General features: G+C 34.7%; 2 long non-coding RNA genes across 2 annotated transcripts; both read right to left on the reverse strand.

Moving 5' to 3' along the window:
* Window positions 1–131,416: 131,416 nt before the first annotated feature.
* LOC129044284 (uncharacterized) lies at window positions 131,417–138,641 on the reverse strand. The gene is made up of 3 exons (XR_008504640.1): window positions 138,421–138,641; window positions 135,181–135,233; window positions 131,417–133,978 (listed from the first exon to the last, which is right to left on the reverse strand). It is a non-coding gene; the product is annotated as an uncharacterized LOC129044284 (long non-coding RNA).
* An 803,820-nt stretch (window positions 138,642–942,461) lies between these two features.
* LOC129043941 (uncharacterized) lies at window positions 942,462–946,915 on the reverse strand. The gene is made up of 3 exons (XR_008504570.1): window positions 946,699–946,915; window positions 945,582–945,710; window positions 942,462–942,536 (listed from the first exon to the last, which is right to left on the reverse strand). It is a non-coding gene; the product is annotated as an uncharacterized LOC129043941 (long non-coding RNA).
* Window positions 946,916–1,153,433: the final 206,518 nt, after the last annotated feature.

A 1,153,433-nucleotide genomic window follows, 5' to 3' on the forward strand; every position in this document is an offset into this window, starting at 1 on the left:
GTTCTCAGTCATAGGTGAGAATTGAACAATGAGAACACATGGACACAGGAAGGGGGAACATCATACACCAGGGACTGTTGTTGGGTGGGGGGAGGGGGGAGGGATAGCATCAGGAGATACACCTAATGCTAAATGATGAGTTAATGGGTGCAGCACACCAACATGGCACATGTATACATATGTAACAAACCTGCACGTTGTACACATGTACCCTAAAACTTAAAGTATAATAATAATAAAAAGCTTCCTTTCAAAAAAAAAGTTACCTCTTATATTCTGTAAACTGAGAAATAAAACAATCATGTATATTTGAATTGCATATAATGTAAAAGTGTCTAAGATTTGGCAAAGCTGTCTTCAGAATAAAATACTGCTTTGGTGATTTAGACACAGCTTTTCTCTCATTCCCCCAGTTTTTAGCTATGTTCTCATAACCAATGAATTATAGATAAGTGAGGAGTTGTTGCCTAGCACAATACTAAATGAATACTTCACACATTTCAAATATTTCTTTTAGCTCGTTGACTAATTCAGCCTAGCAACTTTTGAGGGGAAACAATAAATGACTGTAGGAAAATATATTAAGCTCTGTTACGGGAGAACTTGGCCAGCACAGTTAATATTTGTTTATAATTGATCTTTGCATTCCTCATGTAAAATGTTTTCAGAGGACACAATACAAAAAAGCCAATATGTTATGTGAGAGGGTTCACAATATCTAACATGAAAACTCTGTCTCCTGAAAAAGAAATCTTCTAGCTTTCTGTAAATAAATAGTCTGTAAGCATCCTTCTCTCTCTCTCTCTCTCTCTCTCTCTCTCTCTCTCTGGTCTGTAAATTCACTGACACTTTTTATAAGGCTTCATTCTGTCAAGGTGTCCCTTTGCCATTCCACACACTTTTGCCCATCTCTAAATCTTTATTTAATTTTTTCTCTAGTGGTGTCCTTTATCTACTAAGATAACTAACTCCTTTGATCTCCAGGCATCTCAGATGAAGGGCTTAAGGAAAACTGGAGTGGAGCGGGGAGGGCAGGGAGGACAGGAAAGTCCTATTCTTTGGAGGACTTTATTTTATTCTACTCCTTATGCATGTAAGGAAGAAAAAAATAAGATCCTGCAACATCTTGCTGCCTTTCTTTTTCTTCCCTTCCTCCACTAGCTGTGTTTTTATGTACTTCCTAGAGTAAAGGAAAATAATACACAGTAGAACAATTCTTTTGTTTCACAACTAATCTCCAGTTCAAGTGTTTCAGATTACCACTAAATAGATGTCGGACTCATTTCAGAAATTGTTTCTGAGTGCACATTGAGGTCTTAATGACACAATTGAATGGTGGTTTGGTTTTGTCTTTCTTAAGGTCATTCTCCTTAGCTACTCAAGAAAGCTTCTTTATCTTGCCTACACATGAAAGTTAGAGAAATACCAACTTTTACTTCATCAGACTTAGTCCATGTATTGATTATTATCTACTTTATGGCAGAGACTATTTCAGTTGTCTCTATTTAAATTTTATCTACATATTATAGTTCAGTAAAATGATGACTCTGCCAGGAACTTAAAAATCTGAGCTTAAAAATCAAGCTTTTCACTTCCTCCCAGACGGGGTGACGGCCGGGCAGAGGCACTCCTCACCTCCCAGACGGGGCGGCTGGGCAGAGGCGCTCCTCACCTCCCAGACGGAGTGGCCAGGCAGAGGCGCTCCTCACTTCCCATATGGGGTGGCGGCCGGGCAGAGGCGCTCCTCACTTCCCAGATGGGGCAGCCGGGCAGAGGCTCTCCTCACTTCCTCCCAGACGGGGTGGCGGCCAGGCAGAGGCACTCCTCACCTCCCAGACGGGGCGGCCGGGCAGAGGTGCTCCTCATCTCCCAGACGGGGCAGCCGGGCAGAGGTGCTCCTCACTTCCTCCCAGACGGGGTGACGGCCGGGCAGAGGCGCTCCTCACCTCCCAGACGGAGTGGTCAGGCAGAGGCGCTCCTCACTTCCCAGACGGGGTGGCCGGACAGAGGCGTTCCTCACTTCCCAGACGGGGTGGCCAGGCAGAGGCACTCCTCACCTCCCAGACGGGGCGGCCGGGCAGAGGCGCTCCTCACTTCCCATAGGGGGTGGCAGCCGGGCAGAGGTGCTCCTCACTTCCCAGATGGGGCAGCTGGGCAGAGGTGCTCCTCACTTCCTCCCAGACGGGGTGGCGGCCAGGCAGAGGGAGCACCTCTGCCCGGCTGCCCCGTCTGGGAGACGAGGAGCACCTCTGCCCGGCCGCCCCGTCTGGGAGGTGAGGAGTGCCTCTGCCCGGCCGCCACCCCGTCTGGGAGGAAGTGAGGAGCACCTCTGCCCGGCCGCCCCCTCTGGGAAGTGAGGAGCGCCTCTGCCTGGCCGCCACCCCGTCTGGGAGGAAGTGAGGAGCGCCTCTGTCTGGCTGCCCCATCTGGGAAGTGAGGAGCACCTCTGCCCAGCCGCCGCACCGTCTGGGAAGTGAGGAGCGCCTCTGCCCGGCCGCCCCGTCTAGGAGGTGAGGAGCGCCTCTGCCCGGCCGCCCAGTCTGGGAAGTGAGGAGCGCCTCTGCCCTGCCGCCCCGTCTGGGAGGTGAGGAGCGCCTCTGCCCCGCCGCTCCGTCTGGGAGGAAGTGAGGAGCGTCTCTGCCCGGCCGCCCCGTCTGGGAAGTGAGGAGCGCCTCTGCCCGGCCGCCCCCTCTGGGAAGTGAGGAGCGCCTCTGCCCGACTGCCACCCGGTCTGGGAGGAAGTGAGGAGCGCCTCTGCCCGGCTGCCACCCGGTGTGGGAGGAAGTGAGGAGCGCCTCTGCCAGGCCGCCCCGTCTGGGAGGAGAGGAGCGCCTCTGCCCGGCCGCCCCGTCTGGGAGGTGAGGAGCGCCTCTGCCCGGCCACCACCCGGTCTGGGAGGAAGCGAGGAGCGCCTCTGCCCGGGCGGCCCCGTCTGGGAAGCGAGGAGCGCCTCTGCCCGGGCGGCCCCGTCTGGGAAGTGAGGAGCGCCTCTGCCCGGCCGCCCCGTCTGGGAAGCGAGGAGCGCCTCTGCCCGGCCGCCCTGTCTGGGAGGTGTACCCAACAACTCCGAAGAGACAGCGACCATCGGGAGCGGGCCATGAGGACGATGGCGGTTTTGTTGAAAGGAAAGAGGGGGAAGTGTGGGGAAAGGAAGGAGAGATCAGATTGTTGCTGTGTCTGTGTAGAAAGAGGTGGGCATAGGAGACTCCATTTTGTTCTGACTAGGAGAAATTCTTCTGCCTTGGGATGCTGTTGATCTATGGCCTTTCCCCCAGCCCCATGCTCTCTGAAACATATGCTGTGTCAACTCAGGGTTAAATGGATTAAGGGTGGTGCAAGATGTGCTTTGTTAAACAGATGCTTGAAGGCAGCATGCTCTTTAAGAGTCATCACCACTCCCTAATCTCAAGTACCCAGGGGCACAAACACTGCAGAAGGCCGCAGGGACCTCTGCCTAGGGAAACCAGAGACCTTTGTTCATGTGTTTATCTCCTGACCTTCTCTCCACTATTATCCTATGACCCTGCCATATCCCCCTCTCCGAGAAACTCCCAAGAATCATCAATAAATACTTCATAAATTAAAAAAATAATAATAAAAAATAAAAATAAAAATAAATAAAAATTCAAAAAAAAAAATCAAGCTTTTATGACTTGCTGGCGGTGTGACATCCTGATAATTAATCCTTCTGAGTTTCATTTATTGCATCTGTATTTACAAGGAAATATTCTAATTTTCTTTACATCAGTAGTGTTATAGATTAAACAGCTTGGGCTATTTAAAACCCATTCATATCACTCTTGCCTGACATTTGTATATTTCAACATCCATATCTATGATGAAGGAGAATAATTGTACTTCCCTCATAGAGTTGTTATGAGGATAACATAACATTAAAGCACTGCCTGACACACAGTAGGCATTCAATAAATGTTACCTACTGGTATCATTGTCATGTTATTCAATTAGTTCAGAGGTTTCTTGCAGGTTTCCAAAAAAACCACAAAATTTATATTTCTTATTATCTTATGTTTAAAAGCATATCAGCATATCAGTGTAGAACAAACCTTTTAATTAGAAAACACTGACTTATTTCAACAATTGATCTTCTTTCATTTTTATAATTTAATTTCTGAGATATATGCGCAGAACTTGCAGGTTTGTTACATAGGTATACAAGTGCCAGGGTGGTTTGCTGCACCCAGCAACCCGTCATCTACGTTAGGTATTTCTCCTAATGCTATCCCTCCCCTAGCCCCCACCCGCTGACAGGCCCTGGTGTATGATGTTCCCCTTCCTGTGACCATGTGTTCTTATTGTTCAACTCTCACTTATGAGTGGGAACATGCAGTGTTTGGTTTTCTGTTCTTGTGTTAGTTTGCTGAGAATGATGGTTCCCAGCTGCATCCACGTCCCTGCAAAGGACTTGAACTCATTCGTTTTTATGGCTGCATAGTATTCCATGGTGTATATGTGCCACATTTTCTTTATCCAGTCTATCATTGTTGGACATTTGTGTTGGTTGCAAGTCTTTGCTATCGTGAACAGTGCCACAATAAACATAGGTGTGCATGTGTCTTTATAGTAGAATGATTTGTAATCCTTTGGGTATATAAGAGTTGATCTTTAAATAAGAGGCTTAAGGCAATACAATGGACTGTATCCTTGTATAAATTTTCTATGGTTGTTGAAAGAAATAAGCACACCTTTTAGCGATTAAAAAAAGACACATGATTTGATAGCTTAACAGGGTGACTACAGTCAACAATAATTTAAGCAACAGCAGGTCAAGTCCCTCTCATGCCAGTCTTGTCTCTTCTTCTACCACATCTCTCTGAGGTAATCTTCTGCTTCTTTCTTCTACTTTTAAGAATTTACAGGATTAGATTTTGTCCATGTCATAATCCAGGATAATCTCTCATCTCTAGTCCCATAGCTTTAGTCATATCTGCAATTTTCTTTTGCTTTGAAGGTAACATACTTACAGATTCCAGGGATTAGGGTTTGGACTCCTTGCATGGGGCTGGGGCATGATTCTGCCTGTCACAGTCCTTTTTTTCTTGCATAGTTTTATTTGCTTCTTCCAGTGTCCATGCCTGATGCTATCTCTATGTCATTTGTTCTCAATTCCAACTGTGCTCTAGATTCACCTGGAGAGGCATCTAAAAAATACCAGTGCCTAAACTCAACCAATTGCCCTAAACTCAGACCAATTATATCAGAAGTCTTGGGGGTGAAGATATTTGCTCTACTTTGGATCAAATATCATGATATATTAGTTATATTCCTGTTACAGCTTTTCTAATAAAATCTAAAATTATACAGCTCATGTATAAATTTGTCTGATTTGAGTGGTATACATTAGGGACACCAAAGCCTTGTTACCCATCATGTGTTTTGTGAATCAAAAACATCAGCAGCAAATGAGAGCTTGTTCAAAATTTAAATCTTGGGCCCCATATGAGAACTGAATTCTGATTCAAGAGGTCTCAGGTTGAGATACTGCATTTCATTCAACTTCTCAGTTATGACAATTCTGCTCATTTATGGACAACACGTTGAATAGCAAGGCTCCAGAGGGTTATAATTACATATATTACCAATGTCAATTTGCTCTGTCTTGAGTAGGTATCATTTGCTACATTTTATAGAAGAAAAAGCTGAAGCTTCATGTACTAGATTTTGTATTTGTTTGTTTGTTGTTCTGAGGCAGAGTCTCACTCTGTCACCCAGGCTAGAGTGCAGTGGCACAATCTCGGCTCTCTGCAACCTCTGCCTCCCAGGTTCAATTGATTCCCCTGCCTCAGCATCTGTAGAGCAACTGTGATTACAGGCATGAGCTACCATGCCTGGCTGATTTTTTGTATTTATTTAGTAGAGACAGGATGTCACCATGGTGGCCAGGCTGGTCTCGAACTCCTGACATCAGGTGATCCACCCACCTCAGCCTCCCAAAGTGCTGGGATTACAGGCATGAAGCACCACACCTGGCCAAATTTCTTGTTTTATGCTAAGTAGTAGCAAAAGCAGCATTCCAACCCTGACCAGTCCATCTTTCTTTCTCTATCTCATAGAACCTAGCTGAATTGAATGGTGAACATGTTTATCAGCCAGTATTTATCAATCACCAATTGTCTCATTCCGACTTTGAGAGAAAACTCAAGATGTGGTATCTGTAACTTGAGAATTGGCTGTTGCTATTAAACACATCTGTAAGGTTAAATTACCAGTTATGGTATTGAAAAAGCTAACATTATCTAGAAAAACTAAAGAGACTAGTTTATTTTTTTTTTCTCCTCTAAATGTAGTATTTTTTTTTCAGCCACTTTAAGAAAAGTGTCAGGAATAATGAAATGATGAATAAATTCGGTTTTTAATTCTCAGCATTTTATATTCTTTCTCTGTTTGATCTGAAGTGTTACTGAGAGCAATGAGAAATGTGATTTCTTTTTTTTTATAACCCCATCTGGAGACATCCAGCTGAGATTACAATTTTCTAAGGCTAGAGGTAGATATTATCAATTACCAGCTGCTTCTTAGCTAGATAATTTGAGTAGCTTTTAATGTCTTTAAATGCCAAATGATTGAAGATTAGTACTAATTATATGTAACATATTAAGCTACTGTAGCTCTCTAATGTTAATAGTGACTAGCAGCATTTTTTGAATTAGACCAATATTTAGCACCTCATTGAATAAGTGTTTCATGTCTCACCAGTAAGTTAAAAATTTGACTTCCACATTATATAAGTCTCTTCATGAAATTGACAAATGAATGAGGGAGCTAAAATATTCACTTATTATTAAAAGACTGCAGATTTTCTATTGTGAAACCAAACTAAAAATTAAAACAGCTATTATTTGTGAAATGTTGGTGTTTAAAATTTATAAATTTAGGAGTTCAGGAATGACTTTCAAATTTAATTAGAAAGATAAAAGAGAGCCTTTTAGATTTTGGAAACTGCCAGGCCAAAGTCAGAACTAATAACAAGACTTTCTGCAAACTCAGCATGTTTTAGCTAGGGTGGATGGGTCAAATGAGCTGGGCTATGTTGGATGCTATAACCCTGGCTGGGTGCCTAACGTGAACCAGCATTGTCCTGTGCACTTTATATAGATAATCTCATTTAATTTTCACAATATACTTTCATATCAGTTTTGTTTCAAAAGAATGGGAACTGAAGCTCATAAAAGGATTAAAACAGCTCGTTTGGTGACCTTAGGAAAAAACCCCTGGATGTATAAAGGCAAAGTCCATTTATTTTTATTAAACCATAGTACTTTCCTAAAAGATGAGGAGAAGCTATGCTTTAAAAGTTGATTCCAGTAAATTTCAAAGACTATTTAAGATATAATATTTATTTTTCTATTAAAATACTTTTATTTAGTGCCTATGTCAGGCATTGTGCTAAAATTGTTGGAGGAAGAGGGGTTAGCAGTAAATTCTAGAACTAGTTTTTGAACTGAAGCCATTTGTCCCCAGAGTCCTAGCTTTTAACCACTGTACTATACTGCCTGCAAACTGGCACTAGAGATAGTAAAAATGTCCTCACTGACTTAATACCCCTTATGTTTTGCAGACAAAAAAAAAAGAGAGAGAGAGAGAGAATATGTGAGAACTTGGCATTGGAGATTGGAGTCTGGGTCACTATATTCCAATTTAAAGAAGTGTTCTAAACTTTTCTGAAGAGTAGGGGCTGCCATATTTGCCTCAATAAAAATAGGCTCAATAATTTGCACGGGTAGATGGTAATGTGTTCCAGTAATATTTCCCAGTAGAAAAAGCCGGAAGAGAAGAGCGTATTAAGAATAACTCACAAGAAAAAGCAGTTTACAAAAATCTAGGGCATGATTTCTTGATTAGACCCCTGAGATTTTTAGAATGATACATGGCTGTCTAAAATAAGTTGGACTATTAGAGGCCAGTCAGAACAATGAGAGATTTTTTTCTTACAATTTGGTTATCAGTTTTTGTTTTGTTTTGTTTTGTTTTGTTTTTTACTATTACAGCATCAACAGGGAGTCAGGGAGTGCAGTGGCGCGATCTCTACTCACCGCAAGCTCCGCCTCCCAAGTTCACGCCATTCTCCTTCCTCAGCCTCCTGAGTAGCTGAGACTACAGGCGCCCACAGCCATGCCCGGCTAATTTTTTTGTATTTTTAGTAGAGACGGGGTTTCACCATGTTAGCCAGGATGGTCTCGATCTCCTGACCTCATGATCCACCTGCCTCGGCCTCCCAAAGTGCTGGGATTCCTTTACTTTTTAAATTATGAATTTCCTTTTGTTATTATACTTTAAGTATTGGGGTATATGTACAGAATGTACGGGTTTGTTACATAGGTATATACGTGCCATGGTGGTTTGCTGCACTCATCAACCCGTCATCTACATTAGGAATTTCTCCTAATGCTATCCCTCCCCAGCACCCCCACCTGCCGGCAAGCCTCAGTTTGTGATGTTCCCCTCCCTGTCTCAATGTATTCTCATTGTTCAACTCCCACTTATGAGTGAGAACACGCGACGTCTGGTTTTCTGTTCTTGTATTAGTTTTCTGTGAATGATGTTCCCAGCGTCATTCATGACCCTGCAAAGGACATGAACTCATCCTATTTTATGGCTGCATAGTACTCCATGGTGCATATGTGCCATATTTTCTTTATCTAGTCTATCATTGATGGGCATTTGGGTTGGTTCCAAGACTTTGCTATTGTGAACAGTGCTGCAATAAACATATGTGTGCATGTGTGTTTATTGTACAATGATTTATAATCCTTTGGGTATATACCCGGTAATGGAATTGCTGGGTCAAATGGTATTTCTAGTTCTAGATCCTTGAGGAATCGCCACTCTGTCTTCCACAATGGTTGAACTGATTTACACTCCTATCAACATTGTAAAAGCATTCCTACTTCTCCACATCCTCTCCAGCACCTGTTGTTTCCTGACTTTTTAATGATCACCATTCTAACTGCCATGAGGTGGTATCTCCCTGTGGTTTTGATTTGCATTTCTCTAATGACCAGTGATGATGAGCTTTTTTTCAATGTTTGTTGGCTGCATAAATGTCTTCTTTTGAGAAGTGTCTGTTCATATCCTTTGCCGACTTTTTCAAGGAATGTGAAGGACCTCTTCAAGGAGAACTACAAACCACTGCTCAAGGAAATAACACAGGACACAAATAAATGGAAAAACATTCTATGCTCATGGATAGGAAGAATCAATGTCATCAAAATGGCCATACTGCCCAAAGTAATTTATAGATTCAATGCTATCCCGATCAAGCTACCATTGGCTTTCTTCACAGAACTGGAAAAAACGACTTTAAATTTCATATGTAACCAAAAAAGAACCTGCATAGCCAAGATAATAGTAAGCAAAAAGAACAAAGCTAGAGGCATCACGCTACCTGACTTCAGACTATACTACAAGGCTACAGTAACAAAAACAGAATGGTACTCTTACCAAACCAGATATATAGGCCAATGGAACAGAACAGAGGCCTCAGAAATAATGCCACACATCTGCAACTATTTGATCTTTGACAACCCTGACAAAAACAAGCAATAGTGAAAAAATTTCCTATTTAATAAATGGCGTTGGGAAAACTGGATAGCCATACGCAGAAAGCTGAAACTGGATTCCTTCCTTACACCTTACACAAAAATCAACTCAAGATGGATTAAAGACTTAAATGTAAGGCTTAAAACCATAAAAACCCTAGAAGAAAACCTAGGCAATACCATTCAGGACATATTCCATTCAGGACATAGGCATGGGCAAAGACTTAATGACTAAAACAGCAAAGAAATGGCAACAAAAGCCGAAATAGACAAATGGGATCTGATTAAACTAAAGAGCTTCTGCACAGAAAAAAAAACTATCATCAGAGTGAACAGGTAACCTACAGAATGGGAGAAAATGTTTGCACTCTGTCTATCTGACAAAGGGCTAATATCCAGAATCTACAAAGAACTTAAACACATTTACAAGATAAATTATGGATTTCTAATATAAATATAGATATAGATCTTTTTTTTGAGACAGTGTCTCACTCTGTCACCCAGTCTGGAGTGCAGTGGTGCAATCTCAGCTCACTCCATCTCTCAGGTTCAAGCGATTCTCCTGCTTTAGCCTCCCAAGTAGCTGGGACTACAGGTGCATACTGCCACACCTGGCTAATATGTATATTTTAATAAGCAATTAAAATCTATACAGCACATCTTATCTTTGACTTTAATCCTATAAAAATGTTTATATTGTTATAGAAGTGTTTTGGTCCAAGAAATATACGTAGTACTTAAGGTAGCTAATATTCAAATTTCACGTTTGTCTAGATGAAGAGTATAGAAACTGCAGGTCTAAAACTGTATCTCCCTAAGAATTATGTATGCGAAGATTAAATAGTTCTTTAACCTAAAATTCCTTTCTTTTGATCTATGTATGGGTTACAGGTAAACAGCAAATCTAAGCCAATATATTAAAGAAGATAATAATTGAAAGAAATGAAATTCGTTTTTTCATGTATACACTGCTAAATCAAAAAGAAAAGCAATAATAATTTTTGATTGGCTGCTGATGGAACACAAATCCTGTCCTTTTCTGTAAACATTGTACCTGTACACTTTTTACCTTTGGAAACATTGGTTTTATTCCTATCTATTCTGCAGAGTCATTCGGTAGACTGTAGAGAGCAATTGAATTTTCTGGTGAATGACCAAAGTCAATCTCTCTGTTTTGCCTGTTAACAAATTAGTTAACAAATTAACAAACCACCATTCTTCCCCACTGTAGAAACTGTACACAGCTCAACTTTCCACAGGAATGGATTTCCCAGAGTTTCTAGGTTCTAGGATGTTAGTTTTCTCCCAAGGTCTTCCTAAATTATCCAGCATATAACCTCAGACTGCTTAGTGCCAGAATCCAAAATGTTTATTCTCCCACATGAGACCACATTCATTCTTGACCCAAATAAAAGGGAGAACAGGGAGGTGAGGTCCCTCTAAAGAAGCACAGCCCCACAATTTCCAAAAGGCAGGATATTTGTGGCCAGTTGACTCTCCTACCTATAATTTCCAGTCTATATCAAACATTTCTCTTCATGTTTGCTCAAGACTTTTGCTCAACAATGATGGCAGTTAGGACTCAGAGTTCATACTCTTTTAGATCATTTATGCAAAATTTAAATGAAAACTGAGAAGTGTACATTTAGATTCTATCAATTTTTTTTTTTGGTTGTTATTTTGTTTTTGTACACCAGAACCAGGAATGTTCTAATGTGCAAATACTTGGCCTAAGGAAAGATACAAAAGTATAATATGTATAAATATTTAAAATTTTAAAATATGGCCAAAAACTTTTCAATAAAAAATATATTCTTTATTGCTACTTAGATAGATATACCTTTATGATGACATGGAAAGCCAGTCCCAATTGATAATTTTTCTCACTCATTTGAGTCAAGGTAGCTAAATGGCAATGGGATGAGGATGCACTCCTGTCTTTATGCTGACCTTTTCTCCCTAAATCTGACTTAATCTCATGCTGCAGAAGATTGGTTACTCTGGGAAGGATGTTGACTAATTTAAGGAGGCTCTCTTAAACTAAAGCAGACCCCAAAGGCAATGACAGCTAGATACTATTTCTGAACCACATTTTCTATAGCTGGTTAGTAAGTTATTCCTTGAAGGGAAATTTAAGGCTATGCATCTTCATATCTACCATAGTGGCCAAGCCCAAAATATGTTTCTCCTTCTGATAAGACCACACATATTCTGGCTGCATTCTTAAGGAAAACAATGAGCAAGGAACCATTTCTGGAATCCTGACACATGGTGTGGACAGCTGTACTATAGCCAAAGTACATTGCTCTGAAGTCTGCCAAGTAAGAGAAAACTCATATAATCTTTAATTATATGAGTTAAAACCTAAATCAAGTGATGCTACTGGTGTTCCTCTCAAGTTTTTTGCTTAATCGTTACACCCAACATGGGGCACACATTGTTTCAGTGTATGGAAGGAAGTTTCAACTGCAGTATCTGGAGGTGGGGCACTTTCATCCACGGGAACAAGGGTAGTTCACTAGAGAGCCTATGAGAGGTGGATGCTTTGTCTTCCAGCAAGCCAGGAGAAAAAGAAGATGATATGCAAAGAAAAGGTCCATAGTGTCTGGAGTCCTCTGGCATAATATAGCTTCAGGAAATAGTAGGCTGACATGGAGTCTGGACAGAATCTTAAAATTTATTAATTGCTAGTAGGAGGCTGGGTCTGCTGCAGGTGATACTACCTAGTTAGACTAGTAGAAGCTGATGTTTGGTGTGATGCATATTAGAAGTTAGACAACTATTTAAAAATCTGATGGTCAGTAATAAGTAACAAGCTAGGAAACATTATTTTAAAGGGGGAACACTACTAGAAACTGTGTGTGCAGAGAAAGGGGGATACCCAAAGGATTAGCTAAAAGGCAACATGGGAGCATTTAGTACACTGGGTATGAAAGCCCCATTGGTTGCATTCTCCTTCTGAGATGCTCTTCAACTGCTTTCTAGCAAGCCAGCTTCTAGAGCCTCCAGATGTCTTGGAGAGGGAATCAAGGGGGTGGGAAATGGGAAAAATGGGGAAAAAGGGGGGGAAAAATGGCAGTGCATCCATAACATCTTGAAACATCACTGTATAAAAGGTAACATAGAATACTAATTTTCCAATGTGAGACTTTTTGCATGTAAAGAAGACTGAGTGGATGCAACTTGAGGTTATTATGTTAAGTGGAGTAAGTCAGGTCCAGAAGACAAATATCACATGTTTTTACTAATAAATTGAACTCATGGAGATAGAAAGTTGAATGGTGGTTACGAGTCTGAGAAGGGTAATTGGAGGATGAAGAGGTGTTGGCTAATGAGTACAAAAATGCAGTTAGATGAGAGGAATAAATCCAGTGTTCCATAGCACAACAGGGCAACTTTAGTTAACAATAATTGTATATTTCAAAATAACTAAAAGTAAAATTGGAATGTTTCTAACACAAATAAATTATAAGTGCTTGAGGTGATAAATACCCCAATTACCTTGATTTGATCATTACACATTGCATGCTTGTATCAAAATATCACATGTACTCCATAAATATGTACAATTATTTATATTCATAATAATTAAATATTAAACAAAAAAGACTGAGTTTGGAATTATGTATTCTGCCTTTCCCCTCCAGCAGAATTCCCAAAGCCAATATCAGGTTCTTTTTTCCTCAGCTCAGCAGATCTGTTACAGTGACAAAGCCTCTTGGAGGCTTATCAAAAGGAAGAGAAATAAGAATCAGGAGTCTCCCTGGTAGGGCAGAGCTCTAGGTTACAACAACTGCATATGGGCCTCAGCATCATGCTTTGTATGATGCTGAGTGATCTGGGAATGTATGCATCTGCTGACAATTCTGCTCAGGAGTTTCAGCCTCTACCATGTGCTGATGCTATTATTTGCCCCACATTGTTTGTTTAATAAATTTGTTATGGGCTTATGAATATTTTAAAGTATACACATTTCCAAAATTAATGTCTATATAAGGCACACTTTAATGTTAAAATTATCAATGCAACTTGTAATGCATGTCCTAATTCTGCACAATCACTAAAACCTTAAATAATATAAGCCTTCCGATATGGTTTGGCTGTGTCCACAGCCAAATCTCATCTTGAATTGTAGCTCCCATAATCCCCACGTGTCATGGGATGAACTCAGTGAGAGGTAATTAAATCATGGGGGTGGGTTGTTTCCATGATAGTGAATAAGTCTCATGCAAACTGATAGTTTTATAAAGGGTAGTGTCCCCACACACATTCTCTTGCCTGCTGTCATGTAAGACGTGCCTTTGCTCCTCCTTCGCCTCTGCCATAATTATGAGGCCTCCCCAGCCATGTGGAAGTGTGAGTCCATTAAACCTCGTTCTCTTTATAAATTACCCAGTTTCAGGTATTTCTTTTTTTAATTTTGTTTATTTGTTTTTATTTATTATTATTATTTTTGAGACAGAGTCTTGCTCTGTCACCCAGGCTGGAGTGCAGTGGCACTTTCTCGGCTCACTGCAACCTCCATCTCCCAGGATGGTATTTCTTCATGGCAATATGAGAATGGACTAATACACCTTCTCTTATAGCAATGGCTTCCAAGCTACGTATTTTGGAGACCTAGCAGTTTATGGTGCCATTCTTGACCCCAAATATGAAAGAATGACATTACTTTCCATATTTGGCAGAGTAATTCTGTCCAGCTACAAGCCTTATTTTATGTCAAAAAGATACAAGAATGGCATGACAAAGGATATAATTGAAAATCTCACCATTCATCTTCTGTTCCTGGGTAGGAAGTTAAAGTAACATCAGTGGGCAGCACAGAAGCCATATCCTAGGCAATCCAAATAAGACTTTATTGGATTTGATATCTTCCCCTTGCCATGAGGGTCTTACAATACCTGGGAACAATGTTTATTATCATGTAAGACCATAAATTAAGAACTAATGACTGAATTCTTATTGACTCATATTTAAGGAGCTTCTCATATGCTCTCGGGTCACAGGACCCAAGGATTTTCTAATTGTGTATGCTTACAGGTTCCCCATAGATAGGACCAGTTATGACCCAGAACAATGTCCTAGAATCAGCCAGGATATCCTCTTTTGTGAGTGTTTCCCTTTGGGCTTGCATATCATTTAAATGAAAATGTCTATGGTTAATAATTATTCAAAACCATTTTTTATTTTGCATTTTTTCAATTCACAAATCAGTGGCCTAATTGTAGTTATAAATATCCACAAATTATAAAGGACTAAATTGGCCTTTGGATCTTCCCTTCAGTCTTTCACTGTTTGCTAACACCTTGCATATGTATCTCATTTTTATGCTTGTCACTGGATTGGTTCACCAGTTGGAAGACCTTCAAGCTATTTAAATACTATGTCCATCAAGTATTTGAGATCTCAAATGTCCTTCCCTTGAATCATTTCCTGAGAGTCTTACTTTGCAATACCTATCCAAAGTAGACAATAATACACTAATCATTTCTAAATGATGAGCTAATGAGTTTATGATTCTTATAAAATAATGAAACACTAATTCTTAAGGAGTCATGGTGATGCTGAGCCACCAGGTGAGGCCTCTTTGGAGGGCAGTAAGAAGGGAAAGTCAACATTTTTTTCTTTCTTAAAAACGTGTCCCCAAAACAAGTGTCTACCACTAATTGTATACACACTTCTACTCCCATCAACATTGTTTGAGGATGCCTGTGGCTTCATGTTTTTGAAAACACAGCCTATTTCCAAACTTAAGCTATATTCCTTCATCACCCCCCCAACACACCTTTTTGTTTGTTTGTTTGTTTTTTGTTTTTGAGACAGAGTCTCACTCTGTTACCCACGCTGGTGTGCAGTGGCATGATCTCAGCTCACTGCAACCTCTGCCTTCCGAGTTCAAGTGATTCTACTGCCTCAGCCTCTGGAGCAGCTGGGATTACAGGCATGTGCCACCACGCACTGCTAATTTCTGTATTTTTAATAGACACAGGGTTTCACCATGTTGGCCAGGCTGGTCTTGAACTCTTGAGCTGAAGTGATCCACCTGCCCTGGCCTCCCAAAATGCTGGGATTACAGGCTTGAGTCACTGCACTTGGCTGCATATACATTTTTGATTGACCTAAACTGTATTTTTCTTTTTTACAGACAAAGTTCCCCTGAATGTCAATAGGATGATCTTAAAATAAAAGAAACTGGATTATTCTAGCCTATTACAGCCTATTAAAACACTCCAAAAATTATCACAGTCTTTGTTATTTAAGCTTCAAATGCTCAAATAACTATTACCAAAAAGGCAAATTATGTACAAGGATAGTGCTGAAAGAAAGAGAAAAGGTTGCACTAATGACCACATACCAGCCAGAGATACAATCAGGTGCTATCCACAAAGAGTAGCAAATACAGCTAGTGATTTCTGAAGTGAAAAGTAAAGCTTTTGAGGTGAAGATTATTATGCACTGAAAATATCCCTTCTACAGAAGTTTCTTTTCTTTGCCTCTAGGAAGACAGAAAGAATCAGCTAAACATGAAGGCCAGTGCCTGTAGACAGCAGGTTATTTATGAGTGCCAATTATGGCCCCAGAGCAGTTAATTTGGATTCTCTCATGCAAAGATTAGAAAGTGAAGGAAATGTCTTTTATTTCAACTTTTTAAAAAGAGATCATAGCTGATCACAGCCTATAAGTTCCCAAACACTTGCAGAATTAAACCTGGGCATTACCTTGATGTTCCTTAAAGAAAATTGATATTTTATATGTAATTTTATTAGACTGATCCTAATTAAATCATGATGGCAACACTTTATGTCTGCTGATTTCCTAGATTCTTCCTTTAGAAGAAAAACAATCCCAGAGCATCATGGATCAATTAATGCATCTCTACTTACCTCAAGGAAAAAATGAATATTAAAAACTTTAGTATTTAATTGAATAAGCAGGATTCACTGTTTAAAAAATAGCTTCTGTTGTTTGTTGGCAACTTAAAACCTTACTATAGGTGATGTTGGGAGACTTAAAGAAACTTTCATTCAAACTTCTGGCTTTCATGATCATTAATAAGTGGAAAATAATAATTCAAAGAAAATAAAATGTATAAAAAAGGATGAATTTTATGATTAAATGAATTTTTTTACCCACCTTTGTCCTTGAAAGTATATCTGGGCCATTGTATGGTGATAGTAATCAATATCCAGTTAGGCCTAAAACTGGTTAAAACATGCTTTTATGCTTTGTTATGGAAAAAAGCAAAAAAGGTTCCATTTTTTATATATGACCCTACAGCATTACACTTTATAAGAAAGAGTCTTTCCCATTTTCAGCCTAAACAGCAATCTCTGCTTGCAGCTGTTCTATTTGAGTAACCTGATTAAAACTGAATGATAACTTTTTCCCAGTCTTTACTGTACTTATGATTGCTACAATAAATAGCCACAATCTTCTTTCTCCAGATAGGATATTTTTCCTGAAGAGGCTCAACATTCTTTTAACTCTTGGTTCTAAAGATGTTTCTTTTTCAGGCTGTTATGAAGATTGTTTGATCAAAGCATCTTTTTAAACCAATGCTCATCATTAAACTGGCCAAATAAACAGTGTATACCCATATTCTGAAAAGGGAAATTATTTCATTAATAGGCGTGAGAGAAAAATGTGTGAATAAGTGGGACACCAGGATGAAAATTGTCCCAGAAATATTTTTTAAGACTTTTATTCTTGGATATCTATTTAAGAGACAGTGTACCTGCAAAAATGTTGTACCTGGATAGTGTTTTTGTTGCTTATGGTAAATATTGAAGTGAAGTCAAGGCATCTGTTGTATAAGGTAAAAAAAAAAAAAAAAAAAAAAACAAAAAAAACAAAAAAAAACTACTACATCCTTAACTATGGGTCAAGCAGAATGTCAGGTTCTGAAATATGAAGACTACTAAAAGCAAAAGTCACTTTTAAACATATCTCAGAGTTGCAAAGGAATAAAAAGTCATCTAATCTACCCAGATATTATAATGTATTTTATGTGTTTCTGAGAGAAAATCATCAGCCTTTTCTTGAAAATGTTCACAAACAGAATTTCTTCCTACTCATAAAGTAGTGCAACAATTTTTAATCTTGGTCTTCCAACCTAACGTTTAGTCTCCTCAAAGATCCAAATTTTTTCTTTACAAAGCAGCTTCACCTTTATTAACTTATATTTCTAATATTTTCCCCACCTATAACAAGCGTTCTCTTTTAATGACTGCCACTAAACTTTCTAACACCTGTTTCCTGATTTCAATTATCACACCCATAACTGAGACATCTGTAATAGGTCCTCAAGTTCTTTCAGCAAATTGTAAATAGTATTACAACAGAGTAATATGATCGTTCAGGAAAAATGATGGGACTCTCCTGTAGAAAAGGGAGGTAAAGAAGTGGGGAGTACCATATAAGGAAATACGTAGTCTTCACTCAGTTTTTTGAAAGGTACTAACAAGATGCCTTGGTCTACAGGGTACAGATCGCTGAAAAGTGACTTTGAATAAGAACATGAAAGGCAAATAGAAATTGGTTGAATCTTGGTTTGCCACTTCTAAGTAATGTGACTTTGGGCAAAATACAATGTTTTTGAAGCTTATTTTCTTTATCTGTGAAATGGGGAAATTTTTTCTTCAAGCTGGTTGTAAAGAATAAGGAGTATTTTAATTTATTCTTTGCTATTGCATCTCAAGCACTATACTAGGAAATTTGTGTATTAAAAAATTAACATCACAATATCCATGTGGGTTTCAGTAACATATGTAAAGACCTTCACACTATGGCTGTTTGCAACAGGTATTTAATCTATGTTAATGGCTTATCTCATTCTCTTCATAGTAAAATTATAGAAAAATATATCTCACTGCTCAAGTATTCTGTCAATTTCCATTCTATATTTCCTATGAATTTTTTAGGTATAATAACTATAAGTAGATAATTATGATAAAAACACTCATCTATTTTCATTACAATAACAATTAGATACATGATTTAACATTAATTTTAATATGAGGAATTTAAAGAGGTCCCAAAGTTTTTTTTCTCACTTACTAATTTACTTAGCATTTTAGCTAGGTATATAATACCTCTAAATATAGAGACTTGAGGAATTTTATAACCAGAATACTTTCTAAAATATACATGCTCTCCTTTATCAAGGTCAATTTACAAAATCCTGAAAAACTACTTTAAAGTAAAATTTAACAAAAGATTCAAAGAACACTTCAAAATCATTGTTGAAAATGCAACTTTACTCAAGGTAAATTTGTGATATTTATGATCACATGTGCTTATAAGAGTTTACCCTTTTATCTAGAGTGTCTATCTAGCACGTTGTCTAGCAAATTGTCGTACTTAATGTATTTTTTTTAAAATTAGTATTTCCAATGTTGAAATTAAAAATAGTAAAACATGCTGTATTCATAGGCAAAAATAACTTTAGGTACACAATATATAGGTGGGTGAAATGTAAAATTATTTCCTGCTCAGTTCAAGAATGTTTGTAATGCATTAGGAAAAACCTTGGTTTTAAACAAAAGTGATTTTCAGTTTTTTAAAAAAGTATAAACATAAACCAAACTAATAAAGGGCTAATAATAGTCCTTTAGTTTCTGAATTTTTAGCATATTTCTTCTTTCATGTTAACGTTTGCAAGATGGAGTGAAGAATACTGAAAACACTGACTTCTATTATTGCAGAGCTAGAAAAAAAAGGTTGTTCCAAAGCCTTCAATGCCTATGTTCTTTCTGAAAACCACTTTGTATTATCTAGAAGCTTGATAGTCTTAGGACTTCCTATTGGCCTTTAACTTTACCATATTTCCCTCTTTACCACAACCGTTAAGTTTAGATGTAAATCCAGAGCCTGGAAACTTCTCTGACACTGTTGCATTTAATAAGATAATGCCTTCATTATCTCAACAAATACATTTAAGGAGAAGTGTTATGAGGCAAGCACTGTGTTGTGCATTGGAATATAAGTAAAGAAATGTAATGTCCAGTCTCAAGGGGCTCATGATCCACTGGAGTAGGGTGGCAAGTAAAAGCAACTACAATTCAGTGTCGTATTTGTTGTACATGTCATAGCAAGATTTCTGAGAAAGTAAAATCAAACAGTCTAGTGAGTGGTGTAGAGCATGTAAGAAGAAGGAATGTCATGTCATTTCTGAAATGTGTGTACATGTAAGCCAGGTAAACGGTAGTGTAATACGTGTAAGAAATAGGTAAGAGAGAGCTTAGTTTCTTCATGTAATTTGCAATGTCTATATGGCTAGAAACTAAGGAGTAAATTAGGAATGATTAGAAATAATGCAGGATACGTAAGCAATGTCAAAATCACGAAAGACTGCTTAGAGTGACCTGTTTTCTGAGTACAATAGGAAACCACTGCTAATTTTAAGCATCAGGGAGATGTCTCAGTAGACTTGGATTTTAGTATAATCCACCTGGGTGTTTGACAGGAAATGGATTAAAAGAGAGGAAGATTAGAGTCACGGATAATAATTAGGAAGCTTTTGTAATAACCCTGGTAAAAAATAAAGGTGGCCTTAACCTTAAAAAAAATTTGAGAGGATTCGGCAGTTAATTGCCAATGGTAATCAATACTCAATCACTAGGCAAACCAAACAATGGTACACTTTTCTACAAGAAGACAAAGTAAAATAGTTACAGTTTTTAATAAAATATGCATGGCTGCCCTATTACTGGTCAGACACAAACTCAAAAATTATTTTTATTTCTCATAATCATCCTGCAAAGTTATTGTTGGCTCTATCATTTAGAAAACAAAACAAAAACTGGGTCTCAACGATTAAGACTATTGCCTAAAGTTACACATCTCATAAGTGGCAGAGTTGTAACTCCAATCCGAATGTATCTGATTCCAAAGTTCACAATTTCCCCTATATCTTGTTCCATCTCCTCATTCTTAATTTAAATTTAACAATAAAATAGTATTGAAATATTCTTAACTTTAAATTCAACAATCAAGTAATATTGAAACTATTAGAAGAAGCTTTAACTGCTCCCAAATCTGTTCCATTAATAAATAATGGAATAATTATAATTATTTATATTTATTATATATTATAAAATAATAAATCTATTCCATTAATAATGATCAGATTAGTGGTAAATTAACTAGTGGATAGATTAATTATGAAGTCCTAGATTGAAAAATATTTTGAGTTTATCTGATTCATATGTCTGCTTATAAGGCACCTGCCAAGTACTGCCATTGCTACTTTTACTCAAAGTGCGTACCATGTAACACCAATATCCAAGTCATATGGGCTACTTGCCAAAGTGCAGATTTCTGAGTCCCGTGTCACTCTTAGCATATCAGTCATACCTTTGGAAACAGAAATGAAAATCACAATTCTAACAAGACCTCCAAATGATTTTCAACAAATGTTGAGAAACCTCATAATAGATCTAGAAGCATATATGTAGCCAAGTTTATCTGTTTGTACAAAAGAAAGGTGATATGCATAAAAATAATTTTACCATGACATTAGTAAAATTATATAAACAACTTTAGAATCACATATTACAAGTATAGAGGACTTTACTTTTCTGTTTAAAGGAGTTGGTAGGAAAAATGTAAGGCACATTAAAATAAGTTAAATGATGGAATGAAAACTTTGAGGAGCAGAACATTTTTCCAAAGGTCATCTTCCAAGGTTACTTCTATTGTTTTAAGAATGTGTGCCTACATTGAAAATCACTGAAAAACGATTTACTTTGAAGCCTAGCAGTAATTTAACCTCTTCTTTCAGATTAACATATTTCATTTATATTCATTTTTTCATTAAAAACAATTATTCCAAAATTACTAAGAAATTCTGAGTTTGATAGTGCATGCTTACACATGGGCTAATTGGGTTAAAACATTACAAAAATAGAATATGTAATAAAGGGTAAATAGACACTGAGGAAATCCAAAAGTTACCATTTTAGTAAACAATTTACTTCCAATTTCCCATGTAGGTATATAGCTGTGACCATTATGATATATTTGTACTTAATGTTTCAAAGTATTGATATTTATATCAGATCTTGCATAATAGCTTCTAGGTTTACTTTTCTATATGAAATTATGTGAAGAAAAAAATTAACATATAGTGCAGGCCTTTATGATCCTTTTAGTTGTATCTATGTCTGTCCTGCCCAATTCTTGCCTTGACTGAGCCCAAATGGAGGAATTTATTGCAAATAGTGGAGATCTTTTTGGTTTCTGTCATTGATGGTTTCTACTGATAGTTTTCTCTAAGCTTTTTCGCGGAACCTACCTTCACAATTTCCTTCAAAGTTTAATGAATTTGCTAGATGTTCCAGTAAAAAGTATATAGAACGAGCAGTATTCCCTACTCCTTTATAGGTATGGCCACCCAACTGAAAATGGGTAGGGAGCAGTATAGTAAGGAAAATAAACGCATGATGTCAGAGCATCAAGAAGCTCTTGTGATATTTTAAAATGTTAAATATACACCATATATTATATGAAATGAGAATATCTGAATCTTTTTTTTAAGGAAAGCTAGTTTGGAGGAAACTTGGGAATTCATTTGAAGCTGAGTCTTCCACCAAATACCTTAGAACTCTAAGGGCACTGGAGGTTTGCAGTCAGAGCTAGTACTTCTTTAAGAATATATTTGACAGAAATTGCAGAAGGATGAGTTGAGCACACGGAACTCTGTCAGTTATTTATTTTACATTTAGAAATCTACCTTCCAAGCAGACCAGCTTTTGAAAATATTTGTATCATAAATTTTCTCAAGTGTCCTATAGTTCCTTCTAGTAGTGATGCTTTCCAAAGTTATTTGTTGTTCAGAAATTTCACTGGTGCATTCTATTAGCAATAATTTACGTTTGCCAGTGAAACCTGAAGGGACAACTTGACACCTTGACATTTAATGCTGTGGTGAGGAGAAGTAAATTGGTGGTTTCATACTGCCTGTGCACTACAATAATTTATGCAGCTTTTGCACATATTGAACAATAACATTGAATCCATAAACAAAACTAAGAAACAATAGTTTGGAGGAACTCAGTCAATAACATGTATCTTATTGAGTTATTACCTTGCAACTAAAAATATATTATATTGCCAGATCTATTTCTATAGTTTCTTCCAGACTTTGGATAATCTGTGAGTAATTTCAGGGTGGATGTAAAAGAGCTGGTTTGACCATCTTCATGAGTATTTTCAATGTATTTAATTGTAGAGTCCGATTTTGCAAAGGCTTTGCATCTAAATTGCATACAAAGGTTAACCTGAGAGATTTTTGAATGTCTGTTTAAAATATGTCAGTCAATTCCATTATTGAGAAGTAATGAGATAAGACTCATCTCCCCCCGTTCAATGGATAGTTCCTCTATGTGAATATCATGCATAATATAAAAATTCAATAAGAATATATGCACTTTATCTCTAACTTAATTAAAAAGTATAGTCAGTAGTTATTATGACAAATTTATATTAGCAGAACTATGGATCTTCACCCATAGTGAGTTTATTAGTTTATTCCAACACACTTTTTTTCTCCACAACTTACTTTACTTGAAGCTTAAAAGGAAAAAAAGCTCAACATCACTGATCATTAGAGAAATGCAAATCAAAACCACAATGAGATATGATGTCACGACAGTCAGAATGGTGATTATTAAAAAGCCATGAAACAACAGATGCTAGTGAGTTTGTGGAGAAATAGGAACACTTTTACACTGTTGGTGGGAATGTAGATTAGTTCAACCATTGTTGAAGACGGTGTGGCAGTTCCTCAAAAATCTAGAACCAGAACCAGAAATACCATTTGAACCAGCAATCCCATTACTGGGTATATACTCAAAGGAATATAAATCATTCTGCTACAAAGATACATGCTTACATATGTTCATTGCAGCACTATCCACAATAGCAAAGACATGGAATCAAACCAAATGCTCATCAATGGTAGACTGGATAAAGAAATGTGGTACATATACACCATGGAATACTATGTAGCCATAAAAAGGAATGAGATAATGTCCTCTGCAGGGACATGGATGGAGCTGGAAGCCATTATCCTCAGCAAACTAATGCAGAAACAGAAAACCAAAAACGGCATGTTCTCACTTATAAATGGGAGCTGGACAATGAGAACACATGGACACAGGGAGGGGAACAACACACACTGGGGCCTGTCAGGGGTGGGGTGGAGGAGGGAGAGCATTAGGAAAAATAGCTGATGCATGCTGGGCTAATACCTAGGTAATGGGTTAATAGGTGCAGCAAACCACCATGGAACACGTTTACCTATGTAACAAACCTGCACATCCTGCACATGTACCCCAGAACTTAAACTCAAAAAAAAAAAAACCACAAAAACAAACCCTCAACTGACATTAATCTTTAAAGAATGCTAATGGTTTTTTTTGTTTGTTTTGTTTTTGTTCATCTGAAAAAGTTACAATTTCTGGTAAATTAAGAATGAGAAGTAGGTTCAAACCATTTTAAGAGTGCATTTAGCATTGTCAATTTTTCAAATGTTCTCCCATTTAATCCAATGTCCTCACTTGAAAACTGCATTCAAAAAGGTTTCCCAGAAAAAAAATTTTCCCAGTAAGTCTACTTGAATTAGTGAAAGTTCACAGGCGTATTAGTTGCTACCTGCTCATGAGAAACAATTCACTTAGCTTCATGGAAGAGCATGACACTACAGAAAAAAACATTTTAATGCATTAAAAGGCCAGGTGTACTCCTCAGAAGCTCTACAAGCTTGGTTTTGTAGAGACAAAAACAGCAGCATTCTTCATTTTAAACCTGACTCCAGTCACTGCCAGGGCTCTAACTGCAGCAGTATCTTTTTGCTAGCAAACGTCAAGGACAAGCTGAGGTCACTGAATAACACTTACAGTTCGGATGGTTTGAGATGCTGCTGAACAATGTAATACTGCCACATCCTTCCAATATCTTATTTTGTGAATCCTGATGTAACTTTGGAGGCATATTAGTTGGGAGATTTCATCCTTCACATTTTCTTTCAGTTCATGCTACATCTAAATATCTAACACCCATGAGGAAAACTTGCCCCAAAATTCAGAGGCTTGAGAACAGATTTCAAAGCCAACATCAGATAGGAGAGCGGACGGCAGAAAAGGGCTGCCATTATTTAATCATTACAACTGATTTTTTAATCATCATAGTTTTTTGAAATTTAAGCACCAGATTTTTAACTTAACTATTTTGGGAGTTTTGTATAATAGGAAAGAGAACACAATTAACAAAAAACATTGGATCATAAGTAGAATGACAACTCCTTCTTAATGCAAAAATAAAAAGATATGTGGCTCATAAATATTATATGTTGCATTAAGAGGAGATAGAATAGAGAGAGAGAAAAATGAAAGTAGAGTCTTTTATATAGGCAAGAGGACCTTTAGAAATAAATATCTAAACAGACCTTAGGGATACATGAATATATATATATGTGTGTATATATATATATATATATATATACATACATATATATATAGAAAATAACTTATATATGTTATTCTCAGAATTTATCAGGAGTTAACTGAAGATATTCTTCTACATGTTTTACATTAAAAGCCTACACTATTGCTTGTGTAAGGCTACTATATGATATTTGCACACATAAATTTCTTTTTTTTATTATACTTTAAGTTTTAGGGTACATGTGCACAATGTGCATGTTAATGAATAATGAGAACACATAAATTTCTAAGAAGCAAAAAGCACTGATTCCTCAAAGCTTGAAGTCAGAGACATCATTGACACCCTTTCTAGTAAGCACAAAAATCCTTAAAAATATTTTAGAGAGTCTGTAAATGAAAACAGAAGAATAAAAAATAGCTTTGGAATAAATCGTTAGATGTTTCTGTGCATGTGCTTGCATGCCCTTGTGCTGTGTGTGTGTGTGTGTGTGTGTGTGTGTGTGGAGAGAGAGAGAGTAAAAGGGAGAAAGAAGAGTAAAATTGAGAAAAAGAGAGAAAGGTGAAGATGAAGGGTGCGAGAGAGGGTAAAAAAGAAGAAAGTTTTGAATTAAGTTTCTTGGTGAAGGAAGTTCTTGAATAAGGGTGTCTGATCAAGGTGCTTGCCATAGACAGTATTTTATTGTATTGTTTTCTTTCATTTACTCAATTGCTTTCAAGTGGTATAATAAATTTTTCTACCTTAAAATGCAGATGGGGCCAATGAAGGGGCAGGTGGGAGAAAAACGTAAAGACTTTCTAGCCTATTTCCTGGAAAATTTGAGTGGCATGCTTGACAACAGCTATCATAATTATAGTCACCTTTCCTCAAATTGCTAGTAGGTACTGGGAGGGGGTCCCAGCTAGTATACACAGCAGTTGCAGTCTTCCAAACTGCTATACAAGAAAAGTACTCTTATTCCCATATTAGAAATGAGACTAATGCTCAAAAGGAAAAGTAGCTTTTCCAGGACACATGACAAATAAATGAGAATAAGGCTTTCAATTAAGTTCTTACTGCCTCTGCCAGTTGATTCAATCCACACAGCACTGGCAGGTAGAGAATATGAATGTCCTGTGTTATGTTGCCACGGAGTGTTTTCTTCTATTACAACTTACTGATCAATGTCACTGCCATTCGGGCAATATAAAGATGAGGTTAGTGGTCAAGATGTAAATGGAATTATGCTCTCCTCAGGCTCACTATAAAATGCCGTCTCTTTATGGGTAGCATTCTCTAGTACCTTTTCAGAACATGCAAAATTTAGTACTCTGACTCATTATTTTTTTAAAGACTGTAAGATTTAGGCAGAAAGTATGATACCTTAACAACTAATAGGTTGTTGATGAAGAAGGCATTTTAGGAAATAAACCTATGATAGAACACAGAAAAAATCACAGTATCAAATCACAGTATCATGATAATGGTATGAGTAACCTACTTGAGTTAAATTCTCAAATTGTGTTTGTGGTTAAAATAACTTGTTTAAATCTTTGTTTTAAACAATTTTTTTATATTACTGAGTTATAAGAAACTATTTGTCATCTATTCTAGGTAAATAAGGTCATTGTTAATTAAGTTTTGTTGACTTTGAATGCTGAGTAACAGAAATTTTTATTACTACTAATACTTATTAATAAAGAAAATGTATGATGTTAATATTGTTGCCTACTGATTGTCTTATAATACCTCAATGAATGCATAGGTTCATATGAAAAATGATTTCAAATTCAGAGCTGGTATGAAGGTCTGCTCAAGTCAAAAGGTAATATTTAATTTTACATAAGCTTGTCAGTTGTAATGCGTTGTTGGTCCATGTTTTCTCACTGCAAAAGCAAGATTATATATAGCTATATTGATGAAAATTGGAAGAAAAGAATTTGAGGATGGTGGTTCATGGACATAAAAGTTGGAGAATTAATAGCAATAGCTACAGCCAAAAACACAGTAACTTCCCCTAGTGCATCAGGAAAACAAAACAATGCCTTTTCAAGTCAAGGGTTTCTACTATGTGACGATAAATAGTTATAATAATATTCAGCATTTTCAACCAAATATCACAAGGTATTTTACAAACCTCTATGTCATGGTTTCAAAACCATGGAATAAAATATGGGTTAAGGACCAGGTGAAAAACTTAAAAATAGAACAAGATGTTCTATTTCGTAAAATAAAATTATAACCCAGTGTCCAGAAGCCTCTGATCTCTAAAGCAACTTCTTTACATCAGAATTCAGAATAGCTACACCTCTGTTCAGTCACTGTATTACACAGTATATTGTAGCATATTTTATTTGGAAAGTTGTTAAGGACATTAAGAAAATGGATGTATAATTGAATAAGAAATGTACAAAATAGTATTTATAACATGATTATATGTTCCTATTTTTCTAAAAGCATGCCTATATGCATGTATGCATTTGCATAAAAGGATATATATATGCTCTAGAAACTTATTTACAATGTGTTAGCAGGGGTTAGCTCCAGAGATAGCCTAACATGATTTTTGAAAATATGCTTTTGGTCATAGGCGTTTTTTGTAACTACATGTGTTACTTGTACAATAGAAAAATAACAAAAAGCAGAGAATATTTATAACAGGGTTATATTGAAATATAATTTTAAATAATTATTTTACTTAGTGATTCACAACTAATATTTAGAAGGGTATAGGTCATTTAGACTTTGTAATATTATTTGTGTTATGAGTATAGAAATATCATAGAATTTATTAGTTAATGGCTTTTTTTGTTTTAAATGTATCCTTGATATTGTTACATATAAAATTATACTTTCCACATAATTTGTGTTATAATTTTGTGCTAGAATTATATGATTTTCATCTCATTGTTAATTTCTAAATATCATATACCTTTTCTGGAAGTTCATAAAGTTAGTAAAAAAATTCATTTTTTGAGCATTTCTTGAGTGACAAACAGACATTGGGCACATTACATGAATCATTCCACTAATTTCCTTAACAACTTTGACTGAGACATTGGCATTTCAACTTTGAAGATGAGGCAAATTTAAGATTGAAGAGTTTAAAATAACAGCCCAGTGTCAAACACCTAGAAAATGTCAATGCAAGATTTCTATAAAAGATTCTGTACCAAGAATTACTCTAAGAAGTTAGTCAGAGGGACAATCAATCCATATGAACTTTGAAAACATATTTAGAAGCATTCATATATTAAAGTATACACACAGTTAATTTCAAATCTTCTGGGATTTCTTTCTGACTCCATAGAACTTGAATCTTTAACCACCATGCTGGCCACATTATTAACAATGCAACCATTTGGCAGAAGTCCCTGGCTTTAAGGGTCTGATGTTAATGCTTTTAAAGATAGTTTAGAAAATAAAAGAAACTTGTATTTACACACAAAATGAAAGTATTTTGTATATTATTTCATTAATATCAATTCCTTTATCCATCCATCCATCCATCCATCCATCCATCCACCTTACGTGGAGGAAGGATTGACACAGGCTTTATAATAACATTTTTGCAGAAGGCTTACAGTCAGAGCAATGCCTAACCAAGATGTAACTGACTATATGCTGGGCAATTCAAATTATTTCTTCTATCTAGTCTTCTCAGAATCCTTCATAGGCTTCCAGCAATGGCTTCCCAGCTCACTTACTCTTTTTCCTCCTGCCAAATTCTAAGCCTTAGCTCACACTCTTGGGATTGTCTTTGGATTGTTGTCTTTTTTAGATAGCATCTCCTTCCTCCTCCTCTAAATTCCTACGTTGTTACTCTGTATTGTCTTTTTTGTCACCTTTAACTGGTACTCTATAATGAGAAGGGCAGTATGGTCCACTTTTGTACCTACAAAGGGCCCCAGAAACATCATGTGCTTCAGGCTCCAGCCTGCTTAAATTAGGATTTGATCCTGGGTAGGAAAGGCTTTATGGCAGGTCTGAGGGACTATTAGGATGACTCTCAAGAACATCTGGGAAACTAGCTCTGGTGCTAATGCAATAGCTAAAAATTCAAGAAATTACTGTGACCAAACTGCTTTAGCTTGTGGAAACTGAGAGTGTTAAATCAAATCTGTGAGGACTCAGGCCTGACTCTACTGAATCTCACTCTAATTATATTTCATGTTGTATAATGATAAGCATGAGATTTATGAAATGCATTGGTCTTGATGTGGTGGTGCTCAGCAAACACCCATGCAAGCCTATTTGAACTGCGTCTGTCTGGCTAGGCTTGGCGGGGCCAGCTGAGCTTCCTGAACATCTGAGATGACTCTTCTTTCTTCACTTGTTAATATACCCAACTGTGAACACCTAGGATGAGAATTTAAGGGGGTCATAAGTGTGCACTATTTTTGTCTACTTTGAAAATGCTGCTAATCAGTCTGACTGGTCTAACTATTTTTGGGGAGATTTTATTCTACAAATAATTTTGCACTTTCCCCAAGCGATACCTATGTTGGTCTCCCTGCTAAGCTGAATTTGTTCTTAATAGATTTAAAACAATACTATTTGATGAGATTGATATAAATACTCAGACCTATTATGGTAAAATTCTGTGGAGAAAATACTAGGATATTGAAGGGAAAGTTGATAATTATGTAATACCAAAGTTGTTCCACTGAACTCCATGTTTTAAGGCCTTGGAATTTATTACAGGAAGTAGAGTTTTTCAGTGGAGCATGAACACCATACTGTGAACTACTGGGAATCTGACTTGCTGATAGATTCAAAACTTTTGCAATGGCCAGCTGCTAGTGAGATTGTGGCAAAAAAGATTGAATTAAAAAATGGTGCTGACGTTGCATAGATAAGATTAAAGGATAGGCACCTCATTAACAGTAATCTCTGCATACCATGAAAAGGGATTATAAAGGCTTATAGTGTCTTGGAGGGACATGGAGATGCAAGAGCAGCTGGATAAATAAACATGGCCCAGGAAAGGGAGATGATTTGCCCAGAAATCAACAACTTTGTAATGTCAGAGCCTGATTTAAAATCTTTGTCTCCTAACTTTCAGAATCGTGTTCTTTCCACACTCCTAGTTTTTTCTTAAAGTCTAGCTTTTTCTCAGGAAAGGCATATTCTAATGTTTTCTTTCCCATTTCTCTCTCTTAGCTTTTTTTCTTTATATATATTTATATATATATAAAATTATATATATATGCAAAATTATATATATATAATTATATATATATTTATATATATATAAAATTATATATATATACAAAATTATATATATATAATTATATATATATATAAAATTATACTTTAAGTTCTAGGGTACATGTGCACAACGTGCAGGTTTGTTACATATGTATACATGTGCCATGCTGGTGTGCTGCACCCATTAACTCGTCATTTAACATTAGGTATATCTCCTAATGCTATCCCGCCCCTCTCCCCCCACCCCACAACAGGCCCCAGAGTATGATGTTCCCTTTCCTGTGTCCAAGTGTTCTCATTGTTCAATTCCCACCTATAAGTGAGAACATGTGGTGTTTGGTTTTTTGTCCTTGCGATAGTTTGCTGAGAATGATGGTTTCCAGCTTCATCCATGTCCCTACAAAGGGCATGAACTCATCATTTTTTATGGCTGCATAGTATTCCATGGTGTATATGTGCCACATTTTCTTAATCCAGTCTATCATTGTTGGACATTTGGGTTGGTTCCAAGTCTTTGCTATTGTGAGTAGTGCCACAATAAACATACGTGTGCATGTGTCTTTATAGCAGCATGATTTATATTCCTTTGGGTATATACCCAGTAATGGGATGGCTGGGTCAAATAGTATTTCTAGTTCTAGATCCCTGAGGAATCGCCACACCAACTTCCACAATGGTTGAACTAGTTTACAGTCCCTCTAACAGTGTAAAAGTCTTCCTATTTCTCCACATCCTCTCCAGCACCTGTTGTTTCCTGACTTTTTAATGATCGTCATTCTAACTGGTGTGAGATGGTATCTCATTGTGGTTTTGATTTGCATTTCTCTGATGGCCAGTGATGATGACCATTTTTTCATGTGTCTGTTGGCTGCGTAAATGTCTTCTTTTGAGAAGTGTCTGTTCATATCCTTCGCCCACTTGTGGATGGGGTTGTTTGTTTTTTTCTTGTGAATTTGTTTGAGTTCTTTGTAGATTCTGGATATTAGCCCTTTGTCAGATGAGTAGATTGCAAAAATTTTCTCCCATTCTGTAGGTTGCCTGTTCACTCTGATGGTAGCTTCTTTTGCTGTGCAGAAGTTCTTTAGTTTAATTAGATCCCATTTGTCAATTTTGGCTTTTGTTGCCATTGCTTTTGGTGTTTTAGTTATGATGTCCTTGCCCATGCCTATGTCCTGAATGATATTGCCTAGGTTTTCTTCTAGGGTTTTTATGGTTTTAGGTCTAACATCGAAGTCTTTAATCCATCTTGAATTAATTTTTGTATAAGGTATAAGGAAGGGATCCAGTTTCAGCTTTCTACATATGGCTAGCCAGTTTTCCCAGCACCATTTGTTAAATAGAGAATTCTTTCCCCGTTTCTTGTTTGTGTCAGGTTTGTCAAAGATCAGATGGTTGTAGAGGTGTGGTATTATTTCTAAGGGCTCTGTTCTGTTCCATTGGTCTATATCTCTGTTTTGGTACCAGTACCATGCTGTTTTGGTTACTGTTCCTTCTGCTTCCTTTTCATTCCACTATACCCAATTCAGCTTATCTCAGCCCAGAGGTTTAATTATTAAAACTTAATATTTTTATTTTCACTCTCTGATCTATACTCATGAGTTTCCAGGACTTAGTTTCCTTTTCCCTACATTTTGGCCCAAATAGCTTGCAGAGTAATTGTATTATTTATGGCTCACTTGCTGGACTAAAAATTCAAAATATTGGCTATGGCCAGGTTCATTTATAGATGTGTGTGTGTGTGTGTGTATGTGTGCATGTGTGTGTGTGTACATTCATGGTCACAAACACAATAACATTAGAGATTCTTATTAACATAAGAAATTCTTATATTTTAAAATGTACAAGCACATTGTACTTAAGTGGAAATGGAGCTTATACAAAGCTATAGGTCTTTTAATTTTTAGTATTGGTTAATTATAGTCAAACACATAGGATATGTTCTTTTGCACTATGTGATTAGGTTCATTACAGACAACAGAAGTATCAAGGTGCATTTTTCATTATTAGTTTCAGAGGCTGCTACTTTGGTGAACAAAATAAGTGAATATAGCAGATAATGAGCCATTCACGAGTGGGTTCAAAGATGGCACCTTTCTTTAACTCCCTCTGAAGCTGTTTATCTGGCCCACATTAGCAACACTCCACAGGTGCACGTGTGCATGTGTGTGTGTGTGTGTGTGTGTACATACACATAGAAATATACAAATTATACAAATATATGTATATATGTATGTGTGTACATATGGTCCTTTGACATATCCATAGAAGTTATAGGCTATCAACCTATTATAGCTGGCAGGTTGACTATAAGATACCAAAACTCAGAAACAAGAGGTTTCAGGTGAATTCTGATAATTCGTCTGGCATAAATTTTGGTTACTCTGTGACTAGGCCTAGGTAGAGACTACAGTAAAATTACTAAAACTTGGACTGCTCATGAATATAAACTCTAAAATAATATTATCAGCAGAACGGATAATGCATTTTATACTACACAAAATGTAGGAATAAGCCAAAATATGCAATACTGATGCTCTCTTATGTCATAAAATTTCCACAGCAGCATGATTAAAGATTAAATTTGTTGGGTATTACCAATGCAGGAAAGCTCCTGGCTAGGGGTGTCAATGAGTGCTGAAATCCAGTTAGTCACGTCATTTTCTAGGCCTGGTGTTGCATAAGCCAGAGGAAGGGATGCTTTATTATCATACATCCACAAGAAACATATGTGATTTTGTAATTTATTCCTATGGAGAGGGTACGTTCAGTAATTCACACAAAAGGACCATATTTCCTTATAGTGTCCTTCCTGAGTTCAACATTTAAACACATTTAACGTATTTCCTGAACCATCACCTTAGTTCTTCTATCTAACATGCAATTTCCAGAAGAATTTCAAATGCCAGTTTTTATTTCACTCTAGTAACATGATCACAAATTATTAATTATTTCGTACTATTATATCATTTGAACTTAATCCTCAATATATTTTCTTTTTAACATATCCTATTTTTCTAGATAAGCCCAGTCCAATCTTATTTTCAAAAGAGTGATTTTTTAAAACTTGAAACTACAAAGACTAATATAACGAACATTCAAGTAACTACCTCTTCAAATAAACAAATAAAGACTATCATATGAACATATTTTCAACATAATTTTACAGAAATTAGAGTTGAATTCCCTACGTTCATCTCCAAAGCCCCATTCCTCTTCAACCCCAGATACAATTACTATTAATTTGACCTGAAGCTCACCCCATTTATATACTTTTGTCACATATATAAAGGCTGTACATTTATAAAAATCATGTGCTTCCCAAAACTATACCCATGAAATCATCTGTATCTGGCTTCTTTATTCAACCTCTTTTGGGATCCATAAGATTTAGATCATTTATTTTAAGTGATAGTGTAGTATCCCATGTAAAGTATATGAAAATAATATAATATTTTTACAATTTACCCCTTTTTATGCATTCTTTCATGGCCCACATACTACGAATAATACTCAGAGAGCATATTTGTGACTATCTCCTACCTCATTTGTGAAAGAGTTTTCTTAGAAATGAGTTTTTGTTGGTTATATTGTATGTATACAGTCAAACTTTAGACAAAATAGGACATCAAAAAGTTTATGAAAATGCATATTATGAAAAACCTGTGCAAGGGTTTCAAATTATTTTCTGCCCCAAAATAAACACATACTAAATTTTTATAACATGTCTGAATAAGATCTATTTTAAAGCACCAAGAGAATAAGACATCAGTTTGAATAGGGCCCACATTAGAACAACATAAATTTTGCTAAAATTGAAGCAAGAACAAGTATTAAATTGATGGTGAAGCTTGGGTGGAAGAATGGTGAAATCACTAATGCTCTACAAAAAGTTTATGGGGACAATGTTCCAAAGAAATCAGCAGTTTACAAATGAATAGCTCATTTTTTTTTTTTTTTTTTTTTTTTTTTGGAGACGGAGTCTTGCTCTGTCAACCAGGCTGGAGTGCAGTGGCACGATCTCAGCTCACTGCAAGCTCCGCAATGAATAACTCATTTTAAGAAGGGACAAGATGATGTGGAAAATGAAGCACACAGAAGCAGACCACCCACATCAACATGTGAGGAAAAAATTAATCTTGTTCATGCCCTGATCGAAGAGGACTGATGATTAACAGCAAAAATAATCAACACCATAGAAATCTCAATTGGTGCAACTTACACAATTCTGACTGAAAAATTAAAGTTGAGCAGACTTTCTACTCAGTGCATGCTAAAACTATTGTGCCCAGATTAGCTGCAGACAAGAACAGAGCTTTCAATAGGAATTTTAAAGAAGCAGGATCAAGATCCTGAAGCATTTATTTGAAGAATTGTAATAGGATGAATAAAGAGGATATATATATAAGGAGCTCAAATAACTCTGCAGGAAAAAATTCTAATAATGCACTTAAAAATGGGTAAAAGATGTGAACAGACATTTCTCAAAATAAGAAATGTAAGTTAATACAATCATTAAGGAGAACAATTTGGAAGTTCCCCCAAAAAGCTGAAAATTGAGCTGCCATATGATCCAGCAATCCCATTGCTAGCTATATATCCCAAAAAAAGGAAATCAGTATATCAAAGAGATATCTGCATTCCTATGTTTATTGCAGCATATTCACAATAGCCAAGATTTGGAAACAACCTAAGTGTCTATAAAAAGACAAATAAATAAAAAAGAGGTACATATGTGCAATGGAGTACTATTCATCCATACAAAATAATGAGATCCTGTCATTTGCAACAACACGGATGAAACTGGAGGTTATTATGTTAAGTGAAATAAACCAGGCACAGAATGACAAATTTCACATGTTCTCACTTATTTGCAAGAGCTAAAAATTAAAACAACTGAACTCTTGTAGATAGAGACTAGAATGATGGTTGCCAGAGGCTGGGAAGGGTAGTAGGCTGCGGGGAAAAGGGAATGGTTAATGAGTGCAAAAATAAAGTGTATAATTGGGTTGTTTGTAAAACAATGAAAACACATATGTTTGAGGTGATGGATACCCTACTTATCCTTTGTGATTATTATGCATTCTATGCCTATTTCAAAATATCTCATATACCCATAAATATATACACCTACTATGTACCCATGATTTTTTTTTTTTAAAAGGTAACAGTATATAAAACATGGCTTTCCCAGTATGATCTTGAGGACAAAGCACAAAGCACTAGCAAAGCAATGGCTACCAAGAAGAGGAAGTGGGCCAGTCAAAGCAAAGTTGACCAGTCAAGAGCAGAGATTATGGCAACAATCTTTTGGGATGCTTGAGGCATTTTGCTTGTTGCTTTCTGGAAGGCTAAAGAATGAACAAGAATAATAAGAACATCTGCTTATAATGAGAGTGTTTTGAGAAAGTCAAAACTTGAGCAGAACAACACCCAGCAAAGCTTCTTCAGAGAGTCCTTCTCCATCACAACAATGCACCTGTTCATTCCCCTCATCAAACAGAGCAATTTTCTGACAATTTAAATGGTAAATCATTAGGCATTCACCTAACAGTCCCGATTAGACTCCTTCTGACTTTTCTAATCTTAAAATATATATATATATATTTACACATACACACACACAATACAAATGTATTTCTTGTTCATTAGGGTTTACACTTTGGACTTTTTTATGCCCATTCATATTTCTATTTTTTATTTGCTTTTTTTCTATGAAGGATTTATTTATGTATCCTGATAAGTACAATTTTAGTAAGTTATGAATATCTTCTCCCACTCTGATTTTTGTGCCTTTTCTAATAAAATAGTTTATTATGCATTTTTTATTTCTGTTTTATGTGTCTTTTGTAAATTTTTTTCTCTTATAGGTCAGAAAGACATTCACTTATATTCTACCATTTTTATAAAGTTTTGATTTTTTATATCTTTAATATGTCTTTATTTTCCCCACTTCCACGTGGAAAAGTGATTCTTCCAGCACTTTACTCACTCATCTATAAGGTCTCTTCATTGTGTATCAAGCCCCCAAATGTGAGTCAGTTTCTGCTAACTGGTGTGTATTTTGATACCTTAGTGCCATTTCTTCATCACAGTGAGTTCATATTCACTGTTTCTTTCAAGGCTTTTCTTTCAACTTGTCTCACCCAGAACACTTTCCACATTTGAATCATATCTGTGCTTTACCATTATTATTTATGATGATCAATTTTACTCTATTATTTGTTACTTACTAATATATGTTTGTTCAGTTTTATCTTTATATGTATAAAATATAAAAGTCCCATGCATATTGCATTAAAAAAGGCAAAAGTGTATTAGAGGAAAATTTTATGGGGAAAAAAGAACTTATTTAGTGTCCAATTCCAGTTCAGTATACCAGGAGGCAAGACTCTATTTCCAAAGTTTCCAAAGGACTTCTACGTCTGGGATATGTAAAATCTCAAAATGCTTTCGAATACCACGTGAACATTTTCCCTTTCCATACTTAACCTATGTCAAATGCTTTCCTTTATTTTAAAGATAAAATTTAAACCTCTTGGTACATCAACTGAAGGCTCTTGGCAGTGATGTACTAGCAGCCTCTACTACCTTTCCCTGCCTTTGAGCATCTAATAATTCAACGTTTCAAAAAAGAAAATGACTTTTAAAAGTTGGTATTTTGTTGATATTTTTGTTCTGGGTTCCTTCACATTCTGCCTCATCTCTGTAAAAGACCCAAGTCTCTCAGCTTCTTTACTTGGCTGAGTCCTAAGTCATCCTTATAATACAGCGCTCATTTTGCCAGAGAACGCTGCATGATGCTTCTGTCTGTAGATAATTTATTGGCCCATATCATATTAATTGATCCACTAGCTGTTAAATAATTTTGGTTGGTTTTTAAAGGCCACGATTATAAGTTTATATTTGTTAATCTCAGTATTTTCAGCATTAACAGACTACTTTAAAAATGATGGTACCACATTTGATATACTAATACAGCCAATATTTATTAATCATTGAGCAGAATTGTAGGTATATTGAGAAATATAAAGATATGTGAGATATTAGGTCTCTATTTACAGTCTGATTGGAACCACAGGTATCTTTATAGAAAATTATCAATCAAAGAAAATGTACCCTAAAACTTAAAGTATTATAATAATAATAATAATAATAAAGAAAATGTAATTAACAAAGGTATCCTTCACAGAAATACTTAAAATTATTTTCCTATGAACATAAGAGTAACATAATTTGTGAATAACCCATAAACGTAATGAAGAGAAAACAACATCAGAAAATGCAAATAGAAGAAAAAGAAATTTTAAGAGAGTATATTATTACCTCTGACAATTACTGGCTTTATAGTATATGTACTTTCAATTTGTGTATGTTATTTGTGTGTATGTTAAATACCTATATAGATGGGGAGAGAGAGGGAGAGAGAAGGAGGAATGGGAAATTTGGACAACTGTCTATTTAAATAATATATAGTCCTATTTTAATGACCACAGATCAACTGTTTGAAGTTTCCTTAGTTTATTTAGCCAATCCCATATTGATAAATACTGTTAGTGTTTGCAAGATTTTGCTATTGTTATCATATATTAATGAAGACTTTTCTAAATGTTATGGAATATTTGAAAATATATTTCAAACCAAAAAATTTGTAAATCAACTATTATGAATGTTTTTAAAACATTAAACACATATTGACAAATTACTTTCTAGAAATTTTGAAAAAATTCACACTTAATTCACAATATATTGAAGTGTCCTCAGAAACACTAGGTATTTACTAGTAAAATTAATTTCTGAGGATAAAGATTAAATATAATGTCAATAACCATAAGTCCTTAATTCATCAGGGATTTATTTTGGTATAAAATGTGATGTAGGGATGTGTGCTGTTAGCCAATTATTCTACTGTCATTTATTGGTTAATCCCTTTGGTCATTCTACCTACTTAAAATGCCAATTTAATATTCATTTTAACTAAATTATTATGCAAAATTGCCTTTGTTTCTGAACTTTCATCACTCTTGCCTTGACCTATTATCCTTGCGCTTTGTTGCTGTTATTCCAATGTTTTATTTAATACTTATTTAAAAAAAAAATTTATGAGAGACAGGGTCTCACTTTGTTGCCCAGGCTGGAGTACAGTGGCACAATCATGGATAGCTCCCTGCAGCCTTGAACTACCAGCTGAAGCGATCATCCCACCTCAGCCCCTCGAGTAACTGAGACTTAAGCGTACACCACAATGCCTCACTATTTGGTTAAATTTTTTGTAGAGACAGGGTCTCACTGTATTGCTCAGGCCGGTTTCAAACTCCTAGCCTCAAGCAAGCCTCCCACCTCGGACACCCAAAATGGTAGGATTTCGGACATGAGCCACCAGGCCCAGCATACTCTACGGTTTTATTGATAGTATGTTTATAAAGATTTTAATGATTGTGAGGGAAAGCTCCTCTCACATTTACTATTTTAATTCTAAATCAATATATATCCAAATGGTATTTAGAATGATTTAGTCCAGTTTACTATGCCTTCCCAAAGTTTAGTATTTGAGTTAAGATATTCTTAGGTGTCCACAAGTCTATTTATTAAAAAAATTATATTTATTTATTTTTGTATTTCTTTTAAATTCCATAGGAAATGTATGTAGTTTTATTTCATAGAGTTCCAGAAATACCTTTTAGTTAATTGCTTAGAATTTTATGTTTATCCTGCTGTTGTATGTGGCTCCTTATTTTCTATTTTGAGTGTTTATTATTAGAATATAGGAAAATTTTATTTCTCTCTTATATTCAATCCAGCTATCTTAATGGACAGATAAGTTTTAATCAGTTTTTAGTTAGTTTTCTTGGATTTCCAAAGTAGAAAATCATGTGATCAGCGATTAATATTATTTTCCTCTTTTGATTATAAATTTGTATTTTTTTAAATTTGCTTCCCTAAATAATTATACTGGAACTTCTAGCAGGATGTTAAAAAAAATAATGATCATAAAGGCCAACATCGTCTTGCCCCTAAGTTAAGTGGAAATGGCCCTAATGCTAAGGCTACTTCAACCTTCATTAACAGCTCATTATCTTGAGGAACACAAGTTATTTAAACATTCCACTGCTGTTTTCATGATTTCTCTTAAATTATTTTGAATGTTTCTTACTTAATTTGTTTCTATATTTTGATTGTTGAGTATAATCAATTTTACTTTGTGATGGATACTTTTATCCTTTCACTCGTAGTTTGCTAAGAGTTTTAATTAAAGATACATGCTCATTATTGCTTTTTTGGGTCATCTATCATGATCACACAGTTTTTCTCCCTTCACCTACTGATATAATGCATTATATTAGTAGAGTTTCTAATATTAAAGAATTCTTTTTATTTTAATTTATTTATAGATTTTATATGTTTTGATTTTAATTAGTTTTTAATATATATTTATATGTGAGATTAGTTTTTAATGTTTTTTATTGTACTATACATTTCAGGTTCCAGTATCAATTGCTATATATGATATGAGAGAAGTAAAACTGTAAAATAATAACAATCTCTAAAATTGATTGTTTTAATATGTTCCTTGAAATTTACCAGTAAAGAGACCATTGCTTTATGAAAAAAATTTATAATATGAAGTGTTTATGAACTAGTACCACCTGAAGAGTAAGGTACCACAGTTCAATTGAAAATATGTTTTCTGTGTTTACTTTTTTATAAAAATGAAGGAATAAAATCATTCTTTCAACTACCATTTAAGAAACACAAAGAACCAAGTCTCTGAACAAAAGAATGAAATTTACAAGTAAAAATAAAAGAATAAAAATGAGACTTTTTTTTTTGCCTTAGTGTTACTCATAAAATAGAACTGTGTAGGGGTCTCAATTGTACACATAGAGGAACACGTATTTCTGGGTATATGGAGTCATAAAAGTCCATTCGTTTTTGTGTTTTCAAATCAATATATTATCCAGTCTTGTCATGATGAGATATTCAAAATATTTAGTTAATGTTTTAGAACCACATATTCATTTACTTCTTTATTAAAATTAAAATATGCTTTTTATGAAAATGTAGTGAATGAACATATGTTTTAGTATTCAACCATCCAAATTTTATAGAAATAAGTAGAAAGTATGTAGACAGACTAGATCTATAAATTCTTTCTTTTCTATAAGAAATACATTACATTTACTTTATATTGCCCACAAAACATCGTATTGTATGTGAAAACATAGAACAGTAAAAAACACTGAAAAAACTCCAGGTCATGCCAAACATGAACATTTATGCTTACAGTCCATGGAATTATTGAGTCAGATAGAAAAAAACAATGACTATAATCTAGAAAACAAAGGAAAGTTTTGGTAACTGCACAGGCACTATTAATCTAAAGGGATTTGTCAGAAGACTAAGTAAGAGTTACGTTAGGAACAATGAAAGGTGCAGCAGAATATAAATAAATCAAACAGGGAAATCTGGAACTTTTTCCATGACTGCATGATGGCTGCCCTCACATTCATCCCCTGTGAAGCTTACCAGGGCAGGCTTTTCAAGGGATCATCCAAATACCCATAATGGAGAGCTTTTATTGAAAACACATTACATTTGTTTAACTCTTTTCTTCACAATGAAAGTTAAGAAGTTCCGTTTTTCAGCAAGCTGCTGCGAATCACTTGTAGTTGCAGGTCAGATTAGAAGCCCACCTAATGTTTTCTCCCTTTATTTTCGATTCTGAAATGAAAATATCAGCAAAGCAAAGGGAAAACACATTATGTTTAAGTGAAGATGTATTTAATGACAATAATCATAGAATAATAACAACAATAAATTAATAAAAGCTAGACAAATTTGAGGAGGAAGTGGGGGCAGAGGAAGATTTAGAGAGTAGATAAGTAACACACATTTAGCCAAATAAATATGTGGCAAGAGTAAAAAAAGACATAAAGGAAAGATAATTAAAATTTACATAAATCTTTCTGCGTATCAGGAAATGTGCCCAGAACCTTCATGTGTTACATTTTGTAATACTGTAAACAATCAGTGTGATATAGTATCATTTTTATGTTCTATGTAAAAAAAAATTGGAGGCTTCCATAGCAAGAGTAACTAATAATTGATAACTCTTATTAAACTTCAGAGTCAATCCCATTATACTTTGTAGTTTTAAATGACAGGCTGTGCACATATTTTGTGTGGCACAGACATATTAAAATATTTTGGAATTAAAGACCAACATTTTAAATTAAGGAGTTTAAACATTTTTCAAAAATCAGATATCTGTCCAGACTGGGCTGACCTTCCCTTGCTCCTACAAGCTGAAAAATCTAGGTAGCGGTGGCCCCAGTAAAGAGGATGCCCTTCTTGTTGACCAAGTCCTCAGTTGCTGGTACAAGCATATGCACCTCTATATCTCTGAATCAATTAAAATCTTTATATTACTCTCTGACCATTGATGCTCAGACCGCTTATAAAAAGAATAGAGTCTAGAAAATACATAGGACAAAGGTGAAATAATTCAAACATCACACACATACAAACACAAACACACACACACACAAACACACGACTTCAAAATCAAGGGATAGCTAAAGAAAATAAGACTCAAAACAGAAAAAAAGTAAAAATGACCCTAAATTATTTGATAGATACACAAAGTTAAGAATAATTTATTTTTAGATTTTTTGTTTATTTTGTGATTATTGTTCTATCATGTTGGAATGTGTTTCAACAGTTAAACATATGGATGTTTTACATCGTGATGTCAGAAAATCACTCTGGATTAATTAACCTGTAATTGTGTGGTGGGAGAAGTGCATACATAATGCTCTGAAAGCTAAAAATCCCCCTGTGTACAATAGCAAGTTCATTGTTAAGCATCTCTTTTGTTAAGCGTTCCCTATAATTATGTACACACAAAACACACACAGTGATCTCTAAAATTGACTCTGAGATATTTGAGAAGACATCATTTTATTTCTTTTTTTTTTAATTACACTTTAAGTTTTAGGGTACATGTGCACAATGTGCAGGTTTCTTACATATGTATACATGTGCCATGTTGGTGTCCTGCACCCATTAACTCATCATTTAACATTAGGTATGTCTCCTAATGCTATCCCTCCACCCTCCCCCCACCCCACAACAGTCCCCAGTGTGTGATGTTCCCCTTTCTGTGTCCAAGTGTTCTCATTGTTCAATTCCCAACTATGAGTGAGAACATGCGGTGTTTGGTTTTTTGTCCTTGCGATAGTTTGCTGAGAATGATGGTTTCCAGATTCATCCATGTCCCTACAAAGGACATGAACTCATCATTTTTTTATGGCTGCATAGTATTCCATGGTGTATATGTGCCACATTTTCTTAATCCAGTCTATCATTAATGGACATTTGGGTTGGTCCCAAGTCTTTGCTATTGTGAATAGTGCCGCAATAAGCATACGTGTGCATGAGTCTTTATAGCAGCATGATTTATAATCCTTTGGGTATATACCCAGTAATGGGATGGCTGGGTCAAATGGTATTTCTAGTTCTAGATCCCTGAGGAATTGCCACACTGACTTCCACAATGGTTGAACTAGTTTACAGTCCCACCAACGTGTAAAAGTGTTCCTATTTCTCCACATCCTCTCCAGGACCTGTTGTTTCCTGACTTTTTAATGATCGCCATTCTAATTGGTGTGAGATGGTATCTCATTGTGGTTTTGATTTGCATTTCTCTGATGGCCAGTGATGATGACCATTTTTTCATGTGTCTGTTGGCTGCATAAATGTCTTCTTTTGAGAAGTGTCTGTTCATATCCTTTGCCCACTTTTTCATGGGGTTGTTTTCTTCTTGTAAATTTGTTTGAGTTCTTTGTGGATTCTGGATATTAGCCCTTTGTCAGATGAGTAGATTGCGAAACTTTTCTCCCATTCTGTAGGTTGCCTGTTCACTCTGATGGTAGTTTCTTTTGCTGTGCAGAAGCTCTTTAGTTTAATTAGATCCCATTTGTCAATTTTGGCTTTTGTTGCCATTGCTGTTGGTGTTTTAGACATGAAAACCTAGGCGAGACCATTCAGGATATACGCATGGGCATTTTATTTCTTTATGGTACATGCAGCAACTGAGATGGAGAATTGATGAGGGTACACTGAATTCATAAAAGGAATTTATTGAAAAAAATAAAATTATAAAATTAGGAATTTTTCTTACCATGCTCTCTATTTATAAAACCATGTTTGCATCACCAATTCATATTTGTTGTCTTATTACCCCAAAATTGCTTAATATATGTAATACTCTGAGTGTGTTGGTTTTTTACTGGGTTATTTCACTGTTAAGTATTACATGAAAAGATGTGGTGTATTTATAATGATCTAATTTGATTATTAGAAATTGAAAATACATATGAGTCAGATTTCCAAATGTATTTTCAAATTTGTGGGTTTTGTTTGGTTTAATTTGAAAGAGTGGTGGTTAAGTGTAAATTCAAAAATCAAGCTTCCTGGATTCAAATCCTGTTTCTGTCACTTACTAATTGTGTGACCTGAAGCAAATTAATTTTCTTAGCCTCTGTTTATTAATCTTATAAATAAGGATAATCATAACACATCTCTCATAGAGCTCTGAGATAATTAAATTTAAAAAGTACAAACAAGATACTTAGCAAAATGTTTGATATATACTGATTACTAATATTAGCTAGAATTATAATTGTTACATTAATTAAACTACCCTAGCAGTCGGCAAATTTCTACATTACCTCAGAGACTAGAGACAATAGAAGAAGGGAAAACTCCAGGGTATAGATTTATTTAATTAAACCTGAAAAAAAAAATGAGATTACTCAGAGTATTTCAATTATAGGTCACCTGAACCAGGGCTAGAACTGTAGCAAACAGGTTCGTTGTATTTTCCTCTCTATTAAATTGGTGGGTTAGCTTTTTACAATTTTTTAAGCTTTGAAACATGTCCCACTCCCACCAACAACTTAATTCAGGAATTGGTTTGCTGTCAGAGATGCCAGCATAGTGTTAGTTCTTTACTTTTGATACTTGAAATTTTAAGGAGGACTAAATTGTAAAGCCATTTTGGGAAGATTAGACATAACCTTTATAAGATATTGTCACTAAATAATTATGATCCTAATTTTCAATTGATGTACATATAAAACAACAAAACGTCAAGAGCCATCAGTATCCCATACTCCACCAGAGAGTACAAAGCATTTCTAATAAGAAAATCAATGAGAAATAATTCTGAATGTCACTGTTTGCTAACAGTAAGAGCCTTTTTCTCCAGCTTCTTGTACCACTTCCTGCTTCACTTGCTCTGGTTACCTTAGCTTTCCAGGCTTCTGCAACAGCATTTTCTTCGCCTGAAATGCCCCTTCCTATGTTTGCCATATGACTGGCTCCTTGTAGTATGAGGGAGGAGTTAATAGAATGGATATCATTTTGACTTTTTTGACAAGACATTTTCAGACTACTCTGAAAAAGTTGCAGAATCCCATGCATTCTTGCTTATATCCTCCTTCTTTAATGTCATTATCTCCGAGTCTATAAATATAGTTTTAATTTGTTTATTTTAATACATCTCTATTACTAGGTTATAAACTTCATTAAAACAAGGACTCTGACTTATTTACCACATACCCAGAACACATAAAATATTTGCTGAGGTATTTGATAGGAGTCCTGAAAACAGCTGTTCAATGATGGGTTAAACCATCCATCTATTTCTACTTCTCTATAAGGTAAGTAAAATAGAAACAGGGTCCTATTTAATTGTGCTGCCTAGTTTAGAATAACCCCTTGATGAATAAAAGAGCTAATTTTAAAGATGATATTCTCATGCTGAATTCAATAACGTATAGAGAAATTCTAAGAGTGGGATGTAATCAGTTATGTGCAAAAGGGATTTAGAGAAGAGAACAAATGGTATGGACTTCAATTGTCTGGCAAAACTCTATGATAGAAACAAAACCTTGGCTTTTGTGCTTATTTTTTAAAAGCTGGAAAAAGATGTGCATGCACAGACACAAGTTGTTGAAAGCCAACTCGGGCAGGAATAATGAACAAAGATGAAAGGTGAACAAGAGCTTTGTGTATGAGGGTCAAACTAAAATACTGTTCAAATAGGAATGGGACATTTTTGTTGGCTGGTGGCTTGAAAAAAAATGGGATAGTGGAGCGCAACAGGAAGGACAGGTTGAAGAGGCCAAGAGTGATGTAATCATCACAAATCTCCCTTTCCATATGGCCTATGCCACTCCATGCAAATCCATACTTTCCTCTCTGTGTTCTGCCATGTCTACAACTGTGTGACATTCCCAAGAGCAAGGACTAGGCCTTTATGCATCATTGTACCCCAACACCTAACATGCTTGCTGACATCTACTAAACACCAAAAATGTTTGAACATATAAAAATAAGCCATGAGGAATCCCTGATCATTTTCGAATAATAAAATAGCCAGGTGATAATTGCGTTTTATAAATATGCAGAGATAAAAGTTCGAGGAGGAAATGTAGGAGGCTAGTCACAGAAATTTGGGATTGAAGCATTGTGGGGTCTGGGTATCAGTGGTGGCAAATAGGAACCAAAAGAAAAATTGTTAAAGAGTCCTGTGAATAAAGGCTGCTCATATATTATCAACTGATTAGATGTGTAGAATAGAAAAAGTAAACGGGAGTGAACAATGATTCCAGGGTTTTGCTTCTGGGAACCAAAAATGTATTTGTTTAAATATTTGTTCTAAGTCTGAATGGGTACACAGTCCACAGATTTGAGATTTTAATTTTGGCTCTGCTATTTCCAGGCTGTGGGATTTCAATACATGATGACTTCTCCCATTCTCTTCCATATAGGGGCAATAATAGATACTTCATATGGTTATTAGAATTAGGAGATAGGAATGTTTCAGTGTCATCTATGGAAGGGTTTCAAATTATGAATTATCTTATTATCCAGTTGTGGTTCTTTTGCTCTACACTGTATCACTCCGGATCTAGAACAAAAAATATTTCACTTGATTTCAACCAAAATAAAGCGCTGATCTTTATTTTATACAAAACTGTATTAAAAGTTTAAAAAGACTGAAAAGGGTTTGTTATAGCATTTCAAAAAAAATTCAGATATTCTTTGCTTTTTCTCTAGAAGTTTAGGACTCTTCCCTCTCTCTGTGTGTGTCTCTCTCTCCTTCCCTTTCTATCCCCTCTCCCTCCCTCTCCCTTCCCCCCCTACCTCATTCCCTTCTCTTTTCTTTCTTTCCCTCTATCTGCTTATATTCCCAAGAAACTAAGTCAAAATATTTTCCAATTTTATTACACAGAACAGCATGTCTTTTGCCAAACACTTTCACAAAATCAACATCACAACTAGTTTAGAAAGTCTGAAGACTCATGTTTTGATGGTGAGTCAGCACCACAGATTCCTCCTCAAGGAGGGAGTGCCTCCCAGTTATAAGGGTTGGGGTTTGCTAAGAGCTCCTAGTTCTTAGTGCTTTTAGGGTCCCTCAGTATTGAAGCTGGAGTCCCATCCTCTCAAAGCAAGGTAATTACAAGGGGCTCCCCATTTTCAACTAAGGCAGAATATCCAAAGCAGGCATTCTTTGCTCTGGAGCCCATCATTTCATTGGCAGAGATTTGTCAGACCCATGGCTTTATCTAGAAGTTCACCTGCCCAATCCTACTTCTTACCTTGTGGGATTAACTGATGTTAAACCCCCAAAATCTTTTTACACTCTTAACTTCATCTTAACTTCTGCTTCTCCAAAAAATCAACTTTGGCAGTTATTTCAGGGCTCTGAGAAAGCTGATTCTGAGATGAAGTTTTGCCACAGCCTATTCATTCACCATCCAGCTGGAAATGAAGTCCCTGTCATGGAGATAAATGACATGCAAAGAGTTCCTGGGCTATGGTGGCAATTTAATTCTAAAAGTTTTTACCCATGGTGATATGGAATGGAATGTGAGTAGAGGCAAATACAATGTCATAACCCAAGCATCTGAAATGTATAAGGGAGGTGTCAGTATAACAATAAAAGAATTGGATGCTTATTGATAAATTGCTTGAAATAGACTAATGATAAAATACTGAATGGTGCTGGGGGTAACTGGCTAACTATATGTGAAAGAATGAAACTGGACCTGTACCTTTTACCATATACAAAAAATTAATCCAAGATGGATTAAAGATTTAAATGGAATACCTAAAACTATAGAATCCTAGGAGAAAACCTAAGAAAGACAATTCTGGACATCGGCCTTGGAAAATAATTTATGGCTAAGTCCTCAAAAGCAATTGCAACAAAAGTAAATATTGACAAGTGGGACCTAATTAAACTAAGGTGCTTCTGCACAGCAAAAGACACTATAAACAAAGTAAACAGACAACCTATGGAATGAGAAATAAATATTTGCAAACTATGCATCCAGCAAAGGACTAATATCCAGAATCTATAAGGAACTTAATTCAACAAGCAAAAAACAACCCCATTAAGAAGTGAGCAAAAGACATGAACAGACACTTCTCAAAAGAAGAAATACAAGCAGCCAACAAACATATGGAAAAAATGCTCAACATTACTAATCATCAGAGAAATGCAAATCAAAACCATGATATGCCATCTCACACCAGTCAGAATGCTATTATTAGAAACAAAAAACAAAAACAGATGCTGGCAAGGCTGTGGAGAAAAGGGAGTACTTATATACTGTTGGTGGGAATTTAAATTAGTTCAGCCACTGTGAAAATGATTTTGGAGTTTTCTCAAATAACTTAAAACAGAACTACCATTTGACCCTGCGATCCTATTAATGAATATATATCCAAAATAAAATAAATTGTTCTACCAAAAAAATATGCACTTTTATGTTAATTGCAGCACTATTCACAATAGCAAAGATGTGGAATCCACCTGGGTGCCCATCAACCGTGGATTGGATAAAGAAACTGTGGTACATATACACCATGGAATACTAAATAGCCATTAAAAAAGAATGATGTCATGTCTTTCGCAGTAACATACATACAACTAGAGGCCATTATCCTAAGCCAACTAATGAAGAAACAGAAAATCAAATACCACATGTTCTCACTTATAAGTGGGAGCTAAACAATGGGTACTTTTGGACGTAAACACGGCAACAATAGAGACCAGGGCCTACTACAGAAGGGAAAAAGGGAGTGAGGCAAGGGTTCAAAAACGATTGGGTTTAATGCTCACTTCCTGGGGGATGTATTCAATTGTATCCCAAACCTCTGCATCATATAATATAACCATATAATAGATCTGTACATGTAACCCCTACATTTAAAATTAAAGTTGAAATTACAAAACAAACAAACAAAAAACAACTGTGAGAGCCAGACAATCTCTTTGGTATATCACAAAGAAGCCAAAGAAGCTTTTTTCTCTTGTTCTGAGTGATCAGGAAAAACTAAGATCAAGCCAAGAATTTGAAAAACAGATTGCTAAAATTCAAAGGCCATTCAGTGTTCAATGACAGCAGATCTATTTTGCCATAGACCAGGCCCAAGTTGGGAAACCTGGGACCCTGACCCAAGACTGGGACATCTAAGTAGATGCCCTGTAACATGGTTTGGATCTGTGTCCCCACCCAAATCTCATGTCAAATTGTAATCCCCAGTATCAGAGGTTGAGCCTGGTAGGAGGTGATTGGATCACGTGTGTGGGTGGGATTTTCCCCTTCATACTGTGTCACAATAGTGAGTTAATTCTTGTGAGATCTAGTTGTTTAAAAGTGTGTAACACCTCCCCCCCCTCTCTTCCTTTTGCTTCTGTTATGTAAAATGCTGGCTTCCTCTTTGCCTTCTGCCATAATTGTAAGTTTCCTGAGGCCTCCCCAAAAGCCTAGTAGATGGCCAACATCATGTTTCCTGTACAGCCTGCAGAACCATGAGCCAATTAAAACTCTTTCCTTTATAAATTACCCAGTCTCAGGTATTTCTTTATAGCAAAGTGAGAACAGGCTAACAAACTCTGGAAGTTTTTTTTTTTTAACTCTCTAGACTTTTCTTAATGTTCTGAGCTTGCAGAAATGGGCTACCTCACCCCAGTAAAACCCATACCTTCCCTCCAAATCAGAAAACACTACAAAGGTATTTACTCACAGAAGCTGCTGTCCCTCAAAAGCTGTAGCCATTTCCTTTTCTGGCCTCTAAACCTACAAACAGGATTAGGTCACAGCATAATCCATCCAGGGGTTGATAAGCCTGAATTGCCATGACAGGTGGTAGAGGATGGGATTAAAAGGCTTAGGAAAGTAAGTATTATGTATACCTAATTCAGACCCAGAAACTATAAACTGACATGGTTGTTGGGTCCTCCTGGTTAAGTACCCTACAACACCTTGGCAAGGACACACTGTAATATTTTCCCTAGGTTTTTTCCAGGGACCTATGGCCATTTACTTGGGATATTACTTATGGGTCATTTACTGTACACTGCGGAAAGAGAAACACAGAGATATTTTGAGGACAGTTGAAAATAGAGTTTACGTTAGCATTAATGCCTGCAGAACTAAAGTGGCCTTATGGCTCCCCTAATGTGGGGTCATGTGAGTTCAGATAATAGAATCCTGACTAAAATCCAACTTAAAATGGATTCCACAGGTCTGCTTGGTGGAAATTTTCTTGAAATCTGAATATATATTTGGAATTGATATACTTAGCAGTTAAAGTAACACTAGAGTTTGGGTCTTTTGCCTGTGAGGGTGCCTTCATAATGGGGGAAGGCCAGATTACCAGGAGGAATGGCAGAGATATATTACCATGTTTAAGGATGTAAAATATGCAACTTACTTTTCCGTGCAAGATGATAGAATAAAAAGATGCAGCAATAATTGTTCCCATTATATCTTCCTTTAATCTACTAGTCTGGACTCGTGCAGAAGCCTGATGGATCCTGAATCCCAATGAATAACTATACAACACTGTAGACTTAACCAAATAGTAACTGCAATTGCAGCTGCTGTGCCAAATGTGATATGTTTGGTAGAGCAGAGTAATCAAACTTGGGTAAACTATGTGGCCATTGATTTTGTAAGTATGTTTGATATTCATTTAGCAAAAAGGATAAGAAACAACTCTCATTCCCTTGGACCAAACAAGAATATCCATTTACTGTTTGCCAAAGGACTATGTTAACTCTATTACACTCTGTCATAATATAGTAAAAAGAGATCTGGACTGTCTAGACATCCTGAAGAACATCATGTTGATTTATTACATCAATGACATTATGCTCATCAGAAAGGATAAGCAAGAAGTGGCTCCAGTTGGCTTTGGTAAGACATGTGTGTTTCAGAGGCTGGAAGATAAACCATTCAATGATTAAAGGACCAGTCACTACTGTAAAGTTTTAATGGTACAGTAGTAAGGGACATGACAGGATATCCCCTCTAATGTAAAAGATAAATTGCTATATTTTGTTTTCATCTCCTACTATAAAGAAGGAAGTATAACTCCTAGTAGACCTCAAGTTCTGAAGAAAACACATTGTATACCCTCAAATACTGCTCCAGCCCACATACAGGGAGAAAGGGAAGGCTTCCAGCTTTGAAAGGGGCTTCATACTTCAGCACTTCCAGGCTGCAGTGTGAGCAGCTGCACTGTGTGTCGTATGATTCAACACAATCTTTGAAGTTGAAGTATGGATGTGGGGAAAAGATGCAGTGTGGAGTTATGGCAAGCTCTGGTGGGTCCTGGGATTCTGAAGCAAGGGTATGCAATATGCAATAAAAAATTTGAAGTCATTTTTCAAATAGCTCCTGTAATGCTACTGAGCACTGGTAGAAGCAGAAGGTTTGACTCTTGACTGCCTGTAACTTCCCATGATGAGTCTGGTACTGTCAGATGCACTGAGTCAGAAAGTTCAGTGGGCTCAACAGACCCTTTGGGTGAATCATTTAAAAACAGCTACAAGATAAGGAAAAAGCCCAAGCATATTTTACATGTGGTTTTGCTTATTATGTGGAAGCTAGTCAGAAAGGAATGGTGGCTTCACTCAAGGTTAGGCTTCAAAGACTCTCATAAGACAGGAGCACTTGGACATTTACTCTATGTGGAAGGAGAATTGACCTAAGGTTATAACATATGCAGACTAATGGGCAGTGAAAATGGCTGGATTAGTTGATGATGGACTTGGGAAGAAAATGATTAAAAGATTTACTCAAGGAAGTCTAGGGTAAAGGTATATGTATGGACATAGGGTATTGGACACGAAGTAAGAATGCCCACCAGAATACACACACCAGGGAAGAGGCATCAAACTTCCAAGTGAAAGTAATGCTCAACCAGTTCATGTTAGTTGATACAGAAATGCCAGCAGCCACCATAATACTATCATTATGTGTACATTAAAGACTAGGCTATGATAACAAGGACAGAAGTCAGGCATGCACCCAGAAGTATGCATTCTACTTACCTGAGCTAAACTACTGTTACCACCACATGTGAATTTCCCAAATTACAACAATACAGATCAATGTTAACATACAAGAAGTAATAATATGACATTATTAGGTAGACCAAATGGCTACCTAGTTCCAAGTTGACTATATTGGGCCCTTTTATACTACAAGTTTCATGTGGTTCATTTACAAAGGAATAGGCACCTATTCAGAGTGGGAGTTTGCTTTTTCTTCTTTCTGGGCCTCAGCCAGCACCACTATGCAGGTGCTTACAGAATGCCTTATTGACAGCCAGGTAATTCCCAAAAAGCATCTGATCAGGATCCACTGGCTGTAATACAGAATGCATCACCCCACTGCTGCTGATCTGACAGTGTGTAAGGAAGTCCTGCTGAAAGAAAATCTAAAGCATCATCTTGGAGGCAATATCAGGCAAGAATAAGGTACTGTCATCTAGAATGCTTTCTATGCATTGAGCCAAGGATATTTATATGGGTAGAGGCTGGGTAAGCTTTTAAGCATCCTGAAATGAACACGACAACCTCCCCAAAAAAGAATTATTCAGTTCCAAATGTCAGTAGTGCCAAGGTTAAGAACAACTGCCCTAAATATACAAAAGTAATATAAGGTCATTGGCCGCAAAAACTTTGTTGCATAGAGTAACACATATTGATAAAATCAGGTCAGGTAAAAATTTAGGATCATGTTATCCTATTTTCTGTCTCTTCCTTTGAGGTTGAACTGCCTTCGACACTATTCATTTTAACCTAAACTTACAATATAGTATTTAATATTCTAGGTGATAACATCAGATTTTCCTGTACTATTTTAGAATGAATAAAATCTGTCATGCTAACTCACCAGTGCATGTCCAAAATAAAAATAAAAAGATTTTTCTAAATGGAAGACTTGTTAAAATGTGATGTTTCCTGAAGAATAAACTTGAAAACTATTATCTGACTTTCATTTTCAAAAGCCCAAACAATGAAACTCTCCTCCTGCTTTCACATTAAGTTAAATATAGGCTTATAAAGACGAGAATGGAAAGATTATTTTTTCCTCATAAGACATATATTTTATTTTAAATGTTGTATGTGTTATGACTATCATTTTGCACCTGTATTTGCTAAGATAAAGGATTTAAATAGAAAAATACAGGAACAAATAATAAAAACAAATCACAGATATTGAAATTCTACCATTTAATGTATTCTATCTTGTCTTCGTAAAGATTTTTCTCTTTTCCTAATTATTATAAAGCAATTAGTAAATATGTAGTAGAAAATAGAACCGGAAAAATGCTGATTGGCAATTTCACACACATTTAAAATTTATCTAACACTTCCAGTAATAATGCATTGTTTTATACCAATAAACCATGTATATTATACCAAGATGTTCTGTATATTGCAATTTAGAATGTAATCTCTCCTAGTCTTAGTTCCAGTACATAAAATACTAAATTTAATGCCACAAAGGTGGTGTCTAACTGTCCAACCAGTATAGTTCTTTTGCCTGAATTTTCTAGTAACTTTAATTTAGTAGTAAATTTATTCCTACTGCCAAGACTGTTATCAGTTTTTGACTAAAGTGAAAGAAGGAACGGTCACTTCAGGGAAGAGTTCTTAAATCTAGCTCACAGGGAAAGAGGGAATCAAATTTGCATTTTAAAAGATTTACTATAAAATAAACAGGGAAGCACACACAAAAAGGAGGGTCAATCGAAGATATGACAGCACAATATTGATAATGATACTTAATGGGATAAGTTATAAAAGCATTTTTCTAATGCCTAGTTAATGGAGAAAGTGCTAAAAATAAATTCAAGTAATTAGGAGGCATCTTGGTTTTGCTAGTAAACTGTTTGCTGTTAAATATATGGGGCAAGCCTAAAAAAAAAAAAAAACATGAATGAGCAGTTCCCCACACTACACATTGAAGACGGAAAAAGTAATTGCATAGTTATATTGTATAAACTCCAGTGAATGTTATTTCTTAAATGCCATAGAGGACCTGAGAGATATTAACAAAATCCATTAGAGTTGAATATTTTCATAGGAGGAGAAAAGTAGCAATCTTTAAAATGGCCATTTTTAAATTTTTTATTTATGTTTCTTTATCTTGTCAATTTTTATAATTGGGGAAACAAATTTCTTTTGAGTGATGACTTTTTAAAAGTTAAAAGTCCTTTTTTAATGGTAAATTACAGAGTGAAATAAATATCAAGAAATAAAAATAAAACAGTTTAAAGACTAAAGATGCATTCCAACTTAAACATTTAGTAGGGACTAAATAGAAGAATTACTGCTTAAATTTAAAATGAATCTTTCCCATTGTATAGTGAAAGGCTAAATTCAATTTCCAGCTATTAAATTCATTGTAGTAGTCACTTTTTGTTGTGTAGCAAACAACCTTAAAATCTCTCCTACAACCTTATTTTTATTTATGTTCTTTTTTATAGCTCTCAGGTCTGTGAGTTCCTGAGGTTTTAGCAATCTTAGCTGAATTACAATGGTTCAGCTGAGCTGGGCTCCAGTCTTCAGGTGGATTCTTGTTTTCTCACATCTCCTTCTGAAACTAGCAGCTCCCTGGGTGCACTATTTTTATGACCTGAAAGAAGCCCTGAGAGGCAAGCGGAAACTGGAACACTTCTTAACTCTTTAACTGAGAATTAGCATGGTGTAACCTACACACTCATCCTATTGGCTAAAGCAAGTCACCTGGCAAGCCCAATATCAATGGGATAGGCAAATACATTGTGACCCCACAGAGACACCACACTAAAAAAAAAAAAAAAAAAAAAAAAAAAAAGGCAAGTTAAAGGTAGTTCATTTATAACCTTGCTGCTGGGAGGTGAAGAATTGGGAACAATAATTCAATTCATTGCATATGGGTGATCTTTGTTTCCTCATCTGTAAAATATTATCTGTCTGAACTTCTAATCTAACTCACTACCTAAACAAATACCCACTGAATAGAAATTGTTTGTTCTTACTTTATACTATGAACTGTGCTAAGTGCTTGATGCACAAAATTGTATGAAACACTGCTACATCTGTTAGCTGAGTGAGACATAGTTTATTAGATAGGACAGGCTATGCTGTGTTCAAATAACAAATAGACACCCAAATCTTAGTAAATTTAAGCAATAAAACTTACTTATCTTCCTGGATACAGAATCCTTTTCAGGTAGGGAGTTTTTCTTGGTGACCATCCTCCAAGCGGTAATAGAGTGAACCAGGTTACTGGCAATTTACGCCACCACCTTTTATGTGGCCTTTCTGCTTGTCCCAAAAGTGAAAGGCAGTGTGAATGACTGTGCAAGGAGGTTCATGGTTAGGCCTAGAAATAGTACATATCACTTGTTCTCACACTAAAGATAGTGGTCACATTGCCACTATCCAGTTATATGGTCCCAAACTAGCTAGAGCAGTTGGTAATGTAGTGTCTCTGTTATAATTCCCTTTTATGTTCACCAAATATCTGTTTCTCTTTTTTTCCTACACATAGAACACAATTTATTTTTTCCTAAGGAGCACAACACAGAGACTCACCCAGTTATTAAATCCAGTTTAAACTCCATGATCTTTAAGTCATACACAGCCCTGACCACTAGATCCTGAAAACCTGTATGTTCTCCTAGAAGTCTAAATGATCATAACCCCTTGAACAGAAAGTTTAGTCATCTGACCACAGACAGATAAATTCACACACTATGCATAGAGCCTGGATATCCAGAATAAATACTTCAATTTGGAAAGGGAATTAAGAGGAGACCTTATAGTCATTGGTCTCTAGTAATTCTGAAACACCAGTGAGCTGATATTGTGAAATCTCTACACCCTAGAAGTGTCAGGGAGTTATCTGATATTTTTTTTTTATCAAACTCTAAATCCACTGTATGAGATAAGCTGTCTTGTCCATAGTTTTTCTTGGTCCTGGCTCCACATCCTGGAAAGCTCCTCCTAGTTCATTATTCACTTTATCATTTAAAGTAGTTTTGGAAGAGCTTGAACTCCTGGAGAGCTAGAGGCTTTTGAAATGTGCCTATTGCTTATGAAGGATGAACTCTTAAGAGTTCTAAGTATTAACATATCTTAACTTTTTTATGGTCTGTGCCTATTGCTTATGAAGGATGAACTCTTAAGAGTTCTAAGTATTAACATATCTTAACTTTTTTATGGTCCCTATTTTCCTCAAAACTTTGTAGGTGTCAAATATATTTGGTTCTTGTCTGTTCCAAACTTAAGTTCTTTTAATAATAGACATAGTTTTCAAATCTGCTTATATTGTTCTACTTTCTCACTATCACATCTGTCTCACTCAATTTAATAGTGGTTATCTACCTTATGCTGACATTATCCCTGGGTCACTTTAAACAACTGAAAATTTTTACTGGGATAATGGAAAAATGTATATATCTTAAATTAATTTTTTATTGTTTGGGATGTAGCAGCAGTTAGCTTTTCCAACACTGCAATTTGCTCATGATCTTTTAAATTCTACCTTAAACCCATTATTGCTTATAATTTCTTATCTATTTATACTAATAACAAACAAGAAAGTGTGCTAAGATAATGATTTCCAACTTTTTTCCTTGAGAGCCACAAGCTTAATAGGCCCACAGTTTGCTTTCAAATATACCACAGATAATCAAGGTTTTTTGCCACTGTATGACTCGATTCACCTACTTTCTAGCTTCTGATTTCAGTTTCCTCTTATCTACTCCCTAACTTCTTTTTTTAAAACAAACCAACCAACAAACAAAAAAAAACCTTTTAACTTCAGGAGTACACGCACAGGTTTGTTACATAGGTAAACCTGTGTCATGAGGGTTTAGGAAAATACCTCAAAATAATAACAGCCACATATGACAAACCTACAGCCAACATCATGCTGAATAGGGAAAAGTTGGAAGCATTCCCCTTGAAAACAAGTACAAGACAAGGATGCCCTCTGTCACCACTTCTATTCAACATAGTATTGGAAGTCCTGGCCAGAACAATCAGGCAAGGAAAAGAAGTAAAGGGCATCCAAATAGGAAGAGAGGAAGTCAAACTATCCCTGTTTGCAGATGACATAATCCTATATCTAGAAAACCCCATCATCTCAGCTCCAAAGCTTCTTAAGCCAATAAACCACTTCAGCAACATCTCAGGATACAAATCAATGTGCAAAAATCACTCGCATTCCCATATACCAAAAAGAGTCAGGCTGAGAGTCCAATCAGGAGCAAACTCTCATTCATAATTGCCACAAAAAGAATAAAATACCTAGTAATACAGATAACAAGGGAGGTGAATGATCTCTACAAGGACAACTATAAACTACTACTGAAAATAATCAGAGATGATACAAACAAATGGAAAAACATTCCATGCTCTTGGACAGAAAGACTGAATGTGGTTAAAATGGCTATACTGCTCAAAGCGATTTATAGATTCAATGCTATTCTACATAAACTACTATTGACATTCTTCACAGAACAAGAAAAAACCTATTTTAAAATTGATATGGAACCAAAGAAAGAGCCCAAATAGCCAAGGCAATCCTAAGCAAAAAGAGCAAAGCTGGAAGCATCATGCTTACCCAAATTCAAACTATACTAAAGGGCTACAGTAACCAAAACAGCATGATATATCAGATAGGTAGACTGGATGCTGGTGTAGTACTAACTAAACTATAAAACTCAATGACTTCATTCGACAAAAATTAGTTTGTTATCCATTCAAATTCCAATGTGTACCATAGGTTCTCTTGGATTCTTCCAAAAAATGACTCAAAAATCTAGGCTATTTCTGTTTATAATATCACTATTTTCAGCATAACTCCCATGCTCTTTCAAGTAAAAGAGATTATGGAGGTTGACAGAGCAAGCCTTATGTCTAGGCATAGAACACCCTTCTACTCCATTGGGTTAGCTAAAACCCAGTTACATGGCCCAAATTACGAAAATAACTGCAAGTAAGGCTGAGATTTATAGTTTTTAGATGGGTACAGATGGGTACAGTTTTATGTGGCTACATACAATATATACAGTAAAACAATGCACACGTTTAAACTATTAGGCTATTCATGGTTGTTAAAAATAATTGGTAATGCATATTCATTTGAGAATTATTAGCATATACCCAGTAAACCTAGTTTTTATATGAAATTAGATGAAACTTTACATAGCCCATATAGTTCTATGCTATTTGAATTTTATTGCATTCCAGTGAGGCAAGAAATATGTGTATCTAATATAATGTATATGACCCATGGGTCAATCTAATAGGAACTCATAGTCTCCAGATCAGACCTGCAAAAATAATAGATCTAATTCTCCTTTCAACTAAATTTAAGTAAATATAATCTGTTATTGCTATTATTTGTAAGGTAGTCAAAAGAATTAAAGCCAAGAAGAAAAAAGAATTTCCTGGCCATTAGTATGATATATCCATATTATTTTCTTTGGATATTCATTGTACACTATTTAACATAAACATAAATATGCAAGGTCAAATGATAATTTAGCCAATCACTATATAACACTATACATGTAAACAAAACATTGTAATTACAGTGACATGGAAAGCACAAATTAACTAGTTTCAGAGCACTCATGGGAATGATCAAGAATCAGCGATTCTTTGGTACTATATTCAAGAGCATGGAATCCTGTCTTAATTCACTTTTCTATCAATTCTAAATCACTGGATGAGTTCTCTTGAATGTTGAACATTTTTCCAGGCACAAAGTTATAACATTTTCCTACTGAATTACAGAGAACCAAAAGTGAGAAAAGAAGGACAAGTTAAAATTTCTTGGCTTGTATATGTTGTTTTTAACTTATATTTACTCTAGACAGAATTAATCCATAGTGGAGTATAAAATAAAATTACAGGTTCAGGAACATGACATCTTTCATATTTTGATATCACCAGTTATTAGCCCTACAACTTTGAACAAATCACATAATTGTTCATAATTACTGATTGGTAACTGGTTTTGGATAATAGAAAAAATAATAATCTTTCTATATCACAGGGTTGTTCCAAAGATCATATAAGACAATGTACGTAAAAGAACTATGAAACTAAATTTCTGTACAAATTTAAAGTATTATTGTTGCTTCTAAAATTACCTTAATGGATTATGTTTCAAATGAGGCCTTGGTTTGTTTTTTTTTCAATTATTATTATTATTGTTCATAGTTGTACCTTTGGCCATAAGACAGACAGTATTCTTAACCTTTTCTCTTTTCATGATTTCTATTTCTCCTGGTGCATTAAATTTAATGCAATAAAACTGTCTCTTTCCAACATGTAAAATGCATTTATAATCCTGACTATAGGAAGACAGGCAATATAACAAAAATGTATAAAAAATGTATATCTAAAGATCAAGATGAAAGATATGAGTGATCTGTAATACAACCTGTCATCAAAAGCACTGAATGCCAGAGAATATCATATGTGCAAGAATCAATATTAAAACCATACTTAGTAGAGTTTAAGAAGGCAATAGTGACATTTAGCGTTGCATTTTACATTTTGCTGATGGACTAGAAAGTCAACTGTCATTTTGTGCTCTTTAGCAACAAAATCTACTTTATTCTGTAAAGTTGTAAATAAAAAAAATTATGTTATTAACATTCTTCTCAAGTTAGATTGAAATTCATGAAATGTGATGGATGTTTTCCCTTCTGTCTTTCCTATACTCTTATTGGTTTTGATAAGAGAAATCTAAGGTCAACTTAATTTTTTTAATTGTAAAATCAATAATAATGATTATCATGGGTTCTTTTTGAGTTCTGTCATAATTGACCTGGAGTTATTCAATAATCATTGCAAGCAAGTAAGATATTACTCATGTTAGCATGATTAATTTTAAAATTACCCAGAAGCTGAAATTTTACATATAAACATAAACACAGCATGAGTGGTATATGGAAGTGATAAAAATATGTATAACACCTGATAAAAGTGAATATTTCCTATAGTCCCCAAATTGACCTAATTTCTTTTTAAAGCTTTAAAAATTATCTTATTTTTAATGTGTTTAGGTTTAGTGAAAAATAAGTCTTGAAAAATATACTTGGAAATTATATTCATAGCTATATCTAATGGAAGGGTTGTAGCAATTTCTATTTACTATTTTTTTTTTTTTTTTGAGACAGAGTTTCACTCTTGTACCCAGGCTGGTGTGAAATGGCATGATCTTGGCTCACTGCAACCTCCACCTCCCGGGTTTAAACGATTCTCCTGCCTTAGCCTCCCGAGTAGCTGGAGTTACAGGCACACGCCACCATGCCTGACTAATGTGTGTATTTTTAGTAGAGATGGGGTTTTGCCATGTTGACCAGACTGGTCTCGAACTCCTGACCTCAGGTGACCTGCCTGCCTTGGCATCCCAAAGTGCTGGGATTACAGGCATGAACCACCATGCCTGGTCGGTAATTACTATTTTTTGCTCATCATTTAAAACATATTTTCTTGTTACTAGTGCTACGTATAACAAAACCATAGAAGTAAATATGCATCACTGTACTTATTCAATATTGATTGTCCTCTATCTAGCAAAGTAATTAAATTTTCAATATTCCACAGATAAATGAAAATTTTTTCATTACCCTTCATGAATATTTTCATTGTATCTTTTAAATTTTCATTAAATCTTTTAAAACTATGATACTGTTTTCTCATTACTTTTAATAGTTATCCACCTCTCCAATGCATGTAAAAAGCAGCAAGGCCATGAAAATGTGTACAGCTCAATAAAACTACCATAGAAGGTTGACATTTAGAGTGCTTCTCCTGCTCATCTTGGCCACTACTGCCATACTTGAAAGACAGCTTTTGTATAAAGAAAGGTGATAGGGCCCAACAGAGAAGTTGTATGACTGCACTTTTCTTAACAACTAAATGACAGGTACAGTGGTAGCAGCTACATCACATCAATCATGCTAAATCTAACACACATTCTTCTGGGTATGAAAGAAGAGACTACTGAAAATCTGGTATAAAATGAAGCAAAAGTATCACATGCTTTGAATTAAATGCACACACACACACATACACACACACAAACATACAACAGATATGGAGTGAATTATCCACATACTGAGGATGATTTTGCTTTCTTGTCTTATTCTGCCTTCTTCCTTTTAAGTTCCACTGATTGCTAATCCAACTATTGCCTGCTCCTTATCTATGGTATGCACAGAGAAATGTAAATAGTTGTATATTACCAAACATGCTCGGTGTCCTTCAATAGGCAATATCTTTTGTACGAACCTATTAATTGCCACATCTCTACCTCACTAACTTACTTTTTAGTGGTGTTTTTATGAACCTGGAAAGCAATCCAATGAATTAACAGGCAAAAAAACATCAGCATCATTCACTTCTGACTTGCGCTTTGGATTGACAGGATAATTTTCAGGAATCACTTAGCTAGTCAGGTGTAAAGGCACACAGCCCTGGGTAAAAATCTACTCTGTAACCCAAAGTCTGCAATGACCTTGAGCCAATTATTCAACACCCCAAATCTTCAGGTGGAATTAAAAACCTGAATCAAAGTCTCATAGCAATACTAATAATATTACAGATAATATATATAAAATGATTCATTTAGTGCTTGGCATACAGGGGACAGTCAGTAAAAACCGGCTCTAATTATTAAGAGGAAACATTACATATTGGCAACCCAAGTTTGATGATGATACTTAAAAACTTAAATTATTTTCAGCTTAGGAAAAGTAAAGATGTCATTTCATATTTGAGTACCTCTAGAGTGCTGGGAACTTTGCAGAGCAGAATTAGACGCTGTTCTTGACTTACTGTTTACTGAAGTACTTGCTTTTTGCTATTGATTTCTCAACCATGACGTAAGACCTTGGAAAGAACAGTGTAGGTAACAATGATTTAAACATAAAATAGAAAATTGCTTTTGAGATTCTTGCTTGTTGGGGTGCTAGCTTTCAAAATACATCGAGAATCATCTAAAATTTATAATACATTTTCATACTTCTCAAAGAGAAATAGTATATTTAACAGTATGTGGTTTCCTTATCCATCTCTAGATTGATATAGTGAAGATCCATCTCTTTATCAAACTAATAAAGGGAGTGCATACTATATGCCAGGCATTGTTCTGAGGCTTTCACATGAATTCTTTTTTTTTCATTTTGACAATGCCATGAACTTTGTGTTTTTTCCACATTTTTAGTATTGGGTTCTGAGGATTATAGAAGGTAATTATATAGCATAAAGTCTAAATTCTTTCACTGTTTCCTGTATTTTTCATCTTTGTCAAAGAATTCTGCAATTTCACAACCTGGAATTATTTTATTTTATTTTTTTTAATATAATCCAGGCTAGAGTGTAGTGGCACAATCTCGGCTCATTGCAACCTAGGCCTCCCAGGCTCGAGCAATTCTTCTGCCTCAGCCTCCCGAGTAGCTGAGACTACAGGCGTGCACCACCATGCCAGGCTAATTTTTGTATTTTTAGCAGAGAGGGGGTTTCACCAAATTGGCCAGGCTGATCTCAAACTCCTGACCTTGTGATCTGCCCGCCTCAGCCTCCCAAAGTGTTGGGATTACAGGCATGAGCCACCGTGCCCGGCCCTGGAATTCTTGAAGTTATTTTGATTACTCCCCTTCTCTTATCTCCTTTACCTAAGTCAATAAATCCTTTATATTTCACTTCACACGTCCTTACCTTTTTCTTTTTTTTCAGTGTGACCTACCATAAAATCTTTCTAACTGACTCCCGCCATAGCTCTCACTGTCTTCAATCCTTTCCCCCTTTCTCTATATGGTTGTTACAATTTTCTCCCTAGAGGAATTTGTTCATGTCACTTCTCTGTTTGAAAGCCTCCAGTAACTCCTTAGCAAGGCTTCCCTGGTTCTTAACAACAGGCATATTCCTGTACCTTGAGCCTCAATGCTGGCCACTGCCCACACCATCACCCCACCCCAATCTTCCATACATCCATCACGTATAAACACACTCTCTGGGGCTGCAAAGTCAAACCTCTAATTACTCCCTACACAATACCATGTCATGTCTGTGCCGTTTGCTTGGCCTACCCTCAAAATTATGTATAGACTTTCCCCGATTCAACTTTATTGTAGGCTGAATTCTCTGTGACTCTCTGAGATGTATTTATAGGAAGTTTATTGGAGATGTTTTCAGCAACAATGCATATGAGAAATGAAAGAAGCGGTATTGGTCAGAGGAGAAAGTGAACTATGATACAGTTAGAACAGAGCCCTCAGCCAATCCTACGGGGTTAGCTGGAGCCAGCCAGGAAGGATGTTCAAAGATATCTCTACTTGAAGAAAGGGAGGGAAGTCATTGAATAATATTGAATAAGGGCGTTCCCTGGGGAAGAACCATGACGTTGGACAAAGGGGGTCTCTTCAGCTCAGGATAATTACTAAGGAGGAATTTATCCCAGCAGGAAGGAGAAAAAGAGCCTCAATCCAGAAAGAGGCTCTGGGTGGCACCTCACAACACCATCTGCACCCCCATAGTGGAATAAGTCTTCCTTCTCTATGTCCCCTGTGTTTAGAGAAGTCTCTCTCCCAACACATGCAACATTGTACTCCAAGCGTATTAGATGTCCTCATGATGCCCTGAGCTCTCCCGGGGCTGCCTTTACACAGTTAGCAGCCATCCCAGTAGTGCCTGGCACCTTGGAGGCTTTTATGAAAAATAAATGAATCCATCGAACAGCAGTTGGATTAATGACAGCATAAAATAAACTACACCTCAGAAAACAATACCTAATGCTCTGTGCTGTTTTGTAAAATACGTATAACTGTTGTGTGATGGTAAAACAGAAGTGTTAATTAACATTGCTGTTTGGTTATATTGGTTTCCAAGGAGGTAAAGGAACCTGCTGAGAAGAGGTTTAGTATGTAAAGATCTCTACAATGGAAAAAAAAAAAAAGTTTCAGAGGCACGATAAATTACCAACATCAATTAGAACTGAGAAAGAAGAAGACCTGACAAAACTATAAATTTGAAAGAAAGGACGATCAGAGACTCTTAATTTGAAGACTGACTGGGGAGAACTGGAATGAGATATGGACCAGAGGGAGAAATTGTTGAAAAATATTTAGAATCAACTAAGCTCAGGGTTACAAATCAAACACTGTTTTGCAAAACCACTACAGTGATGCAAATAAATTCTCAAGTAGCTACTTGAGTAATTATTTTGGTAAAATATATGATTGTTTCAGTTGTTGTAGAGACTATCTGAACTCTCTGAGAAAAAATGGTAAATGGCACACCCTTCCTAGTCCCTGGAATATTGTAGACTCACAATAAATGTTTGTTTGCACACCTCCCTTTCTTAAAGGAAAAGGTTTCAAGGTGGCCTTACTTTTCATTTTAAAGACTTGTGCTAGAGCCCATAAAATTAGAATTATGTCATTCAGGGATGTCCTATTGGCACATCACGCCTCTCACAAAAGGCTGTAGTAACATACATGACTCAATCTAAGACTTCAGAAAAATGAAAATGGCTGTTTATCTCTTTTTTTCTGTCTGGATAATTCCTTGTTCCTTTCTTTTTTTCTTTGCATCATGCTCCTCACACCCTCACCTAATTTCTATAAGTACGATACAGCTAATATGCTCATTTTAGGTGTATTTAATAGGTAGAAGTTGTGCTTACAATGTATGTGTATATTGAAGACAGAAGTAGAACACGTATCTTCTCTCAAAATTAATAAAATTGTTTGCTACTGAATTCAGCAAGCAATATTCAGTATCTATATCTTGTAAAGCAGTGCCCTATAAAATATTCTAGAGAATGATAAATAAAACATAAGAATGTTGAGAAAGAAGACAAATAAACCCCTTGCAGAAATGGACAAAAGAATGAAATATGTGCTATGGTTGAGTTGCAATTAATGTGCTATGAAAGCAAAGAGGTAAGAACGACCTAAGAGAGATCAGAAGATGCAGCCCTTTTCACAGCTTTTGCGTGTCCCTAATCATTAGCTAATTGACTCCTGCATGTAAATATGTGTTGTCAGCTCTGTATGTGTTTCCTAGTAATTAACCATTTTTCCAGTTAGTTTTATGTATCTTCCATCTGTGCCTTTTTAGATGCAGGAAAGTTATTTTAGGATGATCATATACACACCAGTCTCAGGAATGTCAGTTTTATAATGAGCAGAAGTTGACTGAAAGGAGACCAAACAATATGATACACAACTCAGTATTAAATGTGGCTTGGAGACCAGCAATGAGAAATATGGTTGAAAATAACTGGAGAAGGCAGCAAAGTTTACAAGAATAATTTTGCGGAAGTAAATTGGAAAGAAAAATCTGTAAAAAATAATATATAGCTCAATCATGTTAGAACTACTATGATATAGCAACTAGAGTGACAGGATCTAGGACAATGACTACTCAAGGCTGTTTCAAGATATCTGGAACATAGCAACAAGATAGAAACATTAGATTTGATGCTAAATTCAACCTGAACTTGGAGATTGTATCTAGAAATTGACTGCAAACTGGAGATTGAGAGAATTTAGCTGACTTGATGATAAAATCATCTGAAATTGAGAAGTCACAAACGGGTTTTGCAGGATTGCAGAAAGATTCACAGTATGTTCCTATGTACAAAGGGAATAAAGATCCTGCATTTTTCTATAACTGTTCCATCTTGCTTCCTACCCTCCAATAGCTAGGCAGCAGTAAAATTAAGTAAAGACTACATTTATTTGTGAATCTCAGCATTATCTAATTTATTATCATTTTTTTCTTTAGCAAATGTGTCTTCTTGAATGATTCAAAATGCATCAAGATTCTCTTACATTCTCTAAGATACCTTTTGGGTATATAAGAATAGAGGCATAGCTGATGACATGACCTTCAGTTATGGGGAAAGAGCCTAGTTCAGCTACTATATAATATGCCCTAGCTTTTACACTAAAGTACTGTTTAACTGAGCTGCTGTTTTGCCTGATTCTGTTGGCAACAGCTAGTGGTAGCTGGTGATTTTGTTGGCAACAAGCTGGCAATATCTTTTATTTCATGGTTTCAATACTGTCTAAGGCTCTTTCCTCTTGAATTGACTTTAAATTTCTGCTGCTTCTCCCATCTAACACATGGCCTATTTAGTCTAATGGCATCTCCTATGAGATTACCTTGCCGTCAATCACAGGAGGTCACGTTGCCCTCTGATCCCTACACATGTCAGTGACACACAGGAACACAGAGGTAATTGAAACACAAACTAGACCTTCTTTTTCCTTAACAACACAGCTCTACCTTCCAATCATGCCCAAGATTCCAATGTTACCACAGGGACACTATGCAGGATTCTGTTCCCTGCACCCTAAGGAGGTGGCTAGGCAATATCCCACACGAAGTTGACTTCAAATTCAAACTAATTCATGCTTCTCCAAACATTGCTGGCTTTGCAATTTCAATGCTGGGAAATCAGATCATATGACCATTCTGATCTAGACTTCTTCAATGTCTTTGCTCGTCTACTTTTTTCTTTCAAATTCCTGTAGAATTAGAAGTGAAAGGATTTTCATTTATTTCTCCCACTCCTCTTCCTGGGAATTCTACTACATCAAACTCTATTATCTAAACTCCCAGGACCAGAGAATAATATGTTTTATAGAAAAATGAAAAGAAAATCATTTTTCACAATAATCCCTGTTTTTAAAGTCTATAGGCATCTACATTTTATTTTGAATATTAATTTATAACTATTATATTTATTTTTCTTTGTATCCCTTCTGAGTTTTATGAGCATGAATGCCATGAGACTTGCCCTTGGAGACATGAAGAGCCTCTGGAAGTTTTACTACATCCTCCCTGCCCCTATGTGAAATTAACTAGGTCCTTTTTATTTTAAAAATCCTAGAAGAGAGATCAAAGCAGGCTAACTAAAAGCCATGTTACACAAGGTATAAGACTGGGGCTAGGATTTTTAAATTAAGTGTACTCAGTTTAGTTACTCTTTTTTAGTACTCATTTTTGTTATTCTTTTGAAATTGAAGTTATTGACCATCTTCAGGTTATATATTAAATGCTGATTTCTCCACAGAGTAATCACTGGAGGGCGCATATCTAAATTAACAACAATAAAAAAACAAAACTCACTCTCTGTTAGTTGGGGATGAGGTGGTTTTGTTATTTAAATACACAATATTCTTTAAAAAATACTCTGACAAAAAGTTATATAAGAAACACCAAATAAGAAAATATTACAAACCTTGATTTATTGAGCCTTGATTGATACAAGATTGACAGAGGAAATAAAAATAAGGACCCTGCATCTAGTTATTATACAGTAAATAGAGTAGATGTTAAGATCATAAAAAACAAAGATATAAAGCTGACCATGGTTTGCCAGCCTATAAATCAAAATGATTGTTATAATTTCATTTTATTCATCCTTTTTCATTTACTCCTCTTCATTAAAAACTTTGTGCTGCATACTGACCATATGTAGTTGTGTTTTGAGATTTATCTGTCCATAGGTTCAGGGAGCACAAATTACCTAAGTATGAATATTAGGTAAATGGATGTATTTCACCTTCTTTTCTTTTGTTGAAACAGAATCTCCTTCCGTAGCCCAGACTGGAGTGCAGTGGCGTGATCTTGGCTCACTGCAACCTCTGCCTCCCGGGTCCTGGTTCAAGCAATTCTCCTGCCTCAGCCTTCCAAGTAGCTGGGATTACAGGCATGTGCCACCATGCCCAGCTAATTTTTGTATTTTTAGTAAAGATGGGGTTTCACCATGTTGGCCAGGCTGGTCTTGAACTCCTGACCTAGTGATCTGCCCATCTTGGCCTCCCAAAGTGCTGGGATTACAGATTTGACCCACTGCACCTGGCCTCTTTACCTTCTTGACCTAAGATTAAGGTTTATTAGAAAGAGGATCTTTGGACAGTATAACATAGCAAAGCAGATTCATACTACCCAGGATACTTGTTTTAAATTAACTTTGTATTTTAGAATAGTTTTAAACTTATGAAAAAGTAACAAAGGTAATACAAAGAGTTCCTGTATATTTCCCACTCAGTGCCTGCTATTGTTACCATCTTTTATTACTATAGCACATTTATTATAATTAATGAACCAAAATATACAGCTAATGGATCAATATATATTTGATTAAAAGTAAGAGAAGACTAAATCAAGATAATATTAGTAGTAATTACATTCATAGTATTAGTAGTGGCATCTGAATGGTTTAGGAATAATGGATACTTTATGTGTAGTTGAAACCAGGCCTCAAACAGTTGTCATCAAGATTACTTATTTTTTCCTTTTTTTGCCATAATTTAACTAACTCTACATTCCCTTTCTTGGCATCATTCAGACAGAAATTTCCAACATAGAAAGATATTCACAGCAAGTTCAGTCTCACATCTATATTCATGACAACCATTGCATATACTATTTCTAACAAATCTTAAGATTGATCTTCATTGGACTGATTGACGACATGTGACCCTTCCTGAGTCAATTGCCATGGGGAAGTGAACATGTGGATTGACCACACCAGCATTACATTCCAGTCCTGGATCAAAGTGGGGGATTAGATTTCCCAATTACAGCCCAGTTATGGGAAAGATGATTCTCATTACATTAAGTTGCTGATAGAAGAAGAGAGAATACATACTGCATACCAAGAAGACAAAACTATCTCTACTATAATATGCATATGAGTTGATGTATCAATGTTGAAAGAATCTCCAAGCATGGTAGTTTACAAACATTGCTAGTTTGAATTGTATCTAGAAAATGCATGGTTGGATTTTTCTATTTTTGTGAAAATGGCAAGAGAAAAAAGATGCAGAAAAAAGATGCTCTCTTCTTTCATGTTGACTATCTTGCAAGTTGGTTATCTTTATTTTTCAATAAAAATAAGAAACCTAATTGAGCCAATATTAAATGCATGTTTCCTTCACAGCTCCATGACACAAAATACTCCAAATTCCTCTAGGAATATTTTCTGATACTTTACATATAAAGTATTTTAAAAGAAGATTAAGAAATAACTAGGGATATTTCAAGTGTTACTTTAGACTACAAGACTTATCTTCCTGAAAATAGCAATAATAGTTAATATTTCTTGTAGATTCCAAGCGCTTTGAAAAATATTTACAAACAAGATGCCATAAAATTTGCAGAGCAACTAATTAAGATTTTACAATTATTATTTTTATGATATAGAGGAAGCAACTTAAAGAAACAAAGCAAACTCTAGCAGGTCAGACAGCTAGTAAGTATTTTTATCAGATGCCACTTATATAACTTCCTTCATATCTTCTTTACTTCACTTCTTCCAGCTGGCCAGGGGTGATAGTTGATGTACCCCTAGTCAATGCACAGGCATCCCCTTTGTGTGGATTCTAACCAAAATTATCACTACTCTATTCATGGATCTAATTAATAACTTCTGCCCTTTGCCTGGGCTTCTCTGTTGATGCTGAGGCGTAAGATATCATTTAAGCATTTGCTACCTACGTCTAAGCCACCTGCAAGTGAGAAGGAAGTATAACTCTGAATGTGAATCTTTAACCAATGGGAGACAAATTTTTCTCCTTTCCTCTGTATTCATGACCTGTCTTGAGAAGCAGTTATTAATAAGGCTTCTTGGAAGTTATTCTGGTGTGATCAAGCAACCAATCATACTTCCTACCATGTAGTGGTCAGCCTCAGAGTGCACCCCCATATCAGCTTTTGTTTCTTCCCTGTCTCACTTTCCTTTGCCCTTGTCCCTGCTCCAAGGATCATGCTCTTGAATAAAGCTTTAACACATAGCATTTGCTTCAGGCTCTGTTTCTCAGAAATTCAGTCTAAGACAGTTGATACCAGGAATGACCCAAGAAAGTGAACCTTAGTTTAATTTATTAAAGCTGCATTACTGATGAGCCTCAGCTGTAAAGATCTCTTTGCTGGTGTTAAAAGGGACTAGTGATAAGCTCTGGCATGCCATGACATATTATTAAGGCATTCCGTTGTGGTTAAATGGGATGTGGTGTATATGGAAGATCAGACTTTAGGATATGTAGTGGCTGTATGTTTATATGGTATGGGGACAATGATAATTACAGAGACTGTGGATTGGGTGGGCTTTTGTTAATAATATTGGAAACTTTGAAAGAGAAAATTACAGGCTTACAGCAGCCAATTGCTAATCTGAGGCATTCAATGAAAGCCACAGGGCCTCTATGGCTTCATTTATGCAGCACCTTGACATCTATGAGTATACAGCACACAGCAGAAAATTAGACCCAAGATTTAATTGTACTGTGACAGAACTACACAGTTGATGTTTAGAGGCAAGACTGATGTAATTACTCTAGTGGGTATCGAGAATGGAAATAAGGATGTCTTGATACATAGGTATCTGTGGTAATGGCAAATAGATCCTAGTGTTCTAGAAAAAAAGATACATTATAAGCATAATTGTACATTGATTGGCATATATGAAAAATAAATAAAATGAGAACTTGTGAAATTGATAACTGACACCAGCCATCAAAATGGAAAAAATGTGGTCACACAAAAATTCCAGATTTAAGTCAATTCACAGACCCAGATGCCACTGATTAAAGGAAAATCAAGGTCCCTTTGACAACACATTCTGTCATATCACTTCAATTAAATTCAGTAAATATCCCCTTGATCCTTCCCAAAAGGGAACTGTGGCCAATACTAGGATAGCTGTATTGGGAGAGAGGAATGAAAGACATTTTAAAGACTATTACATAAAGATTCTGAGTAGAAGCTAATAATGGAGGAACTAAAATATCATCATTGTCCCTCAGTTAGACTGGAGACCTTAGACCCCAGGAGATTGATATAGTTTGGCCCCCAAGACTGTCTGACTATGCTATGTATCCAACATGTCTACCCAACCACCCTACAATTATTTCCCTGGTCCCTGATATGATTTGACTGTGTTCCCACCCAAATCTCATCTTGAATTCCCACGTGTTGTGGGAGGGACCAGGTGGGAGGTAATTGAAACATGGGGGCAGGTCTTTCCCATGCTGTTCTCATGATAGTGAATAAGTTTCAAAAGACCTGATGGTTTTAAAAATGGGAGTTTCCCTGCACAAGTTCTCTTCTCTTTGCCTGCTGCCATCCATGTAAGATGTGACTTGCTCCTCCTTGCCTTCCACCTTGATTTTGAGGCCTCCCCAGCCATGTGGAACTGTAAGCTCATTAAACCAATTTTTCTTCCCCGTCTCGGGTATGTCTTTATCGGCAGTGTGAAAATGGACTAATACGGTCCCCAAGGGGATAATTGAGTCTAATATATTTAACAGCTGGCAGAATCTTTACATTGACTTATTATCTGTGTACTAAGAGCCATTATGGTAGAAATGGCCAAGCAAAAATGCTCCTCAGTTCTGGAGAATATATAAGAAGGGATATTATATCTCAGGATGAATTACTAAAATAGACACCACCATCAAATACTTAAGGAATGCAGGGTTAATGATTCCTACGATATCCCCATTCAATTTACCTTGTGGACTGCTGGGAAAAAATTAAAGAAATGGTGGATAGGTGGCTATGGGCTGAGTAACTCATATTTACACTAGGTATAGCCTCAATTGCAACTACATGCTTGTTAGGGCGTATTTATTGGTGCAGTTCCCCATGTTCTCTGGCACTTGGCACACTAAATTGATTTGGCAAATACATTCTTCTTGATTACAGACAATAGGGGGAATCCAAAGTAGTTTGCCATCACATAGTATGAACAGCAGCATAAATTCAAAGATGGCCCCAGTGCTATGTTCATGCCTATGCTCACATTCATGATACACTCTGTAAGAACATTAATCTTCTTGCTAGTCTGCAGAACATCATGCCAGTCTACAATAATGCTCTATCATGCTAATTGGACCCAATGATCAGAAACTAACAAGTGTTCTATAGGCACAAGGACCACATCTAAATGCCACACATGATGGAAAAAAATTCTGTTGAATATGCAGAGACTTGCTATATCAGTGAGATTTTTAGGGGTTCAAATCAGCTGAAGTATATCAGAACATTCTTTGTATGGTGGATAATAATTTAGTGCACCTCACATTTCCTAATTACGGTTCTTGGTGGGCCACCTGGGGTTTTTGAAGCCACATGTATAACATACTTCAGAATACTCTTATGGTTCATTTATTGAGTGACTGAAAAAGCTGCCAGTTTTTAGTGATACTAGCAGCAGGAATGTATTCTAAAGCAGGCCAAGACCATAGATGATGTCACTCAAAGTATGTGATACAGAAGACGTAAAACTGCTACAAGTATCTGTAGTATATTTAGGATGCTATATTGAATATCTGGCAAGCCCCAGTAAGAAAAGTGATATATAGAAACCTAGGCTATAGGTCAAGTTCAAGATTTCTACAGCCAAAAAAAAATCTTCACTAAAAAAAAAACTTCTAATGTATTACTAATTATCATAGAGTGAGATCCTGACCATAAGAAATGAAAGGTCTATGAGAGCAAAACTGTTTATTTTAACTTGTATATTATTAGAACTGCTGAGTCATAAGTGTGGGAATGTGAAGCAAGCATCCATTGTACAATGGAAATAATATGTGTGATCTGGCCTCAGCAGATCCAGAAAGCATGAGAAAATTATGTGAATTTGTGGCCCAGACTCCCATATAATCAACCTATATTGCATTGACATCTCTTCCTCTAGCTTGTACCTTGGGCCTTTTGGGATAATTTCCTGTGAATAATTGATGGAGAAAAAAAATAGTGTTGGGTCTGCTCCACAGATGGATTCCTTAAAATAGTTATTATCCTTAAAGGAGATTCTGTCATGGATTGGACCCCTACCTCACCTCCTGGGGTAGAAGTGAGGACATCTTACAACCACAGAGGTAATATACTATATTAAGTAGCTGGAAATGATGTGAAAGCATCAGCAAACCTGAGGACTGGTTGGTCGGTCTCCTCTCGTGTCTAATGGCAGATCATGTCAAACTTGATGACTCTCAAAACTTCAGCTGTTTTTTTTCAGACTAAGCTTCCTTTATGATAACTCACTCTGTGTAGACTCCGACCAGCTCCATTAGGTACAACCCAAGATTGCCTCATCTCGTGGATGCTCTGAACTCCAATTTTCTCCTACTTTGGAGCTCCCCTATTTCCTGAAGAATGAGACGGTGCAGGTCTGTTCTGGACCCACACATAGGGATCCTAGAAATGCAAATAAAAATCACTATCCAGGAAGTAAAATTTGGTCAGTAACATATAGGAGCCACAAGATAAATTATTCTATTTCACTCCTCAGGAATAACAGTACTGTGAAGCGCTTATTTATTTTACCCTTTTGGAGAAAATCTCATGAGTTTGAGTCATGCTTAGTAAGGTGTTGTTTTATTTGCTCTTCGTCTTTCCTGGATTCATTTCCCTTTTGCCTCACTCCTGTTTTATAAGGAAGTGGTGGTGTTCAAACCTTTTCTTCAGGCTATGCTCTCTGGGCAACCCCACTACTATCCACGGATAGTTGAAATATCAATAACCTTCCCTCCACTTGCCCTTGTAGCCTGTGCTTACATTGTCTACATAAATATACCACTTTATATTTTTACTATGTTTTATATATTTTTTCTCAAGAATTGTTATGTCTTTGAGGACTTAGATATTCTAGTCTTTAAGATCAGGCTGCCTTCTATTAATTAAATGCTACTCATCAATTCTCTGTGGTAATTTTATTATGTGCAATATAACCCATTAAGAATTAAACTGAAACCACCATATACAGTCTGCTTAAGATTAATTGCAACTATGTTGCCTCAGCAAAGCATGCAAACTTAGTTCCTTGTCAGACAATACAATGAGAGTACTAAATGTTCCTTAGCATGATATAGTAAAACATCTCTAATTTTTTTAACAAACATCATATCTAAACATTAAAGGGAGAAGGAGGAAGAAAAACAGTATAAAGAAAAGTTAATATGACCTTGAATTAATCATATCAATCGCTAAGAGATTAAAATGGGGTTGACTTAACACAAGACAATTTTAATAAAATATATTAACACAGTATATTTTAAAAGTGGACATCTGTTATAACACCAAAATATTTTTTTCACATTAATTTTGTATGTTTGTTTGTATAAAACTAAGTGCTAGAAACTATTTGTGGTACATTAGAATAAAATTGCATGCACTCAGATAAACACATTCAAACAAAGATAATAAAAGACAAAAGCCTAGTAGTTAGTTTGAAGCCTCCTAGCAATCAGGACAAAATGGAAAGTACATTTCTTGTCATCTAGGGAAGGAAGGAAGTTACCGGATAAATATATTCCTTTTATTTCTCAGACCATATGCTTATATAAAGAATATATACTGTAAGATTTTATGCAAAGGACTTTAAATAGGAAAAAAAATGAGGATTTTTGTTTTGTTTTTAAACAAAGTCTCACAACGTTTCCCAGGCTAGTGTTGAAATCCTAGGCTCAATTATCCTGCCACCTCAGCCTCCTCCATAGCTGGGACTACCAGCAGGCACCACCACACCTGGCAAAATGAGAATTTTTGATGACCATTTTATTACAATCATATAGCTATTTTAAAAATCAAAGGTATCTTCAAAATGTATCCATTGTTCCATTACAATAGGAAATTGATGTTTGCAGTCAAAAATATCAAAAGATGGTCTTCCTGACATATTTTCTTTAAGCTAACTTAAATCATTATTATTTAAAATGTATCACCTGCAGGAAGCTGAGGAGGGAGGACCTCTTAAGCCCAGGAGTTCAAGCTTACAGTGAGCTATGATCATGCCAGCACACTCCAGCCTCAGCAATGGAGTGAGACCCCATCTCTAAAAATATATATAAATAAATAAAAGTCAAATGTATCTCCTAATGCTGTCAGTAGCCCTTGATGTTGAATTTCAGGGAAAAGATACAGAGATTCTGAGAGGAGCACAAAAGAGGGAGATTATCTGTCATACATTTCTACATTCTTTGCCTCCCAATCTTTCTATTAGTTTTTGTTTGTTTATTTGCTTGCCTTTATTGAAAGGTTGAGAATATTATCTTTTTTAAAAGACTCTACATTGTACAATGTTTGAGGCTAGGTTTAAGTCCATATCTAACCAAAAATGTACTCTACATTATAACATTTTTGGTTAGCTAGATATGGACTTAAACCTAGCCTCACACATTTAATAGTTAGGTGAGCCTTAGGCATACTATTGACTTTCTCTGTATGTCTTAATTTCTCCAAATATAAAAATAAAATACAACTATGTGTTAATGTAAGCATTAAATAGATAGCAAATATACTGCCTTCTTTCTTCTTGTAATTCCGGGAGTTATAGCAGTGAATACAAAGTTGCCTGCTCAGAAATTAGGTTTGCTTCCATGCCCATTAAAATATTAAAAACTGTATTAGAATATATAAGAAAAATTGAGGATGGAGCCAAGATGGCTGATTAGAAGCATCTAATATGTGCTGTTCTCAAGGAGAGAAAAGTGGCTAATAAACAATAGTGGTTCAACTGGAATATCCAGGTACAGACATTGAGATTCATCAAGAAAACAATGTGACCCACAGAGAATGGAGAAGAGCAAGACAGGACACCTGCCCACTCAGGAGTGGCATGGAGCCAGGGGAGGCCCCCGACTGCAGGAAAACAGTGAGTGAGTGAGTGAGTGAGTGAGTGAGTGAGTGAGTATCCTGGGGGACCTATACCTCTGTCGTGGACCTTTGCATCCCTCGACTCAAGAAATCCCCCATGACCACCCTTCAATCAGGGCCTGCATAGTTCTTTCAACACAGAAAGAACTATGAGGCGTCTGGACAGAGCTGCCACTCAGGTACCCCAGCACCAGTGGCTGCAGCTCCAGCAACAGGGGAAGCCATGTTCCCTCACATGCCCCCAGGAAAGGGACCAAAATAATGGGACTGAGCAGCAATGAACTGCAGGCTTTACCACCACTACATCTCTCAGGATAAGGTCCACTAACCTGGGACACTAGTGCGCTGCCCCAGGTCCTCCTGAGTTCTCAGGCTGGGAGAAGCTCTGAACTTTCTTTGGACAGAGCTCCTAGTCTGAGTGTAGCAAGGGAGATACGACTGTAGCAACAATGACAGGGGCTTTTAATCACCTCTGGGAGCTCCACCTCAGAGAAACATAGAGCTGCTGCTATTGGGAATGTTCAGCAATGGGGTGGGGTGGCTATGCTGCTGGCCCAAGCTGGGAGCCCTCAGGAGTCAAGGGCTCACAGATGGAAGAGACTGGGATTCTCTCTGTATGGTGAGTGTGTCTTGCTGGAAGTACGAGTAAAGCCCTCAGGTTCATTGTTTCTTCTCCGGTCTGAGATCAGCAGGGCCAAAACTGCTGCTGCGGCAGTGGCAGAGGGCTTGTTGGTTGCCTCTGAGAGCCCCTTTCCCGGGAAACACAGAGACACTACCAGTGCGAATGTTGAGCTGGGGATGGGGTTGCTGATCTTCAGTCCTGAGCTGGGGGCCCTGCCTTGTGATGAAGGGGGCGTGGGGGCTCACAGGGAAGAGAGCCTGGGCTTCTCTCCTTCTGGTGGCTGCAGTGTGTTGGAGGTTCCAGCATAGTAACCAGGCCCTTTGTTCCTTCTCCAGCCTGAGGGCAGTAAGGGTGGGACCACTGCTGCTGCAATGGCAGAAGGGCTTTGGGTTGTCTCTGGGATTTCCTCCTCAGAGAAATGCAGAACTGCCACTGACTAAAGTGTTCAGATGGTGGCAGAGTGATTGTGCTGGGGGCCTAAGTAGGGAGGCACTGTCCAGGGAAGAGTAGCAGAGGTAGGGACCCATGTGGAAAACAGTCTGGCTGCTTTTCAGTAAGGCTGTTGTGCTGTGCAGGGGGTTCTGCATCAGTCTCCAACAACTACATTCCCTCCTCAGCCTGAGGGCAACTGAAGTGAGAGCTGTGGAGCCACAAAAATGGCTGGCTGTCTCTTCCTCTGGGGAAGGAACAAAAGGCCCTGTTACTATGCTGCAACTTCCAACACACTGCAGCCACCAGAAGGAAAGAAGCCCAGGCTCTCTTCCCTGAGAACCCCAATGCCCGACTCATCACCAGGCAGGACCGCTAGCTCAGGACTGAAGATAAGCCAACCCATCCCCAGCTGGGCATTCCCAATGTTAGTGGCTATGTGTTTCCCTGGGGAGGGGCTCACAGAGGCAAACAACAATCCCTCTGTCACTGCCACAGTAGTAGTTCTGCCACTAGTACCTTCAATCTGGAGAAGACACAGCCACAGTAGAGAAGGGACCCCAGTCTCATCTCTCTGTGAGCCCTCAATCCCTAATTTTTCACCAAGTTGGGCTCCCAGCATTGGCCAGCAGCACAGCTTCCCCACTCTATGCCTGAACATTCCCAAAAGCAGCAGCTCTATATTTCTCTGAGGTGCAGCTCCCAGAGGCAATTGAAACCCCTCTGTCATTGTTGCTGCAGTGGTATCACCTTTACTGCCCTCAGACCTGGGAGGAAGCAAAGATCCTGAATGCTTTAACTACAACTCCAGAAAGCTGCAGCCACCCTAAGGAGGAGAGGCCAATTTGTCTCCCACACGAATCCCCTGCCCACCTTGCTCATCACCAGGCAGGGCCCCTGGCTTAAGTCTACCACGCAGCTGCCACACCCTGGGCCAATCACACTGATTGGGAGGAGCTCTGCCTTGGTAGTGGATCTCCAAGAGACAAGTGAAAAGCTCTCTACCATAGCCACTGCTATGATCACTTCTCTTACTGCCTCCACTCTCGGGAAGGAACATAAAGCCTGAGCTCACCCCAAAGCTGCAGTGTGCATTTTGGGAGTTCCAAGACAAGATCTGCAACCAGCATTCAAAGGGAGATGAGCCCACACTTTCAGAGCATTGAGATGGAGCACAGCTGCAATAATGTGGAAATACAGAGAAGCCATGTGGCTGAGGAAGAGCCTATCACAGAGCCATTACAATTAAGCACCATATGCGGGATTACAGCACAAATTTCAATACCAAAAATACCTGGCTGATATATTCCCCTGTAAAACCAAGGGCAATAATGCAACTATAAATAAAGACCCTGCACTCCCTGCACTCAGCTTCAACCCTCTGAAAATATCTGGAAGTCAATGACTATACTCAAATTACACCACAGTGAAAAGAACATCAGTCTACACAGATGAGAAAGAACCAGTGCAAGAAATCTAGCAACTCAAAAAAAGAGTGTTTTCTTTCTTCCAAATGAGAACACTAATTCCCCAGCAAGGGCTCTTAACCAGGCTGAAATGGTTGAAATGACAGAAATAGAATTCAGAATATAGTTAGGAATGAAGATCGTCAATATTCAGGAGTAAGTAAAAACTCAATCCAAGGTTTCTAAGGATTTCAATAAAATGATACAGAAGCTAGTAGATGAAATAGCCATCATAAGAAAGAACCAAACTGATATGATGAAGCCAAAAACACACTGAAAGGATTTTATAATGCAATTATAAGTATTAACAGCAGGCTAGACTAAGCAGAAGAAAGAATTTCAGAGCTCGAATACTGGCTCTCCAAACTAACTGAGTCAGACAATTTTTTAAAAAAAAGAATGAATAAAACCTCCAAGAAATATGGAATTATGGAAAGAGGCCAAATGTATGACTCATTGGCATCCCTGAAAGAGAGAAGGAGAAAGCAAGCAACTTGGAAAACATATTTCAGGATATCTTCCGTGAACATTTCTCCAGTCTTGCTAGAGAGGCCAAAATTTAAATTCAGGAAAAGCAGAGAAGCCCTGCAAGATACTACACAATAAAACCATCCCTCAGACATATAGTCATCAGATTCTCCAATGTCAAAATGAAAGGAAAGCTGTTAAAGGTGGCTAGAGAGAAGGGGCAGGTTTCAGCAGAAACCCTATCAGCTAGAAGAGATTGTGGGTCTATATTCAGCATTCTGAAAGAAAAGAATTTCCAACCCAGAATTTCATATCCACCAAAGAAAGCTTCATAAGCAAAGGAGAAAGAAAATCCTTCTCAGACAGGAAAATATTAAGGGAATTTGTTACCACCAGACCTCCCTTAAAAGAGATTCTGAAAGGAGTTCTACTATAGAAAGACTGTTACCAGCCACCACAAAAACTTAAGTACACAGACCATTGAAACTATAATGAAGCCACACAAACAAATCTACCTAAGAACCAGCTAACAATATGATGGCAGGATCAAATCTGCACATTTCAATATTAATCTTTAATGAAAATCGGCTAAGTGCCCCAATTAAAAAGCACAGAGTGGCAAACTGAATAAAGAATCAAGACACAATGATATGCTGTCTTCAAGAGATCCATCTCACATGCAGTGACACCCACAGACCTCAAGTAAGGAGATGGAGAAGAATCTACCAAACTAGTGGAAAACAGAAAAAAAAAAAAAAATCAGGAGTTGCTATTCTAATATCAGACAAAACAGACTTTAAACCAACAAAGATTAAAAAAGATAAAGATAGGCTTACATAATGGTAAAGAGTTCAATTCAACAAGAATACTTAACTATCCTAAATATATATGCACCCAATTCAGGAGCACCCAGGTTCATAATGCAAGTTCTTTGAGACCTATGAAGAGACTTAGATTTCTACACAATAATAGTGGGAGACTTCAACACTCCACTGACAGTATTACATAGATAATTGAGGCAGAAAACTAACAAAGATATATATAACCTGAACTTGACACTTAACCAAATGCACCCAATAAACATATACAGAAGTCTACATTCCAAAAAACAGAATATACATTTTTCTCATCTGCATGTGGCACATACTCTAAAATCTATCACACAATCAGACAAAACAATCTTCAGCATATTAAAAAAACTCTGAAATCATACCGACCATACTCTTGGACTACAGCACAATAAAAATAGAAATTAATACTAAGAAAATCACTCAAACCATAAAATTTCATAGAAGTTAAACAAACTGCTCATAAATGACATTTGAGAAAACAAATTAAGCATAAATTAAGAAATTATTTTAAACTAATGAAAACAAAGATACAATATAGCAGAATCTCTGGGACACAGCTAAAATAGTGTTAAGATAAAGGTTTATAGTGCTACATCCACATCAAAAAGTCAGAAAGATCTCAAATTAACAACTAAATATGCTACCTAAAGGAACCAGAGAAACAAGAGCAAACCAACCCAAAAACCTGCAGAAGATGAGAAATAACCAAAATCAGAGCTGAACTGAAAAAAAATTGATATGTGAAAAACCATACAAAAGATCAATTAATCAATAAATTTGTTCTTTGGAAGAATAAGCAAGATTGATACACCATTAGCAAGATGAATAAAGATAAAAAAAGAGAGAATAGCTAAACAAACACAATCAGAAATGACAAGAAGATTTGATCATCGACCTCACAGGGGGAAAAAAAATCCCTTGTAGACTACTACAAATACTCTATGCTCACACGCTAAAAATCCTGGAAGAAATGGATTAATTCCAGGAAACATACAATCTCCAAAGATTGAACCAGAAATAAGTTAAATCCCTGAACAGACCAATAATGAGTTCAAAAACTGAATCCATAATAAAAAGCCTATCAACAAGAGAAAGCCCAGGACCAGATGAATTCATAGCTAAATTCTACCAAATGTATAAAAAAGAACTGATATTATTCCTACTGAAACTAGTCAAAAAAATTGAGGAGGAGGGATTCATTCTTAACTCATTTTATGAGACCACCATCATTGTGATACCAAAACCTGGCAGTGATACAACAAAAAAAAGAAAACTTCAGGCCAATATCCTTGAGCAACATAGATGCAAAAATTATCAACAAAATACTAGCAAACCAAATCCAGAAGCACCTCACAAAGCTAATCCACCATGATAAAGTAAGCTTTATTTCTGTGATGCAAAGTTTGTTCAACATAGGCAAATCAACAAATATAATTCATCCCATGAACAGAACTAAAGACAAAAACACATGATTATCTCAATAAATTCAGAAAAGGCTTTCAATATAATTCAACATCCCTTCATGTTAAAAATCCTCAACAAACTAGGCATTAAAGAAACATACTGCAGGCGGGTGCAGTGGCTCACTCCTGTAATCCCAGCATTTTGGGAGGCTGAGACAGGCAGATTGCCTGAACTCAGGATTTCAAGACTAGCCTGGGCAACATGGTGAAACCCCATCTCTACAAAAAATACATAAAAAAAAAATTAGCTGGGTGTGGTGGCACATGCCTGTAGTCCCAACTACTCGGGAGGCTGAGGCATGAGAATCGCTTGAGACCAGGAGGCAGAGATTGCAGTGAGCTGAGATCACACCACTGCACTCCAGCATGAGTGACAGAGTGAGACTCTGTCTCCAAATAAGAGAAAAGAAACATGGCATGCTGCAAAATAATGAGCCATCTATGACAAACCCACAGCCAACATCATACTGAATGGGAAGGATTCCCCTTGAAAATCAGCCCAAGACAACTATGACGTCTCTCACCATTCCTATTCAACATAGTACTAGAAATCCTGGTCAGAGTAATTAGGCAAGAGAAAGAAATAAATGGCATCCAAATAGTAAGAGAGGAGTCAAACTATTACTGTTTGCAGACAATATGATTCTTTAACTAGAAAACCTCACAGCTTCTGCCCAAAAGCTCTTTGATCTCATAAACAACTTTAGCAGTTTCAGGATACAAAAATCGATGTACAAAAATCACTAGCATACAAATAACACTAGCATATAAATAACACTAGCATATAAATATAAATAGCATATACTATTTATATTACATATAGTGTTATATATTATATATTATATTGTATAATATATAATATATATAAGTAATATATATTATATATTATATATAAATAATATATATAATATATATTATATATAATTATTATATATTATATATAAATAATATATATAATATATATTATATATAATTAATATATATTATATATAAATAGTGTTATAAATAACACTAGCATATAAATATAAATAGCATAAATAACACTAGCATATAAATAACAAAACACAATATAAAAAACACTAGCATATAAATAAAAAAAATCACTAGCATATAAATAACACCCAAACTGAGAACCAAATCAAGAACACAGTCCCATTGACAATAGCCACAAGAAGAATAGAATACCAAGAAATACAGTTAACCAGGGAGGTGAAAGGTCTCTACAACAAGAATTATAAAACACTGCTCAAATAAATTAGAGATGGAAAAACACCCCATGTTCATAGATAGGAAGAATCAATATCATTAAAATGGCCATACTGCCCAAAGCAATTTACAGATTCAATGCTATACCTATGAAACTACCAATGGCATTCTTCATAGAATTTGAAAAAAACTATTTTAAAATTCACATGGAACCAAAAAAGAGCACATATAACCAAGGCAATCCTAAGTGAAAGGAACAAACCTGGAGACATCACATTACCTGACTTCAGACTATACTACAAAGCTACAATAAGAAAAACAGCATGATACTGGTACAAAACAGACACATAAGACCAATGGAATAGAATAGAGAGCACAGAAATAAAGCCACACACCTACAATCAGCTGATCTTCAACAAAGTCAACAATAATAAGCAATAGGGAAAGGACTCTATTAAATAAATGGTGCTTGGATAACTGGCTAGTCATATGCAGAAATGCAGAAGATAGAAACTGGACCCTTTCCTTACACCATATGCAAAAATCAACTCAGGATACATTACAGACTTAAATGTAAAATCTCAAATTATAAAAACACTGGAAGATAAACTAGGAAATACCATTCTGGACATAAGCCCTGGCAAAAATTTCATGATGAAGAGGCCAAAAGCAATTGCAATAAAAACAAAAATTGACAAATGGGATCTATTTAAAGAGTTTCTACACAGCAAAAGAAACTATGAACAGAATAAACAGACAATCTACAGAATAGCAGAAAATATTTGCAAACTATGCATTTGACAAAGGTTTATTGTCCAGAATCTTTAAGAAACTTAAAGTAACAAGCAAAAAATAACCCCATTAGAAAGTGGGCAACAGACACTAACAGACATTTTTCAAAAGAAGGCGTAAATGCAGCCAATAAGCATACAAAAAAATGCTTAACATTATTTATCTTTAAAGAAGTGCAACTCAAAACCACAGTGAGATACCATCTCACACTGGTCAGAATGGCTATCAATAAAAAGTCAAAAAATAGCAGATGCTAGTGAAGGTTGCAAAGAAAAGGAAATGTTTACATACTGCTGTTGTGAATGTAAGTTAGTTCAGACATTATGGAAAGCAATTTGTCAATTTCTCAAAGAGCTCAAGTAGAATTACCATTCAACCCAGCAATCCCATTTTTGGGTAACTACCCGAAGAAATATAAATTGTTCTACCATAAAGATATACGTGCATTATGTTTATCACAGCACTATTCACAATAGCAGACATTGAATCAACCTAGGTGCCCATCAACAACAGACTGCATATAGGAATTGTGATACATATAAGCCATGGAATACTATGCAGCCATAAAAAAGAACTAGATCATGTCCTTTACAGCAACATGGGTGGACCTGGAAGCCATTTATCCTAAGTGAGTTAACACAGGAAGAGAAAAACAAATGCCATATGTTCTCTTTTGTAAATGAGAGGTAACTATTCAGTACGTATAGACACAAAGAAGGGAACTAGAGACAGCAGAGCCTACTTGAGGGTGGAAGAGAGGGAGAGTCAAGATAAAAAAACAAGCAAACAAACAAACAAACAAATAAAAACTACTTATCAAGTGCTAAGCTCATTACCTGGGTGACTAAATAATCTGTACACCAAACCCGGTGTCACACAATTGAACTATATAACAAACCTAACCATGTACCCCTGAACCTAAAATAAAAGCTAATAAATAGATGTTAGTTAGATAGATAGATAAAAATAATCTTTTTAAAAAAGGGAATACAAGAAATTTACTAAAGGCCGGACAGGTGACTCGTGCCTATAATCCCAGCACTTTGGGTGGCCGAGTTGGGCAGATTGCTTGAGCCCAGGAGTCTGAGAACAACCTGGGCAATATAGCGAAACCCTGTCTCCGCAAAAAATACAAAAAATAGCGGGGTATGGTGGTGTGCCTGTAGTCCTAGCTACACAAAAGGCTGAGGTGGGAGAATTACCTGAACATGGGAAGTCAAAGTTGCAGTGAGCCATGATTGCACCACTGCACTCCAACCCAGATCATGACAGAGGGAGACCCTGTATCAAAAAAAAAAAAAAAAACATAAAGAAAGAAAGAAAAAAAGAAGAAAGAAAGAAAGAGAAAGACAGGGAAATTCACTAAACAAGAAATATATTATTTTTCGAGATAGATAGTGAGTACAGATTTTTTTTTTTTTTTTTTTTTTTTTTGAGACAAAGTCACACTCTTGTTGCCCAGGCTGGAGTGCGGTGGCGGGATCTCAGCTCACTGCAACCTCGGCCTCCCAGGTTCAAGCGATTCTCCTGCCTCAGCCTTCCATGTAGCTGGGATTACAGGTGCCACCACCATGCCCAGTCAATTTTTTGTATTTTAAGTAGAGACGGGGTTTCACCATGTTGGCCAGGCTGGTCTTGATCTCCTGACCTCAGGTGATCCACCCACCTCGGACTCCCAAAGTGTTGGGATTACAGGCGTGAGCCACTGCGCCCAGCCGATAGTGAGTACAGTTTTATAAATGCTGCTAGTTTTTCTTTTTAGGATTTTCATTGTTTCAGTAGTGGCAGAAATGACCAGGAATTGTTATTCTAGATTACTCTTGCTTTGTTTTATTGCTAGACTTTCATTAATACAAAGAGTGATCTGTTAATTGTAACCTTTTTAAAATACATATATGTGTAAATCTGAATTGAAATATTTATAGACCATGGCTGGGCGCAGTGGCTCATGCCTGTAATCCCAGCACTTTGGGAGGCTGAGGCGGGCTGATCACGAGGTCAGGTGATGTAGACCATCCTGGCTAACACAGTGAAACCCCGTCTCTACTAAAAGTACAAAAAATTAGCCAGGCGTGGTGGCGGGCGCCTGTAGTCCCAACTACACGGGAGGCTGAGGCAGGAGAATGGTGGGAACCCGGGAGGCGGAGCTTGCAGTGACGGGAGATTGCATCACTGCACTCCAGCCTGGGCGGCAGAGTGAGACTCCATCTCAAAAAAAAAAAAAGAAAAATATTTATAGGCCAAATTTTAAAAGTCTTTGCTTTGTTATTAATACATGCTATACACATATTTTTTCTTTTTGATACCTTTTCTACTTTCCTTCCTATTCAAATTTGTACAAAATTTATCAGTATAAAAGAATGCCTAGTACAGTCGTTGAAAGGAGTACAGATTGAAATAAAACAAACCTGTGCCCAAATGTTCCAGCATGCAACAACTCTAAGAGCTTGGATATGTTTCTTAGCTTCTGTAATCCTGAAGGTCTTTATCACTCAAATAAGACTGGTAGTAGCTGCCATGTTGAGTAGTTTTTTAATACTTGGATATAAAGATTCTGACATAAGTAAGTTCTCAAGAATTAAATCTATTATTATTACGTGTTCCTAAATGGGTGATGAATAAATAAATAAATAAATGAGGTAAGAATCATGCACCTTATTTAGGTCACAATTCTATTTTCCTCCATTGTTCACCATAAGTGACCTAGTTCTAATGAAAAGAAAGTACTGGTACTAATCAGGATATACAATTTTGCACCACTGATTTCTTTCTTGCTTTGTTCTTTTCCTTTTACTGGCAATATAGATTTCACCTGGTGCTAATCGACAGGCCCTGTCTGTCTCCACACCTGCATTATCAACTTCAGCCTTAGAAAGAAAAAAAAGTGAGCTATGCAGTGGAAATAACTGAGAAAAGAACTCATATAACAAAGATAATACCTTAGGAAGTCTAACTAATTTGCATGTACATGTACATATTAAATAGGAAATGTATATATTTTTATATTTCACACTTTAGTATAGTTTGTAATTTCTCGTCAGTAATGTCTACAGGAAAAATATTTGTAATTTCATTGCTATCATAAGGTATGAGAAGCACAAAAGGCAAAGTAGGTCAAACAGATAAGGTAGTTGTCATTTTACCAGATTTGTGTATTTGATCACAATTTGAGTTTCATTAAACTTGTTATACATTTGAAAAAATAAGAAAAATCTCTGATACATAATTCTGGGTTGTTTGATTCAATTGCTTTCAGGTTATGTAAAACATAATGGTCTTGCCTTTTATTACATTATATAATTATATATAGTACATATAGTATTATATATAGTCTATATAGTATAATATATATATAGTGTGTGTGTGCGTGTGTATATATATATATAGTTGTTTTAGGAATGTTAAAGAGTAGAAAGGCATCTTTTATATGACCACTAATATTAAAAGCAGAAGAGTTTAAAATATGTTAATGATGTTTCTTTATATTATTCTTATATTTGTATATTAAAATTTACTAAGTATACCATTAAACAGAAATTCTAGAAGCAATGTTGAGCTGTCACAGTAAGGAGCTAGAATTTATGAGAGCATTGCTAGTTCTCATCGAGAATCTTTTTAGACATCAACTAGTATCAGCATTCAGAATCACCTCCGGGGTAAGGAATGCTGGCTTGGTTGGGAGATAGTTTGCAAAAAGAATCACAATTGATAAGTTTTGCTTTTAACACCTTCCGGGCATTGAATCCTAAGAATTATAGAAAACAATTAAGCAAGGATATAGTATAAATCTTTTTTACCAAAACTAATGCTTACTTTCAATGGTTCCATTGAAGATTCACCTAATTTACAGTGTTAGAAAGCAAAATGTGAAAGGAGAATTCCCCAAATTATTACAGTTATTTTCATTTTCCCATGTTATTTCACATCTATTTATTGGGCCTTGACTAAAGGTACAACAAATGTATGATCTCAAATTAATCATTTAGAGATTGAAATCTCATTACCAGTATCAATTTTAAGTTAAGAAACTATAATATCCGAGTTACTTAAATTTGGTTAATAGTCACTAATTGAAATTTCTTGCCAGAGAATGGGATGACTTTATGAAAATATTAAGCATGTATTTTATGTTGTTGTAGTTTTGCTTTTGACACCTAGCTATGAATTCAATTTTTAATATCCATTCTTTCTATCCTGATAAGTGGAAATTAATCTCACAATTAATTGTACTATACCTACCTGTTTTTAATGTACAAAAATTCATTTAGGATTATCTGACATGAAAATCAACTGTGAGTGAAGAGCAAGGATTATTTAAATGTTATAAATTTTTTGGGGATGTACTATTAACCATTTAAAATGAAATAATTTGATTTTTTAAAACGTAAATTATTGAACATAAAAAAGTAGGAGACAAGGTAGGCACTGGTGCGTAGAACTCGAAATCACACATTTTCAAGATTATAATTGTTTAGTTTAATGTAATAAAAAGTTATGATGTGGATTCTTTTTCTGAATACTACGCAAAGACAGTAAGATAAGACAACCAATGTTAGCCACTTTGTTTTCTGAACATTTCCTTCCATTTGTGAAGCTGAACTTCTTCCATTGCAGGAATACTAATGCAGTGCTCATGGCTTTGAGTTCTAACTAGGTCACAGGAAATATTGGAATATATGTTTCTGAACTCCACAACTATAGTTGTACAAATCCATCATCACACTGGTCAACATTTCAAGCTGTAAGTGATAAATTAGCACCTTCACATCTTCTTCACTCTTCCTTAACCCCTTGAGCCTCTGTCTTCTCATCTATAACAATGAGGGCTTGGATACCCAATTTTCAGGTTATAAGAAGATGGTCACTTACATATGTGTACTAGACAGGACAGTCTAGGTTATACAACAGTAACACTCAATCCCAGAATATCAGCATGATGCCATACCCACTCCCACCAAAACCTCACTGCGCCATACACTTGCATAATCATTGATACAATTCCTTGTTAACTTTTGTCTTTTTCTTTTGAACTCTTCCCACAATTTCTGGGTCCACTTATTCTCATGCTTACTCTACTATCATTTTAGGGTTTCCTTTTCATTTAAATTCTATTATATCCAAAATGTATTCCTGAAACTGTCATTCAGTATTCAATCTGGAGTCAACCTCATGTATCAGTTTTCTACTTGAAAACTGAACAAAAGAGTACTTTTGGAGAAAATCACCAAGAAAAATCCAGATATGGCCTCCTTCAAATATGCTGACCTGCCAATCTGGTTTAGAGCTCATGAGCACATCTAATCTATACAATCTTAGAAAAAATTAATGTTTTATCATGAATTCACTTTTTTCCTTCCATGTAATTATATGTCATATCTCTTCTCCTTTCTCTTTACATTATTCTATAAATCTTTACTAAGGTATTAAAGGCACTAACTTTTCTATGTATAAACGTGACAGCATTGTCTTCCATTGCCTGTCAGTTACTCCACTATTTTTAGTCTTTGAATCTATATGTTCTTAGAGCTATAGCATTTTTTAAAATTTAACTAGAACTTAAAGATTATATTTAAAACTTGATTCAAATTTTCATTCTCATATATCTATCAATACAACCTCCCCCAACTTCTTACTAAAATACTCATAAAGACTCAGAAGGAAATGGAAATTCATATCATCGACAAACACTATGTCTGGCACCTAATCTAGTATCAAACTCTGAAAGACAGATGGAAGGGAAATGGGAAGAAATTGGCAATAGAAAAAACAATAAAAAGAAACCACCACCAAAATAAAAATAAATCCTACCAGATACAAGCTTGCAGTATACTCTGACCTCATTTCATTAAACAGAAACTACCTAAGAAAAGATTCTAACTTATGGCTAAGGTCATGGTAATTTACATCAGTCCAAATACCTATGCCCACCAGAATTTTTGTTGTTATTAAGTATAAAATGAAGAAATCAAAATGTCTATCCCATAGTAGGTACACATGGTTTATTATTACCCTGAGGTAGAATAATAATAATAGTATGCAAAACAACCTTAATAATATTCTAGAATAAATATAAAGTATAACTGTATCCTCCAAACACATATTTTATATAGCCATGGAGCCAAAAATCAAATAAATTTTGCTTTCCTTTCCTAGGGTCACAACTTAGTTGATACGTGTATTCCTTGGTAACTAATAAGAGATCTTTGGAAGTGATTCTTGTTTGCTGTGTTATTATTTCTCTTCTATATTCTAGGTGAAAATTTGTCCCCTTCTAAAAATATGGGAGTTATTTCAAGAGTAATGTATTTTCAAATGATAGAATTGTATCCCACAGTGAACATTTTCCACCATCTCTTTTCCAGATGGGATATTTGCTTTCCCTTTCTTCTGATATATCACAAATCTGAATAGCCAATATTTTCTGGGAGGGAAAACTTTTCTCTTAAACAATAATCCTTCAATAACTATGAAAAAATGGTGCCCAGAGCAACTCTTATTTTGGAGTTGCAAGAAGTTAGTGAACAAAAAGTACATCAACTTTGTTTACACAGCAGATCTTTTAAGTCCTTAGAGTTTAATGTAGACAATAAAACATTTTGTTTCTTCTTGCCTGTGACAGTTCCATGTCTTTTCCAAGTAAAGCCAACAAGCCAGTGTGACATATTTTCGTCTTCAAGTCACAACACTTACCAGAAACAAGCAACAAGCCTCTCAAATTACATTTACACTGAACTCGGAAGACAAGTGTAATCTAACTATCAAAGGGATGTTTCACTCAAGTGCTCCAACTATTGCCAACACAGCCCAGGTATAATTTGTCTTGACTAGATTTAGACAGCCAAAGCAGTGCTAAAAACAGCAATAGTCAGTTACCAGCAGCTTTAAATACACACATCATCAGACAAGTGTCTTTGAGGGGCAAGGTCTGTTTTGCAATGATGTTAAAGCTAAGCTCTGCCAAAGCTTAAAAGTGTGATTTTTAAAACATTCAGTTCAAAAGAAGGCTGTATTAAACACTTTTCTATTAAACACTTTTTGGACATCTTTTGACATGGTTTAATTACAGGAATTTAATACCTTTACATGAATATAAAACTGACAGCACCTCTCTTAAATTTACATTGGGATAAGCCATGTAAGTTTACTGGTATTCGACCTTCATTATCTACATAAAAGGGCTATTTATGTGGTTCAACAAACTTTAGGGCAATCCCCAGGTTTCTCCGAGAGAAAACTTCATTCAGAAATCTTCATGGACACAGGAAGGGGAACATCACACTCTGGGGACTGTTGTGGGGTGGGGGGAGTGGGGAGGGATAGCATTGGGAGATATACCTAATGCTAGATGACGAGTTGGTGGGTGCAGCGCACCAGCATGGCACATGTATACATATGTAACTTACCTGCACATTGCGCACATGTACCATAAAACCTAAAGTATAATAATAATAATAATAATAATAATAATAAAATAAAAAAAAATAAAATACATTAAACAAAAAAAAAAAAAAAGAAATCTTCAATGACTAGCTTATGGTCACATGCCAATAAGTGGTGCAATGATTATTCATCATCTTCTTTCTAGTCATACTAGAACTTTGAAAAAATGTTTTACGTAGCCCATGATCTCTCCTCTCTCTAGACTTCAGCACTTACTGTTAATTCTGCATGGAAGTATCCCCCTCCAACCCTATTTACTGACTCATACCCATCCTTCTCTTCTCAAAGACCCTACAAGAGGGAAGCCTTTCTTGATGCTCCATGGCTTTGTCAGATCTTCATTGTTTCTCTTCCCTCACAACCTCCTTCACATCACTTTCACACTTGTAGCTCTGTAATGAATCCTAATAATTGGTTTGTTGCCTGTCTTTGCTGCTAGACCATACCAGAGCTCCACACCAGAAATCATGGCCTTTGGGTTCCATGGCTCATGACACAGTAAATTACATATACAAGGTGTTCAGGTGTTCAGTATATGTATTTGACACAAAATCTTTCTTAGCATGGGGAAGCATCCTTTCTTAGTAGAGTTTTAATCCTCAAAGCAGTAAATTGAATACCACTAAATCATATTGCATTGTATTTATTAAACTACCCGTGGAATTTTAGAAGTAAAATGAATATTGGAATTGGTCATGAACTGCAATTATCAACAAGAAACTTTATGGTATTAATACACACACTTAGGCATTTAAACAAATATTGTAAATGCACCTTAATTTTGTAAACACTGAAGATTAAAAAACTAATTTGTCTCCATTTAGTATTGTTAATTATTTTTTCTTTTATAACCTAAAACACTCAAGCTACAACATATAAGTCTCGGGAAGATATAGGCTCTACCCTAAAATCCCATGTGAATATGTTGTAACTTTTTGTAGAGAAGGAACTGTAAACATGTTTAATTGACGAAATTACATAATATCAATTGCATTTCTATTGAGCTGACTGCTTTAATGTTATAGCAGCAGTTTTTTCACTGACTTTTAATAAATTCCAGTGGATAGCTTTATTAGTAACATACAGCAAAGCATCCAATAAAGAAGCTAATTACCTGATTGTTAAATAAGATAACAATTTTCCCTACAATGAAAGCTCCATCACTGTAATTAGGTTATGTCATCATTTACCCTGAAGGAATATTTAAAAAAACAAGACGAGCCAATGCCGCCCACTCTGTTTTTTCTATTTATAGCATGATGATAAATTGCTACCTGCATGTTAGAGCTAACACATCAATAACAGAACACCAATGGCCCTTCTGATGGTCAATTACATTTATTTTGTGGATATTAATTTAAATACAGATCTCAAAAGATAATTATTGGCTGACTAATCATTTATAGTAAAACAGATTCATGAAATTAAAAAAACACATTGTGTATAATATTTAGAAAATAAAGCAGCATTTTAACAATTGATTATGCATTTTGCATTTCTACATCACCATTTCTAGTGTTCTGCATATGGGAACCTCAAAGAAAAACTACAAAATATTGACTGACAAATTCTAAATAAAAATGAAATTACAGAAAATAGTATTTACTGGTACATTCAATAATTTTAGCATCTGCTTGTTACAGTCCCAAAATTGTTTATTGTTTAAAAACTTATCAATTCTGTCAAAAATAATAATTTGGTATATCCTCATACATGTGAGTATAATTAGATTAAAAAAATTAAAAGGCAGCCGGGCAAGGTGGCTCATGCCTGTAATCCTAGCACTTTGAGATGCCGAGGTGAGTGGATCACGAGATCAAGAGATCAAGACCATCCTGGCCAAAATGGTGAAACCCCGTCTCTACTAAAAATACAAAAATTAGGTGGACTTGGTGGCACGTGCCTGTAGTGCCAGCTACTCAGGAGGCTGATGCAGAAGAATTGCTTGAACCCTGAAGGCAGAGGTTGCAGTGAGCGCCACTGCACTACCTGGGCGACAGAGCAAGACTCCACCTCAAAAAAAAAAATTAAAAATTAAAGAGCTCTTGTCCTGCAAATCATCTAAGTAATTTTGAGTGAGGATTAAAGGAACAAACATGAGTAAAGTAACTTTCCTTTGATGGCCTTTCTGATTCTAAAATAGGTCACCTGTCAAAAAGAAGATGGATGGTTTCCTCGTCATCATTATACCATGTCCACCACAAGAATCAGATGCTTGATGCAATGAATCTCTTACCCTAATGGCATTTAACTTGTAATAGATTTTTTTAAAGTGTGATTTCAACTTGTGAAGGACAGCTATTCTTTTCCTTCACCTTGCTGGGGAAAATGTGTGTTTCTTTGTTCATGAAGTTTAGTTTGATCATTAAGAATAAACAAGCCAACAAAACCTTAAGCACTTTCTGAATGAAATAAAGAAAAATTGCCACCCATAAAAGCATTATGAAGTCTTTTACAAAGAAAACACATAAAGGTGCATATGCAACTACAAACCCCTGTAAACATATACAAACCTTACACATATAAGGTGTAATTATAAACTGACAGTCTTAATTTTCTTTCACAGAGCTTCTCTATACTGTATAGTTACATACATATTGCATACATACACATATGCTTATGTGTGTGTATATTTGAAAAGATTTTAACGCAGACTTCTAAGTCAACTTTTTGACTGTAGAGATTTGACTGATTTTCTTTTATCTAATTATTTTGATGATCAGGAAATTAACAAGGATAATTGTAAGACATTTGGAAAATTCAGATATTATAATACAGGTAATAACTGTCATTATATTTCCACTGTCTTAGTTTATTTTTGCTGCTAGAGCAAAACACTGTAGAGTGGGTAATTTAGAAAGAACAGAAATGTATTTATCACAGTTCTGGATGCTGGGAAGCCCAAGATCAAGGCACTAACAGATTAGGAAGCAAAAAGGGATGGATACTGTGTCTTCATATGACAGAATAGATGGAATGGCCAGGAAGCATTCCGAAGCCTGTTTTACAAGGATATTAATCTATTTACAAGGGTGAAGCTCTCATGACTTAATCATGTTCCAAAAGGTCCTACCTCTTAATAACATTACCGTGGGGTTTAAGTTCCAACATATGAATGTTGGAGAGGCACATACATTCAAACCATAGCATCTTCCATATCAAAATAACCATGATTATGCTTTGTTATATTTCCCTTATTCTCTGAATAATGGCGATTCCTTAATTTTGCTTTTTCCACTTCACATAAAGATTGTTTACATTTCACCTTAAAACTTTTGTTAACAAAACATACTCTTTATATGGTGATGTTATAATTTACTATTGCTCAATTTAGTATCAGTGCAATGAACAGTAGATATGTTTATACATAAATTAACATCTTTTATAGATTTTTAAAAAGAGATTCTTTGAAGAAAAATGACTGAGACAAAAGTTACCAATTATTTTTGGATGCCTATATACATTTCCATATTAGTTTTTTCATATATACGCTTAAGAGAAGTCTGTGATATTGGTATTATAATTACGAACTGAGCAGCATTCAATGATAGCATTTAAGAATCTGGCAAATTGAAATGATAAAAAATATTGTATAATAATTTTTAAAATGATTTGACAATAATTAATTTCACAGTTGTTTCACATGTATTTGAATTTTTTATTTTTGTATTTTTAAAATTATATATCCATTTAAATATTTTCTTAAAAAATTACAAGTATAAGTCTCAGTGGAAGAAGTTCAAAATTGTTTTATATGCATTTGTATTTCCTGCTTTTTCAATTTTCTCTTTGGGTTCTCCAACTATTTGGATTTTGTAATCTATTGACTATATGAAATAGTGTGAACACATGTTCACCATGAGTTTGAGTAAACAGTGTTGTTGGATACATAAATACTAGAACTGGATATCAAAAACAAGGCTGTGGTCTTGGAAGTTAACGCTATTTTTGTTTGCCATTTTGGATCTACCCTTCACCACCATTTTCATACCTTCTTTGTTACTGGAGGCTGAAGTATGTGGACTCCATCATGGGGTCTTTTACCTTCCAGCTTGGAGTAAGGAAATTGAGGTCAGGGCATTTATTTTCCAGTTTCCTCCTTGCAGAGTTGCCTAGGTCTAGCCGAGTCACACAAACAAGTTTACACTAAAGCTGTTTGTTGAGCTGGAAATGGAATTCAATTTTGTGTTTTCTGGTTTTACGTAATTTCTATTGTTATTTCAATAACATTACTAATAAACTGAATATATGTTTTTCTATCAATGAAAAATAGGGATGCTAAAATTTATTTTGCACTCTTGAAAGAGAGCTTACTAGTTATGCAAATTTTGATTAATAATTATTTATCAAAATGTAGAAGATATTCGATCATTTTCATTCTGATATCTATTAAATCTGATGAGAATTCTATAGTTAAAATCATTGCTATCCAATCATGAATTTTCTTTTCCTTCTCTTTATTTTTCTCCTGCTTTGGTTTTCTTTTGCTTTTTTGATTTTGTTTGTAGATACATAGTAATTATACATATATATGGGGTACCTGTGAAATTTAGATACAGTCATTCAATATATAATAATCAAATCATGATATTGAGGATATCCATCACTTCAGATCTTCATAATTTCTTGTGTTGGGAATATTTCAAATCAGCTAGCTGTTTTGGACTATACAATAAATTATTGTTAACTGTAGTCATCCCACTGTGCTGCAAAACACAAATTTGTTTCTTCTATCTAACTGTGTGTGTACCCATTAACCAAGCTCTCTTTATCCCTCATCCCCACCCTTCCTCTGCCTACATGGGATCAATGTTTTTAGCCCCCACATATGAGAACATATAATATTTGTCTTTCTGTGCCTGGTTTATTTTGCTTAATTTAATGACTTCAGGTTCCATGTATGCAGTTGCAAATGACAGGACTTCACTCTTTTTATGGCTGAAGAGTATTCCACTGTGAATATATACCACATTTTCTTTATCCATTCATCCACTGATGGACACTTAGGTTGATTTCATATATTGGCTATTGTAAATAGTATTTCAGTAAATATTGGAGTGTAGATATCCTTTTGATATACTGATTTCCTTTCATTTGAGTAAGTATCAAGTAGTGGAATTGCTAAATGTTGCTAAATGATATGGCAGTTCTATTTTTACTTTTTTGATAAACCTCCATATAGTTTTCCATAGTTGCTATGCTAATTTGGATTCACACCAACAGTGTACAAGAGGTCCCTTTTCTCTGCATCCTCACCAGCATTTATTTTTTGTAATTTTGATGATAGCCATTCCAACTGGGGTAAGATTATATTTGACTGTGGTTTTTATTTTCATTTCCCTGAAGATTGGGGATGTTGGGCACGTTTTATATACCTTTTGGCCATTTGTATGTCTTTTTTTGAAACATGTTTCTAGTTAGGTCCTTTGCCTACTTTTTAATGATTATTTGTCTTTTTGTTGGTGAGTTGTTTGAGTTTCTCGTATATACTGGGAATTAGTCTTTTGCCAAGAAATAATGTGCAAATCTTTTCTTGCATTCAAAAGGTTGTCTCTTCACTCGGTTGTTTGTTTCCTTTGCTGTGCAGAGGCATTTTCATTTAATATAGATATATTTGACATTTTGTTTTTGTTACCTGGGCTTTTGATGTCTTAGCCATAAAATCTTTGCCTAAACCAATGTCCTGAGTGTTTTCTCTCAGTAATTTTATAGTTTTGGGCCCTCCATTTAAATCTTTAATTCATTGTGAGTTGATTTTTATATTTGGTGAGAGATAATGGCCTAGTTTTATTACTCTGCCTATGGATATCCAGTTTCCCAGCACCAGTAATTAAGGACAGTGTCCTGTCCTCAATACGTTCTTGGCATCTTTTTAGAAAATTGGTTGCCTATAAATATGTGATTTCTGAGTTTTCTATTTTGTTCCGTTAGAAAAGTTTCTATTTTTATACCAATACTATGATGTTTTGATTGCTATAGGTTTGTATTAACATTTAAAGTCAGGTAGTGTGATGCCTCCAGCTTTGTTCTTTTTGCTCAGTATTGTTTTGGCTAATTGGAGACTTTTGTGATTCCATACATGAGAATGTTAATGGTATTGTTACAGGAATTACATTGAATTTGTAGACTAGTTTTGGTGGTGTGGTCATTTTAACAACTATTTTTTCTGACCCATAAGCATGGGATGTCTTTCCATTTGTTTGTGTTCTCTTCAATTTCTTCAACAAGTGTTTTGTAGTTTTCCTCATAGGCATTTTATACCTCTGCGGTTAAATTTGTTCCAAGGTATTTTGTGTAGCTACTGTAAATGAGATTTCTTTTTCAGCTAGTTACTTATTGGGATATGTAAACAGTAATGACTTTTGTATATTGACTTTACTGAATTTATCAGTTCCCTAAATTTTTGAGAAAGCATTAGGTAGTTCTACAGATAAAATTATGTCATCTGCAAAAAGTGACAATTTGACTTCCTCTTTTCCAATTTGGATGCCTTTTCAATCTCTCTTGGCTGATTGCTTTGACTAGAACTTCCAGTATTTTGTTGAATAAGAGTAGTAGCAGTGCCTGGCACAGTGGCTCACGCCCTTAATCCCAGCACTTTGGGAGGACGAGGCAGGAGGATCACGAGGTCAGGAGATCGAGACCATCCTGGCTAACAGGGTGAAACCCCGTCTCTACTAAAAATCCAAAAAAATATTAGCCGGGCGTGGTGGCGGGCACCTGTAGTCCCAGCTACTCGGGAGGCTGAGGCAGGAGAATGGCATGAACCTGGGAGGCGGAGTTTGCAGTGAGCCGAGATCCCGCCACGGCACTCAAGCCTGGGCGACAGAGCGAAACTCCGTCTCAAAAAAAAAAAAAAAAAAAAAAAGAGTAGTAGCAGTTATTGTTTCCATTTTCACTTCTTATTTTATTTATTTGAGTCCTCTTTTCTTTTTTTTTTTCCTGGTTAGCTAGCATTTTATAGGTTTTTATCTTAAAAAAAACTTTTCTTAATCCTTTGTATTATTGTAGCCCCAATTTTGTTAAATTCTTCTCTGACCTTTATTTCTTTCCTTCTACTAGTTTTGGGTTTGGGTTGCTCTTGCATTTCTAGTTCCTTGAGGTTGTTAACTTGAAATATTTCTTCTTTGCAATGTAGGCATTTATTGCTACAAAGTTTCTTCTTACCACTGCTTTTGCTGTATCCCAATAGTTTTGATATGTTGTGCTTTCATTTTCATCTGTTTCAATTTTTTTTATTTTTTATTTTTTTGAGATGGAGTCTTGCTCTGTCACCCAGGCTGGAGTACAGTGGCACAATCTCAGCTCACTGTGAGCTCTGCCTCCCGGGTTCCGCCATTCTCCTGTTTCAGCCTCCCGAGTAGCTGGGACTACAGGCGCCCGCCACCATGCCTGGCTAATTTTTTGTATTTTTAGTAGAGACGGGGTTTCACCTGTTAGCCAGGATGGTCTCGATCTCCTGACTTCGTGATCTACCCGCCTCGGCCTCCCAAAGTGCTGGGATTACAGGTGAGAGCCACCGCACCCAGCCTCATCTGCTTCACTTTTTTGATTTCCTTTTTAATTTCATTATGAACTTAAAAGTTCAGTAGGAAGCATGTTATTTAATTTCAATTTTTATAAGTTTGTTGAGACTTTTTGTGTGTATTAACATATGGTTAATCCTGAGGAATGTTTTATATGCTAATGAAAAGAATGTGTATTCTACAGCTTTTGGTGAAATGTTATATAAATATGTGTTAGGTCCATTTGGTTTATGGTATAGTTTAAATCTGATCTTTTGTCGTTCATTTTCTGTCTGGAAGAGTCATCCAATACTAACTATGGAATGTTGAAGTAAGTCCCCAAGTGTTGTTGTATTGGAGTTTATTCTTTCCTTATATCTAGTAATATTTGCTGTGTGTTCTGGTTTTGGGTGCTTATATATCTAGAGTTGTTATACCCTCTTGCTGAATTAAGTTTTTTATCATTATATAGTCACCTTCTTTGTCTCTTTTTACTGCTCTTAATTTAAAGTCTATTTTTCTGTAAGTATAGCTATTTCTGTTCTCTTTTGGTTTCCAGTTGCGTGGCATACCTTATTCTATCCCTTTACTTTCAGCCTCTGTGTTTCTTTACAGGTGAAGTAAGCTCCTTAAAGACAGCACATAGCTGGGCCATGTTTGATTCATTTTGCTTTTTATAATTCATTCAACTAGTTTTTATATTTTAAGTGCTTAATTTAATGCATTTTCATTCAGGGTTAATATTAACGCATTTTCATTCACATGACTTATTCTTGTTATTCTGTTAATTGTTCTGTATATCCTTTTGTTCCTTTCCTTCTCTCTTATTGTTTACCATTGCAGTTTTTTTTTTTTTTTTTTTTTTTTTTTTTTTGTAATGGTAATGTTTGTGTCCTTTCTCTTTTGGGTGTTTGCATTACTAGTGATTTGTGAATTTTTATGTTTTTACAATGATAAGAGATACGATCTTTTCACTTCTAGATTTAGGACTTCCTTCAGCATTTCTTGTAAGACTGGTATAGTGTTGATGAATTCCTTCAGTTTTTGCTGGTCTGAGAAAGATGTTATTTCTCCATTAGTTTTGAAGGATAGAATTTCCAGTTATAGTATTCTTGGCTAGCAGTTTGTTTTTCTTTCAGTATTTTGGATACATCATTTCTTTTTATCCTGGCATATAAATGTTCTGCTGAGAAAAATGCTGTTACTTTGATGAGGGTTCCCTTATATGTGACATGATGCTTTTCCCCTGCTGTTTTTAAAATTCTCTTTTTGTCTTTTACTTTTAACATTTCAACTATCCTGTGCCTTTGAGAAGTCCTTTTTGGATTGAATATATTTGGAGATCTTTGAGCTTTCTATAACTGGATATCTATATCTCTTGCAAGACATGTGAATTCCTCAGCTATTATTCTATTGAACAGGTTATCTATGCTGGAACACACCAAAATTTGAATATTGGGTCATTTTATTGTGTTTAATATGTAATGTAAGCTTTGTTCATTCTTTTTAATTATTTTTTGTTTCTCAGTTTCCTTTTCTGGTCTGATTGGGATATTTCAGAAGATTTGACTTCTTCTGTCTTCTGCTTGAGCTACTCTATCATTGAAAATCTCTACTGTATTTTTTATTTTACTCATTGAATTATTCATTTCCAGGATTTCAGTTTGGTTCTTTTAATGATGTGTATCTCTTCTACCTCTTTACTGAATTTCTCATTCATATCCTGAATTGTTTTTTTTTTCTAATTTATTTGTGCTGTTTATCTGTGTTCTCTTGTATCTTAATGCACTTATTTAATATCCCATGTTCCAGTTATTTTTAAGGCATTTCATAGATTTTTGTTGGTGTTAGAATCTGTTGATGGAGGATTGCTGTGTTTCATTGTAAGTGTCATGCTTCCTTGCTTTTTCATGTTTCTAGTGTTCTTACATTGATATCTGTGCATTTGGTGTGATAGTCACTTCTAATTTTTTGAATTTGCTTTTGTTAGGGAGAACTTTTTCCTCAAGATGTATGTATGGTATTGGTTGGGTAGGTTACTTTGGGTTTGATTCTGGGTGGGTGCAATAGTGTAGTCTGTGTATGATTTATTTGGCTGTAATCAGTCTCAGTGGTGTCTGTGAGTTCCCCATTGGCTTAAGCTGTGGTTGTCTGTAGATTCTGTGATGAAGTTTTGCTGGGAATGGGGACATCAGTTGCATCAGTCCTTGGGCCCCAGTGGTGGTGGTGGCAGGGTAAGTATGAGGATTCTTGGGCTCCCTTGTGGCATACACAGAAAGTAGTGGTACTGGTCTGAACAGGTTGATCTTGGAACCTCCAGACATCTTTCTTGGGTGCCAGCAGTGGCAGCAGTGAGTCAGGCTGTCAGGTGGGTTTATGTGCCTCTGGGTGGTGTGCACAGCATTGGTGATGGCAGTTGTGGTGTTAGGTCAATCCTCAGGCCCGCAGGCAGCACATACTGGCACCAGCAGTGGCCACAGCAGACTGGATGATTTAGTCCCCAGGCCCTCAGGTGATATGTGCATGTTGGTGCCAGCAGCGGTGATGGCATCAGGCTGAAGGGGCCTGGGGACAGGAGGAGTATGCAAATGCTGTCAGTGAGGTAGGAAAACATTGATCCCCAAGCCCTCAGACAATGTGCACAAGCACTGGCAGGGGTGGCACCAAGTAGAGCAGACCCATCCCCAGGGCCCCTGATGGTGTGTGCAGGTACAGGCTGCAGCGGATGGTGTTGATCAGTCACCAGGCTCTGATCACATCTGTTGCTGCCAGCAGGCTAGGAAAGCCCATGCCCAGGCCCCCAGATGATGCACATGGGCACTTGCAAGGGTGGTTCTGGGTGGGGATATCCTGTCCTTAACATCCCCTTATAGGGTCAGTGACCACCAGCTGGTGGCAGACAGGGTAGATCAATCCCTAGGCTCCCAGGTGGCATAGAGGCAGTGGCAGTGTAGGTGGGAAAGGCTGGTTTTCAGTCTCCTTAAATGCCCATGCAGTTGTGCAGTGGCCCTGTGGCTAGGGGTGTGGGGTGCTATAACTGGCACTGGCCCAAGGCAGGTGGCTCTCAGGCTCTGGGGAACACATTCTTTGGCTCTTTTTGTCCTGGGGGCAACTTTTCCAGTGTGCTGCACCACCCTTTTTCCAGGGTGGGCTAGAATGCTAGGGACTTGGCCACATTACTGAGTCTGCCCAGCATGATGATGCTGCAGCCTTCTGTGTGGACATGGGGTGATGTCAGCAGGGTTTCAGGGACATGGAGATGCAGGGGTTCTTGGGCCCGGGGCAGGATGTAGTCTTGTGGGGTCTGAGATCTCAGAATTACACCATCCCATGATTGCTTGGGTCTCGGGGGAAATGTGGAACCCAGCATGAATTTACTCTCTGGAATGGGGCCACTGCATGGACTCTATGCATGTCCTTACACAAGTCTTAGGGCCCACAAAGGTCAAAGGGCTCTGCCATAGTGGGTATAGCGGAAATCTCCAATGGGAATGTGGACTGATGAAGATCTTTCACCTACCTTTTACCCACAGTGGGAAGTTTCTCCTGGCTCTGAGCCAATGCTGGCTGAGACAACCATTTCACTTCCATCTCTTTCTGTGCCTTAAAGGCTTAATTCCAGTGCTGGCTTTTAGATGCTCTATTCAATATCTAAGTATCTACTCACTATTATGGTCCTTCTTTGTAAAGGAGGCGAGTGCTAGGTAACTCAAGCCAGGCACCTTGATGGCTCCCTCCTTTTTCTTTTTAAAAATATTTTCTTTATATTTGATTATCTGGAATTTTATTAATATATGCAAAGAAATTACTATATTTTTGTGAATCTTGCTTGGCCCCTTTGTAGTTTTTATCTAAAGGCACATTTTTTTTTCTTTAATTCTGGATTAACCATTGGGTGAAATGTACATTTGCATAATTACAAAGTTTCACTGCTTAGATTGCTTGCTGGATACTAGAGGAAAAGTGTAATTTTCCAATGGAAAAGATAAGACAATTAACCTTTAACCCAACAAGCAATGTTACTATCACCAACAGGGAGACAGCCAGACATCACATGTCTTTCTTCGCTTCATGTTGCTTCTCCTCTTTACAGAGTACTAATTTCATACTCATATTGTTAATCAGAAAGATGCTTTCCTGCGACAACTAACTGTAAAAACAGCACAAATTGTGTAACAGTGCAGAAACATAATTAACATTAAAAGAAAGTAGTTTAGTGCCTAACTAGTTATCCTCCAAAGATGTTACATCAACTAATAAGCTTTTAAAATTTTGTTCACAAAATTTGCTCACTACTCTCTTCTCATTTTTCTACTAATTCAGAGCAACAATGCAAAGAGGCGATTTGGGGGAACTTTATCCTCCAGTGATACCCAAAGCATACACTATAGTTAAAAATAATGTGCTTCTTATGCAAATAAAGTATGAAGAATCATCCATAGATGTAAGAGACATGTCACCAAATTGTTATCTCCAAGCATTTACAATACAAAAATTCCTAGAAAAAATAGTGCCACCTACATTGACAATTATTCAGTTCTTATGAAAGGCCTATTATCACCTCAGATCATTTGCATACTCTTTAATTTCACTCTTCTTTATTCTTCTAGTACACTCGCAATCCTAACTGGTTAACTTCCAGGAAATTTTGAAGACTTAAACACTTTTCCTTACTCCTCACACTAAGTCATAACTCATGGTTACACATCTCTTTTAGCAGATTGCACATTTTTACATAAGGCACAATAATTGTTCAATATTTAAAGTTTTAATAATTTGTAACCCCTATAAGAAAAGTAAGTATATATTTTATTCACTACTTCAGCCTAGAGCTTAGCAAAATGCCTGGCACATGTTGGGAACTAAACAAATATTTGATGAATACCTGAATGACTCAATAGAAGGTATTGTGAAAAATGCTGTTTTAAATTTTTTCTCCAAATTTATATGTATTGTCCAAACACTTAATAAAGGAAGGCGACAACTCACTGATTCACCACCTAATTTACAACACATTCTCATTTGTATACAGTCCCAATCATCTCTTGACAATAAGGGTGATAAGAATCATAGCTTAGGAATAGATTACAGTTTGCATAATTTTCTCATTTGATACATATTTGAATAGACTTTAATGTCATATTTTCATGAACTTCAGTAATCTTTGACTTTAAAGCTAGTAAACTATTATTCATTTTTATATACTGAATATTGTTGGTTATTCCAACTGAGAACAATAGTTGCTAGATATTTGCGAAATGGATGTCACAAGGGATGGCTCTAGTAACGGATGTAAAAAATGCTCTTCTTATTTAATATCTCAAGTCCCTGAGGGCAAATGCTGATAATTGCAATTATTGAGAGAGCCTTATCTATAATGAAGAAGTGTGAATTCCCATAACGGTCAACCAAGAAATCTCATGGGAAACATAATGAGAAGGCAGTGTGGTACACATAGTTTGGTCCCAGGTTTATATGTTACTCACTGTGTGCCCTTGGGAAATAGTTATTTCAACATTTTCAATTGAATGCCATCATCTAAGTGAAACATATTCTGACTGTTGGGAGATTTTTTTGGTATCACTTATTTTTAATTGTTAATGTTACTTCAAATTTCAAAATCAGCAAATTCATGTATTATAACCAATGAAACAACATAGCAAAAAGCTTATAATTTTATTTCCACCACTACTTTCAATTCCATCCAACACTGGAAAGTGATTTTTATTCCCTGGTACATATCATTACACATTTTTCTCCTTGCTCATGCAGACATTTATTTTATATACATATATGAATTCATATATATATATATAGACCTATATATAGGTGTGTGTATATATATATAGATATATATATATATAGAGAGAGAGACCTATATATATATAGACCTATATATATATATAGACCTATATATATATATAGACCTATATATATATAGAGAGAGAGACCTATATATATATATATATATATATATATATATATATGAATTTATGCCCTGGTTTGCCCAAGACATTCTCAGTTTAAGCCTGTTCTACTAGTATAATCATTAATGCAGCTCCTTTTATTCTCAAAAACATCAAGATTTGGATGATGAATTACATACTCAATCTTTTTTTTTTCAATGTTTGGTTTTAATTTACTGTAACTATTAGTATAATGCTCATCCTTTGGTAAGTAACAATGGCAGATGTTGTCATTAGGATTCTCATTTCCTAAGCACCTATCAAACATTTCATAATGCAGCTATAGGGGGAGTGGTTTAGTAGTATCAGGACTTACAGTTGAATTGGTGAAATACAAGTTATTAAAATATTTTAATTGAGATTGAGTCTTGTTTTGTTGCCAGACTGAAGTGCAGTGGTGTGATCACAGCATACTGCAATGTCTGACTCCGGGCTCAAGTGATCCACCTCAGCCTCTCAAGTAGCTGGGACCGCAAGTGTGCACCACACCACCTGGCTAATGTTTTATTTTTTTAATTTTTTCAAAATGGGATCTCACTTATGTTACTCAGGCTGGTTGTGAGTTCCTGACCTCAAATGAGCCTCCTGCCTCAGCCTCCCAAAGTGCTGAGATTACAGGCATAAGCTACTGTGCCTGGCCTTTAATACTTTTTAATAGGTAAAATTTTATGCTTTTTATTAAAAGATGAAAAAGTAAATTCTATAATCTTTCATCTACTTTATAATCTTAAATTGAGGGTAGAGAGGAACCTATGTAATACTGAAGTAACAAGGTTCAGAAAAGTTAAGTGATTTATTTAAAATTACACAGACACTTAGTGTCATTGTCTAGCTCAGCTCTCTCACTGGAAATACATAAAATGTTAGCAACATAGGTTGAGACCCCTGAATTTATTATGCTATTTTAAACCAGAATATGACTAATTTAATTGGGCTCATCTTGCGGCATATAAATAACAATGATTTTTTTAAAAAATCTTTTTTTTTTTTTTTTTCTGTAGAAGAAGATAGGCATTTTCAACTGAGCAGGCAAATCTAAAAGCAGGAGGTATAAGGTCTCACCTGCCCAGCCAACCAGACAGTAGCATAAGCCTCTGCAGTTAGCCAGGTTTTTTAATTGATTCAGATATTCAGCAGGCCAGTTTTCAGCCTGTGTTTAAAAGGCTGTTATTTTCTCCATCAACCACTGTTCTCCACCCTCCAAATCAACACTGGATAATTTTAACGAAAGTTGGAGAGACAGAACTTTTGTAAAATAAATTGATACAGTGATGCAATAACATATTTTTTCTCTGCTTGCTTGTATTTTAAATTTTCTTAGTTAATTTCAACTCTGACTACCATATTTTATATGGACTAAATGTAATAAAAAAGGTAAAAAGGTATTCCAAGGGCAAATATGCTACATTGAAGTACATAAGAACACATTTTTAAAATATCGAAAGGAGAGATATAATCAGGGGCTTATGGGTGAAAAGCTCATTTTGTTTTGAAATAAGGCATATTTCCTCAGTAATTTTTCAGGTTTTTTGTCACTGTAGTTAAGAAGATGAGCCATGCTACTGAAGGATAAATAGAAGATATATTTGAAGTTCATATAAAGAGGAAAATGAAGTATGCAACCCTTGATGAAATAAAATGAAAGAGAACTGAGAGAGCAAGTATCAATATTTCAAAGATAGAGAAATAATGAGAGAATGAAAGATCCTCATGAGGAATTTTCAACAGGTTTGAAAGTTCAGGTAAGATAAGCCTTTCTAAATTTAAATGCTCTTTAGAATCATATTCTAATTTTTGAAGGAGCTACTTTTTTGTATTTTTTGCAGACAAAATGAGCTAATTTCTTATGAAAACCCTTGATCTTTTTGCCTTGTTATACTTGAAAATTAACTATACTGTTCAATAAGCTCTCAGAAAGGCCCATCAGCAATATTAAACATATATATTTATTAAACAAACATAACATTTATAAATATGTTTGGATTTTGAGATTTGCATTCTAGAAAATGTGTGAGTTGTAATAATCTTGCTAAAAGTGATAGAAATAGTCAAAAATAATAAGTGCAAGCAAAAGTTTTAAACTTCTTTTTTATTTTTTATGTTTAAGTTTTCCCAAATGTACCTAAGAATGATATTTTTTTGAGTGGTAGTAAAAAAATTTTGAGAACATTTGTTATTATGTATGAACGCAAACTATAGGTTTACATTTGCTGAGCATATAATGTACATTGTCTAATTCAATCTTCTAATCATTCTTTGAAAAATGAATATTAATTACTTTTATTTTAGAAACAAGGAAATTGAAATTGGATATAAAGTCAAGTAGTTTCACTGCTAGATCTAGATCCACATAATCTGATTCTATATTCCATTTGTAATTATGTGATCTAGTGTATATAATGAAATCCTCCTCTATGTACAAAAGAACCAAAGTGCACATACATTAAGCAAACAACTCCATTGTTCTTATATACCATGTTCTTTCCAATACTAAAGAGCCTGATGACATTTTTATTTTTGTTACTTTTTACTACAGAGTGGGATCTGGATATTTACCAAAATCAATAAATAGCCAAAAGACTCCCAATTTTTAAATAATTGGTTATTTATATAACCTATCTTTTCAACATTTGAATGCATGTTTGTCTTTATAAATACACACACCCATACACAGATATAATATATATGTGTGTACACATATGATGTGTGTGTGCATATATACATATACACACAAGGTTTATCAGTCTCTCTGCTCTGAATTATTGGCACAGAAAGAGGAAACTGGTACCCAGTTGCGGCCATCCCTTCCCATCTTTAGTCCCTGGGGTTTCCAGGCTATGTAGTGTCAGTCACCCTTATTCGCATGGGAGTCTGTGGTGGACACCTGGCTTTGTATGTATAACTCGTCCATATGTTACTATCCTAACTTACTTCATGTTGTTACTGGATCATTCCTAGATATGTATTCCACAGTATTCCACATAACTTTTTGGACAAAGGTCTTGATTATTCATTGACTTTAACATTTTAAATAACTTTTTTTGTGAGTTGCCTTTATGTCTTCTATGTTCATAAAGTACAATATTACAGAAAAGAGATAACCGTACATCTCTGTGATGTGTTTACATTTTCTGTAAAACCAATCAATAGAGAATGAAATGGTATAAAATAAGGTCATTTGAGTTTATGACACATACATGAAATGCATTTTGCACATATGAATAAAAATGAATCTTGTAGGCTATATTCTGGTTAGTTGTTGATGAACAGGCAAACAAGTTATAGAATGTCATTTCAAATAATATAGTGGGAGGAATACTCATCTAGGAGTTAAACACCCCTCACTTTGAATTCTGACTTGGGAAAATTAATTGATCCTGAGTTTTAGTTATCTTACCAACAAAATGGAGATAATTATAACAACTGCTTTTCTGGTTTATTGTGTGTAATATAGTAAGATATCATACATGCTAACTAAATTTTACCACATAAAGTTTACAGGTAAATTGTACGTATAATAGGAAATATGCTTGCGTTTGAAGTACTGCAACTCAAATATATTCTCTGCAAATTTGCTTTTGACTGCATTTTTTTTACATATAAGATAATTCAGATTTGAAAATACATAACACTGTTTGTAATTACTTACCATCTTTTCCTAGATGGAAACCTTCCTACCCCTCTTTTTGTCTTTGTAATTTTTTTTCTCAGAATTATAATGTTTTATCTTTTTCAATATCTGGAAATTCCTTTTATACAATATTACTACAATCTGTACTTAGGTAGCCACTCAAATTATGTTACTATAGATGACAGAAAAGTTATATATAAGAATAGCTAAAATAGCTACTATAAATGGGTATCCATAAAGTGAATAGAGGGAGTAGAAAGCATTTGCTTCTTAAAATGACCTTATTTTAAACACAATCAGAGGGAACATTTTCAGAGAGGCAAGATGATCGTCCATACTGTAGAGGTAGTGAGCCACGCTTTTATATCCTAAAATGTCAGAGCCTTCCATTATAGTTAAGAAGATTAATATATAAGAAGGTCATATGCCACCTTTCCAGTTTATGAGAATATATGATCTGTATTAACTAAATAATTGAAATTTTGGAAACTTACAAATTTCTCATGTATAAATGGTCATCATTCAACACATTGAATATTGATAGGATATTTTAAAAAATAAGACTGCTTAAAATGTAAGTAATGGTGTATAAAGAGATTATTTCATATTTCCAGAATTACATAAAGGAAATATATAAATCAAGGAAATATTCTTAGACTTTTATAGAAAGTTAGGAGAGCATAAATATTTAAATTGTCAGAAAGTTTAGGGAAAAATAAAAATCTTTTATTTCAAGAGTTGTAAATGGTTTAAGTTTGGTATGAATGTGTGTTCTTTACCCTATTTTATTTCAAGTTACCAAAATTCTGGCAGACTAATAATACGTTTTGATACAGAACTTTTGGATTTAATATTTTTTACTTGGCTCTAAAGAATCAGATAGATGGTTAGCCTGGCAATGCTGGTGGGTGTTTTACTAGAATTGTCATGACCTTCTTCAGATGTGTGTTGGAAATGGTCTTCGGGTAAATGATTACTAAGGTGGCATAGCTAACATTAAAGTGGAGTGCCAAAAATTGAACGCTTGAGCTTTATAAGCCACTTAATGAATAAATTGCAACACATTATATTAACCTAACAAAGGAATTGTTAATCAGTTTAATTTTAAGAAATGAGTCTTTGTCTATGCGGTCTTCTTTGATATGTGTGTATCTTAAAAAAAAGCTGCAATAAGGATTAAGGATTTACAATGGACAGCATTTCAAGATACTTTTCATGGAACAAAACCATCTGGATAATTTTTATCTTCTAAAATTTCATTTAAAAACAACAACAAAAACCCCTAACATGCCATTACTTCTTTTATGTATTTGCTTTCAATACAATTTGTATTTATTTTCAGAACTGTTAGGAATAAATGTGTTTTTTTCCTACATAAATAAGATATACGCTATAAGCACCATCGAAATGCACAAAGCCAATTAACTCTATTTCGGAGCTACAGTAAAAATGCTGCATTTTGCTTCTTATATATAGCAATAAGAAAATATTTTTTCCTTCATCAACGTTCAAAGTTGTATCAAAGCAGTGTTGCTTTTTTGTGGAATAGAAAAAGCACTGACCTTCATGACTGCATTTCCACATATTAGCAAAATGATCTTGGACTTGTCACTTAAACTTTACGAGTCCTGGTTTTCTTCTGTATAAGAGAAGGATAATAACTGGCCCTTGAACTACTAGATTATTGAGAATGTCAAATGACATAATGGATATTAAATCACTCTTAAAATTAAAGCTATATTGTGATTGTTATTATTACAGTTCTCTTTGTGTTTTTTATAAGCCTTTAATAAAAAGATGTAGTTTAGGTAGCCACTTAAATTATGTTACTATAGATGATAGAAAAGTTATGTATAAGAATAGCTAAAATAATCATTTACAATGTTGACATCAATTCTGAATTGATATTATTGGGCAAGTGAAAAGCTTAAGAGAACATTTAAGGTTACCTGACAAAACAGGCATTATTATATAATATAAGATGTTTTATTCATGTTAGTTGAGCAATGTTGAACAAGTTAAAAGTGACATTTAAACCAGAGTGGAGGAGTTAAGTGTGAATCAAACTTATATTTGCCAAAATAGGTACCTGGTATTCTTACAGATTTTGTGGATAAAAATAATTTCAAAAGTTTATTCACACTAGATGTATTTTTCTTCATGTAAGGCCCATATTTTAAAGGCTATTACTATAACAATATTTTGTACTGAGTTTATTCGACATTAGTATTATGACGCAATTTTAGAAAATCTGGAAACCCTCTATTGATGAGAAACTGTGGTTATTAGGAAAAATAGTGGAAAAATAATGAGGTTCAAAATTGAGTGACGTTTCGAAAAGACCAATATTATGAAGAAAAGGAAGAATTGCAAGATGGAAATTAATGTAACCTTTATTTAAATTTAGATTAAGGCTAAAAAACCTGAGTATCTTAGCTGACTGTAAGTCTAAAGCTATAAACCAGAGCAAATTTTAGATTTGGAAATCATATTGCTGAAAGATTTATTTGAAATATGCTTCTTCTTCAGTTATTTAAAGTCTAACAGTGGGTTTGTTTCGGGTAAATGAATCTAAAAGATTTCCTTTACTAAATTCTAAAAAAAGAAAACAAAAGAAAAGAAGAAATTCCCAGAGGAAATTTAGGTATCCAGTTTAGATAGTCTGAATATGATGGATATTAAAACGCTATCGACCTAGGAGTCAATAACTCTACGGAACAAAATGAATTCTACTTTCACATCCTTACAACTTCAGTCCCTTTGAAGGAAAAAGAAAATCAGTGTAAAGTTTTGTTTGATTAGAAATGTGTACTTTACGTGTCCTTTCAAGATGTGACTTATTTTCAAGTATCTTTGTTCAAAATAGTTTCATTGTAGGGGGAGGGGATTAGCAAACTGATGCTTCCTTTCTCATGCTCAATAAATATTTATTTGTGTTTCATGATTATATTGACAGAGTAAACGCAAACCATAATATCCTAAACAACTGGTCCTTTTGCCTTCCTTTTAATGGGCTTAAAAAATGAGTTTAATGTGCATAATACCAATAATCATCTTTATTTAGGTTTATATCTGTTACTTTTGACTAGAGAAGAAGTAAATGCAACATAAAAAATATACATTTTTTTCTTCTGTTCTACAGACATTTAACAAATCAAAAAGGTATATTTTCAATTAATATAAAATCATTTATTTGGAGTCCTAAAATACAAGTTTAAATATTTTTCTTGACATTTGAAGTTTATAATTTAAGAAAATTACCTACCTCTTATGTTAATTATCTGCAAAATGCGGCTAGTGACCTAGCTCACAAAGATATTGCAAATTTTAAACCAAAAGCAGCTTATGAAATGCTATTGTGCCCATTGTATATAGTGATATAAATGCTAGTTGTTATCATAATATTGCTGTTAGGTGGGTACATAAATAATTGCACATGACAAATGCAAAGAAGAAGAAGAAAAACCAGTCTAACATAGATAGAATCCATCTGTTCTGATACCTTGATTTAACGGGATTATGTCAGCCCAACTCCAGCAAAAGATGAAAATAAAGGCATAAATAGGGAGAACTGTGTGGACATACTTTAGAACAACTGAAACAAGAATCTTAATTTATTGGTATTTGATAAAAAAGTACTAGTGAGCTGAGAACACCATCTGAGAACGATCAGCGTGGGTTGCGGGGAGGGGGGAGGGATAGCATTAGGAGATATACCTAATGTAAATGATGAGTTAATGGGTGCAGCACACCAACATGGCACATGTATACATATGCAACAAATCTGCACGTTGTGCACATGTACCCTAGAACTTAAAGTATAATAATAATAATAATAATAATAAACAGCTCCCACTCGTCTCTCCTGTCAATGAACATCTGCTTACTATGTTAATGGTTAATCTAAACTTCAGCCTCTTCAAGAAAGCACACACAGCCCCCTCCTCGCAGCCCATTAAATCTCAGTATCCAAAGTTCTGTTTGTGGCAGGAAACATGGAAAGCAGTTCGAGTATGTTCTCTTTCTTTTTAGGTGGCAAAAGAAACTTCAGGGATTCCCTTGTTGGCACAGGCATGCTCTGCATTTGGAACTAAGGGTGGCAGAATATGTTCTTCAAAATACACAACTTCGATATAAGGATTACTTTGACCTAAAGACACCTGAAAAAGATCAAATGCAAGAAGGGCATTCTAATCTCTCCTTTCTTCCTGGAAACTGGAGATAAAAACTCTCATGTGAAAGATGCTCTCCCTGTACCAGAAGAAAAGAAACATTCTTTCCTGGGGAGTCATCTATGAGAGAATCTGTAAAGATAGTGTTAGAGTAATCTTTTTCTTCATTTAGTGTCCCCAGATAATACAATTACTTTTAAACAATTGTCTCTCTTTGTCCAAACTAATATAAAACTTTTAGGTTTTGCCAGTTCTTTGAATCTTTATTTCCTTATGAGTCTTTCCATGTGATATGGCTTGGGTCTGTGTCCCTACCTAAATCTCATATCAAATTGTAACCCCCAGTTTTGGAAGAGGGGCCTGGTGAGAGGTGATTGGATCATAGATTTCCCCCTTGCTATTCTTGTAATATTGAGTGAGTTCTCACAAGATCTGGTTGTCTATAAAAGTGTGTAGCACTTCGCCCTTCTCTCTCTCTTCCTCCTGCTCCAGCCATGTAAAATGTGCCTCCTTCCTCTGTACCTTCCACCATGACTGTAAGTTTTCTGAGGCTTCCTCAGGCATGCTTCCTGTACAGCATGCAGAACTGTGAGCCAATTAAACCTCTTTTTTTTCTTCTTTTTATAAATTACGTAGTGTCAGGTGGTTCTTTATAACAATGCAAGAACAGACTAATACATTATATTACATAATGCTTATATTAAATTGTATGCTTTTCTCATGTTACTCTAGCTTATGTCAATTTAATTCTCAGTCCCAGTCAGGATGCTTCAAGAGTAGAAGTAAAGTTTTGCCTCCCCTATAGAACAAGTGGAAGACTGGTTGCTGTACATTGTAATAATGTTACAGACAATAGTACTGACAGAGAGTATGGTTAGTGTGTTGTAGGGCTTACCTGGACTCACATGGGCTGAATTCTGACAAGATGATGTCCTATTTAAGTTAGTGAAATTTAAGCAGTAGGCTCTTGCCTCATCAGTAATATAGTGCATTTTTCCACATAATCTCAATGTCTCATTTAAAGGGGCTTCGGATTTTGTGACGATACCAATACAATTTGATGAAAGCTGCTTATTATGTCCTCAGAAATGGGAACAACAATTTACATTTCAGCCTTGTGCTATATAAACCAAAATAGATGTGCAATGGCTTCTTCTATCACTATCTATTCCTTTCCTATCAGAGAACCCATGTAACATGTAACTTAGGTGGCTAAGCACATGGCCTTGCTTTTTCTGGTTCACTATTGTTCCTCTTGATTCTCTTGCCTCATGTAATCTTTACTGAATTGCTTGGTTCTTGTTTCACTAAAATTACTTTAAAGTCTTAATTTTTGTTTATGCTCTTACTCAGAAAACAATATTAACATTTGAAGTCTTTATTAATGTATTTCTGCAGACATTTTGGCTGCCTTTCAATTGACTGTTGCTGAGCAGTGCTGCAGATTTCAGACTCTAACCTACACCCTGTCAATCTTTGTTTTCTTGAATAAATTACAGTCTCTCCAGGAGTGATATTTTGAGGTGCTATAGCCATATATGTGGCATTTAAAGGCAGACCCTTGTTGGCACAGTATCATCTGTTCAATTAATACCTGTTGAAAATCTGCTATATGCCAAGCATATCAGAGAAGGAAACAGAAAAAAAATGCTTTATTGGAGTTCGTGTTCTAATGAGGAATAGACATAGGCAAATAATTAATAAGAATATATGCAGACAGCAATAAGGCAATGGAGAATAATAAAGCAGAGGAAAAGGATGTGCCAAGGGGCCACAATCTAAATAGTTTGGTCAGAGAAGACTTCACTGCTAAATGGATGCTGTGCAAGGCCTGAAGGAAGTGATACAGAAAGACGGGGGGATATGTGTGAATAAGTAGCCCAGGCAGAGGAAATAGAAAGAACAACATCTCAGAGATGGGAGTATACTCAATATCCAGAGAAATTAAAAGGGGTTCATTACTGCTGAGGTATAGTGTTCAGAAAGAAATCTACAAGAAGATAAAACTAATAAAGTAATATACTAGAGAGTACAGTGAAGATTTGGTAGAACTGTAGGATTTTTACTTTTACAATCAATGAAATAAAATGCCATTGAGTGGTCTTGAGCAGAATGTTGGTATAATTCATTCACTCATCCATTTGGCAAATCTTTATAGGAAATACCTAACACTGTTCTAGGTATTAATCATGGTTCAGTAATTCAAGAAACAAAAATTCAAGCCATATTAGTGATTACATTCTAGATGAGAGGGTATAATATTTTTATGCATTTTTCTGCTGTGACAAGTTACTACAACTTTACTGGCTTAAACAAGACAAATTTATTATCTTATACTTTGTGTAAGATAGAAGTGCATCATTGGACTAAAACCAAGGTGTTTGCAAGCCTATGCTCTTTTCTGGAATCTCTAGGGTAAAATCTGTTTCTTTTCCTCTTCCACTTTCTAGAGGCCACTTTTCCACCCTCTTTCCTGGGTAATGGTCTCCTTACTCCATCAACAAAGCCAGCCATGTCGGGCCTCATTTTTCTTACACAGCATCCCTATCATTCTTTTTCTAATTTCTTCTTCCACACATAAGGACATTTGCAATTCCATTTGGCCCACTGGATCATCAAAAATAATATGAATATTATTAGGTCAGATGATTAACAACCTTAATGCTATCTGAAACCTTAATTTGCCTTTTTATATAACCTCATGTATCTGCAAGTTTTTGTAGATTAGTGTGTGCCATCTTTGGGGTGGCATTATTCTGGCTATCGCAGGGAGGAAATAAGTGTAATTCATAGGGTAAATAAAATATGCTGATTTATCTGTTAAAATAGGTCATAAGAGCAAATCTGTAAGCCAAAAGACTAGTTACTATGAAACTCATATTTTTATGTCTACTAGCCAGACTGTAGTCAACCAGAAGGCAGTGCTACATATTTTTTTCTTTTAAATCTGAGTTAGGATCAGAGTTATCTTGCTTTAAACGGTAGCCTTTCCCCCTGTGTTCTAGGGAAAACTTCATAAACTTAATACTTTAAATACATTATTTTAAAATGGTATATTTTATTTTGTCCTGCAGTTGACTTTGGAAAAAGTATCAGAATACTTGAGGAGAAAAAAATATTTTTCATAGGAAAGCATATTTACATGATGTAATAAATTTTCTTACTATCACACTTAGAGTAAAATCCAAACACCTTATTCTTGTCTCTGGCCCTAGAAGTTCTCTCTCCTGCCTACCCCTTTCTTCTCCTCTTTCCACTTGTTTGCTTAACTTCACTCACAGAAACCTTCCTATTGTTACTGAAACACACTGAGATTGTTCTTTTTGGATCGTTGAGTCTAAAGCTTCCCCACCGCAACCCAGACCAGTCGCTTTTTATCAAATGACCTTGGGTTTCTAAAAATTGTTTTTCTTCCAAGCACTGATATTTCTTATTTATATAAATGCATTATTTAAATAGTCTTTTTCTTTACCCTTAAGGTAAGCACTATCAGCACTGCCATGTCCCCAGTGCTTAGAACAATGCCTAGCACATATTATATGCACAAAATAAACGTTAATGAATGAATGAAGTAATACAAGAGTTCCCAAATATCTGATCCTTATAAGTGGCTCAGAAGTAGTTCACAGTTTTTAAAGGTTTAGAGCACTCCCTGGCAAATATTTGGTACCATTTTCACCTGACTTTTCTCCAAAGAATAAATGCTGTAGTCAGAGCTCTGGCTCCAGGATTTACTATTATATGAATTTGGGTTAAGTTATTTAAACTCACTAAGCCACAGTTTTCTCATTAGAATAATGATGATAATAAAAATAGTCACAAGCATAACATAGCAAGGATTTAATGGAAGGATATATATCTTATGTGTGTATGCACACACACACATACATACATACATATATATGTCACTTGGAAGAGTATATGTAATTAAGTAAATCTTCCAATGTTTTTAATTGCATTATTTTCTTCCATTCCAAGAGGAGGAAGTTCGAAGAAATATGCTCTTTCTTATAACCATGAACAGGAAACAGGAAATCAATGAAAAAATGGAATAAGGTCAATGAAAAACAAGGAAAAGTAGGAAACCTCTCAGGCCCTTGTTAAAGCATTCATTTCTTTATAACTATAAAATCTACCCTAAGATCTACTTGGGTGTAGGCAAGGGCAAACACAATGTTCATTGAACAAATTAGTGCCACAGAGCTTCCAAGGGACCTAGGCTGAGCCACATCCAAATACTGAGCTGCTGAATATGAAACTCAATACATATGCTTCAAAAACTGTAAAGTATTAGACAAATTCTAGTTTTTGTTCTTTAAGCACATACCTGTAACCACTTTATTTCAGCACCTTTATATAGTGTGCCCTCTGATAAGTAAAATGTTTTAAGATGTTCACCAGCTATTCTGCCTTATTTCCCAGAATTCGTTTTTGACATGTACTGAATAAAAATTTTAAATGTAACATGACAATACTCATTAAACTTCTATGAACCATTCATTCATAAATATTCTCCACTTCTGGGTAGCCAGGCAATCTTTTCTTTTCTTTTGCTTTCAACAAAAGATAATGAGTGTCTTTATTAAATGACAGGAATTGCGTGTCAGAGCAATCACGATGCTTCACACTTCTAAGTTCAAATCCCCAAATCAAAGTGTTAAAGATGTTACTGATATATTTCACTTAATAATGAAACAACTAATGCACTAGGATTAGAATTTGGAGAGCTTGCTTAAAATGTTGCAAAACAATATGTTCAGTTGCATGGAACGTAATCTGGGGTCCTATCACATGTGTCCTACTTAAGAGCTGATAAGAAGATGTAAATTATGCATTTTGCCTTGCTCAGGCTTGCCTCCAATAATTACATCTTCAACAAGGTACCAAATAACTATTCCTATGTTTTAGAAATATGCAAATTAAATGAAAGGTAAAGCTAAGATATGAAAAGATGTAAAATTAGTCTTAGTCCTTGAAAAATTTTAGTTTTCATGATTCTTCAAGCATAATCCAAATATGGAGCAAATAAATAGGAACTGTTGATTTTGATGGCTCAGTTATCAATGAGATAGAAAAAATATCCAAGTTGCCAAGCAGCCAAGGTTAACTTCAAATAATTCTAGTTAATTTTCTTTTTCATATCTTGAAAAAATAGTGGTTTTATGGTTATGAATAGAAATATTATGTTCAGAAAATATATAAAACTCCTTACAATTCAATGGCTTGTAACAACAGCATCAATAAAAGACTTTTAAAAGTAAATTAAGCAATAGAGCAAAATCTATAAAACACCTAGGAATCAATTTAACAAGCAACAACAAGCACTATATGCCAAAAACTATGAAACTTTACAGAAGGGAAAGAAGAATACCTGAATATATTGTGAAATCTACCATGTCTCTGAAAGGGAAGAATTAATATTTTAAATATTTAAGTCTTCTGTACCTTCAGTTAATTGATAGGAAGTATAATTTCAAGAATGTGTCCAAATTGTTTGTTAATGTAAATTGATTCTGATATTCAGTTGAAAGAAATAAACATACAAGAATAGAAGAATAGCCAAAAAAAAAAAAAAAGAGCAAAGTAGAATTTGAAAAAGCAAAATGGTGGAAATACACTACACCAAATATCCACACATTATTTCAAAATTACAGTAAATATTTACAAATAAATCAGAACTTATGAAAGCACCAAGAAATAAATACATATTTCTATAGGAATTTAGTGATTAACTGTGGTAGGGAACAGATTGGTTATTTCCACAAATGATATTGGGGAAACTATGTATCTGGAAAATAGTTTAAAATTAGAATTTTATCTTACACCATTAAACAACTTAAACTGGGTATGTGGACTAAAGAAAATTTTAAAACCATAGAAGTACTGGAACAAAAAATAAAGCAATTTTTTTTTCCCAAATATGTGTTAGAAAATCTTTCTTTCTTTTTTTTTTTTGAGACGGAGTCTCGCTCTGTCACCCAGGCTGGAGTGCAGTGACGTCATCTTGGCTCACTGCAAGCTCTTCCTCCTGGGTTCATCATTCTTCTGCCTCAGCCTCCTAAGTAGCTGGGACTACAGGTGCCCGCCACCATGCCTGGCTAATTTTTTTGTATTTTTAGTAGAGACGGGGTTTCACCGTGTTAGCCAGGATGGTCTCGATCTCCTGACCTCGTGATCCACCCACCTCCGCCTCCCAAAGCGCTGGGATTACAGGCGTGAGCCACCGCGCCCGGCCCAGAAAATCTTTCTAAGGCATCAATGAAAGGTAGAAACCATAGTGGCAAAGATAATTTTGACAAAAATCAAAACCGACACAAAAGTAAGAATCTTCTATATAGTAAAAGACTCTCATAAATAAAACTGGATAGTGCATTAGTTTATATTAATCTAAAAGCGCCCACTGAGTCACAGTTGATGGTGGGGTATTTAGACCCCATGCTGGACAATGTGAAGAGAGAATATAAGAGGCTTAGGTAGGAAGAGTCTAATACTTTCAAGTAAATAGTTACACGATAACTTCTGCCAGCCTGCTGGGAAGCCTTCCAGCCAAAGTCATACCTAAAGGACTGGCAATTCTCACTGGAATGAGCCTGCCTTCATATTTCCTGCTGCTCAGCCATTGGCTAGGAGTAGATCTTGAAAAGCATCCTATGGGAGCACATGTGGCAGTAGACCCACAGAAGCAATGCGGGCTGACCAAGAGTAGTCACTATGGCGCCCCACAGAGAATATCTGAGTGGCATGTTTTCATTTTCATGCCCCCTCAAAAAATAAATAAAAAATAAAAAAAGAGAGAGAGAGAACTATAGATCATTAAGAAAAAGATAACCCAGTTGCAATGGGTAAGAATATAAGCAAATCTATACGTAAAACACATGTTTATGTCATTTAAAAATCCATGAAAATGTACTTAACTTTTTTCATCCAAGAACGATAAATTCAAGTGTCAGTTAAGTACAAATGTTTACCTCTCAGACTAACAAAAACATTAAAAGATTTAAATTAGTCAGTGTCATTTGTGGACAGTAAGCAATTTTGAAGGGCAATTCTAAAAATTAATCTTACAATTCTTTTTACTGCAAAGTTTTCCAGTGTAGCATTTATAATAGTAAGAATATTTAAGATTTCCTGAAAATCCAGCACTAAAAGAATGGCTAGGTAAAGTATTGGGAAAATAAACTCAGTTTGCCACATTTTCCCCATCAATAAAAGAGCTGCAATATTAATTCTCACATCATAGATTTTTTGTTAGGATTTATGTATTATATTTAAAGTGTTCAGAATATTAACCAGCATATATTATATGCCCAATATTTGGTAGCATTCATTAACATGATGGAATATTGTACAATTTTAAAAATCTGAGCTAATTAGCATATAGTACTTAAAAAGAGGAAATCCTTGATTTTTATTGCCTGAATAAAGCTAATACCAGAGAAATACTAATATGATATTTTAGTATAATCAAAAATTTAAGAGTGTTTGATTATATGTGCATTTGTAAAGAAAAATATCTAAACAGCTATTCTATAAACTTTTAACAGTGACTCATTCTGGGGGATGAGCAGGTACTAGAGGCTAACACTTTAATTATTTTACTCAGTAAATTTCCGTATTTGGAGTTGTTTGTTTTCATTAAAATAACACATTTTTATAATTTGATGAAACTAAGAAAAAGGATAAAATTAGAAAAATTACAGATAACATAGGACTACATTAAATATAATGCATGTTCACATAAGGAACATGCCAAAACTAAAAATGGGTTCTGAAACTGAAAATTTCATTTAAAAATAGGTTAACAATAGCCCAAATATAATTTATCCAGCATTTTATTCATTCTTTTGAAGGGAATCTATATTTGGTTCTTGTTTTATATTTTATCCTCGGGCTTAAAATTTTTAGGCATTCTATATATCTAAATCAATATAAGTATAAAAACCGCAGTCTAAACAAGAAATTAGTGAGGTAGTTCAAAGTTAAAAGATGAATATAAATTCCGTAATCAAAAGTTTTAGCAATATCACCACACTATCTTTGGCATATGTTTTGTCTGTGTGCTTGTGCTAGGCTGACCAGTTTTACAAAAAAAAATGATTAATGTAGAAACCAAATAGTCCCTCTCTTAATTTGAGAAGTTCTTCTTAAAGTCATTTGTTTTAAATGTATTAAGCTAATCATAGCTCCTTCCATTATGATCAATTTTGTTGTGTATATAATTTGAACTGGGAAAATAATAATATTACATTTATTTGGACACCATAATTAAAACATGAACCATTTATGACCCAAACTTAACCAACAAGCATACTTTCACAGGAATTTTGTAATTTGAAATTGTGACAGAATCTCTTTTCTAGTTGCCAAGCCTTCACTGTATGAATCAAACCTGAATCCAGCCATGTTCCAATGTGTCATAGATACCCTGGTTAGAGTGGGATATAATGAAACCAGTATTTTTTTGTGTGTGTGTGTGAGAAAAGGACAAGGGACAGAGATTTTAATGATACCGAAGTTCCTGATTTGTTTCAGCTGAAATTTCTCTTATGTTCTTTCATCTGCTTTGTTTATGAGTCAACAAATCTACCTCTTTTCTCTAAACAATTTTGAGTTGTATTTCTGTTGTTTGCAATCAAATGGTCATATACTGCATAGATATGTGTAAATAGAGAAACTTACATATAATTACAAGGAGTTCTTCAGATCCTTGGAACTTATTATGGAATTCAGAATATGAGTCACAGTCATAGGGATTACTCTGATTGTCTGTTTTTTTTTCTCTGCTAAATAATATTATTGCCCAATATAAGAAAGAAACTAACATTCTTGACATCTCTCATCTCTCTCCAATATTGCACTGCTATTCTTATGGTTACCCTTGACTATGATGCTTGTCTTGAACTGATTGTTTTTTTCAGCCATATAATCACATTTCTTTAGCTGTGCTTTGTATTAGAAATTAGTCTCTCAGAAGGAAAGGAAAGAAACAGTTAGGCATATACAGAGGGGGAAAGGAGGAGAAAGTGTTGAGAATAGCACAACTCTTAACCCTTCAGAAAATAGATTGGGAGCTGTAGGGTTGCTTGCTCTTTTATCAACGTTCAATCTACAGACCAAAACAAAGAAGCAAACAAAAACCATTCAGGTGAGTTAAAAACCTTTTGCATGCTGTTACCATAAGTTATTAGTTAAATTGTCAACCAAACTGCCTGTTGTTTCTGTTTATCTTTAGTTTTCAATGTTAATGAAAAGAAACTTTGTCCAGGAGTTGCAGTGTCCTTTGAGTTTCAGAAAATCCAAGAAAAAAAAAAAGGTAAATTCTTACTAGTAAGATATATATAAGTTCCATTGATCTCATGGAACCAAAGGATGCCGAGGGAACATGCAATGTAAAATATCTCTTTTATCATAATTTGACAGATGAATATAAAGCATTTAAATAATCTCCTTTAATGTGCAAAAAGAAAGTGTCTTTAATGCTCATTGTTATTTGAAAAATTAGCTTCTGAAAGGAAACAAGAATGAATTTTTATTAACTATGCTTCAGTTCAAGATAATTTGCTCCTTTGTGTGCCCAAGTGAATGAAGGATTCTAGTTACTTATGTGCCTACATGCCTTTATATTCTCAGATTTCAATATTAAAACTCTACTAGTGTTATTCACAGTTACCATTTTTATAGTTTTGTGTTTGTTTGTTTTTTGTTTGGAGACAGAGTCTCACTCTGTCGCCCAGGCTGGAGTGCTGTGGCACCACCTTGGCTCACTGCAACCTCCACCTTCCGGGCTCAAGAGATTCTCCTGCCTCAGCCTCCCAAGTAGCTGGGATTACAGACATATGCCGCCATGCCCAGCTAATTCTTGTATTATTAGTAGAGATGGGGTTTCACCATGTTGGCCAGGCTGTTCTTGAACTCCTGACCTCAGGTGATCCACCCACCTCGGCCTCCCAAAGTGCTGGGATTACAGGCGTGAGCCACTGCGCCAGGCCTATAGTTACTTTTAATTGTAAGTTGGGAGAAGACAATTCAAGTACTATTAGCAACAGGAAATAAAAGTTGACCTGAAGTTGACATTTTTTTCCTGAAATAATTGAATTGAAAGAAGGTCTTTGGGTAATTCCAATACTGTTGCAGTACTCAGTTTTTGCATAATGGAGAAAAAGGAATTGAACTGCATATTCTTAAAGTTCCTTTTTAACTTCAAAATATTATAAAGTGATGATTCAAGATATACAATTTAGCAACTGAATAATAATTGCTTCCATATTATTTAGAATGAACACAAATCAGTTGATCTTCTTTCGAAAGTGTAATTGCTTTAAGTGCCTTTGTCTTCCTATTATTTTCTTAATGTAGATTCATGAAGTTGCTCTGACATAAATCTAACAAGTGACCTTAAATTAATGGAGTAAGCAGATCATTTGTGAAATCAAATTGGTAACCGAAATACTTCTTCCTCACAATCTTATGCAATTTTTATTTTTCCCTTTGCTTTCTTAGATTTTTAATGTAATTCATAGATTTATAAGAAATATATACGTGTATGTGTATATATATGTGTGTGTGTGTATAAAGTAATAAAATGAATAATGAAAATGTGCACATTGCCTTAACAAAGGAAGGGTTTCTACTTTTACTGGTGCCTTCTATTGAGGAGGCTTTAAAGGAGGGTTCAAACTGAAGCCTGATCAACTATATTCATTTTAAATCTGACTCACTGATTCTATACTCTGTTCTCTATTTTCTCTTGTTCCTTTGCATGCATGTTTAATATATCTGCAAGTTAACATTTTAAATTCCATTCATCTTAAAATATTTTGCATTTTCTTCATCTTTTTCATATTCATATTATAAAATAAATGTAATAACAATCACTTATATCTTGATATTAGAATTTTGAAAATGATTTCAGTTTAAGTGATGAAAACTTTTGGCTATAGGCATAAGAAAGAAAGTTCAACCTACTGTGCCCTACAATGATAAAGACTTAGTTTCTACATGGAACAAGAAGTTAGGAGTCTGGCAGTCCAGGCTTGCCTCAGTGATGATAGCATGCACCTGGATGTCATTTATCTTTTACCTATCATCCTTTTCTGTGACTTTCAATCTCATAGGTATAGTGTCAAGGTTCCTGACTAGAAGCTAGAAGTTGAAAAGGCCAAAGAGAGCATAAAAACTGAATATGTTCTTTCATCAAAAATTTCCAGAAAGCCCCACTAGGTGACTCTTGCATTTAATTGGCCAGAGTTGTTTGCCGTGGGCAACAATCGATAAGGGTGTTTGGAAGATGACCAATTTTATCTAGGCTTATTTCCCCACCCCCAATACCCTCAGATTAATATGAAAGAATATGAGAATGAATATTGGGTAGGCAATTAGAAGCATATACTGCAACCCTACTCTCAGTGCCAAGGAAACTGTAGTATCTTACTCTCAAAGAAGGACTCCAAATACAATTGACTGGTCATGAGTCACTGAAAAGGCAAATTCTCTCACATTGGTGGTGGTTAAGTTTTCATTTGTGATTTAACTTTCCTTAATGTGCACAGTGATGCTCTTCTCTACTTCCTCTTTTGGGACGTGGGTTTATGGTGAATAGAGAGGGCTGATTTAGAGAAATGGTGAAAAATATATAAAATATAAAAACAGGATTGATTATATATAGACTTTTTGATAAAACTTACCACTTTGAGCTGTGGTTGTTTATTTTGTGATGGTAGCTGGCCTTGTAGAGTTTGTAAACATTTCCCAGGATTCTACCAGTGAGATATAGTTGTCACAAAAACTTGGTGACATAATAAGGGTTAGTTTTTATTAACCATACCTTACAGGTGAGGAAACTGATATTAGAGAGGTTAAGTGACTCACACAAGATGCTAGTCATTATAGAGCATGAAAGTTATAAAATTCCTTATAAATTAACTTAAGAATTCACTAAGGATTTAAGATTTCATTTGAGAAATTATGAGTCCCTATTATAATTGAAGGAATAAATACCGCAAGTGTTCATATTATGAGCAAAAAAGGAGTTATGTTTTAAGTGCAATGTAGGATTGAGAGATAGGCCATCACAAAAGTGAGCAAATAACCATTACAGAGGTCTGATGTCTCTCGATATCTGATGTGTTATTAAGAAATGCAAGCCACTATGTGGATAAACTATAAACAGTTTAATAATGAATTATTCAAACAATTTAGTAATAAATAAGGAATAATTGCAATAAAACTCTGGGCTAAGATCCCTGTGTTTGTTTTTTGAAGCTTGTTGATTGAAGCTAGATATCCATTTCTCTTTTCATTAAAAACCCCAGTGATTTGGAAGCAATTATAAAAATCATTATAAGAAAAAAATAATGTTGAGTCTTTATTATGAATCAGGATGGGAACCCAGGTCTTCCTGAGGACAAAGTCCTTACTTTGAATCTTCATAACAATCCTACATGATAAACATTGTTATTAGGGTGAAAAGGCTGTAAGTTGGGAGATAAATTCATTTGTCTAAGGCAGAATTAGTATTCTGCCTCAAATCTATTAAAAATAATCCTTTGAGTTTTTTATATTTTGCTTTGCAGTCTTCCTATGATGTTACTGCTTTCACTAAAATACAGGTATCATCGTCATCCTTATCATTTTGTCTTCTTCCTTGGCTCCTTCTCTTCCAAGTCTCTGAGTAAACTGAAATGACCTTGTCAACTACTTAAACATGCTGTTGTAGAAGCCTACCTGTTTTAAATTGTCCCTTCTAAACACTTGTATAGATTTTCTGCAAACTTTTTCTCTTTCTGCTTCACAGTCGCTCTTCTTTATTGGCTTCTTTCCAAATATCTATTGTGAATATGAGAGAAACAAGTTCTTCAAAAGTTCCTTTTCAGCACAGAAATGTGTGGCATGGCCTGGAATCAACTCACTCCTCTCATCCTCCACAGTTTGCTTGTACTTGTCCCATAATGTATTTTTCACAGAATGATATGCTTACGGTTCTGCAATATAAAAACACCTGTTTGAGGCAGAGATCATTTAGTTGGAAGATACAGAAATCACTCATCCAAGTTCAAATTTATTAGGTGAGCACAGCTTTCTTTAAATTCACGTTGAGAAGACAGATTTTTGCCAGCCTTTTTACAAGGTTAAATGAGGTAAAGAAAGAGACTCAGGGGCTGGGACATCACTCTCAATAACTGCATGGACTCTCTTCTCTCCCCGTCTTCCAGGTGCTTTCTTCCTCTTCCCTGTTTCAGTTAATTTTTTTCTGTGAATACATGGTTGAATAGGTTTGCCTGCTCCAAATCCACAAAACTTCCAAGTTCCACAACACATGCCCTTTAGACTATGTTTTTTGGATCTCTTTAATCAAATCCTCAGAACACAAAATGTAGCAAATAAGAAGATGTTCTATCTTCCCGTAGATCAGCTTTCCCCTCCTAATCAGCTGTGATCACGTTGTAGGTGGTGCCAATAGAGTTCATTAGCAGGAAATGCTGGTGAGGAGTATTTTCTTCAATAGAGTCCCTATATTGGGAAATGCTGGTGAGGAGTAGTTTTAAGGCAGAAGTGTGGTTTTGACAGACCCTCCAAATGTTACCTACTTTGAACACTTAAAGAAGGGGAGCAATGAAAGAGGAAATGTCTGGCAAGGGAAACTGAGCAATATAGTTCATCCATATTCTTTACCACAGCAAGAATTAGTTCTCATATGCTGCCTATCAGTCATCATTTCGTTATATGTCGTATTCCTAGCAACAATCCTGTGAATTAGATATTATTATTATTCTCATTTTTATAGAGAAGGAAACAGGAAAATTTATTATGCCCATTATATGGAGAAGAAAAGTTACTTGGAAGGAAAGTTAAGTAAATGTACTCTCATAAAGACCAAATTATTTACCAAGAGTTAAACATCTGGCAAGCGGAACAAGGATTTGAACCTAGGCAGTTTGGCTCCTTAGTTCACACATATAAACATTATATTTCATTGCCTTCCATAATTGTTTTTAAGGAAAGTAATTCTTACTAAGTTGCTACTTACAATTCAATGCAGAAAAGTGAATTACCTTCTGCTGATTCACCTGCAAAATGGGAACAAGAAACTCAGACTTGCCAGATAATAGGCAGGTCGTGGAACAGAGCTCTGTTGATATCATTCAATCTCAAAATATTTGGTTCACTATTTTGACATTTTATTGTAAGATCTTTATATGTAGACCTTAAAATATGGGGACGTAATATCAGGTAGAAAGATAGAAAGACTTACAAGCAAAAATTGTGAAATTGTATTTTTCAGAGACCTGAGGTTGATGGTGACTGAAAGCCACTTGAGTCTGATGGCTCTTTGGTGGTCTATATGATACATGCTGGTGGTTTCTTTCTTGTTAGTCCTGGACAAATGTTCAAACCACTAAAACCACTTAGGAAATTGGTACTTGTAATAGGAAAAGTCAGTTCCGTATCTTGGGAATCCTCTACCAGGGAAAAGAATTATCTCAAAAAGCTACGTCCACTGAAAACTCCAAAAGGGGAAAAAATAACCCACAAATTCCTTTGCTAAAGCATCATCTTCCTTAAGAGATTTCCATTTCAACTGGAAAAATGAAATAAAGTAATACAATGCAGATTAACTACAAGGACAAACAAGCCCCTAACCCATTTTTATCTCTTTTTGTGTTTCAGAAAGTTATAACTATTCAAGTTAACTACTGCATTCTTAAAATACTAATCTATAACATCTTACCTTTTAATGACTTATAATACTTAAAATTAAATGAAATTTGTTATTGTCATTTACCTTGTTTTTGTTTAGAAAATGTGTCATAGGAACATATTTTTATAGTTAGAATTCTACTGACTGTAGTTTATCAAAAACAAGCTAGCAATCAAGCTGTCAACACATTGATATAAGAAAATAATGTATCCATTATGTAATCAGTATTTTGCTATGAGTTGATTGGTTCTCATTCTGTGCTTGAAAATCATTAGCTTTAGTTCAAGAAATATAGAATGATTCATAGAAGTTATATGATGGTTCTTCACATATCCTAATAAAATCTCATAAGACACAATCAATAGGTTGCAACCTCCATAACAAGTTTCAAGAGCACTAAGCAATAACATGATTTTTAAAAAAAAAACACATTTAAATGTGTTCCATCATTTATGTACTCAGTGTTAAGTGATTCCTCTTATACTTTAAATTTCTCTTCTCAATTTGGATTGTTATAACCTGAAATTTTAGTGGGCCACTCAATTTGAAACAAATTACCTTATAAATTTTGAAGGTTATTAAAGTAGCACAATTTTGATTAATTTAGGTAAATTTAGAAAAATAATATGCATGTGAAAAACATTCAAAATCCACATATTTGAACTTTCTTGAACTATTTTTTTTCTGGAACTACTTAGTTATCATTTTGTTCCTTTTAAGACTGAAAACACTTTTTGTGAAAAGAGACATAATGTACAAAGTTAAACTAATCTTTACAATTTTTATTATAGAAGGAAGATCTGAAGATACTTAAAAAATATACAAAGACTTTCTTCCAAATTTAATTTTGTGAAACTTTTCAAACAAGGTGAAACACTCATTTTTCTATCTTTTGCTATGTAATATATACAGTAGGGCTGAAGGCATGGTGAAAAATAGAGAAAGTATTACACAAGTAGGCTTATTGCAAACATTTGCAAATAGTAATTAATTTAACCTCTCAGAAATTCTATATAGATTCTACTGGAAACAATGTGAATATTTTAGAATAAAAACACTTACCAACTCTCAGAATGTATTACAAATAAAATTTAAACTTGCATCTATTTAAAACATAATTCTGATAATTAAATCATTTTCTTTTAGAAAATACAGACACAAAAAGTTTAATATAGCTCTAGATATTGTAGTACATACTGTTTTTTCTTTGCGTATATAACATAATGATGAATGGATACACACACACACACCTGTTGCATTTTAATGAACATTATAAGGGAACATGTTTCAGTCTTTAAATAATTTTGAGAAATGCATTCAACCAACTGCAATTTTCTGCATTATGAATTCAGCTATTCAGAAGCACTTTGATATCTGGACCCACAAATTTTCATTGCTTTTCTTACTTATTAACTAGCACTTTCTACAAAAAGGAGAAACCCTGTTTCCTTTGTTTTAACATGCACCAATGCTGCTTATTTCTGGTACTGCATTGTGCTTCCTCTCTAGGGATTTGTGGAAATTTGAACTTGAGAGTGACAATTTAGAGTATCTGGCAGAATAAATGTGTAAGCAGCAAAGCATTCAAACTGTTACCTGACTGCTTCTAACAACTTATGCTCAAATGTGTGAGCAAATAAATCATCTAAATCTAAATAAAAGGGAAGTAGAGTGTTCAAGTTTGGAAACTTTGTAGCCTGGGCATGTGGTAGGAAAGAAACGCCTATTTTTAGCAAAGGAATTCAAGCTAGCTGCATAAATAAAAAGGAGCCTAGTGCTAATATCTAAGACAATGGGGAAAATGCCTCAAAGGCATTTCAGAGATATTCATGACAGCCCACCCATCACAGACCCAGAAGTCTAGAAGGAAAGAATGGTTTTCCCACCACTCTGCTCAGCCTCCAGACACTGTTCCCTGTGTCCCAGCCACTCCAGCTCTAGCCATTCCTAAAATGTGCCCAGGTGCAGTCAGATCACTGCTTCAGAGGCTGCAAGCCATAAGCCTTGGCAGCTTCCATATGGTGTTAAGCCTGTGGGTGCATAGAGTGCAAGAGTTGTGGCTTGGGAGCCTCTGCCTAGATTTCAGATGTATGGAAAGGTGTGGATGCCCAGGCAGAAGCCTGCTGTAGGGGTGAAGCCCTCTCAGAAAACCTCTACTAAGGCAGTGCAGAAGGAAAATCTAGGGTTGGAGGCCCCACGCAGGGTCCCCACTGGGGTATTGCCTAGTGGAGTCCTGAGAACAGGGCCACCATTCTCCAGACCCCAGAATGGTAGAGCTACCAGCAGCTTGCACCCTGAACCTGCAAAAGCTGCAAGCACTCAACACAAGTCCACAAGAGCAGTTACAGGGGTTGAACTTTGCAAAGCCACAGGGGCGGAGCTGCTGGAGCCAATCGCTTGCACCCATGTGCCCTGGATGTGAGACATGGATTCAAGTGAGATTATTTTGGAGCTTTGAGATTTAATGACTGCCCTGCTGGGTTTCAGACTTGTGAGGGGTCTGTAGTCTCTTTCTTTTGGCCAATTTTCCCTTTTGAAACAGGAGTATTTACCCAATGCCTTATTGTAACCCCATTTTATCTTGGAAGTAACTAACTTGTTTTTGATTTTACAGGCTCATAGGTGGAAGGGACTTGCCTTTTCTCAGATGATACTTTCAACTTTGGAGTTTTGACTTAATGCTGCAATGAATTAAGACTTTGGGGAATTGTTGAGAAGGCATGATTGTATTTTCCAATGTGAAAAGACATGAATTTGGAGGGGCCAGAGGCAGAATGATATTGTCTGGATCTGTATTCCCACTAAATCTCTTGTAGAATTGTAATCCCCAGTGTTGGAAGTTGGGTCTAGTGGGAGGTCATTGAATCATGGGGACAGAGTTCTCATAAATGGGTTGGCATCATTTCTTCTATGTGGTTCTCATGATAGTATGTGAGTGAGTTATCATGAGATCTGGTTGTTTAAAAGTATGTAGCACCTCCCTCACTCATTCTTGCTCCCGCTCCAGCCATGTAAGATGTGCCTGTTTCCCCTTTACTTTCCACCGTGATTGTAATTTTTCTGAGGCCTCCCTAGAAGCTGAGCAGATGCCAGCATCACACTTCCTATACAGCATTCATAACTGTGAGCCAATTAAATCTCCTTTTTTATAAATTACCCAGTCTCAGGTATTTCTTTATAGCATTGTGAGAACTGACTAATACACTCTCACAACATATGTTTGGTTAAATCCACTAAAATTTGTACCTCCTCCCACTACATTAAAAGACACATAGGTTGTATTTTAAACAAACATATGACAGGCCTGTATTGCTTTTGATCTTATCTATCTGACACCTGTTATTAGTAACATGGAAATACAAGAAAGAATGGAAAATGCAACTGGTATCTCTTTTGTCTGGATGAGTATAATCTAAATTTTTTGTATCATGAGTGTGCATAGGACTTACTAAGCAGAGATTGAGGGTGGAGCCTTTGGAAATAAAAATATCTAAGAAGCACTGATTTAACTCCTCTAAAAGAATTTTGCTTTCAATAATAATTTTTGCATTTCTACTAGAGTAAAAATGAAAAAAGTGTTTATATTTATATGAAAGAAATTAAATTTAAAATATTTTATTTGGTTACATTTATTAATATTAATATATAGACATTTTATTTTCAGAAGCAGTATCATAATTGTCACTAAGGATTTTTAAAAATATCATTTAACTAAAACTTCAATTTAAGTAATGTATTTGTGTTATCATTAAGAAAAAAGACATTTAAGTAAAATATTATTTAGAAAATATGATAATTAGAAAATAATGGCATTTAATATAAATGAAACATACATCCAATCTGTGTTAAAATTATGCTGATATCTTTTCAGGATAATCATATTTTCAAATTAATTTATAAGCTATGTAACTTTGTAACCTATATTTGCTTGCTTGAAAACTATGTATGTCCCAGTGTGTAATGGTGTATATGTGTGTGTGTAAAATCCCCCCACATTCCAGGCTCTTTAAGGTGTGGTGTAAAAGCTTTTGATTACCCAAATAGACAAAAGATTTAAAAACAAAAAAGTAATAGAAATGTAATCCAGTCTTCAGTAATGAACCCTTCAAAAAAAATATTGGGTTCCTGGTTCAGTGACACTTCTATAACACACCGTGTTTTTCTTTTCTTTCCAAATTTTCCACATCTTGTAGTTGCTCAAGAGACTATAACTGCCTCAAGTCTTATATTTCCAATCTGTATTTCCAGAAATATCTGGTCTGAGTCTCTTCATACCCATTCAGATTTCTTCCCACTTCTCAAGTGTGGTGTATGTTTGTCTATTTCTGTATAAGGAACAGAAGTCTGAGAAACAGAAGCAAAAGCCTTGGAGCTCAGGATAGGAGCATAAAGGCTAAGCAAGGAAAAGTGCAACCTCATTTGCTCTGAGTATGGATGCCTGGGTGTGCATGCATGTGTGTGTCTGAGAAAGTGAGGCCTGATGCAGTAGGAGATTTTTTGGGGAGAATACACTAGCATTAATATATCCTTTCCCCATTATCACATTCATATTCATATTGTATATCCACATTATATTAATGTTTTAATAGCTTAGATGAAACTCTGGTAAGTAGTGTGATTAATCCTAGGGATAGTGAAAAGTACTCGTAAAGATGTCTCCTCGGCTGGGCGCGGTGGTTCACGCCTGTAATCCCAGTACTTTGGGAGGCCGAGGAGGGTGGATCATGAGGTCAGGAGTTCAAGACCAGCCTGACCAAGATGGTGAAACCTCATCTCTACTAAAAATACAAAAATTAGCTGGGCGCGGTGGCAGGCATGTGTAATCCCAGCTACTCGGGAGGCTGAGGCAGGAGAATCGCTTGGACCCGGGCGGCAGAGGTTGCAGTGAGCCAAGATCGTGCCACTGCACTCCTACCTGGGTGACAGAGTGAGACTCTGTAAAACAAAAATCAAAAAAAGATGACTCCTCACTAGGCACACCATTTTTCTACCCTCTCTAGAAGACTTCCTGTGAGAAGTCTTGATGCTTTCCTTTTCTGAACATAGCAGTATTTTTTTAAATTTCTTATTTTAAATTGTTTAAAACATTAATGTGGTAATTTTTTTTTCTTAAAATATGAGAGAGGGGGCTTAGGAAAACACACACATTGTAATTTAAAGAACAAAAATTTCCTAAATTTAAATAAGACACATATATTCATACAGATATCTTTAAAAATACATTACATGTAATATGTTTTAAAATTAGTACTATTCTTTAAGTTATGATAAGATAAAAGGATTCCAGGAAATAGAAGGACCTCAATCACTCATTAGCCATATAAAAATGAACACTTCACACACACTGCATTTAGTTGCTTCATCTGTAAAAATGAGGTTAAAACTTGCGGTGCTGGGTCAAATCATCTTTTGTGCTATAATATTGATACATGAAAAACAAGACGTGTATAGACTTGTTATTCTTATTTACTTTACATATCGTTCCATAAAAAGAAATAGTATAATTGGCTTATCATCTGTAAGTATAGAATGATAAAAGTAATTGTCCCATAATGATATGGTTGTCATCTTTTTTTCCTTTTACTTACATTTTTAACACTTTGCAATTTTAAATATTTAAAATGTACATAAAGCCTGTGGTATATATAAATGCTACTATATTTTTTTCCTGCCACAATATCATTACATATAAACAAAAGGTCAGGAGTAAGTACCTGGAAAACATATTGTCCTTCACTAAAAAAGGGGGAAATCTTATGGAGGTTCCAGAAAAGTTGACCCCTTATTATAAAAGAGAGGCATTGGCTTTACATAATTTTTGTTCTCCTGTTTATAGACGAAGGTAGGAAATAAGAAAGTGTGAATAGATAAAAATAATTTTACAAAAGGGAAAATTAGCAAATATAGTAAATTATGGTAATAGAACAGACTTGTAAATAATTTAGTTAGAAAGAAATAAATTTATTTAGCTCTTTTCTATATAATTTTTGATTATATCATTAGATATGTGGAACACAAGACGATTGGTCATATGAAAATAAATAAAATACAAAATGACTCAAATAGAAATATAAATTAAAAGACCCACTTTAAAAATTGAAACTTAGTTCTCCGAGACGGTCCCACAATTATCCTTTGGCACCAGCCCTACCCTATAGTTTGCATTCACTGAATAGGAATTTCTCACTTTCAGCTAAATTTTTCGGAAGCCTCTGAACTTAGGAAAGAAAAGGCATACAGAGTTAAGAAAACGATTTGTATAACATTGAATATTGGTTAAGCACAGAGACTCAGGAGCCAGACTGCCTGGATACAAATCACAGTTCTAATATTTAACCATTCCATGACCTCCAATCAACCTGTTTTCTGAAAATGAGTTTTGTTAGATGGAAAATTTAGATGGCATAGTGTTAACACGCCTGAAAAAGTTAGACTGGGCATGCAGCTCACACCTGTAATCCTAACACTTTGGGATGCAGAGGCTGGCAGATCGCTCGAGCTCAGGAGTTCGAGACCAGCCTGGGCAACATGGCGAAACCTTATCTCTACTAAACATGCAAAAAACAATAAGCCAGGTGTGGTGGCTCTCGCCTGTGGTCCCAGCTTCTTAGGAGGCTGAGGTGGGAGAATTGCTTGACTTCGAGAGGCAGTTGCAGTGAGCTGAGATTGTGATACAGACTGGGTAACACAGCAAGACCCTGTTTCAAAAAAAGGGGTGGAGGGAAGTTAGAACAATCTCTGGAGTGTGTACATGTGGTTGCTATCATTCTTATGTCTCATTTATAAAAGAAAATGCAACATTACTCAGTATCAGAAGAAGCAAAATTTACAGTGTCTTAAGTAGGTATGTATAGGTAAGATCTTGCATGTGAGAACTGTTTATTAATTTTTAAGGTCAAAATAGGCAAAAAACTCATAGGAACTATTAAATTTTCTCTTTAAAATTATATTTAATATTTTACTTTGATTAAGGAACTTGCCCTGATCTTTGTTAATTTATATGATGTTATTTTAAAAACTATTTGCATAAAATAACTTGGTAGATTGAATTTTTTAAATCTATCCCTCATTGCTCTCTTTCTTTCCAAAGGATATGCATAATGCGGTTATTTTAGGGTTATTATCGATAACTTAGCTTTACCTTTAACATCCTTATTATAGGCTTTTAAAAATAATTAAAAGAATGGATATATATAGTTTCGATTGCTAATTCAGTTTCTAAAGTTGACGGGAATTACTATACCTTACAAATTATGGTTGTGTTTCATCAACTAATAAATACTAGCCATCATTATTGTAATTTTGCAATCAGATACCATAAAATAGTGACATACATGTTTTTTAAAAACTTGAGATAGTTTTATAATTTTGATGAATCTGTATCATTTATTTTTATTTTTATTGAGACGTGTCATGCTCTGTCACCCAGGCTGGAGTGCAGTGGCGTAATCTTGACTCACTGCAACTTCCATCTCCCAGGTTCTAGCAATTCTCCCTCCTCAGCCTCCCAAGTAGCTGTGATTACAGGTGTGTGCCACCATGCCCAGCTAACATTTTTTTAGTACAGAAGATGTTTCACTATATTGGCCAGGCTGGTCTCAAACTCCTGACCTCCTCTGCCCACCTTGGCCTCCCAAAGTGCTGGGATTACAGGCGTGAGCCACCGCCCCTGGCCTTGGATCATTTAATATACAGAGACACGACACCTCTGTGGAAAATATTAATAGATTGTTATTTAGCTATATATGTAGGTCATGTATAAGTCAGGGTTCTCCAGAGAAACAGAACCAAGAGAATATGTATAGATATGTAAGTGGTGATTTAATATGAGAATTGCTTCATGCAACTATGGAAGCCAAGAAGTTCCACAATCTGCCATCTGCAAGGTGGAGAACCAGGGAAGTTGGTGGTATAATTCAGTCTGAGACCAAAGGGGTGAAAACTTGAGGAGCCCAATAGTGTACCTCCTGGAGTCTGAAGGCTTAAGAACCAGGAGCTCCAATGTCTGAGCACAAGAGAAAATGGGTGTCAGCTTCCCAGATTAAGGAAAGATGGGGAGAGGTAGAGAGTAACAGAGGGAGGGAGAGAGAAAGACAGAAATAGATAGAGTGAGATAGATAGAGAGAGCAAGAGAGAGAATTCACCTTTCCTCTGCCTTTCTGTTCTATTCTGGCCCCCACTAGATTAGATGATGCCTGTCCACACTGGGGAGTATGATCTTCTTAACTCAGTCTACTGATTCAAATACTACTGTCTTCCAAATACACCTTTGCAGACTTACCCAGAAATAATGCTTCACTATTTATCTGGGCATCTCTTAGTCCACTGAAGTTGACACATGAACTTTACCATCACAGCTGTACCATCAAACATTTTCTTGTGGTATGTTAACAGTTATTTTCATTTTGAGTAATAATAATGTTTTGGCACTTCTCTATACATTAGACAATATGTTTGTTAAACCTAGGACAATTGAATAAAAATTATATCTTTGAATACTTTGAATTTAAAAAACAGAAATGGATGATTCAGAGTATCAGGAGGAAATGGAAGGCACAATCAGGAATCATTTTAAAGAGAATTTCGATAAGGGATACTTTCTAGAAGGGTAGCTGTGTTATGGGATCCCATGAGGGATACTGGCTATTTTAATTGCTAGCCATAGTGGAAAGCTGAAGGAGCAACAGATACAATGGGGATATTGGGGGAAAATATGAGGTAGAGCTATGGAAAGGTGGTGACAAGAAAAGACTATGTAGCCACTGCCAGAAAGAACCACAGTGCCAAGTTATACTGCAAATGGGGGAAACATGGCCCTGCTTTTTCTCTCCTCCTGCCCCTTTCTGGTGCCTCTCATTGACAAAACCCAAACAGAAACCAGGGGACAAGGGAAACCAGGTTAGTACAATACCTAAAGATTAACCCATAGAGCACAGAAAAGAGCACATGAGGGATCTGAGGTTGGGATTAAATAGACGGGCAGCGAAAGAAAACAACCAGTACAATAAGTGAGAAAATAAATGTATACATTATGTCAAAACCTGAAGCCTTTAGATTTTGTGCAATTTAGCGTTAGCTACATCATGATTTCAATGGAATAACATCTATACCTTGTACCTACAACCATCACAAATATGACTTCATTAAGACTCCTTAAATTGGATAATTATATAGACAACTCATTGAATAATTATATAGTCAACTCACTTTTTCCATTGTGTTGTAAGCTTTCTTGAGCAGCTTCCTTGGTATCCAACCATCTATAAGAAATTGGGTAAATTATACCCATTTAGTCAATTAAAATTGTACTTCCATTGACTAAATAAAAGTTAAAGAGTAGGAGATTATCTTTTCCCACATGAAATAAGTATGAGCAGTTTGATTCATTAAGTACATGGTTTTCTGCATGATTTTATGTTATCAACATAAAATTGTTTCTACTTGTAGTTTCTGCCAAGTGGCATAACTTTAGAAGGAAAAGTGCAGAAAAGGGAGAATAAATTAAGTGAATACCATTACTGCAGACTGAGGCAAAGCAAACAAACAAACAAACAATAGTCAAAGTGTGAGAGTCTACTACTGACAAATCCAACCTACCTACAGATTGGGCTTGGAACACCTCCTGGATCCTTGTCTCCTTTCCAACAGGTTACTTGCTCTCCCTGGCTTCCTTATTACCCTGTTATCTCTTTATTCCATTCCACACTATGGAATTATCTCTTTCTTCAATTCCACAATATGGACTGCTGTATAACTAGGAAATTTCCTCATGATGCTCTCAAAATATTTAAATAACATACTAGAACAGGAAATTATTGCTATGTAGTTGCTATTTATGTATTGTAAATTCTAATTTAAAAACTGAGTCAAGAAGGAAATTACTTATTTCCCTCGAAAATCCGAAATACAAATGTAAATTTTGAGATTTCTTCTACTTACAGCAGGATGTTAAAATTAATTATAAGCCTATATATAACAAAGCTAAATGTAGATTTGATAAAGAAAGAAATGCGTTGAAATAAAGGGAACCTCAAAAACAACTGATATTCAGGACCATGCTTTGTTGGCCCAATTTCACTGTCCCTTTTTGGTTATTTTTATCTTACATTTGTAAGATAAATGTGTTGTAAGATTAAAACAACCATGTGTTTTACTGACAACAACCAATTCAGATACGTTATTGATTTTTAAGAGTAAATATACGGCAATAACTTAAAGTGGACATTTGCATCTGCATTTTTATTGAAGAAGGAGAAATAAATTATAATGTTACAGGAAGTGTAGATAGGTAGTTAGATAATAAAATTTTCTTAACTCCTTAAGCTTGGTGCAATCACCTTCAAGTAAGATATCTCAATTCAATTCTCAGATGGTAATTAATAATAAGATCTCTACAATAAGCTAATCCATTGAACATTTGTGATATTATTATGTGGGGAGGGGGTAGGAGGAAGGGGATTGAGTATAACCCTGATTCTTCCACTGTTTAAAATATCCTATGTTCTTCCAGAGGGCACCAAAGGATAGTTGTACAGGAGCAAGAGTACATCAGCCCCAGGGAGCACTGTCTCTGTGAGATGCCAGCCTTGAGCTGAAGTAGAGATGAGTTTCAAGTTGCTGAACACCTCCATGCAGCAGTAAAAAGATATAAGATACGACACGCTCAGCTGCATCTTGTTAAAAGCTTCCTGCGGGTTGGCAGAATGAAATCTTTATTTAAAACACACAAACTATTGTCAAGGGAAAGATGGAAAAGAGAATACAGTAAAAGGGCTAAATGCTTTGCTTAACCCACCAGAAACAGTAGAAAGGGAGAGGTGGTCACGTTGTCTTTGCAACAACAACAACAGAAAAGGTGACTAACACAACCACTTCAGCCTCCATCTGCTTTTCCCATGGTTTCAAGATGCATTATTTCTTTTATTATTAATTACATGTGTTTCCGAGGGAGGACAAATATATTATTATGACTAGCAAGAGCGGAAATCATTTCTGCTGCCACTTGGCATTAAGTACAGTAGTGTATGTAATGACTGAGGGATGGCAGGAAACAGAGCGGCATCATCGAGACCAGCCTCCCTCCTACCAATCCGCTCCAACTCGCCCTTGGTAGTCAGAGGCTGCCTAACAGAAAGTTCATGTAAAACCATTATTGAACACTGACAGGAAGGAACTGAGACAGGAGTGAGTGGTGTGTATTTGTGCAGAAAGGGAGAAGGAGGGAGGGAGAGAGAGAATATGAGTCAGTCATCATCATCTTGGGCAGACAGCACCATAAGAGGGGCAAGTGCTTTGTATAATTACAAAAAGATGTACACATGCGCACACACACTTGCACATATGGTGTAAATTTTTTTCGTTCTTATCTTGTCATTTCCAAGAACCCTTTTAAGTGATGATGACTGTTTGTGCATGGGAACCTTCTTGGATGCGTAAGCTCCGTCCATGGCTTTAGGGAGGCTGAGCAGGGAACCTGGCAGGGCATGGGTTCAGGAGAAGGGTCCCTTTTAAAGAGCAAAGGGACATAGCAAGCAATGGAGAAGGCATGAAAAGAAAAAGGTGAAGGGACCCTGGGGAAAATGTCACCTATATTGACTAAGCTTTATTTCTGTTCGGGAGAAAGTGACATTTCTGCGATTAGATCATTGACATATAAGGAAAGTAGATGGATAACTGTTTTTTCGTTGTTCTTTTTTTGTTTGTTTTCTTCTACAGTGCTTACAGCACCTTTGACCAGATGGTACCTGGAATGCTCTGTGTTGCATATTACAAACAGGATAATTACTTTGGCTTTTTAAAAAACACACCGACATGGCGACATTGCTCTCTGTCTATCAAGAGACAGAGCGTTTGTTGCCTATAGCTGCATGCTCTGATGAGACATGAAAGATGGTAAAGTTACAAAAAGCTTCCTGCTGTTTTTCTCTAATCCTGCCCCTTCTCCTTCTCCCCCCAGCTCCAAACACTGTTTCTAGTTTCGCTGGGGGTCTAAGTTCCTCTTCCCCTGTCTCCCGAGTCTGTGGTACACCACATCTGATGCACTCTGATACCCCACTCTACCTTGGGGTAAGGAGGAGGTGGGGAAGAATCCGCTCCCTGCGTCCATGTCCGCGTCCTCTCCTCTGCAGCGAGGCGGATTCTCAGCAACTCTTGTACAGGTTTTCCCTTCTCCCCTACCACCTTGGCAGAGCTCTATCACTCCCTCAAGCCCAGCCAGACTGCGAAGCGCCCCGACTGAAAACTCCATCCAGCTCAGTTGAAGTACACCCCCTCCGCCAAGCAACCCCTGTGCCCCTGCCCTTTACCTCCCTAAGTCTGCTCTTCATAAACATCGATTCCATTGCAAATCAAATCTACGTCCCCCACCTATTAACACCCACCACCCGTTAGGTGTTACCGACGGTCTCCCTCGGAAAATAATAATAACAATCGAAAGCACGCGAACACCTGAAGAAGCACAGATCGGGATCCGCATCTGGACCAGTCCTCTGTGGCTATAGTGATGGGGAATAGCCTGTGTCTGACATGTCCTCCTGTTCCCGCGCGAACCGCTTTACCCCGGAGCCCTGGAATCGTGCCAAGGCACCCGGGCGGCGGGGTCCGCCCAAGCCGCGTCGGGCAGCTCCGGGCCGGTGGGTGCCGGGTCTCCCCTCCTCCCGCCCCAGCTGGCGCTCCCGCAGCGCCGCCGCCGCCGCCGCTTGTCTCCCCGGCGGGCGCACGGAGCATCCCGCGCCGCGTCCTCCCCGCCCCGGCTCCCGCCCGCCGGAGCGGGGCCCACGCCGCTGGCAGCCATCAAGTGGCTCGTCAAGGAAATGCAGGTGAGTGCGTGAGGCCGAGCGGCAGCTGCTGGAGACGTGGGGTGTGTGCCTGTGAGCGCGAACGAGACGAGGAGGGAGCGCCAGCGAGCGAGCGAGCGAGTGCGGGAGCGGCCGCCTCGGCTCCCCGCCCAGCCGCGCCCGCAGCCGGCGGCCGGAGCGCGTGGGGCAGCGCCTCGCCCTGACAGAGCCTCGTCTCCTCCTCGCCGTCTCTGCTGCTTCTCCGGGGAGCTGGGAGCCGCTCACCGGCCTCCCCCACCCTGCGCTCCCCTCCCAGCCCGAGCCCTCCCGCTCCTCTTTCTCCTCCTCCTCCCGAGCCTCCTCCCCTCGCGCGCGGCGCTGACAGCCAGCCTCGGCGGGGAGAGCGCAGGTACTTTGCCTTCAGAATAATTTGCAGGACCTAAGCCGGCTTTCGGAGCGTCCTTTCTTTTTCTTCCTTTGCCCCCTCCCTCCGGAAAAGAAGATCCCACTTTTGAAACAATCAGAAACCGAAGCACCCCACCAAAGCCAAACCCTGATGGGCTGCTGTGCATGTGCCATCCCTTTTTGCAGTTTATTCTGGGCCTGTGTGGAATAGAAAGACAATTCTTTATTTGACTGGTAGGAAAGAAAAGAGAAGACTCCTCAGGGTTTCCAAGGAGGACTGGAGCGGCTGCTTTAGTAAGTAAACTGTGCTTCTGTCTTTCTTTTCTCCAAAGTGAAGCATATGCTGATGCTTTTCAATGTCCAATGTCCAATGCTGTGGACAGTTTATTCATTTTACCTGGGAATAACTTGACTTATATAACTTCAGTAGCTCCTATTTGAGAAGTGGTTCGCTAAGCATTTATTTTTCTTTTCTTTTCTTTTTTTTTTTTGGAAGAGCCCTTAGAAGACTTCGATATGGGTTCAGTATGGGCAGCCTTACTGGAAATCTGATTTTTAAACGTTTATTGTTCAAGGGCTATTGGAAGCCTGCTTTGTTAAACGTCGGTTGGTTCTAAGATTTAAGGATGGTTATCTAGAAAAAGCTTGAAAAATCTAACCCTACTGGCTCACTTCTCCTGCCACCTTCAACCTCAACCTTAATCCATGCTAACTCCCACCCTACTCTGACTTCAGTTGGTTGGTTGTTTTATCTTTAGTTCTGAAAAGCGCTAGAAAAAAAAAGGGGGGGGGGAAGGGAAAGTTAATAAGGATGGTTTGAAAGACTAGATGAAAATTCTGTTGCGATTTCTTCATGCCTGTAAAGAGATAATACGTGGAGGAAAATCCTGGAACTAGAATAGTTGGAGAATTTGAATGAACTTAATTTGGAGAGAGAATGTGAAAAATGCTTTGGAGAGGGCAGGGCTGAGACTGTGACTTTGACACAGCAGGTTACAAACTCTGACAGGGCTCAGCAGCCAGTGACAGGTTTAAGGTGTCTCCTAAGGCTGAATATCTCTGCATCAAAAACTTTTGCAGGCAGTATTCCTCTTGGGGCTAACATCACCATGTCAGTAGCTGTAGCAGTTCTGTAAAAGCAAGTAGGACACTCTTCTTTCTACAAAAGGGTTAATAAGTTCATTATACATATATATAAAAAATATATTCTAACATTTGCCAATATTTTGTAATATCTAAATAAAACCTTTGTGTTACGTGAGGAAAAATATAGTTGACTCAGTTTCTTTTGCACAAGAGGGAGAGAATCAATAACATTTCAGCATTTTTTTCTTTATCACTGCCAAATGGATTCTGAATCTAATTCTTCTTGCATTGTTACATATACAGTAGATACAGTAGATGTTGCAACTTAGACAAAACAGACCTGATTTTTAACAAATCCTAAGTTTTTTGACATGGTAGCACTTATACTGACTAGAGTCTAATAGTGATTAGAAAGTTTATCCCTTTTATCTTTAACTGTTAATTTCTTTCTCAGTATAAGACATACTTTTTAATAAAAACCCCTTATAAGTTAAAAAACTAGATTGAAAAGTAGAAGTACTTATCTCAGAGAATTTCTTGCAATAAAACAGCTTATTATTAATGATACCTAAGGGCTTCCTTGTATTTAATTGTTGATAATAGAATGAGTATATTTTTACCTCCCTATTTACTTAAGTGAGTATATAAAAGCGTCTGTATTCATGGGGGATTGGTTTTAGAAATTATAAGAGTAAGCTAAGGTACAATTATTACAAAAAGAGATCTTTTAGAGTTGTTATGATTACTCAATGTTGAAAGCTCTAAATATCTTAGGCCATAAGTTTTTAGGGTAATGAGACAGGACAATAGGACAGTTAATGAATTGGTTGACATGAAGTTATCATATATGGAATCATTTGAGAAAGATGTGTCATTGTTTCTTGATTATTATTTAATTTCTTGTCCAAATGAGTTTTCTTAGAGATATTACTGCTCTTAGCTGACATTTCTATTATTGGTTTAAAAATGAATTTAAATGATTTAAAATGAAGCCCTTGGCTGATCAGATTTGGATTATAGCACATAACCTCTACTCATTTCTGACCTCACATGTCTGAGAGGGTATCTGATATTTGAAAAAAAAATAATTATTGAAAAATAAAGGGGAAGACTGTACCTAAGTAGGACAAATTTAACAGTGGTTCAAACATGTTATTACATATATTAGTATAGGACATATTTTACACAGTAGAGAAGACATGACAGATTTGTGCATTCTTTCTGAATTTCTGAAAGCAAATATTTGTAAGTAACATTAAAACTAACCTGACATACATTCTGCCTCTGTTGTAATTATGTCATAGTGCTAAGGAAAATAGCCTGAATGAAAGCTGTTTCTAGTAAAGCTTGCACATGCATTTGATCCCTGTCTCTATATAATAACGGATAAAAATGTCAAAGCAGGATGTGTGATTAAATTGTCACCTTTTTGGCCACCAGCTCTCTGTCCTGTACAGAGGTAGTTGCAACTTTAAAGTTGAGAAGAAAGTTGCTAGTGTCAGCAGTAATGTGTTTTATTATGCAATTGTTCTTGTTATTCAGATCAGATAATGGCCCGATGAAATACATAAGCAGTCTGCAGGGAATGAATGATTAATTCCTCTAACATGTGCTTACTAAAGGGGTTCTTTCTAATAAAGTGCTGTATACCTGCATTTGCTTACAGTTGCAGTTGGTGAAGGCAAACATATTTTTCTTTTCTTTTAATATTAACATAAAATTTACAAGCCTACTCTTGTAACTATAGCAACATAAAGATGATTTTGTTGACCACATGGTCTTATATTTTATGGAACTCAATGCATGATTACTATTTACTAAATACACTGAATTTAGAAAGAAAACAATGCTAATTAGATGTGATATTGGAAGGTTGAGCTATTCATAACTTTTTTTGTTTTATTCTTTATGGAATGCCATGATATCTTTCCTGTGTATTACTAGTAGGATGCGGGCATCCAAATATATGCAGGTGCAGAGTTCTGCAAATGCACATTTTTCTTTAATAATGCTGGAGAGTAAGTGAAAAGCTAAAATATTGCTAGTTATATCCAAGAATTAGCAGAATACTATGTTAAAATTTTAGGAATGACTAATAGTGCACATGACAATTATTGTGGTTACCACTGGTGTAAACTGTTTTGCAGTTAGAGAAGTATCATTAATGTAACTTTACAATTCTAAAACTGGATTATGGTAGAGGGTGGTGAATGAACAGATTTTATATGATAATTTGAGAATAGGTAACCTGAAATGCATGGTACATGTTTGAAACTTACCTACTTAATGTCTTTTTAGAAATTTCTGAAAAAAATGTGATTTTCAAAATTACATAATTAGATATATCAATATGTCTGTATTGATCTAGCTACTATCTATGTATGTCTCACATTTAATGCAGCAAATAACATTATTTCAAGTTCTCTCTGTTGTTTGGAGGAAACACTTTAATTTCAGTTACATATTTTTGGGCTTACACCTATCCTGAATTTAATAAACTTTAACAATGCAAATGATATGACAAATATTCAAGAATGCTAATTTAAAAGTTATAATGAAAATTAAATGAGTAGAATTTTGTACCCAGTTCAAAATTATTTGTTATTAATAACAAATAATTTGAACTTATCTTCTTATGTATTAAGAAGATACATTTGAACTTATCTTCTTATGTATTAAAGTGCAATTTCTTTACCACTACTGCCGGTTCACTGTTTTATTTTTTTAGGATTTTCAAAAGCATTTGGCATCAGTAAAGAATAAATAAATGTCCCCTGATATAATCAAACAATGTAGACATTAACTGTACTTGTAACAAGCTTTTCAAAACTCTTAAAATTCACTGAATGAAGAAGAATTAATGAAGAATCAAAAAATGAACATTACCCATTAGGAGAACACCGATGTGATTGTGGTAACAAAAGTTTTGAGTTTATCTTTCATCACTACAATTGGAAGTGTGACCCTAAGGAGGTAATTTGGACTTTCTGTACCTCTGTCAGGTAAATAAACTGGCTTAGCAATTTGAAAGTCTTTCAAGCTGTATGACTAATATACTGAATATAACTGAAGTTGCATTTTGCAAATCCTCAGATTATACTGTGGCAGTTTGAGAATCCTGTAGGAGTTAGGGGCAGCCAACTTGTTTGAAAGAGGGCTAAGGAAATTGTCCTGAAGTCAGATCAGCAGTGCCTGGACACTCTTGTTACGTAGATTGTGATTGAATGTTTATTTGGAGTGTTTTTGAAGGAGCAGGATGGAGATTATGGAAGGGAGGAGGTGGACTCAAGTTTCTCTAAATGACCCTATACTGCTGCCACTGAGAGCATATTACATGTATAATTATTTTTGGATTTTATTACTGTATCCAATATCAGAAGGATATGAGAAGAAAATAAGTAAAAGGGGATGCTTAGTGTCTTTGGTCTTCCTTTTTCCCACTCTGAAATCTCTATATATGTTGTTTTTCAAGATCACATTTGGATAAATATGCACAATTTAAATAAATATATATTATGCCTTACATACATGTAGACTGTAAGAGCTAGAAAGAACCATAGAAACAATTATTTGAACCCTTGCATTTTAAAGAGGAAGTTGAGAACTTCAAATATAAAAGATATCAAAGTGGGTTGAATATCCCAGTTTCACAGAGAGGTTTTCCATCCCTGTTCAGTACCATCTAACATGCTATATTGCCAAGTAAATACATAGACAATAATTTATACACCTCTAACTACATTATCAATAAAATAGTTTCATTGATCTTATAGGTTACAATACATTAACTTTAAAAAAATGTAATAACAAAACTTCCAATCACGGAAAATGAATACAGAGAAGGACTATATGCAATGTTAATTTTAAATGCTTGCTTTTCTTAAAGAAAACCAATAATTTATTTCTCATTATAATTCATGTGATATAATTGATGAAATTGGAAACTTTTTTTTTCTTCTAGGAAAATCAGTATGACCAATTGTTTTCTATATGTGATATGAATATTTGAGTTGCAGCAAGTAGATATGTATCTCTATGAAATGTACATTTTAAATCATTGAAGTCTGGGAGATCATGCTATACTTATTTTTTTAATTGTAAAATATAGCCAATATAGCTGATTAATTGTAGAGACTTCATTTGCATTTTATTTTGTGTTTGCATGTGAGCATTTATGTATGTGTGTGTGTTTAAATATATCTGTTCTCTTCAAAATAGGACTTAGTGAAAATGGTGTACTCAAAAGTTTAAAAGTGTATGTACAATAATCAAACAGTCAAAAAGGAATGACTTAGACTAGTATGTAACATAACAAATTGCTTTCTAATTAGTTCTTAAATCAAAGTTCAACAATACACCATATTACCAAAGCCTTGCCTTTTATAATGAGTCCATGTATTTTCTAAATACTATATTATCATAAGTAAATATTTTAAATTTGAAATAACGATGAAGCAAAAATATTTTACCTCTATATTCTCAAATACATTTACTTACATTAGATGCTAAAAAGGAAGAGAATAATTTCATATTCGATTATATACGTTTCACATGAGATCAGAGATGGCTTAAATTAAATGTATGTCTTTTCAACTGGGATGCCTTGTGTGGGTCATTGCATATATAACGCTATCTGATTTACTCTGTAAGGGAACAATTAAAGTATTATGATTAAATACAGAATTCAAGAACTTTTGAAATAATTCATTTTTAAGTTTGCAAATATTTAAGTAATCAGCTACAGAAGTCTCAATGCATTCATCATATTAGAACTTCTATGAATTATAGATTTTACAAACTGTCCAAAGTTATAGTTCTCAAATGTAGTTTGTGTTAAAAAGGGGACTCCTTCAGCAGCTACACGAACAGAGAACAAAGCCAGGCAAGCGTTGTGTTCACATGCATTTTTTACTGCTACCCACATGTAACATGACATACGTATGCCAGGAATACTTCCATTCCCTTGTCTGGTTAAATAGTCCTTGGTCAGTTAAGACAAAGGCCTACATATAGCTTCTTTACACCACATAGAAAATAACCCAAACCTCATATTTTATCTCAAGTTCCAGGAAAGGTTAATTTAGAGCACAGAAACAGAAAAAAAAAAAAAAGAAAAAGTAATGGAGCGTTTCCTGTTTCTAAAGTGGAACCAGTGTAGGCCACTTACCAAAGACCTTTATTTAGAATTTAGGAAAAATACTCACATAAGCTAGCATCCTTGGGATTTTTTCCCCAATAATTGGCCTCAAATCTTTATAATCAAAGTTAGAAATTCTACTCACAGGAAAAGGATGGAGGGGGTAGAGAATGGTGGAAGGAGTGACTCATTAATCTCACGCTAGAGACAGAATTCTTTCATTTCTTATTCTTCACCCAAATGGTTATCAGGATGAAAGATAAATCTTTCGCCTTGGGGTTAAGTGGTCATCAGATTTCTAGGGAAGTCTGGCTCACACTTTTATCTTGCCACTTTTCCGTTTTTTGCTGTTGATAACAATGTAACCATCTGGAACCATGGAGAAGGACAGTTTATTCATGAACCATAGTAATTCCTGTTTGATTTTGCTACAGAAATCAAGGATAGGACAATAATTCAGGTACAATATTCACATTATGCACTACTCTTAGAAGTTGCACCCTCTTCTATTTTCTAACTACTTGTAGAGGTTGCACCCTCTTCTATTTTCAAACTTGTAAATGTTGTCAAGTCAGAATCACTAGTCAGGATTATGCAATATGCATAATATGGCAGCATAAATCATATAATATAATCTAGTCCCAAATATGTATTGAGTCTTCTATGTGTCAAGGAGTGCTGAGTAAAACAGCCATGTGCTAGCAATTTAAAACTACCCAATTGTGACCATCTTATGGTCTTATAAAATGTATCCACGTTATCATACAATTTTTGATTCCATAGAGAAAAAGGATTCTCTTCCCTAAGGCATTTCTCCTTTTATGTCACAGAAAAATTTCCAGATACATATCTACATTTACCTTATTGTCCTTCTCCTTTGCTGTCATCCTGAGTCACAGTCGTTGCTTTTAGAACCTGGGTGGAAGCTGTGTTGCTTATTAGGCAGTTGTAGTCTATGCTGTTTTCCACTGGAATTTCTTGGCACCCTTCATCATCTTCTCACTCCAGTGCTAATTCCTTATGTGTGTTCAATTCTCCAAAGTTCTAGAAAGGCAGTAAAGCATGATAAAAATACGCCATACTATCCTAATATTGACACAATATAAAAACACAAATAAATCTCCAGACACTGTAGCAGTTTACAATCTATGCACCAGTCCCTTATATTTCCAAATTCATAGAATACAATAGCAGTTGCAGTCAAGACTCATGTTATTTTCAGCTATAACCAAAGCATAATAGCAGAAGTGCTTTGGTTTTCTCAGGAAAGAGAATAGACAGAGAAAAATGAGGAAATTCTTCCTGTACCTTTTGAGGTGAGATATTTTTATAAGAGGTCTTATAATGTGTACTTTGGATCAAATAACCAAAGAGGAAGGCAAAAGTGCAATTTAAATGTTTAGAAATGTAGTGGAATTGTTAGATATTGCTGAAGTTAATAACTTACCCTAAGTTCACGTCTTGATTTCTCTTAAAAAAAATCATGGAAACATCTATGACTTAAGTTTGAAGAGTTTCCTTTTTATTCCCCCTGAAAACCTTTATCAAAGTACTACTCAACAGGAACTTTTGAAAAACAGTGCCAAGATGATATATTGTTTCACCTTCAAAAAACTTTTATACTTGTAAATTTTAAAGCTAAATTATGTGCATCACAAGTATAGAAAAAATATTTCCCATTTGTAATTTCCCATTTTATTATATAATACATTCAATTAGTTCTCAATTAACACTTATCTATGGTACCTGTTTCAATGGACCATGCTTATAATTTTAGTGTGTAAAGATTCCAGTGGCAACTCCTCTGAATAGATGTATTTATTCTGTGTCATATGTGCTAGCCATTTGTTTTCTCCTAGGAAACATATGTGGTTAGCTCTGAAAGAATAGCTTAACCTCATCATTTATACCTGTGTGGTTGCAAGCAACAAGGCTTTCTTGCAGTATAATTGTCTCAGGGATTAAGTCTAGTGCTTTATTCTCCCATTTTCCTGCCCCTCAGGAGGATATTCCTTCCTTTTTATTTTTATTTTTTTTTAGGGGCTTGAAGTCTTCCTATTTTCTCGTACACCTCTCCCACTTGGAAAACATGCCAGGATTTAATAAAACAAATTAGACATTCACTAAGACACATTAATACTGGCTTTTTGAAGTATTACATCAGTGCATTCTGAAAGATATTCTGATGGTATTATAGATACAGATATAGAGAGCTATTTTAAGAGAAAGGAATTTCAGGCCGTATTCAGGAATGCTTTGGTGTGAATCAAATGCTGCTGAATACAGAGATGAAGAAGCTAGGTCAGAAGATATTATATGGTCCTTACCATGGCAGGCTTTTTTTTCCTTCATTACTCATCAGTTCTCTTCCTATTTCTGTTTCTACTGCCAAGTTCCCCTCTTCTGCCTATGTTTTTCAACTTCATAGGGAACTATGGTGACACACAGGAATGACTGTGTTGGCCTTATGAACATATTAAAGCGTGTGTTATTAACATTATTAAATAGATTATACTATTGTCTGTATTGTGCATTTCTCTTACAAGTCATTCATCCCTCTCATCCATATAATAATCTGCAGTTCATATGTAGTTTATCACTTCTTGTAGTGGGATTAAAAGAAGTATGTAATTACACCTTTTTGTTTCCAAATCAGAGATGGTTTCAGGGTCACTATGATCTTTTTATTCTTCTTGGTTTCTTGAATTTTATCTCTTATATACTGCCTCATGAGTTCTTGAGAAATCTTCAGATAGAAGGTGATAATAATAGCCAACACTTATTGACTGCTTCATATATGCCAGTCACTATTTTAAGTGCTCTCCATGCATTAACTTATTTATACCCATATCATTCCTGTGAAGTTGGTACAATCATTATCTTTGATTTATAAATGAGAAAACTAAAGCACATAGAGGTTAAGTTGCCTAAAGTTAATAACGTATTTTCCCAGATGTGCATATTAGTACAGAAGGTAAATGCTACAGTTATCTAGATTCTGTACGTGAAAAGCAGAAAAAGTGTGAGATTGTGGATCTGCTTTTATAATACAAATTCTTTCAAATGAAGTGAGCACAAGTTATCATAAGTAAATGATCACAAATGTGAATGCAGGAGGACAGATACTGTAAAAGTGCTGCCCAGGGGAACAAAGAGGCAGAGGGCAAATCACATCAAGGAAAACTAACTCCAGTGTATCTCCTCCCAAAGTTGAGAGTTAAGCATGGAACAAATGCTTCTGAGTGTATTTTTTTTCTTCCTTTGGGATTTCCATTCTGGAAGAAAGAGAACCTGCAGTGCTCTCTGCCTTTCCCTGGGGTGGCCCTTCAAGCTCAGGTCCCTTTTCCTGGGAAGATTAATTCATTCAGTTCCTACCACTCCAACCTCTACAGCCTCTTGGCGTCAGATTTTATGGTATATCAGCTCCTTAAACACCTTGTTGTACTTGATAATTCATGACCAAAAGCCACAATTTTTGAACCAACCAAGAGTTTTGAGTTAGTTCACCTCATATGAGAGGCATGATGGAATAGCAACGCGGAGGTAGGGAAGATAAGCTCATGGTGGAGTGGAGTGACATTTAGGATCAACAGGGTCCCATCTGCCAGTTACTATAATTCAGAGTATTTTAATGCATGCCCCACATAATAATGAAATGAGACTGTTGTGATTAACTGATGCAAGATAAAATGTAAGGATACTGATTATAATCAGCAAAGAAATGAGTAGGAAGCAGAAAACCAAAAATTGGCCTTCTAAGAGTCATTTTAATTACAATTATTTGTGGTGAACTATGTATTACCTGTGCCTCATTGCCATCCATTCTGTCTCTTATTTACACCACTGCATCACATTGTATTAAATTTGTTGAAATTTTACTTGATTATAACCGTAAATTACTTTTATTTTCTTATTTGTCTTTCTCATACGTTGATCACTGTTCTTATATCTAGTATGGCTGCTCACCTGACACAGAGTTACAACATAACTCATGGTTTAATCTTCAGATTACCTGGAGATGAAAGTTAAACTGTTATCTCCATATTCATCAAAATTTTTTAAAAAGTTGAATAAAATAATCCTCAGTAAACATTTATTGGGCTTCTAATATATGAGAAATGCTGCATGTGTATTGATTGAAAGCTGGTGCCCTAATTTTGAAAGGACAAGAGAAACGTCTTTGTTATATGAAATTATCAGAATTGTTATGTGAATTTTAAAAATTGAATGAAAAATATTACCTTTGCTCTTTCACAGAGTATTGGATCGATACTTCTTATGTCCCAGATATACATTTGTCAGGTTATAATTTTAATTAATACCACAAGATGGCAAAGCACATATACAAAATTGCTTTTTCCCTACATTAGGAGGGATGCATAAAATACATACAAAAATCGAAAGTTAAAATACATAAAATAGAAAGTTAAAGTTGAGTTGTTTTGTGACATATATTTCATGATCACCAAATCTCTTCCTTTCAGGTGTGAAAGATATGTAAACACTTAGTGAACAGGATAATTGGATTATCTTTTCCCCTATGAGACAGCTCCTTTCTTCCCTAAGGTCTTCTGATTACTTGTTAAGAAAATTCAATGAATTTTCAGTTGTAAATGAGAATTGAGGAGTAGAAAATATGCCAACCTGAGCAGTTTTTGATGATGCAAACTTTTCCACTGGAGACCTTCATGGAACTGCTAAACTCTTAAACTGTTTGTTATGAGCTAGAGTTTTTGCCTTCTGTCGCTGAAAAGCTTGGAGAAGGAGCAGTGGTTAAAAAAGCAACACAAAGAAGTCCTCAAATATTTAACACATCAGCAATAATATAATTTTATTTCCTTTATTTTTACAAAGAAAGAAGATATAAAATTCAGGTCCAAAGTTTTTGTTTTGTAGTCACTATTCTAGATATTTAATATAATCATTATATGCAATATAATTTGAAAATACAGTATATATAGTACAAGATATATTGGATGAGGTCTCCACAGCAAACAGATGTAGTAGGTCCAGTTATTTAGCTAAAATAAGCAAAATTTGCAACTGTAAGACAGTATATTACTTTAGAAATGTAGGTTGTCTCATCAAATTTATGGTAGTCTCCACATTTAGCACAGTAGGGGCCTACTATAAAAATGATACCTATTAGTGATCAAGTCGTATCAGGCCAACATTTTTTTTTAAATCAAATTCTTCCCTTTGGCCATAACTTTACTTCAAGGCCTTACCAAATATTACTTGGATGGCTACCGACTGTCTCCCTGACTCTACCTTACTTACTCTATTCTTTTTTTCTGCCACCAATGGGAATTTTAAAATGCAAATATGATCATGATTAAAATATTATTATTTTTAATTGAATGTAGGGTAATGTTAAGAAAAAATCTTGGTGTGACATCAAGGAATCTTCATTACCTAAATTGCAAACTACCTTTTCATCTTTATTTCATGCTATTTTCCCCTGTAGAATTTTATAATAAAGCTAAAAACACCTTGAAGTTTAAATTGAATAATTTAGTTAGCTTATGATGAAAATGATGTGATAATGAAGATTTATAATTGCATTTTCTCTGTTGGAGAGGCTGTCTCATATTTTGTAATATTATATGCATTTTCTCTTCAAGCACTAATTTTGAATCTGATTTCAGAGTATCATATATGGTACTCTGTATGAGACTTCTTTCTAGTTAATAACATATATACCATGAAATCCAACTTTTGAGGAACCTCTGTTTTTGTGGATTTGCTCATGATGAACCACCTACTATATTATTCTGCACAACAAATTGATCAGTTTTCTGTTGTTTCCCAGCAGCAGCCAGTGTCTGCCATACAAAGTAATGACCTCTAGCAAAATTTTATGTTGTGTCTCCCCTGCCAACTCTGAAGTGGTCAGCTACCTTTGACTCACCATCCTGGAGCTGTATGGGTTTCTTACTTAGCCTGGCCTCTGTAGACATGTACTTTGTTGCTCACAGGTTGGTTGAGCTCCAGGTCTTTGTTGCTGGAGATGTTGCTGTAACATCTGTTGAGTATGACATGTATAGAGTTACTCTCATCAATCTTAAGAAATTGGGTGTACTTTCCGGGCTTGTGGCACGCATTGTACAACATAAAATCTATATTGAAAAGAATGATACAGGTTAAAAAGGGAGAGTGTATATGATATGATTTTTTAAAGTGTAGCTTTGATAGTAAGAAATTCCAGAAAACTTTTTTTTATATTTATATAACATATGACCAAGTTTCTGTGGAATTACCAATTAAAAAAGATCTTTAAAGAAAATTGATTTATATAATAGTTTAAACAAATCATTTTAAGTTTATCAATTTTGATATGTCTTAGGAAAGGTAATCCAGATTTTGAATACTATGTCATAAACTTAAGTAATGCAATTACAACCTCCATCTGTGTATTTTAAATGACCTTTAAATATATTACATGAACACTTTCTTTAGGTCACAAACCAAAAATAATGTGGCAATTATGAAAATGTCAATATTATCAATAGTAAAATATTCCTATCATCTAAAGAACCCATAATATTGGGAGACTGCTCCTTTGAGTCAGTGATTAAGCGTGATGATTATTGATGCTGATCTGTTGGGGAGATTGAAATAACTGGGAAGCGTAAAAGCCTCTGATTAGAAGGGGAAATAATCAAGCTCTTCTGTTATTGATGAAAACTTCAGAGAATTGAAGGAGAAAAATAGGCTTTTTTTAAAAAAAATAGAGCAATCTTGAATCATTTCAATCTGTGTAAAATCTTAAAATTGAGTTTTCTGATTAAGTAACTTAACAACCAAATGAATAGTGGAATAGTTTGGAAATTTTCATGACCAAACTTTGAAGAAAATGTTGCAATATTTGTCCTGGCAAACAGTGGTTCTTTGCCTATTTATTTATGCCCATAGAATAGCCAGTCTAAGAATTCTTAACCACCCTGTCCCCAAGTTTTGGGGTCATATGTCAGAATTCCTGATTAATGTCAAATCAAATACATTTAAAGTATTTGTTAACCCGTATTCTACACTGCAGTAGAAAAGTACGTATTATAATTTAAATATTCAGCATTCAGTGTTGTATAAGTTAAAGACTAATCTACTGTAACCATAAGACTTCCAAAACAAGTATTGGAAACAAAGTGGAATTATTGGTCATTATAATCATTATACTCAGATAATAACTCAATTATAATCACTTAACAGTCGTAGTAAGGTGAGTAGTTCAGGCTAATGGGATGACATGGTTTTTTTCACGGTCATTCGTAGATCCAGGTTTCTGCCATCACATTGCTCAATCAATCACCTAGGGAATGGTCCTCATCTACGGGTCAGATTTGGATCATGGACTAAATTGAAATCAAGGAAAATAGACAGGTCCAAAGTCGTTGCACAAAGCAATTTCCATGTCAGTGCCATTGAACCTAGATAAGTGGTCATACCCAGTTGCATGTGAAGCTGGGAAATGTAGTCCCATAGCTGTTTAGTTATGTACCTAGCTAAAATTTGAGAGTTGCTGTTATTAATAAGAGGAACAGAAAAATAGCCACTGGAGTTTGTATTCTCTGTTTTACCTATTTACTCCTCATCATATCAAAAATTGGTAGTGTCATACATTCTTTCTCTTCCTTTCTTTATATCATCCACTAGTCTCCTTTACTCTCTGAATCTGTAATAGGTGATTCAGATATTTTGTTATCCACTCTAGTTTGGATTTGCTACCTATTTACCTCTCTGTCTATCCATCTACACACACACACACACACACACACACACACACATATATAAATGGTTCAAAACATTTAATTCACTAATGAGGAAGAAGAGGCTCCATAATGTTGAATGCCAAATTCTTATGGCTAGTTTCTCAGAAGTAAAGGTGAAATTAGAATCCAGGTGACAACATCCAGTCCAGCTTTCTGTGCAATAAAGAATGTGACTGGCTTTTTGGATATTTTATTTTCTGCACAGAATAACCTAAACATATAACATTTTATAGAAGGTTTCTAAAATGTTCTGTGATTTCTTTATCATTATGCACCTTCCATGCTGCTGTATCTGCATTTGCTGTATTGGTGAGTTCCAAGCAGAAATCATGAGCAGAGTTTTATTTACTTAAAATTTTAATATTAGGCTAATTTTACTTTCTGAAGAAATGTTTACTTTGAGCTAGCAAATTCAAAATGCATAATACTTATGTAAAACTGAATATAATATCTTCAAGTTCGGAGTAATATCTAAGGAAAATCAAATAATAACAAAAACAACATTGGTACTCTACAGTTATAATTCACATCTCTTCATGTTTTATTTTCTACATTTAGAAAACTGGACCTCAATCTGTGGCTTTCTTGTCACTCCATACACAGTGCAATTGTCCGATAAGAATATCTCAGTTTCCAGTGAGTCCTGCTGGTAGATTTGATGAAGGCAGCAAATGCCTATATATTACGTCACACCCATCCATCAAGAATGCATTAGCCGTCATGCTTTCCCAGCAAAGAGTTTTTATGTAATTGTCCAGATAATCAAAATGCGATGAAAGCTTATAGAAGGCCCACCTGGAAAGACCCAATGTTCAATGGAAGTCCTGTTATGTTCTTAATATAAACTATAGAATTATTCACTAGAAAGTTTATGCTTCTTGCTGACATTCTAGGTGTAAATAATGCAACAGTAAATAGTTTAATAATTTCAATTAATTCTGAAGTGTAGCTTTAATTTTTCTAATTACAGCCAATATTCCTAAATCTGGGACTTCTGGCGGAAGTTAATGAAATCTTTGCTTACCACTGCAGTTACATTATAGAACCTGCTGTTAAAGTGCAGAATGCATTAATTAAAAATATTTTCCAATCTAAATGAGCTGTTTTAACTCCTTAACAAAGTTGCAAGTCATGCATTATTTTAAAGTGGATAGTAAATGAAGCCCAACTGTATTTTTTGATTTCTACTAATTTGATATTTCAATGCTAAGAAAATACCAGTTTATCTTTTTGGAGTCAAATGGTGAATCATTACATTAAGTGAGTAAATTTATTTGAAGAATGAAACCCTGACAATGCTCAAAGCATATTCATTCAAAGCATAGCTTGTTATAAAGTTCCTTTTGATAAACAAAATCAAATAAAATATTGAGTTATTGTAGGATATAAAGATAGTAACATGTGTATTCGCATATGATAAACAATTATAAGGGGCAGTCTTGGTACCAAGTAACATATTTTGGAGAGACATTGTTTTTGGAGCCCTTTTATGTCCTAACTTACCTTTCGTACTATTCGTAATGAAGCATTTGCTTCCTCCAGCAATCCGTGGTCATATATATATGTGAAATACATATATGTGAAATATATATATATATGTATGGAAAATAAATCCAAGACTATTACCTAGATAGGACCCTGTAATAACCACCACACAAAGATAGTTACATGTTTTTAGGCTATTGGAAGTAGCCCCTTTAAAAAACAACTATAAATATTTATGTTTTATTTGATTAACTTGGGAAAAGTACGTATACTACCTAAGACTTGGTTTTTACTACCAGTCATGTCTCATGTATTGCACATGTTTTTCATGTTCGTGCAGTGTAACAAAATGCTATTCTAATATTAAAAGCAGATATTATTAACAACTATGAAGCTAGTACCTTAGAATTTAGCCAGTTCTCACATATATAAATCATATTATCCCTGACAAAGTAAGTTTCTTCTCTTTAACTTCCCATTCTTTACTACTAGGTTCTAATTTTTCACATTCTACCAGCTCTTAGGGATGTTTATCATTACACTCAATGTGGAAGCATGGGTTAACTTATTTAATTCTCTGCTTATTACAAAATAATTAATATAATCATTAAATTATGCCATTCCATAATAAGTAGTCTACATTTAAATATATGTGCTTATTCTTTGTTTCTTTTGATTTACTTTTTTTATTTTTTATTTTATTTTATTTTATTTTTTATTTTTTATTATTATTACTATTATTATTATACTTTAGGCTCTATGGTACATGTGTGCAACGTGCAGGTAAGTTACATATGTATACATGTGCCATGCTGGTGCGCTGCACCCACCTTTACAATTAGTTATTGTTTATAACCATAAAACATTATTTTAGAACAAAATATACCTTCATAATTATTTGACTATAAAGGCTTAATCTAGTGCCTCTATATGACAGGGGCTCAGTAAATGGGAGTAAGTTAGCTAACATATATGTGTGTGTACATGGGTATAACATATATGTTACTATAGACATAAAATTCTTTGGGAAATTTTAACAATTTTTGCTTTTTGTGTGTTCAATGTAAGTTCTGTCTTATTAAAGAACCTGAGATTTAGAAGTAGTCAAACTCAGATTTCCGTTCCAGCTTCAGTACTTACTGGATTACTGAACGTGAGACAGTTACTAGAGTCAGAAAACTGCCATTTTCTCATCTGTAAAACAGACATCCTATTATCTAACTTAATGTGTTTTTGTAGGAATAAATCAGACAGCAAATGTAGATATAAACACATGTATCTATTTGTGTGTATATAACTGTGGTGGATTAGAAGAAAAATGATTTGAAAGGAAAATAGCTTTAATAATTTTTTAAAGAAATGCACTACAAATCACATGATTAACGGGTGGAGGCAATGACAGTATCTGATCCTTTCTCTTTTAGATCGCAGTCTTTGATATACTCTTGACAATCTTATTATAAGAATCATATTATGTTCTTAATTTTTAAAACATCTTAAATGTATAATGGAAAAAGTACTCTGATATATAATGGAATATTAGCTTCTTTCCCCCCACTAGTAAAGTGTTAGAGCTTATAGAAAGATTATTTTAAAATGCACTTTAAGATGTGCTTCGGAAAACAGCTAATGCAGATCACTGACATATGTACATAATTCTAATTTTTTATTATAAATATATAATAATAATTGTGAATCAATTAAATTAAAAGTACCCAGAAATATTAAATAATATAGGAAAATTGTATTTAAATCATAGGCATGACTCTGTATCTGTGTAGCAAAATGAGCCCCCAAAAAGAACCCACTTGTCTATGGAAGATTAGCCTATTTGGTGTACCAACCGAGAAGAAAACGTGTTTTTAAAGGGTCCTACTTTGCTTCACTTTGCAGAAATTTAGAGCCAAGAAGCTTACTGAATTATCACTGATTTTTCCAACTTATTTGGAAGTAATTATTGGTTATTTGAGGGAAAATTTGTGTAAAGCTATTCAATTAGTTGTAAATTGCCTCATTATCTTTTATAGTTCATCTCTTTTTATTTTTAATTTACTTTTCACCATTAATTTTATTTAATTAGCAATTAACACTAAAAAAATTCTTTACATCAGCTGCCTAGATAATTAATACAGTCCTATGGATTTCTGTAGACACAATAATATGTTAATGGGTGCTTTGATTTGACCTAAGCCTCATTTTCACTCTGAAAATTGTACCTCTGCAGAGTTAGACAAGAACCAAACAATATAAGCAAATTGGTTATTTTAAACTCTGAGGTTAACATATCGTCTAATTATCACCTATAAATTAAGTCAACCTATCATTGAGCTTTGGGGGGGAAAATGTCTCCGAAGTTCCTCCACCCCAACAAATCCTTGACAACATGAAGGTAAAATTCGTATCACTTCTATCTCTTTAAAGTGCAAATGATTCCATAACTAAGTAGCATTTTTCATTTAATATGGTATTGTGACAAAGATCTGCTCAGAAACGTGTATCTATACTTCGGTGCAAGGACACCAAATATTTTATCCCCAGCTGCCCTTACCACACACCTTTGAACTAGTAGATTTCTTGTGACACCTCATTAGACAGAATAATTGTTGCAAGGGTATGACCTTGTACCTCTGAAGCAGTCTCTCATTCGATGGATGGTGTGAATGACTAAGTGGGTCAGTCTTGGAAGATTGTAAGCCATTCGTTCTCATTAGTCTGTCAGCCATTAAACTCCAACAACATAGCAGGTTGTTTGAGAAATGTAGCATTTTATTGAAGGCATTTCTATATCTGCCTTTCAAGGCAATCAGCAGTTCAAAGAAAATAAATTAACCGAAAACTCAGGTATAAATAGCATCACTTTATTTTTGCTTTATTAAGCTTCTTGCTTGCATTTAGACTGATTTGGTATTAATCATTGATCATAATTTCATAGGTGCTTTATCTTTTTGAATTTAGTTAAATGAAAATTGAAATATAAAGAGGCACTTCTGGTGTCACTAATAAGGACTGCAAAAATATTATACAGTTCAGTTTTGCTGAAGACATGTGCAATATAATTTCTCCTTCATTTATATTTAAGGGAAATACATAGAAAACAAATGTTTTCTCAAAACTAGAAGTAAAGTGTCCTCTGTAATTATAGTAAATTAGATTATATAAGCCACTTGTTTAGGCATATTCTACATAACAGGCTATAATTTATTTGGAAGGGGATAGCAACTGATATAAAGGATTTAAATACGTAGAAAAGATGGAAGCACAACACAAAGAGTTTAGTTATTCTTATAGGGAGAAAGGGAAAAATTTCAATACTTCCCATTTTAATAACTTAATGTTGCTATGTGCTGAATAAATGTTTTTAAAACAAAGCAGAAGACTGTAATGGAATTCAGAGAGAAATTCTTTGTATGAAAAGAGAAAGCACCGTTTGGGTCTGGAGGAAATATTTTGGAAATTGTAGATTTCCTGTGTTCTGTCTATGCAATAAGAAAAAAAGACATTTTTTTTCAAGGTTACAAATAGGCTTAGTTTTTTTATGGAAAAACATATTTTGCTTCAAGATTTTCCCTTCATTTTAAAATCATTCATTAACACTTCTGTGGATCAAGATAAAAACATGTTGTCTGCCAAAATTTTTAGAAAATTCAAAATCTCTTTGTATTAATATGAATTCTGTCATATATATTAAAACAGGACTATTCATGATATAGCCTTAAATAAATATAGACATATTTAGAACAAGAACACAGCTCTGAAGCCACTGGTGACTTCAAAATCCCTAATCTCTTCTATATTTTGTATATTGTTCTTCTAGGTTTAACCAGTCTATTAATATGAAATGAAGTCATACTTGTAATAACATCCAAATATTTAGGACTTTGAGTTCCCACCTTTTTAATTGTAGGAATCTGAGGCTTCTAGTAACGTCCACTCCAATATTTTATTTCTTTATGTCTTCATGAGTAATCACTCTTACATGTGCTGTATAAATTTATTACTCAAATTATAGTTTATGGACAGCAGCACGGGTATCACCTGGGAGCTTGTTAGAAATGCAAAATCTCAGGCCTGACCCCAGACTGTTTGAATTATCTCCATTATTTAACAAGATCCCCAGGTGTTTTCTATTATGGTTTAAGAGGCACTGCTTTAGGATACAACTCTATGTTCTTCTTATTTGCTCCAGTTTTCAAAGTGCCACATCACATTATATTCTACTGTGTCCAGAGTTGGTTCCTTCTGGTGGGTTCGTGGTCTTGCTGACTTCAAGAATGACGCTGCAGACCTTCGTGGTGAGTGTTACAGCTCTTAAAGATGGCACGGACCCAAAGAGTGAGCAGCAGCAAGATTTATTGTGAAGAGCAAAAGAACATGAAAGAACAAAGCTTCCACAGTGTGGAAGGGGACAAGAGCAGGTTGCTGCTGCTGGGCTAGGGTGGCCAGCTTTTATTTCTTTATTAGTCCCCGCCCGTGTTCTGTTTCTGTCCTATCAGTGTTCCCGTTTTTCAATCCTCCCTGCGATTGGCTACTTTTAGACTCCTGCTTATTGGTGCGTTTTACAGGGCACTGATTGGTGCGTTTTACAATCCTCTTGCTAGCTACAAAGTGCTGATTGGTGCGTTTTTACAGAGCGCTGATTTGTGTATTTTACAATACCCTTGCTAGCTACAGAGTGCTGATTGGTGCATCTTACACTCCTCTTGTAAGACAGAAAAGTTCTCCAAGTCCCCACTCAACCCAGTAAGTCCAGCTGGCTTCCCCTCTCACTACCAGTAGACATATTGAGCCACTGCTTGACCACCTATAACTGACATGGCTATTACCTGTAGCTGGGGTCCCAAGTCTTTATTCATGAGATACTGTAATGTTCTATCCTTCAATACCTTCTCCCCATCATGAAACAATTTTTTCCCCTCTTAACTTCACAAAAGGAGAAACCAAGCTGTCATTTTAAACAGCCTTTTCTGAAGTTTTGGTGATAACAATGAGTAAGTTTACCCAAAGGGTAATTAAATTGGCTGCTGCATTTGGTGAGTTTTAGTCTACTGGCTCACATGTGTCATCCTGGGACCTTCTGGGACATCTCCTCAGTTAGCTTGCAGCTCCTTTCCATTAACCCTTTTCCATGAGTGTCATATAGCTACCTTCCTGGGGAGTTCAGACCCAATTCCTAGGATGTTTTGGCAGAATAACTTTCTATCTTGCTTCAATCTTAATACTCATCACTAGAGTTTCTGTGTTTTGTTCTAGGTTAGGCCTTCTGTTATTTATCTGTTGCTGTGCAACAAAGTACTCTTACACTGAGTGACTTAAAACAACTAAAAAGTTTCTGAGAGTGTCTCAGCTGTGTGGTTCTAGCTCAGAATCTCTTACAAGGCTGCAATCAAATTGTCAGGGGTGGGAGTTAGGGTCTGTAGCCACCTCAGGACTGACTCAGTCTGGAGGATCCATGTCTCAGCTACAATACCTTGCCATGTGGGCTTGCTAGGGCTGCCTGTGACATGGTAGGAAATAGAGGTGAAATAAGCATGAGCAACGGAAAGAAATGCCACCCTGCCTTTTATGACCTCAGGAGAATTGAGTCACTAAGCACAGTCCACACACAACAGGTGGGAATAAGAAAGTATGAGAATTCCATGAGGCTGGGATATATGGGGCCATATTGGAGACTGCCCACCAAAGTGTTTTTCTTGGGACAGTAAATAGTCCTTCCCTCAATGTGTGACCTCGTTTTCTGTTTCCAACAAGGTGATTTTAATAGATCTTGCAATGAATAAGAAATGTACATTAACGGGAGGGTCTAGTTTGCGTTGTTTTAAATATTCTGCAGCATTAGATGACAACTCTCCTTGAATTCTTTATGAAATCTTTTCATCCTGTGTTCACATCTCCTGCAAACAACCCTCAAAGCAAAACAAGACAAAATTAAGATAGCTCCACAAGAGCATTTGTCTTCTCAAAACACATGCCAGTAGTACAGGCATGGTGCTTTTTACAGTCACACAAAATAAATTAATCTTTATTCTTTAAATTTGTCTGCCACTGTCAAACCACAGACATACACACATACACATGCACAAACAAAAAATAATATGAATAGAGATGGAATAAGCACAAGCAATAGAAAGAAATGCCACCCTGCCTTTTATGACCTCACTAGAATTGGGTTATTCAGCAGGGTCCACACAAAACAGGTCGAAATAAGGAAGTGTGAGCATCCTAAGAGGCTGGGATCTTTGGGGCCATGTTGGAATCTGCCCATCAGTCTTTTCCTTGGGATTGTAAGTAGTCCTTCCCTCAAGGTATGACCTCATTTTTATCCATAAAAAAAGTCAATTATGAAGATCTGTTTTTCAAACATTCTTAAATCAGCTTTATTTAGGTATAACCTATATACAATGTAATATATTTATATAATTCATATATATTTTATATAATTTGCATTATACAAGGTATTCAGTTTTCAGTATATAACGTTTGCCTCCAGGCTAATAGTGACTTATGTAGTTTTCCGCTAGAAATAATGAATGGGTTTTTGTTTTACATTTGTGAAACTCCTAAAGGAGATTTTGGGGAAGTGCCTGTATAGAGGAGGAGCCTGCTTCAAAAATGAATTTGTTGGAGAATGAATAAGCAATTACTGTATTTCCATACAAAGGAATACTATACAGCAATAAAAAAGAATGAACTACTGATACACTCAAGAATGAAAATGAATCTAAAATAATGTTTACAAAAAGAAGCCAGAGACAACATATTATATACAGTATGCTTTTATTAATAGGAAGTTCTAAAACAGAATATTAGAATTTATAGTGTTAGAAATGAGATCAGTAGTTGTCTGGCAGAGGGGGGAGATGTGGAAGATTGACTAAAAAGGAGCAAGTGGTAATTTTAGGATAATAAATATATTCTATCTCTTGGTGTAGTAATTACCTGGGTGTATGTGTTTGAAAAACTGCTCACTTAAAATAGGTGCATTTAATTGTATATAAATTATACCTCAATTAAGCTGATTTTTAAAATGTAAAAAAAAGATTGTCATGATTGTAGATAAAAGTGCTTGTAATAGTTACATGACATTTTCCAACTACTACCTGTTATTAGTAAATATTATAGACTTAATTTCAGCCCGAATACCCTAATTTGTATGATTGTTCTTAAGGCAATAAAATTTGAATCTTGCTAATTATCACTTTATACTAGTGCTCAGAAGTTTAATTGAGAAAGTATGATATTGTAGATTGTTGCTGTTTTCACCTTATTGGCATGGTGTCAAACTTGGAACATTATTAGACTTGGTTATTTTTATTTTCAATTAGTTTTATTCGTCTTTCTTTAATGTGAATTTCTATGTATTATAGGTGGCTACAAATGGAGTCATATTAATAGTAATAACAAATTAAATTTGTTTTTAAAATATTCTAGCTTATGCATTTCTTAGCCTTCTGTAAAACATGCTAAGTATTCTTAGGTGTTCCAGGCAGATATTTCACCTGTTCAAATATAAATTCAATCAAAAGTCAAATCAGCTATCACTTGGCCTCGTCTCATGCTTGCTTTCCTCTTATCCTGATTCTAAGACTTCTGCTGGCTACTTCTATGAATATCTGATATATCATAGATGCCACTGTATCCATCAGTTTCTGCTCTCTCCTGTCAGGAATTTGCTGGGTCAAAGGTTTTATCCTCTTTCATAGTTGAGGCACTGGAGCCCTTTATAGCTGTTACCACAGTAATTCTTTCCTGAGTTTGGCGAGAATGCCTCTGTCTGTCTCTCCCCCTTTACTTTTTCTTTTATACTTTACTAGAGGGTGGCTACTTATGCTCTAATGTCTTAGTCATTTATTGAAACAACTTCTTCAGTTTTACTTATAAGCTCCCTTTCAACTCTGTTTTCTTCACAGGACTCAAATGTGAAACTTGACCCAGATTAATCTGAGTAACTGGTCCCACACTTCACTGATAATTTCCTTTCTTTCCCTGTGACTAAAACTTTGTTATTGGGTCAAGTTCAGTGTGTGTTCTTCCCTCTTATAGGCTGTGTTCTCTTTCAAGGAGATTTTCAGTTGCTCTTGATAACAAGGTTTCTGCAGATCTTTTTGACCTATTATCTGACCCACACAGACATTTCTGAAATCCTTTTATAGGTTAATGTGAGGATTCCTACTGTGTTTTCTGACTTTCAATTCGATATGATTTCAACTTTACCTACAGCTAAAAGCCTGAGTTTAGGTAACATTCTATACGCGAGACAACTCTATGCAATTATTTGGGTCCAGCCCTGATAAGTCATGAGCAAATATATATTCATTTTCTTCTTTTGTGAAACGAAAAGGTTCTACAATATTACTCATTCAGTAAGTTATCTTCCCCTGATGAGGCTTAGATTCTAGTGAGAGAAATAGACCAAGTAAAATGTTAAAAGAAAAAATATATTAGATACTGTTATCTGCTAAGGAGAAAATAAAGTAAAGCAGTAAAGGGAGTATAGGCAGTGTTGAAGTAGGGTATACAATTTGAAATAGGGGGCCAGAGAGACTTTTGCTAATAAAGAGGCATTTGACTAAAGACCTAAAGGAAGAGATCGCCTTTTAAGTGTCTTCCAGGCCCTTGTTTAGAGAATATCAAAGATGATAATTTCTCATGTTGAAATATACTTAGTAATTTAATATTCAGTAGAAATTTTAAAATACTGAGCAATAGTCTTTTACTGAATGTTTGCTTTATAATTTTCAATATATGTCTTTCAAATATAACTACGTTGATCTTCTAATATCAATAGTATGAGTTCTGATTCCATGGCTGGGCCATTTATTTGGATAATTTAGATTAATGTTTAATTTTGGTTTGTTTGTATAACTATCATTGTGTGTGTGTGTGTGTATGTGTGTGTGTGTGTGTACAATAAGCCAAAATAACACCTTCATCGTCTCACATTGACTGAATACTTACTGAACAGAGTTTGTAAGATAGTTACTAAGTGGAAAATTTGTACTTGCAGAATATTTGTTCCTGTCATAAGCATCATTTTACTCATGTACTTTGCACTGCCTTACAAAGACCACAAACCTTGGAGTCAACAAAACTGCAACTATAAAACTGAGAGCACTCATTAATTTGTCATTGACATCTCTTTGAACTAGAAACTATGTACAGCACTGGGCATAAAATAGAGTCTAACAAGTTATTATTATGGAACTCCTATTTGTCTGCCTGGTAAATCAGTCATCTTATTCCCTTTCTAAAACACTTTTTATGTAACACTTTAGAACTTACACAGCATTGTCTTCTATAATCAATTAGCTACTTGGTACCGGAATTATCTTTTATGAGGATAACTCTGATATATGAGCTGTATTTTCATCTAGTAAACTAGGAATATGAACTTATTGTCAGAAAGATCTGCTTTAATTCCATTTTGGGGCCTATCTCCTATTTTCAGCTTTCCATGAGTTGTCCTTGCTTTTTCCATCATCTGTGTTTATACAGCCCTTATACCTACTCCTGAGCTCTATGGGTCCCTTCACTAGACTAAAGTGTGGAGGGAATAGACTATATCTTCAGTTTTGCATCTTGAGTACGTTGTTAAGTGCCAAGTACACGTTATATATGAATTTAGTCCTTAAGTGAGCAGGTATAAACCAGAATGGGGTTCTCTGCTGACAAGCTATATGCTCTTGGCCATTTGGCTTCTCCAAATCTCAGATAATTTTTCTGAAAGAGTGATGAGGAAATGCAATAATCTGGATCAGGTATTTTTAACAAAACCAACTCCTCATAAGCTTTCCTTAAATATTAGCATCTCCCTTTCTCCTCTTTCCTCCTGCAACTCTCCTTACTTATTATTACCATTATTTTTATTATTAATTTTCACTCTTATGATGTGGATTCTGTTTGAATTAAATTCAAAATGTTATATATGCCATAGATACTCATTAAACTCTAATCAATGAATTATTCTCATTGAGCCTTTATTAGGTCCATAGAACTTGTGAATGAATTTAATTTTATCCAGACTATAGTTTGGTGAAAAATATTTTAGTGTATCCTGCCCAAGATAAATTTATCCTAAAGGAGGCAGGGCGGCAGATGCCTGAGCTGTTCTTTGCAGCTTCCTTATAGCTGAACGTAAGGACCTTTGCTGTCAGCTTCTTTGACTTGTTTGTGTATTACCTGTCACAATGGGTCTCTTCATGATTACACCTTCAACACTTCACTTTATCCATGTAATAACACCTCATGTGATTTGTTGTTAGTGATAAATATCACCGTTAAATTTTAACACTGATCTATTTATTAAATTTTATATTTCTGGGATCTTGATGGTGAAATAGCCTGTCTTCACCATCTACCCTTAATTGTTTAGATAAATGTAACCAGGGTATTGTCATGTAAAATGCAAAATGATAAGCAAAAGGGTATTGATTAAATACTTTGTAGGGTTAAAAAACAAAGGAAAATCTACAAAATGAGAGCAGTCCTGAATCTGAAAGCTTAATTATATTGATGACAAAGAAGCATGGTAAAAAAAAAAATGTTGTCTATAAGTGAGCATGTATGTGCAAACACAAATTTTTGAAGAATCATTTCAGGATTGACAGTAACTTACACTTTTCTAGATAGTAAGAAGGAATAATTCATTCTCGGCACTTTATTCATTGCTTCATTTTACTTTCTGAGAAAGTCTTATGCCCACAAGCAAACCTGATGAAAGACATATAAGAACGTAATTCATTCTTTTTAGATTCTTACTATCGTTGTCATTTGTTTCCCTCATAACTAACTGCAGTAGATTTAGTCTCACAAGGTACTATATAGAGAATTTCCATGTAATTTTTACGCTTTCTTTAAAACAGTGCTTTTCGACATCTTTTTTGAATATTTTCGTTCTCATGATTGCTCTTTTCTGTGTCACTTTTTTATTGAGCTGAATATAGCAATTTGAAGTTGGCATGATACCAGTCTATATTTAGTATTCTTTCTTGTAAAACTCTTCTCACCATCTTTGTAAAGGCTACAAAGGTGTATGGTTCACATTTTTTTCTCTCTTGTCCTCACAGTTCATGCCATTTAATTGTAGATAAAAATAATTATTTGCTCATATTGAGTCTGTCTGCTATATCTTTTATTGCAGATTGTGGAGAGACATTTGTCTAATAAACAACAAAAGGATTCTCAGAAAAATTTTTGAATGCTTAAATCTCTTATAATTTACTTTTATGTAAATTTCTTTACTGCACTGTGTTTTGAAAAGAACATCTTACCTATCTAGCTTCAAATAAATGTATTAAGTATGAATTTCTCATACAGCATTTAGATTTATAGCTTTGTACTCACACTGTATTACTTTTCATTTGTCAATATTAGAATTCAGGTTTTTCTTGCTAACCTAGTTACATCACTGAGTGGAATTTATTTTCATATGACTTTTCCATACATGTTGTTTTTAAATGTGTAAAATAGGTTATTTTTATGACCTAAAATCTGTTTAAAATATCAAAACTGGAAAAAAATCAGGTATTATCCTGGAAAGTCTCCAATATTTAATAAGGGCCCTTTTCCCCCCACACACTTGTTTGTGTTATGTGTGGTGTGTTTGTGTATGTGTGTGTATGTGTACTATTTCTCTAATACTCCTTTGATTGCATTCCTACAACTTAGAGATACTTTAAAATTCCCCCTTCACTGTATTTTTTAAAAAAGCAACATATAAAACATTACATATTTTAGGTTCAGTATATTTATTGCTGCTTTAGATAACATGGCATGATGTGAGATTTCCCCACCAAATTTTCAGCCCTGAAATTCTTTGGGTTTGAAATATTCATTTTCTAAAAGCTTTCTGGAGAAATGTGATTTTTTTTTTCTGAATTGGAAAATATGTCTGTCTTTTGACTTCTAAAGGTAAATTTGTTAATTGGTTATTTCCTAATGAGATGTCTGGATGAGATTTAGAAGTGTGTAAAAGGTAAAGTATAAGATAGTATCTAAATATAGGCTTTCATCAATGGGAGAATTACACAAATAGCAAATATCCAAGAGAAGGACGAGCACAAAAAATAACTTATTACTTCAATATTATGAAAATAAGATTAAATTAAATTATTAATAATAATTATTACTACTTTTAGTGCTCTTCCTTCTCCCATTCATCACTATTTGTGTAATTCTCCCCACTGATGGAAAACTATATTTAATATTACTAAATATCAATATTGTGTTATATAAGCCTATTTCACAGTTTATTTAAGGGGAGTCAAAATCACTATACATGACTAAAATGGAGGTAAGATTAGTTTGGCACTTTATGTCATCATCAGTTATTTATTGTCTGAAAGCTAAAAAGTGTTCGATTATACATCATGCAATTTTTGGCCTGAGAGTAGTTTGGGTGATGGTTTAAAGGTGCATCTAACAGATGAATGTTGCTTTAGTGATGGGATCAAATTTCTGGTTCAGAAATAGTCCAAGAAGCTTCCTTGCATTGAACAACTGGAGTGAGATACTTCTTATTTTTTATTCATATATTTATTCATTGAACAAATGTATACTGCACACCAACTGTACATCGCTTCTTTGAACAGGTAAACAAGATCTGGCCTTTTTTCTCAGCGGCTTATCTCTACTGATATATGTCATTATTCAATTGAGTGACATAAATCTAGGTAGTTCAAACAGGAAGATACCATAGAGAGGAAAAATGGTGCTTGTAAATCCTTTACAAGAGCTGGAAGAGAAAATGTAAAGAAGTCTACCATTAGTTCTTGGGTTCACCACTGGCTTTCAAAGAATCAGAAATGTCAACTGAAACCCAGATCTGGAACTACGGTAGACTCTACTGAGTGATCATGTCTACTTGCAGCACCAAAGTAGGTGTTTTATTGAGGAAAATATAGAGGCTACTGCAAATTCTTTTTTTGTGTTGAAACCACATAACTTCATGCCATTGTCAGAAATAATTCTGTTTATCTTCTGTGTTGTACAAGTGCATCTCATTGGTAGAAACTAAGCTGTATTTTGATAGATCCATGTTGGGATAGGAGCCAAATACAGTTCCTAGGCTTATGCTTTTTCATGCATTGACCAAGGAAGAAAGAGATAAGAGTCTTTCTTTTTTTTTCTTTCTTTCTTTCTGTTTTTTTTTTTTTTTTTGTAATTGTCATGCCAGTCATGCTACAGCACCTGTGATATAGGAGAGAGAAGAAAAGGGCTAAGGATTTCAAGTGCCAACACACAAGCATTCATCTCAGCCTTAATGTGAGAAAGACATTTCTAAGAGAAAATGTCTCCTTATTGACTCACAATTCACTAACAGAGGAAAGCTCCTTTTAGGCTGGCAATGCTCAGAATTGTTACTGGTGTAATACCATCCCATGTTTTCAATGGGAAGAAAGGTAGACATTACCTAAAGCAGTCTTCTCTGAGGTTTCTAGACGTTGACTCAGTGTTTTGACATTATTTAATGCACTTCTGACAGCTGCCCTTCGAAATAACACAGCTGTCCTTTCAAAGAGCATAGCTCTCAATACCACTGGACTATATAGAACATCTGTGGCCGGGCGCGGTGGCTCACGCCTGTAATCCCAGCACTTTGGGAAGCCGAGGCGGGCAGACCACGAGGTCAGGAGATCGAGACCATCCTGGCTAACATGGTGAAACCCCGTCTCTACTAAAAATACAAAAAATTAGCCGGGCGTGGTGGCGGGCGCCTGTAGTCCCAGCTACTCGGGAGGCTGAGGCAGGAGAATGGCGTGAACCCGGGAGGCGGAGCTTGCAGTGAGCCGAGATCAGATGGCGCCACTGCACTCCAGCCTGGGCAACAGGGCGAGACTCCGTCTAAAAAAATAAAAAAAGAAAGAAAAGAACATCTGGTTTATAACCACAAACAGAAGACCTCTGTCTGCATTTCAGTTTGCTTAATCATTAGTCTCAAGTGCCCAATATCCTCCAAGAAACTGGCATGACTGAAAAAAAAAAGGCTCTTGCCTCCTTAGTCAATACACAGAAAAGCATACCATCTCACATGTTAGCGTTTGTCCTCTTCTAAAAGGTAGGTCACCCGCTATTTGTGCATCTTGCTGCTGACCCAACTCCTCGTGAACTTCCTTCTTCCAAAATAACTTTACTTCTCTGCCTGAAACTTCTACATTGTGATACTTAACAGATAGATAAACAGCGAAAGAACAAAGGTTCTAACTCTGCTGCGTCACCCAACTCTTCACCTCTGTGTGTGTTTTTCTTTTTTTAATACCACCCACTCCCAGACTTTATCACCCAAAGGTCATACTTGCTGGACTGAATTATAGATTAGCCTAATATAGATATTAATTCATGCTCTTTCTTTTATCAAATACAATTCTATTTTTTCCTCCCTCTATCCTGTATCATTTCACTTCTATTCTTCCCTTACATGTTAGCCTAAATATTACTTCCTAAGAAGAAACCCTTCTTTGTCACCTAACATAGTTTTCTAGGTTAGGTTACACCATTATTGACTTTCACAGCACCCTGAATTACTTCTCCACAGTATTTATCTCAATGGTGTGTGTAGTTTTTTGTTTAGTGTTATTAATTCTGTAACAATATGTTTTTGTCAGTAGGTCTGCATTTATCTTTTTACATGATTATCTAAGGCATAAGGAGCACTTCATAAGGGTATACTAAATGGATGGATAGATATTAAATATGCCCTAAAATGGAAATATTCAAGGTTAGATGGCTAGTCATCCCAGATATGTAGTAGAGGAGACTTTTAGGGTGTTGTCAACTCTGAGACTGTGCTTTTGCTAAATGAAAATGAAAGAAAAATTAATATAGCTTTATAATATGGATAAAGTAGAAACATAAGCTCATAAAACATACAGTTGAGTAAAGTGGATTTGAGGAGAACTTTAACATTGATTCTAAATTGATATTAGCATAACTTCGATTTCACATTTTGTTGAAACCTTATACTTGGGAGTAGGAAAGAATACCAACAGCATAGGCAGAGCTAAAAGAGAAAAGGAAAATATGAGGACAGAGGTATGAAAAAATCAAGGTCAGGTATATAAATCAATCTTTATTGATCGAAAACTGATAATGGCTCATGCTGCTTCTTGTTGATAAACAGTTTCACCGGATGGTCATTAATCCAGGGGCATCTTGAGCTATATTCTAACTCTAATATTTGGTTAGATCCCACGTGACATGCCCTAATTTCTGGGTAGAATAAAGCGCAGGACTGCCAAGAAGCACCTGACTAAATTTCTAGAAAAACTTAACTTTTCATGGCTGCCAAAAGGATATCTTATTATCCCCCAAATTTCCAACTTCAGAATTCAGGAATCCTTGGATAGCATAAATGCTTAATTCTAGGTTATTGTTCTGAATTTATTATTTGTGATAATGATTGAAAATTCTACTTTCTTATGGGTGATGTAGCTTGATGGTGCTTATCTTGTGATAAATATTATTAATAATATGAGAACCTGTATTTAAAGCATCTGTCTGTGGAGAACTTAAGTATCTTCACTTGTTAAAAAGCATCATTTAATTTCTATTTAATACCCTTATATTCCTCGGAAATGACCTAAACTGCTGAGACTAAACTGAGGGATAGTGAAATAAAAATGGTGATTTACCCAATTAACACAGCAAGTGAGTTGTCTTACTCCAGCATGTGGTGGGTAATTGTACACAAAATACACAAACCCTGCTAAGTGTACTGGCATTAATTTGATTCCTGGTAACTATCATTGGGAATAGCATCAAAGTTCTAAATTAGCAGAAATTATGAATACTTCCATCTCATCACTCTTTGAATATTACCTCAAGAACTTTTTGAAAAGTGTTTGCTTTCTTGACTGCCCCTACCATGACATTCATCATAATGTTGAAAGAGAAGGTTTAAATTGTTTGGTTATGGCTATGAATAAACAGATGGACAGTCTATAAACTTGTCAGTCTCCTTTCAAGAGTGGAGTAGATGCAAGAAAAATATTTTGTCTTGCGTTTCTTATATATTTCTTTAGAATTTGGAATATAACTGGTTCTTTTTAAGATTGACAGTTGTTTTGAGACTTAATACTCTTTTTCATTTGTTGAACAAATACTTCTACAGTGCTTAATATGCACCAGGTAGTGTTATAAGTACTTCCTAGATAGTAACTATTAATTCTCATAATAACCCTGTGGGATAAGAATGTTGTCCATCTTTATTTTAGAAAAGAGGAAATTGAAGCCCAGAGATGGCATTTGTAATTTGCATAAGGTTGCACATCCAAGAAGTGGCAGAACCAAGAATGGGAACACATGCAGCCTGGATCCCAGGTTTGCAATATAGGCTCCTGTGCTTTGCTGTCTTTTACTGTGAGAGCAGTGCTTCTCTGACAAACATTTCCTATATTTGAGGAAATCAGTGAACTATTTGGTTCTCATTAGACATGCACGTCTATGATATATTAAGATTTATGTGTGTCTAATGGTAGTTTAAATGTATCAGATAAAAGGATATGGTGAAATAAAAATTTATTTAAGGATCAGATACTCTGACTATGAGACTAGGTGTACTACCCATGTTTTACAATGCAATCACTTTGTCTCTGTGAACCTGGTTTATTCTTCTTTGACTATTATAATTTATAATTTTAACTTTCATGTATTATAATTCGTAACATTTCAGAATATGGCAGTTACACCCAATACTACTCTTATGATTATTAGTATTATTAATACTCTTTCACCTAGATTGCCAAATTCCAGACAGCATTTCTACTCAATCCCATATCTTATAATAAAATGATTGAAATAATTGATATTAACAAAATTTTATGCAATTAAAAAAGTAAAGCAAAGGAAAGAAGAAAATATACAAGAATCAAAAAGTGTTTTAAATCATCATTGAATTCACATATATGCATAGGCACATAGACTTATACTTTACATTAAGGATGAATATATTGGTACAGGTTTATATACTGTTGGTTGAAATCAAATCACATTCCCAAGACACAGAATGTAATGTTTTATTTTAAAAATGGCATAGTCATATCAAAATTATTTCATACTCTAGCTAAGATGTGCTGAAATGCTCATAGTGATGCCAATGTTATTGCTTTGAAAGGTTGTTTAACCTTAGGTAAGCTAGAGATTTTACTAAAATGTGTTATTGTCACTTTTATAGAAAAAAAGAGTGAGGCTAGGTTCTCCTGAATTTAATAGAAGACACAAATAAAGTATTTCATTGTTATAATTTATGCTTAATTAAGCTAGAACAACAAAGAGTTAACCCTCTAATGTTCAGGTTTCTATACATTTCAGAACTGAGTGAAAACTAATATCTAGAATTTATAAGGAACTTAAACAATTCAACACACAAAAAACAACCCCACTGAACATTGACAAAGGGCATGAACAGACACTTCTTAAAAAAAAAGAAGGCATTTAAGTGGCCAACAAACACATGAAAAAATGCTTAACGTTGTCAATCACCAGAAAAATTCAAATCAAAACCACAATGAGAATTATCTCACACCAGTTAGAATGGCTATTAAAAATATCAAAAAATGTTAGATATTGGTGAGGTCTTGGAGAAAAGGGAACAGTTATACACACTGATGGAACTGTAAATTAGTTTAGCCATTGTGGAAAGCAGTTTGGAGATTTCTCAAATAACTTAGAGCTATTATTTGACCCAGCAATCCCATTACTGGGTATATATCCAAAAGAAAACAAAACGTTCTACCAAAAACACTCATGCGCTCATTTGTTAATCACAGTACTACTGACAACAGAAAAGACATGGAACCAACCTAGGTGCCCATCAACAGTGGACTGGATAAAGAAAATGTGGTACATATACAACATTAAATACTATGCACCCATAAAAAAAGAACAAAATCATGTTCTTTGCAGCAACATGGATGCAGCCAGAGGCCACTGTCCTAAGTGAATTAACACGGGAACAGGAAACCAAATACTTCACATTCTTACTTATAAGTGGGAGCTAAATATGTATTATTTACAATGTAATATTTACAATGTAAATATTGTGTTAGTTTGCTGAAAATGATGGCTTCCAGCTTCATCCATGTCCCTGCAAAGGACATGATCTCATTCTTTTTTTATGGCTGCATAGTAGTCCACACAGGGAGGGGAACAACACACATCAGGGCCTGTCAAGGGGTGGAGGACAGAGGGAAGAGGAGCATTAGGATAAATACCTAATGCATGTGGGGCTTAAAACCTAGATGATGGGTTGAGAGGTGCAGCAAACCACCATGGCACATGTATACCTACGTAACAAACCTGCACATTCTGCACATGTATCCCGGAACTTAAAGCAAAATAAAATTAAATAAAAATAAAAGATAAAATGTAGATTTAAAAACAAAACAAAACAAAACAAAACACGACTATTGGGTGCTATACTCACCACCTGGATGACAGGATTGTTTGTACCCCAAACCTCTGAGTTATACAATATACCCATGTAACAAATCTGCACATGTACCCCCAAATCTAAAATAAAAGTTGAAATTATTTAAAACTAATATGAACAAAAGTGGCAATGCTGTAGGGTGTTACTGATTCACACAATACTTTTGGGCATGACAAAATCTCAATTATTTACTTCTATAAGAGAAGAGGTGAGTTTCTGGATTCCCAGTTATTGGTCAATCTTATTTATTTGTAAGAATATAAATGACTCATATAGCAGCATAACGAAGAAGACTAGGTAATCAACAGTTTCTATTGGACCTTTTGTGTTTTTGAATCGTGTATTGATGGATATAATTTATATTTCTGGTAATCTGTGTTTTTGTATAACACAAATGAAAATTTTGTAAGAACCCCTAAAATAAACTACAGGTATTTAAAACTGAACATAACTATTCAGATAATATATATAATTTTATAAGTATGAATTTATATTGGTTCTGTATATATAGGAAACATACATATTACAATATCGTCCTAAACTCAAATCATTATAATCTGTGCATCTAATTGTATTTAGAAATTTTAGGAGACATTCAAGAAATCCTCGGTGAAATACCCTGTAATTGGCCGGGTGTGGTGGCTCATGCCTGTAATCTCAGCACTTTGGGAGGCCGAGGCAGGCGGATCACTTGAGGTCAGGAGTTTGAGACCAACCTGACCAACATGGTGAAACCCCATCTCTCCTAAAAATACAAAAATTAGCCAGGTGTGGTGGTGCACCTGTAATCCCAGCTGCTGAGGAAGCTGAGGCAAGAGAATCGCTTGAACCTGGGAGGCAGAGGTTGCAGTGAGCCGAGATCGCGCCATTGCACTCCAGCCTGGGTGACAGAGTGAGACTCCGTCTCAAAAAAAAAAGGAAATACCTTTTACTGATTTGAAATATTTAGTTTAACTCATTCCCATTCCTATACTATAAACATGAACTATTACTATAATGTAAATTGCTTTTTGTAATTTGAAGGCCTTCAAAAATATTTTAGTGATGTGTATTTTATGTGTGTAAGTTTGCTTGTTTTAATCAATAAAATATCTTAAGTTCTATGTTGATTTTTAATTTATAGGTAAGTGCTTAACCATTTAGTCTGGTAAATCATATTTTATCAGTGTGTTAGTTTCCTACTGCTGCTGTAACAAATTGCTACAAACAGTTGCGTAAAACAATTAAAATTCATTATTTCATTTTTCTTGAGTTTGTAAGTCCAAACTGAGGCTCACTGGGTGAAAAGAAAGATGTTGGTAGGGCTTAATTCTTTTGGAGGCTCAACAGGAGAATAGCGTGATAAATACAAGGTAAGACATGATCCAGTCAATATCAGTTGGAGGTTTTAAAAGCCAAAGCTGATTATTAACATCACAGTCTCAGAAATTTGCCTTCAATCTGTAATTTGATTTACCATTCAATATGAATGATCAATAGCTCAGCAGTGATGACAGACATTAGTGAATGGATCATAATTAGTTGGTAATTATAAATGTCTTCTGGTTCCACTGACTAAAGACACATTGGTTTATAAAATGAAACTAAACATTTTGAATGTTCATTTGGCATGCGTGTATCAGTTAACTTACTTAGAAATGGATATCCTTGTTAAACAATGAAGACATGCAGTTTCCTTTATTTCTTTCCATAAAAGTTACCCCAGTATGCATAGTGGTTTAAAAAAATTTACAGTTTTAAAAATAGGAAAAGGATTGGCTTTCGAAATTATTTTGATGACATTTTAAAGAACAATTTATTTCTTTGAAACAGATGTTCTCCATTTCTATTTCAAGCCCTTTAAATGTTAAAAAAAAAAAGTAGAAATAAAATTGCATGAAAATAAGTACTAGAGACATGGCCACATGAACATATTAAATATAAGGGTGAGTGTTGGCAATTAAGACATTTTCCATTTGGTGGCATCTACCCTTGTTAACAATGATATATTTAACTTGGTTAATTTTTCGTTCACAAATGTTTATTTTATATTTGTAACCACCTGTTGTGTTTAAGACAAAGTGAAATAATAATTAAAATATTCCCTTGGAGCTATTGAACATATGGCATATTGAATCCTCTGTTGATTTTACTGTGACACTGGTTCTATTTTTTATATGTTTTCTCAACTTGGTTATTTTAAGTTTTGCTGAAGCTTCAGTGATGAGACAATCGTTTAGCAGGGAAGAAATCAGTCAACCTTTATCAAATGCAGCCTAGTCTAAGAGATGAGTCCGCCATGCTCTAATGTCTTTCAGTCACCTTATTTCACTGTGCAACATTATGTTTTTGCAATAACAGTCAGCCTTTTATGTGGACACTGAATTTCTTGCCCAAAAAGCATGTATTGGTTTTAAATACTGAGATTCTATTTTTAAGGAGGGGTAACATATTAAACTCTCTCAGAATTCTTAAATGTACCATATTTTTAAACAATCAGCCATTAAGAAGTGACAGAAGGTTTCCCTCAAAATCACAATATATCCTAGGCAGTTATTATTGGTAAATCATTCACATCCTTTTCCTCAATACTGAAAATTCTTATGAGATATCATTAGACTGTTACAACTTATAATGGAAAAATCAATGCAGTAAGAAAATTAAATTTTACTGATAGCCTTTAGACAAAATGCAATGTTAAAATGCATTTTAGCTTCCCAAGTGGTTCGTAGGCAAGGGAAGGAATGGAATCTGGGTTAGCTGTGAGTACAAAATATTGTTTTTAGACTCCAACAGGCCTGCCTGTGAACCAAACTCTTTCTAATGCATATGTTCCTTGATTACTTAATAATGTGAAAATAACCATCCTAATCTGATTATTTGAAAGGTCAGAAGTCTGTTCTACTCTTAAAAAAAAATAATTCCCTAGTCAAAATCAATGAGGAGATTCTCCATCTTCCCAGGAAGAGGAATTAGCAGAAAGAAAATGGATTCATCTCCTGAGCAATGTAGCAGTGATATTGGAACCCCTAGGGAGAGAAAGGGTTGGGGAGAGGAACAGAAAAAATATGTGGCGAAGAGAGACAAACAGAGAGAGAGAGACTGGAGCTAGAAAAGAAAATACATCAAGCAATGCTACCTGTCTCTTTTGACGATATGACATAGAGACTTCAATTGATAAGGTTTGTAATCACCGTAAGTGACCACTTTCTTTTCTTGGCAGGCAGGTATAGCAGGCATGGAATTGTCTGTCATGCATTTTACTCATCCTGAATCTAAAATAAAGCCATACTTTACAAGACTGATTTAAAAGAAGACTTTTTTTGCTTAATTACCAAGGAGAATGTGCACAGTTAATTTCTAGATTATAAACAAAGACACTGGTGTTTTGCAACTGCTTTTCTACTTTAGATCATGACTAAAAAAATCTATTTGTGGCCCTCATAAAATGCAATGACTAGGTAGAACACATCATTTTTTCCTAGAGAAAGAACTTTTTTATGTTATTTTTTAATTTTGTAGTTATTTAATAAATGGTAAATATTAGTGTTTTTCCCAACTTTCATATTCATCAAGATTGTGTGCTTAATTGTAATTAGTATTGGGAAATTGATCTTGATCATCTTTAAATTCTTGGTAATGATGATTACTAATCTTTGAAAGGACCTACCTATTTTTGTTGATGTCTACAGTGTCAAATAATTGGGAAGAAAATTATTTTATGTTTTCAAGTGAAAATAGCCAGTGATTTCAGTAATCTAAAGGATGTTGGTCATGCTGCCTAATCTCATCACAATGTGAAAAATATTTCTCATACTTTAAAAGTAGTTTTTGTATCTTTCCTGATGATTTTTTTCTTTGTTGATTTTTTAGTCCACATTGCACTTTTCTATAGTTCCTGTGGAATTTATTCTCAATGACTTTTAGAAAGTCTTCTTAAATTCTTTTTTGTAGACAAATGGGAAAATTTCTTTAGGTAATTATTTTTAAATTGGGGGAAGAAAGAGAATCTGAGATATATATATATACACACACACACACACACACATATATCTATTTGATGTGTGTGTATATATATACACACATACATATATATTTGAACCATGTATAATTTATCTAATATAATGTGAATTTGATATAAATTAATACAGAAATGGAAGCGTACTTTCTTAGATCATATAATGATTCATTTTCTCAAATTTGCTATGAAAACTTCCTGTGTAAGCTATTCAAAATCTTAATGAACATTAACTCACAAATATATTTGAATCATAAACTTTCCCTATCTTAGCCAGATCTTAGAAATGATATATTTTTTTCCTTTCTCCCTAGTCGTATCTTCCTTTTACTGATAAGAACCTGAAGACAGGGGCGATGTGTACTTGTCTATAGTCACAGATTTGGAATTATACCTGTACCGACTGCCTCAGAGTACAGTAATTATTTCAATATACTATGCTGCTTCATTTCCTGAGAACGGATTAGCATTTTGAAGTTCAACAGTTCCTCTTATGCTTTCCTGAAAACCTAGATAGAATCTCTGTAATGACAAACTTGAAACTGTTAGTTAAAAAAATAAGATTGGAGGGCAGAGATAGACCCAGAAAACTTAAAACAATACACACACATGCATGCACACACACACACACACACACACACACACACACACACACACATCTATCTATCATCTCTCTTACTTCTTGTGGACTTCAATGAAGTAGTTACAAAATCATTGTATTTCTTATAGATGTCTTACACAGGATGATTGTCCCCTCATTTGTTTCAATATCTAAATCTCTATTTGGATTCAGATTATATAGCTCAGGTTACTGATTTTAACATTCTGAATTCTTCCTTGGCAAACTCCCCACATGACCCATGCCTATCCACTTCCATCCTGCTTCACTGTCCTGGGTTTATTTATTTATTTATTTTATTCTACTTTAAGGTATAAGGTACATGTGCAGAATGTGCAGTTTTGTTACATAGGTATACACGTGCCATGGTGGTCTGCTGCACTTACTCATCTTTCTTACCTTCCATGGCTTTACTAGGAACAATTCCGCTTCTCTCATATTTGTCTTTCTTCTCTTTCCTAATCCTTCAACTTCCTCATTTTCTTATTTATTGTTCTTTCTTATTTCTAGCAAATATTTGAGATACAAATACTATTTCCTTTTCACTGGGGGCCAGGAAAGAGTCCAGGTGCACTGTAGCCCCGTGCAGGGTTCCCAGCTTCCTCCCCCTTCTGCCTAGTATCTGTGTCTTCTCTCCATCTGCTCTCAATGCCTTCCTCCTGAAAATCTGCTAGGAGTGTGTCAGTCTTCCTGATGCCCCGGTCCCTTGGTGAGAGACTTCCTCCTGGCTATGTCTAGCTGGCCATCTTGCCTTCCTCCATACAAATACTATTTCTTGTTCCTAACAAAATGACTGGGTCTGTGTGCACTATGAGGATATCTGAACTCAAATGTGAATAATTACTGGATGTGTATACAGAAATAAATTTGCGACCTTAAGGATTTTGAGTTGGGGGAACTTGCATTTGGGAACTTGTATTCATGCACAAACAGGAATACATTTATTGGGATTAAATAGCATTCAACATTTGTGTGTGTTTTTTATTGATAAAGTAAAAAACATTGAAATGTACATATATAAAATAAGATTAATTCTTTTGGTGAAATTAGCATATATTTCTAAATTCAGGAGTTTAGAATATTGTTCTATTTTTGTGGGGGAGGTGTTGGAGGCACCATGTATTGGGGACTACTTGTATACTCTCAAGTAAGGTATCTGCTAATTCTGTTGGTAATTGCCCAGATCCTGTGAAATTTCAGTTGACAACTCAATGATCACTTTCTCATCTGGAAATCCAATAGTGGTTCTTCTATACAGTACAGTACCTCATCTGGAATGGATGCATCCTGTTAATTTTCTGCACACATGCTACAAAACAAAAGCATCAGCAGCTAGGTTGAAAAAACTTAAAAATTTAAAAAAATAAAAAAAAGAAACGGGGCAAATTGGAGTGAGCTCTGTGGATGGACACTGGTTCATTCTGGTTCTAGAGAGACATCAGTTTTCCACCAAAAGTGACCTTGTTTATTAGTAAAAGCTATTCAGCACATTCATGTCTGGAGTCAATACATTTACTTGGTTCAGTGAAGAGTTGAGTACATAGAATAAATATTCTATGTAAATAAGTCCTAAGATTTATTTCTTATTCTGAATTATAATCACACATCACAGGCGTGGACAACTGCTTTTTTTAATTGGTAAGAATAGCTCTTCCTCCCCCATCTACATGCTGACAGCTTTATGCTACGGATTTCGCTTGCAACTAGCTTCTTTCATCACTGTTTTTGGTCTTGAGGACATCATTCTTTGTCCCACTTTACCTCATAGGAACAAGTTTAAAGAGTTGGTCAAATCATTTTCTTCAAAGTGTGATATTGAGATGATTTGTACAGAAAACAATGATGGTCAATGACTTAATTAACAGTACTGTACTTTTTGTTTAAATAATGGTTGTTCTCCTCCAGGAATGACACTTATTAGAGAATATAAATTGTGAGTCTTACAGTAGAGCTAGATATACTGGCCCGATTGTCATTGTAATGATTTCACAGCTTTAAAACACTCATTTCATTGTAGTTCTCTATATAGCCCCTAAGCCTGGAAGAGTTAGTGATTTTCCAAAAATACTATACTTTACTGTGCAGGTACATGAGTTCTTAGTCATACGTATTGAGAAAATATGGCTTTGTTTCATTTTCTAATAATTGTGGCCTTATGGAGTCCAGTGTTTCCTGTCACTGTCTCTATGTCTGTATGTCTAATACATAGAGTCATGTGTTAGGAAGCATGCACAGTATTTCAAAGCCTCTTATATCAGGTGTCCCCAACCCCTGGGCGGCAGACTGGTACTGGTCTGTTCTGTGACCTGTTAGGAACGGGGCCCCTTAGCAGGAGGTGAGTAGTGGGCCAGCAAGCCTTACTGCCTGAGCTCTGCCTCCTGTCAGATCAGCAGCAGCATTCAATTCTCACAGGAGCATGAACTCTATTGTGAACTGCTCATGTGAGAGATCTAGGTTGTCTGCTCCTTATGAGAATCTAGTGCCTGATGATCTGAGGTGGAACAATTTCATCTGGAATCCATCCCCCTGCCCCAGTCCCGGAAAAACTGTCTTCCATGAAAGTGGCCCCTGGTGCTGAAAACGGTTTGGGGACCACTGTTTTATATGATTGGCATTTTACATACACAGTTTTATAGTAACATTCTTTGGTGGTGGTCATGACCACTTTACAGATGAGGGAACTGAGGTTCACAGAAAACAATACAATTCCAAGGTCTGTCATCCAATAAGTAAGGGAACCTGCATTTAAATCAAGGCCTGTCTCATTCCAAAAGCTAGTTTCTTTACTATATCATGGAAACCATTAACATTTAACACAACATTTATGATATCTGATGACAACACATGAAATAAAGGTATTATCCTCTACTCATAAAGAACTACCAAAGTGTCCTGAAAATATTTGTGTCCTAAAGATAGGTACAATGTAAATGTCAGAGGGCTGTGGTATCAGTTTTTAATTAACTGTAACACAGTCAAGTAAATTTTTCTAAATTAATTTTCTTTGTATCTACTGAAACCCAAGTATGATTTGATGGTGCTTTCATATAAGAAAAATCAGATTTAAAAACTGCAGTCAATAATTAACCTCATATATTTTAACTAGTTTATATTCTTAAAAAAACAAAATATGCTGCATGTCATATATAATGCCATTCATATTTTAAAAAATACTTCACTATAATGCAAATATGCATAAAATAGTAAGGAAGATTAATGGAAAAGCCACAAAAACCAGAATATACCTTCTGGTGTATTCTGCTGCACACTGTTGTGGGTTTGAGGCATTCATTTCTATCCCCTAAAATGCTCTGGAGTAAGGGAGACATATATGGAAAAAATGGTAACCCTGTACAAAAAAAAAGACTCACCTTATTTGCAACTGGGAATGCCTCCAGTAATACTGACGACATAGGAGCTAGTAAGCCAATAGAGCACTTGAAGCCTGAGCTCCAGGCTTGAAGACAGAGCGACCTTTAATCTCCAGTATAGAGCAACCATATAAATATCCTAGATTTGGGAAAATCGCATTTGTAAATTTTCAGGCAAAGGAGGGAGATGAATTGGTAGATAGTCCTGACTAGCAAAATGCTGGGGAAAGCTGGGCCAGGCCATGGAATAAAATAATAAGGTTCCCATCCCACTGTGTGTGAGAATGTGTGTGTGTGTGTGTGTGTGTGTGTGTGTGTGTGTGTGTGCATTTTTCCAGCACCTGATCTGAGTTCTTCAGAATTCTAATTTACATAAGGTTTGTTCTATTCTTCTCCTCATACTATCTGTGTTCATCAATATCTGTCCTTTCAATATCTTTTTGTAGTAATTATGTTGCCTTATTTTAGAATTGAGAGACAGAACACACTCCTGATATATCTAATCTTGTTTGGCAATTTAAGCTCCCCATAATCATTTGTGACCTTTGGGCCACTTTCTTGCAGTAGCCAGGTGGTAATATCCTTTGGACTTCTTAATGAGTTCAGTCTGATAATGTATTATTACTTGAATGGTAAAACATGATGGATATCCTTGGATATTCTAATTTATCAAAATGGAGAGTATGGATAACAAATGCAAACACAGATTACATAAAGTCCAGTGATTTGTGAAGGAGAAAGATGGGTGAGAGAGACCCATGAACAGTCTCCTTAAGATTCTTTTTTTTATTATTTTTTAGAAAATCCAGGAATATAAGTTAATAATTTTACACTTTATACATTTGACAAAGATCATAGTTTTATATGAAAATGACCTATTTAGTATATATAGGTAATAGGTTAAGGTTGGCTTATTTTATAGACATATTATATGTCATAAAAAACACATTCAGAGCAAGACATTGAGTATATCTAATGAGTAACACTAGAACTACTGTGTCACTTTGCAGTATTTACTATTTGGAAAATATTTTTCTTTACATCCATAAATATACCAAGCTCATTAGTTATATGCATTATTTTAATTTACTCAAGGTAAAGCGCACCAAAATATAATTTACCTATTGAATTGTGGTCACATGATTGAATAAAATGCAATTCAATAATTATCTCACTTTGGAGAAATATATGTGATTGAATCTAACAGAAAATTAAGAAAAAGTAGATTGTAGAGAAAATGTTATAATGAAATACGTAGCTATGAAATTAATCCTAATAATTTATCAACCCTAATTTACAATATATTTGTATAGTATCTACTCAATGGAGGTAAAAAGCCTCTGTGTGTGTGTGTGTGTGTGTGTGTGTGTGTGTGTGTATATATATATAGACAGAAAGAGAGAGACATACATATACACAAGTATACAGGATGAATTTTACTAACTCAGATTAAAGATAATGTATGCAACTAAGTTCATAAAATAATGATTTAAAAATTCAGAAAACCAGGTCATGGAAAGGGAGAAGAAATAGATATGTTAACCAGGAATACTGGTGTAGTTTTTAAAACTGAGCACTACTTTGGCTGTGAGCCTTCTGGAGATAAGAGGAAAGTCTTACTCTTAACAATAATGAAAAAAGCATGTTGATTGTTTCCAATAATTTAATGAAAATTAATGTAATGGTTTAAGTGGTGACAGATGAACTTATAAACTATATGCATACATAATTAGAAGTTTAAATACTGAACACTAAATATATATGTGTATGTAGAGACAAAAATTCAGGGATAAATAATTATTTGGTAGTAGAGAAAGCAAAGATTTTTTTAAAACAACGTATATTTAAAAGTTTGTATTTACTGTTACAGAGAGTCATGATTTTTACAGTTTATTCCATTTGACTATCAGATTCTAAAATAACTTTAGAGACCAACTCATGGATATCAAGGAAAAACAAAAGGGTAGGGCTATAAGCACCCACTCTAATACAACCTGACCTGCTTCAGATTGTCTTTCAAAATAAGGTCACATTATGGTGATGTTCTTTGGAAACTGGTTACAGATAATATACTATAAAATTACAATTGAAAACTTATCACTTAAGGAAATAGAAGTTTTATATTCTAATTATTTTTTGAAGAAAAGCTGTAGTATTTACCTAATAATAGTCTCAAAAAGTGAAATTTGTATTATTATGAATATGCAATAGATTTTCTCCTTGAAACACAGTAAGAAATATTTCATTTTCATTTTGTGACCACAGTAAATTAAGATATAGTGAAGTCTGGATTGTCACATCATTTATTCTAAAAATGGTTCTAGGCATATGAAATATAAAGATTACTTAGTGTATCTCTGTTCTTAAAGGCACTGGCAGTTCACTGAGAGAGACAATATGTAGGCTCTCATAACACTAATTACTAAATACTAGGAGAGAGAAAAGCAAACATACTATGTAAGCACATGGGTGGAGAGTCACGTACCATAGGGATTGCTCAGAAAGGAAAGAAGGAGTTTCACAGAAGTATTTATAGAGTAAATAAAACATTTTAACAGAATCCTAAATACTGAGTGAGAGGTAGTCATGTGAAAATGAAAAGAAACGTTTCAATAGTGCTGGAAAAACAGACTATTCCTTTGAGGATTAGAGAGAGAATGATTTTGAACCCTACACATTCCACATTCAAATCAGTTCCTGGAAGATACCTAAAGAAGTTACTTAAAAACTGTTGGAAGATGCTATGAGAGTATCTTCATGACTCAAGGAAAGGGAAAATTTCTTAAGTCACAAAAAACACAAACCATGAAGGAGAAGAAGCTGACTTCAGTTGCATTAAAATTAGGAACTTCTGTCCAGAAAATACTGTAATGAGAGTGAAAAGAAAAGTCACTGAATGAGAAAACATATTTCCAACATGTGTAACAGACAGCTAATAAACTAATATACAGAACATAGAACTCCTACAAATCAGAAAAACAACCACCTTAGGCATTTCACAAAGAGGAAATCCAAATAACCAGTTATCATATGAAAATCTACTTAAGTTTTAAAAATTACATCCCAGGGTAGTTGCACATTTTTTAAGTCTAACAATACTAAATATTACTAAGACTGTAAAACAATTGGGAATTTCCATACACTGCTGTTGTAAATGCAAATTGGCACATCCTTTTTGTAAAATACTAAGACATTCTATAGAAAAGCTGACAATATACACACTCTACAATCCAGCAAATTCCACATATAAATTTAAAAAACTTTTAAATAGGCACCAAACAATATACATATATGAATATATACAGAAGCATTATTCATCATCTTAAAAACCTGGAAAGGCACAAGTGCTCACAAAGGTTGAATTGTTAAATAGTGACAAATTAATGTGATGAGTACCTGAGCAAAGAAATTTATCAAATTACCGTGACTCTCAATATCATGAATTCTACATATTGAATAAAAGACGCGAAACACAAAAGAATACACGTAGTATGTTTCCATTAACCTAAAACTCAAAAACAGGCAACCTTATACCATAATGTTAAGGATGTAAATAGGAAGCAAAATTATGAAGAAAAGCAAAAGAATGATGAAGTAAAAGTCAAATTAGTGGTTAACCTTAGAGAAAAAGTAGGGGCTTGAACATTTATATGTATTATATATACTGTGTGTGTGCATGTGTGTGTGTGTGTGTGTGTGTGTGTGCATGTATATGTATTGTATTTTTCTGTATATTAACAAGGAAAAAGTGATGAAGTAAATGTGTACCAGAGTTCAGAAATGGAATTTGCAAAGGCTCAGATGAGTAAAAGAGTAAGATGAAGTCTGAGAAACCTTAGGGCTATAGTACGCTAGGTTGCTACATTGGGTATAAGTTAGGGATTGGTAAGAAAGGAAGCCTGGTTACTGCTGATGTTGTTATACATTATCCAAAAGGTGTGTGTGTGTGTTTAAAAATTTATACAGTTCCGTAACAGCATTTTAAAATTTTGCAGTACTTACCATAAACACAGTCTCCTAAATTATTTGTTGGGCTGTTTTTCTGAAAGTCAATTTCCTTTACCAGATCATAAACTGTATAAAGTCAAGATTGTGTCTAATTCAGCATTCTTAATATATTATGCTTGGTCCATAATTTTTGCTACAAAAATAATTGTTCAATTATACAGATAAATCTTAAAGGCAATTATGAACCACCAAGGAATATTTATACAGTAGAAAAAGAGCATTGCAATGATGAAGTTGAGCATGAGGGAGATTACTTAAAATTTTATTTTCATAATCTAATTTATGAATAATTTTAAGTTTCTGTTTAAATGATTTGGCAGATGATAGGGTCTTTTGGTGAAATATGTCTTTAAATAGAAATATATGCCTACATTTATATATATATTCCTGTATATTTTAAGTGTAATCTTTGAGAAATCAAATTTATTATGTATATTATAGTGTCTGTAGGCAAATGATGAGTAATACATGGCTTATAAGAAATATACTACATTAGGAAGTCCCTCATCTAATTGATTAGAAAATTTTAGGCCTAGAAAGTTTCAAATTTAGCCAAACCATCATTGTTGGACTTCATGCCCTAATGTAGTCAACTGGTTGTTTATGAAAGACAGAAGATGAAGTTAGACAGGTTATTAATTAACTGAATAGCATGTAAAACTTTCTCATGACTATATCCCAAAATAAAATGAAAAAGAATGCTGTGTAAGTATTTGTTATGGTCTATTCATTAAAAGGAAAACTATTCTAGGTGTTTCAAATAAGAAGGGGCGGGTAGTTAATACAGTAAGTTAGTCATAAGAGTTTGAAAGGCTAGGACAGCAAAAGGTAGTTAGGAGTGGTAAATTTGGGATTCAAAAGTAGTATTGGTGAGCCCCTGAGTCTGCGCCCAATTTTGTGCTGTTAGTCTTGCTGTCAGCCATGGATTCAACAGGAATGTTGCCTCCATTGAGGCTAGAACTGCTCTAAAGGATATAGCTCTTCTTAGGCTATCTGCCCTTGGAAAGAATCACTTTAGCCCAGCTAATATGGCCACTTCCAGGAACTATCATACCGCTGGAAACAGAAGCAAAAAATTTCTTTTTTTTTCTTCTTTTAATCAAACTTCTTAGTTCCTTCAGTGCCTCCTATTGCCAAAATTTAAAAGAAGTCAGTTACGAAGAAAACATGGAAAATATAGTTCACTGGAAACTGCTTTCATCCATTTTAAAATCCGGATATGAGGCTGGACTCAGCAGCTCATGCCTGTAATCCCAGCAATTCGGGAGGCTGAGATGGGAGGATCACTTTAGCCCAGAAATTCCAGACAAGCCTAGGCAAAACAGGGAAACCCCCATGTCTCAAAAAAAAAAAAAAAAAAAAAGTAGCCTAGTGTGGTGGTGCACACTCTCGAGTAGTCCCAGCACTCGGGAGGCTGAGGTGGGAGGATTGCTTGAGCCCCAGAGGCTGCAGTAAGCCATGATCGCACTGGTGCTCTCCAGTCTGTGTAACAGAGCAAGACCCTTTCTCAAAAGAGAGAGAGAAAAAAAAAAGAGGATGCAGGTCGGGGAAACAACTGGCACAAATGATGTTTCAAAATAAGTGGACTGTAGAGTATGTCTTTTCTATCAAACATAATTTTATAGATCTTGTTTACACAGGACATGTCTCTTTAAACATACCACAAAACCAATGCTATTTTATAAATAAATAAATAAATAATTAGGTCACTCTGTATATGATATAATACATTTACTTCAAAAATTGTTTTACTCAACATCTAAATTTGTTCAAAAGCAAAACATATTTTTATGTAATCATTTAGACATATAAAGCAAAAGTCTACACACCTCCTCCAAAATTTAAAAGATAAAAAAATAAAATAAAATATTGCAATGATAACAACAACAACAACAACAGTGTTTCAATGACAGTTAGGGTATTTAAGCATAATTTTTGAAATTGAATTTCTATATTGAAATAAATATATTTTAAATAATGTAACTAATTCATTAGTAATATTTATGATAAAACTTGGAAAGTCAGATAGGATTAGCTAAAATATTAAGAGGGAAACACTGGTTTCCATACTCAAATAATGAGAAATATGATTTGGGTCTTAGGACTGTTGGGGTACACATCTGTACCTGTGTCGCATGTGTACATATGGCTGGATAGTTTTCTGTCTCTGTGTCGCATGTGTGCATGTGGCTGAATAGTTTTCTGTCTCTGTTTTTCTCATCTCTTCCTTCTGGCTATTTTCCTGACCTGAATCCATGATGAATAACAAATTAGAACTTACACCTTCATAACTTTAACTTCAAAAGGAAAGGATTGCTTTCCGCCAGCTGGATTTTAACAAATCTTAAGGAAGAATTGTTACTGGCTCAATTTGAGTCATGTGACCAAACCCAGGAAAACCACTGCTGAGAGTCAGGAATGCTGTATTTGTCCTAGCATGGTTCTGGTATTCAGAGAAATTTTCCATGACAAGTGGGGAATTATGCAGATATCATCCCCTAGGGAATATTTGAAGGATACGCATTGCCACAAATTATGTCTAGACTCTGTAGTAGCCTCACTTCCTTATTTGGCCTTAATGTCTCATCATTTCTATAATTTTTTTTTTGTCTTTTATTATTATTATTATTATTATTATTATACTTTAGGTTTTATGGTACATGTGCGCAATGTGCAGGTAAGTTACATATGTATACATGTGCCATGCTGGTGCGCTGCACCCACCAACTCGTCATCTAGCATTAGGTATATCTCCCAATGCTATCCCTCCCCCCTCCCCCCACCCCACAACAGTCCCCAGAGTGTGATGTTCCCCTTCCTGTGTCCATGTGTTCTCATTGTTCAATTCCCACCTATGAGTGAGAATATGCGGTGTTTGGTTTTTTGTTCTTGCGATAGTTTACTGAGAATGATGATTTCCAATTTCATCCATGTCCCTACAAAGGACGTGAACTCATCATTTTTTATGGCTGCATAGTATTCCATGGTGTATATGTGCCACATTTTCTTAATCCAGTCTATCATTGTTGGACATTTGGGTTGGTTCCAAGTCTTTGCTATTGTGAATAATGCCGCAATAAACATACGTGTGCATGTGTCTTTATAGCAGCATGATTTATAGTCCTTTGGGTATATACCCAGTAATGGGATGGCTGGGTCGAATGGAATTTCTAGTTCTAGATCCCTGAGGAATCGCCACACTGACTTCCACAATGGTTGAACTAGTTTACAGTCCCACCAACAGTGTAAAAGTGTTCCTATTTCGCCACATCCTCTCCAGCACCTGTTGTTTCCTGACTTTTTAATGATTGCCATTCTAACTGGTGTGAGATGGTATCTCATTGTGGTTTTGATTTGCATTTCTCTGATGGCCAGTGATGGTGAGCATTTTTTCATGTGTTTTTTGGCTGCATAAATGTCTTCTTTTGAGAAGTGTCTGTTCATGTCCTTTGCCCACTTTTTGATGGGGTTGTTTGTTTTTTTCTTGTAAATTTGTTGGAGTTCATTGTAGATTCTGGATATTAGCCCTTTGTCAGATGAGTAGGTTGCGAAAATTTTCTCCCATTTTGTAGGTTGCCTGTTCACTCTGATGGTGGTTTCTTTTGCTGTGCAGAAGCTCTTGAGTTTAATTAGATCCCATTTGTCAATTTTGGCTTTTGTTGCCATTGCTTTTGGTGTTTTAGACATGAAGTCCTTGCCCATGCCTATGTCCTGAATGGTAATGCCTAGGTTTTCTTCTAGGGTTTTTATGGTTTTAGGTCTAACATTTAAGTCTTTAATCCATCTTGAATTGATTTTTGTATAAGGTGTAAGGAAGGGATCCAGTTTCAGCTTTCTACATATGGCTAGCCAGTTTTCCCAGCACCATTTACTAAATAGGGAATCCTTTCCCCATTTCTTGTTTTTGTCAGGTTTGTCAAAGATCAGATACTTGTAGATATGTGGCATTATTTCTGACGGCTCTGTTCTGTTCCATTGATCTATATCTCTGTTTTGGTACCAGTACCATGCTGTTTTGGTTACTGTAGCCTTGTAGTATAGTTTGAAGTCAGGTAGTGTGATGCCTCCAGCTTTGTTCTTTTGGCTTAGGACATTTCTATAATTTTTTAAAATGTGAATCTTATATATTAACTACATACTTTAAATATAGTTACAACAATCATGGCTGGGTATCTATATATTGCTTTTGCTTTTTTTATACAAATCATTGTACAAAGCATGATATAAATCACGTATCTGAGCAAATCTTGACTCTAAGTCTCCAATGTGCTTATAGTCACATGGCTGAAAGGTGGCTCAGAAATGGAACTGCAGTACAGGCTTTCTGACTCATTGTGTTGTGTCGTTTGCACTACTCTACACATGTAGAAAATTTGAGTCAGTGAAATAATACTTGTTTGGGTGGCGCATTATAATTAACATTACAGTTTTCTATAAATATATGGAAAATAAATTTAATGACGTATTAACTTCCTGAAAGCACATTCATGTACTCATGTGATATCAATAAAATAAAATAATTATTCAGGATTTCAAGATGTTTCTATTATTAAAGTTTTGGATCATTTGTATTTCAAATAGATGCATGAACTAAAATGCTTCAGTAACTTTCAACTTTTATTATGATATTGCTGCTCTTCCCTTAACAAAACAGACAAACACACAGAACAGTTTTCTCAAAGAGCTTTTGTTACTTCTAATTGTGCTGATTATAGATACTGAACATACAGACAGCAAAAAAAAAAGTTAACAAACATTTCATTACATTATAAGGAACCCTCCATTACGTTGAAGAAGAACTGAATACTCACTGGATGTTTCTATTTGAGTTCAGAGAAGTGGTCATAGTACATAGGTAAAAAGAACACTTGGCAGAGTGATTTATATCTCAAGACAGACCATCATCTTCAGGTTCTTGGTTATGGATGTCTCACATATAGGATGAAAGGATTCATAATGAGTTAGAGCAGTAAATACAGAAGAGATAATGGAATATGTTTCACTCCTCAATTAATGTTATCAGTTTATGTTTTGCAAGTATTATACTTTCTTTCATTAGTTACAAATGTAGCCTTAAATATTCCTTCTTTAAACAAAAATAAATAAGACCAGTAATACAATTAAAGGCATTCTGTGGCATTAATTGACCTCTGAAACATAAAATACATACTTTTTTATAAGCCAGAGGATTTTATTATCCTATATCCTGTGGGATATGCTATAGTATATTATAAGTGGGGGAGATACTAATATTAAAAGCCAAGAGTCAGAGAATCAGCTGAAGTGCTGATGGATCATGTAATCTCAGTTCTTCATTTTACAGAGAAGGAAATTGAGTGCAGAAAGATTATGTCACAAAACAAAAAGTGAAACCTTCTGGGGATAGAAAGATTATGTCACAAAATAGAAAATGAAGACATTTTCCTTCTCTGTCTATTGCACTTTGAACTGAATCACCACACAGATTTGGGAGTCCTGGGTTATATTCCTGGGTTATATTTGGTCTGTATTTAATCTGTAGCCTTGAACACATATTCATTAAATAAATATTTTTTGAAAGACTGATGTGTGCTATGCAGTATTCTAGGTAATAGGGGTATAAAGATGATAGGTGCATATAATCACGTTCAATATAATCAAGTTGCAGTGGAGAAATAACACAAATTATTCAACACTGATCATTAAAATCAATTAAACATACTAAAGGGAATCTGAGACTACTCCATGTCAAAAGTATCTTTACATTTGCTACCATATCTTAAATATACTTGTTAAAAAAGTGCTTCAGGTCTTTTGTTTCCATCTTATAAAATGACCCTGACATAGAAGTGCTACTATTCCTACTTTTCAAATGAAAAAGTCAATAACCTGCCCTAAAGTTTCACCCAGCTTAAAATGGAAAACATAGATTTCAACCATGGGTCTGTTTAAAAACAAAATCTAGACACCATCTAAAATACAAAGCTACTGTTGGTTGTCATTTTTGCATTGAAGTCAATTTTATATATTCATGGAATTAGTATTTGGAAGAATTGAAAAAAAATCAACTTTAGGCTCACTAGGAAATACTCATATTTACACTTTATCCAAACAGAATTTCTCCACACCCAATTCACCACATTCACCAAGATCAAACTTCTAGGATAAGCGCTCTCTGAGGTCTGTGTCAGTCTTATTCAGCAGAACTTTCTGCAGTGATGGACAGGCTCTATATTTATGCTTCACAGTATGGTAGCCACTAACATCCTGTTGCTATTGAACACTTGAAATATGGTTAGTGTGACAGAGGAACTAAATCTGTAATTTTAATTGATTCATACTTTATTTAAATGTCATTTAATTATTCTTGGTTTACTGTGACTGTTTGGTACAGCACTTTATGCACTGTATTCTGGGGATTGGATGTATGATATTTGAGTTTTGCACGTGTGTAGATTCTCTTATTCTTACTCCATATTTGATTAAACTGGACATCAACCTTCTGAATTTTTTTACTTCTTATTAAATTTCAATTTTTGTTTTAGATTCAGAAAGAAAGCTTAGTGTGTATCAGCAGTGTTGGGACTATGAGAGATTATTTCTAAAACAAAAAATAATTTTAAAAATGTAATTTAAATAGAACTGTGTGGCCATTGATTATTTGGAATGTGACTGGTGATGGAAGAACTGAAATTTTAATTTTAGTTAAATTTAAATAATCACATTTGGTTAATGTCTAGCATAGTAAATGAATATTGCAAGTCTGTATACATTTGGATGTGGAGGAATAAATTTTAGAGGACTTGTATAACCCCTGCAACTGAATACTATAATTCGTGTGCATATAAAATGTCCTTAAGGTAGGTTTTTCCGTCAGATCCTCATGGGATTCTTAAAACTTTTAGGAAACCCTTCTCTTCAGTGGAAACATTTAAGGTCTTCATGTTTTTCTATTTTCTAAGTCTTGTATTTAACTCATATTACATTTGTTTTTACTCTCACGAAGTTGATGCTTACTTAACCTTGTCTCCAAGCCTCCGGATATGGAAACCTCCCGAACAAAATATATAATATGGAAATAGGATTTTCAGTAATTCTGGTAAAGGTGATCAGTTTTTCCTTTCACATGCATACCTTTTAAAACATAATTCCTAACAAGATGTGCGAAAAGAGTTGCAATTCCAAGACTGTGTTGTTTTTCTGGTGGTTATTTCCTTAAACAAATGCTTTGTTTTGGTTTTTAGTAAACCAGGGAATATTGTTTTTACATGCTTACAAAATTCTCATTGAGTGAATCCATTCATCCATCCATTCTTCAAACACTTGTAAAGGTTTTACTATGTGCTGGTCACTGTATTTTGCACTTGTGATAGAAAAATAAAAAAGAATGGTAATGCCTATGTTTTCTTCTAGGGTTTTTATGGTTTTCGGTCTAACGTTTAAGTCTTTAATCCATCTTGAATTAATTTTTGTATAAGGTGTAAGGAAGGGATCCAGTTTCAGCTTTCTACATATGGCTAGCCAGTTTTCCCAGTACCATTTATTAAATAGGGAATCCTTTCCCCATTTCTTGTTTTTCTCAGGTTTGTCAAAGATCAGATAGCTGTAGATATGCGGTGTTATTTCTGAGGGCTCTGTTCTGTTCCATTGATCTGTATCTCTGTTTTGGTACCAGTATCATGCTGTTTTGGTTCCTGTAGCCTCGTAGTATAGTTTGAAGTCAGGTAGCGTGATGCCTCCAGCTTTGTTCTTTTGGCTTAGGATTGACTTAGTGATGTGGGCTCTTTTTTGGTTCCATATGAACTTTAAAGTAGTTTTTTCCAATTCTGTGAAGAAAGTCATTGGCAGCTTGATGGGGATGGCATTGAATCTATAAATTACCTTCGACGGTATGGCCATTTTCATGATATTGATTCTTCCTACCCATGAGCATGGAATGTTCTTCCATTTGTTTGTATCCTCTTTTATTTCATTGAGCAGTGATTTGTAGTTCTCCTTGAAGAGGTCCTTCACATGCCATGTAAGTTGGATTCCTAGGTATTTTATTCTCTTTGAAGCAATTGTGAATGGGAGTTCACTCATGATTTGGCTCTCTGTTTGTCTGTTATTGGTGTATAAGAATGCTTGTGATTTTTGCACATTGATTTTGTATCCTGAGACTTTGCTGAAGTTGCTTATGAGCTTAAGGAGATTTTGGGCTGAGACAATGGGGTTTTCTAGATATACAATCATGTCATCTGCAAACAGGGACAATTTGACTTCCTCTTTTCCTAATTGAATGCCCTTTATTTCCTTCTCCTGCCTAATTGCCCTGGCCAGAACTTCCAACACTATGTTGAATAGGAGTGGTGAGAGAGGGCATCCCTGTCTTGTGCCGGTTTTCAAAGGGAATGCTTCCAGTTTTTGCCCATTCAGTATGATATTGGCTGTGGGTTTGTCATAGATAGCTCTTATTATTTTGAGATACGTCCCATCAATATCTAATTTATTTTAAGAGTTTTTAGCATGAAGGTTGTTGAATTTTGTCAAAGGCCTTTTCTGCATCTATTGAGATAATCATGTGGTTTTTGTCTTTGGTTCTGTTTATATGCTGGATTACATTTATTGACTTGTATATATTGAACCAGCCTTGCATCCCAGGGATGAAGCCCACTTGATCATGGTGGATAAGCTTTTTGATGTGCTGCTGGATTCGGTTTGCCAGTATTTTATTGAGGATTTTTGCATCAATGTTCATCAAGGATATTGGTCTAAAATTCTCTTTTTTTGTTGTGTCTCTGCCCGGCTTTGGTATCAGGATGATGCTGGCCTCATAAAATGAGTTAGGGAGGATTCCCTTTTTCTATTGATTGGAATAGTTTCAGAAGGAATGGTGCCAGTTCCTCCTTGTACCTCTGGTAGAATTCGGCTGTGAATCCATCTGGTCCTAGACATCATGTCTAAAACACCAAAAGCAATGGCAACAAAAGCCAGAATTGACAAATGGGATCTAATTAAAGAGCTTCTGCACAGCAAAAGAAACTACCATCAGAGTGAACAGGCAACCTACAAAATGGGAGAAAATTTTCGCAACTTACCTATCTGACAAAGGGCTAATATCCAGAATCTACAATGAACTCCAACAAATTTACAAGAAAAAAACAAACAACCCCATCAAAAAGTGGGCAAAGGACATGAACAGACACTTCTCAAAAGAAGACATTTATGCAGCCAAAAAACACATGAAAAAATGCTCACCATCACTGGCCATCAGAGAAATGCAAATCAAAACCACAATGAGATACCATCTCACACCAGTTAGAATGGCAATCATTAAAAAGTCAGGAAACAACAGGTGTTGGAGAGAATGTGGAGAAATAGGAACACTTTTACACTGTTGGTGGGACTGTAAACTAGTTCAACCATTGTGGAAGTCAGTGTGGCGAGTCCTCAGGGATCTAGAACTAGAAATACTATTTGACCCAGCCATCCCATTACTGGGTATATACCCAAAGGACTATAAATCATGCTGCTATAAAGACACATGCACACATATGTTTATTGCGGCACCATTCACAATAGCAAAGACTTGGAACCAAGCCAAATGTCCAACAATGATAGACTGGATTAAGAAAATGTGGCACATATACACCATGGAATACTATGCAGCCATAAAAAATGATGAGTTCGTGTCCTTTTGTAGGGACATGGATGAAATTGGAAATCGTCATTCTCAGTAAACTATCGCAAGAACAAAAAACCAAACACCGCATATTCTCACTCATAGGTGGGAATTGAACAATGAGAACACATGGACACAGGAAGGGGAACATCACACTCTGGGGACTATTGTGGGGTGGGGGGAGGGGTGAGGGATAGCTTTAGGAGATATAACTAATGCTAAATGGCGAGTTAATGGGTGCAGCACACAAGCATGGCACATGTATACATATGTAACTAACCTGCACATTGTGCACATGTACCCTAAAACTTAAAGTACAAAAATAATCAAATAAAATAAAAAAGAAAAAGAAAAAAGAAACTCCCCGCTTTGGGAAGAACCTACCAAATAGTCTGGTAGGTAGACAAAAAGTGACATAAATTGTAAAACATCATGGTAAATGCTGTAATAAATTAACTAGGCTGAGAAATGTTAAGTAGCTTGCCCAAGGCCACATGGCTAAGTAGCTGCACCTACTGTGTTCTCAAGCTGGAGAGGTTGGAGAGGGGTCAGAGAAGATTCAGAGAACATAATGAAATGTGTATGATGGTATATCTCCTTGGTGGATTTGCTAAACACTAGGGATTCAGGAATGTTATCAAGAATCTTAAAGTCAAATTACTTTTACCAGGACTCTGAAAGTTTTATTATTTTTTCCTCCATCATCTACTTATAATTAATATCCCATCTAAATTGATCTCTATCAAAGATTATTGGATTTTAATATAATTTAAGATAAATGGTGATACTTCAATATATTGAGTGTATTAGCATAGTCTTAAATTACTGTTTTAGAATGTCAATGACTACTTTTATCTTCTGTTCTTTGGGGCACTAAGTCTGAAGGAGTCAAAAAGGGCACTCTTTCAGCATATTAGCCTTGTCCAGTTTAAGGAATTTCTGCATTTCAGTAGCAAGGACTGTAGTCAGATACAACCACAGAAATTATGAGTCCAGTATGAAATGAAAATGCGGGTGCCATTCGTTCCAATAGTGTTAAGAATTTCAACAAGATTCCAACAGAGCACATGTGTTGGGCTCTTCTCTGTGCAGAATGCTGTGCAAATCGCACAGGTCACAGGCTCATTAAACCAGTCCTGATGATAATTTTGCTATAAAACATTTACATGCTTCTTAGAATGTGACATAAATATTTATGGTATGTAGTAGAGAAGTCTGAAACACTTCTCCCGCAAACTATATGCCTTGTCTTTGGAAATGACCTCCTTAGCCCTTCCCGAGGAGCTATCCCAGCTGCCTACGTTTTTCTAAGGTAATTCCATATGTTACTGCAGTAGACTGGTCCAGGGGTAAACATTTAATCTAAGCTGAGCCCATCAGATTTCTCTTTTGAAAATTTCCACCAGGAACACGGAGATATACTCAAAGTTTTGGAAGTACTGAAGCTGTAAAGGTTTGGAGATTTGGGGACAGTGATAGCAGAGCAGCAGTCAAAACTTTGTGAATAACAACTTATGGGAAAGCTAGATCTAACACTTTTAAGCAGGTTTACATTTTGCTGAGTTGTGCAGCCCAGTAAAAGGAAAAAACAAAAACAAAAACAAAGTCAAACATAACAATGAAAGAGAAAGGATAGGGACAGGGAGGAGAGAAGGAGAAAGAGAGAAAGAATGCTGTGTTGGAGACAGGTATTCACTCTCTCTGCTAATCTTTTAACAGTTAATACTGTGTTATGTTGACATTTTATTTTTTTAAATCCTTTCATAGGATGGGGCATCCTTTTAAATGAGAGACAGAGAAAGAGAGAAGTAGAAAACGGATGTTTATGACTTTACAATATCTATGAAATTCTTTCCATCCCATGTTTTTTGTTTCCTTAATATAAATCTTCTGTTATTTCTACTAATTTGACTGGGTTGCATTTCTTTTAATCAAATGATCCTTTGTAATGAAAGCCATGGTGTAATTTTAATTACGTGTTTGAAAACCTAAATTAAAAGTAAATTCAGCCTGTTTTTCATAGGTAATATAACCATACAGGAATGTTGTCCACCTGGTATATCCGTAATTTCATAGGATGTCTGCTATTTAACTGATATATTACTTGTACTTACCTGTTTTCTTTATATTATTTTTTCAACGTTTCTAACCAAGTTAGCATTTTTTTCACTCTTGATTGTATTGGATAGCGAATCACTATCTGTTGCTTAAAATTAGTTGAAGTATTTTTACTGTATTGTACCAATCCATCTTCCTGCAGTACATTTCTAAAATATAATTAATCTCATATTTAGATTTTATCCATTTATCTGCCCACATCTGTTGTTAAATGTGTTCCTCCTGTTTTTAGATTTTCATTAAAAAACTCAAGATCTTGTAAAAATAATTGTCAACAAAATACATATTGGTGCAATTTCAGGGCTCTGTTAAAGTCAACAAAATTTGAGCCTAGGGATTAAAATCAGGAAAAGAAAGAATTATGAAGGACTTTTAAACTTTTGAGGGTCTTTCTTTAATTACGTTGTATCACCATGTGACTCTCAGTATTTTCTATGTTTTTCCTTGCATTTTAAATAGGAATGTAAGTAATATATGTGCCCTATAGAAAATATAAAATATACCTAAAATGATATAGTGTCATAGAAAAACACTGTTTTCATAATATCCCCCATTTGTAACCAGGTTTAGCATATCTCCTTCCATGTTTTTTTTCCTAAATATTTACCACTCTGTTAAGATCACATACATTGTAAAATTTTGAATTCTTTTACATTTCTACCTAACATTTGCTAAGCTATTATATTGATAGGAAATGATCTACGTAATAATTTCTCTAAAGTTTGACATTTAGATCAGTCCTATTTTTTGTTTGTTTTTACTACAAAAATACTTTTGAGTAAACATCTTTGGTTGCAAATACTGATTGCAATCTCAGATAACTTTTTAGGATGAGGCCTCAGAAGTATTAAAAACAGTTGCAAAAGGTATTTATGTTTTAATAACTATTTTGTTAGTTACTAAAATTTGTTGTAATCTGACGGTTTATAATTAATATGTATTCTCATCAACTATGCTATTTCATTTTTACTTCACTAGCATACATTTCCCCATATTTTCTCTATTCTCTTCCCGCTCTTTATTCTTCTGCCCCACCATGACCTTTTTATTTTATTCACTAATTTGATATTTTATTAGTACTCAATATTTACAATGTCTTTTACTTGAAGGAATCTTAGAGGAATCTAGTTTCTTATTTAGCAGTGTTTATTCTGATGATTGAGTTTTGTGTTTTTTTCTAGCACTTGTCTGTAAAACTTATTTTCAATTTTTAAAATTATCTGAGTATTCCAAATTTTAGGGCATATTTGTTTTCATGTAATAAAAAGGATTTGTCTGTAGGCAAAAAGGAATACATTTTCAAGGCCGGTAATTAGAATGTTGAGTATTCTTGCCTTTTGTAGGAGACTGGTTTACCCTAATCTTATTTGATTGAATGTATTTTTGGAGGTGGAGAAAGGGATGCTAGGGCTGCAAAAACCCAAGTGCTCCTAATAGCTTGGATTTCAGCCCAGAATTGCAAGGGAATACCCCCAATCAAGTTTGAAACACATCTGAAGACTAACTGCTATTGTGTAATAGGTAATATTTTCCTTCCTATTGATACAATTTGAAGTAAATAAGATAACCATTCTTTAGGTATATGATAAAATGTTTTGCTAATTTTATTTGTTGTACCTATAACTAATGAGTTTGTCTTTTATTTTCCTCTGGAAACACTACAAAATACTCCTTACTTTGACAAATATATAAGACTTGGTTTTATCTATGTAAAAATTGGATAACATAGGATTTGGAATCAGGTCATTTTTAGATATTTTAGGTTGCAGTGGAAAGGTTTTCTGACAGTAGTTTAAAGGTTTTTTGTGTGTTGTTTGTTTTTGACTGATCTTTTACAAAGACTCTAGCTGAACCAGTCAAAGAAATTATAAGAATTTCATAATTTAGAGCAATGGAAATGGGTGGCAATTTAATCACTACTCTAACACATTCTTATCTAAATGGTAGACACCATCATCTTTAGAAATGTATAGCCGGGAATGGTGGCTCATGCCTGTAATCCCAGCACTTTGGGAGGCCCAGGCAGGCGGATCACAAGTTCAGGAGATCGAGACCATCCTGGATAACACGGTGAAACCCCCTCTCTACTAAAAATACAAAAAATTAGCCAGGCGTGGTGGCGGGCACCTGTAGTCCCAGCTACTTGGGAGGCTGAGGCAGGAGAATGGCGTGAACCCGGGAGGCGGAGCTTGCAGTGAGCCAAGATGGCCCCACTGCACTCCAGTCTGGGTGACAAAGCAAGACTCTGTCTCAAAAAAAACAAAAGCGAAAAATAAAAATAAAAAAAAGAAATGTATAAACCTGTTAATCACCTTTAGAGATGTATAAAAATATTAATAGCAAAGGTCAAATAATATATTATCCTGGAAATTGGAATTCTCAGATACCTGATGTGGTTATGAAAATAGAGCGTTAAAGAAAAAACTGTGGATAATATTCAATGATCAGAAAAATTGAGCTGGAATATTTAAATTAACAAGGGAAGAGAGTAATTACTCTGAAAGTTTCTAAGTATGTTTTAAAGCCACACAGATATGAAAAAGTATGGAGCTAAGAAGATTGCACCTGGAAATTGTCCTGGAAATTATTTATAGTTTGCTTCTTCTGTTTTGTTCAGGTGAACAAGCTAAAGGTCCATGAGATTATTGAATGACTTCACCAGAGAAGTAAAATCCATTGGGGAAAAAGTAACATCCTAAAAAAGAGCCAATTTAAGTGAGGAAACATATTTCCATTTAAGGGCAAGGAACAGTAGAGTTTAACGGCATGCAGAAAGGGTTGAGTTATACACTAAAAGGTCACATCATTAAAAGCTCTTAATCCAGTAGATTTGGGATGGACATTTGCATGGGATTAGGAGATTAAGAAATGTAACTTTGTGATGTTCTTGTATGGAAATCAGGTCAAACATGTTTCCCACACTACTTATCCAAGAAAATATAATAAAGGGGGTATTAAAGAACAATATTGGTAGAAAAAATTAAAAACAGCAGTCTCCCAGAAATTGAGTTTACCAAAATGTAAATTTTTAGCATACTTTAACTCAGCAATTTAAACTGTATAAATCTAACAGATATAGCTGTACAAGTGAGTAAAAACATATATTAATTACATTCATTGACTAATTTGTGTAACTGTAAGATTTTAAAACACTATAAACATTATTAATAAGAAAACTAGCTGCATAATTCTTTCTCTTTCTCTCTTTCTCTGAATATATGTGTGCATACATGTATATTCACAGTTCTTAAAATGAATTGGATTTGTTTGATTTATACATGCCACTATAGAAAGAGTCCTAAAATATATTGACAAGTAAATAAAGCCAGATGACACTGAATTGCATATGAAATGATTTTATTTGTGTTATAAAAAGAAAGTACACAGGTGAATGTCTATCCTTGGAGAGAATATGTACATACTTGCATATTTTGGAAAAATCTCTGGAGGTATACATAACAAACAAGTTATAGCTGTTTCTTTTTGGAATACAACTCAGGGATGAGAATTTTAATTATTTTTTGTGAACTATTTTGTGTGTAGGATTTTTTTCCTGTATAACCATTACAAGTAAAAAAAAAAAAAAGATTGTTAATATATGAGTCTATGACTTGACCCATCTCAAGCATAATCACAAAAGTTTCAGCCTTCTAGGTGTTTTTCATTTTCTGCTAGGATCTAAGATATGCTCATAAATGATCTTCCACATGCAATTATTACTTTGCTAGCTGCTGCTTTCTGCCTGGGTGGGGACTGTGCTGTATCCTACTACATTCTCGCCCCCTTAGGCTGGATGGACAGGAATATAACAACTCCAGATGTGCTTCTGTGATTCTCAGCATGGAGGTGTTGCTAGTGATCACTATGATGGGCTCAGGGAATGGTCAACTGGAGGCACAGACTGCCTTAGCTGAATTCTTGTGTCCCACTTTGAACTGTAAATAAATCTACTCTAGGACAATAGTCATCATAAACTCCATCATCAAGACTGACTATATCAAGCAACTTGAATCTCCAGAAACTGGATTGTATCTATTGGGGGAGTCATGGGACCCAATTTAGGACAAGAATAGGTTTCCTTTTTTCCATACAGAGAAGATAGGAATGCCTCAACCTGTGCTGTTGCCATGTGAAGATCCTGCTGCTTATTCAATGTGAGTTTTTTTTGTTTTTTGTTTTTTTTCCTTCCATGGGAGAGCAGAATGGCCACTTCTTTCCCTTTTCTCTAGAAGACTGAGAGGAAATAGAAATCTCCTGCCATAAATCTGCAGTGCTCCTCTTGCATTCAGATATGTTATTTTTTGACAACAGAATGGAAGTTGGAGAGAGGAAAGAGCAATTGTTTGATCTAGCATCCACAGTGGTAGGGATATAAATGTGATGCCTTATGGGATTCTAGGATGGCTGGAGATAGGAGGAAAAATTGAAAAACTTGAAAAAAGGGTCAAGACACTGTTACAGATGATCATGTAGAAAAAAAGATAACAAGAATGAGAAGAGTGTGAAATAATAAGTTTGGATCAAGAGCATGATGGAGTTTAAGGTTTCAGCACTCAAGAAATTCTCTGTGATTGCAAAATTAAGAGTTTGGGGAGCAATAGGTATCCAAAAGCATGGTGTGATAGCTCATTCATATTTAGAGAATTTAGAAACTTTTGGACTGGAATGATGACACCTTAAATTCTTAATACGGATAAAAAAGCTTGGTTTTCTGTTCGTGGGCCATGTAAGGAAGTGACTTATAAGTTGATAAATAACAAAACAAAAAGGATTAGGGTAAGCCTGATGCTGGTTAAAACCATTAGTGTGGAATGGCCTACACACACTAACTTGGAGTTACAAAAAAATGATACCACCACCTCAAAACTCCATTGACAGTGTGAATAGGAGGATGAACCTCTTGAAATGACTGCAAGATTGTACTAATAAAAAGAGACAATCATTCATTTGAGCCAAGTGATATAGCATGAATCCTTTGAAAATTTGTGGGAGAGATGTTTGCTTGAAGACTCCAAAGCACCTCCATAGAGAAGTGATTTGGCATTAGGTGTTGAAAACATGCATGCAAAGTAGAAAATTCGACTGAGTGGATGAATGTGCAGAAAGGGAGTACTTGAAGTAGTAACCAAACATGGTAGAAGTGAAAGACAGCATGTTTCCAGTCTCAGGATTCTGAATAATGTAAAGTCATTTTTGACTAGTTTTTCTTCTGGGGATATGCTGGTACTTTCTCAGCTTGGATCCTGCCAAAGCCCAACATGAATGGTCTGGAAGGAGTAGTGGGAAGCAAGTTGTCTTAGTTCATTCAAGGTACTGTAACAAAATGCCATAGACTGGGTAACTTGTAAGCAACAGAAATTTATTTCTTATAATTCTATACTAGAGCCAGGAAAGTTCAAAATCAAGGTACTGGCAGATTCCATGTCTGGTTTATAGATATAGACTTGCTGTGTCCTTGCATGTGGAGAGGGCAAGGCAGCTCTCTGGGGTCTGTTTTACAAAGGCACAATTCTCATTCATGAAGCCTTCTTCTTCAGGACCTTCATAATCACCTCTTAAAAGTCTCTACTCCCTAATACTGTCACCTTCAGGGTCAGGATTTCAACATATATATTTTTGAAGAACATAGACATTCAAACCATAGCACAAGGAACATGAATCATGGTGGTAAATATGTAATTTTTACTTTTATTTCTTATTTTTGGAGACAAGATCTCCCTGTGTAGTCCAAACTGGAGTGCAGTGGCACAATCATAGCTCACTGTAACCTGGAACCCCTGGACACAAGGGATCCTCCTGCCTCAGCCTTCCAAGTAACTGGGACTACAGGTGTGTGACACCATACCTGGTTGCGTTTTTTAAGGTTTTTTTTTGCAGAGTTGGGGGTGTCACTCTGTTGCCTAGGCTGGTCTTGGACTCCTGGCCTCAAGTGATACTCCCACTTTAGCTTTTCAAAGGACTGGGATTACAGGCATGAGCCACTGCACTCAGCCTAATATGTAATTTTAATTACAGAGTTGTGTCAAAGTCTCCATGCTATTAAGGGAGACCTGGTTTTGGTTATGAAGGGCAAGTTTAGAAATGTGTGTACGTGTACAGCCATAAGAGAATGAAAGTTAATACTGAAGTGAATAAGGCCATAGAAACCATGCCAATATATGTAATGATGTGTGGAATAACATTTAGAAAGAGAGGTAGAGGTGGAGAAAAAGCTCATTATCTGGCCACTGGTGGCACCTTTGTTTTGCCTAACCAATTTCAGAAGAGCTGAAGCTGAGATAGACAGTTCTTTGCATCTTTCCGGCATCCTACCTGAAGCACATATCATGGGGTATTTCTGCTTTTTTGCCTTAGTTTTTCTCTAAAACACACTCTCTCAGCTCCAAAGTGTGTGTGCCTTTGGGTTTGTGTGCACCCAAGGACCATTTTCAACCAATGGGTGAAACGAGTCTAATTTTACCAGCCTTTCTGTCTTTCAGTGTGATAATTCTGAGGTAGGTTCTACAGGACTCCTCAGAGGGTCTCCAAAAAGATTGATTTCCATTTGCCTAAATCAGCAACCAGCTCAGTGAAGCACACTTTATTGTTTTTCATCCTTCCCTACTCCCTCACTTCTGTTTCCTGGAATTAAATCCTAGACTGACTTCACCCAAATCATCATGTCAGACTCTGCTTAAAGGAAATCCAAATTACACCTCAGCATCATGCAAAATACCCATGTAACAAACCTGCACATGTATCCCCTGAATCTAAATTTAAAAAATTATATATGTATAAAAGAAAGTACTTGATTTATTTTGTCAGTTAATAGTTTAGCAATGGGCATTTGTGGATAGTGAAGAATGTTTGGAATAGGAAACTCTAGTGAAAGTTATAGGAAATTGATTAGCAATGGGTTATTGTCAGGAGTAGCTTTGCATTTGCATTTGTAATCAGACAGTCCCTTGAGTCACTTTTCTCTTCTTTCATCTGTGATGCACTTAGATTTCATTGTTCTGAAAATGTCACTGATGGGATCCAACCTATCCATCCTCATCAATCCTGCCAGAGGGGTGAAATACTTGGAAACATTCAAGGCACTATGCTTAAAGGAAAGATGAGGATGGGTAACACAATAAAGTTGGGGAAACAATTTTGAGGAATGATAGAAGACACTTTGGTAGGGAGGAGGGAATTGTTCTGTGAACCATTATCTTTTCATTACCTTTTAATCTAAATTTTAAAAAATCTTTTTAAAACCTGATCTGTTCTCTGGAAGTATAGTGGAATACTCCCAAGAATTATTAGATAGTTTTTATGAAGAAGACAAACAACATAGAAGTACACGTGGCTTTTCCTAGAGCTAAGGATTTATACTCTCAGACTAGAATTTCCTTAAGGAAGGGAGATAATCTTCTGGAGTGGATATAAACTGATGGTTAGGGACATGGCCCTCAGGGGTCTAAACATAATGATCTGTGTCGAGTTCTCTCTATAGTTCTCAGCCTGACTCTTATATTGCTATGTACATACTCCAAGTTGCACCTAATTTCTGCTGGAATGAGTCCTGCTACCTTCATCCTGTAGCATAGCCACTTTCTCTTGCAAGGATGGGGGAGGAGGGGATTAATTTAGACTAAATGATAGACAATGTTTTTTCTATTTTCCCAACTTTCCCCTTTCCTTTTTTTCTATAGTTAAAAGCTAATCCTTCATCGGGATCAACTCCTGAAACTCTGGATTCTCACCGGTGATTAGAGGGCTGTTCGGTTTGGATGTAGATGTCTAACAGGGTTATTTGACACAACATTGCATTATGTTCAACTACTTTTAAAAGCAGTACTTACATTAGTTAATAATACATGGTTAAGGATTAGGAATACCAGGAGACAGTTTTTATATGCTACACAGAACAATTATTCATAATCCTGAGTACTACACAGAACATATATTGATAAGACAAAGTGTCTATAAGTTGATGTAATTAATATAATAACTTCCCTTTTGAATTGAACAAAACCACAAAATTTAAACTTGCCATAATTGTGTCATACATGAAGTTGCTTGTGGAAAATGTTCAAAGCAGACACATGCAATTTTTTTCTCTTATTTTCCTTTGTGATTTATTGGTTATGTGTTCACAGTTGGTTGCTGTCCAGAATTTTATGCACATTGACAGTGTCCTAAAGATCATTTCCATTTCTCCAGAGAGATACTATGCTTCTTTCCCCCATGGAGACTTTATAATTATGCTGAAACCTTTTGTCTGTGACATTGGCAGTTCTCCTGGAGTGCACACATCTCCCAGCATTCTACAGATGTTGCTCAAAGTTAATCTAGTGGCAAAGGATGCCTGGTTTTGTTCACATTCTGGAAATCACTAGTGACAATCTCAGTGCTACCACTTTTTTCTTTGTCTTTAGAATTTGCACAAGTTATTCAAATCCTCTGTGTGATTCCAGGAGCCAGGGACACCACATGGTCAGTGCTTATGCTGAGACTCTAAGCTGTATTTTTAGGTCTTTCAGATGTTTCACTTTTCAAGGCTTTCATAGAACAGCTGAGCCCTCATTGGTGGTGGCTGAGCCCCATGGGTTTCCATTTTCAAGTACTTAAGCTCCTATAGTGATTGATGCCATAGATGAAAATACATCAGTAGGCCTGATATATGAAGTAGAAAATGTACATTTCTTCATTTAATAGCTGTGTGGCAGAGAGTATCTCCTTCTGTGTGTGATTGATAGCCAAGTTCTCCTTATTCTTAGGAGGAGAAAAAGCAACAACTTACGTATAGAGAGTAGAAGATTACTTACATTTAAAAGGAGAGCTCATTCTACATATGTTCTAATCTTGAGTCAATTAATATATGAGTTTCTGTCACTTCCCAGACTTTTGCCCAACTTTAAATATGGTTAAGTGTTCTAATTTAAATTTTGTTTACCTCTTTTTTTCAAGCTTTTTAAAAAGCGGATGTTCACTGTCTCAGAGCTCTGAGAGGCTCATAAAATGTTTTGCCACCCACAGCAACTGCTAGAGCTGTCTTTTCTCTCTCAATAGCCCATCAGATTAATCTGAATTATCATGATTGTAAACATGTCTTTAGCTCATGATTGATTACAAACTTAGAGAAATCTATTACTGAAATTACCATGTAACTACATCTCTATTAAAACACGATCCCAACCAAATAGCATATTATTCCTCATATAGCACCAAGAGATGAAAGATAAAATACCAGTATTCATCTTTAAAAATACAGCAATCTGTCATTGTTACTTCCTCCATTGCTTAGCATCTTCCACCTCTTCTATATTTTTAAATTCACCAAGTGTTGCTATATGTACACTTATATACATATAACATATATGTATATGTTTGTTATGTCTACAGTTATGTGATAAATGTCTTGATGGTACACAATACTACTTATATAGAAAAAGATACTAGAATTAAGCATATGCTATAAATATGTTATTTATATATGTATTTCTTATTTGTAAGGTAGGTGTCAGGGAAGAGGGGAATGAGATTTTTTTAATCTCACAGGTCAAAGTTGCTCTAAAGAAATGTTTATTAGACAATGCTTTAACACCTGAGAAGGTATCAAAAGACTAATGTTTTTCACAGACTCTAGAGCATGGTAACATCTTTGTGTATCTATTGGAGGTCAAGGTCTGGTGCTAAAGTTTTGCAGTTATGGAAACCGACTTAGCACCAAATATGGCAGTGACTTAAAAAAAAAAAAAAAAACAACAACCCTTGGCAAGAACCATTAATCAAACTACATGCTATAAATCAATAAAACCTGAGAACAATTTGTGAAATTGTAAAATGAGAACAATTTGTGAAATTGTGAATGAGAAACATTTTCTACTAGCAGAAATGGTGTCACTCTCTGTCATCCCCATCCTGCCCCAATTCTTCTACTGATATTGAGGTATGTTATAGGTTGACTTGAAATAAGAAAGTTTATTTGTCAGCCTACATTTAGAGAAAAAGCCTCATATGACCTGTAGGACTATTATATTGGAGTCTTGGTGAGGCTTAATGAACCCTACAGCAGATGAACTGCCTCCATTGACAGCTTTAGTGGTCCCTCACATGATTAAAAAACTCTTACCTGAACAGTGCTGGTCAAACTTGGTCAAATTTTGCTTCAAGAACTATGGCTAATATCCTTAATATACTAGTTAGGGTTGTAATGGGGAATTTTCTATTTTTCCCTATTTTGCTATGTATCCATCTATCTGGCCATTGAAGTTTTTGTACAATGCAAACATTGCTATTCATATGTACCTCTTGCAAACCATACTTTTTATGTTGCTAGAACCCCTTCTATAGGGCTCACATTAATATTACTAATTAACTATCTATTATGCTTCATTGATAAGGATGCAACATTCAATAAAAATGGATCCTATCCTAGAAAGGCATGTAATGCTTTCCGTATTTTGACCCAGGAAATTGTGTCAATTAGTATCAATTGTTTGTACAATATTTGTTCTTTCCTCACTTTTAACTAATAAACCTTGATGTTTTCCTAGGTGAAGATATGTAAAATTAAAAAAATATATTATCCTACTTCTTTGCAGTGAAGATTTCTCTGTGACTTTGCTGCAACCAATGAGCAATAAACTAAAGTTTGCTGAGGCTTTTCAGAAAATTTCCTTTCTTCTTTGTCATTTTCTTCTCTTTTTTGCATAGAAAATGGATTTGATAGCTAGAACTACTGGTCCCATCATGGAGACATGAGGAAAATGTTAAGATAATATCACATATCAAGGCTTTAATATACACAAGAGCCACTAACCTCAAACTAAGAACAGCTACTTTCCAGAATTTTTGTTACATAGAAAAAAACATAAATACATGCACATATAATTTGTTTATGGGTCTGTTTGTGTTTTCATTTACTCACAAGCCAATACTATCCCTCATTAATAGAGTAATGGTGGTCCCAAGGGATATTTATAGTTACTGGTAGGATAAAGCTAATGATAGTAGTGTCCCTTTCCTAAATAAGAGTTACTGAAAATATTCGGGGTTTAAAAAAATGTGATTTTGTTTGCACTACTTCTTATATAGTCTAATGTGCTAAGATGCATTCATTCCTGAAGATGAGACTCTATTATAATATTCCAGCCTAATTTGATCAGGGAACCCATATTCAAAGAGCTTCTTCTGCTGTGCCTTGTATTTCATGGAATAATAGTACAAATTTAGGAAACCTCACATATAAAAATAAATATAAGAGAGGAAATAAAGAAATAAATGCCAAGAATTCTATTGTCTAGGAATAAGAAAGAACTTTGCTCAGCTTGGGGTTCTTCCAGAGAAAACTTCTGAAAGAGACGGCTCCTCAACAGAACTGTTTTTCCTTTATTTATACTTCTACATTCAGTTATTTCTTTACACTAATTTGTGCAAGTTTCTGTTGGTCTATATGCATAACTTATTTTTGAGTAGTTGCTCCATTAAACGTGGTATGCTTTGAATGGAAGAACAATATTACCTGGATCAAAATAAATACAAAATCAATCAATAAATAAACTAGGAATTAAAATAAATTTTACATTTATAATCTCTGTGCTACAACCAGTTGAACTAATTAGCCATAAACCAGATTGTATTAAGGCCTGTGTGTATAGTGTAAATAGCCCTTTTCAAAAGCATGCTAAAATATCTAAAAGAAATGACCCCTCATGCTTGAAAACTATATATCTAACAATACATCCGCACAATTTTCATCTTCATGGTAGGCTATGAATACTTCGAGGCATGCAGAGAAGGGAAAGAATTCTCTCTCCCCACTTTGCATCTTCCATCAGTACCTTTTGAGTAAAGTCCTAAAGACATCTCTGATATGCAGCTTCTGAACAGGTGCCATATGTAGGCCTTGTATGAAAGAGGGGCTCCATAAAAACCACACCCTTGTGGGAGTTTGCTCTGCCCAGTTGTCTTAGAAGTCTCTCCATATTTGAAGCAGAACAATAAAATATGTCTCTAATGCAGTTCAGTTTATTGACATTTCTCCCTTTTACATATCTAAAACTTAAACTTATAAATGTTAAAGAAAAGAGAGATGCAACCATTTCCTGAACCAGAAAAAATTACATTTTATTTATGTACTTGTTTTTCTAGGTAAGTACGGGACAGAATCTGAGTTCTGAAATTTTATTATATATTTGAGGAACATTTCCCTATTTTTGTGTAGTAATGTCCAAAATTATTTTGTCATTGAAATGTAGGACCATTAGCCTTTTTGCTGATAGGCAGTAAAGTGAAATATACTCAAGACTTTGGCTATTCCTATTTTCAAGCTGCATTTGTTCAGTAGGAAGAAAACCTACTTTTCAAAAAAATGATGTTGTCAGATTACACATTTGATACTCAAAAATCTTTAAAATGATTGTCTGACCTGATGAGCATTCCAAAGTGTAGAGTGCTTATAAGTCCTAGAGCCTTAAATACTGGTTGCTGGTTAGCAAATGATGGGTGATAATTCTCTTTTCTTCAGATCTAGGATAAATCACTAAAGAAAAATTGCTTTATCCCATTATTGAGAGATATTTAAGTCACATTATCATTTAAAATGTGTTTTTAAGTACACTGTTAAAGAAAAAAGCAACAATGAAAGAATTAAGAAAAAAGCAACAATGAAAAGACATTCTATTATAGTAGTATGCTGATAAGCTGTTGTATCACTTTTGTTTCTGTTAAAATGGTACATTTTTGTCTTCTCATTTATATAAACTTCTTTCAAAATAACGTATTTTAGACTATCTTATGAAACTCTGTCCCTGTGACAGATTTTTCCTTAGCACTTTATTTCTAGGCACACCATACATAATTTTAAAGATATATTTGTGATATATAAAGATATGTTTGTCTCAGAAACCTTATATAGGGAAGTATAAAAATATGTAGAAAGAGCCTACTTATAAAGTAGGGAAGGACAATTATTTTTCCTTATAAACTATAGTTCTATTTGTTTTTCAAGGTTATTAAGACTATGATGATATAGTACTTTAGAGGAGTGGTTTGAAAAATGTTGAAATAGTGGTCAGATCTTGAGACATGCATTCATTGGGTGGAACATTTCTATATTATTGCTGCCCTCCTCTACCTTCAATCAGGCTCCACATTGGATCTTTACTATCACAAGCAGATTCCCCGACATCTTAGCAGTTGGATATACCTCTGAGATATGGTTCAAACCATATCTGTATTTTATGTTTCTGTTAAGATGTTGCATTGTGGTTATATACTACTATTATTTATGCCAACAGTGAAAGGTTGTTGACTGCGATGTATTAATAGCTCTTGGCACCAGAGCCAACCATCTCTATCCCTTGGCAAGTTATGTTGCAAAAGCTTAGAGTTTACTATAGTTCAAATGTCCTACTTCAAAGGAACTAGCCCATCTTGTGCTTAAGCATGATGCCTTAAGACAACATAATGTTATTTTCCAATAATGCTGATAGATCAGGAACACATCTGTGGTCATAAACATATATTTACATATATGTATATGTGTGTGTGTACGTGTGTGTGTATATATATAAAATATGTATATTATATATATGATATACATCATATATATGATATATATCATATATAATATGTATATTATATATGATATATATCATATATATGATGTATATCATTTATATAATATATATAATATATAATATTATATATTATATATCATATATGATATATATGATATATATGATATATATCATATATATCATATATGATATATGATATATATGATATATATGATATATATGATATATGATATATATGATATATATCATATATATGATATATGATATATATGATATATATCATATATATGATATATGATATATATGATATATATAATAGATATATCATATATAATATATGATATATGATATATAATATATATCATATATATCATATATGATATATAATATATATCATATATATCATATATGATATATTATATATAATAGATATATCATATATATCATATATCATATATATGATATATATGATATATCTATTATATGATATATATCATATATGTTATATATCTTATATATCATATATGATATATGTTATATATCATATATATGATGTATATATTATATATGATATACTATGTATATATCATATATGATGTATATATTATATATAATATATGATGTATATATGATATATATGATATATAATATATATGGATATATATGATATATAATATATTATATATGGATATATATGATATATAATATATTATATATGAATATATGATATATAATATATTATATATGAATATATGATATATGATATATTATATATGGATATATATGATATATATTATATATGGATATATATGATATATATTATATATAAATAAATATATATATAAATTTATATATAAATAAATATATATATATATAAACTTTTCAAACTGGTAGAGTTAAGGAAACTAGGATTTTATATTTTACTCACACACAAATTCTATGAGTAAATTTTTCAGCTCTGCAAAGAACTCTTAGCAATCAGAATTTAGTATTTTAATTAGATTGTTATAAAGGTGTCTCCGAAATCAAATTATAAAAGTAAATTATATAATATTTCATAAATTGCTTTAGATAAATTTTTAGCTTAAATGTAGAGTTAGACACACTTTTAGCTTTATGCTTTCCCCTTTATCATGTTGGCTAAAAATGAAAATCTGGTGGCCGGGCGTGGTGGCTTGCACCTGTAATCCCAGCACTTTGGGAGGCCAAGGAGGGTGGATCATCTGAGGTCAGGAGTTCGGGACCAGTGCGACCAACATGGAGAAACCCCATCTTTACTGAAAATACAAAATTATCCTCTTGCAGTAGATTACTCCTGTAATCCCAGCACTTTGGGAGACCAAGGAAGGTGCATCACCTGAGGTTGGGAGTTCGAGACCAGTGCAACCAACATGGAGAAACCCCATCTTTACTAAAATTAAATACAAAATAAATAAACAAATAAAATAAAAATAGAAAATTAGCCTGGCGTGGTAGTGCATGTCTGTAATCCCAGCTACTCGGGAGACTGAGGCAGGAGAATCGCTGGAACCCAGGAGGTGGAGGTTGTGGTGAGCCAAGATCACACCATTGCACTCCAGCCTGGGCAACAAGAGTGAAACTCTGTCTCAAAAAAATAAATAATTAATTTAAAAAAAGGAAGAAAATCTATAGTAAATATTTGCCAGCTACAATATTTCACTATGAATATATTTGTTACCGCTATAAAGGTAAGTGATCAACAACTATTATAACTCTGAGAGAAAAATAAATAAGAAATGTTTATAAGGTGAAATAATCAAGATTAATTCTAATAAGATAACATCACTAGGTATTTAAGTAAGTTTATCAGATATGAGCATGTTTTTAAAATTCAACAAAATGTATTTATATAAGCTATTAGAGGTCATGGTTGAGAATGACCAAGTTCTAATATAGAGTACCTGACTTTAAATAAAATATTTTAGATTTATGTTTTGTACTTTTCTTTAAATCCTTACATAGCAATTAAAGCCAAGCAACAACTGGATAGTAAGTAGAATACCATCTTTCAAATCCTTTCAGTGAACTTATAAAAAATTCATGTTGTTTTATAATACAGTATGAGCTGATGCAGAATTACCAGAGATTGACAAGAGGAGGCTATTCTTAGTACAAAGCAGCTGTGTTTATTAAGTAAAATTTGTCATTATAACTGCAAGTAGATTTTGATTAAATTTATTATATCTGAAGTCTTTTATTAATCTTTCAAGATAAGAAGGAATTACAAAAGTCTATATTTTAAGACTTTATTTCTCACCTTGAGAAATAATTGGCCACGTGCATTAATTTATTAATTACTATGTTTATAAATGGGGTTATGACCTGTTAGGATACAAATACCTTAACAACATAATAATTATGCCAATTAATGGAACTTCAGTTTTATCTGCCAGGGGAAAATATACAGTCAAATAATTGATGAAAGTTGTCAACTGTCTTACACTTTTATTGGTAAAAATCTCATTTGTTGTTAAATATATTTAACCCATTTTGGAGGGGTCTTCAGTTGCATGCAATAGGCTACATATTATAAATGTATCTTTATATTACCTTTTATAGAAGTCATATTTCCATAGAATTGTCTGATTAAAGTATTAAACATGTTAGTGCCTTTTTAAAAACCTGTGGTGATATGTTTATTTAAAATTGTAGTTGTCAAGACAAAAAATAAATATAAAGAATAACAAACATATATTTATTTAATATGTAATAATGGTAATTAACTTTTTCTTTATTGACATAATTATTTTTATTTGTGTATTATATAAATATATATAAAGAGAAAAAAATCGGAAAATGCACTCAACGCATAAACTTAAGATTTTTAACTCTTTAATAATCAACAGACAATTGAAAATGCATTTGCTTTAAGAATTTGGAACATATAATCCTTTTATGATTAAATGAAATAATGTACATAAAGGTCCTGATGACTATATAGTACTGGAAATTTATAACACTTAAAAAATAAGTTCTGTCAATTGGATACGTTTTTCTATGGAAATGGGAGGAACTGACATCTTTCCTTTTGGTTGTCCTGTTCTCTCATAATATCTTTAATCAAGGCAGCTTAGATTGATGTTACAATCCTTCTTTCCTTATATCAGCATTTAAAGAATGAATACATTTTCCAACTCTTACAGGGCAGTATCTATGGGAATATGATAGTATAATTAAGTCCTGTTTTTATGCCATAAAGCAGACAAATAAAGGAAGCATATGGAAAATAGTCTCTTTTTCATCCTTGGGGCAATGTGTAGTGCGCATCAATGTTTAATGGTTTCTTTTTTTACTTGGTTCAATTTTATCGCGCATGAACATGAGTGAGTAATTGCAGGAGCTAAAGCCAGGCAAGCTTTCCCATACACCCCTGCCAGTGCACTGACCTGCAACACCCCTGGTATTTCATTCTTTGGCCTCTGCTAAGGGGAGCCTGCCAGTCATTCTAAATTGTGCCAAACTGCAGAGTAGTTTTATGATTTGAAAAACATCCATTAAGTTCTAGTCTGAGTCTACGCACCACTTCACGTTACTTGTAAACAAAGCCAAATTTCAACCTCAGCCTTGAGAGTTGTATACTTAAACAAATAAAGAAACAAAAATTACCAAATTCTTTTTGAGCAGGGAAAAATGCATCCACCTAACCAGTGGATTTGGAACACATTACAACTTTTGGCCTAAATTGTAACATTAATATAAGTTACAAATGCAAACTAAACATGTAGGAATGGATGAAAAGAAGCAAGCAAAATGAGATATTTTCAGAAATATTGGTTAAAAACTCGGAAACTACTACTTAGCAAATTATACATGGGAAAAGGAGTAATAAAAGATAATTTAGTGGTTTGATTTCTTTAAATCTTCCTCATACAAGATTCAGAAAGATGGTAGGCACATTCAGACTAATTGAGGGTAATGGACTTTAGGACTGATAACCCAAAATTTCTGACTTTTACACAGAACACTAATTTAAAAGAACAATATGCCCGGGTCCGGTGGCTCATGCCTGCAATCCCAGCACTCTGGGAGGCCGAGGCAGGAAGATCACTTTAGGTCAGGAGTTTGAGACCAGTCTGGCCAGCATGGTGAAACCCTGTCTCTCAAAAATACACAAATTAGCTGGGCATGGTTGTGCATGCCAGTAGTCCCAACTACTCTGGAGGCTGAGGGAGGAGAATTGGTTGAACCTGGGAGGAGGAGGTTGAGTGAGCTAAGACCGTGCCACTGCACTCCAACCTGGGCAACAGAGCAAGACTCCACCTCAAAATAAATAAATAAACAAACCAACAAACATAATTTGCCTCACTATGTTGATTTAGTTTATCTGAATACGAAGAAGAATTCCAGAGAAGTATTTAAAACATTGCTGATTAATTGGCATACAATGATAATAATGATTGTTGTTGATACACCACAGAGGCAAGATGGGCCCCTCACCTAAAATTTGAGATGTCAAGATTGATGATGCCACCCATACAACAAGAGGTGATGAAACTCTTATGACTCATATTGTGAGGCTATCTGGGAAAAGGAGGTCCACCTCCAAAGCGGGTCTGAAAATGTCTTGACAGAGAGCAAAGAGGGTCCACAGCCATAGGTTTTAATAGTGGTTAGTGGGTGGAACTAAGATGAGGGGCTTGTGTGCTCACAGAGTAGGGCTTTTACGTAGTTTAAACTTCAAGTTGGCACCAAAAAGGGAGCATATAGACTTTCTTATCAACTTGGCCCTGTGTGGGGCAGAAGGGTGAAAGTACTGTTGGGATTTGAAAGCTGTCAGCATGTCAAACATAAAACATGGAGTTAGACTTTTTATTAAAATGATAAACAGGCCAGGCGTGGTGGCTCACGCCTGTAATCCCAGCACTTTGGGAGGCCAAGACGGGCAGATCACCTTAAGTCAGGAGTTTGAGACCAGCCTGGCCAACAAGGCAAAAAACCATCTCTACTAAAAATACAAAAATTAGCCCGGCATGATGGTGGCTGCCTGTAATCCCAACTACTTGGGAGGCTGATTTGGGAGAATTGCTTGATCCTGAAAGGCAGTGGTTGCAGTGAGCTGAGATCACACCACTGCACTCCAACCTGGGCAACAGAGAGAGACTCCACCTCAAAAAAAAAAAAAAAAAGTGATAGTAATGATAAATTCAAATGCTGTTTTCTCTTAAAAGGATTGCCCGTAATTTGACCTGTATAAGTAAGTGCAAGATCAGGATGGAGAGAAAGGGATATTTTCAGTTCTCAGGAGCATTTGCATTAATGTGGAAAGAGTGATGCTTTGGATTTAGGGAACAGCCATTACCAAAACTTGACTCCCTGGATAAGGTCCTCCAGGCACAGGCTGGTGACCCAGGAAATGACTGTGTAACTGGAATATTAGAAGTTAGTATATATAAACACCTTAAACTTCTGAGAAAATAAGGTAGAAGAAGCTTGTTTAAAAAATTCCATGATACTATATATCAAGATTCAAGATATTTATCAGGGTTTTCAATTATAAGATCTGTGTACTCAAAACATAATTTTAAATAAATTTGTTACACATTTTAAGAAAAGATAATGTCTCAAGTCCTTTATATGATTTAGATTGGAATCTAAAAGATAAACAGGATTAACAACTTGAAAGAGTTTATTCAGTACATCCTATATGTGGGAGAACTTAACAAAATGCAAGGGAGATGAGAGGGGAGAATCAGTGTTCCTGTCTTATATAATTTATAACACAGTCAGAAAACCAATCATGTAGGAGAATTGGCATAGGAATCATCATAAATAAATTGTATAAAGATTGTATTTTCAAGTGTGGTAAAATTGTGTATATATAGAGAGAGGGATTAACCAAAGAAAGCTCCTGAAAATAATTGATTTTTATTCAAGCCTGAAAGAAAGTAAATGGTTGCAGATCCTTAGATGAAGAATAGAGAGGGGGAAATATAAACAAAATCACTGAGAACAGAAAATGTTTTTCTCCATCATCTCTTTCTTTACAGAACCACTCCTCTCCCTTTTTATTTATTTATTTATTTATTTATTTATTTATTTATTTATTTATTTTATGATGGGGCTTTCTCACCTCTCTATCCACAGTGTAGTCTCATGGCCAAGGATAGATAAGCCAAACAAATCCTCCCATTTATTTGAACACAGTGATTGGATAGGGATAGGCACCGTGATTCAAGCTGGGCCAATCAGAGTTAAGCAATTTGATTAAGACTATGCAAGTTGAAAAGCCTAAACTCAGATTCAGGTCTGTCTGACATCAAGGAGCTGGGTTTTGTATTCTACACCAGAGGTTCCAAATTTTAGTTGGAAGGCTTGTTAAAACACAGATTGCAAGGTATCATCCTCAGAATTTCTAATTCAGTTCGACTGGGTTGGGGCCTGAGAATCTGCATTCTTAACATGTTTCCTGGTTACACTATAAGGGTGCTGATCTGGCAACCATCTTTAGGATACCTGCATAGAGGAATAAGGAAAAGCCTGGCTTGTTTCAGTTTAAGTCATGTAAGATTTAGTTATTAGGAAACTTTTATGAGATTATAAGAGAGAATTTTAGGACATTATGATGATAAATATAAATATGGATATAATCAGAAACTCACTGAAGGAGTGTTCACTGAAGGAGAAAACAGATACATTAGCTAAATATTTGGAGGAAATCATGTAAAGAAAAGCACAAAACTTTGATGGATAGAAGAAGGAATAGACAATGATTTGACAGTTCAAGAAAAAACAATGTAAAGAAAGAGAGTTGAAGTAAATACCAAAAATCATTGCAATTTCAATTTTAACAATTTTTAGTTTATATTAATGCCCAATTTTTACATAGCTATTTTTCAGCCAATTATGATTTACATACTCGATCTCACATTATAAAAATAAGTACAACACAAATTAACAGCAGCAAAAACAAGTTCAAGAACAAAAATAGGAAACAAACAGAATGTGTTGTTGAGCTCATTAACAGAATTGGGAATTAGAGCTGACATTAACAAATCAGTGTGTGAAGAAGGCTGAGTTGTAAGAGATATCCTGTCAGCTCTAGAATAAACTCTGTTAAGCCACTTAGATTTTTAAAATCATTTCTTTCACATAAGAAATACGTTGTTAAACCACATGACCTAATTTAGTGATTACAATCTGATAGATTTTGCCATGCATCTTTATTTGGTGACAATAGTCCTATAGTTTTTAGAATTATTTATCTCTAAAAAGGAGCAAATGCTGTTCATCCCACAGAATGATATTTCAGAGCTAGAAAAGAAATGCCCAACCCAATTATGAGATAGTTTGAGATTCCCCAGAAGGAAAAGGAGCTTTAAAGCTTTCATTTGAATTACTTAATAACCGTACTGCTTTACTATTAGTTGCTGGCTTAGGTGAAACTCTAATAGCTGGAAATAAAGCATTCCCAATTACTAATTAGATTTAAAAGAAAATTGGTGTCATGAAATAGGGCATGATCAAATGGTTACATTCAAACCTCAGGTAGAAGAGGAGGAGTTCTGAGGTATTAACCTCACATTTAATGAGACAGCTGACTTTTCGCTTATGTTTTTTATTCTTTGCAGGGTACCCTGGGCCAGTATTTATGCAAGCAATGCATTCTGTGTTAAGCAGGAATAGGCAGTGCTTATCAGCGTCGAGTGTGCATTTTTTACACTCAGAACTGCACAGTTCCAACAAAACATAACAGAAAGCACATTGATTGAGCCATTCTAACTCCACTTGTAATGGATGGTAGTTAGGCAAACAGATCCAATTCCTAATAGGATAGGGAAGTTTATTTAAAATTATTATTATGAAGTTTCTCATAAACATGAAAGTAATAAATGTATGGATGAGTCTAGATTTTAACCTAAAACAAATTGTATTCTATGCTTGAGTCAACAGCAGCAGAACAAAAGAAGAAATCTTGAAAGGACAAGGAGAAAAGCGATAAGGCAGAAATTAGAAGAAACCAATAAAATTCTGTGACTTACAAGAGAATTTCTCTGAATCCCCCAAATTTTTAAATGTTCACTATCTGTGCACAGATGACGTTACACTTATATTTATACTTGTTCCTATATAATTGCTTTAATATTTCACCTGTATATGTGTATCACAGTAATATTTGGAGTTTCTCAAGCAGACATATTCCTTGGTCCTGCCTCTGACGAATTTTGATTCTATGGATTAGGATTTGGTCCACGAATCTAAACAGTAATCTAGCACCACACCCGCTCACTCACAAGTGATTCCACTGTAAGAGGTTTGCTAACCAGTGGAAAAAAACTCTTTTATACCCTCTTCACTGTTATTATTTCCCCAAATACTTCCATTTGATTTTTGAAGCCCAAAACCAACTGTTTTGTTGAGTATTAAGACAAGCATACCTGTGTGAAACCTATGTCTGCTTTCTCACTTTGTGACAATAGAGGCCATAAAAAGGTAAAAGGGTATCTTGGGACGTATTATACCATATGCTTGGATTCACCTACAACAGGGAGAGTTGCTGACACAATGCTAGATATCAATTTTCAACTTGCTGTGCACAGTTTCATGAGACTGAGATGAGCTGCTGTTTTCTCATGTAATGATGTTTTATATGTAATGAGTAAAGTCAAATATATTATATTTACTTAATGGTTATCAACCATGACATCCCTGTGAAATATCCCTGTGGCTTTAGTTATTGGCTTTTTTTAAAAAAGGCTATAGAAACTCTTGCTGTGGGGACTTGATTATTTCATTTTATGGGAAACAGTATACATTTTCCAATGCCCATTAACAAAGTACATATTTTTGAGACACTTTTTTTTTTAAAGATGTTGGCATACAGTAAGCTCACCATTACAAATAAATGGCATTGTTGAAACAGCTCACGACAGTAAGTAGATGTAAATTTTCTAATGAATCAGCCCCAAGTCATAAAATATTTAGTTTGTTTAAGAGAGACAATGAGTTGTTAAAATGGATTTTCTATGCTGAAATTTGAGAATCATCAATATGAAGCAAACAGAAACAAAATAACATTTGGACTTTTCACCTCAATTTTTTAGTTGAAAACCTGACTGAAATCCAGTATTCAACATTAAAGCAGCAATCTGCTACAGAGTGGATGAATTTGTAATAAATGGTCACTTGGGGTTTATAAAACATATTCTCCATAAAACAAGCCACAATATGTTTCTTCACATTAGTCAGTTCCTGGCATTCAGGCTGCTGAAGCTCCAGTCCACTGTTGGTACCTGCCATTCCCCAGCTGTAAACAACTCTTTGTTTATAGCAGCAAAGCTCATACATCCATTTCAAGGTTTTACAGCGATATAAGGCTGACTGCCTACTTAAACTGAAGTGGGCTGCAATGTTGTTATTTTGTTTATTGCTCTTTTATTGCAATGGTCAAATAGTTCCTTTGAGACCAGACACCAGTTTTGTGCCATCTGCACAGTGTCAGAAAACTTGTGTCAACTGAATCACTGTGGAAAATATTTATAAAGAGAGGACTAATTAAATGAAATGTTGCCTCTCAAATTGAAGCGGAAATGCAGATGATTAATAGAAAATTAAAAGTAATCTGCTTTTTTTTTTTCTTCTTCTTCTTAGTAGATAGTAGCATTTGCCTTTGGAAACCTTGAAGGGCATGACTTGTGTCTGCCAACCTAGTAAGGACCAATTAAACAAAAATTTGGTCCTGTTGTGTTAAGGTTTTATGTTTCCATTGTGAAATTCCTATCTAAATGCTTCTGAATAATTTTAATCACATGTTTATGTTAATGGGCTATAAAAATACCTGCCTAGGAAACTCATATCAAAACCATTGCTTTTGCCTTCAAGTATGTTGTCTGAATTAGAAAAGTCAAACACCAAATCATCATTCTAAAGTAAACTTTGGTCACACTATTGTATTTAAATTAAAGAAAATATTTTATCATGAAAGTTAATAATGGGTGAAGTAATGTTTTCTTCCAGACAAAACCATTGCATTTTAATTTGAAATGGGAGAATTTATCTAATATGCTGTATTTTAAGTTTTTAATTTTGGAAGATGGTCCCGTAGTGTAATTTTAACATCTTTTTAGAACTCTGATATTAAAGTTTAAAAGATATGGAGAGAGTATTGCCATCTTTGAATCATATTACACTACAATGCTGATATAATCCTTAATCAACCTGACATTGATAGTAAGGGTTTCCCTTAATAAAATATTTTTTAGAACTCTTCTAAAAAATTTAAAACTTTCAGTGAAATTGGTTTCAAATAAAAATACATTTCACTATGAATATTGAAAAAGGATAACAAATATTTTATATTTATTAATAAAATAAAATATTCCCTTAGAAAAAAATAGGCTACAAACTTAACTGAGCAATTTTAATAAAAAAAGCTTTGTAATAAAAAAAGATGAAACTAGTTATATACTCTGAAATGCTTATAAAATGGTGTTTTTATTATAAAATATGTCACTAGTGTTCAGATGAAAGTATGTATGAAATATGGCTTTAAAACATAGATAATAGTGAAAAGTTTTTAATTTAATATTCTCACTAGCCTGTCAATTATTTTAAAAAGCTCTTAATTCCCTGATATCTATTTAATTGGGTGCATATTAATGCAGCTGGAGGTGTTAGTTTGTATCATTTTGTTATACATGGGACTATTTATCATTAATTCATATTATCATTTATTATTATTTATAAGTGTGTGATATGAGGTTTATGTGTATCATACTCTTTAATACATTACTGAAAAAAAATACCAAAAATTAGACTAATTTCAATACAATGGAAATAAATCAGCAAAGACTCAGCAAGACAGCTGAGTGTATATACCCACTCTATGATTGTAAACTTCATCCCCAAAGAATTTTCTCATCTACAAATAAAGACACAATATAAGAATATTTTTTCTTGTCAACACCTAATTAATTGCTAAATACATAAGTGATGTACGATGGCTGGATGCTGTCTTAGTTCAATTTGTGTTGCTATCACAGAATTCCTGAGACCAGGTGATTTATAAAGAAAATATGTTTATTTAGCTCACCATTCTGGTGGCCAGAAGGTTTACAATTGAGTGGTGACATCTGGTGAGGGCCTCAGGCTGCTTCCACTCCTGGAGGAAAGCAGAAATGGAGCCTGTGTGTGCAAAGAGATCGTGTAGGAGAGAGGGAGCAAGAGAGAAAAACCCAGGATGCTAGACTGTTTTTAATAACCCAGTAACTAATCCATTCCCAGGAGAACTCACCCTATCTGGAGGGCATTAGAGGGCACTGATGTATTCATGAAGGAACTACTCTTATGACCCAAATGCCTTCCTCTAGGCCCTACATCCCAACACTGCCACACTGGAAATCATGTATCAGCATGAGTTTTGGTGGGGACAAACTAAAAAAATAGCAGATGGCTTTCTGAAAATTTACATGAGGAGCCATAAAACTGAGGGATCAGGTAAATACATGAAAACCACAGCCTAAGAGTATTTTAGTCTTGAAGCATTGAATTTTGTTCCAAGAGTCCTTACACACAAAGTAAAAAAGAAAACTATTATTTATTAGGTAATTCTCATTGATTAAAATAATAAAACCTGCTATTTAGGAGAGATTCCCTGGTGCAATGTTTTTAAAGAAATATCTAATATATATATTAGAAATATCTAATATATATAAATATCTAATATATATGGGATTTATATATATGATATAAATATATATATAGTGTATGTATATAGGATTTTTACAGCACAACCACATTCAACAGAAGTCTTACAAAAGGAGCACAGACACTGTTCATCTGGCCATTTGGAGATGGTCATTTTTATTTATTTATTTATTTATTTTAGGAACACTAACCAATGTGTCATTTGTTCATTTTTTGCATTTGAAATATTTTCAGTCACTTTCTTGGCCTGAGATTCTTTGCCATACTACTTAACTACTACATGACTACAACCAACCAGTTTATGAGGTTGTCCCTGTCTGTCAATTTTACAGAGGCCTACCAGTTTCCTCAGTTTGTTCTTGTCATCAACCTCAATTAGAGTGATTTGCTCTTCAGCTCACAGGGTCCCCACTATCTTGATATACATAAATTTATCATAGTTGGATGCAAACCCATAAAGGTGGGTGTGGTACTAAAGTAATCTAAAAGCTTACATGTTTCTGCAACAAATATCAGCTTAAAAGTCCATTAATTTAAATTAATGCTTGTTTTACGAACTGCTAAGTGAAATTAGGCTCCCCAACAAGTGGGAGAGTAATTTTAAAAGAAAGTATTAAATGAATTACATAGCATGTAATACAATTATTCCCACTATTAAATAAGGTTAACTCTGATCACTTGGTGAAAGCAGGGTCTGTTGGAGTTCTCCATGGGAAAGTTACCATTGTCCACTTTACAATAACTATAGTTAGTTCTGCTATTACATTTCTTTGAAAATGTAAATTTGTTGCAATACCATTGATACATCAGAAAATCATTGCAGCAAAGCTACAATTGTGTTTGTTTATTTGTGATTTTTGTCATGGAGAAACAGTAAATGAACACAGAAAATTGCACCCAATTGAGCCATGTCATATAGAAAGACACAAAATGCATACATGCATACACCTTAAAGCCAGCCATATTTGATATTACAACTTTGTATCCAATGTCAGAGAACTTTCCTTTCACCACTTCACAATGATTTACAAGCTACGATTCTTCCAACACTCGTGAATATAAGCAAATTTCAAGTCTTTTTCAAGGTAAAGTGCCATATTTATTGTAGTTTATATATTTCTTCATTATTTAATATGCTACCATTTTTTATTAGGCTCCCATCTATTTTAATATGTCAGTGATGCTGTCTTTGAGTGTTCTGTCTGTAATCCCATTTCCCCTTCATCCCTATGTTTTTATTGTGCATTTTTGCATAGTATGGTGATTTTTAGGAACACTTATTCTGTTATAGCAGAACTGACTGTAATACGATGTAGATCTTTTAAGTCTGTGTATATATCCCATTTTCCATTAAAATTTTATCCACTGGCCGGGCATAGTGGCTCATGCCTGCAATCCCATTCTTTTGGGAGACTGAGGAGGGCAGATCACTAGAGGTCAGGAGTTTAAGACCAGTCTGACCAACATGGTGAAACCCCGTTTCTACTAAAAATACAAAAATTAGCCAGGCGTGGTGGCTTGCACCTGTAATCCCAGCCACTCGGGAGGCTTACGCAGGAGAATTACTTGAATCTGGGAAGTGGAGGTTGGAGTGAGCCACAATTGCACGTGGCAATTTAGCCTGGCTGACAGAGCAAGAATTTGTCTCAAAAAGAAAAAAAAAAATCGTCTACTGATTTTAGCATCCATTGCCTGTATCGATTAATTATAACTATGGTGTATTTAACAGGGCATTTTTCTAATATCTTCTACATTTAGTAGTGGTAGTCTGCTGTAAGGATGAACTTTCACTATTCTTCTGTTTATTTATTTATTTATTTATTTGATATCTGTGTTAACATGTGAATTTTTCTTCTAGTTCAATACATTATAGTTCACTGTCATTATTATTTATTTTGATTGCCAGATTTCCTAAATTAAGCCTGTGAGTGTTCTTTTAATCTGGCTCTTATTATTATTAATTATTATTTTGCCATATTCCCATCATTTCCTGAGCTCTATGCTATGTTCACACACAGCTTACTATTGCAGGCTCATTGTATGCTTTCCCTAAATCAGCACTGGGATCAGTTACTACGTTTTATTGACTTCTTTTTCTGACAATAATACTTAGCATTCAAAACGTGGTAAGTATGCTAATTGCTATTAGGGGCCATATAGCAATGTCGGGGACACTTGTTCTGAAAAAAACGTACTTTTTGCAAGACAAAAGTGAGTTTGTAAAAAAGATGTACTCCATTTGCATGGGGTTTAAACTTTTTGCATTTCTTACTTTTTCATAAGTTATAATCATTTTAGATTTTTTCCTGTAAAAAGTCTAATTTGGTACACTCCTATTTTTGCCACTGGACACCTTTAAATAATGAACTAAGTATAAAACCTACTCTCTAACATGGATGTATAGATTAAGTTTGAGTCTAGTATCAGGCCACAGGAATTTCAGGCTGCAAGAAAAAGATAATTTTACTATAGACTTTATTTTAGAAGATGTATTGTCTATTTTTCTAAATATTCTTAAGTATGGGTGTCAATCACTGCAATAATTTTTTTTTTTAATTTGACTTTTTTAATCTTACTTTAAGTTCTGGGATACATGTGCAGAATGTGCAGGTTTGTTACATAGGTATACATGTGCCATGGTGGTTTTCTGCCCCTAACAACCTGTCATCTAGGTCTTAAGCCCCACATGCCTTAGGTATTTGTCTTAATGCTCTCCCTCCTCTTGCCCCCACCCCAAGTCAGGCCCCAGTGTGTGATGTCCCCCTCCTTGTTTCCATGTGTTCTCATTGTCCAACTCCCACTTATGAGTGAGAACATGTGGTGTTTGGTTTTGTGTTTCTGTGTAAGTTTGCTGAGAATGATGGCTTCCAGCTTCATCCATGTCCCTGCAAAAGACAAGAACTCATTCTTTTTATTATTATTATTATTATACTTTCCATTCTGGGATACATGTGCAGAACGTGCAGTTTTGTTACATAGGTATATATGTGCCATGATGGTTTGCTGCACCCATCAAGCCATCATCTACATTAGGTATTTCTCCTAATGCTATCCTTCCCCTAGCCCCCCATCCCCCAACAGGCCCCAGTGTGTGATATTCCCCTCCCTGTGCCCATATATTCTCATTGTTCAGCTCCCACTTATGAGTGAAAACATGCAGTGCTTGGTTTTCTGTTCCTGTGTTAGTTTACTGAGAATGAAGGTTTCCAACTTTATCCATGTCCCTGCAAAAAACATGAACTCATTCTTTTTTATGGCTGAATAGTATTCCATGGTGTATATATGCCACATATTCTTTATCCAGTCTAACCTTGATGGGCATTTGGGTTGGTTCCAAGTCTTTGCTATTGTGAACAGTGCCACAATAAACATACGTGTGAATGTGTCTTTATAGTAGAATGATTTATAATCCTTTGGGTATATACCCAGTAATGAGATTTCTGGATCAAATGGTATTTCTGGTTCTAGATTCTAGAATAGTTGAGTTCTTGCATTTGAAAGAGATATGTGAATGCATCAGCCAAAATAAATCAAGGATATCAAATTTCTTTTTTGCTTTCATTGTCATGAAAATGAATTATTTTATAGCATGAACAAATAGAAAGAAACTAAACTAGGAGCTTCACTAAACCTAAACCATAAATTTTTCAGGCACATCTATTTTTCTTAATTAAAAAAGTCAATTTCTCTTTTTTCCATCCACCACAAAACTAACCCTATCCACACAAACATATATAGATATAAATCTGTTTTAATTATGTTTAATTTCTTTTAAAAACTTGAGTAACTAATATGAATATATAACTATAAAAGCATCATTTAATGTTGTTGAAATATTATGGATAAAGGAGTAATCGTTAGAGAATATTTAAAGACAGTTACAGTTAAATCTCAACTGCCTTCAGAAGAAGTCAGGATTATACAAGCAAAATATATACCAATGTTAATTAATGCCCAGATTACTGGACAAGTTGTGTGTCAACTTATGTGCATGCCATTTAGGTGATCAAACATCTATTTATACAGCATCAATTGTCAATGTGTGCTGGCCATTGGGCTAGGCCCTGAGTATACATATGATACAAATTTCATGTTTTGTATATATTTTAGTAGAATATTTATTCCTAAATTTGACATTCTTGTGGTGGTAAAAGATGTTATAATATACTGTAACAGGTTCTATAATGAAGGTGGTCTCCACATTAATAGTAGCAGCTAACAATATAGCATGGATTATGTGTCAGGTACTGTTTGAAGCATTTATATATGTGAACTCAGTTTACTCTCTTGACAATCCTGAGAGGTAGATTGGCAGATGTGGAAGCTGGAGGTGGGGAGGTCCAGAGAGTTTGAATAACTCATGCACAGATGCACAGCAGGTCCGTGGTAGAACTTGGAATCAGACTCAGGATATCTGGCTGGAGCATCCATGTTTTTAACTGCTTCTTTCTATGGCCTCATGATGAGAACAGTAAGAAAGAAACATTTCTTCTGGAGGAATTTAGATCAGGATTCACTGTAGAGATCTGCATCAGGCTCCTGCCCTCGCTGAACTTTCAACTCAGTGTGTGTGTGTGTTATAGGGTGTGATGTGAAGAATCCTTGTCAAGGTTTTGTGAGAAAGGACATTGAATCAATGGAAGGTTTAGGTCATAATTAGCTTTAATCTTTTAAATTATTATCAATATTTACTATGGATTATTTAGAATATAGTGTATATAAAAACAAGAAAACTATAATCAAGGGTAATTCACTTGAAAGCCACATAATTATCTTTCTCATAATGCCATAAATATTGAATATGCAACTATTATCTTGAACTAGGCAGAATGAATTATATCCATAAGTAATTATTGCTAAAGAAAAATCCCATCTGCTGATATAATGGCTCTACATGTTACATAAACTTAGAAAGCAAATCATTCTAGTTAGCGTTAACAAAATTATCAGTGTGAATCTTCTTATGGTGATTACATTTGTAGGTCCTTAAAGTTGATTGAATTTTAGGGGAAATTCTCAAATTAACCTCCTGTTGTTTCATTTTCCAGTGGTTTACATCTCTAGTGTTGTCTGTGATTTTAAGCTATTCTACATGTATTAACCTTGTTGCTTTTTAAATTTTATGACAATGTACAAGCCATTTATGGCTTTTCTTTGGAATTGTCTTCTTCCAGTCTACCTAATGCATATGGAATTAGCTTATGCTTTTATTCTTAGTTCCTCTTTATCATTGGATACATAATCTGTATTTAGTAGTTCATGTGTTTTGAAATACACCTCCCAGGTGTGTCACTAATTATTGTCACCTAGTCTCTCATCTCATTTGTTTGAGACAGGCTGTTTGAGGCTGTTCTTTACTGCATCAGTGGTAAACTGAGTCATGAATGCCCCTGCCTCTGTAGTGGGAGGCATGAGCAGACTTGCGAGCATATTTACCTCTTTTAAAGAAATGAAGAGAAATGGCAAAGCCTGAAATCAATTAAATTGTTTATTCTTAGTTTCTATCTATTCACACCATAGCCTGGTGATAAATAACACTCTTTCCAATTGTATTCATCTTTTGTCTAATTTATTATTCTGAAGTTGGTGAGAGCTATGTTAAGTAAATAGAGTTGCTTTTCAATTGTACATTTATATTAAATAAGACTCCTTGGAGCAGGCTAAGAGGAATAAGAATAGTAGTTAGAAAGGAGAAACTGGATTTCTGAACCCATGTTCCTCAATTTTTTGCCATCTGCAGATGAGGATGAACACATAGATAATGAAGCTTTTCCTCAGAGACACATATTATGCTTGTCTTAGCCATTCCCCTCTTTCTGAGGTTTGCTTGGCAATTCTCTCATTGAGAATCGACAAGTTAATAAAATTTCCTTCTTCTCTACTGCACTACTGTAACTGTAAGGAACCTCAATACTGTATCTATTGCCAGTAGAGGTGGGTGGAAGAAATTGTTTTAAAATTTGGGTAACTCTCTTATATAAAGGGTATTGAAAGATAATTAAATTAAAGAACAGGTGTAAGGAGGGTACTGTGTGGAAACAGGAATATCAGAGAATAAAGAGATTGATTATAAGAGATTTCTGCTGTGAGAACTAAAAGGAGTTTTGTATAACTACCTTCAAAATGTTCGCCTTATAAGCTCCTGAAGTAATTTTTTAAAACATGTACATCCTTTTACTTATTTATTCTCAAATCTATCATTTTCCTTATAAGATGAAATTGGCATGGGTATGATTTTCAGTAATTATAACATGTTTATTTAAAAATTATTATTATACTTAAAAATGTATTCAGTGATATAGCCACACTTTAGCAATACTATACTCACAATCATCCATTTTTGAAATATGTGCCCAAGAAATTATTGTCAGAAAGAGTACATGATTTTCTCCTTTAATTTTCATTTCCTTTTATTTCTCAAAAGAACTTCATCTGAATGAAATGTGCTATTTTATTCTTCAAAGGCTTAGTTGGTATTGACCTATAGTTGGCAGTGTTGCCCCTCAGAGAGACTTTATATCTTAGAACAGTGTTTTTCAAAAGAACTTTCTATGACAGCAGGAATGTTCTAATCTTCACTGCTTAATACAACACCCACTAGTCAGATAAGTCTCTTGAGTAAATTGAAATGTGGGCAGTAGGCTGATAAGCTGAATTTTTAACCTTATTTACTTTTAATTAATTTAAATGTAAATAACCACATGAGGTTAGTAACTATGTCTTGGATAGCACAGTATTAGGGCAATGCATTTAACACAGGATGTTTGAGAACTGGGCTTTACTTTTTGTTAAGTGGGCGAAGAACAAATGTAAAAGCAAAGTGGAAAGCGAGAACCCTGTGATGACTCAATGGCAGATGGATTCTCCAATGTATCAGTTTTTCAGGGAAAATACACACACACACACACACACACACACACACACACACACACCCTTCGAATATCTTTGTGGATCCTTCCCTGACTTGTGAAAATTGATGGCTCAAGTTTTCTGGATATGTGTGGAGAATATTTTTATTCATAATTTAATTTTATGATTTCTAAATGAGTTAATTTCCTCAAAACTCTGAAGTAGGACAATAAAGAGCCTGCCTAAAGCAAGAAGCAAATAACATCAACTGAGGACTATGTGACTAGAAACTATAAATCAATTACAGTTGTTTAGGTTGTGCCCTGAAATCTTAAGTTTTTGTTGGGTTAATTTTCATATCATCTGTAATTTGTACTGAGTATATAATGATTGGGTGGCTTGGTATAGAAAAAGTACTCTGAGCAAGATTAGAATACCAACACTAAGCAGGTGAAAATTCTCTGCCATTCTATGCATTGTGGCATCCTGTTCAACCATTATATAGGGAGACATTTATCTGAAATATATCTACATGTTTCTAATGTTATTATTGCAGGGCTTCTTCAGAAATTTGTGGAAAGAAATATTAGAAATATTTATGAATTTCATATTTTATATGGCTTGACAAGTCTGATCACTAGAATCCTGGGAAATTAAATAATAATTTGGATAAATGTACTAACTTTATTCTCTTGGAATAAAAGAACTGTCAAAATAATACTTCTTCCTGATAGTATCATTTGAGAGAAAGTAAGGACCACTACCCTGAAAATAGAAACTGAAGCATTTGTCTGCAGAGAAGAAACATATGATATAGGTCTTAGTATTTTGATCTACCGTACTATGAGCTCACCAAGAATATATTACACTTATTTTGCTTTTTTTTAACATCACATTTTAGTTTGTTTTTACAATTTACCCCTATCTTTTTAAATTCACCTGTAGCTATGATTTAAAAACAGTAACAGGTACCTTCTTTTACAATGTAAAAGTGAAATAAAAATAGCCTATAATAGTATGAATTTAATTGAAAACTGTTGTTAGTAGTTGTTCATGAACTGGATTCTCGCTTCTCAAAGTGAGATTATAGGTTACTAGGGGATAAAACACTCCTCTTAACTGAAAAATGGTTGACTACTTCAATATATGCTGAATTCAAATGCTAAAGAGACTATGTACTCTCAATGGTAACACATATCCTTTTTGAAAAAATGTATTTCTTTAAAAGATTTTTGATGGAATACGACATTGACTTCATAAAGGATTTGGTCTGTTAATGCAATGATTTTTTTTCTGAAAAATATTTTTATTTTATGGCTTATAGTGTTAGGATAATTTCATTTTCCTATTTTATTAAGTTATAGATACATAGACATATCATGTTAGCGTGTGTATGTTTCAGATGTATTTGCTTAAAGTTAAAAAATAAAACTAGTAATAGTTAAACTTATTGTACAGTAAACTATGTATCAAACACAATGACGTTAAATTTAGAACAGCCTCCACATTTTGCACTGCCTCCAAACAAATGTAAATCTTGCAGGTAGTGGTGTGATAGATGCTCCCAAGTACCTAGTTATTTCAGAATATGCTAAGGATTGAACGGCTCCTAACACATCAAATTTACATGTTGATTCCCTTATGTAACTGCATTTGGAGATGAGGCCTTTCTGTAGGATTGATGGCCTTGGAAGAGGAAGAAAGAGAGAGTGTGGGAAATCTGTGCACGTACCAAGGAAAGTTCATGTGAGGACTTATAAGACGGACACCTTCTGCAAGCCAGAGAACCACCCTTAGTGTAAACTCACCATGTTGGCACCATCGTCTTGGACTTCTAGCTTGCAGAATTGAGAGAAAATATATTTCGGTTGTTTAAGCCATCATGCCTGTGAACTTTTTTTATGGCAGCCCAAACACACTGAATGAGCATTTTACATTTTATTAATTAAATGATAAAAGTTATTGGTATCTAGAATATATAATTAGGCCCCTGAAATCAAAATTACCAGCATTATGTTTGACTTTTTACTTCTATCAATGGACACATGTCATTTATTTTGAAAAGCAATCATAAAGAGAATCAATAGCCATTTATATAAAATTTCACCTGTAAGCAAACATATTAGAGCCACTTTCTCTCTCTCTCTCTCTTTCTCTCTCTCTCTCTCTCCCTTTCTTTCTGTCCATATATATATATATATATATATATACACACACACATATATATGTGTATATATATATACACACACACATATATATGTATATATATATATATACACACACATATATGTATATATATGTTGAAAAATATTGGGGGGATTTTATTAGAAAGATATTTTTTCTTACAGTTCTACCTCCTTGTTTATATTAAAGGGTTGAAGTCAGACTTATTGTCAGAAGGATGAATGCCTTCATTATGATTACAGGGCATGGCTGAGGAAAGAAAAGACTGAAGTGGGAACAGTAGGAGACTTGCTGAGCTGGGAGAAGTGTTGCTTGGGACAGTTGATTTGTCATAGACACCTAATATATCAAGGCATGCAGGAAATACACATGCCTTCTAGAGAATCCAGGCAGGCAACACAAGTGTTGATTAAATGAGCCTCATATGTGGTACTATGTAGTGGTAAATCATAGCATTTGTTACGTGATTTCATATAGGATTTTGCAATTTAGGCACACTCTGCCTTAAATTAAAACATCATGATATATACTTAAAACATTTTACTGTATATTTCCCAAATGTTCTAATTGACAAGACCTACCACTCTGATTTTATTTTTCAACCACAGAGAAATTTTGATGAAGCATGTTCATTACGCTGCATTAATTATACATCCAACAAACATGAAACAGGTGTTTGGCTGTAAGAGGAATATTTCATCAAAAAATTGATTGTAAACTAGTACTTCATATTATATACTTATTTATGAACCCACTCACAGAACATTAATAAAAATTATGATTAAAAACCTAGCTTCTCATTTAGGAAATACCCTTCTTAGATGAACACTGTTGTATTTACGCTATAAAATAATTAATATTTCTATTTATGCATTAGTTTTTTATTTTCAACTTTTTTAAAAGTTCAGCTTTACTGTGCTAATTTCATCAAAATTGAGGGTTCTCAGACTGAAAGAACCCTCAGTTTCTTTCTCAGTTTTCAGTCTGAAAACTGAAATTATTCTTGAACATGTATCATCATATTGAAAATAAAGTAAAACATTGTATGATGGTTCAGGTTGAGTCTACACTTCCCAGTAGGTCACAGTTGGTGCTTTCAGAATTATAAGCTTCTCTCAGTATATCAGTCCTTTCTGTAAAATCTGGGTTCACCTTTATTGCTATTACTTTTAAGAGGCACAAATTCCAAACATTCTGACATAGGTAAGTAATCAGGTATGTTTATTCTTTTGGAAAGTTCAAGCTTTTGGAAATTACACCATGTGGTGAGAGGTCTTAAAAAATAAAACAGACTTTCTCAGCCTTTAATAGAAAAGCACCTCTCAAAAGCTTTGTGCAAATTCTGAATTATCATATATAAGCACCACTGAAGAGGATGCTTGTGATGTCCACACCACACACTTGAAGGCTGTGTATTCAGAGCCTCATATTTTACCGCCCCAAGATTTTGCAGATATTGGCCCTGGCATTAGTTTACAAAGAATAGTCCCTTCAGAGACTCCTTAGTGTTAAAGGCACAATTCCTTCAATATCCACTGCCCATGGAGTAGCACTAGGAGGAAGTAAGTCAGGAAGACCAAGCCTTTAGGTATTTGAAGTCAGGTACCACCAGTACCTTTCCTTCACAACTAATCTCCCTGTTTTCCTTAAATATTATATCCATCTATGAGTGTGTGGGTATGCACATATGTATACATCCCTTCCCTAACAGTTTGTGTACTTATGGATCAAAAAGACAATACAGACATACCTCAGAGAGAGTGCAGGTTCTAGACCACTGCAATAAAGCAAATATTGCAAAAAAGCACATCATACATATTTTTTTGGTTCCCCATTTCATATAATAATTATGATTAAACTATACTGTAGCCTATTAAGTGTACAATAGCATTATGTTTATAAAAACAATGTGCATACCTTTATTACAAATACTTTATTGCTAAAAATTCTAACAGTCATCTATCCCATCAGCTGGTCATAATTTTTTGCCAGTGTAGGGTCCCGCCACCATGCTAATTGCTTTTGACTAATCTGGGTGGTGGTTGTCGAAGGTTAGGGTGGATGGCTGTGGCAATGTCTTAAAATAACAATGATTTTGTTGCATTGATTGTCTCAGATTTTCACGAAGGATTTCTCTGCAGCATGCAATGCTCTCTGATGGCACTTTGACTATAGTAGACCTTCTTTCAAAATTGGAGACAGTCCTCTCAAATCCTGCCACTGCTTTATTTACTAAGTTTATGGAAGATTCTAATTATTTATTGTGTTTTGAAAAATGTTCACTACATCTTCACCAGGAGTAGATCCCATCTCAAGAAACCACTTCCTCGGCTCATCCACAAGAAGCAACTCCTCACCAGTTCGGTCTTTAACATGACATTCCAGCAATTCAGTCACATATTCGGGATCCATTTCTAATTCTAGTTCTCTTGCTATTTCTACCACCTCTGTAGTAACTTCATCCATGGAAATATTGAACCCTGAAAGTCATCTGTGAGAGTTGGAACCAACTTTTTCCAATCTACTGTTAATGTTGATATTGTGATCTGCTCCCATGAATCACAAATGTTCTTAATGGCATCTAGAATGGTGAATCCTTTCCAGAAGGTTTTCAGTGCACTTTTTCCAGATCTATCAGAAGAATCACTATCTATGGAAGCTACAGCCTTGTGAACTGTATTTCTGAAATAATGACTTGAAAGTAAAAATGTACTCCTTGATCCATAGGCTACATGTTGTGTTACTGGGCATAAAACAATATTAATCTTCTTGCACCTTGGCAACTAGATGCATTGTCAATAAGCAGTCATATTTAGAAAGGAATCTGTTTTTCTCTGAGCAGGGTGGTCTCAACAGTGGGCTTAAAAATATTCTATTTACTGTGCTGTAAACATATGTGCTGTCATCTAGGCTTTGTTGTTCCATTTATAGAACACAGGCAGAGTAGATTTAACATAATTCTAATGGGCCCTAGGATATGGGGAATGGTAAATGCAAATTAGCTTCAACTTAAAGTCACCAGCTGCATTAGCTCCTAGCAAGAGAGTCAACCTGTCCTTGGAAGTTTTGAAGCCAAGCATCGACTTCCCTTATCTAGCTATGAAGGTCTAAGATGACATGCTTCTTCCAATAGAAGTCTGTTTCTTCTTAATTAAAAATCTATTGGTGAGCGTAGCCAATTGCATTAAGTATCTTAGCTAGATCTTCTGGATAACTTGCCGTAGCTTCTACATCAGCACTTGCTGCTTCACCTTGCACTTTTATGTTATGGAGATGGCTTCTTTCCTTAAACCTCATGAACCAACCTCTGCTAGTTTCAAGATTTTCTTCTTCAGCTTCATCACCTTTCTTAGTCTTTGTAGGATTAAGAGAGTTATGTTTGTGCTCTGGTTTAGGGCTTGGCTTAAGGAAATGTGGTTGGTTTGATTTTCTGTGTAGACCACCACAATTTACTTCATATCAGCAATAAGGTTGTTTTGCTATCTTATTATCTATGTGTTCACTGGAGTAGCACTTTTGCTTCAATAACTTTTCCTTTGCATTCACAACTTGACAAACTGGCACAAGAGGCCTAGTTTTTGGGCTGTCTTGGCTTTTGACATGCTTTCCTCACTAAGCTTAATCATTTCTAGCTTTTGATTTAAACGGAGGGATATGGGACTCTTCCTTTTACTTGAATACTTAGAGGCCATTGTTGAATTATTCACTGGACTAATTTTTGTATTTCACTAGTTTTGGGGGCATAGGTGGTTTTTGGTAATTGGGCTAATGTTAATATTGTAGTGTCTCAGGGAATAGGGAGGCCTGAGGAGAGGGAAATTGTTGGGGGGGGATGCAGGTCTTTGGAGCAGTCAGAACACACATAACATTAGTTAATCAAGTTTACTGTTTTATATGGACATGGTTTGTGAGTCCCTGAAACAATGACAATAGTAACATCAAAGATTCTCTGATCACAAATCACCGTAACAGATATAATAATAATAATAATAAAGCTGGAAAGTTTAAGAGAATTACCAAAATGTGACACAGGGACATGAGTTGAGCACATGCTATTGCAAAATTGGCACTGATAGGCTTGCTCAATACAGACTTACCAGAAACATCAATTTATAAAAAAATGCAGTAGCTGTGAAGCATGATAAAATGAGGTATGCCTCTATGTGCTAAGACACATTATACTCAGCTCTAAGAAGCTATTTAAAAATGGAATTGGCTCAATTTCTGTTCATTTAAAATTCTGCTAAGCATTTTGTTTGGCATATATTGGTTAATTGTTAGATGTTGGATATCTTATGTTATTTTTGTAATGTGTTTTCAATCATCAGATTTTTAAAGTGTTAGTAACAGTACATATATATTTAATGAAATGTCTAGGGCATGGTACCTTCCCCAGAGGAGAATTCGCAGGTCATTAAATTTTGTGAGGTTGCTTTTTTTTTTTTTTTTTTCTTGTGGAGGAAATGAGGGGAGTTCTTCTAATAACTTCTCCCGCTGAATAGAATGACCTAGATTTTTTCTGTACTGGCAAAGCTGGAGGAGGATATTTTTACATTGCCATTTTGTCCTCAAGAGTTATCTAACTGTTTTCACCACATGAAATCCCTTTCAAGTTTCTCGTCTGACAATGAGGATATGCTGTTGGATTTGTAGTATCAGAAAGCTGGGAGGCAAAAGGTAAGAGTTAGCTGAAAATAGGAGATAAGAGTGCAGGTTTCTTCTGACCATTAAAAAAAAAAATCTACCCAGAAAAAGAAAATTAGTATGGCATCTTCTTGCCCTGTTCATTATCTTTTATGTATGAAGAGGATTTATTTTAATTATTTTGAAATGGCTTTTAAAACAATTTCAATTATTATTTAAAAAAAAAACAATGTAAGGCCGAGCACAGTGGCTCACGCCTGTAATCCCAGCACTTTGGGAGGCCAAGGCGGGCGGATCACGAGGTCAGGAGATCAAGACCATCTTGGCTAACACGGTAAAACCCCGTCTGTACTAAAAATACAAAAAATTAGCCGAGCGTGGTGGCGGGTGCCTGTAGTCCCAGCTACTTGGTAGGCTGAGGCAGGAGAATGGCGTGAACCTGTGAGGCGGAGCTTGAAGTGAGCCAAGATCGGGCCGCTGCACTCCAGCCTGGGCAACAGTGCGAGACTCCCTCTCAAAAAAAAAAAAAAAAAATGTAAATGATCTCAACATAAATTTTAACCTTGACCAAACTGCACACATTTGCCTTTTAATTCCTTAAACTTGATGGAATGAAACATCTTTATTTCACACTCAATTTCCACTGGACTGATTGCCAACATGGTGCTTAATTTTTTTCTACTTGTAAAATTTGCCCTACATGTACGTAATTAATAGATATGATAAGTGAATTTATCAGTCTCTGGAAGTGAGATGTACAGCCATATGCCAGGCTCTTCAGCTTCCCTAATGAAATGTTATTCATGATTTATGTAGTTGGTGATTGAAAGATATTGAACCATTTAAAAAAACATAAAATTATTATCCTTAATTTTCTCACTATTAATATCAAATTTGAATTATTTGTCAGGTGATCAGTACACATGTATTCAATAACAATGCTATTATGTTCTAGTTAGAACAATGGAATACAGCAACGGATTGAGGTCATTGAGTCCATTCACCCATGTGACAGTTTTTTCCTTTCTTCTCTAAATGGTTATAGAATTTATACCTGTATATATTTAGTAATGTTCGTATTCAATATATTCCAATTCATATTCAATAAGTTCCAAACTCTGTTCAAAACTCTCTACCTTAGAACCAGTGGATCTCTTTCAGCATATCGAAAAGTAAAATTATTCATTTTCATTGACTTATACAGATACTTTAAACACACATTTTACATTTTAAAGGTAAACACCTATAAATGATATTATGTCAATGGAGAAATATATTTATTAAAAAGATTACTGTTTTATAAATGAATATTATGTCAATGGAGAAATATATTTATTAAAAAGATTACTGGTGTTAACATTTCCAACTTGGAAGCAAAGCCTCTTCCTTCTGTCTTTGTACATTGTACTCTCACCAATAACTGCAATAACATTATACACAAATGAGAGGTGTTATATAAATGTATATATGTATATAGACAGCTATAACTATAGATATTGATGCATTCATATATATACTACACGTAATATTAATGTAGTTCTGAAAATTACATTGGACAAAATAGTTTGTTTTATTTTCCTAATCTGAAAACTAGTAATAATATATGAAGGAAAAATGCAAATGACATGATCTCATATGTAGAAAACCCTAGAGTCCACAAAAAATACTGCTAGAAATAATAAACAAATTGAGTAAAATTTTAGTAAATAAAATCAACATGCAAAAATCAGTTGCATGTTGATACACTAACAGAAAACTATCTGCAAAATTTATTATGAAAACAATCTCATTTACCATAGCACCTATAAGAATTAATCACTTAGGAATAAACTTAACTGAGGAGGTAAGAAACTTGTACACTGAAAAACACAAAACACTGATGAAAAACATCAAATCACACAAACAAATGGAGATACATCCCATGTTCATGAATTGGGATACTGGATATTGTTTACATCTCTATGCTACCTAAAATTATCTACAGATTCAGTGTGATATCTGTCAAAATTCAAATGGCATTTCTTAATAAAATAGAAAAAAAAATCTAAAATTTCTTGTGGAATTACAAACGACCCTGAATCCACAAAATAACTTTAAGAAAGAACAAAACTGAAAGCATTGAAATTCCTGATTTCAAAATATATGACAAAGCTACAGTAATTAAAACAGTATGGTACAAACATAAAGACACATATAGGCCAATGAAATAGAATAGCAAATCCAGAAGTGAAAGCACACATGATTGGTCAGCTGACCTTTCACAAGGTTACCAAGCATACAAGATTGGAAAATAATAGTTTCTTCAGCAAATGGTGAGGGAAAACTAGATATTCAAATGCAAAATAATAAAATTGGACCCTTATCTTATAAAAGACACAGCAATAAACTGAAAAGGAATTAAAGGGTTGAACATGAGACTTGAAACTCTAAAACTCCTAAAAGAAAACACAGAGTAAAGGCTTCATGATATTAGCCTTGTCAGTGATTTCATGGATATGACTCTAAAAGCACAGGCAAATTAAGAGAAAATAAACAAGTGTGTCTGCATAAAACTAAAAACCTTTTGCACAGCAAAGAGAGCAATCAACAGAGTGAAAAGGCAACCTAAGGAGTTGGAGAAAATATTTGCAAACCATATATCTGATGAAGGTTTAATTTTTAATATACATAAGGAACTCCTACAGCTCATTTCCAAAAATCTAATAACCTCATTAAAAAATGAGCTAAGGGCTTAAGTAGACATTTCTCCAAAGAAGACATAAAAATGGCTAACAGATATATAAGAATGTGCTCAACATCACTAATTGTCAAGAAGTGCAAATCAAAACCACAATGAGATATCACCTCATGCCAGTTAGGATGGCTATTATTAAAAAAAAAAAAAAGAAAGACAAGTGTTGATCAGGATATAGAAAAATTGGAACCCTTGAACGCTGTTAGTAGGAATATAAAATGTGAAACAACTATGGAAAATATTGTGGAACTTTCTCAAAAAATAAAAAACAGAGCTACCATATGACCCATCAATCCTATTTTTGGATATTTGTTCAAAATAATTTCAATAAATATCTTTAAAAAGATAGTAGCACTACCACGTACACTGCATCTCTATTCACAATAACAAACATGTGGAAACAACCTAAATGTCCACAGATGAATGGATGAGGAAAATGTAGTATATCCATACAAAGGAATGGCATAAAAAAGAAAATTCAGCCATATGTGACAACATGGATAAGCCTTGAGGATATTATGCTAGGTAAAATAAGACAAAGAAGGACAAATACTGCATGATTCCAAGGTATCAAAAATAATCAAACTAAGAGAAGCAGTGACTAGAATGGTGGTTGCTGGGGTCTGAGTGAAAGAGAAACAGGGAGTTCCTATTTAGCAGGTATATAATTTAAGTTAGCCAAGATGAATAAGTTCTAGAGATTTGCTGTGAAATATCATGCCTAGAGTTAACAAGACTGTATTGTACTTTTAAAAATCTGTTAGGAAGGTAGATCTTATATTAAGTAGTCTTACTATAATTTTTTAAATAAAAATTAAAACAATAAAAATGTAAAAATATTACTTGGGCCTAAAATAAAGCATGCTGAAACTATGAAGAAAAAATTTAAACATTATTCATAAGATCATAGCTCCTACGTTGTACTTTTTCTTGTTCTTCAAGCTAGCAATAGTCAATATCACCAAACGCGTTGCCCTTTTATGGTAATAAAAGACCAAGTAGTCTATAGTTTTGATTGTGGACCACAAAGGCTTTATCATTAGATATCCAGTAACTTCAATATTTAGCATTTTTCAAAAGACATGGAGCATAAAAAAATTATATTTCTCTTCTTTTCTCGGTTCATGAGAATTGGTATCTGAGAAGAATACATTACCCTTAGCAGCAAGAATCTGTTGAAGTTATACTTGCCAGTGTATGTTTGGTGCTGTGTTAGAAAGTTGGCATGGGAAACTGGCTTTTGTCTTAAAAGGCCTATAAAGTAGATACAGATTGAGAAATTGTGGGTGGGATAATATTATATGTAGCAAAGCTTTATTCTTATTTTGTCAATTTTTAGGTGATTTTACTACATTACTTTTTAAGTACTAACAATCTCTCTTTTTTCCTCTTCAGAAAAAAATTGAATCTGATAAAAATCAGCAACAATTTTATATGAATTAATTTAATCCATCTTTTTACCCTGGTTCCCAGAAGCATTTGCATTTTTAAAAAATAGTTTCTTTTTAATGGTGAACTATTATGTAAACACGTATGTTTCTAGTAGTAGAAATTCATACTTTTTAAAGAACCATGTGGATACATTTTGGGACCACTGTGATGCCTGTTAAATCTGGATACATCAGCAACAAACTATCTTGCTTATACGTAAATTTATCTAGTCTGTATAATACAATAAAGAATATGTTTGTTTTGCATTCCTTTTTAAAATTTAAATTCTCAAGAGGAAAAAAAAGTCACTTGGTTAACTATTCAAATAAAAGTTCTTGAAAAGTTACTGAATTCCAAAACCATGAATAATACAGAAAAAATAAGTGCAATTTGGAAATAATTTGAATATTTACTGCAATAAACTATGAAATATTCATTGCCTAAGAGAAAATCAAATCACCTTCCTATTTATAAAAAAGTTTATTTTATATATATAATTATATATGTCTATATTTATAACAAACTATGGTGTGTATATACTATATATGATTAAATGCTCAAATTATGAATGTTAAAGACTGCTAATGATCATATCATATTTTATCAACCAAAGTTCTAAATGTAATTGTAATTCTTAAAATTGTGATTTTGCTCCCCAAAGAAGAGTTTCTAAAAAAAAGACACAAAAGAAAAATTAAATATGCAGAGTTTAGATGTATCTATACTTGTACAAAAATGAGCAAGTAAATATATGTATCTACGTATAAATTTGTATTTATTGATTGGTAGTTGATTATTCATTTTATAAATATGTTACCCAAGTTATAAACTGACCTTTCCTCACTTGTTCCATATGAATAATTGATTTAAAATGTAGATTGGATTTGTTAGCTGATATGAATTGACATCAATGTAGTGTAATACTGATCTACAAAGCTTACACATGAGGGAACAGTAAGCATTGTCAAGTCATTGTCATTTGATTCTCCATCTGTGTGCCTTCTTTGAAGTAGCTTTATTTCCATGGTTTTGCATTGCTTGGAACCCTGAGAATACCAAGGCTCATCCTGGTATCTTGCTCATTTTTCAGTCAGGAAGCCTAGGTTATGCTGAATTTAAAAAGAATCCCCAGTGATCAGTGATTTGACACAGTTTTAAAAATTTATTTTGCACTGTGTGTCCAATGTGAGTTGCCAGGGAGGCCCTAATCATTGACTACTGCCACAGTGAGATAGAGACTTGGCAAATCAGGCCCTGACTCTCAAACTATTCACCAGGAAGTAACACACATCACTTTCCCTCACATTACATTAGCCAAGTCAAATCACTTGGACATGCCCAACTTCAAAGAAGATGAAAATTACAATCTTACCATGTTCCCAGAAAAAGCAGAATTGATTTGGTAACCAGCTCTAATGACTAACTTATCTGCCTGTTCCTTATGTCCTGCATGCTTGCAATTGCCATTGCTCTTCTTTGATGATTCTTCCCACTCCCAATTTCTTCTCTCACTTTGAAATATTTTCATTGTATTTTTGAAATTCCATTCCATAGTAAACACTCTTAACCACATCCAAATTGTTTAACTTTCTCCTAAACTAACAGCTGAGTATCTCACAAGAAAAACTCCTTGTCCTGTTGCACTTATAGTCATTCACTGATATTCCTCATAGTGGTAACTACAGTTTAGACATTATCCTTATATAACTTCCAAACAACATTTTTAAAATAAAAGCTTCATTAAATCACACACACACACACACACACAAACACACACACACACACACAATCATAAAACCAAATAATAACAATGACAAAAATAAAAACAAAAACAAAATACTGGTACCACTTTCTATCCTTCAATAATGTTAATTGAAGATCATCTTCTCCTCAGCTATTTTTCACCAGATTGTCTTTGGCTCTGATAACACAAAATCAGTACAATTACGTTCATTTTTCTTCCAAACTGGTAGTTCTTTCATTTATTTAAATAATATCTATCCTAGAACTCATGGTAAATAATTTCAGTCCTCTTGACAGTACCCTTATTTTTTTTATTTCCTTTCTACCACATGGACAGTTTCAACTCCAGTGCAATAAAAAGATCAAATATTTGCCTTCTCTATTTATACTTTAATACTCTAAACCCTGGTTTGCAACCTTAGGTTGGTCCTTAATGTGCTTATTAAATTTTTTGTGTGATTTTTATTAGGTAGCTTGTATTTTTCTCCAAAACCTCACCAAAGTCCTGTACTCCCCACCCACAACCTTTCTTCCATTTCCTCCTTCCCTCTCAACAAATTGACCTATTTTCTCTTCAGAAATAAAATAGAAACCTGACTCACCATGAGAAATGAAGGTACTTATGCATTCAATTTTGATTGCTGCTTTCTGTTAAAGTAGAAATTAAATAAAAATCATTTGTCTAAGCTCCATTCCCCCCAACCCACCACTGCATACTTATGGCTCATAGGAGCACTATCTCTCTGTATAGCATCTTCAAGCCTTTCCTCTGGCCCTTTCCATTAGCATTTACCCATGGTCAACATCTTTTATTCTATGCAAACCCACCATTCTTGGCAGTATACTTTCTCTCAACGATTATTGCGTCATTCATTTCACAGTTTCTTGAAATCATCTACTCACATAGTCACACATTCTCTCTCCCTCTCTTTCCTATTTGTGACATTTCATTACTTACTCTATCAATATAATTTGTCTTGACATCCTTTAATTTTTACTGATTTTTTTATTAAGGTAAATAATATCTTCTTTTTTTGTAACTACATCTAACAGCCCATCTTCTTATTACCATGCCATCTATATAGCCTGATCTGGCAACATCTTGAATGGTGGTTTTTCTATGTTTCTTAGTCCTAATCATAGTTTTTACTTCATATATATATATATATATATATATATATACACACACACACATATATATGTATATATACGTGTGTGTATATATATGTGTGTATATATATGTACACTATATATGTATATATATATAGACACACACACAGATATGTATATGGTCTATGGTTTTATAAGATGTATATGGAGAAGTTGGGTAAAGGACATGTGGAAAAGGGATATAAAACGTAAAATGAAATGCCATTACACAACTATAGAATGTCTACAAAGTTTTTAAAGAAATGGCAGCCAGGCGTGGTGGTTCACACCTGTAATCCCAGCACTTTGGGAGGCCTAGGCGGGTAGATCACGAGGTCAGGAGTTCAAGACCAGCCTGACCAACATGGTGAAATCCTGTCTCTACTAAAAATACAAAAAAAAAGAAATAGCAGGGCGTGGTCATGCACACCTCTAGTCCTAGCTACTCCTGTTCATACTTATGTATGAATCATAAGTACATTTACAACAACATGGATGGAAGTGGAGAACATTATGTTACATGAAGTAAACCAGTCACAGAAATACAAATGTCTTATGTTCCCACTCATATGTGGGAACTAAAAGTATTCATCTCATGGAGGTAGTGAATAGAATGGTGATTACCAGAGGCTGGGAAGGATATTGGGGAGGGAAGGATGAAGAAGGGTTGGTTAATAGGTACAAAAATGTGGTCAGATAAGAACTAGTGTTTTGTAGCACAATAGGGCAACTGTAGTTAACAATAATTTACTCTAATAAATTTTAAAATAACTAGAAGAATAGATTTGGAATGTTTTCAACACAAAGAAATAATCAATGTTTGAAATGATGGATATCCCCATTACCCAGATAAGATCATTACACTTTGCATGCTCATGTTAAAATATAATGTGTACTCCATAAATGTGTACAAATATGTATTCATAAAAATTAGAAATTAAAAATACACAAAAAGCAAAGCAAACAAATAAGTGATATGCCGAAAGCAACATTTTGCATAATTCCTATTTATATGATGCTTTTAAAAAAGAAAACACTAGGTAAGAAAACCCATCATTGGATCTTTTAGGAAGTTATAACACTGTGAAATTTCTGAGGAGAGGGAACTGTTCTATATGTGACAGTAGTGGTGAACTTCAGTTTTCAAACCCATAAAGCTGTATACTATAAAAAGTGAAATTTGTGTATGTGAATTTTAAAGATCAATCAGATTGTTGAGGGGGTACATGGAGTGCAGGCTGTGACAAAACGATTCTAACTGTGTTAACAATGAATCATAGACCCATACTGAGTGGTATGGGAAAGAAAGGAACGAAACTAAGTAACTTTGGCAAATTGACATTTGACTTCATATTCTAAGGCCAAATACAAAGAAACAGTTCCCAAACACTGTACTCTAGTTGATAATTTTGATCCTTAAAGGGTTACTGGTTGAAATTCTGAAATTAATTTATATGTATACTAGAGCTGAGCAAAGTATTAAATATATTATATCATAAGAACTCGAATTCTTTCTGTTGTAGAAAGCAGCTACCAATAAGGAAATAGGAATACTAGAGTGAACCTCGTGATGCTCATTGGCACTGGAGGTACTGAAATGGAATTATAGTTTTAAAATTTATATACAGATAAATAGAGGAATAAATATAAACCTGTATATATATGAGTTGGTATACATGCATATATATCCTAGCTCCATATCCTGATAGGTGCTAGAAATTGTAACATTCTAATAACAAGGAACATAGTAGCATCCAGATCTTGGTTTTGAAATACTGTCCTCTGTATCATGGAACCAGGGCTCCTTGGACATACAGTCAATCGTAAGACTGCAGCAGAGACAACGCAAGGTGAGTGAGGGCACTAAAAAACGCCAAATATACCTGGAGAATCTTGTGATGCCAGAAAGTAAGGGAGTAAAAAAAAATATATATATATATGTATATAAAATATTTATTAAATGTAAATATATTTATTATAGGTAAGTCATCTATAATGATCATTAGATAGATAGATAGATAGATAGATCAAAAGGGCACAGGAGCCAACCTGAAAGAGTACCTAATGGATGAAGATGAAACAACATGAGCAGTAAAATAACCGTAACATAAGATTAGATTCCAAAGAATAAAATCCATACCTATGAATCAAATATGATTATTATAAACAACTGAAGAAATAAACAAATGGCAAATAAATTACTACACAGAGGAACCTCAATTAAAACTGAAGGATGAATGAGGAAAATAGAAATCATTATTACACCATATTATCCTGCAATGATTTTTAATATGGAGTTGCAGGCAAATGCCTCCTATGGATCTTCAGATAAGTAGGTCAAAGTTTACCTGATATATAATATGTGCATAGATCTTTATTATATCCCCCTAAATGTTTTATAATTACAAAGGAAAAAATAATAAATTTACAGTGGAGAATCATAGCAGGTATTTCCTTTAGCCATGGGTTCAAAGTTAATATCACTAAAAACACATATTGACATTATATGCCTCCAATTTATATTTTTATTATTATTTTATTTTTTTATTATACTCTAAGTTCTAGGGTACATGTGCACAATGTGCAGGTTTGTTACATATGTATACATGTGCCATGTTGGTGTGCTGCACCCATTAACTCGTCATTTATATTAGGTATATCTCCTAATGCTTTCCTTCTTCCCTCCCCCCACCCCACGACAGGCCCCAGAGTGTGATGTTCTCCTTCCTGTGTCCAAGTGTTCCATAGTTCAATTCCCACCTATGAGTGAGAACATGCAGTGTTTGATTTTTTGTCCTTGCGATAGTTTGCTGAGAATGATGGTTTCCACCTTCATCCATGTCCCTACAAAGGACATGAACTCATCCTTTTTTATGGCTGCATAGTATCCATGGTGTATATGTGCCACATTTTCTTAATCCAGTCTATCATTGTTGGACATTTGGGTTGGTTCCAAGTCTTTGCTGTTGTGAATAGTGCCACAATAAACATACATGTGCATGTGTCTTCATAGCAGCATTATTTATAATCCTTTGGGTATATACCCAGTAATGGGATGGCTGGGTCAAATGGTATTTCCAGTTCTAGATCCCTGAGGAATCGCCACACTGTCGTCCACAATGGTTGAACTCGTTTACAGTTCCACAAATAGTGTAAAAGTGTTCCTATTTCTCCACATCCTCTCCAGCACCTGTTGTTTCCTGACTTTTTAATGATCGCCATTCTAACTGCTGTGAGATGGTATCTCATTGTGGTTTTGATTTGCATTTCTCTGATGGCCAGTGATGATGAGCATTTTTTTCATGTGTCTTTTGGCTGCATAAATGTCTTCTTTTGAGAAGTGTCTGTTCATATCCTTTGCCCACTTTTTGATGGGGTTGTTTGTTTTTTTCTTGTAAATTTAAGTTGTTTTTAGATTCTGGATATTAGCCCTTTGTCAGATGAGTAGATTGCAAAAATTTTCTCCCATTCTGTAGGTTGCCTGTTCACTCTGATGGTAGTTTCTCTTGCTGTGCAGAAGTTCTTTAGTTTAATTAGATCCCATTTGTCAATTTTGGCTTTTGTTGTCATTGCTTTTGGTGTTTTAGACATGAAGTCCTTGCCCATGCCTATGTCCTGAATGGTATTGCCTAGGTTTTCTTCTAGGGTTTTTATGGTTTTAGTTCTAACATTTAGGTCTTTAATCCATCTTGAATTAATTTTTGCATAAGGTGTAAGGAATGGATCCAGTTTCAGCTTTCTACATATGGCTAGCCAGTTTTCCCAGCACCATTTATTAAATAGGAAGTCCTTTCCCCATTTCTTGTTTTTGTCAGGTTTGTCAAAGATTAGATGGTTGTAGATGTGTGGTATTATTTCTGAGGGCTCTGTTCTGTTCCATTGGTCTATATCTCTGTTTTGGTACCAGTACCATGCTGTTTTGGTTACTGTAGCCTTGTAGTATAGTTTGAAGTCAGGTACCGTGATTCCTCCTGCTTTGTTCTTTTGGCTTAGGATTGTCTTGGCAATGCGGGCTCTTTTTTGTTTCCATATGAATTTTAAAGTAGTTTTTTCCAATTCTGTGAAGAAAGTCATTGGTAGCTTGATGGGGATGGCATTGAATCTATAAATTACCTTGGGCAGTATGGCCATTTTCACAATATTGATTCTTCCTATCCATGAGCATGGAATGTTCTTCCATTTGTTTGTGTCCTCTTTTATTTCGTTGAGCAGTGGTTTGTAGTTCTCCTTGAAGAGTTCCTTCACATCCCTTGTAAGTTGGATTCCTAGTTATTTTATTCTCTTTGAAGCAATTGTGAATGGGAGTTCACTCATGATTTGGCTCTCTGTTTGTCTGTTATTGGTGTATAATAATGCTTGTGATTTTTGCACGTTGATTTTGTATCCTGAGACTTTGCTGAAGTTGCTTATCAGCTTAAGGAGATTTTGGGATACTGAATGGGCAAAAACTGGAAACATTCCCTTTGAAAACAGGCACAAGACAGGGATGCCGTCTCTCACCACTCCTATTCAACATAGTGTTGGACGTTCTGGCCAGGGCAATCAGGCAGGAGAAAGAAATAAAGGGTATTCAATATATGCCCCCAATTTAATGCACAGAGATGGGTACATTATCTCTGTGGATGACTTCCCCAAAATGTCTAATTTTAGTCGAATCATAAAGAAATGTCACGCAAACCCAATTTGAAGTAGGTTACAAAAATGCATTCTAAAATATGATTGACAGTGTTCTTTAACAGAGTGAGGGCCATCAAAGAAAAACTGAAGAAATGTCACAGACTGGAGGAAACTGTGGCTCCCTGACAACTAAATAGATTGTAGTAGTCTAGATTAGATCTTGGAGCAACAACAATATATTTTTTTATTTTTAATTTGTGTGAATACATAGTAGGTGTGTGTATTTATAGGGTACATGACATATGGGCATACAATGCATAATAATCCTATCATGGTAAGTGGGGTACCAATCACCTCAAGAATTTATCCTTTCTTTGTGCTACAAACAATCCAATTATAATATTTTAGTTATTTTTAAATGTACATAAATTATTGTTGAAATCATGATTTTTAATACAAGTACATTAATGGAAAAACTGATGAAATCAAAGTTCTCTACTTTGGCTAATAGTATGGTACCAAGGTTACTTTTTAATTTGACAAATGTCTTGTGTTTATAAAAGATGTATATGGAGAATTTGGGTAACAGGTGTATGGTAATTCTTCATACTATTTTTGCACATCTTTTATAAAGCTAAAATTATCTCAAAATGTTTTTTAGAAGTGATAAAAAATCTTAAAGCTTTAAAAGTATCCATTTCCCCTTACCATCCGTTCTTCTGGATTCATAGAGAATCTTTACATTCTTCTATGAAATATGTGTTAGAAAAACATTGCCACTTGCAGTCAATAACCTTCGTACCATCTATTTGTCTTTTAAATAGTACCTTGATTCAATGATGTTTATGTTCACCATCTTGGGAGAAATGTGAGTAAAATGATCGTTATAGCTGACATACCTCAAGACTATGATTACTGAATTGACTCCCTCATCTTTTCATACACCTTCTACTTACTGATTATTTTCCCGCTTATCTATTGATATATCTAATTAAATTATTGCTTAAATTTTAAGTTAGTGTTATATAAAACGTAATTCTATTATGAATAATTTCCTGTTGGCTTCTATGCTAGATGAACATGCTTTTTCCTCAATAGCAATGACATATACTCACTTAAAATAGTATGTCTTTGATAACATGGAACTATAGCTGGGTTTAATCTGCAATTTTTTTTTTAACTTTTTGTTGTCGCTGTTCAAGAAAGATGTGGCTTTGGAGCATGCTTGCTTTAAGCCATGGTATGCCTGGTGACTACAGGAGGGAAAGTTTTATAGCAATCCAATATTTCCTAACACTTTATTGTGGCATTCTGAAGGTATATCTTTCAGTTGTTTCTTGATTACCCACTGTTGACAGATGAGAGCTTCGTAGCTGTTTGACTCAGTGGCTGATATGTCTATTCTTTGAGAACACAATTGGCAGTTTGGCAGTCAGCATTCTTAAACGATCAGTGGAGCTCAAACAGGAACCCTTGTTTTATGCAGCTCTTTCATGAAAACTACAATATGTGTACCAGCTGAAAATATCGTATATAATGAGACCTAAACTTTAAATCTAGTGGAGTCTAATTGCCTCTCTTCGGGAATACTGTCGCCAGTGACTGCAACAGCACTTTTGCAATACCTCAAATAAGCTGAATGAATTTGAATTAGACTACCTTAATCACATTGAGAAATCACAGGGTGGAGGACATTTATATCCTTGTAGCAGACATATTACTTGCTACCCAAACTTGAAGCCTGTTCATTTTAAGGTTTTGCATTTTTTCTTTTGCAAGACTGCAATTTCTGATGGTATCCTAGAATCTCTGGCTATGACAGCTCTTGCGTTAAGATTGGCATGGTGTTTGAGCAGTTCAAAATTGCTTGATATGTATGTAGAGCCAATGTTGTAGCATATACACCAGTGTTACAAGTCAGCTTTATAGACACTCGGCAACCCGTTTCCTCTGTTAACATTAACAGCCAGGTACACATCCATATCCTAATATAATAGCAAGAGATAATTTCATCTTGGCGGGGAGAAGGCATGTGGGGTAGTCAGGTAAATGAATTGAAAAAGTACATGAATTAGAAATAAGAAGACACAGATTTTAGTACATAGTTCTTTAGTAATTAGCTTTATGCCTGTGGAGAAGTAATTTTATTTTTTCTGAATCTCAGTTTCTTTCTCTATAAAATGCTGATAAAAGGAAGTGTCCTATTTACCTCATAGGGTTGTGCAATTGATGAATTTGGAAGAGCTGCTATGTAAAATCAAAGTTCCAAACAAATTTATCTTGATATTGCTGTTACACTCTGAATTGATATGGCTCTCCCTTCTGCTTCCAAGCTCTTATCTTTGGAAACTTGCACCAAAAGTTTCTAAATGTCCATCGTTTCTGAGGCAATAATGCCATGTGGCAATCAAAATTACTCTCATTTACATGGAAATTAAGTCTATACAGAAGCGTACTAAGCAGAGTAAACCGAAGTTTTCTGTCACTTGGAGCTGTGGGTGGATTTTATCTAGATATTTAAATACAAAGTCTAGAGAGTCAAATTGACTATTAATCATAATACTGGCTTGCAGTGATGTTCATTTTAAGACTGTGTACATGTAGATAGGAGAGAGTTCGATGCATATATCACACCTGTTATAGCAATAGTTACTGCCTTTGGCTTTAGACTCAAGAATCGCCATTCAATGACACTTTCCCCGTATATCTTTTTTTTTTTTTTTTTTTTTTTTGAGACAGAGTCTCGCTGTCCCCCATGCTGGAGTGCAGTGGTACAATCTCAGCTCACTGCAAGCTCTGCCTCCCGGGTTCACACCATTCTCCTGCCTCAGTCTCCCAAGTAGCTGGGACTACAGGCGCCCGCCACCACGCCCGGCTAATTTTTTGTATTTTTAGTAGAGATGGGGTTTCACCGTGTTAGCCAAGATGGTCTTGATCTCCTGACCTTGTGATCCGCCTGTCTCGGCCTCCCAAAGTGCTGGGATTACAGGTGTGAGCCACCGCACTCAGCCCCCGTGTATCTTTTCTAAAATTACAGTCTCTTTCCTTACCCTGGACATCTATTGTCCCCTATTTGGCTTTATTTTCCTTCCTAGCACGTATAATTGTCTCACCCACAATATAGTTTATTCATTTATCTTTAATGTCTATCTGGCCTACTAAAGTGTTATCTCCAGGAGGTAAGATAGTTTTGTCTATTTTCTTTATTGCTATATTTTCAGAACCTCCAATATCCAATAGTACCTGCCAAAGTAGTCTCTCAAAAATATTTGTTAAGTAAAAGATAAAGTGCCAAAAATAATTAGGTTAAATATATTTTCCTATATATCCTGCCCCTCTCTTCTCCAATTAAACATTATAAATCCCTTTAGGTACTATTAGAAATCTTAATTCTAAAAATAAAAAAATGGTTATTTGGATATTATTCGATATTTTTGGTAGATAATATTAAGGTATTTATTACCATTGAAAATTAAATCACTTTGAACTCTAAGTTATAATCTTATAAACAAATCTTCTTTTGCTATATACATGGCTTGTTTAGTAATATTGATGATCATGACAAAGTGACCATAATTTATTCACTTAATTATTGAATTTTCCAAACTTTTCTGGGAAAAAAATGGTGGTTCTTTTTTTTTTTTTTTTTTTTTTTTTTTGTATTGCAGCTGTGTCTCAATGAATTCTTCACTGTTCACTCTCCAGATAACTCATTCTTTTAATTCTGTAAATCATCATACATTGGGGAGACCAAAATGGGAGTATTGGACCAAGTTGTGGTAGCCATAGTTCAAAAAGAAAATTGACATTGTAAAGGAAAACAAGGATTATCGATGATTAAAGTTTTCAAAATAAAGCAAAAAAAAAATTATAAGTTGATGGACAATGCAATGTAAAGAATACAGATACTGAATCTATGGCTTTATGCAATGTATGTTTTAGAGGGATTGCTATCAATGTGTTAGAATGTTTTGGAGGAGGAATTGACCATATAAATTACCTTTGGACTCTAAGATTCAGTGATTCTATTACTATTAATGTATTATATTATTATCTGAAAACTAAATGGATATTTTATGGGTCAACTGGTTTCTTTGCTAGCTAGCTACATGCAACAGTGTAAGATACATACCTACATTTTTGAAATGCTTACATATATTACAGTTTTTGTATCTGTGTATGTGTGTGTGTGCACGCACAGTGTTTTGTTTTTAGCCTGCTCAGGCAATGGGGTCTTTGAATTTGATAGGTACTCTATTTATTCTGTATTTTTCCACTAACTTACTTGCAAAAAAATATTAAACTGGCAGAACTTATGAGAACATCTGACCTTTAATCAAATAGTTGGGTGAAAATTGTGTCTTGTGGAGTCAACTTTTTTACCTTATTGTGTATAGAGATTAATACTAATTTTAAATTTGCAAATAGCTAAATTAATTATAATAACATATTTATGTGATTCTTGGGTTCTCTGTAAAGTGTCTCCTTCATAACTCATATATACTGCTTTAATTTGGATTTATCAAAAATTTTATATGTTCTTTCTCCTTATATTTTGATTATTTATATAGTTACAATTTCTCTAATATAGTCTTAATTCCTTTTAATTTTCTGGCCATAGGAAGATTATTTTTCTTCTTCATCTTTTTAACAGGTTTTCCTTAATTTGACAAAATGTACTTGAAAATACCTCTCTTTGCTAATTGGCCTGTTGGCTTTCTTTTCTTACCATGAAATGTTGGTTTTCTTTTCTCTTGCTTGGGACCTCTTTCACAATAGCACACTATTTAAAAAAAAAATTAAGCTCAAGTTACTTCTTATTGGTTTCTCTATAGCAGTGGTTCTCAACTCTGTACACTAGAATCTCCTGAGGAGCTTTAAAAACTTAATGATGTCAAAACTTTATAATGGACCAGGTAAATCAGTATCTCTCAGGGGATAGGATCGTAGACAAGGGTAATTTTTTTAATACTCCTTGTGTGATTCTAATGTGCTTCCAGAATTGAGAAGCATTAGTCTATACCCTCTGTGTTGAATTTGTCAACAAAGCAATTAAAGTGTATTTATTTTGTATCTTGAATCTGAGAGACGATTAATACTCAAAGTCCCACTCTATTAATATATCCCACCTTTATTTTGTTCCCTAATCAGTACTAGGAAAACATCAGTGAAGAACAAATAATATATTCTTAAGAATACTGTCCCTTTGTCTGATTCCCCCAAGTTGTTTTCTCTCATGGTTTTATGTAACTTTTAGTACTGTTAATTAATGATATTAACTTTAAGGTCAGTTAAATATGCCGGGTGTGAGTGATTAGGTAGATTTCAGCTTCTTAATTTAATAATTGAAGTCAACAAAGTAAACACACAGCCACAGAATAGGACAAAATATTTACAAACTGTCCATCTGACAAGGGGTTAATAACCAGAATATATAAGGAGCTCAGACAACTCTATAGAAAAAAATCTGATTTAAAAATGGACAAATGTCTATTCAGACATTTGTCAAGCTAAGACATACAAATGGCAAACAGATATCTAAAAAGTTGCTCAACATCATTGATCAGCAGAGAAATACAAATCAAAACTACAATGAGATGTCATCTCACCCCAGTTAAAATGGCTTTTATCCCAAAGATAGGCACTAATGAATGCCAATGAGGATGTAGAGAAAAGGGAACCCTACTACACTGTTGGTGGGAATGTAAATTAGTACAACCACTAAGAAGAACAGTTTGGAGGTTCCTCAAAAAAACTAAAAATAGAGCTACCATAAGATACAGCAACCCAACTGCTGGGCATATACCCCAAATTAAGGAAATCAGTATATGATAAAGACATCTGTATTCCCATATTTCTTCCAGCACTGTTCACAATAGCCAAGGTTTGTAAGCAACCTAAGTGTCCATCAGCAGATGAACAGATAAAGAAAATGTGGTATATATAAAAAAGGGAACACTATTCGGAATGATATTCTGTCGGTCGCAATAACATGAATGGAACTGGAGGTCATTATGTTAAGTGAAATAAGCTACGCACAAAAAGACACACTTCTCGTGTTCTTGCTTATTTATGGGAGCTAAAAATGTTTTAGCTCCAATTGAATTCATAGAGATAGAGAGTAGGATTGTTACAGGAGTCTGGGAAGGGTAATTGGGGAGGGGTTGGGGGGAAGTTGGAATGGCTAATGGGCACAAAAATTAGAAAGGATGAAAAGATCCATTATTTGCTAGCACTACAGAGTGACTATAGTAAATAATAATTTAATCATACATTTTAAGATAACTAAAAGAGTATAGTTAGATTGTATGTAAAACAAACGATAAATGCTTGATGGGATGGGTGCTCTACTTACCCTGAAGGGATTATTATCCATTACATGCCAGTATCAACATATTTCACATAAAAATATAGATACCTACTATGTAGTCACAAAAATTAAAAATTAACGAAAGAATCAAGGTTGTCCATTAACCCTCTGAAACTTCAAATCTGTATGCATTTTTATATATTCTTGTGTTTTTCTTGGAAAAAGAGAGTATACATTTTTTTTCAGGTTCTGAATGAAGTCTGTGGCCTTCAAGGAGTTAATAGTTTCAGGGATAGGCCATCTTTGAATGCATTTTCTTACAGAAAGTTAGTTTTCTGACCTACAGAATGCTTGCAAGAACCAAATATAATACATATGCATGAAAGAAGTTGTAACTAGAAGTACTAAACACATGTATTGTTGAAGCCATAGCTTCTTATGGGAGAAATCCATTAGTAGAAATGTATATATTTGGTGATTTAAAATAGAAAAATATTCCAATATTAGAAAAAGGTCATGGTCTTATAAAGATATTTGGTTTGGGGACAGAGAAAGAAAGCTGGCACAGGCTAATTATGAGACTTTTCATCCATCCTCCAGGAATCTCTGCTTCTGAAAGCAAATTGTATAATTTTTTAAAATTAACATTTTATTTTTAAAAGATATATCTATAACCTGGTAGGATAACTACTTGAAAAATAAAATTACACTCTTTGGCACATGACAATAAATATTATGAAAAAGTTTTTGGATAGTGGAAATATAATGATAAGAAACTTAATGTGGAACATGGTGGTCTTAAATCAAGGGAAGAGGAGAAACCTACAAATGTAGTTTGAAAATAAGACCTCAGAATGGATTCACATCTGGGATTTGATTACACCTTTAATTCTGGTGGCTTGTGCATAAATTTAGAAACAAGTTCGTATCTATTTAGAAATTGCAGAGCAGCCATATAGGATTTGATTAATCACACACATTTAAAAATACTTTTCAAACATTTTCATTAGTCAAATTTGACAGCAGCCTCACAAACAGTTAATAATGTAGACATTTTTCAGGAAAAAATGAAGTGTCCAGTATGATTGATGGTAACAGATTTTAAGATGTTTTGGGCAGATACAAAAAAGATTGTGGCAGGTTGAATATATGGTCTTTGTTTATCCCTAGTAATAATAATCTATTGAGTTTAGTAAGGACTTTCTCTTTTTTATTATACTTTAAGTTCTGGGCAAACTAACCCAAGAGCAGAAAACCAAACACTGCATGTTCTGACACATAAGTGGGAGTTGAACAATGAGGACCTTCTCATTTTAAAAACCTCAAGCTTAGTATGTGTACAGAACGGTAAATCTAGTGATAGCTGGGCAGACAGTTCAGCTTAAATACTTGAATCTTGTTGAATTTTCTTTGGTAACAAATGTAACATTAACTGAGATATAAAGTTGCCCCAACTTTTGCTGAGGGAATAGATATTCAAGAAGGTTTTAAGTCTTTTCTTCTTATAAGTTTATTGGTGTGAAAATTGTACTTTAATTGCTATTTATAATATACAACACCAATTGTTCTTACCTATTTTTTTGTGTCTCAGGCTATAAGATATCTATTATAGTCAAATAACTGAAAATGTTGGTTCATACAAAAATGCGTATATCTTAAAAGTAAGCTTTCTTTGTCATTCTGTTTACGGATTTGAGGAGATATTTGAAATAAAAGAGAAATTTGATGTGACCTGTTTTGACCCAGGTGCAAGGAAGCCTTCCTTTAATGTGGTATAACCAATTGACATGAAATAAATGATAGGATAATTATTAGTGCCAATAAAGCTAACAGTTAATTTTTTTGGTGTGCAAACAAAAATACTGTGTTTCAGATTGCTTATTATCAATTATAAATTCAGATTATTTTTAAGATAATCTTTTCTCTCATGTAACTTGATTGTTTTGTTCACCTTGTAGGCCCTTAGGAGGAAGTCATAACTTCATTTTAATGTATTGAGACTCCTTTCTTTAAAAAGCTAAGCATCAGAATCCATGGTGGCATGTTAGGTAGCATGTCATGTCTTGCTACTCATTACAAACAGTATCCTAAAGGGAGTTCAACCAAATCCATGGAAGAGCTGAATGTTAATTGTAATATTGCTCTGCAGCTCATTTGGTTCAAATAGATTATAAATTATGCATGAAGCAAGCAAAATACGAGCAATATTTCTGTTAACTGAAGTCACGACCTTCTTTTAGCTAATCTTTTAATGTGAAGCTAATAATAAAAAGTCCAGCTATTAACTAACAGACTAGATAAGCAATCCAGTGTATGGTACATAAAAGTTCTCCTATTACATTTTTAACATTTTGTTTACTGTTAATACTGTTTTTTATAGTCAGAAGACTGTGGATATTTTTATAAAACAATAAATGTTAATTTTAGAATAAAAATAGAAGATAAACATAATAGCAAATCTGTTCTTTGTAAATATATATTACATAGTTAAGTATATACACACATTATTCATATTCTTTTCTTTTTTAAACATAATTTTATATTCTCAACAATAAATTTGCTTAAAGTTTCAAGATAATTTAGCATATCCGCCATTGCATTTATTATAAAAATAAGATTAATCCCTGCACCATAAAACATTAAAGAATATTCTAAAAACTAACTTCAATTATAGACTTTTAAATGCGCAAATAAAATACATGTTTGAACTACATTTATATATGTCTGAAAGCCAGATGACTAACCTCATGCAATCATTCATTAAATTAGATTTCTTGAGCATGAACTGTGTACCAAACAATGTATTAAAGGCTGAGAGTACATGGTTAGAAGAGACAGGCATGCCCTTGATTTATAGAGCTTACAATCTAGTATACATGTATATGTCATGTGATAAAAGATACAGAAATAATGCAAGTTTTTTAAAATTCAACTTTAATTTTAGATAGAGGGATACAGGTACAGGTTTATTGCATGAGTATGTTGCATGATGCTGAAGTTAGGGGTATGGATCTCATCACTCAGGTGATGAGCATAGTACCAGTAAGGTAGTTTTTGCCCCACGCCCCCATTCCTCCCTCCACCCTCTATTAGTCTGCAGCATCTGTTGTTCCCATGTTTATGTCCATGTGTGCCCAGTGTTTAGCTCCTATTTGTAAGTAAGAACATGAGGTATTTGGTTTTATGTTCCTGTGATAATTCCCTTAGGATTATGGCCACCATCTGCATCCATGTTGGTGCAAAGGACATTATTCCATTCTTTTTTATGGCTATGTAGTATTTCATGCTTCTGCACAGAAAAATAAACTATCAACAAAGTAAACAGACAATCTACAGAATGGGAGAAAATATTTGCAAACTATGCATCTGACAAAGTTCTAATATCCAGAATCTATAGGGAACTTAAGCAGTTCAACAAGCAAAAATCACATAACCCCATTAAAGTGTGGGCAAAGTACACGAACACACACCTCTCAAGAGAAGATATACAAGCAACCAATAAGCATATGAAAAAATGCTCAACATCACTAATTATCAGAGAAATGCAAATCAAAACCACAATGAGTTACTATCTTACACCAGTCAGAATGGCTATTATTCAAAAGTCAAAAAAGAACAGATGCTGGTGAGGCTGCAGAGAGAAGGGAAGACCAATACATTGTTGGTGGGAATGTAAATTATTTCAGCTACTGTGGAAAGCAGTTTGGAGATTTCTCACAGAACTTTAAGCAGGTTTTTAATATATTAATGTTTCAAATGTCAAATATTCTTAGTGCAAAAACAAATAGATTTAAGAAATTAGTTGCTAAATAAATAATTTAATAAATAAATGATTTAATAAATTTAATACATTTGTTCCTTATTTACGATATAAAGAGGGCTTATATATCTTTGCCTGATGTTCAAAAAATGCAATAGTGTTAGTAGTGAATATCCAGAAAATTTTATCTTTCTGTACTTAAATGTGTTTTTGTCTTAATTGGCAGTTCTGGTAATAGCTTCAAGTGCTCTTACAAAAATTCAAAGATAACAATACCCTAAATTAGGTCTGCATTAAATACATTTTTTTATGTTATAGCTATCACTAATAATTAAACTAAGGTTTTTATAATATTAAAATATTATGAAATTATGGTTTTTGTTTCTACATATTGAAATAGTAACATATATTATGGGCAGTTACTCTAGATTAATAATACAATAATTTAAAAATATTTAATAACTTTGATCAAATGCTTTTCATAAAACATATCATTGATGTTATGAAACACATTCAATACTAAATACAACTTTGATAAGGTAAAAACTCAGCCAATTTGTATTTCTCTATATGGTACTAAAATACAATTTATTCCTCCTAATCGGTAAATTTAACTGGCTAAATAAAATAGACTACAGATTCTATGTAACATATACCATTAAGTAATAATTTTTTACATTTAAATGTTTCACATTTTAAATGCTCCATACCAGCAATCATGTTGTTTCTTAGCATTTATTATTAAATTGTGTATTTATAGCTTACAATGTTTCATACAGTCTCTATGTTTCCACTTAGGAATTATGTATTAAGTATATTAGAATATTTTCCTCCTTTATCCTTATTGAAATTTTTAGCTCAATTATATAACTGCCAAAACTTCCGTGAGACAATGAATATAAGACACCTAAAACAGTGAATAGTACATAGTAAAAGCTGTTAGAGTTATCAGACATTATTATCAGAGGGGATAATTCTAGGCAGAACAAATTCCTATAGGAGAATAATAAAAGGTGAATGAGGATTCATTTTAGGTGAGAAATATTATCACCGTCAGCTGACATCTGGAAGCCCAGATTCCTCTCTTAACAGCAGAACAATTGTAAAATCAGGATTTGAGTGAAGTGGATTTTCTATTTAAGCTCCAGTCTTTCTTTATGTCTCTCAAGTCTGGGTGATTTCTGACTTGACTTTGTAGAAAAGCAATGTTTCATCAGTAAAGTACCCAAGTGCACTCCTTTAATTCTAAGACACTCTTACTGATTTCTGATAACTCTACTCCATTTCTCTCTCTTATTCTCTTTGTGATTGTACAACATTGAGAAACTAGGGCATAGGTGACAAATAAACTTCTTTCCTATTAAAGGATATGTATTCCTTTAGTTCACATTTTATCATGTGATAAAATAAAAATCATGTGATAAATGTGAAAATGTAGTTCACATTTGATCAATTATTTACCTTAAGCACGACATAAAATTATCAGCAATATTCTTATTTTAAGATAGATTTTTAGTGATGATATGGCAACAATAAATTTGATTACCAAATCTGCATGTTAACAATATGTCAAATGTATCTTCTAGAATTTTTACAATATGTTATATGCTATAATTTGCCCAATACTAGAATTTTTAGGAATAAAATTATATCAAAACAATTCTATCTTAATATACAGTATCTGAAACTGATATTAAATATACTATGATTAACATATCTTATAAATAATAAGATTCATCTGTAAAATTTTTATATTAAATAACATCTAACATTTGTACCATAATAGAAAATATTTTTTAAGTTTTACAATTACCTGTGTTTAAAAACAATTTGCTAGAGTGAAAAAAAAAAAAAAGCCCCGGACTGAGAGAAAAGACCTAAAATCTGCCCTTACATACAGCAGGTAAACAAAACAAAAAAATTATAATGCTAGAATTTAAACCATCTTAATCAAGTCATCTGACCTCTTGAACCTCAATTTCCTTAGTAGTTAAATGAGACTAATAGCATCTAGGCATAATTCCAAAGAACAATATGAGGCCAATGCTGTTAAAATGCTTATAAAGCTATGTACATATAATGATGTGGATATGATTGTGTTGACAGAAATTAGAGTAAATGATCTTATATATCTTTTATCAGAATAAAATCACCTATTTTTTCTTTTAAAATAGAAATACATGTAATCAGAGAATTTGATTATATGTTCATGATAAGTGTTTTGATTAGAAAAATAATTAAATTTCACCTCGATTTACTTTTAAACTATCTTTAGAGGATATTGCTTATAAAAATGTAAGAAGAATGTATAATCTGGGCTTAAATTGAACTGATTATGTAAATATATTGAAAAGGAGTTGGAGGTATAAATCGCAGATGTCGACTTGATGGAGTTCGTTACCAGCAAAATCTACTGCTCACAAATCCCAGCGTGTTAATTACAAGAAGGCATCTGGTATACAAATTTATGCCAAGCTAAGAAACATAAAGATTAATGTTGAATACAGTATGTCAAATAGATATGGCATCATGTACCTTCACTTGCTAGTTGTATTAAGCCGTAATTGTTGTATTAGTTCATGTAACTAAAACAGATCATAGTTATTAGGTATAATTAATAGTATTCTAGGTAAAAGAGGTGTATTTGTGTGTGTATGGCACACTTAAATTACATTTAAAGAGTTGAGAGTCTCGGGAGAAGTGAAAAGATGTTACATATGAATCTATTGTATGGGGGGAAACTTATTTTTAACTTTATAAATTTCCAAACTTTAAAGCTTTAAAAAATGAAAATACAAGAATAGGAGTGTTTGATGTTATGTGGTATTAGCCAAACACAATCCTCAACAATTGACCAAGTGTTATTAAAAGAAACCCTGTATTAATTTTTGTATAAGCTGTAAGGAAGGGGTCCAGTTTCAGTTTTCTGCATATGGCTAGCCAGTTTTCCCAACACCATTTATTAAATAGGGAATCCTTTCCCCATTGCTTGTTTCTGTCAGGTTTGTCAAAGATCACATAGTTGTAGATGTGTGGCACTATTTCTGAGGCCTCTATTCTGTTCCATTGGTCTCTATATCTGTTTTGGTACCAGTACCATGCTGTTTTGGTTAATGTAGGCTTGTAGTATAGTTTGAATTCAGGTAGGGTGATGCCTCCAGCTTTGTTCTTTTTGCTTAGGATTGTTTTGGCTATACGGGTTCTTTTTTTGGTTCCAAGTGAAATTTAATGTAGCTTTTTCTAATTCTGTGAAGAAAGTCAATGGTAGCTTGATGGGGATAGCATTGAATCCAAAAATTACTTTAGGTAGTATGCCCATTTTCACGATATTGATTATTCCTATCCATAAGCATGGGATGATTTTCCATTTGTTTCTGTCCTCTCTTATTTCCTTCAGCAGGGGTTTGCAGTTCTCCTTGAACAGGTCCTTCACATCTCTTGTAAGTTGTATTCCTAGGTATTGTATTCTATTTGTAGCAATTGTGAATGGGAGTTCTCTTATTATGTGGCTATTTGTGTATTATTTGTGTGTAGGAATGCTTGTGATTTTTGCACATTGATTTTGTATCCTGAGACTTTGCTTAAGTTGCTTATCTGCTTAAGGAGATTTTGGGCTGAGATTTAAACATAAGACCTAAAGCCATAAAACCCTAGAAGAAAGCCTAGGCAGTGCCATTCAGGACATAGACATGGGCATAGACTTCATGAATAACACCAAAAGCAATGGCGACAAAAGCCAAAATTGACAAATGGGATCTAATTAAAGTAAAGAGCTTCTGCACATCAAAAGAAAGTTTCATCAGAGTGAACAGGCAACCTACAGAATGTGAGAAAATTTTTGCTATCTATCCATCTGACAAAGGGCTAATACCCAGAATCTACAAGGAATGTAAACAAATTTACAAGAAAAAGACAAATAACCCCATCAAAAACTGGGCAAAGGATATGAACAGACATTTCTCAAAAAAAGACATTTATGCGGCCAACAAACATATGAAAAAAAGCTCATCATCCCTGGTCACCAGAGAGATGCAAATCAAAACCACAATTGAGATACCATCTCACGCCAGCTAGAATGGCAATCATTAAAAAGTCAGGAAACAACAGATGCTAGAGGGGATGTGAAGAAATAGGAACACTTTTAGACTGCTGGTGGGAGCATAAATTAGTTCAACCATTGTGGAAGACTGTGTGGCGATTCCTCAAGGATCTAGAACCAGTAATACCATTTGACCCAGCCATTCCATTACTGGGTATATACCCAAAAGATTATAAATTATTCTACTATAAAGACACATACACACATATGTTTATTGTGGTGCTGTTCCTAGTAGCAAAACTTGGAATCAACCCAAATGCCCGTCAATGATAGACTGGAAAAAGACAATGTGGCACATGTACACGATGGAATACTATGCAGCCATAAAAAACAATGAGCTCACATCCTTTGCAGGGACATGGATGAAGCTGGAAACCATCATTCTCAGCAAACTAACACAGGAACAGAAAACCAAACACTGCATGTTCTTACTCATAAGTGGGAGTTGAACAGTGAGAACACATGGACACAGGGAGGGGAACATCACACACTGGGGCCTGTTGGGGGGTGTGGGACTAGGAGAGCGAGAGCATTAAAACAAATACCTAATGTAGATGATGGGTTGATGAGTGCAGCAAACCACAATGGCACATGTATACCTATGTAACAAACCTGCATGTTCTGCACATATATCCCAGAACTTAAAGTATAATAAAAAAAAGAAAGAAAGAAAGAAACCCTGAACATTGTGGCATATCGTCTTAGAAATACTACTTTTTTCTCTAAAAGCAAGCCTCCAGGTCTTTTAATGGGGCCTAAATTTATTTTTATCTAGTTGTAAATCATCTATGTGGAAATATTATTGCTCATTTGGCCCTTTATAATTTTAACCATTTGAATGGGTTTTTTTTGTTCATCGTGTAGGCATGCAATAAAAATGATGTAGCATCTATACCTAAAGATTCCATATTGACATTTACTTCCTAATTCTTTATAATTGCTATTAGAAATACAAGCAGATTACAAAATACAGAAAATGTCATGTCTTCAGTGATCTAATTCTTATGTCTTACTTGACATTAGAATCTAAAATTATTAGAAACATGTATTCCTCAATGAAAAGAAAGGTGGTCTTGTCTATTAAATTTCTGAAATTATAAGCTAATAATTTGTGATTATATGTTGCATTTTTCAATATAAGAATGAATCCAGTCAATATATTACCTTTAACATTTATTCGTGATTACTTATATTCATGTATTCATTTATCAATTATTTATTGAACACAGGATATCCTGGATATGCTTATAGGGGCCAGGTATATAACTGTGAACAAGGCAGTTCAACTCTTTGCATTCAGGAAGCTTGCAATCTGGTGGGAATGTAAAGACCAAATTTTTGCAAAGCAAATAAATTATATGTGTTTGTATATGTGTGTAAACCTAATGATTAAGTTATGTGTACAGTATTAAGATAGAGAAATGCAAAAGTGATTATAACCCCACTTATAACCTATTCTTCTAGAATTTAAACAGTAGGAGTAGTAAAGTTGTTAATAACTTTTTAAAAGGCACAAAGCAAAAAGCAAAATATGCTAAATGACATATAATTTCAAATAAATGTTCCCTGGAGGATCAAGCCAAGTACCTAAATATTTGCCTGAAATGTATAAGGGAATGTTATGGAAGTAATAGGTAAAGCCTTACGCATGGTTAAAAACTAGAGTGTGAAATATGATTTAAAGACAGGAGGAAAACTGTAACTTATATAAGGAGAATATAGAGAAAAATTGAAAAGCAAATTGAGACCAGATTGCAAAATCATTTAAATTTCAAGCCAAACTAATGACAAATAAACTTAAAAAATGTCAAAAATGCTTTAGGCTGAATTAATCCAGGGACTTTATGACAGACTGATTTGAGAAGGAAAGAAGAGAGGTATCTATAAAAGTAGGGCATATAATAGAATGGTTACTGCAGATTCCAAGCATAATATATAAGACCTTCTATTAGGATGATGGCAATAATTATTTTTATGAACACTGTCTTTTACATCCTATTTTCTGTTTTTCTTTCATCTTATTGTTCGTAAATATATATTAGTTGTCAAATATTTAAATCATTCACTAATATAAAATAAATACTCTTTATTATCACACACTGGTTTTGCAATTGTATGTAAAGGATGTCATTAGTTCCCTAATATTCATTTTCTCCTGTCTACCAGTTTAAATTTTGATATAGAGAAAAATAACTATATCCCTCCAAAAGATTTCCCTAGTGGATTGATCACTTAAACAATTAAGCCTACTTTAAATTGACTACTGAAATCTAGGAGAATAGAAGTCTCTACTGATTATCCTCTTCCCTGACAAGGACACCAATTTAACAACCATCTACATAAACACAAAACAATGCACCTTCATAAGAACCAAAAATCAAGTGAGCACTCAAAGTATGTGGTTTTAACTTTATATTGCTGAAAGAGGCACTGAAGAGGTAAGCAAAATAGTCTGGAGTCACCAATGCTATCCCTCCCCCATTCCCCAGCAGCTGCAGCTTGGTGCATGGAGTGTTTCTGTGTGCTGGGGAGAGGAAAACACACCAATTTTAAGGTACTGAACTCAGTGCTGCCCTATCATAACAGAAAACAAAACCAGACAAAACTCAGCTGATGACTAACCATAGAGGGATCATTTAAACCATCCCTAGCCAGAGGGAAATTGCTGATCCCAGTGGTCCGAACTTGAGGATCTGCAAGACTTGCAGCAGCTGCAGAGGTACTACAATGATGGTAGTCTCCCCAAGTCTCAGCAGCTGCAGGCCAAAGTGCTCTGGAGCTCTAAATACACTTGGAAGGCAGTCTAGGCCACAAGGACTACAACTTCTAGGTGAGTCCTAGTGCTGAACTGGGCACAGGGACAGTGTACATGTGACATACTGAGACACTAGTTAGGTCAGCTAAGGGATTGTGGTCATCACCCCTCCCCTAACCCCAGGCTGCATGGCTTGTGTCTCCAAAAGAGACTTCTTATCTCCACTAGAGAAGAATAGAGGGAAAGGTGGTGAAGACTCTTTGGCATCTTGGATACCAGCTCAGCCACAGTAAGATAAGGTACCAGTCAGAGTAATAAGGTCCCCCCTTTCCAGGCACTAGCTCCTGGATGACATTTCTAGAAACACCCAGGGGCAGAAGGATACTTGATGCCTTGAAGGCAATGACCCAGTCCTGGCAGGATATATCACCTGCTAATTGAAGAGTTCCTGGACCCTGAGTTATCAGCAGTGATACTTAGGTACCATGTTAAGGGCTTTGGGTGAGACTCTGAGACTTGCTGGCTTCAAGCGAGGCTCAGCACATTCCCAACTGTGGTGTCTATGGGGCAAGACTCCTTCCACCTAAGAGAAGTGGAAGGAAAAACAAAGGGAACTTTGTCTTGCACATTAGGTACCAGCTAAGACACAGTGGGGTAGAGCACCAAGAGGACACTTGGGGTCCTTGATTCTAGGACTTGGCTATTGGACAGCATTTCTGGACCTCTCCTGTGCCAGAGGGGAGCCCGCTGCCCTGAAAGATGAGTTCCAAGTTGGGCAGCATTCAACACATCTGGCTGAAGAGACTTTGGGCCCTAAGGAACATTGATGATTGTCTGGCAGTTCTCCCCATGGACCTGTGGTGGCGGTGGCTGTTGATGAGAGTTCTCTGCCTTTGGAAAGGGGAGGGAAGAGTGGGAAGGACTGAGTCTTATGGTTTGAGTGCCAGATAATCTGAAGTAAAATAGAACACCAAGTAGACTTCTAATGTATTTTATCCTAATCCCTGGCTCCCAGACAGCACCTCCATGAACACTTGAGGCCTAGGGGAACTTGCCATCCTGAATGGAAGGACACAGGCCTGGCTGACGTTGCCACCTGCTGATTGTAGAGTCCCAGGACCTTGAACAAATCCAGGCCATAGCCAGGGAATGATTACAGTGGGCCTTGGGCAAGACACAGTGCTATGCTGGCTTCAGGTGTCACCTGGAACAGGCCTTTTTTTTTTTTTTTTTTTTTTTGAGACAGAGTCTCGCTCTGTCACCCAGGCTGGAGTGCAGTGGTGTGATCTCAGCTCACTGCAAGCTCCGCCTCCCGGGTTCATGCCCTTCTCCTGCCTCAGCCTCCTGAGTAGCTGGGACTACAGGCGTCCGCAACCGCACCTGGCTAACTTTTTGTATTTTTGGTAGAGAGGGGTTTCACCGTGTTAGCCAGGATGGTCTCTATCTCCTGACCTCGTGATCCACCCGCCTCGGCCTCCCAAAGTGCTGGGATTACAGGTGTGAACCACTGCGCCCGGCCGACCTGGCACAGTCTTAGTCATGGTGGCCACAGGGTTGCTTTTGTCACACCACACCCCAGCTCCAGGTGGTTCAGAACAGAGAGAGAGAGAGAGAGAGAGAGAGAGAGAGAGAGAGAGACTGTGTTCATTTGGGAGAAATTAAGGGAAGAGAACAAGAGTCTCTACCTGGTAAGTCAGAGAATTCTTCCAGATATTGTCCAAGATCATTGAGGCAGTACCTCTACAAGTCTCCTTTTAAAAAAAAAATCTTCTAAAAATAATAGAATACATGTGCAGAACATGCAGGTTTGTTACATAGGTATACATGTGCCATGGTGGTTTGCTGCACCTATCAATTTGTCCTCTAAGTTCCCTCCCCTCACCCCCCACCCCCCAACAGGCCCTGTTGTGTGTTTTTCCCCTCCCTGTGTCCATGTGTACTCATTGTTCAACTCCCACTTATGAGTGAGAACATGCTGTATTTTGTCTTCTCTTTCTGTGTCTATATTAGTTTGCTTTTTGTTTGTTTATGCAAACAATGTGAAGTTGTTATCAGCTTAAAATATGGGTTATAAGAGTATTTGAAAGCCTCATGGTAAACTCAAACCAAAAACTTATAATGTATCCACAAAAAATGAAAAGAACAAAACTAAATCATATCACTAGAGAAAATTACCTTAACTAAAGACAGGAAGGAAAGAAAGAAGGAAGGAAGAGAAGATCACAAAACCAACAGAAAACAACAAACAAAATGGCAGGAGTAAGTCCTTACTTATCAATAATAACATTGAATATAAGTGGACTAAGCTCTTCAATCAAAAAACAGAGTGGTCAAATGGATATAAAAAGAAGACCCAGTGATCTGTTTCCTGTAAGAAACACGCTTCACCTATAAGGGTACCCATAGACTGAAAATAAAGGAATGGAAAGAGATATGCCCATGGAAACCAGAAAGAGTGAGAGTAGCTATACTCATATGATACCAAATAGATTTCAAGACAAACTATAAAAAGAGAAAAAGAATGCCAGCATATAACGATAAATAAGTCAATTAACCAAGAGGTTATAACAGTTTTAAGTATATATGCATCCAACGCTGGAGCACCCAGATATATAAAGCAAATGTTATTAGAACTAAATAGAGAAGTAGGCCCCAATAAAATAATACCTGGAGATTTCAACACCACATATTCAACATGGGACAGATCTTCTAGACAGAAAATCAACAAAGAAACATCAAGTTTAATCTGTACTAAAGACCAAATGGATCTAACAAACATTTACAGATCATTTTAACCAATGGCTTCAGAATACACATTCCTCCCCTCAGCACATGAATCATTCTCAAGTACAGACCACATGTTATGTCACAAAAATGACCTAAAACATTTAAAAAATTGAAATAATATCAGGCATCTTCTCTGACTACAATGGAGTAAAACTAGAAATCAGTAAAAAGAGTTTAGGAAACTGTTCAAATAAATAGAAATTAAATAATATACTCATTGATTACCAATAGGCCAATAAAGAAACTAAAAAGACATATAGACCAATGGAGCAGAACAGAGACCTCAGAAATAACACCATACATCTACAACTATCTGATCTTTGACAAACCTGCCCAAAACAAGCAATGGGGAAAGTATCTCCTATTCAGTAAACGGTGCTGGGAAAACTGTCCAGCCATATGCAGAAAACTGAAATTGGACTCCTTCCTTATACCTTATACAAAAATTAACTCAAGATGGATTAAAGACTAAAAGGTAAAACCCAAAACCATAAAAACCCTAGAATAAAACCTAGGCAATACAATTCAGGACATAGGCGTGGGCAAAGACTTCATGACAAAATCCCAAAAACAATTGGAACAAAAGCCAAAATTGACAAATGGGATCTAATGAAACTATAGAGCTTCTGCACAGCAAAACAAACTACCATCAGAGTGAACAGGCAACCTACAGAATGGGAGAAAATTTTTGCAGTCCACCAACCTGATAAAGGTCCAATATCCAGAATTTATAAGGAACTGAAACAAATTTACAAGAAAAAAAAACATCAAAAAGTGGGCAAATGATATGAACAGACACTCCTCAAAAGAAGACATTTATGCAGCCAATGAGCATATGAAAGAAGCTCAACATTACTGATTAAGGTGATACTGCAACTGATACCACAGAAATTCAAAGGATTATTAGTATCTACTATGAGCAACTGCCTGCCAATAAATTGAACAATCTATAAGGAATGAACAAATTACTAGACACATCCAACCTACCAAAATTGAACCATGAAGAAATCCAAACCTCGAACAGAACAATAACAGGTAACAAGATTGAAGCTGTACTAAAATGTCTCCCAGTAAAGAAAAGCCCAGGACCCATTGGCTTCACTGCTAAAACCTCCCAAACACTTAAAGAATAACTAATACAAATCCTACTCAAACTATTTTGCAAAATAAAGGAGGAAAGAATACTTCCAACTCATTGTATGAGGTCAGTATTACTCTGATACCAAAACCAGAAAAAAATAAATAAAAGGACGAAAACTACAGGCCAATATCTGTGATGAATATCAATGCAAAAAATTCACAATAAAATACTTGCATACTGAATTCAACAACACCTTCAAAAGATCATACATTACGACCAAGTTGAATTTATTCCTGGGATGCAAGGTTAATTCACCATATGCAAGTCATTCAATGTGATACATCAAGAAAATGAAGGGAAAAATCATATTCATTTTAATTGATGCTGAAAAGCATTTCATATAATTCAACATTCCTTCATTATAAACACCTTCAAAAAACAGGGTATAGAAGGAACATAGCTCAACATAATAAAACCAGCATATGACAGATTCACAGCTAATATCATACTGAATGGGGAAAAACTGAAAGCCTTTTCTCTAAGATCTAGAACACAACAAGGATGCCCAGTCTCACCACTGTTACTCAACATAGTATTGAGAGTCCTAGCTAGAGAAATCAGACAAGAGAAAGAAATAGAGGGCATCCAAACTAGAAAGGAAGAAGTCAAATTATTCTTGTCTGCAAATGATATGATCATGTATTTGGAAAAACCTAAAGATTCCACCAAAAAAAATACTAGAACTGATAAACAAATTCATTAAATTTTCAGGATATAATATCAACACACAAAAATCAGCAGTATTTCTATATGCCAAAAGGGAACAATCTGAAAAAGAAATGTAAAAAATTTCATTTACAATAACGACAAATAAAATTAAATACCTAGGAATTAACCAAAGAAGTGAAAGATGCCTATAATGAAAACTGTACAATACTGATGAAAGAAATTAAAGGGGACACCAAAACACAGAACGATACTCCATGTTCTTGGATTGAAAGTATCAATATTGTTAAAATGTCCATACAACCCGTAGTAATCTACAGATTCAATGCAATTCCTGTCAAAATGCCAATGGCATTTCTCATAGAAATAGAAAAAAAATTCTAAAAGATGGATCCACAAAAGACTCAGAATAGTCTAAACTGTGATGGGCAAAGTTAATAAAATTGGAAGTATCACATACCTGACTTTAAATCATACCACAGAGCTATAGTAACCTAAACATCATGGCACTGGCATAATAACAGACACGTAGACCAATGGAACAGAGAAGAGAATGCAGAAAGTTTACATACCTGCAGTGAACTCATTTTCAAGAAATATGCCAAAAATACACTGGAGGAAAGACAATCTGGTGAATAAATAGTGCTGGAAAAACTGGGTATCTTCATGCAGCAGAATGAAACTAGACCTCTATCTCCTGCCATATACAAAAAAAATCAAGTAAAAATTGATTAAACACTTAAATCTAAGACCTTAAACTATGAAACTACTACAAGAAAACATTGGAGAAACTCTCTGGGACATTGATCTGGGTAGTATTTCTTGAGAAATATCCCATAAGCACGGGTATCTAAAGGAAAAGTGGACACATTGAATCACATCAAGGTAGAGCTTCTGCACAGCAAAGAAAAAAAAAGTGAAGAGACAACGCACAGAATAAGAGAAAATATTTGCAAACTACACGTCTCACAAGGGATTAATAACCAGAATACATAAGGAGCTCAAACAACTATATAGGAAAAAATATAATAATCTGACTAAAAATGAGCAAAAAATATAAATAGATATTTCTCAATGGCAGACATATGAAAAGGTGCTCCAAATCATTGATCATCAGAGAAATACAAATAAAAACTGTTATGAAATATCATCTTATCCCAGTTAAAATGGCTTTTATCCAAAAGACAGGCAATAACAAATACTCAACAAGGATATGGAGAAAAGAGAACCCTCGTACACTCTTCGTGGGAATGTAAATAATACAACTACTATGGAAAACAGCTTGGAGGTTCCTCAAAAATCTTTAAGAGCTTTAGGATTACAAGTGGTTTTGGTTACATAGATGAATTGTATAGCGGTAAAGTCTGGAATTTCAATGTATTCATAACCCACATAGTATATGTTGTAACACAATAGGTAGGAGTACAACTCTCTTTCCACACTCCCCTTTTCTGAGTCTCCAATGTCCATTGTACTACTCTGTCTGACCTCGTGTACCCATAGCTTAACTCTCACGTATAAGTGAGAACATGTAGTATTTGCTTTCTCATTTCTGAGTTACTTCTCTTAGATTAAAGAATCCAGTTCCATCCAAGTTGCTGCAAATACATTATTTTATTATTTTTTATGACCAAGCAGTATTCCATGGGGTGTGTGTCTGTGTGTGTGTGTGTGCGTATACACACATACCACATTTTCTATATTCACTCACTGGTTGTTGGACACTTATTTTGATTTCATATCTTTGCAGTTGTGAATTTTACTGCGATATACATGTTTGAATGTTTTTTGATATAATGATTTAATTCCCTTTGGATAGATGAGCAGTAGTGGGTTTGCTCAGTTGAATGGTGGATCTACTTTTAGTTCCTTGAGAAATCTCCATATTGTTTTCCAGAGAGGTTGTACTAATTTACATTCTCACCAGCAGTGTGTTTGTGTTCCCTTTGCATCACATCCGTGTCAACATCTATTGTTTTTTGACTTTTTAATAATGGCCATGCTGGCTACAGTAAGGTGGTATCTCATTGCAGTTTTAATTTGGAACTCCCTGATGATTAGTGACGTTGAGCGCTTTTTTTTTTCATATGTTTGTTGGCCATTTATATATCTTCTATTAAGAAATGTCTATTCATGTTCTTTGCCCACTTTTTCATGGGGTTATTTGATTTTTGCTTGCCGATTTGTTTCCTTGTGGATGTTGGATATTAGTCTTTTGTCAGGTGCATAGTTGACAATTTTTTTTTCATTCTGTAGATTATCTCTTTACCCTGACGATTATTTCTTTTGCTGTACAGAAACTTTTTTAGTTTAATTAGGTCTCATTTATTTATTTTTGTTGCATTTGCTTTTGGGGTCTTCATCATAAATTATTTGCCTAGGCCAGTATCCAGAATAGTGTTTCCTAGGTTTTCATTTAGAATTTATGGTTTTAGGGGTTAGATTTAAGTCTTTAATCCATCTTGAGTTCATTTTTGTACATGGTGAGAAATAAGGATCCAGTTTCATTTTTCTACATGAGGCCATCCAATTTTCTCAGCAAAATATATAAAATAGAGTGTCCTTTCCCCAATTTATGTTTTTGTATGCTTTGTTGAAGATCAGTCGGCTGTAAGTATTTGAGTTTATTTCTGGATTCTCTATTGTGTTCCATTGATCTGTATATCTGCTTTCACTAGTGCCATGCTGTTTGGTTACTACAGCCTTACAATGTAATTTGAAGTTGAGTAATACGATGCCTCCAGATTTGTTCTTTTTGCTTAGGATTGCCTTGGCTATTTGTGCTCTTTTTTGGTTCCATATGAATTTCAAGATTATCTTTTCTAATTCTGTAAAGAATAATGTTGTTATTTTAATGGGATTGCATTCAATCTGTCAATTGCTTTTGGCAGTGTTTCCTTTTAAAAATTAAGCTTATATTTTACACTTAATTTTCAATTGCTGTATTTCAGAAGCAAAATGAATCTGCTGGTTGTCCTCTACCTCTCTTAAAAGATGAGAAAATATATGTAGTTACACTTTCCCATTGCCTTACTTCAACTGCTACTGCTCTTCGGTTTTGTCTCTATATTCTGAGATTTTTAGCCAATTTTAATGTAATTAAAAAATGTTTTCACTCTATAGCATACCTATGAGGATTTTTAACATTTAATGATTATGGGCTGAGTATTTACAATAAGTTCATGGCTGTCATTACTTCTTTAATCATTCAGTCATTCATTCACTTATGCATTCAAAAACTATATTTTAACTTCTTTCTCATGAGGCTAAGAGACATTGATAACACACAAATCAGGCAAATCCTTGTCTTCTTAAATACATCTGTGAGTCTTCCTTTAGGATTCATGTTACATTACTCAGTTATGTCTTTCAGGAAGGATAAATGGATAACATTATTTCTGAGTCTGTGATATCTATGAATATGTTTTTATATTCAATATGAATAGCAGATTAGCTGTAATTTGAATCATATAATTTCTCCATAAAAATCCAATAGGATATTTTTTGTTTTGTTTTGTTTTACTTTTTATTATAAAAATTTCAAACATGCACAAGTGTATACTAGAATGAACCTAAAATGCCCCTCACCCAAATGACACTCATTGGCTTGATAATATCCATCTACCATCTATGCCCTTACCCACCCCTGCCACTGGATTTTTTTAAGTGGAGCAAATTGCAGGCACCACATTATTTCATCCATAGATATTTCAGAACACCTCTCCTTTTTTTTCTTGAGCAGGATAGATTTTTAATGATCGTCTATAACAAAAAGAACTGTTTAAAAAAAAAAAAGTACCAAATGCGATGTAGAGAAGAACCTGCTTGCGTGTTATTATTGACTCGACTTGAGTCACTGGAGTAAATGAATGGCTTCCCAGAACAAGTTCCAATCTTATTAAAGGGTATCAAAGAAGAGTTTAAGCATTTTTATCAGGAATACTAATGTCTTACAGTAGGATAATTTCCCTAGCATTTAAATAAGCTGTGGAAATACTGAATATGTTTTTTTTTTTCTCAATTTTGTAATTAACACAGTTAACTCTCCTTGTAGGTTTGTGGAACTCTTTCTTTTATAGTTTGATTCAATGATACAAATGTCATTCTGTTTACTCATTTTTACTTTTGTTTCCTGAGAGTTCACATTGAAAAATATTTCTGTAATCTGTAAAATTGTTTTTATTTAATATTGTATAAATATGTTAATATTTTATTCTCTTATTTGAGATAATATTTTTCAAATTATCTGTTTTCGTTGTCTTTTGCATGCTTTCTTTCTTCCTTATTTCTTCGGAAGTTTATAAAAAAGTCTTGCTTTTTTTCTATTTATTAATCTTTGAGTATGGCATATGAATTGCCACCAAAATAGTGTTTGTAACATTGCATTGACTCACCTTCTCAGGTAATACTACATTATAATACTTACTTTCTTCCCCTTATAATACTAGCTTGCTTCATTCCCCTTATAATCCTAGCTGGAGGGTGGGAATATGATGATCTTTATTCTCTGCTCATTTTTCTCAGCTGCCTGGTAGATAATGGATAGAACTTGTGACCCTCAAAGTCATGTTTGAGAAAATTAGATGTGTGCTTGTCTGTTGAAAGTTCTGTACTGGGGACAAACCAAGTTGGGCCAAGAATAGGTCATCATCTGAGTGTGGCACATTTGCCATGGGGTTGAATTTATCTTCTGTTTAATTTTTTGTTTGTTTGTTTTTTGTTTTCTCCCTGCCCAGCAAAATAGGGCATAAAACCATTAGCTTATGAGACCTATTTATTGAAGTCTACTTTCACCAGGATGAGAACAGTCATTCATATCTTCCTGATAAAGCTTGCCTCCAGACTTCTCCGTTTTTATTAGGGGTAGAAAATTTGATTCTTAAAAACGAAAAATTTTAAGACCCTGAATTTTCTTTAACATCCCTGCAATAACAAGCCCCTTCAGATTGAAGACTCTTGAAACAGCCTTTAGGAATGTACTTTTCAGCACCACAGCTCCACGGTTTGTTCTTTTTCTAAGACGGGATCTTACCCTGTTGCCCAGGCTGAAGTACAGTCATGTAATCAAGGCCCATTGCAGCCTGGAACCCCGGGCTCAAGCGACCTTACCTCAGCCTCCCAAGTAGCTGGGACTACCAGTGCACACCATTATGCTTGGCATATTTTTGTATTTTTGTATGTATGTTTGTTTGTTTGTTTATTTATTTATTTATTTATTTATTTATTTATATTTTCTTTTTTTAGAGATAGGGTTTCACCGTGTTACCCAGGCTAGCTTGGTCTTGGTTAAGGAGTTGTAACTTGATTACTGGAATCCTTTCAACATTTTCAAAGTATATTCTGTCTGCATGTTATTCTTCAAAATGTGTGGTATAGAGTTGAAGTCATGCCCGGTTAGAGTACAAGTTAAGTTTGAGTTTCTTTTCGGTTTCCTTTATCCCCATCCCCACCACTAGGGGCTTTCAAAGAAGTGGTGTATTACAAGCATCTCCCTTTGTTTTTTTCCATCTTTCCTATGTGTTGCTCTTTAAAAGCCTGAAATTTGAAGATTGGCTAATGCTCTGCACATGACACACAAGTACCTCTAAGGTTAGTTTGTTGTACCATGTGTGTAAATGTCCAGGGCATGTTTGGAATATCATGTAACAGAATGTGCCTGGAAATTCTGTGCCATTATTTCTTAGCATTCTGAGAACTATATGAGTATAGAATTTAGTATTATATTTATTCAATTTATTTTAGCCTAGCCAAAGATTCCGTATGGAAAACACTACCAGGAAACTTTGCTTCTGGCTTAATTACACTGTGACTTCTATGAAAATTGTGTAATGTTTGAAAAGTTTTCATCGTTTTTGAAGGGCTTTTAAAAAACTTTTTATTCAATTCTTAATATTTCTCTTAAAAATAGATTTATGTTTGGAGAGACATAAATAGATTTATATTTTAGGTTTGAAATTTCATTTTAAGATCTCACTGGAAAGTAAATACTAATATTTTTCTGAATTTTCTTGTTCCGTTTCAGTTATCATAGGGAAATGCAACATTCAGATCCATAGGCAATAGAATTTGTTTCTGAAATTTTCCTCAACTTATATGAGTGAATATATATATATATATTTATATACATATACATATATATTACAGAATATAGTAACTCTGTAATTGTATTTTGATATGTTATTAAGTCAAAAATGAGCAGCAGAAATTGTAAAATGGAAAGTTTAGTGTTTTTCTCAGCTGGAAAAGAAATCAGACAAACTGAATTACTTCTCTAGTTCACTAATGTAATAAGATATGTTTAATTTAATTATATGTTGCTTAACTGTCTCATCTTTATAAAGGGCACAGTGCAATAGAAAAATGCATCTTCTAGGCAGGAGTGCAATTAAAGGGGTGATATGAATGGCTTCCACTGGGAAATGCTAAGTAGTTTCTAGATATGGGTATTATCTCCTCTGTACAGGTGTCAGTGCTGTGGCTGAAAACACTCAGATTATATGCCCAAAATCACGTAGCAAATGGTAAGCTTAAAATGCGTACTTTATATTTTATACAACATGGGGTAATATGTAAGTGAAAAAATGGGCTTCTTGCCATTTTACTTGTAAGTGTAATAATGCTTATTAGGTTTTCAATGGGAAATAATGACTATACTTTTCTAGTTTAACATACTGAGATTTCGGGTGGTATTCTGATTGAAATCTTTTTTTTTTTTTCCATTTTGCTTTAAGTTCTGGGATACATGTGCTAAACGTGCAGGTTTGTTACATAGGTATACATGTGCTATGGTGGTTTCCTGCACCTATCAACCTGTTATCTAGGTTTAGAGCCCCACATGCATTAGGTATTTGTGCTAATGCTCTCCCTCCCCTTGCCCCCCACGCCCTGACAGTTCTTGGTGTGATGTCCACCTCCCTGTGTTCATGTGTTCTCATTGTTCAACTCCCACTTTTGAGTGAGAAAATGCAGTGTTTGGTTTTCTGTTCCTGTGTTAGTTTGCTGAGGATGATGGTTTCCAGCTTCATCCATGTTACTGCAAAGGACATGAACTCATCCTTTTTTATGGCTGCATAGTATCCCATGGTATATATGTGTCACATTATCTTTATCCAGTCTATCACTGATGGGCATTTGGATTGGTTCCAAGTCTTTGCTATTGTGAATAGTGATGCAATAACCTATGTGTGCATGTGTTTTTAGAGTAGAATGATTTATAATCCTTTGGGTATATACCCAGTAATGGGATTGCTGGGTCAAATGGTATTTCTGGTTCTAGATCCTTGAGGAATCACCACACTGTCTTCCACAATGGTTGAACTAATTTACTCTCCCACCAACAGTGTAAAAGCGTTCTTATTTCTCCACATCCTCTCCAGCATCTGTTGTTTCCTGACTTTTTAATGATCACCATTCTAACTGGCTTGAGATGGTATCTCATTGTGGTTTTGATTTGCATTTCTCTGATGACCACTGATGATGAGCTTTTTTTCACATGTTTGTTGACCAAATAAATGCCTCCTTTGAGAAGTGTCTGTTCATATATTTCACCCACTCTTTGATGGGGTTGTTTATTTTTTTCTTGTAAATTTGTTTAAGTTCCTTGTAGATTCTGGAATTTAGCTCTTTGTCAGATGGATAAACTGCAAAAATTTTCTCCCATTCTGTAGGTTGCCTGTTCACTCTGATGATAGTTTCTTCTGCTGTGCAGAAGCTCTTTAGTTTAACTAGATCCCATTTGTCAGTTGTGGCTTGTGTTGCCATTGCTTTTTGTGTTTTAGTCATGAACTCTTCGCCCATGCCTATGTCCTGAATGGTACTGCCTAGGTTTCCTTCTAGAGTTTTTAAGGTTTTAGATCTTACATTTAAGTCTTTAATCCATCTTAATTTTTCTATAAGGTCTAAGTAAGGGGTCCAATTTCTGTTTTCTGGATATGGCTAGCCTGTTTTTACAGCACCATTTATTAAATAAGGAATTCTTTACCTATTGCTTGTTGTCAGGTGTGTCAAAGATATGATGGTTGTAGATGTGTGGTGTTATTTCTGAGACCTCTATTCTGTTCCCTTGGTCTATATATCTGTCTTTGTACCAGTATCATGCTGTTTTGGTTACTGTAGCCTTGTAATATAGTTTGAAGTCAGGTAGCATGATGCCTCTGGCTTTGTTGTTTTTGCTTAGGATTGTCTTGACTATATGGGCTATTTTTTGGTTCCATATAAAATTTAAATTGGTTTTTTCTAGCTCTGTGAAGAAAGTCAATGGTAGCTTGATGGGAATAGCATAGAATCTATAAATTACTTTGGTCTGCACGGCCATTTTCACAATATTGAGTCTTCCTTCCCATGAGCACGGAATGTTTTTCCATTTGTTTGTGTCCTCTTTTATTTCCTTTAGTAGTGGATTGTAGTTCTCCTTGAAGAGGTCCTTCATGTCCCTTTAAGTTGTATTTCTAGGTATTTTATTCTCTTTGTAGCAATTGTGAAAGGGAGTTCACTCATGATATGACTTTCTGTTTGTCTACTATTGGTGTATAGGAATGCTTGTGATTTTCGCACACTGATTTTGTGCCCTGAGACTTTGCTGAAGTTGTTTATTAGCTTAAGGAGTTTTTGGGCTGAGACTATGGGGTTTTCTAAATATACAATCATGTCATCTGCAAACAGAGACAATTTGACTTCCTCTTTTCCCATTTGAATACCTTTTATTTCTTTCTCCTGCCCCACTGCCCTGGCCAGAACTTCAAATACTATGTTAAATAGGAGTGGTGAGAGGGGGCATAACTTGTTTTGTGCCAGTTTTCAAAGGGAATCCTTCCAGCTTTTCCCCATTCAGTATGATATTGGCTATGGGCTTGTTATTAATAGATCTTATTATTTTGAGATATCTTCTATCAATATCTAGTTTATTGAGAGTTTTTAGCATGAAGGGATGCTGAATTTGTATTGAAGGCCTTTTCTGCATCTACTGAGATAATAATACGTTTTTTTTTTGTCATTGGTTCTATTTATATGATGGATTACATTTATTGATATGCATATATTGAGCCAGCCTTGCATCCCAGGGATGAAACCGACTTGATTGTGGTAGATAAGCTTTTTGATTTGCTGCTGGATTTGATTTGCTAGTATTTTATTGAGAATTTTTGCATCATGTTAATCAGGGATATTGGCCTGAAATTTTATTTACTAGTTGTGTCTCTGCCAGGTTTTGGAATCAGGATGATGCTGGCCCCATGAATTGAGGAGGAGGCCCTCTTTTTCTATTGTTTGGAATAGTTTCAGAAGTAATGGTACCAGCTCCTCTTTGTACCTGTGGTAGAATTCGGCTGTGAATCCATCTGGTCCTGGGCTTTTTTTGTTGGTAGGCTATTAGTTATTTCCTCAATTTCAGAACTTATTATTCCTATATTCAGGGATTCTACTTCTTCTTTGTTTAGTCTTGGGAGGGTTTATGTGTCCAGGAATTTATCCATTTCTTCTAGATTTTCCAGTTTATTTGTGTAGAGGTGTTTATAGTATTCTCTGTTGGTAGTTTCTATTTCTGTGGAATCAGTGGTGATATCCCCTTTATTACTTTTTATTGTGTCTATTTGATTCTTCTCTCTTTTCTTCTTTATTAGTCTGGCTAGTGATCTATATATTTTGTTAATCTTTTCAAAAAAACCAGCTCCTGGATTCACTGATTTTTTGAAGGGTTTTACATGTCTCTGTCTCCTTCAGTTCTACTCTAATCTTAGTTATTTCTTTTTTTTTTTTTTTTTTTAGAAGCAAAAAAGCATTTATTTAGAATAAATTGTAAAAGGGCAAAAAAACATTTATGTAGAATAAATGGTAAAGGCTATAAGAAAGACAAATAAAGCAAAGAATAATGAATATTTCTTTTTTTTTTTCTTTTCCATTCATCTTTTACAATGGGTAAGGGAAAATTATGGAAACATTTGATTATATGGCAAATAAGGAGCAGAAGTTTCTTTAGAGAGAAATGTAAATGTGGTTACTTTACAAAAAAATTAGCATACTTCTATATACAATCTTGAAATTCCAAGAGCTGATATATTCTTTTATTTCATAGTTTAAAATAATCTTATCTGTATATTAAAAATAAAGACTACAAAAAATATTATGAGGTTATGTGAGGTTATGCATATGTTATTCAGCTCATTTTGGCTAGCCCATAATGTACCCTTGTGGAAGTCAGTGTGGCGATTCCTCAGGGATCTAGAACTAGAAATTCCATTCGACCCAGCCATCCCATTACTGGGTATATACCCAAAGGACTATAAATCATGCTGCTATAAAGACACATGCACACGTATGTTTATTGCAGCATTATTCACAATAGCAAAGACTTGGAACCAACCCAAATGTCCAACAATGATAGACTGGATTAAGAAAATGTGGCACATATACACCATGGAATACTATGCAGCCATAAAAAATGATGAGTTCATGTCCTTTGTAGGGACATGGATGAAATTGGAAATCATCATTCTCAGTAAACTATCGCAAGAACAAAAAACCAAACACTGCATATTCTCACTCATAGGTGGGAATTGAAAAATGAGAACACATGGACACAGGAAGGGGAACATCACACTTCGGGGACTGTTGTGGGGTGGGGGGAGGGGGGAGGGATAGCATTGGGAGATATACCTAATGCTAGATGACGAGTTGGTGGGTGCAGCGCACCAGCATGGCACATGTATACATATGTAACTTACCTGCACATTGCGCACATGTACCATAAAACCTAAAGTATAATAATAATAATAATAATAATAAAAGAAAAAAAAAAGAAAGAAAAAAAAAAAGCAAATTCTATGTTATAAACATATCATAATGTTTGTGCCTTGCAGAGATTGGCAATCTGGAACAACATACTCTTATTATTGATCTTTATCAAAAGTTAATTTATTTTATTTGATAGAACATCGCATATACACTATTTCATAATCTTAGTTATTTCTTGTCTTCTGCTAGCTTTTGAATTGGTTTGCTCTTGCTTCTCTAGTTCTTTAAATTGTCATGTTAGCATGTCAATTTTAGATCTTTCTTGCTTTCTCCTGTGGACATTTAGTACTATACATTTCCCTCTGCATAATGATTTAACTGTGTCCCAGAGATGCTGGTACGTTGTCTCTTTGTTCTCATTGGTTTCAAAGAATTTCATTATTTCTGTCTTTATTTATTTATTTACCCAGTAGGCATTCAGGAGCAGATTGTTCTGTTTCCATGTAGTTTTGTGGTTTTGAGTGAGTTTCTTACTTCTGAGTTCTAATTTGCTTGCACTGTGTTCTGAGTGACTGTTTGTTATGATTTCCATTCTTTTGTATTTGCTGAGGAGTGTTTTACTTCAAATTATGTGATGTGTTTTAGAGTAAGTGGTATGTGGTGCTGGGAAGAGTGTACATTCTGTTGATTTGGTGTGTAGAGTTCTATAGTTATCTATTAGATCCGCTTGGTCCAAAGCTGAGTTCAAGTCCTGAACATCCTTGTTACTTTTCTGCCTCTTTGATCTTTCTAATATTGACAGTGGGGTGTTAAAGTCTCCCACTATTATTGTGTGGGAGTCTAAGTCTCTTTGTAGGTCTCTAAGAATTTGTTTTATGAATCTGGGTGCTCCTGTAGCGGGTGCATACATATTTAGGATAGCTAGCTCTTCTTGTTGCATTGATCCCTTTACCATTATGTAATGCCCTTCTTTGTCTCTTTTGACCTTTGTTGGTTTAAAGTCTGTTTTTTTCAGAGACTAGGATTGCAACTCCTGCTTTTTTTTTTTTTCTTTCCATTTGCTTGCTAAATATTCCTCCATCCCTTTATTTTGAGCCTATGTATGTCTTTGAACGTGAGATGGGTCTCCTGAATACAGCACACCGATGACTCTTGACTCTCTCCAACTTGCCAGCCTGTGTCTTTTAACTGGGCATTTAGCCCATTTACATTTAAGGTTCATATTGCTATGTGTGAATTTGATCCTGTCATCATGATGCTAGCTGGTTATTTTGCACATTAGTTGATGCAGTTCCTTTGTAGTGTCACTGGTCTTTATATTTTTGTGTGTTTTTGCAGTGACTGGTACTGGTTTTTCCTTTCCATATTTAGTGCTTCCTTCAGGAGCTCTTGTAAAGCAGGCCTGGTAGTGACAAAATCCTGTTTCTGAAACTTTCCTTTCAAGGGGAATCTAATATAAAATGAAATAATTTGCAGTGAATCATCAACATTAAGAGGAGCTTTTAATTTGACCCTTATTTTATAAAAACAATGGGACAATAATTTATAATGATCAAAGAATATTTCAAGAATATTTAACACAACTTCCAAGAATATTTATCTTCCCTAAATGTCTCTTTAAGCTTTTCAAATATTAGGATCACTGAACACTTTCATTTATTTATTTCTATTTGGAAGGAGTGGTGGGATTTGCAAAATATTGAGTTCATAAAAAATGTCAACCAGAAATGATGTACCTACTCAAAATAAGCAAGTATCAACATTTTGTATTTTAGTTACAAAATGAGTAAATTTAGTTCTGATGTTACAATTCCATACAAACACATATGTGTACACATACACACTCACACTCACACATGTGCAAGCTCAGTCTTGTTCATTAGTTTTTATAGTTGGAATATGAGATTGATAGATTATCTCTTCTTCCAAGTTCACTATTGTCAATTAATAGCACTGAGATATCTCTAGACAAAAGTGAGACATGCTAGTATCCAGACACAACCATAACTATGGTGGCTTTCCAACTACACAGATTTTGAGGGAAAGATGTGCTTTTTGGTATGTGAATGTGAGAGATGTCTCTACTTTCAACATGAATTTTTTTCTAAGTCATATCTACCTCTCCATGATAACCATTCTGTGTTCTAATTGATTCTAATGTTTATTTCCTTAAAAGACAAAATTACTCACAGCTGTTTGAATTTAATGTGGCCACATGTGTCGGATCACAAGAACACCAAATTTCTATGTAGACCAATTTTAAGTGCTTAAAATAATTTTGGGTACTGGAGTGTGATATAACAATTAAAATTTAATTCGGTCATACACATTAAAATAATCTTAATGTATTAAATAAGCTTAATGTTTAATACATTAAGAAATAATGTATTAAATAAACTTAACATATTAAGTAAACAATTTATATGCAATATAATGTCTTGCTTAACTCACTTTTAATTGTTCTTAAATACTATAATTTTTTTTTAAATTTTTCTCCTTGTCCCTTTTTGAAATATTTTTAAATAACTTGAGTTATAATTATAATGATTGTTTTCTCAGTAAGTAATGATTTAGGTTTGCTATATCAGATATATGTTTAATTTGAGTTTTCTAGGATGTTACAATTATTCTCCATGTATAAGAGAATTCTAGCCACCTAGGTACAGAGGAAAATAGAAAAAAAAATCTGTTTCTGAACATCTAGGATTTTTCCAGGTATTGGATACTATTCAAAAGAAGGTTGTTATTACACATAGTAGAGTTATCCCAAACATGTGAAGATGCCCAAGAGCTCCTGCTCAGCCTTGTCAATAGATGACCGAAGTAGCCTGTGATTCTATACTTCACTGATATTGCCACTTGTTTCCACCAGTCCCCAACTACTCCAACCTGCCTCAAGAATGGCTTTACCAGACATCCTATGTTAAAGAAAGTCAAGGTTTGTGGACCACATTTGCAAAAAATAAATTGTAAATTCTTGAACGCAAAGTTACCCATCTCTGTAATGTGAAACTTCACAAATATTGAATAGTACAAACATTTAATTTCAAGGTGTCATTGTCCTGGATTTTAGAGAATAAATGAGTTTGCAATATCAGATACTTAGGAAGTCTTGAAAAAGAGGTTCATTATGCATAAAGTTCTAAAGTCAAACATTGCTTTTATACTTCTTTTGCTCTAGACTTATTCTAACACCTTTTAAATAAGGACTTGGACAAATAGTTAATTTACTGTATTCTAATTAAAACTTTCATATAATTTTAAATTTATGTTGAATATCTTGTTCTTACTTGCCCTTATTAGCATGTAACAAAAATTTTATCATTTTGTGATATCTCATAAGCTAAATAAAATTTTGAATTTAAACTCACATGTGTCATTTTAAACATGAGGCATAAATTGAAATGATCACAAAGATCATTTTTTGAATTGTCTGGCCTTGTGACTTCTTTGATATTTATTCTCTTATGATATTTTGGTTTGCTATTTTTGTTTATTCCTTTTCAATCAAATAATTATGGTCTAGGTATAATTTACTTTTGTGTTTTCATTTTAAAGCTAAAATTGATTTTACAAATATTTTCTGACATGTCTTCAACTTAAAATATAAAATATGTTATGGTTATACTTATTACTATAATGATGACTTCTTTATCTATATAAGTATTTCCATAAAGTATGAACAAAGAAATATTAATTTCATTTGATAATAAAATTATGTTTTAGCACATACTGTGTATGAGGCACTGTGCTAAGATGTTCATGTGGGTTATTTCATTTAATTTTCACAGCTACCAGATTTGGAAACTGAGATTTGAAGAAAATAAGAAACAGGTACAAAATCATACAAACACTAAAAACTCAGATGACAAGCCGGGACAGTCCTAAACTACAACTAGTACTCTTAACAATTAAACTACAGAGTTATACTACCTGATGAAACTTTTAAAATGTGAAACCTTTCAAATAATTTAAAAAGTACAAAGAAATAATTTAGCTGACACCCATGACCCCCAAACCCCCAATTCAGTAGAGATTGACATTTTATAATTTTATTTATTTTTTATTATACTTTAAGTTCTGGGATACATGTGCGTAACGTGCGGGTTAATTACATAGGTATACACATGCCGTGGTGGTTTGCTGCCCCCATCAACCCATCATCTACATTAGGTGTTTCTCCTAATGCTATCCTTCCCCTAGCCCCCAACCCACCACAGGCCCTGGTGTGTGATGTTCCCCTCCCTGTATCCATGTGTTCTCATTGTTCAATTCTCACTTATAAGTGAGAACATGTGGTGTTTGGTTTTCTTTCCTGTGTTAGTTTGCTGAGAATGATGTTTCCAGCTTCATCCATGTCCTGCAAAGGACATGAACTCATTGTATTTTATGGCTGCGTAATATTCCATCGTGTATAGGTGCCACATTTTCTTTATCCAGTCTTTCATTGATGGGCATTTGGTTGGTTCCAGTCTTTGCTATTGTGAATAGTGCTGCAATATATTTTATAATTTTATTTCATATCTCTCTTCTGATACCCTCCACCACTCCTGTTTCCTTTTGAGAACTGATACTAAAGACAGTCTGTTCCAGTGGTTCTCTACTAGAAGCAAATTTTCTCCCCTGCCTTGGAGGGGAAAATTTCTGAAAACAGTTTTGCTTGTCACAACTGGGGAGAAGGGCGCTATTATTAACCAAAGGGTAAAGCCAAAAATGTTGTTAAATAACCTACAATGCAGAGGAGGGCACCCACAACAAAACCCTAGTCTATCCCATTTATTACCTCTTCTTTTTCTCCTGAGAAGTCACCACTATCAGGACGTTAGAGTCAATTATTTCCCTGGAAGTTTTCATACTTTCATTACATAATATACATTGAAACATAATTTTATGTATCTATATTTTACATAGATTACATCAGACTGATTGTTTTTCTTAGAAGGTTTTTATAAACTTGACATTGAAATCCATTTACTATGATAATTTTATCTACGTTAGCTATATAATGGATTTTGATACTTCATAGAAGATACATCTTATATTGCTATTTTTGAGTCTTTACTGTTCCCTGAGCTTTATTTTTTATTTTTATTTTTAATTTTTTATGGATACCTAATAGTTGTACGTATTTATGTGGTGTGTGTTATATTTTGATACAAACATATGTTTAATGATCAAACGTGGGTATTTAGCACATCCATTACCTCAAACATTTATCATTTATTTGTGTTGGGACTATTCCAAATCTAGTTATTGAAATATACAATAAATTATTGTTAAATATAGGCCCCCTATTTTGGTACCAAACACTACCTGTTAACCAACCCCTCTTTATTCCCCCTCCCAAATACCCTACCCAGCCTCTGGTAACACCAGTCTATTGACTACCTTCATGAGATTTTATTTTTTTTCAGCTCTCACATACGAGTGAGTACATGCAAATTTGTCTTTCAATGCCTGGATTATTTCACTTAACATAATGTCTTCCAGTTTTATCCATGTTGCTACAAATGTCAGGATTTTAGTTTTTATGGCTGAATAATATTCCATTATGTATACATATAACATTTTCTTTATCCATTCATTCATGGACACTTGGGTTGATTCCATATATTGGCTACTGTGAATAGTGCTGTGATAAACATGGGAGTGCAAACAACTCTTTTATATGCAGTTTTTCTTTCTTTTGGATATATACCCAGCAGTAGAATTGCTTGTCATATAGTAGTTCTATTTTTAGTTCTTTGAGGAAGCTCCATACTGTTTTTCATAATGACTATACTAATTTACATTGTCACCAACTGTGTTCTCTGAACTTTAGTGTGAGCTTTTCACGTTTCATAAAATTTCCTTTGGAATTTTGACTGAAATTGCACTGAATCTAGTATAATTAGTGCATTGCTATCTTTAATGATCTTTTCATCTGATAATGCAAGGATTTTTCTCTGCTTATGCACATCTTTCACGCTTATATCATGTTTTTTAATGTTTTTCAATTATTTTGTTCAATTTTTTGCCATACACCTGATAGTTTAGACACTTTTATAAATGCTAACTTTTAAAATATTTTCTGGCATTTTGTTGCTTGTGTAGAGGAATGAAAAAGTGCTGAATATTCTGAAAGTTTTCTGGGCCTACTTCATAATTGAAGTTGTTTTCTGTATAGACAACCATAATGTTTGTCTTTTGTTTCTTCCATTTGGATTGGTATACCTCTTTTGCCAGCTATGAAATCTAGTATACTATTGAATAAAGGCATGAGTAGTAAACATACTTACTATATCCCTGTCTTTAAAGAGGATAATTTTTAATTTCACCATTAAGTATGTTATTTACTATAGGTTTTGGGTAGTTATATTTACAATTCTGGATAACCTTTTTTCTAATTCACTTTCTTCTACATCCATTCCATAAATGGATATTGACTTTTGTCAAATGGGCTTTCTGAATCTATGGGCAAGAATATATGACCTTTCTTTTGTAATATATTACTTGGAGTAATTAAATGTATTCGTTGGATAATATTCCACCATTTTTGCCTTCCTAGTGACCATTCATTTTTGCTCATCATACCTTATATATGCATAAATATACATAAACATTCACTGCTGAATTTGTCATTGAGAGGAAAGACATTCTCTCAAGAGTTCTGTTTTGTTTTAATAAGCCTTTCTCTCTGACTTCCTTTATTCCTTTTAATGTTTTTATTATATTTTAAGTTCTGGGATACATGTGCAGAATGTGCAGGTTAGTTACATAGGTATACATGTGCCATGGTGGTTTGCTGCACCCATCAACCCGTCGTCTACATTAAGTATTTCTTTTAATGCTATCCCTCCCCTGATCCCCCACTGCCCAACAGGCCTGTGTGTGATGTTCCCCTCCCTGTGTCCATGTGTTCTGATTGTTCACCTCTCTCTTACGAGTGAGAACATGTGGTGTTTGGTTTTCTATTCCTGTGTCAGTTTGCTGAGAATGATGGTTTCCAGCTTGATCTGTGTCTCTGCAAAGGACATGAACTCATCCTTTTTTATGGCTGCATAGTATTCCATGGTGTAGATGTGCCACATTGTGTTTATCCAGTCTATCATTGGTGGGCCTTTGGGTTGGTTACAAGTCTTTGCTATTGTGAATTGTGCTGCAATAAACATATCTGTGCATGTGTCTTTAGAGTAGAATGATTTATAATCCTTTGGGTATATACCCAGTAATGGGATGGCTGGGTCAAATGGTATTTCTGGTTCTAGATCCTTGAGGAAATGCCACATTGTCTTCCACAATGGTTGAACTAATTTACAATCCCACCAACAGTGTAAAAGTTTTCCTGTTTCTCCACATCCTCTCCAGCATCTGTTGTTTCCTGACTTTTTAATGATCACCATTCTAACTGGCATCAGATGGTTATGCCATTGTGGTTTCGATTTGCCTTTCTCTAATGACCAATGATGATGAGATTTTTTTTCATATGTTTGTTGGACAAATAAATGCCTCCTTTGAGAAGTATCTTTATGTTTTTTACTTGAATGATGACAAAAATAAATTAGGTTTGTTTTTAATTTATATTTCTTTGCTTTAGATAAACATTTTCTATGTGGTTATCCTTTTGTATTTTATTTGTTCTTTCTCTACTCCATTACAATTTGCATTTCTAGTGTGTTGTGTGTACACACATATGTATCATCCATTTTTTTGGAATGTATGTTTTTGTCATACATGTATGTATTGATATAATTGTAATTTTAATCACAACTATCACACATGTACACACGCGTTTATATATTTAAAAATTTTGTGTAAGTAATAAATTCGTGTGCATGCAGTTTCCCCTTGATTCAGATGAAAGAGTGTCTATTAAAATTCATTTTGAGTTTTAGTAATATGGGAAGGGTGCAGTGCATGTATAGTAAGACTTGTGGAGAAGAGAAGATTCTTAGGATGCCAATAATAATAATTTTGGTTATCATCATATTCATAATAAAATAATAGGAAAACAACTTAATTGCTGTTTCAGGAATTATGCAGATATTTTACAAGCAAATTGTTACAGATTCTTAAAACAACACAGTATATTGACAGGTTTATTCCCTTTTGGCAGATGCCATATCTAATATCCCACAACTATTGAGAGTAGAGCCAAGTTTTTTATCTGCCCCCATAGTAGTGAAATTGTATACTCTTCTCACTATACTCTGTTAACATTGTGCAATAGACTAGAATCTTCTTGGTGCTTGGTCATAGCACACTTCAAAACAATTGGCAATGTCTTCTGAGTGAGGATAGTCACAGGTCAGAGTGGATTGGGTAAAGGTTGATGGAGGGGTGCCATCATCTATGTGGTTCCCGTGGAACTCTAATATGCTCATAGCATTTGCTATCACAGTTTCCTAGAAAAGAGTGCATCCTCTGGACATTCATCATCTACATCTCTCACACCTGCTGGGTGGCAAGTTTTGTAGTTCAGTCTGAAAATTATTTTAAAGCCTTATGTGAATTATGCTTCTATTTCTCCCTTTCCTTGAATTGCTATCCAGGTTTTGCCACTAAGCCATCTAGTCATAATTCCCCCTTTGTATTTGAGAAGCTTACTTTACCATTTTTTAATCTTTCTGTGAAGTTTTCAGATGCTTGAAGTCTGAATTCTGCTTTACATGTCTGATTTTCACTTTAGAGCTATACACGTTGTTATAAAATTTCTTTTCTTTTTTTTTTTTTGAGATGGAGTTTCACTCTTGTTGCCCAGGCTGGAGTGCAGTGGCACGATCTTGGCTCACTGCAACCTCTGCCTCCTGGGTTCAAGTGATTCTCCTGCCTCAGCCTCCCGAATAGCTGGGATTACAGGCATGTGCCACCACGCCCGGCTAATTTTGTATTTTTAGTAGAAACAGGGTTTCTTCATGTTGGTCAGGCTGGTCTTGAACTCCCGACCTCAGGTGGTCCACCAGCCTCAGCCTCCCAAAGTGCTGAGATTACAGGCATGGGCCACCACGCCTGGCATAAAATTTCTTTTATGATATTTATTATTTATCTTCAAATAATTGAGAGAGAAGCAGTGAAGTCTGCCTGCATTCAACTACTGACTCATTATTTCCCTAGTATAATTTCAGGCTAGATATTAGGTTTCCTGAGCATCAGTTTTATCATTGTATGAATAAAACAGAGAAATCATAATAAAAGTACTTACCTCATCTGATTGTTGGAGGATAGAAACAAATACCTTGAAGAAAAGATTTATCATTCAACAAATCATAGGCAAGAGGCATCACAGTAGTATCCCCAGCTACTGCAAACTGAGAATTGCTATTTTTAGTTTCACTCATTCATTTCTCCACATATGTTTTTCAATCGGTAATCATAGTTCTAAAACTGTATTTTGATAGTATTTGAAATTTTCCTAAACCGATGCATTTTTATATTCGTATGGTATTTACTATTTGGAACTATGTAGCAGTTAGTTTATAGTATTTAGGATCTGTATAAACAGTCGTGCATTGCTTAACAATGAGGACATATTCTGATGAATGCCATGTTAGGTGAGGTCAGCATTGTGCGAAATTGAGAATGTGCTTACACAAACCCACATGGTATAGCCTACACACCTAGGCTATATGGCATAGCCTATTGCTTCTAGGCTACAAGCCTGTACAGCATGTTGCTGTACTGAATACTGCAGAGAATTGTAGCACAATGTAGGTATTTGTGTATATAAACCTATCTAAACATAGAAAAGGTGATGCTTTTCAGCATGAATTTACAATGGCTACAATAACACCAGGTGATATAAATTTTTCAGTTCCATTATAATCTTATGAGACCACCATTGTATAAGCAGTCCATCATTGATTGAAATGTCATGTGGCACATGACTACACTCTTTAGTAGGTGGAATTGTGGTAAGCCTATATATTTACTATAGTGATATGGTATTAATAGAGCGACCCCAGTTCATTATATGTGTTTCCATTTATTTGCATCTACTTGAACTCAAAAAAATGTTATGAACACCTCCTTTTTTGTGGGGGGGAGTTATCTAAAAGAACTTTGTTGCGGCTAGTGTGACAGGTGGCAAAGGTTTTTCATATCATGAACATATGCTGTTGTTATAAGCAAATAAATGTCTGTTGTGTGTGCTAATGATCTTTGCTGAATTACCTAAATGTTATTTGATTATGTATTACTAACCAGGATTCATTATTGACTTTCTTTATTGTTATTAGTGGGAATTAATCTGATACCTTCCAAGGCACACAGTGTTTTCTATAAATAATACTATTCACCTTTATAACACATATTTTTATTTGCTCTGTCTTTTAAATTAGCAGAATTCCCTATAATACTGAGCAATATTGGTTGTGATTCATAGCCTTGTTTGTTACTGAATTTGACCATCATTTTGTCATTGATTGTAATGTTAGTTTTAGGCTATATGACTATGTCTAGAATAGTATTTTATTTTATTTTTCAAATGTATTTTATTGGGAGGGATGTCAAATTTTCACTTGGAATTTTTTAATGATAAACAATTTAATGTTCTCAGCCTACTGACATTACCGTTGTTACAGTATCCTTTTATCTCTGGGTTACATGAGACGATGAGTTTGTTTCTTTTCTACTTTAAAAATATTAAAATAAAAAAGTTAATTTTTATTTTATAAGATTGGATTCAAATCAGAATTAGGTCACTAGGAACTTTATGCACTCCTATTATAATTTTTATTTCCTCCCCTTTTAATCTCTGATACAGGGGTGTACATTATTCTGTATGCTCCCCTCACACACACACAAAGTAGCTGTAATGGTCAGAATTTCTCTTTCGTTCTCTTTTCTTCATCTTCGTCTTCATCTTCCTCTCTTTCTCCCTTCCTCCCTTCCTCCCTTCCTCCCTTCATCTCTCTCTCTCTCTCTCTCTTTCTCTCTCTCTTTCTTTCTTTGGTGTCTCACTCTATGGCCCTGGCTGGAGTGCAGTGACATGACCTCGGCACACTGCAAATTTAGCCTCTGGGTTCAAGCAATTCTTGTGCCATGCTCAGCTTTTTAAAATTCTTATTTATGTATTTTTAATTTTTTTTAGTAGAGATGGGGTTTCACCATGTTGGTCAGGCTGGTCTGAAACTCCTGACCTCAAGTAATCCACCCGCCTCGGCTTCCGAGAGTGCTGGGATTACAGGCGTGAGCAACTGCACCCGGCCACATTTTTCTTTCTTAATCTGATAATTTTTAATATATTGATATCTATAGCTATTTATAGTTATAGGTATTTGTACTTATACTTTATGCTAACAGAGGATTATCTTTTTTAAAATAGAGTTATTCTCCTGATTTTGGTGTGTAGTAATAAATGTCCATGTACAGAAGTTCTCTTATTTATTTATAATTCTATTTCATTTCTTCAATCTCTGCAGAATAAAAGGGGTATTTTGATGGTAAATTTTATGAAAGTTCACAGATCTGAAATCATTTTTCTCTAATCTGCATATATGAATGACAACTTGCTTGGGTAAAGCAGAGTTCTTGGATCACACCTCTTTTTTTCTTGGATCACACCTCTTTTTTTTGTGAGACTCTGAAGTTATTCCTCTATTAGTATCTGATGTTGAATGTCACAGCAGAGAACTCTGAAACAATAATGCTTTGGCTTCTTTGAAAGAGTTTGCTTTTGTTCTCTTATAGACATAGAAAATAAACCCTCTTTTTCCTTGAAATTTAAGACTATTTCCTTAACAATTTTATTGAGGTCATTGTGAATTCAATCTCCACACTTTTTCTGGAGTTTTGAAAAGTTTAATTTTATTCTTTCAAATCTTTTTGTAAAGAGTTATAAACCAAGTGAATTGAAATAAACAACTTATTCTTGTTTATTAATTCAGTTCTACTTCTATGTTCTGTGTTTTCAGTATCTGTCATCTCCGTTTTCATCCTCTGTCTCTCTATTAAATTGGTTTCTATTTTATATGTATCATCTGCTTAACTTCTGGTAAGCTGATACATATTTGAGCAACATGAATTCTCATATATACTTCTCCCAATCACTTCTCAAATAAATGCTTGTTAAAATTGTAACAACAAAAAGCTTGTAATCCTAGCACCCAGAAACAAGTTATAATTATCGCATATTCAGAAATATATAAGCGTATGATGGTGTCTTAATGTACACATAATATATTAGATAACTGAACCCATTTTTAACTCCACATATAGTAGGCATTACATACATCATCAAAATATAGAAATTTTAGAAAAGCAACAGAAAAACAACATTTGTGATAACCACACCCAGATAATGACTATTACCCAAATGAGTATGGCAAATATGTATATATATACACTATCTGGAAAACTGTTCTCTTGTCAAATAATTTTTAAAATGCTATATTACATAAATTTAAGAGAATTATATAGAATAATTAATATGCTAATTTGTATTTTAATTTTTATACATTTTACAATGTACTACTTTCTCAGGAAAGCAAGAAAATGCCTCCTGTAACTAGTATCCCTTTCAACAAAGTTTGTGAAATGCAGTATTTTTTTTTTACTTATATCCTTTTTTTTCTCCATTAGATATCTTACTTCCATCTCAGTGCACTTCCAATAATACCTCACTCTCACTGTTCAGAAAGGGGGACTGGTGGAAATAGACACATCTCTTACTCTTATCCAGAGAAAAATATTTCTGATACCTCACTTCCCCCAAGATAGTTTTTCTTATGTCCTGGTTGTATCTTACATTATGTGCCCCACAGTGTAGAATGTTCTAAAGAGCACAGGCTTTTAGAGGCAGGCTAAATCCGGTGCTTCTTCTACCACTTACAAGATGTGTGATGTTTGGAGAATTAGTTTACCTCCCAGTACCTCATTTTTACCATCATTTAAGTGTAGATCATATTACCTTTCTTAAAAGTCACTGGGATAGACAGTAGACTCGTTTGCAGATTATATAAAATACTCCTACACATTCGAATAAAAAGGAAATGACCAATATTCATATAGAAACATTTCTACATGAATTCCTTAAGAAAGGCAATTTTATTTTTTTAAATAAACTATATTGTGTACTATCATCTCACATATTTACTTATTTTTGCCCCCTTGTGAGAAAAGCAGCTATAATTTACTCATTTACCAAAACTCCTGTATATAATACACTATTACTATCATTCCTCATGGTTTACATTAAATCTTTCAATGTGTTAATCCTAAATATTTGATACTTTGTATCATTTGACTTACATCTCCTCATAGCTTCTGCCTCCCACAGCCTGACCCTGGTAACCACTATTTTATTCTCTATCTCTATATATTTGATCTTTTTAAAAATTTCACATACAAGCAAGATTGACCGGGTGTGGTGATTCACGCCTGTAATCCCAGAACTTTGGGAGGCTGAGGAAGGTGGATTACCTGAGGTCAGGAGCTGGAGACCAGCCTGGCCAACATGGTTAAACCCCGTCTCTACTAAAAATACAAAATTAGCTGGGCATGGAGGCTCACGCCTGTAATCCCATTTACTCAGGAGGCTGAAACAGGAGAATTGCTTTAACCCAGGAGGCAGAGGTTGCAGTGAGCTGATATCGTGCCACTGCACTCGAGCCTGGGAGACAGAGCAAGTCTCCATCTCAAAAAAAAAAAAAAAAAGATTCTTATGCAAGGAAGATCATGCAACATGTTTTTTTTCTGTGTCTGGCTTATTTGATCCAGCATGTTATCCTCCAGGTCCATTCATATTGTGGCAAGTGACAGGATCTCCTTTTCAAAAGGCTGAATAATGTTCATAAACTATGATAGTTTCTTTATCCATTTTTTCATTGATAGGCACCTAGATTATTTTCATAGCTTGACTATTGTGAATAAAGCTACAATGAACATGGGATTGCAGATATCTTTATGAGGTGGTGATTTTATTTTCTTAGAATGGTAGTTCTATTTTTAATTTCATTAGAAATCTGACTCTGTTTCCTATAATGCCTGCACCAACACAGTACAAGAGTTTCTTTTTTCCCCATTCTTACCAACACCTGTTATCTCTTATCTTTTTTATAATAGTTATCCTAACAGTTATGAGGATATATAGAGTTTTGAATTGTATTTCCTGTGGAATTAGTGATGTTGAGCAGTTTGTCATGTACTTGTTAGACATTTTTATGTCATCTTTGGAGAAATGTCTATTCGAGTCTTTTGTCCAGTTTTTAATCAGGTTATATATTTCTTACTATATTAAGTTGTATGAATTATGTGTAAATCTTGGATATTAACCCCTTATTTGTTCTATGGTTTGAAAATATGTTTTTTCCCAGTCTGTTGATTGCCTTCTCATTTTGTTGATTTTTTCTTTTGCTGAGAAGAAACTGTTTAGTTTGATGTCGTTTCTTTTATTTATGTTTGCTTTTGTAGCCTAAGTTTCTGGTGTAATACCCAATAAATCATTGCTAAGACTAATGTCAAGGAGCTTTTCCTCTATGTTCTCTACTAGGAGTTTTATGATTGCAGGTCTTATGTTTAGGTCTCTCATCCATTTTGAGTTGATATTTGTGTATGGTGTAAGAGAAGGATTTCATTTCATTGTCTTGGATATGTCAATCCAGGTTTGTAAATCCAGATATGTAAATCCAGCAAATTTATTGAAGACATTGTCTTTTCCTCATGTGTCTTTTTGGTGCCCTTGTCAAAAATTAGTTGACTGTATATGTTTAGATTTATTTTGGGGCTCTTTAATCTCTTCCACTGGTCTGTGTATCTGTATGCAAGTATCACATTCTTTTGATTGCTATAGCTTTGTAATACACTTTTAAATCAGGAAGTATGATGTTTTCAACTTCTTTTTTTTCAGAATTGTTTTGGCTATTCAGATCTTTTATGGTTTCATACAAATTTTAAGTTTTTTTTTCTATTTTTGTGAATAATGCCATTGGATTTTGATAGGGACTGCATTGAATCTATTTATTGTTTTATGTAGTATTAACATTTTAACAGTTAGTACTTCTGATCCATAAGCATGGAATAGCTTTTCACTTATTTGTGTCCTATTTAATTTATTTTATCTGTATTTTATAGTTTTCAGTTTACAGGTCTTTCACCTCCTTGGTTGAGTTTATTCCTAAGCTTTTTATGCTATTGTAAATGGGATTGTTTTCTTGATTTATTTTTTGTCTAGGTTGTTATTTGTGTATAGATATGCTCCAAAGTTGGGTAACCATCACCACCATCCATCTCCGAAACTCTCTGACTACACAACATTATGAATGTATTTAATGCCACTTAACTGTACACTTAAAATTGTTAAAATAGTAAGTTTTATGTTATATATATTTGCCATAATAAAAAATTGGAAAAAGTGCAGTTAATATTTAAGGAGAAACTATACTATTAAATTTCTTTTCTTAATATTATTTCTTTAAAATATTTAATTAAAATACTGATAAATTTATTTTGCAATCTGTCCATCTGACAAAGGGCTAATATCCAGAATCCACAAGGAACTTAAACAAATTTACAAGAAAAAAACAACCCCATCAAAAAGTGGGCAAAGGGTGTGAACAGACACTTCTCAAAAGAAGACATTTAGGCAGCCAACAAACGTATGAAAAAAAAAAAAGGCTCATCATCATGGGTCATTACAGGAATGCAAATCAAAACCACAGTGAGATACCATCTCATGTCAGTTAGAATGGCGATCATTAAAAAGTCAGGAAACAACAAATGCTGGAGAGGATGTGGAGAAGTAGGAATGCTTTTACACTGTTGGTGGGAGTGTAAATTAGTTCAACCATTGTGGAAGATGGTGTGGTGATTCCTCAAGGATCTAGAACCAGTAATACCATTTGACCCAGCAATCCCATTACTGGGTATATTCCCAAAGGATTATAAATCATTCTACTGTAAAGACACATGCACACATATGTTTATTGTGGCACAATTCACAATTCAGCAAAGGCTCAGAACCAACCCAAATGCCCATCAATAATACACTGGATAAAGACAATGTGGCACATCTACACCATGGAATATTATGCAGCCAATAAAAAAGGGTAAGTTCATGTCTTTTGCAGGGACATGGATGAAGCTGGAAACCATCATTCTCAGCAAACTGGCACAAGAACAGAGAACCGAGCACCACATATTCTTGCTCATTAATGGGAGCTGAACGATGAGAACACAGGGACACAGGGAGGGGAACATCGCACACTGGGGCCTGTCATGGATGGGGGGCTAGGGGAGGGATAGCATTAGGAGAAATACCTAATGTAGATGATGGGTTGATAGGTGCAGCAAACCACCACGGAACGTGTGTAACTATGTAACAAACCTCCATGTTCTGCACATATACCCCAGAACTTAAAGTATAATTTAAAAAATCCTTTTTAAAGTTAAAAAATAAAAGAAATGATATGATGTTTTGCATGTTGATTTTATATTCTGCAACTTTATTGAATTCGCTTATTAGACCTAACAGTTTTTTGGTGGTGTCTTTGACGTTTTCTACATAAAGGGTATCATTTGCAAATACAGATAATTTTTCTTCTTCCTTTTTTAATTGGATAGCATTTATTTCTTTTTCTTGTCTACTCTTTGTAGTACTTCAGTACTGTGTTAAATAGAAGTGGCAAGAATGGGCATCCTTGCTTCGTACCTGATGTTAAAGGAAAAGCTTTCAGTTTCTCCCCACTTATTATGATGTTAGCTGTGCTTTTTAAACAAATGTCCTTTACTACGTTGAAGAACTTTTCTTCTATGTCTAAACTGTTGAGAGGCTTTATCAAGAAAGAATGTTGAATTTTGTCTAATGTTTTTATCTGCTTCAGTTGTTATGATCATGTGGTTATGTCTTTCAGTCTGTTAACATGATGTATCCATTGGTTGATTTCCATATGTTAAAACAACCTTTTAGATAAGGATAAATCCCACTTGATCATGAAATATAATCTTTCGATGGGTTGTTGAATTTAATTTGCTAATATTTTGTTGAGTAATTTTTGCAATAATGTTCTTCAGAGATATTGGCCTATAATTTTCTTTCCTTGGGATATCTTCGTCTTAGGTTTCAAAGTGATGCTGGCTTCATAATTCACATAAAATGTGAAATTATGCCCTCCAGCTTTATTATGGAAGAAGTTAAGAAGGATTAATATTAATTTTTATTTAAAAGTTTGGTCAAATTCAGCTATAAAGCCATCGGGTCCTGGGCTTTTCTTTCTTGGAGGTTTTTAATTAATGCTTCGATCTCTTATTGTTATTGGTCTGTTCAGGCTTTCTACTTATTCCAGATTCACTTTTGTAATTCATATTTTTGAGTAATGTATCAATTTTCTCTAATTTATCAAATTTGTTGGTGTATAGCTATTAATAATGGTTCCTTATGATCCTTTTCATTTCTGATTTCATATATAAGTCTTATCTCTATTTGTTTAGTTAGTCTGGCTAAGGGTATGTCAATTTTATGTTTTCAAAAAAGGTATGCAAATTTAAATTACAATGGAGTAGCACAACACACCCAATAGTATTTCTATTGACTGACAGTGTGTTTTGGTAGTAATAAACAGAAATAGGAACAGTCATACCTCGCTGGTGGGAATAAAAATTGCCACAGCTACTTTGGAAACTTTCTGAAAGTTTCTGCTACAAGTAAACATACACTGTCTCTATGATCCAGTAATAGTTCACCTAGAGATTTCAGTACTCATGGCAGCTTTATCTATAACAGCCCAAAATGGAAATAATTTTAATGTCTGTCAATAGTAGAAGACATAAATGAAGTGTGGTGTATTCTTAAAATGGAATGCTACACTACTAATACATGTGAAGACATTGAAAGAAGGGTTCTCAGAAATAACCAAGACTTTATAGACTATATGATGACTAATTTCATGACTATAAAGTCATGAGCAGGAAAAAACAATCTATGGAAATAGAAGTTCAAATAATGGTTACTTCCACGGAATGGCATGGGTATGACTGAAAAGAGGCTAAAGGAAACTTTCAATATCCCGATCCAGGTAGCCATTTTATAGGTATATACACATATAAAAATAAATTGTTTCATTGAACCCTTAAAATGAATGAATTTTATGGCATGTAAATTATACTTCAATAAACTGTTACTGAAACTCCAGCTCTACATTTAAGATATGTGCACTTCAGGAAGTTTCTGATTATATGCATTAGCTCAATAAAAAAGAAAAAGTTATCAATAAAACAATGAGATGTGTATAATATACAATATTTTTTCTGACATTTAACAGATTCTCAAGAAATTTGAGCTATTTTGACTTTTATAAGTAATTCTGAAACCAGTATACAGTACTTCATATAAAGTCAATTTAAAGAAAAAATGTGCTTCATATTCCTAGCTACTGATTTAAACAATTAGTTTTTGGACTACTACCTGTTTATGAATTGGGGGCAGCCTATATATATGCAATGAATTTTCTAACAAAGAAAGTCCTAGATACAGAAATGAGTTATATTCTGTATCATCTGCAAAGCTGTTTGAAGAAAATTAAGAAAGTATAAAATAGACTATAAATGTGTTTCCATTGCATTGCCTGTAAGAGATGGTTAGTAAGAAAAGAAAGCACACTGAAAAAGATGAATCTCTGAATCTGGGACAAATCTGCTGTGTCTGAGTCTGCATCAAAGCCTGCCTTACTGTTTTGCCAGAATTTATGTTCTTTTTCCAGAGAAAGGTGCTATTTGATGACTGATCCATAACATTTGTTAATGAAAACTAGCAAACAAACAAGAAAAAAATTTATTTTCTTAAACTATAGTCCTAATCTCTGGATTTAATGTGTCTCTAGAGTTAAAGTTCTCACTTTGATCTTTTAAACAAACAAAAATAAATTGAAATGTTTCCACATCTAATAGTGCTAACCAACACCATCATGCTTAGTGATTACATGGCAAGTGCAATACACGTTATGCAGAGGTTTTGATTCACTTGGTAAATGGAGCTTCAAAAATTATTATCAGGTTTTTAAACAATGATAGCTATGAAATGGTGTTCCAAAACAGCACTTTAAAACTATACCCATTTAATTTGTTCTATTTTTCTGTTACATTTTTATAGGTTCCTATTTCTCCTGCTGCTGAAATTGCTTAGCCTTATCAGGTTTTATGAATGGAACAGAGTCTGAAGTAGTTTATTTAATGAGCCCAAACTATCTGTGTATTTCATGTTTATGTAATAGACAAAGACAACAAGACTTCTTTCTACTTGGTTCTAGTGAGCCTGAGGCATAAACAATTTTTGGTTGGCCTATAACAAAGACAGCTATATAATATGAAAATTAAAACAGAAATAGAGGAACAAGGGATTAGAAACAAAATTCTAATATTTTTTATAACTACATTACATCTTATTTTGTGATTTCCTAGCAGTCAAAGCAAAAAAGGTAACACAATTCGTTTTACATATTTTATAATCTACTGAAAGTAATAACATTCAGTAGGAGTAATAGTTTTTTCCTTATAAATAAATGATGAAGAAAGATTTATATCATTGAAATTTTGAACAACTTAATGAACAAAGGTTTTACCAATCATTTCACAGAATTTGGAGAACATATTGTATTGGTTCTCAACAAAGGATGAATATGTCCCATAAAGTTTCTATCCAAATTATATGCTAACGAATGGGAGAGACAAAAGGGGAGAGAGAGAGGGAGAGAGATTATGAACAAAAGGAATTAAAAACTACTGTGAAGCAAAATAATCTGGGTTATGGCAGATTTAAAAAATGTTGAGTTTGAGGTGTGGCCAGGGCATCAGAGTGAAGATGTAAAAAAAAAAGTCATTGGACATGTAATTATGACTTAAAGGATAGGTTAAGACAAGAAATATAGAGCTAGATGTTTTAGCATAAGGTGATAGTTGAGGACCAAGTAGAGGACAGTAAAGTTAAGGAACTAAGACAGTGAAATTAGAGATGGAAGGAATTTTTAAAGGTCGAAAGGAGGATAAACACCTCAGTAACTGAAAGCGGAGAAATAAAAGAACAATGAGAATTATTTCACGTAAAGTAATGAAAGAAAAAAGAAATTGGAAAGCTCTCATCAGCAGTGCTACAGAGGCTCCAGAGGAGGCTGAAAAAAAAGTTACATCATCAATTTGTGTCAAGAAGATCATTGATAAGCTTTGAGTGAGCAGTTTTCTTAAAATGTGGGGAGACGGAAAACCAATAACAAGGTGATAACAGGTTAGTTGAGTGATGGTATGGAATAGGACATTTTAAAAAAGTACTCTTAAAAAGTCAAATATACACTATGCATCTCTGGAGAAAATATTCTAAAAATATTTTTGTCCTCTCAACTTTAATTTCTTGCCTCTTACTGAGGTTTTGAACTTTTTTGTCTGCACTCAGTACATTTGATCACATTGTTTCATCTTTAGAACCACTCTTAGAGCTTTCTATTATATATGTGAGTGTGTGTGTGTGTGTGCATGTGCGTGTGTGTGTGTTAACATTTTTAGAATTAAAGAAAAATTCTGCATATGTGCTTTGGATACAGGGAAGCAAGTAAATGGATGAAGGATCCAAAGGCAAGAGGAAACAATTAATGCAAATCCTGGATTAAGTTAAGAATGAAAAATTGAAGCACAAAGAATAATTTCAGGATGAACACATTCTGATGCAAGAACTAGGGGAGAGAAGAGGTAGAAAATATGGAATATGTTTAAGGTGGAAGAATGATTGCTAGATAATGGTTTGTATCTTTTCAGTAAAGTAGGAGGCATAGTCTACTGTGAGTTACAATAGTGGGGATGGTAGAAGTGGATGCTGAGAACAGTATGTCTTGCTACAGATATTTTTGGTGATGATAAAGTACAAGTAATCAATTTCAGTTTTTTTAAAAAAGTATTCTGAGGAATTTATTTGGCTCAAGGATCTTGGAGATGTATTCTCATGATTAGACTGTAAAACCCTGTACTATTTTCCAAAGTCATCAGCAGTATAAGGATTTAGGTGAGGAATAGAGAAGGGTAGTTATATCTAGTATTGGGAACAGATGGCAAATGTTCAGGAAAGCAAGGAAATATGTGGCCTTTGTAATTAAACAATAACTAGCTGAAATGATAAAGTGGAAATCCAGATATCCAGATTCTGTTTATCAACTATAATCTGTTGATTACAGTTTAGTAGGTATAGTTTGCTATTTTTTTCATAGAAACAGACTCTAATGACAGATGGCTTTCTGTATTATAGGGTATTAATAACTGGTAGATACTATCTTGTATTATGCTTGTTTTCAGAAAATACATAGTTAAATCACAAAAGAACTTTAAATACCAGCCTATTGTTTGGGGTAACCTCAACATGATAAAGGCCATATATATCAAGCCCACAGCTGACTCACGCTCAATGGTGAAATGCTGAAAGCTTTTTCTCTAATACCTAGAAGAAGACAAGGGTTATCATTCTTACCAGTTTCATTGAACATAGTACTGAAAGTCCTAAACAGAACAATTAGGCAAGAACAAAAATAAAAGACATCCACATTGGAAAGGAAGAAGGTACGTGGTTTTGGTTTACAAATGACATAATCTTGTGTAGAGAAATGTTAACACCCCCACACAAAAAAATAACTGGTGAGACATAATAAATTCAGTAAAGTTGCAGGATTCTAAATGAACATACACAATTGGTAGCATTTCAATACACTAACAATGAAACACCTGAAAAATAATTTTAAAAAAGCGATCTCATTCGCAAGAGCTGTTAAAATAAAATACTTAGGAATACATTTAACCAAGGAGATGAAGGACACTGAAAACTATAAAACATTGATAGAAGATATTGAAGAATACACATAATTGGAAAGAAATCCCATGTTTGTGAATTGGAACAATTAATATTGCTAAAATATCTATACTATCCAATGTGGCCTACAGATCAGTTCAATATCTACCAAACTTCTTAAGTTATTTTTGAAATTAAAAGAACTTCTAAAATTTATATGTAAGCACAAAATCTCATGAATAGTCAAAGAATCTTGAGAAAGAACAAATAGCTGGAGAGATCACATTACCTGATTTCAAACTATATTACAAGTCTACAGTAATCAAAACAGTATGGTATTGGTATGAAAACAGACACATAAACCAAAAGAACACAATAGGGAGACAGAAATAAAATCATCTATATACGGGCAACTAATCTTTGACAAGAGCTTAAAGAATATACAATGGAGAAAAGATACGATCATCAATAAATTGTGTTAAGAAAATTATATATTCACATACAAACAAATGGAATTAAACTCATACCATACACAAAAATCAACTCAAAATGGATTAAGGATATAAATATAAGGTCTGAAACCATAAAACTCCCAAAATAAAACATAAGAGAAATGCTCCTTGTTATGCTCTTCACAGTGATTTCTTGGATCTGATTCCAAAAACAGAGAAAACAAAAGCAAAAATAAACATGAGACTACATCAAACTAGAATCCTTATGCACAACAATGGAAACAACTCATAGATGAAAAGGCAACCAATGTTATAGGAGAAAATAATTGCAAACCATGTATCTGACATGAGGCAAAATCCAAAATATATAAGGAACTCATACAACTCAATAGCTAACAAAATGAAATGAAACAAATGAATAATCTGATTTTTTAAATGAATAGACATTTTTTCAGAAGACATACAAATGGCCACTAGGTAAATCACTAATCATCAGAGAGGTGAACAACACTAATCAGGAAAATGCAAATCAAAAGTACAGTGAGATATTCCCTCCCACATGTTGGGGTGGCTATTATAAAAAAATAAGATGACAAGTTTTGGTGAGAGTGTGGAGAAATGGGAACTCTGTCTGCTGTTGGTGGGAATGTAAATTGGTATAGCCATTATGGAAAAAGTATGAATGATTCAAAAAAAATAAAAATAGAACTACCGTAAAATCCATCAATCACTCTTAAAGGCACATAATAAAATCAGTATCTTAAAAATATGTCTGTACCCCCATGTTCCCTGAAGCATCATTCACAATGACCAATGTATGGAAAAGCCTGAGTGTCCACCAATGGATAAATGAAGGAAGGAAATGTGCCATATATACATACACACAATAAAGTACAAAGTTTTCTTTGTGTATTCTCCTATTTGAATGTAATAATCTATTGATAATACCTCTTCAAAACAATTTGGAATTGCTCTTGAACTTGAAGCTTCTTCTACTAGTCTCACTGATGAAACTGTAAATTATAAAGGATATAAATAAGAAGTGTAAGGAATTTTTAATTCAGAAGCTAACAGGAAAGCTCTTTCTTTGCTCCAGAGGTAGGCTTTCATAGTTGCTTCTCCTTCTTCCCACAGAAGAAATAGTTAAGCTTTAATTCGAAAATAATACCTTGAACTGATGCTATGAAGTTACTGTGGTATGTAACATATGACTAGGGTGAGGTTTAGTGTTGTCTCATTTTGTTCAGATAGTTTTAGAAGGAGCTAAGAAAGCACTGGTATTAAGAACAAGTACATTAAAATGAGCCTAATCTCTAATTGAAAAACACACACGAATACTTAGAAAACCACTTTATTAGTGAAAATTGTTTACAGACTTCAATATAACAAGGATAAGAACACTTTTATAGTACCTGCTTTGTGCCACACACTGATGTCACTGATCTAGTTGCTGAATGTGTGAAATTCATTTAATCCTTGAAACAACACTACGAGGTAGATAGTATTTTAATTATCCGATTACAGATAATGAACAGGCTGAAGATATGCACCAGATCAGACAAGCGGGAAGTAGAAAGGACCAAGATTCAAACCCAGGATGTCTCATTAAGGATCTCATCCATAATGCTCAACTGCATTTGAGTATTAAAAAAGAAAAAGCCACAATTGCCATGGGATTGACTTTATTATGTAAAACAGAATGATGACATTATTTGTAATCACAGACTCCAGTCATTTTGTTTCAGAAATTGATTCTCTAGTGAACTAAGGAAATAAGCAAATGTAATTAATAAATTGTAACAATAATTTATTTCTCTGCTTGGCCCCAGCACACCTGAAACAGTGTTTTGTTCAAAATAGAGCCTCAAATTGGTGTTTATTAATGTATATTTTGCCACTTGAGGTGTTTTAAACTGTGTAGTGAGTCAAACTAATCCGAAATATCAAAATACGTATACTTAAATGCTTTTAAAACCTCTTAATATGGTGGACTAAACACATTAAAATGCAGACTTCTTGAGTAAAGTGTCAAGATTATCTATCATGTTATTAAGTGGCATTTACAAACCCTCTAGTGAGTTACATGTAAGATTGCTAGGAATATGGGTTTTGACTTCTCAGAGTACTTAGAGATTTTTATAAATCAAATGTGTTAAGAGTGATTAAAAATGTTGAAATTCTGTATGAATAACCTGTTTATTTTCTTTCCAAAGAATGTAAGTGCCCCCCAAATAATAACAACCAACAATTTTTTAAGACGTGATGGTAGAGCAGTAGTCATATTCACTAAAATCTTTTAAGTCTCCTGAATTAAGCCTTTTCACAGAAAGAACAAAGGCCAACAGGATGGTTTTAAATAATGACTACAAACTGATCAGTGCATGGACTGAGGAAAGCACATTCGCCAAACAAGACAGTAAAATATATGATCAAATTTTAATATTATAGTTCTTTTCAAGGATAATAGCTTAATTTAAAGTGGAAATTTGCATACCTAAGGATTCAGAAAATATAAACTACAGATTAGGGACTATAAATTCTGAAAGGCTTTGAATAAAGCAATAAATAATCGTAGTGCACATTCTTGAAAATCTCTCTGAATTATTGACAAATAGCATGCCTTAAATAATACAAATTACTTATAGTTCCCAACAGCAAGCTAATATGACAATTAGATAAAGAAGTTAAGCATATATTTTATTATATGGCATATACATGATGCATTTTTATATACAGTTATGTGCATAATAAATTTTTTATTATACTTTAAGTTCTAGGGTACATTTTTAAATTATATTGGTTTTGTCTTAAGTTCAAAGATATGAGTAAGTGCTATTTTCATTAAGTAGAATCATTACTAAGTTAATGAAGTATTTGCAAACACTCTAAATTTGAAAAAGCATGAAATATTAGTAAGAGATAATAATGTGGTAAGTGGATCCCTTCTCTATTTGGAGAGAATGAGTTCTCTTGGGCATGCAAAATGCCCTTGAGTGTGATTCGATGCATTGGACAGAGCATTGGGCTGGGAGAACAGATAAAGACTCTTTCCACTTTGCCAGTTATTAGGCTGGCTCGTTGGCCAAGTTAACCAAACATTCTTAGCTCTAATATCCTCTGATGTAAAATAGGAAAAAAGTAATTTTCATTTTAATAGATGGTAGTGAAGAAGGGATCAAATCATACAAATCATACATGTAAAGTTTAAACCACTACCGGTAAGGTATATTTAAGGTGTTCATTATCACTTGCCATTTTACCCACTGCCTATTATATTTCATCTCTATGTTTTAGATGAACCACCTTTCACTAAGTATTATACTTATTATACTTAGTACTTACCTGATTTATATGATCTTGATTAATATGACAGGGCAGGAGCCATTGGAGCCATTGTGGCTACTTTCCTTTTACTTTAGTCTGTTCAGAAACACTCAAAAGCAGCAGCTATCTATATATACAGAAGTAGACCTCTGTGTTGCCCTCTGTTTGGCCAGTTTCTCAAGAGCCAGGCTATCACCAACTCTCTAATTATGTTATCTGTCATTCAAGGCTTAAAAGTTTGGAAGAGTCAAAACCTTAAGTTAGGAATTTTTCCATACTATTTAGTTACGGTAATGTAGTAAAGTTAATGCTGTCTTAAGACTCGAAAAGACTTGAATTTGTAGCCTCAGTTACAACTGTGTAATGAATAATACAATTATATTTGGGGCTCAGTTTCCTCAACTAAAAAATAGAGATACTTATACATACACTTATAGCTACACACATTATACACACAAACACACACTCACACACACGTAATTATAATGGGGACTATGTGTGCCAGCGTCAAACTGTTACACAGTGTGATTATTCTCAGTATTCTCAGCACATAGGTTGTGCTGGGTCTCAAGTTTCCCTGTTAATGTGAATTCTGAGTATCCTAATTCACCTCTTCCATTGTTTTATATTACCCAGCATGTCACTTATACTACTTTGCATAGAATAATAGAGCAGTAAATAATAGAGAACCTGAAGTCTGACCTTCTTACTTGAAGAATGAGGAAGGAAACTGGGTAGTAGATCAAAAGCTCTGGTCATGTACTTCACTGGGATGGACCTCTTTGGGTTCTTAGTCTTGCATTTTTCTTTCTGTATTTCTGTCTGTATTTAAGAGATAAAAAACCAATATTTGTATATAGTATGATTAGTTATATTATTGTTTTTCAATGCTCTAAAACAGGAATTGTGGTGGATGGGAATAGTGGAAGGCAATTTGGTCTGAAGAATGATTTGATTTCAGAAAATGCTGGCAAAACCATACCTGATGGCAGAGGTTCAGGTTTCCACCAAGCTCCCAAAAGCCAGTGTTCAGAGATAGTTATGTGAAAAGCTGAGAATATTAACAGTAGCAAATGAGAGCCCAAAGGTACCCTCAATCAAGGAAGATGATGGTGTAGGACCTGACAGAGGATGTGGTTAACCTAAAATAGAGTCTTCTCATTAACTTCCATGACAGTTATTTCTCTGCATGCCATGTGCTCAAGTGTAGACTGCAAAATTAGCTGACTTGGCACTATGTTTTGCTGCATGCAGGCTGAAATGGATCTCCTGTTAGCTACCTTGCTGCACATCAGGAGATCTAGAAAGGAGACTTTTCTTCCTAAAAGCTGCTTCCACTACAGGAATTGCCCTGCCAGGATACATGGGATGAAAGTTGGCAAGAGTTTTCTCTCTGAACCACTAAATCTCAATACCTATGTGAGCAAATTATTGTTACAATGTTATGAAGTGCCTAGGTTTATCAGAGTATATTTGGGCTGATCGTCTCGCTAAATACCCTTTGCACTTATATGGAGTTCTGTAAATGTGTCCTTGCTTGTACATATTCTGCATAACTGGAGGTATATAAGCATGGGCAGTATGCTGTGGCACAAACATTAGGCCCATGATTTCTGAAAACCTTTTTGCAGTTCTTTTCAAAGTCATCACTCTCTTCATGGATCCAGTTTCCTTTTAAACACCCATAATATTGAAACAATTTGTCTCTTTGATATGCAAAAGTCTCCTGAGGTTTACTGGTGATTAGGGCAGCAGGTTTTCTTGCAGATAAATCAAACATCAAGTGCCATGGCTTCATGCCATGCGCACAAAATATCTAAACAACTTCACTTAGGCACACTTAGGTCATATTTTATTTAATGATACCTTGCTCCTCAGTTTGAAAAGAACACATTTATGATTTTTTAAAATCTAGAGTGTATTTCTATACTATTTGATTTTCTTGGAGTTATTGGAAAGTATATTGGGTCCCACTAAAAGAGGAGGGTTTCAATCTTTTAGCTGTGCAATGGTTGTCACAGCAAAAAAAAAAAAAAAAAAAATCGTTTTAATAAAAAGTTAAGCCAAACCAGCACTACTTTTCAATAGTTCTTATATTCATCTCTTTCTAACTCCTTTGAATATTCCATGGAGCTATAGTTTCAGACCTTTCCCACTCTCTTCATACTCTATTTTTTTCCTGCACTTCTTTCCTCTCAACATATTTTTAAAAACACATTATTAAGTCAAAGCTGTCAAATATGACTCTCCTTAGCTTTCTTCATTTTTATCTCAGACTACCTGTAGCATGAAATCCTTTCTCCTCTTTCTATTTCAAAGGGGGTGGGGCGGGGAAGGTGGTTTTCTTTTTCTAAAGGCTGAACATGTGGACTTGAATTTGGATACTTCCCCGCTCTGGAATGATACTGGATCCTGTGTTAAGAATCTTTACTGAATCTTTGATCTTGCCCTCTCCACTGGGCCCTTTTCACTTCTGAATACACACATTTCGATTTACCTGCTCCTAGGTTAATATAAGAAACCAACAAGCAAACCAAACTCCTACCACTTACTCAACATGTCTTTTCTGTGTTCTTTTTGTTGTTGTTAGTTTTTTTTTAGCACTAAACTTCTTAAAAGCAGACCTCACTTGCTTTCACTTCTTCATGCTTCTCATCTTGTCTTGACCTCATTATGCCTGTGCTTCTGGTACCTATGCTCATTTTTAGGCATGATGTTTTTGTTTTACTTTCTTGTTAGTACTTCCCAAATTAAGTGTTCCATCTGCTCAGCCACTGTTCTCAAGCCAGACCTTGTCCCTGACTCACTCTATCTTAATGGTTTCATTGGTCTTCCAGACATGCAAACCAAATTCTAAGTATACTTCAACTTTTCTCTTCTACCCAATTTGTAATTGGTTACTAAGTCCTGTATGCATAGATCTTCTATATATTTCTCAAATGTATTGCTTTCTTTTCGTTTCTGTTGCCATTTCTCAAATGTATTCCTTTCTTTTCATTTCTGTTGCCATAGCAATAGTGTAGCCCTCCGTTTACTTCATTGCTCCTATTGCAGACATGTCCTCATTAGTTTTCCTGTTTCCAGCTTCTCTCTGTACCTGCCTAAAAATGCAACTCCAACAATATTTCTTTTCTGCTCAAGTGCTTCAAAGTCAACAATTGCAACTCAAAGTAGTTCTGACTCCTTCACAGTTGACAAGACCTTCTGTGATCTGGCTATAATTTGATCTTTGTGGGCTTAGCTCATACCACTTTTCTATAATTAGTTCCTCCTGTAAGTGCAAGATTTTTTGGTTTCTTGTACTTTTATGCTCTCTTTTCCTTTTGTTTCTTTTTGTCCACAAGAAATTCCTTCTCACCAAAGCACCTTATTTATCCATAATGTTTGAAATCCTCAATACCTTTGCTTTTTCCTAATCTTCTCAACTGAACTCCTCATCTCGCTTTTCCAGGCCAATAGCATGTGCCCTTCTCTTAACAACATTTGTATTTTCTGTGTTTTATATTGTTCTTCTGTATACATGTACAATTTTTCCTGCTGTATTTTTCTATGAGAAAAATGGCTAATTGTTGACATGTAATGCATGAAAAAATTTTAAAAATTAGAAAAAGTTAGTTAATTTTAAACACAGAGTCTAATTTATTCAGAAAGATTGTCTGAACATTATGTCTCCAAAATCATGATACACTTTTATTACACTTTATTGTATTTAAATTGGAAATTTCTATTAGGTCTTTTTTTTGTCTTTGTTATATCTCATGGAATCATAGGAGTTTCCAAATAACATTTCACTTTCATTACATTCCTAAATAAACTTGTCATTAATCTTCCTTTATATTTCATATAATTGTCAGAGTAGGCATGTATCTTGTCTTTAGTGGAATATTCATTCTATAGATCCCACTGTGTTTCCTTGATTGCTGGAGTTAAAGTAGAATAATATCACATGTCCTACAATCTCAGTAAAGAAAGTTAACAAACATTATTTACCCATTAATATGGAATTGGAAGAGTTGAATAATTTTGCCTATATATTTTTAGTATTTATGTCTGTAAAGGTGTTTTTATCTACTTACCACTATGGAGCTATGCATTTTTCAAATAGGCCATATTCTTCTTTGTGAGTCATTAAATATCTTTTATTACTTAAAATTTAGATATTGTCTATTTTGAAAGCACCTAAATTGCCTATAAATTAAACCTCATAGAATAAAATATTTCAGAATAAAATAAAGCAGAGGTAATCAAAGTAAGGGGATAGAGTAAGTGATACAGGCACCTAACATAAACTGATGGCTTTTAGTGGTTTTTATTTGGCTTCTGAGTTTTCTGGCAGCTACAACAGAAATATAAGCATGTTGAGTTAAATAGTCACTGGATAGTTATTGACCCTTGACTTCAATTATACAATCTAACTTGGCAGGAATATGAATGTTGGGCAACTGGTTTAAAGAAAGCTACAATCAGCACTCAGTGTGGCCTATTAATATAAATAGAGTAAAGCAACTTGTAGGAGACACCAACAAGTAAATTGAAAAAAAAAATGAATTCTAGGATTTCTCATAAGAGGTTGGAAAAACATTTTTGTGTGTGTGGGTGAATTTGAGGTAAATAGCTCTGTGTAGTCCTAAATTCTTAGCTTTTTTTTTTTTTTTTCTAATTAACATCTTCTGAAGTCAGGAACTTTATGAAATAGCTTGTAGTTAACAGCTAATGGACTCTAATACTGAGGAGAATTCCTAAGGGAAAGGCAAGCAGACCTCATGGGAAAGCTATTGAGCAATAAATCTTATTTGATATGAGAATGTCTATCTGCATTCCATGCAAAGAAAAAAAATCTATGAGGCATCAAGTAATGTAACTTTAAGGTATAAATGGATATCTACTGAAGTCATGGAGTGTATTTGAAAGAGAATTTCAATTACTTTACTCAGAATATTTCTTTTCTTAGTATTATTGTGAGCTCTTTGTAACCTCATATAAGAGATAATTTCTTAGGGGAATACTAGTATGTCAAATTTCGTTTGATTCAAGGGACACTTGGTGAACACTACATTGACTGTGGCTTGCAGGCTATGTGAAGTTAGTTTGGAAGATTTACTACCATAGATTGAATCTAGCGGCTCACCATAAACCCAATTTATCATCAGACATTACTTTATCTGATAGTTCCACAAGGTAGAAAAATTATGCTGCAGGTTTCATTAATTTTTTGGCATATGTGACTGGAATCTAAGAATATATAGTCTCAACATGAACATTTTATAGTGATCCACATTAAAACATGACTCTATCTCTAATAAAAAAACACAAACACCATCCAGGCCTTTTTTTTTTTCCTGAAATTGCTCACATTAGAAGGCAGAATTCTATTCCTCTGTTCATTTTCCTAATTATCTTAAAATTTATAGTTCTATGCCAAAGGAGAAAATTCTACTTGATCCCTCAAATAAAAGAATATCCAAACAGACATGTGTGTATACATTCATTTCTACACATACAACAATCAATTAATACATGTCAAGAAAGGGTAATTTGTCAGTTTTTCAAGAAACATGATAGGGTGGCTGCCATACTGTATATTTTAGTCTAATTATTAGTGTATCCTATTTTCCCAGCAAGCAAAAATAGGACCATAATACTACCAGTTTTAACTTCTTATCATTATAGACAACATTTAACAACGGTTTTACAAGCAGAAGTAAAGATTTATGCTTGCCTTGTTTTCCCCTTGTAAATGTACTCTAACCTACAAATTTTCAAATGAACATTTTTTGCAAGAACTCAGCAATGGCAGGGACTCAGTTTCTCTGACTATTTGCTACCAAGTTCTCTCCCTTATTAACCCTTGCTTTGTTAATTTACCTATCTGGAGGAAAAAAAGAAGCAAATCAGAGATCCCTTTGCTGACCTACCTATAACTTTAGAGTCATTCTTCAGAATCTGTTGGATTACCCCTTCTCTATGCCTCCACATAAACCAAGATCGGATCAAACTTATTGTTATAGGTCAAACTATCTGTAACATTCTCCTACCTTTCAGACACATAATTCTGCAACTTTTGAACTAATCAAGTTAATTAGCAAGTGCTACTAAAAACCTATTCACAAATCTTTTCTACTTCCTTCAATACTCTTTTTCCTTGATTGCGGATTTGTTCTCATACCAAAAGGATAATAACTTTGGAAATAAATAATTAAATATTGGTTAAAAATAAGGATTTAATAAACATTTTAAATTACATTTACTGAATAATCAATAACAAATTCTGCATTTAAGGTATTTTAGTTGAGGATAATAAGCTCAAATCAAATGTATTTGACTAAGCTCAAGAACTAGATTTGTAGAATTTTATGAGAGAATCAGCTATAGTTAGTGATTATGTAAGGTCTTCAAACATTTATATTTAGCGTATACTAAAATAAAAAATAAGCTTTAAAAATTTTTCAACTTTTTTCTCCAGTTTTTTTAGTCATCAGACATGGTGTGTCTTGTGACAATAGACATATTTAGTCTTGTCAACTGATAGCCAATGATTGTAATTTACTAATGGGTATGGTAGTATGTATGCAAATATTAAATAAATGAGCTAGAGAATACCTCTTACATACTAAATGAGTATATTACTAGTGTATTTATTTGTGGTGGATTTATTTGACTTAAACCACTAGTTCATTTATTTATTTTGATTTATTAACTACCTGATGTATGTGCCAGATACAAACAGATATTGCAAAGATATTTAAAATATTGTCACTGACCATTCATTGACTTATGGTTAAGTGTAAATACCAACTCATGAACAGATGAGTATAGTATAATAAGTAATAAGCACAATAATAAGGATAAGTTGAGATGTGATGAGAACAGAAAGGAAAAAAATACTTTATTGGAAGCAATTGGAAAGTTCTTACAGAAATGGTGACATTTGGACTGAGGCTTGAAATGTAATAAATATATTGGGTGTCAAAGGGAAGAAAAGCATTCTGAATAGAAAATTTGATTTGAAAAGTAAAGCAACATGAAAGAACCTGGCACTTTTGAGAAGATTCAAAACATTCAGAATGCCTATACTGCCTGATACATAGGAAAGAGTAAAGGAAGTCCATCTTGGTCTCTTAGTACTTGTAAAGAGATAAATACAGATCAAATCAGGAAAGGCCTTTCACCGTATGCTCCAGTATATGAGCTTTTATTGTGGAAAGCAGTGGAATGATTGTAAGGTAACTAATATGAAAGATTTTCATTTTAAATACATCATCAGTCTGGTAGCTTTGTGGATGGTGGACTAGGAGAGAGCAAAATTAGAGGACATGAGACTGGATAGAAAGGGAAAGCCAAAATTTGGGTTGGAAACGATGAAGTCCTAAATAAGGTTATAGTTTTAGAAATTTGAGAACATGTGGATATTTTCATTCTGTGAAATATTTTTGCTATTTCTTTGAAGTAAGGGTAAAAAATGATTTTGATTAAAATAGAGGTACTAAGTGTGTGAACACAGGGATTGAGATTCAGTGGTTTCATCTCCAGGAGCCTATATTCCAAATTTCAGTATCTTTCTACTTATAAATTAGTAATTTAGAACAATTCATTGCCATGGAGATTAGTGTTGAAGTAAACGGATCCAGACAGGATTTGTGTTCCTCTACAACCTTAATATTGGTTTTAATTTGAGAAACTACTCACACCTAATAAAATATACTCTATTACAATTGGCTATTATTTCATATTATGGGCTCTCGAGGTGAAATGATCTGTCCAACCTTGATTTCTCATTGCTTCCAAGTTTGGTCTGCATTTACCATTAACACATTTACTTTTGCTGTGATTCCTGATTTTAACCCCTTCTCACCAGCCCCTCTGCTGTTATCTTGCTCTATCTTTCTCTATGTCTCGTCACCAGTTCTTTCTCCTTTTTCTTATCCATTTATCTCCACTCAAATCTCCAGACCACTCTTTCTTTACATGTGAATTACCAGGAAGTTTCCAGCTGTTTTTAAAATATTTCTATGGAGTGTTCATATCTATGCTGATATGATTTATATGATAGTACTGTATATTTTATAGCAAATTATATTTTGAAGAAGCTGTTTTTAAAAAATTGTAGCACTAACTTAAAAAACTAACTAAAATGACAACAAAAATAAGCCTTTTGCAATCTTAGAAAATGTTGTTTTAACTTATTGAGTATTTAAAGGAATACCTGATGCTTCAAACAAAAACAGTTTTTTATCGTTTCCTATAACAAATTCAAGATTATTCTAGTGAAATACATTTATTATATTACCAGAGCAGTTATTACTAATAGTAATGGTAGATTTTTAAACCATTTGTGTAAAAGCTTAATTAGGATATTTAACTTAGTAGATGCAAAATTTATATTTGAAACTATTATATATATTTTTTATTATTATTATACTTTAAGTTCTAGGGTACATGTGTTTCTAACTTTATGCAAACGTTATATTACAAAACCGTAACAACACAGATAACAGATAAGCACTTGAAAAATTTCAACCCAATTTACAAATTAGGGAAGATTTAAAATAAACAGTACAGTGTAAATGAATGTATCAACAAGAAATGTTATTTAAGAAGAAAAATATGGATTTTCATTCCTGCCTTATTACTTGCTCCCTTGGCTCATCCCACCCACCATCACAGAGAAAGTAAGAGAGGGAGAGGGGTGTGAAATGCAGGAAAAATAATTGTGGAAAATTCCAAACAGTCTGTGTCTTTCTTATTTTTCTTTTTTGTTGTTGTTGTTATTTTGTTCTTTTTTAAAACTCACTTTATAGTTTGCACAAAGATATCTTACCTTTTTTTTTCCTGATCATAGTTACTTTCTGCCTGACTTGATAGTGAAACCCTTGAATTCAGAGAGTTTTTCATTCTACTCTTCACCCTTAAATATGTGTCCAAGACCACTGCCTTGTAAATAAATGTCCAATGTAACTTCAAGCTTAACAATCCTGTGTATCTTCCTTTTTCATTCTAGTACTTTTTCCTTGAATACAATTTAATAGAAGTAATCCAGATGTAGGGTTTTGTTTGTTTGCTTGATTTTTCACAGCTGGCCATGACGATAGCATTAGTTGCCAGCATCGCTCTAGACTTAGTAGTGACAATGCTTGGGGCATCCTTTTTCTCCCTAGCTGGGTCATGAAAAATCATTCAGGGGAAGTACTCTCAAACACATGAATGACATGAAACATGCCCGAGTCTGAACGAAGGTCTCTGTATTTGTTGTTTATTGCTGTGAAACAGACTAAGTGGCTTAAAACATGCTGTGAGTTGACAGTTTAAGCTGGTGGCAGAGGAATTCTCAGCAGCAAGTGAAGGGAAGCTCCAATGGACAAGCACTTTTCAAACCTCTGCTGTATCATGTTTGTTAATATCTCATTTAGCAGTCAAGTCACATGGTCTCTCTGGTCCAAAAAGGGGACAACAAAAAGCGTGGATACACAGAGATATGACTCACTGGGACCCTTGGTCTCACATTCTACAGAACCGCTCTCATACTGTCTCCTCCACTTCAGTTTCAGGAACTATGGTCATGAAATAGCAGACAGCTACCCATCAAACACCTGGCAAGTAGATATAACCCTTCCCACAGAAGATGAAAATCTGAGCTCTCTACTATAAGGAGAGACTGAATTAATGAGCTTTATAATAAAAAGATTTTAAAAGTTTATATTTTTTCTCTTTCAATATGCCAGTTCTTTTGCCAAACTGTAAATACAGAGGTCTTGAAAGAGATTCACATATATTGCTAAAATAGGAATCATATAAATAGAGATAATAACTCATTAAAAAACAAAAACAAGAATTATTATAATAATGGAATGTGAAATCAACCAGTTGCCAGAAAACCTTGGCGGGCGGGGGGGGGAGCGGTGCGGAAACAAAAACATCGAATTGGAGTCCAAACACTCATAAATTACTTGAAGTTGAAGTCTATCTCTGATTTTCCTTAATGTTCTCAATGTGGTGTTGTTTGTCACAGTACAGATGCTCCTCTATTTGCAATGGGATTGTGTTCTGATAAACCCATCGTAAGTCAATAATATCATAAACTGGTATTGCATTTAATAATCTGATAAACCTATCATAAAGTCCAAAAATCATAAATGGTACCCTTATAATTCCAGATGCTCCTTGACACACGATGAGGTTACCTCCATCATTAATTAGACCATAAAGTTGGAGACTATCTGTATAGGCACTCAGCAATTGTTATATGAATGAAAACTTAACCAAAAAGGAAAATGAAAATTACTTACTTAATAAATGGACCACCTTTGCTGAATCTTGGCCCTAGTACTTAATAAATAAGTTATTTTGAGTAAATCAATTTTTTCTGAACCATGAGTTTGTCTTTTATATTATAGGAACATGACCCTTCACTATATATATATATAGAGAGAGAGACAGAGAGAGAGAGGGAGAGAGAGAGAGAGAGACTTAGGGAATTGATAGTCCAGAAATGCTGTGTTGTCTCTGTACAGTGTATTTGTGTGTTTATGTCCATTTTTGAAACACAAAATAGGTACTTTTAAAGGTCTGAATACATGAAAAGGAAAGGTGGCCTCATCTACTGACACTATATGGGCCATAAACCACTAGAAAACTCACTTTGAGTGAAAGGCATTTTATCAGGTATATATAGCACTTTATCATATATATATATATATCTGATATATATATATATGATATATATATATCTGATAAAATAAAAATGGAATATTCTGTGGAATAGATGAAATTTTTGAAGATAGAACCGTGTCACCCTTCTTTGAAGATATCTGCTGCTCAGCACAAGGTCTTACACTGTAGATGTGCTCAATAACAGATATTAAAAAGTAGAGAAACACAGACATGGAAATATTGACAATATTCAGTGAAATAACCCTCATGCTTTAAAGGAATAGTATCTCAAAGTTTGAAGAGTAATCAAGCATCATTCATATATAACCTAGCATTCTTAAGGTAACTTCTGATATCAAGCCACATTAATTTTTGGATTAATGTTCTGTGCTAATTTTGTGCTAAATGATCTGAAAGTCAAATTGGAAATACCACATCAGTGCTGATCATATTTAATTGGCAACACCTTAAACAGTATTTGGAAATTCAGGAGGGAAAAAGCTATCAATTTGCAATAGTCTGAATATATGCATTTGTGCAATCTATTTAATGTATGTAACATTTTTGAAGCTGGTTTATTGTTTTTGAAATACACTTCTAAATAGTGCTTTCTGTTAAAATATATTGGCTATCTATGATTAAAATGTGGATTTCAAAACCTATTTCAAATTTCATATAGTTTCATGAGGATCACTAATGATGATAGAAAGCAAGTATATAGGGATGATGGGTCCTGTAAATATACCGGGGAAACAAGGGGAATTGTAAAATTAGGTCAAGTTGTTGTGCTAAGAAAGTGGTTATTGCATATCTACTTATCTCAGCAGTTAAGGGACTGCTTCCAAAATGACTACCCAGTTAAGCTCAGCCCACACATTGACACTTAACTGACAAGTTGGCACATATAAGTGGACATCTTGCATCCACATTTAGTACATATTTAGTTCCCTGAGTATATTAGCTCTTAAACTCTGTTTTCAAGCCCCTCCTGAACCAAGCCTCAGGCATTAGTTCTCCTCCATTCCTCCATGGCAATCATGAGGAATGTTTGACAAGCTCGTGGACAGAAAACCTCTCTGTCAGTATTTTGGACAGAGATTCGTCCAAATAAAACAGGAAATAATAGAGACAAGCTGAAGAATAAATGTTTAAATAATTTTTAATTGATTAGAACCTATTTCAATCACTAGAAGAGAGAAAAGTAAGAGTTTATGCATTATATACATATGTGTAGGGGTGTGTGTGTGTGTGTAAGGATAAGATTATAGTAAGAATATATGCATTTTATATAATATAATATGTGTACTGTATACATATAACAAAATGTGTTGGAGCCTAATTCATCATGATTTAGTCTATTTCTCAAATGATGAATATTAATGCCTGTCTTATAAATTGTCACCTTTTCTTAACATATTGTCTTATCACATTGCCTTATACAATATGATACGAACTTTGAGTGAAAGGCATTTATAGTGAGTGTTGGGAGAAGCAAATAGAGCATCCTTTTCATTTCTCTTTATTTCTAATGCTAATATGAACACGAAAAACAATTTATGTGATTTATATATGTGTGTATACATATACATATATATTTATACACATATATCGATGTCTATAACTATCTATAGAGAGAAGAATTAATTATCTTGATTGTAAACACTGTCTTTTCAAGAAAAACGTTGCATCAATATTTTTGACACGTTATCATCTTCTAATGTGTTCTAAAAGAGCAGTTTATTTAGGATGTTATTCTTCTAAGAAACTTGACAAGTGGTCACAGTTATGCTAAATGACTTTTCAAACTTCTTTCACTTTGTGTTATACCACTTTAATCATCTTAGGGAATTGATAGTCCAGAAATGCTGTGTTGTCTTTGTACAGTGTATTTGGGTGTGTGTGTCCATTTTTGAAACATAAAATAGGTACTTTTAAAGGTCTGAAAACATGAAAAGGAAAGGCAGCCTCATCAACTGACACTATATGGGCCATAAGCCACTGGAAAACTCACTTCTGAATAATTGATTTGTTTTAGTAGACTGATTTTTATAACATCCTTTTCTTCCTTTGTCTTGTCTGTGAAGTTGCTGAGAGCCAAAATGTGTAACCCTCATTAAATAATTATACAGGATAATAAAACATATTTTATGCATGATTATTAGTCTATTTTATATTCATCCAGATATTCATTTTTCCTGCTGTGCTGTAAGCAATTCTTAAAGTGTCTTCAAATATTTTTTGGAATGAATAAAGTACAATATAAATAAATAAGAATAATATGAAGTAGTGATTTATAACAGAGGTCTAATGCAGTGATGAGCACATTGATACAGGAAAAAGAGCAAAGTAGCAGGAGTAAGGAAAATTCAGATTGTAAAATTGGCTCTGTTCCTCTTTACTCATAAGACCATGAGCAAGTCACTTCACCTGTCTGTCTTTTGATTTCTTTCTGTGAAATTGAATATACTAAAATAATTGTGAAAACGAGGGCAAAATGCTTTGAGAAACTTTGCATTCTGTATGAGTCATGTAAAGTGCTATTGGGATACCTTATTACAATGTTGTAAAGACAGCACCTTCTGGAAGATATGGATTTCCTGCTGGATCCTGTTCATTTGCACCGTTAGCACTGGCTACACTTGAGGGAACAAGTGTTCTTCTTGTTCAGTTTCCACAGATTGTACTTTTAAACTTTGCTCAAATAATGCCAACTTGCATTGGCTTCCTCGAGTCCTTGAAGCAATAATGCCCCTTCTTTAGGAAATAATGGGAGCAAAACTGTCCTTCAAAAAATATTCTTACTTGAGATTCAAATAAAATTGAAAAATTCACAGTTTGGTGTTTCATATTTGCTCTCTGAGTGTTTTCCTCCTCATCTACCAATTCCTAGTCCAGCACTCGGGGTAGCATAGAGATTGTACCTCACTCAGTTCATGAAGCCAAAAAATTAAGATGCACTAAAGAAGTGCAAAGGCCAGCACCATGTTAACTGGGAGCCATAACCAGTCCAGATTTATAAGATTCATAAAAGTGGCAGAAAACAGAGACTATAAAAGCACATAATAAAGTTATCATTGTGTGGAACAAAAAATAAGCTTTTACAAAACAAATTACATGCAGAGAAAAGAATCTTCTCCATCATTAGCAACCATGTGGGCAAGTGTTCCTACTTGAAAGAAAAGTTATTTAACTCCTGCTGTTTTTAAACAATCATTTTAACTATAGGCTTTGTTGTGACTCTGTTAGCCTTTACTGTGAATGAGTACATGTTATAGTAGATGCTGCTGATCACTATTGTCAAATACAGAGGCATTATTTTTTAAGAGAAAGAATGTCTGATACTCCTTTCTTAAACTCTTGAATATTTAGGTTGCTAGAATAAATATAAAATGGAGAGCCAAGCAAAGCAAACCAATGATAATTATTCTCTAATTTAGATTATTTAACATTTTCTTAAGAGTTGACTATAAATTTTTAGTTATTAATTGAACTGAAACATTGAATTTTTGTAGTCTGGAATCTTTGATCTAATACATTTGCATCATGCTTTCTAGTTTAAAAAGTGCCTTGAGGTACCTTTTCATTATGAAATAAGACATAGGTCTTATTTGATACCTTTATATGGGAGACTGAGAGATGCATATGGAGTTTATTTAAACATATTTTATTTATACTGAAGACTAGAGAGTCAGAGATTCTTACTAAAATGTCTTATTACTTTACAATGTAATAACATAGAGAATCATAATAGCTGTTGTACATGGTGATTTTATTTCTGAAAGTGATACATTTTTGAAATAAATATGCAGTCATTTATTTAGTGACATTTTAAAATATTTTTTAATGTTATACACTGACCCTACATTAGATGTTTAATTAAGCATAGAAGCAGTCAACTAAATTTGAAATAAAATAAATAATTGCATTCTCCCATCATTGCAGACATATTTTTGTGGGTTATATGATGTAGTCAAGGGCATTAAGATGTCTTTTCTCTATGATGACATTTAAAATATAGTATTCAGATTAAAATGTTGCATATTAATTAATTGTTTATAATTTTCATCTGAAATATCACAGGTGTCTCTGGAATTAATAACACTTTTGTGTTTATAGTGATTGATTTATTACATTGACAATGGTATTCCAAATCAATATGTAGTGTTTTAAAATACAGTATTCTGATTAATTCTGAGACTAAAAGAAACTATAGATTTCTTTATTCACTTTATAAAGAGTTTTCTTAAATTTTCTTCAAAGGTTTTTTTATATTTACATTAAAAGCATTATTTAATAGAAATATTTATGTTAAAAATATAGCTGTCATCTCCTAAGCATAGACTCTGGGAGTCAACTTTTAGGTTTGAACATTAAAGTAATTATAAAATTACTACATTTTTATAATGTTGTATTCCTCCCCATTGTTTTTATCTATTTCCATACACACCCTCCAAATTAGGTGACAAGCATTTTCCATGTGGTAACATTCATCACACAGAATATCTGACATTATTGGACAGATGACATAAAAGCATATTTCTTCCGAGGTGAATCAGAATAATAATGCTGTAATCTACATAACTGAAATGCAAAGAACAGAGGATATCCCTATCAGAAATTGAGTGATGAGGATAGGACTGGCTTTACAGTGTAGGAGTCCCTTGAACTACATCCTGAAACTAGTAGGTGCTTTTTATACCTCGATTAGCAAAACTGGAAAGCACCTGTAGTAAGAAGTGCTGAAGACATTTATGCCCAGTAGATGACAGCATATATCTCAAAATATATTTTCATATTAATGAAGACAGCGAATGGCACAAGAGCCTGTGTATATAAACTTATATATACAGAAATAGATAAAAGTAAACGACTAGGAAAGATAATAAGGTCTCTTTCCATATGGGTCTTCAGATGAGTTATTACATGACAGCTGCTTTTGAGCAAGTAACATCTTCCCTAAAGAAAAGGACAAACACATACATCATTGTCTCTGCACACTTTGAATTGTAATAATACTTAATACCATGATCTTATTAAACTAAAGCAAAAACAGGAGGATCTATATTAGTAACATGGACTTATGTATGGACCTGACAAGAAAGGCAAACAGGTGTTCTCAGTGGAAGGCAAGTGTGATAGCAAATGAAAAGGGGGTGGGGGAAGCTCCAATAAAGAAGGAACACTGAACACTGTGAGCAAAAATAATGAGGTATGAAACAACCTATCATCGTCGGGAAATAGGAGTAGTTTGTTTGGTCCCAGCATTCATATAGAAAGGAGATGTGAGTGAAGTAGGGAGACCCTGGAGCATAGAAGGCTGGTGAAAGATCAGAAGAACCTCATATGGCATTATAAAACATTTAACATTGTCCTTTAGATACTGCTGCATTTGAGGGCATTGGTGTTTTAGTCAGTATATTCAATGATCAGGTTGTAATACTGGGCTCAGTGATGGTTTCACTAGTCCACTTCTGATCTAAGAAGTCGTGAGGACTGAGAGAAAGAAAAGAATGTGACAGGTGTTAAGAGCTAGAGATGCCAGCTTTTGGTGAAGAATTAGTGGTGAAGGAAAAGGATGAAAACTAGGATAAATTAGTTGAGAATTTGAACTTGGAAAGAAACCTTTCAAACAGTGATTCTGAACTGATGAAATTTAGGAAAATAAGAAAATAAAAGGAGAGAATCAATAAAAGGAGACTTTTAGAGCTCTCTTGAGAGGCTTATATTAACGGAGCTGAGAAATATCTGCATTGTCTGTGATTTCAAATATTATTCCCTGGTAGTTCATATATACTTCTGACTAGCTTACTCTGTGATAAGCATTCAGATGACATTCAAGGTATAGGTTATTATTTATGTATATAAAGAAGTTTATATGAATTTTGATAGCCAATATTGTTTAAGTGTATAAAAGCTTAAAATATGTCCATATAATCAAAACATTTTGAACTTTTCTTTATCACTAAGTGTTGTCAACTTCTGATTAATATCAGGGATAAAAAAGGGGTATGATGGCTTATGGAAGACAGGTCTATTGCCTCCTACCAAGTACTAATCATTAAAATAACTGAAACATAACAATCTTTTTTTACCTTTTGCCAACACTAATATTAACTAATAATAGATTTCTATAAGTATATTTCAGTTATATATTTTTATAGAACTCAGGCATAATTAATTTGCATTATTATTCTGATGGAGGTATTTGTTGTTATATACATTTTGTTTCAGCGGAATATCTTCAATATAAGAGACTAAATCAAAATATTAGCATTGTATTGAATGTCCTACTTTTACATACAATTATATGCCTTATAAAGAGTGAAAATATTTTCTAAATTATAGGCATTTGCAGTTTATATTTCAAATTGAATTTATTTTCATTATATACATACATACGTATCTATCTGTCTATAGAGAGGCATACTCACACACGTAAAGTAATTTAACCATTATTTAAATAATTGTCAATGTTGCAAAAACTCATTTATAGATTTACATTAGTTTTAATTTCTTTTTTTTAAATTAAAGTACAAAATAATTTTGAGATAAAAGCATCAATATTTGCCTACAATGAGAAATGTTAAGGATATCAAATTGTCTTTTAAAACATTTTATAAGAAGTAAAAATATTCTAAGTTTCTTAGTCTGAACCATAAATCAGATTATTTTGTCCATTATCATCTCCCTTATGGAGGGAAATACATGAAGGTTGCTCTACATTTACTCCAGCTGAGGCATTTATACAGAACATAACTCTTAATAGAACATAAGCTATTATATAATAGAAAGTTTATAAAGAGTACCAAATATAGGAATTAGTGGTAACACAGGGAGCTGGTGAGAGCAGTGGCATAGGGAATAGGGTCATCTTGGTTTAAATTATGCCTTTTACAGTGAAAATATTTTGAATGTAGGCAAATTATATAACCTCCCTGTGCCTTAATTTTGTCTAAGGAAGGGGAACAATGCCCTACTTACTTCCTACAGTTGTGAAAACAATTAATATGATGTGTTCAAAAGAAATTTATAACATACATTTTATCCATTAACTAATTCACCATCATCCTCCCCCCTTCCACTCCCCTTAGCCCCCTGAGTCTTCATTGTCTATCATTTTACTCTATCATTGTATGTCCATGTGAACTTACATAGAATATATGTCTATATATTATCTATCATTATATGTCCATGTGAACACATTTTTTATCACTCGCTTATGAGTGAGAACATGTGATATTTTTTTCTTTCTGGGCCTGGCTTGTTTCACTTAAGATAATGACCTCCAGTTCCATCCATGTTGCTGAAAATGACAAGCTTTCATTCTTTTTTATAACTGAATAGTATTTTATTGTGCATATATACCACACTTTATTCATTCGTTGATAAACCCTTAGGTTGATTCTATATTTTTGCTTTTGTGGATAGTGCTGAGATTAACATGAAAGTGCAGGGTTTTTTTCAAGATATATTGATTTATTTTCCTTTGAGTAGATACCCAGTAGTGGGATTGCTGGATTAAATGGTAGTTCTATTTTTAGTTCTTTGCGAACTCTTCATACTTTTTTTCCATAGTGCCTGTACTAATTTACATTCCTACCAACAGTGTAGAAAAGTTTTCTTTTCTCTGTGTACTTACCAATATCTGTAATGTTCGGTGTTAAGTTTGGCATTATTTTTATTGATACAAATTTTATACAATTAAATACTGTAGTTATTTTCTAGTTCTAGATAAATTTAAATTTGAAAACTTAAATTTAATTTTTATTATCAAATGATGAAAATTAATTTGATGATAGTAACTTCCACTTTTTAAGGATTTACTATGCCCCAGACATTGCCACAACCAACCCTATGCAACAGGTACTATTATCTTTATTTTATAACTACAGAAACTTTCATGACTTAGGAATTTTAAGTGAGTTGTCTAGGGCCATGTGAGTCTGACTCCAGCTTATATACTGTTACATATATGCCAGGCTGCATTTCCTCAAATCAAGAGGAATGCAATTACCAAAGCTCCACTCATGTTTTTTGTCCATATTCCCCCCAACAAATACAGTCACTCATTATTCCAAAAGTTTAGACCATGGACCAAATAGAATATTCCATAGAATTTAATAAGAGATATTTGGCTAAGCAGATTTTTGCAACTGAGTAATTTTGATTCTTTATATTGACCTTTTAAAGTTTATTAAAAATAACATCCTCTCTGAACCTATATGTGACATGAGAACAGTGGGATCTTAAGAAGGTTGAGTTGTCAAGCCTTATTCCAAAGTTTTCTTACTCTCATATTCTCCCTAAAATATAAAGTAAGCATCGGTATCAACAGCATTGAGACAAAAAAGTAAAAATAACTCTTTGCAACATGTGGCACTTTTAGAAAATATTTTACCCAGAAGTTATAGCTTATTAATTTTAAACAGTTGGTATTTAAAGGTAGATCTGTTATGAGCTAGCCATGTTACTGAGGCATTAAAAAGAAATAAAAGAAATTCTACAGTATGACTTTTTTCCCCCAAGACAGAGTCTTGCTCTGTCATGCAGTGGCATGATCTCAGCTCACTGCAACCTCTGTCTCCCCAGTTCAAGCAATTCTCCTGCCTCAGCCTCCCAAGTAGCTGGGATTACAGGCATGAGCCACCACCCCCAGCTATTTTATTTTTTATTTTTAGTAGAGATGGGGTTTCACCATGTTGGCCAGGCTGGTCTCAAACTCCTGACCTTTATGGTATTCCCGCCTCGGCCTCCCAAAGTGCTGAGATTACAGGTGTGAGCCACCGTGCCCGGCCATGAACACTTAAATGAGGTTTAAATTGTATTTATTTGAACTTACTACTTAACAAATATTTTAAAACACTTTACAAACATGCATGCAATTGTGGAAAACAGATGTATGGTTTTTGAAAGAATATGCTTAAGCTAAAATGTATTCTCTACTCCATTTTTAATAAAAAATATATCAGTTAAGTGGGTTTAAAATAAATAAAATAATTCACATGGAGGTAGGCGGTGGTTTTAGTGGCCAATCACTCGTGCAAAATATTTTAGCAAACATTTTCCACCCCAGTGGGTTGATTTTTCTGTTTTGTTTTATTTTGGTTTCTGTTTTTTGCTATATCCAAGGGAAGCTTTCCAGTGAAAGTGACTAATTATTTATCTAATTGGGACAGAAACTACATGTCAGCTCAGGCTTTGATCCCCTTTTTAGTGAGTGTTTTATGATTGGCACATAGCTCTAGTGAGTTTTACCTGAGTGACAGTTATCAACCATCAGTGGACTATATGCTGTGGTGGGTAGAAATGCTGTCAGCTGCCGATGGGCCATCTGGAGTAATGCTTACTAAGTAGTTTAAAGATGGCTCAGAAGTACAACTGAGAGCCAGCAGCTATTGAAGTAGGTCTTGATTCCTCCATACCAAAACCTGAGTGTGGCCTTAGCAATTAAGTTTCTAAAAGGAGTTATAAAAGGTTATTTTTCTTGACAATGTTTGTTATAATCATATTTAGTGAGGCATAGGTTCCATAGTGGTGTGCTACACTGTATTTGTTTGGAAGATATCTAGACATCTTTTATCAGGAAGTTATTCATAGAAAAAAATGATAGTATAAATCCTGGCCAAAAGCATGGCCACTAGTTTTTATATGCTGTCATAGCTGTTAAAGTAGAGGCTGTTGTTTTAAAAGATAGATTTATCTACTGAATCTACATTTTACCTGCTTCAGAGACAAGTGATACATATTTATGTAATTAATAAGTTAAAAGAAAAGCAATACCCCCCAAAATGCCTCTTTGCAGAATAATACGGATCTTTTGTGAAGAAACCTTTTGTAAGACTCCTTAATTTTGTTAATATTGATACATTGGGCCTCTTTGTCATCTTTGCTTTCTAAAACATGTTTGAGAAGTGTGTTTACCTTTGAAATCTATAACACTGGAAGATTCAGAAACAGTGACAGACCTCCTTTGCCGACCTGTGGACACAAGAGCAGAGGAAGAATGGAAAGTTGTGTGATGCATTTTGGCTACAGTATTATTCAGGCCAATATGCCAATCCAAAGTAACTGTTAATTTTCATCTCTGCCTCTGCAAAAAAACTGTTGTCCCCTTCAGGTAAATGCAAAAGTGGCATCGTTAGCATCCGAGAAGTTGGCCCTTACTTTGGATTGTTGATTCTGCAGTTGTTTCTGCAGTCAGAGGGAACATCTCTTTATCAGTGTGAAGCTATACTGCTATCTTATCCAGTTTCCTTAAGAATGGAGCTCTGCAAGACGTCTAGAAATGAGGTGAATATGAACCAATGGCTTTTAAACAAAGCCATGATTACAAGTTTTCATAGCAAAAACCCTGATATTTATGCTTTTGGTGATAACTATAGATTTTTTTCTTAGAAAAATTATGTAGAATTATACATACAAGTCCTTTGAAAATTTGGGGGCTTTTTTGAAGAAAATAAGTACAAGCAAAGTAACCGATAGAAAAAGCAAGAATGAGGACTCAATTAAAGGAAAAAAAGTAACTCAGAGCAATGACAGTACTCATGAAATGAGAATTGATTAACTTAAAATTAGGGTTTAATTCGGCACCCATCGACAAAGTTGAATTTTGCCATTTTTAAAAAGCAAGAGTTGCTGATTTTAGCAATAACACCAAGCTAAAATAGGGAAAGCAATATTCACATGCAAAGGAAGGTATAGAAAGAGATTTCTTAAGCATTGGCTTTAGTATTGCATCATTATCTGTTCTAAAAAAGCAAACAGTGGAATTATCTGTATCCAAAATATTACATTTTTTATAGAGTGGTATTTATAATAGTGTGCGTATGTATATATACGTCTTTATATATTCATATGTGTATGTGTGTATATGTATATATTCTTGAATATTGTCTATATACTATCTACAAAGAAATAGTTCAATTTAATAAGATGTGCAGAAAAGTAAATAAAAATTGTATAAGAGTTATGATTATAATCACATGTATAGCATGTGTTTTAATGTATTTTAGAATAATTGAGTCAGCCTGCTATTAGTTTAATTAAATTTTTTACACCTTCTTGATTAGACTGCTGGTTTAATGATATCTTCCACACTTTGAGCTGTGAAGTGTGGCTCATTTTAAAGTTCTGTAATGAGAAGGAAAATGTAAATCTGATGAACATCTCAACAGACTAAAAAACAAATTTTAGTTTTTACTTGTGGAAAAACAACAGAATCCAGAGATGATTAGCATTTTGTTTGAAATAAGTTTAGTATGAGCATGATATTATGGACTCTTATGTGGGTAAAAACCTTTATAAGGGAGCCTATGCTGTAAGGACATACCTCAGTGCTTGGAGAGCAAAGTAGCACGTTACTGATGATAGATAGAGCACAGGGGGAGAGAGATAGAGAGAAAGGTTGCTCTATGTTTTCACAAATAATGTTATTATAAAGTTGAACAAAATGAGAATGTTCTGGTGACTTTGATAGGTAATACAAGAGAGAAATATTGATTTAATGTGTTGTAAAGTATGTGCAACACTGAGGCTGGAACATGATTGGATTTTTTTTGTTTAGCATTTTAATACCTCACTAATTCCTTTATAAAGCAAACATTTGAATAACTGTAATGAGCTGACTGTAAGCTGCCAGCAAACTCAGCAGCCATTTTATATTTACTAGACCATTATCATTGGTCTCTGGAGTTGATTTTATTTATAGCATGAACCCCAAGACTCTTATCAAAACCCTGTTTCTTTTTATATTGTTCTGAAATATATGGATTTACATGTAAAACTATAAACCCTGTATATAGGTACTCTATTTTCATTCAGCTAAAGAAACTGCACAATTTGCATTGCCTTTGCATTTTAACTTGGAATTCAACACTAAAGTAATATAACACATGAATTCCTACTATTTTGGAGAGAGTAAGACTATTCATTTAATCATTTACATTATGGTAAAAAAGTGATTATTAGAGAAGTAGAACCAGCATGCTATTCAGTAATAACTGCAAAAATAGTAGTATCTCTTACATTTTTTATTTATTTCCAGCAGGGTTTTTGTTTTAGTTTTTAAAGAGAAATATAGCAGTGAATATTGAACACATAAATCCTTCTAGTGGTGGTCATTTACCATTTATGAACATTAGAAACTCAATGACTCCAGGTTTCCAAACCCCTTTGCTTGTTCTTCGTTGCATTACATACATCCCTGTCATGGTTTTCCTCATTTTATTATCCACTTGCCCTTCATAAGACAGGTGGGAGAGAGGACAAGTAAGCATCAGGAGAGCATCCACATGATACTTTCCCCTCTCTGACTGCTGATGTGTTATTTTTTGACAAATTTATAGTTTTCAATCCCTCCTTTTCAAATGGTGAACAAATATTTCTATGATAGACCATTGCCACAGAGAGTCATGTATGGAAAGTTGCTGTTATGGGAATAATAGTTCTGAACAGTTACCTAAAAATATAATAACAGATCTCATAATGCCTGAGAGAGAGAGAGAAAAGGAAACCATATTATCAAGCTTTATTTATGGCTATTTTGATTTAGATGTTCTTTTTTTGGCCAATGCTTTTTAATCATTCTACATGATACATTCATAACATAATAAGTATCACACATACCACTTTCATCTAATGTTAATCTACTTTTGTTTATAAAGTCCCTGGATATGACCATAATGTTCCACCAATTCTTCGTTTCGAACTCTAAGGCACACATTTAACTCAAACAAAATCTTTTAATATGATCGATTTTCTTGCTTCTAAAACAAACAGGACGTTTTTAGTCGATGAAGTAGCTTTCCGCAATTAATTTGTTGAATTCTGAAAAAGAATATACCCTCAATTGGAAAATCTTAGTGAAAGGTTCAGACTTGAGAATTCAACCTTTTATTAGCATTTAAAAGAAAAGGGAAAAAATACAGCAAAAAACTATAGGTTCCAACTTATTTCCAAAATCGAGTGGGTGCATCCCAAACCTAAAAACATGCAGTGGAAATCACCATGTCTGTATACACGTCATGGACTGAAACAGTGATTTTAAGTATGATTTTCCAGTATAAGTAAACTTACATTCAGGTTTTGAATACTTAAATTTTATTTGGGGGCATAATTTAGTGCTACCCAATTGCTATGTCTCTGCATTAACAGGAGCATCTCTAAAAAACACCTTACACTTGCAATGTTGCTACTTTTCACTCTGCCATTATAATTTGCTTTGAATGCCACTGGCACTGTCTCGGAGAAATGTAATAAAATGAAACAAAAGAGGGAATGATACTAGCATATCTTTGTGTAGAGATGTGACCATAATCTCCTTTAGAACAAGGAGTGAGTAGTATTAATCTTCCTTTTTAAAAAATTATATTTTAAGTTCTAGGGTACATATGCACAACATGCAGGTTTGTTACATATGTATACATATGCCATGTTGGTTTGCTGCACACATTAACCTGTCATTTACATTAGGTATTTCTCCTAATAGTATCCCTCTCCCTGCCCCACACCCCATGACAGACCCCAGAGTGTGATGTTCCCCACCCTGTGTCCAAGTGTTCTCATTGTTCAATTCCCACCTATGAGTGAGAACATGCGGTGTTTGGTTTTCTGTCCTTGTGATAGTTTACTCAGAATGATGGTTTCCAGCTTCATCCATGTCCCTACAAAGGACATGAACTCATCCTTTTCTATGGCTGCATAGTATTCTGTGGTGTATATGTGCCACATTTTCTTAATCCAGTCTATCATTGATGGACATTTGGGTTGTTTCCAAGTCTTTGCTATTGTGAATAGTGCCACAATAAACATACATGTGCATGTGTCTTTATAGTAGCATGATTGATAATCCTTTGGGTATATACCCGGTAATGGGATGACTGGGTCAAATGGTATTTCTAGTTCTAGATCCTTGAGGAATTGCCACACTGTCTTCCACAATGGTTGAACTAGTTTACACTCCCACCAACAGTGTAAAAGCGTTCCTATTTCTCCACATCCACTTCAGCATCTATTGTTTCCTGACTTTTTAATGATCACCATTCTAACTGGTGTGAGATAGTATCTCATTGTGGTTTTGATTTGCATTTCTCTGATGGCCAGTGATGATGAGCACTTTTTTAAGTGTCTGTTGGCTGCATAAATGTCTTCTTTTCAGAAGTGTCTGTTCATATCCTTTGCCCACTCTTTGTTGGGGTTGTTTGTTTTTTTTCTTGTAAATTTGTTTAAGTTCTTTGTAGACTCTACCCACCTTTGTCAGATGAGTAGATTGCAAAAATTTTCTGCCATTCTGTAGGTTGCCTGTTTAGTCTGATGGTAGTTTCTTTTGCTGTGCAGAAGCTCTTTGGTTTAATTAGATCCCATTTGTCTATTTTGGCTTTTGTTACCATTGCTTTTGGTGTTTTAGTCAGGAAGACCTTGCCCATGCCTATGTCCTGAATGGTATTGCCTAGGTTTTCCTCTAGGGTTTTTATGGTTTCAGGTCTAACATTTAAGTCTTTAATCCATCTTGAATTAATTTTTGTATAAGATACAAGGAAGGGATCCAGTTTCAGCTTTCTACATATGGCTAGCCAGTTTTCCCAGCACCATTTATTAAATAGGGAATCCTTTCCCCATTTCTTGTTTTTGTCAGGTTTGTCAAAGAACCGATGGTTGTAGATGTGTGGTGTCATTTCTGAGGCCTCTGTTCTGTTCTATTGGTCTATATATCTGTTTTGGTACCAGTACCATGCTGTTTTGGTTACTGTAGCCTTGTAGTATCGTTTGAAGTCAGGTAGCGTGATGTTGTTTCAATTGCAGTGTCTGAAGCAAAGTAGATGCTCTTTGAATATTTCTATAATGAATAAATTTTTATACTTAAATCATTCTCCATACTAATCTATAATTTCATATCTGGATCTACTTTTCTGGGTTTCCACAGAGTTTTTTGGATGAATAATAAAGGACTGCTGTTATTGACATATGAACAAAATTAACTAAAGCAGAAAAAAATATAAAAATAGAAATATATTAACTAAGATTATAGATAAAATAGAGCACAAAATGGAATGAAAAACAGTAATAAAGTAAATGAAAATAACAAGCAAGTTTCTGTGAAAGAGATGGTTACTGATATTGATAGGTAGAATGTAAATTTAGAAATCAAATGGATCACTATTGCCTATATCAAATGATACCTTTTTGATATATGGTATACAATGCTTTGTAGAACTAGTATATAAAACGTGAACTGGACCACATTCATAAAATTGGACAGTAAAATCTGTTGTTACAATTTATCATTATCTCCTTAAACTGGCTCAGTAAAAATGGAAATGGTATTTTATTATATTTGTTAGTTGTTATAGCCAATCAGAAATGGCCAAATAATTTACCAAGAAGTATAATTCATATCTCTTCTATCTGGATATGGTTTTCATCAACAGAACCTTGCTCCATTTAATCTAACGTTGCCAACATTGCTGTCAATATATTACAGTAGAAATAAGAATAAACATGAGTGTGTGTATGTATGGGGGTGAGCAAGAAAAAGAGAAGAAAATATAGTTAAGTATGAGGTCTAAGTGGCATGTGCACCTAGCTAGGGAACTCATCCCGTAATCTGCAGTGCAGAACCCCCTGAAGTAGTGAATTTTGTTGTAGATCAAGCTTGTCCAAACTGCATCCCGTGGACAGCTTTGAATGCAGCCCAACACAAATTAGTAAACTTTCTTAAGACATTATGAGATTTTTTTGCTTTTCGTTTTTTAAGCTAATCAGCTATTGTTAGTGTTAGTGTATTTTATGTATGGCCCAAGAAATTCTTTGTCTTCCAGTGTGGCCCAGGGAAGCCAACTGATTGGAATCCCTGTGTAAATGATAAATGCACATTGGCCTCCTCAGTGAAGAAAGCGTGAGACAATTTCTGTAACAGTAACAAAATGTGGGAGTCTTAGAAATAATATCCATTGATTACAATAACTTATAAAGAATAAAAAAAGAAGGTACCTAACTCTGACAGTATGAAAGCACACTGAAATATCTAACAATATTTAAGTGATAAAGAATAGATACGTTAGAATGAATAAGAAAATGTAGCTCAAATCTGTTAATGTTTGTTGAAATATAAAACATTTTATTAGTAGACATGTGAAGCCACTCGGGATAAGGATTAGGAGTTCAGTTGAGACTTTGGTATAAGAAAATAACCAAGGAGTATGCCCACTTCTTGGAGAAGAATATAGTAATTTACTCCTGGCCCTTTAATCTGGTTCAGCGCCCCCATCATTTGTACCCTAAAGGACTAATAAAAACAAATAAACCAAAATGGAGAGTAACTGCTCAGCAAGAGATTATTTCCCCCTTCAAGCACTCTCAACCTTGGCTACCAATCTCTATGTCTCCCCTAATTTAGTTCTAGTCTCTAAGTCGAGGTGAATTATGTCCTACGAAAATGAAAGGATTTGGAAAATTGTTGAGCCATTTTCAATATTATCTGAGAAATCCTAAATACTAGTAAAGATGTCAAAGGACAAGAGATTACCTGTTGTTCATCCAAAAATTAAGAGAGAATAAATTCTGTCTCAGAGTAAACTCAATGTTAATTCCTGAAAGTAATTATTATTATTATACATGCAATTTGTTTAAAGAATTCTTGACACATAGCAAAGTCATCCAAGAAATGATAGCTTCTAATCCTTTTCCTTCCTCTTCTTCCTCCTCTTTTTACTCATTTTATGATTATTATTATTATTGTCATTATTTTATCATGACTTTCATCCTTAGGATACAATAGAAATTAAACAACATAAAGACATCGAGAGCAGTATTTTATATATTTTTTCCAATCAATAAATTATAAATCTGATTATCTATGCCTAGCAAAGTTGAGCAATTGTGGAGCTGAGCTTTCTAGTGTGGGGGTTTCTAGAAACAAAACTGAACCAAATAAATAATAAATATATGAAGTATGTTTAAATATTGAATTTTCTAGTATTAACTAAAATATCTCTCACTAAATGAACAGACTGCTTTGAAGTGTTAATGTAAAGAAATTTCAGATTGTACATAATAATGAGCTCACAGGAAATAACAAGAAAATGGCATAGCAGAATCTTTTCTAAATCCTAGTTGGACCTCTTCATTGGCACTTCGTAAGATGAAGACAATCAAGAGATCAGATAAGTGTTTAAAAAAGTTAAGAAAGCTATTGAAAGCTTGGATTTTCATTCATAATTATTAATAATATATCTTAATCAAAGTATATCGTGCATATTCTGACCTGCTTTATTTGCTGACGATAATATAAAGCCATTGCAATTAGACAGCATTTAGAAATATTGCCATTTTATCATTATCTCAGTCTTTTAAATTTTATTTTCATCTAATGTTTATAATGGCCATAATTTGATATAAAATAGAGTTTTAGGTAAAAAGAACGGAAGTATGCCTTCTACTGTTTTATAGCCCTGATAATGTAGTAAACATCACTAATGTTAGGAGAGAAGCGACCAGTGTGCTAGAAACAAAAGATAGAGTCCAGTGTTATGGAAATGAAACTAGCAGAAAGCTTAAAAGACACATGGTCATCTTTTTTGACCACTGATGAGATATCACAGGGCTTGAGGCCTGAAAATCATTTACGGGATTTTGCAACATGAAAGTCATCAGTGATTTTTACACGAGTGGTTTTTTTATTGCTATGAAGTTTTGTCCTCAAACAAACATAGACCCTACGTGGGACCAATTTTTGTGTAGGTGGGGCCAAGAGTACTTCAGCCCTAATGTCAGGCTTAGTGCTGTCCTTGACCACTTATCTGCTAAGTCCTAAATTGCCCAGTGTAATGAGAGTTGGGGAAAAACAGATGCCAAGGAAAAACAAGTGAGAGTAGAGACCATTCCCAGAAGAGATCCAGCTCTAGGCTGTCTTTCCTTGATACTGTAGTGAAATAAAAGTGAAACAGGAAATCACTTCTAGGAGGGCTTAGGAATCTAATTCTGTCCCTCTGCTGTTTGTCTCTGTTGTCCAGTTAATAACTCACCTATAACAATAATTTCCTTCTTTTTTCCTTCCAACCATTTCTTCTTTCTGCCTCTTTTTCTGCAGTTATTATTAATGAGTACCTATTATGTGACAGATAGTGACCTAGCCCCTGGAAATAAAGCAGGGAACAAAACAATGTTCCTGTTATTATGTTGCTGAATATTCTAGGGTGGAAGTGGGAGTGGGAGAGAGAAACCTTAACCAAATAAGTAATAACAAAGATTTAAAATTAACAGGTATGCCAGATGGTGATAAATGCTATGGAGAAAATTACAGCAGAAGGAAGGATATGAAGTGTGTGTGTGTGTGTGTGTGTGTGTGTGTGTGTGTGTGTGTAGAGGGGAAGGCTTCATTTTAAATGTAGAAGGAAGGCCCCACTAGTAGAGAGAACTCTCACAATGGAATCCTTTCTGTTTAATTAACCAAGGGCAAAGGGATACTTAAAAAAATTAACCAAGGGTGAAGTATACATTTTTCATTTATAGACAGTGTTTTAAATTATACCATTGTGAAACATAATGCTATTATATTTGTCTTGAGCTAGATATAAACACACTTTTGCTGCATTAATAGATTGAATACTTTTTGTCACTGAAGAAATTCAAATGTTTATAATTATACCATTATGGTTCTTTATTTTCACTGCCTTTTAAAACAATAGCAAGTGCCATATATTTCGTTTTACCTTGTAGTTTTAATAAAAAAAAATCTAAATTACTTAATCATTTGTCTTTCATGGTTTCCTTCCTATTTTTTCTTCCTTTTTTCTGCTTTAGGAGATGTCATTAACTAATCTCTTAAACTCCATAAATAAGTAAAATGATATATTCGCAGTGTAAATGTTTTAAAACTTTAAAAAAAACCCATCTAGATTCATTTAATGAAGTCCTGAAGATATGTTAAAACTGAAGTGCTGCTGGCAAGTTAATGGAAGATTTGAATATGCAAACAGTGAAGACTAGAACACTTCTCTAATTAAGATTCAGTTCATATTGGCTATATTCAGAGCTCCTTGTCTTAGGTCCCAGTTTTCTCATGTATTCTCATGGGGAAGGGTCTTCCTTGATACTATTGTTTCCAATTTTAATTTTAATTTTTTGTTACTTTCTAATATTAAGTAATGACATGCATTACTAAATGCTTCAGAATCTACATTTATTTATATATATTATTATTGATATATGGTTATTATAAGGCAAATAAATATCACCATGCTTATTAACTATAATATTTAGTTTCTTTTAAGCTAAAATGTGCAAATCATAATAACTTGGCAAAGTCACATTATACTTGCTATACTTCTTAGTTATACTTACAATTTAAATGTATTTAGTTATAAAGAAAGAGCACAGAGTTAGGGGGCCAGGCAAAGATAAGATATTCTTCAGAGATCATTTTGAGGTTTCAAGAATGAAGAAAATAAAAAATCCAACTAACTTTACAAGGCACTCTTAAAATCTCTAAAAACCAGTGTTCACCCTTTCATTGGAATAAGGTACACAGGTCGATTATTAGAATGTAATAAGTTTTGAAGATTTTGAATACTTTGTCTTAATAGAACTTGATTGACTAGGTTGAACCATGTTCCTTCAATATCATCCCTTCGTAGGAGAGAAATTCTTGCTATAAATTGGAAACATTTCTAGTTCCACTTTTTCTTAAATGAACGGAGTGAGAGCAAAAACATCTGCAACCCCACAGTTTGTTGTCTTCACTAACATAAGTTTATTATTCCACTCTCTTCATCAACACCTCTACTATTCAAGGAAACTCTTGTCTGGAAGATAAAAGTTGTTTAAAACCTAAAGATTTGTTTCAGAGAGTTCCTGAAAAATCTATTTGCTGTGCAACTTTTTCATAGCATCAAACAATTATTTTCCAGGACTCTTAGAACCCTCACCTCAGAACTCTCTCCTTGCTATGCCCATCAATTCTACACTATTATAACAGCATCCTTGCCCAGTCTGAATTCACCCACTGTATGGAAACACCCACCTTCAGCCAGTCCCCCAAACTTATCTTGACATTGCAATCTCCACAGAGATACTCTTAAGTCTCTATTACGATACTAGATACCTCGATATGTGATATTTCTTACTGCTTTACAGCAGTAAGTAAAAAACTTACCTTTGCCATACCAACAGTTGTTTTCTAGTATTTTCTGGAAACTTAGATTTGACAATTTTCACTATTTGTTTTCTCATAATCTGTTCTTTTTCTCATCGCTTTTTTAGTAACACACGCTTTATTTTCCCAGTGAAATCTCTACTTTTTCTACCTATTTATTTTAACATTTGTTCTCTTCTTTAACTTCTTTCAAATTCTTTCTTCTTTATACCGCTCATCTTGAGCATTTCTATTTCAAACATTGGGTGTTTGTTTGTTTTTGTTTTGGTTTTGGTTTTGCTTTTTTGAGAAGAAGTCGTACTCTCTTGCCCAGGCTGGAGTGCAATGGTACTATCTTGGCTCACTGCAACACTCTGCCTCCCAGGTTCAAGCAATTCTTCTGCCTCAGCCTCCTGAGTAGCTGGGACTACAGGCACATGCCACCATGCCTGGCTAATTTTTTCTATTTTTTTTTTTTTAGTAGAGGTGGGGTTTCACCATGTTGGCCAGGCTGATCTTGAACTCCTGACCTCAAGTGATCTGCCCATCTTGGCCTCTCAAAGTACTGGGATTACAGGCATGAGCCACCATGCCCTGCTTGTTTTGTATTTTTGAACATTTTTTTCTTATCTTTGAAAAAAATGTCTCTGTTGTCTCTCAAAATTAATTTTGGAATTAAAACTCGATAACGCTGTTTTTAAAAAGGTGCATCTTGGCTCTGTGCTGCCTAGACTCTCCTGTAAATGTTCTCTCTCTGGATTTCTTTCTCTCCGCTATTTCTTCTCACTTCCTGCATTGTCTCCATCATTGTCTTTAGTTTTAAAAATGTCCTTATAATATTCTCGTGCCCTCTTTTTCTGTAAAAATCACCACCTCTTGCCTCTCTAAACCCTCCTCTTTCTCTGATCTGTCTTCTTTCACAACAAAGAATTGGGGGAATTAAGATTTACCTATGTTGCTTCCACAGTTCAGCAATGATTCACTTTTTAATACTTTGTAATTTGGCCAAATCATGTCTCTCTATCAAAGCCACTTTCAGAGATAACCAATGGCTTTCTAATTGCCTAGCTCTAGGAGTGTTTTCTTATCTTTAAGGACAGCAAGAATTAATCAGACAAAGGAACAAAAAAGCTGTTGCCCAAAATTATCTTAATAAATCTTTCTCTTACCTGACTTTCTTAATTTTAGGAAATATTAAAATGATAACCATTCTTAAGGCAAATATAAGAGAGTCCGTAACTGTTGTTGAATAATAAAACAACCCATTTGTTCTGGGCATATAAAATAGTACATTACCAAAAATTTTACCAGAAATATTATATGTTTGTACATATATATGTGTGTCTATGTGTGTGTGTCTGTATGTATGTGTGTGTGTATAAGACATTCTTGTTCTCTAAGGAATAAAGTGCATATATAAAGTACTTTAGAGTTCATATATATTATGTATATAATCTCAATTACCCTTTACAACAACATTGTGAGGTGTATTTATTTTTAATCATTAGTTTATAAAAGAAGCAGCTAAGTCACAAATTATTTGATGTATTTAGGTTGTGTTTTTTATATTTATTTATTTATTTTTACTTTTATTTTAAGTTGAGGGGTATATGTGCAGGTTTGTTATGTAGGTAAACTCATGTCACAGAAATGTGTTATACAGATTATTTCATCACCTATTAATACTAGATATTAAACCTAGTAACCAATAGTTATTATTTGTTCCTCTCTTTCTTCCCATCCTCCACCCTCAAGTAGACCCCTGTATCTGTTGTTCCCTTCTTTGTATCCATGAGTTCTCATCATTCTTATAACTGAGAACATGTGGTATTTGCCTTTCTATTTCTGCATTAGTTTGCTGAGGATAATGGCATTCAGCTCCATCCATGTTTCCACAAAAGATATGATCTCATTCTTTTTATGACTGCATAGTATTCCGTGGTGTATGTGTACCACATTTTCTTTATCCCATCTGTCATTGATGGGCGTTTAGGTTAATTTCATTTCTTTGCTATTGTGAATAGTGCTGCAGTGAACATTCACGTGCATGTGTCTTTATGGTAGAATAATTTATATTCCTCTGGGCATATAGTCAGTAATGGGATTGCTGAGTCAAATCACAGTTCTGTTTTTAGCTCTTGGAGGAATTGCCATGCTGCTTTCCACAATAGTTGAACTAATTTACACATCCACCAACAGTGTCTAAGTGTTCCTTTTTCTGCATGATCTTGCCAGCATCTATTATTTTTTGACTTTTTCATAATAGCAATTCTGACTGGTGTGAGATAGTATCTCAGTGTGGTTTTGATTTGCATTTCTCTAATGATCAGTAACATTGAGCTGTTTTCATGTGCTTGTTGGCCTCATGTATGTCTTCTTTTGAAAAGTGTTCAAGTAATTTGTCTACTTTTTAATGGTTTTTTATTTTATTTTATTTTATTTTATTTTATTATTTATTTATTTTTTATTTTTTTATTTTTTATTTTATTTTATTTTATTTTTATTTTAAGTTCCCTATAGATGCTAGATGTTAGACCTTTGTCAGATGCATAGTTTGCAAATATTTTTTCCCATTCTGTAGGTTGTCTCTTGATAGTTGCTTTTGCTGTGCCCAAGCTCTTAAGTTTAATTAGATCCCATTTGTCAATTTTTGCTTTTATTGTTATTGCTTTTGGCATCTTAGTCATGAAATCTTTGCCCATTTCTATGTGCAGAATGTTTTTGCCTAGGTTGTCTTCCAAGGTTTTTATAGTTTGGGATTTTACATTTAAGACTTTATTCATCTTAAGTTGATCTTTCTATATGGTGTAAGGAAGGGACCCAGTTTCAATCTTCTGCATGTCTAGCCAGTTATCCCAGCATTATATATTGAATAGGGAGTCCTTTCCCCATGTTTGTTTTTGTCAGCTTTGTTGAGGATCAGATGGTCATAGGTGAACAGCCTTACGTCTGGGTTTTCTAGTCTGTTCCATTTGTCTATGTGCCTGTTTTTGTACCAATATCTTGCTGTTTTGTTTACTGTAGCCCTGTAGTGTAGTTTCAAGTCAGGTAATGTGATGCCTCCAGCTTTGTTCTTTTTGCTTGAGATTGCCTTGGCTATTTGGGCTCTTTTTTTGGTTCCATATAAATTTTTAAATAGTTTTTCTAGTTCTTTGAGGAATGCCATTGGTAATTTCATAGGAATAGCATTGAATCTGTAAATCGCTTTGGACAGTATGGCCATTTTAATGATACTGATTCTTCCTATTCATGAGCGTGGAGTATGTTTCCATTTGTTTGGGTCATCTCTGATTCTTTGGGCAATATTTTTTAGTTCTTATCATAGAGATCTTTTACATCCCTGGTGAGCTGTTTTTCTAAGTATTTTGTTATTTACGTGGCAATTGTGAATGACACTGCATTCCGGATTTGACTTTCAGCGTGGTCGTTGTTGGTGTATAGGAATACTAGTGACTTTTGTACATTGATTTTATATCCTGAGACTTAGCTGAAGTTGTTTCTGAGCTGAAAGAGCTTTTGGGTTGAGACTATGGGGTTTTCTAGATATAGAATCATGTCATCTGCAAACAGAGATAGTTTGACTTCCTCTCTTCCTATATGGATTCTTTTTATATCTTTCTCTTGCCTGATTGCTCTTCCTATGACTTTCAATACTATGCTGAATAGGAGTGGTGAGAGAGGACATCCTTGTCTTGTCCTGGTTTTCAAGGGGAAAGCTTTCAGGTTTTCCCTTTTTGGTATGATGTTGGTTGTGGGTCTGCCATAGGTGGCTTTTATTATTTTGAGGTATGTTCCTTCAGTACCTAGTTTATTGAGAATTTTTAACATGAAGGGATGTTGATTTTATTGAAAGCCTTTTTTGCATCTGTTGAGATAATCATGTGGCTTTTGCCTTTACTTCTCTTTATGTGATGAATCACACTTTTATTGATTTGAGTTTGTTGAACCAACCTTTCATCCTGGAGATGAAGCCTACTTGATCATTGTGGATAAGCTTTTTGATGTGTTGCTGGATTCAGTTTTCAAGTGTTTTTTGAGGCTTTTCGCATCAATGTTCATCAAGAATATTGGCTTCAAGGGGTGTGTGTGTGTGTTTGTGTGTGTGTGTGTGTGTGTGTGTGTATCTGCAAGGTTTTGGTATCAGGATGATGCTGCCCTCATAAAATGAGCTGGGGAAGTGTCCCTCCTCAATTTTTAAAGAGTAGTTTCAGTAGGAATGGTACTAGCTCTTTACATAGGTCTGGTAGAATTTGGCTATGAATACTACATCTGGTACTAAGCTTTTTTTTTTTGGTTGGCAGGCTACTTATTACTGATTCAGTTTTGGAGCTAATTATTGGTCTGTTCAGGGAATCAATTTCTTTCTGATTCAGTCTTAGAAGGGTGTGTGTGTCCAGGAATTTGTCCATCTTTTCTAGGTTTTCTATTTTGTGTGCATAGAGATGTTCGTAGTAGTTTCTAATTGTTATTTTTATTTCTGTGGGGTCAGTGGTAACATTCCTTTTTTCATTTCTAATTATGTTATTTGGATCTTCTCTCTTTTCTTCTTTATTAGTATAGCTTATGTTAAGTTGAGGAATTAGTCTTCAAATTATTCTCTTTTGGCTTCAAATCTTCCCTCAGGCTGTTTCTAATGCACTGCAGAGTTTACATGAATAGAATTTATCATGAAATGGACACTCAGCATTAAAACATCAAAAAAATTATAAATTTCATTTTTATAGTTGCAGGTCTAAATGCATGCTAATTTTGAAGTACAGTATGTTTGTTATATTAAGAACAATTTAAGTACTTTTCATCCATATGCATTCTTAATTGCCATCATAAATATTTGAAATAGTTTTACCCCAAGTTTATTCATAAATATGGATTATATGGGATATTTAATAGTTTGTTTTTAATGTTTTACCTTCATTATAATCATTAAACATCTAATAATTTTCAGCTTTGTTACCTAGCGGCCACTGCAATTACTAATTATTATATAAAGTCTTATTAAACTAATATAGGGTATATTAAAGAATTATTAGTAGTGAATAATTAGTAGCTAATAAGTAAAAAAATCAAATAGCAAATGACTACAGCAATTTGTTTATTACCTGTTTGCAAATTCAGGTGCAATACAGCAGATCAGCAAGTAAGTCTAATTCAAGGGGTCAATTTAGGAACATAGGATGATGGTGAATCTGCCAAGTTTAAGACACAGTTTTCCAACAGTTTCTGAATATCACCATTCTGGGCATCAAAGCGCAGAAGTGCAGAGTCAATGATTTCCTCTTAAGCAAATGAAGGAGAAATTAAATATATTTCAGTTATACATTATCGATAAGAACTTAGACACATTGTTGCATCCTTTCATGATGAACTGGGAAATCCTGTTCCTAACTGGAAAGCCAACTACAAGTTATAATTCGTTTACTACAAGAGGATTAAAGGATTTTGGTGGCCAAGTAGTAGTATCCTTCAAAATTGGTCTGGGATACAATTTCTTCTCATTAGATGATTTAGAGGCCTATTGAAAAATACAAAATATTCCAGTTTAAAAGCCTTAGAAGTTCACATAGAATTTTACATCATTCAAATTCTTTGTCATGGCTGTCTACTGTTAATCTCATTCTGAACAATAATGTAAACAGTAAAAGTAAATAAATTTAAAAAGGTAACAGGCAAACATTTGTTGATCTCTTAGTATGTGCCAGGCTCCGTACTAGTGCCTGACTCAAATTTTCTTATTTATTCCTAAATGAAGGTAATAAAACTCAGCCCCATATTATTGATAAGGAACTGATGCCTGGAAAAGCTAACTAACACGGAGGGTAATTCATCTGGTAAGTTTAGCTGTGATTTAAACTTAGACAGACTGATTCCAAACATGCTAGTCTTAACCACTCATTCATATTATCAGTAAAACAGCGTGTGAAATTTAGTTGGTTTTGGCATTTCCAATGAGCAAACTCTTACACTTCTTTACTTTTATATCTATTGATCACACTTGTTAAGATTGGGAAAAATGGTTTTATTTAAAGATTAATCTTTGTCTGAATCAATGTTATTATTTAGATTAACAGTGACTGTTCCTTTTTATGTCACTTGGTACAAGTACTTTTTTTCAGTTATTTAAATAGATTTGATGTAAGAAGCTATGAATACATAAGAAATGTTCTTATAATTTTTATTATGTGTGTATCAATGTCCCTAAATTTTGGAGACATTCACTACATCAACAGTTTGTGTCTATAAACCATCTTGATAAGTGTAATTAAAGTATAATTATCAAAGGCAAACTATCAGCAAATGTCCTAGCTCACTGCTGAGAGTCATATTATGGAACCTCTGCCCTTTGATGATTGTTTGGGTTGAAGACTTAAGATAGAGATGCAGAGAGAGGAATATGTAAAATATATCATAAATTTATGTTTATATATATATATATATATATATATATATACACACAAAATATGTCCAGTTAGTTACCTGGTTATCAGCATATTTGTTTAATGAAAGTCTTTAGAAAAGAAGATGAAGTTTATTTGAACTATCAGAGCTGATGGGTTTGAATAAAGAGAAAACAGAATCAAAAGTTGTTCTATCATGGCATCCATTGATATATTTATTATCTATTGCTATATAATTATTCCAAATTATCCCAAGAATTAGTGGCTTGATGCAACAATAAATATTTATTAATTACACAGTTTCTGTGAGTCAGGAATTTGGGAGCTGCTAATTTGAACACTTCTGGCTCAGGGTTTCTTATGAGGTTGTAGTCAAGATGTCAGTTAGGGCTGCAGTCACCTGAAGGCTTGAATGGGGCTGGAAAATCTGCTTCCAGGATGGCTCACTCACATGGCTGGTATTGTGGTGCTGGCTGTTAGTAAGAGGCCTTAGAGCCTGTCTCTATGGGCCGCTCCAGAGTGTCTTCATAGAAACACACTTTGAAAGCAATATAACATCATTTCCACTATTTGTATTTATTAGAAGCAAATTTACACACCTGGCCTACATAAAGGTAAATGAGATTCTATTATTTAAAGAGAAAAGTGCCAAGTATGATGTGGTCATATTTTAAAACCACAATGTATATGCATAAATGTAGTATTAAGAGTAGAGTATAACTGATATTCCATATAAATGTCCTAGAAAAGTAGGAGATAAATTATTAAAAGTGAGTAAGAGTTTAGCCTTAAATATTGGTGAAAGAATTTAAACTCAATTCTTTAGTCATGTTCATATTTATGGATGTATTTTTGACAAATTGAGTGATGTGATAACAATGATGCTATTAGGGTGATTAGTATGACCGTAATATGAAGGATTAACTGGAGAGGGAAGGAACTGTAAGAAAGGATATCAGCTTATTAAAGCTATATACCATTAGATACAAAACTTTATAAATTTTAGAAAGGTGCCCAATCATACTAAAGATTTATCAGGAGAGTTTTCTAGATTTTCTCATCAAAAGATATTTCTATATTTTTAGCAAGTAGTACTCTATATGCATAACAGAAGTTGGCACACTTTTTCTTTAAAAAGTTAGATATTTTGTGTGTTGTAGCCCACATATATTTATGTTATGTATTTTTCTTTGTTTTTATTTTTATAATCCCTTAAAAATGTGAAACCCTTTTTAGCTTCTTGGAGGTACAAAAACAGGCTGTAGGCCAGATTTGGAACATGGGCTGCAGCTTGACAATTCCTGATCTATAGTCTTACATTTAATTTAGTTTCATATTAATATTCAGCATATATCTATTGAACAGGTTTATAGTCAAAGCACTTTCTAAATGCTAATGAGCAAAAGGATGAAAATAAAAATATCTAACATATACTGAGCACTAAAGTTTCCAGGTATCTTGCAAAGCATTTGACATTGTTTCTGTGATTCCCTCAATGTTCTAAGATGTAGAAACTTGGAAAGGTCAACTGAGTCTTAGAAAGACTAAATACACTGCCCAAGTGAGGGAGTCAAGGATTAAACCCAAGTTGTTACACAATAAATACAGTACTACTAGCATGCAAAGAAGAGTCATGCCTGCCACTTTTCTTCATGAGACCTATACTCTGTAAGAGGAAACTGATATATATAGAAGTGTTATCAGGCAAAGCTAGAAATGCAATTTTAGAGGTCCACATTAGATTAAGGTCCACATTAAGGGATGATAAAATACAATCAGCCTAAAAATACCAGCTTTCTCTTCCTAGCCTTAATTCCTAGCTGAATGAACTTGTGCAGTCATTGAAAGTTACTGAGATTCCATTGCACCATCTTTGAAATTTACTTTCTTATTTAAGATGCTTTTTTATTACAGACCATCAGCTCTTTGCCTATCCATGGACATAGTGAAAGATTATAGCATTACATAGCAGGCTAACTCCAAATTTCACATAGTGTTATTCTAAGGAAATAATAGAGACCTAGACAAGCAGAATTTAGCCCATAACCACATTCTAGAGAGAGAGAGACTTAAAAATACCCAGTTTAGGAAGGCTTCATTCTTGGTCCAAAAATCATTACAGGAACCAGAACCTTAGGTTGGTTGTCACTTGTTTTCAGATAAGTCAAAGTCACAAGAAAGGTAGAAGAAACACAAAGCAAGATAACAAGGCAGGGAAATGCCATAGGATTCATCACCAGAGTAAACTATAATGTTCTACCCCTTGTCTTACCATATATGTAGGTGCATGTGTGATATGCATACACATGTAACATATAAGATCTTACATGTAACATATTAGATAAAATAAGCTTTTGAGAAATCATCGCCTTCTTCAAAAAGTTTCCCCATGGAAAAGTGTTACTATGAGTTGATAATTTATATCCAAAACAAATTTTAATTTGTTAAAATTAAAAAAATTGAAACATTTGCAGTATGTAGCATTCTGGAACAAAATACAATTTGCTTCTACTCTATCTAGCAGATTACCATTTTATTAGAAAAATCACTATACATACATGCCACCATTATCAAAATAGGTCATGAATTTAAACATACTGATATAGAAACCCTATCATCAGTAAACTAAGTTCACTAAACAGAATAGTATTGGCCAAATCACTGGGAATTTCTGGCAACTTTCTAAAAAGTTGTAAACCTTATGACTTAAGAGTTTAACCTTTCTTCTACCTAAGGAAAACTTTGGTGTGCCGAAAGCTGTTTGCAGCTGATTTCTTTTTATTATTATTATTATTATACTTTAAGTTTTAGGGTACATGTGCACAATGTGCAGGTTAGTTACATATGTATACATGTGCCATGCTGGTGTGCTGCACCCATTAACTCGTCATTTAGCATTAGGTATATCTCCTAATGCTATCCCTCCCCCCTCGTACAAGGAGAAACTCGTACCATTCCTTCTGAAACTATTCCAATCAATAGAAAAAGAGGGAATCCTCCCTAACTCATTTTATGAGGCCAGCATCATCCTGATACCAAAGCCGGGCAGAGACACAACCAAAAAGAGAATTTTAGACCAATATCTTGCTGAACATTGATGCAAAAATCCTCAGTAAAATACTGGCAAACCGAATCCAGCAGCACATCAAAAAGCTTATCCACCATGACCAAGTGGGCTTCATCCCTGGGATGCAAGGCTGGTTCAACATATGCAAATCAATCAATGTAATCCAGCATATAAACAGAACCAAAGACAAAAACCACATGATTATCTCACTAGATGCAGAAAAGGCCTTTGACAAAATTCAACAACCCTTCCTGCTAAAAACTCTCAATAAATTAGGTATTGATGGGACGTATCTCAAAATAATAAGAGCTATCTATGACAAACCCACAGCCAATATCATACTGAATGGGCAAAAACTGGATGCAGCTGATTTCTATTAGGAATGGTGCTAGCCAACCAACTATATTAGTAGGTAGGATATATATTTTCATCCATTTTTCAAAATCTCATACTTAGAATACATGGAAGTTTATAATAAAATGAAACTCAAAGAACATAAGAATTATGATGAAAATGAAGATATTCTCACAAAGATACATCTGTGTGTCTTTAGTGGCATTTCTTATGTGTATACATAACATTCATTCAATTATCACACCGTATTCATTTTAAATCCTTAGCCTAAGACATTATTGGGTATAATGACATAATCATATGGAACAATATTTTTTATTTTAATTTTATAATTATAGATTAAACCTTCAGACTCTTTCCAATAATTAAGTTTCCACTTATCTACATGTCTGCCCTGTATCAGAGATATTTTGGCATTTTTTAAATTTGTTGGTGAGAAGAGGTTGGGCATTATAATATTTATTTGATGGGTTTGTAAGTAAACATTAAGAAAATAGGAAATCGTGTGTATGGTCTGATGACATTAATACAAAAATAATTGAACATTGCCCATTTATTGTAACTACTGAGACCACTGAAGATGACCATATATTTTTCTAGTAAATCAGTAAATGGGTGATTGCTCCTGTCTGTTGCCATTTCCACTCGCCATAGCGATCCTGTGAGATCATGAGATTGAAATGGACTCTATGAACATCTTTAGTCTAACAATTTTCAAAATCTTTTTACATCTATTTTTCTTGCTCACCCATGCTGACATGTGAAAGCTGGCTCTCATTTTTTATTCTGTGCTGATTAAATTGAAACCACCATTAAAGAAAATTGATATACACATGCTAAAAGTGAAAATTCTTCTGTCATAGATATTTACAACTAAAATTGCAGTGTATGGGCAGACTTCTACACACCAGCAATGTGTTTCATGTTGGTTACAGATATTTGTTTTACATTTTATGGTGTCTTTTCCTGCAGTAGAACAGGTGATGCTTGCTCTGTAGGGTATGGATGCATTTTTCTAATTTCCAAAGTCAGAATGTTGTCAAGATTTTTGATAGGATACACACAGTTCACTTTTTTCTTTACACAAATGAATACTATGAAATCTGTGTAGACATGACATACATTCTTATTATTTCTTCAATTTTCCTTTGTTATTCCACTATAATATTAGATTTTTGTACAAATGTGATATTAGATAGTTTTATAATTAAATCTGGTTATATGGTAACTTAAATGGTTACTTATTAGATGAATAAACTAATAAAATTTTCTCTTTTTAAATTATGTAACTGCTGAAATTATAACTCTATCACATATAAATAACAAATATCATCCTTATTTCTACTTTTATTCAATATTTCTCAGCTAGAGGAAATAGTAACATCAGTAATTTCTAATTAATATACATTAGAATATATCTTCTATTTCCAAGAAATATTGATCCTGTATGTATCTTATAATGGATAGTTTACAAGAACATTTTGTGATTAATCCTTATAACATTCACATAATAATATACATTGATATAGTTTAACAGCATTAATATGCTGTAGAACTCAACACTTGAGGTAGTCCAATCTTTAAGTTTTTATCCCTTTTTTATATTATGTATTCCTATAAAGTAATTCTTTTCCATTTTAATAAAATCTTGATGCCTATCATCTTCCCTTGAATTGATATAATTAGGCTTCAGCAAACCATCTTATTGTTAAGTTAGTTAATATTTACTAGTTGAAGTTATTCTTTTGGTCCATATTATTGAGTTTCCATTTTACTGTATTTATTTGCAGATATAAGCTTGTTATTGGATCACTACAAAATTTCTGTACATACACTTCTTTAATTTTTACACAGTATAAACTAATATATAAGTGATTGAGAAGATTCTGAACCAGATAGTCAGGGAAAAATAAAAATTATTTATATCAGTTGCTTTTATTTTATTTCCTTGTTTAGTGAATTAATCATATTCTTTATATGTTGTACTGTGGCAACTGTGTTTTTCCCTAATCCTTGCTCTACTATACTGGTTGAAGTATTATTATCTGTTTTATTTTCTCCCCTCCAGGACCAGAAAGTTTACTTTTCTTGTTAACAGATTTGTAGAAAATGTAAATAAAAATTCCATGTCACTGTCAGTTAAACAAGATAAATATTTTAAACGAAAAACTTACTTGTTATAATACCATAATCAAACCAAGATGCATGGTAGCTTTCGAAGGCTTTAGATTCCTGCAAAATTCTCTCTATTAAGATAATGGTCTGGCATTTTGACATGAATCTAAGAGCTGACCCCAGTTTCTTTTTTGGAAGGTTAATTTTGTAGTTTCTTTAGGACTTGCCTGCCAGTTATATGCCCATAGCCAGTTAATTATTGGTTAATCCAAGCATGTGATGAAATTGCTCTTCTGATTGTTCACAAGCAAGAAGGGATGAAATTACATCAGTCTGAAGCTGGCCCTTTCCATTGCCACAGTATTTAGTGGCATTCACACATGGCTGTGGAGGATGAGATTGAAGTGTTATGTCATCATTGCTATTCTCTCATTTTTACTAGCCAACTCTCCTCAGTAGTTTAGAGGGCTAGGGAAGAAAGTCATATCCTAGCTCACTACAACAAAGATCAAGTTAGAGCTGTTTCTGTAGACACAGATTTTGGCTGATACATGTTCGTCAGTGCTGAGGATCTGAAATTGGCTTGGGAACTATAGAGCTTTTTCTACTTGCAGGTATAAAAATGTCCTGTTATTAAGATTTAATATTTAATAGTGATTTTATTAATACAGCTTGATATTCCAAATAAGATGCCAGAACATGAAATGATAATTTCTAGAAGTTCATACTCAATAATTGCTACTTGTCATTATTTAATGGTCACTGGTTGATTTTGGACATATCACCAACATGGCTTAAGTTTAAAATAGAGCTGTATTTATAAATGAACATCATTTGTGTACTATGATTATCTAAACTGTTTAATTAACAAAGATTATGTACTTTTGAAAAAAATCGAATAACATTTAAAATAATCAAAATAAGAACTGATACAATAACTCGACTATCTCTCTGCAGGGGTTCTTAACTGTTATGGAAAAAAGTATGAAGTTTTGAACTTTCTCTCAAAAAGTCAAAAAATCACCTATGTGTATATTAAACAATTTCACAAAGAAAATGCAGAGGCTTTGAAACTGAAAAATAACCATTTAGAAATCTATAATCACCTTCCACCACTCCTGGTTGAGAATCTCAGCTCTGCATTTGTTTGTTTATTTGTTTATTTATTTATTTATTACTTTAAATTTTTTTTGTCAACTTTATTGTTTTCAGCAGTCTTACATTCATAGCAAAATTTGAACGGAAAATACAGTTTCCATACACTGTCTACCTTCACATATGCATGGCCTGTCCAACAGTGATCATCCTCCACCAGAGTGGTGGATTTGTCATTACTACACGATATATCACTATCACCCAAAGTCCATGGTTTACATTAGGATTCATTCTTGCTGTGGTACATTCTCTGGGTTTGGACAAATGTTGTAATGGCATGTATCTACCTTTATAGTATTGTACAGAGTGTTTTTAGTGCCCTAAAAATCCTCTGTGTTCTGCCTATTCATCCCTCCCTTTGTCCTAATCACTGACAACCACTGGTCTTTTAACTGTCTCCACAGTTTTGCCTTTTCCAGAATGTCATATAGTTACAGTCATATAGTACGTAGCCTTTTTATATTGGCTTTCACTTAGTATTATGCATTTAATTTTCCTCCCTGTCTTTTCATGGCTTGATATCTTATTTCCTTTTAGTGCTCAGTAATATTTAATGGTCTATATGTACTACAATTTGTTTATTGTTCATCTAGGAGCTCACTGGCTGGAGCCTATGGTCAGAGTGTGTTTAGTTCTGTAAGAAACTGCCGAAGTATACCTTTTTGCTCTCCCAAAAGCAGTGAATGAGAGTTCATGTTAATGCACATCCTGGCCAGCATTTGCTGAGTCAGTGGATTTTGTCAATTCTAATAGGTGTGAAGAGTTATTCAATTAGAAAAATTATATAAAATTTAAAATTAAAAAAATTAATTAACTAAAATTTCAAAATAGTTCAAGTATGGTTTAACTTATCCTTTCTGTGTACTTAAATTTTCATTCAATCTTTACAACTTTTTAAAATATCAAGACTGACCTTAGGAAATTCACTACATTTTTCATATATATATATATTCATATGTATATTCATATATATATTCATATATATTCATATATATTCATATATATTCATATATTTATATTCATATATATTCATCTATATTCATCTATATTCATATATATTCATATCTATATTCATATATATTCATATATATTCATATCTATATTCATATATATTCATATATATTCATATCTATATTCATATATATTCATATATATTCATATCTATATTCATATATATTCATATCTATATTCATATCTATATTCATATATATTCATATCTATATTCATATACATTCATATACATTCATATACATTCATATACATTCATATATATTCATATATACATTCATATATATTCATATATATTCGTATATATATTCGTATATATTCGTATATATATTCGTATATATTCGTATATATATTCGTATATATATTCATATATATTCGTATATACGTATATATATTCATATATATTCGTATATATATTCGTATATATATTCATATATATTCGTATATATATTCGTATATATATTCATATATATTCGTATATATATTCGTATATATATTCATATATATTCGTATATATATTCGTATATATATTCATATATATTCGTATATATGTTCATATATATTCGTATATATATTCATATATATTCATATATATTCATATATATTCGTATATATACATATATATTCGTATATATTCATATATATATTCGTATATATTCATATATATTCATATATATATTCATATATATATTCATATATATTCATATATATATTCATATATATATTCATATATATATTCATATATATATTCATATATATATTCATATATATTCATATATATATTCATATATATTCATATATATATTCATATATATATTCATATATATTCATATATATATTCATATATATTCATATATATATTCATATATATTCATATATATATTCATATATATATATTTACACACACACACACAAACAACAGAAAAACAAAAGCAAATGGAAAAACAAAGTGCTTAAGGCCAAAGCTTTATTTTTATATTTGCTTTTGTTTTTCAGTTATTAAAAATTTAACTGCACCTTTATTTCTATACCTAATCTATGGCAATACATATTGGTATGGCTGGACTGAAAATATTTAGGTTGATGTGGGGAACCTAGGCTGAGAATGGAGTTACCCACCAGTTTCTTCAGTAGTTTCTAAGAATTAAATAATTGATGTGCTGTGAGGAAGTGGTGAAAAGTGAAAGAAGCACACCAATTCAAACAGATCTAATGGCTAGGTAGAAATGTAATAAATGTCTAGAAGCCTACTCCTTAGGCTTCAAGGCAATAAAGACATTCATGGTTTTGAAAGAAAGAGAGGCCTTGGTATTTTTCCCACATTGGATGACTGGAGACCTTAGAAAATTCAGTTTCAATAAAATGAGATGAGTTTAACGTATATTGAAATCTGTCAGAGATAGACAAAATTAGGCTGGGAAAAATGATTTAGTCAAGCTAACAACTAAGATATTTCATTTATTTAGTTTCTTCAGTTTATGTAAATTCAGGAAGGGATAATGATATTCTTCTCAAGGATAACATAATTTACAACATTTATGTTCATGTATACTGTAGTTAATAAAAATATATTTTACTATGACTTTTACCACAAGATGTTTTTCAGAAATCTTCAAATACTAAATGAATGCTTTACTTTGCCTTATGGATTTGCTATTTTCTCATCTTAAAATTAAAATTATAATCTGATGCTTAGTAGATATAAAACATATTTCCAGATGCATTAATGTTGGAATCACAGATTAAATTTGACCTTTAAAACATATCTTAGGAATTGGAATATGATTCTCTTCAGAATCCCAGAGAGTTCATAGAAGTATAATCGTTATAAATATTTTTGTCAGTTCTGTAATCTCGAGATATTTCATAAATCCCCATGTAGCTATTTATTGCATGGGCATGTTCATAAGACAGTCTGAAGATATCTAAATAATATTTAAGTATTTATTGCTCTATGAAACAGTGGCTGGCCTAGTACCTGCTCTTTAATTACATAGGAACACCATTTACATTTTATACCCTTTTTCTTTTGATTTTTTTCCCTTCAAAACCACAGTCATTTTACTCTGATTTTAAACTTTATGAATATTTTTCAAATCTCATTTTAGAATTGGATTTCTTATAGAGTGTTTTATTCCAGTGCTGTATATCTGGAATATGTTCAATTTCTACATTTAAACTTTTTATTTTGGGCAAATTCATAAACTGGCAAATATGATTATCAGATGTAAATATATTAAAGTGAGGGTTTGATTCAAACTTAGGAATTTAAAGAAACTGGGAAAAGCCTCATATTTACATATGCTTTTATGGGGGTAGGACACATATAAAATTTTTATTTTGTAAATTATCCTGAGTATCCCATTGTAATCATACAAAGGAAGAAATTCTAGATGATAATTTAATACTATAGATATACTGTTATATCACATACTGTATATACATGTTTATATACATAATTTAATACTATAGATATACTGTTACATCACAGATACACTATATATACCTGTTTACATACTGTGAGCTTTTGGAAGGCCATACACCATTTTCATATCTAATACCTTTTGCCATAAGAACCAATTTTATCCATTTAGGAATGATACTCTGCCCATTGGAAAGACATGTTCTGGACTACCTCTCAAGAGACTCCTTTTTCCAGTTAATGTCCACTTGATAGATTTGTCATCTAGAGATCACTTCAAGTAAATTACTTGAGGCAAGACAGAACCTAGCTGCTGTCCTTGAAAAATTTATTATTTCCAGTGATGCTACTGCTGTATTAAATAAAATAAAGTAGCATAACTGCAAGTGCAAAGTAAGACGTTTTAGGCAAAATTGAACAAGCGGAAAAAGAAAACGGTCATTTTTAGAGAGAAACTTTAAGTTTCTAACTAAAAATTGGTATGTAGAGTAAGGTACCTAATTGAGGATTAAATTTAAATGCCAAGCAAAGCATTTTATATTTAATATCTAGTTAAACATCTAGGCCTATGAAAACAGGCAAAAAAAGTTTTTATTGGGTCTTGACCTGATTGGAAATTGATTTGTGAGGAAATAATTGTAGTTGTAATGAATAGTCTTTGAATATGTATGTTTAAGGAGTAAAGAAAGGAATTGGAGGAATACAAAGAAATAGTTAAATAGCATTGAATACAAAGGGAACACAGAGAAGTAGATAAATAACACTGAATGCACTTTTAGCTCCTAAGTAAACTATCAGATCATTGGCTATGAGGGACAATAATATATAATTTTAATATATAATATCAGTAAAAACTAAGAAGGAAATAGGAAAAAACATTTTTGATAATTTTAATATGTTTAAAATTACTCTGATTAATTTGATTTAGAAATTCAGCTGACATTTTAGTTCAAGGAGTTTTTTACTAATCCTTTCAAACTTGCTAAATTTTCAACAATATTCCATTTGATGTTTTAGTTTGCCTGAAGTGATGCAAATTCAAAAGCTGATTTTTACAGATTTGTTTCATTTTTTACTTTGATCCCCAGTGAATGCATTTTAAACTGACGTTATTACTTTTGGTGCTAGCTATGGCTTACCCGTTACTAATTTGCAAAAACACAAGGAGTTACATTATTATAGAGAAAAATAAGTCAACTAATTACATGAAAAAGTGTATTTATTTTAAAATTTAAAGTACTTGTATTGACTAGAGAAAATGATAATAGTAATAATATAATAACCACATTAATAATTAACCCCATTTATTGAAGACTTTCTCTGTTGTAAATATTTAATATCTGTTATCTCAATTAATTCTTACAACAGGTCTGTGAGTGAGCACTATTATTATCCTTCTTTTATAAATGAGAAGAGTAACTCACACAGACTTCAGTTGACCTGCCTGACTACTACATAAGTGAAGGAGACAAGAATTGAATCTATTTCCTCTGGCTTCTGCAAACACATGCTTAACCACTGTATCAGAGTTATGCTCTATAAAATAGGACATAACTAAGTTTTTCCTCTAAAATGTAACTTTTGAGAGAGAAATATTTCTGAAATAAAATCTGATGTTACTCCCCTACTTTTAATGATTTATGGTTTCCCATTGCCAACATCATAAATATAACATCTTTAAAATGGCGCACAAGGCTTTTAGAGTCCCATTCCTATCCATTTTCTTAGTTACGCATCCTGCAGCTCAAATACCCCTTTTCTTCCCACCACTTGTAGGTTTCACTCTAGAAGCACTGAACTATTTTCAGTTTCTTTAATATATCATGCTCTTTCTTAGATTCTCACTGCCTAGAATATCTTTCTCCCACATATCATCTGCCTAAATATTCTTGATCAGTTTTTAAAACTAGTTCAGATGTCACCTCATCTCTGAAATTTTCTCTGAACAAGCCTACATATAGGTATAGGTAACCTTGTCCTCTTATGCCCCTTATATCTATTTCTAATGAATTATACCATCACTAGATATTCTTATTCAAGGACATGCATAGCTTCATGAAGCCTCTTAAAACTAGTTTCATGTAGTTCTTTCTTTATATTTTCAGCATCTACACCACTGCCTGAACACATTTTAGGAACTCAGTGTTTGTTGTATTAAATAACACTTATGAAAATGTTTTGGGTTTTTTTAAAATAAAAAATATACTCTAATGTTAATGTTGTATTTCTGCTTAAAATCACTACTGTGTTTCCTGTGAATTATAGCATATATGTTTTCAAAGCATTGATATGTAAGTGTTTAATAGTGGAAACTTTTGAAATCAAAAAAGCATATCTAAGCTTTTCCCAGTCTCTGATAAATACAGTTTTATCAGTTGTCTCATCTTTGCAATCCTTCTCTAATTTACAAATCTAGGAATCTTTCAGTTTCTTCCTGCACAGGTCTTGATGAGTATATTTCATTTGGTGATATCATATTTCTTCACAATCATTCTATATTTAAGTAAAGACATCATCTCTGCAGGAGCCAACCACTCTCAGTCTCACTTCAGATAATATTCTGAATGAGACCCTACAGAAGAGAAATCAGTCTGACATTTATTAGACATTCTCATCATTCCAGACACTGTGTTAGGAGATTCCCATGTTGGAGATGATCAAGCACAATTTTTGGCTCAAATAGCCTAAAGCCTCAGATCCATGATTTCCTAGCAGTCTGATCTTAGATAAGTTATTTATTCCTTTTATGCCTCAGTTTTCTCACTTCCAAAATGAGGATAAAAATAACCTCCTCATAGAATTGTTGTAATAATTATATGATAGCACTTTGAAAAGGTCTTCCATATTAAAAACACAATATGCATACGTAGCTGCCATTGTTATCATCATCATTATTATCACCACTACTAATACCAATTACTTTCTCTGCTCCTCATAACAACACAGTGAAGTTAGTTGGAAAGATATTTTTACACTGAATTATAAAAAGCATTATGGAAGAAAGTGTTTTTCATTTGTATTTATATCTATAGTGCCAGGGTCCATATCTAGCACATAGTAGGTTCTTATAAAGTTTGGGAGTATTCAGGTCCACCCACAGGTTCAATAATTCACTAGAAAGATTAGCAAAATGCATTGAAAGCTGTTTTTCTCATGGTTATGGCTTACAGTAAAAGAATACAGTTATACAAATATATAGATAGATATAGGTAGATAGAGATAGAGATAGAGATAGAGATAGAGATAGAGATATAGCTGTAGTCCAGGCTGGAGTGCAGTGGCACAATCATAGTACACTACAGCCTCGAACTTCGGGACTCAAGCAATTTTCCCAATTCAGGTTTCCGAGTAGCTGGGATTGTAGGCATATACCACCATGCCTGGCTAATTATTTTTAAATATTTGTAATGATAGGGTCTCGCTGTGTTGTCCAGGCTGGACTCAGACTCCTGGTCTCAAGCACTCCTCCGGCCTCCACCTTCCCAAGTGTTGGGATGACAGGTGTGAGCCCATTGCACCTGGTTTTGGTTAACATATTATATAAATTGCTAAACACACAAGCACAGGAAGGCCAGAAAATGTTGTTTTGATTTGAGAGATGGTAGAACAATGGATGACGCATACAATTCAGTTAATGTATTAATTTTACCTGCTCCTAATTAATATTAGTCATGTGTCACTTAATGACAACAATACATTCTGAGAAATGCATGGTTAAATGATTTGGTTATTGTGCAAACATCATGAAGTGTACTTACACAAACCTATATGATATAGCCTACTATACAGCTAGACTATATGGTATAGCCTATAATCCACTTTCTTAGTTACACATCCTCCAGCTCAAATACCCCTTTTCTTCCCACCACTTGTAAGTTTCAGTCTAGAAGCCTATTGCTCCTAGGCCACAGGCCTGCACAGCATATTACTGTGCTAAATACTGCAGGTAATAGTAACACAAGGTAAGTATTTGTGTATTAAACATATAAAAGATACAGTAAAAATACAGTATTATAATATTATGGGACCACTGTTAGATATGTGGTCAGTCATTGGCTGAAATGCTGTTGTACAGTGCATGACTATATATATACATAATTTTAAAATTGTGTCAATTATGATTAGTCCATTATTATTTTCCATTTTCCCGTGTTCCCTTTCCAAAAACAAAAGGATTGAGGTCAGAATTATAATAGGTTGTCAAGAGCAACAACCACAATAACATTGCTAGGTAACAAGTACAGCACTTTCATGACCTAGTTACTTGCTGGGACACTTACATGTTGTTAAACTGACACAACAAATGTGTGACGGATGTACTATTATCATGTCCATTATACAGCTACAGAAACTGCAACATAGAGTAATTAATTTGTGACAAGTCACATAGGTGTTAACTGGTAAATCTGGTGTGCAAATGCAAAAAAGTTCCTGTCAATATTTAAATTTTTTCCAATTTAAATATGGTTTAAATTGTTGCCTTTTCGAGAGAGATAGCAAGCTGTTAATCCTATAAAGGAGACGCATTTTCTGGACTAGTTACCCAATGGTGGTGTTGGGAGCAAGTGGTATATATTTCTAAGCTATTTTTAAGAGCCCCACACCTGCCTGTAGTTTCCCCAGACATGTAGCTAGGTATGTGACCTACAATTGTCAGAAAGATTGTTTGACTGCATGTATTAAGAGCCTGATTCCAGGGCCTCAAGTATGGAGGAAGTGCCTGCAGTGTTAGCTATGTAATTTTGTTCACAGCTCCCTTCAATCTATGCCTGCTTCCCCACTGGGCCAATTTATACTGCAGTGTAAAGTAATGAACAGTTACAGTGTCCCTGGGGAAAATCAGCAAGTTTTATTCAGTATTGCATTACACACAATTGTTATGTATACTTCCCCATTAGTCGGGTTGAACAGACATAAATGAAATCTGCAGTTATTTCCCAAATCTCATTAAGACGGTGCTTTACTCTTATTGCCACCAAATCTTTTACTAGGTGTCTAAGAGCTAACCAGATGGATTGATTTCAGTTACACTGTCTCTCTAATTCTCTTCCCAGAATCTGGCAGAGGGATTAATAGGATTAAAGCTAGTTTTGAAAGAATTGACAGAAGAATAGAACTGGGGGAGAAGAAAAAGAAAGGATGATGAATAATTTAGAAAATTAGATCCTAAATAATCAACATATTTTACAACCCTTCCCAACAGTTTGAGTCCAATAGGCCAATAGATCCTGAAGAATTACATGGTCTATTGCCCAGCCAGCTCCCTCAGGCTTCCTCAGCATCTCCCTCCTCAAACCACAGCTCATTCCTCCACCTTAACAGTGATCAGAAGATTTCAGGGAAAGTAAAATAAGATTGCTATTTCTGAGATAAAGTCTAGAGGCTCCTAATCTCCTTATTATATCACATTAGTTTCAACTAAAATTATCATTTGTAAGTAAAGGATCCATCTTGCATTACATAGAGTATAAAAAGGTGAGGAGGTATAACAATCTGAGGGTTTTTCATGGAGTCCAAGCACAGGGATGCATTCAGGCTCACGAAGGATTGGAACTGAAAACTAGAACGTTCTAAAGGCAGCAGAAAATCATTACCCCCTCTCCCTTTCTCCTTCTGTCTCTTGCTGTCTCTCTCTCTCTCTCGTTCTCTCTATGTCCCTCTGTGGCTTCTTCTTCCTTCTTCTTCCTCTGCTACTTCAGGACCACAGTGTTTCCAGATCCTTCTCTAGGAACAAACCATTTATTCTGGAAATTGCACGTTTTTCACTGTTTTGTTTGCCTTTTCCTTCCACACTTGTGATTATTACACTTCATTCAGGTATTTAAAACTAGGATTTCTATGCCCAAGTGTAAATCTTTGGAAGGGAGAACTTATTTGGCCCCTGTGGAGCAGCTTATGTGTATGAATATCATTAATTTGGCCCTGAGAGGTGAATGGCAATCTATGGGATGGCAGGACAATGATTAGTCATTAGTTATATATACATTTGTTTCTCAAAACATTAATATCTTTGTGGTCAATAATCATCTTATTTCTCATTGCTTTGCCTAAAACCTGACACAATGTCGTGTATCGGATAAGTTTAATTGAGTTTTTTTTCAGTAATGATAGTATTTTGAAAGAAATAAAGGGCATGGTGACTGCCTTTAGAAAGCCTGCAGAAGCCTTTGTAGGGACATGGATGAAGCTGCAAACCACCATTCTCAGCAAACTATCACAATGAGAAAAAAACAAACACCACATGTTCTCAGTCATAGGTCAGAATTGAACAATGAGAACACATGGACACAGGAAGGGAAGCCTCACACACCGGGGCCTGTTGTGGGGTGAGGGGAGGGGGGAGGGACAGCATTAGGAGATATACCTAATGTAAATGACGAGTTAATGGCTGCAGCACACCAACATGGCACATGTATACGTGTGTAACAAACCTGCACGCTGTGCACATGTACCCTAGAACTTTAAGTATAATAATAATAATAAAAAAAAGAAAGCCTGCAGAAGTAGAGGTTCACTAAGAGACATTTCTCAGCATTTACCAAGCAGTAGGAGAGCACACGTATACTGATAAAGTACAGGCAGCAGAACCCAGTGTTACTGACAGCTGACCGAAAAAAAAGAAAAAGAAAAAATGGTGGCAACACATAAGTTGATTCAGTAAATGCACATTAAATCCACATTCATCAGCACCATAAAAGCATTATCTTTGGAATGACCATCTTGGTACCTAAAATAGATTACATCACTCAAGTTTCTAAATTTATTTTTTAAAGTTTATATTGACGGGTTATTCTATTTAACAAAAATCTAAATTATTAAATGGGTTATTTTAAATCATTGTACATTTACTATTTAAAGTAAATAAAATTGTGCCCCAGATGTCACAAAAGGCTATTTTTATGAAGGTTATTAATCACATGACATTGAGTGACTATTAGGTTGTGCTAGTTACTCACTTAAAGAGTATTTGGGTAGACTACGTGGTTTTGGAAATTTATTTGCATCCTAAGGTTTCATGGTGTGCATTCTCTTCTATACAGTCCGACTTAGTTTATGTAGCAATTATTATTATTGATGAAAAAGGTTGATAGAAAATTTTGCTAAGATCATACTGCTACTAAGTGATAGTGTTTGTCTTTTGTATGTTCATAGCTAAGAAGGCATTATTCATTTATTGCCAAATTATTCAAGATAAGGGCTTGATCCAGTTGTTGAAACCTTAAATTATATCTAAGTTACTAAACTAGATTTCAAGTTTTCAAAAGAAGTATGTTGAAGCAAATGAGAATTTTACTTATGTAAGACAAATGGTTATATTTCTATATATTATATATAATAGAAATAGAAATATATATTATATAATCTTTATATATATATCTTCATATATAGATATCTTTATATATAGATATATATGTATATATCTTCATATATAGAGAGAGAGATAAATAGATATGTTTATATTGTATATTATATATATATATGGGTATCTATTTATTGTTTGTCCCTTCTTCTGTAATGTAAATTCTATGAGGCCCGGAACTACATCTGGCCACAGCTGTGTCCTAAGAGTTTAGTGCATTTTCTAGCATATAGCAAAGATATAATCATGCATAATGTGTATATCCACAATATGGATTTAGTCACTAGACACATAAGGATCAGGTTGATTCTATGGTTAGGTGGCATTACTTTGAATCATATAAAACTTTATTCTGCAAGTAAAGAAGGTTACATATTAGTCATTTGGGATCACCTGATTAGATAAGATTTATTTATATATTTGATTATATATATATATGTTTATATATTTGATTATATATATATATAGAGAGAGAGAGAGAGAGAGAAAGAGAGAGACTCTGTTGGGTCTTGCTATATTGCCCAGACTAGCCTTGAACTCCTGGCCTTAAGCAATCCTCCCTCCTTGGCTTCCCAAAGTGCTGGTATTAGAGGCATGAGTCATCATACCTGGCCCCATCAGTTTCTATTTTACACACTTCTCTTTCTCTTTTGCATTTTTCTTGAAATCAAAGGGAAACTAATGTAACAAATATAAATCAGAACCTTGAAAGAAATGGGTCTAATGTATTAATCTCATTATGATATGGATCATAAGAAATATGTACTCATACATAGCCTCTGCTCTCTTTGGTTCTGGCCACATACACACATACACAAACACACACACACAAAATAGCAGACCAATTGTTACTTTTTCTGTCAGTACATTTTTTACTTGTGATTATATTCACTTGCTACAGAACTTTATTACTATGGGACACTGTATCAAAGATTTTCAGATTTAAATATTTTATAATGGATATTTTGAGCATAAAGATAGGCAAATTTTTAGTGGCTATGCATGTCACACTACAAACTACAAACACTGTTGTATAGGAAAAGCTAAGGAGTGAGCATTAGGAGTCCAGGGTAAGAGTACTGACACAGCTAGAATATGGCTCACAGTGGAAGGTCCAAATTCCCAAAGCTCCTAGACTGCTCTGCTCTGCTACTTTGAGGACTGAGAATCCAGCAGGCCCCACTGTGATGAATCACAGGATTCTATACCAAGACCTGCCTACTCCACCCACTGAAGGCCTCAGAAATCTGCTCCATTTTTTCTATTCCAGCATATGCCTGTACCTCCAAAATAGCACATGCTCCCTTACATATCCAAGCTTTGCCCATGTTCTTCCTTCCATCCAAATGGTCCTCCAATCCCTTTTCTGTTTTTTCAGTGAACTCCTGCTCATTCATAAAACCTCAAATAAGACATAATATTCTGGCAGAATTCCAAATTCCCTTTGGATTCCCATTAAAATGCATGCTCTAACTCTATAAGGGCATTTTAATCCCATATTATATTGTATAGCCATCTTTCCTCAGTGTATTATTTGAAGGAAGAATGTTTTTATTCCTGTTTACATTCACTGCACTGTGTGAAAGGCAGAGGTGAAACATTCTGGATAAATATTCATTAAATAAAATAATGAATGATGTTACATAGCCAGGTGCATTTCATGCAGTAGAGTTTTTATCCCTCAAATTGGTCTGCTTCAGAATGGGGCTGACTCCCTTTGATTCTTGGTAATGGGGAATTCTTATCTAATCATGTGATCTCAAATGACTAATATGTAACCTTCTTTACTTGCAGAAAAAGGTTTTATATGATTCAAAGTAATGCCACCTAACCATAGAATCAACCTGATCCTTATGTGTCTAGTGACTAAATCCATATTGTGGATATACACATTATGCATGATTATATCTTTGCTATATGCTAGAAAATGCACTATACTCTTAGGATACAGCTGTGGCCAGATGTAGTTCCGGGCCTCATAGAATTTACATTACAGAAGAAGAGACAAACAATAAATAGATACCCAAATAAATAATTTTAATACAGTGGTGATGAAATGCTATGAAGAAGAAGAAGAAGAAAAAATAGTAGGGAAGGGAAAAGGCATAAAAGAGTTTAAGGAAGGTTTTGCCAACAGGTGACCATTTGAGCAGAAACCTGAAGGAGGTATGAAGTGAGACTTATGATGACCTGGAGAAAAAGAACTCTTGATAAAAGATATAGCAAGTGCAGAAACCCAAGATGCCATGAGTAGCAGTGAAAAAATATCTGAGAAATAACCATGAGTAAGTTCACAGTAAGGATCTGGATACTGGTCTAAGGGCAATGGGAACCGATTGGAATTTGTGCACAGGAGAGTAAAATACTCTAATTTATATCGGAAGAGACCACTCTTGCTGTTAAATGGTGACAGAACTTTCTGGGGAACCCACTAGAAGCAGAGGTCCAAGTAATCAGTAATGTTGACTTGGATGAAGGTTGGAGTGAGGAAAGTTTTGAGCAATGGTTAGATTCAGGGTATATTTTAAAGGAACTGTTGACAGAGATTTTCTATTGACTATACAGGCATTCATATCTGTCTTAACTATATGAAAAATAAGCAGCTTCTAACAGACAAGAACTGCCCTAGTACTGTCAGCCATTCCTTTGTGATACTTGAAGTTTCCCTAACACTTAAGGCTAGACCATGCACATGGTCTGTTCTTCTGTTGAGCATAAACAATGTAACAGAAGAACATTACATTAGGCCACTCTCTGACTATGATGGATCAAGACAAAAAGAAAACCATCAGATTTTAATGTAGATAATAATATGAATATTGTCCAAACCACAAAAATAATCAAATATCTCTCATCCTGATATGTTGCTTCTTTACCAATTGCAGCTTGGCCTTGCTTTGTTCTCTCTGCCTTCCATATAAGAATTTTTAAGATACCTAAAAATAGAATTACTCCTGATTTCCAGCTGCATCCAATCCAGAGAAAAGGCCTACTTTATTTAATGCTTCCCCAAGTAATTTAACACAATCTCCAATACTGTAATGGGTCTTTCTTTCTAACAGCCTCTTAGTGAGACACTGCACAGTTCCCCATGATGACTGTTCTCCTCCATTGTAAAGTCAAGGGACCAAACTTCATCAACCATTTTATTTCTGGTGACCGTTAGCTGGGGGCATTGACAGGTGTTGGTAGTGGACCAATAATTTTATAATGCTTTGAGAAATTTATGTGTCTATTTTAAGCCCCAAATCCTATAGCACGATCCATATTAAATGTCTTAGCAAAATAAGTTTAGGCTCAAGTCTAGAACCTGCAGACGTGTGTCATATGAATAAATCAGATAACAGCAAGCATGCGGAACTAGTCTGTTCCAAGAAATTATTATATTCCTAGAAGTGTTTAGTCTCAGAGAGCCCCTTTCTTGCAATTATTTTCCCCATCCTGAAGAGAGAAGTATGTTCTGATCTGAGAGGTCATGGCCAAATGTGAAAATGATTTCGTTATCATTCTTCCAGATTTCCTTAAGCTTCATAGTCAAACATTGACCACTCTATTGAGATTATCTTAGGTTTCACATACAGTATGTACATTCTTTAGGAGAGGCCTACTGTTACTGCAAACTCGTGGGCAGAAATAAGCCTCCTTTTAACAGTTTTCTATGAAGAATTGCATTTCAACTGCCTTTACCGACTCTCAGGTAACCAGTATCTTCACAGGCTAGTGTTAATCCAGAAAAGAAGAGATGAGGCAGCCAAGCTGAACCTCACTTGGATTTTAAATTATTCTGTGGTGTATTGATTATAATGAAATGGAGGTGATGTAGTGAAAGCAAAGGGTGTGGCAGAGTCTAAGACCACATGGTATGATTTTGGTTGTCTTTTAGCTATTTTGAATGTTGCTGTTCTTATCTGTAATACAGAGATAAGTAAGATATATAGCATATGAAATGATTTATATGAAATTATGTTGTATTTAATCTATATTGTATATGTGTCCTTACAGTATACAATATTTTCTTTATTTGCTCCTAATGGGCAATTTATCAAAAAATTAATTGTAATTGTGAGCCACATAAAGTCATCTAAAGAAAAAACAGAAAATTATCTTGAGCTCATTAATTATCAGCTGTGCATTGACTGTAAAAGCTATAGATTCTCTTAATTAATAATAGAATCATTAGATCACAATATCCCTTGTCAGCAATGATAAGCTCCACCTGTTTTCTACTTCCAAAGGTGCCTTCAAAGTCAAATAAGATAAGAAAAAAAGAAGGATCTCGAATAGATGACTGCTAAAAATTTAAAATTACATGGAGAAACCGAACTAATATGAAAGCATGTTTGTAAAGTATTTTATGTGGTATTTATTATAATGATGTGGAGGTGGAGTCAATGATGTGTGGTATGGAGAAAATCTAGGATGTGGAGTCAGAACAGAGGTCATGTGCTATGATTTTGGCTGTATGTCTTTTAACCATCTGAATATGGATTTATTTATGTGCATTACAGATATAAATACAGTGCAGACCATACAAAATAATGTACATGAATTATTTTGTCCCACAAAAACACTATTGAAGTGTTTATAGAAGACTTCTTGGCTATGTGAAACAAAGGGAACAGTTACGGGTGATGCCAAATTACTGTATGTGGATTGCTGGCATTGGCCAGTGTAAATGTTTAGCTTGAATGGATATCAGTAACATGGGATATCTTGAAAAATAGTTTGTAATGTTATATTAAAATAGCACTCTGATAAGAAATCATCTAATTTCCAAAATGTCAGATCTATTCCTAGGGAGTAATTCTCACACTGGGAGCATTTCATTGTGTCAATAATATTTAAATGAGTCACTGTTATTTGTAAAGCTTTCATTGTGATAGCACAAAATAATATGTGAAAAACATGATTATATGGTTACCATTCTCTTTAATAGGGTTTGCAGCCTCCATGTACACATAACAGCTGCTGAAGCAAGGCCTCAATTAATTTTACATAACAGGAGCAATTTTATAGAATTATTTGAAAATCTTTGGCCATGTTCCATTTCTCTGACATAAACATATAGGCCAAAATCACAACAAATGATTACTCCAATGGGATCTCTTATAATAATACTTATATTGGAGTTATTATTTTTCTTGATTAAATCTTTCAACTTCTATATAATTTCATTTGATGTTTAAAACCTTTTTTCATGTGGATAATACTTATGATTGGTTATTATTAGAGCTAACATTTATTGAATGCTTACTAAACTCTAGTCTCTTTGCTAAGTATTTCAAATGCATTTCTACCTCTATTCCTCACACTTCCTAAAGAATAGGTTCCAACATTATTTTACTTTTAAAGAGGAGGAAACTAACTTAGCAAAGTTAAGTGACATGACTAAGGTCACAGTGACCAACAGGCAGGACACAAACCCAGGTTTGCTGGTGTCTGCAGCAAATTTTCTTAAGTACAAAGCCTCTGCCTTTCTTTTGTCATTATAGTATGTTATTTGTCAAAGATAAATTCCATATAATATTTTTATTTCTAACTATAAATATAAATTACTTCAAAGTGCATGTGTTTATTAGTTGTGCTGATTAGTAAGATCATTTAGGCACCATTAGCTTTTTTTTTTTTTTTTGCTAATTATCCATTTAGACATTCATTCCACAAGTATTCATTAAGCATCTACTATAGTCAAGCCTCTCCTTGAGTTGACAGATTTAGTCACTTCTCCTGCCAAGAAATGCAGACTTGTATTCCCTAGTCAGGAAGCATATTTCTTTTTAATAATTTTATCTCAGGATGTACTTCCTTTCCATTTGGGAAGAGAATAATTATAGTTGAGTCCAGATTCTCTATATAGCTAATATCTTTGAATCACACGTTTCTCTTTTATCTTCCTATTTCCTTACCTTCCACTAACCCATATTATAGCATCTTTTGTATTGCATTGTAATTTCTATTTACATTTCCATTTTCCCTTTTAATCCATTCACTCTTTGAGGAGAGAAATGGTGTTTATCATGTTTTCAGCATGTAGGTTGCAATTCTCTGCTTAATAAATTGTGTTGTCTGAAGGAATGAATGAGTGAAGTTCCCAGTGTACTCTAGAGAATTTAGGATCAATGCTTGAGGCAACTCTAAAAAGAAGACAAAATTGCTGGGCACGGTGGCTCACTCCTGTAATTCCAGCACTTTGGGAGGCCGAGGCAGGCAGATTGCTTGAGCCAAGGAGTTTGAGACCAGCCTGAGCAACATAGTGAGACCCTGTCTCAAAAAAAAAAAAAAAACAGGACAAAATCTTTTTTTTTTTTTTTTAAATCGTATGCAACAGGTATCAGTAATGACTAGCTCAGCTGTAAATGACAGAAATGGCCTCAAATGTGCTAAGCTGTCATGCAAGGTGAGTCCTCTTGAAGCTTTCGTTTGTCATGTGCCAAGTTCTCAGCGTGAATTGTACAATGACACAAAGTATGGTTTAAGTAATAGGCTTTACTGGGGAAATGTATTATTCAAAGTTAAGCAAGAGGAGAAGACCTGGTGAAGTGGATCCACAATGTCATTTCCCAGGGAGGAAAGGTGAAGCTAGGTCCATTGCCAGAACACCTACTCTTACTGAGTTCAGCCAGCCCCATTAGCCTCACAGTGGGAAGCTTATGAGGATGAGGAGACCTATGCCTTCTGATGTAACTGAATCCTCACTTACACATTTCCCCAATAAAGCCTTTTTCTTAACCCATACTTAGTTGTAGTGCCTAACTAGTAAACTATAAGGCATCAACCTTAGAAAACATAAAGAAAAAAATATACGGCTCATGTCACTGAAAAGACACAGGCATTATTGGAGACTATACAAATTGTTAAACGACTGTGTTAGTTTCCTATTGCTCCTATAAAGAATTACTGCAAAGTTAGTGGCTTAAAACAACACAAATGTATTACCTTACATTTTGTGAGCTCAGCAGTGGGTCTCACTGGGCTAAAAGCAAGGTATAGGTAGGGCTGTGATCCTTTCTGGAGATTCTTGTGAACAATCTTTTTATTTTTTTCTCTATTTCCAGCTTCTGGAGGCTACCCCCATCCCTTGACTCATGGCCCCTTCCACATTTGAACCAGCCATGACTGATGGAGTGTTTGTCATATTGTATTACTCTGACACTGACTCTCCTGCCTCCCTCTTCCATCTTGTAATGACCTTTGGGATTACATTGGACCCCAGCGGATAATCTTTCTATCTTAATGTCATTTTATTAGCAGCCTTAATTCCATCTGCAGCCTTAATTCACCCTACACCTAACATAACATATTCACAGCTTCTAGGGTGTGGCTATTTTTGGGGATCCACTGTTCTTCCTAACACAGAATTGTAGAATTGTCTCTCTTCTCTCTTCTATTTGGCTCTCTTTCTCTCTCTGTTTTTTTTTTTGTTTCGGTTTTTTTTTTTTATTATTTTTTTATTTTTTGGTCTTTGGGCTTTGTTCTTAATTTCTAAAAGGCGACAAAATGACTTCTATCAGCTAATGGTCTACAACCTCCTAGATTCAGGTTCAACCAGGGAGAGAAAAGTGTCTTTCCCTCCATTAGCGTGAACTTGGTTACTAGACCTGTCATTTTCTGGTCTGTTTCATGTGCACAGTCCCTGTGGACAGCAAAATGCAATGCCCTTTATCTCCAGACCTAAATCATTTCCTCAACCCTATGTGATAAAGATTGATGATGGAGGAAGAGATAAATATAGGAAAAGGTTTCTTCAGGATACTAGTTAGGCTAAAATATGAGAGAATGAGAAGACCAAAATATCCATTGTATAGCAATGTGGAAAGGAGGGGAGATTTCTGTTTCTACAGAAAAATATGTCCATTGGGCTAAATAAGGTCTTTCCATACGTGTGTGTTGGTGGTTCTTCCACCTGCCATAAGTCAGAAATATAAACTCGCTCTAAACCTTGGGTCTGAGCTTGACTCTATATATTTTATCATAGCCAATGGATTTTAAATTCTAGATAATAAAATCCACTTGCTAAGTAAAGACTGAATTTCATGCCTTCGATTTTAAAAACAGTTCAGAAAATTGGGTCAGTATATGTTTATTTCTTTCAAAGAAAAAAAAATCCAAAGGTAAAGAAATATGACAACTTAGAGAAATAATTGTACGAATGATGCTGTTTTAATAAAACAGAATATGTGATATTTTTGCTAGTATTATTTCATGTGTAAAAAATGTAATTATCTCTTATAGTGATAAAAAGTATTGTTCTAAGCTTTACTTTAAAGAATTTAGTGTTTACATTATTGACCATCTATCAACTTTCACCAGAGAATCTCATAATGTTCATTTCTTTTGTGATAACCATCTATGTGTCAGGCACTAAGCTGAACAGTTTCATATTTGCAATTTGCCATTTACGATAAACCATAAGTTAAGTATTATCTATATTTTATAAGTGAATGAACTGAAGCTGAAATAGATTAATTTGCTCAAGCCCACACAGCTGTTAAGTGGAAATCAGGACTCTCCGAGAAAAAGCCCTTCATATTCCACAATAACATCTTTCATTTTCAGGAAACAGAATATACTCACACTTGGAGCTTATATTCTTTGAACTTACTTACATTAAGAATCACTGAAAGGTACACTCTTTTTTATTGGTCTCTCAGTATATAGATACATTTTTTGCTGAATAAATGAATATGTTATATTCTCATCATTCACAGATTTGAGCCCTCCACTGTGAAGAATACATGCTAAAGCCTACAAGAAAAAATAACCACTAGTTAGACTCTAATAGCCCTTAAGGAGCTTAAAGTTTAGCGGGAGAGATAAGACACACATACACACTGCATATATAACCAGAACATGAGAATATGTGTGATATTTTCCCAGTCAGAGGCACAAAGAACTTTAAAAATAAAAAGGGAATAAACTTACTTTTGGCTAGAGTAATACACTTTTTGGAAAAAAAACAAGCAGTATCTGTGGTTAGCTCTGAAGAATGCCTAATATTACAATATGTAAAAATGTGAAAGGGGACTAATCCAAGTTGAAAAATAACTCGTAAGGTTAGGAATGGTGAGAGATACAGATGGAGGAAGGAGAAATAACCTTGTGAGCCATTTACATTATAAACATAGAGAGGAGAAGCCAGGGAAGTGGATATTTGAGGCTAAGAATGATGTTAGAATCCCAGTGAGAGTCTACATTTAAGATATAAATCAGAGTTTAAGTTATGGTTTAAGAAACAACAAGAACAATTTTATACATCGTTAAAAATCATATTATCCTTCGCAATTTATTTTAATTCAAATATACCTCTTTAAGACGGAGAAGCAGGTTTTTTTTTCTGACAAATTTAGAGATTATGCTTTTTTCAGTTTTTAAATTTGCATCATGTATGCTTACAGAGTTTCTGCTTTTAAATCTAACTTTGACAAATGTTCTTATTTCTTATACAATTTTTTAAAACTAATTCCACTTTTTTAAAAAATCCATTTTTATTTTTTCACAAATTTTGTGATATTTTATTCTGTTGACTAAGATTGGGGCTATCATTCCTACCTTTTTAATTTCACAGACATGTAAAGTTCTTGGTATTTTCCTTCCAATTGTACTTCAATATATTTTTGAAAAACCTTATTTTGCTCAATATATGTATTATTGATTCAATTAACATTTTATTTTTTATTATTTTTGATCATATAGAATCAGAAAGTTGTAATGAATCCCAGGAAATCACCCGGTCCAGAAAAAGTATAGAGAATAATACCCACCATGTTTTAAAATATTTTTATTTTAATTTTTGTGGATACCTAGTAGGTGTATATATTTATGGGGTACATGAGATATTTTGATATAGGCATGCAATGCATACTATTCGCATCATGTGAAATAGTATATCCATTCCTTCAAGATTTATCTTTTGTGTTACAAAGAATCCAATTATACTCTTAGTTATTTTTAAATGTACGATTAAATTATTATTGACTGTAGTCACCCTGCTGTGCCATCAAATACTTGGTCTTTTTCTATTTTTTTTTTTTTGTACCCATTAACCATCCCCACCTCCTCCTCAGTCCCTGCACTACCCTTCTCAGCCTTTGGTAACCATCCTTCTCCTCTCTGTCTTCATGTGCCTGCCCTCTTTAATGAAGATTTTAAAATGATATTTTCAAAACTCCTTGGTAGATTAAACCTATGGTTAATATTCTTAAGATAGATAAATTGTTTCTTTTGCTTATGCTGTAATTACGTGTTCATGTTCCCGTTTCCAAATGATATCAGCTAAACATGCTCTTCTATTGCCATCATTAGTATTATGCTAACTTATGATTAGAGTCAGACGTTTGAGTGCCTGTGTTTCTTTTGAAGTCTATAGGATGACAATGACCCAAAATCTTATTGCTAGAGATTCTATCTTGTCATTTGTGATGAATTATTACTTAAAAATGATGCAGATGAAACACATTCAACACTGTAACTCTGTTAATACTGTGCTTTGATGATCTGATAAGGTGTCATCCATTTTCAACCTGAAACTAAAAAAAAGAATAGCGAGTTAAAATAAGAACAGCTGAAGATGTCAACTGAATTGTCTTCCAAAAACTTAGTCCTTTCCATTTGAAGTAAAGCATAAGCCTTATCAACCACATTAGTTCCATGCATTTATTGCAGAAGAAAGGAGCAAAGGAAGCATGAGATATAGTCCCATCCTTTGAAATGTGTCATAACTGAAATGAGAACATTAGGGCCTTAGCATAGAGCATTGTCTATTAAAGGTGATTTTAATTAAAGGCATTCTCTTTTTCATCTAAAATTGCTTAGTTATTAAAGAGTATAGTGGTCCTTGATGTTTAACTAGTGTTTGAAAGCAGTTACATTTTATCTGATAAGAATATTTGTAATAACTGAACAGAAGGTATTTAAATTGTGAATAATGCCTAACAGCCAATACCTGTAAGTTCATAGTTTCTATCATTTAAGGTAAAAATATAAAGACAAGCTAAGTGAATATGTTCACAATATGTTTCCATGTCCCATCTTTGTATGACTATTTAAAAATATGAGCAATGTCTTAAGGCATCACTAGCTCATGAATACCAATGTGATTATATTAACAGTAGTAATCCAAGTATCAGTGTCACTTTCCAACTCATTCAGAAGCTCATTGTCCCTTGGAGAGCTAAAGGGACGGTCTCTCTCCTCACTCTACACCACACTTCCACACCATGGTGTTAAGGAAGATTCTGTCAGAAGCTTTTATATAAAAAATTAAAAAATAGCCCCATTATTATCATTTGTGCTTTGCATTTTGTGCAGGGACCATCTTCCTTGACAAATGCCATTATATTTATTTTACTCATGCAAATTAGTGGATAAAAATAGATATCTTAGGGTTTCCTGTTTCATTCACTATCTCAGGCATACTTGTATGAATTCTGTTTTAATATGAAACCTTGTCCTGTGACATATACTGGTATGCTGATTAAGAACTTTATTTTAAGCAAACATTGTTCAATATATGTCATATGGGACAGTAGACATGGGTATATGATAGTGAACCTGTCATAATCTCTATTTTATCCTATTCTACAAACATAAAAGCAGGAATACTCAATTCAGATTGTGTTTCAATAATTCTTCATGGACGAGGTAATGTTTCTGTTGTGGAAATAAAAATGGCTAATGGCAAGTCAGTTCTAGAATCCAGAAGTTCCAGGTAAACAATGATAATGCAGAGGCACCGGAGTGAAAAGCAAAGCATACAATATAAAGATAACTAGAAATAATTCAATAAGCTAGATTGATATGTGTTCATTTGTCAACTCATAAGAGGAAGAATACAAACAAGAGTTTGAAAAAGAAAGGCTTTAAATGCCTATATTAGAAATCTGAAGTTTCATGTGGAGTTACTGAAATTAAATGACAGAGTCAGCTATTACATATTAGAAAGATCAGTTTGGCATCATTGTTGAGAATTAAAGCAGTCCAAACCCAGACTTTAATACCAAATAAGTACCAGTTTTGGAAATAGCAATGACAGTGAATTGCAGACATTAGATGACTTACTGGATTTGACGAATAAGAAGTAAGATGTAAGAAAGGTTCGGGTTTCTTACTTGTGAACCGGGAAGGTGGTAGAACTATTCCCTGTTATAAGAAACAAAAGAGATAATTTTATATAAATTAAATATATTACAATAACCTTTGGGTTTAGATATTACTATTATCACTTTTTACATTGGGAAAACTGAGAGCTACAGAGATTAAGTTATCCTCCAATAATGCCACTGGTGAAATACCTAGCAGTTATAATAAGTCATTATGTATGACATAATATTATTTTCCTCCACACTAGTGCTACACAAATATAATATATAAAAGTCACACAGAGCCAAAAAATGTGTAGATAACTTTGTATGTGATAAACTACATCCTAGTTTCCTGAAAGAGTTATGTCCTTCAAAAAGTGAGAGAATAAAGTGATCCCTCTCCAGTGCTGATGTGTGCTTTTGTAGCCAGATAACAGGTTAGACTAACAGACACAAAATAGATGCTTGGTCTGTGGGACCATGAATGTCAAGGAAATGATACCCTGAATCATTTTGGGAGGACCATAACTCTGTGCTTAAAGATCTCTGAAAATCTGTTTGACCCATTTCACTCTATTGAAAGCGTGATATGGTAACAAGCCAGTTGGCTGCAGTCAAGTGCTCCGCTGAAGGCTTCTGCAATATAGAAATAATGAATCTGGCTTACAGAGGGAATTTGGTGGTTAAATGAATTCCTGCTATTGCAGTAAAACCTTTGTATGTTTCCTAGGCAACTAAAATACTTAAGAAATTGTGGCAGTTTAAGTAGAAAAGTACTTCACAACTAAAGAAAAGATAAAATTTGTAAAGGCGATGTGTGGTCAGAAAATAATAAAAAAGAAAAAGATACTGAATGAGTAATCATCCATGATGTATAATTGGGAGCATTTAAAAAATAATACAGGGTTTGGGTTACTTTTTGCCTTTTTTTGGTCTTATTTTTATATTTTAATTATTTTGTATTTTAGTTTAATTAATAGTCTATGATTACTGAGTTGAGTGTCCTACTAATCTCTCTCCATTCTAAGCAGCCTGTGGATTTTTAAATATCACTACCATATGTCAATTCTCTTTGGAGTAACTGCCTAAGTGTGAAATATACCTGTGAAAAACTATTTTCAATGTGTGAAGTGCGTTTTTCAAACTGGTAAAGATGATAAAACTATTCTGATCACAGCATAATCGACTAATCACAATTGAACTCCAATATACATGGCACAAAATAACTAGAAATCAAACTAGGAAAAAAATGGAAATTTGTTGCAATATTTATTTGAGCTGGGATGACAAGGGTTGCAGAAATAATTTTTCTATGCTTATGTTCATATTTCAATTTACAAACGTTTTTCACAATTACTAGTGGATTTTGTTCCATGGACTTCAGAATACTCCACTAATGCCTCAATTTTATAAAATGCCTAAGGTAAATTGGTAAACAGTACTTTCCTTTTGAATAAAAACTGTGGGACACGTGATGGCACTTTTTATTTCAGTCATGTGGTAGTAAAGACACATTTTGCTGATTAGTGAAGGTACTATGATATATGTTTAGTTTTTAGAGGCCTGCTAAATAAACCTTTCTGATGCGAAGAAGCTAAATATATCACTCCTAAAATTTCAAAAGATACAAATGCAATTGAAAATCATGTTCAAAACCATCTTACTCTCATATTTTATTATTAAGATTTGTATTGACCCATAACGCATTGTACATGTTTTGCTCTCATGGATCATTGATTTCCAAAGGGCATCCATGAAATTTTAAGTTTGCATAGCAAAGCGTTTTAGGAAAGACAGAGTTTTCCTTTTTGATATTATGCTTTCAAAAAATGCAACATCTCCATGTGTTTCTTTTTGGTTCTCTTTGAACGTAAATTAGAAATCAAACTGGCAAAATAGCTTTATCAAAAGAAAGAAAGAAAGAGTTGAGTGGCTCCTGCCTGTAAACTCAGCCACTCTGATGACTGAGGCAGGAGGATCTCTTGAGGCCAGCATTTCCAGCTTGCTGTGAGTAATGATTGTGCCACCGCATTCTAGCCTGCTAGCCTGGGCAACAGAGTAAGACCTCATCTCTAAAGATAAAAAAGAAAATATAAACAACCACGAACAGTCTTAGATTTTTTACCAAGATTTTGAATATATAAATAGAAATAAAATACATTAACTAAAAAAGAATCAGACAAAATATGTTATCTATAACAACACTCAGATATTTGGTAATCTCTACACACATTTATGAGAAATGTACCACATAATTCAAACTACATTATGTTCCTCTAATATTTTTGATCATAAATAAGTTAGAAATACATAAAAGTTTTAATGCACAACCATCAAACTAATGCAGAAATTTTTACTTATACTTTTTAAGGAAATATTCTTTTTGAACTGTTATACTTTTTAACAGAATACAAATGACTAGACATAAAAATGTATTTCTTTAAATACTTACAGTAGAATTTCATGCTAGTAATATAGTATATTTAAATGTTGGAGTATTTGCATGATGTTGAAAAATTCATATGGAATAAGTAAAAATAAATTCTGACCTAAATGAACCTCAGGAATTATCCATTTTGTAAGCCTTTCTCTAAGATCTGGAATGCAACAAGGATGCTTACTTTTACCATTGTTACTCAACATAATACAGGAACTCCCAGCTAGAGCAATCAGAGAAGAAAAAGAAATAAAGGGCATCTAAATTGGAAAGGAAGAAGTAGAATTATCCTTGTTTGTGGATGATATGATCTTATATTTGGAAAAACCTAATGACTCCACACACACACACACACACACACACACACACACATACAAAAACTATTAGAACTAACAAACAAATCCTTTAAATTTGCAGGATACAAAATCAACATACAAAAATCAGTGGCATTTCTATATGCCAACAGTGAATGATCTGAAAAAAGAAATTTAAAAAGGAATGCCATTTACAATACCAGAAATAAAAGTAAATACTTCGGAATTAACTTAACCAAAGAAGTGAAAGGTCTCTATAATGAAAACTATAAAACACCAAGGAAAGAAATTGAAGAGGACACCAAAAAATGGAGAGATATTCCATGTTCATGAACTGGAAGAATCAATATTATTAAAATGTCCATACTACCCAAAGTCATCGACAGATTCAATACAATCCCTATTAAAATACCAATGACATTCTTCACAGAAATAGAAAGTAAAATTCTGCAATTTATATGGAACCACAAAAGACACAGAATAGCCAAAACTATTCTATGCAAAAAGTACAAAACTGGGGGATTCACATTACCTGACTTCAAATTATAATACAGAGCTATACTAACCAAAACAGCATGGCACTGGAATAAAAACAGACACATAGACCAATGGAACAAAATAGAGAACAACAGAAACAAATCCATATACTTATAGTGAACTCATTTTTTATATAGATTCCAATAACATACAGAGGGGAAAGACAGTCTCTTCAATAAATGATTCTTGGAAAACTGGATATTCACATGCAGAAGAATGAAACTAGAGACAGGGGTCTACTATCTCTCACCCTATACAGAAATCAAAATGGATTAAAGACTTAAACTTAAGACCTCAAACTATAAAACTACTACAATTAAACATTGGGGAAAACTTCCAGAACATTGATCTGGGCAAAATTTTTTTGAGCAATACCCTACAAGCCCAGATAACCTAAGCAAAAATGAACAGAAAGGATCACATTAAGTTAAAAAGCTTCTGTGCAGCCGAGGAGACCGTTAACAAAGTGAAGAGACAACCCACAGAAGTGGAAACTATATTTTCAACCTGCTCATCAGACAAGAGATAAATAACCAGAACATATAAGAAGCAGGCATATGAAAAAGTGTTCACCATCACTGATCATCAGAGAAATGCACATCAAAACTGCAATAATACATCATCTCTCTTCAGTTAAAATGCTTATATCCAAAAGACAGACTATAATAACAAATGCTGGAGAGGATGTGGAGAAAAGGGAACCCTTGTATGCTGTTAGCGGGGATGTAAATTAATATGACCACTATGGAGAACAATTTGGAGGGTCCTCAAAAAAAACTAAAAATAGAGCTACCATATGATCCAATAATCCCACTCCCACATATACACCCAAAAGAAATGAGATCAGTATATCGATGAGATCTCTGCACTTCCATGTTTGTTGCAGCACTGTTCACAGTAGCCAAAATTGAAAACAACCTAAGTACCCATCAGTAGATGAATGGATAAAGAAAATATGGTACTTCCACAATGGTCGAACCAGTTTACAGTCCCACAACAGTGTAAAAGTGTTCCTATTTCTCCGTATCCTCTCCAGCACCTGTTGTTCCCTGACTTTTTAATGATCGCCATTCTGTGGCACATATACACCATGGAATACTATGCAGCCATAAAAAAGGATGAGTTCGTGTCCTTTGTAGGGACATGGATGAAGCTGGCAACCATCATTCTCAGCAAACTATTGCAAGGACAAAAAAAAAAGCAAATATCGCCTGTTCTCACACATAGGTGGGAATTGAACAATGAGAACACTTGGACACAGGAAGGGGGACATCACACACCGGGGCCTGTTGGGGGATGGGGAGAGAGGGGAGGGATAGCATTAGGAGATATATCTAATGGAAATGATGAATTAATGGGTGCAGCACACCAACATGGCACATGTATACATATGTAACAAATCTGCACGTTGTGCTCATGTACCCTAGAACTTAAAGTATAATTAAAAAAAAATGTGGTACTTATACATAATGGAGTACTATTCGTCCATAAAAAGAATGAGATCCTGTCATTTGCAACAACAAGGATGGAATTGGAGATCATTATGCTAAGTGAAATAAGCCAGGCACAGAAAGACAAACATCACATTTCTCACTTATTTGTGGGATCTAAAAATGAAAATAATTGAACTTATAGAGATAGATAGTAGAAGGATGGTTACCAGCGGCTGGAAAGGGTAATAGGGGGTGGGTGGGAGGTGGAAATGGTTAATGGGTACAAATAAAATAAAAAGAATGAATAAGACCTAGTATTTGATAGCACTGCAGGGTGACTATAGTCAATAACAATTTAATTGTACATTTAAAAGTCACTAAAAGTCTATAATTGGATTGTTTATAACACAAAGGATAAATGCTTGAAGAGTTACATTCTATTTTACATGATGCGACTACTGCACATTGCATGTCTGTATCAAAACATCTCATGTACCTCATAAGTATACACTCACTATGTACCCACAAAAAAATAAAATTAAAAAATGAAAACATAACCTAAAGAGTCATCTGCTTTGAGGATTTATATAACCAAATAAATTTGAGAATTATCTTCTCTGACTGCGATATTATGTGGCTCTGTATTTAAATAGCATTGAAGAATAAATAGGTTCATTTAGATCATGATACCCTGCGTATGAAGATAAGGAGATGATTTTTCTGCCTGTCTTAATTCCAGTAATAATTGCTTTCCTCTAATCAATTGGTTATTTTTATCTTATGGATAAAGTAGGTAACCAATTGTGTTTCCTTTTTATACAATGTTACTACTTACAAATTTAGAATGAATTTTGAGGCCCCTCTAGAAGGCAAGCAGAATATCAAGGCATGCATTTGATATATTAATATTATTTCTTAAATAACCATATTTGTTCTATAATTTTTCCTTTGCTCTAGTTTTCTTATGCTGTACATAACAGTTTCTTTATTGAACAGGATAGTCCACAGCAGCTGCACTGTTCAGATCCAACGTTTCCAAGGTAATGCAGCAGGAAACAGAAAAAAAACAGGTAGCATATCAGCAATTAATAATACCTGATAGGAAATGACATCATTCATTTTGGCTCATCACAAATCAATAGTAACTAGTCTTATAACCTTTACCTGATTATGAAGTATTCTGAAAAATGTAGGGAAGCACATTAAATATGAGGTGAACACCACTTTCTCAGCCATAGTCCCTTACACAAAATAGGCAAGTCAGTAAAATATCTTTGATAAAAATACCATGTGAATAAGAGTGTATGACATTATAACAAAAGGCAAAGACACTATGTTAATGAAGAAATCCTAGAGACTTAAAAGAAAGCTAGTTAATATGCAACAAATTTGAAACAAATGAAAGGATAAATGCAAATTCAAAATAGGGCACGATAAGCTAATCTCAATATTTAGAAAAATTTGACAAATAATTGCTCCACATTGTGAACACTATCTCTTACTCTGAAGAGAATACCCAAGATTTTCAGAGTCACTTGGTAAAAAATCTCAAAGGTTTTCCAGATATTCTATCACCACATATCATAACTTCAAGTACTCTTCTTCTCAAAAGGAAAGTAACAAAGCAGAATTATTCACTGGGGATTATGGTGATAAAATATTCACAGTTCCTATTAAACCAATAATGTGCCAGTTTTTAAATTACTGAACTATTCTGTTTGTTATTTCCAAGGGAATCTGATTAGCAAAGATAGAACATACTAACATGGTTTTGCTTTGGGATTCATCACATGTCTGATTAGAGAATATTTAAAAACACATTTCAGATATCTTCTCCTCACTTGCTATAAACAGGGTGAAATGACAATTAGGTAGTCTCAGGGTTATTAAATTCAGAGGACATGAAGGTACCTTGTAACTTGGGAAATTGAACCAGAAATGCACATAATAATGGAGACAATAAAAATAAATAAATGAATCAGACTTATAGTTTTAAAATAGATCTAGTTCTGCATGCATAGAATTATCCCCCAAAGCATTCTGGATATAATTTTAAGCATACAAATCACCTTGGTCGAGCAACATGATAATGCAAGTACAAGCCTCTACTTAGAAATTTAGTTACTTGCCCCAGTAAGAAGTGGTCTGGAAATATCTATGTTGCCATGTAGAAAAAGTAAATTGTCTATTTTTTTCAAATTCTTTAAACCTTGCTTATTGATCCAGCCAATTTACATAAAGAACCTATTCTAATATAAGCAACCCAGTTCTATAAACCTGTAGTTAACAGTAATTCAAAGATGTTTTATCTAGTTTTTCTATGTTTCCATAGTTCGATACAATTATATGAAATAAATATCCCATGCTGCTGTAACCCAATGTTTCCCTGCAGTTCCACATTATTGAGCGTATGGTGAATTTTCAAATTTGAAATTTTTAATGACTATTTAGTGAGAGGTCACAAATTACATCAGTACTGTTTTCAAGTAGTCATATATACCACCCCCCGCCAAAATTAACTGATTATAGAAGATGGATATTTTACTTATGAATTAGAAGAGGTTCATTTTTTTCTAATCAAGTGGGTCCTTTCTAATCATAGAGAACATGGAGCTAGCAAATGTGTGGAAAACTGCATCACGCTTCATATTACCACATCCCACTTCTTTTAAAATGAAAGGAGAGGACACTAAACATAGGCAGGATTAGGTTCTCCAATTCGATTCCAATTCATATATTAATCTGATGATCTGTGGGTTCCTGAGGCATCTGAGTGTGGCTCCTATGATGAGGAAAGAGAACTTGCCGTGGGCAAGTTCTGGCAGGTGGAACAGAACAAGCACGGACCAGAGTGCTTGTCTTGTGGCATTACCCTTTCCCTGAAAGAGTGCCAAGGGAAAAGCCAGCTGGTCTAGTTACGGTGTTTATCAAGAGCAGCCAAATATTTATACTCACATTTAACCCCTAGATAATTCACTATCCCTTAAATCAAATACAATTATAATTCTTACATTGCACTTGCCTGCAAATTCAAACTTCTGTATTTTGACACAATTGCATCTACTTGTTTATGCATTAACGCCTATAGCATCAACTAATTCAAGAGTCATTTTGATGACCAGAAAGGGAAATTTTTTAATAACTAATAACTATGTTGGTATTTGCAAAGAGGACCCCCAAAAGGGCTTTCCTAAGGATTCCTACTTATACATAACTTATACATAACTACTTTATCTATCTCACAGCTAAAGAGGCATGTGAAGCATTTGTACTAAATTAAGGCCTGAACATGTTGATATAAACAGATATTTCTGGGGATGATCTGACCAAACACCAGCCAGGTAGATATGCCTGTGATTGATGTGAACTCAACAACCTAAAGGAACATGATGATAATGTAAATAAATGAAGTGGATAGGGAATCAAATATGGTAAAATGAAGAGTTTAGTTTTTGGCTTCAGGAGTCAGCAGCTACGAAGCTCCAGCTAATTGTTGACATGTTGAAACATGGGTTTGGTATTGACAAATCTTCTGATTTTTACACAAACTGAGAAATATGGCAAGGCATAAAAGTGGTATGTCTCAAGAAAGGCAAGAAGAACAGATATTGGAAAGAGAAAGAGTGAAAAAAGAGAAATTGAGGCAAAGATCATCAAGGTGCATACAGCTGGAGAAAAGGCTCAGGTTCCTGCAATAAGGGACACAATTTTCTATTTTCCTTTGACTTCACACAGTTATTGAAGGGCATTAGCTTAACTAATGATCCAGTGTCCAGTTCTAACTACTTATTTCAAACACTTGTATGCTGTTTCACAAGGTGATGATTCAATTAATGGTGAATAAATATATAACCGAGGCTGACAAAGCTCGTATACTGAAAGTTAAGTTGTATTCAAATACAAAATAATCTGAATGTTAGATTCCAAGAACTGTCCAAGTATAGAGAACAAGGAAAGTTACTTGAAAACATAAATAGGTTTTGAGTAGAGGCTAAATTCAGATCAATTCATGCAATGAAATTTTTTATTTGACTCTATAAAGTTGATTACTTTTATTAGTTTTACTCACAGTCTGAATAGATTAACTTCACTTTTAACCCATTAGATATATTATGCTTTATGTTGAATTTTTGTAAACTTCATCATTTTTTTTTAAAGTATAAAGACAGACCGGGCACAGTGACTCACACCGTAATCCTAGCACTTTGGGAGGCCAAGGCTGGTGGATCACTTGAGGTCAGGAGTTTGAGACCAGTCTGGTTGACATGGTGAAACCCTGTCTCTACTAAAAATACAAAAATTAGCTGGGCATGGTGGTGGGTGACTATAACTTCAGCTACTCGGGAGGCTGAGAAAGGAGAATTGCTTGAACTCAGAAGCCAAGATCGCACCACTGCACTCCAGCCTGGGTGATAGAGCAAGACTACATCTCAATAATAATAATAATAATAATAATAGTGTATAAAAACAAATATTTTGCATACTTTTAGTTCTACCTTTAGGCCTAAAAGCTAGTCACACTTTGTAATGAGATTTTGTGCATATAAACATGAACAAGAACACTAGTTAATTGCAAACTCATGAAGCTATTGAACTTACAAGTTATCCATTTTGTAACAAACTCACTATGTACTCACCATGAGCCAGGCACTGATGGAGGCTCTAGGATGTAATGGAATATGTAAAAGTTTAGAGTAAAAGGAAAGGCAGCAATGCAAAGGTAATAGAAAAAGTCATGGGTATGAAAAGTGTTAATGGCAGACAAAGTAAAATTTAAGGTAAAAATTCAAGGCAAACAGGAACAAGGCGGCACTCTTTTACTAATAAGTGGTATGTGCTACAATCCAGATATGTGTCATTGACTATCCAAAGTCCTGAATTACATGACAAAAATATCTAAGCAAAAACTTCCAGGAACAAAAGGAATACTAATCAGAAACACAAAGACATGTGGCACTTTTACAACCTACTCAAAACCTGTCAAATAATGCAAACAACAAAACAGAGAGCATTGATATGAATAATTTATCATATAATTGCATATTACTAAGAAGTATACGTGGAAATCTAAGGAGAAGAAGGGAGGTCATTTTAATAAAGCAGTTATTAATGAATTTCAAAATGAAAAGAAAACTGAATATATTGTACTAAAGTCTGTATTAAAAATTATTCTCTTTCTCCTTCTTTCTTTCTATTTTCAGCACTTGCTCTGACTTTGTGTTGGCCCCATTTTCTCCTACCATTATTGGATTTCAAACTCCTTTGCCTGTGCCCTACTCCCCACTGTGCATGTGGTTGATAAATAGCTGTTAGCCATTAGCATCACATCTTTCAACTAAGAAGTAGTTGGGTCATTTCCATGACCCAAGAGTTAAAGTAGATCACATAACAGGAATGAGAATCAAAAAGCAATCAGCTGTTTTACCAGCAACAGTGAGAGGTACAAGGCAGTAGGTATGTAATTCTGAGACATACACCATATGCTCCCAAAATATGCCAAGAAAATGGTTTCTATACTAAATTTATATGCTAAGCCAACTTTCTAATCATGCAAATGATCAATTTCCTTTATGCTATATTTCCACATGTGCACATTTACTTCATGTGTATATTTGTCAGGAAGATGTTCTGAGATGACCTCCACCAAAATGGAGTAGTGTGACAAGAGGGAGAGTTGGATTAAGGGAATTGAGTATTCATTACAGGAGAAAAGAGAAGAAGTTTCCAAGATAATGATAACTGGAAGTCTGAAGAGGACTCAATAGACAGATAAATAACTTGTTCAGTTTGGAGCAGGAGGACAAAGTGCTCTGGTAGCTAATACCAGATATCATTTTAAATGGTATGGAAAGGTTTGCGACAATATTAATTTTAAAAGTAAGATGTAAAAATAGAGCAAAACAGGACAGGAAAAAGTTGTACAAGAAAAGAAACATAATACTAATATGCAGTTCAACTCAGTTATCTAGCCAACAATACTAGCATAAACCCTCAGTAGCAACTAGACCTGGTTATGTCACTATACTATATTGGTTGAATGGAAGAGAGCAAGTATGTGTGAATGAGAGACTGTAAGATATTTAAATATGTATCATTCATATTAAGTCTTCAGTAGACAATATCTAACATTCAAAATTTTAAAATAACAGCATAAGCCTATAATTTAGAAAAATGGAGATATATAATAATAGAAAAAAGCTGAAAGTGTTGAAAAATATGATCACTGAGAAGCATGAATTTGGTTGGATAGGGAAACTAATGCTTTTCATTATAACTTTAAATTTTAAATTTACCTATTTTATTTTGAGAAAAATATTAAAATTATTTTGAAAAGAGGCAGATTTTCTGCCAATTCCATCAAACAGAAATACTTCAGGCAAAGCTCACATGCTTAACTCCTCTGAACACTCACTCAGACCAGGGGTGAGGATTATTGATCAGAGAGAAACTCATTATATGTCTGCATCTGTGATCTCAGGAGAGAAGAGATCTTTTATCAAAGACAGCATTAGGTAGGAAATGAGACCGTCAAATTGACCTTTCAGACTAATATAAAAAGGGATGCATGTAGGTAGAATTTTTTAATATTTAAGAAAAAATTCTAGCTTCTTAATTATGAAATATTATTTAAGCATAGTATGTTTTTGAAGATTTCTAAATATATTTAGATGAGTAAAATACTCTGTCTGCAGAAATTTCATAGAAAGACCTCAATTCAAAATGTATTTTCATTTAATTTTTGATTTGATTAATTCAAATTCAATGTATTTCAAAATTCTACATAAATGTTTCCCAAGGCCAAACATGTAGAAGTTTAGTACAGAACCATTTGATTTTCAGGTTGACATGAAACAGTAAGTATTGTACTATGTCAGAGAATTCTTACTCTAAAAATAGAATAGCCCCAAGAAAGGAAAATATTTCACAGTGTTAGAGTCTTCCCCTGAAAATTAAATTAATGCAGTCACTTTTCATTTGAAAATTTTAGTAAAGCACGGTTAAGTGGCTTGCTTGTGAACATGCGTTCTAACACTTCCTTTCACTGATTACATTCATTACATTTTTAATGAGAAGAAAAAAATAAGTCTGAGGCTTTTGAACATAAGAAGAACTGTGAAAATAAATAATGTTCTCAAATATGTGACTTAACAACATCCTACTGATAAGCAAACCATCAAATAAGTGATGGTTCAAGTCTCTTGTTTCAGTCTTTTTTCCATTGCGAGCTGTAAGACCTCATTCAATGTACTGGATTTTTCTCTGTCCCAGTTTCAACATCTGTAGAAAAGCGATAATAATAGTGCCTGCATCATAATATGGCTATGACAGTTTGATGAAATAATATATGTATACTATTAGGACAATGCCTCGCATATAATTAAGCACAAGCTCACTACTTGTTCTCATTATTGTTCTTTTTTTGACACTATGTTTCTATTTAATATGACATGCTATTGATGCTTTCTTAAAACTTAACCGAGAAATAGGTATTTTTTGTTCATTAAAAAATTCTAATGTGCTGTGTAGCTCACTTAATGCTATTCTTTTGGAAAGTATTGAAGATTAGCTTTCAAGACTTACTGTCTGATGCAGAAACCTTCAGTCTAGTGAAATATTCAGTGTATAGAAAAAGAGAACGGGGCGACTAGGCAGCAGTCAGCAATTATTACTTAGAAGAACCAAATTAAATGGGCTGATAGTTAGAAGAGGAATTTTTTCCTTCTGGGATATTTCTATAAAAATCATCTAGTTTCATTTCCACTAGCCTCATTCTTATAATACTAGAAAACACTTGGCTTTCAAAGTTGTGTTTAGGTACTTGCTATTACAATTGTGGCTGTTCGTATAAATACACTCAGCTATCTCACCTGCTTTCTTTGTTCTCTCCTTACTGTCCCCACTCTGTCCCCGCCATTACCACCACACCACCAGGACAAGAACACTGGATGCCTGGCTATGAGAATTGAAGCACACCTGTCATTTCATGTTTGATCTTTTGGGAAAACAGATGCAATGTGCTAATTGAATAGAAAATAAAGGATAATGGCATCTTGAACTGTTAAAACTGCTAAGAATTTTAGAAAGTATTTGCCAAGGTCTAAACTCCTTATTTTATCATTAAATAAATGGATCATAAGAGGCAAATAATTTGCGTAAGTTTTATTAGCTAGTAAATGGAGAAATAAGAACTAGTCTATACATCTTTTGACTTCAAATTTAGCATAATTTTTTTAACCATGGTGCATACCTAAGTTGAGACACTTGGTACTGTATTTTTGTTTTGCTTAATTTTATCAAACATAATAAAAAAAACACATATTCCACAGAACAGATATGACTGAAGCCATTAAAATGGGTAAAATAACCCTTTCCTGTGTGTTTTGCTGCTTAATCGTATCCTCTGGCTACTTACTCTTTTTAAGCTCAAGAAAATCACTAATTTAGTTAGGTAAAAATGTTGATGAAAGGTCCTTCTATGAATCAGTACATTTTTGTCTCATGATTTGCCATATGTCTTTCCATTACCATTCCAAAATAGGTCTAATTATGCCCAGGCTGAGTTTTGTAATATTAACATCATCATATGTTTAAGAAAAGATTATGCTAGACTTCATCATAAGTCTTTTTAATTCCTTCCCATAAGTGAGATTAATATCTAGTCATCGCAGCCTACCTTTAAAAGGACAGAAATTCCCTAAAATTACTCAATTACAATGCTCTGTATTCTTTCTAATATTTCTGTATCCCGCATTAAAACTCTATTACTTTAATGACATTGCTTTCAAATAAACACCTCTAATTTATCGATTTAAACAAAATCCATTGCATTGAATGTATTCCTGAGAAGGGTGAGAGGTATTATTTACTATCCATCATGTGCTATCTCATTTTAGTAGGTGAACTTAGAGCAAAAATAGAAGGACAAATAAAGTGTCACCATTGTCTCTAGAAAAGAAAATCCATTTCTAAGTCTTCCATTAGATATCTTTAGAAGATATTGTAGATCTTCTATCTATGAGTTAGATAACTTCTTTTTGTATTAGATTTACTCTTTTTATCTAAGTAAATTGAAAATTAGTGAATATCAGTAGCATACACTACTGAAAACAACATATAAAGAGGAAAACTCATCATTTTTATCTTACATATTTTAAACATAACTTACCAATATGTGTCAAAGGCAGCACATATAGCCCCTAAGGCTGTCTCTGCTTGCACTCAAATTATGCTGGTCTATGGTTGAAAACACCTGCTATAGCCCTAGCTTATTTCTAATACTATTAGATATAAGTTAGATAATACTAACAAACATAAAAAATGATAGTAATTAATAATAACAGTAATGGCTGTTACTCATTGATCACCAACAATGTGCTGATATATTTTGTCTCTAATAAGTGAAATATGCCTGTAAAGCAGATTTTCTTAACCCTTTTTTATAGCTCTGGGAGCTAAAACACAAGGAGGTAAAGTACTTTCCTACAAGTTCCAATCAAGCATTGTCTGAATTTAGAGTAGATACTCTCTGTATCCCATTTTGCCTTTCTTGACATAAAATAACACTTCGAACGCTCTAAGAGCTTAGAGGAGAGGAGAATCAATGGAGTAGTAAAGAAAGGCATCTGTGGCAAGTGAGAATGGCTTCTTACATACTCTCTTCTCCCCGCCTTCTCATTTGCCACTTTTATTCATATTGACTTATCTCCTTTAATTCTTTTTACTTTTACAATCATTGCACTTTTATTTTGCTTTTGGCTTGTTATTTATTTCCCCATTGGGCTTCCATGACTTGAAACTTTCAACATTATTTTACTCAAGTATTTGTGTTCCTTGTATCCCCACAAAGCTGCAAACCACCCCAGTGGCAGTGGTTGGCTCAAAGGATAACACAGTAGGTAAAGAGGTAGGCAAGGAAGTGGGCAGAACTCTTCCTTTTATGATTATTATATCTTCCATTTAAAGAAAGGTCAAGATGACTTGAGCTCTTAAGAGGGTTTCTTAAGGTAAACACCAAGGATTTCTTCATTACCCTTTAGGTAAGAAAGACAGTGTAAGGCTTTGGCACAATTGAATTTTCTCCTTAATTTCTCTCTTAACTTGCAAGTTAAATACATTTTTGTCATTACTCTAAGTGATTCCATTTTTCAATAAGGAATAGCTACTCTACATTGTAAACCTGTATCTATCAAGAGGACAGGATATATAAGGCACAGATCCTTTTTTTTCTTTGATGTTTGTCTCTTTTTTCTTTTATGAAAATAAACTATGTATACATAAAAGTACACAAATTGTAAGTCTAGGTGAATTACAGCAAAGCAAACCCACCCATGTATTCACCACCCAGGTCATGAAAATAAAGCCAAGAAACTTCCTTCTTCCTAATCATTATCCTGGTGTTCTTTTCAAAAATTAATAGTCTATACTCATAGTCTTCTCTTCAAATATTGATTTCAAGTAAAATGTTTTCACAAAGTCAGTTTTGTCAAGGAGAATTATGAGTTTTTTTAGTGCATGTATGTATGTGGCATCAAAATATGGAGCAAGTGCATGACAATAAATAGGAACAAGACAGGTTGTGTCTTGATAATTGCTTAAGCTGAGTTGTGGGCAAATGGAGGTTCATTACATCACACATCTACTTTCAGATGTATTTCACAATTAGAATTCCCGTGATTATAATTATAAAAATAGCAAAAATACAAAATATGACAATTTTATGTTGTGAGTCTATATACATCAATAAAAGTTACATTTAGTCTTAAGTATAACCATTCACTGCTTTACATCTCTATATTTTGCTTATCTCAAGATCCACTTTGTCTGGTATAGTGTGCTCATTCCACAGTTTTTGGCTGTCCTGGGAACAACAATCTAGTGGAACTCCAGCAGTGTGAGTTATAGTGCAAATGTCAAACCAGAGCAGCATCACCATCTAGAGGTCAAAATGATAACTGCAAACTTTCTCACCTTTATGAGCCTTCCATATTCTGTATACATAGCACTTTATGTGAATGTACAGAAAATAATGTTTGCTATTGTTTTCTCTCCAGTTGGGTTTCCAGAAAGAGATCATGGCATAAAGCAGGAACCACCTGTATTTACAGATGGCATAGGGAAGCATACATCGCAGAGTCATATATCAGCAGCACTACAGCATGTTTCAACCAAAGATGAGCCTCCCACATGTCAGACAAACCACCTACATTGGGACCACAGCAGTGACAGTGTTTTTTAGCACATTCCTGATAATGAAATCTCTGTTGAACTCAACATGAATGGCTTTTCCTTTCTCCTGGCAGTCAACAGCCTACACCATTCTGCATTTGACTGTTTAGTTTATTCTCCCCTCTGGAAAGGCATGACTATGGAAACAGAGTAGAGGATATTTTGGGGATTTATGAAACTATTAGTGTAATTTACTCTCATTGCTTTGCTTTCTACAAATATTTTCCATCCAAATCAGAGAAATTATTGACATAGCGATGTGGGAGATAAAATGCCCTATTATTTATTATAATTAATATTATTTGTAGTATTAACTATTGAACTATTATTTAAATATCAAAAGTTATGAAGTAGAAAATAGAAAACCATTGGTTAAACCTAATGGTTTGTTTTTATTTATTTATTCAGTAAATGTTGACTGAGCTCCTCTTATGTGCTAAAAACTATGAGAGACTCCCTTGCCTGCTAGAAGTCGATAATCTGGAGTGTCTCAGAAAATACGTTTAAAGTACAATAGAAAGTCAGTGATAAAGTACATTCTACTTAAGGAAATAGGAAAATACTTCAAGTATAAAGAATCATCTTGAAGAATAAATAAAAACTGTCAAACTGAAAATATAGACAGGAATATTCTAGACAGAATAAAAAAGTGTGTGCTAAGAAGATTTTAAAGGGCATGGTTTGTTGAGGTGAGAAGCTGATGTAGCTACTTGGGAAGAGAAATAGGTGGGACTGTGGCTGGAAACATAGTCAGGGGTTACGTTAGAAATGTCCTTGTATGCCTTACTAAGTAGTTTGGGCTTAAATCTATAAGCAGAGTGGACAACTTAACATTTTTTAGCCTGCAAGTGGAAAGACTATATGTGGTTTTAAAAAGCCTGTCTGAGGAGAGTATCAAAGAATAATTGGAGAACTGGGAGCCATGAGAAAGTCAGGAGGTACCACAATAGTCCAACGAAGAGATGGTGAGTCCTTCAGCTAATGTAGTCTCGCCTGAGGTAAAATTAATATTGGTTGGTACATTCTGATGTAATAAAGAAAAAAAGGGAGAATTGTTAAGATGTCTCTGAGATTCCTAATTAATGAGCAGATGGTAATATTATTCAACACAGTGCTTATTGGCTTATTTCGACAAAGAACATCTTTGTAGGAGATTGATATGTTTACTTTCTCTTACCATTGTACAGAGGTAAGTGGGGATGTCTAATGCACAATTGGAAATGTAATTCTGAAATTTTAGTGAGCTACAAAAATATAGATATCATATGGTAATAGAGATAATAGATTAGCTTATTATAGCAGAATATGCTCAGTGAAAATTAATGTGAACCCAGGGGATATGATGGAGAAGAAAGACCATGCCCCACTTCCCTGGCAATTTTGTAGGCCTGATTGTTCTATATCTTAATTATTTGTTGATATTCAATTTGTGACATGTAAGTTTCTGGAGGAAGTCTGATTCTTGTGGTTAATTAAAGATATAGTTGGATAGAATATTTCAACTCTTTGAGAATTTCAAATATATTTTTCTAAGAAATGCATAAAGAGAAGCAACCCGGAGTACAGCAGTTAGGAGTACAGATTTTTAAAATTTGTATAAATATATGGGTTACAAGTGTAATTTTGTTACATGCATAGATTGTATAGTGGTGAAGTCAGGGCTTTTAGGGTACAGATGCTGAAGCCAGAGTCCTTGATTAGCCCATCAAATAGATGCTATACCTTGGATGACATATTTAACTTTGCAGTGCTTTGGCTTTGTCACCTAAAACGTGGAGGTAATAGGCCGGGTGCGGTGGCTCACGCCTGTAATCCCAGCACTTTGGGAGGCCAAGGCGGACGGATCACGAGGTCAGGAGATCGAGACCATCCTGGCTAACGCGGTGAAACCCCGTCTCTACTAAAAATACAAAAAAATTAGCCGGGCGTGGTGGCGGGCACCTGTAGTCCCAGTTACTCCGGAGGCTGAGGTAGGAGAATGGCACGAACCTGGGAGGCGGAGCTTGCAGTGAGCCGAGATCACCACGCCACTGCACTCCAGCCTGGGCAACAGAGCAAGACTCCATCTCAAAAAAAAAAAAAAAAAAAGAAAACGTGGAGGTAATAATAATAGTACATATTGATTGGGAAGTTATGCCTAGGAAGCAAAAAAATATTCCTATAATACTTAGAATAGTGTCCAGAAGCAATTAAATATCATAACAGTATTTGCTAAATAAATACTAATTACTTTCTTTAAAACTTTCCATAACATCTATCTACATGTGTGAAATGAATGGAATCAAGCCTGACCTTTTCATTGCAAAAAAAACCTATAAGGGGTCACATTTTATCGGTTTATTTGGACAATGGTTATCTATTGAAATCCTGAAATGATGAATGAATCCAAAAAAATGTTGACGTGGATGATTTTGCATTTTTCCATTCTAATCTTAGTTGTAAGATAGCTTGCCTTTTCAAATGGTTAAATATGTGTTGATTTGTGTTAATCCATAGAAAAGTTCACAGAGAAAACATTTACAGTTGGAAATATCCAGACAAAGCATTACAGCATGTCCCCAAGTGAAGCTTGAAGAATTTAACATCACATGTGACAATTCCAGTAGCAGTGAGAAATGTCACTTTTCAGTTTGTCCTAAAATAATGGCAACAGTGAAAATAAGAAGGGAAGTGTGTAAAGAAATCTTGATGCACAGAGGGCTTATTTACTGTTTCTTATTATAACTTATAAGTGATTTTGATTTACTTAAATCACTCGATTGTGCTCTGAGAGAGGTACAGAAAATTCGTGTGTAAGAGTAAGAATTTCAAGAAGTAGACTTCTCTAGACATGGAATTTTTAGAAAAAATTCTACATATTCTTTGGTTGTATAGTTTTACCCAGATTCAGTCATTGCTCAGTTCCTTTTCATATACTGGAGCCAGACTGCCTGGGTTTAAAAGCTCTTTTCCTCAGTTCTCTCATCTGAAAAAAAAAAAAAAATTGTCTCTGTCAGAGGATTGTTATGAGGATCAATGAGGCCGAAATACACAAAGTTCACAGGGCAATGCCTGACATATAATAAGCTCCACGTAAGTGTGAGAAATTGTTGCTGTTATTGTTAGTGAAATAAACATTTCACTAGTACATTTCTCTTTTCTGAGTATGATTTTTGAGCAATTAGCTCAAGCTTTGGAATATGTACAAATTTTCTTATGAAATCAGCCACCAGTGGATCCTGAAGCATCTCATTAGTTAAGCTGTGGCAGTTGCTGACTAGATGTTGATGGAGAAGACCCCGTTCTCCACATTCTGTTCTGGACTGAAAACATGAACATGAAAATGCTGACATCTTTACCATGATGCATTTCCTGCATTTTTGCATAATCAGAGATAACTTTTTCTTTTGTTCTCTGCATAGAGGAAATATGTGTGCCCATCTAATTTGCTGTGAGCCTTGCTCATGTCTCCATGCTCTTTCTCCTTAATCTCTGCTTCCTCAGTATAGTTTATTGGTACATGAGCAGGTATTTAATTCTTGCTTATCTTGGTTCCTTATCATGAGTTTTAGTAAAAGTGGTGACTCTTATCCTTTTAAATAGTATAATACTATTCAATACCTAACAGGAATGGTAAAACTTAATGAACGATCATATAATAGTAAGTGTTCTTAATAGAGATTTTGACATAGAATTTTGTTTCTTATCCAAGTAGAAATGGGTATCAATTAATTCAGATTCTTTACTGACTCTCTGTGCATTTTGAATGCTTATTTCAGATGTATAGTAGGCACAACTGTATACATGCTACTTGTGGTCAGGGATTGGCCTTTCAGCCCCTTTTTTTCCTGCCCCACAGCCAGCTGTCCACTCTGCTACTCAAAGCACAGCATTTTGTAACTTACCCCTGTGCCGTTGTCTACATTGGTGGTTCACAAACTGTGTTCTGAGAACAAAACCCTTTCGGGAAATCTGTGACATCAAACTATTTCGATAACACCAGGGGGTTATTTGCATTTTTCACTCTTTTCTCTTGTGAGTATACAGTGAAGATTTCAATAAACTCCATGACATGAGATACCATAACAGATTGAAAGCAGATGGAAGAATCTACCTGTCTTCTGTTAAGCCATACAATATAGAAATTTTAATGTAAAACAATGCCGCTCTTCTCAATACTTTTTGACTTTCAAAATGAGGGATCTTAATGACAATTTTTTGTTTGTTTGTTTGTTTGTTTTGTTTTTGAGATGGAGTCTCGCTGTCGCCCAGGCTGGAGTGCAGTGGCTCCATCTTGGTTCACTGCAAGCTCCGCCTCCCGGGTTCATGCCATTCCCCTGCCTCAGCCTCCCAAGTAGCTGGGACTCAGACGCCCGCCACCACGCCTGGCTAATTTTTTGTATTTTTAGTAGAGACGGGGTTTCACCGTGTTAGCCAGGATGGCCTCGATCTCCTGACCTCGTGATCTGCCTGTCTTGGCCTCCCAAAGTGCTGGGATTACAGGCGTGAGCCACTGCACCTGGCCTTAATGACAAATTTTACAGGTCCCTTTAATGAGATTGCTTTTATCAGTTAACAAAATATAAATGTTTTAAAAGCTCTTCATTTTAATATTTAATACAGTAAATATCATTAGATAAAAACCATGCGAAATAAAGCTTTTGGGGGTCATCAATAATTTTTATGAATCTAAAGGGATTCAAAAAACAAAATATTAGAAAACTTCTGTTCTGTAATATTTTCTTGGCTGCTTGGGACAAGAGAAAAGCTGGTGCATGGCATGTCGTGACTTCTTTCTCACACTCTCTGACAACTCTATGTCCTTTCCAATACTTTGCCTTTGCAAAGTGGAAGAGAAGGAGAATGATAGAGGGAACAAAAGAAAATGTGACATGTTATGTGGATTAAAGTCTTTTTTCTAGACAATGACATGCCTGCAGAATGGCTAGCAATGGCATGACATTGTCTGATATAGTAAAATAAATGGAGTAGCATATAAAACTAATTGTGATGAGTTTTATGATATACTTAAAATACCCTTTCTAAATTTTTATTAAAGTCCAATAACATTGTGTTGCATAGGCAAAGAAACTGAAGCCAGGATTGATAATCCAACTTGCTCTGAGTGACTGGCCTGATAGTGTCCAAATCAAGAGTAAGAACTCAAATTTCCAGCCTCTAGTTTTATTATATTAGTATGTATCACACAAAATTGAGTATCTGTGTTTTTCAGTAGGACAAATTATGACAATAGTTATATAGAACTCTATGCATAATGCAATTTCTCTTAATAAAAGCCTCACGTGAACTAATAGATATGAAAAGGAACATTGAGAAAAATGTAAATCTGTAGCTGACATTGGGCAAAAATTTGTATAAAAGTTTCAACTGCAGCTTTCAAAACAACATATACAATTCTCCCTGTAATTTGGCAAATTATTCCAACAGCCTGTAACACTCTTGATTTGGAGCTTCTATGGGGGTTATAATTACATCTCAACTTTTAAAACCATATCATTATCCATTCAGTTAATAGACTGCATTGATAAAAATCACAGTATCCCCTAGTGTACGCTAAAATTGTTAAGCAGAATAATTTATGCAAATTACTTATAGAGTTAATATATGTTAAATAGGTTTAATTACATTGAAGAACTTAGTTCGCTGCAGCACACACAATTATTTTTAATTATAAAAACAGATATTTTTGAGATTTATGTTCAACCCATTACACTGCCAGTTAATACTGCTTTTCTTCCTTGCTTTCAGAAATAAAGAAAAGAGATTAATAATTTGTGCCAAAATCTTCTTGTTACTGAAAAGCTTATGTACATTTTAATGTTAGCATTCTTTGAGATTTAAAAGTGACAAAATGCTTTTGGGCCTTATTTAAAATATATACTTATTACCAAGAGTTGGGAAGGAAATTAACAGAAGAAACAACTTAAAGATGTAATAATATTTACAACTGGGGAGGAAAACTGGGGGAATAAAGAAGAGAAGAGCTGCAACTGTTTTAATTATAAGCTCTCCTTTACTACATGGCTTATCATCATATATGTATTACTTTGCTTAAAAAAATTAAATGCACACATACATACACCATGTTCACCCACAATCTTTGCACCTACATCTTCCCATTATTTCAATTTATGTAGAAAGGATGGCTGAACAATGAATATTATAATGTTAACAATAGATCTCATGATATAAATAAAACTAAGAATTACCAAATTTTTGAAAAAAATCCTTTTGCACTGGTACTGGTGTTCCACATTGTGACATTAGGTATTGGACTTGTAATATATATACACACATAGGCAAGGAAAAAACAACTTAGCCAATCACATTTCAGTAGTAATATTAAAACAAAGATGTGAATTCTATGGCAAAGTATGAGTTTACAAATGACCTTTCTATACTACAGTATACCAACCAGCAAACATGGAAGATACACATGTTTACTAAATAATTATACAGAAAACAATATATGACATAATACAACATGCATTACTTAGTGAAGCTCAAAATATATAATTTTAGTGGACTTATTTTAATGATACTAATTTTCTATCAAATGAACAAGCAATTCTATTGGGCACAAAATGCAATTATGTTACAGTATAATATTTCAGATTAAAAACTTTATATATATGTGTACTTTTCTTAAGATAATGTATACTGATCTAATAGTAGAATATAATCAAACTAAACACAGGATATCTCTTTATAACTCTAAATTTTTCAGACAGTTTGCTGTTTTGGATGTGATGCTAATAGACATAAATCTTTCAAATTTAACTCATTGACATTGCAGCTATTTAATAAAAAAGTTTTATAAATACTACGGTGCCAAACTAAAGTAAATGTACTGTCTAATATTTGTAATTAGATGTTAAAACAAAGATTGCTTCATTGATCAATGAAATTATAATACCCTATAAGATGTAAAATGCAGAATAATTAATAAAACTTACACATTATTTATTTGCTATCTTTATTCCCAAATAGGTTCACCATGCATTAAATTTATCCTAATTAGCATGATTAAAGATGGTTAGTTTTGTATTTGAAGAATTTCTGGACAAAAATATTATCTTTTGATGAAGACAAACCACTGTTAATTCATTATGTAGAATCTCATTATCTCACCATGCTATTTTTCATAGATACATAATATATGTACATATTTGTAGATAAATATGACAATATGATACCTTAGATAATCAAATCAGGGTTTTGTCGTCTATCAGATATATAGCTTTCTTGCATTTTAAATATTAGTCTTCTGATGAGGTTGTCTCATCCAAGTATTGAGCACAGTAGTTAGTGCTTTTGACTATGGAGTACCTGGAGATGTATCATTATTGCTATTTTATCAATTTGGTCAATATTGCTTTAGCTTGGAATATTTCTTTAGCTTGGAATATCCATCTGATTTCTCTTTATATAATTCTCTCTTTTTCTTTAATACAGTACCAAAAAGTCCCCAGTGACCTCATGCGTTTTGATCACAAGGCATTTTAATGTCAAGGAAAATTCTTTACATCATTACATATACTGTCTATTCCGGCACTTTATGCATAGTCGCTGTTTTTTAAATTATTTGAAAATCATCTCCAGCTGCTCTGCCTATGGAGTAGCCATTCTTTTGTTTCTTTAATTCTCTAACAAACTTGTTTTCACTTTAAAGAAATAAAAATATCTAAACTTTCCTACCAGCACCAAAGGATATAATAATGCTAATATTAAACCAGTATGTTTTCAGCATTTACTATGTGCCAAGTTCTGTTCTAAGCACTTTGCATACGTATTAGCTGATTTATTATTCACAACTCCATCACGTAAATGCTAATCTTATTCCATTTTACAGGCACTGAACAGAGGTTAAATAGTTTGGTGTTTGACATACAGCAAGTAAAAGCCAAGTCCTGAAATCAAGACATTGAACACCAGAATTCATTCTGAATAATAGTGCCAATTATTATCAAGGAACGAATCCAAATGAAAATACTTTTTTCTAGTAAAGAGTGCTCAAAAATGTAGTTTTGTGATGGTTAAATCAAATCAAACACAGAAAAATCTAATATAAACACACCCTTAAGCAGTGTTCTCAAAAATACCTTGTGTACAGTGCTTGAGTATATAAAATGATCTAGGGGGTCTGGGAGAGATAGATGAGGATTTGTGTTTCTATTATATTTGCTAGTTCTTCTTTTGTTATTTTTTGGAGTGTTTTCTGCTTTGTTTTAAAGACATAAACACTAATATAATTTAGTAGTATATTTACATCATTTATAAGTGAATAGTACACAAATATTGGTGGTGCCTATATTCTTTTTAAAACTGTTCTTATGGGCCGGGCATGGTGGCTCACACCTGTAATCCCAGTACTCTGGGAGGCCGAGGTGGGCGGATCACCTGAGGTCGGGAGTTCAAGATCACCCTGACCAACATGGTGAAACCCCGTCTCTACTAAAAATACAAAATTAGCCGGGCATGGTTGTGCATGCCTGTAATCCCAGCTACTCTGGAGGCTGAGGAAGGAGAATCGCTTGAATCCAGGAGGCGGAGGTTGCATTGAACTGAGATCCTGCCGTTGCACTCCAGTCTGGGCAACAAGAGTGAGACTCTGTCTCAAAAAAAAGAAAAAAAAAAAAAAAAGAAAAGAAAAGAAATATAGCAGTATTTTCTAAAGTGTAGTCTATAGAACAGAAGTTCTATAAGCTCTCAATTGTTAACAAAACATTCCATGGTGCAATATGTTTTAAAAATACAACAGTTCACATTAGCAAAGTACTGAACCTGGGAAGTCTGAGTACTTTGAGTAGTTCCCAAATTTAGTTGACCAAAAATAGCATTTTGAGTTTTGTTTGCTTGCTAATATTCCAAGAAGACAAATTTCACACAATGCTCTATTAAATACCAAGATATATATTTTGCCTCATACGTTTTTTAATAATTTAAATTATATGAAAAGAACTTTGAAGTAAATGTCAAAATTTTGTGGAATTTTACATTTAGCTCAAAATAACTGAGCTATTTTGCCAGAATAAAATTTGCCGAAGTAGAAATATATAATGATTTACAATTCTAAGAAATTTATTTTCTGAATAATTTATTTAAGATAAATAATACATTTATAAGCCTTGCATGAGGAAGTATACATCTATTTAGCAAATACAATGTAAAAATTGATTTTAGCATATTTTCATCAAGGACAATGGGACACATGCTAAAGTCAGAGGAAAGTACCATGAGCACATGCGAAATTATGATATGTACTAGACACACAAAGCACGTACGGCACACATCCTTCTCATGTCTTTCCTTCTCTCCATTAGAACTGTTGGATGCATTTCCCATGCCACAGTAAAAAATGACATGAAGATGGAAGTGACAAAAGAAATGAGGATATAATGTCACCCTAGCAGTAGCCTCATGTTTCATCAGTGTCCTTATATAATCTTTCTAGCAATATGACAGATAGGTATTTTAAAACACCTTCTTAATACAAACTGAATACAAAATAAAATTGCTAAGTAAAATACAATAAACATTCTTGTAAAAGCATATCTGAGAGTCACAGAACTTAAGGAAAATCTCTAGGGGCAAATCCTAAGATGAGGTAGGAATCAAATGTGACTGTCTTGTGCTCATTTATTAAAAACCAGAAACCAAGAGGCTTCATTTATAAAAGTGATGAAGAGGACAAGACTGGAATTTGGGAATTTGAACCTAAAGTTGATTGATTCTCTTAGCCTTTTAACAGTCAGAAATTAGAAAATCCTAAATGTATTTTGCTGAAATGTCTATCAATATTTGATATCCATAGAGATAAAAGATAAATAGAAGATGTATAGCAACAAATGTTTATCATTAAATGGATTCTGCAAAGATAAAAGCTAAGCAAATTGCAAAAGCATTCATAACGGATGATCCTGGTTGTATTAAAACATGCTGGACAATGTTATCTATTGTTTAGGGATATTTGTATATGTAGGAAGAGCATGAAAATTGTAATTACCAATTAAATGGCTAGTACTGGAGAGGGTAGGAGGATAATGTATTTTGGAAGTGCAATACAGTGGATTTAAATTTTATTGATAATATTCTATATTTAAACTAGGTTTTGAGTGCATGGAAGTTCACTATATTATTCTTTATGTCTTTCTTATGCTTCAGTTATTTAATAAGTAAAATTTTACTCAATTGATTTTTTATGGGTGAATTCCTTTGGAGAGTCCTAATGATTTATTTAATTTTAATAGTTATTGGTTGTGTTTTGTGGTAATTTTCCAATGTAACATGGAAAAAAAATTACCAAGCCATATTTTCTAATAAATTATTCCAAAGCCTTTTTTTTTGGACATGAGTTTAAAGGTAACGAATAGGGTTTAAATTATATTTTGGCGTACGGTTGTTAAAAACTTTAAATTCATTTTAAAGTGCTTGCTCTCATTTTGTGAGGGATAGTCTTGATTTTTAAGCAGTGTAAGATTATTTTAGACTCTCTAATCTTATTTGCAGTCTTTAAGAGACTCTATATTAAAAACTTATAATTCTTCTGCTGAAAATTTTTACTCATCCTCTCTATTCCTCCAAATCCTCTCTTCTCCCATGCAGAGGTTGGCAGGAGTGGTAAGAAATGTTGTATTCTTGAGAACAGAATATAGTAGAATTAAAATAGTTCTTATTATAATGATGTGAACAAAGTATTCAATTAATATTGGTGACTGAAAAGTGCTATTAGGAAGTGGAATAAACAAGCTCTGAAATAGTCAAATGCCAGGAAAAGGAAAAGCATTAGATTTTGTCCTTAGTGGTTCCATTCTTATCCTAGGACCATTATTGTAAGTTTTTCACAGAGGATGTGTTTTTTGTAAGAACATTAGGACTACTTCAACACCATTAATATGACCACAACTTCACCTCCGAAATCCTAATTTTAAGGGAGAAATAAATTCAAATATAAAGTTGTGAGTTAGCCGAGTATATAGAGATGATTATTTTAAAGAAGATTATTCTATTTTGAATTCAGGTAAACTAGCTGGTAAGTTGTTTGAAAATTTGATTTTCTGGTAATTTTAAGGGACTTGTTAAAAGGCAAATTACCATATATACCTTGCCTCACATACGTACCCTCTGTGGCTTATCAATTTCATGAGGATTTCACTCAACCAAAAACTGTTGAATATAAGTTAATATTTATTTTATGATTAAAAAAGCCACCTAAAGGTATTGCAGCATTTAGGAATCAGTATTATGCTTAAAGAGAGGCAGAGAGGTGAGAGTTAGTGAGGATTTCTCTAGATAAAATCCTGCATAGAAAAGATTTTAGCCTATTTTGCAGACTGTACTTACCTTTAATCATTTAGACAACAGATTTAAATATTATAGTGAGTATATAGAGCAATAGAAATATAACCACTTCATCATTGAATAATCAAATAGTAATAGATTGTAAGAAAGGCTTATATCCAACACCTCAAAATGCTTGAACAAGAAATACATTCAATTACCTATGCTCTTGGAATTATAAATAAACATGCTTATGCATATATAGCTATTTCTACTTCTGATCTATATTTCATTACTTTGACCTTACATGTAAGACAATTGTGTGTTTCATATGCAGGACCTCAACTGCTCTGTCTGCAAAGGTGATGTAAAATTTCTACTTGAATAGCAATAAATCATGTTAATTCAGCCTTAGTCAAACAAAATGTGTTAGAGAGGATGGAAGAAGAATAGGAATGAGAATGGTCAAAACATTCGATCGAGTATAAGAATCTGCCCAATTGAAGTGATGTACCAATATTGAGTCAAGTACTTCTAGCGATGAAACAAGGACCCAGATCAGCAGGAGTGTTTGTATAATTAAAATAATCCATTGATATTAAAACAGGATAAAGTAGTTTTATGTATTTTGATTTTAGTACAGTGATTTCTTAAAAATCCAGTGAAGAAAACTCAATTTAGTTTCAAAAATGAGGTGAAAATGAACCTGCCTGCCAAAGGTTAATGTGATAAATATGATTTGCTTTAGAACTACAAGCAGAGTCCAGAGATTGGTGAATAAGAAGCCACTTTATTCAGTTCTCTTTCCACCACTTGTGGTTCTCAAAATGAAGCTTAATGAAATAGGATTTACCTATCAATGCCTCCAAAGTTAATTGGCATACATAGCTAATACTGACTCAAAAGTCAGTCTGTTTTGTAGGGAACATTTTCCTAAGGAGGTTTGCTAACACATCTATGCCCATCTCCATTTGTGACCCATCCCCTTTCACTATCAAAGTACCATCATTTGGGAAATGAATGTGTCTATTATGCTCTAGGCCTCCACATTTTCCTGCGTTTTCAAATTCTCATTCCCCAAAAAGCTTAGGAAATTAAGAAACAAAGAGAAAAAGTTTACATTTTTTTTCTAGTGCAAATGTGATAAAAGATTTTAGGAACCCTCTCTGTCATTAAAAAAAAAAAGTTAGAATTAAAATATGAGAGGTACTAACCTCTGTTTGCCCAGTATTATTTCTTGGATAAATTATAGCTTTTGATCCTCTGTCTCCCACAGTTAAAAGCTAAGGGTTCCAGCTATGATTGAATCCAACGTGGCTATTTAGCAGTCAGTAATCACTTCATGACTCCAATACAATATATTTTCTTACTGGTGAATAAGAGGTCCCATTTGAACAAATCCATTCCCTTTTCTACAAAGAAGATTTGTGTATGTGACTCTTAATCTCTATCAAAGTGTAATTGGGCAGTAAAAGAAACAGATTGGTTAGTGTCGACCATATGATAGGCAATGCGTGCAGCCAGGAAAAGACAGTGTTCAGCAATTTTAAGCATGTTCAATACTTAGTCAACTCATTAACCACATAAATGGAGGGCGACAGTAATTTAGATAATCCACGATAGTAGATGATTAAAAAAAATTTACAACTGAGTTTGCAAGCGTGTTTTTCTTCAACACATTTGTCACAACTCTCTTTTAATGCTTAATGCCTCAAATTTTACAATTCTTTAACACTTTATAAAGTGACTTTATGTATCGTGACTTCTCTTTTTGGTATCTGCCTAGTGAACCTCCTTTTATGTATCTTAGCTCAAATGCCATCTCCCTAAAACTGACCTTTGGCTCCTTTCTTCAGTATTACACCCATCTCTTCTCTGCTATTATCATAGCTCACTGTACTTTTTTTTTATATCGTCACCATTTTATGACTCTAAGGAATTATGATGTCTTTCCACCTATCCTGTAAACTCCATAAGGCCAAACACCTGTCTCTTGGTTCATAGCTGTATCCCACCATGCTCAATATTTGGTGAGCACATTCTAAGTGCACGATGACCATTAGCTTTATGACGGAATGTAGAAATGAATGCGTGGATGAATTTAATCTTAATTATTGTTTTGAGAGGTTGTGCAGAAGCCTTTATTATCTTTTTACATACAGTGTAACACAGTATAGACTGTTTTGGCAGATGGCCCATTTGACCACTAACCAATATCCTGATCTTAGAAAATTACTTATCTTTCGGTGCCTCTGTTTCATCATCTGTAAAATAGAAATAATGACAATATGTTTTGTATATGGTAATGAGGATTAAATGACAAAATATATGTAAAAAGCTTAGCAGAGAGACTCAAACAAAGTAAATGCTCAATTTTTTTTTGATTTTGTAAAATAATGGTATACTATTAATAATAAGTAAATTGAAATCTGGAAAGATTAAGTGAGCCACCCTAAAGTATATTATATCAAATAAATATCATGTAAAATAAAAGTAATATTTAGATAACGGAATTGTTTAGAATGACTATTTACAAGATAAATTGACTTGGTCTTTAAAGTTTCTTCTTATAGTTCCCTTGACTATATTTTGACAACAAAAAGAGAGTCTTTGCTAATTAATGCCTAAAACATTTAAAAACTGATAAGCCCTCTATGCTGCATCTTTCTTAAGATATAATCCAGGGTGCTGAGAAGAAAAAAAACATGTATACTCTGCACACCCAATGAAATGGGTCTATATTAATTCGTGAAGTATTGTCTAATCAATAGTGTCCCATAGACATTTCTAGTCTGTGAACTTATATTGTCCTCCAAGCTAATTTGACCAATCTAGCTGCCTTGACAGGCATTGCTGTTTCTCTCTTAATTATTTAAAAGAAAATGGATCCCGGCTGGGCACAGTGGCTCATGCCTGTAATCCCAGCACTTTGGGGGACGAGGTGGGCCGATCACCTGAGGTCAGGAGTTCGAGACCAACCTGGCCAATATGGTGAAACCCCGTCTCTATTAAAAATACAAAAAATTAGCCGGGCATGGTAGCATGCACCCGTAAGATATTCACAGGTACTTAGAATTATCATGTGGACTTCTTTGTGATGCAATTATTCAGCCTACCAAAGGTGATTTTTTAAATTTATTTTTATTTTTAATGATTATTTTTAAATTAAGCCTAAATTCAACAGATATTATGAAATGAAAATGACCTTTTCATACTTTTTCATGTAGTCACACAGTCAAAATTAATTTTAACTTAAAGACCTATTCAAATGACCCTCTAAAAAAAATACTGAGGGACATGGAAACAAATCCACAGTATATCAAATAGAGAGATTTATGTATATGCATTTTTGTGTATGTGTCTGTGCATATTTCGTATTTAGTAACTTGTTTATTTAGGTATGACAGATGGGAACATAGGCCACAATGTTAACTGGAATAATTGATCTGCAGGGGCTGTAATTACAGCTAGAAAATATGTATGAATGTGTGTTTGTGTGCGTGTTTGTGTGCATATGTCAATCAAGGAAAATGATCCAGGCAGGTCTCATTTTAGGAGGTTTATCTGCCAAAGTTAAGGATGCCCCCTACCCCCTGCCCCACTGGAGACAGGTCTATGACTTTCCCCAAAGATGATTTTGAGGGCTTCAAATTTAAAGGGGAAAGGAGAGAATATTTAGAAATACACAGTTATCATGTGAGATTACAGTAGGGGAGAATATTAATGCCTTTGTCCTGCTTAGTGAATCTGCATTTTTATATAATATAACATAGACAATAAGGCAGAGGAAACAATCAGATACGCATTTGTCTCAGGTGGGCAGAGGGATGACTCTGAGTTCTGTCCTATGTCCCCTGTACCTGCAAAGATAATTGATAGGTTGATCAATTACATTGCCATGGTGAACTTTGACATATACGCTTGAAGGTAAAAATCTTGGGGCCCACAAGGAATCTACTTGTGGGCAAAATGTTAGGGAGGTATATAGCTTTTCATCTTTGTAGCCATCTTATTTAGGGACCAAAATAGCAGGCAGGCTTGCATGACCAAGTTCCCAGCTGGACTTTTCCTTTTAGCTTAGTGAGTTTAAGTTCCCAAGATTAATTTTCCTTTCACACATATATCTAAGTTCCGTGATAGCATTTTACTCACATTATTAGAAAAACTTTACAAGATTTTTAAAATGAAATAATGTAACAAATGTTATATGCAAACCGGAGAGGTAAACTTTTTTTCATTTTTCAATAGCATATACTAAAAGGTACGTTTTTAATACAGAAAAGACAAGTTTTATGCTTTATCTGACCAAAGGAATATTACTTAGAAGAATTCAGAGGCTGCATCCTTGCTTAGAGGGAAGGAGTTTTGACTGAGTGTTGATGTGCACCACATAAGGGGCAGTGTTTTACCACTTGCAGCATATGCTTGTCAACCCTGTTTTAAATCACTTTGGTTGTTTTTGTCCCTCTAAATGCTGTTTTCTAACATTCATTTTACCTAAAATTAAATAGCACTCTTAGAAACTTAGATAACAACATTTCATATTGAGAAAGTAGATCATTGGCATAGGTGAATGGATATTTTAGAGTTTATAGTTAGAAGCTCAGACGAATCTTAACATTGCCTTAAAAAAAAGTAATCCTACATAAGCCAGTAAGGGTAACTGGGAAGGAGAGAAGAAGAGAAGTTGATTAATGGGTACAAATATAAGGTTCGACATAAAATAAGATTTAGTGCTTGATAGATCAATAGTGTGACTATAGTTCACAAGAATCTATTGTACATTTTTTTTTTTTTTAGACGAAGTCTTGCTCTGCTGCCCAGGCTGGAGTGCAGTGGCATGATCTCAGGTCACTGCAGCCACCATCTCCTGGGTTCAAGCAATTCTTCCTGCCTCAGCCTCCTGAGTAGCAGGGACTCTAGGCACATGCTCCACGCTGGGCTAATTTTTGTATTTTTAGTAGAGATAGGTTTTCCCTATGTTGGCCAGGCTGGTCTCAAACTCCTGACCTCAGATAATCCTCCTGCCTCGGCCTCCCAAAGTGCTGGGATTACAGGCATGAGCCACTGCTCACAGCCTATTGTACATTTCAAAATAGCTATAAAATAATAATTAGAATGTTTCCAGCATAAGGACAAATAGCTGGCCGGGTGCAGTGGCTCATGCCTGTAATCTCAGCACTTTGGGAGGCCGAGGCGGGGGGTCACCTGAGGTTGGGAATTCGAGACTAGCCTGACCAACATGGAGAAACCCTGTCTCTACTAAAAATGTAAAACTTAGCCAGGTGTAGTGGCAGACACCTGTAATCCCAGCTACTTGGGAGGCTGAGGCAGGAGAATTGCTTGAACCCAGGAGGCAGAGGTTGCAGTGAGCCAAGATTGCGCCATTGCAGTCCAGCCTGGGCAACAAGAGCAAAACTCCATCTCAAAAAAAAAAAAAAAAAGAAGACAAATAGCTAAGACGATGGACATTCCATCTTTACAGATCATACAAAGTATGCTAGTGAATTAAATTATCACATATACCTGAAACTATGTACATCTATTATGCATCAACAAAAATTTTATTTACAAAGAAATAATTTGAGAGGAAAAATAGATGAAGGAAAAACAAAATATGCTCATAGAGGCAGGGCTAGTTCTGGGCTAGCCCCATTGAAAAACTGTGGCAGACAATGAAGTATAAAGACAGGAATGAGAAAGGAAGAGTAGAGAAAGACAACTGGGTGTGTGGTGGAGATCTGGGCTGATGAGAGTGAAATTTCAGGGAGTTAGGAGGGGAGATGTGCCTTATAGTAAGGACAGAAAAGATAATTTTTATTTTTTTTCCAATAGTCTAGCATGTGGCCACCTGAAAGATAAAAGTATTTAAACATTTGGTTTATTGTAATGACATCATAATTATGCAGCTCATAAAACTATAATTCTTTATTGCAAGATTTCTAACAAATTGATAATTAGACAGATGGATAGATCTAAGATTACTCAGAGCTATGACACTTGCTGTAAGGCCTATGACAAATCACATGTTCTGTGAAATTATATTACCTCTTGCTTTCAGACCCACACCTGTGCAAACTTTTCCACCCATTCACTTCAGTAAATGTAACACAAGTACAGGAAAACAAGATATCCTCTCTCATTACCAGATCAGTTTACAGGAATGGGAAAAAGATGCTGTCAAATATTATCTACAACTCGAATCTGAGGTCACTGACCTTAGAATGGAAAAAGATAATACCTCATCATGAATGTTTAAAAATCTACCTATGCAAACAGACTTTATATTTTCTGGAATTCTAATATCACTTGCAGTTTAGAATAAAACCATAATCTTATGAAACTATAGCACATGAATAGTTTTTTCATATTAAATTATTAAATTACTGTATCATATATTCTTATATAATTTTTCAGTCTTTATTTTGTCCTCCTCATACTTTATGCATCAATTTTCAGTTCCTAAACATTCTGAACCTCCTAGTTGATTGATTCATTCATTAAGGCATTTAAAACATGAATTGAAGCCTCAAGATGAACCAGCTGTCATGTTCATTCCCGGACATAACAAGGTCAATAAGACATATATTTTGCTTTCAAGGAACACAGGTTCTTGTTCTGGATGACATTAAGAGCTAGGGAATATGTTTTGCTTCTAATTCTTTTCACAGACTTCTACTAATTTTTACATGGAAACATTTACTTAAGCATTTTGAGCTCAGAAACCTATTAATTTGAAATACTATCACTGGTTGTACTGTTTTAAATTGTGTTTCAATATAATTGCTTAAATTCCATATATTTTCTGTGTTGTCATATATGAAAGAGGTTAAATGATTGATATTGGTTATTAGAGAAATGCAAATCAAAACCACAATGAGATACCATCTCATGAAAAGACCCTTCTCAAAAGAAGACATTTATGCAGCCAACAGACACATGAAAATAATGCCCATCATCACTGGCCATCAGAGAAATGCAAATCAAAACCACAGTGAGATAACATCTTACGCCAGTTAGAATGGCGATCATTAAAAAGTCAGGAAACAACAGATGCTGGAGAGGATATGGAGAAATAGGAATGCTTTTACACTGTTGGTGGGAGTGTAAATTAGTTCAAGCATGTGGAAGACGTGGCGATTGTTCAAGGATCTAGAACCAGAAATACCATTTGACTCAGCAATCTGATTACTGGGATTATACCCAAAGGATTACAAATCATTCTACTATAAAGACATATGCACACATATGTGTTTTGTGACACTGTTCACAATAGCAAAGACTTGGAACCAACCAAAATGTCCATCAATGATAGACTGGATTAAGAAAATGTGGCACATATACACCATGGAATACTGTGTAGCCATAAAAAATGATGAGTTCATGTCCTTTGCAGGGACATGGATGAAGCTGGAAACCATCATTCTCAGCAAACTAACATAAGAACAGAAAACCAAACACCGCATGTTCTCACTCATAAGTGGGAGTAGAACAATGAGAACAAATGGGCAGAGGGAGAGGAACATCACACACTGGGGCATGTGGGGAGTGGGGGGCTAGGGGAGGGATAGGATTAGGAGAAATATCTAATGTAGATGACAGGTTGATGGGTGCAGCAAACCACAATGGCACGTGTATACCTATGTAACAAACCTGCCATATATCCCAGAACTTAAAGTATAATAACAAAATTTAAAAAAAGAAGAAAAGTTCACTATAAATTTATGAAAATATATTTCCATGTGTAAATTGAGGTTGTCTGAAATATTATTTAAAATTTATAATTTTGATTATTTTGAATTTTGATAATTTTGAATTTGCCCAGTAAATATTTATTGACCACTTGCAATAAATCAGATGCAATGGTGGGTGATTGGAATTCATCAGCATACCAAAAAGATAAGTCTTTTTTAGCCTTAGTCTTCACCAAGTTTCCATTCTATGACAGGGGACAGAGGATGTAATGCTCATAAAGAAAATTACATTATTATAGTATAATAGGAGATTGATATGATTTTAGATTTATAATAACATCTAAAATGAATAACGTAAATATGAGACAACAGAGAAAGCATGGCATGAGAAAATTATTTACTTGATTCTGATTTTGGTTTGCTTTTTTAAAAAGTGTATAACTCCAATAACAGACAAACAGAGAACCAAATCATGAGTGAACTCCCATTCACAGTTGCTACAAAGTGAATAAAATACCTAGGAATCCAACTTACCAGGGATGTGAAGGACCAATGAAAACTACAAATCACTGCTCAATGAAATAAAAGAGGACACAAACAAATGGAGGAGCATTCCATGCTCATGGATAGGAAGAATCAATATCGTGAAAATGACCATACTGCCCAAGGTAATTTATAGATTCAATGCCATCCCCATCAAGCTACCAATGACTTTCCTCACAGAACTGGAAAAAAAACTACTTTAAAGTTCGTATGGAACCAAAAAAGAGCCTGCATTGCCAAGACAATCCTAAGCAAAAAGAAACAAAGCTGGAGGCATCACGCTACCTGACTTCAAACTATACTACAAGGCTACCGTAACCAAAACAGCATGGTGCTGGTACCAAAACAGACATCTAGACCAATGGAACAGAACAGAGGCCTCAGAAATAACACCACCCATCTACAACCATCTGATCTTTGACAAACCTGACAAAAACAAGAAATGGAGAAGGGATTCCCTATTTAATAAATGGTGCTGGGAAAACTGGCTAGCCATATGTAGAAAGCTGAAACTGGATCCCTTCCTTACACCTTATACAAAAATTAATTCAAGATGGATTAAAGACTTAAATGTAAGACCTAAAACCATAAAAACCCTAGAAGAAAACCTAGGTAATACCATTCAGGACATAGGCATGGGCAAGGACTTCATATCTAAAACACCAAAAGCAATGGCAACAAAAGCCAAAATAGACAAATGGGATCTAATTAAACTAAAGAGCTTCTGCACAGCAAAAGAAACTACCATCAGAGTGAACAGGCAACCTACAGAATGGGAGAAAATGTTTGCAATCCACCCATCTGACAAAGAGCTAATATCCAGAATCTACGAGGAGCTCAAACAAATGTACAAGAAAAAAACAAACAACCCCATCAAAAAGTGGGCAAAGGATATGAACAGACCCTTCTCAAAAGAAGACATTTATGCAGCCAACAGACATATGAAAATAATGCTCATCATCACTGGCCATCAGAGAAATGCAAATCAAAACCACAGTGAGATAACATCTTACGCCAGTTAGAATGGCAATCACTAAAAAGTCAGGAAACAGCAGATGCTAGAGATGATGTGGAGGAATAGAAACACTTTTTCACTGTTGGTGGGACTGTAAATTAGTTCAATCATGTGGAAGACAGTGTGGCGTGGCGATTCCTCAAGGACCTAGAACAAGTAATACCATTTGACCCAGCAATCCCATTATTGGGTATATACCCAAAGGATTATAAATCATGCTACTGTAAAGACACATGCACATGTATGTTTATTGTGGCACTATTCACAATAGCAAAGACTTGGAACCAACCAAAATGTCCATCAATGATAGACTGGATTAAGAAAATGTGGCACATATACACCATGGAATATGATGCAGCCATAAAAAAGGATGAGTTCATGTCCTTTGCAGGGACATGGATGAAGCTGGAAACCATCATTCTCAGCAAACTAACACAGGAACAGAAAACCAAACACCGCATGTTCTCACTCATAGGTGGGAACTGAACAAGGAGATCACTTGGACACAGGGTGGGGAACATCACACAATGGGGCCTGTCAGGGGGTCGGGGGCTGGGGGAGGGATAGCATTAGGAGAAATACCTAATGTAAATGAGGAATTGATGGGTGCAGCAAACCAACATGGCACATGTATACCTAGGTATCAAACCTGCACGTTGTGCACATGTACCCTAGAACTTAAAGTATAAAAAAAAAAAAAAGTGTGTAACAAACAAGAGGTATGGAGGTAAGGCTATTTAAATGGAGAAGATACTTTATATTTAAACAGTCATTGTCGCTTTTCAGAAATCCAACCTTTTTAATTTGTTCATTCAAAACATTTATTTACTCTGTAGATGGACATATGCTGGTAAGTAGATATATAGAGGAAGAAAACACACAAGCACATTATTTATCTTAATGGAATTTACAGTCCAAGGGATTGCTTAACTTAGTTTGCTTTAGTCTCTGAATGGCTTATATTCATTCAATAGTTATACAGGTATATGCTGGAATTTATTACATATAAAACACCACATGGAATAGAAGGTGCTGAAAATTAAGAATAATAAAATAATATACTCTAAGTAAGTGTATTTATACATTTGAGGACAATACTTTGACTCTTTATTTTCAGATTAATTCAAATAATTTGCCATGAAATATCTATCCTGTTGTGTTTTCTAGTGTGTAATTAGTTGTTATATAAATTTTTCTACTGCTACAAAGATTCAGTAACAATCATCGTTCTTTACAATGTTGATGCCTTTATCATATCTGAATTAAGGCCTGTTTTATCCTAAATGTATAGAAATTTAACAAGGCAGGCAATAGTATTGAAGTTTTTAGAGCTATTAGAGTGCTTATTTACAAACATGTTAAATTTCTTCTATATTCTATTTGATTAAAAATGCTTACTATAATCTCGAATAAGCAAAGTAAACAAGTGAAGAGGATTTGTTACCTATAAGTGACATAGGCCAACATCAAGTGTGCACTCATGTTGTGGACAGGAGTCAATACGATCTGATGATCTTCCAGTGAAATGCAAGTGAAGTCCATACTAATTAGCTTATGAATCAGACTGATACTCAAGTTTATTTGGGCCAAAAAGACTACCTACTGTCAAGCAATCAAGTGCTATCCCTTTAATTGCAATTTATTCCAAGAACCACAATTTATTGATCCTAGCATACACTTAAGCCACAGCAGTATCATTATTTGACGTTATTTTAACAGCTTCAAAAGGTTAGAAAGCTAGAAACCACTGTGAAAGATACCATTAAAAAGTTGAGTTGCTAAGATTGCTTAACACTCTATGCTGAGTAATATTAACAATACATATGGAACTACATAAAAGGAGAAGGGAAAAAAGAATATTACTTAGGAACTCAATATGAGCTGGTGCTTTCTGTATCAAATATCCTTTAATAATAACAAAACAGGTGAAAAGGAGACCAATATTGCTATTTGCATTTTACAGATAAGCAGCAGTTTAGAGAGGTTTTGTAAATTGCCCAGAACTGTAATGTTACAATGTTAAAACCATCTATCAGACTCTAAAGCCACATGTTTCATTTCTTACATGATTTCTTGCATAATTTTTGCACACTGACCATTCTACAATACTGTGGCCATCTTGAAACGTGCTTAACAATATTAAAAGTATGAAGACATAACTCATCCATATGAATTTTGCACAATATTATCTTTAAAACACAAAACATTAATGTCTGATCACTTAATTTGTTTGGTATATTATCTTTTATGAGCCACTTTTTTTTCTTTATTCAATCATTAAAGTTGTATAATTTCACTTTATAATTTTCAGCTAATTAGACAATGTACTCAGCACAATTCTTGGAGCTTCAAAGACTATTTTTCTTTAGGTAATATTCAGTGACTATAGTAGCCTAGAGTTTGGCATTTCTTGTATGTACTTTCTGAGTAAGCCTTAGTAACTGATTAACTATTACAATTTTTCATGAATCTGCTGTTAACCATGGACTAGATTTATACCAAAAGTTGGAGGTCCTAGATTTTCTTTTTGTAATATTCAGAACAACTCTGCTTTTAATGCTTTCAGTTTTTGTACTTCCATACAATTTTATTCACAGAATGAAGAAACCAATACTTTTAAAAATTAATGTAAAATAATGGATCTAGCCCAATGTCCTCATTTTTGCAGGTGAAGAAATGAAGAATCAAAGAAGTAAAGGACCTGTCTCAAAGTCACACAACTAGTAAGTAATATCTGTGAACTAGAAATAGATAATAAGAAACTGAATTCTATCCATTGCATAATAATGGCTTCTCATTTGAGAAATAATATTTAAAACATGAAACCATGTTCTTATCCCTGCTTAGATCACATATGGTCAGTGCACTAATGATGTGCCACCTGGATTTAGTCTTGCTGTACACTTTGGAGAAATCTTCAAAGTGAATTATGGAATCTTCTGACAGTATTGCTCATGAGATGTTGGCATCCATTTGAGGACTTTCCATGTCCTAGATTCTTAATGTGAATCATCTAATTTAATCCTCGCAAAAATATTGTTAGAAAAATGGTTTTATTTCTGTCGTAGAAAGAAATTAAGGCTCTAGGATGGTTGGTAGTTTATCCAAATATGTAGGGCTATTTAATATCTGAGCTAGTTTTTAATTCTCAATATTTCTGACTTTGAAGATGTTCACCTTTGGCATCATACAATTATGTACCTAAACCAAAAAAAAAAAAAAAAAGCAGAGACCAATACAAATAGTATATAATCTCTCAGTGGTGTGATATAGCCAGCTGTGTGATACAATGCATAGTTCAAGGTGCTAAGAGAAAACTAAATTGTGAAAGATCCACTTGGGTTGACCCTGTATATGCTGTAAAGATTGGTATGCTTTTGCTATTGACTCCCAGCTAGCAATTCTTTGAAAACTGGTTGCTATGAGAACATTACATATAATGATATTTGTAAACATGGGGAAAAACATTGACAACAAATGTACATAACCGTAACACAGGTAGACATTGAGAACTTGTCCAGATAATGTGGAATGAGCATTTAGAAGACAGAGGCTACTTTAACTCTTGTAGTATGAAATAATTATTGAAAAAGTAATTAGCACTTTTTTTGGATGAGATGTGTATGTGTGGAGTTAGATAAAATCATTTTCTTTAGAGAGGAGAGTATGAACAAAAACCTGAAGGTGGAAATAAATAGGGATATATTGTCAATATGGCATATGCTAAATCAAAGAATATAGTTATGAAGAATAAGGTGTTATTTCAGAAGGTTGGAGAGGGATTTGTTGATGGAAGCTTTTGAAGCTCAATTTTCAAAATTATATTTTTACTTTATAAACAAGGAGATATTGAAGGTGTTGTTTTGTTATTATTGTTGTTTGTTGGTTCTAATCTGTACATTGCTGTCATCAGAGCAATGTGGGGAGTGAAAAAATAATGAGACCAAGGTTTCCTTTTAATCTCTTAAAGATAACGGGACTTCTCCCCACACCATTAGCTGTAATCACCCAGGTTTCTATAGCAACTTTCAGGAGGATCCAATATCCATTTTCCTCCCAAATGCCCTTTTCTTCATAATATTGGTAGAATGAATAAATTCCCTTTCTATCTTGCTGATCCATCCTAAAAATCCCTGTCAAGTAAGGGAGAGAATAGATATCATGATAGCTTTTTATTATCCTGGAATCTTATTTCTTCCAAGATAAGAAGTCTTTCAGAGTGAAAATGCTTTTTGTGCTTTGAAGATTCCTGTTTACCTTAAATTTGCACTTCAGATGAAGGGAAGGAAAAGTAAGAGATGCTTACTTTTCTCTTGAAGAGCAAAACAAACGGGAAGAAGGTGTGTTATTCTAAAGTATTTTGATTGTATAACAAAAGAACAACAATGAAAAAGCCTTTATGCAAATTAAGAATGATTTAGTTCCTAAAATGTCAACTGCGTGGTTGTAACACTTATAGAAGAAAGTGGTCTGAAAGTTTTCTGCCCTAATGTTAGATGACCAATATCAACTTTTCTCTTAATGAGGATTCCTTTTTAATCTTCAGGACTCTCCTCATTTTACAAACCTTCTTCCAGGACTTATATGTATCCACTAATAAAGCTAAACAATACCGCCTCGATACTCTGCTGCTTATTATCTATGATCTTGCAAGTAATGGCAGCTGAACTCTGAACAATTTACTTTGTTCTTGCTCAGTTGAATTTATATCCACGAATCTTTCTTCTGTGTTGGAATTTTTTTTTGTATATTATATTTATGACCCCAGGTCCTCTTTAGCAATGTACTCTAGTTAATTTATATTCATTTATCCTATAAGCTATATATCTGCTAAGCTTATCCATTTTGTATTGAATCTCTCCTCTTCTTTCTTAGAGAAAAATATGTATTTTTTCTCCTGTTCCAAACATGGGCTATCTCTCTCAAAAGCAATACCTTTGCCATTAGAGTTCTTTTTGCTAAGTCAATACATATTAACAGTTTCGAGCTTCTAAGAAAGCAACACTTTGATGTGGGAGCTATTCAAGTAAATTCTATATATAAGGTTTGACATTTCCTTTAGCCAGGTATTTGCAATAAAAAGATGAGTACAGTTTGGGGTGGGAAAGAAAGATAACACTACACCTTTATCTATAGATGGGATAAAAGTCAAAATAGGCCAACCTTGTGTGGTTTTGGTATGAACACTGAATACCCACAGTATGTGCTTGGCACACAAAAAATTAATTATTTGTTGAAATGCATTATTGGCTTGTAACTGACAGGTCTTTTGTCAGTTTTATTTGTCTGCGTGTGGAAGGACTATCAGTTGAAAGTTATATTGGTATGGATAGAAATCAACCATTAAATTTCAGGCAACTGTCTCAAGAATCAGTCCTCTGCTTGCTAGAATGTTACTCATTAGCCGAAAAGGTGAGACTGTGCAGGCACTGAGCTATAGCACTTAGTATACATGACTCCTGGTAGCCAATTGTGCTGAGAACTGGCAATGAACATGGTTTCTCAGTACTGTTTCCTTACATAACTTTGATACTGCTAGCAAGACCCAGTGGTATTCCATATATAATCTTTTTATGCATTTTCAGTTGGTCTTTGGACTCAAAATAGAATGAAGCTCATATGATAGGAATAAACTTGCTTCATGACTCTTTCATACCTGACATGGAGAAATGAGTGAAAAAGTTTGCGTTTTTCCCAACAAGATAAATTGAAAAAAATTTAATACTAGGAAAGTTTTAAGAAAATGCAATTGCTGAAAACATATTTTAACATAAAAGATATAAATATGGGAAACAGCTTGGCAAGGAGATCAAAATCATGGATTCCGAAAAAAATGTTATACAGGTAAAATTGTGGGTTCCACCATTTGCTATTTGTATAATCTTGAAGTTTTCAAACGTTTCTGAGCCTCAGTTCCTGCACCTGTAAAAACGTCTACCTCATAGACTGGCTCTAAGTGTTAAATAAGTTAATGCATGTAAAGTTCCTGACACATAAGTATAAATAAGATTTAGTTTTGAGTATTACAAAAGAGTTTTATGACTTAAGCATTATTTTAATTACATATAAAACTGTAGTTTTTTTTTTAATTCCCAAATTGCAAAGGAAAAAAATGCATGAGTGAATATACAAAATATTGTTTTGTATTAAAGTTTGTTAGAGCACAACCTCCATATGTTAAAATGTTATGCGTTTCTTTAGGACCTATTAAACTATACTATCTCTGTTTTGTTCACATAAATTTCCTATTCAGATGTATGAAAAGTGGAGAGATAGATATGATTCTTTGACACTATATCTAAATCCACTTGGTATAAATCATTAGGAAGAGCAAAGTGTGCTGTGTTGAATAGCATATCTGTATCTTGTATCTATACATACATGTATACTCACCCTTTAACATTTTATTTGGAATTTATTATAAAATGTGTACATATATAATAATGAGGGGGGAGATTCTGTTTTATAAATGGTGTTTGCAAAAGTGATTTAAAGTAATTTAATACAATATTTTCCACACATTTAATAAACCAAAATTGGGCCACTTGATTTTAGAAATATAAAGTTGAAAAGGAAAGTTTTTGTTGGTTTGTTTTTGTTTTTTTAGAAATTAAATAAGCAAGGTTGTGTAGATGCCAATATTTGCTGAAGTTGCTGCAGTCACAAACCAACTCACCTAGTCTAGTTTGTCAGATGGCTCCTTGACTATGACTTTGAATGGATATTCTCCATTCAGAATTTCCTGGGCTATTTATTTCTTCATTGCACTTCTGGAACCATTTCATCTCTGTCTATAGAGAATGACTTTAGTCCCTAAATCCAACTTCCAAAGCTCCAGTTTTCCTTCACAGTCTAGTTCTAGTAGTATTTTCCAGATTTCATTACTGGTCTAATACCCTATTCCCTGTGTCCCCTCAGTATTTTGTTTTAGATATAGCTCTTTATAGTTCCTGCCTATTGTTATTTGTCAACTTTTTTGTCTCACCCCCTCAATTTTTTTTCATTCCTTCTTTTTATCTTCAACCTTCCAACCATCTAGGACAAACATAAATATTACCTAGACCTAATATTCTTGGCTACTGGAGATTTCATCATGAGTGGAAGTTGGATTTTGTCAAATCCTTTTTCTGGATCTATTGGTATTATTATGTTATTTTCTGATTTATTCTATGCTTGCTAATCCTGGCTCTTTTCCTATTATTTTTTATTTGTGACTGAATTCTGGCAAATGCAAAATAGGCAAAATTATGTGAACCATTTTCTGGCCCACAAAAAACTCCCACCCATAATCCTCATGCTCGTTTCCTTCGGTAGTCACTTTGGGAGCCACACAAAACTGGTATTCTCCTTCTGCTTACCAATTCTCTTCCATCCAAATTCTGAGATTCATTCTTAGCTTTCACTTATTTTAGTATTCACATTTATTAATTAGAAGTATACCATATGAATAAAGCTACTAGAAACATCTGTATGAAGTTTTTCTGTGTGAACATAAGTTTTCAACTCTGTGGGGTAAATACCAAGGAGCACAATTGCTGGATTAGGTGGCAAAAATCTGTTTAGTTTTGTAAGAAACTGCCAAACTCTCTTCCAAACTGGATGTGCCATTTGCACTCCCACCAGCAATGAATGAGGGTTCCTGTTGATCCACATCCTTGACAGCATTTAGTGTTTTCAGTATTCCAGATTTTGGCCATTCTAATAAGTATGTACTGATATCTCTATGTTGTTTTAAGTTGCTTTTCCCTGATGACATGGTGAGCATCTTTTCACATGCTTATTTGCCGTGTATATATATTCTTTGGTGAAATGCCTGTTAATGTCTTTGGCCCATTTTTTAATGAAGTTGTTTGTTTCTTATTGTTTAGTTTTAGTTGTTCTTTGTATATTTTAGATAACATTCCTTTGTCAGATATCTCTTTTACAAATATTTTCTCACAGTCAGTGGCTTGTCTTTTCATTCTCTTGACAGTGTCTTTTTCAGCCGGAATTTTTTATTTTAACTAATTCCAGTTTATCATTTATTTGTTTCATGGATCATGCCTTTGTTGTTCTATCTAATGTCATCACCAAACCCAAGATCATCTACATTTTCTTCTATGTTATCTTGTAAGAGTTTCATAGTTTTGGCTTTTACACTTGGGTCTGTTGTATGTTTTGAGTTAACTTTTGTTAAGGGCGCAAGATTTGTGAGTAGATTCATTTTTTCATTTGTTTTTGCATAATAATGTCTATTTGTACCAGGCACCATTTGTTGGAAAGGTGATCTTTTATCCATTGTTTGCAACTGTTTCTTTGTGAAAGATCAGTTGATTATGTTTGTGTGAGTCTGTTTCTAGGTGCTCTTTCTGTTCCATTGATCTTTTTATCTGTTATTTTGCCAGTACCACACAGTCTTGAGTACTGTGGCTTTATATTAAGTCTTGAGGTCAGGTAGTGTCAGTCCTGGACTTTGTTCTTCTCCTTCTATATTGGCTTGGCTATTCTGGGTTTTTGCTTCTACATATTAGCATAACAATCAGTTTGTCAATATCCAAAATATAACAGGCTGGGGTTTTGATTGGGATTGCATTAAATATTTAGATTAATTTGGGAAGAACTGTTATGATGACATTGAGTCTTCTTGTTCTTGAACATGGAATATTTCTCCATTTACTTAGATTTTCAATTTCTTTCATCAGAGTTTCATAGTTTGTATCATGTATATCACATACATATTTTGTTAGATTTATTCCAAAGTATTTCATTTTCTTGGGCACTAATGTAAATAATATTGTATTTTTAGTTTCAAATTCCACTTGTTAATTGCTGGTGGTTAAGACAGTGATTGACTTATCACTGTCAAACAAAGGAAAACTGACTTTTCTTTATTGACCTTGTGTGCTGAATCCTTGCTATAACGGCCGATTAGTTCCATGAGATTTTTGTTGTTGTTGTTGTTGTTGTTTTGGATTTTCTACATAGGTGATCTTGTCATCCGCAAGCAAAGACAGTTTTATTTCTTCCTTCTCAAACAAAGTAAATTGATTTCCTTTTCTTGTAGTATTATCTATGATTTCCAGTATATTGTTTGAAATGAATAGTAAGAGGGAATATTGTTGCTTTATTCCTGATCTTAGAAAGAAAGCTTCCAGCTTCTCACCAATGTGATGTTTTCAGTATGTTCTATTTTTTGGTGGTGGGGGGTGGGGTAGAAATTTTTTGCCAAGTTGAGGAAGTTCCCTTCTATTCCTAGTTTACTGAGAGATTTTATCATGAGTGGAAGTTGGATTTTGTCAAATCTTTTTTCTGGATCTATTGGTATTATTATGTTATTTTCTGATTTATTCTATTAATGTGATAAAGAAAAGTCACCTTTTAACATTTGATATAACATATAGGTATATTTGCCTATTATCTTATAACCTTTTTTCAGAGTCTTCTTTGTTAACTAAGTTGAAGAATTATTTTCAGGCCTTTCCCTATCTTTAGTTTATACTTACTTTATACACAATACTTAGCTTTAGCACCTGATCATTGATATCATAATATCTGATATACTAACCGTATTCTTTCCACTATATATACTTGCCTGTTTAGAAATTTAGTATTTCATTTTTTATGTTAAGAAGAAAAATGAGGAAAACTTGGGTCAACTTTAATATTATTTCTGTAACATTTTGCAGAATGAGGGAAATTTTCTTCAACAACAGAAAGTATAAATGTTCTTGTATTTAATTTATTAGTTCAAATATTGAGAAGGTAGCAAGTCTCAGTCAAGTGCATAGATGCAGGAGCTCATTCCACAGCAATCCTAGAGACCTAGGTAGACAAAACCTAAAATGTACAGGAGAAGAAACAAGACTTTTCTAACAGCATTGTGCTTCTTTAGTTTTAGTAACATCTTTGCAAGAATCAAATAAAATCTTCATAGATATCCTGGTGTATGCCATGGAAATAGCAGACCTTAATTAACTGGGCTGAGTTTAAAATTCCTTGCTAAGATTTTACCTTTTTAAATGGAAGTAAATATTGTCTTTCTTCTAGCCTTTCCATATTCTCAAACCCCTCAAAAATAAAATTAGAAAACAGCAGATTCAACTTCTTCAGGGCAGCCAATTAAATGGCTGAGGGCATCTGTCTCTGTGTCGTTTTCAGAAACAATTGTATCATTAAATCGCTGAAATTGTAGTGTCAGCAGGAAATAGAGAAAATAGCTGCCAAAGGAAGAAAAAAATATGAACGGTACAGCTACTTTGATGTCTTCCTGCCCTCCTTTCCAGTGTCTAGTGCTGAACAAGCTATAAACAAAATGTGAGGGACCAAAGGCTCCTGTGGTTGTTCCTGGGTGACTTCAACCCCCCTTTCAGGGAGATATGCTCACTGATTTTTCTGCTCCCACCTGACGCCTTAGGCAAACTGCACTAATCGGAGTCTCAGAACACAACTCTTATTTCCATGCCTCTGTTTCTCTCCACTTACTGTTCACTCACTGAATATCCTCACTTCGTATTTTACAGAAATCAATCGCTTATTCAGCAAATACCTATTGAAGTCCTACCTTGTGTCAGGCATGATTCAAGCTGTTAAAATACCTCCATGATCAAAGCAGATTAAAAAATATCTTTCTTTGAGGAGTTTACTTGAAGGCGTTAGCAACAAACATTACGTTATATACATAATAAATATGACAATTGTATGTTAAAAGGTGATCAGTAGAGCTTGGAAAGGGAAATCAAAAGTTAGGGGGCTGCATCTTTTAATCAGGTGGTTAGAGATTCAGGACAAAGCATTTTGCTCAAACTGTCCCGAGAGGCTCATGACATAGTGGTTAAAAGCACAGCCTCTTTCACCGGACTGCAAGAGTTCGGAATGCAGCTCTGTTGTTTATTAATTGTGTGACCTTGAAAAACTTACTTTATTTTTTCAGGTCTTGATTTTCTCATTCATAAAGTGAGGTTAGTATTAGTACCTACTGAGTTTTATTTTACATATAGGATTTAGAACATGGGGTGTAGGTAGTACACGTTATATGCTGCTTGTAGTATGTCATACTAGGTGAATTCCCTCAAATTATTTTCTAAAAAGAGTGTACACTTCAATTTAGAGATATATGGGTTCGAAACTCAAAGATGCTTTTTTCTCTCCTCACTAATCTGAACCTCAGTTGTATGATCAGGGAAGTGAAGATAATTCCTACTGCTGAAAGATGTTTTGAGGATTAGAAGAAAGTTCATTTATATATGGGTAGGAGATCCTTGCTGAATGCCATGCCTCTTTGCTCTCCTCTTCGAAACCCTGTTGAAATTCTTCATAGTCTTCTTATATTATCTCAGCTGGTGAAACATTTTAAGACTCCTGACATCTCTCATGGTATTTATTGTATATTAACTTCTGCAATATTATAGTTTCTTCCTTCTAAGACATTATGGATGATTAGAAGCCATTGTTGATTTAATAGCAAATTTTCAAGGGAAAAAAAGAAACACTTTCACATGAAATGCATCCATCAGTATATGATGTGCCCTGTTTTTAAGACAATTTAAATGTAAAAAATAAATGCATTATAGAATCAAGGAAATGTGTTAGTTTCTGTTTGCATGTTTTATTGCTGCTAGTGTGTGATTAACTACTCAGAAAAACTGTGATTCGGTATATCCTTCTCCTTGCTTAAGCCCCTACCCTGAACATTGAAAGAACTCAGTAAATATTTCCTAGATGATTTAATGAATGACCACATAATTTATTGAACAAAATAACTTGTTTAAATTTATACAAAAATGCCAACTGAAAGTGATCATGAGTTTTTGTCTAAGAGGTGTTTTTTCATCTAAAATTGCATAAAAATAAGTAAGGACACAGTAAATTTTTAGATATCAATATGCATGACACAATTTCAAACAGTTTGTTTCTGATAGGTTGGGACTCTTTTTGGTGGCAAGTTATAAAAACTCAATTTGGACTAACAAGCAAAAGTGGGGAATTTCCTCTAAGCCCGCAGGATTCTAGAAGCATGGTATATAACACAAGAGCAGGAAAGCGGATGCAACTCTGACTGCTCCACTTTCAGCACCAAATTCTTTATGAACCATCTCTTACTATTTAACTAACCACTTCAAGACTAGTTAAAACACACAAAAAAACTGTGAATCAGGGAATTCAGACAGGGAATGGGGAAATGGTTTGCCTCTGCTCCACAGTGTCTGGGCTTTCAGATGGGAGGCTTAATTGCTGGCTTCTCTTCAGTCTGCACTGACAGCCTCCTTCAAGCTAGACTAGCTTCTGTTAATAGTCTTCTCAATGCCCTTTAAGCTTCCTCATACTGCAGGTGTCCAAAGACATGGCCAGATGGTCTTGCTGCTCCAAACCATGCTGTTTTTATTGCAGTAGCACTCATCTTCCAAACCAGTATCTGCGTTTGGCAGTATTTGGTAAGAAGCAGGATCTCTATGATGATACAAACTATGGGATTTATTATAGGGCTTAGATCTTATGGAATTGTGAGAGTTGATGGAGTAGTTTACAGAAGGCATCTGCATCTGGTGTTGAGAGTGACATTGCTGTAAGTCAGCTGAACCATTAGGAAGGAAGAATGATTGTGAAGTAGAGGAGAACAAGGACAAAACTGAAATCCACAAGGATGAACTGGGACCCGTAAAGATAAACTGGAATTCTTGTATGTTTCTCACCACCACCAATATTGATGGTATAGATGACTTGCAAGAGAAGTTGGCTAACTTTACCAGTGAGCCACACATGCACTTGATGCAAACTTGAGAAGTATAAGAAGGATAATCAAAGGAGCTTAAGGGGTGACATGGCTTTTTGCTGCCCTCTGCCTATATTAAGTCAGCAGTAGGCCAGGGATGCATGCAAGCTGCTCCTGAGCCTAACAGCCTACATCCACCTTTGGAGAGTAAACATTACTACCACTTCTCTACTTACAAAATCATGTGCAAATTTCTCTTGTGGCCAAATCTTACTTCAAACCACTTAGGGAATGAATTTATGGAAAATGTAGTTCCAGTTTAGTTAAGGTGACACGATAAAATATAGCACAAGCAGTATGCATCAAGAAACTTTAAAATATTGATATCCTTTGATTATAAGCTTTTGAAGTTATAGAAACCAAATATGGAAAAAGGAACAAAAAATGTTTTGGGGGAAGATAGCAATAAACATAGAAGATTCTTACGTTATCTTATAATAACCCACAGTCAGGGATGCAAATCTGCTCAGGAATTGGTCTCTGTGAGAATTTGCAACTTGGCTTTATTCTCTGTTCTATGTTACTGCTACTCTTTGTATATCTGTTTTATTGTTTTTCCTCTAACACCAGACATAGTTCCTCTGTACACTCAATCCAGATGTTGGAATACACCATCATTAGCTGTTGGGATTTACAAAGACACATGCACACGTATGTTTATTGCGGCATTATTCACAATAGCAAAGACTTGGAACCAACCCAAATGTCCAACAATGATAGACTGGATTAAGAAAATGTGGCACATATACACCATGGAATACTATGCAGCCATAAAAAATGATGAGTTCATGTCGTTTGTAGGGACATGGATGATATTGGAAATCATCATTCTCAGTAAACTATCGCAAGAACAAAAAACCAAACACCACATATTCTCACTCATAGGTGGGAATTGAACAATGAGAACCCATGGACACAGAAAGGGGAACATCACACTTCGGGGACTGTCATGGGGTGGGGGGAGGGGGGAGGGATAGCATTGGGAGATATACCTAATGCTAGATGATGAGTTAGTGGGTGCAGCGCACCAGCGTGGCACATGTATACATATGTAACTTACCTGCACGTTGCACACATGTACCATAAAACCTAAAGTATAATAATAATAATAATAATAATAATAATAATAAAATAAATAAATAAAAAAAAACAAAGTACAACCACACAGAGCAGAGTAAGGTCAATCTCATAGTCCCAGTTAAAATTTCTCAGAAAATTATTTAAGTTTACTGTGACAGAGAGCAAGTTCTTGTTATACAAATTGACAGTTACTTCCTCAGAAACGTGGATGAAATAAGAAAAACACAATTTTCAGAAAAAAAAGTACAGGAATATAGTTCTATAGATGTCTACTAGAGTCCAACTTTTATTCCTAATTCAGTGATTTTACATTTCAAATATCTATGAAGAGATTTTTCTGTATTATTTAAAATATAAAAAAATGTAGAAAATGTGAATCTTCAGTAGCAACTTAAGTAATTTTTTATACATGACAGACTATGCCATGCGCATCAAAATGGTTATGAAATTTTAAATGGTAGAAACATGTATATCATATCACATTAAATAGAAAAAGCATACAAAATGGCATATGTAGCATGAACTCAATATTGTGAAAGAATATCACTGTAGTAAGTCAGTAAAGTTGTTGTGTGCATGTTGTAAGGTTATAGGTGTCATTATTTCACACGTTCTATTTTTCCAACCTTTATATAAGAAAAGTATACTTGTATCTTTTTAAAAACAGGTATTTGTATAAAATGGCTTAACCACAAGACATTAAGCATGCAATGTACTGATTAAGTTGTTTCTAATCAAAAGCCAAGAGAGACAGACAGACCATTTGATTACCCATCAGAAGTACAAGTAGAAAAAATATTCATGAACAGACTTCATGATTTCACATGCTATCCAATGACATGACAAATAAGCAGCTGAAAACATAAAATAACTTTTTAAATTTGATTTTAAAATAGTATTACTACTCTTAAATCCCTTAGAACATGCACATTAAAAAATATATTTTAATTCCCGATTCGCTTTCTTGAAATAAGTCATGTATTGCCCAAATGGCAAAGAGGGCAATGACGAATAAAACAAAATGTAACCCAGGCAAACAAAAAGCAACCAGTGTGTTTGGGATTTATTGTCAAATGATATAAATTCCACAATGATAAGTTAAGAACTTATCATTGAATATTTTGGAATATTAAAAAGAATATACGGGAAAGATAAAACCACACTTCATAGGCAACTCCCATATTCAACAGAAAAACGATTATAATTTCCAATGTATTCAGCTGGTGTTCCAAATTCATTATTTGGAAAATAGTAGTGAGATTAGTGAAATAAAGCTCAGTTATATCACCAAAAAGCAAGATTCTGAAACTGAAGGGCTGATACAGTATATATTTTGCACAGCGTAGCCATATCTGGAGAAGGTAGAAACAATCTCAGGCCATGTTAACAAAGGTGCAAAAGAACTGGGCTAGTCAGAGATCTTCCAGCGAAATGACATTTTGTCCTGTCAGAGTTGGAAGTGAGCAAGATGCCATAAAACCAAAAGGAATTACTTTCTGATTCTAAAGTTCCAATGAGTTGGACTTCTGTCTTCACGTTTCCTCTATTTCTACCATTAATTAAGAAAGTATTCTTTTGCTGCATAGAGATGAATTCATTTCCATCTGCAGGCCTGAACTTATGGAACGTATAATCAAGTATTTTCTCTAGGTGCATAACATTCTTAAGGTTTACCTCCAGCAAGTCATTCAAAGTCTCAGGAAAACTCTTTACAATAGCTATGTTGAATCAATTTCTGGAGGTGAAGTGACTTTGTTTCTCCATGTGTTTGTTTAAGTTGCTAACAAGTTCCTGTGGGCAAAGAGAAGTTTGTAGGGGTGTGCAATGCAAATTTTAAAAAATGATTTCTATAATCTCAAATCTTGAAAAACCATAAAAAGCTGCTCTTACTTTTTAAGGCAAGAGCACCCCAGAAACCCCCCTACCAGTTTTATAGTCTCCTGTGCAAATGTATTTTCAAGTACCAGGTGTAATTCAATAGACATGATCATGAAAAATAAGAAAATAAAAAACTTAATATGTGTCTCTGAGTTACTAAGAAAATAAGAAAAATTAGAAAATAAAAAACTTAATCTGTGTCTCTGAGCTACTAAGAGTGTATTACAGTATATTTAAATCACTGATAAAAAGAATGGCTCTCAACCTTCCTTAGGATTTCTAAATTTTTTCTGATCTGTATAGGGCCAACTGAATCAAAGTTTTTTTGTTTGTTTAGTGTTGTTTTGCTTTAAAGATGGAAGCTCATCTACAGGGGCAGGAAGCTTACAACATGAAATATATGAGTATTATCTCTTTATTTTATATCCCAACCTACAGACAGGATAATTTTTATAATAAAAACTCCAGAAATTGTAACTGCAATGTACAGTTGCAAGGACCCAGGTCTTGTTCTTTCAAATAGGTGTCAAAGAGTAGACCTAGGTTCTTCAGGAGCCCTGGAACTACCAGACAGCCCTGACAGGGGACCTTCTCAACAAGTTTGGCGTTGGTTTGAGTTCTAGAAATTCTTGTCCTGACATAAATGACTGGAAAATGAGTATTCACTTTTTTGTACTTTCTTCCTCATGAGGTTTGGAAAGGGGAAAAAAATAGTTTCAAATAGTACTTCTTGAAAATCTGAGGTTTTGCCACTGAAATGCATTTCTTTTCCTTCAGACTTGTCTAAGAAATGTTTTAACATATATTTAATTTATGCAAGAGCTCTAGATTTTGTTATGTTTCTCCAGGAAAGGGTTTCCAAACCCAATGATAGAATATAGAATATTCTAGAGATCAGTGAAAAATTGGTAGTTATTTTTATTAAAACTTTCTGGTACACACACATGTGAGACCTTACAATAATTCCTTTAATTAGCAATTATTGGGAAGTGATAGAGAATAGTATGTGGAAACACATACATTTTATGATAATTTTATCTCAAATACTTATGTTAGCCCAACAAATGATAAATGATCTGGTCGCTTCTATTAGATAAATCAACTGCCATGAGAGTAAGTATTTTATTTAGGGTTCGTATTAGCTCTAAATAAAATTGACTGTCTTCTTTTTCATTTCCTGCTGAACTGCAAGATTTACAGAATAGTATGCTATCATATATATATATATATATGTGCACAAATGCACACACATATATATCTGTAATATATTTGTATATGTAATGTACATGATATATGTGCATGTTTAAAGTCTTCAGTGCCTAGTAATTGTCTAGTAGATAATCGGTTAATTTATCATTCAAACAAATTAAACAACCACAAAAAAATTATAAGATTATTTGAACATAGATTGTCAGGTGTGCAGATGTTTCCTATCAAAGTGTTCACTGAAGTTTTTGTTCTCATAGTTCTATTGTATTCCAAATAAATTTTAGGTTCAAAGAATGCACATTGCCTTAGAGAGCTTATCTTATTGATATCTCATGATCATAAATAGAAAATTGTCAAAGTACATTTTAAAAGTTAAAAAAAAAACCGGTATAGAGCCCCTTTTCCTATTTAGAAATATTACAATATACGAAAACACATAAATGTTTATATAAAATGATGAAACAGGCATTTTCTGAGAGTGGGATTTATAGATGCTTTTCTTCATGCTTCACATTTTCAAAAATGTAAAAGCAATAATTTTTGATATTTTCAAATATTATTTCCATAATTAATATTCAATAAAACCAAAATGTGAAGCAATTTGAAAGTAAAAAATGGGTGTAAAAACAATTTATCTATAATGGACCAGAGATTTAACAACAACAACAAACAAATATTCAACTTTTTGGCTTTGGCTCATTAGCATATTTCATAATATCTAACTAATTTCTATTATTTTTCTATCAAAATTCTATACTATGAGGTACCTTAAACTTTGTTTAGTTAATAAATCATGTGTTCACACAAAGAATATCAAAGTAATGGCTTAAAAATATAACACACATAGCCTTCTGTGTATAGTCAGATTACTAAAATGACCACGTCAGTTTAGAGGAACTCTTTTTTGGACGTTAGCATTTTACCTGAATTATGTGGCAGCCTTTTATTAAAGAACACAAAAATTGCCCAGTCTAGCTGCTAGCTTTTCTTATTTAAACTAAGATTTTTTTGAAAATTGTCCAATCAAATATGGTAGATCATTTTTAAGTTTTGTTTGGTTTTTAGCTTAGCAGAAGTGAATATATTTATATATAAAAGAAAATATGTATCTACCTTACAATTAATCAGTGGATCAAAATCTAGATTTGGACAAACATATCTTTTTAGATACTTGCTCAAATATATTTCTCAATGTGAAAACAAAATGATCTGAAAGCAGTTTCTGTGTGTTGCATAAAAAATTATTACACTGGGCTGTAAATTTTATATTCAGTTAAACTAATGAAAAATTATCCTTATTTTTAATAAAATTGTTACTATACATCTATACTCTATCCAAAATCAATTTTTAACCCAGGCAAAATTCTTCTTTTAGTCATTATCTTGAAAAATCAGACATCAATTAACTAATTATTGAATATGATATGTATCTTACAGGTTAAACAAATTTAATCGGCCTGGAGTTTGGTTGTTTTGAAAGGTCTAGCTATTGTTTGGTGTGTTCAAACAATTAAACATTTTTTAATGCCTCATGACTTCTCTTTTATTTCCTTATAATAAAGCTTTTAAAGTATCAGAAAATCAGCAAACTTAAAAATAAATCAGGGACATTGTTTAGCAGCTTGCAATTCCTCATTATTGCTTTCTCTTTCCTTGTAATTAAGAGGGTAAACCTAACTTAGTGTTAATTGTTTATAAAGACAGTAGGGTTAAAATTGCATGTAATATTAAAAATAGTTTGTAGTAGTATGTATTTGCTCAGAATTCATCTTCCCCAAAAGACAAAAAGAGATATGGCCAGAATGGGGATTTAAGTGCTGCCTCAGTAGAACATTAACCTTTTTAAAATTGTCTACTGTATAACTAGGCCTTGTATCTCAACATGTAGCCAGCATAACAACAGTAGCAGCATTTCCTGTGTAGTTGTCAGGAATTCAGAGTCTTAGGCCCACCTCACACTTACTGAAACAGAATCTGCCTTTTAACAAGACCCCCAAACTATTTGTTGGACCTTAAGGTTTGATAAGCACTCTTCTAGACTACTTGTCTCCATTTTACACTGAGTAGTAGATTGGGGAGGAAGTGAAACCTAGAACCACCTGGACCTGAGTACCAGCTTTAACATATACTAGGGAAATATCATGTTGTTTAACAATAACAACTTAAAAAATGTATTATGGCCCTCATTTAAATAAAGTATAGGAAAGTACTTTATATATTGATTAAGATGGTATGTGTGTTGGCAAAATTTGAAATTTTGATTTGCTTTGTTGACTTATACATTTGATTGTTGAATTAGTTCCAAAACTTTGAGAACATGTAGAGATTTCTGATAGCAAATCTTATAGTAAGTGAGGTATCATTATTGATAGAGTATTTCAAAAGCTTGGAATAGAGGTTATGTTTTCAAAATCTAATAATGGTTATACAAAGGGACTGAGTGTTTCTTTGAAGGTGGGGTGACCAATAGGGATACCCTAGATCACAGCAGATTCTATCAGAAAATGTTCTGCATTTGGTGAAATATAGGGATCTTGGAATGCGTATGAAGCCATTGAAGGAGTGCCATCTGACTTCACAGTCGGATCAGCTCAATCAACTCTGAAATAGTGGAGAGACAGATGTCTCAGGCAACTACTCTGCATATCCTTTTAATAATATTGATACTAACGATATTAACCATCTACTTGTTGGCCAAGCAGAAAATATAACTTGTCTTTTAATTTCATTCTTGCTGTGAAGTCATATCGACTTGTCATCAATTATTTCTGCATCAAAAATGAATAAAATTTCCTAAACCTTGTGTGTTAAAAATCTTTGTTCAAACTACTACCAAGGAGATATTATAAGGTATTATTAATATCTGCATTGATATTATTTGTTTAAAGGTTGGTCTAAGAGAAGGGGTGGGCTATCAGAGTATCTAATAATTGGAATTTATTCTTATAAGGGGTTGCATATTGATCAAGTCCATTTGTGAAAGCTATAGTCCCTCTCTTTAGAGAAGAGCCAATCAATCCTCAGTGTTCTCATACTTTATAATTACAGGAGAGTGAGAGGAGAGACATATAATTTACAAAGGGTTTGCTTTATTTAAAGAAAGACATGAATCGATATAGCAACCCATTTTAAATGTTTCCAGGTTCTGCTACTTAATTCAATGGAAGGCAATTATCCAATTTATTTTTAATTTCTCTTAAAAATTCTCACAAGTGAATTCTCAGAATTTTTTTTCCTTAGAGAATAAGTGCTCTTCTATTCTGTCCCTCTATAGCTTGTCTTAAAATCATTTTTTGAGTAGCTGTTCTGATCACTTGTAAACTTGCAGGTTATCCCTTCTTTTTGATACAATGTGGAATAAATAATATACTTATTAATATATTATATCCCAATATTAAAAATCTCCAGACAGGAAAGTATTCATAAATCATCTTTCAGCAGACAAAATTTAAGATTAGAACTAAATAGCAACTACATATTAAACTGATAACATTTATTATCAATATTAAATTGCCAAATTCAGTCATTCAGTGGACTCTCCTTTCTCTCCATTGATGCCCCTCCATCTTTGCCCAGATGTAGAAAGAATTGGAGTTACTTTGGGAGGCCGAGGCAGGAGGATCTCTTGAGCCCAGGAGTTTGAGACCAGTCTGAGAAACACAGTGAGACCTTGTCTCTAATAAATAAATAAATAAATAAATAAATAAATAAATAAAATTAGCCGGGCATAGTGGATTGCATCTGCAGTCCAAGCTACTTGGATGGCTGAGATGGGAGAATTGTTTGAGCCCAGGAGGCTGAGAGTGCTGTGAGGCAAAATCACACCACTGCATTCCAATGGAGTGAGACCCCATCTGAAAGAGAGGAAGGGAATGGGATGAGGGGGGAGGGGAAGGGAGGGGAGGGGAGGGAAGAGAAGGGGAGGGGAGGGGAGGGAAGAAGGAAAGAAAGAAAGAGAAAGAAAATAAAGAGAGAAAGAATTTATGTATATATAGGTTTTAACTGAATAGTTAATGTGTTCATTTTTCCTCTTTATATGTATTTTGAAATAGATTGTTTAGAAGTAGAAGCAATACTTTCTTCAATAGTTTGTTAGGTAAAATTATGAATCAAATAATTTTGTTGTAATGCTATTTTTAATAGAACCTGTATCTTACCCATAGTTACTTTTATTCCTGAACATTCCCCTACATTAGAATTGGTTTTATTCAGACCACTACCCTAGGTAACACAGATCAACATCTTCCTTCCCGTTCCCAGATGAGGAGTCCCTCCCTGATGACATGTTGGCACTTGGATTTCTTCACCTTCCCCAGGTCCAAATGTGTTTATTTTAGTCCTTTAAAATGTACTATTTCTTGCTGTCTCTCTGCTAAGTGAACTCTCAGATACAAAACCAATTGGTACCAATGTGCAAATTAGTTGATGTGATAATTGCCATCTCCCCTCTTTTTGAATATATTTTTGCTTTTTAATTTATTTGTAAATATTTTAACCCAAAGAAAATTACCACAAATGGAAGTGACAAGTATAATAGCAAACTTATATATTAAGGTTTGAGGCAGAAAATTGATTTGGCATTTCTTTATTAAAGCTCAATTGTAGATGCAAATATATAAGCTAGGCTTGAGTATCCTAAAATAACTGTATATTATAGGTTTGACATACTGTCCCAAGACAACAGAAAAATCCTTAGTTCCTATGTGAAATAGTCAGATTTGGGGCTAGCCTGTAACCTCCTGACTCAGTCTGCAATTGTGTCTTCCTAACACAGCTTATCATATACTAGCTTTAGCTTGCATTTGTTGTTTTCTGGTTTCCTTCACTTTCATTTTTTTATGCAGTTAAGATGTGCCAACATTGCACTATTTTATCATGTATAATCTTTTTTATGCGTCTGTCGTGCATTAAACTGTCTGCAAGATGTTCATATTCATGGTTGTGAAGAGTACATGCTGGTCTTTCACAAGTTGATCAAATATTTAATGGGGGTTTTGTTTGAGCTTGTTGGAAACACTAATGTAATAACCCTCACGCGGATGGTTCAGAGCATAAATTTTCCTCACTCCGTCTTTTGATTTGAATTTATTTTGCAATCCTGGGACATATTCTTCACCATACTACCATTTCTGCCATTATATTTAAGATTTTAGTTGCATTAATATGCATCTCTAACTAATAAATCTTCCTTCTTGGCTTTTTTGACACATTTATTTCAAAGTTAAAATGCTTAAGACAGTAATGTGAATTCCTCTTCAGAAAAAAATTGAAACATTTAACCATGATATTCAGTAATGTTTTTGCAATGATCATTTGAATTTCACAGGAGTCAGCCATTCTAATCAGCTGTTTCTTAATTCTATATATTAATCTACTTGGATGGCAGTTTCAAACATAAATGTGACCTACATAAATATCATCCCACCATTGTTTCTTTTAAATTTTTAATAAAAGAGTTGATTTTGTTTTAATACTTAAAGATTATTTATGTTACTATCCCTTCCACCCCCGCTTTTAAGACCCCTTCAAAATTGTTTCATTGCTCTGATTTGAAATGAAATCTATACTCGGACAATCAACCACATTCCACTTTGTCTTGTTATTTTTCCAACATAATCTTGTTTATCTTATCTTCCAAACCATATTAAGCTTCTCTCAGTTTCTTTGATGCCCTCAGTTTATTCTTTATAACTCTGTTTTCTGTTTGTTGTACCTACCACTCATTTTGCATTTACAATTCTTTCCTTAACCGTTCATTTGACCAATCAATGCCCTTCTCACTCTTCATATTGCAGCTTCAATATTATTTCCTCAGAGATGTTTTCTCTGACTGCAGTGCTGACTCTGCAGTTTCTGTTAGGAGTGTATCAGACACTCTCTTACAGCAGTTCTCATTGTTTTTTTTCCCTTTGGAGTAGTTATTATCATTATAAATGATTGCTTAAATAATTATTAGTGTTGCTGAAATCATTATTAATGTAAAGTATGTCGCTTTATAAAGCTGCACGAGAACTGAGGCTGTCTATCTTGTTTTCCACCCAGTGTGTAAATTTTAGCCAATGCTCTACACACATTTGGTGAAAGAATCAATGGGCCAGGCGTAGTGGCTCACATCTGTAATCTCAGCACTTTAGGAGGCCAAGGTCGGATTGCTTGAGCCCAGGAGTTCGAGACCAGCCTCGGCAACATGGAAAAACCCTGTTTCTACAAGAACCACAAAAATTTACTGGGCATTGTTGCACACATTTGTAATCCCAGCTACTCGGGAGGCTAAGATGGGAGGATCACTTGAGCCCAGAAGGCAGAGGCAGAGGTTGCAGTGAGCCAAGATCACGCCACTGTACTCCAGCCTGGTGACAGAGCGAGACCCTGTCTCAAAACAAACAAACAAACAAAAATCAATGAATGAATGGAAGAAGCCTCAAATCAATGGTCTCAGTAGTAGTTTCTAAGAACTGATGAAGAGAAAACAATAGCATTAGTTGAATTTTAATGATGTCATTAAAATGTGAGACCTCTCATATTGTAGGGTTATATTTTGGGTTATAGGATTGAATTCTTTGGGTGATAATAACCTAAATTTTTATACTGATGAAAGACATGTTGCAATATCAGAAGATACATTCGTTCTTGCAAAAGGTGCCTACCAAGCACATGACAAAGCAGTTGACTAAAAAATAATGATGCTTTATTCTACCTTTTTAGGAGGAAACCTGGCCAAGATTTGCTAAATTATCAATCCATATATTAATAAAGGTTAGTGTGATTAAAACAGGGAAAATATTCAAGCTTATGTAGTCAGCTTTTTTTCCCCTCAGCTGCAGGCATTGCTGACTTAAGCAAGTCTGAGACATTATTTATCAATATTAAGTGCAGGACTCCTCAATTGCTAGGTTCTTCATAATGCAATGTACATGTGTAACTGGAATCATTATTTATAATTGAAATTGATGTTTAGACATACCTTGCTAAATAGTTGCATAGAGATATAAAGTATTCTTTAAAAAGTCAAGAGTTTAGAACAGAAAGCTGAAATCTATAACATGTAAAGATTTTAGAATTTCAATTGGCAAGCTACTTACTGATCCACTAAAATGTCAGATAATGCATTTTAGGCATTTTATTAGAATTTCCATGAGAAATGACATTTGGTGTTTAGAAATAATTCACTGAAAAATATATTTTTTAGGTTGGCACTGTTTGAACTGAGTAGGTTGATGATAATATGAATTAACTTACGGGAGGAAGTGAAAACATGTTATTACCAAGCATTTTAGCTAAACCCCTAGCCTGACATCCTATGTTGTAACAGAGTTTTTGTACATATTTAGCTGTCTCTCGTGATCTCTCTTTAAGTACTCTTTATTGCTATAAATTAGTCTTTATTAATATCAATAAGAATGTAAAAGCATAGGTTTTACAAACACTAGATGAGTAGTTATACTTCTAACTGCATTCATCATTCATTATCAATCCTGTATATCCATTCCTTTATTTAAAAAAATGTGGTGAAAATGAATTTTATGTTAAGGTGTGACTCTCTTTAACAAAAACTAATTGAAAGAAAGAGATGATATCTTTACATCACTTCCTTGTTTCCCCTTACAAAAAATATAATCCAGAGATTTTTAAAATTAGTTTGATAATTGAGCTTGTAAAATGAGGTTCTAGAGAGCACCCAAAGAAGCTGTCATCCTTGTAGTAGATAGTGCCTTGCACATATTTTGAATTTCAGATGTACTTATTAGTTGAGTGAATCTCAGATATGAAATCTAATGCAATAACTGACTGTAAACCACAGTATGAAATGAGCACTAAGTCATCTGCAGAGGAGAAGGCTGTTAAGTGCAGTTGTTTGCAAGCTTGAAGAGACAGAATCAGAAAGTAATTACAGTTTCAGAGACTGATTAATAATGCATTACAGCTTAGGTAGTCACTGTCCCCTGCCCATCCTTTTGAATCATCATATAATAAGTAACTTATGCTGGTGGTGTCTTGCCAATAGACACAGTATGCGTTGCCACATTGATTTCTATTTTTCTATAATGAATGATTTCTTAAGAGTTGGTCACATGATTCCATAAAAGAGGGAAAGGGAGAAAGAGGAGAAGAAGGAGAGGGAAAAGCAGCAGCAACAACAACATGTTTTTGTTTCCTGGCTGATAGCTCTCAGAAGTCTTCTGGTACTTCTTAGCCCTATTTTCAGACTTATGAGTAGAATCACCATGCCAGGCAGATATTGCTCAATGCCTGACAAGGAAACATTCTCTCCTACTACATAATACCTTAACTACCAAATTTAATCTGATTTGAGCCAGCAGTGTTCCCATTAAAGACAAATATGGCTGGATGCGTTGGCAACCACCCCTAGCCCCAACTACTCAGGAAAATTAAGTGGGAGGATCACCTGATCTAGCAGGCAGAGGATGCAGTGAGCCAAGATCGTGCCACTGCACTCCAGCCTGGGTGATAGAGTGAGACTCTGTTTCAAAAAATTAAATAAATAAATAAATAAATAAATATAAACAAACTCCCTTCTGTGGACTCCAATGTAGCTAGCAATGATCCTATAACCCAGTTCCAGGTGGTGAGAAGTGAGGGAACATACACAGAATACGGATCCTGGGAAAGCAATTAATTTGCTGACTAAGAGGCACTGGTAAGGCCTGACGGGAACCTGAGGCCCTTTAACATGTCCTCTGTTTTACTTCCTGTTACCCTGATTCCACACCTGGAGGTGAAGTAACTATGTTACGGTCATAAAGATTAAAGTTAAGAATCAAAGATACACAAGAGGACACTTGATCTAGCCTAGACCCCTGGTAATTTTCTGAGCAGATGCTGATGCCCGTCTTCTGACTTCTTGTTATGTAAGAAAAATTATCTCTTTTATCATTGTGCCACTGGGGTTGATTTAACCAAAGGCAGTCACGTAAAATCTTCATGGATGTAAACAGAAGGAGTGCAGGAAGAGCAGGCCTCCATATTGCAATAGTCGTGACTTACAAGTAGATATCTAGTCTGTCAAAATATTAGCCAAAGTTTATAAGTTTGATTTCATTTACTAGGGGAAAAAACATAGCAACAGAACGGGTAGTAGACATATGTAAAATGACTAAATAGTTAAATTTTAGATTAAAAAACAGGACATGCAAAAATACATTTTAGTAGTTATTCAAATGTCATATCTATTTTGAAAATTAGAGAAGTGAAGCTGGAATTTAGGATATCTTAACTATCAAGTATTAAAAATCATCATTATACATATGTATCACATATGAGCCAAAGGTAAATTTTCTAGTGTAAGTAGAATAGTCAGACCTTATACATGAACAGCTTATAGACCACATTGGGGCCAAATGATATCGACAATGAAAGAATTTTTTTTATTTTTGTTTGCTTTTAAAAATCTGTTTATTAATTTTAAATTTATATGAATATGTTGCATCATTTAAAAATTAAGATTGCTTGTAAAAAACAACAGACTTTTTAAAATCTTCTCTCAAAAACATTAAAAGATTTAGCAACATGGGGTCCACCTTCCAGTAAAGTTTAGTTGCAGTTGAAGAGCAACTGCATATTCTTTTAAACTTGCTGTGTTATCTTATTACTTTATACTCTCTTCTTATGACTCTAGTTTCCAGGCATTATACTTTACCTTTTTTGCTCCATGTAAGTATTCAAAACTGCCAAATTTGTTTGACAAAAGAAAATTCTACCTAAATACGCTAATGAAAGTTTGGCCTATGAACAAAAGTAAAATTGAAATATTTTAGTAACATAATCTGCATGGTTTCACATTATCATTAAAAAAGAGAAACTTACTCAAATCTACTTTCAAATGATAGCATAAAAATCTAATTAACTAATTAAATTAGATAGGTAATACTGGCAAAAATCACTAGCACCCAATTATATTTTTGTTATTGTTTCACCTGTACATGACAAAATGCTTTATATAGGCTAACTTTTTGCATTAGTGTTTCTATATTGCTCAAAATGTTAGGCTCAATAGCCAGTGTCACAAGGGAAATGAACCCACTGTGTATGGAATTACGTTTTCTTTTTTTTATTATTATTATTATAGCAAACTAATAGGGATCTCTGTACAGAAAATAGAATTGCTTGCTTTGTGAATGCATGCATGTTTTGTTTTTTGTTTTGTTTTTAATTTTTTTTTAATATTTAGAGACTCCTTAAAAAGCAATTGGTATTAGGTTTAAAATCTATAATTAAAACACTCAGCCTACAGTGTAAATTGTTAGCTTCTTATTCACTTGGGAAATTACTTTGCTGTTGTTGAATCTGTATTTACCAAGCCAAGATTGAAAGCGTTCTGGCTGCAATGCTAAAATCTTAATCTAAAAAATCTTTTTTAGATTAGAATAATCTCTTACTAATATCTGATAGCAGTTACTGTTAGTAGTATATGTGGAAAAATATATGGATATGTCAGAAAAGGCACATTAAAAATCTTCTAATTTAACATTTTGAGAATTGTGTTGATTGACTATAAAGCTGGCTTTGAACATAAAACCGTAGTGAATTTTCTGGGAAAAGACCAAATGAAATCGTTCACAATTCAAAAATGCAAATATAGACCAAAAATATTCCTTTGGCTTTTCTTTTTGTTTTATGTTATTTATCCAATATTATTTAATCTATGATAATGTGAATCATAATACATAACCCACTCATGCAAGGACTATTCTGAGTTGGGGTTTTTCTCTCATTTGCCCTTCAAGTATTAGGTTGTTGGGAAAGTAATTGCGGTGTCTTCTGTTACTATAACTACGGTTGTATTTTCCAAATGTCAAAGGACCTTTACATTTGCAGTAGAGGACAATATGCTAAATTATTAAATTATTGAGAATAGTATACTTTTCTTGTATTTTTGTATAATAGTGCACAATCATCTTTATCATATATGTGTGTGTGTCTATATATACATATATCTAAATGTATGTGTCTATATATATTTATATATATGTATGTGTCTATATATCTATCTATGTATATATGTAGACACATACACACAAATTACCTTAGCATCATATATATATATTACAACACCATTGTAAATTTAAAACCCAAAATACTATGTTCAGCTCACTTTGTGTCTTAAACTATCTCTTATTTTCTTATGAATTCCACAGTGGCTAATCTGGATCCAAAAGCGATTCCTAGTTTTATGATAAACCTAGAGAAAATCATTATGAAATTGATGCAGCATGAAACTTTCATGAGAAAGACTCATCTCTTAAAATATACTACTATAAATGGCATAAGCCACCAGCTAACAGATGAGCCACTCTCTGGAGATCAACCAGCTTGAGTGCAAAATTGGTAGAGGCTGCCAAAGGAAGGTTAATTCTTCTCAATAGTTCCATGGGGCCTATTGCTGTGCCCTGCAGAACTGTAAAGGGCTAATGGAGCAAGGTCTGTTTTACTTTAACCCGCACAAATTATTTGTTGTATCTTAGGAGACAGATTAAGGATAAATTAATGTTAAACATTTATGATAGTAAAATTGAGACACTCTAAAACATGCATAGAAATACAATGCAAATACATTGTTTAAAAGTTCCAGAAATTTGATTTTGAGTTACTGTCATATTGCATATAATAAATTTAAAAGTAACCCCCAACAAATAATCTAATTGTTTAATTGTTTCATATATGAAACCTATAGTTTCATATAGACATTCTAATTTCAGAAGAGGTAAGTATATTGATAGATGTAATAAAGTCAAGACATTTATGATATTAGGTACTGAAGTTTACAAAATAAAATACATTTATTCTACTGATGATTTAGATTTATCTCATATTTTATAGGTAGGCATACCTTACAGCTGGCTTCCCAAATCATGCAATCTGTGATTGACCTTATTTTAAAAACAAACATTTTAGAGATGAAACTGAAAGCTCAAATGATAAAAGTGACACAAGCATAATAATCAAGCCATTCATTCTATATCTCTCATATAAAAAATGAATCATAATTGTATATTTTCGAATCATGAAAATGAACTACATGTGCATACATTTTAACATCAACTCGCTATTTCTGTTTCTTTTCTTTATATATGTTTGTAAATCTTTTCTATCCACTACCTCTCACATCATTCCCAGATGCATTTAAATGGCAAGGAAGTAGAGTTAGGAGGTACAAATCTATATTATCTTGTCCCAGAGTCCTGAAGAAACTTATGACCAAGCACTCAAATACCAGAGGAAACCTGCAATTCTGAAATGATGAGTGTGATACTTGGCTGTGTAATAATGTCAAAAGAGAAAAATTGAAATTTGAAGACATAACTTCTAATCCTGCCTCAACCATTCATTCAAAATAGTTTATCAATAGTGTCTAGTGGATAGTGTGGATCACTGTTGTTCTCTTGCAAGTTTCCCCCCTTGGCTTGTGTCATGATGTATACTCAGCGGTTATTTATTTATCTGTATCATCTATTATCTCTATCTAATCTATAACCTATTTATAATTTCTCACTGACACAATGAAAACTACTATCAAATATGTATTTCAGCCTTGAGCTCTCTCCCAAACTTCAGGAATGCATTTCCAATTGCCCCACAGTCCTTTCTAATATCATGTGCCAACATAAACTCAAATTTTCTATGACAAATCTAAACTCATCATCCACCGCCTCGTCAGGAGTTCCTGATTCTTATTTGTTTACTTGTTCTTGCTATATTTCTTTTCATCAAGATTCGAAATCCCAAAGTCATCTTCTCAATTCTTAAATCTTATCCTTCACCTGTAAAAAAGTGACAAATCCTTTGATTCTGTTTCTAAAATATTTGGAAATTTCACTCTTTTTATTCCAACCTTGTCCTGGTTGGAGGCTTTTTCTCCTGTCCTATCATAATAATTTTCAATCTGTTCTTCACACTTCCAGAATATCCTTTCCCGTACAAATGCATTTTGTATGTATCTACCATATTAATATTTCTACAGAATAACTGACTGTTTCTTTCCTGCTTCATAACATTCAGAATATCTTTACCTGAAGATTAAAATTCAAATTTATTAGGCTAATGAAAAAATTATTTTAAACTATCTCTCACTTATAAGCTTCTGTTACCACTCCTCTATCATCATGTCCATTTGTTAAATCTCCACAGCTTAAAGACCACTACCTCCATGAAGTTGAACAGAAAGCACTAGGGTGATAAATGATCTGTCTAGTCTGAACCATGAGACTTTCCTCACCTCTTTCCCTATACCTCTCTATGGCACCTATCATAATGGCGCTTGCCTCATTTATACATCTCTCTCTGCATAGTAAGGGAAAGGTATTATGGAAGGCCTCTAACAGGCGGTGTTAGTTTAGCTAAATTTTGAATGGTGACTGAATTCAACACACAGTGAAATTCAGTGAAAACACATTGGAAGCAGATGCAAATGCATCCAAGTGGCTTGTCCTGGGAACTGGCAGTAGACTTAATGGCTATATATGTAGATTTAGTTGGAGTTTATGCCAGATTCCAACCTGGGAGCTACATATAGATGGCTTTACATCCCTTGCTGAGAAATAGCTACTTTATCTTCAAGTTGATTAAGAGCTATATGCAGGATTTTAAATTTTGAAATCCTATGATAATTGATAGTTTTGTCTTGGGAAAACTATTCTAGTAGCACTGTGAAGTGAAAATGAACAAAATAAGGAGTATTAGGGACTTCTAAAAAAATTTGGATGCGTGTGTGAGTGTGTATGTGTGTCTGTGTGTGTGTGTGTGTGTGTGTGTGTAATCTGTACCTGTCTCTGACCATGTCTGCTGTCTCTGTACATGTTGTATATTTTTAGGTTTGTATACTCTCTCTTTTATTCAAATATATAATTTTGAGCTACAGCAACCTATATGAATAGTGCATGAGAGAAAGAGTCCAAGTTAACACTGTCAAGCTGTGTGTAATTATCAGGATGGTTTCCTGGACTGAATTGTCAAATGGTGGAAGTTCTGCTCTTATGTAGGCTCCTTTCAGCATTTCTTTTCAAATTTCTGTTCCAGTCTGGTGTTCAGAAAGGTTTAGCCTATGGAGATTGCTAACAGTAAAGCCTGTGGAGAGAGGGAGAATGGAGAGGACATATATCCTATCATTATTGATAATCAAGGTTGTGTCTGCTTATCTTCAACCACTATGTTTTCGTAGTGTCAGGACCATTGACAGACTAAAGGATGGGTTTGTTTTACTCTGTATATAATTATAGTTACCAAGAATGTGTTCGTTCTTCACAAAAAGTAATCTAGATGACAAGAAATTTTATATTTCATAAAATTACATTTCAAACCTTTCACATTTGCTCTTGAACTTTAGCACAAATACAACAAAATTTCTCTTTCCAAGGTCAGTGAAATTGTACCTTTGAATTTCCTTAGATTGTTTTTTGGGTGACTTGCTACTTTAGCGTCATTTTTATTGTCTTACTCTCTTTTCTGTTTATATGTTTGTCATGCTTGTATATATAAAGCTCTTATGTTTTAGAGATAGATAATATATGCTATTCAGTTACACAAACATAGACAATAAGAATGTTACCAGTCATTTATTTTCATATCAGGTAAAGGCTGCAGGCAAATCTTTTCTTTAAGCAAGAGTTTATAAATTTTAAAACTTCTTACGCTAGGTTTTTATAAAATACCATATTAGAGTTTTCCTATTGAAAATCCATTTCTAATCCAACAAAAGTAAAAGGCATCTATATATTCTACTTCATGTTAGTGGTAATCAATACTTCCATATTCCTACAATACTAAAATACTATTTAATTGTGTATGTGCTTACTTTATCAAAAACAAAATCAATATTTTAAGAAATCGACGTTCTTTACAAAATAGCCTCAAATGGATGAGGAAGAGTGAATAGCCCCAATATGCAGAAATAATTTACTTTACCTTTTTATTCCAATGTTGGCACTGGAGTATGTAATGAAAAATCAATTATAACATAAAATGTCATAATAGGCATTCAAAGATTAACTCATCAAATAACAGTACCAAATCATGTCTGACTACTGACTATATTCCATCTCACTGGACTCTGGTTATTTTTATTTTTTTAAGTAGCCACAACTCTCAAAGGTGAATAATAACAATGAGGTGAGATGAGACCTTCTTATTGGTCACTGTGTGAGAAACCCAAGTGATTAACTGGCAGAACCAGATGTGTCTGTGAATGTTGGAGGCAGGGGAAGAGAGAGAGAAAAAAAAGTGGTAAATAAAACTCTATGACATCTCTCCCAATGGGCAGTCCTGACAGTTGTATTTCACACCAAGCTCACATGAAAAAGCATTTTATGTCATCAGAATTACCACGAGTGGTTAACAGTGAGGATGGAAAGCACATTATGGCTAACCTAGTTATCTTTATATTGTGAACTGATCTTACACTTCCTAGAGTTGAGTCTGATTATGCAAGTAATAATACAATGCCACTACTATCAATAACCTGAAAAAATATGCATAACTTTTCCATTTTAAAGGTAGCTTTATGTGCTTTAATTTTCATTTGATTCTCACAACAGCTTGGTGCCCAACACGTAGTAGGTACACAATAAATAGTTGCTAAATAAATGTGTAAATGCAGGATAGAGTGAGCATACAAATATCCCAATGAAGTAGAGAATGCAATTATATTTATCTTGATTTTGTAGGTGAGAAAACAGAATTTCAAAATAACATGAGGATTTTTTGAAGATTATTTGGCAAAATGAGTAGCGAAGCCAAAACTAATACTTATGTCTTAGATTCTTAGAAGACATTGCATTTTTGTTTAGATTTTCACCATTTTTTAGTCATTCTGGTATATATAATTATAAGCTTCCTTAGTACTTTTCTTGATCAGTTTGAAAGTTAACTTTAAGTTTAGAAAAAGGCATTGTGAAGACTAAATTTTTCTCCTATGAGTTAGCAATATTAAGAAAGACAAAGTTAAGACAATATAAGTAAAACCAGCACCTTCCTAGGTTTTTTCCCTAGTACTAGGGAAAAAGGAAGGGAAGACTGCAGATTGCATACCAAATATAAAGCATAAGTAAAATAAAAAGTAAAAAAAAATCAGTATATAAATATTCCCAATTTGAAATGCAAAGTTGGATCTTGCATCCACATTTATAGGAAACTGGCCAAATGAAGTTTGTAATCAAATTCGTTCCCATTTACCACACATGCTTCTTCTGTGACAAAGAAAGTTTGAAAGCATAGGTACAGCAGGTTACTGGAACAAGCAGCTTGTTCTCCAAGTTCTTTTGGACTCAGCTGTCCTCTGCCCAGAGCAACAACATATTAATGAAAAAATCATCTTTGCAGCCTTTTGCGTTTAATATTTATTCAGACTTGTCAAATTTTCGCTATAGCTGTCTGTTATTAGAAGACAGTGTTACAAGTAAGTATGTCTATTCAGGAATGCATAAATATACCAAAGGCTTATTGACAAAAGGAGACAATGGAGTTTCAGCCAAAAGCTTTAATGTCCATTGGGATTCGTGTAAACACTGTCCCCAAGAACCTGGGAAAGATCCAAACTTCCATTATTCCTTTCCCTTTAAAATTACATTTTTTTTTCTAACTCTCAGTGAATATGTTTCTTCCCTTTCTTTTGTCAGAGAAACATTACATTCCTCATCAACCTGTTTCCTAAACCTTCCATTTATTTGCATGATGTTTATATTGAACTTGACTAGATTTTGTACTTCTTTATTAAAATAGGCATGACTAATAATGATAATGTTGAATATTTTTTCTTTTGATAAGCCTCTGTACTTCTGAAATCATGTTTTCTGTTTTTGTATCAGTTGGCAGGGGGCAAGAGAAGGTATATTTTGCCTTGACATTTCTTTTGCTATGTACATTAATGAACAATCTTTTTCTTTTACTGGCTTTTCTCTTAAATGCTACATACATTTCTCCTCATGCCATTTTTAGAATCTTCAGTTTGTCCCTGAAACAAATTAGAAGAGTTGGACATGGATTTTATTGCTTTACACTATTCTTACTTGATTTTAAGTCTCCATAAAGGCTTCTTGTTCATGTGTCCAAAAAGAGAGTAATTGGTTAATAAAACACCATTTTACCAATTGTGAAGAAGAGTTCCCAGCTTTGATTGTATGATATCTCAGGGGATCTCCAGTTATCTCAAAAAGTAGTAAACTCTGAACATAATATTTCATTAAAAGTTTTATGACATGCTGCACATTTTGGAACAAAAGAAAAGTGATAGAATCAGTGATACCAAGTGATAAGGTGCTAACACAAATGTTGTCCAAAAATGTTGTCAAATACTGCAGTAGCCTGCAAAGTTGTGCCCTTCTTAAAGTTTCTTCTTTTAAAAATATTTCTAATTTTTTAATGTTTAAATTAACGTCAAATTTATCATAGCAGACACATATGTGTATATCTATATTTATAAAATAGAAAGAGAGGATAGTGTTGATTGTGAAAAAGATGAAGAAATTGTTGTCAGAAAGAAATCAGTTGGCGCCAGGTGTGGTGGCTCATGCCTTTAATCCCAGCACTTTGGTAGGCCGAGGTGGGCAGATCATTTGAGGTCAGGAGTTTGAGACCAGCCTGACCAACATGATGAAACCCTGTCTCTACTAAAAATACAAAAAAAAAAAAAAAATTAGTTGGGTGTGATGGTGCATGCCTGTAGTCCCAGCTACTCAGGAGGCTGAGGCAGGAGAATCGCTTGAACCCAGGAAGGGGAGGTTGAAGTGAGTCGAGATCATGCCACTACACTCCAGCCTAGGCAACAGAGTGAGACTCTGTCTTCAAAAAACACAACAAAACAAAACAAAACAAAAAAAGGAAGAAAGAAATCAGTTGGGTTTCAAAGGAATATTATTTATGAAATTAATAAGCCATTTTTTAAGTGAAGAAGAAAATAAGAAGAAAAGGAGAAAGAAAATAAGTGGAAAAATTACAAGGACATATTTTTTCATCCTTAGTTCTCTTCAGTTGTTTAGAAGTTTGAAGGATCAATATGGAGGTGAAATCCATCATCTCTGAGTACATTTGAAAAGGATGCTGAGTTGCTTAGGATTTGTTAAAACTAGTACCCATATATACTCTTGATAGGAGAGTGAGGTGATAAAATACACTGAGAAAAATTTAGCTTTATATATCAAAATAAAATATATGTCTTAGACCCAACAATTCCACTTTTAGGATTTTTCCCCATAATATGTTCACACAAGAATGTAATAATTTTAATCATAAGGATATTTATTGCAACATTTGTATAATAGTAAACAGTTGGAAGCAGTCTAACTGCCCTTGACAGACAAAACCGGTTAACACAATTCCGATATTTCTGTACAGTGAAATATAATGCAGCTATTAAAAAGAATGATAGAAATGAACTGCTCGAGGAGGCGAAAAACCTCTGCAAGGAAAACTACATACCAGTAATCAAAGAAATTGGAAAGATTACAAATGAAAAGATATCCCATGATAATGAATCACATAATGTAATATTGTTAACATGACTATACCTCCCAAAATAATGCAAATATTCAATGCAAACTGTATCAAAATACTAATGGTATTATTCACAGAAATAGAATAAAATCTTTAAATTTTTATGAAACCACAAAAGACCCCAAATAGCCAAAGCAATCTTGAACACAAAGAACAAAGCTGGCGACATCACACTATTTAAATTAAAAATATACTACAAAGCTACAGTAACCAAGACAGCATAGTGTTGGTGTAAAAACAGACACATAGACTAATGGAATGGAAAATATAACCAAGAATTAAATTTATGTATTTATAGCCAAATATTTTTAGCAAAGATACCAAGAATACATATTAGGAAAATGACATTCTCTTTAATAAATGATGCGGGGAAAATTGGATATCCATATGCAGAATAATGAAGCCAGATGCTATCTGTCACCATATACAAAAGTCAACTCAAAATAGATTAAGGTCTTAAATGCAAGAGGTGAAATTACAAAACTACTATAAGAAAACAGGAAAAACACTTCAGGACATTGACGTAGGCAAAGATTTTATGGCTAACACCTGAAAAGTACAGGCAATATAAACAAAAATAGACAAACAAAACTATATTAAACTAAAAACTCTGCACAGCAAGGGAAAAAAAATCAAGAAAGTGAAGAGACAACCTGTTGAATGAGAAAAAATATTTGCAAACTATTCATCCTGTAAGGAACTAATATCCAGAATACAAGGAACTCAAACAATTCAACAACAAAAATCAAATAATCCCAATAAAAACAGGGCAAATGATATGAATAGATATTTTTCAAAATAAGACATACAAATGGCACAAAATTAAATGAAAAAAGCGTTTAGCATCCCTAAACATTAAAAAAATGCCAACCCAAACCACAATGATATATCATTCTACCCCAGTTAGAATGGCTATTATCAAAGGACAAAAAATAAGAGATGCTGGCAAGGATGTATCTTTTACATCCAGTATTTAAGGGAACTGTTATACACTGTTGGTGAGAATGTAAATTAGTACATCCATTATGGAAAACAGTATGGATATTTCTCAAACAATAACTAAAAATAGAACTACCATATGATCCAGCAATTCCACTACTGAAGGAAAGAAAGCCATATATTAAAGAGATATCTTCACCTCCATGTATATTATAGCTCTATTTACAATAGCAAAGCTATGAAATCAACCTAAGTACCCATCAACGAATGAATGGATAAAGAAAACATGACGGAATACTATTCAGCCATAAGAAAGAACACAGTCCTGTCATTTATAGCAACATGGATGGAAATGTAGGTCATTATGTTAAGTGAAATAAGCCAGGCACGGAAAGACAGATGTCATATGTTCTCACTCATATGTGAGAGCTAAAAATGTTTATTTCATGGAGGTAGCATGATAGTTACATCCTGGGAAGGATTTGTGTGTGTGGAGATATTTGGTGGTGGATGAAAACAGGTTATTTAATTGGTAAAAACATACATTTCGATAGAAGGAATAAGTACTCATGTTTATAATAAAGTAGGGTAATTATAGTTAACAACAATGCATTATATGTTTCAAATTAGGTAGAATAAAGAACTGGAAATATTTCCAACAAATGTAAATGATAAATGCTCAAAGTGACGGATATCCTAAATATCCAGACTTGATTATTACATATTCTATGCATCTAACAAAATATCACATGTACCCCATAAACACTTTCAAATAGTATGAATCAATACGAAATGAATTGCTTGTGTTTTTACCATAGGGTTTTATTATTTTTGTATAAACATAGTTTGATAAGAGAAAAATGAATAACAGCAGATTCATAATTAGGATGCCAATGAGATAATACTAGAACTCGCAGAAACAGTACAGCTGAGTTCATTTAGAATACACACATTGTATCACAAATTAGCTCAATGAGGAGCTGTTGATACTTGAAGCAAATGAATTCAAGGCAACGTAGAATTTTGAGACTTTGGTTGGATATAAAGAGCAACACATATACTTATGGAAAACTGGGCAATTAAAGGCTCTAATTTTAATTATCACTAATTTTTATTGGGAAAAAATGCTTGGGGAACTTAAACTCGAGGGATTAGGTTAAACTCTCATTATTACCTTAGTTTCTATATATTATATCGCATATTTGAAAAACTTTGCTCTGAGTGGTAACAGGAAAACCAATGAGAACTAGTTAGAAAAGTTACAAGCCATTTTTTCCCATTAGAATTTTATTATTGTTATTATTATTATACTTAAAGTTTTGGGGTACATGTGCGGAACATGCAGGTTTGTTACATAGGTATACACATGCCATGGTGGTTTGCAACACCCATCAACCCGTAATCTACATTAGGTATTTCTCCTAATGCTATACCTCCCCTAGCCCCCCATCCCACGACAGGCCCCAGCATGTGATGTTCCCCTCCCTGTGTCCATGTGTTCTCATTGTTCAACTCCCACTTATGAGTGGCAACATGTGGTGTTTGGTTTTCTGTTTTTGTGTTCATTTGCTGAAAATGATGGTTTCCAGCTTCATCCATGTCCCTGCAAAGGACATGAACTCATCCTTTTTTGTGGATGCATAGGATTCCCTGGTGTATATGTGCCACACTTTCTTTATCCAGTCTATCATCGATGGGCATTTGGGTTGATTCCAAGTCTTTGCTACTAGGAACAGTGCTGCAATAAACATATATGTGTATATGTCTTTATAGCAGAATAATTTATAATCCTTTGGGCATATACCCAGTAATGGGATTGCTGGGTCAAATGGTATTTCTAGTTCTAGATCCTTGAGGAATCGCCACACTCTCTTCCACAATGGTTGAACTAATTTAAACTCCCACCAGCAGTGTAAAAGTGTTCCTATTTCTCCACATCCTCTCCAGCATCTGTTGTTTCCTGACTTTTTAATTATTGCCATTCTAACTGAAGTGAGAAGGTATCCCATTGTGGTTTTGATTTGTATTTCTCTAATGACCTGTGATGATGAACTTTTTTAAATATGTTTGTTGGCTGCATAAATGTCTTCTTTTCAGAAGTGTCTGTTTATATCCTTCACCCACTTTTTGATGGGGTTGTTTTTTTCTTTCTTTTAAATTTGTTTAAGCTCTTCATAGATTCTGGATATTAGCCCTTCGTCAGATGGATAAACTGCAAAAATTTTCTCCCACTCTATAGGTTGCCTGTTCACTCTGATGATAGTTTCTTTTGCTGTGCAGAAACTCTTTAGTTTAATCAGATCCTATTTGTCAATTTTGGCTTTTTTTTTTTGCCATTGCTTTTGGTGTTTTATTCATGAAGTCTTTGCCCATGCCTATGTCCTGAATGGTATTGCCTAGGTTTTCTTCTAGGGTTTTTATGGTTTTAGGTCTTACGCTTAAGTCTTTAATCCATCTTGAGTTAATTTTTCTATAAGGTGTAAGGAAGGGATCCAGTTTCAGTTTTTTCTGCATATGCCTATTCAGTTTTCCCAACACCACTTATTAAATAGGGAATCCTTTCCCCATTGCTTGATTTTGTCCGGTTTGTCAAAGATCAGATGGTTGTAGATGTGTGGTGTTATTTCTGAAGTCTCTGTTCTGTTCCATGGGTGTATATATCTGTTTTGGTACCAGTACCATGCTGTTTTGATGTAGCCTTGTAGTATAGTTTGAAGTCAGGCAGCGTGATGCCTCCAGCTTTGTTCTCTTTGTTTAGGATTGTCTTGGCAATGCAGGCTCTTTTTTGGTTCCATATGAACTTTAAAGTAGTTTTTTTTCCAATTCTGTGAAGAGAGTCAATGGTAGCTTGATGGAAATAGCATTGAATCTATAAATTACTTTGGGCAGTATGGCCATTTTCACGAATTGATTCTTCCTATCTATAAGAATGGAATGTTTTTCCAATTGTTTGTGTCCTCTCTTATTTGCTTGAGCAGTGGCTTGTAGGTCTCCTTGAAGAGGTTTTTCACATACCTTGTAAGTTAGATGCCTAGATTTTTTTTTCTCTTTGTAGCAATTGTGAATGGGAGTTCACTCATGATTTAGATCTCTGTCTATTATTTGTGTATAGGGATCCTTGTGATTTTTGCACATTGGTTTTGTATCCTGAGACTTTGCTGAAGTTGCTTATCAGCTTAAGGAGATATGGGGCTGAGACGATGGGGTTTCCTAAATATACAATCATGTCATCTGCAAACAGAGACAATTTGACTTCCTCTCTTCCCATTTGAATACTGTTTATTTCTTTCTCCTGCCTGATTCACCAGCCAAAACTTCCAATACTATGTTGAATAGGAGTGGAGAGAGAGGGCATCCTTGTCTTGTGCCAGTTTTCAAAGGGAATGCTTCCGGTTTTTCCCCATTCTGTATGATATTGACTGTGGGTTTGTCATAAATAGCTCTTACTATTTTGAGATACATTCCGTCAATACCTAGCATATTGAGAGTTTTTGCATGAAGGGTTGTTGAATTTTGTTGAAAGCCTTTTCTGCATTTATTGAGATAATCATGCGATTTTTGTCATTGGTTCTGTTTATGTGATGGATTACATGTATTGATTTGCGTATGTTGAACCAGCCTTGCATCCCAGGGATGAAGCCAACTTGATTGTGGTGGATAAGCTTTTTGATGTGCTGCTGGAATCACTTTGCCAGTATTTTATTGAAGATTTTTGCATCAATGTTCATCAGGGATATTGGCCTGAAATTTTCTTTTTTTGTTGTGTCTCTTCCAGGTTTTGGTATCAGGATGATGCTGGCCTCATAAAATAAGTTAGGGAGGATTCCATCCTTTTTTATTGTTTGGAATAGTTTCAGAAAGAAAGGTACCAGCTCCTCTTTGAACCTCTGGTAGAATTTGGCTGTGAATCCATCTGGTCCTGGACATTTTTTGGTTGGTAGACTATTAATTACTGCCTCAATTTCAGAACTTTTTATTGGTCTATTCAGAGATTGGACTTCTTCTTGGTTTAGTCTTGGGAAGGTGTATGTGTCCATGAATTTATCCATTTCTTCTAGATTTTCTAGTTTATTTGCCTAGAGATGATTATAGTATTCTCTGATGGTAGCTTGTATTACTGTAGGATCAGTGGTGATATCCCCTTTATCATTTTTTATTGCATCTATTTGACCCTTCTCTCTTTTCTTCTTTATTAGTCTGTCTAGTGGTCTATTTTGTTGATCTTTTATAAAAAACGGCTCCTGGATTAATTTATTTTTTGAAGGGTTTTTTTGTGTTTCTATCTCCTTCAGTTCTGCTCTGATCTTTGTTATTTCTTGTCTTCTGCTAGCTTTTGAATTTGTTTGCTCTTACTTCTCTCGTTCTTTTAATTGTGATGTTAGGGTATCAAATTTAGATCTTTTCTGCTTTCTCCTGTGGGTATTTAGTGCTATAAATTTCCCTCTAAACACTGCTTTAAATGTGTCCCAGAGATTCTGGTACATTGTGACTTTGTTCTCATTGGTTTCAAACAACATCTTTATTTCTGCCTTAATTTCATTGTTTACTCAGTAGTCATTCAGGAGCACATTGTCGGTTTCTATGTAGTTGTGCAGTTTTGAGTGAGTTTATTAATCCTGAGTTCTAACTTGATTGCACTGTGGTCTGAGAGACTGTTATGATTTCCATTGTTTTGCATTCCCTGAGGAGTGTTTTACTTCCAATTGTGTGGTTAATTTTAGAATAAGTGTGATGTGGTGCTGAGAAGAATGTATATTCTGTTGATTTGGGGTGGAGAGTTCTATAGATGTCTATTAGGTCCACTTGGTTCAGAGCTGAATTTAAGTCTTGAATACCCTTGTTAATTTTCTGTCTTGATCTGTCTAATATTGACAGTGGGGTGTTACAGCTTCCCACTATTATTGTGTGGGCATCTAAGTCTCTTTGCAGGTATCTAAGAAATTGTTTCGTGAATCTGGGTGCTCCTCTATTGGGTGCATATACATTTGGGACAGCTAACTCTTCTTGTTGCATTGATCCCTTTACCATTATGTAATACCCTTCTTTGTCTCTTTTGATCTTTGTTGGTTTAAAGTCTGTTTTATCAGAGACTATGATTGCAACCCCTGCTATTTTTGCTTTCTATTTGCTTGGTAAATATTTCTCCATCCCTCTATTTTGAGCATATGTGTGTTTTTGCATGTGAGATGGGTCTCCTGAATACAGCACACCAATGGGAGTTGACTCTTTATCCAGTTGCCAGTCTGTGTCTTTAAATTGGGGCATAGCCCATTTACATTTAAGGTTAATATTGTTATGTGTGAATTTGATCCGTCTTTATGATTCTAGCTGGTTATTTTGCCCATTAGTTGATGTAGTTTCTTCATAGTGTCGATGGTCTTTACAATTTGGTATGTTTTTGCAGTGGCTGGTACCAGTCGTTCCTTTCCATGTTTAGAGATTCCCTCAGGAGATCTTGTAAGGCAAGCCTGGTGGTGACAAAATCTCTCAGCATTTGCTTGTCTGTAAAGGATTTTATTTCTCCTTCACTTATGAAGCTTTGTTTGGCTCGATAAGAAATTCTGGGTTGAAAATTCTTTTCTTTAAGAATGTTGAATATTGGCCCCCACTCTCTTCTGGCTTGTAGGGTTTCTGCCAAGAGATCCGCTGTTAGTTTGATGGGCTTCCCTTTGTGTGTAACACAAGCTTTCTCTCTGGCTGCCCTTAACATTTTTTCCTTCATTTCAACCTTGGTGAATCTGACAATTATGTGTCTTGGGGTTGCTCTTCTGAAGGAGTATCTTTGTGGTGTTCTCTGTATTTCCTGAATTTGAATGTTGGCCTGTCTTGCTACGTTGGGGAAGTTGTCCTGGATAATATCCTGAAGAGTGTTTTCCAACTTGTTTACTTTCTCCCCATCACTTTCAGGTACACCAATCAAATGTAGATTTGGTCTTTTCACATAGTCCATATTTCCTGGAGTCTTTGTTCATTTCTTTTCATTCCTTTTTCTCTGATCTTGTCTTCTCGCTTTATTTCATTAAGTTGATCTTCAATCTCTGATATCCTTTTTTTCCGCTTGATCAGTTTGGCTATTGATACTTGTGTATGCTTCACAAAGTTCTTGTGCTGTGTTTTTCAGCTCTATCAGTTTATTTATGTTCTTCTCTATACTGGTTATTCTAGTTAGCAATTTGTCTAACCTTTTGTCAAGGTTCTTAGCTTCCTTGCGATGGGTTAGAACATGCCTCTTTAGCTTGGAGGAGTTTGTTATTACCCACCTTCTGAGGCTTACTTCTGTCAATTCATCAAATTCATTCTCCATCCAGTTTTGTTCCCTTGCTGGTAAGGAGTTGTAATATCTTGTAGGAGAAGAAGAGTTCTGGTTTTTGGAGTTTTCAGCCTTTTTGCGCTGGTTTCTCCCCATCTTTGTGGATTTATCTACCTTTGGTCTTTGATGTTGGTGACCTTCGGATGGGGTCTCTGAGTGGACGTCCTTTTTGTTGATGTTGATGCTCTTCCTTTCTGTTTGTTAGTTTTCCTTCTAACAGTCACCCCCCTCTGCTGTAGGTCTGCTGGAGTTTGCTGGAGGTACACTCCAGACCCTCTTTGCCTGGGTATCACCGGCGGAGGCTGCAGAACAGCAAAGATTGCTTCCTGTTCCTTCCTCTGGAAGCTTCATCCCAGAGGGGCAATTGCCAGACGCCAGCCAGAGCTTTCCTGTATGAGGTGTCTGTCAGCCCCTACTGGGAGATGTATTCTAGTCAGGATACATGAGGGTCAGTGATCCACTTGAGGAGGCAGTCTGACCCTTATCAGAGCTCAAACGCTGTGCTGGGAGAGACACGGCTCTCTTCAGAGCTGTCAGGCAGGAATGTTTAAGTCTGCTGAAGCTGCACCCACAGCTGTCCCTTCCCCCAGGTGCTCTGTCTCAGGGAGATGGGGGGTCTTATCTATAAGTCCCTCACTTGGGCTGCTGCCTTTTTTTCAGAGATACCCTGCCTAGAGAGGAGGAATCTGGCTGCAGCAGCCTTGCTGAGCTGTGGTGGGCTCAGCCCAGTTCAAACTTCCTGGTGTCTTTGTTTACACTGTGAGGGTAAAACCACTTACTCAAGCCTCAGCAATGGCGGACGCCCCTTCCCTTACCAAGCTTGAGTGTCCCAGGTCAACCTCAGACTTCTGTGCTGGCAGCGAGAATTTCAGGCTAGGATCTTAGCTTGTTGGGCTCCGGGTTGGCAGGGGGACCTGCAGAGCCAGACCACTTGGGTCTCTGGCTTCAGCCCCCTTTCCAGGGGGGGGAACGGTTCTGTCTCGCTGGCATTCCAGGTGCCACTGGGGTATGAAAAGTAAACTCCTGCAGCTAGCTCAGTGTCTGCCCAAATGGCTGCCCAGTTTTGTGCTTCAAACCCAGGGCCCTGGTGGCGTAGGCACCAAAGGGAATCTCCTGGTCTGTGGGTTGTGAAGAACGGAGCTGTCCCTATTCAGCCATCTTGCCAGCAAATCTTTCCATTAGAATTTTAACTATAAGCTATACTATGTGAATTGTACTTTTTTGTTGTTGTTGTTTTCTCACTACTTATGTTTATCAAACAATTAATCAGCTGTTGATGCAGACTATCAGGATGGAATGGGAACATTTAGAATTGTAAACTTTTTAAATGGGAGTTATTTTAGAGATTTTTAACAATGTATAGGATTTATTGGTGCAATGAACATAAGATTGGCCTTTCAGAGATATATTATAAAATGAACACATAATGAGTCAGATTAGTACAGCAAGTTTTCTATATGAGAGAAATGACACTTGGCTGGCAATATTTGATTGTGAGTTACTTTATGCATTAATACATTTAATGGGAAAATGCATCAGTGATAGAGATAAATTATAGTAATGTAAAGATAACAAATTATTTCCACGAGTATTTGCCTTACCATTCATATGCAAATATTTAGTTTGCTTGACTGTATTATCAGTTCTAAATGTATCTGCTTCCAGCTATAAAAACCAGCTGTTATGACCTGTAGTGACTCCAGGCCTACCAAACAATCTTCTGATGAATTGCCCAATGGGGTTGATGGTCTATAGGGTGAGAGAGCACTGCCTTGGCCAATGTAAGTTCTGCTTAGCAATTATAATGTAAAATTTACCTTCAGGAAGTGAGTATTCTTCCCTTACAAGGACTTTGACCTTCACAAAAGCCCCCTACACACATTTCTAGAAAGATCTGCACATTCAAGGTCTCCTTTTACATCTAAGGATTATAAATTCTACAGATGTTAACACCTATTTCATAATCATGCAGCTAGTTTGTTTATAGGGTAGCTGAAATTAACATCTCAGTCCCTTGCCTTCCAGGGAAGTTCTTTGTCATATTCATTCTGGCATTGAAAGCACACACATTACAGATTTCTGACAATTATAACTCATAAGTTAGAAAAATAGACAATAGTCCAAAATATTCTGCAGTTAATAAGTTCTCAATGATTATCAATTGTTGATGGTGATAGTAGTTCTACCCACTATTGATTGTGAAATTACTATGTAAAAATAGATTATAAAATGTGAATAATAAAAAATATAAATGTATATTACATTTACAAATGTAAAATTATAAGTCCAAAACAGTTAGTGACCAACATTTAATTGAACATTTACTACATTATTGGGCACTCTACAATGCCAATGCATGTATTCATTAATTAGCTTAATAATGTAGTGACAGTGAGGTAGCTTCTATTTCAGCTTAGTTTACAGATGAAGAAACTAAGCATTGAGAAAGTTTCTAGGTACTTTCTAATCAATGAACTAGATGGGCAAAAGATAATTAAAAATATCTCAGTGCCTTCAAGAAACAGCTGGTCTCTATTTTGAGTGCTTAAATATACAAAGTCTTATAATGCAAGTTAGAAATTAAATGTCATGGAAATAGTAGAGCATGCCTTTCAGTGACAATAATAATTACTATATTTGTTAGATATGGTATGTCTTTCAGACTGTGCTAAATATATACATATCTGTGTATATATTATATATGTATATATATAATTTTCATTTCTTTGAAAGAAGGCATCACAGTTGTGGGAAATGGGTCTACCTTGTATTTTGTCTATATCTTCACATTTTATTTATTGTGTGATAACAAAAACTAAATATTTTTTTCTGAGAATGATGGCAATTAAGCGAAAAGTATAAAACAAATGAGTGTGCATCAACAGAATGAAAAGATGCATTTTAAAATTCAGTCTGCAAAAATTCTCTTTGAACTTAACTCTAACATATTCTTTTATCGTTATTGGAAATTGAATGCATGGCTTGGCAAGGATCATATCTGTACTATAATTGGAACCAATGGAACTCTAATTTGGCAAATAGGCTTCTTTGTTGAGTAATGGATATTTTACAATATATTAGTATTGGAACCTGTAATGCATTCCTAATTTTAACTTTTCAGGAGAGGCAACCTGATTTCTATTTTAGGGCACAAGCAGTAACATTCCCTGCCAGGGTAGAAACCTATTAAGAACTATTGCAGAAAATAAAGAAGATTGTTGTTTGATTTAGTAGTGATGAAAAAGAAAATTCATAATATATGTTTTTATTATTTTATGTTTTTCTCTTTAATGCAAGCGCCTCCAAATTAAAGGATAACCTTGGACTGCCAATTTCTATGTTTGCATATATTTTGTTACTCTTGGGAACCATCTTTTTCTGCCTTATATTTTGGATCATTACATGTAGAAATGCATATATTCCTTAGACCTATTTGCTTTAGAAATGCCATAGGAAATAGCCACCATAGTAGTAGAGCTTTTTAATATGAAGAGTGCCTTGGAAATGCCATATTTCTATGTCTGAAATGTTTCCAAGTGGTTGGACTAGAGCTGACATAATCAGAAGTAAACATTCAAGCAGATACTTGCTGTACCAAAATTCCTGTCATTTTCCAGTAGCTGTAATTAAAGAGCTAGAGTTGAAACTCATAGTTTTACTTTTAGTACACAGCCAATAATTAGTCACATTACTCCATATGAATATGATTTGTAAATTGAGTGATTATTGATTCATTTCTGTATTCACACATTATTTTATCCTAGAGTGTACATCAGCAACTTGTATATTTTTAGGAAAAAAATAAAAGACACAACTGGTTACAGAGATGTGCCATCTCTAAACTCTAAGCATCACTGTTACTCAGGCTCACCCTGGGAATTCACTTTCCCTACTGGAAGAAATACTTGCTGGAAGAAACACCCAGGCCAAACAAAGTATGTTTGCCTAACTTCTGCTTTTTCTTAGAATCACAAGGCAAGTGAAAGCAGATAGCCTAAGTCTATGCCTCCCACACTTGGTGTGCAAGGGGATATATAAAATTGAAGGACAAAATGGTACAGCTTCTTGTAATTTATTTTTATTTATATGATTCAAATACTTACAAAAATAATGTTATAGATGGTACCACAAATTAAATTAAAAATAAAATTCAGTTTTCTCATGCAGTTGCAGCACACAACATGGCACATGTATACATATGTAACAAACCTGCACGTTGTGCACATGTACCCTAGAACTTAAAGTATAATAAAATATATATATATATATTTTATATATATATAAAATTTCTCATGCAGACTTTCTCCATTTGTGCTCTATGTTCCCTGGAAACTCAAATTTACCATACTGTATTATTAGGGGCTTATCAATCAAAAAGTACGAGTAGCACTGTTTGAAGTGGATGGGCATTGTCAAACTCTTCTTTTCTAATGAAAAATGGGAAATATTGTAACCTTAATTACAGAAATAAAATCAATAAATGTAGTGAATTCAGGAGAACCTGAAGTGGTCAATAAAGCCTTAAGAAAAAAGAAACAATCTAAGAGAGGTCAATCATCACTATATTTATTTTTGCTACCTCAGAAGCAATGTCAGTGAAAACCATGCCTGGAATTTCACTACAGTAAACTGACGATTGTGCAGAGGCTGAGCTACTTATATCTCATTCCCAAATACCTGAGGTGTCCCTTCCTGTGCCAATGACATTGTTATTGAAACATTGATGGTTCAATCTAGGTCTTGCAGCTCACTGCACAGAGAGTCAATGACTGAGGCAAGTAGTAGAGTATTGACAAGAAAGAAGGCTTTAATCGGGTGCTGCAGCCAAGGATATGGGAGATCAGTCTCAACTCCATCTCCATAACTGACTTGAGTTAGGGGTTTATATAGCAGAGAAGAAATTTAACCATGTGTTAGAAAATACGAATTAGGTTGGGGTAAGGAAACAAAATGAGATGTCTGGCATCTCATTGTCTAAATGAGTGATCTGGTGAGTCTCAGTTCTTGGATGCTTTTTGAGAGGCATGGCTGGGTGAGGGGGGTCCTTTCCTGAAGAAGGAACTCAGATAAAATGAATATAAGTTTCAAGCTTTAATACCAGAAGGGTCAATTTCTGTTTTTATCCAAAAGAACTACTTATGTGACTATTGGATTGGCTTCAATATTACTTAATGAAGTAAATAGAAATTTACAGAATCCATAAGTTATTTTTACGAAGAACAAGAATGCAATTGAATAGAAAATACTTTATCTAATATTAAATTAGCTGATCGTGTATACTTGGAATCATCTTTATGGGCATAATCTTGTGCTTTCTCCCATCTGTGGTTCATGTTTAGTGGTGATAAATAATTGTGTACTTGTGTAATTATGTTGCAATGTGGTTCTGTCTGTCCTTTAGAATCACTGTCTGTAAAGAACCTTACACTGAGAAAATGCAGATTATTCTCTTGGTCAATATGGACAGTTAGTCTGAGATCTGAGGAAGCAGTTAATTGCTCTCCCTTCCATCTTCAAAACAGCAAAGGTACATAAAGCCCCACACACAATTCAAATTTGACTTCTTCTGCCACATCTCTTCTGCTCCAGCCAGGGAAAGTTCTCTGCTTTCAAGGCTCATGTGAATAGACTGGACCCACCAGGGTAGGGGTAACGTAGGATGATGTCAGTATCATAAAGTTCATACTTTAATTACATCTGAAGAATTCCTTTTGCCATGTAAAGTAGCATATTTACAAGACCCAGGAAATAGAATATGGATATATTGAAGAGCCATTCTGCCTACCATACTAAGGAAAAAGAGAGTGATGTTAAAAAATAAGATATTTAATAAAAGTATGTGAATGCTGTGTAATCACAGAGAAGGGGGTAATCGGAGAACCTAAGAGAAAGCAGGTCTTACTCAAACTGGTGGAGCTGGGACTGATTTAGTTTTGTTGTTTTTGGCTTATCACAAATACTTGAACAACTACTTCTCTAACAATGATGGTAGTTGATATTCTTGGTAATTTCTCTGTGTGCTAAAAGCAATCACCTCAGGTTTTAATAAATTTGAAAATCACCTATAGTTTGGGTGAAACTGAAGCTTAGGTGTTATGGCTCTTGCTCTGTTAGCAATGAAACTAATTTTATGTCTTTAATTGGTGTTAACCGAAATCTTAAAATATCCAGAATTGTTTGATGGTCTTTGTTTTTAGGAAAAAGGAGCACATGGCACAAAACATTAAAGGGTGTGTGTGTGCTAAAGTAAAGCAAAAATAGATATTAAGGCAATACATATATACAATATCCTTTAGAGATTTTCAACAGTGATTAAAGACGAAAATTGTTTTTGTAAAGATGTTCAACAATTAAGTTTTCCTCTTTTATCAGTATGTTGTATTAAATCACCATAAATGTATTGAGAAAAATCCATCTGACTAGAAGAACTTACTATGGTAAATTGATATTATATTTATTCTTACGGAAAACAAATGGATGTCAAACCATACAATAAACAAACATGGTGTTCCAAAACCTATTTTCCATTATTGCTACTCCATTTAGTATCAGTAAATAAACATTTAATTTGTTATTTAGGTTACAGATATCAAAGATAGTTGGTAAAGTAAAGAGAAAATAGCACTGGCCTGAAATGAAAAGATAGAAATTACAATCCACCTAATTTCTGATGCATTCTAGTTACATAATTTACCTCTTAGAAATTCTGAGCCTATTTGCTTATCTCTATAGAGGTTAGATTAAACAGTCTCTGAGGTCTTTTCCAACTATAAATATTTAGAATTTTCTAATGAGATAAGAAAATGTCCAGAGAAATGTATGCATAAAATCAAAACAAATGGATACATCAGTCATTGTTTAGGAGTTTGACTGTTTTCAGTTAAAAATGCAAATGTTTTCTGGGAAAAAAAATAAGGCTTTTGAGTTGACTTGATTTACAGTCATTGTCCAAATTGTGGAAAGCACCACATAAAGTAATTGTTTTTAATGGTTTTTATGCTTTAGCTTGTAACCACCCAATAATGTGACTATTTTCCCCATGTTTTTGCCTTTTTCAAATTAGATATTTTATCTTAATGGAATTTTTTTCTTCCTGTATTTTCAGTAGATGAACATCTCATTGTACGTAGAACCACTGAACATTATCAACTCATTTGAGGTTTAGCCTGGCTGGTATCTCTCATACTCTTTATCAATAAACTTGGGAAATTGGGGGGAAAAGTTGTTTGGGCAGTGTTTACTGACACAGCCAATATAAAAATGAGATATTGCCAATTTCCAATCAAGACACCAATTAAGCCAAATGTTTCATATATTTTGCAATAATGTCGAGAGAACTTTATAGATTCCTGGACACTTGTCATGCTCAATGTTTATTACAGAATATGCCATAAGTAATGGAAAATCAGTCACACATTTAAATTGTGGGTTTGCAGAAGGCATATTACTGAGCAACCACAGTAAGAAAGGCAGAAAACATTTTGCCCACAATATTTATTCCATGCTGTTCTTAAGAACATTTCAACAAATCAGTAGTAAGACCTATCTAACTCCATGTCTCACCTTGGTGTCTTTGCAAAAGTCATCAGCAGTCACCCTGGAGACAAGTGGCTGTTCTTTCCACCAATGAAGGCTAGAGTTACATCTCAAAACATCCCCAAGAAGTATAACTTAACAGTGAATTTTCCCAAACTTTGGAAAATGGATGTATAATTTAAGCTTTTGCTATCATTGAGAGAAAGGGGATTCATAAAGTTACTGCCCACTTTATAATAGAGTACGTCCTTTTACCTTACTGTTAGACTGTATAAACTCCCAAGGAGTACCCTAAACTTAATGATGGAGCAAGTGTGAATAAAGTTTTTCTAACATGATTTAATATCCTACGTGCTTTACTTTTTTAGCCTTTTTGTTTGTTTGTTTGTTTCTGAAGAATCTACAGTAAATCATATCAAATGCTGGATCTCCTCCTCCAAAACATTGTTAATTCTGTATAACTTGAAACAATGTCCATTTCTAATGTGTGTGTCTGTTTTTAAATTGATATACAGAGAAAAAAACTGCATATTAGTCTAAGGAAAAAGAATCATTATTTACAAGATAATGAAGTACAGATTTTTCCAATTTTTGTTCTATACCTCTTTCAGGGAAACCCCAAGATTTTGTTGAACTTCCTAGTTGTGTACTTAATTTTGATGTGGAAGCAGTAAACAAAGAATTCAAGGCCAGAGATTTCAAGAATGAAATTCTGTATCAGCCATTATCTGCATGATCCTGGTTATACTACTGAAATTATAATATTTAAAGTGACATCAATAAAACTTCCTTCACAGGGTTCTTATTCTTTGCTTTATATGTCTAGTTTATGAGAAATTATTCATTCAACAAATATTGAACGAGCATTTTAATGTAAACAAGATCATCTGGAATACAAAAGTGGGTTGTATTGGCCATTATTTGTAGTGACTTATTCTTTTATGTAACTTACTAACCAATGTAACATTAATTTATATACACACATTATAACACTCATTAAGTGTTCCTCGTTCAGTAACATTAAATGGAAGAAACTGTATTTTATGTGTTGGGGACTTAATAAAATAGTGGGAAAAAAAAACAGAAAAATCCTACAGTCATTCATCAGGAGAGAGCCAAAAAGTTAAATAAATTAATTAGTGTATGATTTCAGGTGGTTAAAAAAAAGAACAAAAAAGGGATATTTTTGACATATTTCATTTGATTTCCCTAGATTTTGTTGGGTAGCAACCAACCGTAAGATTTCCCAAAAATAACAGTTGGTTCCTCTCTTATGTTACATGTTTTCTGTGGGCTATTTTGGGTCAGTCTTCTGAACTTAGCTTGTGTCTTCTTCACTCTGATATCTAGGCTGCACAGATCATATGGGCTTTGTAGACAATTTTTGAAACTTTTGCTTTTATTCCAAGAGAAATGAGAAGGAATTGGAAGGTTTTGAGCAGAATAACATGATCCATTATATATATTTTTATAAGGGTGATGTCAGGAAGAACAGCTGAAGGCTAACACTATAAGGTGGTTTGGACTAGGATAGTGGCATTAAAAATGGGGAGAGACAAGTAGTCTGATTTCAGAGACATTGAAGGCAGAGCTGAAGGATGTGCTGACAGATTATAGGTGAAGTGTGAGAGAAAAATAGATTCAACATGTCTCCTCAGTATCTTTCACTTGGGCAATTGAAAATATGGTGCTGTCTTTTATGAGGATAGCTTTCAGGATTAATTATAATAAAATTACGATTAATGATTTAAATTTTTCCTGGGTTATGATTAATGCCTTAGAACCTTTCATAATATAGGGACAAAAATTACTTAAACTAATGGAGAGCTCACTCTAAGGCTACTTAGTGCATGGAAATTTAGAAGGTCCAGTAACTTCCGCAAAAATGTAAACCCATTAACCAGATCTTTACTGTAGAAAACAGCCATCACTGCCACTCAGATAATTCCCCGGTGCACCTATCAGTACTACAATTGAGTGGCTCCAAGGTGCATTAATTCAGTGGCTCTTTCAAATTTTCTTTACATCTCCATTAGTTTCCTATGGCTTCTGCAACAAATTTCCACAAACCTAATGCCTTAAAACAGCACAAAATTATTTTTGTACAGTCCTGGAGGCCAGAAGTGTGAAATAAGTTTCACTGTGTGAAGTGAAGGTATCTTCAGGGCTGCTTTCCCTTCTGAGACTGTAGAGGAGAATTTGGTTCCTTTCTGTTCCCAGATTCTAGACCTGCGTTTCTTGGCTTACGGCCTCTTCCTCCATTTTCAAAGCCAGCAGTGTAGCATCTTCAAATTTCTCACATTATATATCAAATATATCACATTATATTCTCCTCTCTATGGTAAAATCTACCTTTGCCCCACTGTTTATTAAAAACACTTGTGATTATATGTAGGGTCCACCCAAATAATCTCGGCTCATCTTCCCATCTCAACATCTTGACTTAATCATCTCTGAAAAGTTTCTTTTGCTCTATAAGGCAACATTCAAACATTCAAGGATTAGGATGTCAAGCATTAGAATGTTGACCATGTTTTGGGACCATCATTCCATCTATCACATATTCTTTCTACATTGCCTCCAGCATCTGGTTGACTTTGTCCTCAGCTGCCACTCCTGGTGACTGCATGATGGCTGCTCTGTTTAGGCAACCCAGGGAGACTCTAGTGTTCAGTGGAAGAAAAAAGACCCCATCTGTCTGTGAGTCTCTATTTATCACTGAAGAAACCTCTCTCAGAAGCCCCTTAGGAAGTTTTTCTTCATATCTCAAGAGGAATCTCACTATATGCTCATTCTTAAAGAAATTACCAGTAAGGAGCAAAAAAAAAAAGTGTACATTCTCTAAACAATGGAATTTGTTTTTAAAAAAAGGAAGGTCAGACTGTTAGATGGGTCAATATTAGCTAAACAACAAACATTTCTCTAGCTTTAGCCTAGCATTTCTAGATCAAGAGGGTTTATTTTATATTCAACAGTATCTGTAGGATTTTCCATGTATACTTCCTTTGTTGAAATATTTTTATTTAATTATGATGCTAATTAATAATTCTTCCCAAATTACAATGACACTTCATGACCTTGACACTTATTTATTATACTTCATTATCTGGAGAATGCTTCTTTTGTCTTTTTGTCTCCTAAACATAATGCATGTCAGCTATAAATGCGTTTTTAAATAACACATCTCCTTTGCTCTCCTTAACTAAAACAAAAAATAAAAATAGTGTAAGGAAAATTAACCTATTGCAGGAGTCAATAATATAATTCCTCCATTTCTTACTCTATACATATATTATAATGTATGTCATTGGAATCTGTAATTTTTAAACATATGGAGGAAAGTAAAAGAGAAGCTTTCCAGAATTAAGCTGCACTGTGATACAACTACAGCTTTCTCATGTAGTACCATAATCCTGAAAGCAAATGTCTGACATTCTTTTTCTTCAATGGGAACCTGATTTATGGGTTTACATGTGCATCAATGCCTCCTTTAGATCGTTGCAGTATGAAAAAAAGTAAAAGAAGCAGCTTAAGATTGTCTTTGTCAACAGTTCTGGAAAATAATAACCAGCCTGTCATACAAAGGGAACAAGATAGAAGAGTACTGAGGGAAGAAATATATTGACTACTATTGAATAAATGAACAGTATTTTGGATACCTTCTGATATGCAATTTGTGGATAGCAGCAACCACCCACTGACAATCACCGTCTAATGTAGTTATTTTTACACACCCTTGGGGAAGCTCCTGGATAATGATTTGAGTATTAAAATTTCAGTAATATATTATGGTCATCCTATGAGATTGTCTTTGTTATTTTAATTCATGATAAGCATTTAGGAAAAATCCAAATTGACCAAAATGCCAACTTTTAAATTTCACTGAAACAAATGAATAGAAGAAAATTTAACTATAACCCTTTTTACTCTACTGCTCCTAACAGCTGCGCATAAGGGATCCATTTTTCTCTGAACACCCCTTGAGATTCTATCTGTACCTCTCTTTCCATCCATTGTATTCTATTCTTTATTACAATTTCTTGTGTGCATATCCTGTGTACCTTACTATATTTTAAACCTCATATGCATAACAAGTACTTTAAAATACATATTGAATAAATGTTTAGTACCAAATTATACGGCAAGATTTCCTATTCAGCCCTTTGTTTACAATGTCCTAGAGTGCTGTGATGAATAAAGAACCTTCCAATATTAGAAGTCATTTTCTTTTTCTTTTTCTCTTCTTTTTCCTAATTAAAGACCAGTTGAAATATTAGCACCAATGGGAGAGGAGGGTAGGGGAAGCAACCTACCAGGTTATTTTCACTCATCTTTCAGATTTCAAGACAAGTAAATTTCTCATCATAGTGATTGTAGGTGTTTGGGGGACCTCCTTTGCCTCAGTATTGTCTTTGATGTTAGGCAGTCATGTCAACCTAAGCAGGGTTCTCCTCTGTGCTCCCCTGCACATCTCCAACACCTCAGCTGGAGCTTGCTCTGTAGTTTACACTCAGTAGATGTTCATTGAAAAACACATAAGAAACAAAAGTGTAAAAGTTGCTGCCTTGCTTTCTGAAATTGGGGGAAATGACACATAGATCTTGTTAATAAATACATAAAATAATACATAGTATATAAATAAGTCCATAAATAAGAAGGTTGTGAATAAATCTACCCAAACTTTGCATAATCTACCTCATTTCCAGAGCCTTTCAACTTTATAGCATAGACTCTTATACTCATCCCATCCTGGAAGCCTTTTCATTAAATTTGATACTGGCTTTTGGTTTTCCAGAGAATATAAAAGAGAAACAAAAAGAAATTAAAAAAAAAAAAACTCTCCATCTTGAGTCGGAGTAAGTTAGGGAGCTTTGTCTTGGTTATTCTATATCTTATATTCCCAAATGAGTGCCTTACTGATGCCGATTATATAGTCAGTTTTTTTAAGTACAGATGATAGCAAGGTTAGACTCCTCTCTACTTTATGATATATTTTCATATAATCCAATTTTAGCATCTCTGAAATAAACCCTTCAAAAAGGAGAAAGAAGTTTTTAATTTTCCAATTCTAATCTGGGCTGTTGCCATGTCTATATTTTAGAATTTGTAAAGTAAATGAGGCAGAGATAAAGCTTTCATGCTAGAGATGCTTTTAAATACCAAAAGCATGTCATTACTGTGGTGCTTCATTTTTCTTCTAATTCTTTAATTAGATAGGATAAGAACTGCATGTCTTAAGCAAATTCTCCTGCTGTTCTTTCCTGGCCTCTAGAGGAACTTGTATTTGCCTGCATCATATTTTATTTGTAGTGGACTTTTAGATATTGCAGATTTTTGTTCTTTCATGCTGTACTTGACCTATAAGTGAGTTCTACTTCTGTATTTCTGAAAACAAAAGCTAAGTTTTATTGTTTCTTTACTTGGGTCATTAAGTTAATAAACTTATGTTTATCATCTTATATTTGAGAATAGGCAATGGTATAATTGTTTTTAAATTAATGATCCAGTTGATGATCAAAGAATTAGGTACAACAAATGGAATTTTTAAAAAATCTAAGATCGTTTTAACTGGATAATACAAACAAATTTTGCTTTTCTTGGTGGTTATGGAAGCTTTAAGTTAATTTTTTAAAGTTTTTCCATTCTTAAGAAGATGAAGACAAAATTAACCACCTTCCCTACCCCCTACCCCCCCAATTTTTTCTGCAGTTGATTCTGTGTTTCCAAGTCTTCCAACAAAGGTTTGTGGTCAAAGTTTTTAAAATATTTTAGAAAAAAATTTTGAATTCTTAATTGATTCATATTCATCTCCCAACCTTAAGACTAGGATTGCTCTAGTCATTATTGAATTTGAGGCTTTGCAAGTTATTCAAACTTCTTAAAACATAAATCATGCAACATATGTATAGGAGAAATAAAAATTAGGAGTTGGAGTCAGAATGCCTCTTAAGAGAGAAAACCCCCTCTGTTTGGCAAAACACTATGTTGGTCATTTTGGCTGAAGAATCACTCTGGAACGATTGGACAATAATTTCTTTCCTGCCTAAGGAATGCTTCTAAATTGTGATAGTTGCTAGTTAATGTATTAAAGAAGAAAGGAAAGGAGATCAAAGGTGGGAGAGAGAGTGCATAGCAATATGGCAGAACCTGAAGCCTAAACAGAAAGGATAAGCAACAAAATCCTGCCCAATAGAAGAGAGAACAGACTCCACCTGGCACTATGAGGCTTCCTGGTTGAGCTTGTGTTATTGTATTTTTCGTGGCACCACCTGGCACCTTGCTACTCTCCCAGGGGAGAGGCCTGGTTTTAGGATACATGCAGTAGTAATGGTGGCATCATTATGTAGATACTTTTCATGGCATTCAGATTCGTAGGGTGCATGGGGTCATTTAACCAGAAACAGTCTCCATGCGGGGACTGAATGCAGGAAGAATATGACATGCTATAAGACATCTCATTTTTGCTATGAGTGTACAGGTTTTTGCAGTGTAGAGGCATCCTGTTGCATACGCTAGTGGTTTTAAGCCAGTTTGGCCCTACTCACCCAGCAACAGCTCCTAGATCTTGAGAAATCTTCATCTAAAAGTATCACAGTTAGCACAAACACTCCACGTGCTAATTGTGACCCTACCCTTGTCAATGTTTACCTTTTGTCCAAAAGTGGAATTTTAGTAGTCTAAACTGTAGAAACCATCTTTTTTGTGTAATTAATGAGCTCCTTGGCTTCACCAGTAAGTTAGTGGCCTGAGTAAAACATCTTTTTTATTGGCAATGTTTTCTATCTTCTCTTTCTTATTTGCTGTGCTGTTTCCTACAAGCTCTAACTTTACTTTTTTATTTTCAAGTTTGCTAACCTTACATTCTAGTTTCTCTACCATGCTTGAGACATCAGTTTTTGTGGATAGGTTGATACCAACATTAACAACAAACATGTAGGCTGTGCATGGTGGCTTATGCCTGTAATCCCAGCACTTTGGGAGGCCGAGGCGGGTGGATCACGAGGTCAGGAGTTCGAGACCAGCCTGGCCAACATAGTGAAACCCCGTCTCTACTAAAAATACAAAAAAATTAGTCGGGTGTGGTCTTGGGTGCCTGTAATACCAGCTACTTGGGATGCTGTAGCAAGGAGAATTGCTTGAACCTGGGAGGCAGAGGCTGAAATGAGCCAAGATCCTGCCACTGCACTCCAGCCCGGGCGAGAGTGCAATACTCTGTCTCAAAAGCAAGCAAACAAACAAAAAAACATTTATAGTAGTTAAAGTATATGAATACCATTGGCTTCAATAGTGTTTAATCTTATGCACACTTTCCTGCAGATTTAAGGCTAAGAACCTTTTGCATCAGATATTTAAAATTTTTTTTAATTTTTAATTTTTTAAAATGTATTTATTTTGCAATGAGGTCTCACTCTGTCACACAGGCTGGAGTGCCATGGCACAATTATGGCTCACTGCAATCTCTGCCTTCTGGGCTCAAGCGATCCTCCTGCCTCAACTTCCTGAGTAACTGTTACTGCAGTCACATACCACCACGCCTGGCTAATTTTTGTATTTTTTTGTAGAGACAGGGTTTTGCTACGTTGCGCAGGCTGGGACATCAGATATTTTTTAAAGCAATGTTGCTATTACTTTTGTCTTTGTGCTTTAATAGCTAGTTACTGATTTCCTTATTTGGTACATGCATACACAAGCACAAGTTTAGAACTGAAAGGCGTAATTGTATGTATGGATTTAAAAATACATAAATATATATTTAACACAAACACACATGCATATACATACACATACATACCCATATTAATGCTAACTATTAGGCTCTTTCTCAGTATATAGAAACAAATATAACTAAAAAGTTAATCTACATAATCCTATTGAGTCTGGTACCTATTATAGGCTTATTTTATTGCTAAGAAAGATGAGACCTCGGCCGGGCGCAGTGGTTCATGCCTGTAATCCCAGCACTTTGGGAGGCTGAGGCAGGCGTATCACGAGGTCAGGAGATCGAGACCATCCTGGCTAACACGGTGAAACCCCATCTCTACTAAAAATACAAAAAATTAGCCGGGCATGGTGGCAGGCACCTGTAGTCCCAGCTACTCGGGAGGCTGAGGCAGGAGAATGGCGTGAACCTGGGAGGCGGAGCTTGCAGTGAGCCGAGATGGTACCACTGCACTCCAGCCTGGGCGACAGAATGAGACTCCGACTCAAAAAAAAAAAAAAAAAAGATGAGACCCTAAAATAATATGACACATGTCCAGTGTCATATAACTGGTTAGTGATGGCACTGGGGTTCAACCCAAGCAGCCTTGCTTCAAAGGCTGTGTGTGCTTTTTAAAAATCATGTAATGTAAGAATAATTAACTTTAGATACATGTTAAAATATTACTTATGGATGTTTTGCCACAAAGAATGAAATTGCACATGGGAATATGCAACATCTTGATGTTCTGAACCCCAACAAAATGCTTTTTAAAGTTCATAATATAAAAGAAAAATAAATAAAAATACAGTCTAGTCTCTTTGCTAAGTTTTACAAAAGTTGTGTTCTTACAGTATCATAGGCAAGTGATAAAAGCAGGTATATTGGGGGACTAGGATATTTTACATTTTAACTGAAGACCGTAAGTTTCAAGAGATTCTTAGAGTCAATAACTGATAAAAATATTTATTACAGTTATTAGACCAATTAAAAGTAAATTTTTAGTTCCAGTAAGCAGTTAAAATTAAATATTCATAACTTTCATAAAATGTTCAAAATAGCAGTTAAAATTAAACATTCATACCATTTGGAATAGTGTCCAAAATGAAGTGCTGATATAGAAAACTCATTCAGATTATGTTATAGACTATGTGTGAATGTGGTATGCAGAATTCTGAGATGAATCTCAATTCCTTATACCCTTGTACATTCCCTGTCTCCTTAAGTGACCTTATCAGGGGGAATCCTTAAAAGGATCCCAAAGAGAAGAGAGTAGAAGCAGCAGATGTTCTCTCTCTCTCTCCTCCTGGCCTTGCAGAAACAAGCTTTCATGAGTTGTACAGCTGCAAGGAAATGAATCCTGGTGACAACCAAATGAGCTTGGAAGATCCTGAGCCTCATGAGACTAAGCCTAGCCAACACTTGGTTGAAGGCTTTTGAGAACCTGAACAAATAAACCAACTAAACCATGCCTATATTTCTGACCCACAAGAACTATGAGATAATAAAATAGTATTATTTTAAGCTGCTAAGTTTGTAGTAATTTTCTACAGCAATAGAAAACTAGTAAGTGATCTCTTACAGAAAAAAGGTAGACTGTTTCCCAAATAAAAGCATTTTCCAACTTTGATAATTTTCTATCATATGCACATACATGGTTTTTCTACCATGCTTGAGACATCAGTTTTTGTTTATAGGTTGATCCTAACATTAAAAACAAACTTTTATAGTAGTTAGAGTATATGAATACTATTGGCTTCAATAGTGTTTAATCTTATGCACCTTTCCTGCATATTTAAGGCTAAGAACTATTTGCATCAGAGATTTTTAACTTTTTGTTAATTTTTTAATGTTTTTATTTTGAGATGGGGTCTCACTCTGTCACACAGGCTGGAGTGCCAAATGTGTGCACATGTACATGCAAGACTAGGACACCTAACTCCACAGAATTTGTAGGAAAAATCCAATCTCAACAATAAATTGTAAGTAATTCTGATAATCACAGAATGTCAGAGATAAGCCGAGCAGAGAGTGCATCTAGTCTAAATTATTTCTTTTTCAATTAAGAAATAAGAGCAGAAAAAAGACTAAGAGCTTGCCAGGGTCTCACAAACCATGAGAGAAGGAACTGGAATAAAAGTCCATCCTGTGCCCTAGAACCAGACCCAATTTCCTCATGATGCAACATATAGAACATGTGAATTCTAGTCACACTGACCCTAACCAGTTTCAGAATGGCAGATAACTAAAAGATCTGTACACATAAAATTCTGTAGTCTTGCAAAGCATAAGGATTGAAAGGACTTTACTTCAGAAAATACACAAACCTAAAGACATTAGGTCAATCAGATGGAAGTTTTTATCCTATATGGCAGTTCTTGATGATGAACTGTACATTTTGATACCAAAGAGACAGTTACAATTTCACCTATATCAATGGAGACCTGATCTCTGTTTACTTAGGAATAGATTACTGGGCTTGAATGAGTCTGGATGATTATACCATAGTGAAACTAATTCGCAGAAGAAATGCACAACACCAATAGACATAATAAAAGATGCTCAGACTTACCAATAACTAAATAAGTGCAAATAACAATAACAAAGAGACAATTCAATCTTTAGTTAACTTATTCAACAAATATTTATTGAATTCTTATCGTGTCGAGGACTTTGTCTTTTTTCTAGGGATAAATAGCAAAAACATTGTCTTTGCCTTTATGGACTTCACATTCTAATGGTGGAGATATATATTAAACAATAGATTATAGAAATAAACCTAACACTGAATTCATATTTCTTATGGATGAAAGGACCAGGAGCTATGAGCACATATATCAGGACATGTGTCCTAGTTTCGGGAAATTCAGAGGAAGATTTACCAGAAAAATAATTTTAAATGTAAAATATAAATTAATTGGTTGAGTAGTTGTGTTTGTGTGTGTGTATGCGTGTGTACGTGTGCAGGCAGGTTTTGAGGAATTATGATAGAAGAGAAAGTCTTAAATTTCAAGCTGGAGAATAGATCTTGAAAAATTGGAAAATGGAGGTTTTCTTAATAGAAATGAAAATCATGCAAAAGAACAGATATTGATGAAAAAAATGAATTTGATTATGAACAAATTGAGTTTGAAGGTGCTATGTGATACACAGACAGAAATAAGAGAATAGAGTTTTGGTGAGGGACTTCAAGGAAGGATTCTGGTGAGGGACTTCAAGGAAGGATTCTTTGAGGTACACGTGTATCAGGGTATGCTTTGCCTGGGAAACAGAGTGGGATTCTTGCTACTTCTGATCTTAACTTCTCTTACAGCTGGCATATTTATGGCTTTCTTCGAAGCTGTTGGTTCTAAATCCTAACTACAATCAGAATCACCGTGCAACTTAAAAAAAAATCAGTGTGAAAGCTGTACTTCTTTAATATTCTATGTAATTTGGGGTGTGTGAATATTTTTTAAAGCTGCTCAATTGATTCTAATGTACAGCCAGGGTTGAGAGCCACAGCCTTCAGATATTTCATAGCTAACATTAGGGTAATTTATCTGCTACAGAATCTTAATATCATTTAAATTGGAAATTTCTTAGAGCAGCAGTTTAGAATATAATAGAATAATAAAATAAGTGCCCTGGGAAATCATCTAACTCAACCTCGACATTTTATAGATTAGAAGACTGAAAGCTTATCTTGTCTAAGTGACTTATCTGGAGTGAAAAAGTATCCTTGTTTCTTTTCAGATAAACCTATTTTAGTCATAGTCCACATACAAAGTTCTGTATTGAACAATTAACATTCATTCTCAAAAAAGCATTTCCATATCCATTATGAGTCAGACACTGTGCTATGTCAATTAAGTTACTGCCTACTCCTATAAGGTAATTGTTATCATTCCCATTTTAGAGAGCCAAGGACATTGAGTAAATTCTCTATATCATGGAGCTAATAGGTGGCAGAGTCTGGATTCAAACCCAGTTCTACCAGAGTAGAAAGTCATGATCTTTCCATGACTGCTTTCATTGTTTCATCTAGCATTTCCTCATAAGCCTAAAATTATCTATTGGAAAATTAGCTGATTCCTACAGGCTTTCATCAAAGGCTTATTTTGTACCTTTTTTTTATTATTTTAACTACCTAGGCCCCCAATATTTTTGGAATTGTATAATCATGAAAGATAAGCTCAGGAATTTCAGATGATAAAATAGTTCTAAAATAGTTTGTATTATATGATAAATGCAATAGAATGCTAATCCTTGTTCTAGAAAATTTCAGGATGTTCACTTAAAAAATCTTTTGAGTCATTTTTAAAATTGTAGTCCTGACCTTTAGTACGTGTTAAACAAGTTTTTTCAAAATTTAATGAGGATGAGTTTTCATATGATAGTCACTTTACTTCAGAGTATTACGAAGGATTCAACAATTTTAGTATAAAATAGCAGAACTTGTTACATATGTATGGTCTATTACTAGCTCAGTCTAAATTTTGCACATCTATGGAGTCTAAAATTCAATTGGGATTACATCCAACTTTTTGTTTAAGTATCAAAGTAAAAAAATAAAAATGCCTAGTCTTAAATGAGCCATAGTTTGAGACTCCGTTCTCTTCTCAGCCACTTTCTGGCTTCACAAGAGCAACTGTAACTTTTGGATATTAGGTGAGATTTGGACATTTCCATAAAGCAAAGCATGAATAGAATGCTGGCTGCCTTTCACCTCATCTCATCTATTAACTGTGAAAGGTGAGAGCCAGCCTTATTTTTCTAAATATCATGATTTCAATATGTAGCAAATGATACAACTGAAAAATAATTTTTGGTATCTACATTATGCTTAGAGTTAACATCAAACTAACCACCATTTCCTACTGAAATATTTATTTAAGTCCCTGGAAAACTTTAATCAGTATTGTTGACTTGTTTTTACTCATTTTCAGATGTTTCTTTTTATTTGTTATTCACTCATTAGGATATTCACTTAGTGAAAAGAGAGATTGCTGTTCTTGGAGATACGAAGACTTCAAGGAGTTTACAGAATTCTTGGGAAAATTAGAGTATCATAAATGAAGCAAAACTGCTAGATGAATGTGCTGGTTTACATATAGAATTTGTTTCTTTCTAGACCAGTGGTTCTCAAATGTAATTCCTGAACTACTGGCATTAGCACACCTGGGAACTTTTTAAAAATGCAAATTTGGCCTGGTGCATGTGGCTCACACTTGTAATCTTAGCACCTTGGGAGGCCTAGGAGAGAGGACAGCTTGAGCCCAGGAGTTCGAGACCAGCCTGGACAACAAAGTAGAACCTCATCTCTACGGAAAATAAAAAAAATTGCCATGTGTTGTGCATGCCTGTAGTCCTAGCTACTCAGGAGGCTGAGATGAGGGAGCACTTGAATCTAGGAGGTTGGGGCAGCAGCAAGCTGTATGATCTGATTGTGCCACAGCACTCCAGCCTATGTGACAGAGTAAGAGCCTGTCTCAAAAAAATATGCAAATTTGAAGTTTTATCCTAGACTTACTGAATCAGAGACTCTTTGAGTGGAGCCCAGTAACAGGATCTTCAGGTGTTTCTTACACACAATAAACTTCGAGAATCACAAACACTCATTTATTTATATTGTTTAATTATTCTGAACTCATCTTTATTACTCTAATCATTCTGAATTTGGTGGAGATGGTCTATGCTTTTAGGTATCTTAGAATATATGTCTCGTGTGTGTGTGTGTGTGTGTGTGTGTGTGTGTGTGTCTGTATGTATTTAAATATTTTTCTCTTACTTCATCTACTTCTCATCCTGTCAGCTATGTTTCTGAGAATCTAGAAAAATTTCAACCTCAGGTAATTGATTACTAGTAAATTTAACTACATTACTCTTTATTATTAAAACTCCTTAGGTAATTTTGAAAGGAAACTTCTACTGGAGACAATGGTAAACAAAAACAAACAAAAATCTAGGCTTTTCAAGCTAGATCTCCTGATTTATTTGAATTTTTCAGCAGTTATGTATATATAATGGTTTATTGTACTAAACATATATTTAACAATAAAAATTATATTAAGTACAGAATGCAGTATCATTTTCACAGTATTACCATAGCATCATAAGGGACTGAGATCCAGGATTTTAAAAACTGAAGATTTAGGATGAACTATATGTCAGTATGAGGACTGTGAATAGGGTGGAATTCTCACTAGTTAAAAGATAAGAATTTATATAAAGGAGGATAAAAACTATTTCTAGAAAAGGGCATTGGCATTAATGAGGAAAGTATCAATTCAGGACTACTCATGGCAGATTATCCACACTTACTGACTATGGCACTGAGATCCCTTACAGTGTTCTGAAAGCTTGACATTTTAACTGTCGCTCAGAGGAAAGGCTTTTTTTTTTTTTTTTTTTTTTTTTCTGTTTTGCACTGTATGCTCATCAGCTAGCATAGTATCTAGCATATAGTACCTAGGTACCTAGTAAGTAGTTTTGAACACATAATGAAGATTGAGTAGACATTTGAAAGTAGCTTGAGTAAGATATAAATGACCAACCTCCAGCAAAGGAGTTTAAATAGTATTCTGAAAGTTTTATCAGTGAAATGATTAAAGTGATACTGTGAACATGCAGATCTAGTAGGAAGAAAGATTACAGTAGGTAAAGACGAGAGACGAAAAAATCATCAGGGATGAGTGACTATTACAGTTGACCAAGTCTTAAGAGCTAGTAGCAGGTCTAGGGCCTAAAGGGTCATGCATTTCTGTTCTGTTTCCTAAATCACCAAACTATTATGTCTAACATAACTTAAAAGCATATCTGTTTTAATGAAGGTGATATCTGATTTTTTCCTCATTTTCTACATTCAATATTTTTTCATTTAAGCTCTGCTATATGTGGATGATCATATGCCCTTGAACTACACTTGTTATATGTTCTTACTACTGACAAGAGTGGAGGGATGAATTGGAGAACAGTGAGAATTATGACTGATTATCCAAAGAGAAGTGAGGATTGAGGCAGACAGTTCCATTAAAAACTTTTACCATACATGGGGCCGGGCGCAGTGGCTCAGGCCTGTAATCCCAGCACTTTGGGAGGCCAAGGCGGGCAGATCACGAGGCCAGGAGATCGAGGCCATCCTGGCTAACACGGTGAAACCCCGTCTCTACTAAAAATACAAAAAATTAGCCTGGTGTGGTGGTGGGCACCTGTAGTCCCAGCTACTCGGGAGGCTGAGGCAGGAGAATGGCTTGAACCAAGCAGGCAGAGTTTGCAGTGAGCTGTGATCGCACTACTGCACTCCAGCCTGGGCGATAGAGTGAGACTCCGTCTCAAAAACAAAACAAAACAAAAAAAACCTTTTACCATACATGAAGATAAGATGTAAGTTTATATATATTCAAACCTATGGACTGGCATAAAAATCATTATCTTGGAATCAGTAGTAAAGTTTAATCTGATTTGAAAATTTATGGTGTTTTGTTTATATTCTAAGTGAGGAAAATATGAAACCTAGATCAGGAGACAGAACTTTTTGGAGCAGCAACACACACACACATAGACACACGAGTTCTTTCTTTCCTGTTCTGCAGTGGAATCTTACTTAGGATCTTATTGCTATGTGCAAATTAGATGAAGCCAGACGTTGTCTGATTTTGGAGGGAGGAAATGGAGCAAATCTGAGCCTCTCCCTCTACTGACCTCAAGCTCACCTCCAGGACTTCCTGAACCACTTTATTTGTACACCAGTCTCCCAGAAAGCTTTGGAAGCCTATATTTTCTTATTAAGGATAGGCATAGACTATCATGTATCTACCCTATACTAATGAAACAAAATGTGGAAGATGAAGTGTGTTATAATTATTTTCTCAAACATTATTTTCTAACAACTTTCTTTATATTTGTTCCTAGAGGCCACAAGTTGATCAAAGCACCCTTTTGTTTTTTTTGAGATGGAGTCTCTCTCTATCGCCCAGGCCGGAGTGCAGTGGCGCCATCTCGGCTCTTTGCTCCACCTCCCAGGTTCACGCCATTCTCCTGCCTCAGCCTCCTGAGTAGCTGGGACTACAGGCGCCCGCCACCACGCCCGGCCAATTTTTTGTATTTTTAGTAGAGACAGGGTTTTCTCCTGTGTTAGCCAGGATGGTCTCGATCTCCCGACCTCATGATCCGCCCACCTCAGCCTCCCAAAGTGCTGAGATTACAGGCGTGAGCCACAGCGCCCGGCCTCAAAGCACCCTTTTAAAGTATCCCTAATGCACTCAGCCTGTGGGCCAGTTGCCAGAATCTCCTCAGAATCTCCTTGGGGAAGGATTTAGTTTTCCTTAACTCCACTATGTAGGTGATTCTTTGACACTTGAGATAAGATCTACATAGAGTACAGAAATATCACAAAAGGGTATATATTAATTGAATCATGAGGATTTCTTTACTGTAGGGATAGAACTCAGATAGCAGTAGTTATACAAGAATCACGAAAGTTAACCCTCGAATACAATCATGACTTAGCCCGTATTTATTGAATATTCCATATCAGACACTCAGCTAATCAGTTTATATGATTATCTTAATCTTACATCATATGTTAGGCTCTATGATTATTCCCATCTACAAATGAGGAAACTTGTACATAGAGAAGCAAAGAAATTTATTTAAGTTACACAACTAAACTAGTGGTACACAGAGTCAGGGCTGGCCCTGGATCATTGTCGTTTTTGTTCTTCTAAAATTCCAAATTTTGATGGAAGATTATTTTGGAAAAATAAGTAAGGAAAATGGATTTGTGATAAAGGCACCAGATGGTATATATTGTTCAGTTTGTTTATAACTCAACTCAGGGTTTGTTTTTGTTTTTTTATGTTTATGTTTTATGTTTATGTTTATGTTGTATGTTTATGTTTATGTTTATGTTTTATGTTTATATTGTTTTTTTACTAATCCAAAAGATCAAGTTTATAAGACTTAAAGATGATACTGCATGAGATATTAACCTCCAGATCAGCTATAACAAGGCTAAAAACATGATGAATCAGGGGTCTTTGCCACCTGGTGGAGGGGTAGCCCTCTGCTACTTCCTTTCTCTTACTCTCCTTCTATGTCTGGCCTTTGGACATGCCATGAGGGAGGTATCCAGGGCAAAATAATTGGATTGTTCTTTACCATATCCCACTGATATGTTCTCGCATTACATTTAGATTCTGATTGTACCAAACTTTGTATAGTTTGTGTACTCAAAGAAGAGCAGAGAAAGTCATGGTGATCTGGCCAACAACTCTAGTCTAGGTTGTCTTTTTCTCACCTCTAAAAGGATTAGACCTACAATTTTTAACAATGAGAGTACTTTACTTTCTCTACTACCTGGCCTTCTATTCTCACATGATTAGTCCTATTATTGCCAGCCATAAGAATAATTTACTTTCTAGGCATATGCCAGGTGCAATATATGTGTCTTTTAATCAATTAGGTAGGTGTATGATATACAAGATTGAATTTTATAGGCTTTAAAACTCATATCTTTATCTACTATGACTTTCTATATTAGATTCTAGAAGTACCTAGAGGCTAATGCAATGAATTTATCTAAAGACTTGTTGCTCAAATTAATTTTGTACAATAATTTTAATGGCTTTGTCTTGATTTACCAAGATACTATACATACTGAGATCCAATCATTTCTCACATGGCTGAAATTAGTTGTCATTTTCAACTAAGTTCTCTTTTAATGAGCAAATTAGCTACTCTTCTCTTGCATTGTCCTTGGGGGCAAATAATAGGGGCATCAAAGAAAGGAAGGAAAGTGCAGGATTGTGTAGCTGTGTCATGCCTTTGTTAATGAGCTGAACATGTGACATTTCCCAAATAAAACTAAATATGCAAATGAAAGCAATGGCTGGATTAAGGCCTGTTGATATGTTTAAACTGAGATCCTCTACAAAAATTATTTTTTGAAATGACTGTTTTGTAATATTCATTTTCTATGGTTACTATCTGTCCGGATGGCATTGCTGTAAAAACTTTCTCAGAAGATTAGGTGTCTCCAGCAATCCTGTGCTAAACATTAGTACAGGGACACTAAGGTCCAATTGAAAGGGACAAGATACCTGAAAATTTGTCAAATGCTTATAAATGTATTTAACACTACAGCCTGAAAGAGGAAATGAGTCACTCATTCAGAATTATCCCAAATTACAGTGGCTCTCAAACCCCTTGTGCCATATTGATTTTGAGCTTCTCTTCTTTCATTTCATGTCCCTCAGGGATTTTTCTCCACTTGGGGCATCACAAGTGTATTTCTAAGGCATGCTTTACTTCTGGCTCCACCATTTCCTGCCTCTATGCTACATCTCTCTGATTTGTCAAAGTGACCCTTTATTTAAATGCTTCTAAGAAGTCTCTCCTGCAATTCTGGGACAGGTGAACTTAACCTAGTTTCTAGCAATTTCTACCTCTATTTGACCTTGAAAGAGAGGGAATGGATATTGGCCCCCTTTTTGGTAGTCTGTCCCAATAATGGAATCGAATCTTCCCTTCATTTCCCCAAAATGATACTAAATACAACACTATTTATGACCAACACCTGATTATAATACCACTTATGGAGTACTAAATGTGTGTAGGTAATATGACTTAATCTTCAAATAAATTTATAAGTACATTAATTCTCTCTCTCTCTTTTTCTCTCTCTCCTCCCTCTCAATTTATTTACTTATTGACCAAGGCTGAAATTAAGTTTCAAAGAAGTTAAACTATCTAAAGGTTTAGATCTTGAAAATAGCACATCTCAGATGCTGGACCTCTCTAGCCCATATGGTATCTTTTTATAAATAAGAAAAGAACAAGTTTCCTTTACTTAAGAAACTTCTTTCAGAAAAATTATCAGAATTTAAAGTTTTTTTGTAAAAAGAAAAAAGATACTTCACTGCCACCTACAGGAAGGTTTTGCTATAATTTGGGAATCTATAATCACTGTAATACAGTGTCCTGTTAGATGTGCTATCCTTGTGAAGACAAGAGTTTGCACAAACATACATAGCAGCCCTATTGAAATGTGAAAACTAGTGCTCTGATTTCCAAGCCCTTCTACTTAACTGTACCATAAACTCAGAAATATGTATGCAATACCTAGTTACATGATATATGTAAATTTTCTAGGTAGAACTGTTCAATGCTTTGTGGCTCCATCCCTAGTCACTACAATACACCCGTACCTTCTATTCCACCATCATTATTCCTGAGGTCACATTTCCATTGTTGCTGTCTAGATCCTGAATGTCCTAAGGACAAAAGGGATTTTAGAAGGAGAGGTGACAGAAAATAAATGGAGTTACAGAAAAATGTAAGTGTAGCTTCTAAGTTATTTTAAAATATCTAAATGGAATAGCTTTTCTTTATTTCAAAACTCACCACACAATAGTAGGAATGAAAAAGAAAATTAAGTTCCATTATTCCTTAAGCTACTAGACATTTGTAACTATGAACAACATCTAAAGACAAAGTTTGTGAAAGGTGGTGAATGCAGGCCCAATATTCAGGACATTTGGTGTCTTTTTAAAATTGTCTGCATTTTGGCCAGAGCCATACTTGTCTTCTAATTTAAATATCAATTTAGATCATACTGGCTCAAACCAAATTCTCCTTTTTTAACTTGAAGAATTTATATGCAATAATGGTTGCAGGAAACTATTCGGAGAATGTCATTTTTGAGGCACTATATTTAGAGACAGCCTCCTGTTGTCATAGCATTTCTGGTTAGTGTCCAACCGGCCAAAGGATTCAGTCACTTGTTAGCTATAACCCTTGTCCTCAGAAGGAATTCCTAGCAAGTCAATCTGTTTTCATTTCTCCCCAATGTCACATACAAAAGTTATTAATAAACAGTTCAAATTGGATTTCTGTCTGAAATGATCCAGTTTTCATATGGCTTACCTGCCATCTAATTTTGTACCATGTTTTCCCTGTAATGGGAGCATTAAATATCAGAGTTGGACAGAACTTTGGAGGTTAACTGGTGGGCAGAGCTTTCATTTACACTTGAAGAAACAAAAACCCACAGCCATTAAATGAATTTCTCAAGAATGAAATTCTGTTAGGAGGATACAAACAGAAGTAGTAGGTCCGTCTTGTGACATAAAGCATGAGGATTTTAAAAACTACATTACATAGCTATTGTTACACTGAGTTAGCTAAAAACTTTTGTTTTCAAAAAGAAGCACAGTGTATTGTTAAATAAATATTTGTAGCTCCAAAAATGCTCTATTATCTCAATAAAGTACATCAACATATAAGCAAGGCCATTGTGTTTTAACCTTTATGGTATGCTACTACCTGATAACCATAGTCTACACTATGACATTTAATACTGATTATATAAACTTGACTACACACCATAAATCAGAAGTATTTTTCTGACAGCTTAGTGCACTATTCCCTTCTTTGTGGTTCTTTGAATAAAGAAGTCATTCTCTATTTCTATCAATTTCTGTACTGTGGATTGCATATGTCCTTGGAGAAATTCTGATATACACTTAGGGATCACCCTAAGATATTTTTGACAAAATAAATGCATTTCTACTGCCTCAGAATTTTTGGCTTGGACTTCAGTCAGGTTAAACATTAGTTGGTACTTGACTACTTTTTTCTTTAAATTTTTATCATTAGTTGGTACTTGACTACTTTTTTCTTTCTTTAAATTTTTATCTAACTCTAATATACCATATCTAATGTAGTTGGCCACTGAAAAAGACCCTATTTCTATTACGGTATTAAAATAATTTTCTTATAGGCTTGGAAAAATGTATTCTTCACAATATTCCTTCATTTATTTACTCAATAAATATTTACAATCTAATATGTACCCCATGGTGTGGCAATATGAAATCAGAGATCTATAAACTGAGGAACCAAAGAGGGACACAGATGCTAGAACTATATTTGGTCTAAAGGGGCATTTCCAAGCTCTCATGTATATCATAAATCCTTAGTGATATTCCCTTGTGGGATTATGTATTGTCACATTACAGGTACATCATCTGCAAAAGGTAAGTTCTTCTCTGAATATCAGAACTGGAAATTAGAGAAAAACAGCTGCATACACATTGTGCCAATCATCAGGGCATTTCTGGGAAAAGACAATTTTTCCTGTGGGTTTGCTCATCAAATCTTTCTGAGTATGTTTGACAGTGACATCAGGCATTTATCATTTCTACTGAATTGAGACAGAATACTGATGGACAACATTTCAATTGCTCACCCCACAGAAGAAAGACATTTATTAGAAGTTAAGATTAAAGTCTTCAAAAATTAACAGGTGATGTGTGGTATTCTCTCAGTTCTCTTAACCATATATTAGAATTTCAAATAGGCAAACATTTCTGTTTATAGAAAAATGTCAAGTTGAATACAGCTTAATTTACTGACTCCCTAAACAGGTTCTCAAATGAAAATAGTGGATAAACCATTACTTACGTGAGTTCAAACACTAGGGGGATTTGTGAAATGGAAAGAGAAAGTTGTCATATTAAATTATGTTTTACAAATTTCACAGGCATGAAACATAGTGCTGTCTCTTAACAAAATATATAGGTTTTTTATCAGCTATTAAGAGAATGAAAATTACATGAAGAAAATAGGATACAAGAACTATGTGTTTAACAGGGAGTTCTGTTTTCAAAAAACAAAGCAATTCATGCCTGGTTATATATCCAAGAAAAATGAAGACATATGTCCACCCTAAAAGTTGTACATAAATGTTCACAGATGCACTCTTTACAGTAGTCAAAAAGTAGAAATAAATATCCATCAACCCATAAATGTAAAAATGAAATATTTTGTCTATAAAATGGAATATTATTGGCAATAAAAAGAAGCAAAGTGCTGATACATGTTACAAGATGAATGTATCTTGAAAACATTACGTTAAGTGGAAGAAGCCAGTCACAAAAGAGACCACATATTATATGATTTCATTTATGTGAAATATCCAAAATAGGCCAGTAGATATAGAGAGATATAGAGAGAAAGCAGGTTTATGATAGGCTACTGCTGGGAAGGGATTAGGGGGAAATGATGGGTGACTGTTAAAGAGTATGGGGTTCTTTCTCAGGGATGAAAATATTCTATAATTTCAAAACTCTGTGAATATAACAAGATATAGAATTGCATATTTTAAATGGATAAATGATATGGTACAAAAATTTCATCTTCATGAAGTTGTTACTGAACAATGCTTAGAAAATAGACTGGAAGAAAATTCACATACAGACAAATAAAATTAAAAAAAAATCAAAGAAGAATTCCAATGATATAAGAAACAATTGAGGGCCGGGTGCAGTGTCTCACACCTGTAATCCCAGAAATTTGGGAGGCCGAGGTGGGTGGATCACCTGAGGTCAGGAGTTCGAGACCAGCCTGGCCAACATGGTGAAACCTCATCTCTACTAAAAACACAAAAATTAGCTGGGTGTGGTGGCAGGCGCCTGTAATGCCAGTTACTCAGGAGGCTGAGGCAGGAGGATTGTTTGAACCTGGGAGGTGGAGGTTGCAGTGAGCCGAGATTATGCCACTGCACTCCAGTCTGGGCAACAGAGCAAGATTCCATCTCAAAAAAAAGAAACAATTGAATTTATCAGTATTGGTTAGTGATGCTTATTAATTTATAAGAAAACACTTGAGATAAATAAGAATATTTTTTCATTGCAATTTTTGTGAAGTTCAATGTTCTTTGAACCATTAGATTCTTAGAAGTCATAAAGAGACTCTGAGTGAGTTACTCTTTAAATTTTAATTACTCAAAAATAAGCAGTAGATTTGACGTATCTGCTGGTGTTAAATAGTATTTGTAACACCTAAAAATGCAAATGTACATACATTGTTTTCTGTTCCAAAAACATATCGATTATTTATAAAATAACATTTTAAGGAATTTAAAATAGTAAATATTAAAATATTTTAAATGTAAGTATGGAAAAATATGGCTCACTTTTTATCTCTACACTTAGTATTATCTATTAAAATGTTAGGTCCAGGCCAGGCACTGTGGCTCAGGTCTGTAATTTCAGTACTTTAGGAGGCCGAAACAGAAGATCACTTGAGGCCAGAAGTTCAAGACCAACCTGGGCAAAGTAGCAAGACCCTATCTCTACATTTTTTTTATTAGCTGCACATGGTGGGGCACTCTTCTAGTCCTGGGAGGCTGAGGAAGGAGAATCACTTGAGCTCAGGAATTCAAGACTGCAGTGAGCTATGATTGTACCACTGCACTCCAGACTACAAAAGAAACATAAATAAATAAAATAAGTAAAATAAAACATTATGACAAAAAATTTACATAATGTTAGGAAAAACTGTACAATGTATATTTCAGATCATTTCTTATAGGATCAGAAAATAGTCTATATTCTAGTTGTATATTTGAAAGAAATAATGCAGTCAAGTCAAGATACACTCCATATGTATCCAATACCACAATTTTTTATGCTGAAGAAAACTTCCATTTAAATTTAATTGTCATTATTGAGCCTGAAATGTTTTCCAAGGAGTTGAAGATCAAAAAATCTGGTATGGAAGTCAGGTTTTTATTTTGATTTTTGTATGGCAGTTCTGCATTTAACATCTTATTCAAATTAGGCTTTCTCAATATCTGGCACAGCCCTCTCTGACAGATAAAAATTGCTTTGTAAAATTATAGGAAGCAAAAATATATACAACAAGGCTCATTTAGTTTGCTTTCAAACTCTTTGAAATTCAACTTGAAATTATATTTTCTTAACTTGAGACTATTGCCCTTAACTAGAGATGCATTGCCTTATCACATCCTATTTTACAAATATGTTGTAATATGAATGCTATAGCAGCATAATAAGCTTTTATTTTCAAAAAAACTATTGCTACCGTTCTTTAAAAAGCATTTATGATATAATAATCTTTTTAAATAATTTGATTAAGGAAGATGAATTAAAGATTTTAAAAATATATGTATGTAATTATATTTTCATAAGTTTATGTATATTTGTTGACACTTCTTACTGTTTAAAACTTACACATGCACATATATACATGCATACAGACAAAAATACTACTGAATAGGACTCAACTTTTAATCTCATTATCAGCTAATTATTTAGCGCCATTGTAACATGTATTTCCTCCTCTCAAAAACTTACATTTAGTATTTTATTCTGTATTTCCCTATTTGAATCTTATAATTTCTGTCATATTATACATACTTGGGTTTAGATGTCAAATTTAACATTTACTAAGGAAAAAAATAATAAAAGTATTAAAGCAGTTTTTAATTTTTTTAAAGTTTACTTTTTAGAATTGTTTTACAGAAATAATTTTTCTTTTTTCAGAAGATTTTTATAGAATTGTAGATATTTTTGTAAAACACAAATTATGAGAACATTTTATTCTCAGTGATTTAAAAAGTTTCAGTAAGTTATGTTGTAATTTTTAAAGTTACAGTTAATAAAGGACTATATCTTGAACTTTCTACAAGACAGCACTCTGGAAGGTACCCACCTTCACCAATGTTGAAAACACATTGCTTGCCTTTAAGCAGCTTACAGTCTTACTAGGCAGAGAAAAAAGTGTAAGCAACAGTAGAGCACCCTCTCTTTTCTTAGAAATCAAAGGGTTTTCTTTCCTCAGGTGGTTGTATAATGATGAAAGCAACCCTCAGAACAGGGTAAATATGTGTATTTGTTGACACTTCTTACTATTTAAGACTTACACATGTGCATATATACATGCATACATACAAACAAAAATACTACTCAATAGGAACCAAATTTTTATCTCATTATCAGCTAAGTATGTAGCACCATTGCAACATATACAGATACACAAGCCCTTGCCTGTCTTCTTACATGGATCAAGTAGATTAATTCATAGCACAATTAGAAATTGCATTAGACTTCTTGTAAGAGTTGTTATTTTAAACAATGCATTTTTTTTTCCTGGAGTGTTTAATCTGGTATGTTTAAGGTATGGGGCTGGCAGCAGTCAGCTTGTGGAGTGAAAATCTTTTGGATGGAGGAGCAAAAGGTTTGAGACTGTGAACCTTTAGTTTCCTCTTAAAGCAGTGGTTCTCAGCTAGAGGAGATTTTGTCCCAGGGGATATTTGGCAGTGGCTGGAGATATTTTTGATTGTTACACTGGAGGGCGCTACTGATATTCGATGGCTAGAGGCCAGGGATACTGCCAGGCATTCTACAACTCACAGGACAACAAATAATGCCAATGTTGCTGAGATTGAAAATCCCTGCCTTAGATGGGCGAATATATTTAGCCAACCCTCTTCACCCCTTTTGTAAAGGCCAGTTTAAGTTTGTTTCTATCACTCAGAGTTGAAAAGGTAGCATAAAACAGAAGGTAGCCTTTAAGAGAGTTGTTCAACATTGTGGTTAAATAGGGATTCTGGGATGAGAGGATATAGTACTAGGAAGGGGATTTAAAAATAGGAAGGAGGCAATGTGAGTAACAGATGAGGTGTTTTGTACAAATGGAACTCAGCAAAAGCCCTGGACTGGAGAAATACAAACTTATGATGAAATAGAAAGATCAATCTATCTGCGTTAGGTGGAAAGGAAGAGTGTCAGAAGGATCAAAAGTTAACTTGGTAACAGATTGTTAGCCTTGAATGCCAAACTAAGGAGCACTTTAGAGTTTTTGAGTTCAAAGGAATCATATTCTCTGAAACCACATTTTTAAATCCCTAAGAAAACTATTAGTATAATACATAGTTACAAATTTAGAACATTTAAAAATAACAAATAAAAAATGCTGCCACTCTGTTATAATCACTATTATTATTATTATTATTTATAGCAACAGAGTCTCGCTCTGCTGCCCAGGCTGGTGTGCAGTGGCATGATCATAGCTCACTGCAGCCTCCAACTCCTGGGTTCGAGCGATTCTCCAGCATCAGCCTCCTGAGTAGCTAGGACTAGACAAGCACACTACCACACTCAGATAATTATTTAAAGAAAAAAAAAAAAAGATGGAGATGGGGGTTTGCTATGTTGCTTAGGTTGGTCTTGAACTCCTAGCCTCCAACAATTCTGCCACAGCATCCCAAAGTACTGGGATTATAGGGATGAGCTACCACACCTGGCTGTTAATCACTATTTTTTTAGCATATTTTTAGCATAAATTTTGACAAAATTTCTCTACAAGTAAATGTTTTACATAAACAAGATCATTAGATATGTGTGATTTTTATTTCACTTTTACTGTATTCATCTAATAATAAGTTTCTCAGAGCATAGAAACTATTCCAAAATTTAAATGGCCAGATAGTTTATTAAATGTATACCGCATTTTCTTATTGTTGGCCTTCCTGTTGTTATCAATTAAAAAAATAAGACTTTAATGAACATTTTTGTGTATAACATTTATATTTACTATTATGAAGAGAGTCTGATCAAATGCATAAGCATTTAAGACTCCTGGTAAGAAATGCCAAAATGTTTTAAGAAACATTGTACCAATTTATATTCCAGTCCAAAAATAAACTCTAGTTATTCTTAAAATGTAAGGTAATTCTTAACCAAGAAATGCCTTGGGCAAGAATTTTCTTTCTTTCTTATATCTTGCTAGTAGGTGTCAATCATTTGCTATCAGTGACTGAAAAACTTAACCATTAAAAAAACTTATGAATTCATCTTTTTGTTCATAAACCACGACTCTAATAATACATTAACTTACAATTTTTTCATTGCTTAAACCATAGTTGCTTCCTGTATAAATTTGTTCTTAACACTTAGTGTCAAGATGCTAGTGTTCCTGAGATACTAAGTGCCTATAATTTGTATATGTATTTTTTATTTACATCATTCAACCTACTTCCAAAAGTGTTGGTGTAAATCCATCTGCGCCATCCCTGACTACTTCTTTGTTTGTTTTTTTTTTTTTTTTTGAGACGGAATCTCACTCTGTCACCTGGGCTGGAATGCAGTAGTGTGATGTCGGCTCACTGCAACCTCTGCCCCCGGGTTCATGTGATTCTCCTGCCTCAGCCTCCCGAGTAACTGCATTACAGGGGACCGCTACTACGCCCAGCAAATTTTTTTGTGTTTTTAGTAGAGACGGGGTTTCACCATGTTAGCCAGGCTGGTCTCAAACTCCTGACCTCGTGATTCACCTGCCTCGGCCTCCCAAAGTGCTGGGATTACAGATGTGAGCCACCATGCCCAACACCCTGACTACTTTTAAAGGCAGAAATCATTCCCTGATTTCTTCATGAAGTTTTCTGACAATAGTTTGACAACTTCCAGAATGTTCTTAATGGGCTTTACACGCTAAATTTTTTAACCAGGTAGGTTGCAACAGTAACTTATCTAGGTTAGAGATTTTTTTTTTTCTAAAATTAGCCTGCAATGCAGTGCTATTCTCGCTTTTCCTGAAACTATAGTTTCCTCTCAAGCTCAATTCAAATTGTAGTCTTTGCTAAGTATTCTCTTTCCATTCTCTCCTATCCACTTTGCTTACCCTATCCCACAAACATACACTTGATGTTATCAGTGCACTTTCACAGTAAAAATAATACCATCAGTTAATAACATTAACTGGATTTCTTTCAAGATATATACTGCATAAATTTTAAGTGACATATTTGGATCAAAATTAGTTTCATTCAGCATCCGGTGACATCCATGTCTTTAGAGCTACCATGTTCCTTAGCCTCATCCATTCTCTTATTGCTTTCTCTTCCCTCTTACATATTAGAACTACATTTACATATGGCATATCTTATGTAGGGCTACATTTAAAAATTTGTATTGAATAATAATATAACACACATACTAAGATACTTGCAATTTTTTTTTTTTCATTTTCAAGGGCTATTTTAATTCTTAACACTCCTTACATTGCTTGGTTTATAATTTTGCTTAGCAACTGTAATGCATTTTAAGGCACACTTAACTAGTGCTTTTAAAAATTGTGTTCTAACTTGGGTCTGTGTGTGTGTATTTGTGTGTCTGTCCACATGCGTGAGCACATATGTGCATGTGTGATGTTGTTGTTCTCATAGGGCCATGAAAAAGGTATTGCATGAAGTTTTAGTTATATTTATATTTTTTCTAGTTAATATAAGTCTAGTAATATATTCAAAGTTTTACATGATCACTTGCATTAAAAATAAATTTGGAGAAATGCAAGCATTTCTTATTCTATTCAGTGATGAAAGCTTTATATTTTTGTGGGACATAAACTAGATTACTATAATGCTGATTTCACTTATAATGCAACTTCTAATGACAGAATTTTAATAAGCTCATCTTGATCAAAGTATCAGTTAGGTTTTGATATATAACAAACACTCCCAGAACTTACTGGCTTAAAACAAGTGTCAGCAAACTATTGCCTATGGATCAGGTCCAGATGCTGCCTATTTGTTTCCTTATTTATTTTTGCTGCCTGTTTTTGTAAATGACATTTTATTGGAACACAGCCTTGCTCATTTATTTACTTGTTGTCTATGGCTGCCTTTGTGCTACAATGACAGAGTTGAGTAGTTGTGATAGAGACCACATGGCCCACAAAGCTTAAAATGTTTACTATCTGGCCCTTTACAGAATAAGTTTTTGCATCCCTGGCTTAAAACAACAAGCATTTGTTAGCTCATAATTCTGTCAGCAGTTAGGATTCAACTCAGCAGAGCAGTTATTCTATAATGGCTTTTCCTGGACTCACTCATGAGACTACGGTCAGCTGGCGGGTGGGCCAAGGTTGTTGGTCACAGAGGGCCTCATTTATATGTCTGATGGTTGTTGCTGGCTGTTAGCTGAGGTGGTCAGGGAGACTGAGTCATATGTTTTGTACAGGCTAGCCCAGACTTATTCATATAGATGCTGTTGTAGGACTTCCAAAAGCAGCAAGGGAGAGTAAGCTCCAGGAGGCAGGAAGTTTTCAAGCCTCTGATTGTATCATATTTGCTATTTTCTCATTGGCTAAAGGGAGTCACAGTGTCACATTGTATTAGTCTGTTTTCATGGCTGATAAAGACATACCCCAGACTGAGTAATTTATAAAGAAAAATAAGCCTCATGGACTCAGTTCCACATGACTGGGAAGGCCTCACAGTCATGGTGAAAGGTGAAGGCCATGTCAAACACGGTGTCAGGCAGGAGAGAATGAAACCCAGGTGAAAGAGGAAACTCCTTATAAAACCATCAGATCTCATGAGACTTATTCATTACCATGAGAACAGTATGGGGGAACTGCCCCCATGATTCAATTATCTCCCCCTGGGTCCCTCCCACAACACGTGGGAATTATGGGAGCTATAATTCAAGATGAGACTTGGGTGGGAACACAGCGAAACCATATCATTCCACCCCTGGTCCCTCCCAAATCTCATGTCCTCAGATTTCAAAATTAATCATGGCTTCCCAAGAGACCCCCAAAGTCTTAACTCATTTCGGCATTAACTCAAAAGTCCACAGTCCAAAGTCTCATCTGAAACAAGGCAAGTCCCTTCTGCCTATGAGGCTGTAAAATCAAAAGCAAGTTAGCTGCTTCCTAGATACAATGGGGGTACAGGCACTGGGTAAATACAGCCATTCCAAATGGGAGAGAATGGCCAAAACAAAGGGACTAAAGGCCCCATGCAAGTCCAAAGGGACTAAAGGCCCCAGCAGGGCGATCAAATCTTAAAGCTCCAAAATGATCTCCTTTGACTCCATGTCTCACATCCAAGTAATGCTGATGCAAGAGGTGGGTTCCCATGGTCTTGGGCAGCTCCAACCTTGTGGCTGTGCAGGGTACAGCCCCTCTCCTGGCTGCCTTCATGGACTGCCATTGAGTGTCTGTGACCTTTCCAGGAACATGGTGCAAGCTGTCAGTGGATCTACAATTCTGGGGTCCGGAAGATGGCAGCCCTCTTCTTACAGCTCCACTAGGCAGCGCCCCAGTGAGGACTCTATGTGGGGGCTTCAACCCCACATTTCCCTTCCACTGTCCTAGCAGAGGTTCTCCATGAGGACTCCGCTCCTGCAGCAAACTTCTGCCTGGACTTCCAGGTGTTCCCATATATCCTCTGAAAACTAGGTGGAAGTTCCCAAACCTCAATTCTTGACTTCTGTGCACTCGCAGGCTCAGCACCCTGTGGAAGCTGCCAAGCCTTGGGGCTTGCACCCTCTGAAGCCATGCCCTGAGCTGTACCTTGGCCCATTTTAGCCATGGATGGAGCCTCTGAGATGCAGAACACCAAGTCCCTAGGCAGCAAACAGCAGGAGGGTCCCTGGCCTGGCCTATGAAACCATTTTTCCTCCTGTGCCTCCAGGCCTGTGATAAGAGGGGCTGCTGCAAAGGTCTCTGACATGCCCTCGGGACATTTTCACCATTGTCTTGGTGACTAACATTGGGCTCCTTGTTATTTATGCAAATTCTGCAAATTTCTGCAGCAGGCTTGAATTTCTCCCCAGAAAATGGGTTTTGCTTTTCTATTGCATTGTCAGTCTACAAATTTTCCAAACTCTTATTTTTTACTTCCTCTTGAACACTTTGTTGCCTAGAAATTTCTTCCACCAGATACCTTAAATCATCTCTCTCAAGTTCAAAATTCCACAGATCTCTAGGTCAGGGACAAAATGTCACCAGTCTTTTTGCCTAGCAAGAGTGACCTTTACTCCAGTTCCCAACAAGTTCCTCATCTCCATCTGAGACCACCTTAGCCTGGACCTCATTTTTGATATCACTATCAGGATTTTGGTCAAAGCCATCCAACAAGTCTCTAGGAAATTCCAAACTTCGCCACATTTTCCTGTCTTCTGAGCCCTCCAAGTCTCTAGGAAGTTCCAAACTTTCCCACATATTCCTATCTTCCTCTGAGCCTTCCAAACTGTTTCAACCTCTGCCTGTTACTCAGTCCCAAAGTCACTTCCACATTTTCAGGTAACTTTACAGCAACACCCCATTCTACTGGTACCAATTTACTATATTGGTTTGTTGCCATGCTGCTGATAAAGACATACCTGAGTAATTTATAAAGAAAAATAGGTTTCATGTACTCACAGTTCCACGTGGCTGGGGAGGCCTCACAATAATGGTGGAAGGTGAAAGGCACACCTTACATGGTGGCAGGCAAGAGACCATGAGAGCCAAGTGAAAGGGGAAACCCCTTTTAAAATCATCAGATCTCTTGAGATTTATTCACTACCACGAGAACAGTATGTGGGAAAATGCCCCCTTTATTCAATTATCTCCCCTCAGGTCCCTCCCACAACATGTGGGAATTATGGGAGCTACAATTCAAGATGAGATTTGGTGAGGGGACAGCCAAACCATATCACACATCAAGCATCAGTGTGCAAAGGGTCTGTGCAAAGGTGTGGATACAGGGAGGCATGAACAAACTGTGGACTCTCACTGTGAAAATCTATCACCGTTGGCTTCCTAATTTTACCAATAAGAAAAATGAGCCCCAGAGAGGTAAAGTGACTTATTCATGCTCATATAGCTAGTCAGCATCTAAGCCTGTATTTGATCCAGAATCTTCTGCTTTGCAGTACCAATGTCTCTGTTTTTGCTATTTGTCAATACACTTGAGCTTATCATCAGTGAACAGTTATGCATCCTACATGGATGGTATAGGACAGTAGTTAACAACATGAACTTGGATTTCAGACCTCAATTTTATTCATGGCTTCACTATTTCTTGGGAGATTTTGAACAAATGGCTCAAATCTTCTGAACATATTTCTCCCCTGTCACATACAGATGACAGAGCCTACCTCATAAACATGCCTGATGAATAAATGAGATGCACTCTGTAAGGTATTATGATAGTATCAAACTAAAATATATGCTCAAAAATGGTAAATAGCATTAGTGTAATTATCCTATTTCATAGTTTGTAATCCCTTCTTTCAAAATGTTGTTTATTCTTTAACATTTTCACCATTTCTTGAAAAGCACGAATTAATTTTTTTTTAATTTTTCTTTTAATTTCACCTTTATAGACCACTGATTTTTAAATAATTTCAGTCTTAATCCTTACAGCTTCATTTGGCAATTAAATGGTTTAATATGCATATAATAGGTGGCCTGGTCATATTAAGTAGCATCTTCGGCCTTTGATTATCTTCTCTCTTTGATTGTGGGGCATATTCGAGGGGAGACATTATTTGTTGGACATATTAATTCCCTCAATCTATATATTTCTCCTCAAAACAATCTAAGAGTGGCTGCCAAATTTACTGTATTCTAGAAGGTGAAGCTTGTTTCTTTATTCCCAGCAGACTAGTATACCTTAAGGCTTCCCATCTACTTTGATACGTGGTATAGAAAAAATTCAGTTTTCTTGCTCTTATATTTTTACTATTGCTTTATGCCATTATCACTTTTTATAAGAGAGCTGAGTTCAAGGAATGATTCCATTCGTTTCTTACTCTGTTAAACCATGTTATTAGCATAATTATTTTAGATTAACTGGTTTGGATTTTTTAAACACTAGAAATTATACTGCATCATTGTTTTCTCTGGAGACTATATAAATATACTAGTACAGTCTTTCTTAGAAGCTTAGATTGGATCAAGTTAAATGCCAACTCTCTCTATATATACATATGTATATATATATACACACACACACACACACAACATTCTTTCACTTTGTTATTATTTTACTGAGCATTTATATTGTTTTATTTTTACAAAGTTATAATGTATCTTTCTTTCTCTGTATCTATGTCTGATTTTAATGTCCTAATTTCAATTGAACTCCACCAGGGTAGCTCAGTTTAAAATGTTCATAGCATTAGCAATGCCAGTCATTGAGATATTATACTTAACTCATATGTTATTTCAAATGACATAGAGCATTTCATTTTTTTTCTATTTGAAAAAGCATGTGTCACGTGAATTCTAAGATTCATTTGATAGCATGTGTCTAGTTTCTATGATCCTCTAGGTTTTTGTTTTGTTTTGTTTTCTCCAAGTTGTTTTGATCTTTTGGATCCAGTCTTTAAAAGTTAGTTTCATTTAAATAACAAAGGCTAGTAGTTTATTCAGAAAAATGACTATATATATATATATATATATATATGCCCTAAATAATATAATTCCCTTGACTATACAAGAATTAGAAAGAGCAGCAAGAAAATCACGCTTAAATTTTTAGTTCCTATTCTAAACTGCTGGCAAGGGACGAAGAAGGCTATTAGTAGGGACTTGTAATCATGTGCAGAACAATGCTGCCCTAAAAGGAAATTTACAAGTGTAAGTACAATCTCCCTTTTGTTAATTATGTTAACGGGAACTTGCATGCTCTTTCTCTGTCACTAAAAACTTGAGGAATGTAGAATATTCTCATGTCATCAGGATAAGTATCACCCTGTAGTGACATTCACTACCACACTACTGCATGACTACAGATTTAGACATTCTTAAGGAGCTCAACTCTTGAGGACATGGAAATATGGGATCTAAGGATTTAGGATCACAAGATAAAATCAAGTTTTCTATTCAGAAATGCTGAAGTTTGAGGGAGAAATACATCTTAGATGGAATGTATAAAATGTTGACTTGGAAGACCCTTTTGAGATTACCTATGGGAAACTCTGTATCTGTTGACAAAAAAAACTGAGACCTGGAGTACACAAAAGTCTTCTGTAAAACTTGAGTGTGAGTTACTGATAAAAGGATACAATTAGGACAAGACTATGAAATTTAACATTATATCTCTGTGTTTTCTTCGGCCGGGTAAGGTTCTGAAACTGCCCAAGGGATTCTGTGTATTTGGTACTGACCCACATTCTGGACATGACTTCCCTGGAGATGATATAGGATCTAGGTAGCAGTCTAGTCACATTTACAGTTTCCACAATTAACACATAATAACACAGGGAACCTGGTTAAATGTTGATTTCAGATAAACAATTTTTTTTTAGTATAAATATATCCTAAGATTGTTTTAGTGTAGTAGGGAGCTTCAAAATGAGGCCTGCAGATACAATCACCACAAAGGACTAGCCGGAGGCAGAGAGTGGTGTGGACTGTCTCAGAACCTGAGACGAACTCAGCTCCACTGTGAAAGGGAGTGTGGTTGAAACGGGCCTGATGCTTGTGCATATCCACTCTGGTGGGGTCAGTATGACAGAGGGAGTTCATGCAGGAGGCCATCTTCAAAAGTGTGACATCACACAGTAGATTCTCTGCCTGGGACTTTGGAAATCAAGACCTGAGTGTCTGCAAAAGGGAGCTAACAGGAACCAGGCAGATCATCAGGGCCTGTGCTACAAAAGCTGAGCTTCTGGACTGTTTTATAATTCAATAAACAGGAGTGTTTGACGAGGAACTAAAGTTGATACCCACTTTTTATTAACTAGGCCAAAATGATGACAGTTTAAAGGAAAATTATAGAAAAACAGTGTGAGTTAATCAATTAAAAAAAAATCATCACCACTGACACTTTTTCCACTTGGTTCATATTGCGCCAGGAACTGTCTTGGGCTGATCCTAAAGGTGAAAAACAGCAGCAACTCCTATTTGAGGATTTCTTAAGTCTACAGGGTCAAGAATAGGAGTAGAGGCCTTTGGGGCCTTTGTATAAGCAAGGTCATTATCCCTGGCTTCCATATGAAGGGGAAGTCAGCAATCAAATGATGACCACATATTGGTGAGGAAGAAAAAGAACGTCAATCACTACACATAAGAAACAGATACCTGCCGGGCGCAGTGGCTCACACCTGTAATCCCAGCACTTTGGGAGGCCGAGGCGGGCGGATCACGAAGTCAGGAGATAGAGACCATCCTGGCTAACACGGTGAAACCCCGTCTCTACTAAAAATACAAAAAAATTAGCCGTGCGTGGTGGCAGGCGCCTGTATTCCCAGCTACTCGGGAGGCTGAGGCAGGAGAATGGTGTGAACCCGGGAGGTGGAGCTTGCAGTGAGCCGAGATGGCACCACTGCACTCCAGCCTGGGTGACAGAGTGAGACTCCGTCTCAAAAAAATAAATAAATAATAATTATCCGGGCATGGTGGTGGGCACCTGTAATCCCAGCTACTTAGGAGGCTGAGGCAGGAGAATGGCGTGAACCCAGGAGGTGGAGCTTGCAGTGAGTGGAAATCGTGCCACTGCACTCCAGACTGGGCAACAGAGTGAGACTCCATCTCAAAACAAACAAACAAACAAGAGCAAAAGAAACGGATACCTTTAAAATTATAAACAAATAAGTTCAACAATACTGTTTTAAAGTTGAATTTATCATATTTTATTTGCACAAATCCATTCTCCACCATACAGTAAATGGTTGTATTGAATTATAAATTAAGTATAAAAAATAAAAACGATAGTGTATTCAGTTATTTCCCCTAGTCTGAATTTTTAACCACTTGGTTTTCCTTAGGATTTGAAATAAAAAGAGAGAAAGAGAGAGATACAAAACGATACCTGACTGAAACCTGAAACCACACTCTAGTGCCTATATGTATACTCCATAAATATTTGGTATTTCTATAGGCAATACCAAAAAAGATGTATGTACAGATAAAGATACAGCAGTGAGTATTCAGATGATTGTTGGCTTGCCACTATTGTGGATAAAATTATTACTTTTCATTGATTTTTATAAGAATTGCTAAATGAAAGTGTACATGTAAAAATACCTCAATTGCTTACATAAATTGAATCAAGTTTCATTATGATCTAAACACATTATTAGTAGTCAGCACTCCGAGATATTATAGCAAGATAGCCTCTTATAAGCCTATGTTCCTCTGTTCTCTTCTGTTATAATATTCTACCTTCACCGCTTCTCATGGTGCAACCTGGTGAGACCACATTAATGCAACATTTTTCACCCTTCCAAAAGCCCTCAGCTCCCGTGACCTTGCACAAGGAATCAAGTAGAGGGCTGCCTAAGCAGAAATGTGTCAGAACCTGAGTTCTGAATCACTACCTCAATTAATGTTTGAATTCTACCCAGTCTTTCTGTACTCTCTTAAGCCAACTACAACTAGTTTAGACAAGAAAGGATATCCGTTGGGATAATACATCCAATCTTTGGAAGACCAGGAGTGGAACTGGCTGAAGGATGGTTAGAATTAAGGAAAATTGAGATCTACCAACTGACTCACTTTCTCTCTGCCACCTTCCTGCCCCCTTCTCCCCACCAGCTTCCTGCCCCTGCCACCTTTATTTTGTTTTTGCTCATAACACACACCCGCTTTGTACTCTCTGTGAATGCTTGTTTCATTATTTTCTGCCACAGAAAGGGTGTTATTTTGTTTTATTTTAGTTTTTCTAATATGATGAATGCATATGACCATTAGCATCTTAACATTTTAGTTGGCCTTTTATTATTTAGCCCATTTACCTTATCCTGAGTTTTTAAATTTTCAGAGGAGGATTCAGCTTGGCCTAACTTGGTCTATGCCCATGCATAGACCAGTTGAGGTGGTTAAGTGAGTTGAGCGCCTGACTGGTCCAGGTGGAGTCAGATGTCTCTCCTCTCAGATATTACAGCTATTCTAACAGAGAAGAAGCAAAGGATTAAATGTATATGGCACCATATAAATCATTTTGATTTAAGAAGTCAGCCCAAATTGTACCCTTTGTAATTCTCTGTGATATTCTTATCATTACTCATTTATTTCTGTGCTTGCCTAATCCATTGGATATGATGCATACTGTTTACCTCCTGGCTCTTAATTTTTCTCTCTGATGGTAATTTTGACTCTTTGCCTAGCAATTTTGCTCAGAAGGATGCTCCTGGTTTGCCATAGCCCCTGGGAGCCTTTCTCTACCAGTACCTCCTCTCCAGTTGGAGGTCAAGTACATAATTACATAAAGATTTGAGTGGAGCAAGCAAAGTAATGTTATGCTGTGGAGCAGATATAGGCAAATTGTATAGGACCAGATACAGGCAACCTTTTCTCCTTGTATCACAGGCAGTTAATTGAGAAGCAAATATGTATCTAAAACCAGTATATGTTAAGTTCTTCAGTCATTAATTTATCTTCTTATCTTATTAACATTTACTGAGCATTATGCCAGCCACTCAACTCAGTGAAGAAAAATTAACATTTTTTGTCTGTACTTAAGGAGCCTTCAGTCTTGAGGAGGAAACAGATTGTAACCAAAATTAAATCAGATATATGTGCTCCATGGCCTGAAATGTATTGATATATAGAGTATATAATGGGATATTTATCATAATTTGAACATTATGAAGAAAGAACGGTAGGGGAAGTGATGGAACTAAGATGTGAAGAACCAACTGGCGTTAAGTAAATAGAGTATTTATAAGAAGTGGGTGGGATACGGCTAGAATTTCTTGCAGGGGAAACACCATGTGCAAAGATGATGTGGCAGGAGGAAACCTGCCATTTTCAAAAGACATGGTGAATACTGAGCCTAGAGAAGCAGGTAGAACAGATAAAATTTTATCCTACACGTTAGTGGCAAAGGCAGTCACTTAAGACTTTAATGGGACGGAGACTTGGTCAATTATCTGATAACTGATTAGTTGAATTTCTCAAATCATTGATACAAAGTGTCAGGCAAGGATAGCTCAAAGGAAATAATAAAAAACCACTTGACAAAATTACAGTTAAGTGCCACATAATGACATTTCACTCAGTGATGGACCACATATACCCCAATGGTCCCATAAGATTATAATGGAGCTAAAATTTTCCATCACTTTTTATATAGTATACTGTATTTTTATTATGTTAGAGTGTACTCCTACTTATTAAAAAAAAAAAAAAAGCTGTAACTCAGGCAGGTCCCTCAGGAGTTATTCCAGAGAAAGGCATTGTTATCATAGGCAGTGACAGCTGCATGTGTGTTATTGCCCCCGAAGACCTTCCAGTGGGACAAGATGTGGAGATGGAAGACAAAGATATTGATATACTGACCCTGTATAGGTCTAGGCCAGCAGCCCCCAACATTTTTGGCACCAGGGACTGGTTTTGTGGAATACAATTTTTCCACAGACTGAGGGCAATGGGAGAGGGTGGGTTGGTTTCAGGATGAAACTGTTCCACCACAGATCATCAGGCATTAAATTCTCATAAAGAGCACACACCTAGACTCCTCACATGTGCAGTTTACAGTAGTGTTTGCACTCCTATGATAATCTAATGCTGCCGCTGAACTGACAGGAGGTGGAGCTCAGGCAGTAATGCTCGCTCACCTGCTGCTCACCTCCTGCTGTGCAAGCTGGTTCCTAACACGCCAAGGACAGGTACTAGAGCAGTACCGGTCCGGGCCTGGGGGTTATGAATCCCTGGTCTAGGCTACTATGTGTGTTTGTGTCTTAGTTTTTCAAAACAGTTTTAAAAGTAAATAATGGTAATAATGACTAAAAAATTCTTAAAATGTATAGAATAAGGATATTTAAAAAGAAATTTTTGTACAGTTGCACAATGTGTTTATGTTTTAAGCTTAGTGCTAATCTAAAAACTAAAAAGTTTAAAAATCTTTAAAGTTTATAAAGTCAAAAAGTTACAGTAAGCTGTTTATTATTGAAGAAATAAAAATATTTTTATATACATTTACTGTAGCCTAAGCATACAGTATTTATAAAATCTATAGTAGTGTAATGTCCTAAGCCTTTATATTCACTCACCTCTCACCTAGAGCAACTTCCAGTACTATAGGCTCCATTCATGCTAAATGCATTATGCAGGTGTATCATTTTTATCTTTTATACTGTATTTATATTGTACCTTTTCTGTGCTGAAATATGTTTAGATGCACAAACACTTACCATTGTGTTATAATTGCTTATGGTATTCAGTATTAACATGCTATACAGGTTTGTAGCCTAGGAGCAATAGGTAGGCTATACTGTATAGCCTAAGTGTGTAGTAGGCTGTACCGTCTAGGTTTGTGTAAAAGCGCTCTATGAAGTTCACATAGAGAATAAATTGCCTAATAATACATTTCTCAGATTGTATCCCCCTCCTTAAGCAACACTTGACCCTATTTTATATCACCTCATGTGAAAGAGCAACTCTTTGAGGTTAGCAGAGCCAGGTGTAAAACACTCTGTACTATACTTGGCAAATTAAAAATTCTTGCTAATTGTTGTTGTTATTGTCCTCTTCATTTTCTTTGCATCATATCTACAAAGCCATGTTTTCTAAACATATATTGAAGCTACCAGGATTTCAAAAAGCAAGAGATTTTATAGAGCACATAAGAAGCAAGTGAAAAAATTGTAATATATATTTGGATTTCTTAAAAGTCATCAGAGAACAGAGATTTTATCCTTTTGTCTACAAGACACTGCAATTATTGCTGCTTATCATGAGTCTCCTGGGAGACAGGCACCTGCCAGAGTAAATACAGATGATAACCGTAGCTTATAGAAATTCTGTCCACATTTGAGTCTTTGTGACCCCTGAGCAGGACAGAAAATCTTGTCAGGGTATGTGTTTAGAAGGATATCCTCTAATCTCATTCTTTCCTTCTCACATCTGGCAGTCAAAAGGATCCCCTTCCTTTTGGGAATCTTTTACTCTATTTGTAATGTGAGGACTGCAAAGATAATTAAAAGTCTTCAGTCATCTCGATTTTCACTGAGCACAGACTTCCTCTAAATAGCTGATGGGGCTAAATCGTTTTTATGCTTTATTCTTTTGCCATCTACTGAAGATGTTACATCATGCACACTGAGATGGCCATCAGCCTGGCAACAAGAAAAAATAGATGAAGTCTTGGCTATTTGACAAACTAGGACATTCACTGTGAATAATAAAAAGTTAGCCCAAATATTAAACAAATATATTTTATTATGTAATTCATATTGTTTATTACCAGGGGGAAAATCCAAAACACTATTAAGCAATCTTGGTAAATCAAAGCTTTACAATTATTACTGTTGGATTTTAAATAACTTATACATTCAGTTACTTACTTTTATATGCATACACCCACAGATGATTTGCCAACTTACAATAAATATCCACTTATAAATGATAAAAGGTAAATAAACAAAAATTTAAAACTGGAGGAAGAGAAAGTATATGATCATGAGTTGATTTGTTCTCTGTGGACAGTACGATTATTACCTAGATAGCTCCTTTTGCAAAATTTGCTCAGAAAACATGCTTTCTTTAAGATTAAGGGGAAATGTATTATTATTTTCAACATAATTACATATGTATTGTTATAGAATTAGGGTTGTTCGATCTTATTTAAAGTTTTGTTTCTGGATATTTTTCTTTTTAAAAAAGCTGCATTGCTGGCAAGAGTGATATTCTACGTCATTCTACTTCATAGTTATCATGGGCTTCTTTCCTGACGAAGAACTACAGTTCTGTATAGCCATTGAATAAAAGCACTTCATTCCCTGTGAAAATTAGAGTTTGCCTATTACAATATGCATATAGCTCTATATTTAAAAAATCACTTTTTTCATCAATGTATTTAATGCAGTAAACTTCTCTTTATAGAATGGGCTTATACTACCCAAGCAAATGCCACTCTGAGAGATTTTTCTTCCTTTGTCCAACAGATTTTTCTTGAAACAGTTGAAAGCCTCTAGCCCTTATAAATAAAGCTGAGCGATGAAACTCAAGTATAATTAGCATCTTGAATTCAGACATGTACTATGTTTTAATTGGAGGAGAATTGGCTTTTAGTTTTATGTGTTAAAAGAGTTGTTTGGTTACATTTTCCTGAGCAGCTGAGCCCCTGAGTGGATGTTTACCATCAAAGTTTCTGGGCAATTTAGCTACTGCATGACTTGTCTTCTTTATTAAAAGAGTCAGAACTTTCTTCAGCTGGCCCCACAAGAGGAAGAGCATAAAATTCCTGGTACTATGGCAATTACTGATGGAAATGCTCTTCTCTTGGCCTTAGGAAGAAGGATTCCATTCTATGAAGACCCATAGTCCCTTAAGATACGTATTTGTCATTTTTGTTCATAATCGTATGCCAGACATCAGAGTAGTGATGGGTCACCCCCTTTATTTGTACATATCAGAATTTTTTTTTAATCATCAAATTTAACTGTGAACCTCTGTATCCTTAAAAGGTCTATTCATTTAGAGAAAAAAAAAAGATACGTGGCCAGGCAAAGTGGCTCATACCTTTAATCCCAGCATTTAGGAGGCCAAGGCAGACAGATCACCTGAGGTCAGGAGTTTGAGACTACTTTGGCCAACATGGTGAAACTTCATCTCTACTAAAAATATAAAAATGAGCCGGGTGTGGTGGTGCATACCTGTAATCCCAGCTACTCGGGAGGCTGAGGCAGAAAAATCTCTTGAACCCGGGAGGCAGAGGTTGCAGTGAGTCGAGATCATGCCACTGTACTCCAGCCTGGGCGACAGAGCTAGTGTTTGTCTCAAAAAAGAAAAAAAATATGCTTCAGCTCTGTGACTATGTATGTATTTGTAAATCAAACTAATTCTGAAATATATTTAATTAGGCTTTTTTAAGTAAAAAATAATGAAAAAGAAATCTTGGTGATTATGCTAATTTATCTATTGCTGTGTAACAAATCATCCCCAGTTTCTTAAAACAATACTGATCACTCATTAATATATAATATCATTAATATATAATATAATATATAATATCAGAATAATAATATCTCTTATTACTCTGGGAGTGACTGGGTTGGGCTCGGTGGCTTTCCCTCAGGGTTTCTCATGGAAATGGGGGAGACAATGGAGGAGGCTGGTGTTACTTCAAAGGCTTTAGCCTGGCAGTTGATGATGGCAGCTGGCTGGAAGCCTAGCTGGAGTTGTTGGCTTGAAAGTGTATACATAACCTCTACTTGTGGCCTGTGATTACTCACAGCATGGTGACTGGATTCCAACAGCAAGAAGAGATAGAGATGGAGATGAAGGGGTGGCACACAGACACTATTGCATTTTGTGATCTAACTTTGCAAAACACACAGTTTCATGTCCATCGTGCTGTATTGATTGAGGGTGTCACAAAGTTTCATGCAGCTTCTAGGAAAGAAGACATAGGTTCTCTCTCTTTCTCTTTTTTAGTTTACAAAATTATATTTATTCTTAATTGACAAATAGTAATTGTATATATCTGTGGGGTACAAAGTGATGTTTGGATACATGTATACATTGGTAGAATGAGCAAATCAGGCTAATTAACATACCCATCAATTCACACACTTACTATTTTTTTGTGGTGAGTATGTTTACAAACTACTCTTTTAGAAACTTTGAAATATACAACACAGTATTATTAATTATAGCCACCTTACTCTGCAATGGATCACCAGAAACTCTAACCCTGAAACCAACATTTCCCCTTTCCCTAACCCACCCTCTCAGCCTCTGGTAACCATCATTCTACTATTTCTGAGTTCAACTTTTTCAGATTCCACAAATAAGAGATCATATGATGGAGAAGTCGCAAGGCCACATTACGATATGAGCAAGTGGACTACTGCTAAGGCCATATTAGGAAACTATCATCTGTTCAAAGTGACTCACTAAGGATCACAGAGTGAATTTGTAGTAATATTAGCTACTTTTATTGGATGGTTTGCCATGTGCTCTGTGGTGTTCTATGTGATTTATTATACATGTACTGTCATTCACATTACACAAGCTCATTCATATAATGTGGATTTTATTGTTTTATCCATTGTGAAGATTAGAAAACAGAGCTAAGCAACTTGTTGAAAATCACATAACTTGAAATGAAGATACAGAGCCCAGCTCTTAACCTCGATCTGATACTGCTTCTCACTAGGAAAAAAATAAAATAAGAATGGAAAGAGTTTTAGTCTTCTATTTTAGAGGACCTACTATTTAACCATATGACCTTGATTTATTTAATTTTTATCTGTGAAAGGTAGAGATTCATGTCTAAAAATTTGAATAGTGATAGTGGACTTTTAGTGTGATTGTGAAGGCTAATTTATAATGTTCACGTGAAAGTGCCTAGCATAGTCCTGGTCACATAAAGGTTGTCCAAAATAGACTGTTTTGAACATGTTATTTAATCAATTGAACATGTTATTTAATTAATAGGATGTTTTGTTTTTCTGTTAATTTTAAGTAATTTGATATTGCTATACGGACAATACTAAACTTCATCTTGTTCAAAGACCCCTATTTAGCCCTACTAATTCAATTAGTTGGTAGGTATTACAAATGATAACATGAACAATTACATTTCTGACAAATGAAAAACTTTTGTAGCACTGAATTTTGGTATGGCATATTGTTTTATAATCAAATACTTTTTAGAAAACATGTGGATGCAAGTATACAAACATTTTTACCTCATAATCATATATATATTTATACCTATTTACATATGATTATACACATATAAACATGTATAATTATGCATATATCTGATTCTATATATTATTTTATATATATAGTAAAACATATAAACAGTTTCTTCCCTCAACCTTTGTACTTCTTGGAGCATATACTTGGGGAAGTAAACCAACATATAGCCTATAGTTCCAGAATTGAAGTGATAAAAAAATTATCTATTTTTTCCTTTGACTTAGATTTTATTTTCTCCTGTTGTAACTAAAATATTTTATGTTCAATAAGTGTTTGTTGATTGATCAAAGGATTTTAAATCTGAGATTAAGCTTAAAGAGGGATTATTGTTTGTCTCTTGCTAAATATCATTTTGGGAAAAGCTTGAAAATAGCCAGGCCTCTTTTAAGACTCCAAATTTGATCTGATGCTAATCTAAGCTTTATAAAGACTTTCTAGGCTTTTTGACACTGTGAAATTTGGTTCCAGTACATCTTGTCTTGGCAGGAATTCAAAAGTGTAGAAACTGTTCAGCTGTCTTATAAAATTATTGTGGTTAATTTAAAATTTGGTTATATAAATGAATAAAGGGTCAGAGAACATACATGGCATATATTTCATTATGCTAAACTGAATCTTGAAGGAAATCACTTGCTTTTTTACTGTTTTATAGTCACTTTTATCAGATTCTTCATTTCCCGCCTCCTAAAGTTAATGCTTTAAAACAATAAATGTTCACTTTATGCTGTGCTAAAGGTATCATAATCTTCAGATAATATATACCAAGTACTTTGATTTAAATAGAATATGAAAAGTACAGTAACTAGAATAAAAGCTGAGGTCCCATCTTAACAATATTCATTTTAGACAAATTTATGGTAGATTTAGGTGTGGTGATTTTTGTACATTAACATCAAAATCAACATTTTTATTAATTGGCAGATGTATGTATGCATATGTCTCTAATTGTGTTTAGAGGGAAATATTTAAGCGCTTTATTTATTTATTTTATTTTTTTCAAATGTAGCAGTCGTTTTCTAGCTTATTGCAGGCCCTGTCATCTACAGACTGTGATGCTGTCACCTAAATGTACTTGAATTCATAGGTAGCTCTGTATGATATTTGTTACCAGACCTTAAAATGCAAGACAACTGCATTTATGGTAGGACAATTAATATATTGTCTAATTGTAGGAACAAGAAAAAAATTCCTTAATTAGTGCTTCTCATAAGACAAACCAATGGGAAAATATGTTGGAAAAAATGCAATAAAATTTTAAAAGAAATGATTTCTAAATCTGGGTCATAAATACCATTTCAGATAAGTTTCTTTACCTAACTTAGAGTTGGCCAGTGACCATTCTTTGCTCCGTCAGAGTAATTACTCAGGCAGTGTGCTTTTGCCTAATGGTATCAAACCAGCTGCAAGGAAGGGACATTTTGAGGTCTGATCTTGGCTATTATCAGGTCAAAATTTAAACTCTTTCTCGTGGTTCCTATAGATCTTGAAATAAGAAGAGACGCCGAGAACTAACATACCTGTTACTCATGGAAAAAAATCAAGTACAATGATGTCTTTTTATGTTATGGAGAGCATGCTGACCACAACACAAAAGAGAACTAAGTTTACTTTTCACAAGGTGAACAATCACTGGATCTTGTCTTTAGTGATTAATGGCTGTAACCTTTTTTTTCTAGCTCCTTCCCAGTGCAAGCATAGGACGGGAGATAAAAGCATAGATGTCTCAAAATCACTTTTAGTCACTTACCTGGTGGCAAAGATTTTGAAATGCAGGTCAAATTTGCTGACTTAAGATATATAAGATCTGCAGAAGAAACACCTTTGCTTGAAATTGAAGGAGCAAAGAAGAAGTAGGCCTTCACTGTCTGATTTAGGGGATCAAACTTCTAGGCTACTACGTATTACTGACCCCTTAGGTAAATATGAATTCCCTGTAACAGATTATAAAACCGCGTTTGAGTAGAAATCTAGTATCAATATTGCTAAAAAAGATAAAATATCACCCCTGTGCATAAGAAGCTTATGCACAGAGGTCATATTTTAGTCATCTTTTTATTCCCAGTGGATGACACAAGGTTTTTGAGCTACCCAAACTCTTCCAAACAATTTCTCACCTCATGAGAGAAGAGCATGCCGTTAGTTTAAAGAAGGCACGTCCAAAAGTGTATTCTAAAGAACTCACAGCTCTCAAGCAACCTCATGAGGGACATTTAGAATGACTGTCTTTTTCATGGTTCTTATAATTTGTCTGGTACGGAAACTTTTATTTTGCTTAACCTACAATCTCCAAATTAATTTGGTCAGATAACCTATCACTTTGGTTTCTCGGTTTTTTTTTGTTTGTTTGTTTCTATATGTACCCTTTGACATTCTGTAGAACTAATGTTTAACATGATCCATGTTGGAAAAGTAACATTTCTTGTTTTGGTGAATGGCTCATTTTCACCCGTTCCCTAAGTTTCTTTTCCAAGTTTTTCTTCAATAAGTGCTGCCAAAACTTCCTAACTCAGAGGTTGTAGAATGGTAATAATTCATAATTTTTATGTATGTTCTTAAGTATGAGGCATAATTATTTACAAATTTCTTAGGATCACCCCAAAAAACATTGACTGAGAGCCTCCTCTTGACACAATTTAACCCTTACTGCTTGCCTCCACTCTGTATGTATTAGTCCGTTTCCATGCTGCTGATAAAGACATAGCTGAGAGTGGGCAATTCAAGAAAGAAAGAGGTTTATTGGACTTACAGTTCCACATGGCTGGGGAGGTCTCATAATCATGGCAGAAAGTGAAAGGCACATTTCACATGGCAGCAGGCAAGAGAGAGGTCTTGTGCAGGGCAACTCCCATTTTAAAGCCATCAGGTCTTGTGAGACCCATTCACTGTCATGAGAACAGCATGGGAAAAACCTGCCCCCGTAATTCAATCATCTATCACTGGGTCCCTCCCACAACACATGGGAATTATGGTAGCTACAAGATGAGATTTGGGTGGGGACACAGAGACAAACCATATCACTGCGTTACTTCCCATTGCCTCCTCATTGTATTTATTTGTCTTCTTTCTTTCTCTACCATCAGGGACATAATCTTCTTATCTCCCTTGCCACTTCTCTCTCTCCTCTGGCTCCCAGGGAAGTCAGCCAAAACAGAAAGCAAATAAACATGAAAAACAGTGAGATGTATGAATTTTCTTTTATTTCTACAATCCCATAAACCAACATTAAGTTCAAAAATAGTGTTGGGACATTTAGGGGGAAATATCTGTGGAAATGACACAAATGTGACAGCAACTATAACTGGAAATAACGCTGAATTTATAAAGTGTTGGATCATAAAGTGTTTAGAGTACATGGTAATGTGTGTGAAAATTATGAAAATAACCCCACTAAAACATGTTTAAAAGTTACTGTATAAAACTACATTTTGTCTCTAACTTATTGTTTAGGGATTAATTTTTTTACATAATTAATAAAGCTTTAATAGGGATCTTCTTATTTTAATATCTCTAGGAGGAAAATGCACATAGCTTTCCTTCTATTTTCTGAAACATGGATCTTAATCATTTTTTATTAAGTTCAAGTTGCAATGTCATGAAGTTTAACTTTGGAAGTACCATTTAGGCATGGGAATTTGAGACGCTATTGTCTCTCTAGGTATATAGGTTTCTCATTAATATGAACTATTAACAATTATGACTAATCAAACTATTTTTACTTTGTGTAACACCTTGTAGTCAAAGATTAAAAGGGTTTGATTTTCTAGTAAAGTTGCCTTACATTTTATGCATGTGAAGATTTTTTCTCTTTGCCCCTAGAGCCATTCTGTATTTTTAAACGAAGTTAATGAGTATTTAGTTTGTGCTCACAGTACATCTACCAGTATTAACTGCCTTAAGGCATTTTATTTTATTTATTTATGTATTTTATATTTATTATTTATTTATTTATTTATTTATTGAGACAGAGTTTTGCTCTTGTTGCCCAGGCTGGAGTGCAATGGTGTGATCTCGGCTCACTGCAACCTCAGCCTCCCAGGTTCAAGCAATTCTCCTGCCTCAGCCTCTCGAGTAGTTAAATACAGGTGTGCAACTACTAGATACATAAGCTTTGGAAATTTTGCTTTAGGGATTGTTTAAAAAATATGTAAACAGTGCCAGGCACAAACTAAAACCTCAAATAGTGTACTTAGGTTTCCTTTTCTTTCTTCATCACTGTCATCATAGGCATCATCATCTAACAATCTTCCTGCCCTAAGTAGTTGTTTATTTAAACTCTGCAGAAATCAGAACTATTTTGAAACATACATCTTGGCCGGGTGCAGTGGCTCACACCTGTAACCCCCGGACTTTGGGAGGCCGAGGGGAATGGATCACCTGAGGTCAGGAGTTGGAGAACAGCCTGGCCAAAATGGTGAAACCCCATCTCTACTACAAATACAAAAATTATCTGGGCATGATGGCGGGCACCTGTAATCCCACCTACTTGGGAGGCTGAGGCAGGAGAATTACTTGAATCTGAAAGGTGGAGGTTGCAGTGAGCCAAGACCAAGCCATTGCACTCCAGCCGGGGCAACAAGGGTGAAACTCCAACTCAGCAAAACAAAACAAAAATAGCCAATCGAGTTAGTACTAATGTTTCACTTTATGAATACAGAGACTCATACTTTAAAAAGTTAAATACATTTGCACAGCTTTTATATCTAGTAGTTGCATAGCTGTATTTAAAAGTTGGATTATTCTTTTAACCATTATTATGAACTATGTGATTGCTAGAGGATTTAAAAAACAGGAGAAGAAAAAATCATTCTTGGGAGGCCAAAGGAAATACAAAATAGGAAATTTTTATTTCCTAATATGGTTTAATTTATTTCATGTTCAATTCTTGCTTTTGGATAGAAAGTGTTCTATCACTGAATTGGCTTATAGTATGTGTCAAAATTTAATTCTTCAAAATATCTCACATGCCACCTCATTCTTGAACTTTAAAAAAATCCCTTACTTGGTACTATCTCTTCCTTATTTGAGCTTACTTAGCTTGCACCCTTCGTTTCTTGCCTCATCTACTTTATTAATCTCTCTCCCTGCCACATCTGTCTTCCCCCTGCCCCAATACACACACATATACACATAGATTAAATGCCTTCAGTAGAAGGACAGTTTCTTTTTTCATAGTTTGTTTATTCATTTCATTATTCACTCATTAATTTATTCACACATCTAACATACCTGTATTAACAACACACACGAAGCAAGCAAGTCACTTCTTTGTCTTTCAAAGTGTGTATTGTCTAATGAAAGAAAAGAGCGAGTGCACCAATATTTATCATGTAGTGCTTGCGGGGCCACCTTGCACATTTTGTACATAGTAGGCCATCAGTGAGTATTAATTGGACAGATAGGTATGTATTCTGTACGGAGTCATTTTGTTGAAAATACTAGTATAATTTTATTTTGGAAATCGTAGATAAAATGGTGTGATTAAATACTCTTAAGTATTAAATACTTTGATTATCGGATTACCTACGCACTATATGGCTTTACCTTATAACCTCAGGTTACTCTGTATATAAAGGAATATATGTTGATTATATTTAATGCTGTCTCTGCTTTACACAGGTTTCTATAACATATGACTAATCTATCCTTGGAGAAAAATTGGTCCAGGGTATGTTGGAATCTACATTTTGCTCAGCTGAGTGATGATGAAATTTAATTTCATTTTTCACTATGTTTAGGGTAAAATGTCTGTCAATAATATGGAAAATGTCAAACTTTATGTCATCATTAGAAATAATATTTCTGTTTGAGAAATTAGGTACATTGTGTGAATGTTCTACAATGCTTTCATTATTGTTTCATTTTTATTATTAATGATTAAGAAATGGGAAAATGAGAAGAGTTTTCCACTATACTGATAATCAAAATAAATTGTGTAATAAACTCTCAAGTAGACTCATGTCTGCAGTCCAAAAGATTATGCCTTGGGCTTAGAAAAGTCAATATAGAAGCAGCTAGAAAACAGCATGCTTTAAAAGTAGAGCCCTGATAAGAAGGGCATGCATTCTGAAATCACTGTGCCATTAAAGAAGATGCAAACCTAGTTCTCTCCCTGTTTAAATATTGTTTGAACTTCAGTTCCTTTAGCCAATTTTTTTCCATATGGGCCATTATGTTTTCAAGAGGGGCTCTATGAGATTTGAACTGCTATGAAATAATGTTTTATTTTTATCTTAGGAATTGTAGGATGATTCCCTGCTCATATCCAAAATTCAAGAGGAATTTTTTCCTCCCGCTTAACCTAAAAAACTACCTTTGTTGTAAAAAATGAATTTTGTTTTGACTATAAACTCAGATCTCTCTACCTGTATCTCTTCAGTGTCCACAGAAATGTGCTCAGTTGGACCTCATGCCACACATATCAACATACTTGTAAAGATGCATTCAGCAGCCAGGGTCTAACAGACATTTATCAACCTTCTACCATGTACAGTGCATTGTGGTGGGCACGAGAGATGCGGACTGCATAAATCAATATCTCTGCTTTCAGGGAGATTACAATTTAACGAGGATGCATTGAAACAAATATTAGAGCACAATGAAGAGATAATGAAGAGGTATGTTTGATGTAAAAGAATACAATGACTAACAATGTAAGGGAGACCAAGTAGTGATTCACAGGCAGGTTGATTTTGATCCAGAGCTTAAAGTTTGAGTGGGATACCATTAGATTACTACAATAAAAAAAAAAAAAGTGATTAGTAGTAAACAGTGATTGTAGGCTGTCTATAGTCTCATTCTATGCACTTTACATATATTACCTCATTTAATCTTCCCAAACTTATGAGAAAGCATAATTATTATCCTACATGAGAGATGAACAAGCTGTTAAGAGGTTAATTTACCTAGTGTTATACAACAAATGATCCAATTTTGATGTAAATCTAGCAGTTTGGTGCAGGGACCTGATTCTGGACAGAAAAAAAAATGATTAATCCAAGACATAAAATATGAATACATATATGTCTTTAGGTTTGGGAGGATAAAGGTTGAAAGGCTGGATGACTTGTAAATATGGCCAGTGAAATAGGAGGCTTGAATTAGAAGTTGGAGCAAGATTATAATTAGAGGTTGGAGCAAGGTTGTGAGTAGGATTATATACCAGGTGTTTGTAGTTACTACTGTTACTTTGTATATCTCTAACAATGAAGAAAATACACATATCTATCTCTTTTTTTAAGTATCCCGATGGGATTTCAGAAGACAACTGTGGTAGCAGTGTGAAGGGTGGATCTTACAGGAAATAGAATATAAAATGTTGATTGGAAATCAGTTAAGAGGACCTATGCAATTGTATAGGTGGAAGGATATTGATGAGGACTCAAACCATAAATATAAATCTGTAGTGTTATAGAAATGTAAGTTCTGACTAATAAAATGATCTTATGATCAAGCCCCCACAACCAGCAAGAAATTTTGCAATACACAAGGTAGACAAAGTGATAAACATAAAAACATTAACATTTAACATGAAAAGAAAATTAAACAGGTCTCAAAAGCAATAGCCACTTTAGCTGTGACCAAATGCTTATAAAAGATAGCATATAAATGTGGAAACCATTCAGTTTTCATAATAAAAGGAAATGTATTCTCAAAGCAGCAACTTCAGATAGAAATAAGCAAGACATTAAAGAAGCCTCTCTGAATAACTCCCTCCTCAAGAGTGAATATCCTTGGATTTTTGACAGGGATCAGTTAAATTGTTCATAAAGTGCAAAGGGACAATGGAACTAAATTGCCTCAGGCTGTGTAAATCAAAGTTATAGTTTAGAGGCAGTTACAAAACCAGAAATTTGTATGAACTGTTTAAACTTTTCATTTTTGAAACATAACCATATCTTTGTCTTTGGCTCTCGCTCTCTCTCTCTCTCTCGCTCTCTTCCTCTCCCTCTCCCTCTCCCTCCCTCCCTCCCTCTCTTTCCTTCCTTTTTTTCTCAAACTCCAGCAATTTTCATTTTCTCCTAGAACAATGATATGTTACATCAAATTTCTTGGTCACACCCAGAAAGAAGTAGCAAGGTTGTAATATAATCAGCCATTGGCTCACTTAAATAGTGGAAAATTGTGCTGTTTCCTCCACCACCAGAAAGAAAAATAAAAATAAAAATCCATTGATCTAATCTAAGCCTTAGATGGAGATTTTTTTTTAATTAAGTAAGTCCTTAAGCTGATTGATTTTACATGGCACTGAAGATACACCATGTTAGTCAAAAATGCAAAAAAAAAAAAAAATGTATTCAATGCCTGCCTCTAACACTCAAGTAAAGCAACATATCACTCTATCCCTGGATCTAGCAGAAAGCCTGGTACACAGTAGGGACTTACATATTTCTGTTGCCTGAATAGTGAACGTTGGTCCTGTGATCTAATTCATATGAATCATAGTATCCAAATCTATTATGAGAACTGAGTGATTATACAAAAATGTGTTTAAAATGAGTCTTGGCGCTGCCCTATTCTAATCTCTCCTTTGACCCACTACAGTGAAATGGCTTCAACATTTCAGCCTAAAGTTATTTGCTCAGATGAAATTTATATGGGAGCTTAAAGAAATAAAACAAAGAAAAAGCAGAAATTATGTTATTGCAAACAGTTTAGAGAACTGAAAATGATCCTGTCCCCTGCCCTTATTCCACTGCAGCCTGTCATAGGGTTCTGGAAAAAATGCAGTTAGAATGCTAATGGTACAGACAATATTTATGCTAAATTGATCACATACCTTTTATAGTCTTTTGTTTTCAGGTTTTCCTCTTCACAGGTCATATAGTCTTTAATTCATGGCACCTTTTTCATCTTGTGTAAGTTTCTTTAGCCTTTTACTCCAGTGCAGACGTGAAAACAGCGTGTTGTTTAAATTAACTTTTAACAAGGTGAGTCAATTTGTAAATAAGAAATATAGCTTTGGTTCCATGCGCCATTAGTTATTTTAAATAGCTTACTTCTTAACAACTTACCTTCATAGAATATCAACTTTACAGCTTTATTGTAGTATCACTGACAACACAATAAACTGTCCCTATTTAAAGTGTACAGTTGGATATGTTTGACATATATATTTATTTATGAAATTATACCCACAGGAAAATAATAAACAGATCCATCATCCCCAAAAGTTTCTTGGTGCCCCTTTATAATAACCGTTCCTCCACCAACCCTGGTTTTCAGGAAAAACACCGATCTACTTTTTCTCACTGTAAAGTAGTTGCACTTAATAGAAGTTTATATGATTGAAATCATGCAATGTGCTTTGTATTTTTCTTTCAGTAGTTATCATTATTTGAATTACTCATGTTGTTATATTTATCAATAGTTTGTTACTTTTTGTTGTGAAGTAGTAGTTCATTGCATGGCTATACTATAATTTGGTTTTCCATTGACTTGTTGAAGGCCGTCTACTCTTGTCAGTTCTTGGCTATTACAAAGAAAACTTCTATGAACATTTATTTACAAGTCTTTGAATGGACACATTCTTTCATTTCTTGTGGGTAAATCTCTAGGAATGAAATGATTGGGTCATATGATAAGTGCATTTTCAAATTTTTGTAAAACTGTTGAAATATTTTACAAAATTTCTGCACCATTTTAGATTCCCACTAGTAGCATATGACAGTTCCAGGTCTTCTGTATCCTCACTAACACTTCATATAATCAGTTATTTTAATTTTAACAAAGGTAATCAGTACAGAGTAGTATCTCATCATGGTTTAATTTTGAATTTCTTTAATAGTTAATGATGTTGAGCATCTTTTTATGAGCTTATTTGTAATCCATATAAATATTTTTGGTGAAATGTCTGTTCAAATCTTTTGTCATTTTTTTTCTACTCTGGTATTTATATCTTTCTTTCAAATTGTAATATATGAGGCCTTTGTTGTACGTGTTTTACAAGTGCCTTCTCCTTATTTGTATATTGAATTGAAGTAATGTATCTTTTAATGAGCAAAAGGTTTAGGTTTTGAAAAAGTCTAATTATTTTAATTTTGATGGATTCTAATTTAATTTTATAGTTCATGATTCAAAAATCCTATCTAAGAGACCATTAACAAATTAAATGCCACTAGGATTTAATCAGTATTTTCTTCATGCAGATTTATCGTTTTAGCTGTTGTTTGTTAGGGGTTATTGACCTATTATATCTTTATTAGGCATTAATAATCAATTTAAAAAATTAACATTTTGTCATTTTGTATTATCCTTCTTTACATATTGTTTTAGATATTTTTATACACTTCCTAAAATTGTGTTACTAAGTTTATATCTATGTTCATGAGTGATGTAGGTCTATGGTTTACTTTTCCTGTAAGATAAAGAGGCTGATTTCTTACCCACTTTACATCATAGTATAAAGGTGATCTTTTATCATGCATTCCTCAGTCCCAGCTTTGATTCTCTTTTCCTGTACTTTAGGCATTTTTCCTCACCTTTCTGCCCTGGAGCTTCTGTTTCTCTAGGAGTGAAAAAGGGATGTTCCCTTTCCTCTCTATCATAAGGGTCATGGCTGAAACCCCTGTATCAAAAGACAGGTTAACAAGATAAAGGCATAGCAAGTGTATATGATAGTTTTGCATAGCATGGGAGCCTTCAGAAGGAAGAATCAAAGATACAGAGAAAATGATCTGTTTTTATTTAGGTTATATGAAGTATATTTTATTTAGGTTATATGAACCGCCACATGGAAATATGATTATACAAAAAGTATATAATCTAATGCTAATAGATTGGGTGGGACAACTCAGCAAGGCCTGTCTGTTTAGATGTTTCTTGATCCCTCTGTGCGACACTTTTCCCTCCCCAGTATGGGGTAGGACCCTCTGGAATGAGGGTCTTAATCTCTTAATGGCCAATTGTTACTCAGAAAGAGGTGGAGAGAGGTTAGAGTAATATTTTTAGGTTTTACAGCTGGCTTTGGGGAAAAAGGGTTCTAGACCAACCTTGGGGAAAACAGATTGTATGGCTTACCTCAGGGGAGACTGAGGGGCAAGAGGCAGGAGAGCGGGAGAAGATCAGAGAGAAACTGCTTCTGAGGCTGCTTCTTAGGCCTTCAGATTGCATTATCATTTTGTGAGACTCCACATATTCATAACATTATCACTATTGTCTATTTTTTCTGGATTCAGTAGTTATCATATTTCCTATAGTGTCACACCACTAAGCTCTCAGCAATGATATGCATAATAAAATGTTCATTATTATTATTCTGCTATCACAGCTGTTCTCAACCCTATTAGACTTGATGCATTTTATTTTAATATATATTTTGCAATTCCCTTTCACTACCTGGAAATGAAGTGTAAGTTCAACCATATCAGTACAAATCCCCCACTTACAATGAAAAGCGGAATTAAAGGTGAGTAATTTACAATGAAATAGTTAAATTTCTTTTATTTTGTTAATGCTTGCTTGGGAAATCTTACTATGAAGACCTAATGAAGTAATCATATGCTTTTTTGCACCTATACATAGAATGTCTTTAATGAGTCAGCTATAAATACAGATTTATTTTATCACATTTATTATATCATTTTAGTCACATTCATTGTATAATTCTATCAAACATCATCAGCAGTATTCCTATGGAGGTAATGTGACTTTGCCTAATGGAAAACAACTACTGATTTAAAGGAAAGTTTTTCTAAGATTAATCTTTTTTAAATTTAGATAGAGATTGCTTCATGGAAACTTAGTCTATAACTTAAAATGTATCATAATGAGAGGTGACAGCGTGCTGGCAGTCCTCACAGCCCTCGCTGGCTCTTCGCACCTCCTCTGCCTGGGCTTCCATTTTGGCGGCACTTGAGGAGGCCTTCAGCCCACCGCTGCACTGTGGGAGCCCCTTTCTGGGCTGGCCAAGGCCGGAGCCCACTCTCTCAGCTTGCAGGGAGGTGTGGAGGGAGAGGTGCGAGCAGGAACTGGGGTTGTGTGCGGTGCTTGCGGGCCAGCTGGAGTTCCAGGTGGGCATGAAATTGGCGGGCCCCGCACTTGGAGCAGCCGGCAGGCCCTGCCGGCCCGGGGCAGTGAGGGACTTAGCACCCGGGCCAGCGGCTGTGGAGGGTATACTGGGTCCCTCAGCAGTGCCAGCCCACTGGCGCTGCGCTCGATTTCTTGCCGGTCCTTAGCTGCTTTCCCGCGGGGCAGGCCTCCGGACTGCAGCCTGCCATGCCTGAGCCTTCCCCTGCCTCCGTGGGTTCCTATGCAGCCCGAGCCTCCCTGACGAGCGCCGCCCCCTGCTCCATGGCGCCCAGTCCCATCGACCACCCAAGGGCTGAGGAGTGCCAGCACACGGCGCGGGACTGGCAGGCAGCTCCACTTGCAGCCCCGGTGCGGGATCCACTAGGTGAAGCCAGCTGGGCTGGAGTCTGGTGAGGACGTGGGGACTCTTTATATCTAGCTCAGGTTTTGTAAACAAACCAATCAGCACCCTGTGTTTAGTTCAAGATTTGTGAGTGCACCAATCGACACTGTATCTAGCTGCCCTGGTGGTGCCTTGGAGAACCTTTATGTCTAGCTCAGGGATTGTAAACACACCAATTGGCACTCTGTATTTAGCTCAAGGTCTGTGAGTGCACCAATCGATACTGTATCTAGCTGCTCTGGTGGGGCCTTGGAGAACCTTTATGTCTAGCTCAGGGATTGTAAACACACCAATTGGCACTCTGTATTTAGCTCAAGGTCTGTGAGTGCACCAATCGACACTCTGTATCTAGCTGCTCTGTTGGGGCCTTGGACAACCTTTATGTCTAGCTCAGGGATTGTAAACACACCAATTGGCACTCTGTATTTAGCTCAAGGTCTGTGAGTGCACCAATTGACACTCTGTATCTAGCTGCTCTGGTGGGGCCTTGGAGAACCTTTATGTCTAGCTCAGGGATGGTAAACACACCAATCGGCACTCTGTATTTAGCTCAAGGTCTGTGAGTGCACCAATCGACACTCTGTATCTAGCTGCTCTGGTGGGGCCTTGGAGAACCTGTGTGTCGAAACTCTGTATCTAGCTAATCTGATGGGGACATGGAGAACCTTTGTATCTAGCTCAGGGATTGTAAACGCACCAATCAGCACCCTGTCAAATCAGGCCACTCAGCTCTACCAATCAGCAGGATGTGGGTGGGGCCAAATAAGAGAATAAAAGCAGGCTGCCCGAGCCAGCATTGGCAACCTGCTCCGGTCCCCTTCCACACTGTGGAAGCTTAGTTCTTTCGCTCTTCGCAATGAATCTTGCTACTGCTCACTCTTTGGGTCCACGCTGCTTTTATGAGCTGTAACACTCACTGTGAAGATCTGCAGCTTCAGTCCTGAAGCCAGCGGGACCAGGAGCCCACCAGGAGGAACGAACAACTCCAGACGTGCTGCCTTAAGAGCTGTACCACTCACTGCGAAGGTCTGCAGCTTCACTCCTGAGCCAGCGAGACCACCAACCCACCAGAAGGAAGAAACTCCGAACACATCCGAACATCAGAAGGAACAAACTGCAGACGCGCCACCTTAAGAGCTGTAACACTCACCGCGAGGGTCCGCGGCTTTATTCTTGAAGTCAGTGAGACCAAGAACCCACCAATTCCGGACACAATAATCCTTTGTGTTTTATGTAAAACAAGATTAGGGTTAAGACTCAGATTACTCCAAACAGATTTTTCTTTCCCCTTGTTGCCCAGCAGGATATTCAAAACCATATTTGATGTGGAAGGCTTCTTTGATGTGCAGGACTGTCCTGACCTTACCTACTAAAATTCCCATGTTGTCATAAATCAATCTGACAAAAAAAAATACTACCTCCCAGGTTTTCAAAATCTCCCGTAGGAAGGGGTACTGCTTCTGTGAACAGTCACCAGAACAAAAGTTTAAATAAAAATTACATTTCACCTTAAACATTATTCAATTATCCCAACTTTCATTTCTTCAAAACTGATAATTAACAAAATTAGCTTGGAGAATATTATTTCTAGGCATAACATAGTTTGCTATATATTATTATCTACAATTTTTAGATAGGATTTTTATATCTGCATATTAATCCCATGAATATAGGTTAATTAGCCTCTTTGGGAATCCTGATGAATTTGTATACATTTAAGGAAAAGTATATGCTTTCGATAGCTAATGTCAACATCAAAATATAGAGACAAATAATTAAATTTTAAATGTTTTATTTTGGAAGCAAGAATTGCATTCTGGAGCATATACACAGGCTGGATGATCGTTGGTATGTCCAAAGAACAAGGAGAAGTTTGGAAGTTTGATAACATGGAGAAATATTACATATTGTTCTGAAAGAAAATTCATTGGCACTAGTAAAGTTTTTGAGGAACTGGCAAGTTCTGATTGCTAAGGGATGGTGGTGGGGAAAACTAGTCTTAGAGTCCTAGTAGGTTGTCTCTAGCTATTAGATTGGTTTCAGGTTACAACAGGCAGTTTCAGCAGCCAGACTTGGAGAGAATTACATTATTGAAGCAATGTTATGTGCCCTGAGTGCTTTTTGTTCCTGCCCTTTACTCTAGGTATGACAAGAATGACCCCAATTTGTATGGTCAGCTTTCACACTAACATTAAAACAACTCTTTCTCTCATATGAAGTAATACAAAATGGCTGTATTTTGTTGTTTTCACTTGAGAATCAGAGAAAGGATTTAAAAAAAAAAAGAAAGCAAATGGGAACTCGGCTCTGTAGCTGCAATTAATAGATAACAATGTTTCAAATGCATATTTTTGAACATATTTTAAAAATCAAATCATTTTTAAAAAATATGTTGAATTCGCAGAAGCGCTTCAGAAATATCACTTTTAATATAAGATTTTATCTATTTGGAAGTCTTTGTAATAGGTGCTAATTTGCATGATGAAATCTGGTCCAACATGGACACTATACTCATGATGATGGGGATGCTATGTTGCATCATGTTCCCCTTAATGACAATGTTATTTCTCTTCACTATCTTCTGGATTTTGTTTTTCATTTAACATGTTGCATGTCAGGGGCAGAAATGAGATGCTGCAACAGATTTTCAGACCTAGGAAGAGGAGGGTCAAGGAAAGAGATGTTGGTTTTAGGCACTATAGTACTTAAAGCAATTAAAAATTTGGAGAATTTTTGTTCGTGTCGTGTGTCTTTTGAGTAGTGAGAAATCTTAATTAGAAGGCTTGCTTAAATTTTTAAACAAATAAGCAGTAAATGTTGCTGAATAAATTGTCAACAGTCTTCCTTCTCCCTATTGGTGTGTATCCCTTAAGAAATTTTCAGTGACAATTTCAGGAACTTCCCTAGGGTTAACGAAGAACTACCAGACTTGAAAAATGCACACGTATCGTGAAGAATAAAGATATGAATTCAGCATAACAATGATATAACATTAAAAATAAAAATGGTAAACAGCAGTCTGGAGTTCTATGTTTAAAAAGGATTGTGGCCTTTCTTTGAGACTATTTTTTTCTTTTTGGAGCACCTTTAAATTCAAATCAAACTTGAGAGAATGGTACAAAGATTCCCAATACTTCCTACACCAACCCATGCATAGCCTCACCCATTATCAACATCCCCCACCAGAGTGGCATATTTGTCATAGCTGATGCATCAATACATCATGATCATCCAAATACTATAGTTTACATTAGGGTTGACTCTTGGTATTGTACTTTGTGTGTATTTGGAGAAATGTATAATGACATGTATTAACATTATTGTATCATACAGAATATTCTCACTGCTCTAAAAATTATCTGTGCGTCTCCTATTCATCTTTTCACCCCCCCCAAAGAATTATGTTTTTAATGCTTAATGGTGTAAGTATTTTTTACAGGTCAATGGTCAGTTATAAATAAAAATTAACCTTAAAGTATTAAAATATTGTACATATTTACTGGATTATGCAATATCCTAACATACAAATATATTGTGAAGTATTTTTAACTAAAACATGAAGGGTTATTTCAAAATAGAGGTATTAAATAAGTTTGAGAGATGTCATAGTTGAGCTTAGAGTGTGGTGATAGATTTTCAATATATCCTAAATGCCTAAAGTTTCCAGGTGTTACGTTTTGCAGAGTGATCCACCATATAGAAAATATAATAACTTAATATATGTTGTGTATATTTTTCAAAGTGAAATTATAGGGAAACCTAATACTGCAAATATAATAGAATGTGCTGGGAAAATGCAATTAAGAAAACTGCGGTAGTCAAGTATGCAAATTATGTCCATCTGTTGAACAAACCCTTGGGATAACATGGAATTGATGGAAAGAAGTGAATGATTATATTCCAAGCATTCCTGTCAGAAGTCATCCATTTTAAGCCTAACTGTCAAGATAGGAGCCTTTTCTAAACATTCTTAGTACGACAGAATCTTTCCCTGGTCTGAATGACTTAACAAGCTCAAAAGACAGAACAAGAATCAGAATAAATTCAGATCCATTTGCTAATTAAATCTGCATCAAACTTGAGCCAATTCAGTCTCTTAAATGGCCTTGGCAATGACTTAGCTTCCTGGCTAGAATTCTCTGTAGATTGCAGGTATATCTGTGTCTCAAACAGTCAGAGGTTAGAACATGAAATTAGTTGTAGGAAAAACCCTAGAATTTTGAAAAGGCCCTTTTTGAAAAATGACTTTAAGATCATTTTCAAGGGTCAGAAAATTATCCTGTTTTCTAGTGTGAATCCACATTACATCACAGCTTTCCTCACCCGGTTCCAAGCAGGCTAGTTCCCAGAACCACTGTATTTGAGAATAACTATAGACCCTGAGGTTCTGGAATGCACTAAAATAATTCACACACCAAAGGTTATGTCTCACACAAAGGAGAAGACATGCGAGTCAGTCTACTAATACTAGAATTGCCCAAGTTATCTTTTAAGTGGTCCTGTTGTAGGTCATTTTCATTTTAAAATTTCATTTTAATCACTCATTAAATACTTAAGCATGTGTCCACTTGCTGGGATGTTTTCTTATATAATCTATAAAATGAGATCACGAATGGATAAAAGAGTTTAATGACAATGGATTTTCTCACATGTAAGACACATTATGAAATGCCAAGAGCTCATAAATGTTGACTACCAGACCAGCTGGTGTTTGGCAGTTTTCTTTTGTGCCAGCATTTGTTTTCCTGCAGGAGTCCAGAAATAGGCTTAAGTGATATCACCAAGTGTCTTCTAATTTAAATCTGTCCACAATATGTGCTGGCTAATGGTTAAGTGGGATACCATAGCCTTCCTGGTTTCAGCCTTTCTGACATGAGCAGCTAGCTATACTCTTTAGCGTACTGAGTCTTTCTGATGCGCAACAAGGGAATTTTCCTTAGTAAATGGAACACAGTGATGATTGTTTTTAAGAAGTCCTGGTACATTTTGGCATACCTGCATGATTTCACACTGGGTGTATCATTGTCTTTTATAGTAAGGTTATGGAAATTCAGAGACTTCTTAAAAATGTAATCCATTTAGCTAAATCCTTCACTAATAATCTGTAATTGATTAAATAAGGGTAATATATAAGAAGAATTGCAGACTCAGTTCAGTAGTAAGTTATTTAATCTCCCGAAGTATATTTAGAAATCTGTTGTGGTAAGTAAAACATATTTCAGTTTAGCTCTTATTATTGTTGTGAGATAAACAGGATTCACTTCATTCTCTACCGAACCTCATCTTGAGATTAGAAGCAAAATTAAAGATTTTGATCATTTATTTATTTAAATAAGTTAAACACATTTTAAAGTATTATTTAACCACTTTAATAGCTTTGAAATTTAGTAACGTATTTCCAGAAATTTTCATTTCTTCACTCAAATTTCTTGAATAATTCTTAATTGTTCCTTGTTTTATATTTTTGGTTGTTAAATTTCTTACTGCTTTGATAATTCCATATACCAATTTTAGGTATACAGGTAAACATTTCCTATCCTCTAAGGGTTTAATTCTCTAGTTAATGAACTAAAAAAAAATTATATGTCATGTGATAGTTGAGGGAAATATGTATGTTAAGAAAAAACAACATTTGGATGTTTTAGGGCCAGTAAAAGCCATCAATTTACAAAATATGTGTTCTGCAGATCTCTGTTAGTCTTCCTAATAGGTCTATTTAAAAACATGATTTTGTAAGTGGTTATTTTAAGATTGAAGGGGATCTTCATATTTTATTGATTGATTGATTGATTGATTGATTAATTTTTGAGATGGAGCTCTCTGCCTCCCGGGTTCAAGCAATTCTCCTGCATCAGCCTCCTGAGTAGGTGTGATTACAGGTGTATGCCATCATGCTTGGCTAATTTTTTGTATTATTAGTAGACACGGGGTTTCACCATGTTGGCCAAGCTGGTCTCAAATTCCTGACCTATGGTGAACCACCCACCTCGGCCTCCAAAAGTGCTGGGATTACAGGCGTGATCATCTTGCTTTCATTCTGGGTGGTTATTAAGAATAAAGGGAAATTAGAAGAATGCACATGGGCACTATTTCAGTGATTCCAATTAAAGGTAAAACTTTTGATTTGCCCCTCAGTCCTCTTACTAGGGCTACCCATTTTTGGTATGATATATTGATTCAAATCACGGTCTTCTTAAATATTTAGATATTTAAAAATAGTCCAGGCATTATGTTGTCTGTTATATGAATTCTCAAGCTGAATATGAAAATTTATCTTTCATTGTCTGAAAAATTATCTTAAGCTTTCCCAATGTTCCTTCACATTTTTGACAGAACTAATAATGTCTATATACTGAACTGTAGATTTTACAAGTAGCATGATTGCAATTGGCAAGTAAAATATAATGAAAAAAATCTGTTCATTTCTTGGTATTGCTCATAACTTGGCTTTCTTGAATAAAAATGTTCATATTTTATTTAATCTGATTTTTTTTCAAATGGATGAAACTAAAAAGGAAAAGAGACAGAGATCTCAAGCTGTTGGACTTTGAAATTTTGGCAGAGAATTATTTTTTATGAAAAAAATTGTTGGATGAGAATTCAAAACATCCGCCTCTTTAGCCCTATTCAGGCTTCCATAATGCTGTCTCAGAGAACACAAAACAATGAAAGATCTAGCTTATCTTACTGGGAAAATTATTTGAAATGTTGGCATGCAAGCAGAAAGAATTTTAGCAACCTCTGTGTACATCCAAGACCCTCACTTTCCTTCTTAGACCTTAGTCACTATCATTTTTATGAAACTAACAGAATTATCTTCATTGATATGCAAATGAATGCACCAACAGTAGCCACACTGTATTTTCCATTGCTTTGCAAGCCAGAATTCTGAAAGGTTTCAGTGATTTAATACACAACACCATCAACAAATTTCACTAAAAACAATCAAGGAGCTTCACATGTGCTACTGTAGTTTGTGGAGACCTTGACACATTCCTGAAGCTTGTTTTAAGTTTGTTGAATGCCACTGAGGGTTTTTCCCTTTTTCAATGGATAAAATGATCGTGAGGAAGAATGGAATGTTTAAAATCTTTGTTTCCATTTTTGTTCTTTCAAGTCACATACAGTGTATGGCATAGTTGACATTTGAGCTGTAAGATCAAATGGAAAAGGTTGGCCCTGTTTTGTGTGAGTTGAATTTCTTTTTCAGCGGAGCAATTAAATTGTCTTTTCAATCCAGACTACTCTCATTCCCTATCAGTTTGTTGTACTCTTCTGAGAGTGACGAAAATTGAAATGGGATACAGATTATGATAATGGAGCTTAAAAGGAGGGGAAGCAGAAGGAATTTACTCCTCTTCTTTTCTATTTTCCTTCTCCTAATTCTTAAGGTAATTACAAGACTCTGGAGATGCAAACATCTTTATTATCTATGCAAAACGCCATCTGCTGGAAGCATATTTTGCAAACCTGCAGGGCCTGAATATGATAAAAATCGATTTAGTAGAAGTGATGCTTTGTTGTACTCTTCCTTTACTGCAGTGCCAGACTTTCCTTAGGTATCACAAGAGCTCTGTTTCTAGGAAACTCAAAGGGAAGTGAGAAACATCCAGAGATTTGACTTCATCCAAACCCTACTGTCATATTCTTTTTTTACTAATGTTTTAGAGGAGAGTATAATTTCTGGATTAGTGGATCATTTCAGTTATCTAATTAAGAACCAGTCATAGTCTGTTTTGTGTGGCTGTAACAGAATACCTGAACCTGAGAAACTTATAAAGGAAAAAAGGTGTATTTAGCTCAAGGTTCTGCAGGCTGGGAAGTTCAAGGGGCATGGCACTGTCATCTCCTCAGCTTCTGGTGAGGGCTTTGGTGCTAGGGCAAAATATGATAGAAGGTCAAAGGCGAAGTAGACACATGGGAAGAGAGACCAGAGAGGAGGAGGAACCTTGCTTTATAACAGCCAGAGTGCAACACACACACACACACACACACACACACACTCTCTCTCTCTCTCTCTCTCTCTCTCTCTCTAATTCATTCCCAAGAGAACTAATACAGTCTTGGGAGAGTGCAAGATAATTCACTACCAAGAGAATGTCACTAAGATATTCATGAGGGATCCACCTCCACAGGGCCCTGCTTCCCAATACAACCACATTGGGAATCACATTTAAACATGAGTTTTGGTGGGGACAAACCATATCCAAACCACAGCAGAACATTTCTTTCAATAATTTGCAAATTATCACAAAGTTAATAAATGTAAATGCCTAGCCAAAAATCACTCATTCAACAAGCATTTATTAAGCGCTTACTATTTGCTGGCAAATTGCCTAAGTGTTAAGGGTACAGAGAAGAAGTAACACACAGGTTCACACATGCATGTGTATGTGCACCGCCTCCTTCCTATCCCATCTCCATCTCCACCCCCATCCCAAATATTCTTCTGTCCAAGAACTCACCAATTAATCAGCAGAGAGTATACAACAATTTCCAGAAATTTACAACCAGAGTGATAATAGGTTGTCCTTTTATACTTAGCTTGACTGGTTTTTAGGTAATTGCACTTCTTTTCCACTTAAGTGACCTATATTATCCCTTCCTGCAAACGCTTCCATTTTTTTTCTTTGTTCTCTGAGTGTTTTCCCCCCTCACAGCCTCTCTCTATTCCATGTGCTATCAGTTTTGTTTCTTTCTCTCCTTTCTCTTTTTCATTCTTTCATATATTCTTCCAACTTCATCATACACGAAACCATACATTTATATGTCACACTTGATTAAAATTTGAAAGCTTAATCGGAGTCAACTGTTATTTCTGGTTTATAATTTATCTTTATAGGAATCCGTAAGGCTTACCAGATTTGGCTTTTGAAACTTTTCCATTTCAGGCAAGGTTCTCTGTCTTCATTTTGACCAGTCCAGGGGGTTATTTTGTCAGGTGGATGACTAGCAGCTCCAAGCCCTCCTCATAAGCATCTTACAGACCCAAAGGAACTTCAAGCAGATAAGATTCTCAATAATCTACCAATGTACATGACAGCCTAGAGTTATTAGCATAAATATGTAAAACAAATTTTAAACACTAGAAGCACTCTGGGCTGGACAGTGCTCCTTCCACAACCAATGCAAATAAGTAACAGCTTAAGTAAATAAATGCATATAAGTAACAATGGTAGAGAACTGAAACCTTCTGTTATAGGTTGGTACACATAATGAAAATAGTTTTATATCCTGTGCCTTAACTTAAAATCAAAAGCAAAGATGAACAAACAAAAAACTTGGATGAAACTTTAAGAACAACCACAACATTTTAATTTGGGTTTCAAAGCTGAAATGACTAAGTGGCTTCACTTAGTGTTTAGGGCATATTAGGCACAAGGAAAACAGGTATAAAGCTCAGGGTCCAAGGAACCACAAATACCTTTCCCTGATCTCAGTGCTTGATAGATAGATACATAGATAATAGATGGATAGGTAGATAGATACATAGATAGATAGATAGGTAGATAGATAGATAGATACATAGATACATAGATACATAGATAGATACATAGAGAGATAGATAGCTGTTTTGGTAAGAAAAGACTAAGAAGATCAGGGAGATCTCAAGGATACACATTATATTAGTTTGTCACAGCTTCCACACAAAGTCCCATAAATCGAATGGCTTACACAATGCAATGTATTGTCTCAGAGTTCTGGAATCTGGAAGTGAAAGATGAAGATGTTGGTAGGATTGATTCCTTCCAAGGACTGCAAGGGAGGGATTTATTCCAACCTTTTCTTCTATCTTTTGATGATTAACTGGCAATCTTTGAGATTCAGCTGATGCTGAATATACTGAGTATCCTCACCTCAAAAGTATTATCCATGAGGTCTCTGACTAATGCACCAGCTTATACATGAAAGGTATTAATATCAAGAGCCTAACTTGAGATTGAAATGTGCTACATATGCACACAACAGTTTGCCATCCCCAAATATACATGAGTGTATTAATTATATATGTAATAATTGTTCTTTAATATAAGCTTATGAAGTGCAATTAAAAAGGATCTTTGTCTTATTTCTTGTTTTCTTGTTTTGTTTTTATCTTTTTTTATTATACTTTAAATTTTAGGGTACATGTGCACAACGTGCAGGTTTGTTACATATCTATACATGTGCCATGTTGGTGTACTGCAACCATTAACTCATCGTTTAGCATTAGGTATATCTCCTAATGCTATCCCTCCCCCCTCCCCCACCCCACAACAGTCCCCGGTTTGTGATATTCCCCTTCCTGTGTCCATGTGTTCTCATTGCTCAATTCCCACCTATGACTGAGAACATGCGGTGTTTGGTTTTTTGTCCTTGCGATAGTTTGCTCAGAATGATGGTTTCCAGCTTCATCCATGTCCCTACAAAGGACATGAACTCATCATTTTTTATGGCTGGATAGTATTCCATGGTGTATATGTGCCACATTTTCTTAATCCAGTCTATCATTGTTGGACATTTGGGTTGGTTCCAAGTCCTTGCTATTGTGAATAGTGCCGTAATAAACATACGTGTGCATGTGTCTTTATAGCAGCATGATTTATAGTCCTTTGGGTATATACCCAATAATGGTATGGCTGGGTCAAATGGTATTTCTAGTTCTAGATCCCTAAGCAATCGCCACACTGACTTCCACAATGGTTGAACTAGTTTACAGTCCTACCAACAGTGTAAAAGTGATCCTATTTCTCCACATCCTCTCCAGCACCTGTTGTTTCCTGACTTTTTAATGATCGCCATTCTAACTGGTGTGAGATGGTATCTCATTGTGGTTTTGATTTGCATTCAATTGATGGCCAGTGATGATGAGCGTTTTTTCATGAGTTTTTTGGCTGCATAAATGTCTTATATCACAGTCATTGCTTACAATTGGTTGATGTTGATCTCATATACTTGCAAAACATCAAGCTTTGATCTTAGTGCTTCTCAAATGTCAACAACTGAGGAATTAAGCAGCAATGCCTTTAGTGTTTTTACACTCCCACAGTAGACACTATTTTGCAATTACAGTTTGAAAATATTCTGAGGTTAGCATAAAGCTAGCAGCATTTTAATTTGGAGATATCTATAAGCAGAGATAAACTTTTATATCTATATAAAGTTGCATATAAATAATATATATTATAATTATATATCACATATTTATACATATATGAAATGATGTTATATATTATATAACATAATATGTAATTTATACACATAATATATTCTATCAATAGCTTTATTTGCTTTTACCTTTTTAAAAAATTACCCTCTTTTTATCATAAAGAAATACAGAAATGATAATAGAGCAGGTGAAAAAAATACACTTTTACGAGAATCATGAGGAGTAGGTAGCTGATGGCAAATATTTACTGTGCTCTAGGGGTAGGTCTAATGGATTTTCTTATATTTGAAACGTCACTTTCTACCTAACGCATGCTTTATGGTTGGAGCTAATTATAGTTGTTAGAGTTCTATGACGAGCAATAGGCTAATGTCCATTATTATCCAGATAACAATCAATATTAACCTGAAGCCTGGCTCATACTAAGTGTTTAATACACACAAATATCCTGTGGATGTGGGAACACACCTTCTCAATATTAAATGTGCCTTTTCTAATTGACTTAAGCAAACAAAATGTGAAAACAAACTATTCAAATATTAAGAGGAAAGCTTCCTTGAGGTTTACTGTTGGAAATAAGCCCATTACTTGTACAGTCATTTCTATAGATGCACATATCTCTTCCCTTCCTTCTAAATGAGTTGTGTTCCAAGATTTTATTTGAAAACGAAGTATCTAGAACTTTGGATACTTTCTCTCTCTTTTTTTAAAGTTTTAAGTAGCTAAATTTTGAGGTATCCAAAATCTCTTTTAATCATAATGGGCCTAAAATGTATAACAAATGACCACCTATATTACATCCAGAATTTTTACTTTAGCCTTTCTGTAGCTATATTAACACGAACAATTTCTAGGCCTTTCTGAATGACTGGAAGGAGTTTTGAGTATTTCTAGATTGTGAAGATTTGATGATGTGTAGGGAAATGTCTTGCCAGTCCTCAGCCAAGTAGGGCCGGACAAAGCAAATAATAATTCTGGCCACAGGTAGAAAACATAGGCCCATTCTCTCATTCACTCTTTCATTCATTTGGTGTTGAAGGAATGTTTTCTATTTTCTGGACACACTGATCAACACAGATGATACAAAACAAACATGCAAGCAAATAAACAAAATACACAGGTCTATGTTTTTCCTGAAGTTGCTGAGAATCAGAAGTAACAGAGTATTATGAACAATTACAGCATCACTTTCTAAGGATGGATGAAAAATGCACCCAGGACTCAAGGCAGCATTGAGGAGGAACACCATATCTAGCCTGGAAGTAGAGAAAAACGGGCAATGCAGATAAGGGACATGATTTTTGAGCCAAACCTTGGATAGCTGAACCACAGAGAGATTGTAAAGTTTCATGCGAAAGAGTAATATTTTTATGTTGAATTAGGTAATAGAAGTTATTTAAATTATTTCTGCCATGCTTCTCTGAAGAATACCTGACCATTGATTTGTGTATTTTTGTAATCCCTTACAACATGTTTTTAATCCAACTTCATTCTTGACCTTTCATTATTTTATTGGCTTTGTAGAAGTTATAATTCTTGACTTCCCATACCATTTTTATATAATTTTCAACATGCAATTTCACAACCTCTCACACTAGACCAGAGATGATGGTAATGGTAAACAAGTCTGAACAAATGATGGCCACATGAAAAATATCTGCAGCTTTGACAAGCTACAATATTAGCTTCCATTTTATAACTTTTTCTATAAATTTTTTGTGTGGTAGTCAATATTGAGGTTGAGAACATGAAATTATGTATAGATGTTGTCATCACCTATTTGTTGATGGGGCAGAGTTTTGATAATTTTACCAAGGTTATTTATATTTCATCAGTCCTCTACAAAAACATTATATTCCTTGTATCTATTTCTTGTTCTAATTCTATATTTACCCCCCAAATAGTTGGAAAATAAGGAGTATATTATAAAACATTTTCCATTAATTTAATGAGTGGTAAATATATACAGGCAATTAGACACAGTGGAAAACAACATAAGTTAGAGTTTAAATTATTGATCTATCCCTGTTCCCTGATCAGACCCTACAACACATACACACAGATTTTATGTCATGCTGACAAACAGACTTTGGGCAATGTTATCATTTGTAAAACGGGAAAAGGGCTAGCTTCATGGGCAAGTAAACAGTATGGTTACATAGGGTCCAGAGCTTAGTACTTGAGATTTAATGCTGTTTGGTTCTCATCTTGAAATCCATACTGGTCTTATCTTCAAATTCTTGTTTAGCAAGTTGAGCTTTTTTGGGAAATGGGGTATATTTTGAGTGCTTGGAGCCTCATTCCTGCACTGCTTCACCTCGTGCAGCCTCTCTGTCTCTGGATCTAGGAGAGTTTCTCAGCTGCCTCTCTCATACTCAGCTTCTTTTTCTCTGTCTCTTTCTGTGGCTGTTGCCACCCTCCACCTGGGGAGGATACTGGAGGGAGGCCTATATTCCATTGCTGTTCTCCGCTCTCACTGGGAACATAGACATGGTCACAGGGCAAGGAGGCGCTGGACATGAGCTCCACAGTGTTTTGGAACAGAGCAAAGCTGTGGCCATCTAATCCATTGGCTGGTAGCCACACTGTACATTCAGTAGGTGAGTTGACAGAAGCCTCTTACCCACCCTTATCCAGGTACTAAGTGCATCCCAACAGGAGGTACAATTTTGGGGGGAATCATCCATCCATCATGCATTGGGGCGGCTGACCACTGGACAATGGATATTAACTTGTGCATTCCAGCTGGGGTCCTATGTCTTAATTTTGCTCTGAAATCTATACATTATGTAGCAGGCCTTGAATGGAAATTATGCAAACCTTAAACTGCAGTAGGAATTAAATGAGATACATGTACTAGACCTAGCATAAGATCTGACATAAAATAAAATAAGTTCTCAATAAAGTTGTTATTCTTCTCAAGCCCCATTTCTTTACTTGTTTGCTCTCATTGGCTAAATTAGATTGATCTATATTGATGGATAAAGATGTCCTGTTCCAATCCACCTTAACTCATTCTCATTGAGAACCATGAACATTAGTTCTTCAAAAGGAAATAGCATTATTTATGGGATTCATTTAATTCTTAAGTAATGTTCTTGCAGTGGAGGCATGTATCCACTGTATGAATATGACAGTTAATGAATAAGAGTAGATTTTTCTTGTTCCTAGACTGGCATATTCCAACACTTTTGCAAAAGAGAAAAACAAGGAGTTTAATCAAGTCTCAGCGCAACCAACCAAATAAGCAGGCAGCACACCACAGCAGCTTCTGTTCATGGTAATATTTCATTTTCTCATGATCCATTGTCTAGCCAATAAAAGCAGTGACAACTTTTCATCCTTATATCACCCTCTGTGATCTTACATTAAAAACACGAGCTAACTTGTCATTAATGTCTCTGAAAATAAAATAAGTGGACTGTTAATATCAGCTCTTTTATCTTACTTAAGAAGGCTGCATACATTAAACTTAGGAAATAAATTCTGGTGTATAGCACTTCAGGCTTGTATAAAGTAGTTTGTTTTGCTTTATGAATATACTTAACATTTGTAATTATAGTAACCATACTATCTAAATATTATTCTATTGTTTAAAATACAATATCTGTTTATTATAAACTACTAAAATTCAATTATATAAGACTGCATTCGTCTCTTTTGATAATGAAAATATAAATTTTAACTTAAAATTATATGACATGGAGCTATAGATTAATGTTATAGCAACACAGCTGACCTCTGAACAATGTGGAGGTTGGAAGTGCTGACCCTCACAGAGTCAGAAATCTATGTATAACTTTTGGCTCCCCAAAAGCTTAACTATTAACAGCCTACTTTTGACTGAAAGCCTTACTGATAACATAAACAGTTAATTAACACATATGTTGTATGTAATTTGTATTATGTACTGTATTCTTACAATAAGTTACACTAGAGAAAAGAAAATGTTATTAAGAAAATCATAAGGAATAGAAAATATATTTACTAGCTGTTAAGTAGAGGTGGATCATCATAAAAGTCTTCATCCTCATTATGTTCATATTGAGTTGGCTAAGGGGGAGGAGGAAGAGGAGAGTTGGTCTTCCTGTCTCAGGGGTGACCAAAGTGGAGAAATGTGTGTGTGAGTGGACCAGCACATTTCAAACTCATGATGTTCAAGGGTCAACGGCACATTATTTTTTTCTAACAAGAAACTATCAATATTATACTTAAAAAATGGTTAAATGACTTCAGATTTTAAAATATCACAAAAGGATAGGCATTGCAGAATTTCGACAATACCTTAAGTGTTTAAGTAGAGAAAAATCATATGATAATTTAAATAAGCACTACTGTATAGAGTTTTAAAAATTAACATTTTTTCTACCATGTAAGAATAGACATGGCACATGTGTACATATGTAACTAACCTGCACGTTGTGCACACGTATCCTAAAACTTAAAGTATAATAAAAAAAGAATAGACAATAGTAAGTTCTAGAATTAATCTGACATAATTCTAATCCATACAAATTTGTGCACATTTTATAAACTCTTTATTTGAATAATCTGTGCATGTGTAATATATACCTCGTATGGTAGATGTTTTAGGGTATATACTATCTTATTTTAAATAAGATAATTTATATAGTCATTTGCATAATGTAAGCATTCAACAAATAGAATGGATTCTATGATTATCCTTCGTAATATTTGTATTGGTGTTATTATCTCAAAAGGCAACTGAAATTATCTTCATAGACTTAATATTATATGAAGATTTGTCATTTATTCTTGTTTTATTTTAGAATATATGATTTAACCTGAAATAATTTTCAAATCAACTTAATCATATGCTATATACTAATAGAACTCTGCAGTAAGAAGTTTTTGGCCTACATAAAGCCATTGGAAAGTCTAAACAAGTATGCATTTACTGTGATGAAGAATAGTGTGTATAGATTAAGTTGTTTATTTTTTTCTTACAGCACTTTTCCAGGATTTGCAAAAGCATGTTTTGTGTATATGGAAGCTATTATTAGAAATAAATTACAATTTTCTTTTGCTTCTGTTACCCAGAGGTTTTATTATTTGTTTTAATGGAATACAGCGGTTTAACTACTCTATTTTTATTATTATTATTATTATTTGAGACAGAATCTCATTCTGTCACCCAAGCTGGAGTGCAGTGTCGTGATTGTGATCTCAGCTCAATGCAACCTCTGTCTCCCAGGTTCAAGCAATTCTCTCACCTCAGCTTCTCGAGTAGCTGGGATGACAGGCCCACACCCCACACCCAGATACTTTTCCTATTTTTAGTAGAGACAGGGTTTTGCCACGTTGGCCAGGCTGGTCCTGAACTCCTGTCCTCAAGTGATCTGCCCGCCTCAGAATCCCAAAGTGCTGAGATTACAGGCGTGAGCCACTGTGTCCTGCTAGGTTAACTACTTTAATAACCAAGACATCCTACTTAAGTAAACCAGGAGGTTCTGACTTTCAATCTAGTATTAGTTTAGTGCCAGGGCATGGGCATAAAATGGACAAAGGCAATGGAAAATAGGGTAAAAGGTATAGAAGAAGCAGAAGTAGGAAAAGGAGGAAGAGGAAGGGGAGAAGGGGGAGAGGGAAAGAGAAGGGGAAGGAGGGGAAAGAAACAGACTAACAAGAGAAGAGACACATTAGGAAAATGCATGAGGAAAAGAAGGAACAAAACAAACAAAGTAATTGAATAGAGCAAAAACAATGAAAAGAGAGGATGAACAATTTTAAGAAAATAAGCCTCTTTATTTTCTAAAATTGTTGCTAATTTTTACTCTCCATTCTCTGTCTTTTACTTCTTTCCCTCTGGCTTGACATAGAACCGCAACACCTCTTCTGACCCCACTACCACTGCCCTCCACCAAACACAAATAGAGACACACAACACATTTTCATCTTTCTTTGAGGTTTTCCAAAGCTTTGGTTAATAAGAATCTAGTGGGATGGAGTAAGTATCCTTCCTTTTCTTTCTTTCCAAAATTGTTTTATTGTCATTTCAGATCACAAAATTACTACCTATTTTCATATACTGAAGAACAATACCCATTAGGAATTGCACAGTCATTTGACCATGGCTTTTTAAACTCATATCTGTATTTACCTCGATGAGCCATTGATGGTTTACCTCTGAGCATTTACGATTTCTGTTCCTTGGGCTACTCCAGAATAAGTTAAGGATATTTATACAATATTGTTAAGGATGATACGTAATAGTGAGTAGGAAAAATATATTCTACAGTGTAAGATGTTTTCAAATGTCCACTCATATTAAGTCGCTGCATAATATGGCTTGACAGCCAGCTTTGTTGGAATTAAAAATGAGAACTGACAATAAAGACATAGAATGCTATTAAGAGTATTTAGACAACTGAGGTAAAGTTGACCCAAAATATTGTTTTATTTGTTTTTGTTTTAGAAACAGTGGTCAATTTCTATTTATTTTCTCTTTTACACAGATTTATGGTTATTGTATTTTCCTAAAAAAGCAACAGATAAACAGAACAAACAACTGTAGTAAATACCTCTATATAAGACTATTCTTGCACGAAATATGAACTCTCATAGCAGGAAAAGTTGTCACAGATGAGAGGAAAAAGTCTGAGTTAAAAATAATTTTATACAAATATATTTTCACCTATTCAATTCTGAAAACTTTCAGTTTCAGTAATAAAAGAAAACCAGACAATTTTGCAAACTGTGATTTTATACATTGTGATAATGGGTAATTTACACTTCTGTAACCTGAAAGTTTAGCTGGCATTTTTTTTTCTCACAGTTTTCTATTTCTGATACAAGTAACAAGTCTGATCTGTTGAAGAGCAATGTTGTTAGCCTATCTAATTGTGTTTGTTATAATATTTGTTTCAAGTTTAATAATTACAAAAATAACATTTTTAGATCAAGGTAATACAAAGCATTTATGGTCTACTACTCAATGTTTGCTTTCACAAGTGCTTGTATTATAATGATATAGCAGGTAAGAAGTGAAATGGAAAAAAAAAAACAGTTTTTTAGCCATGAACACTAGTTTAATAATTTAGTTGCTATATATTGCTTTGTAAAAGTGAGAAACAACATTGGTAAAAAAATTGTAGATGTACTTAATGCTTCTTAAAAATACATCTATTTATACACACCAGAAGGGAGAAATCCCTCAACTCTAATATAAAGAAATTGTAGGTAGTATTATTTTTAATGTATTCATAAAAATAAATTCGTTCCTATTGGCTCAGAGACTCTAAGGAATAGTGGATAAATAATAAATTTTATATTACTATTTCACAATTGCAGAGAACCTTAAAAACTGTTGTGTTCAATATATACATTTTTATTGACAATACAAATGAAAATTGGAAGCTTAAAAAATCCCTTAGGAACAAGGATAGTTCTAGAATCCATGTTTTTTAGATTTTTAGTCTAAATTTTTCCGTATTATATAAAAATGATATTGAGTATGCAGAAGTGTGTGTCTGTGTGTGCGTATATGTGTGTGTGCACGTGCACGTGGGCATGAATATGTTTGTATCTGAGCTCCCGTTCAGTACCCAAAGTCTGTAATTTATTTCTGCACACCAATGACTGGAGACAATAAAAAAGGGAAAATACTTTTCAGCCTTGCATGTTGATGTTCTATATAGGAAGACATTGATAGGGAAATATTTCACCAACTTCTTTTCCCGGTGAGCATGGACTCTATGATAACATAGGCTTATACATCTTACTGAAACTGTATGGAGGAAAAGAAAACAGCATCTCAAACAACCAGTAAAATCTCTCTTCCTCTGGGGTTTCTTCCTGCTGTTCGCAGTGACCTTCTGTGTACCCTTTCGTTTTTATTTCTTAATATATTTGTTTCTTTGTTTTATTTGTTTATTTTTTGTCCATTGCTTCCTTGTGCCCTTTAGCTTTCTCTCTTTTCTTCTGTTTCCCAAGCCTGAGTCTCATACTTCTAGGTTGCATAAATTTAAAGCCATTTAAAAAATTTTTATATGGATATCAGATAATAGCATGTGCATATATACAAACACATATAATAGATATTATGAATGATAGCATATACAATATATATCTTATAAAAATATAAAAATGTATATTTTTTATAATGCACCATTTTTGTTCCTATGAAGTTTTAGGATATTTTATGTCTCTTAGGCAGGTGCAAGATGTATTATTTTAATATAAATTTAAAAATAATTGTAACAGGACAGCTGTCGATTAACTTTTTAAATTTGTAATGACAGCCTGTGATTTATTAATCATTTGATGCAAAATGTTTTCACTATTTAACTTTCATGAGTATAGCGCAATGGAAAAGAACTGGACTCTAGAGATATACTTGCCTGGGTATTCTTTTTGGTTCCACCAATTACTATGTAAAGTTACGTGAGTGGCTTAAAGTATTTGGTTCTCAGTTTCTGAATCTATGTAATGGGCATAATTTCAGTGAATAGTTTCTAGGGTTGCAGTGAAATATTGTATAATTAACATAAGTAAGACTAATAATAGTGCCTGCAACATAGTAAGTATAAATATTAGTAATTTTTCATCATTTTAAAAACTTAGATTATGTTAATATTCTTTTGTGTTATACTGCAATTTATTATTCACTACATTTATAAATGAAAATAACCTTAAAAGTGATATTTAAAAAATTTTAATGCTAGTCTTTTTTATGTAAATTGAGATACTATTTAAGATAAACATGTTAATAGGTATAAAATATGTAAAATTATTTTCCAACCAGTTATTCTGTGTGTGTAAACCTTCTTCTTATAATTTTGATTTTTATATTTTTAATTTCATTTTATTAAATTATAGAAATCATAGATCATACTCCTATCCAGATTGTATATAAAGAGGTAGCTCTTTTGCTACATTCAAATTATTCATTTTTGTATTTATGAAATGAATCTTTCTGGCTTTGTTCATTATTTTGTTACTTCTGTGTGGCTAACAGCCACAAATTAGTAAAACAAGGGTAGTGAAATATAATTTTTAAAGTCAATTTAACAATATATTTAAACAATGTAGTAAGGATATTAAGTTCTTATTAGTTAAAAAAAGATTTGAAATTACTAGTGATTTTTATGTATGAAAAAACTAGAAGATTAAAGTTTAAAAAAATAAATTTTTTAAAAAATGTATTTTATTAATAGGAAATCCAGAACCAATTTAAGGAAACCTTTATCAAAAGCTTTGCTATCCAAATTACTGGGACCTTTCTCCCCAACTTTTTACCCTGAAGGAGTTAACTCTACACAAATGGGCCTCTCATCCCTCCTAGAATTTAAATTGCATTCCTTTGCTGGTAAATCAGAAGGGGGTAAACCCAATTAATGCCAGTGATTTCAGCATGAATAGCAATTAACTCCCAAATCTCAGGCTGGAAAAAGAATCTTGACAGACTCATTCCCAAGGCAAATTTCTGTAAGAGCAGTTGTGGAGTAATATTTACCTGTAAGAATTCGTAATCTAATGGTTAGAGAATTTGCAGCAAAATTTGGATAGATGGTTTGAAATACCTCTTTCCTTCAATTACCTTAACTATAAACCTTTACATGCTATCGAGGGTTTGATTTATTGGAGTGTTCTTTTGGAGAATATATATAGGTTTTCTTACGCCTCTTCATTTTTTTTTTCACCTGAGAGATAAATGAAGATGTCTGTCAGATCCCCCTTCACTCCTTTCTAATTTATTATTTTTTGGATATATCTTTGATTAAGTAGTTACAGCTTGTGGCGCAGCTTTGAATTTGGGTTTTTAACTTGCAAGTGGTGCCTCCATTTGTTATTAGCGCAATGTTAGTGGGTAAACAAAATTCAGCAAAAACTTTTTCTTCCTACTTGTAATTTTCTCTCTGTATATAGTTAAACATGTCAAATGCAGTATTCTTACCATATTATTTAACTTCAAGACTTGTGTTATATGCACATTTTATTTTGCTTCATAATAATAACCTTAACTGTTTTTATAATAAATATATGACAATTATGAACAATTCAAGCAACATAGGAACAACACGTAGAATGTTATAAATCACCAAGACCAAGCCTCCCTATTTATAAATATCCAGTGTGTTTGGTGAACATTATACCAGACATTTCTTTATGCCTATTAATGGAGTATACTCTCTAATTATTTTGTAAATGGATTCAGACTACATATTATGGTATCTTTTCTTATTCTAATTTCTAACTCACTCCAATCCAAGGTCGTATACACTTGATCTCTTAGAGGTAAAGGTAGGTATGTGACTTTGCTTATAAAAACCACTAGAACATGACATTTATGTTGAGTAAGGTTTATCAAATTCACTGCCTAATTAAAATACTAAAGGCTAAAAATTTTGAAGTGACAAAAGTAACGCTGCTCCCATAAGATACATATTGCACTTTAAAATATTTTATTCTAAAAACTATATTTTAAAATTAAAGGTAACTGAACAACTTCTTTCAAACCTCTTGGGTGGTAAAAATTAAGAAAATGTAGGTACAGGTGAGATAGATACAGAGGAAACTTAGTTTACTGTTTGGATTTTTCATTTGTTTATGTGCTTGCTTGTTTTTAATATCTGTTACATTATTTATATTTTTAAGTCTGCCTTTACGAACACCCTATGCATAAGAAAGAACATCCAGAAGCCTATGCAAAGGCTGTTTCCAAAAGCAGTAGCTCTCTGTTTTTCTTCTTTACTAATAAAAATCTCATAGGTTCTGGCCAGAATAGAAACTACTTAATACTTAATACTTAATGTGTCACCTCAATCACTAAATTCATGTTATATTAACAGAAAAATAGAACTAACCCCCCTACCCCGAAAAAACATTACCACAGGTTTTGTGTGTGTTATGTCATAGGCCTTTAAACATAAGCATCTATGGGAAGAGTCAGGTTTGCAAACCCGGCGTTGCCTGCTAAATAAGATTCTAAGGGCCGATGGAGCATCTTGAAAGCTCCTTAAGCTGCTCCACTTTCTTAAGCACAGGCTTTTCCACAATCATTATTCTCCTTGCATCTCCTTCCTAAATGGAGATCTATGTTGGTTAACTCCCAATGGCCTGGGCACATGATAGGCCATTATTATACACATGTGGTTGAATTTCTTACAACATGACTACTATGACGATGTGACTTACTCTGACAAGGAGCTTTAGACTGTTTAGTTGAATTAAATTTCACTTTTTCCTCTTGGACAGAGAAGGCATTAAGCTCATCTCAAGTACTAACTGAGATATATTGGTGGTGGCCTCCTACAGTAGAATATTTTGATACTCTCATGGCTAAATGGAAAGAATGCTGTGATCAATTTTAAATGTGTACTATGCTGAGAAAAGGTTAACAGAAATATACTTGCCCTCTGTTCACATCCCTCTTTCAAGATCTCAGCTTTGGGAGTACAAACCACTCATTAACTTGCTTTGAGCTTTGGAGGAGGGGGAGGCTGAGTTGGGTTTCTAATTTTCTTTCAGGTCTCAGAGGCTAATCTTTTTGTAGTGTGTGTGTTTGTATGTGTTTGTACCTGTGTGTATGTGTTGGCCTGGAAGAGGCCAGTAAAATGTAATGCTGGTACTAGATGTGCCAATAACAAAATATAACTTAAATCTAAATCATTTAAACATGTTTCACAAGTAAATACAACTTCTTTAGAAATTTGAGGTAAAGCAAAGTAAAATCTGGTGGGAAGCTAGTTTCAATGCCACTTGAGCACTTAATTGAAATAAGGAACAGGAGAGTCGAGTAAATGAGAATAAAAATTTCTACACTATATTGTAATCATTATTGTCCTAATTGCAGGATTATAGTTGCAGGCCAATAACAATAAAGAGGAAATAACCATATAATGAATAAGTTCTGGATTTTCATTTTTTGACTAGTGGAGGAATGAACGGAAAGCTACCACTAGAGTGAACATCCCCATGGAAGACAGAAATTGAATTTGTGAAAGACTCCTATCCCTCTAATGAACAGAATCATTGGAGAATTTTGCTATTGAATTAGAAAGAGATAGAAGTGTTGCACTTGCATGTCAAATCACTGCTTTTCAGGATTCAGGAAATAAGAAACCACAGTTGAAGTGAATTTATTCTGTATACTTCCAACACTATCAAAAAATTCAAGAGAGCTCTACTGTGAACAGAAGTAAATCAGGTGTTAGAATAAATTTTATAAGCATCTATAACATTTGTGGATTTATAGGAGAAATATCATTATATGCCTTTTTAGTATTCTCTTAATGTTGACCCAAACAAAAATCATAGGTGATATGTGTATACTATTTAATAATAGACAGCAGATGTCTAATAGTTGATACAAAATATAAATTTAAAGCATATAAGTTAACCATAGTTAATTGATCTTTTAAATTCATTTTAGTTTTAATGGTGTATATAAAGACTATATAAGCTATATGGACAGTTTAATAAAAATAATAAAGTGAACCCCCACCTGTATCTATACCCCAGATTAAGAAATAGAATATCAATATTTTTGAAGCTCTCTATCCCCTTCCGTCCCTCTACCTGCACTCCTTCCCTAAGGCTGAAACTGCAGTGAGGCCAGGGAAGCTCACTTTCAGGCCCCAAACCTTAAGGGGGTGCCAAAAAACTCAGGAATCAGAATAAATAGTATTTTAATGCAGCATGTTAAAATAATTCAAATCAACTTAGAAATCAATAATGAAAAAGATATCAACATTTTAAATAAAGACAGTGTTAGTAAAAGGAAAAATCAAAAGGGAAAAATCAATAATGCTAATTCCGTATTTTAAAATTTTTCCTAAAATTGGTATTAATTATGCTTTCACTTTTCTTTAGAAAAAGTTTCTCAGTCTTGCCACTATTGATATTTAGGCCTAAAACATGTTGTGAAGGTCTGTCCTCTGATTTATAGGTTGTTTAGCAGCATCCCCAGCCTCTATTTTGTTTTTGAATCTTATAAATAGCATCATAATATATGTTTTTATTTAATTTTCTTTTTACTTCAAATTATACTTTTTAATTTTAAGGATGTTGATATACTTTGTATTAAACAAATATACCTCAATTTAATTAATAATTCCAGTTTTGACAGACAACTGGATTGTTTCCAGTGTTTGTTACAAATAACACTATTTTGAACATTCTCACATATTTATTGATATGCATATGCAAAACTCCCCTCTGGCATATATCCAGGTGTTTAATTCCTGGGTAATATGGTGTGTCCATGTTGTAAATAACTAGATAATATCAAATTATTTTCCCAAGTTGACAGTTTTCATTCTCACTGGTATGTAGGAGGGTCACTTATTGTTCTGTATTAATTAACTTAATGTTGCCTGACTACAAAATTGTGTCAACCTGATACATATTAAAATGTGTCTCACGAGGTTAAATTTACATTCCCCTGATATCTATGAAAACTGAATAGCTCTTCATATTTTAGTACCTATCTTTGTTTCTTCTTTTGTAAAATGTCTAATATATTGTTTAACCCATTCATTCAGTTTATCATTTAATTATATTCTTTATTCCTAGAAGTGCTTTGCTTTTTTTTTCTCCAAATCCATCAGTCAATTCTTAGAGTCTCTTGTTTCATTGTATATCTTCAGTCTGTGTAGGTCTGACTCCTTAATGTTTTATTTTTCTGACTTTTATTTATGGTACCTTATTTCTCATCTGTTTCATAACTTTTGTCGATAATAATAACTATCTTAGAGATGTTTTAATGATTAAATAAAAGGATATATGCATACATAAAAAGATTATGATTACATAATAGGTAATAAATTAATGTCACTTTCATTTTTTTCCATCTACCTTTCTCAATTCCACCAACAAAATATAGGCCTTCTATCATGAGTATTATTATTATGTATGTATATTTAACATATTTTAATGTGTTAATATACGTATTTCTAAAAATTGTGTTTGTTCATCTTCTACAATATCTATTTTCTGGTTTATTGAGTACAAATTACAGTTTTACTTATTTGAATTTGCTAAAAAGTTTCTGAAAAATGATGACGTTAAAGTAGAAATACTTCATGCATGGTGGTATCTTAGAATCTTATTTTCATTACATTCCATGCACTGTCTATATCTAAACCCTTTGCTGCAGATCTATCTTAAAATTTTGAGAAAGAAAAGATTGTGCTTGGAGGCAAGATAACATTTTGGGAAGAGCACAGGATACATTTTAAGACTAGAGTATGGAATCAGCTTCTACTTCATTGTGCAATGTAAGATTCCACCTGTCCGAAATATCTCATTCAGCACTTGTCCATTTCCCCAGAGATGTCCAAAACTCAAACTTCAACAGACATTCCTAGAGTAAAATAACCAAGATGTATGAATCCCCTTAGAGGATTCAGGGCCCATTCATGTACAGTGTGAGAGCATCCAGACCAGTCTTGTCCCAACAGTAAAAGACTCAGTTTAATATATTAGCTACATGTTGGCAAAGAGACCAATAGAAAAAGGATAATGGAGAAAATCTTTGCACAGAAATTTTGCATTCTGGCATCTCTATCTGAATTGTGATTCTTCATAAAATGCTGGACTGAAGGATTGCATAGAGGCAGGCCTTGTGTTAGGTGATAAACATGTTTTTGTACAGCAACACCTACAGCCAATTTCCCTATATGCAAGCAAAATTTCCAGTAAGAATTAATAGTTGGCTGGGTGCAATAGCTTGGGTGTGTATTCCTAGCACTTTGGGAGGCTGAGGCAGGTGGATCACCTGAGGTCAGGAGTTCGAGATCAACCTGGCCAACATGGTGAAACCCCATCTCTATTAAAATACAAAAAAAAATTAGCTGGGCTTGGTAATCCCAGCTACTCTGGAGGCAGAGGCAGGAGAATCACTTGAACCGAGAAGGTAAAGATTGCAGTGAGCCAACATAGCATCATTGTACTCCAGCCTGGGCAACAAGAGTGAAACTCTGTCTCAAAAACAAACAAACAAACAAACAAAAAGAATTAATTGCAAATGAAGAAGGTAGTGGATGTCACTGATACTTGTAGATGGGAATTTCCGTATTTTTCTAGCCTTTAACAGTATAATTTCCACATTTAAATAGAATGATTACATGTGATGTAAAAATTAAAACAAAGCATACTAGTAAAATTCCTTCAAATTTAAACATAAGAATTCACCTGTAAAATGTCCTTCTTTTACATATGAGAGGCTTATTGAAGGATTTGATGAAGATATGCCTTTACAGCTGTTGATAGATAATCATGGGGTTAAAGGGATTGAAATAGGGAAGGAGGGATCCAGCAGCCAGAATTTTTTCTTCCCAGCAATATGCTGTAAATCTTAACCATCAAGACAGGAATGAAAACAGGTTCTGAAGCTTGTATAATCTCAGTAAGTATTTCATAAATTATAAATGAATAAGAAAACTAAGGGTGATAATACAGGAAGTCTTATGTATATGGAAAGAGAAGTTACACCCTTGTATTTTAGTAACAACAAAAGTGTTATTCGTTATGCCCAGGACTCATTATTCCAAGGCAGATTTTACTTCGATAAATAATGTAACATCTAAAATAAGGGGAAATAAACTTATATTATTTTCAAATGAAATAAAGAAAATCAGCATTAAGCATTTTTGTTAGAAATATGCAGACTGGTTTAGTGAATAACCTCCAACACTTTAGTGGTTTAACGTAATGAAAGATTATATCTTGCTCTCTTAACAATCTTGTTAGCAGGTGGATTTCCTCAGATGTGTGATCCAAACTTCCCCATTCTTGGTTATTCCATCTCTTAGGACCTGAAGTCCTCCACATCCACCTGGCAGATAGTGAAAGACAGAACATGAAGGAGACAGAGATGCTTCTTATAAGCCTTGGTCTGGAAAGGACACATGCCACTTGTACACAAAGTTTGCTTCCTCTCTGAAGCATTCCCTGATTATCCTGGGCCACAACAATCCTTATTCTCTCAGGATTTCAGGGGTAGACTGTTATAACTCTATTTTATAATGTTTTGACTTGCTTACTCTGCCATCTAGTGAATACAATACAGAAATCTAAGTAAAAACGAATCTATTTTGTTAAAAAAATAAAGTAGAAGTGAAAAGAAAACTGGTTTGTTAAAAGTACATTTTTCATGATACAATAAACTTACATCTCTATAGTGCCAAAGGTTTATCAACACTTGAAAACTTGTGTAGCTTTAACCTATATTTTTTGTTATATATTTAATAGCTTTTTAAAAGCCAAACAATGATATAAAGGGTAACTATTAGAAAATGGTAGATTAAGGTTACTTTGTGCAAAATTCTAGTAATAACATCATTGCATTTCTGAAAGAACTGTCTGAGATAAATAGCACTGTCATGCACATCTTCCAGAATTCCATAATAATCTCAGACGTGCAATCACTCAAGCCTTGTGGGAAAGAAAGAGTAGGTTACAAAAGTAGGCTCCTTGATTCTGTAGGTGAAACCTTGTAGGACTCCGGCAAGTTCAGCTGTGAAATCACTGTCTGCCTCTTGACAATACAGTAACAAGATTGTAAAATTTTTTGAACAGAGGCTCTCAATGGTGACCTGGTTTATGGGGAAAAGATTAAATCACACATCCAGAGAATGATCAAGGATTACAAATACTTATTTTTACACAGATAATGAATGATAATATATCTAATTATGCTTTTGAGTAAATATTTGGAGTTTTAAACTATAGGATGTCATTCTTCTTATGATCACAAGTAAAACACTCCTGTTGGAATAAAGGACTCACTATGAAAATGAATAATGCAATCAATTGAAATTTCATCTTTAATATTGTCTTCGAACTGACTTAATTACATGGAACATACATATTCTGCTCTTTTGGTCTAACAGCATTCTTTTCTTCATAATTTACTTATTATATAAGACTTTTGGCTACACGTTTATGCTTAGCTGCTACCAAATGATAAATTAAGATGCCTTGATATCAATTTCTATAAGTTCCATTTTTTATGGTCTCCTTCTTCCATCCTACTCTTTCTTTTGCTTGCACAAACATTATGTTTATATTCATCTAAGAAGGCTACTTGATTTATGGCTTATGGTCATATGAAGTGAGTGTCAGGGCTGTGAGAAAACCTCTGAAGTTGTCACTGAGAGAATGGTACAGTATAAATTGAACAATGTCTGCTAGATAGATTTGGAAAGGTCATTCCACTGGTTACTGTTCTCCAAGTCCTATTTAGTCTTCCTAAACAACATCTACTCAAATTTTATCCAACATTCAATCATATGGACAAAATTGACCTGCTATATCTTGTTTAAAAAAATGTTGTATACATTTAAGGGATACAAGTGCAGTTTTGTTACATGAGCATATTGTATAGTGGTAAAGTCTGGGCTTTTAGTGCAACCATCACCTGAATAATGTACATTGTACCTGTTAAGTAGTTTCTCATCCCTCAGTCCCCTCTCTTCTTCTTACTCTTCCAATTTCCCAATGCCTATTATTCTACGCTCTATGTCCATGTTTACACACTGTTTAGCTCTCACTTCTAAGTAAGAATATATGGTTTTTGACCTTCAGTTCCTGAGTTGTTTCCCTTAAGATAGTAGCCACAATTCCATCCATGTTGGGGCAAAAGGCATTACGTAATTTCTCTTTAGGGCTCATTGCATCTTTAACGAGTTCCTCTGCTGTGTTCCGGAGCACCTCTGTTGGCAGAGATGGAGCAGCAGAAGATCTGGTGGAGATTTACCATCCAGTATATTTATTGAGTGGCACATGCTGATGTGATCATGTTATGCCTCACAGCTTCATCCATGGTCCTCTACTCAAGAACTACAGCTCCCAGATTAGTTCTAGGTGACCATCTAAATATTCAGAATTTAGACAAGTGTCTTTGAAACACTAGTTTAGCCTAAGTCATACCTGAAAGTTTTCATAGATTTGTCTTCAGACGCATTTGCCCTTGAAGATGCATTATTTTTCCTTGTTTTAGAATTCTAGGTTTTTCCTTTCAAAGTGCTCTTCAGGCACTTAATCAATGGCTTTTATTTCTGTTGCTATGAACTTCTATTTCTTCCACAGATGGCATTATAATAAAACTAAAGGAAATAAAGAAATTAATTGCTTACCCCAAGGCATCAGCTGTTTTCATTTTTTTATTTTCACCATTCTCCCCCTTTTTCCCAAGATATATTAAATATTAAGGTAATTGTTTCATACAGTAATTTAAAAATCATATACTGTGTATTTCAAGTTTATTTTGTCATTTATTTATTTACACAAAAATGTGTAACCTTTTTCTCATTTATCTGTTTGCCATTGTGTATAGGTAAATTTTATGGAATGACTTACTTTGTTTAGCATCAGCTCTGAACTTGCAAACCTGGAAAGAAACATCACAACTATTCAAACAGAGTAAGAAGTGGTTTGATTATATATATATATATATATATATATATATATATACACACACACACACACACACACACACACACACACACACGAAGTTGTTTGATTTTATATATATAAACATTTTATATATAAACATTTTAAATATATATAAGCATTTTATATATATATATAAAATCAAACAACTTCTTGTATTATGTATATGGAAATATATATAAACATATATACATATATAAACATATATATGTGCGTGTGTGTGTATATATATATATATATATATATACAGATTACATGTTAACATTGAGAGTTTCTAAATATCCTCATATCATGACATGAGTCACTTTATTGAGGCCTTATAACTAGTGGAAATTGATGACAAACGTGCAAGAAGTCCCCCCTCCTTGGCATTCTTTCCCATACCCCAAGAGCTACAAAATATTGGTGTTGTCTTCTAAGTGGTCGATGCAATGTCTACAAGATGCTACCTTAGTTATTGATCCATGGATAATTGGTAATTGTTTCCATATTTTCTGGATACCTATGAAAATGCCTTAATTGTGTTTTCATACTATTATCTCTCCATCTTCTCACTTTTGTCTGAGCTCTCTGACATTTTTTTCTCTCCTCTGTATGGCTTTAAGAAGCAATATATATAGATAGAATTCACAAATGGGTATTACTCTCTTAAATGTAACTGGTGAATCTCAATAATGTAAGTTGCATATGGTACTTTATATTTTTCACAATTGTATTTTAATAGCTGGCATAAAGGTCACATGAATTGGTAATTCAGTTGAAATTTTTTTTTAATTTGTAGAAATGAATATTTTCCTTATTTTTTACTACATGTTTTCAGAAATAAACTTTTTCACCTTTTAAAATTATTTCTTTTAGTATAAATTTACAGGAAGGGAATATAATAAACTGAAGATTTGAATGTTACATTGATTCTTGGTACTGATTGTTACATTGTTTTCTAGGAATATTGTACTTATTTGTCCTAATCAAAACAAAAGCACCAGATTTACATTATTTCTGGCCTTTAATGTTATCATATATGGAAGGAATAAACTTGTAGATCATTTTTAAAATTTCCCTTTTTTGATCACTGATGTAGAAAATGTTTCTTCTCATTTACTTCTAATTCCATCTCTGCATTATGTATTTTTGTTAATTGTCTTTAAAGGACTTTTGTCTGTTTTTTATTTTTCCTTTTGAGATAAGTAGAAGATTGAAAAATATGAGATCAAAGGCCCTGTGTACCAATGCACAATAAAATCCAAAGAAAATCATATAGTATAAAAAATAATGTCAGGTAGAAAAGTTATAACAACTTAAAAAAAAACTTAGGAACCAAGGATCAACTGTCAATCAATGTTACTGGAATCCAGTTCTATGGGAGAACATGGGAGCAAGGGGCAGTGGGGGTCGGGGAGGGGGTAAACAAGTTTGAATTGATTGGACTTCCCTTTCCTAATGGCCCATTATCAAATTTTCTAAATGAAGAAATTCAATTGCCACTAATCTGAGCAGAAGTATAATTTAAAAAATGAGATTGGTCATCAGAGTGTCTTATAAGAAGCCATTTAAATTTTATTTTTCATTTTCAAAAATTTACTGTTATATAGATTTGCTATAAACCATGAATTAGTGGATTTGTGTTTTCATAGGTTTTTCTCTGCCTAGATATTTTACTTCTTTCCAAATCCTTGCTATTATGGACTCTTTGGAAAAGTTGATTCTAGAATTAAAGCAGTGCTGTCTATCTTCTTGGCATATTGTATGCAACACGATTTCATAAATTATATTGTAGTCATACAGTTTCCAGTGGAAAAAAAATCACGAACTGCAGCATTCATAAAACTTAAACATGGAAGCCAGATTATTCCTTAGAAAAGCAGATAAAACCAAACCAAGTAGTGTTCAAAGTTTAGAAAACTGAACTCTTAGCTCTTTATATCATTTTGTTTTGTCACCTTTTCTACTCCATAAGGTGTCTGTTACATAATGAATAAATGGTCCGGTAGGATAAAAGCTGTCTAAATTCTTCACAGCTGGTGCAATATGCCTCGGTGTCTTGTCATCACCTGCCCACAATTAATAAGCATCTGTTTCATCTTTATAGTTACTCAAGATAGTGGCTTAATTTTATATTCCTGTTTTTCTACTTATTTCTAGCAATAAATGGATATTTTCTCTTTTCTATTCCTTCCCAAACAGCTTATATTGACAAAAATTCAGGGCATGTTTGTTAAAACAAAATGGGGGAGCAGACTACCAAGGATTTAGAGTTGTAGAAATTAAAAGATGAAATCACTTCTGGATAAAACTGCAGTGAATTTGGTTGCATTTTATGTGTTCAGAGTTTCTGTTCCTGTTCAAGCGGTTTTAGTCTTTTTACTTGTTGAGACGGAGTCTCGCCCTGTTGCCCAGGCTGGAGTGCAGTGGCGCGATCTCCGCTCACTGCAAGCTCCGCCTCCCGGGTTCACGCCATTCTCCTGCCTCAGCCTCCGAGTAGCTGGGACTACAGGCACCCGCCACCACGCTCGGCTAATTTTTTGTATTTTTAGTAGAGACGGGGTTTCACCGTGTTAGCCAGGATTGTCTCGATCTCCTGACCTCGTGATCCACCCTCCTCGGCCACCCAAAGTGCTGGGATTACAGGCATGAGCCACCGCGCCCGGCTGCGGTTTTAGTCTTATACCTCACTACCAGATGCAGAATATCAAAAATAGAGTTTATGATAAATTACAAGGTAACACAAATGTTTCCCAGAGAAGACTTTAACAGCAAAGTCCTCATTAAATAGGTTTTGTTGTTGTTACTCCTGGGAACCAGAAACTTGACAGCCTAGAGCTATATTTGGGTTTATGATTGACAACTTCTGATGCTCTATTTATGTTGTGTATATGCAGGTCTAGTGGGGAAAATGTTAATAATACAAAGCTTCTCCAAGGAAACAATTCTGAATGTGTGGGAATTGATGCACTCCTAAATGTAGTAACATAGGTAAATTACTTTTTTCCTTTTTTTAAATTAGTTTTTTTTTTTGTTGTTGTTGTTGTTTTGCTTCCATACGAGAAGATATAACACTTTTTAATAGTGTTTCCTACTTCCAGGGTATTTTTTGACATTTATACTCACTTTTACACAATTATTCAAGGGGTTGAGAGTTATTAAATATATATATAATTTTTGTAACACTATGAAAGAGAACAAGATATAAATGACAAGTTTGTTGCTCTTTATCAAAATATTAATTTATATTAGAATATTTAAAAAACTACAAACATACATTCTGAGTCAAGTAGTGTTTTAATGGGGCTAATATTTTCATTAGAATAAAATTACTACTTAGTTACAGAATAATATTTTTATTAGTGCATTGTATCATATATTTTAGAAGGAATTAATACCAGTTCTACACAAAATACTTTTAGAAAATAGTGGGGAAAGAGTGAACCCTTTCTAGTTCTTTTTATGATGCCAGCATAACCCTAATACCAATTAATATCTGATAAATACATTAGAAGAAAATGAAATTACAGACCAATGTCTCTCATGAACATAAATGCAAAAAAGAATTAACTGTTGATATATACAAAACCATAAAGCTCAAAACTATTATGCTGAATTAAAGAGATCAAACAAAAAATGCATTATCTATAACTCTGTAAAAGTTCAAGAAAAGAAAACAAATCTAAAGTGGGAAAAATTAGATGTGTAATTTCTTATGGAGTGAGGAAAATAAGTGGTCTTTGTCCAGGAAGGAACATAAAAGAACTGTTTGGGATGCTGGATATATTCTATGTCTTGTTTGAAGTGATAATTATACAGATATAGAGATATAGATAGATGATGAATACAATAAAACTCATCAGGTCATATACTTAAGTTTGGTGCATTATTTCCCTCTGTATACATTTGACCTCAGTTTTACAAAATGAATTTTTATAATGTTGTTCGTAACTGAACAATATGCAAATCTGATAATTTTTACATTGTGATGATATGCTCCAGTATTTATTGGTATGTGTTTTCTTGGTTTCTAGTCTGAGTACACTCAATCTCACCAATTTTTCTATTCCTATTACCTTTTTCAAAATCTATGTAGCTACTAATGATTTATAAGTCTGTGTGTCCATTCTATAACTTTCTGCTATGATCAGGACCTATATATACCAAACTGTGAATGGATAACACCATCTGGATATCACACATATAATTCAAACCATAGTTAAAACTGAGGTTATTATCTTCGCTTTACAAACCTTTTTCCTTGTCTCCACCTTAGTTGAGATATAATTCTCCATGGCTTCCAATAAGAACATTTAGAACTGTTCCTGTATTTCACTTTCTTTATCTGATACATCCAGTAGTTTTTCAAAGTTATTACCATCAAAAACAGATAGTCTTAATTCTTTTCTTCCTATTCTAATTGCGTTGACTCTCATGAGGACTGTTTCAATAGCCTGATATATAATGTCAGTAGTGGGGTTTTATCAAATGTACGTCTATTGGGAGGGAGTTGGCTTTGCTTGATTACTCCAGATGACTACCTAGTGCCCTTGGAAAAGAAAGCAGAGATTCTTTGGTATGAGATATGACACTAACCCTTTATGGTTTAGCATTTACGTACATCCACAGCACCCTTTACTACTACTTGGCTTTCATAAAAACTAAGCCTCTTTGAGTTTCCCAGACATGCTGTGGTATTTCATTCCTTTTGATTTCATGTGTGCTATTTCTCCTTACAGGAATGCTGTTCTCTTATCTACTTGCAAACTCCTCATTTTTTTTTTTTTTTAGATACAATTAAAGCTTCACACACTCTATGATGCCCTCCCTGATACCTCTGAGTTTCTAATACTTTTTTTTTTTTTTTTTACATAAAGCTATTAGTGGAATTGTTGATTTACATATCAGACTACTCTACTAGATTAAAAGTTCATTGTGAACAGGGCTGTATCTGATTCGTCTTTGCTTTCCCAGTGCTTAAGATAGAAAAGGCACATGCCATTCAATCAACATCTTTGCAATAAATGAAAAATTGAACCCAAAGTGAATAATGCAGTTAACCCTATTTTTAAAGTCATAATATCACATTTCATTTAAAATTATTATAAAATAGTTGAATTACTTTAAAATTCTAGATATATATTATTTCAAATCAGTTACCAATGACTGTATTGCTATTATTTATGCTGATGAAGCAGGCCGGGCATGGCGGCTCATGCCTGTAATCCCAGCACTTTGAGGCCAGGGCAGGCAGATCATTTGAGGTCTGGAGTTCAAGACCAGCCTGAACAACATAGAGAAACACTGTCTTTACTAAACATATAAAAAATTAGGCTGGTGTGGTGGCTTACACCTGTAATCTCAGCTACTTCAGAGGCTGTGGCAGGAGAATCACTTGAACCCGGGAGGTGGATGTTGCAGTGAGCCAAGATCAAGCCACTGCACTCCAGCCTGGGCAACAGAGTAAGACTCTGTCTCAGGAAAATAAAATAAAATAAAATAAAATAAAATAAAGAAGAAGAAGAATTGTGGCCACAAAAAGGAATCTTTCACAACTTTATTAAATTAATATATCTGACCTTTTCAAATTATCTGTTCATTTATGTTACATAAATTTAAAGTTTTTGTTGTATTTTTTGCAGTTGAAATAAAATTCTGAAATAAAACTTTAAAGATAAATCCTACACCAAAGATGAGAAAAATTCAATACTAAAATATTATAAACTTGATAAAACTTGTAGTTAATTCTCCTGAGAATTTATAAATAAATACACATATACATAGATAAGGCATATGGCTGACAGCCACTTGAAAACAAGTACAAAGCTTCTCAAAAATAATGCAAAGTTTTGCAGAGCCTGTTAAAAATAGAATTATAGCATTCAAAGTATTAATTTGTACTCAAATGTTCCTTATAAAAAATCATAGAATAAAGGAATTATATTTGATTTGGCACTTCACAGACTATAGCCTTAGTAAGTAATAATTTTAGAGACAAGTCCTAGACTTGTTGAGTACCTGGATGCATTTGTTACTTTGGGATCTGAAAATTGTTTACAGATTTGACATCTAGAGATTGCTTCTAATTTGAAAATGTATTTTCTGATAAAATTACATGTATTAGATATTAATTTTGCTGAATATACACTTTATTCTCAGATTGCAGACACTTTTTCCAATCAAATCTTCCTCTAGTAAGAGAGTTTTGACCAGTCATATTTTTTTATATCAGCATCAATCCTGCCTTTGTCATAGTTATACACATTACTAAGCTTGAAAAAATTGAGTCTAAATTTATAAATCAGAACAAATGATATGTTCTTTGTATTTATTGTACCCAAACTATCATCTCAAAGTATCTGCTTGTTCAACAAATATTTAATGCTAGCCAACTAGATGACGGAGATTCCATTCACTGGAAACAGCCATGAATGAGGTCCTTCCCCATCAGATGGGAGTGATAAAAGTTAGTGTGGAAACATCTGGCCTTTTATGTATTTAGAGGATTTTTCAAAATCAATAAAGCTATTCTCTAGTATTATAAACTGTCATGGTGTGGGACGGATACTCTGAGACAGAGTTGACCAAAACTGAGTTGGTTTTTTTCAGAACACATAGAAGCAAGCAAACCCAAAGAGATTTTCATGTGGAGGAGGAAATCTGACAGCCTGCTGTACACACTGAGAAATGGAGTAATTGGGAAAGGCAAGGAAGAACATTCGAATCTCATAGAGGTAAATGCCTTCAAAATTAAGGCGTGGAGAGGTTACCAGGAGAGCACCTAGAAAGCCAGAGATTTAGCAGCAATGGCACAAGCTGGTAGATTGGAAAACAAAAATTAGAAGCTGTTTTCTTTTTTCACTATCGGGGAGTGGGGGAGGAAGAACATGCATCTGATTCACAGATGCTGCCATCAAATCCTAACAAAATTGAGGCAGGGATAGAAATGATGGTAGGATTTAGCTTCAACTTTGCCCTTGCAAATTTGTTTTCTCTAATCTTTATAATTTATAGGTTAGGAAAATCATGGTGTGATCTAATAACTTAAGATGAACTCATTTATTTTAATTATATGTTATTACCAGACTACACTGAGACATTTGTAATACAGAATGGTTCTGTATCTGTCACAGTCATACACAAAAGCAATTTTTTTCCATTTTAGGTATGTGCATACACTAAAGATAATTCTTAGTAGGGAGAAGCAGAATTGTCCCAAATGAGGATCTGCATTTCTTGGAATAGTGGAATAAATGATGGAATCCTGGATCCATAGAGCTTATCTAGCCCCTTGTCTTTGAGCAGATGGCTATGAAAAGAAGTCATTCTAAAATCACAAAATTACCAGAATTACTGATAAATCTTTTAAAATATAGATGCCTTACCCTCAACATTCAAGTTTCTGCTTCGAAATGTGGGTGTGGCCTTTTCGTCAATGATACTTTACCAAACTTACCAAATGTCCTGGGGGGTAGCCAAAGTTGACAAACTGTAGTATAAAATGCCTCTAACAGCTGGTGTTAACTAGGGTTAGGTTTATTTTCTTCTGAACTCCAGGAAAACAAGTTAATTTTAAGCAAGTTTCAATTTATACACCAATGATTTATTGAGTGCTTCCTGTGTGCTAGCCATCAAGCCGTCAGGTAAAAACCAACAACACATAGATACTTCCTTCCAGAAACTCACAATCCACATAAAAATAAAAAAAAATAATAAAAAAAAAAGAGAAGACAGTAAACAGGAACTGATTTCTCAGGAACTCACTTGGATTGAAATCCACAGTGTTCCTCCACTCTGATACATCAAGAGAATTACAAGTATATCTAACTATAATCTATATCTCTGTCTGTATCTATGCCATATACCTTAGTTTAAATTGCTATAACAGAATACCAGTTTGGGTGGCTTAAATGACAGAAATTATTTCTCATAGTTAGGTGGTCCAAGACCAAGGTACCCACAGATTCAGTGTCTGGTAAGGGCCTGCTTCCTGGTTAGCACCTATTACTTTGGCCATCTTTTCCTTGTATCCTCACATTGGCAGAGAGCAGCGAGGAGGATGGAGATCAAGCTCCTTCTATCTGTTTTAAGTTTTAGGTTAGGCCACTTGTGAAAGATCAAACTGCATCATACCTTGACATATAATTAACACACATTAACTCTTTGCTGGTGCATATATATATATATATATATATCCACATTAATTTTTATAAGTAGGCATCCAGGTGCTATGGCATTTGAAGCACCCCTCAAGACAGCCCTTTTAACTTCCTAAATGACAAGTTAAATCATAAAACATAGGACAATTTGAAGAAATGCACATGTTGAAAAAAGAAATGCAAACAATCATGACAGCTAAATAAAAAGATGCAAAGTTTTTTTTCCATTTTATTTAGTATCCTTTCTAATGCCAGCCCTGTACTTACAACAGCATTTGGAAGTGGGAAAAGCACCTTAGACTAAGGTTATCTCGATGCAATTCCCACCAAAAGCTGGAATCTGTTCAATAACATGACAGGCAGAAGGTCAGTAGCCTCTGTTTGAAACTCCTGGTTGTGGGGAGGCTCCTGCTTTCCAAGAAATCTGAGGATGCTATGACTGTATTATTAGAATGTTATTTTTGTAAGAAGCCCAAACTCTCTTTATGTAAGCTCTCTTTTGGAGGCTAAGGTTTTGTTCTCAGGAGCAGCATACATTTTACTAAATTCCTTTGAATATAAAAGCACAGTAGAAATTTGAGGGCAGCTACCATTTACTTCATTGAGCTTCTCTTTCTCAGCCTAAACAGCCTCTATTTGAAAACACATATAGTTTTCTCACTGTTCTTATTTCTTTCATCTGAATGATCAACTGGTCAAAATATACTGGAAAACATGTTGCCAAATAATTGAAAACAATAATTCAGACGTGGCCTGATCTGTGTAGAAAACATGGAGAACATAGAAAAACATAGTAGAAAAAAAATGTTTACTGTAAATTCTACCTCTCAAATTTAACAACTGTTAAGATTTTTTATTTCAAAAATAAGATTTTGATGTATTTTCAGTGTATTTGTTCTCAAAAATGTTATTTATAGTTGACAAATCATAACTGCATACATTCATGGGATACAATGTGATGCTTACATATATGTTTGCTTTGTTGAATGATTCAATCAAGCTAGTTAACATATCCAGCACCTTGCATTATTCACATACCTAAGATATGGAAGTAAAATAAGTGTCTATCAAGAAATAAAACAGATAAAGAAAATTCATATACACACACACATGCACACACACACACATATATATGCACACATATTTAAAGGAATATTATTCAGCCTTTAAAAAGATGACAATTAAATATACTCCTATGCATACATAGCACATTACATTTTATCCTAAAATGACATTATATTACAAAATCATTTGTAACTTGTTTTATTCATCTAGCAAGATCTGTGCTTTAAACATTTGCCAATGTTGAAGGACTTTAAGTATGCCAATTTACATTTGGATAGATTTTTTTCAACTTTTGAAAACCACTTTTTTATCATTATAACTAATGCCATAACTAACACATTTGTACATATTTCTTTTAAGTGACTTTATCTTATCATCAGATTTTCTAAATCAATGTTTCACACCTTTATGGCTTTTTATACTATGTTCATTCAAAATGTTCCATGTTGAAATGGTTTCCCTCACAGAAGCATAAGAATATGTATTGTTTTCTTTCACCATTGCACTGTCTTTTCCAAGCAAGAGTCAGATGTGCCATTTTCCATACCATTTTTATAACTCCAAACATTTTGTAACTCCAAGGCTATGATCATTGGATATAATTATTCATTATCCTTTAGAATAATTGTGATTTCTCCCTCTCTATCCAGTTAGCTGTTTGAGTATATAAGCTGTGTCTTTTATTTCTAGGCGTCAATGACTCATGATTAATAAATGCAAACTTGTTTTTATTTACCAAAAATTAAAAAGGAAGTTTACTTAGCTTCCTGGTTCTTCTTAGCATTTTACAACCATCCTTTGCAAATATGCTAGATGCTTTCAATTGACATTTATTTATATTTACTTTTTTCTCAGGTAAAATTCTATCAATAAATTGAACAAATAGGTAGTATCTTAGCTGTAACATTCTGCAAATGTTTTCCATCCCATTCCTCTGCATGATTGTAACTGTTTACTTCTAAGTCCTTTCTGCAATAACTCCCCTTGGGAATATGTCTTTGTGATTCTGTTTATTCGTCTTCTTGAGAAACTGTGAATCTGTTTCCTTTGTTGTAATGTAACTGGCTAGCCATGAAAGGTAGTCAGTCACATGGTCTTCTCCTTCTTAAATGATGTAAACATCTAGCATTTGGTTTTTCAACTGCACTATTAATATTTTGGCCTAGATAATTCTTTCTTCTTGGGGACTGTCTTATGCCTTGTTTAATGTTTAGCAGCATTCCTGGCCTCTATAAACTGTCGGTAGCATCTTCCTTCTCTCCTCCACAGTTGTGACAATAAAAAAAGTCTACACATAATACCAAATTTGCCCTGGGTGGAAAAAAATTTCCCAGTTGAGAACCACTGATCTACATGCTACCAGTCAGCCTATCAGTCTATGGGAAACAGCTAAAAAATAAATGGATAGATTCATAGAAAGACAATTTTTCTTGGTCTCTTTGTTAATTAGCATTATATTAAAGAGGTGAATTACTGAAACACTTAAGAGGGAGGTAAAAGAAAGCATGAGTCTTTCAAGGGTTCAGAAGTACATATTGCATGTCACAAAATGTGTTGATCACTAATATTACATGATATAAAATTTTTACACATCCATATAGAATAAAAACAGTAAAAAATCTTAGTATGCTAGGATAAATAATTGTATTTTAATTCTAACTTAAAATAATCTTTGAAATATATTTGTTATTTCCTCAATATGAAGGATATGTGTGTGTGTGTGTGTGCGTGAGTGCTCATGTGCTTGTTTTAAGTGGTAATAATGTTGGTATTGCCTCTATCTTTTTACTTTAACGATATCAATGTTTATAGTTTCGTTGGAAAGATAGGAGATCAAAAACAGGAACCAATGTGCAAAATGATCTGGTGGATCCGGGCTTTGGAATCAGACTTGGGTGGGTTGGAAATTCAGATTTGCTCCTTCCTGGCTTTGTGTCTTAAGGGAAGCTATTTAATATGTATTCTTAAGTAATAAATACTGTATTATCCACATCTGAGAAATGAGGATAATACAATATTTAACTTCCTAGGTGATTAAGAGAAATATATAAGATGACCTGTACAGAGCCCTCACCCATTTCTTGAAACATAGGGTGTTCTCACTGTTTCTAATTCCTGGTCTCTGTTTTGATTAGAAGATAAAGCAATAGTGCCTGATGCCTAAAGTTTTCATGACAGAATAAAGAACAGAGGTGGGCGGGTATCATGTGAGTAACGTCAAACCTCCCATAAACATTGATCTGTCAATACTGATTGTGGACAAGTTTCGGCTGTCATTATATGTAGGTCATTTGTAGGAGTGGGAATAGTCAAAATCTGATTTCTCAGTGAGAATTGTCGTATATTAAAAAGAACTAACTCTACACTAAGTAATTGTGGTAAGAAATAGAATGCCTTAGACCATATATTGATTTTTAACAAATATACGAGGAAATATACATTATAAAATAAATAAGAATCAGTTCGAATAGAGCATATTGTGAGCACTGCACCCACTCCTAAGAAGTGCCAGAATGTGATCTCTCTTCTATACCATGAAAGAGGATTTGAAAGCCTGAAGAAAAAAAAAAAGAATTTGGAAAGAATTAGGAAAAAGAAAATTCTGTATAGGTATCTTATGCCAACATAAGGGATTGTCTTCTCATAACTCTGTGAAAATCACTTAGCAAAATTTGAACCATTCAAAGTTTAAAAGGACAATTCTGAAAAAAGTGACCCCTAAGCCTCTTTAACATGTGTCTTTTTATTGTCAACTTGTATAAAATGAGCAATTAAATATAAATATCATCTCGTACATTTACAACGGTAATATTTAAGCCAATTTTGGAAAGAAACATATGATAAAATAAATTATCGCTGGGAATAATGGATTCATTTTTCTATCTTGGAGAACTAAAAAGGCTTATTAATCTACTGCAGAATAGATATAATATTAAGTAAACCTTTTCAGTTGTTTATCTGCTTCCGAAGTTTTGATTAACCACCATCAGTAAAAATGAAATTTCATTTTATCCTTTCAATGTTACCTTTGTCCTTGCCTCTAACAGTCCTGTAATGGATCCTGCTTCTCATTTTTTCCAATTATGCCCATAATGCTAATGCCTTCAGGCATCAAATGTCCTGTGAATCTTTTTTTGACCCACCTCTTCAGGCAATCATTACAACTTTCAGCTTCTATTATTGTACTCCATTTGTTACTGCTGCTCATACTAGGCCAATGGTTGTAAGATGCTGCTTAACTCCATCTTCCTTTCAGGCACTAGCATTCATGCCTGACCACTACTCTTGTTTTTCACAGCATATACTCTGACCTGTCAGTACTACCACACTAGAAATTATCATACTGTACCTATTCTTTCCCCTCAACTATGTAGTGATGCATTCTGTGAGATGCATTCTTGTTGTTAGTTCTTCTTATAGCTTTAATTTGCATGAGGTTCATCCTTCCAACTATTTCTCTTTTTAAGGAAAACAATGGATATCATTATATATACAATATGAAAGTATTAATTTTAATGTAAGATATCTATTAAAAGAAAGATTCATTCTTCTATTTAATAGAGAAGCTGTTAAAAACTATATGAATAGAAGAAACAATTTTAAAAGATTAAATTATCTCTAGGTTGGAAATAATTTCTATGTTTAAAAAAAATTTCAAGTTAGGAAGCATGGCTTATACTTCACAGAAGTATTAAGTTATATTTCATTAACATTCTGAGATGCCATCAACCTTATCTGAATGCTATTTTTGGGTCTTTGCTTACAGATCTGAGTGCTTGTTCTTGCTCTACTTACTTCTCTGTTCTCTTTCTCCTCTATAACTGCCTTACAGACCCATCCCTCCCATGGCCTACCAGGCCTCCGAATAGAAATTCTTCTCTATAAACTGCATGTCTCAGCCTTCCCCTATCAGCATTCAGGCCTCTGCTTTTCCTGAAGCTTCTAACACTACCTACTGGTGAAGTACATTCTTTGATTCTTGTATCTCTCTGTGCCTAATTGTGTTATATAAGACCACTGACCCTTTCAAAGGGCTGATTTCTTCAATGTAAAGACAGTCAAAACGTACCTCTTATTTCTTACAGAGATATAGTTCCCTGTAATAAGTAAAGCATGAATTTGCTAACAGGAAAAATACTATAAAATTATATAGGGAGTAATGCCTCCTGTTGCATTGTTCAAGCAAAGTTTTTAATGTCCTGTAAGAGAAAGGAAAGCAATTCTATTAAAGGGAATGATCTCACATTTCTATTCTGTTGGAATCCATTCATATCCTCGGTATATATGGCTGCTGTCATATTTTAAACTCAGTTTAATTCCTACCCAGTTTTCTCATTGAATAAATTTATAATTAGATTCTCTGTCTCATCCAAAGTAAAAGTAACTTATCATAAGCAGAATGCATCAAAAGAGGAAACGTCAGGCTAGAGCCAAAATGGAGTGGTGGGGTCAGGGGGCAGAGTGGCAGTCTTTCAATTTCAAACTCTTGACTGTTTGGCAATACGATACAGTTTTATTTCTACTCCTGTGCATCTTAGTTCATTAAGGTGCCTATAACAAAACAGTATAAACTAGGGGGCTTATAAAGAACAGAAATTTATTTCTCAGAGTTCTGGGGCCTGAAAATCTGAGATCAGCGTGCCAGCATGGTCAGGTTCTGATGAGGGCCGTCTTCTTTGTTCATAGAGAACGATCTTCTCACTGTAACCTCACTTAGCAGAAGGACAAGTGAAAATGCTTTTCATTTATAAGAGCACTAGTCCTATTCATAATGGAGGTGCCCATATGGCCTAATCACTTCCTAAGAGCCCCACTTCTTAACACTATCACTTTATGGGTTAGGATGCTGACATGTAAATTCTGGGGGTATGCAAACATTCAGTCCACTGCACTATGTTTGTTTGTTTTATGTATATTTTAACCCTGAGGTAACTATGCCTACCATGATGTATTATATTCAGATTGTAGGGTTGAATTATTCTCATTTTTTTTTCATACGAATTTTCCCTTGAAGGCAATTCCCTTAAATATAGTACAATTTTAATACTAATTTGTCACCTTACTATAATGAATTAGCGTTTGCTGTCTTTTCTTATAGGAAATGATAAGGCATTAAAAGAGTACCCAAAGTCTATGTAGAGAGGTGTTACATAACATTTTGTCTTTTGAGGGATGTTCAGGTGAACTAAGAATGTAATTTAAGAGTCATAGTAGTGGGAACTAATACTTCTGGCACTTAATTTGTGCCAGATGTTTTCAAAGCACTTTACATATATTGACAAATTTAATATTCAAATGAAAATGTTATGAGTGAGGTTCTCTTATTAGCAACATCAAAGATCTAGTAACTTATTATATGTCAATCTCTACACTGGGTTTACAAAACTCAGAGAGAAATGGTGATCCTCAGCTAAATAATGTAGCAAGATATTATACTTTATGTCATATTATTAAAGCATTATTTATGTACAATAAAGTTCATGCATTAAAGTTCAATGATTTTTGATAAGTGTATATAGTCTCATATTTCTGTAAGTGTATAGAAAGAACTACCACAATCTAGTTATGAAATATTTTCATCCCCCATAGAGTTCTTTCTTGACTTTCTGTAGTCAATCCCCCTCCTCCACTTCCAGTCCAGTCCTTGGAAACCACTGATTTCATTTTTATCACTGATTTGCCTTTTCAACAAAGTAGTACAAATGGAATCATACAAGTTGTAGTTTTTTTGTGTCTGGCTACTTTTACTTAACATAACGCTTTTGTAATTCATCCATGTTGGTAGATACATCAAGTTTGTCTCTTTTTATTTCTGACTAGAATCTTGTATGGAATCTAGCTTAATTTGATAATTAAATTATTTCTGGCTTCATCTCCTCCACCCTTCCCCATGGCTTCTTTACTGCTTTATTTATTTTTTTATCTTATGTGGTACCATATCTATCTTTGTAAATTACCTTGAATTATTTTTGGTGCAGGTAAGAAATAGATGGTTGGATGACAGAGGGATAAATTATACCTTATACTAAAGTTGACCTGGGATCACAGACGTGAGCCACCGCCTCTGGCCTATTTCCCTTTTAAGTAAATATCTGGGTAGGTGGTCTGAGAATAGTCTGATGTGAAAGATCTTGGCTCCCAGAAACTGGTACATGATACTTCTCACATCTCATTGGCCAGAAAACAGTCACATGGACAGGTAACAGCAAACAGGCTAGGAAATGCAATCTTGATTATGAAAGGCCATTTAACCATCTAAAATTGGGGTCTCTAACAAAACAGAAGAGGGCAAAGGATTTTGAGAAAAACTAACTGCAGTCTCTAAATATGTAGGCTCAATCATTACCTTCCTTTTCCAAATGAGGAAAGTGAAACATAGAGATGTTAGGGCTCATGCCTGGCATTGTATAATATTCCCTTCAGTTTTTATTCATTCTGTTACAAATGCTTGTTGAAAGGTCAAGACCAGCCTGGCCAACATAGTGAAACCCTGTCTCTACTAAAAATACAAAAAAAAAAAAAAAGAAAAAAATATAGCCAGGTATGGTCGCGGGTGCCTGTAGTGCCAGCTACTTGGGAGGCTGAGGCAGGAGAATTGCTTGAACCCAGGAGGCAGAGGTTGCAGTGAGCCGAGACCATACCACTGAACTCCAGCCTGAATACGACTCTGTCTCAAAACAAAACAAAAAAATTAAATGAAAATTCTTGTTATTTTTTTCTTCTGTCAGTCACTGCCAAACTTAAGTCTAACTAATATAACATCTCATTAGAGTTGTGGCTGTGAAAGGAAATGATCCTTAAAAAGTATAGAAGAGTGTTTGAAATACTGTAAGCCTTTAGTAAATGTCAGCTGTTGTAATCAATGGAACTAGAAAAATTATTAAGATATAGAAAAATATTTTCATATTCTCTTTAATGTTCAAGTTCTTTGAACATTGTAACCAATGTAATTGTGTAGGAAGTATTTTTAGATTTAATTTTACATAGAAGAAATAATTTATAGTGCTTCTATTGGCATATGTGATATGGCTGAAGTGGGTATGAGGTAGGTTCATGTGTTAACAGATTGAACCAGAATAGGATAATTCAAACATATAACGGTTGTATGATCTTACAAGAATTTAACATCTTTCAACCTCAGATTCCTGATCAATAAACAATTCTGACTTTATAATTATATAATCTCTAACAGCCATTCTGCCAATTATAAAATATGAATGTGAATAGTTTATATATATATATATATATATATGAATAGCTATATGATGCTCAGCAAATGGTAGTTAATTTGGTTCCTGTGGATTAATGTATTTGATATTTTCTAAAATGAGAGTTAACTAGGGTAAATTCTGATAAGGGACAGTCCAGAATAAAGAGGATAAAGTGAGAAGCATAATGGGAAGAGGCATCAATGATAAGCTAAGTATTGAAAAATTATATTGGTGACTGATTTTATTCCTCCAAAATTGTATTTTGGCTGAACGTTGCTTTGAATACTGAGTATGTATTTGGGTGTTATCATTTATTTTAGAAGTATTTTGGAGAAAGAGGGGAACATAAATAGGTGAACAAGAGAATTTTCAGCTTATCGTTCTTTGTTCTAACTTTAAGCACAGCAATAATTGATCACTTTAACAGTTATAATGGAATGTGTTTCGGAGCATCTGACAAAGCATGTGATTCTATGCTTCCTTAATTTAATTTTTAAAATTTTGCATTTTTTCTTCATTAGTGCCCATACAAGTGCCCATTTATTTATTATTTAAAGTAGTTTAAAGATATATTACTTTTTGTATCTGAAATATTCAATTGCTTTCCTAAAACTCTTTCCAGATACCATACGTGTTACCCAAAATAGGAGAACCTTTGCTACAAGAAGAAGTGCCAATAGAATCTTACAAAGAAATTCTGTAACAGGTTATTGGCATCCTGAAAAGAATCTTTTTGAATGCATTCAGAAACACTGTATCTTGACATTTTAAAACTGGGAACAACCCTCATTCCTGTATCCGTTCACAAAATACTGCCAATACTCAAAGGTGTTGGTTCCCTCCCACCCCCGCTTTTACATTTGTTTGCCTTTTGACAATTACACTGTTCCCATGCTAGTACTTTATTTAACTCTCGACCTCTCATGGGTAATCTGCAAGTCTGCACTTCTTTACTAGATCCTACTCTATCTCCTTCATCCCAGCCTAACCACACACAGAGGCTTTAGATTTTAAACACAATCTAGGTGGGATGTCTGAGTAGAATTTTTTTCCCCAGGTCAAGTTTAAAAAGTCATAAATAAAGTAAAAATTTTCAGGAAAGGAACCTGGAAATGTAACTTATGTAAAACCTTACATAAACTACATAAAAGTTTAAAAAGGAAAAAAAAAACATAAAATGACAATAATAGAGTCTCTAAAGACCAGAGATCATTTAACGGGGGAGGGGGTTGATAAAGGAGGGAGTGGGAAATTGAAAAATCTGGAAATTGACAAAGCTATTTTTGGCTGAACATACCTGCTGAAGAAGAAACAAAATTGGCCTATACTGTAATAAGGAAAATTTGGATTTTATACAAGGAAAAGGGAAAATACTTAAATACTAGAAAAGGATTTTCATGATGATTTTGGAATTCAATTCATAGAGCTCTTGGGAAATAAGGTAGATGTCTCCCTACTTAGGAAGATTTAGGCTGTTATCCTTCTTAGAATCATAAGTGTAGACTCACACGTCCCTATTGTACCGTTTTGCTCTTGTGATTCTGAAATCCTCATTAACATTGGTTTCAGGCTAAGCTTATTTTTGCCTACTGAGGTCCATAGAAAGTGGTTCTGTCTCTCTAGTTGAGCTATTCCTTTCCAAGCATGTGTTTTCATAATCTGAGAGCAAGGTTAGGATTTGGAAGCTAGTGAGGGATATAAAAGACCAGGTTCAATGTCTCTGGTCTTGCTATGTAAATCTTACCTAATTTGAGAGCACAGTCATTTGAATAGTGCAGAAAACATTTTGATCTAAGTATCATCACTGTCTTCCTATTGAAACCACTAAGTTGTTGGTCTGTGTCTATAAGATATTTTAAAGGAAGGAATGTAGTGATAAAATGTAACAGCTTTTTTTATTTTTTATTTTTTTCTGGATCATGACCTTGCCAATACTTTGACTTCTACCTAGTGATACTCATTTGGGTTCTGGCCTCCAGAACTGTGAAAGAATAAATTTCTGTTGTATTAAGCTACCAAGTGTGTGGCAATTTGTTACAGCAACCATATGAAACAACTACAGAGTTTTTACGTAACATCTCGGGCAATTAAGTGAGCTCCGTTTACTCAGTGACACTCCAAAAATCTTCACTTCCTTTCACAGTGCTGTAGGTATCTGCCTATTAAAAAACAAAAATGGCAGCAGCTCATTCAACCTAAGGGTCATTACTCTTGATACTTTTCACAAAGTTTCTTCTGGAATTCAGTTATGATAAAATATGTATCACAGGCCTTGGCTAAAGTCATCCTCTTAGTTGTTTTATCCATCTTTCTTCAGGTATTCATTTGATTACCAACAAAACAATTTCTAATAATTCAACCAGTACCTGTGATTTGCTAACCACCATCATCAGCTTTGCGGACACACCGTTCAGTGTGTCTTGGGAACTTACACTTTGATATTTCTACTAGAAACTAATGAAAAGAAAACATCTAAGTAGTTTTGACGAAGTCATATAGAGAAGAAAAGAAAAATAAGCAAATAGCTAAGAACAATGCCATAAATGCTTCCTACTACTGCTACTGCAATTGTACATTTAAAAAATACTATGGGAACACTGAGGAAGTCACTGAGAGCCTGGGGAAATCATAGAAAGATTATCAGAGGAAGTGGAATGAGAGGGTCACTAAGCAACCCTCTGATCAAGTATATTTTGATGGACATTTGGGGGAAAGAGAGCAATACAAACAAAGTATAGGGGTATCTAAAAACTTAGTTTGTATGTGGGATGGTTTTCCATTTTTAGAAAACTAAAGTTTGGAATGTGTTGCAGGAATATATAGAAGACTGGAAAATCCTGGCATTTTTTCCCTTCTGCTGAGCTTAATTACCCTTACAATTCCTTCTTTCAATTTTTAAATGCATAAAATAGCATTAGCCTCTCCAGGAACCCTTTAATTTCTATATTATTAGTAGTAGCTGTAGCAGTAATTAATACTTAAAGCAATGTCTATCATTTGTATTAGTCTTATAAATTGTTTTTATAAGAAAGAAAAATAAAACAGAATATATATTTTTTTAAGGAAATTGATTCACTGATATTAATATATTTGTCAGAGGTAAAAATTATATTTTAATTTACCCCTAACTTTTTCTTTTTGTGTTAATTCTCCAAATGAGTAAAACATCATTTCTTTCTTATTCAAATGAGCATATCTTATGAAAAAGTGTCACATAAATTTTCAACCTGATGTTATTAACAGTCTTGAGTCCTAATTTTTATTTATTTATTTATTTATTTATTTTGTAATTACTGGCATCCAAAAAGTTGAGAGGCCAATTATTAGTGAAGTGGTCTAATCTCCTTTGGCAACTTGTCTTACATTGACTAAATAAAGGGATCTCATACTATGTTATTGCTTTTTCTTATTCCCGGTAACAATAGTTAGCTGGTGCCTTAATTAGATTCAAATTTACTTAGAGAGGCTGCTGGCCACAGGTAAACCCCATACCCTGTGTATTACTTCAGCAGCCTACTTATTTTGTAGCTAGACTCATAAAACTCATGTTGTACAACTGCATCTTGAGTGGTTTTTCTAAAATGCTGATCTGAACACCAGGTTGACTTTTTTTTTTTTTTTTGAGACGGAGTTTCGCTCTTGTTGCCCAGGCTGGAGTGCAATGGCATGATCTTGGCTTACTGTGCTTTCTGCCTCCCAGGTTCAAGCAATTATCTTGCCTCAGCCTCCCAAGTAGTTGGAATTACAGGCACCCACCATCACACATGGGTAGTTTTTGTATTTTTAGTAGAGATGGGTTTTCGCCATGTTGGCCAGGCTGGTCTCGAACTCCTTACCTCAGGTGATCCACCTGCCTCGGCCTCACAAAGTACTGGGATTACAGGCATGCGCCACAGTGCCTGGCCCACTTTGACTTTTCTTTCTTTCTCTCTTTTTTTTTTTTTCTGGAGATGGAGTCTCTGACACCCAGGCTGCAGTGCTGGAGTGCAGTGGCATGATTGCATGATCTTGGATCTCAGCTCACTGCAACCTCCGCTTCCTGGTTCAAGCAATTGTCCTGTCTCAGCCACCCAAGTAGCTGGGATTACAGGACCACTGCACCACACCCTGCTAATTTTTGTATTTTTAGTAGAGACGAGGTTTCACCATATTGGTCAGGCTGATCTCGAACTCCTGACCTCAGGTGATCCACCCCCCTTGGCCTCCCAAAATGCTGGGATTACGGGTGTGACCCACCTCTCCTGGCCCCACTTTGACTTTTCTAATCTGTTGGCAGCTTCTCCTAATTCTGAGAGCTCAACTCTTTAACAGAATGTCATTGGTCTTTGGATTCTGGTGTCCTCTTTTTATCTCTTACCTCCATTTTCTGATGCTCCTTGCAGTGAACATCCTCTTGCTTTCTCTTCCATGCTCTGTTTTGTTTCTAGGCCTTTATGCATACCCTGCTGTACCTTTAATTCAGAAAACTCTCTCTCCCATTCCCTCATTCCTTGCCAAACTAACTCCTACTCCTTCTTTGAGTCTTGGTTTATATATGACTTTTCTAGAAAGAACGTTATGATTTCTCAGAAAATTTAGTGATATACTTCTATATTTTCTTATAGTGCCTTGTAATTGCCCTTTTAAAATATTTTTTTACAGCTGTTGTTTCTTTGCTTGCCTTTCTTCATTACTGCTTTCTGTGAGGGCAGGATTCCGGTTTGTCCCGCTGCTTGTTGTGGAACATTGCAAAACATTCTACAAATTCCTCCCATGCACACTTCCTTTTAAAAGTGATATTATAATAGCTCTCTTCCAAGGGTGGAATATATTCTCCATCCCATTGAATCTGAGCTGGATTTGTGACTTAATTTAACTTGTAAAATGCTGCAGAGATGATAAGGTTGGGCCTTAAGTGGTTTTATCACATTTAATCCCAACTCTTTCTACTCTGATAGCCCTATGTAAGGAATTCTGTGCTAGCTTCCTTGAGGATGAAGGACCCATACGTATGGAACTCAGCCAGCACCAACTCCACATATGTGTATGAGAACATGTTTCCTCCTGCAGCCAGCAGCTGGAGTCACCCTAAAAGTGGCAGCAGGGCAATTCCCACAGTGAAATTCCCCAGACCTTTCCTAGATGGGACCAGTTAGAATTCCAAAGAAAGAAGCACTAAACTCCAGGGCGACCAATCCAAAGCATTTATTCGCAGAACTTACATACAGAGGGAGGCTGCAGCACAGCCTCACAATGGACATCAGATGTGCTACCTGGACAGGTAAGAGAGTGGCCAAGACACTTTCTATTTCTCAGTCAGGACAGAAAAAAAAAAGTAATGGAAACTGGAAGACCCTACATGTAGGACTACCTAGCCACAGTTGAGCCTTCAAATGGTTACAGCAGACTGAGTGACCCCAGGCAAAGCCAGTTAAATTCCCAACCCCCAGAATTATACAATTATTGTGTTAAGCTCCAAGTTGTGGGATTGTTAGTTTTGCCTCATAAATAACTGATACAATTGTACTCACAGTGTCTTTTGTAGTCACAGTACCTGGTACATTGTAGTATACAAATTAATCAACCTATTTGCTTCTGGTGAACCTTATGTCTTCATTCTCTAAATAAAACCTACCATGCAGTGCCAATGACATGTGAATGCTCATGCACACCCATGACTTCTACTACTGCCTATTGAGATACATGTTTTCCAAAATATCTTGCCATTCCTAGAGTTGAGAATGACAGTTTTACTTGTAAAAAAAAAAAAAAGATATTATTTATCTAAGTGTTATACAAAATGAAAAAAAAATATTGAAAAAGCTAGTTATTTCCAAGAAGACTAAGTTGAATGATTTGGAAAGTCAAAAAAGTTAACAAGTTTCTAAGATGTTATAAATTAAGTCTAGGAAAGACAACTATAAAGGATTCGAGTAGAATTCCAAAATTGATGAAGGACTTTTCATTCAGATTACTTTACAAGTAATTTCTCACTCCTAATAATTTATATATTATTTAAGATTAAACAGTGTTAAGACGTGCCATTATCATGCTTTCATGAGTTATACTTTAATACTGATTTCCAATTAATAAATCAATTACAATGTCATCTAGGATATTTGACTTACTGAATGCATATCCATAAAATGAATGAAAATAAGTAGAATTGGCAGGAAAAGGGTGAATAGCATTACTCATTGGTACAAACCACATAAATGAAATACCTTTAGCATGAAATACCATGGGCTTTCCAAATAATATTAAATAATGTTAGCAGAGATATTAAAATATGAGAAGAAATGGTGTAGTAAAGTGTTGCCAGAAAGATGCATTAGACCTCAATCGTAGAGACCTCTCAATGTCAAACTAAATAATTTTGTATGGATTCCATAAACAAAGAGAAAACTGAAAACTGCCAATTTTTGACAAGTGGAATAAATTGACCAAACTCCAAACTACATTTAGGAAAGATAATTCTAGCCAGATTGTAAAGTATGAATAGGAGAGCTAGGTTAGACCAGGTGGGGGACCTTTGCCACAATTCTAGTGAGAGGTGATGAAGTCCTGGGGTCAGCTACAAATAGTTATTTCTACAGATGTGGCAGAATAATCCATGAAAGCAGAGGAGCATCTTTCTAAAGCAAAGAACCTCTGCTGCACCTGGTTCCACCCCCAGGGCAGATTTTCCTTCACGGCTGAAGGGAGAAAAGTTTCAGTATTGGAGAGCGATGTACCTACTGTCTTTATTTCAGAAATATGATGTTAGCAACCTTAACTCACTGCAAGTTAGAACTGGAAGGAATTCGAAAGGCCAAGTTCAAAGCTCTCAGTAAATAGATGGGACCAGTTGGGATTCCAAAGAAAGAATCACTAAACTCCAGCAAACTCTAAAGTAAATTTTTGTTGAGAGGTTTTTGTGTAAATGCCTAATTGATGATAATTTGGAAGCTCCTAATATAATAAAAATCAGGATCCTAAATATATCTAGGCAATGTAGATAATATTGGCTACCTCTCAGTTTTTGGCAAACTGCATGTAAGTCAAATGCTGTGCTATATTCTGGCTTAAAAAAGGATGAGAGAGCTGATTCATCTGCTCATCCTATTTCACACACGATGTTGTGTTGCATGCTGTAATAGACAGAAAGGTTAAAAAAAAACACAACATTTTAACCATGAAAGAGATAAAAAAAAAACAGACAATCAAATTAAGAACAGTTTATAAAAGAGCATTTATGGATTATTAGCAAGAAGAAAGTTGTATAAATTGAATAAAACATGTTAGAATTTTTCTTATGTTGATTTCTTAAAAAGCAACATACCTTTTCTCTCCTGGTATGCTCTGTAAACATTAAAGCAAAATACCTTTTCTCTCCTGGTATGATGAGTGAGTAATAGGACTGTTACTGCTCTCAAGAACATTAATCATGGGGGCTTCTAAATATATCAACAACATGAAGTCAATAGGTTTCCTAATTGTGGAGTTATTTAACATGGATGCTAGTATCTTAGAGTTTTCTTTTTCAGTAGTCTTCCCCAGATGTTAAAATAATCTGAAAACTCAATTTTCTGTGTCTTGTGACAGTAGTCTAGGCTCTGTCATACAGATAAATAATTTATACATTTGAGAATGCCATTTTGAGTAGTGTACTTAATGTTTCACACTTTAGTGATTCCCGATACTGCATTTTTATAGCATTCAGTGATTTTACTTTTTTCTACTATGTTATTTATGAGCCAAAAACCTATCTTGGCAAGGCTAGTCATTTTAGAAACCTCACTGGAAATGGTTCAGTGTTAATTCTGTTTAGGGGAGGATTCGTAAAAGATGATAAATGCATTGTGTTATAATAAGCTCATGCTTTCATCTATCATATCATTAAATCAAATTGCAAGTGTTGCATTAATGTGATAAAATGCTTTTTTCTTACTTTTTATTTTAGTCATTTAAGAACTGAAATCAAATGAGAAAATTGGTGCCAAGTAAGCAAGATTGCAAAATATTTAATCTATACAACAATAAATTAAAAGCAAAATATTGATCGTATAAATTTAAATGTACAAATTATGCAGATAATATTAATGCTACATTGCATATAGGTCAACTTTGGGAGAATAATTGACTCTCAGGTTGAGTTTAATTATGTTTAACTTTTCCAAGTTCCAATCAAAAACGTTGATCCAATAGTCTGGATTGTATCAAAAGTTTGTTGAGGTTCATACTCCTCTCAATAAAAAAGAATATTGTTTATTTCTAGCATAAGTATCTTCTACCACTGTGCATGTTCTGGTATACAAGTGAAATTGTTAATACTACCTTTCAAACCTGAGCCATTATTTTGGAAAATAATGTTCAAATGTTGACAAACAAAAGGCTCTGCTAGAAATCACTCTGGAAACTCTCGTTCTTTATGCTGAAGGCTTTTTATTAAACACTTGCCCTCTCCACAAGAAATAGACATGGCAGGTTTTATTATCTACTCCTGCATCATATTATGATAGAATGTTATGATGCTTCACAGGAAACAAGTTAGGTCATAACCCTCATATGTAGATTCCACAAGTAGCAACAACAGGGAAAAAAAACTGCTGGTTCTACAGTGAATGTATGTTAAAACATTAATTATAATCTGCAATACAGATATAAACAGAAGATAACTGACATTTAAAAAGCACAGGTATTAGAGTCAAATTAGCCTATGTTCTAACCGTTGTCTTGCACATATTAGCCATGTAACATTAGACAAGTTACCAAGTCTCCCTAGGGTGTTTGTAAAACGCAGATAACAGCCATTCCCTAAGGATTATGTGAGGATTAACTGAGTTAATTAATATATATGAAGTGCCTAGAATACAGTTTGCCACAAAGGAGGGAAGATATAAATGCTAATTTTCTTTCTCCCTTTTCTTCAGGAGTAGTGACAAGACTCCTTAAAGCAAAAAGCAAATTTTTCATTGTAATGGAAGTTTATGCATCATTCAAAATTGGAAAGTATCATTGAAATGATTGCTTCACATGCTCAGTGGCTTTTATTTTCTTCTCTTGGCCTCGAATATATCCTGGTAGTTGAAAACCCCCTTTGGTACTCTCATTAAATATAGTAAATCTTAGTAAATCAGAGTTCACAAACAGCTGGGACCTCATATAGAAAACAGTTTCAAATTCTGTAAAGATTAACAGTGAGAACATCTTTAATGCTGTTCTGATAATAGTGTTACAAAAGAGCGGTAGATTTTTTTTTAAATATATATTTTTACACTTTCATGCTGTTGTTTATACTGCATTAATCTCCTTGACTTGGGAAATATAGTGTCTGATTTTTTACACAAAAGGTTATGAATGTGGCAATGATTTTCACTTTCACAAACATTGCTGTGGTTATAGACCTTTATTACATGTGCTTTAAGTCTTCCTGCCCTTCAGGTGTGATGTGTAAAAAGGAATAAAAAAACTCACTGCCAATTACAGAGTTTTCTCTATGTCAAATAGAATGCCAAGGGTTTTACATGCCTTCTCTTATTTGATCCTCAGAAAACCTCGCATTTATCACTTTGACTGACTCAAGAGATATTGCTTGTTCTGCCCCCACATATTAATTATTTTATAAACCAGAAGAAGAGAGGTGAAAGCAACAAAGAAACTGGGGGAAGGAACTAAGAGTATGATGGTTCTTACCAGGGAAAGAGGTGGTCATAATTCCACTGTTCACCAAAACCTTTATTTAAATAACGAATTGCTATCAAAGTATAACAAGCACTTACCAAACACATACTATATTCTATACACTGTGCTAGGGCTGGGGATTCACAGATCCATGTACCCTAATTCTTGTCTCAGAGTTTTAGTGTCTGGGTTATTGAATTCTAAAATTTATTATTTATTTATTTATTTTTTTAATGGAGCCTCGCTCTGTTTTCCAGGCTGGAGTGCCGTGGCGCCATCTTGGCTCACTGCAACCTCTGCCTCCCGGGTTCAAGTGATTCTCATGCCTCAGCCTCCCTAGCAGCTGGGATTACAGTAGCACATGCCACCACATCTGGCTAATTTTTCTATTTTTGGTAGAGACGTGGTTTCGCCATGTTGGCCAGGCTGGTCTCGAACCCCTGACGTCAAGTAATCTGCCCACCTTGGCCTCCCAAAATACTGGGTTAACAGGCAAGAGCCACTGCACCCGGCCTAAAATTTCTTTTTTATTGAAACCAGTGAATCATCTCATTATTGAAAGGTTTTGGAATTATTCCTACCCTACCTTATGATTCTTTCCTTAAATAGTGGAAAAATACCTTTAGATCTAAGAGATGTACACGTGAATGTGACCAGATGTGTTAAAATTGTAATGTATGAATTTAAAATGTTTGAAGATTCTCAACATTATTGTATGGGAGGGGAAAATGATTCTATTTCCTTATGAGCATTCAATCGGAACATATTATAATAGTTATCTCTCCTTTGTGGTTCTCTCTCTACTTTTTAATATGCATTGGCATTTCATTGTTTACTTACTAGCTTATTCATCACTAAAAAGGCTTTGATTTTCTTGGAGCTTTTTCTTTGACATTCTATTTTATCTGAAAAAAGTAACTTTACAATTGTTTCTTGTGTCCTCTCTTTGTCCCCGTCACTTACTCTTTCATTTTTCATCTCTCCTCTTTTCCTTTACTTTTTAAATTCCAGCCTTAGATGCTGTCTAGATCCAAGTCCTTGAGCAAAGGTGAAAAAAAAAAAGAAAGAAATTAAATAAATCAAACACCTGCAACAGCATTTCTTCTTATATTCTCTCTGTCTCTTTTAAATAATTCCTCATGCTGATCTAGTTATTTGATCTTAAACAATAGTTACATGAACACATTTAAAAAACATTAACAGTCTCTGCAGTTACTCAACACTGTAATCCTTCAGAGATATACAGTCCTTTTCTTAAGCACTTCCTTTGCACAAAGGATTATAAATATAAATTGATCATAATCCTAGTTCATGAAACGGTCATCATCCATCCATGCAATACAACTCTTCTTATTATTGTCTTCTTTTCTCCTGCCTTGTTCCCAATCATAGTCTTCTGTTTTTCTGAGGTACCCATTCTAATATATTTAGTATATCTCCTCTCCATTCAGGGATGATAAAATGTGTATTGTTTCTTTAAAAAAATGACAAACATAAATTGAACACTTTACTATGTGCTAGGATCTGATCTAAGAAGTTGTCGTAGTTAAAACCCGTAACAACTGTAACAAGAAAATAGCATTATTCTTATTCTTATTAAAACCATTATTATCCCCACTTACCTTTTTTAAATGTAGACAGCAAGAGATTAAATAACTTAGCCAAGATTAGAAGCCAATATATAGAAAAATACATTAAATGAGCCAAGTAATTTGGTTGAGAGCCTGTTTCTAATCAAGTACACGGTGTCATTTAAGTGCTGTCTTCATATTTTAGTGCATAATAGCCTGTAGGAATGGAATTGTTGGGTGATATACATACATGCGTACTGTCATAAAGTATTGCCAGATTATTTCTAGGATGATTGCACTAATTTATAGACCTACTTGAAGTGCATGAGTCCCAACTGCTTCTCTATTTAGAACTTAATATTTTCTTCTTTTACATTTTTTGCCAAACTACTGTTTATAAAGTGAAATCAAGAGTTTTACTGTCCATTTATTTATTTCCTAGTATGTTAGAATATATCTTCAAAATACTTACTTGTCATTTTGGTTTCCCCTTCTGTGAATTTTTGTATTAATAATATTAAATAAGTAAATAGATGTTAAACACTTAGAGATATTACTGATAAATAGTAAGAGCTCTGCATCTGTTGTTGTTGTTATTATGATTGTTATACTTACCATATTTTTCAATTTGATCTCCCATATTTTTCAGAGAATTTGGAAGAGTCATTAATTCCCTGTAATTTAGACATTCCAAGTATATTCTCTGATGCTTTTATCCATACATTTAGTTTTGTCTGTGATGCACTTGGTTAAAAATCTATCATTTTGATGCAGTAAATGCATTCGTTTCTTTTTCTTTTCTTTTCTTTTCTTTCTTTTTTTTTTTTTTTTTTGAGGCAGTCTCACTGTGCCACCCTGGAACAAGATGGCATGATCTCAGCTCACTGTAACCTCTGCCTCCCGAGTTCAAGCGATTCTTCTGCCTCAGCCTCCCAAATAGCTGGGATTACAGGCACTTGCCACCACACCCGGATTTTTTTTTTTTTTTTTTTTGTATTTTTAGTAGAGATGGCTTTCACCGTATTAGCCAGGATGGTCTCTATCTCCTGACCTCGTGATCCACCTGCCTTGGCCTCCCAAAGTGCTGGGATTACAGGAGTGAGCCACCGCACCCGACCATTCCTTTTTTTTCTTTTTTTAGTATTTATGATACATAGTCATATTTAAGAAAGCTTTTCTGTCTCAGAATTCCAAACATAGTATCTTATACTATTTTTTTGTTGTCAATGTAGATTTTTCTTTCCCATTTTAGTATTTTATCCATTTGAAGTTAATTTTCATATATGGCATGAGGTCAGTTTTTTTTTTTTTTCCTCCATGTAATGAGAAAATTTTCAAACACCATTTACTAACAGTTCACCTTGCCATAGATTATGTTTTTAGGCCATCACTTATGCTACTCCATTTGATAGTAACTGCAGAAGTACAATGCTATCTTAATTACTATGTTTTATAATATACCTCAGTATCTGACAGAATCAGTTCTCTATTTTTGCTCTTATATCTCAAAATTGTTTTACCAACTGATGATCTTTAACTGAAAAAAAAAGTGTTAGTGTTTGTGAAGTCTCTTAAAACAGGTTTAGATGTGAATTGCACTAAGAGAGAAATGAATTTAGGAAAACAGATATCCACAATGTCAAGTCACTTCAACTGTGAACACAGAATTTCTCTAAATTTGGGGAGTAGTTTTATGTCTTCTAATAGAGTTTTGAAATTCCGTATATGCTAGTCGTAGCCTTTATTATGTTAGAATTTTTAAAAAGCTTTGTTGTAGTTTCTCTTTTTATTGTAAATGATATCTTACATTTTCTGGTTGAAAATTGCTCATATAAAATTATATTATGGTAAACAAACTCCTGTTTTTAGCTCTAAAGATTAGATGACTATTCTGAATTGTCTATATAGAAATCATAATCATTCATTAACAAATATTTGTTATTTTATCTCTTAATTTCAAACCTATATGATGCATTTGTTTTTCTTGACTTACAGCATTACCTAGGAACTTCAGTTCTGTGCTACACAGTAGGAGTGATAGAAGACCATCCTGATGCTATTCTTAATCTTAATAAATTCTAAAGTTTATTCATTGAATATGATATCTACTTGGATTTTTAGGGTATTTTTATAGGGTTATGGAAGATTAATTCTAATCCAATTTTCTGATTTTCTTTTCCATCATTAATATTTTTAACTTCATAAAATCATTTTTCTTCTGCATAAATGAGATGATCATGTGATTTCTATCCTTTGACTCATACATGTAAATATTTACATTTATAGATAATCAAAGGATGAGTCACCTTTGCATTTCTAGGATGAATCACACATCATTATGATGACGTTTTAATAATATACTGTTGATTTGGTTAGCTAATCTATTTTTTTAGTATTTTTAAGTATAGTTCATAAAGTAAATTAGCCCATGAGGTTTTTTTTTTTGTTTTTTTTTTTTGTTTTTTTTTTTGTACTTTATCTGGTTTTGGTATCAAAGTTAAATTACTATCATTAATTTAAAATAGGCAATTTTCTTCTTAAAATTTCTGGAAAATTAGATTGACTCTCTTGAGAAGTTTGTTAGTGTTCATCAGTGAAATGATCCACCAGAAATATAATATTTTATTTAAGTTTTCACATTTATTTGAGCTGGTGTGTCTCAACCCAACTGAACAAGGGGAAGAGTAGTAGGAAAGAAGATCAGTGATGAAAGTGAGGAGGTTGCAGATCGTGTGGGCTGTTTTTACTTGTAGAACTTTGGCTTTTATCCTGTGGACATATTGTTTCTTTTACCAGTATATAAGAAACATCTTTGTGCTTTAGGTCTTCTTGTTGCCTTAAATTTCCCTTTATGTGAAATAAAATGTCTATCCTATATATAATTTGATTGAAATATTTTCTGATATTTTTTAAAAATATATTTTACATTTTCAAATATTGTGTATCTTTTGGAACTGTATGTGTGTATTATAGATGATGTAAGGTTAACCTATGATCCTGTTTTAATAAGTTAATTGTAAGTCTCTATCTTCTGATTACTCTACTAATATTTATTCTAATTGCTATCATATGTTGTCATATCTGATTTCAACTTTTTATTTATGACATATTTTCCCTTTTTAAGACTTTCCTTTCAATGAAATATTCTAGATTACCACATTTAATTTTGCTAGCTAAAGAAAATAGTATGCTTATTTTTGCAATTATTGTCTAAACCTAGATAATAGTATCATCTTCTAGTCAACTGTAGGCTTACTGCTAAAGAGTGTAGGCTGTTTAGCCAGACTGGCTGGGTTGAATATTAACCCTGGGCAAGTTAGTCTCTGCTGCAGTACTTCATTTTAAAGTAAGTAATAATAATAGTTATTTACCTTATTGTGTTTTAGTGAGGATTGAATGGGCGAATATAGGTAACACATCTTGAAAAGTGCATTGCATGCAATAAACCTGTAATAAATGTAGGTTATCATATCCCAAAGTAACAATTTTAATATTCACTTACTTCCCTGTCTGACCCCTTTTCCTCAAAATACTCTTATTTCCAAGCAATATATAAATACTATATTAGTAAAATTTGAAATTATTATTCTGGACATTTAGGGCTATATTTTATCATTACTGTTGTTCATTTAGACAAAAGTAAATTTACTAACTTCTTTATTCACCTTGTTTCCATATCTTATTGAAGTTTTCTAGATTGACTGCTTTTTATGTTGGCAATATCTTCTAAGAGTTATTTCAAAAAGACTTTTGATATTTGTGCTTTCTATAACTTTTTATACCAGGTACATCTGCTTTCAGCTCAAATTTAATTGTTTTCTTTTAAGCTGAAAATAACATTCCTGGCTCAAAGTTCTTTTTCTTCAATATTTAAATGTTACTTTATTGTCTTGTTGCATACACTGCTGTTGATATGAATGATGTCTAACTCATTCTGTATTTTAGGTGTACTTTTTGCTTTTTGAAAATTATGACCATTAAAATTTTGGTTTAATATTTAGCATTTTATCTATAGCATACTTAGATATTATTTTTTAATCTCTCTTATTTGATAGTTCATGAACTATTTTTATCATATTTCATTTATTTTTTAATTCTAGAAAAGTATTGTTCCCCATTCCTGTATTTCCTCGCCTGTATTTATTACTTTTTTGTGACTCATAAAAATACATTTTTACTTATCTATATATCGTAATTTCAATTGGGACATTTTATCCCCCAGGGTACATTTGTAAATGTCTGAAAACATCTTTGGTTGTCACAACTTGGGGGTACTCCTGACATCTAGTGAGTAGAGACCAGGATGTTGCTAAACATCCTATAATGCACAGGAAAGTCCCTCACAACACAATATTATATGGCCCAAAATATCAATAGTACCAATTCTGAGAAATCCTGTTGTATCTGAACTCTTCACTTATTATTTCTTTTTAAATTTCATTGTGTAGGAGGCCAGCGATTTGATCTTCCAACTTAATAGTTTGTTCTTTCTCTACGTACATTTTGTTATACTATTCATCTGTTGAAATCTGTATTTCATCAATTATATTTTTCATATCCAGTTTTCTCTTTTATCACCTGGAAGGCGTTCAAATATTTTTATCCTTTCCTACTAATTTTGGCTCCTCTAATTTGGCTCCTCTCTTCTTTTAAAACAAATTAATCGAAGTGCTCATATCCCTCAGAAGCTTTGTGTTTTTTTCATGTGATTCCATCTTTTATTTCCTTAACAATATCAACTGTCTGGTCCAGTGACATGTTGGTAGGGAAGGTGGAAAGAAACAATATCCTGGGCCCTAGATTTTATACCTCTAAGTGAGTATGGAAACTTAGGGAAAACTCTAGCTTTCCATTGGCACAATCCTTCCTTGTGCCCCAATCCCATTCCAAGGGAGGTAAATGTCTTTTACAACTTAGAAACTCACAATCTCTCCATTCCATTCATTCTGGTGGACAACCAGTCTTTACTATAATTGCTCACTAATGGAGTCTAGAGGGTAAATAAGAGAAGTACAGGGAAAGCAGTGCAAGTAATGATTCACTAAGTGGAGGAAGGAAAAAATTAACAACTAGAAAGTGCTCCTCTAGTTTAGCTCTTACTAGCCACCTATCTCTGGACTGCTCCCATTTTGGTTTGCAATTGGCTATTTCTGGTACCTTATATTTGATGTAGATAATCATTTTTTTAATTATAAAAGGAACTGAATAGTAGATAACAACCACTTTGAAAATGTGCAATAAAGAGAACTACTGACTTGAAATTTACAGATGAGCCGGTATTTAAATATGACCCCTCCAGAACATAGGCGGAGCTAAGAGAAGAAAGAATAATGGTCAAAAGAACATACCACAATTCAAAAAGAGTTAACAATTAATTATTAAGTCCTGCTAATTCTACCCTTTGAACTATATCTCCAATTCATTCACAGAATTTCATTCCCATTGACACCAGCCTCATTTGAGCCCCCATCATAGTTCACCACAAATACGAGAAAGCCTCCTAGTTCATCTGTTTTTCCTCTGATCTTCCTGTCCCGCCTAACTTTCCATTTGTTTTCTATACTGCCACCAGTGTGTTCTTTCCAATATACAACTTTCATAGTGTCAGTCTTTTTTTTTTTTACAACATTTTAACAACTTTCCTTTGTTCTGAAGCACAAACTCATTATTCTAGCATACAATGCAATTTGTTATAGCCCCTTGGTTTTCTGCCTCTTCTACCTGCCCTTGTCCTCTTCACCTGTGCCACTCAGGATTTATTAGGCATCTTCAATTTATCATTCTCTTCCCTGAACTTCCACATTTATATTCTTCTCTTTCAACATTGGCTCCTTACTCACCTTTCCTGGCAATTTCCTACTCATCCTTGGACTGAGTTTAAATGCAGGAAGCACTCCACGGTGAAACCAAGTATACTACCCGTCTAGAATATTCATCACCATGTGAAGCAACTTTTATTTCCATTTATTTTTCTCAATTCTTTTTTAAAGTATAAGATTTGTGAAGGCAGGGACTTAATCTTATTATATCCCATGTACCTAGCATGCTGGTTGTAACACGTGTAGGTTACATGAATGAGCAAAAAAATGAAACAAACATCAACAACACTGTATAAGAGAGCTACCATGCAATAAATATGCTGTGCTTGCTGTTTGTCTTTTATAAGAATGTGCTTCAGTGAATAAATAAGAAAAACTGATCCCATGCACTTTATTGATAAAAAAAACTAGACATTAAGTGTTTATTCCATATCAATGGTGCATTATATTAACTTTTCTATTCACAGTTTTTCTTCTTTGGAATGTAGTACTTAACATGGTTTACTCAACTGGAGCTTGTCTTTTATAGAGATGACTGTGCGGCTCATAAACATGGTTGAGGATCTCTGGAGGCTACTCCTAAAGTAGTTCACTTCCTAAGCCCCTGTCACCTCAGAGAGATACTTATTTGTATGATTTATGTGCTTGAAAAGAACCTTTGTTCAAGATAACCTTTTCCAATCACTTTTACTATGTAACTGTCAAAGTACCCTGAGAATTGGGATTTATCTCTACCTGCATGGATCCTCTTTTGGTTTACTTACAAATCTGATAATTGATCTGATTTCTGATACATAGGTCAAAATGTTGCTTTTTTCCTTGTATTGGTTCTGGACAATTTTATGGATAATCTGAGTGATTTGGTTTAGATTGTTGAAAGGTAAACTGCCTAGAACTTTCTGTTTTTAAAATGCCTAGCTTTTTACATTCCTAAAAGATGATTTAGACTTCTACCAAATTTGGAATAGGGAAAAAAAACACATTAAAAATCTTGAGTTGAAAAAAATTTATATAAAAATACTTATTTGTACAAATAAATGATGTTCAAATAAAATAGTGGATTTACATGTAATATTAGAAGGTTAATACAAAGCATTGTGCTATATTGAGTAAGAAGTATTTAAAGTAGTGTAACAATTTATGCTCCTCAAAGAAAAAAAACCTTTGCTTTTATGGCCATTTTCCGCCAAATAAAAGAAAATATCCCTAACAAATATTGTTCACAATACATTGCATTTGAAAGGGACAATAACAAGCCATTTGCAGTTTAGTTTTATGTCTATTGTTACTCTACTTTGCAGCCAAAAGTACAAAAAGATGTTGGAAAATGCTATTAAAAATAACCTTCCTTTATGTCTTATAGTATCCATGTGGAGATTTTTTTTTTAAATTTATTTTTGTTCTCTTTTTCTTTCTAATTCCAGACAAACTTGTGTTATTGTGTTGAGTATAACATTATTTATGACAACCTCATACATCAAGGCTATATATGGTCATACTATACCACATTCTTTAACTAATTTAATGATTTGCTTTAAAGAAAGATTTTTGAAAATTAGAAATTAAATCAAATGAAAAGAATATTTCAACATACCTCAATATTTAAATATAACAATCTGTACCACAGGGTAACATTAGTTTGCTAATGAACCTATGACCTGTATGTTAAGGGATTGCAAGGTTTTCCATTATATTCAAAGATAACACATAAAAAATCTTAGGCCATCACTTTCTGTTCAGATAGTTACTGCAGAAAAGTATTTAGTATTCTTAATCATTATATCTTAAGGTAACCATATTTAATGTTATATTAGGTATATTCCATTTTTCTTATGTTTTTAAATTTAGATAAATAATTGATTTGCTTGTTGATAGGATGAGACTCAAATAATAAGAGCTATCGTTCATTAAGAACCATGGGTAAGCCAGATGCTTTTTCTTAACATGACTTCTAATCCTCATATTTTCTTTCTGACAATAAATAATAGTAGTATATCAGTTTTTCAAGGGAAGAAACTGAAATTTTGGTGAGGCTAAGTGACCTTATCAGATTTAAGAGAGCTAGTAAGTAGCGGTACTATTGCAGGCACAGCATCCTGATAATTTTTGGATTGATCCAGCTCCTTCCATTGAGTAGTTCTTATCTCTCTTAACCCAAAGGGTAATACCTAAGGCTTTATTGTCAAATAAAGAAAAATCATTTTTCATCACTAACTTAGCAAATGAGTCTAATCCTCACTACTAATTTATTTTAAGAAATGTATTTAATAATAGATAATCTCAAGCTAGCTATTTTCTCAAGTAATTTCAAGCATTCATTTTTACTAATTTTACTGATTATCATTAAGGATTTCTGTATTTGAGGAAAGCTGTAACAATGTCCAATTCCTGAAACAAAAGAAAGTAGAGTAACTTTAACATTAAGCATAGAGTTTAATTTACTCTGGGGTTACTTTTTTATTATTAGTTCTTAATAAATTATGCCTCTTTTATGGTTTTTCTACAAACATTTGTTGAAATTACCATAGGCATCTGTACATATATATATGTATATATATGCACTTATGATTAGTTGATTTTACTTTTTTTGGGAAATACATACACAGACTACTTAAAAATGTAAAAAAAAATTAAATTCCAAATCTTTGGAAAGAAAGCTAGAAAAAAAATATTTCATTGATGTATGATAGTTGGCATAGTACATTTGGTGTTGCTATAAAGAAATGCCTGAAGGTGGGTGATTTATAAATTTAAAAATTTCTTTGGCTCACAATTCTGATGTCTCCAAAAGTTAAAAATTGGGCCTCTATTTCTGTTGAGGGCCTCATTTTGCTTCCACTCATGGTGGAAGGTGAAAGGGAGCCAGCCTGTGCAGAGATCACTTGGCGAGAGAGGAAGCAAGAGAGAAATGGATGAGTTTCTAGGCTGTTTTTAACAATCAGCTATCAATGGAATTAACTGGGTGAGAACTCACTCAGTTCCAAGGGAGGACATGAGTTATCCTCCCCCATGACCCAAACATCTCCCATAAGATTCCACCTCCAACATTGGGTTCAAATTTCAACCTGAGGTTTAGCAGGAAAAACATTCAAACCATAGCAATAACCAAAAATTCAAAATATTTCTGTGAGTGAAATTTTTAACCCTCACCTCTACCACATTAGGCAAATTGTCTTAATTTAGTAAGTGATGCCAAACAAAAGCTAATTACTGCTCAGACATAGAGTTCTAAATAGATTACTTAACTGTGTATGCATACACTTATGGCTCGCATTTATTTCTGCACACGGTAGGAAAGAATTTTCCTCAAAATTCAGTACAGTAAGTATGACCAACATTCTCATAGCAATAAGTCAAACCTTGGCTATCTCAAATTTAACATTCAAGGTTTAACTATTTGTGTGAGACTACAAGGCTCAAGGCTTGTTATTACTTGTAATTGTCCTGAGATTCAGCGTTCAATCTAGTGTGCTGTGAGGGCATCAGACACAAAGGCATTTACCTCAAGAATAAGGACTGACAGCTGCACAAGCACATGCATCCCTATGAGTCTTTGTTGTTTTCTGCTTATTCTTAGGTGTGAGATATCCTCTTGTAAAGTACTAAAATCTCTTTCTGTGTGTTAAAAAAAAAATGCTCTGAAAAGACTTTAGGACCAATTGTTATTTGGAAATGGTAAGATAAAGGAGAACATTCCTATATAAATAACAACATTGGTCAATCTGGGAATGTGTGAAAATTTGGGGACATTATCCTTCTGGAACATGAATGATTTCAGTTTTGATGAGATCATAACAGTATGTGATAATCTATGGAGGAATTCTGACCCTACATGTTACTAGCTGTGAGTCACTATGGGCAAGTCACTTAAACTTTCCTTAACGCATTTTTTGTACTTTACAACAGTAAAAATAATACCTTAGCCAATTTAATAAGTGCCCTGTAACACTCCATTATTTATAATATTTTGTTTTCTAATTTCTTTTCAAAGGATCTTAAAGTTTTTATACCTAACAAAATTTTAAAACACTACTAGAATATGCTAAAGAGAATTCTCCAACACTTCAAAATAAATCCCCCCTTCACAAGTGTATCTAATCACAATAAAATGTTGATATATGATTTTGCCATCTGGAATCATACTCTAATGTTATATTCCAAATAGAGATAAAAAATGGCCACATTCTATTCTGTAATATGAATTATTTGTTAGGTAAGTAATATTCACCAATCAATGGCTTCACTTTTACAAGGGAAAAAGGAGACTCCAGTCATATTTATGTGACAATAGAACCTTGGCCTTTTCACTATTAGTTTTATTTAAGTTAACATTTTTATTTATAAGTATGCATGGGTATCTCTTCTGTAAGTTTCATCCATCTAGTCAGCTGGTAAGGTTTATCTTTGATTCCATATACATTTCAGTTTATTCCTCTTCACATACATACCAGAATCCAACACTGAATGCTAAGTGGCCTGGGTATCACTAGCAGGCCTGTGATTGGATTTAATCAGCAGATAGCAAAACACAATTGCTCTCTGTATTATCAACTTTCTTGGAAAAGTTCCCAACTTCTGTCATAGCCACTTTGTGCTCCTGTTCTCCTAATTCAGTTCAGCATTAAATGAGGTTGAAGAAGAGTCAGCTATGAATAGGTTAACCAGCCGCATCAAATGTGAAGGAACTAGAATGGCGGGTCCCACCAAGGCATGATGTAGTGGCTCACATGGAGAATTATGGATAGAAAGTGGTTAGATGTTAGAATAGATTCAAATAATATCACTTTCCAGTAATTCAGTAGGTAAGATTTCAACTACTTGATTTGTTAACAAAATAAATTTGTATTATTAATTATATAATTATAATATTTTGTTAACTGTCTTTAAAAAGATCAAAATACAATATTATTCTTAGAGGATCTCTGCATATGGGGTGGTGATATTAGTAGATGAACATTTATAAGAGATAGCTTATAAATATATTATAGGCTGCAAGAGATTTTGACTTGTTCTTCAGGTGAGATTTGAGCACTGGCAGTCTAACAAAAAACAGATGATAATTTTTACCACTGCCTATAAACAAAAATCTGCCACTAGAACCAAGTAACTTTTTCAGTTGGTCATCTTTAGATTTTGACTCCTTAAGAACCATCATATGTGTATTTGGTATTCAGTGTAAACATATTTTCATTGCTCCATCATTGAAATAAATTTACCAACCAATCTTTGGAACTTGAAATAAATTCTTATGAGGCTGGAATGATATGATTTGGCTCCTTGAAATATCGACCAAGGAAAATATAACACCATATCTTTTCATACCTAAATAAAAGAATGATTCTGTCCTTTCTACTGCCTACTATTCCTGGGTTTGGAAAAAACAGCATGATGGGGTTTATTAATCCATTTTCACACTGCTAATAAAGATATACCAGGCCAGGCGCGGTGGTTCATGCCTGTAATCCCAGCACTTTGGGAGGCCACAGCGGGTGGATCGCAAGGTCAGGAGATCGAGACCATCCTGGCTAATACGGTGAAACCCCCTCTCTACTAAAAATACAAAAATTAGCCGGGCGCGGCGGCGGGCGCCTGTGGTCCCAGCTACTCCAGAGGCTGAGGCAGGAGAATGGCGTGAACCCGGGAGGCGGAGCTTGCAGTGAGCTGAGATCGCGCCACTGCACTCCAGCCTGGGAGACAGAGCGAGAGTCCGTCTCAAAAAATAAAAATAAAAATAAAGACATACCAGAGACTGAGTAATTTATAAAGAAAAAGAGGTTTAAGCCACAGTTCTACGTGGCTGGGGACGCCTCAAATCATGTCAGAAGGTGAAAGGAACTTCCTACATGTCCGTGGCAAGAGAGAATGAGAGCCAAGCGAAAGGGTTTCTCCTTATAAAACCATCAGATCTCGTATCAAGAACCTTATCAAGAACCGTATGGAAGAAACCACCCCCGTGATTAAATTGTCTCCACCAGGTCCCTCCCACCACATGTGGGAATTATGAGAGCTACAACTCAAGATGAGATTTGGGTGGGGACACAGCCAAACCATATCAATGGGTAAAATGAATGTTTAAGAAGTTGAACAGTACATCTCCCAGGTATAGATATAACTCTCTAAATACTTAATTCACTTCTGCAGTAAATGGGGCTTTATAAATGTACATTGTTGCTGTTTGGGGCATTTGTCTCATGTATTTCAACAAATATATATGGATTGCCTAATATGTGCCAGGCACCAAATTTTAATGGTGCTAGACTGCAGAAGTAATGATTGCATCTTAGTGAAATCAAGGAAATGGACTTGATGAAAATTGTACCGGGTGGAGAAGAGGGTGTGTTCTTGAATTAGTGTTCAGTCCTAGTATTTAAAAAATACTGTTATGAATGTTTCCCCATCCATAATGTCTATTAGTGTGATGATATACAATTGCTAATCAAAAAGAAACATAGAAAGGCAACTGGAAGATACTGTGTTGTCAAAAATGATAATATTTGTATTTGGAATAATACAAGTTGTGACTAACTGTATTGTTTAGAAAATGATTCCCTTTTTTTTTTTTTTTTTTTTTTTGAGACGGAGTCTTGCTTTGTCACCCAGGCTGGAGTGCAGTGGCGCGATCTCGACTCACTGCAAGCTCCGCCTCCCGGGTTCACGCCATTCTCCTGCCTCAGCCTCCAGAGTAGCTGGGACTACAGGCGCCTGCCACCACGCCTGGTTAATTTTTTGTATTTTTAGTAGAGACAGGGTTTCACCGTGTTAGCTAGGAGCCGATCTCTTGACCTTGTGATCCGCCTGCCTCGGCGTCCCAAAGTGCTGGGATTACAGGTGTGAGCCTCCACCCCTGGCCAAAAAATGATTTCTAAAACACGATTTTATTTTTTCTTTCAAAGAATAGTTTAATTTTATTTGAGAGTCCTCTAATATAAAAAGCTTTCTCTGTAAATATGCCCATCAGAAGGGACCTTGCCGCTTCTTTCAATGGCCACTTTGAGAAGAATGAGGCCTGTGCAAAAGGAGGTATTTGTCTGTATTCTCAATAATGCTCCCTACAGCAACTCAGGATCAGATTCTGAGCTACTGCTTCCAGAAGTTTAGTCCAGTGCTGCCTGCATATGATAAATGCATTGGCATATTTGATGTACCAAAGTTTCTCTATCATTCTTTGAAATTCTTGATATGCAGAAGTCCCTTCTGTTTTATGTGCTGCATGTCAAAGTTGAAGAATGTCTCACTTGCATTTTGTGATAGGAGAGTATCATATTGAGAACATATTTTTCCTTAATCATTTGCGTGTATTTATCTTTTCTTGTTTGAATATATTTATTTTAGCTGCTTTAAAGACTTTATAAACTAAATCTAATATTTTGACCCACTTGGAATCACCTTCTATTGAGTATACTAGTATGGATTTTACTTTCTTATTTCTTTGCATGTCTACTAATTTTTGATTGAAAACTGGGAATTATAGATGATACAATTTGGAGATTTTCTGCCTAAACACTCATCTACAGCACCTTTTACTGGCAAGGATGTAGAGTTTTGTTCTGGTATTTCCTGCAGCTATAGAAGAAGTTGTAGAAGTTGGTCAGAAAGCCACACTCAAGATTAGAATTTCCTTTGGATTCTCTCTACATTGGGTATTTTACAGTACCTTTAAATAGTTGACCTATTTTATAATTTTTTCACGTTAGAATTGTTATTTGTGGAAGGTACAGCCACCTCAGTTCTGTCGTTACAAGAAATGTGGTCCTACTCATTGTTTTTATTCATAGGTTTTTTGTTTCTTTTCATAGGATTTGGACATCAATACATTAATGGGGATAGGAGTAACGGGTTAACTATTATTAGTAACATTGCTGTTTTCAGGATTATCTCTCCATTCTGAAAGATATCTGTATATTGAACCAAGCTGGTTTCTGACAATTTTTAGGATGAATTATTTCCCAGAAATTACCATTGTTCTGCAATAAACTCCTGAGAGGTGGATTGGCTTCTCCAGTCCATAAGACATGACAAATATTAAAGGGAAACAAACCAAGAATTAAATTCTGTTTGCCCTACTTCTAGATAAAATAAACATTTTAGATTTAATTGCTAGTGCCGTGTGTGTGTGTGTATATATATATTTCATTTTTCAGAAAGAGAACTGAAATTCCTAGTTTGTTTTACTTTTGTCTGATACTCAAAGAAAAAGTAAATTTAAACTTATGTAGTTAGTCATTGAATTAGTGAGTGACATCTATTTTCTTTTAATAAATACTTTTTTGGCTAAAAACTTTATATTGGAAAATGAAAGATTAAAACATTTTCTTTCTTTCTTTTTTAAATATAGGAAGATACACTGCTGCTTTGGTATTTTCAGAGAAAGAGAAGCACAAAAGATGCTGTTCTTGTGAATTTTCTGTTAGATCTCTATAGAGATTTTAAAAGGCAAATGTTAGGAATAAGAGCCCATGCCGCGGCAAGGTTTCATAAAGGACATGGCTGATTCCAGGCATACAGCAGCTGTGAAAACATCATTGTGCTGCAGATAATAGTGTAGATCGTTACACAGACATTTTAAGCAGCACTACCTATTATAATGAACATGGGATTTTTAAAAACAAATTAGTAATAGGAGATCTTTTACATCTCACGATCTATATAAACTTCATGACTTAGTAAATATCTCAATGTGGATGAAATAATTGAATAAAATTATAATCTTAAACTATAGATTTTATTACATTACTATGTAAGATGTTTGATTTATTGTGACAAACACAATGCAATTTTCATATATTTTGTAATAATATTTTAGAAAATGCCATCACCTGCAAAGGCAAATATGTTTCCGAACTTCAAGATGTTCTACACAGTCTTAAAATATAGCTTCAAGGAAAACCATTTGGATTGCCTCCTTTCACTTCCTACCCTCACTTCCGAGGATAATGGTCACTGAGGTACAATGAGCTCTGTCCATACAGTTCAGATTGAAACTCAAGTCACAATGCACTGCAGGCTCCTCACAGGGTTGTAGCTCTTTGCACATTTTGGTCTCTTCTATCACGCAGTATGAACTCTTACAGCTATATTGGGAGAAGGTGAATTTGGGCTTTATCTTCTTTCACACGGTATCAACTCTTACAGCTATATTGGGAGAAGGTGAATTTGGGCTTTATCTAGCTTCCTGGGAAACAAAATGGATTGCCTCAGAGGCTTTGGAGATATGCTAAAGGATAAGTATTAAACAGAAAACTTCATAAATCATCCCATTTTAAAACTCCATACATCCACTTCTAATAAGATATTCCATATAGGTATGCATAATACTTTCCTAAAAATTACAGTTCAGAAAAGAGTATTCCATTTCCTAATAGATAAACAGATAATGGAATTCTCTTTCCTGAAGAGGATCTCTTTCCTGAAGAGGATCGCTTTCCTGAAGAAGATTGCCTGTACTTTGTAATACATATATGGGTTTTTATATGCTGAATCCAAGTATCTTTGAGTCCTCAAGAAGAATTAGTGAAAGGGAATGTGCACTTTACCATTTCATTCTGTTCCTTTGTTTTTAACCTACTGATATTTTATTTAGACATGCACGCATGAGCCTAAAAATCTCCAGCACCAGGTTTAATCTTGTATTGCCATGAGTGCTCAAAAATAGGTGAGAATTAGCTCCACTATTACTAGAGAAGACTCTCTACAAGATTATCTCTTAATTCTCTCTGAAATACACATCAGGCTCCATACTACTCCATAAGTTTCTGTTAGCCTTAGATTTGTTATGAAAAAAAAAGGTCTACTTTTATAAGTCTAAGCACCTGTAAACTCAAGTTGATAAATTCTGTATTTTAGATTTATAGGAATGTTGATTTTGAATGCTTAACAAAAATTCTGAAACTGAATACTTTGTTTTAACCAACAATTCCATAAATAGTTCAAACGTTTTAAAGGAAAGGTGGTAGAATAATAGTCTTACAGAATTTGCACATGTTATAGGGTATGGAGAATAGCTGATTATTGTATACCTGCAAGATATAAAAGAAATTGGCGTTAATGATGGAAATAAAACTACTAAAATATTTCAGAAGCTCTTATTGCATGGGCAAAACATCTGATATAGTGGAAAGACCTGATGCCTTATCATCTTTATTTTATTTCAGTTAAACATATTAGTATCCTGACTTTCTTGAAAATGTGTTATTATTATCTACTTCCAAGTGCTAGGGAAGAAGAACAATTTTGTTTACTCCCAGGTGGTTCAAATTTGATTTGAACTCACAGCAGAGTTTGTGCTGATGAATAGCTTTTCATTGAACATGAATAAATTGAGAAATTCAGATTAGTCAGCCACTTTTTCTTCGTAATTTAAATTCTAGAGAAGAAGCATTTAGCAAAAATAGAACACAAAGGGTTGTGCAGTTGATGAATTGCACCTGATGACTAGCTGAATTAATAAAACTATTAATGAACTAGACAGACACCAAAGCTTCTTTTTGAATATCTATGAAAATGATGTTTTAAGTAAACAAACAAAAAAAATCAGCATTGGCATCAAAAAAAAGCAAGTGCTTTGTTCAGTTAATATGCCTGCTGATAGGATGTTAGACAGATGCAGGCTTTCAAACAATTTTTTTTTTCCTCACAGTGTGAGTGTTTTTTTCTTTTTTTCAATTTTTCAGTCCCTTTATTACTAGGCATCTCTAACAATCAAAATTAAAAATTTAAACAGTATCTTCTCTATTAGAGATGTATATTATGGATATATCTTTTAAAACATAGGTTTATGTATGTATATATGTACATATATTTTAATACACAGGTTTATGTATTTATATATTATGCATTATTTAAATATGCATACATGTATATATTTAATGCATAATATATGATATATTATGTATTATATATAAATACTTATGTATTTTAATATATAGCTTTATATGTTTACATAAATACACAGGTTATGTTTACATAAAACATAGATTATGTCTGCATAGATCTATATATTGAAATGTGTATTTATATATTTAAATGTTCTTTAATTTTACAGAACTCATGCCTTTAAAAATTTCAGATTTCTACAAATACGTAAACATGATATTATATTCAGATGGGTGTAATTATTTACTGTATGGTTTTTTTTAAGAGAAAATACTTCTATAAGTGTTTTAAATATTTCAGAAAAGTTTGGCTCTGTAATAAACATTTAAATTTATCTCCTATTATTTTAATTCATTCATCAACTATTCTAGGTCTTATTATTGTAATGCTTATTTTGGCCATGATTTGTTCTTAATTTGAAAGCATTGAGTCTTTTAAAACATTAATATTTTACTATTTGGCAACTAAACAAAACATTTTACTAGCCATATTGTCATATATAAGAATGCCATTGTTATACAATGAAGCTATTTATTTTCCACACAGAGGTAAATATTTTTTCGACATTTGACACTTAAATGTTTTCAGTATGTTATTCTACCTTTTATTGTATATATTTCATTCTGTTTTAACTTAGAAATACTGCAAGTTAACAAGTTTTGGTGATTCTTAGCTGTGGCTTCACATTAATTAAAATTCATGACTTCAGACTCTCACCAAGGATAAAAAATGAGTCACATGCTTTGAAAATTACTCTTGGTAAATAAAAATCAAATGTTAGATGTAAAAAGATTAACTTGATGTTACTTCCAAGCAAATATAAGACATAATAGCCTGTTACAGGGTGGTAATCTTTTGAGCTGTGTAAATAAAGCCTATAGGTTAGGACTGTGAGTTATTCCATTGAGATTACTGAACTGTGCTTTTATTTCTGTAGGGCACCAGACCCTGAGAATTTCTTTAGTTCTGAGGTATTTCCTGCGTCTTCTAATTAAACATGTGATTCAGGCCATCAAAGATGAGGCAATTTTTTTCCTCTTTTCTTATCCTTAATGACTTTTGGATAGTTCAGGTTAAAGTGTAGGTCTAGTGCTCTAAGTTCAGATGAATCAGATGTATGCTATTGTCTTTTTTTTTTTTTCTTGTTCAAACTGCTTCCATGTCCCCTTCCAAGCTCAGCATATGTCATTAGATTTTCTGTCATCCTTTATATTTCTAAAACCTTTAAACCTTCAGGAATAATCTAGAGTCAGCTTCATTAGTTGTGAACTCATCAAACCTGGATGTATGTGTGTGTATATATTTGAATAAAATATACTCTTTTGTGTACTTCCATTTGAGTACCAACTTTCAAATAAATCTGATATTTTACTTATGAACTGCCCACTTAACAATTAATTCTAGATTTATAAGGACAATGCAAATCACATATATAATTTTCTTTTGTATTGTAGTCACACCATATGAACACCCTCAAAACTGTAATATGAAGTTAGCATCCTAGAGCACACTCAATTAGATCTTCCATACTGCCCCTTGTAAAAGGAGATTTTTTTTTTTCAGGTAACATCAAACTAACACAATGGAAAGACATTGGCTGTAATGCATCGATGGCAAACTTAGTATAATGGGAGAAAAAACAGCGAATCTGGAAAACTCATGACTAGAAACAGTTCAATTCAGTTACTGAAATAAGAAATAGCTAATTAATTGATTCAATAAATTGTTGTCATTTGTAATTTGAAAGTGTGTAATCTTATCGCCCTCTTGAAGCCATTTAACCTAAGTGCTAAAATAGATTTGTAGGTTTTGTGGAAATGAAAACCTGAAGATATTATTATATGTGTTCTCTGTTCTGTATTTTATAATCCCTCAAGGTTATTAAATATTAGTGCAGGTATTTTTATGCACTGATATCCAGATATCAGTTGAACATTGGTTTTTAAATTGCATTTCCCACTTGAAAGAATAGTGATGATATTCTTCTATCCTGTGCTTCAGGCCAAGTGATCTTTTTGAATTCTAGGTCTATGTGTGTGTGTTAAAAATAGTTCATTGCCATACAGATTACAATACACACTTACTTTATGTTAATATTGTGAAAATAAATGGCAAAATATGAAATTAAAAGGACCATTCAAGTAATGAAAATGATAATACTCTAAATGACCCTTCAAAAAGAATGTTAATAGATTTTTGTCTTATTGTTGAACATACATATGACTTGGATATTAGGCATTAACCTGCACGAAAATAGCAATATCCAGGTACACTTGATTTTCGATATATTTCTGAAGAGGATTACTAAGAAGAATAATCTTTGAGAATATATTGTGCTTTGAGCTGTTGACCTTGGTCAGCTCAAGTAAAAATTGTTGTTCTAACTTGCCTACCATTTAAAATATACTGAGTTGGTTTTCAATCTTGTCTTTGATCTATATATAGAAAATAAACTGATAGCTTGAATTTGGAAATGAATTATGAGATTAAAATGTTTTATTATGTAAAAATAACAGCAACTTTAATGGAATTGTGGCTGATTGAGCCATATTTATTCTAGTCAGCTTAGAAACTCACTCTCACTTTATAAAAGTGAGTATAGTCACATAAGAATAAGTTCTAATGCAAATATTTTAAAATTCTATAACAGTTAAAGGATGGTTTCTGTTTACATTTATTTCAAATGATGGCAAAAGTATTTCTAAGTTATATGTGGTACATTTTCAAAGACAGTAATTAAAATCAAGTTGAAATGAAGGGTGGATTTAGGGTCCAGGAAAAAGATAGCAAAAGTAAAAACTGGCCTCCATGAGAAATTTATATATTTGATCAATTAGAGAATATAATTTAAAATCATTTTTTAATTATGATAATTAGAATTTAAAATCAATGGCACTCAGTAGAATAATGGTTACTTAAACAATAAAAAATAGTCACATTTAAAGTTTACTTAATGGTTCCTTTTCTTATTTCTTTCCCCCTCAGACAGATAGACATTTAAATAGGTAATAGATAGACACAGATATAGATTTCCATTATATATTCCTTTTGGAGCCAATCTAGTTGTTGACATTAAGTAATACATCTTGCTTACATTTTTTTCCCTGAAGTACTGGCTAATGAAAAAAAGAATAATAATATGCATGTGACAAAATCAAACAACCAAAAAATGTTTGTGTGTAACATAGCTTAATAAAGTAAAACTATACAGTATTGAGGGGTGATTAAGGCCCCCAGCTCCAATTCCAGACTGCTTGGATTTGAGTTAAAATAAATCTCCACTCACTGAATTTGTGACCTTGAGAAAATTTCTTTGTCCATCAGTGAAACTTAGAAAAGGGAGATAATTATATGATGACTGTTATAGTCTCTAGCTCAGGGGTTCTTGTTAGTGTTCAATGAGATAATGCATCTATTTGGCCTGATAATTAGGGTGTGCTCAATAAGTGGTTGCTGTTAGTAAACAGACCTCCTTTTAAATTTGAACAAGCATTAGATAATCTTGGGAAAATAATTTTATCTTCTAAACCTGAATGTCTTTATTTTAAACTAAGACAAATAACTATTTCAGGAGTATTATAAAAAATAAAAATGATAGGTAGGTAGCTGATGTATGTTACATACTCATAATTTGATGTATTTATTTTCTTTTTTTTATTATTACTTTGATTCTCCTCATTACTGTATAGAATAAAGAGAATAGAAACTGCACATAGAACATTGTTGGAAGTGGTTCAGTGGGGGAAGAGCTACTTCTGAAAGTTAAAAATAAAGGAGTAATATTGAATACGAGGTGAAAAAGGCAGGCGCATGGAATTATATCTTCTGAACAATAGATGGAAAAGAGTTCAGAGGACAGTGCCATCAACAGTGAGAGATACGAAAAGTAAAAGTTTCAAAATAGGTTATTCAGCAGACAGAGAAAATGGGATCAAGAGAGCTAACATATTGGAATTTCAAGTGGTAATGCTAGTTTTATGATTGTAAGCAGAAGCTGATCTAATAACCAAGCAGTGGAATGGTCCATTTAGTTGTATTCATCAGCATAAAGATTGAAGATTTATTAGACTCTTTTAAGGAATGCTAAAGCATCCACAAATTTTTGAGCAGCAAGAACGTAAATCAATAAACAGTGAAGTAGATTTCTTTTTCAATTGCTTATCCTTTGAGTGGCTAACCAAAATAAATTAGTTATTTGATTCATGCTTATTTGCAAAGGGTAGATACGTAATAGTGAATGCTTATTATATAATTTATGCAACTTTTAAAAAATCAAGGCACTTATAAATATGAAATATGAATTTTGTATTAAGCTTTTTAAAGATATTTGAATTACTGTAAAGTTTTGATCAAAAGCATTATTCATTAATATTAAAATTTATTTCACTACCTGAGTTTGTGACTTGAATTGTGATATGTTGAATTGGGATTTTAAAAAAATAATTTTTTTTTGTAGAGTGCATGTTGCTTTATATTTATTGTTGCATTTAATAATCTCATGAATTCCAAGATAGTGCACCATATAAAATTGACTGATTTTTCATGTTTTACCTATGGGCAAATATACACCATGGATTTGACATTGCCTTTATTAAATATATAAAGACTTCATGTTTCTCATGGGAAATAGACTGTGCACAGCCATTAAGGCAGTAGCAATTTCAAGAATTAAATGGACTGTCATTCCAGATCTTGTTAGGAAAAGCTTTGCAATTGATGCTAATAATTCTTATGTTCTTCCTACATTCCCTGTTTCTTCTCAGTTATGTTTAATAACTAATCTCATCTAAATCCCATTCTGAGCAAAGCAAAACTCAACTGAACATTGGACATAATAGACAGCATGTTGTGAAAAGCTCAATCATGTGTACACTTTTGTTTTCCCTCTCTTAATTTTTTGTTCCTAGCCCAGATATGATGCCGCCTTTTGTGTCATATCAACAGCACCTATTAAAATATAGTCTATAAATTCTTTTTTGAGTAGTTTGATGGATGGATAGAACAGTGAATGGATGAATAAAAAGCAAAGGAAGGAGAATACCAATAAAATGGATAAACACTAGCCAGAATGATAAGTAAAAATAAATGGAAGACACGAATTGCCAAGATGAAGAACGTAGACACTGCAACACTAAAGACTCTGCAGACATTAAAACAATAGTAAATGATATGATGGATGCTTTAAGCCAATAAATTCTGCAGTTTTATTTTGCAAATCACTGAAAAGGGTAAAACTACCCAAATCTCACCCATGAAGAAATTGTTAACATGAATAGCCCCATAGCTGTTAAACAAATTTTGGGGTCCAAGTGGCTTACCGATGAATCTGACCAAACAGTTAAGGGAAGAAATAGTGCCAGCTCTACACTAATTATTCTGACACATCCTATGATAGGAGCTTTACTTTGATACCAAAACCAGAGAATGATAGTTCAAGAAAACTATTGTCCAATATTCCTAATGAAAATGAATGCAAAATTTTTATTTTTTTATTGATGCATGTACATATTTTCAGAATACATATGATAATATATGCATATATTGCAAAGAATGAATCCATATAATTGGAGTATTCATCACCTTTAAATACTTGTCTTTTTTATGCTAGAAGCATTCAAACTATTTTCTTCAAGCTGTTTTGAAATATAGAGTAGATTGTTGTAAACTATAGTCACCCTACTGAGCTATCAAATACTGACATGTATGTATATACATATATATATGTGTATATATATATATATATAAAACTGTTAGTTTGTACCCATTCATCAAACTTTATTCAACCCCTTCTACTCTCTACCTTTTCCGGCCTCTGGAAAACACCAATTTACTGTCTGTCTTCATAAGATCTCCTTTTTCAGCTCCCACATAGGAGTGAGAATATGTGATATATGTCTTGCTCTGCTTGGCTTATCTCACTTAATATAATGATATCCAGTTTCATTAATATTGCTGCAAATGACAGAAGTTTATTCTTTTTATGGCTGAATATTATTTCATTGTGTATATATATATATCACATTTCCTTTATCCATTCATACATTGATGAGCAGTTAGGTTGATTCGATTTTTTTTTTGTGAAGTGTGCTATAATAAAAGAGGAGTGCGCATGTTTCTTTGATTTACTCATTATTTTTTCTCTTGGTTTTATACCTAGTAGTGGAATTGCTGGATCATAAGGTAGTTGTGATTTTTCATTTATTGAGGAACCTTCATACAGTTATCCATAGTGGCTGTACTAATTTGTACCTGCACCAATAGTGTGCAAGGGTTCCCCTTTCTCCACATCCTCACTTGCATCAATATTCTTTACTTTTTAATAAATACCATTTTAACTAGGGTAAAACATTTCATTGTAGTTTTGATTTGCATTTTTCTGACAATTAGAGATGTTAAGCATTTTTTTAAAAAAAACACTTTTTGGTCATTTGTGTGTCTTCTTTTGAGAAATGTCAATTCAGATCTTTTACCTATTTTGCAATTAGACTATTATCTTTTTGCTGTTGAGCTGTTTCAGCTTCCTATATATTCTGGTTATTAATCTTTTGTCAGATGGATAGTTTGGAAACATTTTCTCCCATTTAAGTTATGTCTTTATTTTATTGACTGTTTCCTTTTTTGTGAAAAAGGTTTTTAGCTTGATATAATCCCATTCAGCTATTATTGCTTGCAATGCCTTGCTTTTGTGGTCTTACACAAAAATTCTTTGCCCAAACCATTGCCCTGAAGAATATCCTTAAATTTTCTTATAATAGTTTCAGGGTTTCAAGTCTTCGATTAAGACTTACAAATCATTTTGATTGTATTGTTATATATGGTGAGAGATAGGGTCTAGTTTAATTCCTGTACCTATGTTTATCCAGTTTTCTCAGAACCATCTATTGAAAAGATTATCATTTCCCCTGTACGTTCTTGGTACCTTTGTGAAAAAAATGAATTGGTGGTAAATGCCTAGGTTTATATCTGAGTTCTCTCTATTCTGTTCCATTGATGTTTGTGTCTGGTTTTATGCAGGTACCATTTACTATAGCGTCCTAGTATATTTTGAAGTCAGGTAGTGTGATGCTTTGTTCTTTTTGTTTAGGATTGCTTTGGCTATTCAGGATCTTTTTGTGATTCCATAGACATTGTAGAAATTTTAAAATTTGTGTGAATAATGTTGGTATTTTCATTGGGATTGCATTAAATTTGTAAACTTCTTTGAGTAGTATTGTCATTTTAACAATATTCTTCAAGTTCATGAACATGAAATATCTTTTCATTTCTGTGTGTTCTCTTCAATTTCTTTCATCAGTATTTTGTAGTTTTCTCCTACAGGATTTTTATATCTTTGGTTAAATTGATTTCTAGGCATTTTATATTCTTTGTAGCTATTGCAAATGGGATTGTTTTATTGATTTCTATTTCAGATTGTTAACTGGAGAAGTATATAACTGCTACTGATTGTTGCATGTTGATTCTGTATCTTCCAACTATACTGAATTTATCAGTTCTAATTTTGTTTGATGTTGTCTTCAGGTTTTTCTAGGTATAAGATCATGTCATGTGCAAACAAAGCTAATTTTAGTTTTTCTTCCCAATTTAGATGCCTTTTGTTTCTTTCTCTTGACTAATTTATCTGGCCAGGACTTGCAGTATTATGTTAAATAAAAGTGGTGAAAATGAGTATCCTTGTTTTGTTCTAGATATAAAAAAGGCTTTCATTATTTCCCTATTTAGTATAAAGGTTAGCTGTGGGCTTGGCTTACATAGCCTTTATTTTCATGAGGTATGTTTTTTCTATATCCAGTTTTTGAGGATTTTTACCATAAAGGAATATTATATTTTATTGAATGCTTTTTTGGTATCTATTAAAATAACCATATGGCTTTTGTTCTTGGTTCTGCTATGATCTTTGAGAAGAATTGGTATTCATTCTTCTTGAAAGGTTGGGTAAAATTCAGCAGTGACGCCAACAGATTCTGGGCTTTTCTTTTATGAAAAACTTTTTGTTATGACTTCAATCTCGTTACTTGTTATTGGTTTGTTGAGGTTCTCGATATCCTCATGCTTCAAACTTGTCAGATTATATGTGCCCAGGAATGTATTCAATAAGTTTTCCAATTTATTGGTATATACTTGTTTGTAATAGTCTATTTTATTCTGATATAAGTAGAACTGCTTCTCCTCTTTTTTTGGTTTCCAGTTGTATGGAATACCATTCTCTACCATTCATTTTCAGACTACATGTGCCTTTCTTGGTGAAGTGCGTTCTTTTAGGCATTAAATATTTATATCTTGTTTCTTTATCCATTCAGCCATTCTGTGACTTTCAGTGGAAGAATTGAGTCCTTTCTGTACCTGGATATTTGTCATTTTGCCAAGTTTTAGAATGTTTTGTATTATTGTTTTTGTGAATAAGTTTCCTTCCCCTCATTCTTGCTCAAATCACTTTTGAACACCAATAATTCTTGGATTTGGCCTGTTGAGGTTATTTTCTATATCTGGTAGCTTACTTTCCTTAGTTTTCAATCTTTTTTTCCCTCTAGCTGTGCATTTTCAAATAGCCATTCTTCAAGCTCAGTAATTATTTCCTCTGCTTGATCCATTCTGTTACTGAGAGCCTCTAATAATTTTTTTTAGCTCAGCAAATACATTTCTCACTTCCAATATTTCTGTTTGATTTTAAAAATTATTTTTTTCTTATAATTTATCTGATAAATTTCTGAATTATTTTTCTATGTTATCTGGGAGATCACTGAGTTTCCTTAAATTTGATATTTTAAATTATTTATCAAGGAGTTCACATATTACTGTCTTGTGAAGGTCAGTCACAGGTTTATTGCTTTGTCTGTGGAGGTCGTGGTTTCCTATTTGCTATTTTATTTTTTGTGCATGCACATCTATTAAAGTGCATTACAAGATTAGTTATTTATTCCAGACTTCTCTGTCTGGCTTTTTGTTTTTCCTGACTATATTTGCTTAGAGATTCTTTTTAACTTACCTGTTGTTGTTTTTTTTTTTCTGTCTTTTTATTTTCATTCATTTATTATTTCTTTTTTTTTTTTCCTTTTTCTCCCCACATTGTTGCCTTTTTTGACAGTAGATGGTACCTTAAGCCCGTATTTACCTCAGTTCTAGTACATAATTAGAATACAGTCTGTCTGGAAGGGGGGATATTCCAAAGACAATTTCCAATTAATGTGAGAAGGCTTCCTAGGTGTTCATGCCTAGGGGACCAGTGGAACAAACCTCCTACAACATGGTGCTGCTGAACAGCCACTCTGACTTGGGGTCTCCTTTGACAGAGTTATAGAGCAGAGTTTCCAAGACTGAGGATGGCAGTTCCACCTCCCCATATTGTCTCTGGATATCCTTGGGGATATTTTGCCCTTTAGGCACTCCTGATGCTTCTTGTGGATTGAGGAAAATACAAATATCCTGCCAGTGAACCCAAGGTACTGAGGAGGCTGTTTGCCCATCTCAATCTCATTTTTAACGGTGTAGAAACAATAAGTCGAGGGGAAATTTTCCATGCAGTTGGTGGCAGGCAAATTTGGAGGAGGGATCATGGATATGAATATTTGGTTCTTTTACCATATGCTCAGAATGCTTCTATTTATCTGTAGCCCAGGGAACTGTTTCCTCCCTAGTTTTGAATCCTGAGATATTGATGGTAATAACAACAGCATTATATATTTGTTTTTGGTTTTCTATGAGTGGCAGTGAAGCTAGCTTGCTTCTAGGCTGCTATTTTGATACTAGAACAGAAATTCCTAACAGAATTTTAGCAAACCAAATCCAACAGTGTATTAACAGAGCAATTCATTATTACAAAATGGGGTTTATCACTAAAATGCATGGCTGATTAAATGTTTAAAAATTAAACGTGGTAAAACTATACAGGAGCTGACAGATAAAATACCCAGTATAGAAAAGAACATAAACGGCTGGGCGCAGTGGCTCACGCCTGTAATCCCAACACTTCAGGGGGCCGAAGTGGGCAGATCATGAGGTCAGGAGTTCGAGAACAGCCTGGCCAACATGCTGAAACCCCATCTCTACTAAAAACACAAAAATTAACTGGGTGTGATGGGGGCACCTGTAATCCCAGCTACTCGGGGGTCTGAGGCAGGAGAATTGTTTGAACTCAGGAGGCGGAGGTTGCAGTGAGCTGATATCGTGCCATTGCACTCCAGCCTGGGCAACAGGGTGAGATTCCGTAAAAAACAAACAAACAGACAGACAAAAAAACCATAAACAACTTGATAGGGTTGAAAAACATGCTACAATAATGTCACAATGCAATCACCAGTATTAGTAGCACAATAGAACAAGCCAAAGGAAGAATCTCAGAGCTTGAAGACCGGCTTTCTAAAATAGATAGTCAAAGAAGAATAGAGAAAAAAGAATAAAAAAGAATAAACAAAACTAATGAAAAACATGAGGTTATGTATGGAGGTCAAATCTATGATTCATTTTTGTCCCTGAAAGAGATGAGGAGAATGGAATGGAACCAACTTGAAAGCATATTTTCGGATATCATCCATGAGAATTTCCCCAACCTAACTAGAAAGGCCAACATTTACATTTAAAAATGTAGAGAAACCCAGTAAGCTACTTCACAAGAAGATCATTTCCAAGTCACATAATTATCAGGTTACCCAAGGGCAAAATGAAGGGAAAAAAATGTTAAAGGCAGTAAGAGAGAAAGGTCCATTTACTTACAAAGAGAAACCCATGAGACTAACACCAGACCTCTCAGCAGAGACACTACTATCCAGAAGAGACTGAAGGCCAATATTCAACATTCTTAAGGAAAAGAAATTCAAACCCAGAACTTCATATCTTGCCAAACTCAGCTTTATAAGCAAAGGAGAAATAAGATCCCTTTTAGACAAGCAAATGCAGAAGGAATTTGTAAAAACCAGACCAGCCTTACAAGAGCTCCTGAAGGAAGCAGTAAATACGGAAAGGAAAGACCTTTATCAATTGTTACAAAAACACACTGAAGTACACAAACCACTGACTATACAAAGCAACCACAAAAATATGTCTGCATAACAACCAGCTGATGTCATGATGACAGAATCGAATCCACATGTATCAATACTAAACTTGAATGTAGATGGGCTAAATGCCCCCAATCAAAAGGCACAGAGTGACAAACTGGGTATAGAACCAAGATGCAATGGTATTCTTTCTTCAAGAGACCCTTCTCAAAGGCAGTGACACTCATAGGCTCAAAATAAAAGGATGGAGAAAAATCTACCAGGCAAATGGAAAACAGAAAAAAGCAGAAGTTGCAATCCTAGTTTCAGACAAAACAGACTTTAAGCCAACGGAGAAAAAAGACAAAGAAGGGTGTTAGGTAATGGTAGAAGGTTCAATTCAAGAGAAGACCTAACTATCCTAAATATATAAGCACTCAACATACGAGCACTCAGATTTATAAAGCAAGTTCTTAAAAACTTTCAAAGGGACTTAGACTCCCATGCAACAATAGGGGGAGATTTCAACACACCACTGACAGTATTAGACAGAATGCTGAGGCAGAAAATTAACGAAGTTATTCAGGACCTGAACTCAGCACTGAATCAAATGGATCTGATAGACATCTACTCACCTCTCTACCCCAAAACAAGAATACACACTGTTCTCATTGCAACACGGCATATACTCTAAAATTAACCAAACAATCATATATAAAACAATCATCAGCAAATGCAAAATAACTGAACCCATAACTACAACTCTCTTGGACCACAGCACACACAATAAAATTAGAAATCAAGGCTAAGGAAATCACTGAAAACCTCACAGTTACATAGAAATTAAATGACTTTTCCTGAATGACTTTTGAGTAAATAATAAAATTAAGGCAGAAATCAAGAAGTTCTTTGAAATTCATGAGAAAAAAGATACAACACACCAGAATCTCTGGTACATAGCTAGGGCAGTGTTAAGAAGGAAATTTATAGCACTAAATCCTCACATTAAAAAGTTAGAACAATCTCAAATTAACAACCTAACATCACAACTAAAAGGGCTAGAGAACCAAGAGCAAACCAATGCCAAAGCTGGCAGAAGACAAGAAATAACCAAAATTAGAGCTGAACTGAAGAACACAGACAGACAGACAGACAGACAGACACACACACACACACACACAAACATTCAAAAGAGCAACAAATCCATGAGTTGGTTTTTGGAAAAACATAATAAAAGAGTTTCCTACCGAAACTATTCCAAAAAAATTGAGGAGAAATGACTCTTCCCTAACTCACTCTATGAAGCCAGCATCATCCTGATGTCCAAACCTGCCAGAGACACAACACAAAAAGAAAACTTAAGGCCAACATCCTTGATGAACATTGATGCAAAAATCCTCCAGGAAATACATGCAAACTAAGTCCAGCAACACATTAAAAAAGCTTATCCACCACAACCAAGTAGGCTTTATCTCTAGGATGCAAGATTGGTTCAATATAAGCAAATCAATGAATGTGATTTATCAAATAAACATAACTAAAGACAAAACCACATACTTATCTCAATAGATGCAGAGGAAGCTTTTGATAAAATTCAACATCACTTCATGTTAAAAACTCTCAAACATGTAGTATTGAAGAAACATACCTCAAAATAATAAGTAATTTATGACAAACACACAGCCAACATTGTACTTAATGGGCAAAAGCTTAAAGCATTCCCCTTGAAAACTCTCACAAGACAAGGAGTCCCTCTCTCATCTCTTCTATTCAACATGGTATTGGAAGTCCTGGTGAGAGCAAACAGGCAAGAGAAAGAAATAAAGCACATCTAAATAGGAAGAGAGGAAGTCAAACTATCCTGTTTGCAGACAACATGACTCTATATCTAGGAAGCCCTATAGTCTTGGCCCAAAAGCTCCTTCAGCTGGTAAACAACTTCAGCAAAGTCTCATGATATAAAACCAACATAAAAAAAAATCACCAGCATTCCAATATGCCAATAACAGTCAAACTGAGAACCAAATCAGGAATGCAGTCTCATTCAAAATTGCCACAAAAAGAATAAAATACCTAGGATTACAGCTAACCATGTAGGTGAAAGAGTTCTAGAATGAGAACAATAAAACACTGCTCAAATAAATCAGAGATGACACAAACAAATGGAGAAACATTCTATGCTCATGGGTAGGAAGAATCAATATTGTTAAAATGGCCATACTTCCCCAAGCAATTCAAAGATTCAATACTATTTTTATCAAACCACCAATGATGTACTTCACAGAATTAGAAAAAAAATGAATGCATATGGGACCAAAAAAGAGGCTGAATAACCAAGACAATCCTAAGCAAAAAGAACAAAGCTAGAGACAGCATGCTACCTGACTTCAAATTATACTATGGGGCTACAGTAAACAAAACAGCATGGTACTGGTATAAAAATAGGCATAAAGACCAATGAAACAGTATAGAGATCCTAGAAATAAGGCCACCCTGCTACAGCCATCTGATCTTCAATAAAGCTGATAAAAGCAATGGGGAAAGGGCTCCCTATTCAATAAATGGTACTGGGATAGCTAGCTAGCCATGTGCAGAAGACTAAAACTGGACCCCATATAGAAAAAATCAATTCAAGATGCATTAAAGATTTAAATGTAAAACCCAAAATTATAAAAACTCTGGAAGACAACCTAGGCAATAACATTCTGGGTATAGGAATGGGTACAGATTTCATGAAGTAAGCATCAAAAGCAATTGCAACCAATGCAAAAATTGACAAATGAGAGCTAATCAAACTAAATAACTTCTGCACAACAAAAGAAACTATTCATAGAGTAAACAGATAACCTACAGAATGGCAGTTCTTTTTTTTTTTCAAATTGTACATTTGACAAAGATCTAATATACAGCATTTATAAAGAACTTAAACAAATTTACAAGTAGAAAACAAATAACCCCATTAAAAAGTGGGCAAAGAACATAACAGGCATTTTTCAAAAGAAGACATACATGCACCCAACAACCATACAAAAAAAGCTCAGCATCACTGATTATTAGTGAAATTCAAATTAAAACCACAATGAGATACCATCTCACATCAGTCAGAATGGCTATAGTTAAAAAGTCAAAAAATTACAGATGCTAGTGAAGTTGCAGTAAAAAAGTGCTTATACACTGTTGTAGGGAGTGTAAATTAATTCAACCATTGTAGAAAGCAGTGTGGTAATTTCTCAAAACAGAACTACCATTCCACCCAGAAACTCCATTACTGGGTATACCCTCAACATTATAAATCATTCTATCATAAAAATACATGCATGTGTCTGTTCATTGCAACACTATTCACAATGCCAAAGACAGAATCAACTTACATGCCCATCAATGGTAGACTGGCTAAAGAAAATGTGGTATATATATACCATGGAATTCTATGCAGTCATAAAAAAGAAGAAGATCATGTCATTTGCAGGAACAGAAAACCAAATACCACACATTCTAATTTATAAGTGGGAGCTAAATGATGAGAACACATAAAGGAGAAAAAAAAATCACTTTTACCTCCCAGAGGGTGGAGGGTGGGAGAGAAAGAATTAGGAAAAATGACTAATGAATATTAGGCTTAATACATGGGTGACAAAATAATCAGTACAGGAAACCTCAGTGACAGTAGTTTACCTATATAACAAACCTGCACATGCATCCTGAGCTTAAAGTTTAAAAAATTGTGATTCATCGTATCAACAACATATATATATATATAAACAATATTTGTGTAAATATAGATTATAGACCTAAAAGTAAATGCTCAAAGTGTAAATGTCTGGAAAATAAAAGCATTTAATCTTTGGGTTAAGCAAATAATTTTTAGATACAATATGAAAAGCAAGACCCACAACATCATAAATTTTTCATTATCAAAATAAAAATTTCTGCTATTAAGATATTTTTAAAAATATTTAATTTATTTTTAATGACAGAAATTGCGTATGTTTACATATGTGCAACATATGTTACACATATGTAACATATGTGTACATATGTGTAACATTGTAACATATGTGTAACATATTACAATGTGATATTGTGATATATGTATACATTACAGTATAATTAAATCAAATTAACATTTCTATCACCTCACATGCTTATCATTTTTGGGGATGAGATTATTTACAATCTACTCTCAACAACTTTCAAATATACAATATATTATTATTAACTATAGTTTCCATGCTGTAAAATAGACGTCCAGAACTTATTTCTTCTGTCTAATGGAAACTTTTACTCTTTGACCAACGTCTCCCCGTTCCTCACCCATCAGCCTCTGATAACTGCAATTCTTTTCTCTACTTCAATTAGTTCAATGTTTTAGATTCCACAGATATGTGAGCTCATGTAGTATTTGTCTTTCTCTGACTGGCATATATCACTTAGTAAATAAAATGTTCTCCAGCTTCATCCATGCTGTCACAAATGCCAGGATTTCCTTCTTTTTGGGGGAGGGTAGGCGGGGAGTTCACTCTTGTTGCCCAGGCTGGAGTGCAATGGTGCCATCTTGGCTCACCACAACCTCCGCCTTCCAGGTTCAAGCTATTCTCCTGCCTCAGCCTCTTGAGTAGCTGGGATTACAGGCATGTGCCACCACGCCCAGCTAATTTTGTATTTTTAGTAGAGGTGGGGTTTCTCCATGTTGGTCAGGCTGGTCTCAAACTCCTGACCTCAGGTGATCCGCCCTCCTCGGCCTCCCAAAGTGCTGGGATTACAAGCGTGAGCCACCACACCTGGCCTGATTTCCTTCTTCTTTAAGGCTCAATAATATTCCACTATGTATACATGCAAAATTTTTCAAAGACATTTTAAGAGAATATGAAGATAAAACTAAGAGAAAATATTTGTGAATCACATATCTGATAAATGATTTGTAATCAAAATATATGAAGAACTCTCAAAACAATAATAAAAACAATCACCCATTAAAAATGAGCAAAATGTTTTGTATAGAAACTAAAAACATACCAATAATATATAACCACATAAAAAAGATATTCAAAATGATTTTTCACTAGGCAAATACAGATTGAAACCATGAGAGAGCTACACATAGTTACTAGAACGACTAAAACTTTTAAAACACTTACACTAAATGATGACAACAGTAAGTCTCATACTTTGCTTGTGGAATGCAAAAAATAGTATAGTCCCTTTGGAAACAGTTTAGCAGTTTATTACATAGTTGAACAGAATCTTACTACAATATCCAGTAATCGCAACCCTAGGTATTTATGAATGTAAAATACAAACATATTCCCAAAAACCTATATGCAAGTGTTTATAGCATCTTCAGTCATGTTTGCCCCAAATTGAAAACAACCTAAATATCATTCAGTTCATGACTGAATAAACTGTGGTGTATCCATAGCATAGGATAGTACAAATTATTGATGTACACAACATAGATTTCAAATGCATTATACTAAATGAAAGAAGCCTAGCTATTGTAGGATTCTGGAAGAAGTAAAACCACAGCGACAGAAAACAGATTAGTGGTTTCCTGGGCTTAGAGGTGAAGAAAGGTCTTAACAACAAATAGCTGCAGAGACAATTTTGGGGGTTGGGTGTTTGGGACAATTTAATATCTTGATTGTGGTGGTGGTTGTTCAGCTATATGCATTTTCCAAAACTCACAGTATTTTATGCAAAAAATAGTAAACTTTCTGTATGTAAGTTAAACTTTAATTTTAAAAAGAGATTTAAAAGTTAGCAAAAAGATTGGGCACGGTGGCTCACTCCTGTAATCCCAGCACTTGGAGAGGCCGAGGTAGGCGGATCACCAGGTCAGGAGTTCGAGACCAGCCTGGTCAACATGGTGAAACCCAGTCTCTACTAAAAATACAAAAATTAGCAGGGCGTGGTGGCATGTGCCTGTAATCCCAGCTACTCGGGAGGCTGAGGAAGGAGAATCGCTTGAACCCGAGAGGCAGAGGTTGCAATGAGCCGAGATCGCACCACTGTACTCCAGCCTGGTAACAGAGCAAGACTCTATCTCAAAAAAAAAAAAAAAAAAAAAAAAAGTTAATAAAAAAGTCTAGAAAGTATACACTCATGCACCCAAATATTATACTTACTTTATATCCACAATTCACCTCACACAATGCAGTATTGATGGCTGAGTGACAAGGTTAAGCTTTTAAAGTAATCATTTCCTTTGTTCAAAAGCAAATTTGAAATTTTTAAGAGAATTTGGGGATACTATAAAATTTTTATTGAACTCCGAATTTGTGGACTGACTGTTCTTTTAAACAAATTATCTTACTACCCACAGTAAATGTTCTGAGGGAAACTACATCATGTTTTCTAATTAATACCTTGTACTCCATGCCACTGATGTATCAGGATTTATTTCACCATTTCTTTTTTTTGTTTCTTTTTTTTTAAAGATTATTATTTTTTTCATTTTTAAGTTTTTTTTTATTATACTTTAAGTTCTAGCATACACGTGCACAATTTACAGGTTTGTTACATATGTATACATGTGCTGTGCTGGTGTGCTGCACAATAACTGGTCAGTGACATTAGGTATATCTCCTAATGCTATCCCTCCCCACTCCTCCTGCCCCGTGAAAGGCCCTGGTATGTGATGTTCCCCACCCTGTGTCCATGTGTTCTCATTGTTCAGTTCCCACCTATGAGTGAGAACATTCAGTGTTTGATTTTCTGTCCCTGCAATAGTTTGCTCAGAATGATGGTTTCCAGCTTCATCCATGTCCCTACAAAGGACATGAACTCATCCTTTTTTATGGCTGCATAGTATTCCGTGGTGTGTATGTGCCACACTTTCTTAATCCAGTCTATCATTGATGGACATTTGGGTTGGTTCCAAGTCTTTGCCATTGTATTTCACCATTTCTTATCGGTAAACATTTATGTTATTTTTTGTTCCTCACTATTACAAATAATTCTTTGAAAATATCTTTAAACATAAATATTCTGAATTTCTGAAATTATTTCTAGTGGCTAGATTTCTAAAATTTAGTGTGCAGGTTTAAAACATATAGGTAGCTTTTTTCCTGACAATTTTTAATTATAAAAGTAATGGATAGGGCCAGACGCCATGGCTCATGCCTGTAATCCAAGCACTTTGGGAGGCCGAGGCAGGTGGATCATGAGGTCAAGAGTTCAAGACCAGCCTGGCCAACATGGTGAAAACCCATCTCTACTATAAATACAAAAATTAGCTGGGTGTGGTGGCAGGTGCCTGTAATCCCAGCTACTCGGGAGGCTGAGGTAGGAGAATTGCTTGAACCCGGGAGGTGAAGGTTGCAAAGAGCCAAGATTGCACCACTGCACTCCAGCCTGGACGACAGAGCAAGACTCCATCCCAGAAAAAAAAAAAAAAAGACAAGGTATTGTGCCAGACCATTCATTTGAATTGGCCACAGTTTTATAGATAATAAATAGTGAGCTGGAATTATAATCTATTCATTCTGGCTCCACGGCCTGGGTCTATAATAAATATACCAAAGGTCTAGAATTCCAACAGTCATGGGGACCAGGCGGGAGTATGAGTAAGTGGTGTACACCAGGTAGAGGACAGAGGCAAGCTGGAGGGCAGTGCCTTGCCTAAATGTACCATCTGCTATTCATTTAAAGCCAACTCTTGTCGTGTAAGGACACAGACTAGTCTAAAAAAAGGTGGAAACTGGGATTTGTTCATGTCGTTCATGCATAAAAATCATCAAGTTTTAAAAACTTTGTGTACACACAAAACAAGAAACACCTCTTGGGAAGATCTGGCCCAGATTCTCCCAGTTTATGACCCTAGTAGCAAACTTTGCTATCTTGAGTTGTTGATGTTATGTTTTAGTAAGAATATTGGATGAAAAAGTGACAAAACTTGTGTTGCAACATGACTGCCATGGGATATATAACTTAATGGCAATAAATTAATATCTACATTCATGTTGGTGTTTGAGTAATACGAATACTGCTCCTTACTTGTAGTTTCTACATGGTCATAATATGGAGAGAGCTCTGCTTCATTTGAATGTGAATTGTGTATTCTCATGTCCTTCTATTATGAATGAACTGCTTTTCTGAGCCAGCTGCAGGAAGCACACTGAAATGCCATTAATTTATTCTGAAACCACATTTCTGTTCTCACATATCACACTCTCCGCTACTATTCAGCTCTAGCAGTATATAGAAAAGCTAAATATAGACCCAATTTTCAAATGTCTATATCCAATAAAGAATGCTTATTTAAAATGTGTCTGAGATAGTAGGGCTCAAACTTGGCTGCACACTAGAAGTACTTGGGGAGCTTTAAAGTATACATAGACTTGGTTCTTACCCCCATAGATTGTAATTTAATTGGCCTAGGTGAACCTGGGCATCACAGTTGTTAAAAGCCCCTAGGTGATTCTACTATTAGCCAAAATTGAGATTGACTTGTCCAATGTATGTTTTGCAACATAATATTTGATGTGTAATAACAGTTCAGTTAATAACACCTATTTATATAATTGATAATTATTATTAACAACAGTATTTTGACCTCTTCCTTGAATCAGTATTCCATAGTATTTGTTTTCCTTGTATCTTCTTGAGAAATGATACATAGCATACTGTGATGCCATTATTTTTTTAAAATCAGAGAGCTGCCTAATCAGATTGAAGAGATGAAGTTCTATTTCTTTCATTGTACTCATTTTCTAGACTATAATCTTTCTGAAGAAAGGAACTGTGTCTTTGTGTACCCAACGCTTAGCATCATGCCAGATACACATTATGTACTTTAAAAATTATCAGTTGAATAAATGATTATTAATAGGTCAATGTATTTGTCATAGATGAGAAAAGTAAAATAGATTAAGAATAGACATACACAATCTGTGAATGTTGCCTTCTTTCCCGGAAAGCTACTAAGAATTAGAAGTACAGAAGCAAGAACACCAGCAACTCCATCAGTTTCTTTGGCTTGTTTGTCACACTGTATAGCTGTCTCATAGCCGTGCATATTCCTTTCTTCATAGTTGAAAATAGAGAAAGGTGGTGGTGGGCATGAGGCAGAAAATCTCTGGATTTAGAAAGTCGTTATTTCTCTTGACTTTTGGATATCTCCAAAGAAACAAAACATGGATCAAAGCCCTTAACTATACACTTTAACTTTTCTAATGGGCTCAGACCTTGCTACCACAATATTCACATGTGCAAAACAAATATAGCTTTTATTTATTTGTTTATTTATTTACTTATTTATTTATTTATTTTGAGATGAAGTCTCCCTCTGTTGCCCAGGCTGGAGTGCAGTGGCGTGATCTTGACTCACTGCAACCTCCGCCTCCCGGATTCAAGCAATTCTCTTGCCTCAGCCTCTTAAGTGGCTGGGATTACAGGAGCCTGCCACAATGCCTGGCTAATTTTTCTATTTTTAGTAGAGACGGGGTTTTACCATGTTGGCCAGGCTGGTCTTGAACTCCTGACCTCAGATAATCCACACACCTTGGCCTCCTAAAGTGCTGGGATTACAGACATGAGCCACTGTGCCCAGCCAGCAAATGTAGCTTTTACATCTCTATAACTCTTCTTCCTTTTAGACCTTTCTTCTGGCTGGGAAAAATTAAATTTTGACTAGTGGAGTAAAACTCAGTGTTATTTAATAAGCAAAGGCATTTTTAAAACGTAACTCAGGCTTTTAGAATTATATGTTGTTTTTCAGATTTTCTCCTCCCCCAGTGTTCCTCTTTAAAGTGTCTTTTGAGTATATAGGCAGTCTGCTTTGCACTCCACGGACAACATGTCAGAGGGATAGAAAAGGGTTCATCTCCATATAAAATACTCTAGATCCCTTATAGTGTCCACTGTAAGTAACTGGTTTAGTTTGCTCCTTTATTAGCTTCTGTGACAATGTTAATGGTCTAATTTTGGCACAGGGTAGAATATTCCGTCGGCTGTGCCCAGGCATTTATTTTCAGACTTGAAGTCACCACCTACATGTCTGGATCTAAGATCTTGGTTTATCAACTGTCTCTGTCAGCAGCACATTCATACCCCCATTGAGCTTCCCCAAATATATTGGATATTTGTAAAGGCTTCCTGAACTTCTCAAGGTATTGCTCCAAGATGTGGATGGGTGACTAAAACTTCAGCATCTCAAATCTCCATTCTCCCAAAACCTCTTTTTTTCTTCTCACATTCCACCAAGGCTGGAAAAAACAAAACAAAACAAAAACAAACAAACAAACAAAGGAGCAAAGTACAGTGCTCGGCTTCTTGTGTTGACTTTTCTCTACCTAATTGAATAGAGCCACATAAGTTTAACTCTAAATAGCCCAAGCTAAAGGGCTTTAGAAAAAATTTCCACCTCAGAAAATTCTAGCTTTCAAGACAATTTTCTAGGGACATGTTAGTACAACTTACCTATGATCTTTAGCTTCTTGGCAAAACCTGCATTCTTATTCCCTGAGGTCATAATTTCAACCCATTCCTGGAGTGGCCACTTTAAGAGTAAATATCATCATCTGAAATTATTTTACATATTTGTTTATTTATTACTCGTCTCTCACCCTGAAAAACTGTAATTTATGTAGGGCAGGGGTTTTATTGGTCTTATTAACCATGTATCCTTACCACTTAGTATAGTGTTTTTCTGCCTAGATAGTATCATTAAATTGTTCACTGAATAAATTTATGTATGTATGTATATATGTATGTATGCATGGATAGATGGATGGATGGATGGATGGATGGCTGGATGGATGGATGGATGGAATAGTATGTGCATATGTGTGCATAGATCACTGTATGGGCATATACATATATATATATATATATATATATGGATGATTTCACTTAATTTTTAGCTTTGGGCTGAGAGGAAACTAAGAAAATAAGACATAAGGAAAAAATGGAATGGTACAGTTTTCATAGTCTAAAAATATTACATCTGCATACTTTTATTTCCAAATATGTTAAAATAAATCCAATAGAATATTTGATATTTAAGTTTTAGAACATATAATTTTATTTTAATGAAATGTTTATAAACATGCATACATATACAATATATTTGTATTTTTATATTGGTTTAAACAAAATATAATTAATTTGGATGAGATTTTTAATAATTTTCATTTTGCCATTATGTCAATTTTCCAGATTTTCTACCATCATATTTTATGTAAAGTAAAGCATATCATATCATACTTTGACTTTTTTCTGTTATACATGTCTGTGTGTGTATATCTATATGAACTATATATGTTTATACACATACACACATGCTGGTGACTCTTGTACAATGCAAAGGTTAATGGTACCAATCCCCTGTACAGTCAAAAATCCATGTATAACTTTTTACTCCCCCAAAACTTAATAATGGGTTACTATTGACAGGAAGCCTTACTGATAACATAAACAGTTGATTAATTCATATTTTGTATGTTCTATATATTATATTCTGTATTCTTCCAATAAAGTAAGGTAGAGAACAGAAAATGTTATTAAGAAAACTATTAGTAAGAGAAAATATGTTTACAATTTATTAAGTGGAAGTGGATCATCATAAAAGCCTTCTTTCTCTTTGTCTTCACATTGTTTAGGCTGAGGAGGAGGCAGAAGAGGAGAGGTGGGTCCTGATATTTCAGGGGTGGCAGAGGCAGAAGAAGATGGACCCATTCAGTTTAAAACTGTGTTGTTAAAGGGTCAGCAATACAAACAAACACATGCAAGCATTCATTTTAATCTACCTGAAATTATATGTGGCTTCATCAAGAAATTGATGTGGTCCTAAATGAATTTTTATGGAAACAGAAATCTCAATATTTACAATGTCTTTGAATAGTTTTTAAAATGTAATCTAAACCCTCTAATATTCATTGTCACAGGGTAACTCTGTAGATTTTTCTTGGGGGGATACTGAATATATATAAAAATTAATTTTTTGAAAAATCGGTGTGTTTATTTTCATATTTTTTTTTCTGATAAAGGAGGAGACTTTATATTTTTTCAATTTTTCCAGAAGTGAGCCAGCAAGTCTTACCTACTTTTCTTGTTGGTTGAGTTATAGTACAATGCTGTAGTTTAATACTAATTTTATTTTTTAATTTTGGCTAATAAAAAAAAATCAGTATTATCCCAGAAATGTATAAACCACATGCCAAATTTCATTCTGAAGTAAATTTTTTGTTAGCATTATAATCCATTAGAGAAAGAGATTTATAATGGGAATGCTGACAGATCGTTTCAGCAGCCATATAGAGGCTCCTTAGCTGATTCATTAGTATCTAACGAAGCTAGTCCCATGTCTTTACAAATCAAATTCTTCCTCTCCAGTGGAGATAGGTCAAAATATTGAAGAAGGCTTGTGCTCTCCAGTAGAAATGAAATAGATGATGCTGACATCTCCATTGTTTTAATGAGAGTGTGGCAGCAGAGTGTTGCTGGATAGAGTGCTTTGTCAAAGTGGACTGAGGTCTATTTTTAGACAATGTGGGTTGCCTTTTATACTCATCCTACCTAAGAGCAGGGGGAATACAGCAAGTTCCTGGGTACTGAAATAGAAAAGGCAGGAATGAAAGCAGCTCAAATGTGATCAGCTCCTAGGTCCGCCTGAGTGTCACCAATTCTTCATCTTACCTTAAAAAGATTTATTTATTATTTTACTAAGTCCAGCCTATATTTTATGGGCAGTAAATGGGGAATAGTCGTTACCTTTTGGAGAGAAGAGTATTAAAGAATTTTTTGAAATAGTTTATAATGACTGCACTGATCTAATTGTGTTAAACATTGCAAAGAGTTTCTTAAGAATTGTTAAAAAGATAATTTGTGAAAAAGTTGACAATATAATGCATTCATTTATTCTCATTTATTTATTTTTAAAATTACTTTATCTTTTTCTTTAGTAATTGGAAATGTGAATTTTATTAATTCATTTTTTTCAACTTTAGAATCAGAGGGTACAATCACAGGTTTATTACAAAGTTTTATTAAATGATACTGAGGCTTGGAGTATAAAAGGATCCATCTCCCAGATAGTGAGCATTGTACCTAATAGGTAGTTTCTGAACGCTTGCCCTGCTTCCTCCCTCTCCCCTCTTGCATCCCCCAGTGTCTGTTTCCATCTTTACGTTCATGTGTAGTCAACGATTAGTTCCCACCTACAAGTGAGAAAATGTGGTATTTGGCTTTCTGCTTCCGTGTTAGTTTGCTTAGGATAATGGCCTCCAGTTGCATCCCTGTTGCTGCAAAGGACATGATTTCATTTTTTTATGGCTGCATAATATCCCATGCTGTATATGTACCACATTTTCTTTATGCAACCCACTGTTGATGGACACCTGAGTTAACTCCATGTCTTTGCTATTGTGAATGGCGCTGCAATGAACATACAAGTGCATATGACTTTTTGATACAATTTTTTTTTCTTTATGTGTATACACGGTAATGGAATTGCTGGGTTGAATGGCAGTTCAACTCTTAGTTCTTTGAGAAATTTCCAAACTGCTCTCCATGGTGGTTGAACTAAGTTATATCCCCACCAACAGTGTACAAGCGTTCCATTTTCTCCAGAGCCTTAACAACATCTGTTATATTTTTGACTTTTTAACAAAAGCCATTCTAACTGGTATAAGATGATATCTCATTGTGGTTTCGATTTGCATTTCTCTGAAGATTAGTGATAATGAGCATTTAATAATGATTGTTGTCTGCTTGTACGTCTTCTTTTGAGAAGTGTCTGTCCATGTCCTTTCCCCACTTTTTCATGGGGTTGTTTTTTGCTTATTGATTAATTTACATTTCTTATAGATTCTGGATGGTTTGTAGATTCTGGATATGACATAGTTTCTGAATATTTTCTCCCATTCTGCAGATTGTTTGTCTTCACAGATTGTCTGAGCACAGATTGTCTGAGCTTCTTCACAGCAAGAGAAACTCTGTGTTGCTGTGAAGAAGCTCTTTAGTTTAGTTAGGCCCCACTTGTTAATTTTTGTTTTTGTTGCAACTAGTTTTGAGGACTTGGCCATTAATTATTTGCCAAGGCTGATATCAAGAAAGTATGTTCTGGATTTTCTTCTAGAATTTTGTATTTATAGTTCTTTCATTTAAGTTATTAATCTGTCATAAGTTAATTTTATGTATGGTGATAGATAGGGATTCACTTTCATTCTTCTGCATATGGCTAGCCAGTTATCTTCACAGTATTTATTGAATAGGGAATCTTTGCCCCATTCCTTATTTTTGTTCACTTTCCTGAAGATCAGATGGTTGTAGGTACAGGGCTTTATTTATGTAATTTCTATTCTGTTCCACTGGCCAGTGTGTCTGGTTTTTGTACTAGCCTTGTGATGGTTTGGTTCCTGTACCCTTGTAGTCCAGTTTGAAGTAGGATAACATATCTCCAGCTCATTTTGTTTGTTTGTTTGTTTGCTTAGGAATACCTTTTGCCATTCAGGTTTTTATTTTGGTTCCATATGAATTTTATAATAGCTTTTTTTTTTCTAATTCTGTGAAAAATGACATTGATAGTTTGGTAGGAATACCATTGAATCTTTAAATTGCTTTGGGAAGTATGGCCATTTTAATATTGATTTTTTCCATCCATGAGAATGGAATGTTTTTTCATTTATTTATATCATCTCTGATTTTATTCAGCAGTGTTTTGTAGTTCTACTTGTAGAGTTTTTTATCTCCTTGATTAGCAGTATTCTTGGGTATTTTTTTTTCATTGCTATTGTAAATTGGTTTGCATTCCTAATTTGTCTCTCGGCTTGACTGTTATGTTCCACTGAATTTTATGCATTTATTTTGGATCCTGAAGCTGTACTGAAGTAATTCATCAGTTTTAAGTGCCCTTTGGAAGAATCTTCCTGGTTTTCCAGGTATAGAATCATATCATTAGCAAAGAAAGATAGTTTGACTTCTTCTTTTTCTATTTGGATGCCTCTTTATTTTTTTCTCTTGCTTGGTTTCTCTGGCTAGGACTTCCAATACTATGTTGAATAGCAGACGTGAGAGAGGGCATCTTTGCCTTGTTCTCAAGGGTGGTGGTTGCAGTTTTGCCCATTTGGTGTGATATTAGCTATGGGCTTGTCATAGATGGCTCTTATTATTTTGAGCTATGTTCCTTCAATGCTTAGTTTGCTGAGGGTTACTTCATGAAGCGATGTTGGATTTTATCAAAAGCTTTTTCTGAATCTATTGAGGTCATATGGTTTCTGTTTTTAATTTGGCTTATGTGGTAAATCACATTTACTGATTTGCATGTGTTGAACCAACCTTGCATCCCAGGAAGAAAGCCTATTTGGTCATTGTGAACTAACTTTTTGATGTGCTGCTGGATTCAGTTTGCTAGTATTTTGTCAAGGATTGTTTTGTCTATGCTTATCAGGAATATTGTCCTGATACTGTGTCTCTGTGAGATTTTGGTTTCAGGATGATGTTGGCTTCATAGAATTAGAGAATAGTGCATCCTCCCTTGATTTTTTTGAATGGTTTCGGTAGGATTGGTACCAGCTCTATGTACATCTGGTAGAATTTGGCTGTGAATCGATCTGGTCCTGGGCTTTTTGTTTTTTGTTTGTTTGTTTGTTTGTTTTGTTTTGTTGTTGCTAGAGTATTTATTACTGCTTTAATTTTGGAACTCGTTATTGGTCTGTTAGGTTTTTAATTTTTTCCTGGTTCAATCTTGGGAGGTTGTGTGTTTCTAGGAATGTATTCATGTCCTCTAGATTTCCTAGTTTGTATGGATAGAGGTGTTCATAATAGCCTTTGAGGATCTTTTGTATTTATGTGGGATAGGTTGTAATGTCATCTTTGTCTTTTCTAATTGTACTTACTTAGATCTTCTGTTTTCTCTTTGTTTATCTAGCTAGAGGTCTATACATCTTGTTTATTTTTTCAAATACACTTTTGATTTTGTTGGTCTTTTATATGAATTTTTGCATATCAATTTTCTTCAGTGCTTCTCTGATTTTTGTTGTTTCTTTTCTTCTGCTAGCTTTGGGATTAGTTTGGTCTTGATTTTCTAATTCCTCTAGGTGTGATATTAGATTATTAATTTGGGATATTTCTAAGTTCTTGATGTAGATGTTTAGCACTATACATTTCCTCTTAATCCTGCTTTAGCTGCATCCCACAGATTTTGATATGTTTTGTTTCTGTTTTTATTAATTTCAAAGAGTTTTAAAATTTCTGCCTTAATTTTGTTGTTTACCAAAAAGCCATTCAGGTGCAAGTGGTTTAATTTTCATGTAGTTGTGCAATATGAGATCTTCTTGGTTATGATTTCTATTTTTATCATATTGTGGTCTGAAAGTTTGTTTGGTATAATTTCTATTTTATGGAATTTATTTAGACTTGCTTTATCATTAAGCATGTGACTGATCTTAGAGTATGTTCTGTGTGCAGATTAAAAGACTGTGTACTTTGCAGTTGTTAGGTTGAGTATTCTGTAAATATCTATTAGGAACAATTGGTCAAGTGTCAAGTTTAAGTCCAAAATTTCTGTTAGTTTTCTGCCTTGATGATCTATCTAGCCCTGTTAGTGGAGCGTTGAAGTCCCCCACTATTCTTGTGCAGCTGTCTAAATCTTATTGTAGGCCAAGAAGTACTCGTTTTATGAATCTGAGTGACAATGTTGCGTTGCATATGTATTTAGGATAATTATGTGTTCTTGTTGAATTGAATATTTTATTATTATGTAATGTCTTGCACTGTCCTTTTTGACTGTTTTTGGTTTAAAGTGTGCTTTATCTAATATAAGAATATCGACCTGTGCTCTTTTTGGTTTTCCAGTTGCATGATAGGTCTTTCTCCATTTCTTTTCTTTCAGCCTGTGGGTGTCATTACATATGACATGGGTCTCTTGAAGGCAATAGCTGGTTGGGTCTTTTTTTTTTTTTTTTAATTCAACTTACAATTCTGTGCTTTTCAAGTCAGGTTTTTAGATCATTTCCATCAAGGTTAATGTTGATCTGTGAGTTTTGATCCTGTCATTGTGGTGTTAGCTGGTTGTTTTTGTAGACTTAATTGTGTAGTTGCTTTATAGTGTCTGCCTGAAATGTACTTAAGTGTGTTTTCATGATAGCAGGCACTGTTCTTTCATTTCTATTTTTAGTATTCCCTTAAGGACCTCTTGTAATACTAGTCTAGTGGTAACAAATTTATGTGTTGTTTGGTTGTCTGAAAAGAATTTTATTTCTTCTTCACTTGTGGAACTTAGTCTGGTTGAATATGAAATTCTTGGTTGAAATTTTACTTCTTTATGGATGCTAAATATAGAACCCCTATCTTTGCTGGCTTGTAATGTTCCTGCTGAAAGGTCCACTGTTAGCCTGATGGAGTTTTCTTTGTAAGTGATCTGACACTTCTTTTTAGCTGTCTTTAGTATTTTTTTCTATCACATTGACCTTGGAGAATCTGATGACTATGTATCTTGGGGATGGCCATCTTATATAGTGTCTCATGTTCTGTGTATTTTTTGAATTGGCATATTGGCATCTCTAATGAGATTGGGGAAACTTTTATGGACTGTATCCTCAAATAGTGTTTCCAAGTTGCTTAACCTCTCTACTACTCTCTCAGGAATGCCAGTTTGTCTTAGGTTTGGTTTCTATCCATAATCCTGTAATTTCCAAAGGTTTTGTTCATTTCTAAACATTCTTCTTTATTTTTGCCTGACTAAGCTGATTCAAAGGACTTGTCTTCAAGATCTGAGATTCTTTCCTCAGCTTGGTCTATTCCATTATTAATTCTTCAAACCAAATTATGGAATTCCTGTAGTGAAATTTTCAATTCCAGGAGTTCAACTTGGTTCTTTTAGAAAATTGCTATGTCATCTTTCAGCTGTTGGACCGTTTTCCTGGATTCGTTTGATTGGGTTTCAACTTTCTCCTGAATCTTATTGAGCTTCCTTGCCTCCCAGATTCTGAATTATATGTCTGTCATTTCAGCTATTTCAGTGGTTGAGCTGTTGTGGATCTATTATATAATGGGGAGCCATAGTGATTGTCTGAAGGTAAGAAGACACTGACTTTTTGAATTGCCATAGTTAATGTACTAATTCTTCCTCATCTGAGAAGGATGGTGTTCCCTTATCTTTTTGCAGTTGCTTTTGTTTAGAAGGGGCTTTTTTTAAAATATAATTTTTATTTATCTTAAGAGTTTGACTGTGGTGTAAGTTGAATATATACGACTGGCTTTATTTCTGGATGCTTTCAGAGGGCAAAGTATCTCTATGGGATATATATTTGTGGTTAGATTCCTGCACTGGATTTCACAGATGATGTGTGCTGGAGAAAAAAATGGTTTTGGTGGTGTAAATCAGGCTGCAACTCAGTAGGCAGCACTTAAGAACAATGGCCAGCAGTTAGGCGTTTACATAGCTGCCTGCCTCTTTTGTATTTTAACACATTTGCAGCAGTGTTCAGTCATTGGGGAGATGGTGGTCAGCCGGGGATAGATGATCCCCTTATTAAGTCCATTCATGGGCCTTAGGGACTCCCAAATCACTGGTGCCACACCCATATTTCCTTAACCCCAATGAGGGACCTGTCAGGCTGTGCTCCCTTCTCCCTTGGGGGCAGCCAGAGCCAAAGATAAGGTCACCAGGAGACCTGCAGCTCTCTGGAGACCCACTGGTCCTCTTTGCTTGGCAGAGTCAGAGTTGGTTGTGGTGTACGTCTGTGGGTGGTGTACTGAAGCAGTAGCTCAAGGCTGGGAGGCCTCTGGGCAGGGTAGTGTTGCTGTGAGTGTGCAGCAGGGATGGCACCCATGGCCTGGATTATTTTGCTCAGTAGATGGCTGTGGAGACTGCCCAACCTGCGCTCCCTCAACCAAATATTCCTATTTTACATACTAGTTTTGATAAAACATTGCTTGAGTGAAAAAAAGTATGTAATATAGCAACACCCGTCATTTATATGTCACTGTGATATATGAAAAAAGTAGTTAAACTCACCACATTTTACCAACAACAAAAAATCACATAATAAGCACTAAGCACAGTGATTATGCAAGTACTATCTTTCCAGATCATGTATTTTTCAAATAAATATTAGTACAGCATTAATTAAATTCATTTATGAAATTTAAGCATTCTTTATTCAAAAATTATTTAAAACAGGCACATACTAATTAACTTTGTTACTATCTATTGGTGAATATATTACTTGTTTTTCTACTTTACATATTATTTACTTTTATTATGGTGGATTTATAGTTATATTTCATACTATATAGTCATTAGTTGTTTCATATTATACATTATATATTAGTTTACATTCTGATACACAGACCTTTTAAGTTATCTATGTTATTTGTGCACATACACATTTATGTACTTATATATAACATACAGGTATACGCTTTTATATTTTATTCTTTTATTATAGTCATATATGTATCTGCTTTGTCCTTTCTGAAACTAGATGTGAGCTAGGAACACCCTCACCTGCAGAGTTAAACATTGGACACAACTCTAGTTTTTTAGCTGTAGTAATCTAGTCCGTATTTGGTGTACTTTCTGCAATTCCCCATCAACTTTTTTTCTTTATTTTCTTTCTGACATTTGCTTAGTCTCTTCAGCATCTGTGAGTGCTGTTTCAATTCTCCTCTGTATCACCTGGACATATACTTCAGCCCCGTTAGTGATCTCCATCCCCAAAATCTGCCCACACCATACATGTTCTAGGTTATCAACTTTACCAACCATGGTAAACAGCCTCAGTGAATGTCCTCATTGGCTGTGTGCTGGAAGTTCAAATTCTTTGCCTCTATATCTACATGGACTGCCTGAGTGTTCTCATGCCATGGAAGTTGACTTCCTCTAGAACAAGTAACGAGAGGGCATGAAAGAGAGACAATGCCAAGGCAGAAGCTACAAGCTTTTGTAACAATCTTGGAAGTGACATATCATCACTTCTGTTGTACCCTATTGGCCCTACAGGCCAAAGTGGGAGGGGATTGCATAAGGGCATAAACACCAGAAGGAAGGGCTCCTTGGTGTCATCTTAAATGTTGGCTGTCATTGTCTGGCCTCTGGGCCTCAATATATCACTTGTATGTGCAGATTATATTTACCTCATTCTAAGTTTAGAAGGAGCAGAAGCATGACCTACTAAAATATTCTGCACAGAATGGGCTTCCACTTACCTGATCTCTTACTTATTTATCTTCTGTTCTCTACTTTTTTCTGGAATCAACCAACAAATTGGTCCAGATATTCTTAGCATAGCAGAGCTATCCTTACGGTGGATATGCTAAGTTACTAATTTCCACTCCAAGTATGTGTACCGAAATTTTTCTCAACACAGGTAACTATCTTCTAAGAAGGATTCTATGTCTATCTATTAAAATAATTTGTTCCCATTTCAGTATATTTGGATCTCCTCATTCCCATGTTTAACATAGTCCTCATCATATGGCAGGTGTTTGTTAAATTAAAGTGAATAATTATTTTCAAGAAAGTGAATCTCAAGTAATATATAGTTGAAGTTTTTTTAATTACATTCTCTCTGAGAATCTAATTGAATTAGAATAATCAATGGGATATTAAATAATGTTAAATCGGAATGAAGTGGTGGGATGTAAGTGACATTTGGTACAAGGAAACTTATAATTCCTGGAAAGTCTCACATCATTTTCATTTTCCTGTGTACAGTTTTTTTAACTTCATAATCTATAAAAAGATCACAAATTACCCAATGTATTAATAATAATCATTACCAGTAGTAACTGCTGATCACTCATAGAAACTATCTCAGTGATGAATTTTGCCTCAATATTCTTTATTTACTCTATATAATTGTCTACTTTTATCACTGTGGTTATTAGAAATAGCTAACCGAATGGTGTGTAGTTGAAGAGAGGCTAACTCAGAATACAGCATAACCTTTTTCCTCATCACCTCTAACTTATTAAAGGTTCTATATTGTTTGAGCATATTTTTTGATTTTCAGTTTGTAATTACACGTGTTTTGATGTCACAGAGTGATGGGAAAATCTCCAAATAGGTGTGAATTGTAAGGTCAATGATCAAATCCACCTTTACTGCATCCTAAAGCTAGCTTTAGAAAATTGTGAAGTAGTACATCTTCCATGACTTTCTACCATTACTGTGCCCTTCACGATTCCACACACAAACGTTTCTGAGTTAAATATTAGATCCAATTATGAAAGATATCGAGTTATGAAGAAAGTGCTAAATAGCTTACATCTTCCTTCATATATAATTATAAAATAATGGGAGGTATTTAATATATAATATATAATGGCACTCTAAGTATTTGTAAGTTGGTCCTGAATTTGGGATTCTGAGACATTACATGTATTATTTTGTTACTATGTTTTTACATTTATTTTCCTTATTCAAACCCTGAATGTGGCATCTTAGACATACTTTAAAGACTGAAAATAATGAACAATATTTGTTAAGCAATGTTGTTGATAATACAGGCTTTATGTGGAATGGTTGAATACTCTCTTACTTTGTTGAAATAGTGCATTGAACTACTGCAATTGTTCCCATTCTACGGAGAAGGATGCTGATGCATAAAAGTTACACTGTGGTATCTAGTGCCTAAGGGACAGAACTTGGAGATGCACCCAGTAGTCTTTCATCTCAGAGCTTTGACTCTCTAATTGCTATTAGATAGTAACATCAGGTGGCCAAAATTAAAACACAGGAATTGTTTTTCTTAGAGATTTGCTCCATCCTCACTCTCTTTTTTCCTCCCAGAAAGCACAACCAGTTTTCTGTGACCTCCTCTGCAGCCCAGCCTCCAACAAATGCAATTCTTTTTGTTCTTGTTTTGTGCTGCTTGACATTACTATCACCTTATACTTCTTTTATCTTGCGTTTGATGGTAGCTTATAGAGCTTTAGGGATCTATTCTTTCCTTTCTTTTCTGAATGTTCTGTGCTCCCAGTCTCCTCTATTCTAAGAAGTGCTGAACTACTTTGTACATTTCTTTGTAAAGGAAGGTCTGAGAGCCTTGTTTCCCAGGTCACTTCAATTTCCATTTCCAGTGCCTCTGCCTAACGTAAAGTATAATTTGGCTCTGAGGAAATGATCGTATCTGCACACTATAGTTCCAGCTTATTTTTTTTTTCAGTTTTCTCTTCAGCATAATACCCTTTCTTGTTCAGAAGTGTTATTACTTGTACTATTTCTATCATTCAGTAATGATTTACTACATTAGTTTTTATTTATAATCGCTAAATACTTTCTTCTATTTTGAAGTTTGCAACTGTATGCACAGAAGACAGGCCTTTGTGTTTAATGCAGTTCGGTTCTGCCAATATTTGGTTGATGACTAAGTGTTATGCCCTGTAATTGGTAACATGAGGTAGACATTGATATTTGACCTCAAAAAACCCACAGTTAAGTAGAAAAAATATTTTCGGTAACTATAGATATGGCATCATTATCACTTTAAAGAGAGGGCAAATATGACATAGGTTAATGGGGAAAGATCAGTGACAAAGTGGGCTTTGTATTAAAATTTGGCACAATTTTTGATAGAAGGAACAGGAAAAATGGTATGTTATTCCACATGGAAGATCTTTGAAAACAATCATAGATACTGAGGTAGGAAGCTCACATATTTGTATGGTTGTTGAATAAGCTATCTCAACTGGAATGTAAATATTATGTCCCAGTAGAGAAGAAAGAGCCAAAAAAATAGATTTGAGTCAGATTATGTAAAACTGTTAGTGCTAGTCTAAAAAGTTTAAATTTATACAAGAGGAATGGGAGCCATTGAGGGTGTCAAGTCTATAAACATCCTTATGAAAATCAAAAAAAACTAATCAAACTATACTTTTCAGCACACCAATTTTAAATTAATTTTCAGCAATATTATTTGCAAGTGACTACAGCATAAAAGTCATCCTGTGAAGGGACAGAATATTTAAAAAAAAAAAAACATTTTGGTTATTTCCACTAACCAAACTACCATTTTTATTTTCAAATAAACAATGTTTTCTCTGATGATGGTGTTTTAAGCTAGAGATAATAATTATTGGTTATTATTTATTAACAATACCAAAAGTCAGCCAGTTTAGCAAATTCAAAGTAAAATATGTAGGTGGAAAGATACACAAATGACATTTACATACAAAAGACTTTACTTTGCTACTGAAAGAACGAAAATTATAATGTACCAGCTTGCATACTGACCAAGAAACCATGGGAAAAGTATACCTGGAATGAATTTGGAGCCAGAGGTTCAGACCTGGTTGTCACTAGCATTTATTTGGCAACTGATTTCTTGATAGTAGGTGAGATGGTAGACAATGGAGAAGGAACCAAGAAAAGACAAGTGAGATAAGTGAGAAAAAAAAAAAAAAAGGAAAGAAAAAAGAGAATAAAATCCAAGTGAGAAGGCAATTTGAGATCCAGAGAGTGGTCAGTCATGTCAATTGGTTTTCAGATTCAAGTAGGAACAGCAGTGAAAACAGAACATTAAGTTTTGAAATTAAGAGGCCACTAGGGATCTTAAAAAGGACACTGAACAAATTTTGATGATTAAAGAAAAGGTTCTCAAAGTGCTCTTGAAAATCCGTACATGCCATTAGTATGCATGGACTTTGTGAAGTCTGTCAATGATAATTAGGTACTTCCATGATAGCAAAACAAAAATTATCTATAAACAAAGCAAGATGAATATCACCATATAGCAGGCTTTTAAATTCATACACAAACAAGAAGCAGAAAGGTCCAATCGCTTTCTTTCTTAATTCATATCAGGAGTTGAAATACATTATTTGTCACATTGGAAAATGTCTTCTCTACCTTTGTTGATAGTAGCTATTATTTTATCATTTTGTAACACTAATCTTCGTGTATTCCCAAAGCCAATGTATACATTCTAATTTACTACAGTTATTTTATGTTGATGATAGTAGCCATGATGACACTCTAATTCAGCTTTGTGTTTAAATATATAAGACTATATTAAGAGTCTGCCTTTTATTTTTAATTAATTAATAAAGTCACATGTAATATCTCCCAGGTGACTTATTAAGTACTATTAGGTGTTTCAAAAAATTGAAGTTTGCCAAGAGCTCAGGCAGCAGAAAAACAGTTTGTGATGGTTGTGAAACTTGGGCTAGTTCTTAACGGTGAGGGAGTCCCTAAAGAAGGTACTACAGAGAGAAAACAGGCATTGAAATGGCAATGCGCTTAGTGTGTTTAAGGATTCTATTAGTTTGCCAGAACTGCCATAACAAAATGCCACAATATGGGTGGCTTAAACAACAGAAATTTATGGTCTCGCAGTTCCGGAGGCTGAAAGTCCTAGATCAAGATGTCAGCAGGACTGGCTTCTTCTAAGGGCCATGAGGGAAGTCTCTGTTTCATGCCTCAGTCATAGCTTCTGGTGGTTTGCTGTCAGTCGTTGGTGTTCCTTGACTTCTGCTGCATCATCCTGATCTCTGCCTTGATCTTCAATGGTGTGCTCCCTGTGTGCATGCCACTGTCCAACTGTCACCTTTTTATAAGGGCACCAGTCATATTGGATGTGAGTCCCATCACTATGGCCTCATTTTAACTATTGCAGCTGCAATCATCTTATTTCCAAATTATGTCCCATTCTAAGCCATTGTGGGTTAGGACTTCAACATATGAATTTGGGGTACACAATTCAACCTATAGCAGAGCTCAATGAACCAATTATTTTGACTCAAGCAAAGGACTCATGTGGAAGAGAAGTGATACAGAACATTAGAATAAAATTTGGGGCCAGAACGGGAAGAACCTGGAGTTGAAAAGAGATCTGACTTCATCCTGAGTCAGCTAATACTAGTGCCTTTACAGACTTATTGTAGCTACCAAGGCCTTTCTCCAAACATGATGTCAAACAGAAGCATAATATAAAATGGATAAAAAGCAGAGTTTTTCTGGTAATTATATGATTTGTGATTTGCCATTCTCCACATCCTATATACCCCACTGATCTCCGTGATAGTGACAGGGAGTTTTAGGGCTACCTGTAACAGAATTTTAAAACTTCCACTTCGGAAGATTGATCTAGAGAAATATGTTAGACAGAGAGGAATTGGAGATCAAAATAGATTATTGCAGTACTTTAGAGATGAGAAAATGAGGCCAGATTGGGATGGCACAAGTGGGAAAAGGGAAGAGGTTAATGAATTTGCCAGTGTGGGTTGTATATTTTATATAATATTTGATGAATAATAACAGGATGGTAGAAGGATAAGAAATAATAATATGATTAATATCATTAATAAATAATTACAGTATATTAAATTTCCATTCCATGCCAAGGTGTGTCCTACTTGTCCAAGTTCATTAAACTAATACATTGGGATTTGAATTTAAAGCTGAGAGAGAAATATGCTTGATTTCAAAACCTCTCTTCTTTATTATATGTCTGTCTTGCTCTCTAGTATCACCCTAAGATGTTGAATATAAGTGACTATCCTAAAGAATATTAATACAATTTGTAGAATTATGAAGTGCTTTATTGAATTAAAAGGCTTTATTTTCTTTTGCCACATTATTTTGAGATAACGGAAAGACATCTAACAAGAAATGTCTTGCGGGCCATTACAGACAGGGGAATCATACTCAGGACATTGGTCTTGTGTGCCAGTACTCTGGCACCATTTGTGTCAGTGGTCCCTCTACTACCTGAAGTTCAGTGCTTTGCTAGAAGAACACATAGGGCTCAGGGTATAGTTGTCCTCATGTATGATATTTATTACAGCAGCACAATAAGGATACACTGCTGGATTAGTGAGGGAGAAATACGTTTTGCACTATTTTGAATGAATTTATGTGTATGTTTCCCATGCTTTCCCTGAAGAGGCCACACTGAATGTCCTCTTACCCAGAAATGAAATGTGCAGTGTTTCTGCCAAAAAAAAAAAAAAAGTCCATTTGAGACTCAGAGTCTAAGGCATTTTGGGAGCTGGTTACATGGCAATTTCTATCTACTACTACCAAATTCTAGACTGCCAGGAGAAAAGCACTATGAATCATATTGTTTGTATGGTTTTGTCAAGCTTGAACAGTGAAACAACCTTATCAGTTAGTGATGGAGGTAACAGTTCTAAAGCAAAATTTCCAGATGATAGTCAATACCCATCCCTGTCAGCAGGCCCTTCTAAATGTCTAGACAGCTATGGTAACTTTTTCCTGAACATGTTGTAAAAAAGAAAAAAGAAAGAATCTAGAGTTCTGGTGTTGCTGATGAAAGTTAAGTGATGAGCAACCTGTAAAGGGGAAAATAGAAGAGTATAAACTAGCTATTGAGTTATAACTACATTGATGTGGTCAAATATCGATACAAAATTCCTAACGAATTGATTCTAAAGTTTTAGGTGGCCAGGAGAGTTATATATATATATATATATATATATATATATATATATCAATGTGTGTGTGTGTGTGTGTGTATATATATAAAAACCAGTATTATTTAAGTAATCAAATTTCAATAGTGAACCCTTGAAAATGAGTAAAAGACTGTGAGTTATTAAAAAATTTGAACAACTATGATGATATTATGGAATATTAAATATTAATGGGAAATTATAACTGGTACAATACATAAATGCCATGTCGTATAAAACTAGGTGGTAATTGTAAAACAAGTAGAGAAGGGGGTCAGGAAAATCAAGCTCACTATTTCTCAACTGTAATAACAGTATGAATATACGCCCACCTTTGTTTCACAATCTAATTCTTGAATTGTTGGATTGATATTTGAACCACTAATTTTGGATACATGCCAAATGTTAAAGAAAATACAACTTCCATATATTGTTTGAAAGCCTAAATTAAAAATTTCTATTTCTGGTCTCTTCCCAAAATATGTTTTATAGGTTTAGAATTAATAACCTATTTTACCATCTTATTGTGATAGTAAAATTATTTATGCATTTTTAATTGTTTTCTTGGTCACACAATATATTACCATAACTTTAGAAGTTTTACATGCTATATCTATATTGACCTCTATATCCATATTTATATCTATCTATCATCTGATTTTCCTGTTTCTAACTTATAGTTTTACTAAAATATTTTTTAAAAAGAAGATGGGTACGGTGGCTCACGCCTATAATCCCAGCACTTTGGGAGGCTGATCACGAGGTAAGGAGTTGGAGACCAGCCTGACCAACATTGTGAAACCCGGTCTCTACTAAAAATACACACATACACACACACACACACACACACACACAAAAAAAAAAAAAATTAGCCAGGCGTGGTAGCACACGCCTGTAATCCCAGCTACTCAGGAGGCTGAGGCAGGAGAATCGCTTGAACCTGGGAGGCAGAGCTTGCGGTGAGCCAAGATTGCGCCACTGCACTCCAGCCTGGGGAACAGAGCAAGACCCTGTCTCAAAAATAAAAATAAAATAAAAATAAAAAAATAAAAAATAAAATAAAAAAGAAGATAAAAAAAGAAAAGAAAAAATAAATGATTAATTTATTTTCCTCTGGTTCACCACGTTCTTCCTCACGACCACTTTAAATAGCACAACATGTAAGTATAAGGAAGTATGAAGCAATAATGTGGATGGAGAAAACAGCTAGGGACTATGAAGATAGTATAATAGTATCTTAACAAAGGTAATTGATTATATTGTCTTCCACAGAGCTCCCACCTTTAAGTTTGTACAACTCCTACTTTTATTCAAATCAATTCTGCCTCAGAAAATCATCAGCATATTTATCAAATGGGACCCTAAATACATTTCTTGAGATAGGCTAACAGACAACCACCTTCACTTTCACAGTGATGATCATTCAGTCATTGCTTTGATGTATTTTTAGTTTTCTGTCATGAGCTATGTGGCTTCACAGCCATTTGCAAGGGTCCTCTACCATTTCTGAAGATGGTCTTTTGGAGACTAGTGCACTCTTTTGACGTTCTTGCCTTTAGATTATCCCTCCTCCTTTAAAACATCCACAGATAGATCTGTTTATGTTATAAAATCACACAAAAATTTCAGAAAAATTTTGTATTCTGCAAAATGATGATGTAAATAAAATGATTAATTGGAAAAATACATTGAGAGCAGAGTGCCCAAAGCCCATGCAACTTTATTATCACAACATTAGCAGAAACAATAATAATTATAACAAATTGGTATTAATAACATACTTAAAAAGTTATGCTAACTCCCTAATAAACAAAAAATTACAATGTATAGAAAAAGTGCAGGAGACATATATATGGCTTGATAAGAAAGAGGTCTAAGGAAGGGCTAAGACCTAAGAACTATGGATTTGAGTGGGCGAAGGACATGAACAGACACTTCTCAAAAGAAGACATTTATGCAGCCAAAAAACACATGAAAAAATGCTCACCATCACTGGCCATCAGAGAAATGCAAATCAAAACCACAATGAGATACCATCTCACACCAGTTAGAACGGCAATCATTAAAAAGTCAGGAAACAACAGGTGCTGGAGAGGATGTGGAGAAATAGGAACACTTTTACACTGTTGGTGGGATTGTAAACTAGTTCAACCCTTGTGGAAGTCAGTGTGGCGATTCCTCAGGGATCTAGAACTAGAAATTCCATTCGACCCAGCCATCCCATTACTGGGTATATACCCAAAGGACTATAAATCATGCTGCTATAAAGACACATGCACATGTATGTTTATTGCGGCATTATTCACAATAGCAAAGACTTGGAACCAACCCAAATGTCCAACAATGATAGACTGGATTAAGAAAATGTGGCACATATACACCATGGAATACTATGCAGCCATAAAAAAGGATGAGTTCATGTCCTTTGTAGGGACATGGATGAAATTGGAAATCATCATTCTCAGTAAACTATCGCAAGAACAAAAAACCAAACACTGCATATTCTCACTCATAGGTGGGAATTGAACAATGAGAACACATGGACACAGGAAGGGGAACATCACACTTCGGGGACTGTTGTGGGGTGGGGGGAGGGGGGAGGGATAGCATTGAGAGATATACCTAATGCTAGATGACAAGTTGGTGGGTGCAGCGCACTAGCATGGCACATGTATACATATGTAACTTACCTGCACATTGGGCACATGTACCATAAAACCTAAAGTATAATAATAATAATAATAATAATAATAAAAAGATAAAAAAAAAAAAAAGAAATAGATGAAATTTTCCATCTGAGTGCTTCTACCGGGAGAGAATGTTTCTAGGAGCGCAGTATTTTTAATCTTGTTTTAAAATAAATACTTTAATGTATAAATCAAAAAAAAAAATTAAAAATAAATAAATAAATAAATACATTAATTAATTAATTAAAATAAAATAAATAAAAGAAAAATAAAAAAATAAAAAAAAAAGTGTGTGCAAGTGAGTGTTTTTTGGTATATTCCTAATGTTCTGTAACCATCACCACTACTTAATTCCAGAATGTTTTTATCACCCAAAAAGAAAACAAATCCGTGTTACCCATTGAGCAGTCACTCTTTATTGCCCTTTTCCCCCTGCTCTTGGTAACAACTAAACTACTTTTTGTCTCTATGGATTTACCCATTCTGAACATTTCATATAAATGAAATCAATAAATGGCCTTTATGTCTGGTTTCTTTTACTTTGCATAATATTTTTAAGATTCATCTGTGTTGTAGCATGAGTCAGTACATCATTTCTTTTTATGGTTGAATAATACTCTGTTGTATGGGTGTACCACATTTTGTTATCCATTCATGAGTTGATGGACAATTGGGTTTTTTCCCACCTTTTGGCTGTTAATGAATAATGCTGTTATGAACATTTGTGTATGAGTTTTTGTTTGGGTATATGTTTTCATTTATCTTGCATATACACCCAGGAGCAGAATTGCTGGGTTATGGTAATTCTGTGTTTGGTTTTCTGAGGAACTGCCATAATGTTCTCTACTATGGCTGCCCATTCTACATTCCCCAGCAGGAATGTATGAGAGTTCCAATATCTTTACATTCTTTACACTTGTTATTTTCCTTTTATTTTTGATTTGAGCCATCCTAATGAGTATAAAGTGGTATCTCCTTGTAGTTTTGATTTGCATTTCCCTAATGACTGATGATGTTGAGCTCCTTTCATATGCTTATTGGTGTAGCCTGTTTTTATTATTCTTTAATTAAACATTTTTGTTTGAAAAAAAAAAAAAAAAAAAAAAAAAAAAAAAAAAAAAAAAAGAAAATCCTTGGCTATTTATCCGCAATAAGCACTTGCATTTCAGAGCATGTGGCCAAACTGAGGCGAAAGAAAAAATGTGGGGTGAATAAGCATGGTGTGTTGTATTGTATTCTTCCACAGATTGATGCATTTGGCTGCATAGTTTACTTTCAGGAGCAATATTTGGTGGCAAAAACTATTAATGTGTTGGGAAAATTGTGAAATAAAGTAATACCTTTTTATTCACTAAATGTATATGAACTAATTCATATTACATTAATATGCATGAAATGAGTAACTTCTTCTAACTTGTGTTTTAATTATATTAAAAATTCTATTTACAATATAACAAATGATATAACAAATCATAGCTGCATCCTGTGCTCTTTTTAAAAGAGACCCTCAGGTTCCTCAACTGAGTAAATGGGTTTCAAGTTAAGTCTGGCCAGTTCTCTAAATGCAGCTTGGGTGCATTTGAACTTATAGTAGCAATAAAACTCAGATGTTCCTTCCAGGGTTTCCACTCCATATACAAAATTAGATAGCTTCACACCTACATTGTTTGGCAAATTGTTGTAAAGAACACATGTTTACTAGTAACATGAATATCAATATCATTAAGTCCACAAACATTCACCAGATACTTGCCATGGCCTTAGCACTATAGATGTGACATTGTGTCCACAGAAAGTTACTCTCCAGCCAGCTCACCTAACAGTGTAAGCCATAATGTAACTAAAACACAGTACTGGCAATAATGCAGAACTTAACACCATGAGCATCAGTTTGGGGAAAGACATACTCACTATTCCAAGTTAGAACTAATGTGGTCATTTTTCTTTATTTCTGTTTTCCAAAATAACGGTGTTCTTTTATTGATCTGCCCACGTTTTTCCCTCATCTTTTAAAAGTCCATATGAACTGTTGGTGGATTCTTTTTCACAAGCCACTTTTGTCAGTAGTTATATAACAAGATGGTTCATGAAGGACACGGCTGGAGATCATAGAGAATAATTAGGAGAGAGGCTTTAGAAAATCTAGGGTCAACTTCCAAGACATTTCTTCACTGGTTTTCCTGTATCAAAAGGAAAGGCAAATAAAAGCAAATACTATCTTTTGTAATTCAAGACTTCATAGAGATGACTGCAAAATACAAAAGAGCAAAATAGTCTAGAAAATGTTAAATGTTTCCTCACCTCACAAGCTCACACACTAACACACCACTTATTAGTCACATAGATAATTTTTATAATTAAAGTCTATTGGGTCTAAAGGTGGCCATATCCCAGAGGCAAATTTAAAGGATAGGAAGGAGCACCTATGTAGCTTCAATTCACTGTGTCCCCTTTCTCAATATCTTTTTGCTTCAGGGAACGTCTACTGTCAGCAATAATGTCCTGTGGGATGTGCCTTTGCTGTTCGTTGCATTAAATGTGCAGCTTTTTACTATGCTTTGTTTAGCCAGGTGTTTGACTTTAGTTCTCCTCCTGGGACTCAGGGAACATGCAGACAGCCTCATCAGTAGATGTGTAACTTAGGCAAGCATATTTGTTAACAAGAGAGCTGCTTAAAGGCAGCTCTGCCTGCTTTATATCTGCCACAATCTTTTTATATCTGTTTCCAGGCTGCCTCTGTCAAGGAAATTCCTCTCACCAACAGGCTCCAGTTTACAACTGCTGTATAATCACTGTGGTTAGCCAGCTGCCAGGTGATGGGTAAGTCAGGGTGGAAGGTGTCAATATGATTTAGGTCCCTTTCATGAGTATGGCTAGTGAGGCCTAAGGATATTTGTAAATACCTGTCTATTAATATCTATATGCAAAATAGAGCTGTGATTTAGATGCATAAATTTTAAGGATGATTTAGAAAACTGAAGATTCTCACTAATGTTTAATTGAGCCCAATGTGTGGTATGATAATCAAGTTTTTATTGATATACTTACGTTCAGTAGGCAAATATAACTTCCATTTCAGCATGATATCAACCAAAAGGATGATTTTTTGCTTATTCTTCATAACCTTCCAGTCTTTCTCTGCATCCAATTATCCTTAATTAAATATCTAGACCCATACTTTCCCACGGTAGCCCTTTGATACCTGTTAATTTCTAGATCTATTTGAAATAAAATAATTTTTATTGGATAAATTATTTTCATTGACTTTCTAAATGTGGTATTTCATATATAATTGCATAATTGCAAGAAATTAATTTTTTTTGAGTTGGAGTTTCGCTCCATTGCCAAGGCTGGAGTACAGTGACACAATCTCAGCTCACTGCAGCCTCCACCTCCCAGGTTCAAGTGATTCTCCTGCCTCAGCCTCCTGAGTAGCTGGGATTACAGGCAAGCGCCACCATGCCCAGCTAATTTTTGTATTTTTAGTAGAGATGGGGATTCGCCATGTTGGCCAGGCTGGTATTGAACTCCTGACCTCAGGTGGTCCAGCCGCCTTGGCCTCCCAAAATGCTGGGATTACAGGCGTGAGCCACCGCGCCAGGCCAAGAACTTAAGTTTAAGTACATAAAAGCCTGAAGCTATTGTGAACATCTCAGAAATACACTGAGTGTGAGATTTCTCTTGAGATTTTGTAACATGAGTTGGTATTGCAGGAAGGACATGAAATTGTAGTCAAAGTTTGGGAGGTAACAGTAGAGAATGTCACACTTCACCCTCAATCCTCATGGTTGGGGAGAAAAAAAGTCTTGGAATTCACTCCGGAAGCAGGATGGTACCTACAAAGGGTCTACCTAAATACTAAGAGAGACTCAATATGTAAGTTACAGAGTTATTGCTTATCAAATGGTGTAAGACATGAAGCCTACTTTGAACTATTGTATAAAATAGAGATAAGTGAAAATGGAAGATTCTCATAGAGACAACAGCAGCAGAGCAAGAATTAAAGATAAGTTAGACCCAACTCTTACTGATGCCATAAATTGAATATTCTTGGATAGGCTGTAAATTTCCTCCTTATGTATCTTTCTTTTTTGTTGACGTTATATTGCTCGTGTTTTGTTATGTGTTGTTGGTAGTAGAATCTACAGCCCAATCTGGCTTGCCCTTATCAATGACAACACTTTTGGCCACATCAATTCCATATTGAATACTATTTGCCTATTTTAATTTTAGCCTAAGCAAAATGTAATTAGGAAATAAATCTGCTTCCAAATTAAAATGTATCCCAAAGCCAACTCTAAAAACTTTGGAATCATTCAGTATGTAGGATTATCCATGCTACCACTCCACTTCCTTCCAATTACATGTCTAAAGAAAGACAATTTAGAACAGTCTCTATAAATTTGGCATATTTAATCATTAAAGCAGTGATTGGATTAAATTATCTCTGATAATCAATACTCTTACTCACAATACTATAAAAGCTAATAATCAAGTTTAAAGAATATTGAAATATTAAAGGTATTTTAAAAACACCCTTGACCTCTTAGAATTGTCTAGTTTGGCACAAACCATAATACAATTCTACAACCCTATTTAGTCAATAAAAAATAATAATTATACTTTATCAAATGTAAATACATTTTTACTGCTGGTAACGTATTTTGAGCTCCTCTTCAATGTCTACATGAGCTTTGTCTATTTTTTCTTTTCTTTTTGAACCTATTGAAATTACTGTGGAAGGGGGCATCGAGGAATGCTAGGAGAGATTGATAGCAGGGTTGAACATTTGGTCTGCAATTATTAACAGAAGTGAGTCAGAGAAAGCTCTCTGCTTTCATGGGATTATCGTTGGCTCCTTGAGTAGGATTTGAAGAAGAAATACCATTTTTGGTTATGGATTCTTATTAAATTTTTATGTTTTTAAGCAATTTTTTTCAAAGTTTATATAATATTGATAGATGTATAGAACTATAGAAACTTTTTGAAAACCTAACATATTTAATATTTCTCTAAGTGTCTAAGAACATCATAAATACTTTTATAATAAGCTTACTTCAAAGTGCACTCACATTATGATTGACAGTTTAGTTTAATAGTGTAATAATTACAATGAAAGACTATTTTCAGAGGACCTAGACTGGGATCTTATGATTTGTGTGAGCTTGAAAAATTAATTGAACTCTTTAGTTCTCAGTTTCCTCACCAATGAAGTGAGGATAAAAAGTACTTAAATCAGAGCAGTGTTGTTTAGATTAAAAGAGATAATACTTAAACAAATACTTGAGTTTCAGTAACCATTTAACTAAAAGAAAATATTATTATTATGTCTTTTATTGATGCTACTGCTGTTGTATTATTATGACTAGTAGGAAAAATTATATGAAATAATGCAAATAAGTCATTTGCACAAAGCCTTACATAAAGAAAATGTAAGTATACTTTGTTGTTATGAAGTGTCAAATTCTGAGCACCAAATGTCAGTTTTATTTTGTTCTCTTATGCAGCATATAAGCATCACCAGGACACTGGGTGGCTTACTGCAGATTGCCATTACCTTTCATGCTACACAGAGCTAAGTTTCTATCACTATCATGCAATTTCCAATTTATGTAACTTGTACAATCGTAATAATAAACACTTGAAGAAAACATTGTGAAAGACTTTGAAGTGGGTCAAAACGCTTGTCTTCGTTGGAAAACTAGATATTTTCTAAGCATGCCCTCCTATGTCTTCTGATTCAAATAGGCCTCTGTACCTCTCATTATCTTGGAGCTATTTTACAACTCTGTACATTGTAGATAACTGATAGAAATGCACATGATTGTTTTTATAGACAGGAAAATAAATTTTTGTTCTAACAAAAGATGCTGATTTCCCTTCTTGCTTTAGAACACATCAGTTTTGCATCTATTTTTAATTCTTTTATTATTTCTCTCCATGTGGGGGGTCTTGAATTATCACAACCAACTTTATCATCCAATATCTTACCAGTTCCCTCAATAATGAATGACTTGAATAAAATCTTTGACACACGTTTATTTTACGTATAGATGAGAGTTATGATTATACTCTGTTATAAAAATCATCCATTTACACATTCAATATTACATTTTAACTACTCTTCCTACTAGAACAGTTTTAAACATTTTTCATGTACTAAACTTAGAAGTCAGATGTACTACACTCTAGAATGCATGATATCCTTTTAAAAGATTCTCAACAGATGTGATCAATCCAGTGTACCATAGAAGGCAAACACTATGGAGATTGTTAAGATAATAACTTTAGAATCTGTTTTTGGATTACCAGAGCAAATAATTTATATTTCCTTTTCCAGGATATGGAGATAATAATCTCTGCCTTATAGGATTATTGTTGGGTTTGATTGTAATAGTTAAAAAAAGGGGGGGGGTTAGCTCTGTGCCAATCACCTCAATGAATAGTAGTTATCATTCTTATGGAAATTTAGTGTCTGACAAGGTAGTAAATTTCACTGCTCAGCAGTACTATTACTTAGAAGGTGTTTCTTTTTTTATTTTTTTTTCTTTTTACTATTATTATTATTATTATTATTATTATTATTATTATACTTTAGGCTCTATGGTACATGTGCGCAACGTGCAGGTGTTTCTTACGTGGAACTCTACGTTTGTTGTAACTTTCATGCCCTGGTTTGTTTGTCTGTTTTATTTTGTTTGGATTTGTTTTACTATTTTCTAAATGACCATTATTCAAATTATTAAAGACAGCTGCTGTTTTTATTCTATGTATCTCTTTCAAGCTAAATATGCCCTCTTCCTTCATCTGTTTTTTTGTTTTTGTTTTTGTTTTATATTTTTATTTTTGTTTTTTATTTTTGGCATATTTCCCAGCTTCTTTACCTTTCTGGTTGTCCTATGGTTTAAAAAGGTCAATCTCAAAACATTGTGCCTAGAACTCAACATCAAATTCTAGTTGTGATTGGACTAAAATGTAGTGTTAAGACACCAACGATTAAGGCACATTTTTCCAATAATTTAAACCAAGAATGTATTAGGCTTATTAATTTTTATATTATATTACATTTTTATATTATTTTGGGCTCATAGCCAACTAACATCTTTAATTCTTTTATTCTCCAATTCTCTTTTTTACTTGCACATTTACAATTTTGAATCAAAATTTAGAAATTTACATGTATCACTTCTGATAATAATGATAGCCTATAATATTGAGTAATATATGTTGAATCTTTCTTATGTGTCAGGTACAATGTGAAGTATTTGGGGCTTGTTATTTTATTTTTTAACACCAGAACAACTCTTGAAAGTAGGTGCTTTTGTGCACTTAGATCAAGTCATTAAGCATATATTATTTCTTTCGGCATGATTGCCAAAAAGATATATACGTTAATATATTATATATTATATTAAATATATAGACAGTTATACAGATAATAAATGTTTCCATAGATAGATGTATAGGTAATAAATATTTCTATAGATAGATTAAGATAATGGATATATGTAGATAGATAAATAGATAAATAATAAATGTGAGACGTTTCCTTCAGCCATTGAGCAATTACACTCTATTTTTTTTTTCTTTTATTATTATTATTATTATTATTATTATACTTTAGGTTTTATGGTACATGTGCGCAATGTGCAGGTAAGTAATTTAATGATTCCCTTATCATGGCCATTGCAAACCTTACAGATAGATGACCTTACTAGCTCTGGTACCTCCATGTGGCTAACCACAAGTGAACTATCGCACCTATAGAAAGAAAGTGATATCCATTCATTAGACATTTCCTACCACATTTTTTCCAGGGGGGAAATATCAGGTAATAGTTCCAGGTTTGTAGATAGTTTACCTCTAGCTACAAATCATTTTGTTTTCCTTAAAAGCAATTAGAAGAGCCTCCAGAAAAATAAAGCATGTAATTCTATGAAAGCTTTGGGAAGGCATAAATCTTCTCTGGAGACAAAGGTAAATAAACATATTCAGTTTCTTTAGTCGGAAATTTCAAGATTTTTTTTTTTAATCTTCTGATGTGAATTTTTTCACCAAAAAAACATGTCCAATCCTCACTCCCAGCACCTGTGAAAATTCCCTTAACTGAAAATAGGGTCTTTTCTCAAGGTGAAATCATCCTGGATTTAGAGTGGGTTCTAAATCTAATGACTGCTATTATTATAAGAAAAAAAAAAAAAAACAGGGGGAAATTTAATCCATACAGGGAAGAGGTCCAAGTGAAGAAGGAGGCAGATTGAAGTTAATACTGCTGCAACTAAGGAATGCAAAAGCCACCAAAAGCTGAAGGAAGCAAGGAAGTATTCTCCTCTAGAGCTTTTGAAGGGAGTGTGTCCCTGCTAATGCCTTGATTTTGTACTTCTAGCCACCAGAACTGTGATAGAATAAATTTTTCTTGTTTTTGTAAGCCACCAAGTATTTGGTAATGTTTTATGGCAGCACTAGGAAATTAATACATTGTCCATAGACACTTTCAGTTAACAAGTATGCTAAAGGAATAACATCAACTTTCTGTCTAACTTCTCAGGTTCCACATTTAGCAGTTCTAAAAATGGGCTAATTTACTGTTATGTAGGCAATTTACTCATTTTCTTGCCGTATTGAAAGTGCCATTTACTTTTACATATCATTCTTTTATTCCACAAATGTTTATCAAGCACCTAAAATGTGTTATGATACTGTTGTGAACAAAACAGGAAAAAAAAAGAAGATACAAATTCCTGCTCTGATGAATTTATATTCTAGGAGAGGGTAGATTAAAAGAAGCATAGTAAATTATGTAGTATAATTAGCAGCATAAGGGAAGCAAGATTGTATGGAAGAATGTGATTATGTGTAAAATACTTAGCATAGATCTAAAAGAGAAGGCAACACTTGAAAAAAGTCTAGATGAATGCAGATGAGTACGTTTATGCATATATTGGGGAAAATAATTCCAGGCAGAAGGAAGAGCAAGTGCAAAGGCTCTCAGTTGGGGGTATGCTTAATATGTTTGAGAAACAGAGTGATGTGTCTGGGGCTAATGTTGGTGGAATCCAAAAGGCTACAGAACTTCACTATGAGTCAAGCCAATGGGGAGCCTTTGGAGGGTTTTCAGGAGAGCAGTGACATGACCTGTCTCCTGCTTAAGACAGGTGCATTTAATCTCTTGTGAATTCCTTTAGCAGTCTGGACTGTTTGAAATAATGTTTTAATGTACATAAAATTAAAATGTGTAGGGAGTACAAAGTAATCTATATCACAAATTTGAGATACAGTAGTATATGTGTTTCACTAAAAACCTAAAAATGTGTGTATTCAATGCTATAATTTTGAAATAGTGATGAATATAAATGGTATATTAAGGTATCTGTGGCAATATTAATTGATATGAAAATATCTGTAATTTCTTTTAGTGACCAAAACAGATACTGTTAATATGACTATGGCTTGTTGCCTATATTTGTAATTAATTAAGCGACCCTCTGTACTAATTCAAAGTTAATTACCATTTGTCTATGTTAGTATTGTACTTAGTCAACAATAGAAGCATAAACACTAATAATCCATGTAGCATAGGATCTAATTCAGACTGACATTTACCAGTTAGAGATAAGGAGTCTTTATGATGATGTGGTTATTTCAATGTGCAACTGCAAACCTCCTATGGTCTTAATGTTCAGATATTGGAAAGAAAAAAAGCAATTATGTTTTTGTTTATGTTGAACTTTACTCCCGCTTGTTAAGCCTGATATAATTATAAATACAAACATAAAGACAGGGAGATTTTGTTCCCTAATAAACTATAACATGAATACGTCTATATCTAAGTCATTCATCTCTCCTTTTTTTCTATCTTAAATTATGTATTGCATGTTTCCATAAACAACCAGTTATTCAGATTCTAAGTCATACATGCTAAAAGAGATTTTGTTTTTACTTAGGAATGTATTTATTTGGGATACACACATACATATTTTAGTACCCAGTTTTTGATATAGATTTATCCTCCTATATTTAAGAGGCATCTGGATAAAAGTAACTTATTCAAATATGTCAATAACTCTGTTATATCACACTATTCCAGTCATAATCCAAGACTAAACTATTTTAGTTTACAAAAGGAAGTACAACTACACAGATTTACAGTGAATCTTTCCCTTAGTGGAGAACAGAAAGAAAAAAAAACTTGTAAAGTTTTAACAAATATAATTTTACTTGAAGTGCCATACCATCCTGTAAGTCTTAAAACACATCAACCTTGAAAGTTAGTATAGTTCTGGACATTAAAACATGGCAAGTTGTGGGTTAACTTTCAGTGTCCCTCGGCCAAATTATAAAGAATCAAAGAGATCTGATTTTTAAATTTCATAATGTAACTAGTAGTTCTCAAATTATTTTGGTCACCTAATTACCTAAAGGCAACATAATTTTATAGACTACATTGAAACAATTCACTCTCAGAATAAGCCAGAATGCACTATACCTTATATTCCACATTATGACTCTGTATAATTCAATAAATATGTATCATACTTAACCATATTCACAGAAAGGCTCTGATAAATGTACAACATTAAATATATGGAAACCTTATTCACTTGATTGTAATTTTCATATTTGCACTGTTTGTACCTAATCCACATTTTTAAATTTCTAGATACACCCAAAGGAATATAGTGTGTGTCTTTTCTTTTTAATCCTCGTATTTTTACTGCTTCTGTAATAGGCATTGACCTAAACCTTGTCCTTGCCACAGGCTGTGAGAGGTAGCACTTTGAAGGTTTTTTTTTTCTCTTTTTTTTTTTTTTCTTATCCAATAAGTCATGCTCCGAGAAAGAAGCTGACGAACCCCTCCCTTTAAAAAGTAATAAACTTTCAAGCAGGGTCAGGCACAGTGATAATAGCAGACCACTGTAATTCCTTAGAAAATTTTACAATAAAATCCTGTATCTTTCCATATTGCTATTGATATTCTAAAGTAGAACTTGAGATCTAAAAGTTGGGACTAGAACATGAATCAGTTTAACATTTAAGAACATGTATTATTAAAAACATGTTGCTAAAATGTCATATTGTAGGAGCTGTATTAGCATTGTTTTAAAGGTTAGCTATATTACATGTGTCTTTAGATTCACAAGGAATCTATACAATTTATCTATATATGCATATGGGAATATTTCATATTGATAAGCACTTATATTTCATATCTGCAAACATATACATATATGCACAAATATATGTATGCATGCATATATATATATACACCTATATAATACAAGCATATATATGTACATATATATGTATAAGTTTGTGAGAATAAAATTCACATATATGAAGAGAGAATGAGAGAGAGAGAGTGAGAGCGAGCGAGAGAGTATAATTTTATAATAATGGACAGGTATTGGTCCTGTCTAGCTAGTAAGTGGACAGAGTGAATGTAGTGATTTTGTAAATTGCCTTTATAGCCTAAGAATCAAGAAAATATAGGAAAGCTTTTCTGCTGCTTTGGCCGAATGTGGTTCTTTGCTTGATCCATATCCTATTTCCTTTGACCCCTTCAATAGGGTGGCTCAGCTGTTATTTGCTTTCATGTCTTATCTCATTTTATCCTAACAACTCTATAAAGGTGCATAATATTCTCGCCAGGTTGTGGGTGATAAAACCAAGGGATTGCATGACTTATATAATGGCACACTGCTGTTCTTTCCACCTTTACAGTGCTTTGATTTCCACAGCATGTTCCATGTTTGTCAATGGAAAGTGGGACTGAGAACCATCTGAATCAGAATCAAATCAGTTGAGATTACTTATTTAAAAAGTAGATTCCTGATAACTGTCCTTGTCCTTTCAAATCAGAAACTATAAGAGTAGACACTGGAATTTTCATTTTTTACAAACATTCTAGGATTAAAAAGGCCAAGGTTATGACTAAAAGTAAATGAATCCCGTATCCTAGACAGCCGAGTCTTTTCCCAGAGCCTTGCTAATCAAAATGTGGTTCATGTATCAGCAGCATTGGCACAACCTAAGAGCTTGTTAGAAATGCAGAATCACAGGCCCCGCTGCTTGCTGCATTTTAATATGATCTCCAGGTGACTTTGTCCACATTAAAGTGGCGAAGTATTGTCTTAAAGATTTTGTTTATAAATTACCCCATTTGGTGTTTGCCAAACTTAACTGATAATAAGAATGTTCTGGAGGCACTTGTAAACTGTTGCTTTGTCTTCATCTCTCACTGGAGATTGTTTCTCTAGGTCTGGAGAGGTGTCTGGAATCTGTATGTTTATTAAGCTCCCTAGGTGATAATTATCATTGGATAAGTTTGAAAAACATGGCATCCATTATCTTTAATACAAAGTCTCTGGTATATTTTGACTTCTGAAGTTGGAGGTTGGTATTTGAGTTATTGAGCAGCAGTTTTAGCAACTCATCTGTATCTGTGCAGAGGAAGCACGGTATAGGGATGATAAGTACCTGACTTCATTGTGAGCCCAGTGGCCTGAGAGTGAAACTAGCAAAGGTACTTCACTTCCCTGTCTCTCAGTTTCCCCATTTGTAAAATGAAAACAATCATCATGTATAATTCATAGGATGGTGGTGAAGAATAAATAAATTTTTATGAAACAGTTCCTGTTTAGTTATTATGAATATATAGCCTCCCCCATAAAACTCTTTGTAATGAGCCCATGACTTTTATACTTGCATCCTCTCAAAACGCTGCTGACAAAGTTGGCTTGATAAAAGTGAGTGCTGAGACTAAAGGAACTTTGAGTGTGACACAGAAAGAGTCTCACTATAACCCAGATGATGGTTGGCATTGGCAGAGTCAAGCCTTCCTGTGTCTGGGCAGGATGAATCGCCACTTTTGGCAAGCATCCCTCACACCTTCCTTCCAGCTTTAAAAATAAGCCATGTGGCTTAGAACAGACAAGCTCTAAAATACCAGAGAACTGTTCTATACTAGTCACATATAGGTAAGGAATTATATTCTAAGAGAAGACGTGAACATTGGGTCATCCTTAGGAATCTACAGAGAAGTAAGGGGAAACATGTATAAAAATCATTGTTCTCGTTCTTCCTAGCAAATGAATTATCTTCTGGTTCATTAGAAAATTGAAACCTAGCCTGTATGCATTTTGTTTAATTTTAGATTTTCTGTTCCCTTACTGTGACTTTTAGAATCTGGGTCCAACAAATTAACTTTATCTGAGAAGTCTGCCTCCTCCACAGCCTGGGCAGGGTTAATCATATGCTATTACACATCTAGCATTCATCCTGGTTGTAAAACAGTTGCATGTCTGCACCTCCTTCGTTACAAATTTGATATTCATAGAAAGCAGTGACCTTCATTTACTTACATTTTTAAAAATCCTCAGTGCCAAGATTAAAGCTTGACGAAAAAAAAAAAATAGATAATTGTCAGTTGGAAGATACATCATTGAACAAATCTTTAAAAATAATACGCCCATTTGTTTTTGGCAAGGCAAACACAGAGTATCTGTCACTAATGAGCCTCCTATTAACTCCATGCATAAGATAATAAGAATTAGGCTGCTATGCCAACCACATGCTCCAAGAAACCCTGGGAGCTCAGCTGTGACTGGTTGTCTTCCTGGCTAGTCGGCTTCTGATGGCATAAAGCAAGTTAAGCCCTCACAACTGACCATTCCAAAAAGGGAATTTGCTTGTTAATTCCAGAAACACAAAAAAGCACTTAGGGCAAAAGGGGAAATCTGGTATGCTTCTTCCCTTCAGGTACCTGGGTATTCATTGGCCTACCCATATTGTTATTTATTCACAATTGATTTAAAACACCATCGTCAATCAGTCAGTCAGGCCTACATAGCAAAATCATGTGAAAAGAAAGTACATCTGCTGGACTTAGCTGAAATACAAAACTGATAGAAATAAAGAAAAAAACACTGCATCTAGTCTTAGTGTACCATTGTCTTTATGTATGAGATCTTTCCAAATTCTCGTGCTTCCAATATATAAATGAAGAAATGAGCTTGGGGAAGCTAAATGTGTCTGCCATCACAGAGCTAAGAAGTAGCAGTGAAATTTACTTGCAGATTTATTTGATTCTAGAACCTATAACCTGTCTGATTATAAAATCCATGATATTAGTATTACAACAAATTTGGAATGAAAAGTAGAAAACCTACAAGCTCCTACTCATTCAATTGTCAAAATTACCTAAGAAAGGAGTGGTTAAAGAGGAAGAAAACTTAGAGGAGTCACTGAAGTGACCAATATTATAATAATACAACTGAACCTTCTATTGGCATAGGAAACTAAACTGGAAGCGCACAGATTATAAACACCATTTTCATTTGCATAGAATTATTTAGAAAATGTCATGGCATTCATTATCTAATTTTATTCTAATAAAACCTTAAAGCATTGTATTCTCCCCTTTTTACAAGTAAGTTAAAAGTGGCACAGGAACTCAAAGAATGTATATAAAGCCATACAGAAAGTAAACAGTTCTAGAACCGAGCACTCTCTCATGTGTTGAATCCAGAAAGACAACTTTATCCCCAAATCAAAAATCCTCATACATCAAATACAAAATAAATAGCAGTCCAGATCATGAGGGTAAAAAATTTCTTTTCTTTAAAAAAATTCACTAAAATTCTTGTTAAGCTTTAGCTAGTTTAAAAGTTGGCTACATTAGACATTATGAAATTAAGTCTCATAATAAATTCTACCTAATATTTAAGAAAAGGAGGCCGTCATATCCTTTCTAACTGCTTTTTCTCTCAATTAGCCAGGAGCTATTTCTGTATTAAGTGACTTTCCCACATTAATTTTTGCCAACCTTTTACGGATTGGATAGGCCAATGCCCAGTCAGTAAGCTTTCTTTTGGCAAGATATAGCCTTTAATTGACCTTGCTTAATTTGGCAAGTTGAGACAAAATTGTTCATCTCTTCTCCTCCATTTTAAAACAATCTCAGGCAACCAAACTTTCTCATGTTTTTTTTTTTTTTCTCCCCTTTCTCATCTCATTTTCTTTTCAAATTCTTTCTCTCTGTGATTCACTTTTTCATTTATTAGTGTTTGTTGTTGGGAGAGGAAGGCAGCTAGGCTATAATGGAGAGCTCATACCTTTAGAATCAGACAGAAAACCAAATGTAAAAGCACTGTGACACTGATTCTTAGTCATGCGATGTTGAAGAAAGGACCGAACCTAAGACACAGTTTTCTCTTCCTACAGAATGAGAGCAATAATAACAACTTCACAGGGAGATGTTAGAGAATGAAATTCCAAGTTTGTGCAACTAGAGCAGAGCCTGGAATGTAGGAGCTACTTCATAATTAGATTTAGTGCTGTAGATGAAAGAGAGCTGTCTTTCTAGATGAAAGAGTTGCTTTTCAACTTTGTGTCAATAAGTACTTAGCAGATGGTTTGTGTCAGGGTGTTCCACCCTATTATGAGGAAATTTAATCTGTCCTTGAAATTAATAACAAACAATAAATTATAGCATCCACATTTTTCCTCACACAATGCATCAGATATGTTGACATCATCTTTGAGAAAAGAAACTTTTCTTCTTCTGTTTTTTTTTTCTCTTTTTGGCATAAAACATTGGCATATATCAGGAAACAGCTGAAAAATGCTAGGATTTTGACAGTTTGGGGCTGCTTGTCCTTGTCTTTTTATTCCTGTCACAATCTTTCTCGAAAATAGTCTCCTTGCAACAATGAAAAAAAATATATAACCAGATAGTTCATTTTCCAGCTCCTATTTTTCCCCATGAGTTTCAGAAAATTGGACCCTAGAGGCCTGGCTTTATCAACCACTAGTAATAACTGCCATGGAAATACTATCAGACACCCCATCACTCAACCCTTTGTCAGGTACCAATAACAGCAGTGAGCACATTCACTTAAATATGACTTGAGTCAAAGAAGATGAACATAATAATAGTTAGGTAGTCAGCACCTTAGTAGAAAATCTGAAATAGAGTTGCCTGAGCAAAAGTGGATTATTTATATTTTCCCTGGTTTATGGTTCCCAAACTTGGTAAAGAATTAGTTCAGAAGGCATTTATTTAAAGTAGTAGGTATCTGATAGGATATTTCAGTACAATAGGATTTGGTAATTATGTAATACATGCGATTTTATTTTACTTCTTACAGCAAACAACTTGACAGCTTTTATTAGGAAAAATTTCTTTTTTCCCCAAAATATCTACTAGCCAGCCAATTTAACATCAGCCGTTTCTTTACTGACTGTAACATCACTCATCAGCTTTAATACCAGTCCTCTTCTCTGCATCCCTATGAGAATACAGTAGTCATCTATCAGAAACAAAACTTCACAGAAACAAGAAATAAAAATGCAGTAACAGAAAGAAGTTGCTTGTAGAAAACCTCTTTTTAGCCTCCTGTTTAGATTTTTAAGTAATCAACTTTGCTGACTACTTAAAAATATGGCAACATGTTCGCATTCTTTCTTTCCTTGTTTTTATACTAGTTGGTGTCTGATACAGTAGTCTGTTTTAGTGCCTTAGCTCATTCTTAAAGTGTGAACGTGCAAATGATATGCTAGTCCTAGTGCTATTGAAGGTGCTGAGGTTTTCAAGCTAGGGAATCTGGAAAGGACTTTCTCAACAATAGGCTGAGTATACTATTATATTATGGAATAAGTTATGCTGAAGTAACAAAAAAAAAACCCTCCTTACGTGCCTGACTTAATTCAGTTAACATAATGTTCTCCAGGTTTATCTGTTCTTATACATGACAGGCTTTCCTCTTTTTTAAGGATGAATAGTATCCGTTTGTGTGCAAATACCACATTTTTTTCCATTCATTCATTGATATACACTTAAGTTGATTCCATAGCTTGACTATTGTGAATAATGCTGCAATAAATATGAGAGTGCAGAAATCTCTTCAACATATTGATTTTATATTGTTTTTGGATAAATACCCAGCAGTGGGATTGCAGGATCATATGGCAGTTGGATTTTTGATTTTTTGAGAAGCTCATTTATATATGGTACCTCAGAAGTTCAAATTTGTAGAAGCAGAAAGTAGGATCTTGGGTACCAGAAGCTGGGATGGAGTGGGCTGGAGATTAGAGAGATGGTAAAAAAAATACAAAATTTCAGTTAAACAAAAGGAATTAGTTCAAGAGATCTATCATACATCACAGTGACTATAGTTAATAACAATATACTATACACTTGAAAATTGCAAAGAGAGTAGACTTTAAAGTGTTCTCGCTACAAAAAAATATGTTTGTGAAGTTATGTATATGTTAATTGGCTTGATTTAGCCAGTCTACAATGTATGTATATCGAGACATCATGCTGTCTACCATAAAACTATGCAATTTTTATTCTTCAATTTAAAAAATAAAGACAAAAGAAAAGAAAACAATATAAGAAATTCCTAGTGTTCTAAAGCAGCAACAATGACTTGACTCCAAGAATCATGTTGATTGGACACCCACAGATGTCACTTATTCCCACAACATCCATCATCCTGAACTAGTCACTCACCCTCTTTCAACCACATGGCAGCCAACAAGTACAATGCTGCCATTTGCCTCCAAGTGTGGAGAATCACCCATATCTGAATGATCAGAACCAATGACTTTTACACTAAAGAAATTATTAATAATGCCAGATATAAAGTATAATGTTTGTGAGTATGTTGAACTAAGGAAGTTAGTAATACCTTTACGCCACTGAGAACATGTTTTCAGGGAATAATCCACGAAGGACAATGAGTTTAATCATATTGTAGTTGACATTGCAGTTCTAATGTCTATCTTTTCCCAGTCCCTAATGCAACAAATGTTTATTTAGCACATGCTACATATAAGCCATTTGCCAGATACTGTGGAAACAATTAGACTAAAAAGCAATGTATCTGGATTCAACTTATATTTATTGAACACTTGTTATGAATGGTGCCAGGTACTATTACGTGCATTATGTTGTGTATCCTCATAACAAACACGTGTGCTTAGCATCATCATTCATGTTGGACAGATGAGATTGCTTAAGAACAGGTAGTAAACTTGCCTAGGCTTACACAGCCGGGAAGTGGCAAAGTTAATCAATAAACCCTGGGGGTCATTCTAACAGCAATTCCAGGGCTGCTTCTGTAAAATTCTATTTACAACAAAAAAATGAGCCATGTTTATGCAGCATGATCTTTATAACTAAGATATTCCATACCCTGATTTGATTATTTCATATTTTTGTTGGCACCTCCTCTTCCTCACATCTCCCAAATGTGGACCTTCATTAGATTTCTTAGATTCCATCCATTTCTACAATGTTGCTGACCACAACTAAGAGAGTGTGTGTGCATATCCATCTCTGACCGGTATTTCCTTTACCGTTTCCATCTGCCAAGTCCACTTTCATTTTTGTTATCCCATTAGTCTTAATGTTTCAAAGGTAAATTTGTATGTTCTTCCCTGAAACCCACATATTCCCCTCATTTGTATTTTAGTTAGTGCTCTGCATATTTTCTAGTTCCTCAGGCTCAAGCCCATAGTGTCATCATCGATTTCTTCCTCATCCCTTCATTCGACTTGTTAATATCTCATCCTTCACAGTGGCTGTTACCTTTTCCTCTTCTCTGCCAACCTCCCTACTAAAACTTTTCCCCTTATGGTGTTAATTCCAAACTTTGGCGGTAGCTTTCACTCTCCCTTTCCTTTCTGTTTGTCACTGCCAAAAGTTTCAATTAAATATATAGAACATTTTACATATTTAAGCTGACCTTAAATTTTCTGTATATTTTAGCCTGATGTTCTTCCTGCTTTTTTTCTATGTCTATTTAAAAAAGAAAAAGAAAGACACATTTTTATTTTAGTTCAAATGGTCAATTTTTTTTTCTAAATACATCTCAACATTTCTTGTCACTATTCTTCTGATCATGTTGATTCTATCATCTAGATGGTCCTCTCATAACCCAATGCCTTTTAAACTTTACCTCTTGTTAGAGGCTGAGATAAATCCACTTTTGTTTTGTTTCATTTTGTTTAGAACTTTCTGTGTCCATCACTTTCACAGCTCAGTAAATTCTTTCTTTCTTTGTGTTACTATACTTTCCCCCTTTATGCAAACCATTTCAATAAGCATGTCATCTTCTGCCTTGAAGCCAAAACTTCCAGGCCAAGTTTTATATACAGTAGGTACACTATAAACCTCAGTCAGTAGTGAAGAAATTATTAAATTGATAGACTTTCTGTAGGCCAAATGTAAAGAATCGATCAAAAAATTAAATGTGGATTATCTTTGACATCAAAATGTCATTTCTAGGAGGTCCTAGAACAATATATTGCAGCATAGAAAAATAGGAATCAACCTTATTTTCTGCATGGAGTAGTGGTAGAGGAGAGAACTTGTGAAAAGATCTGTGGTCTGTTCACAAAATTGAATTCAAAAACTTATTGGAAACAGTGCAATATTTTTAGTGCCATGGTATATTATGCACAAATTATGTCAGGGGAAAAGGAGTAGTTACAAAAGAATGTCCTTTTTTTTTTTTTTTTTTTTTGAATATGTGATAGATCAGGATTCTTGTTCTTGTTTTGTCTCTTTCTGGGCATTCATCCCCTTGGTGATCATATGATTTGCTTTGGCCAACAAAATGTGAGTGGAGGTGATTGTGTGTTTCCAGGTAAAAAGCATATTCAATGTCATGTAAGACCCTTGGCTACCTTTCCCTATTGCAGGGGTCCTGAAATCTGTGCCTCCATGGTGGCATCATGAAAGAGAGACTACACTTTCACTGGTACTGTTTTTGAAATAAAAATAGAACAGGTTTTTCAGAAGCTTCTTATATACAATAATATGAACACAAGTAGCATGTTAGTAATTCAGACGTCTTTTGGTATTAAAAACCTGGATTTTTAGAAAATAGTAAACTGGTCCAGTTCAGGTTGGCAGAGGGAGTGAGAGATGGGCAAATTACCAATTGTTAGAATCACAGAGCTGCAAAAATTTGAGAAGTCATCTAACTGAATGGTTTCATCTCACAGATGAGGAAATAGAAAGTCGTACAAAGTAGAGGTAAAAGTGGAGGGGCAAGAATCATGCTTTCTTGCCTTCTAATCCCATGCACTTGCCATACAACACTGCCACTGCAGAAATAACATTCCTCTCTAAATGTAGCTTTTCTACCTAACTATTCTTATTAAAAATTATGTTGCAGCAATCATAAAAACAGTACCATAAAAGAAACTAGGTGGTTAGACAATTACTTCAATAATAGATATTAACTTATACTTCAAGATGAATTAATGTGATTTTCAAATATGGGCTGTTGACTAATTTTAATCCCTCAAGACTAATTGAATTTCTAATGTGGAGAGTACTTTAGTAGGCATTAGGAAAAAAAGCAGTAAAATAATAAATGATAATAATTCCCATCATCAAAGAGTCCTCATTCTAAAGGTAAATAATAGAAGCAATATCTATAATAAAATATTATATGTGTAGTGCTATTTCAGAGTTATGGAAAATGAGACAAAGGCTAGTTCAGGAAAGATGTCCCAAAGGAGGCATTAATGGACTGAAATTTAAAGCACTATTTGGAGTCTTTTCCCAGATAGACAAAGGGAGAAAAATGTGTTGTGAAAGCCTAGCATGTGCAAAGACATTGAAAAGCTGAAAACTACAATACAGCTGTCAAGAAATGAGTGTAGCTGGAATATGTAGCGGGAAACACGACAGGAGACTAAGGCAGGAGCAAATCATCGTCTATGCTAAGGACCAGTATAAAGCTGTTGCTTCTTAGATACTTGGATTACTGCACCTACATGTTAGATTATAAATATTTTTGAACGAATAATTTTGACCATTTTACTGTATAGACTTTGAGTTTAAAATAATGATTTTCAGATAAATCAACAAATTAAGCTGGCTTATAAGTACTGACGTTTTAATATAAAATAACTTTTAAATAGCATACCTGAGAGCAATCAAAGAAAATATTATTACAAATTGCATTATAATGTAATGACATAATATACACAATCGCTATGCAAAACAATCCCATTATAGTTATTTTCATAATTTTGGCTATGAGTTACATAATCATATTGCATATAATTTTAACTTGTCGTATACCAGATAAAATTTATGATTTCTATTATTAGAGACCTGCATTATGTGTGTGTGCATGTGTGTGTTTGTGTATATAGGAAATTCAACAGATATTTTTAAAGAATTCATCAAGCCATTAAATTTTTTAACTCCACTTTTAATTTTTCTAAATTCTTGAGAACACCAAGCAAGAACATGATATATTGCCTTGTGGAAGAGTGTCTGGACCAGTCCTGACTCTGCTGCCTGTAAGGATAAGCATCCCTAAGACTCCAGAGCTCCATTTGGGAGGAAATAGAAAATATCTAATAGAACTCGGTGGTGGGGAGGGATCAAGGAGAGGCAATGAACCCTCGGACCTTTACACTGAGTCTCAAAATGAAACCTACGACAAAAGCACAGCCATATAACCACAAAGGGCTTTAGCGGGTTTATATTGTATAATTCCCTTTCTCTAATGAGACACTTGGGTAGTTTCCATTTTGCTCCAGATATTTGGGGTGAACTTTTGTGACTACTTTTTGCTAATTAAACCATAATGGAATGTGGTTTTTATTCATTTTTAAAGTTTTCTTACTGCAATGCTCTTAAATATATATATATATATAAAATAATGTGCAGTTTAAAATGTCATAACTCAATGGCAATAATTTTGTCAATGTCTATCTTACCTCCTGGTTTTAGGAAGAAAATTGCAATAATCAAGAAATATATAGATAGTTATGAAAAGGGAACTCCAGCTTTACTTAAAAAGGACAAGCTATATAAAGTAATTAAAAGCCTGTGCAGATATTAGTGCTGTGTAAGTAAAAATTGTTTGAAAACCGTTCCAAGATGCGTGCTCCTTGTTCAGCCATTTTCTCTCCTTCAGCTATGCTAGGTCTATAGACAGACTCCCTCAGCACTTCGTAATCCCTTTAACATGTTGTTTACATTATTAAATTTAACATGTTTAATTGGCTTCTAGACATTAAGTCCTACTCTTATTCTTCTTGAAGTCTGGCATAAAGTGTGTGTTTTGAAGAAGAGATATTGAAGGAATGAATGAAGAAATGAATGTAATTATTATGATTATGAATGTGAAATACATTGGGAAAATTATCAGAAAAATATAGCTTTCATTTTGTGAGCTGTTTTCCATTGTAAGAATTTGACTAGAATGTAAGCGTAATGTTTTTGATAGTTTGTAAAGGTAATTTTGAAAACCCTTTTTATGAAATAGAAAATTTTTCTTTATACTCATTTTGAAGCACTTGAGTAAACTGAAGACATATATCAGAGGGAATTGGCAAAAGTAATAGACAGTGCTACTAACAATATCACCTCAGGGGAAATATCTAGGGGAATATCTGAAATCCAGAGGCTAAAATTGTGCATAAATTCAATATTTGATTAGAATCTTATGAATGTTTTACTATTTTATTTATGAGTATTTTATTAATATAAGTAATATAATAATAAACCAGCAAGGGATGGTAGATGTTGTGACATGATTTGTTTATCTGAGATTAATAGGCAAAATAATAATATTGACATTAGTTCTAGGGAGTTTTAAAATTAATAATAAATTTAGTGGGTTTTTTATATTGACATCCTTCTAGCAATAATCTGAAGCTTTCTGTATCTGATTTTTGTTTACAGTTGTTTTTGTTTTCTACTCACGAGGAATGTTTCATCAAATTCAATACCCCAGGCAACAGAATGTATTGAAGGATCTATGGCAAATTTTAGATGAAATATCTTGATCCAATGTGAGTCTCAAAAAATAATGCATATTATAAAATGAGAGAGAATGATTAGTGATTTTATAAGGCATGAAAAGCCAACTGGTCAAGTAATCAATGTGGGGGAACAACCGATTTATAAAAGCTCTCAAATATGTTATTATATGCATTTGTATTTATTAAAACAAAATGGGTAAAAATTTAATATATCTGTGATTAATCAACATTAAAATATAAATTACATATGTGCCTCCTTTTTAGAATTTCTATAAAACATGGGATGTGTATGGCTGGCCAATTGACATATGGCTTTTCTTCTTGTAGCTAAGGAGTTAGCAGTGTATCCTTAAATACATTTTTCCAATGCTGTCCCTTACAGCACCTAAAACCAGGTCACTCAGCACTGTCCCCAGAATGGATTTGCAATTGTTTACAAATATAATGTGTAGCCTCTAATATACTGCAGCTGTGGCTAGGATTTATGATTTTATGTCATTCTTACTGAGTACAGTTGAGGTCACCTTTCCATTGCACAATACACCTTCCAATATAAAATTAGCTTTTATTTATGTGTGGTTGCTTCATCCTTAAAATATACCATATAGGTGTAGTAATAGGACCTGTGCAAAGCATCTGTGGAAAAACCTGACTATACGTCCTGAAATGGTGGTAAGAACAATATCTATCATTGAAGCTGATCCTTCTATAGTAAAAGCCTTAGTGGGCTCACCTGTAAATTTTAAGTTGGCTCTTCATGTCCAGGGGCACTCTTGTCATTGCTAAGTTTGTGCCCTGTTCAAAGGTATCTAGCAGAGGATGGAAGCTGAGAAACTAGCCACACTCTACTTACCTGATACTACATCCTAGGATGACACTGTATTAGCAGTGAAAGGACTGTCATATTGCAATTTATACTTCTGCAAATTGGGTGACTTTTTGCATTTTATCTGCTTGAGGAGGCATTTTTAAAATTTCACACCTACGTCAATTTCCACACCTTAATTCCTTACTTTCAGCGAGTCCCATAGTAAATCTACTTTTACTTGCTTTGTAGGCTAACACCTACTCTGCTTCTTGGGGTTCCTCTCAGTCATGAGTCCAGCAGTTTCCCATATGCTCCACTTTCTCACCTGTGTTATAGGAAAAACTTTCAGTCAGTCCCATCTGAATGTAAAACTTGCAATTAAGTGAAATTATTTGAGGTTTCTGGCCAGGCTGTCTAGAAACAAATAAACTTTGGAATATTTATTTAATATTAATTATAATGCCAACTTGAAAAGCGCATCCTAAGGAAATGAGGAAGCAACAATGAAGACCAAGTTTAAATAATCTCACAGACCATAGAACTTTTTCATTATCTCAGTATGCTGCCTGCTCTTTTAGTATTTGTTTCTTTATTATTATTTGATTCATTGACAAGTTACCTAATAGATTTAAGCTTCAATTTTCTCTTCTACAAAACAAGGAGGATGTCCCTAGCTTATAGGATCAATAGATAAAGTAAGACAATGCATGTCAGTGAGGAACAGAACATGACACTTAGGAGGTGCTCAATATATATTCATTCTTCTTCCTTCCCAGTCTGTACCACTCCAACATGTATATATTTGAAAATTTTTATTTCTGTTACCATTAGTATTAAAACTATAAATAATAACAAAAAGAGTCTCAGAGTAATAAAACTCCTATGAAATTCTCATTGTTGCATATTCCCTGTGGTTGCTGACTTCTTTGTAAATGACTTCCAGTGGCTCCGAGATCATCCTCCTTTCTAAATGTATTTCCGAGTGTCTAGTTTGTCAGATATTTTTCATTCTTGCAATTGCCTTCTCTACCTGGAGAAATAATAGAGATCAGTCTAAGAGAGTAGGCTTTACAACTAGACTGCTTTGGTTCAAATTCCACTTCTTTCTACCCATCTGAACTTGGGATGGATATTTAAATTTTCTCTATAGATTGAAGATAACATGGTATTTAGACTTCATATTGTTCTAGCTATTAAATGAGATGGATGGAAAGTGCTTAGTGAAATGCAATGTACTAAACATTCTCAGTTTGTTGCTTTTACCATTTTTCTACTTCATTCCTCAGGAAAACCCATCTGCTCAATTGTGGAATTAAGTCTAAACTGAGAAATAATACTTGGTGTAAACTAGGTGACAAGCATTTCCCAAAACATATCCTATGGAAGAACAGTTAATAATGTTACTCATTAAGGTTTACCCATATGCATACTCACACAGAAAACACATATACATTTGGGAGAAGATGAATTTATGAAATCACACATGTTTATATATGCTGGATGAATTTCAAATCCTTTAATATATTAATGTGCATTCATAGATTATAGAGGATGCAGTATGTCTTATACCAGTTTAGTTGTGATACCATTTTTTCTTCTAAACTATCTTTCATAAAATGTCTCTGAATCCTTTTTTTTAAATTTCTAATCTTACCCAGTCTTCGTTTAGCAATCAGGATTTAGTAAACTTGCATCTTTAAGATAAGTTGCTCCACTTCCACACTCTTATTACTAAAAAGAGCAGACCCAACATACTATGATAGCCAAAAAGCTCTATGGGCTGTGAGATCATTTTAACTTCGCCTTCATTTTGCTACCTCATTTGCTTAGGATGGCCTTTTCAAGTGAGCATAATAATTAATATGAAATACATCCAAGTTTTATTTGTTTCTAGATAGCATGGTCAGAAACCTCAAATAATTCACTTAATGGCAAATTTCACAAAATAGAAAATAATATCAACCACTTAAATTATATTTACTATATGCTGGGAATTTACATATATTAACTCATATAATTTACCATAACTCATATAGTAGTGCAGTATTTAATTTTTATTCCTACATTAATTTGCTTAGGATAATGGACTCTATTATATTAACTCATATGATTCTCACCAACCCTTCTGGAGGATGCTATTTTATTCCAATTTTACAGGTGAAAAAAACTGAATCATAGAGAGGTTAGGTAATTTGCTGAAGGTTACACACTGCTCTTAATGTAGTTTTTCTGGGTTTGTACCCATGAAGTCTGATTTTAGACCCCAGGCTCTTAATAAGTACACTTATGCTGACTTTTTATAAGTACACTTATGCCGACTTTCAAAAAATAATGTTGAAATTAAAACCATAACAAAAACTACTAGTCTCAACGAAGATTCTATGGAAGTCAAGAGCAATGCCATTTATTAATGAAATTATGACAGGGATACCACATATTTCTGTAACTGAGCACAGCTTAGAATGTTCCAAAAGATGATATTGTCAAAAGAGGGTACACCCATTGTTCTATTTTGGTCAGTGTTGCTGTCTATGAAATTCTATTTGACTTCTTGCTCCAATTTTTAACCTGTAGAAATGAGTAAAATATTGTATACTGGGAACTGAAATGGTGAAATGCAGTGATCTTTAATCATATGAACAGAGTTCAGATTTCAAATTGTAGTATCGCAGTTAACCGCCTGCATGTCTTTGCTACTCAACTGGTTTTATGTGCAGTTTCTTCATCCATAAAGTTAGGATAATAGGTCAGCTCTTGGACATTCTAAAGGCTTGAATTTAGAACATTAAAAACTGAAGTAGGAAAGTTACTTGAAGTAACCAATGTTTTTCTCCAAAAACAAAACTGTGTTCTGCACTTTTACTCTGCTAGTCTGACAAAAGTATGGCTCAGAAAGACACCCCTACTACCTTCCACTGAAATATGAGAATGTGCGCTCAAGCAGGAAAGAAGTAGCATTTTTTATTTTTATTTTTATTTAATTTTATTTTATTATCATTATACTTTAAGTTTTAGGGTACATGTGCACAACGTGCAGGTTTGTTACATATGTATACATGTGCCATGTTGGTGTGCTGCACTCATTAACTCATCATTTAGCATTAGGTATATCTCCTAATGCTATCCCTCCCCCCTCACCCACCCCACAACCATCCCTGGTGTGTGACGTTCCCCTTCCTGTGTCCATGTGTTCTCATTGTTCAATTCCCACCTATGACTGGGAACATGTGGTGTTTGTTTTTTTGTCCTTGCGATAGTTTGCTGAGAATGATGGTTTCCAGCTTCATCCATGTCCCTACAAAGGACATGAACTCATCATTTTTTATGGCTGCATAGTATTCCATGGTGTATATATGCCATATTTTCTTAATCCAGTCTATCATTGTCGGACATTTGGGTTGGTTCCAAGTCTTTGCTATTGTGCATAGTGCCACAATAAACATACGTGTGCATGTGTCTTTATAGCAGCATGATTTATAATCCTTTGGGTATATACCCAGTAATGGGATGGCTGGGTCAAATGATATTCCTAGTTCTAGATCCCTGAGGAATCACCACACCGACTTCCACAATGGTTGAACTAGCTTACAGTCCTACCAACAGTGTAAAAGTGTTCCTACAGCCAATATACTGAATGGACAAAAACTGGAAGCATTCCCTTTGAAAACTGGCACAAGACAGGGATGCCCTCTCTCACCACTCCTATTCAACATAGTGTTGGAAGTTCTGGCGAGGGCAATCAGGCAGGAGAAGGAAATAAAGGGCATTGAATTAGGAAAAGAGGAAGTCAAATTGTTCCTGTTTGCAGACTACATGATTGTATATCTAGAAAACCCCATCGTCTCAGCCCAAAATCTCCTTAAGCTGATAAGCAACTTCAGCAAAGTCTCAGGATCCAAAATCAATGTGCAAAAATCACAAGCATTCTTATACACCAATAACAGACAAACAGAGAGCCAAATCATGAGTGAACTCCCATTCACAATTGCTTCAAAGAGAATAAAATACCTAGGAATCCAACTTACAAGGGATGTGAAGGACCTCTTCAAGGAGAACTACAAACCACTGCTCAAGGAAATAAAAGAGGACACAAACAAATGGAAGAATATTCCATGCTCATGGGTAGGAAGAATCAATATCGTGAAAATGGCCATGCTGCCCGAGGTAATTTACAGATTCAATGCCATCCCCATCAAGCTACCAATGACTTTCTTCACAGAATTGGAAAAAACTACTTTAAAGTTCATATGGAACCAAAAAAGAGCCTGCATTGCCAAGTCAATCCTAAGCCAAAAGAACAAAGCTGGAGGCATCATGCTACCTGACTTCAAACTATAGTACAAGTCTACAGTAACCAAAACAGCATGGTACTGGTACCAAAACAGTGATATAGACCAATGGAACAGAGCAGAGCCCTCAGAAATAATGCCACATACCTACAACTATCTGATCTTTGACAAACCTGACCAAAACAAGCAATAGGGAAAGGATTCCCTATTTAATAAATGGTGCTGGGAAAACTGACTAGCCGTGTGTAGAAAGCTGAAACTGGATCCCTTCCTTACACCTTACAAAAATTAATTCAAGATGGACTAAGGACTTACGTGTTAGACCTAAAACCATAAAAACCCTAGAAGAAAACCTAGGCAATACCATTCAGGACATAGGCATAGGCAAGGGCTTCATGTCTAAAACACCAAAAGCAATGGCAACAAAAGCCAAAATTGACAAATGGGATCTAATTCAACTAAAGAGCTTCTGCACAGCAAAAGAAATTACCATCAGGGTGAACAGGCAACCTACAGAATGGGAGAAAATTTTCGCAACCTACTCATCTGACAAAGGGCTAATATCCAGAATCTACAAAGAACTCAAACAAGTTTACAAGAAAAAAACAAACAACCCCATCCACAAGTGGGCGAAGGATATGAACAGACACTTCTCAAAAGAAGACATTTATACAGCCAAAAAACACATGAAAAAATGCTCATCATCACTGGCCATCAGAGAAATGCACATCAAAACCACAATTAGATACCATCTCACACCAGTTAGAATGGCGATCATTAAAAAGTCAGGAAACAACAGGTGCTGGAGAGGATGTGGAGAAGTAGCCTTTTTTAAACAGTTTCTGTCAGCCAGTTAGATAAAAGGGGTGATGTATAGAGAATGTTTCTCACCACTTTGGTTGTTTTACAGATTCAGTTTTAAAAGAGAGCTATGAAAGAGAATTGCAGATAACATATGCATCTCAATTTATATCTTAGTAACTTTTCCTGTTCTATATGTCAGACCAGTACCCAATTCTAGTAGTGTACCATAGAAGAAATAACATTATTGCCTGTATGATATTTCCTCCATTGTTCAAGATGGTATTTACGCTCGTATGTAATCAGAGTGGTCAATCCAAACTCTAATGCTGTAAGCCTACTGAATATTAGTTGTGTTTCATGGTCTCCTCAGATGTGGATATAGGGCAAAGGAATATACAGAATTCATATAGAATTGGAATAGATGAGTTGACCCCAGCAATGTCAACACCTAAGCATGAGAGATTGGATATAATGGCAAGAGAACCACTGGCTTTTTAATAGGAAAAAGTACATATGACCCTTGTGCTTTAATATATTCAATGTCAGAGGTCTGGGTAGATAGGGATAATGGCAATTTAAATCATTCAAACTATTATGTATACATGTATTTGTCCATGAAGAAGGATGCATTTTGGTTGTATAAATTAATGCCATTGATAATAACTCATGTAAAGACTAATTATGGCTAATTATCATGTAACACATAATGACTTTAAAGTTTAACTGTTTCAGATTAATATTGATATGTTTTGTGCATTAGGTTAATAAAATCTATGCATATTATCTCAGCCTTCATTATTTTATCAAATATCATGTTTGTTATTCACGCTGTCTGGTATATAGAGAAGGCACCACTGTCTAGTCTTCTGTATTGAAATGCAGTTGGTGATTATGAGTAATGAGAAGGGATAACACTGCATTCATGTCAGTAGGGCTGATCTATTTTCTGTAATGTTGCATTGTCAGTATCAGAGATGACGTGCTGGTATGTTGTGGATAATGCATTCATAGATTCTGAAGTAAAATATGGAACAATTATGGATTTCTGACAGGCATTTCCAGACTCCAGGAAAAAGTACTGAAATAGTCTATATTATGCTCCATCTATGGGATATTGGGTACTTTTATCTTATTTATATTTAACTGTGTTTTTCAGATTTAGCATTGAAAAAAGAAAGAGAATATATAAAGTTAAATCCATTAAAGTGAAATAATTTCTCTACTATTTGAGGTATCAGTGTGAGACTTCATACATACAGGATTTTTTTTTTTTTTGGAACAGCAAAATGACAAAATATCTCACCTATGCCTCTTTCCTCTTTGAAAATTGTGCATAGTTCTCCATTTTTAAAAAAATTCTATACTGACACCTTAAGGTTGTAATACCCTGCTTAGAAGTTTATTATTATTGTAATGAATCCTAAAACAGCATATAGGACATTTTAAAGTGTGAGAAACCTTTATGTGAGAATGGAAAACAAATCACTAATGCTAATATTCTTGCATTTGAAGAAGTCCACGATTACTAATGCATAAAAACCTGGCACTTAGTGTAAGAGTGAAACAAGGATGAAAGCTTTTCACAGTTGGTTGTCAAAACATTTTTTGAAATTCTTAGGCCTGGAAAATTAGCTTACTGTCATCACAGCAGTATTTTGCCATGAGAGCCGTTATTTTAATTCCTTACTTCAGTTCCTGTTGAGAAGTCAAGCTCTGCAGCATCTTGTTTTACATAAACTAAACATGATTATAGATATGGTATGTCTCCATATGACAGATGTGGGTAATGTCCGAAATGGGAAATAAGATAACTGCTTCTCTGAACAGTTACCCTGCCCATTTCAGAAAAAAAAAAAAATAATAATGTTGTCTATTTATTTCTAATGATTTTAATGTTGCTCTGGTTTCTTAGATGGATTAATTAAGACATAAATGATTGTTTAGGAAAGAAGGAGCATGGAATTGATTTTCAATGCCTTTTTTTTCAAGTGGCTCTATGAATTTGGAATATCATGTCAAATTTATGTTAAGGACCTTCTCTTCTCATTCAACATCCAGTGACTCTGACTTCTGAGTAATTTTACATGAAAGCCATCATAATAGGTCTCTTAGGGGTTGGAATTTACTATGAATATTTATATATAAAGAAAGAAGGAAAATTTATTTTAAATAAAGGATAAATAGGAGGATAGACAGAGTAAAATATTAAAACCAAGGCAGCGGTCAGCTAATCCTACAATTCTGGAAGCTTTAAAAATATATTTTATTTTATTTTTTTTTTTAACATTGATTTTGGATTCAACAGGTACATATGCAGATTTGTTATGTGGATATGTTGCATGATGCTGAGGTTTTGGGGTACAGATGATCCTATCACCCAGGTAGTGAGCATAGTACCCTATAGGAATTTTTTAACCCACTCATCCATCTCTCTCTCCCTGCTCTAGTAGTTCCCAGTGTTTACTGTTCCCATCTTTATATTCATGCATACTCAATGTTTAGCTCCCACTTATAAGTGAGAACATGCAGTATTTACTTTTCTGTTCCTGCATTAATTTGCTTATGGTAATGGTCTCCAGCTGCATCTATGTCACTGCAAAGGACATGATTTTGTTCTTTTTATGGCTGCATAGTATTCCAAGACGTATCAAATTTTGTTTATCCAATCCACCATAGATGGGCACCTGGGTTGATTCCCTGTCTTTGCTATTGTAAATAGTGCTGTAATGAACTTATTAATACATATGTCTTTTTGATAGAACAATTTATTTTCCTTTGGATATATACCCAGTAATGGGATTACTGGGTCAAAACGTAGTTTTAAGTTCTTTGCAAAATCTCCAAACAATTTTCCACAGTGGCTGACCTAATTTGGATTCCCACCAATAGAGTATAAGCATTCCCTTGTTTCTGCTGCATTGCCAGGATCTATCAATTTTGGACTTTTTAGGAAATTGCCATTCTGACTGGTAGTATAAGAAAATGTCGCATTGTGAGTTTGATTTGCATTTCTCTGATAATTCATCATAATGAGGATTTTTTTCATGTTTGTTGGCCATTTGTATGTCATCTTACGAAATGTGTCTGTTCCTGTCTTTTACCCATTTTTTAATTTGATTATTTAATTTTGCTTGTTGATTTAAGTTTCTTGTAGATTCCAGATATTAGACTTTTCTTGATGCAAATATTTACTCTCATTTTGTAGGTTTTCTGTTTACTCTTTTCCTTTTCTTTTCCTGTTTCTTTGCTGTGCAGAAGGGCTTTAGTTTAATTAGATCCTATTTTTCAATTTTTGTTTTTGTTGCAATTGCTTTTGGGGACTTGACCATAAATTATTTGCCAAAGCCAATGTTGAGACGGGTATGTCCTAGGTTTTCTTCTAGGATTTTTATAGTTTGAAGTTTTACATCTAAATCTTCAGTCTATCTTGAGTTAATTTTTGTACATGATAAAAGGCAGGAGTCCAGGTTCATTCATCTGTATATGGCGGGCCAGTTATCCCAGCACCATTAATTGAATAGGGAGTCTTTTTCCCATTGTCAACTTTGTTGCAGATCAGGTGGTTGTAGGTATGTGACTTTATTGCTGGGCTCTCTAGTCTGTTCCATTGGTCTGTAGGTGTGCTTTTGTACCAATACTATGCTGTTTTGGTTACTATATCTTTATAGTATAGTGTAAAATCAGGTAATATGATGCCTCGGGTTTGTTCTTTTTGCATAGGATTGACTCGGCTATTTGGGCTCTTTTTTGAATTTTAGAATAATTTCATTTTTCTATTTCTGTTGAAAGTGGCATTGTAATGCATCCAGCTTTGTTCTTTTGGCTTAGGATTGACTTGGCGATGCGGGCTCTTTTTTGGTTCCATATGAACTTTAAAGTAGTTTTTTCCAATTCTGTGAAGAAAGTCATTGGTAGCTTGATGGGGATGGCATTGAATCTGTAAATTACCTTGGGCAGTATGGCCATTTTCACGATATTGATTCTTCCTACCCATGAGCATGGAATGTTCTTCCATTTGTTTGTATCCTCTTTTATTTCCTTGAGCAGTGGTTTGTAGTTCTCCTTGAAGAGGTCCTTCACATCCCTTGTAAGTTGGATTCCTAGGTATTTTATTCTCTTTGAAGCAATTGTGAATGGGAGTTCACTCATGATTTGGCTCTCTGTTTGTCTGTTATTGGTGTATAAGAATGCTTGTGATTTTTGCACATTGATTTTGGATCCTGAGACTTTGCTGAAGTTGCTTATCAGCTTAAGGAGATTTTGGGCTGAGACGATGGGGTTTTCTAGATATACAATCATGTTGTCTGCAAACAGGAACAATTTGACTTCCTCTTTTCCTAATTCAATGCCCTTTATTTCCTTCTCCTGCCTGATTGCCCTGGCCAGAACTTCCAGCACTATGTTGAATAGGAGTGGTGAGAGAGGGCATCCCTGTCTTGTGCCAGTTTTCAAAGGGAATGCTTCCAGTTTTTGCCCATTCAGTATGATATTGGCTGTGGGTTTGTCATAGATAGCTCTTATTATTTTGAGATACGTCCCATCAGTACCTAATTTATTGAGAATTTTTAGCATGAAGCGTTGTTGAATTTTATCAAAGGCCTTTTCTGCATCTATTGAGATAATCAGGTGGTTTTTGTCTTTGGTTCTGTTTATATGCTGGATTACACTTATTGATTTGCGTATATTGAACCAGCCTTGCATCCCAGGGATGAAGCCCACTTGATCATGGTGGATAAGCTTTTTGATGTGCTGCTGGATTTGGTTTGCCAGTATTTTATTGAGGATTTTTGAATCAATGTTCATCAAGGATATTGGTCTAAAATTCTCTTTTTTGGTTGTGTCTCTGCCCGGCTTTGGTATCAGGATGATGTTGGCCTCACAAAATGAGTTAGGGAGGATTCCCTCTTTTTCTATTGGTTGGAATAGTTTCAGAAGGAATGGTACCAGTTCCTCCTTGCACCTCTGGTAGAATTCGGCTGTGAATCCATCTGGTCCTGGACTTTTTTGGTTGGTAAGTTATTGATTATTGCCACAATTTCAGCTCCTGTTATTGGTCTATTCAGAGATTCAACTTCTTCCTGGTTTAGTCTTGGGAGAGTGTATGTGTCAAGGAATTTATCCATTTCTTCTAGATTTTCTAGTTTATTTGCGTAGAGGTGTTTGTAGTATTCTCTGATGGTAGTTTGTATTTCTGTGGGATCAGTGGTGATATCCCCTTTATCATTTTTTATTCCATCTATTTGATTCTTCTCTCTTTTTTTCTTTATTAATCTTGCCAGCGGTCTATCAATTTTGTTGATCCTTTCAAAAAACCACCTCCTGGATTCATTAATTTTTTGAAGGGTTTTTTGTGTCTCTATTTCCTTCAGTTCTGCTCGGATTTTAGTTATTTCTTGCCTTCTGCCAGCTGTTGAATGTGTTTGCTCATGCTTTTCTATTTCTTTTAATTGTGATGTTAGGGTGTCAATTTTGGATCTTTCCTGCTTTCTCTTGTGGGCATTTAGTGCTATAAATTTCCCTCTACACACTGCTTTGAATGCATCCCAGAGATTCAGGTATGTTGTGTCTTGGTTCTCGTTGGTTTCAAAGAACACATTTATTTCTGCCTTCCTTTCGTTACGTACCCAGTAGTCATTCAGGAAGAGGTTGTTCAGTTTCCATATAGTTGAGCGGTTTTGAGTGAGAATCTTAATCCTGAGTTCTAGCTTGATTGCACTGTGATCTGAGAGATAGTTTGTTATAATTTCTGTTCTTTTACATTTACTGAGGAGAGCTTTACTTCCAAGTACGTGGTCAATTTTGTAATAGGTGTGGTGTGGTGCTGAAAAAAATGTATGTTCTGTTGATTTGGGGTGGAGAGTTCTGTAGATGTCTATTAGGTCCGCTTGGTGCAGAGCTGAGTTCAATTCCTGGGTATCCTTGTTGACTTTCTGTCTCGTTGATCTGTCTAATGTTGACAGTGGGGTGTTAAAGTCTCCCATTATTAATGTGTGGGAGTCTAAGTCTCTTTGTAGGTCACTCAGGACTTGCTTTATGAATCTGGGTGCTCCTGTATTGGGTGCATATATATTTAGGATAGTTAGCTCTTCTTGTTGAATTGATCCCTTTACTATTATGTAATGGCCTTCTTTGTCTCTTTGGATCTTTGTTGGTTTAAAGTCTGTTTTATCAGAGACTAGGATTGCAACCCCTGCCTGTTTTTGTTTTCCATTTGCTTGGTAGATCTTCCTCCATCCTTTTATTTTGAGCCTATGTGTGTCTCTGCACATGAGATGGGTTTCCTGAATACAGCACACTGATGAGTCTTGAGTCTTTATCCAATTTTCCAGTCTGTGTCTTTTAATTGGAGCATTTAGTCCGTTTACATTTAAAGTTAATATTGTTATGTGTGAATTTGATCCTGTCATTATGATGTTAGCTGGTTATTTTGCTCATTCGTTGATGCAGTCTCTTCCTAGTCTCAATGGTCTTTACATTTTGGCATGATTTTGCAGCGGCTGGTACTGGTTGTGCCTTTCCATGTTTAGTGCTTCCTTCAGGAGCTCTTTTAGGGCAGGCCTGGTGGTGACAAAATCTCTCAGCATTTGCTTGTTTGTAAAGGATTTTATTTCTCCTTCACTTATGAAGCTTAGTTTGGCTGGATATGAAATTCTGGGTTGAAAATTCTTTTCTTTAAGAATGTTGAATATTGGCCCCCACTCTCTTCTGGCTTGTAGGGTTTCTGCCGAGAGATCTGCTGTTAGTCTGATGGGCTCCCCTTTGAGGGTAACCCGACCTTTCTCTCTGCCTGCCCTTAACACTTTTTTCCTTCATTTCAACTTTGGTGAATCTGACAATTATGTGTCTTGGAGTTGCTCTTCTCGAGGAGTATCTTTATGGCGTTCTCTGTATTTCCTGAATCTGAATGTTGGCCTGCCTTGCTAGATTGGGGAAGTTCTCCTGGATAATATCCTTCAAACTATACTACAAGGCTACAGTAACCAAAACAGCATGGTACTGGTACCAAAACAGAGATATAGATCAATGAAACAGAACAGAGCTGTCAGAAATAACGTCGCATATCTACAACTATCTGATCTTTGACAAACCTGAGAAAAACAAGCAATAGGGAAAGGATTCCCTATTTAATAAATGGTGCTGGGAAAACTGGCTAGCCATATGTAGAAAGCTGAAACTGGATCCCTTCCTTTCACCTTATACAAAAATCAATTCAAGATGGATTAAAGACTTAAACGTTAGACCTAAAACCATAAAAACCCTAGAAGAAAAGCTAGGCATTACCATTCAGGACATAGGCATGGGCAAGGACTTCGTGTCTAAAACACCAAAAACAATGGCAACAAAAGCCAAAATTGACAAATGGGATCTAATTAAACTAAAGAGCTTCTGCACAGCAAAAGAAACTACCATCAGAGTGAACAGGCAACCTACAAAATGGGAGAAAATTTTCGCAACCTGCTCATCTGACAAAGGGCTAATATCCAGAATCTACAATGAACTCAAACAAATTTACAAGAAAAAAACAAACAACCCCATCAAAAAGTGGGCGAAGGACATGAACAGACACTTCTCAAAAAAAGACATTTATACAGCCAAAAAACACACGAAAAAATGCTCACCATCACTGGCCATCAGAGAAATGCAAATCAAAACCACAATGAGATACCATCTCACACCAGTTAGAATGGCAATCATTAAAAAGTCAGGAAACAACAGGTGCTGGAGAGGATGTGGAGAAATAGGATCACGTTTACACTGTTGGTGGGACTGTAAACTAGTTCAACCATTGTGGAAGTCGGTGTGGCGATTGCTCAGGGATCTAGAACTAGAAATTCCATTTGACCCAGCCATCCCATTACTGGGTATATATCCAAAGGACTATAAATCATGCTGCTATAAAGACACATGCACACGTATGTTTATTGCAGCATTATTCACAATAGCAAAGACTTGGAACCAACCCAAATGTCCAACAATGATAGACTGGATTAAGAAAATGTGGCACATATACATCATGGAATACTATGCAGCCATAAAAAATGATGAGTTCATGTCCTTTGTAGGGACATGGATGAAATTGGAAATCATCATTCTCAGTAAACTATCACAAGAACAAAAAACCAAACACCGCATATTCTCACTCATAGGTGGGAATTGAGCAATGAGAACACATGGACACAGGAAGGGGAACATCACACTTCGGGGACTGTTGTGGGGTGGGGGGAGGTGGGATGGATAGCATTGGGAGATATACCTAATGCTAGATGACGAGTTAGTGTGTGCAGCGCAGCAGCATGGCACATGTATACATATGTAACTAACCTGCACATTGCTCACATGTACCCTAAAACCTAAAGTATAATAACAATAAAGAAAAAAAAAGAAAAAAAAGAAAGTGGCATTGTGTTTTGAAAGGAATAATGTTGAATCTGTAATATTTTATACAAAATTTAAAATTTGCAGTTTTTGCAGGACACATTTTGGCGAATAATGATTACAGGTAATTTTGACCATAATATAATATGACTTAAACCATTTCCAAATTTTCTCAGCAGAAAAATCACATCAGTGATGCTTTTAGAGGAGTGTTTGGGGGCAGCTGTATAATTAATGGATTGGTCTGCAATGTTCTGTCAAGTTAGGCATTCTCACCTTTTCTGAATTCAGTAGTTACATGTATGATACCTAAAATTTATTAAAGAATAACAGAAGCAGATCTGCAATTATATATCCAAATGGACATTTTGCTCAGAAATGCATGCTTATTTATTGCTTGACACACAGCAAGCTAGTGTTTCTCAGGTCAATATTTACATGAGGCATAGGTGGTTTGGTAGACACAGCTATTCCCTTAAGTTCTACTGTCAACTTTTTACCTCTTTGCATGGAACTCTGGCAGAAAATACATTATATGATTTCTTCCTTTAATCAGTACTTCCTTCATTTTTGACCTTGTGGACAGGAGTCAAGTGTAGGCCAAAATGTACAATCTCATTATAAACCCTAAGTTATCTATGCTCATATACAACTTGTACTCTACTACTACTCTGAAGCTGAGGTCATTTGCAGTCGTCTTTTAAAGGATCCATTAATAATTTCCAGGGGAGAGAAAAAGGACAGGTTCTGGTAACCAACTTCTTTTGAACTTGTTTCTTAACGATGATGCTACTTTTGAATAAACTGGATGCCTGCCTTGCTTCTAAGGAAAATGAGAGATACATATTCTTATTTATGAAGAATATATGGATTTACAATCATGATCTGTAACAGTCTTATTAATAAATGACCCTGCTTTCTAACCTTTGCAAGAAAATGTCCAAATCAAGATTCTAAAAATGTATTATTTGGGGAAACATTTCCTGTCGTTTAATTGACATGCGGTTGACAATTCCAGACAATTATTTTGAACTAACTTGAAAATGTTTAGACTTAAGACTTTGTGATACCAATCCAAAGGAACAAATATTTAAAATTTCTATTTTAGGAAGTAGTATTTATAATCTCATTGGAAATGTATATTTTTATATTTTCCACATATAACTCTACTTGCTAATATTTTCAAAACAATTTAAAAATCAGGTTTCAGTACTGGATAGTTCAGTAATGAATTGGTCAGTAGAGGGATATATTTTAAATATAGTAACAAAAATAATTAATTCTTCTCAATGATACATTTTCAAATAATTCTCCTTTTACTATTGGGACATCCCAGTCTTGCCAGAGAGACGTAAATGATTATTTTATGAAAGAACAGAGTTAAAAGATTATCTCAAATTATGCCATAATTAATACTAGTACTTGAATACCTCTGATAAATTCTAAATTCCAGTTCAAATCTTACATATTTTATAATCTATGCATTTTTTAAATTGCTCATTAATTTTTTCCTGTTAAGAAGTCAAGCTCTGCCATTATTTGTTTTACATATACCAGGTATAATTATGGAAATGATGCATGACAGCAGTGACTAATGTCAGAAATGGAAAATGAGGCAATATTTGCCTCTGGACAGTCACTCTACCACATGCGTGTGTGTGTGTGTGTGTGTGTGTGTGTATATTTCGTTTATATATACAAATGTCCTTTGGTGTAGATTTTTGCAAGACAAAAGTTACCGTTTAAGATATTGCATGTTGATTGATACACTAATATTTTATATTTCACTAAGAAAAATGCTGCCAATCAAAATATGTCATTGATTGTAATATGCTATTCTGTTTCCGAGTTAACATGTAAATAAGTTTGCATACTAGATCCAACTAAATGTAACATGATAAATCCTGCTTTCTACTTTTAAAAAAATCATTTATTTATTCTAGTTCTTAGATGATGGTGTTTGTATTTAAATGGATACTTTAATATTTTGGGCTTCAAGTGAGTATTTTGTCATTTACCATAAAATACATTAAAATACATTAAAAATATTTATCAAATGAAAATGACTAAAATCAACCAAAATAAAGTTGTTAAAATCATGGTGCATGGCTTTATTTTTTTCCAGAGGTTTTAAAGAATTACCATTGCAGATTTTGCCCTTTAAGAATTGCTGTGTATCAATATACGTCCTTCACTGCAGTGTTTGAGACCTGAATAATTATAATTCTATATTTTGATGATCATATTCTACTGAATGACTAAGGTACTTGGTGAATAAGCTAGTCTGGCTAATTCCAAATTGTCTCAAGTTCTTGATAGTAGAATGAATAAACACTAAATCATAAGTCAGTCAAATTTAGATTTTTGACACTGTTGTTTAGAAAAACCCTAAAATATTTTAAATATGGAAAGTAATAAGCAGATTTTAAAAAGTGAAATAACAGTTACTGGGATGGAAATTCCTGCTATGCTATATGGATATCTTAGTTTTAGTGAGAAGTATATTTTGAACTGTCCATAATTCCCAGATAAAGCAATCAAGCAATTTCTTATACAGTCTTGTAGATATCGTCCTTCACTCTCTGCATGTGTTGGCATATCTTGCCTTGTGAAAAATAGATCTAAATAATAGACTATTTCATTAATCACCTTAAATTCTAAATACTTTCCCAGGATATTTTAAATTATATTACACATTTGAATCAGAAGGTTAGTAGCTCACACAGTCAGATATCTGATGGTTCTGCCCTTGAACTAAAAGATTTTACAAAGTTTTCTGGATGCCCCCATGCCCCTTGCCTAGTTCATTTAATATATGTAGAGAAGTTAGAATTTGACCAGAGTACAATCTGAATTCCAGATATTGGGAATTATTTAAATTACTAACTTCTCAATGATGACTTTTTAGATAGTAGTTCAATTGGCTTGGAAGTTATACCTTATTCTGTTGTATGACTCTTCAGTATTGCCTACTTTTGGCAATATGCGGGTATACTTAATCACCTAGATCATGATCACGAAATCACAGCAAATCTATTTAACTCAGTTTACCTCAACATTATTATGACATTCTTCTAATCCTTCCTCTTGCTAATCCCACTCACCATTATTACATTTTATGATATTACTACAATAATTCAATCTTATGATAGCCATTACTGTGTCAGAACATTTTTTTACAGACTTACATGCCATACTTTTTTAAAACAAAAACGAAGGCAAAATAAGTCGATTCCATATACAAGATCTTTTGCATTACTAACTTGTATAATCATAAATACTATCATAAATAAACATTTTTTGTTTTTACTTGGGATATAATAAACAAAATTTTGCATAAAATGAAATTTATCATTTTATTTCTATTTATTTATTTATTTATTTATTTATTTATTTATTTTGAGACTGATTCTCATTCTGTCACCCAGGCTGTAATGCATGGCACTATCATAGCTCACTGCAACCTCGAACTCCTAGGCTTAAGCAGTTCTTCCACCTCAGCCTCCTAAGTAGCTGGGACTACATGGGCACCATGATGCCTGGCTAATTTTTTAAATTTTTATGGGGATGGGGTCTTGCTATGTGGTCCAAGCTTGTCTCTGATTCCTAGCCTCAATTGCTCCTCTTCTCTTGGCCCCTAAATTCACTACTTTAAAACATACAATCTATTGTTAGTAGTATATTCAGAAGGCTGTGCAGCCATCACCACCAGAATATTTCCGTCACCCCGAAAATTCCAGAATGTTTCCATCACCCAACAAAGAAATACGATATCCATTCATAGCTAAACTTTAGTGAGTATATTTTGTGATTAGCTATTATGCTGGCCAGCTTATATATATTATACCAGACTGATAACATCCAAAGATGTAGATAGGAAACATGTTTCTGTCTATTTTATAAACAAGGAAACTAAAATAAAGAGAGGCTGATTAGTTTTGCTAAACGTCAGTAATACTTGACTACTGCCCCCACCTTGCAGACATTTTGTGTTCAATAAAACTCCAGTTCCTTTATCTTCCTGAAGATGAAATGGACCTAGCGTCACCTTCTTCCATATAGACAGAAAAGAGACTAATAAGCTATGGGACTCATATCTGCCTTTCTTCATCTTTTTACTTCAAGAGTGTATATCTTGAACTTTCTAAGAGGATCCTAACACTAAATCATTTGTCCTGTTATCTGATCATAAGTCAGAAGATGTATACTTGGGGTCCATAGACATGAAAGTCTTATATATTGAAGAATTGTTTCTAACAGAGGCATATTGAGTTCTTTCAGCACAGCTGTAAATTCCAATTACATTTTCCTATGAAAAGCCATGGTTTTTAGGTAAAGAAGAAATTTCCTACTGGAACAATGCGCTTCGGTAGGTATAAAGTTCATTTTGTGGATTGTCATGAAGATATAATCTAGCCTGATGCTATTGCAATAGAAAAAGATGGCTGTCTCTAACAGCAAGTTTGCAAATAATGTTTTTTCTTACTACAAACTAGACACTTAATAAATATTTGTTGAATAAGTAAATTTGTGAATGGGTGAATACATAAATAAGAAGTTGAAGTTGCCTGTACTGTCATAAAGTAATTCATCCTAAGTATTGCAAGCATATTAGGACACATAAATGAAATATGCTTGATTTCATCTTGGGAAAAATTTATGCTTTGCCAAAAACTAGACCCTGTATTAGCAGTCTGCAAAATGATTATACTTACATGAGAAGTATTACATTGAATCTTATATTATAAATTTTCCATAAGGACAAGTTTACACTTTTAGATAAAGTTACCATGATACTTTCTATTTTCCCTCACAGTAAATGTCTGTTTGTTTGTATAGTGGTGCCAAGTGCTTCCCATAATAATTTTTGCAATACTAAGCACTCATATTCTATTAGTATATTCAGTTATAAAACATTGAATCACCCTGTTCCACCTTCAAAGCAAGATGAACGCTTAATTTCCTTTGGGTGCTCTGTGAAGGGATGTTTTGGAGAGTTCTCATAGCACTCCGGAAGATCAGTTATTATAATATTAGTCTCTTAGTGTTACCAGATTTCTTCCTGGTCCCACTCTGCCTGAGAACACTTTGCTCAGGTTTGATAGGAGGCTGTAGTTGTAGTGATATAATGGATAAACTACACTCTGAAGAATCAATATTGAGAACAGAAGTTGCCCACATCTTCAATAGATTGTGTAAGAACACACTTAGCATTATTGGAACATCTAGTAATAATACTTGTAGGTATTACTTTTATGTAAATTCAAAATTTTAGTGGTTTAAAATGCAGTCCTAATGCTATCTTTGTGACAAAGTGAAGATGAGCATTTCCATTTGGGAGAAGAATTTTAAATATAAAGTGAATGCAATATGCATATGTCTATGTATAAAGTTTAGTTTAAGAAAAGTGTAACTTTTTGCGAAGTCTTTATTAGAGAAAAATCAAGCATTGTTTGATTCTTTGTTTTTTGTTTTCTTTTCTTAAAAACATTTCTCCCAGAAATTTGTAAAAGGCTTATAGCAGATTAGTTCAATGGTCAGTAAATGATATTGCTGAAGCCTAAATTAAGTTTGAGTCCTTTTGGAAGTCCAAAATCACAGTCTTAATATTTCCTAAAAGTGGAGACTGCTATAAACTTTTTATGTGTATTAATTCATTAAATTTTATAGATCAGTTTTATAGATGGATGCACATATACACAAAAGGCATTTAAATTGTAAATAGTAGAGCAGAGATTTAAACTCATCTCCTAAAATGAAAGCAAATTATGAAACAAAAGTTGCAACAGCAAATTTGTGTTGGCATTTTTGTTTCATTTATCTTAAACAAGATATAATAATGAATGGATTAGAGAGCTCTTCCTAGGGCTGCAGTTGATCCTTTCAGCATTACCTATATAGTTAGACATAGAATCTGCACACTTGAACTTAACCTCAATCCTCACAATCAGGAAGGAACACTTTGCTTGCCTAAAATGAGGATCACAGCATTAAAAGTATTTGTCCAAGTTTATAACAGCTAGAAAGGGACAGAGATTTGAAGTCAAGCACAGACCTATCCAATGTGAAATAGATTCACTTTCCACTTCATACCACTGAGGCAATAGTTTGAACTAGGACTTAAGGGACTGAGCTCTGGATTATGGGAAATTTTCCTTCAGTGGCAATCACAGTGGCTGAAAAGGAGAGGATAGTTGGGTTGTTCTATTGTTGATAAATTGTATGGCACTGTAGGAAACAGGCTCCCAGACAGCATAGTACTGATGGGGGATCAATTGTATACTATTTTATACGGAGCATCACATCTAAAATTGCAAATAAGGCTACAGTGCTGTCACGCAAATGATATAATTAGGATTTTTACTATTAGACTTTGCATTTTCACTATGAAATTCACCCATTTTTAGCCCTCATTATGTGCCCCCAATATGCCAAAACCTTTATCAATTCTTACACATTTATAGTCAGATCATTTTTAAAGTGTTTTTCTGTTATCCTAGCAACTAATTTCTATATATTGAATTGAATTGGTCATATAGTCATTAAATTGCACCACCACTGGTTGCTTAATATACTGCTAGGATTTTATGTTGTTTTTATCTATTTAGCCTCATATCATATTAGATTTCATGGATCGGAGACTTTCATAGAGTAGGGTTGGCAGTTCATCACACTGCCCTGAAATATACTGAAAAACATTTACCAACGTTACAGGTGACCTCTAAGGAAACTGATAAGACAGAATGTTTTACCTGAAAAATAAATGGCAAAATGATGGTTTCACCTACTTGTTTTTCACCTGGGGTGTTGTTGCTAAGCAAATAGCCATCTTTGCCTTTGTGCGTGTGTGTGTGTGTCATGTATGTGTCTATGAATGTGTGTGATGGTGATGGGCAGGCACCAGTATTCTTCATGAGTCTCTCTTTTCTTCTCTGTATCTCATTTCCTAAGATTTAGCTTATGAGCAACATCTCTTTCCCTTTTCCACTTACATCTCTTATGACATATTGTGCTGGCTGGAGTCTTATTTCTCAACACAAAAAGATGAAATGACCAACAGAACCAAGGTTTCTCAGTGAAGAACTCAATCTTTCTGTCACAGGTGTAGGATCCTGAAAGCTATTCCTAATGCTTAAAAATATTTCTAGCAGTTATAAATAAATTTATTACCTCTTATATTCAAAATTATTTTGTCAAGGTTCACCATGATGTCAATGTTAATCAGGAACTTAAAAATAATCGGTTATCTTGGCCCCACTGATGTAGTTTTTTAAAAAATTCTCGCTACATCAGTTGAAAAGGCTGTTGTGTTGTCAAAATTGGTATATACTTATTTGTAAATTACACAAATATTATGCATATAATACTGTACTAAATGTTTTTTACATTATTTTACTTACACAAATAGAAATATTAAAAGAGAATGAAGGAGAAATTCAAATGTTTTGTAACCATTCCTAATGAATGCTCATGTACCAGCCCACCATAACACACACACAGAGGACATCCTTTGCTTTAAAAGACATTGATATTTATTTCTCTGGACTACTTCAAATCATGATATGGTTTATATCTGTGCACCTTCATGCTATCATCCTGTGTGTTTTTATCTAAGAGAGTTGAGACTCCTATTGAGATCTTCTATGTATGCTAGGGTTTCTGTAAGATTTATGTATTATGTTCTAAGCATGCTGTGTTGAACTAAATAGGAATCAGGAAACTACAGCCTGTGAACTAAACTTGGTCTACTATTGAATTTTGTAAATAAAGATGTAAACACAACCATGACTGATGTTTTACATATTATCTAAGGCTATTTTCACACCACAAGGCAGAGTTGCGAAGTTGTATGTCTTGTAAAACCTAAAAACAATTATTATTTAGACTTTTACAGAAAGTGTTTGTTGACTCCCAAACCCAATAATCAAGTGTTCTTTCCAACTAGTGACACTTATAAGGAAATTAATATCAATATCTAAGAACTCCAGTAAACACTGCCATAGCTACTCATGCAAAATAGTGTGTGAGTGGGTTACAATTCTGGCGTAGTTATAAATAATATGTGATAAACAAAAACTGGTTTAATCATGGATTTGACTTTTTCCCTTCTATCATTTTATTTATAGTATAGATTCCTATATTTTCTTCAGTTGTTCTCACAATTTAACAGATATACAGTTTGGGGAATTGAACAATGAGAACACATGGACACAGGAAGGGGAACATCACACTTCGGGGACTGTTGTGGGGTGGGGGGAGGGGGGAGGGATAGCATTGGGAGATATACCTAATGCTAGATGACGAGTTAGTGGGTGCAGCACACCAGCATGGCACATGTATACATATGTAACTTACCTGCACATTGCGCACATGTACCATAATACCTAAAGTATAATAATAATAATAATAATAATAATAATAATAATAATAATAAAGAAAAAAAAAGAAAGTTAGTGATAGATTTCCAACATAGTAACTAACATTAAAAAAGGATTTATATTATCTTTGGAGACACAAAATTTTAAAATATGCTTTCTGTACTTCAGAAAAGGTAGCTACACATGCAAATATTGTAGCTGATATAATCACTCATCATTTTTTCTAACAAAACAACACTTTAAAAATTATGGAACATTATAATGCATTACTATTTTTACTTATGTCACTTAGTACTTATAACCTAGGAGATAGTTACAATGCCTATTATTAACTGTGTTTCTAAAATTAGGATATAGAGGCTTAGGAGATTTTAGGAAGTTTAAATGATCTATCTAAAGTCACATGGTCATTAAGTGACCAAGTATGACCTTGAGCCTAGTTCTCTATTCAGGCATCCCCAACCCCAGGGCTATGGACTAGTGCAGACAGGGAGTGGTCTGTTAGGAACTGGGCCAGACAGCAAGAGGTGAGCATTACTGCTTGAGCTCCACCTCCTATCAGATCAGCTGTGGCATTAGATTATCAAGGAAGCATGAACTCTACTGTAAACTGCACATGTGAGGGATCTAGGTCGCGTGTTCCTTATGGGAATCTAAAGCCTTATGATCCTCATCCACCCCCGACTCCTACCATAGAAAAAATTATCTTCCACAAAGCTCATCTCTGGTACCAAAAAGGTTGGTAACCACTACTCTGGATGACTGTAGATTACTGTTGGCCGTGGGGGCTTCTTCTATTGTGTCATCTTCTACTGTTAAATAACCTGAATTTGCATTTATATATTAAGTTCTCATTAAAACTTTATGCTTTTATTAAAATGTGTTTTATAGACATGAATTTGCTGATAAAAATTAGCTCACTAACAGTTTATCCAGGTTTTGAGAAGCAAATGATTCAGAAGTATTATCTATTTCTCTTTACAACAAGCATTGTGTATCATGTGATGCCCTTTTCATACAGCCACAGTTTGAAAATCTAATCTGTGTATATGAAAATCTACATAGGCGTTGAGAATGCTTAAGACTTATAAGACTAGGCACCTGCTTGTAAAAGGACTTCTAATCCAAATGGAGACCAAATTTAATATGATGTAAAAAGACAAGCTATTGCTGTAAGATATCATGTATGAGTGACTTAGATAGGCTGTATCATAAGAAATCATAAGAGAACAATTTCTGGGGACTAAGAGGGTCAGGGAAATCTTTAAGGATAGGGTATATTTTATAGGGTATAGAATATCATCATAAATAAAGAAGCAGAGAGAAGAAGGAAAAAGGCATTATAGATGTGGGATTATTTATATAGGTTTAAAAAATCAAATAAGAAAATTAGAGGGAGAAAGTCTTTAATGTTCACTTTGGAGTCTTTGTTGTGGCTGTTGTTTTCTTAAAGTAAGAACTTTCGTTTAGTTTCCTTTTGAATAATCATCAATGTAAACAAATAATGGAGTTTTACTATTGACAACCCAAAAAAATATCTAGGGGGTGTGTGTGTGTGTATGTGTGTGTGTGTGTAGGAGGAGGAGTAGAAGAAAGGGGTGTGCTTTCCTTCCTAGTACAGATTCCCTTCTTTAATAAAACACTCTCTCACTCATCGTTAAATAAACATGAAGCAACATATTTAGTTTGTCAGCTGTTCTTAAGTCCATGTATTTAAGTGCACTACTAGTGCTCAGGCATCATTTTTATGTTACTTTTTGGCCTTATAACGTCTCAAATGCTCAAACTTGAGATGCATATGAAGTTTCTACATAACTTCACCTCTCTGCCTTTCCCTCTGTTTCTTTTTCTGTCTTGTAATTTGTAATTCACAGTACTTGCTAATTTCCAGTTGATAGAATTGTTTGCTGTCAAATCCTGCAGCCATGTATATAAATCAGTACATCCACACCCTACAACATAATCAGTGCACATGCCTTGTCAACGTCAAAGCAGCAACTCTTATGTAGGATGATTGCTCTTATGATATGCTGTACATCCTGACCACGTTTGGGACATCCCCAAGTCACAGGTCAAATATGTCAATTCATTTGATAAGTGTGAAAAAGATGATGAGAGATAATTCTAAACCTGTACCAACTAATCAATCAAACACTATGTTTGCATCCTTTAACGTTTATTATTCTAACTTAATTCAGTAATTAATTCCAGGAAAGTAGATTTGTGAAATTGCTTAGAAGATCTATGCTATCATTGAATTTTGGATTATAATGAAGAGGTTCATTTTGTATGGAGCCAACACATTTGCATCTTCCAAACCAAGTCACCTACACACAGATTTATTGTTAATATTTTAATGAGGTATAACCTTTATATTCAGTCCAATTAAAGTAGGATAAACTTAGCTTCTCCTAAATCTCTCTGTGGCCTAAGTGTAAATTTTTTAGTTAATTACGAAACACTGGCTATGACTGTATTATGCTGTAAATGATCAGATAAGAGGTATATGACTGCATCATACCATAATCCGATGATTAATAAGCACTCAGCTATTTTCATGACTAAGAAAAAATTTAAAACCGGAATAAAATTGGTGGATTTAGAAACTCCATCTATTTGTGACATCAAAACCAATGCTATTTCCTTATATCAAAAATATAATAACACCCCTGTCTTACTTTACCCATTGCTTGCGGTGCTATCACAAAGCACCATAGACTGGGTGGTTCATAAACAACAGAAATTTCTTTCTTATAGTTATGAAGGCTGAAAGTCTCAGATCAGGGCCCTAGCATGGTCTGGTTGTGGTGAGGGCCCTCTCTTGGCTGGCAGAAGGCTATATCCTCACTTTGTAGAAAGACAGCAAGAGAGATGTGAAGGTCTCTTTTATTAGGGCACTAATTCCAGTTATGTGGGCTCCACCTTCATGACCTAATTGCCTCCCAAAGGCTCCACCTCCTAGTATCATCACACTAGAGGTTAGGATATCAACATATAAAATTGGAGGGAATACAAGCATTCAATCCAATTGTAACCCCCCCATTGCCTTTTTCTTTTTCTTTTTTTTTCTTTTATTATTATTATTATTATTATCATTATTATACTTTAGGTTTTATGGTACAGGTGCGCAATGTGCAGGTAAGTTACATATGTATACATGTGCCATGCTGGTGCGCTGCACCCACCAACTTGTCATCTAGCATTAGGTATATCTCCCAATGCTATCCCTCCCCCCTCCCCCCACCCCACAACAGTCCCCGAAGTGTGATGTTCCCCTTCCTGTGTCCACGTGTTCTCATTGTTCAATTCCCACCTATGAGTGAGAATATGCGGTGTTTGGTTTTTTGTTCTTGCGATAGTTTACTGAGAATGATGATTTCCAGTTTCATCCATGTCCCTACAAAGGACGTGAACTCATCATTTTTTACACCTTATACAAAAATCAATTCAAGATGGATTAAAGACTTAAATGTTAGACCTAAAACCATAAAAACCCTAGAAGAAAACCTAGGCATTACCATTCAGGACATAGGCATGGGCAAGGACTTCATGTCTAAAACACCAAAAGCAATGGCAACAAAAGCCAAAATTGACAAATGGGATCTAATTAAACTAAAGAGCTTCTGCACAGCAAAGGAAACTACCATCAGAGTGAACAGGCAACCTACAAAATGGGAGAACATTTTCGCAACCTACTCATCTGACAAAGGGCTAATATCCAGAATCTACAATGAACTCCAACAAATTTACAAGAAAAAAACAAACAACCCCATCAAAAAGTGGGCGAAGGACATGAACAGACACTTCTCAAAAGAAGACATTTATGCAGCCTTTTTCTTTATAATTGATTATAATCTTTAAAACAAAGTCTTCAATATCTAGGTAACTAATTATTGATGTGTGTCAGAATCTTGAACAAGCACACTGCTGTATTACGGTAGTATTATTTTGAAAGTTATTAACTTCATAATATTTAAAATAATGTCTGTAAATTGAAGAATTAATATTTATTTCAAAGAATTATCTAGAACCATGCTTATTTATCCTTATGCCTTAACTATAAGATGGAAATAGCAGGTTTAAAAAAAGGAGAAAGAGAAATATTCTTAGTAGATATTCCATACAAGTTATTTGGGTGTTATAATTTAAGAAATATTATAATATTATAATTTACTCAAATAATGTACCTACAGTCTCTTAAAATAAGAGATAATTATTCCTGAGAGTAGGCGAGAAACAAATATATGGTCATAATTTATTTTAATTATCAGATGTATTTGTTCCAATATTTACGTAATGTTTTTAGAATATTCATACCAATAACTGTATGTCTCAGTATGTCTCAGTATGGTAGCTTTTTAATGGTAAAGAGCATAAAATAGTATTTTATCACTTCTCTTTGCCTCCCTAGCTAAGAAGTAGGAATCCCTATAAAGAAAAGAAAGGGAGTTATTTTCATTTTTTGAAATATGTACAATGTATGTGATAATGGATTTTATCTGGCATTTTATGTTGAGATAAGGCAAAGCCTTTTATGTTAACTGTACTGTTATTTGCATGTAGAACATGTTTCTTAATGGTTTCAAATAAATATGAGTCTTCTGTGAGGCCAGGGCTAGGAGTTGAAGCAGTTTAAGCTTGTCACCCTTCACATTCCCAATTTTCTTGTTTCTTCTAATGCATTTCTAATTTCTCTACTTTTCTCCTTGTGTCATGATTGGATTACAGTGTAGCAATGACAAGTGGTTTGAATACCAATGCCTCCCTATCACATGTGCTCTGCATACAGTGTTAACATTTCACGTTTAGTCTAATAAAGGAGATACAGCATTTTGTCCTCTGGTGAAATTGTCATTATTTCTATTTCTATTTTGGGTTTGCCTGCTCCTGTCTGATTTTCCTTTAGTGTGAACTGTTTTGCTACTCTGTGCTACCAGCTATAATGGTGATGATCTGTAGCTAGTTTCCTTTAGAGGATATGCTGTCAGGCTGTTACAGAGAGCTTCCTTCACTTATCATTTAAATGTATGCTGTTCTCTTTGCACTTAGGTTTTACTTAGACCATTAGTGGAATTTTCCCCTTCTTCTCTATTTGTGTTTGTTGTCTCCTAAGTTATGTTCTCTACTGTTACAAAATTCCTTGTTTGTTCTGTCCACACATTTGACAGTGACATGTGTTGGGAAGGGGTTGTGCATACCAAGCTGAAAAAAAAAAAAGCAAGATTTAATTACCTTGGATACTCTGAAGTTTTATTCACGTATTCGCTGACAATTATTCATAGCAAACATCTGACTATGTGCACTTCATATCCTTTAGGGTCGGTGACAATAGACCTATTTTGCAGTAGATTTCAGAATGACTTTGCATTTGCTGAGTATACATCACAAAGGTGAGGAAAACGAACCTTAATGTATCCAAAGCCAACTCGCAGAATGACTAGCACGAAGATTTACAGCTGTAAAAGATCTTGGGGTTTAACAGATGAAATAACTGAAGTGAGGGAAATCAGGGTTAGTTTCAAGGTACCATATTTAATTCAATATCATAGAATTAGCAGCAAGGCCTGAATTAAAATCCAAATCTCTATCCTTGATGCCCACACTCAAACATGTGGCAGTGCAGTGGCATGGTGAAAAAGAGCCATGTGAAAAACAAAGGGTCTTGATTCTGGAGTGCCTCCTGCCTGGATGCTTCAGGGGAAGGGAAAAATAGAGCAACAAAAACACGACAACCCAGGGGTGGCCTCGGGATTTCATTCCTGCCAATACATATTTTAGTTTAAAAAGAGTATTACCATTTATTTTAATGAAATCCCTGCATACATGGCCAACAGTGAATTTGCCATCTGGAAGAGTAAATCCATCAGAGTAGCTGCAATGGCACGCCCGTCTGGATCAGATCAGCCTAGATTAGACAGTCAGGCACAATCTTAACCTGGAAACATGGAGTTCAGAAGCTTGCCAGTACCATTTTTACCTTCCCAGAATGGGTATTTGAAATCAGCTTAAAGGGAGGGATGGCAATAAAAGAATTTGGTCTCTTAACAGGACATTTTAAGTTTTAAAATACAGGTACACCCAGGTGTAAAGGACAAAGATCTGAAAGTTATGTGCACATAATTGTTTGAATTTCAACCAAAAAAGAAAAAGAAAAAGAAAAAAAAAAGTTCTACTCATGTTAATGATTGAAAGTAGATTTAAGCTGGATAATGTTCAACCAGAAAAGTTTCAGAAGAAGGCAACCAGATGGTGAGGAGTCTGAAAACCATGTCTTATATTTAATGTTGTTAGGAGGAAATGTGTAGGGGGAAAACACTAAAACAATCTCTAAAATATTTGAAGAATTATCACCTGAAAGAGGAAGCAGACATTTCACAGAAGAAAGAATAGGAAACATTGAATATAAATTCCTAGGAGGCAAATTTTGAAAGAGCAACCAGAAGAGAAGTGTGGAGATTTGTTATACAGGTTATTTTATGAAGTTGGTAAATAATGATTAACTCACTGTCTGAAAAGTGAAGGAGAGACTAGATGACCAAACACCCTCTGATTGGGATATTTAATGATGCCAACAATGAGTAGAGGGCTACATAGGATTATATGATGGGTGGGTTCTTTCTTTCTTTTTATTTTTTTTTTAGATGGAGTCTTGGTCTGTCGCCCAGGCTGGAGTGCAGTGGCATGATCTTGGCTCACTGCAAGCTCTACTGCCTGGGTTCAAGCGATTCTCCTGCCTCAGCCTCCTCAGTAGCTGGAATTATAGGGGCACACCACCACACCCAGCTAATTTTTTTATTTTTATTTTTGGAAGAGATGGGGTTTCACCATGTTGGTCAGGCTGGTCTTGAACTTCTGACCTCATGATCTGCCCCCTCCCCCAGCCTCCCAAAGTGCTGGGATTACATGCATGAGCCATGGTGCCCAGCCCTGGGTGGGTTCTTCCTAACCCTGAGATCTATGATTTTGCATAATTATTGGTATAAGGTATTTGATTATGTTTAGAAACTTATTTATGTTTAAAGATTTTTTTCTTTCTTATTTTGGAGTTACTCACTAAGTTATTTTCTAATATTTCTCAGCGTTCTTGGAATTATTCCATCTCCAGCCACTTGTCTGTAGATAATTCATTCCAATCAAAATTGAGAATTTACATATATCAATTACTATTTGTAAAGTGTAGAGGAGATACAAATATGAATGTGGTGTCCACAAGTTACTTAGAGTATAGTAATACTAACATTATGGTAGGTGGATTACCAAAACCAGAATTAACAGAGAAGGCTATTTAAAAAGGCTGATTCCACTGTGCAACCTTTAAAAAAAAAAAAAAAAAAGAGAGATCATGTCCTTTGCAGCAACATGGTTGGAGCTGAAGGCCATTATCCTAAGTGAACTAACTTGAGAACAGAAAAACAAATGCCAAAGGTTCTTATTTATTAAGTGGGAGCTAAATATTGAGTACATATGTACACAAAGAAGGGAACAACAGACATGGGGGCCTACTTGAGAGAGGAGGAAGGGAGGATGGTGAAGATTGAAAAATTACCTATTGGATACTATGCTTATTACCTGGATAGCAAAATAATCTGTACACCAAAGCCCAGTGACATGCAACTTATCTGTATAATAAACCTGCACATATACCTCTGAACCTAAAAGTTAAAAAAGTAATAAATACCCCAAACATACTGTTTAAATACAGCTCTAATTTTAGAATCTCTAGAGGTAAATTTGAAAAGTCTACATTTCTAAAAGCTTCACAAGTGAATCTTAAGCAAATGAATTTTGAGAACCACAAGTTAGGAAGCTAGAGTACATTTGCATGAATTACTGGAAATATGTGAAATCTCTGTTACATTTTACAAAAAAGTAACATGTTTAGATATGGATGTTAGGGATAATGGGAGAAGGGTGAGCAGGCAAAGGATGATAAAGTATTACAAAAAAAGCTACAGGTATTGCTATGTTGATAATTCATTCACATAATTGTTACGTAACATTTTGTCAAGCACTATGTATAAGGGGTGGGAAATAAATAAAATGAATGTGAAGTTTTATTCGAACCACAATTTGCTTGGTGTCTGTAGTAAGTCTCTGGATGTAATGTGTTTTACCTTCAGCTGTGGACATCAGATTTTGTTTTGCAAGGAAAAGGAAAATAATGTTGAAGTCAGGTTGTACATAGTGTGTACCAAGCTATATGGCTAAGCAGTGAAAGAATCATTGGTGCTGCAACATCTACTCTACAAATGCAGCAATGGTCTTGGTTTCTAATTGAACTTCATGTTCACAGGGCACCATTAGCTGTAATGCGCACTAGGTTTATTTAGCTGTGAGGAAGGATATAAGATTGGAAAGAGAGCATGTCAGCGTGATTTTATCAAATACGTTTTCCTCTGGAGTTCTTACTGCCATCTTGGCACTGCTCCCCAGGCAGCACAAGGGGCATGCTCAGTTTTAAGGGTTGAGACCCCATGAGTACATGATGGTCATTTCAGCCTAGGCAAGGCTCATATATGACAGCCCATGAGAGGAGCTGACAGACCTGCTCAGGGGCCATGCTTTTTCCAAGAAGCACCAAACAGTGAGGTTAAGGCTTCTCATTTACTGCATGTTTTTATAGAGTTTTATCATATAGACCTTCAGGGTCTATATATCCATTCAGGGTCCTCCCAGTACAGATGCAGTTCTCCAATCAGAGTTAATAAGCAATGATGCCTAGTAACACAGTTTCCTGTTCAAACATTTCCGAAGAAACAGAGCTGAGGAAGGTAAATCTGAGAAAATCTTCCCACAGAGATAAGGTTTACACCTGCTCTTAAACCTTTCTCCCCAGCTGGTTTTTGAGCAGTATAGGATGATGAGTACTGTAGTTCAAGAAGATAGCTTGTAGCATGTATGTGGAAGTACTGGAAATAAAACTGGAGATGAGGGAGATAGAGGCGGCAGGCAGTGCAAGACGTAGACACTCAAACCTGCTCTGAAGAAGCAAGAGGGCCACATACAGTAGTTTAATGGGAATATGAATATGAAGATGTTGGCAGTGAAAATGGGAAGAGGGAATAGATCAGGTAACCGTTATGGAGGTACTGAGGCCAGAATTTAATAACCTTTGTCAGGAACTCAAAATAGATTATTAGTTAAACTGATTCAGGGCGTACTCTGAGTAGAATATTTTTGTTACTCCACAGAAAGAAAACTATGGGTGTGAAGACTTTAAAGCATTTATGTAGAAGAAAACATATTCATAACATATCATTATAGAAGATGAAGCAGATATCTTGGATAGATGCTTCTAGAAATGAAAAGAACCTCAGCCCTTGGTTATTTGATAAATTAGTGTGGTTAAAATTTAAGGTAGACTCTAAAGCTTCAATTTTACAAAGACCCTGGAATCGTATGTCTAATATAATAACTCACTTTTATCCAGAACACAACCAATTTTCCCCCTCCCCTCCCAGAATATGAGAGAAACAAAGATGAAAAAAATGATGTATTCATTGAGCAAATATATATTGAGTGCCTTCTATGCACAAAGTACTGTATAGACACTTGTGATTTATCAGTGAAAAACCTGATTAAAATCCCCCATAATCATAACAATAAATAAATGATGGATTAATATAAAATATTATTTATTTCATAAAATAACAAAGTATATAAATCAAATAAGTTATAAAAAGTTATATCAATAACAAGATGAGAAATACTGTGGAAAATGAATGAGCATGCCATAAAGTAAGTAAATTACTTTCATAGTTGGCTTAGATATGTTTTGAATATGTTTTTTCACAATTATCCTGGAGACTATAAAAATAAAACGTGGAAAAAAGTAGATGTCAAATAATGTACTAAGTTTTTGCTTTGTAGTTAATAATAATTACGCACCTTCGGGGAGGGTCTCGTTTTTAACAAGTAGGTTTTCAGTAATAAAAATGAATGTAGGTTATTGCAAGTACTCAGTAAAAGATACAAACCTTGTCTCACTGTATTTTATTGCTTGACAGAAATGAATATAATCCACTGAAAATCTTCATGTGATGCCCATATCAATATTTGCATCAATAACTTATTACTCCGTGAAATCCACAGAGAATGAATTTATAAATCTGGGATTTATTCAAATTTTATTTTTCTCTCTCTTCCCCTATCTCCTCACTTATTGAAAGGAAAGGACACCTAAATCGTTTGACTAAGTAATATTTCTCAAAAACTCCTGGAGAAATAAAAATCTTTCATAAAGAGGTTTAGGGAAGCAATGCTTCCATCATTACTAGAGGCCTGAAATGGTGGCTATATTACAACATTTCAGATGGCTTCGGATTGATGCTATATATACTGTGTGTGCTTCAGCAGAGCTTATCATTTCCTTCCCACTACTCTGGTTTGGAAACATAAGCTGAATGCACAACATGTGCAGGAAGCTCACAGGAGCCCACTCTTTCCTCTAAATCAGAGCTGGTACAGAGGAATTTCTGAATAACCTCAAAAACTGGTGACATTAACTGCTATCCATGGGCTTTAGTGGGATCAGAGAAAGCATCATGAAATCAAGTGAAAATAGAGTGTGTCTGTGCATTATTTTTTTCTGAAAACAGCATCCAAAACATTAATCAGATCCTCTAATGTTCTCACACCTTTTAAAAAGAATAAAAGTACTACTCCTCTGTCAGCTTTAGAAGTTCCAGAGATCCAAACTGAGCCAATAACACCCTGAGTATATTGATGCATGATGAGGGACTGGAATAGAGCCATATTCTTTTATTTCTGTGTTTCTAGACATGGCAGTGGCTTTGGATTTGGTCTGACAAACTACAAGCTATTTTGCATTGCTGTGGATATAATAGTTATCTAAACATTCTCAGGCCACTATAGGAGCCTGCAGAGATGAGAAATAAAGCCAACTGGCCCATGGTCTTAAATGGCACATAAGCAGGCCAATGAGAAGAGCCAAATATTGTATGATGCCATGATTCTATCCAGTAAACATCGGCAGAATTGGGTAGGCCATTTGAATAACTGAAATTGTGGTGGATATCTGAAATACCTCCACGCAAAATCTGTGACAGCTTACACAAGGTGATGTTTCACCCTGGAGCATATTTATTTGATGATTATAAGCATCACAGTATTTTATGTGCGCTTTACCTCTTATCAAGAATACTTGAAATTTCTCTTTAATTCAATTTTCTAGCTATGCTGGTTTCAAAAGTTATGTCAGTCCATAAAATTTATAAACTATTAATGTATATTTTAAGAAAATTAGTCACTTTTTGAAAAATCTTTCAAAAATCCTCAGAACCCAGTATAGTAGTTCACTCACAAAAGGGAGTAGAGGATAAATGTGACATAATCTAGTTGAATAATCTGGCCCTTGCCAATAAGAGGCTTTTAGTTCCTCAACTATTGGCACATGTCAACGATGTAGAAATGAGTCATTGTCCAATGCATGCTGATGAGACCTCTTTCCTCATAGTAGGAAGACCACTGGACTCAAAGGCAGAGGAACTAGACAGGGGAACTAGTCACCAACCATATTCCAACTGCCATCTTTCAGCTTTGGGATGTTTAGCAAATCAAATATTTCTTTCTCTTTTATTAACTAAAGTGTATGCTTACTGGGATTTATTTAATTTTTACCTAATGTTATTTCTTTATTCTACTATCGCATCCAGAATACCATTTTTAATTATCATGTCTCTGTAGGCTCCCCTTGGCTGTGACAGTGACAGACAACTTTATCAACTATAGTGTAGTATTTATGTGAAATTTCCTTTGCTTTTAGTTTTAGAGACAACATTCATTTCCAAAGTTACTTAGGTCAGCACCTTCTGCTCACCCTACTCCCTTTAATGAGATTGTTTCCAGAATTTGTAATACAGAGTCTTATGTTACAGCCTGCATTCCATCCTGGTATCCCACAACTATATATATATATATGTATGTATATATGTATATATGTATGTGTATGTATATGTGTATATGTATATATGTATGTGTATGTATATGTGTATATGTATATATGTATGTGTATATATATAGATGTAATTTTTTTAAATTAGCCTAAGTTAAGGTTCACTCTTTGTGCTGTAAAGTTCTATGGATACAGGCAAGTTCATATTGCCACTCATCTACCATTACAGTATCATAAGGTAAAGTTTCACTGCCCTAAAACCTTATGAGCTTCATCTATTCAACGTTCTCCTCTCCACTAAACCCCATATAACCACTGATTTCTTTACTATCTCTATAGTTTTACCTTTCACCATTTTGGACTGGTTTGGCTCACTTAGCAAAATGTATTAATCGATATTTTGTATGGCTTAATAGCTCATTCATTTTAAGTGGAAGAATTCTACTCTATGGATATACCACAATTTGCTTGTCTATTCACCTACTGAAGGACATCTTGGTTGCTTCCAGTTTAAGGAAGTAATTAATAAAACTGCTATAAACATTTTATGCACATTTTATGTGGCTATATATTTTCAAATCAGTTTAGTAAATAACTAGAAAGTGATCATTGTATCGTATGATAAGACTTCATGTAGCTTTGCAGAAAACTGCACAACTATCTTCCAAAGTGCACCAATCAGTGCTCTGTAAAAACGCCCCAATCAGCGCTATGTAGCTAGCAAGAGGATTGTAAAATGCACCAATCAGTGCTCTGTAAAATGCAACAATAAGCACAATCCTAAAAGTAGCCAATTGCAGGGAGGATTGGAAAAAGGGCACTCTGATAGGACAAAAATGGAACATGGGAGGGGACAAGTAAGGTAATAAAAGCTGGCCACCCCAGCCAGCAGTGGCAACCCGCTCAGGTCCCCTTCCATGCTGTGGAAGCTTTGTTCTTTCGACCTCCACAATAAATCTTGCTGTTGCTCTCTCTCTGGGTCCGTGCCATCTTTAAGAGCTGTAACGCTCACTGCGAAGGTCCACGGCTCCATTCTTGAAGTCAGCAAGATCACGAACCCACTGGAAGGAACCGACTCTGGACACACTATATACTCACTAACAAGCGATATGATCAGTTTTTTATTTTATTTTATTTTAGCTACTCTGCTAGATATGTAGTGATGGTTCATTGTTGCATTAATTTGCATTCCTCTAATGGGAAATATTGAGCATATTTTCATATACTTACTTGCCACCTATATCTTTTGCTTATGTTTTGAATGGCTTTATTTTCTTATTGATGAGTTTTAAGAATTATTGTATATTTTATATACAAGTATATTATTAGGTATGTAATTTGCAAATATATTCTCCCAGTCTGTGTTTAATCTTTTTCTTCTCTTTTACAGAGTGTAATTAATTTTAATTAAGTAAAACTTACTAATTTTTTCATCATTTATACTATGTGTGCTAAGTATCAAATACACAGGATCTCTTCATTTCCAGAATACATAATTTAGTAGATAATAATTATTTTAAAAAAAGCAAAAAAAATTGAAGCAAGATACAGAAACATATCAACATATATCAGCTTGTTCATTTTATAATTGTCATAATTGTCAAGGTGTATGATTTCTGGTTATTGATTATCTCTGTTTTTTTTTTCCCTGAAACTAAGAATATAAGTCATTACCCATAAGCACCATGCTTATGGTGTTTTACCTAAACACTCATCACCAAATCAAGTCACATAAATTTTTCTCGTGTTTTATTCTAGAATTTTTAGAGTTTTATACTTATCTTTAGTTTGAGTTATTTTTTGAGTTTTGAGTTATACAATCCTTGTTTGAGTTATTTTTTGAGTTTTGAGTTATAAAAGTTATTAGCTCTATATCTAGTTTCTTTCCTTTTTTTGCATATGGACATACACATTTCAGCACCATTTCTGGTAACAATTTTCTCCATTGAAGTGGCTTTACTCTTTTTTCAAAGATGGGTTGACTATATTTGTATAGGTCTATTTCTGAGCTCTCTATTCTGTTTCATTGATATGCATGTATTCTTTCACCAATATCCCACTGACTTGGTTATTGTAGCTCTACGGTTAAGTCTTGAAATCAAGTAGGGTGAGTCATATAAGTTTGTTCCTCATGTTCACTATTGTTCTGGATATCCTATGCCTTCTCCCTTTCCACACAAGTTTTACAATCAAGAATCAGGTTATCCATATATACAAAATATCTTGCTTGGATTTGAATGAGAATTGTGTTAAATCTATATTCATGTAGGGAAAAATTGACATCTTGGCAATATTGATTGAGTCTTCCAATCTGTAATCATGAAATCTCTCTTCATGTATTTAGATTTTCTTTGATTTCTTTCATCAGAGTTTTGTAGTTTTTCACATACAGATTCTGTACATCATTTGTTAAATTTATACCACATATTTGATTTTTTGTACTATCATAATCTTTTCTTACATTTGAAATTCAAATTGTTCATTTCTCATATGGAAGAAAGAAGTTGATGTTTCCCTAATTACCATTTGCCCTGAAACTTGCTGTACTCACTTGTTCATTCTAGGGATTTTTGTGGACTCATGACTCTATTTTTTTAATCTACAAAATAGGTAATCATAATCTCTTCCTGATAGAATAGCTTAGAAATTAACTGTAATATATATGATAGTGGCCGGAGAGTCTTACGCATAGTAAAACTTACTAAATAGTCATTGAAAATTTCATTTTAACAAGAAACATTGATGTAAAGACTGACTTCATGATTTTTTGAAAAATCCTAAGCAAAATATTTTTTCTGATTAAATACTTCTGTTATTAATTAAAATGTAATCAAAGAAGTATATAGTAATGTGATTTTATGATCTCCATAACTGACTCTTTTAATTTTATTCAAATATAATGTTGTTAATTTATGCATGTTTTAATTATTCCTAGTGTTACTTTCTGTTGCAGCATTTCTTATGTAAAGAGCTGAAAATCTTTCATAGAAATGCATAAATTATTGTGCTAAATATTACTCTCAATGCTACAAAGATGCTGAACCCAACTTAAAAAAATTACAATCTGTAATTAATTTTATTGAGCAAGAGGTACATACAAAGGTTAGAAAAAACTTTATAATCCTCTTTCTTTGACTTTGTCATTTCTTTGAATTCTGTTTAAGTAATTAAGATAAACAGTAATGAGGGAATGGAAATGCTTGAAAAGCTGCAGGGTCAAAAATGGTGCAATGGACAAAAAAGTAGACAAAAGAGACATTTGATTGCCTGAGCCAGAAAAGCCAACATAAAAACCGATTTCCTGTCTGTGCCCAAATGGCCCATATATTAGTCCTATGTTAGTAATTTCCACTTCTATTGAGCAAGGGAATTACCTTTTTTGTTATTATTAATCTTTGACATTCCCATGCTTCACACCAAAAATTTGGAATCAGTAGGTCTTGGTTTCACCCCAAGAATATGTGTTTTAACAATAATCAGTGTGTTCATGGCACATATTTTGAAATAGTATCCTAGAGCATCATTTATACTACGTGTGCTAAATATCAAATACATAGGATCTCTTCCTTTGCAGTATATATAATTTAGTAGACATTAATTATTTTAAAAAGCAGGAAAAATTGAAGCAAGATACAGAAACATGTCAACACATATCAGCTAGGTCATTTCATAATTGTCATAATTGTCAAAGTGTATGACTTCTGATTCACGATTATCTCTGTTTTTTTCCCTGAAACTAAGAATATGAGTCATTACTCATATGCACTACTTCTTTTTAATTTTTTAATTTTAAAATTGAAATCTTTTTGTATTGGGGTCAAAATCAAGTCTCAGTGGCTAATTATGTTGAGTGTTAAGCTAACTGATCAAACACCAGACTTGTGCACCATAATTCTGAATAACTGTATCTGGTTTTGTGAGAGAAAGAAAAAGCATTATTTTCTCTAGAGAAATCCTGGGAGCAAATCCACTGGAGCTATTCACAATTGAAAAATGGTCAGGCAGTTTGGAAAGGTATGTAGAGGAGAAAATCCAACTCCAATAGGGAGCCTGGCATAGTATAGCACTACAAACCAGCAAGGGGCTAATGTTCACAGCCTGATTCCTGCAGATGCTCACACTCCTGGAACTGTAATCGAGTATCACAAAGGGAGCACCTTCTTGTTTGCACTCTGCTTAGTAATGAGACTCATTGACCTTGTTGCCTTCTTATAGTCTGGGATTCTTGTAGTCTGGGTTACCATCTCCAGCCTGTGTCTATTCAGAAGATTGGGGGAAATGTCTTATCTCCCTTCCCTGTCAGATAAATGGAAGCTGCACAATGCCACAGGGATAGGCAGAATGATGAAAGCCATTTCGTGAAGAAACCATGGGTTGATACAATAAAACCAAGCTGCCAAATCCAAAAGGCTGAATAGGATCTGGCAGCCAAAAGAGGACAAAGAACTAATTTTGCTGATGGGCAAAGATTATAATGATAAACAAACTGTTTAATATAGTGGGAATAAGCTGAACCTGAAAGAAGTCTGAAGGCAGTCTACGAATGCACAGGATGGCTTTTATTTTAAATATTGCTTCTTCTTTATGGATATGTAGGGTGCATTTAAAGGGCCAAAAATACAAAGATAACATGTGTACTAAACAGAGTGCAAAAAAGGGAGAGTATATTTCTGTGCTCATTCTTCTTGGCATTCCACTCTCTTTTCACTGTTAGTGGCCTTCCACCTGCTCCAACTTGGAAATAGAAATGCTGGTTCAGTCCTAGCAGAGGTAATAGGCACAGAGTAAAGGTACATCAAAAGCTCTTGTGGTTACACCAGTTTCTAAGTATTAACCTAGAGAAGCTGAAAAAAAGAGGGACAAATACGGTTTGGTGGTTGGAAACACAGTCCCCACTATTGTATACCTCACAACTTCAAAGACTGTGTTATTTCTGACATATTCCCATATTATGTAGATGAAATTAAGTAGTTTGTGTGTGAAAGGGCATGGAATGTGTAGCAGACCAATCCAAAGGACCAGTAGAGTATCACTGGTATCGTTTACACTCTATATCTTCTTCACATTTTTATATATAAAATACTTCAGGGTGGATTATCTTATATGGTACTCACCTTGAAGGCAATTCATATAGGGGTTATTATATTTATTTTCATGATGAAAAAGCCAAGTTCCTGAAAGATAAAGGCTTTTCACCACCTTTTCCACATTCAGTTATCCAGCAAGTGGCAGATTTGGAATGTAAGCTCAGATCAATTCTTCTTACTCTTTGTCTGATATGTTTTCTCCTGCATCCAGTTGTCTTTCTCGTAAAGCAAAAACAACTCTATAAACTCAGTGTTCCTAGATGTGTTGGTAATTTCAATAGACCTGTTGAATCCATTTTTTTTTACCAGAACTGGAAGACCTAGAGCAAAGGAACTCAGGATTGTATCAGAAATATAGAAGGAAAAGCTTAAATTGTGATTCAGTGTGGTGCTAGAGTCAGCTAGCACAAAATCCCAAGAGCCATCTCTTCCCAACTTCAGGTTCAGTAAGATCACATGGGTAGATTGAAATTGACCATAATGGGAGTATTTCACCAGAAAGATTGGCAAATGCTACAATCTGGGCTTTTTCATCCAGAGAGATAGTTATTAAACATTTATTAGGTCATCACTGCATCTAACTCGTTTGTGCTGTTGGGGTGGGAGATAGGGATAAGAGTAATGAATAATGGAAAAAGCATGGTCTTTAAAGTAAAAAAGACTTTGGTTTGAATTCTAGCTTTACCATTATAATGGGGTGACCTTGGCCAAATTACCTACCCTTCTTTGCCTCTAATCCTTCCTAAGTATAATAATACTTAGCTGTTAATAAGAGATAATAATACCTCCTCGCAGAGTCTTAGGATTAATAATCATCTATGTAAGTGCAAAGCAGTCAATTTTAGATATTAGTATTAGAATTATTAGATATCTCACTGCTTTTTTTCCTTCTGTGTCTAAGTTTCCACATGAGTGAACTTAAAATTATGTCAGTGCTCTGTGAAAGATGTATAACATTGGAAAAAAAAATCTTTGAAAACTGATGACAGTTTTAAAACTGATGACATTTCTTAGAATCTGTAAGACCCTTTGGAAACACGTACCATTATAATTGTAGCTATTTACTGTTAGTACACAATACAGTAAAATATCAAATCCAGCTAAGGGAGAGCTACATTTGCCAAATTGAAGTAACAGGAGATAAATGGTACTGCTCTCCTCCAAAGGACCTGTGGATTTATAAATTGGTAGGAACATAGGATTTTGATTATTTTGTTTTATATGATTCACAATGCCAAGCACTGCAATCCCAATTTTATTCTAGACCATCCATTTAGTACTTACTTGGTGAGAATAGTGCCACCAACATCACCCTCATAAGCATGGCCAAATGCCCAAGTTTCTTTTTCCTGTTTGGAGAGGAATGCACTCTAGAGAACAACTTCTGAAACCTAGCCTAATTTTTTTTTTTTTCCAGAAGGACAACCAACTCTTACATCAAAGCAACAGTTTAGACAAGGAGTGAGATTTCTGTAAGATATGTTTTACTTTAGCATTGAGAGACTTAAGAAACACGAGACAGTACAAATATTGTGAGAATATATGAGTAAACATAGTAGTATTGAAACCAGCAACAATCCAGAAGCAAAAACAAGCACACAACAATAAAATAATAAAACATGCTTTTGTTTAGTGAAAGTGTCAAAGAGTGTGTACTACTCTGAGAATCTCAGACTTAGGGAAATCTAGCATCGTTTTGGTCCGTCAGGCATATTGCATTGAAGAAGTTTAAAGGAAGCTGTGGGGCATGCCAATGTCATGGAGAATAAGCTACACAGTAGGAAGTCCCCCCATGGAGGCATGATTTTATGCTAAAAATAACAGCTTTTGAGCTACTCCATTTCAGCTTATTCCATGAAAAGAGCTACTAAGTGTCAAGCTGTTGAAATGAGTCGTATGTGTGATTATGTATACATTTTTTTGAAACCTGGTAATGAAATTATAAATAAAATTATAATTAATAGCTTTGATTAATGAAGTGGTTAGAGGGCCTCTCCTCAGGAGAAGGAACCATGGTTGTAAATCAGGAATCCATTGAAATGGGTGTTAAATTTGCCACTGCTTTTTTTTATGCAAATAGATAAACATATCTTCAGGACAGTGGTGTAAGTTCAGAATTGTGAAGCTTTATTGGTAATGATAAACTTGTTTATTGTTTATTCATAACAATAAACAATAAACATAGCAAAGTATGCGTTATTTTGGCTGTGCCAAAATCGTTGCCTTTAAAAATAAAAAAAGTATCCTGCAGAATTGGCAAAAAGACCAACAATCCACTAAATAGGCCATTCACTTTACTAGGAACAAATATTTCACTTTAAGTTCCATGTGAAATGACATTTTGCTAGAAGATATTAGCATCAAATAATCTGAACATTTGTGAATGATAAAATTGAGCTACTTTTGTGCTATCTTCAAAATGATGTCTTAAGGAAATTTTGCAGTTGCTTAATTTGCTTTGTGATATCAGTAACATCAAAGAAATACTAATAAAGAAGAAATTGGTTGGAAATAGACACCAGTTTTCTCAGCCGCCTCCCCCCAGTATAACTGGTCATGATTGATTTCCTTTATTTTCTTAATCACTGGAAAATGCTTTTCTTCCCCGTTTCCTTGGGAAAACATTTAAGGAGCAATAACAGGGCTACTACATTGCTTTCTTTCTTGACTGGATTTTGCAGTCCTTCTATCTGAACCTTCCAGCCCTTCCACAAATTGGTTGATATTTAGGGTTTGCCTTTATAACTAAAGCAATCTGCAGCTAAGAAAATGTTTTCAAAGAACGTTTTCTTTCAGGCCCTAGGGAACACAAATGTATCAGACCAAAAATTTGATTTTATTTGTACTGAAATTGGTAGAGCACTATAACAAAAATCAAATGGTCTAGTGGTGCAAGCAAATAAAATAGGCCTTCTCCCAAGAAAAAAAAAAAAAAAAAAAAAAAAAAAAGCCTAATGGAGTTCTTGCTTCAAAGCATGAAAAGTAAAGCCATCTGACCATAACAAAGCTGCATGGTATTTTGGTTTTGTCAAAAATTTTGACTTTTATAGGGCTGGTGGCCAATAACAGAAAGCAACCATGGATCCACTGACTAACATCGTGCAACTCTGCACCAACTACCTTGGATTAGAGTTGTCTTCTCAGGCAATAAATACATGTACTGGAAATGATAAGTTTCTGGATCTCTGCAAAGCATCCTTTTCTTTCTTTCTTTTTTTTTTTTAATCCAAGTCACAACAAATTATTAGGCAGAAGATTGTGTTTGATAATTTCCAGAGACAGTGTAGCAATCTAGGCAAGGCAAATTACTGTGTATGTTTAGAAACATCTTTTTATACCTAGGTCAATTTCCTTGGTTCTTAACTAAATGTTAAAATTCAAATCACTATTGACTGAATAGACTGGAAATTTTAAAAAAGTAATTGTGCAGCAGTTAAATTTAGTGCAGCATTCTCCTTTAATATGTAAGACACTGGCCAAGACCATAAAATAGCAACTCTAGTTTTCTTTTAAATAATTCAAACAATTATTTATGTATTTTATAATTTCAACTTTTATTTTAGATTCAGGGAGTACATGTGCAAGTTTTTTATATAAGTTTATAACATTATGCTGAGGTTTAGGGTATAAATGATTCTGTCCCTCAGGTTGGGGGTGACATATTGCTTTGGTCATATGGGTTTTGTGGGTTAATTGCTTAATGTCTCTCAAATACATCTCCCCTTTTGTAAGAGGGAGGATGCTTGCGAAATAATAAGACCAAACATACTCTGAGCTTCTTGGAGAGGGTCAAGCTTGTAGAATTTGTGATGATGGTGCTTAAAATGATAGACCATTAACCACAATCCCCTGATGGAAAGGATTTTGATTTCATTGGAAGAGAAAAGTAGATATCAGAGATAAATATATTTTCCTGCCTTCAGATACGTAAAATAATAGGAAGACTATATAGATTTGATTTATAGTCTTCTCATGATTTTCACCTTTTTGAGGTAATCTGGGTATTGGTATATCTATTATTCAAATTTAACAAACATTTGTTATACAACTAATTAAGATTCTAGTACTCTGTTGGGCATTAAGGTTTTAAGTTAATACAGCATTGTCATGCCCCTCAAAACAATTCACTGTACTGTAATGCAGAATTAAATAAAAGCTAACTTGAGGTATACAGAATTTTTAAGAGAAACAAAGAGGAATAATTCTGGTAAAGATAAGACAGAAAAAGTGAAAAAAAATGTCTTTTAAGTTACACATTGAAGACAAAAAAAGACCTAAATAAATGAAGAACAAAGGAAGAATATTCATTACAAGCTGAGAAAAGTACTCTGAAAAAAAAAAACAGAAAATGTATGAAGGGTTAGGGAACACATTTGGTGTGTTTTTACTATTGTGTTCCATTAATAGCTGTGAGGGAAGGTTTTTAGTCATAATACTGGCTAATAGTCATGCTCTTTGAACTTTGTAATCTGAGGACTATCCACTGGGAGCTAGAGATTCTGAGGTGTTGTTTTTGTTTTTTGTTTTTGTTTTTGTTTTTCCCCAGTACTGCTACCGGCAATAGATGTTTCACAGTCCAGTTACGTCTGAACTAGCTGGTATTGCTACATTGCAAGAAATGTGGAGTACTTTTTACCTACACTCATATACCTCAGATTCCATATCTGAATATTATAGGGCTTTCAGACTGTAATTTACCAAATTTTGTATATTTGTAATCAACTACATATGACATTACTGTGTTTTGTATTAGAACTGATGATTCTTTTATTACATATGCAGTATTCCGCCACACAGTAGCTATCTGTTCAGTTCAAAGATGTGAAAGCTAAGACTGAAGGAAGTTAAAATATTTCCAAGGTTTACCAACTAGGTATTTAGATATCTAGATCATAAACCCCAAGATTTCTCTTTTTGCTCTTCATAATGCTTTTTTTCTTACTATACTACATTTTATTACTTTTTTATCAATAGATACTTTAAATGTGTAATTGAACCCAATTTGATATTGACAACTGATATATAGTGGAACATTTATTCCTTAACAAAGGATGAGAAATGCTTTATTTTCTCTGGTATTGACAGATTCAGTTTTATAACTTGAGTAGCTATGTCAGTATTAATTGGTTAAAACTTTGACAGAAGTGGAACAGTTGAATTTTGCTGAATTTACACAATTCTTTGCAGAACTTGATCTTGTTACATAGAATAACATATTAGTGTACTTGCTGTATTTGGTACAGTAGTTTCCTACTGCTAATTTAGCAGAATTTCACTCCCATGCACATGATCTACAAATGACATCAATTTATTGGCTATACTAAAAATTCAAAATATTGGTGTTCTGTTTCCACAGTCTTTTCTTAACATATTAATTCTTAGGGCAATAAAATGTTCGCATGGTACCTACAAAATAAGACAAATTATTTCATCTCTCTCATTCTCATGTTGTCTCAGCTAATTCATTAACAGAGGTAAATTGGGAGCAAGACTGAGTCACAGGCTTAAAATGAGTATGTTGAGCTGGCATGACTCAGAAATTCCAAGATGAAAGATGTTTAACCATAATTAGCCTTTGGGAAGCATGAGTTACATGTATTTTCAGGGAAAAAAATGTGAAAGACGTTGAAATGGGCAAGAGAGAGAAAAAAATATTACTTTCCTAAGTAGGGTACCTCTCCCTAAGTGCCATCGGCTACTTAACAACTCTGTTGTAGAAGACCAGTTTTTATCTTTTATCTTTTATTTTTTTGAAACTGAGTTTCACTCTTTTCGCCCAGGCTGGAGTATGATGGAGTGATCTTGGCTAACTGCAACCTCTGCCTTGCGGGTTTAAGTGTTTCTCCTGCCTCAGCCTCCCAAATAGCTGTGATTACAGGCTCCTGCCACCATGCCCAGCTAATTTTTGTATTTTTAGTAGAGATGGGGTTTCACCGTGTTGGCCAGGCTGGTCTCGAACTCCTGACCTTAGGTAATCCTCCCACCTTGGCCTCCCCAAATGCTGGGATTACAGGCATGAGCCACTGCACCTGGCTGAAGACCAATAATTTTATAAATGCTCCATAGAAAGGCTAATGGATTGTGCTTTGTGGAATGCAATTAATTATCAACCTGTGGATAGAAAAGTCTTACATCTTATGTAAATTTATTTCAGCATCTTTTATTGCCTAGATATGTGTAGTTATTTGAGTTCTCCTTTGAGCTGGTTGTAACATCCTACCACTCTCCTCATTAGTGAGTTAAGTAAATTGAAATACGATTGTTGAAAATTGTATGAGAGTCACGATTTTAGTTTTTTATTAAATCTTTTAACAGTATAAATCAATGGTTCTCAAATTCTAGTGTGCATTATAATCCCCTCGAGGGCTTGTTAAGGCTTAGATCATCAGACTCCATTTCCAGAGTTTCTGATTCAGTATTTGTGGGTGGGGCCTAATAATTTGCTGCATTCTGGCAAGTTCCAGGTGATAATAAAGCTGTAGGTCCACAGACCATACTGTTAGAACCACTGGTATAAATTGTAGTCACTTAGGCTGATAATTACAATCCCCCAAAACCTTCATTTTACATAAGTGAAAAGATGTTCATTCTAACATCTATTCTGCAGCCCTAAACTATTTTCAGATTCCTCTGTGAAAAAGAATGTTTCTTGTCCTTTCATTTTTCCCCTTCTGGCTGGATAAATCAGCCTCTTAAATTTCCTAATTTGGGCATTAGAAATAGCGGCAGCTTTTATTAAATGACATGGTGGGGAATAGGAAGGTATCATAGAAGACAATATAAGATTCACTCTAGACTAATTATGTAGTTAATTACTCTAGTGTGTGAACTTAGTCTTCAAAGCAATCTCATTTGAGCTGAGGAAAAAGCTACCACAAACAATTATGGGATGTGTGTGATGTGAGAAGGGGAAAGAGAGCTATTGTTGGAAGAACAGTGTAAATGCTTAGCAATGTAATCTGAAATAAACATAAGTGGAACTGTGTTTTCCCTAAGTTATAGTCTTCAATGCATAATAGGTCCTTTCCATTCTAATTTCTGTGATTAATTTGTTCATTGGGACAAGTTATATATTTTTCTTCTTTCTCCTTTCCTGTTGCAGGATATGCATTGTCTTTCCCTATTATGGCTATTGAACTCGTTATGCATTTTCATTGTTTCATAGGAGGGTAGCAGTGGATAGTAACTTAAATGAGCAAGTATTTCTTTTCTATTTAAATTAAAAGGAGTATATCATACCCATGGTTGAACACCATATACATGACCCCAAAATGTGACCACTGTTTTTCTTGTATTCTCATGTTCTGAGAGATAGTCAGAGAGAAAAGAAAGAGAGACAGAGAGAGAGAAAAGAAAGAAAGCAAGAAGACAGAAAGGAAGAAAGGAAGAGAGAGAGAAAAGAAAGAAAGCAAGAAGACAGAAAGGAAGAAAGGAAGAGAGAGAGAAAAGAAAGAAAGCAAGAAGACAGAAAGGAAGAAAGAGAGAGAAAGAAAGAAAGAAAGAAAGAAAGAAAGAAAGAAAAAGAAAAGCAAGACCTGTCATTGGTATGCTGATAGTGGGAAAATAGAGACTGAACTTTCGAATATAATACTTTTTAAAAGCCTTTTGTGAACCTATAAAACATAAGGTAAATTAAATCTAATTTGCATGCAATTCGTCATGTATTTAGAGGTTGGTGGCAATTAAAAATGCAATTTGCTTTTAACACTGTATTTCTCTTTTATGTACATTAAAAAAAATACTTCGACACATTTCTGTCATATTCATGAGATTACAATAGTGCACTCTAGTGGACAAATGAAATTATACATCATATATTTGCAGGGTTTTCATAATTTTACACACATGAGCTGACCTATATTTAATTCAAATAAGAAGGCAGTAATGACACTTTAAGTAGGTAGAAAACGATGTGTTATTTTAATGGGAAAGATTTTGTGGATGGGACAATGTATCTGAGTGAATTTGCATTTAGAAAGTAGTTTTCTTTCTCCCCATTTTTTCTTTCCCTCTCTTTCCTTCTATTTTTTAAAAATGTTCTTTTAACCAATAAACCTTCAATTTAATGTTATAACACATATATAAAATCGGGACTTGAAAGCTGAGGACATAAATGAAATGTGTTATTATCATCAAGTTTAAGGCCATTTTAGGAGGTTTTGCTTTGGTAGACAAAGCTATTTTAGCAAACACATTATGCAGTCGTACCTCCTCATATTCTTTGAATATGGGTTGTCAGGGAAATAGAATATCAGAAGCATCTAACCTAGAAATTCATGAAGATTTTTTCATTGGTTGATAGTCAACACTAATATTAGAAGGAGTAAAAATATCTGTGCAATATAATAATCTTACATTTTTATCTCTGAATGCAGCAATATTTTGAGAATAACATTTTTGCCATTGTCATTCTCAATTATGTGCTAATGAAGCATATTTATTTTGAATTTTCCAAAGTAACCTTATTTTCCATACTCTTAAAATATCCACAGGTAAAGCTTAGTGTTTTTTTTTTAATTTCTAAAGTATTTTATTATTGTTCTTAACCAATAAGATATTTTTATGTTTATGATGCTTACAAATTAAAAATGATTTGAGATGTAGTAATTTGTTAATCCTCATATCTAATTTTGTATCCACAGCTAAAATATGAGAAAAAGAAATAGAGAAAATAATAAAAGACAAGAGTTTTACAATCTGTTCAAATGCTAAGCACCTAAGTTCTCTCATTCAAAGTAAGGTCATAGTCCATAAATAAAACCTCTTTCTGTTGAGCCTTTAATATATACCAAAGTATGATGGCAAGAAGTAAACTACACCCTAAGTGATTTGCCCCTTTGCGTATTACTATAAGAAATGGTTAGTACCAGCAACTGCCTTGTAGAATAGAATGGTCCAATGGATGCTGCAATTGTGATTGTGGCCTCCCAGGAATACATGTTGCCATATGTTTCTCTTAAATTTACCCGAGGTTGCTATGCAAATCCTTGAGGAGAAGCCCATGAGTATTGTGCAACATGGAAGTTGTAAATATTGGCTGAACTGCTGAATATGAGTATGTAAAGAACGTGTCTAAACTAATCCCCTATTCCAGTTCAGGCTCACTCTTGAGACTCAGCTGGCACTAAAATAATCTTAAATTTGAACTTACTGCTTCAGGCCAACACATAATGCTGTTAGCAAGGGAGACAAAACTGAAGTATTTGCCTCTACACATTCTCACTGATCCACTTTTATGGAATTTTGTCAAATTCAACTTAGCATGTACATGCATGTTCAAAGTAAATGAACTTATTTATATATTTTATTTTGTTGGTTTTAAAAAAGCTCCAATACTGAGACAAAAAAAGAAATTCTGACCTATTTCAGAGAACCAGATATTATCCTATGTGCTGTCACAGTTAAGGTTATTTTATTTCAAACGATAGAAACAAAGCAACAGGCATGTTAAATATTTACAACTAAAATGTGGTGCATAACCCCAAAGTTGGGAAAAAAAAAAAGGTGCCTAACCAGTGCCTGGGAAATATAGGTGCTGTGACTGAGCAGGGGATGTCAGTATTGCAAACTTATGGACCTTCTTTTGAATGTTCCATTACATAACTCAATATGAGAAGCTTTTGTCTCTGGAAATGTTTTAAATTCCCGTAAGAGAGAATCTAATTGGCCCATATTGCATCAAACACTACCACCTTAGTCTAATCCTCATGACTCAGTTGATAGCAGGATCCATGATATTCAGGTTCATGGTATCAATCTTAAAGGAAGAAATTGAGGCAAAAGTAACATAAGTAGAGAGTTTATTTGGGATGACTTGAAGATTGTAACCTGGGAGCATAGATTTAAATTGTCTGGAGTATACATTTTGATGAGTAGCAATTACAAGTAGTTTTTTGTTTTTTGTTTGTTTGTTTGTTTGTTTTTACCAGGATAATAACCCTTTAATTGTCAAAAACGTAGGAACTGACAGTTGAGGTTTGAATAGCCTGGTAATTTTGCCTTTGCAAGTTCAGAAGTAGCATCAAGATTACAACTTGTGAGAGATCCTGAATATACTTCAATCACCAAGTTTGTGCTATGATCTTTAAACAGATGTGTTTTATTATGCATTTGTTATAACTATGAATTGATTCACTAAAAAAATACCTGTGCATTTAGGAATTAGTCCTAATAATTAAGTCCTATCATATGGTTTTGTAATTAATTTAGTTTTGTAAAGGGAAATGAGGGCCAATTCTTGAGTTGTTTACCAAGAATTTACATTAAAATAACATAAGCTATCGATTGGCTATACATTGTTAAGCTATAACATATGGGTTGTAGTGTCTGGTGTGGCATTACTGGGTTAACTTATAGTTACTTGTGTTAATATCAAGCAATTTTAAGATGTGAATACGTAACTCAAAAGGGGGAGAATAAGACATGAGTTTTTGTTTTGTTTTCTCAATGAGAATCACTAGAATGAAGGTAATGGAAAAGAGATACCTTCACAGGAGAGAAAGGGTGTTGAGTAGCCAAAACAATCAAACATTTATTACATTTCCACCCTTGTCTTCTCAGCACTACACACATACCCATATACTGGCATTTTAAGAATACTCTCCTTTAACAAAATGCAATCATCTTCCATGTTACCCAAAATAAACTCACCCTTTCCAAAACAGGCTAAAGTCATTCTTATTTAATATCCATATCACTGTCATGGGCCAGTGGTGTGCTTCTTCAAGTCCTGAATTATTCCACTACTTACTTTTTTTTTTTTTTTTGAGACGGAGTCTCGCTCTATTACCCAGGCTGGAGGGCAGTTGTGCGATCTCATCTCACTGCAACCTCTGTCTCCTGGTTCAAGCAATTCCCCTGCCTCAGATTCCCAAGTAGCTGGGACTACAGACAAGTGCACCACTCCCAGCTAATTTTTTGTATTTTAGTAGAGACGGGGTTTCACCATGTTGGTCAGGTTGGTGTCTAACTCCTGACCTCGTGATTCACCCGCCTTGACCTCCCAAGTGCTGGGATTACAGGCGTGAGCCACACTACTTACCTTTTAATCTTACTGATATTAAGCAACTTATGAAGAATACTCCAAATGTTTAGGGAGGATTTTTTTCTTCTTTAATGTCCTTAGGTCTATGAAAGAAAGAGTGCGAATGTTTGGAAGTTTACTTCAACTGATGCTGGTACAAAACAGCTAATGCTGCTGTTAAACTCTGGGCGTCTTTCCATACCCTGGTGGCTTTTCACCTCCTCAACATCTTTGTAACTATTTCCTTCATTAAATTTCGTCTGTTAAATTATCTTTCATGGCCTTTGTGATCCTGGCTATACTCAGACTGATATAGTAGTGCACCAGTAATTTACTATGTTTGTAGATAATGTTTGATATCAATGCAAATGTGCAGATGCTTTATAAATATTGTACAGCCTTCCAGAACTTAATGATTCACAGCCACAGCATCTCAGAAATGAGAAATTAAATCCAGGAAAATTTAAGAGAACCATCCAAGGTCAGATATTTGGGGAATAAGATGGGACTAGGAACCAGCTTTGCTGACTTCCAATTTGGTATCTTTTAATTTCTACTTTGCCTTGTATTTATGAACGTTATGTTTCTGCTTATGTTTACAATTCTCTACTTCATACAAATTCACCTATTTTTATAACCAAAAATAACAATCCCAAAGTGAATATGTAGGCAGAATTTTCAAGGCTGAACAATTTATAAATTTTAAGATGGATTGTCTGCAAGTCCCTGCTTCTGTGCAATAAATAATACTCAAGTGACCTGTAAGAGTTAATACAGCTTGCAAAAGAGCTTAATTTATTCCCATGATATAACCCATACATAGGGAGAATGTGGCTCATTAAATTCCTTTCAATGACTCCCAGTAGAGAAGTTTGTTTTTGGATCAATATTATGCCCCTCTGGACTTAACTGAATCACAATTACTCTTGGGAACATGCCAGCTTTTCCTTTTGGGTGTGGGCCTCTTTGCAAAGATGGATATTGTTCCTATGGTTATTCATAATTCTGTTTTAAAAGCAAACTGACTTACTATTAAAAACACTAAGGCAATTTAAAAACAAAGAACAGAGTAAAACGTTTGTTTTTTTAATTAAATACAAAATAAAAAGACTGACTTCTTTATTCAATAGTTTTTTTTTTCTTTCCAGCAGCTAATAAAAGAGGTTATCCTCCTGTGGGTATCTTTTATTGATACTTTTTGCACCTGAAGAAAGGTGCATCTTCAGAAAGTCAGATTTTTTAATAGAAACTTTTTTTTTTTTTTTTTGAGATGGAGTCTCTCTCTATCGCCCAGGTTGGAGTGCAGTGTTGTGATCTTGGCTCACTGCAATCCCCGCCTCCCAGGTTCAAGCAATTATCCTGCCTCAGCCTGCTGAGTGGCTGGGATAACAGGCACACGCCACCATGTCTGGCTAATTTTTGCATTTTTAGTAGAGACAGGGTTTTACCATGTTGGTCGGGCTGGTCTCGAACTCCTGACCTCATGATCCGCGCACCTTGGCCTCCCCAAGTGCTAGGATTACAGGCGTGAGCCACCATGCCTGGCTCCTTAATGACATATTCTTAAGAAGTACTCTCAGAAATCATAGACTACAGTGCAAAAACAAGTGTGCTTCATTAGATGCTACTTTATCTTATTTCTCTTTCCTTCACATTAATCAGATGTTGCGGTAAGTACACACACACTCATTTATACGTTATACATTATATATATATACACACACACAAAATGTATACATTTGTATATACATAATGTATAATGTGTACATTATACATTATATTTATATATAATGTTCCTCTGGACTTAACTGAATCACAATTTCTCTTGGGAACATGCTAGCTTTTTCTTCTGGGTGCAGCCCTCTTTGCAAAGATGGTTATTGTTCCTATGGTTATTCATAATTCAGTATATATACACATACTGCAAAATAAAACTGTGTTTAACGATGTTGGACAGTTGAATGAAATCTCAGATATTGTGATAATTGCCCCTATATATCATAATGAAGTGATTAAGAGTGAGGACCCTAAAGTCAGATTCCTGTGTTTAAATCCTGGATCGACCATTTGCTAGATTTGTGGCCTCAGGAAAGCTATTTTGAGTTTCCAAGTCTCAGTTTCTTTATCTATATACTGAGCTTAAAAATAGTATCTACTCCATTAGAACACAGATGAGAGGACTAAATTAAGCGAAAGAATATATGGAAAATGTCTCGTATTCGTAAGTATTCAATGGATAGTAACTATATTTATCATGCCGATCTTTGTAAACTCCATTATTTTTAAATACACAAGTAGAAGATCATTAGTATAGTGAGTGTCAAAGAAAAGTTGCACCAGACCAGTAAAGCAGGCAAGTGTCTTGGTCAGCATGTATTTCTATAACAAAATACCATGTACTAGGTGGCGTAAACAATAGACATTTATTTCTCAGGGTCTGGAGGGTGGAAAGTCAAAGATCAAAGATTAGGAAGATTCAATTCCTGGTGAAGGCCCTCTTCAACTTGCAGAGGGCCACCTCCTTGCTGGGTCCTCACATGGCAGAGAGAGAGAAAAAGAGAGGGAAAGAGAAAGAACACTGATCTTTCTTTCTTTTTTTTTTTTTTTAATAAGGACATGAATCCCATGATGAAGACCCAGCACTCATGACGTCGTCTAAACCTAATTATCTCCTAAAGGCCCCACCCCCAAATACCATCACACAGGGTATGACGACTTCAACATATGAATTTTTAGGGGACAAAAACATTCAGTTTATAAGGGCCAGGATGACTTTCTTCAAGACTATTGCAGTAGGAAAAAGACTGTATTCAACTTTACTAAAACAAAAGGTAGGAGGATTTTTAAACACTTGCTGACATTAGCGAAATCCTGGTCAGTGTGATTAGGCCACCTGTGTTTGCTAATTCCTGCATATTGAAGTTAGACTCCTACTCTCCCAGTGAAACAGAAAAACAGGGGCCCTATCTTGATAACATTTCAAAGGAATGGCTCCCAGGTCCTTGAAAAAGACCTTTCTGGGTTGTGGGAGATTCACATCTCAAAAGGTCCAGGAAAGGATTTACAATTACAAGTTTTCTAAAGTAAGTGCTCTAAGAAAATGGACATTGGGGACTTAGTTAGAAGGAAGCCTTTCTATAGTATAGTCAACTAAGGGAAACTTTAAGGGCATCTTGGTTCTAGGCAAATATTAATATCCTAACAATCCCATCTTTAAAAACAAATCTTGCAAATTTTATAGATTATGTAGTCCTCATGAATGAGAGACGCATAAAATTTCTTTGTTGGTATCTGTTATTGCCTCTTCAAATTACAGATATTATAAATACAAATAGTATCTATAGTTTATTAAGCACAATATCATTTGTGTCATTACCACATATCTGTCAAATATTTTGTTTCCATCATTGGCCATTGGGGATTTTTTGTTATGATTCTGACTAGTTTTAAATATAGTAGACAGGTGATAAGCTTTTATATTTGGAAAGTTTAATAAACAGAGAAAATATTTGAATCAAAGTTATAAAGTCGCTGGGTGTGGTGGCTCATGCCTGTAATCCCAGTGCTTTGGGATGCTGAGGCGGGTGTATCACTTGAGGTCAGGAGTTCAAAACCAGCCTGGCCGACATGATGAAACCTTGTCTTTACTAAAAACACAAAAATTAGCTGGGTGTGTTGGCATACGCCTGTAATCCCCGCTACTTGGTAGGATGAGGCACGAGAATCTCTTGAACCCGTGAGGCGGAGGTTGCAGTGAGCCAAGATCATACCACTGCACTCCAGCCTGGGCTACAGAGTGAGACTGTTGCCAAAAAAAAAGTTGTGAAGTTGTCCTATGTCCTATACAGAATGAAGACAGAACTAATAGCATAGCTTTCTAGCATCTTCATAAATTAGAATGGTAAAATGTATCAAGCATTCTGTGATGATTACAAGATACAAGATATTGCCTGAAAACCTCCAGGAGCTGTAAAGAGTTGCCAGGGTTCAACTGCTGTTCATTTATGAGGTCATTGTTTCTTGATGGGATTCATTATCTATAGTAGGTATATGAATATATGCTTCCAGTATTTACCCACTGAGAAGATCCATAGCTTTTTCTTCTCCCTGTAGTTACAATACATCACATTTCACATTCCTCATGAAATATTTAAACTCCTGACCAAATGCCTCAGTCCGGTTCCCTCACTTGTAAAACCTACTGATATCCATGAGGGGCAAAAACTCAGACTACCTCATCTTGGAATACTAAGAACAAAAGAGAATATGATTGCAGAAATAAGGCATTGGGCTTCTTTGTGTTTTCTAATTTGTGCAGCTAAAATATTAAACTTCAAACAGCTTTCAAGGCTTATTGTACACTTAAAAGTCAGGTCATCTTTGTTTATTAACAACAAATCATCCTTTTAAGCATACATGGATCATAAGTCAATCTTTCTTGAATTTCATGTAGTTAATCTCTATATTTTGCTTACATCAGCATCTCAAGGGCAAAACATTTGCCTTATCTATTTTCCTCATGAGAAAATATATTAATATGACATATATGTTTGTTCATTATATGCATTGTGCACATCTTACATTAGTATGCCATTTAGATAGTTATTTACAAGTAAATACATGTAAAGTATTATTGAAATATAATATAAAAAATATACTCTTCACAGTGAGTTCCTGATATTTAATGTAGTAACTGGTACATAGTAAATATTAAGTATGTCTTTGCTACAGGAATGGAGGTGAGATGGGAAATAGAGAGGGAAAGGGAAAAAGGAAGAATGAGTAGATGAATAGTTGGATGGATGGATACATTTTGAAGAAAGAAAGAATTTTGATAGAAAGAAGAAAGTTTGTGATGTTTCAGGGGGAAAAGCATAGACTTGGAATGTGAAACGTGTGTTTGAGCCTGGATCTTTTTTAGCTGTGTGACTTTAGCCTTAGTTTTACACCTGTAAAAAAATATAAATAGAGATGGTAATAACCATCTCATGTGTTTTCAGAATTAAATCAGAGAATGTGTGAAAAATACCCAGTTTTACAATACCTGAAATATAATAGGTGCTCCATAAATGTCAGTTTCTCCTTTTTTGCATAGCTTGGCCTGATTTTACCTTAAAGGCAGGTTTCTCAGTATTTTCAAGTTACAGTTGAACAGATGATTCGAAGGTGGGGAATGACACAATTCCAACTCTTAGCACATCTCCCTCCTGTGCTGCTTCTTTTGGGAGTTTGCCACTAAGCAGGCGCCTTTTTTAACCTCAGTGTTTGAATGAGCTCATCTTTAGAGAAAGTTTCCTTCTTGTACTCTACTTTATTCTGTTAGTAGGCAATATTGATTTGTAAAGGCAGATGAAGCAGCCCGTGAGGCATATGATGGTGCTATATGAAGATCAGATTACAATGTAAATAATAACAGTTCGTGATCAGCCTTGGCAACATGGTGAAAATCCGTCACTACAAACAAAAGAAAAATAGCTGAGCATGGTGGCACCTGCCTGTGGTCCCAGCTACTCGGAAGCCTGAGACAGGAGGTTTGCTTGAGCCCAGGAGGTTGAGACTGCAATGAGCTGTGATCACACCACTGCACTCTAGCCTGGGTAACAGAGCAAAACCTTGTCTCAAAAACAAAAAGAAAAAGAGAGGAGCCTAAATAATTAATTAAGTAAAACATGTTGCTGTGGTATATTTTTCACTAATATGTAAACTTGAAAATTAAATTTGTGTAGCATTTCTTATCTGATTAAAAACAGAATTAAAACATAACCATATTTGAAAGAGAAGAGTAATTGTGTCCATTGAAGAAGATAATATTCTTTTTTGACTACAGAAAACGGGTACAGGATGCCTGGCACAGAAGAAGCAATACACCATTCCTTGACATAAGAATGTTCTCACTCATAGGTGGGAATTGAACAATGAGAACACATGGACACAGGAAGGGGAACATCACACACCGGGGACTGTTGTGGGGTGGGGGGAGCGGGGAGGGATAGCATTAGGAGGTACACCTAATGCTAAATGATGAGTTAATGGGTGCAGCACACCAGCATGGCACATGTATACATATGTAACAAACCTGCACGTTGTGCACATGTATCCTAAAACTTAAAGTATAATAATAATAAAATTTTAAAAAACTGAAAAAAAGAACGATTGTAATATCACAGATATGGAAGAAAAAAACTACAGATGACTAACAGCAGGAGAAGATGAATTAAAATGTGCTAGCTGCAAGAGGGCTCACAGTAGGAGAAGAATGAGTACTGGTTACTATTTCTAATACTTTAAAAAATAGTACTGAGCAATAATTACCAAATGATAGCTAAGTCATGTTTTCCTGAAACAACTCTTTTCTTCAAAATTATGGATATTCTTTTCTTTTTCTTCTCTAACATACAAAATGAGCTCTTTGCTTAAAAATAAAAATGACTTCATTCTATGCTTGTAGAAAGTAATATATTGGGTACCCAGAATTCAGTGGCTTCTGCATTTTCTTCTTTTTTATGTGGGTGTCAAATCTGTTGTGAGAATATAACAACTTTTATTATGCTTAAAGTGCATTTAGCATAGCATGGGATAATATATATTTTACATTATTTAGGAAGTTTTAATATTTATGAAAAATAAGCATTACATATGCTTACCCTTTACACAATGTTTAAACAGGAAAGTGAATCAACATTGATTTTATGTAATTTTCTAATAGATATTTAGATAGAGAATTTTTTGGAGTCCAGTATGTATGCAGCGTGTATGGAGACCCACAACTCACCCAAAATTGGATAGGAAATTTAGGGTTAAGAATGAAAGGTACAGTAAAATACAATAAGGTAAGGATATACGTTTGGGAGAGTTCCATGGATATTTGTCTTATTGTTGGTTTATTAGATAATCATTTACTGAAAATATAATTTTACATATTTGGAACATTTCCTTAAGGTTTGTTAGTTTTATTGTACCAAATCAAGTTAGTTTTTAAATTGACATAGTCTTTTTTTTTCTTTTCTTTTCTTTTTTTTTGAGACAGAGTCTCTCTTTATTGCCCAGGCTGGAGTGCAGTGGCACTATCTCGGCTCACTGCAACCTCCACCTCCTGGGTTCAAGCAATTCTCCTGCCTCAGCCTTCCGAGTAGCTGGGACTACAGACACGCGCCACCACGCCCGGCTAGTTTTTTTGTATTTTTAGTAAAGATGGTGTTTCACCATATTGGCCAGGCTGGTCTCCAACTCCTGACCTCGTGATCAGCCCGCCTCAGCCTCCCAAAGTGCTAGGGTTACAGGCGTGAGCCACCGCGCCCGGCCGAGTCATAATTTCTTTAAGGTCATTGCATCAGCCTGCAAGTATGGCCAAGCACATCATCCCCACCTACTGCCCCTGAAACATAATTGCTTTGTCTTCCTCTTTTCTTATTCACCCTGATTCTTGGGGATCTGCTTAGGCCCCATGCCACAATCTTCTCTAACTCCCATTGGTCCTTTAATTCGACAGCTATTTATTTTGACCCTATTATTCCAGGTGCTGGTAATAAGGAATGGCACTAACAGATGAGATCTCAGACTTCACAGAACCTTCTTCCTGATGAAAAAGTAAATAAGCACATAAAAAAGTTTGTGCTAAGTGCTATAATTAGATAGTGATAAGTGACAAAATAATTGACTAGATTCTGCATTGGTCCTTTAATTCGACAGATATTTATTTTGAACCTATTATTCCAGGTGCTGATAATAAGGAACGGCACTAACAGATGAGATCTCAGGCTTCACAGAACCTTCTTTCTGATGAAAAAGTAAATAAGCACATAAAAAAGTTTGTGATAAGTGCTATAATTAGATTGTGATAAGTGACAAAATAATTGACTAGATTCTGAGACAGGTCATGCTACCCTAAAATGAAACTTGACTGACTCACACCAAAGTCCCTTGTCAGGTGTAAATGTTTTGCTATTTTAGATAAGTACAAGGACTTGGCCTACAAGCATTTCTACTCATCAAGCATGAAGTTGTCACTAGAATGTTTACAGGTAGCACTGCTATAAAGGTTTTATTTAAAAATATTTGAAATAAAATCAGCCCTACTTGGAATACACTGGTCTTTCTTAACTGAAGATTCTTATAAACTGCAGAACATTACTGTTGGAAAACTATGAATATCCCTCACATAGTATATATAGCAAATTAACTTTCTCTTCAAAATATTCCCTTATAACTTTATTAACAATGACCTCAAATCTTTTGCAGCATTACATCACTGGATATAAAAAAGGGAACCTGACTTGAAGTGGAAAAAGGAACAGATGGCAAAGTGTGTTCTACACACATATAGAAGGGTTTTTTTTTTCTTTTCTTTCTTTCTTATTTTTTTTTTTTTAAACCAGAGAAGCTGCTTCTCCTTTTAATCCAGTTCAGTGTGTTCTAAAGAAGCTACTATTTCTGAAAGTATTGAAGATGCAGGGCCAGTTTCTAAGTATGGACCCACAAGAAGCAGGAAAATAATGATGTATGTTAAATGTCTGTCCTGGAAAAATGAGGAGGCTGCACTAGATGATTGCAGGGATCCCTTCCAGCCTGAACACTCCATGCCTCCTTTTTCCGCAAACGCCACATTGAAGTGGTATCAGTGTCTGCTTTAGCTGCCAATTGACATCACTGCTTTTTCTCTCTAATGCTCTGCTTTTCTCATTTCTTTTATGCCACTTACATTTTAAACATCTCCATCTTTTTTCTCAAACCTCATCTTTATCCAGTTCAAGGACTGCAGCTCTCTTTTGCTCTTGAACTAACCGAGTGTCGGGGCTCCTCCGTAATCACTCAAATACCTAGTAATTCCAGGCATCCTAATCCTGCATAATCGGCCTACCAGCACCTTTCTGCTCTTTCTGCTTGCTGAACTTGACTCTGTTAAAAATCAGATATCTTCGGGGAGTTTACCATTTAAGTTACTGTGAATTGTTAGCATTTTAGTGAAAGAAACACTTGATAATAGGATTTGTTTTGGGGAAGGGTGGGAGTTGATGGTCAACATTAGTTTTCTGGGTTGATAAGGAGCTAAGAGGATTAAATATATGAATGAAAAGTTATAGGAAACTACTTTCTTTGCCTTACATGCTAAGGTCATAAATCCTACCTCCTCGAAGACTTTTTTTCCCCCAGCAGTTTCTAGAGTGGTTTTAGAGTATTAATAAAATTAGCAGTAAAAAAATATGTGAATCTATCACTGGAAGAGTAGGGATTAAAGATATGTAATAAAACTGGAAACCAAAATGAATCAGTGAATATAAAGACCAGTAGACAGCTGGAATGAATCCAGATAGCAATGGTCAGAAGCACAGGTCAAAGATCATATAAGAAGCCAGTACCCAGGGTTTACACCGAAATTGAAGATCACCATGAAATCATGGGTGTAAACAATATAAGGGGTCAGTAAGCAGACCTGAAGTACTGGGGGCTAGTGACTCTTGAGTACTTATTGACCAGAGAACTGAAACAGAGATTGGAAGTAACAATTTAAGAAGAAAAGTTTAGCAAGGCAGAACAAGGAGTACAAAGGACATGAGGGCTGAGGTTAAGGTAAGCAATAAAGCAATGCAGAAGATCAAGGAACTAGTCCCTGCTAGATGCTGGAAAACCAGGCAATAAAAATGTGGCAAATATCTGTCTCACATAGGAAACCTTGTATATGTTTTCTGCTTTGCAGCAAGAAATAGATGGCTGGATTCAAGAGCAGAGCTAGCATATAACTCAGAGACAGCTAATGCTTAGTTAGGAAACTGGAAAGTTCACTCTGTTATAATGGGAACTATCAGAAATGAGGATTATTTGGTAATCCTGTTGGAAAGACAGGAAAACAAATAGAATAAGGTGGGTAGTGAGAGGAGCTAATATTTCTGTGCTAGGCTTTTTACCTCTATTAGCCCATTTAACCATGCTTGCACCAATTTTGAGAAGTTAGTAGTTGTCTTTGGTAGATGAAATAATTATGTCTGAGTCAAATTAAATGAATTGCCTATGGTCGCCCACCTGATTTTTCAAGGAAGTAAACAAACTAACACTGTGAGAATAAAACTTAATTTCCCAGTGTTATCCTATTTACAGTGATGTGCCATATGAAAAAATGAAATTTCAATGTTTTCATAGTTAGAGTCAACACAAATTTTGGCAGGGGTATAAATGTTGGAGACATAGAGGTGGGAAAAAGAAGTATGTGGGCAGTGTTGAAACAAAAGTTGAGGGATGCTAAATTGCAAACACAAGGAAGATGTTTTCCTTGGCTACATTTTGTAGAGCCTGATTTGCTCTTCAGAATTTTATTTATTCAAACTAATAAAATGAAATAAATAATTGTAACATATATCTAACAATCAATATGTGTTCAGCAAATGCCAGATATGCTAAAATATCTACAGGCATTATCTCACACACACACACACACACACACACACATGCACACACACACACGGTTAGTTGATATTATTATCTTCATTTTACCGATGAGAAAACTAAAATACAGATAGATTAGGACACAATCCTAGATCAACATATTTATTAAAGGTTTGGAGCAGAGATTTGCACACCAGTGCCACTCCTTCATATCATAGTCTTCAGACATTGTAATTTTATGTTCACAAAATAATAATTTTAACTTACATATGCTATAGGTGGAAATATTCAAACTATAGGTGAGCTGACTCTTAAAAATCATTCTTTGTCATACAAGATAGAAAAAGATGTTCATGTAGTAAAACACTCATGGGAACAAAATGTCCTTGGCATTTAAAATTGAATATATAATTTCCATGCATATTTGATCTACTTATTATCAATAAAATATTTCAGTTTGGATGTCTGTAATTGTTGTTCACTGAGTGTGCAAAACACATTTTTATATGACAGGTGTAGTGATGTTTTGAGACTAGCTCAGTTTTCGTGGTATTTCCATTTTTAAACAAGGAAGGCATTTGGCTAAACGAACTTGTCTTCACTATAGAAATATTATCCAGAGTAACAGCATATACTTGTGAATCTTTATTAATTGAATGAGGAATATTAATTGCTCTCTGAGTGCAATCATCCATCTTATCATTTCAAGTAAGTGGTCCATGTTTAATTGAATGTATTTTTCTCTAAAACAAACCATTGCATAGTTGCAAGTAAATAACATCTATATTTAAATATGCCTTGTTTTCTGAGAAACATTGAAGCATCCGAGGCAACTTCCGATATACTTTCATATTTTTCATTCTGTTTTTCAGACTGTCATGTGCCTAGAAAAATCAATGTAGGGAATTCTGAAAAATAATTTTTTAAAGGTGAAAAAAGATTACAGGATTACTTTTGGTTTTAAACGTCCATATTTTTCTAAATCCCTGAAACAACTTTGAATATTGTGGCTATAATTTAAGTTTCTCAAATTCCTCAGTGAACTATAATAAATTTTTCTAAGATAAAATGTTAGAAGTTCAAAGATGCAGTTGTGTTTTACCCAGGGAAATCTTAAAACTTTTATGGATAACTGAGAAAATAATTAGATAAAACAGAATATAATATTGAAATTATCTCTAATGCTTTGTACTTTTGTGTGTTTATCCATTGTCACTAATGAAGTCATCTGGAAAAGCCACTTAATGATGATTTGTTAGTAATGTGTGCAAATTAGTTGATCATTAGCAAATCCAGCTGCTAGAATATTTTTGTATATCAAATTAAAGGAAGGTATTATTTTGTAGCTTATCATGCCTCATATTTTCTAGTTTAACAATAAGTATTAAAAATGCCATCTTTCTTGGATTTAGAAACAAAAAGGACCATTGATAGATTTATATTTAGTTTTAATTGACGATTTTCCCCAATATTATAGAAAATTGAGAACATCATGAGGTATCATACAATTGTGATTCTTAACACAGAATAAATACAGCTAGCTCCCTTTAAAATCATTTGATGAAAATAAGTGTTTCTGATACAACAGCACAGACTAGTGGCAAAGCATTTGTAGCAAATGTTTGCTTTGTTATGAGATATGTTGTCTGAGGTAGTCATCTGTATATATTACGAAATTATATCAAATAAGCTATGTATTTAAAATAGGAATGATTATCATACAATATAGTTTTGTGGATCTTAAGAGTATATTAGCTAAATGTATTTTATTCATTCTGTTTTACATTTACTCCAAATAACCTAGAAATTATTCTCAAAATGATAGCTGAAAAATATACACATAAAGGCAGATAGTGAATACAAAAAAAATCTTATTGTTTAGATAGATACTTCTGAGGTCACATTTGTTGTTTTAAAGTTGCAGTATAAACAATCCTTGATAAGCAAGGCTATTTTTCATTCAGATTAAGTACAGATATAGAAAATACTGTAGCCACTTTATACACATGCTAATTTGCTTGTCCCAAGACTTTCAATCTGTATGAATTCAATTCTATGTCACTCTTCTAATATTTAAACATTATTTTCCCATTTTAAGTGTTTTGCTAATTGTTAAAATGTTTTTCCAAAAAAAATTTTTTTTTATTTAAGAAACTTCTCAACAAATTTGCCTGTTAATAAAGGGATACTACTCTGGCCAAAGAAAAGTTAAAATGGATATTTTCTGAACTGTCTCCTAATAATTCAAATTTAAAAACAGGATGAGCAAATTAGTTCATAGGTGATTACCAGACCTCATTTTGACCTCTGAATCTTGAATAAATGTTCTTTCCCAAAATACATAGTGAGCAATTTCTGCATTGATTATGCATGCCATCTGGAACAGCAGAGAGAGTAGCCTCTATATTCTGCAATATGCAAGAGATTCTGGAACTGTAATTATTAGTTGACTCACATTGAAATGACTCATAAACTGATAGTAAAAGGGAGAGATAATATTGAATGGTCCCAAAATGTCAGTGTAATGGATACTAAGCCCATGATAACTAAAATCATGTCTATTCCGATGAAGTTGCAAAGTCTATCCTATAGCTTCTGAAGGTTTGTGTTGCTCTATGATTATAATAATAATAATTTTAATTTGGGTTCCAGTCTCAGCTCTATTACTTACTCTCTCTGAAAACTTCAGAAAATTTCCCAGCCTCCCTGAGCTTTAATTTCTTAGTCTGTGTATTGTGTATGATATTAATGATCTAATACGGTTCTAGCGACAGTTAAGTGAGATAATGTTTGAGAACACTGAGAAATGAAAAATGAGAGCAAATTATTTGATAATTCTCAAATCTAGATTCTCTGTATTTGTGGCTACTTTGTTTGTACATTTGTTCAGATAGCAATGATTTTAACACCTCTGTTTGTTCTCTTTTTATGAAGAAATATAACTATCAACTAAGTCTGATCCCATTTTTACATCTGAAAACATATTATCCTGGGGTATAGAGCCAGCACAATACATTAGAACAAAGACTTCATCGCTCAACAATTTTTAAATATAAAGAAAAATTTAGTAGCATAATTTATATCCTCTAAATTTAATGATAATCTATTATGTCCTCTGTATTATTCAATCACAAAGTATTATTTTAGAGAAAAACTCATAGACCTTATTCTCTTACTCCTGTTAAAAATACTCACAAACACAATTATAGGGAGACTATCCATTCCACACATTCACAGTTCCAGTGAATTATAGATGTTTTCAACAGTAGATAGCCAGGGTGTTGAACAAGAAACAAGTTCCCCTGGTATCTTTCATGATGTTCCTGAGACGGACCTCCTCTCTCTCATGTTAGACCCTCTACAAAGGGAACCTGAGGGGTCTAAATATTTGTTACAAATTCTGAGCTTTTGTCTCTGTGTTACAAATAATAAAAAAATAGCCGGTAATCAAAATAGAAGAGTTAATATAAATCACTATTATCACAGCTTATGATCAAAATACTTGTTTTGGAACTGCAAGTCATTGTGTACACTCACTAATTTGGATATTTATCTTGCTAGAGATAAAATAGACTTTGGAATTTTGCAGCTGTGTGCAGGTAGACCCTACATGAAATAATCAAGGGATGTTTCTGCAGCACCAGTGGCTTCATACTTACCTAGAATGTCTCCTTGGAAACATCATATTTCTTCTTGTTTCTTTATATCATTTTGATCTTTAGGTGTGAACCATCATCTCACCTTTTATGCATCATAAACCACTCTGAATTGTGGACCTAAACTATGAAACATCTTAGAAAAGTATACATATGCACCTCACACAAAATTTTACAGACTTTTTTAGAAGACTCATAGGAACTCCAGATTAACCTCTGAATCCCATAGAGTTTCACTGAGAGAAGGCAAATATTTCTAAGCTATAGGATTTTACTCTTTTACCAGGAGTAATAGCCAGTCTTTGTTTTCTGCAATACTCCCCATGGATAAATCATCACATTGAAAGAGAGGGCTTTATGGTTGGAATATGAAATTTGCTTTCTTTCTCAAGCATCTTTCTGATCTCTAAGTAAAGCAATGGATGTGCTACCTATCAAACCCATGTGATTTTATTCACTTTGATTATTTAACAACTAATATGATACTAGTTTTACATATAAATTGCAGGTTTTATAAAAACTGATGCCTAAGTGTATCAGATAGGCAATATCAAATTTGTATTTTTAATTCACAACCAGAAAACATTTTATTTTCTATAGCTTTTTGTCTTTAGAGCTTTATTATGTCCTAGAGATTACCTGCTCTTACTGCCCTCTGTTGTGTAGATGAGAACTTTAATTCAGAAATATCCAATGAATGACCACATTTGATTTGTGTTAGAACTCAGATTAGAACTCAAGTATTCTCAGTTAAAATTCAGTATTCTTTCTTTACTGATCTCTTAGATTAAACTCTTCAACTGTTTACATGTTATAGGGATTCAAAGACTTTTTCACAGATACATTCATATTAGGTAAAGAAATAATCTCCTGGAAATTTTCTTTCCATTTGCAATAAATTATTGTCAAGATTTTTAAAATTCTGGATAATTACTTGTCATTTAGATTTATTTGAATGAGGTCTGGTGGGGAGAAGGACAGTGTATGCTAGTGTTGATGCCAAGCTACACCTACCAATGTAGCCTTCAGTCTTTCTATTTGCATCTCCCTTATCTGGTGGTCCTCCAATTTTCTCAGTTCTTTGTATTTTACCTTCCACAATCAGCATCATCTCTGTCAGTTTCTTCACCAACACTAATGTGTTAGTAGTCCTGCTAGTAGCTCTGCTTGCTACCTTTCCTGAGGGTAACTGCATCTTAATAAGGATCCCAGCATATGGCAATAGTCTAAAAGTGCTGAGGGTGGAATTCTACCCTAGAGCAGGGCTAGCAGCATTCTGGGTTCTCAGGAAATGGTCTGGACAGATAGGTTTCTTTTCTGCAGTTTTGTAGAGCTACCTTTGTGTAAGTTGGCAATCTATGGTGCTTTCATAGATTGCATTTAATAGATTAATCTACCTTGAGGATTCATCTCTGAGTCTTCTATCTCCACATGCTTCTTTATGCTGATTCCTCAGAACTGCATAATAGTACGGCAGAAATGGAACAAATTTTAAATTACACATAGAGAAATGACCCCTGTGGCAGCTGAACAGGTGAAAAGGGGGTTAAATTTGCTCTTATCTTTTATATGCCTACAGGGCCTTATTTGCTGGTGTTTAAATCTCTGGAAAAAAGCAGTCGAAAGTTTTAGCATTTTGCTACCTCTGCTACTGTGTTCCCACAGGGGCAGTGCCCTATTTCTTAACATTATTCATTGTCGTTCTGCTTCCAAACAGCAATACTTCTGAGGATGATTGTGTAGTACTGCAGATGCTGCTTTACTTCAGCTAGGAATACATTCCAGAAATTCTGTCACTGAAGATGTGCTTCTAAGGAGGATGTTATTTTGCCATGAGCAGATGAGATCATTTGTTATATTTAGGATTCACAGGGAAGGCAACTCCTAATGGGTTACAGCATAGATCTAAAGTTTATATCTTATTGAAGTTACATGAACTTTAAGAAATGAATTTCTTCTTTTTCCAAAGTAATATGATTTTGTAAAAGTGCTTAATCATTTTCTGTATATGATTGTGCAAAGAAAATTATAATTTCAGTAAAATTAAATAAGTTAGTGACATTTTCATAATATTGATGCCTAGACTGATGAGATTTTTTTATGTTTCTTGCTCATATTACACTTTGTTTAATGAATCTAGTAAAGCATCTAATATAACAAGGCAATTGAAGGACTTTGCACCTTCTCCATTCCTTGATTTTATACAGTAGAAAATAAAAAATTTGAAATAGTTACTCTAAAACATAATATGCTTATTTCAGTAGTCCTATCTTATTTTAGGTCCTTAAAAAGTGGGTTATTTACCTACTCAGAAAACCACTTTCTGTAAATAAGATCTAAAAGTCTGTTTCTTTCTAGGCCTTATCTTCATAGAAATCAGTTCCACTGAATTTCACATTTCTATTTATTTTCTTTCTAGCACATTCAAAATAAAAATTGAAACCTCTTCAAGGATATAGTCAGTCTTTCACATAATTTCAAACTACCTCAAGATACAACTACACATGTCTTAAATGACAAATTTTTGTGTGGGCATGAGAAAACAAAATATCATTTACAATAGTTATATTTAAAAGCTGTTTTCTTTCACTACTGCATAATGTGCTTTTGTGAGTTGTTTAAATATATTTTTCTTTTAGAGAAAGCATGTGCTTTTATGAAAAATTATGTTTTTACATTCTTGTTTTTCAAAAACAGTGAAATACATTTACTTTAAGCAAATGAAAAACATTTAAAAATGTATCACTCTTCAAAACAACAAATAGAAATTGTGAAAGAAAAACAATCTCGCCCACATTACAGTAAATTTGGTTAGCAAGAGGGTGGAGTTGCCCAATAATAGCTCTTAAGCAGATTATCTAATTTTCAAATAGCACATATTGCACTTTGTGTGAAACTGAGATGGAAGAACACATTTCAATTTGATTAAGTACCTTTAAAAGTGAGGTTTATCAGTGCTCAATTTAATTTTGCATTTAATACATTTTTACTAGCTTCTTTCATTTTTTTCTCTCTCATTTTTAAAATAATCTTTTCTTGCTATGGAAGAAAATGTTTAAGCCATTTTAGCCTATGACCGCTGATTTAGGAAGAAGTTAACTATGGGAGTTCCATAAACAAGTCTGCAGAAACTGAATATAGCCTCTGGTTGCTAAGTAGCTTGCTGCTGATTTTCCCTACATAGCTGGATAGTCTGTTATAAGGATCACTAATGTTTATTTGGAAGAACAAGGGTGAATAAGTAGTGATTGCATCCCACACTCAGGGTAGTGGCAATTAGGTTGTAGTAATTTGGCTGCCTGTATAATTGGAATTCTCAGTATGTAGTTTGGGCAGAGGCACATCTGCTCCTCGGACCCCTTATTAGGTGTATCTAAAACGTTTTGAACAATTGTTGAAAGTGCTGGATGGCTATCCATTTATTCAAAGCTACATCCAGCATGCATTAAAACTGTCAGTGTTCCTAATTCAATAACATCAAACGACAACAAAATGGGAAGACTTTTGGGTTCTCTGGTCAACAGTGCATTCATTTTTATGAATCCATTTAACCAAAAAAAGCTTGCTTACCTCACTTCTTTCTCTAATTTGAGCTTATTTTTCTAGATAGAGTTTTACCTACCAAACACTGATTTTGCTGCTGTCTTTCACTATTTTCATTCCAGTCCTATCCTCACTTTGCAGCAAAGCCATGCATTACTGAAAACAATGTGCATGCCTTTGATATTCTGACTGCTATGCACTTGAACTAAAGGCAATTTAGGAGAATGGCATTTAAGCTTCTGAATATTTTCCTTAGAAATTAGAATAATTAAAATTGTGAAGCTCAAATTTTAAATCACAGATGTCTCATATTCTTTGTTTGCCAAACAGACATAATATTATTTTATTGATTGTTTTCATCTTTAAATTTTGTCCTCTCTATGATTCACATGATGATACCAAAGCAGTCGTATCCAATTTGATAAATATATCTCAATCAGAAGGAGTTAAAGCAGAATAAAAAAATAGTCTTAGAATTCATGTAGTACAATCATACCCCTTTGTTTTTTTTCCCCCCAGAAAAGAAAACTGAGGGCCGTACTTAGTGACTTTCCTTAGAACACAGATAGCTAGGACATTTTAACCCAGGAGTTTTAGTTCATAAGCTAAGTGTCCTTTATATAAGGAAAATGTTTTTCAGGTGGAAATTAAAATGTGTTTGAATACATAATAGTAATCTAGCTTACTTGTGTAACTGTCCCCATTTTAATTGCAACTTCTATTGTATATATGTAAACATACATGGGATAATAGAGATTTATATACCTTACATTTTGGTCGGGAAAATTCATATAGGTCCTTTTTTCTCAAAACTTTATTTTGACATAGCATTCAAATAATTGGCTATAGGGACATGGACAATTAGGATTTTTCAGTCTTCACCTGACAAATAAATTATGGTCTTTCTTTGTATTCATTTTCTGTTGATTCAAATAAAAGTTTTAAATTGTCACAGTAGAAATAGGATGATCACTTTTATTTCATAATTTTTGTAGATGATTTCAAGTTTTTGGGAATTCAATTATATTTTTGATGATTTGAATTTAATTCTATAGGAAATTGAGTTATAGGGATAGGAAGAGTTTTGTGAACAACAAGCCTACGTACATGCCTATATACCTTTTTTATGTAGCCAATTAAAAACTAAGATGGCATTTAGGGTACCTTTTTTCATAGTCATACATTTTTGTACCTAGACTCATTGTAAGCAACAAAAGAATAAAGTGTTTGGAATCAAGGTCAGAGATTAAAGTTTATCGTCAGTGTTAGAGGCTAGTGTAAAGGGCAATGATTGTTAAAACAATCTTGGAGAGAAGTGAAGATCTAAACCAAGGTCAGGGCCATAGGGATTGAGGGGAGGGAATAGATACAATAATAATACAACATTTTATACCCATAATCTAGAGAACTAAGTGATTACAGTTCTCTGAGAATAGATGAATAAAAGAAAAATATAAAGTGAGTCCAAATTATCTGATTTGTGCAAGTGGGCAAATATTTTCAAGGTGTAATACTGAAGTGTGCAGGCAGTCTGTTCAGGTCCCAACTCTAATAATTATTAGCTGTGTGAATTCAGGCAAGTAACTTTATCTCTTTGAGGATCAGTTCTGTGATTTTCAAAATGGTGATAATATTAGTATCTCCAATATGAGGTTGTGGAGTAACTACATAAGATATCGGAAGTGTAAGATACATTATAAGTGCTTAATGCATGTTATCTATTGTTATTATTCACTGAGATAGAGAACACAAAATCAGATTAATAGAATAAAGGTAATTGGATATTTTCACAAGTTGAATCAAAGGTGTCTTTGGGATATTCATGTAAAAATGTCCAATTTGGGGGCTATATATTTGGGATTTATCAGTAATAGGTTATTATTCAAGCCATGGCTTTGTATTAGGCCATCATGAGAGATGTTATAGAATGATAAGGGCAAAATGTTAAAGATGAAGTCCTGAGAAGAAATATCATGAGATATACAAGGTCAATAATTAAGAAGGAATAAGTAGAGTTACAGGAAGAAAACAAGAGAAAAGTAGCATCATGGAAATCAGGAGATAAGTTGTAAAATGGTACTCATGTTCAGTAGAACCAAGTATTAGATGTGACAGATAAAATAAATTCAACTCTGCATTTGGAATTAACAATATGAAGGTCATTGGCAATTTCAGACATATCAATGTCTGTAGATAGACTCTCATATACAAGGTGTGATGAAAGGTTTGGAAATAGAGGTAGTGAAATTAAACTACTTTTTGAGAGAACATGACTGAAAAGAAAATGAAGAACATAATAACTATGTAGGATGCAAAGCCTGTAAGAGCTTTGTTTGTTTCATTTTTCTTTCTCATTTAAGATGAGATATTTGAGCTCTCTTCAAAGCTACCTTCAATGGAATTATTTTCTAGATATTAAAGTTGCAGATTAACAAAACATCTTTTTGCATGTAAGATAAATGACACCTTTTCCAAGAAAACGAAGGTTGATCCTCTCTCAAATATTACTAGTCAATTCCAATGGAGAACTTATCTTGGTTAAACCACCCCTTAACTGTAAAGTGAATGTGTCAGTTTCTGAATTAGCTTGTTTTTTTTTCACTGCTATAAAGAAATACTCAAGACTGGGTAATTTATAAATAAAAGAGGTTTAATTAGTTTCCATTTCCACAATATACTGAAGCATGGCTGGGGAGTCCTCAGGGAGCTTTTACTCATGGCAGAAGGTGAAGCTGGAGCAGGCATCTTCATATGGCCGGAACAGGAGGAAGGCCGCGGAGAGGTGCTGTACACTTTTAAACAACCAGATCTCATTGTTACTCACTCATGCTGCAACACCACCAAGGGGGTTGGTGTTAAAACATTAGAAACTGCCCCCCATGGTACAATCACCTCCCACCAGGCCCCACCTCCAACATTGAGGATTATGATTTGATATGAGATTTGGGTGGGGACAAAGATCCAAGCCATATCAGTTTTCTATTTTAAATATTATTTTGTGGTGCATGGTGCTGTAATCCCAGCACTTTGGGAGGCTGAGGCAGAAGGACTGCTTGAGTCCAGGAGTTCAAGACCATTCTGGGCAACATAGTGAATCTCTGTATCTTCAAAACAAAACATTAAAAAATTAGCTAGGCATGGTGGCACATGCCTGTAGTCCCAGCTACTTCAAGGAGACTGGGGTGGTAGGATCACTTAAGCCTGGGAGATTGAAGTTGCAGTAAACCATGATCGTGCCACTGCACTCACCTTGAGCAACAGAGTGAAGCACTATCTAAAAAAATAAAATAAATAAATAATAAAAATTTGTCTCAGGCCTGTAATCCCAGCACTTTGGGAGGCCAAGGAGGGAAGATCACAAGGTCAAGAGATCGAGACCATCCTGGCCAACATGATGAAACCCTGTCTCTACTAAAAATACAAAAACTAGTGTGGTGTGGTGGCACGTGCCTGTAATCCCAGCTTCTTGGGAGGCTGAGGTAGGAGAATCACTTGAACCCAGGAGGCGGAGGTTGTAGTGAGCCGAGATCGCAGCACTGCACTCCAGCCTGGTGACAGAACCAGACTCCATTTCAAAAATGTAATAAAATGAAATAAAATTAAAAAAAGTATTTGTGCTGTTTGTGGAATCCTGGCAAAATTGTGTTTGTGTGTGTGTGTGTGCATAAGTGTGTGTGTGTGCCTTGCTGCTATTTGATTTGATATCTAAGTGATCAGTTTTCATTTTGTGGTGGGCTATGATCTGAGTATGATGCTTAAATGCTGATAAACTTGATGCTTAATAAGCAAATGGGCTTTAGAATGTTTATCCAGGCTTAACAGGGAAATACATCAGGGAATTAAGCATGTGGGTAACACATTGATGATCATTTACCTGTCAACAATCTACCATATGTATGTCTTAGATGTCAAGGGGAAAGGGATTAAAATAGGCCTGAGAAAGCAGAGATTCTACTAGTGTATGTAGACTCTCAGTCCTAACCTGTTCTGACTTTTATTAAAATAATTATTAAATTTGTATCTTTCTTTGAAATACCTAATAATGCATTTATTTGGGAGATATGCAGTATAAGTATCAGTGGGTATACTGCCAAATACCAATGTTGAATATCCAAGAGTGAAGTTTATTTTAGACCTACAGACCAGTGGGGATCTGAAATGATCATTGGTCAGGTATGTTCCACCCCATGATTTAGACACTCACCTATTTCCTCCTAAGTTTTAAACACAAACAAATGAAGATACAGATTTTCCACTTCCTGAACAAGGGCCAAAGTTAGTTGTCAGAAGCATGCTGTCTTGCTGGTATTTACTCACTTATCTTTTCATGCCTATTTTTTTTTAATGAAGTAAGCTTTTATTATTAAGCAGGAAACCACTAAAAGGAATTTCATGAATAAGGAACTCAAGCTATCATATTTCGGCACCATAACATTTGGGATGGGGGAAATGGACTGTAAGATTGGTCTGGAGTTGTTAATTAGCAGGGTGGTGAGACTGAAGGAAGGCTGAAATGATGAGAGTGTGGAGAGGTAGACCAAGGGTCAACCTAGATAGGGAAGTAAGAAGAGCCAGAAATTAAAGACTTAAATGTAAAACCTAAAACTATAAAAAACCCTAGAAGATAACCTAGGCAATACCCTTCAGGACATAGGCATGGGCAAAGATTTCATGACGAAGATGCCAAAAGCAATTGCAACAGAAGTAAAAATCAACGAATGAGATCGAATTAAACTAAAGAGCTTCTGCACAGCAAAAGAAATTATCAACAGATAGACGACTTACAGAATGGGAGAAAATTTTTCAAACTATTCCTGTGACAAAGGTGTAATATCCAGTATCTATAAGGAACATAAACAAATTTACAAGAAAAAAAATACCCCATTAAAAAGTGGGCAAAGGGCACTTCTCAAAAGAAGACCTACATGCGGCCAACAACCATATTGAGAAAAAGCTCATCATTGATCATTAGAGAAATGCAAATTAAAGCCACAATGTGCTACTATCTCACACTAGTCAAAATGGCTATTATTAAAAAATCAAAAATAATACATGCTGGCAAGGTTGTGGAGAAAAAGGAATGCTTATACACTGTTGGTAGTAGTGTAAATTAGTTCAACCACAGTGGAAGACAGTGTGGAGACTACTCAAAGACCTTAAGACAAAAATAAAATCGACCCAGCAATCCTATTACTAGCAATCCTATTACTATATACTCAAAGGAATATGAATTGTTCTATTATAAAGACACATGCACGTGTATGTTCATTGCAGCACTATTCACAATAGCCAAAACATGTAATCAACCTAAATGACCATCAATAATAGACTGCATAAAGAAAATGTGCTACATATATATCATGGAATACTATGCAGCCATGAAAAAGAACAAAATCGTTTCCTGTGCAGGAACTTGGATGCAGCCAGAGACCAGTATCCTTAGAAAAGTAAAGCAGGAACAGAAAGCCAAATACTGCATGTTCTCACTTAGAACTGGGAGCTAAATGATGAGAACACATGGACACAAAGATGGTAATAACATACACTGGGGCCTACTGGAGGGTGGAGGTTGAGAGGAGGGAAAGGATCAGGAAAAATAACTAGTGGGTATTAGGCTTAATACCCCGGTGATGAAATAATATGCACAACAAACGCCTATGACACATGTTTCCCTATGTAACAAACCCGCACATGTACCCCTGAACTTAAAAGTTCTTAAAAAAAAAAAAAAATAGAGCCAGGAGCTCAGACAGAATGCGAGAAGAAGAAAGAGTAAAAGGCAGGAATTTATGTGGTAGAAATGACTTAGCAGAAGGAATAGAGGTTAAATAATCAGAGATTATTGTAAGAAAGAATGTCAGTATGATAAATTTAGTTTTAACTTTATTTGTGAATTGAAGACAATCGTTTGACATTAAAAACGTGGGTTTGTAGTTAATCAACAAATTAGTATCCTACAGCATGAACTTTTATATCAGAGCAAGATTTTTTTTCCATATGAATTTTAGAATAGTTTTTTCTTATTCTGTGAAGAATGACATTAGTAGTGAAATAGGAATAGCATTTAATCTGTAGATTGCTTTGGGCAGTACAGCCATTTTAATGATATTGATTCTTCCAAAAGATTCTGTATATTCTTTAAATATTATAGGCTACAATACTTTACATCAAAGAAATCATATAGACTCTCATTTTAAGGTATCATTTCTTAGCACTAATTTGTTAATTTCATTTATCTACAAGGCAGTTTTTCCTGTTTTCCTTTTTTATCTGATCAATTGACTTAAATGTGACATAATACAATTGCCAGAGAATGTAAATTAAAGCTATCTCTCACTTTTCCTTTCAGGGAAATCTTGAGGAGTTTGATACTTTTCATCCTCCAACTATAAAATAATCTTGTGGAGGGAGGCTGTACATTGGTAAGTCTCACTCCTTCTAATTTTTCTTTTCAATGCTCAATTTAATACAGTCTTTGACTTGGCCGTAAGGTACAACTAGCATGATTCAAAAGATGTCAACATCATTGCTTGACTAATTACAGAATAATTCTTTTTTTAAAAAAATTATAATATGATTTTACTTTTGTTTTTAATTACTCTAGTAATAGGAGTGATATTAAAACTTATAGATATAAAATGAAAATTATGTGCTGGAATGGAAAGTAGTATTTTTAATTTTAAAGTTGTGCTAGTATTACTTAAAGATAATTTTTAGAATATTATATATATTGACACCTTGGCTCACAAGCAATTGTTGAGTGAGGATCCATGAAGGGATCTGAAGATATGATTTTTAAAAAGCTAATACACTATACTTATTATATATAAATTTTATGCCATAAAGTCAAATATGTAGCTATTATGTTTCAATGCATTGTTTCTCTCTTACCAGTATATAGCATTAGTACTTCTTGGTATCATGTTTCTCAGCAACACTCCTCCCCATTTGCCAACTCTCTCTCTCTCTCTCTCTCTCTCTCTCTCTCTCTCTCTCTCATAAATATTTTAAGGGGCATGTAAGTGTGTGTGTGTATGAATGTGTTTCTGTACGTGTACCTACAGAAACACACTCATACACACACACACTTACATGCCCCTTAAAATATTTATCGCATCCAGGTCGCCATTAGTTAATTTCAACTTTCCCAATTCGTGTAAACTACAGACTCAGCAGCACTTCTCATGCCCTCACTTTCTGATTAGTGGAGGTTTGGGTGGAATACTTCATCAGTTAAAAATACTCAGTCTGCACTCAAGTTCATATACATTGCTATAAAATCATGTAAATTTACTGCTATCTTTATAGATAAATAATAGTAAAAAAATATAAATTGCATACAGTTGAAATGTAAAAAGATATAACAAAAAAGTCATGTACGGAAATTAATTAGAATAAAATTTTGGGAATCCCAATCGATCCTAAAACTCCTCTGCTTCTCCTGATTTTTATCAATTTCCAGAAGTTCTATTTGACACTAAATGATTCTTCAAAAATACTAATTCTAAGCATTAGATTGAATAGATATACTGCATGTTGCAAGGTAGCAAGTGTGTTTTTACATTTATACATACAAATAAGCTTGTACCTGTGGCTGATATGGAAAAAATTCACTATATCAAGAGTTTGAGGAGACATAGAAGAGTCCCCAGGGATCTTATCTGAATATTCCTGTTCTGGAAAGTTTAGGGAGTGAAAGAATTTCAGGGAGGTAGTTATAGAGAATCAAAGAGCCAAATAATAGGGAAGGATAATTTGTGTCCCATAGAATGTCTCCAAAGATACCTTGGCAAGTTGCCATCTGTTGGCACACATCATTTATGATCACTGTATTGTAGAAACCCTTAGTCATGGATAAGCTTACTCATTTTTTTCTTAGTAATGTCTTTAGTTTTGGGCTACCAGATGTTATACTATGAAGAGAAAAGAGGAAAATTAAATGGCTATAGTAAGAAATCATTTAACCCAAGTTGTTTCTGCATGTGTGAACCACCAATTCTATAAAACAGTTGTTTTTCACAGTGTATCAGATAACTTCCTTTGACTGTTGAGTATTAATCAAGATCTTCCCATTCCTACTCCTTCCAATAGTAGCTCACATTTAATCAACCCTCAGTTCAAATCCAAAACCAGGCAGGTAGAATGTTAAGTGACAAATTCAAGACATTCCAGACTAGGCAGCCTTCATTAAATCTTTAATATGAAAGCATTCCTAATTCCTGATTCCACTTATTTGGGACTTCTCATTCAAAACCTAATACTGCTGAGCCAATTCAAAATCCTTTTAAATTTTCTGTTATCCAGGGGTCAATTCACCATCTCTTGTCTTCAAAAAATATGCATACCTTTCAGAAATACAGATACATTTTGTCTACATCATTCCTTTGATCTACGAATCTAGTAAACTCTATTAAAAAAATAGGTTCTGCTGGCAAAACTCTGTGAATCCCTAAAGATGTATTTGTAGTAGGGACAGAACTAATAGGATATATGTGTATATATATATGGAGTTTATTAAGTATTAATGTACATGATCACAAGGTCCCACAATAGGCTGTCTGCAAGCTTGAGGAGGAGGAGAGCCAGTCCGAGTCTCACAACTGAAGAACTTGGAGTCCAATGTTCCAGGGCAGGAAGCATCCAGCACTGGAGAAAGATGTAGGCTGGGAGGCTAGGACAGTCTAGCCTTTTCACATTTTTCTGCCTGCTTTATATTCACTGGCAGCTAATTAGATGGTGCCCACCAGATTAAGGGTGGGTCTGCCTTCCCCAGCCCACTGACTCAAATGTTAATCTCCTTTGGCAACCCCCACACAGACACACCCAGGATCAATACTTGCATCCTTCAATCCAATCGAGTTGACAGTATTAACCAGTAAAGTATTGATTACGGCGTTTTTCACAGGTCACCCAGCTGTTAGATAATTCACCTAAATTCAAGTATATTTTGGGGATCAATTTCTGCCTAACCAAGTCATAGTGCATATTATTTAGCTAGTCTTAAAAAAAAAATTACTACCTGGCGCTACATTATCTATACTTGGACCCTGGAATTTGTCCATATTTTTCCTCTACAGAAGGACAAGCACAGATAGATTAATCAATTTTGCTCTTTCATTTTGCATTGGGTTTTTTCTGAGCAGTCATTCACTTCACAAAGGTATCTGTGTTATCTACTATCTACCAAACACTTAAATGGGGAAAAGTTAGTTTGCTACTTTCCCAGAACACAATGAAGATTTAAGCAGCTTTGTACTCAAAGTTCAAGGTTGCTTGTGAATAAAATGACAAACCATAGAGTCCGAAGGTGAAGATGAAGCGGGTTGTGAGTATGACAAATTACTTGGTTTTTATCTTCACTAAATAATCCATGGGCAGTGTTCAGGGCACAGGACACCATTGATCAAAACCAAGATTTTCTCAACTGGAATTTTTCTATGGGATAGATTCTCCAGGTGGAATCCAGTCTTTTTCTCACCCATCACCAGGCCCCTCATGTATTTGACCCTTCTTATTTCCCTGAGCCTTTTCTTCTTCCAGGTGTCCCTCCTAGGAGTTAACATTAGTCTAGTCACTCATGTTTCTTCTCTTTTCAGTCTATAGCTTTCATGATAGAGCTCATCTACTCTTGTAGCTTCAAGGGTAATTTCTATCTCGTGACATTCAAATCAATAGGTACTCCTAAGGCCTCATTTCTGAGACACAAATCAACATATCTATTTGATAGCACATCAGCTGCTTACCTTACAATATGTGAAAATTGAATTCATATTATCACAAACCCCTTTTCTTTTGTTTTCTCATTTCTGTGAATTAAAAGGTCATCTACCCAGTTTCCCCAAAAGAAACCTAGAAATATATTTGACTCTTTTCTCACCTTCTCACCTATCTTATCATTTCACTCACAAAACCTTGTCAAACCCATTGTGTTAGTCCAGTTTCATGCTGCTGATAAAGACATACCTGTGACTGGGGCAATTTACAAAAGAAAGAGGTTTAAGAGACTTACAGTGCCACATGTCTGGGGAGGCCTCACAATCCTGGCGGAAGGTGAAAGGCACATCTTATATGGCGGCAGACAGGAGAAGAAAGCTTTTTTCAGGGAAATTCCATTCTTTAAAAAACCATCAGATCTTGTGAGACTTATTTACTATCAGGAGAACAGCACAAAAAAGACCCGCCCCCATGATTAATTACCTCCCACCTGGTCCCTCCCACAATACATGGAAATTCAAGATGAAATTTGAGTGGGGACACAGCCAAACCACATCTTTCTGTCCTTGGCCCCTCCCAAATCTTATGTTCTCATATTTCAAAACCAATCATGTCTTCCTAACAGACCCTCAAAGTCTTAAATCATTTCAGCATTAACTGAAAAGTCCACAGTCCAAAGTCTCATCTGAGACAAGGCGAGTTCCTTCTGCCTATGAGCCTGTAAAGTCAAAAGCAAATTAGTTACTTCCTAGATACAATAGGGATACAGGCACTGGGGAAATACAGCCGTTCCAAATGGGAGACATTGACCAAAACAAAGGGGCTACAGGCCCCATGCAAATCCAAAATCCAGCAGGGCAGTCAAATCTTAAAGCTCCAAAATGATCTCCTTTGACTCCATGTCTCACATCCTGGTCATGCTGATGGAAAAGATGGGTTCCCATGGCTGCCCCTGTGGCTTTGCAGGGTATAGCCTCCCTCCCAGCTGCTTTCACAAGCTGGCATTGAGTGTCTTTGGCTTTTCCAAGTGCACAGTATAAGGTGTCAGTGGATCTACCATTCTGGGGTCTGGAGGATGGTGGCTCTCTTCTCACAGCTCCACTAGGCAGCACCCCAGTGGGGACTCTGTATGGGGGCTCCAACCCCATGTTTCCCTTCCATACTGCCCTAGCAGAGGTTCTCCATGAGCACCCCATCCCTGCAGCAAACTTCTTCCTGGACATCCACGTATTTCCGTACATCCTCTGAAATCTAGGCAGAGGTTCCCAAACTCCAGTTCTTGACTTCTGTGTAGTCACAGGCTCAACACCACATGGAAGCTGCCAAGACTTGGGGCTTGCACCCTCTGAAGCCATGGCCTGAGATCTATGTTGGCCCCTTTCAGCCACAACTGGAGCGGCTGGGACACAGGGCACCAAGTCCCTAGGCTGCACACAGCCCAGGGACCCTGGGCCCCACCCTGCCATCTCCTAGGCTTCTGGGCCTGTGGTGGCAGGGGTTGCTGTGAAGACCTCTGACATGCCCTGGAGACATTTTCCTCATTGTCTTGGTGATTAGAATTTGAATCCTCATTACTTATGCAAATGTCTGCAGCTGACTTGAATTTCTCCTCAGAAAATGGGATTTTCTTTTATGCTTTGCTTTCCTTATAAAACTGAATGCCTTTAACAGGACCCAAGTCACCTCTTGAATGCTTTACTGCTTAGAAGTTTCTTCCACCAGATAGCCTAAATAATCCCCCTCAAGTTCAAAGTTCCACAAATATCTAGGGCATGGACAAAATGCTACCAGTCTCTTTGGTAAGAAATAGCAAAAGTCACCTTTGCTCAAGTTCCCAGCAAGTCCCTCATCTCCATCTGAGACCACCTCAGTCTGGATTTCATTATCCATATCATTATCAGCATTTTGGTCAAAGCCATGCAACAAGTCTCTAGGGAGTTCCAAACTTTCCTACATTTTCTTGTCTTCTTCTGAGCCCTCCAAACTGTTGCAACCTCTGCCTGTTACACAGTTCTAAAGTCAGTTCCACATTTTTGGGTATCTTTTCAGCAGCGCCCCACTCTACTGATACCAATTTACTCTATTAGTCCATTGTCACACTGGTGATAAAGACATCCCCAAGACTGAGCAATTTACAAAAGAAAAAGGTTTAATAGACTCACAGTTCCACACGGCTGGGGAGGCCTCACAGTCATGGCAGAAGGTGAAATGCATGTCTCACATGGCAGCAGACAAGCGAAGAGAGCTTGTGAAGGGAAACTTCATTTTTTAAAAACCGTCAGATCTTCTGAGACTTATTCACAATCATAAGAACAGCATGAGAAAGACCTGCCCTCATGATTCATTTACCGCCCACCAGGTCCTGCCCACAACACATGGGAATTCAAGATGAGATTTGCATGGGGACAAAGACAAACCATATGACCCATCAATGGACAGGTGGGAAATATTACAGGAATAAGAAAAATTTAATCCAATATATTTTTAAGCCATGTTTAAAATTCATCAGTGGAAACAAAATCCATTAGGAAAAACAAAATAATCACCCTCATCTAAAGGAGAAAAAAGCAATTCATATTAAAGTAAGAGGTAATGCTGTTATATTTTACTATTTAGTTCAATGCCTTTTACTGGAAACTTCGATCTGTATGATTTTATTTCATTAATACTTCAGTAGTTTCTATTACATATATGTGCATACGTATTTATATAAATATTTTTAGAAAAAATGTATTTTTTGCCATAACCATGACAAGTTCAATGCTCAAAATTTTTCAATAGGCAGTATCAAGGAGAATAACCTTATGTGCCATATATTGTTATAACAAATGCTTCCACATATATTGACTGAACATGTATATTCTTTTCTGATCCTTTTATATTTTATAATACACGTGACATGCTTACACTTGACCAAATATTAATCATGTTTTGGCACTTTTGTACAGAAACTTAGCAGACCCAAAATACTGTTGGAAGGAGGTACCTATGTATCTCTCCATGATAGTGGGCCATGTTTGTGAGCTAGGGAATCTTTGTTTCCCTGACAGTTTGGAAAAGGTCAAATTCTATCTACCTCTCTTTCCCCCCAGCTTTATTGCCTGTGCTTTTATCTCAAACAACTATTTTTAACAACATGATGATAAGTTCCCATTCATTCACTGAACATATATTTTAATTACTGGAAGAGGGAATTTTGGTTACCTACAGATATATGATATAATATAATCATTCACATTATATTTCACTTTCTATTTATTTATAGCAGACATTTCCCCCCAAGTGTAAGATTTTCAGGAATCTGACTCTAATTCCTATCAATGGCCAGAGTGAACTGAATTAATAGAAGGAATTACCCCTTTTTATTTATTTTACCAAGGCCAAGTCTCTAGAGAAATGCTTTATTATTGCAGACAATACATTCTCTGGTTTGCTGGCTGGCTTTAATGGGATGTTAAAATCGATTGGAGCTATTTCTCTGTCACCTGAGAAGCACTGTAGGTTTAGTGGTGTGTTGCAATTTTATATCCTTCTCACGTCTTTTTTTTTTTTTTTTCTTAAGACACACACTAAACCAAGTGTCTTACTTGCTTGTGAGACTGCAACTTCCTTTTTCTGAGGAAATAATTCTTGTAAATGTATAACATACGTGGAATCCAGTCCCCACCGTGATGGTTGTGTCAAAGTCATGATACATAATATTGTCTATTGTGAAAACTACACTGAAATTGTGGGGAGGTTCAGATTTTGCTGTTTACAATTACTGACAGTGCTCCTCTATTGAGAAAACAATTCCCCCTTGTGATGGCAGGTTTATTATTGTAACTGTACTGTGACTGCTCCAAAGGATGAGCACAAACTATGGGCTAAGATAAACAAAAATGATTTTTTGTCTATCATTGTCTTTTTTGATTCACTCTATTAAAACAGTTTTTTCCATGACTCTTGAGAAACTTAGGCAGGCAACTTGACTTTTCTAGTAATTTTTAGATGCTAAAAAATATGTTCACAATCATTTCAGATCTTTTAAACAATGTCAGTTTATTTCCATTCCCATGGTTATTTAATGTTGAGACTTCTCTTCTCTGCCAAGTTTGTGCCATTTGTAGGCTAGTAGTCTAAGAAAGATGGAGTCATCAGCTTCTTTCCATCTCCTTGTTCAATCTTTGTACTATTTCTCCTCCTCCAGCTAGCCAAAGGCATTTTTAGAATGTTTGGCTTTGGGACATGGTGAAAGAAATGTATGAGGAGCAGTCAAATTTTTAGTTAATTGGCATTGGCTTGGACTGGTCATTTTTTAAAGCTGGCACTTTCTCATCAGTACATTTGTGGTTTCTCCAGAAACACCGTCAATTGCAAGAGACATATTAGAGCAGCATTGGTTATGCAAGTGGGGAACTCTACTGAGATCCATTTCTTAACCCTTCCTTAGTCCTGAGGTATCCTGAGTTAATCTCTAGTTTCTCTTTCTTGAGATCTGTTCATGCCTGCCTGGTCTTCCTTTTGTTAGGATCTTTTCTTACCCTTTATATTTCTTAAGTGGTGAGGTTGAAATATTCCGTGAACTGTAGCACAGGTGTTTATTTAATCATCCACATGGTTTCCTCAGAGTCTTTCAATCATGACTTGGGATGAATAGGTTACACCTCAAATTTCTTTAAAGTCAGTGGAGGCGGCACAGCTCTCTCCAAGGAAATCGTCTTCAAATATCATCCGATTTCTTATTTTCTAAAAGTGAGTGAGGGATTTAAAGGTTATCCAATTTTTTAAAAAGTTTCTCAGATTTCTCTAAAATTTGCATCGTATTTGAAAAGTGCTCAGCCAAACACCCATTCTAAATCTCTTTTATATGCACCAAGAGAGTCTGAAAGAAATGTGAATTGTCCTATGATGAAAGTTGGCAAAATCTGGAAAAACCAGCTTAAATCTGGCTGTCTAATGGTTTGCATTATGGTTATGTACATCTATACATATTTTTATAATTATCATTCTCAGGCAAAATTGCTTAAGAATCATAAAATTTCTAAATTTCTTGAAGGATTTGGACAAAATTGGAAGTTGGAAATGTGTAAGCAGTTCAGATACCATCTCACACCAGTTAGAATGGCGATCATCAAAAAGTCAGGAAACAACAGGTGCTGGAGAGGATGTGGAGAAATAGGAACACTTTTACACAGTTGGTGGGACTGTAAACTAGTTCAACCATTGTGGAAGTCAGTGTGGCAATTCCTCAGGGATCTAGAACTAGAAATACCATTTGACCCAGCCATACCATTACTGGGTATATACCCAAAGGATTATAAATCATGCTGCTACAAAGACACATGCACATGTATGTTTATTGCGGCACTATTCACAATAGCAAAGACTTGGAACCAAGCCAAATGTCCAACAATGATAGACTGGATTAAGAAAATGTGGCACGTATACACCATGGAATACTATGCAGTCATAAAAAAGGATGAGTTCATGTCCTTTGTAGAGACATGGATGAAGCGGGAAACCATCATTCTCAGCAAACTATCACAAGGACAAAAAACCAAACACCGCATGTTCTCACTCATAGGTGGGAATTGAACAATGAGAACACATGGACACAGGAAGGGGAACATCACACACTGGGGCCTGTTGTGGAGTGGGGGGAGCGGGGAGGGATAGCATTAGGAGATATACCTAATGCTAAACAACGAGTTACTGGATGCAGCACACCAACATGGCACATGTATACATATGTAAAAAACCTGCACATTGTGCACATGTACCCTAAAACTTAAAGTATAATAATAATAAAATTTTAAAAAAGAATCATAAAATTTCTAAATTTCTTGAAGGATTTGGACAAAATTGGAAATGTGTAAGCAGTTCAGAAATGAAACACTTGAGACTAGTGAATTAGGACATCTGACTACGGTGCTGAATATAACACAGCATGTCATATTTTTCCTTAAAGTATCACATTATGAGAGTTAATTATACAATTACTGTAAAAGTGTTGAGTCTGTCACAAAAGACTTATATAATAAGGGCTTCCATTTTCTCAAGACACCAGGCATTCACACTGAGCAATAAAACAAAATAAACAACAAATAAAAATTTCTTTCAGGAGAAAATTGCCTTCCTGGTTCAGAAGCAGCTAGAATTTAAAAGTCTCTATTTATATAATAGTGTGCAAACTTACTCTAGAATAAATTAAATGCATTACTTAAATAAAATACTAATACTGTAACCAACAAGGATAAAAATGCTTATCATAATTAAATTATACATTACTGAAACATTTGTTATCCCACATTAAAAATACATCTTATGACACTGACAAAGCAAATATTACTTTCACATGACATTTGGAAATATATCTAAAAATGATTGAAAATATATCAAGTGTTAATATAAAAATATAGAGAGTACTCATGATTGGAAATAATAAGCTATTTAGTTTAAACCAAAATAATTAGAGCATATCAATTAAAGCTGTCACTGTGAAAAATACGTACTTGGAATAATTCATAATCATTATATTGTAAACCACTGAAGTCATTTTGAAGCATAAGAACAAAGCAGTATTTTTGAGAAGAAACACTGCCGTATCTATCATGAATGTGAAGAATGTTAACCTTTATTAAACCTTTATTAAATGAAGTTTTTTTTCCCAAAGCTTTTTTTTTTGGACTTAACACTTCTGTAGCATTTGTACTTAGGCCCTAAATTGCAATTCAATATATAATTGAATGTCTGAGGCTAATAAGAAAGTAAAATTTCCCATAATTCTGTAGTAACTCTCACACATTATTAGAAAAAAAAATTAGTTCCATTTGAGGTCTGGCAAATAAAATACATGAAAGATCATGATCATGTGAAGAAAATAAAAGAAAAAAACCAGAAGTGAATATAAAGATTTGTGAAATATTTGATGGTACAAACACAGAAGTTAACTTTATATAGATAAAAGATGTAGAACTTTACTTTCTCAAATACATGGAAGAAATTATGTGCAGAATTGAATTTTGTTTTCACAAAAGGACAGGCAGGAGTCCTTGCTTTTCCGTTTATAATACCCCATTATTCAGGCACACATGTCTGTGGCATGGCTGGAGAGGCCCGGGTTCCTTTCCCAATGGAAGCCCTGAATTCTCCAGTATTAGAAAAGTTTGAAGATAAATTGTTATCTGTTAATTTATAATGATTGGTTATACACTTAAAAGGATTAATTCTAATTTGATTAGTGATAACAGTGATACCTTTATTTATATACACACGTATACATAGAAACATGTTTAATGATTTACAGAAATCTAAATAAGTTTTGCTTATAATCAATGTGTCAAAAATCTTTCTTTCATTTGAGAATTTGTAGTATATATATATAAATAGGTAAAATATTATTTTAATTGTAACACTTGGACAAAGAATATATGCGTCTAGTACAATCTTTTCTGAGGCAAAATACAATTCCATTTAAAGACAGCTTTATATAAAGCCAGTATGAGATGTTTTTGGAAGCATAAAAATACTGAGGCATAAAACATGCTAAAGGAACAACCTAATTACAACCATATAATTCAATGGGCTATCTGCTCTATAATGTTGAATTATTGAGAACAGGAAAACAATTAATGGAAGAAATCATTTTTAAAATGGGAATTCAGTGTTTTGGCTCCCCTTTATAGCATTTTATTCATTCTAGTGGCTAAAATAAAACTTAGTCAATGTAAATCTTAACTGCTACCCAATCTACATAAACGACAATAAATTAATTTAATGATTTTTTTCCTATAGTTTAGAATGAAATACCCACTGTGTAAAAATTGTGTAGGTTGTTTTTTATTCTGTGCACTAGCCTTTTGGCCTTATTTTCTTTCCAGTTGCTTGCTGAAATGTAATGCCATTACTTTCAATGGCAAAAACCGTGATTACTTTTGCATCAACTTAATACTAATAATCTTGTTAGGTAGCACCTGAATATGAAAGGGAAAGTGATTCTCTGTTGCTTTCATTCAACAAACATTTATTCATTGCTTACTGTGTGTGCCAATAAATTAGAATGGTATGTATGAGAGCAGTGTATCAGAAATAAGTAACAGATATGAGACCCAAACCGCCTTATGTTAGAGGGGTTTATCATCAAACATAACAAGGAAGAAAGTTCAAATTTCCAGGTTTGGTTATTCCTGTGACACACATGTCATGGAGGATTCAGGAAAAGTCCTTCTTGTATGTAACTCTGCTTTCCTCGGATTTCCGTTCTCGGGTTTATTTACCCACAGTGACAAGGTGACTGCAAGATGACTGCTACAAAGGCATTGATTTTCTCATGCCTGAACACCTTCTTCAGAAATGTACAGGCAGGCTCTCTTAAGTGCCACTGACCACATTTGAAAAGCAGCATTACAAGATCAAGCATCTCCCAGTTTCATATTCTATGATGGAAGGCAGATCTATTAGCAGGGAATGCAAGTGTATGTATGTGGGAGTGGGTTGGCTGTTGATGAGCAACCAGAAATGTTTAACGTAAGTGATCTACACAATTGTGTTTTTACAGAGTTTAGAACAACCATACTGGTGTGTATAAGTCTAGCAAATCTTCACAGAGAAGGTAATGTTTGCCATACAGAGGATGAGTAAGAGTTTTCAGATGAAGCAAGGGATTCATAAGTGGGCAGGGATGATGAGAATTATAGGATTTTCCAGTCACATTGATATTAAGTGGCTAGCAAGTATTTCTAAGAATCTTCTAGTGGCATAATAAATGTGAAAAAGGATCATGAAGTCAAGACATCTAGACCATCCTGGGCAACATGGTGAAACCCCGTCTCTACTAAAAAAACAAAAATTAGCTGGGTGTGGTGGCGGCACACCTGTAGTCCCAGCTACTTGGCAGGCTGAGGCAGGAGAATCGCTTGAACCCGAGAGGCGGAGGTCGCAGTGAGCCGAGATCGTGCCACTGCACTCCAGCCTGGTGACAGAGCAAGACTCCATCAAAAAAAAAAAAAAAAAAAAGAAAAAGAAAAAGAAAACAATATTGTATTGATATGCATCTAAGCTAGGGGATAGTATTGTGTGATGCCAAATTGTTGGTTCATTTTAAGCACAGAGAAAACAATGTCCAAATAAAATAGTAACTTTTTAAAATACTGTTTCATTATAAAATGGTTCCTGTTTCAAAATAGAAGATAGTATTCTTATTAATAATAAATATTTAACTTCTTCAAATGACAAAAGTAAGGTTATTAATAACTTCAATCTTTCTTCAACATCTGAAACTGAGTTATATGAAACAAGAGTAAAATTATTGTGCCAAACATTGTAATAAACCATTTATATACATTAACCTGTATATGAATTAACTCATAATGCCACTAAGAAAGCACTATAATTTTTTTTATTATACTTTAATTTCTAGGGTACATGTGCACAATGTGCAGGTTAGTTACATATGTATACATGTGACATGTTGGTGTGCTGCACCCAGTAACTCGTCATTTAACATCAGGTATATCTCCTAATGCTATCCCTCCCCCCTCCCCCCACCCCACAACAGGGCTCAGTGCGTGATGTTCCCCTTCCTGTGTCCATGTGTTCTCATTGTTTAATTCCCACCTATGAGTGAGAACATGCGGTGTTTGGTTTTTTGTCCTTGCGATAGTTTGCTGAGAATGATGGTTTCCAGCTTCATCCATGTCCCTACAAAGGACATGAACTCATCCTTTTTTATGACTGCATAGTATTCCATGGTGTATATGTGCCACATTTTCTTAATCCAGTCTATCATTGTTGTACATTTGGCTTGGTTCCAAGTCTTTGCTATTGTGAATAGTGCCACAATAAACGTATGTGTGCATGTGTCTTTGTAGCAGCATGATTTATAATCCTTTGGGTATATACCCAGTAATGGTATGGCTGGGTCAAATGGTATTTCTAGTTCAAGATCCCTGAGGAATCGCCACACTGACTTCAACAATGGTTGAACTAGTTTACAGTCCCACCAACAGTGTAAAAGTGTTCTTATTTCTCCACATCCTCTCCAGCACCTGTTGTTTCCTGACTTTTTAATGTTCGCCATTCTAACTGGTGTGAGATGGTATCTCATTGTGGTTTTGATTTGCATTCATCTGATGGCCAGTGATGATGAGCATTTTTTGAGATGGGAATTGCTTAAACTTTAAAAAATCATCTTACACATAAGTGAAAAGTTGCAACTGTGACAGTACTCAAAGGAACAGTGGAAAACATGATTTTTTTTTCCATCTGCTTTTCCATTTTTTTAACTAATTTTTTTTTCTTCTTGTCTGAATCTTCCACCAACCCTACCCCCTTTTTATTATCTCTCGCTTCATCTTGTGATTAAAACTTCATTTCAATTTGGTCATATAGATTATTATCCTTTTAATATTCTAGCACTTTGGGAGGCCAAAGCAGGAGAATCTCTTGAGCTCAGGATTTTGAGACAAGCTTGGGAAACAGCGAGACCCTGTCTCTACAAAAAATCAAAAGATTAGCCAGACATGATGGTGCATGCACGTAGTCCCTGCTACTTTGGAGGCCAAGGTAGGAAGCTTGCTTGAGCCCAAGAGATCGAGGATGCAGTGAGCCATCATCATGCCACTGCGCTCCAGCCTGGGTGACAGAACAAAATTCTGTGGAAAAAAACAAACAAAAAAAACCCATAGAAGTCATTTTCAGTAGTATTTCTAGTAGCATTATTTTCACTAGAAATAAACAGTCAAACATGGAAACAATCTCCAAATTTCTCCACTTTAAAATTCCAATTTTCCTTTAATAAGTAATAAGTACCCTATAGAGACATGCTTTGAGACTAAATACTCTGTTCTTTCTCTAACTTTCACCCATGGTTTTAGCTTTCCTTGATGATTTACAGACACCATCATTTTATCTATATTTCTCTGCATACTGAAATGAGAAAGAATTTCTCTATCTATCTATCTATCTATCTATCTATCTATCTATCTATCTTTCTGTCATCTGTCTCATTTCCCTGGACACATGGGAAATGAGTAGTTATAACTCACTACTGTAAATGGGTTACTATAAACAAGTGTATTTTAAAAGAAAACAATGTCATTAGCAAATTTTTAAAAACAAGCATTTTTCTAATACTTGCTGAAAAGAAGAAATAACAAATGTACATATACAAACCTCCCAAAATTGTTTACATATTTAGGGAGATCACATTAGGCCTTTACCAACTACATATGGTTTAATTCAGATTGATAGCCAGTGTATTTCCAGGTTCTGAGGGACAAAGACCAATAGGGGTCATTGAAGGTGGTTGTAGCCTGGTGCCTGCCTCAGGAGAAGTCGATTCAAGTATATTGTCTTGTAGACTGAGTGTGGTGTCAGTCAACTGGTAATTAGAGAGAGAGGTTTATGGGACACACAGTACAAAGTCTTAAGATCAGGAGACCAGTACTTCTCAATGTGATCCTGAAATGAAATGTTTCAAAATGACCTGGTAGTATCTTACATTATAAAACCTGCTTAGTGTCTAGATCCTACCAGAGGAGAAATACATTTCTTAAGATACTATGATAATGGTGGCAGCTGCTGGCTACCATTGTGGTTCCCCCACCTCTTTCTCTTCTTTCTGCTACTCCTCTTCCTTCTCATTCTTTTTCTTTTAGTAATATATCAGAATTACCTGGCTTTGTGTTAAAGGCTTTGCAAGTACACAATTTAAATCTCACAGTGATTCCCATTTTAAAGTTGAGGCTGGGATTGACTTCTACTTCTTCAGTATTCTATAAAAAGCTAACTGCCTTTATGTTTCTACTATGTCCTATACAGCCTCAGAGCTCAATTGTCAGTTGATTGCAATTTCATCTTTAATTGTTCCCAAAGGGTTTCTTTCAAAAGAGGCATGATTAATTTGAGTGTAAAGTATTTTCACATAGACACATTGACTTTGTGCTACTGTGGATAATCTTGTCCTACTGCCATGATTTTCTTAACTACTTAAATATTTATTTAGTGTAATAACAATAATTATAAAATGTAAGTCAGCAGCTGTTAGTGCACATATTTTTGTTGCTGAAAAATTCAATTAGCAGCATTGTTAGCTAAACCAATGAAAAAGCAGGTAACTCTGAAAAGGTCAATTCTGAGTTACTGTTGCCCATAATCATTTCCCAAGCCATTAAGCCTATAAAATCCAATGGAAACTGAAAGCCATAAAAGTAAATTATAGAAAAGCTGCCCAGGTAGGTGGTGAGAGTTCCATACCTGTGAGTAAGACACTTGTCTACAGAAATTACTTCAAGTGGATTACCCATAATAGAACTACTCTAGTGGATGCCATGTGGCTATTACCATTTACAGATCCCATATCTTAAAGACATTTTAATTACTCAATCCCAAACAATTCAATGAGGGGAAGTGCCCCATAAAGTGGAGCAGCAAGCCTCTTCGATTTAAGGATAGAAGAAAAAACACAGTTAAATATAGAAATAACCACGCACTCAGTCACTTCAAAGGTCTTTTGTTGCAGTACAGATTTATGCCAAAATAGGTCTATATCATATAATTTTAATGGATAATTAAAAATATGCATTTGTTCCAAATCAAAGTGTTTCTATCCTTTGCTTGTTCTATTCTTATTTCACATTTCATTTCTCATCTGTAAAGGCAGCTTCCTCTTGTCATTTATGACTTGTTGAGGCTGTGTCTTTTCAATAAAGTAAAATACACTGAAAGTGTTAATGACATGTAAATAAAATATAATTTTGTAAGGAAATGCATTATTTCTAGAGTGAATATAATTGTCTTTCATGTTCCCGAGTCATTAGAAAACAATCATTTGAATACAGCATAACTCTCAAAGTCAAAATGCACCTAGAATGCTTCATGGTTACTGGATTTTTATATATGTAATTAACAGTCTACATAATAAAATGTGAAAAGTAAATGTAACATTCCTTTTTGGAAGACAATGGAGAAGTGGAAAGAATATGGGCTTTGCAACCTAATTACCTGAATGGGAATTGCAGCTCAAATTACTTAGCCTCACTGATCTTAGTTTCCTCATCTGTGAAGTGAGAAAAACATTATTTTCCTGCTTTAAGGGACATTTCATCATCATTACTGATTGATGTCAGTAAATTGGTTTGTATTATATTCATGACTGAAATGTTATGTAACTTTAAGCAAACAATTCTCTAGTCTTTTAAGATACCATTTTTCTAGTTGGCAACTGAAAATGGATGATAGGAGCTGACATGTGAAGATTTATTTATTCAGAAACTCTAATAACTTTGGAGATAACATTAGACTAGGGAATAAAATAAAGAACACATGTTTAGAATTACAGATTTGTCTTTCTTTCATTCAATGCTATTAAGCAGAAAGGTACAAAACCTAAATTTTGAGAGCTATACACAAAGAAGAAACAAACAAAAAAACCTATGAGATGACTGTGCATATTAACCAAGAATATCAAATTCTAGAACATTATAATGTGAAGCAAAATATCAAATAGCTGGCAGAAATTTAAAACATAAAAGTTGACTATATCTTTCATTGAAACAGCACCTTGAAAAACAATTCTGAAGTTATCAGCATACCTACATCTATTTTTATTAAAAATTCAATGAACTATTTCATCTATGTGTACTAGAGTCTTTGTAAAATTTATTACACTTGTAGTAATTGCCATCAATTACTTATCTGTGTCGAAAATTTTTTTTTCAGCTACTACATTTTATCTGAAGTAGATGATCTTCAGCTTTGTACACTGACTTTACCTCTGAAATTAATTGGTAAAAAATTCTGAGGTGAATCTCTGTTTCCTGCCCTTTTGGTATGGCTTGTTATAAGAGGAAATAAGGAGTACCTATATAGTCTTAAGGGTTTAAAAAATATGCAAATAACATACATCAGGATTGATTATTTATTTACAAATGGAATATTCATTTACTTAAATTTACATTTTAATACAAATTCAATTTTATTCTTTGATTTCTGTGATAACTGTCTTTCGCTAGCATTAGCACAGTAAAATTCTCTTAACTAGAGGTCCGGGACCTGATGTCTCCTCCAGTGTCCATCTGTGGCCTTGTAAAAGTCACTGAAAAACTTCTGAAGGCTTTTATTCTTTTACAAAATTATGACAATAAAGACTTATTTTAGGTATATTCGGTATACTCACAACATAACATGGTAGAAATAATACTGGCTTTGAATTTATGTAATTGAAGTTCAAATCATTTATTTGCCACTTCTCGTTTCTTGTGTTTATTATATTCTCTAGCGGATATGCTTTTCTAACAGATCATGGAAATGATTATTAAAATATTGAAGTATTTTATTTATCTAGTCATGATCTTGAAAATTACAAAGATCATTTCCAGGTAATAATTTAATCTCATGCTCATTGATTTGACTGTGTTTGCTGGGTTGTATGTCTTCTGTTATTCTTTGCTTTGGAGTTTACCTTCTAAGCAGCTATCCCAATTACATATGATTCAATACTTATGCAAGCAGTATGGTCCTTGGAAATCTTTCTATCAAGAACACACTTGGGGTTTTCCTTTTTTCTATATTTAACACATGATGCAAATATTGAGCATTGCAGTGTTCTTATGGTAGGTCTAAAACCTTACACTGAGGAATTATCATGTTCCAGTAGCAGTGCTAGTCTTGGGTGATGAAATAGTGAGTAAAATCTGACATTTTCCTATAGCATTCTTGTCTACTAGACTTCTCTCTTATAGTTTAGTAATCTAATGTATGCGATTATTTTCTTTTTAAAAATAAATGTCTTCTTAGTTATAACGTGTGGTGAAAGGATTGTGGAGAATGACTTTTTTGAGATGGGAATTGCTTAAACTTTAAAAAATCATCTCACACATAAGTGAAAAGTTGCAACTGTGATAGTACTCAAAGGAACAGTGGAAAACACGATTTTTTTTTCCATCTGCTTTTCCATTTTTTTAACTAATTTTTTTTTTCTTCTTGTCTGAATCTTCCACCAACCTTACCCCCTTTTTATTATCTCTCACTTCATCTTCTGATTAAAACCTCATTTCAATTTGGTCATATAGATGATTATCCCTTTAATATTCTATGAGGTACTTTTTTACAATTCTTCAAAATTCTTGCAAAGTTCCATTTGTATACGTCTTACAATGTTAAACAACTTTCAATAATTAAATAAATATTAAAAATCATTTGATGAAGGGAATTCTTACATATGTTTGTACTTTTCACAAATAGTTATACCTACATGTTACCTGTCAATATCAATATTTATAATTGAAAAGTAAGGATTTAATGTGATAAAAAGTTAATTAGCAAAACAAAAGTGAGTTTCCGGAACATACAAAGGCCAAAACAATACCACTGGCCAGACATAATGGAAGGGACTCTATGAAGGTTTATCCCCACTGTCTCTGCATCCTTACCTCCAAAACTGGGGGTACTGATTACTGATTAAATACAATCCATTTTAGGAAGTGACTGATAAGATATAAGAAATGCTTCTCTAAATTCAAATTAATGTTTTAATAGAAAGCTAAGGGACTGAGTGACTCTGAAATTCTTCTCAAACTTGTAATCATAAATACTATTTCAAATCCACAAATGCCCAGAGTTCAACATGTTACAATGTATATTTTTTGAGGAATAAGCATATACCCATTTTTAAGTAAACCAAAAACACAAATATTATCTAAGCCAATCTTGCACTGGATATTTATCAGCAGTGAAGGTATTATGTTTTGATGCTAGTCTATTTATTATTGTGCCTTGATTTTTGTTAAATAAAGTAGAGGAATCAATGAAAACTAATTTAAGATATTTATGCATTAGACAGCTAAAAGCAAAAAATGAGTTAGAATAAGTTCTTCTTTTATTTGTTTTGTTAAATTTTAAGTTCCAGATTGCTAGGAAATGCCAGCTTCTTGATATCTCTTTAGATATGTAGTGACTTAACTACCAAGGAAAGAAAATTGGAAATAAGTTAACTAAATTCAATCCAACCCACCAATGTTTTACAATTAAATGCTTTTCTAATGATCAGATCTCCAGTTTTTAGTATTTGAAATAAAAGTTAACAACTTGGAACACTGTCAAGGTTCTGCTGAACCTTCCAATCCAAGAAAAATAGTCTAATCTGTGTGATTATGTTCTTTTTAAAATAATTGCCTTCTATAGGTATAAGGTGTGGTGAAGGGATTGTGGAGAATGACTTTCTTCTTAAAGCAATTATTTATGTATTCATTTAATATTTGTATGAAATGAACAACTTTGTAGGATTTGCAGTATATCCATGTCCTAACCAGATGAAATACTTTGGTATTGGCTTCTTGTCTATAATTATTTTATGATCTAATTTTCCTGATAAAACTAGAATATTTAAAATGTTACCTAGGTTTTTTTGTTCTTTTGACTAGAACAATTATTGTCTTGGTTCAAATGCAAAGACATATGTAATAATTGGGAATGTGAAAAATGTTATCAGTGTTAAGTTAGTTTTAATGCAGAAGTTTCATAGCATTCTTTTGGTCTCCCCATTACCATAATGATCTAAATAAAATTGTTTTCAAACCTCAATTTTTTATTCCATTGATTTCTCAAAATGTCTCTATTTATGTGCATTTGTGTGAAAGAGTAGAAGTTGGGACCTAATGGTTACCTCTGGCTTGGAAATCCAGCCACCATTAACTGAGTTGAGTATACAACTTGCCTGAGTGCTATGCATGGCCGCTTGAAGGTACACTACACTGACCCAGGTGTGGAACTCATCCTATGGAACGGATCAATACCTAAATAAGTCCTCCCTCATTTTCCTCATTTTTCACCAATCCCCTCCCTCATTTTCCACCAAAAATTAAATTAAATTAAATTAAATTTAAAAATTAACACCAGCAGACGTTACTGAAAATCTGAGAGGAAAACAGGGAATTATATAAATGAACATGTTAGACCAATTGTAGACATCTTGCTTATGCATTTTGAGAAAATTACTATGTAAATGAATTACATTTTAAAGTGATTTAAAATCTATACTCAGTCTCTTTGCCCTGAGGTCATGGTGTTTGGAGACATGTGGATTGCAGTTTCTTTTCCAATTTCTAGTTGGGTGAACATGGACAAGTTAAGTTAATTACCTAAATTTGATTTCTCAACTTAAAATGAAGATAATAATACCAACCCATTAGATTGTTCTAAAGATTAAATGTGTAAATCAAAAATAAAATTCCAAGCCTTTCAACCAACTGAATGGACCCCTCCTCTCGGCCAAGGGGATTTCAAAGTAGTCCTGAAAAACTAATTCAGGCCATGATGGGAAGGGAGAATTGGATATGCTTCATTATACTCTCCTCCCTTTGGAATTCAGGCACAACTGACCAGCATTACCATTAAAACAGAGATCTTAAGATTGACAGAACAGACTGTAGCAAAAATATACCAAATTCCAAGCAGACTCTATTATAGCATTACACGAGAGCTTTACAGGCCCTGAAAGAAATTAAAATGTTTTATCCCAAAATATACTTTGACATATTTTGAAACGGCCCTGCAAAACTGTCCTTTGAGGGAGAAACTTTCATTCCATAGAGAAACTTTCATTCCATACCCTTCCCTTTCCAGATCTTTTTCTGATCTTGAAGAGACTAGCTGACAGTCTAGCACCTTTTAAAGATCTGAACAGGAAATATTTACAATCTGTTGCCTCTAAGGGTAGGCACCTAAGAGACTTCATCTACATAATGAGAACCTTGGTCTCCACAACTCCTTATCTTAAACCAGACACTCCTTTCTATTGCTTCTAGGTGTATAGATAAGTACTTAACTCTTTCAACCAATTGCTAATGAAAAATTCTTTGAATCCACCTATGACCTGGAAACCCCTGCTTTGAGTTGTCCTGCCTTTCTGGACTGAACCCATGCACACCCTATAGGTATTGACTGATATCTGCCTGTCTCCCTAAAATGTATAAAATCAAGCTGTAACCCAACCACCTTGGACACATGTTTTCAGAACCTCTTGAGACTGTACTTTGAGGCTCGGTCACTCAGATTTGGCTCAGAGTAAGCCTTTTTAAATATATCACAGAGTTTGACTCTTCATTGTTGACAAATGTATAGCATACATCAAGTGCCAGGCAAAAGCTTTAAGACTCTAAAGACTTTCCTTATTGTCAACAGAATTGCATTAATTTAACTTTCTATGACATTAGGTAATTGATTTTTTCAAAGCAACTTTTCATTAAATAACTTTAAAACCTGTTTCCATGCTTCATTATTAGAAAACAAGTTTGATTTGTCAATAAGCAATCAGAGAAAAAAGCGAAAAAATAAAATCCAATCATTTGTTATTTTCCATTAACTAATATTGATTATTAATTATTATTTATATTATTGTTAGTCAATTTATTTACTCATTTTTAACCATTTTTTGATTTTTCACCAGAGGCAAGTGTGATTTCTTTATTTTGGTCTTTCTTGAATTTGTCATAGAGAATTACTGATTGACTAGAAATTAACCTTTGTCAATTGAAGTATCATGACCTTTTTAAACTTGTAGGGAAAGCTTTATTCCTATAACAGGTTACAGCCTATAGGCTGTCCATCCTGCAGACTGGGAAGCTTAGCTTCTGGCAAAAACCAGAAGCAGACACTTGAAATAAGGAAGGATGAGACAGGTATTTATGCTGAATGGATTGGCTAAGTATATATATGCTCAACAGGATATGGGAGGAGCTGTGAATATGCATGAAATGGGGCACACATATGCATGCTAAGCAAACATGCATGTTACATATATCCCATGTTCACTTTGGAGTGGAGACTTAACATTTACATGCATTAAAATTAGGCTCTATATGTCAAAATGTGAAACAAAGGCCACACAGGCTTCCTATATTCAGACTCTTAAGTCAGACACAACTAGTCCACAGTTGGTGGTCTCTCATCAGGAAGGAATGCTGGTTGGTTATTAGGTTGAAACCACAAAAAAGGAGGGGAATTCAGCAAATCTTTTGAGAGGGCTGGTTTTGGTTTAACTTTTAGGAATGAAAGTCTACTGACAGGGAGGGAGGGGATATAGTGAGGTGTGTGTGACCTCCCATCTCATCACAGGTGAGAACTCAGTTTTCAAGGTTTCTCTGAGGTTCCCTGGGCCAACAGGGAATTTGTTAAGCTGGTTGAGGTGCTTAAGATTTTGTTGTTATTTCTCACCTTTCATCAAATTGGAAATGCCAACTCCCCCAGATTTGCAGGATTGCCTTATGAATGTTTCCTCAAAATATAGCTGGTTTATTACTTTATAAACTTACTAAGATTTATGAGTGTTAACTAGAACTAAGAACATAATGGTTCTTAAGTAAGAAATATGATGAGAAAATAAATATACTTTTCTTTTACATGGCTTTGATCTTAATAGAATAACCTAAATTTTACTAAAGTAACTATTGGCTGATAAATAAAATTTGATTGTTATACATCAACTGTAACAGATAATTTATTTCTAAGAAGTTCTGATTTTGGACAAGCAGTTAGTATTTTAAATATATATTTTTTTAAATGCTGAAGCTATTCACAATTTTATTTAACATTTTAGCCAAAACATTCCTCATGTGCATGGGGTTGTAGGTGGCTTATGAACAAAATCTTTGCGTCTCTCGTATTTCTCTCAAAAGAACAATTTTGATGTGGAAGACAGAAACACTGTTGAAATGGAACCATATGACCAGAAGGCATTCATGAGATCATATGGTTCAGCTCTTTAATGCTTTGCAATTTAGTGCCCAAATTATACAAACAGATGGCCTTCTGTCTTATTTAACTGGCCCCCAAGGACAAGTAATTCAGAATGCCTCTTGGTATCCTATACTCACTGTTATAATAAGAAAATTATTTATTCTTCCTCGGTATTGCTTTTGGTCGAATTAAAGCACTTTACTGTTTATTAGGTCATCTTCTATAGAGTTAAATAAAATTGCCATTTTTAATGAATTTTAAAACTCTACTTATGTCCTTTATTTTCCCTCTGGTCTATTTTTCCAACATGATAAAGTAAAAGTAATAAAAATGAAGCAAAATGATGCGCTTGACAGTGCATTAAAGGTTTATGAAGTTTGATGGAGAGATACAAGCCTACATTTGAATCCTGGGCCATATCATTTCTGACTTATATCCTTAAATAAGTTAAACTCTTTGATCTTTAATGTTTTCTTTTTAAAAACAGACAAACACTTCTGCCTTAGAGTGGTGTTGAGGAGATCAAAGACTATAATGTTATCATCAAGATAGTTGGTATATCACGGGGATTTGTTACATTAAAATTATTGCTATTATATCAATAGTGATAATACCAGCAATAATATTATTATTATTGGAAAATAATTTTAAAAGAAATTTTAACTATTGAAAGTCAAAATGAAAAATGTCAGAATAGCCTTGTTTCATATTTTCATAAGGTTATTACACCAGTAGATAGAATGGAATGGAAGAAGATTGTCAATAGAATATGTCTAGATTGTAGTAAGTCTTTGACCAGCATTCTTTGGTGTTTCGTTGATAGGCTGGAGCAATACTGGATGAATGGTAAGAAACATAGAAGAAATCCTACCTAATCAAGTATAAATATTGGCTCTGATTATTGGTCCAATGTAAAGGGAACTAAATAATACCTGACATAGGGATACACCCTGCTCAGTTATTTGAAGAAACAATATTAATTATATTCTGATTATATTCATGTATATTCTCTCAACTCTGTGGAAATGCTAATACCCTGAATTCTGTAAAACAGGAATGTGATCCAAATATAGCTTATTCTAACATTAGGAGGATATATGGACTAGATCATAAAGAATAAGTAAGGATTTGCCAATATAAAATAATTAGAAAGCTATAAAGGAAAAATAAATTTTAAGTAAGTGGGATCAGCATATAGCATAATTTTCAAAGTGGCTATATATATTAAATCAATTAAAAAATTATAATAATGGGACTAGAGCTGCACAGACTAGTCACATTGTCAAGGGCTTGTATCAAATGCTAAGTAGTTGAGTTATCCTATAACTAGCAGGGAACTGATGTAAATCATCAGTGTATTAAAATGATTAAATTCTATGATTATTTTCCCAGGTTTTACTCTTATTTACATTTTTAGTGTTTCTCTTAAAAACTTTGAAATCTAAAAATGAAAAGCAATAGGAAATCATTAACTGCAATATTTCTTTATTGATTCTCATCTCATTTTTTGTATAATACCATCATACATTTGCATATGTACATATGTGTATTTGTTTATAATTGCATGCCCTGCCTTGTTCTTATGTCATAAGCATTTTTGAAATTCAGTTTAGATTTTAGAATTTTAATTTTATTGCCCTATAATAGTTCCTCATTTGACTGATTATTTAATTATGCATTTACCATAATTTTTTATATTTTAGTACAATTTTGTTCTTTTATAACTAATACTATAATGAAATATCTTTATGAATTTGTGTGCATTTCAGATTGTTAAATGAGGAGAGGGTCTCTCTAAGGGCAATAACTGGGTTAAAGACTATCTATATTTTCATTTTATCAATATATATTATGAGGTACCTTTCCAGAAGGTTTTATGTGATAGTCTTTTTCTTCAGTGCTTTGAATACATTATTCCATTGCCTCTGGCTTCAGTGATTTCTGAAGAGAAGTCAACTTTTAATCTTATTGACAGTGACAAGTATGTGATAAGTTCCTTATCTTTCTGCTTTTAAGATTATCTTTGTCTACTGATAATTTGACTATGGTATTTCTACTTGTGGATCTCTTTCAGTTTATCCTTATAATTTATTAAGCTTCTTGGATATACAGATTGTCTTCTTACCAAATTTGGGAAACTTTTGACTATTATATCTTCAAATATTCTTTTGGACCCCTTTTTCTCTCCTCTTCAAGAGGTTTCATTTTATATATGCTGATATATAGTTTATCCCACAGGTTTTGGGGGCTCTGTGCATTTTTCTTTATTCTTTATCTTTCTGCTCTTCAGAATGGATGATGTCAAATTGATATAGCTCCGATGACTGGAGGAACACCAGGGTCATTGGTCTCACGCCAATTTAGATAAATGACACAGACACACGTGGAGTGGTTTTAAGGAGTGGAGAATTTAATAGTCAAGAAAGAAGAAAAAACTCCCCCCTACAGAGATAGAGGGAGCGGGGTTCCCAAGAGAGAAACCCTGTTTGCTGCTGCGGAAAAGTGGTCGGTAATATTGGGAGGCTGGAGGAGGCAGTGTCTGATTTGCATACAGCCCAGTGGATTGGTTTGACCAGGTGTATTATTCACATAGCCCAGAAAAACCTGACCCTCCCACCCCAGGCTTTTAATATGCAAATGCAGGCCGCCAGATGTCCTGCACATGTGGAGATATCTGGGGGTGGCCATGATGCCTGGCACACGTGCTGACAAGAAGAGGGTGAGAATCACCAAGTTGGCCATGTTGGGTAGACCAAGTTTCTAATCACCAGCATTAGCATGTTAATACTTGCCAGCCTGGCTTTCCAAACCGCCTTTCTGTTAGAAAAGAAATGTTTCGGGAGCTGTTTCTATTAAAAGAAAAAGCCTTATCAAGAACTTTTACCCTCTAAAAGAAAAAGCCTTATCAAGAACTTTTACCCTCTATATCTGCCTAGAATTATTTCTTAATAACTCCTGTATTATTCACCCCTCAAGAGAAGTAAACCTAACTGTTGTTAGTGGGTGTTGGACGACAATTCCTTCTGGCTATTTCCTGATGAAAAGGGGCGTCATGTAGGGGAACAGCAGTTGGGTCTTCTGAGGTGGATTTAAGGGTACTTGGAAGAACGGCTTGTCCATGTGGGGCTCTGTTTGCAGCACCATTTTGAGTTTGATCGTTTCTAGGTGAAAAGAGATAAATTTTACAAGAAGGCTAAAAATATAGGGTTGGATTATGAGCATTAAAATTATCACTGTTAGTGGGAGTCCTATAGACTATAACTAACAGTATAATTTGACTCCAGTTAGTTACACCCATCTATTGCAATACCAGTTTGCCTCCGCTAGATGTTTATGTACATTACCAGAAACATTAACATAAAAGCAACATTTTCCTTGAGAAGAGCATACATTTCCCCCTTGACTTGCCATTGGAGAATAACTTTAGGCTTAGGCAATTTTTATAACTTGCAGTATGATTGGGAGAGATACGTTATTCGGTGGCTAAATAACTTTAGCATTAATCTTGACAATTCCTTTCCTTTAATTATTAAATTTTTTCATGACTTTCACAGACCCTCTTACAACAGACTTAAACTTTTTGACTTGTCCTAAACATTCTTTCTCTAAACAACCAGTCATTTCCTTTTAGGACAAGAATTTACCAAACAAGATCCTTCCTTATATAAAATCTCTTTCTCTATAACCTTTTCATAGCTTAGAGTGCATCACATTAGCAACCTTTGGTAAAAAGTCCCATCAAACTTAATGATAGTAAAAACTATTACTCCTGCTATAAGCAAAACAACCTTGACGAAATCTTTCCTGTAATTACTTAACCTGCTCTAAGTATAATTAGGCAAAATATTACAGCAATTAGAATTTTACAACCAGAATTCCACATTGTGGGTGTCATAGTGTATAGTTCTATTGCAAATAGTAGCATGACTATAACAATTCCCATGAGAGTGACGTAGTAAATAATTTCCATTGAAAACTTTACTTGCCAAGACAACGTTTCCCTTTGGGAAGCTACAAAGTTACAAATGCAATTCCATGTATAATTAAATTCTCCCTACAAATATGTGTTAAAAAGAAGTTCTAATATTTGGTGGCAAATTTTGAGAGGAAAGGGCAGAAATAATTAAAAAGTCTCTGGTGAGGTAGCAGTGGGACTGAGTAAGATGAGCAGCCCTTCCTCAGTTACTTACCTTTCATGATTTTCAGCCAAAGGTCTTCTATTTCTCCACATTGAGATTCAGGACATTCCTCTGGGATTTCAGGGGTTGCTCCCTTAGCTTTTTAGACTTTGACTTGAGTGTGGTGCATCCAGGAGTTGATTCCTGTAACTGTCAAAAGAACAGTGTTGGGCCTTTCCCAGCTTGGCTTAGGGAAGAAAGCAGAAGTGAGAGTTTTCACTAATACCAAATTTCCTGGGTTAAATAAACGTGGTTTTATTTCCTGGGGTTGGCCATTTGCTAGTTGTGCTAATGCCTTGAGGCTTCCTCGCTGCTGACTTAGCTGCCTGATTAGCTAATCTATTTCCTTTGGCTACCTCATCTGTTTCCTTTTGATGTCCCCTACAATGCATCCCTGCTATTTCTTGTAGAAGGAAAAAAACTGAGGATAATAACCTGTTAATTTCTTGGTGATATTTTATGGGAGATCCATTGATGGTAAGGAAATGTCTTTTCTTCCAAATGGCAGCATGAGCATGGAGAATTAGGAAAGTGTACTTGGAGTCAGTATAAATGTTAGCTACCTTTCCCTTGCTTATCTCAAGTGCTCTTGTTAGAGCTATTAGCTCAGCTAATTGAGCACTTGTGCCTGGAGAGAGACATTATTTAAAGCAACTACTGCTTATCCTGCCTTGTGTACTTCTTGCTTTACTGGCTATTTGTTAGCTTAGAGCTCCCCTAGAGGACAGTGATCCTGCCACATTATGTTGAATGTAAACAGCTAAATTATGTCCTAGAGTTAATTTGGAGGGATTTTTTTTTGACTAGTAGAGCTATCATGCTAATTTCTTGGAAGTATATGTCAACTAAGGTTGAGAAAAATATTGGATTAGAGTTTTTCTTGAGATGCCCCTTAAGGTCATGCTATGGGAAGAGGAGAGGCCTGGATTAGAGAGGAGAAAAGAGAGATTGGCTGTAGTGTTTAGAAGGAGGTCTACTTTCTTTCCTTCAATTTCCAGAACACTTGGGGCTCCTGTGCTATAATGGCAGTTTGAGCTGCTGGAGCCACGGTTTGAGCCCCGGGACCCATCAATCCTGCTGGACCATCTGTGAGACTGGTCCTGAACCCAGTGACCTCCACCTCCAGGGGCAGTTCTGTCTCCAGTGGTCTTCACCACAGGCTGGACAGGGTCGAGGTGGCTTCATCTTGCTGCCTGGGCATTCCTTCTTCTTCTTTCATATATATATATATATATATATATATATATATATATATATATATTTTATTATACTTTAAGTTCTAGGGTACATGTGCACAACGTGCAGGTTTGTGCTCCAAGAAAGAAACTCTGTGTGGGGCAGAAAAGTGGTTGGTAATATTGAGAGGCTGGAGGAGACGGTGTCTGATTTGCATATGGCCCAGGCGATTGGTTTTACCAGGTGTGTCATTCATGTAGCCTGCAAAAAACCTGGCCCTCCCATCCTAGCCTTTTAAATATGCAAATTATAGCTGCCATGTAGTCCTGCACATGTGGAGATATCTGGGGGTGGCCATGATGCCTGGCACATGTGGTGACAAGAAGAAGAGGGTGGGAATTGCCATGTTGGCCATGTTGGGTGGACCTAGTTTCTAATCACCCGCATTAGCGTATCAATACTTGCCAGCCTGGCTTTTCAAGCTGCCTTTCTGCTAGAAAAAAAAGTTTCAGGAGCTGTTTCTGTTAAAAGAAAAAGCCTTACCAAGAACTCCTTTTACTCTCCCTATCTGCCTAAAATTATTTCTTAATAATTCGTTTATTAAAATTGCATGTTGGCTAGGCACGGTGGCTCACGCCTGTAATCACAGCACTTTGAGAGGCTGAGGTAGGCAGATCACCTGAGGATGGGAGTTCAAGACCAGCCTGACCAACATGGAGAAACCCCATCTCTATTAAAAATACAAAATTAGCTTGGCATCGTGGCACATGCCTGTCTGTAATCCCAGCTAGTCGGGAGGTTGAGGCAGGAGAATCGCTTGAACCCAGGAGGCAGAGGTTGCGCTGAGCTGAGATTGCGTCATTGCACTCCAGCCTGGGCAACAAGAGCGAAACTCTGTCTCAAAAAAAAAAAAAAAAAAAAAATTGCTTATCTTCAAGTTTGCTGATTCTTTCTTCTGCCATTTCAAATGTTAAGTCTCCCTAGTGAATATCTTTTTAATTTCAGTTATTTTGCTTTCAATTTTACTTAGAACAGCTACTTGGCTCACTTTTTTAATTTCTAATTTTTTATTGAGATTCTCTATTTGGCAAGACATTATTCTTAGGTTTTCCTCAATTATTTGGACATTGTTTTCTTTAGGTCTTGGATTATGTTTACTATAGCTAATTTGAAGTGTTTGTCTAGTAAATCCAGTGCCTGGGCTTCTTCAAAGATAGTTTCTACTTACTGCTCTTTTTCCTGCATACAGGCCATACTTCCTGATTTGTTAAATATTTCCAAATATGTGTTTTTGATAACAGGATATTTAATCTAATATAATATGCCAACTCTGGAAATCAGCTCTTCTTTCTCTCAGGGTTTGTTGTTGAAGATTGTCTTGTTGTTCTTGTTACTGTTATTTTCTTTAGTAACCTTCCTGGATGAATTCTGTAAAGTCTGTATTCCTTGCCATATGAAGCCACTGAAATCACTTCTGAGGACCTTATAGTGGTCAGCTAATAATTAGACAATAATTACCTTAAATGCTTTGAATTAATAGGTCTCCCAACCTTTAAGGATGGCTTCTGTGTTTTAATACAGCACAACTTCAATACTTAGCTAGGCAGTTTACATATTTTCCTCAGCTTCACTTTCTGCTTGCACAAAGGCTCAAGGTCAGCTAGAAGTAAGAGATTAGGGACTCCTCAGGTCAGTCCTGGGCATTCACACCACCTTGCCCAGGCATAAGTCTTCCTGATTCCAGGCATGTTTACATTCTCTTAAAGCTCTCTATGGACATCTCATTTGCCAGTGTTTTGTTGTTTCTTTTGTCTTTATCAGCCTCTCCCATACTGAGAGCTTATCTTATTTATTTAATATCCCACTTCGCTATGGTAATATTGTGTAACAAATTACTATTTTGTCTTCTGAGAGGCTTTTGAATCAATTTAATTAATAATTATTAGGTATGAAAACTCTCTTCATTTACTGGAGTAACTCCCAACCTAAGTTATGAACTAACACCATGGTAGGATATCAGACCAATATAAGGATATCAGTCCTTCATTTATTTCTGGGCAATACATTCTATGACATATAATCACAATAGAAAGATAATATTTTTAAATGATTTAATACATGTGTCATGAATTTCAAATGAAGGAAATGGAAATATCTGGGAACAATGAGACTCGAGCTGGAAATGTAGGTAAAAATGAAATGGCAAAATATTACGGTACAGTAGAATAAAAGAAAAAAGAAATTTATACAATTAAGATCTGGTAGAAATAAATGGATCGTTTTGGGAAGGGGAAGTAGTGAGCTCCCAGTCACTGATAATGTTCAAGTGGAATCTAAATTAACAGTAACTGAGTAATAGGGGATTGAATTGTGGGTTTACAGAGAGCATTTTAGGACCTAAAAATATAAGAATATAATCTGTATCAGAAAAGTATCAAATAAAGTAGCAACAATAAACATGTCTGTCAGGGTCCCAACAAGAAACACAATACACTGCAATTGGGTAATAGGAAGTAGGTAGAGTAAAAGGGAATCATTCAGACCTAGAAACAGCAGGGAGTTACTTCTAAGGCCTAAGAGGAAACAAGAGGAAACAGCTCCTTGAAACAGGAGGTGTAGGAAAAGGCCATCTGATTAAAGTGGCCACTGCCAAGCTACTGCCCAGCAATCTCAGGATACAGTGGGGTGGAGAAAAGGGAGAATGGATCTGAAGAGGCAAGTAAAAGTAGCACATATGTCCGTGAGGGAGATTTATAAACTTTTATCTCTTAGACCATTTTTAATATCTCCACAAGACATGTACACCTCATGAACTGGCAATATCAAACTAACAACTTTGTAATTTATAGCTTACCTTTACAACTGTTGGGGGCCTTGTTTTTGTTTGATTGTTCTCTTTTTAGTTTCACCATCTGCAAATATTGGGAAGACAGAATACCTTAGAGAATGCTATAAAAACCCTATTTTACCTAAAGAAAAGTGAAGTCTGCTGCCAAACCAATAGTTCCATGGTCTTTAAATTTTTCTGGAGGCTTTTAGCTTTTGGTATTAGAAAATGGAATGATAGCCTTAGGCAAAAAGTAGCCAGAATAATATTTTTCCCTTTAATTGTATGTTTCTACATAGTAAAGAGATTAGATTAATTCATAAAAATCTAAATTCAGTTTACAAAAGTAAGCTTAAACTTAATAAACTCATTTTGCTTATATATGTAAATGTACCTGTTTTTAAGCTTTTAAATTTTAAATATACTAAAGGAATGTTAATTTAAAAATACAGTGAATGTAGTTTTATTTTAAAAACATGGATGCAGTATCAAATATTAGCATTATATATAATATGCTATTTGGAGACTTCTCTCACCTAAAAATATTTTAGACGAAGCAAGAAGTTTTCATCATTAGTAAAACAAAAAGTTATTGTTTGCCTTCTAAAATTAAAATATAATACAATTGATAAATATTTTAGCTAAACATTTGTTCAATTGTAAATATGTTTTGTGATTTTTTAAGTTGCACATGGTCTTTACTGAGTATAAACTGGATATTTCATATATATCCCCACTTTCTCTCTTTTACTTTTATAATTTTCTGTGTGTTTTTTCTTTTATACTTTTAGGTTTTGTTCTTTTTGACAAAGGACACTGTTCTTTGTGCACAGATTGTGTTAGAACAGCTGAGTTCAAAACGGTCATTTATTGGGCATCTATGATGTACCAGACAATATCCTAGGGAGGGAGAGAAACAGATAAGATGTCAGTTCTGAATTTTAATATACAGTATGGGAGAAGAGATAAACATAAATTATTCTAGAGAGGTAGTGAAGTTTAAGTAATGAAGTACATTGGTGCTGAATGTTATCTTTTTTAAAGAAACTATCTTACAAATTTAATATTCATAAGATAAAAGTAATTTCAAAAGATGGAACAAATGAGGAAAAGGGAAGGATATAGAAAAGAAGCATCCAAGAGGGTGAGCTCTCAAAATGTGTGTAATAAAATCCCAAATACCTGCTAGAGCAACAGATTAGGTTCGTGGTTATGGACAAAGACTTTAGAGCCAGACTTCCTGGTTTCAAACTCTGACTTTACTTACTAGCTATCATCTGAGGCAGTTAAATTAATCTTTCTGTATCTCAGTTTTTTTATTTGTACAATGGGGATAAATTGTCCCTCACTCAAAAAATTGTTGCATTTAATGAGTACACATGATTCAGAATCATGTCTAGTACGTATTATACATATTCACAAGTAGCAGTAGTAGTACTCTAAAAGGTGGTTTATACATCTAGCTCTAAGTTTTCTTTGCCATGATCACCATGATCAGTTAACATGATTCACTGTGTCTGTATGATTTTTAAAAATCTCATTGGTGGAGAAAAGCAGATTCTGTTTTATTTCTTAATTCAAGTATAACAGAAAAAATTGCAAAAAATCACAGATGTTCAACTCATTAAATTTTCACAAAAGTGACCAGATGCATGTAATTAGTATTTCAGTCAAGGAGTAAAATATCACTCTTGTTATATTAGCCCCTGATACCTCTGCGAATCACAAACCCCTGCTTCCTCTCCAAAGTTAGTCTTACTTCTAGCGTCACAGAGCAATTTTTTTGTTTCTAAATTATATATAAAATGAATCACATAAAATGTATTTTTCCTACTTTGGCATCCTCAACTTTATATCAGAGAATTTATCCATATTGTTATACATGGTTGTAGCACGTCTATTTTCATTGCTGCTTAATATTTTAAGATCATCTCACCACTACTTATCTCTTTAACTACTAATGAATGTTTTTGTTGTTTCCAGTTTGTGCCTATTACAAAAAAACATACGACCTTGAACATTCTTGCACACACTTTGATGCACATGTTTATTGTTTGCTCTTTGGAGAGAGAGGATAATATATGTACCTAAGAATGAAATTGCTAGGCCATTGTTTATACATATGTCCACAGTTAATAGATAGAGCCAAATGATGTCTAAAGTAATTAGACCAATTTATACTCCCACCAGGTGTATATGAGAATTCCAGTTACTCCACATCTTTGCCAACTCATACTATTGATTATACACATGGGAATGTAAAGGCTGCGTCAGAAGGAAAGGCTTTTCAGCTTTGGTTGATACTTTCAAATTTTCTAAAGCGTGTATTTAACCACCAACTGTGTATGAAAGTTCACATTGGCATCTAACTGTTTTTTTTAACTTTTAAATTCTTTTTATTTTATTTTTTTTTTTATTATCATTTAAGTTCTAGGGTACATGTGCACAATGTGCAGGTTTGTTACATATGTATACATGTGCCATGTTGGTGTGCTGCACCCATTAACTCGTCATTTACATTGGGTTTATCGCCTAATGCTATCCCTTCCCCCTCTCCCCAACCCCCAGCAGGCCCCAGTGTGTGATGTTCCCCATCCTGTGTCCATGTGTTCTCATGGTTCATTTCCCACCTATGAGTGAGATCATGCAGTGTTTGGTTTTCTGTCCTTGCGATAGTTCGCTCGGAATGATGGTTTCCAGCTTCATCCATGTCCCTACAAAGGACATGAGCTCATCCTTTTTTATGGCTGCATAGTATTCCATGGTGTATATGTGCCACATTTTCTTAATCCAGTCTATCATTGATGGACATTTGGGTTGGTTCCAAGTCTTTGCTATTGTGAATAGTGCTGCTATAAACATACGTGTGCATGTGTCTTTATAGCAGCATGATTTATAATCCTCTGAGTATATGCCCAGTAATGGAATGGCTGGGTCAAACGGTATTTCTAGTTCTAGATCCTTGAGGAATCGCCACACTGTCTTCCACAATGGTTGAACTAGTTTCCAATGATGACTGATAGGCTAGAATACATTATTTTTCTTTACCACGAATTTTTATTATTATAACTTTTTATTTTCATTCCATCTAACTTTTAGTAGCTTTATTGGGATATAGTTTAAATCACATACAGTTCAATCATTTAAAACACACAATTCAGTGGTTTTCAGTATATTCACAGTCATGCAACCATTGTCACTATCTCATTCCAGAATATCACTCCAGGAAAGTAACTTTTACCCATTAGCAGTCTTGTCCACTCTACTGCCCACACCCTCCAGGTCTAGACAATCACGAATCTACCTTCTAACTCTTATAGGTTTGCCTATATTGGGCATTTCATATAATAACCGACTCCTTTCATTTAGCATGTTTTTGAGGTTCATTATGTTGTAGCATGTGTCAGTACTTCACTCCTTTCTATTGCTGATTATTACTCCACTGAACGTGTATACCACCTTTTCTTTATGTTAATGGCCATTTGGAATTCTTGTGTGCATGTGTGTGTGTGTGTGTGTGTGTGTGTGTGAGGTGCTGTTGAAGTCCCTTGCACATTTGTTATTGGAATTGTCTGGTTTTTGACAATGATTTGTGGAAGTTCTATTCATCTTGTGAATATGAGACCTTTGGTATATACATCATCCCTATCTTTTCTTTCTCTATGACTTCACTGTGCACTGTTTTAAAAGTATATTTTGGGCTGGGCCAGGCACAGTGGCTCATGCCTTTAGTCCCAACACTTTGGGAGGCCAAGGCAGGTGGATCACCTGAGGTCGGGAGTTCGAGACCAGCCTGACCAACATGGAGAAACCCCGTCTCTACTAAAAATACAAAATTAGCTAGGTGTGGTGGCTCATGCCTGTAATCCCAGCTACTTGGGAGGCTGAGGCAGAAGAATTGCTTGAACCTGGGAGGCAGAGGTTGCAGTGAGCTGAGATCACACCATTGCACTCCAGCCTGGGCAACAAGAACAAAACTCCATCTCAAAAAAAAAAAAAAAAAAAAAAAAAAGTATATTTTGATAAAGAGAATCTCTGAATTTTAATGTTTGTTTTTTCACTCTCTGTTTGAGTTAGTGCTATTTGTGTTCTGTATAAGAAATTTTTCCAGTCCTCAAGTTTATGAGAATATTTTACTCAGCCGGGCATGGTGGCTCATGCCTGTAATACCAGCACTTTGGAAGGCCAAAGCAGACAGATCACATGAGGTCAGGAGTTCAGGATCAGCCTGACCAACATGGTGAAACCCCGTTTCTACTAAAAGTACAAAATTAGCCGAGTGTGGTGGTGGGTGCCTATAATCTCAGCTACTCAGGAGGCTGAGGCAGGAGAATTGCGTGAACCTGGGAGGCAGAGGTTGCAGTGAGCTAAGGTCACGCCACTGCACTCCAGCCTGGGCAGCAAAGTGAAATTCTGTCTTAAAAAAAAAAAAAAAAAAAAAAAGAGAATATTTTACTCATCTTTCCTAGAAGATTTTACATTTTGATTTTACAAAATTATTTTGACACTGAGGACCCTCATAAAGTGGACAGTATCTAATGTGGTGAGCACATCCTCTCTAATGTATTTAGGGTAACATGACAATAAATTTAATGGAGATATTTGTAATAATGTCCAATGTAAGCAAATGCCAATTTGCCGAAGTAAACTTTAAGAAAATCAATGCAACAGGGCTGAGTTGGTGGGCAGATCACCCCTCACAGTCATCCCAGCCCAAGGCTAAACTACTTTCTACTTTCTAAGAAGAAGCTACGCTTCTAGCCGACTGTGTAGGGGCCTGGGCCTCTGAGATTTCCCCAGGATCTGGGCAGTGTGCACAGCTTACTCCCGCTCTGCTTGGCCACTGGGCACAGTCATGCCTGGAGTGGGCACACCCAGCTGCTCAAGCCAGGAGGGGAGGGGGTAAGGAGGGGAGCTACCATGCCCCCTCACTGACTTGCAGCTGTTGGGATGAAAATGACACCTCTATAAACAAACAGAAATCACATTGTTCTGAACTGCACATCTGATGGCTGGGCCAAACGTACATTGTACTTAGTTACATTTCGGTAGTTTGCAGCAAAACCCTTAACATTATGAAAGAAGAGATAGGAGCCATTTCAAACTATGAGAGAAGGAAGGAAAGATACCGTAGGAAAATCTGAGGACCTTGGCTGACACCTTCAGTTGCCCCAGGACCTTGTCCAGGTCCCATGTGATGACTAAACTTCTGTGAAGGGAAACTGAACCAACATTCCTTTCATCCATAGAAAGAGAGAGATGGTTGAATCCTGTCCCCTGTAAGTGGCATAGCTCAGAGGAAAGTCCGAGGACAAGGAGAGACAGATCCCCATGTTACTCACACATCTGATGAATCCTGGGAGAGCCCCCAGTTGAGATGGGATAGTCCCCTTGACCCCTTTGTGGGACTTTTGAAGGGGTGGCTTGCTTTTTCAGCCCACAGCGCTCAAACCCTTTGCGTGGTGGAGGTAGGGGGGAGGGTGCATGGAGCATGCAGGTGAGCAGATGCAGGAGCTGGGGCAAGCAACTTTGGGCACCAGCAAGAACGAACCCGTAGGGGCCCATGGCAGTGCCTAGGCATTGCCCATGACCCCTGGAGCCTCAGCAGGTGTGTGTCACAGTGCATTCTTTTAGCTTTGCCATCCATGGATTGCTTAAATGTTAAACAGTTCAGTGGAGAGTCAATGCGACAGCCTCTTGCACCCACACCTGGGCCCTTTTCTAGTGTCCAGGAGGAATGAGGTCGTGTGAAAAAATTGGAGGGTGGTGAATATGGAGGATTTTAGTGAGCAGAGGAAGTGGCTCTCAGCAAGAAGGGGAGCTAGAAGGGGGATGGAATGGGAAGATAATGGAGTTTGGCTGTCCCAGGCTGAACTCTTCTCCAAAGTCCTGCCATCAAGCCGTCCCTCTGAAGTCAGGCTGCTTCTCTCCAACATCCAGCTGCTTCTTCTCTTCTCTTCTTTTCTTCTCTGCCGCTCTGCTCCTCTACCAGTGGAGCTTGGGGATTTTATGGGTACAGAATGTGGGGGCAGAGAAGGCTAGGGTGGTTTTGGAAAAGGCAACATTCAAGTGGGAAAACAGGAATGCATGCTCTCATTTAAGGCCATGGGTGCAGACTTGAGGATGGACCCTCACCAGGGACCTGCATCCAATTCTACCTAGCATTTCCCTGCTTCCTGTCTGCATCAACACCTTTCTATGTTGATACATGTAAGAAATATGAAAAAAATATAAAATCTACAAATGAACTTCTTAATTTTGGCAGAGGACATAACTCCTCCCCAGAGCAACTCTTTGGGTGCAGCTGTGTAAAGTCTGTGTTTTTTTTTTTTTTTTTTTTTTGGTCAGTGAAACTAAGGGCTCTTCTGATGTTTGGGAGAGAGAGACATTGACAGTACATATTTTGTACAGTCATTGGTTCAGAAGGTAATTGGTCTCATTTTGGTTTTCTCTTTATTTCTCTAGATTTCAAAGGTCAATTGTTTATTTTTCCTGATGGAAGTAGATTAAAAGATATCCCTTATATAATGTGTGGCCATAAAAGGAAAATAAAAGCCTTCCTTTTAGAACAAAGAAAATAAATGTATGTATCTCAAAAGTTACTTAATACACTTTTTAGAGTTTTTATATACTGAGCTCTACTATACCTAGATATGTAACAGCACTTGTTATTAAAAATTACTCTGGGGTTTTTTAATAAAAGAAAAAGAACTGACATAATTTGGGCTATTTTACTTTACTAGGCAGAAAAAAGGATTTAAAATTCAGCACTAATGATACATTTATGGTTGACAGATTTAGGTCTGGCACTTTATCTTTGAGACTTTTGTTCTACATGTCCTTAAAATGTAAACCTAAAAATACAGATACCAAATCTAATTTAATAGATAATAACATCAGTTGTCTTCAAGGAAATCAGTTTGAGCTGCATGCTTGGAGGTCAAGGAACTCTTGAACTGATCAATTTAATAAAGACTGGAAAGTTGACGTTCATAATAAACACAGTTTTCAAGTGTGAACTTCTGATAGAGAAAACAAAACATTAAATAACAGACAAGAAGAAATTAAAAATAACATAATTTCATAAAATATGTTTTGAAAACTTATCAATATGTGCAATGTATTTTTGAAAAGTTTTGCTTTATCATATTGATGTTCAATAAATAATTATGTCTGTTTTGTAGCAGAATTTAATCATTATGTTTGTGTAATCAATACAAGCAATTTACTCTTGAAATAAGATTTATGATAAATTTAGCTATCAAACACTCCCAAATAAATATTCTTGTATTTTCAGACACCTGTTTAAAAGCAGACACGTGCATAAATTCTTTGTTATTGATATCTCTTAGAAGAAATGTTTTGACTCAATTATAATGAAACTGCTGTTACTGCAAATATGTCAGCTTAATATTACCCTAAACCTGCCTGATAGTATTTTATTACTTGTAATAGTAAATAACATTCCTTCTGCAAAACTGTAAAAAAGCAAAGAGTTTAAATGAACTAGTTATCTTCATCCAATTTGCAACTAGCATACTGAAAAAAAATCATATAAGAAATAATTTATTCCATACATTACTATGCTGCTAGGTAAACTGAGTATGAACAATTAAATACCATTTTGAGATACATATTTAATCTCTAAGGTAAACCAAAGTTGCATAACTGAAGGAATTACTTTTGGTAATGAATCTTTATTAAGAAGTGATAGGTGTAATTACTTTAGCATTAGATATAGTTTGGCTAACATCCCCACCCAAATCTCATCTCCTAGCTCCCATAATTCCCACATGTTGTCAGGGCAGGTCTTTCCTGTGCTGTTCTCTTGATAGTGAATTGGTCTTATGAGATCGGATGGTTTTAGAAACAGGAGTTTCTCTGCATAAGCTTTCTCTTTGCCTGCTGCCTTCCATGTTAGACGTGACTTGCTCCTCCTTGCCTTCTACCATGATTGCGAAGCCTCCCCAGCCATGTGGAACTGTAAGTCCATTAAACCTCTTTCTTCTGTAAATTGCCCAGTCTATGGCATGTCTTATCAGCAGCGTGAAAATGGACAACACAGCATCACAAATTCTAATCTATGAAATTATTATTTGATATTAATATATAAGTACTAATCATATATGTAAAAACTGGGTTGGAGATTCACTACCCATGTTTATTATTTCTATTAATAGTCAGCCTACTCAGAGAAAAGGTTGTTGGTTAGAGTTCAAAAAACATAATTCTATTGAGTTACAGTCTAATCTCTGCTTGATTATTGCTATATAACTTCCTCCCCAGTCAAGCTCTCTCGATTTCCCTTTTTTCATCATCTCTCTTATACACTAGCTACTTTCCTGAATTACTCTCACATCTCTGAGACTGAATTCAGTTAAAAGTTATCCCTGTTCAGGAAATAGGGGCCAGTTTAAATATTCAGAATTCTAGAGAGTATCATCTTTTAATTACAGTAAAAAAAATGAAATCTACACTATTAACATATTTTAAGTGTACAATACAGTTAACTATATGCCCATTATACAGTAGATCTCAGAACTTGTTCATCTTGTGTTACTGAAACTCTATATCCATTGTACAGTAACTCTAGAGAGTATTTCAATCACAAAAGTGAATTATTTTCTAAGTGATAAATTTTAAAAAGTAAATGTGTTAACCCAGTTGAGTGCCTTCTTCCTTAACATAAATTTGCCTTTTGTTTATTATAAAAGTAACTTATATTCAACCTAAAAATTTAGGTAATATATGCACATATTAAGAAAACAATAAAAGCCTCTCATTGCCCCACCTTTGGGAGATAACTATTGTTAATCATTTAGAGATTATACTTTGAGGCTTTTGGGTTTACACATGCATACATCTTACTTACAGCAGTGATATTACTTTATAATTATAGTTCCTAATCGCATGTCATATCACACTAAAAATATTCTACAATATTACTTCAATAGATACATAGTATTCCATTATATCAATAACCTATAATTAATTTAATTTCCTGTTGATAGACACTTAGTCCATCTCACTTTATCACTATTATACTAATACTACAATGCAGTATTAGTTATTACTATTGTCCAGTTATTTCCTAGATGTGGAATTTTTGGGTCAGAAGAAATACAACATTTTAAAACTTTTGACATTCTGCAGCGTTCTACAGAATTTTGTACCAATTTTTATATCTCAGCAGTGGAAAAGAAGGCTTGTTCTCCCCAACCAGCTAACAGTTAATAATCATTCTTTGTAAATTTTGTCTAATGAATGCAGTTTTAATTAGTGAAAAGTTTAGAAGAGAGATTTTATAATTACAAAATTCCTGGGTGCCTGTAGCTGTCCTCCCTATTCCCCAAACCAAATTAAGTAGTCTTCCAATGAGTAAAATGAATTTTCTTTAGTTATTTTCAGAGTTTTCAACTCTACCTATACATTAGTTTTCATGGTTAGAAACAATTATTTCCTTGTTCTGACCCAGTGTTTTGGAGAGGGGGAATAAAGTTTGAATTGTACAATAGTGTTCTTTCAAATATGATAACTCATTAATAATATAAAATATTATTTATAAATGTTTTTCATAATCAAAAACTGTTATAAATAATAATATCTTATTAATTTTTCTAATATCACTTATATTTATGCCATGTGGACACAGTATTTTAAAAATATAATTGTTTCATAAAATAATGAAAGACGGTGTATCTATAGAATCTCCAATAAAATAAGTATTTAAAGTTCCTTTTATTATAAATCAGTTTGGATTATGAATAAGTCTTTAAATGTAGACATCATTTTGACTATCATCTGTATCACTAGCACAACATTTGTTTAAATATTTGAATACTTTCTATAAAAGAACCTTTCCCAAAGATTATATGGCAAGGCCTCAGCATGTTGTAACTAAAAGTGTTTGAAACATCATATCTGGTAGAGTAGTAATGGCTACAGTTCAAAGAATGGAGAGGTCAAAAAAACTTAACTGTATTGTGTATTGTTAATTATTAAGGACTGCAAATACAAAAATTATTAAATCATGATAAAAGAGTCATTATAGAATATAAGAAAACGTTTCTATCTCTGGTACTCTAGGACTGGGGAAAAGTATGCACAAGAGGACAAATTTGGAAAGAGACTCCCTTCTCAAGGCTGGGGTTCAGACCTTATTGGAGGAGATGTAGTTGTAACCCACGGGTTGTAACCCACAGAAATGAAGTAGAGAAAGCATAAGTGTTATTTCATGATATTTAACTTTTCAATTTGTATTTGCATGTGGGTGTATGTTTTGGTTACCATGTGAAACATATTTAAACCCTTAATATATGCTGTGTGATAATGAAATTCCTTTAAGCATCTCTCCTTTATAGTGAGCATGATGTTAAGCTTCCTCAGTAGCCAGCTGTAGGGAACATTGCAGGAGGAAGGGGCTCTCCTTTGGTTTTTGGGTGTGCATGGTCGGTCAGGAGTGTGAGAGTGAGAACACTGATGATGCTTGCCCAGCCATGCCCCTAGAATGCACTGTCCTCCTGACATGGACACTGGGTACACCAGGCCTCCGACACACAGCAGCAGCAGCACCCTAATTCTCTCTGATGCCCCAGGGTTGTGTCTCAAGGTCTTCAGGACACTGTGGTCCTCCCAGCAGGGATATTGTATCAATGCACCTGCTGTACCTGTTCCCCCACTTCCATTAAATGTGAATGCCCATGTGCCCCTCCACTAGCTATAGCTTGCCTGACATCACTTGTATTCCAGAAGGTAGCCATGGGGCCCAAAGTCAATCTGTGTACCCACATACCCACCTACCAGTTGTGGCTCACCTGCGTCCAATCTGCACTCTGAATGTTGCTTACTACTTGCCTCATGACTATAGACCATGTCCAGTCTGGCACACCAATAAATTTCTCTGTCATCCAGTGGGTTACAACTACATCTTCTCCAATAAGGTCTGAACCCCAGCCTTGAGAAGGGAGTCTCTTTCCAAATTTGTCCTTTTGTGGGTACTTTTTCCCAGGCCTAGAGTACCAGAGATAGAAAAGTTTTCTTATATTCTATAATCACTCTTTTTTCATGATTTAATAATTTTTGTATTAAATGTCCCCTAACAAAATCACTGTGCGGTTTCTTTCTCATGATCAGACTCAGACTACTACATGTAATAATCTTTAGTTTGCAGTTTAATTATGAATGAATGCTATTTTATTATTTTTATTCACTTATATTTAATTTTTTGTAATAATCATGATTTTTTGAAATGAGAAAAACAGTATGAATGAAACAATTAAAAAGTCACTTTTTCAATCACTGCTTCTTCTCAATTTTTTTGTTCTACTTAGATATCTGATCTTCAATTAGAAGTTGACTCCATGGAAACAAAGGAATAGGCATATTAAATCAAGCCTTAGTTATATCTCTAAGAGGGCACTAGAGAGTAATTGGTGGGAAGAGAATGATACTATAAATTAATGAATAAATGAGTGAACCTGTGTCATTACACTCCAAAGATTAGAGCTGTTACTCAAATATCCTAGTTCTCAGTCATGCTCAATTAGGCATCAATTAAGAAATTGAAATTATGCATGGACATTCTATGAGAGTACTTTTCAAATTGTCGATCACATTAATTAGTTGTGAAATCAACTAAGTATGTTGCAGTTATTTATTTTTTAACATACAGAATTGAAGTAGAGAGAGTATATGTGTTATTTCATGATATTCAATTTGTGTTTGTATGTGAGTGTATGTTTTGGTTCCCATGTGAAACATATTTAAAGAAATACCTGCCTAATGGCTCTATACATAGGGTTTACTGTGTAGCTGGTACTAAGTGCTTTGCCTGTATTTTATTGTTGGTTGTAATAAAGGACTTTACAAAATACTTGCCAGCTTTTGGTTTTTGACTTCGCATACTTTTACATACAGAACATTTGTTCTGTTTTTCCCATCTTTTGCAATGACATTTTACTACAGTGTATTTATTCCACAGCTTAGAGATTCTTTGGAAAGGCAGCAGTGTTGACTCTGCACTAAGATTCCAAGAACTCTGGCAGAAATGCTGTGGAACTATTCTGAGTCCCCTTAGCAAGGAGGCTGCTACTGCCACCATGAACTCTACCCAGAATGGGGTCACCTATGCTGCTACCAGCACTAGCAAAATCAAGGTCCTCTTTCCCAGTGTAACCCATTCTGAATCAAAGTTTAGCATCAGTACATTAGGTTTGCATCCAAATCACCCATCTGTACCCTAGCAACAAATGAGACCCAGTAATAAAGTGGTTTTTTTTTGTATAACATATTTAAAGTATTTGATTTGCACTAAAGGGAATCTATTAAAGTATAGAATATTCCATTGATTTTAGGCAGGCATGTATTCCAGATGTCCACCACATCACCTTGTTTTTTTATACGGAAAACTTTAGAACTATACAGAAATCATCTTTGTTAGAATAATGTTTAGTACATGAATCATTATCAGGCTTGATTTGTGAGGAAGCTGAATGTAAAACAGAGAAGCATTTTAAATAGAAAGCTATAATCAAGAAGTAAAATATTGTCCTCCTTGCCTCATTAAGTATTTTATTTATTTTTTTTTAATTTTTAGGACCTTTTGCTCTGAGACCTTAACAGATAGCATCAAATACAAAACAAAAACTAATCGTAGAAAAGCCTTGATCTGACTTCTGGATTCTTGCATAACCTCTAATAATACACAATTCAACTGGAAGTGTTGATTCTTATCCTGAGGGAAGAAAGAAACTTACCTAAAAAGTCACTTTTCTGTTACCATAAATAAGAGAATTGCAATTAGTTTATGCCTACACACACACACACACAGACACGCACACACAACAACACAACAATATATGTATCTATGTACCCATATTTGAATACATAAGAGATTTTTGACAACTTACTGACAAATAATTTGTATAGCATCCATAACTAGCACATAAATAATTGTGGCCTAAAAATGCTATTTTAGCTTAAAGACAATGTGTTGCAATATTACATCCATACGGAAAATATGGGTGTTGTTTGGTCCTTGTGGATCTGTTTAGTGACAAAGATGAATATGAAGACGACTGGCTAAGTGCCTCAAAAAGCCTTGTCAAGGTTAGGAAGCCAGAGGTTTCTTGGCACAGATCTGTATTTTGGCAACCCTTTCGGAATTACAGGAAGAATAGAAGCCATGCGTCACCATATGTTCGGCTCAAGAAACTGTCCACCAAGGAGAGGCATACTGTTTCCACTGAGCCAACCTAGGGGAAGCAATCTGGTAAAGCAAATTATGGTAAATTATCATCGCTCATTTACTGATAATTAATCAAGTAATTTTTATCACCGAATAATGTGTCATGCCCTGTGGTAATGTAAAATATATTTGTGTTTGAGACATCTTAAACAACAACAGAAAAGCCCTGTCTTTATGGATCTCACATTCTAAAAGAAAGAGACAGATATTAAATAATAAACAAGTAAAATAAATATGATTTTAGATGATAGTTGTTATGGAAATGAAGAAAATAGAGTATGATATGAGTCAAAAAATGCCTTTTAAATTTTATCTCCACATTCCTGATCATTACTTCTATTTCTTTTTCCTCATTGGCACCCAATTTAATGTGCTTGCACTCATATTAAGAATGTAGAATCGTTGGCCAGACGCAGTGGCTCACACCTGTAATCCCAGCACTTTGGGAGGCTGAGGCAGGCAGATCACAAGGTCAGGAGATCGAGACCATCCTGGCTAACATGGTGGAACTCCGTCTGTACTAAAACAAATTAGCCAGGCATGGTGGCGGGCACCTGTAGTCCCAGCTACTCGGGAGGCTGAGGCAGGAGAATGGCTTGAACCCTGGAGGTGGAGCTTGCAGTGAGCCGAGATCATGCCACTGCACTCCAGCCTGGGCAACAGAGTGAGACTCTGTCTTAAAAAAAAAAAAAAATAGAATTGTTTAATGTGAGTATATGTTTTAAATTTACCTATATGTTATTGGCCATACATGTTGTTCAGCGTCTTACAATTTTAAAGTTAAAACTGTGTTTGAAACTTATCCATCTGACTGTGTATGTTCATTTCATTTACTTGCTTCTACCTGCTGCTGATTTTTCCATAGTATACATCCACTGCATTTTATTTATGTCAATAAGTAAAATTGTATTAGATGTTTAGTTTGCTACCAATTCCTCCATTAAAAAATAATAATGTGATGTAGTCTTTGTGGAGGTGCATTTGTCAACTTTTGGGGAACTTTGTTAGGAAATAGATCTTGGAATGGAAATCCTGGACCTAAACATATTCAAGTTAAATGAATAGCGTGAGACTCTTCTGCAGAATGACTATACAGATGGATATTCTTACCAGGAGTATAATGAATTCCCTTTGCTCTCAATAGCTTGCCTTTCTAATGAATGTAACATGGTTAAATTAGCATTTTTTATTGCAAACAAGCTTGAACATTTAAACTCCTTTTCTGTGAACTACCTATAAATACGCTTTGCCTAATAATCTATTAATTTTCCGGCTTTTTGCAACCTTGTTGATTTATGAGAATTTTTGTATGTTCTATAATCCAGTGTTAATATATTTTTTTTCTGTATCACCCTTTCTGTGAAGCTTTCAGAGACATTTTTTTTTCTAAGAATTTTGATCCATAAAGGGTTTTTTTTTTATTTGTTTTTGTTTTTTGACAAGGTGTCTCACTCTGTTACCCAAGCTGGAGAGCAGTGGCGTGAACTCTGCTCACTGCAACCTTCGCCCCCCCGGGTTCAAGCAATTCTCCGGCCTCAGCCTCCCAAGTAGCTGGGACTACAGGCATGTACCACTATGCCTGGCTAATTTTTGTATTTTTAGTAGAGACGGGGTTTCACCAAGATGGCCAGGATGGTCTTGAACTCCTGACCTCAGGTGATCCGCCCACCTCGGCCTCCCAATTCCTGGGATTATAGGAGTGATCCACCATAACCGGCCCATCCACGAAATTTTAATACCACAGATATGTGTTATATGTTTATATATTACAAGTATATCTATGATTTATATATTAAAAATCACTCATTGGTTTTAATATTTTAAAATAACTTTCTATTGCTGTAATCTGTTAATTTTTGTTTATCAAAATAGCTAGTATTTTCATATCTGTTAAATTTTGTTGGAAAGAATGCTTAATTTTGAAATATTGATTTTTTCCGATCTTATGAGTTATCTCTTTTAGTTCTTGCTTAATAAATATTTTCTCAGTTGTGGTTTACAAAGTATTTTCCTATTTGCCCTTTTATTCAATTTATAATTCTCCTTTCACATGTAGATTATTAATACAACAAGAGTCTATGATCAGGATCTAATTTTACTTTTCTCAGTGTCATAACTGAATTTTTTCAATACAATTTATCAAGCATCCCATATTTTGCCCGTTGCTGTACCCAATTTCTGATATGTATCTAATTTTCATCTATATAAAGACCTATGTCTGAGTTAGCTGGGTTTCCCCGTCACTCATCATTCTATACTCTTTAATACTGTGCGTTTGCAGTGTGTCTTAAAATCTGTTTGGTGAATTCCCATTGCAACCTTTAGTCAGAATTTACTTAATTATTCACAATCTATAAATTATTCTGTTAATATTCTATAGTTTGTTGAGTTCTTCATAACATTTCAGGTAAAATTCTTATGGTGATTGCTTTGAATCTTCCAATTAGATCATTGTTCTACTTATATGTTACAATTCCATCTTTAAATTGTATATATCACTGTATTTAATTTTTTAAGTTTTGATTTTTTATTTTAATTTCTAAAAAATTTAAAAAACAGTATATTTATTAAAATGTCTCCCTCTCATTCTCCCCCTCCTTACAGATAACTACCACTATTCAATTTTTGTATATTTTTCCAGAAGATACACACTTGTTAAATTTTAAAAACCTTACTGAAATTATTATTGGGTTTATGAAAATTATTCATCTGGAAAAGCAAAATACCTGAAATTTTATTTTAAAATATTGCCATAATTATTCATAATTTTTAAAATAATGAAAAATAATTTTAAAAGGCTTTTATATTTATACTCATTTTTACCATTTTTGACTCTCTTTATTTCTTTGTATAAATCTAAGTTTATATCCCATATCATATTCGTCTGCCTGAAGGACATCCTCTGACATTTCTCATAGTACAAGTGTGTTAGCAATAAATCGGCTTTAGTTTTGTCTGAAAACTATTTTATCCTTATTTAAAAAATAATATTTTTGCTGATAACAGAATTATTGATGGATAGTTTTTGCTTTCTTTTAGTACTTGAAAGATGTGACTGAATGTTCTGGCTTGTATGGTTTCTGATAAGAATTTTGCTGTAATTCTTTTGTTGTTGTTGTTTTCATTCCTGTATAATGTGTCTGCTTTTCTTTTTTCTCTGGCTACCTGAAGGATTTTCTCTTTTGGTTTTCATCAGTGTGACTGAGATGTATCTCAGTGTGTACCTGTACTCTTTGATCTGTGTTTATTTTGTTATTTATTCTGCTTACTGGTTTTCCGAGCTTCTTGGATCTATAGTGTGCTTTCTTTCCTTAATTTTCTAAAATTCTCAGTCATTGTATCTCTCTGTTTGTGCATATATTATATACGTCTATACATGCATGCATGCATTTGTTCTGTTCTCCATCAGTTCTTTCTGTGGGACTGAAGGACATTCATAATATGTCATTTGATGGTGTCCCAAGTCTCTTAATGCTCTGCTTTTTGATTTATTTTTTAAATTTTACCTTCATTTATTTCTGTGTTTCAGTTTCAGTCATTTTTACAAGCATATATTTTATTTTTTTCCTTAGCTAGGTGAAGTCTGAGTACTTATGTATCCATTGAAGAAATTCTTCAATTCTTGCATTATGTTTTCACTTTTAGCATTTCCATTGTAATTTTTCTTATAGATTTTATCTCTCTGCTAAAGTTCCCCATCTTTTAATCTATGTTCTCCAACTTTTTTACTAGATTGTCAACAGGTTTCACATAGTTATTTTAAAGCTGTTACTCAGTAAATCTAACATTCAGGTAATCTATGAGTCCAGTTCTATTGATTATCTTATCTCTTTTCACTCTTTTTTGTTGGTTTTCTGATTTTGATTGAATCATTCTTACACATTTATATGTTACCAATCACTTTCTCCCACGTGTGTGTGTGTGCGTGTGTGTATGTGTGTTTTATTTTGGCTAAGTGGTTGCTCTACAATATCAGCTATCTGATGGACTTAAGAAAAGTTATACTTTGATAGTTCTCTTTGACATTTTTTCATTGTTTGACTGGAAGCAACAGATTTTCCCACTTTCCATGTGCTAGATGAAAGCAAAAGCACATAACTTTTTTTTTTTTCTGGAAAGGTATGTTAAATATATTTTTTCAAATGCCATATTATGTCAGAAGAAATATTAGTTCATTTCAAATTTTAATAGACCTTTAAATGTCTTATTTTTCTATTGCCTCTTCAAACCAGCTTTGGTTGAATTATAACCACAATCAAATAAACCCTAAATTCCCTTCTTTCCTACTTTTATCTTTAAATAACTCAAAGCAAAATAACAATGAATTCTATTCATGCTGGATAATTATTAAACATAATAAGAATCATCAAATGCGAGTTGATATATCCTCGTCAGTCGTATTCATGGCAATTTTTATTGCATTCACTTATCATTTTTAAGCCAAGTTGTTATATCTTAGTATTTTTGAACAAAGGCTTGGAAACCCCTTAAAAATCACTAACCTCCTTGTTTCATAGTGTTAATGTCTAACTACATGCTACTTATGATAATATGTTTATGAATTTATTTTTTCAACATTAAAAACTTAAACGTAGATCTGAGAGTATAAAACTCTGCTTCGTGCATGCATCTAGGCTGTTTTCCTTCAGAAATGTTTTTGAAATCTGACATTATATTTATAAATGTATTAGGGTGCCAATAGGGCCTTAAGGTTAAAGATATATGCCAAAAACTGTTTTACTTTCTCTTTTTATTAAGCCAAGGATGCACTTTTGAGCTTCAAATTGGTAAGTTCTCCTTTAGACCTCCCAGTGTCTTACAGTACGTTACAAATAGTAGCAGGGCTGGGAGTCCACCTATAAAGGTCCTGAGCTGACATCACCAAAGTGCAATCCGCAGGCTTCAGAGATTTTGTAAAACTTAATATAATGCTCTTACATTTTGAGGTTGACATCTGAATTTTATATATTGTTTGTTTAGTAGTCATAAATATTCCATTTTGCCAGTGCTATATATTTTTATGTGGTTAAAATATATCTGCAAAAACTTTGTATCTTCAGCGTGAGCTATTCAATTTATGGAAAAATATCCTAATTGAACAGCAAAGTTAATCCTTATTTGCAAACCAATCACCAAATCAAATTTATTGTGAGTAAAGAGTTATTTCATTTTTTAAAAATTTAACTTGTTATTGTTCATCACTCCTACAGATATCTCAGGAGTGAACTGTTTGTCTAAGTAGACAAAAAGCTAGCTAGAGAATAAGGACACAGACTTGCCATTAATAGTCACTTGGTGGTGACTAACTATTTAGACATAAAAAAAGTAACAATTTTTTTTTTTTTTTTTTTTTTTTTGGTGGCAGGGTGTAGTGGCTCACACCTGTAATCTCAGCACTTTGGGAGGTCAAGGCAGGGGATCACCTGAGGTTAGGACTTTGAGACCAGCCTGGCTAATATGGTGAAACCCCATCTCTACTAAAAATACAAAAAATTAGCCAGGTGTGGTGGCGCATACCTGTAATCCCAGCTACTTGGGAGGCTAAGGTGTAAGAATCTTTTGAACTCAGGAGGCAAAGGTTGCAGTGAGCTGAGATCATGCCACTGCAATCCTGCCTGGGTGACAGAGCAAGACTCTGTCTGAAAAAAATAAAAATAAATATAGTTAATTACCTGGATGATGCATAAAAAGTGTATTTGTGGTGACAAAGTATATTTTTTGTTGTTGTTTTTTGTTTTTTGTTTTTTCATTCGGAGAATATACTAGGCTAAAACTTAAAATGGCTGGGAGTTAAGTTTCTATTTTGTAAACTGGGAGGGGGACTTTGTGAAAGACAAGTTGCAAAAGAAAGACAAAGCTCACACACTACTTCAGGCATATCAAATTTTAATTTTAGATAAATTACAAATGGATGTATATGGATGTGGGGGATCTGAAAATGTTCCACTTAAAATGAATGGTTCCTATGTTTCATCTGGAATGTCTTCGTTGATCTTTCGGAATGTGTAGGCCTCATTTGAAGACTGGTGTTCTAGTTTACTCTAGCTATCCAAAGCTGATAATGACCTGAAGGGAATGCCTTCTACTGCTTTTCAGGTCCAATTCACTTAACATTAGTAGCACTAACTAACTTTGCTGAGGGACACTGTATGCCAAATGATGCTGTACACCTCACAGAAATCTTATGGATTTGGTCATTTATCAGTATCCCCACTTTAATGCAGTAAACTGAAGTTTAGGCATAACAAGTAATGCAATCAAGGTAACAGAACTAATAAGTGTTAGAATCCAGGTGGATTGACTCCAGAACCTGTGTATCTACAGGCTCTATTGCCTCCTCCAGGAGCCTTTCTTATTATCTTAACAGAGATCTCTTTGTTTTTGGTGGTGTGTATTTTAGTAGGTTGATATAATGTAGAGCATTGCATCACAAACTTTAATGCATGTGGGAGTTACATAGAGAATTTTGTTAAAATACGTACTCTGTTTCACGAAGTCTTTGGAAAAGTCTGAGACGCTGAATGCCTAATAAGTTCCAGGTGATGTAGTGCTGCTAGTCCTAGGTCCTCACTCAGAGTGGCTCAACACTTCTCAATCTTGAAAACACAGCAAAATCGCTTAACGCATTGTCCACTACTGAAATTTGAAGAGAGGTTAAAAGCAACTAAATTTTGAAAGGCTGTCACATGTTATTCAGGATAACAGTGAAAGCAAAGAACCACAGTTAAGTATTTATGTCTGAAACTATAGGAAGGGTTGGTTCAAAGAGAGGAGCTAGAGGATTTGTCTTAAAGCTTATCTGGGGATCTAGATAAAGAAAAATAAAGGAGTCCATGGATATGGTAAGACTGAAGTCCATCATGTCAAACCACAGTCTTACTGTGTCTACTGGGCACAGCTGTCAACATAATAATGTGCCCTCTGTAAATGGGAGCGCACATTTACAGAAAGATAGTACTAATGGGAGAGTGGGTTAGAAAGAAATCCTCAGTTGATTCTGATACGACCTTCTCTTGTGTTTAGAAAATCTCAAATTTTGAGCATTTATTGTCCTTGCTTTTTAATTGTATGTAGTATTTTCAGATTCTTCTCCAGTTTTCCTTCTCTCTACCCGTTAATATACTATAAATATCTCAGAAATAAGGCTTATGACATTTTCTCCGCTTTTCCCACTGAATGAAAGAACTCAGCAAGTTCTCACTCACTGCATGCTACATTTATTAATTTATTAATTCAACAAGTATTTACTGTGTCAACAAATATTTCCTATGTCAACCAATAGGTAAGAAGTTAAAGGTGTAAGACCCAGTCCCCATCCTCAAAGAGCTCACAGTCTAGGTAGGGTAGAAGAAAGAATAAAATATGCTTAGCATAACTGTGTATGGAAGTGTTTTAAGGAGGTTTTCAAAAGATGTCAGAAGCTTCAGAGAGAAACACTCAGCCTAGGAAATTTATCCTGAAATTAGTGGGGTAATTAGGTCTAGATTCAAAGATTAAGTGGAGGTTTATTTAAATGTTATTTTCAAAGAGTTAGAGAAAAATATAAAATATCCTTATACCAGGTGACCTTATTGGCCAGAGTTGTTGATCTGAAGTCAAAGAACTGCTGTGGAAAGGGGGACAAAATATGATATTTTACTGTTAAGTGAATTTTATTCTCTGTCCACATGAACCCATGGGCAGTTTCCTTAATAGCAAAGGAGAAAAGAAATACTTGATGCAAACATTTTGGCATCATTTGGTATTAGCCAGCTGTGCATACTTCTATAGAAAAATAAATGTATTTACTTGGTGGTTTTATAATTTAAATGTCTGGAGAGTTAAGCAGTTTAAAATCAAACACTGAGGCTATGTAATCGTTACATATGTGTCATAGATCACATACAACAAAACAAATCTCTGATATATAGAACAGAAATTGAGGATGGCTTCTCCATTTTTTCTGCAAGTTAAAGATGTTCAGCAAGCCTAATTCTAGCTGCCTGAAATAAAAGCTGCTTCCATAATATAATTGGAAGCAAATTGTCTCAGGAGTCACAATTTCTAAATTCCTATGATGGGAACAAATCTATTTACAGAACCATCAGAATATGTTTTCTCCCTCTTTTAAAAATATCAAATCAATGTCACTGGTATAGAAAGCTTGTGATCACCTCTCAATTTTTCATTAGTTCACGTAAGTGTCTATTAGAGCACATTTGCACTTACTGGCTAATTAGAAAATTTCTAAAAATAAGATGATTAAAAATACAAATAAAATACAAATAAAAATATAAATGAAAAAAAAAAGACTCCTTACTCTGTACCAAGTAACATGTTTTCACACCAATATATCCTTTCTTAGCTCAAAGTAAAGTGCTTGCTCCTAAGCTCTAAAATTCCCACAGAAGACACCTTACTTTAGACTCGTCTATCGGTGAGTGCCCCATGTACTTGGTCTTTACAGATATATAGAGAATGCAGCTTCTTCCTTTCCTAGTGAAGAAACTTAGTTTTAGAATGCTAAAGTTAGTGAGGAATTAAGGCAATTTTCTGAATAAGTTAGACCAAGTCAATCTCTAGTTGTCATGAAAACATCTACTTTTTATTTTTATTTTTTGAGACAAGGTCTCACTCTGTCACCCAGGATGGAAGGCAATGGCATGATTTCAGCTCACTGAAAACTCTTGTCTCCTGGGTTAAGTAACCCTCCAGCTTCAGCCTTCCAAGTAGCTGGGACAACAGACGCAAGCTACCATACCTGGGTAATTTTTTTTTTTTTTTTTTTTTTTAAAGACAAGGTCTCACCACTATGTTGCTTAGGCTAGTCTCAAACTCCTGAGCTCAAGCAATCCTCCTGCTTTGTCCTTTCAAAGTGCTGGGATTACAGGCATGAGCCACTGCGCCCAGCCACATCTGCTAATTTTTAACTTAGTTACTGTTCAAAAAGTTAACCCTGTTGGAGAGAGAGAGAGAGAGAGAAATGACTATTCCCTTCTGGTAGGAGTAACTAAATTCTAGACTTATAGGAATTTTCTAATTTACTTTCCAATATTAGTTTTTAATGTGTTCCCTCCTTCTGTTTGGGCTAGCTTGCATCATGTCCTGCAAAATATGTGTATGCCTTAATTTAAGAACCTGTGAATATGCTACCTTACAAAGGCAAAAGGGGCTCTGCAGATGTAATTAATTAAGGATCTTACAATGGGCAAGTACCATGGATTACCCAGGTGGGCAAAATGTAATCAGAAGGATCCTTATAAGAAAGAGGCAGAGGCTCAGAGTTAGTAGTAGGAGATATGAGAAAGGAAGCAAAAGCTAGGAATGATGCCCGTAAGCCACAAGACAAGGTAGGCAGGCAGCCTCCAGAAGCTGAAAAAGGTAAGGAAATGGACTGTCCCCTCAGGACCTCCAGACAGAACCAGCTTTGCTGACACCTTGACTTTAGCATAGTGAGGTTGATATTGGATTTCCAACCTCCAAAACTGTACAATAACAAATTTGTGTTCTTTCACGCTACTATATTTGTAATGTGTATATAATGTGTTACGATAGCAATAAGAAACAAATTCACCTGGACTTTGTACAAATAGGCACTCAAGTAATTTCTATAAAATGAAGGGAGTGAATGAATTTAAATTCAGATTGCTAACCCAAAAGAGTAATGTGGGAATAGCAGTAAGTTTCGCCATAGCCTTACTGTCACTGTCATGACAGTTACTGAAACAGAAAAGCCCAAGGGGGTTCTCTAAGTCTCCCAGTAATTTTTGAATTGATTTCTCTTGAGAAGAGCAAAAGTAGGGGCAAGCTTTCCCTCTGGAAGAGAGGTAAGGAGGAAATGTGCATGTTAAACACTGTTTGCTGTTTAATGTGGCAAAAGAAAGTGAGAACACTACTAGAAATGTCAAGATACATTTGATAATTTTCTCTGTGGGCTATATCATAATTCAAAGTCATGTTTCTGACTGTCAATTTCTATGAAACCAGATAAATAGGAATATAGTATGTTTTTTGCATATTGTCAAATGCCGCAACTGTGGCTTATATTACTGGGAAAAATGCAATTCATTCAGAAGAAAAACTTTTTAAAGTGAGGAAGTTAATATATATTTTTAAAAATTCCATTATTTTATTAATTGATCCATTTTATTACTGAAGCTGAAGTTCTAATATGTTACCAGCAATGTTTCCAAAGAGAGTTTTATTCATGAAATACTATTTACAAATTGTGAATTTGTGACCCATCCCAAATATGCCCCGAGAGCACTAAGTAGTTATACAGTTTAAAATTTAAGTACACAAAGAGATTATGGGATAAAGTTACATTTTTTGAAATTATTGTATTGTTACATGAGTCATAGATTACTTCTCTCTAAATAAATCATGACAGCAGCTTGGTGGTGCTATTTGCACAGCCACCACCAAACCAGTGCAAAGATCTTTGTCAAAGCATGCTGAATGCTTTTCCTACACAAATACTAAAAAGCAAATTCTCTAATTTTCTTACAGAATCCAACACAAATCAATTGAGTCCTATGCCATGATATAACTCATTTGTTTCTAAGCCTGAATTCCTCAGAGTTGAGAAGTTTTGTTGCTTTTTATAAAAATTTCTTTCTGGAAAATTCAAAATACAAAAGTAGAATTACACTGCTTTCAAGCTAATTTTAATATAAAATTAAAATAATCTTCTACCTTCAAAATGAACAACCATCAACTCATGGAGGTCTAAGTTGCTTCATCTATTATTCTTCCTCCAAATGTAGCCATACCGCTCAACACCTGGTTTCTACTCCAGACCTAGTGAATTTAAATCCGTCTGTATTTATTCCAACCTGTTCAGCTGCTTTTGATAACCACTCAAACTTAAGAATTACTACTTAAAAGGAACTTAAATCTTACCTAATGTTTTTATTTTTTTAATTAGCTTATTGTTAATCACATGATTGTTTTACCTTTTTATTTAATATTTCTCCTTTTGAATACTGAATTTATTAAAGTTCTTTAGGCAGGGTGACAAATAGAACCAACTACACATTTTCTGTCTTTGTAGGTTGTTACTTAAGAATTTCAGATATTCCAAATAAAAACAGCCGAGATTCTTGAATAACATTCTTTATTTAAAAGATATTTCATTAAAAATAGCACCAAAGCTGAAAATTTAAATTTAAAATTTAGAACAATAAACTGTCTGTATTTAACTACCAGTTCCTCGGAAAACAAGCAGATTGTCTAAATTAGCGCCATGTTCCCAGTGTGACATTCCAGGTTTGTTTTTCTCTAAGTCATGGTTTTCTGTGGCCCAGAGCAATGTAGAAACAGCGATACTGATACTCCAGAAGCTCTGCCTTCCCATTTAGCTAAGCCTAGCTATTGAATCTGACCAGGACTCTATTCGGTCAACCAGCGGACGACTCCTGGTGAATGCCCTTCCTTCATGTTCTCTGTAACTACCTAAACAAAAGACCTTTTGACAGATCCATACAAATCTTTTGCTAAGATTTTTAGCCTGTCTGCCCTGTGTGGGGGAAGGAGGACAATTTTTTTTTCCTACTAGGTACATACCTGCTGCACTAAGAGCCATGTCTGACTGAAGAAGTGTCCACCCAACCAGATGAGGTAATTCAACCACAAAAGTAATTTTTTTTTTTTTTTTTTTTTGTGAGACAGAGTCTCGCTCTGTCGCCCAGGCTGGAGTGCAGTGGCGCGATTTCGGCTCACTGCAAGCTCCGCCTCCCGGGTTCACGCCATTCTCCTGCCTCAGCCTCCTAAGTAGCTGGGACTACAGGCGCCCGCCACCATGCACGGCTAATTTTTTGTACTTTTTGTAGAGATGCGGTTTCACCGTGTTAGCCAGGATGGTCTCCATCTCGTGACCTCCTGATCCGCCCGCCTTGGCCTCCCAAAGTGAAGTAATTATTTTAAAATGCAAACATGTCTGTGACAACCCATGACTAAAACCATTTGCTGGTTTGCTGTTTTCTCATTATCCTTAATAATAAAACTTACAATCCTTAATATGGCCTTATAAATACAAACGATCTCCTTTTCACCTTAAGGCCCATACAGGTGCCACTGTCCCCATGTACCCATTTTTCTCTAATGTTTACTGAATGGCAGTTCTCCAGAAGCATCTTGAATCATAAAGGAGTGGACAGAGATAAGAAAGCACAGTGCAGTTAGCAAGCTGGGGAGGCTTAGAAATCCCAGAGGCCAAGAGAAAAATGTATACAAGTTCCTGCTTCCCCACTACAGCTTTCTGCAAGCGATAAAACTGGGCTTGGGTGGGAAGACATGTTTTAAAAAGTTTGAAATCTTTTGCTATTGCAAGGTTGGTATTTAATTACAGATTTGACAGGCATTGTCATTTAAAATGACTGTAGGAATTATTTCTATTCAAAGTTGATCAGAGAAGCCATCCAGGGACAGTAGAAGCAGCAGCCCCAAGGAGCAGATTTAATGAGCCACAAAAGTAAAATGTAAACTTGTTCTTTGATCTCATTCTATGCTCTGTGTTTACAATATAATGTTCACACTGAATTAGACTGAGAAGTCCTGAAAGTGACTGGTTAAATCTTTTTGCTTGCAAGACTTGAAACTCCATTAAAAGCAGAGGTTGGGTAAGTTGCATTTCTGCATACCTGAGATTTTTAATATGATACCAATTCCTGTCACATTTGACTACAGTATCCTCTATCTCCTTGACTAAAACCTTTCAAGGGTACCCTATTGGTGGAGTAGGAAGAAGAGGAAGTTGAGGAGGAAAGAGAGAGTTTAATGAGGCCACAAGATCTTAAAGGACTTGGTCCTTGCTAGTCTTGAGCTTCATCCCCTCTCTAGACAATCCCTGAGACTGTGCTCCAGCCACCCTAGCCTTTTTCTCTTTCTTCAGATGTATAATTCTTTGATCCCTAGAATCCTATCCTCAGCTCTCATCCTTTCACCTAACTAATTTCTGTGTATCCTCAGGTCATATCTTCATTATTTCCTCAGTGAGACTTTTATGGACGTGTCACATACTTTCGCAGGACCAAAGACCGTGGCACAATGGTTTTAATTTTACAAGTATTTAAGTAATTATTTGACTATCAACTCTCTCCTACTAAACTAACTGCAGTATCTATGAGGCCAAGATCACATCTTATGAGTTTACCAGCTTATCCTGGGGGCCTTGGAAAGTTACTGGTCAGTAGTAGTTGCTCAATAAAGAATTCTTAATAACTTATTCAGTTATTAAGTTAACACATCCTTAGTTCTGTGTCCTTGGTTCTCTTTCATTAAGTTTTCTTTCCTTTCTCACTCTCTAATGCCAAACTGAATTAAGGTTGAGATGAATGGCCTTGTGCTAATTTTTTGTTTGTTTGCTTTTTGTTGTTTCTGTGAGCTAGCTTTTTTGTAGGAGTGGAAGAGGAATTTTTCTTTTTGGGAATCCTCAGAATTCATAAAGAAAGGAACTGACAACTTGATCAGGAAGACTACCCTTCCCTTCCATTCTCAAAACACACCACATTAGGCAAAGACCCTCTTTTCGGTGCTTTCTGCTTCTCTCCCAAAGTACAGCTTTCTCTGGACCACTATGTCAAGATTATTGACTAGTTGCTCTTTACTTTTGCATTTAATTCTTTATAGCTAATTTGAATGGTTATAATTAGATATGCAAATATATTTTCTTGATTATTTAACAGGTGTATTTTTTAATATCTTACTGTTACATTTACTCAAAGCATATCTCAAAATATGTGTTTCTTAATAAGACAGTGCAAAATGGCATTTTAGGGGCTGTACTACTAAATGAATCTACTAGAAATGTCATTATCACTTTTAATCAAATCAGCTCTGTTCCTCTCCAGCTTCACTGGAAGTTGAAAAATCTGTGGCTTTCAAATGTCCTAGTGTAGCACATTGCATATGGTTATTACTCAAAATTGTGGCTTCGTGGTTTCATTGAAGAATAATAGTTTCCCTTTAAAAATGTAATAAATTTTTAATATTCTAAAATAGGATTCTTTTACCTAATGCAAAATCTTTAAAGCACTGGACCTGTGTACATTTAGTCATTATGATATGCATGAGAGAACATTTTTCTCACTGTCTTCTGATCTGAATAGTTTATACAAAAGCTTCTGTAATGTGGATATCAAATTCTAAAATTTTGTGAAAAATTTTTCTTCGTATGTTTATGTATGATAATATCAGTGTATATTGAAAACAAAGCTTCTATCAACTTGTAAAACATTAATTTTTGCCATTTCTCAGGTATGGTATGCTTAAAAGGATTTTGAGTTAACAATACTCTTCGATTTACCTTTCAACTTTTTACGCATGTTCAATGTCTATATCAATAGTTCTTAACGATTTTGAAATAAAAAAGTGAAAGCACATTGCAAACCAAAACTGCCAACCCCGTGGGATGCTTAAACTTCTCATTTTCTGTTTCAATCCTAATATAACTTTTAATTCTCTATGACTTGAGGAAAGTCTCTTAAACCCTATGAACCTCATGTTCCTCATCTGAAAAATGAGATAATATTCATCTTTTATGGTCACTTTTATGGTACATAATTGTTTCTCAATAAATGTTTTCTTCCTTCCCTCTCTCAACCAATGCTTCTGCACTGTCCTCAATAGACAGGACTTAAAACAGGATGGGAAGAGGCTTACTGTGACTACCCTTCTCTATTTTCCTCTTTTAATGACAACTTGGCATACATTCTAGTTGTTAAGGGCCTTTATTTCTACAAATTTGTCACTTTATTGCTAATAATGATAATGACAAGAATTGCAAACATTCAGTGTAGTACATGTAATTCTCACAACTCTGAGGGAGGCACTATTTTTATATCTACAATTTGCTGACGATAAAACTGAGGCAAAGAGTGGCTGAGGCATTTGTCTAAGAATGTCCAGATAATAAGGCATGGGTCCCAGGCAGACTGACCACAGAACTTGACTGAAACATTATACTACATGGACTTACCCTGGTGAAGTTCTCAGCCATTGGAGACATGCTGCCTAAGGTCAGATCCTGTCATTGCTATTTCCTATCTGTGATCTGTAGTCCCTAAACTCACTATTATTCAGATTGCTACTACTTCTGTCAAATGGGACTAGCATTTATAAGAATTCAGAGGCAGTATTTAAAGGGGTTTATTCAATGCCTGCTACAATGGAAATGAGTAAAAGCAAGCTGTTTCTGTTAATGGTTAGAAACAGCCAGTTTTATTTCTTCTCTTCCTCGAAGCTCTGTCTAAAGCATTTGTAAGTTTTTGTATTTTTAAGTGAATCTTCCTCCTGTCTCCGAGATTCCTCAGGAGCAGTTAACACTGATCGAAGGAGTGTACAACTGAAATCTGCTGTCATTCAGATGATGGACTTTCCCCCAAATCTACTTCTCCCCATTCATGACTTTTTTTCTAAAACAGTTTGCACAGCTCAATGTAACTACAACATATTTAAGTGAATTCAGATAATAAGCAGGGCATATGTTTTTAAAATGATTTGTAATCTTTTTGTGGAGATCCTTATTTTAACAGCTCAACCTTTTATGGAGAATCATTTGTTATTCACATTGAAACCCCTCTACAATGGAAGCAAGAGCTTTTACTGGTAAGGTACCTCCTTGCTGCCATAGCACATGCCTACCTTAGAAACAGTTTTAGTAAAATTTACTTTGAAAGAACACTGGATGTGTCAAAAGGAAAAATAATCACTAGGTCTATGAACCTAGAAAGTCTGAAGATTTTAGTAAATGTGACTGATGATATGAACTTAGGTGATTGCATAGAATATATATTTTATTGATAAATTAGAAGTTGAGAATAAATCCTTCTTTTTTTGCTAAAAATACCCTTAGGTCTTTAGTTTTTGTCCAGGTGTGCAAATAGAATTGCCAATTTAGGATAGTCTCCTTTTATCTATCCTTTATTAAAAAACCGAAAGCCAGTAGAGTCGAGGGCATAGTTTCTCTATGTGTAAATACCAAAGTGGAAAACAGCATGCTTCTATGCAGTCCCAAGCCTCTCTCAAATAAGTAATAAAAAAACCTGACTTTTTGTGCTTGCTTTTAGCAATATACTCAAAAGCAAACAAAAGAGAGCATGCATACATGCAATTATCTGTTGATGTTAAATCACGCAACATGCTCACTAAGGAAAGAGACATGCTAATGTGCATAAACAAATAGTGTTCATTGTACACCTACTGTATGTCACGCTGTCCTTGATAATTTTCAAGAGCTGTAAGTTTTAATCTTGACAACCTAGCATAAGTACTATTACTATTTTATTTAACAATTGTGATATCTGAAGAGTGGAGGGGCTTACAACACTTATCCAACACTTATAAGTTTATTTCCTTATATTTCAAATGAAAAATTAGTTTAGTTAGATCTTGGAGTACATATTATACTTCCTGGTTTAAACAGAAAGCATACAAATTCCATATTTATCCTCACAAACTAAGCCTTTATTATATTGTTAAAATGTTTTCACTTTTGAACACTAAGTTACAAGCAATGGAGATAAAAATGAACGTATTTTTTTCCTAAAGAAATGTAAATATCATCTAGCCTGCTAACCATAGTTTGAATAGGTTTATAAACTAAACATTTTTTAAAAACTTTATAAACTAAAAAGAAAATCAAACGTGTTGTAAGGTTCTAATGGAAAAGTAGATTTGCCCCACTCCTAACCCACGTCAAGAGGATTTACTCACATTTCCACTGAGTCATGACTAAGGTAAAATGTTCTGCTTTTTTTCCTGCTAAGGAAACTATTGTCCTATCCTGCTAAGCTTCTTTAGATTTTACTCTATGTCCTTAAATGTATGTGGAATTATACAGAAAGAAAACATTCTCATTCTCTCAAAACTTTTCTAAGAAATCATGAGCAACATATTTACACCATGATCTGCACCTGTCTTCAAAATACATCATGCATTTTAAAGTAGAGAACATATTTCTAACAAGCCTGCTATTACATTCCTTCTTGTCCTAGTAGCAGTTAAATATTTGATAGATGATTCCCTCACTCCCAAACTAAATTCAGTATTGACTTGATGACTCTTTTTTTTTTTTCCTTCCAATTTGAGAAACCTTCAAATTGAAATAGATATCTTTCTGGTTATATTTCAAAAGCCCATACAGGCATCTGTCTGTCTCTGTCTCTGTCTGTGTCTCTCTGACTCACACACATTTTAAATCTCTGATGTGCCATTCATATATATTAATGCATGAAAGAAATGCTCATAAAAATGGAAATGGGGCATCATTTTCCATGGAGCAAGCAGAATCATTTGTAAATAAGAACTTCACTTGGACTTAAAACGTTTGTGAATCCAAGTGTTTAGTTTCCAATGTTGATGAATCCTTTGACAGCTTTCTAATTATCATTGAGTTAGTGTATGGTACCCTTCAGGAACTACATTGAAGCCATAAGTTGATCTCTTTATATATCACCTCTAAAGCTTTTAGTTGAACTTGGGGTTTTTATTACCAGAAAGGAAAGGCTCTGTTACATGTTTAAATATCAACTGTCTCTACCTACCCAAATTTTGTTGTTTGACTGCATATTTTATGCTGCCTTTTTTTATGACAATAAACTCTGTACTCGTGTAAAGTGATGTTGCCACTGTATTTCCTTGATTTATTCGATGATGTTTCCATCTGGTTTCCATTACAATCCAGTCATTTTCATTTAAGTAATTAAAACATCAAACCTAGAAAATTGGGTAGAAAGCAGAGGTTAATTATAAAGTTATAAAGGAGAAAACTACTTACACTTAGAGACATTTCTCTTTTTTCTGTGCCCATAGAATTCCCATTGCTGTTAATGGGACTTACAAGGATCTATTGAGTGCCAAATAGACTTAAAGTGTTAGATCTTAGTAATGGAAAATGAAATTTAGGTACATACAATTCTGTTTAATGGAGTCAAATAAGTTTTTTCTTTTTTAAATTTGCCTGAATTTGACAAGGATTTTTTAAATCTCAGTATTGTATTACGGATTTATTAAAACATTTTTTAAAATGGAAGAAGACATTAAATCCACCTGCTTTACTTTTCTACTAAACTTGTTACTAAATTCAAATTATCTGGCTGAAATAATCTTTTATACATCCCTAGGCTTGTCAGATAACCTTTAAATACTACTTTTACTTTATATAGTTACACTATATAAAGTACTAATATAATAGTACTACTATATTATTACTTTATGGCCACAGCAGACTCCCATTATATTTCTAGTGTTTGATGTAAGTTTATTCATTCTCATTCAGTTGTTTTACTCAAGTTATGGTGCATCACAACTTGAAAATTGTGCTACTATATTTTCTTTTATTTTGGGAACAGTCTTTATTGAACTCTTATATTTCTGCTAAGATTCTAAGTCTGATGTATAAATACGAAACTTGTTGAATGTGTAGTTTCAGCCAGCAAGAGACATTCAGCTTCATATGAGGTGATACGATGTAGATATGTAAAACAATTAGAGCATAAAACAACCTGTTTATGCAGAATGAAAGGAAGTATAAAAGGTGGATGGATGGACATAGTATTTATGTCTACCTTTAATCGTAACTTTTAGACAACTGAAATAATGTTGGCAGTTGTCAAAAAAAAAAGGGCAACAGAGTTTACAAAGGCAATTTTCTAAATATTGGCTGTGGCTTAATGGCTTAATGTTTGGATGGATTGTGCTTTAAATGTTCTCACACAGGTGAGAACATTTATATAAGGTTCAATATGTTCAACCGATATTCTAATTTTCTTTATAAAGGATTTGTTTAGCTGGATGGATAGGAAATCAAATTGTTTGTTGGTAATTCTTTAATTAACTACTGCCTTTAGCTTCCTTTATTGTGTTTCTCTATAACTTAATTATTGTTTTCTGTTGTCACTTTCTCACTTTGGTTGTCTTAAAATGAAACTCAAACTTAGCGTGCTTTTCTTTCTCCTAGGATAACTTGACCAGTCATAAATTCCTGACATATTTTGATATGTTCAGCCTTCATTGCTTGGTTTGTGATTTTAGAAAGCTTAACAGTATTCTTTTAATCATTAACTTTTTATAAATTTGGTTCTGCTGTCAGAAGCAAAACCCAGGATGTTCTGCAACTTAGGTGAACTAAAATTTGCTTATACTTGTTTCTACGGGATTATTTTCTTCTACCTGATTCTAAGCTATTTTCTATGAAATTCGTTTTTTTCCTGATTTTTAAATTGATACATAATAATTGTATATACTGCTGGGTCAAATTAGGGTAATTAGCATATTCATCACCTTAAACCTCTATGAAATTGTTTTTAAAAGCACTAGTGGAAATAATACCATGACTAATAAGAGACATATATGACAATAACTACGTTTTGCATTTTAATGGACTGTGACTTCTAAATTTTATTGTAGTTATATTTTTATAATCATCATGTTTGCCAAGCACCATATTACAGTGCTGTATTTCATCATCTTATCTGATTGTCAGAGTAAGTGAAGGCATGGAATTGCACTCAGTGTTGCCAGCATCCTGCTTCCCACACTCTGTCATAACATTTCCCACACTCTACTTGCAGTCAAGTAATCACTGTCAGGGCAAAAATAATAACTTATCTAGTATTTAACCTCCAAAATGAAGCACACCAATTGCTATATAACCAGCTTCATTTAATGATCCTTGAATGAATCTTTACTAATGCTCCTGGGAACTTTCAACCTTGTGGGCAAATGAGCAGACTTTATCATATTAAATTAAAGTTCAAAACAAAAGGTCCATAGGCAATCATTCTTCTTGTTTGTTCTCAATTTCACTTATTTATTAAAAACCACTGTTTCAGCAAATACATTGCCTATTGTTTCTCAAACAAGGAACAGATGACAAAGGCATGTTGTTTGTGCCTCAAGTTCCTTGGTTTTGAAAGTTCCAATTCCAGGTTTTGATAGGGAGTGCAAGATACATATAGTAATCCTTATTCTTGAAAGAGAGAGTATATATCTGCTTGTGAGATATATTTATATATACAAATTTTAAATATATGCATATATATGTATGTACAAGTGATATCAGTAATTCATTTAACCTAGTTGTAATTCATTTTTTAAAGGAGATATGCTGTCCAGTGATGATGAGCATTTTTTCATGTGTCTGTTGGCTGCATAAATGTCTTCTTTTGAGAAGTGTCTGTTCATATCCTTCGCCCACTTGTTGATGGGGTTGTTTGTTTTTTTCTTGTAAATTTGTTTGAGTTCATTGTAGATTCTGGATATTAGCACTTTGTCAGATGAGTAGATTGCAAGAATTTTCTCCTATTCTGTAGATTGCCTGTTTACTCTGATGGTAGTTTCTTTTGCTGTGCAGAAGTCCATATTTTATTTCTATTTTCTTTGTTTTTAATAAATGTTCATGGATATTACATTATATTTAGTTATCATGTGTCTTTAGGGTCCTCTTAGCTGTGACAGTTTCTGACTTTCCTTATTGATGAGTATTGCTCAGGTATTTTGCAGGATGCCCCTCTGTTAGAATTTGTCTCGTGTTTTTCTCTACGTAAGATTAAGATAATTGGTTGTTGGGAGGAAATACCACAGAGGTAAAGTACCATTTTCATCTCATCCCATCAAAAGTACATGCTATCATGCTATCATATTGATATTGGCCTTGATCACCTCGCTGAGGTAGTGCATGTCAGGTTTCTCCACTGCTAAGTTAGTCTCCTCCTGTCACCGCTTTCCATACTGTACTCTTGGAAGCAAGTCCCTACATAGAGGCCACAGCTCAGGAGTGGAAAGTTACGCTCTACTTTCTTGAGATACAGTAGCTACATGCATTATTTAGAATTATTCTGTGTGGGTTGTTTTCCTCATCACCTCTTATTTATTTTGTTATTCAAGTTGTCATAGCTTTGGCCATTGGGAGCTATCCCAGTTGCTCCTGGGCTCCTTTGACACACTTTTTTTTTTTTTTTTAATTTTCATACTCCTTTTTTCATTTTTTAAATTTTTTGAATATGTCCTTACATTCTGCCACTACTGGTTGTTTCAAGTTGTTGCATATTTCCTGCCTCAGACCTAGAGTCAGTCATTTATTTAAGGAGCCCTAATTTCTTTTTATTAGAAAATGTTATTAGAAACCAGTATCAGGGTGCTAGGCATGTTTGTTGCTACTGTCTGCCATTTCTTCTAGGCCCTCTAGGCAGACAGAGCAAAAAATATATGTGCTTAATCATAACCCATGTATATACATATCTCTCTAAAATATCTCTATATGTAAACATCTGTATATTATGCTAAACATGAGTTCATACCAATGTCTACAACTCTAATCTATCACAACATAAGTCATTCTAGCTTCCTCTCCTTGCTTATCTGAAAAAGCTCACTCCTGGTTCTATCTGCTATCCATTTATTCAATTCCATTCCAGTACATTCATATAGCAGTATCAGAATTGTTAACCTGTACCCTGTGGAAAACAACTTTATCAACTCAAGTACACTGTTTTTGTGCACCTCCTTTTGCTTCTAGCATTATAGACTTGACTTATTTTCAAAGTTATTTAGGTCAGCACCTTTCTACCTCATTCTCTTCAGTGAGGTTTTTCATATATTTGTAATACAGATAGATTCTCTTGCCGTAGGAAGTTTTTCTAGGATCATCTAACCTGCTAAATTTTTTAAATGTCTATACATTAAGTTTTACTCTGTGCTGTAAAATTCCATGGGTTTTGACAAATATGTACTGTCATGTATCCACCATTACAACATCAATAAAACTTGGAATAATTTTGCTGTTATAAAAATCCTCTGTGCTCTACCTATTTACCCCTCTTCCTTCCTCTCGAGGCTCTGGAAACAACTGATCGTTTTACTGTTTCTGCAAGTTTTGCCTTTTCTGGAATAACATATAATTGTAATCATAAATATGTCAGCTCTCAATACTGGTTTCTTTAACTTAGCCATCAAAGGTGCATTTAAGATTATTGTGGATTGATAGGCAATTTCTTTTTATTGCTGAATAATATTTTATTATATAGATATACTACAGTTTGTTTATTCATTCACCTGTTGAACATCTTGGTTGCTTCCAGTTTTGGGAAATTATGAATAAAGCTGCTGTAAACTTGTGCAGGAAGGTTTTGGTGTGAACATAACTTTTAGAAACAACAGGGTTTATACCTAGGAGCAAGATTGTTTGATTTTATGGTAAGACTATGTGTAGTTTTAAGAGCCCACCAAACTGTTTTCTAAAATGGCTGTACCATTTTGTATTCCCGCCTATTGCTCTACATTCTCACTAGCATTTGGTATTGTCAGTATTTTTAGTTTCCACCCTTCTAATAGGTATAGTAGTGTCTAATAGGTGTGAGGTTTTATGATATTGAGCATCATTTAATATTTTTGCCATCTGTATATTTTCTTTGAAGTATCTGTCCAGATATGCATTTTATTAAATAAATGCATATTTATTTATTTAATTTATTTTTATTTTTATATTTAATATAAATATTTAATATAAATTTATTTAATATAAATATTTTATATTTATTTATTTAATATAAATATTTTATATTTATTTATTTAATATAAATATTTTATATTTATTTATTTAATATAAATATTTTATATTTATTTAATAAAATTTATTAAAATTTATGCATTTTAAATTGGGTCATTTGTTTCCTTATTGCTGAGTTTTAAAAGTCCTTTGTATATTTTGGATAAAAGTTTTTTGGCAGATATGTGTTTTGTAAATAAATTACCCAACTGTTTCTTGTCTGATTCTCTTAACAGTTTGTTTTACACAGCATAAGTCTTTTGTTTTTGTTTGTTTTGTTGTTGTTGTTGTTGTTTTTGAGATGGAGTTTTGCTCTTGTCACCCAGGCTGGAGTGCAATGGCATGATCTCGGCTCACTGCAACATCCGCCTCCTGGGTTCAAGCAATTCTCCTGCCTCAGTCTCCCTAGTAGCTGGTATTACAGGTGTGTGCCACCACGCCCTGCTAATTTTTTGTATGTTTAGTAGAGATAGGGTTTCACCAAGTTGGTCAGGCTAGTCTTGAACTCCTGACCTCAGGTGATCCACCCACCTCAGCCTCCCAAAGTGCCGGGATTACAGGCGTGAGCCACTGCACCCAGCCACAGCATAAGTTTTTAATAAAGTCCAATGTATCCTTCTTTCTTGGATAGATTGTTTTTGGTACTGTATCCGAAAACTTCTTGCCAAACTCAACATCACTTATATTTTCTCCTGTGTATCTTCTAGAAGTTTTTTAGAGTTGATTTAATATTTAGGTGTTTGATCTATTTCAAGTTATGCTTTATGAAAGGTGTAAGCTCTGTGTCTAGATTCTCTCTCTTACACATACACAAATGAACTTCCAGTCATTCCAAGATTTGCTGAAAGATACCTTTTCCCCATTGAATTGCCCTTGCTTTTTTGTCAAAGATCAGTTGACTATATTTATGTGGGTCTGATTCTGGGCTCTTCTATTTTTTTTTTTTTTTTCTCACCCTGTCTTATAGTGCTAATCTTCTATTCTGTTGATCAGTGTATCTTTTGTTTCACCAACACCAGGCTGTCTGGATTACTGTAGATTTTTAGTAAGTCTTGAAGTCAGGTTGTGACAGTCTTCCAACTTTATTCTTTAGTATTGTGTTAGCTATTCTGGGTCTTTTGCCTCTTCATGTAAATTTTAGGATTCGTTTGTCAATATCACTAATATTTTGTTAAGGGTTTTAGCTTTTTGTTTATGAGAGATATTTCCCTACAAATTTTTGTTGTTGTTTTGTTTTTGCTATGGTGGTGATAGCATTAGAAAAATAGCCTCATAGAATGAGATAGAAAGTATTCTTTCTGCTTTCCTTTGAATTTTAATTTCAATTATTTTTAAATCATCAGATATTTAATTGTATAATTTTTTGTAAATATGCTTGCTCTTTTGTAACATTTTACCTTGTTTATCTGTTTTCTCCTTTGAAACATTAATAATTATAAGTATTAGCTTATTGTCTGCATGTGTACAGGTCCTTTCTTGTTAAGCTTTGTATAAATATGTCTTTTGTAATTTTAGGTTGTACATTAATGTTTCACAGGATTTTATTTTTCAGAATTCCATATGATTTGGATTTATGAGATATCTTAAAAAGAGGAGTATTCTTTGCCTCTGTTAACGTTCCCATGGATGTTAGTAGTTCTGGATCACTTTTTATGTGTCTGTTTATATATGCATATATATAAATGGGATTTATTTTTTTGTGGAGTCAAAATGAATACAGTGGGCATACTTTTTCTCATCACTGGGTATACTTTTTCTCAAACAACTTATTTTTAAATTAGATATATGTTCTCCATGAGCTTCAGCTATACATGGAGTTCTCAACTCCAAATTTTAACTTAACTTGAGCCCAATGCTTTCTCTTGTTACGTTCTGACCCTTAGCTAGTTATGGGCACCGATTTCTTTTGCTACCATCTATGGGCAGTTATAACATAAATATCTTCTTTTCTTTTCATCTAATATGTGTTTAAAGTTGATATTGATTACAATTTATTCATAAATTTTATGTGCTTCCTATTTTATGTAGAGAAGATTCAGTTATTTAAATTCTTCAGTGCTAGAAAACAATCTCATTGCTCTCTAACTTGTGATTTATTAATGCTAATACATTGATCTGTCTCTATTACTAGGTAACTAGCTCCTATGGGCCATTCCCTTGTCTCATTCATGTATGGGCCATTCCCTTGTCTCATTCACGTATGTCCTACCTTAATTATCTGAAATAGCTATTTGTGAAGAATAAGTATTTAATACTAGATTAAATGTGTGACAAAATGATAAACCACATAATAAAACATATGTATCTTCTATATTAATTTTGAATATTTTTAATATTATGGGTTTCTCTCCACTTGAAACATAATCCACTTATTTTGCAAACCCACAGGCACATGTTAAAAACAATGAACTGGAGTTCTGAAATCAAGTAGTGCTTACTTATGACTATTTTAAGCTTTCAGGTTCATGCAGAAATAAAAAATTTCTGATCATCTGACTCACAGCCTCAATTAAATCACTATACTACTTTTGTCTCATAACACTTTCACAATTTGGTAGAGTTTTTTTTTTAAGTTTGACTTTAATCAGGGCTGAGGTAAACCTCACCTTAATCTCTTTTACATTACTTCCTTTCCCCATAAAGAACAGAAAGTAACATAATTTGATGGGAAGAAAAATACCTCTCCGAAGGAAAATGTGTTATATTTATGATGAATTGAAGACCATATATTAGATTGGACATTTCTAAAATATGAGCAAAATCTAGAATTTTTTTAAAAAGCTTGCATTTAACATGTGATCAACAGTTAATGGGTTGGTACATTTGCAAATAAACGTGGCCTTCGTCAAATAATTATCATGTAAGATTTTAGTTCCCCCCCACCATTCCTGTTATAATTTAAAAATGGCTTGATCACTCTTTATTGAATAGTCCTTCTGATACTGTTTCAGGAACATGTAGTTACATTCAGTTTTGGAAAATCTTTATTTGAGAGCAATATGATTGTTTTCTTAAGAACTCGAATAGGCCGGGTGTGGTGGCTCACGCCTGTAATCCCAGCACTTTGGGAGGCCATGGCGGGTGGATCATGAGGTCAGGAGATCGAGACCATCTTGGCTAACACGGTGAAACCCTGTCTCCACTAAAAATACAAAAAAATAGCCAGGTGTGGTGGCGGGTGCCTGTAGTCCCAGCTACTCGGGAGGCTGAGGCAGGAGAATGGTGTGAACCTGGGAGGCAGAGCTTGCAGTGAGCTGAGATCGTGCCACTGCACTCCAGCCTGGGCGACACAGTGAGACTCTGTCTCAAAAACAAAACAAAACAAAACCCCAAATATCCAGAGTTCAGTGTTGTGGCCAATGTAAAGTTGGGTACCAAATTGATATATAGCAAAAGGTAAGAAGACAAGGTTTTATTTTAAGATTCATAAAATGATAAAGAATCAGGAAGTAAAAATTTATTTAAGAATATAGCTTAAATACGTACATATCCTTTACTGCTTTATGTTCTTGTGGTTCCTTTTAGGATGATAAAGTCATTTTACACTTCCACCGTTTAATACTCATTCACTCATTTATTCATTATTCATTTGTTCTTTATCAATTTCATGCTCCCTTTCCAGTGTTACACTGGAGATAAATTCCTTTGTTTGCTGACAGTGCTTACTTAAGAGGACCTGACTACATTGCTGTTAGGCTTTCTATGCCTACTATATGATGGGAGTATGTTGCCTCTCTGTCTTCTTCATTCTTTGCTTCACTAAAATGCAAGCTCTTTAGCATTTAGTTTGACCGGTGCTCTTTATTTTTTGGTGGGAAGCCTTTAACATTTCTTGCACAATTATTTATAAAGTGAGCTGAAATGGTATCTTTATCTTAATAGAGGTTTAATATTAAAACTGAGTTCTGTTTGTTCGAGAATCTCATTTTGAATAAGATGCAAATTGATCTTATTCCTTTGTAATATTTGTCTAGCTAATCAATATAGCCATTTGAAGGAAAATTCTACTTATATTGTATATCTAGTTACTTGTATCTATTACTGTATTAATCTATGTTTCTATACACAAATAACATTGCTGGGATATACACAGAAATTGCTATGAAAAATAGGAACTGTTTCAGATGGGAGGGAGGGTTACTATTTTATACGTATGAGGATGTTTATTATGTACATATTATAGTATTTTAAAAGAAAACTAGTTAATATTCATGGATTTCATATTAATTGTGGTCTCATAAATACAGATTTTCTATTTCTGCATTATTTTATATTCTTGTTTTAAACCATGAAAAATGTATTGTCTGATTATGTATTTTATAAGTAATGTTCTTATTAATAGTTCTCATATAAGAAGTATTTTCATGATAAAACAACATGTTTAAAGTTAGTACTTTTTGGAATAAGTATACTTAATAGAAAAAAAAGATATATAGACGAGTTTATTAGTAAGACTGTTTGTAGGACAATGATCTCTCTTTTTTTTTTTTTTTTTTTTTTTTTTGAGACAGAGTATCAATCTGTCACCCAGGCTGGAATACAGTGGCACGATCTTGGCTCACTGCAGCCTCCTCCTAGGTTCAAGCGATTCTCATCCCTCAGCCTCCCAAGTAGCTGGGATTACAGGTGCACACCACCACACCCAGCTAATTTTTGTATTTTTTGTAGAGACAGGGTTTCATCATGTTGGCCCCACTGGTCTCAAACTTCTGACCTCAGTGATCCACCTGCCTCAGCCTCCCAAAGTGCTGGGATTACCAGCATGAGCCACCGTGCCCAGCCTGATCTTTCAATCAAGTGCCCTATATACCTAGAGTCCTTCAAGGTAGCAAATGGATGGAAAAATATAATTTTAGAAAACACGGCAAACAAATCCTCCCTTTACACAAAAAGCAGCTGCAAAGGCCAATTGCAACATTGAGTGTGTGTATGCCGAACAATTTCTTCTGGGCATCATATAGCATATGTCAATAAAACCCTATGGCGGGAAGAGTGAGCTATGTAGCATGAGCATGACATAAAGCATTGCCAGATGGTACCTGCAAAAACTAGTTAAAATATGTTTAAAACTAGTTGCTTCAGCAGTGGTTACAATAAACATGGGACTGAGGGGATCTCAGTGAGCATAAGTCAGATAAACCAGTATCACAGACTATTAGTTTGCTCCAGTACAAATACCAGATCCTACAGGACATGTTGTTTAATGTTATGGTAGCTTATCATTGTGTTAGAATTCTCCAGAGAAACAGAACCAAAAGTGAGGGTGTATGTGTGTGTGTGTGTGTGTCCACAATTCCCTCTATTTTAGTTTAATTTTTTTTTTATTTCAGTAGCTTTTGGGGCATAAGTTGTTTTTGATGACATGGTTGGATTCCATAGTGTTGAATTCTGAGATTTTAGTACACCTGTCACTGAGTGGTGTACACTGTACCCAGTATGTAGTCTTTTTATCCCTTTTGCTCAGGTGAGGTCAGTCTTTTGTTCTGTTCATGCCTATAACTGATTCGATGAGGCCAGTCCACATCGTGGAGGGCAGTCTGTGTGCACAAATTTTACTGATTACTGCTGCAGAAATATCCAGGATAATGTTAACCACATATCTGCATGCCATGACGCAGGAAAGTTGACACACACAATTAACCATCCATTTTGGTTTTGCATGAACAAAATGGATAAATCTAATGGACATATGATGTGGGTCACCACCTTTGCATTTTTCAAGTCTTTGATGTTGATACTAACTTCTGCAGTTCATCCTAAAATTCATTCTTGCATAGGATTTTTCCTGGCTTCCACAATGTTCCTTACCCCACAGGTTTGAGAACCAGTACGGAGGGCTCTTCTACTTGCCAATTATATCATTCTTATATAGGTATTTAAGAAATATTTACATTTTTAAGGGAAATAGCAGCCAGATAAGTGAACAGATCAGAAACACTGTGCAATGGATTTGGAATAAATTTATCTCCTGGTCTCCATAGCCCTCATTCTAACTGGAGGTTCATGACAGTATTACAGGTACTCTATCTTCAGTGTTTAAACCCTATTTATAACAGTCTTTTACATTTCTGGGCATTCACCTTTCCCCAGTGAATAGTTATCGTGGCAAAATAGTGCAAGGACTCTTTAGGGAAGGGAAAATAGTTATTACATATATAGTTAATAGTGTTGGTCTTCCTCAGTAAAACCAGCCTTCCATTCAATCATTGTACTCTGGATTCTGTGAACTAATTTGATTGTCAAAATGAGTGAGAAACAATCTTCCATTGCAATGAACGATGTTGGCCTTCTGCTTACCATCATTCTATTTTCCACCAGTTTTGTAATTGAACAACATCCTTGTTTGTTATATCTACATCTTGCCCCTAGGAACACCATTTCCCAGTTGTTGCCAAAAATGCCTGTGGGTCAAGGCACCACGTGTAAAATTATGAATTTTACATCTTTTATATCCACCTTCTGTTTAAGTACCATCACCTGGCTTCTTACATTCCAGAATTCCACTGCAGAGCCCAATAATGTCCCACCTTTAACCAGGACTAAAAAACATAGCCACGTTTGAGCTCTTCAAAATTACCATTTCTCCTTTCACCAATGTACTTTTTCACTGTGTTAGGATTGTGTCCTCTAGACTCTCCTAGTCACATAACTTTCAGGCGGTGAGTTCTCAGATCTTATCTGGTAAATTCATTCTAGTTTTACTACCATCCTCAGCCTCTGTCCCTCCTCAATACTTTGCCAAAAATGTTCCAGTATCTTTACTTCATTTCCTGTAGGCCATTATTGTGTGCAAACTTCAAGGAGTGATTCTAACATACATATTGGGCCAGGGCCAGGTGTTCTTACACAGATACTCAATTAAGATCATGAGTAAATGCTGGGTATCAATAAATTATCTTTATATGAGTCTTTACATTGCTCCCCCACCTTAGTCCCATAAACTGAATTGACTGCTACATATGTAATCTTGTTTCCTGCTATAAATACTGGCTAGGCACTACATTTCCTGTGATGTATAATCTGTTTCCTCCTGATGCAGAATTATACTTCCCCATTCGAACTATACTGAAACTTCACCCCGGTTATTGGCCTGAATGCATAGAGGGGCTGTAGGAAGGGATGTTGAGGAAAATGACATTAACTTGTAAGAAATCCATCTCAGATAATATCTATGTATGCCCTCCAGGCAAGGGGAGGAGAAACTTTTCTCAAAAACATTGGAGGGTGCTGCTTTTGACAGCCAGGAGGATTCAGAAGAATTTAGGGGTTCAAAATTCTTACGCTTATCCACTCAAGTGTCCATCCCTAGGATGTAGTTTCTCACATACTTTGTTTCGTATTTTCAATTACAGCCATTGCTTTGTCATAAATGTATTAAGGCTAGATGGTGTTTACAGTCCTACCACCTTCATAATTAAAATCTAGGTCTAATTTTTAACCCAGTCGGCCTTTTAATTATAGGAGATAAGAATATCTTCAAACCCTGCCATTGAGGCCCTTAGGCTTTTATAGCTTGCCTTAGATTGGAGATGGATGCCCCAAGACTTATCACTTTTTTTTTCCTCAAAGCTTCTAATTCAGTTAATAAAAGCTAGATCTCATTATAGTTCCATTGTCCCTGAAATATTAAAGGGCTACATATACATATTTCACCTTCCTCCTACATTTTATTCTAATTAACCTGAGGTGAAAATTCCTAGTACTTATGACGCATTTACATGCCGTGGATTATCACCACCTCAGCTACCACCAGAAATGGAATCTCTTGTTACTTTCATACCAGTGAGTAATCCAGCCCCCAAATTCTATTCTTAGAGTCAGCTTTCTGCTGCTATGCCTGATTTCAAATGCTTTAACCTAGTTTTCCCAGAAATTAGAATAGAAATTATGTGCTACTACTGTTATTTGAGACCATACTCCCATGTAATAGGAGTGAGGGAAGGAAAAATGAGGAAAATAATAAAAAGATGCATTATTGATTCAGGGGTACAAAAGATAGTTTGATCTTCCACTTTCTTCTTAAAAGCCAAATAAACTAGGTCTTAAGACAGTTGGTCCAAATAAAGAAAAGCGAGAAATTTCTCCACCGGCTTCCCTAGCTCATTTGTCAAAGTTGTGCCTCTTGGGAAATGAACTCCCCACACTTCTACATTGCACATAATTGCTGTCTGAACAAGATTTCACAGCATCCCCATCTGGATGTCACATGGAAGTTCCAGAGAGAAGACGAGAGATGTGTTGCACAGGTTTAAGACAAATCATTATCAGGTTAGGTCAGCATAAAGTCAGCCACAGTTCACACAAAGGTCGTTGTCACAGTGACAGCTGGGACAAAAAACAAGGCCAGGGAAACCTGAAGTGATACAGGAAATGTGTCTGATATCTATGGGCTGGGCTATGATGATAAGAATAACTAAGAGACTTTATGTTAAGAGCCAAACTTAAGGAATTAGCTTGGTTGCAGAAACAGAAATCAATTTCACACTGACTTACAGAAAAAGGGAAATTTATTGACCCTACAAACAAATTTTATGATAATACTGGCTTCAGAAGAGCCATGATTCAGTAACTCAGTGGGGTCATCAAAGATTCAATTTCCTTTTTTTTGATCTCTACTTGCTTTTCAGAGTGTTGGCTTCAGTCTAAAGTTGATGTCACACCTGATCTGAAGATAACACGTGACCTGAGTCTACATACTTGCTCCCCATTCATCAAGAATGAGAAAGCGTTTTTTTGTTTGTTTGTTTGTTTTGCCAGAGTTTCCAATGAAAGTGTAGAGATTCAGGATATGCCTACTCCTTAGTAGGACTAGGAGCCTGGATGTAATGATTGGCTTAACCTAGGTCATATGATTTTTCCCTTTGGTATGTGAGTAGCATTATCCCTGGGAAAATATATCATTAACTCCCAACTAGGGCTGTTGCAAAAAAGAAGTATCCACATGAAGATGGAGGAAGGAAAACAAGAGTGATTATCCCAATCAGTAAGTTGTTGCTAGTTGATAAAAATCAACTACATTTAAAAATAAAAAACATCATAGAATGTGGATTTCATCAAATAATTAAGGTGTTAATGGGAGATAATTTTTTAAGTCTTATAATGTTTTAAAGGTTAGGAAGCCTTGGTGTGTAAGATGCACTGCTTTGGTCTCAATTTTTTAAAGCTCCAAAAAGTGTTTAGAAAATGGCTTCCATTTTGGGGAAAATATAAAAAATGAGAAACTCATAAATATTAATGAAACACTTTTTAAGTGAACATTTTCTACAGATCATGGAGGAGGTAATTAAATATAACAAAATAATTGCTTCCATCTCTTGCCCTTATGTTTGAACTTTCTCTGATTTTGAGACATATGAACAATTCTTATAATTTTTGCTCTACATCTTGTTTTCTTGTATTCTTCACCCTTCACCCCACCACAGAAATCTTAGGCCCCCCATCCTGACGTTGCATCAGATATAGTGTTTCTCGTTGCACTGTAATATTAACTTATTTAGATAACTCTACTGTTTTATGTATATTTCAAATAGCTCTTAAAATTTGACTGCCGTATCTTGCTCTTTGCAATTATCTTTTTATTGTCATAAAATTTGTCTCTACTCAATCTTTTTTGCCCTTATACCTACTGTTGAGATCAGATCTAATATAATACTACCTATTTATTGGGTTAGGCTAATAACTCTCCTTTCTCTTATCTTTTTAACAATGCCCCTAGAGTTACTGCCATTGGATTACAGAAATTAAGTGAATAAACTTCTTACAGTTTTGGCTAAATATTGCATCCTAACCTTGAAATTTAACCTTTGGGAAAAAAGGTTTTGCAGAATATTGTGTCATCAGATACATAAGCCAATCACTAAAGAGTTGAGGCTAAAAGTGTGCAGCTATTTGACTTTTAATTTATCTCTACATTTTACATTTATTATCCTTTGTCTCACATTTTTAAAATGTTCATCACCTGCCATTTATTTGCCAAAGATTCAGTAAGACTTATTCTTTTTCAGGCATGTTGTTTGATATTGGGAATGGAGTACAGTGAGGCCAAATTTTGGGAGAAAAGAGTGGCAGCAATAAGGAATACACATCCCTTCCTAGAATATCCCAATCTATTGAGGGAAGATAGTCATATTTTTAAAAAATTGAGATACAGTGAAAGTCGTGTTGATAGAGAATGGCAGTGCAGTTAATAAGTATAGTAATAGAACAAAAACTGTGCTTTAGGAGGATAGCCTCATGTTCACAAGGAAGGTGACTTTGAATAGGGCCCTGAATGATGAGCAGGCCCCATAAGGCAAATAAATAGTAACACATTTTATAATCAACAATAAAAATCTTGACTACTTTTCATGTTCTGAGCTTTCTCCTTTTTCCTCTGTCTTCATTTTTACCTTTCTTCTTCATCTATCTCCCTTCTTCATAAAGTCAAGAAGAAAAAAATCTTGCTAGCAGGATATTCCTGCAACAAAGAAACTCATAGATAACTTCTAGACAAATGAAGTTCCCTACTGATCTGCTCCCTATAAGGCTGTCTTTTTTTATTCATTCTATCTAAAAATAGATATATTCACTGTCAGGGGTGGCTGATTTAACAAAATAAGCTTAGTAGGTACCATTACTTGAATCTCTTTATGATTTTTTTTTTTTTAGGTTCATACACATTATAGGAAAAGTCTCTTGGAAGATGAACTATTCACAACAGTGCTAACTTCAAGTATTTTAGTCCTTAGAACCAAGAATCAGAACGAAAATCTAACTTGACCTTTTACTACCTACATGCCATGGTATATATATATATTTATCTCCAGAGCACATGTTAAGTATAACTAGAAAAGCATTTGGATATCTAAAATTTACCATTATGTTCCAAAGTACCTTACTGAAAACTAAATGAGAGAGTATCTGTATAGTTGAACTACTCATTCTACTGAATACGCCTCTTGTACATATAGGAATACATGATAAAGGAATGTGTCAACTTTTCAGTTCTTCCAAGTTATTTTTTATAAAAAGATCATTTCTTTTGTGGTATTTTGGGGCTCTTAGGATTAAAAACCTCATTTTTCTAAGGCATTTTCTGATCTTCACAAGCAAATAGAACTCTATGCATGGCTTCCAAAATCAGGATTTTAATATATATAATCATTATTCATTCTGTCATTTGCATTATAAAAATGATAATGTGTCAGCATATATTCATAGTTCTTCGCATAATGTTGCACTTCAATTACAGCATATTTTAAGTTTCAATGGAACTACTTGAGTTTTTGCTTTAATTCTATCGTTAAAATCCCTTGATATTTTAGGCATGAGTTGAAGTAAAACAAAATTTGTGCTTTTAGAGCTTAGATGTCTGTTACTGCATTAGAGGGTCTCTGTATTGTGTCAGATAGTTCCCAGTTTTTCCTCTGATCAAGCTGTTCTCCCAGAAGCCAGTGTCGATGCAGGAGGGTTGGGGGAGCAGTGGTCTGGAGACCTGCAATAAGGAAAGAATATGTTTCCCTTTGCAAAAAGAGTGTGCCTCAGTAAGATCCAGGCAAAAAGTCACAGCCAGCCTCAGAAGTGGATCCCTATTGGGGACTGATAAGCAGCTATTGAACCCTGCACTCTTTCTGTAAGTTTATTTTGCAGCTACTTTGAAGAGGGAGTTTATTTTTTAATTAATTCAACGCAATTTAACATATAACCTCTTACATGCCACTCACTAAGCTAGATGTTTTCAGCCATATGTAGTGCTTTGTGCATCTCTCAATTATGCTTACTGTAACATGATTAATTGTCCACACATTTTTACCCATTCATTAAATAAGCAAGTATTGAGTACCACCTATTTTCTAGGTATTTTGCCAAGTGCTGAGAATGAGCAAGACGTAAAATTGCTTGTGTTTAAGCTGCTTGCAATGTAGTGAAGAAGAAAAACACAAAACCTTATTATCTTAGAAGGTGCAAGATAATGATTTAGTATGCATGGCAGATTTAAGTACCCCTCTGTAAACAGTATCCAGGTTGGGAAAGTGAAGGATGACTTTCCCAAGTGGGAAAGGATCCAAAAGCCTTCCTTAAGTTCTAACATATTGTAGTTTTTATATCATTTAATTTGTATCATTTTAAATTTTACAGTAATAGTTCTTTGGTTATTTACAAATGTCAATAACCATCTTTTTAAAAAAATTTCAGGTATGTATAGATTTGTGTGTGTGCTCTTTGTTTCTGATTTTTAACTTATTTTAATTATGGTCAGAGAACATGGTCTATTGGATTTCAATTTTTGGAACTGTATTAAGGTTTGCTTTTTAGCATAAATCTGGTTGACATTAAGAAGTGCTCTATTTATGTGTGAAAATAATATATGTAGGTACTCTAATTTCTCCCCTCTTAAATTATCTTGATTACTTTACAATCTAGCATCCTCCTCCAATTTTACTAGAACACACCTTGTCATGGTCACCCATGAGCTCTGTGTTGCAAATGCAACGTGCAATTCTCAGTCTTCAACTTGCATTTCTTAACTGCCACCTTGAACACAGTAGAACACTTCTTTTCGAATCACTGTTTTTGGTTGGCTTCTGGGACCCCACTCTCTGACTTCCTACATATTTCATTAACAGCTCCATTTTACTTCTTCTTGATTTTTATCTTCATGTCACCAGTATCTAAAAGTTGGACTACCCAAGGCTTTAGTCTTCTTTTCTTTTAAATCTCTTTTCCTTTCATCACCCTTTGGTGACCTCATGTGATCTCAATGTTTATAATACCACCTATATCCTAATAACTTTCAAATTTATGCTTCCAGGCATATTTTCCCCTTAATCTCAGATTTATTTACCTCTCTATTAGTTTTATTCAAATGCCTAATGGGCATCTTACAACTGACACTTCCACATGGATCTCCTAGTAATCCCATCCAAGCCACTATCTTGGTAATCGACTTTAACTGAAAAATGGTAACCTCTTACATAGATCCAAAACTATACAGTTGTACTTTATCAATTTCTTTTAACATACCACATTAAATCTGCTCACAAATTCTTTTTACCTTCAGACATATCCATATTCTAGCTACCTCTCAACACCTCTCCACTACTTCTCTGGTCATATTCATCTCTTTTCTAGACTTTTACAATAGCCCTTTTTATTGTTTTTCTGATTCTCATTTTAACTTCCTTCAGTCCCGTCTCTACATCTGGCCAAACTGGATCTTGTCTGCTTTCTACTCAAAAAAAAACCCCACTGGCTTTCCATTTCATTTGAAGTAAAAGCTAATGTCTCCAGTTTCTAAAATAACCTACTCAAATTTAGATTATGTGTCTCCTCATTACCCTGACGTACTCTCCTCTGTGTCTCTCTCATTCAATCCACTGGAAAAAAAAAAAAAGCTGGATTTTTTGCTGTTTTTAAGCAATCTATGTATGCTCTCTTCTTAGACTTTGCTCTTCATGTGGCCTATTCTTGAAATACTCTTAGCCCAGTTAAACACATGCCTGACTCCTTTTTTTCCTTCAGGTCTTCACTCAAATGTTGCCTTAGTAAGAATTTACCTCATTCCCAGAGTAAAAAAATCACAACTTCACAACTTCTTCCCAGGTATATCTTACATCCTTTTGCTGTCTTTTCTCCTTAGCACTTACTGCTATATTACATGATGTATTTTATTAATCTTATTTAATTTTTGTACTCTCTATTATAATTAAAACTTCATATGGATAAAGAAATGTGTGTGCATTTTATTTGTACTCCTGTATTTTAAGTGCCAGCCTTAGTGATGGCATATAGTAGATACTCAAAAAATGTTTACGGAAATAATGAGTAAATGTCGAGTTGTCAGCTGCACACTGGATACCTTACTACTCCTCAAATAGGTGGACTGAGACAGATTATTATAAGCAGATATCTACTATAGGTTGTTAAGGAATTTTGTAGTGATTGACATCTGTGAAAGAGAAGGGAACAAAGCAAGAATGGGCAAATAGGAAAGATGAGCTGCAATGCAATCTCAACAAAGGCTTCAGCCAACATCACTGGAAGGTTTTCTGTCTGGTGACTAACAGGCTAGGCCTTTCTCCTCTATATTTACCAGTTGTTGGGCTCATTTAAAAGAAAAGACTAAAGCCTTGAGTAGTCCAACTTTTAGATACTCTGACATGAAGATAAAAATCAAGAAAAAGTAAAATGGAGCTGTTAATGAAATATGTAGGAATACATATTTAGTGAGACATTGGTGAAGAAGCATGGACAGCTTAGGGCAATTTGCAGATTGGGATGAGAGCTGGGGCTAGCAGTCCAGCAGCACTCCCAGCAGCTTGGAAAAAAAGAATCTTTTAATCCTGAAAAAGGATTTTTCAGTTGTCTATTGTACTTACCAAGCATGCTATGGGCTTAAGGCTGTTTCTACTTCCTAGAAGGCTCTTCCTCTAGAGAACTGCACAATTAGCTTCTGTACCTCCTTCAAATTCTTATTCAGATGTTGCTTTCTTGAAATGACTACACTTTTTTTATTTTAAATTAAAATATCACCATCCAACAGCCACAAACCCACAGCTTCTAATATCTTCTAATATAGCATATTATTTGCTTAATTACATGTTAGCTGCTCATTGTCTCCAACTAGAAGATATGTTCCACGAAGACAGTAATTTTTGTTGATTTGTTCAATAACATAATTGACAAATACTTAGAACACTACACATAGTATTTCAAATATTTTGGGAATGAATGAATTTCAAACTTTTTACTGACCTGACATTGTGATACATTGAATACTAAAAATTCCAGACAGTGATGATAGCCCTTTTAATTTGACTACTGTACAGGGAAAAATGAAGCAGAGCCTGACTGCCTAGAACAAACCTCCACTGCAGCCCTCTGACAAAATATTCCAAGGCCATCTTTTATAACAACTAGGAAGGAGATAAATCCTGCCTATTAGGATATCTAACAAGTTCTAGGTACTAACCTGGTTCTTTAAGGGTTAAAACAGATCTAACATTTCTTCATTTTGAGTATGATTGTACTACCATATTGTCTCAGGACCAAGGAGACTTGGGTAGGCTAACAGCCTATGTAAGACTGACATCAAGCTATATCCACCTTCAGCTTTTGCCCTGAGTTAGTGCAGGGAAGATGCAATGGAACAGAATGCCACCAGAGGACACTGTGGCACCTCTTTGTGATTTTCAGTTTTCATATATGGGATTGCAAGAAAAGCTTGAGACAAAAGCTTTAAAAAAAAAAAACAGCAATGTTTTGCTGATGTAGTTAATGGCTTTCATTCATTTTGAAAATGCATAGGATGATAAAGAATGTTATAAATTGTAACTTGGATAAAAAATGACAAAGCTATTAACAGAAATTTCACAGAAAAATATACACAAATATCTTTAAATATTATGAAAACATGCTCAAACTACCTTATATTTTTTAAATGCTAATTAAAATAGCATTGATATAAAACTTTTCACCTGTAAGATTTGCAAAATTGTAGAAGTTGGCCCACCAAGCAATCTTGTAGATTGTTGGTAGAAGCACAAATTAGTTTGATTCTTAAGGAAGGAAATTGGGCACTATATCTGATAGTTACAGATTCATTTGCTCCTTGACCTTCCTACACATACTTATAGAAATCTATTCTACAGATGTACATCTTATATACAAATTGATGCATACATAGTAATTTATTATAAACTCTTTAATAGGTAAAGGGGTTTTTTAAATCGTTTTGGGGAGAGTGCTGGTTAAATTATGGTATATCAGAAAAATAGAAAAATATAAAGCTGAAAATAATGAAGATGATGAAGATGCTTTTTATTTACTGATATAATGCTCCCCTAACTTTAAGTGAAAAAAGTAAGGCCCATAATATTGGTAAATCACTGAATTTTTTTAAAGAAGGTGGAGAATAAGAATATATGTATGCTCCTATTCATTTGTATTTCCAGAAGGAAATTTTGCAAGGACACACAGATGCCAATCAATGTGGTTTTGGTGAGGGTGGGAAATGGGAAGGATGGAGGCAAGTGTGAGAGTAATACTTTGTCCTGTGTACTATTTCCTGTGGCTTAGATTCATGATTCACAGAAATTCATTACCTAGTCACAAAATGGAATAAATGTTTTAACAGTTGTGGGGTCGAACTTTTGGCTGGGCTTTCAGAAAATGTTGGAGATTCAACTCTTTATTTTAAATCATTCAAATACATTAGATATACAGAGAAATATTTGTTGTCATAGTTAGCTAGTAACTACTGATTTTTCTTCTGGAAATCAATCAATTGTAGTGCTTTTGGCAACCTTGGAATGAATGACATGAATTTTCCAGCAAGGCTTCCCAGAGAAAAGTTACAAAAGTGACTGGAGTTTCCTTTGGGACCTCTTCTTCAGAGTTGTTCTACTCTCCACCATGCACCAGTTGTCACAGGCCGATCTGTCCTTTGAGAAAAGAGGATTGAAGTTACTGAACCCTTTCCTCACATTGTGACAAATTTATTATAGATATACACATTTGGCTGGGCTCAGTGGCTCACGCCAGTAATCCCAGCACTTTGGGAGGCTGAGGCGGGTGGATCACTTGATGTCAGGAGTTCAAGAACAGCCTGGCCAATATGGCGAAACTCCATCTCTACTAAAAATACAAAAATTACCCAGGTGTGGTGCTGGGTTCCTGTAATCCCAGCTGCTCGGGAGGCTTAGGCAGGAGAATCACTTGAACCCAGGAGGCAGAAATGCAGTGAGCCGAGATCATGCCACTGCCCTTCAGTCTGGGCATCAGAGTGAGACTGTCCAAAACAAAAAGATACACACATTTCTTCATTCACTTAATGTTTATTGAATATTAAGAACCTGGCTGTGAACCACCTTTTGAGCATACAAATCTGTCAGACGTAGCTTTTCCCTTCCCTCATAGTCATATAGGAAGCCAGGCATGATCTAAATCAAGCTTGTCCATCCTGTGGTCCACAGGAAGCGTGCAGCCCAGGACGGCTTTGAATGTAGCCCAACACGAATTCACAAACTTTCTTAAAACATGAGAAAACATGAGATTTTTTTGGAATTTTCTTTTTCTCATCAGCTATCATTACTGTTAGAGTATCTTATGTGTAGCCCAAGACAACTCTCTTTTTTTCTGGTGTGGCCCGGGGAAGCCAAAAGATTACCCACCCCCAGGTCTAAGTGATTTGTGGAGAGCTGTGTGCCATGGAACAACAAGAAGGGAATGGTCACCTTTTCTTGATTAAAAAGCTGGAGAAAGCCTTCAGATCATATCTCGTAGATTGTAAAATATGAGCAAGAGTTTTGTAGGCAAATCAAGGTTGAGATGTAGGAAGAGAAATCATTCTTAAGCGGAGGGAACAACCCTTATGAAAGTGCAGAAGTTTGAAAATACATGACCAATTAGAACAAGTGGTGAGAGCTCAGCATGACTGGAGCATATATGTGTCTGTTGATTTATTTTTATATTTCAACAGGAGAGCTGTTGCCACTTTTGTTAATATTATAGCCTCTAGGTATGCTATGCCATTTAATTTAACAAAACTCAGAAGAATGTATTATCTCTGTTGTACAGATAATGATACCAAGATTTATAAAAGCTATCTGTCTAGAATTATACATCTAGGTAGAGATAGGACTCAAATCTAATTTCAAACCCCATTAAGTATGCATAAGAGTGTTAGCTGGATCTCTTCCATTTTTCCTTTAGAGTCACTGTTACTTTTTCCATCCTATTCCCCTGGCAACTAGTCTGATGGAGTTCATTGACAGGCTCCAAAGCACTCAGGCTTCCAGTGAGGTTTGTCCCATAGGTAGTCTAGTCAAGAAACCAGAGGTAAGGGAGAAGATGAGAGGGGTTTTTCCTTTATCCTCAGACTCCCGTCTGTACTGCCATCTTATGCTACCTGTGACTCCCAAACTAGATCATTGCTCCTCTCCAAGAGGCCCTCTCTACATATCTGACTCTTAGATGTCAGTAACTGCTCCCTCCCCTCATCCCTGCAAGTCTAGAGGTGGTATCAACTCCATCATACCTTCCTTGTGGTTTCCCCACATACAGCCCACACTTTTATAAATGGGTTCTTTATTAAGCTCCATTCAAGTTACCCTAATTTGAAAGTGCCATCTGTTTTCACCTGGCAGAAGATCCATATTCAGGAATTTATTATCTAAGTGAGAACTGATGAAAGTTTATTGTGGCAGTAGCAGAAGAAATGAAGGTGATAAAGTGGATTCCAGAATGATCTGAGATTAGAAAGGGCTACAAGGAGAGAACAATATTTGCTCTTAAGGTTTGATTTACATAAAGCAATACTGGTGGGACTTTCTTGAGCCCTTCACATTGCACTGCATAGAAAAAACTCTTAAGATAAATGAGTAATAGCAAGATGAGACAAAATAAGTGGTTCCAAGCTTGACACTAGAAGACAGATTTCACTGCCTTTATCAAAATACAGGGAGCCACATGATTCATTCGCAGAGGGTGTTACCAGGCATCAGGTGATGATCCAAGCAAGCAATTAATACCAAGTAGGTACAACAAGAGGTAAATGGGTACTCTGGCAGGTAGATCAAGAAATAGGTTTTATTGACCTGGTCAATCCTGGTTTTGAAGATTCAGATAAGCAGTGAGCATCAAAAAGGAGCTCAGCAAATTGCAGGATCTTCATCATGAATTCAGTTCAGCAACAAACTCCAAATCTTGGGGAGGCAGACATAGACAAATCAGAGACTGTACAAACCACAAGACTGCAACAGTGCTGCATCTCTTGCATTTCTAGAGTTCCTTACAACCACCCAGTTGTCTACCAAACTGGAGCAAGGCTAAAATACTAAAGGTCAGTAGCTCTATTTGTGGGCAGTACAAGACCCTACCTGGCACATTCCATTCATACAGGAGCCCTGCTCTATGGTTTTCGTCAAGCCTATAATTTTTATAATGAGGTCAAAGGGTCTATTTCCATAGTAGCAACACTCTGGTGCATTTGAGAAAACATTAGTGTTCTTTATCAGTGTCTCTCAAGTTAAGAAATATAAAAGAGCATAGGCATAAAACTAATGCAATTGCATTATCACATTCTGTTTCCTACTGAGATTCCTTTTCATGGTTAAAAAAAAAAAAAAGGAACTCAGAAAATGAATTATTTTCAACATCAGCTTCTCTCTGGAGTTTAAAAATGTATTTTGATTTACAGTTTCCAAGGACACTATATGGAAAATGGCTTCCTAAATTAACACATCAATTACTTAAACCGAATGGATAGGAATGATTGCGCTCAAGTAATAACCTTTTATAAGGAAGATTTTATAGGAGATAAAATATAGATGGTCCCTTTGACTTATACAGGTGCTATATTAATCCCTCAGGTGTAAATTATAGAGGTGAAGAGTTTATGCTTCTTTCCTTTGTGTTGAGCATTCGGATAAATGAGTGTCTAATGTGACAGGAAAAGATAACATAATGAATATCTTATTGTGCTTCAAGGAACATGAAGAAATGACTGACACTATATTTTGTTCCAGGTAGAAGTAAAAGGCAAGCAGTTCCTGGCCCATGATATTCCAGTTAGAGGTGTCTGACTGACAGCATGTTGGCACCGAGGGAAGCGATGGGCTTCGGCTCCAGGTGAGTTCAGTATGACTGGGTTTGCTAGTTTCCATGACACAAGATGTGTGTTTTTTGGACTTTTATCTACAGAATTAATGATGTAACTTCATCAACCCTTTTACTCTTTCAAAATACGAAAACACTGCATTTCTTTAAAATAGTATAATTTTAAAATTCGATAGTGTCTTTAAGTCAATGCATATACTTTTTAATCCACCTAATTTCAAGTTGTAGAATAGGTAACTATGAATGGATTTCTTTCTGAACTGAGGATCAAAATACCTGAGCTAGAAGTAGAGTAAATGCTGAAACTTCATAAGAGTGAAAGCTGTTTGTTGTAATAGTGATCCAGAGTGGGAAACCAGAGTTATCGTTAAGCATTTCAACTGGCATATTCTTCAGTGCCACCTTAGTGGTAATCATCTGAGGGCCGAGTAACCCTTCAGGACCTCAGGTTTTGTCATTTCCAGAGTTAGGCAATAAGGGCAAGCAGATAATCCAATAACTCAAAAGACTCCTCGATTACCGGTCTTAAAATTACAAGAGGTAAGAACTCTGCCTCCGATTCCAGTTATGATCCACTCCGAGTCTGTACCTTCAGAAGTCCATAGCCAGAATATATTCATCACATCATGTAGAAACATTAATATGAAACTTTGGTAAACTGAATAGAATAACAGTTTAGGGAATGAAATATACGTATTATACAGCTTAGTTTTTAAAATGATTTTTATACGCTGTAAAAACTACATGGTAGGCCTACACATAACTTATGAGTAATTCACATGGAATCTGTCTTCCACAATTTCAAAGAATAGTAAAGAAGATAAACTCATCAACAGTACTAGGACAAATGCTATAAAATAGATACAAGAAACATGTAATAAGTATTTGGTCTATTTATCAAATACCTTGACAATCCCTCCTCCACAGCAATTCTGTATCTTGTGATTTAATGTAAGTAAATAATTAGGAATATCTGAAAATATTTAAACAGAATTATGTTTTTATAGTCATTGTAATATCAGTGAAAGTTATAAATAGCCTGAATATATACTTGTATAAAATTTATAAAATATTTTTTCTAATAGTAAAATTCTATGGAACTATTAAAACACATGCTTGAGAAAAATACTTCTGACATGAAAGAAGGAGCAGGCATATATTTAAATTTTAGAAATTGGTTTAAATTGTCTTTATAAGATAACTTTTATGTGTATATAGAGAAAAAAGATAAAAGGAAAGAGACCAATATAGTAATTTTTAATTCTTTTTAAATTTTTAACCTGTTCAAACAATGAATTTTTTTCTATAGGAAAAAAGTAACTTCTAATTTTGAAAATTGTCACTTAAATTGTTTCATAAAAATAGGATAGAAGAATAATGAGGTCCTGAAAAAATAGTCACCATATTTTCTAGAGGGATTAAAATCAAGTTATAATACAGAATTGGAGTAAAATTCTGTTTGTGTGAAAAGCATATTTAAATATATTTTTATTTTATACTAAGGAAAATTATAAATTCGGGAGAGTCAAGGTAGTAATTCCTATCTAGTAAATGCATAAAGTCCTTTAAATGGAATGAAATTTGAGTAGGGACTTTAAGGGTAACCATACAGAAATGTGCTTTTAATAGTATTTATAATAATTAAAATTGACCTGTTTAAATGGAGAAACATACATATTATGCTCACTTATATTGTTCTACTTCATTTTGTGGAAAAGTATAAATAATACATATTTCATAAATTTAAATATTATATTAGTGTCAAGTGTAAGCAGAATAGCCATACTGATATACTCAATGCTGTCTTTCATCATATAATTAAACTTTAAAATACTGCATTTTTAATAAAAATTACAATATTATATAATCACAATAAGATTTTTCTTTATCAAATATTGAAAGTTACTTCTGTTTCAGTGCTTTTTCTGCAATTCTTTATTCAGTTTCAGTGACACATGAATGAGTTGTACATTTGTTTACATTGGAAAACTCAAACATACAAGAAATTGTTTTCATGTGAAAATGTCATTTTAAAAATAAACTCTGTAGAAATATTGTTAACAATCTCTTTCTCAGACTTCTCTGTTCTTGTCTTCTCCATAGACTGTGGTTTCCAGGTCCATTCTTGTCCTTTTTATTCTCTGTGTGTGTTCTATTTGAATGATTTCACTTACGTCCATGGCTTCGATATTCCCAATTCCGTGACTGTAACCAAAGCCACACTCTGACTGTGTACTAGATCAACATACCAAATGAGCTGCAGGTCTCCTAAACTGTTTCCAGTGCTGATGTCTGGTTTTTCCTTCCTCCCTTGAGCTCCCATTTGTGTAACTTCTTCAGGTAGATACCCCTGGAGCTCCCAGCCCTAAGGTGGGGTATTCCTATAGCTCTGCTTTATCTCATAGTACTTCTTACGCTCTGGTGTTTGTTTTGTTTTGTTTTGTTTTGTTTTGTTTCCTACAGATTGAGTATCTGACTCCTGAACTAGGTGGTTAGTGAGTATAACCTTGAGTATGAGCACTGTCCATTTTCTCTGGTGTCCTCATAATATTGTGACCCGTGTCATCCAAAATCAGAGCAGTACTATGGCAAAAGAAAACAGACCAGCTATAATTTCAAAATAACTCATATTCTCTTTTTAGAACATGATGTAGTACAAGTAGACCACATTCATCACATAGCTCTATGTAATTTTTTAAATTTAAACTTCCTAGGGACATCCTCCATAATTAATTCAAACTTATCCAGGCCCTGTCTCTTTCAGAAACCTCTTTAAAAGTGTTTTCTTGGCCAGGCACTGTGGCTTGAGCCTATAATCTCAGCACTTTGGGAGGCTGAGGTGGGCAGATCACGAGGTCAAGAGATTGAGATCATCCTGGCCAACATGGTGAAACCCTGTCTCTACTAAAAATATATAGTTAGCTGGGCATGGTGGCACACGCCTGTAGTCCCAGCTACATGGGAGGCTGAGGCAGGAGAATCGTTTGAACCCAGGAAGCAGAGGTTGCAGTGAGACAAGATCAGGCCACTGCACTTCAGCCTGGTGACAGAGTGAGACTCTGTCTCAAAAAACAAGTGTTTTCTCTTCTGGCCCTCTCCATTATCAAGTTTCAAAAAGCAAAATACTCCTTGATAGCAAGAGGTATAGAGGAAGGGCTGCCCAGGTTGACTGAGTAGGCTCAAGTTAACCTTACTGGTCCAAAGGGGCAAGTTTGTGAATATAAGCATTTTAATTGTTAATTTACTCTTGATAATCCTTCATCATTCTTTCTTCTGTTCTTCTCCCCCAATATGCACATCCTAAATGTGGGAGCTAACAAACACTAAGTGGAGACTGGAAGGATCACAGAGTTAGTGACGTAGTAAAATAGGTGTAGCGGACAGATATGGTATCTATTGCTTAGGCTCAAATATCTACTCTGCCATATATGAGTTATACAGACCAGAGCATATGAGTCTCTTCAGACCTCTGAGACTTAAATCATTTATTTCTTCTAAATTGTCTCTATTTTATAAATCAACTAGTGTATTTGTGAAAGCCTTTTACAAATATTTTATAAAGGTTTAAGCACTTTATAAGTGTGAAAACCACTTGATATTACCAAGTGAAATAATAGCTTACTAAAGCATCAAGTTTAAAGAAAATAAGTGGCTTCAAAAAATTAAGTTTTCTTCCAAAATGCAAATTGTGTATGTGTGTGCCTGTGTGTGTGTATATAGAGAGAGATGACTGCTACTGTATTAGGTGTGAAATTAACTTTGTTCTTTATTTTATTTCACCAAATACAAGGGCAGGTATCACTAGTCAAGTTTACAAATAAAATATTCAGATTAGTTAATATTCTAATAATAGTAGCAATGGAATTTTCCATGTTAATCATTTTTTCCACTTTATGGCATTGTGAGTCTGTCTTTGTTGTTGTTCCCATAGTAAAATATCTCTTTACTTTGTGTAAGTGATCTTTACATATTTGCAAAGAAAATTCCCTCCTTTTAAGTTTAATGTAAGTTGCCTGCCCATCAAATCAGCATTGTTCGATAGTTTATAAGGTGCTCTCTCTGTCCTTTGATAACAAAGGGAATTCAGTTCTGGACAAAAACTCAAGATAATGAGCTTGGCAACATAAAGCATCTTCCTTTTATGAAATCCACTCACAAAATAATGTGGTATGAAATTTAAAGGCACAGAATATTAAGATAGCATTGATTCATTGATCTGGAAATTAATTCTAACCATGTAATAATGATACTTCATGATCTGATATTTAAGCTGCAGCTAACATCATGTAGCAACAAAAGTTATTTAATATTGCCAACAACTGTAGTAAAGATGAATTTTAACGGTTGACATTATATTTTCTGGAGCACTACAATATTTCTCAAACTGTAATAAAATATTGAAAATGATCAGAAGATGAAAAGTTGTTCACATGAAGCAGAGTTCATTAGTCATTTAAGACTATATGCCTATAATACGTAAAAACAAGTTTTATGTTAGTTGTACCCAAACAACTTAGGCTTCCAAACAATATGTAGTAAAATCTGAGTGAATTAGCTTGCTACTCACCAACCTCTCAACTGCATTTTCTTCCCCTGTGTCCTTTATTCACATATCTCAACAAAATGCAAATGACATGAAAATAAGCTAGGGCTAGAAGAATGAAACTGACTCTGAAAAAGATGGCTCTCGATGACTAAAAGAGGCAATATTTCAAACAATATTAAGACTCTATGAACATTGCACTGCATTAGATGTGTGGGAAAAATAGATAGGTATTAATAATATACTTCTTGTAATTTATCCAACATAGGAGATGCATGGTGTATTTAGATACTAAATAGTATGTTATTATGTACACACATACATTCCTTTACATAACTATACTATTAGTGTTAGGTGCTAAAAGATAAGGAGAGATCAAACACCGATTGTTTTCCAGAAGACAGACTAGTAATTTGTGTTAAAGCAACTGAGAAGGCTTCTTGAGGAAAGCTGAATTTGATATAAATCCAATAGGGCAGATGTGTGGACTGGGAATGGCATTGCAGATGTAGGGAATAGTACATACAGAAATAGTGAATTTGAATGCAGAGGGCACTTAGGAAAGGACAGCTAGCAATGCTTTAATAATAAAGGGTAGTAATGGAAGTTAATACTGAAAAGAAAACACAGAGATTGATTTAGGTGGGTTTTAAGTGTTCGCCCAAAGAGTTCTTTATTTCATGCTCCTCCTCCAGCAGTGGATTTAGTTTACATTGTGTTGTACCCCCAGTGAAATCACAAGTCGAAATGCTTTTAAATATTCTAACTTAATATAGAAATACTCAATATTTTATACTGGTTAAGTATATAATGGTTATTACAAAATCTGTGATGTTTATAGCGGTGCTTAAATATCACAAAACTAATAAGCAAAATTAATCTAAGGCATATAAAATATAAACTTCAATGAACACTTTTTCATGCAATACCTAATTATATTTAATTTTCCACAACACTAATAGTTATAAGGTTACAAATCAACATTTCTTGAACCTATTAAAACTAATCTTGGTGTATTACAGGAAAGCTTTTTCCATTTGTAATAAATAAAATTCCAATTTATGATATAACACTGAAAATGTATAGCTTAAAATACAAATTTTATTTCAGTGACCTTTATCTTTCTAAAGAAATGCTAATGGGTAAACTATAGCTTTGATTTCTCAAAACACTTGCATATGTAGTTCTTTATTAAATTTTCTCTTGAAATCTTCACATTAACCCTAGTTAGAAATTTTGGCTTTAGCTTTCAACTATCATTTTTGTCAACAATAAGTCATACATATTTGAAGCTTATAATTTTTATTTCTACCCTTTCTCAGTTATATTAATGATACAATTATCTTCACATTGAGTGAAATTTTAAATCACAGAGTTTGTTTTTTTCTTTCTCTTTTCTGCTCTTTTCCTTTGTTGTATGCATTCAACATGTATTTACTGAAAAAAAATACATCGTTCCAAGATCTGAGTCCTCTTTCACAGCCTCCTTGATATCTTCCTTTTTTCTTTGCATATTCCCTGGCTTTATCCCTTTCAACACAATTTGGGCAACTACAACTAAAAATTTTTATGATGATGATCCCATTTCTGTCTTAATATCCACTATTTTTCCTATTTTATTGTACAGTTTCCCAGTAATTCTTCTGAGATGATTAACACTACCATACAGTTATTCTCAAAAAGTATTAATGTTTCTTTTGCTCATACTGAGTTTTTAAGGGCTTGACTTATGAAAATATTAGGTAAGTATAAGATAGATAGAATTTAGAAGTACAAGCCTGGAACTTAAAAGTTGGCCAGGTGCAGTGGCTCATGCCTGTAATCCCAGCACTGTAGGAGGACGAAGCAGGAGGATCGCTTGAGGCTGGGAGTCTAGACCAGCCTGGGCAACATAGAAAGACCCCATTTCTACAAAAACTTAAAAAAAATTTTTCTAGGCATGGTGCTGTACACCTGTACTCCCAGCTACTTAAGAGGCTGAGGTGGGAGGATCTCTTTAGCCCAGGAGTTCAAAGCTACAATAAGCCATGACCATGACACTGTACTCTAGCCTGGGTGATAAAGCCAGACCCTAACTCAAAACAAACAAACAAAAAAAAAGGGAGCTTAGTATATAGATTTGAGATTCTTTCTCACAAGTCATCATCTATCTAGCATTACAATGAAACAAAGATAAAAGGAAAAAAGGTGCTTAGAATAAAATTTTTTGAGACATGGACATTAGAAGTTAGCATAATGAGTGAGAGAAGGAATAATCTCAGTTTAGATATGCAGGTAGGTTAAGGTAGAGTTTTTTTTTTTTTTAAATGTTGTCATCTGCTGAATGCTGAAAAAAATGAGAAGTACTGAAAAAAGAACACTATATTTAATATTACTGTTATAATAATAAAAACATGCTTTAAAAAAACTAATGTGAAGTGAAACAAATTTTTTTTAGTTATCCAAAACCATAAATCACTCTTCAAAGATTATTTATATAATATAGAACCTCCTTCAAGGTCCTGTATGTAAGACCTTAAATACCAAACATTCAGCAGTCACCCTCCTGTTCCCTAGATCCATGCCTGGTGTAGAGATGACAGATTACCTTAAAAACTCGACTTTGACTATATTAAATATACACATTTTTGTTTTTCTGGAGAGGGAAATATGTGAATTTCTGTTTAGTAAGGCAACAATTTTATCTTACCCTGTAATAAGAACTTTCTCACATTTTAGGCAGCACACGGGCAATTACTGCCTCTCTGCAGTAGTATCAGTGATCATTGCCACTAAAAATTTGTAAGCAAATTGTAGATTTGTGATAATTTAATTTTGTACTGCCACAACCTGCTGTAACAGTTGAATAACACTGTCTGTAGTATATACTAGTTATAATATAAACACTAATATAGACCATTATATACCAGCTGCTAAAGTCAAAGGTATTGCTACTTGGTATTGACTATTTAGAAATTATAGTTAACATATTTTATTTGTGGAAATTTACAAATTCTATTACTAACACGAGATGATTAGTATTTCAGGCACTCTGGGTAGGAGTTGAAAGCAAGGACAGAAGGTGCTTCATTCAAACATATTTTAACATTAGTAGCAACAAATTTCATAAAAAGTAAAGATATGTGGTATGCCTATCCTTGTACTGAATCCCACAAAACTTTAGCTTTCAAATATCTGTCAAAGGGTATATCCTAATTTTTAAAGCAATTATTTTTAGAGATACAAAGGGCAATAAGAACATCTAGGCTCTTTTCAAAACTCCTTGTGATAGCAGATGGTTTTTATTTCAAAAGCATGCTACATGTAACATGGGACCATGTTCCTTTTAAAAAGTTTCTCAACAGAGAACTTGGGCAAGGAAAGTGTCATCAGTGTACTGTATTGTTGAAATGACTTTAGGGATTTTGTAGCAACATGAGTTGTTATAACTTTAAAATTTGCTTTTATTTTTATAAATAGGAGCTCATGATCTAGTAATCAAATAGTATTATATTAACAGGCTTATAATAACAGCAACAGAATAATGGCAGCTTGTTTGACACTTCTCTATGCTATAGTCCTGTTCAATAGAGAAAGCAATGTTTAGCTCGTGTATCTGGTTCTTTTGGTGACTACCTTAATTGTTTTTAATTTAATATGCTTGTATTATTATCTTGATTTATCAACTTTAAACATTACCTAATAACTTCTATTATGATGCCTACATAGGAATTAGGACAGGTGCACCAATTACAGGACTCTTTCCCCACTATTCTCTCAATGTGTTGTTTCTGGTGAAATCATTATTTCCTATTTACATGATTATGACTACATAAATATTATTCTCTAGGTTTACATTTTTAGCATAATATATTTATTTTTCCTGAAGTTTATAAAGTTGTCAGTGATGATTTCAAATTTCAAATATACAAAATAATCAAAATATTTTAGTTCCATCCTTCATATGTTTAGATTTCACTCCTCTAGCCTTTCATCCTTCTGCTCCCCTCTCATTGGTTGCTCTCTAAGACTCCCTGTCTTTGTTTTTCTCTGTTGGACTTCTTGTTCCTAGATTGCACTTCATTCTCCTTGATTTCAGTACCTCATATTTACAGAAGTACAACTTCTAGTAGCTTTCTAAAAAATATGGCACATGAGAAGTATACATTTTAGATGCATACTTGTCTTCAATGAGCTTACCTCCACCCTTCCATCTGATTGAGCATTTTCTTGAGATTTTAAGTTGAAGATTATTCTTGCTCACAATTATGAAAAGATCACTTTGATGCCAGCCTGATTCCCTTTTTGTTTGTAGGTGACTTGTTTTACTTTTTAAATTGTTTTGTTGTATGTTTTTTCCTTGTAGGAAACTTTTGAGCATTTCTGAAATTCTTGATATACCTTTGTGTAGAACTGATTTCGTTTGGAGATCGATTTTTTTGTGTGTGCTCAGAAATTTTCTTCTATAGTTTAATTGATAATTTAGTCTTATCAACTGTCACAAATCTTTTTTTTTTAATGATTAATCAGCCAATGGACCTTCTGCATTGCTCTCCTCTTCCTATCTTTTGTCATTTTCCATCTCTTTGTGTCTTTGTTTTAACTTTTGATAGATTTTCTTGATTTTTGTCTTCCACTCTTCTATTCATTACAATATTTTATTTGAAAAAAAACTAACAGAAAGGGAGTAAAAATATATAACACCTATTTTTTACCCAGATTACCTGTAGAGTTAACATTTGTCTTATTTGCTTCCTTTTTCTGTACATACACACACACACACACACACACCCCCCACACACACACGCACACGCACAGAGTCCTTTTTTTTTCTTAGTCATTTTATGTTACATGGTCTTTCACTGCTAAATATTTCAATGTGTATTTTCTAAGATAAAGATAGTCTTACTTACCTACGGTATGGTAGTAAGATTCAGTAAATGTAACATTGATAAAATACTTTGATGTAATATACTGCTAGTACTCTAATTGTATCAATTGAGCCAATTCTTTATAGCATGATTTTCCTGCAGTATGGGGTCCAACCTAGAATCATGTATTGCAATTAGTTGTCCCCTTCAATCTGCCTTTCACGACAATGCCATTTTTTAAAGATACAAATCCCCCTGTTTTTAATACAATGTTCTTGTTTTTGGTTTGTCTTATGTTCTACTGGTTTTTTAAATTTTATTTATCATACTTTTCCAATAACTTTTGTTATTTTTTATAGCATTCATTTTTTGATTTAGTACAACACATACTGTTTTCTCACTCCAACATTGTTTATATGTAGTATTTCCCTGTTCTTTGATTATAGACATTATCTCTGTTTCAGTCCTTTTTAGTTGTTACTGTAGGTCTCAACTACTCATGCTGAAATTTTGCTTCAATTGCTGATGATATGTGGCTCTTCATTCATATTTTACAAGGGAATTTTACAGTGGGGGCTTGGGTAATATAATTGGTGTTCTAGAAACCAAAAAGGGAAAGAAGGTTATAGGTCTCTTGATTATGTGAACTTCCAATAATAGCTCTGATCAAATTCTAACATTTAACAGGTTTCATTTCTTCACAGAGTAGTATACTTCGGATTCAAGGGATTCAGAGAAAGGGAGGTGATGGGAATGAAGAGGTAATTGCCCACTGTAGAAGAAGAGAGAGCAACCACTTTAGAACTTGATGAATTTTTATCTTTTCAGAACTGCAGTTCATTCGTGCCTTCCAAAGCACTCAGTTTTTCCAAGTGGTGAGCTGCTCACAGCTTCTCTGAGTGATTTGCTACCTTCTTCTGGGGGCTCCACACTGTGGGCATATAGGCAGTACTTTCTCAGCCCTGCTATATGAATCATTTCTCCACCTGCTTCCCATCCTCTACAATTTATTGAATTATGGCACAGGGATTAAGCGTATGACTTTACAACGACACTGCTTGGACTTGAATACTAGCTTTGCCACTTACTGAATATGTGATAATCAGCAAATTGCTTAATGATTCACCATTTCCTCATTTATAAAATGGAGGTAATGATAGGAATGTTATGGTTGCTAAATGAATTAGAACAGTGTCGGTCACATAACGTCAGCTGCTCTCAATTACACTATTGTCTTTTCTACTATCTTTAGTTTTTCTTTTATTTTTTACCTCTATAAATTGGCTTTTTAAAAATTATTTTCCCATAATTTGTCTGAAGTTTGGAGAAGGAAAAGTGGTTGATACCTACTGTTAATTCATCAGTCTTTGTTTAAAAAAAAAAATGAGGGCTTTTAATTTTATCCTCTGCCATTTTTTCCCCCTGAGCAGTAAAACTGTTATGTAATTTGTAAGTTCTCTTGAATATACTCCATTTCATCTTAAGACCAGAAAGAATCAGGACTTTCTTGATCTATATATTAAAAAATCATTCTAAGATATTTTACTAGAATTAATTATATGTGTGAGTGTCATAGCTCTTAAATCATTGATCATTATTATTTTGAGATACTGCTATTCATGTGAGAATTTATGTTAGGAATGAATTAAGGACACATTATTAATTAATATTACATATAACATTACAAAAAGAGATTTCTATTTTACTATCTATTAAACAGGCAAACAGAATCCCTATCTTCTGTGCACAGACATTTATGTTATAGAAATTCAGTTATTTAAATATTTATAAAATGAGAGTTGAAAGCAGCACTTTTGAAAAGCAGTTAATAATGAACAGACATCAAGGGAGCTATCATTATAACAGCAAAGTGCTTTGCAACTCCAATAACTTCAGTGGTGCAGAAGCAGGCCATCAAATTTAATTAAAAGCAGTGAAAAATAAACTGAGAAATTGAACTGTAAAAGGCTGTCCTTTGCCAGGAGCTAAAGGCAAAAAGAAAGCAAGGTTGAGCCTTGAAAGTAGTAATGAATTGATAAGCCTTACTGCCTGCAACTTGTGATTCGCTCTGTCAGATTTTAGTATCAGTTAAAGTAGATTAATAGAGCAATCACTGATTCTCTATCCTAAATCCTTCTTCGTTCATCCCGCGTTATAGGCTCCCATGATAGATGGAAGCCGGAGTGGGTCAAAATTTCTATTCATTTCTCTACTCAGTTTTTAAATAATGCTGGCATCTACATTTTCTGGACATCAGAATTCTGATATGTTAAAAGCAGGAATAAATTTAGTTATTGACAGGCTATAGCCCTCATTTCCAAAGAGGCTTAACTGCTTCTTATTCAACTGAGGAAGAAATCCCCTGGAACCTGAGCAGTGAGCAATTGGCATCTTCTTCTACCACTAGGGGCTACCATGGTGAAGTGAATGATAAAGAGGACGTAACAAATTTATTGTTGCTTTAAACGTTCAGATTAATGTGGATCTGCAGAAACAGTACCACAAGGACAAAAACAATTTGCCCTCGATCATTTTATTTTTATAATAATGTTCTTTAATGAAGCTAAAGCCTCCCTGCTGTGACCTTATTATGTTTTTCAACATCAATGAGAAATAGATTCCTTCGAATTGTTAGAGAGCTCATGAAACAGCAGGGATATTGAAGTAGAGGAGCAATTACTTTTTAGCAGTAATTTTGAACTTTAAATGGCTATAGCACAGCCTATGTAAACAAGAAGACAAACCAGCTTATTGAAAAGCAGTGTGCAAATTATCCAGACCACAAAAAGCTGAGGTAAACAAACTGTTCTGTTTTCTAATATCCTTCAACGTTTGCACAGTGGCTCATCAAAGAGCAAGTGCCTAAGACACTGTTTTGGAAGACACAAACCAAAACTGACAACAATTTTGTCACTGATTTAAATGTAAAACTTAAAACATGTCTAAGAAATTTGAAAATTGCTAACACTGCTGCTTATGAGTTAAATCCCTCTTATTGTAACGTCAAGAAAAGATCTTTGATTATGATGAAAACTTCAAGGTGTATATGAAGATAGAAACAGAAAAGCGTATAGGTGTTATAAATGTAACAGATTATTATTGCATTTATGAAATACAGTAATTCCTGAAGTACTATTATATCCACATGTCACTCAATCCTTGCAGCATCTTAGTAAGACATGAATTCAAACGGGCATTGATATCTTACAAATGCTGCAGTAATGAAGACTGAGGCTCACTCAGGCAGGTTAAATAGTTAGCACCAGGTCATACAAGCACCTGAAACTACCTAATATAGCCCGTTGTTCTTTCTCTTTAGTATTTATGAGAACTCCCAACTTTTAAAATGCAAATCATTAAGCTGTAATATAGTCTGCCTTACCAGAGTCTATAATTTCCATTTCCATCTGCTGCATTCAGGCAGGAACTTCTCATTTCTGCTGATAGGGGAGTTACATGAATCACTGGGCCTTTAGACAATGCAAGCTCTTAAGTGTACTTCATTTGAATAATTATCCGCATGCAGCACATGCAGGGCTCCACAGCCATCTAAACGGTAGGAAACTGAGATCACTGGTAAGGGAGCTGTCTGAAAAGCTCCTGCAAAAATGGCACATGAGTTGAAAGATACATTCCTTCCTGTGGGGGGACTTTGATTCCTGCTCCAAGAGAGATTGGGTTGAGGTGAAGTTTGGGCCAAGCCACCAATTCACCCAGCTCACTGGAATTGACTTAGAGAGATGACTGGAGGTCAAGGTAATAGGGTCCTGAAACTAGTTAGAAGGAAGAGAGGGTATGTTTTTAAGAGGTGCTAAATCAGTGTGAAAAGTAGAGTAACAAAAAATTAGGAGCAAAAACACCCTAAAATTTAAATAATATGACTTATTCATTTTATATAAATCAAATATTGTCATTGTTTTGGATATTTTAACTTTTTTAAAGCTATTTTTAGTTGTTTAACATTAGCAAATAAAAGGCTGCCAGATATTATTCTATCTCCTCAACATCAAGGTTAGTATGATTAATTAAAATTATAATAAAAACAATAATGGCATTCATTGAGTTGTAACTATATTGCCATTTTTCTGAGGACTCTACTGGTATTTATTATATACATAAATCATTACTCTTATTTTAAATATCAAGACAATAATGTACGGCAAGTTTAAGTAGCTTGCCCAAAAGAAACTACAAAACTACTAAGTGGGAAACATTTAGCTCCACAGAATTTACTCTTAACATTTTTCAGGCTGTTATCTAAAAATAATAATGAATCTGCTTGCTCAATTACTATGGTTTTGTTTTTTATTTGCATTTAAAAATTACATTTTGGTTAACTCAAGAATTTATGTAAATTCTGAATCCAAATGATACTGTTTGAATATTCCCAAATTTAGATTGGAACAAAGACTGTTTAGCTTTATGAGATAATGAGATGTAAACGCAAAAGTATCTGAGACGGGTCTCAATCAGTTTAGAAGTTCATTTTGCCAAGGTTAAAGACATGCCCCGGAGACAGGTCTGTGCCTTTCTCCAAAAATGATTTTTGAGGGCTGCTTCAATATTTAAAGGAGAAAAGCTGACTGGAGGGGAAAGAGGAAAGGTATGGTCACATTACTGAATGCACATGTTGCAAGAGAAAAGGAACAGGTAGGGGAATAGTAAATTATGTATTTGTCTCATGCTCAGTAAATCAGCACTTTTTAAGTGAACATAGAGTAGCTACCTGTGGAGATATTTAACCATTCATTAGTAGTCATCTGCTTAGTAACAAAAACAAAGGCATGACTCAGCTTTCAGCTTAATTTTTCTTTTCGGCATAGTAAATCGGCATCCCCAGTTTTTATTTTTCTTTCACAGGGAAGAAAACAAATTTTGCATTCTTATATTGTGATTATTTTAATTTCTTATGAAATTGATCTCATGACGCTGGATGACCTTAAGTAAGAATGATTGCCGTGATGCATAAAATGGTATAGTAAAGCCTATAGTCACATTACCTCTTTAAACAGGGAGTTAAGTTATAACTACCTACCAGAACATGGCTTTCACCATGTTACAGACTCTTCTTACTAAAAAATGTGTATGTATAGATAGATCAACTGTATCTACATGTATACATGCATGCGTATGTATACATATGTATGCACATATGTATGTATATGTATGCTACACATGTGTATGCACACACAGTTGATCTTCATTTCATATGTGTGAATTCTCCTACTTGCTATTTATCGGTAACTCCAAAATCAACCCTTAGGGTACCTTTGTGGTCATTTGTGGACACAGACAAAGCATTAAAAAAACTTGAGTCACTCAACACACATTGCCAACTAAGTTGAACAAGGTGACACTTTGCCTTCCTCTTTCAATTTTCATATAACAAGTATTTTGACAATTTAGTACCACATTTTTCACATTTTTGTGGTTTTTTAATGATCTTTTCACTGTTTACAAAAGCCACCAAGCATAATGAAGTGCTGTAATGAGCTTTATGGAGAAAATATGTGTGTTAGATAAGCTTCATTCAGGCATGAGTTACCGTACTATTGGCTGTGAGTTCAGTGGTAATGAATCAACAGTATATTAAATATGGCATCTTTAAACAGAAACAACCATAAATCAAGGTTAGGTATAGATTCGTTGATAAAAATACTGTGACTGAAGCTGGCAGGAACCCAGCCCTATGTTTCCCCTAGGAGCAGTGCTTCAGTTTTCACCAATTTAGTGTTCCTGTGACTGTATAGAACATGACTGCCACAAATAGCGATTATATAGCTTATCTTTCTCCTGGCCAAAGCAGAGCGCCTCATTCCAATCCATTCCAATTTTTGTACCTTTCTAGAGGTATCCCAAATCACCTCTACCATCATGTCAGGGCCTTGTCTCCATTTGCTCACTGGAATATTTTATAATTTTCCTTTCTAGAATAATCTCCATTACAGTATAAAATAACAGTGTTTTCTTCAAAATAGCTCTATTTAAGTCATATAGTAGTCCCACTATCTATGCAACAAGAATTGTGTATGCATGCCAGATGAGGGTCATTTTTCACAGAATTAATGTATTGGTATATGGCCCACATGTCCAGGTTAAAATAGAGGAATGAGGGAAAAGGAGGAGAAAAAAATTGTTAAATAAGGACCTAGAAGAAAGTGTAATGAATGAAATCCATGGTACAAGTACAGACATTAGCTCCAGGAAGGAGGAGGAATGTATTTTCTTTGAGACAGAAAAGACAAGGAATGGGGAGATAAAAATGAAGGAAGAAGTAGAAAATACAGAAAACAAGAAACTTGAAAGTAGAGAAATTACAGGAGGTTGGATTGGATGATCTTATTTTCTAATTAAAAGAAGGGCAAAGTCATGTACAGATTCAATATTTCTTAAAAACCTACATTGTACATTATAGATTACAAACGAGAAGAAATCTAAATAAAAGCCTATGGTGATCTCTCTGAAAATACAGTTAAACATTGTAATTTTTCATTATCATAGTTCAGAAGCTCATAAGGGAATGCAGTTCTCCTTAAAAAGTATGAAAGTACATACATGAAAATATATATTTGGAAAGTGAAGTCCTTTGTGATGACTCCTTATATATCTTAAAAGTCAAGAGTGGGGAAAGGCTTGTGTATCTTTTCTATCATTTTTAATTGTATCAATTATAAAAAGCTGATGAATTCTGGTGATTGTAATGAGATGGCAAAAAGGATTATTGAGCTTTATGAAAATTCCTTAGGAAAACATAAGCTGAAAAAAACTCTTTTCTCCCTGTAGAGTTTATTCTTTGCAATTTACCATACTGTATTTTAAGTTTAAAAATGTATTTATAAACCAAACTTATTGTTATTAGTTCTAAATATTTTATTTAATAAAATGCATATTTTATTACCTTTAACTTTTAAAAACAAATGTGTTCCATTTGAGGAAATATGGAAAGTAAAAATAAGCAATAATACCATAATATAAAATTCTTCTAGTCTTGGTTCTTAGAGATAACTATGGATACTATTGATAGTTCTAGAAGATTGTGTGTGTGTGCATGTTTTTGCATCATTGTCATTATTGCTAGCATTTATTTAATGTGTTTGGGAAATTTACTCAGCATTATTTCACCTGATCAGCCTCATTTTATCATATATAAAATGATATTTAGATGCATTAAGTTATTATTTTTAAATAGAATTGTATGTAATTGATGGAGATTGGGAAAAAAAAAAAAAAAAACAAAAACTAATGCCCAGGACTGGCAGAAAAGCAAGATAATTTGTCTAAGCCCTTATGACAGTCACTTGGTAGCAGAAATAAGATTTAGATTAGGCCACCTTAAACCAGTGATCTTAACACATTAGGTTGCTGCACTTTTCATAAATTTCTCTTTTCAATAAGAGCACATTGTGATCATATTCCTATATCTATTATATAAAATAAATTCCTAATAGTTTAATAAACCCAGGGCATAAATGTATTGCAATTTTTAAATTAATTCCTGTGATTAGATATTTTGTTAGTTTGTAATTTTTCTTTATTAGAAGGAATACTCTAATGAAGAAACTTAAATGAATGCCTTTGTTAATTTGTCCTCTTATTTTCTCAGGATAAATTCCTAGAAGTAGAAGCACAATTGCTGCATTGGAGTCTGTGTACCTGTTATCCTGTCAAATTGCCCTCTAGTTGACTATGCCAGGTTATACTCTAACAAAAAGTCTATATAAGTCTCTCTCTCTCTCTCTCTCTCTCTCTCTCTCTATGCTTTTGCTAGCCCTAGGCATTAGGTTTCTTTTCAGTCTTCATCGCAAACAGTTGTATTTGAAAATAATGTAAATGCATTTTTCCTCTAAAATTGTAAGAGCTATCTGAGAAATTATACAGGTGGAGGAAGGAATTCCTGAAAACAGTTTCTAAGTAAGACTTGACGTTCTTTAGAGATCAATTTTTCACCAGTACTGCAATAAATCCAGACATTTCAGAATAGTTCATTTTTATGTCTACCAGTTAGTAGTTCAGACTATTAAAACTATACCCCTGTTTGGGAGGGGAGCATTACACACTGGGGCCTGTTGGGGGCATGGCGGCTTAAGGGGGGAGGTAAAGCATTAGGAGAAATACCTAATGTAGATGATGGGTTAATGGGTGCAGCAAACCACCATGGCGTATATATACCTATGTAACAAACCTGCACATTCTGCACATGTATCCAATAAATTAAAGTATAATAAAACAAAGAAGAAAAAACAAAACTGTACCCATTTGGCTTATTAAATCAATGACCATTTTCCTGATATAAAGTTAAAAACATATATTAACTGATTCAATTTTAAAAATTAAGTGCCAATTATATCGTTTAATAAGGCTTTTTCCTATGAATTTTCACTTAAATGATTTTGCTTTATGCCATAATAAAGAAGAAAATATTTGACACATTTAGATTCTAAAATCTTACTCAATTCTAAAGCCCCCCTAGTAATATTCTAAATGTGCAAAAACAGAGTGAGGAAGATAATTCACAAACTGATTCAGATTACTAAAACAAGGATGGATTAGCCTTGGCCTGCCAATGTACAAGTATTTCCAAGAAAGAGGAAATTCACATAAATTGCTTCTGATTTTTGTATCGTTCTGGCAATCTTAATGTTGCCATCTGCCGTTATTGCCATGGTCCGCTCCTATCTGATTTGTAACATTAGTCAAATATTTCTTTTATTACCTGAACAAGATTATTGATATTCTGATAATGTATAACTCACAATTATCTTTAACTCCATTCCCTTTTAGGCACAGAGACACGCAAGTATTTTTTGAGAATAATTTCAGCCAAGACTCAGGCTATTCCAGAAATACGTAGTAACTGATCTTCCCAAATTATTCTCAAATTTTCTATTGTGAAGGAAAATACAAGTGAAGTAACACTACAAAAAAAATTATCGATTCCCCAAATACTCTACATTTTATGTTTAAATAAGGCCTGAATTGTACTAGAAACACAAGATATGTAGACATTAGTGGTTATAATAAACTACTCTATCAATCTCCTTGCCACATTTCACTATAAATGTGTACCAGACTATTTTTTACATAACAAAACGTGTACTTTTTATGAAGGCCAATGAGATTAATTTCTTTTGGTCTTCAGTGCCACATAGCACTCTCTTTCCTACACAACATAAAAACTGGTGTTTTTTTCATTATGGATACTATGTATCACGTAATTGACATTTCCCTTTTTGAGTTTGCTACTAGGATACCCAAAAACAAATTTACAAAGATTCAGAAAATCATACAGGGCCTAATGACATGCATGAGTGGTATTAACCACATTTTCTTTGCTACTGTACTCTTCTTGATTTTTTTCTTCTGTACATATTATTATTTATTTGCAACCTCAAGTCCCTTTGAAAATTAGTGGGATATGAAAACTTTTACAATAAATTAACTGTTTCATTTCAATGTTGACCATATGAAGCTGACATTTTTATAACTCTGAATGGTTTAACTAAAAGAAAGTTAAGGGAAGGTAAGAATATTGAATTATTAGAAAAATTTTTTAAAGCACAAACCATGTGAATAGAAGATTGCATGAGAATTAAAAATAAAACAACTATAAAAATCTGACTTGCAGTTTGAGAAACGTATAAAGTCCCATAAAAGGAGGGAGGTGGGAATCACTTGAGGCCAGGAGTTTGAGACCAGCTTGGGCAACATAGCAAGACCCCATCTCTACATAACAAAGAAAATAAAATAGCCAGATATGATGGTATATGACTGTAGTCCCGGCTACTCAGGAAGTAGAGGTGGGGAGACCAATTGAGCCCAGGTGGTAGAGGCTAAAATGAGATATATTCATAGCACTGCACTCTAGCCTGGGTGACAGAGTGAGACTCTATCTCTAAAAAATTTTTAAAAGGAGGAAGAGGAAAAAAGAAAAACTTTGGAGTTACTTAGAAGTACAAAAGAAGAGTTGTAATTGAGATGAAGAGACCTGCAGGGAATTCTGGTGTTCAGTCTCCAAGAAAACTCAGTTCCTCGGAGAGTGTCACTTGACTAAATTATTCCACATCTTGTTTCCTGAAGCCAGAGCCTCACCTGGAAACCTCCAGGGACAAACAAGACAAAAAGCAAAGTGAGCAATAGAGTCAAAGTTGTAATTAGTGGGCTGTCAGAAAATTATATTAAGCACTTAGTCTATTTCAAGACAGTTTTGACAAGGTAATAGAGTGAAAAATATCTCTACTAAACCACTCAATGATAATGAATGACCATTTATCACCTATCTCTTACTCTTTCTCACTGCCTCCTAGAGGCATTCAAGTTATGTCTTGAATATGGAGCCTTTGGAAAGGTGAGAGAAACGTAGACTATCAGCACCATCCCTGTAAAATGACATAGGATGGTACAACCAACTGAATACCCTTCCAATGCTAAAGTGTGAAAATAGAGTAAGAGGTGGAATTAGGGGAACTATCCAAGGCTATATTCTATGCTTGGCGATGGAAGCAGTGTGGTCTAATGAAAGAACACCAGCTTTTGTGGTCTAATAAAGCTGTATCATGATCCTGTCACTCTTTTAACGAATGTTTTTAGTCACTTAACCTCTTCGGATGTCACTTTCCTCATCTATATGGTAGAATACATAAAATACATGGAAAGTATCAGGTACCATGCCTAGCAGAAAATATGTCTTCATAAAGGAAAAGAAAAAAAGACCTTCATTTTATTCCTTTCATCTCCAGTCCAAATTTTTGCAGCTAATCAGATTTCCTAATTGCCTTTTAAGAAAACACTGCATTTAGGGGAATAAGCTTATAATGTCGTAATTCTAATACTCCTTAAATGAGACAAAAGAGTCAATACATTCATTTAGAAAATGTTGGTAATATATTCATTATAATTTTTAGTGAACATTTCTAAGGCCACACAGATGGGAAGAGTTTAGTAATTTATATAGTTAACAAGTTCCCTAGGTACTGTCTGAGGAAGGCATTTGGGAGGCACTTTTTCAATTAATCACATTACAGTAGTAAAGAGAGCTGACACTTTCAAAGTGTTATTTAATGGAACACACACACATACAATCTTGTCTGTTCTGCAGAAGATGGCAATTGACCAACCCCTTCTGTAATTCATTTTTCTTTTTAACCTCTCCTTCATCTTCTCAATCGTTCTCTGCCTCCTTACCAAGTTTCTATCCTGTCTTCTCACTCAGCAATTCATTTACCTTTCCAGCTTTAACTCTTGTCTCAATGTAAATGCATAGTTTTGTCCCAACTTTTCTCCTAAAATGCATTATTTATCTTTGACTCCATACTGTACAATATTTCCTTCATGTCCCAGCATCTCTTCAGACCTTGTAGGGAAAAGCTGACGTCTCCCCTTGTCATAACCTCAAAGAGCTCCTCATTTGTGCAAAAACAAAACAAGACCCTGAAACTGCTTATTATTAGGACAGAACTTGAGGCAACAAGTGGGAAAAGACTATGACCAAGAGGTGTTTAGTAGGACTTACCAAATTCAGACCAGCAGGATTTGGTTGGCAGGCCTGACAGATGAGCATATTTCTAGGGAATATTGTAGCTCTATAACTTGAAGAAAAATAACAAGACTTTGAAGACAAAGAATTAGTATTGTGGTTAAAAAATCCTGTAAATTCCTTAAAAAATTTGAAGTAATTCACATTCATTGAATAGTCTGAGGGGAAAAAAATCCCAAAATGAAAGCGAAGAATGGAGAGAAAGTCAGTTTTTTCTTTCCACATTGTCATCTAGTCCCCCAGTTCTACACTGGGAGGTTAACACTTTTTTTTTCTAGTTTCTTACACTTTTTTAAGAAATAGGCTATGCATATAAAAACATGTGTATAATGATATACTTCCTGTTTTACTTATAATTCTTGTATTTTATGCAAATTTTCTTTATCTCATCTTGAAACTCTCTGAAAAAAAGAAGATTTGCCCTTTATGTAATTAATAATAACAGAATGGTCACAGTTAATCTTTGTGAAATGCTTGTTACTTTGTGTCAGGCACTAAATCCTATATATTTAACTTTTCCTAGCTCTCCCAAAATAGTGCTATTATCTATATTCTATCAATGAAGAGACAGACACCTCAATAAATTAGTTTTTATAACTCACTTAACCTGTAAGGGCAAAGCCAGGGTTTTGAACCCAGGTAGTAGGACTCTAGATCCTACTCCTTATGCATCATCCCCTACAGTAACCCTAATCTGAAGCTAAAAAATAACATGGAAACTTCCTGAATTAAACATCTTTAGTAATACTCTCTATCCATTGAGTTATAATAAATGGTGAATTTTAAAAGATGGGCAATATAGATATATACATAAATGGAAATGTTTGACTGAAAGAATCAATCTTAGAGGTTTTTTTTTTTTCTTTTTGAGATAGTCTTGTTCTGCCGCCAGGCTGGAGTGCGGTGGTGTGATCTTGTCTCACTGCAACCTCTACCTCCTGGATTCAAGTGAATCTCCTGCCTCAGCCTCTCGAGTAGCTGGGACTACAGGCGTGCACCACCATGCCCAGCTAATTTTTGTATTTTTAGTAGACGGGGTTTCACCATATTGGCCAGGATGGTTTCAAACTCCTCCTCTCCTCAGGTGATCCACCCACCTCGGCCTCCCAAAGTGCTGGGATTACAGGTATGAGCCACTGCACCTGGCCTTAGTGATTTTCATGTGAGCACTATCTCCTTTTGTAAATAAATCTTTTTTAATCTTAATAACACAATGGCAGTATGTTGGAGCAGCAGGAAACTGAGAAGTATCAGGAGAGAGAGAACACATTCTTATTCATTAAAGAGTGTGGAAAAGGATAAAAAGATATAAAAAGAACTGGAGGGTTAATGAGGAGTCCCGTGGAAGCTAATTAACTTGTTTTTAATGGTGAGCAGCTTTTGTGGAGTGGGTATTCATGGACAGGACGGGCACATCCAATGTTCACTTTCAATGTCCTGGGTTTTACAAAATAGAGAATTGCATTGACAAGGAAGTATAGTAGAAGGCTGAGGTTAGCTGCTGATTGAAATTGTAGAAGTAAGAAACATTCAATATTCAACTTACTGTCTCAAAATATTTTATCACAGATCTTAGAAGTAGGAATTTAAAAATTAAAATTGATGCTATATTAAAGCAACATTTGAATAGAGAAAACATGAAATAGTTTTAGCTATGTCTCTTCCAGAGCCACATCAGGGGAACACTAACATTTTGACCTATGTAGACAGTTCCGTGGTGTCATACGGTGACAGAGCCGTATGACAGGTGCAGAGCCTTTGAAGATTGTGTAACTGGATGAGATTTTCAAGCCACACCTACAAAGTGATGGGAAATGGCAGAATGGCTGGAATGGGTAGGGCACTTGATGTGAAAAATAGCAATTTGGCAGACTTTACCAACATATCAGTTGTCGTTGAAGGTAATTTGACCTATTGGGATTCCAGCTTTTGAGAGAAATGAGTTTATCTGGACATCTTTTTTTTTTAAAAAAAAATATTTCATAATCATATAGGATATAGGGTAAAATAAGAGATTTAACAAAGTCAGATTGTATATACAATTGTTACTGGCTAGAACATAATGTTATTTAATTTATAATTTCCAATTGTAAAATATGCTACAGAACATTTGAAAATGAGAAAAAAAATCTGGAAATACCTGGGAATTTATCCATGGATTGAAATATCTAGAGCTTACTCTATATCGGATTTAATAAAACTGGCCAAAGTTGAAGGAGTTGTCTACTCAAGTTGGGAGATATTCCAAAGCAAGACAGGTGGGAAAAGATAGGAGTAAGGGGATACAAAATACTGGCAAATACATCTTTGACAAGATTGGACAGAGAATTCAGCCTAGGCAGAGAATCAAATGAAACCAAAATGAACTGATGAACAGGAACAGATTACTATGCCCCTGAAGATGAGCATGAAAAAGGCAGAAGAGTAACCAAGTCCTTTCAAAGGACAGTTTGAGAGATCCTGCATCTTAAGAGGAGGGGAACTTCTGAGCATTGATGTTCAAGGCATGACAACATCTTGGGAAATTTTGGAAAGGAGACAAAAAGAAGACATTCTTATTTAATTTTAAGCATTGTTGAAGATACTGTCACATACCTTACTGTATTCAATTTTCATAGAAATTTTCTAATATGCTTAGTAATGTCACTGTTTTACAAATGAGAATACTTTGGCTCAGAGAAGAAGAGAAACTTCTGGAAGGTTACCTAAATATTGAGTGAAATAACATTGTTCCAAAAACCCTATTATTTCCACCAAATTTCATGGTGAAATGAGAGTTTTGGAATGCTCTCAAGTTGAAAGTTAAAGTAAGTGTTCAAGTTTACCTAATAACATGAGCATATATTAGTTGCGGAGTTGACATTGATGAAAGAACGATAAGGCAGATAAATACAACTGCTCACGCATGTATTAAAGGCCAAGTTATATAGGAAAAGCAGATTTGTTTCTGTATAAATTGGCCTTCAATACATGTAAGTCTGTGGTAAATAAGGGAAGTAAGATATTCTGATACTGAATTCTAAACCTCAATTTAAAAAAATAATTTATTCCAGAAAAAAATAAAATATATTTTTTAAAAAATGAATCCCACAAGGACACATGCTCTTGGCAATGTTAATCAGTTTTCCATAATAATAGTTAAATAGTTGGTAACTTGATTGGGAAGTGAGATTCACAGTGTACATTAGCTTTAGTAAAGGCTCTGAGAGGTCCCATGGTAACAAATTTATTGAAATGGTTTATCTCATAATTATCCAACCTATTTGTTCATTTTGTTTGTTTTTTTAATAAATATTTGTACATATTCATAGGGTTTATAGTAATGTTCTGATACATGTAATGTATAGTGAGCAGATCAGGGTCATTAGCATATTCATCATCTCAAACGTTTATTTGTCTTGGGAACATTAAGTATCTTTCACGTATTTTAAACTATGTTAACTACAGTAATTCTACAGTGGTATAGAACACTAGATTGTTTTCCCCCATCTAGCCATAATTTTGTACTTTTTAACAATTTCTCCCTATCCCTTTCTTCCCAGTACCCTTCCCAGTTGCTAGTATCTTTTGTTCTACTTTTTACTTTTGTGAGATCAACCTTTCGTTTTTAGCTTCCCCATATGAGTGAGAACATGCAGTGTTTAACTTTCTGTCCCTGGCTTATTTTACCTTACATGATATCTTCCAGTTCACTTATTTCAGTTTGTATGATGTATTCCATTTTTCTGCAAATGACAGAATTTCATTCTTTTTTTAATAGCTAAATAGCATTCCATAATGTATATGTACCACATTTTTTAATCCAGTCACGTGTTATGGAGCATCCGGGTTTTAGACATCTTGGTTATTGTGAATACTGCTATGATACACATAGGGGTGCAGATGTCTCTTTGATATACTGACTTTTCTTTGGATAGATGCCCAGTAGTGGGATTGCTGGATCATATGCTGATTCCACTTTTGTTTGTTTTGAGGAACATTCATGCTGTTCTTCATAGTGGTTATACTAGATTACATTCCCTTCATAGTGTTGGTTATACTAGATTACATTCTCTTTTTGTTGTTGTTGTTGTTTTAGATGGAGAATCACTCACTCTGTTGCTCAGGCTGCAGTACAGTGGCATGATCTTGGCTCACTGTAACCTCTGCCCCCTGGGTTCTAGTGATTCTCCTGCCTTAGCCTCCCAGGTAGCTGGGATTACAGGCACCCACCACCACCATCCCAGCTAATTTTTGTATTTTTAGTAGAGATGAGATTTCACCATGTTGGCCAGGTTGGTCTTGAACCCCTGGCCTCAAGTGATCCTGGCCACCTTGGCCTCCCAAAGTGCTGGGATTACAGGCGTGAACCACCACGCCGGCTTATTTTCGTTTTGATAACAGCCATTCTAACTGGAGTGAGATGATATCTCATTGTGGTTTTGATTTGCATTTCCATTATGATAAGTGATGTTAGCATTTTTTCACATATATATTGTCCATTTTTATGTCTTCTTTTGAGAAATGTTTATTCAGATCATTTTCCCATGTTTCAACTGGATTTCTTTTTTTTTTTTTTTTTTTTTTTCTGTTCAGACGTTTGAGTTCCTCATATATTCTGGATGTTAACCCCTTGTTGGATGAGTAGTTTCCAAATATTTTCAACAGTTCTGTAGTGTGCATTATCGCTTTGTTGATTGTCTCCCTTCTGTGCAGAAGCCTTGTAGATTAATATAATACCATTTGTTTATTTTTGCCTTATTTATTTATTTATTTTTTTGCCTGTGCTTTTGAGATTTATTCCTATAATCTTTTCGCAGGCAATTGTTCTGAAGGATTTTCTCTGTTTTCTTCTAGTAGTTTCATAGTTTTGGGTCCTATATTTAAGTATTTGATCAATTTTGAATTGATGTTTGTATAGGGTTGGAGACAGGGGTCTAATTCTTCTGCAGGTGGCTATCCAGTTTTCCTAGCACCATTTATTAAAGATACTACCTTTTCAACAGTGAGTATTCTCAATACCCATGCCAAAAATCAGATGGCTATAGATATGTGGATTAATTTCTGCATTCTCTATTGGTTCTATTGGTCTCTTTCTGTTTTTATGCCAGTGTTATGCTGTTTTACAGTTACTACAGCTTTGCAGTGTATTTTGAAGTCTGGTAGTGTCACGCCTTCCGTTTTGCTGTTTTGTCTCAGGATGGCTTTGGCTACTTGGAGTATTTTGTGCTTCCATTTACGTCTTATGATTTTTTTTCTATTTATTTGAAGAATGTCCTTGACATTTTGATAGAGATTTAATTGAATCAGATTGCTTTGGATAGTTTTGTGATTCTAACAATATTCTTCTAATCCATGAGCATGGGGTATCTTTTTATTTGTATCTTCTTCAATTATTTTTATCAATGTTTTGTAGTTTTCATTGTGGAGTTTTTTTTTTACCTCCTTGGCTAAATTTATTCCTAGGTATTTTATAACTTTCTTGTAGCTATTGTAAATGAGATAGTTTTCTTGATTATTTTTCAGCTATTTCATTTTTCCTGTATTGAAATGTGACTTAATTTTCATATTGATTTTTATATTCTGCAACCTTGCTGAATTTATTTATCAAGTCTGAGATTTTTGGTAGACTCTCTAGATTTTTCTATGTACAAAATCATGCCATCTAGGTACAGATAATTTGACTTCTTTCTTTCCAATTTGTATTCCTTTTCTTTCTCTTGCCTAATTATTCTAGGTAAGACTTCGAGTACTATGTGTAATAAGACAGGTGAGAGTTGTCTTTTCTCGTTCTTAGAGAAAAAGATACCAGCTTTTCACTGATCAGTAAGATGTTTTGGGTTTGTCATATATGACCTCCGTTATGTTGAGATATGTTCCTTTTATACCTAATTAATTTAGAGTTTAAATCATTAAAGGATGTTTGTCTCAAATGTATGTATTGATAAAGGGCTTTTGTCCTTCATTCTACAAATGTGATGTATCACATTTATTGATTTGCATGTTAATCCATCCTTGCATTTCTGAGATAACTCCCATTTAATCATGGTGTATTATATTTTTGATATGTTGTTGGATTTGATTTGTTAGTATTTTTTTAAGACTTTTGTGTCTCTGTTCATCAGGCTATTGGCCTGCAGTTTTCTGTTTAGCTATTTTTGTTTCCTTGTCTGCTTTTCATATTATGGTTATGCTGACCTCAACAAATAATTTGGGAAGAATACCTTCTGCTTCATTTTTTTGGAATAGCTTGAAAAGAATTGGTATTAACTGTAAAGTTATGGTAGAATTCAGTGGTGAAGACATCTGGTCATGGATTTTTTTTTTTTTTTTTTTTTTTTAGGAAATTTTCTGGATTTTAAGATGTATTGGAGTGTAGTTATTCATGGTGGTCTCTAATAATCTTTTGTATTCCTGTGATCTCCATTGTGACTTCGTTTTTATTTCTGATTTTATTTAGGTCTACTCGTTTTTTTTTAGTCTAACTAATGGCTTGTCAATTTCATCTTCTCAGAAAACCAACTTTTTTTTTGTGGATTTTAAAAAATTTTTTTAGTATCAATTTTGTTTACTTCTGCTTGATCCTTATTCTTCCTTGCTACTAATTTTGGATTTGGTTTGTTCTTTTCTAGACATTCATTGTTAGATTGTTTATTTACAATTTTTCTAGTTTTTTTGATGTAGACATTTATTGATATATACTTGCCTCTTTAATACTACTTTTGCTGTGTTCCATAGGTTTTGGTACATTGTGTTTCCATTTTCATTTGTTTCAAGAGATTTTTAAATTTCATTCTTAACTTTTTCCTACACCCATTATTAGAGAACATATTGTTTAATTTCCATGAATTTGTATTATTTCAAATGTTCCTCTTGTTATCATTTTATTCCATTGTGATCAATGGGATACTTGATATGATTTTGGTTTAAAAATATTTAAACTTGTTTGGTATGCTAACATGTCAATCCTGGAGAATGTTCCATGTGCTGATGTGCAGAATGTGTATTTTCCAGCTGTTGAATGAAATGTTTTGTAAATTAGATCCATTTGTTCTATGGTGAAGTTTAAATCCGATGTTTCTTTGTTTTTCTGTTTTGTCTGATCTAACTATAACTACTGTTAGCTTTTGGTTTCTGTTTGCATGGAACATCTTTTTTTATAACTTTACTTTCACTCTATATGTGTCTTTAAAGGTGAGATGAGGTTCTTGTAGGCAACGTGTATATATGTATACATACATGTATATATATATATAGAGAGAGGATTTTTAAAATCTATTCAACCAATTTGTATCTTTTAAATGGGGATTTAATTTATTTACATTTATAGTTATTATTGATAGGTGAGGACATAAACCTATCATTTTATTGATTTCTTGTTGTTTTGTATACCCTTTGTTCCTTTTCTCTTTTATTATTTGTGGTTGGTTGGTTTTCTGTAGTGATATGGTTTTTTTCTTTTCTCTTTCTCCTTTGCGTATCAGTGAGTTTGAGTTTTGTATGTTTCCATGATGGTATTTACCACCATCTTACTTCTAGAGCTACAATTCTCTTGAACATTTCTTGTAAGACTGGCTAACAGTAATGAGTTCCCTTAGCTTTGCTTGTCTGAGAAAGATTTCATTCCTCCTCCATTTTTGTAAGATGGTTTTGCTGGATATAGTATTCTTAGCTGATAGTTTTTTTGTTTGTTTGTTTGTTTGTTTTTTAATTTTAGTACTTTGGATATATCACCTCATTCTCTCCTTGCCTCTAAGGTTTCTGCTGAAAACTATGCTGTTAGTCTAGTGGAAATTCCCTTATATGTTACTTAATGTTTTTCTTTTCCAGCTTTTAGAATTCTTTGTCCTTGATTTTCTTCAACTTGACTATAATGTGCCTTGGAGTAGACCTGTTTGGGCTGAATCAATCTGAAGTTCTTTGACCTTCCTGGATCTGGATGTCCATCTCTCTAACAAAACAAGATGTTTTCTGCTATCATTTCATTAAATATGATTTTCTCACCTTTTTTCTTGAATGCTCATAATAAAATATTTGTTCATTTAATGATCTCCCATAAATCCTGTAGGCTTTCTTCATCATTCTTTTTTATTCTATTTTTTTTCCTGGTTCATTTAAAAAGATGTTTTCAAGGTCAGAAATTTGTTTCTTCTGCTTGGTCTAGCCTGTTGTTAAAGTTCTCAATTGTTTTTTTTTAAATTAATTGAATTATTCAGCTTTAGTACTTCTGTTTGGTTCTTTTTTTAATGATATCTATCTCTTTATTTAATTTTTCATTCAAATCATGAATTGTTTTCCTGATGTTCTTGAATTGTTTATCTGTATTCTCTTATATCTCACAGTTTCCTTAAGATTTATTGTTTTGAATTCTTTTTCTGGCATTTCATATATTTCCTTATGATTGGTATCTGCTTACTAGATAATTATTATTTTTTTGAAGATGTCATGTTTCCGTTATTTTTTATGTTTGATGTGTTCCTACATTAATTTCCATGCATTTGGTAGAAAAGTAATCTAGTTTAATTTTGTGGAGTTAGTTTCATATGGAAAGATATGTTCATATGAATGGGTCTTGGGCTGTCAGTTTGGTGGGGTGTGTTGGCCTTCATAATCTAGTTTAATTTTATGGAGTTAGTTTCATATGGAAAGATATGTTCATACAAAGGGTCTTGGGCTGTCAGTTTGGTGGGGTGTATTGGCCTTCATTCTAGGTAGACACATTTGTGTTGTCTCCATGTCGTTTCTACAGCTGTAACCCATGCTAAAGGCATTTGCAAGTTGCTCAGTAGCCTATGCTAAGAGAGTTTGTGGTGATAATGGTGAGGCTTTGCTGAAAGTTGGCTCACAGGGCTATTTCTCAAGTCAGGGGCATATGTCTGCACACAGTGGGTCCGACAACTTGGTGTCTGGCTCACTGGGTTTGGGGCTACAGGGATGTTACTCTGGCTAGGAGCATGGGCATGCAGTTTTTCTGCCAGCCTGGAAGCATGTCTTCCAAGGGCAGCCTGTGGGTCTGTTTTTCAGGCCCATGACATAGGAGCAGTTTCCTAGCTAGCTTGGAGGCATATTTGCCCAAGTGGCCCACAGGGCTACTTCTCAGGCCTGAGATATGAGCACAAGCAGGCTCAGCTGGCCCGGGAGTGTGTCTGCTGGTAGTCAGCTTATGGGGATGTTTTTCAAGCTCAGAGTACAATCACATGCTTTCTTGGCTGATCTGGGTTTATGTTTGCTGTGGGTTGCCTACAGTGTCAGAACACAGGTGCAGTAAACAGATACTTGGAACACAGGCACTCGGCTGTTCAGCCAGCCTGGCTGTGTGTCTTCTAAGGGCAATCTGCAAGGCTGTAAGTCAGGCCTAGAATGTGAGAGAAAGGCTGTTTGGCCAGCCTCTGATTGTGTCTGCTAAGTGCAGGCACAGGATTATTTCTTAGGCCCCTGACATGGCTACACAGCTACTCAGCATGTCCACTAGGGGTGGACACCTGAAGTTCAAGGCCCAAGACATATGTTCTGCTGTTTTCCTGGCCCATGGGTGTGCCCACTAGGGGAAGCCTTTGGGACTGTTTCTCAAACCCTGCCTGCAGGCACAGGGCTGTTAAGCAAGCCAGAGACATGTCTGGAGTAGCAGGGGTTGCTGTGGGGCTATTTCTCAGACTCTGAATGCAGGAACATAGCTGCTCCACTAGTCTGGGGGTGTATTAGCTGCTCAGAACCTCGGAGTTCTCTCCTACATTGGGAAAGGAGTGCAGCATTTGGCTAGTTCAAGGGTGGGTTTTCCCAAGGCAGGACTGTAAGATTATTTATCTGGCTAGAAGTGTGATACCAAATATTAGTTTCTCTACTGTACAGGACCAGAATCACAGCTGATCCTGGGCCCAGAGTCCACATAGCTGGGGTTGTAGCATTCGGTCACTATTGTCGGCTTGTCATAATGAAGATGGTGCCCTGTGTTGGCCCCCAGGACAACGCATATTCCAGAGGTGGTTCTGATCTTGAGATGGCAACATGCTGTGGCAGCTTGGCTAATGGCAGGGAATGGGAGGTGGGGGGTGGAGGGAGAGGGTACATACCTTGTGCTCCTAATCCAGGGTAATGAATTCCCAGCAATTCTCTAAACTGGTTTCAGGGTTTGTGTGGACTGTGGGGTTTTCCTGTTGTATGAGACTGTAGATGTTTACATAGGCAATGGGGCTTGTGGGGTTCTTCTGCTTACCTTTTCCCGGCAATAGGAAGTCCCTCCTGACTCGGCAAATTGGATCAGGGTTGGGGAGATGGGTCTGCAGATTCTGGGTGCCTCCATGCTGCTCTCCTGAAATTCCAGTCACTACTGGTGCATCTCCTCTCCCCTTTCCCTTCGACACTCCAGTCCAATCTTAGCTGTTTATTCACTAACTTGGTCCTTTCTTCTGGGAGAGATGAATGCTAGGCATCTATAGTCAGCCATCTTGATGAGATCACTCTGTTTCGCTTCTTTTTCCCTATTTGATCTTAAAGCACTTTTATTCTTCCTGCAATTTATATAGCATGTATTTGTCACTATTCTTTTACTTTGGGAAATAGTGATGCTGAATAGATTCATTATCACTGTTGACTAATATCAAGACTCCTTATCGAAGATTAAGGAAATTTATATTCAGTTTTGCTCTGTAGCTAACCACATTAACAGTGAAATACTATGTATAACATACTTTTCTTTTTTCATAAAAATGAATTTATGTAGCAATTAGAATGTAATTTGGAATTATTTTTCATTGGAGCCATATTGTCACATTTTCTGTTGATGTCCCAGGAAATTTATGATCGATCACATATTTGTATGATCTTATAAAATGAAATAAGCAGAGTTAAAAAAAATCTTAAAATTATAAGAATGTTTACAGAAAATCTGATTGTTATTTAATGTGCTTGTCTTTATTTGTATTCATAAAGAAAGAAAGAAGGAAGAGAAAAAAGTATCAGTTTTTAGGAAATTGTAAGATGCATTGATTATACTCTATTTTTATGTTCTTTCCTATGAGGAAGTTAGAACATTAGCAAAATATAAAAACTCTTGCAATATTCTCAGTGCTATTGAATCACATTTGTTTACAAAAAGAAAAAAAAACTTTACATCTGGATAGTCTAGGGAATGTCATTCTCAACTTGGGTTATTGGCTTCTGACATCATTTTATTAGAGCAGTTATAATTGTAATTATGGATTATAATACCTACTGGCTATTCATTTCTCTCTGCCACCAGAGGGAGATGCAAACTCACGTGTCGGGCTTCAGCACTGATTGCCAATGATACCATTTAATATTATTCAGCTTTCTCTCTCTCAGGGAGCTTCATTACCAAATTATTTCTAGGTAGTGATAAGGCAAAACATGTGCTATGGAGGAGTGTCAGTGCAATCTCAACCTTAATTCATATGACAAAAAGAACATTATTTTATGCCCAGGAGTCCAAGATAACCCCAGAGAAATAGTGGAATTTATAGCATAATCGAAGTTGGCATTTGACAAGGGAGACTGCTACCTCATAATAAATGAGTTGACTCTAAATTTTGGACAAATGATTAGTTTGAATGCTGTAGTTTGTACATTCCAACTCAGAACAAATGACAGTCCTTTGTTTTTTCAACTTAAGTGGCAGGTTTTCCAGAGGGGCTGACCTGCTCTTTTATCTTTTAATTTGATTTTAAATTAAAAGATTAAAAAATGTGTATTTATTTGCTTTCACTTTTACTTCTAAATATTCTTGATAGAAATTTACTGAATTTCCATCAAGGTGTTATTTTTCAGTATTTTTCCCCCACTTACAATATATATTACAGATGTATCAGCAAGGCTGTGGATTATTGACTTTCTTTTTTCTTATTCTTGATTGACATTCTCAAATTCATAATAAACATTATTAAGATCTTATTTTTAAGTCTAATGAATTATGGTAGTATAAGCTGGTTCCATAACAGTGACAAGAAAAAACAGATGATCTCCTTGTATTTTAAGTAAAAATGACCTGGCCACTTTTGAAGATTTAGTTTTCCAAATGTGCTTTTATTAAACAATATCACCACAGGAAAATTTTTAAAATGAATAATTTTATTAACATTTTCTCTTATTTATTATCCTGAAAATTTTACTTAAAAGTAGAAATAAAAAGTTATATTAATTTTCCTTCCTATATCCTACTGTTATTTAGCCCAGTTACTTGGCATTTTGAATGTTATGAAAGTTTATATCTAAATGGAAATATAAAAGCAACATTTTTTGAACTCTGATAAAATGCAAATTATTATGAAAATAAAATAATTGTTTTCCAGAATGTTAACTTTATTAAAATGATTATAAATTTTATACTGCATTTTATTTTAGCAGTATAACTATGTGTATGGTAATTTAGTTGGGGTTTGTTATGGTAAGGTAGTCAACTCTGACATGAGGTTTGTATGTATTTGTGTTTCTAAATGCCTTCTTTATGGTGTGGCTAATGTTCATTTTCATGCACATTTGCATTCAAACAAGTTTGGAAGTGTTCTTTTTAGTTAGATGAAGTCACACAGGGAGACTCTAAGAGTTCTTGCATTTAGCTATAAGAAGTATCACAATGCAGTATGCGATGAGAGCAATATTTTATCCGGCCTTGGAATTTGTTTCCTGACTAGGATAATATAGTAGTTGTCATAGCTATCTACCTTCCCAAACAAACTAAAGCTAGGAATGTGAAAGCCTTGTTAAAGGAGAGGATGGGGCTGATGTATATTATCCACAAAGAGCAGGAGTAGTACCAGGATTACAAGCCAAGCTGACTGGAAATGGAAGAACAAACTATCAACTGTAAGGAGTTAGCCAAAAGACAAATCCAGATATGAAACAATGAATTGGAAACTAGACACCAAACCAAAGCAAGTAGTTTCTAAAGAAAATGATTCCCACTGGAATGAGAACTACTCTACTCGAGCCCATAATGTAATGATTGTTGGGTTTTGACAAAGATTGAAATCACTTTAGAGTGATTAAACTCAGAACTTTTCAGTTTTCCAAGTATTATTCAGACCATTAAGAGTCTCATGACTTCACACGAGAACTTGGAAAACAGTTACCTGCTTAATCATTTCATCCAATATTTTAAGAAACTCAAGTTTTGTGTCAAATGATCTCATGGTAATTAATAAGAAAATGACAAATACGTCTATATATAATGCATAAAAGATGAAGTTAAATAATAAAAAGCAATGCCTAATTCCACAAGCAATTAAATATAAATTGAAGCAACACATTTATAATTTAGTAACTAGAAAAAGAAGAGAGTTAATGGCAATACTTTGTACTAGAAAAGGTGAACAGAAATTTTCAGACCCCTACACTGTCAAGAGGAGTACGTATGTTTTCAAACATCCTTCAAGAATACATTTCTTTCAGCTCAGTATATTTTCTTCTAGGAAATCATGGGATTATTTGAACAGAACTGCATACTCGTATACAGATGTTGACTGAAAATTGCTATACAGATATTTTTAAAAGATTGCACACATGTATCATGAGAGATTAAAAAATTCACATCACATCAAGCAGCAAAAATGTTCATAAACTATGTCTATTTTATGTAAAAATGCATGGGTTTGCATAAAACTCTACAATAATACAATTTTCATCAGCTTAACATTTATTCTGTGCCAGGAGCTCTAATGAGTACTTTGTATATAATTTATTTAATCCTGGTAACTGAGATACTCTTGTCCTCTGCCTTTACAGATATGAAAGCTGAGGTACAAACTTGACCAAGATGTCAAGAAAGTAGTAAGCAGTTGAGCCAGCATTTGAACCTGAGGTTATGGCTCCAGAGACGATATATTTACCATAAAATAGTAACACCAAGGAATTAGAACTTTTCTCTAGCTGATGGGATGATTTTGTCATTTGTATGCATGCCGTATCTGTTATCTATATGCATTACAAAGAATATGTATTACTTTACTATAAAGGTAAAAGTATACAGCTAGCTGCATGTTAGGGAAAAAATAATTGAACTTATAGGCAAAAACAGATGTTGAATCAGGTCTAGTGAATAGTGCATGCTCATGACAAAAAAAACACATTCAATCCGTGAATAATAATGTCCCAAAGTCTCACATGTCTGTATGTGGAAGTCAACTTGGTCAATTTTATAATTAGTTCATTGAAGTACAAATGCACTATAAAGAAAAGGAAGTTTGACAATATTAAATTGAGAAATTAAAAAAGTAATTTTACATTTTGACATATTTACACCAATTAAACTGCCCCATATTTCATACAACAGTTTACAGTGATGTCTAAGATAGTGCCTAATAATAAATTTGTATAAATATATTAACCAATAATGCATTTAGAATTTAGGGGTTAAGGCCTATGTTTAACTCAATACTACACTGCTTTTTCAACTGTCATTTTTAATAAATTTGCATTTATAAAGATATGTAAATATTTTAAAGTCCTTCCAATATTACTTCCTAGCAGCTGCCCCTGACCCCAGCAGTCTTGTTAGTTAAATTAATAGGAAAAGCAGAAAAAAAAGAAAAACTTTCAGATTAAAAACTCAACCTAAAATCCCATTCATCAGCATGCTATTCATCCATAGCAATATTATATGAGAGAGGAAAAATACACATTAAACACACAGCTGACAGATATGCCATTTCAGGTAGAAATGTGCTGCTTCATTTAATTTTTGATGAACAAAATATGTATATCAGCAATCAAAAATCATTACATCTACTCCCTCCATAATAAAAAGGAAATCCTGAGCTCAGTAGTTTGGAGTTGCTTTTCAATCCTGGAAAATATGTGAAAAAAATCCTTTATTTACCTCAGTGATATTGATAGAATATGAAGTTAATATATGATCCTGTCAATTTTAAACCACTTGTTATATAATAGTTTCAGATAAATTGAGGAATATAACCTATATCTTCTGTCTATATAATATTTTGGTTTAACTGACCATTAAACTCCAAAGAAGTGTTACTGACCTAGATACCAAAGACAATAATATTTTTATTCTTAGACCTAGCATTTAGTGCCTATTTTCAAAAATTTCCCAAAGATAAGTTTCATAGATAAATATGTTATATTTTGTTTGTTCATCATTCCTGAAATACTTGATATATTAAGCAACCAGCACAGAAAAATATAAGCAAGATAAAGAACAGGAAACTCACATATTAAATAGCAAATGGATAGAAAGTATATATTTTAAAGACTGCATAGACAACTAAATCTTTAAAACTCATTTCCCTCATCCAGAACGTTTAATAGTTCATTTTATCTATGGACTATCATTTGAGAAATAATATACATTAACACCCCTGTGGATGGCACATACTCCCAGCAGAAAGGATACTCAACAAGTATAATTCTGTTTCCTTTCAGGCCCACAATGAAAATGTCCTTAACAGGGTGTGGATCCAGTACTTTCCAAGGACTAGTCCTCAGACAGGCTGGAGAGACCCCTTCCCACCTGTTCACCTGTTCCGGTTGAAATGCCCTCTGTTCCCTTCCTTGACACTCCCCCTTTATACCAGCTATTGATACTAATTTGTGTGGAAGAACTCTCAGATGATACAGCAATCACTGCCAGCATAGGCACATTGAGCAGGAATGTTCTATATGTGTAAATTCCAGAGAGGTATTAAATTTAATTTTTATTCCAGAATTTACCATCTTCTTTCAATCTCCATGGACTTTTCCTTTGCCCAACTAGATACTTTTTTTTCTGTTAATTTTATTTTCTCATTTCTATTCTAAGATGTTTTTTGTCTTAATGTTCCCTTTATCCTAATCTTGGTGTATATGTTCTCATATTAATATGAGAGACCATGTATACTATATGGTCCTCAAAGTATAAGATGCTATAGGTCAGGTACATGATACATTAATACATTAAATTCAATTATAATTTGCAAAAATTGTGAGTTGTTACACCTGTTTTCCATTAAGCTTCATAGTAATTTATAATTCTAAAATACATGTTACTGGTATGAGTGATGAAAATGACAACTATTAAGTGATTCACTATTTTCATTACAAGAATCAGTAGAGTTCTGATTTTAAAGAGTGCTTATGGTTAGGAGAATTTTCTGATTAATTGTGTAAATGGTGGCTATGTTAGGAATGACAGTATTTTCTGAAATTGGTTAGTGATCACTTTTATGGACTGAATTGTGTCTCCCTGAAATTCATATGTTGAAGCCCTAATCCCCAATGTTACTTTATTCAGGGATAGAGCTTTAAAAGAAATAAGGTTAAATGAGGTTAGAAGAATGGGACTCTGATCCAACATGACTGATATCCTTAGAAGAAGAAGAATAGACATCAGTGATATGTGTACATAGAGTAAATGTCACGTGAGGACATAGTAAGAAGACAACCATGATCAAGCCATGGAGAAAGGGAGGCCTCCTGAGAAACCAGACCTACTAACAACTTGATCTTGAATTTCTATCCTCTTAAAACTGTGAGAAAATAAATTTCTATTGCTTAAGCCACCCAGTCTGTTGTATTTTGTTATGACAGCCCTAGCAGACTAACATAACAATAATAGGATGTTTTGTGCAATGATGCTTATATAAGAACCCAACAAGTGAAACAAGACTCCAAAACCTCCTGATAATCATCGTGTATATGACAATTGCACATGACCTAATTAGACTGTGTTTGCCACCACAAAACAAAAACAAAAACCTGGAGTTTGGGGAATAGGCAAAAAAGGACACAGAACTCTTGCTTGGAAGATGCTAGCTGAACTCCTGTCATCATTAGGAACTGACCATATAAGGATTTGGTGTGTGTTGGGGAGAGTATGGGGGGTGAGATTTAAAATAAGAAAACTTAGATAATTTTTCCTAAAGTCTGCTGTGTTCATCTTAATTTTGGCAATGGTGCTTTTTCACTTTTGTCAGTACAGCTGAAATCTTGGAAGGCCAAAAACGCAGTGAATTAAGAATAAGTTCCATGAGCCAGATCTCATATTAACCTATCAAGATTTTTTATTCAGAAAGAATTTATTAGATTTCTTGAAAGAGAATAATCTTATGAATGTGCTTTTGAAAACTGACAGTGGTCTGTAACAAAAAACTCCATCTACATATACTTTTGAAAAATGGGTTTCAATTTAATTAAAAATACGGAGTTTTCCCCTTCCTATGAATTGTCTACATATAATACATTCTAAGCCTTGAGAAATGCTGATTATATGATAGGTGAGTTGAAACATCATAAATGAATTCTCTTTGGAATTGTTTAAGTGTAGTATGACCTAAATGTGTCATAGGAATGTCTGTCTTCAACTAACTTCTTTATTAAGTATTTATTTTGGATGACCAATGTAACTGTCATCATGTAATAGAAAATAAATGAAAAGCTTCAACCATTTGCCTACTGATTATGTCTGTCTTCAACTAGCTTAATTCTTTACTAAGCATTTATTTTGGATGACCAATGTAACTATTATCATGTAATAGAAAATAAACGAAAAGCTTCAACCATTTGCCTACTGATTATGTAGGCACCAATACAGGTTAACCAGTAAAAGATAAGATAAAAGCAATGACTATCTGTATAGTGTAGTCTATATAAAATAAAGACAGTGATAACAATTGAGTATAGAGTGAAGTTGGAATTATTGGAGGGACCTAGAGCTGTATCACATAAGTACAAAAAAGCACGCTTCTCACATCCAAGATGAAAAATTTTGAATGAACTCTTTTTTTTCTTTCCTCGATATTTTATAACAAATATGTCATGAAACTGGTTGTACTTTAAAAGATTCTCCTCTTTTCTTTTCCTTACTAGAGCCTGACACTCTCTTCTTGCCCCATGACTAGATTACTTGAATAACTTGTATGCCTGCACAAAACTCCAGGAGTTTGCCTCGCAGGCATCCTGTATTTTTTCTATTCTGTGTCCTCCTAAAGCTTTACAACATGCTTCTTAGCTGTACTTCAAGTTACGAAGACTTCTATTGCCTAGAACATCTGGCTTAAAATTTTCTCTCTGACAACTAAACCCACTGTAATCTGGTCCCACCTTATCTTATTAGTCTGTTAATTCTCCACACACATGCTTCTCCAGTCAAGGCAGGTTACTCATGAGTTTGCACTTATACCTCAGACCCCTATGTTCTGTTTAGTTCTCTCTTTTGTCCTTGTTTATATACTTTTTCCTGACTATAGTAATGTCTATATTCTTTGTCTGCTTATCTACTCTTCCAGTTTTGGTTTAATTTTCCTCTTAGAGTCCTGAATTCTTCTATATTAGTAGTGCAAATATAGTGATAGTTATGCAGTTGGAAATTTAATTACATGTTATCTTGGGTTTTGTTCTGACTTTTATAGTATGTCATTCGTAAAAATTTCTGAGAATAGGGACCAGTATATTATTTTTATGAACACGTGTGTATAGTTATTTTATAAAATTTCCTTTATTGAACAACTTTTTAAAATAAGTATCAGACTGGCTTGATAACTAGTATATAGATATATAGAGCCGAATTTTTGTATGTAGCCATAAACCTTGTTGTCGTATATGAGGATGACATATGTGACAATATAGTTGTTTGCAGACTTAGATTTAGAATATATTTTATATGCTCTTTAGAGTGTTCATTTACTAGTCAATAACAATTGAGCTAATTATTTAAAACTCTACCTGAAATATAATTCTGATTAAAAAAAAGAACCCTGACTTTCAATAATCAAACTGAATTTAGGGTGACTATATGTTTGCAAAGTAAATGAGGAGCTATAGACTATATGTAGATACAAACATACATACGTATGTGTAATGGTTTAGAAAGAACTTTAAAAAAAAATGTGTTCAAGTACGAACTAAATTTGCTAAGCTCAGGCACAGGAAGCTGAGTTACTTAGATGGTATGCTCTCATTAGAAAGGAAAACTACTGAGTGGATCACAATGAATATTAAATAGAACATTGATAATATATGCCTCACTGATTTGCATCTTTAGGAAGATGATTTAAGCACACAAAAAATCCATGTTTATGCATGTTGTTCTTTAATGAACTGAATAAAAATATGGGACAGATTAAAGGCACTTTCAGCATGAGAACTTAAATCCCCACTTCGTTATTTCACCAAGGCATATCATTGCCCACCTATGATTTCTCTGAGTTTGATCTTGGGTGAACAAAACTTCGGTGAATGTCTTTTACGTCATCTATTTTCCAAATAAATTTGGATGTATCATTACATTTTCTCAAATTAAAAAGATGTTTAAGCTTTCTTCTCTGTCTTTTTAACCTTATATTTTGCCTTATGTTTATCTAATGGTTCACCTTTTTTGGAGCATTTTTTAAATGCATTATTGCATTTAATCCTTTTCAGATAGGAGATTTTTCTGTTTATTTTGTAGGTGTGGAAGGAAGCTAAGGCTAAAAAAATTACTGTGGCCATTTTTAGTGATACAGTTGAGAGCATAACCTTTGGTTTGTGATCTTACCCTTTGAGATAATTACAGTCTAATTGAGGATTCAGAATAACAAAAAGTGAATACACTTTAAAATAGTAAAATAACACTACAAAGATTTCAATTTCAAAACAACTGTAGAAGAGGTAGTCCTTTTCCCCAATCTTCTAATCCCAAGCGTTTTTTGTTCCCTTTCCTGAAATAATAATTGTCATATTTTGGTAGTCAGTGTAAGATAATTTTACAGAAGTGACCTATCTTAGTGAACATCTGACTTCCTGAATCTCATTTCTTGGAGCTCATCAAACGTTTAGGCTGAAAACATATTTGAGATTTAGAAAAGGAAAACATTTCCAGCTTTAGACCCACACACACTGTAGCACCCATCTTTGTCTGACACAGATTCTTTGTGAGAAGAGAGAGAAGTGAGATGATGAAAAGGAACAAGCTGTGCTTTGGGAAACTGTCTTTTCACTATCATCAGTGCACCTGGAGGACTGAACTTTGCCAGGGGTAACTGTGGTTTGCTGATGATCCCAAAAGTGAAGCAGTGGCTTTGACCCAAGATAGAGGCTAATGTTACTATTACTGTCTGTAGGTTGTGAGTCAATGACCCTATTAGTTGATTGACACATTTTGAAAACCGAGTTTATTGTTATGGTCAAATGTAACTTAGAAGACAGTTGTTCTGACACACATTGAATAAGATGCATAGTCATGATGGTGCTGCATATTAATTAGATAAAGCTAGAGAGTTAAGATGATCCAGTGAAAAACTTCAAGCACTTTAGAATTTCCTGGCATCCTTGATCCTAAGGTAAGATGGAAAGAAGAAAGAGGGAATGGTTTTAAACTGTGGACGTCCACAGAGATCAATCATATTGATTCGTTTAATTATATCTTATTTTTCTTGTATTATTTAATGCTATTCTTTCAGCAAATATTAACAGAGCTGCTTCTCAGTCTCAGGCACTGTGTTCTATGCTGGAAATGTAAAGTGATACAGAGCTAATCTGTTTCATGAGAAATATCCATTATTTATTGGGTACCTGATCTGTGTGTAATGGAGTTCTAAGTGCTTTATCAATATTTTCTCACAAACTTGTGAAACTGTTTCTGTGATTAACTCAGTTTTACTAATGTGGCAACAGACACAGAGGTCTTTATAAGGACAATGACAATTTTTGTTAGAGTGCTAATGGTCTTCAAGCATCTAAAGTAATAGCTTGAAATACTACTCTAGTTCGTCATCACATACAATATTAGAAAATAAAAAAATTGAAACTATTATATAGGGAAGAAAATATAAAGTGAAGCAAATTCATTCATTCATATGCATGCAATCTTTCTGCTATGCAAAATATGTAATCATTGGAAGAAAATTATTTGATTCAACAAATTAGCTGTTTCTTTCACATTTGATTACTTATTTCATGCTACAGGTGGTTAAATAAGAATATATGTCTTTAGCTCACATACACATATACATATGTAAAATCCTTGATTTTTACTGGAATTTTTGATGTTTTTCACTCAAGTAAAACTCCCTTAATAAAAATATAGGATATTTTAGCAGAATTAGAGTGAGCTACAGTTTTATTTTCACTGTTAGCCAAAGTCACACTTTTGATATTACACAAACAAAAAAAATGTAGAAAATGTTGCTGTGTGTTGAAAATTTGCTATCACCTAAATGTCCAAATGCAATTCATACTACAGTGTGCTTGGAAAAAGTTTGTGAATGAAAGATGAGCTCTAGCTCACCTTTACATCTCCAAGTGCACCTGAGTTTTATCCTATGTATCTAAGGTATCTATCATCCTACCTACCGATCTGTATCTGAATTCATCATCACCCCATGATTTTGAATGAATTATCAATAATACCTTCACAAGCCGGCAACTAAATAAACGACACATGGTGCTAGTCAGGTGAGCAAAGTTGAAGTGTGCATTTCTAAATGTGCTAGTTTATTTTTTATTTAAATGTAAAATTGAGGATTTAAATACTGTGGTTATCTTAAGACCAAATTTCTACACTGTGATGTGATCAACATACATGACTTCAGATGCACGACTCTTGCATTTTAGTGATTGGTATATGATTATTTATTCAAAAGTAGCACACCGGTAGAAAAAGAAACTAAAGCATCATACTCAGGAAATGAAAACAATACATTAATGGTATGGGAAACTAAAATTCTTTTTTTCTTTGGTTTACACCATGTTGCAAAAATTATTTAAGTATTCACAAAGATACGTAAATTAGAACACAGTGAGATAACTAAATTAAAAATAGATGAGAAAGAAATAGAGAACACAGACATTCATGCATGAGCACTGATGCACGTACACACAAGCTTAGGATTATAAAATAGTATCAACAATAAGGCTGATGGAAAACACATATCAATTATATGAAAACAGTAAACCTTAGGAGAAGGGAAAAAGTTGGTAAGAGTAGAAGCAGCCAATAGGTATTTACCAGACCTATTAGCTGAATTTTAGGAAGTCTGATTTCAAAGAGTTCATGTGATACTAACTGTGAAATAGATGTGATATGAAAATTACAGACCATACAATCCTAATGACTATTTAAATAAAAATATTTGCTGTTTTCATGATGGTGAGTGAGTTCTCGCAAGATCTAGTTTTTTGAGAGTGTGTAGCACTTCCCCCGCTCTTGCTCTCTGGCTCTGACATGTAAAGACGTGCTTGCTTCCCGTTTGCCTTCTGCCACGATTGTAAGTTTCCTGAGGCCTCCCCAGCCATGCCTCCCATACAGCCTCTAGAACTGTGAGTCAGTTAAACCTCTTTTCTTTGTAAACTACCCAATCTCAAGTAGTTATTTATAGCAATGTGAGAACTAACTAATATAATGAACTCACCACTAGCTGCTGAGAAAGAAAGAAGTCAGATTTCTCTGGTCTTTTTCATTAAGAATTTATTTATTTATTTTAATAATTTATTAAAATATTCTGACATATTTTAAACTTTGGTTATATATTTCCCCAGCAACTGTTAATTCTTAGATATTTAATATATTTTATTTATCAGAAATTACTGTGTTAATGTAGCATCATCCTTTTGTAAAAGCATAATGAAAGGATTATCTTTGCAATGCATTTTTTAAGATTTGATCTCATCCATAGTTATGACAACTTATCCCACATGTTGCCTCTAGGTTTTAAGCACTATTTCAGGAGGTTGAACATTGAAGTTCTAATAGTTTTAAAGAAAACATTAATGAACTCTGAAAATTGTTTTATAATTATAATGACATATTAGAACTTTAAAAATATTGTGTGCTAAGTTTCCCTAAAACAGTGGCTGCTAAAGGCTAGTCAGAGACATATAATTGGGATGGTTATACCAGAAAATCCACTCTTGCTTCTGGTCTCGCCATGTTATGCAGCACCTGCTTTGTTCTCCACTGTGACTGTAAGCTTTCTGAAGGTTCTCCAGAAGCTAGGTGGATGCTGGTGCCATTCTTGTACAGCCTGCAGAACTGTCAGACAGACAAATATACCTCTTTTCTTTATAAAGTAACTCAGCCTCAGATATTTCCTTGTAACAATGCAAAATGGACTAATACATAAAATTGACACCAAAGAGTGGGGCATTGCTATAAAGATACCTGAAATTTGGGAGGCCAAGGTGGGCGGATCATGAGGTCAAGAGATAGAGACCATCCTGGCCAACATGGTGAAACCTCATCTCTACTAAAAATACAAAAGTTAGCTGGGTGTGGTGGCACGTGCCTGTAGTCCCAGCTACTCGGGAGGCTGGGGCAGGAGAATCACTTGAAGCTGGGAGGCAGAGGTTGCAGTGAGCCAAGATCATGCCACTGCATTCCAGCCTGGCGACAGAGCAAGACTCCATCTCAAAAAAAAAAAAAAAAAAAAAAAAAACAAAGTCCTGAAAATGTGGAAGCACCTTTGGAACTGGGTAACAGGCCGACTTTGGAAGAGTTTGGAGGGCTCACAAGAAGAGAGGATGACGAAGGAAAGTTTAGAACTTCTTAGAGACTTGTGGTTGTGACCAAAATGCCGATAGAAATATGGACAGTGAAGGTAAGACTGATGAAGACTCAGATAAAAATGAGAAAGTTATTGGGAACTGAAACAAAGGTCACTTGTGTTTTGCCTTAGCAAAGAACTTGGCTACATTGGGTCCATGCCCTAGCGATTTGTGAAAGTTTGAACTTAAGGGTGATTATTTAGCATATCTGGTAGAAGAAGAAATATCTTAGCTGCAAAGCATGCAGTATGTGGCCTGGCTTCTTCTAACAATTTATGATCAGATATGGGAGTACAAAATGATTTAAAGTTGGAACTTTTATTTAAAATGGAAGCAGAGCATAAAAATTTGGAAAATTTTGCAGCCTGGACATGTGGTAGGGAAGGAAAGAGCGTTTTCAGGAGAACTTAATGCAGCTGTGGAACAACCACTTGCTAGAGAGATTTGCATGATATTAAGTGTTTCACTCCATGAACACAGAATATTTCTTCAATATTTCATTTTTTTCTTATTTTCCCCCCAGCCTCTGGTAACTATTATTCTACTTTCTGCTTCTATTAGTTCTACTTTTTTCAGGTTTGTCATGTCACTTTCTGTGCTTGGCTTGTTTCACCTAACATAATATCTTCTAGGTTTTTCTATGTTGTCACAAATGACTGGATTTTTTCTTTCTTAAGGCTAGTGTTCCATCTGCATGTATAATAAATCTTCTTTATCTGTTTATTGATGGACACTTAAGTTGATTCTATATCTTTGTTATTGTGAATAGTGCTGTAACCAAAATGGAAGTGCAGATATCTCTTCCACATACTGATTTTTTTTTTCCGTTGGATATATATCTATCCAACCATCCCTGGCTATCCAACTATCAAGCCAGGGATTCCTGGCTTATATGGTAGTTCTATTTTTAATTTTTTGAGGAACCTCCATACTGTTTTCCATAACAGCTGTACTAACTTAAATTACCACCAGGAGTACATGAGCTCTCATTTCTTCACTTCCATACCAACACTGGTTATCTTTCATCTTTTTGATAATAACCATTCTAACATCAGTGTGAGGTGATATCTCACAGTGGCTTTAATTTGCATTTCCCTGATGAATTGTAATATTGAACTTTTTTTATATACTTAGCCATTTGTATGTCTTCCTTACAGAAATATCGATTCAGATTCTTTGCCCATTGTTAAGTAAGTTATTATTATTTTGCTATTGAGTTGTTTTAGTTCCTTATATGTTGGATATTAACCCCTTATTAGATGCATGGTATTAGATGTACAGTATTTTTTTTCCCATTTCATAGTCTCTCTCCACACTCTCCATTATTTAGATCTATGAGTTCTTTCATCTGTTTTATGGTTCTCTACATACAGATTATATACATATTTTGTTAGGTTTGTTCCTAAGTACTTCTTTTTGGGGTATACTATCATAAAAGTTATTTATTAAACTTACAATTCTAATTGTTCATTGCTGGCATATGAGAAAGTAATTGACTTTTGTGTATTGACCTTGTGTCCTATGACTTTGCAAAACTCACTTATTAGTTACAGAAGATTTTTGTTTGTAGTTTTTTGGGGATTTGTTATGTAGATAATCATGTAATCCATGAATAAAGACAGCTTTGTTTTTCCTTTTAAAAGAAAACAAGAAAATCCTGGAAAATATGGGATATGCATAAACTCATAGTCACTATGCACAGAGATTTTAATCCAGTGGGTTTAGTATAGGGACTAACATACGTCTTTTTAAAAATCCACTAAGAGATGCTGATAAAGGAGATCAGAGGACCAAAGTTAGAACATTAGTCAAGTGGAATATATTACAGCATATGGTTTCTTAAACTAGACTTAAGAACATAGCATTTCTATGCCAAATATCTCAATCCATTCCTGAAGTTCATATAAAGCATATGTGACATTATACAACCACAACACTTCAGTGCAGCAACCACACAAAAGAATCTTTTTGTGACTTCCTGTCTCTAACGTCTAAGGATTCCTTAAATTGAAATAGCATGCAAATCTAGAGCATAATCTAGAGCTTCATATGAAATCACATGAAGTAATCCTTGATGTGGTATCTTTCTCTGTTAAATCAAATGTCAATAAAACAAGAAGTATCTGAAAAAAACTCATTTCAGTGGAAATGAAAAGGTGTGAGTTCTGCTTTTATTGATAATCAAGTAATATCAAGGCATCATTACCATGTATGTAAACAGCTAATTAAAATCTATCCCCTTCATTAAATAGGCTAGCATACCATCGAATAAGGAATTCACTACCTCCAGTCCCAAAATGAAATGGTTACTTTTTTTATTTACTGAAATTTTAATTGTCGCATTGATATAGACCTCTATATTTCTGTTAATCTCTTAATATTAATGATCTACTTTATCCCTAAAACATATCTAAAACTGTAGGAGTTTCATACATTATGAATAAATTAAAAACAGGAGAAAATAGGCATTCTGTAGTTTCTCTATGTTGTTGAAGATATTCTTACTGTTACATAATTTAGATCAGAATTAAGCAAACTACAGCTTGTGCACCAAAGCCACCTGTCTTTATAAGTAAAGATTTATTTAAACATAGCCATGCTTACTTGATTACCTGTTTTCTGTGGCCTTTTTACTCTGCCATCAAAGGTGAATAGTTGCAACAGAGACCATCTGACCTGTGAAGCCTAAAATGTATATTATCAGGCTCTTGCAGAGGAAAGTTTACCAATGCTGAATTTAGCTAAGAGTCAGAAAAACAGTTAAGTGTACATTGTCTACATTAAAAAATAACAAGTTTAAAATAAAATGCTCATAAGTAGTTTAAAATACTGTTTTTAAAAATAATATATCGTATGTAAAATTATGTTTGAGTAAAATCCTAATCGACAGGTGAATCGACAGCTATAATTTAAATTGTCCATATTACATTGTTTGTAATACTGTATATATTCTCAGTCAGAAAGCTTATTTTACAATAAAGTACAAGGATACTCCTATTGGAGTATTTTAAAATAAGTTACAGATATTTTAATATAGATATAGTCCTATTGAAGAAAAAAATAGATGAAAAATATTAACTATATTGCAAATAAGCTTTTTTTGGTTTCCTAAAGATTTACTGTAGAGTTCAACTTTCCCTCAAATATGTATTTTTTACTTACAAAAATACTAATATTTTTCTTTTAAAAACTCTTGGTGGAAGTGTGTAGGTTCATAATACTGTCTTTATATATTCTTTGGTTTAAAGTATATAGATTTGATATAGCAAATCAGTAAGTCAGAGACAACTGTGGACTGTTTGCTTGAAAACTCATACCTCTGCCTCTAGATTTAAGCAACAATTCTGAAGTAAGTAGGCATTAGGCATTACCTTTATCAACCCCCAGGGGGTGTTTAGCAGTGGTGTGTGTGTGTGTGTGTGTAAGTGTAAGAGATGTTTTTGTTTTAACGACTGGGAAGTGTTTACTTCCCAGGAAGGAGGAATGTCAAAATTCTTGTGATATATGGCAAATCCCAAAGGGAAACATTGTTCTCCTGAAAATACCATTAATGCCTCCATTGAGAAACTCTGCAAGTCCAGAGACTATTTGAGAAACTACAGAAAGCTTTGAGATTGCAAATATAAATCTGTTCACGTTCACTCATCAATTTTTATTATTGTCACTTAGTAAATGGATCTCCAGTGAATGATTTTTTCTAATATGTTATTTAAAGTGTTTCTCATAATAATTCAAATAAATGGCAACTGAGGTCATTTTTATATTATATTTATATTTGAAAATGTACTCAATAATGATAATTGCTAATATTTCAATTGATGCCCAAAGCAACTGTATTTTCTGATATGTTCTTTAAAGTATTCTTTTGTAATCCATGAGTCAGTTAGCTTCTTAGCCTGATCCTCTTAAATATGAATTCCTCGGATCTAATTCGTTGGAGGATATTTTGTAAAAAAAAAATATATATATATATATACATATATATATATATAAATGTTCTGATGATTTTTATTGTTCTTTTGCTAATCATTGTAGATTTTTTCCTTTCTTTTTAAAAATGTGTTTAGCTATCCAAATGCACTAAACCATTTCCCAGAAGTTATGCTAATAAAATTCAAAGCACTATCTAAGAGTAAACAGAAGAGGCCTGTTCCAGTTTCAGCTGCTTGAAACCTTGCACTAGTGAAGATGTATTCATCTGAAAAAATGATTTGAAGCTGAAAAAAATAATTTTGAAAGGTCTGACATTCTAGCTGAATCTTAATCTTTGTCCATGACTCTTTTCTTACCTTGTCTTTAAAACTTTCCAAAGTCTTTCATTTGCTTCAGCAAAATAGAGACCCTGATATCATGGAAATAGTCATATTTTATGTGTGTGCTTTTAATAAGACTTTCACATTTTCAAATGCTGTGTATGTGTGTATGGTTGTGTGTGTTTAGAGAAGACTTCAGCTCCCTTCATTTGTAAACTAAACTTCCAAAGAGAAAATAAAAGATGAAAAAAATTAATCTGTCTCTGTAAACAAATGGATGGGCCCTAAGCTTTGTAGTCATCTCGTTTGCAGCAGACGAACTGTGACAAACGGACCCTTTAGCTACCCATCATTCATGTTCTGAGTAAGTTTAGCTTCTACCTACGTGCCATATAACCTCAAGAAAGACAGACTTTCCATTATAAATGAAAAATGACTTTATTCATCACCTTCGTGATAGACTCAATTTTTTATTTATCATAACTATAAAAAATCAAGTGTATAAATCAGTGAGATTTTAAGGAATTGCATGCCATGAGTACTAAATTGAAATTTAGCTGCTCCTAGTCCTTCATTTTACAATTTGAAAAAACAAAAATAGTTGCTCATTCTTACCATTTTTCAAGAATATATTGTTGTTGACTATAGTCGCCATGTAGTATAAAAGATCTCTTAAACATATTCCTCTTGTGTAAATATAAATATATTTGACCATCATTTTCCAAACCCTCCCTCTCCTGTAACCATCCTGGATTCTGATTATCACCATTGTATTCCCTACTTCTATGAGATAAGCTTTCCATCATGGTGCACATGACAGTTTATATGTCAATTTGAAAAATTACTTAAAAATTTAAATAATCATTATAACAGCAAAAATTTTAAAAAGAAAAGAAAAATTTATCAAACATTCTATTGAACTATTCAAATACATATAAGGTCTCAGGCTCTGGTATATACATGGCTTATCTCCATCTCTTTCCTCCCAATTTAAAAGTCCTTGGTAGAATTCTTCCCCCTTCCCACTGTTACCACCTAAGGTTTATTTTATATTTTATTTTCTGTTCCTTTTCTCTCTTACTGGTAACAAACAGAATTCCTGGTGTTATTGGTATGTATATTTCTTCTTGAACTTTAACCCAAATGCATCTTTTGAGTCAGGAACAAGTACTTGCAAGGAAAGAAGACAATTTTCATTTTTATAGTCTTATAACCAGCCAAAGCCTCAAATTGCTTTGTAACTCATATCCCTCATCTGGAAGAAATGTAGAAATATGTAGGCATTGTTTACACATTATTTCAACCCATTGTGTACCTGGAGACTGTACTATGCTTTTTTTTTTTCTTTTATTATTATTATTATTATACTTTAGGTTTTATGGTACATGTGCGCAATGTGCAGGTAAGTTACATATGTATACATGTGCCATGCTGGATGACGAGTTGTACTATGCTTTTTTCTAGAAAGATTTTTTTCTAGAAATATTTTAAAGAAAACAAGAATTTTTGGCTCTTTTGTTCTTAGTGTTAAAATCACAGAAACATCTCAAAAAGAAACAAAAGTGTCAGAAAAAAGCAGACATTTTATTCAAAAACATTTATTACCATGTATATAACAGGTACTGTGCTGGCACTAGGGTTACAATACTGAGAAAAAATTAAATCTCCAAATGCATGGAATATATAGTATAATAAAAAAGATAGATATTATTTAGCTCATCCCCCAAATATGTGTGAAATGGTAACTGTTATGAAAGTTCTTAGGAAGAAAAGCATGCAGTGTGATGTGGGAGTATGGAGGAAATTTAAGGAACTCAGTGAAAAAGGTTGTGAAAAAAATATGGTGCTGAACTGCCATGCAAAAATGAATGAAAGTTGATTAGGCAAATATGAAAAGAAAATAGGTATATCGGGAAAAGGAAAACTGGCAGGACGAAACATGAAATACAAGTTAAAAATTGAATTTAAAAAATCTGATTAAAGCACAATGAGCTAAAGGCAAATTATAGAGACAGTGAGCCTTGAGGCAGTAGAAAGATCACACAGGGCCTTGAGGATCCTTTAAAGAATGTTGTTCTTAATGCACAAGTGAAAAGGTTTTAAGTATGAGGAGTTACTATAATCTGAATTGCTTTCCAGAAGAAATCTGGGGCTGAGTGGGACACAGATTTGAGAGACCCATAACAGAGGCGGAAAGACCAGCCAGGAGGCTGTTGAAGGAGTTTAGGAGAGAAATGATAGATATTATCTTGGAGACATAGAGGTGTTCATGTGACATATTAAAAAAATAAAAGGGTTGGGAGTGGTGGCTCATGCTGGTAATTCCACAGCTTTAGGAGGCCAAGGAAAGGCAGGAAGTACAGTTGAACCCAGGAGTTTGATATCAGCCTGAGCAACATAGTGAAACCCCTTCTCTACCAAATAACAACAACAAACACAGGGTGTGGTGGTGTGCACTTGTGGTCTTAGCTACTCAAAAGGCTGAGGCAGGAGGATTGTTTGAGTTTAAGGTTACAGTGAGCTATGATCATGTCACTGTATTCCAGTCTGGGCAATAGGGAAAGATCTTGTCTCTAAAAAAAAACTCAAAACATAAAAGGAACAGGCTAAAAGAAGACAAGGTGGTAGCTAGAGGAGGTAACCAAGCTTAAATAACCAAGCTTCTGTTGTTTTTAACATGATAAGTGATTATGTTTAAAAGTCATTGGGAAGGATCTTAATGGTATTTCAAACTCCCTTTCTCTCTTAACTGGGTCCTTTTCAATAACTTTTAAGCATGTTCAATTCTCCAATGTCAAAACAACAAAAGAAGCTTGGTTATTCAATACTAGCTATTCAGTTACCATTAACCATTACATGAATTATATATGAACTTTTATATTTCCTACATATAGGTTTTATAGGAATTTGACATACTTCATTATTAAAAGCAGAAATCTATTAGAAATATTTTCGTTGTTTTCTATTTGCTTGGTAAATGTTCCTCCATCTCATTATTTTGAGTCTATGTGTGTCATTGCATGTGAGACGGGTCTCTTGAAGACAGCATACCAATGACTCTTGGTTCTTTATCTAGCTTGCCACTCTGTGTCTTCTAATTGGGAGCATTTAGCCTAATTTACATTTATGTTTAGTATTGCTATGTGTAGATTTGATCTTGTCATCATGACACTAGCTAGTTATTTTGCAGACTTGTTTCTGTGGTTGCTTTATAGTGTCACTAGTCTGTGTACTTTAGTGTGTGCAGCCATAAAAAAGAACAAGATCATAGCTCTGATTATAGTCTATATACTGATACTCTCCAAATGTATGTCTCAGGCCTGAAGCACTCTCCTGAACTTTATACTCTTACTTCCTGCTGACTACTCAACATATCTAAGTGAGTGTCTGATGTCCAAATTTATCTTGTCCAAAACCAAATCTATGATCTAACACCATTGTCCTATTTTACTCCAACAAATTTTCCCAACATAGGCCATAATGAATCTCTCCTTTTATTTTTTCAGACTGAAATCTTTGAGTCATCCTTGACTCTTTTTCTCTCTTATTTACTATAACCAGTACCTCTGTAAGTCTTTTTAACATTACCTTAAACTTGTATTCAAATATTATACCACTCAACCTTTCCATTGCTATTTCCCTGAACAAGACACAATTTTTTTTACCTGGTTATGATAACAGGCTCCTAACAAATGTACCTTCTCTCTTCATCACCCTCATGCATCACCAAAGTCTGTCTTTGACCAGCAGATTTTAGGATCCTTTAAAATACACAGTGAGATCATTTCCCAACAGTTTGGCCCAGAATGTTCCAATGCTTTTTCATCTTACTAGTTCCAATGTTTTTCCATCTTATTAGTAAGCCAACATCATTACAAGTGTACACAATGATCTGAATCATTTGGTTTCTATGCTAGATCTTCAAATTTCTCTACTTTTACTTTCCCTCTGGCTCACTGTGCCCTAGATCTTCTTTCTGTTCCCTGAGCAGAGCAAGTGTGTACACACTCTCAGGGTTTTTGCATTTGCTGTCAATCAACACTTCCTCCCCACCAGGCATGGATTGCTCTTCTTCTGAATGCCAGCAGGGACTGTTCCTTCACCTCCTTTGTGTCTCTGTTCAAAGGTAATCTCTATAAGGCCTTATCTGGCTATTTTATTTAAATATCCATTCCTCTCCTCCTTTATCACTTTTCTTCCTGCATTTTCCTTTTGCTGATTCATTTCTCTTCATAGAACTTATCAGCACCTGCCCTAAAATAAATTGTACTTTTTTACTTGTCTATTTACTAGGCCTGGAACCTGGTAGGTATTCAATAAATACTCATTTTATGAATTAATGTGTTCATAGAAGAAATTAAAAGTAAATTTTAGTTTAGTGACTTCTCAACTTATTTTATCTGATAAAATGAAGAAAACAGGGACATTTCTGTTTTCTAGCTTAGCCTTGGAACATGGTGATAAATAATAAAATATGTGGGATGTCTTTTAGTTTTTAAATTAAATTTATAGCTCATTAAATCCTATTTAATCCAAAAGCTGAAATTATGTATAAAATACTTTGATAAAATCTAAATCTTATGACTTAAAAGCTTGAACTGGACTCTTCCAGTCATATGTAGTCGATATTTAGTAAGTTTTATGTGCCTATGTACATAAAGTCCAGTCATACTATTCTTAAAACATCTCAATATTTCTCAACTTATAAATAGGAAATAGTGTATATTTGACCAGTGATCTGTGTTTAGAAGTCTGAAAAAAAATCCTGTTACTCTAAATAACTGTCAAACTCTAATTGATGAAGTAGAATAGACCTGTATCAGCATTCAAAAATAGGTAAATCTGAAAGTACTGTCAAAAAAATAAGCTCATATGTATTGTTAAGAGTGCAAATATGCAAAGAAATATACATAGCATTTATATCACAGAAGAAATAATGGTCTATATGTTAGTAATGGCTTTCTCTACATGCTAAATGACAAATTGCTCACAGCTCTCACGGAATGATACCTCTGTGCTAAAAAAAAAAAAAAAAAAAAAAAAAAAAAAAAAAAAAAAACTTGTATGTTTTCCTTATCCCATTTATTACTTTCAAACTTAATACCTCTTTGGTATTCTTTAATTATTGGGAACAAAAAGCCTAAAATAATTGGGAGTTTATTGCATATTTCATTGAAAGGCCATCTCATTCCCATCCCCATACCGCTGAGAAAGTTAAATCTGAGTTGGATTGGAGAAGAGAACAGGAGACGTATATATAACTGTGCATATACTGTTGGTTGGCTGACTACACTCCCTTCTACATTTCCCTTTTTCCTAGCCATATTCCAGTAGTTGCCAAGACATGACCATATGACCAAGCTTCAGTCAATGAAAGATAATCAAAGCTTCCATGAATTTTTTTTATAGAGGGGAAAAAATCAACTTGCATTTGCATTTTGCATGTTTTTCTTTTCTATGTCTTACTGCCAGCAATGTAGATATGGTGAACTCAAATCCAATGTAATTTAGATTCAGCTACTCTGATGGTCTTATGCAAAGTCAATTTTGGAATTAAATAGGATAAGAGAGAAGAGATTCAGGAGTGTCTGAAGGATATAGTGTTTTATGAGGCATCATTGAAGACATAGTATATTTGGAAATAGGCACCTTCTTTCCCCTTCCAATTGATGGAAATTAAACTGGTGTGTTTCTGGAAACGGCACCAGTAACTTCCTGATTCCCTACCTTTTGCGCAGAGTCTCTGTGGGTCAGTTCTGCAACACTGTTTTGGGGGTCATTCATTGAATCCCATCCCAGAACCTGCTCTTTATGCTTCTGATGATACTGTAAAATAATTCTGGCATATTTTGTAAATGAGGAGCCAATCAAAAGGCAGAAACCACACAGCAATTTTAATAGTAAAAGCTTAATATGAAGAATTACTGGCTGTTCATGTGGCTCATACCTGTAATCCCAGCATTTTGGGAGGCCAAGGCAGGCAGATCGCTTGAGTCTAGGAGTTCAAGACCAGCCTGGGCAACATGGGAAGACCCTCATCTCTATAAAAAAATTCAAAAAAAAAAATAGCCAGGCATGGAGGGAACGTTTGTAGTTCCAGGTACTGGGGAGGCTGTGGTGGGATGATTGCTTAGGCCTGGAAGTAGAGGCTACAGTGAGCCAGGATCGTATCACTGTACTCTATCCTGGGCCACAGAGTAAGACTCTGTCTCAAAAAAATAAAAATGTTAATAGGATATTTTAGTAACCTTAATTTACTAGTGAGGAGTAAAGAGATATTTTAAAAAATCAGGAATATCATATAAAGGGAATCATTACTACTTTGAAGGCTAACATAGAGCACCCAAGAAACAGACCAATTTAAGAGAGAAGCTCCTTTCTTAGATCTGAAATCCATGCCTCTTTGGGAGAGTGGGTTCATGGCTTACTGGATGAAGGAGAAGTTTGCTGAACTGCCCTCTGCTAGCCAGATAGCTGATAATTCACCCTCTGCGGTTTTTCAGGAAAGTGCCCAAGGGGAAGTACCATGTACTGCTGGCAATGGCCACTGCAGAACCTGTGCACACTTCAGAAACCTGCCCCTGCAGAGACCACACACAGAAACACACATACACACACACACAGACACACATACACACGTGCACACACACACACGCACACGCACACACGCACACACACTCAGCAGGAACTTGCTGAAACAAGCACAACAGAATCAGGAAGAGAGAACCTCTATCTTGCTGTGACCCTCCAGGGCCCTCTACGGACATAGCTCGCTTAATATAGTGTCAGATAGCAAAGGAGAAATATTTACAGAGTCCAGCTACTTTGTCACAGAACAGGCAATGTATTGTGGAATTGGGGCTGAGAGGCAGTAAATCAATTACTAGCACACATATGCAATGAAATTCTGATTAAAACACTAACTTAGAGGCTTGGTATTCTCTGGGCTCATAATAGTCTTCATCCGAATCTATAAGTCCTCCTTTTGTACTCCTCATATCTCAGTGTAGGAGTTGCCTCCTCAGTGAGGACTTCTATATTTATTTAAAACTTTTAAATTTGTATTTTTTAATTGAAAAATAAAATTGTATATATTATGTATGCCATGATGTTTTGAAGCATATATACATTGTGAAATGACTAAATCTAGCTAATTAACACATACATCACCTCACATAGTTACCATTTTTGTGGTGAGGATGCTTGACATCCACTGTCAGCATTTTTCAAGAATACAACATATTGATAACTATTATATATCCATACGTTATACAATAAATCATTATCCTCCTGTCTAAAATTTTGTATCCTCTCACCTACATCTCCCCAACCTCCTCCACCACCCCCAACCATCCCAGCCCCTGGCAACCATCATTCTACTCTCTACTTATATAAGATCAACTCTTTTAGATTCCACATATGAGTGAGATCATGCAGTGTTTGTCTTTCTGTATCTAGTTTATTTCACTTAATATAATGTCCTAGAACTTCTGTACTTTTCAACATACTTTTGGGTGCTAATACCATAAATTTTTCTAAACAATTAGGGTTTGCCTTTCTCATAAAAAGAGGTACTGCAATAGGTGATCTAACATTTGGTGTTGGCTCAATGAAATCAGGGTGTTGGGTCAGTTTCTCTACAATACTTTTTGTCTTCCCTATCTGTCTTAGTCCATTTGTGTTGCTATAAAGGAACACTTGAGGCTAGGCAATTTACAAAGAAAAGAGGTTTATTTGGCTCATGGTTTGGCCGTATGAGAAGCATGGCACAAGGATCTGTATCTGGTGAGGGCTTCAGGAAGCTTTCGCTCACGGCAGAAGGTAAAGGAGAGCAAGCATCACATTGTGACAGGAAGGAAGCAAGAAAAAGGGGAAGGAAGTGCCAGGCTATTTTTAACAATTGGCTCTCCCAGGAACTCGTTCATAGAGCTAGATCTCACTCATTACTTTGAGGACAGCACCAAGCCATTCACAAGGGAATCCTCTCTCCATGACCCAAACACCACCTATTAGGCCCCCACCTCCAACACTGAAGATCAGATTTTAACATGAGATCTGTGTGGGACAAATATCCAAACTATATACTCATCGCCTCACAATATGATGGCAGTAGTCCTGTATATCTTGTCTTCACAAGGCAATGTCCAAAGTAGATAATGACTTGGGGACTATCCTCAGGAGAGTCTCACTCTTCACCTGACGGGAACACCTTTCTTGGAAATATCCATATTCTACCTTCACTTCACTGACAGATTCCTCCATAACATCTCAGAATTGTGTTTCACACTTTCCACCATTTGCTCTGTGGGAAGATGAGCAAGTGAAGAACTGGTAAGAGATTTGATCTTCCCTTAGGACTGAAGGGAGAGGAATGGCTGGTGGGTAGACAGAGAACAGTGTATGCTATACCTTCTCTAACCATCCTTGCTAACGGTCCAGTTTCCCCAGGTCATTGTCTTGCCCTTTATCAGGTGTCATTTTCTGTTTCAGCATTTACCATTTTTTGAATGTATTTTGTTATTTTTCATGTGAGTGTAGTATCTCCCTCCATCAGACTTAAGCCCCCCATGTTTACTGGGACACATTTGTCTTATTTGTTTTTCAGGTAAGGGAATAGATATTCCATAAATATTTGTCAGCTGAATCAGTATACCAAAGAGTATTTTAAAAATGTTGCTCCCTCCACATTTTCCTACTAGTAAAACTTTCTACTCCTGAAAAGTATATTTAGCTTTCTCTAATTTTTCCACCTCCCATTAAATACTTTTAAGGAAGTGCAAGTTAGGTCTTTCTCTAGAAACGGTTCTTCTACTACCCCTCATACAACCAGTTGACTCTCCAGGTTTGTCTGAGTACACAGTACACTGATGTTCTCGCTAAAGAGTCCTAAATTCATCCCACAGGGAAGCTTAACATCTAATGTTGTTCTGCCCCTTGACGAGGGGCTTTACCATAAGATCAGCTTCTTCTTGCTCCTTCCAAATGTGTGGTCCTACACAAGTATTATGCATCATATTTTTTATATGTATTGCAGCCTCTTAAGCCACACGTGACTATATGTATCCTTTGCATTTTCATTGCAGGAGACAAAACTTGCAGGAAAAGAGAATAGCTCTTTCTCTTGAGGATTCATATCTCAGTGAGAAAAACATAGAGGTATAGAAATAACAATATCCAATACAGTGAACAATGTCAAGGAAAATTTTCATGGTTTATTGGTGGTAAATAAGGTAAATAAGGTGAAGTGAACAAACAGTTCTGCTATGATATTGACAGAAGGCTTTCTAATTGAGACAAAATATGAAAGTTGAAGTGAAAGTATGAGAAGTAATGACTTGCCACCAATGTGTAAGTCACTGTGTTTCCAAGGTATGGGAGAAGGGACTTATTCCGTTATGTACTGTTGCAAAACAAATTTCCTTATAACTTAGTGGCTGAAAAAAAACAAGTTTATGGCCTCTCATGGTTCGTTGTGGATCAGGGATTTGGGAGGTGTTTGGGGACAGTGGTGTGGATGTCAGTCAGACAGGAACTGGAACATCTGGGTGCTCCATCTGGCCTGCTCCATCTGGGACAGGCCTTCTCTGTCCATGTAGTCTAAAGGCTTTCCCATGTCATCTCTCCACATGGGTTAATTTGAACTTCCTCAAAGCATGGCAGCAGTAAGGCAACTGAACAACATATATGGTAACTTAGGGTACTGGCAAGTGTTCCCGCAAATAAGATGGAGGCTGCACTGTCTTTTCTAACTGAACCACAAAAGTCATGTAGTGTTACTACTTCTTCATTCTAGTAGTACAATGAAGTCCCATACCTGCCCAGACTCAAAGAGCAGAAATTATAGACCCCTCTTTGCAATGACAGAACTGTCAAGATCACATTATAGAATTTCTTCTGAGATAGAAGATGCTGGTACAGTCATTTTGGAAAATGTACTGTGGAATGGTCTGACTTTTGGCCACAATTTATATCCCTCCCATGGGCAAAATACAAACCCTTCCTTCTTCAGGACTCTCCCTTTAAACCTCCCTTTTTTATGGCAATAGTTTTGGGCTCAAGGTCTAAGATCCTTTATATTATGTCCACATGTGAAGAAAGCTATTTGCAGTTCATTACATATTACTCTTGTTTACGTAAATGCCTGTGAATTAAAGAAACATGAGATAACCAGTAGAGAGATTCCAATTCAAACATATAAAACAGGAGACCCAGGGCAGTGACTGGCATATAGCAATTCTGATATGCAGCCAGGCATGTATTGATAATTCTTTGGTTAGGGCCTAATCTTGCTCTCTGGAGTTGTCCTCTGATGTCTCTTGGCTATATCCCTTGGGCATCATTCTTTTTCCAGAAGTGGCTGGTGTGTATAAATGAGAAACATTCTCAGTCTGTTTTCTATCCATAGTAGTTCAGAAGTCCAAAGACTTCTTTTCATTTGGCACTGTTTATCCTTTTCATTTTAACTTTGAATCTTTTTTTTTTTTAACGTGGGGTTTTATAAGGTATCAAATGCTAATCCACTACATTAGACAAAATCTACACTCACAGATCTCTTTCAGATAGGCAGGTAGGCCCTTCTCTTCTTTTTGGCCATGCTTTTTTCTTTTTCTTTTTTTTTTTTTTTTTTAACCTGTTGTGGCTGTAACAAATTACCACAGATTTACAGGTGTAAACAGTACAAAATTATTATTTTACAGTTCTGGAGATCAGAAGTCTAAAATGGGTCAGCAGACTATTTTCCTTCTAGAAGATCTGGGGGATAACCTATTTTGTTGCCTTTTCTGGAGGTTGCCCACATTCTTTGACATGTGGCCCCATAGCATGCCAACCTCTTTCCATGGCCACATGTCATTCTCTAAAACTACCCTCCCTTCTTCTTCCCTTATAAGGACTCTTGGGTCTATCTAGACAATTCAGAATAGTCCCCCCATCTCAAAATCCTTAACATATTCAAATCTGCAAAGTCTGTTTGCCATGTAAGTAATATATCCATCTGTAAGACCCCTGTGAAGCTGCTGAGGGAAACTCCTCAGATCCTTAGAAGCCTTATCGTATAATGAAGGGGATCTGAGATGCAAGTCCTTGAAATTCTCAGTGAAACTTTTGTGTGGGTTAAAGATTCTATGAGGCATCATCTTAAATCTTTCTTACATCTTAACAAAGGAATTTATCTCACCTTGGTCTTATCTTACTTTGAGAAACTTTTGCTTGTTGAAAGGACTGTTCTGGGCCCTTCCTTTTCAATTTAGTAATTTCCAATTTTTATTCAATATATTAATACTTCTTTAATTTCTTTTTTTCTTTTTATATTTTATTATAAGCAGCTAGGTGAAACCATGCAGTACCTTAAGCTCTCTGCCTGGTAATCTACTTAGCTCTATCATTGAATTTTTAAGGAATATTTTATTTTTTGTGTTACTACAGGCAGCAGTTTTACTAGCCTTTCTGCCACTATAAATGTCTCCTTTCCTCTAGATGCCAATAACATTTTCTCTGCTTTCCTGAAAGCCACCTTGTATTAGTCTGTTCTCACACTGCTAATAAAGACATACCTGAGACTGGGTAACTTATAAAGGAAAGAAGTTTAATTGACTCATAGTTCCATTGGGCTGGGGTGGCCTCAGGAAACTTACCATCATGGCAGAATGGGAAACAAACCTGTCCTTCTTCACGTGGCAGCAGCAAAGCGAAGTGCCAAGCAGGTGGAGAAAAGCCCCTTATAAAACCATCAGATCTCATGAAAACTTACTATCATGAAAACAGCATGTAGGTAACCATCCCCATGATTCAGTTACCTTTCACCAGGTCCCTCCCATGACACATGAGGATTATGGAAACTATAACTCAAAATGAGATTTGGGTAGGGACACAGCCAAACCATATCACTCCTTGAGGCTCGTCAGACTTCTACAAATAGTGTCTTCAAGGCCTTTCCAGCTCTACCTGCCATCTATTCCCAAAGCTTTTGCTGTATGTTTTATGAGACCTACGCCACATGCTTTACTTTGGTGGTGGTAAATGTTTGTAAACAATTAGCTCTGCTGTAATATTGAGGAAGGGCTTCCTTACAGAGATAGAATCTGAGAAGAGGGAACTTCCTGACTTACATGTACACTGAAGGTGAAAGAATAGATGTTGTTGCTTTCTTTCTTTGAGGGTAGGAAGAAAATCATAAATAAAAACAAAATTCTGGAACAATATGAACGTATGAAGTTGGAAAGACTGAACTCTGTGTCTTATCCCTCATTCCATTCTTCACAATGTCAAATGTTGGTGCCCTGAACAGAGTCCATAGTCAATGTTTGATGGATGATGGGGAGGCTGAGAGGGACCAAAATAAACTTCACTGCTACATAGTCTGGCACACAATCAGCCATATTCTCAGCTGTGTTTACTGCATATCCTTTAGTTCACTGTGTCTAGGTAAATATTTGGAAATAAGTCTTAGATAATGTATATCTTGCAAATAAATATGTACTAAGCGATAAAAAAAAAGACTGGAAATTCCAGGACTTTAAAAAAAGGAAGAAATGTCAAATACTCACTGAAAGCATAGAGTATTCAGCTTGACTTTCCAGGACCTACTAACAGAATAATTTCATTGAACATTATTTCTGCTGCATGACATTGGAAATGCACTTTGGTACAGTTCTACTTCAGTTGCTTTCCCTTGGGTATTGAAAAGTTTGCCCTGGAAAATGAGAAAACCAAGTGATGGGAAAATTTCACAGTATACGGCTAAATGATAAATTTGTCTATTTTAATACTGGTAATAAAAGCTGGCTAAGAGGGTAGATAGAGTACATGTGAGGCAGTGGTTTTATGTCACCAAAATATTTTTAGAATTGTTGGTGATTGCTTCACTTTTAAAAGAGCAGATATATGATTGCCTGACTTTGGTAAAAGATGATCTTTTCTTCTTAAAATTCATAATTGATTAAGAGACCATGTAACACTGAGAGTGAAAACTGGGAAGTACCTGAAACATTGCACATTTAGTGTCCCCTGATTGACAGACATCATTTATACTTTCCTGTTCTCCTAATTGACCTCCTCTTCAGACCTTCTCTATTCTTTTGAATGTTGGTTTCTAGATGTTTTTGTTTTTCTTTTCCCTACAGCCTGTTCTACTTATAAATAAATTTCTAGCGTTTCTCTTAGAATAAAGAAATGTCAGTGACCATCAATGAATAGGAAGTAATAAATTTGTATTTAGATGTTTGCAGCAGCAAGAGAAGATTGAAAAAATAAACTTATCTGCAGCCTATCTTTCTTGTGTATTATCTTTTAAAAGTATAAGCATCTTCAAGGATGAGACTTCGCCCCTTGGGGGTTTGTTAGTTCATTTTGTGTTGCTGTAAAGGAATACCTAAGACTGGGTATTTATAACTAAAAGAGGCTTATATGGCTTATAGTTCTGACGGCTGTACAAGCATCATGACAACAACATCTTGGCTTCAAATGAGACCTCATGTAGCTTATCATGGCAGAATGCAAAGGGATAGCCAGACCATCACATGGCCAGTGAGGGAGCAAGAGAGAGAGAAGGGAGGTTTCAGACTCTTTTCAACAACCAAAACTCATGTGACCTCACTACCACAGGGAGGGCACCAAGCCATTCACAAGGGATTCACCCCAGTGGCCCAAACACTTCCCATTAGGCACCCACTTCCAACGTTGGGGATTACATTTCAACATGAGATTTGGAGGGGGCAGATATCCAGATCACATCAGGGTGGGTCTGGGGGTGTATAGGAGGGTTGGGGGGGGTCATGTGTACAAGACTCCCTCCTTAACATAAAGACATTTAATGCACAACCTAAATTGAGAATTCAATGGTTGCTATCCACCTTACAATGGGCTTATAAATAATTCTCAGAGTCTGAAATAACACCAAGAAAAACCTCATTCTTTTCTTCAGAAAAGTTACTTAATTTAGGTTGAATATAAATTATATGCCTAGAACTTCTAAAGTAGAGCCCTTTTATAAGATAACAATGTATCAGTACCCTTCATCCTCAAACCTAGAATGGTGGGACTATTTATTTCTCAGCAGAAGAAACCAACTTTACCATTTGGATCATGATATTGAGCAAAGGTTGGCCAAATATAAATGGTATATGAAACAGATACAAGCAAAAATGATGGGAAAACCTTTTAAAGATTTCACTCAGTTTCAATTCAGTGCTTAGTGAACCTCTAGAAAATATTCTAATTTCGATCCTTCTGCTTACTATCAAAAAAATTAGAGACATGATAATGAGGGGAGAGGTTAAAAAAATTCAGGTGGTGAAGGTCATGTTGGAGGAGAGAAACTATGTATTTGATATATGTGTTATACCAATAAATATTAAAGTTGTGTGAGTATGTAATAAATACAAGTCATTGGAAATCTTAATATATATTAGTCTCTCTACATTCTTTTTTCAACTGTAGATATTAAAGAACTTGCAAAGTGTTACACTATGCAATCCGTGGTGGAAACTGAGAAAAGCAATGGTAGTTGGATGGGGTTTTACAGGCCCAGGGTGTTGCCTGGGTGACTTGACTCTGCCCCTATGGTCTTTCACATTTCTCCAGCAAGCTAGCCCAGGCATGTTCTTGTGGTAAATGTAGAGGTGTAAGAGGATGCAAACCTAGTCATTCTGGCATGTGTCAAGTTTCTCCTTTTTATTTTTAGTGATATCCCATTGGCTAAAGCAAATGATATGGTTACTCTGAAAATCCAGCTGCAGAACACTGGAAGGTCACAGAGTGAGATGTGGGGGTGTGGGGAAGAGATGGTTGTGGTGAAGTGGCACCTTAATACAACCAATCTATCATACCAGGGTTCATAAATCCCTCCAGCTCTTTGCTATACCCCCAAAGCTAACTGAAGTTCCAAAGCTAACTGAAAGTTCCATGTATAATTGGGAGTTCTTTACATAATCATCCCAGTTTATTTTCACAACAGCCTTCTAGGATGATATTTTCTGTTTATAAAAGATGAAGATGCGGTGGAGGAGAAATAATGTAACTTGCCCTGGTAAACTTAGACTCAAACCCAAGTCAGACTACAAAGCTCTTGATCTTTTTACAAGAGCAGAGAACTGGGGAAGTAGGAATTACTCATAGTTTGAGATAGGCAAAATAGTACTCATAGAAACATCAGTGGTGAGAGAAATAAATTGATGATAGAGTCTGGTATTAAATAGCTGATCGTCAAGTTGTAGCTATGTATCCAAAAGATGATTGAATGTCCCAAAGTAGCTGTTTACTCTTATTTTAATTTGAATGTCCAAATTCTGCAGTGTTAGCCAATTAAAAAAAACCTACTAATTTTGTCTAATATAGAACTTATTTTTTAAAAAAACATTATTAAGTGAAGTTTCACTTCACTGCCCAAGGATTTCCAGAATATACCCTTCCAAAATGGCTAATGAGACTTTTCCAAACATTCTCGTACTTTAACTAGAAATGTTTCTCAATGCAGGGTTTCCAAATGTGACTATGCAAAATACTTTTTGACTACACATAGGTACTAGTAAAAGGAAATATTTTTGTTAACTTAAACTATTTAGAACACATACAAACCTCTAATTATTTTCCAAAATAAAACAACCAAAAATCAGTTTCAGACAGTAGAAAAGAAAAAATAAATGACCAGCAAAGGTCAAAGCAGCATCAGCCTAAGGAACTTTCTGAGGCTAACAGATCAATAGAAATACATGCTTGGCTGAACTTAATAGTCTCACCACTAAATAGCATCTGCTTAAAAAGATCTTTTACTATAGTTACAAAAAATGAATTGTAATAATAATTACTGCTCAGTGTGTATAAAACACTGCTTATCACACACAAGCACACAACACACACGGAGTCCCAAAGAAACAAATTAAATTCTCCGCTAGTGCATCGAAGCCAAGGTAAAGTATACTTGGGACTCAAACCTGATACAAAAATAAAAGTAAATATCTGAAGATTATATATGATAATTTTAGTTTGTATATAAATTCTATACTGTTTAGAATTATACACAGTGATAATGGTGAAATCTGATTTTTGAAATTCTAAAAAAGTAACATCTGAGGAGTACATTAACATTTTCACTTAAATGCTAGCCATTAACCATGTGGTTATCTTTTAGGCATCCTGTTTTAGTCCATTCTCACACTGCCATAAAAATACTACCTGAGACTGGGTGATTTATAAAGAAAAGAGGTTTAATTGTCTCACAGTTCCACATGGCTGAGGAGGCCTCAGGAAACTTACAATCATGGTGGAAGGGGAAGCAGGCATGTCTTACATGGCAGCAAGCAATAGAGAAAGAGTGCACAAAGTGAGAACACTTACCCAGATCTTGTGAGTTCACTCACTATCACAAGAACATCATCAGGGAACTGCCCCCATGATCCAATCACCTCCCTCCCTGGACACTTGGGGATGTAGGTCCCCACTCGACATGTGGGAATTACAATTAGAGATGAGATTTGGGTGGGGACACAGAGGCAAGCCATATCACACCTGTAGAAAGAAATTCAGATAGGTTTTTACTTCAGGAATAAAGTATATAGACAGCTTCAAACTTCCAATATAATTTTCTTGGCAATACTGACCCAACTGGCAGTGATTATTCTTTATCTCCACACTCTCTGAAGCAAGATGAACTGGAAACTCAAGCTGTTCTTCAATATTAAACTGATCAGAAAAACCAAGAAGCAAGAAATATTCCACTCTTTCAAGCTTCTTATCTCTGGGGATGATCTGATCTTATCTCAGAAACATCTCACCTCTTGATCTTGAGGCTTCTGTTCTCTAAATCAAAAATCCTAAACTTTCACTTAGGATCTCTGTCAATTTTAGTCAGTATATTCCTGGTTTGACAGATGTGAGTGGAGAGTTGGTTGTATTGGAAAAAAATATATAATTTTTGCAGTGTCAAATAATTGCAAGCTTCAATTTTACCTTTTGCTTCAATCCTCAGAATTTATCTTCTATTTAATTTTCCAAATAAGAGAAATCAATCACTTCCTCTATGATACAAGCTATTTTGAATGGAATGTTGTTTATAGTATAGTTCTGTTTCTCACTACGGGAGGGAGGTTGCCCTTAGGCAGATTTGATTCAACTTAGAGGCATTTTTTTCTCATCACAAGTGTGAATGAAGTAATACAGACATTTCATGGATAGAGGCCAGGGATGCTGCTAAACAACCTACACACAAGATAGCCCCTCATGACACAGAATTATCTGTCTCAAATGTTAACACTAAGGAGGTTGAAAAACCTTTAGAATAAACAAGAGAAAAAAGGGCAAATACTACTGATTACAATTTCTCTAGTCCTTCATACTCTGTCTCTATGGAGAATGGAGCCTAAGGCTAAATTATAGATTCACATTTAGAGAGAAAGACTTAATAGTTACCATGGAATTATAAAACACCATAGAAAATATTGAATGAAAAAGTTTGAGGGTTGATAAAATAATCTATTTTGAGGGCACATAGAGTAACAAATCTCCTCCCATTTATTCATTCATCCATTCATTCAAAACCTATAATGTGACTGGAGCCTATAATAAAGTCCAGACTGATAAGGACAGAGTGGATATACTGTCAATCAGTTATACACAGTCTCTGTTACTCAGACATCAATGGCTGATGTTTGATTGTGGAGGAAAGGAGGAAGGTAAAGGAAAAATGGTTCTTCCTCTTCATCTTTTTTAGTTGTGGAAATTCTAATAATATATGTGATAAAAGCCATGTATTATTAGAAGAAGAATGTAGACAGAAGAATGTAGATAGAGAAAAGTTAAGGCAGGAAGTATCTAACAATTATGAGAAATCCGTCTGTGCTCTATTTGCTGGGTTATGCTTAAAGACAGTTCATTCTAACAATGCTATTTGAAAATGAAGAAACAATCCGAGAGTTCTATCATTCATCCAGCAATGTACCCAGGACTTAGGTTGACAGACCTTGCTCTTATAGGTCTAAACATTTTCTCTATTTTCTAACTTACCAAGTATCTTACATTCAGGTTAATTTGTCTGCTATTACATTTATTTGCCCCTCCTGGATAATGCCTATTCATCCTTTAAGTCTTCACTTAGATGACTGTCCTTAGTCTTCTCTGCAAGTTTGCAGGTGCCCCCTCAGTATGCTGTCCCTATAATTCTCCCACGATAGCTAGCATTCCCAGTGATTGTGATGGCCTATGTCCACTCACACTTCCACTACAATGTAAGCTCTTGGAACGCTGTGTAACTAGCATAGCATATAATATCTAGCATGACATATAATAACTAGTACATGACATATATATTCCTATGTGACTAAATGAATGTCTTTCTGCATGATGCTTTCTGAGGTATTTTGTATAGTATTTAAGTATATTTCAATAAAATTAAGCATACTAAAGCCACTATTGTTCTCTAGCTGGATGTCCTGAGAAGAGGTTGAATTCTTTCATCTCTACCACGGTTGGCAGGGTCCTTTTTCTGATCAAACAACCAATGAGATTATACTTGAATTTTAGAGGGGCAACTGATGGATGTAGTGAGAAGGGCAAACATGCATTTTTTTCTTTTCTTTTTTTTTTTTTTTTTTTTTTTTAAGATGGAGTTCTGCGTTTTGCTCTTGTCGCCCAGGTTGGAGTGCAATGGCATGATCTCAGCTCACCGCAACCTCCGCCTCCCGGGGTAAAGCAATTCTCCTGAGTCAGCCTCCCGAGTAGCCAGGATTACAGGCATGGGCCACCATGCCTGACTAATTTTGTATTTTTAGTAGAGACAGATTTCTCCTTGTTAGTCAGGATGGTCTAGAACTCCCCACCTCAGGTGATCTGCCTGCCTCAGCCTCCCAAAGTGCTGGGATTACAGGCGTGAGCCACTGTGCCTGGCCCAGCATTTCTTCAAGAGTTTGTACAATTAATCAAAACCTGTTTTCCTATCTTGGTGATCTAGAATGTACCCAACACAATAATTAAGAATTCTTTTTACCTTCAACTATGAAGCCTTGCAGCAGAAAACATTCTCCTTCCTCCTTTTACCTAAGATTCACTCTCAATTTGATCATATGAGTCATAGGAAAAGAATCTCCACCTCATACAGTGGTTCTAACATATCATTCAAGAATCCCTGATTTGTTATTGATCCATATCACAAGTTAAAGTTTCTCCTCTTGGACTAAAGAGTAGAGGAAAAGTGGCTTGAAGTCTCTGCCTCAAATCTTCCTCCCTTATCCTCCTCGTGACATTGGACTGTGGAGGAGCAGAGTATATTTATGAAGCTAATATTTATGTATTTTGTCCCAAGACAGTTGTTCTTGGGTCAATATCTGTTTTATAAGAAAAATGTAGAATTACTTGCATTACCAGTTACTCAGGAGATGCATGACTCACTGGTTAACCAAGTCCATATTGAAGTGCTACCGCTATATCCCAAGAATTACTATGATAAATTTCAAATGACAGCTGAAATATATCTCTGTAATTAGATCTTTTTGGTGCCTGGATGCTTGAATTCTGTAGCATTCAGGGATCTAAAAGCTTAAATAAGTGGCTTGAGCAATGTAACTGAACCTGAAACTTCAGCAAGGATAAATAATTCAGCTTATTTATGCATGCAACTTATGTTTTCTTGCCTCTTAAAATAAAATTAGTGTATTTAAATAATGTATTTGATGTGATACAAATGAGTAAAAAACCTGTAATTTGTCTTTTAAGATGACAGTTTGTCACAAAAACATGACTTAAAGTCATCCTTAATGCATGGCATGCTGTCATTATTTTGAATTTCTTGACTTGAGTATGTTTGTGTCACCACAATAACATAACATAGTGTTATTTTATGATGTTGCATGGTTCTGATATAAAATTTTATAAAGCAAACTTGAGAAAGAGCTCCCAAAATGACAAATATATGTGAAAAGGAGATGCTGCCAAGGGCAAATGTTTTCCAAAAATAGTGCCACTACTAATTCTCATATAATGAGCATTAAGAAATGTAATGATCTCATATTTGTCTTATTGTTAAAACTGCAGACGTGGTTTAACAAGTGTTTTCACATCATGTGTGCTTTGTTAGTTGTTAAAACAGTTTTTTTGGGGGTGATATAATTAAAGTAGAATTGTAGGTGCCCTGAAGAGACATTCAGAGCTCCGTTTAAATATAAGTGAAATTTCACAGGTGTTAGCCAAAATTTCTAAATGTATGCTTGCTACTGAAGCCCCACTTTAAAAAGAGTCTTTCAAAGTACTTTTCCCAAGACCTTTTCAGTGATTGTTTCATTTAGTAGGATTCTTTATTAGAAATAAATCATATATTCATTTGATAAACAAGAAAAATCTGATTGTGTACAACTAAATTTCCTAAATTTTTATAGCAAATGTGAAATCTAACTATCCCTTCCCTGACTCACCGTTGGAACTCAGGTACCCATAATCATAGCAATCATAATCCTTGGTTCAAAACACAATCTCTTATTGGCCTATGCATGGCCCATCTTCCACCCTTCCTTCCAACTGTCCTTTATTCCTTCCTTCTTTGCTTCCTTTTCTTACAATAATGAATTAAGCACCTGCAAACTTACCAGGCAAAACAAAGCTAGGATCTCCAGATGATCCTGCAGTAGTCATATGTCTCTCTCATCCCATCTTTCTGCTTCCATCCACTAGAGAAAACCATTATCTTGGACCCTTTATTCACCAATCTCTGCATTTCCTTTTTTATAGTATTTTAACTTTTATCAGTTAACATAAATTAATATGTATCACATTTTACTAAGATTAGCTGGTTTTGTGGATTGTTATTTTGTCTTAAACCTGGATGTTTTTTATTTATAAAGGGTTAATATTCCAAATACTCTGCTTTTAGTTCAGCTGTCTAGAGCATGGATCCACAGAAACTACATTATTACTAAGTACTAGGTTTCAGGCTGTGTTTCCAAACTGATAAGACATTGTTAACCTACAATAATTCTAATAGTTAGATATTAGATAATTTAATAATTCTAATAGTTAACCTACAATAATTCTGATAGTTATCTAATTTGGTGGTCCTGAGAGTAAAGCATATGCAAAGTAAAATAAGGCAGTGTAGATTGGTCAGATACTCTTTGGTTTGCATCCTACTTAGGTTATTAACAGGTATTCAATGTTCTTGAAATTATCCAGCCTTTTTATTTTTAAAGTTTATTTTTTATTTTTATTTTTGAGCCAGAGTCTCACTCTATCATCCAGGCTAGAGTATAGTACAATAAAACTTATTTTTCCTCAGTAATTTAGGAATATCAGTACCTAACTCTGCATTATTAGTGATGTGTAATTTTACTCCTCTGTAAAATAAAGGATCTCAAAAGATATATAATTTTAAGAAATTATCTAGGGCCCCAAGTTAATGGTGTTCTAGGCAAAGGTATAGAGAACATTGGGGTAAACTTACTAGAGAATGCAGGATCTGAGTAAGAACTAAATATTTAAGAATTATAATAAAAAGCCTTATTGATGTATAGGTTAAAATTTATCCATTGTGTTCACTTGAGTTATCTAATCATTCTCAGAATCCTTTGTAGCAAGACGCAAGTGATTGTGTTCTTTATTCAAATGATTGGACAAAAGCTCAGAAATTTTAAGGTAATCTATCTATTATAAACCTTGGAATCATAAAATTTTATCCTGGAAAGTATTTTATATTTCTAGCCTACAGACTGCACCACAGGATAATGTATCACTAATCTCAAATTCCCTGCACACAAAATATTAAGGTTTAGATATATCCTACATACGTTTCCAAATGTACAGGAATTTCACAAGTACATGTGAATAAGCATTAATTCCATGATTTAGGGAGACTGTCTTGTGCTGAGTAATAAATAAATCATTTAATGTTTGACCGGAGGACTGTGAACATATTGCTTGATAGAAAGCAAAAACATATTTCAAGATTTATTCTTTAAGATAAAAGAGAATGAGGAATTAGGATGATGTTAGTTGAGTTCATTTTCTTTCCTTTCTAATTCAAATACATTTTGCTAAATCTAGCACCTGTTTTAGGTCTCTGAATTGGTGAAAGACATGCTTACATTTAAGTCCTGGTGATAACTTCCTGCTTCCACCAGTTCTGCATTGCATATGTTGTGACTGTTCCTTTCTTTCTGACCCAAATGTATCTAATATTGATATCCTGTATAACATCACTCATGTAATGTAGTTGATTGTTTTTAAGAGACTTTTAGTTAAGATTTGGAGGTTATGGCTAGGGATTATATGATCAAAAATTAGATCATTTAAAAATGAATAATAGCCAGCTTTAGTAGTAGAGCTCCCCTGTATACATAGCCCTCTGCCTCATCTTCAGCCTCCTGTCTCACTCCACAACCCACTGGCATGCCCCCTTGACAGGCTTCTGTTCATTTATTTTACATAGTAATTTGCCCTTCTTTTTGTTTTACTCTTACTCATCCAGACCACTCTCTATTCCACAAGGGCAAGGTCCTTTAAAATGTTTTTTCCTAAAAATATTTCAACTGTTGTGAGGTCCTAAAAATATCTTAAAATCCTAAAATCTGCTCTAAGAAGAAATTGGTCTCTTGGTCATATTTGTTTCTTTCTTTTATATAGAATAATATACACTATTACTACTTCAATACACGTCAGCTATTATTTTACTTCAGTAAATATAAAACCCATTAAAATGATTTCCCAAGTTCAAGCATGTCTTCATTTCTTTTTTCATAACACTAATTCCCAGTAGGTCTTGAGATGTGCTTCTGTAACTTATTCTGCTGTGGGGATACTCAGAAATATGAGCCTCAGGATGGAGAAAGAATATTGTAGTTAAAAGAGTTAAGAATGTTCATTTATTATCTCAGTCTGGAGCATTTACATAATCCGTGTTATTTAAATAGCAAACTACATTCTAATTTGCTGTTATATTTTAGATGTTTAGATAACCATAGGCATGGCATTAATGGAGATGTAGAATGCAGGAAGGGAGCAGTATTTCCTTTAACAAATTCTGTTCCCTTCTCCTTGGACTCTGTGGTAAAGTACCAGAGAGTCATTGTTACTTTACCTCTTATTAACTGCCCTTATAGAAAAAAAAGTAAGATCCAGGTTTCAGTTAGAGCTTATGACTTTCTGGATAATTACTTTTTTTGTAAATGGATGGGAAATATATTGACCATGCTTTGTGCTTTAAGGATTATTTCATTCTTAATTATTCCTTTGATAAAATAGTAAGGAGAGGTGCAGATTAGCCACCCAAGGCTAATGTTTCCACCACTGAAAGCAGAGAGCTCAAAAGAAAACCTTTATTTACATGAAAGTTTAGAAGAGTTTATCTTTCCATGTTAAATAAACAGTGCTGAATGTTCCCAATACATTGGTGATGAGGCTTTCTTTGATAATATTTCTTCGTCTGATCTTCCTTCACTATGGTAGGAGATTCAGTGAAGTGCACTGACTTCATGGAATAATCATTAAACACTCCACATTTCATATCTTAATCCTATTATATAGATTATTTCTTATTTTAAAAAGGATTATCAAAATAATATTGATCTTCTAACTCTTCTCAATTGTAAATTGCTTAGACATTGATTGTTGAGTTATTTGGCCAATGTTTATCAAGCCTATACTTAATAAATATTAATCAGGCCCTCTGCTTGTGGATATAATTGAATATAGGCTGTCTTCTACTTAGCTGATTAATATTGCTGCTTTCAGTTTCTGCCTCTCCTCCATCTTCTCTTGAAGGTTTTTCATTTGGGAACATACTCAATTACTTTTTTAAAAACCACTTGAAGGTACTTCACTAAGTAATGTACCATCATGATGATATCTAGCATTTAATGTATACATTCAATGTACCAGGCACTGTGCTATGTCCTTTAAGTGTATCTATCTCGTGTAATTCTATCTCCCTGTAAAGCTGTGCTATCTTCATTTTATTGGTGGTGGTGGTGGTGGTGGTTGTTTTGACACAGGGCCTTGCTCTGTTGCACAGGCTGGAGTACAGTGACTCACTATAGCCTCGATATCCTCGGCTCAAGCAATCCTCCCACCTCAGACTCTGGAGTAGCTGGGACTACACATATGTGCCCCTATGCCCAGCTAATTAAAATTTTCTTTTGTAGAGACAGGGTCTCACTATGTTGCTCAGGCTGGTCTCAAACTCCTACGCTCAAGCAATTCTCCTGCCTTGGCCTCCCAAAGTATTGGAACTACAGCCATGAGTCTCCATTTAATTGTTGAGGAAACTGAGGGACTGTGAGGGCAAATCACTTGCCCAGGGTGACATGGATCTTATATATTCTGGCAGGAATTCAATTTGCAAGCTGGCTGCCTTCAGAGCCTACACTTTTAATCATTATGCTAAGTTAGACACAGGAAATGATACCTTTCATTTATGGGAACATGGTGCCAACTTTGATGGATAAGTGCAAGATGAAACTGATGAGTGATTATACTGTGAACAATTATAGAGGGGAGCCATCATGACCCCACCACTTACTGTCTGTGGTACTATTGTCAAGTCAGGAGGATACTAATGCTTACTCTTGAATTTGTGGTGAGGATTAAATGAAGTTATACATGTAGAGTGTTTAGTTCTTTGGCAATTGTAAAATAGGCAATAAACCTTAGCTTTTGTTATTATGATTTATTTAGAATAGTTAGACTTATGCATTCCTATTGTTAAAGGAAAAGATCAAGCCAACCCCTCCCCCCAGGCCCCTTTCCAGAAGATAATCTTAGGGCCTAAGGAGGTTAGGTTGCTTACTCTCTGCCCATGAGCTTCTCCTCCCAGGCCCCTTTCCAGAAGATAATCTTAGGGCCCAAGGAGATTAGGTTGCTTACCCTCTGCCCCTGAGCTTCCTTGAAGAGCTAGAGTTAGAAATACAGCAGCTCCCCTGAATCCAATCTCTCTTGGTTTTCACCCATCCTTTTGTATACTAAACCAGAGAGGATATTGCAATAAAATATCAGAAAATATTCAAAATGGAGAATAGACAAGGCTCCATCAAGGATACAAGACTACATGAAATTAAACTTCTCAGAAGGATTTAGTGTCAATGGATCTCTCTTGTGCAATTGTCATTACCTACCCTTTTGATCTATTGTTATTTTTGCTATTTCATGAAGCTAGAATTGTATCCATACTTACTCTCTTGTTTGACTTGTAATTGGTTTATTCTGTTTTATGTTGTAATTTCTTAATGTAAGGACTAAATTATTTTCTTTCTAATTTTTGTAGGCTTCAAGTTTTCATATAACACCTTTTGTTGAACCCATTAGTATCTGTACAAAATGTTTTAGACTAGAGAGAATGTAAATTCATATTTTTATCCTTTCTGATTCAAGGGATCAAATGAACACATTTCTTAATTTTTATGGAGTATTAATTTGTTAATTGAACATTTTAGTATTAATATGTCTTAATTTTATTTCTCTCTCCAATTCTTTACCACACAAACTTCACATGTACAGAAAGTTGAATATATGTTGTTATAACACATGTATATCCCTTATCCCTTCATCCAGGCTCAACAGTTGTTAACATATTTCAACATTAAGTGTCTATCCACCTTCTCTTTCCCTTTATCTGCAATCTCCCCTGGAGTGTGTGTATAAAATTTTTTGGCTAAATTATTTAACATTAGATTGCAAACATCAGTACACTTCATCCTCAAATCTTTCAGAAGACATGTCTTAAGAACAAAGCCATTCTCATACATGACCAAAATAGCATTATCAGAACCAAGAAATTTAACATCAGTGAAATAGAAATAATATAAATAATAAGTAATTCTTATAGAAATTACTATAATTATCTCAACAATATTTTGTAAGTGTAATTTTTATTTCAAATGAAATACATTATAATCAAAAAAGGTTGCTGTAAAATCTCAAATTTATGAGCATGTTAAAGGGTATGGGCACCTTATTTATTTTGAATTTTCTGTGGATATATGAAAATCTATATGCAAGTAACAGAGTTGTCTATTTATAGTAAATGTAGATTGTAGGCTGCCCTATTTAACTTCATTATTTTATTTCTTCTTTGTCTAATGTATCCATTGAGGTTTTGAAGAAGCATGGTATATTGAAATCTATCATTATAATTGTTTTTATATCAAGATTCTTTGCATTTTAAAAATCTTTTTATTAGGGAATTTTCAAACATACTCCAAAATAGAAATTATTGTATAAGTAGTCTCCATGAACCCATCCACCCATCTTCAATGATTTTACCTTTGTACCAATCTTAGAGATTACCTTTTTCATTTGTTGTATAATACTTTAAAACAAATCTAAGATATCATGTGAAGATATAAGTATCAAGTACCTGTAGATACTTCAGTAGGACCTAGCCTAACAGATAATATGATGTAAGCTAACAAATATTTTATGTTTGTATACATATACACACATGCTACAGTGCTATGGACAAACTTTACAAAATTAACAACCATTGCTTAATGTCATCTAGTGGCTAGTCTCTAATTGTTTTCCCACTTGTCTCAATCTCTGTATTTTTACAGTTGGTTTGTTCACATAGTCTCCAAACAGGTCTACATGTTGCATGTCTCCTTTCTTTTCCTCTGTATTTTTTTAATGCAGTTTACTTGTTGAAAACTGTTTTTGTTACTAATTTATAGAATGTTCCACATTCTAAATTTTCCTGCAGGCTTGCTCTTGATGACATTTAAACCATCCTCATTCACCCAGGTTTTATGTTTGATCATTACATCTAGATGTTTGGTTAGATTTAGGTATTGTCTTTTACTTTTTCAAAGAATACTTCATTGGTGGCATTATATGCTTGCTATTATATCCCATTAGAAAGCATACAATGTCAGATACAATCTGAATGTGGGACAAATCCAGTATGTGGAATGTTCTGCAATAAAAGAGAAGCTATAGGTGAGTCCAGGTGGTGTCCACAGAGAAGATATAGGTGAATTCAGCTGGTGTCAACCTAATCCATTCTTAATGAAGTGTCCCAACAACTTTCACTTGATGATTTTGGAATCCATTAATAATCATGGTCTAACCACATTGTTTTATTAGTGGTTTTAAAATGGTGATTTTCTAAATGCAACATTTCTTCTGCATTTGTTAGCAAGACTTCCATAAAGAAGACTTTCCTTTGTCAGTCATTTGATCACATGAATATTTGCAGCCTATTGGGTTTGTTCAGAAAAGTCAAGATAATGCTTGATTCATTCCCTTTATTTATCAATTTATAAAAAAGTAAGTATCTGTCCTCATTTTACCGCCAATGGTGAATTTCATACATTTTTCATAGTTTTGGTTTTATGTAAGTAGTTGATGTATTGGCTGCTGCATGTAGGCTTTTAATTATACCATATTCTCAAATTATGCCTCTTAATTAGATGCATTTGTTCAGGTGAATGATATAGTCTCTGAATCCTTGTATATCTGCAAATATTCTTTTTTCCTTGTCAATGGTTGAAGGATATCTTTCTTACATAAAGGAATTTTGATTTCAGACTTTTTCTCTTAGGAGTTTGTAGAAGTTTCTCTATCAACTTTTAGAATCGGGTGTTGTAGATGAGCGAATTAATAACAGCCAAATTCTTTATTGTTTATAAGTCATTTGTGCTTTCTGTTTGAAAATTTTTAAGATTTTGTTTTTCTTTGTTCCAGGAGTTTAAGTGTCTTATTAGGATATTCCTAGGTGTGTATCTTTCCTCATATACCCTGCTTGAAACTAGCCAAACCCTGTTAAACTGCACGTTAGGGTATTCTCCCGCTCAGGGATTTTTTTTTTTTTAATAATTTGTCTTATTGTCACCTTTCTATCCCTACTTTTTATGCACATAGAAAGCTTTTATACTCAAACTATATTTCCTGAATCTACCTCCAAATCTCTTATCTTTCTCTCCTGACTATACAATCTCTTTAAATTTTACTTTGATCTTTGACTTGCTCTTTCAGACCAATAACTAGAGTTGTGACAGGAACTGTGTTCTTCTTCAGTGTATATAGCAAAATTTTAGTTAAAAATTTTTTATTCCAGAAAAGCATTTTGGACTGTATTTAATTTACTCTACTTGTATTATTGCTGTAATTATTATTGTATTAATTACAACTTCAAGTTCTTTTCTGTCATCTTCAATATCTCACATTACAGGTTTGTTTTGATGATTATGTTTGATCTTTCTCTTTCAAGCTACTGAACATTTTACAGTGCTAAAACTATTTTTGTTCTACTCACTAGGACTCAGCTGCTTGGAATCCTGAAGCAGCGGTATAGACTGCCAAAAGCATAGTGGTCTATCTGCACCTGTGGGCTGTAGGCACAGCATCAATCAGGTTGGTCCAGGAGAAGGCCATTTTTCCTACCAAGTCCCTTTATACTCCCCTGACCTTGTGAGGGGAAAGGAATTAGTCTAGCTATTCAGCTCATGTGCAGCTCTTTATAGAGTGAGAAAAACGGTCTTACTCATGTTTGGCTGCTTCCAGATTTCTTTTTGGGGATCAGAAGACTTGCCTCCCCTACCCTGGGGCCAAGGTCTCCTCAGTTTCTGTCCCATTTTGAATCTTCTTCACTGGTTGCCATGCTTTTATACCATGGAGGAGGAAGTTCCTTTTTAATGTTTGAGCTTAAACCTACTTACCTGCCAACTCCGTAATTTCTTGACTTAAGAGAAAACAATAGGTTTGAGTTGAGAATTAAGGGACTCTGGATGCTTTTCTCCACCTAGATTTGGGGAGATTATATCTTTCTTGAAGTATCAGTTAGCTTCATTTTTCATGTGAGCCAAGAGCTTTTTATTTTTTATTCTCCTTTGAAATAGCAGCTGGTCACATTTATGAGGAAATTATTTTGAATCTCAGTTCCTCTGAGATTCTTTCTTTATTAATATTATTTATAAAAGCAATATGTTGAGGAAAATATGTTTACTATGTATCATATTTAATCATGCAGAATATCTTGAATCTATTTGGGAGATAGATATCATAAGTCAATAAAGGAATTTTTAATCCCACCCAACAAGAGGCATAGTTTGAGAATATGGTATAATTAAATAGGAAGATAATTTGAGATTGGGTATAATGATTTCGTTATTCATAGCTGCCTACGAACTCCCATTTAAAAAACAGAATGAATTGTATCTTTGAGTAAGCCAACTATGTGATCAGGAAAATAAACAAGTAATTCAACTTATCAGGAGACTTGGGTTCTACTCCTTAATCCTTACCAGTTAAGCTTTAAGGAAAAATATACAATAATATTGACTCCTTTTCCATTAATTGGAACAGTAGCATAGGTGAACCTCTATGATTTTGTATAAAAACCCTTTTGTTTGTAAACTTTGAGTCCATATACAGAAAACTTTCAGTCTAAGTACTAAGTTTGAATACTATAAAGCCAAAAGAAATAACATGACTATAATCAAACAAAATATGAAAGAACAAATTAGTATAAGCTGTACTTACACCCCACCAAAAAGCAAAAACTGTTGCTGTTTAATAGGAACTTTGTTGTTCTATATACATTTGAAACACTATTTTCCAGTTATGTTGAATAGCATTACTGAAGTTGTGTTTAGGCATTAAACTTAGAAGCTACTTAAAGACTTAACATATTTTATAAATATAACATATTTTGATATAAATACAGTCATAAAATATAAAAGATGTTTTCCCCAAGGGCATATCCACAATTATCCAAGAAATATTGAAATCAACCCAGAAATCTCAATAGAAGCTTATGCTAATTTCAAGAAGAAAATTTAAAACATATTCTCCTTCTACTTTTGACTTTGTTTTATTTTCACTATCATTCCCCTCTTTAAATTTTTGAGTGGATAGTTATGTATATAACTAATCTTATTACCTGTTTCTTTTTGATATAAATAGCACCAAAAGAGCCTCTAAAAATTCTAAGAATAAGAGCTTTATCTAGAACCTTTGCTTAAGCGACAAAAATTTCTAGTCATACTGTATAAAAACATATTTATGGCCACCACATTACATGTCTTGGGAATTTCTGCCTGCTTACTTAAAATTTTTTAAAGCTATCAAATTATTCCTAAAACTATAACACTGTAATAAGTGTTATGAAATACTTTTCTAAGTATGTAATTCACTTTCAAGAAAATAAAGTTAACAAAACTAGAACTGATTAAGGCTATGACATATATAGCAGATTCTAAAGTGTGTAGTACAAATTGCTAACATTAAAAACAGTCTAGGGAATAAAAACCACCTTAGACATATTTTAGAAAATGGATGTAACCTTAACTAGATATTAAATGTAGATAAATTTTGAATGAGAGAGAAGTAGATTTCAGGGGCACATAACCATATTTATAAGTGCATATGTACAGAGGAAGGCAAGTGTATGAGAACGGCATGAGAAGGGAACAAAGAGAAGATTCGAAGGGAGCAGTGTCTGGGACTTTTCCTTGAATTGTTCAGATGGGAGGAACACACTGAGGGATGCTGTCTTCAGTGTGTGGACAATTGGAAGCCATTACAGATTCTTACAGATAAAAACGACATGAGGAAATTGGTGTTATGAGACTTGCTTTGAAAAGAGCTAAATTATCTTTAATCTGCTAAAATGGAATGTTGCTTTTGTTATCACAAGTTATAATAAATACTCAAGATAGCTTATATTTCTTAGTAAGGAAACTATTCTTTTAGCAGAAAATTACAGAGTATTGACCAGAGAACCAACTGATGATCTTGGTGGTAATTTCTTATTTCTCCCATTATTGTCTTAGTCCATTTTCTGTTGTTTATAACAGAATATCTGAAACTGAGTGACTTATAAAGAAAAGGAATTTCTTACAGTTATGGAGGCTGGGAAATTTAAGGTTGAGAGGGCACATCTGATGAGAGTCTTCTTGCTTGTTGGGACACTGTGGTGTCCCTAGGTGACACAGAGTGTCACATGGCAAAGGGGCTGAGCACGCTCATATGTTAGCAAAGGCTTCTGTCTGTCCTTATAAAGTCACCAGTCCCTCTCCCATGATAATGCATTAATCCGTTAATCTGTGAATAGATTAATCCATCCATGATGGCAGAGCTCTCATTATTTAATCATTTCTTAAAGCCTCCACCTCTCAAAACTACCACATTGAGAACTAAGTTTCAACATGACTTTTGGAAGGGACATTTAAACAATAGCAATAACCTGATTTTCAAATGTAAACAGATTTATTGCTTGTGACACACAGCCCTGAAATAGGAATATGTTTTTGTCATTCATCTCAATGCATACATTAACTTTTACAAATATCATTGTCTATGATCTTTTAGAAACAGTAGATTTGCAATTTGTAGAGGAAAAATTAGAACATAATAAAATACATCACACTTCAAATTTTTCAGTGACGTAAGAGGGTCACATGTCCATTCTTAATAAATCCCTGGGGAAAAGGAAAAGAATGCCTTGCTCACTGGGGTCAAGTTTGCCTCCTCTGAAGCCATTACTTTGGCAAGGAGGATGTCATAATCTTGATTAGCTTAGCTTAATTAAGTTTGTCTCTGGACATGAGATCAATTCCCCCAAATTGTTTAGTTGCTACACAATGGGAGAAAGATGAGGTGGAAACTGATCAGACACATTCAATGTTCACTACACCCTCCTTGCCCCTAAACATGCTCATTCTTACATTCTTGATTTTACATTTAAAAATATGACTGTAGTGTGTCGAGCTAGAAAACTTAGATTCATTCTTGACTCTTTCCCTTACTCTATCAATTATCAAATTTTTTAGAATGTATCTCAAATAGTTATTAATCCAACTCCCCTGCACTTCTTCCATTCTGTCTTTGTCTTAGTCCGTGCACCATTAATCTGCTTTAGAATTTGCAGTGGCCTTCTCTCCCATCTTTTCTGTGGACTGTTGTCAGCTTTTCAAGTGAAGAGATTTTGTCAAATTTATCTTCATATTTCCTAATTCAGCATTTTCTAGACTCAAATACTTCAGGCACTCAAATATTTTTGTTGAATGAGTAAAATTTAAAAATCTCAAAAAAGAGCTACAAAGTGCTTTTTTTCCTATTGTCATTTGTTCTTAAGTCTCCTATATTAGTGAAGAAGTAACGGTTGAAAAGTTTACAAATTATTTTATGAAATAAGGTAAATTTCAATGCCCCAAATATTTTGTTGTGTTTTCTACTAAAACATAACAGAAAAGGCACAAGAAAACCTGAAATAGAATGTATACAAAAGACTTAAATAGAAGCATCTTAGAAAATTGTAGATATTTTTCTTAAAAATCCAATACATACTTAGGTTAAGTGTTAGGGTTGGTGTTTGAGGGACTACTTGTTTCTCCCCCCACAATAGCATGTGCAGTAAACTTTCTTCAGAGACAGGCAGAACTTGGGGAGCTCAGCTCAACACACCACAGCAAATATTTCTACATACAAATCATTTCTCCTCTGAGTAGTATTTCTTATCTCACTTTCAATTAGATGCAGGTGGTTTTGATTCTCGCAGTTTCTGAAGGCTTTGCCATGTTAGAAAATTAAAACAGCGATGAGAAAATATGGGAAAAAGCTTTGAGAAACCTCTCCCTAAGCCCAGGGAGATGGCTTTTTGTTTCGTTTTGTTTTCACTTCATATCTTGAAGAACTACTGACACTTACCAGGTGGGTGTGTATATACGGCGGTTAGTTACAGCAGTTAGTTCCTGTGTCTGCATAGATGGGGCAGATTTTTCATTAACCTAATTTGTGTTTCCCTTCTTTTTGCAGAATGCAATACAACTTTTAAATGGATTTATAGCAATTTGTTTTGTCTAAATGTGTCTTTGCTTTTCAAAATGGTAAACACTTTTTTTTTTTTTTTTCCCAATGATGGCACTCAATACAAACAAGTTTGGCAAGAGGTCTCTTTATATACTGCTTGTGGGAATAAATTGGTGAGAAAAAAACTTCTGAAGCAAACCATCTCGTAATATATAGGGAGAGTTTACAAATGTATGTAGCATTTAGCACATAATCTTATCTTTTCAAATCTATTCTTAAGAATCAGTGAATTTCTTTAACATATATTGAGACAACGATGGCCATCACATTGTTATTCATAATAAAAAATGGAAATAACCAAATATTTTTGAGTTTCACATGGCAAATTCTTTAACCAGAGCATATGCTGCTATTATAATCAAAACAGGTAAGGTAAATATGATGCAGTGGGAGGGTAATAAATACACCTCTACATATAAAAATAGATATAATTATTTGTGAAAATTCTGACTTGTTTTTCTTGTCATTACCAACTTAGTCTTTTGAAAATAATTTTATGAATGTATTTACTTTTTTAAACTAGTGCTTCTATATATAAGCTCAATATATTTCTGATTTTTCTGCAAAGATATGAATCATATCACTACAAACAAAATATTATACTATATATCAATAGTTAATAAAAATCTAAATATTCTTTCCATGAGTTTTGATAAAAAAAAACTATTTCGGCCGGGTGCGGTGGCTCACGCCTGTAATCCAGCACTTTGGGAGGCCGAGGTGGGCGGATCACGAGGTCATGAGATCGAGACCATCCTGGCCATCATGGTGAAACCCCATCTCTACTAAAAATACAAAAATTAGCTGGGCATGGTGGTGCCTGCCTGTAGTCCCAGCTACTCGGGAGGCTGAGGCAGGAGAATCACTCGAACCTGGGAGGTGGAGGTTGCAGTGAGCCGAGATCACGCCACTGCACTCCAGCCTGGGAGACAGAGCAAGACTTTGTCTCAAAAACAAAAAGCAAAAAACAAACAAAAAAATAAAATAACTATTTCAATCTTAATTGCTTTCATACCATGTGAGTCTCACTGCAGTAACTGAATCTCAGTGGGGTAATAGAATATTTACTTCTCCCAGTACACTCATGTGATTGAAATGTGGTCAAAATGTGGTTAGGAAGTAACAATAATTCATTATAGATGCTAGTGTAGAATAGCAAAAGCCAACTGGGATTCATTTTACTGTTGAAATAAATCATGATTTCTGTTTTTTAAAAAATAATTGCCTAATTCAAAAAGCTTCCAACTATAATGTCTATTTTTCCAACAGTTCTGTTATTTTTTAATAATCCAATACACAATTTTAGCTTTTTCCCAAAACTGCATTTTTCTTAAGAGATGCCAGTTTTCAGATTCACATGCTGAGTATAGCAATTTTGTGATGCTAGTTAAAGAAAACAACAAAACCAACATCTCTGTTTTGTGCTTTGGTGATAAAGGCCGCAAAGAAATCTTTGACCAAGGGATACCACTAGATACAAGACCCCTGTGGTGTGGATCAGTAATGAACTACAATTGTTTAATGGTCCTAGGAAAGCTTCATGTATATATTTATAAAATGGGATAGTCTAAGTGACATTGACATATTCTGCTTCACCATTCAATCTAGCTTTTGCCTGTTTTCCTTCAGAGTGTGAAATGTATTTGTCATCATCAGAGGCTGGTATTCTTGCAAGCTAGGCATAAGGCAATCAAAGGTAGTGCCAGCAGAGAACACATGGGCAACAACTACTATCCAGAAAGATCAGTAAAATATTGCTCAATATCTTTATCTTCATGTAAACACATGTGAATAATAAACAAGAAAGCATGAAAATTGGTGTTTTGTTTCTCCTTATCCCACATAAGGCAAATGTGCCTACTTTATATGCAGACAACCAAACATTTCTTCAAGAAAGAAACAGAATTCCTCCCAACATAGTTCCATTGTCTTTTAGTTAAGTTTTCATATGCAAGTTGTTAACAATGATGATTTTTGTAGCTGAATTTGTAATTCTTTCCCATCATTTGTGTTGACTTTAATGACTCCACAGTAAAAAATAATTGACACTCTTCAAAAGCAGATCTTGTGAAATACCATGTACCATCTGACTCTAGAATAAGAAATAGTTTTACCTTACCGATTATTTGGCTTTTGTTTTACAGTAGAAATTGTTCATGGCCATGTGAATTTTACTTTATTCATTGTGTGCATATATGTTACTAAACAGTTATTTTTAAATAATTCAGGAGAATCTATTATTATTTGAATTGTACCAGAGGAGTTTGTTGTTATTAGAGATCTTGTGATAAACACTTTTTAAAATGTGAAATATTCTATTTTCTAAGTTGCAATTTTTCTATACTGTTGACTATAAATAGGTACAAATATACTGGTAGAAAGTTGGAAGAAAATGGTACATGGCACAAGAAGAAACAGAGGCATGTTATAAGGAGAAAGTCAGCAGGCTTTCTCCCAAAACAAATTACTTTGGTAAGGATACCAGAGTCTGACCTTGAAACTTGCAGACTCAGAAATTTAAATTTGTCAGCAGTATGAGACTAGATCTCAGGAGCATTAACTAAGTTCACAGAATTGTCGTATTAAATCAGAATACCAGCTTATTTATAGCTGTTGAAAAATGTTACTTTCCTATGAACTAGAATATTTATACAAATATGACAAGAGCATTCTCTCCTTGAAGGTAGGGGGAGTTATGTGGGAATCTAAATCATTATTATAAAATTATTTTTGTGCAATTGGGCTCAGAATAAGGATGTTAAATAATGCATAACATATAGCATGTTTTCTTCTGCCCCTCCTTACCCATAACAAAGCTAAGACAAATTATTGGTTGACCAAGGCACTCTTTTCCATTAGGCTCAGACTCAACTTTAGAATCTTCCTCAACACCAATAGTCCAGGAAGCTGTTGCAATTGATTGGGATTGGTATGGGTATTAGTCTGTTTTCACACTACTATAAAGATACTACCTGAGACTGGGTAATTTATAAGCAAAAGAAGTTTCATTAACTCCTAGTTCTGCATGGCTGGGGAAGCATCAGGAAACTTACAATCATGGCAGAAAGCAAAGGGGAAGCAGGTACCTTCTTCACAAGGCAGTAGGAGAGAGAGAGTGTGCGTGCCAGCATGGGGGAGTGCCACACTTTAAAATCATCAGCCCTTTTGAGAACTCACTATCACAAGAACAGCATGAGGAAAACTGCCCTCATCATCCAATCACCTCCCAACAGGTCCCTCCCTAGGCAGGTGGGGATTCCTATTTGAGATGAGATTTGGGTGGGGGCACAGAGCCAAACCATATCAGTATGAGAGGTGATGCCTGTTCTTGGGCAAAGTTTTCTGCTCTGAGTTCCAGTTTCCATATCGGTGAAATGAATGGGTTGGATTAATTTTTTCCCCAGGGACCTTTTCTGAACTACAAATAACTGTTGATTTGGGTCTAAAAGTAACTGTTGATTTGGGTAAATCACTTACCTGTTTTTGGCCTTATTTTATCTATCTGTAAAATAAGATTAAACTAATTAGATTTTTAAAATAGATTTTTCATTATATCATTCTTAATTTTATATACAACCCCGTAAGCCAGAAGTTTGTTTATCTATACTAATAATTAAGAAACTGAGACACGGATCAATGGCTAACTGCTGCTTCGTGTTCTGAGTTATCTGCATGCAATTATTGGCTTGGTGGAAAAGGTGCCATAATGAATTATTTGTGTCTCTTCTGAGGGTAGAATGTGAGAATGTTGGCACATTTGCCAGGTGTTTGTCATTCTTCATCGATAGATTAAATGCTATCCCAAGTATTTGTTTAACTAGAACTATCATTATGCACCAAATCTGAGAGCAGAGAAAGTTGAAGCAGGTGTGAAGTCACAGGCACTATTTTCTGGAAAGGTGTTGGTCTCTCTAAAATCAGGCATGTTTCCATTACGCTGGCTAAATACAAAGCAAAAATATTTGGTGCCATCATATTTATTGTCCACATTTGTCTGCTACTAGCAATTGTCTTTTAGTTATAGGGTTCCAGAGCATCATGAAATAGTCCATATTTTAATGATGAAAAAGATTTATCATTACTAAAATGTATTTTTATAATTCAGGGCCTGTGGCTGTCTATTCACTAAAACAATTGCACAGACTATATATCACAGTTCCTGAGTGTCTGGTTAAAGGAAAAAAGTATCAAGTTCTGATTGGTGTTAAGGAGTGAATCTTTTGACATAGATAATGGTTCATTATAGCATGATAATGCATTCTTCTTATCTTCATTTTTCACTCACTTAAAATTATTTCTTTCCATTTGAATTTTTTTTCATTTACTTTAAGTAGAGTATTAATCAACTATGCTCATTTAAAAGATATTAATGTTCTCTTTCTTCAACCAGACTTATACTCTTTCAGAAGACAAATACTAAATGTGATTAGAATGAGCACAGCCATATTAGCTTCTTAATAAATATCTGTGTGGTCCGTGAGGAGTGTTTGCCCTGAAACAGACATTTAAGACATCTCTGCTCAAGAAGTAGCCAATTTCTGTCTGCTGCCTGACTGAACTACCATTTACATTTTGTATAATATTGGCAGAAAGCATTTTAATTTAATATATAAATGTAAAACTTCAGCTTCCACCAGCTGTAATGTGGACTCCATGATTTTATGTATTTATTTATTATCAGCAGAGCCTGCATCCTGTGAGTTTCTGTGATAGAAATGCACTGTGTGCAGAGAGTGACTCTATTAGGCTATAGGAGAGGATGAAAATGGTTTGAGATAAATAAAAAAGCAATTACCTAGGCCTGGGAAAGAGATACTGCACATTTATTCAGGAAGCATTTAACTTACTCAGGGCTCCATTCCAATGAATTGTTGTTCTCTTCTCCATCCTCCCTAATATATGCCAAGTCAAACTGGGAGTAGCAGAATGATGCTTCACACCCTGGTAACAAGAACTCAGAGAATTTTGAGGACTTGAGAAAGCTACCATTAGGGGAAAGACAAAAACATGAAGATGGCCTTCATTCCATTTCCAATGCCAGACATTGAAGGCAAAGCATTTGAAATTGTGACATAGACGATCGTAATAACCACTAGGCAAATGGATTGAAACTAAGTACATTTTCCACAAAGTTGAGGATGAATGTCTTTACGCTGCCGCGGGGCCTGTACAAAGCTATGGCTTTGAGGGCTGCAACCAAAGTTCCTACTTCCAAGGCTCACAGCTGATCTTGAGAGGTCAAAAAGAGGAAAAATAATACATTGGTCCATTAACAATAACCACTGCTTTCATTTCCCATTTTTAAGTGACCTAATTCACATTTTATTCTAGCTTATTTTTCTAAATTTCTATTATACATTTTATCCTTGTGCATTCCTTTCTCCTTCTCAGCTCACTTATCAATAGAGGTCTTCCAGTCCCATCAAGCAACACCATTTTCCATGGGGGCATCCATTCAAGAAAGAAGGGGGAATACAGAGAGTTAAGTTCAGCTGAGAAAAGTATTCCTTCTGCTGCAGGGTCCATCAGAAAATTGGGACAGCTTTAACAGATTCTATAACAAATTTCCACCAAAGGTTTTCACAATATATATTTTTTTTTTTTGGTAAATTTTCTTCTTTTTTTAACAATTCATTTCCTCTCTGATTGCTGGGAATTGTCACTCATCCCATTTCGTACCTTGAGATCCTGTCTTTTGGCTTTACTCCTCTTGCCATTCTTGTTAATCTTGAGGAATGAAGATTCCATTACTTTGCTTCATACACTGGATGCATATCTTTTTGTTACTGTACTTTTGATAGAGACAGGAGGCAGAGAAATTCTAGGCAAAAAAGGATGGGTCCCTGGTGAAGCCCCACCCTCAAGCCAAAAACCCTGAGACCGTGGCTCAAAGTGAGAACTTCTATCCCGTTTCCCCACTCAAATGTTGCCTTTTCCTAAACCACCCATGGTCCAGCCCTGCACCATCCTGTGCCTGTAAAGACCCCAGGCTCATCTGGCAGAGAGGAAGAGTGGCTGGATGTCGGGGACTACAGCTGGATGTCAGAAGCGGCTTGACTTCAGAGGGACAGCTTGACGGTGTAACTTCAGAGAATAATCCTGCTGCAGATGGCCGGACTTCAGGTGAAGATTACCTACTCACCTTATCCCTTTCTCAGCTCCCCTTCCCACCGAGGGCCACTTTCATCAGCAATAAAATCCCCTGCATTTACCATTCTTCCACTCATTCTTGCGACCTCATTTTTCCTGGATGCTGGACAAGAGTTCTGGAGCCACGAGTGAGGATACAAAATGCTGTCACACTGGCCCCTTTACCCTCACCGGCAGAGAGCACCTGCCTCACATGAAAAGGCAGATGACCCACTGAGCTGCTAACACTTAAAGCCGTCCACGGACTGCAGAGCTAAAAAGCCTGTAACACGCCCTCTGGGGCTTCAGGAGTTGAAGGCATCCCTCCTGGACGTTGCCACGGGGCCTGCACAAAGTTTGCTCCTCCCAGCTCCCAAAAGTGTTCGCCCTGGCTCCTGCACCCACTCTCCTGCGTGTTCCCTCCTGGAGGGGTGGAGTTCACTCCTGCAGGCGCGGAAGTGGCTGGCTGGTTCCAGTGCTTCTGCACCCCAGTTCCCGCCTTGTTTACTTGTGCGCTCCCTCCGTCAAGTTGTTGAGAGCGGCAGGCTGAGGCAACGAGGCACCCTCACAAGTCCCACGAAAAGGATCAGGAAAATATCCTGCTTTACTTTTAAAGTAGGTTTTCATTTCCTAGTACTTCAAGTAGTATTTTCTTTATGCAATTCTAGCCTCTCCTTTTTGTTTCTTATGATCAACTATGATGTGGCAAAGTAGAGAAAGCCTCTGCTATTTTAGAAAGAGCTCCTCCCCTTTATTTCACTCAGCATTCCTGTGAAGTTCAGCTGAGGAGAAGTTTGTTACAATATATGGAATACTTCAAAGCTTTGTATAAATGAAAGTCATAGATCCTTTGGCTTTTCTTTTTTTAAATTTCCTTCCTGTAATGTTTCATTTTAGCTGCTGTAAGTTAAAAAGTAACACATTATATACCCTTTGCTCTTGTAAAAGAAGAAAGGCTACCTTGACTTGGACTTAAAGCCAACACTGAATGATAACAGTAGGTTGATCAGGACAACTCCAATGTTGAATCACTTGGATGTCTGCAAAGCCACCATCAGCTATGCGGAAAGCTTGAAAATATGTTGTTGTTATAGGATTTGTTGATTTTGCTTCATTTTGTGGCCATTTAAACAATATATCATGCTTCTTCCATTAATTTTAAAGCTTAGTATAAAAGCATCCCAAATTCCTCAATTTGTTGGTCCAGTTGTGGGAATAAACTAAAGTTAGTGCTACTGGTGTCTCCTGAAGTTTTTGAGTATTATCCATAGATATAGCAAAAGGTACAATTATACCCAGAAACACTGTCAAAATTAGCAACAGGACAGATATTCTGTTTTTGTTTTTGTTGGTTTTCTGGGGGTACTGGCTTTGCTGACACGATGAAGTTGAAAGGGATTTTTAAAAACTGGATTATAATTCAAATAACAATTTAGATAAGTAATCAAAAACAAGTAAAAATATGGTGGGCATCATTTCTTCAAAGAATAAGAAAAGTACCAAAATGCATAAATAAATTTATCTGTGATAGTTACATTTACATATACCAGTAGAAAGCTTCTGAGAAAAGATTAGATATTTTATTTCTTGGGAATCTTGTAAGTTACTCCTTGAAAAACTTTCTATGATTCATAGGATAAATATTTCCCAACCCTCACTCTGTCAAATGCAGAAGAAATTCCCAATGCTTTTTTCCTTGATTCCAGGACCTATGATTAAATTCTAATCATGGCAAATACAAGTTAGTTTTAAAGATAAGCTCTGCCTTGTTCCTTATATGACCATGTGTTGCTTAACTTGTGTAGTGTGGGTATAATTAATTGTATCACCTCAAAGCTGCATAGTACCTTAAAAAGATTGCACAAAATAGTAAATTAAAGCTTAACATTTAATGTAAATAGCAGGATAGAGTAATAGAGGATTTTATGAGATTTGTCAATGGGTACAACACTGCAATTAGATAGGAGGAGTAAGTGGTGATGTTCTGTTGCATGGTGTGATGAATAGAGTTAATTATAATGTATATTTTTAACTAGCTAGAAGAGAGGTTTTTGAATGTTCTCATCGCAAAGAAATGATAAATGTTTAAGGTGATGAATATGCTAAATACCTTGATTTGATTATTACACAATGTATACACATATGGAAACATCACATTGTGCCCCATTAAATATGTACAATTCTGTGTTATTCATTTTAAAAATAACTGGGCCGGCGTGGTGGCTCATGCCTGTAATCTCAGCACTTTGGGAGACTGAGGCGGGCAGATCATGAGGTCAAGAGATTGAGACCATTGAGACCATCCTGACCAACATGGTGAAACCCCATCTCTACTAAAAATACAAACATTAGCTGGGTGTAGTGGTATGCACCTATAGTCCCAACTACTCAGGAGGCTGAGGCAGGAGAATCGCTTGAACCTGGGAGGCAGAGGTTGCAGTGACCTGAGATCATACCACCGCACTCCAGCCTGGCGACAGAGCAACACTCCATCTAAAAGAAAAAAAAAGAAAAAGAAAAAAAAACCCTTAAAAAATGTTAATACACAATAATACACAGTTGTATAAGCCACTACCACTAAGAATTGAATCACTGTAGAGCTAGGCATTAGCAAACTATATATTGCCTGTGAGTCAAATCAGGTCCGTTGCCTGTTTTCATATGGTCCTGAATCAAGAATGTTTTTCTACATTTGTAAATGGCTGAGAAAAATCCAAGAAGAATGTTTTATGACATAAGAATTATATGAAACTTGAATTTTAGTATCTATAAATAAAACTATACTGTAACCCACCCATGTTCAGTTGTTTCCATGTTGTCTATAGCTCCTATGCTGCTTATAACCATAGAGTTGAGTACTTGCAATAAAGCCTGTTTGTCCCAAAAAGGCTAAGATATTTACTATCTGCCCCTTTACACAAAATATTTAGTACTCCTTCTGCAGAGACTAGACGTCTTCTATGTCATAGGGTACATTTAAATAATATGTGACTTGAATAATGTATGGTACCTCCATGCATAGCATAGAATTAGACCATGAGAAATGTTGTACATGATGCTATAAGGGTGATCCTATTTAGTGTGCTCACTGCTGGGAACCAAAACCTTGTTTGTGGGACACCATTAGATATCCAGCTGATTCACTCAGGTATAGTGCGCAGATCAAGAGCCCCTACTTGATCTGGTACTGTGTAGATTTATGCATGTCTTATGTGATTAGAGAAACCACTAAACTTCCTTGGAGTTTTGTAATATTATTTGAAGAATAGAAAAACAATTGTATCTATCTCATAGTATAATTCAGAATAAATGAAATCTTGCCTCTGCTTAGCATCATGTCTGATACATAATAAATGTTCAATAAAATTTGGTAATTGTTACTTTAAAAGTTTAAAAGAAAAAAGGAATATTTATCTTATTTATAAAGACAATATAAAGGATTATATGAAAATTATCAAATCTATATGAAGGAGTGATAATTATATCTAGTTTTTATATAATTAACCTGAGCATATTTCTATATAACTCTAGACACTATAGCAGGTTTCTCATTTTCCCTTTTAATTATTTTCATTAAATATATGTTAAAATAGGAAAAATGACTTTTCCTTCTTTTTTTTCTTAATCTCCATGTCTAATAATTTTTGTCTACTGCTAGCATTTATCTTAGTTCCACATTCTTTTGTGTCTGGGTAGCTTTCGTATTGATGGGAATAATAGCTAACAAAAAATTGTTTTTCAATGTCTTGGCCTACAGAATTTTTTATTCAAAATTCTGATTTTAGATCGACTGCTCTCATCATCTCTTCCCTCAGGAAGATTCTTCTGCTTTCTTCTGTAAATTTTATTTATGCAAAAATCCTTTTCATTCCATATTTTATTTCAAAAACAAATTTTTTTTTAATTAGATTCACTTGGCCATAGAATTTTCTTATCTCTTTCCGAGAACATTTTAATGCATCGACCTTCCCTTGTTTTATATGTCTGGTCTCTGTTCAATGTTCTGCAGATGAGAAGAGTTATATACTCTATTCCATATTTCAGGAAGAGAAATTTCCATGTTAAATCTGAAATCAAGGACTTCATAGAACTTAATTTGCAAGTCTGTTAACATTTTCACTGAATATAAATAGCTCATAGACTTTGTGATTTCTTTTATGACAACGATGTTGTCAATGTTAACAGTAAGGGGTCATGGTTCTTACTATGACAATGATTTGTAAGAAGCAACACAAACATATGTGCCCAGTGAAATTATACTTAGTTGTTGTTTTTAATTGAGACAGGGTCTCGCTGTGTTGTTGAAGTTGGACTGCAGTGGTGCAAACATGGCTAACTGTAGCCTTTACCTCCTGGGTTCAAGTGATCCTTCTGCCTCAGCTTCCCAAATAATGGGGACTACAGGTGTGCACCACAATGCCCAGCTAACCCAGTGAAATTATAAATGAATACATATTATAGGTGCATCCTACAAAATTACCTGCACTAACTTTATATTTATACCTTTTGTAAATAATGTAATTCAGTATTATCATGAAGATAGTTGCTTGAAGAATGTAAATCTTTAGGCCCTGCAGTAATTGTTGTAACTTCACTTGAACCAAAAAAAAAAAAAAAAAAAGAGGCAATATTCAAATCTTTATAATGTACATTCTAGAAGATATAATTGATCCTCCATTGACTCAATGGAACAGGTATAACAGTTATTTCTATGTAGAAGCTGCCATGCCAAGTCTGGCCTGATGAGAGCATTGCACCTTAAACTTTGAATCTCTCAGTCAGCAATACTGCATTAACCCTCAGGAGACAAGTTTCACTCAGAGACACTTTTGATAATGCCTGTAATACTAATTCTACTTTTGCTTATATTATTTCTATTAAAATAGTAGAGAAGAATATAGAACAACATAGAAAGTTTATTGTATGCTAAGCGCTGTACTTTAACTTCACAATTTCATTTCATCCTTAAATAAGCTTATAACTTTTAGGTATTGTGATCCCCAATTTGCAGATAAAGAATCTGAAATTAGGTTAAATAATTTTGTCTAAAATCACATAGCTAGCAGGTGGCAACTAAGGTCTTTCTGGTTCCAAAGATAATCATTTTACCTTTGTTTAATATTTTCCAAAGGTTTTTGCTTAAGATCAAATCTCTCCTTAGTCAAGAAAAGGTCAAATTCATAGAAGCAGAGAGTAAAATGGTGGTTACCAGTGGTGAGTGGTGGTGGTAGGTGGAGGAGGTTAGCAGACGTTGGTCAAAGGATATAATATTTTAGTTAGAAGGAATAAATTCAAAAATATGTAGGACAACATGGTGACTACAGTTAATAACAATGTGTTTTATACTTGAAAATTGCTTAGAGAGTAGATTTTAAGTGTTCTCACAACAAAAAACAAATATGTGATGCAATACATAATTTACTTAGCTTGATTTCATCGTTCCATAGTATTTTATATATTTCACATCATCATTTACACTATATATACAATTTTGTCTATTTAAAAATATAAAAATGAAATATTAAATATTCTCTTCCCCATCCATTTAATTTTTGTTTTAGTTATGAATTATCTGAAATTCATCACGACTCCAGAAAATGTTGCTTAAGCTCATGTGTATGTGGTGTTTCAGTCATCTATCCAATCAGTTAAATAAGTAGAAAACCAGGACAGTAGCAATACTGCTAATAATAACAAGAACAAACATTTACATGTTAACTCCATTTCTTTACCATATGATGAGCCAGAATTCTTTCCTGTCTCCAGCATGACTTCTGATCTCCCAAGCCTCAAGTTTATAATGCGTCTGAAACCCACAAAGCATCACAGGGAAGATTAGCGTTTGAGTATTCAAAAAGAAAGGCTAAAATCCAGCTTTTTTACATCCTTGAAGAAATAAATACCTTTCAGTGGTAACTTTGTGGTCTAGAATTAAATCTAAGTGATTTGGGTGGTGGATCTGGGGTGTGAAGTGCTGGTGTTTGTTGATTTGGAATATCTGGGTAACTACTCTGTTAGTGAGTTCACTACGTAAGCATGATCGTGCTCTGGTATTTATCAATGCCATCTCTCTGTGCATTTATATTCACATTATCTTGATGACTGCTCTGAGCTAGGAGCTGATCAGTCAACAGATCTTATTCTGCTGTAGGACCGTGCTCTTCCTTGACTTTTACTATGTCAATCCCTAAAATGTACCTAACTACTACAGTTTCAATGTTTTTCTGTGTTCAGGAAAAACATTTGAAGATTTTGGTTTGATTCTTAGAGGCTTTCTGGTTTGGAGTGGGGCATCAGCTGGATACAAAAGTCCACTCAAATTAGCACACAGCTAGTATTTCCTTAGCACTGATTCAGTGGGGACTGACATCTGAAGATCATGAACTAAGATATTAAAATGCCAGTCAAGAGCTTAGCAATCACACCTGACATAAATGTGCTTCTACTTGAAATCTAGAATGATTCACAACAGTTCATTATGTTAATCCTGGAAATTCTTTCCCTTTCCGGGCTCATCATCATTCTTTTCGAAACTTAGAATGGACAATAGCATCACCATCAGACTTCTACATATAAATTTAAGAATATATTAATATCTTGACTTTCTGTTCTCATTTAGCCAAACTAGCACATGTAAAGTTAATCAGTAGCTTTTGTGTAAAAACTGAAAGAGAACACTGATAATCAGAATCTTCTCAATTCTTTTTATTTGATGCCTGGGTTAATTGCTTTATTTTTCTCTTACTACCTGTCTTCTAGAATAAATTCAGGCATGTGTTTCCTTCCTAAAGCTCTCCTTATACAGGTTGTACATTCTCTCTCTACAGTGTGATCCTTTGGGATCTCCTGGAATTCACTGTGAGTAGCCCAGGGAACCAATTTCCCCAATAACTGTTTCCTTCACTGCAATTTTTAACAGAAAAGTAAATCAACAACTTTATTTTTTAAGTGACCACCATCCAAATACATAGACACACCCTGTTTTTTGGGTAACTGGACGTGCTCAGACATTTCTCTGTGTCTGTTTAGGAAGTATGTTGGATTATTCAATAAATATGTTATTAATTAGAAATTACCAAAGTGTTCATTTTTTATTAATTGATTTTTAAAGAAATTTAAAGTATGTTATTGAGGCAATTGATTTACATTTAGTACTTAGGCATTTTGAAGATCAAATAGCTATTACTTTTTTTCTTATAAGAAAGGGAAATAAGGCTGTAATGGGTTCTATCTACATGAGCACACTTTTGAAATTTGTTTTTTTATTAAAATAGATGAAGATGTAAGGATATATTTGATATTTATCTGTTTTGTGTGATATATTTTCTTCTAAATCTCTTTAACATGTGTTACTGAATACATAGAAAATATAGATTGAAGGCACAGCTTTCTGGTGTAGAAAGCTTGAGTTTCAAGCTTGGATCTACCACTTAAAGGCTGTCATATTGGACAAGGTCTTCAGTTCTTAAAGTCTCAGTCTTCTCATCGCTTTCCTTTTGAGTTATGAGAATTAAATGAAATAGGCCATGTAAATGCTTAATAATGGATAAATGTCATTATCCCTATTTGTTCTTTTCTATACACATCTAAGCATTTACCATCATTTTACATAATTTTGATTCTGCTTTTGAAATGCATTTCTGGCCCTCAGGAAGCATATCCTCTAGTGGCCATGTTTCTTTATTTACAACCCCCAAGCTAAGATATAGCGTTAAGGGGACATGTGTTGATATAAATGAACATAACAGAAGCAGTACTGGGGAATCTGTGGCTTTACAGCTAGTGCCTCTGAAAATTACAAGGTAAAATCTGTGGGTTAATTCATGAGGTTAGTATAAAGATCAGACAGAAAATAGAAAACTCTGAAGCGTGTTACAGCTGTTTAGAGGCCCTTTAAAGATTTCCCCCTTTCCAGTGCTCTCAATTTGGCATCTCAGCTCATCTGACTTGTTCACAAGTCTTTTCTTATGAGAAAAGTCCTCAATGCTGATTGTGAATCACATGGACTGCCACTACCTTTGTGTGATTTTCGTTTTCTGCCACTTCTTGCTGGGGGCTGTTCTAGCAGGATGTAGCTTCATCACGTGGATCTGCCTTTTTTAAAAAGTGTGATGTACATCACCTACAGGCAGGTATCTCAGCTGGATCAGTGGAAAGGCAAAGCACTTTCATTTCCCAGCCTGAGGGCTCAGCTCCACAGACAGCCCTACAAGCTCCTCTTTTGATGCTTTGAGATAACTTCACAGGCACCAGATGGTTCTGGTAAGTCTGGGGTAATTAGGTTTCCTGGTCAAGAGCAACAGCATGACAAGAAGACTTGGCCCTGCCTGGAAAGCTACCATAGAAACAGAAGGAATGGAATGATGGGTTGAGAGTACTTAGCTAACTAGTGAGGTTTGTTCTGTTTTCCTGTAAAGTGGCAAGAACATGGCAAACCTAGGGGGCATTGGTGACGAAGTGGGGTGACTGTGCACATTGGGTCCAGGGAACGAGGACATTATTTTCAAAAGTTAGTGCAATTTAAACTGGGCGGATATTTCATAATCAGTCATTTAAGTCATTTCTTGGAAAAATATAGCATCGATTGTATAAAATTTCCTGAAGCATCAAAATATTTGACACGCTTGAAATCCTGTAGATGGTACTCATGAGTAAAAATACATTGTATTTATTTTAAAAATACCATAGAACACATCAGTGATTTCTTATGGATGATAGTATGTGTCCCATTGAAGTGAAAATAACAAAGTAATCACTTTTGGGGTATAGAGCCAAATGTGATTTGGTTGTTTATTTTTAATCATGTACAGGGACAAAGAAAAATAGGGCTTAATTTTAACCACTCTGAAAGGACATTTAGAACTACATTTTGTTATTCATTCTACTTAAGAGCTAAGCTAAAGAAAAATTTTACTTGGCAATTTAATATTTTAAAACTAAAACTGTTCAGAAGAAAAACCTAATTACTTGAATGTCTGAATGCTTTATTTTTTTCTGGCATACTAAAAAAAAATATATTTTATGGCATGATATTCTCCCTGCTAGTTTTACACATCACAGTACAGTCACTCCAGTTCTGCTCAAGATAAAAGCTTTATCATAATCCCCTACTCTCTCTAATTCTCCTGTGGGCTTAATTGTAGCTTCCTTCAAAGATGATTTTGGCAGTTTTTAGTCAATCAAAAGGAAATCCTCCTTCCTCCAGCTTTCAGTGTTTCATTTCTACTGTCCAAGCAGTGTCAGCACTAATTCCTTTCAGTTTCATTTTTCTTTCATTTGGTTTATTTGGTGTTTGGCAGAATAACAAGCTTGGTAGCTTTCTTAAAAATAAGTTTCCATGCTCTGTCTTCACAATACAAAACCAGAACTCCTTGACATAGTCTACCTAGCTGCAAACTCGTCTGGTCACTCTTTATGTACACCATGTTTTGATACCCATTATTGCTGTATGTTGAAAGAATTTCACTCTCATGAGCTAAGTTACCTGAAAAGAATTTATTTTATGATAACTTGATTTACATATTTAGAAACAATTATTTAGAGTAGTTTTAAGGGCTTAATTTCTCTAAAGATAAAGTCTTGGTAGTGTAGCTATGTATCTTCATACGAAAGTTGCTTACTTGTCACAAGTCTGATTTCTTACCTAGACTTTGGATAAATTTTGTGAAAACTGAGCATAGCATTGGAGATGACAAGTAATTTGTGAATGCTGTAGGGTACTGAGTTTGTGAAATATCCCTTGCTGCAGCGCTTTATGCACAGGTGTAAAGATCTACAATCTAGGGGTGATTTGGGTAAGAACAATACAATGTTAAATGGAGAAATGAAATATCTTGCTTGGGGAGGGAGGAAGCATATTACCTATTTAACGTTTAGATGACTGATAAATAGCAAATATTAAAAATAGAAAGTTACTTTCCATGCCTAGCTACATAATTTGTATAACACTAGGAATTACTCTTTCTCAAGACACAAGTAGATTAATATCCTGCCTGCCTTAGTTCCTCCCAGTTGTTGGTAATGAAGAGCATCAGACTGTTGCTTTTTCTTTGAGTTACTCTGCTCCAGGTATATGTCATTAACTTCCTCTGGACATGGAGCTGGGAATAGCTCCATAACTGACAAGCAGTTAGCTATTTAATTGCAGCCTTCTGCTAACCATTCCTAGGTTTGCATACTGAGTCCGTAAGATTAACATTATGATTTACTTTGACTTGTCTGTGCTTAGCATTTTAGATTTTATCTCATATGATTGATTTCACGTCCTCTTACTGAGGACTTTTTTTTCGAGTGTGGGTAGATTCTTTCTACCTCAAGTTTATTGTTTAGACCTGCCTCAATCCAACATATCTTAGAGAATAGGACATGATTTTGAATATCACCACTAACTGAAGGACCTTATGATTTGGAGTCTCTAGCCATATTAGAAGTCCTTAGATATTGAAAAGAGCTTAAATTTAACATGAATTGATGCCCCCCACCTCACCCTCAAACACACACACATATATGCTCATGAGCTTCTATAATTCACTTAAGGGGTGTCCTCTGTAGTTCACTAGATCTAATCTATGCCCTGGTGGTCCTTGCCTTCAAATCTGTGCCTTATGGACACTGCCAAAGTCTTTTGTGGACAAGATCATTCAAGTTATGTCAGATAAGCATTTTTGACTTTGTAATATATCCCTTTCTCTCTTTTCTCTTTGAAAATACTGAAATGGGTTTCTAAATAGAATTGTTAAGATCACTATTGCTATATATATATATAGATATATATATAGCAATATATATAGCTATATATAGATATTGTATGTATATATATAGCAATATATATAGCTATATATAGATATTGAATGTATATATATAGCAATATATATATAGCTATATATAGATATTGTATGTATATATATAGCTATATATATATACATACAATATTTTAGTGGTTTATTAAAAAACATATTTAAAGTTGGTAACTTGTATATAGACTTAAAATAGACCATCCAAGTTATAACATAATGTCTGTGTTACAAGTTTTCTATGCTAACAAGCCTGGGAATTTCTTTTATTTATTTGTTTTTCAGTGTATAAAATAAAATGCCGCAAACTCTGACACTTTTTAAATTTTGAACATTCCAGATGCTCACCTCAATAACAAGTTTTAAGTATTCTAAAACTCCTGGATTTTTCTGCTAGGAACTTGTGTCCTGAACAAATTCTAGTTAATGAGACTTATTTATACAATATAATACTGATCACTAAAAGATTAATAATAAATAATACTAATAACTGTTAATTGGTGTAATTTGTCATAGTTATGAGGGACTATTTTGTCCTTTCTCTCCTATTCTTTCTAATTAATATGTCATTTCAATTCCTTTTATTTTTTGTTTATGCTATAAATATCTACTTGGAATCTAATCTTTTCTAGGCACCCAGGTAGATATTAGGATTATAAAGATAAAAATCAATTGTTCCCTTTGATCAAGATCTCATTTACCCCACACCTCAGCCTGGGCAACCACCATCCTACTCTGTTTCTTTGAGTTTGACTTTTTTAACTTTCATATATAAATTAGATCATGCAGTATTAGTCTGTCTGTTTCTGGCTTATTTCACTTAGCATGATGTCTAGTGGCATTATGATCTAATGTACAGCATGGGTGATGATGGATGTGTTTGTGATAATTATTACTGAAAGTGTGCATATAAGAATCACATTAAACTTGAATATATTCAATCTTTGTCAATTAAATTTTTTTAATTCAAGAAAGTGAAAGCTAGACAAAAAACAATAAAATTAAGGCAGTTAACAATGAAAAAATCAATTGCTACTTTCATTAAGAATATAGGATTTTATTAACAAAATCCAAAGTCATTAAAGGATCCAAAGAACATGGTTGAAATAAAGCCTATGGCACTGGAATTACAGCACTAGAACACCTGTATTTGAAGACATATACACAGGTATATGTTTCTAATTAAAACCGTTAAATATAGTGAGGTCTTCCCCAATGAATCTTAAGCCCACAAACTGAGCCATGTTGTAATGGTCTAATCGATAAGATAACTGGCTAAAATCCTAGCTAAATTCCATCAATCAGTTAACAACCATTAAAGATCAGCCACAGTTTTCCTGTACCTCTATTTAGATTTCGGTTTTTATTTTAATATTATTTAATCAGCAATTTATGTCTTGTTTTTATACATTTTTTGCTTATGTTGATTTTCTAGATATATAATTTATATAAACAAAGTTTAATATATGTGTTTTCAAAGATCGAGAAATGTTCATTTATTGCTGTTACTTTTATTAATCTCAAACCTACATGAGATATATCCTGTCAAAATATGTGGGTGGAGAGGCATTTATCATTTACTGAGGGCTCATTTGGCAAATTTGGGACGTATGCAGGTATTATAATTCTTATAAAACCTTATAAGATAGTATTTATTTTAATTTTCTTATATAGGTAAACTAAGGTTTAGAGTATATAAGTAACTTGGCCAAGGTCATTAACCTTTAGCAATAAAGAAAAGGCCTAATTTGAGAAACAGATAGAAAGTGTGCTTAGTATTTATGGTTAAAAAAAAAGTGATACATTTGCACCTTTTTTTGTTAGCTGAGAAAATTTCAAGGTGTAACAACTATTTATAAAGCCTGGAACCAAGTCCCTAAGCGATATTATGATTTCCGCCTTGTCTACAAACAACTTTGACCTGAATTCTTGTCTCTTTAGAACAGTTAGTAGCAGACTTTTTCTGTAAATGCCTAGGGAATAAATATTTTAACGTCTAGAAGCCATAAGGTTTCTGTTGTAACAACTTAACTCTGACATTATAGCACAAAATCCTTTATGAAAAATATTCAAACATAGCTGTGTTCCAATAAAACCTTATTTATGAAGACAAGTGTTAGATGTTGAATTTGGTCCAAGGGCCATAGTTTGCTAACTCCTGCCTTACAGTGTAGACTAGTGATCTCTAAACAACTTATATACACAACCATATAGAAAGTTTTACATGAGTACCCTGATACATTATTTTACTTATAGAATATCACAAGTACTACTGTTCTAATACATTATGCTTAGTATGAAACATGCAAAAAAATATCTACTAAAGATCAAATAAAATACATAAAAAGAGATTCCCTTTTCTTCCATGTCATGTGGACTCTGCGGGCCACCACCTGGTGTATGAAGCACAACACTGGAGAATCCTGCCCAAGATAAAGCCAATGAAGCAATGATCTGAGGGGAAAAGAAAAAAAAAAAATCTTTTTTAGATAGTTGATTAGTTTTTAACTGGTATGTTACTTAAAGGACAGTTTTCTTCACAATCAAGAATATCAGATTTTAACAACGATACTAGTTTTATAATTAATACTGACATCTAGTCTCTCTCTTTTGTTCCCAAATATTTCTTTTTTATTCCCTCCCACACTCTCTTTCTTCCTTCTTATTTATTTCTTAAAGCCTACTTGAATTAATAGCTTTGGTCAATAGCTATCAATATTATCATGGATTTAATCCCACTTTTCATTTAGGAAAGATGAAATGGAAAAATCCTACAGTGTTACTACACAGCACCATACTAGAGTTTTCCTTCTTGGTGTCTATGCCAAAAAAAAAAAAAAACAAAAAAAAACTCTCCTTCAGTAGACTTTTTTTGTGGTTTGAATCATTGCCCTTCATAATTAATCCAAAAAGACAACCATAAGTGTGTTGGTTCCAAAGAAGCAGACTTGAAAAGCCTTGTAAATGAAAAAATTTAGGCATAAATTCTCAATATTTTTCTTAGTTTTCACTCATGATTTAAAATATAGATGAGTGTATAAATATGTATATATACATCCAAAAATATCCTCCTTTAGCTATTTCAGCAGAAAAAATAAGCAATTTTTCCCAATATTAAACATGTATAGCCATTCATAGACATATTAAATATTTATCCTACTTCCTTGTCCAAGCAAAGATAAAAAATAAAATGTTCTTAACATGAGTACTTACATGTACTTTCCAACATATTTAAGGAACTAACAATTGTAAAAAGAAAAATCCAACAGATATTTCTTAAGATTTTACAAATGCAGTGTAAATATTTATGCTAGTATTTAACCTAAGGCACATGCATGCCCTTATGGCATATGTGTATGGGTTATGCATTTGTACAGAAATCTGAGAAGCTATGAGATACCAGATAGAGAAAAATACAAGGTAAGATTTAGGCAAGTCAGATTCTATTTTTAGTTTTACCACTAAAAATATGTGGATCTTAAGTAACTACTTGCTATCTCCAGTGCTAACAACTTCATCTTTAATGGTGCAAAGGAAACGAAACAAATGCTTTCTAAGTGCCATTCTATCACTAGGTCCATGTTCTAGCATATATATTCTAATAAAAGACATATGTAAAAATAATATTAACTAAAATTGATTGTACTCCTACTTTTTGTCATGAACTGGCATTCATTTTCTTCATGGATTATCTCATGTACTACTTATCCCAAACCAAAGAGTAACAGAGTTATTTTGCTTATTTTAACATCAGGAACTGAAGACTTAGAAAAAAAAAGTAACTCGCACAAGTTATATAGCTAGTAAGAGAAATTACGAATAAACGGAAGACTCAGTGATTCATCAGCCCATTACGCTTCAACTTTTTTGTGTGTGTGTGTTATATTTATGTATACAAATATGTACATTATGTACCCTTATTATTTCTGTTAACCCCACTACCACTACTCCTATCCCCCAGTATGATTCTGACGATGCAAAATAATTTAGATGTTTTTACTGGTAAATATTTTAGGCAAACTTTAAAATATATTCAGCTCAAATTTAACAAGAAAAATAAACAAACAAAAACACTTTGTGTTGCACAAAGATAGCTTTCTGTAAATCCAATGCAGCTTCAGCTCCCCTCACAACAACTTCCTGCTAAAGCATGGTGTTTGGATCTAGCTCAGTGGTCCTTTATTCACCATCACTCACAGTTTATTGTCCATCTCTATCTGAGAACAGTACAGATCCCAGGATCTGCTGAATATAAAAATTGGACTCCTTTTATTTATCACCAAACCAAATTGGAAGAAATTATCACCAAACCAAATTGGAAGAAATATAAATAAATACATACATAGATTGCATTCCACTGTATTTCCCTTCCCCCCCCCCCCTTTTTTTTTTTTTTTTTTTTTGAAACGGAGTCTTGCTCCGCCAGGCTGGAGTGCAGTGGTGCCATCTTGGCTCACTGCAAGCTCTGCCTCCCATGTTCAAGCGATTCTCCTGCCTCAGCCTCCTGAGTAACTGGGACTGCAGGCACGCACCACCACACCCAGCTAATTCCCTTCCCCTTTCTTTCCAATTCACAATTTTGTTTTTCTAATACAATTTTATAATTTTATTTTACTTTTGGCTCCTTACTCCAAAGAAATGACCAAACATAATGTAAGAATAAACTCAGGCATGCCATTATCTGGCAAATCATATTTACATATTTACTTTGTTTTGTACCCTCTGAAAAAGTTAAACTTGAAGGTTGAAGGATAATGTTTCAACAACTGGGGGAAAAAAAAAAGTCTATTTTTCAAATCTGATAAATTTTGTGTTTTCCTTAACTAAATTTAAAAGTAACATACTAGAAAAAATAAGAAAATACAGGCCAGCACAGTGGCTCATGCAGAACTTTAGGAGGTAAGAGGATCGCTTGAGGCCAGGAGTTCAAAACCCCATCTTTACAAAAAATACAAAAATTAGCTGGGCGTGGTGGTGAGTGCCTGTAATGCCAGGTACTTGGAAGGCTGAGACAGGAGAATCACTTGAACCCGGGAGGTGGAAGTTGCAGTGAGCTGAGATCACACCACTGCACTCCAGCCTGGGTAACAGAGCGAGACTCTGTCTCAAAAAAAAAATAAATAATAATAATAAAAACCAACCATAAAATTGAATCACTCTGAGTTAACTACTGTTAGTATTTGGATGTATGACTTTTCATTATTTTTAGTACTATTTATATATACAAATTTTCAACTTGTGTGTGTGTTTAAAAATGCATATCAATATATGTTTAAATACATATTAGATTTCTTGATTACCAGCAACAGAAAGGAGGATATTGAGGAAATTAGAGATCGAGGCTTCTTAAAAAAATGCAGCAAGGACAGAGAACAGAAAACACAAGTAAAGTCATACCAGTCTGGTTAGGATGCTACAACTGTTATTACAGCCACTCTCCTCATGTCACTGACACTGCAGGGCCTTTGGCATTTTCATATGTGCCTAGATTAATTTCCCCAAGAAACTAGGTCTTTGCTTTACCCCATCAAAAGTCAAAAGCAAATCAAAGACTGGTTGCTTAAACCTAAAACATACCCCTCTATCTTCAGCTATATGGCCCTTTTGACTTTTATATGCGACACTAGACCTACTTCCCATCAAGATTAATACAATGGGGAAGGCTTCCAAAAGGAAAAGAGAACCTAAAATTTGGTTATTGACTAAAATGCAATTGGTTCTAGAACATTAGCCATGCAATAGCTGCATCCATCTTTCTTATCACTGCTCCTGTGTTAGATATTGTAACTATCTCTCATTAAACCATCCTCTCAAAAGAATAGTCCCATATTTTCATCACTCACCTAGCGTCAACTACGGTATTCCTGGATGATGCCCATTTCTTTTCTTATCTATTATGATCCATCTCATTATCTTGCAAACTGGGAGCTACATTGAAAAGTCTACCACCACACACATACTTAATACACAAAAATTGGCTAAACATTGGGGAAAGTGAAGTGAATATTTACTCTTATACACATAACATAGGGAAAAGAATGAAGGTAGAGCTACTGTAGACCTCATTTCTGCACCTATAAGGATATAATTAGTATTCATGTATTCACTTATGTTTATCTTCAACTAATACCACACAGAGGTGAGGCTTTTTACCAACTGGTGTGCCCCACGCATTCAGTCTTGAAAGAGGTATAACAGTCATGTTATAATCTATTAATTTATCTGCCTCTTGATATGGTAGTTTTCTATTTATTGAACCATTACTTACATGGTATTTGCTATATATCTGTCACTGTTCTAAGTGTTTTACACATAGTAAGTCGTTTAACAACCCTGAGACATAGGTAAGTTTTCATCCTTATTTTATAGAGTTTATATAACTTGCTCAAATTCACACAGGTAGTAAGTAGTGGAACCAGGATGTTTACCCACATAGTCTATGCTGTGTGAAAGAATGCTCCATAGAAGCACATAGTTTTTCTCCATGTTACTCTCTACGTCCTTTGAAGAGGATCAATATTACTTTCAGGTTCAACCACCCAACAAACTACAATTTTAAGTTCAGTCACCCCACAAACTAGAATGCTGATATCTATTATTGGCAAATTTGGCATTTATCAGTGGCAGTAGTCAGGTGAGATTTGGTAAAAGAAAGTTCAAATTGTTGTGGGTTTGCATTAATCTCTGTTACTGCTGCTATGACCACGTGAGTAATGAGCCCATTCAGCAGTCCCATCAGAGACTAGAGAATGAGAGCTTCTGAGATCCACTGAGCAGATCATCTTGTTTACCTGATATTGTCTACATGATACTAAAAGTTTCCTCCATTCTGGAAGTATTCAAATGAGCCTTAAGCTAACTTTTACATGGAGCACTCATATGCTCACATTCTGGGGCTACTCTAGGGTGTCCTTCCGTATGTTTCTTCCCTGAGCTGCCTTGTTACTAATCCTGGACTCTTGATATTCCCATTTCCTTAAACATTTGTCCAAACCATTAGGCTCTGTCCACGATTCAGTGTAGATTTTTGCTTTAGGCCATCATCTCTTCCAGAAATATGTGAGCAGTAACATACACTTGTAAAGGTTCCTCGTACTAGAAGAATTAGCCTGTTTTACAGTCTTTTAAGGAAAACTGATAGTATAATTCTATAAGAGTAATTTCCATCTAGTGGTACAATATCATTCATCACTTATTGTAAAACTGGCACCAGCATTTTCTTCTCACTGAGTGATGATTGACTACTCTCCATAAGATTATTATAGAAGGGATTACAATATGGCAGGAGGGTGGCACTAAGAATGAGAATGTGTGCCATCTGCTTATCTCATTCATTCAGTTGATTCCACTCCTGTGTTATGATGGAGTCCTGTGCTGGTCACTCTGACCTTCAGAATGAAGTAGATCAGGTAATACTTACTTTGGTAAGGTCACAATATCATCTTCTGTCCTATCATTAGGTATTTTGATACTCAGACTCTGTCAAATTCCAGTGCAGGCCAAGAGCTATTTGTCAAAAGAAGATGAGCTACTTGCTTAAGAAGGCGTGACTTTGTTTCAAACCCCATTTGTCTCCAGTTTAATTCTCATTTGGGAGTTTCTTTCTTTCTGCATACTCTATTCCAATGTGTCAACAATACAATGTACCTCACTGTATCTTCTCAATAGCAGAGATTCTTGCACTGCCACCTTTACAAGTTAGAAAGCCTTCTTTTGCTCTGAGCCTTCTTCAAAAGTGGCACCCTTTCAGGTAACTGATTAATGGATCATATCTATATAACTAAATGTACTGTTTGTTGAATCCAAAATATAAAAAGTCTCAGGTGTTGCATGGTTATCTAATGGCAGAGGCACAAGTGGCCTTCATTTTGGAATGTATTATCCTGCTGGAGCCAAGATTACTGGATCCACAGAAATATAATTGAAATTGCAGATACTTGTATTTTGTACTAACACTATGTATTAAATTTAGATATCTAGGATATACTCCTTGCTACTTTGGTACTAGCAGTATGATGCAATCAAATAGTAGAGCAGCTTATGCCCTTTTGGTTGATTATGTAACTAAGTACCCTATCTACTATATAACAATAAAGGAAGGTGGTAGAAGTACTCTCTTGCTACCAGATAAAACAAAGTTAATCTGCTCTTATCTGGGATGGAACAAAAAAAACAAAAGTATCTGTTAGGTTGATATTTATTTACTCTGACCAGAGGACACAGTTTTTGCTCTAGGAAAGAAACCACATCTGGAACTCTAACTGTAATCACCAATCAATTAAATATATGCTAATCTAGTGTCCCTCTTCAGCAGCTATCTCCAGTAACCCAAATGGACAATTAAATGAGGATTCAATAGGAATCACCATCCTAGGTTTTTAAAATCTTAGGTGGCTGTATTAATGTTTTACCCTTCCTAGAGATATGCAATTAATTTTTATTAACTGTTTGAATAAGAAATGACCCCAGAGGCTTTGGGTTGCTCCTTCCTGCCAAAGTAGTATTTATTTCAGAAACCAATGGACCAGTAAAATAATCCTGCTGGTGGCTGTTATCTTTTCCAAATGCATACTTAGGAACTGGTAGAATAAACACAGGGTGAATTGGAGATCTCACTGGGCTGATTATGAGGCAAATTTGGGGGCAAAACTTCACCTGACCCCTATAAACTTTCACCCTGATTGGTGAATTTGTGGAGTTCAGGGTTCTCAACAGTTAATGCTAATGTCAATCAGAGCCACTATGCAATAATCCATGGTAGATCTGGGCTTTCTTCTTTTTTCATAGCATGGAGATTATGATAAATTTCCACACTACATACAGTGAATGACTGTTACATAGTCCAATAGTAGTACCTGTGATTTAGAACCCTTAACAGATTGTCTATTTATTTTGTTCCTTAGAAATACATCTGTATTGCTATTACCTGGCCTTGCCCCCTTCTCTTCATTACAGAGGTTCTATGTTTGTCAGGTATTATGAGAGGAACCATGAATTTCTATCATCTTGGCTCCAGTAAAGCATCTTTCTTCCAGCAAAACAGACCTGGAATTATTTTCCCACAAGTATAAAGCAATATTACTTAAAATTTCTAAAACAATAAGGACTTTTTTTCCTCTCTCATATGGGAAAAAACCATAGAAAAAAAGCTTCCCATTCATTAATTGAATTCCTACAAAAACTCATTGAAGAGTCTTTGTATATTTTTGCTCTGCTGCATTCAGCATGTAATCCTGGTCCATTGGCCAGTTGCCTCATCATCACTGGATGGCTGCTGCAGTTCTAGGCATCATCCAGAGAGATAAATGTTCCACTGATAGGAAAGTGTCTATGTCTTCCTTGCATTTATTTTAAAAACTCTTTTTAAAAGCTTCCTTTCCAGGAAGTCCTGGAAGTTCTCTCTTATGTTTCATAATTTTATCACAGACCCCCAAGCCTAAATTACCCTAGAAGTATTAATGAGACAACCAAAGTCACTTAGATATCAACATTTTTGTCTGATGAGGAGGACACATAGATTAATTTTTAGGCACGCTATGTGCCTGAAAATAATTAGAGTTCTGTTAACATGGAACAATAAATGACTATGACTGTTACATAGTCCATCAGTAATATCTGCTATATAGAACTTTAATGAATTATCTATTATTTTGGTCCTGAAAAATATACCATTACATATCTTCAGATATCCATTCTATAGGTAGGGGTATTTTCTTAGCAGGCTGTGTTGCCTGCTATACATTGTCTACTTTGCTTCTCGTACTTCATTGTAGATACTCTTTCCTCTGCTACTCCAAGATCTACTTCCCATTAAAATAAAGGGTTTGTTTTCAACTACGGTATTTTTCACTAGCTTGCTAGTCTTCAAAATAGCACATGTCACAACACCAGCTTGGCTCACCTATGCATTTTTCAAGATTATAGGCAAGTTATTACCATTATATACTGGAGAGGTGTTTTTAGGGAGAGAATGGTAGGTTAAAGATTTAAAATGTCATCTCCAACATTTCCATTTACTCAACATTTTGGATTCCTTATTCTATGGCATACCCAGTAATGTCTGACATTGAAATGCCACTTAATGAGATTCACGGTTGGGTCCACATTTTTGCCAACCTGCCAAGAAATCTATTGCATCTTCCAGAGGTCCAAATTAGCATAAAGAATATAGAAACTCTGGCAAATGTATCCATATTAATAAATTGAGCCTGATCTAAAAATATATCCCTCCACCTTGGTGAAATAACATTAGAAGCCAAAGATTTACTGATTTTCAAAATTCCTTATTGATGATATAAATTAGGGAAATTATGCACTTTGTCTATAGATAAAATGCTTCAGCCTGTAATCAGCTCTTCAGGTTATACTGGAATCTGATAATACAGATAAAGAATATTGAGAGGTAGTTGGCTAGTAAGCATGTGGATTACTGACTTTCTATTGCAAGTCAACTCCTACAGGAAAAAGAATATCATCATCTTCAATCTTATGATGAGCAACCCTATTAGACAAGTTATAAAAGGGTACTTGTCAGTTAAGGGAGAGCAGAAGCTTTAGATGATTAAGGCATTCCCATTTCAATTTCAGGGTACAACTCTTTCCAAACTCATATTCTCTCATCTCAAAAATGTAGTAACCTTGCGAATTCAGCTGACATTAAAAATCATAAGTAATAGGATTTAATTTTGCTTTTGTATTTTGTTTACCTCAGCCTGAGGCTAAAAGAGATAGGAGATGCTTTAAGCAGTGTCAAAAAATGTCTCTAGGTTTCAGTCTGTTCCTTTAGCAGAGAATTTAGAAGTGTGTGTCATTCACTGTATTTATGGTATCCAATGCATTTTAAGGTACCTACTCAACCATTCTGGCATTAAATTCCTCTTAACCTTCATAGTGCTTAATGACTACATCAGTGCTACACCCTGAAGCTTTGCTTCTACTGGGTGACCATAGGCTATAATAAATAAGGCATTTCACCTTCCATGCCAAAATGCATGGAGTTTAGGATTCCTTTCTTAAATTGTTAATGAAAATTCCCTGTCTTCAATCCTAACGCAGTCAGCTAACAAATCCAGAGTTCTTGCATATTCTTGAGGGTCTGATACCTACAATACATTTTATGTTGGACAGTTTTGATTCTAAGAAACAGTAAAAAAATATAATTAAGTAGAAAATGAATATATTGGATAGATTTTGAAAACAAGGCTAGAAATAAAAGAGTTGGTAATGGGGTCACAGCTAAGGACCTGCCTTGAAAGTCTGCTTAAGACCAGCATGGCACATGTATACTTATGTAACTTACCTGCACATTGCGCACATGTACCATAAAACCTAAAGTATAATAATAATAATAATAATAATAATAATAATAATAAACACATGTTGCTTAAAAAAAAAAAGACTACACTGTTGATACCACATCACTGGACTTCACACCATTTCACTGCCAGTCTTTCAATATTATATTGTCCTAATTCATTTGTGCCAGTCTGTCAATATGCAAAGATTATGAATGATCTTGGCTAACACACTCAGGTCCTAGCTGCAGTACATGGGGAGAGGAAGCTCTGTTCCCTTTGTTGGCTTCCATAGATGGAAGTGAACTCTGCTTCTCATTTGATTAATAAAATTAACAAGTTTTTAAATCATAAAGATGTTAAAATGCTAGGAGTCATGAAAACAAGGTAAATGTACATACATTTATCTATCAAAAATAGGATCATACTTTATGTAATCTTTTATAAACTGCTTCCCTTCACCCCATTTAACAAATATCAGGTATATTTTCTATGTTGACAAATAATGATCTGAATAATCATTTTAAAATGAAATGAAAACAAATAAAAAGGCAAATAAAAATGGGATGTGGCCGTGAAGATAAATTTATAAGTGAAAAATATATTTCAAATAGACATATGAAAGATACTCTATCAGTAGTAATAAAACTTTTTAAAAATATTTGATTAATTTACTTTTTACTTTGGATTCACAGAAGCCACACAAATATTATTAAAGTTTTAAGTAAAAAGGTATATATGAATTTTTAAAATAAAATTATAAAACAATATTATTTTTACTTAATAATGCCAAGAAATAGAGATGAAAGTTTAGGAAAACTTGCTGAGGCTTTTAGTTGATACCACATGGAACTATTAACCTTCTGCTATACTTTAACAGATAAGTATGCAAAAGAAAATCTACTCTATTGTAAGCACTCAATAAAAATTTGTTAAATGAATATGAGTTCTATGATTATTTTTAGGCACTCAAAAATTTTATAAACATAATAGAAATAGTAGCAAATGCTTGATGACAGAATATTTTTTCAAAACAATGAATCTCTTAAAAGTAATAATAATGATAATGTAGGTTTCTATAGTTGAAAGTAATTTCCAAGTCTGTTGTCTGCCAGATTTACTTTCTGAGCTAAAAATAAAGAAAAAATAAAGAATTGTAATCTGCAACTGAAACATTCAGTGTCTAAAATTGAGCCTCATTTAATGTAGTGGTTTTGGTTAATGTTATCCTGTATATGGAAAAACATGTCACATTGATTTTGTGGCTAACTGCTTATCAAAATAATAGGTAACATACTGCCAAATAGCCATCCATATGTTAAAATTTAAAATCTTTCTATAACAAAGATTACAAATATTATTTTAGGGATTTTTCTCTGGGATCATCATTTGACCACATTAAAGCCAGAGGAAATTGGATATTAAAATCAGAACAAAATGAATTCCACAACACCTGTGCTTGTATACATTTATTACAGATTTTACTATAAATGCTTAATACTCATGAATAAATATTGACTTGTTTTATTTGCTATATATATCACAGATCAGTTCTTATAGATTAGTAGAAATCAAAAGATTGGTATTTTTAGATTATCTGTAAACATTCTGAAGATGAACATCACTGTAGGTATTCTTATATTATACATGCTACCAGTTTATAGAAATGTGTCAACACCAATTTGAATTCATCTTTCCTAACTTTTAATACAATGTTCTACATAATATTCTTTAGTATGCCTTATAAATATAAATAGCAAAGTCATAGATAAATGTAAAATATGTTTAAATTTCTTATTCCCCACTATACCTCATTCATTTAAACATCAGGATGCATCAGTAGTAAAATAATCTAATAATTTGTATCAACTAATTTCAGTTGTATTAGGCAGAATAAATCTGCAAGATAATGTTTCCATAAAACTTTAAATTTATGTAAGTCTACATTTACAGCAAAAATTTCAATTGAAACAGCATATATAAAGATAGAGTTAAACGGAAGTGAGCACCATCTAATACATTTTGAGGTTATCTTCTTTCTAGCATTAAATGCTTTTAATTACCAATAACTAGATGATGGTATAAACACTGCTTCAAGTAGTAATATTGATTGTTGGAAGGTAAAGTAACTAACTACAAGCAAAGTAAAAAAAAAAAAAAAAATCCTGCTTAGGTTCTTACCTTTAGATTTTCATTAGCAAGTAAATTAGCAAAAGACCTTTTCTTTTATTATTATACTTTAAGTTTTATGGTACATGTGCACAACGTGCAGGTTTGTTACATATGTATACATGTGCCATGTTGGTGTGCTGCACTCATTAAGTCGTCATTTAACATTAGGTATATCTCCTAATGCTATCCCTCCCCTCTCCCCACACCTCACAACAGGCCCCGGTGTGTGATGTTCCCCTTCCTGTGTCCATGTGTTCTCATTGTTCAATTCCCACCTATGAATTAGTGAGAACATGCAGTGTTTGGTTTTTTGTCCTTGTGATAGTTTCCTGAGAATGATGGATTCCAGCCTCATCCAGCCTCATCCATGTCCCTACGAAGGACATGAACTCATCAATTTTTATGACTGCATAGTATTCCATGGTGTATATGTGCCACATTTTCTTAATCCAGTCTATCATTGTTGGACATTTGGGTTGGTTCCAAGTCTTTGCTATTGTGAATAGTGCAGCAATAAACATACGTGTGCATGTGTCTTTATAGCAGCATGATTTATAATCCTTTGGGTATATACCCAGTGATGGGATGGCTGGGTCAAATGGTATTTCTAGTTCTAGATCCCTGAGGAATCGCCACACTGACTTCCACAATGGTTGAACCAGTTTACATTCCCACCAACAGTGTAAAAGTGTTCCTATTTCTCCACATCCTCTCCAGCACCTGTTGTTTCCTGACTTTTTAATGATCACCATTCTAACTGGTGTGAGATGGTATCTCATTGTGGTTTTGATTTGCATTTCTCTGATGACCAGTGATGATGAGCATTTTTTCATGTGTCTTTTGGCTGCATAAATGTCTTCTTTTGACAAGTGTCTGTTCATATCCTTCACCCACTTTTTGATGGGGTTGTTTGTTTTTTTCTTGTAAATTTGTTGGAGTTCTTTGTATATTCTGGATATTAGCCCTTTGTCAGATGAATAGATTGCAAAAATTTTCTCCCATTCTGTAGGTTGCCTGTTCACTCTGATGGTGGTTTCTTTTTCTGTGCAGAAGTTCTTTGGTTTAATTAGATCCCATTTGTCAATTTTGGCTTTTGTTGCCATTGCTTTTGGTGTTTTAGACATGAAGTCCTTGCCCATGCCTATGTCCTGAATGGTAATGCCTAGGTTTTCTTCTAGGGTTTTTATGGTTTTAGGTCTAACATGTAAGTCTTTAATCCATCTTGAATTAATTTTTGTATAAGGTGTAAGGAAGGGATCCAGTTTCAGCTTTCTACATATGGTTAGCCAGTTTTCCCAGCACCATTTATTAAATAGGGAATCCTTTCCCCATTTCTTGTTTTTGTCAGGTTTGTCAAAGATCAGGTAGTTGTAGATATGCAGCATTATTTCTGACGGCTCTGTTCTGTTCCATTGGTCTATATCTCTGTTTTGCTACCAGTACCATGCTGTTTTGGTTACTGTAGCCTTGTAGTATAGTTTGAGGTCAGGTAGTGTGATGCCTCCAGCTTTGTTCTTTTGGCTTAGGTTTGACTTGGCAATGTGTGCTCTTTTTTTGTTCCATATGAACTTTAAAGTAGATTTTTCCAATTCTGTAAAGAAAGTCATTAGTAGTTTGATGGGGATGGCATTGAATCTATAAATTACCTTGGGCAGTATGGCCATTTTCACGATATTGATTCTTCCTACCCATGAGCATGGAATGTTCTTCTATTTGTTTGTATCCTCTTTTATTTCATTGAGCAGTAGTTTGTAGTTCTCCTTGAAGAGGTCCTTCACATCCCTTGTAAATTGGATTCCTAAGTATTTTATTTTCTTTAAAGCAATTGTGAATGTGAGTTCACTCATGATTTGGCTGTTTGTCTGTTATTGGTGTATAAGAATGCTTGCGATTTTTGCACATTGATTTTGTATCCTGAGACTTTGCTGAAGTTGCTTATTAGCTTAAGGAGATTTTGGGCTGAGACGATGGGGTTTTCTAGATACACAATCATGAAGAAGTCAAATTGTCCCTCTTTGCAAAAGATATTTTTTAAAAAGTGTTTGAAAATTACACATCTGGTTTAAAGTTTTATAAGAGAATATCACTGCTAAGGACACTAAGTATACTATGAATACCAAATAGTAGAATATGTATATATCTACTTTTCCATCATTTTATAATCAGTAACGGCTATTTGAGGAACTGAAAGTCTCTATTTTTTGATAAATTACTTTATAATGGTACTGTCTCTGGATTAGCTAATTTCATACTCAAAATAACCATATGACTGAAAATAAAATCTAGCCAGAAAACCCTGCCTTCAAAACACTTCAAAATTGTATTTTTTTTAAATAATTGAAAGGCAACCAGTAAAATTAAACAGTAATGAGCAACATTAATCAGTATTAGAAAATCTAAGGAGCTGATGGGGCTCAGGAAAGAAATAGAGATAAAAGAAAACCATTTCAGAAATGAAGACTGAACTAGAAAGAAGATAAGAGCAAACAAATATACCTGATGGATAAAGCACTAAGAAAAAGTTAAAGGAAGTCATATTTTAGAAAGTAAAAAGAAAAGGGTAGAAAGAGGTAAAAACTATTAAAGACAAATTAATAAATATTAAAGATACACAAGGAAAACCAACATATAAGCAGGAGTCCCTGAAGAAGAAAAACAAATAAAAGCAGAACAGATAACTCTAAATTATGATCATGAATAATTTCCTGCTGATATTGGAAGCTATGTATTGAAAGATAATCTAATTTCATGCACTTAAGGATATCAACCTGGAATTATTAATACCAAGAAATATTATAATAAAATAATAGATCTTAAAAAAGAATAAACTTGTCATTTGGACACCTATGGAAAGAATAAATTGACTAATAAAAGGAAGAAAAATTATAATTTTAAAAATATAAACACTATTTTTGAAGAAAATGTAACATAATTGAGATACATGAGGAAGGAAAATGAGAGTTATGTGAACCAAAAAGGTTATATTCAGGAAAAGTAACTTTGAGTTGTTAAGGGCACAGAAAACCTGTTATCATTGTACTCCATTGTTTCCTTAAGTTTTCCCTGAGAATACCCTGTAGAATAAGCTTCAGACAACTAGTTAATGGCGAGCATTTAAAATGTGGTTACTCACAGAAATAAAGCTAAGTAATGGTTAAAAGTCAGAGACTACAGTATGCAGTGTCTATATGCACTGACTGCCTACCTGTCTGTTTCTCTCTGTCTCTCTTTCTCTCTGTCTCTGTCTGTCTTTTCTTTTTCTTTCTTTCTTGCTCCTTTCTCTTTCTTTTTCTTTCTCTCTTTCTCTCTCTGTCTCTCTGTCTCTCTCTGTCTCTCTCTCTCTCAGTATCTCTCTGTCTCTCTCTCTCTCAGTCTCTCTCTGTGTCTCTTTATCTCTTTCTCTGTCTCTCTCTTTCTTTCTCTCTTTCTTCCTACCTGCCAATGTATATTTAAATATATTTCAGAGGTTGAGAAGCTCTTAAATCTTTATTTTGAAAACTAGTAAATAAAATTAAAATCAAGCATTTATTCTGTCTTTCCTGTATGAACTCTACCACTGAGAAGAAACAAAATGGCAGATAGGGGAATTGTCTCATTATGTAAAAGTATTTCATCAAATAAATAACATAAAAACTGCAGTATCAGATGATCACATTTGAAACTAGACATTAATTAATGGATTTAGGAACTGAGCATAAATGGCTACTAACAAATAAGAAACTGAGACTCAGATGGATTAGTTCAATTGTACAAGATTTCACAGCTCAATTGTACAAGATTTCTTGTACAATTTGTTCAATTGTACAAGATTTAAGTACCAGTGATGATTCAAAACCAGATCATCTGGTACTAGAGCCCACTTTATATGCCTTGTCTTAATTCACAGTTTTATCTGGGCCTTTCATTTTTATGCCTGGACATGAATACTGGTAGAGGCAGTTTGTATTTTGTGATGAGCTTTGTCTTACCAGGCAAGATTTTAAATGATGATTAATACAACTTGTATTCAAGACTCACAAAATCATCTCAGTAAATTTAAATCACATATTGAGAAAGTTATTACCTGTTTAATTTTTAAGTTTTTCTGATTCCTAACAATAAAAACATGTTTTGATACTAGGATATCTTTTATAACTGAAATATTTTCCAGTTGTTTTCTTTGTAGGGAAGAATAGGTCTCATGCTCACCAAGTGATCTAACCATAATTTATTATTAATATGCTTGGGTTTTTACTGTATTAATTTTTACAGTTAATTCATAACAGTAAAACTTTATATTTGTTATTACAGAGGTAATATAAAGCTTTATTCATGTAATAAAGCACACAAAGCATTAAGCAAATTGTAGCATGAATGGTAGTTATGACAAAAATTATTTAGTTCTCAAGTAAACAGCATGTGAAAAATATTGTGCTACGTCAAATTCTATTCAGGAATTATGTAGTTTAATATAAAATAAATTTCAGTCATAAGTAATGAAGAAAGTAGAAATAGTACATTTGGGAAAAGACTAAGGATAAATAAAGGTGCAGGTTGAATATTTCTTATCCGAAATTCTTGGCTTCAGAAATGTTTTGGATTTCTGAATTTTTTTTTTGGATAACTTGCAAATACATAATGAGATATCTTTGCTAAGCGTCCAGGTCTAAACAAAAAATTCATTTATCATTTTTATATACTTTATAGACCGAAGATAATTTTATATAATATTTTTAATAATTTTGTGCATGAAACTAAGAGTTGACTGCATTTCTTTTCATTTTTACATTTTTATGAATGCATAACAGTTGTACATATTTATGGGGTACGTGTGATATTTTGATACAAACATAAAATGTGTAATGATCAAATCAACATAATTGAGATATCCATTATCTCAAACATTTATTGTTTCTTTGTGTTGGGAACATTTCAGATTTGCTCCTCTAATTATTTTGAAATATACAATACATTATGGTAATTATAGCTTTCCTATTGTGCTACTGAACACTAGATTTTATTCCTTCTATCTGACTGTATTTTTGGACCCATCCCTCTTTATCACCCACTATAATTCCTAGCCTGTGCTAGTCATTATTCTACTCTCTACCTCCATGACATCAAATTTTTTAACTCACACTTATGAGTGAGAACATGTGATATTTGTCTTTCTGTAACTGAATTATTTCATTTAACATAATTTCCTCTAGTTCCATTCATGTTGTTTCAAATGATAGGATCTGATTCTTTTTTATGGCTGAATAATATCACATAGTATATTGGTATAGTTTGGATATTTGTCCCTAGCCAAATCTCATGTTCAGTTGTAATCCCCAATGCTGGAGGTGGCGCCTAGTGGGAGGTATTTGGGTCATGGGGACAGATCCCTCCAGGCTTGTGCTGTTTTTGCAATAGTAAGTTCTCACGAGATCTGATCATTTAAAAGTATGTGGCACCTCCGCCCTCACTCTTTCTCTCTTGCTCCTGTTTTCACCATGTGATGTGATGTGCCTGCTCCCCCTTTGCCTTCCATCATGATTGTAAGCTTCCTGAGGCCTTCCCAGAAGCCAGGCAGATGTAGGCACTGTGCTTCCTATAAAGCCTGCAGAACTATGAACTGATTACCTCTTTTCTTTATAAATTACTCAGTCTCAGGTATTTCTTTATAGCATTGCAAGAATGGCCGAATGTATGTATATGTACCACATTTTCTTTATCTGTCCATCCATTGATGGACATATATTTTGATTCCATATATTGGCTCTTGTGAATAGTGCTGCAATAAACTGGAGAGTGTAGAAACCTTTTCAATATACTGATTTTCTTTCTTTTGGATAAGAATGCAATGGTGAGATTGCTGGAATAAATGGTAGTACTATTTTTAACTTTTCTGTGGATGTACCATTCTGTTTTTCATAGTGGCTGTGTTGATTTACATTCCCACCGACAGTGTATGAGCATTCCCTTTTCTCCACATCCTCACCAGCATCCATTATTATTTCGCTGAGAATCGTCACATGAGGTCATGTCAGCACTCAAAAAGTTGCATATTTTGAAGCATTTTAGCTTTCAGAATTTTGGATTAGTGATTCTCAATCTGTAGTATGTGTAGGTTGCGATTATTTTCTGTTACGAAGATATATTTTGACTGTAAGTTTAAAAATATTTAATGAGCCAGAATATCTTTTAAAAATAACATTACAAATAATTTAACAAGAAGAAAGGAAAAAAATTAAAAGGATGATATGATACTATTTGTTGTTGGTTATTTTAACTATATATATAATATATTATGTATATATTACATATATTATATGTTATGTATATATTATGTATATATTACATATATAGTATATTATGTTTATATTATATATTTTTTGAGATGGAGTCCTGCTCTGTCGCCAGGCTGGAATGCAGTGGCGTGATCTTGGCTCACTGCAACTTACGCCTCCCAGGTTCAAGTGATTCTCCTGCCTCAGCCTCCACAGTAGCTGGAACTACAGGTACACACCACCATGCCGAGCTAACTTTTGTATTTTTAGTAGGGAAGGGGTTTCACTGTGTTGGCCAGGATGGTCCTGATCTCTTGACCTCCTGATCCACCCACCTCAGCCTCCTGAAGTGCTAAAAATACAGGAGTGAGCCACCACATCTAGCCTATTCTAACTATATTTATAAGGCCAATTTTCAAGTGAGTTTATGTGATAAATTTACAGTTATAATGACTTTTGGACATGATTCCTTTGGCAAATGTACAGATAAGGTGATATTTACTAACACAGAGCTGAGTAAGACTTCAGTCACAGATTTGAATTATCTTATCCTACAAAATTTAATATATATAAATATATATTAATAATATTAATATATATGTCATAAATCAAGGAAAGTATGCAGTCACGCACACATACATATACAGGCATGCACATGCATGTCCTTTATTTTTGGAAGTTTTAAGTGAAAAGTTGTAAGCATATTTAAATTCAAATCCTTGCTTTACTGCTTGTTATCTATGTGGTTTTGGCCAATGTAGTTATCGCTCAAAGTCTTCAGTAAAATTCAAATAATAATACTAACCTATTTCAGAGGGCTATTGATAATGCTACATTTAATAATAGATACAAATGCTTAAAAATACGTGTGGCAACAATATCAGTATTTTTATGCCTAGAAAGAAAACACATTACAAGAAGAGAGAATAGCCTATGCAATAATCATTACGATATTTATCTATATCGTATATATTTTCTCTTCAGCCTCTCTGATTCTCTGTACAAAACATGACAGTCTTTATATAACTACATATCTGGGGAATATTCAGATAAGTTTTGAAAGCTTTCCAAATATAATGGATGTATTGGTCCAGGTAGGCTAAAAGTTGACTAGAGGGAAAGCCACACACATATGTGTGTACAGTCCCTTCCACCCTACCACATACCCCAAGAAACCATAAAATTCAATTACATTTGACATTTCATTGGTTAAATGTCTCAAAATACTGACTTCAGTAAAGTTTCAGGATAAAAAATCAATGTTACAAAAATTGGTAGCATTTTTATACACTAATAATAACCTTCAAGTTGAGAGCCAAATCAAGAATGCAACACCATTTATAGTAGCCACATATACACACAAAAATACTTAACAGAAAACCTAGATGACACAAATGGGAAAAAAAATTTATGCTCATGGATTGAAATAATCAATATCATTAAAATGGACATACTGCCCAAAGCAATATACAGATTCAGTGCTATTCCTATCAAACTACCAACAGGTTTCATGGAACTGGAAAAAAGAAAACTATTCTAAAATTCGTATGGAACCAAAAAATAGCCAAAGCAATCCTGAGCAAAAAGAACAAGGACAGAGGCATTACATTACCCAGTTTCAAACTACGCTGCAAGTCCATAGTAGCCAAAACAGCATGGTACTGGTACAAAAACAGACACATAGATCAATGGAACAGAATAGAGAACCCAGAAATAAAGCCATACACCTGCAGGCCATCTGATATACAATGAAGTTGACAAAAATAAGCAATGGGGAAGGGACTGCCTATTTAATAAATAGTACTGGGATACTGGCTAGCCACATGTAGAAGAATGAAACTGGACTCCTACATTTTGCCATACATAAAATTAACTCAAGATGGATTAAAGACTTAAATGTAAGACCTCAAACCACAAGAATCCTAAAAGAAAACCTAGGAAATGCCATTCTGTACAGGGGCCTTGGGAAAGAATTTATGACTAAGTCCTCAAAAGCAATTGCAACAACAACAAAAATTGACAAGTGGAACCTAATTAAACTAAAGAGCTTCTGCATAACAAATGTACTAGCAACAGAGTAAACAGACAACATACAAAATGAGAGAAAATATTTACAACCCGTGCACCCAACAAAGGCCTAATATTCAGAATCTACAAGGAACTGAAACAATTGAACAACAAAAAACAGCCCATTTTTAAAATGGGCAAAAGATAAGAACAGACACTTTTTAAAAGAAGACATATAAGTGGTAAACAAACATCTGAAAAAAATGCTCAACCTTACTGATCATCAGAGAACTGCAAATGAAAACCATAATGAGATAACGTAGTGCACCAATCAGAATGGTTATTACTAAGAAGTCAAAAAACAACAAATGATAGCAAGATGTGGTTTCAAGGGAATGCTTATACACTGTTGGTAAGAATATAAATTACTTCAGCCATTGTGGAAAGCAATTTGGAGACTTCTCAAAGAACATAGAACAGAACTATCATACAACCCAGCAATCCTGTTACTTGGTATATATCCAAAAGAAACTGTTCTACCAAAAAGACACATACTCGCATTTTCATTGCAGTGCTATTCACAATAGCAAAGATATGGAATCAACCTATGTGTCCATCAACAATGGACTGAACAAAGAAAATGTGGTACATATATACCATGAATACCGCACAGCCATAAAAGAAAAAAAAAATGTGTCCTTTGCAGCAACGTGGCTGTGCTGGAGGCCATTATCCTAAGCAAATTAATACAGGAACATGTTCTCACTCAGAAGTGGGAGCTAAATGTTGGATACTCATGGACATGAAAATGGCAACAATAGAAACTGGGGACTACTAGAAGAAGGAAAGAGGGAGGAGGGACAAGGGATGAATAACTATTGGGGACTATACTCAGTACCTGGGTGATAGGATCATTCGTACCTCAATCCTCAGCATCACACAATGTACACAGGTAACAAACCTGCACACATACCCTATGAAGCTAAAATAAAAGGTGAAAAAAGTTATTTCAATAAAAACTTAACAGAAGTAAGTTATATATTACAGCAATATATGCAGTAGAAATTAATTATCATTAGGCTTTGCTCTAATCTTTGTTATTTTCTTTCTGCTAACTCTGGGTTTATTTAATTTGTTCTTTTTCTACTTTCTTCAGATGTAAAATTAGGTTGCTTATTTGAGATCTTTATTATTAGTAAATGTAGGCATTTGTCACTATGAACTTCCCTCTTAGGACTTCTTGTACTGCATGTTATACATTTTTGCATGTTGTCTTTTTCTTTTTCATTTGTCTCCTTATATTTTTTTATTTCTTCTTTGGCCCATTGATTGCATTAAGAGTGTGTTGTTTACTTTCCACATATTTGTGAATTTTCCTATTTTTCTCCTCTTATAGACTTCTAGTTTCTTACCACTGGATTGATGCCAATCTTACCAAATATGATAACAAATATCTTTTAAGATATTTGGTGTAATTTCAATCCTCTTAAATTTGCTCAGATTTACAGTCTAACATAATATACCCTGGAGAATATTCTGCATACACTTGAGAAGAATGTGTATCTGCTTTTGTTAAATGGCATTTTCTGCATACGTCTCTAAGGTCCATTTGATATAGTGTTAGTCAAGTCTGCTGTTTCCTTATTGATTTTCTGTCTGGATGATATATCCATTATTGAAATCCCTTACTATTACTATTTTTCCTTTCAGTCCTGTTTATATTTTCTTTACATATTTAGGTGCTCCAATGTAGAGTACATGTATATTTACAATTGTTACATCCTTCTGATGAATTGATTCCTTTATCATTATATAGTGACTTTTTTAGTGACAGATTTTGACTGAAAGTCTATTTTGTCTCATATAAGTACCACTGCTTCCTTTTGGTTACCATTTCCATGGAATATCTTTTTCTGTCCCTTCACTTTTAGCCCATGTGTGTCCTTAAAGCTAAAGTTAGTCTCTCACAGGGAGCATATTGCTGCAACTTTTTTTTTTTTTAAATCTACTAAGTCATTTTCTATTTCTTGATTGGATAATTTCATCTGTTTACAATTAAAGCAATTATTGATTGGCAAGGACTTATTATGGGCATACCTTTGAGGTATTACAGGTTCAGTTCCAGTATATCACCATAAAACAAATATCACTATGAAGTGAGTGATACAAAATTTTTTGTTTCCCATAAATATAAAAGTTATGTTTATACTATACTGTGGTCTATGAAGTGTGAAATAACATATGTCTAAAAAACAATGCATTTACCTTCATTAAAAAATAATTTGTTGCTAAAAACTGCTAACAATTATATGAGCCTTCAGTGAGTTGTAATCTTTTTGCTTATGAAGCGTCTTGCCTCAATGTTGATGGCTGCTAACTGATCAGGGTGGTAATTGCTGAAGGTGGAAATAGCTGGTGCATTTTTTAAGATAACAGTAAAGTTTGCCACGTTGATTGACTTTTCCTTCCCTGAAAGATTTCTTTGTAGCATACAATGTTGTTTGATAGGATTTTATCCACAATAGGACTTCTTTCACAATTGGAGTCAATCCCCTCAAACTCTATCACTGCTTTATTAACTAGGTTTATGTAGTGTTCTAATATTTTGTTGTCATTTCAACAATATCCACAGCATCTTCATCAGGAGTAGGTTCCACTACAATAAACCATTTTTATTTTGTTTTGTTTTGTTTTTGAGATGGAGTCTCACTCTGTCACCCAGGCTGGAGTACAGTGCCCTGATCTTGGCTCACTGCAAGCTCTACCTCCTGTGTTCACGCTATTCTTCTGCCTCAGCCTCCCGAGTAGCTGCGACCACAGGTGCCTGCCACCACACCTGGTTAATTTTTTATATTTGTAGTAGAGATGGGGCTTCACCGTGTCAGCCAGGATGGTCTTGATTTCCTGACCTCATGATCCGCCCACCTCGGCCTCCCAAAGTGCTGGGATTACAAGTCTGAGCCACCGCGCCTGGCCCACTTTCTTTGCTCATCCTTAAGAAGCAACTTCATATTTGTTAAAGTTTCATCATGAGATTTTGGCAATGCTGTCACATCTTCAGGCTCCACTTGTAGTTCTGGTTCTCTTGCATTTCTACCACATTTGTAGTTTCTTCTTTCACTGAGTTCCTGAACCCTTCAAAGCCATCCATGAAGGTTAGACTCAATCTCTTGCTAACTGCTTTTATTTATTTATTTTGAGATGGAGTTCACTCTTGCTGCCCAGGGTGAGGTACTATGGCGTGATCTCGGCTCTCCTGCCTCAGCCTCCTGAGTAGCTGGAATTACAGGTGCACACCACCACGCCCAGCTAATTTTTGTATTTTTAGTAGAGATGGAGTTTCACCATGTTGTTCAAGCTGGTCTGAAACTCCTGACCTCACATGATTCTCCCGTCTAGGCCTCCCAAAGTGTTGGGATTACAGGCGTGAGCGACTGTGCCTGGCCGCGAACTGCTTTTAATGTTGCTATTTTTACTTCCTCCCATGAATCACAAATGTTCTTACTGGCCTCTAGAATGCTGAATCTTTTCCTGATGGTGTTTGATTTACTTTGCCCAGATCTATCAGAAGAATCACTATCTATAGCAGCTACAGCTTTAAAAGATGTATTTCTTTAATAATAAGACCTGAGAGTCAAAATTACTACTTGATTCATGGGTTGCAGTATGGATATTGTGTTAGCAGGCATAAAAACATAGATATCCCTTATACCTTCATCAGGGAGCTCTTTAGGTTACTATGTGCATTGTCAATGAGCAATAGTATTTTAAATGAAATCTTTTTTTTTTTTTTTTCTGAGCAATAGGTTTCAACAAGTAACTTAAAATATTCCATCAACCATGTGTTAAAGAGATTTGCTGTCATCCCGTCTTTGTTGTTTTATTTCTAGAGCACCGACAGAGTAGATTTAACATCATTATTAAGGGCCCTAGGATTTTCAATATGGTAAATCAGCATTGGATTCAACCTATGGTCACCAGCTGCATTAGCCCTTAACAAGAGAGTAAACCAGTCCTTTGAAGATTTGAAGCCGGGTATTGACTTCTCCTTTTTTGCCATCAGAGTGCTAGATGGCATCTTTTTTCAATAGAAGGCTATTTTGTCTACATTGACTGAAAGCCTTATCAATAACATAAGCAGTTGATTAACACATATTTTGTATAGTCTATGTAGTATATATTCTTACAAGAAAGTAACCTAAACAAAATAAAATGCTTTTTAAAACTATCATGTGGAAGAAAAAATATATTTGCTTTTTTTTTTTTAACCTGGAAGCGGATCATGATAAGGTTCTTCATCTTCATCTTTACATTGAGTAGCCTGAAGAGGAGGTGGAGGAGGAAGGGGAGGTGGAAGGGTAGGCGGGAGAGTCAGGCACACTTGGTATAACTTTTATTGGAAAAAATCCACATATATGTGAACTCACACAGTTCAAACCCATGTGGGCCAAGTGCACTTCAACTCTGCTATTGAATTTACATAAATGCTTCTATTGTTAACTGCTACTTGATACGTATTTGATAATTTCCAACCTCCTGAATGTTTTGCTCCAACCTCAAATTTATATCCAGTATCAAAGTCACCATTTTCCCTTCTGATTTCCTGTCCCTGATCATGGAATGTCACATGTCTTGGTCAGACACATTCCGAATGTCACCGTTAGCTTCATATTTCCTTTTTCCTTCTCTTCTAGTATTTAGCCAATTACTTGAAAAATTCAACTGATGTTACATTCTCACTCCTAATTCCATTACCCCTCTCGTGAACAACTGACAAGATTCATTCAAACTTTTATTTATTTACTCTGCATAAATCATTGTAAAATCACTTGATCCTGCCAGGTGCAGTGGCTCACGCCTGTAATCCCAGCACTTTGGGAGGCCGAGGCAGGCGGATCATGAGGTCAGGAGATCAAGACCATCCTGTGAATGGTGAAACCCCGTCTCTACTAAAATTACAAAAAATTAGCCGGGCATGGTGGTGGGCGCCTGTAGTCCCAGCTACTCGGTAGGCTGAGGCGGGAGAATGGCGTGAACCCAAGAGGTGGAACTTGCTGTGAGCCGGGATCAGGCCACTGCACTCCAGCCTGGGAGACAGAGCGAGACTGTGTTCAAAAAAAAAAAAAAAAAAAAAAAAAAAAATCACTTGTGGCTGAGGCCCTTTATCTGCTGAAGGTTCACTGCTGAAATGAACAGAAAATAGACAGAATGGACAAAAAAAAAAAGAGGCATACAAACCTATTAACATGCACATTGACATGGGAGACCCACAAATATGAGACCCAAAAGAAGGGCCACATAGTTGGGGATTAAATGCCCTCTTCAGGCCAGGCATGGTGGCTTCTGCCTGTAATCCCAGGTCTTTGTGAGACTAAGGTGGGAGGTCCAATTGAGGCTAGAAATTTGAGACTAGCCTGGGCAACATAGTGAGAACTTGTTTCTACAAAAAAAAAAATAATAATAATAAAATAAAAATAAAAATTAGCCAGGTATTGTGGCATGTACTAGCAGGCTTAGATTGCTCAGTAGATAAGGTGGGAAGATAGCTTGAGCCCAGGAGTTTGAGGTTACGGTGAGCTATGATTGAGCCACTGCATTCTGGCCTGTAAAACAAAGCAAGACCCAGTATCTAAATTAATTAAGTAAAAATTTAACTAATACCCTAGTCATAAGGGAGATGGAAGTTGGGTCTTTAGGCAATTTTGGAGTGGATAGTAAATAATTTTTAGAGGAAATAAATGGAACCAGGAGGCAGACATTATCTTTTAAATGATTTTATTCAAAAAACTGAATGGGATAAGCAAGTTAAAGGAAAATGAGGGGCAAAACTGCACTGTAAACAACGATGGTCTTATTATATAGATAAAGTCTCCCAGGCAGTCTCTCTGTGATGCCCTCAGAAAAACAGACACAAAGCCTATCCGGGTATGGTGGTGATATTTTGTCTTTTCTTTTCTCCAGTGGTTAATCTTTTCTGGTTATTTGATGAGGTTCCTAGAAAGGGAGTTTTAAGACAATTGCATTCTATGGAAAGGAGTTTCCTGGTCAGATAAGGAAATTCCAAAGTTCCTTTCAGGGCTTCGGTGGAGGTGGGGAAGAAGAACAAGAGATTAAAAAGTTCTTGTATCTGAGGAAGATGTAGGGACTTCCAATTTAATTTAATTCAAAATGCTCATCAGACCAAAGCTCTATACTTTGGATAATTGTTCTCTGTGCCCCCAATAACCTATAAAACGTAATAGTTATGGAGTATGCAACAGTTACACACAATTTCAAACATAAGGATTAGAGAACCTGATTAAGTGTGGCTTAAACAGGGATTCATAATCTTGTATATTCATATATTCTCAAGCTGGATAGTTGCCTATTTTGGTTTCACTCCTTTCTCATTTAGAAAAACAAAAGGGGACAGCTCACCATCAGCACTCATTTAATTTTTACATAAACACATTCTTTGAGGCGGACGCAAATCTGACTGATTTTCAATATGAAAATACAATATAAAAACTGCTCTTAGAGTTATTTCTAATCAGAACAAATATCAGAATTATAAGAATCATCAGAATCATCTGTTTTGGAAAAATCGGATTCTTCAAATGAATCTTCAGCCAATAGCAGTTCCATAATGATGTTAGCATCATGAGTAGAAATCCTATGTTTTCCAGGATTTGAAATTTTCAGCGATCAAGAATCAGTATATTTTTGTAAATGAAAATACCACTAGTAGAAATAGAATGCTATAAATAAAATGATGTCTTTTGTTTCCGAAGTGAATATGCTAGAGCAATGCGTAAATAATAATAAAAGGAAGATATTTTCACAAAGTTATCTCGGGGTAAATGCTGTAGCTGCAAGCATCAGCGGAGAGTATTCTTGGGGCATATGGGAAGATGGTTAACAAGGGGAGAAGTCAGAGCAGAGGGAATCTATCTCTTCACACTACTATTGCCTTTTCTCTGAAATCTTCCCACAAGCTTCCTAGCCAACATCGCATCTTGTTTGATAACCATAACTGAACTCATGCCCACCTGTTTCCTGAAATCAGAGGATTTTCAATACTTATCTTCACATTAAGTATGTGAAGTGTGCTTGCATGTGTTAACAAGAAGAGGACAGGGAATAGAAAATGTGTATTTGGTAATTAAGCACATTTGTAGGGTATCTTCCACTACACCACTCAGATTGTTACCTGCTTGCTCAAAATCTTTAGTAACTCCTGTAGCAACTCAATTCTTGCCTCCTCAATGGAAATAATTCTGCTGAGGGGCATAAGATAGAGACTGAGGCAAGTTTTGCAGCGGGAGCTAAAGTTTATTAAAAATTTTTAGAGCAGGAACAAAAAGAAATACACTTGGAAGAGGGCCAAGTGGGTGACTTGAGAGATCCAAGTATTCCATCTGACCCTTGTCTTGGGGTTTTTATATATTGGCTTTGTTCTGAGGTTTGCATTTCTTTTCCCCAGGTTCTTCCTTTGGAGTGGGCTGTTCACATACTCAGTGGCCTGCCAGCACTTGGGAGGGGCCACAAGTGCAGTGTGTTTACTGAAGTTATATGCATGCTCACAAGAGCTGTTTTTCTCTTACCAGTTGAGTGCTCCCAGAGGAAGATCAGATACCAGTTAAACCCCGCCATTTTGCCTCTTAGTGTGCATGCTTGAGCCCACTCGCCCAACTCCTGAGATCTTTTTGGGAAGCTGCTGATCACTGTTAGGCATGTCTGTATAAGAGACCGCCTGAGCAGGCTTAGTGTGAGCAGCAAGGCTCTTTATTCACTTGGGTGCAAATGGGCTGAGTCTGAGAAAGGAGTCAGCAAAGGGTGGTGGGATTATCATTGGTTCTTACAGGTTTGGAATAGGCGGTGGGGTCAGGAGCAATTTTTTGCGGGCAGGGGATGGATGTTACAAAGTACGTTCTCAAGGGCTGGGAGAATGTTACAAAGTACATTCACAAGGGTGGGGAGGGTGTATTGTCACAAGGGCGGGGAGGAATGGTACAAAATACATTCACAAGGATGGGAATATCACAAAGTACATTATCAGAAAGGCGGGGGAGTGTCATAATGGCTTGACCATGGTGCGGCCAGCTCAGAGGACCTTAAAATCACCACCAGCTTCAGGTGTTTTCTATGTATCAGGAGACTGCCTTTTTTTTGGCACTGTCTCAACCAACTATTATTTTAGAGAGACAGTGTGATAACTACCTGACCATCTTCTGATGGTTGCCTGACATTCCTGGGGGTGAATTGGAGCTCTCTTGCCTTGCTGCCTACCTACTCTGACACTAGCAACCTTTAAATAAGACCCGTGCGTCCTATAATTCTTATGCCTCTGTAAATTTACTTCATCTCCTTTTACTCTTTTCTTTAGTGATCCTTTATATCTAATGGCTGTTGCATGGTAAACCATTTGAGGGTTAGGATCACCATTCCCTCTAAAAGCTACCTCTATGTAAGCTATTTGTTGAGTGAATATATTAATTTTGTTCACTTTATTTTTTTTTTGTACTTCTTTTCTACTTTGTGCCTTTTCTTCTTCTTTCTGTTCTTCTTACAGAAGTCTGTTAATGTTGTTTCTAAGCTCTATTTCTCACTCAATAAGAGTATTTTTCTGAGGTCAAGAGGAACATTAATGTTCTTAAGCAAGAGGCTGATAAACACACGTTTGAAAGGTCATTCTTCCTTTGAGAATAGAGTAATTAGGTACCATTTCAACCAAATTGCTTTTTAAGCTGAAAAAGTTAGGATCTAGCTTTCACTGAAGAATAGCTTTTCTAGCACCAATAATAAAGGCATAAAAGTGTACTTTAAGAAATCTCAATATGTATAAACCCTGAGTTATAATAGAAGAAAAGCTTTAAATATTCAAATTTACTTTTTTATTTTGTAAAACTAATCTGAAAGGGTTCCTTCAGATAGCAAATATTTACATTTGATCTGTTTTCCACTTAACTGAGCTGGTACAGTGTTGATCTAGGAATAAACCTGTGAAGTCAAACCACCTTGCGTTTGAACTCTTCCTCTGTTCTAATACTGTTGCTTCCTAACCGGTCACTTAATTGACAGCCCAATCTCTCATTAATAACAATATCACTATAAAGACTGATGCTAATAATGAAATCAATATTGTACATTTATCAAACAAAGGGCACTAGGCAAAGCACTTTATATATTTCTTCTTCTCATACTACTAGGTCATTGTGAGGTTGTTAACATCATTCATTTGGGGGTTGTTGAGACATTTGCTTGAGGCCACACAGTAAATGGCAAAATTTGGGTAAGGCTGGCCCCAGAACCCATGCTCCAAGCTATTATGGTGTTTATTTTTTCTAATTAAAAGATAGTGTTTATACTTAACTGCAAAGTCCCTATGAGGATCAATTTAGATATCACATAATTGCACTATATAAACTGTACAATATTTTACAAATGTAAGGTATTACTATCAGTAAATTTTAAATATATTTTATACGTGATCACATTTTCACCTTTAGAACAATCATATAAAATTATAATACTTAACAAGGAATTTCTTCTGTCAAGTAAATATTTCAATTGCTTATGTAAAATGTGGATGAAATTTAACATAATATTATAAAAATTCTATTTTGAATCATCTGATTATAATCAAACATTTTATATATAAAAAGCACACCTCATATCTCTACCAAGTGCATGGTATGCTAAAGAAGTAAACTTTGTATTAGCTCAAAGTCTTGTTTAGATTAAATGCCTTTATGTTCATGAGTTTCATAATGTGCTTTCTCCCCATAAATAATTTAAAATTTTATGTATGAATTCAGTAAAAATTTATTCAACACCTACTAGGTGGCAAGAACTGATTGAAATAAAATCTGAGAGACTTCCTCAAAAGAGTTAAGGAAAGATAAAAAGTTCCTTTCTGGTTGAAAATTTATGTTGTTAAAAGCCATATAAAATTTTTTATTCATAGAAATTTTAGAACACGTTCATAAATTCACAATTTTAGTAGCTATTCAATTTACCCTTTTAAACATTTTTTATTAGTTTCCTGTGTGCTGATACATTAATGTGTGATTCAATGGCTGGATCCATATTTCCAGCCATTTCCAAGTGGGCTTTAGGGATGGGAAATTCAGTGCAGTGTACTGCTATAGTATGAAATATTGCATGATTATGTAATTATCTGGTCCTGCTTCAGAGTCAAAGCTTCTTTCAGCTAAAAGAGCTCTATGGGACTGAAAGAAATGTAGAGGGGTGAGACTGGATACACATAGCAGTACTTGGTTCTAGTAAAAAATAGTTTTTCTTGAGGTTAGAAGCTGATCAAAAACAGCCATCAGATAACCTTTGTGCATTAAAAAAAAAATAACTCACACACTACATTTCTGATGATGTAGATTTTAACATTGGAATGCAGCAATGTGGGCATAATTCTTGTTCCATTGCTCCAGTAAGAGAACTCAGTTAAGATAGGCACCCATAAACTTCTACTGAGATAGTGAAACACTAAACAAAATCTAGATCTCTTGTCTGCTCTTGTGTATTGTAAAACTACTATGTCAGGATCTTTCTGATATTTCATTACAATACTTCAAGCTCATTAACATATGAGCTTCTCTTTAAATGATAAATTCCTTTTTTATTTGATTTGTTATGTTTTTACCTTTAATAATCACATGTATTAGTTTGACAGGAAAACCAGTTTCTTTCCTGAAAGAAAAGAGAAAAAAAATGCATTTGTAAATTAAAAATTTTGTTTTCCCCTCATAGACATCATTGGTATACCAGGCAGGATCCTAGACATCAAGAAGGCACCAGTTACAATTATATTTATTTGTCAGATGCCTTATTAAAACAGTACTAACTCTGCTGGCCATGAAGTTTTATCTATTTGGGATGCTCATCATGATAAGTTAAAATTTCACTGATGGATTTAAAATGAGAAAATGCAGAAAAACTATTGTTGGAAGTGATATCCCATTAATTTAAGAAAAGAAATAATTATATCTGAATTGTAGATACTGAAGCAATCTAATGAAAAAACAGTTCTTCAATTCTGCAGCTATATTGAGAGTGATTTAAAAATTTTGTGTTTCTTATAAGAGTTTGACATTTTTTACTACCAATGAGGATTATCACTGAGCGTTTTTGTTTGTTTGGTTTTTGTTTTTTTTCTTTTTTATCAAAATGTCCAGTTCAGTGAGGGTGAAAGTAACATTAGTATTTTCCCCAAATTACTCCAATATTAGAATACCAATATTTTCAGTGATTTAGTGTATCTTTTCCTACTTGCATAATGCTTACATGTCTGGCAATATATTTACCTAATTATAGATTTTTAAATTTATAATAAACCGATATGGATATGCTGCAAAATATGTCTTAGATTTTGCTGGATCAGATTAAAATATTTTGTGGAACTAGGTTTTCCAAGTAAATTCCATGTAGTTCAGTAATAGTAAATTTGATCATCTTACCATGCTTAAAATTAATGTAATCAGTATAGTATTTGGTACTCTTAAAATAGCTCAAATTATATGCATTATTAGTGTAACGCAAAAGAAAATATGTGTGAGAAAGAGAGAATGAATAAACAATTGTGAGTTTGTTTCATTAGAATTTTTTTCTGAGGGAGGGGGAGATTGCCAGCATGTGTTAGAGGTCCTCAGATAATATATGGAGAAAAAGCTGATAGGTGTATTCATTCAACAAGCATTTATTGAGCTCCAACTATAAGCTAGGTCCTATTCTGGATACTGGGTATGGAGAGTTGAATTTTTTTTTTTTTAAAAAGTTCCTAGCATCCTGGACTTTGTGTGATATGAGTTACTATAAGGCTAAGCTTTCCCACAAAAAGTTTCCAAACATACATTTATAAGAGTTCCCTAGGCTATAGAGCCAGAGATGTATAAAGTGGAGATTATCCAAATGTTAGAACAACAAGATATTTCATATTTGGAACCTGGAAATTAAGTTTGGGTTATGTGGCTAATTTAGGAGCAAATTATTGCCTAATATAAGGTAGCACGTTAACTTCAAATTCTAAGGAGGCAGGGAGCAAACTATAATTATGTGCCCTTTTGACCTAAGGACATCTTAGTTTATACAATTGCTAAGAATACAAAATACGGACATATTTGGATGAACAATGAGGGAGACAACAGGTTTCCTATCAATCCATAGGAATCTTGATCTCAAACATTTCCATTACATTATTTGCATTTCAGGAGTAAAGTAAAAGCAATTTTAATCTGAGTTTAAATTATCATATTGGACCTCACACCTGGACCAGACTGTGTCTGCACCAATTCAAGGAGATGAAACACAATATTCTAATAAACCTTAAGCAACTTGAGTTGCCATTAAGCAGTTGGTGCTAAATAAATTCAATTTGAAATTCATAAGATGAAACAGACTTTTTTTTTCTCAATACTCACCAACTTGCCATATATCCTTAAATTCTGAAAATTATCCAAGCTGACTCCATTCTCGTATAAACAGAACAATAACCTTTATCTGTTATCATTATAGTCTTCTGATTGTAAGCACTGCTTGCCTGAGTTTTGTGCCAACATGTATCCTGATGGAAATGCCTTAAAGAGCATCCTTCTGATTTGTAGACATTGGACAAAAGAACTTGCAGTGGCCTGGTCAATTTCTTAAGAGGGCAGTTAATTAGTATCCTCCTGTTTGGTGAACTTAACCTTTAATAGTTAGCTGAAATGTGTCCTCCAACAGTGAAATTATTACCCTATAAACACAAAACAATTATTGACAAATCAGTTAATAAAATGAATTGTCAGAATTGCAGGTAAAACTACTTTTCTTAGTCCAACAAAAGTTTTGTTCACTTACTCTCCAATGGCCACAGAAATATGCTTCCTTTATATACTTTGGTAAACTTGCCTTTGTACAGATTATTTAAAATTAACAACCAAAGAGGTGTAGTAAGAGCCTCAGTGAGATTAGTATGCTTTATAAACTCAGAACAGGTTATAGAAGGGCAGCCTTTGACAAAAGGAAAATCCCGTTGGAGTTTAGGTGCAGTGCATTTCCATTCCTGTTTTATATTGAAAGTTACTTTTTTTTTTAAATCCTCTTTAGCTTGCTTATACTTGATACAGCATAGAGAAAAGTGGGTCAGCTTAAAGCTAGTAGCTTTACTTTGTCAAGAGAGGACTTATATGCATGAAAGCATTTTCCTTTCTATGAGTGTATACCAGGTAGTAACGATTTAAAAATTGCATTTATATTTGTCACTAAAAAGACCTCTAAAATCAAAGTTGTTACATGATGGAAGTGCCTAATATTTACTTTTGATAAAGATGACTTTTAAATAAGTGTCTGATTCTTTTTTCCTTCTCAAATGCAAATAAATAAATAAATAAATAACAGTTGAGTAGCTATTTATAACATCTTTCTTATTTAAATACATTCTAAACTCTTAGTATAGAACAAGGAGATTAGTGCTTGGACAGTTGTCAAAAAGCTCAACTAATCGTGTATCTCCTTTAGAGATGTAAATGCTTCTGTTGCATATCCGTTAAGAAATGTTCATTAAATTTTGAGTAGCTATTGTTTTACAAGCTTTAAATTGCTTGTTATATGTACTGCTATCAGCTAGAGATGTGGATGAGCTCCTTTATTGACCCTTAAACACCTTTCAACATTAGATAAATTGGGCAAATATAATTAAATACCTAATATTAATAAAGTATCATTCAATCAGTCAAAATACATTTACCAGATACTTACCATGTGCTGACAGAGCTACAAAGTATCAAACAAGTGGTTTCTGTCTTCCAGGAACTCATGATCTATAGACAATGATCCTTCCTTTGTTCATCTATTCAATTTCAAATAATCTCTTCTCTCTTTACAGACCTATAATTCATTAGTTATAAATCATTAAAGGATCTTTTAAAATCATTTAATCAATTGGACCTTTGCTTTTACCCTTTTTCTCCAAGGAACCTGTGATTCAGGATCACACTAGTCCCTTTTCTTTCCAAATGGCTGAGTTCATATACATTTATGAAATAATAATAATAATAAAAGAAAAAATAAATAAATAAAATAAATTCATAATAAAAAAAAGATTTTTGCAAAACTGGGGAACATCTTAAATATTTTATTTTACTTTTTTAGGGACAAGATCTTGCTCTGTCCCCAGGATGGAGCACAGTGACTCAATCATAGCTCACTGTAGGCTGGATTTCCTTGACTCAAGCCATCCTTCCGCCTCAGTCTCTGGAGTAGCTGGTACTGCAAGTGCACCACCCTGCCTGGCTAATCAAACATTTTATAAAACAAATGGGCATTAAGATAATCCCAAAAGAGTGTGGAATGCAGGACTTCCAAAATGTATTTCACTTTGGAAACTTTATTTTACTTATTTTGACAGAAATCTCTTCAGGAATTCAATATTGTATTATTATTTTTTCTTTTGACAAGAACGTCAAGTGGCTCATCCACCTTTAGGAAGAGTTGAGAATGAAAATTTGTAGACTGAAAGGAATTTCTTTTAGTACTTTGAAGCAGGTTTAATCCTTGTCCTTTTTCTCTGTGTTTCAAAATCTTTTTCTTTTGTCTTCGTGATTAATCAGAGTTCAAAATGAAAGCTCTCCACCTAGTCTCTCTCAGTCTGGATTCCCTTTAGATGACTATTTTATCTTCCTTGCTTTGTCCTTTTGTTAAGGCCTCAAACTCTTTTGTTACTTTTAACTCTTTATTTATGTTCATTGGGACATCATTTTATTTCCAACTTTTATTGAAGCCTAACCTTCCTCTAATGCTCACCCCCCTTTTTATTGTTTGTAAAGAGTCAGTTCGGTCTCTTTTGAATTTTAGCATTTGCAAATATATGCTTTACCTTGGTTCTCATTAGTGTTTGTGGAATATTGAACTGACAACACTTAGGTTATGACTCTTCCTTATCTGCCCCCAAGGAAACACAGTGTATCATTCTTCCCAAAGCAACGCTTCCTGATTTGCAAGTGGTTACTTTCATTTTTAGAAGTATTTAGCCTGGCCTTTAGAGTCCCTTTCTACCCTTAGGGCTTAAAAAGATTGTGGATAACTTCAGTATCCTCTGAATGTTCCATTCTGAACTCTGAAGACTTTCAAATTCCAGTGGTCTTCGATTCTATTCTATTGATTAACTCATTTAAAGAGCTACATTCTATAATTGCTCTCTCTATAAGATCTTTAATTTTTAAGTTTAACTCTCCTTCCAAAACATATATCTCAACCTAATCTATTAGCATTCAATGTACTCTTCAACCTGACTACAAACCTATCTCATTTATTTCCTATATGGAAGTTAATTGCATTTATTTTTAAAATACATAAATTGGAGGGAACCTCCTGGTCAAATGACTTTTAAAATGTGTAGATGAGATATGTAAGTTTTGATTCTGCAGTAATTCCCGTAATAATAAGAGGAATAATGTTTGATGTTATGTTAATAAGTAAGATGAGGATCTAATGTGCAAAATGTCCCAACTTTCAAAATATTTTTGAGAACAAAACATTTTTAAAAACATTAAAAGTAAAACCAAAATATTTTACCTCCATTATGTCTCAGGATTAGAGATTCACACCCACTATGCTTTGGTAATTTGGGTGATATTTTCTAATTTCTGATTATATCTCCATATCTAAGACCTCCACCTGAATTTGCTTCCAATTTGCTGTGTCTGCTTCATAAATCATTCATTTTACCTGCGCTCTCAGCAACTACTTTATTTCCTTCTTGTTCTCTTCTCTACATATGGCTTATTCCAAACAACCATTTCTTCCTGCATTTCTACTTCTAGGCTGCTGCATGCTGATGGAATTCAGAACATGATACCCCAAAAAACGGCATCTTAACATTTGAGAAAAATAGCAGAAGCAGAAAGGTCATTCTCTGACCTTCTCCCATGAAATAGGTCATAAGATTCTTATCTGAGCAGCCCCTTCCCTATCCTTGGAGGAAAGGAATGTCCTTATGTCTGAAGACACAAGGGCACAGAGGAACGTGAACAAACAACCCTTGATAAATTCCCCCCAATTTATTACCATTAGATCATATCCTTTTTGTCTCATCATACTTCACAACTATTTACTTCATCAAATGTAGCATAAAAATACACAGGTTTCTCTATTTCTTTGAGTCTTCATTTCTGAAGGTGCCTGTGTCAGGTAGAACTCATGTTAAATAAATATGATTTTCCCTTGTTGACCTCTTTTATTACATATGTCTCAGCCATAAATCTAGTGAGGAGTGAATAAAGGCTTCCTCCCCTACAATGTTATCGAAGAAAATAACATAGTATTTATTAATTTACTCTATTAAAATGTATGATTATCAGACACTGCTTGGGCCCTCAATATCCAAGTATTTACCAATACTTGGTAAATTCTTTTGTTTTATTTCCCTTCCTTGTCCTCTGTCCCTGGTGGCTATTCTGTGAGGTTCCAATCCTCTTTTAACTTTTTCAAATTTTGCTGAAATATGTATCTCTAATATGATCAAGAACATTCATGTATTCAGACATTAACTCTTTAACTTACTTTTATTTCACCCCAAATCCATCATTTTCTAACTTTATTACTACTTCCTTCCCAATTTTATGACAGAGGATGATTTTTTTATTTTTTATTTTTTTGAGATGAAGTCTCGCTGTTGTCTGCCAGGCTGGAGTGCGATGGCGCGATCTCAGCTCACTACAACCTCCACAGCCCGGGGTCAAGTGAATCTCCTGCCTCAGCCCCCCCGAGTAGCTGGGATTACAGGTGCCTGCCACAAGATCTGGCTAGTTTTTGTATTTTTAGTAGAGACAGAGTTTCACCATGTTGGCCAGGCTGGCCTTGAACTCCTGACCTCAGGTGATCCACCCGCCTCGGCCTCGCAAAGTGCTGGGATTACAGGCGTGAGCCACCATGCCCGACCTGACAGAAGGTGATTCTTTTCGTCAAGTATAGCCTCATCAATTTTGGATTATTCACTCTATTCTTTCTCATTTTTCTAGATTTTTGGTCCATCTATTATCTTTGATGTTTTCCTTATCTTCCAGAACCTTCTAATCTTAACTACTACTTTCTTCCTTAAACCATAATTACCTTCTTAAATTTTATAAATTTGCTTTGCACATTTTAAATATGTAATTTATAGTATTTTCTTATAAAATAATTTAATTTTTTAAAAAATTTGAAATACATGCAAAAAAAACCAAACAACTAAAATGCCTGTTTAAAAAAAAAACTGCCTGAAATTCTGCTACCTAGGGTATTACTATTTTGGTATAAATCTAGATATTTTATGCATATGTTGTATTTTTTTAAATTAAGCTAATTCTGTACCAAATACTTTGTAACATTCTCTTCTAAAATGTGTTTTTTATTCCTTCCCCATATATTTCTTTAAAGTACAGTGTATGAGCATTGTCTTTGCTCTCAGATATCCCATCTACTATTGAGAAAACTATGTTCAATCTTCCATCTCTATTAGTTGATAAAAACTTCTTACACTGAGTTTACCAGCATCCTTTTAAATATTGCTATTCAGATGATGAATAAGTTTATGGCCTTGATTGTGGCAATGACGTAATGGTGTATACTTCTCTCCAAACTCATCAAGTTGTATATGTTGAATTTATGCAGCTTTCTATATGCCGAATCATACTTCAATAAAGTGGTTTAAAGGAACCCCAAAACACTAGCATCCTTTTCTCAGTCCTCATGGCCCTTTCATTCCTGAAGACTTTGCTATTTTTAGATTTTTCATTAAGTCCTTTCTGACTTTACCTTCCAAATTCAACTTTCTACTAATTCTTGCCTACCTTTTTGAATGCAATTTTTGCTTGTTTTTTCTTCTTTTATATGATTTGGTTCCTCATTTTACTCCACACATTTATCAGGCTACAGGTTTTGTACCTATCTTCATTTCTTCCAACTGAAAAGTCCCTCCCTGAGAATTCTCATCTACTTTCTTAGCTTTAGCTTCAGCAAATGCTTAGTTTCCTCAAATTTACATGACTATTTTTCAATTTTCTCCTGAACATCAGAGCCATCATTTCAGCCTCCTCCTGGATATTTCTTCCTATAATTTCATTGATTCCTCAGGCAGCACATATCTAAAATTGAGCTGTCTTCTATGCAAACCTAGAATCCTTTTCAGTACTCTATCCATGATAGGCACCATGGAATTTTATCTTACTCTGCCTGCCACTGGATTAGGAAGTATTAGCAAGTTTATCTTCAAAACGTTTCTCAGATATCCCAGCCTCCTTTACTTCTTTTTTTTTTTAAACTGGGGAAAGGATTTGTGTTTCAGAACCAAAACTTGGTATCCATTTGGGGATCCTCTTTAAAAATACAGCATCTGTTCGGAAGTGAATATTTGATTAGAATGAATAAAGAAATCACAATAAATTGCATATTTAAAAAAACTGAAAAATACCTTAAAATTTAGAAGAATCTTTTTCTTAATATAATTCTGAATTCTATATATTTTCTTTCTTTTTTCTTGTGATGGTGGTGCATAGTCATTGATATCGTCACATGAAAACAATCTTGCAATAGTTTCTGTAGAGAGACTAGAAATGTACTTTTTATTTTTTCTAGTATATTTGGATCATTTTGCTATGTCAGTGGCAATTTTACTTCCTGTTTAGTCTGGAACTCCCAGACATTGTCAGAAGAAGATGTGTCAGATGTGGTAAGACATGATCTGATACAATGGGAAACATAAACCATGCAACTTCATACACAGGTATATTTGCAGTTTGAAGTACTGCTGGAGGTTTTTGTCCTACCACAAAGAAATACTAATCAAATCTATTTTATGTTATTTCCATCAAAAATAAGAAAAAGTTTAATGACGTGTTTATAATTGTATATGCTTCATTATCTAGCATGTATATTCCCTTTTGACATCCCTTTTTGACTAAGTATCAATGATAACACAATACTAGGCTAATACTTTATTTGTTTGATGATTACAAATTTTCCTCAGACTTGTTTTTGGTTCCTTAAAATACAAACCTTGTTTTTCTTCCACTATCCAAATGCTTCCTTGGCTGGGTGGCAATGGCCCTCAATATTGTGATCAGATCTCTAGCCCTATAACAGTATTTCAAAGCTGGATGAGTTAATATCGGGTGACAGTATTCCTAAAAACTTTCCCTACAATGGGATAGTTAGGTCCCACTATTCTAAAACTCAATATACCCCACTATTTCCAAATTAAATATATTCTCAAATATTTCCCTTTCCAGATCTCCAAATACATGTGGCCTTTCCAACACCATAGGACAGGAGCAAAAGTGTGACAGATGAGAAGACAAAGTAGAAAGAGGCAGGAAACTTAACTATGTACAGTTAAAGTATTCTCACATTTTACAAACATACATGATCATGTGAAGCCCATGCAAGGGCTCCTCCCAGGGGCTTGGGAGTGGCCTGTGCCAGTGAGCACATTGAAGCTCAAGTTGTTGGTTTTAAGGTGAAGCTGCCTCTGCTCTTTCCACTCCCTCATTCATTTAGACCTGTGATATTTCTGGTTTAGATGATTGCAGCATCTTCTAAACTGTTACCTTCCCCTTTTAGGTTCTCTTCCCTTCAATTTATTCTAATTTAGCACTGCCAGTAAAGTTATCTTTTAAAACACCATTCTGGTCAGGTTGGCAGTTTAGCAGAAGAGATAAGACCTTTAGAGAGATATTCAGTTTGAGTTACTTACTACAGGTTTGATTCCAGACAGAATATTTATCTTCTCTAAGCCTTGGTTTTATTATCTGTAAAATTGAGAACATAGTAATTCTTATATTTCAGGGCTCTTTTGAAGATCAGATTAAATCTCACATGTGAAATAGTCGACAAACAATGTTACTCATGATTATCATCAATACTCATCTCTTTAAGAGTCTAAATTCTCCTTGTTTGATTAGCTTATCATTCAGTATCCCTTACTTACCTCTCTGTTTTTGCCTTCTCTGCTCTAGCCACATTGATACACTCACTTTTGCCTCTGCCACCAGTGCCCCAAATACCATAAATCGCTAAGTCTCCATACCTTTCACTATATTACTCACGTTTTTTCAAATACCCACTCATTTGCCTTGCAAAAATCTAAGCATCCTTTAAGGCCTAGTCCTTATGTCATTTCTTGGTAACACCTTCGATGGTCAACATGGTCATAATTAATGGGACTGTAATTTGTACGTTTTGGAACACCATATATGTATGTATATGTACATATATATATATACACACACACATATGTATATATACATGTATATATATACGTGTACGTATATACATTCATTGTATTGTTTTAATAAATGTTTATGTGTCTAACTCACTTGATGAGCTCTGAACACCTGAGGGAAGGACAAGTGCCAAACACATATTTTTTAACCTAGCTTAATGCCTCGCATAGGACGAAAGATCAATACATGCTAGTGGAATCAGATTAAGTCCTTTTATTTCTTACTCCTTTTGATTATTCTTTAGCTCTTTGATACTCTTATATTTTAGGAAGTAGTAGGTTGAATTTCATAAACAATTTCCAGTACTGTACAACTGAAAGTCCCATTTTATCCTCAAAACTTTTTAATCTTAATATTGTTACTATTTTATACTTTTTGTCCATTTACTTAAAGTTAACTGGAATTTGGGATTTAATCTAATGGAAACCAAGTAGGAACTACACAGAAGGAAGAACAAATAAGGTACTTTGACCATTATATAGTTTTTTTCTAAAATAATATATTCTGAGCTGAATTTGAAACCTTTGAAAATACTGAATAAAACGTTTTTCCCTCTTGATTCAGGTTTAGGATGTGTATAACAGGAGTAAATTTCTGAATAAATAATTTATACTTTTTACTAACAGAGATCATCTTTCTTAACAGCATAAAATAAATTTAGGAAACACATGTTGACAATCATATATATCTATCTGTCCGCCCATCCATCCATTTGTCTATCTACTTATATTGATAACATATACATATGTGTGGGCATTTTAATACATTTATTTCTACTTTGCTGCTGATAATAGAAGATCATGAGTTTGACCAAGTAGGAGTTTTACTTTTGTTTCTGGATATGAAAAAAGATTATGTCTTCATAACTGGAAGAAAACAAAACAACTCAGAGAAATGGATCAAATGGCACATTTTATAGATACATCCATTTTATTCATAGTAAAGCTATGGGATGATAAAATTTCCATTCAATTGGCATCTATCAACTTATGATAACAGCAATGTTTGTGAATATAGGAGACTAAAAATAATTTTTTCATGGCAAAATAAGGGAAATTCAGGTCCTGCATTTTAGTAAACAAATAGTAATCAACCATCTAGGTATGGTACAATCCACATCCATATCGATTCACACACAGTATTCAGAAGTTACAAGGTCATTTTTGTGCCCACCACAAATGGGCCAATTTTGCCATTTAAATTTGGCATATGCTCTCAGAGGTGTTGATTATTCAAAATACCTGTTTGCCCAAGTCTATTAAGCTTAAAAACTCCATTTTAATACCCGTTAAATTTAAACCATGTTTATATGACAAATGTTTCAGAGCTACTTATAAACACCATTAAATTTCATCACTAATTACTAATAACAGGATTGAAATTAGCACCTGTCTCAGCTGCTTTAGATTTTGGATTGCTCTTAATAAACAGTTGAGAAAATCCTCTGTTGCTAAACATTTACTGGGGCCATTTGCATTCTGATTTTCAATGAGCTATTATGATTTATACTCTCATATAGTCATCTGAAAATAGCACAGAGCTTGAAGCCACTAAGTGTACTTCCTCATTTGAATTTGAAGCAATGTATGTAATATCTTACATTTTAAAATCAGTTTTCAGTGTGAGACATAAATTTATCTCCTAAAATTGTTCTATTTTTTCCTCCAGGGCTACTAGGAGAAGAATGCCAGTGGGGTAAATGGGAATTTTCACACATACAAAAATTGAACATCATTAGGTTACACTAACATACAAAAAAAGAGTGCTATAAGTCTTTTTTTGATGCATAAAAATATTTTATTAATTATATATAATGCTTAAAAATGTTGTATTTAGAGATTTTTGCTTTTTTGATGCCTTTGCAATCATTAAACTGTGCCTTTTACTTTCTAAGTAATGACTTTCTATATTATGGTTGTTTCTTCCCACAAAATTCTAATTAAAAAATCGATTTAGAGAATTACAGTACTTGAAATTCTGTCGTCACGTCATGAAAAAGCTCTTAAAGATACATGAAACTCTCGCTTCCTTCTACCCTTCCTTTGAGGCCGTTGGCCTGCCCTATAGGTGCTGGCAGAGTTTTCAAATGAAATAAGACAGTTAAATTGGCAAGTGGTTCATTGCTACCTGAAACAATATTAAATAACATGCAGTACTAATATTAACAGGAATTGTGGATTTGGAAAAGTTTCACACTCACTGAGGGAAGGGTGGTCATCTTGCTGCCACACTGAAAAGCTGTGAAAAAAATAAAGAGTAATATGATTTTTTAAAAAGCGTCAGAAAATCTCACTGGCCTCCAAATCATGGGATAAAACATTTTTTTAATCCTTGGAGTCCCATTATAATATTTAAAATGATAAGACTTAAGTTTTTATTTGCTTTAGGACTTCAGGACAACAGAACTCTAGATGCAGTGCTCTAATTATTCAAATATGTGTCCTTAGTAGACATAAAAAAAATTCAAGGTACATCAAGCTGCATTTTAACATGAAGCTTGTAAGCATAAGAAAATTCTTACAGGATAACCAGAAGATGGCAGCATGGCTGCTATTTAGAAATTGGATAGCTCATAACTTCCCATAAGCAAAAAATGGTTTCTCGATTTTTGTAAATAGTATACTATTTCCAATCAAAAAAAGTCTCAATATAGGAAACATAATTAAAAGGAAAGACTGTTGGTAAGATCTAAATGATAGCTTGACCAAAACAAAATTACAAAGAAACAAAAATGGGTTCTTCCTCCCTGCAAATAATATAGAAGAAAGATGAAGAAAGACAGAGAATGCCAAGGCTCTTAAAAATGTGCTTTCAGAACATGTTAAATAAGCTTGATAGATAAACTTATCATCATGGGTGATAGAACCCATTATGAGAAAGAAGAGACTCTTTTAAAATTCCACACAAGATGAGCCCTGATATTGAAATAACCAATTAATTCCATCTAGGCCATTGGAAAAGAATTAAAGGTCATTATTATAATTGCACAGGTTCAAAACAAACTTCTTACATTTATCATCTTTTAAAGTCTATTTCAGCTTAAAAAAAAAACATGATTCTATGATCTTATGAATTTCTTAAAGAACAAACGTGTGCAGTTAACAAATAATTCCAGAACACCTTTTTCATTTTTAAAGGTATAATCCGATTTTAGCTAACACAATTAACTGAAGATATAACTAAACTAAAATCTTTTAAAACTAGCTGAGAATCCCCTTAATGATGGCTATATGCAGCATAACAAAAAGACAATGGGAAAAAATATTTTATAGTTCCTAAAAAAAATCTGTAACAAAATTTTACTAGAGTAGAAATTCTAAGGAAAATCCTTTAATACATTCTACTATGAACTGTTAAAACACAGTGCATTTATCTATTACATTTTCTGGTTCATTATATATACTTATGATATGTAGTGAACCATCTGTCTTCCAAGATGCCATAGGACCTGTTCAAACTGAACTAGTTACCATGCTTGTTATAAGGCTAGTTTGGGTTTTTACATGTATTCGTATATTAGTGTAGATCCATTCATTTGTTTATTCAAAATATATTTATTGCCTATTGTAATACTTGGTCCCATTCTAGGCAACTGTTGAAACACATTACAAGTTTTGAAGAGATTCATTAAACAATTTTAATATGAAAATAGCCAAAAATATAAGAACTGAATTTGACAGGCAAACATTTGTGTGAATGTATAATTTCAAGCTAACATAATTATTAATATACATTGTTTAAGTCCTTGTTATTTTTCTTTGTTATGGATTTAATAGTTGATCAAAACTTATATTTATACCTATTAAACTAGTGTTGAGTTCATAGGAAGAAAATATCTATAAATGAGATTGTTTAATTAGCAGCAGAATAACTTACAAAACATTTGAGATAAAGCCACTGAAATCAGGCAGAAGGGAATTGATTTATTCTCCTCTCCACCTGCAGTGGGCAGCAAAGCCTTAGTTAGGTTTTAAGATTTCGTAGAGAAAACAATAAGCAGGGAAGCAAACCAACTGCTGAAACAGTGGACAGGTGTCATTCTCAAGCCCCTGGGGAAGGTGGCTTTCAGCGACAGGAAACAAATTAGATGATGAGGAGGATAAACATTTTATAAAATTCTTTGCCATATTTTTTCTCATTTAAGAAAAATTGTCGAATGTCCAAGACAATACATCAAGAAAACAAAACAAACATTCACTTTTTAAGGCTATGAAACTTGAGACTTGGGTACATTAAATCTGAGGATGGAGAGCTAATGAATAGTACAGTATAGATTCCCAGCCAGATATTCCTACCTCTACATTAAAATTAGAGGAAATTGGGACCAGATTAGAAAGATGTTCTGGCCTGCTAAGACCGTCTTTGATCCCATGGAGTTAAGAAATTATGTGTGTTCTTTTAGTTGTTTCACAAAGATAAATAAAGTATTCGCTCAAGTGATTAACCTCTGTTTTTGAAGACCCGAATATAATTGAAGTTCATCCAGAGAATTTATAAGAGAGATTTCAGTAGCTACAATGTTTACCTTAAGTTTGATTTCCACTTGTCCTGATAAATTATGACTTGATTTAAAAGTTGTTTTTTTTTTTTTTTCTTTTGAGACAGAGTCTGGCTCTGTCACCCAGGCTGGAGTGCAGTGGCACAATCTCGGCTCACTGCAAGCTCTGCCTCCCAGGTTCACACCATTCTCCTTCCTCAGCCTCCTGTGTAGCTGGGACTACAGGCGCCCGCCACCACGCCCAGCTAATTTTTTATATTTTTGTAGAGACGGAGTTTCACCGTGTTAGCCAGGATGGTCTTGATCTCCTGACCTCGTGATCCACCCGCCTCGGCCTCCCAAAGTGCTGGGATTACAGGTGTGAGCCACTGCGCCTGGCCGATTTAAAAATTTTAATCACCTAGGGAATATGTCGATTATTTCCCCCTCAGTAGAGTGTCTTGGCCTGTGAACAGGGAAAAATAGTGCAGAATAAAATATTTTGGAGCAAGTAATTTATTGTTTGAGTTTATTTATATTCTGTGAACTTCTTATGTGACATCCAGTGCACTTCCCAAGCTTGAATAGTTATGCACTGAAAATCTCATATGCTACAGGAACTTGCCTATAGGCCGAGGCATTCCGCTCGATGATGCTTACCTTGGATGTATATTAATGCTTTCTCCACCAAAGTTAGAGCCCTGGTTTCTGAAATGTTTTAACATGTAATTCCTATTTAGAAAAATATATAGACATACAAATATAAATATCAACTCAAAGTAGACTATAATAAATACTATGTATGGAAAGGCAAAAAAATGTTATAAGATCCATCCAGATGTCCATGTAGCCAGCCAGAAAATATTTAAACATGTATAATGTGTCAGGTAGGCTGATAGGTGATGAAATACAGACATAAACTTAATGAAGGACTTTGAATCAATTTTTGAAAGCGTTAGAGAGGCACCGGAAACTTGTGAGTGAAGCGATAACTGAAGCAGAGGGTTCTTTTAGTTGTTTCCACTTTAGATCTAATTTTGACTCTAGATGAAGACTACGAAAGAAGAGTTAGATAGTTGTTTAAACACTTCACTGATTATTGCATGTCATTTTCATGCAGAAAAAAAATATTCTTTAAAATATGGCCAGATTTGGTTATCACATTTCCTAAAAATGTTATAACCACCTGGAGCTCACCTGGTGGCTATTTGGGCTTTTCTTTTTACTTCTCCCCCTTTAAACATTTTTTTCCTTTGTATCAGATTAATATTATATACTGTGTCTACGAGATTTAAATAAAATCCATTATCACTCCTTAGCTGTTTTCGTTTTCTTTTCTTTTCTTTTTTTTTTTTTGAGACGGAGCTTCGCACTGTTGCCCAGGCTGGAGTGCTGTGGCCTGATCTCGGCTCGCTGCAAGCTTTGCCTCCCGGGTTCATGCCATTCTCCTGCCTCAGCGCCCCCAGCAGCTGGGACTACAGGCGCCTGCTACCATGCCCGGGTAATTTTTTTGTATTTTTAGTAGAGACGGGGTTTCACTGCGTTAGCCAGGATGGTCTTGATCTCCTGACCTCGTGATCTGTCCGCCTCGGCCTCCCAAAGTGCTGGGATTATAGGTGTGAGCCACCGCACCCGGCCAGAGAGCTATTTTTATACCTTTTTTCATGGCATCCTTTTTTGAAAGAAAATATGACTAGGAGCTTGTCCTCTGTACATTCAGATGTGTATAAAACAATAAAAGGAAAGAAACATTTTTAGAAAAATATAACTTCATGATTTATTTGTGTTTCCCAAGTGTCTACTGATTGTAAAAGTGGTATAACAGGCTGGGCGCAATGGCTTATGCCTGTAATCCCAGCACTTTGGGATGCCGACGTGGGTGGATCACCTTAAGTCAGGAGTTCGAGGCCAGCCTGGTCAAAATGGCAAAATCCTGTCTTTACTAAAAACACAAAAAATTAGCCAGGCATGGTGGCAGGCGCCTGTAGTCCCAGCTACTTGGGAGGCTAAGGCAGGAGAATCTCTTGAACCTGGGAGGTGGAGGTTGCAGTGAGTCGAGATCACGCCATTGCACTCCAGCCTGGGAGACAGAGCAAGACACTGTCTCAAAATAAATAAATAAATAAATAAATAATAATAATAAAATAAATAAAAAATTGATATACATTGTTCAGATTCAAATTTTTCTACTTTTTTTCATTTTTTTTGGATCTTTAATCTTAGGTCTCTGACCTTTTGTAGTAGCGTTATTTTATCCTCTTTTCCTTTATCCACCTTATTGGGTGTCCCAAATCCCTTTTACCTGGTATGTTTTTGTCCATTCCTCAATCTTCTTTTTCTTTTTCCGAAATCTTATTTAACCCTTTCTTTACTTTATGAAATGATGTATTTAGGAGAGTATATTAGTTAAACTGTGACAAAAGAAAATTGACAGAAAAAAGTAATATCAATTAATTAAATTTTGGACTGTAAAGGATTTGGCCTTTTTTTTTTTTTTTTTCATAGTTGATGTAAACCATTCCTGAATCTTGATATATATTTGTCAATGCATATATGTCATCATATATCATAAACCAGTTGGATCTTTACCTGGAAGCTGACAAAGATTTTGAGCTTGGTGAGGTAGCACTCTCTACCACCCAACTATTTTACTACTGAGAGTGTCACTGTTGTGCAGTACTGTTTGTTCTTTTTTTAAAAAAATGAAATATTTTATAAAATCTAGTTAAATGAGAAATAAAAATGATTTTTTTAAATTCTTATGTATTTTTTTACTAAATTGAGATGGAATTTCACTCTGTCACCCAGGCTGGAGTGTAGTGGTATGATCTCAGATCACTACAACCTCCGCTGCCAGGGTTCAAGCAATTATCATGCTTCAGACTTCCAAATAGTTGGGACTTTAGGCGCACACCACCATACCAGCTAATTTTTTTGTATCTTTAGAAGAGACAGGATTTCGCCATGTTGGCCAGGCTGGTCTCAAATTCCTGACCTCAGGTGATCCACCTGCCTCGGCCTCCCAAAGTGCTAGGATGACAGGCGTGAGCCACCGTGCCCAGCCAATTTTATAAGTAAAAACATGAAGTTAATAGAAATTAGTATTAAGATAGGAATCTCTAGAGTGCAACTTACCTGTAAGTGATTTTTGCTTATTATACTTTACTTATTATACTTTAAGTTCTAGGGTACATGTGCACAACGTGCAGGTTTGTTACATATGTATACATGTGCCATGTTGGTGTGCTGCACCCATTAACTCGTCATTTACATTAGTGTGGCGATTCCTCAAGGATCTAGAACTAGAAATACCATTTGACCCAGCCACCTGCAAGTGATTTTAAAGTACTCCTCCTCTTGCTTCTACCAGCAAGGGAATGTCCACTGTGCTTTACTTCTGTGCCTATAACATTCTGTTGTGCTTCTCACATGCTGTTTTTCAGTATTAGCGTTTATGGTACAAAATGCTGATTATGTGGTAATTTATTTTACTCTTATGCTTATATGACCTCATACCATTATATACAAATCTAATTACAGTAAAATTCTTCAGGTTCTTGATACTCTCTCAATGCTAATAAAGTTTTCCACCATGAATATAACCATGAAATGCATGCAAATGTATCAATAATTCTCAAAATAGTTTTAACTTATAATGGATTAGAGTAGGCATAGAAGATGTAAATTTTTTCTAGTTTTCATTAGTCTATGCAGGTAAATGTAATCATCTTATAGCTGCTTCAGTGCATGGCAAATAATGGCAATCAATAAATGCTTGTCTTGAATTTGATGAAATACTATAATAGACAAGAAAACTTTTAGGTTAGGTAAATATAATAATAGAAACATGCTTAAGCTATTGGTTTGTATTATTGATAATGAAATATAGAGAAGTAATATATTCTCATCATTGTATTTGGAGAAAAAACTAGGATAGCGAATAATTATAACATTAGCAAAGTGGTAATAAATAACTTAGTGGTTACAAAGAAAATTTTGGAGCATGTTGCCTTCATTTACATCATGACCTACTTGAAGCATTGACTTTAAAATTTTTTTGAATAATTATTGACTAGCAGGAAAGGTGCAAAAATGGTACATTTTGTATGTACCCCTTATCCAGCTTCCCCTAATGTTAACAACTGACACAGCCATTGTAAAATTTATTTGTACAATCATATAATTAACACTGGTACTATAATATTAAGTAATATGGACATTATTGGAGTTTTACTAGTTTTTCAACAAATCTTCTTCTTCTGTTCCAGGACCCAAACTAGTATGTCGAATTGCATTTAAATGCTCGGTTTCCTTAGTTTCTGCTAATCTGTGACCATTGCTAAATCTTTCTTTATCTTTCATTATCTTGAAACATTTTATGAGTACCATTTAGTTGTTTTGTGGAATGCCTCTCACTTTGGTTTATGTAATATTTATGAATGATTAGACTAAGATTCTGAATTTTGGGCATAAAGACTACAGAAACTATGTTGTGTCCTTTTCAGTACATCATATCAGGGTACATGATAATGATATATATTTTGTCTATGAGAAAGTAGCATGTACTAGGTTTTTCCACCATAAATTTAGTATTTTTCCCTTTGTAACTAATAAATATACTGGAGGAGATACTGTGAGATTATGCAAATATCCTGCTTCACCCAGTAATTTTGGTATCCCTTGCTGAATCTTGCCTGCAATAATTACTACTGTAGTGTTTCCTGAATGGCAATTTTGTATTTTTCTGATTATGTCTATATTTATTATATAATAAGATTTTTGTTACTTAAAATAGTATTTGCTATCAATATTATGCAGAAACAAAAATATACTATTTCATATTTTTGTTCCTACTTATTTTATAAAACTTTTCTTTCATTCTTTCTAAAGACTCTAGCTAGGTTGGACTAGAGTTTTTTTTCTCCAAAACATGTTTTTAGCTAAACCATGTTGGTGAAAGCAGTTATATTCGCCCAAACCCTGTACATAGCAAACCCTGCTCAAACCATATACAATTTGTTGATAAAATGTAGGAGAGATTATATGTGTGTATAGGTGTGTATGTGTATACATATATGTATAAAAAATATATAATACATTATTAAGACATCATACATATATCTAATATATGTTTTATGATATAGATATAAACATATATATATACACACACACACACACAAAATTTTAAATGCTGGTAATAAACATGGACAGTATATTTTGACACTGGACTTCACTTCAGATTTTAAGCTAGCACAGCTCCACTAATGAACAAATACTTCGTAATTGCTTTGAGTGAGTCAGTATGGTCTGTTAGGTTATTGATCTGTTAATTTAAAAAATCTTGAAATAAGATGTACCATGATGGCTTAATGGATTTGACTTTAGAGCTCCCTTATGGAAGTTTACCACGGCTTTGGAAGGAAATTTGTAAAACAGGAAAAAGAAAGTAGTAAAATAAGTTGTAGTTCTAGAATGTGAGATAGAATGACTTCAAATAATATTTTTTCCTGCATTATAATTGTGGATGCTGTCGTTGAAAGCTTATTTATACTAAATAAACCATAAAAAGCTTGGAAGGTTAAATAAAAATTATGTCACTAGATTTTTTCCAAATATACACTTTAAAATTTTCCATAGTAAATTCCAAGTATTTCTCTGATTTATGAGTGCTTTGGAGTTGGGAAGAATATATTTTAGATATGTTAGCTTTATGCTTGTGCAGCTCTTCCTAAACTATGACCCTTAAAACTATGCATTATATGTTAAAGAATAATTAAAAAAATACTTCTATAAACATTAACAGCAAATATGGCTTTGATTATCTTATAGGAAATCTTTTGCGCTTGTGTTAGCTTTCTGTAAATCTATCTGATGACATATTAATGAAAATTACATTTTCATGTTTTGTGACTTCTGCAGTTATTGTTCAGCTTTATCACGACTCACCAAGAATTTTTTCCCCGCTATTTAAAATCACTAATGGATTCGCAGCTAACCTATGGCTTTAGTCTCTGGCAGTTGCCTTCAGTATCGCTTGTGTATGCATTGAGCTGATAAGTACTGTGGTTCATTTTACTCTTGAGCAAACCAAGTTTAAGAAAAAAAAAAGAAGCAGGAGAGAAAAACAGATGAATAATTACCTTAGCCTGGGATAAAGGTGGTGAAAAATCACTTGATTGCTTTCTAATCTTTGGCAAGATATATTAAAATAAGGCTTGGGAGGGGAGGACCTGGCAACAGAAGGTAGAGGAGACAACAAGGGGTACAAAGTAGCATTCTCGTGCTCTTTATTATGACTTCCTTGGATTTCTCCAACTGTATTTTATTCTGTATTATCAGTTTGATAAAATTATAATTAAAATGTACATCTTGGTTTAATTATAGATCTTTTCCCACATCAGTGGCTATTCCTCAATATTCCCAGTGTCATCGTTTCACATTACATTTTAATTTGTAAGTTCATCAGGAAGAACAGTGTACCCTAGCATATAAAGGATTACTTGTCATGACTCAGTAGGCTAACAAAGCTTTTGTTGAAAAGGGAAGTCTAATGAAAAGAAAGATTCTACTTCTCCTAGTCCAATTATTAGCTCAGATATTTCATGCAAGAGAGAAATTGGAAATTTTCCTCACTGCACTGTATAATATGCTTACTTTAAAACCTTGGTAAAAAAGAAATATACAAATGCACATCTCCTATAATGGGGAAAATCATTTGAGAATACAAAATATGCACAGAATCAAAAACAAACAGCTTTACTTTTCTAAATAAACTTTAAGAATTACTGTTGTGTGGGAGAAAAGTTTCAGCATTAGTCTTTTTTTTTAATTTTCAAGGAATGAAAATCACCGATAATCTTGGAAGAATTTAAACAAGATAATTAAGCATACATATAAAGGCATAATAATAAATTCCATGATAATTTGGTTACTTTCATATATTTAGATTATATGACTTCATAATTTGGGCTTATCTATCCAGATATCTTAAAATACAAAATAAGTCAGTCAGCATGTATTTATAAAGTACTGGAAGAATAGCAGTAGACAAATTCCAAGGAAGCAGATGTATCCAATCACAAAACAGTAAGATGAACTTTCATTTTGTGGGTTTCCTGAGTATTCAAAATACCATGCTGATTTCAAATTTCGATAACTTGTTATACACTGGAGTTTTATTATAATAACTCTGAGGACTTGAGAGAATGTTATAATTAAGGAGGTCCCACATCAACCTTTTGTTTCCTTCTTTTGTCTTCCACATAAATAACTCAGAGCTATCTATTCTCATTGCAATAATTTTTCCCCAGGAACAGCATGGTTAAGTCAAAGGATTACTGGGCAGGGAGTTCAAAGCTGAGGGAGTCCAGTTTTATGTTTCTTAATTTATCACAACCTAGGGTTTCCTCATCTGTTAAATGTTTAGAAAATATTCTTTCCTCAGTTAATCAGTTGGTAACATACCTCAATTAGTGTATGATTCTCAATAATCATTTAAAGATGCAAATGTGTTCCTCCAATCGACAAACTGTCAATCAATGAACAATCATAGCAACAGACATTGTGATTAGTAACTTTAAGGGGTTAGGAATTCTTAGAAAATCTTAATCTCATCGGCATTTTAAATTATAATTTAAATTAGGACTTAAAGCTACCTGTCAGACAGTATATCTTATGACATCCAGGGAGTGTTTACTGAGATACCATGTTCATGCATACATATACAAACTGTGTTGAGATGACCGTAGGATATTATGAAAATTTCTGGAAAAAGAAACCAAGCAAACACTGGGAGTCAAAGAATACTTCCGGAGAAAGGTATCAAAATTGAGTCCAAAGGCCAGGTGCGGTGGCTCACGTCTGTAATCCCAGCACTTTGGGAGGCTGAGATGGCAGATCATAAGGTCAGGAGATCGAGACCATCCTGGTTAACACGATGAATCCCCACCTCTAGTAAAAATACATAAAATTAGTCGGGCGTGGTGGTGGGTGCCTGTAGTCCCAGCTACTTGGGAGGCTGAGGCAGGAGAATGGCGTGAACTCGGGAGGCAGAGCTTGCAGTGACTGAGATTGCGCTGCCTCACTCCAGCCTGGGCAACAGAGCGAGACTCTGTCTAAAAAAAAAAAAAAAAAAAAAAAAGTCTGGACAAAAAATGTTAGTCAAAAGATAATAGAGGGAAGATGGGTCTTAGCAAATTGGATTGTGTAAAAACCTACTGGATAGAGAGAGAATAGTCTTTTCGAGAAATTTGTAAAGGTCATTAAGGCTAAACTCCAAAAGTTTCAGCATAATTCAGGGAAAGGAAACACTTGTTGAGCACCTACTGTATTTTAGTGTGCTTGGTGCTTCAGACTTCCTGTGTCACATGCCTTCGCATGTCTCCAAATAACCACATCTGATACTTCAATTAGGCAACTGTATATTATTGGTCAATAAGATCTTACTGATTTAATTAAATTTGACTAGATTTTCTTCTTCCAATGTCACCGTTGTCTTTCTTTTTTTCCCATTACATAGCTTTTAACTTGAGCATTTTTGTGTATTTTTATCGAATGTTTACAAAATCATATATACTATTAAATTATTTTAAATTACTTAAGTTTATTTTTAGAACAGAGTTAGATGTACAAAATATTGAGTTTATAGCAAGGAATTCCCTCTTCCCACTGTCAGTTAAACCCATTATTGACATCTTTACTTTGATATATTTGTTACACCTGATGAACCACTGTTGCTGCATTATTATTAACTGAATTCCATAGCTTACATCTGGGCTCATTGTTGTTCTTGTACATTCTATGGGTTTTGACTAATACCTAATGTCCACCATGAAAGCATCACGCAGAATAGTTTTACTGCCCTGAAAACCCCCTGTGCTGCTCCTATTTGTTCCTCCGTCTCCACCCTCCCTGCCAACTCCTGGCCATCACTGATCTTTATGTTGTATAGCTTTGCTTATTACAGAAAGTCATACACTTGGAATATACAGTGCACAGATTTTCTAGACTGACCTCTTTCACTCAGTCATTTGTTATTCAGGTTCCTCCATGCTTTGTCTTGGCTTGATAGTGGATATTATTTTATCAATGAATACTATTCTACTACGTGGATATATCAGAGTTTGTTTATAAACTACTCTTTTCATGGATATTTTAGTTGCTGCTTCCAGTTTGTGAGAATTATGAATAAAGCTGCTCTAAATATTAATGCACAGGTTCTTGTCAGGACTTAAATTTTCTAATCATTCTGATAAATACCTAGGTGTGTTATGGTTAAATCATATCATTTAGCTTTGCAAGAAACCACCAAACTATCTTCCAAAGTGCCTGTGCCATTTTTGCATTATTATACCAGCAATTAATAAGAGTCCTTGTTATTCCGTGTTTGCTAACATTTGGTGGTAACTCTGTTACCAATGATATATGATCAGCATCTTTTCATATGCATATTTGTTATCTATATATCTTCTTTGACGAGATGTCTATTCAGATGCTTTGCCCATTTGAAAATTGAGTATTTTTTTAATTGCCTTTATTTTTAAATTTTCAACTTTTATTTTAAATACAGGGGTACGTATACAGATTTGTTACATGGGTATATTGCACTCAGGTAGTAAGCACAGTACCCAGTGGTAGTTTTTCAAATCATGCTCCCCTCCCTCACTACCGCTCTTGGAATCTGCAGTGTCTATTGTTCTCACGTTTATGTTGATGTGTGTTCAATGTTTAGCTCCCACTTATAAGTGAGAATACGCAATATTTGGCTTTCTTGTTCTGTGTTAACTCAGGATTATGGTCTCCAGCTCCATCCATACTGCTCCAAAGAACGTGATTTCCTGCCTTTTTATGGCTGCATATTATTCCATGGTGTATATGTACCTCTTTTAAAAAAGAAATCCAATCCACTGATGGACACCTAGGCTGATTCCATGTTGTCTTCGCTATGATCAATGACACAATGATGAACATATGAGCGTATGTGTCTTTTTGGCATAATGACCTATTTTCCTTTGGGTATATACCCAGTAATAGAATTGCTGGGTTGAATGGTAGCTCTATTTTAAGTTTTTTGAGAAACCTCCAAACTGCTTTCCCCACGTGGCTGAACTAATTTACATACTAATTTACACAGCTGGTAAGACTGTGGAGAAAAGGGAACACTTAAACCTTGTTGGTAGGAATATAAGTTGGTGTTCCCTTTTCTCCACAGCCTTACCAGCTGTTGTTTATTGACTTTTTAATAATAGCCATTGTGACTAGTGTAAATTGGTATCTCACTGTGGTTTTGATTTGCATTTCTCTGATGATTAATGATGTTGAGCAGTTTTTATATATGTTTCTTGGCTGCCTGTTTGTCTTTTGCGAAGCGTCTGTTCACATATTTTGTCCATTTTTTAAATAAAGTTATTTGGTTTTTGCTTGTTGCATTTGTTTAAGTTTCTTATACATTCTGGATATTAGACCTTTGTTGGATGCATAGGCTGTGAATATTTCCTCCCATTCTTTATGTTGTCTGTTTATTCTGTTGATAGTTTCTTTTGCTGTGCAGAAGCTGTTCAGTTTATCACGTGCCACTTATCAGTTTTTGTTTTTGTTGTAATTGCTTTCAGAAGTTAGCCAAATTTTTTTTGTCAAGGCCAATGTCTGGAAGTGTATTTTCTAGGTTTTCTTCTAGGATTTTTATAATTTGAGGTCTTACATTTAAATCATTAATACATTTCATGTTAATTTTTGTATATGGTGAAAGGTAAGACCCTAATTTCATTCTTTTCCATGTGGCTAGCAGTATCATTTATTCAATAGGGAGTCCTTTCCCCATTGCTTTTTTTTTTTTTTTTGTCAGTCTTATCAAAGATCACATGGCTGTAGGTGTGAGGCTTTGAGTTTTCTATTCTGTTTCACTGGTCTGTGTCTCTGTTTTTGTACCAGTATCATGCTATTTTGGTTTCTATAGCCTTATAGTTTGAAGTTGGGTAGTATGATGCCCTGGCTTTGTTCTTTTTACTTAGGATTGCTTTCACTATTGGGGTTCTTTATGGTTCCATATAAATTTTAGAATTTTTTTTCTAATTTTGTGAAGAATGACATTGGTAGTTTTGTAGGAATAACTCTGTACTCCCATACTTTGTGCCATAGCCTGGAGGCACCAGAACATGGCCTAGGTCAGGTTCCAGCTGTGTTTGGGGATCTGATGTAATTCTGGGTCACCAGGAGTGTATGAACGTAGAGCACTCAGGCTGGGCTGCTAAGGCTACACTGTGTACCTGTTCCGGCAGAATGGCTATGCGTGGGCCCTAGGAGGGGGCTGACAGGGAGCATGGGAGAGGCAGACAGACAGCAGGGCTTACAAAACAGACATGCCCTAGTCATGGGGAAGCCAGTCTTGCCCTCTCCTGACTCAGAGGTCAGCTGAGAACAATGCCTCCGGGAATCGGGGAGTTCCAGGGGATGGGCATCTATGGCTACTTTTTGCTGGAGCTGCCCAGCAGACAAACATTTCTGCGCTACACACCACCTGAAGGCCTGTCTCTGCCTTTTCCCCAGGGAGATCCCCCTGCCAGATCACATATTCATGGAGGACACAGCTTACCCTGTAGCTAGGATCCTAGAGGTCCACAGAGAGAGTGAGTAATCCCTTAGTTTCCGCACTGACCCCTCTCCCAGGAGCCATTCAGGGCTGGGAACTAGCCCTAGCATTCCCTTATGCTGTGCAGGGTTCCTAACTTCCTTCCTCTTCAGCCTTGCCTTCAATGTCACCTCTCCATCCACCTCGCTTTTTGTTTCCAAACATCTGCCCATATTATGGTGGTTTAGTCAATAACTGGATCTCTCTCAATGGGAGTGGCACTTCCTAGCTGCGTCTCTTCAGCCATCTTGTCTCTCCTCTCTATCACTGCCTTTCTTGAGGAATCACAGCTAGTGCTAGTCCTATTCTTGGAATATCCTCTTTGTGCAAGCTTTTCTAGCATTTTCTTTCTGCTATTCAGATGGCATTATAGACAATGTCTCATGTATAAACCCATTTGGGGTAATTGTGTTGAAGAGTATGATGTTTTCACCTGATGGTACTCTAATTCTCTTTACAGAAATTTACAATTTATGCATTTTACTGATTATAATGCATTTTACAAAAGAAACATTAAAACCTTCTTTAATATTAGTATACAATATCAACATGTTTCCAGAGTTACTTATTTATTTAACTTTGTAGTTTTTGTTGTTGAGATAGAGTCTCACTCTGTTGCCCACACTACAGTGCAGTGATGTGATCATGGCTCACTGAAAACTTGACCTCCTGGCTCAAGCAACTCTCCCACCTCCGGCTCTTGAGTAGCTGGGACAACAGGCATGTGCCACCATAACTGGCTAAATTTTGTGTTTTCTTCTGTAAAGGCAGGGTTTTTTCATGTTGTCCAGGCTGGTCTCAAACTCCTGGGCTCAAGTGATCCACCTACCTCGGCCTCCCAAATTGCTGGGATTACAAGCATTAGCCACCACAACTAGCTGGAATTATATATGTGTCTTAAATAGTTGAATTTATTTTTGACAGATAAACATTTAGGGGTGTGTGTGTGTGTGTGTGTGTGTGTGTGTGTGTGTGTGTGCGCATGCATGTTTGTGCTATTTTTATTTGTGTTGGGGATGCTTCAGAGGAAAGTGGTACCAGATATTTGTGAAAGATTTTTCTTCTCCAAAGTAAGTATCCTGAACTTAGAATGATTTTTAAAATGTATTTTGATCACTTCATTTTATTGAGGAACATCTGAGGACCAGAGGTAGGAGTGTTTCTAATTTTTTACTTTCCAGTGTTCTTACTATAGTACATGTTAGCCATAACAACTAGCATATCTGTTTCAAAATGTGAAGTTGTACATGGCAAGCTATGTGTTTATAAAACAACTCTTCAGTGGTACCCAGACTGTCTTCACATGGATGTTCAATTTAAAAGGTATTTTTAGTGAATGACTAGAAAATTGATCCCCTGAATTTATGCCTTTCAACCCAGAGGATAGGAGAAAGTATGTACTGACTGGAAAATGTGTGTGTAAAATTAGCTGGCTATTATCTAGTTAACGAATGGACTTTGCTGTCTGGTGTGCTATGAAGTGGAAGTGAGCATTTGTTGGAAAGAGAATATAAATAGTGCTTTATGAGACTATATTGATCTTCCTTTTGTTTTCAATTTAAGGTTTTGAAAAAAAGTAATTTTAAAGAAAAGGAAAAGTTTAGTAAAAGTCACCATCTTCATTTTAACATGTAATGGCTGATTAGGTTGTTAAACTAGCATGTTCTTTTTTTTCTTGTTAGCTAGAAGGGAGTAGAGCGTATTTTGGATTCAACACATGCAAAAAGAGCAACAAATAATCAATTACACTATGAATCATTTGTTTATTTTTTCATACATCCATTCAACAGATGTTTTCTGTGTCTGTTGTGTGCCAGGCATTATGCTAGATGCTAGATGAGAAAAATCAAAAAGCAAAGTTTATTAGGGCTGGGAGCTCATAAGTATAATGGAAGACATAGACCAGTAAAGCAACAATTGCAGGAAAGGGTTATGGCACACGAGTTCAAGAGATATAAGAGGAATTAGGAACATACAACTAAGACTAGGATAAAGATGGAAAGGGGGATGGTATGAACTTAGTACTGAAAGAATTAGCCTCAGTAGAGTTTTAGATAGGAGGATAAACAGGAAAAGGGTATTCCAAGAACAAGGAATAGAATCTAAACATTCAAAAATGAAACAGAGCATACATATTCAGTGGACAGCAAGTGGTTTAGTTTTCCTCCAGCAGAACGTGGACATGGCTAAATGTGGGCATGTAAGACTGCTGAGCAAGGCAGGAGTCACTCACTTAATGAAATCTTTTACCAGAAAGTACTTATATTAACCTAGGTGATGAGAAGCTCTTTAAGAACTTTAGTGGGAGTGACATAAAAAGGATTTGCTTTTTTGTTTTGTTTGAGGCAGAGTCTTGCTCTGTCGCCCAGACTGGAGGCAGTGGCCCAATCTTGGCTCGCTGCAAGCTCCGCCTCCCTGGTTCACGCCATTCTCCTGCCTCAGCCTCACAAGTAGTTGGGACTATGGGCGTCCGCCACCACGCCTGGCTATTTTTTTTTCTATTTTCAGTAGAGACGGGATTTCACTGTGTTAGCCAGGTTGGTCTCGATCTCCTGACCTCGTGATCCACACGCCTCGGCCTCCCAAAGTGCTGGGATTACAGGCGTGAGCCACCGCAACCAGCCAAGAATTTGCTTTTTAGTAATCTCCCTATAATAGAATGAAAGGGAGATTGGATGAAGATAAAATTGAAGGTGGGGAGAACAATTAGGAATTCTAGCCTCTGACTGCTGCATGAATGTTTTATCTACTACTCTTCTCTCCAGAAGAAAGTTTAGCTGTAAAATCCTAGAAATACAGAGGTGAATTAATTATTTGATTGTAATTCTAGTTATTTTATTCTGTGATGGGGGAAATGAGGTCAAACAGGTTAAATAACTTGCCCAAAGCTGGAGAGATTCTGACTAAACCAGAATTTAGGACCCTGATCTCCTCCTTCTTAAAACACATAGATTAAAATTCACAAGGAACCAGCCCTTCAGCTTCAGAGAAATATTTTAACTCAAGTATTAATGGTGATATGTCTGTGTTAGCAGTACAATAAAGCAAGTGACCTTCATGGATAAAATTCTCTGTGGTTAAAATTAAAAAGACAGGAAAATGGGATTCGATTATTAATGCAATTAGTTGATGATCTTGTGAGGTGACAGATACATAAATGCCTGTTACAGACTGATGATAATGGAGCATTCGACTCTCCAAGCTGGTGCTCAAGTTTAGCTCTCAGAAATAATGAGGGACTTACTTCCTTCATCTTGCCTCCTTTTCAGGTACTAATGCTACATTTCGATAATGATGTACAACCCAGCATGTCAGTGCTGCCATTACTCCACATTAATTCCATTATTACTTTGTTTTCTGTTGCTGTAGCTTATGATTGTTTTGAAGATCAGGCATTTATGAGGTACCATCATGCATAAAACAGCAAAAGAATATAACGATTAACCCTCCTGGAGACTGCCAGGTTTACAATATGTTAACAAAACGGAGACAAAAGAAATATGTTAAGGCTATGACACACTGTAATGCTTAGCATTTACTTAGAATCTGTTTTAAAAAAATAACTCTCTCAAGGCTTCTATATGAATACCTACATCATATAGTTTTAACCTACAGTTAAAACTATAATGGATCCTTCAAACTAAAGAGCTCAATGCCTGATGAATAGAACTAGTAGCTCATATATAGAAAGAATGTTTTACAGGTACAGATATTTATTTAGGCTGGTGGCCTTAGCTGGCTGTTGAACTTGATAGTATTCACTATGAGATTAATCAGACAACTACAATTCCTAGTAAGGACAAGTGATTTCTTAAAGAACATAGGTTAATAAATGATGGAACCTCGTGCTTGAACCCTTGGACCCTGAACCCAAATCATCACCCTATCCACTGTGTTAAAAGGAATTTGCACTTTCACCAGCGCACTGTTACTTAGATAGTAAAATACATCTTAAAATATGAATGTATGTAAATATGTATCAATATTCTGTTAGCCCCCAAAATTCTAAATTTAGGAAATTTGAATTTTAGATACAAAGTCCTCTAGGATGATAAAAATTAAAATCAAACTCAAAGTGTTTTAATGATCTTGAAGAGCCAAATAGCACCTGATGATTCAGCATTTCTAGCTATGGGGCACACTGTGACCTGGAACTCTTGATTCCGATATCCTTAGCATTGTCAGTATAACTCATTTTGAGCACTATGACTTGAACAAGGCAGGCCTTAGTGCAAAGGCAGAGTAGATGTCCACTTACCTGTGTGAGTCCAGCCTATTCTTCATGTTTGTAGAATGGGAGATTAGCCCTTCACTCTTCTGGAATAAAACATTGACATTGCCCGTACAGGCAATACAATATTATGGTGGAAAAATAATTTAAAGATGCAGAATAAAGAAAATCACCATTCAGAGATAACCACTAAGAACAGTGCTTATCTTTTTTTTTCCCCAAGATTTCTGTGGGTAGACTATACCAAAAGGGCCTTGCACCTGTCTGTTCATAGTTTATAAAAGAATTGGATGTTGGAATGTTCCAGGCAGCCTGGTATCAGTCATGCTTCAGCAGCATAAATTGGCATTCATGACCAGGTGCCTTTTACAATGCTTTCTTTATTTGTAAAAATATGAATTTGCTAAACTCTCACTTGGAGATCATGGTACAACAAGGCTTAGACTGTTTCATTCTAATATAGCAGTGTATGTATCTTATAATAAGGGAATGGAGCAGAGGATGGAATACTCTTTTTTCTTTATGTCTTATGTCATGAGATATTCTATAATACCTCTCTTAGAGAATTAAGGAAGATTACCTTTTGATCCTCCAAATGAGAAAGGAGAAGTTTTAATTGGATGTCATCACTGTCAATCATCATGTATATATTAGAGAGAAGCAGGAGACTTCAAGAGTGAAGCAGTTACCACATTGTATTCACATATTATAACTGTGTGAAAAAACATTCTTCTCCCTGGGCTTCCTAAGAGGATGGAGAACTCTGCTGAAAAACCCTTGTGAGGCATATATCCTTCTTTATTCTGAGTGTTTTACTCTGATTTATAAAAAGAAACTATTCATTTGGGGGGATGAGGAGGGAAAGGAGGTTTACGTTAAAGGGAATTCTTGATTTTCTTGTGTTAATATAGTTTAACCCAATGAGATCTTTTTATACACTTGTCTCTTCATCTAAAACCATAAAATTCACTTAATATTTATATGACAGTAATTTGTCTTTGAAAACATGGTTTACAAATTAAAGCACAATATTTCCTATGTGCTATGGGAATACTACAGTTTGTTTATTCTATGATAAGGCATTTAGCTTATTTCCTTTTTTAGAAAGAAGGAGACTAGCATAAATAGTACTGAAATGGATGATCAGAATACATCAATGTTTGTCAGCATATGTGAATATGTCCTTTTGAGAGATTCCTAGAAGTGAAATAACTGAGTAAAAGGGAGCAAATAGTTTTTAAGACTTTGATGCATGCTTGTAAATTGCTTTTCAATTTATAGTGCCACCAGCAATGAATGAAAATGGCAATTTTATCACACCTGCTCATTACTATCAAAACAACGTGAAAGACTTGCTATATGAAAAAAGATAATATTTACTTTATATAGACAGATATCCTCAGAGACAGATATATACTAAGCTATTCTCAGTAACTAAAGTGTTTGTGATAGACTCTCTTCAGGTCAATAGATTGCTTTAGAAGGCATTTGCAGAGCAGGAAAGAGAAGCTTGTGTCCACTGATGGACAACCCTTTGAAACCTAGGAATATCAAGAGAGCTTCCGTTATATGAGCCCATGAGAGATAAATGTTAAATGTAAAATGCAAAAACACTGAGGATAAAATTTACCCCGTCACATATTTGTGTAAAGCTACACTCTAACTGGAAATTATCGGTTGTATTAGTTTACTAGAGCTGCCATAGAAAAGTACCACACCCTGGGTATCTTAAACAACAGAAATATATGTTTTCATGACTTTGTAGGCTAAAAGTTCAAGACCAAGCTATCAGCAAGGTTAATTTCTTCTGAGAGTCTTTTCTCCTTGTCTTGTAGATGGCTGTCTTCTCTGTGTCTTCATGTGGTCTGTCTTCTGTGTATCTCTCACTGTGTTCTAACCTCCTCTTCTTTAAGGACACCAGTCACCTTGGATTAGGGCTCAAACTAATGGCATTATTTTAACTTAATTATCCTTTAAAATACCCTATCTCTAAATACACTTATATTCTGAGGTACTGGGGGTTAGGACTTCAACATAGGAATTTTATGGGACACAATTCAGCTAATAACACCAATATGTTGAAATTTCTAGTTTCTTCTTAAAATGTAATGCAAATAAACAATGATGCTTATCTGTTTATTCACTAATTATTATGGCATCATTACTGTCTTTTATGAGAGTAAAATATGTTGCACACTTATTGTTCTGAATTTATTTTGAAGTCATTCTGTTTACAACACATCTGGTTTAAGCAGATACAAAAACATTAGATTTAATAATAATTTTATTTGATTTCTTAAATTCAGTTTACACACTGTATAGAGCATCTTTCTTTGGAATACAGAATGTCTATTGAAACGTCACACATCAGTAGGGATGTATTCTCTTGAAATTGGGTCATATGTCAGTAGGGAAATTAAAATGAAATTAAAAGTTCCTCCAAGATAGGTTGAAAAAACTAAGTTATTTTAAAGGCTTAACATTTAAATAAGGTGATGTGGAGTAACTCTGCTGCCTATCCTTATGATCTTCTGACAGCTTTGACAGGGAAACAATGATACAACTGAGAGAAAGCCTTCCATGATAAGCTCAACTTCTTATGCTTATAAACTTGTCATGTGTGACATGGTTGGTTCCATTACAGTAACAAGATGGATACATTGAATTTTGACCACAAATGACATAAAATAATTATATACTTCAGAATATGAATTAGGTTTGGAAATATGTTTTTTAAATGCAGCTTATATATACATAAACTTACTTATGAATGTGTTAACTATCAGATACCTTTAAAGAAATAGACAGTGATAAGAAATGATATAAAACATTGACTTTATGTGTATCTCTGGAAATTATATAGATATATTATGTAGTCAAATTTATTAGATACTAATAGTTAATAAAGGTGGGAAAAAGAACATAATCTTGAGCAATTTTACAACATTCAGATTGGGCATAAGGTGCATAAATTGTTGTGATGATCATTTAATTTGTTTTGGAGTAAAATAGTGATTCTGCTCTGGTGAAGTAATAATTATTGACTTCCATCTGCTTTTGTAAGAATGCCTCCTATTGTACTCAAAACACAGGAAAGATTTGTAGGTCTAATGATACTGCATTACTATGCATATTTGACCATTTCCAAGTAGGCTCTAAATATGGACCTCTCTTTAAAAGCACAATAACTGTAAAATAACAACAACGAAAACAAAAATCCCCTCACCTCCCACCCTTCCTCTTCTCATTTCATCAATATACTTCTTTAGCTCTAGAAATCCATCTGTAATTAATGAACTGTTTTATGGAATTATTTTCTTCTCCAGATTTTCGACCTGTGCAGTGAATATACTTGGAAGCAATCAACAAACAAACATGGCCCGTTTTTTATGTTGTCAGTGTCACTAAATCAATATTAAGACAACATTCATATTTTACAGGTTAAGTACTCTGAGTATTATGATAGGAGTGAGACATTTGAAAACAAGCACAATGAGAATAGTGGAAAATTTCACTTTAGATTACATTAAATGGTGACAATAATACTGTGTTCAAGGATTAGGTTTAGTTCAAGTCACTGAACATACTGCATCTTTATATAAGTAATACCAATACAAATGTATCTTAGTTTTGCTTATAGTAGTTCAGTTGTTATTTTGGTGTCAATTTAAAAAAAAGTAAGATTAAACCACCGTATTTTTCTTAAAAATGACTTTGGTTGTTACTTGGTAAATTGTGATGTAATATAAAATTTCTCTCACGCCGTAAGAATGGCAATCATTAAAAAGTCAGGAAACAACAGATGCTGGAAACTATATGGAGAAATAGGAATGCTTTTACACTTTTGGTGTGAGTGTAAATTCGTTCACCCACTGTGGAAGACAGTGTGGCGATTCCTCAAGGATCTAGAACTAGAAATACCATTTGACCCAGCTATCCCATTACTGGATATATACTCCAAGGATTATAAATTATTCTACTATAAAGTCACATGCACATGAATGTTTACTGCAGCACTGTTCACAATAGCAAAGACTTGGAACCAACCCAAATGCCCATCAGTGATAGACTGGATAAAGAAAATGTGGCACATATATACCATGGAATACTATGCAGCCATAAAAAGAATGAGTTCATGTCCTTTGCAGGGACATGGATAAAGCTGTAAACCATCATTCTCAGAAAACTAACACAGGAACAGAAAACTGGACACCGCATGTTCTCACTTGTAAGTGGGAGTTGAACAATGAGAACACATGGATACAGGGAGGTGAACATCACACACCGGGGCCTGTCAGTGGGTGGGGGGCTAGGGGAGGGATAACTTTAGGAGAAATATCTAATGTAGCTGACGGGTTGATGGGTGCAGCAAACCACCGTGGCACATATATACCTATGTAACAAACCTGAAAGTTCTGTACATGTGTATAAAAGGGCTTCTGGTGGCCGGGCACAGTGGCTCACGCCTGTAATCCCAGCATTTTGGGAGGCCGAGGCGGGTGGATCAGGAGGTCAGGAGATTGAGACCATCCTGGCTAACACGGTGAAACTTTGTCTCTACTAAAAAATGCAAAAAATTAGCCGGGCTTGGTGGCGGGCACCTGTAGTCCCAGCTGCTCTGGAGGCTGAGGCAGGAGAATGGTGTGAACCTGGGAGGCGGAGCTTGCAGTGAGTGGAGATCGTGCCACTGCACTCCAGCCTGGGTGACAGAGCGAGACTCTGTCTCAAAAAAACAACAACAACAAAAAAGGGGGCTTCTGGTTAAAACGTAGTTTACAAAATATCTTGTCCACCCTGTAAGCTTGACACCACCAGTGTATAAAAGGGCTTCTGGCTAAAATGTAGTTTACAAAATATATTGTCCACCCTGTAAGCTTGACTTTTAGAACTTTTCTTATCAAGCTCATAGTTGTTTTATTTTTCTTCTTTTCTTTGTTGTTGTTATTTTGTTCATTTTTTCTTTTTGTCTTCTGAAGTCTTATTTCCTCCTAATATTAGCCTATATTAAAGTTAAATTAAACCAATCTTAAATAGTAAATATGCCTCCTCCTTTCCTTCTTTCTGTAACTTATTCCCATCCTAGGGTGTATGTGCCTATCGGAAAAATCAGAACAAGTAACCTTAATCCAGTTATAATGCCCAGGCTCTTCCTAATGGCTAGAGAGATGTGCATATTACAAACTGAAGTTTGTCTGTTTACTCTTAAAGCTCAACCCTGATTACGTTAGTACCATGTTTATCTGTGATAAATTCATCATAGCCTGGCAGTAATGCTGACTATTCAGAGGTTTAAGCAATCCCTTTACCTCATACTTTTATTTTCATGGCTATCAGACAATTGGATTCTTATGTGACCTGTGGAAAACTGTTTCCTTGTCATTTAAGGAGGTTTTCTGTTTCTCTAGTCATGCCAGACTACATGTAAGCATAGAACATAAAATTATAGCTATTAGGAAGAATTTAAAATGCCTCATTTCATCCCTGCCACAAAAAACTACTGCTATTTTTACTGTGATTTCTCTGATGCAAAATTCATGAATAAAGTTTATCATCCATACTTGTGTTTCTCAAATTATTTTGAACATAATAAGAGAAGAAATGAAACACAAGCTAAGGTTTTTACACTGATGGGTGGCAGAATAGAAATATCAGTTATAAAGATGACATAAGTATATTTAAAATATCAAAATTATTTAATATTTTACTTTTCAAATGTTAATAGTTTTAATAGCTAACATTTATTAGTCACCTACTATGTCCCAAAAACTGTTCTAAGCAATTTATTTGTAATGACTCATTTAGTCTTTACAACCGCTTCATTGTACATGAAAATTCAAGTCTCAGAGAAGGTATGTAAGTAGTCTACAGTGTGGGCCGATTAGCTATCCAAGGAACCAAGGTTCAAATAAAATCTAGGAGGTGTGAAAAACACTAATTTTCACACTTCATCAAATAAAGAAGTTGGCCTAGGGGAGTTTACCTATGTATAAAACCACACACATAAATGTATTTTAAGAAACAACATCCTGTTGCTAAATATTATATGATCTAAGTGATGGTGTATGTCTGGATGCACTTGTATTTTGCGCTGTTTCGACGATAGCTTAGGGAGCATTCTAGAACACACAGTAACCTGATTTCCTTCCATCACCCAGTAGCTCTGTAGGCATCTTCATATAACAATAACAACCCCTTAAATCATAAGTCTGAATCCAGTTTACTTGATGATCCAGTTAAGTTTCTTCTAGAACTTAAATTCTTTGAGTTTGAAAATATTCAATATGGAAGAAAATTGCTTATACTTCTACATTTTGTTGGTGTTATTTTTCATTCATGGTAAAAAATTTTACTCCAAAATAGTGGTAGAGATCATAAGAGAAATAGATTTTTTTCTGATCTTTTTCTTACGTCTGGAAATTTTAGGCAGATACAATGCCAGAACATAGGAACAAAGTCAGTGTTTTCTTCCTTCTACATTTAATTGAAATTCTTATAATTCGATTTATCACATTTGCAATGTGAGTTCTCAGATTTAGATAATCTGTGCCTTTAGGTAGGTGAGTTTCTGAACATATTTAGAAATGTGGCACTGCATCTAATAGAATAATAAGCTAGAAATAATAGAAATTTGGTGCTTTAGCTCAGCAATTCTATTTTCTCTTTTGATGTTTAAAGTACTCAAGTTCATTAGAACATATTTAAATCTATTATCTGTGCCTTCATTCTAGATTCATTGCCTGAAAGTTTTTGAAACATTATTACTATAAAAGTGTATCTCTGTTAACTTAAATGAGTGCTTCACTGCCACTTTTTGATGAACAAACATATTAATGCTTTTATTATAAAACCTATTTAACCTGTTTCATCTTTCTGATTTAAATCTAATAATTCATGTAGCATTTTTGAAAAGTGATGTTTGATTTTTTGCATAAAATTGATATCTGTATATATTCTTTCTATAATTTTTTTCCGGGAAAGTTTATTTTAAGACATAAAGGAACAGAAGTCCTTTGGGTTCAAATTGTGAAGTATTACAGAATATTTGCATTCTGTCTTTTTTGTCTTAATGAGCTTTAATTAAAAAAAAGATAAGACTTCTTTTTGAAATTAATGGGAAGATACACAATATGAGCAATGATTGAGTTTTAAAATTTGTTCTTATTTTAGTTTTATATGTTGGTATTTATCAATCTATGTATTTACTAAGTATATTAATAGAAATATTCCTTCTTTTATATTAGGTTTCTGTCCTGAGACCACAGCAGAATGTGCCTTGGACAAAGGTGAGTATATTTAAAATGTATTTCAAAATTTCTCCATAAATGAAGTATAAAAATATTATAATAATTATATTGCTGTTGCATGCTTAGAAATACGGTATTATAGTTCATGTTTATATCATGGGACTTGCACTTTTTGTCTGGTAATATGTAATAGTAAGAAAACATCAGAATTAGAACTCTGGTTATCAAATGTATACCATTGCCTGGGTACAGAAAGCCTTAATCCATACAATCTATATTAAAAGAACTGTTAACGCTAATGCTCTTGCAAGTTAAATAATGGAACTATTCAAAGGTTGATGAAAGATGTTTAACATGTCTTTAATGACTCTGAAAATGAAATTATAGAAATAGGACATATGTAAGTTAAATTATCAGGCAAGAACTACCTAAAAGTATCTAGGTTTTGGGGGAACAAATAGAGAAATACATTTAGAATTAAAACCAATTTAAAAAGAGGAAGGAATTAGGAAAATAAACACAATAACAGCTCAGTAAACAGCATATAAACTTAGTACATGAAAGATAGGGGGGATAGTTCAAGGTTAATACACAACGCCTGTTATTTCAAACTGGAATGCTATCATGAAAAAAGATGTTATTAAAGATTATTGAAAAGATCATGAACTATAACTGAATTATAAGAGAGAGTTGAAAAGAAAATGTATAAGATGAATAAACGTTACATAGAGGAAAACCTATGAGTACTGAGTAAGGGAACTAAGATTCCTGAGGACAGCCGTGAAGGAGGATGACAACTGACAAAATAAATATCACATACAGGAGCTATTAATTACAGGGCTTCTCTAAAGAGAAATTAACAAGAGAAAAATTGCTTGAACTAACATATAAAGAATTTACGGGCTGGGCGCGGTGGCTCACACCTGTAATCCCAAGGTGGGTGGATCACGAGGTCAGGAGATCGAGATCATCCTGGCTAACACGGTGAAGCCTCATCTCTACTAAAAATAAAAAAAAAAAAAATTAGCCCGGGGTAGAGGTGGGTGCCTGTAGTCCCAGCTACTCAGGAGGCAGAGGCAGGAGAATGGCGTGAACCCAGGAGGTGAAGCTTGCAGTGAGCTGAGATCATGCTACTGCACTCCAGCCTGGGTGACAGAGCGAGAGTCCATCTCAAAAATAAATAAACAAATAAAAGAATTTACATAAGCTTCAGGATTAGGTGGTGGGAGAAGGTTAGTTATCATTTTTGTAGATATATTTAAATATTGAATAAATTCACAATGTCTGACAATGGTTTCTCTAAAACTTCTCTAGATCAGCTATCCTATTCAAGGTTCTTCCAGCCCCACACATGACTTGATGAGTCACTGTTCTTTATTTTTCCCTGTATTAGAGTAATTTTACATTGAAATAAAAGTTGGGCATCATTGGTTTGAGGTTATCAGAAAAATGTAGGCATATGTACTATCATTAGTCATTGATGCCTGTTCTATTTCATGCAAACGTAATGCTTGGTGAAATACAGTTATATGTACATACTCATATTTTTAATTTGGCCCAAAATATACTGTATGTGTTCTGCAGTTACTCATATGAAAAAAGAAAGCATCCTATAAATGCATATGTTAATAATTTTCTGAGATAATAAAATTGAAAACTCTCCCAGATTTTTTTTGCCACTCTTTTTCATATAATTTTTTGGTCATTTTCCATCTCTGTAAAGAGACTAATGTGACTTTAGAATATCCAAAGAAAATAAGCCAGCTGACGTGCACTGCCAGACAGGGAATGAATGGCTCCAGGCACAAATCTCTGTTGTGTCGAGGCTTTGGCATGACATTTGGCTGGGACTAAATCAAACGTAGCACAATGCAAATAATCTCAGTTTCCCATGGATGTGCAGCTTCAACCTCGAGCCTGCTGTTAGTCATTATTACTCTTTTCTCCTGATATTCCAGAGAATGATATTTCTGGTAATGAACTGAAAACTGGTACATTTCCTAGGTGTTATTACACTGTGAGGCAGTTGTGGGGATCGTGACTTTAAAATTGGACCTTCCTGGGTTTGAAGTATGAGTCTGTCACTTACTATCTGTGCAATCCTGGAGAAGCTACCTAAGATATAAAATGAATTTATTAAGAATTATCACGGGGTTGTGGAGGCATTAAAATGATATAATTAACCTAAAGCGTTTCTTATATCTGTTATGTAATAAACATTTAATAAATATGATTTTACTTTTTTCCATTTCTGTAATCAGTTGGATTTTGTTTTAAACTTCTTAATAATCATCTCAATCATCCTATTAATAGAAGAGGAATGATTCTAATATACGTTTGTAAGTTTTGAGTTATGTAAGCACATGTGATAATATTTGTCTTTATCTTTTTAGGTGGGCACTCTTTTCTTTGAAGTGGGGCAACGGTTTTTGCGAACTTCTTATTTTTCAAAATTTCATTTATTTTTTAAAGATTTATGTGTCATACATAAAGGGTCTTCATGTTGCACAAGCATATTTTGAATGCATTTGATTTAATTTTAGGATTTGTTAGTATGATCAAAGATGGAACACCACATTATAACATGTAGATAGATTAGAAAAAATTATACCTCCATAGCATGCCCACAATATTTTAGTTCAAATGTTTGTTTCAACTCTCATTAATAAATAATTGTGTGTCATATGGCATTAGGTGCTAAGGGTACAAAGAAGAAACAGATACATGATTTGCCTTCATAGGAGTTATAATCTTAGATGGGAAGAGACATGTAAATACATTATTTTTTAACACAATGTGATAATATGCTACAATGGAGAGGTGCTCATGGAATGGGAGTCCTGCAAATATAAAATAAATTTTAATCAATCTGGCTTCTTGGAGGGGTTAACACCTCATATATTTTAAAAAATGATGAGGAATTGGCTAGATATCAGTCATATATAGAGGCATGAGGGTGAGAGGTTGTCAAGAATGCATAATATTTAAATGTAATTGTGTCTATTTAAAAATGTATAATTTTCAGTTCATTCTGTGACAGGACAAAAGGAATTAGAGTACTTAGGGGTTAATAAACTTTTTAATGCAAATTATCAAAAAAAAGAAGAAGGACAGTGAAATAAAGAATGTGTTGTCTGAAGTCAAACAATGATAGTAGCAGTAAGTGTACAGATTGGAAAGTGGGGAGCTGAACCCTCCTACTTTGTTCTTGAAGGTAGATGTAGATTATAGTTAGGTTATTTTTACAGAGCTAAGATTTATGAATGATGTGTTTATCATATTGTTATTTATAGCAAGATAATGTGAGACTAAATAATGAGGAAGATTTTATAAATTTTGATAAAATGTGGGATATTTTACTGTTACTAAAATTATAATTTTGAAGATTTTTTAAAGAAGACTGTGTTCTTAAAAACAGGACAAATTATGAAATAATATTATAATACCATACCCCTTTAATACATATATATTATGTATGTAAAACAGATACATATGGATGGGTACTTAGCTATATATTTGATGTGCTTTTGTTTAGGGGACAGGGTTCCAGGAAAATACTTAGAAAAAGACTGAAAAGAAACACACCCATCATTATTAACAGTGATTATCTCTATGTCATGGGTATACATATGTGTGATTTCTATTTTTTCTTGAAACTTGGATGTGTTTTACATTTTGTATGATGAATCCATTGAATAACTTCTAACACAACTCCCATAAAGACAGGATTTTGAAGAGGTAATTAAGGTTAAGTGAGGTCATAAAGGTGGGGTCCTAATTTGATAGAATTGGTGGCTGTATAAGAAGAGGAAGAGATCTCTCTCTCTTTCCCTCTCTGCATACACACAAAGGAGAGACCATGTGAACACACAGCAAGATAGCAACTACCAACAAGCCAAGAGAAGAGCTTCAGAATAAAATCTACCTTGTTGTCACTTTGGTATTGAACTTCTCAGCCTCCAGAAATGTGAGAAAGAATTTCATTTGTTTAAGCCACTTGGTCTGTGGTATCTTGTTATGGCAACCCAGCTGACTAAGACAAACGTTGACATCAAGAAATAGGGTGCTGCTATGAATAATACCTAAAAAATGTGGAAGTGTCTTCGCATCTTGATAATAAAGGCAAGAAGAGTTCTGAGGTGCATGAAAGAAATATATGCGGTTCTGATGAAGTCTTATATAGAAATGAGGATCATGTCAGTGTAAACTAGAAGAGAATCAGTCCTTCTTATAAGCAGCAAAGAACTTGGCTGAATTGTGTTCTAGTGTTTTATGGAACTTATGAGCAATAAAATTAGATGTTTAGCTGTGGAGGTTTCTAAGCAAAGTGTTGAAAGAGTGGCTTAGTCCCTCTTGATTGCTACAGTAAAATGTCAGAAGACAGAGACGAATTGAAGAATAAACTGTTAAGCAAAAATAAAAGGAACCAAACCTAAAGATTTGGAAAAGTTTCAGTCTGTTTATATTGCAAAAAAGAGAAAGCATACTCCGAAGAGAACACCAAGAGTGTGGCTAGACTGTCACTTCAAGAAGAGCTTTTGGGATTATACCAGCTGAAATCCTCCCAGTTTCTACTGAAGGGACAAAGATGGGAAAAAGTGAAGAAAGGCTGTTGGACTTCTTGGACTTGACAGGACAATAGGGCTTTTTGGCTGCAAACATTCACTATTCTTCCAAGAGGGAAGTTATCAGGGCTACTGCCTCAGTTTCAACAGGTCACACAACCTCTGTTCAGAGCCTTGAGGGCAGGACTGTCCTGAAGTGATGTAAGGGTGGGGTTTCCTATAGCCTTGGGATTCAGACACTGGCCTACAGTTATGGAGGAGGTGCTGCCACACTTGATCTTGGACTTTCTCTCCTCCAGAATTAGAAAACAAATTTATATTTAAGTCATTCAGCCTTTGGTATTTTGTTAAGCCGGCCCAAGCAGACCAATATCCCAAAGCAATGAATATTGAAATATTATATTTTGCAAACATGAAAGATGAAAATAAAGAGGAAAGAAGTGGAGCATGGAATAATTCCCAGATTTTGATGTAGGCAATTGGGACTAATTCTGTTCCATTTATATAGAAATACAGAGTGGGGGGAAGGGAAGCCAACTTGGTGAAATAATAACGAATAGTTCTTTGTTTTAATTTCCATTGACATTTTTATTGAGATAATTTTATATTCATATGCAGCTATAAAACATAAAAGAGTCTGTACACTTTGCCAAGTTTTCCCTAATGGCAACATTTTGGAAAACTATAGTATAATATCACAACCAACATATTGAAATTGAGATAAACCCCCAATATTGTTCAGATTTACCCCATGCCCATTGTAATCATTTTTGTCTTTATTATGTTCTATAAAATGCTATCACCTTGTAAATTTAAGTATCCTACCCCACAGTCAAGACACTGAAGAGTTCCAACACTACAAGGATTTGTCAGGTTGCCTTTTTATAACTACACTCACCTCCCTCCATTTTTCCACCCCAACTCTCTTCCTAAACAATGCTTCCTGGCAACACTACTCTGTCTTCCATTTCTAAAATGTTGTCGTTTAAAAAAATGATATATAAATGGAATCATACATTTTGGGATTGGGTTTTTGCTTAGCCTAATTTTTGGAGATTCACCCAAGTTGTTGCCTGTATCGATAGTTTGTTCATTTTTATTTTTGAGTGGCATTCCATTGTATGTATGTGCTACAGTTTAACTTTTTATCTGCTGAAAGACATCTAGGCTGATTCCAGTTTTTGTCTGTTACACTAATATATAAGCATTTGTATACATGTTTGTGTATGAATATGTCTTCCTTTATCTGGAATAAATGCCCAAGACTACAGTTGCTAGATTGTATGGCAGTTACATGTTTAGTCTTATAAGAAACTGCCCAACTGTTTTTCAGTGTAGCTGTACCATTTTATATTCCTAGCAGAAATGTATGAGTTAGCTCATTTCTCTGTATCCCTGCCAACATTTGGTGTTGTTGATGGTTCTTATTTTAGCCATTCTGATAGGTACATACTGATATCTCATTGTATTAATATTTTTAATTTGCATTTCTCTAATGGCTATTGATGTTGAACGTCTTTTCATGTGGTTACTCGCCATCTGTCTATCTTCTTCAATGAAATCTTCATGTAGTTTGCCTATTTCCTAATCAGATTATTTGTAAACTGCTGAGTTTTGAGTACTCATATGAATAGTGCTTGAATATATATATATATGTATATGTATGTGTGTGTGTCTGTGTGTATGTATGTGTATATATATATGTATGTATATGATGGCTGAGTAGATGATGGGGAAGAAGAGATCTCTCAAAGTCCAGACAGACAATCAGGAGGCTGTACATATAAGTCCAAAGCCCTGAGAAGCAATAAAGGATAGAAATAAAGGTTATGAACGTGTGACAATTAAGAAGGTATTGGAGCAGGTCTTGGAGGGCAAAAATATCAAGCCCTTGTGTCTCCTTGAAATTCAGAATAATGTTTTACCCTCAAAAATTTTACTGTATGTAAATAAATACTCTTCTATTTCCTGGAATTTGTCTTATATCAAACACTAAGGTTTTCTCACTTATCATACACCTTAAATACTACCAGCATTTGAGTGGTTTCAGTAAGATGTATGACTGTTTTCAGTAACAAAAAAAAGTAGATGTATTTTTGGTATGTGGCATAGACCCGGGGAGACAGGAAAAGCTTGCTGAGGCTACAATCTAGAACTCAGATTACACACAGAAATAGGGCAGCGATATCCACTTTGTAGCAAGATCCTTCTCAAGACACTATGAGAAACTTCAGAGGGAAAATCCATTATCTCGAATGTCTAGTGGTAGACAATCTTGGCAATCTAGTTAAGCAGGCAATGCTGGAAGTTTAATATGAGCAAAATGTACAACACCAGGTTAGAGGAGAAGGAAAGAAATATATATTTGAAATTATAGAAAGAATAGAGCATATTTGTTTATAGAGGAGATCCAGTGGCAAAGGAAACAATGTATCATTTCAGTCAGAACTTGGCTGGGCACAGTGGCCCATGCCTGTAATCTCAGCACTTTGGGAGCCTGAGGCAGGGGAATCACAAGGTCAGGAGTTTGAGACCAGCCTGGCCAACATGGTGAAACCCCGTTTCTACTAAAAATTAAAAAAATTAGTTGGGCGTATTGGTGGGCACCTGTAATCTCAGCTACTTTGGAGGCTGAGGCAAGAGAATTCCTTGAACCTGGGAGATGGAGGTTGCAGTGAGCTGAGATCACGTCACTACACTTCAGCCTGGGTGACAGAGTGAGACTCCATCTCAAAAAAAAAAAAAAAAGACCTTGACTATTTGAAGATGTTTGCATCATTTTCTGAATTTTATATTACAGACTGAGTTTATACTCAAAATTTAAAACTAATAAGGTACTGGTGCTAACCAAACAGAAGTCCACTCAGTGGAGCAGGGACTGGGAGGCTCCTCAACTGTACTAGCATTAACACTTTAATTGCTGGGTTGTGGGGACTTCTGGAGGAGCAACCAAGACTACCAGAGCACTGGGGGATGGGGTTTGTGGCAGTCAGTGCCAGTTTACCAATGGTACATAAGTAGTTTAATATTTTAATAACCAATGTAGCCAATGCCAGTACAGACTGACTGAACACAGGCTAGACCATATGTGTATTACTATAGGATCTCAGGGGCATCAGGCTAGGAATAGATTGACTGTGAAAAAGGAGCTAGAGACCTGCTTGCTCAAAGATAGAAATTAAGGAATAAGTTATTTTTGAAAATTATTTTGCTATGGGGATCATCAAAATTGGTTTGATAAAAAGTCTGAAATGCTGAGGGTATAAAATGATACAACTTTTTTTCTTTAAACACCACTTTCCATTCTCTGACAACATTCCTTTCTTACTGGGTAACATACTTGCTACCTTAATCACCTTTGACAATTCTATAGCTTTTCAGTCACTTTTTGTTATTAAAGTGTCTTATTTTTATTGTTAAGAATTAGTTGTGATTATTTTAAATCTTCAACCTCATATTTGATTCAGTGATCTTCCCCTTGCCTGTACACAAGAGACTTGATGTTCCAGTTGCTCTGAATATATGGGGGGTGGGAGTAGTGGGATGGGGCTTGGGGGTGGGTGGCGATGAGGGAATGGTAAGAGGTTCTGGAGCTTCCTTGCTTTCTCACGTCTTTTTCTGCTTCCCTGCTGTCTTGGTTGGGGAAAGGGAGGAAGGAGGGACACAGTCCTTCCATATGTAACTCTCCTTGGCAAGTGCTGTCTCTCCTTTGTTGGTTGTAGCCACTGTTCTATCTTTGGCCTTATGTACTTTCTGAGAACCTGGAGCTCACACGCTGCCTCTCTCACAATCATTTGGTGATTCTTCAGATTACTTCTTGAGGGCACTTCTGTAGTGTTGCCTAATGTAGCAGAGCTGGCTGAGGTTTGACCTTCTCCTACCCATCCCTACCCCTCATCAGCCACCACCACAGGTGGCCATATAGCAGTCTTCACATATGAGAAGGTACATGGGTTTGTGTTGCTTTCATAAAATAAAAACTGCCTTAAAAGTAAACATTAATAAAAACATACAAAAGCCAAATGAATGGAAGTAAGAGAGCTACACTGAATAATGTCTGTTTTCTTATAAGGAAATAAGTGATGTTTTTATTCAGGAATAAAAAAAAAAGTCTGCTATGACAGAATACAATTATTTTTTATTTTTTATTTTTTATTTTTTATTTTTGCCATTTTTACTCTTGAGATGAGAACTGAGCAGTTCAAATACAGCCCGCAGGTGTTAGGATGTGTTTGCAATACACCCAATCAGTATTATTTGGGGACTTTTCCCCAGCAACGTGAGAGGCTCACCGTCAGATATGGCGGTGGAACTATCCAAATGTAAGCACTGATAAGTTGGTAATAATTATGACTTAGATCAGAGATTCAGGGATTCTAGGAACCCCCCAGGAAATGGCTTCACTTGGGCTCCACAATGTGCAAAGAAGGAAGTGAAGTCAATAATGGCAGGCTGGTAAAAATTGGCAGAGTCAAAATTCTTAGTTACGATGAGTAAGATGGTTAAAAGTATATACATATTTTTGGAAGCATGGCTTACCCTGTATATCTTATGAATTCATGATGAAGATTTTATAAGATAGGCATATCCTATCTTATATTTAGATGAGAAACTGAATAATAGAATGCATAATATGTGACAGGCAAACTCAGTTTTAGCTAATCCCAAACCCCACATCCTTTCTATGAAATTCTAGTGGCTAATATATAAAAAAGAGAATAGGAAGATTGGGTTATAAGTTGATTTTGATCAAATAAGAGATAATTATGTTATAATAAATTATTGCTCTGAATTTCCAAGTGTTTTAACTTTTTCTGAAATCGTTGTCTTCCCTACTGAGAAAATAACTGAACAAAAATGATACTGAAAATTTGCATTAAACATCCATTTGTTTTTTCAAATTCATAAAGTTAGTGTTTTCAGTTGCTTATGAAAGACTTATTTAAGCCCAGAAGCTGCTGTGTTAAAAATTGCAGATGCCAATGTATACTTGCTTACATCTTTTGTGTTTTATCATGAAATTTAAATAGCTTTATGTGCACGTAGCAGAGCTACTATTTGCATGAAACTTAACCAAAGAGTAAATATTAAGTGTTTTCAAGCAGAGAATAAAAGATAAAATTGTTTAGCATCCTTTGCACTTTTACTCTTTCTATTATGAACAACTGCTAAGGAATGGTCATAAAGGGAATCTCGGTAAACTGCCCAATCTTTGTTATAGGGCCTGAATTCCTGTGAACTTTTGCTGTCATACTGAGTAGACCATCTAAGATAAAATAATTCTGTAATAAACATTCTTTTCATTGGTTTGAAGAAAACAGTGATTCTATAAAAGTGTTTTATGAAACACATTTATGTAGAAACTTTCCAGGTAAAATGAGCTCCACGGAAAAAGTAATTCGAAAACGACTAGCATGTTTTTCAGCACAACAAAGACATTGAAAACTTCTGCAATAGAAAGTTACTAATGTTCAGTCTAGAAGAATATGGAGCTAGCTAAACCACATGGGAGGCAGTATTTTGTAATCTTCAAGACTGTGGTCTCTGGAATCTGACAGCGTTTAATTGCTTGCTCTACTAATTTTATTATTGAGGTAAAATTCATATACCATAAAAATAACCATGTTAAAGTGAACAATGCAGTGTCATTTAGTACATTCACAATGTATTCACAAACTCTATCCAGTTGCAAAACATTTTCTCACTACCCCAAAGGAAAACTCTGTATCCACTAAACAGTTGTTCCCCATTCCTCCAACCCCCACCCCCAATCTGCTCCACTTAAATAAGTTGTGTGGACCTTCTGCTTACCCTCTTTGAGGCTCAGTTTCCCGCTTATTCCTATATCGATAGAAATGGCTTTGACCTTATATGGTGGTTGTAAGAATTCAATAAAGTAACCAATATAATGAACGTAAACCATTGTAAAAACTAAATAAATGTTAAAATGTTAAACTTGTGTAGCTCTCTTTTGAATCCAAAGGAACTAGTGTTCTAGAAAGCACTCTCCAGGAAGTGTGGATCAAAGTCATCACAAGAGGCAAATACTGAGAGAGAAACCATAGACTTTGTCTTATTTAGAAGCTAAAGAATCTCACATAACCCTCTGGTGCTCCAGAAGACTCAAAGTTAGAATTTACATTCATCTCTGTCATTCCTCAGAATATTTTTTTCTAAAGTGGCTTGAGGTCGATATTAGAACAGAGAGGTGTTGAAAGAAGGAGGGAGTTTTCCAGATATCCTCAATCTAAAAATAAAAGGAATATAAAGGTTTATGAGAGGGAATGCATTTCTTCAATATGAGAATTGAAGAAGATAAAACAGCTGACAGCAGCTCTAACCTAGGTCTAATTATTTTCTACTTGATAAGATAGGTATTCATGATTATATAATTTTTAAAAGCATCATTGACATGGAAAAGCAAACTATAAAATGTTTTAAAATATAAAATTATATGTTTTATGTTTATATATGTAAAATATGTAAATGTAATTACAGGTATAATTTTATATAAATTGAATAATATTTGACAATGAGTAGGTAGGTCTAAATGAATTTTTACTGAAATGAGAGCAGTAATTCCTATGCTGTATCAGAACCTCAGGTGTTTTTCGTTTGCCTTTGTATTCTTTTATACAATTGCTTAAATTTCCACGTGTGTATGTGCTACCTTACTAACAGAAACAAAGCAACCAAGCTGTATCAAGTAACAGTAGCGATGGATTACAACCGTACTATATTTGTTATTTTACCCAATTTTTCTTCATAGCTGCTGGAAGCACAAACTTTTAGAAAAATATAAAACTGATTATGAACCTTAAGCAGATCAGCTTGCCTCCAAAGGCCTGAGGAAGAAAGAATGAGGAAGAGTTTGAGAAGCCCTGCCTTATTCTTCCAAAAATACAATTTACCCTTAAACCCTGGTAACAGACAACAAACTGAAGCTGTCAATTCCTTTTTCCTGTCTTTTTATTATACTTTTTCCCAACTTTTCCCCTTAAAACAATTTCTAATTCCTTCCCAAATTCTACAAAAGGTAGCATACTCAGTGATTTTAAAGGGAGATGATCATTTATCACCCCTTGGTACACTGGGAAGTTCAGTTTCCTTCTCTGATCTTCTGCAGTCTGTACTCTCTTTCATTTGCCTCCTGAACCAAAAGATGCAAGATCTCACTGGGGTTCTCAAACCTGAGTCATTATAGGAATCATCTGGAGATCTTGTTTAATATGCAGATTCTTGTATATCTCCCCAAAATTTCTTATTCCTTAAATCCAGAATGGGGTCTGTGACTCTGCAGTACAATATTCCAGGTTACATCAAAGCAGCTGATTCGCAAATTATCCTTTGATAAACACTGGAAGCTTTCAAGTTCTTAAAGTCTAACCTGCTTTGCAAACCTGTGATTAAAAAAAAATAATTTCCTCCATCATTTTCTTCTAAAAGCATTGGTAATTCTCCTTAGCACCTTTTATTGAAGATGTGTTTGGTGATTCAGGTAGAACATGACAGCTTATCCAGCATACCAATCACATAGACTGTCCCCACATGCTAAATGCAGAAAAAATTGAACAATCTACTTTACATAAAGTTTCTTTTTAGAATATAGTCCAACTGCCCATAACAAGTAGAAGAATCAAACCTTCCAATTATACTTTGTGATTAGGTTAATGTAATTTCAACAATATAGTGCCCTTAAAAATAAATTATTTAGTACATAGCATGCAATATCAGTATAATATTATATGTAATATATATAGTTGGTTTGTTAATAAAATGTCTCAAAGATGCTAATGCATTTTTTGCCAAATATTCTTCTGAAGCAGTCAAGAACTGCTATTATTTATCACCATTTGCAGAGAGATGGAATCACTGAGCTGTTAAGTAACTTGAAGAGGGTCACCGAGTCAGTGACTAAGTCAGAATAAATATTTCATCTCCTGCTCCTTGAACAGTAGTTTTCTCAACAAATCCCACTGCATTTATTTCTTCCTGTAAAAGTTTACAAGTCATCCAGTTTCCTGGGAGGTTCTTTATTATGGGGCATATAAGAATTTGTGCCCTCTGGAAGGTTGAAAACTAGAACCAGGAAGTCATATTAAAGATAGTCCTTGTTTTTCAAAGACTCTTTCATTCCTCCAGTTCCCTTGTCATTAATTCTGTTTCATAGAACACATTTCCATTCATCCATACATATTTCATTCAAGCAACCAGTTTTTACTGAGTATATGTAATATTTAATATGTCTAGCATTCTGCTAATAAGTAGTTCTTTTCCTCAGATCATCCAGCCTGGTGAAGAAAAAGACACACAGACAAATGGTATAATATAATAATTGCTATATTGGATCTAGGGGATCTAAGTGAGCTTATGGGAAGAACATCTGAGTCTATTTGAGGAAATCCGAGTTTTCTTAGAAAATAGGAAATTTCAGCTAGGTTCTTAAGGAAAGAATTCGCATGGATTCAATGTAAGGACAGGGGCATGAAAAAGGGAAGACAAAGGTAAACCCTAAATATAATGCAGTCATATTCCATCCAAGATATAAATGGTGACCTCTGAATTTAAAATTTAGAGGCCCAATAATTACACATGTAATTTTCAGAGAGCATCTGTGACACATTGGACCTTCATTTTTGAGGCCTTGATAACCTCCGAGATGCACAATGTGGATCACACCAACTCTTGTGAACTTTCATACCCTAAGCTCACCCCATTAAAACTACCATCACTCTGGCAGACTGTTGATTTATAAAACCAAAATTTCTTTATTTTAAAATGTATAACAAGCAAACACAAAAGAGAGCTAGTGTTATTAAATGGTAAAAAATAAACAAAGGGAACAGTCACTCCCCACATTAGCCTTGTGTACTTTAGCCTGAAGGGTATTTTTGCAACCAAGAAGAAAGCCCTCGAAGTATAATGGAAACACTGACAGACACTTAACTATACCAGCTCTGGTGGGTCCAGCTATAATTCACTTCATAATACAAATTGATATGTTGTCCAGAGGGGTCCTTGTATTGGTGTTATTGAGTGTTTTTTGAAACGTTTTGGTTCTGGGCTATGAAGCTGCAAAATGAAACTGAATGATTCTTTCTGGAATAGATTCTGTATTGGGCCCCTCAACTACAGTAGTGATATCCTTGGGTAAAGACTACATGGAAATGTCCTATAAAAACTGAAAATATAAAATAATAAACCAAAGTGAAAAAAACTAATGCAATGAAACAAAGTTTGTTGTATTAAAAGTCTAACATTTCTTCTCGCAAGGCATACTTAAAAGCAGAGCACACCAGAGGTGAAAAGGGGAAGCTTGCTTTAATTTAAGTGGGGTTAGTTGTTAAGTAGAGAACAAATACACTCTGTATTTGCAAAATCATGCAAGGGGCCAAAGTTCAGCCATTCCAGTGAACTTGCCAAGCAAAGTACGCTGTGTGTTTTATAATATAATGCAAATGACCTCAATCTGAGGTAGCAGCCTTTCCAAATACCATTTAGGGCTTTGATGACTTGTCCTAGAAAGGTCGTGCCAGGCCATATTTAATGGATCTTCTAAACAATGTAAAAAGATTTTTCTAAAATTGCATACAGCTAATAATTTTAGTGTAAAAATAATTGCCCTCCGTCCCCACTGCATCTCCTTCCCCAAATGAAACTTTTGAGGTTTCTTTACTGAAAATGTTAATGTCATTTTCTTCTCTCTGGATCTGAGTTCCCTCAACCTTGATCTTAAAGTTCCATGTGCAGAGCTGGAGTTCTGATAATTTAAAAAGCTCCATGGGATTCTAAAAATCAAACTCACAGAATTTTGAAAGGCACACTCCATTTTTACAAGAAACTAGTACACAAGGATTCTAGTGTCAGCTTTTCCACTGTAAACTGTATAACCTTGAGTTCATTATAACCTCTATGGGTCTCAATTTGTTCATCTCTAAAATGAAGGTCAAAGACTATCTCTTACGTACTTTAATGTTGTTCCATGATACCATTTAAGCCTGCTAATGAATTACTTAAATATCGAAGTCCACATTAAGCCTTATAGAAAAGCATAACTGGCAAGATTTTCCTCTCAATTACTTGTGCTAATAGGGGCCAAAATGGCATGGATACTTTAAATTCACAGATAATCCCCAAACTTCAATTTAGCTAAGTGTTCCAGCCTCCTCTCGTGCCAAACCATTTACAGGGGATTGAAACAATTAGCACATACTGACTGGTATGAAATTTATCTCCTTTATAATTCCTTCATTCTCTCCTGACTTACCACTGGAATATTTTCTTATTTAAATTCCTAAAAATAGAAATGAAGGGTAAATCGAACATAGTTGTTGTATAATCTACCAAATGGTTACGTTTCAAAATATCCCACCACTGTTACTATTTTTAATATTAATTTATTAAGAGCTTATCCTGTGTGACATGCTTTATATATCACTGTATTTAAACCTCACAATCACCTTTTTGAGTAGCGTGTCATTTTTCTGAGCCTGCTATTGCAAAGTACTACAAACCGAGCAGCTTAAACAGCAGACATTTATTATTTCATAGCTCTGGAGATGAGACATGCCGCCTCCTAGCTCTGATGGTGTGCTGGTAATCTTTGGCACTCCTTGACTAGTAGATGCATCATTCCAATCTCTGTCTTCATCTTCACATGACATTTTTACTGTGTGTCTCTTCTTCACATTATTCTTTTTAAAAGGACACTAATTATATTGGATAAGTGGTCCATCCTACTTCAACATGACCTCATTTTAATTTGATTTCCTCTGTTAAAGTTTCTCTTTCCAAAGAAAGTCACATTCTGAGGTACTGGTGGTTAAGACTTCAGACACGTCTTTTTTGAGGGTGACATAATTCAATTTATAACAGGTAGTCATTATTCTCATTATTATTCCCATTGTAGAGATGAGTTAACTAAGGTTCTAATGTTGCATTAATTTTTCTGGAGTTCAAAAGCCAGTCAGTGGTGAAGGTGGACTTCACATCCACTTGTCGGAATTAATTCTTAGTGTCTCCAAGCTTTGAGCAGTAATTTAAAAATAAATGAATAAATAAGCCTGGAACTAAAGTCATCTTGCAGGGCACCTATAGTAATCCTAGGAAGTCTAATAATGGGGTACTCTTGTAAAAATATATTTTTTAAGTTCAATACTTAGTGGAGATTTAAAAATAGCACCTAGGAGCACTTTTCTGTTTGTTTTATTGTGTGGATATGAGTGTGCATGTTTTGAATCTTCATTCAAGAACCTGTCTTCTGTGGCAGGAGAGGCCCATGAACATTCTGAAGTCATGTAAGTTGCATTGGAAAATCAAAATTAGCCTCCGTATTTGGTTTTTTTCTCCAGTGAGATTTAATGTACTTTAATGATTGCTATATGTGAAGCCAACTGGCTGCTCATTAATCTTGTTCTGCCCTGAGCACCTCCATTTGATGTCCTACACAGAAATGGAATAGGGCAGAACCTTGGGCCTTTGGAGGAAGCATATAGACTTCAGGAATTAGGGAAGGGGAAATAAAATTTAGAGATCAAATAGAAAAGTTCCCATTAAGCCCTGAGTCCCTGGAGTTCATAGTTTTCCTTCCTCAAGATATCTTGTTAGTGGTTGAAGATGTTTCACTTATTTAAGATTTCTTATGTTTTGTTAAAGGGTAACCTGCAGAAGAAACTATGCACACACACACACACCCACACCCCTAGTGCAAACGTCTGTAGGAAGTTAGAGTTTCACATTAAAATGTAATGTGAATCTGTTGGGCTCACCCTTTGCTTTAAAGAACTCTTACTGAGATTGGTCATGGTGAAGTAAGCAGAAATCCTGGTGCAGAACTGGGTTAAACAAAGGGAGGAGGAGTTTTGGATCATGTTTTCTCATTAAAGAGAATGTGGGGTAGAGGCATCATGGTTTGCATATGTCTAAGCTGAGGGAGTCTATAATTTCTCTGTAATGGTGCTATAGATGTTTAATCTCTATTTCCAGCTCTATTTTTTGGATTGCTTGATAACTAAAGCAAAGACAATTTTTAAAATCTGTGATTGCCATTCACATTATTTTATCTTTGAGCATTTCAATAATAGTTACATAAAGTATATAATTGCTAGAATAAATTTAAAACATCTAATCATCACCTTTGATTGCATTTAGGATATGCACTAGAGAGAGGAATAAAGGAGTTAGCATATTGGCAAAACCTTTACAATTTGTATTAGTAATTGTGTAATGTTAAGTGAAACTGGTTTACATTAATCATACAAAAGTTTATTTTTCATAGTTGTTTTCAATTAAAATACCCATCTTCAAAACCTCAGAGCTCTTTGTTATGAAGGAGCTGTGCAAGTAGTTCCACACATATTATTCAAAATATGAGCATCTTTTATTATTTTATTTAGGCAGTGAAAAAATACTGCTGGTTATTTCAAGTGACCTTAGCTAAATCCAACTTCAACTTTATGAAACTCATTTTCTTTCTTCCTCCTCTTTTTAATGGATGAGGGGAGGAAAGAGACAGGAAGCGTGACTAACCTGAGAGTTGTTCTAATAACTATACTCCTAACTTTTGCCTTATGAGGTTTCCAAATGAACTGTCAGACTCTTAATATAAATCCCTTCCTGAGGCCTTCCTTCCTTGAAAATATTGGAACACACAAAAAATGATTTATTATTAGAAAGGCATTCCTCTTTTACTGACCCTGTGGTGTGTACATTCTGTAGATTCTATATAGAATATTGTCTTGTTATGGAGTCATGAAAGGAATTAAGACTGTTAAACAATGATTGATCTGATAATAATAAATATCTGATAATGTCATCCAGTGTTTTATTACAATCACTGCTCTTAGGGTTTAGGGGATCAATAAATAATCCCCTGTTCTTCCACTCCTGAGCCTGGAATCAATTCAGAATTAAGGCTCAGGAGACAGACAAATGGAGGTCAAATAGTTTTATTATAGAGATGAATGGAAAACGTGGTTTTAAGGGCGTGGGCAAAAAGGCTTAATACCCTACCACTGAGTTAAGCTAACTTACCAACCTAATTATTGGTGCAGCTGAACAACCAAAGGCCTCCCAAACAGGACTGAGTTGCCCCCTCCCTGATCATCAGATGACAGCATAGAAATTGACTGAGATTTGAAACTGACAGGCATGGAGAGAGGCAGGAGTCAAGAGGGGGCTGAAGTGGATGTGCTCAGCGTCTTCTGCCAAACTTTAGAATCAGAGGAGTAAAGAGAAGATCAGGTGGATTGTTCTAATGGAGACACTCGCAAAAACCAGAGGAAAGAAGAAGAAGGGAGATTATACTCCACATCCTGCAGGTATTGGTTCTGTTAGCCTATTGGGTTTTGCCACACTATTGATTTTTCCCACCTCAAATTATCACCAGCCATGTTGTCAAATGTAGATTACAGTAGTACACAATAAATGAATATCAGTATGCTGATAATAATATAATGTCACTGATACTTAAAAAACCGAATGTGGACACTATAGTTCTTCCATTATTACATTTCCAGAGGTTGACCTAAATCTCCAAATGAAATCACTTTGCTGTATAAAAATCCAGTCAAATCAAAGGCCAAAATTCCTAAATTAAAGGCCAAAGAAATGAAAGCCTGAAATAATTTTTTTATTTGCCCAGCCAGACAGCTAACTGCTCTGATTCCCAAGTAGTGGGTGACTTCAGCAGCTATCAGTCATTGAAACTGGTTGTAGTACCTTCAGCACCTCAGCAGTACTCCTCCTCATTGAGGTAAACACCATCCTGCTTTTCTCTGTCTTATAATTATTTAAGTATGTATCTCTCACAATGTGTTGTTTATTTTTCTGTTTTCAAAATAAGTTGAATCACAATTGACAGATCTTTTTTCTTCTTTATTTTGATCTCCTTGGTTTCTGAACTGTCCATGTTAATGCATGTAGCAATAGCTCATTGATAGAATATGGCACAATTTATTAAACACTTCTATGGATCGTTGCCCCTTTTTATTTTTGTTATTAAGAACAATTCTCATGTGAACATTCATGCAAATATGCAAAGATTTTAGGGTAGGATCCCACTGTTTAAAAAGTACAGAGGACATAGAAGTAATAAAAAGTAAATAAACGTAATAGGACATAGAAGATTATTACCATACTATCTTTATATGCACCAAGTTTAGAAAACACAGCAACCCACTATTTTACAGCAGTGAACCAGTGATTCACTGGTGAATGGTGGAAAAAATATATCCCAGGAAAATCTTGCTTGGACCACCCTTGCTGAGATGCCATTCAGTTCGTGCCATTTTTCTGGATTCCAAGAGCTGTGATCTCCGCGTGATCTAATTCTTCTGTCATAAGCTTAATCACAACATTGCGTGGACCATGACTCAGAGGAAATCCACCTGTTTATACATTCCTTTCTCAAAGAGTGTTTTTGAAACTTTCCGGCCATATTGCCAAGTTTAGAAATTTGTAAAAATGGTAGACTCAGGCCAGGTGCGGTGGCTCACGTCTCTAATCCCAGCACTTTGTGAGGCCGAGGCAGGTGGATCACCTGAGGTCAGGAGTTTGAGACCAGCCCGGCCAAAATGGTGAAACCCCGTCTCTACTAAAAATATTCAAAAAAAAAAAAATTAGCCAGGTGTGGTGGTGCGCACCTGTAATCCCAGCTACTCAGGAGGCTGAGGCAGGAGAATTGTGTGAACCTGCAAGGCGAAGGTTTCAGTGAGCTGAGATGGTGCCATTGAATTCCAGCCTGGGCGAAAAGAGTGAAACCCATCTCAGGGAGAAAACAAACAAACAAAACAGATTCAGTCACCAGGTATAATCTGAGGCACCATTTTTTCCCCAAATAGTATATTCAAAGCAATTTAATTTTCAGCCGCAGTTTTGTAACGAATGTGGATTCTGTCTTGTGGCATGGCTCACACACTCTATTGTGAGCAGATATATAAAGTTCTGTGCTGCACCAGTTGCTGCCATGAACTCTAGAAACGGAGATGCTGAAACCTGTGCAACATGTTTTCTTGGGAGGGTTCCTCTTTTAGCCCCATATTTATTTCATATCAGAAATCATGAGTCTGGACAGAAGCTGTTGATAGACCTGAAATGTGCATCCCCAGGTGGTCTGCTAAGCCCAATACCTCTGTCAGTGGCCCCTGCTCAGAATGCTTCTTCACTCTTTTCCAGGGTTTGAAAAACTTGTATTCTTTTAGGGACATCAGAAACTTCTTTATTTCTACAATATATTTCTCTCTAGCAATGGAGAATGACCCTGGTATTCTATTTCCTGCTATTGTTTCCTTACAGATTTCTAGGAGGCTCAGGTGAATTTTTAACTGTTTAACATGTTAAAAGTTTCCTAACACCTACAGGGCTACTACTGTTTGTAGATTCAGAATGTACTGTTTACTTTTTATTCAACTTTGCTTTGCAGTCCAGGAATTCATATACTTGTCTATATTTTGTCTCATGACAGTTAAAAAATAAATGAGTACTGCATCTGCCAAAAAAAAAAAAAAAAAAACACTTTTCGAGCACATCTTGTCTATCTTCACACCCTAAAGTAAAAAACTGTGACCCAAGATGTACATTCCTACAGAGCATGTAACCTAGCTCTGGATTCAGTGTATTATTGCCTGCTGGGTTCTTGTTTACTGTGTTTCATCTTTTCTATGCCTTATTTCACTTCTCATCCAACTTCTCAGAATCCCTAATGGCTAAGCAACACTCATATCCCAATTTGTTATAAATTATGACAATGTAGTGAATATCGACTCACAATGTTTACTTGAAACAATTTTAAGAATTCGATATTGATCTTTTTGGCAATTTTCCTCTCAATTACAGAAGTTCAGATGCCATGTGGTCTGATTATTTAAGTATTGAACAGGTGGTTCCCCATTGTGCTAGTTACTCTATCTGCAGATTTGCTCCCCTGATAGATTTAGATATGTTTTCTCCAAAAGAGGTGAGTCTCTGAGACTGTTTCCTTTCTTTGATTATATTTATTGGGCACAAGTAACTTTCTGATCTAGTAATAATTAAAACCTCTTGTCTTTTTTTCTGAAACCCTTCTAAAAAGTTTGACCTAGGCATGTCGTCTCTTTTATTTTATATGTGCTTAGCTTACCCTTTAAGATCACAACATACCTCTTAAGAATAATCTTTTTCTTCTTCTATATCAAACTGTCTTTACTGGTTCTTACATAATTTCATTCTCTTGGGCAGACTGAAGTAAATTGTTTTAAGCATTGCAGATTTTCTCTTGGGTTTCCTGAGGAAATTTGCTTCCTCATAGTAGAGTATTCATATAAAATCTTTTCATTTAATTTACAAAGTTAATTGAGTTCTTTTTTTCCTCATCCCAACCAATGAAGATGACATTGTTTTAAATAAGAAGGGCCACCATTTTGTTTAATGTGTTTATTATTAAAGCCTGTTATACTGTGATTTCAGTTGTTCTCTTGTTCTAAAGACAACTTATGCTATAACTAAGCGGGGCGGGGTGGGGAGTGCAAACTGAACTGACACATCATCCATGTGAATAAAAAATTTGGTCTTTTTTAAAAACAGTTTTCTTACCTTAAATCAGTTCAGAGAAACAAAACCTGGGAGAGCTATTCTAGCATTTAGCTACCTTACTATATACTATATGAAAAGCACTGTGATGGGGTCAGGGAACACACTTTAGAAACTGAAATATGTCCTGTGTAGCTAGAGTACAGTGAGGAAAACAAAATTGAGGCCAGAAGGGTAGGCAAAGGGCTAGCGTCTACAAGGTTATCTAGACTGTGACAAGGATCATGAGCAATAAGGCACTTTCTGCTCTTGAGTTCAGAATCTTCAGAAAGTTTGTACGGGGGAATGAAATAGTTAAATTTTTTTTGAGGAATTGCAATATGTAAATGGAGAAAAATCATGGGAACACAGCTGAAGGAAACATTCATTTGCCCTGCCACAATGGTGATAAAGAGAGGGAAATTTAATAGGGTGATGTTTTCCAAATTTTAATTTCATAGTCTGAGTCATTTTGGTGGAAGAAAGAGAAAGGAAAACTTCTTTGTGCTACTTGCCTCTTTGGTGGGACTGAAGCCTTCATTTCACTTCTAGGAAGCAGCTTAACAAAAAAAGTAGTCAGAATTACTGAATTTTTCCTTGAAAATAAGTTCATATTTATCATAGTCCACAGCATTTAAGGCTATTTTGTTTCCCCATTGCATTGAAACAACAGCTACACAATCTATTTCATGTTATAAAAATTGCATAAGAAAAAGTAGAGACATGATAAACTGTAGTGCTTTAAAAATATCTGAATTTTGAGTTTTTTCTTCGATTAACTATTTTTATAATTATATTTTTAATAACTAAGTTACTTTTCATGTTTAAAGTACTTTATCAGTCCACTTTTTTAAAGACATTAAAAATGTTTCAATCAAAATCACTTATTTGCTCTACATGAATTTGAATTAGCTTGTTGATTATGGAAATGAGATTCAAGAAAACGCTTTCTATTGATTTCTGATGTATAGATAATATTCCAGGGCAGCATTAGAACTGCATGCAAATGATGTACTCAAGCACATATTTATAGTTGTAAAATTGTTGGTATTATTAAAATTGCTGGAGGGCTCACATAAAAGCTGTATGATGAATTAGATTATGATGTGGATTGTATTAATAGTATTTATCTAGCACTTACTAATTATCAAGCATACCAGGCTAGGAGATTTTATTCTTTTCCTGTTCTTCATTAATTTATTTACTCTTTTACTCTCTTATTCAACATACATATACTTGAAGACATATTTATGTATGTGTATATTTCACAAAGTATTTGTGACAGTAGCATTTTTCTTCCAAGTAATATTTAGGTAGCGTTCACTTACGTCATTAGAGAAGTCATTGCTACAATAGCAAAGGTTATGGGTATTGAAATAGAAACCTTATGTAAATATAAATTAGGGCTATTTGAACTAAATTGAGGTAAGTTCTGTAAGCTCACTGTGGAAAATGTATCACTGGTCATTAAATTCTCAAACTCAGTCTTGCAGAATTAAATAACTAACAAAATTGGTAACAATATATGCAGTCATCAACATCTACATGCAAAGTGTATAAAACCCATTTGTTTTTACTTAAATTGTTTGCCTCAATTGTAGCCTCTCTACTCTAAAACAACTCGTTTCCCTCCAAAGGAAAGGTAAAATGTGTATTTCCAATTAGAAGACTTGTAGATAATTGCATGAATCTCCTTGACAATGTATCATTGATTATGACTTGTTTGGGAAGTGTGATCATTTGGAAGGTTGAATTAAATCTCCTCAAGTGAGTTAAAATTCCTATCGAAAATGGTGGTAATAAGTATTCATGCAAGAAAATTCCTAGGCTTAAAGAAACGCTGTTAAGTTGAAGAAGTATATGTAAAAGTCTTACAAATAGAACGACTTCATGAAGATGCCGCCCACTCAGATGCGTTATGTAGAACATATACATGTTAGGATATAGGAGGTGTAGATTATTTAATGTCACTGTTTCTATAAGGAGTAGAGAGGCTACAATATATAGATTTATCTGATCAATTAGCCTGCATATTTTCTTCTTGGATAAAAATTCAAGACCTTATTGAGAGTCAAATAGAAATCATCGAACCCACCCTTAACTTCTTGGAGGGAAATTTATACAGTCAGTATAAATTGTGTGTGTGTGCGCGCGTGTGTGTGTGTGTGTGTGTGTGTGTGCGTAGACTGAGTTTTTGGTACAAAGAAGTAAGATTTGGAGTATGGGGTGCCAAAGGAGTGTTTTCATTTCTTCTTCTGTCTTAACATGACAGTTAAAGGTCATGCCTTTGGAAAAGGAAGAGGGTGTGGATTGTGAACAGGTAGTGTCAAGAAACAGGTCATGGTTTATGGTACCAGAGAAACGGGCTCTTAGGGAGGTCAGATGGCCCATGAAGTCCAGGATTATCTAATATTAAGCCCTCACTTGAGTACAAGCGCTGACCTAGGTGCCTTCATAGGAACAACTTATTTAATCCTTATAACATTCCTGAGCTAGGTAATTAGATCTAGGCATTAAGATCTTCTGTTTATAGGTAAGAAAACTGAAGGCTAGGCAAATTATCCAAATTAATACATCTAAAAAGCAGTAAAGTCAGAACACAAACTCTTGACATTTTGGTTCCAGCCCTCTTGGACTCATAACATGGCTACCTCCCTCCAAAGGATCTGAAATATGCATTTGGCATGTGACTTTACATTTATATAAAATTATTTATGAATGCATTTTTATCATCCATACATATTTATTTTATAAACACTGTCTGAGAGCCTATGGTTCATGAGCCACTGCAGGGGGATGTAGAGAGAAGGTAAGGATATGTGGGAACAGAGTATCCCAAAAAGCATAACTGAAAGGACAAGATAAATTATATAAATAAGAATGTAAAAATACACATCATTTGGAGTAATTGGTATGATATGGAAGTACAATCATGCCTATTAATTATTAGGAAGACACTAAAGAAAGATAGTAACAGTAGAATTGATTTTAGGTCTCTGTATGCCAGTATAATGAGTATGCATAACAACAACAAAAAAAAAAACCTTGAGATTTTAGCAATAGTAGTTGAATATAATCCCACAGATAAGTCATTTGAATTACATATCTTGGTCAAAAGAAGCTAGTAGAGGAAGGAAAGAGTTGATATTTATAACAGGTGTGTCTAAGTGGAAACACTAAGGTCTACGTATAAAAGTCTTGTGTTACATATTTGAGATGAAAGAAGGAACATACCATGTTTTTTATAAATCTGCCAGGTTTTTTTTTTTAAGGTTGACAAAGAATATGGCTCAGGCTCTCTGATGACCTCAAAGTTTTAGCATAACATGTTCCTAAACAAGAGCTACCTTTCCTTAACCCATATCCTCATTCTCAAAAGGTATGAATAATACCCTTTTCTTCCTTTCTTCATCAAAATTACAAAAAAGAAAATCATACATTCAATTACAATTATATTTCTATAAATTACCGTGTATCACTGAATACATGATGCTTCTAATTTGAGTATTCTGCATACATTTCTCTACGAAAGGGGAAAGTGAAGGCCACATTTCTTTGTACATGCTCTTGGAATGCACTGAAGAACATGCCATCTTGCTGACAATCTTGTTCTTGGTTCCCATCATACATGCTCCTTCCTCGCACATCTCTTTCTTAAGTTTCTCAGTCAATTTTACTGATTTAATTTGAACAGACACTTCTCAAAAGAAGACATTTATGCAGCCAACAGATGTATGGAAAAAGCTCATTATCACTGGTCATTAGAGAAATGCAAATCAAAACCACAATGAGATACCATTTCACACTAGTTAGAATGGCGAATATTAAAAACTCAGGGAACAACAGATGCCGGAGAGGATGTGGAGAAATAGGAATGCTTCTACACTGTTGGTGGGAGTGTAAATTAGTTCAACCATTGTTGAAGACAGTGTGGCTATTCCTCAAAGATCTAGAACCGGAAATACCATTTGACCCAACAATTGCATTACTAGGTATATACCCAAAGGATTATAAATCATTCTACTATAAAGATACATGCACATGTATGTTTATTGCAGCACTGTTCACAATAGCAGAGGATGTGGAGAAATAGGAATGCTTCTACACTGTTGGTGGGAGTGTAAATTAGTTCAACCATTGTTGAAGACAGTGTGGCTATTCCTCAAAGATCTAGAACCGGAAATACCATTTGACCCAACAATTGCATTACTAGGTATATACCCAAAGGATTATAAATCATTCTACTATAAAGATACATGCACATGTATGTTTATTGCAGCACTGTTCACAATAGCAAAGACTTGGAACCAACCCAAATGCCAATCAATGATAGACTGGATAAAGAAAATGTGGTACATATACATCATGGAATACTGTGCAGCCATAAAAAAGAATGAGTTCATGTCCTTTGCAGGGACATGGATGAAGCTGGAAATCATCATTCTCAGCAAACTAACACAGGAAAAGAAAACCAAACACTGCATATTCTCACTCACAGGTGGGAATTGAACAATGAGAATACATGGACACAGGGAGGGGAACATCACACAATGGGGCCTGTCAGGGGTTGGGGGACTATGGGAGGGATAGCATTAGGAGAAATACCTAATGTAGATGACGGGTTGATGGGTGCAGCAAACCACCATGGCACATGTATACCTATGTAACAAACCTGCACGTTCTGCATAGGTATCCCGGAACTTATAAGTATAATCATAATTTTTTTAAAAAGCCAACTCAAACATTTCTGGAATTTTGTTTTTGTTAACTTGTAAAGTTCATAAAAATAAAAGTTAAACATACTACTGCTTTTAAAAAAGAAAAATTCTAATTTTGAAATTTCATTGATTGCCTGTGTATCTATTATTGGTCATTAATTCTGTGTCCTTCTTTTCTCCCATGTTTCTTCTATCACTAAAGTATGAATAAATTCCAAATGTGTACCTCCAATTTGTAAAATTCTCCTAAGCCACAGATTTACATGAACAGATTTCAGAACTATGTACCCAGAAAAAGCTATAGCGTTTTCAAACTCAGTACATTTACATTTTACTTTACATTCCTCTACTACTTCCTCATATTGGTCTGTTTTAGTGAAGGATATCATCACCTAGTTGCCCAAAATCTTCTTTGCCTTATCTTCAAATTGCCAACTACCGAAGTCTTTCCATTATCAAGTCTTTCAAATCTGGTCTCAAATTCTAGTTTCCAATGTTGATTGTATCTATTTCCACCGTGAACCTCAGACTCCAGCCACACAGAATATACTACCATCTATGTTGTTGAATATGGTATTTTCTCTGTTTAGAATATGTATTCACTTCAGTCAAAGCATTCGTTGACTTTCCTTGGAAGAGCTGGTAGCTTCCACGAGTGAGTTTACAGCCCGAGAATTTACTTTAACATGTAACACTTTCCATTAAAATTATTTGCTCTCGTATTGAGAAAAAACAATGAAAATACTGGTATGGTTCTATTAATTTCAAACAAAACCGACTTAGAAAGAAAAGTGGTTCTAGAGACCAGGTGCGGTGGCTCACGCCTGTAATCCCAGCACTTTGAAAGGGAGCCAAAGCGGGCAGATCACGAGGGCAGGAGATCCAGACCATCCTGGCTAACACGGTGAAACCCCGTCTCTACTAAAAATATACAAAAAAATTAGCCGGGCGTGGTGGCGGGCGCCTATAGTCCCAGCTACTCAGGAGGCTAAAGCAGGAGAATGGCGTGAACACGGAAGGCGGATCTTGCAGTGAGCTGAGACTGCGCCGTTGCACTCCAGCCTGGGCGACAGAGCGAGACTCCGTCTCAAAAAAAAAAAAAAAAAAAAAATTGTAGTTTTAGAGATAAAATAGAATAACTTCATAATAGTATCTATTGAACAAAAGAGTATGAAAATTTCAAATGTTTATATATTAACGGCTAATATGCATAACGAGGAAAAATGATGGAGCTTACAGGGAAAAAAGATGCATCCCAAATCATGGTGGAATATGACAACATGCATCTTCTAATATTTGAATAAACCACAAGATCAACACATTTAAGGTAATTTATGTATATGTATATAATTGTATAATATAATTTTAAGTACATATAGAGCATTCATAAAAAATGACCAGATGCTGAATTGTAAAGCAAGTTTCAATACATTCAGAGGATTGAGATTACGTAGAGTAAGTGCTTTGTGTACAAATTAATATGAAGTAGAAAATCTTCAGATATTAGGACATTTAAAACATAGATATTTATATTTTTGGAATTTCTTAAGAAAACGCAACTTGAAAATATTTAGAAATGAATACCAATTAAAATGCTGTTTCAAAATGAAAGCCAATATTACAAGTGAAACCCATAATTTACACACACATATATATTATATATATATGTAAAGAAAAAGGCAGAAAAATAATATAAGTATGTATCTCAACAAGTTAGGAAGGAAACAGCACATTTATCTCAAATACAAAAGAAGAGAAATAATAAATATCAGAAGGTAATATAATGGAAAATATTATATCATATATTGTACTGCATACAACAGAGGGGATCAACAAAACCACAACTGTTTTTTTTTTTAAATAAACTGATGAAAGTGACAGTGATGCAACCTGCCAAGTAAAAAAATAGAGGATTCAAGAAAAACTAATGTCAGTTAAATCACTATAAACCCTGATGATATTAAAAGGATGTTGAGAGGATGTTAGAAATTACTTTTCTAAAAACATAGAATTTTGAATAAAACTTCTAGAAAAATACAACTTAGCAAAGATGAGAAGAGCAAAAAAAAAAGACACTCAAAGTAATTATATAACTATTTAAGTAATGTAATGGAAAACAAAAAACCCTTTATGATAAACATTCTTAAAGAAGTGTGCTTTCTTATTATGATATAAAAATATCTAGCAAATGCTTACAACTAATATCACACTTAGTAGTAGTGGTTCCTTTTGAGATAAAGACAAGGATGCCCAGTATCACCCCTTCTATTCAGTGTTGTGTTGGTGGTCTTGGTAAATGCGTGAATGCAAAATATATACATGCATATATGCATGAATTCATGCATACATACATGCATGCCGTTTTAGTAAAGTTAAAGGATTTGAATGGACTAGATAAAACCATTACTGTGTGAGTGTAGATAGTAAATTGAAAGGAATGTACCAGATTAATTATTAATTCTAATATATGATTTTTATTGAGGTTCCTCACTAAACGGTCAATAGAAAATCAAATGCATTTCTAAATACAAGTAATATAAAAATACCATGTCTGGTAACATAAAAATATCAAATAAGAATGCATCTACTGAAAGATGTAAAGCTATATGTAGAAAATTCTACATTATTGGGATAAAATAATACCATAGAGTGAAAGACAACACAAAATGGGAGGAAATATTTGCAAATCACATATCTAATAAAATATTGAGATCACTTAGAACTCAACAATAAAAAGACAACCCAATTAAAAAGTGAGCAAAGAGGTCAGGTGCGGTGGTTCACGCCTGTAATCCCAGCACTTTGGGAGGCCGAGGCAGGCAGATCACTTGAGGTCAGGAGTTCGAGACCAGCCTGGCCAACATGGTGAAACCCTGACTCTACTAAAAATACAAAAATTAGTCAGACGTGGTGGTGGCATGTACCTGTAATCCCAGCAGGAGGCTGGGACAGGAGAATCACTTGAACCCGGGAGGCAGAGGTTGCAGTGAGCCAAGATCGCACCACTGCTCTCTAGCTCTCTAACCTGGGTGACAGAGCAAGACTCCATCTCAAAAAAAAAAAAAAAAAAAAAAAAAGAGTGAAGAATTTTAATACATATTTCTCCAAAGAAGATTAAAAAATGGGCAATAACATATGAAAAAAATGTTCAACATTATTATTCATTAGGGAGACAAACATTAAAACTACAGTGAGATCCATCACATTCCACCATATAGCTATGATTTTTGTTGTTGTTGTTTGAATTTTTGTTTTTATTATACTTTAAGTTGTAGGGTACATGTGCACAACGTGCAGGTTTGTTACATATGTATACATGTGCCATGTTGGTGTGCTGCACCCATTAACTCGTCATTTAACATTAGGTGTATCTCCTAATGCTATCCCTCCCCCCTCCGCCCATCCCACAACAGTCCCCGGTGTGTGATGTTCCCCTTCCTGTGTCCATGTGTTCTCATTGTTCAATTCCCACCTATGAGTGAGAACATGCAGTGTTTGATTTTTTTAATAAAATAGAAAATAAGTGTTGGCAAGGATGTGGAGAAATTGTAAACCTTATGCATTGCTAGTGGGAATGTGAAATGATGCAGTTGCTGTGGAAGACAGTTTGGCAGTTCATCAAACACATGGAATTATCAGATGACCCTGAAATTCCTAAGTATATACCCAAGAGGACTGTAAACAAATGTTCACCCAAGAAAACACATGTAGGAATGTTCATAGCATTGTTATTCATAATAGCAAAAAAATGAAAACCTAAATGTCCTTCGGCTAGTGAATAAACAATATGTGGTATATCCATTCAATGAAATATTTTTTAGCAACAAAAGGAATAAAGTACTATTATATGCTACAGTATAAATTGACTTTTAAAATATTTTAAATTAAGCCAGACACAAAAGGTCACATGTTGTGTGATTCCATTTATATGAAGTATACAGAATAGGCAAATCCAGAGAGACAATAGATTAGGAGTTATCAGGGGGAGAAAATACAAGAGAATCAGATATTGGCTGCTAATAGGTACTATATAGGGTTTTCTTTTAAGGTGTTAGAAACATTCTGGAATTAGTAGTTACCTTTGCACAAACTGAATATACTGAAAAAACAAATGTATAATTTTAAATAGTAAACTTTATGTAAATTATATCAATATAGTAAAAAGTAAACATACTCATATTGAAGGAAAGGGTAGAAAAACCTGCTCTACCAGCTATAAAAGCATATTATTAGGTATATTGTGTAAGACAGTACAATATAGACAAATTGTTCACTGGAACTCACAAATGTGTACAAACAGAGCCAAGCATCCATGGGTACTGAATTCATGACTAATACTGTAGAGCAGTTTGAAAATGTCATATTTTCAATAAATTTTGCTGGACCAATTTGGAAAAATAATGAAACTTTACCTCAACTCAAAACATAAATTTCAGGTAGATTTTTGGATTAGATGTGAAAGGCAAAGTAATCAGAACATAAAAAGATTTTTAGAAGCAAATACAGAAGCGTATATATGATTATTTTATGTAATAAACAGGGCACATAAGTAAAGATGATTCAATAGGACTGCATTAAGATTAACAATAGGTGTTCAACATAAGAAACAATAAGTGAGTAAAAGAGGAAGCCATGGAGTAGGGAACAGATTTTCACAATATATAACCAACAAAGGACTCGCATCTAGAATACATAAAGCACTTCTATGAATCGATAAGGAAAGACCACCCATATAAAATGGGTAAAAATAACTTAAAAACACCTTCTCAGATGAATACATATGTATATGACTAATAAACATATGAAAATGCACTAAAATTTGTTATGAAGGAAATGTAAATGAAAAGTACAGAAATATTCCACTAAATAGTAAATTGATAGCTAAAATTAAGCAGAAAAGAAATATTTTCTGGGAAAAGTGCAACAATGGCAATTCTCGTAACACTATATAAATTATTTGCTAAAGTAGAACATAGGCATATTTTCTGACCCAGTAATCTCACTCTTAACAAAGGATGCTTATGGTAGGGTAATTCTCAATAACCCCAAAGTGGAAACAATCCACATATCTGCCAATAGTGGATTGAATATGTAAATTGTGGAATATTTATCCAATGGAATACTATAGGAGTAATGAAAACTAACTGCAGTTATGAGCAACAAGATGAATGAATCTCCTAAATAAGATTTTAAGGGAAAGAAAGTAAACAGAGAGAGAGATGTAGTACATGATTCCAATTAGATAAAGTTTAAAACTTAAGTTAGAACCATAGGCTGGACAAAAAATCCAGATACTTTGACAAATACAGATAATTAATAGCTTACTGAGATTACAGTGTACAATATATTCAATGATATCCTATGATACGTTCAAGGTGTTGTCCCTCCCTGGTAACGCACAGTCAAATGCCTTGAAAAATTATGTTGAACATGAGACATTAATGCAGCATGATTACAAATCTCTGCACATCTTTGTATATACATATACACCTTACCCAGTGTGACAGAACAAGCCACAGGCTTCTGTGTAGTGGTTATCTTCAAGGTGTTTATCTGTGTAATAATTACATGAGCATTGTCTTCGTGATAATTTATTGAGCTGTATACATTTGTGTTTTTACAAATCTTTTGTGGTTTATAACTCACCGCAAAGAAATAACTTAAAATATGAGAATAAAAGAATTTATCAGATTATTTTCTTAGGTCATTAATAGAATTAAGATCCACGGACAAAGGTTTCTAAGAGATAGATCATCCATGTTACCTCTTTGAAGCCAGGCTAGAGAATTCAGTAAGCTCTCTAATAATATGACAAGATCCATTACTTGCTCTTCAAAAGTGAAGCAATGATCTTCTCAAATGATTTTAGACACTAGAGAAGGAATATTAATAGCTTCCTTCTGGGTGATTTGTTACCAATTAGTGGTTCAGCATTGTGGAGATTATTCTGGCCCAACAGAAATAACCTAATTCAAATTTTCTGACAATAAGATGCAGATGCATATTCATATGCACATATAAAACCTTATACAATAGTGTCAACTCCTTTTCACACTTATTGTGTTCTCCATTCTCTTTCAAAGAAAGACATGTGTTTTTTCAAATGTGTAATTTCAAACTCGATTCCCAAGACAAAAGGAAAAGACTACCGTCAAATGTTTAAAGAATAATCTCCTTTGTTTTATAATAATAATTGTTAGAAGTTCAATATTTCTGCTCAAACACAGAAGCAGGCAGGTATATTTGCAAAAGGCCTCACAATGTTTGCCATTTTCTTTACACAAGACAACATTTATAAAACCTTTGCATCCCATGGCAGGTGCTGGGTCCCCTCTTGGGAATTTGTGCTGTTCAGATATTGCCTTTCATTTGAACTTCAAACACCTTTAAAAAATAGAGGCTGCATTTTAGTATCATTTAAAAATTAAAAGCCTTTTATTTTTGTCATTATCTTTCATGGTTTTACTTTTCAAAAATAAATCAAGCCAAAACTAATTATTGTCATAGCCAGCAAAAACCTGAAAAATGGGAAAAGTCTTTTAAAATGAAACTTTGGTCTGCTTCTCCCATAAAAACATTAAATTTATGTACTAATTATTAGAGAATTCCAAGTGCATTTAATAATAATCTCCCTTCTTTGAGAACTTAAAGAATTAACCAAATAATTATCATCATCTAAATAATTGGAAAAGATATTTTCTAGAGCTAGAACATTTCCTTTTTTTGTTTGTTTTAATGGAACAATGTAAGGTTAAACACTTCAGTTCAGGTTAAAGACACATTTTCATCTACAGAAATTATGTCCTAAAGTGTTTATTCAGCCTGCAGTATTTGTAAATAGAATAATATTGTAGAATTATAGCATTTTATTGTCCATTTTTTCTAAAACAAAAACTCTTATTTACTGTCTTTTCTCTGTTCTGCTTTTTATCAGGCTTGGACTCCTGGATCATCTGGTAACTTCAAAAATCTGGTGAGACACTTTTTTCTTTGGGACTCTCAGCCTTCTGATATTTTTATTTTGTTTGTCACTATTCCTTGGAGTCTGTTTTTATTTCTGTGTCAGGCTTAATCCTTAAAAAAAATTGTCCCCTCATTTCCATCTTCTGAGTTTGAATCTCATAAGGCCAGTTACATCTTAACCCATATTAGACAATCTGATAAGTCCAGATACTTCTTGGAGATTCAACTTCATGGGTTAGGAGAACATTCCAAACAGAGGGAGCATTTGTTTCTTAATGAAATTAAATCCCCACTGAAAGAGTTTGTGATAGGACAGAGGATTATGCAGGTAAAATGTGGAAAATTTTTCTTTAAAAATAGATCAAATGCAGAAGCAAGATAAAAACCAAAGATAAGCTGACACAAAAATTGGGTGTTTAAAAGTTTTTCAGTAGTACAATGCTGACAGTATAATTTACATGTTATAAAGCTGGAAACACACTGAACTTTTCCACATGGAAACTCTTAAAATCCTTGCAACATTTTCCTGGAACATGCATTATAGGGATGATAAAGCTGTATTGGTTGAGATAGGAGGTTTTCTGTGAAGTTGTATATTTTTCCAAACAGCAGCTTTGTATTCATGTTTGAATCCACCCAGTCTTTTTTTTTTCAAATATTATTGAAATATTGCTCACTATCAAATTCATACATTGGGATCCTACTATGTTCTGAGTGTATACAAGATTATAAAACATTTTATCTCATTTAATACTATGAAGAAATCTCTAGCTTAGATACCTGTGTAAACTGGATGTCCCAAATCATCTGATTCAGTGACCGCTTCCATAATAGTGAACCAAGAATGAGATTATAACTTGATGGACTGCAGAAATACAGTCTTGTACGCCATTATTTAATAATAACTGGGTATTGCTGGGTGGGAGTGGGAGAGCAGTGAAGGTCCAGTATCTCCTTGCTGTTGTTCATTATCTTTCTAAAACCAAATGCTTTCAGGATTTCTCAATATCTTATAATCATTCCATTTCTATGCGGGTTTCATCCTTCAAGTTCACACTTCCCACCAAACAGTACCACATTTGATAGTAAACTGTCATGTTCAACAAACGTTACTGAAGGCTTGAGGTTAAACAGAATTATTGCACACAAACAGAAAACTTAAAGTTGTATATCAGATCTCATCACTAAGAAAGCCACTGAATGATGCCTTTCCCATAGAGATGTGTACTTTTTCTCTCTCCATCATCAGTGCACCATGAACCATTGGGGTCTGCATCCCTCCCAGAAGAATACATTTTGACACATTTCTCTCTGTCTTATTCCTTATATTTGAGTCCTGCAAGATACATGAAGAATAAGTTGACATTAAAATATTCTGTCATAACTTTAACCAGCCCACAGTGAAGGTAAGCTTCTGTTTATTGCGAGACTAGTTTAGCCTTTCATTGTGCAGGCTTTTACCAGGCCTGAGTAGAATTTTGCGTTACCTTTGGAGAGTGGTAAATAGAAATTTCTACTAAACAAATACCTATTCACAATGATGAATTCAGTCCTTCATATTTAACCATAAATATGAACAAAAGCAACTTGAAATTATATTTTTTCTTAGTAATTTTTTTTTGAAACAAGGTTTCACTGTGTTGCCCATGCTGGCGTCCCGGGTTCAAGAAATCCTCCTACCTCAGCCTCGAGAATCGCTGAGACAACAGAGCCACACCACTGTCCCTGGCTACCTTAATGATTTTTAAAAGTATTCATCAAAGTATTAGTCAATATTTAGCCTCAAAATGAGGATGAGGGTTAGCCTTCCATCTCCCTCAGCACTTTCTGCAAATGGAAAGCTTTGCTTAAGCATTTCTTGAGGAACTGGGGTCTTTTAGGTAGCAGAAATTTTGCCTCCCCAATTCCATCATAACAAATCCTAGAGGTCCTCTATACTTTTTCCATCCTAAAGCTTTTCTCAGTTGCAAAAGTTGGATCTGGACCCTCCTCCTGTAATTGTCCTTTTGCCTAAATTCCATCATTTTTCACTTAAATTGTCAGTATGAATTTCCAGTTCTGGATGGCCAAAATGATCTTTCGGGTGGTCTTCTATCTTCTAATGTATCTTATTTCAAATCCATTCTTAATATACTACCAGGTGATGGATTCTAAAGCACTTATTCTCCTGTTTGTTTGTTTATTTGTTTTTTAATGTGACCAGTCTGGGAAAATGTATGAGTTTTTTTCCCCCAGTCTGATATACAAGTTATACAATTAAGTATTGCCACAGTTATCCAAAAGCAATCTTTCTTCAGTACATACCAGAAATCTCAAAGCTAATAAGGTCTTTCTGTTTTCTCCCTTCACAAGCCCCACTATCACTATTTCTGCTTTTGTGAACAGCATGATCAGTGTATCTGCTCATATCCCCGTTTCCTATTCATTCCTCAAGGCCAAATTCAAGTCCCACTTTCTCCTGGAAGTCTTTGTTGTTTTAAATATTGTAGTTTGATTCCCCTCTCCTTGAACTCTTTGTTTTTAAGATCACAAAGTATAGCACTTTACGTTACACTGTCATATGTTCTAAGGTTCTTGTGTAGTGTGCATATTTTCTACTCAGCAATTCTGCAAGTTTACTAAATGAGGAAACAATGACATCTTGTTCTCTTTACGGCAGCATACCTAACACATTGCTCTATGTTTAGTAGTTCCTCAATATTTTCAATTAACTAACTGATTTAGGATTTCATCTTTACTTAAAAAATAACCTTACTGTGTCCAAGTGTTCTCATTGTTCAATTCCCACCTATGAGTGAGAACATGCGGTGTTTGGTTTTTTGTCCTTATGATAGTTTGCTGAGAATGATGGTTTCCAGCTTCATCCATGTCCCTACAAAGGACATGAACTCATCCTTTTTTATGGCTTCATTGTGGGGTGTGGGGAGGGGGGAGGGATAGCATTAGGAGATATACCTAAAGTAAATGACGAGTTAATGGGTGCAGCACACCAACATGGCACATGTATACATCTGTAACAAACCTGCACATTATGCACATGTACCCTAGAACTTAAAGTATAATAAAATAAAAACCTTAAATTTTCATTTCTAGAATTGCTTGCTTCTAGTTATTTTCAAAGAAAACAATGCTGTGAACGTGAAGGATGGTTAATAATATTTGAAAAACATTCTGAATTATCATGATACACTCTATAAAACTGAGTGCCATTTGAGAGAAATGAAAATAAATGTAAAATTCAAACCAGAGTACTATGGAAATACAAATGATAATATGCAAACTTAGATTCCAAATTAAATACATTAAAAATACTCCATTAAATTATGATATAATTCTCAAGTTAAAAAAATATTTACTCTGGAACTAAATACCAGCAGTAAAAATTTACTTCGAAATAAAGAACTGACACTTCCCACATAGCAGGTAAAATATTTACAGAAAATCTTATTGCGGCATTTTTTCACTTAAATAAGGTAATGTGTTTAATGTTTACAAATCACTGAATTTTGTATCTGTGTGTGTAATTCTGGCAATTTGTTCCAATTCATGTATTTTATTTTCTGCACCTGGATTTTCGACCTTTTAAGAGGTCAAAATAATAACATGAACAATGATGTACACTCAAAGAGAATTTGAATTTTCAAGCTTTCACCGTTCGTCAGGTGCAATGCTAGGTGCTTTATCGGTGTATGCTCATTTCATGCTTCCAGTCTCACTTTGTAAAGGGCATTTTAATGTCACTTTAGAGATTAGACTAATGGTCAGAGAGCTTAATTATTTCATCTACAGTCTCATACTTAATGAATCAAGATGCTGAGATTTCAGCCTATCCTTTGGACTCTGAAGACTATATACACTGAGATACTATTATCCTAGTAAGTTTTTAATAAAACCCAAGTCTACATATATTTGAATAATAACCCTGATCTGGAGCCCTTAGGAAAGTTTATACATAGATGGTTAAAACAAGATTTTATCTTTTGTACTTATATAGTTATTGAGAAAAATTCAGAGATAGTTACTTTAAATCCAAGGGAAAATAAATTGTCACAGCCCATGCCCCAATTTTGGATCTGTGTATACATATCTTTTATACCTGTAAAACCATGTCATTAATAAGTGAAGCAAAATCTATAGAAACCCACTTAATCCTTCTGCAGTCACACAATGATGATTAATGGCTGTTTCATTTCCTCATTAGTGTTCTCAGTTTTCTAATGCAAATTTTATGCAAGTTTGGCCATCCTGAATTTTTTTTAACAGTATTACAGGTAACTTGCAAATTAAATTCATGTTCTTAGCATTAGTCATACAATATCTTTCAAATAATATAAATTAATTCAAATGTAGTATTATATTTTCCAAGAATTGAATGCTATTTCCATCTAGAGAGTTTAAAAAAGTGTATTTCCTTTATATGTACCAAAAATATTCTGATGTTTTATCTACAAGATACTCTTCCCTCAAAAATTAAATGTTTTGTGTTAAAATGATGTTACGTTTTTCAAGGCTGTTATGTTATGTATTTAAATTATAGAGAACAAACCAAACATATATACCAATCTCACAGTTTTGACTTTTTAAGCATATAGTATATGATAATGCTTTGCACATTTTAACCTTATACAGTTATTAAAGTTGTTATTACTGCTAGTATGCTATCCTGATGTAAATTTATGTCATGATATGAACATAAATCATGTGTTCACTGACCAAAGGAAGGAATCACACTCTCATGAATTTACTAATATGTTTGTTCTCTCACAATTTTTTTTTGTTGCAAACCATTTGATAGGGATTGCGTAATATAAAAAGGATATGACATGACCCCGACTTCAAGGACCTTAATTTTATGTTTCCTGTATAATTAGGTGCTTTTATTTATCATTTTTAAAAAATGTTATTTAAATTTATGAGCATTTGCTTTAAACCTTTTATCCCGTTAGCTTGTTGGGATAGCAGGTTATTAGAAATCATGAGGATGGTGAGAGAGATACTATTAGTGTGCATTAATATCTGGGTTTCTTTCTTTAGTGACCATATAGGAAATCATATTTTCCTTCCGCCTTGCAGTTAGGTGGGGTCATAGGATTACTTCTGGCCAAGGGAAAATGGAAGTAAAGTATATCACTTCTGTGCAGAGGAGGTAAAAATCCTCTATGTGCATTTTCAGTCTCTCTTCCTCTGCAAAGGAGATTGTAGAGGAGGCACGCATTTGAGACAGTAGAGCCGCAAGATTGAATCATCCTAATCCCTTAGTCACCTGATGGAGGACAGCTGCAGTGAAGAGCCTCCCAGTTTCACAGCTAACTTATCTGAACAACAGATGAATTCTGTTTTCTTAAGCAACTGAGTTGTATTTTATTATTTTTTTGTTTGTTTGTTACAGCAGCATAAAGCGCGCTTAAACTACTCAAGCGAAATGGGCACTATTATGTTTGGGTATTTCTGAAATCTAGAGCCATGTTTCCAAAGACATATTTTGACAATTTTATTTTAGACTTTGAAATAATTCTCTCCTGATTTTTACCAAATAACCTGCAGTACCATTTACTTGTGTGGCAAAGCAGGCAACTTAAGCCTCCAAAATAGAAGACTTGGGATAAATAGTACTCCAAATTTTAATAAAAATCAACTATGATTCACTTAACAAACATCACTAGATAAACTAAAAAACATGAAATAGGAAAAAAATCTACAAGATACATATCTACACTCAAAATGGTCTACTTTCTAATAGGAAAATGGACAGCATTCTTTTAATAATAGTTGAAGTTCTTTAATCTTAACTGTCATTAAGCAACAATCCATATTGAAGACCATCTAACAACAATTTCTAAATTAAAGGAGCCACTGTATCTTAGATGATTTTATTTTGATGTGGTACCCAAAGTTTACTATGTGCAACTCTTGCCTTAGTTTCTGGAATGACCTGAATCACCACCTGCTTCCTATGTCTTTGGCTCTTTTTACCTTTTAGAGTGGAAGTCTCCCTCTGCTATTTCATTTTTACTTTTTAGGATCCATAGTAATTTAAATTACACCAACATGACAACTAGTATCATTCATTTCTACAACAGCTAATTAGTTAAATTTCTTTTCTTCGCACATAGGACTAGAGATAAAAAATAATTGTATACAGTTACCTGGAATTAAAAGGATTTCAATTTATCACTAAGGAAGGAGGCACAACAAATTATGACTCATAAAGTATTTTGTGTCAATCACTAATAGCCTCTAAAATATTCATGGGACATGTATTAGTTCATTTTCACTCTGCAGATAAAGACATACCAGAGACTGGGTAATTTATAAAGAAAAAGAGGTTTAATGGGCTCGCAGTTCCAGGTGGCTGGGGGAGTCTCACAATCACGGCAGAAGGTGAAAGGCACGTTTTACGTGGCAGTAGGCAAGAGAGAATGGGAGCCAAGCGAAAAGAGGAAACCCCTTATAAAGCTGTCAGATCTCGTGAGACTTATTCACTACCACAAGAACTGCACGGGGAAACTGCCCCCATGATTCAGTTGCCTCCCCATGGGTCCCTCTCACAACACATGGGAATTATCGGAGCTACAATTCAAGATGGGATTTGACTGAGAACACAGCCAAACCATATCAGGACATTAAAATCTACCTCTGTAAAGTTTATTCAATGTGTAAGAATCAGAATTCCTACATGTGGAGTTCAATCCAACTTGAGAGGTTACATACCTACAATAGCTTTCATTCACTGGGTATCAGCTTGCTCTTCACCTAATTTCACCATCAGGATAGCATTCATTAAACATTCACAAGACAGCAAGTTTCATTTCAGAAGGACTACCAGTGTTTAAACATGTTTCTTTGGCATTAAGCAAAAATTACATTATATTCATAATTGCCCCTCAGGGTAACATAGGACTTATGTATTTGTTAACACTCCAAGGAATTGACTCTAAGAGTGTTAATAATTGGACTACATGGAAGAATGTTGACTTAGTGGGAAGTTAAACTATCTACTTTTTTATTTTAGCCTCTCATCTGACATAAAATATTTATAAATATTTTTATGAAGATAATTTATTTTCATTTAATTTAATTTTGAGACAGGGTCTCACTCTGGTTATCCAGGCTAGAGTGCAGTGGTGCGATTTTGGCTCACTGTACCCTTGACATCCCAGGCTCAGGTGATCCTCCTGCCTCAACTTCTGAGTAGCTGGGATTATAGGCTTGTGCCACCATGCCTGGCTAACTTTTTGTATTTTTAGTAGAAATGGGGTTTCAGTATGTTGCCCAAGCTGGTCTTGAATTCCTGGACTTAAACAATTCACCTGCCTCAGCCACCCAGAATGCCAGAATTATAGGTGTGAGCCACCACGCCCAGCCAAGAATAATTTATATAGTGATTCTAATAAGTCTGACATTATCTATCATATTACTAATATATTGAAAGAACATTTTGTGGTTAATTAAGCACACATTTGCTCTATGATTTCTTGTCTCCTGTCCTAAATCAAGCAGCTCTTCTCCAGGTGTTCACCAAAATAGAAATACTACCCTATAGTTCTTTCCTAATTTCAAAAGCTCTCTGCTTATTATTCTCTGTTTGTTATTGTACATACTTTTTAACAAAACCTTGGGTACTCAGAACACTGTACTTATTATTTAACAAGTATTATGTGTTCTTGATACAGAACATTCTACAATTTACAGCTGACACTTCTATCCATTTTTCATTCTCCTCCCTTATTTGTAATAAGAATATTTCCACTTTGCCTGAGCCTGTATACCGTTCTTGCTATACAAACTCTAATGTCAAAGAAAGATATAAGCCTTGAAAAGTTATCCACAAACATGTTGAGACATATGAAGATGTCTTTTCACATATTATTTCTATTTTCTAGTTGATGCTGAATTGGCTTACCATTTTTGCAAATGAGAGATAGTGGAAGATGATTGAGATTCCTGAAATGAAATATTACACAATAAGTTTAACTGTTTAACATTTAAACTAAAATGGTTTAAAAAATCATGCTTAAAGAATAACATAACATCTTCCTAAAGTACTTAACAATGGTAAGTGGTAGTGCTGTTAGGCAGGCTTTAAGGGAATGAGGTTATGCCAATAAGGAGTATAGACAAATAACTTTACACTGTCCTGCCTATGGCCACCTATCTCTGAATGGGAATCCCACCTTATCTTCATTTCTTGCTTCTGAGATACCCCTTATAGCCTGGGAAGGTGTATGATTTGGACGTGTGGAAGACAGTTAAATGCTTGGAATTAACTATTCCAAGTGGAATTCACTATCCAATAGTGAGGATTTTTTTTGGTGTAGGATGGAATGGAGTTAACTGAGGAGGTTCTGAGACAGATCCTAATAGAAGATTAATTATGGGATAACATTTTCTTGGTATTATGGCAATGTCAATGTTCTGTTTAATAGATGTACAAGTTGTCCATAAAAAATAATGAGAAATTTCTTATTTTTCTACTTAAATTCTAAAAAAATCAAATTAATAATGTTTCAAACTTTCATAGCCATGTAGTTACTGTATTACCCCTAACGCTGTCTTGGTTGGGATTTGCCTTGTCTTTTACATGATTGTCCTGAAGTCATCTGCTTCCCTAAACAATGCGTGCTGCTGGGAAAGACAGAGAGAGAATGAAACTTCCAATGATTAGAGACATAGCCAAGTTTTGTTGTGAGGGCTATCTTGAAAGAAGAATTCTCTTGTTAAAAAAAAAGTCCTGCAGTTCCCCAAAGTATAATAATTTGTCACTAATTTTCACAAAAATATTTGTCACTGCAGGAAACTTCTCAAATGTTTATTCTTCTTGAAGAAAAATAAACATACACATTTGTTTCTTTCTACAAACATGTAGTTGAATAATTACAAATAATGTCAATCTGGAAATGAAATTCAATATGAGACAAAAATGGAATGGAGATAAGGAGAACCAACTTATTAGGCAAGCCCTGAATGTAGACAGAGAAAGTGCTCAGATAAAGTGCTTATGTGGTTAGAGCTGCAGTGCCTCTTCTCTTAGCCTTTATTAGTCCATTTTCACACTCTTGATAAAGACATAAGCTGAGAATGGGAAGAAAAAGACGTTTAATGGACTTATGGTTCCACCTAGCTGGGGAGGCCTTACAATAATGGTGGAAGGCAAGGAGGAGCGAGTTATGTCTTTTACATGGATGGCAGCAGGCAAAAAAAAAAAAAAAAAAAAGCTTGTGCAGGAAACTCCCATTTTTAATACCATCAGATCTCATGAGACTTATTCACTATCATGGGAACAGCATGGGAAAGACTTGCCCCCATGATTCAGTTATCTCTCACCAGGTCCTTCCCAGAACATGAGGGAATTTTAGGAGCTACAAGATGAGATTTGATTGGGGACACAGAACCAAACCATATCACCTTTGAAGCAAAAGAGGATGTGTTAAGGACTCTCTGACCAACCTACCCCAGATATTTTACCAGCTCTCCCCACTTATGCAGTCTGAAATCTTCCTGTTTCCCTCTTGATAATGTGGGTGACAAAGTAGGGAATGCAGGAAGGGACACCAAATAACCTCTGCGAGTCTCCAAAAGCCAGGTAGTGTTCTGACCACTCCTCTGCCATTGATCTTCATTGTACTGTAGCTTAGTAATCAGAGGACAGTTTGGAAGTTAGTTTGCCTAGGCTCAAATCCCAGCTATATCACTTGCTACCTGCATGAACTTGGGTGAGTTATTTAATGTCTACGTACCTCCATTTCCTCCACTGTAAATGGGGATACCTTAAAGAGCAGTTGTAAAGATTTTGCATGCAAATTTTGTAGTGCTTACAACAATATCAGGCAAGAAGTGTTGCCTATCATTTTTATCACCTTCATCCTTTACATTTTTGATCTATTGCTGTCTTCAACTGGATCAGAAATACATTCCAAGCATTATGTGACCTTTGTGACCTTCTTTCATCCACTTAAGGATCTGTTAATATACAGTAAAGACCTCACAGTTGAATATAGTTGGCTGCTCTATACAGGGTTTAATTATGGGAGTAAGGCTATTGAAGCCTTACTACCTCAATATATATTCATGTATACATCAGGTTATTTCCATTCTGTGAAAGAAATTACAAGTGATGTAACTCCAGCAAAGGCCTATTAAGCACACAACTTCAACACTATGTTTATTGAGTTGAGCTTTGAGAGATCATAAACACCTCAAAAGCATTTAATCTGTAACTGTGGTGTTTCCTTGAATGACTATTTCAAATATTGACCTAAGATAAAAGATATATCTCAAACTTTGGATGCAACCTTTAAAAAAGAATATGTACATTGAAACAGAGACAACTTTAAAGGTGATCCCCAAAAATTTACAATTCACATTCTCTAAAGACTGTACTGAAATTAGAAGTCAATCATATGAATTTAGCTACAACAATAACAAAAAAAATCTTAATGTTTTTATTAAAAGAAGACATAAATAATTTTGGCCAGGAGTGATAAGTGGTGGCCACTTCTATTCAACATTGTACTGGAGGTTCTAGCCAGGGCAATTGAGAAAGAAAAAGAAATAAAAAGGATCCACATTGGAAAGAATCTCTATCTCTAGATTACATAATTTTATATGTAGGAAATCCTAAGGAATCTACTTAAATATATATCAGAACTAACGAGTTCAGCAAGGTTTCAGGATACAAGATTAATACTTTACAAACCAATGATATTTCTATACATTTGTAATGAACAATCCAAATATGAAAATAAGAAAACACTTCTATTCAAAGCAGTATCAAGTAAAATACTTACGAATAAACTTAACAAAAGAAGTGTAAAACTGATATTCAGAAAACTTCAATTAATGGGGAAAAACCAAAGATCTACATGAATGGAAAAAAATATATTCATGGATAGGAAGATTTAACATTGTCAAGATGGCAGTATTCCCCAAATTGATCTGCAACCTCAATGTCATCTCAATCTGAATCCCAGCTCACTTCTTTGTAGAAACCAACAAGCTGATTCTAAAATTCACATGGCATTGTCAAGGACCCAGAATAGCCAAATCTTTGAAAAAGAACAAAGTAGGAGGACTCACACTTTCTGATTTCAAAATTTACTATAAAACCATGAGAATCAATGCAGTGTGGCATTGTTACAAGCATAGACAAAATTGGCCTAACAAATAAATAAATGAAGTAGAATTGAATGTCCAGAAATAAAGCCATATGTTTATGGCTAACTGATCTTTGACAAAGGTGCCAAGATAACCCAATGGGGAAAGTAATATTTTATTCCCAGCAAATGGTGCTGAGACAACTGGATAGTCTTATGTAAAAGAATGAAGTCAGATCCCTATCTCAAAACACATATAACTCAAAATAGATCACAGGCCTAAATATAAAAGGCAAAACTATAAAATTCTTAGAAGAAAGCATAGGAGTAAATCTTTGTGACCTTGTGTTACACAGTGGTTCTTAACTACAACATCAAAGAAAAATAGATAAATTGAATTTCATTGAAATTAAAGTCTTCTGTGCTTTAAATAATGCCATCAAAAATGTGAAAACATAATTCAAAGAATGGGAGAAAATGTTGTGAAATCATATATCCAATAAGAGATTAGTATCTAAAATATATAAAGAGCTCAACTCAAACATAAAAAGAAAACCCAATTTAAAACATGCAAATGACTTGCATAGAAGTCTCTCCAAAGATATCGAAATGGTCAACAAGCATATGAAAAGATGTTCGATATCACTAGTTAACAAAGAAAGGCAAATCAAAACCACAACAAGGTATTGCTTCTCACCCACTAGGATGCCTAGAATCAAAAAGTCAGGTATTAAGTGTTGTCAAGGATGTGGAGGAATTGGAATTGTTATCAATTGCTGGTGGGAATGCAAAATGATGCAGACACTTCAGATGTAGTTTAGCAGTTCTTCAAATGATTAAACACAGCGTTACTACGTGACTTGGAAATTCTACTCTAAGGTATGTACACAAGACAAATGAAAATATATGTCTATATAAAAACTTGCCCCCAAATTCTCAGAGGAACATTATTCATAATAGCTAAAAAATAGAAACAATCACAATGTCCATCAATTGATGAATAAATTTTTTAAATGTGGTATAGATTTTACAATACTATTTTTCCAAAAGTAAAAGAAATGAAGTACGGTTATGTGCTATAATATGAATGAATCTGGAAAATATTACTCTATGTGAAAGAAGCCAGTCACAATAGACCACATATTTTATTATTATATTTACATGAATTATCCAGAATAGGGAAATCCATAGATTTGGTTGCCAAGAGCTGAGGAAGAAGAAGAGGATATCTGCTAATGAGTATAGGATTTCTTTTGGGGATATTAAAAATGTTCTAAAATTAAGTAGTTGTGATGGTTACACAACTTTGTGAGTTAACAAAAAAACTGCTGAATTGTATACTTTAAAAGGGAGAGTTTTATGGTATGTAAAATATATCTTAATAAAGTGATTCCTTGAAAAGGGAGAAAAAAAGAAACTGGGATAAATACGATATATTAAAACTTAAGGAGATAAGTCTCTCTAACACTAACGCATACCTTAATCTAGGAATAAGCCAAAAATATTTAAAAAATCATATGTACAAAAGCCTTGCCTGGTATTCACAACTTAAATTCTTATGTAAGAACTCAGATTTTACTGTTTTCCTATTCTTTGATTGTTACTGTTCATTCCACATTTCAATGCACAAAAATGATTCAGTGTTGTAATTTTTATTACTAATGTGATTAATTCACCTTCCAACAAACATAGAAATGACCTGAATGACAAACAAGTGAGATATGGGTAAGAATTTTTGTGACCTCAGGGTCTATCTCTTTAATAATTTTATCAGGGAGAGTTTAAACACATGGCACCATAAATCCAGAATACTAAAGTCAGATTGGCCAAGACATTAGTAAAGTTGTTCATTTAACTCCCATAGCAGCATGACTGTATCTTAGCAAAATGTGGGCTTTTCCTATCAACTTGTCATGTCTAAGGAATTAAGGTAAAAAATCCTGTTCTCATAGTGGAAAATAGGTCAAATGCCTTGTTTTGAATCTGTGCCCCCTGTAAAATAGAGGCACATACTTCAGGCTTTATTGTGGCATGTTCTTATAAATTATTTCTACAAAGGAGCAAGACTATTTTCTGTCTCTCATTAAAAATAGTATAGCCCTTATACTCTTTTGTCCCCTTGTCAAATTTAGAAGAAAAAATTTTAGGGAATCTAGTTTAGGGGATATATTTTATTATTTTGCAATATATTTGGTGGGAATAAACATACATTTTACAATTTTTAAATTTAATAATAAACTCTTAGATGTCTTAAAGATATTCCATGATCCTCTACTGCAACTTTCTATACTCTTTTTAAGATGTTTATCCACACTTTTATTATTTTATTTAATTTTTACTTTAGTTTCAGGGGTACATATGCAGGTTTGTTATATAGATAAACTCATGTCACAGAGGTTTGTTGTACAGATTATTTTATCACCAAGGTACTAAGCCTAGTACCCAACAGTTATTTTTTTCTACCCTTCTTGCTCCTCCCACCCTACACCCTCAAATAGTCTCCAGTGTGTTGTTCCCCTCTTCGCTTCCATGAGTTCTTAACATTTAGCTCCCACTTTGAAGTGAGAACATGGGGTATATGTCCCTGCATTAGTTTGCTGAGGATAATATCCTCCACTCCATCCATGTTCCAACAAAAGACATGATATCATTCTTTTTTATGGCTGCATAGTATTCCATGGTGTATATATATATATCACATTTTATTTATCCAACCTGTCATTGATGGGCATGTAGGTTGATTCCATATCTTTGCTATTGTGAATAGTACTGCAATTAACACTCCTGTGTATGTATGTTTATGAACACCGTTATTTTTTGCACTGTCTCAGTGCAGCAAATGAAGCCAGATTTTCTCAGTAGTAGTCACCTGCATGGGATTTAGATTCACGTATGGAAGTGGCAGGTTATTCCCATCACTTTTAACTCAAAGCAACACACAGTCATTCTATATAAGTTTACTACCCTGCCAGTATTTTCTATGTCTGTCCTAACTTCTGACTTTCGGCTTCATGTCCTTAAGTAAATAAGAATGTAAAACGCCAAGTGACATATTCTTGGTTGGAACATATATAGCTATGGAAATGATATTTTTCTCCAATAACCTCTTTATGTTCCTTGAGATTCAGTTGTAGGGCTGTTTTAATACTGACTTCTTCTGTGACTGTTGACAATTTGCAATCTCTGGATCTGAGATTTCTCATCTATAAAGTGAGAGTATAAGTGTAAATTATTTCCAATTATGAAGATCTACTTTGGATGAAAATGCTCACTGCTACCTCTTTTTTATACCTAGTAAACGGTTATAAGATGTTGATGCAGGATGTCACTTTGTCAGCTGGAAACATCTGGGGTCAACAGCAGCTCTGCTTGAGTTTTGCTCATGCCTGCTGGGTTAGTTTCACCCACTTGGCCTTGCAGGCTCTGATCGGCTTGTGCTACCAACCCAGATCCCATGCCTGCCAAGGGTGAGCCAGGTGTGGAGTGTCAAGGGTGTGTGAACAACCAAGCGTGGGGTCCTGCCAGTGCACACAGTTAGTCATGTTGGCTACTTAAGCAGGGCAGGCAGCTCCAGGCACCAGCACAGGTGGCAGCTCCATGAGAGACTGAGACTGGACCAGATGTACTGCAAGAGGCTTCCGTTGTAGGACCAATATCTGGATGAGGGGAATGCAGTGTGCCTGAAAGCGTAGAGATGCCAGAAACTGCAGAACCCCAAAGAGGGTGTTACAGAATGACACAGCCCTGACATGGGGAGCCCTGAGGTCGGGGATCCCAGAAGGTTTACAGCCCTTCTCCCCTCACCGCCACAGCATAGCGAGCTGTGAGGGGGATGTTGCAGAGCAGGTCTGTTTCAGACCGTTTGTGTGACAACCCTTTCAGTCCTGCCACCTTGTTCTGGCCTGCAAATCCTGGGCTGGCCTAGCCCCGCTGCTGCTTCCTGTTTGGGGAAGCTGCCTGGTACCAGCAGAGGGAAGGAGGGCTATGATGTTAAAGCAGCTCTGGCTTGGGGAATCCAGAGGTCTGAGCCCCCAGAAGGGTCACCACTCTTCAATCCTGTGGTCCAGGAGCATGTCACTGCCCATGATTTAGTGAGCCAGCCAGAAATAGGTTATGGCTCTTTTCACTCCCACTGTTTGGTGGGTCTTGAGTTCTTGTCCCATGTCCAGGAAGAATGAGGTTATGTGGACAACTGGAGGCTGAACATGGAGGAGAGGAGCTTTATTAAGTGACAGAACAGCTCTCAGCAGAGAGGTTACCTGAAGTGGGTAGCTCCTATCTGCAGGCAGGTCATCCTCACAAGTTTCTGGGTCTGGCTGAGTCTGGAGATTTTATGGGCTCAGAATGGAAGAAGTGCATGCTGGTTTGTCAGTGAGTGGCCATGGACAGGCCTGAAAAAAGCACCATTAATTGGCCAAAAGGCATCAAGGAAGTTCTGACTCCAGGTCACTGACTCCACCCAAAACTGGCGTCCTGGCCCCCAGGCTTCAGGTCATCCCTGGCTTGAAGATGGGTTTCACCAGGGACCCATAGCTTCCCACTTAGGAACCTGTCTGCCTCCGGCTGCCATTAACATGCCCTCCATGGTGTCCAGGCTGTCTGTGCCAAGGGTCAACACCAGGCACGTGCCAAGCCAATCTCAGTCACCCAGCCTCCCTCCTGTGCTTGTTGGTGCCCAAAGTTTTAACCTCAGAAGCAGTTTCCAGAGGAGGCCAAGACAGCAGGGGGATGGCATGTCAGCGCTGCCCCCAAGTACAGGCACACCTGACCAGGTCACAACAGCACCTGGGCTTAGCTATTGGGACATGTCCACAAATTTGCTCCACCACAGAGCAGGTGCTTGGAGCAGGGAGAGGCCAGGGAGTGGGCGCAGGCTCTTCTGAGCCTGCAGGGGAAGGGGGCTTCCTGGGTCTTTGAGAGCACAGGGATGCCTGGGTGTGGAGCCGTGGCTGGGCAGCTGCCGCTGTGCCTGGGAGCAGGGGCTCCCACCTCACTATTTAGTAGAGTGCAGGGCTCCCACTGGGATCACCTGCTCCCCTCCTCCATCAGTTCCATGGAGCACACAGCCCCAGCTGCGCCTCCCCTGCTGCAGCTGGCATCCTCACAGCGGCCACTCTGGATGGGCTTCTGCAGCCATCAGTGTTTATTTTTTACTTCAATGCGTACAATTTCATATAGAGATGAACATGAAACTCCTGCTAGCATGATAGAATTTTTCTTTAATGTTGCTATTGTTTCATACTCATGTTTTCAATGCCATCTCCTCTTATAAAAGAAAATATTTTGATGTACTTTCTTTAAAGAATGCCAATGTATAACTCGAATATTTGTTGTATTTGTGTCTATTTCTTGACAAACAAAAGAAGCATATTTGTAAAATATATACTATTTTCTGAAAAGAGCAGAATTCCTTTAGTTAGCATGGTTTAACAGCAATGCCTATTTCACCCCAGTAGGTAAGGAAATTTTGCGAGGGTATTTTTTGGAAAGCTGAGGATGATTTGAATTTATACTTAGATATACTAAGACAAAATCGATTTTTTTATTTCAAGTCTTTCCAATGCTAATTTTATTTTTAATTTTTTGATTCCAACAATAATACATATTTTTTGCCCTAAGTGTTTTACAGATAGAAGTATCAAGTGGTTTGTATGTTCCCATATTATTTTTATAAATGGAGGGTCTGAGAAATCAAAAACAAGGGTTTACATTGCTAAGATTAATTGCTTCCAGCCACTGCACAGAAATCTGGCTTGGTATTCCCATTATTCCCTAAATTGTCAAAGACTTGTGGAGCTGAGTTTATGGGTTAAGTGTTCCATATTCATAATAAAATGTTCCCCTGAAATCATAAGGCATCTTTGTTTTGAATCATTCCTTCCATGTCTGCTGTTTTCAAAACTAACTTGTTAGACACTGGTTGAAATGACCACAAAAAGTAATGTAAACAAAATGAGTGAGTTTTATATACGCTTACATTGAAAGATGACTTCATTAAGAAGCTTCTTAGCACCAGTTTGATTATTAAAGGGGTCCGTCTTAGATAGAATTATAAACTCTGTGAAAATTGCAATGCAGAACAGTCTTCAGCTATGATTAACCTGTGTTTGAAATAGGATTTTAATATTGAAGTGAAAGAGCTCATTGTTAGGAACAAATACATTCTCTTAATACTGCGATGTATTATTTTCTCCATCCAGATGAAGTATCTCTATCTAGATTCTATTTGAAGTTGAGGGTTTCCATAGATTTAATTAATGTATATTTTGTCTTTTTAGTTTTACTGGAACAGGTGTTTGTTCTCTGATTTTAGAAATCAACTAAAACTGTCCATCTTAATTTTTTTTTCTTGTAGGAAATATATTTTTTATTTCTTAGCTCCCACCAGCGCACTAATATGGCTTTCTATCATTAATGTTATGAAATGATAGGCTATTTATAACATGTCATTGCTGCAAGGACTTGGAAGTAAGATAATCAACATAAGTCAATTCAACAAACATTTACAGAGCATTAACTATATGCCAACCAGTGTCAAGCCTTGAGAATTTAGAGTTGAAAAATGTACTGTCTTCCTTCAAATTGCCCACAATATAGTAGGAACAGAAAGTCATAAATTGCAGTACCATAATTGTATGCATACCAGTGGAAGAATGTAATCAAAACATCTTGCTTTACATACAGAAAATGTGAAGTCCAGTGACATAAAGTAATTTGCCCAAAGTCACAAAGATATTTGGACGAGGATCCAGCATAAACTCAGGCCTTCTAATTTCTTCTCTACAAAACCACAGCTAAATTCTGTAAGAAACGAATTATTGCTGGTACTTTCTTCTTCCCCTAGAAGCTGAAAAAAGAAACACAATAGTCATGAACATAAGCCAACAATAAAAAACATAATATACTGAATATTTTAATTCTCCCTCCATGCCCAATTTACCCCCCTAATTACCACAACATCTCCATTTTTCATATCATGATAAAGGAAGGAAAGGAATATTGAGCATCTACTCTGCTAAATGATATTTCTCAAACTCACAAGGAACGTTGCTGCCTTGAACTTTTAGATCTTTCACCTCCATGGCTCTGCCACCCACCTCCCACCGTCAGCACAGCTATCAGTATGATCAGCTCCACCACTCTTCAGGCCTCTGCCCTTCCCAGAGGTCTCCAGTCTACAATGGTGTGTGTTACAAATTTTGCTGTTATTAACACTACAAATAATATAATTTAACAGAATGTATATGTTCTTGAACAACTATTTTAATAGGAAAGCATCTCTAAAAATTTAACGGCTGAACATAGATGAACAATTTTAAGTTTTGAAAGGTGTAACCTGTATGTGTGTGTGTTTGTATATGTGTGAATTATTCATTCATGTCTCTTGCCTATTTTTCAATAGGATTTTTATAAAACACTTCGTTGTATAAGCTCTTATATATTAAAATATATATTTTTAAAAACATCTAGGGATTTTTCTTTTGCTTTCCAACTTTATGATGTATTTTGACACTCAGAATTTTTTATGAAGTTAAATTTACGGTTTCCTTTATGGTTTTTTACTTTCATGTCATCTTTAGAAAGACTTTTTCCCTTTCAAGCTTCCAGATGTACTCACTATATGTTCTTTTTTCATTGTTAGAATGTTTTTTATTTACTTTAGTTTCCTTTAGATGAATCTGAATTTTCTGCAAGATATGCTAAAGAAATACAGCGTTACTTTACTTTTGGCAAAACCTAGCTAATAGTCTGAATTACATTACTGAGTAATCAATATTCTACTGATTTAAACTAACGAAGTGGTATTCTTATTGTCATTATAATGTTCATTTTGTATATGTGTATGCCAAAATATGTTCCATGCCAATAATAAAAACTCTTAAAATGGTTTCACATTTGCCAAGAATGATATGGCTATGGACAGAAGCCAAGTCAATCCTTGCAGCTTTCAGTTTGTCTTTGTCTTAATTTTTAGTGATTTAGCAGAGCAGTCATTCCTGTTGCTGTACAAAAATATATCAACCTAACGACCCATCTCTGAAAAACAGTTATGAGACAACATGTGCTGTAGCCCCATGGTAAAAGTAGCATATATATCAATTAAGAGTAAAAAGTGCAACTTCATTTCAGCTTTAAATACAGGAAGCTTCAGTGAAGCAAATCAGTGTCCCTTGTATTCAACATATATATATATATATATATATATATATATATATATATTTTTTTTTTTTTTTTTTTTTTTTTTTGCTCAAGTGAACAACGTCTTGTAAAAGATGTACTGGGGTCATTGTGCCATTTACACATCTGCATAAGCTACACTGGGTGCAAGACATTCTTCTTTGGAGATAAAAACCAGGTCTACAAGTAAGGAGGGTAACCTAACTTCCTGGGAGTTCTTTTGAGAGCATCTCACACTTACACTGTAGAAACATAAGTTTGGAGAAAGATATCCTATGATTAATGAGGAAGCCTATAAAATAAGCCTCCCCAAAGCCCTGAATTATAAAATTGGAGACAAGTGGCCATAATTTTATTGAGATCTGCCAACATCATGCTGAAGATTAGTTCTACCAATATTCTGTTCTCTTTTCTCCCACTGTCCCTGTAATAAAAGAGCATGAATGGAATAGTTTATATAATATCCTCATCTCTTGAAACAGAGTGATTTATGAAGCTCTGCATTTATTTTTCTAAATCCACCCATCCTTTCAAGGACCAGCTCAATTTTGGTTCTTGCATAATGTCTCAAAATGTCAAAAATAAATCTCTCATAGTCTTGGATAATATTCATTTATGGTTTGAACTCTATAGTTTGCACTTGGCGTAATCTGTTGTTACAATATTTTTCTAAATATTTATGATTCCTTTCTTCTCCATTAATTGTAATCAAGGATAAAATTATGGCTCACATTTCTTGCTGTCCTCCATAATGCATAGCATAGAGTCTAGATATCTAAGAGGACGAGTGACATTCTTGATGCATCTTACTTAATCATTCCTAACTCATTAGAAATATTCCCTTTCCCCATTCTAATTTTCTTGGTCTATGATTCTGTCTTATTTCAACAATATATAAGGAGAATTTGTATCTTTAAGCTTATTCTTCGGCAGACATAGAGTATTAATACACATTTTCTGTCTGAAGTTTTCTGGCAGAAATAAGCTGCAAGGCTGTGATTATTTCATTTCTAAAAGACCAAAGGTGGATATCAGTGCAATAGGCCATTTGCCATGTAGAATAATCTTGCCCATTTACCATTATTTTATTTAAAAGTTTGTGCATGACTTGATGAGTGATGAATGTTAGGATTGTTTATCAGGGATTACAGAAAGTTAAACTGGACAAGATTAGCGACTAATTTAGCAAATGAGTTTTTTCATTAATGTCTTGTGTATTTCTTATACAAGGACACATACAGTAGGTCTTTTCAGTTCTTTCTGTCACTATAGCAATCACATAACCTATTAAAAACAAATACCATAAAATAGTATTTTCTCTTTTTGAAAGCTATGCTAGATAATAAACTACTTTTAAGGCATTTCTTAGGTAGTTCTGGCATATAATTGAGTTTTAAGTGCTCAGATGAAGCAAGAAAATCTGCATTATTCTGAGACCAATGGATAAACTAAGAGAACTCTTCTCAGCCTAATTTGTATTATAATCCATTGTAGTTTCTGAAGGATACATGTACGTTCAAGAATAGCAGTGAATCATAGAATAGATGTGTTATATAGCAAGATCTGCCGTCTACCACTGTTTGAGTTTGGAATGCCTTTCTTGACAAGCTGAGGAAGGAACCTATACTCATGGGGTATTATTTCTTCTTCCCTGTGGTTTAATGTGTTTTTGACTGAAAGAGAGCATCATGCTTTTGGCAGTGCATGAATTAAAAATATTAATGAACTGGAGTAAAAAGTAAAATAATTTTTTAAATTAAATTACTATCAGAGTTTATGTTCCTATCTCAGATTTGTCAGCCTGTCACTGTGTCCCTAGGCTGAAGCAATAGGAGAAAAAAATCTGATGAATTTTATTTCTTTGTGCTTATGGTTATTGCCGAATTCTTTTAGAAATGAGAAATGTTATTATATCCTTTCTCAGTCCAGATGGCTACTTTTTAATGTTCATTGATAAAGTAAATCAGAAGTAAGAGAGAAAAAAATTTAATGGATACTCTTATTATTATAATTTTATATTTGGTTTCAAATGCCATAGAAACTCAAAATTAAACTCTGCAGGTTAAAATCAATGAAAAACTTGTTTAAACTTTTGAGTTTTGCTAAGTCAGTGCAAGATCTCACAATGCTAATGCTGAATTGAATGCTAAAGGAAAAATTATGTACATTCATGCATCAAAATGACAGTATTTGTGCCCAGGGAGATGCTATTGGCTTATTTTCCCAGTGAACAACCCTTCATATAGTTGGAAGTAGCAGTTTAGCTAGGAAATCATGCCATGACTCTGAATCAGGCATGTCTAATTATTGGGGCTATGTGAATCCAGCTCAAAATAAGAGAGTTGTTTGAAGGGCAGAATTTTTTGGTCTCTGCAATATTGACATTTAAGGTCATGCTATATATTACAGAATGCTTAGCAGCATCCCTAGTTTCTCCACACTACATGTAGTAGTAACTAGCCAGTTCTGATCATCAAAAGTGTCTGTAGACCTTGATAATGTCACCACTTGGAGAGTAAGTTCACCCTTTGTTGAGAACCACTGGAATAAAGTGGACATAGCTCCAATAGAAATAGTATACTCTCAGTATATGTCCCATCTCTGAGAATTTATCATTAAAACAAGATATTAAGTAGTCTAATTATAATTATTATTGGGCATATAATTTTATTTTGGCCTGTTTTTGTTATTGTTGCCAGAGTTATATGTTTTTCTAATAACAGATACAAAGTAAATAGGAACAAAGTGCATATATTACCAATGAAGTACAGTAATACCTCATTTATCATGGTTGGTAGATTCTTGGAAACTGCCATCTTAAGTGAAACAACATATTAGGAAACCAATTTTGCCAATGGTTAATTGATATAAACAAGAATACAGTTCCTATGGCGTATTTCTGCTCACAAACACATCACTGCATTTTTAAAGATTCAAGCACTTAAATCACTTCTAATATTAAACATTAAAATAAATATGAGCTATACATATGTTTTAGAATGATTAGTAAAAACAATAATTTACCTGCTTATTCCAGTTTAGCGTCTCGCATGGCCTGATCCTATTCAGGTAGCTCGGCACAAGGTGGGAACCAACTCTGGACAGGATGCCATTCCATCGTAGGGCACATTCACATGTGGTCGCTCGCACGCACACACACACACACACGCTCTCTGGCTCACTCGCTCGCTTGCTCTCAGACTAGGACCATTTAGATGTGCCAATTCACCTGGAGGGAACATGCAAATTCCATACAAATCACGGCCCTGGCTGGAAATCATGTTTTCTTCTCATCAATATTTTTAGCAAACGGCATTGAATGAAATAATATTATTCTAGGAACTGCTGTGTGTGTGTGTGTGTGTCCAACAGGTTGGTGTCAATAATGTTAATGTGGATAGACAACTTTCTGGATCAATTCAGAAATTAATAGTATAGTCCTTCATACCTTAAAGAGGAAATTTGAAAATGAAAATGGAATTTAGTTAATTCTTTAGGAAGTAAAATTTTCTAATTCTCTTATGAATCTCCTAAATTAAAAAAACAAAATAGATGATATTAAATCTTTGCATGAAGTCAGAATGACCTGAATTAAGAAGCAATCCTTCAAATCCGCCATGAGTTGCTTTCCAATTCATAAGTGAGAATCAAGTATTTGAAATAAAACCATTAAAATTTCTGTTTTTACATATTTACCATGAATTGAATTTTGTTACTCCAGGCCTAAATCTTATAATTGGAAAGGTGATTAAGTAAGTTTCTTAATCACCTTTCCCATTGTAAGTACAAGTACCTCTTGATATGTGGAAAGAAGTTAAGACTAAATTTTAGAGTTCTGGGCTTTGCCTTCTTTTTGCTATGGATTAGCTATGTAAATTAGCCAAATAACCTAGTCTTATTTGAGCTTTAGTTTCTATAAAGAAAAAAAGGAAAATGGAGTAAATTCCCTCTCTTACCTACTTTATATTTTTGTAACAAATGATACTAAGTAGTGAAATGTATTTGCTACATAGATACATTCAGATTGCTCTGATAATCTTTTTACTTAGGAAAATGGCATTCATGGTAAGAATGGCAGAGACCTATTCTATTTTTTTTTTGAAAAAGAAAGAAAATCTGCTTTTAAAAAGCTCATTGGATGTAATCAGCATGATGCTATTCACTGAACTATATAGCGCCTTCAGACTATAAGATGATTTTGTAAATATTTACATAAATGCGTGTAAAATGCAGAAAAAGAATATTCTATTAATTGGATTTAATTAAACAGGTTTCCTCAGCAAGCATATTCATACATATGTATACATAGGTAAATCAATCTATAGTGGAATATCTCTAAATTTACAAAATATGATTTAATGACTTCTATATCAATGGTGATTACAGTACTTAGGTCAATAATACAGAACAAATAGTACTATAAAAATTTGCCTCTTGAAGATTTGCTTAAATTTTTCCTTCTGATAAACAGAAATGATCTGCTACATCACCCAAATACTATCTTTCTCTTTTAGAATGGCTGAATGTGAAATGTATTACTTAATAAAGCAGATGCGAGGTTTGTAGTATGTATTAAGATAGATTGCTTATGTGAAATGGAAATGAATACCATAAATCAAAGTAGCTCATTATTTGTTTCTTGTTTTATAGTAATTTATCAGTTTTATTTTTAGTTTTTTATTGTTAAGGTCTATAGTTTACTACCTGAGTGTTGGTGTATCTGTAAAATTTGATTACATGTATGCCTTTACCACAGCAAAAGAGTGCACATGTGATATCTTGCCATTTCAGTTTTAAGAAATTATTGAGAAAGTTATAAAAAGTCATATTAGTTGATGGTGTCTTAACATTTATTAAAATTAATTTTGGGTATTTTATAAATAATAACAGTACTTCAAAATAGACGATCCAAAAGAGAAATAAAAATATAGGGGTATAGAAAATTGTAAGAAAATACTAAGTATTCATGACTGAGCATATTTTGAAAATATTCAGTTTGTTTTGGTATTTGAATCTTGCAAAACCACAAGTTCTTACCTTATAATTTATATGCCAATTTATTCAGAGTAAGAAAATGTTTTATAAGATCTTAACTATTGACATTCACTCACTCATGAAATTAAGACTGCAGACTTGAAAAGATATAATTATTGTCCTCGAGAAGCTCATGGTATAATTGATGCTATATAATGTAATCTGGAGAGCCTCTAAGAAAGATCTTCTGTGATTGCCAAAATGGAAGGGAAAATATTCTAGTTCGCAGAATTATAATTTTAAAAATTGTGTTTTTTAAATTTACAATGAGGTGTAACTAAACAAAAATATAGAAAACACACCATGTTTTTCTTGCAATGGCATTCTGAATTATATTTTTGAAACTCCAGGTATTATGCAAGTTTTTACCAATTTTAAGTGAATTTTCATCAATCAAGAGTTACCTGACGGGTATAGACTTCTCTCTCTGTTTTAAATTTAAATATAGTTTTTTAATGTCTGTAAAAGTGAAACAGTTTTGTTGTCTCTACACTAGGAAAACCGTGCAATGCTCTTGAGGACTTTGAAACTGGGTTGTCCTCTGAGAGTTATGTTAGTAAAATTCACACTCGATGACTGTGATTAGCTCACTAGTATAAGAATAATGACAATTCAAAAACGATAATGGCAATACCAGTGCAAATCATTGATTCTGTAATGTGAATCCAATCAGAAATCCTCCCAAGGAGACATGGCTGAAATTTAAATATATTTTAGTAAGAATAAATGAAATATAGTCTGTCTCATTTGGGTTTCTTCCCTTATCTTTCACCCTGGATGATCTCTCCAGCAAAAGTGTGGGGGAAGAGAATTGCCATTCTGAAGAGAAACTCCAGGTAGAGAGAAAGAGTAAACACATAGCTGAATGCATCCCTTATGAATGTCCTAAAATTAATGAAATTGGGCCCAGCAACTGCAGAACTTTCTGTAAACATATTATTTCTAGAAATCTGTTTTGTCAATTTGACTAACGTAGGCAGAACTATAGAACTAAATCAAAATAGTAATCTTTGCCATTATTGGTGCCAGTTCTAATGGAGACATCTCTTTGTCATTGAAAGTCTCTTTGTTCTTGGCTTACAGCAAGTCTTTATAAGCTTGATCCTATGTTTTTATCTCGTATTTCTAAATGAAAGAAGTACATTAAAGGGTGATCAGATTTCTTACTGGTAGGTATATGTCCATGAGAAGTAAAAAGTTGCAATGAAAGAGAGAAAATAATGAGTACTCTAATAGGCCTAAGGAATTTCAAAGCATAGCAGGTGGAGTCATTGATTGTGTGGACAAATAACTACAGGTTTCAATAGTCCTTTATATAGCAGAATGCAAGATGATAGAATAGTGGCACTGCTCACTCTATCATCAAAAATAAGATAAAAGTACATGATGTGACTATAAGAAAGGGATTAAGTATTTTATACATTTTAGAAAAAAGTTGTATTTTAAAGGAAAAAGCTTAATTTATTGGATAATTCATAGACAAAACTATTTTTTGCTAATAACTTCAGAAAAAGGTAGGCTATTGCATTATTTTAGAAATGGTATGCTAGATAATGTAAAATTAAACAATAATCACACTGCTATTCCAGTGAGTATGCCAGCATTGTTTAGGAATGAATTATTTGTGCCAGTTCTATTGTATATCAAATGCCATTTTCGATCAAAACAAGCAATGTCCTCTATTTTGTTATAAGTTCTATTAGAAAGGGATTACAAATGAAATATATCTCATCTATGACATAATAATTTGTATTTTGTGTAAATTGAATAGTGATTTGAAGGGATTTATTCATAACTGTGTGATCTCTAAGCCCCCAAAATATATAGGCTGCCCAAAAATATTCTTATTTTGTTTTAACAGCACACTGGTTTTAATTAACAATACCCATAATTATAATTTTCAGAATATACCTTACATGTACATAAATACCATTTTTAAAAGCATTGGAAAAATATTACCGATATACAAAATAATTCCTTTATGGCATTTCAAACATGTCAATCAGACGTATATTTGCCATTGTTAGCAACTTGTAATTTTAATAAAAAGGAGATCTGTTCTTTTTCTTATCTGTAATCTCAGATAATATTTTCTTGAGTGGTATTTTTCACTTCTAGTTCTTTTAACTTATTCTATTTTATCTTTGCTGATAACAAATTATTTTAGTGATAAGGCCAAATGGTCCTTTGGATGCAAGATTTTTCAGACTTTTTAATTGCTTTTTGCCTTTTTGCTTCATTTTATTTAATACGTGTCCTCCAGCAGCACTACCTACCTCGCCCCATTCCCACCCCAAACAGACTTTTGTTCTTCTGCATCTTATATACATATTTCCGGTGGACAAATTATTTGGATACTCAATGGAGTTTTTTAAGAGTTAGTAGGCCGGGCATGGTGGCTCATGCCTGCAATGCTAGCACTTTGGGAGGCTGAAGCAGACAGATCACTTGAGGTCAAGAATTCGAGACCAGGTTGGCCAACATAGTGAAACCCTGTCTCTACTAAAAATACAAAAAATAGCTGGGTGTGGTGGCACACACCTGTAGTCCCATCTACTCGGGAGGCTGAAGCAGGGGAATTGCTTGAACCCGGGAGGCGGAGGTTGCAGTGAGCCAAGATCGTGTCATTGCACTCCAGCCTGGGCGACCAGAGTGAAACTCCATCTCAAAAAAAAAAAAAAAAAAAAAAAAAAAAAGAGTTAGCAAAAGTATGGTGATGTGCAATGACATATTGTAAATAACAATAGTACAATAGTACTCAACTTATTTTGGTGTCTGATAATACATTGGAAGGAAACTTCATGAGAAATAAATCAATGTATGTATGAAACTTGATCACATATGTAAAATATTTTAGAATAATTGTTTAGGAGAAATATTTTTTTATGTAAAATACATAATACTTGATAAAATATGAAATCTAAAACAGATTGTTTGGGGTTTTCTTTTGTAACAACTGTATATTTCCCTAGATTAGGGAGTAATTCAAAACAAACTTGGTAATTAGTTTTAAGAGAAGTACTATTATTCATAATAATAGCTGTCATTTATTCAGTATTCATGTGCCAGTAACTGTTATGGGTGTTACTTAGATTATTTAACTTAATCCTCATGATTAATTTGCAAGAAGATATTATCATGTCCATTTTAAAGATGAGGGAAACATTGCCCAAAGCCATTAATTGGCCCAAGAGCTATGTAGACCATCGTCTATTGTACCTTGATGCCTAATACACACTTTCCACTAAGCCATGCTACCTCTCTTTGACGTCACTGCCAGAAAACACAATAAATTTCAAAGTGATTGAGTAAATATTAATGCCATAAATTACAATTAGACTTCAAGAATGGTGTAAGTTGATAAAGATATTTAATTTAAAAATCATTCTGCACAGATAAAAAAAAACTTTTTTGATTTTTTTGTACATTAGTATGACAAAACTGGTTAAGGTAGTTAAATTAACTTTTGATACTTAGAAGCAGGTATATTTATTTTAAAATATATTTTAAGATAAAACATTTTCATTAGCCGAGAAATATTGAGAATTACTCATACACTATTACTATTTTTATTATATGCTTGTAAGATCATGGAGAGCAAAGATCTCAAGTGCTTGAGAGTACAGTTTCTATTTTAGATAGTAGAAGTTATCTCATTCTTGGTAAATGTAAAATAAAATAGAAAAGCCCTTTGTGTGTTATATTAAGGCCACTTCAGAGTGTTTTAATATAAAAAGGGAAAATTTAATTTTTGATTTCAACATAATCATATTTCAAAATATTAGGTTTCAGCTTTTGCATTCTTCCTTGGCTTAATTCTACATCTAATTAAGATAATCATAATGGAAAAATGTATAATTCTACGTTTCAAAATGCTGCTAAAATCCTAATTCATTTATAGTAATTCAGCAGCACAAAACCACTGGCATGAGAATAAGGGAACCATTATGAAATATTATCTGTCATATGCAATTCTATGAATATATACTGAATTGTATTTGAGCAAAGATTCAGGCAAGTATGTAGGATGAATTTCTAGCTTCATATTAAGTGCTCTGTGTAGTACTAGAAAATGCTCACATTGCTTCCATTAAAAAAAACAAAAGGAGGGGATGGCATATAAAAACATGTAACTTCATTAATCTGTTGCTAATTAACAAGCTACCCCAAAATTTAGTGGCTTAAAACAATCATTTTACTTTTTCTCATAAATTTTGGGGTCAAGAATTTTGGACAGGCCTCGGTTGAGTGATTATTTTGTTTCATGTGGCATCAACGGATATCTCTTGATGGTTTTCAACTGGAAAATGACTCGTTTGGAATCTATAAGATGGTTTCACTTATGTCTGGCACTTTGGTGGGTATGGCTAGTAGCCTAGGCACAGCAGGGACTGTCAACAAGAGCACTTCATGTGCACACTTTGTCACAGTGGTCTCAGGTAGTCAGATTTTTTTCCTGATGGATCAGGGATCCCAAAGAAAATATTCTAAGAGTCCTGGGCAAAAGCTGCAATAATTATTGAGAGATATTCTTGGAAGTTCCAGAACGTTACTTTGGCTGCATTTTTTTGTTGTTGTTGTTCACAGAAGTCTTTAAGGCTGGTCCAAATACAAGGTAAGGGGAATTGGACCCAATCTTTGAATTGGGGAATCATCAAAGAACTTGTGGCCATCTTTCAATCACCATACATGGGGAATCAAAAACCAGATTCTCACCCAACATTCTCTTTTTCTCTTCTGATTTGCCTTAGCTAGAGATACTGAGCACACTAATGATTCAAAATAACATGTCAAGTGGATATAATTTTACTAACTATGATTAAACAGACGTGAAGGGCTACAATTTTTTTTTTTTTAGTGAGCTGCAATAAAGAAGAATGTTGGTGACAAAGAAAAAGAAAGAAGAATGCTATTTGATGGCAATATCACAGACAATAGTTCATTAAAATGTATGTAGATGTGCTATATTTGAGTTTGAAGGAGACCCAAGGAAAACCACTTTGCATTATGAGATTCAGAAAATTAACATGTAAATTTTAAAAAGGCTATTATCTGGTTTCAGTGGTCTTACAGAAATTTCATTTTTAAAATAAAAACTAAAATTAGGCCAGGTGCAGTGGCTCATGCCAGTAGTCCCAGCTACTTGGGAGGCTGAGGTGGAAGATTGTTTGAGCCTGGGAGATCATGGCTGCAGTGAGTGGTGGTTGTGCCACTGCACTCCAGCCTGAGCAACAGAGTGAGGCCCTGTCTCAAAGAAAGTAAAATTAATCAAGTAATTATTTTTCTACTGGACAAAATTTATTGCATTCTATATGTTTTCAACATGGTTTTAAAATACTGTATACATTTTTATTCTAACTAACTTCAACTCTTTAGGGTTATTTTATTAATCTCCCTGATTTCTAAGAGCAAATTAAATTTGTATTCTTGGCAAAAAAATAAAATCACTTATTAACAAATAGATTTTCTCTCAGGGAGGTAAACTGTACAGAACAAATCAACAGATAGCAAAATTACCAGTCACATAAATGTATATAATAATATTATTCAAATTAATATGCTATGTATCAATGTTTGTCAAAATGTAATGTGTATATTAATCACCTGCCATTCTTTTCAAAATTCAAATTATGATTCTATAAGTCTGGGGTGAAACCTAAGTTTCTGCATTTGGTAACAAGCTTCCTGGTGAATGTAATGTTTCTGCCATGTAAACCCCACTTTGATTACTGGGGGTTTAATGTTAAAAGAATATCAGATAAATTTAGGCTATCATAAAAGTTTGAGTTTTGATAATTGTATTAGTCCATTTTCACACTGCTATAAAGAAATACCTGAGATTGGGTAATTCATAATGGAAAGAGTTTAATTGACTCACAGTTCAGCATGGCTAGGGAGGCCTCTGGAAACTTACAATCATGGCAGAAGGTGAAAAGGAAGCAGGCACAAGACAGCAAGAGAGAGCAAGAGTGTGTGAGGGAGGGACTGTTAAATGTATAAAACCATCAGATTTCATGAGAACTCACTATCATGAGAACAGCATAGGGGAACTGCCCCCACCATCCAATCACCTCTTATCAGTTCTTCCCTCAACACGTGGGGATTATGAGGATTACAATTCGAGATGAGATTTGGGTGGGGACCCAGAGCCAAGCATATCAATAGTACATTCTCTTTAAAAAGAGAATGGTATTAGATCGGCTTTCTGGATCTAGATTCATATATAGATCCATGTATGGATTGGCTTTATGGATTTTTCATCCTATACAAATAGAGTCAGAAATGTTAAGATCTTGTTATTCTTTACTCTCCTGATCACATTCACTTTCTTGTTTTAGATCTTACAATAAGCTAGCCATAAAGTGTATTAATTGATAACCGTTATCTTTACTGCTCTTTTTGTGCATTTCCACTCCTGTAAACACGTAATTAGCTACTACCTTTTCTATGTCAGCTGCTTTCTCCACTTTTCCTCCATAAGCAGTCTACTTCAAGAAACACATTTTTCTGAAATATCTTTTCTGTTTTCTCCTCACTACCAGTTTTCTCAAAAAGTGGCTTGAATGTACTGTTTTTCTCTTGTCTGTGCTTCATTAACTATCCATCTGAAATCTATTTCCCAATAACCACTTCAGCGTATATAATAACACAGTTAATCTCTTGGAAGATCACTGGTACCTCCAGCCATCAAATGCAAGGATTTTCTGAGTCTATTTGTCATCTTTAGAACATCTGACCCAGAAGAAGCCCACCGTGAAACTATGCTTCTTTGGGTTCCATGATATTATATTGTTGTGATCTCACACTATTGCCTCATTCTCTGCATTAATTCCTCTGTTGTTACCAATTCTCTAATTGTAAACACAACCAAAGTTCTCTTTAGATTACACTGTTTTATGCACCCTCTCCCTAAGTGACTTCAACTATCTCTTCATTCATATGACTCCCATAAATGTTCTTAGCCCTTTTCTTTCTCATCATCATGATACTTTAGTTTCCTCTCTTTCTTTCTCTCTCTCTCTCTCTTTCTTTCTTTTGAGATGGAGTCTTGCTCTGTTGCCCAGGCTGGAGTGCAGTGGCACAACCTCAGCTCACTGCAACCTCTGCCTCCCATGTTCAAGCAATCCCCCTGCCTCAGCTCCCCCTAGTAGTGGGGATTACAGGCATGCACCACCATGCCTGGCTAATTTTTGTATTTTTAGTAGAGACAGAGTTTCACCATGTTGGCCAGGCTGGTCTTGAACTCCTGACCTCAGGTGGTCCACTCATCTTGGCCTCCCAAAATGCTGGGATTACAGGAGTGAGCCACCACGCCTGGCCAATAATTTAGTTTTCAAATAACTTATCAGTTTATATAGAGAGCTTCATTTCTTCCCTCTGAAACTCTCGTGTAGACTCCCAAATTGTATCAATAGCATATTCATCCTTCTCATTTGAAAAGGAATTATTTGGTTGAATTCAACTTTAATATTCTATTTCACATCTATTGAATTTCTAAATACTGTCTCTTTTCCTCTGCAAGGTCTTTCATATGTATCTCCCCTTTGCCATCCCCACCTCTACCATTCAGAAGACTTTGTGACTTGCTAACTGCAAAATGGTCATCAATGCCTTCCCAAATACCAAATACAACAAGTATTATGTTTGTTGCTAATTTGACTGTGAAATTTAAAACCTTTGAGTACTAACTGGGAGTTACCTACAATCTCTAGGTTGTTCCCCTATGTTTCTATCTGGACCCCTGTCTCCAGTTTCTCTGCTTCCAGTTCACACCATGTAATTGTTAGGGTAACTTTTTTTATAATGCAAACCTGCTTTTGTCCTTAATTAGTTTGAAGTTTTTAAATGGCTCCTTATTGTATGTGAGATATAACTACCATCATGTTTAAAACATTCTTAGTTATTTGCTCTAAGTTTTCAGTGTTACCTCCCAAAATGTCTTCCTTGTATATTTAGGCAACACTATGCCAAATTCCTAAGCTCATCCAAGAATGGGTGATACACATCTCTCAATGCCTGTATATGAGCTGCTCTCCGTTCTTTAATATCCTCCCAACATATTCCAACAGGGGGAATACCTATTCAATTTTTTTTTTTAAATCTCAGGATGAAGTGTTTAGAAAGCTTTTCTGACTTCTAGGGGAATGAAGTACTCGTTTCTCTGAGTTCCTACAACTCTTTGCACACATTTCTATTTTGCTGTTAACACCTAGTATTGTAATGGTTTGTTTACATCTGTAACTTTCTGTTAGATTGTGAGTTATTTGATGGCAGAAACCACATTTTTTCATCTTTATATTCCAAAATCTTAGGATCTGCCTGAAATCTACTAGAAATTTTTGCGGAGATGAAAATAGGAGATAAGTCTTAAACTTAGTTAGGGTCAGAAAACAAGACCATTTTATAATAATGATAATGGTTATATAAGCAATAAGGAATTACATATTATATTGTATACACAATGAGGAATTATTGTATATGACTAATTCATTATCATACATTGAATTATTGAAATTTCTGATCTTTCATTTGCTTTGTCATTTCTGTAACAATAGTTACCACTTTCAACTTTTGTTTTTGTTGTTTGTCTAATTATCTCATTTTTCTACAAGCTTATATTGTTTTAAAAACAAGTCAGATTTTAGAAGAGTATGGTTCCAAAATCATGTAGAGTGCCTTACACATCTCAACTCTAGAAATAATCTGTAATAAAATTACCATATTACAGAAGGAAACAGCATTAGTATATAAATATTGTCTTGTATATTGCTGTTGTTCATTGTGTGTGCACTCAAAATACTTATTTTTCTAATACTGCCAGAATGTCTAAGAAAATAAAAACAGATTTCAAGTAATGATTTAGAGGAATATTAAAATTTCATTTATTATAAATTAATTCCACTTTTATGTAGAAGTTTAATGCATTTCTCAAGGGCAGTACTACAACAAAATGATGATATTCACATAATATATATTTCTCAAACAATAGCAATCAAAAGAAAAATATATAGTTCAGTACCTTTTCCGATGTAAATATTTATGCTAGGTGAAAATGCAACATTATGTTTAAGGAATTTCACATTTTGAATGTCATTTATTTTCTTATTCAAATCCAAGCATTTCTGTAAAAGTAACATCAGCATACCAACACTTTCTTGAGTTCATAAATAATTCTGAGGGATGCATACTTGTCAGATCCAAGCTCCTGCTGTACAAGGTTATCTCACAAAAAGGGAAAAACATTGCAACCCTAGATTAAATGAGCAGCTGATATGCTGACTCTGATTAGATCATGTTGCTTTTCTAGACAGACTAATTGTTCTGATTTATGGTTATCACCTGTACTTCATAGCTTCTTGCTTCCAGTTCTAATTAGTGGATAATTTTCAACTACTAAAACTTTAATGGTCCCTCTTCTTTCAATGAGTGCAAGAAACAGCTCTGTTAGCAAATAGAAGCCCTGCTGTTGTGACCAAGGTACTTAGTTGGTCAAAAGAAAACACATATTCTTCTAAGTTAGCATTTTCCAAAATGGGATATTTTAAGTAGCTGTATTTGGGGGGGGGTAAATACTGTTCTAATAGAGAAGATTCATTTTAGAGTTCTAATTTGATTTAACTGTTATTTAAACTATCAGACACATACACCCCTGTGCTCTGAGAATGTGGCACCAAAGACCCTAGTATTACAATTCAGGTATTTTATTCCTAAGGGGGACAAAAAAGAACAAAAAGGAATCTTAGCTTAAGTATAAATCCACAAGTTTAAAAAATATTTTATTAAAAGATAATGGTGATTAGTAATTTTGACATAATATGAAAAGGAAATTATTTAGATCTTGATTATTGCCATTGTGCTTGAAAAAACACCTAGGTCTCACATAACTCAGTATAAGGTATGTATGTAGAAGAAAAATGTTTGTATTTCAGAGAAACAGCTTGACTAAAATGTAAGTACCAGAACTATGTTATTGTTACCATGATAACCACAACCAAAATAGCCAATTATCAGTTCTTTTTTAAAAAATTGGATTATTCTTAATTGAAGAAGATATAGCCATTTTCACAGTCAATAGACAAGAGTGGAAGAAGGATATCTTAAAATATTTTATAGTAGCAGAGAGAAAGTCATGCCAAAGACAATTTTTTTTATTAAAAAGTTAGACACAAGGAGCAGTGAATTACTAAACTTCTAGCAATATATCACCATTTATATATGAGGATGAGACAGCATCTGAGGCTACAGAGAAGTAAAAACTCCATGCTAGGAGTTAGGCTATGATGTTAGGCTAATCAGACTTTTATATCTGTGATGCCCTTTCTCGAATCTTCCAGGCACCAAGTATGTGGAAAATTTCTCCGAGACTTATGGATACTCCACTACAAGAGTGAGATCAAAGTGAACAGCCAGCTTTTCAACCTCTTGGGTGCACTGGCAGGGGACCTGTCCCTGCCTCAACCCATAGGAAGCACTGGGAGGGCATGAAGGCAGAAATATCCCTGAAGACAGCCAGAGACTGGAGTGGGGAGGGTGGCAGGACTACCATTACCAGACCAGAAAACTTTGTTCTATCTCAGCCAAAGGAGATGCCAAATTAGAGTAGCCATCCAGCAGGACCATACTGTTGTTGGCATGACTCATGGGTTTCCTGGGCATAAACCCCTACCCAGTCTTCTCATACTGTTGGCATTTCCTCTTTGGGATCTCCCCTGTCTGGGACAAGCAACACACTGAATTTCACTAAAGCCAAGACAAACCTGGGCTTAAGGCACACTCTAGTGCTAAAAAGGAGAAAGTATCTTAGCAGAAAAGATACTCAATAACTATATTGCAAAAAAACCTCTAAGGAAACATACCCAATAAAAACACCAACCCAGAAAGAGAAGACTGAAATAAGAGACTAATCCTTTGATGGGAAGACGGAGGTGTACATCCACAAGAAAAAACAGTAAAGAGGGAACTATGATCTTACAAAGTGTACAAAGTAAGGAGACAGTGAAAGACCCTAATAAGATGGTGATAGAAGAGCTCTCTGATAAAAATCCAAAATAGCAATCTTAAGGAAACTCATTAATTTCCAAAATAACATAGAATAAAAGTCAAAAATTTATCAGAGAAATTTAACAGGAAAATAATTAAAAATTGAAACAGAATTCCTGGAGCTGAGAAATATGTTTGCTGAACTGAAAAAGTCATTAAAGGCTCTCAACAGCAGAATGGATCAAGTAGAGGAAAGAATCAGTGAGCTCAAAGACAGGCTATTTGCAAAATACACAAAAGGAGAAAAATAATGAATAAAGAATTCCTACAAGATATACAAAATTATCTCAAAAGAGGAAATCAAAGAATTATTTGTGTTTAAGAAAGTTGAGCAAGACCAAGGGGTAGAAAGTTTATTAAAAGAAATAATGACAGCTTTCAAAAACATTACATGAATATGCAGGTCAAAGATTACCAAACAGATTTGACCCAGATAAAACTACCCCAAGGCATATAATAATTAAACTCTCAAAGGTCAAACACAAAAGGAGAATTCTAAAAGCAACAAGAGAAAAGAAGCAAAAAACGTGAGAGACTTCCAATTTTTTGGCAACAGATTTCTCATTAGAAAATATATAGGCCAGTAGAAGTGGGACAACATGCAAAAATGTTGAAATAAAAAAACAAAACTCTGGAACAAAAATTGTGTACCCAAAAAAGCTATTCTTCAAACACGAAGGAGAAATAGTCTTTCCCAGAAAAACAAAAGATGGGGAACTTATAACCATCAGACCCATCTTACAAGAAATTCTGTAGGGAGTTTTTCAATCTGAAATAAAAAATAACACTAACATGCAAAGAGAAAACATTTGAAGTTATTAAGTTCACTTGTAAAAGTAAGGACACAGACAAACTCACAATATTCTAACACTGTAATTGTGATATGCAATCCACTTATAACTCTAGTGTGAAGACTAAAAAGCAATCTATCAAAAACAATAGCTACAACAACTTAAGAGATAGGCACTATAAAAATATGTAAATTGAGGCAAGAAAAATCTAAATGGGTATGAAGTTAAAGTGTACAGTTTGTTTTAACTTTTCCTTTGTTTCTAATTTTTTCTTTGTGATCAGATAAGTTGCCTATTTAAAATCAAATGTTTATATGTTTTTGTAAGCCTCACAGAAGAAACACATGTAATGAATACACTAAACATGAAAAGCAACAAATCAAAATATACAACCAGAGAAAATCACTTAACCACAAAGGAAGAAAGTAAGAGAGAATCTGTAAAACAACCAAAAAGCAAGTAACAAAATTGCAATAGTAAATCTTTACCTATCAACAAGAACATTGTGTTTAAATGGACTAAATTATTCCATTAAATGGCAAAGAGTGGCTGAATGAATAAAGAAACAAGGCACAACTATATGCTGCCTACAAGAAACCCACTTCACCTATAAAGACACACATAGACTATAAGTTAAAGAAAGGGAATAAGATAGTTTATGCAAATGGAAACAAAAAAGCAAGAGTAGCTATATTTAAATTAGATAACATAGACTTTTAAGTCAAATACTACAAAAATAGACAAAGGAGGACACTACATAATGATAAAAGGATGAGTCCCATAAAAGGATATAACAATTACAAATATCTATGCACCCAAAACAGGAGCACCCAATTATAAAAAGCAAACATTAATAGATCTAAAAGGAGAGCTAGACTGCAATACAGTAATAGTATGGGACTTAAACACCTCTCTCTCAGTAATGAACAGGTTATCCAGGCAGAAAGTCAATGAAGAAACATCAGAGATAAACTAAACACTAGACCAAATGGGCCTAACTAATATTTGTAGAACATTTCATCCAATTGCTGCAGAATACACGTTTTTCTTATAAACGTATGAAACATTCTCAAGAATAGACTATAGTTAGGCTACAAAATAATTCTTAACAAATTCAAAACAGTCAAAATTAGATCAAGTACCTTTTATGACCATAATGGAATATATTCATTGGCACATATCACTTACTAAAGAATGAATCTTGAAGAAATAGAAAACTGGAGCAAACAAATAACAACTAACAAGGTCGAAGCTGTAATAAAAAGTCTACCATCAAAAAAGAGCCCAGAACCTAATGACTTCACTGCTGAATTCTCCCAAACGTTTAAGAATTAACACCAATTGTATTCAAGCTAAAAAAAAAAAATTGAAAAGGAGGAAATACTTCCAAAGTTATTTTATAAGAACTGCATTACCCCGATACCAAACCCAGACAAGGACACTATAGAAAAGAAAACTACAGGTCAGTATTCCTGATAAACACAGATGTAAACATCCTCAACAAAATATTAGCAAACCTAATTCAACAACACATTAAAATGATCTATCACCATGATCATGTAGGATTCAATCCAGGGATACAAGAATGGTTAAACATATGCAAAACAATGAACATGATGCATCACATTAACAAAACCAAGAACAAACACATTTGATCATTTCATAGATGCTGAAAAGCATTAGATAAAAATTAGCACCAACTTGTAATAAAACTCTCAATAAACTGGGTATAAAAGGAACATACCTCGAAATAATAAACGCCATATATTATTAAGACACAAGGACTGCAATTCCTATGCAATTCCTAGTGCTAGGCTGAGCTTAGAGCCAGTGAACTAAGGTCACATATGACCTAGGGAGACACCATGGGCACAGCTAAGAGAGGGTTTGCACAATCCTTCCCCCAACTTCAGGCAACCCAGCTTATAGCAATGAGAGTGATTCTCTCCTTCTGCTTAAAAAGAGGAGAGTGAAGAGAACTTTGTCTTACGTCATGGACACCAGCTCAGTCACAGTAGGATAGGGCACTGGGCAGAGTTGTGAGGACATAGCTCCCAGACAACATTTCTTGACACACTCTGGGCCAAAATGGAACCCAGTGCCTTGGAGGGAAGGACCCAGTCCTGGCAAGATTCATCAACTTCTGACTAAAGAGCCCTTGAGCCCTGAATAACCACCAGTGATACCCAGAGAGTATGCCATGGGCTTTGGGCTCTGAAATGTGTTGAATTTGGGGGAGACCCAGCATACTTTCAGGTATGGTGGCTACAGTGAATGATTCCTCCTGTTTGAGTAAAGCAGAGGGAAAAGTAAAGGAGACTTTGTCTTGCACACTAGGTACCAGCTTGACCACAGTGGGGTAGAGCAACAAGAGGGATCTTGGGAGTCCGAGTCCAGGCTTAGGCTCTTGGACAGCATTTCTGGACTTGACCAAGGTCAAAGGGCACCCCAGGGCCTGAAGAGTGAGTCCTAGGCCTGGTAGCATTCACAAGCCAATAGAAGAGTGCTTTGTCTTTAAGTGAACATTGGTGGTGGCGGCGGCAGCCACAGGGAGAGGCTCCTCTGCCTTTGGTAAGGGAAGGGAAGAGTGGGAACGACTTGGTGTGGTAGTTCAAGTGCCAATTTAGCCGCGGTAGAATGGAACATCAGGTCAGCAACATCAGTTGCTAAGGTTTTTTTACTTCAATCCCTGGCTCCCAGACAGCATCTCTAGACATTCCTGGAACTCACAATCCTGAAGGGTAGAGCCTTTGGCAAGGCCCGGTACTCTGCTAGCTTCAGATCTGACCTAGCACAGTCCTGGTGGTGGTGGCCACAAAGGAGCTTGCATCAACACACCTGCCCATTCCAGGTGGCACACTACAGAGAGAGAGACTCCATATGCTTGGGAAAATGTAAGGGAAAAGAACAAAAGTCTCTGCCTAGCAATCTAGAGAATTCAGCCAGATCTTATCCAAGACCACCAAGAGAGTACCGCTACAGGTCTGCAAGAACCGCAGCATTATGCTTGGGGTTCAAGTCCCTTTGCATACCTGGAAAACCTTCCCAAGAAGGACAGGCAAAAACAAGCCCAGATGGTGAAGAATACCATAAATACCTAACTCTTCAATGCCCAGGCACAAACAAACATCTGTAACAATCAACACGCCAGGAAAACATGACCTCACCAGATGAACTGAATAAGGCACCAAGGTCCAATCCTGGAGAAACAGAGCTATATAACCTTTGAGGCAAAATATTCAAAATTGCTGTTTTGAGGAAACTCAAAGAAATTCAAGATTATACAGAGAAGGAATTCACAATTCTGTCAGATAAATTTAACAAAGAGATTGAAATATTTAAAAAGAATCAAGCAGAAATTATAGAGTGAAAATATGCAATTGACATGATGAAGAATGCAACAGAGTCTCTTAATAGCAGAATTGATCAAGCAATTGATAAAAAATGAGTGAGCCTGAAGGCAGTTTATTTGAAAATACAGTCAGAGGAGACAAAAGCAAAGAGAATATTAAAAAATGGAGCACATCCACAAGATCTAGAAAATAACCTCAAAAGGGTAAGTCTAAGAGTGGCCTTAAAGAGGAGCTAGAGAAAGACATAGAAGTAGAAAGTTTATTCGAAGGGATAATAGCAGAAAACTTCCCAAACCTAGAGAAATATATTAATATTCACGTACAAGAAGATTATAGAACAGCAAACAAACTTAATCCAAAGAAGACTACCTCTTAGATCTTGTATTAGTCCATTTTCACACCGCTATAAAGAACAGACCATGATTAAGTAAGTCATAAAGAAAAGACGTTTAAATGCCTCATAGTTCCACATGGCGGGGGGAGGAAACTTAAAATTATGTTGGAAGAAAAAGCTGGCATGTCTTACATGGCGGCAGGTGAGAGAGTGTCTGTGAGAGCACAGGAAAAACTATAAAACCATCAGATCTCCTGATAATCCACTCACTAACATGAGAACATTATGGGGGAAATTACCCCCTAATCCAGTCACTTCTCACCAGATTCCTCCCTAAACACAGGGGATTACAATTCAAGATGAGATTTAGTGGGAACACAAAGCTAAACCATACCAGATCTGGAACAAGACAAGGATGCCCACTTTTACTACTGTTATCCAACATATTACTGAAGTCTTAGCTAGACCAAACAGACAAAAGAAAGAAATAAAGGGTATCCAAATTGGAAAGGAAGAAGTTACATTATCGTTCTTTGTAGATTATGTGATTTTATATTTTGAGAATCCTAAAGACTCTACCAAAAACATATTAGAACTGATAAATTCAGCAAACTCTCAGGTTTCAAAATCAACATACAGTAATCAGTATCATTTCTATATGCCAACAGTGAACAATATGAAAAAGAAATAAAAATTAACCTCATTTACAATAGCCACAAATAAAATTAAATACCTAGGAATCAACCAAAGAGGCAAAAGATCTCTACAGTGAAAACTATAAAACACTGATTAAAGAAATATAAGAGGCTACTAAAAAAAAATGGAAACAATTTTCATGTTCATGGATTGGAAGAATCAGTATTATCAAATTGTCTGTACCACGGAAAGCAATCTGCAGATTCAATGCAATTCTTAACAAAATACCAATGACAGTCTTCACAGAAATAGAAAAAAAAACTTAAAATTTATATAGAATCACAAAATATCCAGACTTGCCAAGCTATGCTGAGCAAAAAGAACAAAACTGAAGGAATCACATTACTTGCCTTCAAATCGTACTGCAGAGTTATAGCAACCAAAACAGTATAGTGCTGGCATGAAAACAGACACATAAACTAATGGAACAGAATAGAGAACCCAGAAACAAATCCACACACCTACAGTGGGCTCATTTTTGACAAAGGTGCCAAGAACGTATGCTAGGGAAAATACAGTCTCTTCAATAAATGGTGCTGGGAATACTGGATATTCATATGCAGAAGAATGAAACTTTATCCCTACCTCTTGCTTTATACACCAATCAAATTAAAAAGTGGATTACAGACATAAATCTAAGACCTCAAACTATGATACTACTACAAGAATAGATTGAGGAAACTCTCCAGGACATTGGTCTGGGCAAATATTTCTTGATGATTACCCCACAAGCACAGGCAACAAAAGCAAAAATGGACAGATGGAATCACATCAAGTTTAAAAGCTTCTTCACATCACAGGAAACAATCAATAAAGTGAAGAGACAACACACAGAATGGGAGAAAATATTTCCAAACTACTCACTTGGCAAGAGATTAATAACCAGAGTATATAAGGAGTTCAAACAATCCCAAAGGAAAAGATTTCATAATCTGATTGAAAAATGGGCAAAATATTTCAATAAGACAGTTCCTAGAAGAAGGCATACAAATGGCAAACAGGTATATAAAAAATGTTTAACATCATTGATCATCAGAGAAATGCAAATCAAAACTACAATGAGATATCCATTCACCTCAGCTAAAATGGGTTTTGTCCAAAGACAGGCAATAACAAATGCTGGTGAGAATGTGGAGAAAAGGGAACCCTGGTATACTATTGGTGGGAATGTAAATTAGTACATCTACTATGGAGAACAGTTTGTAGGTTCCTCAAAAAACTAAAAATATAGCTGTCATACAATCCAACAACCCCAATGCTGAGTATATACCCAAAAGAAAGGAAATTAGTATATTGAATCTGCACTCTCATGTTTGTTGCAGCACTGTTCACAGTAGCCAAGATGTAAAAGCAACTTAAGTTTCCATCAACAGATGAATAAAGAACACATAGCACTTCCACACAATGGAGTACTATTCAGCCATAAAAAGAATGAGATTCTATCATTTGCAACAACATGGATAGAACTGGAGGTCATCATGTTAAGTGAAATAAGCCAGGCACAGAAAAACAAACATTGCATGTTCTCATTTATTTATGAGTTTTAAAAATAAAACAATTGAACTCATGGAGATAGAGAATATAAGGACAGTTTCAAAATGCTAGGAAGGGTAGTGGGGGTGTGAGAGGGAGGTAGGGATGGCTAGTGCATACAAAATAGAATAAATAAGATCTGGCATTTTTTCACAAAACGGGGACTATTGTTAATAATAATCTAACTGTATATTTAACAATCACTGAAAGAGTAAAAATTGTTTAAAACAAAAAGGATAATGCTTGAATGGATTTATACCCATTTTTCTATGAAGTGATTATTATGCATTGCATGCCTGTACCAAAATATCTCCTGTATACCGTAAGTATATATACCTATTATGTACCCACAAAAATTAAAAAGAATTACATTCTTTAAATATAAAGAAAAATATCCTAAAATGTATATGAAACCATAAAACACCCTGAATTGCCAAAGCAATCCTGAGCAACAAGAACAAACTAAAGTCATCACACGACTTAACTTCAAAATATATACTACAAAGCCATAGTAACCAAAACAGCATGGCACTAGCATAAAAGAAGACACATACACCAATGAAACAGAATAGAGACCAGAAATAAATCCACACATTTATAGCCAACTCTTTTTCAACAAAGGTGTTGAAAGTGTACATTGGCAAAATAACAGGCTTTTCAATCAATTGTGCTGGGAAAACTGAATAACCTATATGGAAAAATCCTAGACCCCTATCTCTCAACATATAAAACAAATCAAAATGGAATAAGACAAATCTAAGACTTAAAACTATGAAATTACTAGAAGCTAACATTGGGGAAATGCTATCGGATGTTGGTCTGGGCAATGATTTGAGGGGGTAATACCTCAAAAGCACAGACAACAAAAACAAATGGGATTATATCAAGCAAAACATCTTCTTCACAGTAAAGGTAACAATCAACAAAGTGAAGAGATGACCCACAGGATGGGAGAAAATATCTTCAATCTGTTCCATCTGACAAGGAACTAATAATCAGAATATAAGGACTTCAGACAACTCAATAGGAAAGAAAACATCTGTTTTAAAAATAGGCAAAAGATCTGAATAGACAGTTCTCAGAAGAAGACACACAAATGGCCAACAGGTATATGAAAAGGTGATCAACATCATTGATCATCAGAGAAATACAAATCAAAACTACAATCAGATATTTCACTCCACTTAAAATGGCTTGACGAATGCTGGAGAGAATGTAGAGAAAGGAGAACCCCCATACACTGTGGGCAGAAGTATAAATTAGTACAGCTACTAGGGAAAATAGTATAGAGCGTCCTCAAATATCTACAAATAGAAATGCTGTATAACCCAGTATATGGAGCCCACAACTGGATATACATCCAAAAGAAAGGAAATCAATACATAAGAGAGATATCTGCACTGCCATGTTTGTTGCAGCACTATTCACAGTAGTTAAATATAGAATTAACCTAATTAAGTGCCTAGTAACGGATGAATGAATAACGAAAATGTATACATACATAATGAAATGGTATTCAGCCATTCAAAAATGAAATCCTGTCATTTGCAGAAATGTCTATGGAACTGGAGGTCATTATGTTCAGTGAAATAAGTCAAAAACAGAAAGACAAATATTGCACACTTCCTCATATATGGGAACTTATAAAGTGAGTCTCAAGAAGCTAGAGAGTATATTGCTGGTTAGCAGAGGCCATGAAGAGTAGAGGGGAGGGGTGGATAAAGAGAGTTTGCTTAACAGTAAAACAAAAAATACACTTAGAAAAAATAGGTCCTAGTATCGTTAAATCAATGGAGTGACTATAGTCACAATAACAATAATCTATAGTACATTTCAAAATAGTAGACAATAAGTCACATATTTACAACATAAAGATAAATATTTAAGATCATAGATATATTACATATTATATAAATGCATCAAAAGTTACATAAACCCTGAAACATGTACATCTCTTATATATCAATAAAAAGTAAAAGGCATATATATTTGACATTATTTCCATATTTTGTTCTAGACTGTTCTTTCTGGAATGATTAACATAACACAGAACTTTTGAAGACGTTACCATATTTCACCCAATCCACAGAGACCTTATGTGGAATTATTTTACTGATTTTACAAATGAGGAAAGTAAAGCAGAAAAGCTAAGTAAGTAGTCCCTGGTCATGAAATTGGAATCTAAAACCATAATTTCTATAGTTATACAATTGATAAGAAACTCAAACAGAAAAGGATAAAAACTCCCATTCTTTAAATTATATAAGAATTTAGTTCAGTTGCACTTTACTCATCGATAAGTTTGTGTACATTTAATTTAACATTAATTGCAACTTTGTTGTTTTTGTATGCTGGAGTCTGTTTATATGTATGTATACATCTATGTATCTATATCTACTGTTTACCTAGCTAGCCATTCACATATCCATCTATTAGTATTCAGGATATATCATCAAACATTTAAAAAAAAACAAGTACCCTCTTAGCTTTGTTTTTTTAAATGCCTGGATAAAATATCTCTGGAACTTGGAAGATTTAAAATGTGTGCAAAACCTGTAGAAGAAGGTGTATTACTGGTAGAGTAGTCTATCTAAGGAAACTGGAGAAATATCACCACCCCAGAAGAACTAGAATATTAAGAGATTAGAGTATACAAGATAATGGACTAGTAGCCTCACTGGCCTGTTGACCAGCAGTTCATATGCATTCATTGTCTTCATTTCCTCATCACTCATGCAAACTTTGTCCTACTCATATTTTCTTTATCCGTATGCAGGGTTCTACTATTTATGACTGTTGTATACCTGTTACCCCATAGTTAGCCTTTGATCTTAATCATAGGCTCATTTACCCAGATAAAACAGCAGCAACAACAAAACATTGAGGGGAAGGAACCAAATACATATTGGGGCCTAATCCTGCAAGGTCCAAAGGAAATTCTATTCTTGTCTTCCTAGGTACATTGGCATAAACACCAAACAAACAAATAAATGAAAAGCTAGAGCTCAGTTCACGTTTTGTATGGTTTCTTAAATTGAAGTGCCTTATTTAGTTGGATTAGTTTTTGTAAATCTTTCTAGGATTTTGGTTTTAAAAGGCCAGCTTATATATATTGTTATTAGTCCGTTTATACAATGCTATAAAGATACTGCCCAGGAGTGGGTAATTTATCAAGAAAAGAGGTTTAATTGACTCACAATTCCACATGGTTGAGGAAGCCTCAGGAAACTTACAGTCGTGGCAGAAGTTGAAGGAGAAGCAGGCAACTTCTTCACAAGGCAGCAGGAGAAAGAAAGGAAAGAGAGTGCAGGGGAAACAGCCACGTTTTAAATCATCAGATCCCATGAGAATTCCCTCACTATTATGAAACCAGCATGAGTGAAACTGCCCTCATGATCCAATCACCTCCCACCAGATTCTTCCCTTAACTTAGGGGGATTAGAATTTGAGATAAGAGTTGGGTGGGGTCATAGAGCCAAACAATATCACACACACCCATAATAATGTATCTATGTGTGCATACATCTATATAATTATCTCATAAGTAGACCTGAAGGAGGTCTACTTATTGTTATCAACATTTTGTTTTTGACTAATTGAGACCAATAAAATGAAAATAGAATCTTGATTTCATGATTTCAGAGAAGGCATAGAGAAGGCATTTTAATATCATGTTAAAGACTGCATAATCATTTTTAAAAGTTATTTTAGGTAAGTACATTTAACTATATGAAATTGCCCTATGCTCTCCCTATATTTTTCAGTTTCCCAAGGACTAGAGAAAACATAACTAGTGTCTGATATTTGGGAATCAGTTTCCCATAGGCAGTCCAAGGCTGTTTACCCATCAAGAAACCCTGAGAAACAGCTCAAGAGGATAAAACCTCCCTTATGAAGGCTTCCACAAAGGGAGCTCCACTTATCTTGTCATCTAAGCAAGATATTTTTCCCACCTGTGTAAGGTTTATTTTAGTAGATCCCGTTTCTTCATTTTAGCAAGGTCTGTATTTTTCTAACGTTAGGTAGACAAATGTCTCAAGGTTTTAAACATAGCTTCTTCCTGTTTCGTAAGAACTAACGAGTGTGCCTATATGGTTAATGATGTGCTGTGCAGATCTGTATGTTTTGTTTATGCATTTGGCTCACTCTCCTCACCTTCTACTGAGTTAATTTATTATATACTTACTGAATACCATTTTTGAACACTACACTGTTAGGTGCTGGGGTAGAGAAATTAATAATGCACAACTTATATTAAATGAGCTCACAACGTAATAATAAAGTAGAAGTCCTTGGCAAGGCAGGGACAAGGTCTTATACATTTTTGTTTCCTGTAGCACCAAGCAACAGGCCAGACATATTGGAAGAAGTTAGCATATGTCTGTTGACTAAGAATCATTGCTCTCAAAGTTCAAATTTTGGTCTCAATGTAGTTAAGTATGATCACTTCTAAGAGTATCTTTCTTTGCTTATAGTTAAATTTATGTATAATCACTGTATGTATGTACACAATGTATTACCTGTTATATTTAAGTACATGTTATATGCATATAACTTATAAATATTCATTGATGTATTACATAAAGTACACAAATCTTAAGGGAAGAATTTGATAAATTGTTACCAAATCAACACCCATTTCTAGATAAAGTGTATGTAGAAATTTAAAAAGTCTCTCTCCTGCTGCCTTCCTATTAGCCACCACAAAGGCGACCACTGTTCGGACTTCTGTCAGCATAGGTTATTATCTGTGAATAGATAATATCTACATAGAATAATGATCTATAAATTATTAATATTATATAGTATATTATCTATTCTAGATAATCACTGTAGATCTGTCTATAGAATAAGAATGACTTGGAAAATATATATCAGATCAGCAAATATTTGTTGAAGTGATTAATTGAAATGATATACAGAATACACAGTAAAGAAATGAGTTTAAATATAGAATTTTTAGAAAAAATAATTCATACATACATCTCAAATATAAGAGAGGATTAATTTTCAAGGTGGGAGTAAAATTGGTAGAATACAGTATTACAACATCCAATGAATGAAAATTTAAGAAGGACAAAATTATATACATAACATTTGAAAATTAAAAAATAATTATTTCGAGAACAGCAACAACAAAAATCCAACAGATATAGAACATCTAGTTCTCCAAATAAACTTCCCAAAATATAATTTCATATATATTTCTGCCTTAAATGTTCTTATGCTCTCCTGAAAACACCAGAATATCTTCTAAGAATTCCAGATTGTCAGCAAGATTTTTTTCAGTTACCAATACTTCCAAAAAAATTGGATATTTATTTATAATTAAGAGATAATTTTTTATCATTTCAGCTAAGACAATACAAACTATAGTAATTCCTTTTTGAGAAAGAAGAATGAATCAAAGTTACTGGTATATAATGATGAAGAGTTGTACAGCTTTAAGTACTAAAAAAAAAAACAGAATATTTGGCAAATAGTATTAAATGTCATCCTGAAACTGCCTATAAAATTTTACTGCTAAAATATTCTGGTTTACTTTTCAAAGTTTTTTTTTTTTTTTTTCTAGGTAATCGTGACCTATTACTTAAGAGTAGCCAATTCTAACCTGAAGCTTAGCTAACTACTAGTAGACAAGCAACATACTTTTCCTTATTTCTTTAATTCAGTGAGGTGTCTGAATATTTTGATTTGGTTGTTAAGATTTATTTTTCTTTATGTTTTAAAATATTGCCAGAAAAAATTAAGTTCAAATATATATCTAAAGGAACACAAAAGTTAGACACTTGAAAGCATTTAAATCATGAAATGTAAAAGTAATAGTTTATTCCAAATAAAATATTTTTACTCTCAATTGAAAATGTAATAAACTTTTACTGAACTTGCATTTGGGAGCCTACTCTTGTTTTTAATAAGTACATGTTTAAGTGTATATGTGCATATATGTGGAATCCATTTGCATTCTTCTCAAGTAAAATCTATAAACTATGGATACTATATATATGTATATATATAAGCATGTATAATATGTATGCTATACAAAAATAAGCACACATTTAACGATTGTATGTACTCATGAGTCAGAAACTTTTATTTTTCACATTTTCTCTTCTAAGTTGAAGGGATGATAATCAACTTTCTTGAAAATAAAAATGTGGATGAAATTACACACCTAAATTTGTACTTTCATATTTTCTTCAAAAATTCACCTGTAACAGTTTAAAGTTTTATGCTGAAAAATAGATAATAATTCTCAAGGGCTCATGACGTTCTAAGGACATAGGCTTCAGGCTATCAACCCAAATAAGATTCTTAACAAAACTATGATGTATAATCTATTCTTATTTTAGATAGGAAGAAATTAATACAACACAGAGCTTCAGTAACATGCTGTAGATCAATAATAAATGACAGATAAAATATTGGAATCTAAGTAGTGTGACTTTAAATTCCTTGACTGTAATCACTCATTTGCACTGTTCTAAAGACTGCAAACTTCTGGAATGCCTGAATTAGAGCAAATAATCCCATCTAGGAAAAAGAATAAGAAAACCACACACACACACACACACACACACACACACACACACACACACGCGCGCGCTGTATTTCAATGCTTATAAAAATAATTTGTAACAAATTTGTCTATTGTTAACAAAAAAGGCCTTTTATGTATTTAGTGAATATTTAAGAAGGAAGTTCCTGCCTACCCACTCAGTCTCCTCCCAAGTATTAATGTTATTACTCAATTAACAGCTAAAATAATAAGCAGCAATCTTAGGTAGAGTCTTTCTTTGAATTGCATTGAGTTGACAAAGACAATCTAGATGAGGCCATAGATAATGTAAGGTGTTAGATGTTTTTAGAGTTGAACTAATCTGGAAAATTAACATCTGGTGTTCAAAATGCCTCAGTAAAATATTAATGAAAATGCACCCAACATTGATAAGATCTGGATGCTGGAAAAGGATAACATCTCACGTATTAGAGTGTCATGGTGATTAGTCCAGAAAGGTATGTTGAGTAAGGTTAGATTACTTACAGGCTTAGTTTTAAGTTATTCTTGGCTATTTGAAATAAAACATGATTCCTTGAGTGACATAAAATGTTAAATGGTCTTTTTTTTTTTTTTTTTTTAACCCAGCATGTCTAATATGATCTTATGTGTTCAGGTTGCCTTTTTGTTGAACAAGGTGTAAGTGGCCACTTCAATATGATTGGAGTATCTGACCTTCATTGCTTTTAAAATTGCAAAAACGGTTCCCTAGAGGTCTACATAATCCTCTTTAGGCTACAAAGAAGCCCTCACTGTCATTTTCAGAGTGTGTTTTGGCAGTCAAGGACATGAATGTTGATCATACTTACTTCTACCAGCTTGGGTTGCTGGAGTCATATAATTACTATAAAATTAGAATAGTTGGTATCTTAGAACCCAAACTAATTTGAAGTCTTAAAAAAGATGCCACTCTGATTATAAATATCAATTTGTTAAAATGATTTTTTATGTATGAAATTATACATTACATAATTATATCTCACAATGTCATTTTAATAACACTAGGTGAATTCTCATCTTTTTATGTGCTTTTTCAGTTTTCATTGTGGATTCCTATTTAATGTGATTATTAAAATCTAATGCTAAATTGCAGCAGGCCAATAAATCTTATTACTTCACAGTTGACATTCTGCATTTTTCTTTGAAACTCTGATTAGCCCTCTTTTTCCTTTCCAAAAGCAAACTAGGGATGTTATGCTTTATATGCATTGTCGCTTCTTGAATTGCTTTGATAGGAAGGAAAAAAGTATATATTTTATTGCTTTGCTTTTGATTCTTGATGTTTATTTTTCCTGGATTATTATATCTCCTCACTAGTCTGTTTTACCAGGTGCTGGTATCTGTCTCCAAATCTCACCCTTGTGCCACAAACCATGCTGTTCAGCTGACAAAGTTCTGTGATGCCAATAGACTCCCTATGTAGGCTTCCAAAGAAAATCAATTTACCCCTGAGTGCCTGGTAATATTCCCACACCCTCCTTTAATTGGGAACCACTAATACTTCATGTTCAGCTTCTTAATTAACAACAGGTCACTTAACTCATTGAATATAACTGTCATAATTTCAGGGACTGCCTAACTTAGTCCTCCAAATGGTTCCACCAATTTGTTGAAAAAGAGTAGTCATCAAAAGAGAATCTAAAACCTTAGCCTAATGACCTTGCCATAAGCATTATATTTAAGTCCCTTATCTTTCAAAATATCTGTGATTTTATACTATAACCCCCAATACGTCTATCTAGCTTATATTACAAAAGGTAAAGAGGCTATCACTAATGACTGTACGTATCTTGTTCATCAGTTAAAGCTCTTTCCAGTGGCCTTGCCCATCACCACCTTATTAGAGACCCAGAAAACTCTCTTTCTCCCTGTACATGTGAGGTCCTAGAGTATTTGTGGAACTGAGAAAAATGCTGTAGTACTGATAGGCAGTATTTGGACTGAACAGTCACGTGGCTATGTGCTGGTAGCAGACTTTCTTAAAGGATTTTGCATGCTGGAGAGGAAAGTTCTTGCTGGAAAGAAGAATAGTCGGCCTCCAGACATTTTCCTTATCTGCTGAGCATGTCCTGGTGTACTCTACCAACACCTGGACAGAGACTGGACAGTCTCTCTCCCTAGCACTTCCAAGGCTTAGCTCCCAAGCTGGTAACTCCCTTCCCTGCCTTCTTTTCTTTCCCCAACATTCCTCCATAAGGACTCACACTTGCATTGATCTACCCTATCACTTGCATTGATCTACCCTACCAGAAATAAAACAATGGCAACAACAAATTTTCTTCTTGTTCTTTGGAAATAAACCTTGAAAGTCTCTGAAACCCAGAGCCAGAATCACCTGCTGACTTTGACAGAAAATGTGAGCATTCTCAATAGAAGACGGCAAAAATGGGAATAGTCATTAGAAAAAAAAAAAAAAAAAAAAAAAGATAGTGTATCTTTGGTAGAATGGGAAAGAGGATCCAATATAACTACAGGACTAGAGAAAACCCGGTAAGAAAAACCTTAAAAGGTCACCTATTCCTGTCCCTGTCTTACTTCGCAGTGTTGCTTCAAGCTAGTGCAGACTTCAAGGAGGGGGGTGATATGCTAGCAAGCTGGCTTATAAAATAAAATTTTCATTACGATTAGTGCCAGGTTTGTGTTAAACCATCACTCTGGTGTTTTCCAGGGGCTGGTGAGTTAGAGCCTCTGCAAATTGTGTAGTTGGCAGTTTAACGAGATTGTCAGGCTCATCAATTGTCAGAGAAAGAGGGTGGGTAATGATGAGAAAGTTCAAGGTGATGTCTTTCCTAATCTCTAGAATGCTAATAACTGGAAATAGACATAAATATAACATCTTCTATATAAATGTAAATGATTTTCCTGCATTATTACTTTCTTATTGTCAACAGCTTCTATGTTCTGAGTAGTGTCCCTCTGCTGGGTTTATGTGCCAATTATTTTCTGTTTGTAAGTCAACAGCCAGCTAAGAAATCAATTCTCTAGTGATCACCTTTTAATTAAAGTGACTGCTAATCTCAATATTCATTTTTCTATTATTAAAATGACCTGTCTGCTGCACAGGGATAACATGGAACAGATTAATTTCTCTCAAGGAGATAAAAGATGTAAGGAGAAGGGACGCAATCTGTTGTTTGCTTCTTTTAAGATGGCCTGATTAAAAGAGATATCAAAGTGAGAAAAGGTCACATGGGGAGGGAATGGGGCCCGATAGGTGGGGTCTTACTGGGTTTAGACAGGATTACTTTCAGTAGGGGTTATGTGTCAAGATCATATCTTTATATAACATTTGTTTGGATACTACTCAAATATTGCATGGGGCCAATATTTACTCAGGGTGTTAGGAGACTCAATAGTAGACGAGATAACGAAAGAGGAAAAGCAAGGGAGAATGATATCCATTCAGATATTTTTAATGTCTTAAACTTCAAGATAATAGTTGAGTCCATATTTTATCACAGAGTTGATAAGACAATCTGTTAACCAAGGAAACAGGGCTCCGCACCCTACACTTACACTTCAGAAAGAACATTATGTTTTAGTATAAGATACTTTGAAAATATAAATGTTTTTATTACATTATTTATAAGAAGGTATCCCAGATTCAAGTGAATGGAAATCGGCTTTGAGTATTTCCATTTTTTAGAAATATTTATTTGACTCTAACATATGTTTATTTTGAAATCTCTATTACAAATTTGAAAAGTGCAATAAAATAGCAATTTCCAACTGCTGCTCTGTGTGAAAAATTTTACCAAGTCCCATATTAAAGAACTAAATGAGAAAAATATAGTGATATATTCGTGAAGATTGATTCTTGTGGGCCTTTAAGGCAGCAAGAAACAAGAGAGGGTACCACAATATTAATGCTCATAACAGTAAGAAAAGATATGTGCTCCTTCAGCTCACCCACATGAGGAGGGAGGATGGTCTGGGTAGCTGGCAGGCAGTTAATCAGCTCAAGCAGCAATTTTTTTTTCTTTTATCCACTTCCTCTGTCAGTTAATCCCCAAATACTTAATGTAGTTGCATCTCTTCTTCCTCTCAATCCTAGGAGGAGATGGTGGGAGGGAGTCAAGATACTTAGGCAATCACACCTCCAAGCTATATTTTAGTAGTAAGTGGTGTCCAGTTAGCTCTTCTCAATAATTCTTTCCAATTCACATTACCTTAGCCTTTCTTTAAGTTTCAACACTTTTGTGATAAACCTTTGTTAAGTATATCACTTTTGGGACAATATAAAAATATTTCTCATTAATAGTGGCTCATTAAATTATGATAAAAGAATTTGTGTTATGAACTTTTAAACCTAGAAGTACTAGAAAGAATTCTAGCAATTTTTGAAAATGTTTTCTTATAATTTCTGGGCTTGATCCACAAATGATGCCGAAATAAGCTTTTCTTTTTATTTTCTAATTTTCCAAGGCAATATATTTAAATATGAATTAGATTCATTGGAGTCCCAGCTTTGAAACATCCTCTTCTTGCAAATCAGAAAATGTACTTATCTTCTTGTAAATTACCAAAGATAAAGACTTTTTATCATTTTAAGTGGAGAAATAGTTGTGATGAAAAATTACCTTGACAGGATTGCTGGAAATAAAATATCTCTGTAAGGTTGAGAAGCTATTAGGAGACATATAACTGTCAAGAGTAAGTGAATCTTAGCAGTATTCATTGTTTCCCTGATACCATATTTATCCTGAGAAAGTTTCAAAGAGGAATATTATTTTTAAAATATTGTTCTCCACAGGAATAAACATAAATTATTTTATATTCAAAAGGAAAAGAAGTATTCAAATACCCATATGGCAGTTTTGCATATCTTATTTTAATTTTGCTATTTGTATAAGCACACTATTTTACTCCAATGTGTTGTTATTTATTCTGAAAATTATTGACAGACTCCAGATTTCTAGGAAGATTGGCAGATTTTCTACACCTTCATTTTGTTTTTAATCAAAACATCTTTGAGTCACTGAAATGCAATTGCATTGGAAAATCAGGCCTTCATGATTTTGGTTATTTTCCTTTCTTACATCTTTTAGTTTTTAAAATTTGACTCTGTTAATAGCTAAAAAGTTAGAGAATCTAGGGCACCCAGCTAGTTTGACCTGGTCTATATTTGTTTAATGACTACTTCATAAAAGTTCTCACAGTTGATATTTGCAGTTGTCATTCTGTGATGTTGTTTAAAGCATTCCTCGGTAAATTATTATTTAAACACAGAGGACTGATCCATTTAATTATGATTTTTTCAGCAAGATTAATTCACAGGGGGATCTATCATTCTATCAGATGCCACATGGTCTCTATTTTATTTTTAAAGTTCAGGTTTTTGACAGTTTGTTTCTTCTATAGGTAATTACTTTATATTTATGGATTGATTAATTATATATTCAACAATGTTACTGATCTTATATGTATTAATTTATTTGTAGTTTAAGACATTTCTAGATCAATGGTGCCATCTTTTGTGTGTAGCAAAGTGCTTGTGTGTGAGAGGAGTGGGGGAAGGAGGGAGAGAGAAAGAGAGAGAGAGAAGAAGAGTAAAAGAAGATAAGGCATGTTTGTGTTATCCTTAGATTGTGTTGGTTGTTTGTCTTTTAGGAATTCATTTTCTTCTAGGTTTTTTTTTTTTTTTTCTCTTTTTCAACCTAATTACCAAAGGGTATCTCTCTCCTCTTTTGAAATTTTGACTCCCTAATAAGCTTTAAAGACTATTTCTATATATTGTATATATTTAACCCTCTTTTCTAGCATTATTACTCTGATGTACCAAAATTCATTTTCTAAATTTAATTTTTTTAGTTATTTTTCCACAAGGTGGACTTCATTTTCTGGCATGAGTTTTAGAGTGATTTTTGAACTGCCACTTTGGTCCTGTCTTCCCTTTGCCTGTAGTGTTTCTCTGACTACCGTTGATCATCACAAAATTTATGTCAGGAATGTGAGAGATCATTCACTGGAATGTGGTAGTTTTTCTTCTTTTTATACATACAGTTGTCTTAAAGTTTAGACTCTTTGACTCCTTGTTATGCTGAGAACTATTTTTTTTTCTAGAGTTTTGTTTTTTTCTTCTAATTGTTCTATAAGGGCTTTTTTTTTTTGGAGCATGGGGAGACAGAACCCTGAATAGTCACCAGAGTTGCCAAATGATGCTTGTAATAGTTCACTATTAATAATGATGTTCAATATAATTTTTATTAAATATCTTTGAGGTATCTAATAAAAATATGAAGGATTTTTTATTGTGTAAGTTTTCTAGGAGCTCTTAAAAATCATATAAACTGGGAATCGTTTCCCCATTTCTTGTTTTTCTCAGGTTTGTCAAAGATTCCAGATGGTTGTAGATATGCAGCATTATTTCTGAGGGCTCTGTTCTGTTCCATTAGTCTATATCTCTGTTTTGGTACCAGTACCATGCTGTTTTGGTTACTGTAGCCTTGTAGTATAGTTTGAAGTCAGGTAGCATGATGCCTCCAGCTTTGTTCCTTTGGCTTAGGATCGACTTGGCGATGTGGGCTCTTTTTTGGTTCCATATGAACTTGAAAGTAGTTTTTTCCAATTCTGTGAAGAAAGTCATTGGTAGCTTGATGGGAATGGCATTGAATCTATAAATTACCTTGGGCAGTATGGCCACTTTCATGATGTTGATTCTTCCTACCCATGAGCATGGAATGTTCTTCCATTTGTTTGTATCCTCTTTTATTTAATTGAGCGGTGGTTTGTAGTTCTCCTTGAACAGGTCCCTCACGTGCCTTGTAAGCTGGATTCCTAGGTATTTTATTCTCTTTGAAACAATTGTGAATGGGAGTTCACTCATGATTTGGCTTTCTGTTTGTCTGTTATTGGTGTATAAGAATGCTTGTGATTTTTGCACATTGATTTTGTATCCTGAGACTTTGCTGAAGTTGCCTATCAGCTTAAGGAGATTTTGGGCTGAGACAATAGGGTTTTCTATATGTACAATCATGTCATCTGCAAACAGGGACAATTTGACTTCCTCTTTTTCTAATTGAATACCCTTTATTTCCTTCTCCTGCCTGATTGCCCTGGCCAGAACTTCCAACACCATGTTGAATAGGAGTGGTGAGAGAGGGCATCCCTGTCTTGTGCCAGTTTTCAAAGGGAATGCTTCCAGTTTTTGCCCACTCAGTATGATATTGGCTATGGGTTTCTCATAGATAGCTCTTATTATTTTGAGATACATCCCAACAATACCTAATTTATTGAGAGTTTTTAGCATGAAGGGTTGTTGAATTTTGTCAAAGGTCTTTTCTGCATCTATTAAGATAATCATATGGTTTTTGTCATTGGTTCTGTTTATATGCTGGAAAACATTTATTGATTTGCATATGTTGAACCAGCCTTGCATCCCAGGGATGAAGCCCACTTGATCATGGTGCTGGGAAAACTGGCTAGCCATATGTAGAAAGCTGAAACTGGATCCCTACATTACACCTTATACAAAAATTAACTCAAGATGGATTAAAGACTTAAATGTTAAACCTAAAACCATAAAAACCCTAGAAGACAACCTAGGCAATACCATTCAGGACATAGGCATGGGCAAGGACTTCATGTCTAAAACACCAAAAGCAATGGCAACAAAAGCCAAAATTGACAAATGGGATCTCATTAAACTAAAGAGCTTCTGCACAGCAAAAGAAACTACCATTAGAGTGAACAGGCAACCTACAGAATGGGAGAAAATTTCTGCAACCTACTCATCTGACAAAGGGCTAATATCCAGAATCTACAATGAACTCAAACAAATTTACAAGAAAAAATCAAACAACCCCATCAACAAGTGGGCAAAAGATATGAACAGACACTTCTCAAAAGAAGACATTTGTGCAGCCAAAAGACACATGAAAAAATGCTCATCATCACTGGCCATCAGAGAAATGCAAATCAAAACCACAATGAGATACCATCTCACACCAGTTAGAATGGTGATCATTAAAAAGTCAGGAAACAACAGGTGCTGGAGAGGATGTGGAGAAATAGGAACACTTTTACATGTTGGTTGGACTGTAAACTAGTTCAACCATTGTGGAAGTCAGTGTGGCGATTCCTCAGGGATCTAGAATTAGAAATACCATTTGACCCAGCCATCCCATTACTGGGTATATGCCCAAAGGATTATAAATCATGCTGCTGTAAAGACACATGCACACGTATGTTTATTGCAGCACTGTTCACAATAGCAAAGACTTGGAACCAACCCAAATGTCCAACAATGATCGACTGGATTAAGAAAATGTGGCACATATACACCATGGAATACTATACAGTCATAAAAAAGGATGAGTTCATGTCCTTTGTAGGGACATGGATGAAGCTGGAAACCATCATTCTGAGCAAACTATCGCAAGGACAAAAAAACCAAACACCGCATGTTCTCACTCATAGGTGGGAATTGAACAATGAGAACACATGGACACAGGAAGGGGAACATCACACACCAGGGCCTGTGGTGGGGTGGGGGGAGGGCGAAGGAATAGCATTAGGAGATATACCTAATGCTAAATGACGAGTTACTGGGTGCAGCACACCAACATGGCACATGTATACATATGTAACAAACCTGCATGTTGTGTACATGTACCCTAAAATTTAAAGTATAATAAAAAAACCAACATTAAAAAAAATTACATAAGCTGGATTACACAAAATGCTTTTAGAGTATATTTTGGGATAATTATGTACATTTTATTATTTAATCTGTTCATGTGATAAATGATATTTGTAGTTTTTTAGTGCTACAGAACCCTTGCAATATGTGATAAATCAAACTCTGTCTTAGCATTTTTGAAATATTGTTGGTTATACTTGGTTAATATTTTGCTTGGAATGTTTACATCAATGATGCTGAGTGAGATTGGGTATAACTTTTTTCTCTCATACTGTTTTTGCCTGTTTTTATATTAAGATTAGGTTGATGTTTTTATATTAAAGTTAGATTGATTTTACTGAATGAATTGGGAAGCTTTTAAAATACCCAGAAGAATCTTTGTATTGTGATAGAACTCACCAATACAAGCATTTTGGTGGACCTATTTTCTTTACAGTGCATTTGAGATTTTTCTGTTTCCTCTGGTGCTAATTTCATAAAATTTTATTACTTTCTTTTTTCATTTGTTTTCAAATTATTGGATTAAATTTTTATAGTGCTTTAAAATTTTATTTTAATCTACTTTGAATGTATATGAGTGTCCTATAAAAATGCACAACTATTTGTAGTCTCTTTTAAAATCTGACCGTTTTATTTTTTATAATTTCCTTGTATTTATCACATTTTTAAACAATTTGCTTTTAATTTTGTTGATCTTCTCTGTATTATTGTTTTCTATTTATTTCTTTATAATTGTTCTAATGTTTATTCTCCAAATTCCTGGATGAGATATTAATTGATTAATTTTTAGGCATTCTTCATATTTTTATTATGAGCATTTAAGAATATATATTACTCTGAAATTCCTTTTACTGCTTCTACAGATTTTGATACAAACAAAAACTTTAAATCATTAAGTTCAAAATATTTTTAAAATGGTTTCTCTAAGGACACATGAGATAGTTTGAAGTATTTAAATGTATACAGATTGTTTCTCTTTCATAATTGACTTTGAATATAACTGCCATCAGAGTGTGTTTGTCAAAAATCTCTTAAATATGTTAGACTTGTTCCATGTGCTAGAGGTTTTATAAATTTTGAATATGATCTTGACATGAGAAGAATTCATTCTTTAGTTTTTATCTAGAATTCTATGTATCCCATCTGTCCGATAATCAGGCTTGTTATTTGTAAACTTCTATACTTGAACTACTTTTTTTGTCTTTTTGTCCACCATTTGAGAGAGACATGTTCATATTTCTCACTATTGTGATGAACTTCCCAATCCTCTTCTTTGCTCAACACCAGCTACCAGTGATATAAAGAATGCTTTTACTTTATATGTATCAAAATCTTTTTATTTGAAATACATGTTGAGAATTGTACATCTTCCCAGTAAATCAAATATTTTATCATAACGTAGTGACATTTTATTACCCTAACAATCTTTTTATCAAAATGCTGATTTTGCCTAAGATTAATATAATTAGCTTAGTTAGCATTTCAAGGTATGTATTTGGCTTGCTTATTTTTTGCTGTCCTGTAGTTTTAATCTTTCTCTTTTCTTATAGTATATGAATGTGTCTTACATAGCATATTTAATTTTTAAAAATCAACTAAACACTTCTTGTCTTTCAACTGGTTTATTATATTAACATATGTTGCGATTATTAATATATTACTACATTTTAATTTTTCCAATATTCTATATGTTTTTTTCTCTTTCATTTTTTCTTTTTTCTTTCAATTTAATGTTGTTGTTCCCATCTTTCATTGTTGCACTATATCATGGAGAAGGTAATAGTCCTATAACCTACTTTGATTCTTTGGTGGTGGTTGTACATACTTGTGGAAATATACATTGCAAAGTTTAAAGTTAATATTATAAGCCATCCTTGTAAACAGTATCAATACCTAAAATACCTAAACAATGCCTATCAGCTCCATTACCATTTATTTACTACTTTTGTTTATATTTTAGTTTTTACTTTTGTTCATTTTTAACTTCCCAAATCAGATATACTATTTTACACAGACAATATTTATCTACATATTTATGAATTTTGCTTACTTGTATTTCAGGCTATCTTTCTTGTATTATTTTCTCTCTTCCTCCTGTAGCTGTTACTCCAACAAAATCTGGGAGACTAAACTTTCCCAGTGTTTGCTTATCTGTAAATGTCATTATTTCATCATTTTTCTTGAAAGATAGTTTTGGAAAGTATAGTGTTCTATATTGAGAGTTACTTCTATCGAGTACTTTAAGTATGATATATTATTGTCTTTGGGGTTTAATTGTTACATCTTTTGGTATGCTGTCAGCCCACTCGTTTTTCCTTATATGTAATCTGTCTTTCATGATCTTTTTGGGGTTTCTGTATTTCTACCATTGAAGTTTTATTACAGTGTATCCACGTATGTTTTTTTTTTCTAAATTGTCTTCTCAATATAGGTTTTGATTCATGTATCTATAGATTTATAATTTTCATTGATACAGAAATATTTTTAGTTATCTTAGCAAATATTAATTTTTCATTCATCTATTCTCAATATATCAAGAGTCCTTAATGCTTAAACTGTATTTGTAGTGTTCATCTTTTCTTTTTGGGTAATTTCTTCAGAAATATTTCCCAGTTTACTATTTTTCTTTCTTTTACTGTCTCTACAGTGGGTTTAATCTAATCATTCATTGAAATTTTTATTTCAAGAGTTACATTTCTTACTACGGGAAGTTTATCCTTTTTTCCAAAGTTCTATCTAATAATTTGAGCATAAATATTCATTAACAAATATATTCGAGTAGTTTCTCTGAATTAACATTATGGGCTATAAGCATATCATGGTGAATGAAACAGACATGGTCTTTTTCTTCCTGTAGCTGACAGTTTAATGGTGGAATAATGAAAATTACTAGGGAAAGAAATCAACACATAAATAATTGGGCTATTAGGAGTTTTAAAAATTCTTACAGATTATTAACAGGATTTTGAAAATGTGTGATAAAAAGGGTAATACTGGACAATTCCCTAGAATTAACTTCAAAATTTTGTTTTGAAGTTTTGACAAAATACCTGTTTGTCAGCCTAGTGAAGTGTCCCTTGAATCACTATTAACAGACTTCTGCAGCATTGGTAATGTGTCTGTATTTTTATATTTTAATTTGTATACATTATAATCAAGGTCTATGTGTCTGTCTCTTAGTTAACAGGGATTTTATAACAGATTTACGCTAGAGTCAAATGCCAGTGTCAGGAAATGAATACAAATGCATTAATGCATGCATTTTACCATCTATATATACTTCTTTAGCACTTTTATACTGTTTTTATTTCCATTTTCAGGCATTAGAAATATGCAGATTCAGGTTGTATGTCTAGATTACTTTTACTAGCTATACAGTCATACATCGCTAATTTTTTTTTTGTAGCTTTTGTTTTCTCATTAGTGAAACTGGGTGGATAATAACTCCCTCTGAGGATTTCTGTAAAGAATAAATTGATGATAAATAGATGGATCAGTAGATAGAGCTCAAAAATTTACTTCAAATCTCATTCTCTGTGTGAAGTAGCTAAGTACAAATGTTCAGATCGTGAGCTCTAAGGTTAAATTGGTTGGGAATTCCATCTCTACCATGTATTATCTCTGTGATATTTGGCAAGTTACTAAACTTGGCTAGGCTTCTGTGCTTCGTAGGTAAAATAAGTAATCGTGTATTTTTATAGGATTGTTTTGATTATTACATGAGTTGATATCTAATAAGATACTCAAAACAGCAGCAGGCACATAATAACCAATACCTAAATGTAGATAATAATATCATTATAGCCATTCCGCTATATAGGTAATTTATTTTTATTTTTTGCCCGTCATAAACCATACATCGGTATTTTCCAATTTATTAAAAATAGTCTTTAGATGATGGAATTTGCTAAAAATTTTACTATTTTCAGAAAATTATATTGTGATTTTAATATGGAATCATATAGAATTATACCTGTTTTCTTTACATAGTGAAAAAATAATATTCTTCTTGCTTTATGCTGCAGACTCCTTAATAAATGCATTGCCCCTACTATAGTGATTAGTTCAATGTGATTCATTTCTCACAGCAGATACACAGACTGTAAAGGTTGCCTCATTCTCTCAAATGCATCCCTGACAAGTTGTGATATTTTAATGTACAGTAGCAATTTTTATTCTTCTCATCACATCTCATAACAACCCCCTAATGACAGTCTTCTTTGGTTTGGATGTTTATACAGGAATGTTTGTGGCAAATGTAAGTCTTTCCCTGTATTAGTCCATTTTCATGCTGCTGATAAAGACATACCTGAGACTGGGAAGAAAAAGAGGTTTAATTAGACTTAAGTTCTACATGGCTGGGAGGCCTTAGAATCATGGCGGAAGGTGAAAGGCACTTCTAACATAGCGGTGGCAAGAGAAAATGAGGAAGATGCAAAAGTGCAAACCCCTTATGAAACCATCAGATCTTGTGAGATTTATTCACTACCATGAGAACAGTATGGGGGAAACTGCCCTCATGATTCAAATTATCTCCCACTGGGTCCCTCCCACAACATGTGGAAATTATAGGAGTACAATTCAAGAAGAGATTTTGTGGGGGACACAGCCAAACCATATCATTCTGCCCCTGGCCCCTCCAAATCTCAGTCCTCACATTTCAAAACCAATTATGCCTCCCCAACAGTCCCCCAAAGACTTAACTCATTTCAGCATTAACCTAAAAGTCCACAGTCCATAGTCTCATTTGAGACAAGACAAGTCCCTTCTGCCTATGAGCCTGTAAAATCCAAAGTAAGCTAGTTACTTCCCAGATACAATGAGGATACAGGTATTGGGTAACTGTAGCCATTACAAGTGGGATAAATTGGCCAAAACAAAGGGTTTACAGGGCCCATGCAAGTCTGAAATTCAGCAGAGCCCTCAAATTTTAAAGCTCCAAAATGATCTCCTTTGACTCCTGGTCTTACATCCAGGTCACAATATGCAAGAGGTGTCTTCCCATGGTCTTGGGCAGCTCCAGCCCTGTGGCTTTGCAGGGTACAGTTTCCCTCCCAGCTGCTTTCATGAGCTGGCATTGAGTGTCTGTAGTTTTTCCAGGTGAATGGTGCAAGCTGTTGGTGGATCTGGAGTATGGTGGCCCTCTTCTTACAGCTCTACTAGGTGGTATACGAGTAGAAACTCTGTGGGGGTCTCCAACCCCACATTTCCTTTCCTCACAGCCCTAACAGAGGTCTCCATGAGTGCACTGCCCCTGCAGCAAACTTCTGCCTGGGCATCCAGGCATTTCCATATATCTTCTGAAATCTAGGCAGAGGTTCCCAAACCCCAATTCTTGACTTCTGTGCATGCGCAGGCTCAACACCATGCGGAAGCTGCCAAGTCTTGGTGCCTGCAACCTCTGAAGCCACAGCCTGAGCTCTATGTTGGCCACTTTCAGCCATGGCAGGCACAGCTGGGACACAGGGCACCAAGTCTCTAAGCTGCACACAGCACCAGGACACTGGGCCAGGCCCACAGAACCATTTTCTCCTAAGCATCTAGGCCTGTGATGGGAGGGGCTGCCATGAAGACCTCTAACATTCCCTAGAGACATTTTCCCTTTTCCTTATTGTCTTGGGGATTAACATTTGGTTCCTTCTTACTTAGTGAATTTCCGAAGCCAGCTTGAATTTCTCCTCAGAAAATGGGTTTTTCTTTTCTATCACATTGTCAGGCTGCAAATTTTCTTAACTTTTATGCTCTGCTTCCCTTACAAAACTGAAAGCCTTTAACGGCACCCAAGTCACCTCTTGAATGCTTTGCTGCTTAGAAATTACTTCTGCCAGATACCATAAATCGTCTCTCTCAAGTTCAAAGATGAGATTTGGGTGGAGACACAGCCAAACCGTATCATTCCCCTCAGCTTCCCTGGTCTTGTTGCTTCTACATTAAATACAATTTTTATGGTGTTTTATATTTACTCTTTGTTCAACAGAAATTTCAAATTACTAATTACTAATTGCTAGTTTTACAAATTTCACAAATTACTAATTTTGCAAATTACTAATTATCTGCCAAATATTACTCCAATTTACCGTTAGCTGATTAAAGTTTTAAGATCTCTCCCTCTTTCTCACTGTATCCGCTAAAATGCTAAAAAAGGAAGCTAAAAGATATTGAGGGGCAATTAGAACATTTATAAAGGGATATGGTAAATGAATTAATAGCTTTACAGTCGGTGATGTCATTGGGTGCTAGGCATATCTTTATGGACACATGGCTATAATCATCGACGTTTGTATAGCCACTATCTAAATTTGCTGATAATTTTAATATGTATATACATGATCCTCAATATTCTCATAAAGGTTTATATTTAAACATTTGTATATGGGGACTTTTGAATTATAAAAATGATGTTGAAGAACAATGAAGTTATTCAAACTGGCCAAATTATATGAAAATTTAGTTTCTGACTAATATATTCAATAAAGGCAAATATATAGATTTTTAACTGTTATAATTTATTTGGAATAGTACGGTAAATCTGATATTTTTAACAATTTTAAAAACATCATTTTTCAATACTTCAAACTCTCACACGTAAGAAATATCAATTTTCAAAATGTGTTTAAAGTGGTACTTTAAAAATGGTCTTTATTCCTTCTAAAGCACTCACAAATTGTTTTTAGAAGTCTACTTGATGCATCACTTTGATCTTTTGGTCTCCTTCTTTCAATAATATCAATTTCCTAGTGATAGAAATTAGATTAAATATGTTTGGTCCAGAACTAATTCCATACCAATCAGGAACAAGGGGGTACTATCAGTCATACTAATAGAATCTCTATCTATTGTGTTCCTCGTGTATCTCGCCAACTGTAGAGGTTAAAATTACCCTTTGTTCCAAGTCTTTGCTATTGTGAATAGTGCTGCAATAAACATACGTGTGCATGTGTCTTTATAGAAGCATGATTTATAATCCTTTGGGTATATACCCAGTAATGGGATGCACATGTTCCCTAAAACTTAAAGTATAATAATAATTTAAAAAAAAGTAGAACTAGAAAATCTTTTTTAGAATAAAGAGATTATTTAAGCCAAAAAAAAAAAATTACCCTTTGTTGCCATTGTAGACAACAATCTGCTATTAATTTACTGCTTCACTGTTTTTTCCCACTACAGTAGCTAATCAAGAGATGAGTTAAAGGAACATATGAATCAAAATTTCATTCAACACTAAAGTTCAGGATTGGTCTACAGGAGACCACTCTGCCTCACTGAGTGCAGTTTTTCCCAAAATATTGTGGTGTGAGATGCAGGAGAAAATTAAGACAGTTTTATAAGTATGATTATGAACACCAGTGTCCTGAACTTTTAAAATGATATCAATTAAAGATGAAAATCAGTTAGCTGAACTAATTAAGAGTATGCAACGTAATAATAAAAATAAATAGGTACAAGTAGATTTAGAATGTTAACAAATGCCAGGGGCAAGTTTATGGCTTAAGTGATCAGTATAACTGAATTTCTCTTTATGCTGAATGAACAAATCTATTATGAGCAAAGAAGATAAGAGTTAGCTTATAATTTCAGTGGGAAAAAAATGGCCAATCAAAACTTAATTGGATCTGTTTAGAAGAAAAAGATCAACAATGTACTAAAAAGGCAGTAGTAATTAAGAAGGCATTTAAGGATTAATACAATACATTCTAATATTGTATGTCTCAGGGTAACCAAATCAGACCTAATTTAGACTGTAATTAGCAAAAATTTCCACAAAGAAGCAAAATCCTTTGACATTTTTTATTTCTGGAGAGGAAATGTGAAGACTTGCTGAAGACCATTCAGGAAATAAATTGTCGGGTCCAGATGGTTATTCAATAGTGTTGCATAAGGGGGAAAAATGACAGTAGAATGATTTCCTTTTATCAGTTGTACTTATAATCAGTTATTGTTATAAGAGTTTCTTCCCCTTTTCATGAGTGATACCTGGTGGCTTGTTATTCAGGTGATACGTGGAGATCATTTTGTTTTAACTTTAACAAACCATCAGTTGAGTTTGGGTGGGATGAGGGCAGTCTATGATTCTAGCTCTGATTTTGAATTTGAAAATGGACGATAATCTGTCTGTTTTCACAAGAATTTTATTTTATTGCAGGTTGTTCCAATAATCTATGTAGCTCATAAGTCTTTATTTAGAAATATTTGTAATTGTTCCATTGCTAAGAGAATGTTTTACAAAGTGGGAGCTCCCCACCCCAGACCATTTGTGGCAAAGTCACCAAGGATGCTTGACAAAATGCCGATTACTGCTTCCCTGTCCTACCCTACGGACCTCTGAATAAATGTTTCTGGCCATCAATCTGAAAACCTGCATTCTGCAAAGCACCACAAATGATTCAGAGGTACACTAATGCTTGGACCAGTTCTCTAAGCATTCAGCAGTATGTGGCAGCTAATCCAAACTGGATGATTGTCTAGCTTCTAGATGAGTTGGCCTTCACTGTCAGCACTCAGATCACCTCTAGAAATCCCTGTGTGCTTAAATGAATTCACTTTTAGGGTTACAGCCAGTTTCTAAGGGGTAGAAAATGCTACTACACATAATTTAAATAATACTTCCTTACCGTTTTTACTGCTGTATAATTTGTAAAATGAATGAACATAAACTATCTCATGACTTTCAGGCAAACCAGTGACTGATGGAGAGGCAGTTTTGCAGGCTGTGATCACAATATGCACAGGCCTATTCAGTAGTTGAGCACTATAAGAAAATTAAAACATCTAATTGGAAAGTGAGGATGAGAGGGGTAAATGATGAATGGGAGGATCTCATAAGGCTTGGGGAAAGAATAGAATTTGAGCAAGGTATGGTAATATTTGGAGTTTTGATAGAAATGATTGCACTGCTGTAAGAATTATCAGCCTAAGAAAACAGGATGAAAGTTGGTTGAGTTGGGGTTCCCAGCCATGAGTAATCAGTAATCAACAAAGCACATGGTAGAAAAGAGAGTAAAGAAGATATAAAGCTATACAGGAATCAGATTGTGAAGCCATCTTAAAGACTGGCTAACAAATTTGTATCCTTTTATGTTTGCACTTTGAGGGTAACCAGGTAATATATTTAAAGAGAAATGATGGCTTTAGTCCATTTTTAATTATGTTACAAAACACACTCATCAGTAGTTCCTATAACCCAAACTCAAGGCTTTAGCATTAAATACAACAATGTATCCATAAAAAGGGAGGTAAAGAATTAAGGGAAAAAAGGAGTAGAAGAAAAATGTGATATTTACCCTAAAATTATCCTTAGAGTTGATAGATTATTATAACATTAAACACATTTTTGGTTTTAGATTTCAGTTTTAGAATGTGTGGAACTCATTGAAAGGGAATGAGAAACTAGATGCAAGGATAAAGGAACTACTGCAACAAGATAGTTGAAAGTAAAGGCCTTAGGTAGGAACAGTAGAAGCCAAAAATAAGACATAGAGATTGAATCAATACAATTTGCCAACTTATTAAATATGAGGTCAATGACTTCAAGTACACATGCCATGATGATGATTATTGTTTTGTTATTGTTTGTAAGTTTTGTCATTGTTTTGGTAAAATTGAGCTGTGTATAACTTTTAAACACAAAGGAGAAAGTAAAAGCCACACAAACTCCCACCAGAGAGAGGTAAGATCTTAGAAGTTGAACATTCTCCTCTACGAAAGATAGAAAAATTTTGCAAGTTATACAAATAAGATCATAATTTTTTACTGTTTATTTTTGATACTACTTTTTTAAATCAACAATATATCATAGACATCTTTACATGTCAATAAAATATAGATCTACTCATCCTTTTGAATTACCATACAGGATACCAGTGTATAAATGTTTAATGTTTTAATTAACCAATCCCTCACCAATAGGCATTAATCATTTCCTGTTTCAGTGCTATAAATAAAGTTTCAGTTGCTTTAATACATATATACTTCATCTGTATTAACGCCTAGGTAGAATTTTGGGGGTTTATGGGCATACAACTTGATATGTGGATAGTTATCGAAGAACTCCAGAAAACTTTTATCAACTTATTGATTACAATGTTTTATTTTTGTATGCAGAACACTTACTTATTTCAAACTTGAAAGATAAATGACTTTCATGTCTTTATAATTTATTCCTTTCCTCTTTCTGGACTTTATATACATTCTTTGGTTATTCAAACCAGTAAAAAATAAACATTTGAAATATGGTATGTCACTTCAATCAAATTACCAATTAAATTCTCAGTAATGTGCTCCCTGGAATTTTGCCACACAAAGTTCTTAGTTTTACCTCAGTACTGTGAAGGGAGTGTTACGTTAAAACATCAATCTCATTTTGAAGACTTCACTTTTACATTAATATCATTAATGTGGGCTGGGAAAAAAGGATATAAATAAATTCAAATAGAACTATTCTGAGTATCTTACATGTAGAAGGTGGAGACACAGCTGAGAGAGAATGAACCTCGAAATTCCACAGACCTAAATTTGAATCCTCGTCCCATTCAGTAACTGGGGGACTCTGAGTAAGATATTTACTAAATAGAACCTCAGTTTTCTTAACTGAATAATTAGGATCTCACATATGTCAGAAGATCAGAAAGCCAGAACATAATAAGTATCTAATAAATTTTAGTTTTCTTTCTTCTATATTCTATCACAGTAAGCATTTATAAGTTTTGATATTAAATAAAAAAACATCTATTTTGTCCTTTAAAAATACTCTGATGCAATCTTTTTAAGTCACTTTTCTAAGTGTGTACAGCTCAAACAAGATTAAATCAAAATACTAATAAATGCTATGTATTTATGCCTTGTTTCTATTTACATCAATTATTTGTGGTTTTTAAATGCACCATTCTAAGGTTTTATTCGTTACAAGAAAGTTGGCTCTTTGCCTTTCTGAGTCAGAAGACTATTTTCTATAGTTAGTACTTTCTGAGTAATTATTCCTCACCCCTCTCTCTCTCCCCACATACACACATAGATGCACACATAAAATACTCTTTCTTATGTATCATTCTCCTTAATACAAACAAATATACACATATGAAGGTGACATGATTTCATTATTTGTTGATATATAATAATATGAGTATGAAGGCTGGTAATCAAATATAAAAAAATTTCATTCAATGAAATAAATTATATTTTAAAATACAAGTTTCTGTTCTAGAAACTGGTGATTAGAACTTTTGTGCTTGCATAGCTCTAATATACTCTAGTTTCAGGAAGCTAAAGGTTACTAGCTTCCAGAAAAGCTTTCTGGGATAGAAACTTTCTCATTAACATACAACAAAAGTAGAAAGTACTCATTCACTGATTTTTAATCAGTTTATGACATGGACTGCAAGACTCCTTCAAAAGGAGATTCTGCTTGACTAATAATACTTTAACAGTAATCCAGTGATCTGTCCATGCATTAAGGATACAATTTATTCTTCTACTGATCAGTTCTTTTCCTAGTAAAATGAATTGTCTAACTTTTGATGGAACTGTCTGACAAAAGAGCTTTGTGGATGAAACTGACAGACCTTATAGGTTTCCATTTAGTTTGAATGCTTAAATTAGAATTCTTGTATTAGGATTAAAATGGAAAAAGAGCTGATCTAATTGCATGTCCGGGAAGATATGTCAGATCTGGTTTCTTACAACCATTGAATTCTAGCATAGTTCATAAATGTAGTTAATGTATGAGAAGAGAAGTGATTCTTAACAAAGGCTGAAGCAGTATTAGAAGTTGATGTTTTTTGCCCTATGCATTAGAAAAGCATTCTTCTTTTTAAATATATTTTATCAAATTATTCACTAATAGCAGTTATTAAGTTCATAGATGGTTATCACTATCAATAATCACTATATAAATAGTCAGAACCCATACCTGGTTTTTATTTATTTTTTAATTTTAATTTTAAAGCCAGGCTGTGTAAGGGACTCTTTATATATAACTCATAGCTCTTCTTCTCCCTAGAGTCATAACTTCTTTTTTCTTTTTTTTTACACACAGGAGTGTAAATGTTTGTATACGTAGATATTGATACAGTCTATTTAAAACCTAACGTATCAGTGAACATAATCTGAAGGAACTTAAAACATAAGTTCTCCTTCATTGTAATACGTTATATAGGACAAATTTCTATGTGAAAGAGTTTCTAAAACTTTATCTTAAAAACTATTCAAACCCAGCTACCGCACTAGTACACTCGTAATAAGATTAATTTTTCACATACAACTTTGCTTTTGACATTCCGAAGTGTAAAATTAATCAACTGTTACAGCTGTTAAAACTATTAGAATAAAATGCCATATATTATATACATATATTTAGGTATATATCACTTAATACAGCTGTGTGAAATTCTATGTAATTTTACCAATAAATAAGTGAAAGTTTAAATAAAGATCAAATTCAGGTGTTAGTGATCATTTGGATATGAAGAGGAAGGACAGAGAGTTGTCAGTGATGATGCTCAAGTTTTTAAATTGAGCAACAAGTTAGATGGTGACATTGTTCACTATTATGGGAGTTTGTTAGGGATGGAATTTGTTAGGGATGGAATTCTGTTTAGCTTATGATTGAGCTACCGATGAGAAGACAGATAAAAAAGTGAAGTGGATAATTTTTTCTACCAATCTGGGTTGAATTCTGTGTTAAAACCGTCTTATGAAGATACTGTAGTCACTTTTTAAAAATTATATTGAATTATATATTTCTTTAGTATTTCTTTGAAATTAGGTTTATTGATATGACTAGTAATTTCATATAAATATAGATATTTACAATGATTATATTTTACTTCTATATATTATTCAGTATAATTATATAATCCTATTTAAAAATAAGTTGTATTTTCTTTCCATGACTACTGAGTAATGTAGAGATAAAAAGACCTATGAGATAAACCTATTCTGACATTTAATTTTAATTCTGAGTTTTTGATTATCAAAAAATTGCTAACTATAATATCTACATGCATATAAACACACACATAACAGCTTGTGATTTTTGCACATCAAATGGAATTTGCTGTTTATGTATCTCAAAATTAGATAGGAATCATAATGTCAGTTTATGTTCAAAATAATATTTAAATAAACTTAGGCATAAAGAAAAATAGTGAGCCCAACTGATGCCTCCGTTAAACTGGATCAGATTCATAAATTCTTAAGAAGTGCAGTGAAAACAAACTTTATTCTCAAATACTGTACAATCTATCAGGGAATCAAACTAGTACACAGCAATAAAACAAGGCAGAATAACATGAGCATCATGTGAAAGACACTAAGATACATGTGGTTTTAATGCCTTCTAGCAATCCCATTTCTGGATTAATTTATGTAATTCTAAAAACGGACAAGCCTTCAGTAGATATGTGTTGTCTAGTTATTTTTAGAAATATTACTTTGTCTTTTAGGAATCTTACTTTGTATTGAGCACATTTTCTCTACATATAGAATCTATCGAAGTATTAATAGAAAATGTTTTCCTAGCCTTTTCATATTGATACTATTCAGATTTCTTAACAGAAGGAAAAAACACTATTGCTTCAAATGGCATAAAATAATAAGGAATGCCATAGCAAAACTCAGCTTTCATATCCTTGCTGATGGTTTTCTCTATACATTATTGCTTATTTATGGCACAAATGTGTTCTCTTAAGAAAAAGCCTCTTGCTGTTATAGCAGTTATGTGGCACAAATGAAATGATCATGATTACATTCCTTCAGGAAATGCAAGTGCAGTTTTCCAAGTTAACTACCTAAGGTATACATTTGAACAATTTTCTTTTTCTACTACATATAGAGTTGAATGTCACTCCCAGAACAATTAGATAATGGGTTTGTTATGACACTTTATAGTAGCAGGTTCTGTAATCCTATAGGTAAATATTGGAACTGAGACTGCCTTCCAAGCTCTCAAGATATTTTGTAACTACATGGAGTGTTAAATTGGGAGATATACCTAATGCTAGATGACGAGTTGGTGGGTGCAGCGCACCAGCATGGCACATGTATACATATGCAACTTACCTGCACGTTGCGCACATGTACCATAGAGCCTAAAGTATAATAATAATAATAATAATAATAATAATAATAATAAAGAAAAAAAAGAAAATGTGGCCCTTAGAATTGCTTAAAATCATCACATTTCAAAAAAAAAATACTGATTTGTATAATTGTAGCTATTTTACATGACAATTATAACTAATAAAAATAATGATAAGACAATAAAAAAAAGAATTATATAGTTCTTTACTCTCAATGAGAAGAATGCTATCTTGTAATTTCTCATCTAGTATTTGAATACTTTTATAAAATTGGGCATTGATATACTTTAAATTGTATCAGGAATCATATATATCATACATGTGTTTGGTGCATATGTGCCTATATTGCAAATTAAGGTTAAGAAGTATAAAATCTGTAAAGAACTTGAGAGTTCAGATGATTAAATTCACTGTTCCACCAGAGTAGCAATTGCTTCAAAATAACTTAGCTGTTTAATATCTGGGCTGAAACAAGCACTCAAATCTCCTTATTTACACAAGGTCTTTTTCTCTTCCAGCCCTCCTCCTCTTCAAGTTATCTCCCTCTTTCCTTCTCTTTCTTCCTTTATTTTCTTAGATGATTAAAATATAAACATCTTACATCACCCTCTTCTTCGAATCATGTTGTATGTCAAACCTAGTGCTATTTGCAAGACCCTAGTTGAATAGTGGCAAACAAATTAGACATACTTTTTTGTTTGTTTGTTTTTATGAAGCTTGCAGTGATGGAAAGACAAATATAAACAGAGCATATATGAAAATTGTGTATAGGTAGAATAAGTCGTAAGTATTCTACATTGTCTAATGATACCATAGTTTAGTATAATTGTTAAATGGTAACAATTATTGTCCAACGATACCATAGTTTAATATAATGTTAAATGGCAGCAACATGAAGATGCTTCTAGGTTGAAACATTCGAAAGATATGATTTGAAAACATTTAAGAAAGAGATCAATTGAATCTAGTTTAGCAATTTAAAAAATATACAGTTAGTTTAATTCATCTGAAGCACTGATTGTTAAGATATTACTTTTGGGGTAGTGGCCAGTATTTTCATATAATTAGTTTTTATTTATTGAAAATCGAGTCTTAATTAGAAAATGGAAGGTAGAGAAATGAGGAAGAGACAGGTCCACCTTGAATATTTATAGAAAATTTGCATAGCCTCCCATTGGAAATATATGGCATATGTTTTATATTTAATTTAGACCCCCACATACAGAAAAATTAATAGAATAGTGTTTTTCTGAAGTAGAAAGTTTCATGTCTTTATGGAAAGTTACATGGTGGTTTATTAGTAACAAAAAATGGACATTTAGATAATTACCTGAAGAAAACATTATTTCCATATGAAGCTGCCTAACGTCTTCACAATTTCTGGTTATTGAAAGTCACTGTTGAAACGTGACACAATGACAAAGTAATGAATCCTGGCATTGGTAGAAGCATAGCTTTCCAGTGATTCAGGCTCTGAGTTTATAATAATGAGAAGGAGGTAAATAACTTATGAGGTTATGTGAGTTGTTGCAAGATTAATTTTCTACGCATAATCTGTGTATATGTTGGAATAAAGGCAAAGGAAATCACTAGAAATCACTTTGTTTATGCTACATATGCATATCTGAACTACAAGAACTGTGAGTTTCTTCAAAATCCTGAGAAAGTGGTTATCATTGGTGAGACAAATCAAGAAATTAAAATTTCAAAAATGCCTACCTAATGATCATATTAGGGCAACTCTCAGTTTCTGAACACAAATAACTTGTGATAGAGTTACATATTTACTTTGACTCCTCTTTTCTACATCCTATATCCCAAGTATAACCCACATCTATGTCTTGAAAAATATTATCTATTAAACTATATTCAAGATCCCATCACTCAAAGCATCTCTACTACTCATTGTCCCAGGGCCACCAACATCTCATACTTGGCTGTAGCTGAAATAACCCTTTAACCTGTGCTCTTGCTTGCACCCTTACCTCCCTATAGTCTATTCTTCACAGAGAAGATGTTCAGTTAATGTGTAAATCAAGCCATGTCAGTCCCCCACTCTCAACCTCCAAATGCTTCCGATGTCACCTAAAATAAAATCCAAAATCTTATATGCCCAGGTGTTTCTTTATCTGCTCTCATTTATCCTTTGACCACGGGAGAATTACATGAAATTTTTGAAGTGCAAAAATACTGTTAGCATATAAAAATTAGGCCAATAGCTTTACAAACAAAAAAGGCATATACCAGTCGATGTTAATTTAAATAAAGTATGTTAAAAATAAATATATTGTGTTTTAAGTGGTATTTGTGACTATATATTATACAAGGGAAATTCATTTACAGCCCAGAAGAGAGTAATATATGTAATCATGAGCACTGTATATTTATGAAAAGGACTATAAAATTGCTTCCTCACCTTGAAAACTTATTTCAGGTATCCTCATCTCCAAAGTAGAATACGTTATTCCTGTTCTGTTTATCTTCTGCTTTTAGTTTATTGGGAACGTCCCAATTTTCAATGGTTGTGAGTATAACTACAAAATATTTGTTTGCTTGTGATGAGATTGAATCACCTTTTAGGAATGCAAGTAGCAATGACTGGCAGTAATAATTTTCCCTTTTAGTGACTTTTGATTGTATTGTTTATTTTTCATTGACAGCTGAAGCTCTAGCTGTTATTATTAGGGAAAAACTTTTTTTCAAGGTGTTATGTATATCATTAACTATTCCAAATGGTTCTGTAACAGTAATTCTCAACTTTGGAATGCCCAAGGGTTTAAAAAAAATACTGACACCTGAGTCTTAAGTCCAGAGATTCTGACTTAATTGATTTGATGTATAGAGTTGGCATTAAGGTTTCCCAAAGCCCCCAGTATAATAAGCAACAAAGGTTAATAGCCACTATATTATAATTTCATCTTGCAACATAATTTTACTTTGAAAACATTGAAACATTTATTTGTTGAATTTTTTTCTCTCTCAAATATTCAGATAAAGAATTGGAGGCCATATAAAACAACTGCCTGTGGAAATAATTATTGTACAGTGATTTGAATCTTTAAGCTATACATATGTAAAATTTTTAGGGAAAATTTGAAACATATTAAATAAAAACATAGGAAGCATGAGGTGATATTCCACCTCACTTGTAACTAATTGCAAGTTGAATATTAATTTATAGTTTAGTGATCAATTTAATAAAAAAACAACTGTTTTTATGTATCCTGTAATTATATCTTCACTTCTTTTCTTTCATTCTTATCTTTCCTAAGTCCTGCCTGGCTTTTAGATAAAAATGATTATAACCACATTCACAGAGTAGAATGTTTTGATAGTTTGCATTCTACTTCTTTTAAATGTGATTGCTTTCTAACTCTTGAATCAAACTGCCAGATTTAAATCCAGGCTCTAACTCTTATTACCTCAGTAAGCCTGGGCTTAAATGTTCAATATAAGCAATAATAACAAGCACCAAGAATTGTTGTGACAATTAAGTAAGATAATGCTTATAAAGCACAGTACCTAACACACAGTAAGGTCTCAATAAAGATTTCCCTGCAGTGGCGGCTGTATTAAGAGTACTAGTGATATCCAATTTAATCCATGTCCCTACAAAGGACATGAACTCATCCTTTTTTATGGCTGCATAGTATTCCATGGTGTATATATGCCACATTTTCTTAATCCAGTCGATCATTGTTGGACATTTGGGTTGGTTCCAAGTATTTGCTATTGTGAATAGTGCCGCAATAAACATACGTGTGCATGTGTCTTTATAGCAGCATGATTTATAGTCCTTTGGGTATATACTCAGTAATAGGATGGCTGGGTCAAATGGTATTTCTAGTTCTAGATCCCTGAGGAATCGCCACACCGACTTCCACAATGGTTGAACTAGTTTACAGTCCCACCAACAGTGTAAAAGTGTTCCTATTTCTCCACATCCTCTCCAGGACCTCTTGTTTCCTGACTTTTTAATGATCGCCATTCTAACTGGTATGAGATGGTATCTCACTGTGCTTTTGATTTGCATTTCTCTGATGGCCAGTGATGATGAGCATTTTTTCATATGTCTTTTGGCTGCATAAATGTCTTCTTTTGAGAAATGTCTGTTCATGTCCTTCACCCACTTTTTGATGGGGTTGTTTGTTTTTTTCTTGTAAATTTGTTGGAGTTCATTGTAGATTCTGGATATTAGCCCTTTGTCAGATGAGTAGGTTGCGAAAATTTTCTCCCATTCGGTAGGTTGCCTGTTCACTCTGATGGTAGTTTCTTTTGCTGTGCAGAAGCTTTTTAGTTTAATGAGATCCCATTTGTCAATTTGGCTTTTGTTGCCATTGCTTTTGGTGTTTTAGACATGAAGTCCTTGCCCATGCCTATGTCCTGAATGGTAATGCCTAGGTTTTCTTCTAGGGTTTTTATGGTTTTAGGTCTAACATTTAAGTCTTTAATCCATCTTGAATTGATTTTTGTATAAGGTGTAAGGAAGGGATCCAGTTTCAGCTTTCTACATATGGCTAGCCAGTTTGGAATGGTTTGGAAATCATCATTCTCAGTAAACTATCGCAAGGACAAAAAACCAAACACCGCGTGTTATCACTCATAGATGGGAATTGAACAATGAGAACACATGGACATAGGAAGGGGAACATCACACTCTGGGGACTGTTGTTGTGTGGGGGGAGGGGGGAGGGATAGCATTAGGAGATATCCTCATGCTAAATGACGAGTTAATGGGTGCAGCACACCAGCATGGCACATGTATACATATGTAACTAACCTGCACGTTGTGCACATGTACCCTAAAACTTAAAGTATAATAATAATAATTAATAATAATAATAATAATAATAATAATAATAATAATTGCTAGGGAGGCAAACCACAATGTCTGCTATAAGCCTTAAGCTGTTTGCTAACTGAAAGAGGACTCTTCATTTCCTGAATAGTATGGTATTTTATTTGTATGCTTTCTTTTATCACTTATTTTTTCTTGTATTATAGCAATTTTCTTTCATATTTGCCAGGTTTTAAGTGTCTTGAGAAGCAAGTATCCATATCTGATTTATCATTTTATTCAACTTTCTCCTATGTGGCATCTAGCACAATGCTTTGTTAAATTAGAATATATGAATAAATGAACTTACAAATGAATGAGAAAAAAAGAGTACTAGTGATAATGAGTAGGATAAAATCTCTTAAGCTACTTAATGACTCTTGAATGGTGGCATTTTTCAGAAAGAAGTGACCAGAATTTTCATAGCGTATAACCTTCTCTGCCCATAAAAGAACCAGATCTGTCTGAACAATGAAGGGATCTCACAAGTGATCTTCTTGGAGAGATCGAGGCTGCTTCCCAAGTATGAACTCTAGCTTTACAAACAATTATCAAACTCCTACTACATGTCATTCATTGTACTAGATGTTCGGAAAAACAGTAAAGAAGGAAATCTTTCCTTTTAGGAAATTTCTAGTCAAGTTTGAGAGAAAAGAGTCAGTTTTAATACATTATAAGTACTAAATGTGAAGTCCTTTTAGGGTAAAGAAACAGCCAACCCAGTTCGGGAGATAAATGAGTAGGATATAAGACGAAATGATGTTTAAACTTTCACCAAAAACAACCTGGTATATGCTCTTTGTTCTTCCAGAGCAATTGGATAATGAATGATTTTACCATCAGAGTTTGTTTCCTGGTACATCTGACTTTTGATTATATTAATGATGAAAACCATCATACTCAATTCTCCATTTAGATAATGCTGACGTTACTGTCATTAAATAAAAAATAACAGCACCTGTAATGCATAGAAGAATCATTGCGGCTTTGCAAAAGATGTTGCCGGAAGACATATGGAAGCAAATATTTTGGCAAAATTCAAAAAAAGAAACTAAACATGAAACTCAAAATTAAGCATAAAAGTCAAATGAGTTCCACTTGGCTGAATTAAATATGTAAGAGCTATTGGGACCCATCCTCTCTTTAGGTCAGGGAGGAAAATCTCACTATTTTACATTGCACTCCTCAACTAGGTACTTTATGGAGGTTTTTTCCATTTGTCTTACTCTAAAGCATATGGCATAGACCACCATCAAAGGAAGGACGATGTACCATTGGTTTGCCCCAGTGTGGCAAACCTTGTGGTCCTATGTCAAAGAATGCTCTATATTTCTTCAATCTTGTGTTCTTTTAAAAAAATTCTCCCAATAATAAAAACAAAGATTCGGTCATAAACAACATGTAGCCACAATTATTTTCTTTTTCTTTTTTATTTATTTATTTTTTATTATTATATTTGAAGTTCTGGGGTACATGTGTACAATGTGCATGTTTGTTATGTAGGTATACATGTACCATGTTGGTTTGCTGCACTCATCAACTCGTCATTTACATTAGGTATTTCTCCTAATGCTATCCCACCCCACTCCCCACCCCTTGACAGGCCCCGGTGTGTGATGTTCTCCTCCGTGTGTCCATGTGTTCTCATTGTTCAACTCCCACTTATGAGTGAGAATATGTGGTGTTTGTTTTTTTCTTCTTGTGTAACTTTGCTGAGAATGGTGGTTTCCAGTTTCATCCATGTCCCTGCAAAGGACATGAACTTATTTGTTTTATGGCTGCATGGTATTTCATGGTGTATCCTGAAACCATGGATAATTTGTCTCAATTTTTTACTATAAAAGTTATAAACTTTATTTCATTTTATTATGTTTCTTTTGACATGACACAGGTGGAAGATTCAATATTTTATTCATTCACTTAGTAAAAATATTTTCCAAGTACATATTATGTGTGAGGCTCTCTGCTAGGTGTTTGGGATTTAACATTATTAACTATTCAAGTGGTTGTCATTTATTGAGTGCACACTACACATCAAACATGATGCTAAACTCTTGCCTACTTCTGTCTTCTCATTTAGTTTTTTTGTAAATATGTGGATTTTAAATTTTTAGAGCAGTTGTACGTTCACAGAGAAATCAAGAGGAAATTACAGTGTTCCTATATATATATATATATATATATTTTCCTATTCACCTACAACCTTTCCCACTATCAACATCCCCCACCAGAGGAGTACATTTGTTACAATTGATGAACCTATGTCTACACATTATTATCACTCAGAGTTCATAGTTTACATTAGGATTCACTCTTGCTGCATCTTCTATAGGTTTGAGCAAATTTTAATGATGTATCCACCATTATAGTATCATACAGACTGTTTCATCACCCTAAAAATCCTCCATGTTCTACCTATTCCTCTGCACTGCTCCCCAACCTGACAATCATGGATCTTTTTAATATATCAATAGTATTGCCTTTATTTATTTATTTATTTTTTAGAATTTCATGTAGTTGGAATCATGCAGTATGTAGCCCTTTAAGATCAGCTTCTTTCACTTAGTGATATGTATTTAATTTTCCTACATTTCTTTCATGGCTTAGGAGATCATTTCTTTTTAGCACTGAATAATATTCTGTTGTCTGGATGTATCAGTGTATTTATACATTTACCTACTGAAGGACATCTTGGAGTTTCCAAGTTTTGACAATTGTCAATAAAGCTCCCCTAAGCATCTGTGTAGGATTTTATGTGGACATAAGTTTTCAACTCATTTTGGTAAACACTAAAGAATGTGAACATATGGTAGGTATATGTTTAATTTTATAAGAAACTGTCAAACTACCTTCCAAAATGGCTGTATCATTTTGGATTCCCACTGGCAATAAATGATAATTTCTGTTGTTCCACATCCTTACCATAATTTAATGTTGTCAGTGTTTTGGATTTTCCCCATGGGAATAGATTGTAGTGGTACCTCATTGTTTTAATTTTCACTTTCTTATTGTCATATGATGTTGAGCATCTTTTCATATGCTTATTTTCCATTATTTATTCATTTTATATTTTTGAGATGGAGTCTCTCCCTGTTGCCCCCGCTGGAGAGCGGTGGTGCAATCTCAGTTCACTGCAACCTCCGTCTCCTGGGTTCAAGCAATTCTCCTACCTCAGCCTCCTGAGTAGCTGGGATTACAGGTGCCTCCCACCACGCCCAGCTAATTTTTGCATGTTTAGTAGAGATGGGATTTCACCACACTGGCCAGGTTGGTCTCAAACTCCTGACCTCAGGTGATCTGCCCGCCTCTGCCTCCCAAAGTGCGGGGATTACAGGCGTGAACCACCGCGCCCAGCTCTTTTTATTTATTTTATGGTGAGATGTGTGTTCAGATCTTTTAAGGTGTTTTTTTGGTTTGGTTTGGCTTGGTTTGGTTTTTCCTTTGAGATGGAGTCTCATTTTATCACCCAGGCTGGAGTGCAGTGGTGCAATTTCTGCTCACTGCAACCTCCGCCTCCTGGGTTCAAGCAATTCTCCGGTCTCAGCCTCCTGTGTAGCTGGGACTACAAACACACGCCACCATGCCCAGCTAATTTTTGTATTTTTAGTACAGACGGGGTTTCACCATATTGGTCAGAATAGTCTTGAACTCCTGACCTCAGGTGATCTGCCCACCTCGACATCCCAAAGTGTTGGGATTACAGGCGTGAGCCATGGCGCCCAGCCTTGAGCATTTTTTAATCATAATGTTTTCTTATTGTTGAGTTTGAAGAGTTCTTTGCATATTTTGGATAACAGTTTTTTATCAGCTATATCTTTTGCAAATATTTCTTCCACCCTGTGGCTTGTCTTATTCTCTTAATCATATAGTTTTTATAACAAGGTGTGTGTTATGATACCCATTTAATTATAAAAAAAAAAGGTTTAGAATAAATATATTCTCTTTCTCAAGGCCTAAAGGAAACTTTTCAGATAGGTAGAATATATATATATATATGCTTCAGTTTAAAAAATATTTGTGTAAATGTGTTATTCTTTAGTATAGCATACACATATTTTACTTTCAAAAGCTAATTGTATAAAATCATTGAAGGATTTCATATGTCATTGCTATGACCAATTTTATCTTGGGCTTTTAATATACGGATGCCTTCAGTATTAGTTAGAGAGAGAAAGTCATTTGTTATACACTTAATAAACAAACCTGATGTGTGTATAAATATGCTACATATTTGCACATATGCAGATATCAATTGACAATGTCTTGCTTTTGACACTGTTACTCCTTCTAGCTAAACTCAGAATCGGAATATTTTAACCTGAGGACAGAAAAATTAGATAACCAAACATGGGAATGTAGAACGTTCCTACAAGTAATATTCACAATCTTTAATGAAAATGTTTTACGTAATTGATTTGTAATGTTCAGGTGCTGTTTTGTTTATTTCCACATTCTCAATAGTCTTCATAACACGTAAGTGTTTGCCAGTTAAATGTGGCATTATTATGAATGGTTGTTTGCTCTGGGTAACGTGTGTGTATACATATACACACACACACACACACATATATATGTATATATGTATGATATATTTGCAAACATACTTAGACATACATTATGTCAATATAATTTACATAATTCTCATATTGAAATCATTACTTAAGCATTAAACTTTTTTATAAGAAGACTATTTTACTATCCCTCTTAAAATTATACATGACACATTTTACTATTTTTATACCTTCTCACTCTTACTAAAGATATTAAGATTAGGAGACAATAGGATTATTAAAAAGTCTTTCAGTGCTATTACCTGCCTAGTTACATTATACTGCAAAGAAACATTATAATGTAGCCTGGGTTGGATAAAAGTGTACTCCTTTGTAAGAATGAATTATCAGAGCCCAGCCCATTATTTTCAGCTGAAGTCTTTAATCTAAGACAGTGGTCTTGTGAGGTTTCAATTTTGTAACCCTAACCTTCCTTTCATCATATTCTAAGTGAAGTCTGTAATATCTTAGCTACATCAAAGCAAAAATGAAGAAAGTTTATATATAATAAAAACCACCAAAAACATCATTTAAATAAGCCTTCCATTGAAAATAATAATAGATATCAAGACTTTCATAAAGGAGCAAGAAAATAAATCTAATTTGTCTTTATCACTTCAGATACCATGTGTCCTTAGTTAATAGTCCATCAAAGCCAAATCCCTTTAGAGGAAGGAGCTTTGTAAGTGTATCAAAGAGTAAAATGTTGGCAATATCCAAAACACTAATCTTTACCATTGGTCTGGATTTCTATAAGCAAACAATTTCAAAGCTTATATTGGAATGCTTTTTTCTTCAACCACATTATAATACAGCACCTCATGCTATTCAGTAACGTTTCTAACCACAAAAACAGGTAAGCAGCCTATTACAAAGTCCATTTACGATGGAAGCTGGAGGCTGTTGATTGCTTTTGTTTAACTGATGCTTCTCGACAAGTTTAGGTGCAGTTTTTTCTTTTGCATTTTGAAAAAATATATTCATTTTTAAATTTACTAAAGGACCTATATTTGCTAACCATTATATTTTCTTTAGGCATAAAACGAGAATGAGGCACTTTTTAAAGGGCACTATTTTAAGGAAAAATAGGGGCTTTGATCAAGTCCATATTGAACATTTCCCATAAGGCAGAAATTGTGGCTAGGAATGAAACTAAGCAAGACAATATTTAGCACTTTAAAAGTGGTATATTATTGGCTGGGCACAGTGGCACACGCCTATAATCCCAGCACTTTCAAAGGCAGAGGCAGGTGGGTCACCTGAGGCCAGGAGTTTGAGACCAGCCTGACTAATATGGTGAAGCCCCATCACTACTAGATACAAAAAATTAGCCGGGAATGGTGGTACATGCCTGTAATCCCAGCTACTTGGGAGGCTGAGGTAGGAGAATTGCTTGAACCCGGGAGGCGGAGATTGCAGTGAGCCGAGATCGTGCCATTGCACTCCAGCCTGGGCAACAAGAGTGAAATTCCATCTCAAAAAAAAAAAAAAAAAGTGGTATATTATTTTATAATTTAGAGAGATACAAAGACAAGTAAAAGACCTTGAATTTGTCCTGAAGGATTTCACAATCTGACCCTTTCAGATAGGCAATAAGGTGTTATAGAGAGCCTATTGAAATTATAGTAGTCAACTGCAACCATGTTGGTGATATCAAGAATTCTAAATACCTTCCCCAACTAAAAGTTCCTACATTTCATTATGTAGGAGATAAGGTTATAAAAACTAAAAGGACACATAATTACATATATTAATGCAAATGATAAGTTTCAGAAACTTTGTCTCAGATTATTGCCTGGGAAATTCATGTGAGAATGGCAAGGTACAAGAACCCAGGTACCTGAAGTGTAGAGAGAGAGAACAAAAGGCATCAGCCAAGCCAGTAGATAGTAAGACAAGGATACACTGGTAATAGAGCAGAAAGGCTTTGAGGCATGCCTTTGAGAGAGTACAATTAAAGCTTGAATAGGCCAGGCACGGTGGCTCATAGCCTGTAAATCCCAGCACTTTGGAAGGCCAAGGCAGGTGGATCATGAAGTCAGTAGATTGAGCCCATCCTGGCTAACATGGTGAAACCCTGTCTCTACTAAAAATACAAAAATACAAAAATTAGCCGGGCGTGGTGGCAGGCACCTGTGATCCCAGCTACTCAGGAGGCTGAGGTGAGAGAATGGTGTGAACCCAGGAGACGGAGCTTGCAGTGAGCCGAGATCACACCACTGCACTCCAGCCTGGGTGACAGAGCGAGACTCCAGCAAAAAAAAAAAAAAAAAAGCTTGAATAAATACAAAGGCAGTGTGGTATTTTCTCCAATATCATTTGACCCAGCAATCCCATTAATGGATATATACCCAATGAATATAAATCATTCTATTATAGAGACACATACACACATATGTTTATTGCAGCACCATTCACAATAGCAAAGACATGGAACATGGAATCAACCTAAATGCCCATCAATGATAGACTGTATAAAGAAAATGTGGTACATATATACCATGGAATACTATGCAGCCATAATAAAGAACACAATCACATCCTTTGCAGGACATGGATGGAGCTGGAGGTCATTATCCTTAGCAAACTAACACAGGAACAGAAAACCAAATACCACATATTCTTGCTTGCAAGTGGGAGCCAAATGATGAGAACACGTGGACACATAGAGGGGAACAACACACCCTAAGGTTTTTTGGAAGTTGGAAGGTGGGAGGAGGAAGAAGTTCAGGAAAAATAACAAATGGTCACTAGACTTAGTAACTGGGTAATGAAATAATCTATAAAACAAACCCTCAATGACACAAGTTTGCCCATGTAACAAATCTGCACTTGTATCCTTGAACTAAAAAGTTTAAAAAAAAAGATGTTATTGGTGTTATAAATAAGGTTAAATCCACACAGCCAAAATAATTTTCTAGATTTATTCATAGAAATGATAAAATGTGTTTTACACAGGAACCAATGGTTTGGTGATGGAAAAGCATAAGACTGAGATATCCCAGTTATTAGAAGAATAACCACGGATATATTATTTATCCTTTCTTAGTACTAGTTTCTTTATTATATAATAAGGGTAATCCTAATTAATAGTCTTTGCGAAGATAAATTATTTGTATAATTTAATATAAATGTCCTCATAAATATATGCTTTATACACTCTAAAATTGCTATTTGTAGATAATATACTTAATTTATAAATGTAACATTCATTTATATTTTAGCTAATTATTTATATATATTCCATAAATTTAGTCTAATAAATAGGTGTACAAACTTATATTACTGTATTTTGAAATATGACATACTGAAGATTTTTTTTTTCACTTTCAAGTTCAGAGGTGCATATGCAGCTTTGTTACATAGAGAAACTTATGTCATGGGGATTTGTTGTACAGATTATTTAATCACCCAGGTATTAAGCCTAGTCTCATTAGTTATTTTTCCTGATACTATCTCTCCTCTCACCCTTCATTCTCTGAGAGGCCCTAGTATATGTTGTTCCCCACTATGTGTCCATGTGTTCTCATAATGAGGCCAGCATCCTGATACCAAAACTTGCCAAAGATACAACAAAAAAAGAAAATTTCAAGGCATTATCCTTGTTGAACATTGATGCAAAAATCCTCTACAAAGTATCAGCAAACCAAATTTAGTAGCACATCAAAAAGCTTATCCACCATAATCTAGTAGGGAAACAAGGTTGGTTCAACATAAGCAAATCAATAAATGTGATTCATCACTGCATTAGTCAATTTTCACAATGCTATAAAGAACTACGTGAGACTGGGTAATTTATAAAGAAAATAAGTTTAATTGACTCAGTTCTGCGTGGCTGGGGAGGCCTCAGGAAGCTTATAATTATGGCAGAAGGCAAAGGGGAAGCAAGGCACATCTTACATGGTGGCAGGAGAGTGGGTGGGGAAAAACCACTGCACACTTTTAAACCTTTTTAAACCTTCAGATCTCGTTGTTGTGAGAACAGCAAGGGGGAAACTGCCCCATGATCCAGTCACCTCCCACCAGGTTCCTCCCTTGACACATCGGAATTACAATTTGAGATGAGATTTTGGTGGGGACACGGAACCAAACCATATCATTCTACCCCGGCATGCTTTCATTTTCAGTTCTCCCTGCATTTCATTTCTTTCTATCGCTAGCACAGTATACTATCACATTTCTACAACTTGATTGCTTCAAATATATTTCTTTCACTTTCTGAGAAATGAGGAAAAATGAAAAGATGCATAAATTAAAATAAAATTCAAAATATTTTATTAAATGTTAAAGCTTTAGTTTTGTCTTAAATTTAAAATGACAGTAGCACTGAGAGAATAATCAGATAAATATATCTGTAATTGTATGTTAACAGGTTAAATGAAATACATTATCCCACTCCAAGGTGGAACCACATTAATGAGTGCAAAATGAGTGACTCTAATTATGAGAATTTCAGATATGATCGTTGATGTGAGAAATATTTTAGTGCTCTAAGGTGATGATATTTAGTCTCACTCAAAGTAGGGTGGATATACATTTTGCCTTTTATTTCTTTTTATAATATAGACTAATCCATCATTTTTTTGTTTTTCTGTTTAGAAGACTCTCTCATTTTAAGATCATGTAGTTAATTTCCCAACGTTTCTTTCCATATATTTATGATTAAATGAATGCCATTAAACTTAAGCAGTTTATAATCACTGCTGCCATTCAAATTTTTCTCTGATTTGGCCATTTTACAGATATAGTGTACACATTATTTGACTCTAAAATGTAATATGTAGTATGAGAAGGGATTTCTGTGCCTTTGTTGAGTTCTAGAGGCAGTTTTGGCAATACAGTGGGAATACATCATTTTGGAATTTTCAGTTTATTCTGCTAATATGTATACAGGGTCAGAATGTGTGAAATTAGGAGTCTCCTAGAAAATTACTGATATATGGCTACATGATATATTGTTGCTATCTCATTAGTCACAGACCCTGAATAACACTGCGTCTTGGCTTGTTTACTACCTCCCAAACTCTTGCCCAATTCCCCTGGCTCATCCTTGAGACTTGGGAAACTGAGACCTCAACACAAACGCCCCTCTGCTTGGTTTCCCAGAAATGCAGACGCTCCTGTGATATTTTCTTCCTTGGTGAGCCAGTTTTTCTGCTGCTGGCCTTCACTGTTGTTATCTATACTTTGCTTGCTTGATCATTATCTTAGCTAATACTTCCCTGAGGGATTTCATTTTTCTGTTTCCCATCTACAGCTTATTTGAGAGTGTGGGCCATTAAACTTTTGGAATGAAAAGTTTACAAATTTAGAAAAGTACACAATACAATATAAGAACATTACGTTTATATCTTAGACTTGGACCTCACTAATAAATTCAAGCAATTTCCCTGCAATTCATTGCTAATTAGTTTTTAATAAATATAGACAAAATATGGTTTTGTGCTACAACTCCTTAGTATAGTCTCTCGTGTTTACTGTTTGCTAAATATATCACCACCCACATGAGATTATGATTATTCATCTTTGTCTGTAGTGATCATCAAATATCTAATTGAAATTTCTCCTCTCCAGCATGAATGTCTGAGATTTGTAAAAATTACTATCGGGTCAGAAACATCAAATCTTTATTTTCAGCTCACTTCCTCATTAGATAAAATGAATTTTGTTTAAAAGACAGAACGTTATGACCATACTTTAAAAATAAACCTTGTTTTGTTAGGAAGAACACTATATCAGATTACCCTAGGGTTGGATTCTGGTCCCACCTGGCGCCATGTACTATTAGGAAAGTCCCTGCACCTTCCAAAGGTTAGGTCTAGGTGCTCTCTAAATGTTTTTATGGCTCTAAATATACACTTTAGTGTTGTTTTTTTTTTTAATAGCCTATATAAGATTTATACATAGACTCAAATAAGTGAAAATAAAATGGTTTCTGAGTATAAGTACATCTTTGTAATATGTATTAAAATAAATATATGACAAAAATTATTCTTTCAGAATATAGTGATGAGGGGAAAAGTCCAACTGTCATAACTTGGTAGGTGCAGGAGAGTTAGCAGAAAAATGGAAAAGACATAAAAGATCACTATGTTTAAGGAATAGTTTTTAAAAAATTATTGTAAAGTAGATTTTGTGCTTCAACAAAAGAAAGAGTATGCAGAAGCCACACACAATTAAAGTATGAGATCTGGGGACTTAAGTGGTTCTCAGAGCAACATTTTGATCGTAGGGTTTCGAGAACTCTTAATTTAAACTTCTATTTTAAATTTCTCTCAGGGAGTGGGAGAGACAGGATTTAAAATTTTGGGCATACCCAGGGTGTGAAGACTAATGGGAAGTGCCCTATATAAAGCCAAGACAAAAAGGTCTGCTGTCACCATAAGGCTGAACAAGAAATTAGACCATTGCTCAGAGAGTTTGCAGTGTCTTTCATGTCTTGACCTTGGCACTGAGTGAAAGGGAAGACAGGCTTCCACTGAGAATTTATGACCATAAGCAAAATTTGATTTTTGGCCCACATTCATAGTATACTGTAGGGAAAAGATAAATGTAAGGTGGTCTCTTATAGGTAGTACGTATGTAAGACTGGCAAAAGTAAGCACAAATATCCTTGGGAGAAATGCATGTTTAACCCAGGCTGAAAATAACACCTAAAGATAACATTCTGAAGAGTATTATTCACCCATAACCAAAAGTTCCAAAAGAATTCAAGGCATAAAAATCAAATTATCCTGGGAGAAAGCCAGTAGAAATAAGGAAACAGAATCAGATACAAAATTCTTTAGATTTTGCAATTAGCAGTCATCAAATAAAAAAAAATTCTCTTTAATTTGTTTAAAGTTTGAGAATATAAGCAATAAATAACAGGCTACAAAAACAACTGGCACATTGGAGAAGGAAATAAATGGAATGACTAGAAAGAGGGGGGGAAAGATGCAATAATTAGGTTTAAAAGCTCAATGATGAATCAGATAGTAGATTAGCCTAGACATCAACAACCGACCTGAAGAATTTATTCAGACCTGAAGAATTTATTTAGAATTAAGCACAGATGGGCAAAGAGATGGAAATTATGAGAAGGTGAAAATGTAGGCCAGTGTATAAATGTCTAGAACAGTGTATACTCTATATGAGCCCTCTGCACCTCCCCAGCTTATCCACAGTTTTGCTTTCCATAGTTTCAGCCAACCTGTGGTATAATACAACAAGGTGTTCTGAGAGAGAGAGACCACATTATTGTACTACAATATATTTTTATAATTTTTCTATTCTTAGTTATTGTTGTTCATCTTTTCCTGTGTCTAATTTATAAACTAATTTTAAACTTTATTATAGATATGCATGTATAGGAAAAAACACAGTGTACATAGAGTTCAGTACTATCTGCAGTTTCAGGCATCCACTGAGGGTCTTAGAATACACCCTGTGGATAAGACAGGGGCTACTATTTTTTATAGGACAGTATAAAGAGGAGGAAGAAGGGATATTCAACTAGATGATAGCTGGCTGATACCTTTGAAAATTGTTGAAAAACACATTGATTCTCAGTATAAACAGGTAATAATACCTACATTCTGATACATCATAGTGAGCCAGCAGAAAAATAAACAGAAAAAGAACAATAGTAGACAGAGGAAACAGGCAGATTTCCTTCAAAGGACTGGTACTTACTCTGCTAAATGGTTTTTCAACAATGGAATTAGAAAACAGCAGAATAACATACATGTGCTGGGCAAATACACACACACACACACACACACACACACACACACACACACACACACACACACACACACACACACACACACACACACACACACACACACACACACACACACACACACACACACACACACACACACACACACACACACACACTCTCCCAAAATGGTCACCCTACAATTCTATAGACTAACAACATCCAAGAAAACTTTCCATCAAGAGCAGAAGCAAGATCACAAATCTACAGACAAACAAATATTAAGTTTACCACCAACAGACCCTCAATAAACAAACTTCCAAATATGTAATTTAGGCAGAGGGAATATTATCACAAATGGACTATCTTAGATGGAAAGCATCTTGCTAAGTAAAAATAATTGTAAATGTGTATTAAATACAAATAAACATGAATTGTATTCTAAAGCAACACAAAACAGCCTCAACAACACTGTCTCATTTATGGAGCAGGAAACAGTATAGATGAAAATGCTGTGCATTAAAATATCATATGTACCCCCAAAATATGTACAACTAGTATGTATCCACAAAAATTAATAATAAATTTAAAAAATTTTTGAAATGCTGTAGGAAATTTGCTTGTATATTTGATGAAAAGTATTTAGCATTAAAATATACCCACTGTAATATCTTTAAATTATTCAGGAGAAAGTTAAAGATATGAATGTTAAAATGGTGGATATTAAAGCTAAAATGTTATATAGGAGTATAATTTTCAAGGAAACAGTGGGAGGAAATGAAATAAGAAAAAGGAAAGAAAACGTCAATCAGAGGAAAGCAAGAAGGGGGAAAAAATCCAAATGAGTTGCATTTAAAGTTTATGTTTTTATTTTGTAGCAGCCATTGAAGACATCAAAAATTCTAGGATAGATTACAGCTTAAAATTTCAAGCTAGAATCCTGAGAAGTTATTAAAAAATGTTTTGTTCACTTGATACTTCAAATAGAAGCAAACAGAAAATATATATATATATGTAGGGATACCTGATAATTATAATGAAAAAACAAAACAAATCAACACTTATATTAGTCTTCCCAAACAAACAAAAAAATTAGGAGTTTAATATGAACAAGCTCTCTTCAAAATATTGTATCATTTTTTTTCTAGAGCAACTCTGAGAAATAGGCATTATTGTCTCCATTTTACAGGTGACAAAACTGAAACTCAATGACTTAAGTAACTCACCCAAGGGCCCACAAGGTTCCCTTGACCCCCTCTGGGAACTTGCAATGGGGATGTGGCTCAAGCCCTTTCCTGGAGGGCGAGCACACAGGTGAGCAGGTGCAGGAGCCAGGGAGAGCGCTTTTGGGCTCTGGCCCCATGGCAGTGTTTAGGGGTGTGTTACAATTAATGCTCTTTTAGCAGTTTCTGTCTGCAGATGGCTAAGTGTTAACCAGCTCAATAGAGAGTCAAGGTGACAGCCTTTTACACCCTGCCCTCTTGGTAACCAGGTTCTTGTGTGGCATCCAGGAAGAATCAGGTTACACAGACTTAAAAGATGCAGAGATTTCATTGAATGATGGAGGTGGGACTCAGTGGGATGGGAAGCTGGAAAGGGGGTGAAGTGGGAAAAGAATCTTCTCCTCTTGACGTTGAGATGCTTCTTCTCTTCTCTCCTTCTCTGCCAAGCCACTCTGCTCCTCTGCCAGTGGAGTTTGTGGTTTTTATGGGTACAGGATGTGGGGATTGGTGGGCCAGTGTGGCTTTGGAAAAAGCAACATTTTGGCTGGAAAATGGGGATAATTGTTCTCATTTAGGGACCACAGTTTCCAGCCTTAAGGCCAGGGCCTTTGCTGGGGAACCTCCCTCTTCTACCCAGCATTTGTCTGCTTCCTATTTGTATCAATGTCAAGATTCAAATTCACGTTTTCTCAAAGAAAGCTGTATTCATTATTTTCATTGCTTCATAGCTGAAATGGGAGATATAGAGGATCATTTTTTAACAGGCTTGGAAATCTTTATTCAGACCAAATAATTTGAAAATAATGATTCTGAGAATAAAGCAATCTAAGCATGGAGACAGTTCATATGATTGTCACGATTGATGATACTGGTTATCTGATTTCTGCTGCATTAAATCAACTGAGAAGCCCAGAAAACCAAAAAAGCCTTGCTGTTCTGATTCCTACCTCTTCCCCTCCCAGTTCCATCCTGCCCTCACCACTTGAAACCTCCCCATTTCCTGCATAAGGGAAATGCAAAATGTCAAGAGGGTTGGATAAGGCTACAACAATGCATACTTGCTGATACTGTCACAAAGAAATCTATATAAACATTTTTATGAATAAATGTAATTACCAAAAACACTTTTGATTTTCTTGAATAAAGTAGAATACTTATAGTTGTACAGAAAAAAACTTTGAGAGACCAGCATTTTGAAAAGCGTATCTTTGCAGTGTATAAATCTTTCTGTTAAAATTAATGATGTTGGCAGCATTACTAAGCAGACAGTAGAATTTATACAATGGTAATAGTTGTACAATATTGAAATGCCTATGAGTATAACTGACATAATTCTTTAGCAGACAGTGGTTAAAATCAAGGCAAAATCAGTTCCAAAATAAAACATCTTTTTAGAAAACTAGGATTTATTATGTTTGGAAACTCAGGCTATGAGTTTTGGGAAAAGTAGCTTTATATTTTACAAAAGGAACTATTATCTAAGAACAATCATTCATATAGCTTCTGATTTGGCAGTGATCCAGTAATATCATTATGACAGACAAAGGAAGCATGGTTTTTTCAAGCTTTTTAATTAAGAAAAATAGATTTTGTTAGTTTGATTCTCTTTTCCATTTTCTATAATATGTTTAAAAGTGAGGATGGATTAATTTTATAAGGTGAGGATGCTAAGAAAGGATCCGCTACCACATCCATCAACCACAGTTGCCTAGAGCACTATTTGTTTCCTTCATGAAGAAAAATACTTTTTTGGATTCACTCTGCTTATTCTAGAATCATCTCCACCATAACAGGTACAGATGAAAAAGCTGTTTTTCTAACAGTCCTGGAGTTAGAAATCCAATTTGAGTTTAGTGATTGAGGCCCTATGTTCTTTTTTTAATGTAACTTTGAAAAGCCTAGGGCTTTCTATGCAACTGGTTCTGATTAAGTATAAGTCTGTCTTTTTACATGTTGCAGTTTGTCATCAAGTTTCCATTAGAAGCCTCATTGTATGATGTCCCTGTATAAAAATCTCCAGACTTCTGTCATACAGGATTTTGCAAAAGACATTCTAAACTGTGTGGTCTGAGGAATACCTGCCTTGAGATTCCCTGAGGAATTAGTTAAATTGCAAATTTCTTAGCTGCATTCATAATCTACCAACTCAAGTTTTCAAATCTCTCTCTCCCTCTCTGTCATACACATGTATGTGCTCATGGAAACTCATATTTTAGCAAGCTTTTCTATAATTGTTGTATGTAGAGAAATTTTAGAACCAGCTTTCTAAAAGTTTAAAGACAGTTGAAGGTATTCCGTTTAAAGAACTTTGAAGTTTGACACTTAGATTTTGCGCTAGGTACAAATTACAGCTCTGTTTTTGCAACACACTAGCTGTGGGACCCTAAATATGTTCTCAATTTCTATGAGCCAATTGTCTTGTATGAAAAATGGAAATAATAATACCTGTTTGGCAAGACTGTGTCTAAGATTTAGGGAGCAAATATATTTATAGTTCCTTGAGTTGCTTAAAATATGATCCTTACTATTTACCTCTGTGTGTGTTTTCTTTAGAACCAACACATCTGAGTAGCAGTACTAACTTATTGTTTCTGGACCAAAGTGTGGGTCTGGCTGCTATTTCTCGTGGCCCAATAACAAAATGAAGATGAACTGGGGAGGGAGAGAGCTTTTATATCTGCAAACAGTTACAGAGAGAAGGCCTGGAAATCATCACCAGACCAACTCAAAATTACAAAGTTTTCCAGAGCTTATATACCTTCTAAGCGATATGTCTACGTGAAAGTACACATTCATCTGAAGACATAAGTGATTAACTTATTTTAATCTGTAAGTAAGGTCTGAGTCCTGAGGCCTTCCTCTGGGGTCTCAGTAAACTTACTTAATCTAAATGGGTCCAGGTGCTGGGGTGATTACCCTCATCTTGTCTCCTGCTAAATCACGGTGGTTTGGGGAGTTCCTTCAGACCTCCCAACAAACATGTTCATGGAGGCCTGGGGAGTTTCTTCAGACCCACAATAGACTTGTTTAATCCTAAGTGGATCCTGTTAAATATTTCTTTGTTATTTTTGTCATGCTTTAAGTTCCAGAAAAGGCCTAGGCAAAACTGTTGGTGGGCTTTTCTTACATCCCAGCTTTTGTATAAGGGCACTGGCTTTTAATATTTAACTTAACCACTCAGTCAGTACAAAAGCAGTTGTTATGGAGGTCTGTGTTAGTGAGATCTGGCCTGACACACTATGGTACTTTTCTATAGCCTCTTATCATTTCTAGTGGGGAGTATGCTCAGTTCATGGGGTTAAAAATGAATCCCTTACTTATCTTTGCCTGCTCATCATCTTATTTGAAGAAAGGGATGTGGAAACCTAATGGTCTTTTTGCAAAATACTAGCAAATATTTGAGCCTATCCTGTCACTTAGACAACTAATTACACCATTACATGCTGCATTTACAATTAAAGATTTTCAGCTGATGAAAGGCATGTTCACTGCGTTCTCATTACCTGATATTTCCTTGCCAACACTCAAGAGTATCATGATTTTGATGAAATGAAAACAACTCAAGGAGCTATATTTGCTCAGCAGCATCAACATAACAGTTCAGAAAGCCCATTGCAATTCCCTTCTGCCGCATTGAATTTTTCCATTGAGCTATTTAAAGCTATAGCTTTCATTATTACCTCATGGAGCTTGTTGGCTGCCAAAATCATTAGTAATTTCTGCTGATCCAGCATTGCCAATGTGAGGTATCACTACCTGTTGGGCACATAGAACTATTTTGGCGGTAAGCCAGTTGGATTTGATCTTAAGTTGACTCTGACCAGATCATTCAATTTAAATCACTTAGTGTCTGCAGTGCTCGGCATATAATGTACTTGCTTTAAGTATCCGTTATTTACAATGACCTCTTAGCAATAACAGGATTGGATAGATGGCCTAGGGCCAAAGGACACCCTCTTAAGAGTCTCTTTTCCCTTCTTTTTGATTTATTGCTTCCTGGGGTCATCCCTCTACTTCCCAGCCTCATAAATGTGATCAAGACCAATCACCATTCTGATGATTGGTCCATTTTAAAATATTTATTTCAAGTAATTGTCTAACTCCTGCATAAAAATTCTTCTAATTATTAGAATCTTCATACTTACAGGCTTACCTTCTATGTCAATATATATTTAAAAGCTCTTCCACATTTTATCAGTTATGATTCTGTTCCAAGTGACAGAAAACCTGATCTAACCTGTCTTGAACAAAATAGTGATTTATTGCCTCAACTAAATGAAAAGTGCAGAGGCTTCTGGCAGGGCAGAATATAGAGATAAGAAAACAATGTCTACAGGCCCTTGTTCCTTTCTCAGTTCTGCTTCATTGCTTTCAGACAGGGTCTCTCCCTAAATTCATGAAATGACTACACCAGCCTTAGAATCTTACATTGGCTCAGCTTCAAAAACTGTAGGAAAGAGTGCCAGTCACTGTTTAAGCATTCCAAGCAAAAATCACATTGCACCTCATTGGCCGTATTTAGATCACACGCATGCCACTGAGATCATCACTTCTGGTGAGAAGAATGGGGTATTCTGATTTATTTTGCCCAACACCATGTATCTGCTCTTGAATCAAGGTTTGATCAAGGTCTTCTCATCCCACATGGGCTGAAAGTTTTGGTATGGGTCTCTAAGATGAAATCAAGGTTCAGTTACCAAGGAAAGAGGAAACAAATTATTGAAATATCTTTGTCCTTATAGTCTAACAAAGTTTACCTTCTTAGATGTTTCTATCGTCAAATAATAATTGATTCCTCATACTCTACAGAACAAAGCCTATATTTTCTTTTCCTATAATCTCTTCATTTTGAAGAACTCTAAGCTATAATAAATTTAGCTTAGAGATAATAGGATCACCAAAGAGTTAATACAAACCTAAGCAAAGTTAACAGAGATTTAGTATATGGAACAATGGATGTAATACCTGAAAACACATGAGAATTACCTGATAGGGCACGAAAATGTAAATATGCCTGTGTATCAACCATACCAGATCTATCACCCATAATTTTGGAGGACCTCAAAGGTATATATGTTTTTAAAAAGCTTCAGAATAAGTCTCATATACAATTTTATTTATGAAATGATTGATCGTTATAGAATGAGAGAAACAATATAACTGTTGACTACCCGGCAAGAGAATAGCTGAACAATTTTGCCTAGTACTAAATGTCATATTTTGGAGGTATTGAGATAAACATAGCCTGCTAATAGGGAAATGGCCACAGTGAAACTATGCCTTTTGAGAAACAGAAGTAACTGGCCACATGGATAATAAGAATAATCCAAAGCTAAAAGGGAAACAATCAATATCCCAAGGAGTTTTTCAGAAAATGTTTGGTATTCATCTGTCCATTCACTCAGTAAATATTTAATAAACACAAACTATAAAATGTAGGCACTGAATTAGATGATAGCACTAAAATGATGAGTAGAAACAATCCTAGAGTCCGCTTTCCTGGAGCTTAGAATCTAAGACTGAGATAAATAATATTGATACAATAAGTTAGGCTGCTGTTGCTTGCAGACCCCAAATCAAAGTCATTTAATAATTATTAACTCATAAAACTGTAAATACAGATGTTGGAAAGGATTTGAGATTTGCTGTGGTTTGAATTAGTCCTCCAAAATGTATGTGTTGGAAATTTAATTCCTAATGCAACAGTATTGGGAGGTGGGGCCTTTTGGGAGGTGTTGTGGTGATAAGGGCAGAGTGGCATGGATTTGTGCCATTATGAAAGAGTTTGAAGGAGAGAGTTTTGTTCTTTCTAATCCTTCACCTTCTGCTCTGTGAAGACATAGCATTCCTCCCCTTTGGAGGATACAGCATTCATAGCAACATCTTGGAAGCCAGGACCAGACCCGCACCAGACACCAAATCTGCCAGCCTCCAGAACTGTGAGGACTGTCTATTTGTTATAAATTAGTTTGTGGTAATCTGTTATAGTAGCACAAACACACTAAGACAGAAGTTGATACCAGAGAAGTGGCCTGTTGCCTTAACAAATACCTAAATATGTAGAAGTGGCTTGGGCACTAGGTAATGGGTAGAGGCTGGAAGAGTTTTGATATGAATGCTGGAAGAAGTCTACTTTGCTATGAATGGAGCATTAGGGTGATTCAGGTGAGGGCTCAGAAGAAAAGAAGGGCTATAGGAAAACCCTGAGTCTTCTTACACATTACTTAAGTGATCATGACAGTGAAGACTTTTCTGATGAGGTTTTACACAGAAACGAGGAACAAGGATATTTAAAACTGGAGAAATGGTCATTCTAGCTATAAAGTGGTAAAGAACTTTGATGAATTATATCCATGCCCTAGGACTTTGTAGAAGGCAGAACTTAGGAATGATGAACCAGGATATTTGGCAGAAGGAATCTCTAGCAGCAGTGTTCAGGATGCTGTGTGGCTTCTTTGGACTGCTTATAGTAAAATGTGAAAAGAGGAAATGATTTGAAGATGGAATTCATAATTAAAAGAGAAGCAAAATATGAAGATTTGGGAAATTTTCAGCCTGGCCAAGTAAAGAATAAAACAGTATTTTGAGAGGAGAAAATCACAGGTTTGATATGGATATTAGTATGGATAGAAGGCAGCCTGATATTATTTATCAAGACAACGGGATAATGACCCCGAAGATATTTTGAAGAACTTTGAGGTATTCCCTCCTATACAGGCCCAGAATGCCAGGGCCTTTGGGGTGAGGGCCGGGGACCTAAGGCATGAGCTGTAGCCTTGGTGATGTTCACATGATACTAAGTCTGTAGGCTCACAGAGTATAGATCTGTGAAGGCATGACTTCCTTCCACTAGATTTTAGAAGATGCCTCAGAGAGTCTCAGTGCCAGGTCGAGACCTACTGCAGGGGTGGAACTGCCACATAGTGCCCCCACTAGGGCAATGCCGAGCAGAACTGTGGGATCTGGGTTACCACAGAGAGTTCTCAATAGGGCAATGCCTAAGGAGCCTTGCGAGCAGGGCCATTCCTAAGACCCCAGAACTATAGAGCCACCAGCATGCAGTGCCAGCCTGGAAAAGCCTCAGGCACGCATTTCAGTGTATGAGAGCTAAAGCATGATCTGCACCCAGAAAAGCCATATGCGGGGAACTGCCCTAGGCATTAGGGGAACCACATTCACCCCAGTGTACCAGGAAGGTGTGTAAATGAGTAAAGGAAGATTAAGTTCAAGTGAAGAATGCTATTTATGCTGCTGAGTTTTGGAATTACATGTGACCCATTACTCCTTCCTTCTTTTCTGTTGCTCCCTTTTGGAATTGGAATGTATATTCTATGCTTGTTTTACCATTGTATTTTGGAAGTACATAACTTGTTTGATTTCACAGCCTCACAGCTGGAGAGCAAGTTGCCCCGATATGAATCTCACCCATATCTGATATTTAAATGAGACTCTGCACTTAAGACTTTTGAGTTTATGCTAGAGTGAGTTAAGACTTTGGGGGCTATCAGGGTGAAATGAAGGTATTTTGTGTGTGAAAATGACATAAATTTGGGGGTTCTGGGGTGGAGTGCTATGATCTGAATGTCCCCCACAATTCATGTGTTGGAAACTTAATCCATACCATAATAGTTTTGGGAGATGAGGCCCTTTGGGAGATATTTACATCATGAGAGTGTTATCTTTGTGAATGAATTAATTCCATTAAAAAGGGTTTAATGTAGGGAGTTTGATTATTTTTTCACTTCTGCTTCTACCATGTGAGGACACACCATTCCCCATCTCTGGAGGATACAAGCTTCAAGGTGCATCTTGGAAGCAGAGACTCGTCCCCCTTACCAGATGCTGAAATTGTTGGCATATTGATCTTAGGCTTCCCAGCCTCCAAGACTATGAGAAACAAATTTATGTTTATAATTTACCTCATATTTGATATTCTGTTATAGCAGGATAAAGAGACTAACACAATGTTAAATAATTAAATGGCTCAGTGACATAACTAAATATATTGGAATCTTTCTCTCTATTCTGCCACTTTTGTTGTTGGCTTCATCCACAAGCTGGTGACAATCTGTCTTCTATACTTTCAGAGAATATACCCAAACACAAAATAACCAAAGGAAAAAGAAGACTGTTTCTCCTTTAGTGTCTATCATAGATGTGGTGATAAGATTCTCAGAATTCCCTCATCAGATTTCTTCTTATATTTCATTGGCCAAGTTGAGGCTCTGTGTATGTGTATATCTATATCAATATCTATATAACTATATCTACATCTATATCTATATATTTAAATCTATCATTGGAGAAAGGTGAAGGAATTCCTGTGTTTGATCTAAAGTAATTATCTAATATTATGTGGATGTTGAAAATCAACCAAAATGTCTACTACAGTCATTACTCAATAAATCAAAAAAAAAAATTGTAAAAGTACAAATGCAAACAATGCAAAAAGTCCTAGACATTGTTTGAAAGTCTCTACTATGGAAATACAGCATAGGGAAAGATTTTCCTGAGGAGGCTTAAGCAGAAATGAAAGTAAATAAGTAGAGTTTGAATGAGTGAGAAGTGGGCAAAAAAGTGTTTCAGGTCAAGAGAAGAGCATGTGAAAAATATCCTGTAAGCTGGAGAACATTGAGCAAATGAAGAACCTGGAAAAGTGTGGTGGGGCTTTGATTGAGAGAGCAAAGATGGGTCTTCGCATTTAGATGAAGCTGGAGAAAGCCTTACATACATCAGTGAAGAGTTTTGTATCTTTTTCCTAAGAACAATGGAGAGTCATTGCAATATCATTTTTTTCTGCTGTGAATGGGACTTAAAATGAACACTGGGAGAAAAGAATTTTTCCAGGTGAAGGATGATGATACTTTGACTTAGGTGTTGGTAGTGAAAATGTAGATAAGTAGATTGATATTTATTTAGAAGGAAAACTTGACAAGATTTGAGATGGTTTGCACGAGTGTTTCAGGAAGCAAGGAAGTAGGTGGTGTTGACAGTGACTTCTGGGTTCCAGGATCGCTGAAGTAACTGGTAGTCCAGGGAAATGAACCATGTTGAGACTCTACAGTAAGAAGTAACAGAGTATCTGAAAAGAATGACAACAAGGCTAACAGGTTACAGAAGTACTGCATTTGAGTTCTTTAAATCTGTCAGTGGTTCCAAAATCTGAGCAATGGCTTTCTTCAGCTGTAAAAGCATAACCCACACAGCTCATCACAGTCCCCAGAATTGAATGAAACTGAGTGACCAATAACTCTTGGTCCATGTGAAATCATTGAGTGTCCAGCCAGAAGCTGTTTCTGTAGGGAGCACTGGACCTTACAATAAAGTTAGGGAGCCACTTGGTGCGGGAGGAATATGCTACCTACCCTGAACCAAAAAGTTTCCAAGTTGGATATATGGGATTTAATCATTTAGCAGACTCTTCCACTAGCAAATTGTTGGAAGGCCAACAAGTAACACACAGTATGCTGTCAATGTACTTTGAAAGCATACATCCCTCAGACGTAAGGGGGTTTCTTTATTTTCCATTGATGATCTTATATCTTAAAAAAGAAAGAAAAAGAAGCTTTATAGGCTTATTCCAATTTGTGTGGCTACAGATGTCCTTCTTAGCCATAGATGGACAATGTATCTCTAATGGGTCTAATCCATTAAAAAATAGTAAGGATATGTCCTATTGCTCAAACTTTAAATACCATTCACTCAATATATTGTTAAACATCTAATCCATCCATTCATTTGTGTTTCACATATCCTTATTTTATCTTAAATCTTTTCTTTGCATCCTACAGCTTTACACATAGGACTTACCTCTCTGGCTGGTTATTCTACAATGTAGCTAACATTCAAAATAGCACAAGTACGCAACATAAAAGTAACTTGTAATCCCTGCTCTGTGGGAATTGGTACTTAGAATTCCCATTAACACAGCGGAATGTTATATTACACACTTAACTCTATACACATTCAAATGAAAATATATATGTAGTATGCACAGAAATCTACTCAAATAAGATATCATGATTTTTGAGCTTTAAGAATTGACTGCTTCTTGGATTTATCTTTTGACAAGATAGAAACTGCTGAGAAAGATATTTTATTTTGTGTTCATATTTTGGTGGTTGTATTACAGAACAAGAATTTTACCTGGTAAAGATATGATCAAGCATTTATTTCCTTCCTCTTATGGTAGAAGCAATTATGTGGATTTTAAATAATCAGCAAATTTATTGTTGAATTACCAATAGCAGAAACAAACACACAGTCTCATGTATTGTATAAATTATATTTGCCATTGCTCTCATTTATTGCTTCAGTCTTCTAGTTGCACTGATATTTCTAGCATTGCAATTAATATTAACAATGACCACTTCTTCCCCATATCATTTCTTGTGAGAAATCAGGAAAACAAAGAAAATTAACATTTATTGATGAGCTATTATTTACCAGACTCCACATTAGGTGTTTTTAAGTACTTTAATGTTTACAGTAATTTCAGTATATCCACCAACGTTTTTGATACACCCATATTTGAACGGAGTTTTGGCATATGTTAATTTGGTAAGGAGCATCATCCCTTTATGATGATGTAGAATTTTTGGCCACATAATTGAAGCTGCTCTTGTCAAGATGAACATATTGCTTTCTGGTATTATATACCATTTTTTAAGTAAAAAATAAAGAGAATTAAGATCTGATATGTGCTGTCTATATCATAAAGGTTTATATTCAGATAACATGTTTTTCTCCCACCCTTGACAGCAGTATCATAAAGGGGAAAAGTTAATCACGTAGACTTCTAATTTGAACTTGGTGATTTACATACAGGTGGTTTTTTGGGCAAGATACACTGCATGAATATACAATCTATTTATGTTAATGATTTGCACTGGAAAAGACAACACATTATTTTGAAATAGTCTTCAAAAACTTTCTAGATTTTAAGCAGATGATTTTACCTTAAAAAATATGTTTGTGATTAGTGTAGGAGATTTCCTCCTGTTCTACATTAATTGAGCCTTACCCTATAACTATACATATATGGGATAACCTACAACCTTTAGAAAATATTTTTAATTATTACTTTCCTTCGAACATGAACAATAAGATTAACCAGACTGAGCTGAGACAGCCAGAAATATCTCTCACTGAGAGAGAATCAGACTCCTTGCTTATGATAGCTGTAAATAAATAATATCTGTTATAATCACTTTTAACCTTACATCTAAATTCTATATGCAATGGCAATGCAAAGAATTAATATATGTGTTATTTAGAAAACATGCCTAGATTTTAGAAGTTGTTTGAATTCTTTGATATTTGGTGACTCCCTACAATCTATAAAATACAGTTCAAATTCCTCAGCAAGTGTTATCTTGAATTTCCCTACCCACTGACCATAACTTTTTTTTTTTTTTCCTGAGATGGAGTCTCGCTCTCTCTCCCAGGCTGGAGTGTGGAATGCAGTGGTGTGATCTCGGCTCACTGCAACCTCCGCCTCCTAGGTTCAAGTGATTCTCTTGCTTCAGCCTCCTGAGTAGCTGGAATTACAGGCGCCCACCACCACACATGTTTATTTTTTGTATTTTTAGTAAAGACAGGATTTCACCATGTTGGCCAGGATGGTCTCGAATTCCTGACCTTAAGTGATCCACCTGCCTCCACCTCCCAAAGTGCTGGAATTATAGGCGTGAACCACCATGCCTAGCCAGCTTCTCTTTCTAATTTCATCTTTTTGTCTCATACCTTCCCATTTGGCAATAATGTTTCCCAAGGGCACTCTGTTTCTTAGATCTTACTATTCCTTCTCCATGAAATCTCTCTCTTCATTCATACCTAACAATTCTTCCTTGTTCATTAACACTTGCTCAAAATCACATCCTCTGGGAAGTCTTCCAAACCATTCTTAGTTCCCATAGTGCCACATTTATATCTTTATCTATATTTATACCTATATAACTGTCTCATTTATTTTATGGTTTGTCAGGCGTCCTGTTGAACCACCTAGTAAAATTCTTGAGGTCAGGGTTTATGTCCTACATAAAAGGTGTGTAGAAGCAGAAAAATGAAGCAAGCCAACATTTTAACTGTCTCTGTTGTTTTTTTTTTAACTTTATCTCTTTTGTTTTACTTTAAAAAGTATGATTTGTTTAGAAAAAATTCACATACCAAGTGCATCATTTGCAAGTGAACAGTTTAGTTGTTTTTAATATATTTACAAGATTGTACAATCACCACCACTACCTAACTTGGAAACATTTTTAATACTCCTTCCCTACCAAGATAGCCATTAAAAGTCACTTTCCATTCTCTCCTCCCCAACTCTGGCTATCAATAATCTTTCTACCTGTAAAGATTTACCTATTCTGGACATATCATATAAATGGAAACATTTACATGAATCATCTATATACAGTCTATTGTGTCTGATTTTGTTTCCTTAGTGTAATGTTTTCAAGGTTTATCCATGTTGTAACATGGACTGTATTCATGCTTTATCACTTTCGATGGTTGTGTAATAGTCCATCATACAGATAGTCAACAGTTTATCCATTCACCAGTTCATGGACACTTGGATTGTTTCCACTTTGTGGCTATTGTGAATAATGCTGCTATGAACGTACACATACAAGTTTTCATGTGGACGTATTAACTCTTTTCTGTCATGTTATTTTGTTCCTAGTATCTTTTGCATTGGAATGATTTGCCATGATTTGAGAAATTCACTTTATTGTTAAACCCTTTTTCCATTATAAACCTACTTTTAATATCACCTGGTGAGCTTCTTAGAGAGAATTAGTATCAGCACTAATTCTTTATTGACATGTAATGATTAATCTTTTCCAATTACTTATATTTTCTAATAATTAAAATAACTGCCTGGCAAATGGCTGAATTGGGTTATTTGTTCTTGTGGTGTAAATGAGGCTCTGATTATTTTTCCATTGTAGGATAATGCTTCCTACTAATTTTAGATGATTGCTTTTATGCTTTGCTGTGTCCAATATCATCAACACTGACAGGAGAAGATGCACTTAGAATATAGAGATGGCAATTTGCTCCTTTCCCTATGTTACCTGACATTGCTTGTGTCTGCACTGGGTGAGGGATGAGGCTGAACCTACTTGACTTGTATTTTCTCTTGTAATACAACTCTGAAACCTGCTGAATCTTACAAACTATGTTTAGAAAACAAGAAAAAAAGGCCCTATACTTTGAATAAAGAATGCTGCTTCAAAAACTCAGTGAACCAAGAAAACTTGCAGCTTGCTTTTACCCAAATGAGTCAAATTTAACATTTGAAAGAATAACTTGTGGCTGTATGTGCATGCCAAAAGAAACTATTGATATAGATTATAAGGACTATGATGTAATCATTCCTTCAGCTGTATCTTGCTGCATATTTTCACAATTTGTAGAATTTCATACCTAGGAGTAATACTAGAGTCTATAGTCCACCCAGAGCTCACTCTTTCTTTTTTTTTTTCCTTTTTATTTATTTATTTATTTATTTATTTTTTATGAATGAGGTACTTGTCTAAGGAGTAGCACAGCTGCTTGTCTAAGGACCACACAGCTAAGGAGTAGCAGAACTGAGGATTAAATCCTTGTCTATGTGATTACAAATGCTCTGCTCTTGATATTTTATAACAGTCTTTATTGTTTTTAAATGACAGAGTCATGTCTGCCTCTTTATAGTTGACTGCCCCTTTCACTAAAGGCATTGAAAATGAAAGGGATTTATATACTTCACATCCATTATTCCTGTATTTTATCCTCTTTGTTTTCTAAGGTACTCCAATGTAATTCCTTATGTTTTAATTGACAAATATTTATTGAACATCTTTTACATATAAGTACATTCTACGTCCTGGGAAATATTGATTACTATCTAATTCCTGACCCAAAGAAGTTTACAATCTTATTTGTGGCACCAGACATTTATGTAAATAAATGTAATAAAATTTAATATGTGCATATTATAAAATCAATTTATTGAAAAGTGTCTACTATTTGGAATATGAAAGGGGAATACATTTATCTTCTAGTCACTATTTTTCTCCCGGATTTTGTATACTGACTCCCCTCTTTTTCATCAGCTCTTTTAAATGGCATTTTACTCAAATTTCATAAATTGTACCCAATTTTGGTTAATAAATGTTTCTTATTCAAGTATTTAAGCCTAATTCCAGTTCAGTTTACAATTTCAAGGTCAATTGTTATCTCCTTTCCTCCCCTTCCCTCACTTCAGGCTAGTGCTGTACCTTCAGGGACTCGAAGTAGAAGGTGTAGGAAAAGTGGGGCATTGGTTAGATCTTAGAAACCATCCTTTCCCTGCCTTCTCCTTTAGGTTAATGAGAGGGGAAATCAGGAAAAGAGCAAGTCTCTTCTAAGGTAACTGCAAAAGGCCAATTCTTTTTCTTTGCTATATAAAACCAACACGTGGCATGTCGTCTATGACCTAAATGAAAATGGTGGCAACCTCCAACCTATCCCCATTAAGAAGAGCTTATCTTCACTCAGCAAGCTTCAGCGTTTGTAAGTCCTGTAAAAGACCTGGCCACTACTTCTGGCTGAACTTGTGCTGGCACATCTCCCCTAATGCATGTGTTTCCATATAATCCTTTTTCTTGTGGTGGTCCCAGAAAACCTGTGTCCTCCTCCTAGAGTAACTCTCATATCCAGGGACACACAGGGCACCAATCTTCCTTACTTTCCAAAAGCTGGAAAAAAAGGGAGGCTGCTGTCTTAACCTTTTCCTTCCTGGAAGTTTTTCACTCTGTCTAATCTCACCTACTGTCATTTCCCCTACTGTCTTGCTACATAACAAGCCAAGATCACTGCCTAAGCAGACATCCAATGTGAAATACAGTGCTGTTTTTTCCTTCTTGTAAGCTCTCAGTGTAGTTTTGGGTAATTCTTTTTAATCACCTGTCTCTAGCAGTTTGAATTCAGAAGGGAAAGAGCCTATTCCTTTCCCCAAAAGACATTTTCCTCTCTCTTTACCCTCTTCCATCCACTGGCATAGGGATAGAGACAGTTTGTTGTTGGTATCTGTTAGATCCAGTTCTCTGATCTGTCACTCTTCAGTAATTCTGGTGCAGAGTAGCCTGTCCCTCAGGGCTGGTGGGTCTTGGAACTTTAAAGTGAAGTATTTTGTGCATTTAATTTCTCAGCTATAGGTCTTAGCCATAAGTCTAAAAATATCCCCAAATTACAATCAACATCCTGTTACATATGCAATAATAAAGATTCAAAGAGAGTTTTCTGGCCTATGGAAGAAGACACACTTGCTATTAAAAGAATGAAGAAAACAGTCCTGAAATAAAGAAAGTGGCATTTTAGGTGGTTTATCATAGTGATATATAATTAAATAAAGTTAAGTAACTAAATAAATACGTAAAATATAATATATATACACATATATACATACATACATAAAGTGTTCATATATATATACACACATATATATATCTCCCAGAATTTTCATTTTTTAATTTTTATTTATTTATTTATTTTTTCACAGAGTCTCGTTCTGTCACCCAGGCTGGAGTGCAATGATGTGATCTTGGCTCACTGCAACCTCCGCCTCCCTGGTTCAAGCAATTCTCCTGCCTCAGCCTCCTGAGTAGCTGGGGTTACAGGTGCACAGCACCGTGCCTGGCTAATTTTTTTGTATTTTTGGTAGAGATGGGGTTTCATCATGTTGGTCAGGCTGGTCTCAAACTCATGACCTCATGATCTGCCCGCCTCAGCCTCCCAAAGTGCTGGGATTACAGGTGTGGGCCACTGCACTTGGCCACTATGTATATTTTATAGAAATAAAATCATTATATATAAATATGTATTATGATATATTTGATGTACATCAAATCATTATATATAATGATTTTATTCCTATAAAAATGTATAGAAATTTCATAGAGCTATTGAGATTATGTAATGGAAAAACCTGAGAAGATAGTTAATAAACAGTCATTAGCAGTTGCCTCTTAAGATTACTAAGAAGAAGGTTGGAATTGAGAATGTCTGTTTCTTTCAATATTTCTAAAGAAAATAGTATTTTTTAGTTACTTTCTGTCTTTAAGAGTTTTTTAATCTGAAATATCTTTGGAATAATAAAGCTTTTGCCAAGAGGAGTGAAAGGATTTGAGCTGTTCTAGGAACTCCGTGTGGCAGCTGTGTGCAGATTCTGGAGACCAATGGCAAGCTAAGAAGTGAAAGAGATGTAGCAATTGAGAAATGATCAGAATGGATTCTGAAGATGTATGGGGAGATATCACAGATGCCAGCAGAAAGGGGGAACAAAAAAAGGGAACCTGGGAATTGATTGTGTTTTTGGATATGCTGATTTTGAGCTGCTGGTAGGATATGGAATAAGCCCCTGCAAGAGCAAAACTAGAGCATGAAAGATTCCTCAGAGTGGGCCATGGACTCAGGAGTTACCGCACATGTGTTATGGGTGAAGTGACTGGAGAGACCAAACAGGGGCCACAAGAAGGAGAAAAATTTAGAAATAGTGTCAGCTAAAGCCTACATTTATATGGTATCATAATGAGAGTTGACTAATGATGAAGATTTTAGGAGGCAAATCTGTGACAAACAATATAAGTGGGAAAACTAACCAAAGGAAATCCCATGTTAAATGCAAATATGCAAATATTAGTTTCTTATTTTTTTGAAGCAGTTGTTGAAGAGTATTCAACTTTCTTGAATAAATTGATTTGCCACTTAAAAAAATCATATGTTGTAAAATATAGGTTTTGGTTACTTCCCTCTCTCTAACATACACTTTTTCTCTAACTTCTCTAACCTCTGTTATACCCTGCTGTTTCTCAGCACCTAGCACAGTGCCTAACAAGTCATAGAATTTGATGAATTTGTAATAAAGGGAAGTCAGTCACATACATGCAAATTCATACTTCAGAACTATTGGGGAAGAACTCATCTCAAATGGCTTCACATATTGAAACCATTCTAACCTTTTTTGGAAAGCTCTTTCTCTCTCTGCCACTGTCTCCTATTTGTCTTTATTAGAAAAAATAGGAAGAATTCAGCTATTCAACAATTGTACAAAGCAATTTAAGTGTTATTTGTTAAAATAGAGTTTGTGTTACATTTTATTGTTACCTCACCCTCCAGCCCCACCTTACAGAGAAGAAGAGAAAACCCTGTAAAGCTCTACTGCTATAGAAATGTAGTTACTTTTTAGAGAAAAATCGCATCAAGTGGTTCAAATTGATTCATTGATCTCTAGCTCTCTCATCAGAGCAAAGTAATAAATTATTAAAATAGATGACAAATGAATACACAGAAATTAAGCAGGAGAATTGACTAAGCATCTACAGTGGACTTTGGTATTGCATCTGCAAAAGAGAATTTTTTTGAGACAGAGTCTCACTCTGTCTCCCATGTTGTAGTGAAGTGGCCCAATCTCGGCTCAGTGCAACCTCTGCTTCCCAGATTCAAGCGATTCTCCTGCTTCAGCCTCCCAAGTAGCTGGGACTACAGATGTACACCTGGCTAATTTTTGTATTTTTTGGTAGAGACGGGGTTTCACCATGTTGGCCAGGCTGGTCTCGAACTCCTGGCCTCAAGTGATCTGACTGCCTTGGCCTCCCAAAGTGCAGGGATTACAGGCATGAGCCACCACACCCAGTCTGCAATAGAGAATTTAATTTTCCTTGAAATCTGGAAAGCTCCCTGTCTGTCTTATACTATTCCTAAATTATCTTGAAATTCATATTAAATTAATATTTCATGTTGACAGTTTGTATCCTTCAACTTGCTTCTCCCGTTTTTCCTTCATCTTCTTTCACTTAACATTCATATAGGTATGTTATGTTGGTGAGAAAAACAGATTTGGAGTAAGAATGTCTAAATTTGTGTTTGTATGGATTGTTAATTTGGGGCAAGCCATTTCATTTTACCTCTGAAAATGTATTCTTATCTCTACAATGGGTAGCCCTAACCCTACCTCAGAGAGATTTGCTTCAGTTTCAGATTAAATATTATATGTACAGTACTTAAGTGTCATAAATACTCAGTTCTCATGAATGAATTAAGACATACCTGACTCTGTGAAACTTTTAAGGAAAATCACCTTTTCTTCTTTCTTTCTCTCTCCTTTTCTCCCTCCCTTCCTTCCTTCCTTCCTTCCTCTTCTTTTTCCATTTTTAATCAAATCATTCCACTAAAAGTGCCAACACAGGTTTCAATATTTGAAGCCATTTGAGATCAATTTTCCCCCAGTAGTTCTGAAGTAAGAATTTACATGTACATGAATGGCCTTTCTTTATTATAAATTTATTAAATCCTGTGACTTGTTAGGCACTATGCTGGCTGCTGAAAAACAGCAGGGTATAAAATCAGACAGAACCTTAGCTTTTAGTCCACTTTGCAAGCGTCATTATAAAAGTAGTCATTACTATTAGATAGCACCCTACTCACACTAAAGCACTGCACTACCACCTGCAGATATTTTCTGAGTTACGTGAAAGGAAATAAAAATCAGGCATCTGCTCTGTCTAGTAAAGAGTGGGGCTGGAAACGAGAAAACTTCCTGGATGTTTTCTCATTTTGAACTTTTTAATTCTAGACCACAGGTTGATAAACTGTGGCTCATAGACCTAATTCAGTTCTTTGCCTGTTTTTGCAAGTAAAGTCCAGTTGTAACTCAACCATGCTCTTTCGCTTACCTATTGTTGATTGCTGTTTTTTGTGCTACAAAGGCAGAACTCAGTAGTTGCAGCGAAAAGTTTATGGCGCACAAGGACAAAAACATTTATCATCTAGCCCTTTACAGATAAAGTCTGTTGACTCCTGCTCTAGAGAAAAATCTCTACCAGTGTCTACCAGAGAGCTGGTTCCCTAAACAAGACAGAGACATGTTATAATTGCCTCCATTCTTTCTACAATTAACTGTTCTTTTCTTTGCTGGTCGTTCAGATAAAATGTCCCTACTTGTTGCATGTGAAGAAACTTCCCAAAATGGCCTCATAAGTCCCTTGTTGTGACCCATACAATTTGCAATAACCTAAGAGATTTCCTGTAGTTATACAAAATGGTGACTATCTCAGACTTTGAGCCCTTATGTTTTTCCATTTGTTTTGGTTTTCATTTTGAGTCCCATCCTCCCCTCACTCAAAAAAAAAAAAAAAAAAAAAAAAGTAGAGGAACAATATTTGGTCAGAAAATCACCTCACAGTAATTCAGAGAAGCTGTTGGGGTGGTAGGGTCCAATCAGGATGCTGGAGCTGCCTATGGTTAAGAACTGACAGAAGCTCCCAGACACTGGCTGGTGCTATTAATACAGTGCCAAGACAGACTCCTAGCCACTCTAACAGCATGCTCCAGGTTATAAGCAGCTTATAGGTATTCACACTTGAGCAGCACATCAGACACCAGCCAACAGGCTTTCTTGTTCTACCTGGGATCTATGCACTCCAGCATGTGCTTCTGCTCCCTTGCCCATGTCCACACTCTCCTGGCCTTGTGTGTACTGTCCATATCCCCACTGTGACACACCTCCAACTTTAGAAGGAGATGTCATAGAGTGGAAACAATCCTGGATAGGGACTAAGTAAAGGCAGGTCCAAGCACTACTATGGACTTTAACGGCTTGGTGACTTCAAATAATTTGATTTCCCTATCTAGGCTTTCAAGTCATCACTATGGATTTAAGAGTCATTTAACAACAGTGATTATTTTTGGCCCTGTAAATCAGTAGGCACAAGGCAAGTATTTATTTTTCTTCCTTGCAATAATTCTTTAATGTTTTGTTGACCAAATGTTAAAGAAAAGTACACTTAATAAGTAACCCAAGGCCACACTGCTGGTAACCAACAGATTAATCGCAGCTACATTTGACTCTAAAACCCCCACTTTTTTTTTTTTTCAATGCATCTATTCAGTTTATTTGTAACAACTTAACCTAAAGAAACATGGCCAGAACTCTGAGAACTAAGACTGCTGGAAGCTCCCCAGATCTGCATCTGTTTGATAATATTGAATCAATCCCACTGAGATATGTTTGAGGAAGTAAGCAAACTGGGCTTTTTAACTTTGTGGTGGGTTTCAGTAAGCTGGGCTTTGACAGTTACAAAATAGTTATGGTGGTTAAAAACACCAGCTACCAAAATACAGCCAGGTACGGTGGCTCACGCCTGTAATCCTAGCACTTTGGGAGGCCAAGGCGGGCAGATGACTTGAGGTTAGGGGTTTGAGACCAGCCTGGCCAACATGGCAAAAACCTGTCTCTACTAAAAATACAAAAAAAAATTAGCCAGACATGGTGGCGTATGCCTGTAATCCAGCTACTCAGGAGGCTGAGGCAGGAGAATCACTTGAACCTAGGAGGCTGAGGTTGCAGTGAGCTGAGATCATGCCACTGTACTCCAGCCTGGGTGACAGAGTTGAGACTCTGTCAAAAAAAAAAAAAAAAAAACCAAAAAACAACTAGCTACTGAAATACAAAGTAATAGAAATAGTCAACCAGCAGAAGAGAGAGAGGAAAGTAGCAGAGTTAATAGTGCAATTAAAAAAATAATACAATGTAACATGATGGCAATTAAGACTTCCTTTATCCACTGTTCAGAATAAGTATTTTCATTTTCCACATAACTGTGGTTACATAAGGACATTTGATTTATGACAGTCATGTCATTGGTTGATCTGTGTCTGATTTGCTCTAATCATTAGTGCTTTTTATGAGCACATATTCCCAGAAATGCTTTTGTTTTTGAGTTTCCAGACCCACAAAACTAGCTCGCTCTTTTCCTCAGTTTTGAACTTTCACTGACATGTTTTTATTTTGCCACTTCCTCAAAATTTTAGTTTTGGGCAATCTAAGAGAGATTGCACAGGAAAAATATTGTAGAACAGTTGTAAGAAGCACTGTTTCTTGAAAATGATATTTTTAAATCCGCTGACTTGTTTTTACAAGTTGACTGTCAACATATTGTGGAATACTTTTCAAGCTTTAGTATATATGAGATTCTAATTCAGCAAATCTGGGATGGAACCCAGGAATTTGGATTTGTAACAAGCATCCAGATGGCAGCAGCCTGGCCATTGTACCACACAGGAGTAACCATGTAATTGATTGTTGTATCATTTATTTCCCACGGTGTGACACTGTGCTGGGTATTTAGTAAGAAATGAATCAATAATCAAAGGTGTTACTAGAAAGGGGGTGATATGAGGTACTCATTCATTCATCCAGTGATTTAATGGTTCAGCCCTCAATGAGTGCCTGTCAAGTACTGGACAATATTGCCTATACTGGAAAAAGACACACTGTTATACTGCATGCTTCTGAATAGCATGGTGTCTAATGAGGGGTTTGGAAAAGTGAAAACATCATTTTGAGATAATATGTAGATGTTAGTAAAGTGATAATTGATAGGAGTTAAAGAAGTGATGAACTCCTATTGCTAAAACATCCTCATGGTGCAAAACTGAAAGAACCACCCAGTTTCTTTTAAGTCTCTGTTTCTTGATTCATACAAAGGAGATGCTAATAAGAAAAATACAAAAACAATGTCTTGCCTCAATGTAATTATTATATGAAATGAGTTAAGTGAAAGTAAGTTGGTAAATTGTGAAAGGCAACATATATGCAAGTAATAATATTTATAAATCTCTTCTTTATAGATTTGGCTAGGTCTCCCCAGCCCAATTTGGTATGGTTGATTGAATGCCTAAGCTAACATTTTCTATTACCACACAAGGTAGCAAATTGGGTATCTCTATCTGATTGCTCATTGAAGGAGGCATAGGTAACCTATCTCAATGATGTGAAATCTCTAGAACTTGGGGCTGTATACTCATGGCATTCTACCCGAGATTTTAGAATCTTTTCCCTTAAAGCTGCAACGGCAAATAACTGGTAGAGCTGCTAGATGTAATAAAGACCCCTGTTGTGAGATTCCTGAGCAGTGTTTATCCGTTTACCAAGTATGCAAAATGTATACCATTGTAGGGTGATCTTTAAAAATGATCCTTGCCTTAATATATCTATGTTATTTTAACATTATAAATATATTTTGCCAGTACTTTGAGTTGACTTTATAAACTTTTTTTCTGGGATCCCAGCAATGATCAGAACTTACATGATGGTGGGCTTCAGTAATTCTCACTGAACTTGTACTAAGCTTCATGGGAAATGCAGTGTATCAGAAATTCAGTGATAAATTAGTATGAGATTTTGTTGACAAACATTTTAGTAAATCTTTTTTCTTCTGAGATGCAATAACATTTTATTTGTACAATATGTAAATGATTAATAAGAAAAAGAAACTTTCGTCTCCTGTATATTAATCAAGGGCTTAGCTAGGCTGTACTAGTGGAGATATATTCAGCATGACATTTTCCACACAATGTGTCTAGTTCTGAAATTACTACTTGATTGCGTGGTATATGTGTCTTCCTGTGAGAAAATAGGAAAAGCAGAAAATAACCCTATTTATCTTGACAGTCAGCACCCTGAATTTTGTATTTAATGAGTGTTAAACAGGTAGAATCAGAGTTGAACACAGCAGGTCTAATGGTCTAATTTGAAGAACATTAGTGCCTTTTTATTGCCTATCTGATAAACAAGTCACATCAAATTATTGTTGTTCCCTAATACTTTCTATGTAGAGTCTGTGTTTTGAGACAGTAAATTGTGAAAGGCAACATATATCCAAATAATAATACTTGCAAACCTCTTCTTACTTTATAGAGATGACCAGGTCTCCTCGCCTCTGTTCATTATGGGTGACTGGATGCCTAAGCTTACTTGCCTTACTTTATAGGTAGGGGATTTTGGAAGCCTTCAAGAGGAATACGTTGTAAAAATAAAACAAGCCTAAATAAAGTAAATAAGGCCCTGTCCAGAACACCACAGGTAGCACACTCCGTGTTTCCATCACACCATCACTATCCACACAGAGCTGCCGGCTGAGCATGCTGCTGCATCTAAAAATCACCCCAGCCCAGGCATGCTCCACTTCACACTTTAACTAAATGTATTGAAGAATAGAATGCCCCTAAAAGCAGATTGCACCTTATAGTCTTCTTTTTCAAAGGGTTTAAAAATGTCTTAAGGAAGGGTAATGCCTATTTGGGATTTATGATTATTACTCATAGGCTTTATTGTTCATCCTGCTTTCACACTGAGCATCCACATCACATCCACAGGAGGGTATCCAAAGGCAGCCTCATCGCTTAAAGTTGTTTTGGTAATAATTTATCCCAGAGTCTGACTCCATTGTTCTGCATGTATTACATAGAACTTCTATGGAACATCAAACATATTTATTGATAGGAGAAAATTGTGTCTTTATGAGTGTTTCTGTAATGAAATAGGATGAGGGATGTGGAAAGTCATTGGCAGTTTCAGTTCAAGCAGCACCCTTCAGGAAGAGAAAAATGGGAATGTTTTTATGAACATGAAATAAAACTCTAAAAATAGATGAGATGTTCTAATATCCACTGTTGATAATATATAGGCATATTGTCCTTTGTGAATGAAGAGGGCACTGCAGATTCTTTCTTGTTGCCAAGTATTCACAGTTAGAAGAAATATTATGCACATCCTCCTTGGTATTCTTACAGCCTGGTCAGTGGGTACTTCCACAGGAATTAATGAAGAATACTGGTTTAGTGATGGGTTTACTTACCTCCCACTGCAGACTAACCCCTGCCCAGAGACACCAACACAAGGGGAATTGGGTCTTACATCAAACACTATTGGTATGATAACTCTCCATCTGTGGAGCACTGACTGGTTTGCAATAAAGGCTATTACCTCGTTGGCCACATACCGTATCATTTTGCTGCCTACTAATTCTTTGCTCTTTTTTTTTTTTTTCTCCTCTCTTTCAATTTGCATTTAGAAGAGCTAGCAACCTCACTTGGCAAAGCTAACTGCTGATGTAGCTGACAATAAAGTTCTGTGTCATCACTTGAATCTCAAAAACTCTAAGGAAATGAAGAGCTAACATATATTATGTTGATTTTTTTTTTCTGAAGCCAGAACCTGTTTTAATTGTGTCAAAATAGTGAAAAAGAGTTATCGCAATGTGGGCCTAGGTCGTAACCTTCAAATTGATGTTGAAAAATCAAACTTGAAAACTACAGGAGGTAGAAAGGAGCTAATTGAAATGAAAGAAATAATGTAAAAATCGATGAGAAATACAGTGAAACTTGGAATACTCTGTTGTAACAAAGGGCTTAATATTTTATTTGGTATGGTTTAATATTGGAAGGAATCAGTTCAGATGATACAGCTCTTCCATAAAGAATGTTATGGAATACAATCCTCCCAAGATACTAGCTGAGGATAAATATGGTTATCAGATTATCTTATTTACCTGCCTAGCATTGAAAAGTAGGTTAATTAATAGATTAAAGAACAATTTGGCATAGTTCTTACCTTCATGAGACTTACGGTCTAGATAAATGTAGGTATCTATATCCTTTTATGCTCTGAAATGTGTGCACTTTTCTTTCTCTGCAATTTCAACATTAGGGCTGTGCTCTTCTGAATATTCATCATCTTCTGTTATGTGGAGGACCTGGAGAACATTAAGTAGGAAATTAGAAATTCCAAAACATGGGTTTACGAATCCCAGGCAATTGGAAAATTCATCAGAAGGACTTTAATGCCAAGGAAAACCATACAAGGTTAACAATGCTCATTCTACATGCTGAAAACAAACTCTCTCAGCCTCTGTCTCTTTCTTTCTCTCTTTCTCTCTCTCTTTCTCTCTCTCTTTCTCCATATATATGTGGAGATATTTCTATCTATATATAGAAATATCTATCTATATTACATATATACTTCTATACTGAAATATCTGTATATAAAAAATCTATATTATATATAGATGTTTCTATATAGAAATAAGCTAACATATTATATATAAAGATACAAATATATTTATATAAATGTGTTTCTATATAGATATTTGTATATACTTATATAGATTATATATAAATATTACATCTATAGAAAATTAAATACACTATTATATATAAATACATATATTTCTATATAGAAATATTTGACTATATATATTTGACTATATAGAAATATTTGACTATATATAATAAAATATTAATAAAATATTAATATTTCTATAATATATAATAAAATTTAATATTTTAATATTTAATATTAAAATATTAAAATATTTCTATTATATATTAACATATAGTTTATTATAGATATTTCTATATTATGTCTCTATAACATATGCTATATTAATCTAGACATATTAGATAATATATGGATATTTCTATATAAAATAGTCATTTATATATTATATTTATATAATGTAATATAGATATATAGATTATATAGAATATGTGAATATATGCACACACATAGACATGCTTATATAGATATATATTAAATTGTTTTTCATAATTTAGGTTGGATCAGTGTCAAAGTTTAGCCACCTTCTGTGATGTTTGAAGCCTCCTCTTCATACTTTCTCCCTTCTTGAGAGTTTTGTCATTTATTTCCTTTCTCCTGTATCTTAATCATCTAGTCTCAAAATGATATTGCAACTTCATTTCAACATTTGCAAGTCTATAATCTTAAACAACCATAAAACCCTCCTTGACTATAGCTGTCACCTTTCTTTTTATAGTCAAGTGTCTTGAAAGAGTTTTCTCTAAGTGCATACCTCCTCACAACTCATGCATTTGCCTTAGTATAACATGAAATTTGTACCACCAGTCCACTATTCTAATGATCTCTACGTTGCTGAAGCAAAAGCACATATTTTTTATTCTTTTTCTTGTTTTCTCTGTGGCATTTCATTTCAGAAACATTCTTCTTGCTTTGCTTCCAGGACTCTACTCTCTTCTGCTTTTTCCTATGTCTTTGGACATTTATTCTCAACTACCTTCAGAGGTTTTTATTCCTTTGTTTGTGACTTAAGTGGCAGTATTTTCCAGGGCCTTCCCTAACCTTCTGCCTATCTTTCTGTACATTATCCTTGGGTGATCCTATTTAAATTCAAGACTTCAAGTATCACCTTGAATATTATGACTTCCAAATCTGTATCTCCCACTTAAAATTCTTTCCTGAAATTCAGAAGTGTATATTTAATACCTAGTTGATATTTCTATTTGAATATCTGATAGCTATCTTACATTAAACACATCCCAAAAATAATTATCTTACTACTTTCACTTTTTTTCCTTCTGTTTCCTCTCTAACAGTACAGTTTCCAAAGATTAAGATGCTTCTTTCTTCCTACCCTTTCCACATCAAGATCAGTTACTCACCTTCCTAATATCACTTCCAACTGTCCCTCTCCTCTGCAGTGTCACTGCCATAGCTCATGTTCTCAACTGTTCTCATCTAGGTTATTTGGCAAAGCCAATTGCTGATGTAGCTAAAAATAAAGCACTATATTATTGTTTATTTTTTTAATCCATAGGTATGGAGCAAAAAAGAGGTTAAAATATAGTCTCTAATGACTTGAGTAAGCCTCTAATTTTGCTAAATCTCAACTTAAAATTGTGATAATACTACTATCTTCCCGGAAGGGTTAGTATAATGATGAAGAGAGAGAATACATGTTAAAATCTAAGGACGGTGTCTAACACAGATTAGATATGTGACATTAGCTTTTTCTTTTATTTATTAAGGAACACCCCACCTCCAATCTTGCCTTTTTCCAATCTATTCTCCAACCAGAAGACAAAATCTTTTTTTTTTTTTTTTTTTTTTTTTTTTTTGCGACGGCGTCTCGCTCTGTCTCCCAGGCTGAAGTGCAGTGGCGCGATCTCAGCTCACTGCAAGCTCCACCTCCTGGGTTCACACCATTCTCCTGCCTCAGGCTCCCGAGTAGCTGGGACTGCAGGCGCCCACCACCACGCCCGGCTAATTTTTTGTATTTTTAGTAGAGACGGGGTTTCACCATGTTAGCCAGAATGGTCTCGATCTCCTGACATCATGATCTGCCTGCCTCGGCCTCCCAAAGTGCTAGGATTACAGACATGAGCCACCGCGCCGGGCCCAAAATCATATTTCTTAAAAAAAGTCAAGACAAAAACATCTAAACATCCTTCCAAGGCTTAGAGGACACCCTCGCCATCCTAATCTCTTACAATGGCCCTACTTCACCCCACCCCTCAAATAGTATGCTCTCGATTTATAGAAATCCTTACTGTATTCCTAAACAGCCTTCTTTTTTCATGCACATTTACCTTTGCAGAAGCGTCTCAGTTTACCTAGAACTCTATTTTTTCATTCAACGAAATACCTGCTCAGCCATCAGGACTCACACACATTTGCCAACCTTTCCATACACTTCCATTATTCAATCTGTGTCCAGGATTATCCTACTTATTTCCATAAAAGATTGTGCATAGTTCATTCATGACACTTTATATACTTTACTCTACTTGTCTATATTATAATATATCCTACCCAGTAGTACAATCAGCTCTTTTGTTGGTAGATTATCTTTTCATAACTCTACCTCCAGTAACATGCTTTTAATTAATGCAGAGGACCTGAATTAATTTTTAATTAGACTGGCTACGAGGAGTCTAATTCTCCTTTCCACTCAGCAGTTTATCCATTCTGGTTCCTCTTTCTCTGTAGATATATATTTCTAAGATTTCCCTTCTATTAATAAGTTGGAAAAATAAAAATATAAAACTCCCAGAATAAGCATTCTATTCTTTACAATTAAGCTCAGCATCACATAACAAGAACAACAGTATTAACAGTGGCTCTTTTCACAGGGTGAAACTCCAAATTGGGGTTCATTCTGGGAGGTCACTTGAGTTCTTGGCTTTGTACAAGAAGGAATTTTAAGAGTTAGCCCGCAGAGTAAAGGGAAAACAAGCTTATTCTAAAATTGACCATAATTGGAAGTAAAACACTCCTCAGCAAATGCAAAAGAATGGAAATCATAACAAACAGTCTCTCAGACCATAGTGCAATAAAATTAGAACTCAGGTTTATTAAGAAATTTTGGAAAAATTTTAGTGGCTATTCCATAGGCAGAGCAGCCCTGAGAGCTGCTGGTTGGCTACTTTTATGGTTATTTCCTGATCATATGCTAAACAAGGGGTGGATAATTCATGAGTTTTCTAGAAAAGGTCCAGTTTCTCTCTGCTTTCCTATGTGATCATGAACTTTTTCATATAGCCATGTTTTAGCATATAGCCCCAACAAGTTTTGGGGTCTCTTAAAAGTCTTACCAGCCCTAACGAGTAAGATCAGAAGTCATGATATAATAATAAAACTAGGTCTACTAGGAATTTATTTCAATCTTAAAATCTATTTAGTGTCTATGAGAAAACTTAGAATAAACCTTATGTATTTGAAGTTGAACAACTTTATGTATTTGGAAAGTGGGGTCGTATCCTAGATGCATTGTCTTATTTGAAGCTTACTTTGGTTGTGATACGATCACGGAAACTTATAGGAACAGTAACAGGCAAAGGGGAACCTTCTATTGTAGGCTTGCCAGATTTAGCAAATAAAAACACAGGGCATGCAGTTAAATTCGAATTTTAGGTAAACAAAAAATAATTTTGGGGGGTATAACTGTATTACTTGGGATATACTTATAAAAAAGAAAATTATCATTTCATTTGAAATTTAAATGTAACCAGACATCTGTATGTTATCGGACAATATACTCTTCTGAAGCATGTCTTTCTTTCTTATGAACCTGTATATTACCGTATCAATTTGGGAGAACTAGGAAAGCTCAGAAGGTAAAGACCATGTCCTATATAAGCACTACAGGGTAATGCATTGTTTTTGGTTTTGATTTCTATTTGGATAATAAACCTTTAAAAATATTACGTTTATCAGTCATTACAGAAATAAAGTGGAGTTTTCTTGGACAGTTAAGTTTTGGGATGGTTACAAAATAGAGAGTAGTTATACACACAGCCATCCTATTGAGAGAGGGCTTGTTTTGAAGCCCAACTCTATCACTTGGCTCTGAATACATTTTCTAAGTTTAAGGCTTAGTTACTTCATCTGTAAATTGTGGATAATAGTACTCACTTTATAAGATTTTTGTCAGGATTAAATTAGTTAATGTTTGTAAAGAGCCTGGCACAAAGGTAATTCACACTAAGTAGTAGCCCTTACGATAGCAAAATGATCTCTAGTACAATTTTCACTTCTAATTATAGAAAGCCAATCTAGCAGTCTGGATCCAACTAGGAGATAGAAACCATATAGTAGGTTAAAGACGGAGTACTTTAATAAATAAACAAACAAGCAAACTATGGTAAACATAGCTATAAGATAGAAGGAAATTTTATATGGCAACCTAGGCGGACAACCCTTGATCCAAGGAAGGACAAATAGGGAAGACTTCCCTTGGAGAAGACGTGGTTTGGTAATGGAGAGCAGAGATGTTTACTGGTTTGGCCGGGCTGGAGCTGTCTGGTGCTGCTGCACAAACACGCCACCCTTCATAGTGCAGTGCCAGCAGGCGAAGAGCAAGAGATCAGCGCCTGGTGGCCGGTGTGAAGTGCAAGGTAGTCCAGGTGCTGGTGGAGGTGGAAGGCTTTCAGAGCCTGCACGTGGCAGGAGGAGCAACCACTTGGTGTTGTGAGCCTCTGGGACACAGGTGGTTGAATGCAGGCCAGCTAGGCAGGGCTTGCCCAGGGAGTCCAAGGTGTCTGTGGAAATATTGCCAGGTCAAGGCAACAAGGTCACAAAAGGACAAGTATTGGGCCAGTGGCTGCTGGGACATTATCTACTAGATATTCTTACACACACACTGCTGACCCTTCTGGCCTGGGCTGGAAATTGCAGGAAGCCTCTTCCTCCTGCAGTTTCCCCCCAGTGCCTTCTACTGAGAAAGCTTAACATCACCTTTAAGGAGAAATGCTTAAACAAATTCTGTTGTTTATTATATTGAAGGGTGCATTGGGAGCTGAGGCAATAAATTGGTAAGTAACACAGCAGATATGCCTAACAAATACAGAGATAATCTAGAAATCACCCCACCATAAAAATGTGTTCAAATACTGTGTTCTGCTCTACAGCTTTTTCAGTTCTGTGTTTTTTGATATGAAAAATTGGCATATATAGGTATAAGGTTACTTTAGTTCATAATTTAAATATGAATATCAGCATCATGATAGGTATGCATATGCTGCAAAATAATTTGAAGAATTACAAAATAGCACATCAAAGAGATGCTACGGTCTATTGAATCAAAACTCCAGTTTTTGAAACTGCCTAAACATAATTTACCTTTCTGGTGTCAGTTTAAAATTTGCACAATAGACCATAATGACTTCTGAAGATCTCGTGTAAATAGTGATCCATTTAATATGTTTTGCAAAGAAATATATTTTAAACAGTCTTTTATATTGCATTGATATATTGTGAGAGGGCTAATTTCTTACTCATTTAAAAAAAATGTTTCTCAGAGAAAATAATAAAAGAAAAATTACTATGCTGATCATGAGGCCAGGGAAAAAGTAAGAATCTTTGCAAACATGAAGTTAGTTGAACTGCCGAGAATTGCTATATATAGCAAAGTGACATGGTATTTGAATGTATCACACTGGTTATCAAGTCAGCATTGATCCACAAAGATCTAAAATTAACCACTTTGTAATCTCTGGTAATCATAAACTTTCCTTCCTCTAATTTCTTTATCTATAATTATAAATATATGTATATTATATATTTATACACACGTATGTATATACATATGTTTTTAGCAACAATTGATTATTTATTATATGCCAGACACTGTACTGAGTACATTGTATTTTCATCACACTTCTATTATGACAACATGTGAAGAAGGTATTATTGTCATCATTCCGTAGATGAGGACCATGAGGAGACTGTAACAGAGCATTATTTCAAAAGCTGAACAGCTGGGATTTGAAGAGTTATCTGTCTGTCTCCAAAACTCCCACTGATTTTAGGCATGTTTCTAAATCTAGTTAAAGTAGAGATTTATACTTTATTATTAGAAGTGTTATCCAGAGCACTGCTTGTCAAATTTTCACGTGCCCACAAGTCACCCGAGGATCTCTATAAAATACAGGCTCCTAGTAGGTTGGGGGTGGGCCTGAGATTCTAACAAGCTGCCACTTGGTGCCCATGCTACTAGTCCATGAACCATACTTACTGTAGAAATGAGTAAGAGAAAAATGTGATTGGAAAAGACCGATATGTTAGTGAGATCCAAATAAACTTAAGATTTCAGCTGTTCAACTTAATAGAAAAACTAAAGAGATCAATGAAGGATATGCTTTATAACTTCTTGGCTCTAAAAGAAGAAGGGAGAATTTGGGAGATCCTTCTGTAAACATCAAGAAGAAACTCACAACAAGGGCAAGAATGTATCAAAAGTAGATGGCAAAAAGAACAGAATGCTTATCCATCTATCACACCCAGGGACAATGATCATGAAGGCAATTATCATTAGAACTCAAGCCAATGTCTTTCTCAAGATAGCTGAATGCTTAAAACACTAATGTGATAATTTAATAACTGATTGAATGATGTTTTCTAGATTTATCGTTAATTAGTTATGTTCATTATCAATGTAATCGAAAAGTTTTAACATTTAAATTGTTTATATTTGTTAAATGATTTCTCTTCACAGTTTTCAAAATTATTCCACATGCTTCATATGGTGCAATCACATATATATATAACCTGCAGCCTAGCTATTATATGTATGGTCCCTGAACCAGCAGCATCAGCATCATGAGGCTTTGTTCAGAAGGTGAAGCTTAGGCCCCAGCCCTACCCTAAATCTATATTTTAACGATATCAGCAGTGGCTTCATATGCACAGCAAAGTTTGAGAACCACTGATCTACAGAAGGTGTGATTTTAAAACTAGAACTGGCCATGTAAATACCCTGGAAAATATCTCAGTATTATTTTTCAAAACTGTATTAAACAAAATATGTTAGTAAAAATAGATGAAGTTCTGAATATGTAATCATACACTAGCAATATTTGTCTTGACAGCAAAGTGTTTCTTATTTCAACATAAATCATAATAGTCCAAGTAGAGGCTGCTCTTGAAGAATTATTTATCTCCTTTTTTTTCTTTTGGCCCTCAAATTTGTTTTTCTCATATTCTTTTTTTTTTTCAAAGATTGTAGTGAAAAATTACAATAATTACTGTCTTAGGATAATTGGCTGATGCTGACCACAGGTTATTATTCCATCAGCATCTCAATTTTTGAAGTGGAAAGAAAGACAGAAAACAGAAACACAGATCATGAGAGAGGAAAAACCACTTCCATAATTTTGCTGTCTACTTGTCCTTTGAGTTTTTATATTCACACCTGCACTCTGGCCTCAGCAAAACAACAGGTGCAAACTGCAGATGGATCCTATCGCAGTTGCAGACAGACACCTCTGCTGCTACTTACATGATTCTGAATTTGAAATATGCCCAGCAGCAACCAGATTTGTGTCCTGAGGTGGCAGGGCAGAGGGCTTCTGTGAACAGTAAGCATACTTACAGGCTGTACTATTTGCATCTGAGAACTCAATCAAGACCACCTTTCTAACTTCATTTCAGAAGCTTCAGTACTGTTTTTTTTATTCCGCCTACAGATAGGTATAATGAAACATCTTTCCACAAATAAGAAAAAAGGAACTTAATGTAAATATATACTCAATTTTATTACATAATTTTATATATTCATTTACATATATTTTCATTATATGCAGATAAAATTTATCCAAATACCATAGATAAATTATGTCTCTCAAAGCTGAAAATTTAAAATATATTGATAGTCATGTTAAATTATTTTTTCTAATTTTACACTAAAAAATATCTGATATATTTAAACTTTTGTGAAAGTGTGTAAAGTGTCTGTCAAGTCTTATGTATACGAAATTACTACAGGAGATTTTGTTCATGCCAGTTCAAAGTACGTATGAGAGAGAGAATAAGCATAGTTATGCTTATTCTTATTCAAATTAATATTTGAAGCATAACTACATTTTTATGTGTACCATAGACCAGGAATTAATATTCCACACTTTAAGTAACCATACCAACACTAATATTTTTACTGTTAAATAATTCTACATCAGTCAATATATACACGTGTCATCAGACTATACATAAATACATATATATGTCAACGATTGCACAATGGATACACACGTGGGTATGTGTGTGTGTGTTCTGAAGCTATGGATGACCAATATAATATGAATAACATTTAGCATGAAAATATATTTGGCTATGTTTATAGTCATAGGCAGATTAGATACGTCCAAATATTTTATACATCAGATTCTATGTTAAATTTTTAGAATAACAGTATTTCTAATTAAAGATGATGTTATTGACATATACAAAAATATTCAGCACTATCAGTAATGAAATAATTACAAATCAAAACAATTATATACTATTTATTTTTCCTGTAAAATTTGAAAAAAATTATAACGGTCAGCATCAATGCTCTTCATTCACTGCTGGTGGAGATATGTTTATGGCATATAGCAAAAACATATTAAATCATTTGTGTATTTTGATCTAGATTTTCCAATTCTGTTATTTATATGTTATCATTAAATAATCAGATGCTACCGGCTTTATGTGCAGAGGTGTTCACTGAAGTATTTTGATGACAGTGATAATTTGAAGACAACCTAAATATTCAACAGAAGGAATTATGGTACATCACGTAGCCATATTAAAAGGTATTGTATTTGTACATTAAATGATAGAGGAAAATGTTCACAATATGATGTTAAAAGAGAGAATTACACACAAAATTAAGGATACAGTAGAAGACTAATTTTGAAATTACATATTCAATCAATGTGTTGAGCGCCTAATTGCTTGTTTTTGCCAATCACTGTTCTAGGTGCTTGGACATATTGGTCAGTGAAATGGCAGCCCCTGGTTTTCATGTGGGTTGTTTTAGCAGAAATAAAACTGGAAACAAAAGTTCAAAACTTTTACTAATAAATATTCTTGGTAAAATTACAGATGATTTTTGTTTTCTTATTTTTACCTTTGTCTATCCTCCAATCACCTACAATGAGAATGAATTACTTTTATGATTAAAAAAAGGTAATCAGAACAATAATTACACTAGTTAAAATGCTACTTAACCAATACTGTCTTCATAAATCTCAGATAATTATCTTCTTTCATCCTTCTCAAGTTTTCAAACATTCTCTGTGGACCTTAAAGTTTAGACAATATTTGTAAAATAATATTACACTTTCCCCCGTCTATAACAAGGTAGCATACTGGTCTCACTATTTTGTCCTAAAAAAATTTAATGAAAATATAATTAATTGCAATTAATGTGTAAATATGAATCCTTGGTCCTAGAATTGGTTACCCTAGAATGATTTAGCACATTTCTAAGTCATTATCAATCCATTGATATTATTGCTTTGCTAGTGCAAATGTAGTTTTAATTCTCTTTATAATATAACTCAACACTAATTTACCTACAACTGTGTGATCTATCTAATTTTGTTATTTAACTAAATCTTGTTTATATTTTCATATGACTTTTTTTGAAAATATGTTTAATGGCTGCATAATGTTGTAGCTGTTCAAGACTGAGTGGATAATTATCCTCATTTTCATCGTGGCTCTTATTACCTTGAAATACCCTACATTATAAAAGCCTTTTGAAAGATTCCTAATGTATTTCTACTGGTTTATAGCTGATTGTCAGAGCTTGGCACATCTTTGTTTCTATGTCAGTAGTCCCCCAAGCCAAAATGTCTATGGAATCCAGACTACGAACATAAATGAGAGGAGAAGGCTGGAAAGAAGGGACCCACCAGGCATTTGATAAATATATGCCATGAGTAGAAAAGGCCGCCGATATTCATCTTCACCTAATTTTGCCCATCAGGAGTATTAGCCTAAATGTTCTTATTTTTTTATAAATTAGATACCTACTTTTTAAATGTACATTTTCACAGTGTTTTTTACATGCTGAATTGACGAAGCACAACCCACCAGCCTAACAGGATTTGGTTTTCCCACAGGGAGAGTTCAACTTACGAAACTTCACATTGTGCCAGGTGCGGTGTCTCACGCCTGTAATCCCAGCGCTTTGGGAGGACAAGGCGGGTGGATCACTTGAGGTTGGGGGTTCCAGACCAGCCTGGCCAACATGGGGAAACCCCATCTCTACTAAAAATACAAAAATTAGCCAGGTGTGGTGGCGTACATCTGTAATCCCAGTTACTTGGGAGGCAGAGGCACGAGAATTGCTTGAAACTGGGAGGCAGAGGTTGCAGTGAGCCGAGGTTGAACCACTGCACTCCATCCTGGGCTACAGAGCGAGACTCTGTCCCAAAAACAAACAACAACGACAACAAAAAACACCTTCACATTGTTACTTGATATACATCTCTTCTTCCCAAAGGCTCTTTTGTCTGTGCTTCTTTTTGTTTTGTTTTTGTTTTTTTAAGGTAGCATGGGAAATGTTTAAAGAAAGATTCCAAATTTCTAAGTATGTACATAGAAACAACCTCAGACTGAATTGTTGTCAGGTTTATTGATGATCAATCAGATGATTCCATTTTAGGTTCATTATTTCAAGTACATGCTGAGTTTTTAAATCATTGGGCTTTTAAAATTTTCACTTAATAAATCAATGTAGATTCATAAATGTCAGGGATAACCACTACGAGAATGTAGAAAAATTAAGTATATGTGCACAAATTGTACATCCAATTTCTTCACTTCTTAAGCAATATATACTCACAGATCTATATTTCATTTTTTAAAGAAAATTCAATACATAATACATTTTGAATTTGAGAAATTGGGTATAATCACAATGCTCTAGCAGTTTGCAAGTAGACAGGAAAAATACAGAATCAGAACAAAGGGAAGTAGTATTTTTCCCCCCGAATAAACAATAAACAATAAATGAAGTGTTGGAGACTGCAAATGCAAGGCAATGAGTCAGGAAAGAAGGTAATTCTTAGAAGTAATGTATAGAATAATCTACCAAGGCATCAAGCAAACCCTACTAAATCTAACTCTTAATAAAGAGCTGGGCAAGAAATCATGAAGCAAGTTAAGTGCCTTTAGCTTGTGTGCCACAGCTGTCACTTGAGGACTGGGTAGAAATTCTGAGTAGGTGCAAAGGCAAAAAACATAAATTGTAAGGATTCTGTGCCAGAATGAAGCAGTGTTTTATCATCTCCACAACCTCAAGGATGACATTTTGTTCTTCTACATGTCTACCTTCTATTCACTAAATAGTGGGTTAGAGGTGGGGTCAATTAGTCTTTTGGAAAATATGCCCCTGGCATAAAGGACCATTGGTTACTTTATGTGGGAGAAAAGTATTTAGAGAAATAATGTTTTACCTGAGGAGTCACTCATCTTTTTAAGAATAGAAATTTTCCGTGAAGGACCTCTTCAAGGAGAACTACAAACCACTGCTCAATGAAATAAAAGAGGATACAAACAAATGGAAGAACATTCCATGCTCATGGGTAGGAAGAATCAATATCGTGAAAATGGCCATACTGCCCAAGGTCATTTATAGATTCAATGCCATCCCCATCAAGCTACCAATGACTTTCTTCACAGAATTGGAAAAAACTACTTTAAAGTTCATATGGAACCAAAAAAGAGCCTGCATCGCCAAGTCAGTCCTAAGCCAAAAGCACAAAGCTGGAGGCATCAGGCTACCTGACTTCAAACTATACTACAAGGCTACAGTAACCAAAACAGCATGGTACTGGTACCAAAACAGAGATATAGATCAATGGAACAGAACAGAGCCCTCAGAAATAATGCCGCATATCTACAACTATCTGATGTTTGACAAACCTGAGAAAAACAAGCAATGGGGAAAGGATTCCCTATTTAATAAATGGTGCTGGGAAAACTGGCTAGCCATATGTAGAAAGCTGAAACTGGATCCCTCCCTTACACCTTATATAAAAATTAATTCAAGATGGATTAAAGACTTAAACATTAGACCTAAAACCACAAAAACCCTAGAAGAAAACCTAGGCATTACCATTCAGGACATAGGCATCGACAAGGACTTCATGTCTAAAACACCAAAAGCAATGGCAACAAAAGCCAAAATTGACAAATGGGATCTCATTAAACTAAAGAGCTTCTGCACAGCAAAAGAAACTACCATCAGAGTGAACAGGCAACCTACAAAATGGGAGAAAATTTTCACAACCTACTCATCTGACAAAGGGCTAATATCCAGAATCTACAATGAACACAAACAAATTTACAAGAAAAAAACAAACAACCCCATCAAAAAATGGGCAAAGGATATGAACAGACACTTCTCAAAAGAAGACATTTATGCAGCCAAAAGACACATGAAAAAATGCTCATCATCACTGGCCATCAGAGAAATGCAAATCAAAACCACAGTGAGATACCATCTCACACCAGTTAGAATGGCAATCATTAAAAAGTCAGGAAACAAGAGGTCCTGGAGAGGATGTGGAGAAATAGGAACACTTTTACACTGTTGGTGGGACTGTAAACTAGTTCAACCATTGTGGAAGTCAGTGTGGCAATTCCTCAGGGATCTAGAACTAGAAATACCATTTGACCCAGCCATCCCATTACTGGGTATATACTCAAAGGACTATAAAGCATGCTGCTATAAAGACACATGCACACGTATGTTTATTGTGGCACTATTCACAATAGCAAAGACTTGGAACCAACCCAAATGTCCAACAATGATAGACTGGATTAAGAAAATGTGGCATATATATACCATGGAATACTATGCAGCCATAAAAAATGATGAGTTCATGTCCTTTGTAGAGACGTGGATGAAATTGGAAACCATCATTCTCAGTAAAGTATCGCAAGGACAAAAAACCAAACACTGCATGTTCTCACTCATAGATGGGAATTGAACAATGAGAACACATGGATACAGGAAGGGGAACATCACACTCTGGGGACTGTTGTGGAGTGGGGGGAGGGGGGAGGGATAGCATTAGGAGATACACCTAATGCTAAATGACGAGTTAATGGGTGCAGCACACCAGCATGGCACATGTATACATGTGTAACTAACCTGCACATTGTGCACATGTACCCTAAAACTTAAAGTATAATAAAAAAAAAAATTTCCCTTACTGGACAGCCTTGATTTGAAAACTTTTAGTACAGTATTTAAAGGTTTAACAAAGACAATGTATGAGTGAAGTTAAATACCACACACCAGAGGCTTTAAACTTGTATATATTACTTTAGTACATCAAAAATGATACTAATTTAATGCAATTATAATAATAACAGCAATAACAGTAGTAGTAAATGATTCTTGAAAGCACCATGTCAGGAATTATATTGTGTACCTCATATGAGGCAACTCAATTAAATCTTACGTCAATCAATGATGTAGCTACTACTATTACCTCTATTTTTCAAATATAGAAAACAAAGCAGCCGAACTGATTTTGGAGCCAGTGATCTTAACGTCTTTGAGTTTCACAATTAGATGTTTTGCCTAGTTAGCAGTGGAGTCTGATTCTAATCTGAATTTAACCCATCGATTGCTCTCCCAAATCCAGACTGTTTCCACACTGCCAAGCTGCCTTTTATCCGAATGCAGGATCTGCTGGATGTATTTGACTGAGGACAGCTCAAGTGCATTTTTTAATTTTTTTTTTGTCAGTCACTACCCACCTGACAGCTTTTCTTGGTTACCCTTGAAGTTCTTTTGGGGCAAGCCTTTGGAATCTATCAGGAGATACATCCCTCAAAACGTCTGTCAATGAATGTTTTTTACTAGCAGTCTATTCTATGTATAATAATAACAGCAATAACAATAGTGGTAACTGACTCTTGAAAGCACAATGTCAGGAATGATAAGGGTTTGCAGGATGCTCTGGGGTTAAACCTTCTCCTCTCAAGCGTTTCAAATTCACATTGTTCCTGATATTTTTGGATAGACTGAGGATGGTTAAAGAAGACATATAAACTTTGCATCTTTTGGTTTCTTAAAGAAAGTGGTTAGACTCAAAAAATCAAATCCCGCCTCACCATAGCTATTTGGTTTTCAGCTAGTTTCCTTATTTGTAGAACACAGGTATTAATAATTTCTCTTTCTTCAGCTTGTTGTGAGATTTGTTAGATTCGTGGAGCATATAGTGTCCAGTGCATAGTATGAACTAAAACATTTAAACTGTTAATGATTTTTCTCTAAAAAGAATTTATTATTTGGATAAAAGACCCATTAGTAAAAACAGAAATGGCCAGTAATCCCCATAGACTCCAGTGTGATTGGGTTACTACTTGTGATTCTTTCAATTTCACTTTTACACTGTTGGTGGGACTGTAAACTAGTTCAACCATTGTGGAAGTCAGTGTGGCGATTCCTCAGGGATCTAGAACTAGAAATACCATTTGACCCAGCCATCCCATTACTGGGTATATACCCAAAGGACTATAAATCATGCTGCTATAAAGACATATGCACACGTATGTTTATTGCGGCACTATTCACAATAGCAAAGACTTGGAACCATCCCAAATGTCCAACAGCTATAGACTGGATTAAGAAAATGTGGCACATATACACCATGGAATACTATGCAGCCATAAAAAATGATGAGTTCATGTCCTTTGTGGGGACGTGGATGAAACTGGAAATCATCATTCTCAGCAAACTTTTGCAAGGACAAAAAACCAAACACCACATGTTCTCACTCATAGGTGGGAATTGAACAGTGAGAACACATGGACACAGGAAGGGGAACATCACACTCCGGGGACTGTTGTGGGGTGGGGGGGAGGGGGGAGGGATAGCTTTAGGAGATACACCTAATGCTAAATGACGAGTTACTGGGTGCAGCACACCAACATGACACATGTATACATATGTAACTAACCTGCACATTGTGCACATGTACCCTAAAACTTAAAGTATAGTAATAATAAAATATATTTAAAAAAGTTCAAAATGAGAAAACATCCAGGAAGTTTTCTCTTTTCCAACCCCACTCTCCACTAGACAGAGCAGATACATATGTAACAAACCTGCACATTGTGCACATGTACCCTAAAACTTAAAGTATAATAATAATAAAATAAAATAAAAATTTATGCTCTAAGTCATCAAAATTACGTTGCTACTCTTCTAATCCCCACCCTCAAAGGGCTTTGATGTGCATAAATAAATAACTCATTGCATTCAGTCTGTGTAAACCTAAATATAAAGAGTGTTATAGGCCACATGCTTTGTGTTGGGGAGTTTCCATTTAAGGGTGAATTCCTCTAAATTATGCTGGTCGGTCACATGGCAGAAACACTTCTTTTTTTTTTTTTTTTTTTTTTTTTTTTTTAGCGGTGCTGAGTAATCAGATACTGCACCAAAATTAGCTTTCCAGATAGCTCTGTCTGCCTTAATCATTAAACGAACCTATTCTCGAAAGTATAGCTTGCGGGCTGTGCTTGGAGGATAGTCAGACATAATCTATGTGTGCTTGATGATCATTTATTGTCTTAGGTGCTAAGAAATGTATTTGTCCACCTCTATCTACCCATTTAGTAAGAACTTCTGTTGTTTTTTCTGAAGTTAGTTGATCTTGTTTTTAGAGTATTCTATTACCCCCTGGTGGTTGGTAGTATAAATACATAATAAAGGGTCTGTCCTTTCTACAGGCTAAAATTCAGGAATATTAAGGCTGCTTTTCCACAGAATTTGTATGATCAAAGACTCCTTAATTTAACATATAGAGCACAGCTTTCTGCCAAGATTGCCAGACATTGTAATATAACTTCCCAAATATTGGGAGATCGCCATATAAGCCATGTGACACAATTTAATAATGGAGAGAGTATAGAGATGGACGGGGATAAAGAGAGTAAATACGTGAAAGCTAATTATAGTTAACAAGAAAACACTTGATTTTATTCTAACACATGCTATATTTTAAAGAAATTGCTGTTGTATGAAGACCAAGCTAATTATAATGAGATAGAACCAGAAAATGATAATATGCTTTGATTTTAGAGTGAAATTCAGGAAATAGCTGCAGGGTCGGTTGTTAATGACATCTCCATTGATAAAGGATGTAAAATTGTCCAAGTCTATTAGTCATTTAATAGTAAGTTTGACCGAGTGTAATGACACCTACATTTTCTTATTAAAGTGCTTATGGTTATCTACAAGCAAATAGCAAATTGGAGATTTATATGCCATTTAAATTAGGTTACATCTAGGAAAATTCATTCTAGTCTTCATGGAAAGGCCACTGTTAAAAGAAACTGTGGAACCGTTTTGGAGCATTTTCTGTAGTATCAAGAGATGTTAATATAATAACAGATTCCTTTTTAGCATGAGTTATTTAAATGACAGCTGAACCATTGTGGTGCAAAATAGTCAAGCAGCAGCTTAGTTTTGCACTTTGGCCTTTACTTATAACATAAAAGAGCCTCATTATGACAAGTTCCATTATGGTTGAAAATTCATGTAATGCAACTCATTCTTACAACTAATCCAAGAAAGTTTAATTACCAGAAGCATTAATCTCAATAATAATAATAACAAGCATTTGTAACAACTGAAATTTTCAAAGGAGTTTCAAATCTAGTTGTTGCCCTTGTATTATTGTCCTCACTTCCTAATTGTTCTTCCTGACTCCACTCTCAACTTCTAGTTCATCCACTACGTTGATGACCTAAAACACAAATTTTGTTATATAATTTGCATAATGATACATCTACAGTGGCTCCTCATTGCCTACAAGTTAAAGTCTAAATCATTAGCAAACCATACAGGCTAGAAAACTTTTCTTGTGGGGAACCATGTTTTTTATAACTCATGCACACATATAAAGAAACCAAAAATTTATTAAAGATATAGTGACAATATATGTAGAAGCAGATGTTTCACTTCTTTGCATGACTTTTCCCTACTTATTTCTTCATTTAAGGAGTTCATAGCTTCCAATGACATAGACACTGCAGGTGAGGGACTGCACGTATCTGAGGAAATTTTAAAAATGGACCACGTATACTAAACATGTTGTTTCAATCATAGCAGAGTGCTTTATACATATTAGGTACACTCAATCATTTTCTAAATTGTACTTTATTTCAGTGTGAAAAGTGTTGTATTATTGAATATTGTCTAATGCAGAATTGTGATGTAGACCCAGGGAATAATGGTAATGTTCCAGTTTATACGTTATGTGAATATACTGGGTAAACGGGAAGGGAAATGTTTTGCTAGATGAAAATAGATGCTTTGTAAGTTCCATTCAAATAGATTAAAAAGAAATAAAAAAGCAACAATCTGAGTTTATGAGCATATATTTCACAGTTGAGAATAAGCTCTGGCCCATTAGATTTTACACAAATAATATCAGGGACCACCTCCTGTTAAAATAATATTGTAAAGTTTTTAAGAAAGTTGTCATAATATACCTCTCTTTTTATTTTTTTGTTCTTTAATAATAGTTTTCTTTTTTTGATGTTCTAGGCTATGTTCCTATGGTAGTACACTGAAGAATGGCAGAACATGTGATTTAAAAACAAAAATGTAAATTTTTAGACATAGAAATGGATGATGTTTGACTTTGTCAAACAAATGCCCTTTTAAATTTGCCACCCATACATATAGATATGGTTTAAAAATTTAAACATAACAAGCTGTGCAAAACTCAATATTTTTGACAAAATAAAATGTAGTAGTAATGGTAGTTTTGGACTGGACCATGGCAAAATTTCAAGTTCAAAGAACACTTTATAGAACAAAATGAATATTTAAAGTTTTTTTCAAAAAGAGTTTATATGATTTCTTACACTAAAAGTTAGAACACCTTTATTTAACAGAAAGCATACATTCCAAAACATACAAATAATTTGTTATAATCAGAACTAAAATTTCACTGATCTCTCTTATTTTATGTATCATTTAGATTACAAAGGCCAAATATTTCCCTCACAAAATCTGCTTATACCCTTGCTGAAGTTGAATATTAATTGACTTTGATAAATAGAATTTTATTTTCAAGGTTGTGCCTGTCATATTTTAATGAGTTAAAAGAAATACATTTAAATGTGTGAACAGATTAATTCTGTATTTCTACAGGATGTGTTTTCAATGAAATAGTATTGAATTGACCAGATGCATTTAGACAGTTTAATCAGTGGCTTATGTTCTAATATCTGAAAAACTAGGGATCAGCTCTCCAAAACTTAGCTGTTATTTTTCCCAGAAAAAAAAGAAATTTTAGTAATAAAAGCAAAATTATATGAATCAAACTAATGCCACAAAATTTTTAGTTAAGAGTAGTATATTTCACAGCAAAAATAAAATTTAAAAAAACATTCTAATGAGTTGTATTTCTTGCTTTGTGTCAGTTGCAATTTATGTTAAATAAATTATCTGTACACCAAAAGTGACACACAGTTTACCTCTATAAAAATTCTGCACCTGTACCCCTGAAACTAAAATAAAAGTTAAAAAAAAAGGTATTTCACAAATTTTTACTCTTACTAAAAGTTCTAGGATTTCTATATACTTTATAGCAGCGATCCCCAACATTTTGGCCACCAGGGACTTGATTCATGGAAGGCAATTTTTCCACACATGGTGGGGATAGTTTCTGGATGAAACTGTTCCGCCTCAAATCATCAGGCATTAGATTCTCGTAAGGAGCTCCAGACTTGGATCCCTCACACGTGCACTGTTCACAATAGGATTTGAGCTCCTATACAGACTTTAACGTCACTGCTGATCGCACAGGAGGTGGAGCTCAGGTGGTAATGCTTGCTTGCCTGCTGCTCACTTCCGGGTATGCAGCCTGGTTCCTGACAGGCCAAGGACTGGTTCAAGTCTGTGTCGTTAGGGTTGGGGACCTCTGGTTTATAGCCTAATATGGCTTATATAACCTTTATTTGCTATTTCTAATTACATTGGAATTAGGGCACCATAGCTGATTCTCAAAGCTGGTACTTAAACATCTCACAGCTATTGAATTTGTTTAGTCTGTTATACTTTCTTTGACCATGTGTCTGACTCATGCCTATGCAAGGGGTGTAAGAGCTCATACTATTGCCCCATTCCTGTCTAGTATGGACAACATAAAGCTATTCTGACAGCAACTGACCACATATGTTCAGTCTTAATGTTTACCCTTTCAGAAGAATCCTATCTATGCAATTTATCTCACTTATTCATTGCCCCTTCTAATTTCCTTCTAGCCATATATTAGCAGCATTTTATCCTAATCATTATGTTCGCAGGTTAATTTCAATCAAGAATTCTTTTTAAGGGAACTAATCTTTTTTTCTTACTCTTTTACTAGTGTATTTTGTGACACAACCTAATCTTTCAAAATATAGCAGCCAATTTGCTTATCTTAAAAAAAATAATTTTATCCAGGATCGTAATTTGTTTCTTATTCAAATTATTTAGAATTTTATAATATGTGGTTGCTGAATCATTCACATAGACATAGCTTGAGGGAAGAGATAATAAACCAGTTATGACTGGCATCGTAAGCCTCATTATGAAGAAGAAGACCAGGAGGAAAGCAGTTTCACCTCAATGAAAGAACATTTCAAACATCTTTTATTCAGAGAGGAACAAGATAGAGTAACACTAGAGAAACAACATGTGAAATACGACTCCATCACAGCAAAAGAATGCTTGTATATCTATTTTTTGTAATAAAGAAAAAAAGATAGGTATGTATTATTTAAAAATAAAAAGGAATATAATGAGCGATGAAGGTACTCAGGTACTACCTCATTTAATTCCTGTAACAATCTTTTGAGACAGGAAGTACTCATTCTTTTAGATATAAATAACTGAAGTAATATAATCTTACATGGAATAAAATTACAAGTGTTTAGAAGGAATTGATGGTTATTGTTTCACCACGTACTTAACACATTGCAGAAAATGTTGTTTTAAATGCCCATTGCTTTAAAAATATAAATTAAATATATTAGAGGGATCTGTAGTTGTTATTACATTAAATATTTCCAAGTACACTTTCATTTTAAATTGAAAAGGCCTAAAATGCCTAAATCATTTGTATCATGCATTTTATTATGTACATTTTTTCAGACTGAAAGTAAATATTAACATGTTTAATGATAACATAGTTTTCTTCAAAAAGTCTAGTTTTCACAATTATTGAAAAGCAAAGGTAATAGGAATGAAGTGAACAATGTTGTCTACTTTTACGAAAAACAAAATATTGGAATTTTCAATCATTTTAATTTTAGAACATGATTCCATCAAGAGTCTGATGAAACCAGTAGATCATCTGCCTACAAAAATATTCACATATGCATACACACAAATCTGCCAATCTTCAATTAAAACTACTTTTACGTATGTAGTGGTAGAAAATACAGAATTCACAGATATATGATGACCCAAGAGTCTATAATGATTTGTTCTCTACATGCTCACCCCAAGGACTTTAAATCCTCTTTAGCCCTATTTGTTTTTCATAGACTTCTCACCATCCAGTGTACTACATAATTTAAATATGTATTATATTTAGTGTTTATGGTCTGCTCCACCTGCTGTAATGTAGTTTCCACCAGAACAATGATCTTAACCTTTTCTATTGAAAAGCACATCTAGAACAGTTCTTATACACAGTAGTCCCTTATTATTTACTGAATCAATGATCATATTTATGACTGCATATATCTTGTATTAAGAATAAGAGTGTTAATTTTGAGCAAAATACTGAGAATGTAACATTGAATTGCTGATCTAAATATTTCTAACTCCATTCTTCCAAAAATAATAGATTGTTCATGGCTTTATCATTTTAGGATGCAGTAGTGACTCTATGATCTGGCTCTAACCATGTATTGTTTATGTGTTTATATATGGTGAAGCAATAACCATCAATTCCTTCTAAACATTTGTAATTTTCCCTGTAACAGCTCCCTGATTTAGCTACAGAGTACAGATGTGAAGGTCACTATTCCTGGAAAATTAGCAACTATCAGTGTCAATTTTCAGCTTGAACTGCAAGTTTAAAATATCACAAAGCTTCATCTTTGACCATGCAAAAAGAAAATTTTTATCAAAAGTGATTATAACTCAAATATTATAGCAAGTTAATTACTGAATTCCAAATCTCTCTCTCTCTCCCCCCAACTCCCTCTCCCTCTCTCTTCCCCCCTCCCCCCTCCCTCTCCCTTTCCCTCTCTCTCTCTCCCCCTCTTCCTCTCTCCCTCTCCCCCTCTCTCTCTCTCCCTCTCTCCCTCTCCCTCTCCCTCTCTCACGCACACACACACACACACACACATATTAATCTCTTTTCCCAGTGTATTTATCCTGTGTGATACCAGTGATTTTTCTCTGGTCAATTGGTTTGTCAGCATTGTGTTCTTCCTGTCATAATTTTGAGCCATTTCTCAAAATATCCAAGTCTCATTACCAATGGCCAGGTGGTTTTAAATACATCACGAACCAAAAACAAGAAAGCCACCTTAACAACCAAACATATCATGAAGTATACAAGTAGAAAAAAATATTGTTTGTGTTATTAGTTGATACATCCTTATCACAGCAACTATTTAGAAGCCAGACCAATAACATTTTAGAACAAAAGGATTTTAAATATATGTGTAGCCGAGTTAGCATCCAGTGAATAAAATTGGAAGGATGGACAGTTCTGTTATAATTGTTATGGAATACTACCCATAGCTTGTGAGATTCATAGAATAATCAGAGAAGAAAGAACAGTTAAAGGGAACTCACAAAACAGTTGATGCCAGCTCCATGTAGGGGAGGGCCTCTTGGTTGTCAGATAGGGCTGACAGATACCCAAACTATGTTTATGCCTCCTTCCTCTTCAACACCACACACCCTGCAAGACACTTTTTAAACCAAAATAAATGGCTCTCTTCACATGCCAGTGTGCCACACTACAATGTTGATTCTCGATGATGTACCTAAACCTTAAAACAGGGGCTGACTAATACAATGAATGAATGAAGAAATGAATGAATGCATAATGATCCATGAGAAGTATCCTCAGAGGAAAAGAATTTATTACAGTTGTATCTTTTCATTGTGAGCTTGTGCAAAAAAGAAACATACTGGGGTGTACATTTTTCACTTAAACCTGTTAATTGTACTTCCTCTCCTGCCATTATTAAGTTCCAACTAAAAAGTTCATTATTATCCTGGCAAATAATTTGTGTCACAAAGACCTTGCTAGAAAGTCTTTCTTGTTTCTATGCTTTCTTGTACCTCTATCGTGTCATTTTCCCCCAAATTATTAGTCGGTATATACCACACACATAAACAACATAAGGTCAGTCCTCAGATAACAACTGCAAAGTTTCAAAAATTTATTGTAACTCATCTGCTTGGACTTAGAATGCATTTTGCATATTATAGAAACAATCCTATAGAGCAAGGGGAATACTCTGGGGACAACTGAAATAGTAACAATATTAAATAATTCTGTCAATTGACATATTTCTTCACTTATGATCTTTAATATCCTTAAATTGAGTTTTACAATTTGCTTCATAAAGTCTTTAAATATTCTTTATTTGACTGATAACTAGATATTTAATAGCATTTGTTTATATTGTTAATGGCAGCCTATGTTCTATTTTATTTTTAAGCTTGTGTTTGCTAATAGAAATGTGCTAGTGTTTTTAAATTACAGGAATTCTAGAAATACTGATTATAGCAATTAGAATTTTAGAAATTTGAATTAAGACTTGGAGAAAACCAAAGAGAAAAAATGGTATAGTAGAAGATAAATTTGAGGAAATTACTCAGAATGAAACACATAAAGATAAAGATAAATATATGAAAACAAAGAAATTAAGATACCTGAAGAATAGAATGAGTAACAGCAGCCAAAGGTAAAAAGTTCCAGAAGCTGAGACTGTAGATATTGGAGGAAGGGCTGTATCCACACCCAACCCAGGAAGCCCAACACTGTTATGGTAAACATCGGGTAAGGCCTTGAATGCTTGAGGCTTCCTGGTTAAGGGCATGGATTTAGTGGTTGCCTTGGTATCAGATAAAATCCCAACTCAGACATTTATTAAAAGAGCCAGTGGGCATGTGTAAATTGTGTGTCCTTTCTAAGCTGACTCTCCCTATATTCCTAATGAGCATTGGAAGAGTTACTAATTTATGGCATTATCATGGGACTCAGATAATAGAAGGGTGTTACTTTAGCATTGTGCCTAGCATGTAAAGCACTCATGTAATGTCACCTTTTATTGGATTCTGGAAATGTAGTACTAATTATACTCATTTATTATATGGAATCACGGGTACTAAATAATATTCTAAGATCTTATTATGATGTGGTTAGATAATCTCTGGGCAAAAACATTTATCATCCATTGCATCATCCATTTTTCTAGCAGTGTAAAAATATTATTCTCATGTATTTGTTCAAAAGACTACAATATGAGGGGCTTAGGAACCAAGAACTGTGATGATGAGCTAAAATGTCAGACAGGGGGCACTCTGGATCATAAAATTCTGAAGCTCCAGAAAGAGATCTTTGGCCAAAATGACACAGCTGAGAATTAATAAAGCCAGAATTCAAACTCAAGTCCACCTCTTACAAATCACTTTCTTATAAGCCACTGTGATAGAGATTGATTAATTAAATATGGGACAAGTGAGGGAAAGGCATTAAAAGTTATGCTTACCAATAATGGGACAGAAACACATTTAATACTGTGAAAAAATAGGATATAAATTTTGTAAATAACTTATAACAAAAAATTGTAAGACTTCTTTAAGTAGAAGTTTTAAAAGGTCTATAAAATAGTTAATCAAAGGTCTATAGTAGGTCTATAGTAGTTGCTTCCTCAACAACTGTATTCTGTATAACTTCATAATTTTCTACCATGAACATTTTTATTATTTTTAAATTATTTTATTAAAAGTAACTGTTTTTTAACAAAGTGGAGTTGGGATTCTGAAGTAGGGCAATGGTTTCCAAGAATAATGAGCTCAGGATAGAGAGAATAGTAAAGGCAGGATTTCCTCTCCTTTTTCTTCTCTCTGCCCTCTCCTACTCCACATCCCCATTTTCTATTTTGTTTCTTCTACCATATACAGTAGTTAAGGCATCTTGTCCAAGGGGCTGAAGAAAGGCTGTAACTTAGCCCTGATGTGGGACTGTGTCCACCTTGAGGAAGGAGGGCTATTTTCTCATTGGCAACCCCTTTACTCTTATTTTTGTACCTCTGTGCCATGGTGGAATTGAGGCCTCTAGTCATGAGGCTCTTGGTTTTGAGGGAGTGTTGGGGATAGTAGTAGTACAAATGTACTAACCGTGTGCAGTTTGCCCAAGCCGGACAGCAACTTAAGTCCTGTACAAGTGGCAGGACAGTTTGCAGGAAAAAGGTCTTTAATCAGGATACATGGTTTTTGCATTTAATCTTTATATCAATGTAGTGATGATGAAAAAATATAATAAACTAACAAAAACATTAGTTTGGATATCACAGAAAATTAGGGAAAGATTTTATTCTTTTATCAACACTGCTTATTTAGGATTTTGCATACTCCATTATATTTAACATCCTATTATTTTTCTACTTTGCTGCCAAATTTTTCAAATGAATATGCATATTCCAATATATACATATATCTGTTACCTTTATTTCTTGTTCACCTGTCTCTTCGCACTACTGAGCTGAAACTATTTTCTCCACTTTTTCTCCATCAATTACATATCTTTTTTTTTCCACATATCAATGACCTTTTTAATGTCCCATTTCTTGACTTCTTTCTCTGCTATATGTGATACTGTTGACTACCCCCAGCTTTGTAAAATTCTCTCCTGCTTTCGTTTTTGCAGTTCTACAGTACTTTTCCTCTTGAATATTCCTATAACAGACGTTCTTTATTTACAATATTCCTGTTGAACAATCAGTGTTCAGGGATATCATCTAAAAGTAACTTCATTATGTTTTTATTTTTCCTTTCCCTTAATGACTTATCTGTGGAACTGGTCCTTTATTCCTCGATGGAATTTAAGCCAGTTCCCATGACTTGTTAGTTATTTAAAAGTATAAGTTGTTTTCCATTCAGTGTAATTTTGTGCCAGCATCAATATAGCTATGAAGATTGTTAACTTTGTTTAAATGTATGTCTTTTTCCCTTTCCCACTTTGATAGGATGATATCCTGCAGTAGGAGAGGTTATATCTGTTGGCCTTTTCTCTTTATCTACTTTTTGTTTTAAGGATGATTTTGATTCCCCCCACCCTCAGCCTGCTTCCATAGTATTAGAGAGCAGGAAGATGTTTAAGGCCTATTCTGTCTCACTGATTACTTTCATTCGTTTTTCAACGACTACTGGGAACTTCTCACCTGCAGCTTTTTTGACATAAGTCTATTCATCTCCACTCATGCCAATTACTTACTTGTCAGTCTGGAGGCATTCTCTTTCTCTGATCCCTTCAGTTTCTTTGGAGCAGAATAATCCTTCGTAAACAATGGATCTCAATTTCACTAATAATAAATTTTGTATACTGATTAGTGTGATTTGTGAATAATATATATTTTAATTTGTAATTCTAAAAGTTATTTTAAGTTGAGGGCAGATTGTGTTTTATATTTCTATATTTGCAAATGTTTAGAATTAACTTAAGCTAACAATAGTTCAATTCATTGCCTCCTTCATATACACAAACCTATTAGGTACTTTAGATACCAACCAGAAGGATATGGACTGATTTAAACAATCAAGTCTTTAATACTGAACCACACCCTAGACTATATGAATTCAGCTTTTTATTTGTCACTGTATCATTTGAAATGAGACTAGCAATAAATCATTTCTTGTAGATTTTGCTAGTCTTAGAAAAACGTTGCTAAAATCACAAATGATAGATGAGAGTGATGGCTTAAAAATATTTCTGTGCATTAAAAATAACAACCTTTGTAAATAAAAAGGCAAGGTTTTCTACAAAGTGGACAGTAGAAAATAATTCAGTATAATATCATCCCTATAAGAACTCCTAAGGAAATGCAAAGCGTACCTCCGGATATTTTACCGAATATGTAAAAGTATTTCTATATAATATATGTGTAACATGTTTAATACACAAAAAGAATTACTATTCTTCAGGAATATTCTATTGATATGCTGTTTTATCTGATAAATATCACAAAATATTCTTAAAGTTGTCTTTAATATAACCTATTTAAGTTTGGCATTTTGACACATGGGAATAAACAAAATGTATAAATTATTTGTTTAACTTAAGCATAATGATAAATAGTGTATCCATGGGTATTCCTTTGCACATATATGGGTACTATGGTTATATCTAAGTGAATATATTTTGATTAAACACAAACTCTTGCATAAGGACATATGTAA

Source organism: Pongo pygmaeus, chromosome 13 (genome assembly GCF_028885625.2).
Source record: "Pongo pygmaeus isolate AG05252 chromosome 13, NHGRI_mPonPyg2-v2.0_pri, whole genome shotgun sequence".
NCBI lineage: Eukaryota > Metazoa > Chordata > Mammalia > Primates > Hominidae > Pongo > Pongo pygmaeus.